At 37.6% G+C, this 1153433-nt stretch overlaps 2 protein-coding genes, 2 long non-coding RNA genes and 2 pseudogenes across 10 annotated transcripts; 2 read left to right on the top strand and 4 right to left on the bottom strand.

The window, feature by feature from the left end:
* Positions 1 to 65483: 65483 nt before the first annotated feature.
* On the top strand, positions 65484 to 114639 carry ZNF800 (zinc finger protein 800). Of its 6 annotated transcripts, none has more exons than XM_045388443.3 (6): positions 65484 to 65613; positions 67185 to 67303; positions 72673 to 72768; positions 81191 to 81334; positions 83456 to 85148; positions 113324 to 114639. In XM_045388443.3, the coding sequence occupies exons 2-6, from the start codon at positions 67243 to 67245 to the stop codon at positions 113508 to 113510; spliced, it is 2181 nt and encodes a 726-aa protein (XP_045244378.1). In that variant the 5' UTR covers positions 65484 to 65613; positions 67185 to 67242; the 3' UTR covers positions 113511 to 114639. The 6 variants fall into 6 exon arrangements, with proteins under 6 accessions (XP_045244378.1, XP_073892038.1, XP_045244377.1 ...); XM_074035937.1 differs by lacking the exon at positions 113324 to 114639 and adding an exon at positions 86688 to 88467; XM_045388442.3 differs by lacking the exon at positions 65484 to 65613 and adding an exon at positions 66089 to 66740.
* An 8491-nt stretch (positions 114640 to 123130) lies between these two features.
* On the bottom strand, positions 123131 to 123301 carry LOC123572714 (U2 spliceosomal RNA; annotated as a pseudogene).
* A 48470-nt stretch (positions 123302 to 171771) lies between these two features.
* Positions 171772 to 172355, bottom strand: LOC102130977 (PRELI domain containing protein 3B pseudogene; annotated as a pseudogene).
* Positions 172356 to 215579: 43224 nt separating this feature from the next.
* GRM8 (glutamate metabotropic receptor 8) lies at positions 215580 to 1030174 on the top strand. Of its 2 annotated transcripts, XM_074036649.1 has the most exons (11): positions 215580 to 216039; positions 225415 to 226235; positions 366110 to 366326; positions 573427 to 573562; positions 573994 to 574148; positions 575304 to 575441; positions 700897 to 701097; positions 855821 to 855957; positions 926340 to 927275; positions 1020781 to 1021027; positions 1027983 to 1030174. In XM_074036649.1, exons 2-11 carry the CDS (start codon positions 225726 to 225728, stop codon positions 1028030 to 1028032), a joined length of 2727 nt encoding a protein of 908 aa, XP_073892750.1. In that variant the 5' UTR covers positions 215580 to 216039; positions 225415 to 225725; the 3' UTR covers positions 1028033 to 1030174. The 2 variants fall into 2 exon arrangements, with proteins under 2 accessions (XP_073892750.1, XP_065398604.1); XM_065542532.2 differs by lacking the exons at positions 215580 to 216039; positions 855821 to 855957; positions 926340 to 927275; positions 1020781 to 1021027; positions 1027983 to 1030174 and adding exons at positions 216460 to 216707; positions 767679 to 769455.
* LOC135969920 (uncharacterized) lies at positions 236935 to 254093 on the bottom strand. The gene is made up of 3 exons (XR_010585278.2): positions 253540 to 254093; positions 249123 to 249364; positions 236935 to 240481 (listed from the first exon to the last, which is right to left on the bottom strand). It is a non-coding gene; the product is annotated as an uncharacterized lncRNA (long non-coding RNA).
* LOC135969919 (uncharacterized) lies at positions 1012060 to 1016435 on the bottom strand. Its single transcript, XR_010585277.1, has 3 exons — positions 1016382 to 1016435; positions 1013498 to 1013717; positions 1012060 to 1012554 (listed from the first exon to the last, which is right to left on the bottom strand). It is a non-coding gene; the product is annotated as an uncharacterized lncRNA (long non-coding RNA).
* Positions 1030175 to 1153433: the final 123259 nt, after the last annotated feature.

The following is a 1153433-nucleotide window of genomic DNA, read 5'->3' as shown; positions in this document are numbered from 1 at the left end:
ATATTTTATGACTTCTTCTGTGGTCTAACATGTGGTCTATCCTTGAGAATGATCTATGTGCTGAGGAGAAGAGTGTATATTCTGCAGCCAGTGAATGAAAAGTTCTGTAAATATATATTAGATCCATATATAGTGCAGATTAAGTCCAGTGTTTGTTGATTTTCTGTCTGGATGATCTGTCTAATGCTGAAAGTGGAGTATTGAAATCTCCAGTTATTATTATATTGGGGTCTTTGTCTTTCTTTAGCTCTGGTAACATTTGCTTTATATATCTGAGTGTTCCAGTGCTGGGTACATATATATTTAAAATTGTTATATCCTCTTGCTCAATTGACACGTTTATCATTATATGATGACCTTCTTTATCTTTTCTTATAGTTTTTGTCTTGAAATATGCTTTGATAAAAGTATGGCTACTCTGTTTTTTTTTTGGTTTCCATTTGCATGGAATGTTTTTCCATCCCTTTATTTTCAGTCAATGTATGTCTTTATAGGTAAAGTGTGTTTTTTTGTGGGAAACAGATCGTTGGGTCCTGTTTTTTTTTGTTTTTGTTTTTGTTTTTTAAACCTATTCAGCCAGTCTTTCTTTTGATTGGAGAGGTAGTCTGTTTACATTCAATGTTATTATTGATAAGTAAGGACTTACTCCTGCCATGTAGTTATTTGTTTTCTGGTTGGGTTGTGGTCTTCTCTTCCTTCTTTCCTTCCTTCTGGTCTTCCTTTCAGTGAAGATGATTTTCTTTGGTAGTATTAATATGGATTGGCTGTATCCCCACCCGAATATCATCTTGAATTGTAGCTCCCATAATTCCCACGTGTAGTGGGAGTGACCTGGTGGGAGATAATTGAATCATGTCAGTGGTTTCCCTCATACTGTTCTTATGGTAGTGAATAAGTCTCATGAGATCTAATGATTTTATAAGGAGTTTCCCCTTTTGTTTGGCTCTCATTCTTTCTTGCCTGCCACCATGTAAAATGTCTTTTGCTCTTTCATCATGACTGTGAGGCCTCCCCAGCCATGTGAAACTGTGAGTCAATTAAACCTTTCCTTTATAAATTACCCAGTCTCGGGTATGTCTTTATTAACAGTGTGAGAACAGACTGATACAAGTATGTTTTAATTTCTTGCCTTTTATTTTGTGTGTGTTTGTCATATGTTTTTTGATTTGAGGTTACCATGAGGCTTGCAAATAATGTCTTAAAATCCATTATTTTAAACTGATGACAACTTAACACTGATTGTATAAATAATCAAAGGGAAAACTAACAAAAACTCTACACTTTAGCTTCATCCCCACTCTTTTTTTGTTGTTTCTATTTATAGATTATTGTACTATTACTTGAAAAGTTGTTGTAGTCATTATTATTATTATTTTGAGACAGGGTTTTGGTCTGTTGCCCAGGCTGGAGTGTAGTGGTGTGATATAGCTCACTGCAGCCTTGACCTAGCAGGCTCGAACAATCTTCCCACCTCAGCCTCCTGAGTAGCTGGGACTACAGGCACTTGCCACTACACCTAGCTAATTAAAAAAAATTTTTTTTTGTTAGGAATAGGGTCTCACTGTATTGCCCTAGCTGGTCTCAAACTTCTGGGTTCAAGGGATCAGCCCGCCTCAGCCTCCCAAAATGCTGGGATTGTAAGAGTGAGCCACCAAGCCTGGCCTGTAGTTATTATTTTTGATAGATTCACCTTTAGTCTTTCTACTCAAGATATGAGTAGTTTACATGCCACAGTTACAGTGTTATAATATACTATGTTTTTCTGTGTATTTATTATTGCCAGTGAGTTTTGTTCCTTTAAATGATTTATTATTGGTTATTAATATCCTTTTCTTTCAGATTGAAGAACTCCCATTAGAATTTTCTTCTTGTAGGACAGGCCTGCTGTTGGTGAAATCTCTCAGCTTTTGTTTGTCTGGGAAATACTTTATTTCTCCTTAATTTTTTTTTTTTTAAATAGAGATGGGATCTCTCTGTGTTGCCCAGGCTGGTCTTGAACTCCTGGGTTCAAGTGATCCACCCACCTCAGCATCCCAAAGTGCTAGGATTACAGGCGTGAGCCACCAGACTTGGCCTCCCCTTCACTTTTAAAGGATATTTTCACTGGATACACTTGTCTAGGAAACCTTCTCTTTAATGCCAGGAACTCTTAGTTTGCCCTTTTGAGTTTATTTTTTAGATTTCCTAGGTATGTTTCATTCTTTTAAATACTTTTTCTTTTGTCTCTTGTGACTGTATATTTTCAAATAACATGTCTTTAAACTTACTAATTCTTCCTTCTTCTTCATCAATTCTGCTTTTAAGAGACTCTGGTGCATTTTTCAGTATGTTAATTGCATTTTCAACTCCAGAATTTCTGCTTGATTCTTTTAAATCATTTCTATCTCTTTGTCAAATTTTTCTGAGAGGATTCTGAATTCCTTCTCCGTGTTATCTTAAATTTCATTGGGTTTCCTAAAAACAGCTACTTTGAATTCTCTGTCTGAAAGATTACATATCTCTGTCTGTCCAGGATTGGTCCCTGGTGCCTTATTGAGTTTGTTTGGTGAGGTTGTATTTCCCTGGATAGTCTTGGTGCTTGTGGATGTTTGTTGGTGTCTGTGCATTGAAGAGTTAGGTATTTATTGTAGTCTTCATAATCTGGGCTTGTTTGTAATCATCCTTCCAGATATTGAAGGGTCTTGGGTATTGTGATATAAATTTTGTCATTGCAACCATATCTGCATTAGGGGGCACCCCAAGTCCAGTAATGCTGTGGTTTGTGCAGACTTGTAGAGGTACCACATTGATGGTATTGGATAAGATCCCAAAGAATTCCCTGGATTACTAGGGGCAGATTCTTGTTTTCATCACTAACTTTCTTCCAAACAAATGTAGTCTCTCTGTGCTCAGCTGCCTGGAACTTGGGGAGGGGGTGACACAAATACCCTGTGGCCACACCACTAGGACTGCACTGGGTCAGACCTGAGACCAGCATAGCAGTTGATATTACATAAGGCCCATGGCTACTGCCTATGTTCCATCAAGGCCCTAGGGCTCTAAAATCAGCAGGTGGTGAAGCCAGTCAGGCTTGTGTTCTTCTTTTCAGCGTAGTGAGTTCTTCCTGGCCCTGGGTGGGTCCAGTGATGCTGTCCAGGAGCCAGAGCCTTGAGTCAGACATCTTAGGAATCTACCTGGTGCTCTATTCTACTGTGGCTGAGCTGGCACCAATGCAACAAGACAAAGTTCTTCCCACTCTTTCCTCCTCTTTCCACATGAAGAGGAGTTTATCCCTGTGGCCGCCACCATCCCAGGCCCATGGCATGTACTGTTTGGCTCCCACTGATGTTCACTCAAGGCCCAAGGGTTCTTCAATCAGCATGTGGTGAATGCTACCAGGCCGGGGACTCTCCTTTCAGGCAGTGGGCTCCTCTGTGGCCCAGTGCAGGTCCAGAAATGTCTTCTAAGGGCCAAGACCTGGAATTGGGGATCCCAAGAGTCTGCTTGGTGCTCTGACCCCACTCCATTAAGCCATTTTTGCATTGCTATAAAGAAATACCTGAGACTGGGTAATTTGTAAAGAAATGAGGTTTACTTAGCCCACAGTTCTGCAGGCTTTACAGGAAGCATGGTACCCATATCTACACAGTTTCTAAGGAGGCCTTAGGAGGTTTCCAATCATGGCAGAAGGCAAAGGGGAAGCAGGCATGTCACATTGCAAAAGCAGGAACAAGCGAGACAGAAAGCGGGGAGGGGGATGCCATACACTTTAAACCATCCAGATCTCGTGTGAACTCAGAGTGAGAACTCATTTACCACCAAGGGGATGGCTGAAGCCATTCATGAAGGATCTACAACCATGATTCAAACACCTCCCACCAGGCCCCACCTCCAGCATTGGGGATTACATTTCAACCTGAGATTTGGGCGGGGACAAATATCCAAACTATATCAACCACTGTGGCTGAGCTGGTACCTAGGCTGCAAGACAAAGTCCTCTTTACTTGTTCCTCTCCTTTTCTCAAGCAGAAGGAGTCTCTCCCTGTAGTGACCACAGCTGGGAAGCCGGTATGTCTCTGAATCTCACCCAAGGCCAACGGTGAGCACTGCTTGGTGCTTATTCATCAGTGCTACCACTGATGATTATTCAGTGCCCAGGATGTCTTTAGTCAGCAGGTGATACATTTTGCCAGGACTAGGTCTTTCCCTTCAAGGGAGTGGGTACCCTTCTGGCCAACAATATGGCTAAAAATTTCATCCAGGCGCAAGGGCCTGGAATGGGGCCTCAAATCTCTGCCTGGTGCCCTATCCTACTGTAACTGAGCTGGTATCTATGTTGCAAGGAAAAGTCCTTTTTACTCTTCCTGCTCTGCCTCTCAAGTAGAAGGAAGGAGTCTCCTGAAGCTGTGAGCTGCACTGCCTGGGGTAGGGAAAGGGGTGGCATATACACTCCCTTGGCTGCCCTGGCTAATGTCTCACTAGGTCACATTCCCCACAAGTCCACTGACTCTGAGCCCAGCACAGCACCAGGCCTTGCCCAGGCATTTCAGTCCTTATGGCGTAGACTGCCTTTCAAGCTTATTTAGAACGACAGAGCATTTTACCTCATGGTGGCAGGACTTGCTGGAATTCAGGTTTTGACTGCTGGGATGGGCTATTACTCTCTGGTTAGGGCTGGTCTAAATCTTCCCTCTGTCAGTGCTGGGTGAATTCTGCTTGATGTTCCTTTCTGCTGTGACGACAGTGTTGCTTGGGCAACACTGAGTTCCAAAGCCCCACAATTACTATGTTCTCCCTCCCCTAAACACCCTGATTCTTTCTCGGTGCCACATGGTTGCAGCTGGGGGTGGAGAAGGGTGGGGCTGACAATTAAAGACCATGTTTCTGAGCCTCTTCAGTGCCTCTTTCAGTGATGTGAAGTAAAAACCAGGCACTGTCACCACTCACCTGATTTTTTTTCTTATGAAGGTGCATTTTTTTTTTTTTTTTTTAGCATGGATAGTTTTTCAGTTTGGTATTCTAGGGTGAACCATTGATAGAGGCTTCTATTGGGCCATTTTACTGCCAGATTTTCAGTTTTCTTCTAGATATTTTATAGTTTTAGCTTGTACATTTAGGTGTATGATCTATTTTGAGTTACTCTTTGTTAAGGGTTGAAGTTCATTTTTTATTTTTATCTTTTTTTTTTTTTAAATTATACTTTAAGTTCTAGGGTACGTGTGCACAACGTGCAGGTTTGTTACATAGGTATACATGTGCTGTGTTGGTTTGCTGCACCCATTAACTCATCATTTATATTAGGTATTTCTCCTAATACTATCCCTCCCCCTGCCCCCCCATCCCATGACAGGCCCCTGTGTGTGATGTTCCCCGCCCTGTGTTCAAGTCATCTCATTGTTCATTTACCACCTATGAGTGAGAACATGTGGTGTTTGGTTTTCTGTCCTTGTGATAGTTTGCTCACAGTGATGGTTTCCAGCTTCATCCATGTCCCTGCAAAGGACATGAACTCATCCTTTTTAATGGCTGCATAGTATTCTATGGTGTATATGTGCCACATTTTCTTAATCCAGTCTGTCACTGATGAACATTTGGGTTGGTTCCAAGTCTTTGCTATTGTGAATAGTGCCACAGTAAACATATGTGTGCATGTATCTTTATAGTAGCATGATTTATAATCCTTTGGGTATATACCCAGTAATGGGATTGCTGGGTCAAATGGTATTTCTAGTTCTAGATCCTTGAGGAATTGCCACACTGTCTTCACAATGATTGAACTAGTTTACACTCCCACCAACAGTGTAAAAGTGTGCCTATTTCTCCACATCCTCTCCAGCATCTGTTGTTTCCTGACTTTTTAATGATTGCCATTCTAACTGGTGTGAGATGGTATCTCATTGTGGTTTTGATTTGCATTTCTCTAATGACCAGTGATGATGAGCATTTTTTCATGTGTCTGTTGCCTGCATGAATGTCTTCTTTTGAGAAGTGTCTGTTCATATCTTTTGCCCACTTTTTGATGCTTTTTTTTTTCTTGTAAATTTGTTTAAGTTCTTTGTAGATTCTGAATATTAGCCCTTTGTCAGATGGATAGATTGCAAAAATTTTCTCCCCTTCTGTACGTTGCCTGTTCACTCTGATGGTAGTTTCTTTTGCCATGCAGAAGCTCTTTTGTTTAATTAGATCCCATTTGTCTATTTTGGCTTTTGTTGCCATTGCTTTTGGTGTTTTAGTCATGAAGTCCTTGCCCATGCCTATTTCCTGAATGGTATTGCCCAGGTTTTCTTCTTGGGGTTTTATGGTCTTAGGCCTAACATTTAAGTCTTTAACCCATCTTGAATTAATTTTTGAATAAGGTGTAAGGAAGGGATCCAGTTTCAGCTTTCTACATATGGCTAGCCAGTTTCCCCAGCACCATTTATTAAATAGAGAATCCCTTCCCCATTTCTTGTTTTTGTCAGGCTTGTCAAAGATCGGATGGTTGTAGATGTGTGGTGTTATTTCTGAGGCCTCTGTTCTGTTCCATTGATCTATATATCTGTTTTGGTCCCAGTACCATGCTGTTTCAGTTACTGTAGCTGTGTAGTATAGTTTAGAGTCAGGTAGTGTGATGCCTCCAGTTTTGTTCTTTTTGCTTAGGATTGTCTTGGCAATGTGAGCTCTTTTTTGGTTCCATATGAACTTTAAAGTAGTTTTTCCCAATTCTGTGAAGAAAGTCATTGGTAGCTTGATGGGGATGGCATTAAATCTATAAATTTCCTTGGGCAGTATGGCCATTTTCACAATATTGATTCTTCCTATCTGTGAGCATGGAACGTTCTTCCATTTGTTTGTGTCCTCTTTTATTTCATTGAGCAGTGGTTTGTGGTTCTCCTTGAAGAGGTCCTTCACATCTCTTGTGAGATGGATTCCTAGGTATTTTATTCTCTTTGTAGCAATTGTGAATGGGAGTTCACTCATGATTTGGCTGTCTCTTTGACTGTTAATGGTGTATAGGAATGCTTGTGATTTTTGCACGTTGATTTTGTATCTTGACATTTTGCTGAAGTTGCTTATCAGCTCAGATTTGAGCTGAGATGATAGGGTTTTCTAAATATACAATCATGTCATCTGCAAACAAGGACAATTTGCCTTCCTCATTTCCTAATTGAATACACTTTATTTCTTTTTCTTGCCTGATTGCTCTGGCCAGAACTTCCAACACCATGTTGAATAGGAGTGGTGAGAGAAGGCATCTCTGTCTTGTGCCAGTTTTCAAAGGGAATGCTTCCAGTTTTTGCCCATTCAGTATGATATTGGCTGTGGGTTTGTCATAAATAGCTCTGATTATTTTGAGATATGTTCCATCAGTACCTAGTTTATTGAGAGTTTTTAGCGTGAAGAGCTGTTGAATTTTGTCAAAGGCCTTTTCTGCATCTATTGAGATAATCATGTAGTTTTTTTCATTGGTTCTGTTTATGTGATGGATTACTTTTATTGATTTGCATATGTTGAACCACACTTGTATCCCAGGGCTGAAGCTGACTTGATTGTGGTAGATCAGCTTTTTGATGTGCTGCTGGATTCAGTTTGCCAGTATTTTATTGAGGATTTTTGCATTGATGTTCATCAGGGATATTGGTCTAAAATTCTTGCCAGGCTTTGGTATCAGGATGATGTTGGCCTCATAAAATAAGTTAGGGAGGATTCCCTCTTTTTCTATTGATTGGAATAGTTTCAGAAGGAATGGTACCAGCTCTTCTTTGTACCTCTGGCAGAATTTGACTGTGAATCCGTCTGGTCCTGGACTTTTTTTGGTTGGTAGACTATTAATTATTGCCCCAATTTCAGAGCCTGTTATTGAATCTCTATTCAGAGATTCAAATTCTTCCTGATTTAGTCTTGGGAGGGTGTATGTGTCGAGGAATTTATCCATTTCTTCTAGATTTTCTAGTTTATTTGCATAGAGGTGTTTATAGTATTCTCTGATGGTAGTTTGTATTTCTGTGGGATTGGTGGTGATATGCTCTTTATCATTTTTTATTGCATCTATTTGATTCTTCTCTCTTTTCTTCTTTATTAGTCTTGCTAACAGTCTATCAATTTTGTTGACCTTTTCAAAAATCCAGCTCCTGGAGTTATTGATTTTTCGAAGGGTTTTTTGTGTCTCTTATCTCCTTCAGTTCTGCTCTGATCTTAGTTGTTTCTTGCCTTCTGTTAGCTTTTGAATTTGTTTGCTCTTGCTTCTCTAATTCTTTTAATTGTGATGTTAGGGTGTCGACTTTAGACCTTTCCTGCTTTCTGTTGTGGGCATTTAGTGCTGTAAATGTCCCTCTACACATGGCTTTAAATGTGTCCCAGAGATTCTGGTACGTTGTGTTTTTGTTCTCATTGGTTTCAAAGAACTTATTTATTTCTGCCTTTATTTTGTTATTTATCCAGCAGTCATTCACGAGTTGTTGTTTCCATCCAGTTGTGCAGTTTTGAGTGAGTTTCTTAATCCTGAGTTCTAATTTGATTGCACTGTGGTCTGAGAGATAGCTTGTTGTGATTTCTGTTCTTTGACATTTGCTGAGGAGTGCTTTACTTCCAATTGTGTGCTCAATTTTAGAATAAGTGTGATGTGGTGCTGAGAAGAATGTATATTCTGTTGATTTGGGGTGGAGAGGTCTGTAGATTTCTATTAGGTCCAATTGGTGCAGAGCTGAGTTCAAGTCCTGGATACCCTTGTTAATCTTCTGTCTCGTTGATCTGTCTAATATTGATAGTGGGGTGTTAAAGTCTCCTATTATTATTGTGTGGGAGTCTAAGTCTGTTTGTAGGTCTTTAAGGACTTGATGAATCTGGGTGCTCCTGTGTTGGGTGCATATATATTTTGGATAGTTAGCTCTTCTTGTTGAACTGATCCCTTTACCATCATGTAACGGCCTTCTTTGTCTCTTTTGGTTTTCTTGGTTTAAAGTCTGCTTTATCAGAGACTAGGATTGCAACGCCTGCTTGTCTTTGCTTTCCATTTGCTTGGTAGATCGTCCTCCATGCCTTTATTTTGAGCCTATGTGCATGTTTGCACGTGAGATGTGTCTCCTGAATACAGCACACTGATGGGCCTTCACTCTTTGCAATTTGCCAGTCTGTATCTTTTAATTGGAGCATTTAGCCCATTTACATTTAAGGTTAATATTGTTGTGTTTGAATTTGATCCTGTCATTATGACGTTAGCTGGTTATTTTGCCCATTAATTGATGCAGTTTCTTCCTAGCATTGATCGTCTTTACAATTTGGCATGTTTTTGCAGTGGCTTGTTCCGATTGTTTCTTTCCATGTTTAGTGCTTCCCTCAGAAACTCTTGTAAGATAGGCCTGGTGGTGACAAAATCTCTCAGCATTTGCCTGTCTGTAAAGGATTTTATTTCTCCTTCACTTATGAAGCTTAATTTGGCTGGATATGAAAATCTGGGTTGAAAATTCTTTTCTTTAAGAATGTTGAATATTGGCCCCCACTCTCTTCTGGCTTATACGGTTTCTGCTGAGAGATATTCTGTTAATCTGATGGGCTTTCCTTTGTGGGCAACCCGACCTTTCTCTCTGGCTGCCCTTAACACTTTTTCCTTCATTTCAATGTTGGTGAATCTGACAATTATGTATTTTGGGGTTGCTCTTCTCGAGGAGTATCTTTGTGGTGTTCTCTGTATTTCTTGCATTTGAATGTTGGCCTGTCTTGCTAGGTTGGGGAAGTTCTCCTGGATAATATCCTGCAGAGTGTTTTCCAACTTGGTTCCATTCTCCCCATCACTTTCAGGTACACCAATCAAACGTAGATTTGGTCTTTTCACGTAGGCTCATATTTCTTGGAGGCTTTGTTCGTTTTTTTCACTCTTTTTTCTCTAACCTCGTCTTCTCACTTTATTTCATTAATTTGATCTTCAATCACTGATACCCTTTTTTCCACTTTGTCAAATCAGCTATTGAAGCTTGTGCATGCGTCACAAAGTTCTCATGCAATGGTTTTCATCTCCATCAGATCATTTAAGGTCTTCTCTACACTATTCTAGTTAGTCATTTGTCTAATCTCTTTTCAAGGTTTTTAGCTTCTTTGTGATGGGTTCAAACATCCTACTTCAGCTCGGAGACATTTGTTATTACTGACCTTCTGAAGTCTACTTCTGTCAACTTGTCAAAGTCATTCTCAGTCCAGCTTTGTTCTATTGCTGGTGAGGAGCTGCAATCCTTTGGAGGAGAAGAGGCGCTCTGGTTTTTAGAATTTTCAGCTTTTCTGCTCTAGTTTCTCCCCATCTTTGTGGTTTTGTCTACCTTTGGTCTTTGATGCTGGTGATCCACAGATGGGGTTTTGGTGTAGATTACCTTTTTGTTGATGTTGATGCTATTCCTTTCTGTTTGTTGGTTTTCCTTGTAATAGTCACGTCCCTCAGCTGCAGGTCTGTTGGAGTTTGCTGGAGGTCCACTCCAGACAGACCTTGTTTGCCTATGTATCACCAGTGGAGGCTGCAGAACAACAAATATTGCAGAACAGCAAATATTGCTGCCTGATCCTTCCTCTAGAAGCTTCGTCCCAGAAGCTGCCTATATGAGCTGTCTGTTGGCCCCTGCTGGGAGGTGTCTCCTAGTTAGGCTACACAGGGGTCAGGGACCCACTTGAGGAGGCAGTCTGTCCATTCTCAGAGCTCAAATGCCATGCTGGGAGAACCACTGCTCTCTTCAGAGCTGTTAGACAGGGACGTTTAAGGACATTTAACTCTGCAGAAGTTGCCTGCTGCCTTTTGTTCAGCTCTGCCCTGCCCACAGAGGCGGTAGGCCTTGTAGAGCTATGGTGGGCTCCGCCCAGTTTGAGCTTCCTGGCTCCTTTGTTTACCTACTCAAGCCTCAGCAATGGCAGACGCCCCTTCCTCAGCCAGGCTGCCACCTCACAGTTCAATCTCAGACTGCTGCGCTAGCAGTGTGCAAGTCTCTGTGGATGTGGGACCCTCCAAGCGAGGCACAGGAGAGAATCTCCTTGTCTCTTTGCTAAGACCTTGGGAAAAGCACAGTATTTTGGTGGGAGTTTCCTGTTTTTCCAGGTAGTCTGTCACGGCTTCCCTTGGCTAGGAAAGGGAAATCACCTGAACACTTGCACTTCCTGGGTGAGGCGACACCTTGTCCTGCTTCAGCTTACCCTCCATGGGCTGCACCCACTGTCCAACCAGTCTCAATGAGATGAACCAGGTACCTCAGTTGGAATTGTAGAAATCACCCATCTTCTGTGTTGATCACACTGGGAGCTGCAGACTGGAGTTGTTCCTATTCAGCCATCTTCTGTACCTCATTTTCTTTATCCAGCCCACCACTGATGGGCACCTAGGTTGATTTCATGTCTTTTATATTGTGACTAATGTTGCGTTTAACATGCAAGTGCATGTATCTTTTTGGTAAAATTATTTATTTTCTTTTTTATGTATAACCAGTAATAAAATCGCTGGGTTGAATGGTAGTTCTGGTTTAAGTTATTTGAGAAATCTCCAAACTGCTTTTCACAGTGGTTGAACTAATTTACACTCCCAGCAACAGTGTATAAGTGTTCTCTTTTCTCTGCAGCCTCACCGACATCTTTTGTTTTTTGACTTTCTAATAGTACCCTTCTGACTGGTGTGAGATAGTATCTCCTTGTGGTTTTGATTTGCATGTCTCTGATGATTAGGGATGTTGAGCATTTTTTTTTCATATTTTTGGTGGCTGCTTATATGTCTTCTTTCAAGAAGTGTCTATTCATATCTCTTGCCCATTTTAAATGGGATTATTTGTATTTTGCTTTTTGAATTGTTTAAGTTCCTTATAGATTCTGGATATTAGACCTTTGTTATATGCATAGTTTATTAACATTTTCTGCAATTTTTTAGGTTGTCTTTTTACTCTGTTCATAGTTTCTTATGTGGAGAAGAATCTCTTTAGTTTAATTAGGTCTCACTTGTGAATTTGTTTTTGTTGTAATTGCTTTTGAGGACTTAGCCATAAATTCTTTCCAAAAACTGATGTCCAGAATGGTGTTTCCTAGGTTTTTTTCTAGGATTCTTATAAGTTGAAGTCTTATATTTAAATCTCTAATTTATCCTGAGGTAATTTTCATGTATGGTGAGAGGTAGGAGTCCAGTTTCATTCTTCTGCATAATGACTAATGAGCTATCCCAGCACCATTTGTTGAACAGGGAGTTGTTCCCCATTGCTTATTTTTGTTGACTTTGTTGAAGATCAGATGACTGTAGGATATGGCTTTATTTCTTTGTTCTCTATTCTATTCCACTGGTTTATGTGCCTGTTTTTGTACCATCCTGTTTTGGTTACTGTAGCCTTATAGTGTAGTTTGAAGATGGGTAATGTGATGCCTCCAGCTTTGTTGTTTTTGCTTAGAATAGCTTTGGCTATTTGAGCTCTTTTTTGGTCTATATGAAGTTTAGAATAGTTTTTTCTAGTTCTTTGAAAAACGACACTGATAGTTTGATAGGAATAGCTGTGACTCTGTAGATTGCTTTGGGAAGTGTGGACATTTTAATGATGTTGATTCTAATCCATGAGCATGGAATGTTTTTCCATTTGTTTGTGTCATCTGTGATTTCTTTCAGCAGTGTGTCGTAGTTCTCCTTTTAGAGATCTTTCATCTCCTTATTTAGATATATTCCTAGGTATTTTATTATTTTGTGGCTATTGTAAATGGGTTTACATTCTTGATTTGGCTCTCAGTTTGAACATTATTGGTTTATAGAAATGCTACTGAGTTTTTACATGAATTTTGTTTCCTGAAACTTTACTGAAGTTGTGTATCAGTTCCAGAAACCTTTTGGTGGAGTGTTTAGGGTTTTCTAAATATAGAATGATATCATCCATGAAAAGAGATAGGTTTACTTCTTCTTTTCCTATCTGGATCACTTTTATTTCTTTCTCTTATCTGATTGCTCTGGCTAGCACTTTCAGTACTATGTTGAATAAGAATGGTGAGAGTGGGTTTTTAAAATTTTGAGGTATGTTCCTTCGATACCTAGTTTGTTGAGGGCTTTTGTCATGAAAGGATATTAGATTTTATTGTAAGCTTTTTCTGCGTCTATTGAGATCACCATATAGCTTTTTTAAAAATTCGGTTCATGTGATGAATCACATTTTTTGATGAGCTTCCATCCCAGGAAAGAAGCCTGCTTGATTGTGGTGAATTAACTTTTTGATGTCCTGTTGGATTTGGTTTGCTAGTATTTTGTGGAGGATTTTTGTATCTATTTTCATCAGGGATATTGGCATGTAGTTTTCTATTTTTATTGTGTCTTTGCCAGGTTTTGGTATCAAGGTGATGTTGGCTTTGTAGAACAAGGTAGGGAGTAGTCCCTCCTCCTCGATTTTTTGGAACAGTTTTGGTAATTGGTATCAGCTCCTCTTTGTATGTCTGGCAGAATTCAGCTGTGAATCCATGTGGTTCAGAGTTTTTTTTGGTTGGTAGGTTTTTTATTACTGATTCAATTATGGAACTCAAATATTTGTCTGTTCAGCATTTCAGTTTCTTCCTGATTCAGTCTTGGGAGATTGTATGTTTTCAGGAATTTAGCCATTTCCCCTGGATTTTCTAGTTTGTGTTCATAGAGGTGTTCATAATAGCCTCTGAGGATCTTTTGTATTTCTATGGGATTGGTTGTAATACCACCTTTGTCATTTCTGATAGTGTTTATTTGGACGTTCACTTTTCTTTGTTAATCTAGTTAGTGATCTATTGATCTTGTTTATCCTTTCACAGAACCAACTTTTGGTTTTGTTGATTTTTTGTATGGATCTTTGGGTCTCAACTTCATTCAGTTCTACTTTGATTTTAGTTATTTCTTTTTTCCTTTTTCTTTCTTTCTTTGTTTCCTTTTTTTTTTTTTTTGAGACAGAATGCTTTGTCGCTCAGGCTGGAATGCAGTGGCACCATCTCGGCTTACTGCAACCTCTGCCTCCTGGGTTCAAATGATTCTTATGCCTCAGCCTCTTGAGTAGCTGTGATTATAGGCACATGCAACCACACCTCACTAATTTTTGTATTTTCAGTAGAGATGGGGTTTTGCCATGTTGGCCAGGCTGATCTCGAACTCCTGACCTCAGGTGATCCATTGGCATCGGCCTCCCAAAGTGCTGGGATTACAGGTGTGAGCCACTGCTCCTAGCCTGATGTTATGATTTCTTCTGCTAGCTTTGGGGTTAGCTTGTTCTTGTTTTTTTCAGTTCCTCTGGGTGTGATGTTAGGTCATTAATTTGAGATCTTTCTAACTTTTCAAGATAAGCTTTTCGCACTATGAACTTTCCTCTTAACACTGGTTTTCTTGCATTCCAGAGTTTTTGGTATGTTGTGTCTGTTTTCATTCATTTCAAAGAAATGAGAGACCTTCTTGGTATTGATATCTATTTTTATTTCACTGTGGTCCAAGAATATGGTGGATGTGAATTTAACTTTTAAAAATGTATTGAGACCTCCTTTATGGCCAAACCTGTGGTTGTTCTTCAAATATGTTCTGTGGGCTGATGAGACAAATGTTTATTCTGTGGTGGATGGGTGGAGTATTCTAAAGATGTCTATTAGACCCAACTGGTGAAGTGCTGAGTTTAAGTCCAGAATTTCTTTGTTAGTTTTCTGCCTCAATGATCTCTCTAATGCTATCTGTGGAGAGTTGAAGTCTCCCAGTACTATTTTGTGGCTGTTTAAATCTTTTTGTAGGCCTAGAAATACTTGTTTTATTAATCTGGGTGCTCCAATGTTGGGTGTATATATATTCAGAGTAATTAAGTTTTCTTGTTGAATTGAACTCTTTACCATTATGTAATGCCCTTTTTTGTCCTTTTTTACTGTTGTTGATTTAAAGTCTATTTCATCTGATATAAGAATAGAGATCTCAGCTCTATTTTGTTTTCCATTTGCATGGTAGATCTTTCTCTAACCCTTTACTTTGAACCTGTAGGTGTTATTACATGAGATGGGTCTGTCAAAGACAGCAGATAGAGGGGTCTTGCTTTTTATAATCCAATTTGCCACTCTGTGCTTTTCAGGTGGGGTGTTTAGACCATTTTACATTCAAGGTTAATATTGATATGTGAGGTTTTGATCCTATCATGAAGTTGTTAGTTGATTTCTTTGTAGTTTCTATTATGTGGTTGGTTTATGGGATCTTTGGGCTATGTACTTCAGTGTGTTTTTATGATAGCAGGTATTCTTTTTTCCCCATGTTTATGACTCCCTTAAGGATCTCTTTTAAGGTTGGTCTACTGGTAACAAATTCCCTTAGCACTTGCTTGTCTGGAAAAGTTTTCCTTTCTGTTTTGCTCATGAAGATTCATTTGGCAGAATATGACATTCTTACTTGGAATTTCTTTTAAGAATGCTGAACATAGTCCTCCTGCCCCCCCATCTCTACTAGCTTGTAAAGTTTCTACTAAGAAGTCCACTATTAGCCTAATGATGTTCCCTTTGTATGTGACCTGACCTTTTTCTGTAGCTGTCTTTAAGACTTTTTTCTTTAGCATTGACCTTGGACAGTCTGATGACTATATGCCTTGTTGATGTTCATTTTGTATGGTATCTTTCACATGTTTTCTGGATTTCTTGTATTTGGATGTCTCTCTTGCAAGATTAGGAAAGTTTTCTTGAATTATTTCCTTAAATATGTTTTCCAGGTTGTTTACTTTTTCTCCTTCTCTCTCAGGAATGCCAATAGTTGATAGGCTTGAGTGCTTTACATAATCCCATATTTCTCAAAGACTTTGTTCATTTTTAAAAATTCTTTTCTATTTTTGTCTGCCTGGGTTCATTCAAAGGACCAGTCTTCAAGCTCTGAAATTTTTTTCCCCTGCTTGGTGCAGTGTAATGATAAAGCTTTCCATTGTATTTTGAAATTCCTTAAGTGTGTATTTCAATTCCAGAAGCTCTGATTGATTTCTTTTTAAGATATTTATCTCTTTCTTTGTTTTTTTGGATTCCTTTAGAAGTTTCTTTGGGTTGATTTTCAACTGTGTCTTGGATCTCACTGAGCTTCCTTGTAATCCGTGCTTTGATTTCTCTGTCATTTCTGAGTTTCCATTTTGATTAAAGACAATTGCTGGAGAGCTAGTGTGACCCTTTGGTGGTGTCACTACATTCAGATTTTTCATGGTGCCAGAATTCTTGTGCTGGTTCCTTCTCATCTGGAGATACTGTCATATCTAATTTTTGTAATTATTTCCATGTGGGTAGGGTTTTTTCTTTTCTTTCTTCCCCTATAATAATAGTATTATTTTTTTCTTTCACTTCCTTTCCCTCCACCCCAGGGGTGTGACTGTAGAGAATGTTGGGTAGGGTCTTTTGGTTTTGCTTCTATAGCCCTATGTGCTTCTTTCAGCAGGTTTTATATTGGGCAGTGCAGTTTGACCTACAGGCCAGTAGATGGCAGTTATAGGTAAGAGCTGCTATGGCTAGTGTGGCTGGGTATACACTTGATCCTTGTTTACCAGCAGAAGCTCTCTGATGCCTGGAATGAGCAGTGGTCTGAGCTACTTGCTCAGCCCTGTAGAGGCAGGGTCCATGAAGGGTGGGGCTGGACTCAGCAGGTCCACCTATAGATCTTCTGATGACAGGCAGAAGCACCAACACCATGGGAGAATCCAGTAGGCAGCCACCAAGCACCTAGAGGTGTGCCTAGGCATGGAGCAGGGAAACCTCTTCAGTCCTAAGTTCTCTGAGTGGGATGGGGGGAGTTTAAATTCCTAATCCGGGAGAGTGGGTGCTCCAGATGCCTGAAGATCTGCCTGGATGTGGAGTAGAGAGGGCCCCCCCTTCACCAAAGTCTGCACAGGAAGGCTGGGGTGACTCAGGCTGCTGAACCAGGCAAGCAGGTGCTCTGAATGCCTGGAGACCTACTGGGGCATGGAGTGGAGAGTCACTCACTCTACCACTATCTATGTCCAGGAAGGGCATGTGTGTGGCTCAGGCTGCTGAACCAGATGAGCAGGTGCTCTGAATGCCTGTAGATCTGCCTTGGCATGAAGCAGAGAAAGTAGAGAGGGCCCCCCTCCAAACTAGGATCTCTGCATAGGAACAGTGGAGCAGGTCAGGCCGCTGATCCAGGTGAGCGGGATCCAAATGCCTAGAGATCTGTCTGGATGTGGAGTGGAGAGAGCTCTGCTGCACCATGATCTATGCCTGAGAAGGGTGAGGCGACTCAGGCTGCTGAACCAGGTGAATGGGTGCTCTGAATGCTAGGAAATCTGCCTTGAGGTGGAGCAGAGAGGGCCCCACTGCACCACAATCTCAGGGGAGCAGTCTAGGGTACCCAGCAATGGCACATGCAGATCGGTTCCAAGTCATCAAGCTAGCCCTGGCTGCAAGACTGGTTGCTGAGGAGAAACTGCAGCTGTAGCTGCTCTCCTCCAGCTCCAGGCTTGTAATAGGGGAGAGCACAATTGTAGCACCTACTGCTGAGGTGGTTTTCACAGTTCTGGCTGTGGAGGCCCCTACCCTTTTCCAGAGCAGGTACTCCAATCTCTGGCTTGAGACTAAAATGCCTGCACAGTCACGCTGCTGGATTGCTTAAGAATGGCTGCCTTTGTATGTGCCTGGATTAAAAATGGCATCCTACTCTTGGTCCCAGGTCTGAGAAAATGTCTGCAGCTTTGCCCACTGTCTTTCCATCACCGAGTCTCCAAGCCTCTCCCTAAGTTAGCTCCCAGGCTTGGGAGAAACAAAGCTTCTCCTCGACTGAGTTGCTTGGATTCCCAGTGGAAAGTTGAGTCACAGAGAGGGACTCTCTGTCTCCTCACATACTGGGGCTTCACTCACTTTTATCAGCCAGAAGCTATTATAGAGGCTGTTCCCACATTCTTCTCCCCAGAATCTAAGGTGTCCTTTATAATTCTGGTGGATTCCCATTTTCCTTCTTAAATTAAAGCTCACAGAGTTGATCTTTATAGACTATCTTGCTATTTCCAAGTAGTGGAGGCACACTATAAGCCTCAAATCCACCATCTTGGAAAAAAAATACTATCTCTTTTAAAACTCAAGGACAGAATGTCTGGATGAGTCTGTCCAAATTTCATATCTGCACATGGTATATTTTCACCAAGTGCTAATGAGCCTCCAGCCATTCTTAATAAGACAGGGTGAGATGTCTTCCCAGAAGTTTATAAGGGCAAGTGTCAACATTTGTACATATATGACTATTGTCCAATCATTAACTCTACAAATATTTCTTAAGGGCATACTAGGTACCAAGTATTGTTCAGATGCTGTGGTTGCTGCTGTTAACAAAGCAGATGACAAAAATTCCAGCCCTAAGAGAGCCCATCTTCTCGCCTTGTGGAGAACTACCACTCTATAGGCTTGATTAAAAGTAGAACCTTAAAAATTATTCTTCTATTTCTGACCTTCTACAATCTCTTCTAAGAATTTAAACAAAGAAAATATCAGAAATTTATTTTAAATGTTCATTGCAGCATTTATGATGGCATTCTCTAGAAAAATTATAAATATTAAATGATAGGGGAATAATTAAATTTGCATCTGATGAAATATTAGGTAATCATTAAAAATTTAAATAAAAAATTGTAACACCATAGCACAGATAATTTAAAATGCCAAATTGTTTTCTAATAAGGTTGAACCAAGTTATATGTCTACCCACGGTGTTTGAGAGTATCCATCTAACCTTAACCTTGTTGCAGTGAGTACTTTTAAAAAACAGAACATGGTATAATCCTATGTATGTGTGATATAATTAAGTAACAAAGCCAGTTTGGATGGCCGAAATGGTATTTCACTTTAATTTATAAATATTTGATTTTTGTCAACTGTTTCATAAGGGAATTTGGATGAAGTTAGAGTTTGATTTATTGAGAGCATACCTGGTTAGTGAGGTTTTGGTATTTTCTTGAGAAGTTTACTTATTGTGCCACAATGTGGTTTACAAAAGATACTATAATTTTTTTTTTTTTTTTGAGACAGAGTTTTACTCTGTCTCCCAGACTGGAGTGCAGTGGTGCAATCTTGGCTCACTTGCTCAAGCAATTCTCTTGCCTCAGCCTCCTGAGTAGCTAGGATTACAAGCACACGCCACCACCCCAGGCTAATTTTTGTATTTTTAGCAGAGATAGGGTTTCACCATGTTGGCCAGGCTGGTCTTGAACTCCTGACCTCATGACCCAACCGCCTCGGCCTCCCAAAGTGTTGGGATTACGGGCGTGAGCCACTGCGCCCAGCCTACTTTAAATTTTTACTTTAAAATTCTTGAAAGTTTTTATGTATTCTTTAGGTTTACTGGGAAAATCACTAACTTACTTTAAATACTTTTAATTTGAGGAAGTTCACATCCAAACTAAGTTGAACAGTAAGTATTCATTATTCTTTACCCATATTTCTTTGTTGTTTAAACGGCCTGTTATTAGGTAAGGCATTGGTTGTTGCATTGTTGATTTTGCTTGTTATTTTAGATAGTTAAAAATACATATTTCTTGCATATTTGAGTACTATATATTTAACTGCTTTATTCTTCCTGTTCTTGGGAGCATCTGCTTCTATAACTTTTGACATTAAAGTTTTGATTGGAGGAATAAAAAATAAAACTGGTAAGCTAGGGCCAAAAGAAAATTGTTAAGTGTATAGCTAAGAAATGGAAAGCATTCACCATCTGTTACTACATTGCTTTTCTAAAATATAATGACAGGATGTAGAAACATACTACATTATTGAGTTTAAGCACTGAGTTTGGGCATAGCTTCTTGATTTCCCAACTCAGTCATTTGCCAGGAGCTTGAGTTGCAACATAATTTGAAAAAGCAGAGGGCGGGGGAAGGGGAATCTGTTTAGAGGGAGAAAAAGTCAGTTAACTCCAGCAAATGCAGAGTTGGGAGTTAGTATAACACATTTGGGAGGCAGGAGAGATGGATACCAGGAAGGGTGTTGGTACTGAAAAAAGTTTGAGGGAAATCTGGGTAGAAATGTGGAACTAGATCACAGGAGCCATAGACCTCATGCTGAAGAGCTTGAAGTTCTTTCTGTAGGTGATTGATAGCAGTAGAAGCATACAAGTTTAGATATAATGGATAAATATATAAATGTTTTATTGGTTCTATTTACAGCTAGACAGTGGAGTGTTCTTCCTTGAATATCTGGGTCACTCCCTTCCTCTCCAGACCACTTAAGTTTTTTCCAGTTAGTCTAAGCAAAGCAAACAGAATGAGTCCAAGCACCACTCACTTAAGCAAAAGAAGATTTGCTTTTTTTTTTCCAAAAAGAATCCTGTTATAACCCCAAAAATTAGAGGGTCAGAGGTCAGCAAAAAGAGTTCTGGTTTGTGGTATCTTTGGTGGATCATCACAGTGATGAAGGCATCAGTGTCTGAGCCTTCATCACACCAGTCTTGTATGATCCTTGATGAACTGGCATCCATCTTCAAGATGAAGATAATTAAAAAATATTGAATTATACACTTTATTTATTTATTTTATTTATTTGTTTTGAGATGGAGTCTCGCCATGGCTCCATAACCTAGGCTGGAGTGCAGTGGTGTGATCTCAGGTCACTGCAACCTCCACCTCCTGGGTTCAAGTGATTCTCCTGCCTCAGCCTCCCGAGTTGCTGGGACTACTGGTGTGCACCACCTCACCCAGCTAATTTTTGCATTTTTAGAGACAGGGTTTCACCATAATGGCCAGGCTGGTCTAGAACTCCCAAGTGATCCATCCACCTTGGCTTCCCAAAGTTTTGGAATTACAGGCATAAGCCTCCATGCTTGGCTGAATTATACACTTTAAATGGCTGAATTGTATCTCAGTAAAGCTGGTGTGTGTGTGTGTGTGTGTGTGTGTGTATTTGTATATTAAATAAGTCCCAGAGGAAAGGAATAAAGAAGGGAAGAAAGAGAAAAGCAAAGAAAATAAAGAAGGGAGGCAAAGAAGGAAAGAGAGAAGGAAAAAAAAAAGAATCCAGTGGGGAGGCCATTACAACGGGAACAAAGAGGAAGCGATGGCAGTGATAAAATATATACAAAGAAACCAGTGGATTCAGTGTCCATTAGTGTTCAATTCTCTGTTTCTAGAATGACGTTGATTGATAGAATTAGGAAAGGTTTGAAAAGAAAGTTTGTTTGAGTAGAAAAGCTAATGGTTTTAATTTTGGATAATAACAAGCAAGGGGAGTCATCCTGTTGGAAGCTGGAAATGTGTGAATAAGCATGGCCATGGAGATAGGGATTTGTGCCTTATTAGCAAGGAGATGCTGGGTTAAATCATTGCAGTCAGATTGGCTGAACAGAGAACACAGAGTACAAAGCTCAAAGGTTAAGGACATGCACCTTGAGGAATAAACACTGTCAGGCAGTGGGAGTAGAAGCCAGTAGAGAAGGAAGGCAGAGAAATAGGTGAAGGCAAAGTGTCAAGAAATCTGAGAGAGAATTTCAAGGAAAGGGATGATTGACTTTATTAAATGCTGCAGAAAATTAGGAAGAAATAATTGAGGAAAGGGCATCACGTTTTGTGAGCAGGAGTCAATTATGATCTTTCAGAATGTGTTTTGTAGAGTGGTAAGGATGCCGACTAATTGTTATCCTTTCCCTATGAGCTGGATCCTTGCCATTAGAATTTAAATACATTCCAGTAGCTTCTGAATTGAAAAGTCACACATTGACTTCATCTCTCCATAGCTACTTCTCTGCCTCTCCCTTATTGCTGTCACTGCCAAACTTTTCTGAATTTACGCTTGTCTCTACCTCTTCACCTAATATTCACTCCCCAGTCAGGTATTCTCTGACTTCTATACTGACACTTCACTGAATCTGCTGGAGCTAGGGTCACCAATTGTCCTGGTCAGTTTGGTCTACTTATAATAAAGATGCCATAGATGGGTGGCTTAATCAACAAACACTTATTTCTCATTGTGCTAGAGACTGGGAGTCCAAGATCAGGGTGCCAGCATAGTTGGGTTCTTGGGGGAGGCCCCTTTCTGGATTTTAGACAGCTACCTTACTGGATCTTCATATGGCAGATAGAGGCGGAGGGAGAGGGAAGGAAAGAGGGAAAGAGGGAGGGAGGGAGGGAGAGGGAAGGAAAGAGGGAAAGAGGGAGGGAGGGAGGGAGGGAGGGAGAGAGAGAATCTCTCACATCTCTTCTTATAAGGACACTAATCTATTTATGAGAGCTCCGTCCTCATGACCTAATTACCTCCCAAAGTCCCACCTCTGAATCATCATTTTGGGGATTAGAGCTTCAACATATGAATTTTGGGGGACACTTTCAGTCTATAGCACCAATGATCATTTTGTTGCTAAATGCAATAAATTGTTGTATTAGTTCATTTTCATGCTGCTGTTAAAGACATACATGAGACTGGGTAATTTATAAAGAAAAAAAGGTTTAATGGACTCACAGTTCCACATGGCTGGGGAGGCCTCACAATCATGGTGGAAGGTGAAAGCCATGTCTTACATGGCAGCCAACAAGAGAGAAGTGAGAATCAAGTGAAAGGGGTTTCCTCTTATAAAACCATCCGATCTCATGAGACTTATTCACCATCATGAGAACAGTATGGGAGAACTGCTCCCATGATTCAATTATCTCCCACCAGATCCCTCCCACAACACATGGGAATTATGGGAGCCACAATTCAAGATGAGATTTGGGTGAGGACCACAAGCCAAAGGGGAACAGCATGGCATGATGTCACCATTGCCATGGGAAGAGAAGAATGGACTGGCAGACTGTGACAAAAGTGGCAGAGATGCCTTCTGCTTCTGTCTGTCAGGGGTGCCTCTGTTTCTCTTTGCAAGTCAATGTTTTTCTTAGTTCTGAACTTGCATCACTTCTATTCTTATTTACAAATATTTCCAAGGTGATCTCAACTAGATCAGTTGCTTCATTGACCACCAATAGGCTGATGACTCCCAAATCTCTATATTCAATCCAGATAGCTCTGTTAAACTACAGATGCTGAAATGTTGATTAAGGGATTATATTGTTGGAAAGGTGCTAGTCAAGGGTCTTGCTGGGATGAAATGTGGTATTTTGGCTAAAATATTTGTCTATTTTAATGTGTGTGTATATTTAAACTGCAGTTATCTAAAATCCATGATAATCATGTGAGACTGTTCTAAAGGCTCTAGGAATTGCTTTAATTTATACCAGTAACACATAAATACATTCTTGCTACAAATCCTCCCCCCTCCAATTCAACGCAGTTTGCCAACAGTAAGCAACATGGGGGAGTTGGACGTGTATCCTTCACAGATTTTTATATTCATGTCCATCTATTCCATATGTACATATTGAATTATATCACTAGGTGAGTCACTAGGACTGGGAGAATATAACCATCAAATTACACAGTAGCCCATAAAGGCAAGTGGTAAGAGATGGGCCAACAACACCATTTAACAATTTTTATAACAACTGTTTTCAGTTCTTACTGTATTTAATCCCATTATTCTTAGCTCTGGGCTAAACATTTTCTCTTTCTTCTTGAAATTAATATCTTTCACATATTTTTGTAACTTTATCTCTTTATTCTGTCATCTCTTGGCAGGTTCTGCATATTTAATTTCTTTTTCTTTTTTTTTTAATGAATGAATCCCTGAAGGCTCCTATTTATATGCTTTGCTAGACCTACTGTTTTCAGGTGTCTTGTGTCCCCAGTTTGAACATGCATAGGACTGGATGGTCTCGGCAGGCAATCTTTTGCCTCTATACCTAGTCCAAATCAGCGCTGACCTGTTTTTCACTTAACGTCGCTGGAAACTGATCTCAAACTTGTTATTCATTATCATCCAAAGATCTTACCCTGTTTCTCCACTGTTTTTCCTCCTTGCCATTTGTTGCTTTCCAGGCTTCTCTATTATTGAATAACTATGCGAAAAGAATTTCCCCAGAGGTATTGGATTACATTTTCTCAAGATTTAAAAAATGTCCATGTTTATTAATGAACAATGTGGGCAGTTTGTGTCTGGGTTGGCCTGTTTTTGTAGCATTCCCTATTGCCTTGCCAGGATACTATTTGAAATATGACTTAATATTCCTTGAACTTCCTTTTGGAAACTGTTAATATATTAAATAATGTCAGGCAGGGCGTGGTGGCTCACACCTGTAATCTCAGCACTCTGGGAGGCCAAGGTGAGCAGATTGCTTGAGTTCAGTTCCTGGGCAACATAGTGAAACCCTGTCTCTACTAAAAATACAAAAAATTAGCCAGGAGTGGTGGCATGCGCCTGTAATCCTAGCTACTTGGGAGGCTGAGGTGGGGCCATCACCTGAGCCCGGGAGGTCAAGGCTGCAGTGAGCTGTGATTGCACCACTGCACTCCAGCCTGGGCAACCAGAGTGAAACCCTCCATGTCTCAAAAATAAATAAATAAATAAATAAAAATAAAAAATAATGTCAGAACCAAAGCAACAATAGCCCATATCACAATTGCCTTAAATGGATAGAATTAAGGCTTTTTATTTTTTCACACGCAATTCTACCCAATGCCTGCATTTTCTTTTCTTATCTTTTCTGATTATAAAAATAGCATATCATAATTAAGGCAAAATTGGAAATTACAGAATTTTTTTCTATAAAAATCAAATTTATTTTTCAGCATGTTTTAAATTTAATTTAATTTTTCTTTTTTTTTTTTTGAGACAGAGTCTTGCTCTGTCACCCAGGCTGGAGTGCAGTGACACTATCCCGGCTCACTGCAGCCTTGAACTCCCTGGCTCAAGCAATCGTCCTGCTTTAGCCTCCCTCCCAAAGTGTTGGGATTATGGGTATAAGCCACTGGGTGCAACCTGTATTTTTGTTTTAATGAAGTCTTTTGTGAAGTATGCACCAATTTGGATATATACATAAAACTGTTCACTCACTTATTCAGCATATTTTCAGTGATTACAATAGTAGTTATTTGCTTTTTACCTTCTATTTTCTTAAATTATACTTCTATATAAATATCACTTATACTTTTAAATTATTTTGAATTGAATATGATTTTTTGTGTTGATCTAATACACTGAAATTAGACTTTTCTGGAAAGTGCAATGTCTCTATAGAATTTACCAAGTTTTCAGAAATTTATAGCAAAATTTCCTTGTAAACTGACGACACTGATTCTCTGTACTTAGTAGAAAAATATAAGCTGTCAACAATATAATTTCATCAAAGTCCTCAGTATAAAAAGGTTTAAGTGGTTGTAGTATGAACTTTTGAAAATGATTTTATTTTTATCATAAGAAGTTTAAATATATGTGTAGAAAAAACTATACCCAATATACCAAAATATTGACAGTAGCTACTTCAGCATAATTATAGGCAATTTCCCTCCTGATTTAAAAAATGTGTTTTTTAAAAGAACCAGGATACAATCAAGTATGGTCATTAGGTTGTTATGTTCCTTTAGTCTCTTTTCATGACACGGACATTTGAAAAGGCCAGTTTTATATAATGCCCTACATTCTGGTGGGTGACTATTTCCTCAAGGTGACATTTACCTTGTTTTTCTGCTACCTGAATTTCCTATCAATGAAGTGAGATAAAAAGACTTGTTTACATTCAGAATAATGTTTTTGGCAAGACCTTTTCATAGATGATGCCTCAAGCAATCCTCCTGCCTTGGCCTCCTAAAGTGTTGGGATTACAGGTGTGAGCCACCACTCCTCCTGACCTATACTTCTTTTTAATTAGTATACTAGAGTTAGCATTTTCTCATACTTGGGAAATACTGACTCATACTGATTTGTAAATTTCTTCTTTAATGCCTGCATATAATTTTCCCATAGTGTTGCACCAAAATTTTCTTTACTGTTCTTTTCTAGTAAATATTTAGAATGTTTTCAGTTGGTCAATGCCACAAATAATGTTCTAGAACATTTTGTGACTGAATCTTTAAGTGTTGAATTACTTCCATAGGATAGAATCTTTCTATTTTCTTAAAATTCCAATTAAGCATGTAACTACATAAAGTACCCTGGTTAGTGACTGGCTCACAGACATATAATAGATTTTAATTAAATGCTAGCTTCTTTTTCTTTATGTCTAATGCCCATCTAGTGCTATAGTTTGCCTCATGCTACCTTATATTTTACTTCACTTTTTAATGTATATGCTCTTTTTTTTTCATCAGCCTTAAAAGCTCTTTGAGGTCAGATGTTGTGTTTTATTTGTGTATCCCTACAGCATTGATATGGTTTGACTCTGTGTCCCCACGCAAATCTTATCTTGAATTGTAATCCCCATAATTCCCGTATGTCATGGAGGAACCTGATGGGAGGTGATTGGATTGTGGAGGTGGTTCTCCTATGCTGTTCTTGTGACAGTGAGTGAGTTCTCATGAGGTCTAATAGTTTTATACGTGTTTGGAAAGTTCCTCCTTCCCTCGTCTCTTTTCTCTCCTGCCACCAGGTGAAGAAGGTCCTTGCTTCCCCTTTGCCTTCTGCCATGATTGTTAGTTTCCTGAGGCCTCCATAGCCATGTGGAACTGTGAGTTAATTAAACTTGTTTTCTTTATTAATTACCCAGTCTTGGATATTTCTTTAGAGAAGTGTGATGGACTAATACAAGCATGTGTTACGTTTTAGTCATCATAGACACTACAGAAATGTTTGTTGATAATAGTGATTTAGTGATATTTAACTTTGTTGTGGCAAATTTAGTAGCTTTAAAGTGAGCTTTAAAGTCATTAGGCCCAGGTGCAGTGTCTCACATCTGTAATCCTAGCACTTTGGGAGGCCAAGACAGGTGGATCGCTTGAGCTCAGGAGTTCAAGACCAGCGTAGGCAACATGGCAAAACCCTGTCTCTATTAAAAAAAAAATTAAAGTGATAAGAACTACCTCTGATTTTGGGGGCTTATGTCTAATGGAAGGCTTGCTTACGTCTATTCCTCCTGTTAAAAGGCTTCATCCTTTTGTATGTATACAGTGGGATTGGGGAGGATGCTACTAATGTGTTTCTTAAATCAGTTCCATGTCATGGATAAGATATTGTTAACTTTGGTGGTCATAATTCTTTTATTTTAACCACAATCTACCATATATTTTGTGGTATGCTGGTGAGAGGCCCTTGGTGTGGACCAATGAGTAAGTAATGTGGCTGGATGTCCCCTCCAGAATGTGGCAGTGTCTTTTCTTGGGAAGATTTCATTGACAGATGAGTCTGCACAAAAGTGGTTAACATGCATATTGGGACAGCGAAATTAGGGGATGTAAAATGTTTATTAATCTAGAACAGTTATTATTTATTTGATATTGATAGACGTTAATGATACCCTAAAACAAATACTTTAAAAACTTTTTGTATGTTTAATTTTTTGTAGAGATGGGATCTCTCTATGTTGCCCAGGCTGGTCTCAAACTCCTGGACTCAAGTGATCCTCCCGCCTCAACCTCCCAAAGTGCTGGGTTACAGGCGTGAGCCACCATGCCCAGCCCCAAACAACTACTTTTTAATGCCTTATTTTTATGAAATGAGGGTGGACCAATGGTAAATCTTTCTCTTTGAAGGTCCTTTGGTATTACTTCAATTGAATTAAAGTTGATATTTAATACAATATTATTACTTATAATCTATTAAGTAATTTTTCTTGGTTATAGTTCACATCTTTTTTTTTTTTTTTAAAGTTTACAGTTTAGTTTTTAAAATGCTTCTTTTAGTTTGAAATATTTTATATTTAGAAATGTTTAGACCAAAAATTACAAATTGTCTTTCAAATTAAAACTGACATTCTTCTCCATGAGGAAACTGTATTTTTGTTGCATAGACCATAGAATAAACTTTGAAATGGATGATTACATTTAATTTTTACAATTATTTTAGAATGGAAGAGAATTTTTAAAAATACACTTAATGTATATGGATAACAGGAATCATATGTTATTAATAAGTAGAACTACAAATAAATAATAAATGTTTCTTGAGTAAATGAATTTTTTCTCTGCTGCTATTGGTAAGGCCTAATGAAAGAATAAGCACACAGTCTATGAATAACATAAAATCTTCTGCAGTCTTTAGAATAGAAGATAATAATACCTCCTTTTAACTTAAAATAAAGAAGCATTTAATTTGCCTTTTGGGCCTACAAGATGAATATTGTCATTTTTCTTTTCAAGATGAGAAACATTCACAAAACTTCCTCTTCTCTGCCCCCATCATGGAAAAACTCGTCAAAGTGAATTAACCTTCAGTATTTTCAATGTTATAAGCATTAGCCCCACTCACCATCATAACATCCTTATAAATTAAGTATTATTTCTTTTTGCACATAGGTAGATAAATTGAGAGACTATGTCTCAATATGAATGCATTGTGTTATTTAGTGTCATAACAGTTTTCTCATTCTTATATTCTTATATTAGGTACACAGAATCCATGCATACTTTTGATGGAATTCTGTTTTCCACTGTTATTAATTGTAGTTAGTACAAACCAATTTCTCATTCTGCAAAAATACCAAAAGACCTTGGAAAGTAAATCAAGTATCTTCCAATGGACAAATGCTTTAATTAACTGGGGGAAATAATACAATGAAATAGAAAGACTAAGCACTAAATTGCATCCCTTCCTGTGTTTGTACTTACCACCAACTACATCAAGTTCATTTCAAACTCCTCCTATATTAGTGGCCTAGGATTATTACTTTTGTTACCATTCTCTCAGACCTCCCCACATACATGTTTCTATTTGATTTGACAAACTCCTAGAAGTTTCTTTGGGACCACATCTCTCACACATTTCATAAAGTTCATTTGTTCCTTACCTTCTAGTACTCCACTTGATCTCCATAAGACTAAGTGACCCTATACACATCTAAATACATACATGCAAAGCCATGCATCAGCTTTTATTCCTGTCTCAAAATCCACATCTATCCCCAACCTGGCTTGAGGAGAGAATGTGGTAGTGATTTCTGGAGGGGAACTAGATCGGTTGGACAGATGGTGGCAGTGTTAGGGTGCATTTAAATTTTGCTTTCTTCTGGGGTTTTTTTTACCGCCAGCACTCAACCTCATCCTAGAAGCTCTTCAGTTTAGAAGATCTTCCCAGGCTTTCTTAAAAACTTCAAGAAAGCCACCTGAAAAAGATCACAAGCTGAAAAAGGATAAGGTATATGTCAAGTAAGTGCAGGGTGGATATGTGGAAATGAAAATGTGTGAATGACAAATTCTAAGCTCTATTCTGAAGGCAGATTTTATTTCCTTTGAATTATACTCTTTCTATTCCCTTTACTTCATGCTACCTGGGGCACTTGAGTCAGGACAGAAAACAATAAAATTAATCACTCTAAAATTTTACACCATTACTAGTATATTATTTGTTTTTATAACCTCTGTGATGTTAATATGACTCCCATTTTACAACTGAGAAAAGTGGGGTTCAAAGAAGTTAAGTGATTCATAGAATCAGTAAGTGGTGGAACTTGGACTTAATCCAGGGCTTTTGACTCTACTTCTGTGCTTTCTTTAGTAAGTCATAATAGGAAGACAATAGCACAGTATTTGGGAATTGCCAAAAATGAACATAAGAAAAAAGACCATATTTGGAATTTGAAAAGTTATTCTAACAACATTACATACAGAATCATTATTTGGGTAGGAAATTGTAGAGAAATAGACTGCCAAACTTTCTTCTAGCTCACTAGATTGTTACAAGGCAACCCTGTAAAAGGCTATGCTTTACTGGTTGCAGAAATGACAACCACAACAATAATAAGAATGGAGACCCATAAAATTCACAGGAAGTACCTAAAAGAAATCTAAATGAAAAACATTTAAAAATGAAAACAATAGATCTATGTAAAAGAAAACATCTTAAAGAATCAAAGTGAGGAAAATAAAAAACTTCAATCTCAGTTGCAGCAATAAAAAGCAAGCAGCTAAAATATGAACTCCCTTTTATTACAGTATAACTGCCAAGCAACCAAAGAGAGAAACAGCCCATGCATGACAAGGGATTATAGGCAGGGACTCTGTGTATTATAGGAAGAATTTCTCTATAGATTCCAAAGCATATTCTTTATTTGGAGTAGGAAATATTTCAATATTTTAACAAATTCAGTTATAATTAAAATAAGTCTATTTGGACTTCTTCTCTAGAATAATTTCTACCTAATTCTCACCTAATATTATCAGCCCATCCGTCACATGTTAGAAGGCAAAAAAAAAAGAAAGGTAATGGAAGATAATGTGTTTGTTCAATTTAGTTTATTAAAAATGCTTTTTATGTCAATTTAAAAAGCCTGGGGTACCTGGCAAGATGGCCAAACAGGAACAGCTCCGGTCTGCATCTCCCAGCGAGATCAATGCAGAAAGTGGGTGATTTTTGCATTTCCAACTGGGGTACCCAGCTCATCTCATTGGGACTGGTTAGACAGTGGGTGCAGCCCACAGAGAGCGAGCAGAAACAGGGTGGGGCGTTTCCTCACCCGGGAAGTCTAAGGGGTCAGGGAACTCCTTTCCCTAGAGAAGGGAAGCTGTGAGGGACCATGCCCTGAGGAACGGTGCATTCTGGCCCAGATACTACGCTTTTCCCACAGTCCTCACAACCCACAGAGGGGAGATTCCGCGGGTGCCTACACCACAAGGGCCCTGGGTTTCAAGCACAAAACTGGGCGGCCGTTTGGGTAGACACCAAACTAGCTGCAGGAGTTTTTGTTTTTTCATATCCCAGTGGTGCTTAGAATGCCAGTGAGACAGAACTGTTCACTCCTCTGGAAAGGGGGTTGAAGCCAGGGAGCCATGTGGTCTAGCTCAGCTGATCCCACCCTCATGGAGCCCAGAAAGCTAAGATCCACTGGCTTGAAATTCTCACTGCCAGCACAGCAGTCTGAAGTCCACTTGGGATGCCCCAGCTTGGTGGGGGGAGGGGCATCCAATATTATGGAGGCTTGAGTAGGCGGTTTTCCCCTCACAGTGTAAACAGAGCCTCCTGGAAGTTCAGACTGGGTGGAGTCCCCCGCAGCACCACAAAGCCGCTGTAACCAGACTACCTCTATTTTTTTTTTTTTTTGAGACAGAGTCTCACTCTGTTGCCCAGGCTGGAGTGCAGTGGCATGAGGCGTGATCTTGGCTCACTATAAGCTCTGCCTCCCGGGTTCATGCCATTCTCCTGCCTCAGCCTCCTGAGTAGCTGGGACTACAGGCGCCCACCACCATGCCTGGCTAAATTTTTTTTTTTTTTTTTAGTAGAGACGGGGGTTTCACCGTGTTGGCCAGGATGGTCTCGATCTCCTGACCTCGTGATCTGCCTGCCTTGGCTTCCCAAAGTGCTGGGATTACAGGAGTGAGCCACAGTGCCACCTAGCCAGACAACCTCTCTAGATTCCTCCTCTCTGGGCAGGGCATCTCTGAAAGAAAGGCAGCAGCCCCAGTCAGGGGCTTACAGATAAAACTCCCGTCTCCCTGAGACAGAGCACCTGGGAGAAGGGGCGGCTGTGGGCACAGCTTCAGCAGACTTAAACGTCCCTGCCCCCTGGCTCTGAAGACAGCAGCAGATTTCCCAGCACAGCACTCAAGCTCTCCTAAGGGACAGACTGCCTCCTCTAGTGGGTCCCTGACCCCTGTGCCTCCTGACTGGGAGATACTTCCCAGCAGGGGTCGACAGACACCTCATGCAGGAGAGCTCTGGCTGGCATCTGGTGGGTAACCCTCTGGGACAATGCTTCCAGAGGAAGGAACAGGCAGCAATCTTTCCTGTTCTGCAGCCTCTGGTGGTGATACCCAAGCAAACAGGGTCTGGAGTGGACCTCCAGCAAACTCCAATAGATCCGAAAAAGAGGGGCCTGACTGTTAGAAGGAAAACAAACAGGAAGGAATAGCATCAACATCAACAAAAAGGGCGTTGACACAAAACCCCATCCGAAGGTCACCAACATCAAAGACCAAAGGTAGATAAACCCATGAGGGTGAGGAAAAACCAGCGCAAAAAGCCTGAAAATTCCAAAAACCATAACGTCTCTTCTCCTCGAAAGGATCACAATTCCTCACCAGCAAGGGAATGGAACTGGACGGAGAATGAGTTTGACGAATTGACAGAAGTAGGCTCCAGAAGGTGGGTAGAACAAACTCCTCCCAGCTAAAGGAGCATGTTCTAACCCAATGCAAGGAAACTAAGAACCTCGAAGAAAGGTTAGAGGAACTGCTAACTAGAATAACCAGTTTAGAGATGAACATAAATGACCTGATAGAGCTGAAAAACACAGCACAAGAACTTCGTGAAGCATGCACAAGTATTACTAGCTGAATTGATCAAGCAGAAGAAAGGATATCAGAGACTGAAGATCAACTTAATGAAATAAAGTGTGAAGACAAGATTAGAAAAGAAATAATGAAAAGGAATGAACAAAGCCTCCAAGAAATATGGGGCTATGTGAAAAGACCAAACCTACGTTTGATTGGTGTACCTTAAAGTTATGGGGAGAATGGAACCAAGTTGGAAAACACAGTTCAGGATATTATCCAGGAGAACGTCCCCAACCTAGTAAGACAGGCCAACATTCAAATTCAGGAAATACAGAGAACACCACAAAGATACTCCTCGAGAAAAGCAACCCCAAGACATATAATCATCAAATTCACCAAGGTTGAAATGAAGGAAAAAATGTTAAGAGCAGCCAGAGAGAAAGGTTGGGTCACCCACAAAGGCAAGCCCATCAGACTAACAGCAGATCTCTCTGAAAAACCCTACAAGCCAGAAGAGAGTGGGGGCCAATATGCAGCATTTTTAAAGAAAAGAATTTTCAACCCAGAATTTCATATCCAGTCAAACTAAGCTTCATAAACAAAGGAGAAATAAAATCCTTTACAGACAAGCAAATGCTAAGAGATTTTGTCACCACAAGGCCTGCCTTACAAGAGCTCCTAAGGGAAGCACTAAACATGGAAAGAAACAATCGGAACAAGCCACTGCAAAAACATGCCAAATTGTAAAGACGATCAATGCTAGGAAGAAACTGCATCAATTAACGGGCGAAATAACCAGCTAACATCATAATGACAGGATCAAATTCACACATAACAATATTAACCTTAAATGTAAAGGGGCTAAACGTCCCAATTAAAAGACACAGACTAGCAAATTGGATGAAGAGTCAAGGCCCAGGCTGGGCTCGGTAGCTCACACCTGTAATCCCAGCACTTTGGAAGGCTGTGGCGGGCAGATCACGAGGTCAGGAGATTGAGACCAGCCTGGCTAACATGGTGAAACGCTGTCTCTACTAAAAATACAAAAAATTAGCCAGGTGTGGTGGCATGCATTTGTAGTCCCACCTACTTGGGAGGCTGAGGCAGGAGAATTGCTTGAACCCGGGAGGCAGAGATTGCAGTGATCCAAGATCACGCCACTGCACTCCAGCCTGGGGGAAAGAGCAAGACTCCGTCTCAAAAAAACCCAAAACCCAAAAACCAAAAACCAAAACAAAAGTCGAGGCCCATCAGTGCGCTGTATTCAGGAGATCCATCTCAAGTGCAAAAGCACACAGGCTTAAAATAAAGGGATGGAGGATCATTTGCCAAGCAAATGGAAAGAAAAAAAAAAGTAGTGCTTTCAATCCTAGTCTCTGATGAAACAGACTTTAAACCAACAAAGATAAAAAAAGACAAAGAAGGGCATTACATAATGGTAAAGGGATCAAAGCAACAAGAAGAGCTAACTGTCCTAAATATATATGCACCAATACAGAAGCACCAAGATTCATAAAGCAAGTTCTTAGAGACCTCAAAAGAGACTTAGACTCCCACATAATAATAGTGGGAGACTTTAACACCCCACTATCAATATTAGACAGATCAATGAGACAGAAAATTAACAAGGATATTGAGAACTTGAACTCAGCTCTGGACAAAGTGGACTTAATACACATCTACAGAACTCTCCACCCCAAATCAACAGGATATACATTCTTCTCAACACCACATTGCAGTTATTCTAAAATTGAGCACATAATTGGAGGTAAAACACTCCTCAGCAAATGCAAAAGAACAGGAATCATAACCAACAGTATCTCAGATCACAGTGCAATCAAATTAGAACTCAGGATTAAAAACTCACTCAAAACTGCACAACTGCATGGAAACTGAACAACTCGTGAATGACTGCTGGGTAAATAACAAAATGAAGGCAGAAATAAATAAGTTCTTTGAAACCAATGAGAACAAAGACACAATATACCAGAATCTCTAGGACACAGCTAAAGGAGTGTTTAAAGGGAAATTTATAGCACTAAATGGCCACAGGAGAAAGTGGGAAGGATCTAAAATCAACACCCTAACATCACAATTAAAAGAACTAGAGAAGCAAGAGCAAACAAATTCAAAAGCTAGCAGAAGACAAGAAATAAATAAGATCAGAGCAGAACTGAAGGAGATAGAGACACAAAAAACCCTTCAAAAAATCAATGAATCCAGGAGCTGGTTTTTTGTAAAGGTTAACGAAATAGATAGACTGCTAGCCACACTAATAAAGAAGAAAAACAGAAGAATCAAATAGACACAATAAAAAATGATAAAGGGGATAGCATCACTGATCCCACAGTAATACAAATTACCATCAGAGAATACTACAAACACCTGTATGCAAATAAACTAGAAAATCTAGAAGAAATGGATAAATTCCTGGACACACAAATCTCCCAACACTAAACCAGGAAGAGGCCAAATCCCTGAATGAACCAATAACAAGTTCTGATATTGAGGCAGTAATTAGTAGCCTACCAACCAAAAAAAGCCCAGGACCAGATGGATTCACAGCCAAATTCTCCCAAATATACAAAGAGGAGCTGGTACCATTCCTTCTGAAATGATTCTAAACAATAGAAAAAGAGGAAATCCTCCCTAACTCATTTTATGAGGCCAGCATCATCCTGATACCAAAACCTGGCAGAGACACAACAAAAAAAAGAAAAATTTTAGGCCATTATTCCTGATGAACATTGATGTGAAAATTCTCAATAAAATACTGGCAAACTGAATACAGCAGCACATCAAAAAGCTTATCCACCACGATCAAGTCAGCTTCATCCCTGGGATGCAAGGCTGGTTCAACATATGCAAATCAATAAATGTAATCCATCACATAAACAGAACAAATTACAAAAACCACATGATTATCTCAATAGATGCAGTAAAAACCTTCAATAACATTCAACACCCCTTCATGCTAAAAACTCTCAATAAATTAAGTATTGATGGAACGTATCTCAAAATAATAAGAGCTGTTTATGACAAACCCACAGCCAATATCATTCTGAATGGGCAAAAACTGGAAGCATTTCCTTTGACAAGACAAGGATGCCCTCTCTTACCACTCATATTCATAGTATTGGAAGTTCTGGCAAGGGCAATCAGGCAAGAGAAAGAAATGAAGCATATTGAAATAGGAAGAGCAGAAGTCAAATTGTCCCTGTTTGCAGATGACATGATTGTATATTTAGAAAACCCCATCGTCTCAGCTCCAAATCTCCTTAAGCTGATAAGCAACTTCAGCAAATTTTCAGGATACAAAATCAATGTGCAAAAATCACAAGCATTCCTATACACCAATAATAGACAAAGAGCCAAATCATGAATGAACTCCCATTCACAATTGCTACAAAGAGAATAAAATACCTAGGAATACAATTTACAAGGGATGTGAAGGACGTCTTCAAGCAGAACTACAAACCACTGCCCAAGGAAATAAGAGAGGACACAAACAAATGGAAGAACATTCCATGCTCATGGATAGGAGGAATCAATTCGTAAAAATGGCCATACTACCCAAAGTAATTTATAGATTCAGTGCTATCTCCATCAAGCTACCAATGACTTTCTTCACAGAGTTAGAAAAAACTACTTTAAATTTCATATGGAACCAAAAAAGAGCCCATATAGCCAAGACAATCCCAAGCAAAAAGAAAAAACCTGGAGGCATCACGCTACCTGACTTCAAACTATACTACAGGGCTGCAGTAACCAAAACAGTATGGTACTGGTACAAAAACAGAGATGTAGAGCAATGGAACAGGACAGAGACCTCAGCCATAATACCACACATCTACAACCATCTGATCTTTGACAAGCCTGACAAAAACAAGAAATGGGGAAAGGATTCCCTATTTAATAAATGGTGCTGGGAAAACTGGCTTAGCCATATGTAGAAAGCTGAAACTGGATCCCTTCCTTACGCCTTATACAAAAATTAACTCAAGATGAATTAAAGACTTAAATGTTAGATCTAAAACCATAGAAACCCAAGAAGAAAATCTAGGCAATACCATTCAGGACATAGGCATGGGCAAGGACTTCATGACTAAAACACCAAAAGGAATGACAACAAAAGCCAAAATTGACAAATGGGACCTAATTAAACTAAAGAGCTTCTGCACGGCAAAAGAAACTGTCGTCAGAATGAACAGGCAACCTACAGAATGGGAGAAAATTTCTGCAATCTATCCATCTGACAAATGGCTAATATCCAGAATCTGCAAGGAACTTAAACAAATTTTCAAGAAAAAACCAAACAGCCCCATCAAGAAGTGGGCAAAGGATATGAACAGACATTTCTCAAAAGAAGACATTTATGCAGCCAACAAGCGTATGAAACAAAGCTCATCATCACTGGTCATTAGAGAAATGCAAATCAAAACCACGATGAGATACCATCTCAGGCCAGTTAGAATGGCAATCATTAAAAAGTTAGGAAACAACAGATGCTGGAGGATGTGGAGAAATAGGAATACTTTTACACAGTTGGTGGGAATATAAATTAGTTTAACCATTGTGGAAGATAGTGTGGCAATTCCTCAAGGATCTAGAACCAGAAATACCATTTGACTCAGCAATCCCATTACTAGGTATATACCAAAAGGATTATAAATCATTCTACTATAAAGACAAATGCACACGTATGTTTATTGCAGCACTATTCACAATAGCAAAGACTTGGAACCAATGTTATCAATGTTAGACTGGATAAAGAAAATGTGTAATGGCCGGGCGCGGTGGCTCAAGCCTGTAATCCCAGCACTTTGGGAGGCCGAGGCGGGCGGATCACAAGGTCAGGAGATCGAGACCACAGTGAAACCCCGTCTCTACTAAAAATACAAAAAATTAGCCGGGCGCGGTGGCGGGCGCCTGTAGTCCCAGCTACTCAGGAGGCTGAGGCAGGAGAATGGCGGGAACCCGGGAGGCGGAGCTTGCAGTGAGCCGAGATCGCGCCACTGCACTCCAGCCTGGGCAACAGCGTGAGACTCCGTCTCAAAAAAAAAAAAAAAAAAAAAAAAAAAAAGAAAATGTGGCACATATACACCATGGAATACTATGTAGCCATAAAAAAGAATGAGTTCATGTCCTTTGCAGGGACATGGATGAAGCTGGAAACCATCATTCTCAGCAAACTAACACAGGAACAGAAAACCAAACACTGCATATTCTCACTCATAAGTGGGAGCTGAACAGTGAGAACGCATGGACACAGGGAGGGGAGCTTCACACACTGGGGCTTGTTGTGGGGTGGGAGGCTCAGGGGGGGATAGCATTAGGAGAAATATGTAATGTAGATGATGGGTTGATGGGTGTAGCAAACTACCATGGCAAGTGTATACCTATGTAACAAACCTGCACGTTCTGCATATGTATTCCAGAACTTAAAATATAAGTTTCTTTAGCTATTTGGGACCTTTTGTGGTTCTATAAATATTTTTGGAGTTTTTTTATTTCTGTGAAAAATGCCATTGGAATTTTGATGGTGATGGAATTAACTCTGTAAATCGCTTTGGGTGGCATGGGCATTTTAATATCAGTTCTTCCAATTCATGAACACGGGATACAATTTTACTTGTGTGTTCTACATTTTCTGTCATTAATGTTTTATAGTTTTCAATGTGGAGATAGTTCATCTCCGTGGTTAAACTTATTTGTAAAAATTTTGTTCTTCATTAAGAAGCAAACAACAGACACTGGGTTCTACTTGAGTGAGCAGGGTGAAAGCAGGGAAAGGAGTAGAAAACATAAAAATTGGGTACTGGGCTTAGTATCTGCATGATGAAATAATATGTTCAACGAAGCCCCAATATACGTGTTTAGCTAATGTAACACACCTTCACATGTACCTTCAAATGTAAAATAAAAGTTAGAAAAAAAACCCCTTTCTCTACTATTAAAAGTGGATCTGGCTATAGCCATTATGAATAATGGCTTTTTATTGAGTTTGATAGACCCTCATATTGCTTATTTAACCTTACCTTAATATTTTTAAGAAAAAATATTTATGTAAAATATTAAGATGAGAATAAAACTCACCCATAATTCCCTTGCTCAGAGATAACCATTGTTAATATCTTGGTGTATTCCTTAGATTTCAGAATACTTAATGGAACAGATAATGTTCCAGAAGGATATTTTTGTAGGAATATCAAAAATTTAAGAAAATTAAGTTCCAATGATTTATAATTACACAATTATTTTTGTGTATTGTTCTCCCGCAATGCTCACAGACTCTTGGTGTTCAAGGGCACCTAAAAGGCCACATACAGGAATCACTTCCAGAGATGGTGTTGCATCTTTGACAGAATATGATTTAACAATTGGTAAGGGTCATTCTGACAACTTTCCCTTTAAAAGCACTTATTAAAGATTTTGGAGTTTGGTATTTCAAGACTTTTAAAAACATTTTAGTACCTACGGAGGAGTGTTTCTAAGACATATATGTGCGTCAGAATCACCTGGAAGGCTTATTAAAGCACAGATTGCAGAGTTTCTCATTCAATACGCCCAGGAGAGGGGCTTGAGCCTTTGTGTTTCTAAATTTTCACCTGAGTGATACTGATGCTGCTGGCCCGGGAACTACACTTTGAAGACTTCTGACACATGAACCCAGTTTAGAGGAGGCAATTTCTCCTGCAAACCTAGTTTCATTTTTCATTTGCGATACTTCACACCACAGTCATAAACTGTAGGTTTTATTTTGGATTTTTAAAATGAAATTTTATAATCCAGCTTTAATGAGAATGTCAAGAACAAGCTTAAATGTAGACTATAGGAGTTCAATTTAAAGTGGAGTTCAACTTAAAGCTCTATAAGCATGACAGAGGAAAAGCAATTCCTTCAAAAGAAACCCTCCTAAATCCCAGAATTTCCTATTTAGGTACCAATTGTATAAAAGCATTTAGGGTATATGTGAACTTATGAATCTGCAGGTATGGCGAAAACTGTTCCTCATCTTCTAAACCCCACTACTTGAATATTACTCTTCAAACCTTAAACCTTGTCAGCATGGCCTCTCCCACTTCTGTTATGTTTGATCAGTGTCCAGACACTCTTACACATGTCCCTAGTCCTTAGAAACTTCACACACTTTCCAACGTACTCATCCTCGATACTCATTGAAATATTTGTAAAGATATTGTAGAGCGTGAGGCATGTCCAGTGGATCTCACAGCTTTACCAGGCAACGTGTTCCAGCCCATTCACTTTATAAAATTTTGTATTTAAAAAAGTCCTTATAGTAATTGAGGCAGGATATGGTTTGGGAGTTAGGAGACCTCCATTCTAGGTCTAGTTCTGCTGTGACTTAGTTGTTAAATTTATGCAAATTGCTTAACTCATTTCTACGTAGTGTTCCAGAGTTCAGGAATTTGGTGTCAAGCAAATCAGTCTGAATCCAAGTTTCTGGTGTTCACTGACTCTGGGAATCTGTAAAAATGGGGATGACAGTAAATACACAGCAGAGTTGATGTAAATATCAGAATATATTATATGTCCCTTACAGTGTCTGTCACACTAAGATGTCAATATTGCTAGTTATTATTATTATACATAAAATGATAGGTTGGACTGAATAATGGATGCTTGGGCATTTTCCAGCTCTACAGCGCCATGATTTTTAAGTGAAAATACGTTGAAAAATAATGATGGCCTGTAGTAGTTTGCTAGGGCTGTTCTGGTGAAGTACCCACAAACTGGGTAGCTTAACAACCAAAATTTATTTTCTCACAGTTATGGAGGCTAGAAGTCTGAAATTAGGATATCAGCAGGATTTGTTTCTCCTGAGGCCCCTTTTCTTGGCTTGTAGATGGCTGTCTTCTTCCTGTGTCTTCACATGGTCTTTTCCCTGTGTGTATCCGTGTCCAAGTTTTCATTTCCTAGAAGGACAGCAGTCTTTTGGGATTAGGGCGCAGCTCAATGACCTCATTTTACCTTAATTACCTTTTTAAAGACTCTATCTCCAAATACAAGCACATTCTTAAGTACTGGGAGCTAAGACTTCAACATATGAATCTGGGAGAACACAGTTCAACCCGTAACAATGGCAAAGCATGCAATTTTGGCCCTTTTCCTCTTACTGGGGTTGATAAAGGATTATGATGAAGTTATCCTTAACTTTTGTTTTTCAGTTTCTGTTTTGGCGAGTCATTTCATGATGAACTTTTCTCTATACAAGAGCAAAAAAACAAACCAAACCAAACCAAAACAAAAAAACAAACCAAAACACCGCCACCACCACCATCAAAACCCACAGGGAAGCATCTGGTTGTGACTTTGCTTTTGATACTAATATATGTCTCAGAACAGATGTCCTTGTTTTCTGCAAATAAATACTGATCATCCACTAATTAAATGCATTAGTGGCAAGAAGCAATGTTCACATCCCACGTTTTCTGCTGTGTGGGCATTCATTAACCAACAAGGTAATGCCCTGATGAGTAGTTCTCTGGCAAAGCTCTGAGATCCACTGGACCACTCGTTCCTGCCTCGTGCTCTTTTTTTTTTTTTTTGAGACGGAGTCTCCCTATGTCGCCCAGGCTGGAGTGCAGTGGCGTTATCTCGGCTCACTGAAAGCTCCGCCTCCCGGGTTTACGCCATTCTCCTGCCTCAGCCTCCCGAGTAGCTGGGACTACAGGCGCCCGCCACCTCGCCCGGCTAATTTTTTTGTATTTTTAGTAGAGACGGGGTTTCATTGTGTTAGCCAGGATGGTCTCGATCTCCTGACCTTGTGATCCGCCCGTCTCGGCCTCCCAAAGTGCTGGGATTACAGGCTTGAGCCACCGCGCCCGGCCGCCTCGTGCTCTTAATTTGAGGCATTAATGATTGCCTGACCAGTAACTGTGCTTGTTAAGACACATTTACACATAGTCCATTGGGAAACCAATTATTTTATCATTAGAATTGGGAAGAATTCATTGGCTTACCTTGGCTTGGAAGCTGTTACAACAAGGAGGTTCTCCTAGGTGTGAAAGAGATCATGTTTAAATGAATGCCAGCCTTAAATTGCTTGAGATATACTTAGTGCTCAGTGAATGTCAACTTATTGAATTTATTATTCATTCTATCAAAAAGTCCCAATTCGTTGTGGGTAGAAACATGAAATGATTTTATTTTTTCAAGTGATGCTCTGTCTTTGGGTAATGGGCTCCTTTGAGGCATAGTAGAGTGCTTCCACAACTTTGAAGACGCACATTTGTGAAGACAGTTTATTAAACATGTTTTAAGATTCAGTGGTATTAGTTTTTAAGTATTAAACTCATGCTAGGCCCAAATCTCTATCCACCCCCTAACATATACCAGTAAGACCTCTGACCCTAGGCTGCTTGGTACTGATAGTGATGGTGGGGACAGTGCTGGTGGTGGTATGGTAGTAGTGGTAGTGATGTGGTGGTGGTGGTGGTGCTGGTAGTAAGGGTGGCAATGGTGTAGTGGTGGTGGTGATAGTAGTGGTGGTAGTGGTGGTGGTTATGGTAGTGATGGTGGCAATGGTGTAGTGGTGGTGGTGGTGATGGTGGTGGTAATAGTGGTGGTGATAATGGTGGTAGTGATGGTACTGATAGTGTCAATAGTGTAGTGATGGTGGTGGTGGTGATGGTAGTGGTAATGGTGGCGGTTGTGGCAGCTGTGGTGGTGGCAGGAGCTGGAGTGGCGATTCGGGCATGGCTGGCAGGAGTGTGGAGAGAGCACACACAGTGGACACTATCTGAGACACCTCTCTTCATCCCTCCTTTCTCACTGCTTCCCCTCTGGTACTCGGGTGGGAAGTGAGTGGGAAAGGTAGAAGCTGAGGTCTCCTTACAGAATGACTTATGGTGAGGCAGTAGTTTCCACTCCGTTGTGACTGAGTTACTGATTCTCTAACACTGACTGGTGCTTAACACATCTGCATATTTGGTAGCAAGCACATATGGATTCTCTGAGGTGCGTTTGTTGGTTCCTGTAAGGGTGCTAATAGAGACCTTGTCTTTGCATAGTCCCTGGCACTGGCAATCTGGCTTGGACTCCACAGCTATCATGTCTGCAGCCCCTGCCCCAGTTGGTTCCTGCCACTTGCCTCTTGCTGTTGGGGTCTCATTGGCTCTTTGGCCATTGTTCAGTGGAGTAGATCGCTGAGGATCAGGCTCCTTTAGCAGTGTCATCTTGGCCCACAGGCATTCAGAAATCCTTGTTGCTGACGATAGTGGAAATGCAGGTTGCCCCTCACAGGCAAACCTCTAAGATCTATCATCAGTCTCTGAAGCAGCATCAGGCCCTTTGCTAATCCAGTTCTTGATCCACTCTTACATAAGATGCTAGCTCTAGTCCCTAGCTTAGTTGAGGTGGGGGGAGTTTGGGAATCCTCAATCTCTCTGATGAACTTTCTTTGGCTTTCCAGAGGTAAAGGAAGAGAATACCCTCATTTCAATAAGTGTAGCCTCCTAAATTGTGACCTCTCCTCTCCCAAATCTTTCCTCCTTAGTTCTTTCAGAATGTTGGAGCCCTGTGGGATGGTATCTTGGCCTTCAGCAGCTGCAGCTGTGACTCAAAATGTAGGGATTTTCTGGATCTTCTTTTTCAGCAGTGGCTCTGAACTGCCAGTTCTGTCACTCAGAAGAAAGCCATGCACTTGCTTTCATTTTGTTACACTAAGCAGAAATAGAAAATGAAAGGGTTGGATCAGATGGTCTTGAATATCTCAACTAACTCTGAGATATGAAAATCACTTGCTAAAAAAAGAGGATGAAACCTCGAGAAATAGTTTTGCTAAAGAAGGTGTAATATTAGATTTTATAGGGCTGGGACTACCAATACATTAAGTAATGCTCCAAATATAATCAGAGTAGGTAGCTACTTGAATAACAGCTTTTCATTTGTTGGGTGCTCTAGGCTAAGATTTATGCAGTCTCTCATCTTTACAACATACTGTAAGGGGGTGCGGTGGGGAGGGCGGTTACTATCAGCTCCATTCATTCCATGGATGGGGAAATTGAGGTTCAGAGAAGTTAAGTGGTCCAAATTATGCAAACTTTTTGACTAACAGCATCAGGAGCGTGAATATTCTCATTCCAACATTTGTATTATGTTGTACAAAATACTTTTCCTAAATGTGTAAGGGTAGTCTAAGTTTATTTGGTAGCAAATAAACTCAAGCACACAAACTCAGCACAATAGAAGTTGATTTCTTTCTCACATGACAGCCCTGAGCAGTTGTTCAGGTCAGTGGGTGGCTCTCCTTGAAGACATCATGCCAGCTCCTTTAATCTTGTGACCCTGCTATCTTCTAGCAGGGCGGTTTTTTTTTTTTTTTAAAGTTACATTTACAAAACCTAGGTATAATTTAGATATATTAAAATTCTCTCTTTTTAGGTGTACAGTTCAATGAATTCTGACAAATGTATACAGTTGTGTAACCGCCATCACATTCAAGATATAGAATATTTCCATTGCTTCAAAAAGTACTCTCGTGTCTCTTTGTAGACAGTTTCCTTCCTTCCTCACCAATTTCTGTACTGATAAGTTTGCCTTTTCCACAGTGTCATTTAGATGGAATCACATAGTAAATAATCTTTTTTTTTCTTTTTCTGCATAGAATTTTTCTCCTTAGTGTAATCCTATCAGGGTTTCTAAACTTTTTGTGTCATGGGCCATGTAAGGAGGTCTGGTCAAGTCTCAAGACTTCCTTCTTAGAATAATGCTTACAAGTGCATAAAATTAAATATTAAGATGACATAATGAAACCTATGTTGAAATAGTTTTAAAATATTAAAAGATCTAATTTGTCATATATAGTATATGTACTTTTTATTCATGCTTAAATAATTAACAGTGGATCTAATTATTACTATAATAGTACAGTAGTGATGAGAATACATTGTATTTTGAGATGTCTGCAGCAACTGTAATAAAATATGACAGCACTGGTGATTTTTATTGGTTAAAGAGTCAGTTACTGGTCATCACACTGTGCTTTGTTGCCTATATTAATAGTGAAAAGAAATGCTACATCCCAAATAGAGGTCAGTGAAATAAAATTTTAAAGGTTTTTCTCATCTAAATCATAGAGTCCATGAATTCTATCTAGAGAATTTCTGGGGTTCCATGTACCCCTAGTTAAGAATTCCTCTTTCTAGGGCCCCGCTATCACCTACAACCAGTCTAAGAAGGGCACAGAGAAGCAGCTGTGGGAGATTTTTCTGGGCCTGGCCTGGAAGTAGCATATGTCATTTCCAGTCACATTCTGTTGGACAGAAGTCAGTCATAGGACTCCACCTATCCGTAAGAAAGTCTGGGAAATCTAGTCTATCCTGTACTCAAAGATGAGATGAATAAATTTCGGTAGCTAGCTCATGTTTTGTGACACTAACCTTATTCAGTTTAGCTGTTAGAGGATACCGCCTAATATGAGACCATCATAAGGTGGAAAAGGCATGGTTTTGTGCAGTTTAATAATAATATCATTTCTTTAATGATAAAGTAAGTCTGAAACTCAGGACACAAATTTGAATCTTCTCACTCCAAATCCTATACTAATTGCAGGATGTTTTGATGTCTCTTATGATGACACATGATTGAAGAAATACCACGAAGGTCTACTTGTATGAAAACATTGTTCCCTTTTCTGTGGAGTCCCTGCACTTGGGGTTTAATGCTCTGTGGCTTCTGTCTTAAAACTTCAATAATTTTATTTTTGATTTTGTGTTTTGTGAGTGAAGTCTGATAGGACAAAGGAGCATTTGCTGGAGACATGGGGCCCAGACTTACACAAAGTGCTGCCTCCCTACCTCTCCTGGACAGGTTCTCTGGCTGCCTGCCCTCTGGCCCCTGGTGCCCTAGGCCTGCCCTGCTATCTCCTGCCCAGTCTCACCTTATGATCAGTGCCACCCTCTGCCTGGGCCAGGAACCAGGTCCTGGGTGCAGGTGCAAGGAGGGCCAGAATCTGGTACATGCCCTATGGTATCTCAGGGCAGGACAAGGTGGCAGCTGTCTCATCACAAGCTTGACACCATTTCACATTGTGAAATGCCACAACCCATTTCATAGGTGACTTCATGGAAGCCTCTTGAACAACACCCGATCCAGGCACTGAGTATATATTGACATGGAAGTGACAGTCCTTTGGGTTTGCCTGTTGCCCCAGGGCTGGGATGCTGACCATGGGGCCCCGCATTTTCATTTTGCACTAGACCTTGCACATTATGTAGCTGACCTTGCCTGAGATTCCCAACTAAAGGCACTATACTGAATTATATAACAGGGTCATCCCCATTGTCTCCAGAAGTTTTTTTTTTTTTTTTTTTTTTTGATACATGGATTTACCTAGAAGGTATGGAAGGATCCTGGGTAACTCCTTTATCTGTCTTCCACTGCCACATTAGTATGGATCAATTCATGAGTTTTGCTAATTGTGATCAAAGAAGGCATGTTAGTCTGATCCTAAAGAAATCCAGGGCTGTCAGATTTCTGCAAGTAAACTCATGATAAGAAATCCTGTAGTAGAGGGAGGCTGGGCCAAATTGCAAGGCTGAGGCAGAATAGCTAGAGGACCTCAGAAGATTCTGGCCGGGAAAGGCAAATGAGACACAGTGAAGTGCCCCAGGCATGCTGTGCAAGGAGAGGAGGTGCAAGAGTGGAGGGAAAGGGGATAGGCGAAAAGGGAATTCTCCTTTGCCTGGCAAATTTTCTTGGGTTGAGCTTTGCTTTGAAGATTCTTAACCTTGAGGAAAATGGCAGCTGGAAGGTGAGGTGTGTATCAGCAGTGTTTATATGCACAAATCTAAAAGAATCTTTGAAGTTTGGCTGGTAATTTTGCATATTCTTCTATGACAAGTAGTTGTAGCTCTGTTGGTATTGTTACCTCTCACACAAAAACAAGCCACTCAGAGTAACTTATAGACATATAATTGTGCCAGACTTCTGGTGTTTTTCTACTTCAGTATCAAGAAGAAAAATAAGCAGGAGGCCTAGAAATTGAAACTAGAAGTTGTGGTTGCTATACCACTATTCAAAACCACTATTTGACTTCCTTTTGTATAGCCATACTTTCTCAGATAAGTCATTACTGTTTTTAACAAAAAGGTGTTTTGGGTTGGACTGTGTTTCCGCCCCCAAGAAATTTGTATGTTGCATTGTGAACCCACAGTATCTGAGAATGTAACATTATCTGGAGATAGGGTCATGGCAGAGTAATTTCTTAAGATGAGGTTATACTGGAGTAGGGTGTATCCCTAATTTAATACTGGTGTCCTTATAAAACTGGAAATTTGGACACAGAGATACATACACACAGGGGATATACCATGGGAATATTGGAGTTCTGCTCCCACAGCAAAGGAACTGCCAGAAGCTAGGAGAGAGGCCTGTAACAGATCCTTCCTTAGTGCCTTCAGAGGGAGTATGGCCATGCTGAGGCCTTGGTTTTGTACTCCTAGTGTCCAAAACTATGAGACAATACATTTCTGTTGTTTAAGCCACTCAATCTGTTTGGCGTGTATTGTAGCCCAAGAAAACGAAAACAGTAGGCAGAAGTATTTCTGAATCTGTAAGATAAGAAGTCGTATTTCATAAAGATTCCCCATTTTATTAGGAAGTGACTGATTCAAACAAGAGAAAAGAAACAGGAACCATGTGTCACTAAGGTATACAGAATAAACCAGCAATTTCAATAATATAATCCACCAGTGGATGACTCAAAGAACCCTAAATCTATTTTAGTTACAGTTCTTAAAGAATCACAGAATCCTCTGTCTGAAAGGGACAAAGAAATCCAGTACTCCTGTCCTCTCTATTTCCAATAGACATAAATATTATTGAATATTTCTCATGAAAAGATTCTATGATCCTTCTCAGAAATTTTTCTTGCCGGTCATTTGGACTTAGTTATTCCATATCTACAGTTTATACCCATTTTCTCCCCAAAATGATTCAAGGCAGTTGATGACCCTATTCCTGTCTAGTCTGGAAAGTTACAGCCATGTTGGTGGCTGGATCAATAATACAGTCTTCATTAAACCATTTACAGGGATCAATGTGACTCTTCTTGCTATAAAACCATGTAATAATTATAGGAGATGTATTGATATTGGATTTAATTCAATTTTATTAAATCATATATTAAAACAAACACAATGGGAGAGAAGGCGAGATGCATAAAGTCTCTGTATTTTCCAGTTCATGCAGCAGCAACTAGACTCCCATTCGAGTCATTCCCTTTATTAGTGAGAAGTGCAGAGCCCCAGACCACAGCTGAGCAACTATGTTACTTGAAGATAAAATCAATATATAAATTTAGGATATAAAGGAGCTAGATTCTTAATATCATTCCTTCACAGCAGCTGGAGATTATCGTTGCTTCCCATCCTGCTTAAAACATTTGTAGCTAGCAATCATTACAATAATACATTTGAATCTGTCCCTTAAATCGTGAGTTTTATTGTCGTCCCTTTCTGAAGCTGAGCCTTGAGACTCACTGCAGTGGGAATGAGAGAATAGTTACTTGACTTCTTTCATCATGAAACTAGGCTTGGGCTAGAGTTGATTATCTAAATTCTTTTAGCATATCAAGTACCAAGCCTACTCACCCGAGATCATTGTGCCTACCATAGTGCAGAGAAAATGTCCTTTTCTTGTGTGACAGCCAGCCCTTGAAGCTTGCAGCCCTGGCTTGGATAAAGATACAATGTAGACCAGTGATTTTTAACGCAGAGTCCCATTTTCATAATTAATGTTTTGTAATACCTCCTTTCTAATTCTGAAATGAAAGTCATAGGTAACAGAAATTATCTCTACATACAATTTCCAAAAATCAATATAATAACCTAAGCCTAATATAAAAGAGACATAGAGAGAAAGCAATTTGTTATAAAATAATAAGTCTTTCAATGTGTAAATACCTGGGCATGTCTAGACTAGAAGATATAATGAAGCAGTTAGATGCTTCTCTCTTGTTATAATGAAAAAGTTTGAATTTAAGAGAAGTAAAAAACTCTTGTGTATAAGAAATACAAGAAAATGAAGAGCAGAAGCACAATGGAAATGAAAATGTAAACTAGAATAATAAAAGATCAGACTTACTTGTATGTGATAAGAGAAAGAGGAGAAATAACCATAATCGAAGTGTGGATAACAGCCGAGACAAATTACAGAGAGTTGAAAAGGAGAAAATGAGGAAGTATGACATTTGTACAAATGAGTTTGGTCTTGTTGGTTAGTATAATGTAAAATGAGTCTCTTTATTATGACATTGGACAGATTGTATCACACACACAGAAAACATATCTCCTGTCTTAAAATCCTACTGCATTCCATTTTTGGTATTTAAAAAGACCTTGGATACTATATCCTTAGATAGGCAAAGAGGATGAAGGCAGACTGAAAAAGAAAATAACATCAGAAGAGGCATCCAAAAAGGTTGCTTGACAGGCTTCTGGGAACAGAGTCAAAGAAAGATTGAAAACCAACAGACCATTAAAATTACTTAATTTTCGTAATTAAGTAACTTTCACAACATAGATAACATTTTATACAACATTAAAATACATAAGTTGGAAATTATATAAAATATTTTTAAACAACTGTTAGCATTCAATTATAGTTCTGGGTTTCTAAGTCTGTTGAAAGGAGTCTCAAATTCCATCTGATACATATTTGCATCTCACAGCAACAAATGCAGACTGATAAAGAAAAGCATGTTGCGCCAGCAATTCAAATACGACGAGGGCACTGCCAGTAGTGATGAGATATTCTGAAATAACGAACAAACCTTACTAAGCTTCCAAATAAAACAAGGTATAATTGGCACACAATTTAGATGGTGGTTGCATTCCTTGAATTCACTGCATATTAAAACCATGCAAAAATACTTCATGATTCCGTGTAAACTGGAGTTAGATTCTAGGCCTAGAAAATAAGCAATGTTTATGAAAGTCCAGTGAGATATTCAAAAGTCAGCCATGATATTTCTTGAGAGAAGGTATACAAATGGCCAATAAACACATGAGAAGGTGCTCAACATAATTAGCCACCAGGGAAATGCAAATCAAATCACAATGAAAAAAAATCACAATGAGGTACCACTTCATACCAAGTAGGTTGGCTATAATAGAAAAGACAGACAACAAGAAGTATTGACAAAGATGTGGAGAAATTGGAACCCTCATATGCTGCTGGCAAGATTGTAAAATGGCACAGCTACTTTGAAAAACAGTCTGGCTTTTCCTTAAAAGGTTAAGCATAGAGTTGCCATATGACCCAGGATTATACACCTAGGAATATACCCAACAAAAGTGAAAACACATGGCCACTCAAACACTTGTACATGAATGTTCATAGCAGCATTGCTCACAATAACCAAAAGTGAAAACAACTCAAATTTACCAATGGATGAACCATAAATAAAATGTGGTATGTCAATACAATGGTATATTATCCAGCCATAAAAATGAATGAAACACAACATGGATGAACCTTGAAAACATGCTAAGTAAAAGAAGTCAGGCATGAAAGGTCGTATATTGTGTGATTCCATTTATATGCAATATACAACATAGGTCATAAAGGTAGAGAGTAGATTTTTGGTTGCCCAGGGATAGAGAGTTCGGGGGAAATAAGGAGTGATTGCTAATAGGTACGGGATTCATTTGGGGGTGACGAATGTTCTATGATTCTGGTGATGGCTGTGTAACTCTATGAATACACTAAAAACCATTGAATAATACTTTAAATAGATGAATTTCCTGGGATGTGAAATGTATCTTGATAAAACTGTTGCTGAAAAAGCATAAGGCACAATGTTGCAAGGGATGGTCCTAAACACTGCGAGACATCTGGTATTCCGGAGTCTGTTCAACTAAGTGCTAGTCACACTTCCCAATCATTGGGCCAACTAATAATACCTCCACAGAGTTCCAAAACATTCCCTAGTGAGAATCATTGAATTGTGTAAGACGTAAAAAAATTCTGCCAATTTTGGTGGACTAGAAAGGAGGAGACAGAAATGAGGGTGGGAAGATTGTTGAACAAATTCTCATCTTTGTTCTGAGGCCTTGAAACTCCAAATGGAGAAGAGACATGCTGGCTTTTTCCTAACCTCACCAATTGTGGAAAAATATATTAGATAAATTGAGGAAAGTATCACAATTGGGTGAATTATCCTTTCACTCACTGTTTGGGATCCCGGGAGGAAACCGTAGTGCAGGACAGCCCTGCACCCACTTGGGGGAGTGCATACCATAGTTAAAAGGGTTATGTGGCGTGTTCAGTAATGGTGTGCTCAGTAAGAGAGAGGTTTAATTTGCATTCCTGATTCTCTCTCAGTTCCTGTGTGGCCTGGATGCTGAGTTTAGAGTTGGCAGGCCTGCTATGTACAGTCTGGGCTGGGAGCTGGATAGAGTATGTGGCAAACACACAGATGCCAGCATGATCCCAGGAGAGGCTGAGCCTGGACCATGGGGCAGTAATAGGCTCTAAGCAGAGTGAAGAACAGGCCAGAAATTCATCTAACATAGATGTTAATAGTGAACACTAGCAAAAGATCCACATGACCCAAAAATTTCACTCCTAGGTATACACCCTAGATAAATTAATATATACATCCACATAAAAACTGATGCACAATGTTCATGTGCATTATTTGTAATAGCCAAAAAGTAGAAACAACCCAAATGTTCATCAATGGATGAAGAGATTAAAAAATATGATATGTTAGTACCATACACTACTATTTGGCATTCAAAAGAAATGAAGTATTGATGCATGCTACAACATGGGTGAACCTTGAAGGCATTAGGCTAAGAAGCCAGACACAAAACGCCACATATTCTATGATTCCATTTATATGAAATGTCCAGAATAGGTGAACTGATAGAGCTAGAAATCAGATTAATGTTTGCTAGAGACTGAAGGAAGAGGGTAATAGAAAGCAACTACTAATGAGTACAGGATTTCCTTCTGGGGTAATTAAAAGGTGCTGAAATTAGATAATTGTGATGGTTGCACAATTCTATAAATGTACTAAACCCCACTGAATTGTTCACTTTGAAAGGGTAACTTTATTATATGTCAATGATATCTCAATCAAAAAGTGCACACATACATAACAACTCCACATTTTGTGTGCATATTTGAGTGTAGTGAGCACATCTATATATTTGCTACATACTCTGATGTTTTTACTTTGCTGTGAAGATAAATGACCCCTGTATATGGCCTATAAGGGTCTTCTTGATCTCATCCTGTACCATGCCCACTGTGCAGCAGCCACACTAGCTCTCATTCTTTCATGAAGACTTTTGTACTTGCCAGACCCTCTGCCTAAAACATTCTTTCCACTACACTTTAATTGGGCAATTTCTTATTTCCTTAAGCAAGGCTTCCCTGACCTCCCTGGCAGGGTCAAATCTCTCTGTTATACCCTCTTCTAGCACCATATTTCTTACCACACCACTGATCGTATTATGCATATTGTATTTGGTGATTTTGGGTTAATATCTCTCTCTTCAATTAGACTGTAAACTCCTTGAGGGCCAGTGTAATCATGTCTGGTTTTGTTTACCCATACATACCCTAGAACAGTATCTGACACACAGTGCCTAATCTATGTGTAGAAATCAGTCAATATTTATTAAATGAGTCAATGAGTGAGTCATTTTTCTCCTTAGTCCCTGTTATGCCATTTCTGAGTTTACTTCCACTTCTGTCCATTTGTGCCTTCACCCAAAAGTGTTCATTGAGGCTGGGCACAGTGGCTCGCACCTGTAATCCCAGCACTTTGGGAGGCCAAGGCGGGAGGACTGCTTGATCAGTCTGGGCAACATAACGAGACCTGTCCCTACAAAAGAAAAAAGAAATTAGTAGGTGTGGTGGTATATCCCTGTAGTCCCAGGTACTCAGGAGGCTGAGGTGGGAGGATCGTTTGAATATAGGAAGTCAAGGCTGCCATGATTGTGCCACTGCACTCCAGCCTCTGGGTGACAGAGCAAGTCTCTGTCTCTAGAATATATATATATATATATATATATATATATATATATATATATATGCCAGAAACTTAAGGCTTCATGGACTATCCCTATGGACTCTTCAATATATTATTTTTGATAATGTTAGTCAACTAAATTATCTAATTTAACCTTGAAAGATTTTTTTCTAGCTCCTAACCTAATCCTACTTCCAGATTTCTTGCTCAACTGCAAATTTAGTTTTGTAGCAAATCAAACTATCAGTATGTGTAAGAACTAGACATAATAACCACAAATGTTTCAAATCCTGACCTAGTTATGTATCACCTATATGAAGACTGCAAAAAGCCAGCTGATTAACTTTCATCAGTGACTTTTGATTATACAAGTAATTGTATTCTCTTAATGAAATCATATTTTAGGCAAATGACGTAGTCTATATAAGTTAGTCATAGCAAAACAGATTTTCACATATTATGCATATTTGTACAAACTTCATTAGTATAAGCAGTAAGGTATTTTCGGTAGAAGTAGAGTTTCTCAAATTATGTAAATTGGACACTTCTGGGTTGACATTCATGAATTTTCTGCTGAGTGTTTAATAGAAGGAAAATGCTTTTTTCTTTTAACAATTATTTTGAAAAACAGATTATTTTTAATCAGAAAGTAAATTAATGAAAACCTATGCTAAAAAAGTAGACTTCATATCACCTGTAGGAGAAAGCAATTATACTAGACTACAAATGCCATGAAGGTGGAGATCACGTTTTTTTGTTGTTGTTGTTCACCGTTATATCCCCCACACTTTAGTACCGTGATTGGCATATAGTAGGTGCTCAATCGTGAATTGTGTGCTTGATATTTATAGAGGATAAACTAACAATGCTTGATCTCGGTGTTGGTGTTAATAGGTCAAGTTGCTGGCTTGTGTCTCAGTGTATGAAAGAACCCACAGTAAAAAGTATATTCTAACTTTGAATTAGGAAGGTCAAAACAGTAAGTCTGACTTCTTATTGCATGGTTCATGTGAGAAAAGTTTATTCAGATTTGTTATATTTCTACATATATGAGTTCAGAGGCATGAAGGTTTGGTTCAATTACTAGTCTTATCCCTTTCATTTTTGCTCACTGTCAGGGTGGGAATTAATTTTAAAACTACCCTTTTTACTCCAAGTTTCCATCAAGTGTTTGAATCCCTTTCACCATACATCTACTAATGTCCTGGCCAAAGTCTGAACATTTCCTAGTGGTGGGAAACTTGACACCTCCTGAGGCAATCCATTCAATTATAGGATAGCTTAGTCAGAAAATTCTTTATTCTGTTGCATTGGAAGTAGCATTCCTGTGCTTCTCACACCCCAGCAAGGATGAGTATATAGAACACATTCCTTTTCCATACAACACTCTCATATAGAGCTGAATACTTTGCTGGCAAGGCAAAATCTCCCCACTTCATGCGAACATTCCATGCAGGACATGGTTTCAATTCTCCCTCTCCAGGTCCTCTCCCAGTGTGAATGTGTATCCATTTGTTTATATCTCTTTTAAAGTTGGTGTTCAGACAGATCTCAGTATTTTAGATGTGGTTTATTTGCAGTAACCATGATCTTGCCAAAATCCTGGGTTTGTAGATAGCCATGTGTCTCAGACATTTTCTTCTGGGTGCATAGTGACAATTTCTATGAATCTGCAACAACCTCCTGTGTAAGTAAAGCTAAAGAAAGATTGGAGAAAGTGATTCTTTCCTAGGTCACATAAAAAACTACTGGAGAGAATATGTAACTCCTTTTATCTCCATGCTTAGGGAACATATGAAGGCTAAAATAAAGCTGGTTAATGCTTTTGCTTTGTTTTGGTTCATATTTCCCTAAGTAAGATAATGGATATAAAGTGTTTAGCCTGGTGTCTCATACAGAATAGTGATTCAACAAATGTTAATTAGCTTTTTCTTTCTCTTAATCTCATATGTCTATATATATGTACACATCATATATGTACATATAGATACACATATATGTACATATCGGTACACATCATATATGCACATACAGGTACGCATATGTTAATATGTAAATATCATATATATGTACATATGTATTTTTTGAGATCCTCAAAAAAAGAGTCTACAGAAGATATTTTATAGTCCACTTGAACACCTGGGCTCAGGTGATTCTCCCACCTCAGCTTTCTAAGTAGCTAGGACTACAGGAAGATGCCAGCATGGCTATCTAATTTTTAAATTTTTTATGTAGAAATGAGGTTTTCCCTATGTTGCCCAGGCTGGTTTCAAACTTCTGGCCTCAAGCGATCCTCCAGCCTTGGCCCCCAAAAGTGTTGGGATTATAGGTGTGAGCCAATACACTCAGCCTGTCTTCATATTTTTTCTTGGAATTTTTCTGTCCCTTTTAAACACAAGGATAATGTAGGGATGAACAAGTGGACTATAAAATATCTTCTGTAGACTCTTTTAATTATTTGAAGACAAGAGTTCTTGGTTTTTTTTAAGTGAAATACTAAGGAACAGTTAAATGAAATACAAGTCTAGATATGTTTCAAACATTTCCAAATAAAATATAGCACTTTCACAATATTTATTTTTATTTGTATAAATTTAAGGGGTACAAGTGTACTTTTGTTATATGGATGTATTGTGTAGTCTTGAAGTCTGGCTTTTAGTGAGTAATTTTTAAGACATTAATTCTACTTACCTAGCTGACTTGAGCGTTATTTTGTATCTTTATTCATCTGGCTGGGTTGTGTGTTTAAAATGAGTTTCTTAAGACTAGAAAGACAAGAGTTTAAAAAAATAAGGGGTTTCAATGATATCTTTTTGCACCTTCTTGAATTATAGTTGTCAGTTTAATAAATGATTAAGAGAACTAACATTGTTGGGGAAATTTTTAAATATCCTATAATAGTTGTTCCTTAAAAAAAAAATCTTCTGAGAACCGTAAAGCTATTTCGTTCCCACAAATGAAACTGCCACTAATGACAGCTAGGGCACATGGTCTCTTCTAGCAATGAGATCATTATAAACACATTGAACTTTGACCCACTTTTTTCCAAAGGCATTTATTTTATAAATGAGAGTGACACTAGATTTAGGTATTCAGCCACAAAGAACCAAGAAAAAAATGTCATTCTATGCCATTGAAAACAGTGCTATTAACTCCAGCATCTAGGTGTTATGGGATAATTTAGTACTGCCTGGCATCACAGGTCTTGCCAAGAATGTGGACACTATGGATTCTGTGGGGCTTTTTCCTAACTAGATAAAAACAAGTCTGCCTGAGTGGAGGGAGTAATTTCTTGTTGTTCTTTTTCAAAATGCTCAGCAATATACCTTTTCTTTACTCTGTATATGAAGATCACAACACTGAAAATTGCTTTCTAGTCTGTTGACTGTCTATAGCTGATGACTTGAAAGTAGAAGTAACACTCACTAAGCCCCCTGACTTTTTGTAAAGTACCTTCGTGTGCTCTGACTCTAGAGATTTCTCAGATTCAAGATATACAACTTTCATCTGAATAGAATATAGAGTTTGAGAAAAATTGTCAGCTGAAAAAGATAAAACAATGATCAGTTTGTAAATCGGGGTACTATTTTAGAAATTACTTAAAATATTAGAGAGAGCATCTATGCAAATACCAGACATCTAACTAACATTTTAAATTTTGTTGTAGGTTATGGTCTGGTACACAGTAGTCTGTGTGTTCAACGAGAATTAAGACTTGAGATATGGGTAGGAATTTTTAACTTTTCACTCAATTCCTATATGCCAAAAGTGAATTTTTTTTCTGACATTTTGTCATTGGAGATGAGACATAATCTCACTTTTCCAGAGAAGATTTCGGATTTGCTGGTTGAGAACAGGATGTGATTGAAGTTAGAGTAGCAGATTCATGCATATAAAAGAGCTAACTTCATTCTATTCCACAGTCTTGAACTGCCGGCTTTTTGTCAGTCTTGCAAGTAAGTCTCCTTGGCCATAAGGAGGAGCAGTTGAGAGAATCAATGAAAAACTCAAAATGCCTTTTGATGATATATCAAATACAAAGCTCTCCAATAATTACCTATTCAAATAGAATCACATATCATTTACATCTTATGATTTAGGATTAATTACCCTGCTTACATGTAACAATAGATAATCTATCAGTAAGGTGTCTTTAAGAAATAAGTCTTGGTAACATGATACTATTTACTTGGAAACAAACCCATACTATTATCATCAATTATTATTATCTCCTCCCTAATTCAAGTGAGTTTACAAGCTGATGCTGCAAACACTCCTTCCTTGTGTCCAAAAGCTGCTGCTGTCTATTTAAGTGCCTTACAAATTCCATGGTTTCGATAATCTCTTGTGCCTGGCTTATGTGATTATCATGAAAAAATACACCCCTTGCATGCCTCCACTGTTAGACTTCAGTAATTAGACTAGAAACCCCAGGAGCATAGGAACTTCCTGTCTTATTTATGGATTTATTCCTAGGACCTAGCACATAGGCACTAAGTAAATTTTTGTTGAATAAAGGGAAAAGACCTTGTCTTACTCATCAGTTTCGAATGATGTTTGGAATATAGCAGATACTCAGAAATATTGTTTGAATCGATACTGATAATTATCACAGGGTAATGGTATGCTTTTTCTAACTTCATCTTACATATAAGTATACCAAAAGGTAGTTTCCAGTTACATAATTGATCATTAGTTTCTAATTATATTACAGATTCAATTCAATTCGGTTTACTCTTTTACTTTTGCTTTGACCCTGATAATTTCTAAAACCTAAGTAAGATTATCAAGATCATTATTTAAAAGGAGTTTCTGTGCTAAAGTCATTGTTTCCTCCTCACAAATTACTTGTTAACAAAAGGAAAAATAGTAACTATGCAGTGGAGACACTAAATAACCCCTTAAGCCAGTGATGAAGATTAATATCAAATAGACATCGCATGCCTCTGGATGTGATACCCTGTGAAAGATACCAATTCTTTTAAATATGCTGTCAATATTTTTTCATTATCCCAATAGAAATGGAAAGTCATTCACTCAGGCCCATGCGGTAACTTTTAATGATTGCCTGTTATGTGCCAGGTACTGTGCAAGGGGAATATGTTTACTGAGGAAATTGAGACTAATGGGAGAGTCAGATATTTAATCAGAATGATGTAGCACACGAGCAGGAGGATGGAGAAATTAGTTATCTGTGGGAGTTAGTTTCACAGGAGTCACATCTGAGGTGGATCTTGAAGGCTGGAATAAGAGTTCTCCAGGTGGAGGGGAAAGAGATCTCCAGGCAGGAGGAGCGGCATGTGTAAAGGAACGAAGCCTTGAAAAATTCAATAATCATGTCTAATTTTATGCCAGATGTAGTTCAGAGGCATTAAAACTGAGTTCAGCCACTTAAAAATACTTTCACTACGAAATATTACACACATAATAAAAGTGCATAAAACAACTATCAGCTTATTGAATTATTATGAAGCAAATATGCACGTAACAATCATTGAGGTCAAAATCTACAAAATGTCTGGAAACCCCCAAATCAGTATCCCTCCATTCAATACCACTTCTCTTCCTCCAAATTATTTTTAATAGTTGCTTTAGAGTTAATAGAAGGTAGACTTTTCATAGTCTACCTTCTAGTGATATACCACTTTGCATGTGGTATAAGACACTATTCTGATTTATCCATGTCTTTACATTTATTTAGTTTGAGATGGAGCTTGCTCTGCCACCCAGTCTGGAGTGCAGTGGTGCAATTTCAGCTCACTGCAACCTCCACCTCCTGGGTTCGAGTCATTCTCCTGCCTCAACCTCTGGAGTAGCTGAGATTACAGGCACCCACCACCATCTCCCTGGCTAATTTTTGTATTTTTAGTAGAGACGGGGTTTCACCATGTTGGCCAGGTTGGTTGCGAACTCCTGAACTCAAGTGATCCACCTGCCTCAGCCTCCCAAAGCGTTGGGATTACAGGTGTGAGCCACCGTGCCCGGCCCAATTCATGTCTTTACTATTGAGAAATGCATTTCTATGCAAATCAAAACCATAATGAGATACCATCTCATGCCATTTAGAATTGTGATCATTAAAAAGTCAGGAAACAACAGATGCTGGAGGATGTAGAGAAATAGGAATGCTTTTACACTGTTGGTGGGAGTGTAAATTAGTACAACCATTGTGGAAGACAGTGTGGTGATTCCTCAAGGATCTAAAACTAGAAATACCATTTGACCCAGCAATCCCATATACCCAAAGGATTATAAATCATTCTACTATAAAGACAAATCCACACCTATGTTTATTGTGGCACTATTCACAATAGCAAAGACTTGGAACCAACCCAAATGCCTATCAGTGTTAGATCAGATAAAGAAAATGTGGCACATATACACCATGGAATACTACGCAGCCATAAAAAGAATGAGTTCATGTCCTTTACAGGGACATGGATGAAGCTGGAAACCATCATTCTCAGCAAACTAACACAGAGACAGAAAACCAAACACTGCATGTTCTTACTCTTAAGTGGGAGTTGAACAATGGGAACCGATGGGCACAGGGAGGTGAACATCACATACTGGGGCCTGTCGGGAGGTGGAGGGCAAGGGGAGGGATAGCATTAGGAGAAATACCCAATGTTGATGATGAGTTGATGAGTGCAGCAAACCACCATGGCACACGTATACCTATATAACAAACCTGCATGTTCTGCACATGTATCCCAGAAGTTAAAGTATAATTTTAAAAAATGCATTTCTAAACACTATTTACTTAAAAATTTTAACAGGTGTAAAATATACAGAGAATTATGCACAATCACATATGACTGCTTAATGATTTACCATAAAAGGAACATAGCACCATCACACAGCTATTGGAGTAGAATATCAACAATTGCCCAGAAGCATTTCTTGTGATCTTTTCCAATCAATTACTGCCACTGTCTTCTTCCTCACAGAAATAAAACCATTCATTAGTTTTGTGGAATCATATAGTCTATGTGTAGAATTATACATTATCTGTATATTTTGTGTTTAACTTTTTTATTCCACATTGTTGTTTTGATTTCATCCATTGTTTTGTGTAGCCATACTCTTGCATTTTCATTGATCATATTCCAGTGTATAAACTTAACGTAATTTATCCATTCAGTTGATGAACGTTTGAATTGCTGCAAAGTTTTTGGATGTCACGAATAAAGCTTCTGTCAAGGTTATTGTACCTGTTTTTTGGTGTTTATGTGCATACATTTCTGGTGTGACATACACCTTAGGAGTAAAATTACTGGGTCAAAAGATAGTGGCATCTTCAAATTTAGTAGATAATGTCAAAACAGTTCTGTACACTCTCATCAGCAATTTATGAGTGTTCCCATTGCTCCACACCCTTTCAATGGGAATTCCAAATCAGCATTTGGAATTGTCTTTACTTTTAGCCATTCTGCTGGGTGTATAGTGGTATCTCATTGTGATTTTAATTTCCATTTTTTTGTTAGTAAGTTTTAACATATTTTCATATTTTTTAACTTACAGAAAATTTTAAACATATGCAAAATAAACAGAATAGTATAATAAATCTTCCTGTACTTATTACACAGCTTCAACTGTTATCAACATTCTGCCATTCATTTTTTTTTTGAGATAGAGTCTCGCTCTGTTGCCCAGGCTGGAGTGCAGTGGCGCCATCTCGGCTCACTGCAAGCTCTGCCTCCCGGGTTCAACGCCATTCTCCTGCCTCAGTCTCCCGGTAGGTGGAACCACAGGCGCCCACCACCACGCCCGGCTAATCTTTTTTTGTTTTTTGTATTTTTAGTAGAGACGGGGTTTCACTGTGTTAGCCAGATGGTCTCGATCTCCTGACCTTGTGATCCTCCCGCCTCGGCTTCCCAAAGTGCTGGGATTACAGGCATGAGCCACCATGCCTGGTCAACATTCTGCCATTCTTGTATCATCTATATAGCCACTCATATCCACTCCCACTCTATTACTTTTTACATTTTTAAAGCTAAATTTGCATACATTGAAAAATGTTAGTGGTCCAATTGTAACAAACGGACACACTTATGTAATCAACAGCTCTATTATCTTCCCCTAAAATTCCCCTGTGTCCCATACTCCCTCCCCACCCAGTTTAATTAATTTTTGCTTTGTTGAATTTCTGCACAGGGTAAGAAATCTAGTGTGTTTGAAACACAAAGTGTGTGAGGTTATGGCAGGACCAGGTATAATAGTATTTTTTTGTGTACTGTATTTTAGGTCCTGCTGAGTGCTTTCTTCATTAACTGATTTCTCAAGAGAGGGTCTCACTAGAGTCATAAAACTTGTGAGTGATGGAGACAGGATGCTCAGATTTTTTCTGACTCCAAAATACAATCTTTGTACTAATGTTTTTTGTTGATTTATTAGTTTATGCAGTTGGCAGTCAAAAGGGATTTTGAAATGCAGAGTAATGTCGGGTTTGTTTGGACTATAATTCTGTTGATAGTGTGCAATATTGGAGTGAGGCTGAGATCAGTGGTAGTAAGAGCACAGAGGTGTTTATGGCAATGGTTCAGAGGTGAGGTTTGGGACTAGAAGACTGATGGTGCATATGAAGAGAGGAAACTGTATTTCTTAAGTCTTTTTGAAGTATAACCAATAGCTTATGGTTCCAGGTTAGGTGTTGGGGATAAGTGAAAAGAGAAACCTTGTAAACAGGTAATTCATTACTTTGCATCTTTCCAGATGCTCCTCTCTATAACTCCAAGGCTTCTACCTTCAGTTCCCAAATTGATAGCAACACTGTTATTAAAATCTGGAAGAGGAAGAACAGGTTTGGTGAGAAGATAAATTCAGTTTTGGTCTGGCTAATTTTGATATGCCTGGGGAAATGTAGATGGTCTGTCTTGCGGGCAGTTACAAATAGAATTGAGAGGCTCTAGAAACAGGTCTGACCTGGAGATAAAACTTTAGGAATCATCAGAATATAGATGTAACTGGAAGCACAGGCCCCGGACTCAGATAGATTTAGGTTTAAAGATCTAGGTCTAGCTCAGACACCCATTGTCTGTTTCCTTATTGGTAAAATGGGATAATATCTAACCCAGGATCTTTGTAAGGATTTGATGGAAAAATAAACAGCACTTAGCATGGTGTCTGAGTTCAGTAAGTGACAAAATTATCATTAGCTATTATTAGATTGCAATACAGCTAATATTTTTATTATTATTGTAATAGCTAACTTACTATAACAAAAACCCTTTTTTCCCCATGGAATTCGCTTAAATGCTACATGAAATGCATTTAAATGAAAGATCTGTAAGGTATGGTTTGATAGCCACAAGGCAGCATGGTACATGCATCATTGTGTCATTTGGTCAGCAAGACCTATGAGTGCCTTTAGCACAGGGAGTGGAAGATATGAAGCCATGTCAGCAGTTCTCCAGTAGGCAGCTTACCTCCAGGGTAGCAACCCAGTTATATCCACTCCCCACCCTCCTTAAAACAAGCATTTTAGGGAAAGGATTATCTTCGTTTTTCATGTTATGTTGTTTGCAGAATACTTAGGTGTTATATTCTACATAATTGATAACAGATCAACAATTTAATATTTGTCCTTCTAAATAAATTTTTCCATGACCTTTCTACAATCTCAGACCCTATCTTGGCTCATAATTTGATTTCTGTATCATTTTGGATTTAGTTATGTGTGGTAAACTGCCACATCATAATCAAAGCTGTCAAAATCAGGACCAGAGTACACAGGTCCTTTAGGAACTATAATTGCTTCTACTTGATGTTAGGTTCTTATGCTGTGTTTTAGTGGGATCTGCTTAGAATAGATGGAAAACTAAGAATGAATCTTAAAACAACATTTGATGAGAAAAACAAGTTCAGCAAGAAAACTTAAGGAATCACCAAAATGTATTTATAGAAGGCCACCAGACTGACTCAGTCAGTTGTAAGAATAAGTCTGACTAGTGTTTCTTTTACTGTTCTTAGAAAAGCATTAAAAAAAATCAGCAGCTTTAATTAGCTAGTATTATTTTCAAAATAATTATATATTGTGAGAGATTAAATGTGAAAATCATCACAATAATTCCTCCTATTCCTGAATGCATATCCTTTTGCAATGTGATTTTGCTGCTTCTCCCAGCAAGAGGCAAGTCTAAGTGTCTACTTCCTGAATTTAGGCTGGCTCTTTGACTTGACTAACAAAATGTAGTGAAAGTGTTGTCATATAAATTCTGAACTGAGGGTCTCAAGAAATCTTGTAATTTCTATTCTCTACTGGCTTGGCATGCTGCCACTGTATGAGGAAACCCAGGCTAGTCTCCTTGAGGTTGAAAGGCTACAAGAAGAGAGGTCCAGCCAACAGCCAACACCAAATACCATGTGACTGTACCTAGTCAAGCTGCTAGATGACTGTAGCATCTGCGTGGGTCACCCTAGACAAGGCTAGCCCAAATTACTAATCTTCAGAATTGAGAGCACATAAAATGACTTTAAGCCACCAATTCTGGGTGGCTATACAGCAATAATATACCGTATATGTGTATGTGTGTATGAGAGAGAGAAAGTGTTCTTTCATCTTGAGGACGAGAGAATTTTAAACTATAAAATGGATTTACGTTAACCATTACAATGTACTTCTAGACTTTTAGGATGAAAAAGTAATGTGTCACCTAGGTTGCTGCAGTGAACAATGAAAGGGAAGGCAGATCATTTTTTTGGGATGGTTTGTGTGCATTGTTTTTAGAGGTAGGGTGATAATTCTAGATGATGTCTAAGGTTCCTTTAAGCTCTAGAGCCCTGTGAAATTTCAATTAAATTCTTGTAATTTAGCAACTCATTTCCACTTCATGAACTTGCACATAGCATTTTAATATGCAATACCTTTCGCAACTGGCAGGATCTACTGGCTTGTCTTTCACATACAATGTGAACCAAAACAGCTATGGCATAGTGAAGGTAGCATAGTATAGATGGTACAGTGTGATGGCTAAGTTCACGAGTTCCAGAGCCAAACTGCTTGCGGTCAAATGATGGCTCAGCTACCTATCAGCTGTAACTTTGGTGTATTAGTCCATTCTCACATTGCTGTAAGGAAACACCTGAGACTGGGTAGTTTATAAAGAAAAGAGGTTTAATTGACTCACAGTTCTGCATGCCTGGGGAGGCCTCACTTACAATCATGGCAGAAAGCACCTCTTCACAGGGCAGCAGGACAGAGAATGAGTGCCAGCAGGGGAAATGCCACATGCTTATAAAACCATCAGATCTCATGAGAACTCACTAGCAGGAGAACAGCATGAGGGAAACCACCTCCATGATTCAGTTACCTCCCACTGAGTCCCTCCCACAACACGTGGGGATTACAGGGACTACAATTCAAGATGAGATTTGGGTGGGAACACAGCCAAATCATACCACTTGTTAAGTCATCTAAACTCTCTTTACCCCAGTTTTCCCACCTGTGGAATGGAAGGATAGCAAAACCTCATTAAATTGTTGATAGGATTAAATGAGCTAATATTGAGTTTAAAACATATTAACTACTCAATACATGTCAAATAGTAGTACTGTTAATTATAGTAGGGAGTAATCTAGGTCCTGACCCCAAGTTCCTACTGACTGGCACATTACTTAATCTCTCTGGGTCTCAATTTTTGATTCTTTCTTTTCTTTCTTTCTTTTTTTTTTGTTTGAGACGGAGTCTCACTCTGTTGCCAGGCTGGAATGCGGTGGCGCGATCTTGGCTCACTGCAACCTCCGCCTCCCGGGTTCACGCGGATTATTTCATTTTTATAGATATGTTTAATATTTGTTTTACCCACACGCACATTTAATCTTGACTCTAATTCTAATCATTCAAAGATTGTCTAAACTTACTCTGTTAGCAAGCAATTTTGAGGACTCTCTAGTACTGACCACTTTGCATTAGAATATAAATAACACTACATTTGCTCACAAAACATACTGTTGTTTTTTAATTTTTTTTCTCACACCTGGTCAGCAAACAACTGATATATCTGAAGCAAAGCTTTTTCAGGGTTAGGGCAATTTAGACTTGCATATTCATTTTTAAGCCTATGATAAATATGTTTATTACATAAAAGTAGGAAAAGATCCTCTGAAAATGCAGAAAATATTTTACCTCACATTTTACCAAAGATCTCCAATATAGATATTTTTATGTTTCTTTCAGTCTTTTTTCACTGCATTTTTTGGAGTGACATTGCGCTTTATTATTGTATATCATTTTTCATATTACAGCCTTCTTATTGCATTTCAAAATCAATTTTTCTGCTTATTAGTTTTATATGCTTAATTTACAAATTTTGCAAAGTATACAGAATAAAGAAAATAAAAATCGTTCATAATTGCACCGTTACAGCCCACTGTTAAAGTATCACACTTCAAAATACTTCCTTTGTTGCTTAAGCATATCCCATACAACTAAATTTTATACAAAATGTGATTTTTATTGGTTGCATAACAAACACTATCTCAGAAGTATCATAACTTATTTTACATTAATTTATAAACTGTGGCATTTCATGTTTTAGTTTCACGTTAAGTGATGCCTCTCGACTCTTGGACCGATATATATGATCATACCGCTTATGGGACTGGTTAGTGTGTGTTTAAGATCATCTTTCTATCCTTTTCTTGTCATCCCCTATAATCAAGCTGCTGCAATCCCCGGAGACCTAATGCAAACGCTTCACCTCCTGGACCCAAGCCATCCACCACCGTCCCCCACCCTCTGCCTCAGCCTCTTATGTAGCTGGGACCACAGGCATGCGCCATCCTGCCCGGCTATTTTTTTTTTTTTTGGTTGAGAGGGGGTTTTGCCATGTTGCCAGGCTAGTCTTTAACTCCTGGGCTTAAGCGATCCTCCCGCTTTGACCTCCCGAAGTGCTGGGATTACAAGCACCAGCCACTGCGCCTGGTTTTTAAAGTAACAAATGTATTAATTTACAAACTTTCCTTTGGATTTTGAAAACTAAACTTTTTCTCTTCTAAACAAAGTCTATCTACTAAACTTCAGTTTTTCCAGGACCCCGCACAATGGCAGCTTAAGTTGGACCAACTGGAAAGGTTTTCAGTGGATCTTGGGGAGGATCGGAGATAAGGCGAATGGGCTTTATTCTCTTAAAATTTCCTGACAGTGGACACATATTTGCTTGATGTCACCAAGAGCAAGAATTACGTTCCAGGAGCTGGGAGGAAAACGACGGGGGCGGTTCCCTCGCCCCCAAGAAGCGGTCCTCGGTTGGCAGAATTTGACAGATGTCTGGGATCTTCGGGGATTTTCCAAGCAGGATGCGGGCGCAGAAGAGGAGGGAAAGGGCGTGAGCTCACGTGACCCAACTCCACTTTCAGGTTTGAGAAGCGGAGCTGCCGGGATAAATACCCATCTGCTACCAATAGATGCTTTCTCTCCCTTGGGCCTGATAAAACAACCCCCAAGTTCCGGGAGGCACGCTTCGAAAATTGTTGGCAAGAAAAAAGTAAGTTCAACTTTTGCCATTTAGCAATGCACTGACAACCTTTTGGGGATCATCACTACTTACGGCTCATACATCTGCTCACCGCTTCCTAAGCCCTCTCCTAACCCTCCCCGAGTTTCAGTTCCACTGTACAGAGAACGCCGAGAGCAACAGTTTGGTGGCGGAGCAACCCGTCTCCGTGGGCGCGCACGCCGCACCGCAGACCTCACACCTCACCCTGGGCTTCGGCTCTCGGTCGGCCCGAAACTCCGGCCGCGGCCCTGGTGTCCCCTGCCCCGGTTCCCTCCCCTTGGACACGGCCCTCGCGCCCGCGGACCCGGTCGCCTCCCCATCCGCCGCAGCGGGTACAGCGCGTCGCCTCCCCAACAAGCGGGGGCGCCGACCGGGCGCATGCGCGCGGCGCTCCCGGGCGTGCCGGCCACACTCCCCCCACCCACTCGGTGAGCTTGTCACTTCCTGCCCTCGCCCCATCTCCGTCCGGGGTCAGTCAGTCGCTCCCTGTCGCTGCCGGAGAGTCTCTGCTTCCCCCTTCCTACGCGCTCCGCGGCGGTAGCTCGGGCTCTCCGGAGGAGGGAACGACAGAGAAAAAGAGAGACTGACTTAATAAAGTTTCCTGAAACAACAACTACCACCGAAAAGGCCCAAGGTGGGGGGAGACCCCCATTCTTCCCCGCCCCTCTCCTAAAGCCTGAGGGACCGTTGCAGGTGGAGCGGCGCTGGAAGGACCCGGGCTGCGGCGGCAGCCGTTGCCCCGGCGAGGGGAGCCTCAGGTCCTACCCGCTCCGGTTCCGGCTCCTTCGGTGGCGGCGGCGGCTGCTGCCGGGCGGTTCCTCCTGTCAACTGCCTCCGCCCGCGCGCCACCCGCCTAGCCACACAGCGCGGAGGACGCCGTAAGCCGCCGCCGCAGTCGCCTCGGCCCGCGGAGGGACGTGGTGAGCTGTGGCGCTTCCGCGTCAGCGCCGGCGGGGACTCTTTGGGAACGCGTCGGGCCCGAGTCCCGGTTCCCTCGCGTGGTCAGCGGAGGCTGCGCCAGGTGGGGCCCGCAGCAGCCTCCCACGCCAGGCTGTCCCCGCGGCTGCCCGGCCTGCCTTCCTTCCTTCCGCCCGCCGGCCCGCCCTAGGAGTTGAGTAAGTTGGGCGCACTTGGTTGTGGGAACGGGGTCTCCGCCAGGGAGACCCCAACGCACGTGCGTAGCGGGAGGGCGCGGCGTGAGCCCGCAGTCGGCGGGAGCGGCACCTCCGTAGTCTCAGAGCCCGGCGGTGCCCGCCGCGCTCCGCGCTCCCTCTCCGCGCGCCCGCCCGGGACGGCGAGGCCGCAGCCGCCCGCGCAGCTGGCCAGGCCTTCGCCCTGCGTTGCGCACCCGAAGCTGCGTTTCCGGGTAGGGCGATGAACCTGTGTGGGGAGTTTGGGCTGCAGGAGGGTTTGTGCGTCTTTCTGTTTTCTTTTCGAGAGGGAGGTGCGGGTCCGTGGAGGGAAAACGGATGGCTGATGATGGGAACGTATCTGGAAAATGCAACCAGTACCCCCCAGGAAGTTCAGGGCGAGTGACGGGTTTGTGCTTCTTTCAACAGCCACGCCGCAATGAAGAGCTTCTTACAGTGAAAGGAAAGTAGGTCGAGTCCACTGAAAATGCCTTTAAGGGACAAATACTGTCAGACTGACCACCATCATCACGGATGCTGTGAACCAGGTAGACCCCTCTTCATCCCCAGTTGCTTTGCCCTCCATCAGAGCCACTCTGCCTTCTCTTTCTTTTTAGTTTTTTTTTCCTCCTGCCCCAGTAGTTATTCTTAAGCAGGCTATAATATTCCCCAGCATAAGCCAGTTATGAAGCTAAAAGCTTGTACAAACAAGAGGTCTCCCCTGCTTGATCCCTTAAAAAAAGTACTGCAAGTGTCACCTTAAATCATTTCCACAAGATCAGTCGCTCAGTCTTTTTTCTTTCTCTTTCAAGGCATCCTGCGGTTAATATACTCCTATGGTCTGTAAGTGTTTAAAACTGAGGAGAAAGGAAAACGTAGAATACTAGATTTGTTGTCCTGAAATTGTTTCACTGAAACTTTAAAAATTAAAAGTTTCTTAGGCATTTTTATCAACAAGTAGTTCTGAAAGTCTAAAAGTGAGTTTAGTTTGGGTTTTAAAAGTTTGTTGAACTCATTGGGAGAATCAGGTTTTGCTAAGTGCAACCTTTAAAAAAATTTCTTGGGCAGAACATATTATATTGCAAAATAAAAGAAAAATCTCTTTATTTAGGTAGAATACATAATTATTTCCAGGGTATTTTATGGAATGAAACTTCCTTTAGTTGAATTTATCATATGAAAAAGTTGTTTTTCGGACTGTCATGAAGAGTAATAGCAAACTTTAATTTGATAAACTTGATATACTGTTGACAGTTTTTTCTACCTAGAACTTTGATATGCTTTATGGCAATCATTAAAAGGTATAACTTAAAAGGGAATCATTGAATGCATACTATCACTAAATCAAATAAAGACTGTGCTATTCTAATTAAAGGCAGATGTTTATCATTATTTTTGACCTAAAAGTTATTAGATTTTTAATGCATTTGCTTGCTTTTTGTTGGAATATTTTAACTGCACTTACGTGCTTGGATTTTTATCACAGTAGAGTTCATTTTAGGTAATTTTCTGATTAATGGAAAAAAATGTCATCAGTAGAAGGGAAGAGCTTCCTTTTAAAGAAAACTTTGCTACAGATGAGGATAAAATTCGTACTACAACCCTATCTCTACTGTACTTTGCTGAGATCAGTAATAACTTACCTCTACTAATAAAACAGGCAATCCTTGGATGGGATCCAGTTTCTATTGAACTGCTTTAACCTGTTTAACTTTCAGGACCCTTTCACATTGCATATTTTGTGTATTTGAACTGCAGATATATCACTTATGTTTTACTGATGTTGAATGGAGTTTGCTAGTTTTGAACTATACAGATGTGAATGCCATTTAAACTCATGTTCCACTGACCTTTTCGTCTAGCTTTTTTTTTCTTTTTTCTGAGAACACTTCTAATCATTGAAATTGAATTAGTTAATGAAACCGTCTTATTTAGGAAGAAATTAATTTGATCATTCATTTCTTTAACAAATTGTTATTGAACACCTATTGAGAGCCAGGCACTGTCGAAGGCAATGGGGATATCAGTGGTGAACCAGACAGATAAGGTCCTTTTTTAATAAAATGTTTGAGTGGGAAGAGATAGACATAAAGAAGTAAACAAAGAAGCTAATTTGTGATTATACCTTTTTTAGTATGTTCTGGTAATGGAAGTTTTCTGAAGACTTTAATGTCTTTTTAAAGATGTTTTCTAGACTTGAACTTTTTAATGTGTATTGAAATGTTTTTGCTTGTTTTTTTTTTTTTTTCTCTCCAACTAGCAGAAACTCGGATAAAATTGTATTAGTTTAAAATTTTCATCATCTTTTACTAGAAACTTTTTCCATGCAGGTTAATTTTCAGACTTATCACGTCAACAGTAGTTACTGTTTCCTTGCCTTCTTAGCTTGAATCAAACTTTCTGAGAATTTTGTTGAATGGAAGGCTAGAAGTTTGTTAACTTATAGGGTAGTTCACTGTCATTATTTTAGGGGAAGGTATATGCTGTGTGGGTAGGATATTTCCAGGACTGAAAGAAATATGTTGTAGTGTGATAGCTTTTAAAAGAGCATGTCCACAGATGGAGGGAAGATGACATAATGTTTAATAAAAATCTGTCCACATTTGGATTATGAATACTGGGTGAGTCTCCAGAGGAGATCGGTATATTCCTGATGAGGCCATTCTGCCTTGAAGAGATAGGTCAATTTATAGTGAAGGGTGGCACTATAATCCTGACGGTGTATGTATTTTCTTAGTTATGTTTTAAGATTTTATTAATAGAAATTTCCAAACCTTCAAAACTAGATGATATGAGGAACTTGATGTAACCATCACACAACTCCATCAGTTGTTGTTACATGGACAATCTCTTTTCTTCGATGTTCTTTCCTCCCCTATTCCCCCAACCACTCTCTCTACCTTCCACCTACTCTCTCTTCCCCTAGTATTTGTAAGCAAGTCCCACACATCGTAAGTAGAAGAATGTTTTAAGGGCCTTGTTTTAAGGGAGGAGAGACTCTTACAAAAGTCAGTGTTATATTCTGGGAAGTGTGTTTTTGGAAGAGTGTAAGGAAAGATGTTCTGAGGATTTGGGATTTTGGTTAGAGAAAGTTTTTTTTGTTAGAGAAAGTTTTTTTTTTTTCCCTAAATGATCATGTAACCTGGGTGGGTCTGATATTGGGAGGATGATAGGATATGTAAGAAGCAATTTTATAAAGTATTAATATAATAAAGTTTTTTAGAGTTGAGAGTATGTTTTCAAGTGAAGGAAGAATTGTTTCTTTAGAGTGGGAGCTACACAGATGTGTATACCAAGTGGTTGTGTCCAGGCACAGCTAAGCTAATCCCGGGCTTATTTTGAATCTTATCTCAGGATGTGTATGTGTTCTGGTGGTAGCAGTGTTCTGAGGGTGATAGGTAAGAATATTTTGCTTTAGCTTTAAAATGAGGTGCTGTCATGTGGAAGTGGAAGTTGGTGTATTTACATAGAAGGTTTTCCGGAACACATTTGTAAATGAAGGAGCTCTAAGGAGAAGAGTCTGTTTTTCCCAGTATCCATCCCTTATTTATTTCGGTTTTTTCATTCTCCAATTCCAGAATTCTTATAACTGATAGAGGGAGACTTTGAAGCATTTAGTTTTTTATAGTTGTGTGGGTTTTCACCCTCTTTTTTGTAGTTATTTCTTTTTTGTAAGTAGTTACCAGTTGCTATAATGTACAAATAGGAGAAATCAATTTATTCAAGTATATGATACTGGTCTGTTTACAAACTTCTGTTTTCCTAAGAGGTTTAATTCTCTTTGATTTTGAAAAAAGATTTTTTAGTTTTTGGTGTCAGGAAAGCAATTGATGGATACATGTTGATGATAGTGATGGTAGAATGTTTATTGAGCACTTACTATGTCCCAGATTCTGTTTTAAGCAGTTGACCTGCATTAGCTTATTTAACCCCTATACAACCCTGTAATTTAAGTACTTCGAAAATCTCTATTTTAGATCTGAGAAAAGAGAAATCAGAGAGTTTAATTTGCCCTAATTGTATCTAGTAAATGGCAGAAAAAGAATTTAAACACAGACAGTCCAGGTCTGGATTCTTATGTTATTAATCACTGCAGTTAGTGCCAATGTCAGACATTCTCAAAATGAGTGTGTGTGTGTGTGTGTGTATGTTCTTAATTAATCTAAAATACACCTAAATTAATTAATTTAGAGGCAATTTTGCTGTGTTGCCCAGGCTGGAGTGCAGTGGCGTGATCACAGCTCACTGCAACCTCTCTGCCTGCCGGACTCAAGTGATCCTCCCAGCTCAGCCTCCCAAGTAACTGGGAGTACAGGCATGAGCCACCATGCCTGGCTAAGTTTTGTATTTTTTGTAGAGATGGGGTCTTGCCATTTTGCCAGACTGGTCTTGAACTGCTGGGCTCAACTAATCCTCCTGCCTCAGCCTCCCAAAGTGCTGGGATTACAGGCCTGAGCCACTGCACCAGGCCAAGTGTCTCTTAAAATTGGGGAAAATTTGCTTGATGAAATGAGTTGGTGCCAAAACATCATTCTTCTTGTTTGTGTACACTGAGCACTAAATTTGAAGCATAAAGGAGAATCTAAGCCTGTATCTATATACATAATACAGTAGGCTAGTTTAGCCCCCTTATCAGAAAGCTAAGTACTGTCCAAGCCTAAACCCTGAAGCAAGAGTAGCACACAATGTTGAAATCACCCTTCATTTCTCCTCACCCTAAGCAGATGGTCCTGCGTTACGATGGTCATAGTTGAGTAGAACATTATAGCATATTTAAAAAAGAGATAATTAAAATGGTCAGTTTTTCTCCATGACAACCATCTCTATTTGATAACTGATGAAGAAACCTAGTTTTCCTTTTCTTTTGCCTTTATTCATATTACTGTAATTTAGTATGTATCTATACTACAAATCTGAGAATCTTGGGAATTAGGGATAATATAAACCTCTTTATGTAAAAATGAAATTTTTAATTTTTAAAATGGAAAGATTAGTTTTACTTACTGTAAAAATGTGTCCTTTCTAAAATGCATACTTCTAAAAACCAGACTCTGAAGCAGCATTGAAGTGTGAGGCAGAAAGCAAACATCATCCCTGAAAATCCACCCTAACAGCATTTGTACATATACAGAAATATATATTAAATTTATAAATTTCTGCATGTACCTATGTATTAATGTAAATAGGATCATATTCTATAACCTGTGTTTGTTGCTTAACAATTATTGCCATGCTTTGTTGTGAATACACATAGAACTAGCTCATCCTTTCTAACAGCCATGAAAAAGTCTGTTCTATGGACATTTCATAGTTTATTTAATCTGGTCACTATTAAGAGACTTTTAAGTTGTTTGAAATTTCTCTCAATTATATACAGTGCTGCAGAGCATTACAGTGAACATTATTCTGCATCCATCATTGTGCACTTGTTCAGTTATTTCTTTAGGCAGTGATTTTTGACATTTTGCTCATAAATATCCAGAGTTATACCAGATTATCCAAAGGATTTTGGAATGGTTTATGAAGTGCGGCTAGGCCACCATTGCCTTAGAATTTTGATTAAATGTAGTGGTTCCTCTTCAAGGGGAATAAAAAGGCAAACATGAAGAATGTGTACTAAATAATACTAAAATAGTAAAGTCTTTGTATTGAAACCTAATATCTAGCTTTAAGTAGCCTTAATTTAGCTTTTAATGGAGAATAGTTTTAGTTTTTTTCTCCATTGTTTCATTTTGCCTTACAAAGATGATGGTTAATTACATGTATATCTACATATTATATATATGTGTGTGTGTGCGGGCACAAGTGTGATTATCCTTAATGTAATTGTAGAAAGCCATTGTTTTACTTTAATAGTAAATGATTTAAATAACCCTTTTTTTGTGGGGATTGGGGTGGGTGTTTGTCTTCCATGTAGTTTATATCCTGGAACCTGGAGATCCTCCTTTGTTACAGCAACCACTACAGACATCCAAATCTGGTATTCAGCAAATAATTGAGTGCTTTCGATCAGGTATGAATGTTTTAGGATGTATTTTTCAATCTTCACATAGTAGTTAAAAACTACCTAGAAGTCCTTAGAAGTAATTTTTAAAAAACATTAAAATGTATATGTTAGCTTTCTTTATAGAATATTTAAAATTTTCATATTTTAAAAAAGTGGATGTATAAATATTGACTTGATCTAGAGATTATTCTTCAGTACTATATATGGTATATTAATTTTAAAATATATTTGTTTAGTATGATTTAAAGAAATATATTATGTGGTGTATTTTCTGGTAAAGCACTTCTTAAAGATCCATTGATATCTTGTGGCATGTTTTGTGTAAACTCTCAAAAGGCAGTAAATTATTCTGGGTGTTCATGAGCTTTGGTACAGTAGATTACTTAGAGTGTCTGAGATGTCACTTGTTCTAAATTAATTACCTTATTTATGTTTATGTGATTCGCCTTCTTCTCCCTAACCCTTGAGTTTGTGGAGTTTTGGTATCTTTAATAGAGCACAAGATAGAAGAAAGACAGTATTCCCGCCCTGATAATCTTCAGATACATTTGCTTAGATTTTATTTTCGTTAGCTGATAATAAGAATTAGCTTTATAATAAATATAATTGTGTAATTGCAATCCAGTGTTTTAAAATAAGTGTTACTTAAAACATGTAAAATGATTGGGAACTGTTAGCACCCCTATGTTATCAGTAAGATGTTAGGTTGCTGTGATTCCTATAATCCACTTGGCCACCCCTTGTATATTTGGCTTCTCTGACATTGCAGACTATTCATTCAAATGTGAACAAGCAAATAAATATGACTGATGAACACTTAGAGGATTAGAATACCTCGTCATTATTTTAAATCTTAACTACCTTAATGAAAAATTTCTCAGGTTCAAAGGAAAAAATGATTCATATGTAACTACTTGTTTTGTATTCATGAGAAATTTTTTGAGATGCTTGTTTCTAAATTGTTATAAAGGGGGAATCATATATTTGCTTTACTTTAGGATTCTAAGAAATAGAATCTAAATTAAAACATTTATTTTTTTCTCTGACTCTCCAAAAGATCCATTTCTTAGACTTTTCATCTGTAGTACTCATGGCATTGCTTTTATCTATATTTAATTTAGGAAGTATTGAGTGTATACCAAGTGCCTATCCTTATATTGGATGGTGGTACAAACTGTTTTAGGGATTTTTTTGTTGTTTGATTTTTACTTTTGATAATTAATTGCACTCGACTAACAGATAATTTATAGGTCAAATTTTGTTGTGATAAGTTCAATTAAAATAGAATTTTACTTATTAGGGACAGTATTTATATTTCTGGCATAACAGAAAAAATAGTATATCTGTTTGTTTTAGCTACTTTTAGAATAGAGTTTTAAAGGGTTTTTTTGGTTCTTTCTCATACCATGGAAATGAGAGCAATAGCTTTTCATATTTAGTAATATTACTTGTTATAGGTTTATTTTTAAAAATTCTTAATTTGGAATTAATGAAGTTATACTGTGTTAGTTTATTATAGTGTTTTTTTATTAAGAAGTTAGAATTAGTTAAGTCATAAGTGCTTTGACTTGTTAAAAAACTGTCTTTTGACAAGAACCTGTACCCAAAATCTGTGGGGGTACAGAATTAAAAAAGATTTTTGGAGTCTTTTTTAGAAGGCAGATATTTAAAAATTAAATTAATTATTTTCTTATTGTGTTGTGATCATATCTGTTCTCTGTTTTTTGTCGTATTTTTACTCTCTTAGCTAAAGAAGTGAGGCAGTGAAACAGGTAATTTGAAATGGTGCAATTCCAAAGCCATTTTATGTTGATGTTTTGAATTGCATTCCTTTTAAAATGATATCAGCAAATTTGCCTTTTGAGTTATATTTTATTCAGGCAAATTCTGAAAATACTATTATTTTAATTTTCTGAGTACACAACAGTTAAAGTTAGAGGTGATTTAGAAATATGCTGAGTGGTACAAAGAAACTAATTTTGGATTAAAAAATTATTTTACTTCATTACTGTATCCTGTAACTAAGTAATTTTAATATCTTCAAGATAGTAATCTGTTGCATTTCTGGTTAATCTAATGTGTACTATGGTAGCCTTTCTGTAGCACTAAGGCATTTAAGTTGACACTAAAACCTTGGGAGAATGGTACGGAAATCTGGACTGTATGACTTGGGGACAAAGATCCCTTCTAGCTCTGAGGCTCTGTTCTTCCTATTCCACTCTACTCCCAAGTACACCCTCAATGACTCATCTATTTCTAGACTCTTTCCATTACAATTAGGTCACATACATTGCATTTAAAGAACTATCCTGGTGGTGCTATATATCTTTGACAGATATTTGAAGATAGAACCCTGAAGTCCATGCTTTTGCTCTTGTTAACCTATAGAGTATAAATCAGTTAAGTCATAACAGGGTATAAATCAGGTTGAACAGTAGTAACATGTTAGGTTATCTACCTTTATCTTCAAGCTCAGATAGTTATCTTCAGCTGCTGTATCATCTGCTTTTATGTCTCACCTTCTGCCTACACTGGGCTGTCTATGACCAGGTATTAATTCCTATGCAAGCTAGAAGTTCATAAAAGGTTCTGTCTTATGAAGGAGTTGACTCATTTTTAATGTCCACCACTCCATGTGTGCTATACTGACTGCTTGACCAGTTTTAACTCATCCTGTTTGCCTGATACTTCAGCTTTTGCTTTGAACTGTTTTCTTGGATTGAAATGACAAATTCTTACGGACTTCTGGTATCCCTTTATTAGTCTGCTTAACTTGCAAATTTAAATTAAATGGGTTTTTCTTTTTATAATAAGTAATACATGTCTGTGATTTTAAATAGTAAAGTACAGAAGGGTATAGAGGAAAAAATAAGTTTCTATACTATTCTGTTCTTCAGTTCCCCTTTGCTCAGGCAACACTGCTACATGGTTTATGTGTCTTCTTCCAGAGACCTTTTGTACGTATACAAACATACATCCCTCATTTTCTTCTTAACACGAATGGTAGCTGACTCTGCATACTCTTGTGTACCTTTGCTTTATTAACTGTAGAGTCAACTATTGTTGGTATCAGTCAATAGATAGATCCCTCATTTTTTAGGAAGCCTGTGTGTTTTGCAGCTGCAGTTTTTCCTCTTGGAAATTCCTGATGATTGGCTGACTTGAGGCCTGCTGTTTGCTCGGAACCACTGGTTTCTTGTACTACCTTGACTGTGCCTTACCCTTGGTGTAGTCTTGCTTTAGCTGTGTTGTCCTGCTAGGATCATGTTTGTAATTTGGTGTCTTCAAATTTCCCTCCTCTCTATAACACTTTCAGTTTATCTTCCTTCCTCTTTGACCTCTCTCCCCAAACCAAAACAAAATTTTAAATAGCAGATAAAAAGTGTACTACCTTTACATGTCTATTAAATGTCTTTTATGTGTTTATTAAATTGGTTTAGTTGAGTTCAGTATTCTTTCAGAATCTCTTAGTTGTCTGCTAGAGGCAAAGGAACTATGGAATGCCCCTATGGTTAGACAGAGAAAAATGAGGGGAAAAGAGAAGGATAATAATTTTGTATGGTGTTCAAGACTGGTCTTTAATATGAAGCTGACATCTTCTTTTTAAATTCTTGAAATATATAATATTGTAAGAAGAGAAATGTATAATTTGTAGAAAAAAGATTCTACATGTAGAATATGTTAGAGCAATACATGCGGGGAACTCTTTTTTTGACTCAGGGAGGAATAAATTGTAGCTTTAATAGTATGGTAATGAAAAATGAGAATTAGCTTCATGTGATGTTTGCTGTCATTGTCTTTCTAAATTTGGGTTTGGTCATTTAACTTAGGCTTTTTTTTTTCCTCCTTAAAACAACTTTAATTGCAATTGGTTTAATCTCTGACTGAATGGTGATGCTTCAGTCCTGATTCTGAAGGCAAAGCGTAGGGTGGACATGATTTTTCTGAGGTACATAGGAGAATGCAATACTTATGATGGCTTTTTCTTTTTTTGTTGTTACATAGCAGTTATAGGAAATTTAAAATGGGACTAGTTTTTTTTTTTTTTTTTAATAAGAAAAAAGTAGATTTGGTTTTCCTTACATTCATATTCAAAGCATGTCATCTGGTGTTACGTTCCCAAGACAACAGCTGTTTATATTGGTCTGTGAGTTTCTCAGCGGGGGTAAGACTGTATCTTTCATATTTCCAGTGAGTAACAGTGAACCTGGTATTTAATATGTGCTCAGTAAGTGTTTGTTAGATTAAACTAAAAGATTCCCAAAGTAGGTGCCGCCATAAGATAATTTTATTCTACTTATAAGTTTATTGTGGTATGTGGCAGTGCTGTGTAATGAACACATATATATATATTTTAACCAACCCTTATAGGTGATAGTTTTAGGACAAAACTTTCAATTTCTTAAGTTTTCTTTGTATCTTTGAATCCTTATGTTAAGGATGATCAATAAGAAATTTCCTTCAGGAGTTGTGATGAGGAACGTACATTTATTTGCTTGTAGTGTTTGGATGATATTGTAATTAAGTGGTCATCCTAAAGAAGATTGAATTTATGTTTGAGCCAATAGTAAGCAAGCAGTATTCCATTTAAGAAACATTCTTGTCATCACTTAAAATGGGCATTGACCAAAATGTCAGTGCATTAAGAAAATGAAACTTTATCTTTGTCTAGCATAGAAGAGTTAGAATTAATATTGTCATATTGTAATGTGACTGCCACCCAACCTAATGTAAAATTGAATACTGATTCCTTTTGAAAACATGTTTTAAACATTTTCATCAGTACATGCAGTGCACTTGCTATTAAAGAATAACACAAGATAAACCCTTGATGAAGTTTAAGTAGTTTTTATTGAGCACCTATTATGTGTGAAAATCTGGAATATATATAGTCATTAATCTTTAGCTATCAAAAGCCTTTCCTTTGGAGGGCTGGATGTTTGAAAGGTACTGATCTATGTAAGCAGTAAATGGTGATTTCTAAGATAATTTAAAACCCTAAGGCAAGAAAGAGAGCAATATAGGAAAAGAAGGAAGTCAGCATGGCTGTCTGTTTCTCAGCATCAAGAGCTGTGGAGGAACTTTATGTTGCTGTCTAGATGACCGTGTCTGTTGTCTCAGGTGACAGGAAGTTTTAGCTATTGACAGAGGCACTTACAGTTGGCTGTGTCCAATTGTAAGTGAGCAGAGCAATCAGAAAATTGTAGCTGACTTTGAATAAAGTCATTCCGTCTCCATGGGAAAAAATAACAAAATCTTAAATGGTGACTGAAGCTAAGGGAAAAACTTTTATTATCTGTTTGTGGACTGAGACATACCTTATTTTTCTCATTTGTTAAATATGTAAGTGGAATTAGAAAAGTTTTAAAGTCTCATTTTTGACTCCTCAGTTAACATAGATTTAAAAAATCTTATTTTTAGAGAAGGTTTTTTTTATACATAGAGCTCTGTAGTATTTCGTTTAGCAAATGTCAGTCATACATTATCCTGAGGGCTGGGGTGATGGTGAGCATCAGAGTTATCTTCTCTGTTCTAATCTTCCAGTTTAATGGGGATATGGAAAAGTAATTAATTACAAAATTGTGGATAAGCTAGTATAGGTGTCTAGTGTGCTATGAGAGTGTAGGTGAAGGATTTTTAACCAACAACAACAACAACAACAACAAAAACAAGAAGTTGATTATTGAAGGCTTCCTGGAGGAAGTGACATCTATACTGGGATCTGAAGGATTATTAGAAGTGAATTAGATCAGGAAAGTGGGAGAACGTTATAGTCAGAGAGGATAAAACATAGGTGAAGGCCTGAAAAGTGAGGGAAAGGGAACATTTGGTGTATCTGTGGACCTGAAAGAAATCTGGACTGCTTGGATCAACAATAACACACTTTGTCTCCCTCTCCCTCTCTCTCTCTCTCTGTGTGTGTGTGTGTGGAGAGGGGGTGGCGGGGGTAAGGGGAAGCATTTGTGATTGATAATTAAGATTGATTAGTTAAGGTTAGAGGCAAACACTTTTTTTTGGATGTTTATTGAGAATAAATATACAATCCCTACTGAATATAACTAACTGTATAATTAGGACTAGCTAAGAAACTGATCGCCTCTTTATTTTTCTGTGATTGAAAACCTGGTAGGCAAAGTGATATGTCTGATTTAGGGATGTAGTCTTATATTTTACACTTGACTATTTTTTATGTATAACCTTATGTTGTTTACAGACTGATTACTTTATGCTTTAAATCTGCAGCCATGTACATGTATCCTATTTAAATCTTAAGTTGAATTCTTAAGTTAAACCTAGTTCACATGTTTTGGCGTTCCTCTTCAATCTTTTTTGACTATCCTTAAAGGCAGAACTGAATCTGTTTTATGGGTCCAGCAGGTTTTGTAGTTTAGAATCAGTGTACAAAAGTTTCCTGTTTTCTTCCCACTGCTACTACACTCACCTACACTTCCTGAGAACTATATATAGGTCAGTTAGAGAGGCTGAGCCAAAGCATTTTCTAAAATCAGTCTACCTCTCATAGTTTGTCACTCACTTATGAAGTTAACTATGAACTAAAGATATTAGCAGTCCGTTGCCAGGATATTTTGTAATGTGAAATGGACTTCAGAAATATATATATGAGAATTTACTTTTATGTAAAGAAAAACACTCAGGCTATTCTCTGAATCTTTTTAAATTTATGTTTTCAGATTTTGTGGTAATAAGGACTAGTGGAGTAAACATAGATTTGGATTTGGGAAATGGTAGAAATTATTTTATTCTATACATTTTTTCCAGTAGAAACTCAAGTATATAATTTCCCTGGGATTTAGGTTCATATTTTCTTTAATAATTCTTCAACTTAGGTTTGGTTAGGTTTGTTCTATTTTACAACATGAGTAAACCAAAGTACAAAGATTATAAAGCTTTTTAAGGTCACAGAAGTAGATAATATCAGATTTGGAATCTCTCAAGACTTAGTAAAGTTGTGATAACCTGGTAACTTTTTTGCAGTAGAATTTTGAATGCTTGGATCAACAATAATTCTCTCCCCCACCCCGTGTGTGTATGTTGGGGTAGGGGAAATGATTTATCATCGTTTTCAAAATGATAAAATACACTTCAAAGATTAAATGTAAACAGATTGCAAAAGATTGAATCTGAGCTATTTAACTTTTATAGACCCTATTATATTAATTATTCTTCTAAGATAGTTGATACTCTTTAGTAGTCCCAGTGCTTATTAAATGGTTAAATGCTTCTTAAATGACACAACACTTTGCACCTCGACAGTCTTAAGGGTATTTTTCAGGGTACTTGGGTCTTTTCCTGTTCAAGTCAATATATTGTCATTTAAAAAAATTTTTAATTTGAGGAAAGTAAAGGTACATTAATTAGTAAAGTACTGCAGATCAGTTTTGCCACCTTACCTGTGGCAAAGAGCTGTAGGAAAATAGTGACTAAGGACCTTTCGTTTGTATTTTATTTCTGATGGATGTTTTTATTTTAAAGATCGGGTGCTTTTTGCCATTTATTTTTTCTCTGCCTAAAGATATTCTTTCATAGTACTTAGATTCCATAGATTAATAGCGTTTCTTCAACAAATAGTTTTTGAGCATGGTAAGAACTGAATATGTTACACTTGTAAATAAGGCTTATTCTTGGCTGCTTTGGAGTGTATAATCTATAGAGAAGATAGGCATTAAACTAGTGATTATGTCAATAATTAATTGTAATTGGGGTGTTTTAAGGGAGAAAGGCTTTGAATGAATTTATGGTGCTGTCAAGAGGCGTAAGCAAAGTTCAAAATTATGTCTCACTATGGACAAAGATTCTCTATTCTGTAGAGAATCATGTTAAATAGCCATAATCCCATGTTGGCCCAGAACCTGAAGTAATTTGAACTGAATTTAAAAAGAAAAGTCACAGGCAATCCTGTCATACAGTTTTGACTTTCTTTAAGGAATCAGGGGAAAATGTATTGAAAAACTCCTTGCTTACTTCCTTATACAGAAAAGAGCTTGAAAGAACCAGCCAAAAAGTTTGCCAGGGAATAATGGGGGAACATTTAATTTTTCTGCCCTACTCCAAATCTATTAAATCAGAACCTCTAGGGGAGGGCTGTGCACATCTTTATTCCCAGCTCATTGTAATGATTAACCTCATGTCGGAACCACTGCCTTGGGATATATCAAGAATTAATTGGCTGCTGAAGTGGGAACGAAGCATCAATTTTAGTTGTCCTGATTTCCAAATGATAGTAGAGTTTTGCTTAGAATTTAGTCTATAACGTAGTTCTAAATATACTGTGGTAGAAATTGGCAATGCCTATATTTTGTTTTCAAAGAGTAACTGCACTTTTGGTCTGTCAACAGTGTAGTCCAGTTTAAAAGTGCATGTTAAAGTTACCTTTTGTGTTAAGTTTTTCTTTTCTTTTTTCTCTCAGGAACTAAACAACTTAAGCATATTTTATTAAAAGATGTGGACACTATTTTTGAATGTAAGTTATGCCGCAGTCTCTTCAGAGGATTACCAAATTTAATTACCCATAAAAAATTCTACTGCCCACCAAGTCTCCAGATGGATGACAGTAAGTTTTTTTCATATATTCAGTTATGCATTTTGCAGCTAAGTATTCTTATACTGCAACTATACATTTGCATTAAAATGGTATCTAGTTACTGATAATTTGATAATGATGTCTAGTTACAGATAATTTTTAGGTGGAGATGGAGAATAAAATTAAATACTTGACTCAATGTTACATTCAGTTTCTTAGGTACTTTCATATCAATACTTTCCACTTGGGTTTTCCTAAAGATGACATTTAAGAGATTAGATTTAAGAGGATATTTATTTGTATTAAAATATTGGATATTGTTTTAGAATGTTTATATGGGCCATAAATAGATATTTCTTTTTACTCCTTTTTTCTTTAACAACTTGCAACCAGATGTGATTGATCACTTATTTAGATTTCCCTTAAGTAAATGAGAAAGTTGGGAATAAAGAACAAAGAATGAGGTAAATTTGTTCATTTCTTGGGAATGGTGGAGAGCATCAAAAAGTCTTTATTAATCTTCCTAGTGTTTTCTAGGTCTTGATTTGAAGATCAGTTTTGTTCTCAGAAAAATTTATATAAGTCATTTTCTCAGAAATTACATTATGTTACAGGCTAACTTGAGATCCAGTATAACTTTATGTGATAAAGGCAGATAGCAGACTAATATAAAGTCTTTCTGGAATAGAATGTTTGTTTTGAATGCAGTATATTGTCTTTGTGTGATTAAGCTGGCAATATGTCTGATGGTATTTTTTTTCTTTAAAGAATTAATGTAAATTAAAATTCAGTATTGGGTTACCTTATTATTTCTTGTTTAGGGATTTAACTCTTTGTTGACTCACAAAATATAGAACTTACTTTGTCAGTCTGATACCATAGATGCATTGTGGATTCTGTGCATTTTTCAACATAACCGTTTTGGGATCGGTATGAAATGCAATCTCCAAATAAGTATGGCTTTAATTGTAATGAAGCTGGCTTAAAGTATATTACAGAGCATTGATTAAATAAAAATTTTATATTTACCTGGAAATTTTTCCTACTACTATTTGATCTTTCTATTCTCTCATTGAGATATAAATTAAAAAGCAGTCTGTAGAGATTCATTCCAAATCTAAACTTTAAATTAAAATACTAGTAGAAAATTAGTTTGTCTTTAGGTAGTTATTTATTTTTTAGTTGTAGAGTTAACTTATAGAGTGAAATGGATAAATGGATTTGCTAGATTATTGTGCACTTGTCTTGGCAATACTCATTCTAGAAATACTTTTGTGAAAGTATTTTTCTTATAGACACGACTTTATTCATCTTAAAAAGCAGATGATAGATTAGAAGAGCTATAATGAATCACTTCCTGATTGGTATAGATACCAGATTTGGTACTAAATTTGTAGCTAGATTTTAGAGTAGTAATACGTGGAACCCTAACCAGTGTTAGACAACTCTGTTACGATAGGATAGTTGATTGCCTATAGAGGGTGTAATTATTGTACAAGGAAATAAAATTACCTACGGTTTTTAAATAAATCTGTATAGTTTTTAATCATTTGTTTTAGTAAAATTGTGTCATGTTAAGAAGACGTGTAATAGGACTGAGTTTAGCAAATACTTCTACACATCATCCCATTTATGTTTATGTATTTTATTACAAATCTTTCATTTTCATAAGATGCTCAAATAGATTAGATTAGACTATTATGGATTAAGCTAATAGGAGTGCTGTTATGTTTTCTAAAAAATACCATTTTTGGTTATGTAGTAACATTTTTATGCTGTTTTATCAATCTTGAGTTATGAGAATTTGAGTTGCCTTTGCTAGTCTAAAACGTTCAGACTAAATATGAAATATCATTATTTAGGACACTTAAGTGCTTATATATTTTATATTAAGTGCATTTGAAGCAAAAGTAGTCCTTCAGATTATATATGTTCCTTAACATTTTTGTGTATCATGATGAGAATTTAAATTAAAGGAAATTTTAGTTTAATACTAGTTTTTGTCTTTGTAGAATATTGAAAAGTAGATAATGCTCTTATAAAAATAAACTGGTAATATAATAGATTCTGAGAGGTTCATATATCTTAAAATATTAGAGGGCTAGAGCAAGCTAATTACTTCAGATTAAAATGTTGTTTTTTCCTTAACAGACCTTCCTGATGTAAATGATAAACAAAGCCAAGCCATAAATGATCTCCTAGAAGCCATATATCCAAGTGTGGACAAACGAGAATATATTATTAAGCTAGAACCCATAGAAACTAATCAAAATGCAGTGTTTCAATATATTTCGAGGACTGATAATCCTATTGAAGTCACAGAGTCAAGCAGTACTCCTGAACAAACCGAAGTTCAAATACAGGAAGCTAGCACTGAACAGTCAAAAACAGTACCGGTTACAGATACAGAGGTGGAAACTGTAGAGCCCCCTCCTGTTGAGATTGTTACAGATGAAGTTGCACCTACATGTGATGAACAACCTCAGGAGTCGCAGGCTGACTTGGAAACTTCTGACAATTCTGATTTTGGTCACCAGTTGATATGTTGTCTTTGTAGAAAAGAATTCAATTCTAGACGAGGTGTTCGCCGTCACATTCGAAAAGTACACAAGAAAAAGATGGAAGAACTAAAAAAGTACATTGAAACACGAAAGAATCCAAACCAGTCCTCTAAAGGACGCAGTAAGAATGTTCTAGTTCCATTAAGTAGGAGTTGTCCAGTATGTTGTAAATCATTTGCTACAAAAGCGAATGTAAGGAGGCATTTTGATGAAGTTCATAGAGGACTAAGGAGGGATTCAATTACTCCTGATATAGCAACAAAGCCTGGGCAACCTTTGTTCCTGGATTCTATTTCTCCTAAAAAATCTTTTAAGACTCGAAAACAAAAGTCGTCTTCAAAGGCTGAATACAATTTAACTGCATGCAAATGCCTCCTTTGCAAGAGGAAATATAGTTCACAAATAATGCTTAAAAGACATATGCAAATTGTCCACAAGATAACTCTTTCTGGAACAAACTCTAAAAGAGAGAAAGGCCCTAATAATACTGCCAACAGTTCAGAAATAAAAGTTAAAGTTGAACCAGCAGATTCTGTAGAATCTTCACCCCCTTCCATTACCCATTCTCCACAGAATGAATTAAAGGGAACAAATCATTCAAATGAAAAAAAGAACACACCGGCAGCACAGAAAAATAAAGTTAAACAAGACTCTGAAAGCCCTAAATCAACTAGTCCGTCGGCTGCAGGTGGCCAGCAAAAAACCAGGAAACCAAAACTTTCAGCTGGCTTTGACTTTAAGCAACTTTACTGTAAACTTTGTAAACGTCAGTTTACTTCCAAACAGAACTTGACTAAACACATCGAGTTGCACACAGATGGAAATAACATTTATGTTAAATTCTACAAGTGTCCTCTTTGCACTTACGAAACTCGTCGGAAGCGCGATGTGATACGACATATAACTGTGGTTCATAAAAAGTCATCTCGTTATCTTGGGAAAATAACAGCCAGCTTAGAGATCAGAGCTATAAAAAAGCCTATTGATTTTGTTCTAAATAAAGTGGCAAAAAGAGGCCCTTCGAGGGACGAAGCAAAACATAGTGATTCAAAACATGATGGCACTTCTAACTCTCCTAGTAAAAAGTATGAAGTAGCTGACGTCGGTATTGAAGTAAAAGTCACAAAAAACTTTTCTCTTCACAGATGCAATAAATGTGGAAAGGCATTTGCCAAAAAGACTTATCTTGAACATCATAAGAAAACTCATAAGGCAAATGCTTCCAATTCACCTGAAGGAAACAAAACCAAAGGCCGAAGTACAAGATCTAAGGCTCTTGTCTGGTGAGGAACAGTTACAGAGTTTTGCTTTTTTCCCCCCATCGAACTAAAAAAAAAAATCATTTGACCATAATTTATAGCTGGTTCCATTTTAACACGTTTGCTTCCATATATCTCATGGCAATGGGAACTGCAAGAGTAATGTGCATATTGCATTTACCTCTTCAGTGACCTTTATTCCAGTGGCTTGGGAACAAAAGTTAACTTCAGAACTTATCTTCCACAGGACAATGCAATTAGTTATAGGTAGATGGCACAGGGTCAGTGCTTTCCTTTTAATGTTGTAAAATATATACATTTATATTGGCTTATGTTTACAATAGAAGTCTTCTGTTTAACTAACTTTGCACAGGTTTAATTTGATTCAGTGACTTAGTCTACTAATTAATGAATTGTAGGAAAGTTAAATATATTAGAATGAACTTGTGAAGGCGATAATTATAGGAAAAAATATTTTGAGGCACTGTAATTATTGTAAAAATTAATCTGTGACGGCTAAATAAAGTGCTGCACTCAGAAAAAAAATCCCCAAATTGAATTAAAAATGATTAGCATTTATCATTTACTTTTAACATAGTGCTTCCAGGCAAAGGGGGAAAGTTGGTAAATAGAAGTTTGGATTTTTTTTCCTTCTCCTTGGGAGTGTGTGTTAGTTACTGTTTTTTAGTTTTGATCTATGGAAACAATGCTTATTTAGGTTTCAGATGCTCTTATTTTTCCCTCTCTTTTTTAATAAACTTTTTGGTGATAATTTTAACATAGTTAATATTGTTAACTAGGGTTTTTTTGTGGTTGTGCATTGTAAGAAAAGTAAAATTAAAATTCATATTTGGAAGAAAGAAAAATACTGCTTTTTTTTTTTTTTTTTTTTTTTTTTTGAGATGGAGTATTCCTCTTGTTGCCCAGGCTGGAGTGCAGTGGTGCGATCTCGGCTCACTGCCTCCTCCGCCTCCTGGGTTCAAGCAATTCTCCTGCCTCAGCCTCCCAAGTAGCTGGGATTACAGGCATGAGCCACCAGGCCTGGCTAATTTTGTATTTTTAGTGGAGATGGGGTTTCATCGTGTTGGTCAGGCTGATCTCAAACTCCTGACCTCAGGTGATCTGCCCACCTCAGCCTCCCAAAGTGCTGGGGTTACAGGCATGAGCCACCCCACCCTGCCAAAAAATACTACTTTAAAGAAGTTTTGGAACAAACGGAGATTTTTTAAAAATGCAATATAAAATGAGTAGACTCGCTATACTTGTTTTCGCAAGTCTATATATATTTTAAAAGTTCACCTTCTGTACCTGTGTCCCTTGTATTAAGGCATTTAATGTATTTAATGAGTATTAAATTAGTTTCAGATTCAGGTTCTAAAGCAAAATACTAGTTTGAGTGCTGTGTAGGTCAAATGTTGTGGTTTGATTATCACACATTTTTTTATCTGTGTGGAAAACTTGAGGTGAAACCATCTTTTAGAAGTAATTTACTGTTGCGTAATTTTAAAAACAAGGTTTTATTAGTAAACTCAAAAGTGTTCATTTATTCCCATTTCTCCTCAGATAACTTCAAGTGATGTACGAAAAGGTTTGGAGTTCATTTTTGTGGAAAGACTTTAAATTGGTGTTAGAACCACTAAACATCTTCAAATGGTACTAAGAGGAAAAAACAGAGAAACATTTTTCTAAATATTCAACTATAACTGCTGTTTTCTGACTAAAATATAACCATCTAACCACTTGTTTCTAAGGCACTGCCTATTCCAGCACTTTCAAGTAGCTGTGACATTACATGTTGTCATCACAGTCCATCAGCTAACCGCCCTTGACCTTGTGCATTTGGTCTACAGTTTCTACAAAAATGTTACAAATTTTGTTCTCTAAACAATTTGTTGATTAAGTGATCAACAACCTGAAGAAAATATCAATTTTTAATTGACAAAGACTTTATATCTTAGTGATTTTAGTTTTATTTCACTTTATTTGGCAACATTTTCATCTGAATTGTATAGATATATGATTTTCTAGTGAGTATATGTTAGGAACAAAAGACAAAATAGTATCAGCACATTATAAATATTTAGCTTACTAAATATTTGTAATTATTTTTACATCCATTTATTTCTAGCTTGTTCTCCAGCACTTAAGTGTTTGAAAGTTTCATCCTAAAATATATACTACAGGAAAGTTCCAGTTCATTTTCATGCATGGATTATTATTACATTTTTCACTTGTAAATGTAGGTTTTTATGAAAATTAAACATTCCCCTATTTTTCTTTAAATTTTATACAAAGCACTTTAATGATAGATGCAACCTTATTTTTCAGTTCCTATTTTTTTAAAGACCACACATTTACTAATGTTAATATAAAGGTAATAAATAGCTTACTGATATTTTATGGATGCAGACAATCCATGCACAACCACTTCTTATGATACTAGTTTATTTCCTTAAATATTGCTACAAAAGGAAGATGCGGGTGTAAGCCCTGATTTTTTTTTCTCCCAAGAAAAATCTTAAAGGACCACTTTAGATAATATTTGATTCCTACTGTAAAATTTAGAAAATGATTAATTCTTGTCCATTTTTGTAATCAAGATTTTAGGAAAAACAGAAATACATCTATCTTTATGAAATTTTGGGCAGGTTTTTGTGTATCAATATTTTGTACTTTTTAGGGAATATTTTATTTTTTAGTTATTTGTGTCAAATTATAATTATAAAAGGTACAGCAGAAAATATACCATGTTTTTATATAGGTTCACACCTGTACTTAGGAGGGACCCTGTCCATCTATATACTTTTTGTATAAAATTTTAAAATGTTAAAGATCCACAAGATCTTAATAAAATGATTCTATAGCTAGAAAAACATTTACCTTCCCAGTGCTTTGCACTAAAATATACTGTGAAAGGAAACTAGAAAGACTGTAACTATTGCTGGAAATGTTCTATATTGAATGTACATGCTCTTGTTGGAAAAATGTACTATATGTGATGGAAATAAACCAGACTCGAAGTTATTTCAGCTAAATGTGCTTCAGCAAAGGTGCATTGGTTGAAACTTAAATGTTTTATTATCAAATTTAAACTTATTCAGTGACTATGAGCAGCTACACTTGAATTATATTCTGATAGTTTTATTTCTAAGAAATAGAGTAATAATTTCTCTTTAATTTAAAAACGGATTTACTTTCCAACATATTGAAAATTTGTACTTATAGATCTAACTTTAATAACTAATAGTATAATATATTTAGGGAACTAAATGTGTAGGTGGGTATTTCATTTATAAGCCATCTTCATTAGTTGCACATTATTAAACCTATATGTTTGACTTTTGCAAGGTGTTATCTTTTATGCATTCCTACACACAAGACATATTCCAAAGATATTTTCCAGATAAATGCGGATAACCCCTGAAAAGATATGAGGATTCCTAAAAAGCTTGGGGTTGCTCTTTGCAGCATCCTCTCATTTGTATGCCAGCCTTTTCCTCTCTGCTTGCTTGTTAAATACTATAGAGAAGAAAGAAAAATTGATGTTGGAGGTGGGGAGCCCATTGCTAGAATTCCCTTACTCTACCCACCTGTTTCTACAGGACCATTCACAGTATGTCGCCTCTGTAGTAATTCTGGGGCCACAGAATAGGAATCTACAGGAGGAAATAAATGAGAGTTCTAGGGCTGTCAAAAGATTTCATCTGGGTCATGTAGGAAAAATAGCACTGTGTCAGTACTTGCCTAAATTAGAGAGATTGGAAACATCATAATAGCTGGATTAATTGATAATGGCATATGTAAGAGAAGCTGAACTAGGACCAGTTTAGAAAGGTAGAACAAACAAGTGGCCAGAAAGTATTGTTCTTTGTATTCCTTTCTGGTCTTCATCCTTCTTGATTTGACTTGAGCTCTGTCGTTTCAGGGGCTCAGGCTTAAGGCTCTTGAGAAGAGGCCTAAGAAGTTTGTGCGGGAAGCTTTTCTGCATGTAGGCTACGTAAACACATATTTAGGTGACTTTTTATTGTTATAGTGAGGATTAAAGCACACAAAGAGCCATCATAAACTGCTTATTTTATATAAGACCTATCTGGCTATAAATTGTATCTACCTTTGCTGCTATTTGATCAGTTAAGAGTTTTCCTATAGAATTCAACTTACCATCCTTCCTAAAGATGCCTTCCATTCCTAAGTGTGGTGGAAGAGGAGAGACAACAGGTGTAGGTTGCACTTCAACTTCATAAGTTTGAATAGTACAAATGAGAGCTGAAGTATAGCTGACATTGGGCAGATGTTCACTAGACATACCTTGAATACACAACAACCATTTTTTTTGTTTGTTTATGTCTCCATTCCCTCCCCCTCCCCTTTACTCTTTAAGAAGAAAATCTTGGAAGAATGTATGCATTACCCATTCTTAGGTTTTAGTTTTTTGCCTAGTTTTGTATATATGAATTAAGTTTTTGGTTGACACAGGTTGCTTTAGTTGTTGAAATGTACCTTCACATTTTTTAGGAACATATTATATTACTTTATGGTCAATAAATAGTCTGTTGTACTTAGTTTGCATTAAAGAGCCTATGGATGCAGTAGTGGGGAGTTAATGATTTTGCTATGGCATGAGGCTGTGGGTATAGAAAGAGGAGTTTCCCTATAGGTGTTATGGCAGATACATGTGGAGATAGGTACAAGTGGCTATCATTTCCTGTTGTGAAGTTGCAAAAGATCTCTTCAAACAGCGTGACTTCTGAAAATGAGATAGAGATGCTTCAAAAATTTTGGAAATTATGTGTCCAGGTTTCCTGCAGTGACCCATTGAAGTATTCTAGATCCCTAGTTTGGAGTTGGAGAAGTTATTTTTCTAATGGAATCCATAGATTATCAGGATTATGATTTAGCCATGGCTTTCAGTTGATCTGAAGCCAAGCTCTAAGATATATGCGGCAGGATATTGGCTGTGCTGTTAGACAAAATCCTTCTGTACTCTGTGCTATCCTTTCGTCTCTTTGACTTTAAGAGCTAAAGGGATCCTTGATAAAATTGAAAAGGAATAAGGATCAGCAATTTCAGGAATAGCTGTTCTGTGGTTTTTTAAGGCGTTAAACACATGGTAGAATGCAGATTAAAAACATGTCTCACTTAAAACCTACAATTATTTTGGCTTTTCTAACTAACTTTCCGGATTCATTTCTCTCCTCCTAATTTGTTTCTATACCCTATTCCTCTGAGCTTCCAGCTCCTACGTTGCCTTTATTTCTTCTAGTTTAGTGGAAATCATTAGTACCAAGATAGCTAAAGTGTCTTTTGGAAGGGTAAGAGCGTGGAAAATGCAGCTCATTTCCTCCTGAATCGTTATTGCTCCATACCAAATTTGGGAGGCTTATTATTTTCAAGCCTCTTCCTCTACATATTTGCACCACTACAACACCACAAACAAAAAGGGACCTAGCATACCATAGGTGCATCTGCTTGAGAAAATGCCCGAAGTTGGAGGTTTTGATGTTTGTGTCCACTCAGCAGAATTAATTTACTTGATTGTCCATTTTTGATGTCAGGGACTGTCTTGATAATTTTGTATGGTACCTAGCACATTTTCATCTATACCAAGACACTTTAAATAAATATTTGATAATGGCATTAAGGCAAGGAAGCCTTTTCCATCCTAAATTTTACTATCATGTATTTTGAGACTTCGAGTCTTAAAATTTTATCATCTCAATATTGATGAATTTCACTTATTTTTAGGAAATTTTACCAGTGTTAAGTGTTTATAAAAAAGAAAGATAATTCTTAGTAATAGCTAATAATAATGAATATTTATGGTGTGCTTGTTATATGCCAAGCACTCTGCTAAATCTACACACGTAATGTCCCTAATCCTACCAACAACTCTATGAAGTAAAACCTATTCTTTCATTATCCCTATTTTATGGAACAGAAAATAGAAACTTAGAATAAGTTCAGTGATTTATTAGGTTCACATAGCTGGTAAGAAACTTACACTAGATCTGACAAAACCTGTGCCCTTAGTCAACCTTACATTTGCACATTTTAGTATTTGCAAAGCACATTTACTACATTATCATTTTGTCAGCTTAATGTAATGATCTGGAATTTTAGTTGGTGAAATTTTTGGATCCATAAATTATTTCCTCTGTGAGACCTTGTGCAAGTTTACTTAAACCTTCCATGCCTTAGTTACCTATAAGGGGGATTATAGTTACCTATAATGGGGCTATTATTTCTTATTTTATAGGTTTTTCTGAGGATAAAATGAAAAATACCTATAATGCACTTAGAATAGTTTCTGGCATATCACAATAAATGTTATATAATATTGCTGTAAGTGACTTGCACAACATATTCAAGTATGGATTTTTTTACCTATTTAATTGTGCATAGAAATTTATGCATTAGATGAGAGAATTTTATTGCTACACATTCAGTTTTATCTGCTGGTTTTGTATTTAATTGGGACAGTGAAGGCAACCAACTATATTATTTGCTGCTAATTCTCTTCTAGTCAGATACTAGTAGTTTATCATTCTCATACATTTTTCATTTACTTTGAAAAAGACATTAGGGAGTTTTAAGCACATTGATTTTAAGTTAGGCTTTGTTTTTATGGTTTCTCCCCAGAATAATACATATGTCTCAACATTTGCATTAGTTATTTGTCTCATCACACAACTGTTTTACTTTTGGTCATGTGTAGGATACTGACATGAAGCAAATATTAATTGGATAACATGCTAAAATATTTTGATGAAACAAAACTTGTAGCAATGTAGTACTGCTTGAAAGGAAGCATTCAATTATGGAAATAAAAGGTTCTTCAGGAGAGCACGATTTGGGCTGAATCAGAAATTTCTTTGGTGAATGTGTCATGAAAAGATAAAAAGAGAATAGCAATTATTAAAAGTCCTGTCGATGGTTGTCATTTGTGGCAGTACTCCACATTTTAGCTAAGGCCCTAGTACTGTTACATTATCTGCTGAGAGAGTTTACTCTCACACCTGACTGTTTTTGATCTGGCTTTTTAAATGATAAGGTGATGATTTTAGAAATGTTAGTGTTCAGGGACTAGTATAATTTGCATCTCCAGAGAACCTTTGAGTCCCTAGATTTGGATGACTCTTCACATCTTGAACTTCAGATCAAATGCTGGTATTCTTATACCTGTGCAGCTTCTTTATGTTTCTGATACTCAAGTGCTTGTGTCAGGTAGCGAGAACATATTCCTGGGATGCAAAACATTGTAATGTTTAAACAGTAGAATGTTGTGATTGAAAAAATAGCCAAAATAAACAAAACAACCTGTCTTTGGATGCTTGAGCATCCTATCTGGCTGTCCTGCTCTGTATAATCTGGCAACATTTTCAGTACAAGAGTATGTAATGATGTTGTGTTCAGATGAAATGAACCTTAGGTGCATTTAGCTTTCATTACAAGTTAGGTTTTGAAAATTGGATTTTAATCCCATCTGTTTGTGGGACTGTCCTGAAAATAAATTAGCTCTGAGAAATAGAACTGTGGCTTTTAGTCAGACTTTCCCAGCTGTGCAAAAGTGTTTTTAAAAACAGTTGAAACTCTTCTTACTTTGGTGTACCTGAACCCTAAAGTACCTGCTAGTTGTGACTAGTAGCTTTTATTTTAGATGGACAGAAAAAGCAAAGAATACTTTTCTTCTAAGAAAAAAAATAGTGAAGCATTAGGAACATAGTGTGCACAAATGATTGAATTACCTGAACCACCCAGGACTTTTAGGGAAATAATTTTTATGTAGTTTCCTTCAGTTTTGACATAGAAGTTGTTAGGGAGGAAGATGTTAGGGTAGTTTTATATAAACTTCTGTAGGAGAGTAGCCATGTTATTTGCATGCCTCTTGCTTATTAGATATATATCAAATTCCTTGTGATGCAGTGCACTGGGCATTTGTAGATGTTTGAGAATTTTTTAACCTCATTCTCCTTTCTTTGTGTAGGTAGGCTTTGAGAGGATGATAGGGTAATGAGGCCCACAGAGATAAACAAGAACACATTTAGTGAAACTTAACAAATAATTTTCCGGACTTAGAAGTTATACTTTCCACAAAACGTCTTCCCAATTTTCCGATTTTTCCTTTCTTTACCTGGCCATCTTGACTAATAAGCTATTGTTTATTGTGATTCTAAGAGAACAACTTCACTTACTTCCCATAAAATTCGGCCACAAACAGATTTACACATACATATGGGCAAGAAATTTTTAAAGGAGTTTTTGGTTTTGTTTTGGTTTTGTTTATTTAACTGCCCTGGATATCTTTTTAATTTCAAAGTGCACAATTGTAATGGTAGGAGGTGTTAATTTTTAAGGTTCAGGATAGAGGCCCTTCTCTCTAGAACAGTTAACTAGGGGTAAGTAACACTGTTCAAACCACAAATGCTGCAAGATGGAAGTCAGACCTACAATACTTGGATTGCCAGCCACCATCCAGCTTGCCATGTCATCTAATTGGAGGTGTGTGAGTGCATATGTACCCATATATACAAATGTTATGTTATGCTCTTTTTTTGAGTTGCAAGCACAGAATTTTACTTGGTAGCTTCTAAGGGGAGTTTTATTAGAAGACTTTATTTGGGATAGTATGGGAGATGTGAGTGACCAGGCCTTATAGGAATCCAAGGGTAATTGTACAACTTGGCTTCACCATTCAGATTTCAACTAGGTAGGTGTTACAGAAATTAGAAAAAAAATCAATGCAACTCTAGTGTCTGGATGTTGCCCTCGAGCAGCAGAAGTATTGCTTCTCTGCTGCTATTAGTCCTTTTCAGACTGCTTTATTATTTTTTTTAAATGAATTACCTCACCCTGTGTCTTCTCGATATGGTCGTAACTGCCTCGTTCTGTCCTCTGCTCTATGTCTTTCAGCTACTTTCCCCTTCTGTACAGCTTGAGTTCAGTCTCCTATAAGAGGAAATCTAATTAGTCCAGTTAGAGACATTGCTTGTTGGGCAAATCTCTCATGTCGGGCCCCTTCATAGGTTGCTGGTCAATCTGTAGATTGGCTGCTCTTGGGACAGTTGCTCTCTCTTGGTCCTGTCACTTGTGATCATGGTGGCAGAGTCAGTGGCATAAAACATGGCCCTGGGCCCCATAGTAGGAATCTTTTGGTGGGAATCTTTTAAAAGACGATAGTCCTAAAATGTGATGAGCTTTCCAGTATACATGTTTTTCTTTCTTTTGAAAGATGACAGAATGAAAGGCAAGTTGTGATCTTGACTGTTATGTCCATGCAATATCAGCAGTCCTTTCCATACTGAGAAAACATCTTTTGATCAGTATCTGCCTTTCCTTTTCTAAACTGCCTGATGATTCTTTCTTTGGCTTTGTAGATTCATAGACAGCCTAAAGTTTTCACTCAGAAAGAGCTATCACATTTTTTGTAGCAGCATATTAGGCCACTGTGTCAGTTACTGCTATTTTCCAGACATCCACAATTATGCTGCACAGTTTGAGTTGGTGATTTAGTGAATCCTCAAAGTATTGTTTCTGCTTTTCTATTTATGCTTGCCACATTTGGGCTTACTGTGCAATGGCTGCTTTATATCCTGTCATTCGTTCCTTCGATGACAGACACTATCCAGCATCCATCATATGCCTAGCATCATTCCATTCTTTTGGGGAAACAATCATACAATGGTTAAAGCACAGATTTTTTAAGAGTCAAGAAGACCTGAGTTCAAGTCCTGGCTTTGCTTACTAGCTCTGTAGTGTGGGCAAGTTACCAAATCTAAGCTTCAATTTTCCTGTCTGTAAAATGATTATATTAGAAACTACCTTATAGGTATGTTTATTGTGGGAGTTTATAAAAGCTTAAATGATGTATATAATGTACTTAGCACAATACCTGGCTCAGGGAAGAGCTCAGTAAATATTGCTGTTGTAGTGATCACTGAACTTGTATCAGTTTCTTTCTGAAATACTTTCTAACACTTAGCTTCTGGTTATCTTGCTTTGCCATTTGATGTTCGTTGCCTTCTTGTTGGCAATAATCCAACCGTTAAATGAAAAGTCAAATGTAACATCTGTGATAAAGCCAAGATACACAGAAGTTTATTAAGTTAGAGCACTTTGTTATTTTATGGGCCTTTATGCTGGAGTTTGATGCCATTTTTGGTGGCACCTTTTGCTAATTATTCAAGAATTTGCTGATCTTTTATGATATTATTTTGCTTCTTCATGATTAATGTCTTATTGAACAATATGTAGTTTTGAATAGCAAACTCAGGACACTTTTTTTTTTTGTAAACATTAGGCTGTGGGTGCAGGAATGTATTTTGAGTTTACAAGCAAGAATTGTCTTCTTTGTATCACCAATGCCTCGTAGTGTACCTAGCACACAACAGTTGCTAAGAGAATGATGGAGGAAGAAAGAAGGAAAGCAGGAACAACACTTCAGTTATCTTCAGGCGTATCATTAGTCAATAGTCTGTCTTGGCTTTTACTTCTTTTCCCATCACATGATCTAATTTGTATAGCTTCTCTACATGTGAGATTCCTCTTCATTTCTGGTTACTTATGGTTTCTGTTGCCTGCCTTCATTGTGTGAACCTTCTAGATTCTGTCATTGCTACTAAGTAATAGTGACAGGTTCAAACTCATGGTATGCTACATGGACTGTATTAGTATTAGCCCATATATAATTGCATGCTATATGGGTGTGCATTTAGTGATTTTTCTTGATAATTCTTAATATTTACTTTTGTTTAATTCATACTTAATCTAATTCCATGAAATGCAGCTCACCTTTCACTTCGTGTTCCACTTCCAGATCCAAACAAAGCATGCCTACAATACTTGATTGATGGTACTTTCTCTCATTTACATAATCTTAAGAAGTGGAGTTGATTGGTTATTTCATTTATCCTTGCCTGTTTCAAACTTTTCACACTGTTCTTAAGCCTTCAGCCCCATCTTTGCTTCCTTTATAAAAGTCAGATCTTGCTTATATCATGACAAAAAGTAGAGGACATTTGTTTCTGCTCTCTTTTCACATCAGGACTATTTTTTATCTGCTGTCCCTTCTTTGGAGGAAGAGCTGTTCTTCTGTTCCAAGTCCAGCACTTCCACCCTTGCCTGTCTGCTTCACTGGACTTTCTTCCAACAACTCCTGCTCTTTACCCCTCCCCAGCTTCTGTCTCCCTGTCCACTAGCTCCTCTTCCTCAACCTACAAACATGTTCAAATTCCTTTCAGTCAAAAAATAAACTTCTGTACTACCTTGAACCTAGTTACTGCCATCTAGTCTGTCAAACTTCCATGTTCTCTCATACTACCCTGTGTTAGTACTGATTCTGTCACACTGTAATTGTTTATTTCCTTCTTTTCCTTCTACATCAGACTGTAAGCTTCTGAGAAATCTGTCTCTTGATCATGGTTGATTCACGAAAGTCCACGCTAGTTCCTAGTGCATCATAGGCATTCAGTAAATATTTTTTTGAATGAATGAATGAAAAGTGCTAGAGCCATGGCTATGCCATTCACTTTGTGAACCGTCTGTAATTTTTTTCTACCCCTATATTTCAGTTGAAAGTTCACTTGAAGGTCACCACATAAATGTGAAATCTAGTGACTTCTCTCTTTACATCATGCTTGACCTCTGCAACCATTAGTGCTTACAAATTTACCTTTTCCACATATTCATGGTCACGTATAACTGGGTCACTTTGGGCCAGTTCCAGTATTGCATTCAAAAGAAGCAGACAAGCCCCAAACCTTTGGAAAGTAATGAACTTCTGTAATATTTTAGTGAAATCTTCTAATGAGATAGAAATACACAATTAAATAAAGCTCAGCAAACTTCAAATAAGTTCTCTTTACCCACCTTTTTTCCCAAATCCTTACACAGCTTGGCACCTTCAATCTCTCTTTTGTAACAGTTCACCCAAAACTTGTACACTTTTGGCCAAAAACCCCTTGTCCCTTGTCCCCTTTTTTCATATTCTATGTTTATTTTCTTCCAAGAACAGATTATTCTTTCCAGTTTAAATCACTTTAGCCTCTTTTGACTCCTTCCAACCAAGTTCTTTCCTAAACCAGTTATCTTACTCAGTATTTTAGAAGTCCAGGAGCATTGTCTTGATTTCATTTGGTTTGCCCTTACCAACTTTCTTTGCATAATTTTATTTAATCTCAATGCCTCACATCAGTGAGTTTTCCCTGACCTCCTGGGTGTCTCCCTTCTGTGTCTCTGTGGTGCCCCATTTACAACTCTCTTGAAATAATCTATTTCTATCTCTTCTCTAAGCTATACATTTCTTAAGGGTAGGGGTCCTGGCTTTTTTTTTTATACCCCTGTGTCTAGCATAGTACCTAGAACATGGTGGGTGTTGATAAATGTTTACTGGACTGATGTTTCTGTGAAATTTAATACTTTCTCTTTTGCCACTAACTTTTGTTTTGTTACTAGGTCTTCAAACATGGATTAAGGTTTCCTTAATGTCTTTTTTTCTTTTTATATACTCTTAGTGATTTCTCTATTCCCAACGTGTCACTTACCACTTCTATAAAGATGACTCCAGGTCTGTTTTCTAGTCTGGCCATTCTCCTTAAGACCATTTTTTTTCAAAGCTGCATATCAGACATCTCCACATGAATGTGTCACCGGTATCTTAAATGCAACAAAAAACTCAGTAATCCAAACTTATCTTCCTTTTAAAATTTGTTCCTCCCTATGTGCTCCTTGTCTCAGTTATTCTAACTCCTACCCTTCCGGTTACCTATGCTAGTTGGAATCCTGGCAAATGCCTTAACTTCTTTCTTTTATACTCTCCCTAATCTGTGATCAATGCCTATCCATCCTGCCTCTGCATGTTTTTCACATTTGCTTCCCCTTCCCATCTGTACTGTTAGTAGTTTTGTTATCACTTACCTTCACTATTGCAGTAGTCTCTTAACTGACCTTCTCTAATCTGTCTTCCATTGTGTTGTTAGAAATATCTTCCTAAAACACAGATCTGTTGTTACTGTGTGTTCATCACTTGACTAATTTACTTATCTTTCAGGTCTCTGCCAAATGTCACTTCTAAATAAAGATAAAGTATGTCTGCCTTCCTTGTTTGTTTCATGTTCCTTTCCTACTGTCATCTAATACCATTTGTAATTATGTTTATATTTGTGCATTGATTTGTTTAATGTCTTTCTTCCCACTGGAGAGATTTATGTAAGGGACTAGGGAGAGTTATGTAGACCCTGAGGCCTAGCACAATGCTTGGGACATAGTAACACTTAAAACATATCTGTTGAATGAGTTAATGGATAATAGCAAAGTACAGGCAGTACAGGCAAACAGATACCAAGAAGCAAAGGCAGGGAAGTTACAGGGTCCTAGACTCTTACTACATTCTCACAGACCTTAATCTGTAGTTTAAAATAGTAGTGGGTTTCTCCCTTTTGCTTTTTGCATTTATTTCCCTAAAGATGAGAGTGAACAACTTAACTACTCCACACTGACACTTTAGTGAGGGCACTGTGGAACCTTTTTAACCAGAAGATGGAACCAGGCTTGATGATGATTCAATCAAAGCAGTTTTAGTGTCACACTTGTCTGATGGAGGCAATTTGTATTTCTGAGGAAATTCCAATCAAATAACAGATTACTAGATTTTTTTCCTGGTCTAAATATTATTTTTGGGCATTTCCACAAAAAGCTTTTTGGGAAAGGTAGTTCTTACACTGGGGCTTGGAATAATTGTATCTCTGTGCTTGGCCTTGGAATAATTCTGTCTCTGTTGGAATTGTGCACACGTTGAGGCCTGAGGCGTCATCTTATATAGGGCCTTCACGGTGTGGCTTTCATCTATTCAGCATCTTAGGAGAGAATCATGTTCAACACAGTTTTGCTTTAAGCTTTTTACTTGGTAACAGCAGTTTTGCCTTAAGTTCTAAAGCTTAATAACGAAACTGTGTTGAATGAGAACCTTTCCAAACGATATACTTTTCGACGTAAGCTGAGTTTGTTCATCCAAAGTCATCAAGAATAGGTTATGTTTAGAACACATGGAATGAATAAATATTAGTGAATTCATGAATATAGTTCATGGGCTAAACTTTATTGGATTTTAAATTTCTTTATATGTAATTCCATTCACCTGTTTATTCAGCCATCTACACTTGAGCAACTACTTTATGCCAAGGACTGTACTAAACATTTAGGATTTGAGGAAAAATACGACTTGATTACTCTCAAGAATTTTATAAATCTAGGCTTTTTTCATGTCTGAGGCCAGAGTGATTTTTCCTTTCCTTTTTTTCACTCAGGATGAAGTACATAGTGGTGTAATCCTAGTTGACTGCAGCCTCCAACTCCTAGGCTCAGGTGATTCTCCTTCCTCAGCTTCCTGAGTAGCTGGAATACAAGCCTGTACCACCACACCTGGCTAATTTTTATTATTTATTTTTCATAGAGATGGGGTCTCTCTGTGTTGCTCAGGCTGGTCTCGAATCCTGGCCTCAAGCAATCCTCCTGACTTGGCCTCACAAAGCGATGGGATTACAGGCACACACCACCACACCTGGCCTTACAGTGATTTTTAAAGTGCAAATTCATGCACTTTTTTCCAAGACCTCAGCTTGGAATGTCCTCTTGTATTACCCACCTCTCTTCTTTCAGGACTCATTTCTTAGGAACCCTCCCTGTCTCTCCAAGGCAGCTGAGTACCCTTCAATATACTCATCCCACCCTCTCCCTCTCCTGTTGTGGCAGTTAGTGCCGTGTTTTGTAACTACCTGTTTATTTGGGTCTCCCCAGCTAGACTGAAAAAGGCCCTTGAAGGCAGGGCTGTGTCTTTGTGTCCTGAGTGCTGAACACAGTACCAAGTACACAGTTTGTGAGCAATAGAATTTGTGGAGGGAATGCATTTTGGATGGAGGCTATTGGTTAAGTGACCTGCAAAACTGCTCCAGTATCATGCCAGGATCAGTCTTCTTTGCTCATTATTGATGAGAAGCAATACTAACTTATGTCTTTATTCCTAACTTAATTATACTCCCAAGTACACATTTGCATGCTTCATTACATACCTGTAGTGATATCAGTGACACTGATAAAGTATTTTTTCATATTTTAGTTCTCATGTTTTTGACTCTTTATTTTAACTTTGTTGTTGATTGAATTGAGTATTTGAGTTGCTGTTAGTATAAATAAAAGTTTCCCTCTTGGATGACTTACCATGTTAAAAAAAAAAATCACAAGTAATATTATGCGCTAGTGATACCTTGTGATTTCAGATTTATTTTGTTCCAGGAAAGAATCAGTTTGGGTCTCTTTGGAGAAGGGCATACATCTGAGTTGACATCAACTTTTCTGTAGGAGAGATTATTGAATCTCCTATAAAGGATTATATGTAAATATATAAATTAACATTTGTCTGTTTTACAAAGTAGAGTGCCTGAAACATGAATATATAAAATGTTATTTTCAGTGTACTAGAGTAAAGGAGTTTGGTATTTAAAGGAGTTCTGTACTTTGGTAAAGCCACAATTCTTTTGATTACACTAGTGGTTGGTTATTTAATCAGGATATGAATTCAAATAGCCGACAAAATTTTGAAAAAATGCAGATGTCTGGCTGACTCCACATCTATCAGATTGCAATTTCTGGTGGTGGTGTCCAAGCTCCTATATATTTTGTACCAACTACACAGGTAATTTGATGGGATAGCCAGAACTACTCAACTATATAAACCAGAGAACCTCGAACCTTAACATATGATCATGTGGGACCTTGTTAAAATGCAGATTCTGAGTCAGGAGCTCTGGGTGTGACCTTTTTTCCAGTTCCAGCGAGCTCCATGTGATGTTCATGCTGATGGTGCATGATCCACACTTTGAACAATAAGGCTATAAATAATAACCATCTACATTTTAAAAGATTTCCTTTTTTTTTCATTTAAGTGTGGTGTATCTGTTCCTACTCTTGCTTCTTCTATAAGACAAGTGTAATGGGCTTTAGATCCAGTCTAAAATAGTTTTGTTTTGGATATTGTCTTCCATTAAAGTTTCAGTATGCAGAGGATGAAACTTTGTCCTTTTTTTCCAATGACCATCAGATAAATGATAAACCTGAATCTAAAAGTAATTTCTCATTTCCTATCCTCCTGTCAGCTATGGTCCTTTGAGGTCAAATAAAAGTAGAAGAAGCAAGTCATCTGTTCAGAGACTCTGTTGCCTCTTAAAAATAAAACTCAACTCTGAAGATTACACGTGCTTAATTTTCGTTATGATATTGTTAGGACTAGGTGTGTTTATCGTTTTTAAGGCATTGACTGACAAGTTTGTTTTTGAATAAGCCCTATTTTAAAAATTAATTTATTTACTTAAAAATATTTTGCTTTCAGGTCCTCTTTGTTAGAATTTTAATTTGGTATGTTCCATACAGAGGTGGAAATAATGTTATAGCTTCTAAATAACTAAATTAACTTTGTTGCTAAGAATTAAAAATAACCCAAACCTTACTGGGTTGATCATAGGAAGCTGAAGGGATACTGGGGCATACGTGACAGATTTACTGATGTGCCTGTAGTTGATTTGGGGGCTGTGGGGTGGTGACAGCTAGATTTGTTTACATGCTACTGATGCGTAGATGGTGTCCTAGATATGCAGGCAAACAGGTATTTGCTAGGTTGAATTAACCCAAATTCCTTTTAGTCTCTTGAGTAATGCAGGCCTTTGTATTACATGTTAATTAAAGAGTTTATTACTTGTAAGACTAGTTGTGTTTGAAATGAGGTATTTGCCTTTTAAAGGTTGAAGATTTCAACTTAGCACGCTTTATTGAGTAGAAGATGAAATAAATTATTTAAAAATATGATGGGGACAGATTAGTAATAATAAGCAAATTAAATTATACAATTTTTTTGGCAGAGCTTGTTCAGTATCAAAAGTTAAAGCATTCCATGAGTATTCTTCAGATTTCACTGTCTTACATTGACTTATTTCATTCAGTCAGTAAACAGATAAGCTCTTGCTTCATGTGAGGCACTGAGTAAGGTACAGAGATAAGCAGTGCAGTTCCTCTTCAAGTATGATGGAGGAGGAATACATTTTAAGGACACAGACGTGGAATATTAAGGCACACTGAAGAGTTAGGAAAGACTTAAAATTCCTAAATTCTTGAGTTTTGAAACAGATAGGCAGAAAAAGTTTCCATGTAGGTACAGAGACATGAAATCACATGTAGATTAAGGGAAGGAGTATGAGACAGGGAAATGGACAAATCAACAAGGCTTTTATGTACCAAGTAAATAGTTTGAACTGTATTTCAAGATTAGGAGTACTGTTGAAAGATTATAAACAGGGACATATAATAGCACCAAGGGAACTGAATTGGAGTGGAGGTGGGGATGTAGGACTGTGTGAGGGAAATCAATTAGGAGACTATTTCAGAAGTCTACGTAAGAGTGATAGGATGTAAATTCAGGTTTTGGCAATGAGACTATAGAAAAGGATACAGGTGAAATAATTATTTCAGAAATGAAATTTTCCAGGCAGTGGAGACGAAGAAAGAATCTAGTATGATTCAGTTTCAGGCATTCTAGTTGAGCAGGTGGGTGGCACCATGCTTCAAGGCACAGAATACAGGAGGAAGAAGAACACTTTTCCAGGGGGAAATGCTGAATTAAATTTTAGATATGTATGTTGAGTTTGAGGTGGTAGTGGGACATCTAATTGGAGATGCTTAATAGAAGTAGGATATACAGGTTAGAGGTCAAGATCGAAATTGCCCAGGGGCTAGAGATTTAGAAGTCATTAGTGTTCATGTAGTTGTTGAAGCCATAGACTTTGAAGGGATTGCCAGGAAGAATAAATAGAATCAACATATTATACTACTACATGGATTCTTTTCATTTATTATGTGATTTATGATAATACCTATCTATTTTAGTTTTTCATTTGGGAGCAGGTATTTGGGTAGCTCTGGTTCACTCTCTCTCTCTCTGTTACCCCCATCCCCATATAAAATATGTAATATAACGTGTATTTAATGTTACTCTGAGAAGTACTGAATAATTAAATTGTAATAGTATTAGGCAATATGAATTAATTTATGTGTTGTATTCAGAGAGGTTTTAAGATAAAATCTGTAAGACCTATTTTAAAAGATTATTTCTTGAAAAAGGAAAAATCTTATTTTAAAAATAAAGCAATTTATTAGTGTTCTTGGACTAAATAAGATTTATTTGTTGAGTCCCATAGCTTTGATCTGTCCAGGAATTTTTATGGTTTACTTCCCTTGCCTCTGATCTAGGCAGGTACTATGTCTGTGTGCCTAATCTAGTCAAGGAAAACTAGGAGAAAGCCATCTGGCTGATCCTGATAGAATTTGACATAATCCATACGAGAAACTTAAGCAATTTAGTATCCATAGCCAGAGTCTAAGGGAATAAAGGTACTATTAAAGGTTGAACAGATGATTTAAATATATTAATTATTCTTTGCAAAGCTGCACTTTTTTGACTGGTGAATATTTAATGAAATGTAGATCCTACATCGTCATCCTGTGGCTCTCACTGGTTTTTCCCGTTTCCATCTCCTTTCTGGAGGAAGAGCATAACAATAAAACTGTTTCTGATCTTGCCATCTAGAAAACACTAGTATTAAAGTGGAAATTTTTGTCTCCTTAAAAGTGAAATGAAGCAGCCTATTTACCACCACGCATCCCCAGGCCAGTGGGTACTTACGAGGATATGCAAGATGACTTTTCAGAAATCAGCCTTGCTTGGGATGAAACCATTGATTTAATAAATAAAGCATAGGTCTGTATACCACTCAAGATGCCATTGGTCTGTATCAAACTTTTTTGGCATTAACTTTTAAAATATGCCTTTAAAGGAAAGAGTTCCCAGGAGACTTTGTCAAGTTTCAATACAGTAAATGTTATGGCTGAGTTATAACTCCTAAAAACTGAAGTTAATAATAGAAATGACAGATCTGAATTAGAAGAGGATAGCTATAATAAAACAATTTTTGTTATTCCCTTATGATCTATAGTAAACACACACACACATATTTTTAAAGTTTTTTGTTTTAATGCTTTGAAAATGATTTCTCTTTCTTGTTATTTATACTTTAATCAATGATGGGTATTAGCATTAAAGCCTAATATCCACATCAAATAATACAAGGCACACTGCTGTAACACACAATTATATTAACCATAAACTTTTACCTGTTTCAAGTCTCTCATTTTAAATAAATTTGTTTAAACATCAGTTTTTTTTTTTCCTGGCAAGGCTCTATATTCTCATTCACACCCCAGTAAATCACTAAGAGATTATTGATGAAGATATGTGTATTTGGGTGTTTGAAGGATTATAACAAAAATAAAAAGTAGAATAGAATTTTAGAATATATGCTTTCTACATTGAGGACTTCATTTGCTTTATAGCCTTCTTTATATTTGTTGATATTCTTTCTTGCCCTATGCCAACATTTTAGAAATACATTTTTAGAAATTTCTTACAATGTTTATCAGTATGCTACCAATAACAACACACACACACTCTCTCTCTTTCTTTCTCTCTCTCTCACACACACACCTTTTTATCCATGTAATAACAAATATCTTGAGTTTATAGTGTGTATTTTGCTAGAAGTTAAGTGGTTATACATCTTTGCTTTAGCTTTACAAAATCACTAGATCACTGACAGATGGTTTTTTTGGTTTATTTTGTTTCGACATTTTTTCATATAGTTAAAACCCACAGCATTCAATTTCATCACCCAGGCCCAATTCACAAGCTTAATCAATGGCAAAGTAAAACTGGCACCTCTTGATTTCCTGGTTTGTGTTTTTTGGGTGGAGTTGATTCCTGAGTATGAAAGTTGTGTTAGGAAATAATATTAGGTAGCTGCAAGAAAATACTGGAAGATGGTTACCAAACATCCTGTATAAGTGTGATTTTCTCATACCTCAGGGCCCTGCTTATTAAAAAGTTGGATCTAGATATGTGTTGATCTTGCCTAGTCAGCCAGTTTTGATATACTACTAGCATGTTACCATTCCTATGTAGTATTCTATAAAGAAAATTTGGCAACCCAACGTTTGAAAAATTTTTTAACATTTTTAGCCAAGTTACTATTTAGAATCAAACTATGTCTAAAAGTAAATTCATCACCCTGTTATCTACGATTACTGCTCCCATCCTACTAGAACTGACTCTCCTTGCTTGACTTCTTCATTTTATCCATGTTGCCACCACCACTTTGCTTATTACGCAGACTTCAAAGTCTTTTTTCGTCTATGAATCTGTTCTTGAGAGTTCCAACTCATGGAGACCTCTTCTGATAAACTCACATTTACCTTACCATTTATTTTTTACTTCTATCCTTTGTGTTATTATTGCATTATTAATTATATTGCCCCCCCCAATTAGACTCTAAGCCCTTTGAGACCCAAGGCTAGCAGTTTTACCCTGCAGCAGGTAGAATTATGAAAGAATGGATCACCAGGCCTGTCCCCATTCTCCCTGTTCTGTAAGGTATCAGTAAGTTTTGATTTCTTTTTTGTAATGTCTTCTTCATGTCCTACTTTTCCTGGTCTAAGCTTTCTATTGCTCTACTCTTGGCCTTCTCTGGTTCTTTTAGTATCTTCTGTTTATAAAGATTATGGGTGATTTTTAGAAGATTCTTGGGATAATTTTTTGGAGATATATGGGTGATTTTCAGCTTTTTCCTATCTCAGGTTCAATTTTGAAACTCTACCACAAAAATTCTACCTCTTTATACTTGCATTTAATATTTATTCAATAATTGAAATGTTTTGAGAGTGTGTATCTCAGAAGCAATAGTTTGGATATGTTAAAAAATGGGTTAACCACACTTTTATTTTCAATACAGAATAAAAAGAAGAGTAAGTCTTTGCAAATTAAGGCTAATAGTTATTTTATTTCACCACCTGATATTTTGTATATACCTTCAATTGAGCCATAATTCTGTTGAGTTGTACATGGAGAATCTAGAGATTTAGTATTTTAAAATGGAGAAAATTGAGGTAAGTGATTGCACAAGGTCAAATGTGTAGCTGATGAAGAAGTCAGGAATAGAAGCCAGCTATCTCTTTAAGATTATTTTAATATATAATAACATGTTTTTTAAAAGTACAAAAAGGAATACTGTGAAAGGTAAGTTTTTTCCCTTCCCCATCTCTCAGTTCCTCCATTACCTTCCCCAGAGGCAAGAAGTTACCAGTTTCTTGGACTTTCAAGAGCTAGTTCATGTATGTAAAATCAAGGAAATGTATACATTGTCCTTCACACAAATGGTAGCATCTTATACATACCTTTCTGCACCTTGCCTTTTTTTACTTAACAATGTCTGAAAATTGTAGAGCCTGGGATTTTTTTGTTCCTTGGTCCATGAACTTTCCATTTTACTGTACCGCTTATTATTATTAAACAACTTTTTTTATTAATATGAATGGACAGAGTTATTAAATTATTATTTACTTCTAGCATATTGAGTACCTCACATGCAACATGATGTAGTATTTCACATTTCTTTCAGGAGGAGAGGGTCACTGATTTATGATACATAATGTTGAAAGTTAAAAAATAATAAGGGAAATTTATAAATAGCTGTTACTGCTGGTTACCAAAAATAGCTAATTGTATATTTACTTTTCCATTTGAGAAAGAATTGGGAGATGAAGTTTTCAGGGAAATCATTTACCTTCAGACTTGTGTAAAAATTTGTACGGTTTGTACAAACAGTTTATCTTAACTGTGAGAAGCAATGATGTTATAAATGTCAAACCACAAATGTTTGTTTCATTTTCTAAATTTTAAAATCTCCAACCTCAAATTTATATCACAGAAATAGTTTTTCATTTGTTTCTCAAAACAGTTTGTAACTATATATTTTTATCTTGATATGATTCATGATCATCTATATAAAAATACACCATTAATTTTGATCATTCTGGGTTTTTTTTTTTTTTGGCCAACTTTATCTATCAGCTCAATTATTGCTTTAATTCTCAGAGAAAAATACAGCCTGTCAGAACTGTCTGATTTTAGATCTTATGGACCAAACTGTATCACAAAAGACAAATCCATTAAAAAATGTGTCCCATGCCAAATGTCCATGATAATATTCATAGAGGTTGAGTACTTATATTTGAACTTCACGTTAGATAATTAGTCAGTAATTCTGCTTTCTTCCTAAAGATGGCAGGCCTTCTCAATGTATTGTATACTTGGTAATTCTGTTTGAAAAAGTATTAGACTCCAACCATTGTTGATTGGAAAAAAAAGTTAATCAGACTAAAAATATATTTTCATAACACCATCATCATAGTTAAAATTCAGTAGTTGAATAAGTAAGATCGTATTCTTGATGTTCATAGCTTTAGTGCAGCTTTTACATGTGTTGTCCTCAACCCTGAACACAGGGTCCTAATGGTTCTTATTGCATTTTGACTTTGGAATTCTTGATGTAAGATAATGAACTAAAAGTCTTGTCAAGAATTGTGATAAGTCATGTTAGGATCCTGCTATATTTATAAGTTTCTCTCCTATAGAGATGATGTCAGGAAACAAAAACTGGTCAACAAAACATCTCAAAAGGAAACAACACCCTTAAGTAATGATGTATTGCATATATTTGTGAACATCTGAAATATTTTTATATTTATTCTTTGGTAAAAATTTATATGTCCAAGTTCTACTTGAACTTTTTCTTTTTGCTTAGGTGACTGATTCTTTTTTTTTTTTTTTCTTGAAATTAACTTTTATTCAATACTTTGGGAATTTTTTTAATCCCTAGAAATTCATCTTTTTTTTTTTTTAAATTTATTTATTATTATTATACTTTAAGTTGTAGGGTACATGTGCATAACGTGCAGGTTTGTTACATATGTATACTTGTGCCATGTTGCTGTGCTGCACCCATCAACTCGTCATTTACATCAGGTATAACTCCCAATGCAATCCCTCCCCCCTCCCCCCTCCCCATGATAGGCCCCGGTGTGTGATGTTCCCCTTCCTGAGTCCAGGTGATCTCATTGTTCAGTTCCCACCTATGAGTGAGAACATGCGGTGTTTGGTTTTCTGTTCTTGTGATAGTTTGCTAAGAATGATGGTTCTTTTAATAAGCAAAATAAGTACTTATCGGTGCCACTGGAAAAAAAAAAAACACTTTGGCCTTATCTGCTGTGAAAACTAAGCTCACAAGGTAGTGCTCTAGAGCATGGATAAACACTATATTTTGTTCCTCCTTTTCCCATCATTTCCGTTTCTAATTAAAATGGTGTGTGTGTGTGTGTGTGTGTGTGTGTTTAATCATGTGGGATTTTGCTGTTCAAAGAAGGCAGACAGCAGGACAGAGGGCAGGCTGGCCTCCCTGCCAGGCCTCACAGGTAACTTTGATGTGGCCACCACTTACTAAGGCTGACCCTGATTATTAGTTCATCCAGAGAGGTAACTAGGTACTAGAAGACTGCACCACTTTAATCAGCTTCATAGATAGTAGTGTATAAATACCACAATTCAGTTCTTTAATTTGTGATGGGAAGTGTCAGGCACAGTGGTTTCTCATGTTTATGGTTCAGTGCATTTTCTCCCAATAGGCAAATCTACATGGAAAAATAAATTATAATCAGAAGGTTGCTTGGTGAGCATTGAATCAGCTCTCAGCAACCAGTGTCAGCAAGCTCTGGTAGTGCAACACACTCATCTTCCCCATAGGAATGCAACTGCCACTCAGACCAGATATTGTTCAATATGCAGAGCATCCTTTCTACTGGTCCAGGCCGCAGATGCATGGCCAGCTTTTGCTTTCTTCATTTCTTTTCCTACAGAGGTATTGTAGACTTTCTCTTTTGATACTTTTTTTCAATTAGAATTTAATACAGTTGAGCTGATTAACGTATGTAAAACACTTAGCCCAATTCCTGGTATACAGTAAGTACGTGATAACTAGTATTATGAATAAGCATAACTGGTTTTGAGTCCAAGTCATCTTGTTACTTGTAATATCAAAGAGTCTTCTGGGCCATTTTTATAGATGAGTGTGATCCATCTTTTGCATTTTGAGTTATTTTCATCCTTTAATTCTTTTCATTTAATTCTTCAATTTTATTTGTCCTTAATGTTGAATCCATGAGCTAATTAGGACAGTGCCTTTGACTGTATGTGATTTTGCTATTGTTTTAACTTTAAGATTTTTATTCTTTTAAATTTCAGTTTCTTGCTCTGAAATACCCCATTCTCCACATTTCCCCCATCTGTAATGTGAATCTGTTGGAAGAGATCACCTTGAAGTTGCTGCTCGGTTCCAGAATACATTTGATTTTATATCTTATTTGAGTATATGATGTCAGTTGTAGCCATGTCCATCTAACTGTGCTTGCCTTCATTTTAAGCTCTGCTTAAATTGTTTCTCATAGAGTGTGAAGTTATTTTGAAAATGGTAGCAGCACTGAATCCTTAGAAGGATGGCCATGACACTGGGAGGTTGTGATTGAAAAATCCATGGGTAAGTGTAGGATTTCAGCAGTCAGCAATGACACTACAGACCTGACAGATATACAACTGACAAATCAAAACATTTTGTGTGAAAATGAGTACAGAAAGGAATGATTCAGATGAGTCAGTTGGTCACCCCAGTAAAAACAATCATTGTCAGTCTTCTCTCCATCCACCTGGGAAGTGAGTTTTTCTTTTAAGAGTCGCAAAGAAGATTCGGGAAAATGGTAGAAATTACCACAGCTCTTTCTGGTGCTTGTAAAAATACATATTATGGTGCATTTTTGAAGGTGGTGGTCTCAGAACCACATTTTGAGAACTGTCAAAGATAGGAACCATTGTCAGAGTTCAGAAGAGAGATAGATCATTTCAGGCTGCAGTAATCATGGAAAGCTTAATGAAAGAGACTGGCTGTGGTCTGGGTTTTGAGAGATGGACAGGATTTGAATAGATGAGAGCAGGGAGAAAACATTTTTCGGTGGGTGAAATGCCAAGAACAAAAGTACAGAGGTGGGAAACAATAGTGTAAGGGGAGTGCAGAATCAAATAGTTTGACTCAAAGGTTCTTAAATGTGGTCCATGAAAGAAAATTGAGGCCCTACTTCTGTCAAATGACATCACTCACTTCAGACTTGGAAGAAATGGGCATCTCTGCGTATTTCTCTTCAGCATGCAACTGGATGAAACTGTTGATGCCTATCAGTGCATCCAGCTTCACATTTTCATGTGCTTGCTGATGTCATCAAAAGAACTCCATTTTAGAACACCTTTTGGAAACTGGAAAGACTGTCAACATCTTCAAAATAATCTTTCTCAATAAATATTCAAATGGAAGAAGAAAAATTGCACTCTGGGGGAAGCTGGTGCACCTGTGATGTCAGGAACACAGCATGGTTTTCCTGCTTGATGAGGAAAGGATTGCCGCACGTCATTGTGTCTCAGTACTTTCCATATCAGCAGCTGTCACCACCTTTCCAAAAGGTGTTGTCAAGAAATAGGAGCAGGTTAAGATGTTTTTCTCTAACCAGACAGAAATCTGTGGACTTTCCAGAAGTCTAATTGAACTTGAAGGCAGAGGAAATAATGTGACTTGAGTCTAACTTGAAAGTCTTGGAGGAATTTGGTGTTACAGTATGCAGGCCATCTTAACCTGGCAAATTCCATTCTATGTGATTCTGCTTTCATTCTATTAAATATGTACCTTTGTGAGTCAAGGATTTCAGCACTTGTTGCCATAGGGAAGAAGTTGTAATGGATTATCAAAGATGAAGTATATGTTGCTATGTCAAAAGCCAAAGCACAATTTCAACTCATTTAAACTAAATCTCGTTGAGATGTACTGCTGAACAGTCAGAATTTTCTAAATTTTTTTTTCCAGCAAACAGTCATTTTTCTTTCAAAAGAGAAAGGAGGCATAACCCTTTATAAATATTGCTTATGTTCAGGAAATCAGCTTCCAGTGCAGTGAAACGAAGTATATGGTGTATGCATTTCTGCGCATGTTTCTGGAGGAGGAAGTCCCTATCTTTAGTTAGAATCTCATACTAGTCATTGACTTTCCTGAATGGCTAATAACTATTGATTTAGCTATTGTGGAGGCAGTGGGTTGCTCTGGATAAATCTGAGCATAGGAATGAGAGAAAATCAGCTCATTTGAAGAATATGGGATGCGAAGCTTTGGCACGACAGTGGCAGGTAATGTAGAGATTCAGGTTATCCCCCGCATCTGAGTAATCTGAAGCTTCTCAAAGGTAGGAACCTTGTGTTATCTTTTTTGTTCATACTGTCTGAGCACAGTGCAGGAGACATAATAGGGACTCCAAAATTGTTGAGTTAAATTGAAATCACTGTATGAATAGTGAAAGCTGGACTGTAGCACCAATAATAAATGCTCTTCTGTCTTACCTGTATTTAACACTGTTTGGTTACATCATCTGGTGAATACTAAGGTTTTTGAGAGAAAGTGTTTTATAAAAAGCTCCTATAACCTTCATTTTATTCAGGAGCAGTTGGTTAACACAAACTTTTGGCCTTAAGAGGATTTGTTCTCTTTGGACATTTTATTTATTTCTGATAATTTTTACCAAAAGTATGCTTCCAGACACAATAATTGTATCCAGTACCTTCAGGGTGCAGGAAACTTACAGGATGGTGTGATTACTTATGTCATCGTTTGTTTAAACAACAAAGCAACATTCCAATAAATAGTATTGGATTTGCTCATCATTAAATAAAATCAGCCTGACAACTCTGAGCTCACTTTAGCTTAAAATATATTGGAAACTTATAATGGATCTTCTATCAATCTAATAACAAAGCCCTGGAACCCCTCTCCTGTGTTATATTATTATAATTTTATTATCACTTTTATGCATGTTCCCGGAACAAGGTTTGGCAAAACAGACTCCCTAGGTATTAACTTAAAATTTTAAATTAATTTATGATTGGGAGACCAGGATGTTAAGCTTAGATTCTAGTTCATTGTCATATTTTAGTTTTGATCCCATTCAATTATTCCAAACTAAAGAGAGATTCATTGAATCTAAAACATTGGTATGATCTAAAATATTTGTCTCACATTTTTCTGTTTTTAGCAAACTTTGTGTTCCCAAGTCTGGAAATTACAAATCAAATTACATTTCTCATTTCTCAAAAGCCCAGAATTTTTTTTCTAAAGTGGAAATTATTACTGGAGTTAAATAAGGTATAACGTCACAGAAGACAGTGGCTTTGATTAACTGCAAAATGTTTAAGCAATAAACTCTTCTGTAATACTGTAATTTATGCAGAACTTTTGAGGAAGATAAACTACTTTTGTGGACTCTCTATTCATTTTTAAAAATCTTTTGATGTCCACCACTTTGCTACACAATAGAAGAGAAAGATTTTCACAAATTTGAATTGAGATAAATATAGAATGGGTACACAAGAATGGAGTAAAATTCCTTGTATTATATTTTTTACTATAAAACATACTTGTATGACATTTGGGAAACATAAGTTAAAAAAGGGTTACCTGCAGCTTTATCACTTGGAGATAACTGCTTAACATTTTGGTGTGTTTCTCTCCATTTTTACATATGTGATGTGTCATGTGTACACACATGTACACATAAGTATACACTCACACATGGTACAAATGGGGATGAAACTGATTTTTTTTCATTGCATATAGTATCAATTCTTTTCCATGTCATTACGTATTATTTCACAGCATTATTTTAATAGCAGTTTAGTATTCGCTGTAAGAAAAAGACTATAACCATTACCTTATTGTTGGGTATAGGGCATTCCCAATTTCTTTTTTTGCCATTTTTTTTTCTGGCATTTTTTTTTCTATTATAGATACTGCACTGAACACCCTGTATGAAAAATTTGTGGTATTCATAATTATTCATTAAGAGAAAATTCTCAAGCTAGACTTTCTGGGTCAAACTATTCAGACATTTAAGGGTTTTGATACATTTTCCTAAATTGCCACTAAGTTGTTGCATGAGACCTCAATTGGATCTGTTTTCCTATGACCAGCGCAGTTTTCTCTCGTGGCACCCTGTTGGGCGAAAGTGGCACCGCACTGCCCGTGGGTCTGCAGCTCTTGCGGGGCTGAGAGGCGTCGGCTCGATTTCCTTGGTGTCTAACCCGCATGTCTTTGTCTTTCCTCCCTGGGGACCGCTGCCACCCGTGCGGGCCGAAGCCTTACGAAGCCGTCGCCCCGCAGCGCTGCCGCCCTGCGCCCGGCCGCCCCCGGGAGCCGCTGCCCGCCCGCGGGCGCCGTCACCACGCGTCAGGCCGCTGCCAGCTGCCGCGCCAAGCTCCGCGGCGGCGCCGCCCGAGAGCGCCAGCACGCGGCCCGGGGCCTGGGGAAGCTCACGGCACCGTGAGCGCCGCCGCCTGGCCGCCGGCGGGACCTCGCCCTCGCTCCGCACCGCGGTACCTCAGGCGCCTCGCCGCGGCGGTCTCCACCGGCGGACCAGTAGTCCGCAGACCCCTGAGTCCTCTGCCTCGCCTCAAACCCCTTTTACTCCTTGCCCTCGTCGGCCCTGGGTCGAGCCAGAACTCTCCCGTGAAGCCCTCTAGAGGACCACGTGCCTTAGGGACAGGCTGGGGGCGGCCTCCGTGCGAGTCGTGGCTGCTCGCAGAGCAGCACGTCCTCTGCCTGCCAAAATCGTGGCTTCTTTGAGAATCTTGTCACTGGACAATACCATCCTTTTCCTTTCAGCCTGTAATTTATAGATTTCCTATTCCTAGTGAGTTTTGTCATAATTACTTATTCAACGACTAGCTTCTACTTGAACCTTCACCTCAGATCCTGGCATCAACAAGCTAGTTTCCCCTGCCCACCTCCCCCGCCCCCCCGCCACAACCCCAAATATTGCCATCTGCCAGAATATTGTTTTAATAACTGTCCAAATCCTCAGTGACTGTGGGGTGCTTGACACAACTTGGAGTTGTGTTATGCACAACTGTGGTTGAACTTGAACTCCAACATCCAGTCCCCTCCTTCCTGTAACTTCATTTCCAGTGATTATTTCTCCCCTTCAGAATCAGTCCTTGCTACCACAGTCCTAGACCGTGTCATTAGAATCCGCATCCTCTCTACAGTCTTGTCTGTGGTGACCATGACCTCTCAGATCTCCTGCTCCAGGGAGCGGAAGTGACTGACAGGACCCCTGCCTTCCCAAGGCATCCACTGCTGGGTTTGCACTTGAGGTCATGCTTCTCCAGCACTATCCCAGTCAGTGAGTGGGCACAGCACGGGGTGTTGGTGGTGGCACGTTCATGGAAGATGTAGGACTCCTCTGATAAGCAAGTTTGGCTTGGGAACACCTGAGCGGCCTGGTTGAAACTTTCTGAGAACTATGCTGCATGCAGCCTGAGGCTCTTGGGCCCAGTTCCCCTCTCCTTTCATAGATGTCATACCTGTATTATGGTATGAAGGATCCCTTCCCCTCTCCTGCTTCCTTCCCTTTATCCTTCACAGGAGTTCCCTCAATAAAACTCTTGCACACTGAACCCTGTCTTGGTGTCTGCTTCTAAGAGGACCTGAACTAGCACATCATCAGACATTCCATGCTCTGATCACCATCTTCCTATCCTAGATTCCTTGCTCACTGACAGCTAATTCGTTTGCTTCATTTTTTCCCACTGTTTGTCAGCCCCTGTCTTGCATTCTCATCCTTGGTTAGTCTAGATTCTGTGATCCATTATCATGATCATTCTCCTTGAAATGCATTGCTTTCAGCACTCTTGAACCGCAATTTCTTCCAATTTACTTTCCTGACAAAATCCCAACTCTGGATAAATCTTACCATCTGCCTTTCATGGGCCTTACTGGGACACTGAACATTTTCTTTGAGAAAAACACACAATTCAGCCAATTCACTTTTACTTCCAATTCGTTAACTCAAACCTCAAGTTGGTGCTGTTGTTCCTACTGTAGTCTCAGTTCTCCACATCTGAGACTACTCTTCATACCTTTTCATCTCCTCAAAATGTTCTGATCTTTTCCTCCCTGTTTACTTCACATTTCCCTGAGAAAACAGAATTTACTACATCCAGACTTCCTCATCTTGTCACCACAAGACCCTCCAACCCAGTTACCTTGGTAACCTTCCTTTTTGTGATAATAGAGGGAGCTTCACAGATCAGCCCCACCTCTCATGCCCCGAATCCCAGCCCCTTTGCCTTTTCAAGGACTTCCTCCTTAGGTTTTCCCCTTTCTCTCTTTTGCTTCATCATCCAGCCTCCTCTCAACGGATTATTCCCCGCACGCATGCTCCAGTGTCTTTCATCTTAACCACACCTTCCCTCGTGCACGTCTTCTCCGTCTGTGAACCATTTCTCAGCTCTCCTTTAGAACCAAACTTTTTAATGGAGTTGTCTATTCTTTCCTATTGGGATATTGTGACACCAGTTCCACCTGGTCTCTCTGCTACCACTCTTAACCACTCCAATACATTTTTGATAGAGTGGTAGCAACAACCTTTCTCACAAATTGAATTAAGCAAATTGTTGCTTTTAGGATAAAATCTAAACCCCTTCACCATGGCTCACATAGCCTTGCACAATCTGACCCTTACCTATCCTTTCTCCCCCATCTATGCTCCTCTCTTTATTGCCCACTCGAATGCAGCCACACTGGTTCTTCCAATGTGCCAAGATATTTTCTGCACCTCAGGGGCCTAGGTAATGCTGTTTTCTCTGTTTAAGCTGCTTTTCACAGCCACTCTCTCTCCCACCACAACCATATCCTTTAGATAACTGATTAAATATAACATCTTGAGAAAGACCTGCACGGAGCACTCTATTGAAGTAGACCCTACCTTTCTGTCCTCCCATTTGCTGTATCAGTCCTTTGTTTCCTTCGTCACTATAATCCTGTATCTCAACTTGTAGTGTTATTTATTTGTTTATTTACCTTTGGGGGGATCTATTTCCCATACTAGAATGTATAAGGGAAGAGACCATGTTTGGATGTCTAGACTCTTCAACGTTGTATTCTCTGCCTGTAGCACAATATTTGACACATATTAGGTGCACAAAAAATATCTGTTGAAGGAATGAATGAACATATTTGATACTTTTTCTGTTGAGGTTTCCACTTTTCGTTGATTTGTAAGAACTTTTTATATATTGAAACCACTAACCATTTGTTTGTTCTGCATGCTGCAGACATTTTGCTCTTTGTCAGATATCTATCAATTTAATCTGTGATGTCTTTGATAAACAGAAATATTGCATTTTTTTATTTAGATAAATCTGTCTTTCATGATTTCTGCTTTTGGTGTTATGTTTAAAAATGTCTTCTCTTTCCCAGTGTTATATAAATATCTGTCTATGTTTTTTATTTTTATTTTTAGATTTGAATTTTTACTCCAAATGGAATTTATTTTTAATATAGGTGTGATTAAAGGTCTAAATATTTATTTAGTTGTTGCATCATTTATTGAAAACTCCCTTTTCTACTGTTTTAAAAATTCCACATTTATCAAATATTAAATTCTTGCACACACTTGGAGTGGTTTCTGAATTTATTGTTTGTTTAATTTTTTTATATCCTCTATTCCTGAACCATGCTGTTTTAATTATTGCCATTTTATCATTTGTTTTACTGTGTGTTTAGTTTCTCAATTAATGGGGTAAATATTACTCTTCTTTTAAAAAATATTTGTGGCTATATTTTTGCGTGTATTCTCGCATATAAGCTTTAGATATGTTTTGGTCATGTTCCAAAAGAAATTCTATTGCCATTTTGTTCGGAATTGCTTTAACAGTACAGACTAATTTGGGGAGAATTACCAACTTTGTAAAATAAATTTCTCATTCAGGAACTTGTCATATGTTAAGGTTACTGAAGACAATCTCCAAATGTTCTTTAGTAATTTTGTATGTCTTGCATATTTTTATTAATTGTATTGTTAGATATTTCATTTCTTTGTTGCATTTGAATGGGATCATTTTTCCATTATTTTTTATTACTGGCTGCTCCTTCTGGGGTCAAGCTATTGATTTTTGTATTTGATAACTTTTGTGAACTCTTTCATTAATACTCCCTAGTTGATTCTCTTCTAAGTAGCCAATCATTTTAAGTATAATTAATGGTGATTTTTCTCTCTTTCTTTATAATATTTATACCTCATGTGTTAAATAAATGACAGTAATAACTTTGCCCTTATTCCTGACTTGTTAGGTATGCCATTAAATTTTACCAGCTTTTAAATGTTAGCTCTTAGACTGAAATTCAGGTCTTTATCAGGTTAAAGATGTGGTTTGATGGTTCAAATATGCTAAGCATTTTATTAGAAGTTGTTCAGTTATATTAAGCATATTCTAGGTAACTAGAAATGATCATGTGGTTTTACTTCTCTGGCCTATTATCACAATAAATTATGTTAATAGTTTCTCAATATTGGATTATTTCTGTATGAGATGTATCCTGTTAAATAATGGTGTTTCCCCCCCTTTTTTTCATATAACAATGTTGAACTCAATTTCTTACATTTTATTTGGATTATTGCATTTATATTTATGAATAAGATTGGGTTGTAGTTTTACATTTTTGAATTCTACCTTTATCAGCTTCAAAATCTAGATTGGTACATAGCATATGAATTGCCTATTCTTTGGGGTCTGGGGAAACTCACCCATAACATTGTTTAGGCCTCAATGTCTTTAAGGAAGGATGAGTAGAAGACAATTCTCTGAAAACTTAAAAAATTTTTCTGTGGTTTTAAGTATCTCTTCTTGAGTATCAATTTTTAAAAAATCATATTTTTAAAGAAAAACATGCATTTTCATAGAATTTTAATATTTGTTGTCTATATATAATTATAATTAAAAATATTTTTCTCTGTATCTGGTTATGGCTTCTTTCTCATTTCTGGTCTTTTTAGTTACTTTTTTCCTTCTTTTATTAGACTTGCCAGTCTTTTTAAGGAACCAACACTTGAGTATTTCATCAGTTCTATTTTTTCTGTTTGATATAATATTAATATAACTTTTCATCTTTAATTCCTTATTTTTTATGTTTATTTTGTTGTTTTATGAATATTTTGACTAATTGATGGCTTAGTTCATTTATTTTCATGTTTTTATTTAATAATAGGACACATAAGACTATAACTTTACCTCTGGGCACAGCTTTGACTGCATCTCAAACATTTTGGTATGTAGTCTCTTAATTGTTGCTATTTAAAAATAATGGATTATAATTGCTGTTTTTATTTTATTTTTGACATATTTTTTAGGATAGTGTTGTGAGGTTTTTGTCATTGTTAATCCTACTTTCTTTTTATTAAAGAATAAATTTATTAATATTTATGTTCCTACTTTAATAAAGAGCTGATTTTGTTTGGAAAAAGTGAAATTATCTGTGAAGTGGTCTCATCTGAAGTTGTATACAAGCACTGTGGAGTTCCTTGTTACAAGAGTCTACCAATAGCACCAGCTAGTGGCAGTTATACTAATTACTGACAGCAGGGACTTGGTGTACCACTAATGCCAGTAATTTACAGGAATTCTGATTTTATAAAGTCCTATTTATCCATATAAAAGTTAAGAAAGAACTTTAAAAATGTTTATTCCACCAGAATTCCTCAAGTATGGTAAAACTTAAAAGGTCATCTGATAACTAGAGTAACTCATCAAAGTTTATGAAATCGAGAAGGATTTGAATATTGTGAAAATGGACTTCGTCTCAAAATTTTGGCATTAGAACAATTTTTCTTTTAGACTTGGCAAAAGTAGTTTGAAAAAGATTCGTTTTTTATAATTACAGATGTAATTTATGAACATAAATAAAATAAAAATACCCTGTAACTTCATTACCCAGGGAAAAGCATGGCTAACATTCTGTTGTATTTCCTACTAAGATTGTTCCTGTAAATCTTTCTCTCTTTCTTTTTGTTGAATTGGGCTCATATTCTTTTTGCTTTTTCTTTTTCACTTATTATTTGTGAGCATCTCCCTGTGATGTTGGAAATGGAGATGATTGGGAACTCATTGATCTCAGTAACTGTAGCTCTAGGGCAGGGCTTTTCTTGCTGTGGTTTTTACTGTCCAAGCTGCTTGCTTTTCAAACTGGAGACTTGAAGGCTCCCTGATACCCTTCCGCTTAATTCCTTTTTTCTTTTAACTGGTTATAAGTAGTTTCTATCCTGTGTACTCAAGAACTCTGATACAGTGATTTTTTTTTATTTGATTGATAGCATTTTCAGAATTCTACTGCCAAGAGATATATTATGCATACATGTGCAGGCATGTGTGCATACATATGCACACACACAGACATACACACATGCATGCACACACGCACACATCATACAAGTCTGGGACATATAACTTAATTTATTTGTCTATTTGGAGATTCACAGGCTACATTCTTATATTAAAGGCTCCCGGACAGGTGCGGTGGCTCACACCTGTAATCTCAGCACTTTGGGAGGCTGAGGCAGGCAGATCACTTAGGTCAGAAGTTTGAGACCAGCCTGGCCAACATGGTGAAACCTCGTCTCTACTAAAAATACAAAAAAAAAAAAAAAAAAAAAAAAAAAAAAGCCAGGCATGGTGGCACACACCTGTAGTCCCAGCTACTTGGGTGGCTGAGGCAGGAGAATCGCTTGAATCTGGGAGATGGAGGTTGAAGTGAGCTGAGATTGTGCCATTGCACTCCACACTCCAGCCTGGGTTACAGAGCAACACGCTGTCAAAAAAAAAAAAAAAAAAAAGGGCTCCTAGAAGTTCTGCATTAAAGAAAAAATGTTTGCTTCAAAATATGTATTTCTTTCAAACATTTTGTTATTGAATACTTTCTCCTAATAAGACCTGTTAATAATTTTTATACAACTTTGGAAACAGTGAGTTTGTTGTTTGTTTATTGGCTTAGCAACATACTCATGGGCCTTTAGCTTTGCTTCCACATATCAGTGTCTATTAAATTAGCATTAATAGTCAACTCTCAATTGATTTATCATATGGAGAAAGTTTACTTTCTTTTTTTTTTGAGATGGAGTTTCACTCTTGTCACACAGGCTGAAGTGCAATGGCGCCATCTCAGCTCACTGCAACCTCTGCCTCTCAGATTCAAATGATTCTACCACTTCAGCCTCCCAAGTAGCTGGGATTACAGTCATGCACCACCTAAATTTTGTATTTTTAGTAGAGACAGAGTTTCACCATGTTGGCCAGGCTGGTATTGAACTCCTGACCTCAGGTGATCCACCCACCTTGGCCTCCCAAATTGCTGGGATTACAGGTGTGAGCCACTGCGCCCGGCCAGAGAAAGTTTACTTTCTGATGCCTCTTGTTGCTTAGTCATTAGTTGGTTCCAACAGAGCTGTAGGATGTGATCTCAGGATTGCAGTCAGACTCAGGCAAGACAGGCCCTGCTTTGGACTCATACTTTACAGGGCTCTGCCCTGGCCCTTCTTTGGGTACTTCTGCTTTGCCACGGTAAAGCATCTGTGCAGCCAAGTGAATATGTCCACCTGGAACCTAAGCCTTCTTCTTTAGGCTACATTCTGGGCTCCTGGGGCCCAGAACTCTCAATCCAAACAGCCCTACCTTCAGGTCCATCCTATTGTGCCACCAGTTGAGTACCCTAGGACCAAAGGGAGGCCAAAGGATGGCCATTTGCAGGGGTGTGGACACAACCTGGTTCTGCAGGCTGAAGAACCACACACAGGCATGTGAGGCCCTTTGGTGAAATGCAGTGGGGGTGTGGGATCAGGACCTATACTTACCAGGCCACCGTATTCTAGCACGGGACTCCAAGGAATCTAAAAATTCTTAATTTGAATGTAGCCTTTTAGGAAATTATGTAGGTATATTTGTCAGCATATAGCAATAGAACACATTTTATTTAACAATTCATTGGCTTGGTTTGCAATTTGGAAAATATTTGGGGCTGGGTGCAGTGGCTCATGCCTGTAGTCCCAGCTACTGAAGTGGCTGAGGCAGGAGGATCTCTTGAACCCAGGAGGTGGAAGCTGCAGTGTGAGCCATGATGGAGACCCTGCCAGAAAGAAAAAGGGAAGGAAGGGAGGGAGGGAGGGAAAGAAAAGAAAAAGAAGAAATATTTGGCCATATGGTATATAAGCTTCCATTTTACTCTGCAAATATTAGGGGTGAGATTGGTGCTTGGAGGCTACAAGCAAAAGTCGCAATCACAACGGCACTGTGAAGTCTTGGGACCTCAAGGAAAAGTGGCTGCAGGGTGCAACTTGAGGGAGAATCCTGGGTGTCAGTCACAACACAGCCTGATGGAGCCCTAAAGCTTGGCATGAAGCATCAGAGTCTTCAGTCTTTGAATAGATCATACACTGAACAATGAGTACTTCAGCAGGGATCTCTGACCACAGTGGACTGAAGACTAGAGACCCTTACCCCAAGTCCTAGGCACTACAGAAGCCTCCAGAATTCTGTGCTCTTGAAGGCCTGCCAAAACATGACTGATTTTGATTTTTTTCTACAATGGCGAGTGAGAAGCTCAGAAATCAGACTGAATTTTATTTAGAAAATTAAAGTAATAGCACATCTGTTAAGCCCAAGTGTAATGGTATGAGAGTCACAGTAGCCAAATTGTAGTAAGTACAGAATAGTACAAAATGAAGCACAGGATGCCTTGGAAGAGTGAAACAGAGGGAACTCTCTTGGTCTGGAAGTTCAGGGAAGGTTCCTAGAAAGGGAGACATTTAGCTAAAAGGTGGAAAATGAGCAGAGTTTTCAGAGACAGTGTTAACAGTAAGAAAAGAAGAAGAGCATAGCAAATAGGAGAGAAGACCATATGGGGAGGTTGGAGGTGGGAGACAGCAGGATGAATTAGAACTGAATAGAGGCCTGCAGGCTTTGAGAGTTGAAAGCGAGACAGAGAGTGGATGGATGAGACGAATAGGAATGATACAATGATGCTCTATCACATCACGGTGCTCTATAAACCGCATCATGAACTTCTCCAGGAAAACAACCAGACCACGATTTTTACCTTCAATGAATGAGTTCATGGTTTAGTGGAGACAAAATTCTAATACGAAAATAATTCAAAGAGGTAAGTGCTGCACTAAAGATCTACTCACTGTTATCTAGGAGCATGGAAAAAGGAGCACTTCAATATTGCTGAGTGAATCAGAGAAGGATTTGCAAGAACTTGAGTGCTTAAGTTGAGCCTGGAAGTTGAGTGGGAGTTTTCCAGGACACAAATGGGTGCTGAAGGAAAGAGAAAGGGAAAGGGAAGAGCAACAGCAAAATCTTAGGGGATAGAAAAATGCAGTATGGATGGAGGCTGAGGTGCATGTCTTACTAAAGAGCTTGGATGTTTTCGTCTGGGTGATGGCAAGTCTTTAAAGACTTTATGAGAAAGATCATTCCTAGAAAAATGCAGAGGATGAGTTTGAGGGATCTGAAACTGGTGCAGGGGGACATGGTAAAAATTGCCATTATATGGGTGAGAGGTGGGGTCCCTGAACGAGAGAACTGGTGTGGGGGTGCCGTTGGGGAGAAGATGGTCTCAAGAGATGTTTCACCAATGGAAGAAACCAACAGGCTTCCCCAGATCTTTGTGCCTCACTCAGCGTGGCTTCCTACAGCCGGTAAGTTATTAATGGGCCAATCTGTAAGAGAGAAATCTGATTATCCCATTCACACTAACCTATCAATGATAACAGCTCAATGTCCTTTCTCAGAGGATGTTGAATTCAAAACAGTATTTCTGGAATGGGCAAAGAGTGTGTTGAATGATGGAATTTCAGATGCTTTGGTGCTTGAAAGGGAGGTAATTACTGGATGTGGGAAGGGCAGGAAGAAGAGACACTGCTTCCCTTAAATCAGTGCTTCTCGACTAGGGGCAGTTTAGTCCCCCAGTGGACATGTGGCAGTCTGGAGGCACTTCAGGCTGCCATAAACTTGGAATGGATGTTCTAGACGTCATTGTCCTTGCAATGCATGGGACAGCTTCCTCACAGCAAAGAATTATCAAGCCCAATATGGCAGTAGTGCTGAGGTTGAGAAACCCTGCCCTAAAGTATACTTTGAGCGGCGTATACATGAAGACTTGCCCTATATCTGAGTAATGTAATTATTAGGTTAAACAATCATAACTTGTGGGACAAAACCAGAAAGTAACTTCTGATAAGAACAGATACTACACTTGATCTTAGCCAAAAGGCGGACAAGTGATCAGAAAGTAGCTTCTAATCTGGTCTTCAGCTGTTCCTTTAAAATGATTCTGTGGGGTTTGTTCTTGACCTGTTATTGGCTGAAAACTTGGACAGGCCTCATGAATTTTCTGGTCACTACTACACAATGAAAAAAAAGCCCTACATTCACTTGAAACCACAGAGTACATTCTCAGTTCAGTAATTACATGTCTAGTCTCTTATAATAATAATAAACTTGATTTAAAGCGGAGCCTTTCCCTTCCCCTGGCATGGGGAAGGCTGCACTGGAGGAAGCGGCAGTGGCAGGCCTTTTCTCCCTTTCTGTGCCCAATGCTCCGACTCCTCCCCAGCTTGCCAAGCCTCTGGGGTTGGAGAATGGGGCAGGAGTGGGGGAAAGGGCACCAGGAAAGTTCTTCATAGACTGATAGTGTAGTGAGTTGGTACGGAACTCTGTGCCTGGCAGGTATTTAAAGCTGATTCCATCCTCTTGGATTTTTTGGGGGAACTTTATTACCTAGAGTTCCCTTTTGTGAATGATACACTCTCTCCTAGCTTGGGGCTTCTTGAAAAAAACCATCTGTGGTAAAGAACCAACGGATTTTATTTTTGTTTTGTTTTAATTTCTATTCTGCCATGGATTGATACTTTTGAAAACACACAGTAAAAATGAATTACTGCGAAGATAAAATGAAAAAAAGTAGCACAAAATAGAAGCCTACATTTTAAATCATCACATTGAATAGACATAAAATTACTGTCAAGCTGCTATAAAATTTTCTAAAAGCTTATTTTCGAGGGCGTGCGCAGTGGCTCATGCCTGTAATTCCAGCACTTTAGGAGGCCGAGGCGGACAGATCACTTGAGCTCAGAAATTTGAGACCAGCCTGGTCAACATAGCAAAACCCCTGTCTTTACTAAAAATACAAAAATTAGCCAGGTGTGGTAGCCTGTGACTGTGGTCCTAGCTACTCAGGAGGCTGAGGCAGGAGGATCACTTGATTCCCGGAGGTGGAGGCTGCAGTGGGCTAAGATCACACCACTGTACTCCAGCCTGGACGACAGAGTGAGACCCTGTCTCAACCATGACAACAAAGCAAAGCTTACTTCCAATTTCTGTACTATTCCCACCATAGAGCAGTAACAGTCGGTGGACCAGCCCTGAGCCTCACGCCCCACATGAAGAGCACTGATCTGACTCATTGCTCCTTCCCTTGTTTCCTAATGCCTGGGAGATGGTGATATTTGGCTTCTCTCCTCTGAAGCTTGTCTGCTCTCACAGTGACTGAATCTCTCTCTCTCTCTCTCTCTCTCTCTCTCTCTCTCTCTCTCTCATTGTCCACTTCTGGTCCATGGAAAACAGTGAGGCATCTTCTGCCCTGATGTGACCTTGGAGCACAGGTTGCCCAATGAGACTTCCTCCCATGGCTCACTGACCAGGTGCTAGCCAGTGGGTGCTCCTCAGGAGTGGTTGGATAGAACAATCGTTCCCTGCAAAGATGTCCATGTCTAGTCCCCAGAACCAATGAACACATGTTGCTTTACATCACAAAAAAGACTCTGTGATAGGGACATGATTAAGGGTCTTAAAACAGGGAGATGATCTCAGATTATCCAGGTGGTCCCAAATGTAATTATAAAGGTTCCTCTAAGTAAAAGAGAGGCCAGGAGAAATCAGAAAAGAAGATGTGGACAACAGAAGCTGAGGCTGGAAGGAGACACCAAGGAATGCCAGCGGCCTCAGAAGCTGGGCAAGGGAAGGGAGGTGATTCTCCTCTAGAGCTCCCAGAAGGAACACAGCCCTGCTGACGCTGTGATCTTATCTACGGATGAATGGAGACTTTTGACCTCCGGAACTGTTTGTTTTGAGACAGAGTCTTGCTCTATCACCCAGGCTGGAGTGCAGTGGCGCGATCTTGGCTCACTGCAACCTCTGCCTCCCAGGTTCAAGCAAGTTTCCTGCCTCAGCCTCCCAAGTAGCTGGGATTATAGGCGTGTGCCACCACACCTGGCTAATTTTTGTATTTTTAGTAGAGACAGAGTTTCATCATGTTGGCCAGGCTGGTGTTAAACTCCTGACCTCAGGTGATCCGCCTGCCTCAGCCTCCCAAAGTGCTTTGACCTCCAGAACTTTAAGGTGACAAAAATGTGACTCCAGCCTGGGAACAGAGCAAGACACGGTCTCAAAAAAATATAGACAATAAACCTACTAAAATTGTGGCAATTTGTTGTAGTAGTAGTGGGAAACTAATCTAAGCAGGACTAAGACCAAAGTTCACTATAGCCTCAAACTTGAAGGAACGCATAATAACTAATCTGAGTGGTCCTTTAAAGTCCCTCTACTTTGACTTGTTGTAAGTCAGATTTCAGTTTCATTTTTAAACTGCATGGTGCTTGGAACCTTGGCATAACTCTCTCTTAAGCAGCTTCATAGCTCTTTGTGGAAAAAGAAATAAAGCCTCAAACTTAACTGCCAGTCCTTAATGAGCAGTTTACCAATGTTGAACTGAATGAAAAAGCTTCCCAAAATTACAAGCCTCACATCTGCAGTTTTACTTCTATGTCTTTTTTTTTTTTTTTTTTTTTACTGATACAGAATATCTGTGCATATTTTGGGGATACATGTGATACTTGCATACATGCATAAAAGTGATGATCAAATCAGGGTAACTGGAATATTGATCACCTCAAGCATTTATCTTTTCTTTTTTGGGGAGCATTTTAATTCTTCTCTTCTAGCTAGTTTGAACTATACAATATGTTATTATTAACTATGGTCACCCTACTGTATTATCAAATGCTAGATGTTACTCCTTCTATCTAATTGTATTTTTGTACCTGTTAACCAACCTCACTTTATTCCCCCACCCCCTATTCCTTCCCTAGCCTCTGGTAACCACCAGTCAACTCTCTCTCTCCATGAGATCTACTTTTGTAGCTCCCATTTATGAGTGAGAACGTGAATATTTGTCTTTCTGTCCCTGGATTATTGCACTTAATATAATGACCTCCAGCTCCATCTATATTGCTGTAAATGACAGCATTTCATTCTTTTTATGGCCAAATAATATTCCATTGTGTGTATATAGCACATTTTCTTTATCCATTCATCTGTTGTTGGACACTTAGGTTGATTCTATATCTTGGCTATTGCGAATAGTGCTGTGATACACATGAGAGTGCAGATATCTCTTCAATATTTTGACTTCCTTTCTTTTGGAGATATACTCAGCAGTGAGATTGCTGGATGATGTGGTGGTTCTATTTTTAGTCTTTTGAGAAACTTCCGTACTCTTTTCTATAGTTGCTGTAGTAATTTACGTTCACACCAACAGTGTGTGAGCCTTCCTCTTTCTCTGCATCTTCACAAGCATCTGTTATTTTTTGTCTTTTTGATAAGCCATTTTAACTTGAGTGAGATGATATTTCATTGTGGTTTTAATTTGTATTTCTCTGGTGATTAGTGGTGTTGAGCACTTTTTCATATATCTGTTGGCTATTTGTATATCTTCTTTTGAGAAATGGTTATTCAGACCTTTTGCACATTTAAATTAAATTAAATTAAATTAATTAGTTAATTTTTTTTGGAGACAGAGGGTCTTGTTCTGTCACCAGGCTGTAGTGCAGTGGCATGATCTTGGCTCACTGCAACCCCCACCTCCCTAGTTCAAGGAATTCTCGTGCCTCAACCTTTTGAGTATCTGGGATTACAGGCATGCACCACCACGCCTGGCTACTTTTTAAATATTTTTAGTAGAGATGGGGTTTTGACATGTTGGCCAGGCTGGTCTGGAACTTCTGCCTTTTGCCCATTTTTAAATCAGATTATTTGTTTTTTAGTGTGTTGTTATTGTTCCTTATATATTCTGGCTATTAGTCTCTTGTCTGATGAAATATTTTCTTTCATTCTGTAGGTCGTGTCTTCATTTTGTTGATTATTTCCTCTGCTGTGTAGAAGTTTCTTAGATTGATACAATCTCATTTGTCTATTTTAGCTTTTGTTGCCTATGCCTTTAAGATCTTATCCAAAAAGTCTTTGCTCTGATCAGTTTCCTGAAACATTTCCCTTATATTACTTTCCAATAGTTTCTTAGTTTCATATTTTAGATTTAAGTCTTTAATCCATTTTTATTTTTATTTTTTTGTACAGTGAGAGATAAGGGTCTAGATTCATTCTTCTGCATATGGTTATTATGTTTTCCCAGCACCATTTATTAAAGAGACTGTCCTTTCTTCAGCATGTGTTCTTGGCACTTTTGTGGAAAATGAGTTGGCTGTTAATGTGTGGATTTATTTTTGGGTTGTCTATTCTGTTCCACTGGTCTATGTGTCTGTTTTTATGCCAGTATCATGCTTTTCTGTTTACTATGGCTTTGTAGTATATTTTGAAGTCAGGTAGTGTGATACCTTCAGCTTTATTCTTGTTGCTCAGGACTGCTTTGGCTATTCAGGGTCTTTTGTGGTTTCAAATGAATTTTAGGACTATTTTTCTCTATTTCTGTAAAGAATGTCATTGGTATTGCATTGAATCTGCAGATCACTTTGGGTAGTATGGATATTTTAACAATGTTAATTCTTCTAATCTAGGAGCATGGATATTCTATGTCATTCTTTAACATCATTGTTTCTAAGTAAAAGGGATATGCAGTTAGTAATCCCACTTCTTTGATGGTTTTAATTATTTTCTCTGACACTTTTAAAATCCAAATATTGTAAAGTGCCTTGTAGAAATTAGATTTCATGCAAATAATGTCATTTATCTGTCTGTAGGTTTTTGTTAGCAGAAATCTGAAAATGATATATGCAAACCCAAGGTTTTTAGGATAAAGCAACACTCAAAGGAAAATACAGTTTGCTATTGTTTTACTCAACTGACTCTCACAACTCCATAATATAGGATGCTTTATCATTGTGCATAATACATCAAATACAATGGCCTAATGCTAATCTCCTGAAAGCACTTCAGCTATTATAATGGAGATTCCACTTCTTTAAAGTCAGTAAAAGTTCTGTATTTAATAAGGGTAGGCTGAGGTTCAGACAGAAAGAACAGTGAGGGCAAGACTTAAAGTTCACAGCTCTCAGAAATGTTCCTATTCATACTTCATAATGTAGCTATTTGCTGACTAGTTAAAATGTAAAATAGCATATTAAATTCAATAGAATGTCAGAAGTTATTTCTCTGGATTAATTGCCGAGGAAATATCTCCACATAATAGAATGATCATCCTCCTCCATATAACCATTTCTAGTAGTTGCCCACATCAGCACCATATCATATACAGAAAATCAAAGGAACCAAATGAGGAACTAGAGATATGTTACTTGAGAAAATCCGTTTTGAAAGGACTGATTTTCTGGCTGAAGCAAATGCTTTATGATAATCACATTTAAAAAATATGTTACGCTTCATTTTTTCGTTTAGACCTCTGCATTCTCATGTAAGTTGAAAAAGATGACAAAGGAACTAAAAAGAGGAGAAATGATATGCTTTTGAGCTGTCATCGTTCTGGAGTCCCCATCCAAAGAACTCAGTTCATTTTGATTGAATGAGTTAATGGAAATGAATACAGAGAACTGAAGTACAAATTGAAAAAGAGTGTGACTTAATAGGATAAGCAGGGCATTGGGACATGGATCTGATATCTAATCGTTTTTGGTCACAGACACTATTCTATCTTTTGATGCTGACTTCTAGGTTTTGAATAAAGTGGAATCCATGGAACTCTTTTAACTCAGTGCTCCTGGAAAACATAAGTGAATAAAACTGAAATGCTCTTAAAACATAATAAGGCATAGAAAGTTCAACTATTTTATGTGTATGGTTAAAGCCTGAAAGAAGGCTTTAGCCTTCACAACTGGGAAAAGTAAAAGGAAACCTTGAATCTACTAGTTAAGGTACTGTTTATACTTTGTTTTCAACACTAATCTTTTTTAAAAAAACTTTTAAGTTCAAGAGTACATGTGCAGGTTTGTTACATAGGTAAACTTGTGTCCTGGGAGTTTATTGTACAGCTTATTTCATCACCCAGGTACTAAGCTTAGTACCCATTAGTTATTTTTCCTCATCCTCTCCTTCTTCCCACCTTCCACCCTCTGATAGGCTCCACTGTGTGTTGTTCCCTTCTATGTGTCTATGTGTTCTCATCATTTAGCTCCCACTTATAAGTGGGAATATGCAGTATTTGGTTTTCTGTTTCTCAGTTAGTTTGCTAAAAATAATGGCCTCGATTTCTATCCATGCCCTTGCAAAGGACATGATCTTGTTCTTTATTAAGGCTGCATGGTATTCCATTGTGTATATATACCACATTTCCTTTATCCAGTCCATTATTGATGGGCATTTATATTGATTCCATGTCTTTGCTGTTGTGAATAGTGCTGCAATGAACATACACATGCATGTGTCTTTATAATAGAACAATTTATATTCCTTTGGTTATATACCCAGTAATTGGATTGCTGGGTCGAATGGTATTTCTGTCTTTAGGTCCTTGAGGAATCGCCACACTGTTTTCCACAATGATTGAACTAATATACACTCCTACCAACAATATGTAATGTTCCTTTTTCTCCACAACCTTGCCAAAATCTGTTATTTTTTGAATTTTTGATAATAGTCATTCTGACTGGTGTGAGATGGTATCTCATTGTGGTCTTGATTTGCATTTCTCTAATGATCAGTGATTTCAACAGTAATTTTTTTACTTGTTTTAGGTAAGGCTTTTTCCCCCTTAATTGCTTGGAAACTTGAAATAATTTATTTTGTATTTAAATGTCTACTTATAGATTTGAGTTTCACACTTTTGTATTGTGGAAATGCAAGTCATCAGTACTTTTCTAGGCTGCCCCTGGAAACCACATTTTACGTAGTCCTTTAAGTTAAAAAAAGTCCTCTTTCTTGTTAGAAGAATAAGCATAACCCTAATTATGGCCCACTGTTATTTCTAGCAATGCACATTGGTATTCATCTTTAAGCTCCACCTATATTAAATGTACTCTCATTTTAGTTGTGTAACAGAAAGAGAAAATGTTAAAGATAATTTTCACTTATGTGTAAAAATGATTCCTGAAATGACAGCTGAATCCTTTCAGAGTACTCAGAGGAGATAAGCGCTGGTATGAATACTTCTGAAATCAGGGCTATGCCTTACCATAGTTTCTCATTTTTAGATGGGTTGTTTTTTATTTTTACATTTAAGATTCCTGACATTGGTGATTCTTTTGTCTCAGTGCTGCTTCAAGAGAGAATCCAGTCTCTAACAAGATACTTAAAGCTTAAAAAGAGGTAGACTGGTCCTAAATTCTGTCTTGTCTGGAATAAAGATCAGGTTGTTCAGAAGGTAGCCAGTTCCTCAGAGTTCAGGTAAAGGCCGAAACTGGCCAATACAATCCCAAATCTCCACGAAAATTTTTTTTGTAAACTCACTGATTGAGAAAAAAGTCTTCAGAAATGATACATTATGGTTCAGCATTGAAAAGTTATTATGTACAAGGAAAGGCACAGAAACAGAGCAATAGGACATACATTTGATACTGGTGAATCAGATATTCATTGTTGGAACAACAACCTCAATTCTGTACTTTATTTCAAAACCAAGTGCTTTAAGGTACTAAGAAAGGAAGTCTCTACAAGCAAAGGAAGGTGTGGTACTTTCCATTCCTGAGATACAGGTAAAAGCGCAGTCTGTTTCAGCTCAACTAAAACCTCTGAAAGCAGAAGAACTTGCCACATCTCTCAGAATAGGTAATAGAACTTTTTAAAGCAAAAAGAGAAGCAGGTGGGATCAATCCATGCCTGGTGTAACTCTATCGTTAAGGCATCAAACATGAATTTATTGCAGACTCTCTGCTTACCTTTGACTAGACACTCCTTAGCATCAAGCGACATGTGATTTCATTGAGGAAGAAAATTAAACTATGAGTTTAGTCAAAGTGGCAGTGCTTGTAAAACCTAGGTGTTTTACAATCTAAGTGGCACCTTAGAGTCCATGGCTTGTTCTGGAATCCTATGTCTAGCACAGCACCATCATCCTGGGGGAGCTCAGTTAGAGGGTATTGACTGGCTGGCAGAATGAATGGCACAGTGCACCCTGGAACTGGGTGCTTTTTACATGGGCACTCAGGAAGTTTGCAAAGAACACCTAGGTTTTATTAGCATTGCCACTTTGACTAAACTCATAGTTTTAATTTTTTTCCCTCAACTCAGGTGGGTTATCTCTGGCTGTATGGATTCCTATTATGCTTGGAGTGTGCTCCCATTATTCCACATGCTAACCAAAGAAGACATGTGTGTCACATTGGAAGATACTTTAGTTATGTAGAAGAAAGGAGAGGCAGTAGCTCTACATGTGAATTCTTCTCTGTCTTAGCACCAGCTTTAGAATGGGGTGTAGTAGACAGACTAAGACCACGGACTTTGGAGGAGTCAGGTAGGGACAGGTGGTACCACTGACTTGACAAGTGGCTTTCATGAAGTTGTTATCTAAGTCTCAGTAGCTTCCTCTGTGAAAGGATAATAATAAAGTAGCTCCCACATAATGGGGGTGTGTGCTTAGCACGGTATCTGGCACGTAAGTGTCCAATGAATGTTGTAATGATTGTTAAAATAAATACAGAAGGAATCAGTTTTCCTTCTCTAAATTATGGGAGACAAAAATAGATGAAAAGTCACATGAATGAATTTTAGCCACTAGACTGGCTAAAATTATAAAAAACTGGCAACACCAAATGTTGGCGAGCATATGGAGCAACTAGACTCTCCTATATTCATTGTTGCTGGGAGTGAAAAGTGGCACAATTACTTTGGAAAAATTTCTGGAAGGTTCTTGTGAAATTAAATATGTGTCTTTCTGATGACTCAGAAATTGTGGCCAGGCTCACACCTGTAATCCCAGCACTTTGGGAGGTCAGGAGTTCAAGACCAGCCTGGCCAACATGGCAAAACCCCGTCTCTACTAAAAATACAAAAATTAGCCACGCATGGTGGTACATGCCTGTAGTCCCAGCTATTTGGGAGGCTGAGGCAGGAGAATTGCTTGAATCCTGGAGGCAGAGGTTGTAGTGAGCCGAGATCGTGCCACTGTACTCCAGCCTGGGCAACAGAGCGAGACTCTGTCAAAAAAAAAAAAAAAAAAAAAAAAAAAAAAGAAAAAAAAAAAAAGAAAAAAGAAAAAAGAAAAAAGAAAAAAACTTGTGTCACTAAGTATTTATCTAAGGGAAATAAATGCATATGCCCCCTCAAAGACTTGTACAAGTATATTCATATCAGCTTTATTTCTAATAGCTGGCTGGATACTGGCAACATCTGAGGTGTTCTTCAAGAGGAGAATAGACCAACTGTGGTGTATCCATACAATGGAATACCACCCAGCAATAAAAAGAATGGACCTCTGGCACCCCAAAAAACATGGATCAATCTCAAAACACCATGCTGAGTAAAGGAAGCTTTACACAAGAAGTATATAATGTGTGATTTTATTTCAATAGTTTTAGAATGGGCAAAATTGATCTATGGTAAAAAAAAAAAAAAAATGAAAGCAGTGGTTATATCTGGTGTGGGAGATAGGGATTGACTGGAGAGGGACCTGAGGGAACTTTCTAGAATTATTATAATGTTCTAAACTTTGATAGAAGCTTGGATTAGATAGGTGAGTGCATTTGTCAAAACATAATGAATGACTTAAAATGTGTGCATTTCACTGTATGTAAATTTAATCTCAAAGAGAGGAAAGAGTTATAGACAAATATTGAACTCTAGCTGGTGATATGCATGCTGATGTGTTCAGGAGTTACAGGTACTAATGTCTGCAACCTACTTTGTGATGCATCAGAAATAAGATGAATGGAAGCATGACTAGATGGATGGTAAATATGTTATAAAGAAATTATAGTAAAGTGTAAGGTGCAAATGTAGTAAAATGTAAAAGATCAAAAAAGATCACTAGAGGGATAGATAGATGGATAAATATATTATAAAGCAAATGTAGTAAAATATTAACTGTCAGATTTAGGTGGGAGAATTCAGGGTGCATAGTACAATTCTTCCTATTTTCCTGTATATTTCAAAACTTCTATAGTAAAAAGATGGGGAAATATGGCATATTTGCACTTGTCTAGTGGTGTATTCCTCTTCCTAAAGTTGAGAGGTCAGGTCATGCAACTCCCAGTTAGGCCTGCTCCTCCTCAGTTTTCCTGCTTCCGACACAGTTCTATTCTATTCCCATTTCTTTGTTTTTGGGGTTTGATATCTAGTTCTTCCTACACATTAGGCAGAACTTGAATGTTCTGTCTTGGCCTCTCTGCTTCTCAGCTGTTATTGATGACAGTTTCTTAGGCCACTCAAATTCCTGTCCTCACCTAATCTCACCTGTGTTTCCTGAAGTCTTCTGAATTCTTCCAGGGATTCGCTGCCTGGGATGGTTCTGCCTCCACAACCCATAGACACCACCTAAGATGGCACATGGAGGGAAGAACGAGGTACTCACCTGGTGGCTTGGTCTATCCAATGCCACTTCTTCATGGATGTATATGTATGTGCTTGATAGTGCTGGGTGCTTTTTTTTTTTTTTTTTTTAAACTCTAGGAATTGGAATATTTATCCCACAAGAGATAAGGGCTGTTATATTAACCTTCTATAGTGTCAAGGACAACTGACTCAGAAGCCAGGAGACCTGTTTTTCTTGCCCTGCTCTTCCACTAACTCTAGTCACACAACCCTGGATGAATCATTTGCACTCTAGGCCTTACCCCCTAAATCCGGCAAATGAGAGATTGGAGTAGAGACTGTGTACTGTTTTAGTCTTAAAAATCTGAAGCCAGGTGTTTAGATCAGTTCTGGGTTCAACACACAACCCTGGATGAATCATTTGCACTCTAGGCCTTACCCCCTAAATCCGGCAAATGAGAGATTGGAGTAGAGACTGTGTACTGTTTTAGTCTTAAAAATCTGAAGCCAGGTGTTTAGATCAGTTCTGGGTTCAAATCTTGCTTTACTGCTTTTTAATTATTGGTCTCAGCAAAGTTATTCATATTTTTTGAAAACCTAGTTTTTATCTGCAAAATGGGAATAATACTAACAATGTAGTATTTGTGTCTTAGGGTTTTCTTATGGAGTATAAGAAACAAAGCATGTAAAAACCTCAGCACAGGCGCTGGCACACAGTGAGTATGCTCCCAATGGTAGCTGCTACCAGTGTTACTAGTATTGCTGCTTCTGCTTCTGCTACGGCTACTCCTACCATGAGAATAAACTGGAAAGGCTATTGTGAATATATTTAGCTGTAGAAGTCCTCCAAGGGCTTCATGTTTCCTTCTCTCTCTTGGAGAGACCTTTATTGTTATTCTTTTTCCATTTAAATAAAGTGAACTTAAGTATTTTCTCTCTGATTTAGAATTGCTTAGATGTATTTTCAGTAACTTTAGAGAGTGTGCTTTTTAAAAAACCATATTGATTTTTCAGGAAGGATTTCATGTTAAAAATAAGGATCCATTTTAATTCCACATTCTTTTCATGATCTTTCATCTTCGAAAGGCAACAATCTTCATATTCTTTGTTCTGCAAATCATAAGGACTAAACTGAAAAATCAATTCTTCCTAAGAAAGGAGAAAAGAACTGTTATTAAGGAGTAAAGAATAGTCTGAGGATGGTGTGAGCAGAAGATCAATGGAACCATCGGAGATGTCGTTAGTTCCTTACTAGAAACTAAACCATCACCTCGGGCTGTTGATGATGAACGTCTAATCCCACTGGAATCAATCCGTGGACATACAGGCAAATACCCATCAGCTTCAGCTCTCAGGATCTCTGCCTTTTTCTTTTCACTCTTAAAAATAAAAACAAAAACAAAAGTCACAACAACTCAGAACATTAATTCCGTTAGATAAATGCAATAATTAAAAAATAATTTTAGCATAAGACACAGGATGCTTTTAGCGATCTAATATCCTCTACTAATTTGAAGCATTTAATTAGAACTTGTAGAAGCCAGAGAGTACAACTTTTAACCCCAAAGTTGAGTTATATTTATAACATAAACAATAACACAGTATTTCAGAATGCTAGGAATCTAGAATCATGATTACACACGAGACAGGAGTATTTGATCAGAAGTCCTGTATGTATATATGTGTATATGTATATATATACATATATATATAAGTAACCTTTGTCTTGAAGCATCTTGCCATCCCTTTGAGGGTCTTGTGGGAAACATGGCGCAGAGGACATAACCTGCAAATGTACACTTGTTAGCACTGTGGCTCCAAATCCTAATGTAAAACCTTAGAGTGGAGAATTCCTTTGCTGCTACAAGAAGCATCTGTGAAGTGTGTACTAAGGCAGGCAGAAAGACCGCTCTTTCTTTTAAGCTCATTTTAAAATCTCAGGTCTCACCACTAATGGCAAGGAAAGGCCAGTTTAAAGCAAGCCAACTCCTGGGCCCCTACCTAGGTCTTCTCAGGCTGGCACAGAAGTTCCTTGGCTGAGAGAGAGTTTGCATTTCAACTTGGGAGATACCCAGACCCTGAGGCTCCCTGGACACAGGAGATCCAGTTGGGTAGAAAGAAAGCATGGGGAGGAGGAGGAGGAGGTGAAGATGGCACCCAAGAACCTAGCAGCTGCATCCAGGCTGCCAAATCCTTAGTTCCATGCTCCAGTGGATAGGGAATGGTTGCAGCATCTTTTCTGAGGAGACTGAACAAGTGTAAGTTATATTCCTCAGCTGCTCCATCTGTACAATGAGAATAATAATGGTAATTGTCGCATAGAGTTGCAAGAATTACATGAGCTAATTTATATAGTTATTTCTATCTCCTGACATAATTATATCTTCAATAAATGTTAGCAATTATTATTATGCACAATTTCACATAGCATGATTCAGTGCTAGATTATATGAAACAATAAAGGTGATATGAAAGGTGCTGAATTGTGTCAAAGCCACTGCTTAGGTAGAATAAGGAGTTAAAGTCATTTTCAGAAAGAATCTAAATTTTGAAGTTGTTAAAATTAAATATAGTTGTTGATATTAAATGTTGCCTGTGAAAGAAAACATTTCATCTTTTATTCCTTAAGTTAAACAGTACACACTATAAACTCCATACTTTATCCAAATCACCATCACCGTTGGAAAAGTACATTCAGTGGAGAAGTTCATCCTAGCACCATTAAGATTTCCAGGGTTTTGAGCTCCAGAATGTTGTGATAAAGATGCCCTCCCATGCATGCCTGACTCTTCCTCACTGCCACATTGGGCATGTGGCTGGGAAAAGATTCTCTCTTGTCCACTTTAGATCAGGAATGTAACGTGATTACTAATCCCTTTTATTCCAATTTCCTAAAGAACCATGCTATTTCCAGAAATTTTTACCACCAGTTACTCTATGAGAATGAACAGGATAAAATAAATGGGAGAAGCCCACAGTTAAAATGCAAATGTCTGAAGTTTTACAAAGGTAAATGTTCCTCTTGGGGCTAACTATGAAATTCGAATTCCGAGCCTGCAGCAGCAGGAGAGGTGAAACGTGAAGAGAAGGAGACACCTGATAAATACAGAATGAGTGTTTTGTTTGTGGCAGGCATGATGTTCACATAGTCACAAAATTCAAGTGGTCAACACAAAATAATTGTCTTTAAAACAAAGTAATTAGAAAAAATATATATTCTTGCCAATTCAAAGTAGTGCAATCACTGTCAAACAGGGTCCTCCTTCCTCCTCTCCTTGCCTGCTCCCTGGCTGTGATCTAAGTCCATGGGAGGTCTTACCCATCACCCGTAGGGACTTAGATCACCGCCAGGGAGCTGGGGAGGAGAAGAGGAAGGAGAACCCTGTTTGACAATGATGGGGTCTTACCCATCACCCCTAGGGACTTAGATCACAGCCACGGAGCAGGGGAGGAGAAGAGGAAGGAGGACTCTGTTTGACAGTGATGGGGTCTTACCCATCAGTCCCAAGGACTTAGATCTCTTAGGTCTGTGCCTAAGAGAACAGATACCACAGGCGAGCAAGACAGCCCAGATTCTCTCCCCAGACACCAGGGCTGTCTTGCTTCCCTGTGGCATCTGTTCTCTTAGGCACAGACCACACATGGCAAGTTTTCCTCAGAAGCTCAGAATTTTCCTCTCCAGATTTGGTCCTAACCATAGCTCTGGTTGGCACTTGCCATTCTGACGGTCAGCAACATCCTCCCAGGCCCTACTGGTCCATCTGCAGCCTCAGCTATCAGTCTGCTCACATGGAACCAGTCACTCCTTAGTAGCTTTGCTGGCTTTCGATCATTGGCTGCCTTCAATGCCTCTCTGGATTTCTTTGAGGCCTCAAGAATTGAGGTGGGAGAGGGATGTTCATCTCTGACCTAGTTCTGCTTACAGGGCCAGCTGCCAGAGTCCATGCTACTGCAGCTGCATGCTGGTGGGGAGTGCACGGAGGCTGCCTCCTTCCTGAGATCTCTGACGGCAAGCAGGGCACAGTTCCCGTCTGCTCTCAAACCCCCAGTCTACCAAAAATTTTCAACTCCTTCCCCTCTACAGTGGAGAGGGAGCAGGCAAAGAACAGTGTGTGCCCCTAAGGCCTTCATGAAATTATTATGCACCGCAGGACAGCTGCACACCTGAGGGAGCCCTACTCACATCATAGACACCATTGATTTGTACATTTATTCTGATGATTTTCTGGAAAATAGAAGTTACATATCTTGAGGAAGGAGTGCCTTTTTTTCCCCCCCTAAGTCACACAAAGATATCACATAGACAAATGGTAGCCCAGGTGTCCTGGCCAGTATGGAAACCCTTCTCCTCCTCTCCAGGCTCCTCTCCCCAGCCCAGAATCTGCTCTTCATGTGTTGGAAACTTGTCACTTACATCAACACACACCATTTCCCACTCTCTAGATTGTTGTTGAAATGCTGTGCTTGTAGTTCTCTTGGCCTAGTTCTTGGTATTCAAGCAAAGATCTGGAAATCCACCCCATCTGACCACTGCCCCTAAGTATTTCCTTTTACAAATACCTGGCTCTTAAAATGAAAAGTCAGAGCTATCAAGGCTCTAATTGGGAACTCAAAGCTGGGAATTTGACTCCATTCATGCTGGGCATGACGTTTCAGCACAGACAAAAGAGATCTTGGTGATGAAAAGATGAGGAACCACCTCATCTTGGCTGATGAGCTCTTGGCTCAGGGGAGATAGATAAAGAAACCAGCATGATTCTCCACACTTGTTGGACGAGCAGAGTAGGGAGAGAGGCACTGAGAGAATCTCCATCTAGGGATAAAGGTCAAGTGCCATTGGCTGGTGGGATGGCAGGAGGGGCGTCCGTTGTGTTAAGTCTCACAAATGTGTTCAGAGTGGACAGATTTGGATCAAGAGTGAAGAACTACCACAATGGTCCTGTCTCAGCTGAAGTTCTGTATAAGCCTATCAAGCCTTGGGACGTGACCATTGGCTTCTGGGAAGCAGCCCTGTAGGAGAAACATGCCGTAGGATGCAGGCTTTTTCTGGGCACAGGTATGAGCTGTGTGAGATTCATGGAGGAACAGCCATCAACAGAGACAGACGGGGCTTGTTACAGCTTCTGAGGCTCACTAAGGGACGCATTAAAAGTGCAACCTTTGATCTCCTTCTTACCTATTAGAAACCACATTGCCAGATGCTTCTTTTTCAAACGGGGCGGGGGGGGGATGCGATATAATCACCTTTCTACAAAACCTCTGCGAAAGCACCCGAGCTCAGCACTTCTCAGCTTGCAGCCTGGGTTTGTGAAAAGCACAGCCCTGCTCTCTTCATATTTGTTTTTTCTGCTTTGTTCATCACCTCCTACCTTACCACCAACTCACACAGCTAAGCTCCCTCCCCTGGCTATGTCAGCTCCACACCAGCCTGGGAGGAAAGTGAAGTTTCGGAGTTTCATTATTACCTATAAGTCAGAGAACTACAAAAGCCCTGCTGTGCTGCTACTAAGGTTTGCTGTATGTACATAACAGTTTCTTAAGAAGATAAAAATTTAAAAACAAGAAAGGAACAGTAGAAAGGCTATACAATTTTAACTATTCTTTCTACAATTTTGATTTCTATTAATCTGTGGAAACACAGCACTAATCATATGACTTTAAAGATATGTTTTTTAAAAGAGTAGCTAGGAGGTCGACATTAACCTTCTCTTCTACTTAAAAAAAAAAGGAATAAGAAATGTAAAATGAATCCTTGCAAGTCCAACTTCCACATATTGCTAACATCTGAGTTGATGTCAATGGAGTCCTTTATGTGAGAGTGAGAGATGCCGTCATTTGGGCTTTATTTTTATTCTGGTGATGTGGCTACTTGCATGGGGGAGAGAGAAGAGAACTGTCATGTGTGCCTAATATGAGTTGAGCTCTGTGCTAGGTGCTCAGTATTTGTCATCTCATTTATTACCCCCAATAGTTTTGTAGAATATGTGTCTGTATCCCCATTTTATAGGTGAGCAGAAGGAGACTCTGAGAAACTATGTAATTGGATTAAGTGAACATAGCTGGTAAGTAGGATCTGAATCAGGACCTTCTAATCTAGGATCTTCTGACTCCAAAGTCCATGATATTTTTATTACATCTATGACCTTGGATGGTCCAAATGGTCTTATCTTGTACTAGATTCCAGTGCATAGAAATATTTTACCATTTCTGCAGAAAAAACTAGTTTCCCCAGTTCTACTTGGTTCACAAAATTCATGCTAGCCCCATTCTATTAAATGCCATTGCCTATCCATCCTCTTAGACCTTCTGACCAACTCCTAATTTTTTAAATGCTAATCTAAGCTTCTGTTTATGGCAAATACAAGTGTTCCCATCAAACAGATTTATGTAATTATCTATAAACATCACCCGAAGAAAGCTATTCACACTTCTTTTTAGGTTTGTTTTTTTCATTGGGTCACTGATGTTTCGATATTAATGGCTAGATTTACTTCAGTAATACTCATTACACAGTAGAGACACATTTAATTTCTTTAGTCCAACATTTATAATGCTTCCCCCACTACTCACTTCCGAATCTTGTCAATTTTTTTCATGAAGAATGGTCAGCTTTGAATCATTACATCATAAAGGGCACCCACAGTTATATTGCTCAAGGGACAAATGCTGCCCAGGTAAATAAACCATGATATCTTGTATCTTAACATGAGTAACGCTGCTTGTAAATGACAGTACCTCCAGAGATCTTTGTTAAAGTGAATGGTAAACTGTCAGCAATTTTGATGCATGATCTGTACATTTCAAGTTAGTTTATTCATTCATTCTTTTATTCATTCATTTGATTTCAAAAGACAATTGTGGTCTGGAATTTTGGGCAGAACTATAGGAGAAACTTCAGTTAAACAAGCAGGCAAAATATCGGGACTTTTCTAATGAAGTGCATTGACTGTTAAATGGCTGCTTCATTGGGTGGAAAGACAATGCTGCCACTAAGCACTCCCTCCCTCTGCATGATTTTTTTTTTTCTTTTTTTTTTTTTTTTTTTTGAGATGGAGTCTTGCTCTGTCGCCCAGGCTGGAGTGCAGTGGCACAATCTCAGCTCACCGCAACCTCCTCCTCCCAGGTTCAAGCGATTCTTCTGCCTCAACCTCCCAAGTAGCTGGGACAACAGGCACGTGCCACCACGCCCAGCTAATTTGTTTTTTTTTTTTAGTAGAGGTGGGGTTTCACCATGTTAGCCACGATGGTCTCCATCTCCTGACCTCGTGATCCTCCCACCTCAGCCTGCCAAAGTGCTGGGATTACAGGCACTCGATCTGCATGATCTTGAAGTGAATGCTTTGGACCAAACTTGAAAAACTCTGTTTTAAGCATTTAGTCTCCAAAGCTGGAGAAGTCCAGAGGCTGGTTTCCCGAGGTCTAGATCCTGCTTCTTCTACTTTCTGTATGACTTTGAGCAAGTTATACAACCAGTCTGTGCTTCAGTTTCCCAAATAAAAAGGAGTTAATCTAATTCATGGAGTGAGAATTAAACGTGTTAATCCATTTAAAGCACTTAAAAGAATGCTTGGCACACAGTTGATGCTCGATAAAAGTTAATTATTGTTAAGAACTGAAAGCAGAATTCATTGAGAATTCTTCAAAACTTCTTTGGACTTCTACTCTGGGACTTATCGGCCTAGAATGAACCCGGGATCAGGCCACATAATGAGGTTCATACCTATTCACAGCTGTGACTCTACTACCATTTGAGTGCTTCTAAAGTTTTGTTTTTCTTTAGTTCAAGTCCATCAGGGAAAGAAGTAAAAAGCGGTGAGGTTACCCTGTGGTGAAATGCTCTTCACTGAGCTGACAGAGACATTTCCCAAATGCATTATTTGGGCAAAGTGAAACATTAAACGAATACGTACAGAACAAGGTACTGCAAAGAGAATCTTGAAACAGAGTGTCAGTTTAACATAATCTGAAGAAGCACATTTTGTCTCTTCACTTTTCAGAGTCTTCTTGTGTTTGTTTTATAAGTCTGGGCATTTCATAGTCCTCATTGGAGAAACGGGGAAAAGTATGTCTACTACATATTCCCAGAAGCAGAAGTCTCCTAGAAACCATCTTTAACACAGAAAAGTATTATATTTAATGCACTGAATGACTACCATATGCTAGGGAGTGAAAAGTACTGTTTTCTGATAAGAAGGCCAATAATCACACAGCTTTTCACAGAGCAGTAAAATATCTATAACAAGGCACTTCATTAAAAAAATGCTAAATACTTACATGGTATGATGGTTAATACTATCAACTTGATTGGATTGAAGGATGCAAAGTATTGATCTTGGGGGTGTCTGTGAGGGTGTTGCCAAAAGAGATTAACGTTTGAGTCGGTGGGCTGGGAAAGGCAGACTCACCCTTCATCTGGGTGGGCACCATCTAGTCAGCTGCCAGCATGCCCAGAATATAAAGCAGGCAGAAAAATATGGAAAGACTAGACTGGCTTAGTCTCCCAACCTACATTTTTTCCCCCATGCTGGGTGCTTCCTGCCCTCAAGCATCAGACTCCAAGTTCTTCAGCTTTGGGACTCGGACTGGTGTCCTTGCTCCTCAGCTTGCAGACAGCCTATTGAGGGACCTTGTGATCGTGTGAGTTAATACCACTTAATAAACTCCCCTTTATATATATATATATATATTTATTTATATATATTTATATATATATCCTATTAGTTCTGTTTCTCTGGATACACATGATCTCTTGCTTTATTTAAGTAATTGACATATAGCTATAGTCCATCTTGAAAACACTGTTGGCATCTACTTTTAACATTATTATTTGTCTTTTTTTCTTGTAACAGGAGGAAAGAGCTTCTGCTGTTCGGTTTCCATAAATGTGAAGCCCTAGAGTAGGGTAAAGTCCCCACTTTGTCTGCATCCTCCCCACTCATACTCCATACTCTGACTCTGTCAGAGAGTACCCTACTCCTACTCTATTAAAGCTCCATCACATGGGGGGTTGCCTCTTTAGCTTCCCCCATAAGAGGAAATGAAAGCTTAAAAAGAATCCATTATTCTTGGTTTTCCTGTCCATCTACATGGCCCTAGAATTATGGAATCAATAGGTCCTGAATTTGCAATGTTCTGGAAAGAAACTTCTCCTTCTGTCCTCCTACTATTCTCTATCTCCTAAAAAAAAAGGTTAGGGGGTATGGTTGAATTTTTCTAAAAGTCTCTCAGAATACAGGATAGAGTTGAGAGCTGGTAAGGAAACTTATTATTTTTTCTAATGTGCTTTTCAAAATTGTGATAAAATATAGAAAACAAAACAAAACATAATATGTATCATCTTAATCATTGGTAAGTATGCAATTCAATGACATGAAATACATTCACAGTGTAGTCATCACCACTTTCCATGCTTGAAACTATCATCATTCTCAAAGAAAATTCAATATCCATTAAACAATAACTCCCCTTTCTCCTCTTCCTCCTCCAGCCTCTGGCAACCACCATTCTACTTTCTGTCTCTGAATTTGCCTATTCTAGGGGCTTCATATAAGTGGAACCACACAATATTTGCTCTTCTGTGTCTGACTCATTTCACAATCTGTAATGTGTTCAAGGTCCATCTTTGTTGTAGCATGTGTCATAATTTTATTTCTTTTTATGTCTGAATAATATAACATCATGTGTATGGACACATTTTGTTTTTCTATGTATCTGTTGATGGACACTTGTGTTGTTTCCACATTTTAGCTCTTGTAAATCATGCTGCTATGAACATTGTGTGCAACTATTTCCTTGAGACTCTGCTTTCAGTTCTTTTGTATATACACCCTGAAGTGGAATTGCTGAATCATATGGCAATTCTGTATTTAACCTTTTGAGAAACTGCCATACTGTTTTCCACAACACTGCCCTATTTTATAGTCTTACCAGCCATGCATAAGCATGAACATTCCAATTTCTATACAATATTGTCAACACTTGTTATTTTCTTTTTATTATTGTTGTAGCCATCCTAGTAGGTATAAGGTGATATCTCATTATTATTTCTGAGTTTTTAATTTATTTTAAAATTTTATTTTAGGTTCAGGGGTACATATGCAAGTTTGTTATATAGAAAACTCGTGGCACAGGGGTTTGTTGTGCAGATTATTTCATCACCCAAGTACTGATCCTAGTACTTATTAGTTATTTTTTCTGATCCTCTCCCTCCTCCCACTCTCAATCCTCAAGTAGGCCCCAGTAACTGTTGTTCCTCTCCTAGTATCCATGTGTTCTCATTGTTTAGCTCCCACTTATAAGTGAGAACTTGAGATATTTGGTTTTCTGTTCCTGTGTTAGTTTGCTAAGGATGATGGCCTGCAGCTCCATTCATGTCCCTGCAAAGGATATGATCTTGTTCTTTTTCATGGCTGCATAGTATTCCATGGTGTATATATGCCACATTTTCTTTATGCTGCCTACCATTGATGGGCATTTAGGTTGATTTCATATCTTTGCTATTGTGAATAGCGCTGCAATGAACATATGTGTGCATGTATCTTTGTGGTAGAATGATTTATATTCCTTTGGGTATATATCCAATAATGAGATTGCTGGGTTGAATGGTAGTTCTGTTTAACTCTTTGAGGAATCGCCAGACTGCTTTCCACAATGAGTGGACTAATTTACACTCCCATCAACAATGTATAAGCATTCCCTTTTCTCCACAACCTCACCAGCATCTATCTTTTGACTTTTTAATAATAGCTATTCTGACTGGTAAAAGATGGTATCTCATTGTGGTTTTGATTTACATTTCTCTAGTGATCAGTATTGTGAGCTTTTATTCATATGCTTTTTGGCCACATGTATGTCTTCTTTAGAAAATTATCTGTTCGTGTACTTTGCCCACTTTTTAATTTTTTTTTCTTTGTAAATTTAAGTTCCTTATAGACTCTGGATATTAGACCTTTGTCAGATGCATAGTTTGCAAACATTTTCTCCCATTCTGTAGGCTGTCTGTTTACTCTGATAGTTTCCTTTGCTGTGCAGAAACTCTTTAGTTTAATTAGATCTCATTTGTCAATTTTTGCTTTTGCTGCAATTGCTTTTAGTGTCTTTGACAAAAAATCTTTGCCAGTTCCTATGTCCAGAATGGTATTACCTAGGTTATCTTCCAGGGTTTTTATAGTTTTGGGTTTTACATGTAAATCTTTAATGCATCTTGAGTTGATTTTTGTATGTGGTATAAGGAAGGGGTCCAGTTTCAATCTACTGCATAAGGCTAGCCAGTTATCCCAGTACCATTTATTGACTAAGGATTCCCTTCCTCATTGCTTGTTTTTGTCAGTTTTGTTGACCGTCATCTGATCATAGGTGTGTGGCCTTATTTCTGGGCTCTGTATTCTTCTGTTCCATTGGTGTATGTATCTGTTTTTGTAGCAGTACCATGCTTTTTTGGTTACTGTAGCCCTATAGTATAATCTGAAGTTTGGTAGTGTGATGTCTCCAGCTTTGTTCTTTTTGCTTAAAATTGCCTTGGCTCTTCAAGGTCTTTTTTTTTTTTTTGGTTCTATATGAATTTTAAAATAGTTTTTTTTTTTTTCTAGCTCTGTGAAGAATGTCATTGGTAGTTTGATAGAAACTGTAAATTGCTTTGAGCAGTATGGCCATTTTAATAATATTGATTCTTCCTCTCCATGAGCATGAAATGTTTTTCTATTTGTTTGTATCATCTTTGATTTCTTTGAGTAGTGTTTTGTAATTCTCATTGCAGAGCTCTTTCTGCTCCCTGGTCGGTTGTCTTTCTAGGCATTTTATTCTTTTTTGTGGTACTTATGAATGGGTCCAAATTCCTGATTTGGCTCTTGGCTTGGCTGTTTTTGGTGGGTGGAGAGGTCTGTAGAGGTCTATCAGATCCACTTGGTTCACTGAGTTCAGGTCCTGGATATCTTCATTAATTTTCTGCCTCAATGATCTAATATGTCAGTGGAGTGTTAAAGTCTCCCATTATTATTGTGTGGGAGAGTATGTCTTTTTGTAGGTCTCCAAGTACTTGCTTTAGGAATCTGGGTGCTCTTGTGTTGGGTGTGTATATATTTAGGATAGTTAGGTCTTCTTTTGGAATTGAAACCTTTACCATTATGTAATGAATGCCCTCCTTTGTCTTTTTTTTATTTTTGTCAGTTGAAAGTCTGTTTTGTCTGAAATTAGGATTGTAACCCTTTCTTTATTCTGATTTCCATTTGCTTGGTAGATTTTCTTCCATCCCTTCATTTTGAACATACGGATGTCACTGCCTGTGAGATGGGTCTTTTGAAAAGTATACCATTGGGTCTTGCTTTTTCATCCAGCTTGCCACTCTGTGCCTTTTAAATGGGGCGTTAGCATGGTTTGGCTGTGTCCCCATCCAAATCTCATCTTGAATTGTAGTTCCTATAATCCCCACATGTCATGGGAGGGACCAGGTGGAGATAATTGAATCTTGGGGGTGGTGTCCTCCATTCTATTCTTGTGATTCTTCCCCCTTCACTAGACACTCATTCTCTCTCCTGCCACCCCGTTAAGAGGTGCCTTCCACTATGATTGTAAGTTTCCTGAGGCCTCCCCAGCCATGCGGGACTGTGAGTAAATTAAACCTCTTTCCTTTATAAATTACTCAGTCTTGGGTTTGTCTTTATTAGCAGCATTAGAATGAACTAATACAGGCATATAGCCTGTTTACATTCAAAGTTAGTATTAATATGTGTGGAGTTGATCCTGTCATTGGGTTGTTAGCTGGTTGTTATAACAATTTGTTTATGTGGTTGCTTTATAGTGTCCTGGTCTGTGTACTTAAGTGTGGTTTTGTATTGGCTGGTAATGGTCTTTCCTTTCCATATTTAGTGCTCCTTTCAAGATTTCTTGCAAGGTGACTCTAGTGGTAACGAACTCCCTCAGCCTTTGTTTGTTTACTTATTTCTCCTTCATAAATGAAGCTTAGTTTGCCTGAATATGAAATTCTTGGTTGAAGATTTTTTTCATTAAGAATGTTAAATATATGCCCCCAATCTTTTCTGGGTTGTAGGGATGGTTTCACTGAGAGGCCCACTATTAGCTCGATGGGGTTCTGTTTGTAGGTGACATGCCCTTTCTCTCTAGCTACCTTGAACATTCTTTCTTTTATTTCAACCTTGGAAAATCTGATGATCATATATCTTGTAGGTGGTTTTATTGTGTACAGTCTTGCAGGGGTTCTCTGCATCTCCTGAATTTGACTCCTGGCCTCTCTAGTGAGGTTGGGAACATTTTAATGGACTATATCCTAAAATATGTTTTCTAAGTTGTTTGCTTTATCCATGTCCCTTTTAGGAATGCCAGTGTTTAATAGATTTGGCCTTTTTACATAATCCTATATTTCTTTGAGGTTTTGTTTGTTCCTTTTCATTTGTTTTCCCTTTATTTTTATCTGACTGTCTTATTTCAGAAAGCCAGTCTTCAAGTTCTTAGATTCTTTCTTCAGCTTGGTCTATTCTGCTGTTAATACTTGTGATTGCATTGTGAAATTCTTGTAGTGTGTTTTTCAGCTTTGTCAGATCAGTTAGGTTCTTTTTCATACTATTTTGTCTCTCAACTCTTGTACTGTTTTATTTTGATTCTTAGTTTCCTTGGATTGGGTTTTACTTTTCTCCTGAACCTTGAGGATTTTCATTCCTATCCTTATTCTCAATTCTATTTCTGTCATTTCAGCCAACTGAAAGCCAGCTGGTTAAGAACCCTTGTTGGAGCGCTAGAGCAGTCATTTGCAGGACGTAAGCCATTCTGGATAGTTGAGTTGCTGGAGTTCTTGCATTGGTTCCTTCTAATCTCTGTATGTGGATGTTCCTTTAACTGCAGTGTAGATTGAGTATAGTCAGTAGACTTCTTTTCTGGATGTTTTCACTGGCCTGAGGCTTTGTGCATGTCTTTATTTGTAGCTGACTTCTTATTTTCCCAGGGGGTATGTTAGCAAGATATTTTTGGTGTTGAAGCTTTGGGCTGTGATCCAGTAGGTGCTGCTTAAATGTAGTAGTCAGTTGGTAGGCTCTTGCTCATTGTGTTGCTCCCCTATATTTCCTCACAGTTGCAGTTGTGCTCCCTTTCAATTCTCTGGAAGTGTGGGCTCTTCTCCCACTTGAGTGCTGGCTGTAGATTGCAGCTTGGCACTCCCAGGCTGCCCACCACAGCTCTGGGGTGATCTTGAGGTTTAAGTTTTCTCCCCACCTTGGAGGTAAGAGAGGAAAGGACCTTTGCAGTGCTTGTGGCTGAGGGTCTTTTACTTGTCTCTTAAGGCTTCACCCCAGAAGATGCAGGTCAGCAATTGCTTAGTACAGTCATCCCAGGATGGGTGTCTGTGCTGTGGGCCCAAGCTGGGGGTTCCTTGCCTGGTGATGAACAAGGAGGGTGGATGGGATTCACAGGAGATGGACTAGGGATCTCCTTTCCTTGGGCTGACTGCTGCTTGTCTTTATTGTCTATTTCTTGGGCTTTGCTTCTTTTCAGATGTGGCTCTCCTTATATCCTTATATATTTCAGTGGAATCTGAAACGTATATATCCTGTTGACATTTCAGGTTAATTTTTTGGAGCACTGATACTGTGCTGGGCTCTGTGTGGAAAGATAAGTGAATCTGTTAAAATACTTTTGCTGAGCACCTGTGATATACCAGGTCCTGTCTTAGGTGTGGGAATCCAGGGGTGAACATAACAGACAGTTCCTTCTCCAAAGAGGCTTAAATTATAATGGGAGAAGGTAAACAATGAACATGTAAATGAGATAACCTCAGTTATTGTACAGTCTGTGGAAGATAAAACTAGATAGTGTGGTAGAGGGTTGGTGGGGTTGGAGTTGGAGAGGCTTCAGCTAGCATGCTGGGGCATGAAATTTGAATGATGACGGGGCTGCAGACTCATGAAGATGTATAAGAGAAGTATTCCAAGCAGAAAAACTGCAGGGGGGAACGTGCTTTGCATGATCAAGGAACAACAAAAGGGGTGGCTGGTCAGGGTGCAATGAACAAGGCAGAGAGTAGTAGGATAAATATGTAAAGGTGATACATCATATAGAACCTGTGTGAAACGCTAAAGAATTTGTTTTGTTTAAGTGTGATGAAAAACACACTTTGGAAATATCATTTACTTTGGCTGCTGCACGAGAGAAAGACTTCAGGAGTCAAAAGCCAAAAGGGAGATTATGGGGATGCATCAGATGAGAGACAATGGCGGCAAATGAACTCAGGCGTAACGATTAAGAAGCTGAGAAGTAGTCAGATAGGAAAATATTTGAATGGAGGAATTGACAGGAATTATTTATGGATTAGATATAGAGTTTAAGGGGAAGAAAGGATGAAACTTAGGTTTCCTCTCTCAAAGAACTAAGGGAGAGGTGATGTGGTTTACTAATATGAGGAAAGATTTGTTGGAGAACTTTTGGTTTAGGTGAGGAAAAGGTAAAATCAATAGTTCTGGCCATGTTAAATTTAAGATTTCTATTAGACATCTACGTGAAACTGGTGAGCAAGAAAATTTTGCTAAACCAGATAGATAGTCCAACTTGGAGAGAGAAATTTGGAAATCATCATCATATTGGGGGTGCTGAAATCATAGAGTGGGTGAAATCATTTAGGAGGAGAGTGCTTAGGGAAGATAATAAAATAGGTCTGTGGAAAAAATTCTGAGTCACTTCATCATTTCATAGTTTTAAGAAAAGGATAAGCCAGCAAGGGAGACTGAGAAAAGCAACCACTGAGGTAGGAAGAAAACCAGGTGAGTGTGGGTCACAGAAGTCTAGAAAAGCAAGATTTTCTAGCATCATGGAGTGATCACTATGTCCAATAATCCCACTGTTTAGATGTCAGTCATTTATGGCCTTGATGAAAATCATTTCAGTGGTTCAGTGAGGACAAAGCTGTATGAAAGTGGGTTGAGTAGAGAACAAGAGGCAGAAATGAAAAACAAAACAAAACAAAACAAAAAACAACAAAACAATGAGTGAAGAACTTGCTCCTGAAGTTTTGCTATGAAGAGGAACCAAGAATCAAGGTGGTAATTGTGGAAATAGTTTTTTTTTAAGATGATTTTTTAAAAAAGCCATTACAGTTTTAAGTCATTTTAAGTTTTGTTTTCCAGTAGTTTTTTAAAAAGTCATACTTATATGGCACTAGAAATCACCCAGGAGAGAGAGAGAGAGAGAAAAAAAAAAAAAAAAAAAAAGAAGACTATGCTGAAGAGAAAGAGAAAAATCTAGAGGGATATTCTGGGGAAGTGCTAAGGAATGAATCCAGGCTATTTTTTCTGCATGTTGGGATTATCTGGCAGAGTTGATGACCCATCTGAGATTTGTGGTCATTTTGGGTATTTTAGAAGTCCAATAACATCCTTCCTTCTCTCCCAAAATTATAGCCAATTGAGAAGAATGCAGATTTATTTTCCTCTGCTATCCTTCTAATCCTTTCAGGAAGATTAAGAAAAATTTTTATTTGTTCAATGTATTTTACAAGTTTCCATCTTTCCTATTGGTGGTCCAGTTCTTTCTGGGTCTTTTTTCCTTTTTCTTTCCATATTCTGTCTGCCAGAGATTCTTAAAAATATGCTCCTTTGTATTTTGCCCTTTAGATTGTCCAATAGTGAGTTCTGAGTTTGTCTAAATTATCTGTTGCTAAAACAAATATTGTCTACCACATTCCTGCATTGGATTATTCCTCTAGGAACAATACTCCCACCATATCATTATCTGGCTTTTATATTTTTGTCTTTCCTAGCTTCACTTTAGTCTATCTCACCTTTGTTGGTACTTTCCTCAGAGTCATAATTTTATAAATTTTTCAAGCATACGTTTTTAGGGCACTGACTACAAAAAAAAAATTTGCCTGGAAATGCACCTAATAATTCTTCAAGATTTTATCTAATCTTCCAGATTATTCCTTTTAAATTTTGTTTAAATATATGCAAGCATTTCTTTGAGAGCTTCTTAGTCCATTTTATGCTGCTATAGCAGAATACCACAGACTAGGTAATTTATAATGAACAGAAATTTATTTGGCTCATGATTCTGGAGGCTGAGAGGTCCAATAGCATGGCACTGGCATCTGGTTAGGGCCTTAGTACCGTATCATCCTATGTAGAAAGTGGAAGGGCAAGAGAGGGGGAGAGTGAGAGAGCATGATGGGACTGAACTCGCTTTTATAACCAACATACTTTCAGGATAACTATCCCACTCCTCTGATAATGACTTTAATTCACTAATGAAGGCAGAGCCCTCGTGACCTAATCACCTTTTATTAAGTCCCACCTCCCAACACTGTTGCATTGGAGACTAACTTCCCAACACATAAACTTTGGGGAACTTGTTCAAACCATAGCAGAAATTTTATATTAAAATGAACAAAAACATTCTGTGGTCTAATCTCATACAAAGTTATTATATTTAAAAAAAGAAATAGAATAATGTTATCACATAAAAGAAAATTTATCTCAGAAAGACATGCTCATTAATGGATTAAAATGCTAAACTACCATTTCAAAACAAGCTAAAAGACATTTTTAAACGATACAAGGTAGAATCGGAAAGACTCAAGCTGACAGATAATTGAATAAAAATATTATAAATTAAAACAGTGATTGTACGAAGAAAAACATCACTAGAAGCATCATAATATGAATAAACATAAAAAATAATGCCAAAAAAGAAAGTGTAAAAGTTTAAACATTTATAAAAATTCATAAAAAAAGATTTAAGAGAAAAATGACAAATAGTGAAGATGAGTCAAGAAGATCCAACATATGGATAATAGAAGTTTTTGAAGAAAAAATTCCAAAGTAGCAAACAGAATAAATACTAGAAATTATTCTTTAAGGAAACGTTCCTAAAACAATTAAAATGGCAAACTGAAAGAACACACTTAAAATTTGTATGCAGAAAGATCAACACCAAGACACATGCTCCTGGAATTTAAACGAAAGGAAGAATCCTTTATGCATGCAAACAAAACCTATCCAATCAACCAACAAAGTCCAAACATATGAACTACAAGAGAAAGAATATTAAACTTTTAACAGCAGAACTTTATGACAGAAGAAAATTGAGCAGTGTATTTAAGCTACTCAAAGAAAGAAAAAGTGGACAAGGAATTTTGTATCCAGAAAAACTGACTTTCAAGTATAAAAGGCTTAGACAAACACAGCAGTATAAAAAAACACAGGAAATATTGAGCATTTCCTACGGAATCTGGTAGACAGCAAGCTTCAGCCAAACAACACGATTAGGGAAACACTGATATAAATACAAGTGGTAGTGATAATTGGTCCTGTTGTTATTCAGAGGACAGTTGTGTTTGTAATATGGACTAAAGTAAATGAGTAGTCATAGGTTATATTAATACTTTTATTTCATGTGTCTGTCCTTGAGAACTAGGAGTCTCAATATGGAAGAAAGAATTTTTAGATGTAACATAGGAGAGGTTAAGTAAAAACCCATAATATTACTTTTGAATTGTGCTTCTTAACATTTCTGTGCCAGGGGTATGATCTTGAAATACCTTTTCCCACTAAAAGACACCAGGAATGATTGAGGAAATAACTGATTCCAGGTCTGGGACAGGAAATGAGTAAGATGAGCCTAGAATATCTTGTTATAACAGGTAGTAAGATGGCTGTCAAACTGGAAGAGGTTCCCATTGGCTAGAGATGGGACAATCTAGCTTTATTAAGGACAGAAAGCTCAATGGATTGAAGCCCATAAAATATGTTTAAATGAATGAGTTCATAATGATATATAATTATTGACAATATTCAGAAGATGACAGGAAACTAATTCATTATCTTGGAACCACCCACCCCATTTTTTAAAAGGAAAGAATAAGCATTTACTATATGAACAATACAAGTGGGTACACTGGGTAACTAAATAGTAGATAAAATAAAACATCTACTTATAAAAAATATTCCAGCTAATAAATAAAGACAAAATGTAGAAATAGAATTTTACTACTCCCAATGAATTCATGGATCTGAATGATGTGCATTAATGGCTGCTGACATCACATGAGAGACACAATAATTGCCTCCAGACTTACCAAAGGGATTTAACCTGAGTCTAATCAAGAGTCTGTTCCCAGCTGCTAATTTGCAGGAAGCACAAGGGACAGAATAATATACTGAACCATGAGTCTGCACCATGAATCTGCAACCAGTGATATCCAGAGTGTGGGAAACCAAGTCAAATGATATATGACATCAAATAGATACAATGTAAGAAAAAGAAAAAGATGGAAGGGAAAATCTGTAGATTAAAAGAGACTTAAAATAGCTAATAAAATATTCAAAATGGGCAAGACTAAACTATTGAGTCCAAAGATACATGCATGCATAGACAATAAAACAAACGAAATAAAAGGCAGCAATTATTATAATATGGAGGTTACCTCTGGAGGGAGGGAGGAAGCTGTGATTGGGATTAGGATATGTGAAGGCTTCTGGAATGGTTGGCAAAGGGCAATTTCTTTTAAAAAATATTTTACTTTTAATTCTTGTGGGTACATAGTAGGTGTATACATTTGTGGAGTACTTGAGATATTTTGATACAGGTATGCAATGTGTAATAATCACATCATGGAAAACGAGGTATCCATTCCTTCTACTATTTATCCTTTGTGTTACAAACCATCCAGTTATACCCTTTTTATTATTTTTAAATGTACACTTTAATTATTATTGACTATAATCCCTCTGTTGTGCTATCAAATACTGGGTCTCTTTCATTCTATGTTTTTTGTTACTCATTAGCCATTCCCACATTTCTACCCCACTCCACTACTACCCTCCTCAGCCTCTGGTAACCATCCTTCTACTCTCTATCTCCATGAGTTCAATTGTTTTGATTTTTAGATCCCACAAATAAGTGAGAACATGCAATGTTTGTCTTTCTGGGGTGGCTTATTTTGGTTACCTTAATGGCCTCCAGCTCCATCCATGTTGTTGCAGATGACAAGATCTCATTTTTTCTTATGGCTGAATGGTACTCCATTGTGTATATGTACCACATTTTCTTTATCCATTCATCTGTTGATGGACACTTAGGTTGCATCCAAATCTTGGCTATTGTGAATAGTGCTGCAACAAACATGGGGGTGCAGATATCCCTTCAATACACTGATTTCCTTTCTTTTGATTATATACCCAGCTATGGGATTGCTGGATCACGTGGTAGCTCTATTTTTAGTTTTTTGAGGAACAAAAAGCCAAAAAAACCCTGTTTTCCAGAGTGGTTATGCTAATTTACATTCCCACCAACAGTGTACGAGGCTTCCCTTTCTCTACATCTTCTCTAGCATTTTTATTGTCTATCTTTTGGATAAAAGCCATTTTAACTGGAGTGAGATGATATGTAGTTTTGATTTGCATTTCTCCGATGGTCAATAATGTTGAGCACCTTTCATATGCCTGTTTGCCATTTGTATGTCTTCTTTTGAGGAATATGTATTTAAATCTTTTGTGTATTTTTAAATTGGATTATTAGACTTTTTTCCCTGCAGAGTTGTTTGAGCTCCTTATATATTCTTGTTATTAATCCCTTGTAAGATGGGTAGTTTGCAAATATTTTCTCCCATTCTGTGGGTTGTCTCTTTACTTTGTTGATTGTTTTCTTTGCTGTGCAGGAGACTTTTAACTTGATGTGATCCCATTTGTCCATTTTTGCTTTGGTTGTCTGTGCTTGTGGGATATTACTCAAGAAATCTTTGCGCATTCCAATGTCCTTGAGAGTTTATCCAATGTTTTATTGTAGTAATTTCATAGGTTGAGGCCTTAGATGTAAGTCTTTAATCCCTTTTGTTTGATTTTTGTATATGGTGAGAGATAGGGGTCTACTTTCATTCTTCTGAATATGGATATCCAGTTTCCCCAGCACCATTTATTGAAGAGATTGTCTTTTCCCCCAGTGTACGTTCTTGGCTCCTTTGTTAAAAATGAGTTCACCATAGATATGTGCATTTGCTTCTGGGTTATCTATTCTATTCCATTGGTCTATGTGTCTGTTTTTATGCCAGCACCATGCTTTGTATATCTCTGTAGTATAATTTGAATCCAATAGTGTAATTCCTCTAGTTTTGTTTTGTTTTGTTTTGTTTTGTTTTGTTTGTTTGTTTGTTTCACTCAGGATGGCTTTGGCTATTCCGGGTCTTTTTGGTTCTGTGTAAATTTTACATTTTTTTTCTATTTCTATGAAGAATGTCATTGGCATTTTAATAGGGATTTTATTGAATCTGTAGATTGCTTTGGGCAATAAGGACATTTTAACAATATTTATTCTTCCAACCTATGAACATGGAATAGCTTTCTTTTTTTGGTGTCCTCTTCAATTTCTTTCATCAGTATTTTATAGTTTTCATTATAGAGATCTTTCACACCTTTGTGTAATGCCTAGGTATTGCATTTTTATTTGTGGCTATTGTTTTTGATTTCTTTTTCATGTTGTTCACTGTTGGCATATAGAAATGCAAATGATTTTTGTATGTTGATTTTGTATCCTGCACCTTTACTGATTTTATTGATCAGTGCTAACCATTTTTTTTTGTTGAGTCTTTAGGTTTTTTCAAATATCAGATCGTATCATCTGCAAACAAGGATAATTTGACTTCTTCCTTTCCAGTTTGGATGCCTGCTATGTCTTTTTCTTGTCTTATTGCTCTAGCTAGGACTTCCAGTACTATGTTGAATAACAGTGGTTACAGTGGGTATCCTTGTTGTGTTCCAGATCTTAGAGGAAAGGCTTTCAGTTTTTCCCCATTCAGTATGATACTAGCTGTGGGTCTGTCATACATGGCTTTTATTATGTTGAGATATGTTCCTTCTATACAGTTTTATTTTTTTGGCAGTTTTCTTTTCTTTAAATCTTAAAGGGATGTTGGATTTTATCAAATGCCTTTTCAGCATCAATTGAAATGATTATGAAGTTGTCATTCTTCATTCTCTTGGTATAATGTACCATATTGATTGGTTTGTATATGTTGAACCATTATTGCATTCCTGGGGAGAAATCCCACTTGGTCGTGATGAAAGCTCTATTTAATGCAATGTTGAATTAAGTTTGCTAGTATTTTGTGGAGGAGTTTTACATCAATATTCATCAGCGATATTGGCCAGTAGTTTTCTTTCTTTGATGTGTCTTTGCCTAGTTTTGGTATAAGGGTAATACTGGCCTCATAGAATGAGTTTGGAAGTATTCCCTCCTCTATTTTTTGAAATAATTTGAGTAGGGTTGATATTAGCTTTTTAAATATTTGGTAGAATTCAGCAGTGAACATTAGGTCCTGGGTTGGGTTGGGTTGGGATGGTTCGGGTTGGTTTGGTTTTTTTTTCTTTTGTTTGTTTGTTTGTTTGTTTTACCGGGAGACTTTTTATTATGGCTTTGATCTCATTACTTGGTTATTGGTCTGTTCAGGTTTTGGATTTCTTCATAGTTCAATCTTGGTAGGTTGTATGTCTCTATGAATTTATCCGTTTCCTCTTGATTTTCCAATTTATTGGCATATAGTTGCTCATAGTAGCCACTAATAATCCTTTGATTTTCTGTGGTACCAATTGTAATTTCTCCTTTTTATAAATCTCTTTTTAAATATTTGCATCTTCTCTATTTTTTTTTTTTTTTTTTTTTTTTTTTGAGACGGATTTTCACCCTGTCACCCAGGCTGGAGTGCAGGGGCACAATCTCCGCCCACTGCAAGCTCCGCCTCCCGGGTTCACGCCATTCTCCCGCCTCGGCCTCCCGAGTAGCTGGAACTACAGGTGCCCGCCACCACGCCCGGCTAATTTTTTGTATTTTTAGTAGAGATGGGTTTTCACCGTGTTAGCCAGTATGGTCTCGATCTCCTGACCTCGTGATCTGCCCGCCTCAGCCTCCCAAGTGCTGGGATTACAGGCTTGAGCCACCGCGCCCAGCCGAGTCTTCTCTATTTTTCTTAGTATGCCTGAAGGTTTGTAAATTTTTTTTTTCAACTTTTCACTGGTTTCAGTCAATATCTTCTTTTTTATATATATATTTCATTTTCATGTATTTCTGCTTTGATCTTTATTATTTCTTTTCTTCTATTAACTGTGGGTTTGATTTGCACGTGCTTTTCTAATTCCTTAAAATGCATCATTAAGTAATTTATTTGAAGTTTTACTTCTTTTTGATGTTGGCACTTATAGATGTAAATTTTTCTCTTAATACTGCTTTTGCTGTATCCCATAGGCTTTGGTATTTTGTGTCTTCCTTGTCATTTGTTTCAAGGAAGTTTTAAATTTTCTTCTTAATTTCTTCATCGACCCACTGTTCATTCAGGAGTATATGTTTAATTTCTGCATGTTTGTATAATTTCCAAAATTCTTCTCGTGTGGCAAGTTCTTGAGCTGTGACATGGTTGGTTGTAAGAGTGTTTGCTTTATAATATTCACTAAGCTATGTATTTGTTGTGTGCTATTTTCTGTGTCTGTTTTATTTTATAATATAATGGTAAAGGAAATTCCATGTGGCTATGCTTTCTAGAGTCTAACCCACCCTATCAAACTTCACCAGGAGCCTCTGATGCAGGACAGGCAAGCCCCAAATTTGAGGCTTATCAAGTGAGGTTTCTTGGCTTTGCCCATGAAAGAATGTGAGGGTTAGCCAGTGGTGGTAAACAGCAACTTTTGGTGAAGTGACAGTGTATAGCAGCAGCAGAAGCGCTGCTCCTTGTGGAGCAGAGCTATCTCATAGGCAGTAGATACCCAGGGTAGCAGCTCAGAGGCAGCTCTGCACTCATATTTATACCCCCTTTTAATTATATGCAAATTAAGGAGCATTTTATGCAATTGCTAGGATGAGGGTGGTAACTTCCAGGTTGCTGGGCCCTTACCATGGAAAGGAGCAGTAACTTCTGGGTGTTGCCATGGCAATGGGAAACTGACATGGCACAGTGACAGGTATATCTTATGGGGAGGTGCTTCCACCCTGGGTCCGTTTTAGTTAATCTTCAACTTGGTCCAGTGTCTGAGCCCCACCTCCAGAGTCTAGTCCTGTCTCTTACCTCACCTTAATCTCAAAGTGTTACTTTTTCCTCAAATGCCATTCTTTATTTGTTTTTCAAGATCTCAGCTCAGGCACAAGCCTAATACATCATGGTTTGCTAGGGGACAAGTCCTAATTTTCCTGGAGTGTTCCCTTTCTTTCTTGAAAGTGTCTCTGTTTGGGCAATGAAGTGTATAGTATAGCCACCCTTCTAATAAATAATGCTATCTCCTGAAACTGGATCCTTTCCTTACTCCTTATACGAAAATTAATTCAAGATGGATTAGAGACTTAAATGTTAGACCTAATACCATAAAAACCCTAGAGGAAAACCTAGGTAGTACCATTCAGGACATAGGCATGGGCAAAGACTTCATGTCTAAAACACCAAAAGCAATGGTAGCAAAAGCCAAAATTGACAAATGGGATCTCATTAAACTAAAGAGCTTCTGCACAGCAAAAGAAACTACCATCAGAGTGAACAGGCAACCTACAGAATGGGAGAAAATTTTTGCAATCTACTCATCTGACAAAGGGCTAATATCCAGAACCTACAAAGAACTCAAACAAATTTACAAGAAAAAAACAAACAACCCCATCAAAAAGTGGGCAAAGCATATGAACAGACATTTCTCAAAAGAAGACATTCATACAGCCAACAGACACATGAAAAAATGCTCATCATCACTGGCCATCAGAGAAATGCAAATCAAAACCACAATGAGATACCATCTCACACCAGTTAGAATGGCGATCATTAAAAAGTCAGGAAAAAACAGGTGCTGGAGAGGATGTGGAGAAATAGGAACACTTTTGCACTGTTGGTGGGACTGTAAACTAGTTCAACCATTATGGAAAACAGTATGGCGATTCCTCAAGGATCTAGAACTAGATGTACCATACGACCCAGCCATCCCATTACTGGGTATATACCCAAATTATAAATCATGCTGATTTATAAATCATGCTGCTATAAAGACACATGCACACGTATGTTTATTGCGGCACTATTCACAATAGCAAAGACTTGGAATCAACTCAAATGTCCATCAGTGACAGACTGGATTAACAAAATGTGGCACATATACACCATGGAATACTATGCAGCCATAAAAAAGGATGAGTTTGTGTCCTTTGTGGGGACATGGATGCAGCTGGAAACCATCATTCTTAGCAAACTATCACAAGAACAGAAAACCAAACACCGCATGATCTCACTCATAGGTGGGAACTGAACAATGAGATCACTTGGACTCGGGAAGGGGAACATCACACACCGGGGCCTATCATGGGGAGGGGGGAGGGGGGAGGGATTGCATTGGGAGTTATACCTGATGTAAATGACGAGTTGATGGGTGCTGACGAGTTGATGGGTGCAGCACAGCAACATGGCACAAGTATACATATGTAACAAACCTGCACGTTATGCACATGTACCCTAGAACTTAAAGTACAATAATAATAATAAAAAAAAATGCTATCTCCTTTCTGTCCAGATTCAGACTTACTGAGATATAGCCCAGAAACCCAACTGATAGAAAGCAAAATTTCAGCTTCATAACTGATACAGCTGGTGGAGAATGAAGCTGTAGGTCTTGTTAACATCTTACCCCCAAATTAGGCAGATGTACCACCTAGACACAAGCAGCACTGAACAGCATACCACCACTGCCCTCCACCCAGTCTGCAGTGGGGCCACCTCATAGAACAGCAGAGGAATGAGTAAGGGAGGGTAGGGGGCAAGAAAGGCCAATAGTGTTACTCTGCAGTGCTTCCCCTGCATGGAAACGTGAATCTGTGGAGAAGAGGTTTCCTCTGCAACTGTCACACATTTAAAATGAGGGCAGTTATGTGTATGGTTTTTCTACAGCTCTGTTCCATGGGTCACTTGGGTGCATTGAGCAAGTGCACAGGTTGGTTTAACTTGGACTGGGATTTTGTTAGGTGACTGCTAAGGACTAATATCAACCAACCATAACCTATAAATTTATTTGTCTCAAACCAATCAACCCTATAAAATATAAACCAAGGCGGGGGGAGGGGGAGGAAGTCAAACATTGGCCTTTTTTCAAAGTGATAGTGATATTGTGGTTATGTTAAAAAGAGATACTATCTTTAGAGATGTATAAGGAAACAGTTACGAATGAAATGGTAGCATGTCTGGGATTGTCTTTGAAATAATCTAGTGGGTGGCCACATGGTGGCTCACGTCTATAATATCAGCACTTTGTGAGGCTGAGGTGGGGGAATCACTTGAACCCAGGAGTTCGAAACCAGCCTCGGCAACATAGTGAGACCCCCATCTCTACAAAAACAAAAATCTAGTGGGAATGGGACTAGGTAAAACAAGATGGTCTACCTGTTAATAATTGTTGACACACCTTTTATATTTTTAAAAGCAGTCATCCATATTGTCACATTGCTGAAGCACAATAAGGATGGTGAAGGCTAAGAAATACCCTTGGACTGAGTTGCTAGGAAGTCACTAGTGACCCTTAAGAGAGAAGTTTTGTAGATTTTTGAAGAGTCAAGAGAATGGAAGTGTAACCTGTATTTCAAGTCTTGAAGGAAGGAGAAATTAGGAAGTCAAAGAGCAAAGGACATAGAACTGCTGGCAATAGAAAAATATAATGTGCACTGTCTTTCTTCTTTATTTCACAAATGTACACAAAACAAATTTAGAATTCTTTTTAATGGTAGGATCAAATTATACATTATTACAGAGGGAAATACACAATTAGTAAAATGAAGAAATATTTAAATACTAAAAGTACTTCGGAGTTTACTAGGGTTTGAACAATCATTGTTCATTTCTTTAACTTTTCACTTAAAAATAATTTCACACTTACAAAAAAGTTGTAAAAACAGTACAAAGGATATCTGCAAGCCCTTTGCCCAGATTCCCAAAAGCTTATACCTTACCCAAGGATAGTAAAATTATCAGAATCAAGAAAGTAGCATTGATACAGTACTATTAATTAGTGCATATCAAACTTCAGCAAACATTCCATGAATTTCCTTTCTGGTACAAGACCTAACCCAGGATTCCATGATGGATTTAGGTATCATGTATCCTTGGGTCTTTTAATCTGTGCTAGTTCCTTGGTCTTTTTTGTTTATGTGTCTTCCATCAACTTTGACACTTTTTGAAGAGCATTGACTGACCAGTTATTTTGAAGAATGTCACTCAGTTTGAATTTTTCTGATGTTTCTTCATGATTCAAATTAGGTTATGCACCCTTTGGCAAGAAGACCATAAAATTGATATTCAATGCATTATATTGAGAAGCACATGATATCAACTTATTCCATTACTGCCCATAACTTTTAATCACTTAAGAGGATTCTACCATGCTTTTCCAACAGTTATTCTTTTTCCATGGTGATTAATATGCATCTTATGGAAAGATACTTTGTGACTCAGTAAACTATTCTGTATCTCATCAAACTTTCACTCAGAAATTTAAGAATTTATCAATTATTCTTGTCTGAAGAAAAATGATTACTGTGATGTTTGCCAAATTGATTTTCCATTTTCATCATTCCTTTGTCTAACATCTATAAGTTGGAAGCCTACTGTGAGAAGATTTTACTTGTTTATTTATACCATTGTGGGCCCTTGGTTTCTTATTTTAGTTTATGGGTTGTAATCCATTACTATAATTTTTTCTTGTTGTTACTTAAATTTTCTCAAATCTGACCATTGAGAACCCCTCTAAGTTGATTGCTGTGTCCTTTTGACATATTTTAAGTTGTTCCCACTGGAAATAAAGACACGCTAAAAATATTGGCTTAGATGCTGAGAAGATAAAATCCAGAGACTTCTGGAGGCTCATCCCTTCCTCTTTTTCACCAGCTTGGAAAGAAGCTGATTCTTCAGAAGAATAGGCTATCCAGAGGCTGACCTCAGGACAGTTCCCCTTTCTAAGAAGGCCATCTCCTTTCCATGAAGTTCCCACTGTTTTACAGGTGTCTAGAGCTTTCCTGGCCCCCTTCTGTGCTTTGTTAACTACGTAAAGTGGCACAGGCGTGGGGTCCTTCCTCCAGTGTGCTTTCCATGGTATGCCTGGGTATCCACGACTCGAGATTGCCTCACTGCAGGATAGCAAGAGGATGGAGCTCATAACCTCTGATGCTTCTTTGACTGCTTTTTCCTAAAAATCTTATTTTATATTTATATCGTGTGGTGTCCATGTCCTGTTTTCACAACAGATCACAGAACGCAACCCTATCATTTAGATTGTACTCATGTAATAATTTTAAAGAATATTATAATTTTCCCCATGATGAAATTAATTATTGTGAGTACCACATAGACTAATACATACACTCACTCTATGTAAGTTTTTACAAAATTATATGTGTCATTTTATACTGATTTACAGTATTTCTATGTTTTAATGGTGTAAAAATGAACTACTACTTAAACACGATGTTATGAATGATTAGAAAATGGATGAAAGTGACAGTAAGTTAACAATTATTCTAAGTATAATGTACAATGAAAAATTAACAAGTCCAAATTAAGTTTTTAGGGTATTTTACATTAGACTACAGTCATGCATTGCTTAATGACAGAGATATCCTCTTCTGAGAAATGCATCATTAGAAGATTTTGTCATAGTGCAAACATCATAGCGTGTACTTACACAAACCTAGGTGGTACAGCCCGCTACACACACAGGCTGCATAGCTTATTGTTCCTAGGCTACAAACCTGTACAGCATATTAGTGTATCGAATACTGTAGGACACTGGAACACAGTGTAAGTATTTATGTCTTCATCCATATCTAAACATAGAAAAGATATAGTAAAAATACAATATAAAAGATAAAGAAATGGTACACCTGCCTCAGGCACTTGCCATGAGAAGAACTTGCGGAACTCAAAGTTACTCTGGGTGTCAGTGAGTGAGTGGTGAGTGAATGTGAAGGCCTAGGACGTTGCTGTACACTACTGTGGACTTTATAAACACTGTATGCTTAGGCTACACTAAATTTATAAAAATTATTTTTCTTTCTTCAATAACAAGTTAACCTTAACTTATTGTAATGTGTTTTACTTCATACATTTAAAATTTTTTCTAACTTTGACTTTTGCAATAACACTTAGGTTAGAACACAAACATATTGTATAGCTGTACAGAAATATTTTCTTTCTTTATAGCCTTCTTCTATAAACTGTTTTCTATTTTTGAAAATTTTAGGGGTCCAGTGTGACAGTTTGCATTGTAATCCCAGTACTTTGGGAGACCAGTGTGGGAGGATTGCTTGAGCCCAGAAGTTTGAGGCTGCAGTGAGAGCTATGCTTGTACCATTGCACTCCAACTTGGACAAAAACATACGGTAGCCTAGGCCTACACAGGATCAGGATCATCAGTATGACTGTCTTCCACCTCCACACCTTGCCCCACTAGAAGATCTTCAGGGGCAATAGTACACATGGAGCTACCATCTCCTATGATAGCAATGCCTTCTTCTGGAATACACCTGAAGGATCTGCCTGAGGCTGTTTTGCAGTCAACTTTTTAAAAAACAAGTAGACATAGTACACTCTAAAATGATGATAAAAAGTATTGTCTAATAAATACATAACCCAGTAGCATAGTCATTTATTATCGTTATTAAGTGTTATATACTATACACAATTGCATGTGCTATGCTGTCATAGACTGGCAGTGTGGCCCATTGCTGACTGAAACATCATCATGTGGTGCACGACTGTAAGTTCAGGTATGGGCTATAAAGAAGCAAATATCAGTACAAATTTACACATTTTTATGACAAAATATTTTGTTCAGTTTAATTGCTTTTAATTTTTTAAGAATTGAGAATGATCATATTTTCTGAGGTCTTCCTTTAATTTTTTGAGTGACTTCTAGACCCTAATGGATATGTTGTGTTACTGCAGGGGTATCCTGTGAGGGTGGAGCTTGAGACTCTTGGCGTTTAAAAGGGGGCAGGGATTTAAGGTGAAAGGAGGCAAAGAGATATGCTAAAAGGGAAAGAAGGAAAAAAGGAAAGACAATTCAAGGAGGAAATTTTAACATCTATTCAGAGTCAAAATCATATTTGGCTCTGATTTGGCAGCTGAAAATAGAGAATCTCAATTTTTGATTAAATTATGTAGTATATGCAGTAGGATGGGCTGGTGGGGTGAAGAGTTGATGCTCTGAAATGAGACCAACCTGGGTTTAGTTCCAGTGCCACCACTTATGAGCTGTGTGACATTAGACAAGTTCCTGAACATTCCTGAGGCTTGTGTAAAATGACAATGTTTGTTGTAAAAAACTTAGCACAGTGAGTAGACCATAATAAACCCTCTGTTAAGTGTGAGCTATCACCATTGTCTGAGATCAAACAATGGGGCCGTCATTTAATTATACACTTAATATCAGTCTGAGACTATTAGGGTGAAAGTGATGCCAATGAAAATGATCAATAATTTTGCGGTTTTACAGAAACATGGAACAGGCTCCATTTATGTACATAAATGAATCTGAGACATTAAAAGCTCCCTGCCTAGGGCATTCTCAAGGATCCTGCCTCTCCTATATCATAATTAAATCCATTGTAACCACTGAGCTGAAGCTGTGGACTCATTAGTTCCTGAAAGTTGACATTTAAAAACTGTGGATGGAGCTAATCTGAGGGTGGAAGAACACTGTATGGAGGTAGTACATGACTATTGAGAAAAAGGTGTTACCTTTTCTCACACAAAGTTTGACCACTTGAAGTTCAAATGAATGTGGGTTGATTGAAAATGCCTGGTGGTGTCATTTAGCTGTTTCTTAAAAAGGGGTTTGAAGACTTTAAGCTGTAACATTTGAGCCTGTGGAGCTAAACAGATGCTTTCAGGGACTTGGTGTGAGTAATGTTCTCCTATTATAGCCTGGGTCATAATTCATCAAATATTGCTGTAGTGGCCTGGAAGAGGCAATGTATCTCTTGAGTGTGCACAGGGGATGTATTCTAATGCTGGAAGATCTGGTTCAGTAACCAAAAACATATTTAGAGCTAAAAATGAAAATTCCAATGGGAAATCCCATGATTTAAATAAACGTTTGGGCTGGGCGCAGCGGCTCATGCCTGTAATCTTAGGCTTAGGGAGGCTGAGGTGAGAGAATTGCTTGAGGCCAGGAGTTCAAGATATGCCTGGGCAGCACAGAAAGACCCTATATCTACAAAAATAAAGAAATTATCTGGGCATGTGGTGCCTGCCTGCAGACCCAGCTACTTGGGAGGCTGAGGCGGGAGGATCACTTGAGCCCAGGAGGTCGAGGCTCCAGTGAGCTATGATTGCACAACTGCGTTCCAGCCTGGGTGACAAAGCAAGACCCTGTCTCTAAAATAAATACACAAACAAATAAATTTCTAGAGGATCTGCTTCAAGTTAGCTAATCATCAGGTCCCAAGATGTTGATGCCATTTGTGCTCAGAACAGAACAAAGCTCTCGTGGGAACAGAATTATTACTAATTTTAGTTTTTCAGTATAACCATTAGCATCTTTGCTCCAGTCGTAGAGCAGCCGAGTCCTGGTGATATGGGTTGTTTTTGTGCTGTTGGAGATGACAATGTCACACTTGTTTTAGTGTATTTTTCACATTTTTCCATGAGTTGCCTGAAGTCATTCATTTAGTGGGTTATTGCCTTGGATTGTGTTTAACTGCTCTCAAGACTTCTGGAAATATTTGAAGCACAGGACAGGTGTGGCCAGCCTAGCCACCTTCTTATTCTTATCTCCACAAATGATCAGACTAGCAGTTCAATTAAGAGAAAATGCTTCCTAGCAAACTACTAGCCTGTTTGCTGAATGAGGTACTGTGGCATGGAAAATGGGGCCAGCCCTTGCAGTATTTTAGTTTAATTCACCTGCCTAATATGAAATAAAATCTCCACTTGTCATCATTGGAAAGTAGAGAGAAGAGGGCAAAAGCAGAAAGAAGATGTCGAAAACACACCAATAAGCAAGCCATATTCTCTAACTTCTGACCCAAGGACCATCACTTTGCTAACAAGAATTTTCAATGAATTGCACCAATTCTTCCTTCTTATTCTATTTTCTTGTTTTTTTCTTTCAACTTTTATTTTAGGTTCAGTAGGTACGTGTGCAGGTTTTTTACAAGGGTAAATTGCATGTTACTGGAGTTTGGTGTACAAATGATACCATCACCCAGGTAGGGAGCATAGTACTGAATAGTTTTTCAACCTTTACTCCCTCTCACCCTCTCATCCTCCCCACTCTAGTAGTCTCAGGTTTCCATTGTTCTCATGTTTATGTCCATGTGTACTCAATATTAGCTCCTACTTATGAGTGAGAACACGTGATATTTAATTTTCTGTTCCTGCCTTAGTTTGCTTATGATAATGGCCTCCAGCTTCATCTATGTTATTGCAAAGGACACAATTTCATTCTTTTTTATGGTTGCATAGTATTCCATAGTGGGTATATACCGTATTTTCTTTATTCAGTCCACCATTGATGAGCATCTAGGTTGATTCTATGTCTTTGCTATTGTGAATAGTGCTGTAATGAAAATTTGTGTGTGTGTGTGTGTGTCTTTTTGGTAGAATGATTTATTTTCCTTTGGCTAAGATTGCAGTGTCAAATGCTAGTTCTGTTTTAAGTTCTTTGAGAAATCTCCAAACTGCTTTCCACAGAGGCTGAACTAATTTACATGACAACCAATAGTGTATAAGTGTTCCCTTTTCTCTGCAACCTTACCAGCACATGTTATTTTTAGACTTTTTATTAATAGCCATTCTAACTGGCATAAGATGGTATTTCATTGTGGTTTTGATTTGCATTTTTCTAATGATTACTGATGTTGAGCTTTTTTCCATGTATTTGTTGGCCACATGAATGTCTTCTTTTGAGAGGTGTCTGTTCATGTCCTTTGCCTATTTTTAAATGAGATCATTTGTTTTTTGATCATTGAATTTTTAAGTTCCTTATAGATTTTGGATATTAGACCTTTGTCAGATGCATAGTTTGTGAATATTTTCTCCCATTCTGTACGTTGTCTGTTTACTCTATTGATAATTTCTTTTGCTGTGCAGAAGCTTTTTAATTTAATTAGTTTCTACTTGTCAGTTTTTGGTTTTGTTGAAAATGCTTTTGTGGACTTAGACATAAATTATTTCCCAAGGTCCATGTCTGGAATGGTATTTTCTAGTTTTTCTACTAGAATTTTAATAGTTTTACATTTTACATTTGAGTGTTTAATCCATCTTGAGTTAATTTTTGTATATGGTGAGAGGTAGGGGTCCAGATTCAATCTTCTGCATATGCCTGCCAAGTTATCCCTGAACAATTTGTTGAATAAATAACAGAAGTCAATTTACCATTGCTTTTTATTGTCAATTTTGTTGAAGATCAGGTGGTTATAGGTGTGGCTTTATATCTGGGTTTTCTATCCTGTTCCATTGGTCTATGTGTCTGTCTTTGTACCAGTACCATGCTGTTTTGGTTACTGTAGCCTTGTAGTATAGTTTGAAATCATGTAGTAAGATGCTGCCAGCGTTGTTCTTTTTGCTTATAATTGCTTTGGCTATTTGGACTCTTTTATGGTTCCATATTAATTTTAGAATCGTTTTTTCTAATTCTGTGAAAAATGACGTTGGTAGATAGGAATAACAATGATTTTGTAAGTTACTTTGGGCTTATGGCCATTTTAACAATATCGATTCCTCTAATCCATGAGCATGTAATGTTTTTTCATTTGTTTGCGTTATGTCTGATTTATTTCAACAGCATTTTGTAATTCTCATTGTAGAGATCTTTCACCTCTTTGGATAGCTGTATTCCTAAGTTGTATTAAAACATTGTTTTTCTGGTTATTATATATGGGATTATGTTCTAGATTTGGCTCTCAGCTTGAATATTATTGGTGTATAGAAATGTTACTGAGTTTTGTACATTGATTTTGTAACCTGAACCTTTAGTGAAGTCATTTATCAGTTCTAGGAGCCTTTTGGCAGATTTCTTGAGGGTTTTCTAGGTATAGTATTGCATTGTCAGCAAAGAGAGATAATTTGATTTCTTCTTTTCCTATCTGGATGCTTTTTATTTCTTTCTTTTGCCCGATTGCTCTGGCTAGAACTTTCAGTACTATCTTGAATAGGAATAGTGAGAATAGGCATCCTTGTCTTGTTCCAGTTCTTAAGGGGAATACTTCCAGTTTTTGCCCATTCAGTATGATGTTGGCTATGGGTTTGTCATAGATGGCTCTTATTATTTTGAAGTATGTTTCTTTGATGCCTAGTTTGTTGAGGGTTTTTAACATGAAGGGGTGTTGAATTTTATTGAAAGTCTTTTCTGCATTTATTGATATGATCATATGATTTTTGTTTTTAATTCTCTTCAAGTGGTGAATCACACTGATCGAGTTGTGTATGTTGATCTAACCTTGCATCCTGGGGATAAAGCGTACTTGATCATGATGAATTAACTTGTTGATATGCTGCTGGATTCAGTTTGCTAGTATTTTGTTGGGCCAGGTTTTAGTATCAGAATGATGCTGGCCTTGTAGAATGAGTTAGGGAGAAGTCCCCCTCTCCCTGATTTCTTGGAATAATTTTAGTAGGATTTGTACTAGCTCTTTGTTGTATGTCTGGTAGAATTCAGCTGTGAATCTGGCCCAGGAATTTTTTAGCTGTTAGGTTTTTTAAATTACTGATTCAATTTTGGAACTTGTTATTGGTCTGTTCAGGGTTTCAGTTTCTTCCTGGTTTATTCTTGGGAGGTTGTGCGTTTCCAGGAATTTGTCCATTTCTTCTAGGTTTTCTAGTTTATGTGCATAGAGGTGTTAGTAATGGTCTCTGAGGACTTTTTGTTTGGTGGGGTCAGTTGTAATGTCATCTTTGTTGTTTCTGATTGTACTTATTTGGATCTTCTCTTGTTCTTTCTTTGTTAACCTAGCTAGTGGTGTATCATTATTATTTATTATTTGAACAAAACAAACTTTTGGTTTCATTGATCTTTTTAATAGATTTTTGAGTCTCAATTTCATTCAGTTCTACTCTGATTTTGGTTATTTCTTTTCTTCTGCTAGCTTTGGGGTTAATTTGCTCTTGTTTTTCTGGTTCCTCTAGATATGATGTTAGGTTGTTAATTTGAGATCTAACTACTTGATGTATGCATTTAGTACTATAAACTTTCCTTTTAACACTGTTTTAATGGTTTTCTAAAGACTTTGGTGTATTGTATCATTGTTTTCATTAGTTTCAAAAAGTTTTTTATTTCTGTCTTAACTTTGTTCGTTACCCAAAAGCTATTCAGGATAAAACTGTTTAATTTCTATATAATTGTATTGTTTTGAGAGATCTTGATATTGATTTCTATTTTTTTTCCACTATCATTTAAGAGGGTGGTTAGTATGATTTCAGTTTTTTAACAATTTATTGAGACTTGCTTTACAGCCGAGCATGTGGTTGATCTTGAGTATGTGCCATATGCAGATAAGAAAAACGTAATTCTGCTGTTGTTTGGTGGAGTATTCGGTAGATGTCTATTAAGTCCAATTAGTCAAGTGTTGAGTTTAAGTCCAGAATATCTTTGTTAGTTTTCTGCCTTGATGATGTGCCTAATGCTGTCAGTGGGGCTGTTGAAGCCTGCCACTATATGTGGCTAAGTTTCTTTTTAAGTCTCTAAGAACTTGTCTTATGAATCTGCGTGCTCCAGTGTTGGGTGCATGTATATTTAGGATAGTTGAGTCTTCCTGTAGGACCATTTATCATTATGTAATGCCTTTCTTTGTCCTTTTTGATCATTTTGGTTTAAGGTCTTTTTGATCTGATATAAGAATAGCAATCCCTGCTCTTTTTTTGTTTTCTATTTGCATGATAGATCTTTCTCCATCCCTTTGCTTTGAGCCTATGGGTGTTATGTGTGAGATGGATCTCTTGAAGACTGCAGACAGTTGGGTCTTTGTTCTTTATCCAACTTGCTACTCTATGTCTTTTTAATGGGGCATTCAGCCTGTTTACATTCAAGGTTAATATTGATAGATGAGGGTTTCATCTTATCATTATGTTGTTGGCTGGTCGTTAGGTAAACTTGATTGTATAGTTGCTTGCTAGTGTCAGTGGGCTATGTAGTTAAGTGTGCTTTTCTTTTTCACTTAAAAGAAAGTTTTTATTAACAAAAGTTTTTCTGAATCTACTTTTCAACTTTAGTATTAAATAGTCCAAATGTTTCATTTATGAACACTTATTCCAGTTTAGTCCTCTTAAATACATTTGCTTGCTGTGTATTTATGTTTAACAGGTAAAAGCTATCAATTACCAGCTATTTCAAAAAAGGTAGCTAACTACACTGGAAAATGAAAATTTATAGAATTGTATCATTAGATCAGAGTTTAAAAAATCAAAGGATAAGGATTTGTTTAAAAATTTCTTATCTTTAGGGCATTACACCTTTTTCAGAACAGGTGTAATTTGCAGAAATTATACAAGGTAGATTTTCACCAAATATCAATTATTTAGTGATTTTTTTTAGCTGAAATGTTATTTCACTTGTAAAAACTGTCTCTGGCTACAAAAAAGAATCAGAAAACTTATTAAATTTAACCTGCTTTTACTAATGTCTTAAGAATTCTTAAGCTAAACAATTTTTAAGTAGAAAAATGATTGTTTAAAATAGTTTGTTATGCTATTGCTGTGGTTTATGTATATATATTAACTGGTTTCTTTGATAGGAAACATGACTAGAAGTTTATCACACATTAAGCACAGTAAAATAAAGGCAAGAGCTAATCACCTTGTAGCTAAAATACTCTCTAGGCAACAATTGCAAATGTCAAAGCTATTATTTAGTGGTTGATAATTGCCTGCTACAAAATATAAAACTAGGTACATTTACTGAATGGTTTTTCAATTTGAAGTTGCCCTCTGACATCCCAAATAAGGAATCCCCATAAGTAAAAGCTGCAGTACAATTCACTTAGTGGTTAGTTTCAGGCCAAGCTTCCGCCCACCATTATCCTTGTTCTTCCCCACCACCCACAAATCCTGCAGTGGCACTGTATTATTAAAAACATTAAGTACCTGGGGTTTATGCTTCAGAGCAAGACATCATTTGAGTAACTTCAAATGATATACAGCTCCTTCATGTAAAAAAGATGTTTTTTGGTCACAATTACTTCAAAAAGTGATTATATTCAAATAATCTGACATATCATACCTTAGCAATTACAAAACCATGATTTTAACACATGAAAATTTTTAAGTTAGGCAAATGTGAAATGCTAAAAGATGTGAACAGCTGTTCTTCTATTTAAGTTAGAGCACTGCAAAACCCAGGTAATGACTTTATTTTTTTTTTTCAGTAAACATAACCAGCCCATGGTACAGCATGCTAAATCACAAAGTACAAATCCAAGGAAGTTAATACCTTTACTAAGATACAAAACTTTGGCAAATCAATAGTGTACTCTGTAATGAAACCATACTTTTGTTGGAGTCTTGTTACTTTAGTGATAATTTTCACTCCAAAAATATTTAAGTACCAAATCAAAACACTGGTTTTGAATGGTGGTTTATAGCACGGCAAGTTATTTTACTCAAAATATATTATAAAACTACACAATTTCTCCTTTTAAGTGAGTTCCCTTGTGCAAGCTGTTGAAGTGTACAGCAGCAGGGCAATGGGCATCTATAGGAGGTAGCTCTGCTCTGTTCTGGGGTTGGTACAAAGTCAGGTGGAGTTCCAATACAGAAAAAGCTTGAAAATTCTACCTTAAGGAGATTCAATATCAATACCAATTTCCAAGGAGTTCTTGTTGAATTTTCACAGAAAGACTGGAACCCTCAAAATCAGATAGTAATTTCAAACAACATTAATTTCAGATGATCCCTTTTATTTAGAGGCCCTGAATCCATTTTGATCAAAAATTACATAGACTTACACCAGCTTATCAAAAAAAAACTACCTAAAATATAGTTGTATTTTTAAAATAACAAATAAATACACAGTCAGCTTGGAGAGACCTGGGCTACCCAATGTTATCTACCAACTGTCATGATCACTTCTCTGCAAATGCTGGTGCTGCCATTGGAGTCCTTATACTTCCTCTTACTGAGGCTGTCAGTTCCTCAATCTCAGCATTTAATTTATATATTGCCCATTCTATTGCTTCTCGACCTTTACTAGCATTTGAGGATATCATACTTGCCATCAGTTCTTCAAAGTAACTGCTGAGGCTAATTCCTTTCATGGTGATTATGGCTTCTTGAGTCAAAATAGTTTTTTCTGGGTCCTGAGGATATAGTTTGTATATAAGTCTCTCATCTACTGAAACCATATTTGTAAATGAAATATTAGTAGATTCAAGTTCCATTGTTTTCTCTACAGGATCAACTACAGAATGTTCTTGCGTGTATGTTTTCATTCTTGTTGCACCAATAAGAGACTTCACAATGGAAGGCAGTCCCCACTCTGTGCTGAGAAGTCTGTGGCTGTGTAACTTTCCAGAGGGATCTATATGTCTGTCCAACACATCAACTCCAACCACAGTTGGTTCATAGGGTTTGGGTATTTCTGCATTGCAGCTGTTGTAACAGTTTCCCACGGGTGGTCAAAGACGTGCTCCAAAGTCCAGATCTTCATGGTGCCGGTGGCCTGAGTGATGTCCGGGTGGTGCCAGGGACAACAGTGCCATATTTAGCACTTCCTTAAGGACCTTATATAAGGCAGGCCTAGTGGTAAAACATTTCCTTATTATTTGCTTGTTTGAAAAGGATTTTATTTCTCCCTTGCTTATGAAGCTTAGTTTGGCTGGATATGAAGTTCTTGGTTGGAAGTTCTTTGCTTTAAGGACACTGAAAATAGGCCCCCAATCTCTTCTAGCTTGTGAGGTTTCTGCTGAAAGGTCCACTGTTAACCTGATGGGGTTTTCTTTTTAAGTGACTGGCCCCTTTTCTCTACCTTTAAGATTTTTTCCTTTCCTATTGGTCTTGGACAATCTGATGACTGTGTCTTGGAAATGGTCATCCTGTATAGTATCTTGCAGGGGTTTTCTGAATTTTTTGAATTTGCATGTCAACCTCTCTAGCATGATTGGGAAAATTTTTGTAAATTATACACTGAAATATGTTTTCCAAGTTGCTAACTTTCTTTTCTTCTCTTTCAGGAATGTCAGTGAGTCATAGGTTTGGTCTCGTTACATAATCCCATATTTCTTAGAGGTTTTGTTCATTTTTAAAAATTCTTTTTTCTATATTTTTGTCTGCTTGCATTGATTTGAAGGAGCAATCTTCAAGCTCTGAGATTTTTTTCCTCAGCTTGGACTATTCTGTTATTAATACTTCCATTGTATTCCAAAATTGCTATAGTGAATTCTTCAATTCTAGAAGTTCAGTTTGAATCTTTCTTAAAATGGTTATATTATCTTTCAATTCACGGATCATTTATGTTGAATATGGTTGATTGACTTCAACTATAAGTTGGTGTTATGGATGTTTTCAGATGGACAAGCCTTAGTATAGCCCTCCTGAGCTGTGTCCTCTAGCCCTAGGTGTCTGGGACCATCCCCACGCCTTTGCCCTCTGGCCCCTCTAGGTTGAGCACTGGCTGTATTGAGGTTGGAGGGTTGAGATGCTCCTAGGTCACTGGCAAAAGTGCTCTGTTGGTGGCTGCTGGCTAAAGTGCTGCATCAGGAATTGCCAGCAAAAGCACTCCAGCAAGACAGCTGGGGGACCATTGGTGAAAGTGCTCTAGTAGAGCAGTGGGGGCCACAAGTGAAAGTGCTATGGTGGGGTGGCAGGGGCCACCAGTAATAGCACAATGGTATTGGTGATTAGCAAAGTGCTCTGGCAGAGCAGGGGAGGCTTTACTGTGTGCCTGATTTCATGGAAGTGGCTAGGCAGGGACCCTGGAAGGGACCAGTAGATGGATGGGTGTGTGTGTAAATCACAGTTACCTTGGTTCCATGGGAAAGACAGCCCTGCTTGCCAGGTCAAGCAGTTAACAAAGGTCAGAGCCACCTAGAGGAGTATGGAGAGCCTTGTGGTATGTCCGTATTCCTTTGCACCTCTTTGTACACCAAATTCCCCAGGTTCCGTGCAGACAGGATCTCTGTCTCTACTGACTCTCCTGGTAGTTTTCCCTGCCAACTTAAATGCTCCTAGGGGCCATGCGATCTCCTGCAGCTAGGATCCCAGCCATCCATGGTAAGAGTTGGCCACTCTGCAGTTCCCTCACTCACCCCTTCCTTGGGAGCTTTCAGGGACAGGAATGAGACCCAGCACTTGGCAACCTTGTGCAGGGTTCCCAGCTTCCTCCCCCTTCAGCCCCAGTATCTGCATCATTGCTCCATCCACTTTCAGTGCATTCTCTCATAAGATCTGTTTGGAATATGCCATGCTACTCTGGCCTCTCTTAGTCGGAGAAGCTCTTCCTGGCTGGATTTAGTCAGCCACCTTGTCCTTCTCCATTTTTATCCCCATAATATCCTATTTTCTATCTCTCTTTCTTCTGAAGTTTTCTGATGACTGTAAAAGGAATAAAAAGAAAAAGATAATTGGATAGAAACTTAATTTTTTCATCCCCTCCAAAAAAGAGAGGGAAATGCTAACTTTGTAACTTACGGTTTTTCCTCCGATCAGGGAGATCAGGGTTATTACCTTAGGGGAGAGACAAGTGAAGAAGACAAATTCTTGACTTTTAATTTCCAATAGTTTAATAGTTTCTTGATGTCTATGGCAGAGTCAGAGACTTAAATTGGATAAGTTCAGGTTTTTGAAAGAGAAAAGGTATTTTGATTTCCCAAAGCTTAAGAGACTGAAGGATTCAGAGCACAATGTTTATACAATAGACATTAGAATGGGAAGACAGTGTGAAGTGACAGCTAATTCTTCCCCTCAACGGGCCTGGAGGTAGATGCTGATATGGATCTGAGGGAAGTGCCCCACCCTCAGCCTCCACCATGGACCAGCAGCAATAATCATATCCAACCCATGTAGTACTTACTATATGCCAACCAGTATTCCAAGTGGACATATTTTTAATCCATGCACTCTTCTCAAAAACCTTATAATGTAGATCCCATTTTGTAGATGAGAAAGCTGAGGCACAAAGGAGTCAAGAGACAGGCCCAAAGTCTCATAGCTAGTAAGTGGCAGAGCCAGTGTTTGCACTCAGGAAGTTTGACTCTAGAGTCCTTGTTTAGCAGTGACCAATCCCTGGGTGAGGTTGAGAGAAGGCTCAGATTGACCTGGAGGGTTCCAAGAGCAGGGGAAGAATTGTGCTTGCTTTATGGGTAAGGCCTGCGGGCGCAGCGAACCTCATGGGCACACTGAAGCAGTAGCAGAGCAGAGAGGACAATGAGGCAAATCTAGGTGAGAAGGGCTCTGGCAATTCTGAGCCTCCTGCAGCTTAGAGAAGAGCCCACAAGAATTTTCAATGTCCCTAGTGGGTTGTGGATGTGGCTGAGAGAGGTTGTGACAAGGGTTTCCAGTCAGGAGCAGCATGGAAAAGCCAGAGGACACGGTGGACCCAAGCACACCGGCAGAGGATGCTATGGAGATAGAGACTATTGACCAAAGACCAGCAGGTGAAAGTGCTGTCATCAGATGCCAGTGGAGAAGCTGCCTCACTTCTCAGCACCATGATGCATGCAGTTCCCACAGAACTGCACTGACATCCCAAAACAATGAAAGGGAAAGCATGAAACCCTGAATTTGTCTAATTTTATCCTTGAAGTGACTGAAGAACCACTAATTTGAATTAATTTAAATTGGGGGTGTTTAACTTTCCTGTTACAGAGAAGACTCAGAGCTTGAGATAGAAGTTAAGCTTGATTACAGAAAAAAGTAAAGGTTCTATTTTTGCACTTCTGGTTATTGGCTTGTGAAAACTGTATTCAGTACATAATTCTACTTAAACCATATAAATTCAGCATGAGAAGCCACCATATGAACTTTCTGTTAAGTTTTCAAATATAAAAGTGCTTGGTAGCTGGCCTGAGGAGATGAGATGGACTCTCAATCCTTTGTTTCATGGTTCTAGTGCAGACACAACTCCTTGAAAAACAATTTCCACTCAATTACATTCACGTTGCCTAGGTTGGAAGCAGTAAAGGGAAATGAAGGACATTTCAGTGCCAATGTTACATTGGTTACTGATACCAAATTATCTCTGGATTAGGAACATCATGGTCCATATTGTGGCAGTAAAAGAACTTCATACCCTAGCTATGGATGAGGCTAATGGGTGGGTTTATAGACCTTGTATTCCCCAGAGTGCCTTATAAATCTGTGAGTTTTTCCCAAGTGCTCCATTTTACATTTGGATCCTTGAAAGAGCTGGAAAATCAGATGAATAAACACGCACACATGCTAAGAGCTACCTGGTTAATTATGCATGGCAGGAACTATACTTGTTCTATTTCTTTTTTCTGTTTATTTCATAAAGTTTTTAAAACATTTTTGTCAGAGAAACACTTTCTGATGCAAAAGGGGCTTCTATTTTTTTGAACAGAGGGGGACAAAAATCCCTCAATAAGAATTTATTGGCCTTGAAAATAAGTTTAAACGGCCAAAGTGGGTTTGCAATCGGCTCCTAAACAAAGAACAAGCAGATTCTTATTGTTGCTGCAATCATTTAATATTTTTTGTGAATCATCAATGCAAAGAGCTCTATTTCAGACTCACCACATAATTATTTCTTAGTTTTGTTGCTAATAGATAAGTATGTTTGAAGTCTTTTCCAACAAAATGTTCTTCACTGAATCCAGGCATGGTGGCTCATGCCTGTATTACCAGCACTTTGGGAGGCTGAGGCAGGAGGATCACTTAAGGCCATGAGTTCAAGACCAGCCTGCCCAACATAGAAAGACCCCAATTCTTTAAAAAAATTTAGTTGGACATGGTGGTGCACACCTGTAGTCTCAGCTACTTGGGAGGCTGAAGTGGGAGGGCAGCTTGAGCCTGGGAGTTTGAGGTTATAATGAATTATGACTACACCACTGCACTCCAGCCTGGCAACAGAGCAAGACCTTGTCTCAAAGAAAAATGATCTGCATTGAATTTACTTGCACACTTCTTTGCTAAATCAGCCTGCTGGCTGGGAGCCAGGGGAGGCTCTAAGTTGTTCTATGACTCTATGCTCCCATTTCTTCTTTATTGCTAAAACGAAGATAATATCTGCCGCAGACATGTATCATAGAGATGTTAGGGTAATTTTGAGTTATTACCTGAAAAGCACTTTAAGTAGCTTAGGAGAAAAGAATCGTAAAGTATAAACCAGCATTACTTTCACATTGCCAAGGACAGTTCTCACCACATAACAGGTTGCCCCAAGAACATCCACTTAGGGCAGAAAGTAGCGGTTCAGAAGTCTCTAAATGCACCTCACATTTTTCAACATCTCCTCATCCCAACACATGGAGCTGCAGGACCCTCAGCCTGTGCAGGCCCTCAGCCTGTGCCACAGTCTCAGCATTTTAGTTCCCTTGTCTATCAACTCTAAAAACGCCATTCACAGGATTGCCTTAGAGAGTAAGTCATCAGAGTAATTAGAAAGTGCTTTACAAATAAAAAGTGCTATATATAATGAAGAATAATACTCAAGCACATGCATTTTGAATACAGAGATATGCGTATTTGTCTGTTCAACTTTTTATTTGCAGGAAATGAGTATGTTGGCTGAACTAAAGCTGTCTACAGCTTTTAAGACGACAGCTGTGAGATACTTAAAAACATATGCTGCTCCACGTTTTGTCTGCTTGACATTGCCAGATTGAAGATTTAAAATGAGTTTCAAAGAATTTCCATCGTATTGCATATTTTGAAAGCTTTTTCATAAAGAACACAATTATTAACTGTCTATTATACTAAGCCATATCTCTGATGGGCCTGCTGTGGTAAATCCCACCAAAAGAATGGTATGTCCAGTGGGTGACCAGAGTTTTCTTGGACATATAAGAACTCTTTCAGTCTACAGCAGGGTTGACTGGAGTCCAAGATTGGCAACAGGCCCTCCCAACAGTAGCACAAATCTGAACATTGTTAGTTTGGTTGACCATGGCTTACTTTCAATCCCTTTATGGTTATAAACACAATAACATTTTCTCCATTATGCTTCTTTTGAATTGGGGGCACACATTGTCTGCATTCTGGATAGCTAGTCAATGCTCGAGCATTATGGTTGCCTGGTAAATCCTGAATAGCAGGCCACCGTTGATGAAGAGCAGACACAAATAAGTATTTTGTCTCTTTCATATTTTCCAAATTCCCCTGAAGTAGAGTTCAATGCCATTATGAAGGTATTTTTGTTCTCCAATTCTGAATTAGGAATATGTATGACACATACTCCTTAGAATTCCAAGAGAGTTTTTTTTTGGGGGGGCGGGGGTTATGTGTTACATGGAGGTTCCCTGACAGCAGATTCTGGGAAGCCAAAGGCCTCCTGGAAGATCCAGGCTATTCCTGCAGATTGCCCTTGTTCGAGAACTGCAGCCCTGAGCCTAGCAGGGTGGTTACTGATTGGTCAGTCATGGAAACATCAAACCAGCAGGGAAGGAAATGGTGAGTGAGGAGGTAGAGGGACAGACAACCCAGGGTGCCAAAGCTAACACCAGGGCATGACCATATGTGAAGATGGGGAGAAGACTCTGGAGAGTGGTGCCATGATTAGGGGGAGGTTTGAGTACAGAATAAGGGTGGTCCAATTAAAGAAAAATATATCAAACACTTGAGAAACGAAGCCAGTTGTGGAAGGGGGAGATGGAAAAGGAATAGGAAGTAGTACAAAATTCAAAAGTAGAATAAAAGAGAGACTTTCCTAGGACCAAGTAAAGCAATGTGCCATGAGTTATGGAAGTCAGTTAGCTCAATCCTCTGCTACTGCTGCTCAGCGAAGAAGGAGGACAAAAACAAAAGCTAGATTCCAGCTCCTGCATCCTTCGTCCATGTAGCAAGGAGGTTCCCCTGAACGGGCTTTAACATTTTGCATTCCCCTGATGTGCATGAGGAAGAGGCAAACCCCCTTGAACTGAGTCTTACATGCCAGTTCTAAGATAAGATGGCTGTGAAATAGTGACTGTCTTTTGTTCCATTAAATATTTTAAACTTGCTGGGTGCAGTAACCCCAGCACTTTGGGATGCTGAGGCGGGAGGACTGCTTGAGGCCAGGAGTTCAAGATCAGCCTGGGCAACATCGAAAGACCTCATCACTACTGAAAATAAAAATAAAAAAGAAATCAGCCAGGCGTGCTGGCACATGCCAGCTACTCGGGAGGCTGAGGCTGGAGGATCACTTGAGCCTGGCAGACTGAGGCTGCAGTGAGCTATGATGGAGCCACTGTACTCCAGCCAGAACCAAATAGACCCAAGTAGGATTGAGACTAAATGACTATTTAGAGTAACTGTTGTATTATTTTTAAGTTTTAGGCAATACCCTTTTTGAAGATGCCTTAGATTTAGGAATAGAAGTGTAAACATTAATTAAAGTAGATAAAACCAGATAGAGCAACTCTGTTAAAAGGATTTCAAATGGCAAATGAAGACCCATTAAATAACACCTTATATTAATATAACTAGTGAGCACAGAAATCATGCTCGTGTTGGAGCAAAAATGTACAATTTTATTCTGCTATTTCATTTGAAGTTCTGAATCCTTTTCCTAATTTTTAGTGTCTCCCAAGATTCTTGGAGGACAATTTTATTCATCCTCTACCTTCTTTTCCTTTGACCTCTTCCTATTATTCTCCCTAGAATGCTTTGGGTCATAGACAGAAGTGAATGGGAGTAGGGGGAATCAGAATAATATAATAACTTTTTTTGGTGTCTAATTTGGCTTTTAAAAGTTCTTTCCATTTCAAACTTTTTTTTTTTAAAAAGAAACAGTGAAATCCAGCCAGGTAGTAAATGGACAATATTATCTTCTCTTATTCATGCGATAGTCTCTTCATTTTTGGGTTTTATTCCATGAAAAGTTGACATTTTAACATAAAGTGATATTTCCTCCCACTCCCTGCCATACAACTGGGAAAAGGCACCCTTTTACAAGTAGTGTGATGTGCAAGATTTTGTGAAAGGAGATTGTATCTAATACAGCCACAAATTTTAGGTATGTATCCATGTCTTTCTAAATCTGTGAGCAGCTAAAAGTAGCAACATTTATGTTTGAAAATCATAAGAAATCAAGATGTAAACATAGAAAGAGTGATTAATAACCATTTCAGTCCTGGGAAGATGGAAATAGTTGCTTCAGCTTGAGAAGACCACCAGAGCAACTCGTTAGGTTCAGTGTAAGCCTGTATCAGTGCTGTCTTTCTTTGGACAAAGATTTAAGGCATGATATGTAGCAAGTTCAGACTACCTGTTACACAGCCCTCTTGGGTGCAAGAGTTGCATAAGATGAGTTAGTTTTTGTGCCTAATTATTACCATCTTTGTCTCACTGACAGGTAGTAAACTTTATCAACTTGTCCCATGTTCGAATTTTTTATAAAGAGTCAAAAACCTAGTTGAACTTTTATATGAGAAGGAGTTCTGTGGAGCCCACAAGTGGTTCTCCATTGGGAGCTGAAGGCTTCCTCCTCCATCTACAGGGGAGCCTTGTGATGTGGGTCAGGACTATCAGACACATGGATGGATTAGTGAAAGGAGTAATGCAGGGAATGTAACCAAGGTGTCCCAGGCCACGTTTGTCATTAGGGAGTAAGCCATGGTAGCATGAGCCCCCACCTGTCTGACTCTGGTGGCCTCTCAGGGTCACTTGCATTATTTCCGGGTGTCGTTTTTCGGGTGCTTTATGCACATCTATGCACCAGGCTGGCAGCAGTGATTAGTGCATCCTCGATTCAGATTCTATTCTAACTCCCATGTGGTAATGTCACTTGGTGATTTCTCATTGCTGCCATGCCCAGCACAAGAATTCCTGCGACAAGTCTGGGCTGATTCCATGTTTCCAATGCTTCCAGAGTTCAGGTGTTCCTGCCTTCTTTAAGGGGCTGGGAGAACGGCCCTGCTGTCCTGCACTTTATTCCCCGAGCCAAGAGGTGGCTCTGCTACTCTGGAGCTACACTAAATCTCTCAAACGCTTCAGTTTCGGAGTGAGAGACAGAGATGGAGTAGTTACCTTTCCCTTTGCCCCTTCCTCTACGTTTGTCTTCTTAATCCTCCTCCCCTTTCATTACACCCACCCTAGTCTCTCCCAGGTAGAAGACTTAATGCTATGCGTATGCCTGTGAGTGTAGAGACACAGGTGCTGGGGTGGGGACACAGCTTGAGAGAAGGGGGAAGGGAGGTTTGGCTGTCTTCAGTATTTGAGGCTCCACTCAGCCAGGTGAAAATATTGTGAAAATTAATTGGCACATAGTTGGATAGCTGAAGAGAATTGCGGGATTCCATCATTCCCCTCTTTCTCTCGCTGCTTCTCTTATTTTGTCCCTAGTGACCTCTGTGCCAAGATGGGCTTGCAAGGTCCCCTTGCATAGGGTTCCTTAAATTTCTGAAGTGGAGGGAAAAGTCTGCCTGGCAGATTGAGTCATCTCCTCACTGAACCTGAGAAAAGAAGGTCTTTATCTCTTCTGCTCAAGCCCAGGCCTTGAGTGAGAGGAAGGTGTCTGAGGCCCTCACACAGTCAAGGGCAGCCCCACAGGCAGCTGCAGGGATTTGGGTTTTTGAGAAAATAGAGTGGACATTTGCCTTGTGGGTCTCAGCAGCACCTTACCCAGAGGCTGGCAGCTGCAAAAGTGCTCGGGGCACCTTGATGAGCACTGGCAGGTATAAATAATATTTCAGAGAGTATGTTGAGACTACTTAAATAAATAAACATCTCCAGCATCCAAGCAATGCTCATTTATAGAAAGTCAATAGGCTAATTATCCTTAGCTATTTATAGAAACAAGTCTCCCAAGGACAGAGAGTGACTTGACAACATTTTGTTGCATTATTACATTTACTTAATAATAAAGAAAACAAAATTTCTTTTAAAAATACCTTAGAACTTTAATTGCCCTTCCCTCAATAGGAGAAAAACTGAATGGCTGGAATTAACAGCTCTATCTTACTTCTGTAGAAATATATGGTTGGCAAAGCACTTTCCAATACACAACCTTGTTTAATCTTTACAACTGTACTGTTTGATGATGAGGAACAGGGCCACTAAGGGCTTTGCCCAGGGTCATACGGCCAGCGGGGAGCAGAGCAGGATCATCAGCTTTCAAATCTTATTTCATGGTTCTTTAGTGCGTCTTAAACTTAGAGTGAACTTGAACAAGGTGAATGCAAAGTCCTTAGCACTTCCAAGGCTATTTCAGCCCCTTCAAAAGTCTTTCCCTTTCTTTGGGAAACCCCTCAACTTTCTTTCTTTCTCTCTCTCTCTCTGTCTCTTTCTTTCTCTCTCTATCTCTCTCCCCTTCTCCCTCTCTCTCTCTCTGTTTTTTTTTCTGTGAAAATGTTTGAGAGATTTTTATGATTTTCCTTTTGAGCTCTTTGGCTATGAATACTCATTTTATTTAAAGGTTGACTGAGATGTCTTTCTTAGCAAGCACAGTGAATACTCAGGAATCCTTGCAAGTGAGAAAAATCTATTCTACAAGTTGTTTTCAGATGTAATAAAGACTTTACATATATTACATTCAATAACTAATAGAACATATATAATGTTATGTATGGTAGACATTTTATTAAGCATTTGTTTTGATTTTACAGCTTGCTTTTCATATCTTTTTAGGGATTACATCTGTTCACAGGTCTTCAAAAAGTACATTTTCAGTTTTCCCATCTATAAACTGGATATAATAATAGCACCTACTTCATAAGGTTGTTATGAAGATTAAATCCCTTTTAGTTAATAAACCTAAAGCTCTCAGAGTAGCAGCTAGCACATGGTACTCAATAATCATTAGCTATTATTATTCCTGTTAGTCAAAAGAGCTTTTATTATGCACCTCACCACAGAACAAATTTGTAGGAAGCCAGCAATTCAACCATTGAATCCCAGTATAATCCATCTATTTATGCTAAATATCAAAATATTTTTGGAATATAGCTCTTAGGAATGATATGGTTTAAGAGAACAGACTATATGGTGTAATTTTAGTCAACTATAGCAAAGACATTAATGAGAATGTTTTAGTGAGAAGCAAAAATCAGTTTTTTCCGGTAGAGTAGAATACAATAGAGTAGAATAAAAGAGTATAAAGTGATTACCAGTTAGAATGGCAATCATTAAAAAGTCAGGAAACAACAGGTGCTGGAGAGGATGTGGAGAAATAGGAACACTTTTACACTGTTGGTGGGATTGTAAACTAGTTCAACCATTATGGAAAACAGTATGGCGATTCCTCAAGGATCTAGATCTAGAAGTACCATATGACCCAGCCATCCCATTACTGGGTATATACCCAAAGGATTATAAATCATGCTGCTATAAAGACACATGCACACGTATGTTTATTGTGGCACTATTCACAATAGCAAAGACTTGGAATCAACCCAAATGTCCATCAGTGACAGACTGGATTAAGAAAATGTGGCACATATACACCATGGAATACTATGCAGCCATAAAAAGGATGAATTTGTGTCCTTTGTAGGGACATGGATCCAGCTGGAAACCATCATTCTCAGCAAACTATCACAAGAACAGAAAACCAAACACCGCATGTTCTCACTCATAGGTGGGAACTGAACAATGAGATCACTTGGACTCGGGAAGGGGAACATCACACACCAGGGCCTATTATGGGTAGGGCGGAGGGGGAAGGGATGGCACTGGGAGTTATACCTGATGTAAACGATGAGTTGATGGGTGCTGACGAGTTGATGGGTGCAGCACACCAACATGGCACAAGTATACATATGTAACAAACCTGCATGTTGTGCACATGTACCTAGAACTTAAAGTATAATAATAAAAAAAGAAAAGAAAAAAAAAAAGAGTATGAAGTGATTGAAAGCATTGATATCCTGGCCGGGTGCGGTGGCTCACGCCTGTAATCCCAGCACTTTGGGAGGCCCTGGCAGGTGGATCACGAGGTCAGGAGATCCAGACCATCCTGGCTAACACTGTGAAACCCTGTCTTTACTGAAAATACAAAAAAAAAAAAAAAAAAAAAAAGAAAGAAAGAAAAGAAAAGAAAAAAAAACAACCGGGTGTGGTGGCAGGTGCCTGTAGTTCCAGCTACTCGGGAGACTGAGGCAGGAGAATGGCGTGAACCCGGGAGGCGGAGCTTGCAGTGAGCCGAGATCGCGCCACTGCACTCCCAGTCTGGGCGACAGAGCGAGACTCCGTCTCAAAAAAAAAAAAAAAAAAAGCACTGATGTTCTGTTTCAAATCTTGACTTTGAGTTTACTGTCTGTGTGATCTTGGTAAGTTACCTGAGCTCTCGAGGCATCTGTTTCTTCATCCATAAAATAGAGGTATTAACAGTGTGTACATGAAGGTCAGAGAAGGATAAAATGAGGTGGTGCTTAGTCCAGTGCCTGGCGCTCACAGTGATGGCCAAAAAATGCTGGCTGTTAGAATCATGATTATGAACTTAGGGCCAGAGTCCAAACAGACTGGTTCTTTCTTTAGTCCAAGCAGTCCTATAGTCACTTACCCTCTTTCTATCTCCCACATACCCATGTTTTGAAACGCTTCAGATTTTTTGCCTATAGTGGAATAAAAAAAATTTGCATCTTTCCCTTTTTTTTTTTTTTTTTTTTTTTTTTTTGAGATTTCAGTACCTCCCCAGATGTAAACCTCCATTTGGGAATCACTATACATTCTGCATATTTCTTCCAGTCAAGAAAATGTTGTCAAGTATTGATTTGCTTTCTGTAGTTTTTATTATGAAAAACACACACACGTACTTCTATTTTTGTATGTATATATAGTTTCTCTATTTGAAAACGTAATATTGAATAAATTTTTCTAAAAAAACTTCTACAGTTACATTTTCTCATTCTTCTGTTCAATTTGTCTGTCTGAACTATAGCGTATTAGTGGTAGAAGACAAAGTTCCAAGGATGCTATTCAGTTCAGTTGACCATAGGTTGCAGAAGAACCCATTTTTCAAGGAAATATACTGTTGTCTGTGCATACACACACACACGCATGCATTTATATTTACATGTATAACTAATATTGTCATGAGTCACTTGTTTGAACTCTTTTATCAAAAGTAATCTGTTTTTCTTTTAAGAGAAATATTGATCATTAATTTCTATTAAGTATTTTTCTTTTTTCCTTGTGTAACAGCTTTTTATTTCAACCCCAGCTTCTTTTATTTAAATGTGAAATTTGTAAGTCAAATATGGCAAATGGTGCACAATGCAAAATTACCTTTAATTCATTACTTTACAGTTTTATTCATTTCCATAATAGGCTTCATAGTGGGAAAGTATTGACTTTTAAGTCAATTAATTTAGAAATGAATCCTATTTCTAAGACACAGCACTGGTCATAACCTATTCTATGGTTCATCACTTTTAGCTATTTGTGAGCCTCAAAGAGATTTTCTAAGAGCTGAAAATTTGAAAATGGGAGTAAAAAGAAGCAAGTAGATATTTGTGTTGGGCATTTGTACATTACCCCTGGGATGTGAGATAAGACAAGTAAAATTAAATGTTCTAGAAAGAAGGAAAGGCAGAAGTCGTGGCTTCATGCAGTTGAGTGGGTAGAAAATAAAGGAATGTTAGCATTAGAGGCCCAGACAGCATAACTAGATATGGATCACAGAGGATGTGAAGATTTTTAACCCATGCGTGTAAGTCATTCCAAAAAACTATTAAAGGATAAAAATGCTTAATTTGTTACCAGAATCCCTCTGTGTTTAAAAATCACATTCACACTAATGTTAAATATAAAAATATCACATATCCTATGTTGATAGGATATGTTCCTGAGCCTTCTCCTCATATATCCCATGCCATAGAAAGGTTATCTGCTCATGAAGTTATCTGTAGATTTTACATTTATTTGCTTTATGTAACACATAGTATTCTAAAAAATGAGTTTATACATATATTTATATATGTATAAATATACATATATTTTAATATATGTATAAATATACATATATTTTAATATGTATATTTATACATATATTTTAATATATGTATAAATATACATATATTTTAATATGTATATTTATACATATATTTTAATATATGTATAAATATACATATATTTTAATATGTATATTTATACATATATTATTATATGTATAAAAATATACGTATATTTTTATATATGTATAAATATATACATATGTATAAATATATACATATATGTATAAATATATACATATGTATAAATATATACATATATGTATAAATATATACAAATATATAAAAAAATATACACACATATATAAAATGTGTGTGTATATATGTATATATTTATATATGTATAAATATACATATTTTTATATATGCATAAATATACATATATTTTTATATATGTATAAATATACATATATTTTTATATATGTATAAATATACATATATTTTTATATATACATATATACACACACACATTTTATATATATATGTGTGTGTGTGTGTGTGTGTGTATATGTTTTTTTTTTTTTGGAAACAGTCTCGCTCTTGTTGCCCAGGCTGGAATATAGTGGCACGATCTCAGCTCACCACAACTTCCGCCTCCCGGGTTCAAGCGAGTCTCCTGCTTCAGTCTCCCAAGCAGCTGGGATTATAGGCATGCACCACCACGCCCGGCTAATTTTTACATTTTTAGTAGAGACGGGGTTTCACCATGTTGGCCAGGCTGGTCTCAAACTCCAGACCTCAAGTGTTCTGCTCACCTTGGCCTCCCAAAGTGCTGGGATTACAGGCGTGAGCCACTGCGCCTGGCCCAAAATAAATTTTTATAAACAAGATGACTTTTAAACATTAGAGGAGCTCTCATTTTATTTTACGTATGTATTTGAAATGGAAACATTTACATATCAGGGATACAGGTGCGTTTTTGTTACATGAATATATTGCGTACAGGTAAAGTCTGGCCTTCTAGTGTACCCCTCATCCAAATAATGAACAGTGTAGTCAATAGGAAAATTTTCAGCCCCCATTGCTCCTATCCTCCCATGTTTCGGAGTCTCCAGTGTCCATTATTTCACCTGTATGTTCATGTGTTATTGTTTAGCTCCCGTTTATAAGAGAGGACATGTGGTGTTTGACTTGAGGCCATTATTCTCAGTGAAATAGCTCTCATTTTAAAGAACTTGAATAATTATCATTTGATTTGATAATTCTCTAAGCTCAATTATATTAGGTGTTCAAAACAGACAAAGTACAAAGCAAAGACAGAAGAGCTCTGGGAAGAAACAGACAACAAAGATTGTTAAAAATAGTTATAAATGGGGAGGGGAGGGCATACTATACATATATATATATGTATGGCTGTAGAGGTATGTCTATATACATACACACATAGTGGTTGACAAAAGGAAGATATCTATGAACACACAAAAAATTCACAACATCAGTTGTATCTAGGAGGAGAACAGGATGAATGAGGGACAGGAATATAGATGACTTTTCACTGTACATTATTTTGTACTACTTGAATTTTGAACCACATGTGTATGTTAACTCTTCTATCCTCTCAAAAGAAAGTGACAAAGACTGTCTTTTGACTTTGTAGCTTTTTGGCTAGATACTGTTTGACTTTGTGAAACACAGATCATTCCTTCATATATCTATAAGTATTTATTGTGTGTCTATCATGTGCCAGCTACTGTTCCAGACCCTTGATTGAGCACAGAAGACCTTTCTGAGGAAGTAACATGTGCACTGGACCAGAGTGTTCTGGGCAGAGGGAACAAACGCAGAACCTTCAGAAAGGAGATGGGTGGAAGGACAAGCCATTTTTGAGTGAATGATCACTGTGTGGGCGGGGGACATGTTTGTGTGTGTGTGTATGGGCCTGTATAGGAAATAAGGCACCACACTCTCTCTTTGGTTCACTTCAGCATGACCTACAATCCCTGGAGGATGGCAGCATCAGCATTTCACCAGAATGCCAGGGAGCGTGAAGCCCTAAAACCATTTCTGGGTTATATTATTCATACTCTTAAGGCTTGCCGCTCTGTAAACACCAATAATGCTGGGAAGGGGCATATTAGATATTCCCTCACAGAGACAAGCTCAAGATATTCTTCTCCAATAATCAATGAGAACATTCGAAAAAGAAGAGAAGAAATGAGAACGAGAATTTGGCCTCGTGTTCAGAGTCACCTGTGTGAATACTATCTTTGCAAGGAGGAGAGCATGGGCCTCATAGCTTTGAGGATTTAGAGAGATTTAATAAGACCAGGTGGTCTATAGCAAAATAATGCTAGAGGCAGGGGCAGTAATTTACATGTCCCCCACCCCACGAGTTTTTTTCTTCAGAGAAGGTCATAAATATTTTTCCATTTATCGATAGCAACTTACCACGTATCAAGTACTGTTTTAAGTGCTTTCGTATATGGATTCATTTTATCCTCTTAACATCCTTGTTGCTATTTCCATTCCACCGATAATGAAATGGAGTTCCAGAGAGGTTAGATAACTTGACCTTATTTACAAAGTTAGTGGGCTCAGGCCTGGGCTTCAAACCTAGGCAGGCTACTTCCGAGGTCCATGCTCTCCTTGACAATATCAGCAAAAGAATACATCTAAACTGCCATATTTTCCATCTCAGAAGATTACCATTCAGTTAGAATATTGATGTAAATGCCCTCACACAAATAATAATTTAACAATACCGAGTGCCAACATTTAGATTATATGACAGTTAGAAGGGAGATAGAGAAGAAAGTTTATTAGCTTGCATGTTCCACCAGAAGATTTGAATTGGCTTAATTCAATTTTCTAGATAAATTTTAAAAAAGGAATTGATATGGGGTAATATTGCACTCCTCTCTTATTAGATAAATATGTTAATAGAGTGTCTTTTGGATATGAAAGTTTAATAGTTAAAGGATCTGTTAAGCTTATCATAGAGGCACCTTGGAACAGCAAACAAAGGGTGGTAAGCTCAAGGTCCCTATTCAATAACCTCACGTTTATCTGTTCCGTGGGACAAATTCTACCTTATTGCACCATTACACTTTATTCAGGCAATATTAGCAAGTACAACGACCTGTAAAGAAAAATTAACTTTCAATAAAGATATCAGGAATGAAGTAAAATATGATAAGTTAATGCCCTTGCTGCTAGAAACCCTAAAATGTACCACAAAGTTCTAGCAGTAAAATTCCTTTGAAATACATGGTGCCTGGTGACAGGGCTTTTGTGGAAAAATACAATGTGAAAGAATACTCTTCTGCCCTTGCTAGCTGTTTCCCAACCAATTGAAGATGATGTGGTTCCTTCTAAATGCCTGCACAAGATCTAACATTGTATCTCATCTCTCATTTAACTATGCAGCATGGAGAAAATGTATAATTTACAAAATCTTTCACTCACATGTCAAGTTGCCCGAGCTGTGTGTATCTAGAGCTGAAGTTTCATTTCTTGCAGAGGCATACTGGCCCATGACTACAGGTCTAGAGATTCTGCTTTTTCTCAGACTCTGCTCCACACCCAGAAACACAGGTTTGCACCTAAAATATCAGAGTGGGATGGGACTTGGCATGAGTCCAGTAGGATGGCAGCAGCATTCAGGCATTAGTTTGGGAGTGTGTGAGTGTGTGCCTGCACATACATGTATGCACCAAGCCCCCCATATATATGTCTGTACACCCTCACCACCACACCCATGCATTCACACACATACACACTTGGACATATTCACAGAAACACACGTGCACACTCCTCTCCAGAGATGTCATAGTTAAAGGTGGTTTTGTGAACATGGAAGAGGCCCTTGGCAAATTTAGTCCTATTAAAGTCCTGTTGTAAAAAGTAATCCCTGTAAACCCGAGCAGAATATTTGAAAAAGGACTAATCTACTAAAAAGTTTTTTGGACTTAAGGTAAGATCCCAGAATGTATAATTGAAGCACATCATCATTAATGATAGGTAGGTAGTCATAATGCTAATGTCACGCCTCTGTTCAAAATCCTGCATTGTGTCCCTAATCCTCCCATTGTTCAAGGGTCAAAACCAAAATTGACCCTTGAACAATGGGAGGATTAGGGGCATGGATGCACCAGGCAGTGAAAAATTCATGTATAACTTTTGACTTCCCCCAAACCTAACTACTAATAGCCTACTGTTGAGTGGAAGCTTCACTGACAGCATAAGCAATTAATGCATATTTTGTATGTGACATGTATTATATACTATATTCCTATAATAAAATAAGCTAGATAAAAGAAAATATTATTAAGAAATCCTAAGGAAGAGAAAATGTATTTACTATTCATTAAGTAGAAGTGAATCATCATAAAGACTTTTATCTTTCTTGTCTTCACATTGAGCAGACTGAGGAGGAGGAGGAGGAAGAAGGGGGTTGGTCTTGCTATCTGAGGGATGGCGGAGGTGGAAGTGGAGGAGGTAGAAGGGGGGCAGCAGAGGCAGGCACAGTTGGTATAACTTTAGGAAAATATGTGGTAATTTATCTGACTTTTTTGCTTTTTCATGTCTCTCAAAATGTTTCTATTTAGTACCAATTCTTCCACCATTTGCTTTAGTTTCAGTGCGCATATACAGAAAGCCCATGTCATAAAAGAAGTCAAAAGCAATCTTGGATAGTCTGAGCCCTTCTCCCAGATTGTCTGATGTCAATTTGTTTTCTGGCACTACTTCTTCCACATCTTCTTCCTCACTGTCTAGCACTGGTTCAGAAGCACTCACCTCCATCAAGTCATCTTCTGTTAATTCCTCTGGCATGGTATCTATTAGCGCTTGAATATTTCCAAGATTCATATCTTGAAACTCTTTACTCCCCAACTTTTTTTTTGCCATATCCACAATCTCTTGAATAATTTCCTCGATTGGCTCTTTTGTAAATTCTGGGAAGTCACGAACAACTTCTGGATACAGTATTCTGTAGCAGGAATTTATTGTTTTAGGCTTGATGGCTTGCATGAGCTTTTCTATGAAAACAGTGGCATCTTCAATGGTGTAATCCTTCCAGACTTTCATGATGTTCTCCCTGGCAGGTTCTCTTCCATAGCACTGACAGTCCTTTCCATAGAGTACCATGTGTAATGAGCCTTAAAGGTCATTATGATCCCTTGATTTAGAAGTTGAATTAGAGACATTGTGTTTGGGGACAAGTAGACCACTTTGACGCTTTTGGCATTGACCTCATGGGGTTCTGGGTGGCCAGGGACATTGTCCAATATCAAAAGAAGCTTCAAAGGCACTTCCTTATTAGTAAGGTACTTCCTGATTTCAGGGACAAAGCATTGATGGAATCAATTCAGAAAAAAGTGTTCTCGCTGTCCAGGCTTATTTGTACAGCCAAAAGACTGGCTGTTGGTGCTTATCTTTTTCCTTCAAGGATCAGGGGCTAACCGCTTTATAGATATGGGCAGTCCTGAGCATAAACCCAAATGCATTTGTATAATACAGTAGAATTAGCCTGTCCCTTTCTGCCTTAAATCCTGGTGCTTACATCTCTTCCTTACTAAGAAATGTCTTTTGTGGCATTTCTCCCCACCAGAACATGGCACGTTCATCTGCATGAAAAACCTGTTCAGGCAGATATCCTTTCTCATCATGATTTTCTTAATGATGTCTGTTACCTCTTGGTTGGCAGAAGCTGCTTCTCCTGTTATCTTGACATTTTTAAAGCCAAAAATCTCTTTCTAAAATTATCAAGTCATCTTTTGCTGGCATTAAATTCTCTAGCTTTGGATTCTTCACTTTCCTTTTGCTTTAAGTTTTCATATAATGACTTTGCTTTTTCTTGAATCACATTGGAGTCTATAGGTATAGCTTTATTACAGAAATCCTGCACCCACATAAAAGCTGCATTTTCTTTTTTTCTTTTTTTTTTTTTTGAGACGGAGTCTCGCTCTGTCGCCCGGGCTGGAGTGCAGTGGCCAGATCTCAGCTCACTACAAGCTCCGCCTCCCGGGTTCCCGCCATTCTCCTGCCTCAGCCTCCCGAGTAGCTGGGACTACAGGCGCCCACCACCTCGCCTGGCTAGCTTTTTGTATTTTTTTAGTAGAGACGGGGTTTCACCGTGTTAGCCAGGATGGTCTCGATCTCCTGACCTCGTGATCCGCCCGTCTCGGCCTCCCAAAGTGCTGGGATTACAGGCTTGAGCCACCGTGCCCGGCCAAAGCTGCATTTTCAATGTGAGATAAAAACGTATTTTGCAAAACGTGCAAAGTTTCCGTGCCTGCTTGCATAGCTGCAGCAATGTGTTCACAGATTTTCTTTCTTTTTTCTTTTTTTACAATGGTACTTATGCTGGATCATTTATCTTGCAATGTTGAGCACCTGCAACTGCAGAACTCAGTGTAGGGTGCATATCAAGCAGATGTAATGGCATGGCTTTTCTCTGCTTCTTGGGAGCACTTCCAGCATCACTAGTGGCACTTTGTATGGGCCTCATGATGTTATTCAAGGTTTATGGTATTGCACTAAACACAATAAAAAATATGCAAGAACTGCATGAGATAACTTTTTACTGAGATATGCAATATTCTAGAGAGATGAACTGCTTACACGGAGATGATTAGTGTCACATTTTAAGCGTAATACTTGAGCTCACCAATAGCAATAGAAGGTGGCTACAAAATTATTACAGTGTATACTACAGTTAATTTCATGCAGTTATGATATAATGCTGCATCTTTATGTTGGTTTACATTGATCTCAACTGTGAATGGTACCACATAGGGTCTTTGTGTTGTGTGCATACATTCAGATAAATTTTAACTTCCTATAATAAGTATGTGTAAATTTTATGATAGTAAATGATAACATAAGCTAGTATCTACATATATTTTACATATTAATGACATACCTAACATTTTGTTAACTTTTTTTTTTGAGAGCATCTCACTCTGTCACCTAAGCTGGAGTGTAGTGGTGTGATCACAGCTCACTGCAGCCTCGACCTCCTGGGCTCAAGTGATCCTCCTGCCTCAGCCTCCCAAGCAGGTGGGACTACAGGGGTGTACCACCACACCTGGCTAATTTTTAATTTTTTTCTAGATACAGGGCCTCACTATATAGTCCAGGCTGATTTTCAATTTTTTGTGCATATTTCTAGGCTGTGTGGTTTGTCTGCAAGTTTTTTCAATTTGTCTCAAATCTCCAAAATTTGTTTCAATGTTTATTGAAAAAATCCCGCATATAATTGGACCTGCAGAGTTCAGACAAATTTTGTTCAAGGGTCAGCTCTACTTCCCATTTCCCCCAGTGTAGAAGCCAAAGTCCTCACAGTGCCTTTCAAGGCTTCCTCCTCCCTCCCTCTTTCTTGAGGCCCTCATTTCAGCTGTTCCCTTGCCTGGAATGCTCGTCCCCTGGCTCATTCTCTCCCCATTCAAGTTAACTACAATCTCACTGTCTCAAAGAAGCCCACTTCGTTCTGCTTTTCCACCCTGCTATCCTGATCTCATTTACCCAGTTCCCCCTTTTCTTCATTGTATTTAACACTTCTAACCTATGGTATAATTTACTTATTGATTTTATTTATTGTTTACCATTTAGCTCCTCTTTCTAAAATTTTAAGCTCCACGGGGGCAGGATCTTTGTTTTGCTCACTGATGGGTCCTAAGGGACCAGAAAAAAGTCCTAAGTGAACAGTGGCATTCAGTAAGTATTTGCTGAATGCACGATTGAATTAATTGAACAATCACATTACAGTTATTATCTTTAATCCTTTTAACAATCCTAATCACTATGATTCCCATTTACTAGGTGAGAAAACTGGAGCTCAGCTAGATTATCTTATCCAAAGCAAAAGGTGTTACCAAGAGCGAATGACAGGATTTATACCCAGGTCTGCCTTTCACCAAAGCCAGTGTGCTTTCTTCAGTGCTGGTCTCACATCTTCTCAAGTAGGATTATCATAGATAAAAACAGATTGAGTTATGTTTTGTCATAACATGACAGAGGAGACCCCATACAAACCAAGGGAAGCCTGTGTTTTTTGTGATTCTGGGCTTGACCATGACCCTTCCTGTAGTTTTGAGGTTTTAGGATAGGGGATTGAGGATCAGAGAGAGTGTGCTATGGTCTGAAGGCTTACGTCTTCCCAAAAATTCATTTGTGGAAATTCTAAGATCCAAAGTATTAAAAGGTGGGGTCTTTGGGAGATGATTAGATCATGGGAGTGGAGCCCTAAGGGATGGGATTGGTGTCCTTCCCTTAAAAGAGACCCATGGAGTGTTCACACCTGCACTCCCAGCACTTTGGGAGGCCAAGGTGGGTGGATCACTTGAGGTCAGGAGTTTAAGACCAGCCTAACTGACATGGTGAAACCTCATCTCTACTAAAAACACAAAAATTAGCCAGGCATGGTGGTGGGTGCCTGTAATCCCAGCTACTCGGGAGGCTGAGGCAGGGGAATTGCTTGAGCCCAGGAGGCAGAAGTTGCAGTGAGCCAAGATTGCACCACTGCACTCCAGCCTGGGCAACAGAGTGAGACTCTACCAAAACAAAACAAAACAAAACAAAAAAACCAAAAAAGAACTTACAGAATTTGTTCACTCTTCCACCACATGAAGACACAGCTAGAAGGAACCATCTATGAACCAGAAAGCCCTCACTGGATACTGTAATGAATCTTCCAGCACCTTGTTCTTGAACTTCCCAGCCTCCAGAACTGTGAGAAATAAATTTCTATTGTTTAGAAGCCACTTGGTTTAGGATAGTTTGTTATAGGAGCCTGAAGGCACTAAGATGAAGCAGATGATTCCAGAAGGCTGAATTACACGTTCTTAAATTTACACGTAAAACATACTAATCTAAAGAAGAAGGGAGAGAGTAGACATGGGTCCAAAAGGATCTGCAGTAAGCAATATCGCATTCTGTTTGGTTTTGATTTTTAGGTCCCTATTCAGTAAACATCTCTTAAGATAGTGTCTCTCAAATTGAAGTGTGTTAGAAATTTCCTGGGCATGGCCAAGTACAATGACTCACCCCTGTAATCTCAGCACATTGGGAGGCCAAGGCGGGTGGATCATTTGAGGTCAGGAGTTCAAGACCAGCCTAGCCAACATAGTGAAACCCTATCTCTACTAAAAACACAACAATTAGTCGGGCATGGTGGCTCGCACCTGTAGTCCCAGCAACTGGGGATGCTGAGGCAGGAGAATTGCTTGAGCCTGGGAGACGGAGGTTGCAGTGAGCCAAGATTGTGCCACTGCACTCCAGACTGGGCAACAGAGCGAGACTCTGTCACAAAAAAAAAAAAAAAAAAAAGAAAAGAAAAGAAATTTCCTGGGCAGGATATTAAAAATACAGATTCCTAGGCTCCACTCCAGAAGTGCTGGTTTAGTACTCCTGTGAAGCAGAAGTCTGCATTCTCAAGAAGCTCTTCAGCAGTTTCAAACCAGTGGACCAGAGATTACACCAGAAATCTGCCCCCAAGATTCGCAAGTGAAAAAAAAAAGTAAATGACTTTAGGGACTTTTCAATTCCTTAAGATGTTCAATATTTCAGTTTTTATCTTTTTCCTTAATAATGGAGGATTGTGTCATATTAAGACATTGAAATTGGCTTAACTGCTCCCTCTAAGGAACCTTTGTCATTTGGCTGGTTAGTGACTGGAACCTACTGACGGGGTGGCCATTGGAATGCACAGTCCCTGCATGCAACATGCTTTATGGAAATATTTGTTGACTTAAAATCCAAGTGCTTTGCAACTTCTCCTGAAGAGCTCAATAAATGGAATACAGCAATTATTCTCATGACTACAGTTAAGTTTAGTTGTTAACATCCTAAGTACTTATGTCCCTAAGCTGTTCTCCCAAGTTCCACAATTTATGAGGTAACTGGAAAAGTGGAAGTATTGAATCAATGCCTTTCATGGTGTAGAAAATTCTTCCTTTTTCTTGACATCTCTTTCTTGTCACCATGTAGTTGGGAGATGTGCCTCCACAAAGACATGATTAAAGGGAAGCCTACACAATGAGTTTGCTAATAGCATTTTCCCTGTTTACAACTAACTTCTGATTAAAGTCCTACACATGTACTCTCATTGGAGGTAAGAGTATAGCTGGCTGCCTCTTTCAAGTAGAAACTTAGTGATTACAGTTTTGGAAAGACATCCATCTCAAGCTGAGAGCCTCATTTTTTTAAAGTCATGAAATTAAATTTGTCACTTCATGAAGTTTAACTTTTCTTAGGGTTAATTAAATCAACACACATTCATAGAATGCTTTCTTAAATAGGAATCCCAGTGTACCCAATTGCAATGGAAGGACCACCTCCCCCAGCTGGTTGGATGAGCAGTCCATTCTTGGATGGTTTGGCAGCTGTTGCTGAGAATGCTGCCTGGGGACCACCAAGTAAAAGTGAGGAAGTACGGTGTTGCTAAAATTATATTTAGTTTAGCCTTATATATTGCTGTGTTAGCTTTCTACAGCTTAGGATATTTTTATCTAAATAAGTTCTTGTTAACTATATTTAGGGTCCTCTCTTCTTTCTTCTGAACTGAAGTTACATGGACAGTCAGGAGCTACCCAACATTTTGGTCAACAATGGACGACATAAGTGGTCCCGTAAGACTGTAATGGAGCTGCAAATTTCCTATTGCTTAGGAATGTTCTATACAGTGAAAGGCTTAGTGCCACTACGGCTCAGTGACATCTTAATGTCATAGTGCAATGTATTACTCACCTGTTTGTGGTGATGCTGGTGTAAACAAGCCTACTCTGTTGACAGTTATATAAAAGTATGGCACATTCAATTATGTATAGTATATAATATTAATACTCACATTATATTTATTATTATAATAATAATAAATGACTGTGTTACTGGTTTATGTATTTACTATATTTTTAAATGTTATCTTATAAGGTACTCCTTTTGCCCATTTTTAAAAAGTTAACTGTAAAGCAGCTTCAGGCAGGTCTTCAGGGGGGATTCCAGAAGGCATTGTTATCCTAGGAGATGGCAGCATCTCCATGGGTGTTATCGCCCCTGAAGACCTTCCGGTGATATTGATGATGCTGACCCTGTGTAGGCTTAGGCTACTGTCTGTGTTTGTGTCTTAGTTTAAAATAAAAAAAGTTTAAAAAGTAAAAAACAATTAAAAATAGAAAAAAACATATATGATCAAGATTAAAGAAAGAAAATTTTTATACAGCTATATGATGTGTTTCAAGAAATGTATTATTACAAAAGAGTAAAAAGATTTTTTTAAAAAAATTAAAAAGTTTATAAAATGAAAATGTTATGGTTGGAGAAAGAAAAAATTTAAAATAAAATTAGCGTAGCCTAAGTGTACAGTATTTATAAAGTCTACAGTGGTGTAATGTCCTAGGCCTTCACGTTTACTCGCCACTAACTCACTGATTCACCCAAAGCAACTTTTCTTGTTGCTCCATTCATGGAACCAGCTCTATCCAAGGTAAGTGACCTAGACAGGTCACTAGACAGTTTTTAATTTTTTATACTGTGTTTTTACTGTACCTTTTCTATGTTTAGATAGATAAATACTTAACGTTATGGTACAATTGCCTACAGTATTCAGCACAGTAACATTCTGTACAGGTTTGTAGCTTAGAAACAATAGGCTATACCATATAGTCTAGGTGCACAGTGGACTATACTCTCTAGGTTTGTGTAAGTACACAGTTTGATGTTAACACAACAATGAAATCATCTAATGACACATTTCTCATAATGTATCCCTATCGTTAGGTGGTATGTGACTGTGTTTACTTTGGTAATCCTGTTGCTTTTGACCCCTTTATCAATTGCCCCAAACTTTTATTATAACATTACTTAAACAACATTTAATAATTCATCTTATTGCTACATTTTATCAAGTTACTTTCCGATTCCTAATTTTATCTTCAAACTGTCTAAATTAAATATAGTAATAATGACAACATGTGCTCCATTAGGGACCTCATCTTGAGGATGATTCTGAGGATCAGAGTGACTTATCTAAGGTCATCTAGCCCACGAGTGGTAAAATCTTGACTAAAAATCCCAGTCCTTTGGCCTTCTAGCTATGGACACGACCTCACATTCCTATGGCTAACAGGAGACATGGGAACTGTTCTCAGCTGTAGAACTGACAACTAACTAGCTAACCCGGGAGGACAATCTATTATCCTGGTCTCTTTAACACAGCATTCTAACCAAGAGAACCAGTCTGTGGGGATTATCCCAGATGATCGTCCCCATTCATCATCATTACTAGAGGGATAATGAAGCAATGCTTCCTTTGTATAGATCTCAATCTAATTACTCCAGCTAGGGAAATTTGTCTATGAATTTCCAAAAGTTTTCATTACCTCTATTTTATTGAAATGTTCAAACATTGGTGATAGGGTTTTGAAATTATTTCCTGTTTTAGAAAAGCATTAGCCCCTCTGAAGCCGTATTTTTACTGTAAGTATGAAATTTCACAGTTTAAGCAAAATAGATATCCTTCTCATTGTTACATGGCACATACTCCAAAACTGACTACACAATCAGGTAAAACAATACTCAGCAAATTCAAAAAACTGAAATCATATCAATCACACTCTTGGACCACAGCACAATAAAAACAGAAATCAATACTAAGAAAATCACTCAAAACCATATAATTACATTGAAATTAAACAACCTGCTCCTGAATGACTTTTGGGTAAACAATGATATTAAGGCAGAAATCAGGAAATTATTTGAAGCTAATGAGAACAAGGATACAACATACCAGAATCTTTGGGATATGGCTAAGACAGTATTAAGAAGGAAGTTTATAGCACTAAAAACCCACACTGAAAAGTTAGAAATATCACAAATTAACAACCTAACACCACAATTAAAAGAACTAGAGAAGCAAGAGCAAAACAATTCCAAAGCTAGCAGAAGACAAGAAATAACCAAAATCAGAGCTGAACTGAAGAAAATTGAGACATGAAAATCCATACAAAAGAACACGAGTCCAGAATTTGGTTCTTTGAAAAAATTAATAAGGTAGACCCCTAGCTAGACTGATAAAGAAGAAAGAGAGAAGATCCAAATACACACAGTTGGAAACGATAAAGGGGATATTTCCACTGATACCACAGAAATTGTTTTAAAAAACAAATTGGAGACTACTATAAATACCTCTATGCACAAAAATTAGAAAATCTAGAAGAAATGAATGAATTTCTGGACACATACAACCTCCCAAAACTGAACCAGGAAGAAACTGAATCATTGAATAGAGCAATAATGAGTTTCAAAATTGAATTAGTAATAAAAAGCATACAAACCCAAGAAGGAAAACAAAGCCTAGGACCAGATGGATTCACAGCCAAATTCTACCAGGATATATAAAGAAGAATTGGTACCATTCCTATTGAAATTATTCCAAAAATTTGAGGAGGAGGGACTCCTTCCTAACTAATTCTATGAGGCTGCATCATCCTAATACCAAAACGTGGCAGAGACACAACTGAAAAATAAAATTTCAGGCCAATATCCTTGATGAACATAGATGCAGGAATCCTCAATAAAATACTAGCAAATTGAGTCCAGCAGCACAGAAAAAAGCTAATTCACCATAATCAAGTAGACTTCATTGCTGGGATGCAAGATTGGTTCAACATAAGCAAATCAATAAATGTAATTCATCACATAAACAGAACTAAAAAAAAACCCACATGATTATTTCAATAGATGCAGAAAAGGCTTTCAATGAAGTTCAACATCACTTCATGTTAAGAAACCCTCAGTAAACTAGATATTGAAGGAATATACCTCAAAATGATAAGAACCATCTATGACAATCCCACAGCCAATATCAGAATCAGTGGATAAAAGCTGGAAGCATTCTCTTTGAAAACCAGCACAAGACAAGGTTGCTGTCTCTCACCTCCTATTCAACATAGCATTAGAAGTTCTGGCCAGAGCAATCAGGCAATGGAAAGAAATAAAAGGCATCCAAATATGAAGAGAGGAAGTCACGCTATCACTGTTTGCAGTTGACATGATTCTATAACTAGAAAACCCCATAGACTTGGCCCAAAATTTCTTCAGCTGATAAACAACTTCAGCAAACTTTTAGAATATAAAATAAACAATAAAAAATCACTAGGATTCTTATACACCAACAACAAAAGGCTGAGAGTTATATCAGGAATGCACTCCCATTCACAATGACAACAAAAAGAGTAAAATACCTAGGAATACAGCTAACTAGGGAGTAAAAGATCTCTACAGCAGGAATTATAAAACACTCCTCAAAGAAATCAGAGATGACGCAAACAGAAAATCATTCCAACTCGTGGATATAAAGAATCAATATTAAAATGGCCATAGTGCCCCAAACAAGTTACAGGTTCAATGCTATTTCTATCAAACTACCAATGGCATTCTTCATAGAAGTAGAAAAAACTATTTTAAATTTCCTATGGAATAGAAAAAAGAGTTTGGATAGCCAAGGCAATCCTAAGCAAAAAGAACAAAGCTGGAGGCACCACATTAGCCAACTTTAAACTATATTAGGGGGTTACCATAACCAAAAAAGTATGGTACTGCCACAAAAACGGAGACATAGACCAATTGGACCTAGTAGAGAGTTCAGAAATAAGGCCACACACCTACAATGATTTGACCTTCAACAAAGCTGACAAAAACAAGCAATAAGGAAAGGGCTCCCTAGTTCCAAGGTAACTGGATAGCCATCTGCAGAAGACTGAAACTGGACTGTTACCTCACACCACATAAAAAAATCTACTCAAGATGGATTAAAGACTTTTAAATGTACAACCAAAATCTGTAAAAACTCTGGAAGATAACCTAAGAAATATCATTCTGGATATAGGACTTGGCCAAGATTTCGGGATGAAGATGCCAAAAGTAACTGCAACAAAAATAAAAATGGACAAATGGGATCTAATTCAACTAAAGAGTTTCTGCCCAGCAAATGAAACTATCAACAGATAGACAACCTACAGAATGGGAGAAAATATTTACAAACTATGCATCTGACCAAGGTCTAGTATCTAAAATCTTTAAGGAACTTAAACAAATTTACAAGCAAACAAATAATCCCTTTAAAAAATGGGCAAAGGACATACACAGACACTTCTCAAAAGAAGACATACATGCATCCAACAAATATGTGAAAAAGTGTTAAACACCACTAATCACTAGAGAAATGCAAATCAAAACCACAATGAAATACCATGTCATACCAGTCAGAATGACTATTATTAAAAGTAAAAAAATAACACATGCTGGTGAGGTTGCAGAGAAAAGAGAATACTTATACATTGCTGGTGGGAGTGTAAATTAGTTCAACCATTGCAGAAAGCAGTGTGGCTATTCCTCAAAGAACTTGAAGTAGAATCCAGCAATCCCGTTTGACCCAGCAATCCCGTTATTAGGTATATACCTGAAGGAATCTAAATCATTCTGCCATAAAGACGCATGCATGTGTATGTTCATTGCAGCACTATTCACAATAGCAAGACATGGAATCTACCTAAATGCCCATTGACAGTAGAATGAACAAAGAAAATGCATCTATATATGTCATGGAATACTTTGTAGCCATAAAAAGAACAAAATCAAATTCTTTGCAGCAAAATGGATAGAATTAGAGGCCATTATCCTAAGCAAACTAACACAGGAACAGAAAACCAAATACCACATGTTCTCACTGATATGTGGGAAGTAAATAGTGAAAACATATGGCTACTAGGAGGGAAACAACAGACACTGGGTCTACTTGAGGGTTAAGAATGGAGGAGGAAGAAGATCAGAAAAAAATACCTGTTTGGTACTACACTTATTACCTGGGTGACGAAATTATCTGTACACCAAATCCCCATGACACACAGTTTACCTATGTAGCAAACACGAATATGCACCCTGTACCTAAAATAAAAGTTAAAAACAAAAGAATAAATAAAAAATTTCAAACTTTAGTTACTTTCAAACAGAAAGAAAATCACTATTCTTTTCATTTGGTGAAACACTGCAATGGCTTTTTATGTCTCTATTTTATCCAAAAGTACATTGAATTTTTCAAAAAGTACATTTTCCCATATTTCCTAGTACAGAAATATGTAATATAGGTACTGAATACATATAGTGAAAAGGATGCACAACTATTTGCTTTGGTCATTAAGATTTTCACAGAGAGAAGCCAAACTGCAAGGGACTAGCCAAATGTCTACATGTGTTTTGGGGTCAGAGAACCAGGTAGAACCACAGTTGAAAGTTCTATTTGCTAAATAACCTAATGTTTCTCTAATGATGTGTTGTGAAGACCCTTGATAAGTTTTGTAAAGAGAAAATCATGACTCTCATGCAAATATAGAATGAACAATTGTCAAAGATTTTATTCAACTCACTAATTAATGAGGAAACTTGAAAGACATTTAAAACTGGTTCCAAGAGCATTTTGAGTTGCTAGGAATTTATAGACAATGCTAAAATAAGATAGAGGGATTAGATACAAAAGTGGTTAATATTCAATAGAACCATAAACCATAACTTCTCTGCTTATCCATTCCAGTAAGCAAAAATCTACAGGTTAACCACTGTCTCTGCAGAATTGTAAAATGGCCTGGGCAATAAAATGCCAACCAAGCTCAGCACTTGACTGAAAAGGTTCCCAGTAGTCCCCTTTTGCCTATTTCCAAGTTTCAGATAATTTTCTGACACCTTGGTGTGATAAAGTTTTCTTATCATCATGAATCTCTTACTTCCAGGTCTACTTCTTGCACTGATCCCTTTCTTCATCCTTTTATTACCCTTTTTCTGTCTTTAATATGTATTTTCCCTTCTAGTTGAAACTACACTTAATTTTTGTCTTGGGTGAAAATGAATTGTGGCATTTAATCTGTGACTTCCCTTTTAGTCAACGAGTACTCTCCTCTTTTGTTTCATCCATCCGTCTGTCCTTCCACCATCCATCCATGCATCCATCTTTCCATCCATTCAATTTTCTATCAATTTTTATTCATTTGTTTTCACATTTATTCAGTAAGTATCTACTGAATCCTGACTACAGGTAAAGCATGTGTTAGGTGGTGTGGAGAATAAATCCTTAACACATAATATTCATACCTTCTCTGAATTCAAGTTTGTAAACTAGTTGGTATGACAAACCATCCATGAAAATTATGAAATTTTTTCACCACTACTAAAATAATAAAATTTATCATTGTCACAGTCCAATAGTTTTTTTGAATACCTACCTGGTCAACCAAGATTGGCCCTCTCCAAAGTGAATTATTATCAATAGAGTTATCCCTCCAGAAGCAGAGTTTGATTGGGAAATTTTTAATTTTGCCCACTGAACCATATGCCAATTCGGCAAAAATTTAGAGTCTGTTGTGCCCTGGGAACTGGATGGGCACTGGGAATACAACCTCATGGAACTTTGCTAAAAGACAAGATCTTCCCTGGGAGATGTTATCTTTCTACACTGCTGGTAGTAACTTAAATATTAATGTAGGAGTTTTCAAGAGTAGATTTTTGTTTGGGATAGAGACTGTGAAGGCATTTGAAACTCAAGGGGTAAGAAGAGGAACCCTCTTGAATGAAGGAATGAAGAAAAAGGATGATGGAGTTTCAGTCATTTTAGGAATATATGAGAGAGTTGAGAGAGTTGTGAAGTTGTTTAGTTTTGTATTTTGTTTGTTTGTTTTGGACAGAAGAGGATTGGTTGGTTATTTGTTTGTTGATTGATTGATTGGTTAAGGAGAGACAGAAAAGAATTGAAGGGAGTAAAGGACATCACAGAAATACCATCTGGGCCCTGATTGGGGGAGTGAGAGTAGAGTAGGTGGAAAAAACACGTTTTAGAAATGCAGAGGGCTTCATCATCTTAGTACGTAAAGGCACTCAACATGCCGCCAAGGTTGCACCGTAAGACACTTAGAAGCCATTCTTGAGAAGCCAAGTAGGTAATCCTAGTTGAATTAAAAATCTAGGCAATCATACATCTTTGTCTGTCTAATTAATATGTATATGGCTGCTTTCAGCATTTAGTTATTTGGTTTCACACAGTTTAGTGAACTGAACAGTCCTCTTTAATATGCAGAAGAAATCGTCTGCGTATGTTAAGCATTAAGAGTTTCCATGATGTCCCTGTGTTAAAATGTTCATAATTTCACTCCTGGGGGACAGGGCATGAGGGATTGGCAAGAGGAAGACTGAGAACTAAGGTCACATTAGCGGAGGAAGAGGAGTTTTAGCAATCTTTGTCAGTTTGTTGGCATTGCCTAGAATTAATCCTGTTCTCAGGGAAGAGTCAAAATTGTTATAGGATCCATCCCTTTTATTCACATGTCTTGAAAATAAGATTGAAATAAAAGCTGTTGCTAGGATAATGCTGTGCTAAAGTGGAGGTAATGTTTAACATGTGCTTTTGGAAAACGTAAATAAATTGCCATATTTGCTTTCTTTATCTGTCTCCTCCATTTGAATGTACTTGTGGTAAAGACTTTTGGTCAGGTGAGTTAAAAAACTCAGTAAACTTTAGAGCATGGTTTAGTAGAAAACATATTATAGCTTCTATTTAAGGTATATATTACACAGAATAATCTACAAATACAAAGAAATGTGTATTACTGTAAACATATATGTATACACACTTAACTGTAGTTAAAATTTACATTATACATATACATATATATATATATTTATTTTTCTGTATATGCATAAGACTCAACCCATTGCCATAACTCCCAGAAAAGAGTCCAACTACAGTCATGGCTAATGCCAAGTCCAATAACCATGGGCTCTTTTAAGAGTCCTTGTGTGTGCGAAGGATGTGTCCAACATCAAAAAGTCAGTCTTCTATTCCCATCTTTTTCTTTAACTCACCAGGGGACTTTGAGCAAATTGCTTCCTTGCTCTGGGCATCATTGGTTTTCTCATCATGACATGAAGGGTTAGGACAGGATCACTCAACAGTTTTTCTAGCTTGTGGACTCTAGATCTGACCAAAATTTAAGTTCGTTAGAAACAATGCTTCTGTTTTCCGGGTGACTTTCATTCTGTTCCTTCATTCCAAAGCAACCTTCTGGCTTCCCTTCCTGCCTTAGCTGCCCATCCTTTCTTCTTCCCTTTCTGTTTGCTTCTCTTTCATCTTCTTTCAAGCCTAGTTGGAAGTTGTAGTCCTCATTGATAGAGGGAAGATTCAAACTTCCTCCCCTCACATTTTTGAACTCTTATAAAAAATAATCTGAGACATTATGTGGTAATTTTAGCTTCACAAATGTATGTGCTTGAATGCGTTTATCTGACAACAATTCTTCTGAGAGAACCATGCTGGCAAAATGGTTGGTCTTGTGAGATGGTTAGATGACAGCCTACGACTCTGCTGGTTGTGCACAGTGCAGTCTCTGAAGACACGATAGTATTGCTCATTTGTTTACTCGGGAGTTTACAAAATCTTCACCTGATTTAGACTTGCACACAGTGTATTATCTAAATGTCTTTATGGTAGGACACTGGGTTTGCCTGAAATATTCACCAATGTGAGGGATGGTTTTGGCCATGTCTGGCAGTGGGGAAGAGTGCAGCCCCGCCTTGTGGTGGCTGGAGCACCATCCAGGGACATGCAAGTGTCTCTGGGAGTTTTTCTAGTCAAGGCACTGCTGTGAACAGTCCTTAAGCTGTGACAGTGACAGGATCACATCTCAGAGGGCAGAAGCTCGAGGCCCTCTGCATGCTGCTAAAACAGTATCAGAATTGAGGTGAAAGGTTTAATTTTAGGCTTTTAAGAGCTAGGCCTTTTTTCTCCACAAAGCCTAAGATCAAATTGTTGCTTATCATCTTCATTTTCCTTGCTGGCAATAAAGTTCTTGACCGTCATTCGTCAAAAATGGATGCAGCAACAGATTTGCAATATAGACTATTTAAACCTGTTTAACTCTGAAAGCCTCTCTTTTTACTGACTTCCTATTGTAAGAAATCTTCAATCCACAGGTCATCTGCAGAGATTTTAAATTTAGTTCAGATTTGACAGTTTACGATTGGAAACCTTGAACTTTTAGTTTTGAAAATATCTCTTTCATCAAGGAAGGATTTGTTAAAAAGGTGCTCTTTTATCCTAATAGCCAAACACATGACACAGACACTCAATCCAACCATTATAGTTTGAGCAGGGATGTGAAAATTCTTTTTCATCGAGGGTCACAGAAGAGAAAAATCTATTGAGGGTCACTCAAATGAAAAATAACTTAATGGAGTTAGAACATAAGGATTTATAACAAATAACCATCTGTCAAGGTTTTAAATTTAGAACAGGGAACAGGAAATTCTATTCTGGAAGTAAAACATATAATAAATATCTTTCTATCCTATAATTAGCTCACTGAAGGAGTGAGGGCTGAAAGACATGGAGAAAGGAAGATGGAATAAAGGAAAATGGAAAGAGAAAGGGTAGAGTTAGGAGATAAGGGGAGAAGAACCTGAAGAAGGAGGTAGAGAGAAGTAAGCAGGCACAGAATACAGAAATGGGGTCTTTCTGTGGGCCAGCCTAAAGACCCCTCCAAATTTTGATCATCCAGTACCATGTCTTTGGGGAAAGATTAGTTTCCAGCTTTCATTCAAGTCTTCATATTTCATAACTCATAATCTGGACCCAAATCTGCCCTCCAGTTGCTGTTCTGGGCACAGTTCCTTTTCCTCCCTTATGGGTCCACTGCCCTGTGATCTCACTGCTCCCCATGCTGTTGGGCAACTTTTCCTGCCTGCAGCCCCTAGCATTCCCACCAGCCTGCACCTACCTCAGCTCTACCACCACTTCCCCACTCCAAAAACTGCACCCAGAACTTGCTCCCGGCAATCCTCCTGGATTCTGCTTTTCTAGCTCAGAGAAGGGAGCTGGAGATTCCTCCCTCACTTCTAATTTAAGGCAACAAAAACACAGATGGCTAGAGTCTTCTCTGTAGCCTTCATTTTCTCTCCTCTTTCTCCGTTCCTTCCTCCTTCTTTGATTCTCTTGCTTCTTCTCTTTCTTTCTCCTCTCAGCTTGAAATGGGTAGAAAATTAACAAGTGCAATAACTCCTCCAAATTTTTCTCTCTTTCACTCTTCTTCCCTTCAATGAAGTCACAGCTAAGTATGAATATGGAAGGAGTGTGAAGGAAAGAGGAAGAGGAGAAGAAAGGTAAAAATAAGACTGATGTCAGGTACTGCAGGAGAAATCCTTTAGAGTGTTTTGTGACCATTCAGAAGTAAAAGAATAAAATTAAAGCTGTTAAAAAGCAGTGGGATCCCTGCCCACTGTTACTTCTTCACCTCACACACTTATTTTTCCCTGTTTGAAAAAATGCAATAACGTATTAACTCTCCATTAACTAGAGTGCTTTATAAATGGTATATGCTGTTCCTTGCTCAAGAGATCTAACCGTAGGTGGGCATGTTAAAAGCTTTACAAGTCTCCTTGTAACAGAGCCTTCCAAGTACCAACTGTAGACCCACCTGTGGTAGGTAGGCTTCTAAGGTGGGGCCCAATAAGCCCTGCTTCCTGGCATTCATGTCCTTGTGTAGTGTAATCGCTTCCTTTCCATTGAGTGTGAGCTGGACGTAGACACTTATTTCTAATGAATAGGATATGGGCAAATATGATGGGAATATGGCAAATCTTCAAGATTAGATTATAAAAGGTGGTGACTTTCATCTTGCTGATATTCTTTTGCTCTCTTTCTCACTTGCTCACTCTAATGAAGGCAGTTACCATGTTATGAGCTGCCTTAGAGAGAGGCCCATGTGGCAAGGAACTAGGATGACCTCCAGCCAACAGCCAGCAAAGAACTAAATCTTGTCAACAACCATTGAGTGAGCTTGGAAGCAGATTCCACCCCAGCCCATTGTCAAGACTCATCTTGAAATGACTGAGGCCTCGGGTAACATCCTGATTGCAGCCTTATGAAAAAACCTGAGCTGAAAACCTAGGTAAGCCATGCCTGGATTCCTGACCAATAGAAACTACAAGATCATAAATATGTACAGCATAAAACTGTTAGTTATGGGTGTACTTTGTTATGTAGCAGTAGATAATTAAGATGTTGCCTTTTAGGTGAACTATTCCTTTAGCAGAATCCTTTTTGGCATCTTAATACCCTTAGGTGGAATTCGTGATTTGCTTACCATAACTCACATTTTGCATCTAGAAGATATTTTAGTAAGATTTTTTTGAACTACCTGGGAAGGGGAAAACTGTTTCTCATAAGCACTGGAACACACTCATTGTTTCTTCTCTACCAATCCTTCCTAGACCAGCTTGATCCTATCTTCTCAAAACTTTCCCATACTCGTAGAGCACCCTGATCTGGCTTATATAATTTAGCTGTTGGTTGTATATTTTCCTATATTTTCCCTTTGTTATTGTACATCTGTCAGGCTAAATTGGACTGTCTTATAATGTAGTGGCTATGACCTAATTTGGGTCCCTGAGCCAAACGGGCGTTCAAGAGTAAAAGAATCAAATAGCTTGGCTGGACTCATTATTGAGTTCATGCTCATTTATTTCCTTTTGTTTGGCTATTACTACCTGGTCAGATGAAAGGCAGTAGCAAAACAAGCCAAAGAATTCTATCACTAGAAGTCTCATGAAATTATTCCTCATTTCTGACATCAAGATAATCACAAGAAGTTTTTGTTATGAACTTAAACTCATATGAAATGTAATATAGATTGTTTTCTGGACAATATCAGCTAGCAGCTAACGTTTATGTTCTATTTGCCAAACATTGTCCTAATTGTTTTGCTTACTCAGGTTTCTGAGATTCTGATTAAAAATCTAATGAAATATAAAATAATGTAAGGTTTAAATAATTTTTAAACCTAAAGAGATGAAATAAATGTATGAATCAAAGTCACATTAAGGATTAAGTGACATCCAGCAATTTTTACCAAGTGATTTTAAAATGTGATGTATAGTAAGCTTTCTTTAGTGACACCTTTTGGCCTCAAAGGGAGCTACGCTGTGTTTGTGAAGGGTGGTAGTGGTGACGGTGGTGGTGATGGTGACAATGGTAGCGACGATGGTGATTGTGGTGGTAGAAGGAATGGTGGTGATGGTGGTTGTGGTCATGGTTGTGGTGATGATGGTGGTAGTGGTGGTGATGGTGGTGGTGGTGATGGTGGTAGTGATGGTGATGATTGTGGTGAAGGTGGTGGTGGTAGTGGTGGTGGTGATGGTGGTGGTGGTAGTGGTGGTGGTGATGATGGTAGTGATAGTAGTGGTTGTGGTGAAGGTGGTTGTGGTGATGGCGGTGGTAATGGTGGTAGTGGTGGTGATGGTTGTGGTAGTGGTAGTGATGGTAGTAGTGATTGTGGTGGTGATGGTGGCAGTGGTGGTGGTGATGGTGGTCCTGGTGGTGGTTGTGATGGTCATGGTGATGGTGGTGATGGTGGTGGTGGTTTTGGTGATTATAGTAGTTGTGATAGTGATGGTGGTTGTATTAGCCCATTCTCAAGCTGCTGTAAGGACATACCTGAGACTGGGTAATTTATAAAGAGGTTTAATTGACTCATAGTTCCTCAAGGCTGGGGAGGCCTCAGGAAGCTTGCAATCATGGTGGACAGGGAAGCAAACATGTCCTTCACATGGTGGAAGGTAGGAGAAGTGCAGAGTGAAATGGGGGAAAATCCCCTTATAAAACCATCGGATCTCATGAGAACTCACTCACTATCACAAGAACAGCATGGAGGTAACTGTCCCCATGATTCAATTATCTCCCACTGGGTCCCTGCCACAACACGTGGGGATTTTGGGAATTAGAATTCAAGATGAGATTTGGGTGGGAACACAGCCAAACCATATCATTGGTGGTGGCGATGGCAGTAGTTGTGGTGACAGCGGTGGTGGTGGGGTGGTTATTTGACTCTTTCCAGGTTAATCATCAGATAACTCATAATTACCTACTATGTGCCCAGGTACCCAAATGAAGTCACAGCCAGTACACCATAAGACAGCCTAGTTCAGCCTGACAGATGTGCAGCAATATAGAGAAATGTAGGAAAATAAACAACCAACAGCTGAACTGTGTGGGTGTGATTAGGATGCTCTAGAAGTTTGGGAAGGTTTCTAAGGAGAACATAGGACTAAACTAGTCTGAGAAGGATGGGTATGGAAGAAAGTAAGTGTGTTTCAGAGCTTGGGGGAAACACAACTTCCTTTTCTCAGGTAGTTCAAAAGAATCTTTTTTTTTTTTTTTTTTTTTTTTTTTTTTTTATACTTGAGGGAGGTGATAAAAGAAGAGATGAAAAGCAGTTCTCTGCCTTGGCCTGAAGATGTCCCTGGTCCCAGTGAATGGCTATTCAGCGAAGAGGCAAACACTACAGTGAGGCAGAGGAGCTGCCTTATCTTAGGCCATGCCAGTTGATAGGGAGGACTAGGCTCAGGAAGGAGACAAATGTGGCCCTGTTCCTCTGAGTCATAAATGTTGCCAAGGAAAGGCACGTGACTATGATCAAAGCTTGACCTCAATTGGTTCTTTGAGAAGCAAGAACTTCTTCCCCCTGTGTTTCCTACGTTAGCAGAGACGGATGTTACCATGTCCACGTTATTAATAAGAATAACAGTAGGTGCTATAACAATTGAATCCCCAAATTTCAATAACTCGACACAGTGAAAGTTTCTCTTTCACCTAAAAATTCAATGTGGATGTTTCTGGTAGGAAGGCAGCATTCCTCAGCTTGGAAATTTGAGGACCCAGGCCCTTGCATCTTGAGCTGCTAATCTCTGTCTCCATTGGCAGAAGGAGAAAGAAAGGGTGAGGTGTCTGCTTTTTGACTTCCTTGGCCCAGAAGGGACATGCATCACTTCTGTTCATACTGTAAGTAAGAAGTAGATATTTGACTCCATCTGGATGCAAGGGAGGGAAAGGATATGTAGTTCCCAAGTGTGTGTGGCAGAAGGGACAGCCTCTTTCCGGCAAAAACTCTACACTATTGAAAGGGGAACATGAACCTTGGCTGGACAGGAATCTTTTTGCCACCTACATGTTATAGATCAGGAATTGCAGTATAGAATTGTGAAAGGGTCAAGATAATATGACTTATTAATGTAAAGTTAGGGATGGAACTCAGCCTCTTTCCCCCCCCCCCAGAAAATACTTGATGGAACCTTCTCAGTGTTAAACTCCATCTAAAGGGAGAGTGGAGTAAAGAGAGAAAAGAGAGCTTCTGTGGCCATGAACAGATATGAGGAGATAGGCAACCCCTCCCTGGGCACCTCATTTCTCAGGTCTGTCTCCTTAGGCATTGCAAGAAATATTCATATATTGAAATGTGCTGCCTGCTGGCTGTCTATGAGGGGAATGATTTCCTGAATGTAGTACATTTTAAATTTTAGTGAACGTCATTTCCTGGAATGTTTGCAAAACGTGCAGCTTCCCAGGTCCCCTCCCAGCAAGTCTGATTCAAACAGCTCTGGGTTAGGGCCCAGAAATCTGTGCTTACAATCAGCACCCCAGTGATTTTTGGGGCAGGTAGTCCTTGCAACACACAGAGAGAGGCATAGACTTGATTAGTATTAAGTTTTATGAGGTTTGCCTAAGCAGGTGTTGCAGAGGTTAACTGTGACCTGCCTTTATTGTCTTGCCCTTGACCCCTGATTACCCATCACCTGCCTACTAACTACCAGCCCCTGCATTTTTTTCCAGAGGTCTTTATATGACCTCTGGAGGCTGCTTTGCCATCCATGTGATAAGCTAGAATTGCCAGAGAATAAACATCATCTGGCAGCAGTTCTTAACTAACACCTTATAAGTGTTGGTGTGTAGATACCCCAGCTCCCTCATCCCTCGGTTGTACCCACTCTCTGCTGTGTGTTTTACACTGACTTCCAGAGTTCCCCACTGGGATCAGGTACCAGGTGCCCACAGTGGTACCTAGCTTGACAATGCACCCTTTATTGGCTCACTTCCCCACCTAACTACCGGGATTCCCTTCACCTCTTAAACTACCTGCTCTTGAATCCTTGTTTCAGGTTGTGCTTCTAGGGGAACCTAAATGAAACCAGTAGAGATGCACATATACCGTATGTCAGAAATTCTTAAAGAATCTTTCCCGTGACTCCTGTATGCAGGTATGAGTTGACTGTGGAAGTGCAAAACACCCTCATTCATGACATTGGTGTTATGAACCTCATTGGCTCTATCTGACTGTCAGTCTAACATGTCTGATTGCTTCTAGCAGCCAGTGTCTAATAAACTGAGCAAAACCCACATGGTACACTCACTGCCATGTGCAGATGGTCTAGCAAGAAAAATATTGTCTTCGTTTCCAAAAGAAACAAATCCCATTCCCACTTTCCCCTGTCAGCTTTGCTCCATGTGGGAGCATCATGCTGTCGATATTTCTCTTGGGTGAGTAGCCTGCAAAGGTTCTCAGCCTTAATGATTACCCCAAAGCAGGAATTGTGGCATAAATCTCCATGTGTGGAATATATATCACAGCTTGAGTTAAATGGACCCCAAACATATGGCATTGTTTTTTGCATTTTCTAACACATGGGCAGTTTCTCACATTTTAAATCAACTGAAAATGAGAAGATTATAGGCAAATCTTCTTGGAGGATTAACTACTAGGAAATATACTTGGTTTGAATAAACATTTGGGGTGGGATGGAGGATGAGGTCAGACACTTTCCAAAGACAGATTGTATATTGCAGAAGGTGGGAGCCCAAGGGGAAGCAAGGTGGATGACTCTAGAATAACCTGCATGTCCGGATGGCCTGGTCTTCAGATACTCTCCCCTGAGTCAGATTGCAGCAATGAGCAAGCAGTGTCATGGTGTTTGGCCCTGACGAATAGAGGTTGTACAACCGATGACTTTTTCCTGTGAACGTTACTGATAGGGACCAGTCCCTCCTGGAGTCAATCTTTCCTCCTGTGTCCCAATGTTGCTATCGGTCTGGGCGAATTATAACCTGTACATGGGCAAATCATAACCTGTACATAAGCCTATGTCACTTGCTCAAGGGCTACTAGATAAAGCCATTGGAAACACTGAAGAATATATAGAAGGGCTCTATTCCTTATTGACCAGATTCCATGTAGGATTTGAGTGACGGTTCTATTTTGAGTATCAAGAGTTAAAGATGATGCAAAACCAAGCATTGGACTTGCACTTTCCTTAGAAGAGATCAAGTCTAGTTTTCTCGCAGAAGGCTGCACCAAAAAGGGCAGCGATGTGCCTGTAAGACATCAGTTCTCTGCAGGTAATGATCAATAGGGAAAGGAGAAAAGCAGCTCATTAGGCATTTCTTCCCCAATTGGCTCACTCAGCCTCCTTAGGCCTTCAAAGCCACAGCCAGCCTTATTGTCCTTATTTTCAAAATGGGCCCGCTAGAGCACCAGGCTGCTACCCTCTTGGCTCATGCCAGGCAATGACCCTACTGGCCCCGCAGCTGGCCTCTTGCCTACCCTGAAGACAATGTTCGGTCAGCAGCAGCAGATGCCCAACATATTTGAGGGCCTCCTCTGCCTTTCCCCTCTGTCATGTTTCTTTCCCCCTCAAATTTATTAATGCACATGTAATAAAGGGTCTAACACGGACTTATTTATACCTCTACATTATACCTATACTGATAGTGTATGTCATACTTAATACTAACATACAGTATATGTGCATCTCTACTGGCTTCATTTGGGTTTCTCTAGAAGCACAACCTGAAACAAGGATTCAAGAGCAGGTAGTTTAAGAGGTGAAGGGAATCCTGGTAGTCAGGTGGGGAAGTGAGCCAATAAAGGGTGCATTATCAAGCTAGGTACCACTGTGGGCACCTGGTACCTAATACCAGTGGGGAACTCTGGAAGTCAGTGTAAAACACACAGCAGTGAGTGGGTCCAACTGAAGGATGAGGGAGCTGGGGTATCTACATACCAACACTTACAAGGTGTTAGTTAAGAACTGCTGCCAGATGATGTTTATTCTCTGGCAATTCTAGCTTATCACATGGATGGCAAAGCAGCCTCCAGAGGTCACGTAAAGACCTCTGGAAAAAAATGCGATAACATTGCTCAGACCGGGATCATGGGTCTGGAATTTGGGGTGGAGTGGGCTTCCTGCTATAGAAATCAGGCCACTGCACTTACTTTACACTTCTGGGGGAGGAGGGATCTCTTCCAGTCCCTAAGAAAAGAAAATCTTTAAAGCTTCTTACACGCAGGCATGAAACCAGGAAGTCCACCCAGTCCCATCTCCGCATAAATTAGGAACTCTTCCCTCTTCCCACCTTCCTTGTCCCGAGTGGCACTGGCCACTGATCACCCTCTTCAGAGCTGCACCAGACATTCACAGGGAATTGAGGTTCCCTATGCAGAAAGGTTTTCAGACAGAGGACCCAACCCATTTTCTGTCTCCAAATCCTCCTCCCTCTCTCTTTTGTGGTTGCTGCTATAAAATAATGATTCAACAATCAAAGCGCCTCTCATGAGGAGATGGGAGAAGGAAGGGAACGAACGGGGAAGAGGTGCCCTGGGCTGAAAACCTGTAGATTTTTTTCTAAGTGACAAAGGGCAAAGGCCCTTTTTTGAAATTAGGAGAGAGACAGCTGTCTCCTCAATGGAAACTTTGCACATTAAAACCAGCCTTGGGAAAAGGCAACCCCACCAAGGAGGAAGTGCTATGGGGTTTTGAAGCCAGACCAGCTGTGATTTCTGGCTCTAATACTTTCCAGCCGTATCTCTAAGCCTCGATTTCTTCTTCCATCTGTAGAGTGGGCTTAATAATTTTGATTATCTCACAGAGTTGATGTGAAAATTAAAATAACTCGAACAGAATAGGCGATATATACAGGAATTAATGCAAGATTCCTGACATGATGCTTAGAAGTTCATGATGCTTAGGAAGATGAAATTCATTATAGAGATGCCGAACGGGGGTCTAGAGCCTGCTTTTTCGGGGTCTCTCCTGTCCTTCTCCATCCTCTTTATCTCCTGAGCTGCCCCCTCTTCCCCCGCGCCCCGCCCTCCCTGGCTCGCCCGGGCCTAGGGCGCCGCCTGCAGTTGCGCAAGGCCGCCTCTAGATGGAACTTTCTCACCAACGCAAGGCCCGGCCGGAGTAGCTACCCCGGCGCTGGGCGGCTAGGGGCTCCTTTCATTCCGGCGGGTTCGGGGTCTGGGGACCTGGGCGGTAACTAGCGGGGAGGAGCGCTGGACTGTGCACGACGAACCCAGCAGGTTTCCACAGGCGGCATGCGAAGGGAATCCCGAGGTTTCCCTGCAGAACCCGAGCACAGCTCTCCCGGAGTTTCCTGCCCCGCGTCTGCGGCTCCTTGAATCATCTCAATACAATGACCGTCCCGGTAGCCACACACGCCCCCTCCTGCGCAGTGCCCTCAGCGGACCGCGCTGTGTGGTACCGCGAGCCCTGGGGACTCCGTAGCATGCGTTCCCGAGACCCTCGGGGGCGGGGAGTGGGGAGACAATTGTCCGAGTCGCGGGGCCGGACAAATGGCGGAACCGCCGCGCAGCGCCAGGCAAACTTTGCAGGGGAACCGTGCCGCTTGCGGGCTCTACTTTAAGCATCCCCGAAAAGAAAGCATGTGGCGGGACACTTGTCATGTACCATGTGTTATTCTCGGTGACGCTTTCTGGAGCTGTGCTCACGGGGGACCCGGGCTCGCGGGTGCTGCCCGTTGTGCTCGGGCGGGCGTCGCGCCTTGCCGCGCCGGTCCCGGGCTCGCCAGGCAGCCGGAGCCGCTGGGCTCCTCCACAGCCATATTCCTCCTTCTGCCGCTCCCGCTTCTTCCCACCCTCCCACTCTGTCGTTGGGTCCTCCCTTTTTTCTTGGGGGCGGGGAAGGTGGGGTGATTTTTAAAAATCAGAACTATTGACATTTCTAGTCTCCTTGTCGCTTCGGGCTGAAGCGCGGAGGGGGATCCGCGGGCCGAGGGTCCCCCTCCCTGCCCTCGCCAGGGCCGCTGGGTGACACCGAAATCCTGAGGCTCCCGCCCCTCGGGGGTTCCTCCTCCTGCTTCCCGAGGTGACTGGTTGGCGCGAAGCGATTGGCGATCCCGGGCGCGATCCCGGCCGCGGCTCCCCGCGCCGCGCGGGGTGAATGGCCGCGGGCGGAGGATCGGGAGGCGCCGGGCGCAGACCAATCGCGGCCGCCGGTGGGAGTATTTGTTATTCACATGGAAGAGACTTGGCGCCGGCTCGGCCAGCTCAGCCCCCTCAGCCCGGAGATCAGCCACAAGTGCGGCCGCTGTGCTCGCCTCACGCGGCGGCGGCGGCGGCGGCGCTGACATGGAGCTGCGGGCCCCCGGCGGGCTTCCTCACCGCGCCCTCTGCGGGGAGCAGGGTAAGACTCGCCGCCCGGCAGCAGAAAGCTGCTCCGAGCAAAGCAAGTGCGGAACCACGGGACAAAAAGCCCCCGGCCCCCAAACTTCCCCGAAATGCCCTGCTTGTTGGAAAAGGAGAATCCCCCCGTTTTATTCCCCTTTCCGTTTTCTTCCCTAAAACCGTTCAGCGGACAGCCAGGTGCACCATTCCTTCCCAGATCACTCTAGTGATTTGCTTTTCCTGAGCACAAGTAGATGGCCCTGCACGCCTGTAGTCTGTGAGAGAACTGGCGGGCGGAGGTGACGGGAATGGGGGGAGAGGGAGAGTGGGCACCAGGGGGCGAGGGGTTGGCCGGGCATTGGAGCTTGATTGGGTGTCTGTTGATTTTACGTTGCAAAGAACAAGGCAGCCACCCCTCTTGTCTACCCGTGATTACATTACAGTAAAGAGGTTCAGAAAAGAGGGAGACTTCACCCGGAACTCCCAAGGCTTGGAGGTGTGATCCCCCAAAAGTTTAGTCGGCGAATGGGAGACTGAAGGGTGACGGGAAAGGGGCAGGCGCGCTCGGCGCTCTGACTGGGCGTGCGGCGGCAGGATTTTAAAGCGCTCTGCCTCGGATCGCCTGCCCCGGGTGACCTCCCAGACCTGCCCTGGTGGAATCCGGACTTGCCCCGCCGATATGACGAGGTACCTTCGTTTCGCGAACCTAACGGGGGGGATTTCCGAAGTTAGCGGCTTCCGGGATGAGTCGGGGTAATACCCCCGCACTCTGAGCGTGGGCTGGATGGATGTCTAACCGGGATCTAGGGAGGATGGGGGTCGCGGGGGAAGCCGGGGGATTCGGGGTCCTCTACATCCGCATCCCCGCACGGCGCACGCTCTGTCTCGAGTTTGCGTTCTCGAGTTAGCACCGCGAGCTTGGGATTTCCGTGCCCCTCTTTTGTGGCTTTCGGGAAACGCCGGAGTTCCGTGTCCTGTTGGGGGTTGGGGGATGGAGAAAAGGTCTCGGGGATCTTGTTTAAAAAGCAAATGCTAACTCGCCCGGATAGCTCCTCTGCAGCTCCCGCGGCCGGCGCGTCCCCAGTTTCGGGTGGCCCCGTGCGGGGCGTGGGCGCTAGGGCGGCCAGGTGCGGCGGGGGCGCAGGCTGCACTCCCAGCGCGCGGGGGCACCCGGGTGGCGCCAGAATGCCCCGGGGCGCGGGAAAGGCGAGAGTAGCCTGGCGCTCCCCCCATGGCCCTAGTCTCTATCCACCCCCGAGCCCGGCTTCAACAGCCCAAGGAACTAAGAAGAAAAAGGAATGTGCGCGGGGGAACAGGGGATCCGGGCGGGCTGAGTGGCCGCTGTTATGGTAGAGATAGAAACAGAGGTAGAGATGGACAGACAGCTCAGCCACGCCAAGCGCGAAGCCCATCCGCCCAGCCAGAAAGCTCGGAGATCCTTTGAGCTTCGTACAGTTGGTGAAAATGTAACAGAATCACCAAAAAAGAAAAAAAAAATTCTTTCGTTTGACACGCGCTCCCTTGGTGCACATGAAATGCGGAGGGACACGCGAGTCACCCAGTTGCACAAAACGGCACCCCCGCGGTTCCCCGGGGAATTACTTCCCCCGTGGCCCAAATTGCGAAGCCTGGGGTCAGAGGGTCTCTGCGCACCCTGGATAGCAGGGGTGAAAACAGATCCCCTCGCCGGTTACAGAAATCCTTAAGTCCCCTACGCAAGTCCCGCCCCCGGGAAGGAATGCCTAATTTGCCATTTGGGGGATCCTTTCCCACAAACCTGAAGGTGCGGGAGTCTCTGGAACACCCAAGAATACACTAGAGTCCAGGCTACTACCGCGATTGAATACAAATCCTGCCAACTGACAGAACTGGAAAACAGGGTTGGTGGTGGAGATACAAGAAAAATCATGAACGGGAGAAATGCATTCCTATGATAGCTTGTATTTTACTTGAAAGAAAAATAGAGAAAAAGAGCCACCAGCAGGTAGATCGTGGATAAACAGCTTATTGCACTTGCCTGTAATTTCCATTTTCCGTTATGAAATTGTTTGTCAATAATTGCAAATGGCTACAGAAACCACTTTAGTTTACCTTGGTCACTTGCTTGTGAATAATACCGTGAAAGATCTCTGTAGGAGGCACAGTCAGCTGTGTGCAATTCATTCTCTGGTTCTTGAAAATGTGTGCCTTGATAATTTTGAAAAGAAAAGCTTTCTCCATCAGGGAAAACGAACCAAGATTTTTTAAAATGCAATTTTCCCATTTTAGAGTCAACTACAGGTTGTACCATGTCTAAGATAGAGAATTCTTGCTTCTGAATAAGGGATATGGGGAGAAATAGATGACGGGAGGCTTTGTAGGAGACAATTGACCCGGAATAAAGAAGAAGATACTGAGAACACAGCTCTCTATACTGTTATTTAGGCTCAATTTGTTCTGTTTGGATTGTGCTAGCTAGTTCTGCCCTATTATGCACCCTTCGAAAGTTATGGCTGCTTGAATAATTCTAAAAACATCTACATCCGAAAGGAATAGAGAAAAGGAGGAGCTGAGCTCCAATGAGTGCAGGGGAAAGTTAGAGGTCTGGAGAGATGTGCTCTTTTCAAAGTTGGCTGAGCAGGTTGAAGCTGCTGCGGGGCTTGTTTAATTGGTATTTATGCAGCAAATAACCCGTCTGACATTCACATTGGCAATTGCGTGCCAATCTTTGTGTATGAATGTTCCATTGTCTTCAGGGAACGATGCACAGCACACTACACACATGTTTTTTTCCTTCCGAGTTTCCTTCCTACCACCTTCCTCAGGTAGTTGGAATGCCCATCATAAAGATGACCTTGCTTTAGTTGGGGGGAGTGGAGTTGCTCTGTCACAGTGTCTTAAAAGAAGAGGCTGCTTGAATTTCTCTCTTCCTGGACCCACAGCCAAGACCTGTCCACATCTGCATGCTTGTCAAGTTGGCTGGCTTGCGGAGGTTCAGGAAACTTGCTGTTTTCTTGATAGACTCTGACTGGGCGTCCCCAGACTCACAAATGTGGTTCATTCAGTAGGGACGGCCACTTCATGTTGTTCGCAGGAGAGGCTATGAGCTGAGAGTTGGCTGGCTTATTGTTTTCGTTTCAAGAGAGGGATCTTGTTTTCTTTCTGCTAGGAATTGGAATTTAGATTTGGGCTTTCTCTCTTTCTTCTTTTTTTCTTTGATTTTCATTTCTACCTGGTACTTTGACAAATTGTGACAAACCCACTCACTGGGAGGGACTCTGAGCATAATATTGCCTCATCCCAGGACACCCTTTCTGAGTGGTGGGCATTGCTGTTGGAGTGATTTGAGAGGTACTATTGAGAGGCTCCTGACTCCTAGCTCCCTGCTCTGGCTTGTTGCATTGCCAGCCTTAACCATTATTAATGGTGATATTTCTTTGGTAAAGAAATTATGGCTCTCCTAGGAATCATTTTGAGAATGCAGATGTTCCATTTGAGGATGACAGTAATGCATCTTCAGGCTTTGATACTTGCTAATGAATCCACTCACTCCCTGGGGAGGGCCAAGGTAATGAAAGAACAAAGACACTGACGGACGGAAGAGACCTAGTTCTGGGGAGGGCAGGGCAGGGCAGGGCAGGGCAGGAGGTGAGCAGAAGTGGGAAAATCTAGGAGAGGCCTCAGAGGAGTATAGATTGTTGGACACATGTGTTGCCAATTTCATACTTTTCCAGGCAGGGTTATGCCTAAAGCTAGAAAGCTGCTGGCTATTTATTGGCTGACTCTTCCAGTGGTCATGACCCAGTGGTAGAAGCATTATATTCTGCCTACAATTTAGGAAGGTTTCCGGTTGTCCTGTTTTCACAACAGGAGATTATCTTGTCACCACTTTCTTCAGAATAGCGATTTACATGCTCAGTGACCATGACCTTTAGTTCTCCAGGTCAGACATGGTACTTCCATTGACTTCTTCTTGCATCCTTTCCAGTTTTCCTTCAAGCTCTGTGCTCTCCATATAGGCTTGTCAGGGTTGACTTTTTTGGACCTGTGACCCTTGTTAAGGTCTGACTAGCCCCAAGTATGATGAGAAAGTGGTTTTCTTAGATCTTCTAAGTACAATACACCAATAACATATTTTAGTTCTAGGACGGATTGTTAAACTAACAGTATCCCTGTGCATTCTTATAGTACTTGGCAGTTTATAAAGTACTTCAACACACATTATATTGTTTGATTTCACAAATTGGGAGATGGGGGAGAATCATTCCCCATTTTAGAAACAAAGAAACTGAGATCTGGTTAAGTGACTTGCTCAGTGCTATACAGTAAGTGCTGGGGGAAGTAAGACTAGAATCAGTGTCTCCTAGGGCTCTAGAACATCCCACACACAGTCCTCATTATCAAATCAGAGTTAGTTTGAGATCCAGCATGGCCTCCTGCCCCCAGGGGGCATGGAGTAAGGGAAGGAACAAAATGGCAGTCCTGCATTTGAATCCTGGCCTGAGACTTTAGACACAGTCATATAATCTTTCTGTTTTCAGGTTCCTTAGATCTTGAATGGCAGCTGTGATACCAACCTCATAGTTGTATTTTAAGAGGGAAATGAAATAATGTGTCTGCAGCTCCAGGTACACTGCAGGCATTCAGTAAGCGTTGATGTCACCCACTTTCTCTCTTCTTATCTGATACATATTATAAAAAGTAGCTTCTCATTACTTTAAATATGGTCTTTTTGTGTAATAGCTGCGTTATTGGAAAAATAAGGGCACAAATTGAATTCTCTTAAATCAGATTGTTTTTTTAAATGCCTGGGATTTAGCTATTTAAAGGAAACCTGTGGTGAATTCTTTTGTAATGCAAATAATTACTTTCTAATTTATCTGTTTAGTAAGTCGAGCTTCTCCTGTATCAGATTTTTTAAAATATGAGGCTGGCTTGTGTAGAAGAGCTTTCACAATCCTCTCACTGATGAAAAAAAGTCACTCAACTTGCAAACAAAATCAGTTATTGTGTTCAGTTGGCAAAGCCTTGCTCTGATGTTTGAGCATAATCTCATATTCCCTTATTATTAAATAATAGAATCTCGGAATAGGAAGCTGGAAGACACCTTAGAGATCATGTGGTCCATCTCACTCATTTCACAGATGAGGAAATGGAAGCACATAGAGGTGAGGGGACATGTCACCTCTGTGTGCTTGGGAGTGTCACCAGCCAGTGACTCTCAGACAAAGATCTGATTCCAGGCCTCTGTTGCCAGGGGAGAGCTCTGTCTGCCCCATCCTCACTCTGCCCCACCAAGAATCCATAGACATGCATACGTATTGCAGCATGGGAGATGATACAGAAATATGATGCATTTTCAAAAACAACCCGAAGAGCTGCAAGTGTAAGCAGTCGTATGAATTGATGAGAATATTCAGCTTAACCTTTTTGTTAAAGAGCTGAATGGAATGCAGCATAGGAATGCTGCTTTGGCCTTTTTATGAGAAAAAAATTACAATTCTTGGATAATGGTATTCCTCAGCGAGGATTTTACCCTATCATATTTTAATTGTACCTGCTAAATGGCCAAGGAAGATGTGATGGCAGACCCAGAGAGGCCCTGCATGCATTGGTGGGTGTGTTCCCATTGACATCATCAACGTGGCCAGGAGACCTCATTTGGAGCAGAAGTGTTTGGACAAACTGCATTGGATCTTCTCAGCCCTTTGAGAGATTCAGAAATCACCTCCCTGGAAATGCCCCCAGATTGTCCCTTCCTAATTAGTACGTTATTGTTCTTCCAGAGCTAAGCGTCAAAGATGTGCACCTTTCTGAAAGACTGCAGTGGAGGGGCAGGGCTGTTCCCTTCTCTCGTGCTGCCACAGCGAGTCCCTGTAGCACTGGGGGCTTTCTCCAATGACAGACCCACCTTTTGGGACAGATGACTTTGGTGGCACTGCTACTCATCAGCTCACCAGCTCAGGGGTTGGGGCCATATTCAATCCCTCGGAACCTTCTTTTCTCATTTATACAAGAGCTAATGCCTGGTGTATGAAAATTTGTGGAGATACTATGTTAGGTACTTGACACTGGTACAGAGAAGGTGTGTAGAAAATAAAGCAGAATTCTGGGCTCTGGCCAGTGAGGAACTGTCCTTCTGGCCTTTTAGGAAACAGAGCACATTTAGGGGGCCACAGGCTTACGGTCCAGCCAGGGTGCCTGCTCCCAGGAGCCTTAGGCCAGACTGCCCATGGAGGGCCCAAGGATGTATGATGTGCCCTGTAAGTAAGGGTGGGCAGGCAGGGGAATGCACAGGAAGGTCTATGAGGGTTCATAGTTAAGCCTCCCCAAAGGGTTGCACGGCCCCTCCCTGTGGGCCCAGACATAGTGCTGAGAGGATTTGTCCCACTCTGAGATTGGTTTCGGGAGTCTAGACCTCACGCCTCCTTGAAACAGTCCAGCACAGGCCAGGCTTCTGCCACATATCAGAGGCAGGTCAGTTTGAGAGAGGAGCTGTTTATACTTTAAATCAAACACAAACCATAAAATAGAGGTATTTGGATCTATAGCTCTGAAAGATTATGGTTTCTTTAAAACTCATAGACTCAAACTAGGATGAGTTTGGACTGAAGCTCACAAGAATGGTACAAGAGCAAGATAAGTAATTTAAGACTGTACAATGAAACCTAACTGATGTAGTTTCTCGCAAACTTTCAAATACATTTTTCCTTAGGTTTCTTAAAAGGGGAAACTAAACCTTTTGGCAGTGGAGTCTGATTTTTATGACAGTGTATCAGATTTTGAAATAACTGCAAGATTTAAATATTTTATAAGTAGCTCTGATTTTATTTTTTAAAGTGACAAACGAAATTCAGTAAAAGCTCACTAACTGGGCAAATACAGAAAGAGGTGCTCTGCTCTAGTAGAAAATGAATTACAGACTAAGTTAGCAACAATAACTCCTGTTTACTGAGCCAGATACTATGCTTTCCATGTGTGCTGTGTGGCAGATTCTATCGCCCCTTTAAAGACAAGAAAAGCAAGCTTCAGAGAGGTTACATGCAATTAATTCTATGACCCAGAGATGGAAACTCCAGCAAAAATTCAAGTGAGCTGTTCAATAAATGAAACTGAAAGGAAACCAAAACTGAACCTCTCGTTTTCCATTTCAGTGCATTCAACCACTAAACAAAACTGATTCCTGCCTCACTGCTATTCATCCCCCAACCTTTTTTTAAAAATTAAAGCTCCAAACAAAGCTATGAGATACCAAAGAGAGTAAACAATATTGCAACCACCAATAATTTTAAAAGCGACTCAATTTTATTACTTTCTGGACCATACAGCAACTGGAACTAGGTTAATGCCACATGGATAGGTAAGGATGCATTGTGATGAACAGATGGGCTGTTTGTATGTTCGTCTATAATTGAAAGCCATTTATTCTCATAAGTGTTTTAAGTACTTGGGGGATGGCTTGGTGTAAAGAGGAAAGGCGGGCCTTTGGAGAAAATCAAGACCCATCCACTCTCCCTAGACATTTCTTCTTCACCTTATTTATTCATTTAGTCTGTACTCTGTCAGAACAAGGGTCAGCCCAGCCACGTGGAATTGGTCTCAAATTCTCAACTAGTGATCGGAGTTAATGAGGTTTTACTATCATGTGACTGGTTTTCTTTGTGAAACTGTAAAACACAATCTTACTTCTCTTAATGGGTGGCCAGTGTAATTTATGGCCTATCACTTAAATGGTTTCATCCTGAAAGTCAGGTTGACTTTCTGAGTGTTTCCTTTTGTGGAATGCCCGAGGTCAGGCTGTTATTGAATCACAGATTTTCTGAGGGAAAAGCAGCTGCTAGGAGAATCGAGTGTGAGGGACTAACAGTTAAGTGGTGAGAAAAATCAGAAAGGACGAAGTATTTTTGGGGGCAGCACGTAGGAAATCTAAGGCTTAATATGTGCCAGGAGGCAGTGAATACTTGTCTTAGGCTGCACAGAACTCTCTCAGCCGAGTGGGCCATTGGCTGGCTAGGCTACCAGGTGTTTGCTCAGAAATATGGGGCAGTGGGCTGCTATGAGCCCTCTTTTCTAATCTGAAAGTGCAAAAATTGCAGCTTTCTTCGAAGACGTTTGGGCATATGTTCACTTATCCCCCAGGGAAGCACCATCTTTCCTTTCGAGACAAGAAGGATAAGAAGAAAATTTTATGAACTGGAACTTGAACAAGTGAATGGAAAATACAAGCAGATGTTGGTTGGCTAGGGTACAGGAGAACTGTCCAAATTTCAGGTTTCAAACCCATACATAAATAGGTTAGAAATGAGCATTAGATTAACCATCCTGCCAAAGTAAATTGGTGCTGTTTATTCTCTTAATTAGCTGTGCATTACAAATCTCAGATTCCCTGTGTTAAGTCAGTTCTCATTTTCAGTCACATCTCTTCGAAAGTCATTTGAAAAAAATCTTATGGAATTAAGAGTGAAGGCCTTAGGAAAAAACTTTGTAGATTTGCCTATAGACACTTTCATTCCAAGTTATTTCTAGTCTCGATGAAATAACTGTTTTCCCCACCGAGTCAGACAGAATTAAGCAGCTCTTCATTTGATCACCAACTCTGATTTGCTCCTAGTGATTCTGGGATCAAGGCATGTTTCCCTCAGAACTGTTAATATACCCATTGCTCCCACCCCAACAAATTAACTGGAAACCCTGACAATGGTAATAGGAATATCTTCACATGTCACCTTCCCTGCGTGTTTGATTTTCAAGTCTTTGTTTTCTTACCAGAGAAGAATAAGACAATTTATACGAAATAGCTGACTTTCTATGTTAATTTTTTTCACAAGCTACAAAACTTACACATTTTTTAGCTCTTTGGGTGGATTTCTTTCTCTCACTTTTTGTAATTGAATAATCACTTTTTCCTACTGGGTAATTTGAGGCACTAAAAATAAAAGTCATTAACAGATGACTGGCTTGTTGAATATATCACAGAAAATAATATTTTATTATGATTTTATTGACAAAATTAGAATGCTAAATTCAGATAGCTGCAAAAAACCAAACAACAACAACAACAAAAAAAAAAACAAAAAAACAAAACAGATTTGAAAATAAATGGTGCCATCAGTTGCAGGATTTTTACCTTCGTGGAAATAAGGTTTATTGAAATAAAATGATAAATAAAAATACTTTCCGGCTTGGGAGAATCAACCTAATTCCTGATACTGTTCTGTTTCCCTTGCTCCAAAAGTGTCATCAATCTCCCTATTTAGATGCAGTGCAGCCAGGTGTTCAGAATCACAGGGGGACAAAAAGAATTAGTTTCTTACTGAATAGGGGATTTTTTTTAAGAGGCTGGCATAAACAGGGCTGCAAAATGTGAAACATGTAGACCCACTGAACTGAACCCCCTTTTTTCCCCTCTTCCCAGGAGTAATTCTGCTACAAGGCTGATTTCAAGGACATGAATTGTTGACCTCATCCCAACATCAGAACCTCAGATGTTCTAATTTTTGCACCATTCCAGGCAAGTTGATCTTATAAGGAAATAAAATTGAACCTTAGGGGTCTGATGGAAACTCACTGTGACATTCAAATCAAGAAAACTTGCTGATGCCCACAGAGCCTTTTTCCCATGGGCCCTGATGGTAGCCTCCAGAAGGTGCAGCCTCAGGTGGTCCCCCTTCTTCTGTGGCAAGAATAAACTTTGGGTCTTGGATTGCAATACCACTTGTGGAGAAAATGGTATGCGAGGGAAAGCGATCAGCCTCTTGCCCTTGTTTCTTCCTCTTGACCGCCAAGTTCTACTGGATCCTCACAATGATGCAAAGAACTCACAGCCAAGAGTATGCCCATTCCATACGGGTGGATGGGGACATTATTTTGGGGGGTCTCTTCCCTGTCCACGCAAAGGGAGAGAGAGGAGTGCCTTGTGGGGAGCTGAAGAAGGAAAAGGGGATTCACAGACTGGAGGCCATGCTTTATGCAATTGACCAGATTAACAAGGACCCTGATCTCCTTTCCAACATCACTCTGGGTGTCCGCATCCTCGACACATGCTCTAGGGACACCTATGCTTTGGAGCAGTCTCTAACGTTCGTGCAGGCATTAATAGAGAAAGATGCTTCGGATGTGAAGTGTGCTAATGGAGATCCACCCATTTTCACCAAGCCTGACAAGATTTCTGGCGTCATAGGTGCTGCAGCAAGCTCCGTGTCCATCATGGTTGCTAACATTTTAAGACTTTTTAAGGTAGGTAAAGGCATTGTCTTTCTGACCATTGTGAAAGGACAATGAAATGCTATGACTCCAACTGCAGGTTTAAGAAGAAATTGAAGATGGTGAAGGTGCTCATAGACCCTTTCCATGTCACCAGGTTCCTCAAATGGGGCATTCTGTATGGGGCATTCTACATGTGTTGGTTTAGTTCCATTATTTACAATTAACTGGATTAATTTTGACTCTGGTTTTTTTTTTTTTTTTTTCCTGAACAAAGAGAAAGGTGAAAAGTTCTGTGAAATATTGGGTCTTTGTCATCTTGGGATAACCTCCTTATTAGGCTCATTTTAAATCAAAGCATTTTTAAAGAGAATAATGAACTCTTAGCACATTTATCATGGAAAACATTTCTATGGTATTTGAGCTATTTAATTTACTGGGTGAAACTTCTTTAAGGTGGGATGCTCTGTTATGACAAAAGTTTGTTCATGAAGAAACAGTATTTATTACTAATGTGTAGATGGGAGTGACACTCTGGGAGATGAGATGGCCATAAAATTGTCAGGCTTATTATAACTGCAATAGAACAGAACCTTATTAATTCAGACTGCTCTGATACAGACTTGGAATAATTATATATAATTCTTATTGCATTAAAAGTTCAAATTTAGCAGGATAAATTAGACTTTTTGATTTAGGTTTGGTGATCTATTACCCATATGTTGCATTTATATATTGAATAAAATTGGAAATATGGAATAATATATGTAAAAATACTTTGAAAAGTATAAAGTGCCGTAAAAATAAAGTTATTGTTAACTCACCATTTTCATTAACTTTCTCATTTTATTTATTAATAACCAATATGTAGTCTTTTGTAATAGACATAATTGTTTAATTGAAAATACTTTCACTCTGGTTTCTTACTCAGTGGGACATGAATTTTTTAACTTAATCTGAGTTAATGAGCCTTTGTTTTATATTGTGAAAAATGGTTCCTGGCTGGGTGCAGTGGCTCATGCCTGTAATCCCAGCACTTTGGGAGGCCGAGGTGGGCGGATCATGAGGTCAGGAGATTGAGACCATCCTGGCTAACACGTCGAAACCCTGTCTCTACTAAAAAAATACAAAAAATTAGCCTGGCATGGTGGCACATGCCTGTAGTCCCAGCTACTTGGGAGGCTGAGGGAGGAGAATCGCTTGAACCTGGGAGGTAGAGGTTGCAGTGACCTGAGATTGTGCCACTCCACTCCAGCCTGGGTGACAGAGCAAGATGCCGTCTCAAAAAAAAAAAAAAAAAAAAAAAAAAAAAAAAAAAAAATTCCTATGCACATTAGATTTAGAAATATTAAAAGAATATGGAGAAATTGGGCAGATGACAGGTATTGTGACAAATGTGAGCAAAGTGATGGGAAATGTCACACAAACGATGAAAGGAATTGAATCAAAGGATTTCTGGCTTGGCAGATATCTTGGAGACACATCTAGTCTGGCCCACTCATGGCACTGGAATCCTCTTTGTAACATCCCCTTGAGTGGCTGTGCAGCCTCTGTATGGATTTCCCTAGTTTAGAAGAGAAAATGCTATGAGGCAACTTAATGGCTATTTTCAGATAGATGAAATTTTCTCAAATAAGGAGGATGCTAAGCAGAAGCTCTCTGTGTCTAAGGAGTACTGAAGAGGCGCAAACAGGCTTCAGGGTGTGCTGGAGACATTTGAGCAGGACATTAAGAAGCACCTCTTGACAGTGAGAAGGACACAATTAAGACATATAGCCAGAGTTGCTTTAGTTCTCCATTTCTGGAAACCTTCAAGGGAAACTAGGCAGTTTTTTTTTACCATTTCTCTTAGAGGGACTCCTTGCTTAGAGGCAAGATGTGGAACCAGAATTCTCCAGGTTTCCTCCCACATCTTGGGATCTAGGATTCCTCCCAGCTACCCCAGTTCTGTGCCATGTGGCATTTTCTGCTCTGGGGTGGTGTCCAGCTCAGACATTTCTGTAACTCTTCTCTCTGATTTGAACTTCCTCCTCACCTGCTCCAAGGCATCTCTTTTCTATTTTTAACTTAGTAGCTGTGGTTCAAAAACGTCACTTCTAGAGGAGAGGAAAAGGTTCCTAAGAATCTACTCCTTTTGATTTCCCTCCCCTTATAAACCAATTCGGGTTCCTGCCAATACCATTGTAATTCCTGTGAATCCTGGCTGTTTCCTGTAGCCTGGTGCCCAGCCAAAAGTGGGCAAGGATTTGAGGAGTGTGGTGGAGGAGACAAAGTGTTCATATGACGTTTTCCAAGTTTGTTTGCATTTTTTTTTTGACATAGAATCAGCTTATCTGCAAAATGGGAATAATAAGATTGTTAGATTGTTGGGTATATTTAATGAGAAAATGCAGGAAGGCTTCCATCAGGACCTGGTCATGTCCTTTGGTGTTTTGGGCTATTGAAGGAAACTCCAGGCCACTTGAAGGCAAGAGGGGGTTTTGTTTTTATGCAGGGGGTATCTGGCTTCTCTCTTCTCTATTCTTCCCTCACGGACTGGTTAGTTCTCTTAATTTCTTGGGTAATCCTGGAGGGACCCCATCTGACTGGGTGAGAAGGTAACTACTGACCCTCTGGACAGAGTCCAATGCCCCAGGCCATCTCTTGAGACACAGACCAACACATGAAAGGGCAGCTCTTGACGCCCTTAACTGAAGTGCAGGGAGTGGGTCACTTATCACCAGGAGGGGGCGCTGTTATGGTAGACGCCATGACTAACATGATCAGTTCACTGGCCCAGAGTGAGCATTTAACCTACAGAAGCAAATCTAGTTATTAACCAAGTTATTGGACTTGAAAATTGTCTGTAATTCAAAAGTCCATCAGTGAGAGGATGTAGGTGCCTAACCCATCTTACAGGTGATTCTGGAACCATAAGAATGTGAATTAGATAATAGCAACTTATGCTACTTTACTTTGATTTTTTATGTGACTTTCAGCTAGCACTCTATTTGTAATATTAATTATAAAACAATTGGCACAGAAAATTGTCCACTCTATGTATGGATGACTTCTGTTTATATATATATGATAGTACAGACATGAAATATTACAGTAGTTATCAGAGGAATGATTAGCAGTTAATGCACTGGAGATTGGCATATAGCTCCTTTTTGAAAAACAATACTTTTCTTAAATACTAATTTTCCAAAGGCTATGACTTGAGTAAAAATAAGTTTTATGACAGTTTTCTCAAGCTTAGGCCCTTTCAGGGTAGCGAAAGACCCACAGAATCTAAAAATATGCCCATAAATAATCTAAAAATTAATGTATTGCTAGTTATTCCCAGATAATGGAGTTGAAGAAGGTAGAGCGTCTCCAATGAAGACATGCAATGAACCTTGATCATAAGGAATACAAATGGGGTCTTAATTCATGAACTTACTGACTGTCCTGCTCAACAATAAACATAAACTGGGGTTTTAAGAATCTGGTTGTGATGTGTTTAAAAATTTTATGGAAAATATTTGGGCCAAATTTGGAAGTGATCCCTAAATGTCTGTTTTCTTTTTTTGGACAACTTTGGGAAGGCCATGTATTTTATTTGCAGCATCTTCCTGTACTAAAATGTGAAGGAGACAATGTCTTCCACGTAGCCCCATTTACGACTTTCTTCAGTCTTGCTCCTCCTGTGTCAACCTTTCCAGTCCTTGTATTCCCAAGTGTTCTCCTAATCCAAACCTGATGCAAGAGATCTATGTGTTGTCAGCTATCTGCATGTTAGTATGTCTATGTTTAAGTCAGAGGAGGATTTTATTTCCTTCAGGATCACTAATTGTGGAATGAAATGGGATTTGTCTTTGTAAAGGAGATGCCGGCATCAGTTGGGGAGGTTCATTTAGCCCCAGCAGAGACTGCACTTAGTGAATAGCCACCTCCTCTGCTGGAATACAGGTGGCTCTGCTTATCTGATCTAGAGTGAAGTGGTGTCATCCTATCTTTGTTTCTCTTCTTATCCAAGCTTAGAAGCAAATGAACAAAATGAGCCTCTTTAACTTCAGAAGAGGGTTGAATAAGGGCTTGGAGCTGGATACAACCTGGGAACAAGATGCCATGTGGCATAGGTCAGTAGGATACTGAATGCTTTACTAGATTAGTGATATTCAACCCCGAGTGTATGGTGGGGTTCATACTGCTGTTGCCTTACCCACAAGGGGTATGGGCTGCATTATTAAAACTACCTGGGAGGCTTTTCGAATGGCAGGATCCAGTGAACGATGTATGCCTCCCAAGCCCCTTTCCGGGAACTATTTTTTATTGAGATGAGTGTCCCATTTCCCTCAGGTGTGTTGGGGGTGGAAACAAATTTGAGAGTTACAGAACAAGAATTTAATGATCTGAACTTTTTAGATGCACTAGTGTACCCTAACACACACACACACATACACACGTGCACACACACATCGTATATCAGCTAACATGAGGCAGAGCAGACCTAGGTGATTGCTTCACTCATATAGCATGTTAATGGCTTTAGATAACAGAAGTATCAATTAGGATAATGTGACATGTAACTGCAGAATAGCAGACCCCGGACAGCTCCATCCTATACAGAGGTCTAAATGACACCTCAGGGGCTTTTGTATTGTAGATAACCCAATGAAAAGAGGGGCCCAGGTCCCCATAAGAGATTGTATAGTTTGGAAAGAATTTAAAAAGGAGAGGGTCTTTGGAAATGTTTGAGAAGCCCATAAATTTGTGTTTTATAAAGAGCTCAATTTTTTTCCCCTTTCTAGAACATTTCCACTCCTCTCCTTTAAATTAAAGCAAATCAATTCCTCCAAACACTAATCATATGTCTTACTTTGAGCAAAGATTGAATATTCTAAGTTAAAAATAGCACATTGATGCTGGAGGTAACTCACATTAATGTCCACAAAGATACATTGGGTCATAAGAGGACACTGTCAAATATAATTCCTCTCTCTTTTGTTTTTCTAGTTAATTTTACCTGGGTTGTTAATTTTCTACCCTTAAAGGATAGGGGTTAGATAGTCTGCAGTGTATCCTTCCCAAAGCAATCAAATGAGACTTTTAAATAGAAATCCATTTGTGGGTGGGCTAGATAATTTCACCCTATGTGGAAGTGTGCCGGTTATAAATGGCGAAAATTGATCTTCATGTGAAGTCAATGAAATACTGAGAAACATCTTGTTTCCCTGGCAGTCTTCGCCTACCCTGCTATGTTTATGAAGATATATTTTCTTCCAAGACACTCTACCAGTTGTAGCAACCACTTCCATAAAGCCAAGCAGTTTTTGAGTTATTTATTGCATACAGTGGGTTTTATTAGCTTCAAAACTTTGAAAAGGTAAATCTGCCATATCCGGGCTCATCTAGAGATGAACTCATAAATGAGTGCAGTCAGTAAACTCAGTAGGAGGTAAATTTCATGTTCAATCTCATTTGATGGCAAATAGATAATGAATATTGGGAGGTGAACTTCTTCAGTCAACTCTTTGGTACTGTAGCAAGGTTTCATTTAACTTTGAAAAGAGCTCACTTTCCTTAGATGAGAGATGACTGGTAAGTAGCACTTACACTCCCAGCTACAGAGATCTTTCAAAACGGAGACTTGTTAATGTCTTTCCCCTTCTTAAAACTCTTTAATGGCTAGGGTTTTCCCCAGGATGAAGGTCCACCTCCACTTTGGGGATCTTTTTCTCACTTTCCTTGACTAGATTGTCTCTTTGTTACAAGTAACAAAGAAGCAGCCTGTGCTTCCTCTCCTTAGTGTCTCTCTCACTGTGTTGTGATTGCTTACCTACTTGTCTGCATTCCCCACTAGACTGTAACTACCATGTGGGCAGGGGCCATGTCTATCTAGTTTGTTGCCATATTCCTAGCGCCTAGCATGGGCCTGTCAGAGAAATAATGAATGAATGAATACATCGAATCTCTCTACTCTCTCCCTCATCCCAATCTCAATGTTAGAAATATGTGTTGAATAGATGGGAAAGAAGTATAATTTTGTTTATTTTTCTTGTATATTCCTTTAGAAAAGAAGGAGGGGGATATGTTCAGGCTTTGTGTCCCCACCCAAATCTCATTTTGAAATGTAATTCATATAATCCCCACATGTCAAAGGAGAGACCAGGTGGAGGTAATTGAATCATGGGGGTGGTTTTCTCCATGCTGTTCTCGTGATAGTGAGTGAGTTCTCATGAGATCTGATGGTTTTATAAGGGGCTCTTCCCACTTGGCACTTCTCCTTCCTGCCACCTTGTGGAGAAGGTGTCTTGCTTCTCCTTTGCCTTCTGCCATAATTATGAGTTTCCTGAGGCCTCCTCAGCCATGCTGAACTGTAAGTCAATTAAACCTCTTTCCTTTATCAATTACCCAGTATCTGGCAGTTCTTTATAGCAGTGTGAAAGCAGACGAATATAGAGGGAGAAGCGGAGAAAGAAGGAAACATGATTATATTATGAGAGTTCCTATTTTCATGTGCTTTCTCTTTTTCCTACAAATTTCTATTTAAATGTATTTTTAACATTAAGAAATTGCATTGTATATTTCAAAATTGTTAAAAGAGTAGATCTTAAATGTTTTCACCATACACCAAAAAAGTGTGAGGGGATGGATTTGTTAATTAGCCAATTTAATCACTCCATATTGTAAACATAAACCATCATATTGTGCCCCATAAATACATATAAATTGTCAATCAAAAATAAAATAAGTAAAATACATGAACACATTCTCATTTTAAAGGTTTAAGCAATAAATAGTATAAAAGGAAAGTCCACTTCCAAATGCATAAATCCGTTAATAACACAGGCACACATGATTTTGTTAATAGATATGTGACTTATGACTTTCTTTTTCACTTAATATATTTGGGAAAAATTTCCATGTTGGTTAATATAGATGTACTGCAGTAATTCTCAACCCCAGCTGCATGTTAGCATTGCCAGCATAGCTTTTAAAAATTTTGGATGCCCAAACCCTAGCCAGGACCAGTTAAATTGGTTGGGGTAGAGCTCTGCATTGGTATGTTTTAAAAGATCACCAGGTGATTCTGATGTTTGGTCAAGAATGAGAACTGCAAGACTTTATTTTTTTAATAGTTGCTTGGTTTTTAATCATATGGATGGACCATACTTTATTTTATAAATCTCTGGTAAACAAGTTACTTCCCTTTGCTCTCCAAATTTGTTATTTGAAAAACAGTTGAAACAATGCTAGAGCCTCATCCAAATACTATTAGCTCTAGAATGAATTTTGGTGGTATAGGGCCCTTTCTTGGACCAACAAAGGGGCCAGATGAGTGAACTGCCAAAAGCATCTTGCTGTAAGACAGGGTCACAGGACACAGACATTCCAAGCCATGTCTCTTCGAAACATGTAGTAACTTAGAATCAGCATCGTGGTCATGTGCTCAGACAGTTCAGGGAGCACCATGACTCTTGGGCGGAGCACTTTTTAAACTTGGTGAATTTAAATTAAATTTCTTTTCTTTCCCCTAGCCTCAAATGGCCTGAAATCCTGCAGTGAATACCAAATACATCTTAAGAGCGTACTTAGTGATAAATGCCTATGTTTGGGGTGTTTTAAGTAATGAGGTTGTTTGAAAAGTAGTGAGAAGTCTTTCCATAAGAACGCTTTGTGACTGGATGTTATATATTTTGGTTTACAAAATTGTCTGAAAACCTTTCTAGAATAAGTCAGGGTCTATGTAAATAAATCTGCATAAGGAAAGTACTGTGCTCTTTCTACCCATTCACCCTAGAGACCACAGGTTTTTTATATTTTATAGACTTCACTTCATAGTGGTTTTAGGTTCACAGCACAATTGAAGATTGCAGTGGTTTTAACACAGGTGTCTTCTTGGGCTCTTCTGATAGCTTTTTGCAACCAAAGGTAATGCCTTCCTAGGAAGACTTAAAATCTGAAGTCTGTCCTGTACCCAGTCCAGTGGTTATCACACTGTAGCATGCAAGAAATCACCCAGAATCCTTGTTGAAACACGCATTCCTGAGCCCACCTGCAGGGTTTCTGATTCAGTGGGTCCGGGGAGGCCCAGGGTGGGGGCTGAGAATTGCCATTGCTAATGGTTCCCAGGTGATGCTGATGCTGCTCTTTTGCACATCACACTTTGAGAAGCACTGCTCCATACAAATTGCTTGCTGGCTGACTTAGCAAGTCAAAGTGTGCAAAACAAAAGTGAGATTTAACAATGTTCTGTCTGACAGCAGCTTTCGACACACACCTGGTTGGATTTCTGTTCCTATTGGTCATAATCACAGCAGGTGTTGTGTGGATTTATCTTTAATTGTGTGCGTGTTTGGAAGTTGTGTTCCTTATTAAGTAATGCATAGCTCATGAATAATGATCAGTGCAATGGTCACTTAAACACTATTTCTTAACGTAGGGTCAGGCAGATTACCATTCTACGCATTTTTACTACTTGAGAGCAGACTGATTTAAGAAACTTAGATTGTAAGATACACATTAATTGGGAATTGAGAACAGTAAAAGATGAAGGAGGCTATGATATGTCTCAGCTACCAGCAATTTGTCTTCAGAAACCATGACAGCTACCTCCTGATTTCCATTATGCAATGCGATTGCAAATAACATTCCACAGCAGTCTTAATCAATAGAGGGTCACAAGAGGCCCTTGTTTCCTCAAAGTGGGAAAAGGGCTTATTTACCCATTTAATTGATATAACACACTTTCTGGCAAAAGACAGAGTCATCTCTTTTAGCTGTAATTGGGGACTTTTTCTATCCCCAAACACTGTCCTCACAACCTGCATCTATACGTCTAATCTTTATGTATCTTGAACACATAAGGAACACCACGCTGGCAAGATGTAGGGGTCTAGGCATAGCATTGTGCACAGCCACTTTTATCTGTTTCTAGAATGAGGCCAGTCTCTGCTGTATTACTTCATTAGGCTCAGCAAGCTAATAAACATGTGTTCTCAATGTTGGCCGTTAGTCTCCCTCTAAGACTCTTCAAGGCTCCCTCTGGGATTAGGGAGGCTGGTTTCCTTGGTGTATAATACAGTCCCAGTTTCAGGGACATCATGGATCTGTCTCTGTATCCCCTGCAGTGCCACTGAGCTCCCTTGGGACATGTGGATGGTGACTTATTCTTGCTCTAGCGTCTTACTCTTGCTTCCTCTCACATGGATTGAGAGTGACCTCTAGCTTCGACTAGTGCTTGTACTATTTCTTCATATGGTGGCAATTCTATTTATTAGTTTTCAGAGTGATTTATCATCTCACCTCAGAGTGTTTGAACTTATATTACTTCTAGAACAAATACCATGCCATATTCATGTAAATTTCTTAGATATTTGTGACTTATAGATATTATGTTTGTTATCAGGAGATGTCTGTTCAAATTATAGATTATTTTAATGTATTTAGTGGTGCTGATGCTCTTGAGTAAAATAGATTAATATGAATTATATGAAATAGGTTGGGCTCTGTAGTCAGACTGCCCAAGTTCAAATTTGGACATAATGCTTGTTAACTGTGTTACCTTAAGCAAGATAGTTAATCTCTCCAAATCTTAAACTTTCTTATCTGTTAAAAAAACAGCAACCCAGGCTGGGAACGATGGCTCACACCTGTAATCCCAGCACTTTGGGAGGCCGAGACGGATGGATCACCAGGTCAGGAGTTCAAGACAAGCCTGACAAACATGGTGAAACCCCATCTCTAATGAAAATACAAAAATTAGCCAGGCGTGGTGGCATGGGCTTGTAATCCCAGCTACTCAGGAGGCTGAGGCAGGAGAATCACTTGAACCCGGGAGACAGGGGTTGCAGTGAGCTGAGATCGCCCCTCTGCACTCCAGCCTGGGTGACAGAGCGAGATTGTCTCAAAAACAAAACAAACAAAAAACCCCAGTTAATAATAGTACCTTTTTCATAAGGTTTTTAATGAAGACAAGTAAGATACATTTCAGAGTCCTAAGCAAAATCCCTGGTCCATAGGAGGCACCACGATGTTTGTTATGATGATGATAATGAGGAGGAAGATATTTATGTCTGCTATTAAGAGGATATTCATTTTGAGTGGTACCTCTCCTACAGTTTCTCAGCCATTTATACTGACTTGCTCTATTTTGTGAACAAAGGCAGATTAGCATTAAAGGTGTAATTGGTCAAGAAACAGAACTGATGGGCCAGGTATGGTTGCACACACTTGTAATCTCAGCACTGTGGGTGGCTGAGGTGGATGGATTACTTGAGCCTAGGAGTTCAAGACCAACTTGGGCATCTGAGACCAGCCTGAGAAACAGGACAAGATCCTGTATCTATAAAAAATACAAAAATTAGCTGGGTGTGGTGGAATTCCCTTGTAGTTCCAGCTACTCTGGAGGCTGAGGTGGGAGAATTACTTGGGCCTGGGTGGTTGAGGCTACAGTGAGCCATGATGATACCACTGCACTCCAGCCTGGGAAACAGAGTGAGACCCTGTCTGACTCACACACACACACACACACACACACACACACACGAAGAAAGAAACAGAACTGGGGCAGGTCTGGATTGGCTCTGGCATAGGGCAAGGCTGTCTAGTTTTCTTGAAGGCTGAACTTGTGACTGGGACTTCATCAGCTTATGTTCCAGCCAGGTGAGCTAAGAAGGTGGTGTACTGCTATCCTTCCAAATCCATGTGTTGGATGGTAAGAGTCCGTTTTATTAAAAAAGTAGAAAACCCAGAGAAACATTGGTTTTCTATTTTTTTAAGTAAAGTTGCACTACATTTTTATGTTTCAGCGCCCAAAGAAAAATACCCTTAGGATTCAATTGTTAAAAAAACAAACAAAAAACCAAAAAAAAAAAAACAAAAAGGAAGAAAAAGAAAAAATCACCAATTCTGACTCACGTAGGCTACGAGTTTGATGATGGAGTTGTGGTTGAGCATGAGCAGCTGAATGACCCCAGGCATGGGTGGCAGCCCTCAATGCTGTCCTTTGGGTTGGAATTCCCTTTCTTTTCCATGTGTGATAAGGACAGAAACACAGGCCTGCTTCGGACGAAGAATGTTAACTTTTGTTGAGGGAAGATTTTTTTTTCTGCCAGAGATGGCTGACATGACACTAATTCCTATCATCTCTGATACAAATGTCAGAAATGAAAGCCCTAAAGGCTTCAGAAGTACTTGTTCTAGAAGTCACATTCATTTTAGGACAATCAGAAAAACAGTGGAACTAAATGTATTGTATTCTGATTCACACTGTGACCTATCTCGTGCCACCTGTTTAAAATGTGACCAATTCAGTCAAACATATCAATTATGCCTTAGTAAATTCTCATTTTAATCAAATATGAATGTAAAAGGACTTCACAGGGAAAGAAATCAATGCAGAGTTAATGTGGTCAAGTCCTATCCTAGCATTGTGAGACGGTGCTGAACAATGCCTGGTACAGCTTCTAAACCCAGTAAGTGCTAAATATTTTTTTTTCCCCCATCAAGAGAAGTAGAATAGTGTAAGAGACGCTAGCATTTAACCCACGTGTTCTCCTTCTGTAACTTAGTAATACAGGTAAGCAGGTAATATTCAATCAACCCACCAACAGGTCTATGCAGCATCCCACAGGTATGTGCAGCGTGTTTGACATTGTAGTGGATAATATGAAAGAAAAGAAGACCCTAAGCCATCAATGTTGCTTATACTCTAGTTGAGGGGAAATGACCAAAATCCTGTAAAATAACCACGAGCAATCTAAGACTGTGTCAAAAGGGCTACAGTGTGGTCCTGGGGTTTAAAGGAGAGGCTGACTTCATCCAAGGAAGCTGCAGTTAGCAGCCAAGGTGTCTTAATCAACTCTGTTATAGGCTGTTGCTACAGAATATCTTAGACTGGGTGGCTTAAACAATAGCCTTGTTTCCCCCCTCACATTTCTGGAAGCTGGAATTGAGATCAGGGTACCGGCTTGGTGGGTTCTTGGTGAAGTCCCTCTCCCTGGTTTACAGATGCTGTCTCCTTGTTGCATCCTCACATGGTGCTGAGAGAGACAAGAGAAGCTCTCTCCTGTCTATTCTTACAAGGGCACTTACAAGGGCTCCACGCTTATGAGTTAATTACCTCTTAAAGATGTCATCTTTAAATACCATCACATTAGGGGTTAGGATTTCATCATGAATTCTGGTGGGGGATATACATTCATTCCATAGCACAAGGCTTCATGCAGTAATGTGGGGTTGGGCTGGGCTTAGAGGAATGGGTAGGAGTATGCAAACTGAGGCCGGGAGAGGAGGAAGAGTCTTCCAAGACTGGGAATCCTGTGAACCTTTTACCTGATGCCAGCTCATGTTCAGCTATGTGGGGGTGGAAGTACGTGGAAACCTCTTCCCCTCTCACAGTCTCTCTGCTATGACAAAACTTCAAATGATTATTTTAGGAGTCTCTAGGAGGTTTAAAAATGAGGAAGGTTGGAGTGCTGTGTTCCCAACTTCCACTGGAGACAAAACTGGGGGTCCCAAACTAGTGAACACAGAACACCCAGAGGGCACAATGCTGTACCCTCTTAATCAGCATTGTAGAACAGCTAAACAGGTAATTGCTGTTGAATTTAAGGAAAGTGTTATCAAACCTAGGAGAATCCCTCCCCTGACCCTTTCCCCATCCTTTGCACTCTGGGAATCCATGTAACTTAAGATAAAACATTTTGCTTTATTTTTCATTTGCCACATGAGTATCTTGACTCTTTACACTGTTATTCAATGTAGAGTCACAATTAATTGCTGAGAGAGAAATTAAATGCATTGCCAATGAATTGATTTTATTTGCTTCATTCTAGTAAGAAAAGCCACCATTCTTGAGGGGCTGATGGTTCTTTTCCGTTTTCCTAACCACAGGGAATAATCATACCTACACTGTCTCTGTTTCAAAAGGTGGTCATAGATCTCAGCAAGGTAAAAATTGGAGATTTGACAATATTCTAACTGTAAAGAGTTTTGATGATTTGGAAATAGGTTTTGTATTGAAAATGGCATAAATGATTATTTTTCTTCTTTATGCTGCAGCACTTTAACTTGTAATTTCTACCCTGGTAACCCCACCTATTTAAACGAGAGCTCAATATGAGATCTTTTGTTGTCTTTGAAACCACTGGTATAAAATTTTAAATTCTTGGATATTTTTCCTCTGCCTGAGAAAGGAAGATACAGGAAATTTCATTTTTTAGTTTGAATAGCTTTATTTCATTTATATTCATGTAGCTCAAGCATCTAGTGAGTTTTGCTGGTATATAAATTAATATTTACAGGTAAAACCTTGCTGAAAATAAAATAGATTAAGTGGAGAATATTTTTCCCACAGCTTTCGTCTCTAACAAAAATGAAAAAACCCAGCACCACTCCTTTACTGAATGCCCCATCTGTTGGCTCCTTGCTGCTCTGAGCCAACATCCTCTTGGGATTGTTTGGGGCCAAGGGTCTGCATGTGAAGCAGGGTAGGTTTAGCACGTGCTGGGAGAATAGGGATTTTGATTAAGACTTATATTTACCCTTAACTATTTCTCTGAATTATGGAGAACTAAAATAAAAAAATGTATTTTTGGATTGAAGTTACAGGAAAATTTCAGCCTCTACTGATCAGTGTTATGCATAGTATGTGATAATTTTTTTCAGATATTAAATCACTGATTGATGAATAAATATTTAACACCTTATTTTTAAAAGATGTTATGATGTTTAATAGCATTAATAATTCATTGCAGTTAAGTGGTACAAGTTTAGATTTTGATGTAAAATATCTGCATAAGAATTCCCCCAAAGAATCTATGCCCATCTAGAAAATGGTTTTATGAAAGAAAAGTAGACAGTTTTGCATTGTACTTTGTCTTAAACAACTTAGAATGAAGTTCAGTAGCAGAGTTCCATGGTTTTCAAAGAAAATGAATAATACCCTATGAGTCATGGATATTTGGACATTTTAAAGATGTTTTAGGAAGCTTGGCACAAAATAGTTTTTTTTTTAAGTGATTATTTTTCCTCATTCTCCAAATGCTTGGAATTATGAAACCTTAGAATTGGAAGAGATGTTTGAGGTTTTCTGTTATGCCTTTCATCCAAACCAAAATCTATTCAAGTAAGACCCTTGATAGGTAGTGGTGATTCAATGCTGTCTTTGTTCTTCGATTTGATTTAAACATCTCTCTGCTCAATTCTCCTGTCTTGTGCATGTCTTTTTCATGAGACAGTCCTTCAGGTGTTTGAAGACCCTGTTCTTCCTGAGCCTTCAGTTCTCCAGGCTAAACATCACCTGCTCCCTATAACAGAAACAGTGCAAGAGGTAATGTTTATTGACAGCTTCCCAAATGCCAGGCACTATGCTAAACACGTAACATGCCTGATCTTATTGGATCCTTACCACAATTCTGTCAGATAGGTATGGTTTTCAGATGAGGAACTGAGGCTTATCTGAGGTTACCTGGAAAGTAAGTGGCCATGTGATATTCAAACCTGTGTGTCTGATGGACTCAAAAGTCCATGCTTTCAACCATTGCTTTTTACTGCCTTTTAGATGGTATGTTTTCAAATTATTTCTGTATGGTTTCCTTTCTCTAAACACAGTCCTGCTGTTAGTTTAACCCCATTCTCAGTTAAAATAATTTTTCCTTGCCATTCTAAAAGACTGCCTTTGAGCAGGAAAATTAAGCCTTTTAATGCAGAGGACTTCAGCTCTGTAAGCCTCATACTCTCAGTATATCGCTGGCTGGAATGGCAGATGGGCTGGCCAGCACATCCATGGTGGGCAGTGGCCTCAGTGCAAGGATGGAGTCTGACTGCCCATGACCCCATGTATCTTCCCTGCTGCCGGAATGATCACATGGCTTCCAGAAACATTGTGTTCCTTTAGCAGCATTGATGGAGCTTCCTATTGTTCCAGATGTTTTCTGAGGAGGATACTGGATAAGAGTTTGTATTATTACAGATGGTCAGAGCAGTTTATGTATCAGGAAGTTTTCCATGGAAGAAAGAATATATTCAAAATTCTATTTTGAAGCTGATGGCAGGATGTGGTGAAATTATTTGGATGTTAGGAAAACACTGTAAATGCCAAAATAAATACTTGTGGTTTGTACTTACTCCTTTCCCAAACTAAAATAGGACCTGTGACAGCATTTCCTGAACACATGGGATCGAACTCTAGATCAAATGATGAGTTGATAAAATGAACATATTCGTATTAAGTTTCTTTCATTTACTTCTCATTTCCATGTCTAGAATCTAGAGTCTAGAATGGTTGGATGGATGTATTAGGACCAGAGTGTGTATGATAATATTAATGTCAGAAAAACAAACTACTCATTTTCACCTCTGTGGGGAGAGACTGGAATTCAAACCATGTCTCCTGTACCTTGGCAGAGTAAGAGTGTTGGGTTCTTTCAGCCACTTTTTGGGGGGTAGACTTGGTCAGCAGCCCGACCCTGTCCCTGTCCCAGCCTCAGAGCCTCCCAGTGAGCTTTCTCTCATCACTACACAGCCCGCCTCCTTCCTCTGTTAACCTGCCTTGAGATTCCTTTCCAAGGCTCCTTTAGCCTAAAGTATAATGTATTTGACTCTACCTTTACTTTGAAAACACTCTTGATGTTTTGTAGAGTTCTTCCAGGTTTTCCTATTAGATAAAAACAGCTTTTTATACCTTTTGTTTCCATGGTAATGAATTCCAGGACTGCTTTAGAAAACCACTAGCTTTGTGTACCAGTGGAAAGTTGCAGCATTATATACTAACACAATAAACATCAGCCCACCTGTAAGAGGCGTGCAAGCCGGTAGAAACACTGTAGCACCACGGTCATGAAATGATGTGAGCATACTATCTTTTACTGCAATAAGCAGGATTTGGAACATGAGCCCTGCATTGCAGACAAATGGCTTGGGAGCTGTAGCATGAATTCTAGTGTTCACTAATCAGCTCAAGGCAGAAAGAGCCAATTAACTTGAGGCATTAATTTTCAAATTTAACATTATATTGAAACTGTGGAACCCCATTTCCAAATTTTTTGCAATCTTCCTGAGTTTTTACAAGTGCCAGTTCTGCTCTTAGGAAGTCCTCGGCGGGAGGAGAGTCTTCCTTGGGCAATTTACTTTCTGGTATAAGGAAGATTGTTTCCAAAAATTCTGGGAAATCTTCATGGTATTGTCTGCAAATATACCTCTTAAGAATCTCAGGTACAGATCAGAACTCAACAGAAAAATCTATTAGAGTTGGCTCAAGACAGGGCAAACATAAAAAGTAGATATCCTGGGAAAAAATAGAACTGTTTTTATAAAAGGCTATAGGTTTCTGAATATGTGGAAGAAGGAATAATTGGAATTTGTTTTTTGTCAACCCTGACTCTGCCCTCTACAGCCTTCTCTTTGTTATATCGTGAGTTTGGGGAGTGAGAAGCAAGGGAAAAGGCAGAAAGAACATGAGAGGTTGGACAGAAAGATTGGAGGTACATGCCAAGTTGATTGTGCTAATTTGAAAAGAGACAATGAATCAAAGCTCCTTTTCCCCTATTGTAGATTTTAATATTTAAAGTTACCAGTGCCATTACTGATTATGTTAAGATGCTTTTATGTTGATCTGATTAAAATTACATGTGAAATAATGAATGACATGTAATGTACAAATACCCTTACATTTGGAATAATGAATGACATGTACAAATACCTTCCCAGAGATATATATATATATATATATATATATATTTAAAGTATAAACATTATAAGCAACTGTAATGGAAAGTTTTTAGAAACATTCTTCTAGGAGATACAAAGTTAAGGGGTCAGAAACACAGAACAGCACACGGTTTACTACAAGACTGTGGGGCTACCTTCTTGCCTGGAAAGATTCAGGACTCCTATCCCTAATAAAATTAAAGGGAGGTTCAGCTACTCTGGAACTTAGTGTCTGTTTATCTTAGTATTTCTAAGTCAGAAAATGCCTATTTTAAAATAGGTCTTTTTGTCTTTTTATCCTTTTACTCTATAGATAGAGTTTCCCAAGGCCGACTGATTTGTACCCAGCTCATTTAAGTGTTTGGGGCACTGCTCCAAATTGTTGCGTTTCTTTCTTCTGCCTGCCCTAGCTGCATCAGATCATTCTCAAAGCCACCTTAGTTCTTTTTTTTTTTTTTTTTTCCCAGCCGATAGGTTGCACACAAAGCATAGCTTTTGGCTTTTTGTAAACAGAATGCAAATGTACCGTTCTCCCCCAGGAGGGAACCTCCGCCATGCTGAAGGTGAGGTGAGACCCTGCGCCTTGATAAGGAGCCCCTTTGGGTGTGCTGGCAGGTCAGCCTGAGGGCTTTGAGAAGAGCCTTCCATGAGCACCAGGGCACACATTCACCAATGCAAGACAAAGCTCTGTGGAAAAGACTGGTGGGTTCATCCCTGTCCCACCCGAGAGGTACCCCCAGAACAGCAGAAATGACTGTGCTCCCCGCCTTGTGAAAAGGGTCTAGTTTTAAAGTGACCCTGGCAGAAGAGGGGCAGATGCCTTCATTCCTCCTCTTCAATTTCTCCTTGGACCTTTTCCTGCTGTTCCGTGGGTTCTTTGAACATTTTATAGAATCCAGTTTTGATTTATCTATATTGCTTTAGAGTATATCTTTTGACATAGCTTTTTAAACATGTAGACATACATGATTTATCGTTGCCTACTATTATTGTCATTTTATTAGATCCAGTGAAGTATAGAAACCTAGACATGGGCCAGGCACAGGGGCTCACACCTGTAATCCCAGCATTTCAGGAGACCAAGGCGGGCAGATTGCTTGAGTTCAGGAGTTCAGACCAGCCTATGCAACATGGCAAGACCTTGTTTCTACAAAAGAAAAAAATTACCTCCCTTTACCCTTACAATTATATGATTGTCTTGAATATTTCTTTTGCATACCTTGAGAACCACATTAGGTAGTGTTATGATTTTATCATCAACTGAATCTAGAAAACTCAAGAGGAGAAGCAAACTCGATTGTATTTATCTATATTTTTGCCATGTTTTTTACTTCCTTCCTAATGTTCCAAGACATTTCTTCTTTTATCTTTTCCTTTTTGTTTAGAGAACTTCCTTTAGTCATTATTTTAGGGCAGGTCTGCTAGTGACAAATCCTCTTCGTTTTACTTCATCTGAGATTGTCATCCCTGAAGAATATTTTCTCTGGATATAGAATTTTGGATTGATAGTTCCTTTGTTTCAGCACTTAAAAAATGTTGCACTGCTTCCTACTGACCTCCTTGGTTTCTTCTGCAAAATCCTCTTTCATTCAAATTGTTCTTCCCCTATGGCTTCATGCATCATTTCTCTCTGGCTACTCTCAAGACTCTTTCCTTTGTCTTTTTATGTGACTGTGATGCATCTTGGTGTGGATTTCTTTGGGTTTATCCTGTTTGGTGCTCAGATTCTTGATTCTGTCTTCTGCCAACTTTGGAAAGTTTTTAGCCATTATTTCTCAAATACTTTTCTAGCCCCACCCTCTTTTTCCTCTCCTTCTGGGAGTCAGATGACCTACCTTTAACATCTTTTTGTAGTTCAACACCTCTCCGAGGCTTAGTTCATTTTTTTCTCCAGTCTAATTTATTTTGATTGTTTATGGGTAACTGTTTTATCTATAAGTTCACAGACTTTTTTGGCCTCTGTTCTCTTTATTCTGCTGTTGAACCCATCCATTGAGTTTTTTTTTTGTTTGTTTGTTTTCTGTTTTTTGTTTTTTTTACATTTCATCTATAATATATTTTAGTTACAGAGTTTCTACTTGGTTCTTCTATCTTCTGTTTCTTTGCTGATACTTCTCATTACTTTGCTAGTTCTTTTTAGTTTTTTGTTTCAAGAACATTTGCAGTTGTTCTTTGAAACCAATATCCATCTGGCTGCCAGGAGGAGGGGTCCTGTTACGGTTCTCCATGTGACCTCCACTCCCACCGTCGAAATGGCTTCATTACTGCTGAGTGGTGGCAGGTAAGACCTGATTCTCTACCAGCCTCTTCTGATACCTTTGCTAGCCAAGTTGCCACCCAACAGAGATGAAAGTCCAGCCTCCACACTCAGCCTCTCAGAAACTATCCTGGTGGGGGTGTTGGGGCTCCTCACTACTGTCTAGGTTCCCCACTAGGTCTTTGCTTGTGTGGGTGGGTCCACAGGTTTTGTGTGTGTGTGTGTGTGTCTGTGTGTGTGTGTGTGTGTGTGTGTGGTGTGTTTGGAGTAGAGTGGTTATTATCTAAAAGTTTCCATTTTTTTCTTCAATCTAAAAGGAGCTAGGCTGCCCCTTTCCTGGTTCTTTGGACAAAGAGAGGAGATTTTTTTGCTTATTTTTTTTTGCTCTGTGTGTATTGGTGTTTCCAGATTGCTGGTTTTTCAAGTATAGATGAGGAAATACATGAGGGAAAAACAAAATTCAGGAACTTGTTGTCTTGTCATTCCCTGGGTCCTGAGGTCCTTAACCCGCTTGGCAGCTCCCCACCTTTCAATGTCTTCTTACTCTTGTTTTAGATCTAATGCTCAGTTTTTAGCTAGACCTATGGGAGAAACAGGGAAGAGAACGTTCACTCTGCCTTCCTGTCAAAGCCCCTCTTGATCCTTACGTTTGTCTATACCAGATGCTGTTCTTCTTGTTCCACTCTCAAGGTCAGAGAACAGGGTGTGCTTTTGAGAACATCTGGTAATTCTTGTACGAAGCTTAACTTGGAACAGGAACTGTTGCAGGGTAGAACCAGTCTCAAGCACTGGAGAACAGGAGGTATAGGCGGTGAAGTAGCCTAGTCACTTGCTTTGTGGGTAGACCGACCTGGGTTCAAATCCTGCTTCTACCATGTATTTGTTACTTAACCTTGATCAAGTTATTTAATTTCTCTGACCAATATTGTCCCCACCTGTTGTGAGGATTAGAAGAGACATATTTCTGGTGCCTGGAATGTATCAGGCACTATGCATAATAGCCATTATTGTTACAAAGCAGGTTATAAGTTCTCCAGATATTTTGTCCACAATCTGATCTCTGCTGTGAAAGAAACCAGTGCAAACTCATTTTCTAGGATGCTGTTTTATGTAAACAAGTCATAGTTAAATAATTCCTCCAGAGTGACAAGCCTTTTTATCCCAAATTTTGTATCCAGATAAGAATATCAGTTAGAACAAGTAGCAAGAACAATGATTCATCTGAGAAAGTAGGGTAGAGTATTTTCAAAAGCAATGGGTGGCTTGTTGGTGATTTGTGTTTTGAGACAGGGTCTTACCCTGTCACCCAGGCTGGAGCACAGTAACGTGATCTCAGCTCACTGCAGTCTCCGCCTCCTGGGTCCAAGGGATTCTCATGGCTTAGCCTCCTGAATAATTGGGACCATAGGTATGTGCCACCATGCCCAGCTACTTTTTGTATATTTTTTGCAAAGATGGGATTTTGCCATGTTGGCCAGGCTGGTCTCAAACTCCTGGCCTCAAGTGATCCACCTGCCTTGGTCTCCCAAAGTGTTGGGATTACAGGCATGAGCCACTGCATGTTGGTGATGTTAATGCTGTAATGAAAACCCTCATTCTCTGCTTAAAAGATTTCACCATGTAAGAAGCAAATTAAGGGACAGTGGGGGGCATTTCTCTGCTTCCTAGGGAGCACCGAAGACTAAATATTTTAGGGAATGCTGCCGATAATGATTCACTGATTTCAGAGTTTCTTTCAGCTCCTAACTACAAGTCAGGTGAGAGTAGAGAGGGCAGGAGGGAGGGACTTGGTGCTTCTCCCAGGAGGAAGAGTGGACTTCTAGGCTGGAAGGGACAAGGGGGGTATTCCTGACCGAGGGACTGGATTGAATGTTGATGGGCTGTGGATAAAGATCGTCATGCAGGCCATTTGAGCACTGTGGGGCCTGGACCAGTATACTTGCTTGGAATGCTCATAGAAAACCTCAATGTCAGGTTACATTCCCTAGAAGCAGAGCTGAACATAGGAGAATCTTAGCAAAATGAGTTATTAACAAACATTCTGAGGAGAAAGGATGCACTTTCAGGTGAGGTCCATCCTGAGCCTGATCCTGTGGATGCTCTGAAGCATCAATCACAGCAGGATGTGTTCTGCCTTGAGGCAAGAAAGTAGGAATTTTGTATCCTTGCATCAACCAGTCTTGAGCTACAGACAACCTGGTCCTAAGTGATAATTCCCAGGCACACTTGGGCAAGGTGGCTCTATCACCCAAGAGTGGTTCTCTGGAGAAGGTTAGAGGTCTGAGGTTAGCGGTGGCACTGGTGACTGGTGGAAAAGGAATCCTGGGCAGGGCTCAACGGGGTCTACAGCCCCAGGCTTCATCAGTGGTACCATGTGAAAACCACTGGCCTGGGTAACAGGAGGGTTGGCTTGTACTCCTTAATTTTCTTTATGACTTTGAGCAAGTCATTCAGCCTTTCTGCCTTACATGTAAATGACAGGATTGGCATAGGTAGACTTTTAAGGCCTGTTTGACTCAGGTGAGTTTATTGAGAACACTTGGTTTCGTAAGACCAGGGCTTCTTGGCCTATGGTTGGACCATAGAAACCTTCAAGAAGAGCAAAGAAGGGAAGTATGAAGTTACTGCCGCATGGCCAGTGGCCCAGGCAGGTGCCTTTGGGGACCTGGAAGTGAAGAGGCTTCCTTACCTTGGGGGCTAGGGACCAGAATTATACCTTCATGGGCAAATGGTGGAAGGGCTGCGTGGCTTGGTGACCAAGGGAACAGTAAGGAAGACCACATGAAGGACTGAACCTAGAAAGTAGATTCTGGGAAGAGCCAAGCTTGCCTAAGTGGTTACAATGTGATTTACTCTGATGAGAAGTTTGGCTAAATTTGTTCAGCGGCTGGGCACAGTGGTTGACAACTGTAATCTCAGCTATTTGGGAGGCCAAGGTACGGGTAGTACTTGAGCCCAGGAGTTTGAGACCAGCCTGGGCAACATATTGAGACATTGTTTCTACAATTTTTTTTTTTTTTAAAGTTAACTGGGCGTGGTGGCATGCACTTATAGTCCCAGCTACTTGGGAGACTGAGATGGGAGGATCATTTGGGCCTGGGAGGTAGAGGCTATAGCGAACCATGATTGCACCACTGCACTCCAGCTTGGGCAACAGAGTGAGAAAAATAAATAAATAAATAAGTAAATAAATAAATAAATAAAACATTAAAAGAATGTGTTCAGTGTCTGAACTTCAGCTTTTTGTATTCTGTCAACATTTTTTCTTGATTTTCATCCCATCCTTCATTAGACGGAAGGCTTATTAAAGATCCTTTTTTTTTGTAATTTGTTAATGTTATTAGTAATATTTTAAGATAATTCCTTGACTTGATAGTTCTTTTACTATTAATGCAGCTTTTGCCTTGGTCAGTGGAGGAGGCATATGTTTTTGTGTTTTCATATATGTCCATGTGCAGGAACTGGACAGCTCTAGGGACTAGTGTGAGAAGGTAAAGTTGGGAAGACCTTGGCAATGTCAGTCCTGGAGCTCTCCGAAGATAGTGCAGCTCCTCCCTCTACTGCAGACAGTTTCCTTCTCTAGGATAGGGTTTCTGATGAGAATATTTCATTGTTCTCTAACACAAGTGGTCAATGTTTTGCTCAGTTTCTCTTGCTGAAATAGTGGTATTGATTCAGTACATTGGGGCAGAGGGAAGGTTCCACTTTGGTGCAGCAAAAGGAAAGTCTTACCAAGGAGTGAGGTGTTTGTTTGCTGGGTCCTGCCAAGTTCAGGTGTTGCTGAGTGGGCGGAGGAGTCTGTTTGCTCCCAGGTCAGCAGATCCATGGTGGTCTGCTCGGGCTTGTGCCCCTCAGATGCCTTGTCTCCCCTGGGTGGAGCTTTTGGGATGGGTATAGTGGTTCATGGCTGCATCGCTGAATTTGCATAAGGCTAGTGTGGCAATGGACTCTCAAAATATCTGTGGTCATAAATAGGGACTTACTTAAAATTTTAGGCCTAGGCAGGAACATCACTTGAGGCCAGGAGTTTGCGAGCAGTCTGGGCAAACTGTGAGACCCCCACCTCTACAAAAAAATAATAAAAAATTAGCTGGGTTTGGTGGTGCATTCCTGTAGTTCAGTTGATCAGGAGGCTGAGGTGGGAGGACCACTGGAACAGGATTTCAAGGCTACAGTGAGCTAGGATCATGCCACTATACTCCAGCCTGGGTGACAGAGCGAGACCCTGTCTCAAAAATAAAAGGATAAAATATGCATGATTCTAAAACTAGTTTTATTTATAATAAAAAATTAATAATTTTAAGTACCTCAGAAGATTTAGTAAAAATAGGACTTATGGAATAATTTCTGTCATGAAAGATAAAAGTTCTTTACTGTATTTTGGTCTTGAGGTAACTATTTCTGTATTTCAGTCTTGAGGTAACAGCTGACATTCTCAGGATGTGGCTTCCTTCCTTGGCTGAGATGTCACCTGGACAGATACAGATATCACCATTTGCTACTAATGATGATTGATGTTAGTAAAAAAAAGTTCTTCTTTGTCAAGAGGGCACTTGGAAAGCAGACCATAAAGAGCAGTTCTCACCATCAGAAAGCATTTGTTATCACTCATGCTTTGATGTGGCAAACACATTGCAGTTCTTGGCATAATGAGAGGCAGGTTTCAGGAGTTACTGCTGCAACCAACTCTTACCTGCCAAACTATAAAGACAAACTATTTTGAGGATTAAAGGATGGGATCCCTCTGTGCTTTGTGGAAGCAGAGCTGAAAGGTTCATAATGACAGACAGAACCATTAGGAGGCATGAAAGAAAAAGAAGCAGCAAGGCTGAAACTGTTCTGTGCTAGAAAGGAGTTGATGCCCTTTGAACATTGAAGTTCAAATAATGTGCCATACTTTATCTCCAAAGACAACACTACTGACCCACTGTCAGTAGACCATGGGCTGTGGGTTGCTTTCCAGCAGAGAGGATGGATTTTCTTCAGTTCCGTCTGCTCATGCTTGGCAGAGATTTCCTTTGGGACCACTACCAGGCCCCAGCTGGCCCAAGCCTGGAGAAAGGGAGGCTGGATCATCATGGCTGATGCTCACTATGCACCAGTTTCCCCTCTCAGCATTTTACTGGAGTCACCTCAGTTGTCCTTCACAACCAAGCACCCTATGAAATAGCAATGCTTATTATCCTCACCTTACATTGAGGAAACTGAGGCTGAAGGAGGCAAAATAACTTGCCCAAGGCCACACAGCTAGTAAATGGTACAGCTGGGATTTGAACTCATCAAGTCCGACGCTAGAGCTGAATGAAGCTCTTAAGCATTGTACCCTGCTGTGGTGTAGTTAGCCGTTGGCTACATGGATGCTGGAGTCCAAAGAACATGGACTCAAATCCTGATTCCTCAGCTGGTTACTATGTGAACCTGGGCAAGTAATTCAACACCGTTGGGGCAAGAAAGGGAGTCAGAAGCCTGGGACAAATCACCACACATAAGAAGCACTCAATGCATGCTGGCCACTGTTAGTGTTTTGGTTATTGTTTTGTTTTTATCCTGGAACAGAGTGAAGCTAAGAGGTAGTGATTCTCTCCTTGAGGGTGAATAAGAAGGAATTAACTGGGCATTACCAATGTTGACAATGTAGATTTCTGGGCCCCATTCATGAGAGATGCTAATTCAGTGGCTTTGGGGGGTTGGATGGTAAGTGGTTGGACCCAGTCACCTGCATTCTAAAGAAGGGCTTTCGGTGATATGGAGCGGTGGACTTCAGACTGGCCAGAGGTGGCATGTGCAAGGCTTTGGACTTTACCAAAATTCAGAGCTTAATTTTACAGTTGATTTGTTTAGCTATAACTGAGTGACAGAGTGGAACACAGATATTCTGTAGACTATCTCTTAATCATTAAAAAACAAAAACCACAAAAGAAATCACTAAAAGGAATCAATACGTTTTACAGTTCCAGTACTGGTCAATTCAGAATGTGTGCTGCAGCAAACACAGGAGTATCTAACAGACCTGCAGAGGCAGAAGGGATTTGAGAGACCCATGAGCCACGTCCTGGTTTTACAGCTGCTGAAGGTGGGGGTCCCCGGCGGTAGAACGACTCTTAGAAAGCATATGATTAGTTGATGGGAAAGTCTGAAACAGGACTTTGATATTTGGCCACCTGGCCATCTCGACAAGGGACCGAAACTGGAACCCTTTGGGAAGTTCTGTATTCCCTGAATTCGGGGTGACAGCATGAAATAAGGAGGACTCTCACACCTGCTTGTTGCTGCGTGTGCTTTTTCTGTCTGGATGCTTTTCTGCACCATGCTTGCCAGTAACTTCCAGCTGTTCTTTAGGGTCTTTGATAAGTTGCCATTTCAGGGACAGTTTCCCTGCCTGTGTCCTACACTTGCTCCCAACAGAGTTCATTATGCCCCCTTTGGTCACTCCTGACCTAATGGCATTTTTTGCACTTAGTTGACATTTTTTGCTACTGTCACCTTTCCTCTGATGCACTTAGGTGGTACAAGTAGAGCCACTCTCCTATTTTGCATGCTTGCAGACATCATTGACCATTTATCCATTTATTTATATTCATCCATATGTATACCACAGAGCACCCACTACATATACCAGGTACATTTAGAGAATATAGAGAAAAGTAAAGAATAAATGAGAAAATATACAAATAACTTGATAATTCAAGATACTGATATGGACGATGAAGAAAATTTAAAAAGGGTGTGATGTGACAGATAAATGATATGGTGGGAGAGATCCTTTTTACGGGGTCTCTAGGGAAGCACCCTCTCAAAATGTGTCTCATTTAAGCTGAGACTCAGACGATGAGATGTGGGACCCATGTAAAGAACTAAGAATATTGTAGGTGGGAGGAGGAATATGTGCAAAAGAGTTCAAGTGAGATTGAACTAGGTACCTTTGAAGAGCAGAAGGAAGCTAGTATGGTTAGAATGGAGTGAACAAGAGGAAGACTAGGAGTTGGGCAGGGCCACATCTAGGAGGATTACAACCTAGGAGTAATGGGAAGCTGTTAGAGGTGCTTCAACAGGGAAATGGCATAGTGTGGTTTGTATTTTAACAGATCACTCACTTTTAATTACTGAGTCTAGACTTGTCCTCAGACTGTTTTTTTTTTTTTTTTTTTTTTTGAGACAGAGTCTTGCTCTGTCGCCCAGGCTGGACTGCAAGGGTGCGATCTTGGTTCACTGCAACCTCTGCTTCCTGGTTCAGGAAATTCTCCTGCCTCAGCCTCCTGAGTAGCTGGGATTACAGGTGCATGCCACCATGCCCAGCTAATTTTTTGTGGTTTTTGTAGAGATGGGGTTTCACCGTGCTGGCCGGAATCATCTCAATCTCCTGACCTCGTGATTCACCCGCCTCGGCCTCCCAAAGTGCTGAGATTACAGGCGTGAGCCACCATGCCCAGCCTCAGATTCTTAATACAATGCTCCAGGCAATCTCTACTTATTGATCAATTTGCACTTAAGGCAAGAAAATTTTTAGGCATCCTAGCTGAACTCTTTGAGGGCCAAGTTCATGTTTTAATCACTTTTGTTTGCCTAGCACTTTGTACCTTGCAAAGAGCAGATTCTTGGTGAATATTTATTGTATGAATGAATGGTTTCTGCATTATTTGATCTTTTGGCATAAAAAAGTGGCAAGGCTCTCTCTGCTGGGTGACTTTTTAGCAAGTCCACTGAATGGTAGGTTGTAGCATATTGTGAAAATTGATTGGTTGACACCTCACCTCACCTCTGCTCACATTAAACATTTGTTTTAGTTCTAGAAAATTCAGTTGTAATTAAGCTGGAAGGTAACAGAGTAGGACCTCTCCAAAGCCCCTGAAATGACTACCTTTTCAGCATCAGGTAGAGAAGGCCTGTTGAACTTTTGCTTCTAGTGTTATGAAGAATGGATATTTGGAGAAACTCGCCCAATTACACACACTGAGAAATGCTGAATGTAATATTAAAAAACCTTTTAAATATGTAGCTAAGCTCATAAAAATTGAATGTAAATCTCTACAGAGGCAAAAATGGAGAGAGAGCTGACACCAGGGTGGTGACTGAGGATCTAAGATATGGGCTGCCTTGGGAGTGTGTGCAGACAACAAACTGAAAGCTTTGGTTTTAATTGCCATACAACAGGGATGAATAGGGGTGCACTGTGGAATGGAAGGTGAGGACTTGGGCACTACAAGGTCAATGGAACTGATTAACTAATTCCTGCAAAAGCCAGGAATCTTGAAGATCTACACCCTCAGTGAAAAGATGGACTAGAGAAATCCATTTGGCAAAGAAAAATTGCTATGAGAAATTGTTCTGGCCTTGGCTGGGGATGGGGAAATGTCTCTCCTGAGAATTCTGAACTCATGAAGGTTTAGGACTTAAACTCACATTATCCACATATGCTGTCCAGGAAAACTGAAGCAAAAGAATTGTTAAGATAATTCCAGTTTGAGAGAGACTCAGGATTCCAGCACAATCGGAAGAGAATCCACTTTGTAGGAATGTTCCCACAGCTGGGGCTACTTAGAATTCTCACAGATTAAAATCAACCACATACGACTTCACAATGAAAAGTTTCCAGTTACACAGAGTAAACAAGCCATCAGTGGAAACAACAAACAGTAGAATTAGACTTCCCAAGAACTTGAATTTAAGAATTATCAGTCAGAATATAAATGAAATGTCCTTAAAATGTTTCTAGAAATAAAAGATGGATTTGAAAACATGAGCAAAAAGCTATTAAAAATGACTAGGCAGAATTTGAAAAGGAAACAAAATGAAATTTTGGAAACAAAATTATGTTCAAAACTGACAACTCAAAAAGGAAAAAAAAAAAAGGTTTTAACATTTGATGTGGTTTGGCTCTGTGTCCCTGCCCAAATCTCATATCCAATTGTAATCCCCCACCTCTCAGGGCAGGGACCTGGTAGGAGGTGATTGGATCATGGGGGCAGATTTTCCCCATGCTGTTCTTGTGATAGTGAGATCTCACAAGATCTGATGTTTAAAAGTGTGGCACTTCCCCCATCACTCTCCTTCTCCTGCTGCCATGTAAGACGTGCCTTGCTTCTCTTTCGTCTTCTGCCATGATTGTAAGTTTCCTCAGGCTTCCCCAGCCACTTGGAACTGTGAGTCTATTAAACCTCTTTTCTCTATAAATTACCCTCCCTCAGGTAGTTCTTTATAGCAGTGTGAAAACAGACTAATACAACATCCAGATATATTTTTCTGAAAACCACTGATAAGAGTTTGAGTTTATTATACTGTTAAATTACATGCACAGTTTAAAAATCATAAGGATATACCATGATAACTTTCCATAAATTAATGTACTGTGTAACCAGCATTCAGATCAAGGAATAGAACATTACCAGTATCTCATAAACCCCCTTTCCATTCCCTTCATGTAATCTTTTACTCCAAGGTCAACCAGTATTACTCCAAGGTCAACCAGTATTACTCCAAGGTCAACCAGTATCCAAAATAGGGGTGTGACTATTATACAAGTATCCTGAATTCTAATACCATTTTAATTTTGCCTGTTAAAAACAAAAACATTTTATTCATGGATTTATATACTATATAATCTTTTGTATATGACCTTTGTCTCTCAACATATGAAAAAGGATAAATGAACATCATATTTTTCCATATAGTTATACTTTTCTTATTTAATTTAGTATTCTATTGTGTGAATATGCCACAATTTATTCCCTTCTACAGCTGTTGGGCATTTGGGTAATTTTCAGTTTTGGGCTATCGTTTATTCCTGTTGGGTTTATTCCTAGGAGTAGAATTGCTGGTGACAGAGTATGCATGTATTCAGCATTAGTAGAAGTTACCTAATGGTTTCCAATATTTTTCTAAACCAGATGAAATCTTGTGTGGAAGTTCAATAAACAAAACCATATTCAAGACATCAAAACAAAGTAAACATAAAACCTAATGGAGTGGATGGATGGATTAACAATTAGACCTAGTGAAGAAAGAATCAGTGATTTGGAAGATAAATATGAGATATTACCCAGAATGCAGCACAGAAAAAACAAAAGGATAGGAAAGGAGATTAAGAGATAAAGGATAAAATTAGAAGACCCAATTTTTGTGTAATTGAAGAAAGCTCAGTAGAATGGAGTCAGGGAAAGAGAACCTAAAATTAGCCAACTCAGTATTATCCAATAATGTGAGCTACACACATAATTTAAAATTTTCCAGTGTATAATATGTTTTATTTAACTTGATATATGCAAAGTATTTCAGCAGGTTGATATAAAATTACGGAGGTATTTACATTTGTCATACTAAGTCTTCAAAATCTAGTAGGTAATTTTGTACTTAGACAGCACATCTCAGTAGTTTAGGCTAGCCACATGTCAAGTGCTCAGTAGCCACGTATGGCTAGTGGCTACCATAATAGTGCACATCTAAGGTGCACATCTAGGGTGTATAAGGGAAGGTAAATTGAGGGAAGGTCCAGGTATTTGGAGAAGAGGGCTGTGTCATGAGGGTAGGAGGAATGTGGATAAGTGTATCACCATAGAGACAGCACTGGGCTTTGAGTTTACATACATTCGTATCCCTCAGTACGATTATTATACCCTTCAACATCCAGTGGGTTGCAGAATTGCAGCTGTTGAGTAGCTCAGAACAATAGCAAACAATAGCTTCATACAAGAAGAGAAATCTATCTGTTGAATTTACAGAGGAGATTCAGGACCTCGGAATTTAATTGTCCTCATGCAAATTTGACCAGAAGCCTAAAGTGAGCATGTGTGACATTCACATCAAAGATCACTGTGTGTATTAATAGAAGCAGGCTGGTTGGGAGTGGTTTTCATTTCTTTGGCTATAATGATATGAAAACTTGACAATGAATACAAGTAGATTGTTACTTTGGTTTTTATGTCTCAGTTAAAAAATAACACTGTATCCTAGTGTGCTCATATAGCACAAAAGCTATATTATCAGGCTGTAGATCAAATACCATAGAAACTTGACCCAAATGACCTCAGACTTCCTGGGAAATTCTATGTTTGGGTTAGATACGTGACTGTAGTCAGTTGATTCATTTTTTTTGACAGCTCAAAAACAGCGAAGCGGGGCACTTGGAATCTGTCTAACCTCAGCTGTTTGAAAAATAGTAATAGAATTGAAAATATATTTCTGTCCTTAAAAACACCTCTAAAGCGCTGTATTTGTTTGTGTAATGATAACACTTTTTATGCTGGCTCTGCCGGTCCAAAAATAGGGGTGTGACTATTATGTAAGGGCGAGCATTATGTAAGGTTGTGACCTTTATAATGAAACAATTCTTATTCCCATACTCTAAGTATGAAACTGACTCAGCCAAATAAATGCTGCCATTATTTTTGATTGTGGAGTAATAGTGAAATTATTAGTTTAATCCAATTATCCTCAATACTGAAATATAGCGTTGTATTAGTCTGTTCCCATTGCTATAACAAAATACCTTAGACCAAGTAATTTGTAAATGATAGAAAATTATTTCTCACCGTTTTTGAGATTGGTAAGTCCAGGATCAAGGTGCCAACAGACTTGGTGTCTGGTAAATACTTGCCCTCTGCTCCACAGATGGTGCCTGGTTGCTGCGTCTTCACAGAGTGGAAGGAGCTGAAGTGGGCTAAACTTGTTCCCTCAACCCATTTAAAAGGGCAATAATCCCAGCCATGAAGGTGGGGCCTCCCAGAGTCCTCACCTCTTAATAACATCACCTGGGGGTTAAGTTCTGTGATGGTTAATGCTGAGTGTCAACTTGATTGAAGGATGCAAAGTACTGTTCCTGGGTGTGTCTTTGAGGGTGTTGCCAAAGGAGATTAACATTTGAGTCAGTGGACTGGGAGAGGCAGACCCACCCTCCATCTGGGTGGGCATAATCTAATCAGCTGCTATCACAGCTAGAATAAAGCAGGCAGAAGAATGTGGAATGACTAGACTGGCTGAGTGTTCCCGCCTTCATCTTTCTCCCATGCTGGATGCTTCCTGCCCTCGAACATCGGACTCCAACTTCTTCAGCTTTTGGACTCACACTAGTGGTTTGCCAGGGGCTCTCAGGCTTTCGACCACATGAAGGCTGCACTGTCAGCTTCCCTACTTTTGAGGTTTTGGGACTCAGACTCACTTCCTTGCTCCTCAGCTTGCAAATGGCTTGTTGTGGGACCTCACCTTGTAGTTGAGTGAGTCAATACTCCTTGATAAACTTCCCTTCATATATACATCTATCCTATTAGCCCTGTCCCTCCAGAGAACCCTAATACAAGTTCCAATATATGCATTCTGGAGGGACATGAAGATTCAGGCCATGACAAGTGTTCTAGAAGGTTCTACCATACTAACTCCAAGATGTTATTTGTATCGGCTTTCAGAAGTTTACAAAACAGTCTCAGTCTAATATACCTATATGGTATTAAATTGATCATCTTATAAAATATGTGAAAGTCTGTCGGTCAGATGTTGAATCTTTTATTTGGGCTCATTTTCTATGAAACCAAAGGGACAGTGCCAGTGTTTCCCTGGTGTCTTGGGGCTGAGCACTGGTGGTGTTGAAGACCATCCAGTGGAAAGAGTAGTAGGCTAGAAGCTTCAGGGGCTGGTTGTGTGACTAGGGAAAGTCACTGGTTACTTTCTGTTAGGGTGCTTTTTCCATAGAAAAAAATTATCGTATATGCTAAGATTGGAAGACATCTTAGAGATTATTTATTCCCATCTGACACCTAAATTATTAGAACTCTTTAAAGCATCTGCAACAAATAATGATCCAGTTTTGGCTTGAATGGGCCATAGGCCTCTCCCTTACAACACCACTGCTCCATTGTTTGGTGTTTCACAGGCGTGGAACATTCTTCTTTGCACTGAGCCAAAACCTTTTTAGCCAATGCCCAGCTCATAAGGGGCTTGGGAAGTAAAACATTATTAAATGTGAATTTAAAAAAAAAAAGTATGCAAATCTATATCACTGTTTACTGGTGTGGTGTGGACCTAATGAATGGATCTAGTCTGAATAGTAATGCCTAAATTCTTTCTTTCAGCAACTTCCTAAACGGAAAAAACCAACATCTTTGTGATGTGGCCTCATAATCCAGGCATTGAGCTACTGTGGGTTTGTCTTGGTAGGAGAGAAAAGAATTCTGCCTCTCTAGGTTAACTAGGAATGCCCACATTTTTTAAAGCTGGTTTTCAGGCTTATCTTTAGAGTTTAACATTCCAACTCTTAACAGGGTTAGGAATTCTCCCACTTCTACTTAACAGCTTGCTCCCCAGGACACGAGAACCTCCTAGATTTCTCTCATATGGGGTAGTAGGTGAATTATATGTTGTGGGGATGCTGCTGGTCCAAGAGCTCTCATTGAGCCATGGGGTCAGGGATTGGTGGGGCGGGGCTAGTCCCTGATTTGTTGCTTGTTTTTATAGGATATTCATTCATTCTTAATTCACTCACTAGTATTTGCTGAGAATTCCTGGTTAGTGTTTAGCACTTTGTCTCAGGAAGCCCTAAATATCCTCTTCAACATGACATGTTATCACCAGAGGAACTTCAGTGAAGATGGAACTATACCAGGCTAGCTGGGGAGGCCCAGAGGACTGGACCTGGATCTCTGGGATTTCCCCTTGCTTGGGTGCATTACAATCCCCAAAGGACCCTGCCCCTTTTCCCCGCCAGCCTTAGTCCCTACATTTGAGGAGGATGCTGGGATCCCCCTGGTTCACTCCACTCCTGCTACCCTGGAAACTCTGATTCTAGCTTTGAAGGTGTGGAATTTAGACTGGAGCAGTGAGGAGAGTGGTAAGTCATGGAGCTGGAGACCAGGCGAGGGCTGCTGGATTCTCAGGGTTTCTGGAATGAATGTCCTTCTGTCACTTTCTTGTTCCTCTTTCACTGAGCAGTCAACCGCTGAGATCTTGGCTGGGTTTCATACTGGACAGTGTATTCTTGACTTTACAAAAGGTGGTGGGGTGTTAACGAGCTTCCTTTCTGATTTAGCACTTGAGTAATTTTTTTTCCGCCGCTGCTATGTATCCCTGCTCCTTATCCAGTACGGTTTCCAGGTGGATTTACTTCCTAGCAATCTCAGAGTGCAAACGAAAGGTGTAGTGTCTTGTTCTAGGTGCTAAATCTTGTTGAGGTAGAGAGAAGGGAGAAACCTGAACTATATTTAAACGAATACAGTAAGTCCCTCGGCTCATGATTGGCTGGCCCTCAGTTCTTGTAGCCGTGCAGCAGCACCAAGCAGAACGTCATTTTACGTATTTATATCCCCGATGTTGAAACAAACACACACTATTAGACATTCCAGAGTAAAGCTCCTGTGGGAAATGGAATTGGGAACTATGTTTCCCCAAGGAAAACTAGACATTCAAGGCAAAAGCTCAACAGGAAAAGAAAGAAATTTGGGCTGCTTATAAACTGGAAAACTCAATGCTGCTCTGTAATGATATGACTGAAAACAAGTGACTGCTATGATTACAGGCAGCGTGAGGTGGAGGAGAGACTGGTAATGCTAGATCACATCAAGTGTACTGAATCAAGTGGTTAGAGGCCTGGAGAAGGCAGCAGATCTGTGAGATCTGAGATGAATGAGCAAGGTGATCATTGTAAATGCTTTCTAAGGACATGTATGGTCTGCCTCCCAAGAGGATCCTGACTTCCTTGAGGGAAGAGGACGGCAGAGACTGGCTCTAGAGTCCCAGGGTTTGGCACAAACTTTGGTTTCAAACTCATTAGCCAAGTTACTCAACATGTTGCTATGTCAGTTTCATCATGGAAAAAAATCACAAAATCTATAAATCTATGAAGGAAACTTTATTTCTTATAAAGGGTTATAGCCTGCAGGCTGGCCGTTTTGCAGGCTGGGAAGTGCAGCCTCTGGCAGAGGCTAATAACAGACACTTTGAGGGAGGAGGGGGTAGAACAGGAATTTGTGCCAAGGTTGGCCAAGTATACATATTCAACAGGTTACAGGAGGAGCTTTGAATATTCATGAAGTGGGAGAGGTACATGTGTGATAAGCAAACACAAATATTACCTGCATCCCATATTCACTTTTGGGTAGAGACTTAACATTTAAGTGTCGTACAATTTGGCCTTATATATCAAAAGGTAAGGCAGAGGACACGAAGGCCCTCAAGTTTACAGCCTCTGTAAACCAGCCAGAATCAGTCCATGGTCCATGGTCTCTTATTAGGAGAAAGTTACTGAACCACAGCTGTCTCTTTTCCAATCAAAGCTGTGGGTATGGCTTGTGGAATGGGCTGGGGGTCAGCATCTGGTGGTGAAAGTGCTACGGTTGTTTCAATAGTGCTTATCTTGAGGCCAGTGCTGGTTTAACTGCTAGAGAAAAAAATCTTGTGGCAGTTGGAACATAATTTATTCTTTAAGTGTAGAGGGTACATGACTTAACCCTTGGCTGGCATGGCCTTAGGTAATCTTTATAATTTGGTATCTTATTGCCACAGAGTCCATTTTGTTAGTCTTAGGATCTCTATGTTAACATTAATGCTGGTCAGTTGTTGTGTCTAAACCACAAAAAGGAGGGGATGTAATGAGACGTATCTGGCTTCCTATCACACCATGGACAGGAACTCAGTTTCTAAGATTTCCCTGGGGTCCCCTTAACCAAGAGGGGGTTTGTTCAGCCAGTTGGGGGCTTAGAATTTTAGTTTTAGTTATCATCTGTGGAATAGTCATTGTAATAACACCTTCCTAGCAGGATTGTGTTGGGGATTGTCAATGGCAGTTGATGTGCTTAGCATGATGGCTGGTATTCCTTAGGTGTTCAGTATCGTTATTATCTATATTTCTCTAGTTCGCGTTGGTACTTAGCTCATTGCCAACATTCAGTAAGTGTTGAATAAGTAAATGAGCATTTATGATTAGTGTTTCGATAAAAATTTCATCTTCACTTCCCTCCCTTGCTGGTTAATATTATTTGATGTATTACTGAGATATATAGAAAACTTGGGAATAAGGGTCCTGAAAATAAGAGTTCTGATGGTTTAAATGTATAGATATTAAATACAAATATTTTCTCTTAACATAATCAGCAATTTAATAAAAATAAAAAAATTCCTCTCCATTTGCTTCATCATTTAGCAAATATAAATTAGTGTGCAGTTAACCATATTTCTCCCCAGGTCTGCTGTTCTTCCTGTGTTTAAAAAAAAGTGGCTGTATCCTCTTAAATATCTAAGCCAGAAATCTGGGGAATCATTGCTGGCTCTTATTTTTCCTTCATTCCTCACACGCATTCATGTTTGTGGTCATACAAGCCATATCCAATTTCACCTTCTGATTAGCCTCTGAACCTGCCTTGTGTGTCTATCTCTGCTATTACTGTCTTAGACCAGCTACTGTCAACTCTTGCCTGCATTAATGACATAGTGCTCTGGCTGATAATTAAGGAAAAGTTTTCTAGGAATGTCCAAGGCAACCAGTGGTTGAATTTCCTGCTGGCAATCTCTTTAGTGTTTTTGCACAGAGGATTTATGAAGGATTTAAGCAGCTTGGATTACTGTGGGTCTGCAGAACACTGGAGGTGCTTGCTTCCTCCCTGGGTGAATTACATATGAGAAGATTGCTGTGGAAGCCTATTGGACGTGCATTTGACATGCACGTGCCTGGGAGTTTTCTGAAATTTTCTGTTATGGAGGCATATTAATTCTGAGGAAATAAAACTTCTCATGAGTACAGGAGATGTAGCTGTGGAAAAGTCCAACATAGAAAGATGAGAAAACCATTTTCATATATATCAGAAAAATGTTACTTATTTTATCAAAGTTTATTTAGCAAAGCCCACAAATATCTTGAGGCTAACCTACTCAGGGCAGTTGATAGCCAGGGAATGTCATACAGGAGTATGGAATCAATCCATCAGAATTCAGAGGCTAAACGTTTCCATATTGATTAGGAAAACCCAGGTTAAATGGATTAGTATACTCAGATCGGCTGTTCTGAGAGAGGTCTTCACCGCATTTGGGCAAGCTTATTGAAAGGCTTACCAGAATGGTTAGGGAATCCAGCCTGGCAAGGAATCACAAAGCACATTGCTGGACTAGTGTGGCTGCACCTCACCTACAAGAGTTGATCATCCTTTCTGTACGTAGAGGCTGAGGAAGAGCCTGGGATGGACTGCATTTGGGTGGAGAAATACATTCGTCAGGAAATAAAACTGAATAGTTCAAAGACTGGTTCTGGTGCCAGTGTCCTTGATGCTGGTAGCTCAGTTCTCCCATCTATACCTGGCAGGGCTTCCTAGCGAAGTGGAAGGTGGATTGTGGCTCTTTGAGCATCAGGTTAGTCATCCCTATGGGGATGTAGTTGCAAGAGATAATGGTCATATACATTTCTGCTTCTGGTGAAAAAAGAGGAACCTATCCTGTGGATAGCTGCTTGGAAGGAGATGAGGGAAAGAGATGAGAATACAAGGGAATACGTGGAGCCTGGGTGGAGAGAGAGGTGAAGGTCAGAAGGGAAAAAGTAGTGTTTGTGAAAGACAATGTGAAAGTTTGGACACAAACAGAACCACAGGGCTCAGATAACCAATTGTAATATTAGCAAGTGGGGGAGCCTCCAGCTTTCTCTCTCTCCTCTGCCATAGACCCCAGGTGTGGTTTCACACCCTGGACCCTCCTGGTGGCCTCCGCAGAGTGGTAGAGAGTGGCAAACAGTGGTGGAGATGCTGACTCTGATGTCAGTGACCTGGTGGTAGCCCTGTAGATGTGGCAGTGTGCCAGGTCTCTACCTGCCCCACAAGGAGACAACTAGCAAGAAGGCCAAAGTGGAGGAAGATGAGTGGTTGGTTTTGTGGACATGACATAGGATGTCTGATAGTACCCTCAAATTGGTTGGGGAAGGCTTTGAAGAAAGCCCGAGTCCTGGTAATTCAGGCATTAATGGAAATGTGACTACATTTGTTTTCATGGGTTGGTGACTCCTCCCATCTCACTGCCTTGAATGAAAGTTCTATGAGGCCAGAGGTTGTTTTGTTCACTGTTATATTCTTGGCACTTAGTCAGGACTCCATTCATGTAGATTGAATGAATGACTCCATTACCGTTACGAGAAAAATGGCACTTAATCGGGACTGCATTCATATAGATTGAATGAATGACTCCATTACTGTTACTAGAAAAAAATAACATACAGGGCCAGCTGTCTCAGTGGCGTGTCTGTTCTCACTGAAAAAGAAACCAAGGCAAAAGCACCCGGTAAAATAGAATGGCAGGATTTTCTTGTCTCATACAGTCAGGATCAGCACAATTTTGTTTTTCAGCAAACCAACAAATGAAAAAGGCGAAGGCTATTAAAACGAGTGGGTACTGCCTGTGTGACAGCTGTCAGCATCATCCTCTAGCTCCTGTAACTGGTTCTTGAGGCCCCCACGGCGAAGGGGAATGGAAATGAAGCCATTTGTACCTAAGCTACGTTTGGTGAAGAGTAACAACTTATTGATTCAGGCTGTCCAGGAAGGCCATGTTTCTTCTCCATGCCTTTTCATTTCTCGTCTGGGTTGCATTGAAAACACAAATTGTACTCAAATGTATTAATAGCTTTCTAATGTGAGCTCTCAGTCACAAAGAAATGAAAAGAATTCTTTGAAGCACTAAAAAAGGCCAGGGTTTCGAGCTGGTTTATTTTACCTGATATGTTATAAAAAGAAAAAAAAGAGCAATCCGACAGTAATGTCAAATCGGAGATGCCTCAGTATGGTTTTCTCAATAGAACTGAATAATATGTTAGTGAGTGCTTCTAACTAGCAAATGGGATCAGGACCATTGTGGAAATATAGACAGAAAAGTGCCTTAACAGCTTTAAAATTCACAGATGGCAAATCAAGTAAAAGATCTGTTTATCAACCTCTGAATACTCTGTAAAATGCACATTGGAGGGCTAGGAAGTTTCTAATGGCAACTGCTGTGCTTTGGGAAACCTCGGTGGAACCCTTGGCTCTCTGACATTTAGCTGCTGCAGAATGGGGAAGCTGCTTTCCTGACCACATTGCTTTGGTACAGTAAAGTTGTGAAGCTGTTGTGCTTTGCTGGGAGTATCCGAAGGCAAAAGTTAGAGAGTTAGATATGTATAATAATGCACTGGAGATTGTTAAGCTGTGTGCTGTGTTTCATAAAGTCTTGCACAAACAGCTTGATAAAGAACATTACAGAATATTAAAAGCTGCTTTCTAGTGTTTGGGCTCTTTGTGTCTACAATTCAGTGAATGTTGTGTACATTAACTGCATGGCTTGAATCCTGCTATTTTTATGCCATGAAAATGTAAATTAATTAATGAACTCCACAGTCAATTAGATTCTGTAATACATTTTGACTACAACTCTTACATTTAGCATATTTCATAAACATCTCAATTTGACCTGTCTTTATTTGCATTACATACGTTTATATAACTTTATGAAAATAACATTTAAGAAGTTCTACAATGCAGACATTTCTTTTCTAGTTATGGAGCTTTTCTTTTTCTTATTCTGCCTCTCCCACTCCCTTCTTCTTCCTTCGGTAAACCAATTCATGCAAAGTTCAACCTTTCGAAACTCCCTGCTACTCCCCTACTCCTCCCCCTTTTTGAGATTTTGACAATTGGTTCTTATTTCTTCAATTTTATTTTATTTTTATTTTGAGACAGAGTCTTGCTCTGTCACCCAGGCTAGAGTGCAGTGGCACGATCTTGGATCGCTGCAACCTCTATCTCTTGGGTTCAAGGGATTCTCCTGGCTTAGCCTCCCAAGTAGCTGGGTTTACAGGCTTGTACCACCACCCCTGACTAATTTTTGTATTTTTAGTAGAAACAGGGTATCACCATGTTGGCCAGGTGAGTCTCAAACTCCTCACCTCAGGTTATCCACCCACCTCAGCCTCCCAAGTTGCTGGGATTACAGGCGTGAGCCACTACACCTGGTCTCAACTTTTAGATTCAGGGTGTATATGTGCAAGTTTGTTACAAGAGTATATTGTGTGATGCTGAAGTTTTGGGTGTGATTGAATCTGTTATCCAGGTAGTGAGCATAGCACCCAATAGGTACTTTTTCAGCCTTATTCCCTCACCCCTTATAGCCCTCAGTGTCTGTTTTCATTTTTACATACATGTGTACCCCATCAAAACCCCAAATTTAATCACCTGGCTTCTTAATGATTTGCTAGCTAATATAAAAATGTAAACATATACTTGATAATATTTACCTATCCATAAATTAAATCATAGTTTCATTTATAACGTGATCTCTGTTAGATATCCAGTATTAATATGGATTCAACCATGTTCTCCTGAAACATAATTCATGGTGAAAACCTGATATGTAGCATATGGCCTTAAAGACAAGACTTAGGTCTGTCTTCCAATTGAATGTGAGGAAATTGTCTACACAGGATAGGCCCCAACACTGGCTTTATCAAGCTAAGAAGACAAATGTATTTGGAAGATGAGGATTCTTGATCCTACTACCTCTGTGAATCACCCTTAGGTCAGAGAGACTTCAAAAGATGTGAATGACTAGTTTTTTAGAGGGTTAGGATGAAACAGGCATATTTGAAGAGGTCCACAATCTTATATAAATGAATAAATGGATATTTTCCTTGTGTGGTGGCAGGCTTTGGAGTTATGTGAACTTGAGTCCAAATTCTGGCTTACCCATCTAGTAGGTTTTGAATGACATTAAGTTTAATGTCATCTTAGTCTCAGAGTCTTTACCAGTAAAATGAGGATCAGTAAAAAGTACCATGTAGGATTATTGTAAGGACTAGTAATATGTACAGTAAGTGCTTAGCTGCCTGACACACAGTAGGTATTCAATAGATGGTAGCTATTAGCAATATTTATTTGTAAATATGTAGAATGCATTAAGAATCTGGAAAGAGTCTGGGTGAGGTGGCTCATGTCTGTAATACCAGCACTTTGGGAGGCTGAGGCAGGCAGATCACTTGAGTCCAGGAGTTCGAGACCACCCTGGCTAATATGGTGAAACCCCGTTTCTACTAAAAATATAGAAATTAGCCATGTGTGGTGGCACACACGGGTAATCCCAGCTACTTGGGAGGTCGAGGCATGATAATTGCTTGAACCTGGGAGGCAGAGGTCATAGTGAGCAGAGATGGCATCACTACACTGCAGCCTGGGTGACAGAGTAAGACTCTGTCAAAAAAAAAAATTCTGAAAAGAAAGTTCTGTTATCGTGGTATATTTATAATATAAGGTGGAACTGATGGTGTTAGGTATAATCACATACACAAGTGTATACATGCACATTCTACATCCAAGTTTGTTTCTGGGGAAGATTCAAGAAGGAATCTTTCAGCAGTGAATTTTGGCTTCTCTGAAGATACAACTCTTTAAAGGCAACATCAGAATAGTTCATTTTCTCCAATAGTTCGTACGTAGGTAGAGTATGCTTAACAAGTATACTCTCCTTGCTGATTTGAAACATTAAAGTGTATTCAAGGCCACATTTGGAACAATGGTTTTTCTCACTTATTCTTTAAGGTTATGATAACTTCTTTTCCTTCTTTCTCATGATTTGGGGCATCCACAGAGTGGTGGAGTCATTTTTTGACTTTACTCTGTTGGTACTCACAGAGAAGAATGAATGAAAGTCCCAGAGGGTGACTCTATTTGAGGTTATTCCAAAAGTGGGTAAATTTTTGACAATTCTTACCACCACAATTCTTCCTCTATTTTCAAAGTTAGGAAAATTTTGCATTTTATTGCAACATGAAGAATAACTACAAAAAGCATAGTCCCCTATATGTGTCATGTTAAGTGGCCTAGATCTCTCTGGTTGATCCTTTAATGAGGTCACTGAGTGTGTCATGACTTTCAACCACCAAACATATTTTAGCAAATTCTAACCCTGAATAAAGTTAAAGACCTGTTAGGAAGAAGGCTTAATTGAGAAGGAAGAATGGAAACACGATGGACTTAGAACACAGGTGCATTTGAGCAGCGGCCCCAGATCTGTCACTTACTAGCTGTGTGTGACCTTGGGTAAGTTATTTAGTGCTATTTTATGCTATACTGTACTTCAGAATTGGAATAATACTACTTATAGTAACCTTGGAGTTTTTAATATAGATCAAATAAGACAACTCATGAAGCACTAGTAACAGTATCTAGCACAGAGTAGTTATTTGATAAAAGGTAAGCTTCCTTCCCTTCTCCCTCATGTTATCTATAAAAAGAGACCAGTCACCCTGCCTACTTGTGTGAGAATGAGTGTTTGTATTTGTGAGTATTGTGCTTGTGAGTATCAAATGAAGCAATATGAAAACACTTTGTAAAAAGCACAATATCAACATAAGCAAGGAAAATGACAGATTTTATGATTTTGGATATAATAAAGCTGTGCATCTGTTGAGAAGTTGGTGAAGATTTTAAATTAATTTGACTCCCTTAGAAATTCCTTGGTAACAGAAAGGTGAGTAGTTTTGCACTCCATATGTACAGGATTAAATAGTGTTCCCCAAAATGTATGTCCACGTAGAGTCTGAGAATGTGACTTTATTTTGAAATAGGGTCTTTACATATTCAATTAGATAAGTTAAGGTGAGATCATACCACATTAAGATGGGCCATAATCCGATGACTTGTGTCCTTATAAGAAGAGAAAACACACAGGGGCGAAAGCCATGTGAAGATGGAGGCAGAGATTGGAGTGATACATCCAGGAGGCAAGGATTGCCAGTGACCACCAGACACTGGAAGAGGCAAGGAAGGGTCCTCTCCAGAGCCTGCAGAGAGCATGGGCCTGCTGACGCCTTGCTTGCAGACTTCCAGCCTCCAGGACTGTGAGAGAACAAATTGCTGTTGCTTTAGGCCACACAAGGTCCTTCATTATGGCAGCCGAAGGAAACAAATACACACCATACTTCCCCTGTTTTTATTGGTTAGAAGTTTGTATAATGTAATGTGATGTAAAGCTGTTGCTTTAACTTAGACAAAAAGTGTATGAGGTCTTATAACTTTACTGAAATCCTGCCACAAGTGGAAATTAATTCCCACATTATCTACATGTAAGAGTTCCCAAAATACTGGTTTTTCTTTGTTCTTTAAAAAAGATCTAAAGAAGCTGGGATGAACTCAGAGTTAGGGGAAAGCTTTAAGAGTCCAATTAGTCAGCCCCATCCCTTTGCTATACAGGTGAACTTACATAGACCAGAAAAGGTGTGTGTGGGGATGAGCCTGAGGAAACTTGGTAGATTTTTATGACGACATTCTCCTTTTTAAAATTAAAATCATGTTGGGTGTCTTGATTATTGCCACATAACTGTCCTGAAAGTTTTGTTTTACCTCCCAATTTTGGGTTAGTTCATACCAAAGCTTTGTTTCTCTTCTCTAAGAAAAAATATATATGATAAATACTTCTACAAGCAACTTAAAACACTGCTGGTTATTTGACATACATCCACAAAAAAGCAAAGCTGAAGAGTATTCTAAAAATCAATAATATAATGAACTGAATAGTATTTTATCTGAAGCCTTTTATGTTTTTCCCTTTAGAGCATCCTTCTGCTTAAAATGGGCATTGCCGTCATCATGTTCCTCTAGCTAACTGAGGTCCTGTATGGTTTTTGGACTGGGGGAAAATGGGAGAATGGTTTGTGCTTTTCTAAAAGGAGGCACAATTTGCATCATTTTAAATAACAGTCAGTGTGGTTTCAGACAAGGCTGCTGAAAGGTGAAATGAAAAGAAATCCTGTCCTCATGTGCCCCTGTTCTCTCATGATATAGCACAAACTATGCAGGGAACTGGGGTGGTTGTAATCCTGAAGGGGCAGTCAGCATCCAAGCCAGTGGAACCTGACTTTTATCACGTGCCATCTCTGCAAAGATTTGAAAAGGCCCTTGCTGCTTTTGTCACACAGATGGGTACATCTGTAAAAGAAGGGACTAACTAGTCACAGTGGCTGAAAGGTACTTTGTCTTTTATTTGCAAACTTGCAATAGGACTAACTCTTCGTCTGTGATGTATGTTCCTATTATTTGAAAGCAAATTTAATTTCTACTTAATAAGCATTCAATTGGTTGTGTATTAGCAATCATCTTTAAACAGAGTTGACAATCCATTATCAGAAAGGTGCAGTAGCCCATGCCTGTGATCTCTGCACTTTGGGAGGCTGAGGCAGGAGGATCACTTGAGGTCACCCTGGGGACAACATAGTGAGACTCCTCTCTCTTAAAAAAAAAAAACAACCGGATGCAGTGTCTCACGCCTGTAGTCCCAGCACTTTGGGAGGCTGAGGCGGATGGATCACCTGAGGTCAGGAGTTCGAGACCAGCCTGACCTACATGGAGAAACCCCATCTCTACTAAAAATACAAAATTAGCTGGGCATGGTGGAGCATGCCTGTAATCCCAGCTACTCAGGAAGGCTGAGGCAGGAGAATTGCTGAATTGCTTGAACTTGGGGGAGGTGGCGGAGGTTGCCGTGAGCCGAGATTGCACCATTGCACTCCAGCCTGGGCAACAAGGGCAAAACTCCATTTCAAAAAAAAAAAAAAAAAAAAGAAAAACTAGCTAGGCATGGTGGTGCTTGCCTGTAGTCTCAGCTACTTAGGAAGCTGCGGCAGGAGGGTCACTGAGCCCTGGAATTTGAGGTTACAGTGAGACAGTGAGCTATGATCCTACCACGGCACTCCAGACTGCCGCCTGGGTGACAGAGCAAAACCCTGTCTCTCATTAAAAATAATAACAATAATAATCCTTTCTAAGAAAAAGAGCACTGGACAATACAAGCCAGAGGTCATATTCTGACTTGGCTAATGGACAAACAAAACAAAAAAACAAAAACCCACCACAAAACACTTCTCAATGAAAGAAACAATAACAATAGTAGCTAGCATTTATTGAGGGCTTACTACGTATAGGGTGCTTTGTAAGAATTAGCTCATTTGGCCTTCCCAGCAGCTGTGTAAGGAGATGCATCACAATTGCTGTCATTTTCATTTCATACGAAACTGTCACTCAGGTGAGTTCAGTAACTTGCCTAAGGCCACAGAGCGGATTTGGGATTAAATTCAGTACGTACCTGTGCTCGTGGTGACATAAAGACTTTTGTCTAGTTTGTGTGCATCATATTGTGATTTGTGCCTAGTATTCAATAGCACAGTAAGGAAATTACAGTTGACAATAATTTGTTGTAATTTAAAAATAGCTAAAAGAGAAAATTTGTAATGTTCCCAACACAGATAAATGAGGTGATGGATATCCCAGTTACCATGATTTGATCATTATATATTGTATACATGTATCAAAATATTACATGTATTCCCTAGATTTGTACAATTATATCAAAAATACAAGAGTATGAATATTGGTTAAACAAATGAACTATTTGATAATCAAGAATAGAAGAAACTTCATTAGGCCTAGATAAACCAAAAAGGTCCTTTTTTTTTTTCCCCCACGTCTAGAAAGCAAAAGACATATAGTATGAACATGATTTGGGGTTTGCATTTCAAATGCGTTTTGCTAAAAAAAAGTGACACTGGGTCTACATGAATTATCAGCCAGAGGAGGTAAGTTTATAGAGTATAAGCGTTTCCTTTAGCCACTTTCTGTGCCCCACATCATTTAGTAGTAGATGCCTCTGAGATAAGAACAATGAAGAATAATGTTCTCCCTTCTAACTTACACCTAATCTATACTTGGTTCTCCCTCAGTGTTTGATATTTTGTTCTCACAAATAAACGGGCAATATCAAAGAAATCCCTGGTTTGTTTACCTTTTTATTGTTCACTCCCTTCTCTGAGGGATGTTTTCCCTTTGCTGTTTTACCCTTTTTTTCTGACAGACATGTTTCCTTTCATTGAAAGAGATGAAAGAAACTAGGATTGTTTAGTCACAACAGAACAAAAAAAAATACACATACAAGTCAATGAATTTTGAGTTGTGAAGCACATTAGGAAAAAGTATTGTTTCTTTGGTCACAACCCTCTCCCTCTTGCTAGGATGTGCATAGAGATAGCTAATTAGCAACTCCTCTGAGATGAAAAGCTTCAAGTATAAACTGAAATGTTGGGCCCTTCCAACTTCTTTGACAATTGTCTATCTGTAGGTTGTCGAGATTTTGTGAAGTATCTTCTTAAAAAGCAATTAACACACATAAAATTAAATAATTTTTACATGTGAGCTTTTAAAAAGTGGATTAGAAGCCCTTTTGGAAATGAGTTAGAAATCTTGAGAATTTGAAACAAAACCAACTATCCAAAAAACCATCCTCAAATCCATATGCTTAAATGTGCTACTGTGGTGCAAATAATATAGAAACAACCTAGACCAATATTAGTGAATTCATAATTACAATAAAATAATTATATAGCTAATAGTTATAGCGTATGTACCATGTATCAAGAACTCTTCGAGATAGCCTCCCTGTAGTCCCAGCTGCATGAGAAGCTGAGGTAGGATGATTGCTTGAGCTCAGAAGTTTGAGACCAAATGGTCTGAGACCAGCCTGGGCAACATAGCGAGACCCAGTCTCAAAACAAAACCACCTCTTATCACTTTAAATGTATTAGCTCATTTAGTCTTCACCAAAACCATATGCTAGCACTCTTATTATCATCTCTGTGTTACAAAATGAGGAAACTGAAGCACAGAGAAGTTAAGTGACTTGTTCAAGATCAAACACCTGCAAAGTGAGAGCGTCCAGATTTAAACTCAAGCAGCCTTGTTCAAGGCTCTGCTTTATTGCCTTCAAATTATGAATAAGTTAACAGGTTGTTTGGCAAGAGTAGACTTAATTATTAAGGAAGTGTAACAATGTGGAAGCATGTGCAGAATAATGTTATCTAAAGGATACTTGGTTGGTATGGGCGTGTTTTTTTTTTTTTTTTTTTGAGATAGTGTCTTGCTCTGTTGCCCAGGCTGGAGTGCAGTGGTTCAATCTTGGCTCAGTGCAACCTCTGCCTCCCGGGTTCATGTGATTCTCCCACCTTAGCCTCCAAGTAGCTGGGACTACAGGCATGCACCACCACACCCAGCTAATTTTTATATTTTGAGAAGAGATGAAGTTTCACTGTGTTGGCCAGGCTGGTCTCGAACTCCTGACCTCAAGTAATCTGCCCTGCCTCAGTCTCCCCAAGTACTGGGATTATAGGCATGAGCCACTGTGCCCAGCTGGGCATGTGTTCTTATTATATAATGACTATGTAGATAGAGATCAAAAACTATTATGTAATAATGGTAGATATGAGGGTGTAGGAATCCCCCCAAACTTGAATGTCACATTATCTCTTCATAAATAAATTAATGAAAGCACATTAAATTAAAGTACTCATTATCTATGTTTTTATTTTGATGTTAATACCTGTATCCTTCCCTAATCAAGAGCTTATAATGTAGAGAGAGACTTAAACTTTTTGTTTGTTTTCCATCCATTCATTTATTTATTTGACATTTATTAAATGTTGGTAGTTTACACCAGGCTGTATTTGGGTCCCGGGGAAGACAAAGATGTATAAGGAAAAACAAATACCTACTTTCAAAGATAAAAACCAGGCATTTTGCGGGAGAGGGGTGGATAGGCAAGTATACAAGTAGCCTCAAAACAATGGCATGAATGCTATGAAGAGAGACGCTCAGAGTTTGGTAGGAGCAGAGGGAAGAGCACCTCACTTTTCTGGATAGACTCATAAAGGAGGCCCAGAGGAGTCACCTGAGTTAAGTCTGGAAGGAAGAGTAGGAAGTGTTCCTGGGAAGATGGTGGGGAAGGCCCTTCTAAGTTGACAGGAGAGGGAGGTGAAAGTACATAGGTCCGGAGGGGATAGAACTGGCCACATTGAGGACTTTAAGTAATTCAACAAGTCTGAAATGTATGATTAGGGTTGCTGAATCTAAAAGGCCTGACTTGACAGGGTAGAATTCTATAAAGTGTGTGGCTTAACTAGTTTTGTTCATTATGAGCTCTAATAATTATTAGCTAATTTTAAACTTAATGATTAGTTAAGGTTTTCCCCTATCCAGGTAGTCATTGATAACAATATCTAGACTCTGGAATTTTTGAAGATGACAAAATTATTTGTTTTGAATGACTGATCCCATGTTCCATAAAGAAAACTATATATAAAACGGTATAAGCATGTGTCGGTATGTTTTTCTCTCTATATCTAAATTAAAATAGTAGTAGAAGATAAACTAATTTAAAGAATAGATAGTATATTTAACATTTTTAGAAATTTATTTTTAATGGACAGAATTTGTACATATGTATCGGGTACAATGAGTGGAGTGAAGGTTGAAGCACCCATGGTGGGAAGGATGGCAAAGAGAAATGGGCAAGGACCAAGCTGCTGTGGGAGTGATCTACAATAAAATCACTATTTGATCCCTATAAATAGCCCGACAAAACTAGAGAAGTCAACGTGAAACTTTATTTTGACATTTTAATATTCTACTTGATATTTCACCTGGAATCTGGGGTGGGGGAAGGAGGATTTAGACACCTGTTTCTAAATCACTATGTGACCTGGAAGTCCCTGAAAAACGTGACTTGACTGGTATTTATTAATCCTTTTGATATAAAGTCTCTTAAAATGATTTTTCTATGTAAGTGTGACTAAGTAATTTATGCTGATTTCCCTGATGTCTTGCCAAAATCGGTCTCATTACTTGGTATTCACATTTTCCATGTCCCATACGATCAGTCCATCAGGAAAGCTAGTTAAATGAGAGTTCAGATGACTTCTTACGGATTAAACATTAAGGGTTTTGTTGGAATGGGGCCATTTTCCAAGTATTATTTATTTTCTTAATTTTAAAAAGTGTTTGGTGCTTGAAGAGATATGCCCCAGGATCCACAAGGTACCTTATCATTTCATTTTTATGCAGAAGGGGCAAATTAATCTTTAGGGTTATTAAAAGTTGAATGGGGGCTTTCTTCAAAATATTCTATTTTATAAGCCTTGGAAGTAGAATGGATATTTAGAAGGTAACCTAATCTGACACTCTGATAATAACAATACTCATAATGATAATAGCTAACGTTTACTCTCACCTGTGTATTAGCTTATTTAATTTACACTGCAGTCCTGCAAGCATTGTTCTTATTTTACAGATAAAGAAACTAAAGAGAGATTGATGAAGTTATCCAGGGTCATACAGCAAGTCAGTGTCAGAGATGTTTAACCTTGGTTTGTTGGACTCCAACTCTAAAGCCGACATTTTTCTATCATCCTCTACTGTTTTGTTATATGCTTGAGGATGCTGAGGCAGAGAAAAGCTAGTTATTGAAAACATAGGACTAGTTTTGAAAGAGTAGGGGGAAGCTACATCTTTGGACTCACTAATTGGAGGAGGTCAGAGCCTGTGGGTCAGCTGGTGGTAAATCAGGGTCTTGCTTCTCTCTGGATACCCTCTATCACCAGTACGGGTGGTTCATCTTTAAGATAGGGCCTCATGTGTCTTGCTCATGCTTCAAGTATAATTCATGTAATGACAGTGATTGAATGCTAGTGCTCTTGGAATCTTATGTTGTATTTTTGTGTTTGTTTTTGTTTTCTCATGCTCGGATCAATGATGAAAATGTTTCCTGAAAATAGATACTGCAGAAAGAGCTCTTTGGATGGGCTGGAATCTAACTTTTAGAGATGCCAAAGCTTATGAAAGCAGGTTCCTAAACTATGAGAGTATTTTTTTTTTCCCATATTTTTCTGCTACTTGCAAGACTCTATAACATTTGAGAAGGTGATTATTAGGATCTGTTCCATAGCCACCGTTCTTGACCCAAAGTATTACCAGTTGCTCAGGAGAAGCTACTACCTCACTCTTTAAGCCTCATGAAGACTCAAAGCCTCTTGAAATGCCATGAGAGTCTTGCTGCAAATTAGAGTTGATATGAGAATTAACCCACCTCACAATCACTTTGAAGTTTTGTCCTGTGGAGTTGACCTACCTGCTCAGGGATTCACTCTAATAAAGAAAAATAGGTTTTGACCTAATTGGGTCATCCAGCAAATAAATGATATGAAAATTTCAAGCTTCACCACAGCCTGAAACATATGCCTGGGTCAGTGGTATAAACTCTGTCTTCCATTGGCCAGCACTTTGATTGGACTTTGATGGGGGTATGCCTTTTACATTCTCATTTATGTTTGAAGGTTGAATGTATGAAGATATTGTATTATCTTGGTGAGAAGAAAAATACTAAAAATACCAACCTGTACTAAAGGCATAAAAACAAATTTGTGTTATGTGTTTACTTTGAGTAAGGCTCAATGTTAGCCACTTAGGAGCATAATTGGACATTCTAATATGGTTTTATCCTTAGAAAATGTGTAATCTATTAGGGAAACAGTGAATACTTATGTAAGTCGTGTGGTAGCTATATGAACAGTAGAGAAAATAAAAGCTATTGTTTCTCTGTGGAGATCACACTGACTTTGGATTTGGAATACTCTGAGAAAGTGGGAAATTGGACCTTAAAAGATGAGTAAAATATAGGCGTGGAGAGGCTTGAACGTGGGAAACATGAGGTGCCCTTAGGGGAAGGGGATAAATAGATCTGGCCAGAGCAGGGTCAGAGTATGCATACAGAAAGTGGGAGTGGGTGAAAGCAGAGGTGTGTTCTGGCTGTGCTCCAGTTTGATACCTCTTCTCCAACAAGGCTTTGGGCAGCTTCAAGCATGATTAGACATTTTGTTTTAATAATGTGAAGAATGCGAGGATGGCAGCCCAGTCCTTGTACTTGTGCAGAACATGACCTTCATGTTCAGTGGTACCAGGGGTTCCTTTGCTGTGTGCAACATAAAGTGCTCCCTGACTTGGAGTCATATATTTTTTACGTGTCTCAGACTTCTTTCCTTTGTAAGCCCTGATGGGCTCCCTGAGACTCGTGATAAAGCACAAACCTATCGGGTGAAAGAAGATATGTCATAAATTAACACACAGGAGCTCAGAGAGCTTTCTTTGGAACAGTCTAGAATCTGAGACCACAAATTGCAGTATCTCCCAGAAACAGACATTAGAGTTCAGCTCACTAGAGAAGTCACTTCCTCCACTCACACCCCTGCCTGAGGAATTTTAAACAACGACAAGCTGCAAATGGACTAAAATGTAAATGAAGCTTTAGTATCTGTAACAAACTTTGGTTAGCTATTCAAAATAATGATGCATAATTTGGTAGCATAAAACATATGTTCTTCTTTTATGCATTTGCTCCATTTACTTCCTCCAAGTTTTTATTTGAAAAAGTATTTCACATATATTCTGTGCCCCAGGTAGAATTCCTTAATCAGAATATTGTGCAGATCTCTTCATGTTGAGTTTACTTATGAGGTGGCAATACATTAATGGGAGTAGCAGTTGTTAAACACCATTTTACAAAAAAAGGGGAGAAACGTGTTTCATTAGTTTGCTACCACAAATTGAAACATACATGCAAAACCATGAGTTTTAATAAATGTGACATAAATTAACAGAGCATGGAAGATAGAATGGAAAATCGTGTCCCTAAATCAATTTAATGCAGTAGCAGCCCCAAATAAACAACAGATTGGGCCTCTTCAGCAAAACACCCTAGAAAAACGAAGCTTGTCAGAAATTCTTCACAGTATATTCTTCATCATATTGCGGCAGAGATTATCTGACAGAATTGAGCAGAAAGTCAGTTATGAGAAATTTGTCCTCTTGGTAGCTAATGTTGAAAATATTATTTATATTAACAGGCAAAATAGGCTGGTGGTACACAAGCAATTATCTAAATTTTATGGATGTGGTTCTGCCCATAAATCTATGTAATGATGGCATATCTCTTATGAGACTACATTACCTTTCAGGTTACCATAATTGCATTGAATGAAGAGAATGTCCACTTGAAGATTAAGGCATTAGAGTGATAGTCACTAGTAGATAGACAGGTAAAAAGGTCCTGGTCTTCAGCAACAAAAGAAACTTTCCAATTAGCTATAAATGAATATAATTTGAACACTGACCCCTTTTATATTCATTATATTCTCTGAAACTATTTCATTGCTAGAAGGTTAAGGGATGTGAAATTAAAACACTCTCCTTTTTTATATGATAAAAACAATGTAGGTAGTTAAACTGTCAAATGCACTGAACCCAGAAATAGAGATTCTGATTTTTGTAGAGATGAAATGTAATTTCATTTCAACATTCTTTCAGTGTGACGCTTCTTCTGATACCGCAGAGTTATTTAGTCTTGGCCTTGATGTAAAGAAGTTGGTATTTCTAAAATATAAAGTTACATAATTGATTCAGATGAGGAATACAAATCTAGGAATCAGAATGTCATACTTTTCATTTTGTCAAACCTGTTAAATGAGTATTAAATTTAAAGTACTGAATAATTTTTTAATCTGTTCATAATCCTTGTTATATCAGATAGGATATTTCAATTATCCTCTCTAAAAATTGGAAAAAAGGAACGTTGTCATAGATTTATATAAACATTCAAAGCTTTTAGTAGCTCATAAAAATGTTTTACCAGACCACTTGTCTAAAGAATACCCATAGAAGAAAGAAATCAATTCATTCACAGCATGATTTTTTTTTTACCTCAAGCTAATATTTAACTAATTATAATGACAATAAGACTGAGTTCAAACAATAATGTCTGAGCTAGATATTTATTAGAAAAAAATAAGCACTGTCTTAGTTTGGTTACTTCAGTATATGTAAATATGCGTGGGTTCCATCTTTGCAATTCATAATACTGTGCTTTTTATTTTTATGTAAATATACTTGGGATAGACTGCATCACTGGCCTTAATTCTCCATCTCTCCCTGTACCACTTCCTTTGCCATTTAACTTTTCCACTGAGGGCAGGACTTTTTTTTTTTTTTTTTTAGACAGAGTCTCTCTCTGTCGCCCAGGCTGGAGTGCAATGGCATGATCCTGGCTCACTGCAACCTCCACCTCCTGGGTTCAAGCAATTCTCCTGCCTCAGCCTCCTGAGTAGCTGGGACTACAGGTGTGTGCTACCACACCTGGCTAATTTTTGTATTTTTAGTAGAGATGGGGTGCCATCTCTACTTGGTCAGGCTGGTCTCGAACTCCAAGGGCAGGACATATTAACAATTCTGTCCCTGGGCTCCGCTGTGTGGCTTGCTTTGGCTACTAGAATCAGGTAGAGATGAGGGTATACCAGCTCCGAGCTTAGACCTCAAGAGCCATTGTGTATTTCTAGTGGCAAGCTTCTCTTCCATTGCCATGACAATATATCTGCATAGCCTGCTGGAAGATGAGAGACATGTGGAATAGGGCAGAGGAATCCCAGTTGCCCCAGCCAAGGCCAGCTGATACCAGCTACCTGCCGGCTGACTGCAGACGTGAACAAGTCTGGCCAAGATTAGCAGAGTCATCTAGCCAGCTGTCAGCTGACCCAGGCATAAACAATACATGCTTATTGCTGAATGCTACTGAGGTTTTTGTGGCTCTTTGTTATGCAGTACTATTATGGAAGTAGATATCTGATACATTACTTTTGCGGCTCTACCATCAGAGGTCAAAATGTTGACTTGTATTTTTCCAGCAGTGGGGATGAGTTGCTGTAAGCTGGTTGCTTTCTTTCAAAAGGTTCTCCTAATAGTATAAATCTGAGGGGGCTGATTGGCTCCAGGGGGTCACAGAATAGTTTTAACACTGGAAGGCCCGATAGTTCATGAACCGGACAGAGATGCAGGCTTTGACCTTGACTTCTTTTCACCCGCAGTTATCAATTTTACCTCCTTTCCTTTGTTTCTATTTTTTTTCTTTTTTTAAATTGTTCAGCAAATATTAACTAAACATTTAATGCCTCCTATGTCAGACAGTCCTTGGACCACATGGACTAGACTGAGGGAGGATTTGCAAAATGTACTTAATTTGAACCAATTAAGAAACAATTTAGGTAAAATATCAATTTGGGGTTATTTGTTGAATATTTAGACATACAGTTCTTCTATCAGGAGAAAGAAAAAGAAACTGGACCTGCTGTTCAGGGCAATGAAACAGAATTCTGCAGATCCTCTATCAAACTGAGTATAATGATGCCCATCCCCCTCTGACCAGTCCTAAATAAAGCCACTTCTCTGCACTGGAGATGACTCATTGCATTCACAATAAGGCACTTGAGAATTACTGTTTACAGAAGGCATCACCAGCAGCAGGGTTTAAGAATACCCCACAATGAAAACACAAATACATTTGTAATGATGAGTGATGGAAAAATAGCTCAAACCTGCTTAGGTCTGCAGGTCTTCCTAGCATAATGTGTATACTTGTGTTAGGTGGTAGGGAGGAAATGCCACACTGGAAAGAGAACACTGAGGGTAGATGTTTGACTACAATCCAGATTTCTATAAAAGATACTTCTGAAGCTTCTAACTTTTATGGCAGTTTTGGATTTACGATACAATAGAAGAAGCTAGGCGATGGAAACCATGAGAAAATAAAAGTTCTTTCACTGCTTTGGAGGCTCAGTGTTTATAAGATCATTTAGTACAAGATAAAAGTCACAGGGATAGGAGTGTGGAGAACTGATTGGAGGAGAATTGTTGTCAACTCAGCCCTGGTGGATTGATGGGGGAGGCTCTGCCAGGTCAAGGTGAGTGAATGTCATCAAACTTGTCTGGAGGGTTTGGATTTGACTCCCTGGATAAAGTGAACTACTTGATTTATTAACAAGCTTTGCTTGCTATTTGATAAGCACTGTGCCAGGCTTGGCTGGAGGTGCTCTTGATAGATGGGTTGGGGAGATTAAGCATGGCATAAGAACAAGTTAAAAAAGTTATGTCAAATGTAGTATATGTACAAAGTAACAATCTCATGTACAAAATAATAAAGCACAGATGGCAGTCTATTCATTGAAGATGGCTTTTTTCAAGGTGAGTGTTGGTCTTTTGCACAGTGCTTGAGATGGAAATGACTTGGCTGAGACTATGTGATGAGTGTTCCAGATGGGGCATGGCATCAGCATGGGGTAGGGGTGGAAAGCTTCTTGGAGCTCAAGTAGCCCTTCATCCTAGAAACTGCAGCAAAGCTAAGATCTTCCTGTTCAGTATTTTATTAATGTCTTTAAGAACTTTTCACTGTAATTATTTAAGAGGCACAGTCATTTAGAACCAATGACACTGGGCTCAGTCACTTACTAGTTATGTGGCTTGGGCCACGTATTGACCTCTGTGTTTCAGTTTTCTCATCTATAAAGTGGAGTTATCAATAATGCTTCTGTCATAAGGTTATTGTGAGGATACAATGAGCCCTCCTGAAATACCCCATGTAGAAGTGCTCAGAAATGATAACTGCTATTGCATGTCAAAGGTAGGAATTTTTTTTAAATTTCTAGAACCTAGCACTGTATTCTTCCACTGTAGGCACTCAGTAAATTTTGTTAGTTGAATGTGTGAAGAGTGGCTGACACCAAGGGGCCAACCACAAAAAAGATTGTTACATGAGATCAAATGAGTTCAGTGGAGGGATAATGAGATCAGAGATAAAAGAGACCTTTGATTTTTTTCAGCCCCATTCTAGTATCGTTTTTACAGATGAGAAAACAGGTCTGAGTACATTCAGTCATTTGAACGTGGTGAACAGGATGATGATATAAAGATATTGTATTGGAGAAAAATTATTCTTGGGTGGAAAGATGAAAGGAGTCAAGGAAGTGAGAACAGGAACCATGGGCTCCAAGGTCTATAATGGTAGACCTGACATAGCAGCAGAGGCTGTGATGGAGGGACATGCCCAAAAATCACGCAGCGAAAGAGCCAGGAGTTAGTGATTGAGAGGAGAGCAGAGAACACCAAATACATATATGTGACAAAGGAGTTAGTGCCAGTTATGGCCTATTAGCTGGTAGCTTTGGAGGTTATCTGGGTGAACTTCTGTTTGCTATTTGTATGAAAAACCCTGAATTTAATGTTCTGACTTCAGGGATTGGAGACTCACTTAAACTATGCAGACAGACATGCAGTTCTTATTTCAATTTAGATGTTAAAAAACCACTCCTGCTTGCTTTGACATGAGAATTCTTTAAAAAAGTAAATCCTCTCTCAAGATAGTTTGGTTTTGGCACTGGAACAAAAAAAATATACATATAACATCTCAAGGTATGTAGTGTTGGGGTTATCATAACCTAGATGTTTAGATATTAAACGATGTTCTTTTAAACAGCTTGTACTTGTCTTTGTCAGGGAATACCACTTGGAAGAAGGCAGTTCTGAGCTCATTAAATAAACACTGTGTTCTTATTGTGTATTCTCAACTAGAGTAGGAGATCTACAGATGTGTATCTTGCTCTCATTGTCTGACTGAGGAGATGGATCCATTGAAGGTAAGAGGGGCCTCACTGAATTGTGCATTTCTTGCTCTCTCTTGGTTGTGCACAACTGTGGAAGCCAACTACAGGTGACTGAGTTCATATAACTCCAACTGCCAGAACTTTAGGGATTCCTTTATTTCTCAGATCCCTCACCTCATGAAACACTTCCCAAAAGGAGTCCCCTTGTCTAAGGTCTTTCAGGCCCACCACAATCCCACAATAATGATGTGCTATGTGTAAAGGGCAAGGAGAACAAAGAAGGCCTAACTAACTTCTGGGGTTCAGAGTAGGCTCCACAGAGCAGGTGCATCCTATTTACACTACTTTTCCCATAAGTAAGAGCTCTTGCATTACAACTGAAAAGCCCTTATCAGGAAATTAATACATTTTATATTCTCTTTGTGTGTACATGTTTTATGCTTTTTTCAGTAAGAATTTAGGCAGGTAACAGATGAAGAGAAATAAACTAAGGAACGGTTTCAAAGATGTGGACAAGGTCAAGAAAAGCTAATGATGGGTGGTGCAAGAGTTGAAGGCAGCTGGGGAGAGGCTATCTACTAGGAACTTGGGGAAGGAACCGAGCCATCATCCACCACAGCACAGAAGGGAGGGAGTTTAGAAGATAAATACTCTTGCTTCACTTTCCTCCTGCCTTCTGCTTTCCTGCCACTTGGCCTTCCTGGGATGCCAGAGTGAAGGGATCTCTTAAGGTAGACCATAAAGGCCAGACTGCTGGGGCAGATTGGACACAAGGTAGAAGGTGTTATCTAAAGAGGCAATGGAGAATATCTAGCACAATACCTGCTACAAGTCTTGGTTTGAATATTCATATGTATCCATGTCTAATCAAAATATAAGGTCATTTTCCCCTCACCACACTAAGATATCAATAGTTAAATATATTTGATTTACAACTGATCTAACTGGTTTTTCTTTCCTAGGTATCTGCCCTAGTTATCTCTTTAGCCATGGTTTATACAATGTCTGTGTCTCTGTTCTTCATATCACCTCCTTCATCTGTCTGTCCTAAAGCTCTTTTTATTTTATACTGTTATTGCATATTTATCATGATTCTGTATTCTCCATAGTACAAATATATACATAAAGAATTTTGTTTAGCTCTTTCCCCTGTTAAGGCTCAAATCAGTGCATAGTATTAAGTCACAAAATACCCTAGTGAAATAGATAGTAATGCATACTTAAAGAGGATGAGAGACAGGCATTTATTCATATGATTAGGTGGGTAAAATTTTTTGTGTCCAAGTAAAAGATTACTCACACCAAATTGTATTAGATTATTGCTGGGATCACCTGTTTCTTTGATACTACATTGACAGGGATCCTGGATCTCTTCCTTCTTAATCTCCCAAATGCAACAAATTCTCTTAAACAATATTGACACCTGAGCTGATGAACTTGGCTGAGCCCAGTGCTTGGGCGGTCATTTGGGTAAGGAATGAACTTTTTCGTAAAATCCAACTTACCAGTTTTTTCTTTCATAGATTATACTTTGGTGTTGTATCTAAAAATTTGTTGTCAAACTCAAGGTCACCTAAATTTTCTCCTATGTTTTCTTCTAGAAATTTTATAATTTTGCATTTTATATTTTAGTTTATGGTCTGTTTTGAGTTAATTTTTGTTAAAGGTATAAGGTCTATGTCTAAGTTATTTTTCTTATTTTTGCATATAAACATCCAAATATTCCCATGGCATTTGTTGAAAAGACTGTCTTTCTCCATTGAATTGCCATTGCTTCTATGTTAAAGAGCAGTTGATTGTATTTGTTTGGGTCTATTTCTGAGCTCAGTATTCTGTTCCATTTATCTAGTAATATATGTCTATTCTTTTGCTAATACCACATTGCCTTGATTACTGTGCCTTTATAGTAAGTTTTGAAATTGCCTATTATGTGTCCTCCAAGCTTACTTTATAGTATTCTGTTGATTATTCTAGCTTTAAAGCTTAAATGGATAAACTTTAGAATCAGGTAATTTATAAAATAGTGTGCTGGGACTTTGGTTTGGATTGCTTTGAATTTATAGACCAAGTTGGGAAGAACTGACATCTTAACAATATTGAGTCTCCCTATCCTTGAACATGGAATATCACTTCATTTATTTAGATTTTGTTTTATTTCTTTATCAGTTTTGTAGTTTTCCTCTTATAGATCTTATACATTATTTTCTGAGATTTTATACCTGAGTATTTCATTTTTGGGGTGCCATTGCAAATGTATTTTTTCTCATTTCAAATACAAACTGGTCATTTTTGGTATATAGAAAAGCAATTGACTTTGGTATATTAACCTTTTATTCTTCTGTAGTGACCTTGCTATCCTCACCAGGAACTTTTTCCCCTATCCTTTGGGATTTTGCAGAGAGAATTGTGAATAAATACAATTTTGTCCTTCCCAATCTGTATACTTTTTATTTCCTTTTCTTGTCTTATTTATTTAATTAGGACTTCCAGTATGATGTTAACTAGGAATGTTGAGAGGGGACGTCTTTGCCTTGTTCATGATCTTAGAGTTACTGGTTTCTCACTATCGAGTCAGGAGGTGTATTGTAGCTGTTCTTTATCAAGTTGAAGAACTTTCCTTGCATTCCTAGTTTGCTGATAATTTTTACTACATACAGATATTGGATTTTGTCAACTGCCTTTTCTGTACCAAGTAATGTAATATTGCTTTTTTTCTTTCTTAACCTGTTGATGTGGTGAATTATATTAATTGGTTTTTAAATATTAAAACAGTCTTGACTAGCTAGAATAAATCTCACTTGGTCATGATGTATAATTATTTTTATATATTGTTGTATTTGATTTGCTAATATGTTGAGGATTTTTACATTTATGTTCATGACAGAGATTGATCTATAGTTTTCCTTTCTTGTAATATTCTTATCTGCTTCTGGTGTTAGGGTAATGCTGGGCTCATAGAATTAGTTAGGAATTGTTTCTATTTTCTGTAAGAGAGAGTGGAAATTGTATCATTTTTTCCTTAAATTTTTGGTAGAATTCACCAGTGAAACCATTTGAGCCTGGTGCTTTTGTTCTGGTGGTTGTTAATTATTGATTCATTGGTAGATACGGTCCTTTTCAGAGTATCTGCTTTTCCTTTTGTGACTTTTGGTAGTTGTGTCTTTGGAGAATTGGTTCATTTTATCTAATTTGTGGGCAGAGAGTTGTTTGTACTATTTCTTTATTATCCTTTTAATGTCCGTGTGATCAGTAGCGATGACCTCACTTTCATTTCTGATATTAGTAATTTGTGTCTTCTATTTTTCTTGGTTAGCCTAACTAGCAGTTTATAAATTTTATTGAGCTTTTCAAAGAGCTGCTTTTGATTTCATTGATTTTTCTCTATTGTTTGCTGTTTAAAATTTTATTGATTTATGTTCTGATTTTTATTATGTTTCTTTTCTTTACTACAGGCTTCCAAATTGTTCTTTTTCTCTAGTTTTTTATGGTGAAAGCTTAGACTATTGATTTTATGGCTTTCTGCTTTTCTAACAGATGCATTTAATGCCATCATTTTCCTTTAGATCTACTTTACTGAATACCACAAATTTTGATGCTATATTTTCATTTTTGTTCAGAATATTTTCAATTTCTCTTGAGACTTCTACTTTGAGCCATGTGTCATTTAGAAGTGTTGTTCTTTAATCTTCATTTTTTTCTATTTTCCAGTTGTCTTTCTGATTTTGATCTATAGTTTACTTCTGCTGTGATCTGAAAACATACTTAGTATGATTTCTATTCTTTTAAATTTGTTAATGTGTTTTTTTGATCCATAATATGTTCTGTCTTGGTTAGCATTCCATGTGAGGTTTAGAAGATGTGCATACATGTTAAGGATTATTATTATTATTATTTGAGACAGAGTCTCGCTGTGTTGCCCAGGCTGGAGTGCAGTGGCACGATCTCTGCTCACTGCAAGCTCCGCCTCCTGGGTTCACGCCATTCTCCTGCCTCAGCCTCCTGAGCAGCTGGGACTACAGGCACCTGCCACCGCGCCTGGCTAATTTTTTGTGTTTTTAGTAGATATGGGGTTTCACAGTGGTCTGGATCTCCTGACCTTGTGATCCGCCCGCCTCGGCCTCCCAAAGTGCTGGGATTACAGGCGTGAGCCACCGCGCCCGGCCTTTGTGGATATTAGGTCTTTGTGGATACTTGTCTACCTTATGTAATGCCTTTATTTATTTTTCCTGAAGTTCAATTTGTCTAAAATTAATATAGCTATTCCAGCTTCCTTTTGGTCAGCATTAGAATGGCATGTGCTCTATCTCTATCCGTTTACTTTTAACATATTTGAACTTTTATTTATTTTTATTTTTCCATAAGTTATAGGAGTACAGGTGGTATTTGGTTACATGAGTAAGTTCTTAAGTGGTGATTTGCGAGATTTTGGTGCATCCATCATCTGAGCAGTATACACTGCACCATATTTGTAGACTTTTATCCCTAGTCCCCCTCCCACTCTTCCCCCCAAGTCCCCAAAGTCCACTGTGTCATTGTTATGCCTTTGTGTCCTCATAGCTTAGCTCCCACGTGTTGGTGAGAACATATGATATTTGGTTTTCCATTCCTGAGTTACCTCATTTAGAATAATAGTCTCCAGTCTCATCCAAGTTACTGCAAGTGCTGTTATTTATCCCTTTTTATGGCTGCATAGTATTCCGTCATCTATCTATCTATCTATCTATCTATCTATCTATCTATCTATCTACACACACACACACACACACACACCACACTTTCTTTATCTACTCGTTGATTTATGGGTATTTGGGTTGGTTCCACAATTTTGCTATTGTGGGTTGTGCCACTGTAAACATGCGTGTGCAAGTATCTTTTTCCAATAATTACTTCCTTTCCTCTGGCTAGATACCCAGTAGTGGGATTGCTGGGTCAAATGGTAGTTCTACTTTAAATTCCTTAAGGAATCTCCACACTGTTTTCCATGGTGGCTATACTAGTTTACATTTCCACCAGCAGTGTAGAAGTGTTCCCTGTTCACTGCATCCATGCCAACATCTACTGGTTTTGAGTTTTTGATTATGGCCATTCTTGCAGAAGTAAGATGATATCACATTGTGGTTTTGGTTTGCGTTTTCCTGATCATTAGTGATGTTGAGCATTTTTAAACGTGTTTGTTGGCCATTGGTATATCTTCTCTTGAGAATTGTCTATTTATGTCCTTAGCCCACTTTTTGATGGGATTGTTTTTTTCTTACTGATTTGTTTGAGTTAGTTGTAGACTTTGGATATTAGTCCTTTGTCAGATGTATAGATTGTGAAGATTTTCTCCCCCTCTGTGGGTTGTCTGTTTACTCTGCTGACAGTTCCTTTTGCCATGCAAAAGCTCTTTACTTTAATTAGGTCCTAGCTATTTATCTTTGTTTTTTATTACATTTGCTTTTGGGTTCTTGGTCATGAAATCCTTGCCTAAGCCAATGTCTAGAAGGGTTTTTCCAATGTTATAATCTAGAATTTTTATAGTTTCAGGTTTTAGGTTTAAGTCCTTAATCCATCTTGAGTTGATTTTTGTATAAGGTGAGAGATGAGGATCCAGTTTCATTCTCCTCCATGTGGCTAGCCAATTATCCAGCATCATTTGTTGAAAAGCGTGTCCTTTCCCACTTGATGTTTTTGTTTGCTTTGTTGAAGATTAGTTGGCTATAAGTATTTGGGTTTCTTTCTGGGTTCTCTATCCTGTTTCACTGGTCTATGTGCCTATTTTTATACCAGTACGATGCTGTTTGGTTGACTATGGCCTTATAGTATAGTTTGAAATTAGGTAGTGTGATGCCTCCAGATTTGCTCTTTTTGCTTAGTCTTGCTTTGGCTATGTGGGCTCTTTTTGGTTCCATATGAATTTTAGAATTGTTTTTCTAATTCTGTAAAGAATGATGGTGGTATTTTGATGGAGATTATGTTGAATGTGTAGCTGGCTTTTGGCAGTATGGTCATTTTCACAATATTGATTCTATCCATCCCATGAGCATGGGATGTGTTTCCATTTGTTTGTGTCATCTATGATTTCTTTCAACAGTGTTTTGTAGTTTTCCTTGTAGAGAGGTCTTTTGATTCCTTGGTTAGGTATATTCCTAAGTATTTTCTTTTTTTGCAGCTATTGTAAAAGGGGTTGAGTTATTTATTTGATAATCTGCTTGGTTGCTGTCGGTGTATAGAAGAGCTACTGATTTTTGTACATTAATCTTGTATGTGGAAACTTTGCTGAATTCTTTGATCAGTTCTAGGAGATTTCTGGAGGAGTTCTTAGGGTTTTCAAGGTAAACGATATCATCAGCAAACAGTGACAGTTTGACTTTCTCTTTACTGATTTGGATGCCATTTATTTATTTTTGTCTGATTGCTCTGACTAGGACTTCCAGTACTATGTTGAGGAGTGGTGGTGAGAGTGGGCATCCTTGTGTTGTTCCAGTTCTTAGAGCGAATGCTTTCAACTTTTCCCCATTCAGTATTATGTTGGCTGTGGGTCTGTCATAGATGGCTTTTATTACATTAAGGTATGTCCCTTGTATGCTGATTTTGCTGAGAGTTTTAATCATAAAGCAATGCTGGATTTTGTCGAATGCTTTTTCTGCATCTATTGAGATGAATGTGTGATTTTTGTTTTTAATTCTGTTTATGTGGTGTATTTATTGACTTGCATATGTTAAACCATCCCTGCATGCCTGGTATGAAACCCACTTGATCATGGTGGGTTATCTTTTTGGTATGTTGTTGGATTCGGTTAGCTAGTATTCTGTTAAGGATTTTAGCATCAATATTCTTCAAGGATATCCGTCTGTAGTTTTCTTTTTTGGTTATGTGCTTTTCTGATTTTGGTATTAGGATGATACTGGCTTCATAAGATGAATTAAGGAGGAGTTCTTCTTTCTCTATCTTGTGTAATTGTGTCAAAAGGATTGGTAACAATTCTTTTTTGGATGCCTGGTAGAATTCTGCTGTGAATCCGTCTGGTCCTGAACTTTTTTTGTTGGTAATTTTTAAATTACCATTTCAATCTCACTGCTTGTTATTGGTCTGTTCAGGGTATCTTATTCTTACTGATTTAAGCTAGAAGGGTTGTATCTTTACAATAATTTGTCCATCTCTTCTAGGTTTTCTAGCTATGTGTGTAAATGTGTCATAGTAGCCTTGAATGATCTTTTGTATTTCAGTGGTGTCAGTTGTAATATCTCCTGTTTTGTTTCTTAGTGAGGTTATTTGGATTTTCTCTCTTCTTTTCTTGGTTGATTTTGCTAATGGTCTATCAATTTTATTTATCTTTTTAAAGAACTAGCTTTTTGTTTCATTTATCATTTTTTTGTTTGTTTGTTTCAATTTCATGTAGTTCTGCTCTGATCTTTCGTGGAAACTTCCTTTCTTCTGCTAGGTTTGAGTTTGGTTTGTTCTTGTTTCTCTAGCTCCTTGAGGTGTGACCTTAGAATGTCAGTTTGTGCTCTTTCAATCTGTTTGATATAGGTGCTTAGCATTATGAACTTTCCTCTTAGCACCGCCTTTGCTTTATCCCAGAGGTTTTGATAGGTTGTGTCATTATTGTCATGCAGTTTGAAGAATTTTTAAATTTCCATCTTGATTTTGTTTTTGACCCAGTGCTCATTCAGGAACAGGTTATTTAATTTCCATGTATTTGCATGGCTCTGAAGGTTCCTTCTGGAGTTGATTTCCAGTTTTATTCTACTGTGTTCTGAGAGAGTGCTTGATATAATTTCAACTTTCTTAAATTTGTTGAGGCTCATTTTATGGCCTGTCATATGGTCTATCTTGGAGAAAGTTCCATGCGCTATTGAGTAGAATATGTATTTTGCAGTTGTTGGATGAAATGTTCTGTATATATCTGTTAGGTCCATTTGTTCCAAGGTATAGTTTAAATCCATTGTTTCTTTGTTGACTTGTCTTGATGACCTGTAGTGCTGTCAGTGGAGTATTGAAGTCTCCACTATTATTGTGTTGCTATCTCATGTCTTAGGTCTATTAGTAATTGTTTTATAAATTTGGGAGCTCCAGTGTCAGGTGCATATGTATTTAGGATTGTGATATTTTCTGTTGGACAAGGCCTTTTACCATTATATAATATCCCTCTTTGTCTCTTCTAGCTGCTGTTGCTGTAAAGTTTGTTTTCTCTGATATAAGAATAGCTACCCTGCTCACTTTTGGTGTCCATTTGCATGAAATGCCTTTTTCTACCCCTATAAGTTTATGTGCGTCTGTATGTGGTAGGTGAGTCTCCTGAAGGCAGTAGATGGTTGGTGAGTTCTTATCCATTCTGTGGTTCTGTATCTTTTAAGTGGAACATTTAGGCCATTTACATTCAATGTAGTATTGAGGTGTGAGGTACCCTTACATTCATCTTGCTCTTTATTGCCTGTATACTTTGATTTTTTTGCTTTTTAACATGTATTTTTGTTTTATAGGTCCTATGTGATTTATGCTTTAAAGAGTTTCTGTTTTGATAGGTTTCCAGGATTTATTTCAAGATTGAGAGTTCCTTTTAGCAGTTCTTGTAGTGATGGCTTGGTAATGGCGAATTCTCTCAGCATTTGTGTGTCTGAAAACAACAGTATCTTTCCTTCATATATGATGCTTAGTTTTGCTGGATACAAAATTCTTGGCTGATAACTGTTTTGTTTGAGGAGGCTGAATCCCTTCTAGCTTGTAGGGTTTCTCCAGAGAAATCTGCTGTTACTCTGATAGGTTTTTCTTTACAGGTTATCTGGTGCTTCTGTCTCACAGCTCTTAAGTTTCTTTTCTTCCTCTTAACTTTGGATAACCTGATGACAATGTGCCTAGGCAAAGATCTTTTTGTGATGAATTTTCCAGGTGTTCTTTGTGCTTCTTGTATTTGGATGTCTAGGTCTCTAGCAAGGCCAAGGAAATTTTCCTCGATTATTCCCCCAAATATGTTTTCCAAGCTTTTAGAATTCTATTCTTCCTCAGGGCCACCAACTATTCTTAAGTTTGGTTGTTTAACATAATCCCAGACTTCTTGGAGGCTTTATTCATATTTTCCTACTCTTTTTCTTTGTCTTTGTTGGATTGCATTAATTTGAAGACCTTGTCTTCAAGCTCTGAATTTCTTTCTTCTACTTGCTCAATTATATTGCTGAGACTTTCTGGAGCATTTCACATTTCTGAAAGTGTGTCTAAAGTTTCCTGAATTTCTGATTGCTTTTTCTTTAAGCTATCTACTTCCTTGAATAATTTTCCCTTCACTTCTTGTGTCATTTTTTGGATTTCCGGGCATTGGGTTTCGCCTTTCTCTGGTCCCTCCCTGATTAGTTTAATAACTAACATCCTGAGTTCTTTTTCAGGTAAATCAGGGATTTATTCTTGGTTTGGATCCATTGCTGGTGAACTAGTGTGATTTTTTGTGGGTGCTGAAGAGCCTTGTTTTGTCGTATTACCAGGGTTGGTTTTCTGGTTCCTTCTCATTTGGGTGGCCTCTGTCAGAGGGAAGATCTAGGGCTGAAGGCTGTTATTCAGATTCTTTTGTCCCACAGGTGTTCCCTTGATGTAGTACCCTCCCCCTTTTCCTATGGTTGTGGCTTCCTGACAGCTGAACTGCAGTGATGTCTCTCTTCTGGGTTTAGATACCCAGTGAGACTCCCCGGCTCTGGACTGGTACTGGAGGTTGTCTGCACAGAGCCCTGTGATGCGAACTATCTATGAGTCTCTCAGTCGTGGATACCAGTGCTTGTTCCAGTGGAGGTGGCAGGGGTGTTCAATGGATTCTGAGGGTTCTTAGCTTTGGTGGTTTAATGCTCTGTTTTTGTGCTGATTGGCCTCTTGCCAAGAGGTGGCACTTTCCAGAAAGCATCAGCTGTAGTAGTATGGAGAGGGGCTGTCAGTGGGCAGCGCCCTAGAACTCCCAAGATTATATGCCGTTTGTCTTCTGCTTCCAGGGTGGATAGGGAAGGACCATCAAGTGCAGGCAGGGCTAGGCATGTCTTGAGCTCAGACTCACCTTGGGCAGGTCTCGCTGCAGCTAATGTGGAGGATGGGGATGAGATTTCCAGGTCACTGGAGTTGTGTACCTAGGAGGATTATGGCTGCCTCTCCTGAGTCATGCAGGTTGTCAGGGAAGTGGGGGAAAGCCAGCAGTCACAGACCTCACCCAGCTCCCACGTAAAATGAAGATCTCACTCCCACCATGCCCCCACCCCCAATAGCCCCAAGTCTGTTTCCTGGTGGAGGGTGTGACAGGCTTGAAAACTTGCCCTGGGCTACCCACCTCCCAGTTGCGAAAGAAAAGGGCTTGGTTCTTCTCCTGCCTGTGGAGTCTGCACACCAGATTTGCGCCCTCCCCTAAGTTCTGGGCAGGAGGCTTCCCACCCTTCAGATTGTTACAAAGTTCAGCTAGAGATTTTCTTCCTCCTGTGGAGTTTTACCCCCTGCTCCTCTGGTCACTCTCCCAGTGGATCCCTGTGGTGCCAGGCAGGAATGGGCTGCTAGGGGACAAAGCAAGCTCTCAGGGCCTTTCTGCTGCTTCCTCTCCCCTGTATTTCACTTGGCTCTCTAAACTGACACAGCTCCAGGTAAAGTTAGAAACTTCTCCCACAACAGAACTTCAGCTTCTCCAGTGAGGGTCTGGACTGGTACTGGGGGTTGTCTGCATAGAGCCCTGTGAGAGGAGAGTCTCCTTTTCCTACTTCTGCAGTTAGGGCACTCACAGTATTTGGGGTGTCTCCCAGGTCCTGCAGGAGCAGTCCACTTCCTTCAGAGGGTCTGTGGGTCCTCTTGGGATTGCTGGTTTGTTCTTGCAGTCGTTCTGGATCTAAAATTCACAGTGTGAGCTTCTGTATGCTGCTCTCTCTGGAGCTGTAATCTAGTCCTGCCTCCCATCTGCCATGATCCCACTTGAGTTTTTAATATTTAGTTTCTTCTAGGCAACATATATTTGGGCCTTGTTTTTTCAATCTACTCTGACAACCTTTTTGTTTACCTTGTGTATTTAAACAATTAAGATTTAAAGTGATTATTGGTATAGTTGTATAAATATCTACCATGTTCATATCTGTTTTATAATTGCACTTGTTTCTTTTTCTTCCAGTATTTTCCTGCCTTCTCTGTTTTTAATTGAGCACTTTATGTGATTTTATTTTATCTCCTTTCCTAGCAATTACATTTCTTAAAATTTTTTTTAATAGTGGTCTGAAGTTTGCAATATAAATTTTTAACTTATCTATATCCAGCTTCTAATAACACTCTACCATTGCATCTTTATATACTTTCTGCGGTACATGTGCAGAATGTGCAGGTTTGTTACATAGGTATACATGTGCCACGGTGGTTTGCTGCACCCGTCAACCCATCATCTGCATTAGGTATTTCTCCTAATGCTATCCCTACCCTAGTCCCCCCATCCCCCAACAGGCCCTGGTGTGTGATGTTCCCCTGCCTGTGTCCATGTGTTCTCATGGTTCAACTCCCACTTATGAGTGAGAACATGCAGTGTTTGGTTTTCTGTTTGCTGAGTTGGTTTAGTTTGCTGAGAATGATGGTTTCCAGCTCCATCCATGTCCTGCAAAGGACATTAACTCATACTTTTTATGGCTCTGTAGTATTCTATGGTGTATATGTGTCACATTTTCTGTATCCAGTCTATCACTGATGGGCATTTGGGTTGGTTCCAAGTCTTTGCTATTGTGAACAGTGCTGCAATAAACATATGTGTGCATGTACATGTGTCTTTATAGTAAAATGATTAATAATCCTTTGGGTATGTACCCAGTAATGGGATTGCTGGGTCAAATGGTATTTCTACTTCTAGATCCTTAAGGAATCACCACACTGACTTCCACAATATTGAACTAATTTACACTCCCACCAACAGCGTAAAAGCATTTGTATTTCTCCACATCCTCTCCAGCATCTGTTGTTTCCTGACTTTTTAGTGATCACTATTCTAACTGGCGTGAGATGGTATCTCATTGTGGTTTTGATTTGCATTTCTGTAATGACCAGTGATGATGAGCTTTTTAAAATATGTTTGTTGGCTGCATAAATGTCTTCTTTTGAGAAGTGTCTGTTCATATCTTTTGCCCACTTTTTGATGGGGTTGTTTTTTTCCTGTAAATTTGTTTAACTTCTTTGTAGATTCTGGATATTAGCTCTTTGTCAGATGGATAGATTGCAAAAATTTTCTGCCATTCTGTAGGTTGCCTGTTCACTCTGCTGTGAAGAAGCTCTTTAGTTTAATTAGATCCCATTTGTCTATTTTGGCTTTTGTTGCCATTGCTTTTGGTGTTTTAGTAATGAAGGCTTTGCCCATGCCTGTGGCCTGAATGGTATTGCCTAGGTTTTCTTCTAGGGTTTTCATGGGTTTAGGTCTTTCATTAAGTTTAGCTTTTGATTTATAGTGAGAGGCTTCCTTTCACTTGAACACTTAGAAGCCATTGTATGGTTACTAATTGGCCTAATTTTAATCTTGTGTCTGAGGGAATAGGAAGGTCTGAGAAGGAGGAGGGAGATGGAGGAATGGCTGATCAGTGGAGCAGTGATGACACACATACAAAACTTATTGATTAAATTTGCCATTTTATATGGGCACAGTTCGTGGTACACCAAAACAATTACAATAATTACATCAAAGCTTACTGATCACAGATCACCATAAAGGATATAATAATAATGAAAAAGTTTGAAGCGTTGCAAGGATGACCAAAATGTGACACAGAGACACAAGTGAGTACGTGCTGCTGGAAAAATGACAGCAATAGACTTGTTTGATGAAAGGTTGCCACAAACCTTAAATTTGTGAAAAATGGAATATCTGTAAAGTGCAATAAAACGTATGCCTGTATAAAAGGATGAGTCGTAAAAATGCTAATTTAAAGTTTGCATATATATTATTAAAACCCAACAGTAACCACAGCAATTGTTAGAACTTATACAACAGTTTTGGTGGGGAAGGAGCAGTATTTTATCACTTAACATTAGTTACAATTGTTGGCATATACATGATAAGAAGCAGACTGGTTTTTGGTCGGTTTCATTATTAAAGCATTATTACTTGTATAAAGTGTGTGTTATATTTGTAAATTCTCTACAGACAGGGTGCCTCCTTTTTGCCTACAGATTGCCCCCACTGTCTACCTTCAGCCACACTGGAAAACCATACTCTAAATCTTCTATGCCCAGACTTTAAAAGGATGTTTTAGAGTTAGTGATTTCCTACTGTTAGTGAAGAAACTTTCAATTTAATTCAACTCATGCTTGCAGATCATAATTCTTAATCCAAACACAAAAGGAGCAAAAAAAGAATCCTTTGATCAGGGTAAAGTATTGTCTGGAAGATTAAAATAAGTTTACACCAGAGGGCACTTGAAGGTGAACCAATACTAGTTTAAACAGGTTATTTAAGAACAAATATTCAGATCCTTTAAAAAAATTTAAACTAGAACAATCCAGGATATTTTCATAAGGGGTCTCCATAAGGATGTGAGAGTGCAAAAAGCTAGCATTTTCGGGTATCTTTTCTTCTCTGTAATATTTTAACTTGTGAGATAAGATTGAGTTTTTGTTATAAGAAAGCAACATTGTCTCTTATATTTGTTCTAATATTTAAAACACTCATCGTTGCACATACTAGAGAGCTTTGTGTTCAGTCCCGTCGCCACCTTTCCTGGCTCCTGGAATGTTTTGTGCATGGGCCAATCTTTGGCTGATGACTCCATCCCAGCACTCATGTGGACCCTGCAACAAGATGAAAACCTGGCAGATTTTGTGTGGCCCTCATTTATCACAACTTCAGAAAGCAGGTTTATTAATCTGAGTTGCTGGGTTCCTGGCTGGCAAAGAAAGGCTCTAAGTGAATTCCTTAATCTTAAGAATTTAATTTATGAGCCTTTTATGTTTTCTAATCTTGAGTGATTTTAGGCCTTGTGCATAAAGAAGAAGGAAAAAAATCACCAGAGAAAAAAAGCAGGAGGTAAAGAGGAATGTTAAGCCCAGATATTTGTTTATATTTATTGCTTCACAGGGGGAAAAGTCCAGGATCTCAGGATTAAAATATCCTGTATTATTTTATATAGCTAGAGCTGAATGTGTGTTTTAAAATCATTCCATTAACCCACTTACAAAGGACTCATTGGTGATGATTTTCATTAGTAGAAATTTTTTCCTTTGGGATAAACCATCATATTTATCTTCCTGATTCTCCTGATACTTTCTAATGTAAATCCTTATTTTATTCTCAGGTTTTGAAATTGTCAGAAACTGATGTCAGAGCTCTTGGATCATGTTGCTTCTACTCTCTCATGCCCAGATTTCTCTGATTACCCCACTCCTACCAGTGTAGCCTCTCCTTTCCCTTCACTCCAAAAACACACCTCCCTGAAGTTAGCAGCTTCTTTTGGGATCTCCTTTCACTTTGGCTATATATGGCAGCAAAGAGAATAAAGAAGAGGGAGTAAAGAAGTGGAATAATTCAGTGACAGTGACTCTGATATAAAAGGAAAACAGCTGAACAGTGGCATGAAACCAGTTTAAAAGTATAAGGCAGGCTATGGGCAGTCTCTTAGGAAACAAAGGTGAAGAAAGTAAAAGGCCACGTTTGTGAAATGGCAGCAAGAGAAGACTCTGTCAATAGTGTGAAGAAGTCGCGATGACAAAGCACTGTGTTTGAAAAATTAGGTCAGTATTAGAAAGACAACACGAGGAAGATAACATTTAAAATGAAAGGAAAATGCAGGTTTGGAATGCATGCTGAAGATTTATGATGTGAACTTATCCACTGATGAGTCTGCCAACCCAGGTTGGGATGCTGGATTATCACAACTACTGAGTTGGAAAATATATCATTCCCAAATATTTGAAAGCTTTTGATATATATTTAAGAGGGTTTTTTTTTAGACAGTAAAATGAGTTTAAAAACTAATTTCAATATGTGCTTTATCATCAAAATGTCACCTTTTTAGAGAGGGCATCCCAGTCCACTTTACCAAAAATCATATTTTCCATCATTTTTACTGTTTTAGTTTCACCATGGCATTTAGCACTAGTTGAAACCTGAATATATATATATATATATCGGTTTACATGTTTATTATCTGCCTCTCCTGCTAGAAAGGAAGCTCCATGAGGGCAGGGGCTTTATGTTTTTCACTGTTACAGCCTCAGGACTTAGAAAAAACCAGATATATAATGGAATATTTGCTGAATAAATGGTAATAATAGTACCTAACATTGATTGAATGCCTAGTATAGCCAATCTCAAACTCATTCAATACTGATATAAATCCTAATAAATAAGTACTGTTATTAATCCCATTTTGCAGATGATAAAACTGAGGTCTGAGAGGTTAAGTAACTTGCCCAAGGTCACCTAGGGATTAGTGGAGCTGAGATAGTAATTTCTAAGAAGAGTTCCTTTTGGGTCAATATGGTTAAGACAGACTTTAAAGGAGAGGTGAAACAAGCTGAGTTTTGAGATGAGTGTTTTGAAGTGGAGAGAGGACCAGGTACTCTATAATAGTGTGAGGACAAGCTGCTTACGATGGCTGTGAAAGAGGTTTTTATAAAGATTCCCAACAAGGTGTGCTGAGAGATAAGATTGGAACTCTCCAAAGTCTGTGTGTGTGAAAGCCAGTCCAAACTGAGTGAATACATTGTTCAATTTTCAAAAGAATTTAAGAAGTAGTTTACAACACAGATCTTTTCTTAGTCAGATTGAATTGTTCTCCTAATTACAGCGAATTATTGAGATTTTACTGTCTAGTCACAGTTCAGAAAGGACCACAAACACGTCATTTGTAGCCTTTACTTTTAGGGCTAGCTCCAGGCAAAATTATAAAGTAGGCCATGGTAATTGTATTAGTCATTCTTGCACTGCTATAAAGAAATACCTGACTCTGGGTAATTTATAAAGAAAAGAGGTTTAATTGGCTCATGGTTCTGCAGGCTGTACAAGAAGCATGATGCTGGCATCTGCTCAGCTTCTAGGGAGGCTTTAGGAAACTTACAATCATGGTGGAAGGCAAAGGGGGAGCAGGCACATCACATGGCCAGAGCAGGAGCAAGAGAATGAGGGGGGAGTTACTACATCCTTTTAAATGATCAGATCTCAAAAGAACTCACTCATTATCCTGAGGACAGTGTCCAGGGGATGGTGCTAAACCATTCATGAGAAATTCATCCCCAGATCTAATCACCTCCTGCCAGGCCTCACTTCCAACATTGGGGATTACAATTCAACATGAGATTTGGGCAGGGACAATTATCCAAACTATATCATTCATCTTGCTGATATTCTCTGCTCATTCCTCCTCTGCTCCTGTGTCAGTCCAGGTCCCTATGGGAAAGAGCATCTCCCAAAGGGGTGCTTAAACATTTTTTTTATCATTAAAAAATTTCTTTATGATGGAAAATTTTAAACATGTGCAAAAGTAGAGAGAAAATTATAAAGACCCTGAACCCTTTTACTTTGACAATTACCAAATCATGATCTCTTAGCTTTGACAATTATCAAATCATGACCAAACACGCTTCATTTAAATGTCACTTTGTCCCTAAATATTTCAGGATGTATCTCTAAAAGGTAAAGCCCACTTGGAAAAATAATCACAGTATCATTGTCACACATGGAGAAATAATGATTCGGAAGAAAGTGGTTATGGAAGGGTTTATTAAGGGAATTCAACATAGTATGGTGAAGCACCCATGCCCTAGTTACAGGGGGAACCCCCTACGACCTAGGATTGAAGAAGCTGCTGAAACCCATGGAGGTTGTATTTGTAGGAGAGTTCTGCCAGACAGGAGCTGTGGCCTTCAGCAGAGAAACAGTCACTGCCAACCCAGCAGGGAAAGAGGGTGTTATACATAACTCAACTTGATTCTCCTCCTACCCTCTCATCCCTGGCAAGTCCTTTGCCTTGATTAAACTCAACAAGAAGCCAGAGAGAAGGGCAGGCTGTTATGGTTCCTGCCTGATAACCTTCCTGAGGTCTCACCAGAAACAGATGCCAGGGCTATGCTCCCTGTACAGCCTGCAGAACTGAGAGCCAATTAAACCTCTTTTCTTTATAAATTACCCAGTCTCAGATATCTCTTTATAGCAATACAAGAACAGCCTACTACAACCCCTATCCCTTTGTTACATGCTTTCTTCTGAAGATGTCTTTTCAGGCTTGCATTTCCCACATTGTACCCAGACCCCGGATCTATTTCTTTGGGCCCCACCCATCATCCACATAATTAAATACAATAATCTACTCTGCAAACAGTGATAAGGAGTAGAGTTAGATATCTTGGTAAAGAAAGCCCCTTCCCTTCCAAAGCCATTCCTATTTTCAGCCAACCTTGATGGTACAAAACAAGAGCTATATTTTAATATGCTAGCCTTAGACATTGATAAATCGTGGCATAGGGAAGCTACTCTGACTGCCTTTCAAACTTGTTTTGCTTTGCTGTGTTCCAATTAGGTTTACAATAATAGATGAGAAAAAGTAGTTCTGGTTCATTTAAGACAAGCTTCCAGTAAAAGGCAGTTTGGAGTTTGCTGTTGGAAGCCAGCAGGGGTTATAAAATCCAGAGCCTAGTTAAATAAGTCCTTTTACTATTAACTCCGTACTCAGACAGTAGGGAGAAACCAGAATGGTTAGTCTAGCAAAAAGAGAGAAGGGGAGATCCTTATAGTTAATACTTGGTTACCCAGGCAACCATTCCCTGACTGCCAGAAAGCCATCCTGAAGTCTTGATTAGATGGAAGAAAAAGGCCTGGGGTCTTCCTTTCTGCTGCTTTCTCTTCTGGCCTGGGAACAGAGGAACCGAGAAATAGGAATAAGTGGGAAAAAGCCCTGAACGGAGGTATTGGTGAGAGAGAGGTGGTGGCTGAGGGAGGAAGGCTGTCCTTTCGCTGGTGCCTTCTTGTTGGAGCTGAGGAGGAGGCTGCCCCAAAGGCTTGGAACCTCTTAGTCTTTCCAAACCACAGAACCCACCTGTAGCTCCTGTTCTTTGTGGACTGGCAGGCCCCAGGGCTACAGAATATCTTAGTTCTGGGAAAAAACCAGAGACCTGGAAGCACAGAATTTTCAGAACATAAGAGGATCTTACAAATGCTATACAGTTCAATATTCTATAACTAGAAGAGTTAAAGGACCCATCAAGGATCACACATCTTGACACGTGTGTGAGCAATGAATAATATTGCATTGTATTTAACATCCCTGTGATCAGAATGTGTCTTGCAGTTGATGTGATAAGGAAGTACTGAGTTATAATTTACTTGATAATTTTTTTCTCTCATAGTGGCAGATAAATTAAGGGTACATTGTATAATCAGTGATCCTTAAATCCACTGAAATAGGGTAAACAGTGACAGAATAGTGCGTCTTTCTGCTGATGCACCTTTTAAATCTTGCTTGTCATGAAAGTTGTCTTTATTCATGTCTTACAGAAATTAGTTATTTAATTTAAATTAATAGGTTTTTTTGGTAGAAAAAGTGCATTCTAGTAAAGAATGGTGTATTTTCTTTCAGATATCATCTGTTCATGTTTGGAGTAAGTCTGTTTTGCTTCAGCAGCTCTACTGTACACATGCATGTGCACACATAAGCACATGCATGGACACACATGCACTAAAGTAATGCAATTCTCACGTCAGCCGCCTGCAATTGCTTCCCTAGCTAGAGCTGACTGAGACTGAGTGTCAGGGTTTGGTGGTGACTGGATGATGGCAGAATCAATTTGCAGGAGTATAGGCTGGAAATGGGAGGGAAAATCTAGTACTGGAAGAAAGATTCCATCTCTCCAGCTGTTCCAGTAGAGCCTGGACCTCCCGGTCTCAGATCAGCTTCCTCCTTTGTGCTTCTCGTTTTTTCTAAATCTTGATGTTTCCCTCCTCTTTTCCTTCTTTGCTCTTCTCCTCTGAAAGATCAAAGGGCCACACAGGTGGGATTTATCTGATGAAGACAGGAACATTATGTGGTGTTTTGTTTTCCTACCCGAGGTTCATGGTTCTTAAAAATTTGTATGGTCGCATTTCTTCTCTCAATTAAAATTCTTCTTGATGTATGTAAAAATGTTAAGTGTATGATAAAGAATATTTAAGCAACTCAGAACAGTACACAGCAGAAAGTAAAAAGAATGACTTTTAATCCCATCATCTGAAATAACCATCGTCCTTGACTGTCTCCCTCCTCTAATCTGAGAACTGCTTGTTTCTACTAAGAAAAGACAACTCAGGCTCTGCTTTTTGTTGTTTGATCCACTTTTCCATTTCCTGGGAATCGGCTGGGAGCCAGAGAGCTCAGTTGAGGTGGGTGCCGGAGTTAATCTGGATTCTCACCTCTGAGAGAGGTAATGCTAAATGTTCTCTCAACGGGGGAGGGAGGGTGACCTCTATCCCAGGAGGCATCCCCACGTGCGTCTGATCCTCCCTCAATTCATCCTGTAGCCTAGAGGCTTCTCTTTTACCAGAAAACTGCTTTTTTTCTGCTTTTTTCTCCCTAGCATCCTCCCCCACAGCTCCCCAGAAAAGGGAAAAAAGGCCCAGCCTACTAAGTTCGCCTCTTTCCAGGTCCATTATTGATGTGAGGGTGCAGGATTTTGCAGTTCTGCTTGTGTAACTTGTGAGGTTGTGAGGGGTGTGTGTGTGTGTGTGTGTGTGTGTGTGTGTGTGTGTGTGTGATGGAACCTCCTTACACTCTTACGCAGGCCACCCTGCTTTGCTCTGGAATCCTCTCTTTTTTTCCTCACCCATTATTTTCTGAGGTAATGGCCTTGGCTTATGGCTTTGTCTTTGCTATTTGTTGGTGAGTTTTTGTTTTAATTTTTATTTGCCAGTTTTTGTTTGTTTTATTAAATTTGGATAGAGGGACATGACATGAGTGAGTTTTTTCTATCCTGCAACCCTGCAAGTCCCATTGGCAGGTTTCCACTCCCAGTTAACGCGAATTTGGTAAGCTCACTAATCAAATACCCTCTTTTTTTGCAAGGAGGGGTTATAAGGACCTGAGAGTGTATATTGGTGGCTAGGGTTTTATCTAAGTAGGTATATATATGCTACCTCTCCTTTTATATGGTATTAGTGTTTTCTTGAAAGAGATGTATGTTAATAGTCTTTAAAATACCATTTTCCAGTTTTCTCATGCTTAGGTAATGCTTTTATAAAACCTCTCTATTAAACGTGTTCTTTTACATTCCATTAGAGTAGTTATTCTTCAGTTTTGCTTTCTACTGTAGAAGTAAAGTCAATTTTCAGAATCGCCTTTTATTTGTGAAAATAAAGTAGGATGCTTCAGTTTTGTGAGCATGTTTTATTGCAATTTATGTCAGTTTTTCAGGGAGGAATTCAACATTTGGATTATTTTGTTTAAATTTTAGAATGCTGTAATTTAATAAAAACCAAGTCTTTGTCTTTGGTTTATTTGCCATTTAAATAACTGTAACTCTTATGAGAAACAGTGTAAAGCTCAGTGGCGCTGTACACATGTACAGCTAGGGAAGAAAAGCCTGTGGCAAAATGACTGTAAATCTGATTTACTAAATGAGGATTATCTTAAGGAGACACACACAATTTAAAAATTACAATTTTTTTTAAAGTTCAATTTTCAGTCCTGTCATTTTTTTTTTTCTCCCAGAAATTTAAATGGCTTTCTATTGCCATGTATTCATTCTGGCATGTTTGACAACTGTGTTGAAATCATGCTGCAAGCTTTTGTAGAGCTGTTTCAGCAGTGCCATACTTTTAAAGTTAGTAGTTGCCTTGTCCAAAAGCTTTGCCAGTGTTTCTTTTCTCCTGACGTTCTATGTAACAATTAATTAGGTCATCTTTAAAAATAGATGCTGGTGGCTAAACTCAACATACGCTCAGTGTTTTCTTTCTATTAATTTTCTGGGCTCACAAGTACTTTACCTTGCATCTTATTATCAAACAGTGACTAAAATGCTTAATTTAGATGAGTAATTTTAGACAAGAAGACCTGTATGTAGATCAGATCTGTTATTATTAGTTCACACACAACAAAAGTGATGTGAAGAATACCCGGGAGAGCTGAAAGCAAAGCCTTCGTTTTCCTTTTCTGTGGCCTGGTCCACTGAGCAGCTGTAAGCTTTTGCACACAGCCTGCTCTTACCAAACCTGAATGCTAGGAGGAATGCATCAGCATAATTTCCATACAGGCTTTCTCCTGGGGAGCGTGCTTCATGGCATGCTGGGGGACCAAGAGGACTTGCTTGGAGAGTTTTGTATGCTGTCACTCCAACTTAAGTTAGGGCCCTCTTAGAGGTGGTGAGGCAGATAGAGACAGAATGAAAACAACTAGTTGCTTATTGCTGCCACCCACAGCTAGGGGGCAGTAAAAAGACCAGGAGAGCATATTCAGCTTTTTTTTTTTTTGGTATAGATAGATGGTGTGATGATCTTGAATGTTTGTGTCCCCCCATGAATTCACATGTTAGAACCTAATACCCGATGTAATAGTATTAAGAGGTGGAGTCTTTGGGACATGATTAAGTCATGAGGGCTCCACTATCATGAATAAGATTAGTGCCCTTATAAAAGAGGCTCCCTTGCCCCTTTTCCACCATGTGGTGACACTTTAGCAAGGTGCCATCTTTGAAGCACAATCAAGCCCTCACCAGACACTGAATGTACTGGTGCCTTGATCTTGGACATCCCTGCCTTTGAAACTGTGAGAAATAAGTTTCTGTTGTTTATAAATTACCCAGACTAAGGTATTTTTATTATAGTGGCAGTAATGATCGAAGACAAATGGGATGTCATGTCTTCACCCAAATGTCTGGACAACCATTGGATTCCTGAGATTTTCTGGCTCCACTGACAAGTGAGTGGACGGTGAGGATGTCCTTTGTCTGAACTGGAAAAGGCAATTTGTGGCTGGTCTTTCAGAGTAGGACAGTTCTGAGAGCTATTCCATGTCCTCTCTAGGCTGACAGGCTTTTATCCCTGACCTGGCCTCAATGGTGTACTCTTTTGAGATGGGGTAAGGACATCTCTGAAAACAGCAATTTTAGGGCTATTAGAGCTGACAAAGTCTGGGTTTACTTGTATAAAATCTTTAGTTGCTATCTTGTAATTTTTTTCTATTTATTCTCTTAAATGCCAATAATGTCTGACTTTCAGCCTCCACCCATCTTTGATGGGGTTGTTTGTTTTAATCAGATCTCAGGTACTGAGAGTTAAGTTAATCATTATCCTTAGTTTAGAGCACATTGCCATCATTGATTGGTGCAAAGCCACCTTCTTGTCTTATTTTCTTTCCCTTTCATCTTCCCTGATCACTGCTCCAATTCCCTTCTCTCTCTTAGCATTCACTCTGGTGTCTTCGATGGATTGTTTTATATGTGTGTGTATTCTTGTTAAGTCTGTGGGTATTGTTTTGCATGTGAATGTGTTTTTAATTTTTATCAGTGGTATTGTACTATAAATCTTGCTTTGTTTTCTACTTTTATCCATGTAGCTATGTTTATCATTAATGCTTGGTTAGGCTGCAGTCACAACCAGCTTAAATTTCTGTGTCAGCAACAATGTATGCTTTTTTCATCCATGATAAAATGGGTTGGCTGTGGCTCTTCAAAATTACAGTATTAGACCATCCACTAAGTCTTGTCGTGTTCTCATTAATAAAGGAGAACACCTATTACTATATCATAAATTTGGTTTTAAAAAAAATTTTGGTAACTATTTTTCAACATAAATGGTTTTATTTATAATCTTATATATTTTGTGTTATGCATTGAATAACAATTTTTAAAATTTTTTCATTTTAGAATGAGTCCATAGAATTCACCAGTTGCCAGAATGATTCATGGCACCAAAACAAGTTAAGAACCTTCAGTATAGACTGTTAGTCCTTGATTATTTTCGATACATTTGGACTCTTTTTTCCCTCACTTCTCTCCTGTCCTCTTTCGTCCTCTTCTCTCCTCTTTTCCCCTCCCCATCCTCTTTCCTTTCTTTTTCTTTCTCCTCTTTCCTTATGTTTTCTCATTTCCTTGTTCTTTCCCCTCCTTCCCTCCCTCTCTCCCTTCCTCTCTTCCTTCTTTTCCTTGTTAGACCTTTAATCTATAGTTTTTCACCTTTCTTTAATTCATAGAAATTTTCAGGAGTTATTTCCTCAACTACTTTCTTCTATTATCCTCTCCTCTAAGACTCTTGTTAAAAAGATGTGGACACTTGTATACTCCACGGATCTTAACTATTACACTTTATATCTTTTTTCTTTCTCAATGCCTTATGAGATAATTTCTGCATCTGCTCTCAGTCATTCTTTAGTTGTATCCATCCTGCTATTTATTCCATCTAGGAAGTTGTTTCAACTTTATATTCTTCATATCTTGTATTTCTTTTCAGATTTTTATAACTTCTTGTTCCAGCTTCATGTTATCAATAATCTCTCTTCCCTCTTTGATGACATTTATTTTGCTTATTTTAACTTCTTAATTTCTCATTTTCATTAGTTCTGATTTATTGGGTGTAAGTTGTTGCGTGTATTGCCGCTCATCATGACTGCTGCCTTGAATCCTATACCACTTTGTCTGCTTCAGGTATCAGTCATGTAGAGGAATAGCCAAAGCCAGACCCTAGTCTTTATCATTCCTGGTGAGTTTAAAAAAAGGAGGGTGATGGAGTGCCCCAGGACACAGAGTTCATATCACCAAGGCCTGTACTTGAGGTTAGCATTTGCTGCCTCTTTATAAGAAACTCTGCTCTTGCATAAAATTGTCTATGCCTCTGCTCTGAGCCTGCTCTCTTTTTACACCTTATTTTGCTACTTGGTTGTCAAGTCCTAAGTTTTGGGCTGTGGAGAGGGACAGTGAGGTGGAGGAACCATATAGAGGTAGGCTAATCTTCTCCCAACACAGCCCAGATTCCAGCTATGCCCCAAATATACCCCATAACTGCTACAAAGGTGGGCTGGTGCTGCTATTCTTCCACCCCAGTGGTAAGAGCGCAAGTGAAGTTGTACAGAGCAAAGAGAACACAACTCATATGAATAGCCCCCGCCTACCCACTCACATACTGCCCTTCTTTCCTCCACACTGGCTGCCACTTTTCTTCCACACTTGCTTATGACCAATCTCTTTCTCCTCAGTTTCTTCATAGTTTTTATCTTAGGTTTCCAGATTTATAACCTTCTCTTTTATTAGTAACCACTGCTAGAATTAGCCACGTCTTACAACAATGGGCTCTGGGGGTTATTAAACATTGAGAATTATCAAGAGGGCCTCAATTCCAGGTTTTCTACCACTCTCTCTCTTGTGCTGAGCCACAAGGTTAGCCTTCTATTGTTTCCCACGTTAAGATGTTCCTTGATTTTCTTCCATGAGCATAGATCCCTATAGACATTAAATCAAAATCAGCATAAGGAGGACAGGACTGATTTCATTATCTTTCTCTACTTCTTAAATAATGCTGACACGTGCTTCCAGCCTGTTTGTGTGCTTATTTTTATAAACATTATGTTTATTGAGTGGAATTTTAAGGTCTTCACATGGAAAAACTTGTGAATAAAACTTTTGTGAACTGAACTTGCCATTTGGTTCCAGATAAGTTCTTTCTGGGCTTTTCTTTTTGTTTCCTGCATGGTTCAATATGGTTCCAATTACCACATATCCACTTCAGTCCACTTGGTAACTCAGCCTTCCCCTTCTCAAGGCTTGATGGTTTAGAAAGACATTCAGCATGTTTAGAAAGACATTCAGATGGGTGGAGTATGCAATATACCCCTTTGACCTCCCTCATGTATTTGTTCAATGAAGTAAATATTTTGGAAGATATTTTATTTTAAAAGATCGATGACAGTTACATTGGATGAATCAAATAACTGCATCCTATTTCAAGAAAATAAATTTCTCCAAACAACAGAGCTATGACTGTAGAGAGTATAAAAGCACCAGAAATGCTGGGCTGAGTTACATCAGACCAACTGGATGTATCTTGCTCAGTGCTCCAGCTATGGTGGCAAAGATACAGGTGGCACTTTGTGAGTAAGTGTGGGGCGGGCATGCCCTGCTGACAAAGTAAATAGCTCTAATTTCCACCCAGTGACATGCTGGAACCATCATCCTAGATTATAGCTAAGTCCTCCTTGGAACGTACTTATACTTTCAAGTCTGTACCACTTCTTAGAATAAAACGTTTCATGTTTGCCACCTGCTGTATAAAGTGGCACTCCCTTTTATTTATTCTACAGCCACCTTCTTCAGGCTTTCAGGGGTGCCTTTAATTATAATATTCGTGAATTTGGAGAACGAACAGTGTTATTTCCATAACCCCTGTGTCTTTTGTTATATTTTATACATCTTTAAATCAGTATGAACCTTCTTGTGTATAAGACAGTTTGAGTTCAAAAACTGATAGAATAAAGAAATCAGTGTTCATTTAAATTATTTCTACTTTTTAGAAATTTTATTCGGACTCCAGTAGTGCATACATCGTATGTGTTCCTGAAATTAGTTAAAAAAAAAGTATAGTCCATGGGTTGGAAAAAGGAAATAATCAAAATGAATTGATATCTAAGAAATGTCGTTTGTCTGCAAGGTAGATGAACAGTAAAACTCAATTCAACAGACATGCATTGAGAATCTACGATGTTCCAGTTGCTTTTCAAGTTGTGGGGAACAAAGGTTAAATGTGGTTTCTTCCATGCCGAAAGCTATGTTCAGGGACACAGTAGGGGTGGGTTCCTTTACTCTGTGAAAGGGGCAGGACAGGCTTTGTAGAAGAAGAGACATCTGAGAAGGAGGAGTGGGAATTTATAATGGATGGAGTTGGGGAGAGAAAGGACTCCAGTGAGACAGAACATCCCTTACAAAGCTTGGGACTTACAACATCACTTGGTGTTTTAAGCCAGGAAGTACTTTGGAGTAGCTGCAGCATAAGGTGCAGGGATGGAAGTAGCAGGAAGCAGCTGGAGGGAACTGCAGGTGGGGAACAGGGACTGGATCCTGAGCAAGAGAGCTAGGCATGATTATTTTTCTGCCTGAGTTCCAAGGAAAAGTGCCTTTTGCAAAGTTGGAAGGCTGGAGTATCAGAATGACAGGTTTCCTTTAAAGCTTTTCCCCAAACTCGAGGCTGACAAGCACAGTTTTCTTACAGAGGCAGTGATATATAGTGCTACACTGATGCTTTTGATCCTGTTTCTAGAACCCTGCTACTCTCAAGGTGGTTTTCAGCAGGGGCGACTTGGCAGCCATCTCATACTCACCACCCCTGCTCCTCACGTCCCCTCACTTGTACCTCTCCTCAACTGGCTTCCCATGTGCCAGTGACCTACCTTGAATGCAAAATCGAGGCCTCTGTTTTTTCTTTATGGATATGCTGGCCTTCACTATCAAATCAATTGTGTTTTGCAAACCTAAAAAAAGGCCAGTATTTATTTACCGCTTACTGTTTATGTTCAGACAATTCAGATATTTGTCATTTCTAATTGAGTCAAGTATGAGCATCTACCTTGTGCCAGGAGCTGTGCTAGGTGCTGGTGACACAAAATGAATTAAAACATTCAGTAGGCCGGGCGCGGTGGCTCAAGCCTGTAATCCCAGCACTTTGGGAGGCCGAGATGGGTGGATCACGAGGTCAGGAGATCGAGACCATCCTGGCTAACATGGTGAAACCCCGTCTCTACTAAGAAATACAAAAAACTAGCCGGACGAGGTGGCGGGCGCCTGTAGTCCCAGCTACTCGGGAGGCTGAGGCCGGAGAATGGCGTGAACCCGGGAGGCGGAGCTTGCAGTGAGCTGAGATCCGGCCACTGCACTCCAGCCTGGGCTACAGAGCAAGACTCCGTCTCAAAAAACAAAAAAAACAAAAAAAACCAAAAAAAAAAACATTCAGTAAAGGATAAATTGACAGATGGATTGAGAGATTTGATGCTTCTCATAGTTCATAGTCACCAACTTCAAATTGCCTAACTATCCTCTATTTCCCAGTGAACTTGCTCTACCATATCCCATAGTGACTCTTTCAAATCACCACTCTCCCTACCTCCCCTTTCTCAAAAAATGACTTTCTACTACTTCTCAGAGGAAGTGGAAGATATCTGACCCATACCATTACAACCAGACCTTTCAGCCTACAGCCTAATTCATCATGTGTCCCTCCTATCAAGGTTTCAGCTGTGGTCTGGATTTGATCTTCTTCCACATTCTCATACTCCTTGCGCTATCAAATTTTTTAAAATTTTTTTCCCCTTCACTACATTTGTGACTGCCAGGAACACTAGGATTGGACTTGCCCTAGCTTGGTATAGCACTTGGATTAGCTGTAACTTCTTGCCTGCAGAAGTGCTTCTGATGGCCGTGAAATATGCCTTTCCCATGGACTATAAATAAAATGATCTTTACACTTCATTAATGAATCCTTCCTCTCAATGTCCCAAGCAGTCCAAATGCTAAAGATACAGTATTTCACAGCAGGTTGTGTGATCATTTGTGTAATATATCCTTTAAGTAATTGGGTTATGATCTTGTGATTAATGTACCCTGATATTCACATTGAGAAAATGGGAAGGGTGTTAAATACCTTAAGAAAATAAAGAGCTGTAAGAATTTTGTGATTCATGCAAATAAGATTGATGAATTTGTTATTCTACAAATGGAATGCCTGTGATATTGACTGACAAGTAGTTCCAAACTATTCAGAACATAAGTAGTATATAACAGTTGAACTGTAGTCCTATTAAACATGTCTGGAAATTATTTTTATTCATGGTTTTACTTTTTGGTAAATTCTTTTGGTATTTTGTTTTCTCCAAGTGTCATCAGATGCATCTCCAATTTAAAGAAATAATCTCTGTATCATAATACCTACACTCTTTTATAAAGAGAGCTCAAAACAAATTGGCAAAGGAAAAGTCACCTAAGGACACTAGGCTGACCTTCCCCTGGGATCAATTATTGATTATGGTGGAGTTTGAATGTGGAGATAAACTGAAATGAAATAAGCTAGTCTGCTAATCCTCATGGAATTTGCAATCCAGGTTGCGTGTCTTTCAAAGCAGAATGAAGTTGTTAATCAGGTTAGTGACATATTTCCTTTGTCAAAGGTACTCTCAATCAAGCTTATATTTGGATTTTAGGGAAAGCCATATCTAGTGTTTCTTTCTAACTTTGCTACCTTCACCTTCTCTGCCCTGTCTTGCCACTTTTGCCTGTTACCACCACCACCATCATCCTGTTTGTCAGTTTGGATTTCTGTATTGTGCCAAGTGCTTTTACCTGCATTGCTGTATACCCTTAGACCAGCTCCTGCAAGGTGGTGATTGCAATGAGGAAAATGAGCTTCAAAGAGGTTAATGAACTTGTTCAACTTTACTCACTAAGTGATAAAACTCACGTGGGAACTGGGACTGACTGACTTAAAACATCTGCTCTGGTCCCTTTCCACTCTGTCTCGCTGTCTCCCCTGTTCCTATAGTTTCTATACTCTTTGTTCACTTTTCCCTAAGGTGACAGGAAGTGAAGGAGAGATAGCAGTTTCCCTATTTCAAGACTAAAAATAAACATGAAAATTCAACAATTGGCAAGTGAGAAATCAGAAGTAACTTTAAAGGGGACTAGGAACACCTAATATTAACTTTTTAAAAAAATCTACAGAATTAAAGGCTTTGGAATGCAAGAGAGAAACCTACAGAACCTCAGAATATAGAATATAATCTACATTCAGTAGTTCCAAGAGAAGAGAAGTATAGCATCTAGCTTTCTAACAAGCTCTCAAGGCACATCATATCTCTTCTCTGGATTTGTATTCTGTAAAGTACATGAATGCAGCTTTTTTTCCCTAGGCCTTGTATCATACTGAAGAGAATTTCCTCTGAGATTCTCTGTAAATACACAGGTTCAGCTTTTGATACATCTCTGTGTATTTCTTAAAATCCCAGCAGAAAGCTATAAACTCAGGGGCTCAAGAACTCCGCGAGGACGACGACGATGATGAAAGGCAGAAGTTGCAGTGTGACTGAATAGCATCCCGATCGCCTCCTATGTGAACTGTTGAAAATGTTGTTGATGATCCCCTGGGTTTGATGTGGCTTTTCACAACCATCCATAATTGGGTTTTGGGGTGTTTTTTCTTTTATGACACAAACAGATCTTTGGAAGAAATAAGAGATCCTTGGATAAGAAATAGTAGAAATCTGAGGAAGATCCATGGAAGAGATAAGTTGCTTTTTGCCAATGGGAGATTTGCTGGAGGTGATCACTCTGTATGGTCAAGAACCACAAGAACCTTAGGTGGTTGAGTTTATTGAAGTGTGTGATATGATTTTCTCTGTGGAGGTCAAGACTGGAGAAGGATCTGGAATAGCATAACCTGTGAGGACTAAAAACATACCCTCTAGGCCAGGCGGAGAGACTTTCAGAGTATAGAGTCTCTAATACTGGCCTAAGGAGGCCTGACTTCCCACAGAGTCCTTGTATACCAAGGAGCCAGGTAGCCACACACTTAGCGATGCCAGTATATGTTGTTCCCCAAGGAAGGAAAAGTGCTTCATTTCTGCTAAAACCCGATGTGTATAGCTAAAACCTGTTGTTCTGCTAAAACCCGATGTGTATAGCTAAAACCTGTTGTTCTGCTAAAACCCGATGTGTATAGCTAAAACCTGTTGTTCTGCTAAAACCCGATGTGTATAGCTAAAACCTGATGTTCTGCTAAAAGCCGACGTATATAGCTAAAACCTGATGTTCTGCTAAAAGCCGATGTATATAGCTAAAACCTGATGTTCTGCTAAAACCTGATAGGTACAAACTGCAAAAAACAAAAAAACAACTACCTTCTTAAGACAGCATTTCATAGACTCGCCATGATGGCAATCTTGTTTTTGAGGCAGGGCTTACCTACTTCAGATATAGCTATGTGCTATGTGCTAACATCTGGAAGGTTTCTTTAATTCTGGGCTTTGTGAAGCCAGCGAAAGGGTCAGCTGAGAATGGTGGGCCCACACTGTGTAACAAGACCCATACAGATTCTACTCTCCTTGACCAGAAGGAGGCAGTGGAGCATAGAGGTTAAGGACAGGCCCCTGGAGTGTGGGATTCATTTTGAATCCCATGCCATCACTTTAAGTGGTCTGTTTGGGATGTGACTTTTACAGTCTTTCTGTTTTTTTTTTTTTCAGTTGTCCCATCTGTAAAATGGGAATAATAATACTTATGGTCTATTATAGTCGTTGTCGATGAGGTAGGTAGAGTGCTTCGTGTAGCACTGGGCACCACCAACGAGTGCAAAAGAGAGCCAGCGGGGCTCTGATTTACATTAGATCTCTAGACTTCTTCATTCTACGTATCTGCTATTTTGTGTCCTCTGATATACATTTCTTCATCCCCCTACGCTGACCCCGTAACCACTGTTTTGTTCTCTATCTCTGATTTTTTTAGATTCCACGTGTAAGTGAGGTCATGAGATTTTTTTTTTTCCTCCTGTGTCTACCTTATGTCACTTAGTCCTCTAGTCTCATCCATGTCGTGGCAAGTAGAATCTTGTTCTTTTTAAGGCTCAACAGTATTCCATTGTATATTTGTGCCATGGTTTCTTAAGCCATTTGTCCATCAGCTGACACTTAGATTGTTTCCTTGTCTTGGCTATTGGGAATAATGCTGCAATAAACATGGGAGTGCAGATGTCTTTACAAAGTGGTGATTTTATTTCCTTTGGGCATATGCTTAGAAGAGGGATCGTTAAGTCATATAGTAGCTCTATTTTTAGTTTCTTTAGAAACCTCAATATTCTTTTCCGTAATGGCTATACCAGTCTGCATTCCCATCAATAGTGTATGAGTTCTCTTTTTCCGCACCTTTGCCAACATTGGTTGTCTTCTGACTTTTTGATAATAACCATTCTAATGAGCGTGAAGTGGTATATCATGGTGGTTTTGATTTTCATTTCTCTGATGACTAATGGTATTAAGTACCTTTTCATCTACCTATTGGCCATTTTTATGTCTTCTTTGGAGAATGTCTATTCAGGTCTTTTTAAAATTGAGTTATTTGTTTTCTACTATTAATATATGAATTCTTTATACATGTTAGATACTAACTCCTTATCAGATATATAGTTTGCAAATATTTTTTCCCAATCTATAGGCTGTCATTTCATTTTGTTGATTGTTTTCTTTGCTATTGCAGAAGCTTTTTAGTTCAATGTAGTCTCATTGATTTATTTTTGTTTTTGTGGCCTGAACTTTCCATGTGATATCCAAAAAGTCATCAAGGCCAATGTCCAGGAGCCGTTCCTCTTTCTCTTCTAGAAGTTTTATAGTTTCTGGTCTTATCTTTAGGCCTTTTATTTATTTTGAGTTGATTTTTGTGTGTGGTATAAGATAAAGGTCTAATTTCATTCTTTTACATGTGGAAATCCAGTTTTCCCTGCACCATTTATTGAAGACTCACCTTTCTCCATTGTTTTCCCTTGGTGCCCTTGACAAAAATTACTATGCTGTGTTTGCATTGTCATTTGTCCTAAGTTATTTTTAAATTTTCCTTTTGCTTTCTTCTTTGACCAGTTGGTTGTTTAGGAGCATGTTGTTTAATTTCCACATATTTGTAAATTTTCCAAGATTCTTCCTGTTACTGATTTCTAGGTTTCATACCATTGTGGCCTGAAACAATATGAGTGAGTATTCTTAAATTTGTTAAGATTGTTTTGTGGCCTAACATATGGTTTATCCTGGAGAATGTTCCATGTGTGTTGGAGAAAAATGTGGATGTATTATGCTGCTGTTGGATAGAAATTTCTGTCTATGTCTCCTAGGCCCATTTGGTCAAAAGTGCTATTCAAGTCCAGTATTTCCTTATTAATTTTTTGCTTGGTTGATCTATCTATTGTTGAAAGCGGGGTGTTGAAGTCCCCTACTATCATTGTATTGCTATCTGTTTCCCCAGGTCCATTATTTGCTTTATGTATTTAGGTGCTCTGGTGTGGGGTGCATATATATTTACAATAGCCATGTCCTCTTGATGAATTGATCCCTTAAACTTATTTAGTGGAAAAGTTGCTTTCTAATTGGTGGATTGGATTGAGTAGAAGTAGAGATACCTGAACTGACTCTGTTGCACCCATTTAAGAGAGATTCTTTGTAGAATATTTCATGCCTAGTATGGGAAAGGTCAAGGCTTCTCAAACTTTATTGTGCCTACAAATCACTGGGGGCATCTTGTTAAAATACAGAATCTGATTCAGTGGGTCTAGGGTGGGGCCTGAGATTGTATCTTCAACAAGTTTCCAGATGATGCTGGTTCATGGGCAAAGGGGTGGGCCACATTAATGTGTTGAAGAGTTGAGTTCCAAGATGGGCAACAGTAGATACATTATCTCTTCAAACAACAAAGCTTACTGTGTTCTTCTATACTAATTTTTATTTAACTCCTTTTAAAGCTACATTTGAGGCACCAATAATTTTACAAAGCTCTAATATTCTTTCTCTGGGTAAACAACAGAAAAATATATGATAAAGTCTTGACATATAAGTGTAAAATGATTCAGGCATTATAGATAAAAGGAGAAAACAGCAAAATTGGGTTGCATTAGTTAATTCTGAAGAGCTTCTAAAAGGAGGTGTTTTGAACCCAGCTTGAAAGATATGGCAAAAGTGGATTAGAGGATATTAGAAATATACTATGTTAGTATACTCATAAAGGGCAGAAGGTGGAATTAATCTTTAGGGACAGTTGAAGCAAGGTAAGTGGGGGGATAGGAGGGAACTTGTCCAAAGCAGAGACCAAGAGAAAACTGCAGCTTAGTAGTAGTTAGCAGAGAAGTAGCCAGCCAAGCTTGCATAGAGCATTACAAAAGGGTTTAACAATATGTATTAAGAAACAAGGTCCTTTAAGGTAAACTTGAGCTTCCCATTCTCTATCAGTGGGGCCTGTTAGAAAACTCTCATTCACAGCTGTAGGAAGGTAGCATTTTTACTTTCTGTACTTTGGCTGGAACATGTTTACTTTCAGCTTTGCTTGGTTTGGTGGTGGGATTCAGACTTCTTGGAAAACATTGATTAGCTCTCTGAGGCTTTCTGTGACTGCCCAACTTTCATTCATTGGACCATTCATTTGTAAATTCAATATTGTTGAATTGAATGCCTCTATGTCTACTGAACCTCATGCTAAAGGTACGATAATTGCATATTTGCAGTTAAATAGCAACAGCAATAATAGCACACACAAAAATACCATCTAACTCAGGGAGAGATGCTTTCCTAATGCCTACCAAAGAGCTTCCTACACTGCGAATAGACAATGGTTTTAGGTGATTAGTTTCTGTTCCCCTTTTATTTCCTTGAGCAAACTCCTTTTTAAGTTGGAGACCCTTTCTTTGAATTGAAGAGCTGGCAGAGGCCATCTTTTAGGTCATGGAAGATCCTCTCAAGAGGTATGAGACTGTAGAGGTGAGGTGGTGTACAGAGTTACTGTAAGATGAATGACTGCCAAGTTTTAACGAGATTTTTGAGTAAGTGGAGGTGAACAGAGGGATGTTTGTGAAGGGGAGAGGATTAGTAGCCTTAGCTGTGTCCTACTAGAACTGATACTTATCTTTGGTGAAATATCTGGATAACTGAACTAAAATATTCAGTTTTGATCTTGCAGGTTAAAACAGGAATTTCAAGAAGACTATATGTCCTGGTTCTCATATTCTTCAGAACTGTCAGTTGGGAAAAAACACTTACATGTGCAAAAGTTGGAATTTGTTGTCCCTGGGTTTCCCTTGTTTCCCTGTTCCTCTGTCTCCTGGAGCTGTGAGACCCCCGCACTGTTTTTTTCTAAGGCTCACTTTTGCTGTGGAGAGCAGTTGTGAGTCTCTTCAAGCCATAGCTCTGGGAACCACAGTTTTCAGGAATTGCCATGCAAGGGACCATGGAATGCCACAAGCATCTCCTACATTCTCTTCAGCAACAGAACGCCCTCCACCCCTAATGTGGGTTGTATTTCCTTAGGGTCTGCATGCCTTTTCTGAATCATTCTGAAGGGGAAAATATAACAGGTTGGCTACTCTATGAGACCTATCTATTACAGTTAAAAAACAATTAAAGCAGAGTAGATTAAATCAATAACTTTTTAAACTTCAAATCTGACTTACAAAATACAGAGTATTTGTCTCCTGGACATACTGTGTCAATATTGGCTGCAGCTCATCTTAGTACCCTCTCAGGGCCCCAGAGAGGCCCAGAGCATCCTCTACCACCAGATTGCTCCCATTTTGCCATAGCCCACTTTGCACCAGAGACCAAAAAAAAAAAATGTTTCTCAAAGTGAAGTTATCTTACAGATACTGCTTTTGTAAAAGTAGGGTTGCCAGATAAAGTGACGCCAATTAAACTTGAATTTCAGATAAACAATGAATAATCTTTTAGTGTAAGTATGTTGCATGCAATATAGAAAACAAAAATACAAACTTATTTATGTTTTTGTTCTGTTTGTTTTGCTGAATCCAGTAATCCTCAGAGCAGGGTTTGTTCTATTTTCTTGATAATTCACTGACTAAATATCCTAGGCATCATTTTCAATACTGTTATGCCACTCTGCTTCAAAGTGTTGAATGGCCCATATTTATTTTCAAAAATAAAGTGAATTATATCTGATTTTGCCTTGAGAAATTAATAATGCTGTTTGACACAATTAGCTACCCCTAGTGTATTACAAAATCAGAGATAGGTATTACAGATGTTCAGTAATATGAAAACTTGATATTATGGAATTGGGTTGCTAAGCTTGACAAAATTGTTAATTTGGATTTAACAGCCAAGCATGAATCTTTAATTGTAGAAGGACTTTAAATACTTTAGTATACTGTGCTTTTTCACAAGACATATATAAGTGCCTTGAAACACTTAATTATTATGCAATTATGCTATCACTTGCATCCTATATAAAGAGAATACGGTTCATAACACTGAGAAACTTGAAAAACTTATTTGTGAATATGACATTATGACTGTGTAAGTGCATAAAAGGGAAATGTTTCTGATTATGATTAGTTTGGGGTTACCATGTTTGCAAGGAGGGATATTTAACTAGAATCAGATTTAACAATTTTCATCAGGCTGTTTACAGTTGAGAAAATTAATTAAAATGTCATCTGTTTAATTACCATTTGTTATCCTTAATTAAAATGTTAATTGAGTACATTTGTGTGTGCAACATACTTAATATGTTGATTTTTTGACAAAAGCCATGACAATGTTTTCTACCTTTTACATTCAAATGTTTAATTGTCAACTTCATGTAAAGATGCATATATTAAAGAAACATAAGAGCATAGTTTGAAAGATCATTTTTTTCTGCTAGAACTGTAGATAACAGATCTATAAGAAATTAGCACTTTAATCAGCAGAAAGGAAATCTACCAGAAGTGTGCATTTTAGTCTTGTATTTGCATATGAAAAAGAGGGACAGAAATTAATCAGCTGTAAAATGTCCATCCAGAATGACATTTCTAAGTAAAGACATTGATTATGGGGAGATGCACTTTAAACATGTTCTTGCCTCACTGACAGTGAGAATAGACTAAATGATAATGAAAACCTTTATATTCTTTTATATTGATGTATACTTGACCTTTTCATTTGAGCAACGTTTGAAATAGTGGTTTAAAACAACATATAGAACTATGCTGAAAAATTGGTTTGGATTTTCTTTTAACAATGGTCATGATTTTTCTTTTCACGCAAACCTGTGGTACTGACCTCTTTTTAGTAAATAAACGTATCCTGATTGTGTTTTGAAAAGCAAAGATATCTCATAGATCAGCATAAAAGCAAAATGGTTCCTTTTCAAATAATTTTTGAAGGGTAGTGCTTTCCCAAAACAGCACTGGTTAGCAATAGCATCCGCTGTGCCCTACCAGCCATGCAAGTCATTGGGGATTGAAAAGACACATGGTGGAATAGACATAGCTCTTTGCTCCTACTGAGCTTTGAGTTTAAAGAACTTACTCTTTTCTTTTTCTTCTTGATAAGCCTTATGACTTTAATGTCTAGTGGAATGAGATGAGCCAGTGCTGCTTAAGAAGTAATAATGAGAATAACAAATATGTAGTTTTATTTAGTGCCTACACTGTTCCAAGTACATGTCTTTTAATCCTCAAAACAATCCTGTATGTGCTATCATTATTCCCATTTTGCAGATGAGGACATGAGGCACAGCCTTCTCAAGGCCACACAGCAAATAAGCAGTGAGGCTGGGAGTTGTACTTGGAACAAGCATGTACTTGGAACAGTGTGGGCACTAAATAAAAGTACGTATTTGTTACTCTCATTATTACTTCTTAAGCAGCACTGACTCATCTCATTCCACTAGACATTAAAGTCATAAAGCTTATCAAGAAGAAAAAGAAAAGAGTAAGTTCTTTAAACTTGAAGCTCAGTAGGGGCAAGTGTGGATATTCCTACTACAGTAGGAAATATACATTACTAGGAAATATCCACCAAGAGCTCGTTCGTTTTGCTGTTTTCCTTCCCTTCCAACAGACTTACCTATTAGAACTGTAGGAAAAAGGCAAAATTAAAGGGGAAGATGCAAAACAGAGCAAAGAGGGCTTGGCTTCAGGAAGCCATGCTTAACCTTAAAGGCCAGCCTGAAAGGGGAGAAGGGGAATGACTTGGACTGTCCCTTTCACTTCACCCCTCTAGGGTTTTCCACTGTGGAAGGATGATTATTGGTTGGTTCTCTCCTCAGAGTGGTGGAAAGATGTATGGGCATCTCCTTACTCTCTCTTTTTTTTTGAGACGGAGTCTCGCTCTGTCTCCCAGGCTGGAGTGCAGTGGCGCGATCTCGGCTCACTGCAAGCTCCGCCTCCCAAGTTCACGCCATTCTCCTGCCTCAGCCTCCTGAATAGCTGGGACTATAGGCGCCCGCCACCGCACCCGGCTAATTTTTTGTGTTTTTGGTAAAGACGGGGTTTCACCGTGGTCTCGATCTCCTGACCTTGTGATCCACCCTCCTCGGCCTCCCAAAGTGCTGGGATTACAGGCGTGAGCCACCACGCCCGGCCTCCTTACTCTCAACAGTGGCTTTCAAACTGTTATCTTTTTTTTTTTAAATCATGACTACACTAATAAATATATTTTACTTTGCTGTCTATTCTACTAAACATAAGTGCAGGAATTTTTATCTGTTGTCACTAATGTATTCAAGTGTCTAGAGAAGTACTTGGCACATGGTAAATGCTCAATAAATAGTTGTTGAATCAATCTATCTGTCCATCCATCCATCCATCCATCTATCCATCCATCCATCCATCCATCTATCCATGCATCTATCAAGTCTATCAATCATCTATCATATATCTATACATTTATCTGGAAAAATATTTCATCAAACATTCTTATACTTACTATTTGCTTACAGTGCATTCTCAAATACTCATAAGAAGAAAAAAATAATTTGAGTACATTTATTGATTGAGAGAACCTTAATAGGTAATTCTTTGCAATACTCAGGGTTATGATCTGCAATTTGAAAAGTACTACTTATCATTGGGAGCAGTTGGCTTTGTGTGTAAATTGGCTTGTGTCATTGGGACTTCTCTTTCTTGCTGTCACAGTGCCTCATTTAGCTTGTGTATTTCCCCAGTCCATGTGCTAGCTTGTGCACTCACATTACCCTAACAAGCTGCATGCCAGTAAAAAAAGTCAGCTAGTATAAGCTGGATATGGTGGCTTATGCTTGTAATCCCAGGACTTTTGGAGGCTGAGGTGAGAGGATCATTTGAAGCCAGGAGTTTGAGACCAGACTGGATGACAAAGTGAGACCCCGTCTCTACAAAATTAAAAAAAAAAAAATTACCTGCGCATGGTGGTACATACCTGTAACTTGGGAGGCTGAGGCAGGAGGATTGCTTGAGCCCAGGATGTCCAGGCTGTAGTGAGGTATGATCACACCACTGTACTCAAGGCTGAGTGATAGACCAAGGCCTGGTCTCTTAAAAAACAAACAAACAAAACCAGACAAGTCAACTAATATTAGGAGTTCTTGGCCAGCTTCTGGGAAGTTCTGAAAGCATTTGCTGCACTCCAGTGGGTCCTATTTTTGTGAAGCCCCAGGCTAATGATTAATTGTTGGATAGTGCCATAGTCTAGTCTTGGTCTGTGCCTGAGCTGGTTTGGATGTAGCTCTCCATAAAGGCAGAGGATTGCAAATAGTAACCTGTTTTAAAGTTCTCTCCACAATGAGCGTACTTTTCCTCCATACAGATCCTGAAATAAAATTATTAATGGATTTTAACACTTTTAAAGTCTTTTCCTTTTTTTTTTTATTTTTGAGGTATCTGTACTTAAATTTTATGCTCACTGTAGCTATGAAGAAGGAAGAAGATGAGGTAGAGAAATTGATGGAATTAAGTGTTTTGATAGGTGTGAGAACTGTGAAAGTCTTTCATTTCCTGAGAAAATATGTGAGAGTAAAAAGGATAATGTATTCAAATGTTACGTTCATTGTGAAGTAGGACTGGGGATACTGTTTCTATTCGTTTTCTAATCTTCACCAATTTTTTGGATTATCTGACTAGAAAAAGCAATATTCTGGCTTAAGTCTTGAGTAAAATTAGGGTAAACTATCTAGAAGAATTAATTGAATATGAATTCTAGCATCTACTCAGGTCTGAGTGCCATAGCTTCGCCAGGGTATCTAGAATGTCATGAGCCAAGATCTGGACCTGGAAACCCCTCAGTTGTGTGGGTGGGATGGGCACTGGGGAGGGCGTAGGTTTACAGAAAGAGATTGGCAGGCTAAGGATGAGAGCCGCAGGGTTGATGAGAAGGCAGCTGGTTGTGGCCTAATATAGCCATTGGCACCATATAGGTGCAGCAAGGTCTAATGAGTAAGGGTTGACAGATTGTGGAAGCTCAGTGATGGTCACCTCCAAAGCAGGTAATATTTGGAATTCCAAGGAGCAGACAAAATAACATTGAGTTAACATTGCTATCAGCATGCGGACAGTCCCAAATTCTGAGTTGGGAGTGGTAAGAATAATTCAGGGTCCTAATCCTAGAGGATCATACATCATGAGACCAATGATGAAAGTGTAGACAAAAAAAAACAAAAACACAACTTACATTATCAACATGGAGTGATAAATGGAGACTTTGTCTCCAGCTCAAGGCACATGCCTGGCTTTCAAAAGTGAGTCACAAGGATGGGTTTAATGACAAACAACAGGAGTAACTTGACACTGACTACCAGAACATGAGGATCATGTTCCTCTTTGCCAAATCAAGATCAGTCCTTGAGAGACAAAATTGGAGGTGACCCTAAAGCTGGGTGGCGTTCAAGGGCTCCAGGTGTTCAGAAAAGGAAATGGAGAGATGGAAATCAGTCAGGGCCCTGGCAGTGGGCCCCTCATACTCCACCCAAGGGCATTTTAAGTGCAGGTAACAGCACCAGAATAAGAAAGGCAGAGCACTTGAAGTTAACACAGAATAAGTCAGAATCACTGAGGCTCATAGTAACCTGGGGTGTGAAATATCTTTTAAATAGTTACATTGTAGTGTAGAAATATTATATTTGCCTTTCAAGACCATTGATAGGGGACAATTGAGAAAATAGAACAGTGTTTCTCAACTGGGAGAGATTTGCTGTTCAGGGCATTTGGCAATGTTTGGAGATATTTTCTGGGTTGTCACAACTGTGGGGTTGGGGACAAGGTTTGCTACTGTCTAATGAATAGAGGCCAGGGATGCCACTAAACCTCTTACAATGCACAGGATGGCCCTTCACATCAAAGAATTAACCAGTCTAAGATGTCAATAGTGCTGAGATTGAGAAAAGCTGAAATAGAGTAAGATTACTGCTGCATAGTCTTGATTGAATATTGAATTTATATGAGCAATGCAATATATTTCTGGGTGTACATAAATTGGTTTTGACTTTGTTGTTGGCAAAACATGACTCGACTAGAGAGTAAATAGCCTAGGCATATGTTGCCCTGGAGATGCAGAGCAACCCAGTCAGCAAGCAGAGTGGAATTGCCCTGGAAAACATTGATCTATGGGCTGTGAGGGAACCTGTGCTTCTAGCATGAGTGGCACATTGTCCCCAGTTGTGACCTGGCTTCCATGGGATTCTGTGTAAGGTTTATTATATTTACTAGGGATCACTTGGCCTTTCTAGCTACTCTGACTTTTTCACTCTATATAACTTCGGATAGAAAGAGCTTAAAGTTAAGGACTCGTGTATTTCTTTTTTTTTCCATGAATTTCTGCGTACTGCCTGGTCTTGGTCTACTCTGACACAGGCTTTCCATGAGCTACAGAGATCTAGTGCAGACAAAAGAAAGCAATCGTAATGATGTCCTTGCAGCGGAAGGTGCTGATGAGAGGTTGATGATTATCTTGAGGAGGTTTGATGACTAAAAAAGCTGTTTCCAAAGTTTCCAAAGCTGAAACTTAAAGTCTTTGCTCTGGGGTAAGTGAATATTGCTTGAAGAATATATGCCAGGATTATTTTTCAAACAATAGGTCTACTTACTTGATTACCAGGCAGTTTGCTCACTGCTCTTTTCTTTCTGAGATTTTTTGCTTTCATGGCTCCATTTTTCAAGATGGTACCACACTAACGTGACTAGTGTGAGTTACTGTGACTGTCATAGTTTGCCTCAAGGTTAGATGTACTCAGGTTACATTTTGTTATCTCTTTTCTGTGGTAGGAAGAACTTGAGGCCCTCAATAGGTGTGTGAGGTATTCCAGATACTGTCAAACTTCATGTACAAATGCAGTGTCCTGGTTCATGGGAGAAGTTTCTGGATAACTTACAATCATGAAACTGTGAGAACACATTGTTCTTTCCACTGTCCACCCTATCTAAGCTGATGGGCTGCAAGTCAGCACGACAAAGTGGTTAGAATTTGTGGCCTCAGAGGTCAGACTTAAGTTGGAGTTCTACCTCTGCCAGTTTTTATTACAGAAGACCTTGATGTGTTGCATATATGTGTCTGCTTACATTTCCTTATCTGTGAAATGAGGAATATTGTTGTGAGGATTAAGTAATATATGTGGCTCATTTGACAGAGTGCCAGTGTTAGTAAGGACAGAATAAATGTTTTCATTATTATCACTGCTGTTGTTAATTGCATTGGACTCTGTTTTCTTTGTTCTGATTTTCTTTTTGTTTAAGATAGAGAGGGTGAGCTGAAAGTTGGGTTTCAGGTAGGTTGCAATTTTGGGCGCTCTTCAGTGCTTTTCCTCACTAAAGAGAGTTGTTTTGTCTCTTTCCTTTGAGTTTTTCCTTTTTCCAAGGTTGCCGCAATATGTGTGTATGTGTGTGTTACAAATACAATTTTTAAAATTTCTAATGACGCAGGTCAAATTTCAAGAGACAAACGCTTTATTAACCCAAATACTACTTATAATGAAATGGAAATGCTGTGATCCCATTAAACTCCAAGTCATTCATATCCTGACCCTGGGATCAGTCAGATGACAGGAACCTCAGCTTGTTTGTGCAAATGAGAAGCCATGAAGAAAATCTGCCTGCCTGGGCTGCATATTCTCCAAGTGAAGGGCTAGAGTGGTATTTCTTGTATGAGGATCATTTGGAGTGCTTGTGAAAATACAGGTTTCTGGACTCTGTGTGGGGAATGGAAAGGTTCTGCAGATTGCTAACTGATTTGATTATCTAAGAGATGATGTGTGTAGGGAATATTCAAGCCTCTGGGTATACAGGCCCAATTATATAAAATTAATAAAAAAATAATATTTCAAAAGAAGAATGCAATGGGTGGGGAGGAGGATTCGATCATATGATTTTCTTGTTTGGAAGAGGTAGATTGAAGACAGGGCTTTGCAGCTGTGCCCTGAACCTTTGAGGACTGTGGAACCTCTCTGGTGCTATGTGTTTTCAACATTCTTTGTGAAGCGAGAATTGGAGGTGCTGCTTGTATACTTTTGATTGGGATTGGAGAACCAGTTTAGAGGAGAGAGAGAGAGAGAGCGAGAAAGTAAATATCTGATTTGTGGCAAACAGGCTGCTGTAATCTTGGCAAGTTGTTAAAAAATTAGGATCTCATTTTTAAAAGGAATGAGCTCAAGCAATTAGTACAAACTCTAAATTGAAACTTTGCTATGGGTTTAGAGTCAGGTAAAAAAAAAAATTAATTTCTTTTTTACAAAGGACTGTAAATGAAGATTGCCTCTAGGCAAAACTCAGTTATTTAACTTTTTACACAGAAATTTTATTGCATTTTGAATCAAAAAAGAAATTCACCTGGTATTCAAGATTCATAGTTCTGTTTTTATTTTTTTTTTATAGCAAAGAAAATTAAATTTTGGAAAGGGACCCAGACAAACTCAAAGATGGTAAAACAATGGAAGAATTTTAAATTTTAACTTTAAGTAGAAAAACAGCATCTCATTGTCACAGCTAAGTAACCTACCTAAGTTTTAAAAAGGAGAAAATTTAATAGGTTAAGAATGAACATTCTTCATTTTATGTTTGATTTACTTGATAAAATCTATTCACATATAGGAAGAGCCAACTGCTATTACCAAATATAAGTAGCAGCTTATTAGTTTCTATTATACGCTATGTGTTGTGTTAGATCTTGGGATTACAGAGTTGGATATGACATAGTTCCTGTCTGTAATGGCCCATAATGTAGTGAGGTGGTGAGAACACGAGCAGATAGTGCCTATGCAACTTAGAGGTATCCACATTACTAGGCATTTATAGCTCCAGTTTGCAAAGTGCCTACTCTGTGGCATTGTGCTAATGACCTGACTATATGGAATGTGTGTGTGTGTGTGTGTGTGTGTGTTTATGCATGTGTATGTGTGTAAACTCCAACTCCTAGAACAGTCCTGCTTTTATCTTCATTTTACAGATGAGATAATCAAGGCTTACATAGATTAAGTCATCCAAGATCACATAGCTAGTTTTTAACGGAATTCAGACTTGAACTTGAAGGTCTGAATGACCTTAAAAACCTATGCTCTTTGCAGGATAGTGTGACTTTTACCGTTTAATCTAATTCTTGCATACATTCTATCAAGCTAATATGCAATTATTCATTTTTTTCAGAAATATATGTAAATATCCTTAGATTGAAAATCTTTTAGAAATTGCCTATATCTGATAGGGAATTTTCTCCGAAGTGGAATATTTAAAAAGAGAGCTTGAGCTCTTAGCAGTCTCGAGCCCTTCTGCTTGGTATACATTCCTCTCGGAAAAAGAAGTGTAAGTGTCCAAAACATCCTCAGATGCTGACACATCCTCCTTGTTAAGTGAACAATAAATTGACTCTTTGTAGAGATGTCTATTGCCTGTGTACATCCATGTTTATAGAAATAGTGAGTTGAGTTTCAAAGTACAGCACAGATGCTGACACGTTTTTCCAGTCTTGGGTAAGTTTGTAGCTGAGTTTCGGTACTAGGATTTGAAAGATCTGAATCAAAAAATATATCCCTTCAGTGGAAAGAGAGAAGTCTCTGATCTGTCACAACCTACTAAATTTATGTTTTAAATATCTTCACATTTTATGTTATAAAAGTTCTGCTGGTTTGTGCTTTATAACACACAGTTGAACGGTACCATTATGGATGCTAGCTTCCTTCTAGGAGGTAGAATGAATACAACATAATCCATTCTGCCATAATATGAGCTATTAGAAGTGATGCTTCTGGCTATTAGGGATAAATCGTATCTGTGGAATGAGTTAAGAGTTAAACTATTTGTAGTGTATTGGATTTGCCTGTTTCATAACTGCATTCATTAAATTCAAATTTGATGAGAGCTATTCATATTAAATTTGATAACCCCAATTCTAGCAAGTTACACATATTATAAAGTTCCTTTGAAAATTCTATGACATTCATGTTATTTTTGTCCTTTAATAACTAAGCCATTTTAAAATTAGGTGCCCATATGTAGCCATGTGTTACTGAAAATACTTCATAATTTATGACTTGCATTCAATTAGTTCAGAATTCATTGCTCTTGTCTGATTTTATCTTAACGCTTTGGTATTGAAGAATCTAAGATTACTGAATAATATTAGTCTTTCAATTGAATTTGATGAACTTTTTTGGTACTCCTACAATACCCAGAGCATTGTGCAAGATGTAGTTGGTTTGAAGAGGAAAAATAATTCTCAGTTTTTAGAAATTACTATCTAATGCAATAATAACAGGTAAGATCTATTTGCCAGAAATCAACCTCCTTGGAGTAAGCCAAATGGAGAAAATGACCTATCTTATATTTAAATTTTTATTAAGAATAAGAATAACAATTGTAGATGAATGTAAATATAATCTCTCTGCCCAATTGCATGTAACAGTTTCATGCCTGGTTTATGAAAAAATTTACTCATTAATTCTTAATCTGTCAACTCTGACTTTCTAACTAACCTCTTCTCACCTATGCCCATCCTGAACTACAAAACAATGTTAAATCTGGAGGGAAGGTGGGGAAAGATCAGTTGGAATTAGTAAAATGTCTTTATTATAAAATTTTAAATTTTAGTTCTATTATTTTCAAATATCTATAATAGCTCAAGCAGTACTTAAAATTTGGAACATTTTTAGATTTCTGTACACTTGCTTTAGTGAACAGTGAAAAAAGAGATTTATAAGTAGTTTTATACAATGCTCAGATTTATTTATATGGAAATGGGCATTCTTAGATTTCACAAAATAGTTTCTTTTGAATGGGTTAAATATTTTTTTTCCTGAAAATGTTTTCATCCTAGGATTTACTGAGTAAACTTCCTTTTTGAATGGATGTTAAAAACATAAACCCTGACTCAACCCAAAACTTCTCTAATTCGAAATTAGTAAAGTCTAAATCATTGATCTAAGAAAAATGACAGGTAGTCATGTTTTTATGATTAGAATTATTTAACACATCATTTTTAGTAATGATGTGTTAAACATAAAAATATTTTTGCCTATATTTTCATCGTGTTAAATTTCTGTTATTCATATGTTTAATACATTTATTAAAATTGTTTATGAAGTTCGCAGAAGTGTTAGCTGTTTTAAACGTCTTTGTGAAAGTTGCAGACTTATATTCAGAGCTCAGGGGGAAGCTAGATGAAATTTTGATAGACTTTTCACTTAGCTAAAATTTTTTTATGTCCAGAAGATGTATGTCTTGCCTACATTTTATGTTAAGACCTTAATTTTGTTTGTATATAAGAACATGCCTATCAGTTAACAGACGAGGAAATATATGGGCACTGCTCTGCTATTTATAATGTTTTAAAATATTATGGTAGCAAGATGAACAATGTTGCATTTTAATTTTAATTTTTTTCTCTTTAAAATTTGTTTTGCCTTTCCTACAATTCAAATTCTATTAATATTTTGGCCACCCACTATTGATATCAAAATGTTTTAGTTCATGCTTGAAATAATCCCATTTGGTTCTCACACTTTCTTCACTGAATCATTACAGAGTTTAAGATAAATCAGGCCCACTGGAATTTATGTAACGGTGATTTAACAAGTTGAGGTGATATTTCATGGAGGTGAGATCTGTAACAAGATGTGACTGTGTTTAAATTGATCTTTGAAGTGTTGAACAACTTTATTGCAGCATAGTAGATATTTTCTCAACTTTTCTTTAGTAATTTTTGCCATTTTTTTCTCAATGAAGGAAACTTTCTGAGCACAAATGTACTTAGCAACAAGTTGTTGATTTGCCTGGAAGTTAAATCTTAATAGAGTGCCTGATAAAGTAGATGATAATAACATGAAATTATAATGATAGCAGCTAATGCCTAGTCAGTACTTTTATGTACTAGGCTCTGTATTAAATGCTTTACATGTATTATTTAGTCTCATAGTTAGGCCTACTTTTTGGAAGAGGAAGCTAAGGGATAAACCTATGAGGATGAATAGAAATAATATCCAACTCACAGAGATAAATAAGGTGGAAGTAGTGTATACACCCAGAATTTGCCTGGATGACAAAGTTCATGTGCTTAATGAGTGCATCTATCTCAATAAAGATACCTTTCTTGGCAGCCCGCCTCCTTTAGTCAGCTAGAACTTTTAGGAAGATAATACTTTTTGACTACTTTGTTATTCAGTAGCATACACATTACAGAGACTTAAGGAAAAAAAAAAAAAAAACCAAGAAGGGTGAAAAAATGCCAGTTTACCTTGTTATTTGGATTTATTAATTTTTTGTTTGTTTTTTTAGAGACAGGGTTTTGTTGTTGTTGTTGTTGTTTGTTTTCTTTTTTTTTTGAGACAGACTGTCACTTTGTTGCCCATGCTGGAGTGCAATGGTGTGACCTCGGCTCACTGCAATTTCCACCTCCCGGGTTCAAGCGATTCTCCTGCCTTAGCCTCCTAAGTAGCTGGGGTTACAGGCACATGTGCCACCATGCCTGGCTCATTTTTGTATTTGTAGTAGAGATGGGGTTTCACCATGTTGGTCAGACTGGTCTCAAACTCCTGACCTCGTGATCCACCCACCTCGGCCTCCCAAAGTGCTGGGATTACAGGCGTGAGCCACTGCACCTGGCCCGAGACAGGGTCTTCTTATGCTGCCCAGGCTGGCCTGCAGTGCCTGTGAACAGGCACAATTATAGTTTGCACTACTGGCTTTGAACTTTTGGGTACAAGCAATCCTCCTGCTTCTTGAGTAGCTGGGACTATTGGCATGTGCCACTGTGCCCAGCTTGTTATTTGCTTTTTAAAATGTTGGTAGAGATTTATGGGACTAATTCAATTCTTGAAACACCCCAGCTATTACTCTACCAAGGGCCTTACTTGGGGAATGTGGGTCTGGGGACTGATCATGCTATATGCCCTGCTTTTGCCAGTGAACATCTAGGACTTCTCTTGTCCATTTATCCACTCCAGCCACAGAAGCATGTCCTAGAGTGCCCAGACCCTTTCATTTCTTGGCATAATCACATCAGCTCTTCCCATGCTTGGAAACCTCTTTCTCAGGTATTTGCAAGGCCAGAAGGCCAGGCTCCCTCCTGTCCTTCAAATCTCAGCTTAAATGCCATGTTCTCAGAAAGTTCCTATCTGACCCTCCAAATAAAGTGAGATTCCTCCTCACTTTCATCTCTCCCACACACTCTTTATTTCCAATGTACTGCTTTCATTAGCTTCTGTCAATTTATTGTCTGTATCACCTACTAGATCCTAAGCTTCTTGAACCATGTCTGTCTTATCATGTCTCTAGCACTGAACAGAATGGCATGTGATAGATACTCAGTAAATATTTGAGAAATGAATGAATAAAAGACTGGATGACTCAGAGAGCTTGGAAAAGGAGAAGAAATAATTAAAAGGAACACAATGCAGTAAAAGTAACTTTCTTGTTATAGCTTAAGCAAAGGAATTGGGATGAGTAGCTGTTATGCCTAGACCCTCTATTCCCCAAAGAAGACCACCAGAGTCCAGAGTCAAAGCCAAGCGGCAAGGATCTTTGTGACAAGTTCAAACTTGGTCCCTCCATTACACAGCATACAAGAGGGCCCCGAACAATGCGAGTGTTTGCTTTTTATAGCCCGAAAGTTACAGGGGAACAAAGGAATTCTTTTGGTTCCCGCGCTTTCAGTAAAACTTTGAACGGCTGCCTCCTTATCGGAGACTTTTCCAGGTGGTGTTTGTACTGGGCTCAGGAAGTTTGAGAGACATATGGCGATATGTGGTGGGATGGGAGGATGGGATGTGTTTGTATTGGGCTTGTTTGTTTTGAGCCCGGGGCTGAGGAATGTGCCCGGCTCCTCTCATTCCCCTCTTCTTTTCAGGTATCTCTAGAGCCAATCTTGGGTCTTACAAGTCTGATTCTGTTTCAGCGTCTACAGGTTGGTATTGGGCTCTGAGGACCATGAGTTGTACAGTGTCAAATCTTTCTCTAACGAACCGCAAAATTCTGTTAACAACACAAGGTCCTACGGTAAGCAGAAATAGAAGACTCAGCAGGGGTCCAAGGAAGGGGGCTAACAGAGAAAACATAGATGAGTTCCACCATTGGTCTGCAGCTGAAGCAAACTGCCATGTTCTTACTTCTGTGCTTAACTTGCGTAACTGTTGGACCCGGTCCTCCACAAGTCCTGATTCATTTATGTAGAAACAACAGTCTTCCTTTAGGAACATACACGTACCCCCTTTTTCAGCAGTGAGTAGGTCTAAGGCCCTCCGGTTCTGCAAGGTTACCTGTGCTAGGGACGTGAGCTGCCGCTGGAGGGAGGCAAGGGACTCAGCTGACTCCTCCATAGCAATGGCAAATTGTTGGTCCAGCTTGTTACTTTCTATGAGGGTGTGACCTAAGGCTCCCCCCGCCAGTCCGGCTGCCATGAAGGATGCGGTGAGGGAGATTCCTGCAATGAGGGGGAGAAATATGGCTCGTGCAGGTCTCGGTCTAGGGACTGGGTGAATAACAGCACTAGTCCAGTTACCGGTATACCCTAGGAACTCTCCGGCAGTAAGTAGAGTCAACCGGGGAACTAATGTGACAGGAAGACACAGTAGGTTGGTAACAGAGGGGCTTGATAGGTTTTTAGATAATGTTCCATTACACCAGAAGAATATGCCTGACGGAGCCCTTAAGGTGATATTAGGGGGCGTTGCAGTGATGCTGCAGAGGCTGGAATTAGTTCCTGAGAAACAGTAGGGAAACTTTTCTTGACTGGGGTTTAGGTATAGTGGCACGTTAGGGATAGGGGCATATGAGAAGTTTCGGTGGTTGTTAGCTTGGGCAGAGGTAGAGGATCCCCACGGCAGGAGGACAGCGGTTAGCGGTGGACGCCCTAGAGTGGCACACAGAAAGCAGCCAGACAGGCTGTAAAGTCCTGTAAGGTTAGCAAGTTCTAATCCTTCTTGCAATAATTTTAACCAGGAAAAAGGATGTAAATCTTGTGTCAGGCGGTTTTCTTGTCGCTGGATATTTCCATGGACCAGGGGCCGTACCTGCACTAGACCCTGCCACAGATAGAGGTGACTGCTAGGCCATGTGGAGGCGGAGGAGTAGTATACAGCCCCGTGTTGAGGCATGGTCCAGCGGGAGTTCCAGGGGTCTCTAACTATCCATGTATATGAAAGGTCTCCATCTCGTCTACGATGGAAGGGCCATCTGGGATCTATCTGTTCTTTTCCACCCCACCATTGGTATTTATGGATGATACAATAGTTATAAGGGCAGCCGGCACTTTGGTGCCACCAATAGTGCTTACAATTGTATTGAGTCTGATCATACTCGAAGCATATCATTGGTGCCACTGGTTTGGCTATTGCGGTAAAATGTAGTAAAATTGGGCTATTGCACCCTGAGGAGGGGCAATCTGCACTGGCCACTAATTTCCCGGGCTTATGAGGTTGCCCAGGGTGGGTTTGGTTTTCATAAAGCCAGAATCTCCAGACAAAGGGATTAGGAGCTGGCTTTATGTTTTCCCCAGCGGCCACTAGGGCGACCAACATTAGAGTCAGACTACCTAACTGCATGTTTGCAGTGAGCTATGCTGTCGGCGCAGGGTGAGTTTTAAGGGGTTGTTCTTAGCTCTGTCCACAGTCCACGTGTCCGGTGCTTCAGCCGCCGCCGTGATTGGTCCCAGGAGGTCGGAGGTTGGGTCCACCGGCTTGACGTGGGTGTAGTGGATCCACGACGCGATGCCTTCTACCTTTAGGGCGGTGGGTGTGGTTAGGAGTACCTGGAGTGGTCCTTTCTACCTGGGTTCTAGGGTCTCTTGTCGGTGTCGCTTGACCAGGACCCAGTCTCCTGGCTGGTACGGATGGGGTGTCGGCGGGGGACCGGTCTCATATAGTTCCTTCAGCTTGGGCCAGATTTCTTGATGAATTTTCTGCAAGGCTTGTAGGGAAAATAAGAGTTCAGAGACATTTTCTGTTTCAGACTTGAGCAGATCATCTTTTAGGCTGGGAACTAGGGGTGGGGGTCTACCATACATGATTTCATAAGGGGTAAGGCCCAGTCTGTAAGGGGTATTACGGGCCCGGAACAGAGCGTAGGGGAGAAGGACTACCCAATTAGCGCCAGTCTCCATAGTCAATTTAGTTAAGGTCTCTTTTAAGGTCCAATTCATCCTTTCTACCTGTCCTGAACTCTGGGGCCTGTAAGCGCAATGGAGTTTCCAATTTGCCCCAAGGATGGAAGCCAAATCCTGACTTACCTTAGCGACGAAAGCGGGCCCATTATCTGACCCTATCTGGACGGGGAAGCCATACCTGGGAAGGATCTCTTCCAGAATTTTCTTTGCTACGACCTGAGCAGTTTCTCTTTTGGTTGGGAATGCTTCAGTCCACCCTGAAAAAGTATCTACAAAGACAAGTAAGTACCGGTACCTGTACTTTCCTGGCTTTATTTCAGTAAAATCTACTTCCCAGTAGATACCGGGCCTGGTTCCCCTGAGCCTTGTTCCTGTTGCAGCTTGAGATTGGGGGTATGCGTTGTTAAGCTGGCAGACTTTGCAACTTGTCACGATACTGCTGGCCGTCTCAGCTATATGTCTGATTTTGAGCTTGGAGCGTCTGATCAGGTCTATCATCCGCCGGGCCCCCAGGTGGGTGGTTCGGTGGATGTGTTCTAACACCTGTTGTCCTAATTTTTCTGGTAGGATGGTTTGGTCATTAGTATCAGTCCACCACCCATTCTGGACTTGTTTCAGGGGAAGTTTGTCAATCCACTGGAGATCTTGTTCTGAATATTCAGGGAAATTTGGCAAGTCCCGGGGGCCCAGGTCAGGAAGCTGGAGTGTAAGGAGTTGGCTGGGAGCCTTTGCTACATTCCTTGCAGTTTGGTCTGCCAGAAAGTTGCCTTGAGCAGTTGGAGTAGTTGGTTTCTGATGCCCTGGGCAATGCACAATGGCTAACTTTTCTGGCCTCCATAGGGCTGTTAGCAGGGCTAGGATCTCTTGCTTGTTTTTTATCTCTTTTCCTTCAGCCGTCAGTAACCCTCGCTCCCTGTAAATGGCCCCATGTATATGCGCCGTTGCAAAAGCATATCGGCTGTCTGTATATACTGTCAGCTTCTTCCCCGCCCCTAAGGTAAGAGCTTGGGTGAGCGCAATCAGTTCGGCCTTCTGGGCCGATGTCCCCGGGGGCAGGGGTTCCGCCCAGATTACCTCAGTCTCTGAAGTCACTGCCGCTCAGCGTACCTCTGGCCTTGATGCATGAAGCTGCTCCCATCAGTGAACCAGACGAGGTCGGTGTCAGGAAGTCGGCAGTCCTGCAGGTCTTCTTGAACTCTGTGCACCTGAGCTAGTATCTCGGTGCAGTCATGGAGTGGGGCGTCCAGGTCCGGGTTGGGCAGCAGCGAGGCAGGGTTTAAGGTCGTTGGGGGCAGGAAAGTTATCCTGAGAGGATTTAGTAGTAGTCCTTGGTAGTGGGTGAGCCGGGCGTTACTCATCCATCGATTAGGTGGCTGTTTGAGTACACCTTCGATGGCATGTGGAGTAACGACCCGCAATTCTTGTCCCATGACAAGTTTATCAGCATCTTGCACCATCAGAGCCGTGGCCGCAATCATTCGGAGACAAGGGGGCCACCCGACAGCCACTGGGTCTAACTTCTTTGACAGGTAGGCAACTGGCCTCCGCCAGGGGCCTAAGTTCTGAGTTATTACCGCCTTGGCGACACCCGTATTCTCGTCCACATATAGGTGGAAGGGCTTGGTAACATCAGGTAGCCCCAGTGCAGGCGCAGAGAGTAAGGCGGTTTTAATCTGTTGGAAAGCCGACTCGGCTTCGTCTGTCCAATTAAATGGCTGCTGCCCCCGGGTTGCCTGATACAAGGGTTTAGCCAGTTCTGCGAACCCAGGTATCCATAGTCTGCAAAATCCCGCCGACCCCAGGAATTCCCTCACTTGTCAGGTGGATTGTGGCCTGGGGATCTGCAGAACAGTTTGTTTCCGGGCGTCTGTTAACCAGCGCTGCCCTTCTTTAAGCAGGTACCCTAGATATGTTACCTCTGGCTTACAGATTTGAGCTTTCTTTGCCGAGGCTCGGTAGCCCAGATTCCCCAGAGCTTGTAAGAGACCCTTGGTCCCTTGGATGCAAGCTTCTTGGGTCTCAGCAGCAATTAGGAGGTCATCAACATACTGTAGTAAAGTTATTTCAGGGTGTTTGCGTCGGTACTCACCCAGGTCTTCATGGAGGGCCTCATCGAACAGGGTAGGAGAGTTTTTAAATCCCTGCGGCAGCCTTGTCCATGTCAATTGGCCACTTATGCCCCTATCAGGGTCATTCCACTCGAAGGCGAAGAGCTTTTGGCTCTGAGGGGCTAAAGGCAAACTGAAGAAAGCATCTTTCAAATCTAAAACAGTGTACCATTGATGTTTAGGGTTTAAGGTACTCAGGAGGGTATACGGGTTAGGCACAGTTGGATGTATGTCCACAACCCTCTTATTGATTTCTCTTAAGTCTTGTACAGGTCTGTATTCTCCACTATTAGGTTTTCGTACCAGCAACAATGGAGTATTGGACCTGGGCGAAGGACACGGGCGAAGGACCCCTTGGTCAAGGAGCCGGTGGATATGCGGGGCAATTCCTTTCTTGGCCTCTAGGGGCATCGGGTATTGGCATACCCGCACGGGGTCTGTCCCAGGCTTAAGTTCAACAAACAAGGCAGGACGGTGTTTTGCTAGTCCTAAGCCCCCCGTTTCCGCCCAAGCTTCTGGATATTGCTGGAGCCAGGTTGCTATGTCCTGGTCAGGGGCCGCTCGCTCCTGGTGGAGCCGGTACTCATCTTCTAGGGTTATAGTCAGGACGGACACGGGCCGATTGTGGGAGTTGGTCACGACCGGCCCTTCAGGGAGGAAATGGATCTGTGCTCCCATTTTAGTTAGCAGGTCTCTCCCTAATAGGGGACAGGGGCTCTCAGGGATGACCAGGAAAGAATGGGTTACATTCTTGGCTCCGAGGTTTACTGTCCTTTGTGTTGTCCATGGGTATTTTTTAACTCCTGTGGCCCCTTGTACCCACGAGGACTTGGAGGACAATTTCCCATTAGTTTTAACTAAGACTGAGTGCTGTGCTCCCGTATCGACCAAGAACTGGACTGGGGACCCCTCCACTTGCAAAGTTACCCTAGGTTCGGGGAGGGGATCCGAACCCCGTCTTCCCTAGTCTTCATCTTGAGTGACTAGTACGGGTGTAGACCTAGGGGGTCCCTGTCCTCGTTGTTTCTTTTTGGGGCAGTCTCTTACCCAGTGGCCAGCCTCCTTGCAGTAGGCACATTGGTCTTTTCTCAGGTTATCATGCCTGGGGGGCCGCCTAGGTTGGGTGTACTCTGGCTGTAGATGCTCTTTCTGTACCACTGCTGCCAGGACCTTGGTCATTTTTTCAGTGGCCTTAAATTGCCTTTCCTCTGGAGTATCTCTGTTATTGTAAACCTGCTGGGCTATCTGAAGGAGGTCTTGAATTCGCTTTCCTTCCAAGTCTTCTAATTTCTGGAGTTTTTTTTTAATATCTGGGGCTGCCTGATTTACGAAAGACATTACAACAGCTGCCTGACTTCCTGGAGCCTCTGGATCTATGGGGGTGTACTGTCTAAAAGCTTCCATTAATCTTTCTAAGTAGGTGGCTGGGCTCTCTCTTTCCCTGCAGAATAGAATATACTTCAGCCAAATTAGTGGGCTTGCGAGCAGCTGCCCGGAGACCTGCCATTAGAGTCTGGCGATAAAGGTGTAGCTGTCCCCTACCTTCTGCCGTGTTGTAGTTCCACGCTGGCCTGGTCAGAGGAAAGGTCGCGTTTATGAGGTCGGGGTTGGCAGTCGGTTGACCGTCGTCCCCCAGGACCAGCTTTCTAGCTTCTACCTGTATTCTCTCTCGCTCTTCCGTGGTAAACAAGATTCGGAGGAGCTGCTGGCAATCATCCCAAGTGGGCTGGTGGGTGAACATGACACTATCCAGTAAAGCCAGTAAATCTTTGGGGTTGTCTGAAAACCAAGCACTCTGAGTCTTCCAGTTATACAGATCACTGGTGGAGAATGGCCAGTACTGGAGCCTGGGGATTCCTGTGTCATCTGGGGGTCCTATTTCCTGAAGGGGTAAAGCCACCGTGGAGTCAGGCGGCTGGGGGGGGCTAGCCCGCGAAGTGCGCCCTCGCGTCCGCCCCACTGGCCCTTCAAAGTTACCTTCCCTGTCAGCGGGCCTGTGTGTGCTGGCCGCCTCCCCTCCGCCTGCTCCCTCCCGTGACTCAGCCCGGGGGGTCGGGGCCTGGGGCCCGGAGGGGTACGGAGGGGGTTCTGTGAACAGTGGGTCCCCGCTATCAGGTAGAACAGGATGGGGGGAGCAGTTGGTTGCTTGGATTTTAGTGGTCGAGCAACCAGTGTCTTACAGGGTTCAGAGGCTAATTGGAAAGGGGACAGCCAAGGAGGCGGGTTCTCAACAAGGTCCTGCCATATGAGGATATATGGGATTTGATCTAAGTGGCCCGCACGCCCAGGTAGGAAAATCTTGGACTTTACCCTAGTGATGACCGCAAGTTGGAAGGTCCCTTCGGGTGGCCACCCTACATCAAAGGCAGGCCATTCGGAGCGACACAGAGTAATTAGCTTTCCTTTCCTGATTTCCATACCAAGATCATGGCCCCTTGCTCTTACTTCTTTGAAATTATTTGTAAAGAGAGATAGAGGAGTGCTCTGGGTATTACCCATCCTGTAATAATTTGTAGTCCCTTCCTGTAAAGGAATGTGGGTTTGAATCCCTGCAAAGGAAATCTGATCTGACTTATTAATGATATTTAGTCGCGATCGTGCTCTGACAGCCCAGATCAGAGACAGTTACTGCCCAAACCGCAGACCGGCGCTCGGGGCAGTTCAGGTCAGAGACAGCTACTGCCCAAACCCCAAACCGGCGCTTGGGGCAGTGCAGATCAGAGACAGCTACTGCCCAAACCCTAAACTGGTGGTCGGGGCAGTTCAGGTCAGAGACAGCTACTGCCCAAACCCCAAACTGGCGGTCGGGGCAGTGCAGATCAGAGACAGTTACTGCCCAAACCGCAAACGCGCTCGGGGCAATTCAGATCAGAAACAGCTACTGCCCAAACCCCAAACTGGCGGTCGGGGCAGTTCAGATCGTAAGCTAGATCAGACGAGCGCCAGGGGACGTCTCCCACCGGTCTCCGCTGGCCGTCCTATAGCGCGTCCGCCAGGACTGTGCCAGCTCCAGTTTCAGACCTCGCGAGTCGCAGATTCAGATTCAGAACAGACACAGACAGACAAACGGAGACGAGCCGGCTCACCTATCAGTAGATCGATCCTAGTAGATCCGTCGACCAGGGGTCTGGTGGGCTTGGGGGAATCCCGGACGAGCCCCCAGATGTTATGCCCAGACCCTCTATTCCCCAAAGAAGACCACCAGAGTCCAGAGTCAAAGCCAAGCGGCAAGGATCTTTATGACAAGTTCAAACTTGGTCCCTCCATTACACAGCATACAAGAGGGCCCCGAACAATGCGAGTGTTTGCTTTTTTATAGCCCGAAAGTTACAGGGGAACAAAGGAATTCTTTTGGTTCCCGCGCTTTCAGTAAAACTTTGAACGGCTGCCTCCTTATCGGAGACTTTTCCAGGTGGTGTTTGTACTGGGCTCAGGAAGTTTGAGAGACATATGGCGATATGTGGTGGGATGGGAGGATGGGATGTGTTTGTACTGGGCTCAGGAAGTTTGAGAGATATATGGCGATATGTGGTGGGATGGGAGGATGGGATGTGTTTGTATTGGGCTTGTTTGTTTTGAGCCCGGGGCTGAGGAATGTGCCCGGCTCCTCTCATAGCAGGAAGCGAGAGGGGAAAGCATTTTCTGTTAGTATGTGAATCTCAGATTTGCCTGACCGCTTTGAAAGTGAACAAGGGTGTCCCAACTTCATCTTCTGAGAAACAGCTGTGTCCCTGGTCACTTTTTTTTCTAACAAAGCAAGACCCTGATTCCAAATCCAGGCCTCAGATTTGCTGTATCCCAGAGAAGGCTGACTGTGGCTTGCATTGATAATGAAGACTGGTCTGTGGTGCATAATGGATTCTAGTTTGTCCCTATTTTTTTTTTTCCTTAAGACTGCCAAATTCAAAATAAATGACATGTTTTAAATGACTACTCTTTATTTTGAAAAATGTTATCATTAGAGTTAAAAATTAAGTTTATGCTGTTCAGATTACTCTTTTGCATTCAAGAGTTCAGAGCTGCATAGGTTTAGTGAGGAAAACATAATTAAGCATAAATAACAGATTCCAGGAAACAAAGGATAAAACGAGGGAATGTTAAATTGTAAGAGTAACATAGCAAGAAATAAGAGACATGCAGCAAGTCTCCCACCACAAAATTATAGTAGATGGGTTCAGTGAATTCTGTCTTTAAAGCCTGGTAGAAAAAAACACAGAAATGAGAATTATGGAAAATTGACCGCCTAAAAATATGAAAGTCATATTATTTTAATAAAATAAGAAAATTAGGAACTTGGAACTGTGAGATACACTAAACCAGTGTCCCCACAGGCAGAGAAGAATTGAGACAGTGATGTAAGGAAGCCCTCATTATCTGACAGTCCCTGACCCTGGAATATGGTACTTGCATGTGATTCTACTTAGAATAGGAATAAACTTTTCCAGATAAATAGTTTAAAAAATTGATTGAGGCCTTATATTAAAAATCAAAACAAAATTATGAAACCACTTTCCTCTGAAAACTTTATGTTGTCTGTCCCTTGGTCTAATCATCCCAAAGGTCATATGTCCATGACTCTGCACATGATTCTGGCAAGTTTTTAATACTGCTTCCAATGACTTTCTATAACCCTGGATCTTTTATAAGATTTCCAATTTCATTTTGCAGTTATTTTGCATTTTACTTTTGGCTATTGTAAGCAATCAACAAGAAGTTGATTAAAAAATTTGAACTGGAACAAAAGTGAAGGTTGGGAGGGAGCCTGTTTCAGAGGTCAATGGCTTAGTGAATATTTTCAGTTATGACAACTTGCGTCTCCATGCAACTCCTGCACTAAGGGTTCTTGGCAAACACATGCTCAGACAATTAAGAGCTCTTGTAATTCTGCTCTCAAACAAAAACCTCTTTGTATTAGTCTGTTATCACTGCTACAAAGTTATTACCTGAGACTGGGTAATCTATAAAGACAGGAGGTTTAATTGACTCACAGTTCTGCATGGCTGGAAAGACCTCAGGAAACTTAGTCATGGCAGAAGGTGAAGGGAAAGCAAGGCATGTCTTACATGGCAGCAGGAGAAAGCCATCAGATCTCATGAGAACTCCCCCACTATCGTAAAAACGGCATGTGGGAAACTGCCATGATCCCATCACCTTCCACTAGGTCCCTCCCTCACTCTTGGGGATTACAATGCCAGATGAAATTTGGGTGGGCACACAGAGCTAAACCATATAATTCCACCCCGGCTCCTCCCAAATCTCATGCCTTTTTTCACATTTCAAAGCCAATAATGCCAGAAATTTCTTCTGCCAGATACACTAAATCATCTTTCTCAAGTTCAAAGTTTCACATATCTGTAGGGCAGGGGAATACTGCCAGTTTCTTTTCAAAAGCATAACATGAGTGACCTGTACTCCAGTTCTCAATAAGTTCCTTATTTCCATCTGAGACCACCTCAGCCTGGACTTCATTGTCCATATCACCATCAGCATTTTGGTCAAAACCATTGAACAAGTCTATAGGAAGTTCTAAACATTTTTCTGTCTCCTGAGCCCTCCAAACTGTTCCAACCTCTGCCTGTTACCCAGATCCAAAGTCACTTCCACATTTTCAGATGATCTTTATAGCAGTGCCCTGCTCCCTGTACCAATTATCTGCATTAGTCTGTTCTCATGATGCTATAAAGATACTACCTGAGACTGGGTAATTTATAAGAAAAAGGTTTAATTGACTCATGGTTCCACATGGCTAGGGAGACCACAGGAAACTTACAATCATGATGCTTCTATGATTGGGAGGGGAAGGAAGGTATGTCATACATGGCAGCAGGAGACAGAGGAGGGGAAACGGTCACTTTTAAACCATTAGATCTCATGAGAACTGTCTATCATGAGAACAGCATGTGAGAAACTGCCCCCATGATTCAATAATCTCCCACCAGGTCTCTCCCTGACACATGGGGATTACAATCCCAGATGAGATTTGGGTGGCGACGTAGAGACAAACCATATCATTCCTCCTGACCTGCCACAAATTCTATTACTGAGAAATGACTCAGAGATTGAATAGCTTCAAAATTATCTTGATTGGCTGCAACAGTGGTCCAAATTCAGAAAATTATGATTTGACCCATGTATTAGTTTTCTAGGAGAAACTGGAAAGAGTAAAGACTCTCTACCATGACTTTGACTTAAGGGAAAATAACTACATTCATGATTGGGCTGCCAAGGGCAGTCTTTTGGATTGATTTTTCTCATTGGTTTAGCTTTCCATGGTCTGGGAATCAAATCCCCTACTGTGTGCAATTTACACTTATTGAGAAGGGTAGTATCATGGCAAGCTGTTCTGTGGCATGTCTAGATGAGGATGAAAAATGAAATTTTTAGCACTTTTGCACAAGTGTTTGGGAATTTGACTTTTGGCTATTTTGAATATTTAACTTACCTAAGTACATGTATATTTTCAGTATATAATAAAGTGATGATTAAAATTATACAAACAAACAAGAAATTTGGTTTTATGCCCAACAGTTTAGTTTCTCAAAGATATTGAGCACTTTGCCTTGATGTGGGGAAAGCAGTTCAAAGGAAATAAATATCTTTTCATAAAGTAAGGCTATTAGCTAATAGCTTCAGCAAGGAATGGTAAATAAAAGTGTTCAGTCTTATTTATACCTTAACTGAAAGGCTAATAATTTTTTGGTTTATACCTTTGATTTTATAGATTTATTAAAAATGTCAGGATATGAAAATGTTGACTTTAGTTGGGTTTCTGCTATGAAATTCATGATGCATGAAATTTTGACATACTTATAGACATTCCTACACATCATTTATTCGTAGGAAGAAATAATTCCAATTTATCATGTTGGATATGGTGAATAAGGAGTCATTCTGAAGTCATATGATTAATATTGATAATGCAGTTGCCATAGGACCTTAATTCATGTGGTTTTATTTTTTGTCCTGTCAGTTTTCTTCCTTGTTATAATCAAATATTAGCTATTGTTCAGTCCTTTGCTGGGCCTTCTGCTGCAGCAGCTGCCATCCAAAAACTGACTGGAGAAGAACAAATTCAGAAGGTAGTTATAAAGGAAGCAGTGCATATGACAGGGAACATTTTTTTCCTGCTTTTTCCTAGGGAAAATATATAGTATCATAGAAAGAATGTGGTCTTTGGAATCTGACGGATTCTGGCATACACCTTACCTCTTATTCATTAGCTGTATGTAAGCAAAGGACACTAACTTTGAAGTCTCAATTTTCTTACCTATAAAGTATAGATAATGATATCTGCTTTATAAGATAGTTGCAAAAGTTATAGTATACATAAAAGGGCTTGGAAAGTTTACAGTAATTAGTATTACGATAACTACTACTAATACTTTGCCACTTTGAAAGGAGCTTTCAGATAAATGCAGATCACTTTGGTAAGAGTGAGTGGTAAACCTGGTACTTGGTGGGCAGGTTTCCTAGTGGCTAACTGCCAGGCTGTATGGAAACAGTGGTATAAATGAAACAACTCAGCTTGATGGTCTTGGCATGAGACTTAACCTTCCAGTAGCTCCACTGACATCAGAGTAGTATGATCCTCAAAACTAGATGATTATCAGGATACTTGGAGAAAGTGCCTGGTGTCATCCTCAAACTGGATTAGAATCTCCATATGAGGTTAATAAATCTGATTTTTAAAAAGCCACCCGGGTAATTCTGATACTCAGCTTTGGAAACCACTTCTTAAGATTCAGACCCAGATTTTTCAAACCAACTTTGAGCATCATTGGGTGAGTAGCTTCACATTATTTTTAAGACCCTTTATCTTTTATATTTTTTGATAACTATTACTGTTTTCCACTGTGAACAAAATTAATATAATTCCTTAATATCATCTAAAACCCAGTCTGTATTCACTTTGTATAAATTACCTCAAAAATGTCTTTTTATAGTTGGTTTGTCTGAATCATTATTTAAAAAAAGTCCACACATCACATTTGGCTGATACATTCCTTAAGTCTTTCTTCTTTTTTTTATATCATTGATTTGTTGGAAACACTGTGTCATTTACACTGTAGAATGTTCCAAATTTTGGATTTGACTGTCTTCTCATGGTGTCATTTAACTTGTAGCTCCATCCTTGTATTTTATATAAATTTACATAATTTGACATTGAGGCTTGATTAGATTCAGGTTCAATTTATTTTGGGATTATAATATTTTTAATGTGTTCCAGTTCATTGCAGTAGTTATTTTTAATGCATATTGTCCCATTTTAGGTCAGTGGGAACTCCTTCATATTGACTGTGGTGTTTTTGACACAACATGGTATCCTTGATAATGTCCTTGCTCTCTGGCACAATAAGCTGTCCCAGGTTCATTTTGCTATGTACCTAGAGGGCTGATTATTAAAAGTACTTTGCTTCATTTCAGTAGGGGAATGGTATTTAGAGACCACAATCTGAGTGCCAGGAGAGCTCCTGGCTACTGCATTGTCCTTGCATTTAGCTTTTTCAGAAGATAGAGCTGGGAAATGCACACTTGAAAATAAAATAAATCATGAGTTTAGACTGACATTTACAACTCAAATTTAAGATTACAGAATTTGTACTGAATTTGCTTGATTTTATACTAGTATCTCTTTAGTCTTATGCTGAAAATGTGAAATCTTTCATCCTAACCTGTACAGTTGTGCTGGCCCTCAGTCTATTTGCTCTTATATCCACTCTTTACCCTGTAATGTAGCGGGGATGACCCCTGAAGTTTTCATTTCTCTGGTTCCCCTGTCAACTGGCTTATAACTGGTCTTTGTCCTAGTAGGAGATTAGCAGATGGGAAGGAGAGATATTTCAAATTATTTCTTCCCTTCCATCTCTGTCTATGAATCATCTCAGGCAGCAGCTGTGTCTCCCCTGAAGTCTCAGCTCCCACTGTAATGGCTTGTGATGCTTTCAACTTTCATCGGGTGACCCTGGCCCCCCTGGCTCTAGTTGTACTACCTTCTCTCTTTCTCTCTGGTTTAGGCATGGTAGTAGCTTCCTTTTGGTACTAATGTCTAGTTTCCTCACTGTCCTTTGATTTTTAGTTCTTTTGCCACCCATGTAACTAATTCTTTACATTATGAGTCTTTCTGTTTTATTATCTTCCAGTGGTTTCTATTACTTGATTAGACTGATGCAGTAGTATTGCTTAGTCATTTCACATTTTATTTTACCAACAGAATGTTGTGAATCTTTAACTGTTTAGAACTTGTAAACTGAATCCTGACAGTCATTATTATCATGTCATTTATCAATCATCAGTCATCACACTGTGATACCATTTCATACATTTATGCTTTTCCTTTTTTAATTTCAGCTGTTAGATTTTGTCTAGTTGTGCTTCCCCTCTGGCTTCTGAATTTGCCATTCCAACTATCACCCCACTTGAGGCCATTATGACAGCCTCCTTAAATATTGTAATAACTTCACAACTCTTTCTCCACCTCTAGTCCCTCTACTCTACAGTCTATTTTAATATTTGCTGTCAGATTTATTTTTATAAAGTACAGATCCGATAATGTTGCACCATTAGTAAGCGAGAAAACCTGTGGCTCTCCACCACCTACCAAATTCAGCACAAAATTTGTTCTGGCCTTCAACATTCTCCACGAAATATCCCCAAACCTACCTCTATGTTATGACTCTCTTCATACATACTTCAGCCTATTTATTGACATGCAAAATCCTTGGAAGTCAGGAAGACATCTCTGACTTTGCCATGGAGGATGTGTTGTTTGAAATGTCTTGTGGAGAGACCCAGTCAAATGAGGCTTAAATATAGTAAGCAAATTTGTTTGTCACCATCAGAGAAATGATTCCCTGTGCATTTATTAAAATTATTTTGATTACCCCAAACTCCTGAAAAGGCATATTAAATATTTGATTTTTTACACGTTTATTATCAGTTTTCAGGGTAATAAATTGGTGCCCAGGCAAATTCCAGTGGTGATCAGTGTGTTTTTATTATTATTATGAATTCGCGAATCTTTGTATATTTTATACATTTGTATTCATTTAAGTTATTCTAGGTGCATGTTGTCCTATCCTAGGTAATGAGTCTGTCTCTTTCAGATTTTAAAACAGAGATTACAGTGAATAAGTCCTTAAAGATAAAATGACATTCATATTTTATAGGCTTGTTTATTCAAGGCTGAGTCCTGGGTCTCTCTGGACTCATTTTAGAAGCAAAATGTTAGTGATTAAAGAAGCTACTTACTCTCAGAGAAGGTCTTTGTTGACTATTTTATTGTCTCTGTGGGCTCACTAGGTTCTTTGTCATAGGCTATATTCATTCATTCATTCATTCATTCATGTTTGTTGAACCTTTTAATGCTAGTTACTCGAAATATGGTAGTAAATAAGATGGACAGGGCCACTGTCTTGCAAAGTTTAAATCCAACAGGAGCTATAGACATTAAACAATAAGTTACAATCCCAATGAAAGCAGATACTGTGAAGGAGAGATTCGGAGTACTATGAAAGCCTGTGTCACAAGGCTTTGACTTGCTGTGGGAGTGGAGCAGGGAAGGCTTTCCTGGGGAAGTGATGTTTAAGAAGAAATCGGAAGGATTAGCAAGAGTTTGGGTGGTGATATATGAGCAGGGAAGATGGCAATTGAGAAGGTCTTAAAGAGAGAAGAAACACAGTCTCTTCAAGGACTGAAAAGCCACTGTGCTGAAGTGTAGAGACCTAGAGGATAACTGAAAGAGATTGGAGAGGCGTGCAGAGGCCGGGCCACATGAGGCTTTCTTTGATCATGGTATGGATTGCACAGTTTTTAGAGGGTTGTCGTAATGAGATCTGCACTTGGCCAAGGGTGGGAAATAGATGAGAAGGACACGAGAGTGCCTGCTGAGATGTCACAAGAGATGTGAGTAAGAGCTAATGGGGCACAGGCCTAAAGGTGCCAGTGGAGATAAGATAAGTCAAGATGCTGAGATGTTTTGAAAGTAAACAGAATACAGTGATTGCATGAACATGAGTATTGAGGGATATGGAAGTAGGAAAAACATGATACCAAGATTTCAGATAACTTAAGGAGGACTTGGTTTTGAAGGGCATGTGCTGGGGTGGAAGGAGAGACCAGGCGTTAATTATTTTAAAAAATCTTTAGTAAAGAATAACTTACATATAATAATATGCACCTATTGTAAATGAATATTTGATGAGTTTTGACAAATATATAAACCTGTATATCACAGTCACAATCAAGATATAGCATTTTTCCATTACCTAAAATGTTTCCTTGTGCCGTTTACAGTCCCCTCACCCTGCTCTGGCCCCAGGAAATCACTGATCTGTTTTCTCACTATAGGTTAAATTTGCCTTTTCTGGAATTTCAATAAATAGAATCACGCTGTATGTAATCTTTTGGGATTGGCTTTTATTGCTCAGTATAAAAGTTTTGAGATTCATTCATATTACTGTGTTCATCAGTAGTTTATTTTTATTGCCAAGTTGTATTTTATTCTATTGCTACATCCACAGTTTGTTTATTCCGTCACCTATTGATGGATATTTAGGTTGTTTTCAATTTTGGTCTACTATGAATAAAATTGCAGTGAACATTTGAGTACAAGTCTTTGTATGAACATATGTTTTTGTATGTCTTGGGTAAGTATACCTAGTAGTAGAATTGCTGGATTATGTGGTAGATGCATATATTTACATTTTATAAGTATACATACATAGGTACATATGTGAGTGTGTGTATACCCCCCACACACATAAGGGATATATATATCTGCCAAATTATTTCAAAAGTGGTTGTAGCAATTTGCCTTCTCAACAGCAACGTAGGAGAGTTTAAATTGCTTCACATCATTGTCCACACTTGGTATTGTCAGTTTCTACCTTTAGGAATTCTAGTAACTATGTAGTTATATCTCATTAATTTTAATTTTAATTTCTCAAAAGATTAATGTGATTTAGCATCTTTTTATTCATCCATTTGTATATCTTCTCTTCTGAATTTCTGTTCAAGTTTTTTACCCATTTTAAAATTTGGACTGTTTGTATTGTTATGAGTTGTCAGAGATCTTTAAAAATTCTAGGTAAAAGTCTTCAATCAGATATATCTCCCAAATATTTTCTCCTCAATCTGTGACTTGACTTATATTTTATTAATAATGATATGTGAAGAGGTTTCTTATTTTGGTGAATTCCAATTTGTTAATTTACTTTATGAACTGTGCCTTTTGTGTCTTAACATCTTTGTTTACCTCAATTTTGTGAAATATTTCACTTAAGTTTTTCTAATAGTTTTATTAGTATTATTTAAATACATTTAAGGAGTACAGCGCAATTTTGTTACATGGACATATTGTATAGTGGTGAAGTCTTGGTTTTTAGTGTATTCATCACCTGAATAATGTTCATTGTACCCATTAAGTAATTTTTCATCACCCATCCCCTGTTTCTCTCCCCAACCCTTCTGAGTGTACTAGACTTACCATTCTATACTCTGTGTGTACACATTATTTAACTAATAAGTGGGAGCATAGCATATTTGACTTTCTGTTTCTGAGTAATTTCATTTAAGACAATGGCCTCCAGCTCCATTCATGTTGCTGCAAAAGACATGCTTCATTATTTTTACAGTTGAATGGTATTCTGTTGTCCATATATACCCCATTTCCTTTATCCAGTCATCCATTGATGGACACTTAGGTTGATTCCATATCTTTAGTAAAGATTGTGTGAATAGTGCTGTGATGAACATATGAGTACAGGTATCTTTTTGATATAGTTATTTCTTTTCCTTTGGGTAGATACCCAGTAGTGGGATTGTTGGATCAAATGATAGTTTTAGTGCTTTGAGAAATCTCTTTACTGTTTTCCATAAAGATTGTAAAAATTTACATTTCTACCAACAGTGTATAAGCATCCCCTTTTCTCTGCATCCTCACCAACATCTGTTTTTTTTTTTTTTCTTTTTTTTTTTCTTTTTACTTTTTAATAGTAGTGGTTCTGACTAGTGTAAGATGATATCTCATTGTGGTTTTAATGTGCATTTCTCTGATGATTAGTGATGTAAAGTATTTTTTCAAATGTCTGTTGGCCATTTGTATATCTTCTTTTGAAAACCATCTTTTGCTCACTTTTTAATAGAGTTGTTTGTGTATTTTTTTTTAGTTGTTTGAGTTCTGTATACATTCTGGATATTGGTCCCTTGATGGATGTATAGTTTTCCAATATTTTCTCTAATTATGCAGGTTATGTATTCACTCTGTTATTTCTTTTGCTGTGTTAAGGTTTTTTAGTTTAATTAAGTACTAATTTATCTAGTTTTGTTTTGGTTTCTTGTGCTGTTGAGGTCTTAGTCGTGAATTCATTGTCCAGAACAGTTTTGTCCTGAAGAGTTTTCCCTAGGTTTTCTTCTAGTATTTTTGTATCCTTGCATGTATTGCTGCATAGTTTTAGTATTTATGTTTGGGTCAGTTGTCCACTTTGACTAATTTTTATGCATGGTGTGAGAATTAAGTATCTTTTTTCTTCATACAGATATTCAGTTCTAGCACTGAATATTTATTGAGAAGTTATCCTTTCCCCTTTGAATTTTCTTGGCACCTTTATAGAAATTCAACCTACCATTTCTAAACTCTTCACTTTATTCCATTAATCTCTATGTCTAGCTGTATACCAATCCTTTGCTTTGTTGATTACTGTAGTTTTATAGTTTGTTTATGAAATATTTAATGAGTTCTTCAGATTTGTTCTTATTCTTCAAAATTATTGTAGATATTGTAAATTCTTTGCATTTCCATACAAATTTTAGAATCAGCTTGCTAATTTTCAGTGAAATGGACAGTCTTGCGTTTTGCAGACTCTTAGGGGAAAAGCATTGAGCCTTTCACCACTAGGTATGATTTTAGATATATTTTTTTCAATAGATATCCATTATCATGTTGAGGATATTTCTGTATAGTCTTAATAATCTGAGACTTTACTTGTTTATTTATTTTGTGAGTGGATTTGAAATTTTTTTCAAATGCTTTTTCTACATCAGTTAAAATGATTATATGGTTTTGTATTTATTCTGTTAATATGGTGAATTTATTGCGTTCCTTGTTTATTATTTTTTATATACTCCTAAGGTTGATTTCCTAATATTTTGTTAAAGGGTAGGAGTTACATCTGGTTCCAGTTATTTCATTTTGGCCAGAAGCACAAGTCTGTTCAATCAGTTTTGATCATGTTGAATTTAAGGTAAATTTAAAATTTCTAAGTGGAGGTTCATTATCCAATTGGTAGTAGGTTTGCATTTTAGAGAAGTCTGAGTTGATTTCTTCAGAGATAAATTTGGGCATTGTAGTTATACTGATAGTGATCAAAGTCATAAACTTGTTGGACGTTGTCATCTTGTGAGAATGAAAGGGTGCAAAAAAATTGGGGCTCAGGTCAGGCCTCAGGGAGCCTCACTTTTAAATTGTAAGCAAATAAAGATGAACTAGAGGAGATGACAAAGAAGGAATATCTAGATGGGTAGGAGAAAACCAAGAGAGCGTGTTGTAGAAGCCAAGGAAAATAGTGTCAAGATTTTAATGCTGCTGATTCAAGTGACATGAGGACAGAAAATTGACCGTGGGATTTTGTGACATGAAAAGTTTTATGATCTTGCTCAGAGAAGTTTGAATACAGCCCTGGGACAGAAGCCAGTCTCAATGCTGAAACTGAGTGGGAGGTAAGACAACGGAGAGGGTATTTAGTTGAATTTTTAAAGTTTGGTTGTAAAAGGTAGACAAATATTAGCATGACAGCTGGAATTGGATGAGGATTTGAGTAATGGTTTCTTTTATTTTCTTTTTAAAAAATGTTTTCTTTTTAAAGTGGAGAGGCTTGAGTATATACAAATGCCAGTAGGAAGGACCCAGTTGAAAGTATGAGGTTAATGACTTGAAAGAGAGAGGCAATAATCTATAGGGTCAAGCTCAAAAAGGCTGCTGCATGTGCAATTCAGAGCAGAGTTGAGGCTTCACCTTAGATAGCAAAGGTGACGTTTCTTCTTGTAACAGAAAGAAGGAAGGAAGGAAGGCAGGAAGGAAGGGAGGGAGAGACAAAGGAACAAAGGGTGCCCAGGAAGCCAGGTTTGTCATTCGATGGTGGGAAATTAAGAGCTATCTTTAACTGATGGCTTCTATTTCTTATGGGGAAGAAAAAGACATTTTACAAAATGAAAAATATTTGACCCATATTGAAACAGATCTGAGGAATTTTTGAAGAAAATTTGGTAATGTTTTATTAGAAACCATGAGCAGAATAATAAAGTTGTCTTAGTTCATTTTGTGTTGCTATAAAGGAATACCTGAGGCTAAGAGTAATTTATGAAGAAAAAAGGTTTATTTGGCTCACAGTTCTGATGGCTGGAAAGTTTAAGATTGGGCATCTGCATCTGATGAGGGCCTGAGGCTGCCTCCACTCATGGCTGAAGGCAGAAAGGGAGCTGGAGTGTGCAGAGGTCACACACAGAGAGGAAATGTGAGACAGAGGGAAGGTTCCAGGCTCTTTTAAACAACTAGCTATTGAGGGAACTAACAGAGTGAGAACTCACTCCCCCAACCTTGGAAGGGCATTAATGTATTCAGGAAGGATTCCTCCCAGGACCCAAACACCTCCCATTATGCCCCACCTGCAACATTGGGGATGAAATTTCAACGTGAGGTTTGCAGGGGACAAACATTCAAACCATAGCAGTTGTATAGGCACAGACATGTTTGATTGCAACATCTGGCTGATTACTGGTTTTGAAGGGACTCAGTAACCCTGGTGACTATTATATGGATGAAATGAGACACCCTAAACCAAGGCTATGCCAGTCCAGAATGATGACTTACAGATGATTAATTCAATGGTAACCACTTAGCAGGGATGGAAGGCTGGAGGGAAAACAGTGACTTCTTTGCTTATTCCATCTCCTGCTACAGGGGATTAAAAGTCTTTCTTTTTCTCTTTCCCATCTTTTTCTCCTGTTCCTGAAGTTCAACGTTGACTCAAGCCACACTGCCTTCTCCACTCATCCTCTTACCCTTAGTCCCTAGTCTTACTTCTCTAATGCTGGTTTCTCAACCAGTATATTTAATCTACCCCCGCCCCCCCTCCACTCTTCTCAGTCCCTCTACTGAAAAGTCTTTTTGTGATGTGTTGAATTTTTTTTAATCTCAGTATTTCCATTTTCTCTTCAGGTGTTTTTCCTCCTGCATTTTTTGAGCTATCTTGAATTCCACTTGTTGTCCTCCTATTTATTTATTTACAAAAGAAAAAGTCTACGTTTGCAGTATTCTCAATCCTAATTTAAGTTAGATTATTTTCTTAAATGCCATCTTAAACTACTTTAAATCTCCTCAATATTTTTCTTAGAATTAAAAATAATTGAAGGGCATCCAAAAAGCAATGTGTGTGTCTCATCAAATTTGAGGTTGAAATGGTATTTTTTTTTAAAGACAGAAGTGCCTAAAAGGTTTTGTGGTTTTTTTTTTATTTTTTTTTTAAATAGAAAGTCTAATGATATTTACATACAGTCTCTGGCAAAGTATTATGGAGACATTTACATATTTAGATTATTTAGAAAATTAGAGAGAATTGGAAAGACAATAAATGTCTTCATATATTTAAGTTATGGTCTATGCAAAAGGATTCAGCTACTCATAAAAAAAGAAAAGTATATTTTCATTTAAGCACCGAAAATGTGGGAAGCTTTTGAGAAGCAGTTTTACTAGGTAGACTGTAGATATTAAAAGTCAGGAATCCTGAGTTGTTATACTGTCACTAGTAGGCAGTTAATCAACAATGTCCATGTGTTACCTGCTATGTACAAAGTGCTTTCCTAGGATCTGCTGAAGAATAGCGGTGTATCCGAGCACCTCAGCTCATAAGCCTATTCTCTAAAGTAGGTGTAGGAAATGAATTTGCTCTTCAAAACTGAAGTGAAAGGAACTTTTTTCTTTGATATCAAATAACTCTGACATTGAGCCACATTCACTAGGGTGTCAAAAATTCAGTCATATTCATAGTTTGGAGACCTAGCCTTCAGTTTCCAAGGCTACTAATATGGTTTGGCTCTGTGTCCTCACCCAAATCCCATGTGGAACTGTAGTCCCCATGTGTTGAAGGTGGGACCTGGTAGGAGGTGAGTGGATCATGGGGGTGGTTTCTAATGGTTTAGGACCATCCCCCTAGTGCTGTCTCCTGATAGAATTCTCACAAGATGTGGTTGTTTAAAAGTGTGTGGCATTTCCTCCTTTGCATGCACTCTCTCTCCCTCACCCCTGCTGTGCTTGCTTCCCCTTTGTCTTCTGCTATGATTGTAAGTTTCCTGAGGCCTCCCAGCCATCCTTCCTGTATAGCCCACAGAACTGTGAATCAGTTAAACCAATTTTTCATAAATTACCCAGTCTTAGGTAGTTCTTTAGAGCAGTGTGAGAGTGGACTAATATGGCTACAGAAGAGTTAACCACAGAGATGCTCACTGTAGCCCCTGTGGGCTATCAAAAGGAGGGGGATTCCATTCCTTCTATGGCAAGCATGGGAAATGAGCTTCTTTGAGGGTTCCTGGGTTCTCAGGTACTACCAGGAAAGAAACTGAAGATCTCCCTCATTCCCAAGTCTCTGTGAAGTACTATTCTCTCCCTCCATTTCCATTTGCAATTCCTCCTCCTCAAACCTTGGGAGATGCCCCTCCTCTAGTAATTAAGCTCTATAACCTCTATAGGCCAAGTCTCCTGAAAATGAGCTAATTCTCCAAGACATGCAGGCTTGATTGCTCATGTGGAGGGCACAAAGGAAAAGAATTCTTTTCATCAGTCTCCTAAAGCAGTAACAATCAGACAGAAATGAATATCTTACTAAATTATCCTGCTGCAAACGAATGCTATGGAAAATGTATTGATGACAAGGTACATTACATCTTTTATTTGGCATTTCATCATGCAAGCTTTGTGAAATTTTTATTTTTCAAAAACTCATCTGTTATTTTCAAATAAGTGAGAAATATATTTTAAAAGCTTTTACTGACTCAACACTTGATATGATATATTCACTGGTCTATAGATTATCATGACACTAAAAATAAACTCCATGCTAACATTTGATGCAAGAACTGAAACATAATACTCTTAAAAATAGAAATTTGGATGCAGAATATTTTTGAAAAGAAATTTCTAATGTTCAGGAGATGTTCACCCTAGGATAAGTGAACATAATGTTCAAGGCATCAACTTCTTCATAAAGTGAATTAGAGGGAGCTTTTATATCTCCTCATGATGACAACATCCAGAGCTACCAAAATAATCTGCAATGAATATGTTTAAATCCCTTTGAGCATGATATGGAAAAATTTCAAAAGGAAACACAGGACTCTTGAGTACACATTCAATGTTTTATACTATATAGCAGAGCTTTTCCAATTTTATTGTGAACACAAATCCCCTGGAGATCTTGCTAAAATTCAAAGTCTCATTCAGTAGGACTGGGGTGGGGCCTGAGATTCTACATTTCTAAGAAGCTCCCAGGTGATGCTGATGCTGTAGATTTGCCGTCAGCACTGAGTAGCCAGATTGTAGAGAAAACTTAGTGCCACAGTTACTGTAGTCAATACTGTTGAATTTATCTTTTACAATGTGAACGTATCTTTTATACCAAAACATATGAGCATATGTTTTCCTCTAGAGGAAATTTGGACCTTAAATTTAATTTTTAGAGAGTCTTCATTTCTGGTGGCCAACTGGCCACTGAGAGGTATAAAAGAGAGAGGGCTAACGAAGGCAGACCAAACACATACATAGATGACAGCTGCATAACTGGAAACTTCATAGTTGGAAAGTATGTGGCACTCACATAATTCTGGAACCCAGCCAATTGGCCAGCTATGACTTGAGGACCCCTGGTGTACCAGATGATCTTCAGTTTATGCTGGGATTGGTGTATGTGACAAGTTTTGGGCAAGTTGTTTTGAGATACCTGTTGAACACTTAAGAGAGAGGTCCAATAAGCAACACATGGTTCTGGAACTCACTGAAGAGATTTAGACTGCATGTATAGGTTTGGAGTGGGTATGAAGTGAAAACAGAAGAGAGTCTAGGCCATATCCTAAATGATACTAACTCATAAAGGATGAAACAGCAGAAGAATAGCCAACAAAGGAGATAGAGATTTAAGAGGAAAATTGGAGAATGAGTGCTCATTTAGGCCAAGTAAGAGAGTGTTGGCATATAGCAAGTGCTAAACAAATTCTTGTTGAAATGAAAAATAAGAACAAGCAAACAGAAAGCAGACTGAACTGGGCTCATGAACACCTTTCACCAAGAATACTGAATTGTTAGCTTTTCCTAAGCTATCTATAGCCTTTCATAGGTTTGTTTCTATCAGATGCTGTCCCCTTTGCCTGGAACACCTTTCAGTCATCTTCCCTCCCATACCCTCACCTCCCCTCCTCTTCCATTCACTCCCCTTCCCTCCCCTTCCCTTCCCTTTTTTGTTGAGACAGGGTCTCGCTCTGTCACCCAGGCTGGAGTGCAATGCCACAATCTTGGCTCACTGCAAACTCTGCCTCCTGGGTTCAAATGATTCTCATACCTCAGCCTCTTAAGTAGCTAGGACTACAGGCACATGCCACCATGCCTGGCTAATTTTTGTATTTTTAGTAGAGCTGGGGTTTCACCATGTTGGCCAGGTTGGTCTTGAACTCCTGACCTCAAGTGATGCACCCACCTCAGCCTCCCAAAGTGCTGGGATTACAGGTGTGAGTCACCACACCTGGCCCCATTTCTTGGTTCTTGCCTCTGCTCCCCATCGCCTGTTGTGTTTAGATGTGCTCTCTTTGGAACTTGGGAACTTGGCTAGTCCTTTTTGCACTTACCTTCCCCTGTTGACCTACGTGATTGCATCCAACCTGCCCCAAACTTGTCTCAGACCATTTTTTTGGTACCCAACTGGGCCAGGAGGCCCCCCTCCCCAGAAGGAACTCTAGCAATTGGGGTTGATGAAAACCAAAGGAGGCAGATAATATTTAGCTGATCATAGATGCTAGTATCTCCTATTCACTGTGATACCATATATGGTGATGGCTGCTGATGTCCAAGCTCCAGCCAAGCCATGACTTATGACTCCAAAGGAGTTGCAGATATGAACAGAAGTGGAAACAGGGAGGAAGCTAAACACCTGTGGGTAAAAAAAGCTACTGAAGAATTAATATCAGATTTAAAAATGGACCCAAAGTAGTGGAGGGCAGAGGTGTTTAAGAAATGAATCCGGGGTCGGACTACCTGGATTTGAATCTTACTCTGTCATTTACAAATTACTTGGTCTTGGGCAAGTTACTTCTCCAGATTATGATTTAGTCATTCATGAAATGAAGCTAGAGCACTAAGCACAGTTCTTGGCCAATATAACATGTTAAATAAATGTTGGCAAAATGAACATGTACATATGTGTATGCACACACACACGCACACATTAGGTGTGCAGATGGACTATGACACATAAAGAGGCTTATAGGGAACAGTAAGCTAGGCTTCTCAAAAATGTTGATAGAATGAAAGGGCTAATCAATTTGTTTAGGGGAAACTTAATGTATTGCCCTTTGGATACTGAGATGATGCCTTCTCAGAGGAACATATCCTTCCATTCTGTAGTATGTAGTGGAATAAAGGACTCTGAGTTGTTCACATCTTTTAATCAACTTTTCCTGTTACCAATGATGGCCATTTATGAAATCAGCTATTTGGTCTTTGGAAATGGAGTGGGTTTTCCCACTGTGTAAATGGAGCTCGAATGAAAACCTTTAACCTCATATGGACCTTCTTCAAACCTACTAAGTTTACTAACTTGGGTAACATAAAATAAATGAGAATTACCAGTGCTATTAGGTGTTCAGAATCAGTAACTGAATGCTAGTTGGGAGATAATGACTTGAAGACCAAGATTTTGTGAATGTGGATAATCACTAAAAATCCATGAAATTGCCAGCCAGGAAACTTACTTGCACAAACAAATGTTCTTATCAATGTTCTTCTTTATTTGCAAGAGTCAAATCATGTATTATTGGGTGGCAGAATGCCAGTCTAAATTGAATATTTGCCAGCTTAAAGTTTATGACTTCAATTTGTTAGTTATAATTACTGACTTTTTATTTTATAATGTTCTAGTGCTGACATGCTTGGGGGGAAAATTGAACCCCAGCAGTGATTGCACAGTAAGGAAATCATCAGAAGAGGAAAATTAAATGCTAGGTGATAGTTTGAAGTCAGCAGTGATGGGAATGAGTGGATGGGAGAGTTATATTTTTAAGTAACTTAGCAAATGATGCTAAGAAAGTACCATGGCATCATTTTGGTTTTTCTATTATAACAAAATGTAATTTATTATTTTTTGGTACTCATGTAAGAAAATCACTTTATAGAAAACTTTCACTGTCCTAAGCAGCTCATTTCAAAACTTCCCCTACTTTTTGTTTTAAAGAATATTCAGTGATTTCACCTTGAAATTCCAAACTGCTTGAAAACTTTACCAAAAAGATATCAAAGAAACTTGCAGAAATAGTGAAATAGAATAGAATGAAATCAGGGAATGCAATTCTCCGTGTCTCCCTGGGATGCTGCCTCACTGAGCAGAGTTTCCAGAGGTGGACAGATCCATGTATTTCTCTTTCCTCCTATTGAGAGGTGCAGAAAATGTATGTTACCTTGTAAAGAAACAAAACAAAGCCAAGCCAAGCTATCTTTTAGGATTAGTTCTAACCTGCTTCTCATATAGCTTGAAGTCCTATCCCAAAACCTTCACTGCCTGAGTACAAAGAAGAGAGTTTCCTCCAACTTTTCAATCACTTATTTTTTACTTTCCTAAGGAAGGAAGTAAATATTAGAGCTTATAAGTAATATAAGTATACGTTTATTTTTTTTCTGGGCTCTTAAAGTTGCTTCTTAATGTCTTCTGTTTTCATTCATCTGTTTACCTTTCATCTATCCGTTCATTTATTTATTCATGCCTTACTCTTACAAGCCTCAGGACTCAGAGATCTGTGAGAATGTAATGCAAGTCCCTGCTGATAAATTATGTAGCATTTTCTTGATAGTCCTGGCATAAGAACCCCAGTTATGCATATAGTATTTGAAAACATTATTTGTAATAAGTATGGGAGATGGTGGTCTATGGTTTAATATTTTTCAGCCTGTGGCAAGTTTCCTAAAATTAAGTACCTGTCAGTAGACTGCCTGTCCTCTTCATTTCTGCAAATTGGGTGGTGTACACATCTGAAGGAGATCTCAAGTGAGAGGCAATCTGTGGCTGGTGTCCAGCGTTCATTCCTTTTTCTTCTTCATTTTTCAATGTGTCAACTTAATGTCACTTCATCAGGGAAGCTTGCCCTGTCCTTTGCTGACCAGGTGAGTGGCCCTGTAACTCTTAGTGGCAGGTACATAGCTTTCACAACAACCATTACAATTGGGGCTAAATGTTTATTTGGTTGATTATTTATTGAATGCTTGCTTTTTCCATTTGACCATATGCTCCATGGGTCTGGGAGGACCATGTGTTGTTTATAGTCCTGTCTCCAGGGCCTGTCACCGTGTCTGGCACATAGTGGGAGCTAATTTGTTGAATGAATTAATAAAAAAGTAACTATTAAAAAACATTTAATTTAACTATTAGGATAAGTGTATGTATTGGTTTAGCCTTTTACATTTCTGTGTAATTTTGCATATGTACTGATTATTATTTTTTAGAATCACAGAGTACTGAAATATATGGAAATTTAAATAAAACTGTTCAATTTTTTAAAAAGGCAAAATTGAAGATAAGGAGATGCTATAAACCAGAGAAACTATAAAATTAGTTGTAATATTAAAGTCCTCTTTTTAATTTTTTAAGTGACAGTGTCTTTCTCTGTCAGCCAGGCTGGAGTACGGTGGTACAATTATAACTCATTGTCACCTTGAATTCTTGGGCTCAAGTGAACTTGCAGCCTCGGCCTGCCAAGTAGCTGGGGCTACAGGTGCACCACCATGCCTGGATAATTTTTTAATGTTTTCTAGAGATGGAGGTCTCACTATGTTGCCCAGGATGGTCTCAAACTCCTGGCCTCAGGGATCCCACAGCCTCAGCCTCCTAAAAGGCTGGGATTACAGATGAAAGTCACTGGACCCAACCTAAAGTCCTTTTCTTTGAAAGTGAAGGTTTGAAATCCAACTTGCGAGTAAAACTTTTAGGGTAGTTAGGCTTAGAAATCCCCACACTACTAGTAACTTGATGGATTAGAACAATCCTTTCCCTAAGGAGCTGTTGTGGCTTTCTCATTGTAAAATGTAATTAGCAGATGTAAAAAAAGTTTATTAATCTTATAGGGTATAATTATGGTTGCTTATATGTGAATTATTTCATATTCATGGATTGCTTCTCTTTCATTTTAAATAAACAGGTTAGGAAGTCCAAATGCTATTACCAGTTTGATTAAAATCATTACATTTCATTCTAAAACATGGTATTAGTTATTTTATTTTCCATAAGAAATCCAAACTTCATTGGTCTAATTTTAGGATTGGGATTTTCAATGCCAAATCAGAATGTCTTAGTGTAGATTTTCTGTCAAAAATATTTGAAAGCATCAAATTATGAAAAAGTAATATAACGTAGAAAACTGAAAATCTGCACAGCTATCCATAAATTTAGTTCACGTGTCCAGTGAGCAATGATTAATGGTGCCTGGGCTAGATAGCTTCTGCTTGGCCTGCCACAACCACTTTCTCTCTTTCGCTGTCTCTTAGCTGCCCTGGAAGGTTTCTTTGTGCAGGCAAAGTCAAGTTCTCTTGCTTTCTGGCTTCCAATAGGTTTGGTCAGAGAGAGACTCAGCGAGTGTGTATGAGGGAAAGGTCAGAATGTAATTTCCTTTTGAGGTTGCCAGGGACTGGCCGTGTCCTTTTAGAGAGGTTACTGCTCCCCTCAAGGTGGCTTCCATTCATAACTCTGTAATTGCTCTCTTTCTTAGAGCTCATGGGTAACAACCGCCATCCTCAACCTCTGACTCCTTCTGGGTTGTGGCTTTCCACTGCCTTCCCTATATGCTGCTCCTGCCTTGAAAATAGTCCCTTTATTTAGTCTCCTTGAGTCATTTGTTTTCTTTGCCTCTATGACTCATACAATACCCTTGAAAAGGCAGTGAGAAAGTGTACCCTTTTACAATTCAATGGTCTATTCAAATGAATTATCTGAAATCAACATATGACTTTATAAGTATAATATTTATTTGTACTTTCAGGCAGATATAGATACAAAACATACTCTTTATGTTTCGAAGAAAGTGTGTCTCTCATGATTTGCTGCTAAAATTTTAGGTTCACCATTAGTAACAAACCATCTTTGAATTATTCATCTGGCAGTGAGAATGGATTGATCTTGTCTCTCTTCTCTCTGGTTGACTTTGTTGGTGTGCTCTGGATTTTTGAAGAGGAAGGTTCTGGTGAGGGGTGTGGTATTTATCCTGGCCCATAATGGAATTCAACTCATGACCTTAAACCTATTGTGTTACACTCAGCCGTGTTAACTAACCACAAGCCCCTTTGGTGCAGGCATGTGTGTAAAGCTTTGCTTGGTCTTAGTGAGCTCACATTGGGGAGACAGATAAAAATATGGTGCAATATAGTGTACTCCTGGCTCTCTCTGACCCCACGATTTCCCATTTCAATAGACTTCCTCTCCTTTGCTTTTGCTAAGCTCCATTGTGCATCAAAAGCCAAAGGCTCACATCCTCCTCTGAATCAACTATGGGAACTCAACTGAGAAAAAAAGGGCAGAGACTGAATTTCCTATTTGACACCAACTTTACAAACAGGAATCTTATTAACTGTCCACTATGTGGACAGAATTATTCTGAGCCAGTCCTGATTTGGGGAAGGAATACTACTACTTCATGTTTTTGGATGCAAACTTGGGGCAATCATCCATGTCCTTTTTTGTTTCACTCTCTGGCTTTGCATTTCCTTTCTTCTTTTCCCTCTCCTTAGCCTGTTTTCATGAAGGTGGGAGGAGCGTGAAAGCTCAGGGCAATGTTGGGAGAGTTGGGCCAGTGCTGGACATTGACTTCTAGCCCTAACTCCTCATTTATATCTAATTTCTGATTATATACTAATGTTTTGCCACAAGCAACTAGTAGTTTTAATACTAAAGAGCAGTCAAGTATAAAAAGACAAAGTTAATGGCTATAATAATTATGCTTTTTCTGACCTGGGTTTTGCAGCAAAAACAAATCTACCCTGAGGCCAGGTGGCAGGAAGCTATCATCCTGATGGCCACTGTTGCTAACCACCATCACTGGAAAAGTGCTCAGGCAAGCACTACCCCCTAAGGGAAGAATGCAGCTTCAAGCTGATCTTTCACTGGAAAAAACCAATGATGTTATTGAGTAGCACAAATAACCCACCCCGCAAACCTTCTCCACCAATTAAGTTCCACGATCAATGGACAAGGTTGTTTGCAGAGAACAAAAACCTTTTCTTGGCAGGGGGGAAAAAAACAGAAAAAAAAAACAACAAAAAAAACCCTTTTTGGTGGTGAAAACGTATGTGATTCAGGTCTTAAATTGTCTTCTGTTTGCAAACCTGTACTCAGATGTGTGCAAGTTTCTTGCAGAAAGATTGAAATTTCCTAGAATCGGGAGGGGCTTCCTCTAAGCTGTTCTTTAGGTGGCTTTTTGCTAGCCTTGTCAGGGATGTCTTGGCTTCCTTGGGATCTTTAGCAAACTAGTAACTGTGGTGAACAGATGCAAAACTTATGGCATTCTGAATAGACAAGCGAAGTTTCAAGCTTATTGCAATATTTTAATGTGCAAGCAGTGGGAAACCTTAAGGCAGCTGAAGTTGTAAATTCCTTGGGCCACAAAAAGAGTATTTCTGGTATCTAAAAGTCTCTGAGCCCCTTGGAGCCTCAGAAATCCTTTATTTCATCAGTCAGTCATGTACAGTAAGGCTCAGTGAAGGCAACGTGGAGAGACACAGTTGGTTTGGGGGAGATGTAAGCACTTTTTTCCCTGTCTAGAATATCCGTCTTACAGATAAAGATAAGCAAGAAGGGGTAAATGATTAAATAATCTATGATGTTGGCCTTTGATTAGAAATGTAATTTTTGTTCTTCTTTAATGACACACTGAAGTCCATGGACTGTCAATGTGTTTGCCAAGATAGTTATGAAGTTTTCATGGCCATTTTTTTGGCATTTTGAAAAGCAAAATGGCAGTTGTACACTTCCCTGTGAGGAGACTGCACAGACTACAACTGAAGCGGCACTTCGGTGATTTGAACTGGAATTCTATCACTTCAGCTTGGAAAAAAAAAAAATGTACCTTGTGCTGATCAGAAGTTTTGCAGCTTAACAGATCTTTGATTTAAAAAGAATATGGGAAATGGGTGGTCTTTTAACTTAAATAGTTTTATAGTAAAATCTTTCAGAGTTAGGATACATGGAAGAAAATAATAAAAGGAGTTCTTGATTAATGGATGGATGGGTTCATTTTGCTTTCAATGAATATTTATTGAACACCTACTGTCTCCTAGGAGCTCATCTTACATCTGTAAACAATGCAGAAAATAACCCTGTGGAGTCTACATGTTAGTAGGGGAAACAGAATACACACATTAATGCAGGTTGTGAAAGAGGAAGGAAATAAGTAGTGTGATGAGATCATAATGGAAGGTAAAGAGACAACGCTACATGAGGTGGTCAGGGAAGGTCTGTTGAGCTGAGGCTGAAAGATGAGAAAGGCCAGGAAGGACTTGCTTGGGAAAATGTATGTGGTGATATGTATGAGTGCTAGAGGTGAAACAAAAAGGAAGCCAGTGTGGTTGGATCAGGTGAGTGAGAGGGATAGGTGGTCAGTTGCTAGTTCAAAGGATCCTGTGACAAGAGGTTTGGGCTGTATTCTAAGGGCAATGGGGAAATGATTGAAGGACCCTAAGCAAGATTTTTCTAAGATCTATTTTTTTTTTTTTTTTTGAGATGGAGTTTCGCTCTTGTTGCCCAGGCTGGATTGCAATGGTGTGATTTCGGCTCACTGCAACCTCTGCCTCCTGGGTTCAAGCGATTCTCCTGTCTCAGCCTCCTGAGTAGCTGGGATTACAGGCACCCACCACTACGCCTGGCTAATTTTTGGTATTTTTAGTAGAGACGGGGTTTCACCATGTCGACCAGGCTGGTCTTGAACTCCTGACCTCAGGTGATCTGCCCACCTCAGCCTCCCAAAGTGCTGGGATTACAGGCATGAGCCACTGCACCCAGCTTCTAAGATCTATTTTTGTAAAATATCAGTTTTCTTGCTGGTGTAGCGTAGATTTGAGACGGGCATGAATGGAAGCAGGAAGAAGAATCAAGTGGCTTTAGGAATCCAGATATCACAGTGGCTTGGACTAGAGTGTGACTTTTTCCTCCACCTTTGCTAGGTCATAGCCCAAGATAACTAATGGAGCTTCATGCATTATGTCCAAAGTCTTGCCAGCAAGAAAGAGGGAGGAGCATGAAAAAGGCATGTCTTTTCCCTTTAAGGATCCTTTTCAGAAGCTTCACTTACCATTGCAAGGAAGGCTAGGAAATGTAGTCATGTTCTGGGTGGCTAGGTAAAAATTGGAGGTTTCATCTAGAAGGACAACAGACACTAGAAGACAATAATCTCTGCTAATTTCTATTAATAATATATGTAAATAAATTTCTTTTGAAATGTAATTTTAATCTCCTTGAGCTCTAAGTCAAATTTTTGGAATTTCTTAGAGTTTGCAAGTCCAATATTCACAGAATAGCTAGTTAAATGAAGATCAAGTAATTAGCTTTATTAACAGCTGGGCAAGACCAAATAACTCCCCAGGCACATGACTCTCTGTTAAGAGCTGCACTGGAGATAATTCAGCTTGAACCTGTGCCTCCTACTCTTGCACCGTATCTCAACCTTGGGACCCACTTCTGCCTGCACAGAAGACTTAAAGTTCACTTGCAATGAGTAGCATGGACTTCAAGTATTTCTCAAATGTCTGGTTGCCAGTGGAATACGGAGAGAAGAGGGTGGGCTTCCTTTCCAAGAATTGAGGCCCTGCATGGTCTCTTGACATTATAGAGAAAAGAAGCCTGAGATGTACATGGACAGGTCAGAGAATAAAAGGAAAGCCTGCTGTCCCCTTTTGCCCAATAAACATAGAATTCTGGCTTCAGTTTCTTTCCCCCCCGTGTTGGGGAAAGTCAGTAAAGGAATGGAGAGTGAGAGACGAAATATTTGTTCTAGAGCTCCCAAAGAGGGTGGGGTTGGGGGGGTAGGAATCTCTTCTTCTGTGGGCCGAAGTGAGAATGTAGTGAGAGAAGAAAAAGGGTTTTTCCTAACCAAAATAATTATTAGAAAAGTGGAATCTAAAACATTTTTTTTTTAAAAAGAGGATGATGAGTGTCCTGAGTTGTATAATTAATTGACTCAAATATGCTTTATTTGAGTAATAGAAATATGGCCTTATTTAAGCACATATGATATTTTTATGAAGCCTCAGCACAAAGAAAATAAGCAATGAAGAAAAGCAAAATGACAGATGTTTTCAAATATGCAATAGGATGCTTTAGGGAAATGAAGGAGAATGCCACCTAAGGACAGTGGTAGAGAAGGCTGGAAGGGCAGGTGACTGGAGAAGGGCTAAGAGGTTAGGGTAGGGCTGAGGTTTGGGAGCCACAGCAGTGTTGTCTTCTACAGAGACTTGTCATAGGGGAGTGTTCCTCAGGCTTCTGGCACACCCAGAGGTAATGGAAGAGCAGTTCACAAAAAGACTATTTTAAGTGTGGGCACAGTTAGAAAAAACAAGGGATGATGAAGTGCTCAGGAGCTAACAACAGTGGGGAGACCCTACAGGAGCAATGGTACAAAGTAGTCACTGGAATCTGGCAAAAGCTTTAGCTGTCGGTGAGGGGTTAGGTGGAGAATCACTGAGTCAGTGGAAGAAGAAGCTGTGGGATAAATACTCTAACTTCTTTCTGTCTCCCCTCACCCTCCCAAGTTCTGCTGGTGCCTCCAGGACAAACTCAACTAGACGCCAGAGGTAAGGAATCCCAGTCAGTATGGTCATAGAGAGCAGCCTCCTAGGGTCTTTGGTGGGATAGCGAAGGATCAGGAAGGTCAAGCGGAGAATAGCCTGCACAATATTTTGGTGGAATGCAAGGGAGGAAGTGTTGGGGAAGAAGCTGTATTAAATTTCCTGCAGCAGTTTAATAAATTAATTGCCCTCAAACATTCATTGAGCAATTGCTCTGCCTGGTGTTGGGGATACCAAATAAACAGAGACCCTGTTTGGTCTTGAGAGGATCATAAGCCAGCAGAGTCGTGATTCTAATGTTAGATGGTGGAGACTTTGGAAGACAGGAATAGCAAAAGACAGCTCTGCCTGATGGAGTCAGTGAAACTGTCCCCAGAAGGAGATGACTTTTGAGCTGGATATTGAGTTTGTATAGAGGATCATTAGGTAGAGGAGAGTATTAAATCTCCCTGGTATGGAGAAGGGTGCAGATGCTGTGAGAATATGGGGAGAAGGTACAGGTCAGGGGAGGAAGATGAGACAGAATCTGATGATCTTTGCGAGCTAGACCGAAGAGTTTGGATTTTATCCTTTACATTGGCAATGGGAGTTAACAGAGGCTTATAAAAGACATTGCTTTTTTTAAAGGATGGGGGAACTGATAATGGGTGCTTTTCCTAGCAACTTCTTTTCTTGGTATGCTTTCCTTCTTTTTCCTCTCATTTTTTTCCTTCACTTCTCTTCACCATTCACCATATTTTTTTCCATTGTTGTGTTTCTGGTAGATGAAACCTCCAAGGTTAAGGGGGTAGTTACAGTGGATTTGATGTAGGGAAAAGAAAAGGAAACATTCCAGGTCTTTAAAAAATTTCTACTTCAGTTGCCAGTAGGGGTTTAATTTGTGGATGGTAGAAATACTGAGGATGCTGGCACAGAAATTAAAATGCTTAATAAACCAATGCTTAGTGGTCTACCACAACAAAATAAAAATGAGATGTGACACATGAAAACTTGAAAACTTGTCTTGAAATACTATTAATATACCCTGATGTGTATTATTGTAGACTGAAAAAATAAAAATACAAGCATATACTCTCACATTACTTTCCCACACATTGATCTGCAAAGATAAAACTCTTCAAGACTTTGGGGAGAAAGTCCATTACTGAATCTAACAACCATCTTCTATCTGCACTTTTATTTTATATACCCTTTACACCTGTTTAATTAATCCTAAACATGAGGCTGACTGCTAATTAAACAGCCTGGAAGTGACTGACTGAAGGTAGTAATTTGAGATAATTAGTTTTGGTTTCAAACACTCAATTTTCACACTTTCTGCTCATTTTTAGAAAGGGTGGCTCATTATTATAGGCAGGGTAGGAGTTGCATAAGTAATTTTACTGCTGGACTCTTAGTAGCTCAGGAAGTGGGAGTATCGGTATCCAAATAGGACAAAGAAATGGTATAGTGCTATAGAATTTGTTATAGAATGCTCCCCTATTCCCTTCCCCCCACACAACCCATACTTGCACATACACAGAATTTATTCTAAAGTGAAAGTCAGATGGCTAACTTACTTTCATTAGAATATAGGAATGCACATGCTTTTGATATTTGGGAAATTTTTACCTAGTAAGACTTAGATCTCACTAAGTTATCTACGGTTTCCTTCCCAGATCCTCTGAAAACAAACAAGAAAAGGTGAAAAAGGGCAAGATTTGGTGTGTGGTTTGAGATTTGGAGGGGTGTCCTTGAGAGTAGTTATGTACTATGGAGGCACAAAATCTAACCAGGAGAGGCTGGGTGCGGTGGCTCATGCCTGTAATCCCAGCACTTTGGGAGGCCGAGGCGGGTGGATCACGAGATCGGAGATCGAGACCATCCTGGCTAACATAGTGAAACTCCGTTTCTACTAAAAATACAAAAAATTAGCTGGGTGTGGTGGCGGGCGCCTGCAGTCCCAGCTACTTGGAAGGCTGAGGCAGGAGAATGGCGTGAACCTGGGAGGCAGAGCTTGCGGTGAGCCGAGATTGCGCCACTGCACTCCAGTCTGGGTGACAGAGCGAGGCTCCTTCTCAAAAAAAAAAAAAAAAAAAAAAAAAAAAAAAAAAAAAATCTCTAACCAGGGGAAAAATTTGTCAAGATCAGGCCAGTATATCTGGCAGAGAAGGCAAAGGGCAGGATGAGATGGGTCAGATGTTTTTCACGGTCCCACAGTGTTAACAAGTAAGTTAACACGGTCCCCACTAGGAGAACAGAACCAGAAAGAATTTGGGGTTAAATGGGCCACGCTATTCTGGGTACTCACTGTTACGGCTAATGTAGGTGGATCCAAGTTACACGGAAGCCGAATGAATATTCAGCACCCTGGACAGCTCCAAGCACATTGCTCTGCTGCTCCTGCTCCTGGGGTGACTTTTATATTTTAGGGACTTCACTGTCATTTCACTGGCCACCAGTATGGAATAGGACTCTCTAGACTTAGGAAGGTTATTTAGATGTTGAGAGCTTTATAAATATATCAAAGGTGGAGTTGAAACGTCTATATAGATTGGGAATCATTTGTCTAGACTGTGGTGGGGACTATTGGATCCCAGAGTGTGCAGCCCTGTGGGGAAAGATGGAACTGCAACCTCTGACATCCTCTGAGCACTGATGTTAGCTGCAGCAAGTGATGTAGCACACTGTTAATTTTTTTATGTACAAGTCAAACCTGCATCTTCAACCAAGCTACCTGAATTAGGGCGTCTTGGAGTCATTTTGACCTCTGAACTTTCACTCATACCACGGCATGGCAGCAGAGGGGTTACTAGACACAACCACATAGCCCACTCTCCTACATTATTGAGAAATGACATAAGATTCCTCGTTTTGAAAAATTTCTGGCAATTCACCCCATTAAAAGAAAATTAGTCTCTTCTTCTAAAGAATGTATGGTCTGGATTCCCTTTTCTGTGATGTTTTGGATGGGGTTAGAAAGATTTTTCTATAAGAGGATATGTGGTTGCTGGCAATTCTCAAATCTTTTTGTGGCACTCTGATTATATCAATAAACAGTCAATAGACTTGTAAAACTATATATTTAAAATAATTTACTAAAAATGTAGTCTTAAGACTGCAATGGCATCAAGAGTAAAAAAATCTCATATTAAATTCCCTGTTAGTTATTGTATAGCATTCATGTCCTATAAAACCAAAGCCAGTTTCAGAGGTGACCTTTTCTGATGCATATACCTTCGTTTTTCTCTTGTTTCTGCACCAGAGCTTATCATGTACAGACTAAAAAAGCAACATCAACAAAAAGCACAAATGTTTTGCTTTGGCTCCAGAAACAATGGAAACTAAAGCAAACTGAAATTCTTTCTCACTGTTTAGAAATATTGTGCATTGAGAGAAAGTAAGCCTATAGATCATTCAAAAATACTTTCTAATTAAATTGGTAGTCATAAAACTGTATTTTGGCTTCAGGCTGATACGTCTAGGTTTCTGGTATAGCCTTGGCTGTTTAGCTCGTATGACAATCCATCATTCTTCAAGATTCTTCTTGGGTTGAAATGACCCATCGTTTGTTTTGCAGATACCTCAAATCAGCTATGCATCCACAGCCCCAGAGCTAAGTGATAACACCAGGTATGACTTTTTCTCTCGAGTGGTCCCGCCTGACTCCTACCAAGCCCAAGCCATGGTGGACATCGTGACAGCACTGGGATGGAATTACGTGTCGACACTGGCTTCTGAGGGGAACTATGGTGAGAGCGGTGTGGAGGCCTTCACTCAGATCTCGAGGGAGATTGGTAAGCATATATTTATCAGATGATTGTATTTGGAGGTAACAGGTTGCTGATGCTTGAGCATCTCCAAGTGCTCTCTTATCTGTAGGGAATAATTAGAACTCCTACAAATGCATGAACTAGGCTGTCCACTCTAGAGGGAAGCTGGGTTTATTATAAATGATTTTGTTTTTCATAGGCCTATCAAGGTGACATTTTGGTGCTAATTTAGGAAGTAGGGCTCCTGACTCAAGTGAACATTTTTTAAAGTTGTCTGTTTTGACAAGGGAGTTTGCTGGCACATTAGAGGCACTGTAAATTTGAATAAATGACATAGTATTTGATTGTTCTAGATGGAAGTTTACATTAGCAAGTCATTAAATTAAAAAAAAAAGTCAGTGGAATTTAACATCCAACACTAGAGGGATTAAGTCTAGTAATCATCTTAAAACAATGCTGAAGTAGCCCCCAAGGCTATACTTAAGCAATATTCTTATTGTCATGTTTGACTTTTTGCATTTTTATTCTTAACGAAAACTCTGAAGCTTAGGGTGTGGTGAAGGGCAAGATGTAAAAACTTGTTTACAACAAGGTACTGCTGACCTCCATCCTGGGCTTTTTTTCAAGGTGCTTATTCAAGTGTCTAGGCATTTCACCATCTTGTATATGTACCAATGAGGTTATAAATCCATTCTACTACTTTAAAAACAGAGCAAAACAGAGGAACAACTTAGAGCACAGATCTTAACTGCTGATTTGTCAACAACGTATCTTTGTGAATGAAATATGTTATTGTTACTTAAGTACTATTATTCTTATTAAGAATGAATGAATTTTTCTATAAGTAATAATATTTTGTGGAAAGATTAAAGTGTCCATTGATTGTTTTTCAGTAATTTTGAGCCTGTAGAAAGACATTATGTTGATAAATTTATTGTTTTTCTTAGAGGCCTCGACTCAGAAAAAGATCATGGGAGTGATTTGGGCTTAACCATAATTACCAAGGACAAAAAGTCTGATGTTATTGAAATAGGATTTTCACTTGAGAGACTTGCAGATGACTGCAAGCTTTTCTGTACATAGTAGGGCATAGAAAATTATAATACACAATATTTAGTATCTTTAACATTTGTTCTACATTTGTGCTATTGCAGAAAATGTATAAAAGGCCTGGTCTTGTTGGACAGATTGGGCTAATTGATTTAATTGGACAACTGTTCACACCTGCTGTAAGTGTGCATGATGCCATAATCTTTGCTCTCTGGGAATTTATATCATTATTGCTATAAAATGGATTCAAAACATTCAATTGATCTTTAAATTATGACAAATTATATTACCTTCTTGGATAAAAATCTAAAGTTCATCTTTAGAGGAAATGCCCACTCAAATGAAAACAATAGCTTCTGGAAATAGCATTAATGTATTATTTAAGCAACTGATGTCAGTTCTTACCAGAGTGATAATTCAACAAGAGAAGGAAACTAATAAAGTATGTATTGAAATAAGTTTTCTGCAGTGATCCTGGACATTCTACAACTTGAGGACACATTTTGTGTGCTTGAGATAGATTACTATAAAAAATTCAAAACAGGACATAATCTTCCAATTGTTGCAGAATCTGACAAAATGCATTGTTCTAAAAGTTAAGTGAAACCACAGTTTTATTCTTTTGACTAAAATAAGAAATACTTAGCTTTTATTTTTTAGGGAGCATTGCTATGCTTTGGTAATACTGTCACATAAAAGGATTTAGATGGTGCCATTCATTATTCCTGTTTCTATCATAGTCATTAGCATGGGAGAAAATAATTTTGGTGCCTTGTATATGCTCTTGATTAGAGCAACACATTCCTTCTGTGTTGATCTTTTCAGTATTCTGTGACTTGATTGGTTGTCCATTCTATTTCAGTTCTTACTTATCTGGGGAATGGAGGAGGGATGGATTGTCAATTAATATGCAGAATACTGAAAAGGCCAAATTAGTACCACACTGGAGTATGCCATGGAATATATTAAATATCAAAATCATCCCTCATTTTAATGACAAAGATTTTTATCTAGAACAAAAATAGCTGAAAATTAAACCTTTTATAAGACAATGATATTAATGGGAATGGCAAATGGTAGCAACTTAACCCATTCTGAAATTATCTGATGTCTCTAATGAAAATTCATTAGTTCTAAAACATTTGCAGCTCTTACTACAACACTGATGACATCTGTCACCATGTTAGTAGTGTGTTTTTAAAAAAAACCTCAGTAGCTTGACTGAAGGAGATGTATACATTAATTTAGTTTGGAGTGTCTGCCCATTAATAAAATTGTATATTTCCCCAAGTCATAATGTTCTCTGTCCTTTGTTCTGAATTTCTCTTTAGCAACATTGATTACTAAGAAATTTCAGTGTAAATTTAGGCTTCCTCTGTCTTACCTCTCATTAACTCAAGCAGATCATAATGGAGTGATGGTGAAATGAAAATTGGTTTAGTGATAAATTGCTTCTAGAATGGTTTTCATTTTAACAAAATCAGACTTGGGGAAATCTCCTTTGTTAATCTGGGAGAATGAAGTTTATGAGTGTATGGTGGTCATGATCAGACCTCAGTGATGGCTCTTCCCTAGTTGAGATCTTTCTGAAGGGGAGAGGGCCAGGAGAAGCTTGATAAAGACAAATATCCCCTTGATATCCCAGCTGTTGTAGTGTCATCCCAAGGCATCTCTTGACTATAGGATTATTGCTGGAGAAGGAAAAAAATATATTTGGTATCAGCAAATAGCACAGTTTTACTGACTGGAGCATAGTTTGTATAGTGAAGTATGGGAGACAAAATTGGAAGGCTTGACATAGACACATGATTATTTCAAATCATAGGTTGTTTATTTTATCCTTAGTTTTCTAGACAATGGAGGTGTGCTAGGCCATTCTGCATTGCTATAAAGAAATCCCTGAAAGTGAGTAATTTATGAGAAAAGAGGTTTAATTGGCTCATGGTTCTGTGGGCTGTACAGGAAGCATAGTGGCATCCACTTCTGGGGAGGCTTCAGGAGGCTTACAATCATGGCAGAAGGTGAAGCAGGAGCAAAGGAAGGAGGTGCAGCACACTTTTAAATGACCAAATTTTGTGAGAACTCACTATCTTGAAGACAGCACCAGGTGACGAGAGATCCTCCCCATGACCCAAACACCTTCCACCAGGCCCTGCCTCCATCACTGGGGATTACATTTCGATGTGAGATTTGGGTGGGGATAAATATCCAAACTATATCATTCCACCTTGGTTCCTCTCAAATCTCATGTCCTTTTCACATTGCAAAATACAATTATGCCTTCCCAATAGTCCCCACAAATGTCAACTCATTGTAGCATTAACTCAAAAGTCCAGGCTGGGTGTGATGGCTCATGCCTGTAATCCCAGCACTTTGGGAGGCTGAGGTGGAGTTTGGGACCAGCCTGGCCAACATGGTGAAACCCAGTCTCTACTAAAAATTAGCCAGGCATGGAGGCATGTACCTGCTGTCCCAGCTACTTGGGAGGTTGAGGCAGGAGAATTGCTTGAACCTGGGAGGTGGAGGTTGCAGTGAGCTGACATTACACCAATGCACTTCAACCTGGGTTACAGACCAAGACTCCATCTCAAAAAAAAAAAAAGATATCCGAGTTCAAAGTCTCATCTGAGACAAAGCAAGTCCTTTCCACCTATGAGCCTGTAAAATAAAAAACAAGTTATTTACTCTTAAGATACAATGTGAGTAGAGGCATTGGATAAACATTCCTATTCCAAAAGGAAGAAATTGCCAAAACAAAGGGGCTGCAGGCTCCATGCAAGTTCAAAACTTCAAAACACAGCAGGGAAGTTATTACATCTTAAAGCTCCAAAATGGTTTCCTTTGACTCCATGTCCCACATCCAGGGCACACTGTTGTGAGGGGTGGGCTCCCAAGGCCTTAGGCAGCTCCACCCCTGTAGCTTTTCAGGGTTCAGCCCTTGTGTCTTCTCTCATAAGGTGTTGAGTACCTGCAGCTATTCCAGGCACCGGGTGCAAACTGCTGGTGGATCTACTATTCTGGAGTCTGGAGGATGGCCTCTTTCTAACAGCTCCATTTGGCAGTGCCCCATTGGGGACTCTGTGTGGGGGCTCCAACTCCACATTTTCCCTTGGCAATGCCCTTGTAGAGGTTTTCTGTGAGGGCTCTGCCCCATCAGCAGGCTTCTGCCTGGGTGCCTAGGCTTTTCCATACATCCTCTGAAATGTAGGCAAAGGGTGCCAAGCCTCATCACTCTTGCATTCTGTGCACTTGCAAGCTTAATGCCACATGGAGGCTGCCAAGGTTTATAGTGGCTCATACTCTCCAGAGCACTGGCATGAGCAATATCTGAGGCCCTTTGAGCCAAGGCTAGAGCTGGAGTGGCTGGGATGTGGGTAACAGTGTCCTGAGGCTGCACAGGGCAATGGGGCCCTGGACCTGGCCCATGAAAGGACTCTTCCCTCCTATGCCTCTAGGCTGTGATAGGAGGGACTGCTATGAAGGTCTCTGAAATGCCATGGAGGCCTTTCCCCCATTGTCTTAGATATTAGGACTTGGCTCCTTTTAGTTATGCAAATATCTCTAGCAAGTGGTTGCTCCACAGCCTGCTTGAATTCCTCTCTTGAAAAAGCTTTTTCTTTCTCTGCCCCATGGCTATGGTATAAATTTTCCAAACTTTTATACCCTGCTTCCCTTTTAAATATAAGTTGCAGCTTTAAGTCATTCCTTTGCTCCCACATCTGAATGTAGGTTATTAAAAGCAGCCAGGCCACATTTTGAATGATTTGCTGCATAGAAATTTCTTCTGCCGTATACCCTAGGTCATTATTTTCAAGTTCAAACTTCCACAGAGCCCTAAGGCATGAAGAGAATGCAGCCAAGCTGTTTGCTAAGGCATAACACAGATAACCTTTGCTCCAGAGTACAGTAAGTCCCGCATTTCCATCTGAGACCTCAGCAGCCAGGATTTCACTGTCCATATCACTATTACCATTTTTGGTGAAAACCATTTAACTGGTCTCTAACAAGGTACAAACTTTCCCTCATCTTCCTATCTTCTCCTGAGCCCTCCAAACTCTTCCAACCTCTGCCTGTTACCCAGTTTCAAAGTCACTTCCACATTTTCAGGTATCTTTATAGCAATGCCCCACCCCTCAGCACCAATCTTCTGTATTAGGCTGTTCTTGCATTTCTCTAAAGAAACACCCAAGACTGGGTAATTTATGACAAAAGGGGTTTAATTGGCTCATGGTTCTGCAGGCTGTACAGGAAGCTTAGTAGCATCTGCTCCTGGGGAGGCCTTTTGAGATTTACAGTCATCATAGAAGGTAAAGCAGGAGCAAGCACACCACATAATGGAAGCAAGAGCAAGAGACAGTTGGGAATGGGGGAGATGCAACACACATTTCAGCCACCAGATCTTGTGGGAACTCACCATCCTGAAGATAGCACCAAGCCATGAGGGCTCTGCCCCCATGTCCCAGCACCTCCCACCAGGCCCCACCTTCAGCATTGGGGATTACAGTTGCACATGAGCTTTGGGCAGGGACAAATATTCAAATTATATTAGGAGAAAACTGCTGAGGAGAGGGGGATCTATCAGAATGTATATTTAAGGTTGTACTATGAGAAGTAAAAGACAAGGAGACCAGTTCAGGGGCCATTCCAATAAAAATCTTGGCCTGATATAGGGCAGTGATAATAGAAATGGAAGAGGAGACAGACTTGGGGGTCATTTGTGAGGTGAAGTCTAGGGAATTTAGTAACTGATTGGACACAGAGCTTGAAGGTATGAAAGAAGTTAAAGTTGAACTTGAAATTGTATACCTGGGCAACTAGGAAAAGGCAGGTACCGTAAACAGAAAAGAGATAGTAAAATGAACACAGTAAACTTTAGGTAATAGCACATAGCTTTGTGGAGAAGAATAGCAAGGAACATTGATCTAGAGCCAAGCAGGAACTGAGATATAGATCAAAGTTCATTCTCATAAAATTGAGGATGGAAAGGTGGTTGCTAAGGTGAGAAGTAAAGGGGAATGAGGATGGACTCATGGCGAGAAGTTTTCATATAAAGGTGTATGATATGGTTTGGCTGTGTCCCCACCCAAATCTCACCTTGAATTATAATAATCCCCATGTGTCAAGGGTGGGGCAAGGTGGAGATCATTGAATCATGGGGGTAGTTTCCCACATACTGTTCTCATGGTAATGAATGAGTCTCATGAGATCTGATGGTTTAATAAATGAGAGTTCCCCTGCACAAGCATTCTTGCATGCCACCATGTAAGACGTGACTTTGTCCCTCATTTGCCTTCCACTATGATTGTGAGGCCACCCCCAGCCATGTGGAACTGTGAGTCAGTTAAACCTCTTTCCTTTATAAATTACTCAGTCTTGGGTATGTATTTATTAGCATTGTGAGAACAGACTTATACAGTGTGGGAATAATGGCCTAGACATTGCAATGGGGAGGTAACAGTATGATGGAGTGTTCTCTTTTCATGGGTTTATGGTCATGGGAGGGCTCTCAGTGTCCTTTAAAGAAGACTTCAATTATTGGAGATGATAAAAGGAGCTCCTCAGAAAAAAAAATTAACAATGTTGAGCAGTGCTTCATAAGAAAACATGAACGTTTGCCAGAATGCATAGCTGAACATGCACAGTAGGGTTGGGGTTAGGGCTAGGGTTCCTACATGAAGTGAGGTCCTTGAAAGGAGGTATTTTATAGTAAAGTATAGTAAACTAGGTGGCTTAAAATAATAGAAATTTATCATCTCACAGTTCTGGACACTAGAAATAAAAAATTAAGGTATCAGCAGGGCCATGCTGCTTCTGAAACTTGTAGGAGAGAATCCCTCCTTGCCTGTGTTAGCTTCTGGTGTTTGCTGACAATCCATGGTATTCCTTGGCTTGTAGATGCATCACTACAGTCTCTGCCTCTACCATCACATGACTATCTTCTTCCATCTCGTGTTTGTCTCTGTGTCTTCTCTTCTTATAACAATGCAGACGTATTGGAATAAAGGCCCACCCTACTCCAGTGTGACCTCATCTTAACTAACTATATTTGCAATGACCCTCTTTCCAAATAAGGTCACATTCTGAGGTACTGGGGTTAGGATTTCAATGTATTTTTCTTGGGAGATAATTCATTTTTTAACAGAGGGTGAAGGAGGGTATACTCAGAAAGTTAGCTTCCAGTGATAGGGATGGGAGGTGGGCCAGGAGGACAACATGTTGGTAATAAGGATGAGAGGGGCTTAAGTAGACAGAATTTAGTTAATGGAGAAGCCTGTAATATAGCGGTTTCACAAGTTCCTTTTGGAATGTTATGGAATTCTACTCTCTCAATACTGACTCTTGGGTAAATGAGGTAACCTAATGGATAATTCAGGGTTCCAGACTGGGGTAAGTGACGGGATCCCAGTGTCTGTCTGGCTTTCCTAGGTAGTTGAGAGCTTCCCAATAGGATCACAATAGACACTGCCAACACAGGTGTGTACCTGCTGTTCACCTGCCCTGCTTTGTGTAATTCCAAGAAACTTCTCTTTGATGACACCTGGAAAATTACATAAATCCAGAGAAGTTTTTTCTGGCCTAATTTATTTTTATTTCCCTCTTTAGTCTTTTGGTTTGAGGGAAGAGAATAGCTTAGTTGCTGCTGGTTAAGACCTACATGTTACACAACCCTTAGCTGTTAGGTCCACAGTCATCTATTTCTGTCTTGTTTAAATTCCTTGATATAATGTTTCACTGATATTATAATAAAGGAGTTGATAATATTCATTCATGCTTTTCCATCATAAGCTCTGGGCCTGGTGGCTCATAACTCAATAAATGACTTCCTTTAGTCTTTTGACAGGTTCCTTCTCTTCTTTGTCTTACATTATTATATTATTTTTAAAAGAAGACAGGATAATAAATGTTAATGCTACTGCTATCATTATAAGGGGCAAGGAAGCTAAAGTTTTATCTCTGAAGATAAAAGGAATATGTGAAAACATATCTTTTCACTGTAGATTTGCACAGTATGGTGGCACAGCTTCTTTAATCAGTCATCATGTTTATGAATGGCTTATTGAAGATGACAGGTCTTCAAGTCGTCATTGCATACATTACAGGGGGCAGAATGGACCTGATTCTGTCAAATATTCTACTATATGTGTCTTTCTCCCCTAAATTTGCAAATGCTGGAAGCTTCTGACTATTGTTTGACATGTTCAGAATATTAACGTCTTAGGAGTTGGAAGAGAACAGAGAGTTGTTGGGACGGAAGATTCTGTTTGAAATGTTAATGTAATGAACCAATTTAATTAGTTCATTTTTTGTGTATATAAAATGACAGTTGCCAAAAAGTTTGATGGAGTTTTTTTTTTTTTTTTTTTTTTTTTTTGGTGAGGGTCAAGCAATAAAGTAAGGAAAATTTCATCCCTAGTGTACAATCGAAACGTGTTCACTGATCATATTTTTAACGTATCTTCATACAGTTTTAAAAGAAAGTATTTTCCCCTCTTGGATTATAAACAAGAAACAAGTTTCTGTTAACTGAAATGGATTCACTTTAAGATTAAAACAAAGTATTTTCAATGACAGAAAGAAAAGAATACATAAAGAGCAGTGTTTCCCCTCAGATGTTCATTGCTTTGGAAAAATGACTTCCAGCAGGCAAAAATCAATTTGACAAAAGTATTAATGTTGTAAAATACTATGAATGAAAGGAAACAATTTAATTCAATTGAAAATTTTACTTTATATTCGTACAGCTGAGTTCCATTGATAACACCACATTTTGAGTTACAAATCACATTTAATTAATATTAACACCAGGTAATTGGCAAGAATAACTTCAAAGGAGGGCTGAGAAAATTGCAAATTGGAACTGCAGGTGCAGTGATACTGTAGAAGCTTTATAGGGATCCAAAGGACATGCATATGATTTTAACAATTATTGCAGAACCTGATCAAATAGAGTGTCATTTCAAAGCTGTTCTTCACCCCAGCCATTCCTAATATTTAGGGCCTAGTAACTGCCAAGTAGCAACAGCTGCTGTTAATATGAAACAGCAAACAGCATTCAAATAAGTGCTTTAAAACCTATGATTCTTATGCTGTAGTTAAGTTGTTAGTAAACAATGGCAGTTTGATGCAGTAGAACCAACCTTGCAGTCAGAAGCACTTCTTTAAATCCCTATTTTTCAATTATGAGATTTTGTTAACAAGCTTCTCTGAGGATTTCCTTGTCTGTAAAATGGAGGCCCTTTCTGCTCAGTAATAATCCAATGATAGAATTCTTGTGAATGTTCTTTATGAACTTGAAAGTGCTACTTAATATCAGGTATTACTAGTGAAAGGAATGGGGATAATACAGATTTTCCCCTCAAAGCCATAACAAAGCTGTATATTATCCTAAAGATGGTAGGTATGTTGCCTGGCGTGTAGGATATTTGAAATAGCAGAGTGTTTTTGCTTGATCTTAGCTATATGTGGCTAAGATTCTACATGAAAGACCAGAGAGGAGGATTTCAAGTGACTCCTGACCATCTCCTCTCTCTTTTCTCTCTTCCAGTTCTCAATGCCATCCACCCACTCCTGGGCTAAGTATTCTACCATCCTATTCTTGTCATCCTTGGTTATTGAATATTATTTACCATGTCGCCTAACAGTTGTTTCTGCTTAAATGTGACCATTCAGTTGCCACTTTAAAAGGGTTGAGATTTGAGGACAAGTTTGGGGTATTTTGCCTCATCCTTAGCAATGTGCTTCCAGAGTCCCTGTGCGTAACTCTGTGGTACCACTTGCCACTCTGATTGCAGTGCCGATTTCTCTGTTAATCTCTTCTATCAGGACATGTTTTATCTTAGTGGAAAGATCCCCATTACCCAGTACAGTACCTGGCATGTAACAGGTGCTTCATGAATTTCTGTTGAATGACCATTGTCACCAGATTCATGGTTGTGTTAGTAATGTGAGTCTGCGGGTAAGGTTTGCTCAGCCTCTGGGAAACAAAGGGCAGGGCTACTTCCAAACATGCTTTATAACCTTCAGGGGTTACTGTAATGTTAAGTCACGTTTTTATTGCTGGCAAATACCAAGCCGATAATCTGTAGGTTCATCCCAACTCTAATCTCTTAGGCAGCACTGGGGAGTGGTTAAGAACTTCTCACTGGCTGGGTTTATGTTCTAGATTTGTCATATTGTAGCAAAGGGATCTGGGTAACTTACTTAATCATGTTGTACCCCAATTTATTCATGTGTAGAATGGGGATAACAATTGTACAAGAATTGAGTGAGATACGTAACAATGTGTGGCTCATGGCTAGTGTTCAATAATGGTCAATTTGTTTTTTTTTTTTTTTTGAGACCCAGTCTCACTCTGTCACTCAGGCTGAAGTGCAGTGGCATGATCTCGGCTCACTGCACCCTCTGCCTTCTGGGTTCAAGCGATTCTCCTGCCTCAGTCTCCCAAGTAGCTGGGATTACAGGTGCATGCCCCCACGTCTGACTGGTTTTTATATTTTTAGGAGAGATAGGGTTTCACCATGTTGGCCAGGCTGGTCTTGAACTCCTGACCTCAAGTGATTCATCTGCCTTGGCCTCCCAAAGTTCTGGCATTACAGGCACGAACCACCACGCCCAGCCTCAATTTGTATCTTGTAAGGAGCCCATCTACACCAGCAGGTAGCCTATGAGTGTTCTTACTGCTCTGAATATATGTCCAATTTGCTCAATGAGCAAAAGGCAGCAGAGAGGCTAAGTGCTCAATTAAATGCAGCCCATTCTTGCCATTCCTGAAACTTGCTCCGTACCTTAGCAGTGATAAATCTTATTGTTTCTTCACATGACTAATGTACTACCTAGCATAGTGCTGGCCATAGTTAAATACATGAATTCATGAAATACCAGTCAGAAATGGCTCACCAAATTTGCTTGCTTCTTTTTTATTTTGAATCTTCTTAAGAATGAATCAATTCAGTGAGCATTTTTAGTGTAAGCTTTGAGGATACAGAAACAAATCATGGTCTTTGCTTTCCAGCAGGTCACTATGTTTCAGAGGAGGTGGAGATGCAAACAATTACAAATTCATGTGATCTTTGCCTTAATGGAGGCATCATTTAGAGGCATTGCCTCCAAAACACTGCCTGAGAGAGAGCATCCTGCAGTTCATATAATGAAAAGACCTGGCATGAGACAGTGGAACAGGACAGCTTATGGACCCCAAGCTTGAAGGAAGTACACAATGGCATATGAGTTAAATTAATTCTGACAACTTGAGTAGAAACACAGTTTCCTAAGAAAAAGAGTGCAAAAAGTTGAATGTAGAATATTATGCCAACTTTGTAATGTAATAAATATATGAGAAATGTTTAACATGTGTAAAATATCTAGTGTTTGTAGATCATCTGTTGGTATGTAGTAATCATCAGATCATCTGTTGGTATGTAGTAATCATCTGTTGGTGATTACTCTCATGTATCCTCTTACATGCAATCAGTGTGTGGCTTTACCTGACAGTGTTAGTCCCTGTTTTCCATGATCACCCCTACCCAGCATCACCCATGCCCTTGCAGCGATTTCAGTTTTGTTCAGTTCCTGAGTCTTAGCAGGGCCAACAGCTTCTGCCCAACATCAACCCACAAGTTGCCAGGGTTTGGAATGGTTTTGTCATGAGGGACCCTGTATTTGACTGTCCTGGAGTGAACCCTGAGCCCCTCTCTGTCACTGCAAACTCACAGTGATGTCCCACCAGACATTTGACTTACAGTTCAGATCCTTGGAGATGGACATGTCCCCAAAATCTGGCCTCCTGGTTTTGGACCATGACACACTACCTATTCCTTGTCAACTTTACCTGACTGGGTTGAAGTGTCTCCTCCTCTGCCTTTATTCTCTCACAGCTGGTAAGGTCTGACTATGCATGAAGTCATCGAGCAGAATCCTGGCTATCGTATGGGGCCCTGACCCCCTCTAGCTTGTTGTCTTTATATTTATCATGTTCTTTTAGTGTCATACAAATGAATAAATGTGAATTCCCAAGTGTAAGAGAATTTAGCCTCAAGTGATAGATTGAACCTCTTTCCCAGAGATTCCTGTGCAAATGCTTCAAAAGGGCCAGGAGCTTCACATGAACTGTGTGGTCCCTGTTTTCGGTTGTTTTCCTGCTACCTTACTCCCATTGCCAACTGTATTAGTTTGCTAGGGCTGCTGTAACGAAGTCCCATAAACTGGGTGGCTTGAGCAACAGAAATTTGGCCTCCACAGTTTGGGGGCCAGAAACTTGAGATCAAGGTGTCAGCAGACTTGGATCTTCCTGAGGCTGTGAGAAGGAATCTCTTCCAGCCTCTGTCCTTGCTTCTTGTGGTTTGCTGGTGATATTTGGCATTCCTTGGCAAGTAGAAGCGTCACTTCAATCTCTGCTTTCCTCTTTACATGGCATCTCCCCAATCATGGCTGCCAGATTGAGCCTGATTAATGAAGTTCTCTCTGACCTAAGCACATATTTGTTCTGGTTCTTTGGGTGAATTTTGGCCCTGGGATTACCCATTTTCTTCTGAGGGATTAGCTTCTGTGATCAGAGCCTTGCCAGCTGGTCTCTGCATGCCTCGCAAGTCATGACAAGAAGTGTGCTTCTCTCCCATGCTTAGCCCCAAAGAAATCACATTCTTTTATTTTCCTTTCCAAAGTCATTTCCTTGTTAAAGCCATTGTGTTTGGAAACTCCAGCACTAGATGAGAGCTTTAAGATGCAATCTGTACTTACTGTGTTGATAGAACGTAATATAAAAACACCCTTCTTCAGAAATGAAGCGACATCAGAATCTATTTATGTCATTTTTTATAGGCCCTAAAAGAGTTGGCCTGGGAATTAGGAGTGTGTTTTCTCAGTTTACTTCATCATGTATCAACTAAGCAACAAATATAGTTTCCTTGAAAATAAATGGCTTCATAATATAATAAAATCAGAAGGCTATCAGATGAATAGTTGATTGAAATAGGTGCCAATTATTTCAGAGGTTACGTCCGTTGATAGAACTTGGCTGCAGTCTCTGTCCTCTAGGATCTGCATGTTTGACAGACTGGGCTGCTTTGCTTTTTTCACTCTTACCTGACCAAAGCCATTTCATGATTCATTGGGGGTCCCACAAGAGGAAGGCAGAGGAATGGAAATAAAGTGAAACTCAAGTCAGCACATTTTGTTTCTTGTTAACAGCTCTGGGAAGAGGTTTGGTTGGGAAAGGAATTTCAAGTAATGATTTAAACATATCTTCTGGCAGTTGTAGCAGTGAGGAAAAAAAATAATGCCTCTTGTACCAGCTCAGATACACATCCAAGGCATTGGTACTTATGGTCATACGACTCTAGAGTTACATTTGCATCGTGAATCATGGCTGACATGTGCATAACGGTCTATTAAGGGAAATAGGGATGTTCAGAGTGCATTGCTAGCCTTGTGTGTTTCATATTGTGGAGGGCAACTACTGTTTTCCCCTTTAAAATGTTGCTTGATGTTAGTGTCAGAGGAAACCCTGTGATAGATGGAATTATTCACTTGAGCTGATATGACATTTTATTTAACAAATATTTGAGCCCCTACTGTGTGTTGGGGCCTTGTTATAGGTGGTAGGGATATGATGCTGAATGAATCAGACCTGCTTCCAGTCCTCATGCAGTTTCCAGCCAAGCTTACTCTCTTTGCATTTTTCATGTCCTTGTAGTCTCAGATCTCTCTAGGCTACAGGAATTTTGCCTAAGCCTACAGAGTGAGATGCCATGAACAGAGAGTCCATGAAAAGGTGGAGATGGCCTACATCTATATGAATAACTACTTGACCCCTTGGGTGTTCTGGAGATGCTGGAGTTCACTTGAGGTGTCCATGGCATGCTGGGGGTAAGGGTCACACATTTGAATGAGAAAGAACATGTGTACATGTGTTTTTGTGGGCACACACAGAGGACTAGACCTGGACCGAGGAAGAAGCTAGGCCAGCTTGCCAGGTGCAGTGTTTGGGAGCATTGCCAGATGCCGGTGGCATGAAGAATTTCATTCAGGCTCACAGAGCACAGATCAGAGATGGTGGTCTTGGTGAGGACCTAAACATACTGCCACATGGCAAAAGAGTCACACATACCACGCTGCAACCTGGAATCCCTGCATGTCCTCCATGTTAGTTTGGTTAACATTTTCTTTTCCTTCTTTTCTTTTTTTCTGAGACAGAATCTCACTCTGTCACCCAGGCTGTAGTGCAGCGGCACAACCTTGGCTCACTGAAACATCCGTTTCCTAGATTCAAGCGATTCTCGCACCTCAGCCTCCCAAGTAACTGAGATTACAGTCTTGCACCACCACGTCCAGCTATCTTTTTGTATTATTATTATTATTTTAGTAGAGACAAGATTTCACCATGTTACCCAGGCTCATCTAAACTCCTAGCCTCAAGGGATCCACCCGCCTCGGCCTCCTAAAGTGCTAGGATCATAGGCGTGGGCCACTGTGTCCAGCTAACGTTTTATTTTCCTTCTGTTCTCAGTTTATTTCCAGGAAGCCTTCTCTAATCTTCATCTCCTCCTCTTCCCACCTAAGTTAGATTTCTCTTCTATGTATTCTGTCAATGAAAACAAATCCAGACTTAGATAAGAAGGGATTTTATTCAGAAGACAGACCATTGCCACAGAGAGAATGCTCCGACCTCAGAAATTGACAAGTGTCACAAAATCAAAAAGAAAGAGGCTTCTCTTATATAGGGTAGGGAGAGATAAGCAGAAGCTTGATTAAAATTATAAAAGGGGAGCAAGCAATGGAAGGATGATCAGTGGGATGGTGGGGGCATGATCAGTGGGGCATGGGGGGATGACCAGTGGGACGGCGGCTGACTGGTGGGATGGTGGTGGTGGTGGGGGGTGATCAGTGGGATGGGGGGATGACCAGTGGGAGGGGGGGATGGTCAGTGGGATGGGAAATGATCAGTGGGATGAGGGGATGACCAGTGGGAGGGGGGATGACCAGTGGGGCAGGGGGGGATGATCAGTGGGATGTTGTGTGGGGGGGTGATCAGTGGGATGGGGGAATGATCAGTGGGATGGTGGAGGGGGGGTCATCAGTGGGACGGGGGAATGATCAGTGAGACAGGATGATGACCAGTGGGATGAGGGGGGGTGATCGATGGGATGAGGAATGATCAGTGGGATGGTGGGGGGGTCATCAGTGGAATGGGGGAATGACCAGTAGGACAGGGGGTGACCAGTGGGATGTTGGGGGGGGTGGGATGATCAGTGAGTCAGTGAGATGGCGGTTGGGGGTTGACCAGTGGGACGAGGGGATGACCAGTGGGATGGGGGGGTGACCAGTGGGACGGTGACATGACCAGTGGTACGGGTACATGACCAGTGGGACAGGGGATGATCAGTGGGATGGTGTGTGGGGGGCTGATCAGTGGGATGGGGGGATGAACAGTGGGGTCTGACAGGAATTGTCCTGCTGTGGCCAGCTGATTCTCAGTGCAAGCTAAAAAGGGGGCCACGTTCCAGTGTTTAGTACTTGCTCAGGCTTGTGGCCAAGTAGAATTCAGGGACCTGTAGGAAGGAGAGAATCCTGACTAAAGTTCTGTCAAGGCAAAGTAAGAGGGTAAGAGGTGAACCACTGTGAACACCTGGTCAGTTTCTGAGGTCCCATGCAGACATCTTACCACTTTTTAAATTACTCCCTTCTCTTTCTTCAGAGGTGGAGAGCATACCACAGTCCTCTTTCATTAGCGCTGTAGCTGTACCGTCTAGAAGATAATCTGAGAGTGCTTGAATGAATGAATAAATGGACATGGCAGGTGAGTGCATGCTGGAGACAGGACATCAGGAAGTAGGTAGCTTGGAGAAAGTCAGATACTGTGGCTAACAGTTCACATAAAAAGTGTTCTGTAGCAGAGGATAGGACCCTGCTCTAGGGTCAGGGCTCAGCATCTCATCCTGTTTAGCAGCAGTTGAGAGATATGGGATCTGGGTTCTCGGGCATGCCTGTGCCTGCAACAGGAGGGCACATGGGAATGAAAGAGAGCCAGGAAACAGAATTAGGGCCAGGTTTCAGTTGTGAAACAGAAGCAGTAGCTTAAGTTGATGATAGGAGGATTGACACCTACGTTGCTAAACTTGAGTCTGAAAACCAGAACCAGATATTAAATCTACCATTCTTAGGTTAAGAACCAGAGATCTGCTAGTCAGACAAATAGAATGGATTCAAAATCAGAAGTAGATAAATCGGATGAATATATTATTCCTCTTTCAATTGGTTTGGAATGTTCCAGGTATGTAACATGAGATGTGAATCATGACTGCAAGATGTCCTAAGGTCTAAAGCTTCTGCTATTGAGTCATGACTCCAGGCCCTGATGAACTTGCTTATTCACCATTCATTCAACATATAATTGGTACCCAAATGAAGTTCCAAGAACTTGTTAGGTGCTGGGAATTTACAGATGTGGTAAAAGCCTTTGAAGGGATTTGGTTTGGAGAGTGGTATGGTATAGTTGAGGCTTTAGGAAGATCATGTGCAGAAACTGGATTGCAGGATCAAGATAGAAGCAGAAGATTTGTTAGAAATTTATTGCATGTCTCCAGGCAAGAGCTGGGATTGTCTTGGACTGGAGTGGGAATGAGGGCAGGAAGCAAGCTGGTATTGGCACAAGTGGTCACAAGGTCCCAGGCATGAAGGACGGAAATGACTTGATGCTGTGGGGATCTATGCCATTGAAACAAAACTAATTTAAGACATCTTGGCCAACCACAGTATGTGTCCTGGAGCCCTTAGATTGGGAGGGGCATGTGCAGAATGACTATGTGGCTCCCCAGAAAGAATCCCGCAGAGAATGATGCAGAGATGGGACATCAGATGAATTATTTCCTGGCAAAATTCCACTCCAGCTGATACTTATGTGAAAAACAGCTGAAAAGAAAAGTGTCCTCCCCTCCCGCCACCCCGCCCCCATGCCCCCGCCAGGTTGTTGTTAAGTTTTTCTTTGACCAAATTCATTTAGAGATTTTATTGCTATTTTTTCCTGCGCACTAGGGGGAACTGAAATTTGGAGTGTTCTTAATAGTTCTAAGTGTTTTCCCCTTAACTCATGTTTCTTGTTGCCTTTTTAACTGTCTTGTGTTTTTATTAATTTATTTTAAGGCTTGTTAATCATCATGTAGTTTTCTGAAAATTTTTGTTCTTTCATCCTACAGCAGTGATTCTGGAAACACTTCGGCGTCCACACAGTCAAGGGTCGTAGGAGTGAGTGATTTGAGATTTTAGTTTCTAAAAATTAAGTTGAGTTCATCTTTCATTTAAAGAATGGAAACTATTATTTGACCAAACTCCTTTTGATTTATAAATTCTAACACAGACCATATTCTGTTCCATGTGGATTATTTGCTTACTAAAGCCTTAATAAAGCTTCAGTGAAGGATGGAGGCTCTCTTGGGTCGTCTTCTTTCTCTGTCCTATTGTCTTCAAATTCAGGATTCTCCTCAGATAATTCACTGAAAGGAGAGGGAACTAATATTGATTAGAACCTACTTGACATGTACCATCTAGTTGAGTTTTTACTATGCTATGATGGTGATATTATCCTTGTTTTATAGATGGGAAAACCAAGGCTCAAAAAAGCATGGAACAGCCCAAGATAACCTAGTCAGTAAGTAGTAGCATGGGCTAAAAACCCAGGGCTTTCTGACTCCAGAGCACATGTCCTTTTTACTACCTCTTGTTATTTCTCTTCTGAGGTTTCAGATTTTGGCTTCTACAATTGTATTTCTCATCCTTGCTTTGTCATTCTGCAGGGAGGACACAGAAACAGTGCTTCTCAAGCATTCTAATTTTGTGCTTTTTCTTCTTCTTCCCCTCACCCACTGTGCTCTTGGGCTGCACCTTATGACCTGAGCGTTTTCTAATGTGCCTGGGCTGACCCTCTTCCATCTGCTGGACATGCTGGATCTGCCTGGAGTAATTTTCATTTAAGACCCAGTATCAATGATACTTCCTTAGTGAAGCCTTCCTCGATTCCCTTAAGTAGTGTTAGATGAGCTCTATTCTGTGATCGCAACATTGTGTGTGTACCTTTAGTAAAGAAAACATTTATTTCACTGTCTCAGACAGGACTCAAATGTACGTAAGCCTATGAGGGAATTTAGAACAGGGAATTCCAGAAACTTAAAACAGTATAGGAGTAAATCGAACTTCTAAGGCAGGGTTAGCTTTACATTTTAAAATGAAGTCTACAGGAATGTATCTTGCTCCAGCTCTGGGCTCTGCTTTCTGGTGTGCTGGCTGTATGCTTGGGTTTTGCCCACATGGTGGGAAGATGGCCACCAGCAGCTGTAGGCTTGCATACTGCCAGCTTAGTAACTGTATTCATTTCCCAGAGCTGCCTTAACAAATCACCACACACTGGGTGGCTCAAAACAACAGAAATTTATTCCCCCACAATTGTGGAGCCAGAAGTCTGAAATCAAGGTGTTGGCAGGGCTGGCTCCTTACAGAGGCTCTGAGGGAGGATCTGCTCCATGCCTCTCTCCTCGCTTTTGGTGGCTGCCAACAATTCTTGGCATTCCTGGCTTGTAGCTGCATAACTCCAGTCTCTGGCTCCGTTGTCACATCACCTTTCTCTCTGTGTATTTGTAGTTTCTCCTTTTCTGTCTCTTATAAGGATACTTGTCATTGGAGTTGGGGCTCACTGTATTCTAGGATGATCTTATCTCAAATTCCCTACTACAAATATGTTTGCAAACACTTTGTTCCAGAAAAGATCACATTCTGAGGCTCCAGGTGGACATATCTTCTGGGGTGATATAATTCAACCCAATACAGCACCTTTAGTGGAAAGGATGTGCTTCACTTCCATTTGTGCCAGCAGAAGTCCAAGGCTTGGCCCCCACTGTACAAGAAGTGACATTTCATCACTCAAGCAATCACTGTGGCCTGGGGAAGGTGCTATTCACTTTGGCCATGCATGGGACATATGCCCATTCCTGGAGCTGGGGAGAGAAAACTGAGGTGAGCTCCACTTGAAATGTATGGTCAAAGCCACAGAGAGGGGTCGTTTCTTAAAGCTAAAGTGCGATGCTCTCCTAGAACAAGAAGAAGAGCTGCCTGGCAGGTGAACCACACAGATGTCCATTGCACATGCTGTATGGTGTCAGTCCATTGACATCTCTGCGTTCTACATAGACTGTAACTTTCTCGGGGGAATTAGCAACCTGGTCTTATTCATCAGTGCCTGGGGCATGAAAGATCTTTATCAACATATGTTTAATTCAGTTACAGTAGCCAAAATTCCCCTGAAAAATAGAATCTAAATGTAACCATGCATCATAATATTTGTCAAAAATAGTTTTGGCCTTCATCTAAATGACAACAAAGCAGTTTCAAGGACGAGAAAAAGCTTCTGTTGGAGCATTCTCCCCAGCTTTGAAAAGACTCTCCATTTTGTGCTGTCTTCACCAGCCCTAGTGTGTTGGCAACCAAAGGAATTAACCCAGGGCCTTCATGGTTATTGAGAGGATCCAAAGAGAGGAAAACAGGACCTGCATGGTTATTGAGAGGAACCACGTCTACCTACACAGTAGTTATCTGTGGCAGAATACAGACTTTACTCACTACCATCACCACCACCAGTTGAGTCCAGTCAGTGAAAATAGCACATATCACATGCCAGCCAAAGAGCTCCCTTAATAGGGCTTCCCAGCAATGGGTCAGTTCTGACCACTAGCTAATTGGATGGAAATCAGAGGAACCCTGGTAAAAAGGAGAGAAATAGACATTTTGTTTTACTGTCATAAACATGGCTGAGTCCTCTATTTTCAAAGAAAATATTTTATTTCTTTTTATGGTTTCTAAATTCCTTTTCATTTCTTCATTAAAAAATGGAATTCCCTGTGTGATAGTCAGGAAGCATGGTAGCCCCCCTTATGTATTCTGTGAATTTGAAGCAGGCAAGGCAGTCTGGGGGAGCCCTATTATTGAGCACTGACTTTTAAAATGTCAGTGTAACTGGCATATGTCACAGGTGAGACTGCATAGTACCACTTCTTTATTTTAAAATTTTAAATTTTCAGATTCTTCTTTTTATTTTATTTATTTCATTTTATTATGGTAAAAAGTCTTAAACATAAGCTCTATTCTCAACAAATTTTTAAGAACATGCTGCATTAGTGTTTACTGTGGGTGCAGTGTTGTACAGTAGATATCTAGAGCTTATTCATCTTGCTTGACTGAAACTTTTTGCCCATTGATTAAATAACTCCCCATTTTTCTCTTTCCATAGTTCCTGGCAACCACCATTCCACATTTTGATTCTATTGACTGTTTCTGATACCTCATTTAAATGGAGTCATGCAGTATTTGTCTTTCTGTAACGGGCTGATTTCACTTAGTGTAATGTCCTCAAGGTTCGACTTTTGTTTTCAGAAACTTCTTCATTTTGCCTCTTCCTACTGATTTTATACCTGTGAAGGTCTGGGATTCTCCCACCCCCATCTGGAAGATATCTGTGGTCTCATACTCTTAGTTCTCTAGTCACTTCTAAATATATGAAAAGTCTCATTTCAGTTATTAAAATGTCCAGTTCTGTGTAATAAGACTGAAATTCAGCCAAACTGAAAGTTCCTCCCCTCCCATAGCTTGGGGTTGCTCTAGGCTGGAGCCCTGCAGTGGAGAAGGGCCCAGGGCTGAGGCTGGCTTCTTCTCTGCTGCCCCTTTCTCTCTTTTTCTCCTGCCCCAGCTGCAGGTCCTGTGTTAATGTCCTGTCACGTTAAGGAAGCACCTAGCAGCAAAGGCATTCCTGGTGTCAGGTGTCATAGTACCTGTCCTTAACTGGAAGTGCTCTCCTTTCCACCCCTATTTATTTTTTCCTTGGAGAAACTTTAGTTTTCTCCCCAACTTTTGGCATCAAGCCCTCCCTGTGGGCCAACATATGCTTCAGGTCTTGATCTCAGCAGCATGAACTTATGAGTTCAGCTTTTCTCTCCCTTGCTGGTAAACAACAAGCTGGAGGTAGGACTTGATTAATGAAGGTGTAACAAGAGCAGAACTCTGGTTGCTTTTATTTATGCTAAAACAGGAGATGTCCCTTGGTCACATTCCATAAGATGCACTGCACCCTGGCTATGGGCATGGCGCTGTGATAGGCACTGGAGAGGACACAACAGTTGCCCTTCAAAGTTTAGAGCCAAGGCGAGAAAATAATTGCTAGGTATACAGACATAAGCTATACAGGTGCAGAGGATCAGGTGACTGGTTACAACCAGGGACATTATGGGAGGGCTTTATGGAGGGGAAGCTTGAGCTAGGTACTGAAGGAAGGGGAGGTGCATGTAGACAGAGACCAGGGAAAGAGAGAAAGGCATTTAAGACAATGTGTGCTTTATTGAGTTAAAGACTTTCATTGATGACTGCTCAAGATTGCTTCAGAATTTGGATACATAGCTTTCTCAATTATTTAAAAAAATACTGGGCCAGGTGTGGTGGCTCACGCCTGTAATCTCAGCACTTTTGGAGGCCGAGGCAGGCGGATCACGAGGTCAGGAGATCTAGACCATCCTGGCTAATATGGTGAAACCTGGCCTCTACTAAAAATACAAAAAATTAGATGGATGTGGTGGTGTGTGACTGTGGTCCCAGCTACTTGGGATGCTGAGGCAGGAGAATCGCTCGAACCCAGAAGGTGGAGGTTGCAGTGAGCCGAGATCGTGCCACTACAGTCCAGCCTGGGTAACAGAGCGAGACTCCGTCTCGAAAAACAAAACAAACAAATGAAACAAACAAAAAACTTTGCTTCCTCTGGCATGAATGCCTTTGTTTTCTCCTCCCTTCGATTTTATGATCCAGAGGGCCCACTCTGTTGACAATATGTATGTTTCCAATATTCTTGGTATGCATTGTTTTATCCCACCATATTTTTTTCCTGTTCATGGTGATAGAGAATGGTCACTCTATTCTCACCCTGAAACATTAAGTAGTCTGAATGCCATTGTCATTAGAACTGTGGTCTTTTCTAAAATCAAGCAATGTGAAAAGGATTCCCTATTTAATAAGTGCTGGGAAAACTGGCTAACCATATGTAGAAAGCTGAAACTGGATTCCTTCCTTACACTCTATACAAAAATTAACTCAAGATAGATTAAAGACTTAAATGTAAGACCTAACACCATAAAAACCCTAGAAGAAAACCTAGGCAATACCATTCAGGACATAGGCATGGGCAAAGACTTCATGACTAAAACACCAAAAGCAATGGCAGCAAAAGCCAAAATAGACAAATGGGATCTAATTAAACTAAAGTGCTGCTGCACGGCAAAATAAACTATCATCAGAATGAACAGCCAACCCACAGAATGGGAGAAAATTTTTGCAATCTACCCATCTGACAAAGGGCTAATATCCAGAATCTACAAAGAACTTAAACAAGTTTGCAAGAAAAAAAAAAAAAAACCATCAAAAAGTGGGTAAAGGATATGAGCTGACACTTCTCAAAAGAACACATTTGTGCAGCCAACAGACACATGAAAAAATGCTCATCATCACTGGTCATCAGAGAAATGCAAATCAAAACCACAATGAGATACCATCTCACACCAGTTAGAATGGCGATTATTAAAAAGTCAGGAAACAACAAATGCTGGAGAGGATGTGGAGAAATAGGAATGCCTTTACACTGTTGGTGGGAGTGTAAATTAGTTCAACCATTGTGGAAGACAGTGTGGGGATTCTTCAAAGATCTAGAACTAGAAATACCATTTGACCTAGCAATTCCATTACTGGGTATACACCCAAAGGATTATAAATCATGCTACTACAAAGACACACGCACACGTATGTTTATTGTGGCACCGTTCACAACAGCAAAGACTTGGAACCAACCCAAATATCCATCAATGGCAGACTGGATTAAGAAAATGTGGCAGGTGTACACCATGGAATACTATGCAGGCATAAAAAAGGATGAGTTCATGTCCTTTGCAGGGATGTGGATAAAGTTGGAAACCATCACTCTAAGCAAACTATCACAAGGACAGAAAACCAAACACTGTATATTCTCACTCATAGGTGGGAGTTGAACAGTGAGAACACTTGGACACAGGGCGGGGAACATCACACACCAGGGTCTGTCAGTAGGTGGGGGGTTGGGGGAGTGATCACATTAGGAGAAATACCTAATGTAAATGAGTGCAGCAAACCAACTGGGCACATGTATACCTATGTAACAAACCTGCATGTTGTGCACATGTACCCTAGAACTTAAAGTATTAAAAATCAAAAACAATAACAACAAAAACTGTGGTCTTTCCTTCCACCAGCCCTCAGTAGCAGTGACTCCTGCACTAACACCACCAGTATGAGTGGGTAAGTTAGTGATGGGACAGAAACACTTCTCAAGATCTTCAGGCTTGGCCAAGGTGAGTGAGGCTTAGAATCACTGTCTCCCTCAGTGATGATCTGCTCTTCCTTGCTGTAGATGTGACATAATTGTGCCATGGCTTAATTTTATTGACTTATAGAATCTAAGGCTTATTACAACCTCATGTCCCTCATGTTATCGATGGTCTTGTGTCCACAGAGAACTGTAGCATTAATCTCCTCTATAATGAAGGTGCTCTGTGGTTTTATGTGTTATTTATCATAACAAACATGGTTTATAGTGTATTAATATCCTAAGGGATGTTATGTCTACTATGTCTACTCCCACATTTCAGGTACTCAAATGCATAGCTGTTGGAGATAGCAAAAGGACTATATTTTTACTTATTTTTAAAAAATATTCCAATTCCTGTTTTGTGTTTTAAAATTCTAGTATTTGCAAATACCTTGAAGGAACAGCCCAGCCTCGCTCTATTTTTAATATTCTACCAATCCTTTCTCCCTTGGCCACCAACTCTCTTTAGAGGTTGAGAAACAGCTTTTTAACTCCTAAAATATCAAAAATATCTTATTAAAACCCTTCCCAAGGAAAAGTAGACCTACTTGCTATTTTTAGGCACCTTCAATGATTTTTAAGCCCCGTATTACATTATGAGATACTAAGTACTTTTTTTTTTCTTTCCCTCACTAAAGGAGCAGAGAAACCACAAATGTATTCTCTAGAAGTTTGTATCTCTGCTAAGGTCTCCAATACATGTATAAAGTACTTGTTCTCATATTTCCAGGTACTATGTGGTCAGGTGTTCAGGTTTCCCATATGAACAGAACATAGCACTGTCTCCCAGGGATTTATAGTCTAGAGGAGGTGTTACTTACAGTGGTTGGTAAATTCTGTATTGAAGCTCTGGGGGGACAAGGATGAAGGTACTTAATTTTGCCCAGAGATATCAGGAAATACTTTCAGATAATAGTGGTGTTTGAGCCGATTTTGGGGGAAAAAGGGAGCAGCATTCTTTTTGAGAAAGAGGTGGGTAGCATTTGCAAAAGTTTAGAACCAAGGAAGGGTTATGGCAATTTCAAGGAAGCAGACTTTGTTGTTGTTGTTGTTAGGTAGGATGCAAGGAGTATGGGGGCTTAGGAAAGGGATGATGGGGGGACCTTTTTTTGTTTTTTAAAACCAAACTGAGGAGATAGGGCCATTGAAAAATTATATAGAGGGCAGCAGCATGACCAGATTTGTGTTTGAGGGAGTTCCTTCTGATGGTAGGCTGAAAGATGGATGGAGAGATTCAGTCCATCTGTAGGCAGCAGGTTGAGTTAGTAGAGTGTTGCAATAGTCCAAGCAATGAATAACAAGGTCCTAAATAAAGCTGTGGTTGCAAGGATGGAGGTGAGGTGACTAGTAGGAGGACCTTAGGAAGTTGAATCAAACAATTGCAAGCAATGGGGTGTACAGAGTGAGGGAGAGGGAAGAGACAGGGATGGTGCTCAAACTTTTGGCTTTGGCACTTAGGTAAATAATTATATTGTCAACTGAAGTGAGGAAAACAAAAAGAAATGCTTTTTGTTAATATTTGAAGAAATATTATTGAGTACTTTGTTAAGTGCACAAGTGTGATGGTTAATTTTATGTGTCAACTTAGCTAGGCCAAGTTGCACAAGATATGTGGACAAATATTATTTTGGATGTTTCTGTGGTTTTCATCCCATCAGCTGAAGGACTGAACAGAACAGCAGTTTGACCTTCCCCGAGCAAGAGGGAATTCCTCTTAGTTGTGTTTCTGTGGAGAACCCTGGCTAAAGCAACAGGTTTTGAGGCCATGCTGCCTGGGTTCCCATCCTACTCTGGCACTTGCCTGGTGACATCACTGTGTGACAATGTTAGACAAATGATTTCTCCAAGCCCCACCTGTCACATCTGTTAACAAGGTTAACAATGTTCTTGATCTCCTATGGTTTTTGTAATGATTAAAAGAGAAAACCCATGTAAAGTTTTAAGCTTAGGATCCAGCATGCAATAAGCTTTTAAGAAATGTTTGCCATTATTATTATAATCGAGGAAACATTTACACAGTAGTGTTAATGACTAATAACAGCTAAGATTGTTACTTTCCCGGGAGAGATTTATGTCATAACAGGGATCAGAGTTTTCCATTAGAAGAATTAGCCTCTTAACTTAGTGCTTTGCACATTGAACTAATAGGTAAATATTCATCAACTGGTCGAATTTTTTCCTGGTATCATTGAATGGGACTGAGAACTAAAGCAGGTTAAGACAGGAGAAACTGAGGCCCAGAGACATGAATAACTTAATAAAGATCAGAGAGCACGTTGCAAGGAAAGACTAGCACCAGGGACTCAGGTTTCCTTGCTCCTGGTCTATTGGAGCAAGGAAGTCCGCTCCTGAATCCATACAACGTAACCAATCTGTCACACCAGCCCTGGCAGAGTGGACTACATTTTATATCCTCTTTGGCAAAATCCCTAAAGAGCTTATTCCTGAACAGACCAAAATATATAAAGGCATTGTATTTTTTAATTAAATAAAAATGTTTTCAGGATTATCAGCCCATATGAATATGGAATGAAAGAAGGCAAAGAGCAGTATAGTTTGTTCTCTTTCTTTTCTGGTGAGCATCTGCAGGACCAGTGTAGGCTCAGTGTGTACCCACAGACTCTGTTCACTCTCCCCTGAATCCCCTGCCACTAGATTTCCTCTCTACTCACTCTGGTGAAATTACTATTACTTTCTTAGAGGTTCTCTCTCAGATGCCAAGTCCAAGGCCTTTTCCTGGCCCCCTTCCTTCTTGACCCCTTTGCATCCTCCAGCAATGTTGATACCTTCAGAAATTATCTCCTTTATCAGCACTCAGAATTCCTTCTTCCATGCTTCCCTCTCTGCCCCTTTACCTCCTCCCACTCCTGATGGCAAACGTTTCTAAAGGAACTGTTCTTGGCAATCTCGCCCAAGCTTTCAGTTTCAATTGTCATATGTATGCTGATGACTCCCCAAATGATATCTTCAGTTCAGATGTCTCATCTGCGTTCCAGACTTACGCTCTCTCATTCATATTCATCTGCTCTCCCTTTTTCCCTCTACCTCCTCCCTCCCCTTCTGGCCCAGTCACAGTCCTAGGTGTGGGGGTTTACCCATGAAGGCCACAATTTCTACCTTCGGGGTCCAGGTTAGTGGGAGAGAGACATGCATTGACTCACCCAATTACAGCACTTCTGACAATTTGAAAAATACAGGGCAAAGATGCACCTAAGGTTCTGTGGGAACACAGGTAAAGTAAGGTTACTAATGTTTCACTCTCTCTGGGTAGGGGTGATGCCAGGTGTGGCTCCATGAAGTTAATATCTGCATTATATTGTGAAGAATGAGAAGGTGTTAGGTAAAAGGGCTCTAGGGACCATCCTGCTCTATTGCACAGGGATGGAGAAAGCAAGCATGTGTTTGCAATGGCAAGCTGTTCAGTGTGACGGGGCACAGGATACATGGAGTTCAGGGTGGAGGCAGGTGGGGGAAATGGAGTATGAGAGAACAGGCTGTTCTGGGCAAAGGCTAGCCCAGAAAGGACCTTTCGTGCTATTCTAGGGATTAACTGTCTGCTAAACATCTCTAATTAGAATCTCATTCCTATATTCTCTGACACTAAAATCTTCTCCCTTAAATATCTCTGTTGACCATATTAAATTTAAGCTAACAAGGGGATACTGAGTGATGAATGTTTTGTTTACAGAATGCATTTATTTTTGGTAAAGGGAAGAAAGGTTGCTTTTGATGGCAAGCAGGAAAGACCCATCCAAAAACTAGCTTAAATAATGAGTGCATTTTTCTTCCTATATAGCAAGAAATCTGGAAGAGTGTTAGCTAGTTACGTCCCTCTGCAAACGAAGGCAGCAAGGATCCAGCTCCTTCCCACTGTTCTCTGCTTCTACCCTTAGCATGTGGCTTTTCTTATCAGTCAGCCCTCATTGTCTCCTGATAGCAGGTCCAGGGATCACAAGTAAATGGTGACATCTATGGAAATACAAAGGGAAGTTTGTCTTAAAATACTGAATCTGTCCATTTTTTTTTTAAAGAGTCAAAAAGCCTCCAGAAACTTCCAGGAGACCCTTCCTTATATCTCCTTGGCCAGACTTCAGTCGCATGCCTACTTTTAAATTAGTACTTGGGAAAGAAATGAGATTACAATGACTGAGTCAAACTATACATTCTCAGTGGTGGCAGAATTGCCACTGTGATGACCAAAATTGGTTCTTGGGGACAGGGGATATACTAGTTTCCTATGCTGCCATTACAGATGACCACAAATCTAGTGGCTTTAAACAAGATAGATTTATTATCTTTCATTTCTGGATGTTAGAAGCCCAGTAATTAAGGGCTGTAATTAAGGTGTGTTAATTATTCAGCAGAGCTGTGCTCCTTTCTTAATCTATTTCCCTGTGTTTTCCAGCTTCTAGAAGCTGCCAGCATTCCTTGGCTATGGTCCCCTTCTATCTTCAAAGCCAACAATGATCGAGTCTTTTTTATGATGACATTTCTCATTTATGACTCCTCTGCCTCCCCCTTCCCCATTTAAGGACCCTTGTGGTTACAATGGGCCCACCAGAATCATCTGGGATCATCTTCTTGTCTCAAATTCAGCTGGATAGCTACCTTAATTCCATTTGCAACCTTAATTTTCCTTTGCAGTGTAACCTACCATATTCACAAGTTCCAGAAGTTAGAATGTGGATGTCTTTGTAGGAATGTTTTTCTACGTACCACAGGGACAAAAATAATCTTAGATATTATAATGGTTTATGTTCCTCCAAAGGACATTGTATCTGTGGAATTAAACTTTTACAGGATGGGGAAGGAGGTTTGAGAATACTTAAGGAAAAAAAGTATCTACAAAGTCTCCATTGGGGGCCTTTTTGTTTGATAAACACTGGGCATAACTAACTAAACTGAGATTCACCAGTTGGGCTCTGGCAGGGCCAATGTACCCCGAGGCATATGGCCACTGCCAACCAGTAGTCCATGAGGAAGGAAAATGGAGAAACAGCTACTGGGTCTACAATAGGTAGGATTTGCTCTAGGGGAGTTGTTTGAAGCTGAGGCAGGGTAGAGAAAGGGTAATTGGCTGGCATGAACTTTGTCAAGGAAGATGTCCTGCAAAATCCAGATGATTTCTGTAGCTGTTAGCTCTTCCTCACTACTGTTTTCTATTTGTTTTAATTTTATCTTTAAATAAAGGAAATGATGAAATATCTATCCTTAGAAGGCATCAAAGTTTGATTGTCATTAACTTTAAAAAATACATGGCTGGGCATGGTGGCCCACACCTGTAATCCCTTCACTTTGGGAGGCCGAGGTGGGTGAATCATCTGGGGTCAGGAGTTGGAGACCATCCTGGCCAACATGGTGAAACCTTATCTCTATTGAAAATACAAAATTAGCCAGGCATGGTGATGGGTACCTGTAATCCTATCTACTCAGGAGGCTGAGGCAGGAGAATAACTTGAACCTGGGAGGCAGAGGTTGCAGTGAGCTGAGATCACACCACTGCACTTCAGTCTGGGAGACAGAGCAAGACTCTGTCTCAGGAAAAAAAAAAAAAGGAAAAAACCCATAAAAAAAGCCCACATGTGTATATAAATAAATGACATTGCCTAATACTTCGGTTATGCGTATATATCATGGTTGGATGGCTTGATGTAACAATATCTGGAAGATGAGATCAAAATAATTGATTAGATGATTGTTAAATTGTTAAATTGAAATTTCCTATTTCTTTCATACATCCTTTTCCTTATAGATGAATGTCAATTTTTCTTTCTCACCAACCAATTGTTTATCCAGAAGTTACTATTTGAAATTCCATTACTTAATGAAGTGCTTACAAAGCTTTGGAAAATTACTGCTAATTCTAAAATAATTATACCACGTATCCTTAGTCAAGAAAAATGGGCATTTATGTGTGCTTTGGCAATATTTAGATAGGCTGTTACATCTCTTCCTTTAAAATAGCCCTGATTGCAATGCAAATTGAAAGCTGTGATGCCATCACTGAATGATGATGGGACCATCTTGTCAGGTTGATATCCTCTGTCGACAATGGTTGTTTCTGAGAGCCATGTTGAGTCATCCTTGGATCTTCACATTAAGTGTGGTCTTTTCAACCAAGGCTGTACCGTGCATCATCATATAGTCATCCCCATGACATTTGTACCTTCTCTAACAAGAGTTATTATTACCCTCAGCTACCAAGATAATCTCCACTCTTCTGCCAGGCTTGATACTAAGATTGGAGGAGCTGCTCTGTGAAGATCCAGTTTCATTCTACAAGCATTATTAAATACCAATTCTATGCCAGGAACTGTGCTAGAGGAGCTAAAAGGGAATGATATATGCTGCTAAGCGGCTATAGTCTAACAAAGTGGATGGATGGTAGGACGGTGGTATGTAAAAAGTGTCGTGAAAGCACAGATGGAGGAGTGGAAAGAGGGACCAGGAAAGGCTGCCAGGGGAGGTGACATTTCATCTGGATCTTGTTAGTGCAACCGAAGTAAGAAAATGCTATTTTAAACTATTGCCACGTTCTAAGGAGGGTAGAAAGAATCTGGATATGCCTAGGACTGTAGTTGGTATTTGAATAGACATGGCTATAGCAAAGTCACTATAGATCAGGGTTTCCCAACCTACAGCCTTTTCAACCCCGTGACATTTGAGGCCAGATAATTTGCTGTTGTAGGAGCTGTCCTGTGCATTGTAGGATGTTTACCAGCATCCCTGGCCTCTACTTACTACATGCCAATTTCCAGCACCTCCTCACTGAAACAACCAAAAATGTCTTGAGATATTGTTAAATGTTCCCCAGTGAACAAAATCCCCTCCAGTTGAGAGTCACTACTTCTAAGTAGTAGAAGAATAAGAATATAGAATCTCAAGTGATATTGAAAGGAGGAGAAAGAGGGAGCATGAGAATGAGAAAGAAGCATAAAAGTAAGTTAAGAAGATGGTAAAACTTGCATTGCCAAAGGGGTTGTTACCTTGCAGAGAGCATAATTAAAAAATGAGCATGTCTACTGGGGCCAGTTGGGTTTGTTTTAATGCAAACTGCCTCTATATCTCATACTCTCATATTCACAGTGGCCCTGTGTGGGTGGTTTTTGTTTTGTTTTGGGTAGGAGTCTTTGTAAGGGGTTTGATTTTCACATATGATATAGGACAGAGAATGTCATCTTCACCCCAGTAGCTAGGCTATAAGTAGAACTTGTGTTATAAAGGAGCTAGAAGCACAAGGCTGGAACCAGCTCTGGAAATCACAGCAATTTGGGGGAAGTCCATGAATGCACATGAAGAACAAATGAAGGTTTAGGCTAATACAGGTTAAATGTCAAGGAGGGAAGAGATTCTGGTTGAGATCTGGGTTATGTGGGAAAGAACATTCCAGTTAGAGGAACATTACTTATGAAAAGTCCTGACATTTGCTTGGCTGAATACCAGAGAGAGGGCTAGAGTGAATACCTGGGCTCTCTGAAGACCTCTTGAAGCTCTTATTCCAGCACAGTTGCCCTGCTCAGCACAGATACAGACACATACTCACACAGACACACATCTGCACACACACTCCATTGAAGACCTGGACTTAGGAAACTAATATGGAAATAGTATGGGACACAGAGTAGTGAAGGCCATAAAGGGAGCACAGCACATACATATGGGGTGCAGGTAGTGGTCGAAAGATTGGACTGGCTCACCCTCCAGCTATTTGCGTGACCCTGGAAGTCATTCCATCTCTCTGGACTTCAGTTTCTTCCTCAATTAATGGTTTTGATTGGCCTAAATTGTCCACTGTTTAACCACAGACAGCTCTAAAATACAGTGAATCTCTGAGAACGATAAGGCATAACTGATGTGACTTCTGTTCTCCACTTGGGCAGGCCTTACTTAGAAGGGCATTTGTTTAAAGAGCTTGAGCCAGACCAGCTCAATGGATGCCAAAGTCAGGTTTGGAATGGACACGATGACCAAGCGCAGAGGAAATGACCCTGTTACAACTTGGGACTCTAGTCAGCCACCAGATCCCTGGAGGGTCCCTACCAGTTCTTGCTCTTCAGGGACCCCTTAAAGGGCATTAAGATCTAGGTGTTGTCATTGGAGGAAACTTAAGGAGTAAAAGAGAAGAATGGAGGAAACTTAAGGAATAAAAGAGAAGAATGGAAACCACTTCCACGTCAGGCACTAATCCTCCTGAGCAGCTTCCTGCCTCATCTCAGGCTTGGGGACTCTCTCTGTTCTTTCTGCTTTCCTGGGCTTAAAGCCTCATTCCTTTTAGTAACTATTCATTGCTGATAATGATGAATGAAAACTAGCCTTCTCCCCCAGATACTCTGAGTGTTTTCTGTGCTCTTGAGATGGATCTGAACATGGAACAGAAATAGAGGGCTTCCATTTAATGCATATTACAGCATTAAAAGTCTATTTGCCTCTTTTTTTTCCTTTTTCCTCAGGTTATCCATCCCTGTTTGGGATTCAGGGCTGCCTTCATGAATTTTTTGCTATACTATGTCAAGTTGTTTACCAATTTCTGCTTCTAATGCAGCTGTCAGATGCTCAAACTGTCTATTAGTCGAAGTGGCTCTCTACTGACCACCTTTCTCAAGATTCTGCTTCTTATATACAATGTTTTTGACAAGACTAAGCATATCAAACCATCTTTTAACAATTGTAAAGCCTAATATTGGCCAGCATACAATTCAATTCATTAAACATTGTAGCACTGTCTCTGTGTCAGGCCTTCTGCTGTGTGCTCTTGGGTGGTATGAAGGTGAATAAGGTAGGGAGTCATTCCCCTAACTAATGCTACCATTGTCAGTGAAACTGGTGGGAGCTTGGGAGGCAGGTATCGGTGAGCAGGCTGTTTTGCCTTCTTTCTTTCAGGATCCCAGTGAACATTAGCCCAACCAGGTGGTCAGTGCTGGCCATTCACATGCCTTCCTCTCCTTCCCCCATTAATGAGGAGAATCCCCTTGGCAAGTGGCTCAAAAACAGGTCTGGACTATGGTCATAAATTAGACTCAACAGCTTCTTGGCAGGCTTCATAGGCCACTACTACTCCCTCCACAGTATCCCACTGAAAACCAAAGAAGGTAGATTTATCTCATGGATAATAAGACAAGTGTCCTTATTTATTCCTGATTTCTCTGTTGTCAGATGTACCTCCCCCCACCTCCTGCCCCACATATACTTTGCCCTGACTAAAAGTTTAAAATTCCAACTAAAACCAATTTATGAATGCATTTATCAAGTAAATATTTTACTATATTTCTATCTAGTTTTTGTAATCACTTCCATTTTACTAAACTATGAATGCAGCCAAATTTTCTGTAGTGGTCCACTAGCTAAGTAATTGTGGGAAATATATAATTATAAAGGACTTAAAGTAATGCTACATTTTGTGGAAAGCACTATTTGTTACCTGTGATTAACTAGGTAACCTATAGATTGAGCTTAAAGCCTCGCCTGGTGAACCTATAAGATCCTGGTTGCCACCATCCCATCTCCCACCTTTACCCCTGAGGTCTTTACGAGGAACTTGACTATGGACAGCATTTTTTAACACAGAAATCTCCGGGAAAATAAAATAAGCCTTTATACAAAATGAGCAGGACTCCTACATAAAATGTGGCTGTCTATAGGAAGGAAACATACCTATAACTCTGAATGAAATTAATTTCAAGAATACACAAAGGATGAGGCCAGTCTTCTGTTGGAATACTCTGCTTGGGAGACTGCTTGTAAATGAGACACTGATGAACACCTGAGGAGTATCTTAATATCCAAAGTTTTCAATCAAGAGATCAGGTTGAGCCCTAGACAGGGTTTGACTGTATCAGTGAATCCAACTGTGGCAGGGTAAAGGCACTAACTTATCCAAGAGGAGAAGGTGCCAGCAAGAGATATTATCAGTCTAGCATTTAAAAGGGGGAGTGGTGAGCATGTAGAAGGCAGTTGATCAATATCCAGCACTGTTAGGAGAGAGGGCCGGGAGACTGGATGAAATATTTTGGTCTTACGGGCAAGGCAACTTGTATAATGGGGAAGGATGCTTTGTGTTATCTTGAGAGGCATGTCTGAAAATCATCTTCTCATTTCAAATGATAGTGTGGGTTATTGTGAGCCAGTTCCAAGGTGTCTAGCAAAATTGAGTTGCTGAATGCACAAAGCTGAGAGTCATCACCTAGAACAGGGCAAGTGGGGACATCTCAGAAGTTCTGTCCCCAGAGAAGAAGCAGCACCCTGCCTCATTCTCTTCCAGTACACACATTGTGACCCTCTGCTGTCCTTGTCCTTTGCCTGTATTGCACAATTTCATGCTCAGATGTGATGTGTGAAAGAAAATTGGAAATGTGAAACATTGAGTATGTGGAATTAAATTTTCATGAATGGCAAAAAGGCTGAGTTTTACATTGAAGTCCCCAGTAGCCACCCCTACCCCAATAATGTTGCCCATATTCTAGATTATAATAAACAGAATACTATTTTATTGCTACCTTCTATTATTTAAAAGTTTAATATTGTTTGGAATATCAGATTAATTCAGGATACTATTGTATTGCCATCTGGGCTTATCAGTAGCAACTACTTCCATTTCCAAGTCTTATTAAACAAAACACATTACAGCAATTTGTATGTGAAACATTCCAGCATTACTAAAACTTCCATAATGCTGAAAACACAAGTTAGATGAAAGCATACTCCTTTGGTTACCTAAGGTTTGATTAATGTTTCAATCTTGTCTGTAGAAGGATTTTCAAGGACAAAAACTCCTTACAAAAACTTCAAACTATTTAAGAGCTAATGACTCATATTCAACAGGACTTTCTGTCTAGTTGGAGGAGCAAAGTCTTATTATATACATAAAAATGTCTGAAGAAAGCTGGTTGCAATCTAGAGGATCCTCTGGGGCTGGGTCTCTCCTCGTGCCCTCCATCTGGTGGCTTGCTCCCACCTCATGATTCGTGAGAACCTGAGTGGCTCATAAAGCTTGAACTCCAAATGACTCATGCTGTTTCTGTTAATTTGATGGGTCAGTTTTAGTTTCACAGACTTTGGGAAAACCAAGCCAATCAGCCTGTGGAATCAGACAAAATAATAATCATTCCCCTGACTAATAAAGGTCCCTACACCATTGGGGAGTAATAAAGGAGTCTTGTGGGTGATGCAGAGAACAGAGCCTATACTTTCATTTTCCTGAAAGAGTAAGTGGAAGCTTCTCAGCTAATAATCCCTGAGCCCCTCTAAAAGTATCTGTCTTCTCAAAGCCTGCACCCATTATAAGCATCCTGAAGGATCATCTTCAGGGTTTCACTGATGGGGCACAGACCATCTGTCTCTGTACTTACTCATCTGCCCACTTTGCAGTCATGGACCATTACTCTGCTCTGATGTTCATGGGTTCAGAGTGACCCAGAGGCACTGGCTTTCCACCCTCCATGCCTTTTGTGTGGCTGATCCTTCCTGGCATTTAAGCAATTTTCTAGGTCCCTCCAGTACTTAGAAGTCTGATCCCTCGCAAAGGTCTGCTCAGTGGGCTGGAATGTGGTGTTTGTTCCTGCCTTCTGGGCAGAGGAAGGCGTTCTTCCTACAGCTGTGGCAGTGATGACTGACTCTCCTTCTCATTTCCCCTTCACTTCTTTCCCCTCCTCTGAGAGTTGTTTCTGTAGAATACTACTCTTTGAAGAAAAAGGGGAAAAGAAAAAGGAAGAGAGGATGGCCTTTTTTGAAGAAAGAAAAAAAAAGGAAGGTGGGCTAGCTTTGCCTCCCCTGGTCCCTTGTCAAAACAAAAAATGTGAACTAGAACAGTGTCTGACCTTATCTTGCCCATCTTCAAGAACTCCCTAAAAATAATGTTTAAGATGTATCATGTGGGTTGGAAAAACACCTACAGCTTTCTCTCCCCAAATTGTATTTTTTACTTGCTTATGAACATCCTTTGTGTTTCTCTGTTTCTAGGTAGCACTGTATTTTCAGTCATTCACTCATTCCATCTTACTGAATTAATATTTTTAAGTGCCCCTGATTTGTGTGTTGTTGAGCCAGATGCTGCAAAAATAAAAGTATTATATGAGGGTTCAGCATTTAGTGCTGGCAGGATGGGCAAGAAACACACATACAATTCTTATGAAACAGTGGAAGAAAGCATATAACCAGTTTGAGAACAAATGATGCAGATACAAATGCTAAAAAGTTTCAGAGAAGATCAATATAATCTGAAGTGGTTGGGGAAAAAAAATCCACAAACATGGTGAGACTTTGGAGAGCCTCAAAGGCCAGGCTAAAGATCATACTTTATTCTACAGATAATGGGAAACTTTTAGGAAGTATGTTAGCAGTCTCAGAGATCCTATTGGAAGAGGGGAGCACATAACTCTTTGTGGGTATGAAAGAACTGGCTCAGTAAAATGTGAATGAAGAGTTTGTGCAGACAGGGAGAGCTTCTGACACCCTGAAATGCAAGTATGAGGAAAACAAAGGAAGGGAGAATGTTTGCTGAGCTGAGACTACAGGGTAGTTGTGAGAAGTGCAGATTGTACAGGGTGATGTTTGGATGAACCAGGTATTGAGCAGGTGTGCACAGGCAAGGAGGCATGATATATTACACAGAATGGTGGAAGCTAGTTGTCTCTGCCTGAAAACAGCTTAAACCTCACCATGTCTCAGTGGGAAGAAGAGCAGCACTGAAGACAGCTTAAGTAAGAACTGAGCAATGAAAGGGAATGGAGAGAAATTGGAGTTCAGGGGGTAATTTCAGTGGTATTAGTGGCATTCCACATAGCAAAGCTGGGCACGTGGGAGTAGAGAGGGAAAATACTGAAAGCAAAGATGCATATTTCTATTTTTACCATACTGAATTTCAGCTGGGGGTCTGATATTCAGTTTGAAAATCTTGAACGGAGAAGAGGCTTTATTTCTGGCAAAAAACCCCCAAAAATATAGAAAAGATCAACCATGAACCTCAACTATGTCACCGTATTTTTAATCTATTAATTTGATTTGCATTCAGAGACTACATTATCTTTTGAGTTGCAATGTTTCCTATTATCTCTGAACTGACCTCTACAAATAACAAGAGAAATAGGGGAAACGTCCAAGTTGTCAGGAAGGGTTATTTCCACCTAGCTTTTGATCCAGTCCAGCTAACTAATGAATTCCCCGTCAGGGGCTAATAAAGGAGGCTTGTTGTGAGTAATGCAGAGAACGTAGCTCTAAATGGTCTTAAATTAATGTCTGTTCACCTTCATGCTTGACTTTGAGTCTAATGACATCCACGCACAAAGAAGGCAGGGTGAGGTGGTCTTAAATCATTATCTGAAAACCAAGTCTGTAGAAAAAGGTCCAGTTTTAAGCTCATTAAGGGATCCTGCTGAATACTCCAGGATATCAAATTAACCATTTGAAAAAACCTTTTAAAGTTGAGTTGAAAAACTAGGACATTTTTTCAAATCTTTTGAGATTCCGTTTTTGAAGTGAATAAAACTCAGAGCTTTTTAGTTTTTTTTTTTTTTTTTTTCCCCCAGCCATGATGAAGAGAACATTAAAGGACATTTGCTTAAACTACTTACGTCAAGTCTAAGAAGTTACTTTGGAGAAATAACTTCTTTGGCAGTGATGTTATTTTCTGTGAAATAGTAAGGATTATCTGGAGCCTGGGACTCAGAAAATGCAGTTTGCAGACCCTGATATTTGGACTAGCTAGACAATTTGGAAGGTAAAACCCAGGTACCTATTGTGGTCCATTATTTAATGCCGTTAGAAACTGAAGATGAAATGAACTGTTTCAGAATTTTTCTTAGGAAGAATTATAATATTTCCAAAAAGAAAAATTACCTTTCTTCTCTTACCCAGTTTAATGACTAGAGAGTATGGGCTTTGAATTCAGAAAGGGACAGGTTCCAGTCTTACCTTTGTTGTCACCAGTTCTAGAACCCTGGGTTATTTTCCAAGTTTCACCATCTTTAACATGGGAATAATCATAGTCCCTTCAGGACAGAATTATTATGAGAGTTAAACCAATTTATTTATACATATGATGTGCTTGCAAGAATATACATGGTGATAGCTCTTAATTTTCACTAGTAATAAAAGTCAAAATTGAGGAAAATAATCCCTGTGCTAGCTCATTGTTTTCAACAAGCTTCTGAGAGTCATCCTGGTTTATAGTGACTTGAGGGATCTTTGCTGGGACAAGGTTTAGGAAGTGTTATTGGCTGTATTGACGTCTATGCATTATTTCAAAAATAACTCACAATTTCTGTCATTTTTATTGTTCAAAGATGGTGGTGAACTTTATGTCATCTTCCATTTGATGCTTGTGTTTGTGATATAAGTAAAAATCAACTTCAGAGGTTTTAAAGTGTAGTATTCACTCTTCCAATTATAAATCATGATTTTACTTAGAAAACAACCAAACACAGTGAGGGGCTCAGAATGAGGCTTGTGTATAATGATCCTTATGTAGAAACAAGCACACTTGTCGACAGATACACACACAAGTGAGTGGATGAATTGGCTGTCCAAGTGCATTTTAGAACATTTCAAGTACAAATATCAGGTTGTCTCTATCAGATATCCACTTATTTTAGTGAATGATATTTTTAAAAGACAGAACTTGAAAGCTAAGGTAAATTTAAAAGAAAATGAACTAAATATATCCATCATACTGTTACTGAGATTGGCAATAAATAGTGATGATGAATAATTTTTCAAATTTGATAGGGACCTATTTGTTTTCAGATAGGATATTGACAGGGAAAAAGGAAGGAAAAGAATTAACATTTGTCGAACACTTACTAATGTTGGGCATGCTGTTCTACATTTGCTATTTTATGACTTCTCACAAAATCCCTGCCAGTTGTGGGTTATAGTACCCGTTTATCAAATGAGGAAAGTTTGTCTCAGAGAGGTTACAAAACTAGGATCATACACTTAACCAGTGGAATAAACAAATGCCCTTAATCATGACACTATATTGCTGCTTCATTTTTAAAGGAATATTTATCTCCTTTAGTAAAATAAATCAGTGTATAGAATATCACTAACTTTTAGTTCTGAGAGAGGAGCCTTCTGGTGGGAAGAGGTGAATGTCAACAGTTCTCTACTTTCCTCTTGGGGTTCTCTCATCTGTTTTGTCCTAAGTGTACAGTCCTCACCCTGACAGCAAGTCATATTCATGAATCCCTGTCTTTACAAAAGAATTTCCTACCCAGAAAGGGGTTATTTCTTTTAAAAAAAAATTAAAATATTTGTTATTGGCCAGGCACAGTGGGGCTCATGCCTGTAACCCCAGCACTTTGGGAGGCCAAGGCAGGTGGATCACTTGAGGCCAGGAGTCAGAGACTAGCCTGGCCAACATGGCAAAACTTCATCTCTACTAAAAATACAAAAAATTAGCTGGACATGGTGGTGCACTCCTGTAATCCCAGCTACTTGGGTAGCTGAGGCACGAGAATTGCTTGAACCCATGGGGTGGAGGTTGTAGTGAGCTGAGAGCATGCCACGGCACTCCTGCCTGGGCAGCAGAGTGAGACTCTGTCTCTAAATAATAAATAAAAAAAAATAAAATATTGGTTATAATGGAGACAACGATGTGTACTGACTGCCTTTGGAAAGAGTGGAGAGAAACTTTGTCTTCCAATGAAAGTGGTTCAATATAACAGAAACCCCAACCTGAGTACCATATATTATGTTTATAATAACATTAAAGACTTTTCATTCACAAAAGCAGGGAAGCCCTATAATTCTGGTGTGATCCTCCTCTCTTTATGTCAGTGTTTTAGTGGGAGCTTTTCTCTGTCCACATACGCTCAAGTATAAAGTGATGCGTCCTGGCATAAATGAAAGCAAGAGATCAGCTGACTGGATCCAGCTAACAGGAGAGCACAAAGAGAAGACAGGCCAGGAAGATAAGGTCTTCCTATCCTCTCAGTAAATATGGGTATTTTATTCCCATATTCCTCCTCATTGTGTGGTGTAACCATCTGTACTCCAAGATTCAGCCTGTCTCCTGCTCTGGGTCCAATCTTGTCTTCAGTAGGGAGTTGGTAAAAAGCTTTTTTTTTTTTTTTTTTGAGACGGAGTCTCGCTCTATCCCCCAGGCTGTAGTGCAGTGGCGGGATCTCAGCTCACTGCAAGCTCCGCCTCCCGGGTTTACGCTGCCTCAGCCTCCGGAGTAGCTGGGACTACAGGGGTCCGCCTAATTTTTTGTATTTTTTTTTTAGTAGAGACGGGGTTTCACCGCATTAGCCAGGATGGTCTCCATCTCCTGACCTTGTGATCCGCCCGTCTCGGCCTCCCAAAGTGCTGGGATTACAGGCTTGAGCCACCGCGCCCGGCCTAAAAAGCTTTAATTGAATACTCCTGTTGCCCTTGCATCAAGGTCTTGAGTCCAGTTCTGACCTTGTGTTCTGGCTCCAGCAAGGCAGCTTTTCTCCTGTTTCTAGGAGGAAATCCTTCTCCATGTGTGCGCCAGTTGTAGTTGAAGGTTTTCCCTCAACCTGACCCTACAGTGACTAACCTGGTTTGTCTAGGACTGTCTTGGGTTTAGCACCAAAAGTCTCATGTCTCAGGATATGTTGCTGTCCCATGCATCCACAGATGGTCAGTTACACTGCAAGCCCCCATTCTGATAATGTGCCTGGAATCCCCTTAGCACTAGGTATGACATTCTTATTGTCTCTTGCTACGTTTGAAACCTTTGAATAAATTGCCAGAATACTCTCTGGCTGTTGATGAGGGAGTTAATAAATTGAATTTGGAATGCTGGCTACAAGTTCCCCTAAATAATGTGATTTTGACAATCAAACCACCCACATCTTTTGAGCACAAATTCTAAATGATTACAATTTTGATTCATAAAAGAGTTTCATTAATACTAGATATTTCAGGAAATTATCCTTGACTAATACAAGGGATGGAAGGAATGGGGGAAAACTCAAAGCTCACCATATCATGGTAAATTGTTTATTTAGTGGGAAAGGATCTGCTCTGTTGTGTGCTTTCACTGGTCTAACGGGATTTGGCACAGTTACCTAAATAGGTGCAATTATAAACCATATCTCCCTTTGCTGTTTTCCCTGAATCACCAGCCACCTTTCCCAGAACTTTGTTTAAATTCAAGTTTTACATGCATGATCCTTGGAGTCCTGTTATTTGTAAGTAAAAAATTTAAATAATAATAATAAGACGAATATGAAGATTATTGTAACAATGATTTATCTAACAAGTAAAGGTGGGACCTGACATACTATTCTAAATTGGATTGAGTTTACTTTTGCTATAAAAGAAATGTCAGTTTTATCTAATGACACTTTTAATTGCTTGCATTGAATGCAGGATAATACCCTTTAAAACAAAGGGGAGACATTTAAGCATAATGAGGAACTCTCAAGAGCAGATTACAGAAATAAAGCATTGCTTTTATCCATCATCTCAGAGAGAGAAATAGACAAACCCAGTAAAGACTGTTTCAGATAGTTTCTGAAATCAAGCTAAATATTGAATGGGCAAAACAAACTTTCACAAAATTAGCTTACAGCAAGGCAAGTCTCCTTTAAGAATTTTAAATAAAGAGTAATTCTTGATTGGGTAGAATTCTGTGTGCTGTTTACATGAACTGTCACATGGCAGGAATCATTTAAAAAAAGAATACGGCAACTGTTACTACCAGATGTGTGGCTTCCTTTGCTACAGGATGATGGGTATATGTTGTAGAAATGCTCATGTGTGATTTGGTTCCTGAGAAACAAGCATTTTTTTTTTTTGCTCTAGAAATGGTAGTTTATGATGCTTCCCTCGAAGGGTCTCATGTGAGAACTCTTGGCCACCAGAGGGAGGTGGTCAACAAAGATGAAGGGCAACAGGGCCCTCACACGGGTAGGCTGTTGGTGCTGTGTGGAATGGACAGAGCCTACTTTAGAAAGCCTGTTGGTATTTGGGCCTTTATCACATCGGAGTGCATACTGGTACAAGAGACAGCACAGACTGTTGGGGGAGAATCTCAGCTCTGCCACTTAATAGCTAGGCAGTTTTAGGCAAACCACTTGGCCTCTCTGAGCCCTGTTGTTCTCACTTATGAAATAATACCTCATTACGTTGAGTGAAATAAGCCAAGAACAAAACGTTAAACGCCACATGTTCTCACTCATGTGTGGAAGCTAAATAGTTAATCTCATTGAAGAAAAAAGTAGAGCAGAGGCTAGCAAAGGCTGAGAAGGGTAGGAGGAAAGGAGACATAGGGAGAGATTTGTTAAAGCTTACAAAATTACAGCTAGCTAGGAGAAAAAGTTCGTGTTCTCTAGCACTGTAGAATGACTACTCTTAGTAATATACAGTTTCAAATAGAAGCAGGATATTGAATGCTTCCAATACAAAGAAATGATAAATATTTGAGTTGATAGATATGCTAAATATTCGAGTTGATAGATATGCTAATTACCCAGATCTCATCACTATACATTCTATGTATCACAACATCACTATATAACTCATAAATATGTACAATTATGTGTCAATTAAAACATTAAAAAAACAGAATAAAAAAGAATACCTTTCTCACAGGTTTGATTTGAGCATCAGATGAGATAAGTTTGAGAAAGTACCTTGTAAATTCTTAAATGCTACACAAAGGTTAACTGTTTTCCCATAATGTGGTTTATAATTGCATGCATTTAGGTATTCCATGAGTCACAATGTTACCTTCAAAACCCAAGGCCTGATATCAGTTATTCTGTGACACAGATATTAGTCCTCTCCCCAGGTATAAGCATTATAAAAGGTTAGCACTATATTAAGTAATAGATCTATTGCTCTACTAAATTATTCATGATTATGTGTTCAGTGAGTGATCGGTTTGATTGAAATAATCATCAGGTGTTCTCAGGGCTCTGGAGAAGAAGCTGATAAATGACAAAAGGTTTCTTCAATGTGATGACTTTGCTACCATTAAACCTTAAGAAAAACCAATTAATTGAATCACTGTGGGAAAAAAAGTCATCAAATTCCAGTCTGGAGTGTTAAAAGAATCTGTTTTTTGAAGTAATTATTCTTTTTAATAAATCAAAGCTTTTCGGCAAAAGTTTCAGAATCGTGAATGATTTAATGATTTTCTGAAGATCAGTTTTTGAGTAAGAAAGAGAAAAATTCATTTCTTTTTTAGAGGGAAAGACATGTTAATTTTTTTAAATGAAAGAATGAATAGGTTTGGTTCATTTTGACCAGGAATTTTAGTAGTTGTTGAAAAGGTTTGTGCTGGGAAATGGGTGCTTCTGCCATCTCTGTCCCAGACTTCTCTAGTGGGCTCTGCAACTGTAGCGGTCACAAAAGAATGAGAATTCCACTTGAGCAGTCTGTTGTGATCTTGACTTGCTCACAACTAAATTAAACCACTTTCCACCTCCACCACCACAGCCCCCTGACATCCTCATTTTTGTCAGTAGCCCAACATTCTTCTTATCTTTCATCCTCAAATTATTCAGAGTTGTGCTTGTCTTTTTTGCTTTCTAGCATTTCTTTTTTAAAAACATTTAATTTATTTTAGGTTTGGGAGTACATGTGAATGTTTGTTACACAGGTAAACATGTGTCATGGGGGTTCATTGTACATACAATTTCATCACCCAGGTATTAAGCCCAGTACCCAGTAGTTATATTTTCTGCACCTGTCCCTCCTCCCACTCTTCCACCTTACGTGGACTCTAGTGTCTGTTGTTCCCTTCTTTGTGTTCATAAATTCTTATCATTTAGCTTCCATTTATAAGTGAAAAGATGTGGTATTTGGTTTTCCATTCTTCCATCAGTTTGCCTAAGGATAATGGCCTCCAGCCATTCCATGTTCCTGCAAAAAACATGATCTAGTTCTTTTTTATGGCTGTGTAGCATTCCATGGTGTATATGTACTACATTTCCTTTATTCAATCTGTCATTGATGGGCATTTAGATTGATTCCATGCCTTTGCTATTGTGAATAGTTCTGCAATGAGCATTTATTATATACAAGTGTCTTTATAGTAGAATGATTTATATTCCTCTGGGTATTGCTGGGATAGAATGGTAGGTCTACTTTTAGCTCTGAGGGGTAAAAGTAATGGGATTGCTGGTTAGAATGGTAGCTCTACTTTTAGCTCTGAGGAATTGCCATACTGCTTTCCACAATGGTTGAACTAATTTGCACTCCCACCAACAGTGTATAAGTGTTCCCTTTCCTCTGCAACCTTGCCAGCCTCTTATTTTTTGACTTTTTAGTAATAGCCATTCTGACTGGTATGAGATGGTGTCTCACTGTGGTTTTGATTAGTAATTCTCTAATGATCAGGGATACTGAGCTTTTTTTTTTCATATCCTTGTTGGCCACATTTATGTCTTCTTTTGAGAATGGTCTGTTCATGTCATTTGCCCACTTTTCAATGGGGTTGTTCTTCCTCTTATAAATCTGTTTAAGTTCCTTATAGATGTGGGATATTGTCAGATACTAACCTTGAATAGCTAAATACCCCACTTAAAAGGCACAGAGTGGCAAGCTGGATAAAAAGCAAGATCCAGTTGTATACTGTCTTCAAGAAACCCATCTCATGTGTAATGACACTCATAGGCTCAAAATAAAGAGATGGAGGAAAATCTACCAAGCAAATAGAAAACAGAAAGAAAGCAGGGGTTGTAATCTGAATTTCAAACAAAACAGATTTCAAACCAACAAAGATTAAAAAAGGCAAAGAAGTACCTTTACAAAATGGTAAAGGGTTCAATTCAACAAAAAGACCTAACCCAAATATATATGCACTCAACACAGGAGCACCCAGATTCATGAAGCAAGTTTTTAGAGACCCACAGAGACATAGACTTCTGTGCAATAATAGTGGAAGACTTCAACATTTTACTGACAGTATTAGAGAGATCACAAAGGCAGAAAATTAATAAAGATATTCAGGACCTAAACTCAACATTGGACCAAATGTATATGATAGACCTTCACAGAACTTTCCAACTAAAACAGTAGAATATACATTCTTTTCATTGCCAAATGGCACATACTCTAAAATCAACCACATAATTGGACATAAAACAATCCTCAACAATGTAAAAGAACTGAAATCATACCAAACTCTCTCAGACCACAGCACAATAAAAATAGAAAGTCAAGACTTTGAAAATCACTCAAAGCCATCCAATTAAATGGAATTAAGCAACACGCTCCTGAATGACTTTTGGGTAAATAATGAAATTAAGGCAGAAATCAGGAAGTGCTTTGAAAATAATGAGAACAAACATAAAACATACTGGAATCTCTGGGGCACAGCTAAGGTAGTTTTAAGAGGGAAATTCATAGCACTAAATGCCCACGTCAAAAAGATCTCAAATTAAAAACTTAATTTCACAACTGTAAGAATTAGAGAAAGAATAAATCAACCCCAAAGCTAGCAGAAGATGAGAAATAACAAAAATCAGAACTGAAGTGAAGAAAATCGAGACATGAGAAACCATGAGTTTATTTATTTTTTCTTTTTGTTTGTTTTCGAGACAGAGTCTCACTCTGTCACCCAGGTTGGAGTGCAGTGGTGCAATCTCTGCTCTCTGCAATCTCCGCCTCCCTGGTTGAAGTGATCCTATTGCCTCAGCCTCCCATGTACCTGGAATTACAGGTGCCTGCCACCACAAGTGGCTAATTTTTGTATCTTTAGTAGAGACAGTGTTTCACCATGTTGGCTGGGCTGCTCTCAAACTCCTTAAGTGATTTACCCACCTTGGCCTCCCTAAGTGCTGGGATTACAGGCATGAGCCACAGCACCTAGCCTGGCCTAGGAGTTGTTTTTTTGTTGTTGTTGTTTGTTTGTTTTTGATGGAGTCTTGCTCTGTTGTCCAGGCTGGAGTGCAGTGGCATGATCTCAGCTCACTGCAAGCTCCGCCTTCTGGGTTCACACCATTCTTCTGCCTCAGCCTCCCCAGTAGCTGGGACTACAGGTGCCAGCCACCATGCCTGGCTAATTTTTTGTATTTTTTGTATTTTTTTTTTTTTGTAGAGACGGGTTTTCACTGTGTTACCCAGGATGGTCTTGATCTCCCGACCTTGTGATCCGTCTGCCTCAGTCTCCCAAAGTGCTGGGATTATAGGCATGAGCCACTGCACCCAGCAAGAGTTGGTTTTGTGAAAAATAAAATAAAATAGGCCACTAGCTAGAGTAATAAAGAAAAAAAAGAAAGAAGATCCAAATAAGCACAATTGGAAATGATGAAGGGAATATTACTACTCACCCCCACAGATATAAAAACAACCATCAGAAACTACTATGAACACCTCTACACACACAAACTACAAAACCTAGAAGAGACGGATAAATTTCTGGACACATACACCATTCCAAGACTGATCTAGGAAGAAAATGATTCCCTGAACAGACCAATAACCAGCTCCAAAATTGAATCAGTAATAAATAGGCTACCAACCAAAAAAAGCCCAGGACCTGATGGATTCACTGCCAAATTCTACCAGATACATAAAGAAAGGTACCACCCATTCCTACAGTATTTCTTATATACAGTGTGTTCACAAGTCCTGACATTTATTTTGCTGAAAATATCTCTGGTTGGACTCTCACACCCCCATGTCCCCTGAGACCAGCTGAACCCCAGCTTTCATGCTTGCAGTGTCATGATGGCTGTGACTCCTGGAATTCCTCCAATTCCTCCTGAATCTTTCTACAGTACTGCTTTTATTACACCCATTCCTTCTTCTATAAATGGCAGTGACTCCCTATCGCATGCTGTGTCAAGCCAGCTCCTTTCTTGGTGTATCCTTTTTAGTCATGTATGTTTCCCCAGATTTCCTGGGATCCTCCTGCGCACCTGGCTTCACCAGCTTGGCTATCTACCTTTTCCCCACATCATCTCTTTGCCTAAATTCTCTGGGATTAACCTTTCTTCTTCTTTTCTTTCTTTCTCTCTCTCGCTCTTGATTTATTTATTTATTTTTTTTTTTGACAGAGTCTCGCTCTGTTGCCCAGCCTGGAGTGCAGTGGTGTGATATCGGCTCACTGCAACCTCTGCCTCCTGGGTTCAAGCGATTTTCCAGCTTCAGCCTCCTGAGTAGCTGGGATTACAGGCGCATGCCACCACGTCTGGCAGCCTTTCATCTGTAGGGAATTTTGGATGGTCCAGCATCAAGGAGGTCAAGAAGCTGCTTTGGAAATTGAGATTCACCAACTTCAATTTAGGATTCTTTAGTTAATCAGTCTGGGGCTCTCCTATAGTGTGAAAAATCAAGAGCATCCAGTATGGAAGTACAGTAGACTATTTCCATTCTGGTGGGAAAAGTATCCTCCCCAACTTTAGCATCTGCTGGCCTGAATCGAGCAGTGACCAAGTAGACACTGAGATGACAGAAATAAAGTCCTGTCATCAGTAACAATAGCAGAGAGATGTCAGTCAACATCCCAGATGGTAGAGGAAGATCTGAAAACACAGTAGAACTTGACCTTCCGCAAGCATCAGCAGGGGGAGGAAGGATGTGGGGGAAAGAAAGATAGACGTGGAGATGAGTATTCTGCTGCAGGAGCCCCAAAGCCAGAAATTATTGATTAAATTGATAGCTTGATCTGTGCCCATTCACCTACTAACCATGGGAAAATAAGTTGTGTTAATTTTAAAATAATAATGCCCAGTTCATAGAGACACTTGAAAATGTTAATGTATTTTTTTGGTTAAAAATGGTGAGCTATCAGATTAATTCAAACAGCTGAATTTTGTAGTTTATATTAGTTAATAATTGTGTTCCTCTTCAAGATCATTAAAAAAGTGACTGAACTAAATGAGATAACCTATGTAAATCACCTAGCACAATTTCTAGTAGCTAGCATAGTCCTTAATAAGCGGGAATACTTTTGCCCCTTCCTTTCTCTGATTTAATTCAATGATTTAAAGAAAATTATTCATGTTTGTAAATAAAATTTAATGTTTCTCTGTGACTATTTTGCTTCAGTTCATGTGAATCTTAAGAGTCCTAAATAAGTAGAAGAAATGATATGGGGACAGAAAGAATAAGTACAGTTGTTTGTTACACCTGTCTCAGGTATACAAGGTAGGTGTGCAACATGGAGGCAGGCAAGTTTCATATGAACATGTTCAGTCCCACTTTCAGGGCCACCCTATCACTATATAACTGGACATATTTGCACAAATGAGTCCCTGTTTGAAAAAGCCAATATGTGGAACCCTGAACTTGCCAAGTAGGCACATTATGGGTGATTATTCTACTACAAAAGATTCTTTGCTCTGAAAGACACAAAATGAGTTGAATTTTTTTTTTTTTTTTTTTTTTTGGCTACATGCATCTGTTGCTTAAACTAAATTCTGTCTAGATGAAAAGTACATTAATATACAGCTGAATAAATCTGCAAAAACTAGGAATTTCTGATGTTGCTATTCTTGTTTATCTTCTGGATTTGGAATTAAAAAAAGACATAGCATACTTACAATTCTTAAAGAAACAAATCTTAAGAAGTTCACTAACTCCATATTCTACCGTTATATCATTGGGTTCCCTTTTCTAGCAGGTATTTTGCCTAAATTTTCTGTATTCCATTTACTAAATATATCACTTATTCAAGCAAATTTCATATTATATCTTGTTTCTTACTATCCTATTCATGATACAGTTTTGTATAAACTATCAGTGAAAAAGAATTGTTATTTGAAAACTTTTCCTCTCTCTAACCAAATTATTACATATTGCATGTCTTTTGGAGTGTAGGTACTAGTACTCTTGTTTGTATCATTTTATAAAATAGATACGTTAATGTATATATATGTATATATATTGTATATGAGTATTTATTTGGCCATACATTAAAGATTCAAAGCCATACATTAAAGATTTTATCAAGTTTAAATAGTTGCTCTCATAACTTCCAAAAGGATATGTGTTTGTCTAGCTTAACAGTGACATTTTAGAAACTTGTTTGAAAACTTGCCTCTCAATATCATGTAGTTCTCAGAAAGATGAAGTCTTTTGGGACTGAAATTCCCTCGAATTTTTATTCTTTTGTCATGTCTAGTTTTTAAACATCTCTTGAGGATTATGGTAGCTGTAGAAAATGTCCAACACTGACTTTCATGTGGGGCTTAATGTCAGAATATATAACCACTTATCATTGGCTAGGCTGAGGTGTTTCTTCAGTGCTTATTTTAAAAGGTGAATCATCAGCAGGGATATTCCTAATCCATCTTTATGTACACACCAGAAGAGAAGTTGCCAAGGTTTCTATGGCTTGTCAGATGCTTTCAAGAAAGTACAAGTGGCTTTGATTTTCAGGTTTTATTTGGTTACAAAGAGAGAAGGAACATATTTGGTCTCATGGATGGAATAATGCTCCTACAAGATAACTCCGCTGCATTGATGTAGCGTAGTCATGAGTTATCTAGAGACTGTTTGTAATTATGATGAAGGATTATGGTAATGTAAGTGTGAGTCAGTACCTCTTAAAAATCATTTATATGGGCCGGGTGTGGTGGCAACCACCTGTCATCCCAGCACTTTGGGAGGCCAAGGCGGGCCCATCACAAGGTCAGGAGTTTGAGACCAGCCTGACCAACATGGTGAAATCCAGTCTCTACTAAAAATACAAAAATTAGGCTGGCGTGGTGGCATGCACCTGTAATCCCAGCTACTCAGGAGGCTGAGGCAGGAGAATCGCTTGAACCCAGGAGGCGGAGGTTGCAGTGAGCTGAGATTGCGCCACTGCACTGCAGCCTGGGTAACAGAGCAAGACTCCATCTCAAAAAAAAAAAAAAAAAAAAAAAAAATCATTTATGTGAACCAATCATTTTGAGAAAACATCTACAAAATGATGGAGTTACTCTAATACTTGGGGGTCTCCCACATATCCAACTTGTCCAATTCTTGCATTTGAATCTGGAATTTTTTTCTCCTCTGCCTATTCATTTTTCAAGATACAAAAATATGTTCTCGCCCCTATAGGATCTTCTTGGCAACCCTAGATTATCCTTTCCTTTTCTGAGTCCTCAGAACACTCTGTCATATCATTAGAGCCCATAGCAGATTGTCTTGAAATCTGTTGCTCACCTGTCTCCCTTATTGCTCTGTGAGCACCTCAAGGTGACACTGTTTCTTCTGTTTCATCTGAGCCCTTGTACCTAGAACAGTGTCTGGCACACAGCAAATGAACTAATGAAAGAGGTCACACACTGACAGTCTGCACAAACCTCCCATTATGTTTAATGAACTGGTAACTACATATTTTTGGAAGAGTTCATAAGTTAATTCAGATAATATTCAGATAAATGTCTCATCCAAATGCCCAGGTTTATCATGGTTGCTAACACGGAGACTCTGCTTGTCACCAAGCCTGTGATGGCAAAAGGCCCTCTCTCACAGCTTTCAACGCCTCCTCCAGCCTTATATAAATGTCTCTAGTCAAAAATTATTGACTGGATCTGCCTCCTATTCTCCATTACTTGCTATTCAGAATGTTATAGAAGAGGTATGTTGTGGTGAAGGAAAACAATTTAAGGAAGGTGGACATTGAGGGCAGGAAATTAGAAACAAAATAACTGAGTTTTTTTTTTTTTTTTCCCACCAGCCTAAATATGATCCTATTTTAGGGCCTGAGAAAAAAAGGAGGAACTAACATTTATAAATGTTTATCTTTAAAATGGGATTCAAGTGTAACTAGTTATGGGACAAAGTGAGTAACAAGCCATGAAATCTATCCCCATGAAAACTATCTCCTCCAACTCTAACCTGTAACTTTCAAATTCTCCTCCTAATTTGAGATCTAGGAAGTTTTAATAGACCAGGAACTGATTTGTCCAGTTGCTGTTCTCTCCTACCGACCAGGAGTGCGTTGACAAGAACAAAGAGAAACTTTAAAGCTCTCTTGCCCTTCCTGGGGCCAGGCTGTGGGGAGTGCTGATGAATTTAATTTGATGATATTATGCCATGACATTGTGTCAATATGCGATGATGTGTTGTGATGGCACAGCGTCATCACGTGGTGACGCAACATCATGACGTAAGACGTCACAACGCCAGTTAAAGACGTGATTCCAGGAGGGTTTTTAAACTGAGCAACAGATCTACAATTATTTAACTAAAAGCTTGAGATTTTAGGCAGCTGAACTATAAATTACAGGTTAGAAAATGTTTCTTTGCATGAATTATGGTTCATTTTAAATTTGTATATGGCTCCTTCTAGAAATTGTAACCTCTGTTCTTGCAAGGTAGCTTTAGAAATCAAAATATAATTTCATTTAATAGACTGTTTCTATCACAAGTTTTCCCTATATTAGGTTTTTTTTGGGGGGATATGAGCTGGTGCTAAATTTAAGCATACTTTCACAATGAGATTTAGAAAATATAATCTTTTAATTTGCGTATTTGTTAAAAATTAGTACCTCATAGAGCTACAGGTAAAATGATTTATAATTGAAATTACATTGTAACTAATATCTTTTATAATAATAATCTTGCACTGAGGTTTTAATAATAGTGATGTGTTAAAAAGGAGAAATGATTTGAAAATACATTTTACTTTGTGTGTGAAATCTTGGGGAAACCTTTATATATTTTGTGCCTCAGTTCTACCATCTTTAAAATGATGAGGATGCTTTTATTTTTCTTGTTTTTATAGGGATATTATATGGACAAACTGTGATGTATGTAAATGTTCTTTGTGTTCTTTGGAACAAATGTTGTTATATAAATCTAGGGTACTATTAAATACCTTCTTCAGAGCTACATAGTCTCTACTCATGAACTTGAAATCCAGTAGGGAAACATTTGTTCAGTTAGAACCAAGATGGGTTTTATGTTCGATTCTTCATCTTAACTTTTCCCTGTGATTGCTTCATTTCTAGATTTACATGTTTAGAAATGAGTTATGCTGAAGTATAGAAGACAGTGGCATAAAAATATTTTTGATATTTAAAGTTTTGGTAATTCTTTCTGTTCTGTAAACGTGGATATAAAGGTGTATGTTTTTCACTGGTGAAAAGAACTTTACAATCCACATTAGGGTGAACATAGTTTGAGCAAAAGTTCAAATTTTTTTTTCACTCATACGTAACTTTGTCAGTTCACAATCCAGAGAAAACTGGAAAAGCCTGAAGTGTCACAAAGCTTCTTTACATTTAATTTTCCGTGGTGAAGTGAGGAGATTGCTTTGTTGTTTTAAAATTCACTTCTGCTTTATCACTCCTTCTGCAACTCCAGTAAAAATGTACCAAAATTTCATGTCTCCTGAAAGTGATACATGACTTCTGGATGGAATTTGAAATGGTGGCTGATTACTTTTGAATACTTAAGCTCCACCAGTTGACAGCTCACATCTGCAGAAAAACAATTAGCAAATTTGTGAATTATCATTGGTTTACACATTAAACAAGCAAAGTAATTCTTTATAACGTTAACCAACAGGCTGTGTCTTGATTACAAGATATTGTTGTTCATTAATAAATTGAGCTATTTTTAGATTTTGCCGGTGTATATACATTTTAGTTGCTTGCCTTTCATATCTCAGTCACCATTATATGCCAGTCTCCGGGACCACCTGCATCATCTGTGGGGGGCCCAGTGTTCAAAAATTATTGACACTTTTAAGATATTGACAGTAGATCATTAGCTAAGTGCACATCCCTTCTAAGTACAGGCCCTGGGCAGCTGCTCAGTTTGTACACCCGTGCAGACCTGCCAGGCATGTCATGCATTTGGCAGCTTTGGATTTAATGTGCTTCTATAGTTTATGGCCGGTTTGTGTGATCTCCTGCTCCTTTAAGGTGAGTTTTGGACTACTTACTTACTTTTATCTCTTTCTACATGATAGTTTACTTATAATGCTTATTTTTATCTCTTTCTAGATAATAATTACTTTTTGTTGGCTGGGAATGATCTATGGCCATTTCTTGCTTATCTGTACTCAAGAATAATGTAGAGCAACATATCATCAAAAATTTCCTGAAATAACGTGAATTAATGAAACCTGATTTAAACTTGGGGAATGCCTAGTTCAAATGAAAGCTGAATTAAACAAAATTTTAATAACTTTATTATTTTCAAGTTTGTACAGTGTTCAGTAAGGACTGCGAGCAAGGACATATAACTGTTCAGTCCTACCTGAGCTGAGTTAAAGAATGGATCATTAAGAAATTGGGAAGATTTATTTGTACAGAAATTGTAAGCTACTTATTTTTAATGGTGTGTTTTTTTGACTTTGGTTGTAAGGTCAATCTTCCTCCCAGAATCTTGTTTACACTAACAATTTACTTCGCAAACATTTTTCCCCCCTTAGAGATAGCAAACCTTGATCCTATTTTCTTCTGAATTATTGCACATTTCAAATGGTAGAATCTGAGCTAATGAGGCTTTGGTGTTTTTTCCACCTTGATAAGAAGCATATGTGTGTTGTGTGAGTGTGTGTGTGTGTATACGTATTTGGGGATGGGTAGCAGATTGTACTTCACACTGTATCTTGCTGAGACTGTTAGTAATGTGAATAGGTCTTTTGCAATCACCTTTCTTTTAAGCAATTTGTAGATTATGGATTTATTTTCTTTCAGGTTTGCAAGAGACCTCAAAATTCATTCAGACAAAGCCCCCACTAGTGACTTAATTCCCTATACAATATTCTACTAATTGGTTGTTCAGCCTTTGTCCCTCTACCCAACATGGGAGAACTCATATTCTGATAACTTCATACCATATATTTCTTTATCGTGCCAAGTCACAGTCTCCTTTATTTGAGCCTGTTAATTCTCATTTGACCTCTTTGGATCCTTCAGAGGAAGACTATTTTCATTCCATAGACTACCTAAAAAATATTTAAAGATAGATGCCATGTCCTTCCTTAGTTTTCTTTTCTGTAGACGAAAGACATCATTTTAAAAAATGTTCTCTTATCTGTCATGGGGAAGTTTCTTCTGGTATAAGAAATTGAATATCCAGTTTATCTATTTCTTTAAGGTTCAACACCAAAATCCATCTGCAGCCTGGAATGAAGTTATCATTGGCAAGGAGAGCAGGCCTATAACCTCACATCTCTGAGAAACTTTTATTTCTATTATTACAGAAATTTCTTGTTTCTATTATTGTACCTAAAGGTGGTATAGCTTATGGGCAGTCATGCCACATTGTTGGTTCATATTGAATTTATTGCCAACCAAAGTTTCTATATTTCTGTCTAGGTAGCTGCCAACTATTATTTTTTTGTTTTAGCATTCTGCACTTAAGAATGATGATTTTTGATCTTACGATTATCTCTGTTAAATTTCGATTTGTTCAACTTGACCCGTATCTATACACTATCATTATCTATTTTGGTTTATACGACCTATTTATTATCTCACTCAATGTTTTGTCTTAACATTTTTAGGACCTTGTTGTCTATCTAAGCCATTGATAATATTTGGGAACAGAAAGAGGTCCAGAACAGAATCCTGTGGCTCAATTCTTTTTCTAGGTTGAGGTTCTTATCTTATTCACTAGCCTTTTGGGTACAAATGTTCAACTAGTTACTCGTTGCCCTAACATCCACTCTACATTTTTCCATCTTTTCTGTTTGGGCATGTTGTTTTCTGTTTTCTGTCAGATGTTTTGCTGTAATGCAATGCATATTATTGACTGCATTTCATAACCAAACAGACTAATAACCCCCTCAAAGAAAGTTATGAGGTTAATGTACATAATATGATATATTAAGCAGTTTAGTGGAGATAAAATAGGTACCACAAATAATTTCCAAAGTCAGTCATTCACAGGTAGTAAAGTCAACTGTATTTATCTAAATAAGAATAAGGTCTGGATGGATCCCACTAAGTAATTCTCATTTTAGGCCCTCATTATTTTAGTTCTGAGTTAGTTTTTTAATCAGCAGCGAGGCATATCATAACAGTGAACAATAGAAAATTTCAGCAGAGTACTAAGGAAGAAATATAAAGCTGTAGTCAATGTCGAATGCCAGTTAGAAGTAATTAGATATACAAGGGTGAAACTCTTAATAAAGCTAATTTACAAAGCATATGTCTATCTTTTGGGTATTAATATTATCACTGAGATGGGCCAAGTCAGTCTTAGAATCCTGACTCGTATTTAGTAGTACTGTAAACCTATACCAGTTAAGAAGTATCTACTTCTCAGAGTTACTGTAAGGATTAAAAGAGAAATTGTCATTTAATGTCCCTAGCATAGTGTATCAAGTAGTATGAACTTAAAATTAATCCTGTTAATTCAGTAAGCATTAACTGTATGCTGTTATGTATCAGATATTGGGAATGTTTTGTATAATAACCAAGATGCAATGTATACTTTTCCTTTTTTTTTTTTTTTTTTTGAGACAGAGTCTCGCTGTCACTCAGGTTAGAGTGCAATGGCGTGGTATCGGCTCATTGCAACCTCTGCCTCCCAGGCTCAAGTGATTCTCCCGCCTTAGCCTCCTGAGTAGCTGGGACTACAGGCACCCACCACCACGCCTGGCTAATTTTTGTATTTTTGGTGGAGACGGGGTTTTTCCATGTTGGTCAGGCTGGTCTTGAACTCCTGACCTTGTGATCCGCCCGCCATGGTCTCCCAATGTGCTGGGATTACAAGCGTGAGCCACTGCATCCAGCCCCTTCTGTTAAATGAAATACACATGCATGCATATAATCAATAGACGTAAGTCTAGACACACACATATACACACTGCATTGAATCTAGCTTGGACCTCATTAATGAGTTTATCATTTCTCAACCAAAAGAGTTCAAAACTTAGACAGACTGGCCACAATGCCAGATCAGTGGATTTATTAGGTCATTCCACAGAACCAAGGGATTTCAAAGATGGGGAGACCTTATAAATAACAAAGTCCATTTTGTCTATATCATAGATTAGGAAACTGAAGCCAAGAGATGTTGAATGATTTCCTAAAACCACTTAGTGCATTTTAGAGCTAAAACCATACATTAAATGTGTTTCCTACCATATCACACTCACCAAGTGCCTAAAAAGGAGCATGGAACCCTCAAGCTTGTGATATTGGTGTCACAAATCACAAGGTAGAAAATGGCATTTTAACTTTGCCTGCTGATTTGAGTGTGCAAATTAGTAAAACTTAAAAAGATAACATGTATTGATGGTGAGTATATTTTTTGTACATTGGAAATATTTTGTAGTAAATAATAAATTAGTCAAAATCAGTCACCCTTTTTAGGCATGGTTCATCAATATTACGATGTTAATGTTGTTGAAATGACTAAGCACATTCAAATACAGAATCTACAAAGTAACCTATTTGGAAAGGGAATTGCCTATGTAAGGCATAACTTGAGGGAAGATCAAAGGAATCAGTTCCTAAAAATGAGAGGCAAAGTTTTCCTTCACTGAAAAAGTCAGCTAGTTAGTTGTACTGAATCATATCTAATGTTAGGCTGAGAGATAAGGAGATAGAGGTGATGCCTAAAGAGTAGGAATAAAGTAGTGAACATTGCTGTAATGTTGATTTGGAATTCTCTTCCACTTAGTGAAATTCATTGCTAAGGGAAAAGATTCTCCTTCAAGGAAAGGTTGCTTGAAAATTCAAGATCATTTTCTAAATCCCACACTGCTTGTCTATGTGCCAAACTTTCCTAGTTTTATTTTTATTCTTTTTGCCTTAAAAGATACCTCCGAATTCAGGTTCTACAATTCCTGCTTTGTGATGTGTTATTAGTCCCCAGCCCATTTGCTGGGGCCATTGTAAACAAGGGGCTATTAGAGTGGACAGCTGGACAGGGAACAACTACTGATAAGGTTGTTGCCTGTGCATAGAGGGGATAAAGAGAAGGGGCTGAAGTTATATCTATTTGAGCACCAAAATATATTGAAGACGGTGCAAGAGGCAGAGAACTTCAGAGGTCACTGAACTCAGCCCCTTCTATTTTGCAAATGGGAAATGAAGGCCTAGAGAGAGAAAGTAATCTGCCCAACACCAAAGAGCTAATACAAAATTGGGCTTACAACTCGGGTAAATTGATAGCAGATTCCAACTGATTTTTTTTTTCTTATCAAAAATTTTCATGAAACATTTTAACTATACAGAAAAATGCATAAAGTAATATAAGAAACTCATGTGTACCTACTCCCTTTCTCCCCAGGTCACATCTTAACCAATTGCTATATTTTCTTTAGATATTTTAAGAAATAAAATGGGTGTGAAGCCCCATGAATACACATCCCTGATTCCCCTTCTTCACCTTTCCTAAGGCATGTGGGCATGCCACAAACAATATTCAGTATTGTTCAGCATGTTATAAATACTATGTAAATATTAGCAAAATGTATGCGTTGTTTTACAACCTGCCTTTTTTTTTTTTTCTCAACGTTATGTTTTTGAGATTTCTCTGTGTTGATACATGGAACTCCAGTTTATTCATTTTAATGGTGAGTAGTATTTCTATGCACAAATATATCACAATTTGTTAATTTGTATTTGGATAATTTTTCGGTGTTGGAAATGGTGTCATAGTGAACAAAAAGAATGTATATATAGTTCTTTTTGCACTGGTGTGAGTTTCTTCAGATCTGAGTTTTTCTGCTGGTGGATCATGAAAAGGTTACAGTGAGCTGCTCAGGCCAACACAAACAGGGCCTGGGGCAAGCCTCTGGCAGCCTTATCCACTTAACATGTGGTATTGTGCAAATGCCATCATTTTCTCTTTTTTTAAAACTTTTATTTCAGGTTCGGGGTACATGTGCAGGTTTTTTGCCACAAAGGGAAAAGGTTGTGAAACACCGTGCTGAAGAAGTGGTTCTCAATCTTAACATGTATCAGAATCAACTGGAGGGCTTATTAAAAAGACTGTTGAGTTTCACTCCCTGAATTTCTGATTCTGTACACCCAGAGTGGGGCCCAAGTGTTTGCATTTTAACAAATCCCAAGTGGGGACCACCTTTGAGAGCCACTAAGGCATCTATCTAGGAGTTGACTTGTGGGTTCCAACTGATTATTCAAATACATTTTCATTATTGCAAATATTGTATTATAATTAGTATATCAAGTAATAAATCAAGAATGTCATTTAAAAATAGAAGTGATAGGATTCAATAATCTACTAGCTTGGAATTTGCAAGCTTTTGTATGAGAGAAAGATGGAGAGCATTTAATTATGTTCAGAAATAACTTCCCTATAATTGTAAATTCTGTGTTCCTTTTTGAGTGTGCAAACCGGGACAAGGACTTTAAAAAGATAATTATATGAGAAAAGCAGTCCTTCATTCTTTCCCCTCTTATCTTTATGGTGTAATCAATAGGTCTACCACCATTCACCAGGGAAGAAGAAGTAAAAAGGGAAATGTTACAATTAGAACGTCGTCGGCTCTCAGCAAAAGTTGCAGAGTTATCAGAATGTGTCTTTGATGCACACCTCTTTTGGGTCAGTGTGTGTCTATTGAAGTTCACTCTCACTGCCGTCCCTCCCATTGCATGCTTCGGCTTCTCTGGACACCTGTGCCTTCAGAACTTTCCTTCCCCTTTCGTCTCCCCTTCTCAAAGGGCATCTGTTTCTCTCTCCTTGAAAATATGATACTCCATTTATACCTTCAGTAAAAAGAGACCAATGAAATAAAATCTTTTGCAACCAACAATTCAGGTTGGTAGGGAGAATTGGTGCTGAAATGGACCTTCACTCCTACCTCCACCTCTAAAACACACTTGAAATGGATTCGGACCTGGTGTGAAGTAGCACCTCCTCCACGGTTCCAGTCTTGTGAATTGTCTTGGTATCCTCCCTGTCAGAAAATGAGGGCTCCTTATCAGCTCCTGCTGTTCACACATCCCCCATGCACAGTCAGTCCCTGTTGACTTGAATCTATTCACCTTCATCCACCCTGTCTCTGCCTCTGTTCAGATCACTGCACTTCTCATCTGGGTGATTGCAATGGCCTTCTAAATGTGCTCCATTCTCGTTCCCTTCCAGTCCATTCTTCACATAGTGGCCAGACTGACCTTTAAAAAATAAGAGCTAACTATGTCATTCCACTGCTAAAAAATCCTCCCTAAGTGGCATCTCATTGCCCTCAAAGTTAAATCCACATCTTTCAGCCCGACCTGACCTGGCCCTTGCCTGTCTCCAGCATCACTTTACATGGCACCCACCTTGTGCTGCTTTCCACCACGCACACCAGACTCCCCTACTTCTTTTTTCCTAAGGTATTGGATTCTCCTCTGTATCAAGCACAAGCCCTTGTCTTTACTTGACAAATTCTTTCCTCCCTCACTGGTTTGCTCTTCTCCTTGCTAACCTATACCCGTCCTTCAAGTGGAGCTTAAGCATCACTTCCATGGGGCTGTCTTCCGGGACCATCGTACCTCTACCATGCTGGCCTGGCTTTGCTCCCATGTTAAGAACAGCTCTACATCTCCCCTCCTTCTCATGGCTCTCCTAATACTTCTAAGTATTTATTATTTGGTTTCCCTACTGGGCTATGAGCTTAATGAGGATGGGAATCCTTGCCCATTTATTCTTAGCACTGAATCCCCAAGACCTAAGATTGTGCCTAGGGGCCACTTGATAATTGCAATAAATATCTGTGGCTGGTTGATATAAATTATTGACTGCATTTTCACATATGGATTGCACACACATATGTATGCGTTTGAATTTGTCAACATCATTTACTTGTAAACCCGTGTCAGTGTGCATGGTTTATAAACTCAACACGAATAAACTGGAGATCAAATTTGTATGACCTACTTTTACGTTGTTTAACATAGAGCCACCCAGTTTGTCACTGAAGAATATACAGAAATATTTCATTAGCAAATCCTTCTATATATATTATTCTTGCCAGTAATGTTGCTACTCTCTCTGTGTGTGTATGTGTATGTTTGATAGAGAGAGAGACAGAGAGAGAAAGAGAGAGATGGTTTTTCTAGACCTACTAAAATTATTACATTTACAGTGTGCAAGATGAGATTTGAACTTGGAATCTATCTGTCGGTCAGCAGGCTTGAAAAAGAAGATTCAACACTCAAGTCATGAAGTGTCTTTTAAAGAATATAATTTGTGACTCTGTGGGAGAATAAGAATATAATGGTGAGCCTCTAGTTTCTAGGGCTAGAGTAAATAAATTCCTAAGTCAATAAGTTTATTTGAAGCAAATCTAATACGTGAAAACTTAGGGGCTTTTTTTCCATGAGCGATTCAAGAACAAAATCCAGGAGTCTGGATCTATAGCGTCCAACTAATTTTTATTTTAAAAGTATGATTTATCTAAAAATTCATAAAATATAAAATATACATGATAAGTCTAAAATCATGAAACTCTTAAAATAATTCTAATATCATACATTAAATAGTTTATTTATGAAGCATTTTCACAAGGTGAAATCCAAACTGGTCTAACTTCAGATACCAACCTTTGACCTTGGATGGACTCTAGGTTTAAAACCAGCTCTGCTTTGTATTTAGTTGTGTGGCTTGGCAAGTTATTTAAACTTTCCTCATCTTAGTTTCCACATCTGGAAGAAGGGCATAGTATGTATCTTATCCAACTGCTGAGAGATTAAATGACATGAATTCTCCCTCAATACTGCCATGGCCTGTTGAATGGCTTTGCAGCTTCTGTAAACTGTCCTCACCACAATAGCCAAAGTAAGCCTTTAAAAATCTGCCAGATCACCTTATTCCTCTGTTTAAAATCTTTCAGTGACTTCTCATTTTTGTCAGAGTAAAGCCCACCAGGGCCTTTGCAATGTGGTCTCTATAACCTCTCTGATCTCACATCCTATTCTCTCTGCTTCATCTGTCTCAGCTACACCAATCTCCCTGCCATTGCCTGGGCACACCAGGAATGCTCCTGCCATGAGCTCAGGGGTTCATGCTTTCACCTCTTTGAAATCTTTGTTTAGATGGCACCGTTGCAAAGAGGCCTGCTGAATATCCTTTACAAAATTGTAATTCCTTCCCCTCCCCCTCCCGCTTACCATTCTCTGTGTGTTCCTTTTTTTGTCACTTACTATTCGCTCTATTTTTATTGTTCATTTCCCTCAATTAGAATGTAAGCTTCCCAAGGGCAGGAATCATTGTTTGTTCACTGTTATATTTCAGACACCTAGAACGGTGCCTTGCAAATAGCATTCAATAGATGTTTGTTGAGCAAATGAATTTTTAAAAAAGTAACTTAGTAAAACACCTAGCTATATATTGGCTATCACTAGATATTGAAAAAATGTTGGATAGTTTTATTGTTTATTTAATCAGAGGAAGGTATTTTGCATTGCTTTTTTATTTTTTGTGACAGGGTCTCACTTTGTCACCCAGGCTATGTGTAGTGGTGTGATCACTGCTCACTATAGCCTTAACCTCAACCTCTGGGGCTCACATGATTCTCCTACCTCAGCTGCTCCAGTAGCTGGAACTATGGGTATGAATCACCATGCCTGGCTAAGTGTTTCTGTGTTTTGTAGAGATGAGATTTCACTACGTTGTTCAGGCTGGTCTCAGACTGCTGGGCTCAATCTGATACTCCTTGGGAGTATAAATTCATTTGCAACTTTTTAAAAATAAAAACATCTGAAGCAAATATGACAGAATGTCATTTTTAAATTTTGGGTGGTAGGTATGTAGGTGTTGCTATATTTTCCTTTGTATTGTTTTGTGTACTAAAGAAAAAGATTGAAGAAAAGAATACACTTAAAGCACTTAGCATGTTGTTGCCTGACCCACTGGAAGTGGTCAGTATGTGTTAGCAGTTGCTGCTATAATTGCTATTATGTCTCTATTTAATTACCTCCCTGTAAAATTGTATCGCCCTCAGCCTGCCTGACACCATCCCTGGCTGGACATTCCCTCTAAATTAGCTCTGCTGTCCTGCTTGACATGGAGGGATTTGAAGTTTCAAGCCAAACTTTCGTACTTAAATTCCTTGGTGATTGTTTGCTTTTTTCTTTAGCTAAACTGTAGTTCAAAAGAGTACCTACTGAGAAACATTGTGTGCACAATTTAGGTAAATTGCTAGTAAAAGATTTATTTTAATTACTTTCAATATCTAAATTGTGCCAGAACTTTTAAATAGACTCAATTTCACGTCCCCTGTGGAAAAGTAGATGCATCTTTCTAATCTTGGTTACTCTAGGGCAAGATGTATTAGCCACCCAGATTGATCTTCCTTCTCTGTAGGCAGGTGGAGTAGGGAGAGTGGGCTGTCCACCTGATGGTGGGGAACAGGAAATCTCCAGCCCTTGAGCTTGGTTCTGCTTCAGAGAGAGGGTGAGTGTGTGTGTATGTGTGCTCATGATTTCTGAAGAGAGTTAATTATTCTGGAAACAGTAACTTCCTCTCAGATGCCCTCCTGGGCAGCTGCTGTTGGCAGTATCTGGTGAGCTCTGAGCTTCCAATCCACAGATGCCCCCGCTTCATTGGAGAGCCAGCTCAGTGCTGCTGACGGGGCCCCTTCCTCTGCTTACCTCTCCCTTCTGAGCAAGGGATTAGGCAAGACTTGAGAAAATTAGGTCCTAAGAAGAGGTTTTAAAAATATGGAACTTGTGTGAAAAGGGTAAAACAAATCAAGTCTGTCTTTGGTATTCTCCAGCTCCCCCTTTAGGACTCCTGTCCCCCTAATCTCTAGAAACTTCTTGGCCACTGTTCTTCCAGAAGTCCATTCCCTTACCATGCCCCTGGCTACCCAAGCATCTCCTGCAGGTGACTCCAGAGCCAACTATCTGCAAAGGGTTTTATCTTTAAAATTCTTTTTCCGTTTCTTGTTAAAACCTTATCACCCATTGCACCTCCCCACTTCATCTTAATCAAAACCATGACCCCTTGGCCCTTGCCATTTCTTTGCTCTTCTGTCTAGATATATAACCCATTTCCTTTCTCTCTGGTGCTCTACTTGGCCCAGTTCAAATGCCAACCTGTTGCAATCCTGTTACTTACCCTGCAGACAGGTATTTTTCCCTGTCTCTGCTCTGCAGGCCCTTTGAACTGTTAAAGTATTCCCTGGCAGACAGAAAATGGAAACTTTGAGGCTAACTGAGGCTCTCAAAGTTAAAACAGAACCAGGTGGTCCTAGCTGGGGGAAGGAACGGTAATTGTGTTCTCAGAAAGATGAGTATCACAGGACTGCTCTTTCTACAATCAAGCTAAACCAGTTCCTGTTGTTAGTGCCAGGATGAACGGTGGCCCAATCCCCCTTCCTCTCACCAGAAAGAAACATCTGCCAAGACTCCTGGTTTTGGGTTTGGAAACCAAACAGAACTCAGTCATAGCTCAACCAGTCAGAGCTCCCTTGACTCGACTGGATGAAACAGGCCTCAGCTGTATTGATCAATCAAAACTCAGCTGCACCAGCCAACCAGATCTAAGCTAGTTTCTATCATTCATTTGCATAAACCAACCTGACTGGAAACCTGGGTAGGAGGTTTTGCTGTGAAACACAACACTCTCTTTGTTCTCCAGAACATAACTTCATTTTACACAGTGGGCTGTATCTCTGATTTCCAAGCTGTTCACTGGAATAAAGTCCCTTTCTTCCATATTCCTCTAGAGAACTTTTGTTCATAGAACATAATCTCTGTCAGCATATCTCATACATTGTATTATAATTGCCTGTTGGTACATTTATCTTCCTCTTAAATGGTAGAGAATACATTTTGTTAATTTGTGTTTCCCCAAATAGCATAGCGTCTGATCATCGGCACTAAGTGAATGAATGAATTAATGAGTGAATGGAAACTTCCATTTTATCAGTACAAGGAAGACACTGATAAATTTTGAGTTGAGGTGATGATGATTTGTGGGAGCCCATATGTCATATATTTCAACCTTTCTCTGCCTAAACGTTACCCTGCACCGGCATTGTACAGGAAGTAAAACGAAGCACCTCAGCCTCCTCTCTTCTACAGATGCAACCCTGCCCTGAAACCTGCTGATCCCAGCCCACTGTCTACGCCCCATTTTGTTCCCCTGCTTTTGGGACTGGTCCTTGATTCAGAGAACTTAAGAAGAGCCTCATTGCAACTTTATGCTCTGGGTAATTTACCCCCTCCTTGCCTGACCACAGACATGTTAATTACTATCATTTAAAGGAACTACTTTCATTTATTGTTAATCACTATAAAACTCGAATTCAATGTGTTTGCCATTATTTATTTCTCATACATGAATTGAATACCTGCTATCAATCACTATGCTGCATATTGGAGATGCAAGGATTGGACTTACCTGTCAGATTAGTTGTATCTTTTTGCTTTAAACTGGGACATTTTTCTATTCATGTACTGTTTGTTTTTCCCATTTTCTTCCTGTGTAGCATGTTAGACAGCTCGTAGCTTTAAGAAAGAGACACTTTGATTCCCCAATCCAAAGGAAAGAAGGTAGGCTTGAAAGGTGAGAAGCAGAATGAGTTTGTGTGGTAACTTGGGACCAAGCTCCCAACACCACTTTTGATCTTCCCATTCTGGGGTTAGAAAACTGGGCCTTGCTTTGGACAATCCTCAGTGGGTTCATCACTGTCTTTATTTACATTATAAATTTGGGTAGCCAGTCTCTCTCTTTTTTTTTTTTTTCCCCACAAGGAATACAGAAGTAACTTGCAGGACAGTTATCTTCTATGTAGCTATAATTCTTCAGTCAGTAGGATTTGGCTACACTAGTTTTACTCTTATAGAGCATGAAATAATTGTGCTTGAGAGAAAATGAGACAATTCTGTAGTTTCACGTTGGTAAGTGAATAGGAAACATAGTCAGTGGAAATTTGGATGGGCATTTGTGGCATCTGAGTGTAAATTCCTTGCTGGGCACTGTCCAGAGTGATGGAGGTCTTCCAGTGCGGTGACCATGAGAATGTGTCTCTCAGATTTCAGAATGTAATAAACGGACAAACCAAACAGCTCTGCTCTGAAATCCATCACCAATGCTGCCCATGAACTCTTCTTGGCAGGTGACTCAGCATGGCAGGGAGACTAAAGCAGCCCATTCGTGGAGATGCAGGATTCCTCTATAGTCTTGCAAAATTTGCCTTAGACCTAGACGAGAGTATCCCTCCTCCCCCACCCATCTCCCCTCCTTCCCTCCTTCCCTCTCCCCCTTCCTCCCCTTTCTCCCCTTCTTCCAGTTCTTCCCTCCCTCCCCAACCTCCCTTCCTCCCTTCCCTCTTTTCCCTCCCTTCCCTCCTTTCCCTCCTTTCCCTGCATTTCCCAGCCTCCACTGACTTTCTCCTCATTTCTTCCCACAGGAGTTTCCCCAAATAAATTAGTCTGCTGGGACTACCACAACAAATACCACAGACTCAGTGGCTTAAGGAACTGAAATTTGTTTGCCCCAAACTCTGGATATTAAAAGCCTGAGATCAAGGTGTTGGCTGGGTTGCTTTTTTCTGAGGCCTCCCTCTTTGGCTTTTAGATAGCTCTTTTCTTCCCGTGTCTTTAGTTAGTCTTCTGTCTGTGTCTGTGTCCTAATTTCCTGTTCTTATAAGAGCACCAGTCCTATTGGACTGGGCCCATCATAATGACTGCATTTTAACTTAGAGGTCCTTTAACCTTTCTAAAGACCTTGTCACTAAATGCAGCCACATTCTGAGCTACTGGAGGTTGGGACTTCAACATACAAATGTTTAGTGCATCCCATAACACCTACTAAACTTCTTTCATGTTTAATCCTGTATTAACCTTTACTTTTTAGAGGAAGTGGGCCAATACACCCAGCCTCCCTTATGGGTCCCTCTGATTTCAGATTGCAGTGCTTTGAGTTTGCTAAGCCTCAGACACAACTGTGGGGTGAGGGCTCTCTTTGATCTCCTATCTGTTTTGAAGGATTCCCAAAGTCTTTAGCTTTAACTTTGTCTTTCATACATTTCACTTTATATGCTATAATAAGTTTTGTTATGGTTACCATGATTAAATGAATTTACTATCCACTGTCATTATTTCTAGTTGTTAGTTGGTCAAATATAGCCATTGTTTTATTAGGTTCACACCAAGAAGATAAAGAAATATTTACCACTCCATTTTAGCAGATTATAATATAAAGTTTTGTGTGTCATCCACTGGTGGCAATTTTCTTTTCCCATTTTTACAATGGATTATGTTTATTATTTAAGTTTTATAGGTAGCTTTCTGGCTTCTGAATTTATTTGCTCTTTCTTTTAACTGACAGTCAAGATAAGAATACATATTCTTGTAGGTAAATAAATTTAAAAAATAGTCTTTTTAAGTTCTTTATATGAGTTCACTCAAAGCTTATGATAATGTAATGAGCACGTTAATATGACATAAAGAGTTCTTTAAGATCTTAAAATATCTTCTGTGTCAGAGAAAACACTTTTTCTGCCTGGACTGGAATGTCCTTTCACCAAATTTATATCCTATATTTTCTTTAAGGCTAAGTTCAAAGCTCACTTTCTTCACGTTGGTTTCTTACTTTGGTCCATCCTCTCCTCTCGTATTTTTCTATAAATCATGTGTACCATAACTTTCTTACGTAATGTCCTATATTTTTCTTCGGTGGCTTCAGGTGTGTGTACAAACTCTGGTCCCCAGAGCTAGACTATCAATTTCCAGGCATATCTTGCTATGTTATTTAGATGCTAAGGGAAAAAATAAAAGGAGTATAAGATATGGTTCCTGTCAATGGCTCCTTTAATGTTGGAAATTGTAAGCAGCAAATTTTGAGGCTCAACTGACAGAAAACAACATTCAGCATGCAAATCAAGTGCAATTTATAATAAAAATTAGTGATAGATATGTATACTGCCATACGAATTATTTTGCATCTGGTAATAGTCAAAAGTGGTACATGTATTTCATATGTAACTGTAATTGGCATTTCTTTTACATCGTCAAACCATGTTTTCAGTTTTTCTTCATTAATTCTGAGGTATATATTAAAAGCATCCGAGTTGGCAGTTTTTTCCTGATGCTATATATAGTGTAACTAAACACACACACACACACACACACACGGATGCGCATGCACGCACATGCACATGTCTGGAATTCAGCATCTGACTAGCTATGACTCCTTGTGATCCTGTGTTCTGCAGGGCTGAGATATCTCCGCTATGGTTTGTGGTTCTGCAGGCTCCTCTTTTCCCCTCTTTGTCCTCTAATTTAAAAGGTCCTCATAGCCCCCACTCCTTGCTCCTTCTATCCTCCTTTGAAATTGCGAGACAGCAAAACTTTGGGGTTTGCAGCCTGGGCTGATGGATGCAGCAGGATGGTAATACTTTGAGAGAAAGGAAGCAGATGAGTGTCCAGAATGCCAGGTAAGTTGTGGCATAAAGTGGGGGCAAGAACAGAGCAAGAGGGACCAGCATGTCACAGTCTTTGGTCAGACAGGAAAGAAGTGAGGTTGGGGGAGGGAGAGGCTCAGACAGGTGAGAGACCTGGGCTCTACCTTGGTGACAGTAGCTTGGAAATTTCCTCCAAGTCTACTGGGCTTGGAGCAAGTCCTGGGAGGCAAATTGAGGATTCCAGAAGCCTTGTGTATTCACCCAAGCAAGGGTTTGTTCTCTGGAATTCATGGACATGGCTTCAGCCTCAGAGATATATGAGTTCCTGGAAGATTTTGGATAGGATTGTATATATTTTTTTCCTAGTGAGAAGATCTATACCCTTAGCAAAGGGATCTATGATTCAAACATTGGTTAAAAAGCATTTCACCATCATGTAAAATAATTTTCTTAAATCAGTTTTTTGAGCTGATTATGTGGGAGGAAGTGTGGGGAAGGCACTGAGAGAAGCTGAGTGGTAAGCAGTATTCTGTCTCTCTGGCTCTTATCCTTCTGTTTGTCTATTTTAAATTAAAAGTGAGGAAAATTAAAAGGAAAGGTAAATGTGAGTCATTAAAGAGAATCAGGAGCAAGATTAAGATGACTATAAAACCTGTTTATTTGCTTAGGGTAGGTCATAAATTTGGCTCTAACCAAAAAGAGAAACCTGGTTAATTTCTCTTGCCATAGGATCCAGAAGAAAAGACAGAACAATTGCTTTGGGAAAAGTCTGTCCTTAGTACCAAAACCAGACAGCGCTCTCCCCCCAGAATCATAATGAAGGGCACTCTGTGCAGTGTAACAAGCAGTGTCCTTACAATCTCCTAGCCCCGGACCCATGGTCAAACCCCACAGACTTGGCTCTATGATTGACCAAACCAAATGGCAACTTTCAAAGTAGCAACTCAATACAAGCAATCCTATTAGGGCCAATACTATGGAGATCCAAGGGTGGGGATCTGCTGCTCTTCCTTGCAGAATGGGTGTTAGAGTTTTGAGTATTTGGGCAATATATATGTGCTCCAGGCAGGCTATCAAATACAAAGGATTCCTTCCACCTAGTTGAGGATACAGATTGGGTAGCCATGAGTTTGCATTAAAATAGGTAGGAATTGAACAATGAGAACACTTCCACACAGGAAGGGGAACATCACACACCGGGGCTTCTTGTGGGGTGGGGGGAGGGGAGAAGGATAGCATTAGGAGATATACCTAATGTAAATGACAAGTTAATGGGTGTGGCACACCAACATGGCACATGTATACATATGTAGAAAACCTGCACGTTGTGCACATGTACCCTAGAACTTAAAGTATGATAATAAAAAAAATTGTGGATTCTGTGTTAATACTCATGTGCCTTAACAATAATGCTGGAGAAAGGGTAGATATCCTTGCAGGAAAACTGAAGAGTTTTTGTTAGGATATGTGCCTGGACAGAAAGATACCCCACTTCCATTAAGAAGGGTACAAGGCAGATTTACTAGTTGTATCATAAGCAGATTCCTTAACTCCTCTATACCTCAGTTTTTTTTTTTTTTAATATGGTAGGTATAAGAATTAGAAATGCACTTATATCAATTGAGTGAAATAAAGTATAGAACACTGGACAACTGATAGTTATGACTTGTTAATCAATTATTCACAAGAAAGCCAACTGGAATTAGCTTAACAAATATACTTGTCCAAATCACAAAGGGCTTCATAATCTTTGATGTGAGTGACATGCAATAATACTGATAAATGTAGAGCAAACCAGTAGTTTGTAATTAAAAGCCCGAATATTGGGGGCAAGTAACAGTGGAAGTCAGAAGAGAGAAATACTTGTCATATTGTCAGGGAACGCTTGGTGGAAGGTGTGACATGTGGAATTAGAAGAGGGAGAGGCTCAAGAGGAGAACAGAGTGAAAAAAGCCGTCTGAGAGGGAAGCAGTATCGGGATGGGAGCCTGTGTGGCTCCTCTATGGGAAGAATTAACTAATGTTTTTAATAGGTCCCTCTAGGCATGATGAAATCTTTGGGGATTAAGAAACATCACAGATTCCCATGATGTCAAAAGGCAGCTTGTAAATTACCACACCATTGACTGATTTCTCACACTATGTAGACTCCGATGCTTATCAATGTGCTGAAGGTGGAAGATGGAGAGGAAGCTGCCCCTGCCTTTTAAGGAGCTCAGTGTTTAGTTAGAGATAAAAGCTGAGAAACAAGTAATAACCCTGGGGAGAGTGGAATTGGGAAGAGAGTACTGTAGCTGGGTGCTCCAAGTGGCCGAAGTGGATGTGGGAGAGCAGTCAGTTGAAGTCCAGCCAAGTGTCCAACCAATCAAACAACCCAGTCAATCACTTGGTTAATTTATGCACACTACACAGACCTGAGTAAATGTTTCAGGAAATTGACTGGCTGTTTGAGTGAATCAACCTAATCAAGTGTTTGCTGGCACTGTATAGACCCAGCCTTAACAATGCAAATATCACTGTAATCTCTTGCCTTTGAAATGATTCTGTGGTGTTTTCCAGGGGATCTGGGCTAGTGATCTTGTCACGTTTTAACATTCTGCCCCATAGTGGGAAAAGAAGTGTTTTTTATGGAGTATCATTTATTGTCTAAAATACAGCTCTGCAAATATTTTCAAATATTTCCAACATTGGCATTATTTCAGTGATACAAAGATGTATTTGAATCTCTTTTTAAAGGCTAAAGTTCTTTTTCTGGCCATTTACTGGCAACCAATCTAAACTGAGCTGCTTTCGTTTATGACCATGCTCACTTTCCTAGTTTTTAAAAATATTTGCTTTTAAAGCTTTACAGATATTTTTTTTTCATGCCCACCCCAACCAATCACTTTTGAAATGGCTTGAGTGAAAGTTCAGAGTTTTATGAGCTTTCCTACAGTAGTGCTATTTTTGGGAAGGAAAGAATGATATTTAGTTCTTTTCTTTCCCAAAAAACCAATTTTGTCTCCATGATCTACTCTGCAGCAATGTTCAGAGTTATTTGAGGGATAAAGTGAGTACAGTTTTGCTTTTATCCCCTGGAGCTTGTACTGGTGAAAACACTGAATTTGTGCAAGGTCAGGGATGTACCTCTGTGACATAGATTGTATAACCAATGTTGTAATCTGACTCTGCAGCCTCTTAGTCTTAACTTTAGTCAACAACAAGCACAAAGATAAACTTTGCCATTTAAGTGTGGGTATGAAGAGGGAAAAGGGAAGGAACAGGGAGAATAAGGTTAGTATAGCAGAGTAGAGCAACTGTGGTTTTTTGTACAGTAGATTAGCTACTTTACCTCTTAAGCTTATTTTGGGCCAGTGTACCTGTAGTACAGATAATGAGGTCTGTAATATGGGCTTTTATCCTACTGTCTATAGTCATTTGATCTGTTCAAGGGTCATAAACTCAAATGCCTATAGTGGTTGGTCCAAGCTACATAAACATATCATAACAGGCCAGCTGTGACACAATAGGGAATAGTATTGCCAATGGCAAACTGGAGACTGTCCATGAATTTGTGTAAGACAATTAAGGCTTTTCTGCACACTGAATTTGGCCACTTAGCATGGTTGGTTTGCAACTCCTAAATTTAAAGTACATAAGAAGAAAATATATTTATACGGAACTGATAGAGATGTGCCAATTAATTATGTAGTGGTATCACTGTGTAGTTTGTCTTGTGTGTCCTTCTCCAATTTGATAAACAGGATAAAGAAACAGTGGATGGGGACATTCCATCTTGGGGGAGATTCAGAATTTTCATTCCTTCAGAAAATTATTCCATTAGAGCATGACAATGAATCTTCCTAGCTTTAACTCTTGTGGTATGTCTTCTGAACAGCATAATTTGTGATGCACAGTTACTGCTTATGGGGAAATAATTGAATAGATTAATAGCGATGTGTTTACACATGTGATTTTTGCTTTCATTATTAATGGAGTCTATTCTTTTTAATGTATGTGTCCAGAATTTATATGAGGGTGATTATTTTCTATACCTCTTAAAACATAGGAGTTGTGATTTAATACTTAGGAAAATCCCTTCTATCTAAAGGTTTGTGGGAGAAGTGTGTATAGTGTTTTGCATAATCAATAGAAAGCCATGATGAGGTACATGAGATTTGGAGACAGAACCCAGCTTCCCAGGTTTGAATTCTGGTTCTAACATACATGATTTCTATAACTTTGAGCAAACTACTTAACCTTATAAATCTTCAGTTTTCTCATCTGTAAAATAAAGTTTTTGTAAGGCTTAAATGAAGTGGTACAGGTAAAATGAACTGATCAATTCATGGTGCATAGGTGCTCAATAAACGTTTAGATATTTCTACTACTTACAATTATAATTAATATTACTACTAGAGATATAGGTGTTCAAATCTGACGTAGGGGCCATGGAGATTATTTAGAGTAAGTCTGAAGAATAATGTAAGGCTTGTAATATACAATGTTAGGAAAAACTTTAAAAAAATTCAAAGTTGAAGATTTTTAGGCTGGAGAAATGAAGCCAAAGAAAGAGAATATTGCTATTCAGTCTGATTAAAGCATATGTTACTTAGGTCTATAGACCAAAAAATTAGAAGTTAACATAGAGGAAGATTTTTATAATTTTTAAGTGGAGAAAACATTGTAAATAAAGTTAAAAAAATAAAGCAACAGACCAGGAGACAAAAATCACATCTGAAAAAATTCTTGTCACTATGCTCAAGAAAATATTATTAAAACAAGAACCATGTTTGAAAAAGAAAAAAAAAAAAAAAAAAGGAAAGCAACGAAAGGCCTCAGGGTAGTTTCTGGAGAGCCACTGATTAAGGATCTATAGAATGGCCTTTGGGAGAAGTTTTAGATAGAAGCTTTTCTCTCTAGATTGTAAGGCAAAAGATGCTTTTCAAGTCAGCATTTAGTAGAAATAACAACAAAAAGCAAAAATAAAATTTAAAAATAGAAAACTTTTATCCTTCTTATCTTATAGAAAAAAACCACAAGCTCTTAGTCATCCCCTCTTGTACCCAAATCTGGAGGAGATCTATACTGGGGAGAGCTGGAGTTCTGCGAAGGGAATGGATGATTTGAGGGCTAAGTGGTCTTTTATATTTTCTTAAATTTCCTATGTTCATGCATAGTTAAAGGTTTGGGCTATTTATCTCTGGTGGGAATTAAGATTGCTATTGATTTTTTAAGTACCCCAAATTGAGGCAGTAAATGAACCTTTACAAAGTACAGGGCTTCAATTTTCTGTAAGGAGCAGAGCATTGCTAGAAAGATGGTTGGAACAGTCTTCTTTGGTGGTAGACTACACAATTTGTGTGTCCCAGGAGTACGGCCTGACGGGGGTGGGGAGGGATGGGCAAAAAGAGCTCACTCCTCTGAAATGCTGCTAGAGGCCAGTCACTCCACCAGTGAAAGAAAGTTGAATGTGACAGTGTTGTGGAACAGGAGTCCTGAGGGAAATAGTGATGCACAATTACAGGAAATGCTAAAGTAAAAAGTGTGAGAGCGATTGGAGCATGTCTGTGAGGATTAAGTTCCTAGGATAAGCACAGTGGTGTCATCGGGGCTCACAAAGAGAACAAACTGTAGCTCTGAAAAGTGCTGAACCATGAAATATATTTTAAATCTACATTTGGAATAAGAGGAATCACAAAAGAATAGGTTCACTGCTTGGACATGATGGTGTAATAGAATAGATATGGAGAAAAGAAAGACCAATTCACATCTTCATTTACTTCTATATTTTGCTTTTTAGAAGAGCTAATAATCTTCAGATTGGGACAGGGGAGGACAAGAAATATGAATATGAACAACGAATTAATTCCTAAGATAGATGAGGAGAAAATAGAAGGTCTAGGCACTGTCACTGCCCCAGGCACAGATGTAGAACTTCTTAGGTATTAAAGGAATGTGAAGATTTGCCCCTGGAAATGGTGGAGTTCTACAGGAACTTAAGTAGCTTAAGAAGAATCTGAAGATGGAGAGATATTGAGATTTTCAACAATGGTACAAAGATTTTTGGAAGTTCAGAACAACAGTATTGATGTTAGGATACTTTGTAGTGCTTTAGCAGATAACTGAATGATTTTTTTATGAAATAAGTGAGCTATATGCATATATGCATACTAACATAAACATACCTTTGAGAATAAGGTGATCTTATTAATTTGTTGATGTACTGTGTTTTTATTTCAACAGAATATTTCTTAAAAGCTTTAGGGTTTATAACGGAGAGAGAGATACAATAAGAATGTGAACTTCATGAGGGCACCATTAGATGGATTTAGGTGGATTTGCAGTGGGAGGAGCAGCCATGCTCAAAAAGGGCCAATCCAGGTGGAGGTCTCTGGAACATTTCAGGGCTCTTCATTGGCTCCATTCTCTTCAGGTCATTGAAAATAAATAGTTTTTAAAAAGTTGTGTAAGTGGAGATATAGAAAAATATGTCAAATTTGCAGATAATGACAAATTAAATATTTCAATATGACATTAACATTTAAAGCCTCTAGATACTGAAACAAGAGGGGAAAAAACAAAAGGAATAAATGTAGTGGAGCTAAGTATAAGATTCAGCATTTATATTTCAAGAAGTGACTTGAACCAATACAGGATGTGGAGGTCTGATCTGACAGTAGTCTACATAAAGAAAACCTGGGGTTTGTGTTGACCACACAGTTGTCTTGATGTGAACCAACTGTGTGGTTCTTCTGCTGAAGAAATTAATCCTATATAATGCAAGTGTAACCTGCATTAACAGAAGAGGATTGTCCATCTCTTAGGAAGTTGTAGTCCACTGCTCTTCACTGGTAGACCACATCTTAAAAGTAATATTAATGCTTCAGAGAGGGTCAGCCAAGACAGTCAGTGGGTCTGGAAACCATGTAACATTAGAAGTCTGGGGAAGAAGAAGAGTCAGGGGCATCCTTTCTATCCAAGAATATTTAAAAGGGATGTCATGCAGGAAAAAAGTAGTTTTCCTATTGTGAAGTTGGCAGATATAGGATAAATAGATGCACATTTTAACTAAATAGACACAAGATTCTTTTTATTTTGAACTACTAGTGCTATTCAGCGTGTTATGGGTTTCATTAGGATGTAGTTAATTCCCTGGTTTAGAAATGTTCCAAATAGAATTCATTTAACCGATCCTTAATGAGTACCTATTATGTGTCAGACACTGTTCTAGGTGCTGAGGGTAGACTGAGATGGTGAAGATTAAGAAAAGAATGAGTTGACATAAACGGAGAGTAAACTGACACATATCAATGGCATTTCCCCCATTAGTCCTAGAACTGGGACTTTGGCACAAAGCTGAGGACCAGAAAATTAAGTGCCCCTTTTTCTAAGTTGAAGGTGCTACTGGCCCCTGGAATAGGGGCCCCTGGAATACTCTCGAAGTACTTATTGAGAGGCACTGGGTAAGAACCAACCTTACCACTAAACCCACCTGCACCAGTCAGTATAAGAAGACTGGGAGGAGTGAACCTTCTGGGGAGTGCTTTTTCAGAGCTGAGCTATCCTCTTTTCTCCCATGAGGGAGAAGACCTCAGGTGTTAGAGCCGCTCCACTTGCAGGCATCTGGGGAGTGGCCAAGGTGCAGGAGCTGTACCAAGGTGTAGGAGCAGGAGTTTGAAATGCTCAACTTGAGGAAAGGCAAAAGTATCATGGCCACCCCCCTGGAAGGGTAGCAGAGAGGGTGCTGCCTTCAGAAAACCCCACTCCTCACCTGGGCAGATTTCCTAGTCAAGACTATACTGACTCAGCATAAAACCTTGAACACTTTTTATTTGCCAGGCACATAAAAAGAATCTCTTGAGTGTTGATAATGGGGAAGGCTGTGTGTATGTTGTATGGTGAGGTTGGGGGGCAGAGGGCATATAAGAACTCTATACTTTTTTCTCAATTGTGCTGTAAAACAAAAACTCTAAAAAAAAAAAGTCTATTAAAAATGGAACTTTATCTAACAAGGAGGCTCCCTATCTCTCAGACTGGCAAACTGGATAAAGAGTCAAGACCTATTGGTGTGCTGTATTCAGGAGACCCATCTCAAATGAAAAGACAAACATAGGCCCAAAATAAAGGGATGGAGGAAGATCTACCAAGCAAATGGAAAGCAAAACAAAAACAAACAAACAAAAAAAACAAAACAACAACAACAACAAAAAACCAGGAGTTGCAATCCTGGTCTCTGATAAAACAGACTTTAAACCAACACAGATCAAAAGAGGCAAAGAAGGGCATTACATAATGGTAAAGTGATCCATTCAACAAGAAGAGCTAACTATCCTAAATATATATGCACCCAATACAGGAGCACCCAGATTCATAAAGCAAGTCCTTAGAGACCAACAAAGAGACTTAGACTTCCACACTATAATAATGGGAAACTTTAACACTCCACTGTCAATATTAGACAGATCAATGAGACAGAAAATCAACAAGGATATCCAGGACTTGAACTCAGCTTCTTAACCAAGCATACCTAATAGACATCTACAGACCTCTCCACCTCAAATCAACAGAATATACATTCTCAGCACCACATCGCACTTATTCTAAAATTGGCCACATAATTGGAAGTAAAGCTCCTCAGTAAATGCAAAAGAAGAGAAATTACAACAAACTGTCTCTCAGACCACAGTGCAATCAAATTAGAACTCAGGATTAAGAAACTCACTCAAAACCACACAGATACATGGAAACTGGACACCTGCTCCAGAATGACTACTGGGTAAATCATGAAATGAAGGCAGAAATAAAGATGTTCTTTGAAACTAATGAGAACAAAGATACAACGTACCCGAATCTCTAGGACATATTTAAAGCAGTGTGTAGAGGGAAATTTATAGCACTAAATGCCCACAAGAGAAAGCAGGAAAGATCTAAAATTGACACTCTAACATCACAGTTAAAAGAACCAGAGAAGCAAGAGCAAACAAATTCAAAAGCTAGCAGAAGACAAGAAATAATTAAGATCAGAGCAGAACTGAAGGAGACAGAGACACAAGAAAATGCTTCAAAAAAATCAATGAATCCAGGAGCTGGTTTTTTGAAAAGATCACAAAATGGATAGACCGCTAGCAAGACTAATAAAGAAGAAAACAGAGAAGAATCAAGTAGATGCAATAAAAAATGATAAAGGGGATATCACCACTGATCCCACAGAAATACAAACTACCATCAGAGAATACTATAAACACCTCTATCCAAATAAACTAGAAAATCTAGAAGAAATGGATAAATTCCTGGACACATACACCCTCCCAAGACTAAACCAGGAAGAAGTTGGGTCTCTGAATAGACCAATAACAAGTTCTGAAATTGAGGCAATAATTAATAGCCTACCAACCGAAAAAAAGTCCAGGACCAGACAGATTCACAGCTGAATTCTACCAGAGGTACAAAGAGGAGCTGGTACCACTCCTTCTGAAACTATTCCAATCAATAGAAAAAGAGGGAATCCTCCCTAACTCATTTTATGAGGCCAGCATCATCCTGATACCAAAACCTGGCAGAGACACAACAAAAAAAGAGAATTTTAGGCTGATATCCCTGATGAACATCGATGCGAAAATCCTTAATAAAATACTGGCATTCACAAATCAATAAATATAGTCTATCACATAAACATAACCAATGACAAAAACCACATGATTATCTCAATAGATGCAGAAAAGGCCTTCGACAAAATTATACAGCCTTTTATGCTAAAAACTCTCAATAAACTAGCTATTGAGGTAACATATCTCAAAATAATAAGAGCTATTTATGACAAACCCACAGCCAATATTGTAGTGAATGGGCAAAAACTGGAAGTATTCCCTTTGAAAACTGGCACAAGACAAGGATGATCTCTCTTACCACTCCTATTCAGCATAGTGTTGGAAGTTTCTGGCCAGAGCAATCAGGCAAAAGAAAGAAATAAAGGGTATTCAATTAGGGAAAGAGGAAGTTAAATTGTCTCTGTAGATTGATTTGTGAATGTTGAACCAGCCTTGCATCCCAGGGATGAAGCCAACTTGATCATGGTGGATAAGCTTTTTGATGTGCTGCTGGATTCAGTTTGCCAGTATTTTATTAAGGATTTTTGCATCAATGTTCATTGGGGATATTGGCCTAAAATTCTCTTTTTTTGTTGTGTCTCTGTTTGTATATTTAGAAAACCCCATCATCTCAGCCCAAAATATCTTTAAGCTGATACACAACTTCAGCAAAATCTCAGGATACAAAATCAATGTGCAAAAATCACAAGCATTCCTATACACCAATAACAGACAGCCAAATCATGAGTGAACTCCCATTCACAATTGCTTCAAAGAGAATAAAATACCTAGGAATCCAGCTTACAAGGAATGTGAAGGGTCTCTTCAACGAGAATTACCACTGCTCAATGAAATAAGAGAGGACACAAACAAATGCAGGAACATTCCATGCTCATAGATAGGCAGAATCAATATTGTGAAAATGACCATACTGCCCAAGGTAATTTATAGATTCAATGATATCCCCATCAAGCTACCACTGACTTTCTTCAGAGAATTGTAAAAAACTACTTTAAATTTCACATGGAACCAAAAAAGAACCTGCATTGCCAAGACAATCCTAAGCAAAAAGAACAAAGCTGGAGGCATCGTGCTACCTGACTTCAAACTATACTACAACGCTACAGTAACCAAAACAGCATGGTACTGGTATCAAAACAGATATATAGACCAATGGAACAGAACAGAGGCCTCAGAAATAACACCACACATCTACAACCATCTGATCTGTGACAAACCTGACAAAAACAAGCAATGGGGAAAGGATTCCCTATTTAATAAATGGTGCTGGGAAAACTAGCTAGCCATATGTAGAAAGCTGAAACTGGATTCCTTCCTTACACCTTATACAAAAATTAACTCAAGATGGATTAAAGTCTTAAATGTAAGACCTAAAAACCATAAAAACCCCATAAGAAAACCTAGACAATACCATTCAGGACATAGGCATGGGCAAAGACTTCTCAAACACCAAAAGCAATGGCAACAAAAGCCAAAATTGACAAATGGTATCTAATTAAACTAAAGAGCTTCTGCACAGCAAAAGAAACTATCATCAGAGTGAACAGGCAACCTACAGAATGGGAGAAAATTTTTTCAATACACCCATCTGACAAAGGGCTAATATCCAGAATCTACAAAGAACTTAAACAAATTTACAAGAAAAACAAAACCCATCAAAAATTGGGCAAAGGATATGAACAGACATTTCTCAAAAGAAGACATTTATGCAGTCAACAGACATATAAAAAAATGCTCATCATCACTGGTCATTAGAGAAAGGCAAATCAAAACCACAATGAGATACCATATCACACCAGTTAGAATGGCAATCATTAAAAAGTCAGGAAACAACAGGTGCTGGAGAGGATGTGGAGAAATAGAAATGCTTTTACACTGTTGGTGGGAGTATAAATTAGTTCAACCATTGTGGAAGAGAGTGTGGCGATTCCTTATGGATCTAGAACTAGAAATACCATTTGACCCAGCAATCCCATTATTGGGTATATACCCAAAGGATTATAAATCATTCTAGTATAAAGACACATGCACATGTATGGTTATTGTGGCACTATTCACAATAGCAAAGACTTGGGACCAACCCAAATGCCCATCAATGATAGACTGGAAAAAGAAAATGTGGCACATATATACCACGGAATACTATGCAGCCATATAAAAGGATGAGTTCATGTCCTTTGCAGGGACGTGGATGGAGCTGGAAACCATGATTCTCAGCAAAATATCACAAGGACAGAAAACCAAACACCACATTTTCTCACTCATAAGTGGGAGTTGAACAATGAGAACACAAGGACACAGGGAGGAGAACATCAGGGAGGAGAACATCACACACCTGGGCCTGTCTGGGGGTAGGGGGTTGGGGGAGGGATAACGTTAGGAGAAATATCTAATATAAATGATGAGTTGATGGGTGCAGCAAACCAACATGGCACATGTATACCTATGTAACAAACCTGCACGTTGTGCACATGTACCCTAGAACTTAAAGTGTGTACATATAAAAAAAAATCACCTAGAAATGATATGATTCTAATTGTTAAAGTAGCTCTAGCTGCTTCTACTGAGAGCAAGCCTAGCTCCTCTATTTTTCAGAATTGCAAAGATTTAACTAATAGAGACAATAGAGCTTGCTTTTGACCAGCTCCCTTGTGGACTGTCTCTGGACAGGATATTGACTACCAGTGAGTTATATACAACTTGAAAAAAATGTAAATATTGAATATACGGGAAACTCCAAGAAATGTTTGTTCCTGCACCTAGCACAGCACCTGGCACACACGAAGCATCCAGGACATGTTTGTTCATATGAATACATGAACAAATGGCCTGTTGGACTAAAAGAGAGGCAGCTCCCAATCTCTAAACTAGCACATAGTGGAGCTAAAACACTGCACTTTGACAAGGAGGAGGATGGGGGACAATATTGTTGTTTCATAACAGTCAAGCAAAATAGAAAATAGAGTCTCTTCCTTCATGCAGCTTTTCTCCTGGGTATGGTGGCTGGTAATGATGGTCCCCAAGGGTCTAGTGTCTGAGGAAAGAAGAGTCAGAAGTTTTAAGGAGATAATGAAGTGTGTAAAAGGAGAGATTTCACTCCACTCTCTGTCGAAAAACCCTGTAGTCTAACTTGTTCTGGGAACAGAAAGAGCCTAGATTTGAATCAATTTTGAGATGGATATTTTAAAATGAATAGGGCCAAGTCTTAAATGTCAAAGTGGGACTGCTCTTAGGCTCAAGTGGCTGAAAAGCTGTAGAATTTGGCCAAGTTTCTACAAAGGAGCTGATTCCTCTCAAGAAGGGGGAGTTGACATGGCACTATTAGGGGAGTGGCTTTATGTTTATGTCTTCGCAAGTGGAGATTTTTCTATAAAATTATTACATAAAACAACAAAAGCATAGGAGGAAGTGAAGGAAATGAAATAGAATTGGTGAGATGGTATGAAGGGGGGGGGGGCAGTGGAGTGGGAGCGATGAGGCTTTTCTAGGTAGGGTGTGGTGGGATTGCCCCGAGGAGGTGGCCTTGGAGCTGATGTCTGCTTGGAAAGAAGGACCCAGCCATGTGAAAACATGAGTGAGCTCTGCAGGCAAAGGCAACAGCAGGTACTAAAACCAGGAACATGAAGTCCAGTGTGACTCGAAGGAGGGAAGACCTGGTATGTGTTGAGGTCAGGGATCAGTTTCTGGGAGGCTTAGTGGGCTACAGGAAAGTTTGGATTTTATTTTATTCTCAGTGTGAAGTCTCTGGAGGGTTTCAGTCAGAAAAGGGATGTCGTTTCTTATGTATGCTTTTGAGTGATGTGTGAAGAATGGAGAGGACAGGAGACCCAGTTCCACTGTAACTAGCTCTATTTTCTGACTATCATATTAACATCTCAATTGTTGTTGTCATCATTAATGATGAATACAGAATAGCCCCAGAAAACAGTAGAAACTCCTGATGGTGAATGCTGGACAAGTCTCTTTCTGTCTCCCTTAGCTTCATAGCAATTGTGAAAAATTGCTATTAAAATATTAACAGCTGTCATGTCCTTAGTGCTCAGTAAGTGCCGTGCCCTGGGCCAGGCATATTAATTAGTCTTACCTTATTTAATCCTAATAAGACTATGCAAGAGCAATGCTGTAGAAGAGGTGGCAGCTGTGAATAGCCAAATACAAGACTTGACAAGCTATCAATTTCGTCAAGCAAATTATTAGCAGTGCAGTGATTTAAAACCGATTCCATATTTGACTAAATTCCATCTTTTAAAAAAAGCAACTTTATTACTTTATTTACAGGCCTAGCCTTGGAGAAAAGACTTTAATATCAAAAGGAACATGTGAAATAGTCCTCCCTACATGCAGAGATATTTTGAAGTTACAGGCAGTGTCAGGAGTACATTTTGTAAAAATTACTGATCATTTTCTAAAATACCCTTCAGATGGTATGGCTTTTAATATTTAGAAATTTTATGTTACATAGAAAAACTACATTGGAACCCACTATTTATGGAGGGCCTCACTTTAATGAGCAAACAAGATTCCATGGAGCTGTGCAAACACTGAATGAAGGATGAGCATGGATTTGAAATTGGAAATTTTTGTCAGCCAAGGAGATTTTTTAGGAGTTTGTCTCCATGAATTCAGTTTTACAGTTTTTACTTGATGAAATGATCAAAGCCTTTTGGTTCTAAGCTAACATCCCCTTGAAATGTAAAATTAATAGTTTAAAACTTAAAGGAGAAATAATCTTAGTTTTAGGTTTTAGAATATGACTAGCTGTTGTGACTATTTGGAGACAAATTTTCTCCTTTAATACCACTGTCCAGGTTTGAAAATTAACCTCTTTTATGTACACTTGGAAAGTATTTTCAGTGTTTGTCCCTTTTGCACACTGTGTGGTTCTATGAATAACATGAGGGTTGTTGGCACTAATTGATAACAAAGACTTAAAAACAGGTTCTGCCATGATAATAAAGTATAAATAATGGATGAATAAAGAACATTTTATAATTGCTTAAATTTTATTCTGAGAGTGGGTGGCATTAATTGATAACAAAGCCTTAAAAATAGGTTTTGCAATAATAATAAACTATAAATAATGGATGAATAAATGACGTTTTATAATTGTTTAAATTTTGTTCTAAATAAAGAAAAAACACCTGTGATAAAAGCAGAGAAAACCTGTTATGAGGAAAACAGTTTGGAAAACCAAAGTACTACTGAAAACATAAAAGTATCGTTTCAGGGTATTAGAGAGATAAAACACCCTGTAAGTGGAAGTGTGCAGTTACTTCACACCCATGCTAGATAGACCACACAAGACTAAGGGGGTCACAGCTGGGTTTCTAGAAAGTCACCTACTCCAAATTATTATGTTGCTACCGTCAATTGAGCATTTTGCTAGGCATTTAGAAACATGTTCTCATAATACAGATCTTACTCTCATTTTATAGATGCAGAAGCTGAAGCTTAGAGAAATTAAGTGGGAGAATTGGGTTTTGAACTGAAGTCACTATGCTACACTGCCTTTTAGTTATTGTAAAAAGCTGTAACATTGAGGCGATTGGTGAAACAAAATGTACAGAAAAGTATGATACTCTTGCAGTACAATTAATGAGATTTGTTTTGATTAGTAAAAAGTATTCTCTTTCTGTCTCTGATGTCTTTCTTTCCTGATTCACATGCTTCTTCCTACAAGTCATGATCTTGGAAACTGTGGACCCAACCTATTCTTATTCACCTTTTGGCCTGAAACGAAATCCCTTATTCTCCCTTTGTTCCCCAGCCCATTCCTCCCCCTACCCGCATGCCTCTCCATCTCTCTTTCCTTGCCAGGGTTGGATACATGAGTGGTCTGTGGTGCTTTGGGTAGGGTAAAGAATTATTATAGTCATTAAATTTAAAAAATAATATTTTTTATTATAAGTTGACATTTGCAATGGAAACTGATTTATATATTTAATTGCATCTCCATTTTTAAATGAATTAAGTTTTGGACAAATCCTTCAAACATCTAGAAGATCCTTATAGACCACATTGGAACTATACTTGAAGAACCACTGCTTCCAAGATTACTTACAGTTCAGACAACTACCACACAGTGACCTGTGTTGCCATAATAAAATTTGTATTGGAAAAAAACATTATCAGTTCAAAGGAAGAAACTAAGTGATGTTATTCTAATAACATCCAAAGGCAGTTTTAACTGTGGCTTACTAGCCTGTTTGGGCTGTGAGCCGGCTAGTTCCTAGCCAGAAAAGTTAGAACTGGTAAGAGCAGTTTTAGTATTGTTGTCAATTATTAATCACCTACAACATAGGACTTAGGTTTGGATGACATTTTGTTTCATCAGCATTCAACTCAATTATAAAACTGAAATGTAAGGACACAAATTGTTTAAAAAAAATCCTTTAAAATCAGAGACCTAAAAATTGCTCATATCTTTTCATTGTATTTTGTAGTATCCTTTCTAATCTGAATCTAATCTTGTATTTACTACCTTAAAAATGGTTGGATTCAGTGTAACAAACTTAAAAACTATTATTAGTTGTATGGCTAAGTTAATCTTTTTTTCTAAAAATGTTTTTATGTCAATAGCTGAGGCCCCTGTTTTAAAAGACCACGGCAAGTAGATTTTTTAGTGACATCACAGATGTATATTGTATTTTTCTGAATAAAGTCTACTAGGGATATTTAACTTAGGTGTAATTTAACAGAGTTAGAAGTCTACCAGTTTGAGTCATTGATTGATTGAACTGTCCAAACAACTGGATTGACTCACCTTTTTATACCACCTACAGCGACATAGCCGTAATGCTTACATTGAAGAGTAATATATAGTTAACTTGCTGGAAGTTAGTATCATCACTTAGTAGCCACTTTTATTGTTAGAAAAATTACCAAGGAGCGAAAACAACAGTTTAGACTTGGGCTTGTTATATTTCTGAGAAGTTGGTTTCTTTAAAAACATTTTCCCTCTGTAGTACCTTTCTGGCTTCAGTTCCTTAAAGGAAGCAGCTGGGGAGGTGTAGGATAGTAGTGAGGGCAGGGTTTCAGCGGAAAACATTCCTGGCCAAATTCCTCTACAGTGTGGAAGCCAAGACGTCAGAGTCTTTGTTTCTTTTGGTCTCTGTCTCTCTTCCTCTCTCTTCTTTAAATAATAATTGCTGTATTTGCAATACTTGTGAATGTAAGTGAGTGTAAGTGGCTTTCTCCTGTAGCAGCCTTTTCAAAAATGTGAAGACGTCATTCCTCGTAAGCATTTAAAACTAAAGCTGAAAGAATAGAAAGTGTTGGCAATTGTACATCACACAATCGCTTATCTCCTCTTCAATAATGTAGTGTTCAGCACAGTATCCATTCCCTTAGCGAAGGGAAGCTCTGTGGAACTGCCCTTTCTCCCACTTAAAAAGAGCTTTAGTTTCCTTCCTCTATCTACTCTGAATAGTAATTGGACATTGACATTCTTGTTTCCTGATTTATGATGATGATTAGGGCAACAGAAGAATAATACAAATTTGGCCACTGTCACATAAAATAAAATGAAACATAGTCTGAATAATTACAAGGCTAGATGATGATGGTTCTTCCACCCACCTTCTTAGGAGGGAACCAGTGAGGCAACATATTTGTATTAAATGAATGGGCATTTTTTAGCTTGGTCAAGATGATGATACCATTCACACCTAGTTCCTGCATGAAAATATGAATTCTAAGTATCCCTAAATGTGGCTACTGTTTTATCACTAGAGTTATAAACATTTTGTTCTTACTGTCCCTTGCTTGCCAGACTGCCCTAAAAGAAGTGAAATAGTCAGAAAGATAACTCATTAGGGAGGTGATGCTTTGTAAGGGGCTTCCGGCTGCTCTCCTAGGGGAGATGTTTGTTTTCTTTATTTCTGTGCTGGTTCAAGGTGTGAGAGAGAGACAGCTGTGAATGTGAGGGGTCACAGGAAGATGAGAGCAGGGTGAATTCATCAGGGAGCATTACCCCATGTACAACCTCTCTCTGCTCAGGACTGTACCCAGGCATATGACCCACACTGTGTTTTTAGGAAAAGAAGAGTGACTGCTGAAAGTTCTTTTCTAGTATAGCTTCGTGATTACATAATACTAACTTATTAGCCTTTTGAAAATGGAAAAAATCCTTAAAATATTCTTTTTATGGTCTGCATGCTATTCTGATAATGGGCACAATTGCCACATTTGGGCTTCTGTGTATTTATAATCTTTGCCTCAGAATTTAAGTAGAAACCCTCTTTTCATGTTACACTTAATTAGGTTGGGATCCGTTCTGTAGGAATGAATTTTACTAGCTTTTACTTCTGTTTCTTTTAATGAAAATTCCTTAAATGCAGTTCAGTGTAGAGAAAGGGCAAAAGAGAAAGGAGATAATGTTTGCAGAGAGCTTGCAGTGGTGTAGATAGGCCTTTGTGCTCATTGTGTTTGTTTATAAAGGATCTCATTTAATATCACAAAATATAGGTATTCAGGAAACCAAAGCTCAGACAGACTGGGTGACTTGCTTTGGGTAACATAATTAGCATTCAATAGAGATAAGATTCAAATCCTAAGGATTTTGGCTTCAAAGCTATATCAGATTAGACACACCTTACAGTGAAATTTTTGTGGCAATGGACAATGTTATAGAGTGTGTCCGTGTAATGATTCTTGGTGTTTATAATACTTGTTCAAGCTGGCCAGAGCTGATTTTTACATATCCTGTAAAATGACAGTGTCATGACAAATCAATGTGTATAATTAGGAAAAGGAAAATGTTAGATATCTATTTATGCTTTAATAATTAAAAAGGCACTGGTCTCCTGCCAAATTGACATACATTTTGGAATCAGACTGTAAGATAATTGTTTCATGTTGCTTATGATAAATAATGCCATTTAAATGTCTAACCATTTGCTGTAGCACCTGGCTGAGCTCTCAGAACAACACTCCCATTACTTCCTCAGATGGTCTTGAGTCATATATGACAATGGAGAAAGTTTGTTTTGAAGGAGAATGTTATGATGTGACAACTGTGTCTTTAAATATACCAGTTTTAAGCTTCTAAAAGATAACGTTTACAATTCCAAAGCATTATCCTAAATAAGGTAACACATTCATTGTGTAGTTTGATTATCCCATGTGTTTGTATAGTAACTGTGTCTATATTGTAAAAAGGGACTTGAAATGGTTTCTATTTTTTGTTTCTGTATATGTCATCCCTACTTTGATCACTTCCTTAACAATAATAACTCCTCCTCCCACCCGTGTCAACTAGGGATTGTATTTGATTTCAAGTAAAAGAAACTGGTCTACATTGGCTTAACCATATAGGAGTCTGCTTTTCTCACATAACAAAGTGTATAGCTAGACAGTCTGGAACTGATGCAGTGGCTCCAGGATGCCCTCAAAGCTCTAGTGTCATCTGCTTTTCCCTTGTGTCTTCCTTAGTATGCGGCTTTCATTCTTATGGTTGCCTCATGTTACAAGATGACTGATCCACTTCCAACCTGTTGTTCAAGGTAAGAAAAAGAAAATCAGGTGTCAAGCAGGAAGGGGCTGTGTTACCACTGGGAAAGCAAAACTTTCTGGTAATCCTTAGCAGCCTCCTGCATATGTCTTATTGGTCCGAATTGTCATAGTCACCCCTAGCTACAAGGCAGGCTGGCAAAATTAGTAATTTATGTAGGCGCATAGCTACCTGAAAACAATGTGGGGTTCTGTTAGTAGGTAGAACTGGTGAATGTGTATTGGGTAACAAGTTAGCAGTGTCCACCCTCACCCAAACCCCATCCCTGAACTGACTGCTTACACTTGGCTTTGGGACTAGGATGGAAAATGCAGGAGGAAATGAAAAAAAAAAAAAAAAAGAGCCCGCTTTAAGATTTTCAGGGGGCTCTTTATTGCTTTCCATTGTGTGTTTTCCTCTTGTCTTTCTTGGTGTTTGCTGTCTCTGCTCCCTCTGACTTTGGCGATCACTTTTCCTTATTATTATTATTTTTTATTACTCACTTGCCGGGTATGTCATTTTCTTAGTGTAACCTTCTCTAACATTCCAGGCAAAGTTAGGCAGCTGCCTTTTATATATGCCCAGCACCTGGACCTTGTTTTTGTGTTTGATTTTTTCTTTTTTGCATATTTATTACAAGTGTACTTATTGGTGTGTGTGTGTGTGCGCGCGTGTGTGTGTATTTGTCCAGTGCTTTGCTCTGTTCTTCACTAGGCTATAAATTCCTTGAGGCCAGAGGCCATATTTACTTTGTGTCTGTATATTCCTCCTCTCCCCAGTGTCTAACGTGGTGCCTAGGATAAAGTGGATTCTCAATAAATATTTGAATAAATTAATAATGAATATATTTTGTTGGCTTTTCTTTCTTGTTTTTGCTTTTTTTAAAAAAATGCATTTCTTTTCATCCTCTTACTCTGTTCTCACTTTAAGCATTATTTAAGTATTTTCATTAATATTAATCCATTCATTTACATTTCTTTTTCTCTGTCCCTGCTTTTCTCTCTCTGGATTAATCTTCCCCTCTCTCAGATGAGTATTATCTTTACATTTCCATCCCAGTTTTCCTACTCAGGTTTCAGTTATCACACATCTGACTGCCTACTGCTCTTTAACTGGAATGCCTCTCCATCACCCCACACTCAACAAGTTCCAAATGACATGCATCAGCTTCCCATCTCAATTTTCTAGCCTCTGAGAAAGATGACACCTTCTTCTTTGAAAATGATGACACCTTCTTCTAGCTACTTAAGCTTGAGAACTTGCTGTCATTTGTGACATCATTTATTGATATCACTAAGGGCTATTTCTGCAGCCAATAGCTAGAGCTATTTGCAAATAGCTCTAGCTATTTTGCATTCTTATTGCCATAACCTAGGAGTACAACGTGTAGGGTTGTAGGTGCTGGTACATGTAGGATGGCAAGATCAAGGGTGACAGGAGTCAGCTGACCAATGTTCCCCATCAAGCACTGGACACAGGCTTTGACAATTCACCACCCCAGTACACTCATTTACATACCGTGTTTTGGTGCTCATGACTCATGGAATAATCAATTTAGATAATTTTGGATTACTTTATAGTAAAATTTAAGAGGACTTAGCTACTTAAAATAGGTAGTGAATTTTATGATGGTAGATATGGACAACTTTTGCAGTATTGATGAAAAGATCAGAAAACAGTATTAAAATCTACAGATTATAGTTGCAGTAATAAAGGGTTTGTAAAGACAGATTACATGTTCCCACTCAATCAATCTTATGCAGAAATTAGTGGAATTTTTTTGAAATTAATAGGTATGAAATTTAGGAAAGTTAGCACAATTGCTTCATAGATGATCTCATTAATCAAGATGTGCACTTTTCTTTTATAGAAAATAGTGAATTATCTGAATATATTGAATGAATAAATGAATAAGGCAGTGTCTCTATGATACTAAGATGATTGTTTGAAAAGTGAAAAATTTTAATAAACTTTCAGTATTTATAGTCAGAACTACCAGTTGTAAAAAAACTATGAGCAAAGCCACATTTAATATGAATCTTCTGAAAGCATCTTGTGAATGTATAACTTTTGCATGCCTTTAGATTCGTGACTTATGTAGTATTTCAGAAATTGAAAGAACATATCATACATTACCCTAGTTGTTTATTATAAAGAATGCAGGTTTCTTTAGGAAGTTTTTTCTGTTTGGATTGAGAAAGAGCAATAGTTTATGATACAGTTCATTTTTTAGTTTGGTGCATTTGTCAAATTGAAATTTATCTCTGTCACCATGTTCTGTGGGAGAGGTTTTTTGGATAGATACATATTTAGATATATAGGGCACAGAGGCAGTAACATGATTACATTGTTCTTAATTTCCCCGATTTTATATCATTTTTCTTGCTTTGTCATTCAAGCATTAATTTGATTATGGGGATTACACACAGGGAAAATTGTTGTTTTTGGAATGCATAAAGACTTTGTTTCCTTTTAAGTTTACTGCACCTAGTTCTGGTCCTTTTAGTGTATCTAGGATTGGAATGTAGGAATTAGGGCCATGCTTAGATTTCTGCTACAGTCTAACTCCCGTGGGAGGAATAGTGCCTCAAAAAGGAGATCAGAGACCACGATTCTATTCTCCTTTATTGGTGGATGTATTTCATTTATTATTTTTAGAGATGCTTCTCCTCTGGACATTTTCATGTGTTTTCCAATAGGATAGAATAAATGTTATTTGGGTTTTCATCTATCATAATAGAAAGCTACTGTCATGAAGATAAACTTGAGGTTTGAGAACTAGGGCAGTGTTAAGTCAAATATGCAAGCTTGTTTGTATGGCAAAAACAGTGAATAAAAGATATTTAAGGAATTTTAAAAAATATGCCCAATCTTTTTCTTTGGACCTCATTTTCTCAAATGTCTTAAAGCAAGAGGTTATAATTTAATGTCAGTTCAACTAAAATCATTCAAATTGATTGTCACTATTCAGCAATAAATTAAGTTTTTCCTCTTTCAGCTGGTTGGGCTTATTTCTTTTTCATACATCAACCTTCTGTGTGTTGATATGTCACTCTAATGAAATAGGAAAATCAGTTCTATCAAAAACATACAGTAACAACCAGTCCTGGAGCTAGTAAAGCTCAGGTATTCTGTATATAAGGAACGTTCTCTTAATCACTTTATGGAGATGGAAAATCCAAGGGTAAGCAGCCAGATTAATGTTTTAGATGTAATAGGGTAGTGGTCAGAATTGCAAACAGTGAAAGTACAAATCATGCCTGTTGTTGAATGGCCTGTACCTTATGGTTTAAGGTCAACAGTTGAATACAGAAAATGGCTTTAAAACTACAGTGGCCATTTGTAGGTTAACAGCCTAGTATCCATCCCCTTACCTTTTTCTCTTCCCACTTGAACCTCTGTTTTCCCAAACAGACATTCCAGCTCCATCCTGTCGGCATATCAGAAATCTCTGGACACAGTGATTTGGCCTATGTAATGTAATAAGAGGACACATATATTGGAAGACTAGAATGACTCTTCCTCTTTATTCTTTGGTTCGTGTTCTCTCTCTCTCTCTCCTTCTCCCTCTCCCTCCCTCCCTCCTTCCCTCTTTCTCCTTCTCTCCTTTGCTCTTCTTTCTCCCCTCCCATGTTGGATGTGCATGAAGTATGAAGCAGTTCTTGCTACTGGTCAACTGACTTTCCTTCACAGGAAGGCCACACTTAAGTTGAAGTTGACACTCTAAGTGGCAGAAAGAAAGCATCCTAGCCAATTTAGAACCATCCCATTTAAAGACATGTGGCAAAACTAATTTAATTGCCTATAATTTATTTACCATTTAAGAATTTTAAGCCAAATTTTGAATATTATACTCTTAAAATCAATACTAATAATATCTATCAGCTATAGAGTTCTTACTATGTGCTAGGCATTGTCCTAGGTAATTTATATTTATGTTTGTTTAATGTGTACAACCGTATTATGAGTTAAATATTACCATCTCCATTTACAGATGAGGAAACTGAGGCACTGAGAATTTAAGTTACACAAGGCACACAGCTAGCAAGTGGCAGAGTCAGAATTCGGTCCCAAAGGCCATGCTGCTAACCTACTAAGCCATAATGAGACACTGAATTTGTGGAAGGCTATTCTGAAGATCATTTAGGTCTTCATCCTGAATATCCTAAAAGCAGTCCCTTGAAGACACTTTCACAGATGGAGCTTTTGAGTCCTAGATAAGTTAAAGTCTTGGTCATGGTTATATAATAAATGGGATGAAGAAGGCAGCCGTGGTGTACTGGAAAATAATTTGGATCGGTGAACACAATTTACTCCACTTCTTTGAGGTCAGCAGCCCCTGTTTGCTTCTCTGTCTTCTCAGTATCCCCAGGCATTCTGCCTTTCCATCTTTGACCTTGTCATTATCAATTACCATGTTCTGGGAATCCAGATGGTGCCTTGTCTGATTAGCCTCACTGCACACCAAGAGGAATGATCCTTTACATTTCTGCTGTGGCCCATAACTCACCAAGAGTCTTCTCATCTACAATCTCATTTGGGCCTTTCAGCCACCTTATGAGATGGGCTGATGCACTTTGTCTTAGGTGCTTATCTGTCATTTTGCTTTATGTTAATTTGCATTTGTAAGTGTCTTACCTTATAAGGAAGTGATTCTTCTGTCTTGCATGTTGCTGAACTTGCAGCTGGACTATAAGCTCCATGAAGAGAGGATTTGATTATAGGTTTTATGCTTGACATTCCTTCAATAGAGTTCCCTCTTAGTTCACAGGATTCTCTCAAAAACAAAAACAGCCCCCGAAAAAGAACTCATTAAATTAATACCTGGCTTTCCAGAGTCAATAGGTAAATGTTCAGGAATATTGTCAGCAGGTTATTAATCTGTTAGCAGTTTGACATCTATGGTAAGGTTACTTATACCACAAAACTTGGGAAAGGCTACACATCAGGGTAACTCTTCATCCCTGCCCACTGCCCCCATCCCCACCAGAGAGCCAGTTAGCCAGGACACTCCTGTTTATAGCATTTCCATAGCAAATGCGGTCCACAGGCACCTGCCTTTCTTTTTCCTTTGTGGATCAGCTAGTGGCCATGGGTCAAGTGTTTACATAGGGGAGAAGGTGGAGGTGAGGTCACTCTGTTGGTCTCCATGCCTCTGTTGTCATGAATCTCTGAGCAAAGGATGACAGTTTATGTTCACTGTAGAAAACCAAACTACAGAAAACAGCACAGAGAAAACTGGATTGGGAAGCCCAGAATGGGCATCACTTGAAATTGGCCGCCTCTCTGCTCCAGCCTGTGAGTCCTTCCACCCATCCTTGATTGAACTAGTTAACTGATCAAGCTGTGTTTATAGGGATATCAGGGTAACTTTGGGTATCAGGTAAAAGCATTCCTGATTAAAAGTGGTTTCAACCACAAGGATCGTTATCATTTACTTAACAGCAAGTCTAGAAATAAAAGGTCCAGAGTTGGTTCACTGCCTTAGCAATGGCCTCGATGGCCCCAAGCTGTTTCTCATCCCCTCTCTGCCACCCTCCATATGTGAATAGTGTTTCCACTTCTGGCTGTAAGAAGGCTGCAGTGGGACTAAGCAATAAGATGCTAACACACCTTCTAAACCCTTGAGAATATTTTGGATTTGTGATAGAAACAACGGAAATTTTCTCTTTTTTCTTTTTCCTGAAGCAATGATATTATTTTCTCCTTAAATAAGGTGTAAAAGGAATAAAAGGGAAGTGACAAATCTTACAGAATATTTAAAATAGCTTCATGGTAAAATAATTTTGAAGTATTTATTTCCAATTAGCAGGAAACTCCAGTGATTCTGTATGATGAGCCATTAAAGAAGCCAGCAACCCAAGACCATCATAGAAGCTGTGATGTGAACTGAAGGAAAAACATTGCAAGAAAAATAAGCAAACAGTTTCATTATGGCATCCAAGGCAGTAAAAATGCTATTTAAGTAGAGCAGAAGGCCCAAATGCCTGCAATTATGGAGTATTTAAATTTTTTTCACATTGCAAAAAATTACAATATTTATACTTTTATGGGAAGGAAAATTAGATAAAGCTGTCACATGAGACAAGATACTGAAATCCTAGGAATTAGTGAGCACCCCTGTTCTGAGAGACTTGCTCTTCTTTGTTTCTTATTGCTAGCACAGTGTTGGGCACACGGGGTATACAGAATGAGAAGAAAAGACAGTAAAGGATGTATATAGTAGAACTATGGTAGTGAGTGAAATCGGTCTTGCCAGAAGGAAACCTAGGCCTGGGTTATTGGAACACAGATGGATTGGCTTCAGGTGGATTTGAGAGGAGTTTCAGGTGTTTGGATCTTTTTTTTTTTCATTTTCTGCAGAGGAAACAGAATTAGCCCAGAATCCAGGTGAGTTGACAGTTAAGCGCAGAGCGCCTCACAGCTAGGATCGCTACACTCACATTTCCTTAGAGCCAGTTTTCTGGTTCAGTCTCTTTGACACCAAGTGTTATTTTTCCTTCAATACTGTTGGTGACAATTAAGTTATGAAATGATTAAGGTCGATTCACAGGTGGCTGATATTAGTATTTGCCAGCTCAAGTAACTCTTCTATAAGCTTTTTGGTATGGAAGGTACAAAGTTAATCCAAATGAGAGGTTGGATTAGTGGGCCGCTGTAGCATTCATGCCCGTTGCATCATCCACTTAAAATGCAGAAGGAAGGCATTCTAGGCTGAGAAGGTAAGAAAGTACTATCTCACAAAGTTTGGGGTATGAAGGAAGTCTTGTAATCTTTCTGTAAGATTTTGATTTTTAAAAATAGTGATATGTGAGTACATATGGTATAAAGCTTTTGTTGGAAATCTGTCTTCAGTAAATCAGAAATGAAAATTTGCTTTAAGTGTTGAACATCACAATCTATTTTCATACTTTAAAAAACTACAACTATTCCTTAGAACACAATAGGTTTTGTCTTTTTCTGTAGAAGTCTTCATTAGGCTTCAGGCACAGAGTAAAGAGGAAGAAGAGAAGGCTATATAAGCAAGTAGTTTAATAAACATTATATATCATGATCACAACTCCACATCCTAAGTGAGATGTATAAATTTAGTAAAAATTGGAAGCACTATATTTGTGAAGGATAACAGCTTAGAACAATTTTAATTTATGTAGTTAAACCTCAAGTTATGCTTTGCATGTGGATTCTCATATTAAATGCATATGTTCAAGTTAGCACAGTGACTTTATTTTACTGAATGTTGACTCCTTTTTCTGGGGCAGCATCTTCCTTTTCACAAAGAATATGTGAAAGGCCAAGGCTGTCCAATTTCATAAGTATTGCTATGAGTTTTAAGGTTGTGCTATTTTGTATTCCATGAATTTGTTATTGAGTTTCATAGAATCTGATGGTCAAAAGAAGTGTCTCCTAAATATTACCACAGACTGAGTAATACATGGATTTTTAAAAAAGAGATAATTTGTGAGAAAATGATATAGTACAGTAAATAAAACTCAAGGACAGTAATACGTAATAATAAACCAGATGGTAATCTTTTTGCGCTCAGCGCCCCTATTTAATAATTACTTTCCTACTCCTTCTCTTCATCCTTGTGCTTCTCTTTCTCTTCCTTTCATCAAATCCTCTACAACAAGTGGCTTTGAATATCATATCTACTCAAAAAACAGCTTTTGAATTAATGAGTGGGTACCTAAATGTTTTTATTCCTCCTCAAATCTGGCTTACTATGTTGGGTATACTGAGTGACTGATAAGCATTTGTTCAATGAAGTTTCTGAATTGCAGAATTTTTTCACTAAAGAGCTGAATTTTACAGTTTTTGAGTTTATATTGTACTGAGTGAGAAACTATCACAATGTTGTTGGATAAAGATTATAATGGTCCCACTTTAATAAATACATCATTTACATGATATTATGCAAATACTGGGAAAAGGATTGAAATTAATTTGTTCAAGTAGATGGTTTTCTCTTTACAGTTTTGTATATAATTTTTTTTTGTTTTGGTTTTATATATAGTTACTTTCTGACATCCAGCCATTTTTACCACTTTCATGATTTTTTGACATACTTGCTTACCACCTGTACAGTTATTTCCCAATATTCTCTTTAAATTGATTCACTTTGCAATCTAAATTCATTTAAGAGAAAACTTATATGAGTACCATGAACAGAAAACCAGTATTCTCTGTTGCAAACAGAAGGCAACTATAAAAATAAATATATTGTGATAAAAATGACATTATTAAATTTTGGCCAGTTCTGTTGCCTTGAGGGAGATTGAGCCTGAGATAAATTTTCTTAAAGAGAGTTTGGCAAATATTAGAGAAGTATTAATATAAAAGACATATAGGCCAGGTGTGGTGACTCATGCCTGTAATCCCAGCACTTTGGGAGGCTGAGGCACTCAGATCATTTCAGGTCAGGAGTTCGAGACCAGCCTGCCCAACATGGTGAAACCTTGTCACTACTAAAAATACAAAAATTAGTTGGGTGTGGTGGTGCATGCCTGTAGTCCCAGCTACTTGGGAGGCTGAGGCAGGGGGATCCCTTGAACCCAGGAGGCAGAGGTTGCAGTGAGCCAAGATCATACCACTGTACTCCACCCTGGGTGGCAGAGTGAGACTCCATGGCAAAAGGAAAAAAAAAAAAAAGACATATAGACACTAAACAAAGCCTTATTTCTGACCATGCTATAAAGGTTGAAAAGAATTTAAAGGAGAATGACTTCTTTCTGTACTGGATCAAATACAAACTTCAACAAAGAAAAAAAAAAAATCTAGATTTTTCACAATTCCAAATCAGTAGGGCTGTAATTTGTGACATTTTAGCACTCTGTAATTTTTGTGATAAAGTAAACATTTTCTGTTCATTTTTACTTTTCTTGAAAACATACTCAAAATTAAGAACATAGGTTAGAGTGAAGCTTCCATTTTCCGGCGGTGCATTTATTTCCTGCTCAGTGGGTTACATGATGTTTAGGTTTTCTATGAGGTACCACTTACTGAGTCAGGTTTATACTTTTTGTATCATTAATGCTTCATAAAGAATGTCATTCTAAGCAGTGCCCACATAGTTACAATACACATGTGAGTAAAGTGTTTCATTAACACTTTAGCGTCTTATAGAACAAACTCAGGAGAGCATAGGTATAAATGATCAAAATTCTAAATTAATATAAACATAGCTAATGAGTTTTTCTGCCATTTTAAAAATACTTTAGCTATTGCTTTGGACTGGTTCTCCCAACGTTGATGAAGATCATTCTAGGTCATAGTTGAAACACAATCTGTTTGACTCTTAGCTGAAAGAATTGATTTCTTAACAAGTAAAGTAATAGTTAATTTAGTCAAGCCCCCGGTGGTGTCACATTGATACAAGTCAAACTGATTTTGTGCAGAGATGGAAAAAAAAAAACAAAACTGGATCATTGGTTTCCCTTGTCACTTGAGGAAAAGTTATGTGACTCAACACAGCCTGGCAAACTAAAAGAAGAAAGAATGCAAATGAAGTGTATGATTTAGAAATGTTAGATAAGGGGGGCGGAGCAAGATGGCCGAATAGGAACAGCTCCAGTCTCCAACTCCCAGCGCGAGCGACACAGAAGACCGGTGATTTCTGCATGTTCAACTGAGGTACTGGGTTCATCTCACTGGGGAGTGCCGGACGATCGGTGCTGGTCAGCTGCTGCAGCCCGACCAGCGAGAGCTGAAGCAGGGCGAGGCATTGCCTCACCTGGGAAGCGCAAGGGGGAAGGGAATCCCTTTTCCTAGCCAGGGGAACTGAGACGCACAACACCTGGAAAATCGGGTAACTCCCACCCCAATACTGCGCTTTAAGCAAACAGGCACACCAGGAGATCATATCCCACACCTGGCCGAGAGGGTCCCACACCCACGGAGCCTCCCTCATTGCTAGCACAGCAGTCTGTGATCTACCAGCAAGGCAGCAGCGAGGCTGGGGGAGGGGCGCCCGCCATTGCTGAGGCTTAAGTAGGTAAACAAAGCTGCTGGGAAGCTCGAACTGGGTGGAGCTCACAGCAGCTCAAGGAAACCTGCCTGTCTCTGTAGACTCCACCTCTGGGGACAGGGCAATAACAAACGCAGCCGAAACCTCTGCAGACGCAAACGACTCTGTCTGACAGCTTTGAAGAGAGCAGTGGATCTCCCAACACGGAGGTTGAGATCTGAGAAGGGACAGACGCCCTGCTCAAGTGGGTCCCTGACCCCTGAGTAGCCTAACTGGGAGACATCCCCCACTAGGGGCAGTCTGACACCCCACACCTCACAGGGTGGAGTACACCCCTGAGAGGAAGCTTCCAAAGCAAGAATCAGACAGGTACACTCGCTGTTCAGAAATATTCTATCTTCTGCAGCCTCTGCTGCTGATACCCAGGCAAACAGGGTCTGGAGTGGACCTCAAGCAATCTCCAACAGACCTACAGCTGAGGGTCCTGACTGTTAGAAGGAAAACTATCAAACAGGAAGGACACCTACACCAAAACCCCATCAGTACATCACCATCATCAAAGACCGGAGGCAGATAAAACCACAAAGATGGGGAAAAAGCAGGGCAGAAAAGCTGGAAATTCAAAAAATAAGAGCTCATCTCCCCCGGCAAAGGAGCGCAGCTCATCGCCAGCAACGGATCAAAGCTGGACGGAGAATGACTTTGACGAGATGAGAGAAGAAGGCTTCAGTCCATCAAATTTCTCAGAGCTAAAGGAGGAATTACGTACCCAGCGCAAAGAAACTAAAAATCTTGAAAAAAAAGTGGAAGAATTGATGGCTAATTAATGCAGAGAAGGTCCTAAACGAAATGAAAGAGATGAAAACCATGACACGAGAAATACGTGACAAATGCACAAGCTTCAGTAACCGACTCGATCAACTGGAAGAAAGAGTATCAGCGATTGAGGATCAAATGAATGAAATGAAGCGAGAAGAGAAACCAAAAGAAAAAAGAAGAAAAAGAAATGAACAAAGCCTGCAAGAAGTATGGGATTATGTAAAAAGACCAAATCTACGTCTGATTGGGGTGCCTGAAAGTGAGGGGGAAAATGGAACCAAGTTGGAAAACACTCTTCAGGATATCATCCAGGAGAACTTCCCCAACCTAGTAGGGCAGGCCAACATTCAAATCCAGGAAATACAGAGAACGCCACAAAGATACTCCTCGAGAAGAGCAACTCTAAGACACATAATTGCCAGATTCACCAAAGTTGAAATGAAGGAAAAAATCTTAAGGGCAGCCAGAGAGAAAGGTCGGGTTACCCACAAAGGGAAGCCCATCAGACTAACAGCAGATCTCTCGGCAGAAACTCTACAAGCCAGAAGAGAGTGGGGGCCAATATTCAACATTCTTAAAGAAAAGAATTTTAAACCCAGAATTTCATATCCAGCCAAACTAAGTTTCATAAGTGAAGGAGAAATAAAATCCTTTACAGATAAGCAAATGCTTAGAGATTTTGTCACCACTAGGCCTGCCTTACAAGAGACCCTGAAGGAAGCACTAAACATGGAAAGGAACAACTGGTAGCAGCCATTGCAAAAACATGCCAAAATGTAAAGACCATCGAGGCTAGGAAGAAACTGCATCAACTAACGAGCAAAATAACCAGTTAATATCATAATGGCAGGATCAAGTTCACACATAACAATCTTAACCTTAAATGTAAATGGACTAAATGCTCCAATTAAAAGACACAGACTGGCAAACTGGATAAAGAGTCAAGACCCATCAGTCTGCTGTATTCAGGAGACCCATCTCACACGCAGAGACATACATAGGCTCAAAATAAAGGGATGGAGGAAGATTTACCAAGCAAATGGAGAACAAAAAAAAGCGGGGGTTGCAATACTAGTCTCTGATAAAACAGACTTTAAACCATCAAAGATCAAAAGAGACAAAGAAGGCCATTACATAATGGTAAAGGGATCAATTCAACAGGAAGAGCTAACTATCCTAAATATATATGCACCCAATACAGGAGCACCCAGATTCATCAAGCAAGTCCTTAGAGACTTACAAAGAGACTTAGACTCCCATACAATAATAATGGGAGACTTCAACACTCCACTGTCAACATTAGACAGATCAACAAAACAGAAAGTTAACAAGGATATCCAGGAATTGAACTCATCTCTGCAGCAAGCAGACCTAATAGACATCTATAGAACTCTCCACCCCAAATCAACAGAATATACATTCTTCTCAGCACCACATCGTACTTACTCCAAAATCGACCACGTAATTGGAAGTAAAGCACTCCTCAGCAAATGTACAAGAACAGAAATTATAACAAACTGTCTCTCAGACCACAGTGCAATCAAACTAGAACTCAGGACTAAGAAACTCAATCAAAACCACTCAACTACATGGAAACTGAACAACCTGCTCCTGAATGACTACTGGGTACATAACGAATGAAGGCAGAAATAAAGATGTTCTTTGAAACCAATGAGAACAAAGATAGAACATACCAGAATCTCTGGGACACATTTAAAGCAGTGTGTAGAGGGAAATTTATAGCACTAAATGCCCACAAGAGAAAGCAGGAAAGATCTAAAATTGACACTCTAACATCGCAATTAAAAGAACTAGAGAAGCAAGAGCAAACACATTCGAAAGCTAGCAGAAGGCTAGAAATAACTAAGATCAGAGCAGAACTGAAGGAGATAGAGACACAAAAAACTCTCCAAAAAATCAATGAATCCAGGAGTTGGTTTTTTGAAAAGATCAACAAAATTGACAGACCACTAGCAAGACTAATAAAGAAGAAAAGAGAGAAGAATCAAATCGACGCAATTAAAAATGATAAAGGGGATATCACCACCGACCCCACAGAAATACAAACTACCATCAGAGAATACTATAAACACCTCTACGCAAATAAACTGGAAAATCTAGAAGAAATGGATAATTTCCTGGACACTTACACTCTTCCAAGACTAAACCAGGAAGAAGTTGAATCCCTGAATAGACCAATAGCAGGCTCTGAAATTGAGGCAATAATTAATAGCCTACCATCCAAAAAAAGTCCAGGACCAGATGGATTCACAGCTGAATTCTACCAGAGGTACAAGGAGGAGTTGGTACCATTCCTTCTGAAACTATTCCAATCAATAGAAAAAGAGGGAATCCTCCCTAACTCATTTTATGAGGCCAACATCATCCTGATACCAAAGCCTGGCAGAGACACAACAAAAAAAGAGAATTTTAGACCAATATCCCTGATGAACATCGATTCAAAAATCCTCAATAAAATACTGGCAAACCGGATTCAGCAACACATCAAAAAGCTTATCCACCATGATCAAGTGGGTTTCATCCCTGGGATGCAAGGCTGGTTCAACATTCGCAAATCAATAAACATAATCCAGCATATAAACAGAACCAAAGACAAGAACCACATGATTATCTCAATAGATGCAGAAAAGGCTTTTGACAAAATTCAACAGCCCTTCATGCTAAAAACGCTCAATAAATTCGGTATTGATGGAACGTACCTCAAAATAATAAGAGCTATTTATGACAAACCCACAGCCAATATCATACTGAATGGGCAAAAACTGGAAAAATTCCCTTTGAAAACTGGCACAAGACAGGGATGCCCTCTCTCACCACTCCTATTCAACATAGTGTTGGAAGTTCTGGCTAGGGCAATCAGGCAAGAGAAAGAAATCAAGGGTATTCAGTTAGGAAAAGAAGAAGTCAAACTGTCCCTGTTTGCAGATGACATGATTGTATATTTAGAAAACCCCATTGTCTCAGCCCAAAATCTCCTTAAGCTGATAAGCAACTTCAGCAAAGTCTCAGGATACAAAATTAATGTGCAAAAATCACAGGCATTCTTATACACCAGTAACAGACAAACAGAGAGCCAAATCAGGAATGAACTTCCATTCACAATTGCTTCAAAGAGAATAAAATACCTAGGAATCCAACTTACAAGAGATGTAAAGGACCTCTTCAAGGAGAACTACAAACCACTGCTCAGTGAAATAAAAGAGGACACAGACAAATGGAAGAACATACCATGCTCATGGATAGGAAGAATCAATATCGTGAAAATGGCCATACTGCCCAAGGTAATTTATAGATTCAATGCCATCCCCATCAAGCTACCAATGAGTTTCTTCACAGAATTGGAAAAAACTGCTTTAAAGTTCATATGGAACGAAAAAAGAGCCCGCATCTCCAAGACAATCCTAAGTCAAAAGAACAAAGCTGGAGGCATCACGCTACCTGACTTCAAACTATACTACAAGGCTACAGTAACCAAAACAGCATGGTACTGGTACCAAAACAGAGATATAGACCAATGGAACAGAACAGAGTCCTCAGAAATAATACCACACATCTACAGCCATTTGATCTTTGACAAACCTGAGAGAAACAAGAAATGGGGAAAGGATTCCCTATTTAATAAATGGTGCTGGGAAAATTGGCTAGCCATAAGTAGAAAGCTGAAACTGGATCCTTTCCTTACTCCTTATACGAAAATTATTTCAAGATGGATTAGAGACTTAAATGTTAGACCTAATACCATAAAAATCCTAGAGGAAAACCTAGGTAGTACCATTCAGGACATAGGCATGGGCAAAGACTTCATGTCTAAAACACCAAAAGCAACGGCAGCAAAAGCCAAAATTGACAAATGGGATCTCATTAAATTAAAGAGCTTCTGCACAGCAAAAGAAACTACCATCAGAGTGAACAGGCAACCTACAGAATGGGAGAAAATTTTGGCAATCTACTCATCTGACAAAGGGCTAATATCCAGAACCTACAAAGAACTCAAACAAATTTACAAGAAAAAAACAAACAACCCCATCAAAAAGTGGGCAAAGGATATGAACAGACATTTCTCAAAAGAAGACATTCATACAGCCAACAGACACGTGAAAAAATGCTCATCATCACTGGCCATCAGAGAAATGCAAATCAAAACCACAATGAGATACCTTCTCACACCAGTTAGAATGGCGATCATTAAAAAGTCAGGAAACAACAGGTGCTGGAGAGGATGTGGAGAAATAGGAACACTTTTACACTGTTGGTGGGATTGTAAACTAGTTCAACCATTATGGAAAACAGTATGGCGATTCCTCAAGGATCTAGAACTAGATGTACCATATGACCCAGCCATCCCATTACTGGGTATATACCCAAAGGAGTATAAATTATGCTGCTATAAAGACACATGCACACGTATGTTTATTGCAGCACTATTCACAATAGCAAAGACTTGGAATCAACCCAAATGTCCATCAGTGACAGATTGGATTAAGAAAATGTGGCACATATACACCATGGAATACTATGCAGCCATCAAAAAGGATGAATTTGTGTCCTTTGTAGGGACATGGATGCAGCTGGAAACCATCATTCTTAGCAAACTATCACAAGAACAGAAAACCAAACACCGCATGTTCTCACTCATAGGTGGGAACTGAACAATGAGATCACTTGGACTCAGGAAGGGGAACATCACACACCGGGGCCTATTATGGGGAGGGGGGAGGGGGGAGGGATTGCATTGGGAGTTATACCTGATGTAAATGACGAGTTGATGGGTGCAGCACACCAACATGGCACAAGTATACATATGTAACAAACCTGCACATTATGCACATGTACCCTACAACTTAAAGTATAATAATAATAAATAAATTAAAAAAAAAAGAAATGTTAGATAAGATGGTGGCATGTGTTATGTAATGCTTCTTAATGATAATTTTATAAATGATTTATTACGCTGATTCAGGTAAAAATATATTTGAAAGCAGAAAAGTCAAAGCAGTTGACATCTTCGATGAGCAACAGGTATTTATTTTTTACTTTCATTATATAGAGAGCAGCCTTCAAATATATGAAATATACTGTCATGACCAATGATTGATGCTTTATAATCCTGGTAACAGAGGCTGCTTTTAAAATGGCTATGGAATTTTTGAATATTGTTTTTGTACTACTAATTGACTTAAAAATAACAGATTTAAATTAAATCAAGCAGAAATGCCATTACAAGACAAAAACAAGGCTTAGGTAAATGTTTTACTTTTAATAGTTTGTCTGAACAAACACTTAGAGATTAAATTTAAACATAAAAACATAAATAGTTAGAAATAATTTAGAGAACAGTACATACTTTTCACAAGTGCATTGCAAACAATTTAGTACGCGGTCCTGAGGCATGAGGGAGAATTTTAATAGTGTGTATTTATAAGCATGAATTTACTTTAAAATATAGATGGTTGAAGTTTGGCCTGTTTTCTTCTTCTTTCATATTCTTATATCCAAATGTTTCTCAGATTTTCTAAAAGGAAGCTCATTATTTGAATCAGTCAGATGCTAAGTGGTGCAACATGAGGGTTATGGTTAAAATTCTACCTATCATGTTAATGTTGAAAAGATTGTGTTCAACCCTGGCTGGATATTTGGGTCTACATGAGAAATTCTAGAAAGAACCCTTTACTCTTTCTATCATATAATCAAATACATCTTTAAAGCCTCTGCCAGAAAGATAAAAATGGAGACAACTGGTAGAGACTGTACCTCTTAGTCTGACTTTCCTCTGCTTGCCTGTCTTTCTTTGTTTCATTGTTTTTACACTTTCATATCAAAGCCAAAGAAACAATTAATCCTGGCAAGTAGTGTGGGTGATTTTCAGGATCTGGGTGCCTTTGATAATTTTAAGAGGATTTTGTAAAGTGACTCTTTTAGGTATAAATACAGCGTTTTATGGCAATATAGAAGCTTGGCAATGCGATGAACATTGTTAAATCTGCAATAGCTGCTGGAAGTTAGCAGCTTTAACAGGAGTTCTGTTACAATGACTTCTAGAATGGGGCATCTTTGACTTCCGAGTCCTATAATTCTGTTGGAGTTCTTAAGCAACAGCTATGTGTATTGGTTTAAGTTAAGGAGATACTTCATAACATATTTTAAGATAGAGTTTCACTTGGCATCTTTATAAAAGCCAGATGTAAAAGCTTTCCCTAACTATGATTATATGAAAAATATCTTGGCCTTGAACTTCCAAATAATGCAAAAAAAGTTATTCTCTTTTATTAAGATGTTAATCCTTACCACATTACCCTATGGTGGTCTGAAACAATCCACTAACGATAAAACATTGCTAGAAGTCAAAAGTTAATAGTAGAAATTAATGAAAGAAGTTATTAATATAAAGTAAAGCAGAGTGATGGTAAGAATCAGGGATTTTTCCCTAAGGGGTAACATGTTTTCTTATGGAAGAATTAAAAATTTTAAAGAAGTATAGCATAAAACAGACTAGAAACCCTTATATTTTTACCCCCCATATTTAGATGAAATCTCTCCTACAGTCATGAGTGATAAATGTGTTCTCTAGTTTTAAATAAGTGAGGGGTAATTCAACAAAAATGGCAACTGATTAACATAAGTGAAAACAAGTACTATATCCACCATGCCAACCAGCAACTTGTATTAATTTTATATATAAATAGTTCTGAGATTATCTGGGAAAAATGGTGGCCCTGAGTGAGAGGGATAAAGAGTTTGCAGCTCTTTGCCTTTGCTAGAGTGAGGAATTGGAATTGTTTCTCTCCAACACAGAATCTTAGGGAAAGATGGGTTCCACCTTCCACCAAGGATCCCAGTGTCTGCTCGACTTCAGTTGACAGACTGAGGCTGGCTACGTAAAATGAAGGAATATTACTAAGAAAGAAGGAAAGGATTGACATTGGTGAGACATCTTCCACACTGAGTTGATTCCAGAGCTCCATAGGAGGCAAAGAGGAAAGGTTATTATATTAGTGAGGGCTCTTCAGGAAAACAGATCAAATAAGGGATGCATATGTGTCATATAATACAATGGAACTTGAGATTATCTGGTGAGAACTAAGTAAAAAGAAGAGAAGATGCTCAAGGACTGAACTCTGGAGAATATTAAGAGGAGGATCCAGCCATGGAAACTGAGGGAAAAAAAAAAACTGTCAGAGAACGAAGAGGAAAACCAGTAAAGCACTCTTCACTGGAAGTCAAGCAAAGCTAGTGTTTGACAACAATGCTATTCTCCATTAAGTTAATACTCTGGAGAGACTGAATAATTGAGACACAAATATGGCAAGATAGAGGTTGTTAATGACCTTGATTTGAACAGTTCCATGGGAGTAGTGGAGACAGACATCTGATTGGAGTAGATTAAAGAAAAAGCAGGTGGAGTAGATACTCTTCGCCAAAGACGAAGCAGAGAAATGGACGGAAGCTGAAGGGGCAAGTAGAATTAAGGAAGTTTGTTTTGTTTGTTTGCTCTTCAAGGTAAACATGCAAATGGAAATGATCCAATTGAGAGAGGAAAACTGAAGAGGAGGCAGCAAAGAAGGGGAAAATTCCAGTTGCAAAGTTCTTAAATGTTGGTGCTGGAATTCAGCACACTGTGAAGAGTTGGTTTAGATGGACCAAAGAGATTTCATCCCTCATATTAGGAGGAAAAATAAAGTGAATGGGTCAGTTACGAGTAAGTTAGAAGATTTGGTGATGGGAAATCAGGAGATTTTCTTCTGATTGCTTTTAGTTTTTCAATTAAACAGAAGTTAAGGTCATCATCTGAGAGTGAAGGACAGTGGAAGGAGGGAGTATTGAGGGAGGGTTTGAGGCCAGAGGAAAATACGTAAAACAAATTTTTGAGAGAGTGGGAAAATGCATTTATTATGGAAACATAGAAAGATGCTGGGTGGTTGGGAGGTCTTTCTAAGATTTGTGGTCATAAATTTAAGAAAATAAAGGCATTTCTTAAAATTCTTTCTTAAAAGTTTACATAAAATCAGTTAATTCAAATGAATGTTTTTCTTTGACTACTTCCAGCTGCTGAGGTCAGGTAGGGAGCAGATAGAAAGTTGGGTTTTAACAGAGTTTGAGTTTGCTAGGTGAACACAGGAGAAAAGGAGGATAAGGAATATTGGAGTTACTAAAGCTAGTGCATGGAGTAGTGGTGGAGAGGTATACAGTGAACTAGTTGCTAAACCTTAAATCAAATGCAAGGGAGTGACTGAGAGAATAGTAGATAACTGAAAAAGACTTATTACAAATAGAATCATGCTTGGCAGAGTCACTCAGATCTACAACTTTGTGGAGAACATGTCTGGTTGAAATAGTTCACAGCCTGGCTTTAGGGGGATTGAAACAACATATCATAACCATCAATTAGCTTAGCATTTTATTTTTCATTTTTCAGTACTTCCACCCTAAAAAGACACATATTTGTCTGGAACAAAGCAAAAGCCCTCTGTGTCTTTAGGGAATTGACATTCTACCAGAGACTTGGTAGAAAAGATACAAGATGTAGAAAAATGATTCACAATTTATTTTTTTGTTTGTTTAAGTGGAAACAACAGGCACATCAAGTTGTTTCTCAGCTCTTGTGGAGCAGAATGTAAATATTTATGGAATATAAACTCCTTTTAATCAGTAGCACAGTTGGGCCTCTACAAATATGGAGTTCTTTTTCAGATACTTCAATTAGAGACAAATACCAGTCAGAAAAAAAAAAGTCCCTGGCAGTAAAATTGTAATATATTAGGCACAAGTAGAAATTCCCAAGACTTCACATATATAATCTGTGATCAGCACAAAATGATGGTTTTTTCCTCTTTATCTTCTTCTTTCTCTTCCTTTTCTTTCTCTTTTGTAATGATTAGGTAACTAGGAAAGTGATAAAATAGTCTCTTCGCAAATCAGTAATAGTTTTCCTTCTTTTCTTCTTCATCCCTTTCTTTCCTTCTTGATTTTTTAAATATTAATGACTGTATTGCTTTTGTAAAAGTAACATATATTCATTATAAATATACAAGCAATAGAGGAAAGTCCAAAGAAACATGTAATAACTCAGATTTCACCTATTAGACATAATCATTATAATTTTGAAGGCTATGATTCTGGAAATCTCTCTGTGTTAAAGGATAGATAGCAAGAACTGATAGCCAAGTTATTTTTCTTCATCATTAAACTTGGGGAAAAACAATGTCACTAAAGCACTTTCTTACAGATGATCATTTATAAATTTTTCCAGGAATTTCACATGTCCTTTCAATATACAGGTTTATTTTTTACCTTAATATCAGTGAGGCTTTGTCGCATCGTGTCTTTTAATACATTTTCTGTCACATTTATTGTGTTACCTATCTTTTCTATTTTCTCTATATATTACTTTTAAATAATTGTTTTAGTTTCTGTGTCTTTTATCTGCATTACTGTGATTTTCTCAAATGTTTCCTCTGGTGAGTAATTCAGTTTTCAACCTTGTCTATTCATTTCTTTGATCTTACTATTTTATTAATGATATTCTTTTGCCACTCACTTTGTTTTATTACTTCTGCAATCTTTCTGATTCATTTTGTTGTTTCATCACCTGGTTCTAGAGCTATAGTAATTGAATTCATATCCATACAACTCATTTTATTAAAATAAAGTATTCATGGTGAATTTTCATAAAAATATTTTTAAAAGCCAAGAGCCACTATTTAAATAAGTGCTCTTATCTGATCATAATTGCAACTATTGATTGGATTCGCCTAGTTTGAGTACTTTTTATTAATAATGTATGTGTTTATAAAGGCCTTAAAAAGATTTACTGAGAATGAAGGGTTCTACTCAGCAAAATGAACTGGTAAAATTGAACTAAACAATTAATTAATGTATACATATACATACATATATATACTTATATACTTATAGGTATACTTATATACTTATATATATATATACTTACATACAGAAAAATTCATAAACAGATTGTATACAGTTATACCTACATGTTGTTTTGGAGATAATTGTCAAGGTGTTGGTAAAACCCTTAACCACAAGATTCTGAGACAGTATCTCTAGCTGGTTGTAGTCGGCTTATCTCTCTGTTATGGTCTTGGTTCCCATTTATTTACTAATCTTCTGTATCCCATGCTGACCCATGTTGGCTCAAGTTGGATTGGTCATTTTCAAAACTAAAAGCAGATATAATTGTAGAAATCAATCAGTCTGTCTACCATTGTTCAAGTTTAGACTTTGACATATTACCTCTTCATTAACTCAATTTCTGTAGTTTAGTATCTGTTCTATTTGACACTACACAGCTACACATAATACGGAGTGCTCCAGAAAGTTGCAGTATTCTTCTAGTGCACAAATTGCAAAAATTTATTGGCACAAAATGTCCTCCCTTTCTTCTTCTGGTGTGGAAGAGGTTTTATAGACTTTCTTCATGTGGGTGAGAAAGGACTAATTCTCCATCTGGATGCCACCTGTAAAAGTTCACACTTTTTCTCAGAATAAATTTAATCTATAGCAGCAAACTATTTCATGTTCTTTTAAGCAGTCCTTGTCACCATTCTCTAGGAGCTAAGTGTGGAGATTCTTTACGGGTTGTTTTCCTAAGATGTTGCTGTTTATAGAATCAATGCCGCTTGTATTTCAAATTCATTTGACAGAAGTAAAGGTCAACTATCAGTTGTAAAATGTTCCATGCAGAAATAATCATGCTATATCTTCATGAGGGACAACCTGTAGAAAGTGCATTATGATACATTTGATTTTGATTATGTTTTTGGTTATTATCTTGCCTGTCAGTCAACTCACTCCCACTTAACTGGAGGACTAAAAAGTTAAGTGTCGCTGGTAGAGCAAAGGAACAGTGAACCCATTAGTGCAGTGTTTCTCAAATTGTTTGAAGGCTGTCTGTGCTAGGATCACCAGAGAGAGGTTAAAATGCAGATCTTAGACCCCCATTCCCCAGACCTCTAGGGATTTGACTTAAGAACATGCAGTGTTTGAGAACCATAGTATTAGGATTAATGTTAGTAGTAGTAATAGTAGTAGTAGTATTAGAAGTTTCCTGTAAGATCACCAGAGACAATGAACTTTATTAAACAACATAGAAAAACTGCACAATAAATTTATATCTGTGCAAAGAAGAATATATACACCATCACTTGGTTATGCTTTCAGTGTTTTAAAATCATTCCTGGCTGAAACCTAGGGTTTCTGAACAAATTCTTAAGGGACTACCTTGGAGGTGGAGGAGTGAGTACTAGTGGACTGTCCTGGTCAAGGAGGCAATGGCAGTAACAAAAATGCACAAAATCTTATTATCACTCCCAGATAAAGTGGTTTACTAATGAATATACTTCTTGAGAGCTAGCCATGACAGAGGTTTCCTCAATTCTGTCTCAAATACCCACTGCCAAGAGCAATTGTCATCTTTTAGGAGGAAGATGCCACATAGTGTTCTCCCACCTCTCAAACTGTTTAATCTGGGATATGTACATTGTAGCAGAAAAGACTGTGTATACTTCCCAGCTGGGTATGAGGAACAGATTTTTTTCTGGTACTGGCAGTTACCTGGTATTCTGCTTATCCTTAAACTTAATTTATACCCACATTCCAGCTTACTTGTGGCTAAGCTTAGCCATATTGCATTGATGATGCATTCTGTCACAGCCTCAGCAAATATATAATATAGAGTCGGTAATGGGTATAGATCCTTATTTCTATTCTTAAAATCTTCTTTACTGAGGCACGATTTACATTTAACAACATGCATCCATTCTAAGTATAGTTTGATGAGTTTTAACAAATGTATACACTTATGTAACCACCACCACCGTAAAGATATAGACCCTTTTTATTATCCAAAAATGTTCCTTCTGCCACTTTGTAGTCACACCTCTCTCCTACCAGCCACAACCCCAGGCAAACAATGATGTGTGCTCTGTCATTACAGATTAGTTTTGCTTATTTTACAGTTTCATATAAATGCAGTGATACAGTGTGCCTATTTTCTTTTGCTCAGAAAAAATGTTTTTGAAATTCATTCATGTAATTGCATGTAATGATAATAACAATACTCTATTCTCTTATCATTGCCTAGTAGTATTCCATTGAATGGATGTATCTCAATTGGGCTATCCATTGACATATTGGTGGATAGTTGGGTTATTTTCCAGTTTTACAGCTACTGTGAATAAATCTGATGTGGTTATTGTTGCAGGGTAGGCATATGATTATTACTCTTGGAATTGTTGGGTCATATGGCAGACATATGTTTAACATTGTAAGAATCTGCTAAACAGATTTACAAAGTAGTGGCAATATTTTACTTTGCAACTAGCATTGTATGAGAATTCCACTCATTCTAGCCTTTTATTTTTAGCCATTCTAATGACTTTGTAATGGTAGCTAAATGTGGTTTAAATTTGCATTTTTTGATGTATTTACTGGCCATTGTATTTTTGGGAAGTGTCTCTTCAAATCTCTTGACAGTTTTTTAAATGAGTTTTTGTCTTCTTGTTGCTAAGATTCAGGTTATTAAGTTATGGACACCTGTATGTCTACACACACACACATATAATTATAGTCTATATTTTTATATTAATGAATTGATATAATTGATCACTTTTGGGTTTTTTTTTGGCAAAGTTTTCTCCTTTTAGGAGATTTTTTTACATTTAGGTCTGTAATTGATAAGTTAATTTTGTATATGATCTGAGGAAAGGTCAGAGTTCATGTATTCATGTGCATATTCTCGATGTTCCATACAATTTGTTGAAAACATTTTTCTTCCTATTAAATTATCTTGGCACTTTGTCAGAAACTAATTGATCATATATGTGTCTATTTCTGCCATTCTGTCATCTATTGATCTATATATCTACCGTTACACCAATACTATGCTGTCTTGATTATTGTAGCGTTTCAATGAGTCTTAAGATCAGATAATGGGAAATCAGCCAACTTAATTCTTTTCAAAATGATTTTGGCTACTGTGGATCCTTTACATTTTAATATGCATTTCACAATCAATTTGTAGATTTCATTTAAAAAAGCCTCCTAGGATTTTGTTTTGTAAATAAGGGTGTTTTATTATAGTAAAAAATATATAATATAAAATTTGCCATTTTAACCATTTTTCAGTATTCAATTCAATGGCATTAATTACATTTGCATTGTCATGTCACCAATATTTCCAGAATTTTCCATCACCCCATATAGAAACTCTGTATAATATTAAGCAATAACTCCTCATTCTCTCCAGCCCCTGGTAATCTATAATCTACTTTATTTCTGTGAATGAGCCTATTCTAGGGAAATTTTCCAATTCTAGGTATTCATGCACGATATAAGTGGAATCATGCAATATTTTCTTTTTGCATCTGGCTTATGTCACTGAGTGTAATAGTTTTTAAAATGTTTTTTATTTTTAATTTTTGTAGGTACATAGTGTATATATTTATGGGGCGCATGAAATCCTTTGATAGCAGCATGCAATATATAATAATCACATCATGGTAAATGGGGATATCCATCCCTTAAGATTTATCCTTTGTGTTAGAAACAATCCAATTATATTCTTTTAGTTATTTAAAAATGTACAATTAAGTTATTGACTATCATCGCCCTTTTATGCTATCAAATACTAGGTCTTATTCATTGTTTCTAATTATTTTTTTCACCCATTAACAATTCCCACTCCCTGCCCCACCACATCCCTGCTACTGTTCCCAGTTTCTGGTAACCATCCTTCTGCTATCTCCATGAGTTCAATTGCTTTAATTTTTAGTTCCTACAAATAAGTGAGAACATTCAAAGTTTATATTTCTGTGCCAGGCTTATTTCACTTAACATAATGACCTCCAGTCTCATCCATGTTGCTGCAAATGACAGGATCTTATTCTTTCTTATGGCTTCAGTACTCCATTGTGTATATGTACATTTTCTTTATCCATTCATCTGTCGATGGACACTTAGATTATTTCCAGATATTGGCTACTGTGAACAGTGCTACAAAAAACATGGGAGTGAAGCTATCCCTTTGATATACTGATTTCTTTTCTTTTGGGTATATACCCAGGGGTGGGATTTCTTGATCGTATAGTAGCTCTATTTTTAGTTTTTGGAGAACTTCCACACTGTTCTCCATAGTGCTTATACTAATTCAGATTCTCACCAACAGTGTACCAGGGCTACATTTTCTCGACATTCTCTCCAGCATTTGTCACTGCTTGTCTTTTGGATATAAGCCATTTTAACTGGGGTGAGATGATATATCATTGCAATTTTGATTTACATTTGTCAGATGATCAGTGACATTGAACACCTTCTCATATGCCTGTCTGCTATTTGTCTTCTTTTGAGAAATGTCTGTTCAGATATTTTGCCCATTTCAAAATCAGATTACTATAGTTTTTCCTATAGAGTTTTTATAGCTACTGCTATATTTTGGTTATTAGTTTCTCATCAGATGGGTAGTTTACAAATATTTTCTCCTATTCTGTGGGTTGTTTTTTCACTTTGTCGATTGTTTCCTTTACTATGCAGAAGCTTTTAAACTGATGTGATCTCATTTGCCCGTTTTTGCTTTGGTTGCCCGTGCTTGTGCAGTATTATTCAAAAAATCTTTGCCTAGTCCAATGTCCTGAATATTTTCCCCAATGTTTTCTTGTAGTAATTTCATGGCTTGAGTTCTTAGATTTAAGTTTTTAATCCATTTTGATTTGATTTTTGCATATGGCAAGAGATAGGGATCTAGCTTCATTCTTATGCATATGGATGTCGTTTTCCTAGCATCATTTATTGAAGAGATGATTTTTCTCCAATGTATGTTCTTGGCAGCTTTGTTGAAAATGAGAATTTGTTTCTGGCTTATCTATTCTGTTCCATTGGTCTAGGTATCTGTTTTTATGCCAGTACCCTGCTGTTTTGTTTGTTATTGCCCTGTAGTATAATTTAAAGTCAGGTAATGTGGTTTCTCCAGTTTGTTTTTTTTTTTGCTCAGGGCATCTTTGGCTAGTTGGGGTCTTTTGTAGTTCTATATAAATTGTAGGATTACTTTTTCTATTTCTGTAAATAATGTCATTGGTATTTTGACAAGGATTACATTGAATCTGTAGATTGCTTTGGGTAATATGGACATTTTAACAATATTGATTCCTTCAATCCTTTAACATGGAATGTCTTTTTTTTTTTTTTGTATCTTCAATGTCTTTCATTAGTGTTTTATAATTTTCATTGTAGAGTTTTTTTCACTTCTTTCATTAAGTTAATTCCTTTGTATTTCATTTTATTTGTAATTATATTAAATGGAATAACTTTTGATTTCTTTTTCAGATTGTTTCGTGTTGGCATACACAAATGCTACTAACTTTTTATATTGATTTTTTTATGCTGTATCTTTACTGAATTTGTTTATCAGTTCTAACAGTTTTATGGTGGAGTGTTTAGGCTTTACCAAATATAATATAATATCATCTGCAAATAAGGATAATTTGATTTTTTCCTTTCCAATTTGGATGCCATGTATTTCTTTCTCTTGTCTGTTTGCTCTAGCTAGGACTTCAGCACTACGTTGAATACCAGTGGTGACATTGGTGTTCTTTGTTGTGTTCTAGAGCTTAGAGGAAAGGCTTTCAGTTTTTCCCCATTCTGTATAACACTTAACTGTGGGTCTGTTATATATGGATTTTATTCTGTTGAGTTATGTTCTTTCTGTATACAGTTCTTGAGGGTTTTTATCATAAGAAAACGTTAAATTTTATCAAAAGGGTTTTCAGTGTCAATTGACATTATCATATAGTTTTTATCCTTCATTCTGTTGATATAATATATCACATTGATTGATTGGGATATGTTGAAACTGGGATAAACCCCACTTGGTCATGATGAATGATCTTTTTAATGCATTGTTGGATTCAGCTTGCCAGTATTTTGTGAGGATTTTTGTGTCAATATTCATCAGGGATATTGGTCTATAGTTTTCTTTTCTGATGTGTCTTTGTCTGGTTTTGGTATCAGGATAATACTGGCTTTATAGAATGAATTTGGAAGTATTTATTACTCCATTTTTGTAATAGTTTGAGTAAGATTGGTACTGGTTCTTTACATGTCTGGTGGAATACAGCACTGAAATCATTGGTTCCCAGGCTTTTCTTTACTGGCAGGCTTTTTATTACAGCTTCGATCTTGTTACTTTGTTATTGATCTGTTCCATTTTTGGGTTTCTTCATGGTTCAATCTGGGTAGGTTGTGTCTAGGAATTTATCCATTTCCTCCACATGTTCCAATTTATTAGCATATAGTCACTCATAGTAGTCACTAATGATCTTCTAAATTTCTGTTGTATCAGTTGTAATGTCTCCTTTTCTCTCTCTGATTTGATTCATTTGGATTGCCTCTTTTTTTTTTCTTAGTCTGGCTAAAGGTTTGCCAATTTTGCTTCTCTTAAAAACAAACTTTTGGTTTTATTTATGTTTTATGTTGTTTTCTTCATATCAATTTCATTTATTTCTGCTTTGGTGTTTATTTTTTTTCTTCTAATAATTTTGGGTTTGGTTTGCTTTAGTTTTTCTAATTTTTTAAGATGAATCGTTAGGCTGTTTATTTTAAGTTTTTCTTTTTTCGATATAGGCACTTAAAACTATATATTTTCCTCTTAGTACTACTGTTGCTATATCTTGTGAGTTGTGGTATGTTGTGTTTCTATTATCATTTATTTCAAGAAATTTTTCAGTTTTCCTTCTTTATTGACCCACTGGTCATTCTGGAATATATGATTCAGTTTTCTTCTGTTTTTTTTTTTTTTTTTTTTTTTTTTGAGACGGAGTCTCACGCTGTTGCCCAGGCTGGAGTGCAGTGGCGCGATCTCGGCTCACTGCAAGCTCCGCCTCCTGGGTTCCCGCCATTCTCCTGCCTCAGCCTGCTGAGTAGCTGGGACTACAGGCGCCCGCCACCGCGCCCGGCTAATTTTTTGTATTTTCAGTAGAGACGGGGTTTCACTGTGGTCTCGATCTCCTGACCTTGTGATCCGCCCGCCTCGGCCTCCCAAAGTGCTGGGATTACAGGCTTGAGCCACCGCGCCCGGCCTCTGTTTTTTTTTAGTGTACAAAATTCCTCTTGTTGCTGAGGGTAGTTTAATTTCATGTGGTCAGAGAAGATGTTTTATATTATTTCAATTTCAATTGTTTTTGAATGTTTTAAGACTTATTTTTTAGCCTGACATATGGTCTTTCTGTGAAAATGATGCTGAGTTGAGTTGAAGAATTTGTATTCTGTAGCCATTGGATGAAATATTCTGTAAATATCTATTAGATGCATTTGTTCTATAGTCCAGATTAAGTCTGATGTTTCTTTGTTGATTTTCTGCCTGGAAAATCTGTCCAATGTTGAAAGTAGGGTGTTGAACTCTCCAGCTACTATTGTACTGAGGTCTGTCTCTCTCCTTAGCTCTAATAATATTTACTTTATATATCTGGGTGTTCAAGTGTTGGGTACATATCTATTTATAATTGTTATATCCTCTTGCTGAATTGACCCATTTGCCATTATATAATACTGTAATTTAATGTCTCTTCTTAGAGTTTTTGTCTTTAAATTTATTTTGTGTGATACAAGTATAGCTACTCCTATTCTTTTTTGGTTTGCATTGACATGAAATATCTTATTCCATTTCTTTATTTTTAGTCTATGTGTATCTTTGTATTGAAGAAACAGATCACTGGGTCTTTTTTTTTTTTCAAATTCATTCAGCCATTCTATGTTTTTGATTACAGAGTTTAGTTCATTTACATTTTATGTTATTATTGACAAGTAAGGACTTACTCCTGCCATTTTATTATTTGTTTTCTGATTGTTGTGTGGTCTTCTTTTTCCTCTTTATCTCCTTTCTGTCTTCCTTGTCAAAGTGATTTTCTCTAGTGTTATTATTTAATTTCTTGCTTTTTACTTTTTGTGCATTTTTTTAATCTGAGGTTACTATGAGGCTTGCAAATACTGTCTTGTAACCCATTATATAAAACTAATGACAACTTAATTCTGATTGCATAAACAAACGTGCAAAAAGAAACATCTAATAAAAATTCTGCACTTTAACTTCGTGATATGGTTTGTCTGTGTCCCCACTCAAATCTCATTTTGAATTGTAATTCCCACAATTCCTATGCGTCATTGGAGGAACTTGGTAGGAAATAATTGAATCATGGGGGTAAGTCTTTCCTGTGCTGTTCTTGTATAGTGAATAGGTCTCATGATATCTGATGGTTTTAAAAGTGGGAGTTTCCCTGCACAAGCTCTCTTCTCTTGTCTGCTGTCATGTGAGACTTGCCTTTCACCTTCCGCCATATTTGTGAGGCCTCCCCAGCCATGTGGAACTGTAAGTCCATTAGACCTCTTTCTTTTGTAAATTGCCCAGCCTCAGGTATGTCTTTATCAGCAGCGTGAAAATGGACTAATACACTTTGACCCTCTGCCTTTTAACTTTCTGTTGTTTTTCTATGTCTTGTTGTACTGTCTGTGTCTTGAAAAGTTGTAGTTATTTTTGATTGATTCATCATTTAGTCTTTTGACTTAAGATAAACGTAGTTTACACACCACGATTACAGTGTTGTAGTATTCTGTGTTTTTCTGTCTGCTTTCTACTATCTGATTTCTTATTGCTTATTGTCCTTCTCTTTCAGATTGAAGAACTCCCATTAGCCTTTCTTTTAGCACAGGTCTGGTACTGATGAAATCCTTCAGCTTTTGTTTGTCTAGGAAAGTCTTTATTTCTCCTTCATGCTTGAAGGATATTTTCACAGAATATACTATTCTAGGGTAAAACGTTTTTATACTTTTGTACTTTAAGTATGTCATGCCACTCTCTTCTGGACAGTAAAGTTTCTACTGAAAAGTCTGCTTACAGATGTATTAAAGTTCTATTGTGTGTTATCATTTTTTTCTCTTGCTGCTTTTAAGATTCTTTATCTTTGAATTTGATTATTAAGTGCCTTTAGGTAGTCTCCTTTGGGTAAAATCTGCTTGGTGTTCTATAACCTTCTTGTACTTGAATATTTATATATTTCTCTAAGTTTGGAAGTTCTTTGATATAATCCCATTGAATAAACTTGCTACCCTCATCTCTTTCTCTACTTCCTCTTAAAGGCCAAGAACTCTTAGATTTGCCCTTTTGAAGCTATTGTCTAGATTCTGTAGGCTTACTTTATTATTTTTTATTCTTTTTTATTTTGTCTCCTCTGACAGTATATTATCAAGTAACCTGTCTTCAAGCTCATTAATTCTTTATTCTTGTTGATCAGTTGTGTTATTAGGAGACTCTAATGCATTCTTCAATACATCCGTTGCATTTTCAACTCTAGCATTTCTGCTTGATTATTTTTAATTATTTCAATTTCTTTGTTACATTTATCTGATAGAATTCTGAATTCTTCTTTGTGTTTTCTTGAATTTCTTTGAGTTTCCTCAAAAGTGCTATTTTGAATTCTCTGCCTGAAAAGCCACATATCTCTGTTTCTCCAGGATTGGTCCCTGGTCCCTTATTTAGTTTGTATGGTGAGGTCATGTTTTCCTAGATGGTCTTGATGCTTCTGGATGTTTGTCTGTATATGGGCATTAAAAAGTTAGGTGTTTATTGTAGTCTTCTCAGTCTGAGCTTGTCTGTGCTCTATGCTCATTCTTCTTGGGAAGGCTTTCTAGATGTTCAAAAGAGACTTGGGTTCCAAGCCCAGTAATACAGATTCATAGAGATACCACCTAAGTGGTCTTAGATAAGGTCTGAAAGAATTCCCTGGATTACAAGAAGAAATTCTCGTTATCTTCTCCTACTTTCTTCTAAACAAATGAAGTCTTTCTTTCTGTGCTGAACCATCTGGAGCTGGGGATGGCATGATGCAAGCACCCCTGTGGCCACCACCACTGGGACTATCCCAGGTCAGACCTGAAGCCAGCACAGTACTGAGTCTCACACAAGATCCTCTATATTTGCTACCTGACTACCACCGATGTTCTCTCAAGGTTCTAGGGATCTGCAGTCAGTAGGTGGGGAAGCCAGCCAGGTTTTATCATTTCCTTCAGGGCAGTAAGTTTCCCCAGAACCCAGGCAGGTCTAGAGATGCTATCTGGGAGCCACGGATTAGAATTAAAAAAATTTAGAAATCTACTTGCTGTTCTGTTGCATGGTGGCTAAGCTGGTACTCAGACCACAAGACAAAGCTCTTTCCATTCTTCTTTCCCCTTTCCACTGGCAGAGGAGCCTTTCCCTGTTTCCACCACCACCACCAGCCCATAGGGAGTTTTTCCAGGCCACCGCTAAGGTTCACTTAAGGCCCAGGGGCTCTTCAGTTAGCTTGTGGTGAATGCTACCAGGGCTGGGGCTCACTCTTCAGGGAAGTGGGCTCCCCTTTGGTCTAGGGCAAGTCTATAAGTGCCATCCAAGAGCCTATTCCTGGATTCAGGGATCCCCAAGAGCCCACTTCGTGCTCTGCTCTACTGGGGCTGAGCTGGTACCTGAAGCCAGCATGTTTCAGAGTAAGGCCCATGGTATACCACCTCGGTATTGCTGTTGGTGATTCAGGGTTTGGGGGCTCTTTAGTCAGAAGGTGATGAATTCTGCCAGTACTGGTTCATTCCCTTCAAGGAAGAAGTTTCCCTTCTGGCCAAGAGTGTGCCTAGAAATGTCATCTGGGAGGTAGGGCCTAGGATGCAGGCCTCACTACTCTGCCCACTGACCTACCCTGTGTTGGTTTAGCTGGCATCCAAGGTGCAAGACAAAGTCTTCTTTGCTCTTCTGTCACCTCTCCTCAAGTAGAAGGAAGGAGTCCATTTATTGCTGCAAGCTTTGCTGCCTGCAGTTGTGGGAGGAGTTGCACAAGCACTCCCCTAGCTGGCCCATCTGGTGTCTTACTAGGTCATGTGCCACCCCAATCCACTGGCTCTAAGTCCAGAAGAGCATCAGGACTTCCCTAAGAATTGCAGTCCTTGTGTCCTAGACTGCCTTTCAAGTTCACCTAGGATCCCAGAGCAGTTTAGCCTGCAGTAGCAAGGCTTGCAGAGAAACTCAGGTTCAGACCATTGAGAAGGGAACTTCTTCTCTGGTTAGGTCTGGTCCAAGTGCTCCCTTCATGTGTGGGCAGTGGCTGAGTTCATCATGCTTTTGCTTTCCACTGTGACAGGGCAGCACTCAGTTCAATGCAAAGTTCCCCAGTCACTGTGCTCTCCCTCCCTTGAGTGTACAGATTCTCTTTCTATGCCGTCTAATCATTTCTGGGGAATGTGAGAGGGGTGCCCTCAGTGATTTAAGCCTATCTTTCCTACCCATTCAGTTCCTCTTTCAGCAATGTAAAGTTAAAACCAGGTACTGTGATTGCTTACCTGGTTTTTGTTTTTTATGAAGGTGCTTTCATTGTGTGCAGTCAGTTGTTAAAATTTGGTGTTCCTTTTAGGTGAGACAATTTGTGGAGACTTCTACTTGGTCATCTTGCTCCACCCTCAGCATAATGTTTTCAAGATTCATCTATGTTGTAGCATATGTCAGAACTCCGTTCCTTTTCATGGCTGAGTAATATTCTATTGTACGTATATACCACATTTTGTTTATCCATTCATCTGTTGATTGACTCTTGGGTTGTTTTTAACTTTTGGCTATTGTGAATTACCCAGCAATGATAGAAATATCTGTATGAGTCCCTGTTTTATATTATATTGTGTATATGCCTACAAGTAGAATTCCTGGGTCATATAGGCCTGGTGGGATTTTATTCCTGATTATACTGAGTTTATAGAAAAATTTGGAGTGAATTGGTATCTTAAATTTTAACCTCAAGTCTTCTGATCCATTAGCACTGTATATCTCTGTCTTAGTCAGCTTGGGATGCCGTAACAAAATATCATAGACTGGGTAGCTCAAATAATAGAAATTTATTTTCTCATAGTTATGGATGTTGGGAAGTCCAAGATAAAGGTGCTGGGAAGGTAAGTTTTGTTTTGAAGTCCCTTCTCTTGGGTTGCAGGTGGCCACCATCTCACTGTGTGTTCACATGACCTCTTCTTTGTGTACACACACACATGAAGAGAGAGAGATGGCATGCTTTCTGGTGTTTCTTTTTATCAGGACACTAATTAAATTATGAGGACCCATCCTCATGGCCTCATGTAAACCCAATTACCTATCAAAGTACCCATTGATAATACTGTCACATTGAGTGTTAGGGCTTCAACATATAAACTAAAGTAGAGAAGGGGACAAAATTCATTCCATAGAAATGTCCTTATTTAATTTTTCTTGGTAATAATTTGTGATTTTTTAATGAGTTGCCTGTGCACACATGTTGTTAGATTTAATCCTTAGTTTTACATTATTTTTGATGCTATTGTGAATATATTTTGTTTTATTTCCAATTGCCTATGAATATATACAAATACAAATGATTGTTGTCTATTGATCTTGTATCCTGCGATCTTGCTCAATTAACTTATTAGATTTAGTGACTTTCTTTTTGTAGATTTTTAAGATTTTTTACATGCACAATACACTCTTTCTGAATAAAGACAGTTTTATTTCTTCCTTTCCTGTCTGGCTTCCTCGTACATCATTTTTTCTTTTTGCTTTATTGAACTGGGACTTGCAGTATAATGTTCAGTAATAGCAATGAGAGTAGACATTCTAGCCTCATCCCCAACCTTATCAGGAGAGTGTAAGAGCTTAGGACATTGTATTTGCATTTTTATATGTGCAACTAAGCAAGGCATTGTGATCAGTTTATTGGCTACAGTTTTTTTTCCTTACTCAGATTCTGTAATCACTGGTTATGGTAGTTTTAGGCACTTTAACTCTGTTTCAATTAGAGAAGTTCTTATTTATCTATAATTTTATATATTCAGCTGCTGTATATTTTTTTTCAGATTCCATAGCTTAAAATCATTTTAAAATTACTGGTATAATGTCATGCTATTGACTTTTATTAAAGTTCAAAGCAGCCACTGAACCTCACTGATGAAAACACTGTGTATTATGGAACTTAATTTTTCTTGGGGAAGGGCCATGAGACATATTCCTACTGAAATTTAGTACAAAGGCCACACTCAGTATCAGCATATAAAAATATAGATCATACATCTTCCTTCTAAAATAATGAGATTTTAAAAATCAAGTGTTTCAGTTCTTGCTTTAGTAGAAGCTCACAGTTAAATGTTTTGCATAATTGTGGCCATGATGATTTTTGTATTTGCCTCCTTTTTTTCCCAGTATTTGCATATGTTTTGATTTATTTTAACAATCTTAATCTATTTATGTCTTTTATTGTAAGTCAACTCAAATCCTTTTTTAAAAAGTTTAGATTAAAAATTATAATCTCTTTGAATTAATAAAAAAGCTATTTCATAAAAGGTCCTACCTTTTAAATAATTAATTGGTATAAATACCTACTTTTAAGAGGCTTAATGGAAAGCTATAAATGGAAAGTCTCTAGGCTTGGGAACACAGTCTTTTACTGGCCTTGTAAGATAAGCTGCTAAAGAGAAACAATTGGAGTGATGATCTTGTTGAAGTGAAGCTAAAATGCTTCTGACTAAAACAAAGCAAAACAACAAACAGAGATCTGCTGTTTCCTTCAACGATTAAAGAGAAATGATTGAATGTCCTGAAAATAACCTAATAAGTGGAACAGTAAAGAGTCACATGTCTCAGGTTTCTGGGTGGTATGGCAACAAGAAGTTGTGAGGTTACTGCCAATCATTTCAGTCTATCTTGTGCTGGAGGAAAGGGCTTATTTTGTATCACAATAATTAGAATAATATAAAAAATTTATATAAACTACATAGCAATTATTAGTTGATACTTGTGCTACCTAATTTAATCACACAAATTTTACACTTACATTACACATCTTAATGCTTATTGTAAATTGTCTTCAGTTAAACTATATATAATGATGATTTTAAAAATAAAGAATTGACTTCTATAACACCCTAAATGTGTAATTTTTATGTGTAATTATTTGGAGAAAAAAGAAGCAACATGTATTTTTAAAACATTTATATTTGTATTTAGTATTAAAGTGTGCCTTTAATGTTTGAGAGAAATACTTTGTGCCAAATTCAATGCCAAGTACTTTAAATGCATTATTTTACATTTTTCACAACAATGCTATTGTAGCAATTTCACTTATGCCCATTTACAGATGAGAAATGGAGGCTTGGAAAAGTTTATTAACTTGCCCAAGGTCACACAGTAAAAGGCAGAACCAGGATTTAAACCATGGCTATCTTAAGGTAGCATCTCCATTGGAAAGCATTTGTCTGTAAGTAACAGTAACTTCAACAATCTTTTATTCCCACATCAAGCTATCTGAAAATAGGGGATTGTTTGCATAGGTTTAGTTGCTTAATAGTCCTATTTAATCCCCTGTCCCACCATTCCCATTGAGTTTGCTTTTCATTTTTATGCATTTTGTTTCATGGTTGCGAAATACATAATGCAAGCCTGGGTATTATATGTTCAGGATACGATGAAGGGAGAAGTAGCAATGCCAGCCATATTTCTCCTTTTTTTTTCATCAAGAAAGCAAAATCTTTTCAAGAAACCCTCTGGTGGGTTTATATCTCATCAGCCAGAACTGTGTCCGGAGCAATGCTTGGCTGCAAAAGAAGCAGGAAAAATCAGCATTTAGTGTACCTAGCCACGGAAGAAGGTGGCTGGGGGCTGGGAATGACTCTGGTTGGCCAAACAACAGTGTCTGAGGCAATGGATATTACATAATGCTGATTCTGTTAGGTTAGCGCTAGTGGAATATATGTGTGAATTTTAAAGGCAGTGACTGAAATAGAGACAGTAAAGGAGAATATTTTACTTCTCTTTAACGTTTTAATCCAATTTTCCACCAGAGGATTTTGGGATGCTTTTCTCTGCCTTCCTATCCCCCAATTTTTTTTTTTTTTTTTTTTTTTTAAGTCAGGGTCTCGCTCTGTCACCACCCAGGCTGGAGTGCAGTGGCTGGATCTCAGCTCACTGCAACCTCTACCTCCTGGGCTCAGGTGATCTTCCCACCTCAACCTCCTGAGTAGCTGGGACCACAGGCACGCACCACCATGCCTGGCTATTAATTTTTAATTATTTTCTGTATATTTTGTAAAGATGGGGTTTTGCCATGTTGCCCAGGCTGTTCTCAAACATCTGGGTTCAAGCAATCTGCCTGCCTTGGCCTCCCAAAGTGCTGGGATCATAGGCATGAGCCACCGTGCCCAGCCCCAATACCCCATTTTTGCAGTACTATATTATCTTTCCTGAACGTGCCCTTGAAGTGGATACAGTGGTGCGTGTCAGGGTGAGAGGACGGCAAGAAAGAGGAACAAGAACCTGACCCCTGCTCTAGCTTAGGATTTATGGAAGACAAGCAAACATGTAGTTGAAAGGGTACAGGACACTGTGATTAGAGGTGCAGATTTCAGCTTATTAACAAAGTTATAAAAACGACATAACCGTGGCTCACGCCTGTAATCCCAGCACTTTGGGAGGCCGAGGCGGGCGGATCACAAGGTCAGGAGATCGAGACCACGGTGAAACCCCGTCTCTACTAAAAATACAAAAAATTAGCCGGGCGCGGTTGTGGGCGCCTGTAGTCCCAGCTACTCGGGAGGCTGAGGCAGGAGAATGGCGTGAACCCGGGAGGCGGAGCTTGCAGTGAGCCGAGATCGCGCCACTGCACTCCAGCCTGGGCGACAGCGCGAGACTCCGTCTCAAAAAAGAAAAAAAAAAAAAACAAAAAAAAAAAACAAAAAAAAAAAAACAAAAACACGACATAACCTTGAATAATCAGGCATTGTTAATAGAATTTAAGCTGGTAAACTTTGAAGCAGTGTTATAATTTATTATCTTGTTAACCTTTAACTTAATAATCAGAGTAATTTAAAAGATAAGAACAAAGTTTAAAAAAACAGATTCAGTGATAAAAGATTAAGATAATTTAGGAAATTTAACTGCAAATAATAGCTGCTGGTAAAGTTATAACTTGTGTTGGTTAATTAATGTAATTAGGTTTGATTTATTGTACCCTAAGAGCCTCTATGAGATCTCTGTACTTAGGAAGGTTAATATTTATAAGGATAATGACCAAATGACCATCTTCATGTCTGGTCCCTCTGGAAATGTTTACAGATGGGATATAGTTTTACATGTTTGAGAGAAGTTTAGTGAGGTCATTCTTTCATTCAAGCAATCATATGTTAATGCATAGTCTGTGCCAGGAAATACATTTAGCCCCAGTACTATAGAAGTCATGGTTCTTATTCTTGGGAACTTGTGATCTAGGAGGGAGTTTGTCTTCCAGTGCCCATTTGACTCTCTCACTTTATGGACCTACTGGTCCTACCTAAGTGCCAAAGCCAACTTGACTATTTGAGTGAATTGACTGGTCAAATTGGACAGAAATGCAAAATGAACAGTTATAAGAATACTCAGGTTGTATGTATATAGTTTGTGTGTTGCTGTCATCCAAAATAAAATGTAGAATTACTTATGTCAACTAAAATTCTGCTCTTCCTTACTGTACATGCAAAGAACTTATTGCATAATGCTGTTGAATTTGACAAAAATCTGGGAATTACTAACTCAAAAAATATGGCTTTGCTGGCAGAAAAATGATTTGTACAAGAACACCCAATAGAGTACTTAGCACATAATAGGCACATAATTAACAATTTGACAAGTGAATGCTGCTGAATGAAAGCAAATGAATCACCATGTCTCTGTAGATTATTTTCCAAGAGTTAGTAGGACTTTTATAACTAAATTCTTCCACTTATGAAAATAGGAGACATTTTAGAAAAGTAGTTCATGTTGGTTACTAACTCAAGTTAGGTTTAAATTATTGTGCCTTAAGAACTTCTGTAGCAATTTTGCTGGAAATATGTAAAGTGGTGCATGAAAGTTTTCTCATGGTATATCTAAATCCTCTGTTTAACTGACAAGTTCTTTTGATATCCTTTGCACAAAATGACGCATGTCATTTCTGATGAAGAGCAATGTGCTAGCTGGCAATTGTTTGCTTTCTGTAGGGTTTTGATGGAAGTGTTTCATGATAGTAGCTTGGTATATATTCCTGACTTTTAGTTTGAAAAGCTCAGTGCATCTGTGTTGCCATTTTTTTAAAATGAAGAGCTTTAGTGTCTTTACTTTTGAAACACCCAGATTTTAAATCTCTGTACCAAGATGGGGAGGACCATTCATTAACATATTTTTCTGCATTGTCATTTTCTTTAAATCACAAGATTATTTCCACACACATGCTAATTTTAAAATTGGAATGAGTACTTACTCCCATAGGTAAAGGGAAGAAATCTATTTATTTTAGGTGTTGTAACTTGATAGGAAGTTAGTTTAACTCTCTGGCTGTTGAGTAATTTTTAATCATGCTTTGTCTGCTCAGGTCCACGTGTTGGAGATAAAACTGTGAACAAGATGGCCAGGTGTGATGGCTCACGCCTGTAATCCCAGCACTTTGGGAGGCCGATTCGGGTGGATCACCAGGTCAGGAGACCAAGACCATCCTGGCTAACATGGTGAAACCCCATCTCTACTAATAAAAAAATACAAAAAAGTAGCCGGGCGTGGTGGCGGGCGCCTGTAGTCCCAGCTACTCCGGAGGCTGAGGCGGGAGAATGGCGTGAACCCGGGAGGCGGAGCTTGCAGTGAGCCGAGATTGCACCACTGCACTCCACCCTGGGTGACAGAGCAAGACTCCGTCTCAAAACAAACAAACAAACAAAAAAACAACTGTGAACAAGATACGCTTCTTGCCTTTAAAGAACGTAACACTTAATATGCAAATATTGTGGTAGGTGTTGCTATAGAAGAAAACATAGAGTTTGGTGGATGCAGAGCAGGAGGGTACATGAGCTAGTGGGATGAGAGTCAAGGAGACGTTGGGTGTTTACATGGGAGCAGCCACATAGTGAAATCACTCTCAGATCTCTACCAGCACGTCTTCTTAGGTGTTTGAGACCTGAAATCACTTTCAGATCTCAAAAAGAAAAGTTTTTTACACGACTAAAAGCTATAACATCTTTATATTAAATTAGATTCCAAATATGGAAATGATTTAGGATATTGAGAGGTAGCCTAATGGGTGCTTAAAAGCTCAGACTTTGGAGCCAGACTCATAGGTTCAAATTCTGACTTTCCATTTATTGATTCTAGGGACTTAGGCAAGATACTTCTTTTACGCTGCAGTTTTCCCATTTGAAAAATAGGGATGATATTACCTAACTCATAAGGTTGTTATGAGGATTAAATGAATTAATATTTATAAAGAAGCTTGAGACATTGCCTGATGTAGCAAGTGCTACATCAGTGTTTGTTAAATAAATATTGTCCTACAAATATAGAAGCACTAAACACAATTAAACATTTGCCTGTTGTCTTTGATATGACTTATGTCTTCTGTACTTTTCTAAGTCATTGGAGGTAATTCTAGTGGCCTGAAGCTCATGTTAAATGGTGTTGGGAAATGGGTTAAACATTGATTCCCTATGATCTAGTCTCCTCTAGTGAGAGGAAATTATTTCTGTATATTAATGTATAAGGATATTTTCTATACATTTATGTATATTAATAACTTTGAACATTTTTCAAGAGGTCTGAGTAACAAATATAAAAGTGGACAGCGGCTGGGCGCAGTGGCTCATGCCTGTAATCCCAGCGCTTTGGGAGGCTGAGGAGGGTGGATCTTGAGGTCAGGAGATCGAGACCATCCTGGCTAACATAGTGAAACCCGACTCTACTAAAAATACTAAAAAGATTAGCTGGACATGGTGGCGGGTGCCTGTAGCCCCAGCTACTCAGGAAGCTGAGGCAGGAGAATGGTGTGAACCCGGGAGGTGGAGCTTGCAGTGAGCCAAGATCGTGCCACTGCACCCCAGCCTGAGCGACTGAGCAAGACTCCGTCTCAAAAAAAAAGAAAAAAAAAAAGTGCATAGCTTCTCAGACACCACTACATTTATGATAACAGAAACAGAGATTATTACAAAGAAAAGAATAGTAAAAATAATTTGGGCTTTAGTAACTTTAAGCATCAGTTAACTTCTTTAACTACAAGAATTAATTCAGCCGTAATAAAATATGACGTAAGGATAAAAAGAATTTTCTTTCTCTCGATTACTAAAGCAGGTTATGATAATAATAAAAGTGACTTGGGATTACAGGTTGTGTGTGGTGACTCAAGCCTGTAATCTCAGCACTTTGGGAGGCAGAGGCAGAGGATCATTTGAGCTTAGAAGTGTGAGACCAGGGTTGAAAGACCCTGTCTCTACAAAAAATGTTTTAACAAACTTAGTCAGGGGTGGTGGCACATGCTTTTAGTCCCAGCTACTCAGGAAGCTGAGGTGGGAGGATTGCTTGAGCCCAGGAGGTGGAGGCTGCAGAGACTGATGAGTGTACCCCTGGATTCCAGCTGGGACAATAGAACAAGACCCTGTCTTAAAAAAAAAATGACTTGAATTTTTGTACATTTAACCCTCATGAAAAAGGAATTATATATTTTTGAAAAGGCGATTAGAACATTTTAACAATCTTTTAGTAGTTCTGCTTCAGTTACTGCTATGATTTAAATGTCCCCTCCAAAATTTATGTTGAAACTTAATCCCCAGTATGGCAGTATTGAGAGGTGGGGTCTTTAAGAGGTGATTGGATAATGAGGAACCTGCCTTTATGAACTGATTAATGTATTCATGGCTTAATAGATAAATGAGTTATCATCAGAAGTGACTGGTGGTTTTATCAGAAGAGGAAGAGAGACCTGAGTGAGCATGCTCAGCTTCCTCCCCATGTGATGCCCTGCCCTGCACTGCCTTGGGACCCCACAGAGAGTCCCGGCCAGCAAGACGACTCTTACCAGATGTGGTCCCTTGACTTTAGAGACTTCTCAGCCTCCATAACTGTAAGAAATAAATTATTTTCCATATAAATTAACCAGTTTCAGGTATTCTGTTATAAGCAACGGAAAGTGGACTCAGATAGTTACTAATAAACTCAAATTGTAATTTTGCTTCTCAGATCTTTAAAATACATAAGAGAAAAGCATTTAGTTTGAGATCATAATAAATTAATGAGTTTTCTTTTTATTTTTTATCATTCTGTCCAGTAGTGAGGTTCTTAATGATAACCAGATTTTTTAGTTTGAGGCTGAGCTGATTTTAGTTTGTGGATGTCAATCCAAAAGTTGCCAACAGAAAGTCATTCTGTGACTAATTCAAGCTGTTGAGCATGGGGCCCTATGCCCTGTGGAAAAAAGACATAATGTGGGCTTCATGCACGTGACAAGAAAACAGGAAATATTAATATATGTAAAGTTGGCCAAAATATGCTAAAATAGTTCGCTTATGCTTTTTAAAACTCTCATTTGTGTCAATAAGCTCAGTAAATGATCTCTGAAAACTTTTCTTCTACTCTGTGTGTGTGTGTGTGTGTGTGTGTGTGTTGTGTGTGTGTGTGGTGGAAGAATTTATTGGAAACTGTGGGAGCATAATTATCAGGAAACTTTTAATTACATAAAATGAGGCATATGCAGGTATATATCACATGAAGCAAAAGGTGCATCAGTCTGAAAAATCTAAAATCATTTCAGAACCAAATAGGTCATAATTCTTACTCCTAAGTAAAATAGTATTTTAATAACAACAGTGTTCAGTTTTAGGGTTATCTTTTCAAGGCAATAACTTCATGAAAAAGAAACTTGATTCCATAGATAATAGGGAGTCATAATGGATTACTGAGTAGGATAATGACAAAATCTATATTAGGCAAGGTTCTCTAGAGTGACAGAACTAATAGGATATATTTATATCTATCTATCTATCTATCTATCTATCTATCTATCTATCTAAAGGGGAGTTTATTAAGTAGTGTTAACTCACATGATCACAAGGGCTCACAACAGGCTGCCTGCAAGCTGAGGATCAAGGAAGCCAGTCTGAGTCCCAAAGCTGAAGAATTTGGAGTACAATGTTCAAGGGCAGGAAGCATCTAGCACTGGAGAAAGATGAAGGCTGGGAGGCTAGGCCAGTCTAGCCTTTTGGCATTTTTTCTGCCCACTTTATATTCTGGCCATGCTGGCAGCTGATTAGGTGGCGTCCCCCTGTTTAAGGGTGGGTCCGCCTTTCCCAGCCCACTGACTCAAATGTTAATCTCCTTTGGCAACACCCTCACAGACATATCCAGGATCAATACTTTGTATCCTTCAATTCAATCAAGTGACACTCAGTATTAACCATCACAAGTCCACCTTGTCAACTTGAACCTCTACACATCTCCTGAGATTATACATAATCTTCAAATAAAGACAATAATAAGGTCATAATTACACCTAACATAATACAACTATCTTTCATACAACTGGAAACGCACCAATCCCCAACCCAAATGCTGTTCCATGGAGTTAACAATACTTGAATACTGATATGGATATGAAGTCAATAAATCTTATGTCACATGATAAAGGAAAAAGGAAATAAAATGAAGATATTTTCTATATACGTGCACAAACATGTTTTTTAACAAAAGGAGGCAGAAATACTTATGACAATTACAGTCCTTGTTTCTGCAACTGGTCACGTGGTCATAGCTGGTATTGATGACTACCTTCTTCTCCTACCCTTTGCCTTTAGCAAGCACCTCAGCAGGCCGTGGTTTTTTCCTGGTGGAGTGACCCAAACCTTTATTCCTGAAGGGTCGGGGCCATTTGTAGTCCTGCCTGGATTAGACTATTATAGTTTCTCCTTAACCTTAATCAGAGGGCATGGTAATACTAAGGGATGCCCTAATGGATCTCCTGTATTCCATGCACACTCTTCTTTACCTCTGTTGTGGAGTAGTAGACTGATTTCATCTTGATAGTCTGGGTCAGTCACCCCAGCCAACATTGTAACTCCCTTCTTAGCATGTTGACTTAAAGGTAGGAGGAACCCCCCAAGTTTCCAGGTGGCAAAAATTTTGCTAGTGGGTCACTAGGGGTGATAATAAGAGGTGCCACTTCCACTTCCACCCCTGATTCCTGGATCCTGCATATCCTGGCTATGGGGGAAACAATACCATATATTGGATGCTGGTTCAGAGTATACATGGCCTTCTGGAGAACTTTGCCCCAGCCCTGCAAAGTATTGTCACCTAGTTGGCGTTTTAATTCTGACTTCTAAAGGCAATTCTACCATTCTTTCAATCCAGCTGCTTCAGGATGGCCTTTTGATGGCACCACTTACCATCACCCCTAGTGACCCACTAGCAAAATTTTGCTTCCTGTTCCCACAATATTATGTTCTGCTGGCCTAGAGGTCTTAGTTCCAGAGGGAGGAACACCAGGAGATGCACCAACCATTCCTTTAAAATGGAAGTTATGATTACCACCTGGACAACAGAGGTAAGGAAGAGTATGCATGGAATATCGGGGCTCCATTAGGATGTCTCTTAGTATTACCATGCCCTCTGATTAAGGTAAATGGGAAACTACAACAGCCCAATCCAGGCAGGACTTCAGATGGCTCAGATCCTTCAGGAATGGATTGGGTCACTCCACCAGGAGAAAAACCATGACCTGCTGAGGTGCTTGCCGAAGGCAAAGGGCATACAGAATGGGTAGGAGAAGAAGGTAGTCATCAATACCAGCTACGACTACGTGACCAGTTGCAGAAATGAAGACTGTAATTGTCATGAGTATTTCTTCCTTCTTTTATTAAAAACATGTTTGTGCATATATACACTTGTACTAAGAAAATATCTTCATTTTATTTCCTTTTTCCTTTATCATGTGACATAAGAGTCATTGACTTTATATCCATATCAGTATTTAAGTATTGTTAACTCTACAGAACAGCATTTGGGTTGGGGATTGGTATATTTCCAGTTGTGTGAAGGATAGTTGTATTATGTTAGGTGTAATTATGACCTTATTATTGTCTTTATTTGAAGATTATGTATGATCTCAGGAGATATGTATAGGTTCAAGTTGTCAAAGGGTGGACTTGTGATGGTTAATACTGAGTGTCAACTTGATTGGATTGAAGGACTCAGAGTATTGATCCTGGATATGTCTGTGAGGGTGTTGCCAAAGGAGATTAACGTTGGAATCAGTGGGCTGGAAAAGGCAGACCCACCTGTAATCTGGATAGGCACAACCTAATCAGCTGCCAGCATGGCCAGAATATAAAGTGGGCAGAAAAACATGAAAAGGTTATACTGGCTTAGCCTCCCAGCCTACATCTTTCTCCCTTACTGGGTGCTTCCTGCCCTTGAACATTGGACTCCAAATTCTCCAGCTTTGGGACTCGGATTGGCTTCCTTGATTCTCAGTTTGCAGACAGCCTATTGTGGGACCTTGTGATCATGTGAGTTAATACCACTTAATAAACTCCCTAGATAGAGAAATAGATAGATATAGATATATTTATCCTATTAGTTTTGTCACTCTAGAGAACCCCGACTAATAAGATGCAATATTTATTTGTCTTCCTTCTGTCAAACCTTGAGTCAACCACTTTTCTCAGATTGCCTGAGAAGGTATAGGGAAAAGAACATACAAAATCGATGAGACATGTAGGAAAGAACTATGAGTGGTGGAGACAGCTTCTTTACATGGTGAAGAGGATGAGAAAAGCCACCCTTGGGCAAAAGAACTCCATGGCCTCTAAGAGGGTGCTATGGTTTAAATATTTTTTCCTTCCAAAGTTGAAACTTAATGCCCAGTGTGTCAGTATTGAGAAGTAGGGACTTTAGGAGGTGATTGGTTCATGAGAGATCTGTCCATATGAATACATTAGTCTATCCATGGATTAATGAGTTAATGGATTAACTGGTGGCATTATAAGAAGAGGAAGAGTGACTTGAGCTAGCACTTTAGGATGCTCAACTTCCTCACTATGTGATACCTTATACTACCTTAGGACTGTAGAGAGTGTCCACCCGCAAAAAGGCTCTCACCAGATATGGACTTTGGACTTCAAGGTCTCCATAACTGTAAGAAATAAATTATTTTAAAAAACCCTTTTTCAGATGTTTTAAGCAGCAAAAAACTGACTTATATATGGAGTGCAAAGCCCCAGAATGGCATAGGAGAAGACTTGTTGCTTCAGACAGGGTTCTTGGCACAATCAATGGTGAGGCTCCTAAACACAGCTGCAATTTTAGCCCCAGAGCCAGCTGTCATGACTTTGGAAGTCCTAGCCCCAGTGAACTTGGCTGCTGTGCCAATGTCCCTTGAAGTGCTGCTGGTTTGGAAGCAATGACCAGGGTTAAGTGAGGTCAAGGGATGTGGGGCTGCCAAACTGCTGAAGCTCTCATCTGTTAGCGTCTCTGTTTATTTGAGAACCACTGCAGAGTGGTGGGATTAGCACCTGACAGGTGCTCTCAAACAGAGAAAGGTGGGAACACACTTGGCACAGATGTACATTTTCGGGGGTGAAAGATTGTGGCAAGGGAGCTTCTCTAGTGCAGAGAAGATTGAGAGAGGCAGTGACTGGCTCTTTTAAAAGTAGTTTTTAAAGTAGTTGAGATTTAGTGTGCATGACCAATTGTAAGGAAACAAAATTGAGACAATAAATCTTTTTGGGAAGTTGTTTTAGAGATTCACGTATGAGAAATGACAGCTTAGTTAGTATGACCCACTGGGAATGAAAGAAAGGTAATAGTTCAAGAGAAATTCTGAAAATCGAATGCCAAGGTTAAAGAGCTAAGGAGGTGGGGTCTTCTAAGGGTGAATGCTTAGTAGTTTGTTGTACTATTTGAAAATATAAATAGTTAAGAGTCACATTTAAAACTGATGATTGAAAAGTTAAAGTCTGGAGAAACTTTCAAGACAGAATCAAGGACAGAGGCAAGAATTAAGCTTTGAGAAAGTTCTGAAGAAACAAAGGTTGAAGAAACTCTAAATTAAGGTAAATATTAAAACCATTAGTGACTACCATCTGAAGAAAATCAAGAGAAAACAGGCCAACTGCTGTGGGGATGGATCCACTTGAAGGAAACCAAAATATCTTGTTGCCATGAAGCTAAAAAAGATATAAACTAATACTGAAATTCATAACTGAAAGAATCATTTCCATTAGGTGTTGACTTGTTTATTGTTAGTTTCTTCCCACCAGAATGTAAGCTCCATGAGAGTAGGGGCTGTGTCTGTTTTACTCATGGTTATATGTTCAGTAGCTAGACAAGGGATTGATAAATATTTGTTGGATGAATAAATGAATAAACCATTGCATACTCTGACCTCAAGTGGGAGATAAAGTCTGCCCAAGTCCAAGAACAATGTTTGCCCAAATTGAGAGCAAAATGGAATCCTAGGGCACACTGTCCAGTAGTGCATGATGAAATGTTCTGTATACTAGCCACATGTGGCTATGGAGCAGTTGAAATGTGGCTTGTACAACTGAGGAACTAATTGCCACGTGCAGCTTGTGGCTACTGTATTGGGCAATGCAGATGTGTAGAATTACTTTACCAGTTAGGAAACCGGCCTCTTCTGGGCAGATGTAACCTGTGCCAGGGCAGTGGCTTTGCCAGGGGCCAGAAGCAGTGTGGGACTTGGGAAGGAAATAAAAGATTTACTGCTGGGGCTGGTTTTATTAATCCTTAGCCCAAGGGACAGGAGCTGTCTGCCAAGCTTATGTGAGATCCAGGTTACTTCACCAGGGAAAGAGACCAGAGGGGTATTTGGGTCCAAAGCCGTAGTTAGCAGTAAAAATGAGTTTACTCTGAAGGTCTTTGTGAAAATACCTGTTAGAGAACTAGAGGCTTTCATAGATGACTAGAAAAACTTCAAGATTTAGGGATTCTGGTCACCTTTCTTTGTACCACATGAATGATAATTGCATTCGATCATTAAAAGATGGACTAGGCTCATATAAATGTTTAACAAACATTCAGACACCCAGGAATTCACGGTTGAGGAAAGCAAGTATAACAGATACTTAAAAATACTTCTATGTATTTAGATGTGTATTGAATTAGATGAACATTTATATTTATCATGTATATCTAATTTTTATTAGATTTTGAAATGTTCTATTGTGGTTTTTGTTTTAGCAGATTTACCTGGTTAGTTATAGCTTGCTTAGGCAAGTATTAGAATTATTCTGATTTCCTTGAGCTCTCTGCAGCTTGGCCGGGAGAGGAGGAGGGAATTGTTCAGGAGTGTGCTAAATTGGCCTTGTATTTAGAATTCACCCAGTGATAATACATATCAATATCATGTATTGAGCTGCATGTAGGAGCAGATGTTTGGCATGTTTCAGGCTACTTCTGGGAATAGTCTGTATTGAAGAAAGGAAAGTATGCTTCAGATCTTTACACATAATTTATGCAAGTGAATAAGGATTTCTCACAAAGGAAGAATGCCGGACAGACTATTATATTAGCACGATAAAGCGTGCTGTGTGCAAATTCCCAAGTCGGCCAGTATAGCAGAAGACAAAGAAATATTAATACATTTCTGTTTTATAGGAGATTAGTTCTCTAACGAGCAAACAAGCAAGAAAATAGGGGAGTCTCTTAGGGTTTCCTGAAGACTGGTTCACTTCCCTTAGGCTAACCATTTGTTTTCATTGTCTTTATGAGCGAAAAAGTCTTTTGTAAGGATTTAATTTGCACCACAGGAAAATGTTTACATATTGGAATCTTGAGTTTTGGAGGGACTTTCACAGATCATCTGATCCTGCCACCTATCTAATGCTTGACTTGGTTTTACAAAAATCTTTCCAAGGATCATCCAATCAGGGTGTCAGCATCTTTAGGAGAGAGAGTGAGTGGTCAGTAGCTCCCAAGCTGAGCCATTCTGTCCTTAGAGGACTTTGACACCAAGGTAGCCTTAGAAAGTCTAATTCCTCTGTCCTCCTTGTAACTGCTGGGGTCAACCACAACATCTCCAATTCTTTTTCCCATTGAAGTTATTAGGATATTTGAGCATGCTGATCAGATCTCCAGGGTAAATATGCTCAAGTGCTTTGAGAAATTCTTGGATATTATTGATTTGATTGTTTGTACATCTCAGGTCACTCTTGAATGTGCTCAGTTTCTCCGTGGTTGTACTGCAGTACTTCCTGGGTTGTCTGGGCTATGTAGAGATAAGTAGGGCTTTTGCTCCCTTTTATACAGATTCTCTCCTCCTTTTCCTCTTTTTCCTCTCCTCTCCTGTCTTTTCCTCCCCTCCAGTCCCGTAGTCTTTTTCTTACTCCTTCCCTCCTCTCCCCTCCTATAATACATTACATTTATTCATTCACTCAACAAATATTCCATTTACTGTTGATTCACATTAACCTTTCTGTAGACTAAAATTTCTAAGCCTCAGTTGCATGTATTGCTACTATGCCACATCTTCTCCATTCTATACAAAACAATTGTCCTTTTGGACTTAATCACATCATTTTAAATTTACTTCTATTTCTTTTCAATTTATTTCTATTATTACTTTTCATTTGTGGATAATTCATTTCTATAAGTACTTTAAAACTTATTTTTATTAATTTCAGACATAGTCCTTGTCTCCAACCTGTCAGCTTCCAACCCCATTCAGTCATCCACATGGCCACTCTCCCTTCTACAAATTTTATGATGTCCACTCTATTTTCTTCCAGGACATTGAGTAACATGGTGAAACAAGTGGAACTGAGAAAAAAATTCTATGATCCTGACATTTAGAACTAGGTTGATGTTCATCCACTAGTTAGCACCATCTGGATATAGCTGTTGAAACTGTTACTGGTCTGCCTCACTGTCTGGGCACTCAGCATCTGTAATCCATTTTATTCACAAGGCTAAGTTAAAAGACCTTCTTCTGTTCTCTTTGGAGGTGATGTGTGCTAAGTTATCTTCAATTTCTATAATCTTAGGAATTGTATCAAAGAAGGAAAGGGTGTTTAATGTTCTTATTTCCTTCTGCAGATGTTGTATTGTCCTCTCTTTAGCATATTTCTTAGACAAGCAGTACCCTTTGATTCTCTAACAGACATGTAGGACTGAGAGGAGGATACTGGAAACAAATTGAATATTCAGGTAATTACTATAAATTGTGATGCATTTTATGGTAGCACAAAACATAATAAGTTGCTTTGCAGTATCAAATGAAATCCATTATTTTCTAATGAGCAGAGAACTTGAAATAATTGATGTTTTTGTTAAAACAAATCAGAACCTCTGAACGATGGCTAATTCTTATTTCTTAAGGTTTTTCTTGTATTTTCAAGGAACTGAAAATATTTAAAATTTTTAGCCACATCAGTGTCATGAAAATTTAGGAGATTTATATACATTTTGGTCAAAATAGAAAAGGCACACAAAGAATCCCCCAGTAAAGATAAAACCCTTGCAGCAAGGTGTATGCTAATGAGTCAGTTGGATACAACAGTGACGGACAGAATTGAAAAATTTCAAATCAGTCTTTATCTTCTTATGTGGAAAATAGGCGTTGCATTCATTATGCAATTAAATCAAGGTAAAATCTGTAATAAATAAACAAATAAATAAAACTCCAAACCCCTGTCATCTCTATAGTAAAACAGGAACTAGCTTCCTGTAAAGACATGTCTGCTTCCTTCTCATTCAAGTCAACAGATATTCTCTATGACCAGTGTGACTGTTTCTAAGTTGTCATTATTCAGGTGACTGAGTTTTATATTAAATTTTAGTCCACATGTGCAGTCATTTAAATTATGTAGACATTTTAATAAAATCAGTGTTATCCTTTTGGAAACATAAGACCATTTTTTATTAAATTTCATGATACTTTGTATTTTCATGGGTTTTTTTTGTTGTTGTTCTTGTTGTTTAGGACAGTTTTACTCTGTTGCCCAGGCTGGAGTGCAGTGGTGCCATCTCAGCTCACTGCAACCTCCGCCTGCTGGGTTCAAGCGATTCTCCTGCCTCAGCCTCCCATGTAGCTGGGACTACAGGCGCCCGCCACCACGCTCAGCTAAGTTTTTGCATTTTTAGTGGAGATGGGGTTTCACCATATTAGCCAGGATGGTCTTAATCTCCTGACCTTGTGATCCGCCCCCCTCGGCCTCCCAAAGTGCTGGGATTATAGGCATGAGCCACCGCGCCCGGCCAATACTTTGTATTTTCCATTCTCCAATTAGAATCATAAAAATTTAAGAATATCATAGTTTTAAAAATAGTATTATGATAAAACTTTAATTTCTGATTTTAGAAAGGAATTCAATATGGACCAGGACCAGAAGAGGTTTCTAAGGTATGAAAATATGTTTTTAGAAGTATAGATTTCATTGATAGTGTGGGTGTATGTTTCCAGTACAGTGAGAAAATGAGGAAGTCATCCATATCCATGTGTTTTTCAACTTCATTGTCACTACAATTTGTCACTATTTGGACCTTGAAGAAATGTCCTTGGCAGTCCCTGATTTAAACATTTCATGTTTGTTTGTCCATCTGAGTTGAGCCCTGGTTAGAAAATTAATAATAATTAAATGAATATTAACATAAGTAATAATAAAGGGGGGACTGGGTGGTCATGAGGTAGGCAGGAGTTAAAATGAAATTTTCTTAGTTGACAGTTTGTAAAAACAGCTATGTATTATTTCAACATTTCATTAGAGATTTACATTGTTAGAATTTTTAGAAGCTGAAATAAGTATTATTTTATTTTCTGGTTATAATTAACTCATGTGTATGGAGACTACCAGAGATAATTACTGAAGTTATTAGAAATTCTGAGCTCCCAAATAAAACTGTCATAAGATCTTGTCCTGTTCTGTGATGGCTTACAGAATTAATGCATTTCCTATGGGCAGGAGTGTTAGCATAAAGTTGAGAGTAGGCCCATGCCTTCTCCACCTTCATCCAAGATTCCCAGAGTGAAGACAAATGGCAGTGGCCATAAACTTGATAGGACAATCAGATTATACAAAATCTACTTTGTTTTGAAATAAATTACAAACTGCAATTTAAAACTCAAGATGGAAAATAAAAGCCTTCTAGGGCCAAGTCCTGGTAACATATGCGACCTTCATCATCTTCCCTTCTCCCTGAAATGTAAATCATCTTTTGTCTCCCTAAATAATCCTCAAATCTCAAGATTGGAATTCATGTTTACAAAGAAAAACCTCTCTTGGTCTAACACCTTGACACCTTCCTGCTAACTGTGCTGTACTCTCCTTTGATCTGACTGACTGATATGTTCTGGTCATGAACGTGACCAGTTCATGTGGGTAACTGCTACTCAGTGGGAGGAGTCTTCTTCTAAGTTTAGAGGGTGAGTGCTCTTACACCAAGAGGAAATATTTTTTGTTTCCTAAACAGTCTATGGAATTAGATGGTTGATTATGATATTGGGTTATATTCTTGTTCTAAGAATGGGGATTCCAACCTTTGAGCTCTCTCAGCTTTGAGGCATCTGAACTTTGAGTCCCACTTGCAGCTGTCACATGGACTGTTAGTGTTGTGTTTGTTTTTTTTGTTTGTTTTTTTTTTTTGAGACAGAGTCTCACTCTATCGCCCAGGCTGGAGTGCAGTGGCGTGATCTCGGCTCACTGCAAGCTCTGCCTGCCGGGTTCACGCCATTCTCCTGCCTCAGCCTCCTGAGCAGCTGGGACTACAGTGCCCACCACCACCCTGGCTAATTTTTTTTTTTTTTGGTGTTTTTAGTAGAGATGGGGTTTCACCGTGTTAGCCAGGATCGTCTTGATCTCCTGACCTTGTGATCCACCTGTCTTGGCCTCCCAAAGTGGTGGGATTAATTACAGGCATGAGCCACCACGGCCAGCCTAGTGGTTTTTAATCAGAATTGCACATCACAATAACCTGGGAAGCAAGCCCAAACATACATGTCCAGCTACCTTATTTCATCAGTTCCAGTATGCACTTTTTTCCCCATATTTTCTCATTTCTGAAATCTGGATGTGCTTTACATTAGTTTAATCAAATGTTTTTAAGATAAATTTTGTTGTGCATATGTGAGGCTTACAACATGATGTTATGGGATACATGTAGACAGTAAGGTATTTACTATAGTGAAGCAAACTAACATATCTATCATCTCATGGAGTTACTTTTGTGGTGACAAAAGCAGGCAACTAAATCTACTTATTTAATGCCAATGCCCAATACAATATAATTTTATTAACTACAGGTTGTGTATCTTTTATCCAAAATACTTGGGGTCAGAAGTGTTTCAGATGTGGGCCTTTTTCTGGATTTTGGAATATTTACACACACATAATGAGATATCTGGGGGATGGGATCCGAGCCTAAACACAAAATTTATGTTTTATTACACCATATACATATAGCCTAAAAGTAATTTTATTCAATATCTTAAATAATTTTGTTCATGAAACAAAGGTTGTATATGTTGAATAATCAGAAGGCAATGTTGCCACTATCTCAGGTACCCGTGTAGCATCATGTCTGTGTTCAGAAAGTTAAAGATTTTGGAGCATTTTAGATTTTAAATCTTTGGATTAGGGATACTCAACCTACATATTCCTCATGTTGTTCATTATATTTCTGGACCTGTGCATCCTAAGTAACTGCTACTCTGTATCCTTTTATTCTCTATCTCTGTATAGTTGACATTTTTATTTAGACTCCACATATAAGAGAGGTTATGCAATATTTTTCTATGTCTCATTTATTTCACTTAGAATAATCATGGTTTAATTTTTGCCTTATCTTTCTTCGTGATACATAAAATAATGGTGCATCTTATGATCAGTGGCATCTTAGAATCAATGAAATATTGATTGCATCAACATCTGTGAGGGGGACGGTGTCTCACTGTGTGAATTTTACAAAAGCTCTACAGTTGAGTCGGATGCACACCATTGATTATAAATACGTTGACCTAGATCTTGGCATATTTTTCAAATTAACCACAATAATAAACTTATCACTGACATTCATTGGTTTCTCTCTTGCCAGGACCTCGGCTAAGCACTTTCCATACTTTTATCTTATTTAATTATCCCAATGAGCTTATTGGATAGGTGTTATTATCCCTACTATATAGATTAAGATACAGGCTTAGAGAGGTGAAGTAACCTGTCCAAAGACATGTACATGTTAGTAGAAGAGCAAGTACATGAGCCCAGGTGAGTTTCACTCCAAAGCTCTAACCACTATGTTATATTGCAAAGCAATGGTTTGTAAAGTGTGGTCTACAGACCAGCAGCATCAGCATCCCCTGGGGGTGTGTTAGAAATGCAATTTTTGGAGCCCCACCGCAGATCTAAGGTATGAGAAACTCTGAGAGTGGGGCCCAGTAATGTGTTTTGACAAGCTTTTCCAGGTGATTCTGGTGCATCCTAAACTATTAGAACTATTAGGACCACTGTTGTATAGCATACAATGCTCCTGCAATACGAATAGAAGTCATAGCTAATAAAGATAGGACCTAATAAAGTTTATTGGATAACTGTCTGGCTTATATTGTAATCTTAAGATAATGCCATATTTGCAAGGTTGACTAAGCTTTTAGTTGCTTAATAACAAATAAAATTGCATTTGCTCAAATGTGCTTTAATTATAGTTCCCAGTAGGCAGAACTATGGTAACATATACTAGGCTCTAATGTTTTTTGCATAATGAGCATAGTCAAAGCATTTAGCACGAATGGATTACCATTCCCCATACTAGATGGGAAATCTTTAGAAGGACCACATGCTTTTCTTTCATTTGACATCCTCTTGTCCTCAATCTTAGTCTAATCCTATTATTTCCTTTCTTTTAAAGTACAAAATACGGCATCTTTGTTCCTAAGAGGAAAGGACGAACTGACAAGATCCTTCCTTGTATTATCCTGGTTTGATAGATTGGTTAAATCTAGCATTTGTAATGCAGATATAAATAAACAGTTTCTGAACAAAAGCTGATTAAAGAATTTAGTTGAAAAATAAAGAACCTGCTTGCTTAGTTAAAAAAAAAAAAAGCAGGTGATTGACATTAAGGAATTAAGCATCCCCAAAGGGTAACTAAATTTGATTCCAAGAAGAGAAAAGGCAGTGTAAAAAATAATACACCAAAGTGACAGTGTAGAGATGCCTGGTGAATATGATTGTGTCTACTCAACACCAGTACAACTATTTGAAAAGCACAACATTCAAATAGTAATTTTTTTGCTCTGCATGATGCAAAATAAGCAATTTGGTTTTTCTTTTTTCACCAAATTGACTGGTTCTTGAATGTGTTATTTGACCCACAGTACCGTATTATCCACAGCATTTCCCAGATGACTGAACTAAGTAGATGTCTTATTGTTGTTTTTTCCTAATAGACATGTATGGGGATGCAGATAGTGATAATTGGAAAAGGGGGAAGCATAGCATTTGGAACTTGGAAGTGGAAGTTTTAGAAGCATGAGCAGTACTCAGCCTAGAGACCTGTTTTTCGGCTGCGGTTACCTGCAGACCCTGTCTCTACCTCCACGGAATTGTGCATACTTATTAATGCAGATTGGTGTCTTATAAACAGGGCAGAGGGGTTGAGGGCCTTGTTGCAGATCTTGAAATGCTTTCTTTGTAATACCTGTTTCTGATGTGTGGCTTGAATTTCAAAATGTTGCCTGATTTATACCCCAAAGCTATTTCCTCCTGGGTCTTTCTGCCTTGAATAAATCTTTGGACTTTTGCCCTATACACCTGGATCTTATTGCTGCCTGTGCTCCTGTTGCTATTTGGTCTCTATACTGGGAGTCCAAACCACCTGTCCAAACCTCAAAACCTGCCGACAACCTCCATTTTAACTAATCTATTGTAAATGGGTAGTAGCTCTCCTCATGGACTCATAGCCCTCCTAGAAGATTCAGCTAAGATCATTGATGAAGGTGGCTACCATTGTAGTGTATAGTTAAGTGCATTCATAAGACTGGCTTTTAATTGAAGCCCCTATCAACAATTCAGTGATTGTGAAATCTGGAGTAACTTTCTGGGCTTCAGTTTCCTTATCTACTTTATGTTCAGTGAGATGTATATGAATATATTTGAATGAGTGAAATGCTGACGAACATAAAATAGGATATGTTTAAGGCAGATAGCAAAGCCTAATGCAAGGATAGAGTTTAACGTGTTTTTACAATTGTTATTATTATTTCCCTCCTATTCTTTGGTTATTTGTTTTTAACATTGTTACCACCCAGTCCCTGTACATATAAACTGGTCATGATCTCTAAAAATTGTATGTTTATGATGTACAACATGATGTTTATATGTACAGGCATACCTCGCTTTATTGTACTTTACAAATACCGTTTCAGTTTTTCACAAATTGAAAGCTTGTGGCAATCCTGCACTGAGCAAGTCTATTGGTGACATTTTTCCAACAGCGTGTGTTCACTTAGTGTTTATGTGTCACATTTTGGTGATTTTCCTGATATTTCAAATTATTTTTACTATTGTTATATCTGTTATGGTGATCTTTCATGTTACTATTGTGATTGTTTAGATAGCAAACTTAATTGAACAATATTACATGTTTTCTTACTACTACACTGACCAGGCATTCCTTTATCTCTGTCCCTCTTTTTGGACCTCCCTATGCCCTGAGACACAACAATATTGGAATTAGGTCAATTAATAACCCTACAATGGTCCCTATGTTATCAAGTAGAAGGAAGATTCATGCCTCTGTCTTTCAATTAAAAGCTAGAAATGATGAAGCTTAGTGAGGAAAGCAAGTCGAAAGCCGAGACAGACTGAAAGCTAAGCCTCTTACGCCAAACAGTTAGCCAAATTGTGAATGCAACTGGAAAGTAATTGAAGGAAATTGAAAATGCTACTCCAGTGAACACATGAATGATAAGAAAGCAAAACAGTCTTACTGCTGATACAAAGTTTTTGTGGTTTGGATAGAAGATCAAACCTGCCACAACATTCCCATAAGCCAAAACCTAATCCAGAGCAAGGCCCTGACTCTCCTCAATTCTATAAAGGCTGAGAGAGGCGAAAACGCTACAGAAAAACAATCTGAGGTTTCGGGAAAGAAGCTGTTTCCATAATAGAAGTGCTGGGTAAAGCAGAAGGTGCTAATGTGGAAGCTGAAGCAACTTACCTAGGAGATTTAGTGAAGAGTGTTGATGAAGGCGGCTACATTAAAGAAGAGATTTTCAGTGTAGCAAAGCGGCCTTCTATTGGAAGAAGATGTTGTCTAGGACTTTGATACATAGGGAGGAGAAGTCAATGCCTGGCTTCATGGGACAGGCTGACTGTCTTGTTAGGTGCTAATGCAGCTGATGACTTCAAGTGGAAACCAATGCTCATTTACCATCTTGAAAACCCTAGGACCCTTAAGAAGTATGTTAAATCTCCTCTGTTTATGCCCTATAATTAGAACAACAAAGCTTGGATTACAGTACATGTCTTTATAGCATGGTTTAATGAATATTTTATGTTCACTCTTGAGACCTACTGCTGAGAAAAAAAAAGGATTCCTTTCAAAATAGTACTGCTCACTGACAACGCACCTAGTCTTCCAAGGGCTCAGATGGACATACACAAGGAAATTAATGTTTTTATGCCAACTAACACAACATCCATTCTGCAACCCATGGATCAAGGAGTAACTTAACCTCTCGAGTCTCATTATTTAGTAAATACATTTTTTTTTTTTAAGGATATAGCTTTCCTAGATAGTGATACCTGTATGTATCTGGGCAAAGTAAATGAAGATTCCTGGAAAAAATTCATCATTCTAAATGCCAGTAAGAACATTTGTGATTCATGAGAGGAGGTAAAAATAGCAACATTAACAGGAAGTTTGGAAGAAGTTGATGCCAACCCTTAGGGATGCTTTGAGGGGTTTAAGACTGTAGTAGAGGAAGTAACTACAGATGTGGTGGAAATAAGAAGAGAACTAGAATTAGAAATGGAATTTGATGATGTGACTGAATTGCTTCAATCTCCTCATAAATCATGAAAGAAAGAAGGGTCATTTCTTATGGATGAGCAAAGAAAATAATTTCTTGAGGTGGAATCTCCTCCTGGTGAAGATGCTGTGAACATTGTTGAAATAACAAAGGATTTAGAATATTACATAAATTTAGTTGATAAAGCAGTGGCAGGGTCTGAAAGGAGTGATTCCAATTTTGAAAGAACTTTTACTGTGGGTAAAATGCTATAACAGCATCGCATGCTACCAAGAAATCTCTTGTGAAAGGAAGAGTCAATCAATGAAGTAAGCTTTATTGTTGTTTTATTTTACAAAATTGCCACAACCACTCCATTTATCAGCAACTACCACCCTGATCAGTCAGCAGCTGTCAACATCGGGGCAAGACCCTCCACCAGCAAAAATATTATGAGTTGCTGAAGGTTCAGATGATCATTTGCATTTTTAGCAATAAAACATTTTAAAATTAATGTATGTACTTTTTTTTTGATACAGTGCTGTTGCATACTCAGTGCTGTTGCACACTCAGTGGACTACAATATAGCCTAAACATGACTTTTATATGCACTAGGAAATAAAAAAGGTCATATGACTCACTTTATTGCAGTATTCACTTAATTGCAGTGGCCTGGAATAGAACCTGTGACATCTCTGAGCTATGCCTCTATACATTGTGGGGTGACTAAATCAAGCTACTTAGCATACACATTCCCTTATACACTTAACAGTTTCCCTGTTGGCTAGTCTCGGCTACTTCCATCCCACAACCATCCATATCCTGCCATTTATAAGACTGATGCAAATTAGTATGAATCAAATAATTTCTTTAGAGAGTTTATTATTATCTGCTAAAGCTTGTCAGCATTGAGCCTTTGAATCAAATGGTTTCCTTAATCTTATGCAATAAGAAAAAACTTTATAGGAGTGTTTCTCCTAAAATTTTGTGATGATTTTTATGGAAGAAACTGTATCAAAATACAAATGTTTAATTCCATGGTCCTGACTTCCTAAATTGAGTAAATAGCCGAACTTAGGAAATACTAAAGCTTAACCATTTAATGCTTAGGATTGCTTCCTTGTTAATTATGGCAACTTTATAAATATAATCATTGGTTTGGCTTCAAAGCTTGACTGTTACTTGGCCTTACAGCAGCAGTCAACTAATCTAAGCAATTTACCATTCTTGTAACAAGGATGCAGAGGAAGAGGTAAAAGTAGTCAAGTGGGGTTTGGAAATCATTGCAGTTAAGCCTTGATGGAGTCAGATAATTAGACAATGACTGGCATAGAAATATTTTATTGACCATGATTTAATAGCTTCACAATTTTCTTTTCATCTTAAGAGCATTTACATACTTCTGAGTTGTTTAATAGATAAATCTTAGACAATGGCATTATAACATGATGGTGATACAATGATAAACTCATATATTACATCTAATGGATATCAAAGTGATAGTTTCTCCAAGACCAACAGATAAGACATTTTCATAAGCTGAAGTCATAAAATGCATTTACACCTACATATGTATCTTGTACATTTATAGGTGCACATTTAACTCTGCATGAATATTTATGTAGTCACACATATGAATTGGGATTTATTATTAGTGCTCAACATGGAATTGTAAAGTCATGGAGGCTTAAGGCAGTTTCCTTAAAACCTACTTTTGCTTCATTATGACTTATTAGTTTAAACTTAACCAGTTGTATATTAATAGTACTGTTCTCTTTGAAGAGAGGACTATTCTTTTCAAAGCTTATTAGGGCTGTATATGAATTTTGGACCTATTTAAGATTTGATGAATTGGATTAAAGAAATAACATATGAAACCTTGTAAGTTTCTAATCATGAAGGCTGCTTTCTGTTTTATGTGATTGAACATTTTAAAGGGTTTTTGAAGAAGCATTTGCATTTGGGGGCAAATAGAAGAGATGATTTCCTAATGAAAGTCAAAAATGAAGAAGCAAGGTCCATGTAATGCATCTGAGAGAGCTGTACTTTTTTTTTCTCAAGGGATGTAGATTTAAGAGGTTTTCACATAATCCAAGCTTGTGAGGCATTTATTCTAGCACATATTACTGTTATCCATTGAACTTTACAGAAATAAAGTGTGGGTTATTTTCCCTTTGAAAAATGTGTGTTAATATGTAGCTTTGATGATGTGAGTCATAGGAGGAAGTCTTAATAATTCAGTGGTATCTCTAAATTGACATGAACAAAGTAAAAAGTAGAAGAATTTCATCTTCCATTGATGCTAAATGAATTTGGAATTTAAGTCAAGTTTATAAGTTTATTCAAATCTTTCCTGGTCAAACCATGTATTTGATCAAATCCAATAATCTTGATATATAATATATAAAGGGAGAAAGGTATACACACACACACACACACACACACACACACACACACAGAGTAAACGAGGCAGTGCCAACAACTACCAGAAACCCATCTGTCTGTCACCCATGATCCCAATACAGGTTATGTTATGGTCTAGGCATTCTATCTCTCAGAATGAATAAATCTAACAATAGATGCAGAGCGAGGGAGCCTCATGGAACAGGACTCCATGTTATAAATCCTTATCTTTTTCTGTCCTGGGGAGATCAGAGGAGGTAGGGTTGGGCCTAAAGGGATCATTAAAATATTATATTACAAAGCTAGCAGCCCCAGTTTGTGAACAATGGGTGCTTCACCTTCCCTCTCTACCGCTGTTCCTGCCCCCTGACTCTGGTCCATCAGACCAGACCAGAATCACAATCCTAATCTATCACTATCCTTTCCAAATACAATTGTGTTTTGCATTGACTTATTTTTTTCCGAAGATCTAGGAGTGAATTGGGTAGGAAATTATTTCTGTTGGCCCAATTGCTTTGTTTCATTGAGAAGATAAGTTTAGTAAATAAAAAGTTTTCTGGCTGGGTCATGCTGACCAGTGTAACAGTATCTTTAACTATTTTGCTATTAGAATAAAACATGTCTACTCCCTAAGTATAGAAATCATTATATATATATCACTATATATATTTTTTCATTATATATCACTATATACATACATGTAACTATATAACTATATGTATATTTCTCTCTTTCTCTCTTTCATGGGAAGGTCATCGTAATATTATTCTGTATGAAAATTTCCAGCATGCAAGCTGATGCCTACTATTGTTTTCCTTTTCTTTTAAGGTGAAATAATTGCAAACAACTTTAGGAAATCTCTGGCCAAGCGCAGTGGCTCATGACTATAATCCCAGCACTTTGGGAGGCCAAGGCAGGCAGATCACTTGAACTCATGAGCTCTAGACCAGCCTGGACAACATAGCGAGGTCCCATCTCTACTAAAAATACAAAAATTAGCTGGGTGTGGTGGTACATGCCTGTAGTCCCAGCTACTTGTCGGGTTGAGGTGGGAGGATGGCTTAAACCCAGGAGGCAGAAGCTGCAGTGAACCAAGATCATGCCACTGCACTCCAGCCTGGGAGATAGAGCCAGACTTTGCCTCAAAACAAAAAACAAAACAAAACAAAACAAAACAAAAGAACAACAACAAAAGAAATCTCTGTACCTCCTCCTATATCCATAAATCCTTTCTTATATTCTTATGGATATATATTTTGGCTCTACTTTGATTTTAGAGAGTGCTATTTCCTCTGTTTTTATGTAAATTGAATGATATTTTTTGAATACTTTCTATGGTCACACATTGTGCTAGGGACTAGAGATGGGAAGATGAAAAGACATGGACTTACCTTCAGGTAGCTCACAGTCTGGCAAGAAAAAAAAAAACCACTCAATTTTCTGCTTATTTATTTATATGCATAAGTGTAATGAGAAACTAATTACACTTATGTGTAATTACTAATGTCCACAGTGTGCCAAGTGACTCAGAGTGTGGGGTCAGTGGGGATGCCAGTTGTCAGGGAAGGCTTCATGGAGGAGGAGTATACTGAACTTTACTGAATTTTTTTGAGAAAATAAGGGAATAAGGATACATTAGAGAAAAAACCCTTATGGTGGAGAGGGTGTGGGAACTCCAGTCAATAATAGTTTCATAATTATTACATATTAAAGTGATATTTCAGGTATCTTGGGCCAAATACAATAACTTTATTAAAATTTTAAATAATAATGAAAACTTTTAACCTTTTTTTAAAAAAATTTTTAAATGTGGCTACTAGGAAATATAAAGTTACATACATGACTTGTATCAGATTGCTATTGAGGAACACTAATCTAGATATATTTTTAATGGAGGGGACAGTGTTTAACAAAATAAATACTTAACAAATACTTTCTGACAAATTAATTGATAGTGTCTATGTTTCATATAATATTTGGTACAAATGTTTCCTCTTTCTTTTTTTAAAATTTAAGGTCTGGGTTCACGTGCAGAATGTGCAGGTTTGTAACATAGGTATACTCGTGTCATGATGGTTTGCTGCACCCATCAACCTGTCATCTAAATTAGGTATTTTTCCTCATGCTATCCCTCCTCTGGCACCCCCACCCCCTGACAGGCTCTGGTGTGTGATGTTCTCCTCCCTGTATCCATGTGTTCTCATTGTTCTACTTCCACTTACGAGTGAGAACTTGTGGTGTTTGGTTTTCTGTTCTTGTGTTAGTTTGCTGAGAATGATGGTTTCCAGCTTTATCCATGTCCCTGCAAAAGACATGGACTCATCCTTTTTTATGGCTGCATAGTATTCCATGGTGTATATGTACCACATTTTCTTAATCCAGTCTGTCATTGATGGGCATTTGGGTTGGTTCCAAGTCTTTGCTATTGGGAATAGTGCTGCAGTAAACACATGTGTGCATGTGTCTTTATAGTAGAATCATTTATAATTGTTTGGGTGTATACCCAGTAATGGGATTGCTGGGTCAAATGATATTTCTGGTTCTAGATCCTCGAGGAATCGCCACACTGTCTTCCACAATGGTTGAATTTACACTCCCACCAACAGTGTAAAAGCATTCCTATTTCTCCACATCCTTTCCAGCATCCATTGTTTCCTGACTTTTTAATGATCGCCATTCTAACTGGCATGAAATGGTATCTCATTGTGGTTTTGATTTACATTTCTCTAATGACCAGTGACAATGAGCTTTTTTTCGTATGTTTGTTCCCTGCATAAATGTCGTCTTTTGAGGATTGTCTGTTCAAATCCTTTGCCCACTTTTTGATGGGGTTGTTTGTTTTTTGTTCCTGTAAATTTGTTAAGTTCTTTGTAGATTCTGGATATTAGCCCTTTGTCAGATGGATAGATTGCAATAATTTTCTCCCATTCTGTAGGTTGCCTGTTCACTTTGGTGATAGTTTCTTTTGCTGTGCAAAAGCTCCTTAGTTTAATTAGATCTCATTTGCATTTGTCAATTTTGACTTTCATTGCCACTGTTTTTGGTATTTTAGTCATGAAGTCTTTGCCCATGCCTATGTCCTGAATGGTATTGCCTAGGTTTTCTTCTAGGGTTTTTATGGTTTTAGGTCTTACATTTAAGTCTTTAATCCATCTTGAGTTAATTTTTGCACAAGGTGTAAGGAAGGAATCCAGTTTCAGTTTTCTGCATACAGCTATCCGGTTTTCCCTACACCATTTATTAAATAGGGAATCCTTTCACTATTGCTTGTTTTTGTCAGGTTTGTCAAAGATCTGATGGTCATATATATGTGGTGTTATTTCTGAGGCCTCTGTTCCATTGGTCTATATATCTGTTTTAGTACTAGTACCATGTTGTTTTGGTTCCTGTATCCTTGTAGTATAGTTTGAAGTCAGGTAGTGTGATGCCTCCAGCTTTGTTCTTTTTGCTTTGGATTGTCTTGGCTATGCAGGCTCTTTTTTGGTTCCATATGAAATTAACAGTAGTTTTTTCCAATTCTGTGAAGAAAGTCAATGATAGCTTAATGGGGATAGCATTGAATCTATAAAGTACTTTGGGCAGTATGCCCAATTCCGTGATACTGATTCTTCCTGTCCATGAGCATGGATTGTCTTTTCATTTGTGTCCTCTCTTATTTCCTTGAGCATTGGTTTTTAGTTCTTGAAGAGGTTCTTCACATCCCTTGTAAGTTGTATTCCTATTTTATTTTCTTTGTAGCAATTGTGAGTGGGAGTTCCCTCATGATTTGGCTCTCTGTTATTGGTGTATAGGAATGCTTGTGATTTTTGCACAATGATTTTGTATCCTGAGACTGCTGAAGTTGCTTATCAACTTTAGGAGATTTTGGGCTGAGACGAAGGAGTTTTCTAAATATACAATCATGTCATCTCTTTCTAGTTATGTATATTTAAAATAATTCAGATTCAATTGATAGTTATTGATTGCATGTATTGGGGAAATTACTGTGCTAAGAAGAGAAATAATGTTCATGTGGGAAACAGAAATTGGTGATTGTATGGTATCAGATATGCAAAAATGAAATAGAAAAAGCGATTGGAAATGAATAGTCACTTGAAACTGGCCAAAATAAAGAGAAATTGATAATATAGAGGGCCTTATTTTTGTCATTACGTGAAGGGGTGGTCTGCCCCTCCACACCTGTGGGCGTTTCTCGTTAGGTGGAACAAGAGACTTGAGAAAAGAAGTGAGACACAGAGGCAAAGTACAGAGAAAGAAAAAGTGGGCCCAGGGAACCCAGAGGACCCGAACCAGTACCGGTCTCTGAGTTCCCTCAGTATTTATTGATTATTATCTTTACCATCTTAGAAAAGGGAAGTGGCAGGATAATAGGATCATAGTAGGGAGAAGGTCAGCAGTAAGACATATGAATAAAGATCTCTGTGACATGAATAAGTTTAAGGAAAAGTACCGTGCCTTGATATGCATATGCAAACATCTCCATAAACCTTTTTAGTGCATAAAGAGCAGCATTGCCGCTGGCATGTCTCACCTTCAGCCCTAAGGCAGTTTTCTCCCATCTCAGTAAATAGGACATACAATCGGGCTTTGCACGGAGAGATTCCATTGCCCAGCAAAGGGCAGGAGACAGATGCCTTTCTCTATCTCAACTGCCAAGAGGCCTTCTTTCCTCTTATATTAATCCTCCTCAGTCACAGACCCTTCATGGGTGTCAGGCTGGAGGATGATCAGGTCTTTCCCTTCCCACGAGGTCACATTTCAGACTATCACATGGGGAGAAACCTTGGACAATACCTAGCTTCCCTAGGCAGAGGTCCCTAAAACCTTCCGCAGTGTCTGTGTCCCTGGGTACTTGAGATTAAGAGAATGGTGATGACTTTTCAGGAGCAAACTGCCTTCAGGCACTTGTTTAACAAAGCACGCCCTGCACAGCCCCAAATCCATTAAACCTTGAGTCACCACAGCTTATGTCTCTTGCAAGGACAGGGTTGGGGGTAGGGTCACAGATTAACAGCATCTCAAATACAGAATAAAATGGAGTCTTTTATGTCTACTTCTTTCTATATAGACACAGTAACAGTCTGATCTCTCTTTTCCCCACAATTATGGTCTCACGATAAGGCAAGTACAAATATTTTTTTCTAAACTAGAGTCTATCTTGTCTTGAAAAACAAACAAAACTCAGTGAGTTATTTGGTTTGCATGCAGAAGAGATGAATAAATTCATTGATTTAAGCATAGGTAATGTATATGTATATTTACAAAGGTTGGACAGAGACATATAGGAAGAGAAGTTAGGGTCAAAGATCTCTAAGTTGTCATTAGTGGAGAGGTGACTACAGAATTGAAGACTTCAGAGAACATAACCATCTTGAGTACTAAGCACAAGACTTAGTTTCTGAGGGTAAGTTCATGAGAACAATGTGACCTATAGGGCGAACCACTGGCCAGAGCAAATATGTGGGTTGTGGTAGTAAAACATTTACTGCGGGCTTAGCTGATCCTGTTATCACGGTGGGCAACATTTGCTCTAGCTGTAGGTATTCAACGAAAACAATGTTAAGTGTTTTGAGCAAGCTCTTATTGAAGAGGATTGGTTAAAATTGGAAATTGCTAACTGAGCTATTAAGAGGCACAGTATCCTTAAATCAATTAAGGTGCATTATATTCTACTCCATTGCCAGTATTCATTTAAACATAAACTTCTCTATGTTCTACTCACAGTAATACAAATCAAATGTTTAGGCTACTTTAACTAATTTTACAGTGTTTTTTGTTGAAATAAAGTGAAATAATTTTCTGATAAGCTTGAAGGGAAACACATTTGTATTCAACAAATTTCTGGTGCTATAATCTTATTTTTGCTTCGCTTTTCACATCTTGACCATATGCAGCAGCATGGGGGCATTGTAAAAAGCTGGGTTTTGGTATTCGGACAGACCTGGTCTGATAGTGTCTCTACTACTGATTGTTTGACTCTGGCCAAGTCACTTAATCTATGCAAGCCTCAATTTGCTTGGCCCTACTACCTACCCTTGCAGGGCTGTTAGGGGAGAAAATATAAATGTATTGCTTAGCACATAATTGTTGTTTTATTATTATTACAACATTGAAATGCATTCTGAGCAGGACAGTTAGTTATATATAATAAAAAATATAATTAAAATGAACATTGTATATATGAACAGTATTATTCTTCTGGTCCCAGGGTTTGGAAGGAGGAGAGAAAGAGGAAAGAGTATAGGGAAGAAGGTTAGGAGAGGGGAGAAGGGAGCCCATGGCAACAGCAAAGAAAGCTGCTTCATTTCTAGTTGGAGCCATTGGATCAAGTCTCCTCTATGTTGAATACAGAGAAATACTTAGAACCAGGATAGATGAGAGAGGAGGAATAGCAGTACTGGGTGATTCTCCTCTGACTGGAGAACAGGCTTCAGCTATGCCTGACTAGCAGATGTCCAAGCCAAAAGGGCGTGAAGAAATAAGCACTTCTCTCTCTCCTCCCACGAGGCTTGTGATGGGGACAAGTGCTTTCCTTCAGACTCCTGGCCTCTACTCATATGCTGCCGGAGAGATAGTATGAAAACAGAACATGTACAAAGCATCCATTCTTGGGATCTGCTGTGTCTGAGAGCACCTGCTCTGTGGTGAGGCAGGAGTAGAGCCAGCAGCAGGCTGCATAAGCAGAGTGTGGCACATAGTAGGATCCCATAGTGTTGACAGGACTAGAATGAATGCACACGTCCCACAGTTTACAGACCCCATGAGTATCTGCAGCATAAACAATTGAAGCTTTGTTCTAGACAAATGAGACTCTTGCTATATTCACTTACACATGGTGATGGTATAAGAGAAAAAAGAGAATGGAAATCAATGGTAAATTAAGCAAAGGGTATTAACTTCCAAAAGACAAGCCCTTTAAATGCCTCTCAAAATTCTGCATTTGCTTGTTTTACAAAACACTTTGATCAATGAAATGCAGTAGGTGAGGAGTTTCACACTTAGCAATTCTTTCTCCAAAGCCTATTTAGGATGAACCAGAAAATCTTCCACTTTTTTTCCTAAGTTTAACCTTTTTACATAGAGAAAGGATTTCTGTTATCTTCATTTAAAGTAAGACTTAGATAACTAAGATCAATTGAATTTTGAGAGCTATACACTTTGTCCTTTAGCTATGATAATATGGTCAGAATTGTCTTTATGAAAATAAGGAAAGAATTGTTTGATGTATGAACATTTTCAAGAGCAGAACTGACTCCAATTCTGGGCATCACATTTGTTTATATGTCAGTCATCCATAATGATGGAGAGGTGCCTCCTGGAGGTGGGAATGTTCTTTGCTGAATTTTAAGTATTGCTAAACCATTTAGCAAGGGGATTTGAGATCCCACTCAATTCATATAGAAAGTGGGGATAACAAGAAAAGAACAAAATTAAATGGCACTGCTTTCAAAACAGGAATAGCCTGGATTTTTAAAAGTTACCTGCTTGAAAATGACATAGTCCAATACCATTTGCATATTTGAATTCAGTTCCTTTTTTTACATGTATCTGGGGAAATAGCATCCAAAAATAGTTTTTCTGGGTCTAGAACAAAGCCAAATCTAGGTATTAGTCTAAGGCTCCAAAATTATTTTCTTATGTCTGCCCAAAATAAAGATGATTGCCTCTCCTTCTCCCCTGATAGGATCTCCTTTGAACATATAGACTTTATACAATAAGTTTTCTTCAATTCTAAACCAACATTCTAAGAATAGTATAGTCTTCAGGCCATAATGTTAGTTTATTTTTGTTTGTTCATTCTTGTTGAAACAAAACACTGTCTACTTTTTGATAATGAAAACGATTTTTCTGTTTTCTGCATGTTTTCAAAACCCGAGTCATCTGATTTTTAGGGGGGGTAATTTTTCCCCTGGATCTTTGAAGAACTTGAATAAAACAGTATTGCATTAGTAAGTTAGTCTTCATTTGTAAAGACTTCTGCTAATTGTGACTTTACCTGAGTCTGTTTTGGTGACAAAGGTGATACATGTTTGCAGGAGATTTCTTTTTTTTCCCTCATCACTAGTTGCCAGAATCTTGTCAGAGTAGAAAAAATTGAAAGGTTGATTGGTGTCCTTTTCTTTTTCATTGATTTACCTGGGTTTCTGGCTGGCTGATGAATGTGTAGCATCAGGTGCTATGGATTATGTGTGTGTGAAGAAAAAATAAAGAGCTCAATAACAAATAATAAATTCTACCCTTTTTTAATGCTTACACTTTGATAGGCATTGTAATAACTACTTCATACACATTATCTCTTTTAATCTTTGCAACAACTGGCTCTCACAGATGAGGAAGCTGAGTTTAGAGAGGATAATTAATTTATTCAGTGCCATGCAGCTAACAAGTGATGAAGCTGATTTTGCCTTAGGTTTATCTGACTTCAGAACCTAGGCCAGATGGCTTCTGATCAAATTATGACTTAGGATCAAATTAAATTCAAGATACCTGAGCCTACTGCTTTACTAGGAATCATGGAGGATGCAAAGACCACAAGGAATTTAAAGTCCTTTAAAGGAAAACATAAATGTGTGCAAATAATTAAGTAATAATTGGTAAGCAAATTTTTACAGGTGAGCTTTAGATTTTTTCCCTTGAAAGTAGGCCTTTTTGCTTGAAATCTCTGCACCTTTCAACCCCAGAAAGTGTACATTTTCCTTACAAAAGCTGAGTCCCGTTTCCGTTGTTCGAGCTGACTACGATGAATATATAAATTTCCATGACTTTCTTCTAATCCCTGTACAATGTTATTATCTCTCAAACAAGAAATCAAAAATAGTCTTTAAATCATCTCCTTTATTCCTCAAGTTCACTGTTGCTAAATTTTGCTTCTAAACACTTCCTCTGTCCCTCTCTTCTAGTTCTCTAATGTGGCTTTAGCTCGGAGACTTTCCATGTCTGGTGTGGTCAATTATAGTTTTCTTTCTGTAGTACTGTAGTATTGGGCACTACTGTCTGTAGACTGTCCTTATTGCCTCTTATTATTGTGGTGGTTTTCTTTCAATTATAGGTCCTACCAAGTCAGTCCTTAAAATTTTTGTGGATTCACAAGACCCTGTGAATTAGAGGTAATAGCCTTCACTCTCTGCTTCAAAGTCTTTTTCCCAGGGTTAGTCTTATAAAGCTCATTGGCCTCATCTCCTTTTATCTTCCAGATTTCTCCTTCTTTCTACCCAGGTTAAATTTTTTTAATGTTTCTGAAGCTTATTAGGGAGTCAACAAAATGAAATTTGGTTTAAATATATCCTCTGTGATGGTTAGTCCCTCACAGTTTTGATAACATTGGGCAGCTTTACTGAAGGTACTTATATATGAAATAAACTGGGTAGAGTGTTGATTATTTGGTATATCTGCGCATGAGGTTGAGAGCAGGGAAGAAGTAGAGAAAACCCTTAATATAATAATAGATCTGGATCTTTTCCATATAGATTATTCTTTAAGGGAATGTCACAGGATCCTGGGGGTGTCACTTTGCCAGCCGGAAGCCTTAGTGGTGGGTGGCGCCTTCTGCCCGAGTATTGCTCGCACCCACAGGGCCTGTTACGCCCACTTGTCCTGACAAGCTGAGCTCGGCCAACTTTACCAGTCCGGATCCCACACCTGCTAAAGGCGGGCCAGGCGAGGAGTGGCAGGGGGTGTGTGAACAAGCGAGCGTTGGGTCCAGCCACTGCACACAGACAGTCGCGCTGGCTGCTGCAGTGGGTCAGGCAGCTCCAGGCGCCAGCTCTGTGCAAGGCTGCGGCTGGACCAGACATACTGCAAGCGGCTTCTTCTGTGGGCACTGGTATTTGGGCAAGTGGAACGTGGTGTAACATGAAAGCTTGGAGACGCTAGGAACTGCAGAGCCCTGAGCCAGGAACTGCAGAGTCCCTGGCTCAGGTAGCCCCTAGGTCTGGGCCTCTTGAAGGGCTGCAGCTCTTCTCACCTTCTCATTGCCTGCAACATGGTGAGTGTGGGGCGTTTTTCAGCCCTGTTTGTGGTACAGCTCTTTCAGTCCCACATCCAGGAAGAATGAGGTATGTAGACTACTGGAGGATGAGCAAGACAGAGAGGAGCTTCATTGAGCAACAAAATAGCTCTCAGAAGGGTAGCTCCTTTCTGCAAGCAGGTCATCCCAACAAGTTGAGGAGACCCCTGAGACCTGAGACACCAAATAGGTGGCTCCTTCCTGCAGTTGGTAATCCCAATTTCTGTCTGAGACTGGCTGAGTCCAGGAGTTTTTATGAGCTCAGAAAGGAGGAAGTGTGTGCTGATTGGTCCATCAGTGGCCATGGGTGGGCCCGGAAAAAGCACGTAAGTTCTCACTTCAGGTTGCGGACTCCACCCAGAATGAGCAGCCCTGCTCCCGGGCTTCAGAACATTCCTGGCTTGTAAGTGGGCGAGGACCCACCCCTTTCTGCTCTCAGCCTGACTGCTTCCTGCCTCTGTTCATGGTGCCCAGGCTATTCATGCCGAGGGGTGCCTGCAGGCCCACACTGAGCCACCCTCATCTCCCAGCCTCCCTTCTATGCTTGTTGGTGCCCAAAGTCCAGAGGGGGCTGAGGCAGCAGGGGCCTGGCATGTCAGTGCTGCTTTGAGTGCGCACATACCCAGCTGAATTGCGACAGTGCCTGGGCTCAGCTGCAACTTTACTCTGCACTGGAATGGGCACCAGGAGCAGAGAGAGGCCAGGGATCAGGAGTAGGCACTTCTGAGCCTGCGGGGGCAGTGGGGGATTCCCACGCCCCTGAGAGAGCAGGGATGCACAGTCTGGAGCTGCAGCTGGGTGACTGCAGCTGCGCCCAGAAGCGTGGCACTCCAACTCGGTAGGGGGTGGGGCTCCCACCTATTCCTGCGGAGCCTTCCCCACTGCAGCTGGTGTCCCTGCCACAGCTGCTCCAGACAGGTTGCTGCTGCCATCTGGAAGAGACCTCATGGTTATCTAATTGTTGGGGGGAAATGGAGGAGACTTTTATATTACAGGTTTTTGACTTTTTTTTTTTTTTCAGTTACCATGCTTTAGTGCTTATTAATTTTTTTTTCAACTCTCTGATTGAGATCTTCCTTACCTTCCAGGCACAAGCTCCCTCTACCTCAATGTAGTAGATATATTGCAGCATCTATGGCTGCACCAATGTAGTAGTCTAACTTTGTTAGGCTCCGGAATCAGCTGTGGAACTTTAAAAAAGTGTTCACACCATGGTCCTGTCCCTGGGCTTCTGATTTGTTATCCAGAGTTGAAAAACCTTCATGTACTCATTATAAAGTCTTTCATTGCATAGATTATTTTTCTTTTTCTAGGTCTGTCTTTATAACTCATTCATGGTAATAGTGGGCTCTGTATTAAGTGAAATACTCCATTATCAGAGAGAAGAAAAGATAAATTTTATAAGTTGAAAGAATAAAGTTTGCTCCTCATGTGTTCTATGGTGAATTCTGACAAGATTCATGTCTTCTCATCACAAGCTATTGATCTCTTCCTATTATGTGCTTATTGTTTTTCCCTGTTCATGTTCCTGTCAGGTTAATAACAAAAGTATTTGAAAGTAATAAAGAAATCAACTTGTGGCCTCTTCAGTTCTCTCTTCATTTTAAAAGGGAATGTTGAAAAAGAGCAAATTGAGACTTAGAATTTATTGAACACCTACTAACTTTCAGACAATATTTTTATGCACAATGCTGTGTGTAATCAAAACCGGTGAAATAGGCTTGGTTATTTGCTTTTTTCCAATGAAACTGAGGCTCAGAGAAATAAAATAATGGTAAGTTATATAGTGGATCCTTCTAATTCCACCATACATGATCTTTTTTTCTCATCATTGCCTCTTCAGACACCTTCAAACATTAAAGGTGGTCATATATGCTTGTTTCTTCTCCTTTTTCTTAAAATTGATAATATCCAAATTTTAGAGTGATAAACGTAGATTAAAATATTTTACATATACATTTTTGTTCCCAAGGCTTTAAAGTGCTGTTTATATTTTAGGTAGTTGATAATATACCAAAATTGGTCCCTCTCTGTTGGACACGTCAAATTGACGCTCTCTGTTGGACACGTCACATATATATGTGCAAAGGGTGCCGTTTAATATACTCGGTCTTGAACTTGACTATCCAAGTTCCTTTTTTTAAAAAAAACGTTTAAAATGGGAATATAATCTCTAGAAAAGAAGTCCTATAATCACTAAGACAATCCCCCATAGCAAACATCAGTGTGTACTCATTAAGTTGACAAAGTTGTCAGGCTGCTCTCTTATTAAGGAAATTAAAAAAAAAAACTTCTATTGAGATCCACATATTCTTTAAACGCTATACAATTAAGCAGCACTGTAATGCAGAAAAAAAAATTATTAAAATGTTAGAATCTGGAGTTTATCTGATTGAGTAGGGGAAAAGACCCATTGGGATTTGTTAACAGGAAGATAGAGTTGAATTGACAGGAATAATTAATCTCTTGAGGTCAGATAAAGAAAAGGAGCCCATTTGAGTCTATGGAACACCCTCAAATACCTATAAGTACTAGTTATAAAGAAAATAAATCATTTATGTTGACCCTTGCTCCTGGGAAAGAGAGAATAGTTTTTGGAAATTGCTGGCATAACTAGTGACTTGGAGTCCCTTTTATCTATTTATTTAACTTCCTAGTCAGCAGAAAGAATGAGTTGATAGTGATTCAAACAATTTTTATTGAGAACTTTTCTGCAGTTCTAGTTTTTGCATCCAGCCAAGAGGAAAATGTTATTTTACAGCCTTTGTGTTGGTGTTGATGGGTTCTTAGCTGACTTCTTGAGGAAAAGAAGGTGGGAGAGGTAGATAGGACACTTCTAAGAGAAGGGCTTAAACATTGGCCGTTATCCAGGCATGGGTAATCTTGCCTCCAGACAGAAATATTTTACTAGAGGTCACTGTCATTCCTTCTTTAAAAAAGGCTAGTAATAAATGTGTTCTTAATTTACATATACACCTTTTCCTCATTTTTGTTCGGGCTTATCTTAGTTGTTTCACTCATTCTTTTGCCTTTTATTCTGAGTTGAAATGAAAAATGTGTAAAACACGCAAGAAAATTCTGTAAGCTCTTCTCATTCGGAAGCCTGACAGTAATTATTATTTGGGGATTACAGGAAAATCTTACAGTGTAATTTAGAGATTCTCAATTTATTCACAGACTCTTCTTCTTTCTCTACCTTGCTTAGCAAAGATACTGTCTTTCTGATAAAATTTAATCTTTCTTTATTAACCTGTTTCCTCTTTCAACAAATATTTTTAATGCAAACAGTAATACTAAAGTAATTACAATAAAAGCAAACATGTATTGAATACATAGTATATTCCAGGTACTGTATAGATTATTTGATTTACTCTTCACAACTACTCTATGAGAAAGTTATTGTTATTATTATCTCAGTTGACAGATGAGGAAATGTACAGTAAGGACATTAAATTGCTTCAGTAGCACAGTTAGAAAGTAATGAATCTATATAAAAGTCCAGGTCTGGAAATTAAATTGTAGCATTACTTATCTGTTTCTCAGAAGGGGGAAGGGAACTACCAATTAAAATACAGGTTAAAGTTGAATTTCAGATAAACAACAAATAATTTGTAGTATAAGTGTGTCCCAAATATTGCCTGGAACATGGACATCCTATATTGCTATTTGCTAGATTTAGCAACCCTAGGAACACATTGGATTATTTGCAGAGTCAGTTTTGAGCCAGTTCTTTCGAGGGCATGTAGCCCTACTGTCTTAGGATCCAGCTGAGGAAAGGCTTAGGGGGCTTCAGATTTTCACGTCCCCATGACTGGAATTAAGGGAGATTTATGACCTTGCCATGCTGCCTTTTTAATTCCTCAGCAGTTTTTCAGTTTGCCTTTGGTGTTCCTAAGGGTGTGTGTGTCTCCTACCTGTTTTCTGAATTGTTATCTGGAAAGTACATCTTAGGAAACAGTTTACCAATAACAACATGAAGAAAAGGTAGAGGCAGGGAAGAAGCAAGCCACAAGGAAAAGTTCCTGGCTGCTCTGTGTGCTAGCAGTGTGCAACATTCTTTCCATATGGCATCTAATCTGGTAGAAACAAGAGGCATGAGTATATAATAGTGTATATTAAAAGTCTTCTAGTCCTAGTCAGGGTTCTCTTAGACCTTGGCCAGGGAGTTCAATTTGAATGACTACTGATGTTATCAGTAAATGAATAAGTAGAAATGCATATTATAAAGTGGTCATCCATTTAGCAGATAGTAAATTAAAATGTTGTATAATCCACTGGAGTTCAATATTGGGTCATTTTCTTCAAAGGAGAGAGAGGTATTAATTAGTTTGTTGCTTGGAGGCTTCATTGTATATGCTCTGTTCCCTTTGCTATTGTAACAAACAGTTCCTGGGCACTCTGGGGCCCTGACTGATTAACTTGCATAGCTTCCTCTTGATAGCTCTCCTTCTGACAGACACAGTTAAATAGGAGAGAATGAGGTGGAGGAGTAGAAAAAGCAAAAGAAAAAAAAAAAAAACATGGCTCTTTTCATGATGAGTGAAAGCAAATAAATGCAACACATCAACAAACAAAAGTGAAATACACTGTCCAAGTTGTCCGTCTTAGCGATAGAGTTCCTTTAAGCCAAAAATCAAATGTCGTGGCGGTGTTTCACTGTTGGAGTTGCAAAAAACTGAGAAATGACAAAAGCTTTTTAAGGCTATGATCTTTGCAAGAGGGAAAGATGTCTTTCTGTCAAAGGCATCTTTGAAAACTTTCTGAAAAGTTAAGATTTCTGAAAAATTAAGATTGCTTATAGCTGAGGAATAAAACCTCAGTGTATTGAATTCAAGGGACAGAATTTATAGATTCTTAAGTCATGATAAGTATCAAAAAGTGGAAACTTAACTAAATGTGGTTTCCCTGGTATGATTTTCACATCAGTGGTTTTTTCTCCCCCCAACCCGGTCTTTCTCTTCAAAGGAGATTTACTTTTCCAAAAACATTTTTAATTCTGTTGAAGTAAAGGCAGTACCTTTTCTTTTAACTTTAAATTTCAAACTACTTTTAAAGAAAAGTTGCAAAAATGGAACAGAGAATTTTTACATATCCCTGCCCTACGTAGCCTCCCTCAATATTAAAATCTTACTTAGCCGGAGTGCAATTATCAGAATCAAGAAATTAACATTGATATAATACCAATAATTAAACAAAAATCTTATACCTATTCTACCCATTTTTTCATCAGTGTTTCGTTGTTATTATTTTCCAGGATTCTGTTCAGGATCCCATGTTGCATTTTGTTATTTCTCCTTAGTCTCCTGAAATCTGTAACAGTTTCTCATCTTTCCTTAACTTTTAAGATCTTGATATTTTTGAAGAGTACAGAATACTTATTTTGCCAAATGTCCCTCAGTTTGGGCTTGTCTTGTGTTTTCTCATGTTTGGTTTGAGGTTATGTGTTTTTGGCAAGAATTCCACAGAAATGATGTGGTCTTCTCAGTGCATCATGTCATGGAATTTGTGATGCCAATATGTTTTATTAGTGGTGGTGTTGACCATGACCACTTGGGTAAGGTGGTTTCTGCTGGGTTCTCCCCTTTACAGTTACTATCTTTTCTCTTATTGTTAAGAAAGATCTTGGCGGACATGCTTTAAGACTGTGCAAATCTTGTTTCTCTTTAGACTGTGAACCAATGATTTCAGCATACATCCGTGGATCTTGGTTCTAGTTACAATTGTTATTATGGTGTTTGCTTACTGGTGATTTTCCACTTCCCTCTTTCTTTCAACAGTTTTTAATTGGAATTCTACAACCAAGGAAGAGCTGTCTTTCCTATTTAGATAATAGATTATTTATATCCATGAGTATGAACTTACAGATATTTACTTGGTTTTATGGGTTGTATTCTAACAGTATCATTATTTAACTTGTTCAATTTGTTCCAGCTTTGGCTGTTAGGAGCTTCTTTTCATTCAGTATTTGTGCTCTCTTGATAAGCCCTTATTTAGTTTTTTGAACACTTTCTTACTTTTTTGCTTCACGCTATATTCTAAGCTTATTTTTTCCTCCTGTTCTAGTTCTGAAATCAATCACTTGTCCAAGTTTCTTCTTTTTCTTTAATCAGAGAATGGTGTTTAGAAACTGAGATCTTCATGCTAGATGTGCTTATTACTACTGGGATGTCATTGCTCTAAGCCCTCTCAGCAGGCAGAGCCAGGAAATATATGCATGTAAATAACTTGCACATATACACACCTCTGTATTTCTATATCTGTCTGTCTATATAGATATTTAAAGCCATTTGTACCATACAATTTATACTAAATACTGTAATGTCAGGGTTCATTTTTAGCTTTTTCCTGTCTTTATTTGTAATTTATTTCTCAAATAGTGAGAAATCTGCTTATTTTCCATGATATGTTTACTTCTTTGTTTGATTCTAGTGAACACACAGTTTCAGAATTGCTATCCCATGCCCCTGTGAGGAACATATTTACTGACTAAATTATATAGTATTTATGCATTTATATTTGTCTTTAGCATCATGGTATCCAGTCAAGATCCTATTTTCTGTAATTATTTAGGTTAGTGTTACTATTCCCCATCCTTTCAGTGTAGTTGTGCAACTCACTTGTAATAGGCTTATTTGTTAATTTTATATTGCATTTTGGATCCTCATCATGGTTAGTTTTAGTTGTTGATTGCTTAGGGGCATGTGAAAAATATGAATCATAACTGTGGTTCTAAGAGCCAGAGCTTTACAAAATGATACACCCTGGGCAGTATCTGTCACTCCATCCTGTCTTGATACACATAACCATTTCCCTCTTCTTTCCAGCTCTTTGACACCTGCCCTCTATAGATAGACAGTTTCCTTAATTTCTGGTGAGTTCCTTCCATGTTTTCTTTGTACAAATGGGCAGTTACACATGTGTTTTCTTATAATCACTTTTCTTATACAAAGAGTAACATAATATAGATACTCTTTTGCACTTAGCTTTTTTGACTTAACAGTACATCCTGGAATTTAGCCTGTATCAATTCAAGGAGATCTTCATTAATCTTTTATACAGCATTATTGTACTCCATTTTGTAGATGTATGACAATATCTTCTTTATGTAACACTTTCCCTTGCAGAAAGGCGTGCCAGTTAACAGACTAAGGAAGTTTAATATTATTATAAAAGAAGCAAGAATAAGACAGTTAAAAAAAAATGTTTGGACAAAGCTGCTACATGTAGCTGCTGCATTTAGGATCAATCCAGGTAGAATAAAATAGAAGTTAATCAGGTGGTCTGGACCACCAAGTTTTTGACTTTTACAACTTATTAGTACTGTGAATTTGGGTAAGTTATTTAACATCCTTATGCCTCAGTTTCTCTAATTTATATAATAGGAATGATAAGAATACCTATCTCATAGGGTTGCAGATAAGCCATGGGAAATGCTTAGCATTGGGTATGGAACATGGAAGCTAAAGCTGGCTATAATCATTATTGTGTTGCTGATTGCTCTTAAATGTACTAATTTTTACTCTAAGCTGAAGTTTTTGGTGGTTTGGTTTATATATACAATTGAAAATACTTGGTATTAATAAATAACTGTCTTTATATCAAAGCAATACTGAAAGAGAGAGAGAGAGGGAGAGAGAGAGAGAGAAATAGATAAAAATAAACGAAAATTATCCCAAATTTTACTAACCAGAGAAAGTTGCTGTTAATATATTAGCATCAATTCTTCCAGATAATTTTCTGTACTTATTTACAAAGTATGTATCTTTTGACAACAGATGTGTAATTTAAACATAATGTTATATTCCACATACCTGAATAATTCATCTCAATTTTTATCGTGAATATTTTTTCTGCAGTATTCTTCTTCTTACCAGAAAGCTCTATCAGATCATTTGGTTATTTCAACCTAAGGTCTGATTAATCAAGTGTGAAGCTAAATTGAATAAGCAGACAGGCAAACTAAGCAGAAATCTCAGTAAATTCTAATGTTTGAATCACCTGGGTCCTCAACCAGCTATTTATTTTGTAAATGCAGTGTTTTCCAAGTACTTACCTAGAAAAGATAGAGTTAAATTCAAGGAATTTATGCTGAAAAGCCTTTGCTTTTCAGGCTTTGTTTGTGATGTTCATTTTAGTGGTACTGCAAAGTGAGGGAATTAACCTCAACTTCAAACCCACGTCTTTGATCTAAAATACTCGACAGAAGCCTACAGGCTTCCTCTAAGGCTGCAATTTTAAAGGAGGCATTTTCATCATGACTATGGTTTTTAGAAATTGTAAGTTTCACAGTTTTGAAGAAGAATTAGTCAGGGAAATTCTCCCAAAGCTCTCCTCTGCTCCTTTCCTCCTCCCCACCCTTCCTTATTCCCCTGGTTCCATTATGCAAGAAGTATTGCTGGTCTCTTAATATTGCCAACATTTTGGATGGTGCTGAGACATATGAAAATTTCCAGTGATGTAAAAGATCTAGATTTATTCTCATTTTTAAACCCATGTGGGCAAGAAATGAGGGGATGAAACTTCAGCAAAGTTTCTATCTACAGGGACATTCTTAACTCCAATTCTTAACTCACAAAACCATGGAGATATTCGAGGATAGAGATAGGCATACTGCTTTTGCCATATGAAAAATAAACCTGTAATACATATTTGGATTCTGGTACTCATTGCACCTTTTAAAAGAGGGTCTTCTTAGAGGTAGAAGGAAGAAAATCACTTTAAAATTTTTTTATTAGCTACTCCAAGGATAGATCTGATATTTTGTTTATCTTAATCTAAATATGCTTCATAAGAATCTAAGAAATGCTGCTGTGGGTCAGGGAAGAGGCCTTTAAATGTAATGTTTTGTCTTCGAGGTCTCTGGAGGGGAAAGAATGGAGTGTGATATTGAGGAGGGTTCTTTTAGGACCATGTCTCAGGTTCCAAGCTTCTCTAGAAATAGACAAGGTGCTTGACTGCATGATGCTAAATATTAATAATTATAGTTAGGAATTACTGAGTATTTGCCATGTTCCAGAAGTGCACAAATGAAACAGAATTAATTGCATAGTTTCTTTGAATAAATCCAGGATACAAGGTAGGTGTTAGTCTCAGAGCATCCCATAAATTCCTGTCAAATCATGTGTGACAAGATTCAATAGTGTTTCTCTTATTTTTCACTTCCACTGGGCTGTGAGCTCCATGAGGCAACCGGTTTGTCTTGGTACTGTGGATCCCTAGTGCCTAGTATAGTGTCTGTAAGTGTTCAATAAATCTTACATGAGTGGATTAGCGGATGCATCTGGAATCACAAAACTTAAAAGTAGAACTTATCCTCCTTGCTAGGATGCTGTCTGACATTTGGCGAATCCCAGGACCTTTCAGGATCTTAGCTTCCTCATCCTCGAGATGAAGATCTTGACCATTTCCTCTAATGGTTCATCCTTAGAGCACCATTAGCCAGTTTAACTATAAGGTATTAAGGAGTCTCTGATGGCAACTACTTTTCAGCTTTCTTTTTGCTAAAATCTTGATTTTAGTCCAAGTTTTTGAAGTGAGTGATTTGGACCGAGAGAAAGGACACTGAAATCTATGGAGACCAAAATGGAATGAACAGGTTGTTTTTATAATAGGAAGGCCTCAGGGCTTGTTTCACTGTCACAGGCTCTTGGAATGTTCATATTGGGAGGAACCTAAGAAATGAGTCCAATAGCCTCTTTATTTCATATATACATATGTATGTGTGTGTGTGTATATAAATATGTGTGTGTGCATATATATATAAATTAAGATAAACAAGTTATACTTAAAATATAAATTAAGTTACTTGCTCAAAATCCCAGCACTGGTCTGAAGCAGAGTGCAGCCTCTGGAGTCTCCAGTTTGTACGCTTCTGCTGCACCAAGCATTTGATCTCTACAACTAAATCAATATGTTGAATAATATTGTCTGGTAATATGTACAAAGGGCAAAGTATTAATGTTATTCTTCAAGCTTCTGTTTCATAGTCGGCTCAGTATGGAGAAGACTTAATGACGTATTAAACACCTTTGATATCTCTTTATGTTCATATTGGCTTGGACTTTCCTGCCAAATGCAGCACAAATTAATGAACAATTTGTTGTTTGTTGTCTTTTTTCCTACATCAATTTGAATAGCATCACAAAGGGTAAATGAAGAGTAAATGAAGCCTCATAAAGGGTACTTGACATGACACATCATGCTAGAAGATATGCTAAAATAACCCACTTAAGCTTCAGTTAGTGGGGCTCCAGCTTCATGAAAGACGAAGTACACATCTTCCAGATAAGAAACTGGACAGTGCGTGGGCAATATAGAGCAAGTTCTGGTGTCAAGCTCTAATGATGACATTAATCATAAAGGCTTGGAATTGTTATATATTGTGTCTAGGTATGAATCAGCAGGTCACCTTTTCTCGAATGGATGGACCTGTTCTCCATTCTTAAAAATTTTACATCTGAGGAATGTTTGTATCAATTAACTATTGAGGCATAACAAAACCATCCCAAAACTTAATGGCTTAACATAATAAGCATTTACTATTGCTCATGAGTTTATAGGTCTGCTGGATATTTCTCTGGTCTCAGCTTGGGTCTGTAGTCACTGTGGGTCAGGTATGCAGATCTGTTGATCATGACTTGGCACTCTTGTATCCACAGGTTGATACAGAATAGCTTTGGCTAGGATAACTAGCCTCTCCTCAACATGGTTTATCACTATCCAGTCGGCAAGTCCTGGTCTTTCTTTCCTTTCTTTTGACTTTTTCTTTCCTTTTTCCCCTCCCTTCCCCTCCCCTCCCCTCCCCTCCCCTCCCCTCCCCTCCCCTCCCATCCCCTCCCCTCCCCTTCCCTCCCTTCCCCTCCCCTCCCTTTCTGAGTTTTCCTCTGTCACCTGGGCTGGAGTACAGTGGCACACAGCTCAGGCTCATCGGAGCCTCAATCTATTAGGCCCAAGCGATCCTCTGATCTCAGTCTCCCAAGTAGCTCCGACCACAGGTGGCACCACACTGGGCTACATTTGTAATATTTTGTAGAGATGGGGGTCTCACTATGCTGCTCAGGCTGGTCTCGAACTCGTGACCTCAAGTGATCCTCCTGCCTTGGCCTCCCAATGTGCTGGGATTACAGGCATAAGCCACTGTGCCTAGCCAATCCAGGCTTTCTCTAAGAGTGTTTAAGTCTAACTGCAAGAGGGAGATCAAGGAGAACCATGACAGTCTCTTGAGACCTAACCTTGTAGTTGGCACATCGTCATTTCATTTGCATTCTATAGGCCAAACCAACTCACAGTGTCAGCCAGAATCAGAAGGAAGAAGGCAAAGTTACAGGGCCAAGAGTGTGGATATAGGAAGGACATTAATTGAGGCTTCATTGCAATCACATTGAACACGTGCATATGTGTTCATAAATATGTGGAAAACACAGAATTAGGCAGAGAAAAGGGAAAATTTCCTCTTTGGTCTTCTACTGTTCTACTTTTTTCCCTAAGTTACACTATTAACAATTCTGTGTATTCTTCCAGGACTTTACATGTGTGTTTCTACATAGGGATGGGGAGATATAACTTCCCTTGACAAAATGTATAGCTCTGGGTAGACTTTATAATATATTTTATTTAAATGTTAATTATAGGTTGTATATCCCTTATCCGAAATGCCTGAGACCAGAAGTGTTTTGGATTTCAATTTCTTTCACATGTTGGAATATTTGCATATACATAATGACATATCTTGGGGATGGGACACAAGTATAAACATGAAATTCATTTGTTTCATGTTTACCTTATATGTATAGACTGAAGGCAATTTTATACAATATGTTTTAACAATTGTGGGCATGAAACAAAGTTTTGACTGTGTTCTGATTGCAACCTGTCACAGTGGAATTTTCTACTTGTGGGTGGAATTTTCTACTTGTGGCACCATGATGGCAATCAAAAAGTTTTGCATTTTGAAGAATTTTGGATTTCAAACTTTCAGATAAGCGATGCTCAACCTGTATAAAATAATGCAGAAAACACAAATAAAAACTTCTATATCCATCACTCTGATTAAGTAATAGAAACATTTGTAACATAGAGATTTTCCTTTTATAAAGAAATAAAATGCTATACATTGGAATATACCACCATGTATTTGTTAATTGCTTATTTGTTGATATTTAGATTTTGTATTTTTTGCCATTGTGAATATTTCTGCAGAGAGCATTCTTGCATGGCTCCCTGTGTACATATGTTAGGGTTTCCCTAGAGTAAACATCAACACATGTAATTTATGGATCTAGGGCCTCTGTAACTTCACCTTTACTAGATATTTTCATTCTTTCCCCCAAAAGGTTGGTACCAACTTCCGCACCCACCAGCAGGATATAAAAGTTTCCCCATATCTTAACTCGCAAGTGGTATTAATATTTCTCAACCTGATGGGTGTGAAATGACATCACATTATTAGTCATTTTACATTTCTATGATTATTTTTGAAGTTGAGCATCTTTTAATATACTTACTAGATTTTGGAATCATTTTGGTAGTGAAGTATTTATATATGTCCTTTGTTCATTTTTATATGGGCTTGTTTGGCTTTCTTTTCCTGACTTTTGTAAGTCCTTTATATATTTTGGAGACTAATTATCTGTGTCTTACGCTTATCCTCTTTCAGTCTGTGATTTGTCTTTTTGCTTAGTTTATGTTATCTTTTGGGTATTGAGGTCATAATAGAAACTTCGGTAATTTGTTTTTCTATTTTCTGGAACAGTTGAAATTTAAGATGGATTCTGGCAAATCTCACTTCTAAATCTCTTTTTGACTACTGTTTAACATCTTTAATAATTTATATATTTACAGTAGAAACTAAGCTTTGCTTCAGCCCCCTGGGCTGCGTTGGGGGTTTTCCAATCCTCTCCTCAAAGCCTGTGCAGCCCTCATGGACCAAGTATCTAGTTTAAGTTCTCTCTTGCGCCATGGTCCAAGGCCAGGACTCCAGGCCCAGCCTCGAAGGCCTGTATTCTTGAAAAATACACCTTTAGGATGTCACATGCAACCCATAGACCTCATATTCCTGACTTTCACTTCTGTATTTATTCATGGCTTCTGAGAACCTCCTATCTTTCTCTTAATTTCAGATCGTATTATAAGATTTATTTTGGATATGTTTGATCCTGTTTTCCAGTGTTGATAGTCAGAGGAATGCCCATGTCAGCTTAGTCTCTCAGGTTGCCAGGAGCTCTCTGGAGAGGCTTAACATCTGATTCTGATGGGTACTATTAGTGTCTCTTGGCTACAGTACTGATCTAAGGACCTCAGCTTTATTTGCTTGTTAAAAGATTTAGCACAAGAAGGAGGTCAGCAGATCTACCTGGAAAGACAGAAAATATTAATACACATTTTCATCTCAGACATTTTATATTTAAACTTTCATCAAGCATGTGGGTGAAACGAGTCCTTTGGAAAGAAAGAAAAATATTAAGGCTATGCCTTCCTTAGACAAGTGAAAAGCTCTTTTAGCAAATATTTGACAAATGTCTAAATCAATCCATATATGAATGTAAATTTGTCTGTTTACTCTCGATTGAGCTCAAGGCTGACTCACACCCATTTGCAGCACTTGTTCTGTGAACATGAAGGACTCTATAGTCCTAATTTCAGCTGCCTCACCACCTTGCACATACACGGCGTCAATGAGAGAGAGGGAAGAAATGGATAAGGTTTCACCTTGAATCACCCCAACAGCTATTCCTTCCTGTTAAAGACAAATGGAGTCTGGGCCAATGATTTCATGGATTTGATATGGAGAAGATGTCCCACAAGGTCCCAAGCATATACCAAGTTTTGTATAAAATGATCTATAAGTTTTGTGCCAGCCTTTGATCTTACCCTTAAGACAGATCTGAGATTGGAGGACCTGGGCTTTCTAGCCTCCTATTGGTACCTACCACACCTGTCTCTTTAGCATCCTCTGCAGCCAGCTACTTTGATCTGCCCATGCCCACAAGACCAGGGCTCTGCCACGTGTCCCACAGTCCCTGACTGCTTGCTCTAGGTAGTGGAGACAGAAACAAGGGACTCAGAAGCCTAGGGCACTGGTTGGGACTGAATTCTGGCATCTTTTGAGTGATTGTGACTGGTCTGATCTCTGGATTCCTGAAAACTTGGTGACTCTGACCATTTAGTAATTTGTCAGTTTCTTCAGATGTTTCTGAACCTCCAGTTTCATGAGGTCCAGGATTCCCATACACAAGCCAATCTGATAAAATCTAGAATCTCGCTTTTCGAAGTGAGAGCTAAAGGCCCGGCAGCTTTGGCATCACTTGGGAGCTTATTATTGAGGTACCACCTGAGACATATGGAACAGAATTTGTATTAATAATAAGATCCCCAAGTGATTCATATGTGCTGCTCTACTTGACTGAATTTCAACTCAGTATTGGGTATCAGTATTAGGATCCTTTTGTCAAAACATGCAGCCCTCACAATAATGGACACATCCCCCTTTACCTGCCCAATGAGAGTACTCTCCTGTTTAATGACCAGTTCTCATGAGTCTGTGCTACTGATGGAAGTATGGCTGTCACTTGGGTGTGTTAGCAAAGGAAACAAAGGTTAGAAACAGTGCGTCTCATCTTCACTCTGCCTGCTTCTGACCTGGACCACACCCTGATTCTTCTGGACTGAGAAATATTTGATTATACTTCTCCAATCCTGGTTGCTCTGGGGACTTGGACTAGGACATTCACATACTCCTCATGCTCTGCAACTCCCTGCTGCATGCCGGGTGAGCAGTAGCACAGACCAAGGTATTTGGCTTATTGTCATGGAGCAGAGCGAACGTCCACATCTACCCATGTCAGGTCTAGGACCTTGGCCTTGTTAACACTGACCTCTAAACTGAGCTTGTTATTGTGACGTTCCTTGTCAGGTAATGAGTGCTTAAGCACCCACTGCTTCCAATTATAATGAATTATTGACAATATGGGCTCAGCCCTCAAGCAACTTTCACAGTCTGAAGTGGGGAAATGATATAAAGAAGAGAGGACAAAAGCCATGCAGAATGGAAGAAAATAATAGCATGTAGGCCTGCCAGGTGGTTATCTTGGACTACATGGTGAGTATTTCATTATCAGGCAGTTGTGACACTTAAAAAATAGACACGTTCTCAGTATAGTAACGACGGCCTTCCATACTATCGCTTGATTATTGGGAGTGTAGATGCTTGGAAATTTGCTGGCTCATGTAATCAAAACATCCAGAAGGTAGTTTTCCTGCCTGATTCTTTTTGAAAGTCTGGAGAAGTCACCTCACCAAATTTACTACCCAGAAAACAATTCATGAGGTTAACAGGCTTTACTAATTCTCTCAAATTTTTACTCCAACTCAAGTGAGGAAAATATTGCAGAAAGATATGCCGAAGTGCATTTTAATTATAAACCGATTTTTGTTGTTTAAAGAAAGAGAAAGGTTTTGGTTATCCTATATGTTTGGAATAAAATATTTATGGCCCACCTGAGGTAAGAGTGGAGGGACTTGCCAGCAGATTTTTTTAAAAGAAATGTTTCTAGGTAGATGTGATTTTTGTTTATAATATTGATTATTTGTAAATCTGTCAGACTTTTGGGTTTATAGATTCTGCAACAATGGTTGCATTTGAGCATTTGAGTATTATCTTGTTTGCTATTTTTCTGGAAGTAAAAATTAACATTTAAGAAAAATGACACGAATTTGTCCTGCTAATGAAACACTTTTTTTTTTTTTTTTTTGAGACAGAGTCTTGCTCTGTCACCCAAGCTGGAGTGCAGTGGCGCGATCTCGGCTCACTCAAGCTCCGCCTCCCGGGTTCACTCCATTCTCCTGCCTCAGCCTCCCAAGTAGCTGGGACTACAGGTTCCCCGCCACCATGCCTGGCTAATTTTTTGTATTTTTTTTAGTAGAGACGGGGTTTCACCGTGTTAGCCAGTATGGTCTCGATCTCCTGACCTCGTGATCCGCCCGCCTTGGCCTCCCAAAGTGCTGGGATTACAGGTGTGAGCCAGTACACCTGGCCTGAAACACTTTCAAATAAATATATTTTATTTATAGGAAGGGATTTAATTTTCTTGCTTTGATTATGGCAAGATTTCATTTCAGGAAGCACAGAATTAGAATTGTTTCTGCTCAGATTGAAGAAGTCCACTGGATAGATGTCCTTTGACCCAGTATTTCCTAAGCACATGGTCCAAACAGTGCAGGGCACTGGTAAGTCCCCATGTCTAATGACAAATGCTCATGACTAATGAGTCAGTGTGGGCAGATTGGTAGAATTTCAACATTGATCACAATCCTATATAAAAACCCGCTGCGGAGATGATTAACTAAAATGTATAAAACTCTGTCCCTCATTATCAGCGCCTTTATATCAAGGTAGATGCAAACAGATAGCTAGAAAGTGGCCAACTAAGCAAACAATGCTCCACAGAGTCCCTTTTTCAGCAATGTCATCTGCATTGCTTACACAGTGGGCACTGGCTCCGGGCTGGGCTCTTAGCCGAGACAATCAGCCAAAGACCAAACAATCCAGCTGGACAAATCCAAAAGCATCCTCAAAGGAAGAGAAGGAACAACAAAAACAACAAATTGACCCAAAATGACAGTCATAGAAGACAGCCAAAACTTTGCAAGGGATATTATAGCATAACCAGGAGTTCTGGAATAAGTCTGTGCCTATGTGAGGTTACCAGTAGAACACTTCAACTGGGAGCTCATCTTTAATTTTGTTTTGAGTGATAGCAGATCAAGGGCCCTTGTCTACATGGTGACAACAAAGTTGATGGATTCTGGTCTTAGCTCTGACACCGCTGAGCAGTGTGACTTGGGCCTACACACTCCTCTGGGGCGTCAGTGAAGAGGGTAGTAATATTAACCATTCCAGTGAGTGCCCACCATATGCAGCCAAGATGGTCTCAGGGACCATGGCTTTAGGGAATGGAAGCAGATGAACTGTGAAGTCACTCAGCAAGAAGCTCCATGGCTGAGAAAAATCAGCTTAGAAAATTGGGTCAGACCTGGGTGGTGACTATATCAGAAACCTGCAAGAGGAAACACTGTAAATGCATTAGCCAGGGCAAAATTGATCATTTAAAAATAAAGATAAAACAATGGATTAAATAAGCCATGCTAAATAGCTTATGCCCTGATAGAAATGGGATAAATAATTGGAATTGCAGGTGAGGGTTAGGGGGAAGGTTCTATTTTAATCCAGAAAAGAAAAGACTCATTTTCCCTTCGGTGTCAAGCATGTGCTTTAGTTTCAGATTCGTCTTCATGTTACAGGTGAAAGACAAAGGCTCCTGGTCCACCCTGGATGTTGGGTAAAATGATTCCACTAATTGTCCCAATCAGCTCCCTGAAGGTTAAGATGGCATTTTCTTTGCAGACACACTTTTAGTTTGTAAAATCATTAAGTTTTGGAGGATACTGGATGACACACATTGCTGCAATTATCCCTTAGCCTGGAGTGGTCAACTTAGTTGAACAGAATGTGACACTAATAAGAAACAATGTTATGGATAAAATCTCATGCAAGCTATTTGACTTCACAGAGTGGAGAAAGTCCATGTTTCATGAATACATCCCATCTCTGGACAACAGGCTTGCAAAAATAATGTTTTGGTATCGATCGAGATGGGAAGTGAGTGAATATGTGTGGTCAGTATGGGCCATCAGTATGATGAGACAGATAGCACAAAGCAGTTACCTTACAACCAGTGGGTCTCAAATACATGCAGGTACACTTTTCTTATGATAGGGTATTTTACTATTTTATGTAACCATAACTATAGCAGTAATAAAGTTTCCACATCCATTATCTGAATGCTTACTCGTTCTAGGCATAGTAGTAACCAGCTGCTTGAATTTTCTCATTTAATACCCATAGCGATCCATGAGGGAGATATTGTTTCTCCATGTTATAGATGAGGAAACCTAGTCTCAAAGATGTGTGGAGACTTGTCCAATATCAGTCAATTAGGGAGTGATAATTCAAAGATTTGGTGTTCTTATTTAGGTGGACTCAGCTAAATAAGGATGACATGGGAATTGGCTTCTCAAACCTAGAAGTATATTTTTATTTTATCACGTTGATTGTGCTTTTCATGCTAAGATATCAACACACGTAGTAAATGAATGAATGCCCTGACTGAATTGGTGTCTTTCCTTAAAACCTAAGGCACTGGGCATTTTGTGGCTTGCCAACCTGAGAAAGAGGTCAGTCTTATAGAACACTGATGGTTAAGATTAAAATTAATTGAAATCATACTATGAACTGGGCATTGCCCCAAGTGCTTTGTACATTATCTCATTTGATCCATAGGAAACTAAAGCACAGACGGCTGAGGCTTAGAGAGTCTAGGTAAGTAGCTGAAGGTCAGGTAGCCCATAATTGGGAGAATTAGGATGTATAAACGATCCATCTATTTTCAGGATCAGAGCACTTAACTGCCTCTATACTATGTGATTTTATTTTCTGATATTTGTTACTAAATATCTGTACATGTAACCATTTATCAGTTTAGATAGCTTTCCTTTATGGGATTCCTTCTTGAGTTGATCAAGTGATATTTTATTATTAGCTTTAAATTATTGAAAAAGAAGAAAATTGCCTTAATTTTACAATTTTTTTAAGGTAAAGCTTTTTCAAATTGAATATGGTTTTACTTATTCAAATGAGTTTTCTTAGCTGTGCTTTAGTGAGGGATGCTGGATTTTAATGCACTTACTACTTTATCTTATAACCACCTCTTTCTAAAGTGACAGTTTCTAGGTCCTCACCTTTAGCTCATGCATATGTATACACAATATATAGACTTTGTACTCAAACCACTTTGCTTTCCAATTTTTCTCCTATATTAATTAGGGTACAGGTTTGGCAGCTGTAAAAATTAGATGTCAAAATGTAATACTTCAAACAACATAGACTTTGTTTAGGAAGGCATTTCAGGGAGAGTAGGCAGCTTGGCTCCATGAAGTCACCCAGACACTCAGGTTCTTTCTGTGTTATTGCTCTGCACCCCTAGGCAACTGTCCCCATCCAGGTGCTCAGTGGTGGCACCCTCCTTCACATCTGCATTCTGGCCCATGGGAAGGGGGAAGGGATAGAGAAAGTTAAGGACAAAAAATTTCCTTTATAAACATGTATGCCATTGGCTAAAATTCATATTTTATTGGCCAAAATCTAGTTATATGGCCGTGTCTAGTTAGCTGCAAGAGGGGGTTGTGAAATGTAGACTCTGGCTGAGCCACCTTTCCAGAAGTTCCTTACCTAAAAGGACAAGAGAAGAATGGACATGGGAAATAAGGAACAGTCTCTGTTCACAGCTTGTCCCTCTAGCATCCAAGTATCCCTTCCTACCCTTCATCCCACACAGAGGACAGGCCCCCTTCTTCCCAAAGAGGCAAACCAAAGTCCATTTATTTACTGCACCAGCTGAGAGTCCAGGCCTCTGGGATACGTCCAGGCCTCACTATCAGGGTAGATGTGCCTCCAGTGACCCTGGCACTAAAGGATGAGTTACCTGCTATGAAATCCCTGTTTGGAAAGGGAAAATAGGAAGCAAACAGCAGAATCTAGTCAGTAGGAGTTAGCACTTTGTTGTTGCCACATTTCTCTGGGCAAGAACTGCTTGGCAGTCTTCATTAGGTCATCTTGGCCACTCCAGACTCACTCTCTGGGTAAAACTCCCTGTCCATTGTCCTGGATGGCCTCTGTCTTTTGTGGCCACATCTGTGGTGGGTGTTGGAGAATATGCCCTCAGTGGTAGCTTCCCCCCCTTGTACAGCTTGCTTTCTACTGGTGCAGGTTTGGGAACCGGAGATTTGGTTTAGTGATTAAACAGTCATAACTCTGTCAGCCAGGTTTTTGTTTTCTTTGGCAATGTAATACCTGCAAAAATTCCAGTCTGTCTGCTTCCAGTTCCACATTGAAGTAGCCTTTGGCTATAGTTTTTAGCTACCTTTTGATTTATTGGCTTTGTAGCTTATTTATTGGCTTGGTAGCCCACTCCTAACTCCCTCAGTTTAAGAGCTTCTTCCTTGAGGTCATCTGAAGCAATAGACTCGAATGGGAAATCCAGGCCTGCCCCACCTGAATGTCTGCAGCTGAACTGGCTCCCATTGTGTGGCCTGGGAGAATATAGGAGGTTCTTGAAGGATGCTCTGAGCAACAGTATTACCTTCTGCCTGGGAAACAGAAAAGGTTGGCTTTTCTAGCAGGAGTCTTCACTTCCCAGCCGTCAATATCTGTATCTCTGTCCTTACAGCATGTGACCTGGTCTCAGATATTCTTGGTTTTGTTATGGCAATATCTGCCTCTAGGTAGCAACTCTATGTTAGAATACATGCTAAACTGCTGTAACAAAGAGGTTTGTGAAAGTAGCTTAAACAAGCTAGAAATTTATTTCTTTTTTACCCAGTAGTCTCAATCAAGGCAGGTAGGCAACCCAGGATGGGTCGGTACTTCCGCTCTGCAACATTGACTAGAGAAAGCCCCGATTCCTTCTGTTTGTTACTCTGCTGAGTCCCCTGGGGTTGCTCTCAGCTGCAGCACTGAAACTGGCTCCCATAATCCTGCTCACATTCCAGTCTGCAGGAAGGGGCAAGTGGGAGAGAAAGTGGAGGGTGAACATTGTCCTTAGGAAACATGAGCTGAAAGGTATGCACATCCTTCCTGGTTATACATTATTGGCCAAAGCTTAGTCCTTTAACCACTCTGAGGTGCAAAGGAGGCTGGTGGAAGTAGGGAGATTTAGTCTCTAGTGGGATAGCCATTTGCCTAAATTAAATTCAGGGAAATCTATAACCAAAAGGAAGAGTGAAGAGTGGATAGTGGGGGGAGTCAGATAGTCTCTAACAAATCCTGCTGACGGATTATAAAATGAGGTTAAAACATGACTGGAGTCGTGGCAGGCCCTTAAATATTTCTCTTTCCTAAGGAGCCTATCCATCATGAAAAGTGATAGGAAAGAAAAATCTCCTCTTGGTCCTGTTACTCAGCTCTCTCCCTGTGTTCTTACAAATACAATGTGAATTGAGTTTTAAGAAAAAATATCACAGGACAAGTGGTCAAATGTTTTAAGTTCAAATATCCATCATTTTCTGAGTTCCTTTCAGCCAACCACATTATAATTTCATCATGAAAATTCTGTGTCTGGAAAGGTACTTATAACTAGTTCCAAACAGCATGATTTAGATGGTTTTTTATCTTTTCTTAATACTGCTATCATTGCCAGCCCAGGTAGAGTAATTCAGACTTGGTAGTGGTAATGTGTGCCTGAGAGCAAGCACACTTATGCTGGTGAATGAAGAAGTAAAAATGATGAGCTGAGCGGCCAGCTTACCTTGTCTGAATCTCTGCTGCCCCTGAAAACACTGAACCTGTAGACGAAACTGCTTTCTGAGTTTATACTGAGGAACAAGGTTTATTTAGGTTAGAGGAGGAGGAAAACACAGAGGAGACATCAAGCCTGGGAAAGTGAGTAGGGTTGGAAAATGTGGTTTGAAAGGTATACATATGTATTGTTTTCTGATGTGCTAAGTTCATCTGGACATCTATAAGCAATTTCCTTGCTATCTCAGTTGAACTGTTATCATCTCTAACACACAATGGTCAAAATTCACTTCTGAACCTTGCGAGTGTGCACACCTGTGCCTTTGCATCCCTCACCATTCGGTGAGTTGACAAGTAACTGCAGTTCTGATGCTCTGGCCTTTGTCTCATTCTGACCTTGAAATTGTTGTGCTCCTCCCCCATGTCCACATAGCATCTCCTCAACTCTGATAACATACTTTTCTAGTGTTTTGTGAGCTTTAGTTGCTGCCATCCTGCGTGGGTGTTGAAGGTTGCCGGTTCTAGTAAGTTTGCGTTTCGCAGTCTCTACCACGGTATCTCTGCCACCTTTGCTGTTAGTAGTTCTGAGGTAAGGAGTTCTGGGTCTCAGCCACAACAGTGAACTGTGTCTTTGTGTCCTTCACTTCCTTTCCCTCTTGTTTTTGCGTCTTTGCCATTGAAGTTTCCCTCCTCAACCCAAAGCCCTAGGTAGCCTAAAGTGATCTACACAAGCATGATGCCTCTCTGTAGTTTCATGCTTTGTTTTTAAAAATGCATGGAAATCTTGCATTCTACAGCACAATTTATTCATTTGTTAAATAAATGAAAGATCTACATTACTACCAGTTAAAACGTTTATCTCCGTATGCTTCCATTACTTAAGAAAAACATGATTTGCAGGAAAATAAGCTATGTTTATCCTGTGGCTTTGCACAATCTTTTGACACATGGCTCCAAACCTCCAAGGAGTCAAAGTATTCCTCTTTGAGAACCATATACTATCTTAGTCAAAGAAATTAAGCTCTAACTGTGAGATATATGCTAAGGAATATTGTTTTCTCTCAGAAAGCTAGAAATCGTATCACAAAAAAGACTACCTCCTTTAGATCCAGTCCTACCAACGAACCATTTTGGTTTCTGCCCATGTCTTGTTTGACCCATGTAAGTGTTTACTGTCTCTCTTTTGACCCTAACCAAAGGCACAAAGTATCTGAGATTTCTGTCTCTGACCCTTAAATGTAACTTCATACTATTTAGTGTTTTTTGACTTCGATATCGCCAGTCATTTGAAGATATATTTTATTCATTTGCCTTTCAATTTTTTTGTATTGCTATTTCTCTCGCTTAGATATTACCAGTATGTTCACTTTTAACTCTGTGGTTTAACGTCCATGTACACCATTATTAAAATCAATTTTAAAAAGTCATAAGCATGCTGTGGAGACCCATCACTGAACATTTTTATGAATGATTTAGAGTGGGGCTAAATAATTACATTTTGTGGCTGAAAGACTCTCAGTTGATAAGTTAGGGGAATAAACCATTTCTTTGCCTTCTCAAATATATGCTAGAACTACATATTTTTATATCCATTTTATAATGTAGAAGCATCTTGATAGCACAGTTGAGAACTCTGGGGGATTTTGCCTCCATCCACATTTCTCTAAATTTGACTCCTTAAGTATTTGGGCAAGTATTTTGTTAAGTTTAAGTATCAACGTCATGAAGAGTTGTATGCGTCATACAAAAGGAATAATGTCTTACCCTTAGCAACTGGGGAATAAGGGGACACAATAAATATGTATCAACAAATATATCAAGGGCTTAATGGGTAGCAAGAATGAAGTGATTAAGTATTCATGCCCTCCACATGTATTCACCAAGCTCTGCTGCTTCCCAAACACTGTGCTAGCCCCAGAGAGGTGATAGAGAATGAAACAGACATGATTCCTGCTCTCATAGGTCCATGGATGTTACCCTATATTTATTGAGCACATATCACATGACAGACATTTTTCTGCATCCTTTACATGTACTGGTTGTTAATCTTTACAATAAGATTATGAGGTATGAAATACATTTATTTACAACTAGGAATTGTTGGAACCAAGATTTGAACCCTAACATTTCTCCCCACAGCACAGAGCCCTTGACTTCCCCACTGTCCTCTTACATAATCAGCTGGTATGTCCAGCGTTATCAACCTGTAAGCTGTGATTAGTGCTAAGAATACCAGGTGCTGTGAGAATTTAATTGGGATTGGTAAACGTGGGTTCAGAGAAGGCCACATAGAGAATAGTTAAAAGTAGCCAGTGAAGTGTGAACGGAACAGAGACTGGACCAAGTCACAGAGCTTGGTGTGTTCAGTTTTTACCTGACTAGAGGAAATTTCCAGATAACATTCATCCAGTCCTTAATCTATGTTCTTAACTCTTTCCAGGATGTACTATTCGCCTGCATTGCTCTTCGCACCTGACTGTACAACCTAAAGGAGCCCTCCCCTTGCTTTTCTGTAGCTTTGAATCCAGTCCCTTTAAAAATATTTTCTGGAGAAGAGGAAGATAAATGTGTTTCTGGCAATTGCATTCTGCTGGAGGCTAAGCCACATTGCAGCTGTGTTTGTGAGGCTGAAGGCGTCATTCTTGTAACTGTGAGGGGATGGGTCTTTCTAGGAGTGAGCACACATAATTCCTTAGAGAAAGAATTTTGGGTTTTCACTATCAGAGTCATCCTCATTCTGGTTTTAGCCTTTCCTGGATAGGAATAGGTTTCAGCCACTAGAACTCTGACAGCTCAGTTAACTTATTACTTCTTGATATTATATAACTCCACAACCTGAGATCTTCTGTACTTCATTTTATAGCCAATGTGGTCTTAATCGGACATTTGAGGGAATCCATCTGTCTCTATTTTTCTTGCCTCCACAATCTGAATCGCACAAATTCATTTCTGACTGTTCTTTTGAATTTTTCTTCTTTATGTGACCTGATAATATTCACTCCTGCCTGGTTGTAAGGGACTATTATTCTTTTTTCACATATCCTAATTTATAAGACCTGTACCTCTCCAAGAAAGTGGAGAGAAGAAAGTGCTTAAGTCATTTCATTAAACTTAATTTGTAGTCTCCAGGCTTATTTGTATATTATTTACCTGCTATCCTTTGAATGCAATAATATGCCTTAATATGTATGTCTGTTTATTTTCTCTAGCAAGATAGTGTACTATTTAAGGGTGAGCACTATGCTTTTATAAAATAATTGTTCACAGAATCCTGTATGTTGATCAACCATGGATACACAAGAACGTGTCTTAAATAACTAACACTGTGGTAATTCTTTATTCAGTTGTCTGTTTTTATTTTTTGTAATGCCAACCTTGAATTTAGTTTGTCAGCTAAAAATACGTCCTTTATTTTATATTAACTAAGGATAAACAAGTTAATCATTGATTGACCTTTCCTAGCTTTCTTACTTTTGGCATTGAAGAGTATTAGCCTTTACATACTTTGGTTTCCACCGCCCTTTAAATAAATGTCCAAATGCCGCAATTAACTTAATAGATTCTTAAGAAAGACTCACAGCAAAGGAAAACTAAACAAAGTAGTCAACCTACCAACCAACATAAAACATATTCTATTCTTGAGGAGAATAGAAAAAATCATTTATGGCCATCTTTTAGAGATGCTAGTGAGACTCCTGCATTGGTAAGGTTGACGCAACATTACCCGTAAGTTTCTTTCTAAGATGCTATTTTAAAATTTCCAGGAGAAATTAAATGAGAAGATTAAAAGGAATGTTAGTTAGCAAAGTAAGTAGAAAAATGAGGGCTTTGGAATTTGTTGTGAGGAGGGCAATAGTTATTTTGAGTTAGATGCTAAGTGCTGTGTGATGCTCTCAAAGCATAAATTATTAAGTATTTGTAATTTATTGTACACATCAGAAAATATATTGCAATGTGAGCTGATGTCACTAAATAGCACTGGCTGAGGCATTTGTCTAGAATGTTGCGTGAGATTGAGGAAGCAGTGGACTCATCAGTAACTCAGATTGTTGCAGGAGACTGTTTTTTTTTTTCCTATGAGGTTTTTGTTTTTTACAACTTCAAACTAGAAAGTGAAGAATTATAAAGACATATTTACATTGTTCACTTGTCTTGGTGAGACTTCTGCCCTCTGAAATTATTGAGATAATACCAGTATTTTCCAAAACATGAAGGACAGAATTTGACATCTATTTGAAGCAATGTTTTATAAATTCTCGATTACTATTTTTGGCTTTTGACTTTTTAGTTATCTATGAATGACATGAAATGCTATTAATCTATTGTTTGTTAACCTAGTTACAAGCTACATGTCCTATTATGCTCAGTGCAATTTTATAAAGAATAATTTATACTAAGCATGCAAAAGCATGCCTTGGGTAAGGATTAATCCATAAGCCCCTAGAGATTACTATTTTTCACAGAATCTTTGCAACCTGAGTGTTTTCATGTACTGATTCAGAGCACATCATTGAATTTGTGTTTGGAAGAGAATAAAATATACTCTTCTATTTTCTTTCTTAGCAATTATAGGAGCTCTTGTCGTATGCTGTGGCTCGTTAGCTCTGGCACACCTTGAAAATCTTTATTTCCCATTACTCCTGATAATTATTTTAAAAATCATCCTCTATTTTAACTAATGCCTTTTTTTCCCTTGGATATTCTAAATTTTACTTCCATTCCAAGGCATTCAGTATCAGCTCTGCTTACAGACAAATTGTTTCATTGCCCTTGAGAGCATTTTCTGGAAACTTCAAAAGTATCCCTTCATCCGTACCAAGCAGTGAGCCTACTGGAGAGAGGTGGAAGGAGAGGTGAGGCGGGTATATGAGTGCCAGATGGATGGGGACAGAGGAGACTTGGAAAAGCAGAGGAAGAGAGAGTTCAGGAACAGGCCAAGGTATAATAAAGAGCAAGGATTATGAATACAAAATACACCTCAGTTGCAAGGTGAAAAGTAGGGGTCTCCAAGAATTCTGACTCTGAATGTCACTCATAATATTTGGCTCACATGAAACATTTAATAATTGATAGGAATTATCAGGCTCATAATCTTAACTATATTTTATAACCCATTAGAAGTTAGAAAGAAAAGTGGCCATGAAAACTAAATAGGATAACAGTTAGGCTGATAGGATGATGGAATTGGATTATCAGAGGAAATGAAACCTTGGTTGAAGACCCATTATTATCATTTGTTTAATATTGTGCTTTCCCTTGTCTAGAACCTTGTCTGAGACCTCATCTGACATTCCTGAGGCAAAAACATATCACAGTCAGAAGGAGGACTGGGCAAGACCAGAGCACTGTGTCCTCCCAAAAGGGGTTTTCTCATGCATTTATAGGACTACCTTTCCCTTAGTTAATTTCTAACCCATACTGAGCAATATATTTTGTATGCCAGCCACTGTTCTCGCTGTTCTGCACGTGCTAGCTCATATAGCTCATATCAACTCTCTGAGGTCGGTACTACTACTATTGCCATTAAAATAAGGAGAAAACAGGCACAGAGAAGTTAAGTAGCTTCAGTAAGATCACACAGCCAGGAAATAGGAACTGGGTTTTGAGCACAGGCAGTCTGGCTCTAGAGTCTTCATTCTTAATGACTGCTGTCTCCTTCCTATCTAATATAGCTCAGTAAGGGCTTTGGTCCATGAGAATCACATTCTAATTGGTGAAGACACGGGGCTATGATTCCTTTCTTATGGCCTCTGTTGATGGAGACTCCACATTCATCTTATCTTCTATATTCTTACTAATTCAATGAAATACATGAAAGTACAGTATAAATTGCAAAAACCAATATAAATATTATTTAATTATCTCCCAAACAGGGGAATTTGTCCCTTAGGTCTTCCTTAAATGTAAGTTTCTTTATATTTTAAATCTTGTGTGAGTACAGAATTCTGCCCTACCAAAAAGGGTAGACACTAACAACATGTGGCTGTTTACATTTAAATTAAAGACTGGACACGGTGGCTCATGCCTGTAATTCCAGCACTTTGGGAGGCTGAGGGGGGTGGATCACCTGAGGTCAGGAGTTCGAGACCAGCCTGACCAATATGGCGAAACCCCGTCTCTACTGATAATATAAAATTATCCGGGCATGGTGGCATGTGCCTGCAGTCCCAGCTATATGGGAGGCTGAGGCAGGAGAATTGCTTGAACCTGGGAGGCAGAGCTTGCAGTGAGCCGAGGTCACGCCACTGCACTCCAGCCTGAGTGACAGAGCGAGACTCCGTCTCAAAAATAAATAAAATAAAATAAAAAATAAAAAAATTAAATTTAGAACTCAGTTTTCTTAGTCACGCTAGCCACATTTCATATGCACAATTGTCCTATGTCGCTAGTGACTGCTGTCTTCAATAGCACAGCTATAGAATGTGCTTGTCACAGTAGTAAGTTCCACTGGCCGGCACTAGACAGATTACAAAAGGCAGTATTTCCTTTGAAATGAGGCAACATAATAATTAAATCACATTGGCATTGGGCTATCTTATTTTTAAGCTTTTTTATGCTTATGGAATTAATATGATATAATGTATCTTCCCCTTGGTCTTCTTGCTTACTTATTAATTCCTTTAAGCAAATTTCTTTGTTCTTGTTCCTTTTGTTTTCCTCCATTTTTCTACTTCAACTCCTTCTTCTATACTGAGTGTGTGTGAAAGCAGCTGCCAGAGCCCATTAAATGCATCAACACCTTTGCCTGTGGGCAGTCTGCTTTCAGCCTTGCTTCCTCAGACAACCTTTTCTGACCTGCAAGAGGATTCTCTCATACAGCCAGATTGGACCTGAGGTTCTGTATCACCCTTAAATATGTATTTTTTTTTCCTTAAAAGTGTTCACACTTTCTTTTAAAAATATTTTTGTAATTCCTCCTATTAAGGGTAGACCTCATATTTAATGTACATGTCAAAGATGTTATCCATATTATATTTAGTAAGTCACACAAGATGAACAATTTTATGTATCTTTTAGGCCAGCAAATGCTTTAACAGTGTCTTGCACTTTTTTTTTTTTTTTTTTTTTTTTTTTGAGGCAGGGTCTAACTGTGTTGTCCATGCTGGAGTACACTGGCATAATCTTGGCTCACTGCAATCTCCGCCTCCTGGGCTCAAGTGATCTTCCCACTTCAGCCCCCCAAGTATCTGGTACTACAGGTGCAAGCCACCATACCCGGCTAATTTTTGTGTTTTTTGTAAAGATGGGGTTTCCTCACGTTGCCCAGGCTGGTCTCGAACCCCTGAGCTAAAGCCTTTCACTCGCCTTGGCCTCCCAAAGTGCTAGGATTACAGGTGTGAGCTACCATGCCTGGCCACCTTGCACATTATTATTATTTTATACTTTAAGTTTGGATACATGTGCAGAATGTGCAGCTTTGTTACATAGGTATACACGTGCCATGGTGGTTTGCTGCACCCATCAAGTCATCATCTACATTAGGTATTTCTCCTAATGCTATCCCTCCCCTAGTCCCCCACCCCCTGACAGGCTCTGGTGTGTGATGTTCCCCTCCCTGTGTCCATGTGTTCTCATTGTTCAACTCCCACTTATGAGTGAGAACATGCAGTGTTTGCTTTTCTGTCCTTGTGTTAGTTTGCTGAGAATGATGGTTTCCAGCATCATCCATGTCCCTGCAAAGGACATGAACTCATCATTTTTTATGGCTGCATAGTATTCCCTGGTGTATATATGCCACATTTTCTTAATACAGTCTATCATTGATGGGCATTTTGGTTGGTTCCAAGTCTTTGCTATTGTGAACAGTGCCACAATAAACATACATGTGCATGTGTCTTTATGGTAAAATGATTTATAATCCTTTGGGAATATACCCAGTAATGGGATTGCTGGGTCAAATGCCATTTCTAGATATAGATCCTTGAGGAATCACCACACTGTCTTCCATAATGGTTGAACTAATTTACACTCCCACAAACAGTGTAAAAGCATTCCTATTTCTCCACATCCTTTTCAGCATCTGTTGTTTCCTGACTTTTTAATGATCACCATTCTAACTGGCGTGAGATGGTACCTCATTGTGGTTTTGATTTGCATTTCTCTAATGACCAGTGATGATGAGCTTTTTTTCATATGCTTGTTGGCTACATAAATGTCTTCTTTTGAGAAGTGTCTGTTCATATCCTTCTCCCACTTTTTGATGGGGTTTTTTTCTTGTAAATTTGTTTAACAGACCATTTGCCCAGTCACAGGTAGCAGAAATTTAAAAGAGGCCCTCTGATTGTTAAAGTCATAATAAACAGGGCTGGGCATGGTGGCTCACACCTATAATCCCACCACTTTGGGAGCCTGACTAGGGAGGATTACTTGAAGCCAGGAGTTCAAAACCAGCCTGGTCAATATAGTGAGACCTTGCCTCTAAGAAAAAACAAACAAACAAACAAACGACAAAAACATACTGCCAAGTGTAATGGCATATGGCTGTAGTCCTAACTACTTGGGAAGCTGATGTGGTAAGATCAGTTAAGCCCAAGAGTTTGAGGTTACAGTGAGCTATGAAAGCACCACTGCATTCCAGCCTGGGTGACAGAGTGAGACCTTGCTTCTAAAAATTTTTGTTTTTAAATATAATAAAAATAAAAAATGGGATGGACTGTTTGATAAGATACTACCACTGGAAGACATTGAACAGAAACTGTAGCATTCATTTATTTATTTGTTAATCCAACAAACATGTATTTACCACTACTAAGGGCTCACACTGTATAGGACACTGAAGATACAGAGTTAAAAGCACGTTTCTCACCTTAAAGAACCAATAGGCTGGTTGGAAAAATGTGGAACTAGACAAACACAGTGCAATGGAATAAATGCTCCAATTAGAGATTTATAATCTGTTTGAATGAGCTTATGAATGTCCAACCAATGCTGGGAAGACAAGAAGTTGGGAAGGTCTCCTGGAGGAGTGGACCCTTGAAATGTATCTTGCAGGACATGTCCAGATGAAGGTTTGTAAGGCCATGAAATTAGTTGGTAGCAGATGGTTGTGGAGTTACTGATGTAAGACTGAAGTCTGAGCTAAATTATGAAGAGCCTTGTGTGCTATGCCATGAAGTTCAGATTTTGTCCTGGAAGAAAATAACATGCTATTGGAGTATTTAAACAGAGAAGTAGCGTTCACCATCAGATTGGAATTTTAGACCACATGCAGAATGCCAGCTATTGAACTGGAGGCAGAAATACCAGCAAAGAGGTTATTATAGTAACCCAGGTGAGAGGTAAGGAGGGCTTGAACTAAGGCCATGGTGGTGACGAGAAAGAAATGATGGCTGGAGTAGATTTGAGAGGGATTTGGGGTTTGAAACAGTAGGACTTAGTGACTCATTGAGTGAGGGAAATTAAGCACAGTGAGGGGTGTAAGATAATTATCAGGTCTCCATCAAAGATATTGCTGTAAAAATTTCTCCATGGGTGAAAGACTAGGTTAAATAATATCTATAGTCTTTTACAGGTCTATAAGCTATAATTTAAAATTTTATTAACTTTCAGAACTCCTGACAGCTTACACTAATAATCATAAAATGTAATAAAGCTAACATTTAAACTTATATAGTATGATGGGATATCATTTTCCATATATTATATTAGGAGAACATTAACCATACAGTATTCAATATTGGCAAGGGTGCTGTATAATCATATATTTCTAATAAAAGTATAAATTGGTATAAATATTTTGGAAAACAATTTGGTACTATGTACCAAAAGCTATAAATACATTCAACCTGCTGTGAATTTATATCAAGGATATAGAAAACAGAATATAAGAAGAAAGCTATATCAGGGAAGTATGTGTTGCAATGACATTTAGACCTGTGAAATATTGGTCATGACCTAAATGTCCAAGAAGAAGGAGAAGAGTAAGTAAAATTGGTTACATCAATTCTGTGGGATATTAGGTAGCTAAGAAAATGATGACTATCAGGACTATACAAGGAATGACTGTGTGCCAAGACTTAAACCACATCTTAGGTTAAAAATCGAATGTTCTTTCTGTTGCTTCTCTTGTGATAGCTTGATAATGCTCAATGGGAAACGAAACACAAAAAGTACATGCATATTCATAATTTATGGATTTGTATGGATAAAGACTGAAACAAATAATAATTTTTAATGCTGGGATGATAGGAATATGGACAATATTTTTTCTTAGAAATTTTTCTTTATGTCTTTGTGCTATGACTCCACAATGGTATTTTAACAATTAAAAAAGCAAAAAATACCGAATCAGTTTTATTTTGGTTTCAGAATTGTATTGTTTAGATCTTCAGCTTTCCCACAGATTGCTTATTATTATCCTTCCCAATTTAGAAGAGTTAGATATTTAATAATAGAACACATGTGCAGCAATTCTAGTACAGCATTTTGCTTTCTAAAAATTCATTCAGCACAAATTTCACAGAAGCCCACCTACACTTTTTTGAGCTATTTAATTTTTCACAGTTTTATGCCCATGTTGTGCTATGGCACCCATGCAAAAATAACTTAAGTGTTAACCATTCTGCAGAAAAATAGAAGAAATCTTTGTGATAGCTCTGAAAATGATGAATCAAGTGCTATTTTGGGGAGTTTTCCATGCTTAATAATAATAAATTGAAAACAAGAAGAAAAAATTCCTGTTTTGAGATCTTGCTCTCTTCTGTCACATTCTACCTGAAGTTATTAACCACCATCTCCCTTCCCTTTATTTCTATATCTTTTCTTCCTCTCTCTCTCTCTCTGTCTCTTCTTTGCCTGTTTTTCTCCTGGTTTCACATAAATTGTGGTCTTGCATGCTGAGTTTCCAGGACATTCACTGGGGACTTGTTTTCCTGGAGTATTGTGAAGCAGCATTTATTTGCCTATGGATTTGGTTCTTATAAGGGTCAGTGACCTCTTTCTCCTTCATTTTCCTCATTCAACTTCTTATATATATTGTAAGCTTGGAGAGGCTCCCAAGTTCATTAATTTCTTTCGCATGATGCTGTGTACAATTAGAGCCAGATAAGAGCCGGATTCTTATTGACATAATCAGCTTCTAAGATTAGTACTTTTTTCTATAAAGAGAGAGAGAGTCAGAAGGAAGGGAGAAAGGAAGGAAGGAAAGAAGGAAGAAAGGATAAAGGAAGGAAAGAAAGGAGGAAGGAAAGAAAGAAAAGCAAAAAGGCAGGCAGTATCACCCACATGAGGACTGTGGATATGAGTTGGTGGAGGGTGAGGAAAACCTGTTACTAGAAGACAATGTGCCAACCTGATATCACATGAGTTACTATATCTGGGACATCCATGAGATCCTGAGGGATTGTGCAGTCTAATCCCCGTTGTGGAATGGCATAATGCAGGAAAATAACATTTTTTTGAGTTACATGATTGTTCCCAAGTTTATGCCCAAGTGATGTTTGAAATCTACAAGATTTAAAATGAATAGTTATTATTTGGTATTAAAATGAAGGAATGCCTTATGAATCCAATACCTTTTATTTCTTTCATCACTTGGATCCCAAATTCTCTGTCAGTTGGGATCCAGTCCCCTTGCCTGGCATGGGCCTCAGCGTGAGACCTTTCTCCCTATTGCGGATGTTTGATTCTCCTTTCTCTTGTGTAAGTGATGAGGAGCAAGGAGTCTCTTCAATCAACAAGGAGTCTAGACGTAGGTGGCTCATTTGCCATTGGAAAAGAAACCATTCCAGATCCTCTCTGGAGAACTGTGAGGTAATTAATTCCAGAGCCTCATACCATATATTAAAAAAATACATGTAGATGTATTTGAATCACAGATTAATGGAATCTGTGATTTATTTCTCAATTAGAATTCATCTAGTTTCAATCTGAATGGGTTAGCTCAGACTTTGCCAAGAAGCTTTCTCAAAACCCTTCTCTTTCTAAAAGCACTCATGCCCGAGTTTCAAGCTCTGTCTGGAGGGGTTGGAAGACAGCCACTGATAGATTTCACACTCCACTCTATTTTCTTATGAAACACTACTGAACACCTACCAAAGTTATAAATTCACATACCTCATAGCTAGGACACTAAACTCTGCCAAGGCACCTGACTGCAAATACCTACCTCTGGGTTCTCATGTGCTTCCCTGTTCTCTGAAGCTGTTTTGCCCACTGAACTTCATTTTCTTGTGGCCCTTGAAGTGCTTAAAAAAGATTACTTGGGTAATAATTATGTCTTTATGTGAGAGGACTCTTATTTTCTTTATGATAGCAACAAACATAATATTATATTGCAAACAACATCCAGAAAAAGTGTCAGTAGTGGTTTTGATTAAATGATAGGTCTTATTTGTTATTAAAACCAATTACTGATATGTCTGAAAAGAACCTTTGACATTTGGATATCAGACCAATTAGGGACAGTTTAGTAGTTTAGTGTTGACTTACATGAAAAGCAGATGCTTTAAACCCAGGCAACACGGATTTTCATGTGGTTCTTATTTTAGTCAATGCATGTTATTTTCTGGATTTTGTTCCTAAAAATATTAAACAAGCACCTGTTATGCCACCAGAACAAACAAACAAATAAACAATCAGTGTAAGATAATACAGGCACAGGCATAAAGGTGCAGAAACGTTTTAAAGAGAAACCTGGTTACAGAAGATGCTTCCCTAACATATAGGACTAAAAGTATCTTGCTGTCTTTAAACTCTTTTTCCTCTGTGTTAGTTTATTCTTGTACTGGTATAAAGAAATACCTAAGAGTGGGTAATTTATAAAGACAAGAGGTTTAATTGACTCGTGATTCTGCAGGCTGAATAGGAAGCATAGTGGCATCTGCTTCTGGGGAGGCCTTGGAGCTTTTACTCATGGTGGAAGGCAAAGTGGGAACAGGTGTCTTACATGGCAGGAGCAGGACCAAGAGAGGGAGGGGGAGGTGTTACACACTTTTAAACAACTAGATCTTGTGAGAGCTCACTTACTGTACAGTAGCAAGAGTGAATGGTGCTAAACCATTCATGAGAACTCTGCCCCCATGATCCAATCACCTCCCACCAGGCCCCACCTCCAGCATTGGGGATTATATTTCAATATGAGATTTGGGTGACGACACATCCAAATCATATCATCCCCACTCCCACTTAATGCCCTTAAAAATCAGGGCCCCAAACGTGTATTTTACCCAAGTGATGTTGTATACAGTGCTACTGGACTTAACAGAAACCCGCTGCCCTCCCCCTACTTTTGAATCTTTATCCCCAAGAACAATTGTTTCCAACCCCTTTAGCTGTTTTTTTGGTTATTTGTCTCCACTTTTCACATAACATTTGTATGTTGCTATTTCTTGATTTTTTTTTAACTTTCATTTTGATTGTCTGTCTACTACGGAAGATGATGACTTAACTCCCCACAATATACACACTGCACATGGATATGTGTATGAACACACATACACTTCCTTTCCTCCAATCTTTCCAGTAGGATTGTGTCATAATTCTGACTTAATTAGTATTCAGTGCTTGTATTATCATGATTCTGCACTTGAAGTTACAGTTAGTCTAGATAGTGTACTAAAATACCATTTCTATTCTTAAACATTTTGTTTTTCCTGAAATTAATCATTTCTTGCTTTGTCATATGCTTAGATTTCTATATAACTTATCAGTTCATCCTCAAACTTTGACAGAACTGTACATATGCTTTCAGTATATCCAAACACCTCAAACAGCTCATCCATTCAGTTTCTTTTCTTCTTGGAGATTCTTCTGGAGACTTCCATTTCCCTCCTCTAATCTGGATGGGATGATCTTTGGACCTTTGATGGCTGTTAACTCTGCTTCTCTTCATCATCACTTTGAGAAATCCCCTTTCTTTCTCCTGTGCTGAATTCCTTGATACTTGGATTCCGGGTCTTGTTCGTTCTTGTTTCCTTCCTTGGTTGGAAAGCTTCCTTCCATCCCTGGGGAGCTTCCTAAAAAAGGTGTGCATGAAGGTAAACGATTTTTTGAGCTTTCTTCATATTTGAAATAGACTTTATTCTACCCACACACTTGATATATAGTTTGGCTTGCTTTCTTTTCATTTCAAATAAAACTCATTTTTTCTTATCATTTTGAAGGTGTTGCCCCATTTTCTTCTGACTTCACATTATTGCTGTGAAAATCCTGAAACCATTGTGAGCCTTAATCCTTTGCTGTAATCTTTTACTCATGAGTGTTTTAAAATTTTGTGTTAATGTTCCTTCATACAGGGTTTTGTTCCCTCCCCTTCCTTCCCTTTTCATTTTGCTGGCATTTTGTAAGTATTTTGAATCCAAAAATTCTTGTCCTTCAGTTCTCAGAAATATTCTTAAATTTTTCTTTGGTAATGGCCTCTCTTTATTTTCTCTTTTGGGGATTTCAAAATTGGAAAGTTAAGCCTCTTGAATGAATTCTCTAATTTTATGATCATTTTCATTTGTTTTACTTTCTGAAATATTTTCTCAACTTGCTCTTATACCTAATCTGTTGAGATATTTCTATCTATCTTTTCCTTTTTCATTTCTAGGAGCTCTTTCTTGCCCTCTGAATGTTTCTACTTTTAGCCTTCTATTCTTGTTGCATGGACACACTTCTTTTCTCTGAGGATATTAATATTCTTGAAGTTATCTATATATGTCTTATTTCTATGTCCTTTGAGTGTATCTCTTCTGTTTGTTTTGGTTTCTGACTTTCACAGTAGAGGCTCCTCTCAAATGTCTGCTGTGAAATTAAGAGTGAGGTTCTGACATGGCGTTTGTGAGCCCTGGAAGCGAGGACAAAGTCATTGGCCAGTGGGCTTTACTTTAGCTTGAGCAGGTAGAACTGGTCATTTAGCTGGGAGACATCCATAGATGAGTATCAGTATGTCATCACCCTTGGGCCAGATTCTCCAGAGAAGACTCTTCCACTTTTCTGTATGGGGTTTAGTGGGGGCAGGGGTTGGTGGGTGGAGGTAAGTTAGGCTACTGCAGTCTGGATGCTAAACAGGGAGAGGGGACAAGGGACTATCTATTCAGTGTGCAGACTTTTGTTCTATAGAAACTCACTATGTCTTTAACTGTGGTTGATGTCCCTGAGTTCATCCTCTATGGAAAATGACTCTCCGATCTTCTGTGCAGAGGGACTAGAGTTGAGGGAAGGGACTTGAGAGATTTTCAACCAAATCCATTTTCAACCCCACCTTCTGGAGTCTCTGGTACCTCCACTCCAGGGCCTTCATCATGTTAAGTGGAACACCAGCTTTGTTTCTGTTGGCCTCTGCCCCAGTCCCACTCCTTGTGGGCTCTCATTGAGCTTTTTCTATTCTGGTAAGTCAATTGCAACTTGGTAATCATCTGCTTTTCAGCTTTCAAAACGTTGATGACATTTCTCTCCTCTTTTCCCCACTTTTTTTATACTAGACAATTTAGTTGGGTATTTGGAGGAATTAGAGTGTCTTAGCTCAGGTTGCTAAATCAAAATACCATAAACTGAGTGGCTTAAACAAGAGACATTTATTCATCACAATTCTGGAGGCTGCAAAGTCTGAGATTAGGATGTTAGCCTGGTTGGGTTCTTGGTGAAGGCTGTCTTCCTAACTTGCAGGCGGTGGCCTTCTCACTGTGTTCTCACATGGTGAATGGAGACAGAGAGAGAGAGAGAGACGGAGAGAGAGAGAGATCGATCAGCCTGATCTTTCCTCTTCTATTAAGGACACTAATCCCATGTGGGAATCTTACTCTCATGACTTCATCTAAACCTCATTATCTCCTATCACATCAGAGGGGTAGGGCTTCAACATGTCAATTTTATGGGTATACAGACATTCAGTTCATAACATGGAGGTAAATGAATGTGTTCTATTTTCCATGCTCAACAAGAGGCCAGGCCATGCAACAGTCTTTTTTTTTTTTTTTCTTTTCTTTTTTGCTGCTGCTATTAGTGAGTCTCAGGGTAACAGGACAGAAGTACTTGAAAGGGTGCTGTATCAGGTGACTCATCTCCATTTTCAGGTTTTTAAAATGGGAAAGACAGAGTAAGAGAAGGAAAAGGAAGGGAGAGAAAGGGAAAGTTGAGCAGGATCAATAAATAGGAGCGAGAAGTGGATGAGGAGAGGAAAAACGAGGCTATTATTGAATAGTAAAATGGAAGCCATTGTTGTCTTCATCTTCAGTCTATCCCCCACACTCCTTCCATGTTTTTTTTTGAACTGACAAGAGAACTATAGTGCTCCAATGAACTGGTCATCAATCCCCTAGCACCTGACCAAGGCTCCAATACTCTTACAAAAAATATAAGTTTGTAAGATCCCCAGTCATGCTTTGACTTGTGAAGTCAGGATTTATAATTTTGAATTGGAAAAGTTTTCTGATGTACCCTCTAGTTCATCTCCTGTAGGCTTTTCAAAAAGCAATTTATTGTATTTTACATGATGTTCTATTCCCATATTAGAACTTACATAATTCACAGTACTCATGGGAGGCAGCTATGTGGTATATTCATAGAAACACAAAATGTTGAAATCCAAAGGCATCTTGAGATCATCCTGTCAAGCACCCTTCTTTTTACAAATGAAGGAACTGATAGCCTCAAAGTTATACATCTTGCCCAGGGTCATGCAGAGGGAACATGGGTATGCTCCACTGCAGGGATGAGAAGAGGATAGCATACCATAAGTGAACTCGAATGAGTGCTTCTGTTACTCTGTTTATATTCCAGGATTTTTTTTTTTTTTAACAAGCTAAGCTTCTTTTCATTTGTAGATATTTACATGTTATATATGGTCAAGCTATAATGCATTTGCAAGGAGAATGAGTTTTGTCTGGAAGTCACTGCATGAATGGAAATTGTAGAAATTATATCACAGAAATTTATGAAGTAACAAATTGTTATCCTTTTGTCATTTGCAGTTCTGATCGGTTTTCATTTTTGCTCTTGGATGATGTTGGGATTGTTGAAAGCTTAATGTTCTTTTCTAAGAACCCCCTTAGATAAACAATACCATTTAATGCAGAATGTTATAAAACACCTGCTCTATTTCCTATAACACTGAGAATGTAGATGTTTTTGGTTTCAGTAAAAGATTGTTTGAAAGTGCATCTTTAAATTATGCAATATTGACCTGGCTTGCACATTTTCAGAATTTCCAATAATAGGAATAAATTTTTAAAAACCTATTCTCACAAGTTCTTATGTGTTTTAACATTAAAATAAAGCCTTGTAGATAGCTGTTTGATTAGTTGTGATTACATTTTACTGAGTCCAGCTGAAATCCTTCATTCTTAGGATTGATGTGTTCTTGTTTCCTCTTCCAGTGGTCATTTTAACGGTTAACTTATTTTTTTTTTCTGTATTCCTTCTACAGTAACATGAGTTGTCTGCTTCTTATTGTGGAAAAGTGAGATTAAATCTTTTTGTACAGAAAACAGAGTGTTTATTACATCATATTTAATGATAACACTGTCAAAGGAAATATGCATCTCTGTGGACTGGTAGTATCCATTAGAAATAGATTTTGCTGCTTTTTGGCTGGCTGAATCAAGCATAATCTCACTTCTGAAATGCTTTCTGACTTGTTGATTCTGATGCGTATCAGTGTATCATACAACTATTCTTTTGCTTTTCTGACTGCGTAATTCCAAGGTCGCTGGCAAGAGCCAGTGAGTCTTACTTACAGTTGCCAAGTTCCATTTTCTTGGTCTTTTGTCTCTAGGCTGCCCTATATTATAGCATTTCTCACATCAAATTGTAATATCTGTTTACATATTGTGTTGTTTACTGTTATCTCCTGAAGATGAGGGACTGTGTTTTCTTATTCATTCATAGAACTCCAGATTCTAACAGAGAGCTCAGCATGTAGCAAGAGCTCAGCTAATGCTCCATGAGGAATGACAGGCAGACCCGGGTTTATGGAGAAAATAGCTTGCAATAGGCTCTTTTGAGAGGATGTCAGTCAATGAAATTTCTGTCTACCTTGAACCAGACCAAAAAACATTTATCTAAACTATGCAGCCTTGACGATGTAAAACTTTGAAGTACACATTTTGAATATACCACCTTACCTGTTGATATTGTATTTAATTATGTACATTGAGGCGACCTAATGACCAAGGAGACAATTATTGAGAGATAACAGCAAAGTGCGGTAATTATTCTCTATTAGGATTAGGTTCACAAGGTTTGCATTTGACTCCTCAATAGCCGTGTGATCTTGGGGACAGTTTTTTCCATGTAAAAAGAAATTTAAAATGTTTACGCTACTAACCTGATAGCATTAGGATATTATGAGGCTGAAATTAGATATTAAAACATTAGTGAAATAGTGTTTTTCTGTTCAAATATATTATTATTTTCTATTTGTTCTAAAAGTAGATCTTTCATTAAGGAAAAGGTAATAGAATTGTGTGTGTGTGTGTGTGTGTGTGTGGTTGGAGGAGGTTCTTGCCTCTCAAGCTACTAATTGTCTTCTATTTTGAATAAAATCTAGTCCAAAATGTATTTTGACAAGAGTTCTTCAAAGAATTATGCTGGGCATAGTGGCTCCTACCTGTAATCCCAGCACTTTGTGAGGCAGAGGCAGTAGTATTGCTTGAGGCCAGGAGTTTGAGACCAGCTGGCCAACATAGCAAGACCCCTATATCCACAAAAAACAAAAACATTAGCCGGGCATGGTGGCACGCACCTGTAGTCCTAGCTACCTGGAAGGCCAGGGTAGGATTGTCCCTGGAGCCCAAGAAAATGTTAGATGGCTTGCTATCTAATACATCTATTCACGATCCTTTCTTTTTAGTAGTATCCAAAAAGTTAAAAACATAACTGCATTTTTAACCTTTTTATGTACTAAGCACATGGATCAAATCCTCCTGTAGGGAACGATCTTGCATTACCTAGGGAAACACTACATGTTACTTGCATTTCCTTGAAAGACTGAGTTTTTAAATGCTTTGGGTGCTGATGTTTGTTCTCTGAAGTTCATTTCATAGTTTGGTTACTGCCATACATTGGTCATTGTACAACCCTTGCTCAGAAGGGTTATTTGGCTAAAATAATAATGACCTTTCTGCTATCAGTTTCTTCTTTCTTAAATTGAGAATCTCAGTCCTTGTATCTGTTGAAAATACTGTTTTGAGCAAAGACCCCTCACTGTTTGAAAGCTAATACATAGCAAAACACAGGTAATGCTGATAAGTAGAATCAGATATTACTTGGTGCTGAGTAGAACAGTGCACATAGATTACAAGCTCTAATAGCTGCTGTTGATGTACTGTTGAGAATGTCCTATCTGCAGAAGGTATTTGGAAATACCTTTATGACTTGGAAATGACTTTATGATATGTACACATATAACACAGATACCAAGATACTTTGCCTTTTTCTGAATGATGGTGGTTTTAAAACATGGATATGCTTATCTATTTATTAGATAATTTCACTATATCAGGAAACAGTGGCTTCTCATTTATTCATGTATTTGTCACACATCCAGTGAGTGTTCACAGATATCAGGCTTCACTAGACTTAGAGATACACTGGGGTGTTTAATTGGTACAATTCTGTAATGAAATTATTAATTCTGTAATGGGCTTAATTCAAAGTCTAATGGTGTTTGTTTTTTTTTTTTTTAAAGTCCAGAACAGGTAAGAAATTTAAACAGTTCTCACTTTGATTTCAATATTGTCTTTGTCAAAATGGTTTTTCCAGGCAATGGGCTGGAAAATATGTCCGAGAGTCTGTTCATATTGGTCATTTGAGCATTTAGAGGGAGTTAGTTTTCTCTTCTGAAATTTTCCTGTCATATTTTTCGCTCCAGAATCTGGGAACCTAATTTGAAATGGCAAAAACAAATAAACAGACAGAACAAAATAAAGATCACAAATCACTCACCAAAAATAATCCAAAAAAATACAAATGCACATAACACATTAATGAAATTCATTTAAACCTAGTCAAGTGCTCCTTCTCCAATTGTTCCTCACCTCGCAATTGCTTTTTTGACCCTACAGAGAATTCCTTTTCTGCCCAGTTCCATAGATACCTCTGGACTGGGTGTTCTCTCTCAGCTCTCCTCTGTCTACTCTTGTTCTCTTTCATTCTCCTCTGACACCATTTCTCTTCTCCCCTTTCCCCTTCCTGGTTCTCTTCTTTTATATTTCTTTCTTTGTTTCTCTGAATCTTTCCAAGTTCCTATACCCATGTCTCCTTAGACATTTCTAATTCAAAGGAAGAGGTAAGAAGAGGCAACATATCAGACATTCCTTTCTATTGTGGTGAGCGTAAGTTTTTCTTCTAACTATGCAGCTTTCTGCAGCTGACTCTATATCCCCCTTGAGGAATCTCTAGTATGAGATGTGATTCTGTGTATACTTGGGGAACAAAATTTGAGGTTTCTAGAAATAATGCAGGTGAATATCACTTGAGAAAGACAGTCACTGTTTCTGTGTGGGGGCTGTTGATTTTGATTTTAAACAATTTACAACTAACAGGTGTTTTCTGAGGAAAACATAATGTGTTGAGTGTCTATTGAGTCTCTTCACAAAGCCCATTTGGGTGGCATCCTCTCAATCCTCAGATGAGGGACAGAGGTACAAAGAAGCCACCTCACTTACCCAGTCTCACATAGCTAAGAAGAGAAGGGTCAGGATTTGGACCTAGGAAGTTTGACCCCAGAGATGAGACTCCTCTGTTCCTCTGAGCAGACCTCCAGATCTGTGGTGAGTTGTGTCTGAGTGAGAACCCAGCGTGAACCTTCCTAGACCCAATCCACCTCCAGATCACAGCATCTCTCTCAGAGTACATCTGCAGACAGCAGGAAAGGGGCTCTCTGTGCCAAGGTCCTTTCTTTACTTTTTAATTATGATTTTATTTTTTTAAAAAGTATCTATTTTTATTGTAGATTTGGGGGGTACATGTGCAGGTTTGTTACAAGAGTATATTGTGTGATGCTGAGGATTGGGTTTCTGTTGATCCTATCACCCAGATGATGAACACAGTACCCAATAGGAAGTTTTCAGCCCTTGCCCCACTCCCTCCATCCTTTTGGAGTTCCCAGTGTCTATTGTTCCCATCTTTATATCTGTGTGTACCAAGATTTAGCTCACACTTACAAGTAAGAACATGAAGTATTTTGTTTTCTGTTTCTGCATTAATTTGCTTAGGATTATGGCCTCTAGCTGCATCCACGTTGCTGCAAAGGACAAGATTCCATTCTTTTTTATGGCTGGATAGCATTACACAGTGTATATCTACCACATTTTCTTTATCCGGTCCACTGCTGATGGGCACCTAGGTTGATTCCACATCTCTGCTACTGTAATAGTGCTATGAGGAATATACAGGTGCATGTGTCTTTTTTGGAGAACAATTTCTTTTCCTTTGGGTAGATACCAAGTCATGGGGTTGCTGGGTTGAATGGTAGTTCTGTTGTTAGTTCTTTGAGAAATCTTCATACTGCTTTCCACAGTGGCTGAACTAATTTACATTCCCACCAACAGTGTGTAAGTGCTCCTTTTTCTCTGTAGCCTCATCAGTATGTTATTTTTTGACTTTTAATAATAGTCATTCTGACTGGTGTAGATGATGTCTCATTGTGGTTTTGACTTGCATTTCTCTGTGACCAGTGATGTTGAGCACTTTTTTTCATGTGTTTGTTAGCCACCCGTATGTCTTCTTTTGCGAAGTGTCTGCTTCTGTTGCAGTCCCATTGCATAGTGAATTGTCTTTATTTCCCCATGCATGGTAGTGCATGCCTCTTCTGTATCATTCCTTCATTGCATTGCTTTTCAGAGTCCCTTTAAGATTCCACGTGGCATTTGATAGAGGAAAAAGTATAAAATGTTTGAAAGTGTGAAAGAGAAAATGAACATAAATATAAGTGCAGTTTTGCTCTTTTAATCCATGTTGTTAGAGATAACACTTTTTCTTTACAGTGATGTGCGAGATAAATCTTCTCTTTTGCAAAGTACACTTTAAGCTGATAAACTTACAGTTTCATGTTGTGCATTTTCCTGCTAAGTCCCAGTTTTGCACCACATGAGGAGGTGAAAATATTGTTACAGGAGGCGTGATTACACTTATTTAAACCATAGAACAAATTTTACTCAACTACCACTAAAGGACCAATTACTTTAGGTCAAATTGTTAGTTTACTTATGTCTTCGGAAAGATGGAAATATAAATGATGCTAAGGATATTTAGGGTAGAGAGCTTATATGTTTCTGTTGCCTTAAAAAAAACACCTGGTTATTTTGTTTTGCTCATTGCTGTTATCTGAAGGCATGTTCATAACAAATAAATAATGGTGGATGGGCTGTATCACATTTTTATTAGATCAAAAAATGTTTAATTCTAGGCAAAATTCTTATGGGCAAACTGTAAGTCTAATCATTTTTAACCAATATTCTAGTCATTCTCTTTAACAATTGATAAAATGGTAATTTTGTTGGCTTATTTGTACTCCAAAACCAAAGTCTGCCATGTGGCTCTAAAAAATTTTATAACCAGAGACTTGAGTTGACTTATATAGAATTTAATTTGATAGAAATTGTGAACCAACTTGAGATACTGATAATACTGTACTCATGTTGTTTTTTTAAAAAGCACACTTAGTATTCTATACACAGCTTTGTAGGTAATTTCATCCCAATAAGTTAATCCTCAATTTCCATCACAGTTGGAACTTGGTGCCGTGATATTGTTTCTTGTTTTATTTTTCTCCTGCTCTATTATTAATAGAGATTTTTGTCTTATAAATGAGCAACAACTAAAAACATAGTTCTTTATCCTTTTAGATTGTTTTAACAAAACTTCTTTATTGAAATACCAGAAAGGTCCTATTTCTCCTATTTGTGCTGGCTACAATTCTAGTTTTCTACCGTTTGTATAGATTGCCTTTCTTTGTGCAACAAGACGTCTCTGAAGGAGTGTTAACATTAAACAATAACATTCTATTAATTACTTGCCTTATAAGGCAAACAATAGTATACTATTGTTTCAGAAAAATGGTATCTTCATTTTTGTATACATTTCAATGATACATTATTAACACTAATGTACATATGGTGAATTGACCTTCAGGATCCCATCAGTGCAGGACCTGTTATTTCTTTCTGGGAGTGCTATAGACAGGCAGCCTTCAGCTCTGAGTGAGGGACTGCCCTGGCTAGAGGCCTTGCCCAAGGTCACCTTCCCCTCTTCCAGAGTGGCCCAGATCTGATGACTCATTGTATTGGTCAGGGTTCTCCAGAGAAGCAGAACCAAAAAGATTTGTTGTCAGATACTGGCTCACACAATTATGGAGCCTGAAAAGTTTCACAATCTGCTGTCTGCAAATTGGAGACCCAAGAAAGCCAGTGGTGTAGTTTGAATGCGGGAGAGCCAGAGGCACTGAGGGCAGGAGAAGATCAATGTCCCAGCTCAGGCAGTCAGGCTGAGTTCATTCAACCTTGGTCTACATTTTTGTTCCATTTAGGCCCTCAATGATCCCAGCCTGCATTGGAGAAGGTAATCTGCTTTATTCAGTCCACTAATTCAAGTGCTAATCTTTTCTCTTTTTTTTTTTTTTTTTGCTTGTTTGTTTTTGAGATGGAGTCTCGCTCAGTTGCCCAGGCTGGAGTGCAGGGGTGTGATCTCAGTTCACTACAAGCTCCGCCTCCCAGGTTCGTCATTCTCCTGCCTCAGTCTCCTGATTAGCTGGGACTACAGGCACCCGCCACCACTCCTGGCTAATTTTTTTTTTGTATTTTTAGTAGAGACAGGGTTTTACCGTGTTAGCCAGGATGGTCTCGACCTCCTGACCTCGTGATCCACCCGCCTCGGCCTCCCAAAGTGCTGGGATTACAGGCATGAGCCGCCACTCCAGCCAATCTTTTCTGAAAGCAACTTCACAGACATACCTAGAAATAATGTTTAACCAGCTATGTGGGCAGCCTGTGGCCCAGTCAAACTGATGCATAAAATGAATGATCACACTGATTGATGTGGAGGTATAATGGCTTGGCCTTTGTGGCCTGTTTTAAAGCAACTCTGAAGGCCATTCTAGCCTCAGAGCTTGTGGTGTCAGCAGCCTGTCACTGGGCCATAGCCAGCCGGATTTCTCTGCCTGGATTTCTCTGCTTCCCTGGAGCCCTCCATCAGGTAGATGCCAAGAGCAAATTTTGTGCATTTCAAACTCCTTCTGAGGTCTACTTCTAGGAGAGTCCAACAGTATTATCTCAACACATTAGATTCCAACCTCTTAAAAAGGTAGCACAAATGTTTGAATGAAACAGAACATGTGCTTGTTTCCATAACAACTTTTGCTTAACCCAATTGGCACCATTAATATTTTAATAGTTTTAACCATTTTATTAAAGAGTAAAATTCTAATTTCAACTCAGGTATTCAAGCCAAATCTTTACTACTTATGGAATCCATTTGAAACGAGAATTAATTCTTGGAGGTAGGAACTGGGGGATGGGCGAAGAATATAAATAACTTTTTCCATTCTCTCACCTTAAAATTGCCCCGATCACATTGTAATCAACAATGAAATCAACAGTGAAACCTAGTCATTTCATCTATTGGCACAGGCAAGTGAGCAAGGATCACTTTTCAGAATTTAGGATATTTGATAATACTACACATAAAATGGTGAAGGGTTCAAAAATATGATCTGTTAAAAAACCCATGTTTTAGGGCTGAATATCAAGTCTCTCTCACTGTTGGTGATGATTCTTGTCTGGTTATGATTATTACTATTATTAACACTGATAATAATGTGCCACATTGGCATAGGAATTTACCCTTTATAAATGAATTCTCACAGTATGCCTGAGAGATGAGATGAGGAAACTGAGAAATGAGAGACTTTCAAGATTACATGGGGCCACCCTCAGGTCTTCTGACAAATCTATTTTCTTTCTCATTCCACCATCTCTCTGCACTAGCAAATCAATACATACAAGCCTTTTATCTCTCATATCTGAGACACCTGACCACTTACCCACAAGTCTCAGCCTTCTACAGAGGTAAAAATTCTGAAATGGCATTGTTTACAAATTTGCCCTTGTATCAATATGAGGAAATTCTAATGCCGCTCTACAGATGAATACACCAAGGCCTAGGTAGTATCTAATTCATGGCACCCTAATAGAAACTATTTTGGGAGGCAGATCCCATTTCAGTGACAACTTCCTCTGAATGGTCATGACCCATATGTATATATTTTTTTACTTCTTTTAATGACATCTACTTTTAAACATATATTTACATATAGCTATTTGTTCCCCTACTTGATGCAGAAGTCTTTGAAAGCAGGACTGTCTCATTTCTATTTCTCTATCCTAGAAATAACTACCACAAGTCTTGCATTTATTCATTCAACAAATATTTGTTGAAGTCTATATACCAAACACAGTGATACGTGTTGGGGTATACTGATAAATTTGAAAGACGAGGTTCAATACTCATAGATTTCTAATTGAAGAAGAAAAGGAAAAAGAAGTAACAAAAAAAAAAGTAAAATTAAAATTATTATGATTGCTGCAGTACAAAAGAAGTGAGAGACAAGAACCTCAGAAAAGTCTTCCTGAGAACACGCATCAACAGAAACAGCTGGGAAGTTTGGAGGTAGACTGGCTATATGCTGGAGAGCTTTAAGTCACTTCTATAATCTGCATGAATTCCAAGTATCTTAATTAAGCTCTTATTACTCCACAGAAGGACTGTATTTATGTAGCTGTCAATTAGATTTACAAGGGACAACTGGCAGGGTTTTAAAAAACAAGTCTTTAAATTTGTTTTATCTTATGCATCAATCATTTGCAGTCACTAAACCATTAAGCCACAGGTATAGTCAATTGTGGATGGGCAAGATGATGGAAGAAATCTAGACGTAGAGGCAGACAAATCTGGTTTTGAACCTGGATTTCAGTATCTTGCAAGCTGTTGGTACCCCTGTTTCTCATTTTCCTTATCAGAAAGATGGTCATGATACAAACCTTCAAGTTCTGCCATTAGGAATAGAGATGGTGTCATTGAGTGAATGAGACTGGAAAGGAGTGATCATGTGTATTGTAAAGTATACATGAAGTGTTAAATTCAATAAATGACCTTTAAATTATTGTTAAGTAACCAGAAGGAAAAAAATACATAGGCTTCAAGGAAACTAGCCAGGAAATTTTAGAAAACAGCCAATTATAAATTCCCTAATATAACATTTTCCCTGTAAGTACTAAGCTTTAAAAATTACAGAACAGGAACACCCCTGCAGAATAGGAAAGTTAATGTCCCTTGAATTGTACACAATTAGTAATCTTTCAGAGTGAGACATGGAAGAGTAGATGTGGTGGATCAATTATTTGATGAAGGGCAACTTCTCTTCCACCCACCCACCCCAGGAATTTAAATCAAGACAGTCTCTTTAAAAAGTCAAGCAATGGATGTGGAGTGTTGTATGGAAAACGTATCTTTGATGAGGTCTGAATCTCTGAATTTCATTGGATTTTTAAAACCAAATTCTAAAGTAGGTAATGACCCCTTCCTCTTATGAAGTCATAGGACTATTTTAGGGGATGACCTATTTGTCATTTATGACTGAACTGTGGTATATCTTATGCTGTTATCTGTGTTACCTAATTTACATCCTTGTCTGACGTTTCTTATGTGTACGTATTGTCATTCAATTATATCATAACTGCTGAGGACTGGCAGTCTTTGTCTGTAACTCCTGAAACATAGTAGACCATGAGTGCTTACGAACAGATTAGCTGTCTGACTTTTTGACTGATATGAAGAAAGAAAGTGTGAATGGGTATCAGGGTTCAGGAAATAATCCCAGTCTTCTAACTATAATCATTTGATAAATAATCAATCTACACTTTAATAAAATATCTACAGGCACCAAACAGCACAATGCCATGTGGAACAGGTTCTCTACAAGCATTTGTTCAGCTTAAATAGATTAATACTCCAGTGCCTCTTTCCAGGAAAATACAAACTGACCAGGTTGAAAGATAGGAGGTGTGGTATGGGAATAGTAAAAAGTGAAATGGATTTAAGCTATGTTAAAATTCAACTCAGCGAACTCAGCTCTTTACAAACAAAAGTGTTTAATAGGTCCATCGTGAATAAATAAATCAATGAATTCAGACTAAACTATGTTTGGATTGCTTGTTTGCTTCTTCTGAAACAGTAATAATAAAAATTTTCAGAACTTAATTTTTTATGGCTACAGAGTCAGTAACAGTCTCAGAATGATACTCAGCATATAACATGCCTTTAATGGGATGCTTAAGTAATCATGGCAACTTAATTAAAAGGGCAGTCATCTTTTGAAACAGATATTGTTCCCTGGAGAGTGTTACTTCGTGTTACATTTGTGCAGTTACCTAATGTTTCCACTCACAGAGGTTTGTTTGTTTGCATTTTAAAGAAATTATACATAGTCTTCAACTTACCTCTAGACTTCATTCCAAAAGTTTTCTCAAAATATGTAATCACTCCTTTCCTCCTTCTCCAAACCTGGTGATTTTTTTCAGAGTTCTATAATTCACCTTTTCTATTGCTGATTTAAATATTCTCTCTCAGTGACCTCTTTGCCCCACAACACTTCAGTTACCTAACCTATCAGCCCCTGACAAAAGTATTACATTTCTCTTCTCTCTCTTTAGCTCCAGATTCACTTTTTCAGTTTGATATTCCATGCATACTTTGAAGACAACCTGCCTCCAATCAAAATCATTACTTTCTCCTCCTTATCCTCCTGGATTTCCCGCTTGTTTAATGATACCGTCACATAACTGGTCACAAAGACCAAATCCTTGGAGTCATACTTCGTGGTTTCCCATTGCTTCGCTACTTACATCAGATCAGTAAAAAGCTCCATTGACTCGAACTCAGAGATTCTGCCTTAGCTCCAGCTGCTCCTCCCCAGCACCAGTAGCACTGGCTCAGTCATCATTTCCCACTGCTTATTCCAATACCCCATGGCTGGGTTCATTGCCTCCTGTTCATCCCACTTCAGGCTGCACTCTGTATCAGCGATCCTCATCTGTTTTTCTTCCATGGAGTGCAATGCTCATACCTGAGACATATTCTTATGGGCCACTCAAAGATCAAAGAAATAGAAACATTTAGTGAGAAAGTTAAGCATTTAATTATTCCTAGTCTTCCACAGGCCCTTGCAATCTGACCCTTATCTCCATCTCATTTTTGTTGCCCACCCCTCTCGCCCTCATTCATTGACTCCATTGGCCCTTTCCTGCCCTTTCCCATGCTCTTATCCTTTTGATCTCGACTATATTATACCACTTTAGGGTGGCTTTCCCTGAGCAGTCCTCAATCTAAATTAAATTCGTTTGCTCTTCCCCACAGGGCTCATTATAATTTATAATTATGTATTATTTCTTCTTCTGCTTCTGCTTCCTCCTTCTTCTCCTCCTCCTCCTTCTCCTTCCTCCTCTTTCTTCTTCCTCTTTCTCCTCCTCCTCCTTTTTTTCTTCCTCTTCCTCCTCCATCTCTTCCTCCTCCTTCCACTTGCTCCTCCTCCTTCCATTTCCTCCTCCTCCACTCCCTCCTCCTCCTCTTTCTCCTCCTCCTCCTTCCTCTTCCTCTTTCTCCTCCTCCTCCTGCTCCTCTTCTTTTTCCTCTCCCTTCTTTTTCTCTTCTTCTTCTTTCTTTTTATTTTGCATTAAGCCTGATTTACCCATAATATTTCTGAATTCTGTGAACTTAGAGAATTTCTTTTATTCACCATTGTGTCCACAGCACCCACACAGTATCTGGCAGATACTGGGCACTCAAGAAATATTTACTGAAGGAATGAATCAATTATCACAACTAGTAGTGGTGTATCAGTAGACTAGCTAACTGCAGGCAGTGACACAGCCCAATCTGTGTATTATGGACAATTCCCACCCCTGGAATATGTATTGTAAGGTTACTAAGAGTCCTGCTATTACAGGCATAATTTTGAATGTTCTCTAACTTATAAGAAAAATAGTTTTATGTGCTAGCACTAGTTAGTCATACATCTGCTGTATGTATTAGGTTTGATCACAGCGCCCTGGAAATCTATCATTTGGCTACCAGACTTTTCTTCTTTGAAAGTCTACCTAAAGCATAAAGCTCAGCACGTACTTCTCCTGCTGATGAACCTAATGGGTTCCCCTTGTTTTCAGAATAAAGTTCAAGTTATTTGATGTCTTAGTCTCTTTGGGCTGCCATAATAAATTATTATAGGAGACTGGTGCGGTTTTGGTGGCATGTGCCTGTAATCCTAGTTACTCTGGAGGATGAGGTGGGCAAATCACTGGAGCCTAGGGCTTTGAGGCTACAGTGAGCTATGATCTGGTCACTGCACTCCAGCCTGGGTGACAGAGTGACACCCCCATATCTAAAAAAATAAAAATAAAAATTATCATATACTGGATGACTTAATCAATAGTAATTTATTTTTATAGTTCTGGAGGCTGAAGGTCTGAGATCAAGGTGCCAGCATGGTCAAGAGCTGATGAGGGCCCTCTTCCTGGTTCAGTGTCTTTTTGCTGTGTCCTCACATGGCAGATGGTGCAAGAAATATCTCTGGAGTCTTTCTTATAAGGACACTAATCTCATTCATAAGGACTCTACTTTCATGACCTAGTCACCTCCCAACAGTCCCATCTCCTAATACTTTCACACTGGGGATTAAGTTTTAACATATTAACATTCAGACTACAGAATTTGACACGTCTAACAAAGCCATTCTCAAGCTGGACCTGGTCATTGTTTCCAACTTCAGACCCAGCCAGTCTCTACTATAGGCCATGATTGTGCTAGGTTTTTACATACTTTGGCCTCCACCAGACATGTTCCACTTTGTCCCCACATGGATGTATATTTTCTCTTTAAAATTCAGCTCTCTCAAGCACTTTAGTTACTCCTTCTTCTGTGTTCTGATTATATTGAATATCCTATGAATTATATACTTTATTATCTATTCCATGGTAACTTATTCAAATGCCTATTTCCCAGACTAGATGGTAACTCCTGGATTAGACTGTGCATTTCCAATGTTGAGCCCAGTGCATAGAGTATAATGGCATCCAATAACAGTTGGATGACTGAGTGCATTGTCAATTGTTTGGAAGTAAAAATGCCTTTGCCTACTGAAGCAATGCTATAAATGGTGATTTAATTCTTAGCTGACTTAAAAAAATACTGTTTATACCATAATACAATTGAAACCTATTGCTAATATTGCTTTCTCATCTAGTTTCAGAATGTTCTCTCTCTGTTTCATTGCAGTTGGGGGAACCTCTTTCTTCTCCTCCTACCCCAGCCCAGAGGCAGAGATCTTTTCTATACTTTTCTCTTTTGTCCCTCATTGCCTAAGAAAGAGAGGCCAAAATAAGGGTTCTTTCTTTTTATTTACAGTGAAAATGAGATGGTATTTCTGCCATTTTCATAGTGGAGATGTATGTCAATCAAGAGTTGGCATCTTTGGGGTTTGCCTGTGTCTTATATAGTCTTGAAGAACACTTGTCTCATAAGACATTGTTACACTGATGCGTGAAGATCTTGCTGCAGTTCTATTAGCTATACAATGAAATTAACTTTAAGAGAAGTCTACTAGTAAATAAAAGTAGCAAAAGGACCTTGCTACTTAATAAGGGTCTCAACTATAAGACATACTCATACTTTTATTAATTCCGTCACTTGTCCTTTGGCTTATGTTGCATAAATCAAAACAGCCCTTCCTCTTTCCACTTTTTGACTCTCATCACACGTCTTATACATCTTGGTTTTCTTAGATATATCTACAAAAATAATGTTTAAATTTTGGGAAAGAAACCCATGTCTGATTAATAATTATTGTCATTTATTTGGTGAATATATTATAATGCAAACAAACACAATTGCTCTTAATAGGTGAGAGTGACACATATTTTGAGAAATAATATTCATACAGAATTATGTGCTTTTATAAAGCAGCTAATTGAGTTTGCTAATTAAATAAATGCTCTTCCTGAATCACCCCCTCCCCCCGCCTTTTTTTTTTTTTTTTAAATAGGTGGTGTTTGCATTGCTCAGTCACAGAAAATCCCACGTGAACCAAGACCTGGAGAATTTGAAAAAATTATCAAACGCCTGCTAGAAACACCTAATGCTCGAGCAGTGATTATGTTTGCCAATGAGGATGACATCAGGTGCTGATTACTTTTCTTCTGTATGTAGGGTCAGATCTGTGTCCCATATCCTCTTTCTAACATATTTCATGTTCAACATAAAAGCTTGTAATTCCCTTCCAATAACAGACTGCCTTCTGCTGCCTCATAGTTTGTAAATCTGAAATACCTACAGAGTAAAACTTGGGGACTGAATGAGATAAGGCAAACAAGGGTGATAGACAGAATGATGTGAATGAGGTTAAGGATAAGGCTAATTAACATGTGTTGGAGTTAGTCTTTGCTATATTGCCTTTAGGAGATGATAAGATGTGGGCAGTTAGAATGATCATGTTAATTGTTAAACAGTGACCTACTGAGTATATACAACTTCCCAAAGCTGTTCTTGTAATATTCATAATTGTGGTATTTTTAATACATGTGGTATGCATTATTTATTTTTATTCCTATAGGAGGATATTGGAAGCAGCAAAAAAACTAAACCAAAGTGGGCATTTTCTCTGGATTGGCTCAGATAGTTGGGGATCCAAAATAGCACCTGTCTATCAGCAAGAGGAGATTGCAGAAGGGGCTGTGACAATTTTGCCCAAACGAGCATCAATTGATGGTAAGAATGTACCATAAAGAATTTGTTTCATTGCAGTTGGATCTAAACTCAAAGGCAAAATTGGAGTATCATAATATGAGGAAATGCACTCATTACTGATGACTTGATATAAATTTTAGCTTCGGTGGCAGAATTGTCAAGACCAGTATTTAAACCAGCATGCACATGCATATATATATACACACACACACACATATGTATTATATATATACACACACATATTTATTATACTTGTATAGTGTGTGTGTGTGTATTTAGGAAAGAGTCCCCATTAGATTTTTTTTTTAAGAAAAAGGCCATAGTCATTTACTTCCATTATGTTAGTAATTGCACTTTGAGTTTGAGTTTGCTTATTTCCATGGGCATTTATGGTAGTCATAGCATTGTTGGAGGGAAGATGCTTGATTTATAGAAAATGAATATATGATGCTGGGCCTATCCTATGGGTAAATAAATGCAACAGGAAAGACTTGGAGCATCCTGAGAGGCAGTCTATCTTCTAAACATATTTTCCAATCAGTTTGACAGTAACTGAAATTCTCACTTTTAACATTATCCTTTGGAGTAAGACATTATTTCCAGGGGGTCTCCCTTCAATAAGTGGTTACCTGAGCAAACTGACACTTGAGTTCTCTTACCCATAACTCCATAAGATGACATTAACATGATTGCTTTATTGAATTAGCTGAAAACAGAACATATAGGAGAGAGAAACTTTGAAGTATGTGGAAACACAGGAAAGTCTGGAACATTGATCCCTGCTAGTAAAGAGGAAAGAATGAGGGAAGTTTAAGTTGGGTTCTGAGTATTCAGGATTCAGCATGAAGTCACTGGTTCCTGCCTCTGGGAGAAGTAGAGTAGGGGAGGGTATAAGAAGGACACTGATACCAGGCTTTCCTGTTGTACCTATTCATAGATCCAGGTGCTTGAGTAGTGGTGATGGTGTGGGGGGATTGTCCATTAACCCTCCTTGGCTTTTGCCATAAGAGAAGCCTTGTTTATGGGCTACTGGCTTTCTCTCGTTTGTTATGTGTGTGTGTGTGTGTGTGTGTGTTTCTTTTCATGCAGTGATCACAATATAATGTCCATTCGAAAGTTCTGACAATATTTAATTTTGAAAGAATATTAAAATCTTACCTTTCTCCTTTGAAATAGGATTTGATCGATACTTTAGAAGCCGAACTCTTGCCAACAATCGAAGAAATGTGTGGTTTGCAGAATTTTGGGAGGAGAATTTTGGCTGCAAGTTAGGATCACATGGGAAAAGGAACAGTCATATAAAGAAATGCACAGGTAACCACTCAAATGTTTTCTGTGGTGCATTTGTTTCAGCATTACCTGATAAATGATGTTTATGGATAACAATGAGTGTATTTTCTATTTTTTTGTGTGTCTTCTTGTTATAGTGTCTCAGCAGGGCTGAGCATACACTGATCATTCAACAAACTTAAATTTATTGGTTCTTTCAATCGATCAGCAAGATTTTATTGAACATATACCATGCATATAGTACTGGGGTATCTGGAAAACATTTATTGTCTACTTTGGAAAATGTACTTTATTAGGTTTGCTGGAATATAGACAAATAAACAAGACATGGTATTGCTCTCCAAGAGTTCAAAATGTAATATGCATCATAATAAGTTGCTATAAGACAGTATTTTTCAACTATTTTAATCTCTGTCCCCTATAATACTATTATTTTCTTAAATCCTGCATAGTAGCTATCCCGAAACATGCATGATTTTTTGATGCCTTACTTTCCATAGCTTGTGCTTAAAAATAATAATGATATTGAATAAGCATTTTTGAACATATGATTAAAACTATATTTTCAGATGATTGTGCACATAAGAAAAACTGCATTTTTTTTTTTTTTTTTTTTTTTTTTTTTTTTTTTTTTTTTTTGAGACGGAGTTTTGCTCTTTCGCCCAGGCTGGAGTGGAGTGCAGTGGCACAGTCTTGGCTCACTGCAACCTTCGCCTTCTGGTTTCAAGCGATTCTCCTGCCTCAGCCTCCTGACTAGCTGGGACTACAGGCGCGTGCCACTATGCTCGGCTAATTTTTGTATTTTTAGTAGAGATGGGGTTTCACCATATTGGCCAGGCTGGTCTCAAACTCCTGACCTTGTGATCCGCCCACCTCGGCCTCCCAAAGTGCTGGGATTACAGGCATGAGCCACTGTGCCTGGCCCAAAACCACATAATTTTAAAAGTTACCTAGAACTGAGTAGTAAATTTAGCAAGGTTACAGCTATGAGGTCAATATAAACATTCATTTTTAATACATATATTAGAAACTAGCACATAGAAAATGAAATTTAAAGAATATTTCTTATAGCAGAATCAAAAGCATGCAACATGCAAGCTCAGGAGTTTGAGACCAGCCTAGGCAACATGGTGAAAACCTGTCTCTACTAAAAATACAAAAAATTAGCCCGGCGTGGTGGCGGGCACCTGTAGTCCCAGCTGCTTGGGAGGCTGAGGCAGGAGAATTGCTTGAACCCGGGAGGTGGAGGTTGCAGTGAGCCGAGATCGCGCCACTGCACTCCAGCCTGGGCGACAAAGTGAGACTGGGTCACGAAGGGCCAATTTTAACACAAGGGCCAATTTTAACAAAAATGCACAAATCCTTTACACTGAAAACTACACAACTTGAATGTGTGTTTCAGAAATGATTCATTCCTTCTTGTACCCCGCCACCCCCAGACTTTGATATGTCCTCCTTTCCCTCCTCTTCACTTTCTTTGGAAATAGCTGTTCAAATAAAAGATGTAATGTGCTAAAAGCTAGCACAGACATATAAACAGAGACAGAATAAGGAGGTGGAAATGGGTGCCACGCCGTGGAGGAATCTGATTTCAGGCTTCCGTGTGCCAGGTACTTTTCCAGGAGCTGGGTTGAGTGAAGAAAAGCAATATTTATGCGCATGGGGCTTACATTTGAGTGTGCGGAGACGGACACTCCATAATAAACATAAATGAACAGATGTGTTCAGATGCTGAGATGTGCTTAGCAGAAATACAACAGATTAACTGTGAAAGACTCACCTGGGTATTAGGAGGAGGAAGGTAATTAGATTGTGTGGTCCGAGTGTGCTTTGCCAGAGGAGGTGACATTTGAGATAAGACCTGAATGACAAGAAGTGGTCAGCTGTGTAAAGATATGACAGGAGTGCATGACAAGCTCTAGCGCCGGAGTAAGGCTCTTTTGTTCAAAGTACAGGAAAAAAAAAAATAGTTCAGGGAGGTTGGAGCCAGAGTGAATATTGTGAGAGGAAGCGTGATGACAGCCGAGGCTATGGTGATAGTCTGCAGCCAGGTCATGCACGGCCTTGAAGTTCTTTCTAGAAGTTCCAGAGTTAAGGAATTTGGGCTTTATTCTACCAGTAGGACACAATGTCTTGAGGCTCTTCATCTAGAGAATTGCTCAGACACTTGGTTCAAGAAGATTTGCCTGGAAGAAGTGTCAGGAGGATTGGGGTTCAGGGGAGAAAATAGGGGCAGGTCAGTGAGGTCTCATCCAGTATGCTGGGGACAGGCAGTCATGGTCTAAGAAGAGCTAACTAGGGGCTGGGCACGGTGGTGCACGCCTGTAATCCCAGCACTTTGGGAGGCCGAGGTGGGCGGATTGCCTGAGCTCAGGAGTTTGAGACCAGCCTAGGCAACATGGTGAAAACCCGTCTCTACTAAAAATACAAAAAATTAGCCCGGCGTGGTGGCGGGCACCTGTAGTCCCAGCTGCTTGGGAGGCTGAGGCAGGAGAATTGCTTGAACCCGGGAGGTGGAGGTTGCAGTGAGCCAAGATCGCGCCACTGCACTCCAGCCTGGGCGACAAAGTGAGACTGGGTCACGAAAAAAAAAAAAAAAAAAGAGCTAGGTAGGGATGTAACACAGAGGACAGACGCTCTGGTAGGTAGCGTTATATTTATAGTACACGCTGAGTGGTTGATGCTGGGGGCGAAGATCGTTAAGTCATGGAGGATGCTGATGTTAAACCTCTATCAGGGAGTTCTAGGAAACTGGTGATGTGATTAGTTAACAGAGGAAAAATAAAGTAAATAGAATGGTTAGGTGTTTGGGAATAAACTTGAATTTTGTTCTGAGATAGCCCCATGGAACTGGCCAGCAGGTGGCAGCATAAGGTCTGGGACCCCACAGAGAGTTCACTAAAATTTGAGATTAGGGAATCTTGGAGATTTCGAAGTTAAAGACAAAAGCAGAGATGCAATTGCCTTGGGAGACTGAGGAAAGATGAGGAGTGATGACTGAGAATTCAAGGGCAGGAACCAGGAAAGAACACAGAGAATGCTGGGCTTGGGGGAAGGAGATGATCCAGGAGTCAAGGTTGTCCCAGTCTCCAGGAGAAAGACGGTGCATGAGGATTCAGTGCTGCAGGGATCTGTGGCTGAGAGAGAAGGGTGTGCCTGGGTAACCAAATTGGAGGGGTTGAGAGAGAACGGAATAGAAGTGGAGGAAGGGATGCTGTTTCAAGAAGTTTTGAGGGAAAGAAAGTAGATATGGTGGGAGAGCTTGAGAATTGAGATTTCTTCAGGATAGGGCACATTTAAGCATGTTTTCAAAAAAAGAAAAGAGAAGGGATAACTAGTGAAAGAGATTAAATGCAGAGTAGGATCTTGATGGAAACTTTAAGGACAGGCATTAAAGACCAGTGTTACCTTTAAATCATGTGATTTGGTTGAGGGAAAAAAAGGTACACACAAACATACATGTAATCAGAGAGGAGAGTTCTATGATGAAATGCTAAATTTGGATATACATAATTAGGGAAGTTCAGAAGATGTGTGTAAGTTAACATTGTAACATCCAAAGCTCTGTGGAGGAGATGAGTGTTTGATAACAAGAAGGATTTGGGAAAGACATCCAAGATGAGAGGAAAGGGGGAGTGAACAGCACAAAGGCATAGAGTAGGGCATGACGTGGAGGTACGTGAACACCAGTAAAGAGGTGCAGCTTCTTGGAGAGGATGATACATGTCAAGGGATAATGGAAAAGACAGAGTTTATAAAAGGGTTTGGAAGGAGAATTTAGACACTTACATGCTTTCCACTGAGATATATTTTACACTATGCTTGACTTTGAGTTCTGAATGTTACTGTTTGATTCTCTATAAATTCATTTCCTGTTATTTAGACTGTATTAGTGAAAATACGCCAGTTAATGAAATGGATGAACTCATACACACACACACACACACACACACACACACACACACACACACACAGTTAACCAGTCACATAACTTTTCAATAGGCTGTTTTCAGAACAACTAGTTTCTCTGAACTCATATTTTCTTTCTTTTTTTTTTTTAAACTTGTAAGTGGGAGTTGAACAATGAGAACATATGGACACAGGGAGGGGAACATCACACACTGGGGCCTGTCAGGTTTGGGGCAAGGGGAGGGAGAGAATTAGGCCAAATACCTAATGCATTGGGGGCTTAAAACCTGGATGACAGGTTGATAGGTGCAGCAAACCACCATGACACATGTATACCTATGTAACAAACCTGCATGTTCTGCACGAGTATCCCAGAGCTTAAAGTACAATTAAAAATGTTTTTTTCTAAGTTCAGTCAAGGTATGTAGCTGTTCCTCTAGCATCTGTAGATGGTATATGACTAGACTTTTATTTCAGGCACAAATACTGAACTGGTTTGTGGTCGAATCCAGATTCTGTGGCATGTCTGCCTCCAATTCCTTTGATTTATTTGGGTGTTGCTAAAATTATAACAATTTGTCCAATTAGAACTATTTCTAGTGCAATGAAAATGGTGTTTACTCCAAGTGCTAGGGCAAATGTACCCCTAGGGAACTGGGTCAATAAACAGATTTTCATGCAAATTCCATTGTGGGTGATACCAAAATAACTTGTCTCTGGGTAGAAAACAAATAACACTAATTTAATTTTTTAAAAAAGCAACATATGACAATTTTCAGATGATGAGAGAAGGTATTTGTCCCCCAAATTGCCATTATGCCCAGTTTTCATCTCTGTTTTAGGGGAGCGGGGAAGATGATCTGGCATGTTAGTGATCAAATGGACTTGAAAAATTTACAGGATGTTCATGAGTAGAGGTGTCCAGCGTTTGCAAAGTGTTTTAAAATGTGGCCTTAAAAAGTTTACATTTTAACTACCTGCAATGAGTCAAAAAGTTAAGGCACTCTCTGAAAGTGAGATATCCATGAGCCCCTTTTTGTGCATTCAGAACATCATTGGTAGGTTACATGTGTTGAGTACAATTTTACATTAGGTGACAGTAATCTGCGAATGTAATTATTTGCTTCCACTGGGGGCAATATTGGCAATGTATTTACATGGATGAGAGAGTGCTTCCCAGCAGGGACGGGCTTCTGTCTTACCAGTTTTCCAGAGACAGAACATCTTCAAGCAGTGAGGAGCATTTCTTCCTGAAATTTACTCAGTAGAAACAGTTTTCTGAGATAATTTTCCCCTCTAGAATCTCAGGAAAGCTTTCAAAAAGATGTGATATTACTGCTAACTTTTGATTTGCTGGCCAAATTCCAAGTGAGGTAATTCCTACCATCCACTTAGCTATTTATGTAGTTATTATTGCTTCTGAGAGCTGCTGAGTTCTGAAAGCTACTACTACTTAATCCTACTTAAAATTCCCTTTGTCTTTCTCGAGAAGAAAAAAGGACTCTTTTATACTTGTTATCAGTGGTGATGGGTGTTATTTTATAGACTTTTATCTGACCTCTCCCTCCCTCTCTTCCTCCCTCATTGTACTCTCAGGCTTAATGTCTTTCCACTCTCCAAAACCCAGACACCCACAGACTCTCTTGAGAATTGCGTCTTCATCCTCTCCCTGTCTTTACACATTTTTCACACACTTATTCCCCACTCAGGGCTCTGCCACAATTCCTCTCCCTTCATCACCTCATTTTTTCTCATTCTTATCTTTTCTCTGATCAGTCCCTTACTTGACCTTGTTTTGTCCAGCAATATTCTCATTGGCAGTAGGGAGTCTTTCTTCAGAGGTTTTGCTTTACTTTTTAGATGACTGTCGTTCTGATTTCTTGTATTATATAGTGAGGACTCGATAGTGAATATTGCAGATACGTGAGTATGTGGGTTAAGCTGCTAAACAATAGCCAGCTCCCTCTGGACTCAGGCCGGGTCTTTTCCTTCCTTTCTCCATCAAGAATTGTAAATAGCTGTGCCCTTATCAAAACAACATCCCTTGACTGACCCAGTAAGTACTTAAAACTTTCCTTTGTTTCATTCATCCATCCATTCATTCATTATTCATTTAGTTGTTTATACATTTCGAAGCCCACCATGTGCCAGGCACTGTGCTTCAGATAGAGAGACAAACGACAGACCTCCCTTGCTCTCAAGGAGCTCCTAAAGACATATACGCTGTCTTGTGGAATTTGAGGTGTTTTCTTTGTTAGGTTTTAATTCTCAGCCAGGAGGCTGGGGCACTGCTGCTTAGCCTGCATACAACTGACATTCAGATACTAAATAGTGGTGAGCATATGCTATGCAAAATGGCCTATTGATTCTTATTTATGATGATAGAAATAGCGGTAATGGAAAAAGCAATGCACAAATATGTTTCTTCCCATAAACAAGCAATCCTGTCAGTGAACCAAATAACAGGCTCAATAATTAGCTCCCTGAAAGACCTGTCAGTTTATTTTCTGGTGCTAGATTAACTAGGTAACTTTTCAGGTATAACTACCTCTCAGCAGTCCTCTGTTTGTTTTGCGAAGTCATGAAAGGTATAAGCTCTCCTGTATTCACTCAGGACTCATAGAGACCATATGAAGGAAGTAGGTAGTCATCAAGGGGGATGAATTTATATAATTTGATTTGGTGATTCAGAGTGAAAGATAACCCAGGTAGGTTCCCCTGAATTAAAATGTGTTCTTCCACCCCCTTTTTCCCCTTGCCTAGAGTAAAACTCTGTCGGGGAGAATGCATTTACATTAGCACGAGGAGGTGGCCATCCATATGCTCTTGTTCTTCGCAAGTAAAATAGCAGAAATCCAAGGATGACTTATTTTTGCTGTTTCTGATATTTCATGTTGAATTTCAATAGATCCATCTGAGATGACAAAACAGGCATTGATTTCAGACATACTAGATTTCAGAATTTAGAGCTGGGATGTAAAATAAGAATCAATCTCTTGTTTTCTAGTGAAGAAACTAGAACCCAGAGAAATAAAGTGAATTATTGACAAATCACAGTGTTAATCTTAGAGCTGCAGCCAGGATCCTGGTTTCTTTTATTTGGATTTGTCCTTGACATTTATATCCTCCATTTATTATTTACTTATATTAGACATTTTACCACATAGTTGAAAAATATCTTTCTGTTTTTGCTCTTTATGATACTTTATGTATGATGCAATACATTTTGGAATTTTAATCACCAACTATAAAGTGAAGCAAAAATAACATATTGGTTATTACCTAATCCTTTATAAAGTAGTAAATTTTTAAATATTCTTCACATTGATTTTCAATGATATATGTAGTCTTTGTAGTGGGTCTTGAACAGCATAAACCTTTACATCCAGTTCCCTGGCCCCTTGCCTTGTATTAGAGTAGACCTATGACTACATTAAGCAAAAAGCAAAATAGGAGAAACTATCAACTAGAAGTTTCTATACCTGTAAGTCCAATGACATTGAATTATAGCAGTTCACGTTGCTAAATTACAGTTAGTTTACTCATTTGTTCATTCTCTTAAAGAAAAAATACACATCGATTTTAAACTATTTTAAAGCAATATGGGAAGTACTATGTCTAACAACATTTCTAGAACATTAGTGTGCACACAAATCACTTGAGCACCTTGTTAACATGCAGATTTTGATTTTGTAGCTCTGGAGGTAGACATTCTGCATTTCTGACCAGTTCCCAGGTGACATGGATCCTGGTGAGCTCTAGGGTATACTTTGAGTAATAGAGAATATTAGAGTTAGTTTATAATGATAACCATAGCACCTGAAGCTAAATTAGCAAAATAAACATTCATCTGTGCTAAAGGTTACTGATAAACTCAAGGTGTCTTACAGAAGGTAGTCTAAATAAGACTTGACCTATACATTGTCAATACAAAAAACATGCAATCAGTAGCCTGCTTTATATACTTACTCTACTGATGTATTCAAATCAGTAAAGTATAATGACGGAGTAATATGTATATGTGTGTGTGCGCGCGTTTTTCTCATTAGTAAATTTGAAAGTGGGACGCTTAATTACTAAATTACTAAATTTAAAGAAATGTACACAGATGCACCTGTATCTTCAAAATCTGCAAAGCAGATTGTAAAGTTTGCTATGCCAGAAACAAAAAATATTCTGAAAACTTAAAACACTGTACTGTCAATCATAAATATACATAGAGTGGAGGAGTTGAAGAGGTCCTTAGAGATTATTTAGCTCAGTTTCCTCACTTTGCAGAAAGGGAAATTGAGGCTCATCTGGTCAAGTTAGTTGTCTAAAGCCCTGTAGCTACCTAACGATGATAGGACTGCAGTCTGATTTGATACTTGCTTCTTTCCTTCATCCTTTCCTGCTCTGACGACCTTTCCCAAAGTGGGGCTGCGTTGCACTGACCCATTCTACTATTTTTCCTGGTATGTGGGCCCGTATGTTTTTTCGATGGCCATCTAAGCTTATGTATTCCCTCTTTGTGAAGCGCCTGACTTCTAGGGGGTCAGATTGATGCATTTGGTCTGAGAAACTAACATTTTTAGAAGTGAAGCAATTCTAGTTAAAATTTCAAGAGTACATAAATGCTCACATTTTTTCAGACAATAATTTAAAACAGAAAAATGCTCATCCTACAGAGAGAAAAAAATGAATTCAGGAGTCTAGGAAATCCTTTCTGCAAAACCCACAACAGAAGCTGGCATTAGCTTGATCGATTGAAAGATGAACGTATCTGAATAAACACAATCTCTGGAATATTACACTGAAGAACGCAGAAATGGAAAAGAGAATATAGGCAAACAGGTGACAGTTCAGCATTTTTGATCGCCAATTATTTGAAAAACTATGGTAAGGCTTGGGCCAGAGAGGATGATAAAGTTTAGAAAAATACAGAAATATTAGGAGAAATTGTCTTCCTTTAAATGGTTATTACACTTCAGTTGAGGGAACCAATTCGTTAAAACCAAACAAAATTTAAAAAAGGAACAATGTATAGATGATTCAATATTAGGAAAACTTGATTTTTCCTCTTTTCCCAAAATGATACAAAGCAGATAAATACAGGAGACTATTTATATTTCAGAAATAATATTTATTCTCTGTTTTATCTTGGGATTCCTCTCAACTCAGGGGATTTGAGAGAGTCTCATAGATACGATTTGTTGAAATACGAGAGAATTACCACAAACTCTTAAGAACATAGCTAAACAAAAGAACTAACTAGCTGAACAAAGGATCGGATACAGTAGGGCAAAGGAGACATAAAGTGTGATTAGAGCTTACTAAGGCTAATTGAGAAAACCTACTGAAGAGTCTTGATTATTTTTTGATTACTTATGACATTTGTTAAACTCTATATTGTGCTAAACATCTGCCCTCAAGGAGCTTATATTTAGTGGGGAAGATAATAATCAGACAATAGTTTGTAAGTTGCTAGTAAGCAGGGTCTGTATCTTCAGGACTTAGCATATGCTTAGCATTATATGTCTGTTAAGTTAATTAATTGGTCTATATCGTATGGCCAAATAGTCCTCCTGTTATTTATTAAAGCGATGTAGATACGATGCATGGTGCCTAGCTTGCATGCATTTGATAAATATTTTAATTGTTGGGATAATATTTTTTAATAAAAGAAAAAGCTCAGCATAGTTATACAAGGGTTTTTATTGTAATTTAAGAAGAAAAAGAACTATTCTGATAGTTTGTCTTTAAATTCCTGACTGCGATGCTAATTTAGATGGGAATATGATTCCAGAAACACATATAGGCCTGTGTCCTATAAAATCAGTCAAATTTTAATTGGAATATGTGTTTACCTGAATAATTGGAGTATTTGGTTACCTGAATATTTAATTGGAATATTTGGTTACCTCATTATAAATGCCATGGCTCCGTAGTGTTTTGTTTTTCTAAAAAAAAATTACATTTTTACTATTTGAGGGGAAAGTACTTTATTTCCATACTACCTCTAATGAGGTAACAGAATAATGAAAAGATAACTTGGAGTACATAATGGAAAATGTCATTTAAAAAGGTTTCATTTATACAATTTTAAAAATGTAGAAAGTTATACGAATGTTAAAACTGTATTTATTTATATAATTCAAGCATTTTCTAAAAAATTATTAGTTTATTGGGGTTTTTTACCCTGCAAGAACATGAGCAAGTGATTTTGTTTCATTCACAGCTGCATCTCGGTGCCTCGGGTGGCATCTGACACAAATAGACTTCCTTAAAATATTTGTGGAATAAATGAAAGAATTAAATTCGGCTTATTTTCTGCTCTTTGTCAAGCACTATCTATTAGATGTCAAGGACATGTTGGTGAGCAAAACGAAAATGGTTCTTGTCCTCATGGGGCTTACAGTCTAATTGGGAAGGTGAATAATTTAGCCCAGTTCCTGCAATGCAATGTGTTATGTTAAGTGAATAGCCTGCATGTAGCAGGGAGAACTGATGTAGCCTAAGGGAGAAGATTGATGTCATTGAAGTTGAGACTAAAATATGAGCAGAATTAAAATAAAATAAAAACAGGTGATCAGTAGTATTATTATTTTAACCAGGGGGAGGCACAAAGATCAGGGGGCAAGAGAAGGGATGGCAGTTGTAGAGACTAGGAGAGGAGGATAGTAAGAGAGTAAGGATAGAAACCCAGGCAAGGGACAGATCATATAAGACTTTATATGCCTCAAGTGGCAGTTGAAAAATGTTTTGAAAGTCAACGAATGGGCACCAGAAGGTTTTGAGCAGAATAATAGAATCACCATCTGAGAAAGATTATTCTGGCTGTAATATGGATAATGTATTGGTGAGGCATAACACTGGAGGAAGGGAGACCCATGAGATATTACAGTAATTCTCCAGAAATGATAGTGGCCTAGCCTATGATGGTTGCACTGTACTAGGAATGGACAGAAGTAGATGGATATATTAATAAAAAGACATTTTAGGGATATATGTAGGGCTTGGCAATTAATTGGATTTTTAAAGAGAGAACAAATCATGGTTGATGCCTTGATTCTTGGAATGGGAAATTTGGTCATTGATTGAAAGAGCATTCCTGATATAATGAATGATTGGGGAAGGGAGGAAGGAGGATGATGAATTTTGTGGGATACACTGAGTTTAAGGAGCCTATGAAATATATAGCTGCAGATGTCTGGGAAGGGGTTAGTTGGTTATGTGAGTCTGAAGCTAAGAATACAAGGTCTTGCTGAGACAGAATTGGGGGCTCACTAGTATGTTAATGGGACTTGGCAAGACAGACCCAGAAGGTATGTGGAGTGGAAACTGCAGAGGGCCTGAGATAGAGCCTTGAGGACTCAGAAATGTGTTGAAGGAGAGGACCCTGGCGTTCCAGTTTCTCTAGAAATTGTTTCCCTGTCCATAAGTGGAGCCCCTCTGGCCATATCTCTCTTCTACAACCCTGATCCTCTCGCCGGGGTCTCTTCAGCCACAACTGATTGATTTAACACTGAGCTCTTCACCAAAGCTAAATTAACAGAGTCCTTCCAGGTAATGTCTAAAATGGGAATGAAAGGAGGAGGATCATTCTCTCTCAGGGGGTGGGTGGCAGTAGTTTGAGGCTGTGAGATATGAGGCTGGAAAGTTTCCACCACAAGGGGGAAGGTGACCTGGAGGAATAATATTGACTTGTGCAACAGAATAAAGGTGACAGATGGAAATAATTCTGATGGTGATGAGGACCTTAACCAGGTTCTTCTTGTAGGTATGTGAGATAGTTCAAGGTTCTCCTAATTATGCTTTCCCATTTTTAGCTAGCAACCTACAGTCCAGACTAATACATTATAACAACACTTGCCGCATAGAGTGGTTGGGATGTTAAAGGAAATAATATGCATAAAGATTATTGCCTGCTACATAGGGAATATAATAGATACTGTTGCTTACTGATTTAACAACTTCCTTTTCTTTGAAGCCAGCACTATCTAATAGAACTTTCTGAGGTGAAGAAGATTTTTCCATATCTGCATTGTTCAATAGAGTAGCCATTAGTGACATGTGGCCATTGGTCACTTGATGGAATACGGCTAGTGCAAACTGAAAAAAATCAAATTTCAAATTGTATTTAACTTTAATTACTTTGCATTTAAATGTAAATGCAACCTTAATTTCTTTACCTTTAAATGTGGCTAATGACTATCATATTGGACAGCAGAAGTCTAGGGTGATAGACCTATAGAACAACAATTTTTAAAGCTATTTTGGATTGGATTGTCTATCATTTTCAACTGCAAGCATCCTAATTAATACAATGTATTATAAATAAATGGAAATTATTTATTTAACATGGCATGAACATCCCTCATTTTAAGATGATATTAAAGAATTAAATTTTTGTTTTTATATAAAAATTCTGAATTAAGTCAAGAGGTGAATATTTGCAATACACACAAATTATTTATATTAAACTAATATATCACAGATTTCCTAAATACTGACTTCCCAGTCAGTGAATATAAAATGTGATTTCATTTATTAAAATTAAAATGATAGACAGCTTTTCAACAATATGTCATTCAGATATATTTCTACGTAAGTTGCAGAATTATAAAACACACATATTAGAGAGTGTCCCTAACTTTATCAAAATAATTCTCCTTTGGGTTCCTTTTACAACATGCCCTCTAGTCTACCAAAATATTATTTTACCGATGGTGGGGTTGTGCTACTTGCCACCTAGATAGACAGTAATAGAGCTAAGCATTTTTCTTTGCAGTAAGTGAAAATCTGTTCAAAGTGCTGGCAGGTTTATCAACTGGACCATAAGACCCAAGAGGAACTAAATGTTTCTGTTATGCTTTCTGTGTCTAATAATTCCCAGCCTTGTTAGTAGACACTCAAACACTGCTCCCTAGCTGTGGAATCTTGGGTAGGTAACTTAATCTCTGAGAAATATTGATAAATGCTAATTTTCCATGTTTTTAGATTTTGGTGGTGAGAGTGGTGGTTGCTACCTTTACGCCTGTCTTTCACAAAGGTCACTCAAATTGCTCTGGTTTCTTTTTTTGTTACCAACGTGCTCTATAGCTAAACTATTGAGCTTAAATGTCAAACTTGCATTATGTTTAGAAATGGGTACTTATCGGTTTATGCACGTTTCCCTTACACCCCAACGGTGGGCTGACGTAGGATGTGGTAGAGGAGTTACTATTCTGACAAGTAGGTGATGTCATTCTACCCATGTATCACTTTCCATTAAATCTCTGACCCATATATAACCTTTAGCTGCAGATTTGTTTGCTTACATCACTGTAATCAAATGGTTAGAATTATAGATTTTCATTTGGGAAAATGATTATTATTTTTCATTAAGGACATTATTGCTGGTTTGAATTATCCTTTTGTTTGTGGTTCAGGAACAACAAAGCTTTCCCTAGCGCTTCTGTGGGAGGTGGAAAGATGCTGTATACCTGCCTCCTACCCAGATCTCTTTCAGAAAGAAAATAGGCAGTGCTACTTAAGCTGTTGGATGGGAGCAATATTCAGTTCTTTGCCAAGAGAGATCCTAGACTTCAGATATGCCAATTCAGCAAACCACAGGGAGATTACCTAAAACTGAAAAAGGGCTCAGGAATCCATCAGAATATGAGATAATTTAAAGAAAATTTAAATCCTGCTGGCCAACAGAGAACCAGAGAACATTAGAGAAGGAAGGAAACTTAGAGGTCATCGTGTCCAATATTTTACCGAGCGTCACCTTTCAGGCTGATGTAAAAGGAGGACAGGGAGTACATAGAAACATTTTGGTTTTTCTGATTCAGTAGTACTCTTAAAGGCCTTTATTGGTGGTGCAAAATGAGGCTTTCTCATTGACTCTAAATAGGCTTATTAGCAGCATGCAGAGGGATTTCCACTGTGATCTTTTCTTTGTCCCTAGTCAGAGTGAAGGCATAGGTCTGAAGCAGGCTGATAGCTTTGGAAGTGAAAAGTACCGGCAGACTGAGGGCACAGAACGGGCTGGCTGCCAGTGTTGGGATCAGCACCCTGAGGAGTGTCATTTGTCAGAGTCACTTTTATGAAACAGAAGCCCTCTTTTGTGTATTTGTACTTGTGAAAGGGAGCAGCAGTGTAGCTGATCCAAAGTAGCAGAAAAACCACATAATTCATATTGACTTAGGATGCTCACCTACCCCCTCTTTTGCAGGAGTGTTAGTTGACATGTCAATACATGGCCAGCTTCCTTGGATTCTGGCATGATGCTTTCCATAGGGATTTCATTAATTGGTGCGAAAGTTTCAGTAAAGTCCAGGGAACTGTTAGCTTTTTGTTCTCTGCCTAATGACAGAAAATGTCCCTGTTACTGATTTCTTTGTGGGACCAGTCTACATCATTCCTAAGACTGACACAAAGCCCCGCTTGCACGTGTGGGATGAACGGCATGACTCACAGGTTCCCCTGGAGGACTGCAGGTTTGATTAAATGTTTAAATGACCTTTAGGACAGATGATTATGAGATGGGCAAACAATTTGTTCTTTCAATTCTTAATAACTTCAGTGTGTATTTGAGGGGGAGGTAGATGTAGACAGAGTTGAGAAGAGTGTGAACAAGAGACTTGGGTAATCACTGGAGATGAGGGTGATGATGATGGTAATTGGATATAAATAAGCAGAGAGTAAGATTTGTCAAAAAGGGGCAAACTCGTCGCCATTATCACCATCTCCCTCCTTTCACTTCAAACACAGACACTCACAGCATGTTCTGTTTCTGGTAACTTCCTAATCACACAGGAGCTCCAAGATTTCTCAAAGACCACAACCCTATGGACAAAAATCTTTTTTCCTTGACTGCCCTCTGGACAGCTCAGTAGTATCTTTAACATGGCAAATATAAAGATAGTAGATTCACTACAAGGACACCTCCAGAAAAATACTGCCTGCATTTGTAAACCATACACAGTATTATTCTTCAATTTGTCTTTATGGAAGCTATCAGTTAGCTACAGGTTTCCCTTCCTATGTCTGATGTACCTATCTCTAGTTGATTCTTTCTCTCTAACTCTAGTTCTTGAAACACTCTCTGCTGGTTTGATTTTCAGGTACATTCATTCTCTTTTCAGATTCCAGAATGAAAACTTCCTTTTTGAGACACCCAGATAGACTACCTCTTCCTTAGTCCACCTGGCCCTTATCCATGTCCCTTGAATGAGTTCTCTTTGTCTGGACACATTTCCGAAGTAATGCTTCTCTGCACTTCCAAATTGCAGCCCTTCCTTCTTTCAGCCTTTTGCTGTGTTCTATTCCATTATTTCATCGCCGCTCAGAATAAGCACTAGATAGACATCTAAGGTTCAACTTTACATTTTTATATATTTTATTAGATCAAAAACTGGTCACATATAAACTATAGTACTTGGGAATTGAGGGTATTACTTTCTTGAGTATTACTCAAGAAAGCATTACTTTCTTGAGAAGATATTACTCAAAATATATATACATTTTGAATAATGAAATTTTGACAGTAAAAGATGAATTAGCAATGATATTTTTCAGAAAACACGTATGCAGTAACTTCATTTATATGACTATGTTATTAATCTGTAGGCATTAATGGATTTATGTAGCCTGTTCAGAAATTAATGAAGCCTGTTTATTCTATGGATTTTCTTATCAGCTCCTTCCCTCTTCTTTTGTCTTCTTGGCATCACTGTTGACATCGCTGATGGGAATCCCACTGCTGCAGCCATGCAAGTGTTTTTGGTGTTTATTATTCACTTAGGCACCTTTGTGCACTGGATCTCTGATCAAATTATTTTGAAATTTTAATATGAAATACATAAGAGAGAAAATTGAAAATGTGTAGAAGCAGGCAAGCTTTCCTTTGTAAAAAGAAAAAAGTGTAATTAAATAGAGTAAGAGGTGTGAAATATGTCAGGAATTTTGCTAACATAAAATTTCATCATTTGTCTAGTTGTGTAGTTAATGGATTCATCTTAAGTATACAGCAATTCCTGGAAATAATGTGGGGAAGCTTAGATTTACTTTTGAGTGCATATTAGTATGTAAAATGACCCCTATCTTCAATATCTCTATGTTGTAACACCTGCTTTGTTTTTACAATAGAGGCCCTCGTTTGGAACAAAGCCACTTAAGTTAAGCTGAACATCATTGTACTTGAACAGTTACCTGGGTTATCTGTGGTTATATAAAATGTGATGAAAATTACACCACCATAATCACCCCAGGCTACTTATAAGGCACCTTCACAGAAATGATACTGTGCCAAGTGCCACAAAGAATATCAGAATGCAGCCCCTTCCTAAGGCGCTTATGTTTGCAAGGGGAAAAAAACTGGCCTTTGGATTCGGATAAGAAACTTTATTGTGATTACAAATTGGATTTCCTGTTTTTATTTCAGGAAAGCTATATTTGAAGGTAGAAGATAGCTAGAATTGCCCAAACTCTCACCCCCTGAGGGTTTGAAGCCATTCTTGAATGAGTAAATGTATTCAAAAATTTAAAATTAAATCAGATTTGTTATATGGAATCATTTAAACCTAATTTCTAAATTAAAGGCATTTTAAGTTCACTTTCTGTTCCTTAGGCATCAACATCTCTTGCTACGAAAAACAAGAATAGATTCCAGTGCTGGAGTGAAGAGCCACGACTTTTCTTCCTGCGCTCTGTTTCCCAGGCCTATCAAAGACATTTAAGTACTGAGTTAGTTTTGGCTAGAGAACTCCTCTGACTACTTTAGGGGCACAGATGATAGGGAAGAAAAGGGTAGACTGTGGGGTTAGTACTGGATTGATTTCTGTACCCCTCTTTGATGTTGATAGCTGCTTCCTGTTAGGAACTTCTGGTTGGAAGCATACTTCTTACCTGAAGAAAGTTGTGGGTTTATACAGTTCTACCTTGGCTTATTTACTAAGGCTCCTAAACCATATAGCACATCACTATGAATACGTTCAGGGTCGGGCAATGGATCCTACCCAGATCCCTGTAAAGCCAGAGTGGTTCTGCAACCATCATTCATGAATAAGGACCAAGACTGAGTTGCTCTGGTTGAAGAAGCTGTTGGATGATATGGGGTTTGTGCCACAGTGTGATGAATTCATTTTCCATGATGTGCTGGGCTCACTCTCAGCAAGCCCAGCTGAAAGCTGAGTCTGCTTTGGATGCAGAGGTATGTAGTCAGTGGCTGTGCACAGGATAGGACAGGACTTTGGGATGTACAGAAGGATATACTATTCTTACAAATACTTCCTTCACCTGTTTGCTGATGAGCAAGACTCCAGGAATAGGATACAAGGCCCCTAACTTGTCTTAACTCTGTGATTAGGTCAGATCTCCCTACTGTATGCCCGTAGTGCACCATGCTCATTTTAGCTTTTATTACAGTTACAGTTGTACATTTATTTGTGAGGTTGTTTGATGGATATTTATCTCTTATTAAATCATAAGCTCCATGAAGATAAGGAGCATAGCTTTTTGCTTACCTTTGTGGCCACTGTACCTGCCACATAGAGGGCACTGGATAATCCTTTGTTAAATGAATAACTAAACCTAAAAATCACTTCAAGGTAGGTGATGCAGTCATTAAGTTCACACTACAGTGAAAGACAGTTCTTTCCAATAGGACATTATATGTTTTTCCTACTATCACTTCTATTTGCTAAATTGACTTTGAGGTTGAGAAATTGGGCTATGACTCAGTATGTGCATAAAATCTTCAATAAATACTGTGTTCCTTTTTTTTTAAAGCAAGGATAAGGATGAAAAAAAAAAGATGAAAGAGTTTATTTAAGCTACGGATATCCAGTTGTTGGTTGAAAAAAATATGTGGCAAAAAATATTTGCATTTTGTTTAGCGATGGAACTCCCATATAAACATTTCTATCTTTGACAAAGGTCTATGCAATTGATCTGCCTGCTCATTCCCCCACCGACTTGATTTCCTTTATTTAATTCACAGGTGAATGACAGTTAGTTCTCGGTTGTAGAAAATGCTCTTATGCCTTCATCTTTTAAGGAAATGTTCCTATAGCTCAGTCACCACTTTGAATATAGTTTTTTGCTTTGTTTTTAACTTATGGCATCAGCAAATGATTTACACCATAGTGTTAAACAGTGCTCATGAGGATGCTGATTTTAGCAGAATCCTGGGGAACTAACAGAAAAAAATCACAGCTAATTTTAGTATTTGTAGGGCCTTATGACAGATATATCTGAATACTATTATTCACCCTTGATAACTTCTTCCTAAATTATCTGTATTGTCTCCTGTCTAATTTTATTTCTTTCATTAAATACACATATTTTATATATTTGATATTTTAGAAAATGTGCTTGAAAAAAATATCTGTCTTCCCATTTCTCCATTGATTACCAATTTATCTAATCTACGTATCTATCATCCATCTCTAAACCTAATTTTTGGATACATATACAACCAATAGATGTGGGACATATCAACAATACAATTGCATGATAGTCTTAGTTAAAAAGCTTAGTCTGTCTCTGTGAATTTGATTCTTCTGCTTTGCATGATTCTGGCGGAGTCCTTTCATCTGGTGCTAGTTTTTGAACACATCTTAGGCTGCTTCCAAACCATCTGAAATGCAGTCTCATGAGAACATAGGTCTACAATCTAAAAAAATATACTTTGATTATTCCTGATACATAAAACAATAGCTATTTTTATAGCATTAGAAGGAATATTAGAGATTATTTATCTTATATCCCATTTTTACAGATTGAAAAGCTGGAATCAATTGGAGTAAGTAACTTACAAAAGGGACAAAGAAAAGAACCAGGATGAGAAATTCCGTATGTCTTCTTATTATGCAATTCAATCCTGTGAATTGTTGATTATTTGCTTTACTACTCTGACTGACTTATGCATGGCGTTTTATTTGTCTTTCTTGCATCAAAATAAAAGAAGGCCTATTTCTTCTTCTTCTACCAGTTGCATAAAGTTAAAACGAGGCTGAACATTCTCTTGTAAATTCAGGGTGTTTACCTAGCCCAGGAAAATCAGGCCTAAGCAGATGAAGGAGACTTGGAATGATTTATCTAAACACCTAAATTAGTTACATCATTATTTATCTGCGAAGCTTCTCGAGTTTTGTTGTCATACTCTGGATGGAGGCCAATCAGAAATGACCCTTAAGTTCTGACTGTCTAGCCAGTCTCCCCTTGATCAAGGAGAACATTCGGGCATGAACTGTAGTTTTCATTGTCCTCTGAGCGACTCATATTAGAAATAGCTACCTGAGGCCAGCCTTTAGTTCTATTTTGATCAAACTGTCTTATAGACACAGCCTTTAGTGTTCTCTGTGACCTTTCAAACTGCCCCAGGGTAAAGGAGAATTACAAATACTATTAAGGTTGATGAGTAATAAACTCAGTAATGAGGATACTATTTCACATTCTTAGGGATAGATGCTTTTTCTCTGTGGGATGCCTGAGTAGGAAATTTTGATGGCTCCAAATGTGGCCACAATAAACATCAGGAGGCTCTCCTATTGTAGAGATTTCCCTGAAATTGAACTCTGGAGGATGAAACATTTGGTGTAGATACTTGACCTTCTAAGAATAAAACTTTATGTATATATGTATTTATTTTTCTAATAGCAGCAATTAGTCTAGAATCTAATGCCTTGTCAGTGAACATAACAATTTTTGTAAATGTTGTCCTCTTAGCTTTTAAGTTTTTGTTTTGTTTTGTTTTGTTTTAGTGATGAGTCAAATTATACTCAGATTTTTATAGGTTATCCCTAGTATTCTTGTTATTGAAGATATTCAAATGTTAATATATTGTAATAAGGAGAAACTCAAAAAGAGAGGAATGATCTCTTCCTTACCCCCTTAGTGATACATATAAATAGAATATTTGTTCATGTTTTATTTTGCCTTTTATTTTTAAATCAAGGAGATTGAATTAGAGACAGGACAAAATAAGCAAAAACCTGAAGCTATAAATTTCTAGGTCAATCCAAACACATAAAGCATTAAAAAATGTCAGATGTGAAGCTAGATGCAAACTGACAGGGGGGAAAAAAAACCTGTTTGTGTACGTAAAGCCCCAAACCAAAAGCAAAATTAAAATTTGTGCTGACCCTTCTCCCTTGGGGCTGCAGATGTCACTGCTGTCCAGGGCACCGTCTGTTACCGAGTGGAAGGAAGAGGAATGGCATCCAAGTCACTAGTGTAAGATAAAATTGTCTGCCTGCCAGGTCCTGAAGATGTCCTGCCATATTTTTTAAGGCCAGGGGATGTAGGGTAGAGGTGAGCAACAAAGGTGACCATTAACACTCATTGATTCTTGTCTTTTATGACTCATTCTTTTATTATTATATGTTTTGTAAGAGGTTTTATATTTATACATATATAATTTTTATTTAATCAGTAACAGCAGTAGTTACAATTTATTTAGCATTTATTGGACAAGATATTTTATGCACATTTTCTCATTCAATGTCCAGGACTATTATTCAAACTGAGTATTATTCTTATATTAAAGATAAGGAAATAACTTCTAACTAAGCAAAGTTGCTCAAAATGACACATAGAGTGAGGTCTGTGGCTGTTCTCTTACTCCAAATGTGGGGTATCTCAGAAATTTCCACCCTCCAGAAGGCTGCAGTGTAGCTCAGACTGTGCAAATTGTTCTTCCATTTGCCATGCACCCATGCACTCAACACTATTCCATGTCTTCCCTGTGCTCTGGGAAGCTGACCCTTGTCACTTTCATGACTGGGACTCTGCTCTCCGTGTTTATCTTGAGTCAGGCCTATGGAAGGCTTTCACAGGATATTGGAGGGCAGGAAGAGAAAGACGTCAGGATATTTCTTCTTCACGTCCTACTTCGGCCCTGTGCGCTGGCAGTGACCATGTCCTTTCAGGATATAATTGCCTTCACCCTGCTCTCCTCTGTACCTCTCCTGATGCAGGGCTCCTAAGGAAACACTGTTCCTTTTCCTTGACTATTTATCCTTAGGGATAGTATTATATTCTCACCTTTGGGTGCCCTGCCATCTTGTTTGCTCCTTAAGTCTGTCTACAATTTATGCAAATAACTCCTTTATTAAAATCTCTTCATTTGAACACTCTGGGATGAATTATGTATTTTTTTCTGGGACCTTGACTAATACAGAGGCTGATACTACACCCATATGAAAATATATCAAAGATAATTTGCAAAGCATGTTTGAAAGCTCTACATTAGGACCACTAGCATGCCAAAAGGCACAGATAAGAAAATACAGGGCATAGCAAAATATTGTTTCTTCCTAGTAGAGAACCTGCCTCAGGGAGAGACTAGGCTGGTGAGAAGGGGGAAAGACTTTAAGCGTCTTATAGACCAGGCACTAGAGAATTGTGATAGGTTTTTGAACCTGTGATAAAAGCTGTGTTTGGGGAAGATTTTTCTAGCAACTATTTGTAGAACAGTGGAATTAGGAAAAAAGGGTGACAGTAAAGAGAACAGTTAAAAGGCTTTTAAAATAAGCCAGTGTAAAGTGGTTGGAGGCAGGTTCACAAAGTGGCAACAAGTATGAAAAATAAGGAGTGAAATAGTGAAAGAAACATTATTACTATTGGAATTTGCATTATTGCCCATGTGATGCATTTGCTTTAAATTGGTGTAAGCTCTTCACATGCAGAGGGCCCATATGCCTTGATGTAACATTAGATTAAGTGGCAGAAGCTAAATTTGGAATTAAGGCAATATTTGGTTGTAGAGAACATCATTCTCGTTTCTAGCTCTTGGACTTTATGTGGAAGCACTTTAAGTCCTAAGAGGCTAATTTTAGTTCAATCTATTTAGTTAACAATATTTTAGATCCTTAATTTTTAGTTTCCAGCTGATCAGACTCCTCAGCTTGAAATCCAAGGGCATTATAGACTTCAAGCAAATTGCATGTGCATTAAGACTATTGAACTTGGGACGAGTAATCCTATAAAAGCGAAATCATTGCTGAAGCATTTTCATAATCACGTATTCCTCCTGCATGTTTATTTGAAAATGTTCTCTTTTGGTGTGGAGGCAAATGAGCTGATGTTTATTGAGCTCCATCCACCAATTTATTTATTCATCTAATAAACATTTTAATGAGTGGGTATGAGGCACGTGTATGTTTTACCCAGGAGACTTATTTAACAGTCATTCAACCATTTGGTCATTAATTGTGAAAAGGTCACAGGCTTTGGCATGAGGCAGGCCTGGGTTTGAAAGAGATCTTCGCCACTTCCTGGAAGGGTTGTCTTAAGGCAAATTATTTTTTAGACACCTTTTCAGTTTTTCTGAAGGAAAACGTGTTTGTAAAGACTGCATTGTGACTGAGAAAGGGCACACAAACTAGATGAGTTTAATCCTCCTATCTCTCACCCGTGACGAACCTTATATGTATACACAAATGCACAATGCTCCAAGTTGGATGTGAAACAAATGGAAGTATAATACTCACCCTTAAATATAATTGCAGATAGCCACAAAATACAAAACCATTTAAGGATGTCAGAAAATTAGTATACTAAATAAGAAAATACAGAATAACTTTTTCTTCTGTTATTTAACTGGTATAAAATTAATTCATTGACTCTCACATTTTGTCAACAAATATGATAATGTATGTGGTGATGTACTGCTTTGCCTTGAGAAGGAAAAAATAATTATAGCCGTAAAATATTTAAGAAAATTCTGGAAATAAGAGTAATAGAATTAATTTTTTCAAACATTTCCCAAATGTGTTTTAAATGGCTTTCCTGAAGGAGAAAGAGAGAGGGAGAGAAAAAAAGAGAACATTTAGATATAATTACAGATAAGACCTATGCATAATATTAGTGGCCTTAAAAATAATCATGCATATTCATAGCTAAATTGCTAATTAACATTCCCAGAATTTTGTTTAATGTAAGCAAGTTATCCTAATAGGGTTAGGGCAAAAACAATATGATAAAGATTGAAATATGTGGCTATTTAAAAGCACTGAAAACTTGACTAAATTGCTTCTCCCCTTCCATTAGACATAAGCAATTAAGCCTCATCATGTTTTTTATTTTTTTTCTTCCGCCCCCCACCCCCTACCCCTACCCCACCCTGAGACAGAGTCTCACTACTCTGTGGCCCAGGCTGGAGTGCAATGGCTCCATCTTGGCTCACTGCAACCTCCGCCTTCTGAGTTCAAGCAATTCTCCTGCCTCAGCCTCCCGAGTAGCTGAGATTACAGGGGCCCGCCACTGCACCCCACTAATTTTTGTATTTTTAGTAGAGACGGAGTTTCACCATGTTGGCCAGGCTGGTCTCGAACTCCTAACCTCAAGTGATCCGCGCAACTCTGCCTCTCAACATGCTGGGATTATAGGCGTGAGACACCGTGCCTGGCCTCATCAAGTTTTTTAAACAATAAAAAGGGCAAGTTTTAGAAAACAGTATCTTAAGGCTGGGTGCGGTGGCTCATGCCTGTAATCTCAGCATGTTGGGAGGCCAAAATGGGTGGATAACTTGAGGTCAGGAGTTCAAAAACAGCCTCACCAACATGGTGAAACCCTATCCCATCGCTGCTAAAAGTACAAATAAATTAGCCAGGCATGATGGCCGGTGCCCGTAATCCCAGCTATTCGGCGGGGCTGAGACGGGAGAATCGCTTGAACCCGGGAAGCGGAGGTTGCAGTGAGCCAAGATGGCGCCATTGCACTCCAGCCTGTGTGACAGAGTAAGACTCTGTCTCAAAAAATAAAAAAAATAAATAAATTAAAAAAAGGAAGACAATACATTAAGATACAACAACACTTTGAGCCTTTGCTGATTGTTGATGAGTTTCAAACTCACAGAGGGTTTCAAAGAAAGGCTGACAGAGCTTGAAGGCAGAGCACACTTCTGAGCTGAAGTCCTGTCTATCTCTATTACTAAATAGCAATGTGAGCCTCCGGAGGACTCTGAACTCTCTCAGCCTCTGTGAAATGGAGGTAACATTTCCTGTGGAGCTGCCTCAGAGATGTTGGGGAAATCATGTGGAAATCAAGTATGGCTGTCAATAAGTTTTATGAATTGTAAATGACCTTAAGTATATAAAGTATTAGTCATCTATTCATTCATTGGTGCCTAGCATTAGGAGGCACATGGTGGGGCCAGGGGTCCGGGGGTCATTAATATGGTGAATGAGATCTGGAGAAGCAGTGTGTTCCCTGGGTAAGGGCATGGGCTTTGGAGTTATTTGTAGTTAGACACACCTAGAGTAAGTCAGGACTCACCACTCTGTGACCTCCTGTCCTGAGACCTTAATTTGTCCAATTGTTTCATCATTGTAAATCCCAGTTTCTTTAACGTGGATATGAAAAAACATCATATATTTCACAGGGGAGTTATGAGGATGTGAGAACTATGATCAAGCACTTAACTTCACATGTTCAAAGTGCTCAATGACAGTTGGCAACTATCAATCAACTCTTCAAACATTGTATCTCTAATCAAGGAAAGCAGGCATTTGCACCAATAATAACAGAACAAAACAACCAAAACAACATGGGGAACAGTAGCATTATAAACAACTTTGAGAGTTCATGGGTAGGCTGCCATACTTTCAGCTAGAGTGATAAGTAAAGATTTTGGAGATGTAAATATTCAGAATAAATCTTAAAGAAAGAGTTATATCTCAATAGGAGGAGATATGGTTGGTGGACAGCATTTCAGGTAGACAGAGAATAGAATGAGCTTAAGTGTAGAGATGGGAAATTTGAGTAATCCCGTTGTCTAGACTAGCACTGTCCAGTAGAACTTTTTCCGTGAAGGCAGTGTTGTATGAACATTCTGTCCAATATGGTAGCCACTAGCCGCATGTGGCTATTGAACATTTGACTGTGGATAGTGTGACTGAGGAATTGAATTTTTCATTTTATTTAATTTTAATTAGTATACATTTTAAAACCACATCTGACAAGTGCTGGCTCAAACCATAGGATACATGGAGAAGAGTTCAGTGTGATAAGATCCAAACAGCTTGGCAAATTTTGAAGAACGTAACTGCTAGGCCAACAAGTTTAGATTCCAAAATAGAACAAACGTATTTAGAAGCAGACAAAACAAAAGAACACGTTTATGAAGGAGACCAAGTAGTTGCAGAGAGAGAGAAATAGGAAAGCCAGGAATTCAACAAGGAATGGGCATTGAAGAAAGGTTTGCCTTGTATTCTTAGTTAGAAGCCAACGGGTATGGGAAAGAAATTTGTTAGATTTGGTAATTCAGAGCTTCTTCGTGACTTTCAGAAAAAGTTTCCCCTGAGTGGTAGAGGTGAAAAGAATATTGCAGGAAATTAGGAGTAAGGTATGCTGAGTGGAGGCAACATGGAACACAGCCTTTTTTTTTTTTTTTTTTGGAAAAAGTTTATATTCCTAGAGTTATAGGATAAAGTGTTACACACTAAGTCTCAGCAAGTACTGTATATTAGCCAAGTAAGTGGAGTTCTTGCAGGCAAACTAGGTAGTTTCAATGCCAGGTGTGAAATTATAGTGGTTTAGATAAAAGTTTGAAGCAATTCTACCAATAAGTACTCTGAGTCATGACATTTTTAGGCCACATTGAAAACACTAGCTGAAAGAATACAAACAATGTTGAAATCATAACTAAGCCCCTTGCTGAGTTTATATTCTGAGCTAAGGATAGATTACCCTCATGCCCTTATTATGATGAAAAACTGTTTTGTTTTTCTTGCACAGCACAGTTAGGTATCAGATGAAGGGGGAGGAGTATCCTCATGGATACCTCAAAGACAAGTAACCCATGGACAGAGGACAGAGAAATTTCATGCAAAGACAGATTTTCCTATCCCTCATGATTAAATTATCTCAGTTTCCTCATTATGAAAATCATTTGGGATACTTGATAAATGTACAAAATCTTCTGCCTCCATTCATACTGGTCAATATGAATCTTAGCTTGGGGATCTGAATTTTTAATTAGCACCTGAGTGATTCTTAATATCAGACAATTTTAGGAAATACTGATTTATTTGTTTATTCATATTTTCAACAAACACCAATGGAGCGTTTTCCATATTGTAGACATTCAGATACTAGGACACAAAGATAATTAAGACATGGTTTCTAGCCGCAAGAAATTGTTCTGGGAGAGGAGGCAGTAAATGCCGTGTAAGAAATGGCTTGGTAGCTGTTGCAAAAGGAGCACAGAGAAGGGCAGCTCAGCATTGAGGAGATCATGGGAAGCTGTGCTTGGGGAAGGTAAAGTTTGAGTAGGATGTTCAAGGATAAGCCAACCAGATGATAAAGGGAGTGAGAGAGAAAAGCACTCTTTTCAGGATAAACATCACATTAAAGGCAAGAAGAGATTGTGTTGGGTCTATGAATACTACTGAATTCAACACAGCTGGAAAACAGGTTTGCCATGAGATAATGGCCTGTATGGCAACAGACAAAGGCATTTTTGTACCGGAGCACAAAATAAGTGCCTAGTTATTTTCAAGGTAATGTGAAATCATTAAAGGGTAATCTAGGGTTGGTGAGATTGGACATAGGGAGACCCATTAAAACTTCATACATTAATTCAGGTGAGAGGTGATGGTGTCTGAGCTGAGACAGTAACCCCAGAGGTAGAATGGAAAGAACATTTTTTGATAAATAGTTGGTGATTTATTATGCGTGACAGAATCAGACAATAGTTCTTTCGATCCTTTTAAGATTGTCTCAATGAAATGAACTGAATTGCTAATAATTGATTTTGTAGATGGCTCACATATGGTTCACATGATACATTTAGCCATGATGGGGAACATGTAATTGTTTGCTATTCATACCTATGGTGGCTTCCTAAATTGGATTGCTGTTGGACAAGATATTCAGTATTTATCCCATTGATTTAAGGAGACACCAATGCAGAGGATGTTCTAAGAGGTTTTTGCAGTCGCTTCTCTGGGTATCTCAAACTCTTTGATATTATATAGGTGAGGAAGTATGTATTGCTTACTACCTATTTAAGTTCTTCCTAGTATTCTGGCCCTTTAACAATTTATTCTGTTTTTTCCCCCTCTTTGATTATTTACAGTCGTAATACTTTTAAAAGACATTTTATATCTCTTCCTTGACTTATTCCAAATTCAAATTAATATATAGAATATGTATATTTACAAAATATGTTTACTAAATGAATTATTTTTGAATTATTTTTATTTTGAATTATTTGTGAGACTTTCTAAAATAGTTTAAAGTGTCTTGAGTTTTCATGAAACTCAGTTTGAAAGGTGCTGATTTATAGTGACAATATTTGTGACCATGCAGGAAAAGAGGCGCTGGACATTTTAATAAGCAGTTTAATAGAATTTAACTATATGACATCCAATTACTGACAGAATACAAAGTATCGTAAAGTAACTTGGCCACCTTATGATTAGTAGACATATTTTATAAGTTGGAACTCCTTAAGGATTCATAGCATTTGTGTAAAATGTATGGTCATTAACACATCTTAATATATTGATTCTATTGTGGAAGGTCTTGTGACATGGAGTGTTAAACAATTAAAATGGTCAAATGTACTTCCATGTTTATGCAATTTGCATTCATAGGAGGAAAATGGGTAATGCAGAAGGAACATTGGCCTAGAGAAGCTTATTGAAGCAAGGGAATTTGGAGTGAGACAGACACGGTTTGGGATTCTGACTCTTCTAGCCTTGTGAACCTGAATGAATGGGTTCACCTCCCATAGCTTCCCTTTCCTCAATTGTGATACGGGAATAAAAATGCTTACTTACAGAGTGGTGTTGAGGATTAAATGAGATAATGAAAGTAAAATGTCAGTATGGCATCTGAGTCATGGTATGCCCAGTGGAAAAATAACAGCAATCATTATTATTATTTAAAAAAATCAGAATTCAAGATTCTAGTTGCATTTCAGTTACAAATTCATGATGATATTGAACAAGTCATAGTTTCTCTCAGGATCTGAGTCTCTTCATTTGTAAAATGAAGCTAGTAGACTGGATGAATTCCATATTTGATGACTGAGGTTAGGATTCAGTGACTTATGAGTCACATCTGAATTTGTGTCAGAAAATTTATTATTTGAAAAGTTTTATTTTACCCCAGTCATGCACCTCCTTTATAATCATTGAGAATGCCTTTAATCCAAAACGATTTAGAGGCTACAATAATGTTGATTCTGAAAGCATGATGGATATCCAGGTGAAGAATTCCATCAGGCAGTTAGAGAAGAAACTCAAGAAAGAGGGCAGAACTAAAAAACATGGGAATTTGACAACACAAATGATGTTTAAAGAATGAAAGTGACTAACACTTCCTCAGAAACAAAAATGTATACAGGCAAATTTTACATTTATATATATTTTTCCTAATATTCATAGCAGGGGTAACTCATTAAGAATAACACTACTTATTAATTCCAAAATGTTTATAAAATATTGACTTAGAATATAAAATTTAATAAACAATTTGAATATCCACATAATTCTGTCATGATAATTAGCAGATTTTTGACGCATTCCGGATAGGTGAGGACAATTACTTTCTGAGATCATGGATGCATTTTCTATGTGCCTCAGCCCAATAGGTTGCCATATTGAGAGCCTGAACGTAGAATATGGCTCAAGACAAAGAAAACTCTAGAAAAGATAAAGCCAGGAACTTAGAGATTCATATTTTTGGCTTATTCACCCTCAGTCACGTCCAGTTGGTTTGAACTAATGATACTTTTCTGCTTATCCGCCTCTACATGTGCTCATTCTCGAGAGATTATGTGGGATAGGGATTGGGCATTTGATTTTGGAACTAGGTTTCCTGGGTTCAGGTAACTTTAGGGAAGTTATTTTACTCTGAATGGTAGGTTCCTCAGGCAGGAATTAGTATTAGTACCTACTATCTAAGGGTTGGTGAGAGTTAAATTACATAATATAGATATGGAACACTTAGACCAAAATCTGATACACAGTTTGTAAGCATCAACCATTTTTTCCCTCAGTTATTAAAATAAGTTTTGCTTCTCTCAAGCCTAAATTTTAAAAAGTTCTTTAGTTTTAAGGGAAACTAATATGCTCAGTGGATTTGCTCATGTTCGGAATATCAAAAAATTGCAATGAATATGGTTGTTTTTGAATTGACCTGTCAATTTCATCAGCAAGCCAAATTGAATGTACTGTGCAGACACAATTTAAGTTGAAAAGTGCTCCCCAGTGAAAGTTATCAAAGGTGAAGCAATAGTAACACATTCCAGAAGAGGAAAAATGCATCTGTAAAACTGTGTGTGTGTGTATGTGTGTGTGGGTGTGTGGTTTTTTTTTTTTTAATTTATTATTATTATACTTTAAGTTGTAGGGTACATGTGCATAACGTGCAGGTTTGTTACATATGTATACTTGTGCCATGTTGCTGTGCTGCACCCATCAACTCGTCATTTACATCAGGTATAACTCCCAATGCAATCCCTCCCCCCTCCCCCCTCCCCATGATAGGCCCCGGTGTGTGATGTTCCCCTTCCTGAGTCCGAATGATCTCATTGTTCAGTTCCCACCTATGAGTGAGAACATGCGGTGTTTGGTTTTCTGTTCTTGTGATAGTTTGCTAAGAATGATGGATTCCAGCTGCATCCAAGTCCCTACAAAGGACTCAAACTCATCCTTTTTTATGGCTGCATAGTATTCCATGGTGTATATGTGCCACATTTTCTTACCTGTAGTAGGGTGTATGAACATCTAGCGTAATACTGGGAATTTGCTAAGTTATTTTTATTAATGTAAAATAAATGTTACTTATAAGTTGAATGCTTTGTAATTGTGTTTATAGAAAAAAAGATATTTCACAAAAGTTATCTTCTTTTTCTTACTCTTAAAACTATGACATATGCCTGATGGATATAGATTTTCATTTTAAAAATTAAAGAGCGGCTCAAATGAGTTTAGTTATTTTCTTCGATGATGAAATGCTCCCCGGAGGTGGACCAAGAGGAGTGATAAATCTTTGATGCACCTGTGTAATATATGCAGTACACTGCTGAGAGTATCTGGTTTTGAGGTTTCAGTGGCAGAACACCAACTGCAGGGAATCTGGATATTCTAGTATAGTTCTGACCTTAAATGGAAAGAATAATGCACAGTTTCAAAAATGTTAACATGGTCTCAAGGTGAGTGTTATTTTCCATACTTTAAAAACACTGTACCAAACAGCTTAAAGTGCTAGTGTCCCTTTAATTTTAAAATAGAGGCTTCATTTATTTAGATGACTGCGTTTTGGGTACCCTAAGCAACACCTTAGCAGCTGAAATAATTAATACTCCTAATATTCATTTTGGTGCTGGGAAATGGCCTCTGGGTAAGACAAAGAGGTCTGGACTGATGACACAATGGAATGTGAATGGCTTTTTCCCTATGGTTCTAAGCATGTGTCCTCCAGCTTCCTAAACTTTCTTAGCACTTCAGAATGAAGAGGAAAACGGGGAAAGGTTAGGAAGGCAGAAAATAAGAGATAGGGCAGAACAGCCCTTTGAAGAGTTTGCTCATCCTCAAAAGTAAAGACATAGAGTTGAAGTTCTCCCAAGAATAGCAGAGTCCCTTCCCTTCCTTCCATCCTATGCACACGCAAAGATCAAGAGCAGAAGTAGCTTTCATGCCAAGATACAAGCCAAACACCTAGGTCACTTATAGACATACACAAGTTTACTCTGTGAGGGTCCTTGGGTGTGGGCTAGCAATATCTGCACATTCTTCATGCAAATGATGAAATATAAAGGACGTTTTGAACCCATAAACATAACACATCTTATGAACCATATGTATTGAAAGTATTTTAGTTTATCATGATCAACCACAAAGTTGTCTCTTTTATTTAACACTTTCCTTTTAATTTGACACTTCTAGTATTTACTGTGTGTACAAGTACAAGCATCTATAATGCTTAGAGATGGATTTAATTTCATGTCCTCAAGTTGTTTTCAGAAGACAGTCTTTACTACATAATGCAAAATGTACAAAATAGTTTACAAACTCTACTTTTGTCATATATTGGCAGGCTCTTTAACAACTAGAAAGACAAGATGTTGTAAAATTGACTCATTTGTTCATTATACATACCACATAGAGAACAAAGTAAAATGCACAGAACATTTAGGATAAGACAGCCCATCTTGGCTTACTGTAAAATGGCTGGTATGGAGCCCTTTCCTCTTCTTTCTTCTGCCTTGTTTCCTGAACCAGTGCACACATACAATGTATACTGCTCAAAAAGGTGATTTGGTTATTTCATTTCCAAAAGACAAATGTCATATGAATTTTATCAAGGATATTTATAAAATATGCTCTTTTATTATCACTACCTTAAACATGTATAAGGCATTCCAGAACATCCATAGAGACTCAATATTTCAAAAAAGTACTTAACATTGTTAACTAGTTGTACACTTATTAGGAATAAAATGCATATACAGAACAATGAGTATAATAAGAAAATATCTTCAAAATGTGACCAGTTTGGCATAGGATTATAGAGAACGATACAATTCATTTTTGTGGACTTCTGCTCCATCTCCTCTAAAACCCCCTGAGTGAACAAGGACTTATATGGCTCTTGGTGTCACTTCTAGAGGTGGTCTCACAATTCCATATCCAAAAGTCGAAAGTCATTTTCAGAAGACATTTCTTTCCTATGATTTCTTCTTTCTTCCTCTTTTTAAATAAGACATTTACAAGATATGGGATTTTCTAGCATATCTTCGAACTTCTTTACAAGGCCAAGACATAGCAAAATAAGTTTTCCTCTCAAAAAATGGGGGGAAACTTGAATGTGGCTCTTGCATATTCTACAGGCATACTTTGATTTATTGTACTTTGCAGTTTATGCATTTTTACAAATTGAGGAGCTGTGGCAACCCTACATCAAGGAAATCTATCAGTGTCAATTTTCCAATGGCATGTGCTCACTCAGTGTTTTGATTTCACATTTTGTTAATTCTCACAATACTTCAAACTTCTTTATTGTAATATCTGGTACAGTGATCTGTTTACAGGAGTCTTTGATGTTACTGTTGTAATTGTTTGAGGGCACTATGAACCCTATCTCTGGTTGAGAAATTTTGTGTGTGTTCTGACTGCTTCAGCAACCTACTGTTCCCCCATTGCTTTCCCTTTTTTCAGGCTTTCATAGTCCCTGAGCCACAATAATATTGTAATTTGGTCAATTAATAACCCTACAATGACCTCTGAATGTTCAAGTGAAAGGAAGAGTCATGTATCTCTCACTTTAAATCAAAAACTAGAAAACCTGATACACAGTTTATAAGTATCAACCATTTTTCCCCTCAGTTATTAAAATAAGTTTTGCTTCTCTCAAGCCTAAATTTTAAAAAGTTCTTTAGTTTTAAGGGAAACTAATATGCTCAGTGGATTTGCTCATGTTCGGAATATAAAAAAATTGCAATGAATATGGTTGTTTTCCTCACCTCAGTGAGGAAGGTACATGGAAATCTGATGTAGGCTGAAAGGTAGGCCTCTTGTGCCAAACAGAGAGCCAAGCCATAGATGCAAAGGGAAAATTATTGAAAATTAAAAGTGCTACTCAAAGGAACAGGCAAATGATAAGCAAGTGAACCATGCTTACCTGCTGATATGGAGAAAGTCTGAGTGGTCTGGATAGAAGATCAAACAAGCCACAACGTTCCCTTAAGGCAAAGCCTAATCAAGAGTAAGACCCTAATTCTCTCCAGATTCTTGAGGGCTGATAGAGGTGAGGAAGCTGCTGAAGACAGTAACTAGTAGAAGTTACTTCATGAAGTTTCAGTAAAGAAGTCATCTACATAATAGAAAGCACAAGGTGAAGCAGTAAGTGCTGATGTACAGACTGCAGCAAGTTATCCAGAAGATCTAGCCAGGAGCATTGATCAAGGTGGATACACTAAAGATTAGATTTTCAATGTAGAAGAAGATGCCATCTAGGACTTTTTTTTTTTTTTTTAATCTATGAGAAAAAGTCAATACCTGGCTTCAGAGCTTCAAAGGACAAGTTGACCTCCTTGTTAGGGGCTAATGCAGCTGGTGACTTTAAGTGAAAGCTATGCTCATTGACCATTCTGAAAATCATAGGGCCCTTAAGAATTATGCTAAATCTCCTCTGCCTGTGCTCTATAAATGGAATAACAAAGCCTGGATGACAGCACATCTGCTTACAGCAATGTTTACTGCATACTTTAAGCCCACTATTGAAACCTACTGCCCAGAAAAAAAGGTTTCTTTCAAAGTTTGACTGCTCTTTGACAATGTACCTGGTCCCTCAAGAGCTCTGATGGAAGTGTACGAAGTGATTAATGCTGTTTTCGTATCTGCTAACACAGCATCCATTCCGCAACCCATGAATCAAGGAGTGATTTTGACTTTCAAACCTGGTTGTTACAAAAGTATATTTCATAAAGCTATAGCTCCCATACATAGTGACTTCTTTGATGGATCTGGGAAAAGTACATTGAAAACATTCTAGAAAAAATTCGTAATTCTAGATGCCATTAAAAACAATCATGATTCATGGAAATAAGTCAATATATCATGGGAGGAGGGCAAAATAGTCTTAGAAGAAATTGATATCATCTCTTATAAATGTCTTTGAGGGATTCAAGATTTCAGGGGAAGAAGTAACTGCAGATGTGGTAGAACTAGCAAGAGAACTAGAATTAGGAGTAGAGTCTGAAGATGTGACTGGATTGCTGCAATATCATTTTCAAGCTTGAAGAGATGAGGAGTTGCTTCTTATGGATGAGCAAAGAAAGTGGTTTCTTGACATGAAATCTATTTCTCATGAAGATGCTGTGAACATTGTTGATGTCAACAAAGATATAATTTCATATAAAGTCAGTTGATAAAGCAGTGCCAAGATTTGAGAGGATTGAACTCCAATTTTGAAAAGTTTTTCTGTAGGTAAAATGCTATCAAACAGCATCACATATTACAGAGAAATCTTCTGTGAAAGGAAGAGTCAATCAATGCAGCAAACTTCATTGTTGTCTTATTTTAATACATTGCCACAGCCACCCCAGCCTTCAGCAACCACCACCCAGATGATTCAGCTTCCATCAGCATGGAGGCAGGAACTTCCCCAGCAGAAAGGTAACTTGCTGAAGCTCATGCTGAAAGCATTTTTAGCAAGAAAGTATTTTTAAATTCAGGTATGTACATTGTTTTTCTGATATAATGCTATCACACACTAATATAGTACAGTGTAAACATAACTGATATGCACACTGGGAAACCAAAAATTTCATGTGTCTCACTTTATTGTGGTAGTCTAGAACAAAACGTGCAATATCTCTGAGGTATTTGTATATAACCTGGTCTTCTATTAATGGCTACTTACTTTTCCCAAAGGATGGCAGACACATCCTGTTGGCCAAATGTGGCAGCACATTGTTCTACCGTTTCTCTCTTCTGACATCAAGGTCTGGTGCTGATTACTCTAACCAGCTTTTCTAGCCTCAGCTCATTTTCCAAGCCCCTTAAGGGACAGTATGGAGTGGCATCTTGTTCACTAGGGACACAGTGATCACCTCAGATCTGGGATCTGCACAGCTCTTTAGCCTGCGGCTGAATAGCTTGAGCTCGAGTCCACACTGGCCCACTCTTTCAACTCCTGATGCCCCTCTTGGGTTGGGGTTGCCGTGTTCCTCCCAGCCTTCCATGCCCTTCACACAGTGGTGGTGTTTACTCTGGGCATGGTGGGGGCTCAGCTGTGACCTGCAGAGCTGGGGCCCAGTGGGTCTGGCTTGGAGAGCTCACAGTCAGGATAGGGATTGCCGCCATCAGGGCCTAAGCCTGGCCCTGTGCCTGACAGTACTCAGCTCACCCACCAGCCTGAGAGCTAGGGGCCCAGAGGGTGCCGGCCAAGCTCTATGTCTTACCATGCTCTCTGCTAGAATTCACACCTTTATTTTCATACTTAATTTTTCCTCTGATTAACATTTTATGATGGAAAGTATCCTTAGGTCCTGATCATATATTTTTTTCTGCTATAAGCTGTTACTAATATTGAGGTACTTTATAAATAATTTTAGATTCATTATTGATTTATTGCTTTGCTTGAATCCCACTTAAGACCTTGGCCCTGGTTCAAACACTGCGCACTTTTTAAAACAGGTAGATGATGACATCTTTTCCTGGGTTTCTTGTCTTCTCTCCTCCTTTCACCTCAGTTTCCACCTCTGTCCTCTCATTTATATTCTTCTCTGGCTTTCCTCTGCTTTTTTCACCCCTCTCATTTCTCTGTTGGCATTATTGTTATTCTTTGTTCCAACTGACCCTTTTGATAAGATTGTTTTCTCTCTTCCTCCTTTTATGTCTCATTTTTTGATATTTCTATATAGAAAGAAATGCAGACAAGAATTACTTACTGGGATTTTTTATAAAGCACCCCTGCTTTTTATTCTTTGCTGGTGATTCATTACTTGAAAATATTGACATCAATTTCCAGAAATTTATAAAAGTCTGTAGTCAATACAACAAATTTCAAATAAACCTACAGTAGTTTGGGGAAGAAAGTACCCAATTTACTACTATTTTTCTTTTCTTGTAAATCACAACAACGAATGTTTGAAACAAGGCTGCATCAGGGCACTGTAAGAAATCAGCCTATGTAAATGAGTTTATTTCCTCAGAGCCCTTCATACTAGTGACTCAGGTTGATGAGAACTCGCTGAACTGTTTAGTTCTTAGTGGGACAGCACTACCTCCTTATATCAAAATTGCCACAATAATGCCTCCTTTTAGTTCTGTTAACCATAGGAAAATACACCTGGGAATATGTAAGAGACCAATGATTTTGAACTAAGATTTTATAATTCCATGCTTTTTAAAGAGATCAAAGTATCAGGAAGGCTGATGTCTCATATCCTCTAATATTGCTGTGATAGCAATTATGCATAGTATGCCCCAAATCATGTAATTTTCTTGTCAGATATTTAATTTAGAGAAGACTGTTACAGGTGGTAACCATTTTAAAAATTATCACTGTGCTCAAACCATATAAAAATTGAGTCAAGGCTGGGCACAGTAGCTCACGCCTGTAATCCCAGCACTTTGGGAGGCCGAGGCGGGTGGATCATGAGGTCAGACCAGCCTGACCAACATGGTGAAACCCCGTCTCTACTCAAAATACAAAAATTAACCAGGCATGGTGGCATGCGCCTGTAATCCCAGCTACTCAGGAGGCTAAAGCAGGAAAATTGCTTCAATTGGGGAGACGGAGGTTGCAGTGAGCCGAGATTGCACCACAGCACTCCAGCCTGGGCGACAGAGCAAGACTGTCTCAAAAAAAAAAAAAAAAAAAAAAGAGTCAAAATATCTTAAAGACTTAAATGTAAGATCTGGAGCCATAAAGCTCTTAGAAAAAAAATGCATAAATTTTTGTGATGTTGGATTAGGCAATGGTTTCTTAGACATGCCACCAAAAAGCATAAGAAATAAAAGGAAAAAATAGATAAATGGGACATTGAAATAAAAAACTTTCATGCTTCAAAGGAAGCCACCAAGAAAGTGAAAGAACAACTCACAGAATAGAAGAAGATATTTGCAAATCACATATCTGATAAGACATTTGTAGCTAAAATATAAAGAACTATTACAACTCAATAAAAGACAACCCAATTAAAAATGGATAAAGGATTTGAACAGACATTTCTCCAAAGAAAAGTATAGAAATGGCCAATGAGAACCTGAAAAGACGCTCGACACCATTAGTCACCAGGGAGCTGAAAATCAAAACCATAATTAGATACCACTTCACACCCACCAGGATGGCTGTTATAAAAAAGATAGATAACGAGTTTTGGCAATGATGTGGAAAATTGGAAATGTCCTAAATTGCTGGCAGGAATGGAAGATGGTATAGCCACTTTGAAAAACAGTCTAGCAATTTCTCAAACAGTTAAGTAAAGTTACCATATATTCCACCAATTCTACTCTTAGCTATGTACCTAAGAGAAATGAAACCACACATACACACAAAAACTTGTATATGAATATTCATGACAGCATCATTTATATTAGCCAAAAAGTGGAAACAAGTCAAATATCCGTCAACTGATGAGCAGGTAAATAAAATGTGGCATACCCATACAATGGAATATTATTTGTCAATAAAAATAAAAAGTACTCATAGATGCTACACCATTGATAACCCTTGAAAGCATGATGCTAAGTGAAAGCAAACAGTCGCAAAGGACCACCTATTATGAGTCCATTTATATGGAATATCCAGAATGGGTGCATCTATAAAGAGAAAAAGTAAATTAGTGATCGCCTGGGGTTGGGTGGTGAAGGAAGGGGAATGGGATAATTAAAGAGTGGTGTGTAGGGAATAGGGCTTCTTTTTAGAGTAATAAAAATGTTCTAAAATTGGTTATGTTGATAGATGAGCTGTGCTATGTATATATTAAAAGCCATTGAATTGTTCATTTTAAATGGGTGAATTGTGTGACATGTGAGGTATATCTCAATAAAGCTGTTACCAAAGTAAAACAAAAGTTCTTTCTTGATTAGAGGAATAAAACCTAAGGAAGATCTTCAGAAACACCAAAAGTGATATGAAGAAATGAGGTGACATCAAAGGTTCTTTGTTCCATGCCAAAATTATATAAACACTGGAAAAAGCATAATTTTAAAAATTCCTATACCAAGAAAGGCTGAAACTAAGAGAAATCACCAAGTTTTATAAACAAAGAAGAAACTCAGTGAAGAGAGCTCAGGAAGTATCAAAACTTGACATGAGAAATCAATACTGGATGCTGAAGCCTGGTTTGGAATTGGAGCCAAGCTCCCTGAACAAATCTCAGAGCTGAGAGTCTGCTTGGCTCACAAACAAAGTACTAAAAACTTTCCACAGCCTTGGGAAGCTGAAAGAAAACTGGTTATTTGTCCAGGGCCGTGGGTTGGCAAAACCGCACCTGGGCCCTGTACCAGAGTAGGCTCTGAATTTACACTATGCTCATAGTAGTGTGCTGGAATCCCAAGCAGAGAAAATAATGCCAAAATTGGCCTATAACCTCTAACGTATATGGGATCCCAGCAGAAGGAACCACTGATTGTACTATAGAAATGGTTTCTTGTAGGAATGGTTTCATGCAAAACAACTGCCAAAACAAAAACACAACAGCTCATAGTAAAAAAATTGCAATATCAGAAAATGAATCAGCCTGAAGTAGAATCAGCAAATAATCAAGTCTAGAAATATAGAATAATCTAGGACATTAAAAACTAAACTTGATATCTTAAAAGGTTTAGACTTAAAGCTCTATAGGCATATAGATATATAGGTATGTATACATAGGTATATATGTATGTAAGTATCGACTTAAAGGTTCATAGGCAGTTATGAAGAACTAAAATGAAATTTCTAGAAATAAAATTATGAATAGATTGGATAAACAATGGACCAGACAGCTAATTAAATAATTAGTGAGTTTGAAGTTAATTATAAAGAAATCACTCATGATGGAATACATAGACATAGAAATGTGGAAACAGAGAAGTCAAGGATAGAATGAAAAAAAATCTAAAGCAGAAATTCCAGATTAAGAGTATGGAAAGAATGAAGGAGAGGCAATAGCCAAGTAGGTAACTGTGTATAGTAGAGAAGTGAATCCCCAGACTGAAGGAACAACTAGGCCCACTTAGAAACATCACAGTGAAACTGTGAAATGGATAGGAATGTAATGGAAAGGAAATCTTTAAAGATACTGATATCCTGGACATAGTGGCTCATACCTGTAATCCCAACACTTTGGGAGGCTGAGGCAGGAGGATTGCTTGAGGCCAGGTATTCAAGAACAGCCTGGAAAACAACAAGTCTTTGTCTCTACAAAAAAAAAAAAAAAAAAAAAACACCACACATGGCAAGAAAAGTAACTTAACCAAGTATATATTTGTATATGTTTATATAATAATTGAAAAATGATATACCAGGTAAATTAGAACAAAAAGAAAAAATGGTGGTATAGTAAATTAACAGATAAAATAGAATTTATAGTTAACCATTGGTAAAGATAAAGAGAAATATTAATAAAGATATTCGTCAAAATATGCATTATGAACCAAAATGAATTTACAAAGCCAAACATTAACAAAATAAGATGAAATGAAATTATCCAAATAGGAGATGTTAACACATCACCTCAGAAATTAGTAAATTAATCAGATGAAAATATTTAGAAAAAATATAGAAGACTTCAGTAACTCACTGAAGCTGATATGACAGATGCATGTATGACTGCATGCTCTGCAAGGCAAATATCTATTTTCTCAAGCACACTAAATTCAGAGGCAGGTTTTTTTGTGGTGGTTAGAAGAGCAGACTATGGGGTTTGACTGAGTTTATCTTAGCACTGCCGCTTACCAGCTGCATTACTTGGTTAAGATACCTTATCTTGCTATGGCTCAGATGCCTCACTCGTAAATTACTGATCACCACAGTACCTTGTGCGTTTGTGAGCTTTAACAAGTTAAAACATTTTAACTGTTTAGAATAGTGCCTAACACATGGTAAATACTTGAAAAATGTGAATTGATATTATTACTCTAGATGACTGCAAAAGAGGAAGCACAAAATTCCGTGAAATAAATTTAATAAAATGTGGCACCAACTATAAAAAGTAGCCCCAACTTCCCCATATAGCTGGAAATTGAAAAATAGACTTCTAAATAATTAATGAGTTAATGAAGAAAGTTAAATAGCTATCGTATAATATTTGTAACTAAATCAGTGAACATAGTATATACAAAAACTTGTGGCATACAGTGATCAATTAAATTGAAGTTTCCAAAAATGAATGTACATATCAGAGAATAAGTCATTTCGAACTAAATGAAAGAAGGTTCAACCCAAGCAGTTAGAGGAGGAAATAGCAGAGAACCTCTGATGAAAGTGGGAAGGGGAACAGCATACAAGAAGAAGCATAAAGTAATAAAATAGCAAACAGAAAGAATGGAGAAATTACTAACAAAATACAAAGGATGGATTTTTGAAAAGGGTGTTAAAATAGACATGCCCATGACAAAATCGATCAATTTAAAAAGCACACATTAACACATACAGGCAATATGAGAAATAAAAAAGGATATAATTTCAGATCTATTGAAGATTTTTAAATTCCGAGAGAAGAATTTGAACGTGTTATGCTAAATAACCTGCAATCTTAGACTAACTGAACAATTTTCTAAACATAAATTTTCAATATCAACTTGGGAAGAGAACATCTAAGTATACTAATATTATAATTTAAAGCATTAAATGAATAGTAAAAATGCTGCTTTCTTCCCCAAGGATGCATGCTGTCAGTTAATATTTATTGTAGCTAGGTCCTAGCCTATGGAATAAAGTAAGAAAAGTATGTAGAGAATGGAAAATAAATAACAAAATGTTTGGTTGCATAAGTATGTACATAGAAAATCTAAGAGCACTTACTGACAGATTTCAGATGTAATAATTTTGTTGTATGTAAGAATCATTTAAGAATATTTTATAATCCAGAAACAAATAAAAATATTACATTTAAAAAATCAAAGTAGCAATAATAGCCATAAAATGCCTATAAGGTAGCTAATTATTATTTTTGTACCTTTATTACAAAACAGAATAGAGATCTCAGAAACTGACCATATAAACCATCAAATTAATAGGATGGCATTAAAAATTAGTGAGGAGAGGATAGATTATTGATGACATTGAAGTAGTAACACAAATACAAAGATAAATCGGGTTTGTAGCTGACAACTAAGCTAAAATGTAGACAAATTTAAACACATAGATATTGAAGCAAAAAAAGCTTAAATTTTGTAGAAAATATAGTGGAATCTATACATATATATTCTGCCTTGGAATAGCAAGTGATTTCTTTAAAAGCATACTAAAAAATATAAATAAACAAAAGGGAGAAGACAAATCAATTTACACCACAACTACTTAAAAGCTATAGTATATCAAAAGGAAAAGCTAAAAGGCCAGTTACAGATCAAAAAATGATAATTGTGTTATATATACTTGAGTCTTTTTATATAACTAAACAAAAAAAGACTAGGTTCCAGGCCTGTAACTCTAACAAATTACGAAGAAATGAAAACCAATTTATTGAGTAGAATAAAAACCCAAGAATGGGAACAAGAAGTTTATAAAAAGGCATAAGAAAATGGCCAATAAATGAGAAAACACTCAACCTCACTGGTAATCAAGATCATACAAGTTTTTTTAAAAATCAAGGATATATAATTTTATGTCTCATCAGGTAAGGAAAAAAAATTGAAAATATCTGCAGGACCAAATATGGGAGGAGTTATAGGGAATTGGAAATTATCAAATACTAGTGGTGGGAGAATAAATTGGTAAAACTACTTTAGAGGGCAATTTAACAATATCAAGTAATGTTGAAAATTTGCATTCTATACTAGTAATAGTAGGGAAATTCTCATGTATGTGCCATGGATGTTAATAGCTGCATTGATTTTAATAGTGAAAAATTGGAAACCATGTAGATTACCATTTATACATGACATATAAGAGTTACAATAAATGAACTATATCTTCGTGTACCAACATTGGCCAAATATTGAGAACATAATGGTGATAGAAACAAAAAAAATCATGGTATAATATACTCTTTATGAATAGATACATATAAGGGAAAATAAAAATATGGATGGGGAAGGATTCACAGCAACTTCAGTATTATAATAATGTCTGGGTAGGAAAATTAATGTTTGGTGCTATGTGATCTAACAGCAGGAGAATAGCTGGCTGGTGTGGAATGGGAAAGGCATGTCTGAGCATGGCTGCAGGCCACAGAGGAAAATTCACCCATGAAAGATTTAGAGTGATTGCGGGAGTCACAAACCATAGAACAATTTTAATATGTTCACCATATCAAATGGAGTCTTCATTATTTATAAGTCTCCTCAGTTATATACTAATATTCACAGGTCAAGAGAGTGATTTTATTTCCAGAAAAACAACAGAATACGAATATATAAAAAGTATATTTAAAAAAGCAAACAGACACGAATATATAAAAAATATGCAGTGTTTTTCCAATATTCCCAATTTAAAATCCATGTTTTGGCCAGTAAATGTGTTATGTAGAGTGTAGTAGAATATTTGAACTCAATTATGCTTGCAGCTTCCATAAATAAATCTGCCTCTGTTTAAAAGAATTGGAGTTAATATCTACAAACTGTGTAAAATATTAGCACATTTTAATGAGATTTTGTTTATGCTTTTGTAAAACTATTTGTTCTGTAACATTTTAATTAGTAATTGTTTCTTTATAATGAATAATATGCTTTAATTTCACAAATATATCTATATTGAAAATATCTTAGCAGAGGCAATCATCTTCTAAATAATTTTTAGCAAACTACATTTCTTAAGAAGGTATGGATTCTTATTCATATAAATAATTATATTTTGCAGACTCACCACCAATAGTCTATTAATACCTTCTATAGCAGACTTTTCCTTAAGGATATTAGATTAAGGAATAGCAAGGAAGTCGATGTGGCTTGGATAAAAGTAGCAAAGGGAAGAGTAACAGAAGATGAAGTCAGAGAATTAAGGAGGGGGCGTCCAGATCATTAAAGGAAAGAATGAATCAGCCACTTTTAAAATATGAATATGTGGTATAAGATTGGGAAAATGAGTTTATAATCTGGATAGGAATCTAGGCTCCATCATAAACTTCTTATTTGGAAGTTATTTGTCCTTTTTTTCCCTCAGTTTTTCAGTCTGCAAAAATGGGAGTCACAGTCTTACTGGACTGTTTTGATAGTTAAATATGATAACGTAATTCTGTAATAAAGGAATATGAGAATTAAATTTGAGAAATAATTCTTCAGAATTTATATTGCAGAATGCCAGATACATATTCGTGTCTAACACATATTAGTATTCCTTCCTTTCAGTCTTCCCAATTAACATATTCTGTTCAAACCATGAGGGCAGTGGAGAAGTTCAAATTGCTTTAGGAAGAGCTATAAACAAAATCAATGACCCAGAATTTACCATGAAAGAAAGTGGAATCTTGTTCACGTAGTAAAATAGAAGGATGATTTGTTTAGGATCTTCAGGATGCATAATGGATAGGCTTCTGGAGGCCCATGCACCACTCAAATTGTATGTAATTATCTTTATGTATATGCATTTCATTTAGATTTCTGTCTAAACTTGCATCAGACTCTCAAAGTACCCATCTCCTCTGAAATATTAACATGCACTGGCTCTTAAACGTGAATGGTACATCCTTTATAAAACAGAATGTTACTGAGGATCATCTAGGCTACTTTTCACACTTGGATAAGTGCATTTGCTTCACTTTCAAAATGTGAATTGCACATACACAAAAAAATTCTTCTTCCTTTCTCCTTCCCTCTCCATTAAATTGCAAATAGCTTGGGGAAAGTGCAACAGATCTGATCTCGGTCCATCATACCTCAAGATGAGTTAATTCCCTGGGAATCTGAGGTGGGGTGATAAAGGACTTCTGACATAGAGTTGGCTTCACTTTGTCAAATTTAGTAGAGGCAAGCCAAGCTTTTATCTATTCACATTTAATGCATTGAAAAACCTACTGTGTACTACAAGCTGTGCCAGGTACTGGAGCTGCCATGGTGAACCAGAGGGGGAGGTAAGCAAACAAACCAGTGAGGAGATTTTAAATTACAGGGGCAGGGGACTGGGGTTGGGGACAGGGGTGTGGGGGTGTGTAGGGAGAGGTGTGTGTGCCCTGATGGAAACCAACCCTGCTGTCTTTCGGGAGGCTGTTTATAATGCAGTGGTCTGGGAAGGCCTCTCTTGAAGGGTGTGTGTGTGGGGTGTGGGGTGTAGGGTGGGGGGACACATTAGACTGGGACTGCCAAAAAAAGAACAAGGAAAACCAATCCAAGGCAGAGACCTCAGGTAAGTGGGAAAAGGTAAGGCCTGTTCAAGGAACAGAAAGGAGTGTCAAAAGACAAAATTACAACAAATTTAAAGACCTCAGTTGGCTCTATTTGCGAATCTAGAATCCATAAAATATAAGTGTTCCAATGAGTTGATCAGAGGGGGTTAGTTTTAACAGAAAGGACTGGAAAAAAGCAGAAACAAGGAACATGAAGTAGAGGGTCATTTAAGCATTACTTTTCTTGTAGGGCGGGAGTAGGGAGACAGAACAGTGGAAACATAACTTAGAGCAGAGGAAACTTCATTATCGTACCAATGGAATATTGAAACTGGCCTGTTTGGGAAATTGGTTGTTTAGTGACAGAACTTTGGTGTGAGTTTTTATCTTTAGTCAGCCTTGTTAGAGCCGAGTGCAGGAGCTTAGTTCATAACAATGACCTTCTATAATTTTTATTTAACAGAAGCCAGTGTGGCTTGAGCATCCTGTGTGAGGGAGACAGTAAGCAGTAAGGTTGGAGGGGCAGGCAGGAGTCCGATCATACCAATGCTTATAGGCCAAGGTTGGGAATTTGGGTTTTTCTGTAAGAGAAATAGGAGTAAACTTAAAAATTCTGAGTAGAGGGAGAGACCTGATTTAAGTATTTAAACTATGACTCCAGTGATCCTTGGAAAGGGACTTTAGGGGGTCAATGTAGATATAGGGAGTCCCCCCAGATCCAAACCACCAAGATATCTTGCAAATTCTATCACTTCCAAATGTATATCTCAGATCTAGCCTCTTTGGCAGTGTAGGGTTGAGGGATGGGGTTAATTACCAAGTTCTTGGCTTGAATAACTGGAAGAATGGGGTTATTATTTTCTTTGATGAGAGAGACTAGGAAGTTTCATATTTTAGTGTGTGGTGAGTGGAAAATTGTGTCTTCTCCTCCCTCCCTCCCTCCCTCTTTTCCTGTCTTCCTTCCTTCCTTCCTTTTTTCCTTACTTCCCCTTCTTTTGACAGGTTCTCACTTTTTGCCTAGGCTGGAGATGTAGTGGCAGGATCAAAGCTCACTGCAACCTTGAACTTCTGGGCTCAAGAGATCCTCCCACCTCAGTCTCCTAAGTGGCTGGGACTACAGGCATCTTCCACCACAGATGTTCTCTATTTTCAATATGTCAAGTTTTAGGTACCTAGTAAACATCCAGTAATATAATAGAATATAGGAGTCTGAAGTACAGAGGAACTGTGCAGCCTTGAGATGAAGATTGAGAATCAACAGTATACAAAGGCTATTTTGACTGCAGGATGAATAAGACAGAGAAGTAAAGAAGACCTGGACAGGCAGTCCGTCTCACCTGACACATATTGCTCCAAGAGAAAGCATAGAAATGATTTTGCAGGTGCAGGTGGGAGTTGAGTCAAGCCTAAGAGGATTTCTTTTCTTTTTTTATTGAGATGAACTTTTTTAGAGCACATTTGCTTATGAATGGAAGTGATCCAGTTTTAGGGAGTAAATGATGATGCCAAGAGAAGATGGCTCACTGCAATTGTGAGCTTTAAGGGCTGAGACATGTCTTCTACACATAGGTCAGATATTCAACTTCCTTTCTTTATCTGGGTAACTCAGTGGAAAATGGTTGCTTATAAATGCAGCTGCCACCCCTGCCTGCAGAATCACAGGCAATAACACCATTTGGTTAAGAGGTTTTATAAAGCTTAGACAGACTCCTCAAGGCATTAATAAAAGCAAAGACACCCTCCTGTGTAGTTGTGGTTGTACACAGAATTTTCACTATTATTTGAATTTCTCCCTTGTCCCTTCTAGAATAAACGTAGTTTCTCTAGTGAGTAATTAGGTCAATTTTTAAGATCCTTTGAGTAAAGATCTTCCTACTCAAGGAAAAGAAAGTTTATTTTGCTTTTGCCACAGAGTAAATGTACCATGCAATTACAAAGAACTTCTTCTTTATCAATAAGACATTTGCATCGAGAATCTAGTCTTAGACAACTTTCTCAAAGGACTGGAAGAAAGGTACACTAATTCCCCAAATGCCACAAAACAAGAGGTAATTGTCCCAGCCAAGAAGTCTGCCACCTACAGGACAGAAGGAAAGAATGCACGAATCTTAGAGTGGATAGTATGTCACTTTGATGGGTATTCCCCAAAACAAGAATTAAACAGCAATGTGTAACTTACTAACTTTTCCCTGACCTAAGGGCTTCAACATTTTATCATTGTTTGGTTTAGGTGATGACTTGGCATTGTTGTATATTTGCTTTCATTTCCAATTCCTTGCATCAAGAAGTATCCCACAAGTGAATCAGCTAAAATATTTCCTGCTTTATCTACATCATGGGACTAGATATTATGAATTTATTCAGTGGTCTGATTGACCTCTAAACTTAGTTATATAAAGGAAGATATCACCATGTAACAGAACCCATCCCCAAGGCTACTCCAGACAAAATTAGGAGAATAACAAATAAATGCAAATGAAAGTCATGTAAAAATAGTACTGTTTCCCCTATAAATTCTAATCACTCAAACTGTGTGTCCATTTTTCAACTGCATCTACTCAGATCCTTCAGAACAGATTGTTGAAAAAATAAATGTGGTGATGTTATTTTTGTTATTTGATTTTTTAATTTACAAGCATTCCCTGCAGATATCACAGTGACAGCAAATTTATAGAGTGCTAATAAAAAGGATGCACTGGATGGAAATATTTTAAGATATGATATTTCTTCAAGTAATTACTCAAACCAGTAAGGTCTGTAGTTGTAACATTTTGCATATAAGCCTGTTCTTTTATTAATTATTTAAATTCAGGAATAAAATAAAGATGTAATTTACTTTTGGAAAAAAATGTAGATTTTTGGCAATATGTGAGAACAAGTACAAAAAGCTGATGAAAGTTCATGCCTCTTAATCATTGAGGCCATTTTTCTCCTTTAAAGAAAGACTCTCCATTCTCAGAATCCAGCATCTGGCACAGAGCTTCACAAGGCAAATGGCATCAGGAAGCCAGGAGTGTTTTCCTGGCAGCTTGGTTGGGTCGCCTTCTCCTGGACACCTGCTGTGTTGCAGGCATTTTATCACCTCTTTAATTGCTGGTGGTTCACTTCATGATCAGTGTTAAGTATTTTCTCCATGGGAAGGAAGTGTGGGATATAAAAAATCATAAGAGGGCTGGGTGTGGTGGCTCACACCTGTAATTCCAGCACTGTGGGAGACCAAGGCAGGTAGATTGCTTCAGGTCAGGAGTTCGAGACCAGCCTTGCCAACATGGTGAAACCCCATCTCTACTAAAAATACAAAAATTAGCCAGGCATGGTGGTACATGCCTGTAATCCCAGCCTCTGAGGGGGCTGAGACAAGCTAATCCCTTGAACCTGAGAGGCAGAGGTTGCAGTGAGCCAAGATCGTGCCATTGCACTCCATCCTGGGGGACAGAGCGAGAGTGTCTCAAATAAATAAATAAATAAATAAATAAATAAATAAATAATATAAATCATAAGGGCTGCCCTTTACAAATTCTGGTTCTGCGACTTCCTTTGGGGAAGGAAGTCAAGTTTCTTAGCTGTTCTGAGACTTAGTTTTATCATCTGTAGAATGAGATTAACAGTATTTATCTTCAGGGTTGCTGACAGAATTTAAAATAAAATATGCAAGTTAGCTAGCACAATGTAGATGATCCAAAAGTGGTAGCCACTCAACTCTTCACAAACGGTAGTTCATGGACCATGTAAGTCAAGAATTAAGGTACAACTATTATGAGTAAGAAAAAAAAAAAGAAACACTCTCCACTTTCTTATGAAAGGATTCATATTTCTTGAGGTTATAGTCTACATCAGTAATTAAAATATATAGAAAATATTCTTATTGTAATAAAAGCCATCTATGACAAACCCACAGCCAACATTATACTGAACAGGGGAAAATTGAAAACATTCCCCCTGAGAATTGGAACAAGACAAGGATGCCCACTTTCACCACTTCTATTCAACATAGTACTGGAAGTGCTAGTCAGAGCAATCAGACAAGAGAAAGAAATAAAGGGCATCCAAATCAGTAAAGAGAAAGTCAGAACTGTTGCTGTTCACTGATGATATACCTAGAAAACATTTTTTGACATGCACTATGCATAATGCAAAAATAGGTAAGTTATTATCATTACCCATAAGGAATATTCACTTACAAATTAATTGTAATGCAAGGTAGGTAATGGTTTAAGAGAATTCCAACTAGCTACAGAAGCACAGTGAAGACAGAAATTACTTTTGGTTTAACAACTAAGGAAGACAAAATAAGACATAACAGCTAAGAATGAAGTAAGCTTAGCATTTACATAAATGTAGATGTGTGGAAGAGCGCTCCTGAGAAATTAAAGATTCTCAAAGCATGATCCCAGCACCAGCTGCTGCTGCATCACCTGGGAATTTGTGAGAAATGTAAGATTTTGCGTTCCACCCAGACCTAGTGAGTCAGAAATTCTGTGGATTCTTCCAATGACGTGTGTTTTAACAAGCCTTCCAGGTGATTCTGATGCATATTAAAATTATATCCACTCGATTAAACCATCCAAGTGAAACCAAGAGCTGGGAAAGATAAAGCCATTTCAGGGGATGGAAGATAGTTCAATTTTTCTGGACTTTATGGTGTAAGAGAGGCAGTGGCAAAAGAAAAAGCTAGGTTGATGTAATCTAAATGAAGGGTTTCCCTGTTACGTTTTATCTAGTTTAACTTTATTCCATTGGTGGAGGGGAACCATGGAAAAGGCTGTTGAGGGAACAGGGACAAAGGCACTGTGAGCGCTTTTAAAACTTGGGAACAACTAATTTTCTGCCCACTAAAAGCTCACTGAACCAGAAGGAATTACAGTAGACACATTAAATGGTTTGCCCAGTTGCCTTTCTGAGAAGCATCCACACTCCACCCCAGTTCTGTCACCCTGATGTTCACGTACCAATCTTTACAGCTGTGAGCCTCCTTCCAGCTATGTTTGCCCAGTTGACCACAACTCCACTGATGGGCAAACATGGGTACCTGACTCAGCCAGAGCCAATAAGGATCCATTCCTTTTTAGTGCATAGTGAAAAGGAGATTTTATAACTGGGAGAAAGCAAAGGAGAGAGGGGAAAGAGGAAAAGCAAATAACGGAGAAGTTGGAGAGCAAGTGAAGAAAGGAGTGGGAGAGAACAGGAGCACAGCTGCAGGCATATGGCCCCTGGGTCCTGCCCATTCCTGAGATCCAAACACCATTCATAGGTGCCTTAGGTTCCAGGTACTGCCACTGCATCCTTACAGTAAAGTCCCTTTTTTGCTTAAGGTACTTGCTGCTCATCAAGGTGCCATGATATCAAATTTAAGTCTATATGTATATGTAATCTTGTGTCAGAGATTACTTACGTAGAATGGGTCATGCATAAAAGGACTTGGTTAACTTGTATGTTTTCCTGGGTCCAGAAGGAGTCCTAACTGCTTCATAGGTCAAGTCAGAAACCAGGCCTCCTGTCTCTAGAAGGTAGCCTTTGCAAGACTCGTCCATCAGAGGCTCACCTATTCTATGACCTGGAGCCTCTTAAAGTAAGTGCAAAATTTAACACAGCGAAGTAAAGAGAACAAAGGCTTAAAAAAAAAAAAAAAAACCTTGCGACCTCCATCATCAATTATTACATGTTACAGATCAAACAAAACACCAGTAACTGGTGTTGCAGAGAAAAGCAGATGCCAAATTCAGCATGCACTGTCTCCAGTGATCTGATTCTTTCATCCTCTAAGGCCAGTCAAGTAACATTGTTGTTAACATAAAACGTCTGAAAGAAACGGAGGAGGCAAGTAGTACTGATATTACTCCATCTGATGCGTCCTTCTTCGAAAACCCTGGACTTGTGGTCTATACGTATGAAACATTCCGTCCATCACAAAATTGTTTTCTCTGAACTTTGAAAATAATGTGGATGCTAGCAAAGTTACTGTTTACTTCTAAACTGCTTGGAGTAACACTAGGTCATTTGAACAAAACGAAATTAAAAATGTTAGTCTATCATGATCAAGGACAACCCAAAACTTTAAAATACTAAAAAAGGTGAAATTTTATTCATTTTTTTATAAATACATATATATAAGTATACAAATATATGAAAAATATACAGAAATAAATATATGTAAAAGTATATAACATACACATATCTTGATCAAAGATTAATTACACAGGCTGGATTATGTGAGGAATAAGTCACACATCACTAGATTTTGCAAATACAACACTTGTAAATTCTCTTAAAGAAAGTACTCTCAATACATTTTAAGATTTCTAAGAAGGTTTATTAAATGTTCCAATTTGGCAAAAAACAATTTCTAATCTTTCTAGTTCAGTTCTATAAACCTATTTACTGTCAGCTTTTTCTTTTCATTTAATCCTTTTTTTAGAACTGGGATAATTTAGGATAAAAGAGAAGGGTAATGATTACTGAATACCATCCTGCTGTTGACAACCTGTGGCCCTTCCAGCTACTAACTGAGGAAATGCTACTGTCTTAGATTTTTTATTTATTTGTTTCTAATGATACATTCCACCAACTCCCTTGCTAAGCTTTTGTCTAATGATATCTGAGAAAGGAAAAAAAAAAAAAAAACATGTCAGGCACTGCTTTCTAGCTCAAGCACAATGTTATGGGTCATGCTGGGCCTGGCTGCCTAGGATCTGGGATACACAGAAACAGGCACACAGAATGGCTGGAGCACGGCACTCTCCAGGCAGGGAGGGATGACTCAGATGGATACAGTGCCAATGGCTTAAGCATATGTAAGAGGTAGACATCTCCATCCACGAAGGAGGTCGAAACCAGAAACAGCATCACACCTATGCATATTTAACACCAACTCCTCCAGTGAGTGGAGATGTGGGCCAGACTGCTCTGCCAGGCAGCCATTCTCCTTGGTCTCCTCGGTTGGTTTCAGTATCTGCTGTCTCTGGCATGGCAATACAGCACTCATGCAACAAATACTTACTGAGGACTCTATACAGCTGTAAAAAAACCCCAAAATCCAGTCCCTATGGAGGTTAGGAGAGAAACAATTAACTAAAATGGTAAATGTATAGTATATTAGCTAGAGAGTAATAAAATAAGTGCTAAGGGGAAAAATAAAGCAGGGAAATGTGAAGGGGAAATGTCAGGTGTGGGAGGTTACCATTTTAGACAGAAAGGCTGGGGAGGAACACCCTGAGATGACATTGGAGTAAAACCCTGGGGGAAGGGAGAAAGGAATACATGGAGATAGCTGGGGAATGAGTTTTCTGGGCAGAGAAGACCATTGCAAAGGCCCTGAACAGTCATCTGGGCAGCGAAGACCATTGCAAACAGGTGATTTTCTATGTGTTCAAAGGACAACAACGAGGCCGGTATAGTTGAACCAGAGTGGATTTGGGTGGGGATACCAGGAGATGAGGTCAGATAGAAGATCCAGACCAAGCACATCATAGAGAGGCTCTTGGCTCTCTTACTTTGAGATGGGAACTTATGCGAGGGTTTTCCACAGATGGGTGGCATGATCTGACTTATTTTCTAACGGGATCATTCTGGCTGCTGAGTTGAGAATCGACTTAAGTGGAGAAAGGGTAGAATCAGAGTGGGGGCAGTTAGGAGTTATTCCAGTAGTCCAGGAGGGGCATGATGGTGATTTGGAACAGAGGGATAGCCTTGGAGAGGTGACAAGTTCTCAAATTCTGGGTACATTTCATAAGTGTAGCCATCAGGATTTGCCAAATATCAGATGTATGATAGAAAGATAAAGTATGTACGAGTCAAGAAAGGTTTGCGGTCTGAATAACTGGAAAGGATGGAGTTGTCTAAACAAAGATGGGGAAATCTACCCCAATAAACAGATTGGGAGGGGACCATCAGGATACTAGATTCAGATGTGTTCAGTATGAAAAGCCTTGTAGGTGAAGACTTTTTGGTTGTCATGGCAATTCATGGCTATAAGAACTAGGGATATACATTATAGTATATTCAGCATATTGATGGAATTTAAAGTCATGGGATTAAATGAGATTAGACAAAAGCAACCACTGACATTCAGGAACCTGTCTTGCACTATCACCTAAGCCCTGGTGTTCCCCTGTTGCCCATAGACAATTGCATTGAACACCGACATTGTGCAAGGCCCCTCTGACCACAATGGATCAAGAAAAAATAGACACAGACAAAACATGAACATTTTTAAAAGAAGATCAACTATCTTCCTATTTCAATTATTGACTATTGCTTCCTTGCTAGTTACAGTTGTAACTTTGCTCTAGTCTTCCTTTCTCTATAGATAAGATTTATTGAGATAATCATGGAAGTTTCTGACAGCACTCAATCCAGAGTGAAACTTCACTTCCTTGGACTCTCTCCAAAATCACCCAACCAAATCCCAAACCTTGTAATAATGATTTCTAACCTCATCTTACTAAAACTGTCATGGTTTGCTATGTATGAGTATGTGTTCTCCCTGTTGTAGTGAGTAATAAACCCAGCTTTCTCGATTACAGGTGTGTTTGGATGAAAGGGATTGACTTAGAAAATACATAAACAATATAAGAGCTCTAAGGACTGAGCCCTGAAGCACTCCAACACATAAAGGACAGGGAGATGGAAAGGGGCCAATCAAGGATACTGAAAAGAACAGCCAGGGGCATAGAAGGTAAACCAGGAATGTATGCTGTTCTGGAAGCCAAGTGGAGATGAAAATGACCAACTGCATCAATTGCTTTAGAGCAGTCAAGTAAGACAAGGACTGAGAGCCGATTTGGCAACTTATTAATGATCTTGACAAGGACAGCTGCATGGTGGAAATTATGATTGATGTAGATTCAGGAGAGAATAAGGAAGAGAAACTGGAGGCAGTGTGCATAGACAACTCTTTCAAAATCTCTTGATGCAAAGGAAAGAAGAGAAAAAACAATAACTGGAGGGTGAAGTGGGATCAAAAGAGGGCTGCATTAAGATGGGAGAAGTAGCACTTTTCTATACTGATTGGACAAACAATCCAGTAGAGAGAGGACATTATGGTGCAGGAGAAAAAGTACTGTTGGAGCCATGTTCTTTTCTGAATGGAGCTGGGACCTATTGTATAAGTGGAAGGGTTGGCTAAGCAGCAGCATGGTAAAGGGAGAAGAGATGGGTATGAAGGTATGCAGACCAGATGAGGTGGGTGGGAGCAAAGCTTAGGGAAGAGGTTCCTTCCCTTGTAATTGCTTCTGGTTCTCAGAGAATGGGGATGCAAGATCATCAGCTGACAGTGAGGACAGGAGAGGAAATACTTGAGGTTCAAGGTTTGAGGAGACAGAAGGAAATAGTTGTTTAGGAGAATGAAAGTAGATGGGGGTTTAGGGAAATAAAGAATGATAGCTGAGCAGCATGAAGAACTCTCTTAAGCATACATTAATTCATTTTCCATGTACTTATTCTTTCATTAAATATTTACATAAACTTAACATATAGTAGGAAATGTAGGAGATGAAGCTATGAACTCCTCTGCTTATTACCTTCTCTCCTCTCTGATTGTGAGAATTCCTAAGGTTATCTTCTCAGTTCCTCTTTTTTCCCTTTTAAAATTCCCTCATTTGAGACATCCTTCAATCCCATGCTTTCAGGTATAGCGTAGAGCTAGCGTAAAGCATTCCCAAATATATGCTTTCTCATCAAAACTATAGACCAACTGTCCAGTAAAATTATAATGGGATAAGTATTTATCATTTTAAATTTTCTTTTCTTTCTGTTTTTTTCTTTAGAGACAGGGTGATATGGTTTGGCTGTGTCCCCACCCAAATCTCATCTTGAATTCCCATGTGTTGTGGGAAGGACCTGATGGGAGGTAACTGAATCATAGGGGCAGGTCATTCCTATGCTGATTCTCATAGTAGTGAAGAAGTCTCATAAGATCTTATGGTTTTATAAGGGGGAGTTTCCCTACACAAGTTCTCTGTGCCTGCTTCCATCCATGTAAGATGTGACTTGCTCCTCCTTGCCTTCCACCATGATTGTGAGGCTTTCCCCAGCCATATGGAACTGTAAGTCCATTAAACCTCTTTCTTTTGTAAATTGCCCATTCTTGGGTATATCTTTATCAGCAGTGTGAAAACAGAGTAATACACAGAGTTTTGTTCTCTTGCCCAGGCTGGAATACAGTGGTGCAATCTTGATTCATGGCAGCCTCGACCTCTTGGGCTCAAGTGATCCTGCTAACTCAGCTTCCCATGTAGCTGGGACTACAGGCATGCACCACCACGCCCAGATAATTTTGTATTTTTTTTGTAGAGATTGAGTTTCGCTATGTTGCCCAGCCTGGTCTTGAATTTCTGGCCGCAAGTGATCTTCCACCTTGGCCTCCCAAAGTACTAGGATTAAGTGTTCAAAATTCAGTGTGTACTTTTTCTTAGAGCACCTCTCAATTCAAACCAGCCACATTTCAATAATACGATAGCCGTATGTGGTCTTAATAACAGTACAGCTCTAGACTCACATTTTCCAATGACTACTGGGCACTTCTGCCTCAATATCCCTGAAAATGTTCTAAGCCAAATTAATGCTATCTGCTCAAATCTGTTCCTCTTTCTGTCTTTTATTAAATTTCTATTTTATTTTCTCCTCTCTCTCATTTTCCATTGAGAAAAGAGTCAGAACAAGTGCTCTGGAAGTCTCCTTTCTGTTCCTATCTTCACGCTAGTTCTCACCATGATAATTTCTACCTTGACAATTGCAATAACCTCCTAACTGGTCTCTCCATTTGTAATCTCCTCTCCATTTTATGCTTTGCTTCAGGAGAAATCCCTCTTGATGTCAGGTTTCATGATGTCACTTTAAGTCTTGCTGGAAGGGCATTGGTGCAGATTGTAGTTTCCAAAGTGGATCCACCAATATATCTATTCCATATTTTCTCTTCGTACAATTGTACAGTTGATACTTGTCTATGTGGAGAAGAAGTCCATATTCTCTCCCCTTGAATCTGGGAAGGCTTGTGATCAAAACAGATGCAATGTTGCATAACTTCTGAGTTAGGTCATAAAAAGCTTTCACGTGATTCTCTCTCTTGGGCTCATGTCTTGGGATCCCTGAGCCAAAATGTAAAAAGCTCAGCACTTCTGAAGCTACCATGTAGGAGAAACCATGTGGAGAGGCCACGTGGAGAGAGAGATGTCTAGGGATCCCCAACTCCAATACTATTTGTTTGGTACTTCAGAGGACACCAGCCCCTATACCTCAAGGGGCATCAGTGGATGCTGAGTGGAACAGGGATGAACTATCTACTCTACATCCTACCCAGATTGTAGGGTCATATGCAAAATAAATTTTGCTGTTGCCCCTTAAGTTTGGGGCATTTTGTTACACAGCATTAGATATCTAGAACACTTGTCACTTCTCACTTTTTTTCTTTGTATATCATCCACCTGCCTAATCCTAGGAGGTTCATTATGTAATTAAGGTGATAAGAATAAGACTTTGGCACACACATACAAAAACTGGAAAAAGCTAGTGTTGTTCTATAAGGACAAATTGATTAGCAGTTGCCTTTCACCTCATTCTAGTCTCTTACTTGTGTTGCATAGAAAATGAGGCTTTGGATATGTTAGACAAAGTAAGGATAGCTTCTGTGAATGTCAACTGAACTGTGAAAGATACTATCAATTTTATATTATTTACTTTAATAAACCACACATCCAAAGTAAACTCATTTTAAAAAATAAAGAATGCTGCAAATTAATTGTGTAGAGATAATTTTAAGAATAGGCATAAGTCATGCCTTTCTTATGATTATATTTAATACATGGAGAATATGGCTTCTTGCATTTTATACTGTGGTGCAATAGGAAAAATACCAGGGTAGGAATTGTGTTTTTGTGTGTGTTCTGGCCCTGGCCCACACTGGGTAACGTGAGAGAGTGAACTCAATAATCGATAAAACTCTCCCTCTCTTTTAGAACTAAACTGTTGTAGTCTTTTTGTTTCCACTCTCTTTTATTTTAACCTTCTTTCTTTTTTCTCTCTTACCTCTTCTTCTTCTTTTTTTTTTTTTTTTTCTCTTTTTGCTTTATAACATATTTGTGGACTTTTATATTTTTTTGTTAATAAATAGTTGGGAAGTCAAATGTCATGGTATTAATGTCCATAAAGCTGAATCTCTTATTCAATTTTTTTAATATCAGCTATGTACAAATGGGACATATTATTCAACTCCAGGGTTACAAACACCTGTGCTTACCAGAAAACTCATTACAGAAAATGTTGTTCTTTTCTTAGAATAACATAGCCCTTTGGGCTATATCTTTCAGTAACCAAAGTTTCCCTCCTATAATGTTGCTTAGACAACTTTCTAAAGATAAAATACCATTACCCTTAAGTTCACACTGTGTGATTATTTTGTGGAGGAAATGATTTTGTCATCCCAAGTAGGAATTTGCAGTGGATGAGAGGGGATCATCTTCTCCTACATTTGGTTTTATGGATAAATGCTTTTGCATCTTATGTAGTTACATTTTTTGAGTGAAAGAGTTTGATTTTTAGTTTGAGTTTTAACTGTAGATTTCCAAAGTTTCCTTGACAAATTCTTAAGTCTAGAATGTCATATTCTACTTCTCCTGAATTTGCTGCATTTCCTGGCTCCACAGTTAGTATCTATATGACTCGTGCAACTGAACTGATCTTACCGAGCCTTAAATATGTGTCCAATACTCAGGATTTTTATGAAAGATATATTTCATACTATTATATATATTTTATATTGCTGGAAATTTAGTAGTAATTATTATTTCCATTTTTTTATGTGAGTAATAGAATCTTCGATGATAATCTACCTCCCAACATCCATCTAGCCCCACTCCCCTGCACAATTTTTTCCTGTCTCCATCTCTACATTACTCTGAGGTACTCACCCTGACCCTCTCTCTCACACATGCCTTCCCTGACATGATACCTGGACTTCAAATCCTAGGACGGGAACTCAGCCTTACTAAAAGATATTAGTTCCTTGTTTTAATGGAATTTCCTTCTCTCCATGATCCTATGTGAATAATATAATTTTTGTATTGTATTTATTTTTGAATATATAAGTTCCCAACAAAGATACAAATATTTATACATTCACAAGAAATGATTCTTTAAATATATGCTTTTTTGACTTGACTTTGCCTGGCTATTGCTATGAGATCGTACAAATGTGTTTTGATATTTTTCTTTAAGCTTTATTTGTTTTCTCATCAGGCTATGGTATGTAAAGGAAGTTTAGTAATGAATGATTCATTTCTGTGCAGATTGTGAGATGGAAAAATGCTGATAAGTATACTTTATTTTTACTCCTTTGGGATAAGAAAAAGGATAAGACTAAGTTGGCCTGGGTCAAGCTAAGGCATCTAGCATTGAAAGGGAAGATGGTAGAGCTGCTCAGAGAAGCAAATATAACCACCTCAGCTTTGTCCAACACCCTCTCTTAAACTGCTGAATATCCTTGTCTGGAAAGGATTTCTTGAACTATTTTTCTCTATGAGCACAAATATGTCACTAGTAATAAAGTTGCAGGAATAAAATAGTCATAGTCACCAGATGTAAGGCAGACTTTAAAGTTTAATGAAGTGATCTGATTACATTAAAGTCAATTCTCAGTTAATGAAAGACTGAATATTCATCTAACCAACCTCCATGCCTCTGTTGCTGAGTGGCCCATCACTAATTCTTGCCAATGGTCCAGAGGGCAAAAGGGGCAAGGTAAGGTAGAGATGGTGTGGGCTTGGAGTCAGGGCAATTAGGGTGCAAACCCTGGATCCCACTTACTAGTTGTGATAGGCAAGTGCTAAGGACTAAATTCCACCCCCTCTCACAAATAAGTTCATATGTTGGATCCCTAACCTCCAATGTGACTATTTTGAGATAGGGCTTTTAGGAGCTTATTATGGTTAAATGACAATATAAGAGTGAAGTGCTAATCCAATGATATTGGTGGCTTTATAAGAAGAAGAGAAAGAGGCCGGGCGCGGTGGCTCAAGCCTGTAATCCCAGCACTTTGGGAGGCCGAGACGGTTGGATCACGAGGTCAGGAGATCGAGACCATCCTGGCTAACACGGTGAAACCCCGTCTCTACTAAAAAATACAAAAAACTAGCCGGGCATGGTGGCAGGCGCCTGTAGTCCCAGCTACACGGGAGGCTGAGGCAAGAGAATGGCATGAACCCGGGAGGCCGAGCTTGCAGTGAGCTGAGATCCGGCCACTGCACTCCAGCCCGGGCGACAGAGACTCCGTCTCAAAAAAAAAAAAAAAAAAATAAATAAATAAATAAATAAATAAATAAAGAAGAAGAGAAAGAGAGATCATTCTCTCTATCTCTCCATGCATGCACAGAGGAAATGCCATGTGAGCATACAGCAAGAAGGCAGTCATTTGCAAACCAGAAAGAGAGCTCTCCCCAGAACCTGACCATGCTGGCATCCTGATGTTGGACTTCCAGCCTCCAAACTGTTAGAGAATACACTGCTGTTCTTAAGCCACTCAATCTATAGTATTTTATTATGGCAGCCTGAGTAAACAAAGACAGCAAGTGACTTAACCCTTTGCCTCTGTTACAATAGAAATAATAATACCTACCTCACAAGATCATTGTGAGGACTAAAAGAGATCATGTACATAAGGAGTTGGACATTTAAAGAAAATAAGAAAAGTTTCAGCAAAAATATTGTCCATATTTATGTATGATTGCAAAACAAGTTTGATTACATACCCCTTGCCCCATGGCTCAGACACTTTCAGAATGCTTGTTAAAAATACAGATTCTTGGACCCACATTAGACCTGAAGAATTAGAATCTCTGTGAAAGGGCTAAATAATTTGGATTTAACAAATTCCAGATGATCTTTTGTACACTAGAATTTAGGGGCACTGCCCCAAAGGAATACTACATTAATCAGTGTCTCAAAATGTTGTTCTATAAATGCTTAATGCCAGGAATTCAGATTAAAGCAATTTATGTCAGTAGATTCCAATTGACAAGGAGAAGATTAACAGAAGTTCTTATCTGAAAGCTACTATCTGAGTCTGCTTGGCTATTGTTAATCAGCGCAAGACTTCTTTAGATGTACTATAAAGGACAGTGGGTGAGTGCTGGTTGTAAAATTAATTAAGATAATGTAATAAGATCCCTGTGCAATTTTATAAATTGCCACCCTATTTAAATATCACTTTCTGATCAATAATATATGAGAACACAGTGTGTTCGGGAAAAAAAAAAGAACTGAAAAAAGTTACTGCTCATAATTCTTTATCTGTGCTGTCTTGAATAAAAAAGTAGCAGGTGAAGTTGTCTTTCTGTAGGCACACGTAACAGCTGAGCAGAAGGAAAACAGCAGCGCTGTTCCTCCCCGGCTCACAGAAATATTGACTCCTTTTTTAGTGATACTAAGTCTCATCTAAATGATTAAATCTTTAAAAAGAATGCCAAATACCCAGCAAATGGTAATTACAATGCCTAATCCACCTCCTCACTTCTTCGTGCAAGACAATATTTACTCTGGGTTATGTGTTTGCCAGAACAATCACAGCCCAGCTTCAGCTGGTGGGTGTTCAGCTGTATCTTTGCCATGCATTTTTGCAGGATGCTGTGAAGACCCAACTGAAACTAAGAAGCTTCGTCAATGGTTAAAAATGTCTCACTAGAAATGTATTTGCATTTCACTTGGATCTCAATTTGATTTCTTTTTTTATTCCAAATAATTTTAGCTCTCTTCTCTCTTCCTTCCTTTGCTATGTGCCTAATCTCACAAGCCATATGTGATAATGAGGTTTTTTTTTTTCTATTTTATAGTCCCCTTTAGTTTATATAATGGATTTAGTCCTTATGAGCTTCTACCATGGACTAGGCACACTGCTAGTTACTGAAGTCCAGATCTGCCAAAACTGACATAAAACAAAACAGGAGGCTGAAAATCCCAACACTTCATGGAGCACATTTGTCATGACCCTCACAGGATTATGTCAATCATTATGTGTTATGGATAGTTACCTTCTTTCAGGAAAGTTATCTTCTTTAATAATACATTTGTAAGTCTCATGATCATTGTTTATCATGTTTGAACAATTGTTTACAAATTAAATGCTTTAATTTTTTTTCCTTCCAATTCTCCTCAAACATTTTTAACAATTGTATTAGTTCCCTATTGCTGCTGTAACAAATTACCACAAATTTAGTGTCTTAAAAGAACACAGGTGTATTGTCTTACAGTTCTGGAGGTTAGATGTTTGAAATAAGTCTCTCTGGACGAAAATCAAGGTGTCAGCAGGACTGCATTCTTTTCTGAAGGTTCTAGGGAGAATCTGTTTTCTTGCACTTTTCAGCTTCTAGAAATTCAGCATTCTAGAAGTTCTCTAGAATGCAAGAATCTGTTTTCTTGCATTCATTGGCTTATGGCCACCTTCTATCTTCAAAGCCAGTGATGACCAATGGGGTCTTTCTGATTATGCCTTCTCTCTGGTCTGGCTCTTCTGCCTCCCTCTTCCTCATTAAAGGAGCTTTGTGATCATATTGAGTCTTCTAAGATAATCCAGGATAATCTTCTTATTTTAAATCCAGCTGATCAGCCATCTTAATTCCATCCCCAACCTTTATTCTCCTATGCAACATAATATATTCACACGTTCAATGGGGAAAGAGATGAACATCTTTGGTGGCAGGCATTAGTCTGCCTATCACAAATATGTAGTGATTCTTTCCTGTTTCAGAAGTTAAACGGTATTTAGTAAGTCTTTTTCTTCTTACTGTGTAGTTTTGGGTGGAGTTCCTCTTCTCTTCAGCAGTTTGTGACTTAGAAATCACTTACTTTCAGGATCAGCTAAACAAACTGTAAAAGACTCATCTGCTTTGCAGTATCCTGTAGCCTCTTAAAACATCCCTTTCTGGTATCCTTCTGCTCAAGGCCATTCTGTTGTTCTCCTGGATCTACAGCTGGTTGTGCCTTTGCATTTTTCCCTTGCTATTTGAACTTTGTTCTCTTTAGTGAGTATTCTCTTCTCTATTCCATTGTATTATAGGCAGATAAACCTATTTAAAATTTTTCTTCAAATTATTGTGTTTTTTCTTTGGCAGAAACGTTAAATGGTTTAACAATTTATTGATCATATCTAACTTTTTCTGCCGATGTAGGTTTGTCAGCTTCTGTTTTATTCCACACTATCATATTTATTCCTCCCAACAACATTTGTTTGAAAATAAAGGCCAGAGCTGGTCATGGTGGCTCACACCTGTAATCCTAGCACTTTAGGAGGCCAAGACGGGGGGATCATGAGGTCAGGAGATCGAGACCATCCTGGCTAACGTGATGAAACCCCGTCTCTACTAAAAATGCAAAAATAAATAAATAAATAAATAAATAAATAAATAAATAAGCCAGGCGTGGTGGCAGGTGCCTATAGTCCTAGCTACTCAGGAGGCTGAGGCAGGAGAATGGGATGAATCCGGGAGGTGGAGCTTTCAGTGAGCCGAGATTGTGCCACTGCACTCCAGTCTGGACGACAGAGCGAGAGTCCATCTCAAAAAATAATAATAATAAATAAATAAATAAATAAAAGCCAGACTTCATTCAGATTTCTTTGATTTTTACCTAATTCATGTTCATTTTCTGTCCTGGGATCTATGTTACATTTAGTCAGTAAATGCAGTGGCAATGACATTCTGGGACTTGTGATGCTAAGTCAGAAGAAGACTTATACCTTCTATCCGAGACTCTTATCAAAAGATACCCCACTCTCTAAGACCACCATATCAGAGGGGCCAACATAGATGCTATGGTCAATTGTCCAGCCGAGCCCATTCTTCTAGCCATTACCGCCAAGACTGTAGAAATATAAGTAAAGCTGACTTGAGCTCTCTGGAGCAGCCCAACCACCAGCTGAGTACCATCAAGTGACTTCTGTCAACGCCATATGGCACAGATAATTTCTCAGGCAGGCCCTTCCTGAATTCTTGAGTCACACATTTATAACAGATGATAAGATGGTTGTCGTTATTATAAGCGACAAAATTTGGGGGTAGTTTGTTATATAGCAAGAGAAGACAAGCATTACTGAATGGCTTTCTGGTCCTGAGAGTGAATCTTGCAGGAGAAGTTAAGGCTCATTTTATGTCGATTTTAAAGCTGGCATAATGCCAATGCATGCATTATTCCAGTACATTAAATAAAGGACTTCACTTTTAGGCTCTGCTAGAGCCTTTAATCTTTATATACATATCTATTTGCACAAAAATGAAATATATCCTGTTTGTTACATTTTCAGATCTTCCTCTGATAGGGGTGAGAGTAATCTAACAAACATTGATTATAAAAACAAGCTCTAACCTCTTTTGTGACATAAAATTGGTATATACTTTCTACCATTAAAATGAAAGTTGGATAGGAAATTATCTTTCTTTCAAAAGTAAGTATTCCCTTTTATTTATATTAGAAATTTATACAAAGTTCATTTTATTTTCTTGGTGTAAATATATTCATTAGCAAGTCATGCTATGGTGTGGAATTTGGGAAAATTTTCACAATAAAAAACACATAGTCAACAATTCATTTTAAAATAAAAAGCCCAAAGACATAAGTATTGATAAAACATGAGTGTCTGAATATCTTCATAAGCCACATAGTTATGATAACACAATATAATGAACAAGAAAAAACTGTGCTTGAAAGTAGCAATAAATTCTTTTCCAATAAAAGATGAAAATACTGTATCATCAAAGTGTTAAAAAATTTTAGAGCAGATACTATGGAAGTCAGTTATGAAATACTGTATTACAAAAGGAAGGAAAAATAGTAGTATCCAGTTAGTTTTTAAATAAAAAGGCAATAGAGCTAAACCTAATTAATTATGATAACTTGATTCATGAATGACCTGCAGTTTACCTTTCTATTATGGGAACAAAAATATTTGCTTGGAAATTTGGATAATTTAAGACTTCAGAGAAATGTTTAACCAATTTAGGTTAAGGAAAACTTTTCAAGATCAGATGCAATTTGCATGGAAATAACATATTTTAATTACTTATCCAGCTTGAATACCATCAAAACTGATCCCAGATGGATACCTGATGGATTAATATAGTTTGATTTATTATGTATGTTGGTGAAAAAACAACTAAAATTGCATTAAAAAATTCATCTATACAGATGTTTTCATTGATCAGACTTAGTGAAGCAGTTAGTATCTCTAGAAAGCTCCATATTGGGCTGATTGATGTAAGAACTTGAAGAATAAGTATGTACATTCAGCAAAGGGATGTCTGGATATGGAGTGGTTGGTTCATGAGAAAGCGATCTTGTGAATAATTCAATTAAGCACTCTTGCGCTCCCCAGTAAGGTTGTCTGATGTCAAGCACCACTTCAGGTGAGCCGAGAGTTTTGAGAACAGAGTCAAAACTCTGTTCAGTTTGGCTAAGAACTCCCTTAACCAAACTGAAGTGGACAAACTGAAAAGGACAAAGTGTGATTTTAGCCCAATTTCTTTTCCCAGTGGTTCTCTTCTACTCCCCCACCAGGTATCTCCTTCCTCTATTATTCCCAGGTCATCGTTTTCTCCTCTCAAGTTTGTAATTCTCAGTATCAGGTTTTGTCAGCTGATGAAAAAGTTGGTCCTAAATGTGAATGTATTCAATGTTTTACATTCTTTAGATGTCTTGCAGCATCAGGCAGAACTGACTATTTTAATATCTGGATCTTTGAGCTATAGACCCCCGAGTTTGAATCTGAGTGATTCCATTTACCTAAAGCAGTGCTTCTCAATATTCATGTGCATATAAATCACTTGGATATCTTATTAAAATCCAGATCCTAATTCATTACATCAGGGACTTGAGCCTGTAATTCTGCATTTCAGACAAGCTCTCAGGTGATGTTGTAGCTGCTACTCCATGGACCATGTTTTGCTTAGCAGAAGTCTAGAACATCTTACCTGCCTCTGTTTTCTATCAACTGAATATAATAATGCCCCTACTTCCTACAGTTGATGCAGGTGTTCCATGTGTGTCTTATGTAAAGCATCTGGTATAGTTCCTAGCCAAGAATCATGCAACGTATGGTGGTAGTGGTGGTAGTAGTAAGTAGTGTGGAAATAATAAGAGTTTTAATAATATATTGGGAAATTTCAGGCTGAAGGCCTTGCAAGTAATTTTTAAGTATAGGAACTTACTCAGATACCAAATGCTGTTCTTCAGAAGCAGCCATTCAGTTACCTGCACCTAGGGCTTTCCCTGATGGGCAAAGCACACACCTGAATAGTTCCTTAGTTGTCCTCCAGCAATTTAAGACTACAGAGGCTTCTGAGAGTCCATGGTGATCTTTTAGGTTTTGTGATCTAGTCGCTTATAGGACATGAGCCATGAGTTAGCATTGTCTTTCACAGCCTGACATAGATGTTTTAAATGGCAAATTCAGGAGGGAACAATATAAGAGTCTTTGTTGCAATTTTTTTGTTAGTAACTACAGATCTGGAAGAATCTTCACTGAGTGTTTCAGAAAGCAGAGAATTCAAAGGCAACATTACAGTGCTTCTCAGCATTAATAAAATAGTATGTGGAATATAGAAGTAAAGCATGATTTTCATCTCACCTTTATCTCTAGGGGTCTTCAAGAACTTGAAGTAAAACAACTTCTCCTTGATAAAGAATAGTAGCTGGGGAAGGTTATAAATCACTTCTTTAATGTCTTTGGTTGCTTACATTACTCTTTAATTCCAGGAAACTCTGCATGTAAGTGCAAAAACCCCGGAGTTTCAGTACCTCATTGCTGAACAAGCACAGCAGAGAAACAAAAGAAGGAAGGTGATATTACCAATACTTGGCTATGTCACTGGAGTCTTACTGCCCATGTTTTATTGGCTGATGTTTCAGGAAAACACTTTTTTTCCTTGGGTCTTTTTTTCTCCCCCCAAGATACTATTTCTAAAAGGTCAGTTATTTGTCATATAACTATTACTGCATATTAAAATGCACAATGCATCAAATTAGAATAAGCTAAAAATACTCTAGCAGTTCATGCAGTACATATTTTAATGATATTATTTTTAAGATTAATGTGTTTAAGGGCACAAGTAGTATTTACAATGGAGTATCTATCAAGATTTTCAGACTTGAGGCAATGGTTATCTTTCATAATCCATTTGAAATAGCCTTCACGGTCTCTTTAACTTTAAGAGGATATGTTTTCCTTCTCAGATTTTTTAAGGGAAGCACTACACGTCTTTGATTTTCCGCAGTACTGCTTGAAAGATGAAGATGTCAAGATGGATGACAGCTAATGAACTGAATGCTCAATAGTTCATCACCTTGGTTTTTCCTGAAACCATTTCTTGTCCTTGCCTGGTAAATTGAAATCACTTGACTTTGTTGCAATACCTGACAGGAGTCAAATCCCTAAAATATCCAGGCAGAAGTAAATTCTTTTAGCATCGCAAATCTTCTGCTGTCTGGGCCTGTTAGGCCAGTGGGTTAAGGTAAAAAAAGATGAGACCACAGTCATGTTCATCTGGCACTTGTTGGCTCCTTTCACCTAGAGAAAAAGTGCTCTAGACATAGATCCTCTCACCTTGTCATTGGGAGAGGGAATGAAGTGAGAATTGTGCATATCAACATGAATGAATTTCCACTCTTGGAAAAATAACCCAGACAGTAAGTCCACTCATGATTGGCCATTTGTATCATCTTGACTTTTAAAGTATATTTACAGTTTTCATGTTTATTCATACAGTTGTCAAGCTATATTTGCATATAAAGTAGCGTGTACCCTACATCTTTTCTAAATTGCTAAAGTAGTCCACATAAATAGAACAACTAAATACTACCAATTGATTTCTTTTTATGTGACACGGTAGCATAAACTGTATTAAAGGAAATAGTCTTAACAAAGATTTTGATATACCTGATATGGCATCAACTTCAGCTGTAAATTATAAGTAATCATTATTCATTGCCTATAATATTCCTTAAACACCAAGCTTTATTAGTACTAAATGTGAGGCCTTTCTGGATATGCCTATGCCGACTAAATGAAGACTATAATGATCAATTTAAAAGTTCTTTGGTTCATAATCTTGATGTAAGAAAGAAAATAATGTCTTAAATCTGAGTGGTGCTTTCCAATTTGCAAAAGTAAATATATTTCCATTATGTTAAAATATATAAAATTATTAGATTAATGCCCATATTTGTAGATAAGGAAATAAAGCTCAGAGAAATTGGATGACTTGCCTAAGATAATATAATTGTCAGAAATGGGATTTCATTAATTTAATATTATTTGTTTAGTTTTTACTACATGCTAGTTACCATGTATAAGACTTCAGAAATCTTATGTTCTAATGAGGGAAAGAGAAATTAGATGAATAATTACACAAACATATAATCATCTATGTTGGCAAATGTTTCAAAGGAAGAATAGAGCATGCTCTGAAAGAAAATAGAGCACCTGATTAAGAATGTGGGGCAGGCAACAACTGAATTTAAGGAGTGACATGCAGTCTGAGACCTGAAAGATGAGCAGGAGACAGCAGGTGAGTACGAGGCAGGAGAGCAGCCAGAGAGTGCTAGATAAGTAGGATGAAGCTTGCTGAACTGGAGAGATTGAAGGGAAGCCAGTGTGATTGAGGAGAAGAGAATAGGTGATGAGACTGAAAAGAGAGGCAGGGGGCAGCTCAGCAGAATATTGTGGGCTATGTTATGGAATTTGAATTTCATGTAAGTGACACAGAAGGTAGGAGAATGGCGTGATCCACCTTGAACCAGGTATTCGGCTGCAAGTTTAGTGGCTATCACATACATCATCATTCTTCTGGTGGTGCTCCCATGAAGTTTTTGTTTTCTTGTCTTTATTTATTAATTGAATGTTTAAATACACCATTTTCTTATATACAGTGAGTATATGAGTGTTTGCTCTGTTGGCTGCCATACTGGTGAGTCTTGCAATTTTTTTTTTTTTAACCTTTAAGAGGACTTAATTTTGGCCAGGGAATTAATATAAAGTTCTAGAAAACAGTATTTCATTCTCTGTGAGCTTCAGTAATGTGGAATTCATCGTATACTTTGAGATAATTTTTTCTTATGTTAAACAAGTGGTTGCATGATGCTTTTGATCAAAATGGAATGAACTGACCAAAGAAGGAATTTTTTAAAAATATAGGATGATGCCCTTGACTGATTGTGAGCTTTTTCTCTTACTTCCATTCTCATTCATCAGCCCTAGCAGCCTATATCTAGATATTGTTCGAACAAGTATTCTGTCCTTGAAGATGGCCTGACCCTTTTAGAGTTTGCGTGTGTATTTTAAAGGAGAGAAATGTACTCACTTTGAAGTTGTTTGCTTCAAAACAACCTACACTTCTGTCCTTTGAATTAATTTTCTAAAGTTTTTGAGAGATAGGACATGGATGGGATTATCCACATAATTTTTGTTTTCCTGAGGGAATCAATTTGTGTGCCAAATGGCATTCTGAGGCTAGTACTTACAAATCACCTGAAAACAAAATCCATAGTAAACCTTAACTTTGAAAAACCTTATGGCTTTAAAGAAACTAAATTGATTTTAAAGACATAAGGATTCAATTTAATTTCAACACTAGTTAATCATTTATCACTACCAGCTTTTTTTGTGCTTATCAAACTGCTCTACAGTGTGCCAGTGATGACCATTTCCTAGGCACTTGGAACTTGGCTGACAGATTTTTATTATATTTCCTGAGTCCCACCTTTACTGAGGCACATTTCACCAGAAACATTGACACAGGCAATTTCAGTTGGTATCAAGAAGGTCCTTATCTTTAAAGAAGAGTGGTTTGTAGGAATGTGTTATTTTCTACTTGCTTATTCTTTTACTAAAACATAGCTTGTATAAATCCAGTATAGAAGTAGCTTAATAATAAACAGTGCTATGAAGACATTCATTTTTATTTCACTTGAAACATCAGTGGATTCATGTATTTGTATTTAAAGGACAATTTGAACTTTTGTAGGGAAATATGCTACATGGTAAAGGTAATTTTAATTCTCAGCATTATAATTCTGTTTCATTTTTCTTTCCTTTTTTTTTTTTTTTTTTTTTTTTTTTTGAGATAGGGTTTTGCTCTGTCGCCCAGACTAGAGTGCAGTGGTGCAATCATGGCTCAATGAAGCTTCAACCTCCTGGGCTCAAGCAATCCTCCCACTTCAGCCTCCCAAGTAGCTGGGACTGCAGGCACACACCACCACACCTGGCTAATTTTTTAGTTATTTTGTAGAGACAGGATCTCAAACTCCTAAGCTGAAGCAATCCTCTCAGCTTGGCATCCCAACGTGCTGGGATTACAGTGTGATCCCCAACCCAGCCCATAATTTTGTTTCTTTTGGTGCTTCCCTTTTAAGCTTATAAACAATAATCATTTTAAAAATTATCATTATATGTGTGTTGCAAAATACTTCGAAGCTGTTGAAGTTTGTGATTTCAGTATTTTAAAAAGTAAGTCCCAGAAGTTAAATCTATTAAAGCCTTGTCCATTCAGGGTTTTTAATCTGACTATGCTGCATTATCTTTAGGGCAACTGAAAAATCAGTCCTCCTTATGACTTTTTTCTGAATGTTATTATTGTTTTGTTAGTTGGAACCATTTACAACCATACATTTTCCTTCATGTTTATCACAGAAGACAAAATGAACTGATAAATTGAAAAATATTACATGGACTTCAATATAATCCTCATAGAGTTGTTATTGTTATTATTACTATTATTATTGTTTATTTCAAGAGACTTTTCTTTGTTATCATATTGTAGGGGAGATGCCCTCTTTCTCAGCGTGAGCTCCTAATGGCCAGAGGGACTCCACTGGGATATGCACAATTAAATTCCCATGTATTGTTCCCCTTAAAATCTATCTTAAAATCTCATTTTTAGATTGGATATGAGGATTCTAGCCAAGTGTCTTCTTTTTGTGTTCTCCTTATCAAAGATAGTTTTCCAAAGGCCATGGCAATGGGGGAGAGGATGGGAATCGGACAGTGAGTACATCTATATTACCTAACACCATTTGGTTGACATTTATGTGGGAGCACCTCTGTTGGTACCTCCTGGTTCTGGCTTTTACCTTCCATAGGACAGTCTGAATATACCTCTCTTAGTCATTGAGGCACAGCACAGGCACTTGCAAGCAATCCCTTCTGCTTGAAGCTAAGCCAGGACAGAATTTCTCACAATGTGACCAGTGGGCCTTTACATCAGAATTTCCTGGACTGCTTTTGAAAGTGTTTTCTGTCTACCTCCCAGATGGAATGAATCAGAATCACAAATGTTGAAGGATTTGTAATCTGCATTTTTCCTAAATCTCCCCAAGTGGTTCTTAGGCACCCTAAAGCTTGATGAACATTGCTATGTACTGAATGTTTATGTCCTCCCTGATCCCAAATTTATATGTTGAAGCCATAATCCTCAATGTGATAGGATTAGGAGAGAGGGTCTTTGGGAGGTTTAGGTTTAGCTGAAGTCGTGAAGGTGGAGCTCCGTGATGGGATTAGTGCGCTTATAAGATGAGAAAGAAACACACGAGCTTCCTGCGAGCTAGAAAGAGCAGGTCAGGTTAGAACCTGACTATACTGGCACCCTGGACTTTCCAAACTCCAGAACTGTAAGAAATATATGTCTGTTATTTAAACCATCTGATCTATGACATTTTGTTACAGCAGACTGAACAAACTAAGATAACTATTATCCTAGGCAAAACTACCTGTATTTGGACATAGCTGGAGTTAACTTTATTCTTGAGGGTGGAAATAAAGACCTGGGGTGCAAAGAATGATTACTCAGATTATAAGTTCTTACAAATAGTTGTCTAAATTTTTCTACTGCTGTGACTGTTGCCTTTTATCAGGTATCTTTGTACCACCTCTTCCTTACCCTTTGAGTATCTCTTTCCACCAGCTGCATTTGGTCCAGAAAAGTTTTCAAAGCACCCTCAGGTGTTGGATTTAAACTTGTAAGTGTCCTCATTCCTAATTTGCCCTTGGCCAGCCAAGAGACTGATTGTGCAAGACTCCTTATGTTTCTGCAGAGTTAACTAAATTTGCTTTACCATTAAATTTGAGAATACCATGTGACCTCCCAGTACACATTAAAATTGACAACATCCCCTTAGTCTTCAACATAAAATCATGTCATTATTTTTGAGATTCTGCAAAATTCATGAACTGTCATTGAATTTTCTGAAATTAAAACAGCATGTTAACAAATGGCAGTAAATGTGATTTACGCTGTAATACAGCTATTCAACATATGCTGTAGCTTTTAATTCTTGGTTATTACTATTAGCCAGGGAATAACTGCAAAATGCTTTAGAAAAACAAACTAATAGAAAATGTTTTATATACAATAAAAGTACCAAAACTGCAGGTTTCTACATTTTGTTGAGAAGGGTAGTCACATGGTTTAGCAAATTGAAAGTCTGCAGCTACTCTCTCATCCCTTTTTGTAACAGTAGTTTTATATTGAATATCTTCTTAGTACTATGACTATGTTTGATGACATAATGTGTAAGTCTAGGTTAAACAATTTTTTAAAAGTAGGCAAACTAATTATAGTATAGAAAAAAGTTGCTATTTTAACTCAACTTTATAGTGTTTTATTATGTATATTGGGGTGTTTTTTTTGCTTTATCTGAAGAGAGAGTGAGTTTAGATACAGAATATATACATAAGTTTAAGTATTGCTTAAAAGAATTCAAAGAAAAGGCATTTACAATGAGTTGCTAAGACGAGTAAGACAATGTTTGAATGTACATTCCTAGCCTTATAAAATTGATATCATAAAACAATCATTGCTTCCAGTGTGTACTGTTGTCATTCTAGATCACAGATCTGAGTAGATAAGGGATCGAGTCCACTATGGTACTTCTTTCTTTCTTTTTCTTTTCTTTTTTCTTTTTTTGGAAGATGGCATTGTGTTGCATACTAACTCTTGGACAATGATCTACATTCTAATCATGATTCTGCTCCCAAGCTTGAGGCTCGTGGAGCTTTTGGCACATAGTAGGTACACAGAAAATGCTTGAAGATGCATTTTTGCACTTATATAAGTCTGCACTTATTTATTGATATGGCTGTCACACTTGAAAATGAAAATAGAGGATATATTCTACCAAACTTTCAGAGATGTAAACTCTTAAAATGAAACAGAAAACAAGTTTAACAGTTTGAATGTGTAACATTCAAGAAATTAATTTACTTATAGACATGTTTTTTGCCTGTAAGAGTTTCACGGTTTCCTTTTTTTAAGCAACGTTTAGGTTTTTCATATTATAAGTTGTCAATTAAAGTTACAACTTTTTTTCTTGATATGCTTATCTTATTTTACCCAGTCCTTTAACAGTATTAAGAACCATCCCCAAAGCATAACCTTTTGCAATATTCTGAGGCTATTCATGGTGGACACTCTGGACTTGAATTAAGAAATCTTGGTAATCTGCCACTTATTAGCTTTTGACCCTGGACAAGTCATTTAATGTCTCTACACCTTAGATTTCCTCATTGTTAGTTAGGTATAACAATAGTAATAAGGAAAATAACACTCATTGAATTTTTATGCATTTTAAAGAAGTACATGTTTGGGGCCAGGTGCAGTGGCTCACGCCTGTAATCCCAGCACTTTGGGAGGCCAAGGCAGGCAGATCACGTCAGGAGATTGAGACCATCCTGGCTAACGCAGTGAAACCCTGTCTCTACTAAAAATACAAAAAATTAGCCAGGCGTGGTGGCCCGCGTCTGTAGTCCCAGCTACTCAGGAGGCTGGGGCAGGAGAATTGTTTGAACCCAGGAGGCGGAGGTTGCAGTGAGCTGAGATCACGCCACTGCACTCCAGCCTGGGTGACAGAGTGAGACTGTGTCTCAAAAAAAAATTAAAAAAAAAAAGTACATGTTTGGATAGTCACTTTGTAAACGCAGATGCAGCGACAGACACCAAAGATTATCTCAAGTAGCCTTCCCAAATTTTCTGTTTTCAAACTACTTTCCTGAGGAAGAGAGGCTCTTTGAGAGAGTTTTGGAATATGGAGGTTTTCATGACTGATGGTCATTCGGCCTCCTTGCTGCCTTCTTTAATTTTATCGCATACGAGTTAGGGAGGAAAGAGCCAATAGAATGCGACTGCTAACAGTTCAGGAAGGCCAAAAGATTCCCAAAAATGTATTAGTCACTAACCAAGAAAGTGAAGAAAAATCTTATATTCTTATTTTTGCTTAAAAAGTACTTCCATTGGTATCTCAAGCTGTATTTCCAGAAGAATCATATGCTTTTAGCATGGGTGCTATTAGTGGTTGTGACTGGGACCTGACAAATAGAAGGAGAAAATGACCCACACCTTGGAGCCTGCCAGGGGCTTAGCCACAGTTGGTGGGACAAGTAAGTATGCCAACACTATGAGCACGATTCTGTAGATGGCATAGCCTCTTCTCCACTCACGAGGCTGTCTTCCCCCAGTCAACAGGAATGGGCAGTGGGGAGAAACCTGCCATTATTAGACAGTAATGACTTCCTGGGAAGTGGATCAACAAACTTTTAAAGCACAGTACATTTTATTTATTGGTTTCTTATTTGCCATTGATTTTGGCTCTTTTTTTCTCATGTGCACTTCAAAACATACATAAAAATATATACTTTTTTGTGACACAGTGCTAAGGTAGTAATTGAAACAAATTTGGCAACACCCCGTTGCTATAAATTCACTCAGTCTGCCTGCCACTGGAGAATATGAAATGACTAATTGAGGGATAAACAATGTGTATCTCAACCTAAGAAATAATAACAATAACAGTGGTGACCATATTTTAATATGAATAACAGTTTCTTCAGTTTTATGTAAAAATGAATAAAATAATTTTTAGATATCCTGTATTTATTGATTGGTAACATGCAATCTAAACAAAAATGTTATTTTTATGCAAATACAGATTTAAGAGAGATTCCCTTCCCTCTCCCCCAACCTCTGTTCTGACATGCATACACACACACAGACAAACACACACACACACACACACACACACTATAATTATCTTATATATAGAAATCCTGGAAATCCACTAGCCATCAAATTTGCAGATAGGAGAGAAGGCAAATTTAGGACCTAGAATGTGGTTGCTTGTTCAACTCTTGTGTACATTGAGTTAAGGTTTAAGCTGCTATACCAGAGAATCCAAAATATAATTAGTTTCTTTTTAAGCAAATCGAGTGTAATGAAGTGTAGGTTGCAAGTGTAACTTATATTCATCTTACATTGGCAAGAACATGGCTGCACCTTGCTGGGAAATGTAGTCCCTCTACCTCTAAACTATCTTTCTACCTCTAAACTATTCAAATGAGACTACTGAGCCCTTGAAATATGGCTGCTGTGGATTAAGATATGTTCTGAGTGTAACATATACATTGATTGCAGAGTGACTTAGAATGAAAAAAAGAATGCATGATATTTTTAACACTGATAACATTTTAATATTGATAGCATTTTTAAATGATAATATTTTGGATGTATTGGCTAAACCAGATATGTAACTGAAGTTAATTTCACCTCTTTTTACTTCATGTGGCAATCATAAATTTTAAAATCACATATGTGGCCCCTATTATATTTCTCTTAGACAGTGTCACATCTAGCTAATTGCCAGGGACCTAGATTAAACTGCAATACTATGGATAAAGAGAAGAATGGATTGAAGGGACAGCTAATACTCTCCCTCACTTCTGTATTTCTAGTAGTGTTTGCTCAGTGTATCTTGATTTAACAGCTAGTTGGATTACTGCATTTGGATCCCAAATTATGTCAGACTGGAGTGAGGACCAAATTAAACAGAGTGACGTAGCGTGTCCTAAATTTTACCCATACAATTACAGGATTGGGAAAACAGATACGGCTATATATTTATTTTAAAAATAGAAGCTTTTCTTTTGTGGTCAGCTTATGTGTCAGTTATATGATGTGACTACCACAAAATCTAATTGCAGGCTTTGACTGCATTAATAAAATCTTATTTCAAAGACCAAATGACATTCTTTACCTACTGCCTACTTTGTTATGTTTATATGTATAGTAGCTTAGTAGGTCTGGTGGCATAAAATCATATTTCAGAAGGCTCAACTTTAGGATCATGGTAGAGTTGATTGGGGGATCTATCCCATTTGTAATTCTTGTAGGATATTCCTTAGAGATGTCTGGAATACAGCTGTGTATATGGGATGAAGACTGGAGAGAGAAATGTGTTGAAGACATTGATGTGGGAATTGTCTGCATCTGGATAGCAAGTAAAACCAGATATGAAGATACATTAATCTAGGAAGAGTGTATAGTCAGAGATAAGCACTCTCAACATTTGGAGGTAGTTTATCATAAAAGAAGACAGGAAAGGGGACTGAGGAAAGCACTAAGAGACAGGAGCCTATAGTTCCAGATACTTTGAGACTGAGGCAGGAGGATCACTTGAGCTGCAGGAGTCTGAGGCTATAGTGTGGTATGATCATGCCTGTGAATAGCCACTGCAGTCTAGCCTGGGCAACATAGTGAGATCCCATCTCTAAAGAAAGTGAGAGAGCGAAGGAGGGAAAGAGAGAGAGAGAAGGAAGAAAGGAAGGAAATAAGGAAGGAAGGAAGGAAAGAAGGAAGGAAGGAAAGAAGGAGACAGAGAGATAGAGAAAAAGAAAGAAAAATAAAAGAGGAAGGAAGGAAAGGAAGGAAGGAAGGGCCTGAGTGCAGGCAAGCACTCAGAAAATAAAAAGTCAGTGGTAAATCATGCAAATGTGTTTTGGCAGCTCAATGCGTGTGTAAAGAAGATAGTCCTCAGCAGAGTCAAAGCTACCATGTGGTCTAGGAGTAAAGGGTTGAGAAGTTTCTTTTAAACAAACTTTAAATAACAAGAGAGTTCTTGTTGTCCTCAACCAGAGCAGTTTCAATGGACTGATGGAGACTGAAGCCAGTGAACAGTAGATTGAGAAGCAAAAGGAAAAGAAATGGAGTCAGTGAGAGGATATAATTCTTACAAAACACTTTCCTCTGACATACTGTATCATGATCTCTTGATATGATGCCTTGAGAAGGACACAGTATCAGCTCTGTGGCATTTTTGCTAAAAAATGTAAGAAGGTTTCAAAATTTAATAATGAATAAATATCAGGCAAACCCCCAATGAAGAGCAATCTACCAAATAACTGATTAGTTCTTTTTAAAGGTGTTGAGATCACGACTGGGAAAGACAAAGGAATTGCTATAGATTATAGCAGACTAAGGAGAAATCACAGTTGCAATGTGGGATTCTGGACTGGATCCTGGAACAGAAAATTACATTATGAAAAAACTGGTCAGATCCGGAAAAGGACTGCAGTTTAATAGTGTTGCACTGATGACAATTTCCTAGTTTTGATAACCGTACCATGGTTATGCAATGTATTAACTTTAGGGGAAGTAGGATAAGGGGAATATGGGAACTCTTTGTAGTACCTGGAAACTTTTCTTTAAATCTAAAATTAGCTAATAAAAAGAATTGCTCTGAAGGGAAGGAGAGGGATGGGGAATGGCTGGAAATAATGTGAAGTTGAGGAGAGCTCAGAATTATCAATAGTAGTGAAAATGATTGCTGATATTTTCCAAGAGGTTATCATATGCCAGGGACCATGCTAAGTGCTTTGTGGACACCTTTTCATTCCCTGTTCATAACTATACCATGGATGGAATGTTGTTGTTATTCCACTTGTGTAGATAGGGAAAGGGAAACATGAAGGGGTCCAAACATGATCACACAGCCGTAAGTGGTAGAGCTCGGATTTTGAGGCCGATTTCCTAAGGCACTGCAGTAAGTGTCTTTTCAAAACAGGAGAGAATTAGGTGTGTTTAAATGCTTGAAGGATGGGCGCATTAGATGAAGAGAAATAGAAAATACAAGGAAAAGAGGAGAGAGGAAAACAAGGGTGAAATCCAGCAAATGACGAAATAAATATTGGCATCGCATGTGTGGTAATAGTTGAGGAAGTTTAAGGGATCAGTAGAAAGGTAATAACTGTGTGTCGTTTGTACTGGTTGGAGATTGATAAAGTTGTTCTTGAATTTTTTTTTTTTCTTTTTTTGAGGCAGAGTCTACTCCATTGTCCAGGCTGAAGTGCAGTGGCACAATCCCAGCTCACTGCAACCTCTGCCTCCCAGGTTCAAGCAGTTCTTGTGCCTCAGCCTCCTGAGGTAGTTGGGACTACAGGTGTGTGCCACCATGTCCGGCTAATTTTTGTAGTTTTTGTAGAGACAGGCTTTCGCCATTTTTCCCAGGCTGGCCTCAAACTCCTGGCCTCAAGCGATCTGCCCATCTTGGCCTCTCAAAGTGCTGTGATTATAGGCATGAGCCACCCTAGGATGGTCTTTAACTTCTTTGTGAAGCAGTAGTGAGGCCTTCAGCTCATAGGAGGAAGATGGCAGGGTTGGAAATTTGAGAGAGCAGAAAGGGTTTAAGCAGCCACTGTGGAGAAACAGAGAGAAAGAGCTGGTAAAGAACATGTATAGGATGGCCAGGCTGCGCTGAGGATGAGGTGGCAAGACCTCATGCGGAAGATGGGAGCAAAAAATTCTGTCTGAATAGAACCATCCGTGGTTTCACTGTCTCATATGGCTTTCTGTTGTGTGATCTCTAGTCCATGACATGGACTGTTGAATTTATCCAAGGTTTGGTTTTTGTCAGGTGGGTGCCAGAAAAATAATTGATTAAGGAAGAGAAAGATGTTGTTAAGAAAATGTAGAATGGATAGACTCAAATCTAACCAATGGAAATGAGGTGAAGCTAGGGTGGTGCTGAAGAAGAGAGAGCAGTCAATATATTGTTTCAATTTGGATTTCTTTGATTAATAGTGAGTGGTGAATGCTTTTCACATATTTATTAGCCATCTATATTTTTCATTTCATTTCATTTGTAACTATTTTTCCAAAAGTTAATTTTTTGAGCAATTTGTAAGAACAGTTTATGTTTTAAGGCTATAATGTATTTATTCAATTGGTGTTTTTCAAATATTTTATTTTCATTTTGGTGGTTTGCATTTTTACTTCCTTTCTAGAAGATTTTATTTAAACCGATAGACCCACACTGTTCAAAAAATAGCCATTAACAAGTGTCTATGAAATTTAAATGTAATTTTAATTGTGTTTAAATGAAATAAAATTCCTAAAATGAAATAAAATTAAAAATTTAATTAGGAAGTCTTACTAGCTAAATTTCAAGCACCCAGTAATTATGTGTGGGTAGAAGCTATTGTATTAGACAGTGTACCTATAACATTTTTCCATCATTGCTGAAGGTTATATTGCTATAACTCTACGATCTAATTTTTTTTAATTGGAAAAGCCGACTTTTTTTATTGATAGTTGCCTTTGGATTCATGCTTAGAAAGGTCTTTTCCATTCCCCAACATGATATAAATGTGACTTTTTATTTCCTACTAGTATTTCTATAGTTTTTTAAAAATATCAATTTACATTGTTAATATTTCTAGAATGTATTTTGTTGTATTGAATGAGCAAAGGTCTGAGTCATATTTGAAAAAATTTTAACATAAATCCCAATAAAATTAAATGAAGTCAAAATGGCATCTTTAACATTTAATGAATACTTAAATATTCATAGTTTATTTATTGAATATCATATTACATTGATTTGTCTGTTAGAATTAGTTTCACTTTGATGAATATTTGCCAAAGAGATTAATATGATGAAGACTAAGACACGATTACTTCCCCCATGAAATTCATAGTTTAGCAGGGAGGCAATAGACACAACAAATATTTATAATGCTATGTGAGTGTATTTGTAGGAATGTGAAAATGAGTCCAATGTGGTTTCAAAGGTTGTTAAAGCGGCTCTATGTCTGGGAAGTTGTGAGATTAGGGTTAATGTGGAGTACGTGTGTGCACGTGTGTGTGTGTGTGTGTCTGTCTGTCTGAATAGAAGGAAGGGAGTGAGAAGGGGGAGAGTGAGGGGACAATAATATGATAAACTACGGTGAAACTAAATTGTGAAATATTTTGTATGTTACTCTCTGACTTGTTAGCCATCCAAAGATTTGTTCTCTGGGAAGACAGATCTCCTGTTCAGTTAAGGATCAATTGCTGGCTGGGTAGACACAGAAACAGGGAGATCCCTCAGATGGCTACCCTAATTGCAGTTCAAGTGAGAGCTGCAGGGGGCCTGCACTGGGGTATTAGCAGTGGGATGGATTAGAGAGACCCACAGAAGGTGGAAGTGACAGGGGTTGGTAATAACTGGATTTGGAAAGAATCTCTAATTGATTGATATTCCAAGGTGTACCTGTAGACTGAAGAATGCCTCTGGTTCTGCCAAGGATGAATCGGTTTGCTGACATGGGACAGCTGAGTATTAGGCAATGAGCCATTCACCTTAGTGCTATCATTTCCTTGTCAAAGTTTTAATAATTAGATGTGATTTCCTTATGTTTGAACATAGCTGGAATTTAGCATGGAAGAGAATTTTAATGCTAGATAAAAATTACTTAGCTTGGTTCATTACAGTGCCAAAATTAATTCTGATAAGAGTGACGTGGTTACAACTTTTAAAATTTTAAATATATGACTCAGAGCATTTTCCCTTTTACAGAACTTATCTGAGGCAGGCCAAATAAACCAGGAAGAATAAAATTATTATAGTTGAAAGATTTGACATTTGATTTTTTTATTGCATTTAGGGTCGAAAACTTAATTTAATGACAGTAAGCAAGAAGAGGTTATCCTTGTCTCCTGCAATTATATCTTCTGGTTTTCCTTCCTGGAAAATATTTAACAGAACAGTTGATTTTATTCACTTAAAGAAGGTAATCAAACCCTTAGCCAAATACCGTAGAAAATTAAATTTAGATTTAACGGGTTTTAGGACATGCTTTTAGTAATGATCTCAAGTTATGTTTCCTAAGATTTATGGAATGAAAATATCTCGTCTAGAAGCCAATTTTATTGTTTGACCAGTACAAATGAGACATTTCTGTTAATATTACATTTGACTAATATATGTTCTATTAAGATGTTAAAAAGTCACTATTTTCTTAGAAGATTCCTCTTCCTTTACCATCTTCCTTTTTATTCAGTTGGAAACAAATCTTTTAATAATTTTTTGTTTAATTTCACTGTTCTTGCTGTTTACCAAAAAGAGCCAAAGAAGTTTAAGACTTATGTGTAATAATTCACTAGTTGAATGTCCTTTGATTCTAAGTGTTGTTTTTTTAATTCCATAAGGTTTGCAAAAATTTTTGTTTGCTGTGGTATTTATTATAGTTTGGGAAAATGAAGTGTGTCCAGAGGAAATTTTTAAAAATAGAAAATCTAATGGTATAACTATATAGAATGAATGTATGATATTTTCTTTTTATCCTTTTAAAAGGACACTTTACTTACCTCAGTAAAATTAATTCTTTTTCATTGAGGTGAGTTATTGACTCATAAAAACAGCAATGCTCAAACGACCTCCCCTTCAACCACTCCCCTCAAATGTCTGCTTCTGAAAATCAATTGCTCAAAACTGATGATAGCAAAAGTGGTCAGGATATGTTTAGAGGATGATGAATGATAGGGAAGGACTTTTCGTAAATATGCAACCTACAGGATACTTTCTAAATGTACTGGTAACTGTACATCGATAATCCTCAGTAAATAAACTGAACCTTACAAATGAATCAGACAAGTAAAAACTTGTCACCCCTCAAGTAAATTATTTCTAAGGGAACTGGTAAATATTTTGAAAATATTTAAATGGATATTTATGACATTGATTAAACGAAGCCCCATGCATATTCTCCATAGTATCATTTTATTGTAATTCCCTTTACTGTTCTAGAAGAAGCTAAATAGTAAATATTACACAGCCTACTCTAGGTTGTTTAGATATTAAAATAGTAAGAAATTATAAGGAATATTCACCAAAGGTAGTGAAGATAGGTATTAATGGAGACAAAATTTAGTTGTATTCCAAATTCTCCCCCTTGTCAAAAATACAGAAGTAATACAATTAGTAACCACACATTTTTACGAACACCATTTTAAAGAAAAATAGAAATGAAAAAAAGGAGCCATGAATGTGTGGAAACAATTGAAGTGTATATAAATCAATGTTGAACTTTTCACCATATTAGATTCATAGTATGAGAAATTGGTATTGGATATTAAGGATTTTTAAAGGAGTATAATAATATTGTGGTTATATTTTATAATGGAGTCTTTATTTCTTAAAGACATATAACAAAATATTACAAATGAAATAATGATGTTTGGGATTTTCTTCAAATAAAATATAATGGAAGAGTGAATAGAAGGACTGTGGATAAAAAAGATTGCCCATGAGTTGATAATTCGTGAAACTGGGTGATGAATACATTGAGATTTGTTATACTATTTGTGTACTCCTGTATATGCTTGAAATTATAAACCTACACACACACACACACACACACACATATGCACAAACACACACGAAATCATACACTATCTCACATTAGGTAGCAAAGAGCAAGACACAGTTACCATCCCATCTGAAGAACGTAGCTTCTACCAGAAACCATCATCATCATCATCATCATCATCATCATCATCATCATCACATTTAATCGTTACACCAAATCCATTTAGGGGATCACATTACTCTTATTTTTCAGAAAAGGAAACTAAGACTTAGAGATATTAACTATATTTTCCAAGGTTAGATAGCTACTGAATATCAGAACTTGTGATTTTAAGGTCTATTTACTTTCCTACATTATCGGTACACTTGCTAGAGTTTAGCATTCTGGGTTGCCTGTGGACATTGTACAAGGATGTGTGAAAATAAACTAAAACCACCTAAATGAGAACACATTATTTATTCAGAGCTTGTTATAGTTCTGGATACCATCACTTGTACTTTTCAGGGATTCAGAGATAGGCAGGAGAGTGGTAAAACTTTATATTGAATAAAAAGCAAAGATACTATAAATGCTCTGATAGGACATTCTTGGCATGGGAGAGCTGGAGGTAAGCTACCTGGAAGTGGGACATCTTATGTGTTTGGTTTGGGATGCATATTTGGGTTTTTTCTTTTCTCCCTGAGTTGGGAATAGGGACAAAATGTAGGGAAGCTGGTTGAAGCTTGTAGACTGTGGTTTGGTTTCCCAGGCTCATTGCTGTGGAGATTGTGCATCAGAGTGCTATTGTCATATATTGTGACACTATATATATATATGTGTGTGTGTGTGTGTGTGTAAGTGTAATGTCTGGCCGTTGTCTATTTGTATGTTTAGTCTCAGTCTCACCTTTGCATCATTCTCATGGAAGGCTTGAGACCATCATCATTTACGGATTGTTCAGTTGTACATATAGTCATCATTTTCCAAGATCTTGACCTTTTTGTTGTGGTATCATCATGGCTATCATCTGATAAGAGAGTGGCTGCACAGAAGTATCTAAGACTCTAGATAGAATGCAACAGATCAGCATCATGAGCACTATGACAAAAAGAAGAATAGTTTATAATCCTTATAAGATGTTTTGGATCCAAGAACCCAAATTGCCCAACTCAGGCTGTGAGAAAAATTTCTTTTTTTTTCTTTCTTTTTTTTTTTTTTTTTTTTTGAGACGGAGTCTCGCTCTGTCGCCCAGGCTGAAGTGCAGTGGCCGGATCTCAGCTCACTGCAAGCTCCGCCTCCCGGCTTCACGCCATTCTCCTGCCTCAGCCTCCCGAGTAGCTGGGACTACAGGCGCCCGCCACCGCGCCCGGCTAGTTTTTTTTTTTTTTTTGTATTTTTAGTAGAGACGGGGTTTCACCGTGTTAGCCAGGATGGTCTCGATCTCCTGACCTCGTGATCCACCCGTCTCGGCCTCCCAAAGTGCTGGGATTACAGGCTTGAGCCACCGCGCCCGGCCTGTGAGAAAAATTTCTACAGGGCATGAGGATCACCTTAGAGATTTAGGTAGCTTTTTCGTAAGGAAGCATATAGCCTGTTCTGCCATGCCTGTTTTATTAATCCATGTGTAGCAAGAAGTATTAGCATTGGCACAGATTCCACCATGGCTAGCCAACAAGAAATCTAGAGTAATGAGATTATGCATTACTACTGCCGATGAATTAAGACGGATGTGTATTACATCTAGGACAGAGTTGATACTGTTAATAACTTTGGTTAGAGTTAATGTTAAATTTCTTAGTCTTTTCTATGTATATGATTTCTGGTGTTGGGAACACGGTTCTGATTATTCATATAAACAATGAGTCAGTAATTCTCCCTGATAGAATGCTTCAAAGGTGGCCTCATTTTGGAACTTGTATCTGAGTCAGAATTTCCAGCCTTGATGATTTATAGAATCAGGGTCTCTGTGTACTGAAAAGACTTGAGGTGTTAGCCTGAGGCAAATGAGACCAGGAATTTTCATCACCAACTGGACAGCCATGGACAAAAAAGAATTATTCATGACATGAGGTTGGAATCAAGGCCCCACATTGGCTGAGTTACATATTTTAATCTCTATTACTCTCTTTCTGGCATCAAGTAATTGGCCCATTGTCCAGTGAAGATTATGGAATTCAAATTTAGAATTATGTAGAGTCTGATAGGCAGTAAGGATTGGTTCTTTTTCTGATATAGGCAGTAAGAATTGGTTCTTTTTCTGATATAGAGAGACAACAGAAAAGTCATAGGTTGATTTGTTTAAAATCATTTGTCCATGTAGGTACAAGTGGACATGTTACTGATTATAATTTGCTGGGGTATCATTTATTGAGACTAGGATTGCTCAGAGGTTTTTTTTTTTTTTTAATCAGGGGTTCCGGTTATGGTTGACCTATACAGCAGTCTGTAATATTGAGGGCAGTGGTTAGTTTTTAGAAAAAATATAAGAATGGCATTAGAATTAGTATGTTCTGACTTAATTATAATAGACATAAAAAAGAGAGAAAGAACCATTATTAGTGGATGACAATCAGGGCTCTATAGAAAATGAGAAGAGTGGTAACAGGTAAGAAGATTATAAAACAAACAAGTATGCAAAAAGCAAACTATCAGAGGTTTTAGATTTGATTTATTGGGTGCAAGCTGTCTACTGTTTGAGATCATCTTTTTCTGGAGGTTTTGGATCAGCCATCTGCTTTGAAGACCAACTATTTCTATAATATCTCTAAGAATTCTGTTTAAGTTTTCCTGTTGCAGTAGTCTTTCAGTTGTATGGAATATTGAATTGCTTTTTAGTTGTTAAACATGAACCCAAGGATTGATCCTCTAATGATGTATTTGTTGTTAAAAGTATCTGATAAGGTCCCTTACAGGGGAGAATCAAGAACAGTTTTTTCTAATGTCTGTTCCAATAATCAGGATCTCCTGTTGAAGATCATAAAGAGGTTGTGTAGGAAAGGGTTGTAAACAAGTTAAGAAGTCAATCTTAACTTATTGGTGATAAGACTGAGTATACTACATGAGTCTCTTGCGATATTTTGTCATATTTTTGTGTAGCAGGGTAGTCTGATACTATAAGTGGTATCCATAAATGAATGGGCCTTCCAGTTACCAGTTTATAGGTAGATAACCAATAATTCTCTGAGCAGGTGGACCATATGGCCATAAGTGCTGGTGGAAATAATTTTGGCCTCCCAAAGGAGGCTCACATTCTTCAGAAAGTTTGCTAATTTTAATGATGCTATTGGTTCTTGCAACTTTTCTAGAAGATTGTGGGTAATAAGAGCCATGTTGTTTTTGAGTAAGGGACAATGCATTACAGATTTCTTTTACAATGGCTCCCATAAAACATGAGCCTTGGTTACTTGTTATAAAAGTTGGTATGCCCCAAATTAGAAATGCATTATCAAGGAGCTTTGTACTGATTGTGAAGACTGCAGCTTTTCAGCAAGGAAATATTTCAACCAATCCTGAAAATAGACATACAAGTTTCATGGGGAATGGAAATTGTACAAAACCTATCTGAAGGTGTTAAGGGTTCTTGAGGTTTCACATCCACTTTTATAGTTTCTCCAAGATTCTTGACAGGTGATACATGATCTGAAAGTAGCCTCATCGGTCCATAAATCTTCCCACCAATGTTGATTTAAGATAGTAACCAATTTGTCTATACCATAATGAGTAGTTTTACAGAGAAATTTTGTTCATCTCCATTGGAAGTTATTCATATCTCCAGTGTCCTCATTTGGGGTTTCCAGAGATGATCTGTGTGAAATGTACAACCAGAGTTTTTCCATTCTTCTTTTTTAGGACTTTTTAGGAACTTAACATTGATATTTCATAATGGTCTTTTTGAATATTTCAAGGGATTTATTCTTTGAGGATTTAATTAGGCTCATAACCTTGGTGAAGCCTGCTTATTGGCAGAATGATCTGCTATAGCATTTTCCCCAAATTTTCATACTATCAGTTTTTGCATGGGCTTCAACCTTTGTAATAGCCACCTCTGTAGGAAGCATCTAAAAGTTTCTTTTTTAAAACTTTTATTTTAAGTTCAGGAGTACATGCGTAGGTTTATTGTGTAGGTAAACCTGGGTCATGGGGTTTGTTGTGCGGATTATTTCATCACCCAGGTATTGAGCTTAGTTCCCTTTAGTTATTTTTATAGATCCTCTCACTCCTCCCACCCTCCGCCCCCTGGTAGGCATGAAGACACATGGAGGTAATGTTCATTGCAGCACTGTTCACAATAGCAAAGCCATGAAATCAACCTAAATGCCCATTGGTGGTAGACTGGATAAAAGTTTCTTGTCTATTTTTGATGGAAGTTCCAGCAGAGATGAGAAACCTCTTTGGTTGCAAAACATTGCAAAGTCATGTACTACTGCAAAAGCATACCTGCTCTATGTATGCATGTTTACTTTCTATGCTTTTGCTAGATGGTAAGCTCTAGTAAGCATAATATGTCCTGCCACCTGAACTGATGGTACCTCAGTTGGAGGAGTATAGAGTGTCCTCCCTCAGTATCTAAAGGGGATTAGTTTCAGGACTCCTCCTATAGGTACCAAAATTCAAATACACTCAAGTTTCCTATATAAAATGTTGTAATATTTGCATATAATCTATACACATCTTCCTGTATGCAGTCATGGGCCACATAACAATGTTTTGGACAATGACAAACCTCATTTGCGGCAGTGATACCCTAAGATTATAATACCATACTTTTACTGTACCTCTCCTATGTACTTACCATGGTGTTACAATTACCTACACTATTCAGTATAGTAACATGTTGTATATCTTTACAGCGTAAGAGCTCTAGGGTATACCATATAGCGTAGGTGTGTAGTAGCCTATACCACCTAGGTTAGTGTAAGTACACTCTGTAATGTTCGCACAATGATAAAAATTGTCTAATGATGCATTTCTCAGAAAGTATCCCCTCTCATTAATTAATGCATGATTATACTTTAAATCATCTCATGATTGCTTAAAATACCTAATATATGTAAATACTATGCAAATGGTTGTTTACTGTATTTTTTATTTGTATTATTTTTTCTAATTTTTTAAAAAAGCTATTTGTATAAATTTATGGGGTATAAGTGTAATTTTGTTACATGGATAGATTGCATAGTGGTGAACCAGGGTTTTTAGTGTATCCTTCACCAGAATAATGCATATTGTACCTATTACGTAATTTTTCATCTTCTGCACCCCTCTCACTCCTCCACCCTCCATAGTCTTCATTGCCTATCACTTCTTCTAAGAACTGGAACAAAACAAATATGCCCACTTTCACCACTCCTATTCAGTATAGTACTGGAAGTCCTAGCCAGAGCAATTAGGCAAGAAGAAAGAAATAAAAGATACCCAAACTAGAAAAAAATGATGTCAAATTATCCCTATTCACTGATGATATAATCTTGTATCTAGAAAACCCTGAAGACTCTAGCAAAAAACTAGATTTGATAAATGAATCCAGTAAAGTTTCAGGGTACAAAATCAACATATAAAAATAAATAAACTTTCTATACACCAATAATCATCTAGCTGATAACCAAATCAAGAAGGTAACTCCATTTATTATAGCCATAGAAAACCCCAAAATACCTAGGAATATATTTAACCAAAGAAGTGAACGATGTCTACAAGGAAAACTACAAAACACTAATGAAATTATAGATGACATTAAAAAATGGAACAACATCCTATTCTCATGATTCAGAAGAATTAATATCATTAAAATGATGATACTGCCCAAAACTATATAAAAATTCAATTCACTTCCTACCAAAATACCAGTGTCTTTTTTCATGAAATTAGAACAAAAAAAATCCTAAAATCTGTATGAAACCAAAAAAAAAAAAAAAAAAAAAGAAAAAGAAAAAAAAAAAAAGAAAGAAAAGAAATCCTGAATACCCAAACAAGCAAAAGGAACAAAGCTGGAGGTATCACATTACCTGAATTCAAATTATACTACAAAGCTATAGTAACCAAAATGGCATGGTACTAGTATAAAAACAGGTATATATATATCAATGAACAGAATAGAGTAGCCAGAAATAAAGCCACATACTTACAGCCAATCAATCTTTGATAAAGTCTACAAGAAGATACATTGGGAGTGGACATGCTTTTCAGTAAATGATGCTGGGAAAATTGGATAGTCATATGCAGAAGAATGAAACTGGGTCCCTGTATCTCACCATATACAAATATCAACTCAAGATGGATTAAAGACTTAAATGTGAGACCTGATAATGTAACAATACTTGAAGAAAACCTAGGGAAAACTCTCCTGAATATTTTCTATCTGTGGTTGGTGGAATTCTTGGTTGAGGAGCCTACAGATGTGGAGGGCCAGGTGTACTCTAAAGTAGAGCTCAAATTAGCAAGGGATAACATATCCTATTTGATAACCTCCAGTTTCTGTTCTGAGGCATCCATCAACAAATAATATTAGGTAAGAATTTCCAATGGGAATCTCTAATAACTTTGAGTGAGGTACATAAAGTTCCTTCACTTAGGTAAGACAATTGTAAAGTTTCCCTTCTTTTTGTAGGAGCAGGAGAGTGGGAGGACTTAGGGTACTGCAGTGGTGAATTTTAGTAATGTGGGAGGGAGAGAGTAACAGAGTCTCATAAGAGGTTAACTAACTGGCTGAAAAGCTTTGTTTGCTCTTAGTCAGTAGTAAAGTCTTTACTGTGTAAGGAACCATGAGGTCAAGTGGGGAGCTAAGAACTAATTCAGCTGAAGCATTGACAATTTTTGCAGCAGTGGCTATTATCTTGAGACAAGGAGGCTAAGTCTGTGCAACCGGGTCATGGGTGCAATTATAGTAAGCAGTGGGTTTCTGATGCTTCTCTTGAAGTTGAGTTTAAACCTCAACCTGTCCAGATCACTCATGCAAAAATAGATAAAAGAGCTTTTTGTAGTTAAGGGTTCTTAGAGAAGGTGAGGCTCTTAAAGAGCCTTCTTTGGATTACAGAACCCCTGTTCATGTTTTTCCTCTCAGAGGAGAGTAACTTTTATTGAAGCCCTAGTCAATTCATAAAGAGATGTTGCAATCCCAGAAAAGTTTGGCACTCATTATCTTGTTATCAATTAAACTTAGAACTTATTTAAGTTGTCATTTATTAGAGGACCAGGACAAGTTGAATTGTCTTTATCATGAGAGTGTATTTTCCCCTTTATATATAGGTCATACCCCAAATAATTGACTCTATTTTGGCATAATTACAATTTATTTTTTGAAATGTTATGTCCTTTTCTGCTAAGACTGAGAGTAAGTGGAATTCCTCTTAAAGGCTCTGTTGTCCTCCGAACAAAGTAAGAGATCATCTACATACTATATCAAAACTGAATCAGAAGGGAAATCTATGTCTTTTAAGTCTTATTTGAGAATCTAGGGAAATAGGAGGGTCTTTAATGAACCCCTAAGGCATGACTGTCTGAGTATATTGTTGCAGTCCCCAGGTGAAGGTATAAAGGCATTGACTTTACTACAGACACTCTGAAAAGGGCAGAGCAGAGATATGTTCCAGTGTAGCAAGTGGCTGGTATTTAGAATTGATGAGAGGATGGTAGTTGGGTTAGGTTCTATGGGGAAATTAAGGATAATAATTTTGTGGATGGCCCTGAGGTCTTGAACAAATCAATATTCTCACTTGTTTTGTTTCTTTACTGGCAGGACGGGAGTGTTACAAAGGCTAGTGTAGAGTATGTGAAGGCCGTTGATATAAGTCTTTTATCTATAGGTTTAAGTCATTCCTTTGCTTTTGGATATTAGGGGAGTTTGGTTAACTGGTGGAATCCGTCTGAAGTTTAATAGATTTCCCTCTAATTATTTTTCCTATAACAGCAGAAATTTTAGCCCATGGAATGTCAGGTAAAATGTTGTGGTAAGCAGAATAGTAGCCCCTCAAAGATATTCACATCCTACTGTCCAGAAACTATGTCATCCTACATGTCAAGGGGGGTTCAGTTTGTAGATGGAATTAAGATTGCTAATTAGTTGACTTTTACATTATCCAGGTGAGCCCAATATAATCCCAGTGGTCCTTATAAGTAGAAGAAGAAGACTGGTGTTAGATTTCAAGATGCCCCACTGCTTCTTTTGAAAGTGGAGGAAAAGGCCATGAGCCATTGAATTTAGGTGGCTTTTAAAAGCTAAAATATGCAAGGCAACAGATTCTCCCTTTGAGACTCTAGGAGTAATGCAACTCTGGTGACCCTTGATTTTAGCCCAGTTAGACCCATTTTGCACTTATGACCTCCAGAACTATAAAATAATAAATGTGTGTTGTTTTAAGCCACTGTGTTTGTGGTAATTTGTTACAGTTTCAATAGGAAACTAATCCATGTATCAAGAGCTTTGTCTGTGGTAGGCATCAAATGTAATGGAGGAGGCAAAGATATACCAGAGCAGACACAATTTGATAATGAATAGAGGAGAACTCTGGAACCTCAAAAAATAGTTCCTCTGGTTTGCATTTCATACTACAGTTTCATTTGCAAAGTAAGTCACTTTCTATTAAAATTTCAGGGATGGTATCACAGAGAAGGAAGGAATGTTTTTTACTCAAGAACCTAAGGATTACAGTTAAAAATTGAGATATAGGAACAATCTGTGCATTATTTGAAAAACCTACCACCTGTGTTGTATGTTTGCTCTAAGGAAGAGGCTGAACAAAGGTGACAGGGTTTAATGAAGAAAGAGTAGCTCTTGTACCTGCCAGCAGGTTGACCATCTATATTACAGTTCATTCATCTTGAGTGTTTACAGTAAGGTAGGATATTGGGTGCTTTTTCTTTCTTCAGATTACCCTCACAGATCTGAATTGAGAGATTTTTCTTTGACTTTGTGTTTATTTTGCATGATGGGACAATCTTTTTTTTTTCCATTGTCTCTTCTGTTTTTAATACTTGCAAGTATCCTTTTTAGTAGGTGATGGGTCAGAAAGTGAGCTACCTAGCTGTTTGATCTGCAGGTCTCTAAGTTTATTTTGGGTCTTCTTTTGTTTGGCTTCTGAAGCCCTTTAAAAATGTTCTGTATGATACTGTAATTCAGGTACAAGGGGCTACTTCTTATGCTAATTTCTGTTTCTAAATTGAGTTTCCAATTTCCTGTGTAATCCATTGACGAATATCCTATAGTGTTATCTTTTCTCTGTTTGCATGATTGAATTATAGCCCAATCTATTTTTACCGTAGATGTTTGAGGACTAGGATTTTTTTTTTTTTTTTTTTTTGAGACGGAGTCTCGGTCTGTCGCCCAGGCTGGAGTGCAGTGGCCGGATCTCAGCTCACTGCAAGCTCCGCCTCCCGGGTTCATGCCATTCTCCTGCCTCAGCCTCCCGAGTAGCTGGGACTACAGGCGCCCGCCGCCTCGCCCGGCTAGTTTTTTGAATTTTTTAGTAGAGACGGGGTTTCACTGGGTTAGCCAGGATGGTCTCGATCTCCTGACCTCGTGATCCGCCGGTCTCGGCCTCCCAAAGTGCTGGGATTACAGGCTTGAGCCACCGCGCCCGGCCGAGGACTAGGATTTTTATCTACCCTGAGGTTAATTGTGGAAAGAGGGATCATCTAGGTCTCTTTTTTGAATCAGTCCAGTCCGTTTTCGCCATTTAGGATTTAGTGTCTGTGGTTCCAACCAACATAGATTTGAGTTGTCATAGGTCAAGTATCTATGGCTGGTATGCACTCGAAATATTCTAAATTATTCCATGAGTACATGGACTTAGGAAAATCCTTAATTATAGCTTTTAGTTCAGCTCAGATCTAAGACCTAAATTCTAGAATTGCCTACATACTTGGGACCACTTGGGACTAGGAAGGATGGGTCTTTAGAGGCAATTGGGATTTTAGGGTTTCAGGAGAATCATTTGGAAAAGGTAGGAAGTCCAGACAAGGAGACGCGAAGGGAGGAGATGATGGAAGAGTGGCAAAAAGACAATAATGCAGGAGGAAGAGGGAAAGGGAAACCTGGATATAAGGAGGCAACTGAAAGACTAGGAAGGGAGGGATTTACTAGGGAAATGCATCGTACTTGATTTTTAAGTTTGTCAAATTGTGGGTTAGACTAGACCAAAGCGTCTTTTAGTGAAGCAAGTTTTTAAATCAGAATTTCATTTGGAGGCCTCTGCACAACAAGAGAAAAACGCTGCTCCTTAGGTCTGCGAAATCTTATTCCTTTTTTTCCTAAGGCACCTCTCAAATGAACGTTTTTTTTTTTCAAGTCAAAGTAGCCTTTGAAGTCTCAATTTTTTTTTTTTTTTTTTGTGAACTCGTGCCATTTAGAGAGCTATGCTCAAGAGTAGGACTACAATGACAGTACATAAAGGAAGCAGAAGTTTTTCTTGGAGGAGAAGACCTAGTGTTGACCTCATGAGGCCTGCCAAAAATTAATTAAAAGTAATGCTTGTGTACTTCATGTCTCAGGTCCTCAACAAGTCAGCTGCCTATAAATGCAGACGTGACAATATGTATCCCCTGGTAGGCTGAACAACACGGACAACACTCTCTCTGGATCAAAGCAAAGCTTCAGGACCCAAAAAGCAAAATAGAATAGAAAAAGACCTCATCCAGTTTTATTGGTGACTCACAGCAAAATTCGTACAAAAGGAAACTGGTCTGGTGAGAACCGAAAGTCTGTGAGAACAGCGCAAACTATAGGCTTATAGGACTCACGCCTGTGCTCTACCCTGGGATTCTCCTTCTAATGCTAAACACTTTGAGACAGTCCAACGCAGAAGAACAAAAGAAAGCAAAGAGGGTGAATAGGAAAGGCCTGCCAAGGCTGTCAAACAAATGGGAGATAATAACAAAACTTGAGTACCAAACAGAATAAACAGCTGAGGGACTCAGTGAAAAGATAGTTGAGTTCAGATCTCATGCTGACCTTTCCACATCTGCATGGATGCAAGCCACAAGCAGCAAGCCATAAGACGTATCCATGGGTACTACACCTGATTGAAACCTAGGGACAGAAACAATGGGCAGTGCAGACCATATCTCAGTGGAACCTCTAGGAATACTGGGGGAATAACAGAGACTACTCAAATGAGAATAAGTGGAGGTGTTCACTCGGAGCTTGCTACAGCAAGGGAATCAGCCACCATCACTTGCCTGCTTCCAAGACAGGCGGGGGCATGGGGAAGCTTTGTTCAACAAAGCTTTGTTCATATTAAATAGTTCCAGGTGTACTCTAATTGGACATTATTGGCACGAGGAAGCTGAAGGTAGGCTAACCAGAAGTGGGGCGTCTTATGTGATGGATTTGGGGGATCATTTTTGGCTTTTTCGGATTGGTCCCAAGTTGAAAGCAGAGTGGGGACAAAAAATAGGGAAACTGACGGTCATTGAGTAGGTCAAGTCCTGACCTTTCTGAGCCAATTTCTTTAGGAGTTATGGTTTGACTTTCTAGGCTTATCATTATAGAGATCATGAAATCAGAGTTCTATTACCATTTATGGGCTGACCATTGGGATTGGTATACTCAGCATCTCAGATGGACGGAAAGTATCAGAATAGGTTCACGGAGAACAGCGAGTGGTAAGAGGACCACGAGCTGGGCAAGAAGTTTCCTTCTGCTGTTGATTTATTTATTTGGAGCGGAGGGTGGAGTGTCTGATAGAATAGCTTCTAGCAGAGCAAGATAGAGTTGGTTAAGATTCTGAAAGTCCTACAAATCATTAACAAGCCTCAGCACACGAAGAGTAAATCATAACAGAAGCTAGACTTAGTGAATTCCATCTCATATCCTTTGTTATAAACATACAGAGGCATGTCAGCTACCACTACCAAGTTGTTGTAATCAGTCCTAAAGAAAGGGGCACTATTTCTAGTTCAGGCTGTAATGTTTTCAGCTTGTAGCACATCCTTAATGAGGATAAAATGCAGGTGTCTTTGTTGAATGGATCTTGAAGTGGAATTATAACTAGGTTTCCTTTAAGCTGCAACTGTTAGATAAAGGTAGAAGCAGGGAGAATGGTGCAGAGAAGAGAGAGGAGGGGAGGGAGCTCTCAAGCGAGGTTTTTTCACACAGAAAGTTCTGAGGTCAATAGGTTAATGGCAAAATGTTTACTTCAACTGGCTGCCTGACCTGGCCAATTATGGCAGGAGAATAAACAAAGGAATGAGACAATGAAGCGGGATAGAGTTGGAGGGGATTTGTAGAAAATAAAATGATTGTGTGCAGTCATTTCAGTATATCTTGGTTATGTTTGGAATATTAGGAAAGATAACGAAAAGAAGTGATCCTGCTAAGTAAGAGATTTCCTTAAAGTAGTAGAGATAGGAGGAAAAAAGCTAAGCTGCCAGACAGCTGCAGGAAAAGCCAAGGGGCTGGTGAATCAGGCCAATAGAATACAACATTGATAAGAGCTGTAATTGCAAAAGTGCAGACTGAGAGGACAGTTAGGAGAGGAGATTGAAATCAGTTTTAGAAGAGAGAGCGCATCCCTTTGATAATTACCCTTCTCCTGCATCTTTTGTGATTAGGGTACAAGCAATGGTAAGTTAACTACTCCATTTTTAAAGTCTGACCGTTAAAACAAAAGAAAAGGTACTCAGTCAGTCAGGGACTTACATTAAGTCATGATAATAGAATTAATGACGATTTACTATGTGCCAGGCTTACTGCCTTAAACTTAGCACTTTAACCACATGATCTCTCATTTAATCCTATGAGGCAGGTGTATCCTTAACACTATGTTATAAATCAAGACAGTTGGGTTTAACGAGAATAAATAATCTGCCCAAGTAAGTGGTGAACAACTTGAATTCATGGCTATTTGATACCAGGGCTGGAGTTCTTGACCATTGTATTCAGCACCCTTGCTTAGAGATAATTAAGGACTTTGTTTACTTGGTTTGTGGGGTCATAGAACAATGCTTAAATCTCACAATAACTAGAATGTGCAGGATTGGAAGAAAGGCAAAGATCATTTCTGAGGATGTGGAAGAATGTAAACTCTGATTATAGAATTTATGAAAACATTGATAATAAGACAGCTAACCATGAGACTCAAACTACCTATAATTTTTTTAACTTTGATTTATATTTGCAAAGAGAACCTTGCTTCTCATTACGTTTCTATATAAGTATATGCGTTTATGATTAGAGTTCCCTCCTCTCCACTAAGTGCTGGAGGCTTTGTAAATAGTTTTGTATTTTGAAAGAATTAAACTAGACATCTCAAAGTATCTATGGAGCTACCCGCAGTCTGCGCCCACATGTACCTGTGATGTTACTCAATAAACCAATATTGCCACCTGCTGGTAGCTTCTCTGAACTTCAGATACAAGGTTCCAAAGTCCTTACTAGTAAAGGATGTGTCTTAAAGGGAAATGAAATCATGACACCCAAAACATTTACAATGAAAAGCCAGAATAATTTGAGGCCTCACAGGCACCAAGAGAATCACTAATTTATTCAAAGACGATTTTCATTTACGAATAGATAATTGAGTGTTCGGAAACTGATCTCTTTGACCTGCCTCTGTTCAATCAGCCTCCATCTCACTTTCAAGGTCAGTAAATCCTGCTAAGAACGACCTGTACATTTATGCCTGTTCACCAGGTTTATGGCCCATAGTCTATTAGCTTATTCATATGATGCTGTAATTATGCGAATGAACACCATTTCCTTGAACCAAGTGGCCACTGTCTCCATGATATTCTCAGTGCATTTCGACCTTGGTGCTTCCAAAGGATGAAGATTTTTCTTTCCTAATTTAAAATTTTAATATTGTGGTTTTATTCCAGTTTGTGACATGGCTTCTAGTGATACTGCCATTTATGCTGCGGCTCTTAAGGAAAATAGGCATAGTTAGGATAATGTGTTCTTACGAAGTATTCTGGAAGGCCAAAGAAGAGGCTGGCCAGAAAAATAACACGTGTGGGGTTCACTCAAAAGTTCTTCTTATTCCACTTATCAAAATGCCCTTCATGCTCAACTATGTTATTTCAAATGACAGGAACTCCTTCTTTTTTTTTAAGGCTGAATATCATTCCCTTGTGTATATATGCCACGTTTTATTTATCCATTCATCCATTGATTAGGTTGGTAAAATAAGCCAGGCACAGAAAGACAAATACTGAATAATCTCACTTTTATGTGGAATCTTCAAAAGTTGAGCTCATAGAAGCAGAAAGTAGAATAAGTGGTTACCAGAGTCTGGGAGAAGGGAGATTGGGAAGATATTGGCCAAAGGATACAAAGTGAGATATGGACAAGTAAGTTCAAGACATCTATGGTACATCACCCTGACTACAGTTAGAAGCAATATACTGTATACTAGAAAATTGCCAAGAGAGTAGAGTATATTTTAAGTGTTCTAACCACAAAAAAGAGATAAATATGTGAGGTAATGCATGTGTGAAATAGCTTAATTTAGCTATTCCACAATGTATAAAATACCAAAACATCATTTCGTACACCATAAATATATACAATTTTTATTTACTAATTTTAATAAGTGCTTCTAACATAACAAGGGAAACGTAGAGCTATCACTCTTCTTCAGAATATTGCATCAGTAATATAGTGACACATTGCTTATGTTAGCTAAATAAACCATTAGGCAACTCACTTGCTGGAAGTCCAGTGTAACCCATGTTGACGTTTAACTGTTTTTATTAATAGTTCCTTGTATAGGTGAGAAAGCATACAAAGCAATAAAATCTGACTCAAAGCGAAAGAGACAAACAACCCACTATGGCCCTCTCTTCTCTCTGTAACTAGTCGCTCTAAAAGGGTGAGCCTTCTCTACTTACCTTCTTACTATGAGAGGGGACCCTTTCTGAATATTTTGTTTGCTGATTCTCTCCCTCTCCCTCCTCCCCTCTGCATTGTAAATATTTACATATTTGTATTTTTAACCAACATGCATTACAATAACTAATACATAAAGAAAAGTATATAATATAGACAAAATATTTAATAAATAACCTATTAGATACCAGCCAGAGAATAATGCTGACTATTTTGGTGCCCTCTGCAAACGTAAGCATAACGTCATTTTCATTTTACCCAAAATAAATTATAAGAAAAATAATATTCATTAAACTGGTTGCTTCTAATATAGCAATATATCATCAACAACCTCGAAGGTAATAATTATAGATCTAGATCATAAATTTTTATGGTCACAAAGCATTCAATTATATACATGTTCATTATTGTTGGTTGCTTTAATAAGCATCAGCTCTACTTCTAATTAAGATATATTTCTACAAGTGGCATTGCTGCATGAAGCATATATACATTTTTAAAGTTTTTTTTAAATGTTGGCAAACGATTATCTAGAGAATGGGAATCAACTTGTACTATCACTAGCAGTATATAGGACATTAGTAGGTGAAAAATAGGTGTTATAGCATGGCTTTGATTTGTATTTGTTTGACACGAGTGAGGTTAACACTTTTCATATGCACATTTGTTGATTGTATGTACTCTTTTTTGAATATCCTATTTATAACCATGGCCATTCAGATTTAAAAAATTTGTTTCAAATATTTCTCATTTTTCTTCTTTATTTTAAGCAGCTTTTTCCATATACAATGTTACATGTTTGTTCACCAGATATTACAAATATTTATTCAAGATATTTATTTGCTTTTTAATATTACTAATAATACATAGCTTTAAAAATATTTTACAAGTTTTATATTTTTATTCAGTTAAACATATTAATCATTCCTTTTAAGGTTTCTGACTAATATTATTCCTTAAAAAGTTCTTTCTCAAGGCAGGGAAATACTAGCGCTCTGTTTTCTTTTTTACACTTTATTTTTAAAATTAAAATAATTAATCTAGAATTTATTTTGGTGTACATTTGAGAAAAGGATTGAACACTTTTTCTCCCCAAATTATTGACTGGGATACCACAAAAAGGATCCTAGAGGGCTGGATATTCTTTGAAACTTCATGCCCTCCAAGTGGCAGAGTTGGGATGATGTGAGCTGCAAGTTCAGAGGCTGGTCAAAGAAACAAATTAGCATGTAGCAAGAGAGACCAAACCTCTAACTCACTAATGTTCCACATTTCTTTGTCATTGAATATGTGAAGAATCACTATTACTGAACTAGGGCATGGCTGCATTACAGTTATAAATATTTAAATGGGAAAAATGGGGGGAAATTCTACTAAAGGCAGCACTTTCATAGCGCAGGAGTGAGAAGGAAGCCTGATGGGTGTGCAGATGAACTTCTAAAGGGAACGTAGACTGCATTAGGAAGGACACTTTGATGAATGATAGAGGCTGGTCTCCTTCCTGGGTCTGCACAAAGCAATGCATTAGGGTATGATGAGATTCGTAGAGCTTATGGTTTTTAAGGAACCACAAAGTAATTTGGCAAGGTAGAATATTTTCAGCAGCATTCGTCATTATTAATATCATTGTCATCCTCTAAAAAAAAATTACAACAACTTAAAAGTTCGAGATTGTCTTGGAGAATAACCATGTCATCATACTTGAAAAAAGAGGATGTATATACTTTCTGATTTTCTAAAGTAAGATGATTATTCCTATTCTAACTGTCTTTTGAAAAGGCATTGGAACTCATCAGCTCCTTTTCCTGGCTTCAGTTTCCTTGGGATGAGAAGGAGGAGATTACTGGATTCTGAAGTTTTGTGCTGATTTGCCTCAAATCCAGGCCTGTCTCATCCAGGTTCTTAAAAGTCTCGATGAGCTAAGTAAACCCAACCTAGAGGGAGCAGGTTGGACAGGTGAGGAGACACAGCAACAGTATTAGTAGTAATTGCTGTTATTATAGCAACAACATGAACTACATTTATAGAATGCCTGCTACACTTCAGCCACTATTTCTTGTACTCTATGAGCAGTACTTTGACTACTAATAGCTGAGTGCCCCAGCTGGGGAATCTGCTTCCTACACTCCAGGTATGGAGGAAGAAGGAATGGAGGTACTATCTTTGGAATGAATTTTCTAAGTACAAGGAGGGATTCTTGATACTTAATCTATCCTGTGTTCCTGTGTGCCAAGCTGAGAATCAGAGAGATTGTTTATAATCGATTGTCTGACCTTACTCATAGATATCCTCATATCTACATTATTGTTACTGTATTTTAACTGATTGCTGCTTGTCTCTTACATCCATCCTACCAATCTTCATCAGACCAACATGCTCCTCACTACTGATTGGTATTTGCCATCTTCTTACTTGTCTCATGTGGCATGTTTGTTGAAAATGGAGATTCCTGAGCTTGCCTTTAGTTTTAGTACCAGGTGTTTCCACTAAATGCTGGAGCAGTACTTCTCCAATTATCAGTGTGTTCAAGAATCCTGTGGGGATCTTGTCAAAATGCAGAATCTGATCCAAGAGGTTGGAGTGGGTCCTGAGAGTCTGCATTTCTATCTGTTCCCAGATGATGTTGATGCTGCTGGTCCATAGATTACACTTTGGGCAGCAAGAGATGAGAGTGTCTACACTAGTTACTATGGCATTTTAGTCCTTCTATATCTTTGGCCCATTTTCAACTCCCCAAACGACTTCTCCAAGCTCCTTATATAATGTCTCTGAGGCAGTCAAACCAGGCTCTGGAGTGTTCTCCAATAGTGCTCCCTAGGCCCTGTCTCAGAACTTTCGCTCCAAGTTGTTATCACTGCTGTTCTTTCTGATCCGCATTCGTCTAACACAGACCCTTCTTGGGAGACTTTCCCAGTCTCATCTGATAGGTAAGGCTTTTTCCAACAGCCCCAGCTGTCTAATGCTTCCTGCTCTCTGACCTCCTGTGCAAATGCCAGTCATCTGTCCTCAGTAATGTGTCAGGAGCAGCAAGTCCCAGAACTTCACTCTTGGACATATGAGAAGTTCAGCTGACTAAAGTGCCTTGTTTAAGAAACTGTTCCATTTTCCCTTTTGATTTTCTACACAGGTCTGCTACTAGGCAGGAGCCAAAGCTGACGTGGAGACAGCTCAGCCCTATTTCAAAAGCTGAAACTCTCTTTGCTATCCCTCTGGATGCACAGGATGCTCTCTCTGGCCCATCCCTGTGGTTATTTCAGATATGTGCTAATGATTCAGAATGATCCTGGGTGTGGCTTGAGGACACATTGAAGCACCCCCATCACTACGAGGTGGCCATGGCCATGTGTTCCTCCCCTTCTCCAAATGTAAAGAAAAATATTCGTATTTTTACCTAGTTTTTCTTTGGCTTAGACTTCTAGACTATTTCATCTGGATCTGTAATTTTTCCCCATCAGGACTCTCCTTGATGTCTTTGTTCTATCTTGGTAAAATGCAAATGTTGAAGCCGTTTTTCTTAATCCTGAGTTATACACTTTGAATCTGCTCGTGGGCATTCTCTTTGCCTCTACGAAGGTAATGCATACTACACAATGGAAAAAAAAATGCTCTGAAGTATTAATCCCAACATAATGGAAGACAAGTTGAAGACAGTGGATTTGGCAATGTGTAAATATGGGAAAGAATTTTGAGACTTTCTTTAGTGCAGAATTTAGAGCATTTTGATGTCATTTGGCCCTTCTCTTAGAGGCGTTCTCTTATTGCAGCTTTCCTGGGGATGTAAACTTATCCCCAAATAAGACAATCTCGAATCAGTTTTCAAATGCTATCAGTGGTTAGATATACTTCTATGCATTAAATAGGCTTGCTCAATATTTGTTGTCTCCTTAATCTTACTTTTACTGGGAACATAAAATGTATCTTTAGGTAGTATTGGGCTCGAGCCTGACAAAAGTTCATGTTGCTATGTAAGGGAGAAGAGAGGGAGCCGTCAATTTTGAGTTCCTTTGTTGTTTTACACAATCTTAGTGCTAGGTACAGATTTTAGGATAATATTTCATGTTCTAAGAGTAGTTTTTATCCAATGATTAGACCTTTAAAATTTTCAACACTCTCCCCCTAAAGTTTTAAGGTCAAAAATCATGAATAAAGCCATGCTTGATAGACTAAAAGGTTTTAGCTTCAGAGAATTGTCAGTAGACTTCAAATTGGAGCAGTCTTTCAGTTCTGTTACTTGTGAGTTATTGATAAATTTGCACACTGCTGGCTGCAGTCCTAATGAATATATTCATGGAGCATGGCTTGGTATTTAGAGAAATCCAAAATATGACTTTTTTAAAAAAACAGAGTTGGAAATGTTATTGCTAATTTAATATTTTTAAAAAATAACTTAAGAATATGTGCTATTTTACTTTTAATTCTAGATTAAATGTTAAAAATGTAAATAATAGATGCTAAACCACAAATGATGTTCTTAGGCCATTCAGCTTAAGCCATCTTTACTAATGCTATTCACAACACAGATGAAGTATTTATAAAAATTAAGAGGTTTAGCGTGGTAACTCTTATTAAATTCTAACCTTTATACTGACAGAAAAGCTAGGAGAATTATAAGCCATGAATATCTCAAGAATTAATGAACTGCAAGTCTGATAATAACTCATAGGGTGGGGATAGGAAGCTTTCACATTTAATGACCATTTCTGTAGTCTAGAGTTCAGTCTGCACTTTTATTTTTATTTTCAGTAACTGGATTATAATTGTAAAATGTCCAATTAGATTCTCCCATTCAAAAGGAGAGAACAGCACACTTCTGATCCGGAAATTGAATTTAACTGGGCATCTTGTATATTTATTTATTAAATCTGGCAACCCACATTTAATCATCCTAAAGAGAGATAAGATGATGAGCTCAGGGTAGGACTGAGTTTTATGATGCCTAGAATTGAGACAAGCCCCAGTGGGTCCTCCAAAATTGTTTCTGGGAATAATGATCTTTATTTGGTAATAATGAATATAATATCCATGAGAGGAGGGTATTGTTTTTGGAGGGTACTTTAACTAAAGGATCTTAGCCAGAGGAGTCTATGCCATGCATTCACAGAGGGCTAGTGTTCTCCTAGACCAAAAAGGGAGGAATGGGCACACTGTGAACCTCAAATGAGGTGGCATCTTGTGCTTAGTTTAATTCAAAGGGATTTAGTGTGTAAACACTAAATCACCAGGTTCCTATGAGCCACTCTACTATCATTATTAGTGAGAAATAATTTACCAGGAGCCATGACAAAGGGTCATTAGGACTGCCATGTTAACTCAGTGAAGGTCATTTAAGTCATCCACTGGCCATTTATATTTCCCTCTTTGGTAAACACCACATTTTAAAGAAGTGGATTAATTATCATCAAAATCTAGAGCTATATGCTAATAGATATCAAGATAATTTTAGAATTCCATTTTTTTTCGGAAGCAAGATGATGGCTAAGTGTTTGATATGATATGATGTGTTGATGTGATACTGGGAATATACCTTTTAAGGAAATTTCAGGAAATCTGATATGTGGACAGAGATAAATTATATAAAGAAGGCTTAAATGGGCATGTACTTTTCTCATATTAATTTGTGTTCTTTCTTCATTTACAAAGGTACGTTACAAAGATATATTCTTGTTAAAATTTATTTAGTAACTCCTGAAATCAGTTATCTGATTAGAATTCAGCTTTGTTTAAATTTCCATCTTTAAAATCTTAACTCATATATATTAAGGAAAATTACAAGCTGAAATTCTTTTTGAGAAAATGTTATTTTAAGGGTCATATATTGATGTTTTATTTTATTATAAATGTTTTTATTTATAGACTATGTTGATGTTTTAAATGTGGGGTGACTGTCATGGGGAAACTCTGCCTTTCCAAAAATTTTGGGCTTTTTTTTCCCAGTCTTATTTTATTCTAACTTTACTGGCTGCAGCAACATACATCCAATAACCTTAATCTTCTCCCTTACCATGTAAAACTGTGGATGATTTTGTGCCTGTATTTATCCACATGGATCTCCATTCATTGGACAATTGGCTAATGTCTAAAGGCTCCTAACTTTTTCCCAAGGAAGAAATACTGTTAATTTTCTGCTGCCAGGTGAATGCTTCAAGGCAGACTGAATGGCATTGAGAGAGGTGGCTGTTATTCATGACTCCTCTCCTAATGGGAATTCTGGTGATCCAAAAAGAGGCATTTGTGACTGTCGAAGCCAATTTACCAATTATAAAATAATTTAGCTGATCATGAACACCAACTTTTTGGAAACCCTCGTTTTATTTAGTATTTTCTAAGTATTTCCTAAAAAGGATATTTTCTTTTAAAAAGATGAGTCTTATGTTGATACTTTTCATTTATTATAAACTTATCTATAAATCAGTCAACACTTGTGAAATTTTGGGGAAAACAAATGAGTATATGAAATAGTGGAGCTGTGATGGGTACTTCACTTTATTTGCTTTTGAGCTAGACTGTTTCAACTCTGCCCCTAATACCTGAGAGTTTCTGTGTAGTCATATCTTTCAATATCTTTAGAGCCTAGGTTTAGTATCAGTTGTTTTCAACCTCAACTGCCCAGTTGACTCAAAAAGGAAAGCTTTTAGAAAATCTTGTGCCTGAGCTTTATAACTGGGGTTGCCAAATGTAATAAATAAGAACATGGGATATTTAGTTAGATTTAAATTTCAGATAAACAACAAATATTTTGTTAGTATAAGCATGTTAAAGAAATACCTTCTGTATTTTATTTGGCAACACTGTCCATGGCCCATAGATTCTGGCTTAATTGCTCTGGGCTGAGGTCTGTGACCATTGGTGTTTTTATAACTTTTCCAGGTGAGTACAATGTATGGCCGACTTGGGAACCACTAGCTAGCTTGGCATTGTTTCACAAACTGTAGTGTGCACAGGAGTCACCAGAAATATTTGTGAAAATGCAATTTCCATATTCCCCTCCAGTTAATTCACTAAGGTGGAGTTACAGAACGTTAACAAGCGTCCTGGTTAATTCTAGTTACAGGTGTGTGAACCACCACACCTTGACAAACACCATTTTAGGGCATATTAACAAGCACTGCTATTTCTTTTATTTTTAAATTAGTGTTATGGTCTTGTTATTTTTTAAAACTCCGAATAATAAAATACCAGGGTACAGCATAATGCACTGGTTAAGATGAGCACTATTTATTTTTATATATTAGAATAAATGATATTGATTAGGAAGATGTTTTTCAGAAGAAAAATCAATATGAATTGTGTCCTGTTGTTTGCTGTCATTTCTGAGGTAGCAAATAAAATACATTTATCTTCTGAATTGGAAAATGGGTCTGTGATGACAGTATGTTAACTTTAAGGACTCCATTTTTCTGAGGACTCTCATCTTTGGTAACTGGAGAAAATGACCTTTGGAGACACTAACCCTGGGAATTGACACTAACAATTTAGGACTGGCTGTAAGCTCCTGCTGAGCAAAATGGCTATGAGAATGCATTCCGCAAGGTTAACAGGCAGATTTTTTTCAGGATTGTATACCAGGATAAATAATGTGGATAATTAACACTGCTAGTGCTAAGGGCTGGTTTTTTTTTCTTTTACTTTTTATGTGGTTTCAGTAATAAAGAGAGCAAAGACATTCTGTCTGATTTTAGCCTCTTTATTTTTGTGATTTCTGAGTTTCAAATCGATATTTTTCCTAAAGAAAACCCAGGCAAGTAAATATTGTGTGTTATTTTCAAGGGCCATTTAAATTGATGGAAATCTCTACTGCTGTTAATGATCCAGAGTAATTCCTTCTGGGTGTGATTATTTCCTATAATCTATTAAGGCATTATTGATTAACCACAAAGCCCATTTTATATTCGTAGACATTTCCATATGCCATCATTGACCTCACATCCCCTTCCATGGTTCTTTTAGGTAGTGTGGTGTTTGGTGTATTTACTCCTTTTGTTCCAATTTCCTTCAAATATGGAAATAACTTACGACATATTTTCTAAGTTTTTCTGTTTTAGCAAGACTGAACAATTACTATTTGCTTGTTGTTACAAACATTTACTAGCTAGTCAATTGGATCAACCTGTCTAAATTCTTTGTGGCATTGTGACTCTAGGTTAAAAGGCTACTATTACTTTAAGGAGACTTGTGATTGCTTTCAAGTCCTAGTTCTGTGTGTGTTGTTAAAATTTGAGTCTAGTAAGTCCTCGCACAGAAACTAGGAAATCAGGTTTATACAACTCTTTACAGTTTTCACAATGATTTCACATGCATTTTTAAAATTTGGTCCTTTCAAGAGTTGTGTGGGGACTGCAGGGCAGGAGTAATTATGAATCCCGTTTTTCAGATCAGGAGACTCCAGCTTAGAATTGTAAGTGGCTTGTGCTGGTAAGTCTGGAAGTGCTGGAATTTTTCCTTAAATGTGGACCTTCTGACTGCAGTGCCCTTTCAACTCTATCCTAACCTTCTCTTATTAGAGCAAACTGAACTAAGCAAAACAATAATAAAGGGCAGTTGGTAGATATTGGTTCACAAGGCAATGATTACTTAAATTTTTAAAGTATTGATCAGAAAGGAGATCGAAAAAGAGGACACTTTACCACAAGTAGAAAAAGAAAGCACATAGTCAAGTAAAGATTTGAAAACAAGCTGATAGGAAAACTCATGAAAAATCTTCACATTGCAGCATGATCATATTCAACACACTCTCCCAACTCTTTTCTGTTCCTGGAAGGGAAAAGAAGGTACAGGGGCTTAGCACGAACATAAAAGAGTGTTTTGCAGTTTTAGTTGTATTGCGAGGAAGAATCTGATGTACAGTCTTTACAGTGGACTTCAGTAGAGAAGGAGAAAATGAAAGAATGATGAAGGAACATGTATCTTTTGTAGCCGAGAGGCGGTGCAGAAGGAGCCAAAGAAAAAAATGGGATCCTGCTGTGGCCAGTCACCATACTGATGGTTGGCAAGTGTTCCAAACTGTTAGAAAGTGCAGCTACTTCTGTTTCCCATAGTCACAGAAACAGGTTTGACAAAGCGAATACACTATTCATGGCTGGGATGGAAAAAAAAGCACCCTGTAACCTACATAGAGGCCTTTTTCTCTTTCATTGGAAAAACAATGGCTTTATTTTCTGGAACTATAGATGTGTTGCAGATTGAAACTGCTTGAATTGTAGGGACTGTGGTAGTGAAGTCAGGGGAGACAACCAAGTTCAGATTAATTCATGATTAAAGCTGAGAGTAATTTAGAGTAACAATACCTAATTGCTTACAGTTTAAGCCAGTGGGCCCTCAAACTTTAGGAGAAATCCGAATCACTTTGTTAAAATACAGATTATTGGGCCGTAGCCAAGAGGTTCTACTTAAGCAGGGCTGGGGAGAGACCGGAGAATTTACTTTTCTAGTAAGTTTCCTGACAAAGTGATGCTGCTGTTGCTAGTACAGAAACCACATATTGCTAACTTTTGGTTTAAATACTGCTTTGATTACTTTAGGTTTCCAGGAGCAATATATATTGGTTAAAAGAGAACACAAGCATTCACCGTGATGTTCTTTTAAATTTTCACTAAGAATACAAAGAGTGACCAGACATGGAGAGGCCACCCAGGACTGGAGCAAGCTCAGATCCTCCTGCTAACCTCTCCTATCCTTTTTTGCTGAGGGGCATCCTGGGACCATGGGCCTTGCTCTGCAGATACTGGGATAACAGCAGCATTTTGCATGTACCACAAGCATTTAAAATCACCACTCTGAAACCATTTCACTTATAATCTATGACCTTCCATTGAAAGGATGTTTCCAAATACCAGGCACTCCTGATTTTGGAAGCAAACTCAGCATCAGTAAGCCCATGTTCTCACTGAAGAACGTAGAGTGCTCAGGTGTGTCTGTTCGGTGTATCTGTCTCCGTCTCTCCATCTTTCTGAGAAACATGTTTCACTGCAATTACATGTCCAGTTTCAGTATAAAGATTAATAGCCTGATTAAAATTGATGTGGATCTGTTTTAGGGTTGCATTTTTAAAAAATGGAATTCAGTTCACCAGCCCTATGGTTCTTTTACCCACAAGCTGTGACCAAGAGCTATTTTTTCACCTGATGGCAACAAAATAATGACTAGGAGCAAAATTACTTTGAAAGATCATTTAAGGCCTATGCTTTTGAACACAGTCCTGTTGCACTTGCACTAGACATTACAAGTCAGTTTCCCCTTCAGACTCCCTAAGCAAGGAGAAGAGAGAATGCCTCCTCCTCGATTCTGTAGTTGAATGTATGCAGAACTCAGAGTGTGAGTCACCACCTCAAGTTGGCAGCCTCCCTGGTTACAGCAGGACTTTACAAAAAAACCCGTCTGGGAAAGCTGCCTCATAGAAGACAATGTAGACAATGCTTTGCATTTAAAATATGAAAATAGTGCAGAAGGTAGAAAGATTATAGTAACTTTAAAAGAAGGTCTGTGTTGTGAAAGCAAGTCACAAAATAAAGGTAGGCAAAGAATGCTAGTAGCAAGAGAACATATTGAATTATCTAAGCATGACATCTCAAATTAAGTCTTTTTTAAAAATGTAGTAATGTGATATTCTTAAGAACTGTGTGCTGTGCCTGAATAGGTCCGTGTCTCTCTCCGTGGTGTAATAACTGCATGTATGAGATGTACAAGTCATTATTGCACATTGTTTGGGTGGGAGTGACAGTCTATTCATAAGCTAGGCACTTTAGGATGTACATTTATTCCAACAGGTGCTTAGACTCCATTTAGAACACTGGCACTGTCATTTATCAAATGGCCCCCTAGTGGCATCAAAGAGTTAATGAGGATCTCAAATTTCCTACCAACTGCCCCACAGGAAAGACATCTGACTCCCATTCTTCAGTCTAGCAGAGCAGTTGGCACCTTCTGACATTCATGCCAAGTCATCCTACCCAGAGCCCCAGATTCTCACTGACCCCGTCACCAGGCATCCCTGTCTTCTTCCACACTTTATGGAGCATCGCTGCTGCCCTTCCTCATTCACCTTCACTTGTTTGGACTCTGGACTGATTTTATCATATGTTCCTGCTATCATAAGCGCAGCCCTGGCTCCAGGGCTGGTCTCTGACTTGGCAAAAACCTCTTCGCCCTCTGACTGCCTTGGCACAACCGTAAGAACACAAAGCGGATTCACCTCTAGGACTTACAGTCATAGTCCTTAATGAAAAAAGTAAACTTTTAAATACAATGCTAATACAATGACTAATGCAATGACATGAATAATTACAAATACAAAACAAAATTCCTGACATTTAATTTAAAATGTTGGTGTGAATGGGTCTATTATATGTTGCATTTTTATGAAGCTACATGAAAGTAAACTTCTTGGGAAGTAGAGTATCTCTATATCAAATGACAGAAAATTTCAATACACACTTATGCTAGTATTATGCATTTTTTAAAAGTAGAATATCTTTAACAATGTCATTAAGAATGTGTTCTTGGCCAGGTGTGGTGGCTCAAGCCTGTAATTCCAGCACTTTGGAAGGCTGAGGTGGGTGGACTACTTGAGCCCAGAAGTTTGAGACCAGCCTTGGCAACATGGTGAAACCCTGTCTACTAAAAATACAAAAATTAGCCAGGCATTGTGTCACACACCTGTAATCCCAGCTACTCAGGAGGCTGAGGCAGGAGAATCATTTGAACCTGGGAGGCAGAGGTTGCAGTGAAACGAGATTGTACCATTGCACTCCAGCCTGGGTGACAAGAGTGAAACTCCATCTCAAAGACAGGCAGAGAGAGAGAGAGAGAGAGAGAGAGAGAGAGAGAATGAGAGAATGTGTTCTCACATAGAGACCAGTTCTGGAATTAAGCAAATAAAACAGTTGGATTTCATTCTCCAAATACCAGTTGGAAAACAGTTTAAGGATTCAACTCTGAAAAAATTGAGAGTCTTTGTCTTTCTCCTTTTCCAGATATATCTATACCTGAGAATATATGACATAACTTATATAGCAAACCTTCTATAGAAAGGGACTTAATAGAAAATGTAAGTGGATGGAGTAGCAAAAAGCAAAGTGCACTTTTTATTTTACTAGAATGAAATAATTTTTACCAAGTCACCGTATCTGATAATATCCATATATTTTTTGAGAGAGCATTTTTCATATTTCTGCAGTCTTGTTATTTGTCACTGACAAATAAGAAACTACTTTCCCCTGTTGCTGAGTTTTAGATGTTTATATTTTAAACCTGTGTTATTTGTCATGCTCTATGGGGTTTTAACACTAAAAAAAGTAAATTAACTTCTGTGGAACATTAACCTGTACCTGTGGATGCTGGTACCGATGAAGGGAACAACCGCCTAAGAATTGCGGAGTCCCTGTCATCTGTCAAGGTAGCGAAGATAAAAAGCTTGAAGATACCATAAATTTATAACATGGAAGCCGACGAGGAGTTCTTACTGTTTCTTTATGTGTTGCCTTGTTTGCCGGGCCATAATTATAAACTGATTACAGCTAGAGGAAAAAAAAAATGCCTTTGTTGTTCTTCCCACAGAATAGTAATTACTCTGTATTGTGCTTCATTGTGTTTTTTTTTGGTTAGTCTTTTGAACATTATTAGTGTGTCTTGGATTTCAGGATGGCTTCTGGCAAGCAGGAAATGCAAAATAAGTGTAATGTACATAAGATGTTTATAGTGATTTTCTTATTGCTTGTTATGTATCATATTGTAGACAAATTAAGACTATGCTAAGAAAAACCGTCTTGCTTTCCTGTCTATAGTCATTTGTAATATGTTTGATGTGGTCTTTGCTGTTTGCTCTATTTCTCCTTTCTCTTCCTTGATAATATATAGGTAGCTCAGAAAAAGTCATATCCAAGTTAGAATGCCATATGTTATAAGGTTTCAAATACACTCTGGGCAATATGAAAACTCTGTTTCTCTGTGAAAATAGCTGATCTTTCATTAAGGCTGAATTTTCATCAGCTGAAAACAGTAGACTTGCTTTTTCTGTCTCTGAGGTTTTTTTTTTTTTTTTTTTTTTTTTTTTTTTTTTTTTTTTTTTACCAAATCTACATCTAATTGCTTTCTCATAGGCACAGTCTGCAAACTCAACTCCTAGAGTCTAGGTCTAATTAAAGGCTGTCATGGTTTGCTACTAATTGTATGTTTAACTATAAAGTTATGATAGAGTCCATTTGTAGGGGAAACGGAATTCATTCTTCATGTCATTTAACACAATTGCGTTTTATTTTATCATTTCAAAACATGGGGGAAGAATCACATTCTAGGGCATAGGAGATATTTGAGTGACTCCGAAAAAAGAAAATATAAAGAAGATGTAGTATAAGTAGGATGGGAGGTGTTAAAAAGCACATACAATTTTGAGTGAACAAGGCATAAATGTTAAAGATATCTGGAAAGGATTATTTATTTATTTATTTATTTATTTATTTATTTATTTTTGAGATGGAGTCTTGCTCTGTTACCCAGGCTAAAGTGCAGTGGTATACTTTCGGCTCACTGTAACTTTCACTTCCCGGGTTCAAGCAATTCTCCTGTCTCAGCCTCTCGAGTAGCTGAGATTCTGAGATTACAGGCGCCCACCATCATGCCCAGCTAATTTTTGTATTTTTATTAGAGACAGTGTTTTGCTATGTTGGCTAGGCTGGTCTCAAACTCCTGACCTCGGGTAATCCTCCCTCCTTGGCCTCCCAAAGTGCTGGGATTACAAGCGTGACCCATCGCACCAGCCAGAATTTTTTAAATGATAGAAATCTACATTTTTCAGGTACTTATCATTTTTGTTGGATTTGATCAAAGATTCACTGAGGAAAATAAAGGAGATGCATTTTCTAATGTGGTACTTTCAAATAGAAATAATTAGATGGAGATTTTCCCCTTTAGCCATTTGTGATATATTTAATTTTTAGGTGATATGTTTTGTCTAAGAGAATGAAACAGATCACAAATGAAAAGCTTTAGGAATTTCTCTGAATATTAGTGAAATTAAAAATTACATTTCAGTAGAATTTACCCTAATGAATTTGCATATTGAGTCATGATGATCTACAAATATGTAAGATGATATTGAATATCCAGAAATAGAATTAAAAGATGAATATCAGATTATTGAAGTATACAATATCAGCCACAGCAAGTCAAGGCAAAAGAAGGTTATGAAGAAGTAAAAAAAGAACAGAAACATAACAGCAAATAAATAAATAAAATGGGATACTATTTGGGAAAGTGATCAAGGAGAATAGAAAATATTTTGTAAATATAATAGGAAAAGAGGAAGTTTGAGAATGTTTTCTCATAGTTAGGTTGAGAAAGAATTGATTTAATAGTACTTTTCACATGTATTTTATAATAGAAGATTTGTACTTTTGAAGAAAGACTTTTCATTAATAGAGTAATACATAGCAAGTTGTTTTAAGGTTAAATGAGTTTTCATATTTAATTTCCAATGACTAGTATCAAAAGGAAACTAGGCCTGTGCTACTTTGATAACAAAAGTAACACTGTAGGATCTAGTTGGAGTTATTATTGCTCCCTCTCCTCTTTTTGTTGACTCCTGGAAATCTGAGAAGGGGATTTTGGGATGGTTGAAATAAATGGCCATCTAAATTTGTTGATTCTTGCCCACATGAAACTTGTTGGTGACATAAATTCCAAAAGTGATAACATGTTGACAAAATGCACTCAGAGTGGTCCTATTGGGCATTATCAGTCATTAATATATCTGTGTGAAGCAGTTTCTTTTCCTGGTATTGGGCACTTGTTGGGCAGAGATGTGGAGAAAGAAGGATGGCTATTTAGATGAGATAATGATCTAGAACTACAAAAGCAAGAGGCACTGGAGACTAATTTAGCCTCCCTCATTACTAGGTTAGATGTGTACAACACATGGGTACAGAAAAGAGCCATCATTGTGACCCAGAAAAACATTTGCTTAATGAAAACAATGTGATGCTGAAAATAACTCCATGAACTTAACTAAGAGTAAAAAATAGTCACACAGTTCAGAAACCCTTTGTCAGATTAATCAGATCTTCTAAATTAGATTGGCACATCCAGCTGCTGGACAAAAAGTTCATACATGGTAACTATAATAACTTTTGAATTTTTCTTATTAATTTATAATATTAATTATTAGAGTATAAGAGTATAGAGTAGAACAACTAGTTCTTATTAAGGAATATGATGGGTTATAGAATTGTACTAAAAATAAAGGACAAGGGGTTGCCGTGAGGTGGGCTGTAAAGGTAGGACATAAATCTACTTATAACTTTTTGTAACATGGCAGTGGAAATGACCCCTCACTGCAGGAATGACTGACATAGAAGATTGGGATAGAAGACACTCACATTTATTGAGATGTTACCATGCGCACTGGAAATAAAATGATAAATGAAAATAAACATGATCCCTGCCCCTGTGAACCATTAATTAAATTGTCTTAAAGTTAGATAGGAAAGAAAGATGAATTTAGAAACAACAAATAACAGAATGTCTTTAAAGGCTTTTATTTTTTCCTTGTTTATTTTGTAAACAGTAATTGATTCACAAAAAAAAAAGTTCATTAATTTGGTGAGTAGGTGAAACTAGAAAAGAGGTACTCAGGTAAAAAGGTATTTTTTTTTTTTTTTTTTGAGACGGAGTCTTGCTCTGTCACCCAGGCTGGAGTGCAGTGGCCGGATCTCAGCTCACTGCAAGCTCCGCCTCCCGGGTTTACGCCATTCTCCTGCCTCAGCCTCCCGAGTAGCTGGGACTACAGGCGCCCGCCACCTCGCCCGGCTATTTTTTTTTTTTGTATTTTTTAGTAGAGACGGGGTTTCACCGTGTTAGCCGGGATCGTCTCTCGATCTCCTGACCTCGTGATCCGCCCGTCTCGGCCTCCCAAAGTGCTGGGATTACAGGCTTGAGCCACCGCGCCCGGCCTAAAAAGGTATTTTAAAGTTAAAAATGTAAAAATTTTGAATCTTAAGTGACTTGTGTCCTGTGAAAAGGGGCACAAGAAAACTGTACAAATTGTAGTTTTTATTTGATTGATTCCTTACAACACTTTGAAGTAGGAGGTCATCATTCTCTCTTTCACCACAGATGGAGACAGTGAAAGCAAAAGAGGTTGTTATTTGCCATAGATAACAGAGTTAGTAAGAGGAGGGATTTCTCTTATAAATTTTATGGTTTTCCTAGTGCTCCAGAAAACCTCAAAAGACTGGTAAAGTTAAAAGTCAAAATGTGGTGGAGTGTGTTTACTGTCCCTGGGTTTAGACACAAAGAGATCATAGTTATGTATCATATAAGATTGTGTCCAGCTAAAAGTAACAGAGAGTGGAAATAACATTTGTTTAAATGAGATAAAACCTCATTTTTGTGTCTGGTAAAATCTAGAGGAGGTGGTGCAGGAAGGGTACAGCGGTGTTGATTTTCCCAGGCTGTAGTGACCTAGGCTCCTTCTAGTTTATTACTCCACCATCTCCACAGTGTGGCTCTAATTCCTCCGGGTTCCAGGTGACAGGTAGAGCTCCAGTGATTGCCTCTGCCATTTAGGTGGCAGGATGGAAAACAGGATGAAAAAGGATAAAGAAGGGAAAGACACGTACCCGGGTCTTTTAAGAAAGGTTCCTAAAAATTACCATGCTGTCCATTTGCCTACATCCTATTGGCGGCAGCTAAATTTGGTTGCAAAGGAGGCTGCAAAATAAAGTCTTTATTTTGTCCAAGTCGTCTCCCTAAAAATCATGGGTTCTAATACCATGTAAGAAGTGGTGAATTGGTATGAGGTACAACTAATGGTCTCTGCCTAGGTAGCCTTGGTGTGTGATTGGGATAGAAGTCAAATTGCAGCAGTCAAGATGTGCATTGCAATGAGGAAATAGAAGCATAAAGGCTCTTCTGAAGAGCTTGACTCTGAAAGAGAGGATGTTTTACCAGATTACTCCAATACCTGAGGCTGTCTTATTCCTAAAAGCATTGGAAGACTATTGGAAAACTCACATATTAAAAAATGACACCTTAAGCCAAGCACAGTGGTATTCACTTGTAGTCTTAGTTACTTGAGAGGCTGAGGCGAGAGGATTGCTTGAGTCCACGGCTGTGGTGTGCTACAATCATGCCTGTGAGTAGCTACTGCACTCCAGCCTGGAAAAGTCACCTCATACAGAAGCTGAACGCAAGCTTGTGATAAGAAGTCAAAGGCCAAATGGTTACTATGTGCTTGCAGTACTAGTGTTAGTTGAGACTGGTCTTTCCTAGGATCTGGTAACAGGTTTATATCTTCATCTAAATTCATTACACTGTATATGGGCATGTTCTTTATTGCTTAGACCTGAGTTGTAATAAAAAGAGTTTGGTCATTTTGAATAGAGAGACACAGTTGGGATTCTTGGCTTTTATTGCTTACTAAATCTACGATAATGGGCAGGTTATTTAACCTGAGCTTCAGTTTTCCTAAAAAACGGTAATAATAATACTTGCCTCATAGAGCGATTACAAGCATTATGTAACAACCTATCCAACTTGTCTAGCATGGTGGTAGGCTCATAATAGATTCCAATAAATGGGTAGGTCTTCCCCTTTCAGCTTCTGTGAAGAAGGCTATTTATGAACCTTTGTACATTTGCACCATTATGTTTAAATGTTCCCCTTATCATACCTGTTTTCTATCCAAGTCCTTGGTGCCAGTAACATAATTTGGGGAGCAAAAATAAATCACTGAGAAAAGCAGATTTGTTAGAAATAAGTTTAAAGTGCATCTCAGGCTATGATTTTCAGATTGGTTCTAAATTTATCAAATTTCTATTTATAATTTTTCTCACAAAATATGTTTTCATATTCAAAGCACGCAATGAAAGTTTAAAGATGAAAATATTTTTAATTCTTTTTTTGCATGTGTATGCATTGAAGTTTAAAGATGAAAATATTTTCAATTTTTTTTTTTTGTATTTGTATGCAAGGGTAATAATGAGAGATTTAATAGGTCATGCATTATCTCTCAAGGTGAAACCAGGGTTTGTTCCTTAGTGATTTAGTTCTTACTGGGCCAAAATTCTACTTTAGTTTTGGAATGTTTTCCAGGTCCTGATGCAGCCCACTAAAGCTCACACAAACCATGCACTATAATTTAGCTTATATGTAATGTTGAAGGACATCCCATTTTATATTAGATTTTTTTTAAAAGAAAAGATGTGTTAAATTCACTCCCTTCTTGTAAGGTAGGTTTGTAGTCAAAAACCACAGTTTTTGATCTGAGGCTGTAGATGAGGTCTGCCTAATGAATACTGATGTTTTACTGATTGTATAGGAAGTGTTGAAATATAGCCACAGGTTCCTGATTTATGAGGGGTTTGAAATGAGCTGTCATGTGAGCACTTACCTCATCTTGGATCTGCTGTTCCAACATTGTCTAATATAGTTAGTCTCAGATGATCTATTTCCTCAATTATGGAAGTTATCCTGCCAGTCCATTTGAAGAGAAACAAAAAGCAAACACCCCCATACCAACTCTACCTTTTATGTATATTTATTTGAACATTTGCAATGTTCAATTTGTTACCATTCGAAATGAGCTTGATTTCTACATGTTTTCTTTATTTTGGAAATATGCTGTTTGTGACCAGTTACATTGATTTTATTATCACTAATAGGCCATGGCCTATATGAAGCTGAGAAAAAAGCAGGTACGACTGGGTGCAGTGGCTCACTAAATATATACCTTCAGAAATAGAAGGCATAGATTTAGTTTGTTTGACACTGTTTTCCTTAATGTACTTTATTGTACCTCATAATAGTTTCCTAGAGTGGCTCTTCATAGAATATTAAAGCAAAAAGATTTATGGAGACCTAATTGGAATTATCTTACTTATACCTCCTTCTTGAGAGAGAAACTCAGGTTAGGTTGGTTTAACAACACTGATATTAATCTAAGATGTATGTGGGTACCAGATTAGCTTGAGCAGGAGCTCAGAGAAGTTAGATCCAGTCCCAGTCTTCCATGGGATTTTAGATCATTGGGGGAGAAAATAATACCTGGAAACAAGCCGTAAATAAAAATGATGACTGAAAGATGAATCCTGCTTATTCATTAAACACAGTCTGCAGCCTCTGTGTTTACTGATTCCTGGTGAGGACTTGGAGCGAGTGTACAGTTTGCATCCTTGAAGATATCTGATAGAAGCAGAGGCTGATTGAATTAATTGGAAGGCAGAAAGAGAGGTCATCTTGTCTGGTCCCTGTCCCTATGAAGAATGGCACAGAAACTCTCCCAGACAGATTGCGACCTGCTTTAATCAGCCACTGGCACTATACCTATGCCTGTGCTGTGACCCCTAAAATTGGGAAGAAAAGTGAAAGACCTAGTCAGTCATCCAGAGGATTGACCTCATTGTACAGAGGCAAGAATTGTTTTCATTTCCCATCTGGGTGGTCCAATACTACACACAGACACCCTAAAATTTTCACTTAAAGGATATGCATCATAAACATCAGGCACTTTGGGCCTTTATATACAAATTTAAGTTTCTGTTATAAAATTGTTTGCATTTAGTTTTTTTCACCATTTCAAAACCAAAAGCCATGGTTCTTTGTTGTTGGTTTTCACTGATACAGTTTCCCTTTGGAGTGAGAGAGAACCTGCCTGTTACTCATATTTTCTTGTTATTCATTTATTTTCATATTTCATTATTCTTTCAATATTTTTAATTCCTCATGGGCAAACTCATTCAGTGATTTCCTTAAGTCTTAGTTATCCTCAATAGAACTTAATTACAATGGGAGAGAAAATGCAGCTGAAAAGAGACATGATATAAAACAAGAGTCATGGAATTAAGTGATTAGGGTTCTATTCCTGGCTCTGCCTCTTCACAGGTTATCAGACCCGGAAAAAAATCACTCAGTCCCTCTGTCTCAGTTTCACCATTTGTGAAGTGAGAGAATTGGACTACGTTAATGAGTTTCAATTTTTTTTTAACTTCACTCTGATTTAATAATATATTGTTTATGGCAACACAGTACACAAACCCACCTCTCAACTGAAATAAAGACTCAAGAAACAATACTTCCTGTCACTGTTTGCAATGAACTTGATTTCTACATGTTTTCTTTATTTTGGAAATATGCCGTATGTGACCAACTACATTGATTTTATTATCACTAATAGGTCATGGCCTGTGTGAAGCTTAGAAAAAAGCAGATAGGGCTGGATGCAGTGGTTCACACCTGTAATCCCAACACTGAGAGGCCAAGATGGGAAGATCGCTTGAGGCCAGGAGTTCAAGACCAGCCTGGGCAACGTGAGGAGATCCCATCTCTACAAAAAAATTTAAAAATTAGCCCGTTGTGGTGGCTCATGCCCATGGTCCAATCTACTGGGGAGGCTGAAATGGGATGATGTCCTGAGCCCAGGAGGTCAAGGCTACAGTGAGCCTTGATCACACCACTGCACTCCAGTCTGGGTGACAGAGTGAAACCCTGTCTCAAAAAAAAAAAAAAAAAAAAAAAAAAAAAAAAAAAAAAAGGATGAGATTATTTTAGCATAGGCATTTCTATTTTATTAATTACAAGTTTAAGGTGTCATGACATGTGTTCCTGTGATAATATTATTACTTCATTGTTGAAAAAAATCTTAAAAAGAGTGGAAAGGGGAAATGTTTTACTTTTCTGTGTTTATATTTAAAGCAGGTCATCACAATGACTACCCAGCTTTTCATTTAAAAGGGAATACCTGAGAGAGTACTATGAGTAACTTGCAAGTAGAATGATTGAAGTCAGTTGTTGAATGATGACACATTCTTGAAAACGATTCTGATGCCATCTCTTTCTGTGTTCCTGGGTTGGGATTTATAACCTAGGCAGATTGTACATAATAAAAATAATGATAAGCCAGTGTTGGAACCTTGAACCTGGACATATTGATGCTACAAATAAGGCAGGTTATATTCTCTTTTTTTTTTTTTTTTTTTTTTTTTGAGACGGAGTCTCGCTCTGCCGCCCAGGCTGGAGTGCAGTGGCCGGATCTCAGCTCACTGCAAGCTCCGCCTCCCGGGTTTACGCCATTCTCCTGCCTCAGCCTCCCTAGTAGCTGGGACTACAGGCGCCCGCCACCGCGCCCGGCTAGTTTTTTGTATTTTTAGTAGAGACGGGGTTTCACCGTGTTATCCAGGATGGTCTCGATCTCCCGACCTCGTGATCCGCCCGTCTCGGCCTCCCAAAGTGCTGGGATTACAGGCTTGAGCCACCGCGCCCGGCCTAAAAACATAATAATCATAAAAATGTAGCATTGGCATATTAAGAGAAAAATGACCTAGAGCAGAAAATCCAGATAGGTGTTCAAGAATATATAAGAATTTGATATGTTAAAAGTAATGTTATATAAATTATTTGGGAAATGAATATACATGTAATAAATAACACTGGGAGAATTGGTTCACAATTTGGAAAATGTAAAGTTAGGATCCTTATCTTAACCCAAATATCACATTGAATATAACAAAAGAATTAATTGCAAAAATATGAATCTATTGAATCATTACAGATTAGACAAGAACCCTAATGAAAGATTAAGGATGAGATTAAAAACCATGCTTTTCTATAATATAGGGGAATTCTCATTATAGTTGAAGTGAATATAGCATATTAAAAAGAGTATATCACTTTAATGTTTAAAAATAAAGAGGCAAAGAGAGAAATGTTGTAAGGCACCACACCAATATACAAATGGTCATTAAGATGGGAGGCTAATAGATTTTTTAAAAAATTTTCTTCTTCCTACACTTTTATTTTCCACATTTCTAATATGAATATGTATTACTTTTGTAATTTAAAAAATAGACTATATTTTTAAAAGGTAAATCCTGAGCCAAGTCATAGGGTCTGAAATGACTGTAACATATTGTGGTGGGGGAGCATTAGAAGTCCTATCTGCTGAAGTGGGAATTTTGATGCCCAAATTGGAATTGTATGGGGATGAGTGTCTTTAATATGCCTTAAAAAGAGAAACATTAACTATGATATATCAAGTTATATACATTATTTTAAATCAAAATTTGTCTCTCATGTGTATGATCTAGTATAATTATGTAGAAAAATGCAAATAATTGAATTTAATCATAGAGGCTTTTCTTTGTTCAGGGACTTACGGATATATCTATGAAATAATTTGCTTTTCTGAAAGTCTTTCTTTTAAATTGGTTGTTTTGCCTGAAGATACACTCTTAATCTTATTTGCCACTTACCTTAGGTTTTTCAGTGTTTTAGAAACCCTGGGGCATTGCATGGAAATTTTTAATACCTGAAGGGGACACCTGGCACCTGCCTGAAGCACTTTCTATTTCCTGCCAGGCACAAAGGAGAGATGTTATTGTAAGCTGATCTAGAGCTCTTCAGTGGTTGATTTACAAGTGTCTCCTCATGTGTCCTCAGGCAGCTAAGAGCCTTCAGTTTTTGCTGCTACATTTAAATTACACAAGAAGACAGAGAGCAGGTGATTCTCAGCAAAGGACCCTTATCTTCTAATTTTCTCTGCCCTTTGTGAATAAATAAGGTAGTGGCTCAAATTAGTTCATTAGTGCAACACATCTGTTTCTACAGGTCCTTGATGGAGCCAGCTGAAGAATCCACAAAGCAGAATCTTGAGTGTGAAACTCTCTTTTGAGCTTGATGTTATATTTTAAGAAAAATCATATAGAGGCATAGACTCAGACACACTGCCTTCCAAGGCTAAAATACTTTAGTCATTTGTATAAATATAAATATATAAGCTTTATTAGCATTGGCCTTTATCACAAATGTCCAGTCCTTTCGCTTGGGAATTTCAGCCATTTTATGCCAATTTTTTCATAAGTGGATGGCTGAAATTCACAAGAAGTTCTTTTTTGTTTAACAGTTCAGAAAAATGCTTAAAATGTTATAGAAAGTTTTTTTCCTTTTTAAATGTATTTCAATATAAGTATTGACATTTTTGTTAGTATTTGTTAATACATATTGTCAGCATTTCTGTAAAAGTTTATATTTTATAATATTTTTTGACTCCTATTTCACTGTTGTCTTTAAAGATTAACACGAGTGCATGAACACATTACACGTGGAGAACCTGCATTTGCAGTTAATTTAAGAGACAAACTAATCATTGGTCTAGTTGATGTAAGTGAAAGGGGTGTTTGGAGAAGTAGAAGATAAACCTGAACTGGAAGAATCAAAGGAAATTTCACAGAGAAGAAGGAATAGTGGTAGTGGCAGAGGTTTTGAGTCATGTAGACCTGATTTTAAATTAGCATTTACTGCCATGACTTTGCAATCTTGGGTAAATTATTTGACTTTTTGAATCTCAGTTCTTCTATTTGTACAAGAGAAGCAGTAATAATTTAGAGGGATACTATTTGTGAAGTGCCCTTACCATTTTAATTATTTGTATCCTCCCTCTTCCGTTTCACTTCTCTGACCTTATTTTTTGTAATTGATTCCTTAAGGCAGTGTATCAGAAAAAGAAGAGACCTAAAAACGTCTCTTTTTTGAGGAACCAGATTTGGTCAATGGCTCTAAATCTAAGAATAATGAAAATGTGGTGATACAGTGAACCAAAACTCTGAATGCAGGGAAAAATTAATCCAGGTTGACATTTGCTATTTTTGTTAGTGTAGAATTTCCCGGTCTCAGCAGTAGCCCAGTTACAGGATACTTGATACTGTTTAGGAGAATTGGGTTTAGTGGTGTTTGTTCAGTCACACTTACTTGAAGATTACTTAAATCATCTTCAAGTGATCTTAGCGAGTATAAGGAGGAGGCAGTTAGAAATAAGAGAACATGCCTTAGAATCCAGAATTTCAGAGCTGGAGGGGCGCTGACAGAGCATCTTGTTCAGTTCTCTAATTTTTACTGAGAAGTAACCAAAAACCAGAGAGATCATGTTTTGTCCAGGGCCACAAAGTTAATTGGTTGTGGTGTTAGAACTGGAATGCAAGTCTGGCTTCTCAGGCCATTGGTTTTACTGCAACACTGCATAAGGTGCACTATTCCAACATAGCTTCTTCAGTTATGCCAGTGTTGCAAATAAATGATCAACCACGTTATTGTTATGTGATTACTTTAAACATTTGGGCCTTTTATTCTTTTAATAATTAAACATCTATATAAAGTCTATACTATATTAGAGGATATAATGAATAGCACCGAACATTAAAAATCAGTCCTTTTAACTGAGGTCTTGATGCTCTTAGGGAGATATAATTAATCAAACCTTCACCTGATTTTTCAAACTGGTCATGGTCCCAATTTTCTACTACCTAGCATCAGAACCCTGAGTTGTTCTTTGCCTCCTGACTTTTGCTGCCATATTTAATCAGATACTTAGATTCTGTCAATTTGGCATCTAAAACATATTTTCTGTCATTCCTTTGTTTTCATTTCCCTGGGTCATCCTGTTTCCACTTTCTGCATAACCTGCCTCACAACTCATCTCTACCTTCAACCTATGCTTGCTTCAATTAATTTTACACATTATTCTCAGCAATAATTTTAAATATTGATCTTAGTTCTCCATTTCAAGTGCACAATATTCAGTATTTAAGCCTAGTATTTAAGATGCTGTATGATCTAATCTAGGTTAAGTTTGGGAAGAAAATCATTAAATATTAACTAATTTGAAGTGACATCTCCCCTGAGGCTTGGAAACATCTAGGGAAGGAACGAAGAGAGTAAACAGCTGAATAAAGGCCTGCATTTGGAGATCTTATGTAATACTCAAGGACCTAGGAGTGGAGCAGATGAAGCTGGAGGGATGAGGGACCCCATTACAGAGGTCCCTAAGAGCAGCAATGCCAGCTGAAGGCCCAGGATTAGTGATGTGGTTCAGGAAGGTGTCCAAGGCCAATCGCCTTCTAAGCTGTCCAACTGGGACCTGGATCCAGGTCTACCTGACTGATCCTCTCTCTGCCCTAGCTAGCTGCTTCTATCAGTCATTTCGCCTGTCTGTCTCATCTCAGGGTACATGTTTTCATCTGTCTTCAGTACGGGAGGTGCATACTTTCATGTGTGGATCCTAGTGCTCTGGAGATAGTCCTGTATAATTGAACATGCTTGTATTTCTACCTTATGTTCCCCCTATTGTATCCTGGAACCCAAATCAGTTTAAATTCAGAAAAAAAAAAAAAAAAAAAAAATCTACTTGTCAGCTTGACAGCAGTTACTCTTTAGTGTGCGATGTGGTTCTTGGCATGGTTTTCATGGATTTAAAAGTCACTGCACTATGCAGTTACAATGTATCTGTGTCACATTGGGAAAAGCACAATGTAAAGTATGACAGTCTTGTTCCTGGTGATCAATAGGCAGAGAAGCTCCTATGAAATTCAGAATGACTTTTAAATCTCGGCCTAGATGCATAAATGTATTTATTCATAGCAGGTTCACAAATTCCCTTCTTTCTCTTTGCTATTCTCTCCGCAGCAACTCCAAGAAACTGACTTAATTATTTAAAATAGTTGCTTCATAATTCAGAAAAATTCAGGGAGAAACTTTAACAAATACTTCTTAATCTACAAATTTAGATTGTTGGATTATTTATACTCCAAGCTGAGATGGTTGTAAGAAAAAGGCAACAAATCAGATGTTTGATTTCTCAGGAATTAAGCAACTGGTATGACTTCCATTTGTTTTTTACTTGGATTGACCAACTGCTTATTGGACTATCATTGCATTGGTGTTAGAAGTTTTATATGCCTAATTTCAGGACAATTAAATTAGCCCTCTGACATTTTAGCTTAGAAAACTGAACTCTATCCTGAGAAATGGGAAATTCTTAGAAAGCAATGCTTTGCAACCACAATGCATCAAAGAGTCTGAAATTTCTCTTAGACTCATCTTAGGAACTTACATTGTAACATATACAATGTTTTGCCAACTTAAGCCAATTTGCCTTTTTTTTTTTACTGAAAAGGAACAAAACCCAAGAATATACACCACAAAGTGTGAAAGACCTTAACTAAAGTACGTGTGCTTATTTCTTAGACGAGTAAAAATTTATTATTTTCTGGGAACCTGAGATCTAATCACAAGATTTAGATTTCATTAATGAAGATGTAAAACAATCTTCCTATAAAATTTAGGAGGCTGAATTCCTGTCTCACCATGCAAACACTTTGCTCTATGCTGTTAATTTTGAGCTATACACTAGAACACATCACAACTCTACAATCGGTGATATTTAAAATGGTTAGCTGACATACAGCCTTTGACAATATTTAGCACTTTATAGCAATACGTTAACACTAACTTTAGAAACTATAGCATAATGAAATTTTACAGCCAATTAGGTTGATGAGTCACTGTCAGCTTCCTAAACTCCCCTTTTAGATGAATGAGAGAATCAAATATAGGAAGTGAGGAGCAAATTCTAGCTGCTGTAAAATCTTAAGTGTCATCATGAGGTTGAAGTGTTAAGGAACAGAAAAATACGTTGTCTAAACAGCCTGAAAAGAAATCAAATGATTCACTTTTAAGTTTAGAAATGGTAATAGTGTTCAGTCTTTCAGTTTGTCACCATATGCTTACATTGATTTATGGGGAGAGTTTTACAGTGTTCATTGATTCACATGTGGTACCAGTTACTAGGCAGACTTCTGAACTCTTACTTTAAAAGAACAAAAATGTACAAAGTTGGAATATATGTAATCAACAGTCAAAATAATTGGAGTTTATAACTAGAAAAAATGATTTGAATCGTGAACATTTAAATATGTTTCTTTAATAAGATTATGTGTATCTGATTATTCATTTAGACCTATTGTATATAAAGTTGAATTTTTAGTTTGATTTTTTGGTAGGGACAGGGTCTCACTATGCTGCCCAGGCTGGTCTTGAACTCCTGACATCAAGCAATCCTCCTACAGCTGTGAGCCACCACACCAGACTGTTAATTCTTTAAGAAATGCTGAGGAAGAGTACATCTATTAAATTGGAGCATGTCAATTACAATTTATCAGGAAATTCTTGAACACTGAGGAGTATCTCTATGGATTGACAGGGAGGTTGCACTGGCATTAAAATACAATGATAATACATTAAATTGATAATATGTAAAACAAAGTAAAATAATATATTGAGGTTACACTGGCACTAAAATAAAATGATAATATATTAAATCAAGAACATTTTAGGATAGATTAAGTTTAAAACTATGAAACTGTCACACATGTCTAGCTGTTACATGAATTTCATAGGTTTTAAAAAATTTCCAAATTCCTTAATGTTCTTGTGGTCATTGCTTCATTTGAAGCCATTTGGCTTAGGCATTTTCTGCCAGTTCTATGCCCACTCTCCACCCTTCACCCTGCAGTAATGGAAATATGGAAATCCTCCCTTTTCTTTAAAGCCCACAAAGTTAAAAAAAAATAGATTAAAAGCCAATAATATTTACAGAAGAGGTGTGTGAGGGGTGTGTGTGTGTGTATGTGTGTGTGTATGTATGTCTGCAGCAGAGGGATTTACAAAGCAGCAATACAAACAACCTGGAATGTTAGATTTCCCTCTGCCATTATTGTACCTTGGGCACAAGCCTTTCTCTGTGTTGCTCCATCCTCCTTTCCCTCCTCTCTGTATCTTTTTCTCCCTACTGCTTTCTATTTTCTGTTTCCACCCTCTCATGAGGAACACATTCAATTCGTTACACTTTCTCATTTACAGATCTTTCGTGTCTTTCTGGCTTCTACCCTTGTCATCAGCTCCAGGCCTCCCTGTGTGTCTAAGGACATGGTGGAAGCTTTGAAATGTATAAATATTGGGAATTGTGTTCTTTGACTCTTCATCTAGTGAGAAAAGGGAAATAATTTGATTAGATTTTCTTTGGGTTGTGCATATCATGAAAGAATTATTATTTTCATACTTCAATACCATAAAATTCTCTAAACAATAGATCTATAGAGGTATTTTTGAAGATTGTTGTATGGAAGAGCAGAAATTTCCTAAAGCTGGCCCACAGACTTAGCTGGTTGCACCAGAATCTCCTGGTGAGTTGTTGACATGACAGATCCTTCATGTCCCAGGTAGGAAGATTCTGACCCAGCAAGTCCGGGGTGGTACTGAGAAATCTGTACTTAAGGAGAGAACCCAGTGTGGAAACAACTGCCCTGAACCCCATTGTCTTCATTTTCTGTTTTCAAGTGCAGTGATGCAAAATAAATGAAACACAGGGATATCCATCCAGACCTAGGGACTGATCCTCAAAGTCGTTATTTAGTCTTCTCTCTGAAATTTCCTCGTCATTTGCCTCTTTTTTCATAAGCAACTATCCTGGTTTTTCCAGGGCTTTTCACATTTTGGTCCTAGGTCCTGACAACCCCCTCAGTCCTGGACTAACAAGAGTGGCTAGTCACCAGACTAGAATCTATAAGGAAATAACAGCATCTATTTGGTTGCTGTAACCATCTTTCAATATTTATTTATGAATGCTCTACTTCGTGGTTAAAGCCATGGGAGAGAAATTTTAGGCAGAAGTGGAAAGGGTTGTTTTCACAGGAAACTTGATGAGAGATTCTGGGAACAAGCAGTGTTGTCCTAAGACTCAGGAGACAAAAGTATAACCTAGAGATATGGAGAGAACATAGTCCCCATGTCTTGTGGATCTTAGCTTAGATCATGCAGCTAAGGTAGGTTGAGGGAGACAATATACCTTTTGAGAAGTAGTCTTCCCTGTCTCTTTGTGCTCGCAAACTTGCAAGATATCAGTAGGATATTTTAGGGAATCCCCTACAGAGATAGCCTCGTTTTACATATATTGTTTGATATGGCAGCAGCAGACTACGTAGAGATATGGTAGGCCATTGGAAATATGGGACTATACACTTAGACAGCAAGAAAGATTTAGAAAGCTAATTTTCCAAAAAGCTAACTTCCAAAATGAATTAAACTAATTATTAAAAATTGATCTAATGTTCTGGACTCTGTAGCCAACATTTTATATTCCCATTTATATTTCTAGACTGTAGAAATTTTAGTAGTTGACAAAATTGACAATGAGCAGATTCTGAGGTTGGGGATGAAGAAACTCAGCCTTGGAGAATGAAAAGTTGAGACATGAGAAAATCAGAAAACCCATGCCAAACAGGGAGGAGCAGAATTCAGCATCATGACAGACCACAGAGACCAGAATACCAACCAAGAGCATCTAAAAGGAACAGTGTCACAAGTAATTAAGGCCAAAGGAAAAACAAAAACAATAATTGGATGAATAAAAATAAACTGACCACTATTTTTGTTTAGGAAAAAAACCACAAGTTTTTCAGAGTGTAAATATCCAAATATAAACCACTTTAATTCAACTCTCTAAATATATAGGTTATATGCATTGGTGTTTAGAAAACAAATACGTGTTGAACATAAGTACTATTTATTCAAGGTTAGTAACATCCATGGAAAGTTTAAAATACTTGCTTTTGTCTAAGTGTTACCAGTTGTGTAAGGGTTGGTGATGGATGTAGAAGTGATAGGAGATCATTTTTTGTTCCCTTAATAAACTCTTGATGTCCCTTTCACAATTTTTTCTTGCATGCCCAGCATTCTTGCCATCTACCAAACTTTTCTGGGGATTGAGAGAATATTGGACTTGCAGTCTGAGACCTACGAATGCGTCCCAAACCTGCCCTATGTACCCCATGTAATTATAACCTCCATGAGTCTCAGTTTCCTCGCTTTCAAAACGATAATGTTGGATCATAGCTGAGCTCTCATTTATATTTCATTTAAAATATATATCTATTCCATATTAAATTATAAACACCAACCTAAAAGTAATCTCCAGTGCCAATTATCAGCCCTAAATATGCCCCAATACAGGTACATTTATTCTGAGTGACATTCATTTTGAGGTGTCTGCATCTTTTTAATAGAAATTCTAAATAGAAAATTGAGTTCAAAGAGAAAACAAATTGAATGATTATTATAAAGATAACTAGGGTCACTTAAGGGAGTATTGTCATATAATAGTTACAAAAAGTCTCGCAAATAGAGCACATTAAAAATTATAACTGATTTGGTGGGTGGTGAAAGACCTTGCTTTGGGCCACTAATTAAATGACACTCCTGGAGCTGAGATAGATGGCAAGAATGGCACACTACACATTTTACATAAAAGATCAAGCCACTACCAAAGCGTTATGTAATTACTAGAATGCACAATATAATAGGACTCAATAAGGTGGAAATAACGATAATGAAACTATACATCTTTTATTTACTTTATATCTTTTTGTTGCTAATGAAATAGTTTTACTCTTTCCAAATAAACTCAATATCCAGTTTAAAAACCTGACTCAGTAAGTATAGAATTAATCAGAAGTGAAATCAAATAGTTGTGTCTCATTAAGTGTCCTCAAATGATGGAAATCTTAGCTCTAATGCCGTCTTTTCTTGGAATCTAACGTCAACTGATGGTTTTTACTTTTTTATTTTGCAGGGCTGGAGCGAATTGCTCGGGATTCGTCTTATGAACAGGAAGGAAAGGTCCAGTTTGTAATTGATGCAGTATATTCCATGGCTTACGCCCTGCATAATATGCACAAAGATCTCTGCCCTGGATACATTGGCCTTTGTCCACGAATGAGTACCATTGATGGGAAAGAGCTACTTGGTTATATTCGGGCTGTAAATTTTAATGGTAAGTTACAACGTGTGTGTGTGTCTAAATACTTTAAAAGCAACAGGGTTTGTTTTTCCTCCTATATATAGAAGATACCCAGGCAGAGTGGAAAACACAGGATTAGAAGCAGTTCTCTTCTTTGATCATAAGTGTGAGTTTTTCCACCTGCTTTTACATCTCAAACATATTTTTATGCTACCATTAATCTATGCGTGAAGGAAGCAAAAGTTTAAAATAAGCCTCTATCAATCAAAATGTTCTAGTTAAATATCACTATTGAAGAGATCACTTAGAAGGCTTGAAAACCATTGGCACTAGATTATATTTCTTTGAAAGTGTTTTGTTCATGCTGTTATTAGAGAAGAGATTGTAGACATTTTGTTTCGAAATGGATTTTAAGCTTTTGAAACAGTAAGCTGACTTGAAGAAAATGGCTGATTTGGGTTGCTATATATTTATACTCAAAGAGGGTTCAGTTTCTGTGTTTTCCATTTCCTTGTATTTTTCTCAATGACTCAGTCATTTGGAAGCTAAGGGATGCACACAATGTAGACAGGATTTTTATACTGTAAAAGCAGAAATGTTGTTTCTGTGATTGCCACAAGAAACTGACACAGAATATACTGGATTCATAGTATTTGATTGAGAATAGCCCAACTGTCTGTCTGAAGTGATGGAATTATTGAATGCTGCCATTCTTTCATGAGAGTTGCAATGGTTATTGCCCACGACTGATCATTATTTTCAAATGAAATGATAGAATGCTCTGAGCTGCCTAATACTTTTGGTTTGGCTTTAATCCATACAATGGACATGCCTTGAGACACACACAGCACTGCACCGTCTATCATAACACACTCCAGTGACCTCAGCTGCCAGCGTTTCTCAGAAAAGCACAAGGTCATCTTCAATTTAGAATTCAAGTGGAAACTTCTTTTTTTCTTTTCTTCTCTTTTTTTTTTTTTTTTTTTTTTGCATTTTTTGCATTTTTCCTTTAAAGGCAACCTAAGACAGAATTTGGTTTAAATTCAACACACATTGTCTGTGGCAGAATATTTGTGAAGCATTACATAACATTAATCCTTTTGTTGGGAATATGAATACTAACGGGAGTTTGAAAATAATTTTTATGCAATTATGAAATTGACCAAAAGAGGAATGTTGCAATACAAGGTTGTTTACGATAACCTGAGGTTGGGGAACTCTTCCTTTATCTAGTATTGCTAGTTAAGAGGTGGGAAGAATAACGCAGATAAGTGAAGTTTCCATAGAACTGAAGCTCACCTCCGAAGACAGGGAAGTCTTTTAAAGAAGCACTAAAGAAAGCATTTTAAAGGCATTTGTCTTTCATCTTAACCATAGATCAAAACCTAACCCTTCCTTGATGACTTCAATTATTATAATTATTATACCATCCTGTAATATAATGATCCTATTAAAGACGGTTAAAGAATATCTTAATGTAATGGCTATTAAGAGGATTTGCCTCTAGACTACAATGAATGGTCTTTGAGCTCTGTCCACTTTTTACAGTGGATTTTTTTTTCTCATTATCAAAGTGTTTCTGATGCTGTTGCTGTGCTTGTTTTTAGGACAGGTGCCGATGATACATTACTGGGGACAATAGACAAAACGTTCATAGCACTTAGAGTTTCCTGGAGAACTTAGGTATTAATCAAATAAGCAAACAAAAATATAATTATGTAATCTGCAATGAGTGCTGAAAAGGGAGATATTCTGGTTTTAGAGTTTATAATAGTGGACATTTCCCTAATATAGAGATTGAGGAGCAGATGAAATCTGAAGGGAGTAGGTGTCTCAGATAAGGGTAGAGCAATAGGCCAGGCCATGTAGACCATGTGAGGTCTTATAGGCCATTATTAAGGTTTATTCTTCATCTTGAAAGCAACAAGAACCTATTGGAGCATAATAGAACTGTGTCTAATACAAGGTTACGTATATCTCAGATGAGGGTTATGGAAAATAAATAAATCTTAGTATATGAACTTAAAAGACAATCTCTTTGAGCTCTTTGGAGATTGATTTTGCTGGGCTTGAGACTTGATTGTGTTCCAGTAGCTGATAATACAGGATAAGAGACCTGAAGATAAGCAAATGATCATAGAATACATAATTCTATTGATTTTCAGTAATTTCCAGGATATTCATCACATTTTAATTTTATTATTGTCTTATCTATTAATGTTCATTCTGTTTATGAGAAAAATGACACACAGAGCTGTTCAAATAGAAGTACACCATCAAAACTACTAAAGGAGGAAGAAACAAATATGGTAAGCAGAATAAAACATGAAATCATTAACTTTGAGCTTCTTAAGCAATCAAAGCATAAAGGGACCGACAATGTGATTTATAATTTTCATTATATGATAGAAGCAAGCCTACCTATTCTTCAAGAGAGAGCAAATTTTCTTGGAAGTTATTTCCAAAAGAAAGGTGTCATATGCTACTTTGACAGCCAAATGAGCAATGTTATTTAACAAAATTTTACAGCAAAAGCAGAAGTCTTCTCTGGCTGTTTTGCATTTGTACCCACAAAGTTAAAAAATGATGTAACTCTCATAACACTGAAAGTATATTTCATTAAGGATGTTTTCAAGGAGGAAGATAATCATCCTTGATTTAGATTTATAACTCTTTTGAGCCCTGATGATATGGGGATGTACCATACTCTGAAGAATAAATGAAGAACATCTCCCTTATACTCTAGTTTTAAGACTCTATCTTCAAAAATATCCTACTCAGAAATCTAACATTTCAATCTGTTAAAAAACAAGAGCTGTTGGCTTGAAGGGATTGGCATAGCTCTGGCCGGTCTACTTCCTTAGTCTTGCTTACTGGTCACGGAAGTACCTTGAAGAGTCCCAGTGGCTCTATGAAGCACACATACAATCTGCAGACTTACATACATATCATTGCTCTTTGCAGGGAATTAATAGCAGGTGGAAGTAGAGTTTTGGAGCTTTTGTTAGCTGTTAGGAGCGTAGAAAACAGCTATGTTATGTTGTTAATTGGAAACCAGATGAGTTGGATATGTTGATGATAGTCAGTGTTCTCACCTGGTGGGACAGCTGTCCCACCTCCCTACCACCAAAAGTGCAAGGAAGACATTGGCCAAAACAAGGTTTGCCTAGGACCAATTTTTAATTTTCTGAAGAACCCAGATGTGCTTGACTAGAACCAGAGCTGCTTATTGTACATAACAAAAAATAGTATATATTAGAAGGTTTTTAGCCTAGCTATTGCCAGTTGTCAAATAATGAGCTTTATAAGACAACTGCCAAGTTTGTACAGTGTGGCCTTCTCGATTGTCTGCCAGGATCAGTGAACTACAAAATGTACTCTCAAGGAATTAAAAAAATTGACCCATTTGATGGAATTACTTAGTAATGCCCATTTAAAATTGAATAGTGGCTATCCCAAAGTATAATTTTTGTATAGATAAAATTGTTGTTAAATTAGTTCTTTTTGACATAATTAGATACCAGGATACATTTCTTTGTATGCTCCTTTTTAGTTTGAGATAGTAAAACCATGTTATCGGTGTGGAGGAAGATTCTGCTTCCAGTTTATAGGAGCAGGAGGTGAAGTAGCCAGGCACTGGAAGCTCATCAGATGATTGGTATAAAATTAAAGAGAACTGTTGGTTTGTTAAAATTTAATCTTGCTCACATTGTAACCAGGTGTGTGGTATGCTTACTTAAGCAATGGTTTAAAGATATTTAAAAGATTGTGCTTCTTCCAGTGTATCATCTAATTGACAAAGCAAAGAATATATTCAAATTTAGAGTGATAAACAACTAGTATTTCAGGCCAAAATTATTTCATAAAAAATAACTAAAGCTGGATTCAGTCAAACTGCTGAACTGTAGAGTACTAATTGGCATCAAAGACATAAGCTACAATGGTGGTTTAATTGAATGCAATCACTGAAACTGATTTTTTTAAGTCACTGAGAAAAGGTACCTGAACCATCTTCTGCATCTGTATTTTAAACACATTCTGAATCACAGTGCATGCAGAATCACTGATGTTTCCCTTGCAGGTTTTCTTAACATCTTCTATCTGCTTGGGAAGCCAGAGGGAAACAGATTTTCTTTTTAGGGTTACTGTTATTGCTGCTATCTGAACAAAAGTTATTTCTATAATTTTTAAACCCTAAGATTTATCCAAAAATAGAGAGAAAAGGAGGTCAGATATTTTAGGAACTTGTCAATTCCTTACTCCAGACTGATCTATAGGCAATACAATATTAATTCTGTACATCTTGTATAGAATCAAAGGTGTTTCTATTACTAAGAGAACCGTATTTATCATAAAGAAAGTGTTGGATAGAATTTCAGAGCTATCTCCCTACTCCCTTGCCCTGCAGTTGAACTCATGTCAGGGCAGGTCAAGCACAGTGGCATGTTAATTGGAATTGTTTGATTGTATATAACCAACCAACTTGAGAAGTCAACTAAAACTTGCTTAATTCAGCTAAAATGAGGAATTTGTGAATGTGCATCAGGAAACCCCATAGCAGAATAGAAACGAGTATAAAGAAAGAACTGGTCCTAAGAAATAAAAACCTATAAGGAAAAAAAAGCAGCTCTGTCTGTCTGTCTGTCTGCTTTATCTGTTTCTCTTTATATTGGTTTTCTCTTCTAGGTTCACAGGGTAGCAGATGGTCTCCATTTCTAGGGTTTAGCTATTCTTTGTTTAAGACACCTGTCAAAACTAACTTTGTTTTAAAAGTCTCAATTTGAACTTCTTGGAAGCTTTAATCTCATTAGCCAAACTTAGGTTGTATGTCAGATCTATTCCAGATTATCGGTACAGGAGGAAGTAGTACAAACTTGGTTGTCATAGACCACTCCCTATAGATAAAGGAGACATTTAGAAAGTTTCTATAAGTGCCTTATGGCAAAAGCTTAAGCAGGGAGGTGGAAACCTGAGAGAGGGGGTGATGCCTAGGTATCTGAATCTCACTGCTTCTTTAGGTGGATGAGTTTGTGTTAGTCTGAGGGAGACAGGAATCAAGCAGAATCTGTGATAATTGGAGAGAAGAGCCAACTTCGGAATTTTGTAATGCAAACCCTTGTATTGGGGTTGAATTATCTGACACCAAGAGGAAGGAAGCAGCTTCCCTAAACTCAGCAGTGAGTTGTGATCTAAATATTTCAGTGCTCAATATTCCAAGGATAATATGGAAATATTTGTTAGATTGTAAAGATCAGTACAGAGATTGAAGTTATCAGTATCTTCTTTCCTTTAGAAAACTTATTGATTTCAAAGAGTTAATGCAAAATATCCAAATATACAATTTTGAGAGTCTCTGAACACTATAGTCTGATTCTGAAGGAAATTTATTAGCATAAAATACCTTTAAGCTATCTGAAAGGAATAATTATAGTTTAACATTAGAAAATATACTATAATCATGCTAATAGGTCAAATAAGACAATAATAAACATTTGATAAGATTGTGTAAAGTCATATGATAAAAATATTAGCCTAATTTATGTTGTAAACACAAAACAAACTAGAAATTGACCAAATATTTAACACATAAAGCACATCTTTCTTAGTCTATAACTCATTATATATTTATAGTTATTCTTATCAAAGAGATGGATTAAACCTATTACCACAATTATTAATATTCTATCAATTTTAACCAATGTGGTAAACATGAAACAAAAATGACAAAGATTATTACTAAAAGGGAAAAATAATTTCATGATAATTTTCAAATTATTTGATCTCAAGACAATACTTATATTAGAAAGATAAAATATAACATTAATATTAGAACATTAAGACTTTTCTACATAGTATTAAGAGGTCATTGATTAAGACATGGGAACTGGAACTCTTGTTTTCTTTTGCAAAAATTACTGAACATATGTTGGAATAAATTGAACCTATTTGAAGACAACTTTACATATTTGAAAAAACGGAGAGACACTTCTTGTTTATGGACAGAAGAGCTAAATATAGGAAAAACATTAATTCTTTCTGAATAAATCTGTATTCATTCATGTTATAATTCCAGTAGAAATATCTAGGCAGTATTTTCTGGAATTTTAATAGTATTTTAAATTTTAATTATGAGAGTAAATGAGCAAAAATAACTAGAGTGATTTAAAGGAAAAATATTCCTACCAAACATTTAACATTTAAGAATAATGTTAAACTACAATAATCAATCCAGTATGAATCTAATACCAGAATAGACATGTGATAAACTACCATAATCAATCCAGTATGAAACTAGCACCAAAACAGACACGTGATAAACCACATAGAAATAGTCAGAAACATATAATGATGATAAATAAGTAGATAAACCTACAATTGTGTGTGTGTGTATATAGATATATATGAATTTATCATATGATAATGGTGGTTTTATAACTCAGTGGGAAATAACATTTTATTGATTAAGAGTTTACAGCAGAGTCAACTGGGATGATTTTTCCACATAAGAAAGTATTATCCACTTGAAATTTATTTTAGAATTATGTTAAAAAGAAGCAAAATAATAAAGAAAAGAAAATGTAGGAGAAGGTTTATTTGATTTGAATGGGAAAGTTTAAAATCAGTAAAAGAAATTATTATAAAAAATGCCTTATTTGATTCTTTAGAAGTATAACACTTGGATATTAAAAATTATGAACATAATTTTAAAACAGAACTTATAAGGATTCATTGAGGTTGTTGTGTCAAAACATCAATATCCTAAATATTAAAAGAGCCACATGAATTGATATAAACTATGCAATCTCTAAGAGATCAATTGACAAAACTTGTAAATGTTACTAAATATTTGAAAAAAATGTTAAGTCTCACTTATAATCAAAGAAAGGCCAATTCATCAATGAGAGACTATTTTCCCCTTATCAAATTTATGAATACTTAAACATTTATAGTTACTAAAATGTATTATATCAATTAGCATCATTTTTTTGGAGATCATTTGCTTGGTATGTATCAAATTCTTATTTTCTTATTTCTAGAAATGTATTCTAAGGAAATTATTAACAATAATTATATTTACAGTAATTCATTCATTTTGTTTTTAACTAAAACCTACCAACAATATATTGTATAGTATAAAATCACTCTAGTTATTTTGCTCATTTACTCTTATAATCAAAATAAAAATAATTATATTTACAGTAATTCATTCACTTTGTTTTTAACTAAAACCTACCAACAATATATTGTACAGTATAAAATCACTTTAGTTATTTTTGTTCATTTACTCTCATAATTAAAATTTAAAATACTATTAAAATTCCAGAAAGTACTGCTTAGTTATTTCTACTAGAATTATAATATGCCTGAATACAGATTTATTCAGAAAGAATTAACGATTTTCCTATACTTAGCTCTTCTGTCCATAAGTAAGAAATGTCTCTCCATTTTTTCAAATATGTTATATGTCTCTCAGTAAAGCTGGCATAACACTATATAATGGTGTAGACTGTGTATTTGAGATCCGAGGTTTTTTCCCCTAGTTTTGCCACTTGTTTGTGTTGTGAACCCACCCAAGCCTCTCAACTTTGTCTTTTAAATGGAAAGATTATACTAAAATGATCTAATATTTGAGGTCTCTTCCAAGTCTGAATTCTCTACGTATTCTTTTAAAGCCAAAGGTGTTCTTTACGAGAAAAAAAAATAGATGCCTATATCAGTGTTCTTATTGTCTTTCTTTAGTTGTTTATATTCATGTTTATCTTTCATAAATCATTTATTTATTTTACATATATTTTATTGATTCTCTTATAAGGTACCTCATTTTTACAAGAGTGCCGTGTCTTTTAAAATCGAGAATGCACAGTTTAATACGATGTGGTCCTGTGAGTTGCCAAATTTCATAGCTTAACAGTGGAGGTACAGAAACCTGTTACTAACAATAATTCAATTTGATAAGTGATATGATAGAGACATGAGCATTTACAAACACAACATAAGGTTGAGATTGAGAAACTACATAAGGGAAGCTTAAAGATTACAACACAGAGAGCAAGTGACATGTAATTTAAGTTACAAATAGAAAGTGACATTTCTTCTGGTGGACAAGATGTGGAAACAGTATTCATGACGGAGAAGGCAGTTTAATAATAGCTTGAAGACAGGGAAGGGCATTCACATTCTAAGAAAGTTGAGCATCCACTATGGAAGAATGTAACACAGTGGTTGTGGGAGCAGTCAGGTGATGAGGCTGAAGATGAGCTTGGGCTTGGTAAGAAACCTCTGCCAAGTTTCGCTTTGGATTTGACACAGCAGGGAAAATGAGTGGGGCTTTTTGAGCAGGACAGTGAAATGCTAGGGTAAGTGTTTTAGAAAAATAACTATGGCAGCGATTTGAAAACTGAAGCAAGTGAGATTAAAGGCAGGGATGGTGTGTTTAAGAGATAGTTCCAGTAGTCACAGTGAGAAAATAGTATCTAAAATAGGAAAGTAAAGGTACGTGTGAAATGGAAAGAAGTCAAAGATAGAGGAAGGAAATACAGAATTATTTGAATGATGACTCTGTTCTAGGTACTGTGCTTTGACTAGAAATCAAAGAAATATCTTAACTCCCCCAACAATCTCTCTTTATAACCGTTTGTGACAAACTTACTACTGGAGATAATTCAGTATTTTAGTATATATATTATTGATGTAATCAACTTGACACTTTCTGTTTCATCACATTTTTAAATTTATTTATTTATTTATTTTTTAAGAGATGGAGTCTCACTCTGTCACCCAGGCTGGAGTGCAGTGGAGAGATCTCAGCTCACTGCAAACTCCGCCTCCTGGGGTTCAAGCAATTCGCCTGCCTCAGCCTCCTGAGTGGCTGGGACTACAGGCGCGCACCGCCAAGCCAGCTAATTTCTTTTGTATTTTAGTAGAGACAGGGTTTCACCATGTTGCCCAGGCTGGTCTCAAACTCCTGAGCTCAGGCAATCCGCCCACCTTGGCCTACCAAAGTGCTAGGATTGCAGGCATGAATCACCGAGCCCGGCCTCATCTAAGTAGAGAATGAGACAGAAATTCATTATATGGAAAAACTGACATAAAACGTCATCTCTTGAAGTTATGGTGCGTTATTTCCTTATGATTAAATTTACTTGTTTATTAAACGAAACAAAGTCAAATATGATTGATTATCTGTTGATCTAAAAATAATATCCTTTTTGATAATTGTCTCATTAGAAATACAATTGAAGAAATTAATAATTTGGAAATATATAATTCTTGAAGTCTCTGCTTATCACTATATAATCAATATTGCTGTATATCCATTCACTTTTCAAAAATTTATAAATATTTTTAGGAATAAATAGGTTGATTCACAATTAAGTAAATTTTTTTTTTTTTCTGATTAAGGAAACATCAAGCTAGCTGTAAATTATTAATCTTACCCATTAAGTCACCATAAAATTTAGCAGTGTAATTCTACTTGCCTCTGTTTTCTAAATGAATGAGGTGTTAAACTGTGAGGTTTTCAAAGTCTGATTTATTTTGTAGTCTTGAAGGACAAGGTTTATTAATCTCTTATTTCTCCCTTAAAATATAAGGACTTACATGTGGGCCAAGACTGAGCCAGCATTGAAGAAAAGCTTGAAGCAAATCAGTGCATTTACTCTAGCTCTTCCTAAAGTCCTACTCAACTTCATCCACTGTGTTGGGCTTCTTTTACTCATTCTTTATTTTTGTAATTCCTGGTCGTCTTCATCACATTTGAAAAAAAGCAGGATGAATGATAACTCCTGGAGAGAGGTGGGGTACCATGGGCTCAATAATTGAGGGCTGACCCTGGGTCTAAACTGGGATGCAGTAGTGAGCCTTGAATGAAGAATGAGGAAACAGATGTAGGAACAGAGAGGATTTGAGGTGGTGGGGAAAGTTTCTGAAGGAGTTTATATCTAATAGTTTGTGTTTTTTCTAGCGATCAGAAACACAAACTTTATACTCCATTTGAATTTAGCTTTACAACATTCAACACCTTGTAATAGTGGCCAAGCAACAAAACCTCTATAAATTTTTGTTTCCTCATTTATAAAAAAAAAAGTTATAAGAATATATATACTATTTTGGTTTCCTATGAAGTTTAAATGTAAGGTGATGATACATAGATAATACTTAAAAAGATATAAACTGTACAATATATGGAGAATATTTTATCAATGGAGATTTAACAGACTGCTTGGGTGACCTTATAAAAATGATGATATGAGTGGGTTGGGACTGAGGACTTGAGAATCTTTAGAAAGATGTAGACTTAGAAAGTACTACATGTAAGGATCAGTTTGGGAGGTGAAAACAAGGCAGGAGTTGGAAAGGATGCTTCCGCCACAGCACCAACCAACAGGGTATTTTCAGCGGTGCCAGGTCCTTGGATATAGGAACAGAAATGTGAATGTTTTTATGATATTCTTAGGCTAAATAGGAAAGTACTTGACTGCTGAGATGGGCATCTAATGAATCTAGAATGGACCAGGTGGGGTTCATTCTCTCATTACTTCTTCTTGTTTCTTCAAAATTATATATTACTTTTTTTTATTGATGGATTGTATTTAATGGAATTGCACCCATGTTATTAGTGGCATTTTGCTTCAGAAAGAATCTACCCAAAAATTATAATGGAGACTTGGTTATTTTTCTCTTCAAAGTTGTTAACTTTTATAATTACATTAAGGTTTCAACACAAAATTAGTTTCAAAATGAGGGATAGGGGCTGGGCGCCGTGGTTACACCTGTAATCAGAACTTTGGGAAGCCAAGGTGGGTGGATCACTTGAAGTCAGGAGTTTGAGACCAGCCTGGCCAATATGGTGAAACCCCATCTCTACTAACAATACAAAAATTAGCCAGGTGTGGTGATGTGCACCTGTAATCCCAGTTGCTAGGGAGGCTGAGGCGGGAGAATTGCTTGAACCTGGGAGGTGGAGGTTGCAGTCAGCCAGGATCCTGCCACTGCACTTCAGCCTGGGTGACAGAGGGAGACTGTCTCAAAAAGAAAAAAAAAAAAAAAAAGAAAGAAAAATGAGGGACATTAATGGGAAAATTCCTTTAAATTCTTGTGCCTAATTACTATGCTTTTGGGATTTTGGTTTTCCCAGTCTTTTGGATGTTTTTAAAAATGATTATAAAATAACTTTCGACTCATATAAACACCTTGTCTGTAGCTAAGCTAAGTGAACAATTACTCAATTTTAATTAAAAAAATCTGTATGTATTTATGGTTTTTATGTGCATATGTCACATTCATTTAACATTTATTAAATGTCTATTATGTGCCTAAACTGTGCCATTTGTATTTTTTCTCCGTTCCATCTCTCATTTCTTTTCTTGACTTCATCTTCCTTTATATCCTAAAATTCTTTTTCTCTCCTCTTGTCCTCTTTGTTCCCAATATTTCTCTGTTTGCCCTTGTGATCATTCAGTAACCAAGAGAGAGTGGCAAGTGACTAGGATCGTGAACTTTTGAGAGACAGACATGAGCTCATATCCTAGCTCTTCCACTAATGTTGTAAGATCTTGGATAAGTTATTTATATTTTATAAGCCTTTATGACCTCATGTTTGGATGGAAAAAATAATAATACCCACCTCATAGCATTATTGTGAGCATTTAATGAGATAATTCATGCTTAAGAGCTTAACATGATGCCTGGCACAGTGTAAATAGGCAATAAATTGTAACTACTATTTTTTTTCTGCTCCTGACAATAAACCGTTAGTATATATTTACTGAATTTCAAACATACACACATAAAAACTCCCCAAATACATGCCCATCCACACAAATTCCTTTACACACCTTAGATTTCAAAGCATCTGATAAATCTCCTGTAATCAGTAATATTGTGCTATCTGAATTTAATTTCTTATTTCTTGAGGTGTTATTCACCTATTCTCAAAGGGGTTAGGCTTTTTAGTTTGCCCTTTCTTTTTTCTCTTGCAGTCACCTCCTGAACCCTTGATTTCTTATTAGAACCTTAGGGTAAGATATGGGAATAAAAGGACCTAAAACCTATGTGAATATATCTGGCCTCAAGTAAAAGGACAGGATAGATAAGAAGGTGGAGGCTGTTGGTTGAAAAGGTCTTCAGGGAATGTCTACTAGAATACAATACACCTCCTAGGTTAAGAGTCTCTTCAGAAACTTAGTCGTTGCCTGTGAAAGAGACCCTCTTTCCTTTGCAGAGTTAAACTGTTGCCCGTTGATCACACCCAACTCAACCAGAGAAAAGTCCTTGTGGCACTGCCCAGCTGACTCAGTTGTCCATGCTCACAGAACAGAGATAAGTGGATTCTGCGTGACAGAATTAGTTAAAAGTTATATGCCCTATTTATTGAAAAAAAGTAATTCAAATAGAAATGAAAATACACATTTTGGCAAGTACAACGTATACTTAATCCTGCTTAAGAAAGCTCTAATTTTCCCCAGATCTTGCTGGGCTTTTTGTTGTTGTTGTTGTTAACTTTAGACAAAGTATAAAATACATACAGAAGAGTACAATAAATCTATAGCTCAGTGAATTTTCATAAACTGAAAGCACCCCACCAGGATCCAGAACACCAAACCAAACCCCAAATCCTCAGCTGGCACCTCAAAATGCTCCTGGGTTCTCTACTCCTCATTACATCCTCACCAGGAAGTTGCTCTCCTAACTTTTGACAGCACAGACTAGGGGTTCCTGCTTTTAAACTTTATATAAATAATATTGTACAATCTGTACTTTTAAACATCTGGCTTCATTTCACAGCAATTTTTAATAAAGATAAAATGTATTTCTACCATTATCTGTCTCTGTGAATGGTAGATTCAATTATTTAAATTTACTTTGTTAGATATTCAATATTTAATTTTTAAAGCCAAAGAAATTATTTTATGAAATAACATTTAATATCTATTAATGAGGTTTAAATTTATAAAGGTTTACATTTTAGTACAATACCCATAATTTCTTTGAAACTGGTAAAGAAAATATTACCTTCATGAACCTTCTCGTCTTGGTTTTGTTATTGTCATTCTTTTAAATAATAAACTTCATTTTTGTAGAGCAGTTTTAATTTCATAGCAGAATTGAGTGGAATGTATAGGAGTATCCATAGTTCTACATTGAGGTTCATTCTCTGACCTAAAGTCCTCTATCCTCCACCTATCTATACTTCCTTCCCACCTCATCTCTGGCAACCACTGATCTTTTAACTATCTCCACAGTTTTGCCTTTTCCAGAATGTCTTATAGTTGGAATTATACAGTACGTAGCTTTTTCAGATTCACCTCTTTCAGTTACTGATATACGTTTGGGCTTCCTCCATGTCTTTTTATGGCCTGGTAGTTCATCTCATCTTACTATTATTGAGTTTTAAGGGCTCTTTGTATATTTTGATATAGATGCCCTTTATCATTTTGTCTTTTGCAAATATTTTCTCCCAGTCTGTGGCTTGTCTTCTCCTTCTCTTGAATGTATCTTTTCCAGGGCAGCAGTTTTTCATTTTAATGAAGCCCAGCTTATCAATTCTTTCTCTTATAAATTGTGCCTTTGGTACTGTAGCTAAGAAGCATCCCCATACCCAGTGTTATTTAGACTTTCTCATATGTTATTATCTTCTAATAGTGTTTATAGTTTTCCCTTTTACATTTAGGTCTATATGATTCATTTTGAGTTTGTTTGTGTAAAGAGAATAAGCTCTGTGCCTAGATTTGTTTATGTTTTTTTGCATGGAGTTGTCAAGTTGTTCCAGCACTATTTGTTGAACCCATCCCTTTCTTTTAGTTAGAGATTTGAAGATGAAACTTTTGCCCATATGCAATTGTTCAAATGTCAATAAAAGTGAAGTAAAGTGTTCTTTGTAGCCAGAATTGTGTGTGTATGTATCATTGTTGTTGTTATTTTTGTGATTGTTGGGACTGAAGGAACATAAATATTGTCTAAACAATGATGAAATAAATAAAAACTAATAAGATTGAATTGAAAAACTACCCAGGGAAAATATTACTGCACAGGATTTATTGGCTGACTGTTGAGCACCTGATTAATCCATATGGATATTAAATGTAATTCCTGAAATATTTCATCTTCCAGGAAACAGCATTCTTACAGCTGTTTCAGTTTCAATTGACAGCATCAGAAAATAATCTAATCCCATCAGTCTCTGTCCTAGGCACTGAAGAGAAGAAAATTATACTCTCCCAGCTAATTCTCTAGGGTATTTCCAAAGTACTAAAACCATCAGTGTAAGGTTAACAACTTTTTCTTTCTCTTAGCATGTAATTGTTTCATTTTACCAGGGAGGAAAACACATTTGCTTTTCTTCACTTAGTTGCTAATGACAGCATGTCAGAGTTGTCACAAATTCTAGAGTGAATAAATTCTAGAGTGCTAAAGAGACATTTGAGAAAACTGCAGTGTTCTTGATTGTACATTGCTCCTTTTTCTAAAAATAAGTGCTTTCTGATTTTTCTATCCTCATATTTATTCTGAAATGACATCAGCCATCTGCAAAAAAGCTTTTGACTGACATATCAGACATTTTTTCCAGGTAGCATTTAAATAAGAATTACTTGGGTATATCTCTCTGATCCTACTAGATAAACTTCAGTCAAAACCATAAAGAGAATTGACACTTCCTATACACAGAAACTATCTTGGGGTGAGGGAGAGGAAAGGCATTTTCACTGTTAAAGATTGCAATTAACTCATAGATTCAAATGAGAAAGTTTTTCATCTTCAACACGGTCTATGTGCATAGGCACAATCTATCAGATATTGTTAAAAAATAATGAGATCTTTATTGCAATGTTTGCATAATACTTTCTTTTTATACCTTTATAGGTTATGTGCTTCATCAGTTTTGCACTATATGAAGCTTTCAAATGGGCTGCAGTAACAAGTTTTAAATGATACTACCTTGCACGTGATATGCTAATATGTGAATAAATAAACACCATTTCATGTTGGATCTTTTCTTTCTTTTTAGCATTATTGAAACCATCTTTTGGCTTTTGAGCATGATGGCAATGTGCTTTACTGGTACTGAAGCAGAAAATAACCAGTCCATAAATTTTCTAGCAGCCTCCAGACACAAAATGTTTATGGAAATAAAATAGTGTATTTTGCAAACTCCGGAATGGTTTCAGCTGAATAGCTTTAAGTCCTACCACAGGTCTAACTAGAAAGTGAATGTATAATAACCAGAGCTTTTAAGTTTACAATGGAGTGTGTGCACATGAACACATAGCTACCTCTCTTTATATAGAAATAGAGGAAATAAATAAAAAGTATAAAATGATATATGTAAAGAAAGGATATGTTTTCTTGCCAATGTCAAGATAAATTTTTCTAACTTCATAGAGATATTGAGTAAAAGTAGTTTTTCAATTGCTTCATATCTTTGAACAGTGACTGGAATAAACCAAATGACATTTGAGCTTGTATTAGCTTTCAGCTGGCATTTACAGAAAATGTTTCCAGAACCAGTTCACTACCTACATTGTTATTATTGTTTTTAATCTTAAGAATTGAACAAGAATCAAACATGCTCAGAGGACTGTGGACAACATCTACCTTCTTTACTACATTTTTAAGAGCATCATAATTTAGGCATGATACTGTTGCAGATTAATGTAATGAGCTATTTTAAAACTTTAGCAATTTGTCACAGGTTTTTAAATACAGCATTCTGAATTGCCCATGGGAAAGGTGTTTAATTGACATATGCAAGTTTAGGTGATTCTATTTGATAATACAAGGGACTATGCTCACAGATTCAATCTAACATAAAAAATTAACCCTGTGCATTTCAAGCGTTCCTTGGAACAATAATACCTGATTAGCCTATCCATTTCTAATATTTGGTTTGAATTAGGAAAAAAAATGTTCAATGCCATATCATTATCCGGCGATAGTTCTCTAAGATTTTAAATATTCCTCTTTGTAGACAAGGGAATATGAGTACTTAATCACTGTGATTGAAAAGTCTTTGCATAGTTCCCTGGCAAAGGCAGTGATATCACAAATACATAAAGATTGATGCATTCCAGTGTGGATTCAGATCACTTAAAATGTAGATTTGGAGGGGTAGAATAAAATAAACCATATGGCATTTAGAAAAATAATAAATTGCTTTAAACTGCCTGCCTATTGTGTATTGTTTTTCCTATCCCATGTTTGAATTATAAACATTCTTTTAGTATTTGAGGTGGAAAATAATCTCATCATTTGGGATTTATATTCAAATGAATGTATGTATATATATAAAGATGATAAGCTCCTAATAAGTACCCCAGGTTTTCTTATTTCAATACTCAGTGGAAAATTTCTTTGATGATAAATTTAAAATTTATCTATATTAAACCATTTTACCTGTTAATCATCTTGAATTTTTCCAAATTACAAAAAAATTTTCAGACATCTTAATGCTTTTAATTTTAATATGTGTGTATGTGTGTGTATATATATTTGTGTGTACATATATGTGTGTATATATGTGTGTATACATGTATATGTGTGTGTGTGTATACACACACACACACACACACACACACACACATATATATATATATGCTGGTGTGTGTGTGTATATACTCTGTCATTAGCCCTAACTGTCCTGTGTAGTAGAGCAACTAGGTGAGTGTTATGCCATTTGACAACATATATATATATATAAAAGTTAAATATAGACTAAGTAATTCTTCAAGGCCTGAAATCCTGGCTCTACCACTTAACTAGGTAGGTGAACTAGATATATGCTTCACTAAATTTAAGACTCACAGATATTCAAGGAATTGAGACTAGATCCAGAATTTTCACTATGTTCAATGCTCCAAGTATCAAAGGAGCTCAAAGAGGACATTGCTCTGAAGATAGCCAATTAAAATTGCTAAATCTGCATTCATTCCTCAAGCTAATCATTCAACAGATTATTAATCTGTGCTTACTATATACTAGGCATTGTTAGGAGCTGAATAAGCAAAACAGAATCCCTGTCCTCAGGAGGATGCAGTTTAGTAACACATGTAGTTAACAAGCAACTACAAAATGTGAAGTATTTCCATGCAGAAACAGGATATTGTCAGAGGAGGAGAGTGGGACTAATTAGATAGGGAAGTCAAGGAAAGATATTTGAACTGAGTCCTTATTTGTGAGACGGATAAGAGCCTAGGAAAAGCTGGTACAAAAGCCTTAAGACAAAAAAGAGATTTGTGTAACCACCATAGTAAATTATCTTCTGTCATGGGAATCAGAGCCCTTTGTGCTAAAAAGTATGTTATTTCCTGAAGTTCTCACAGTATGATTTGCTCTTTAGAGTTAAGGTGACACATCATCTAGTAAACACTTTGTAGAAACCCGTGGAAATCCTTATAGCTATTTTCACAGTGTTTAGGGTTCAGGCATGTCTTCTACATGAGTCTGTAGTACACCCTACTGTAGTTAGGAAGTACTGATTTTTAAAGTGTTTCCTTGAAGTTCACATTGTGAACATGACACTACTGAACACTGAAAATATTTTGTCTTGCAAATACCTCCTAGATTTTAATTGTAGCTTCTGGGAAGTATAGCATACCAAACTACATCAGATAACAACTAGTCAAATGTTAATTAATTTTCACAGTCATTTTTTTTTTAGAGACTTGGTCTTGCTTTATTGTCCAGACTGGAGTGCAGTGGCTTTTCACAGGCATACTGTAGTGCATTACTGCCTTGAACTTAAGACTTCATGTGATTCTCCTGCCTCAGGCTTCTGAGTAACTGGGAATACAGGCATGTACCACTGTGACCGCCAATATAGCCATTTTAATGACTGCTGTAAGCTTCTGTGGAAAGTAAATTCTCTCTATTTGATCTCATCATTGAATTCCTCCCACTCCTGGCAGGGAGGAAGAGGTTGAATTGAATGGGTCAGATTTGAGGTTTAACTCTTTGCTGCTGGGTGGAGTAAAAGCGAGTGAGTGAGGCTCTTGTTGGAGGATTCCCTAAAGGACCAGTGATAATGAGGTGGTGAGATGCTCTCTATGCAGTTCAGGCCTCCTAGCTTTGCCTCTGAGGATGTGCTTTCTCACATACAGTGGCTGACCAAAGATCACTCTCCTGGCCTGAGTAGGCCTGGGGCAGGTTGGTCTAATTCAACTCAAAATTAGGCCCTGCTAGTATAACTGACTCACTTTCCTAACTAAAATAGGGGAAAGGAGCCCTCCTTATTGTCTGTTCTAGTTTGTGAATTTTCACTATGGAGTTTCAGGCCAAAGTCATAGCTACTAACAAAGTACAATGGTGCCTTCCTTTACTTCTTTTGTGTGTACGTTTCCTTGGAGACCTTGGAGGAGAGTGGGACTAATTAGATAGGGAAGTCAAGGAAAGTATCACCAAGATAGAGATATTTGAACTGAGTCCTTCTCTTTGTGAGAAGGATAAGAGCCTAGGAAAAGCTGGTACAAAAGCCTGGAGGAGGATTGGCTAAGCCAAGGAGGGACTTGGGTATTCCTAGTTTTTCTGTCTAAATAATGGAAGTCCTCTAAAGAGCCCCAGATTAACTTTAGGACAAGGTAAATTTAACTACATGTGCATGCATACATGCACAAGGCAAACACACACATGCAACAGAAAAGGTAGTAATAGGTATAAGAAATATCCTTCTAAGAAATAATGTTTAATTTGTCCTCTCCATTGTAATACAGAGCAAAAACTTAATGATACAATTTTTTTTAAAGCCATACAAAAAGAGATGCAGTAAATAACTCTTCTGTTGACTACTGATGTTGAGTATAATTCCTAGATTTAAAATTTCATTTTGTGGCCTTATTTAGTCACGTTGGTTTTCTTCCTTTCTTTCTTTCTGGAATTTCCAATGGAAAATGTGAGACTGATACAAGTACTAACATTTACTGAGTCCTTATGTTGTGTCAGGTGGATTTCTAGGCATTATTTCTATATTATTTAATCCTCAAAATAATACAATAAAGTAGGGATAATTTTTATCCTTATTTCTGCAGATGAGGAAACTGAAGCACACATCTAGTACCCATACAAGTTAAGTGGGAGCCAGGATTTGTGACTTTGAAGAATTACTTCACCCTTAGTTGTAGTCCTAATTACAGGGTAATTAAGGTATACCACCTTTAATGATAACTGCTTTTGTAGAAGCAGGGGAAAACTTATTAGTGAAAAAAAATGTGTCTAAAAGAGAAAGCAAAGAACCTTTATAATTTAGACAGAACACTGGGACTAATAGAGTCAGATTAGCTCTCTGTAAGTATGAGATTATGTGAAGCAAAGTGAAAACAGGAACTGAGGAGCAAAAGTCAAAAAAAGTTGTTTCAAAGAGTTGGAAGACAGTGGCTAAAACAAATATGAAATCAAGGTAAATCCTCTGGAAGTTCATTACAGTCATATTTGAGGCTTGGATATTAACATTCTTGATTTTATTGAGGCTGAGGGGTGGACATTAAGGTTCTTTCCAGCCTAATATTTTTTTCTTCATTGGCTTAATTGAGGTAAAATATAGACATGGTAAAACCCATCAATTTCAAGTGTACAATTTGAGTTTTTTTTTTTTTTTTTTTTTTAACAACTATATGCAGTGGTGTAACTGTTACTGGGGGGGTCCTTGCTCCCAGAGCTCCCAAGATGGTGGTGGGCCGCTTCCAAAATGGTGGCGGGCCACTTCCAAGATGGTGGCAAACCTTGTTTTCTCTGACCTGAGGTTCTTGGCCTCACGGATTCCAAGGAATGGAATCTTGGTCCATGCAGTGAGTGTTATAGCTCTATCAGAAGCTGTGGGTCACAGAAGAGAACCGATCGGGAATGACAATGGGTGCCTCACTGGATCAGGAGCACAGCAGACACCCTGCTGGATCTGGAGGGATGGAGGGATGGAAGTCAGTGGTGAGTCTGCAACAGCAGCAAACAGCAGTGGTGGACAGCAAGTGAAAGCTCAGCTGGAGACGTAACAAACATGGACCAGAAGAGTGCAGTTGCAAGATTTAATAGGGTGAAATAGAGTGAAAACAGAACTCCCATACTAAGGGAGGGAACCCAAAGGGGGTTGCTGTTGCTGGCTCGAATGCCTGGGTTTACTTCCGTATCCTTGTCCCTCCCACTGTGCTCTCAGGCAGTAGATGATTGGCTATTTCTTTACCTCCTGTTTTTGCCTAATTAGCATTTTAGTGTGCTCTCCTTAGTATCTGACTGGTCGGCTGTGAGCTAAGTTTCAAACCCCGTGATTAAAGGTGGAAGCGGTCACCTTCCCAGCTAGGCTTAGGGATTCTTAGCTAGGAAATCCAGCTAGTCCTTAGCTAGGAAATCCAGCTAGTCCTGTCTCTCATAACCACCACTGCAATCATGATTTAGAACATTTTTATCACCCCAAGTGTTCTCTCCTGTCTCTTTGCAGTGTCATGTCCTGAATCCCATTTCTTAGAAATCACTGGTTTGCTTTCTATCAGTAGATATTTTTTAATTTAAAAAAGATAATATGAATGGAGATATACATTTTGCAGATTTTGTATGTTCTTTCTTCCACTTAGAACAAAATTTTTAAAATTTACCTGTGTTATGTCTGTCAGTAGTTCATTCATTGCCCACCTCCCTTTTTGCATGAGTATATCACAATTTGTGTATACATTCATTAGTTGATGGACATTTGGATTGTTTCCAGTTTTCCCCATGAAAAATAAAGCTTTTATGAAAGTTCAAGTACAGCTCTTCGTGAGGATATATGCTTTTGTTTCTCTTGGCTAAATACTTGGGAATAGAAGTTCAAGATTCTATGATAAGAATATGTTTAACTGTACAGGAGACTGACAAACTGTTTTCTAAAGTGATCATACCATTTTGCATCACTAACAGCAATATATGACAGTTTCAGTTGCTGTACTCCTCTCCAACACTTGATATTGTCATATTTTCAGTCATTTTAATTTTAACCATTCTCACGAATGGCCTCGAACTCCTGACCTCAAGTGATCTACCTGTCTCAGCCTCCCAAAGTACTGGGATTACAGGTGTGAGGTACTGAGGTACCTACCTGGTGAAAGGTAATTTTAAAATACGATATGAGGTAAAGCTTGAGGTTTATCTTAAAAATACTGATATTAATTGTTCTACTACCAGTATTTGAAAAGTCTATTTTTGGATTTGCTATCTTGTTCTAAAGGTCTATATGTGTATGCGTATTCTAATACCCCACTGTCTTGATTATTATAGTTTTATATTAGGAATTGAAATCAAATAGTGTAAATTCTCTTTGTTTTTCTTTTTTAAAAATTGGTGTGCTATTCTATGCCTTTTGCATCTATGTATCAATGTTATAATCCATTTGTCAATTTTTACAAAAAAAAAAAAAAAAAAAACACCTGCTCTGATTTTAATTGGTATTGCAATGAATCTATAGATCAGTTTGGAGAGAATTGACATCTTAAGGTCCAGTCTTCCACATCTATGAAAATTATTTTTCCACTATTTAGATGTTTTAAAATTTATCTCCACAATGTTTTAAATTTTCACCATGTAGGTATTCCATATATTTTGTTAAATTTATCTTTATTTCATATTTTTGATGGTCTTGTGAGTGCAATTATTTAAAAAATAACCAATTCTAGTTTGGTAATGGAAAAACTTATTTTTGTGTGTTCACTATGTGTCCAGCAATCTGTATTAACTCATATTTTTTCAGCTGACTTTTGGTAGACTCCTTAGGCCTTTCAACTTAATCATATTATTTACAAATGAAGATAGTTTTATTACTTCCTTTCCAATATGCATGATGTTTAATTCTTCTTCCTACTTTATGCTGCTCGTTAGGTCTTCCAGTACAATGTTGAATTGTACTGGAAAATGATAAACTAAGACATCCTTGTCTTTTTTCCCATCATAGACAGAAATAATTACATTTTTTACCATTAAGTATGATGTACTAATATAGGTAAATCTAGAAAACATGAGTGATATAAGCTAGTTGTAGAATAGTGTGATATGACACAATAAAATAATATAAAATATATGAACATTAATACATACTATATGTTTTTGTAGGTAGAAACATATATGCAATGTGAATAAAAATATACATAGGAATAATAAATACTGAGGTAGTGTTTATCTCTGGAAAGCAAGGAGGAGATGGAGAAGAATGAATTGAAGGAAAATTTATAATTCTTCAGTTGTATTTGTATGGTTTTATTACTCAAAGCAAAACTGAAAGAAAAAGTATCCGTAGTATTAATGAAAGTGGAGAAAATAGGAACCGTATTATTAGCATCCTGAGAAATGTAAGCATAAAGAAACTGCAGTGAATATTGTATATATTTTTGTTAGTTAGTAATGAGAATAAGGTTGGTTAATATGTTAGCATAAGAATATGAATAGTATTAAAACCAAATAGAATAATTTAGATTTGATAGTATAGGCAAAAGGGAGTCATTGTAGTTTCTTGATGTGTTACTATGTTTATATTCTAGTAAGTCACCATCAAATGGATTATTTCGTCTTGATTATAAAATCTTTGTCCAAACCGGGGAATTTGATCTTCTTAGAGGGACTAACCAAACAGGTAACATAAATGTATAAAACTGGCATTCTATTTAGAAATTTAAATTTTAAAAGTTTGAATTTCACTTTTTGTTACTAATTATAAAATTTTTTAACTTTTAGGGTACTGTTATGATGGTGGCCTCAATAAAGCAATAATAATATCTGAATCAGAAAATTTAATTTCTATATATTAGATAACCATGGATGAATTTCCTTGTTATTCATAAATTTATAGTCTTCCACTATTAAAGATTTATAATCTTAGGGAACATACAATGACTCATGTAGTTTATGAATATAATTTCAGTAATATGAGTACTGTGGCATAACATAGAAATATTTCCATTGGTATGACCTTACATTGAAGGTTTATTTGTATAATTTTTGCCTAATTCACAGGAAATGTGATATTTAAATACATATTAATCTTCTAAATTTTTATTTTGATATTTTCCCTGGTGAGTTTAAAAATGAATGTACTTGATTTGTCTTAAATCATCACATTAAAACTCTAGTTGTCATATTTTATAAGGGCCTTTGTGACTTTAATAAGCAGTATTCTCTTAGCTTTCTTTAGGGCAGATAAATATATCCAAATCAAAAAGAACTTTCAGAAGATATAAATTTGTTGTATCTCTATTATATATATAAATTTATTGTATATCTGAGTTGCTTATGAATTATAGAGATGCTATAAATGGAATACAGATACACATAATTCTAAATAGCTTTTTATTGTGAGGGTGATATTTTAATATTTGGAAGGAGAGAAACACAGGATAAGAGGAGTAATCTTGTGAAAATCCAGTGTACAAGAAGAAATTCAATAAGCATGACTTATGGAGAATATGTTTACAAGCAGAGGTTGTACTATGGAATAAAATAAATAAAAATGAAGCTTCACGGCTATGATTTATCATCACACAAAAAAAGACAAACTATTCATATTTTATGCCTAATGTTAATAGTAGAGGGAGAAAACCCAAAAGCAAAGTACAAGGTAATACATTTTCATTAATTGAGCAGGTGTAATTGAATAATTTCAGTTTTGGACCTATGAGGGCTCTCTGTGGAATATTAAAGTGAAGATATTTAGGAGGAGTTGGACATATTCACACAGACGCAGACATACACACACACATCACACACACACACGGAGAAGAGAAACAGGTATAATATATGACTATGTCTTAATGAATAACAATGGAAATTGTAAGTACCCTGACGACAGGAGCCGTGTCCTGGTTTCTTCCACTATATCTGGCATATAGCAAAGACTGAAAAATGTTGAATAAATGACATGAAGATCATTGAATGTATACAGATAAGAATCAAACTCAACAGAATGAAAAATAGCATTGCCAGAGAAATGATCTTTTTTTCTATTAAATTGTAGAGAATCCTAACATGTATATTCTAAATCAGCAGTTCTCAAACATTTTCATCCTAGCAAACCTTTATACTTAAAAATTATTAAGGATTCCAAGAAGTTCTTATGTGCATTGTCATTATTTATGTTAGACATTAAAAGTGAGAAACATTAAAAATGTGTTTAATTCATTTTAAAATAATAAGTTACATTCTAAAAACAACAATAATACATCAATTACATGTTAACAATAAATCATTACATGTTAATAAATAAATTACACACTTTAATGAAAATAGCCATTGCAAAGAATAAAAAATTGTGAGAAGAGTGATATTGCTTGACAATTTTACAAATCCCTTTAATGTCTGGATTACTAGAAGACAGCTTGCATTCTTATATCTTCTACTGAATTCAATCTGTTGCCATGTTAAGTTCTGGGTGAGGAATATAAAGAAATCTGGTCTGACACATATCTAGTTGTAAAATAAGAGTATTTTCATACCATTTTCAGATAATCTTTGGTACTACACCCAAATCTGACAAATACTGTTTGATAAAGATTAATTTCAGTTTTCTGACACTGCTCAATAAATTTAAAGTTCATTGGTCTATGTTGTGCTTTAAATAGATATTTAATCATAGAAGCTTTGAAATGTTTACAAAATATTTGTTCACTGAGTTATATATCTCTTTTAAATGTTGGAACATTTTATTGTATAATAACAAAACATTACGCTAGTTGATATCACCACCAATGTAATCAGAAAAGTCTGATCAGAAAACCTGGACTTGATTTGAGGAGTATGCAAGTTTTCCAAAATATTAACTTTTATGTAAAGGCCCAAATTTTATCATTGGCAAAAAAATTCTGTCAGTTTTTCTTGAGCTAACAGTTTGACTTTATTCATTTTTAAGAATAATCTTTGAAACACCCAAGTCTTAATAACCACGGTTTATATGTCAGTAGTTTTTTCAAGAAAAAACATGCCATTAAAAAGATGGCTAATTCAGATCACAACTCAATCATACAAGTGCTCCCCCGACCCCTGCTGAGTCAACCATCATGCTTTGGTCTGGAACAGAAGTGCTGTAGTTTTACATTTCACTGTATGGTATACTAAGTTTTTTTACTCACACATCAAGGTTTTAATCAATAAATTTTACTTCATCATTTTGGCCATTCTTAAGTGAAACTAGCAATTGTTTTTTCCATTGCAAGTGTTGAGCAGTGAGGAATATAATGACTACTAGTATAGTTCGGCACCACTGTCTGCTCCATTGTAAAATATCAGTGATTTTACCATTGTTGCTTTTTCTTTTTCTTATTTTTTTTTTTTTTTACCATAAGTGCAAATGTCAACATGATGGAAGAAGCAAATACAATTTTAGTATTGCTATGAAAATGTTTTTCACCTGGCAGATAACTGGTCTTGGGGCCCCCCAGGGATCTGTGGACTGCATTGAGAGCCAGTATTCTAAATAATTTCTCTCCATAAGTACTATTGTATGAAGTAAGAAGAAACAGACTATTATAAAAACATGTAGGCAAGGTATACTGTTAAGAGAAGCAACTCAAATATTACTTTGAAAAATTTAATACTTCCACTTGGTGTAATTTTTTACAAGTAATACTAATTTTTTAAAAGTTAACACCAAAATAGAGAAAATGTTATGTTTAGCAATGGCTATGTTTCTGTTCCATTTTTACTCCAGATGCATATTCTTTTTATTCATATTTTATTGCTATAGGATTGTGATTGAAATCTAATTTAGTATAGTTTAAGAAACTTGTCTAAAGGGTCAGCATAGGGTATGATATGAAAAGTTAATCATTTTAATAGCGCATCCACTGAAAATCAATCTGTGTTCCTGAGACATTACCTTATACATGTCTTCAAATATTTAAAAATGAATGGTGGGGATTTCATTGGATCTGCATTATAGCACATTAAACTACACTACCTTTACATGGGAACATGACTTTTTAAACTGCCAATCAGTTGCATCCTTTTACTGAAATCGTACTACATATGTCCTAGGCTCCGTTATGCACTAGTCTACTTTTCAGATATGAAAGGCTTTATGCTTTATTTTTGAAAGCGTACTTTCATTTAGTATATACCATACAATGAGTTAAAGGCATTAGGGGAGGTACCAAGTGGTTGAGGTGAGTTTGGACTCCATTCCTTGTAGTCTCTAGTGCATAAATATGATTTCAACAAATTTGTGTTTAGTACCTACTATATGACAGACAGCGGGTCAGCCTCTGTTTTGGGGGGTGGGGTGGGAATGAAGAGATGTAAGATAGACTGCCTTCCCCCAGAAAGCTTGAAATCTAAAGCTTGAAATCTAAAGGAAATCTAAAGGAAATCTAAAGTCTTGCAAATAGGCAACTATTAAAATATATCAGAATTAACTAGTGACTAGAATTAGTAATTAGTAACTAGAATTAGGTATACACACATGATGGTTTTATGGGAGTCTAGTGGAAGGAATGATGTGTTCTGACTGAGAAACTTAGAGAAAGAGGAAGGAGTATTTTGTCAGGTCTTATGGGAGTAAGTGAGATTTTGCTGCCTGGGGACTTTGTGGGTTATATTCCAGGCAGAAGGCAGGTTAAGAGTCTGGGCACTGAGGGTAAAATATTTGGCATGGTTGATTAATGGTGAGTTGGTCACAATGCACAGTAGGAGAGGTGGCTGTGAGAAGGGGTAAGTGTGGTGGGGTGGGGGCTGTGAGGTTAATCCTTCAAATGCTTACCCAGATGTTTTTTTAAAGTCCAAAATTAAAGGAAATAGGATACTGTTATAGGACTATTTTGCAGTCCTAAAACGTGCCTTCAAGCTGCCTTTTCCCTTGCCTTTTCAGTCTCTGGTGGTATATAGCTTTTTGAGCATAGCTAGTATGGCTTTCTACCTATATAAAGTTAAAAAATGTGAGAATAAGGTTTAAACATTGGCCCAATTTTGTTACAAAATTTTAAGTTAATTACTGTAGCAATCATAATAGTAATACAGCTGGCCCTGGAACAACACAGATTTGAACTGTATGGGTCCACTTACAAATGGATTTTTTTTGTTTATTTTGCCTAAATGCAGATGGAAAATACAGGGTTTGCAGGTATGGAACGCGCCTGTGCTGAAGGCCAGCTTTTCCTGTGGGCGGCTTTGCAGGGCCAAGTGTGGAAGTTTAATATCTCGGATTTTGGTGTGGGGGGGGTGGGTGTCCTGGAACCAATTCCAAGCTTATACAGAGGGATGACTGTAATGGATATGTTGTCTCATTTAATCCTCTTCCTCATCACTCTCTGAAGGTGGCACTCTTGGGATCCCCATTTTACAGATAAGAACGTAGTCTTATCTGTAAAAGCAGGTGACAGCATTGGGATTTGCATCCACTCTTAAACATCATGCTGTACTGCTTCCCACAGTCTTGTGAAAGTGCCTCCTATTATTTCCATTTTACAAAGAAGGAAACGAAGGCTTAGGGAGATTAAAAATAATTTCCCCTTATTATTATACTGTCATAAATAATAAAGCTAGGATTTTAGCCTCTATTCGTGGTGCTCCTCAAAACTTTTTCTTGTCATGGCATCATGCTGTCAGCTCATGTTAGACCAGTCTTCCTGAGGACATTTCAGTTCTTCTCCTACATTCAGGACCAGAGTTGCAAGGGAAAATCCTGGCCTGTTCCCAGAGTAAGCAGAGAGGACAGCAATTGATGCTTACAAAATTCTCTACCCTTGCAGACATATCATGTGCGTCTCTGAATTAAGAAAAGCTATTGTGTGACAGTCCTCCCAATGGAAAACCAAATGCTTGCAGAATGAGATGATTCCTTTCCTCTGTTTGAAAACAGAGTTTTATTTTTGGTGATGGTAGTTTTCTGCAGGTAAGTGAGGTTAGTGATTTCTGTGGATTGGAAACAGCCTCATTAGAATCAACTCAGGAACACTGAACACATGCAGATTTATGGAATTCCAATTCAGTGTATTCCGAGTACTGCCAGTAATCTATTTTCTAAAAGCTTTTTGGTGGAGTCAGACCAGAAGAGTGTCATGTTGAAAGCCTACTCTCTGTAGCCACATCTCACTGGTTTTATTCACAGCCATATAAGCAAGTATTAGTTTTTTACTTATAATCGTTTTCTATAGAGAGGATAGTTAATTGCCCATATTGATTTTATTTATCACTAATTCTTAAGTTCCCCCACTTTCCACTTCCCATTTTCATAGTAATATCCATTTTAGATAGGAAGATGTATTTTGGGTTATTCTGTTATTAACATCTTATGTGGTTTACAGCAGAAAGATGTTTGAGTTTCTCTGTTGGGAAATGTCTATCCTTCAGTATTCTCTTGAAATTCTACATTACCACTTATTATGGTGGGTTGACAAACATACCTGAATAACGTGAAACTTTAAGAGAAGAATCTGCTGCCAAAACCACCTGTGGAAAGAGGAATATTTCAGCACGCTTTCATGGCCTTTCAAATCAAGAATTGCTGAGTTCATGTCAGAAATGATAGAGTTTTCTTTCCAAAGCCGTGAAACTGAGGTCAACAGTATAAATGATTTGTTCAAGGTCAGGGAAGGAGTGCTTACTTGAGTCTCCATCTGTGACTTGGGACCACCTTTTATGTCAGTTATCAGCACGGATTTCCCTGTTTAGCAGAAAAAGCTCAGTGTAAGAAAGATTTTATTTGAATTATGCATAAAGTACCATTTTAGTCAAGACTTTAAAAAATGCCACTGATCCTTTTCATACCCGTCCTGAAAAGGTTCTTATTTTCTGTCTTTGGACTGTTTGTACAAACTAATTCAATTTGGCTTGATATAAGTTGTATCCTAGTGAATAAAAAATTGCCCCATGTTAATCATCAGAGGTGATATTAGCTTGTGGCATATTGTTCAATGGAGTACCTACTGTGATTGATATCAACTTGAGTCTTCAGAAGCATTTTTATTGTTCAAGAGCTAGGTAAGCAGTATGTTAATTGTGTGACTGGTTGCTTTTATCATTCTCAACATTGCCTGGCATTGATTTATGTGAAAAATGTATTGTTTGGAAAGGTCCTTGCGATCTCTCAGGACAATACTATATCAATTATATAGACCATTATAGTTATTGATACAGTCATGTGTCACTGAACATTGGGGGCATGTTCTGAGAAATGTGTTCTTAGGTGATTTCGTCACTGTGCAAACATTATAGAAGTATTTACACAAACCTAGCCAGTATAGCCTGCTACACAGCTAGGCTACATGGTATATATTGCTCCTAGGTTGTAAACCTGTATAGCATGTTACTGTACTGAACACCGTAGGCAATTTTATCACAATGGTATTTGTGTATCCAAGCCTATCTAAACATAGAAAATTACAGTAAAAATTCAGTATTACTATCTAACGTATATGTAGTCTGTCATTGATGGAAATGTGTGTGGTGCATGACTGTAATTTATAGCTGATGTTACATTAGAGTTATAAACAATCATTAGTAATAACTGAAAATAATTATACAAAGGGGTCATGGGAGGATCACCACCAATCTCAAAAAGGAATAATGAGAGAAGATTGCATTAGGACAATTGAGAACAATGATTTAAATTTCCTGGAAATAATTGATCTAAAACACTGCTATTAAATATTAGGTAACTAAACATAACACCATAGTCTTATCGGAGATGTAAGATGCTAAGAAGTGAATATTACATATTTATTTACACTCTACTAATATAAACTATGTTTTGTGTGTGGGGTGTGTGTGTGTGCAAACACAATTTTGAGTAACTTTGGATGGAATCTCAAGGTGATTCACTCTCATTCCTAGTTATTGCTCCTGTTCTTGCTGCTGCTTTATTAGAACTTTTGTCATCAGATTAGAATGGGAAAAGAGAATCTATCTTTTCTTCCATTAGAATTGATTTAAAAAGACCTTATTTCGGCTTGAAAAGGATGTTGCCAAAATATGCCTTGTGAAAGAATTAGATAATAATAATTAGTCCTTTTAAATGTAGTGGTTGATATGAGGATGTCTGCATCATTCTTTCTCTTCTTTAACAAACTATTTGGAAAACTGCCCTATACTACAGCCACACTGCCCATTTCCCTCTTCAGCCTTCTGGGATCTGGTTCCTTCTCCTTTTCTTCCTCCCAGTACCACCGTTTCCTTCAGATCTGATTTGCAGGCTGCTAAAGGCTCTGAACATTTGTGTTACTCATCCTACTTTATCTCGTTGAAGCATCTGAGACACTTTACCTTCTTGGAGTTTTTCATCAACATCTGTGGATCGCTCCCTCTTCTCCTTCCTTCCTCCCCTGCTCTTCTTCCCCTTCTCCTTTTTTTTCCTTCTTTTCCTTCTCCTCATCCAGCAATTAAATATTTATAGTCTATCTACCACTTATGCTCTCCTCAACATAGAGTTTCCCAGGGCTCTATGCTGGTTCCTCTGTTCTTTCTGCATCCCCCAACCACCCACCTCACCCCTCCACTTGTAATCTTGACCACTCCTATGGCTTCAGCCTTCTCTTCTATACGGATGATTCTCATATATCTGGAAAGATTCAGATATCTTTATAGTGAAATATCTGGAAAGATCTACACCTTTCAGTTCTCCAACTGTATCCTTCACTAATCCACTTGGATGTTGAACTCATCAAGTTCAAAATTAGGTGGATCAATTCTCACTTCACACCTGTTTCTCCTCATGAGTTTCTCATCTTAGTGAGTTAAACAGCATCCAACCTGGTCCTCCAAGTCAGCAAACTAGAACCAGTTTAAACTACCAAATTTGTTTTCAGTATTTCACCGATAATGAAATATACTGCAAACCTGTTCTTCCCGACTAGATTGCTGCTGTCTTAATTATTTCAATAACATTTAATTCCCTTCTCTCTAGTGGGCTACGTGCAGCAGCCAGAGGGCTTGTTTTCAAAACACTTCTATCATCATACTTTCCTCTTGCTAAAGGTCATGAAATGGCTCCCTGCAGCTTTCAGCATCCCGCTTCAACTCCTTGGCTTGGCACATCATTCCTGTCCTGGAAAGGTTCTTATTTTCTGTCTTTGTACTGTATGTATCCTTTTCTCTGGCTATGCTGGACTCATGATTCTGGAAATGGGTCATGATCACCTTTGTGATAGCATATATGTTGTTCCTTTTCCTACATAATTCTCTCTTCTGTCTACGACATGTCACTTTTTACTCTTCATCTTTCAAAACTCGGGTCAAAAGTCACCTCTAGAAAGGCTTCTCTGGCTTGAGATCACCCTCATTAGTGTTAGTCTGATTTCCATGCTCCACCTACATGCTCCTTTATCAGTAGGTAGCACTTACCATACTGTAATTGAATTGCAAATTTATTTGTCTGCCTCAACCGTAGACTACAGCTTTTCAAGGGTAGGAGTCATGACTTACTTGACCTTACATTCTCAGGACTTAGTTTAGTGCATAGCTAAGAGGTGTTCAATAGATGTTTGCTGAATGAATGAAAAACTTAATGGGCATTTGAAATGGCTTTTTGTAAGTCTGGACTTTGCTTAGGAAGGGAATGGAAAAATTACATACTAGTGAATTTTCAGTCTAGTATTAAATTTAATACCATGAGAGAGGTTGTAACCACCCAGCAGGTTCACCTTGCCGGCTGCCTAGACAGAGCCAATTTATCAAGACGGGGGAATTACGATAGAGAAAGTGTAATTAAAGAGTAAATTCATGAAGAGCTGGCTGTGCGGGAGACTGGAGTTTTATTACCACCCAAATCAGTCTCTCTGAGCATTCGGGGATCAGAGTTTTTAAGGATAATTTGGTGGGTGGGGGTGCCAGTAAATTGGAAGTGCTGATTGGTCAAGTCAGAGATGAAATCATAGAGAGTTGAAGCTGTCTTCTTGCACTGAGTCAATTCCTTGGTGGAGACCACAAGATCAGATGAACCAGCTTATCCATCTTGGTTGGTGCCAGCTGATCCATGAAGTACAGGGTCTGGAAAATGTCTGCAGCACTGGTCTTAGGCTTTGCAATAGTGATGTTACCCTCAGGAGCAATCTGGGGAGGGTAAGAATCTTGTAGTTTCCAGCTGCATGATTCCTAAACCATAATTTCTATCTTGTGGCTAATTTGTTAGTCCCACAAAGGCAGTCTAGTCCCCAGGCAGGAAGGAGGTTTGTTTTGGGAAAGGGCTATTGTCATCTTTGATTTAAACTATAAACAAAGTTCCTCCCGAAGGAACAGGACCACTTGAAGGTTAGAAGCAAGATGGAGTTGGTTAGGTCAGATCTCTTTCACTGTCTCAGTTATAATTTTGCAATAGTGGTTTTAAGGTTATTATTTGGGGGAGAATGAGAAAGACTATATTTTATTGAAATGGTACCAAGTTGAGAGATGATTTTGAATCTCTAGAAACTCAACAGTATTACTGTGATGCCAACAACATTGACTTAAATATTTTCCAATAAGATGAATCTTTGGATATTTACAAACATAAGCATATTTGGTTTCATATGAAACAGCTATTTACAGTAGTACTGACTGTACTTTTCCATTTCTATTAAGATATCTTGGCATCATGTAGCCTCAGAGGAAATACAGTAGCAAAGGTTAGAAATATTTAAAGCACTTTTTTCCCTAAATGTAAGGAGAGGGACACAAAAACATCCAGTTTGCAGTTATAAACTCATAACATTGACACACATAATTAATGAATAACCTTGTCCAAATTACAGGATGGGCTGAGTATATCAAGCATGACAAATGGAAATGCTTTTGCTTGGTTCAGCAGATTGTGTTTATAAACTCTAGAGCACTTTTGATCCCTCTTTCGGGGGGTTATGTTTGCACATGGCTTAAGAAATTAAAAATAAACCAGAATTTAAATAGGTACGTAGTTGTAAAGGTGTTGCACATTTCCAATTAGTGAGAAGAGACCATACGTGCATATGTGTTAAGTTAGGTTAAGTTTCTGATTTAGCATGGCACATTTTGTCAGAGGATTTCCTGGCCTCTGGTTCTGTAATAGATCACAGATTGCTGTTGGTGTTGCCCATACTAACTAGAATGGTGGTTGATGTAGGAAAATGCCCCATTTGTGCTGAGCCATGAGTCTTTGGTACCCAGAGCTTACATCAGACTTCTGGAAGAATTTGACATTAACAATCTGTGCACTTCTATTTAAGGTATTGTATAAAAATATTGGGCTCTTCTGGTTCTTGAAGTTAGCTTTAGCAAGGATTCATTCTCATCCAGGGAAAGAAAGCTGGGCAGTGCCCAGGTGTCCCTGCTTCCGCTTCCAGCTTTTTACTGTTCAGAGAACCCATTCCCTGCAGGTGCTCAAATGGGACTCACATTGTCTCCATCTGTCTCTTTTATTCTGTGTCTCTCTTTGTTCTTGTGATTAAAGCTTTTGAATTGTGGGTGTCGTCTAAAAAAGAGTCTGTGTGTTTTCTTGATTTTAGTCTACTGTGAGGACATGGTCTTTACAATAGTAAATAGCTTTTCATTCTGAAAAAATAAATTATCTTAATGTCGATAACAACATGGTGTCCTTTGTATATGAAGAAGATGGTAATAATTTACTTGTTCAATTATTTTCGTGGAAACATTCTTAGGCATGTAATCCCTGCCTTTAAGATTCTTGATAGATATTCTCAAATTGCTGTTCATAGTGACATACATAATAGTAACAGATCAATTTACCTATCTTCCCACACAGTCACCAAAACTGGGTATTATTATTTTTCATCTTTATCTACATCAGTGGTGAACTTCATTTTATTATTTAAATTTGCACAGCATTTATTCCTGATGAGATTTAGAGTTTTTGTATACTAATTAACCATTGTATTTATTCTTTTGCAAATTATCTGTTCATTACATTGCCTGTTTTTCTTTTGGAATATTCCTCTGTTTCCTTTTGATTGTCAGAATCTCTTTGAGACTACATACATTAATCTGTTGTCTGACATATATTTTACAATTGTGTTTCTGTAATTCATCTATTCATGTTTGGTGTTACTTGCCCTACAGCGATTTAAACCAATTGTGAGGGCCCATCCATCAAGATTCTCCTCTGCACTTTCTGTCATGTTATGCCTAGAAATGTGTAACAGTCCTATGGAAGATCTCCTGTGAAAGGCCTGGATTGGCCAAAAATATTAACTTTCAAAAAGGTTTCTCTTCTTTTGTACTACCAACTCTCTACTAAATAAGTATAATATAAATAAGCAAACCCTCCCTTGATTACTGACTACCAAATGTCTCTCTTTCTTGGTGCTAAAGACCTTTCTCTTTTCTCACCACTACTTCCAGAGTACAGATGTCAATAAAATATTTTGTTTTACTCTTACCTGATAAGTTCATGTTCACTACTATGTCTTGTTCACAAGTCAATCTCTGAACTGGGAAATTAGTTTTAAACTAAAATAGCTATAGTATGCTTTCAGGACTTTTAAAAATATGTATTTTCTTGTAGCTTTTTAATGATGTCATTTTAATAATAAAACATTGAATTCATCTTCATTTTATATTGTAAGATATGAAAAAGACATCTAAGTTTTTGCATTTTTAATAGTCATCATCCGAAGTTATTTCTCAAAGAACTCATCAAAATTTTTTAGTGATGTGAAAGGCCGCTTTAGTATATTATTAAAATGTAATAATATAAAATATTAATATATTATACTATATTATATTTTCTAGATCAGCTTATGAATTTTCTATTTTATTAGTCTGGCTATCTTTTTTGTGCTAGTATATCACTATTTAAAATATTGCCATGATATATGTTAATATCTAGTAGGGCAAGCCACTGCCATAGAATGAGTTTCAACATTTTATTGACTTTATTTTTGAACGTATAAATACATGTTATAAAATTTATCCCTTGAATATTTTTTAGGAATAGGATAAACTTACAGATCAACTTTGAGAAAATACTATATATGTACAGGGGAGCAATGTGTACATTTTTTATTCAACTCATATTATTTCTCAGTAGTATATTATAATTTTTAATGTAGTTCTGGGAAATTCCCACTAAGTTTATAGAGATTTGATATTTGCTGATGTTATTAATGTGTTATGATTACTAATTTAATTTTTCTCATTATTTCAGGTAATTGTAGGTATATTAAGAAGTTATTGACACACTTAATAATTTTTAAGTAGCACTTTACTAACTGCTTCCAGTGGAATTTCAGATTATCAGTTTTTTATATTCTTATTTCTTTTACTTGTCTAATTGCATTGGTGAGCACATCTGAAATGACATGGAATACTGAGTGTGATGCTGGGCATTCTTGTTTTGACCCTAATCCTCTAATATTGCAATTTTAAAATAATGCTTGCTGATCTCTGATAGTTACTGTTGACCATGCTAAAAATGATTTCTAATTTAAAGTTTTACTAAAAATAGATACACTATAAATTTTGTCAAATGCCTTGTCACCTATCAACATGATATATTTTTGATCTTTATTAATGCATTTATTACTTTTTTCCAAATGTCTAACTATAGTGTTTTTTGTGGAATAAATACTTCTTTGATACAGTATATTGTTTTTTAATATAATGTTAGATTTAATTTTAATATTTAGTATTTTATTAAGAAATTTTTCCATTAGTATTTATAAATGCGACTTAGTTACAGAGCTTTTTTTTTACCTCTTTTTGTCTGAGCAAGTCACTTATTTTTTTTTAATTAGGAAGAAAGAGACACTGTTCATTTCCAAACATATAGCCTGACATAATACATTATTATATTATCAATTTATGTATATTATATAAAATAAACAAATACTTTCACAAAGTAAAAGCAAGAAAAATTTGTGCTTTGCTAATCTTTCTTTTATTGCAACTTCCATTAGGACAAACCAATTAATGTTAAAATATCCTTTAATAGTTTTAACATTTTTTTCACTGTATCAGGAAGGATATTACTAGTTATAGGTGAGTTAGCGAAGAAGGAAAAAAAGCAATCACTAACACAATCGATATCAGGGATGCCCAGTCATTTCGCTTCCCTGGGCCACACTGGAAGAAGAATTGTCATGGGCTACACATAAAACACACTAACACTAATGATAGCTGATGAGCTTAAAAAAAACCCTGCAAACTATTTTCCTAATGTTTTAAGAAAGTTTACAGATTTGTGTTGGGCTGCATTCCAAGCTGTCCTGGGACACATGCATGTAGCCCACAGGCCATGGTTGGGCAACCGTGATCTAAATATAACTGATTTAGCTTGAATATGCCTTTAAACAGGATTTTTGTATTCCTAAACTATTCTTAAGAAAATTAAGATTTTCAATCGCTTGAAATTTTGGTACAGAGGACAGTGATTCAATGGAAAGTATTCTACACTTGAAAAAATTTAACAATGTTAAATGAAGGTATTTTCCATATGTGGGTCCCACTTTCTTCATTTCGCGATATGCTTTAACATAGTTGATCAGACCTTCACCTAAGCAGAAACTACTAACGTGAATGGACTGCACAAATAAGGATGGGTAAATTTTTTTGATCTGTTTTATAATGCTCTCTGTATGCCATATTCACATTTTTAATGAAACAGGAAAAATATGTTTCCTTCTTTCATATGCTAAGTGATTATAGCTAGAGAGGTTGACCTCACTAATATGTCTTCCTCTAATTTAGGGTATGAATAGATTCTACTAATAACTCTAAAGGTAAAATTCACACAAGATGCAAAATTCAAAAGAATAAAAAGAATGTGTTAATTGGGGACTTTGGATTTTTCTTAAATGACTTCGAGATATTTGCTGTTGCTCCGAATGGATATAGAAGACTTAATTACATAATTTCTTAATGGGCCTTTTAACTTTTATAACAGATGTTCTTTCACAACTGGTCTTTCATCATCATTAATAATCTGCCTACAGTTTTTCAGTTGTATAGTATAAATTAGTTTATTGAAATTATATTAAACATTTCATAGGGTGAAAAAATATATGATGATAATATTTGTTCTGGCTGCAAACTAAATTTAATGACTGCATACAAGAAATAACTATTGGCACATTTAATTAATTAGAGTTTTGGTGATACTTGCATGCTGAGGGATTGTCAATATGGTAGCTTCCTAGACATTTTATACCCCGTGGAAATTCTGCCAATATCAAATGATATTATACCCTCAAAATAGGAAATATATATTATCTGTTAGAAGTCTTTACAGTATTGCTCTAAAAACATCTCATTTAAAAGGGGGAAAATACTCTGTTCTTAATAATACAAATAATATACTTAATTGATTACTTAGATTTATTTTCCATTTATGGATATTTATTAGACATCATCAAAAATAAGAAAATAATAAAATGATATATTCTCATTGTCTCTGGAAAAATATTTATGATTACAAATTATATGAATACATATATGTATTGATAATACCATGATCATTGTAATAATTGTGCATGTACTGTAGACATATTCTAATCTAAATATTGACTTATTTCTGGTGGCATTTTGGAATATGGGAATATAAATTGTAGAAGTCAGTAGGAGATTTGGGATGCCTAGAAAGAGTTCATTTTGGCAATAAAATGTCACAGAATGCACAAGATGGTAAATTTCTGGTAGGTACTTTGTTTCTCTTTTCTTTACTACCATTGGGAATATTCAGCCAATATTACTTCAATTTCTCCTTCTAGAAAATGTAGCAATTAAAGATAAATGAAATATAGGAAAGGGAATAGGTGGAAATAGAAATCAGGAAACGCAAAAGGTGATTCCTCAAATTTCTGGCATGATTCAAGTTCCAGGGCAAATATTTAATTCAAAGTTGGGTCTAGAGGTGAGTCAGTTACACAGGAAGTGCTCAGGATATTGAATGGTTCTCTGACGTCCTCCTGAGAGTGGCCAGGGTAGCACAGCGAATAAAATGGCTTCTCTATGAGATCTCTTTCTAATTAATCAATATTACAGCTTTACCACTGGGACACCAAGAAAAGACAAATGATGAAAAAAATCTTTTATACACATTTCTTTCCAATTGACAAATTTGGCTTAAAATGAAAAATTCATCTGAAGTCTTCATTCTTTGAGGTCTCTTTAAGCATATAATTGTATTCCAAATTAATTCTTAAAACATGTATAATTTGTTACAACTTTTAACAAGGTTTGTTAATAAAATGCTGTAGTGTTTACCAAACAATTATATTCGAGAAAAGAGATGTTGTACATACTTATTAAAAAGTGAATTTGATAACTAAATTAAGTAAACGGCAACTATTATCCCTAAATGTAGATAGTAAATAAGTAACATTATTCCTTCTATGCTCTGTATCTAAACTACCTGTTTCCCTAATTTTTAATTTAATTAATGCCTCAACGTTATCTTACTTTTGATACATCAAAGTAGTTACTTTCTCCATATTGAGCCTCATATTTAAGGAGTTACCAACTATTGCTGTTTTGTTTATTGCACTATATCTTTCCCGTTCCCTCTCTCTTTTCAAATGTTTGTGACAGCCTTCTATCCTGCCTCATTCTTCCACAGATACAGGTTGATGCCCCTTAGCTACTTCATTTTTCATGGTCCAAGTTCTCAACAGTTCCACATTGTTTACAAAATAAAATATTTCTTAATTTCCTGGTCTGATATACAGGTACCCCCACAGTCTATCCCAAATTCATTTTTACAAACTTACATTGTGATATCCTACAGTGATTTCTGTATTTCCAGTCCAGTTGGTGTATTTACTGTGGCAAAAATTGACCTTAAACATCTCTAATCTTCGATCTTTGCTCAGACATTTTCCAACTTCAAAAGTGCTCTTATTTTATTTTTGTCTCCATACAAATATACATCATTTCTTTCAAATCTTTGCTCAAGCTTCGTAGCCTTCATTAGGATCCCAAATTATTTCAACTTCTAAATCAGTGTGCATTGCTAGTACTATTTCTTTGACACATTTATGGTTTATATGTGGACCTGTTGCTAATCTTTTCAACTAGTTCCATGAGCCTTATATCATAGTCTGATCTGAATAGAAGACACTCAAACATTACTCTTACCTTACTTCTTTATTCCTAGGTTGTTGCTTTTGATTCCACTCTTATTTGATCTATTTGTTTTTTTTTCCAATTGAACTTTCTCAGTAAAAGATTGTCTTCCTAAACTCTTGCGTATCTGATACTATATTTCTGTTTTCTTAGCTTGGAACACAGACTTTTGCTCCAGAACTCTTTAGATTTTTTACATTGTCATCCAGCAGTTAATGTAGTAGAGATATCTTAGAACAATCTGATGTCCATTCCTCTTTAGTTAAGGTCTTTAGTTTTGCCTCAATGCTTGAGAGACATTTACTTATTCTTATAAATCCAAAAATAATTTTGAGTTGTTAAGGCTTCAGTGGAATTTCAGAGCTCCAGCTCCTCTCTCTGAGATCTTAGATGAGGAAAAAAAAATCACAGGAGATACAAGGTAATCACATACAAAAGTCACTTCATTTAGGGCTAGTCAGTTACCCAGTATCTGCCAAATGTGGAACTTCTAAACTGGAAAACACAATTGATGTTTTGGAACTTCGTGAAGTTACCTGCTTGCTACTTCCCCAGTGCTGGACTGGTAAAAGAGTGAAGAACTAAGACAGGGAGAGAAAGGAGAAGAAATCTATTACATGGCATATAGGATATGGGCAACTGGGTTTTAGTTAGGTTGCAGACTTCTGGAATCCAAGTGGTCTTTATTTTTCCACCCAAGGGGTGAGGAAGCTGGGATAGTTATCTTCCCCCTCACCACAGTGTGAAGGCCATTCCCTGGAGTTTTGACTCCTTGGCTCTTCTGGCCTGCTTAGCACATAGGTTGAACATGCTCCTGGGGCCAGATGACATTTTCTGGCTACAGATGGCAGGTACTAGCAGTGTGAAGCCATCACAGCACTCTGGAATGGTGAGTGAGTAGAGGGTGGGGCAGCAATCATGTCGGCTACAATTGGTGCCACGTGAGAAAATGAAGCAAAGGGAGGGTGAGTAGCTAGCTGAATTTAATACAGGCAGGAGGGGACAGAATCAGGTCTCTAATCACTATGATGGCTTGCCATTGCGCTCAAGGGCTGTGAAGCCTTTATGGCAGGATGAGGAGAAAAAGAGTAAAGGAAGCTGCTACTTAAGTAGCGTGGTCAGAGAAAAAGCCTTTCTGAAGAGGTCCTGCGTGAACAGAAACCTGAAGGAAATGAAGGGGTGAGGCTAGGGATTATCTCAGGAAAGAACTTTCCAGCTAGAAGAGTGTCTGACGTGTTTAAGGTACAGCAGGGAGACCAGGGTGGGCAGAACAGGATGAGCCCAGGGAATAAGGACAGCAGCTGGGGCTACCTCACATAGGGCCCAGAAGCCAGCGGGGAGCCTCATCATGGATGGTGTCCCTCCTTGTCACCTGTTGAGCCGATCAGTTTTCTGAGTTGTTCATCTAGCTCCTGTATTGAAGTGTTTTCAAAGGTCTTCTCTTCCTATGACTTTTCAGAATCAAGTTTTCCTTGTATTCGAGTGTTTTTCAAAGTTACTGTATGTTTTATTCTCTTGTTTGTGCGTTTGTACGGACAGCTCACCTCTCCAGAGCCAGTGTGGGCATGCTGCTTTTCTTAGATTCTTTCTCTAGTCCTTTGTTTGGTCTTCCACAGATTGAGAAGACGACTGGAGCACAAAGCTCCAAGCCCAGTTCCTAGTATCTAGGAGGTTTTCCTTTTCTGCATCATTACTGCTCTGCAATGGGATCTTTTCTTCTACTCCCACTGTGAACCAGCCAGCTGGGGTCCATATTTCTTCAGGAAGCAAGGGAAATTAGTGGTTCTGCACAGACAGCATTCCAAGCAGCGCTGTCGGCAAGGGCACAGACAGGAGGAGCTTTGTGTGGCACAGCACTGTGAGAATGGCCTTAGTTCATGTATTTCTCCCTTCCTTGATTTGCTACCCATGTGCTGCAGTCCCCTACTGGATCTGTGAAGAGAGCACTAATGGCAGTGGGGAGGGCGCGGGGCGGATAGTGGCAGAGATAGATTACTCATGCTGCCTTTGAAAGCAGCGGCTGTGGAGTAGACAAGTTCTCAACAATTTTCTTCCTGGCATTTCTTAAAATGAGGTTCACATGCATGACTCACTTCCCTTTGGGTCTATAGCGCTTAGTAGCTCCGCCCCTTTCTTTCTGAATGTCAATCATATCAGAATGTAAGCACCAATAATGTAGTGGTCTTATATGTAATTATGCTCAAGTGTACATACAATAATACCAGTGAAAAACTATTTGCTACACATATCCCAGCTGGCTGTAATGCCCAGCTACTCAGTTTTCAGGTTGTTAAAATTCTAGTACGTCTTAAAGGTTGTGGGAGATAGATAGTGGGTTTGGAAAGGCAAACAGCAGGGGAGCATCTATAGTTTGTTCTTTTTTTGCGGGGGTGTGTGTGTGTGTGTGTGTGTGCGTGTGTGTGTGTGATTTCAGATAAGCAGGTGTTTTCTTTTCTGGGCAATCCACCAGGTATGCTTTAAAATCTGCTTTTAAGCCATTTTAAAATTATTTCCAGATCCTGGAATTAGGCTTACTGTAAGTACCTGCTTTAAATGAGGTATTTCTTTTTATGTTTTCCTTAGTGTTTATAGTTATTTTAGGGGGAAGTTAGAAAAGTTTGTATCTGAGACATCTACCTATATGGAAACTGATCCCATTGAGTTGTTAAGATCGTCATTGTACCAATTCATTCAGCATAGATTTTTTATTAAATTGCCATGTAGTCATATACTATATTTAAAAATCTTACATTATTCTGAGGCAATTAAACTTGGAATCCAATATTTTTTGTAAATAAATACAGATTTCATATATTAATATATGAATGTCAATGATTAGCATTCATTTAAAAAGTATGTTCTTAATGCACTCATTGCACTCATACCCAACCCACAGAATTATATAGACTATTCTAAATGCAGTCTTGTTGAACCTATATATTGATATATATTAATATTATTACATAAATGTTCTGTATATGTATCATTTAAATACTTAAATATTTGGTTTAAATATATTTAGATAATAGAATTATTTTATTTTTATGATTAAATACATGTAAGTATATATTTATAGAATTTATGAAAAAGTTATGCAGTAATTGGTACATAGCTAATCAAGAACTATGATATACTTTGGGTGAATTTTATTTTATTAAAGAGGAAAATGATATATCGAGAATATGTAAATTTATATTAAGTGCTTAACAATATTTTTATGAATAATAATGCATTACTCATGAAAACCAGAAATGGGTTATTTTCTTGGAGCAAATCTTGGGTGGCCTATCTTGGTTTTGTCAGAATTTTCTTTAGATTGGAAGGTTTGCTGGGCTTACAGTTTCAGATTTTTAAAAAACTTATTTCATCTTTGTATAGCTCTGCAGTAAGATATGCCAATTTTTATAAAAATCAGAAGATTTTTCTGGGAGATAGGGGCAGATACTTCCCAATTCCTCTTTTATTTTCCAAATTATAATGGACTCAGTCTCGTTAGTAGGAAAGGGTTGTCAATTTCTGGAGGATTTTTGGAAAGATAATGGCAACAGGACCAGGGCCCAAGCCCTGTTCTGGGCCAGGATGGGGAGTAAGTGACAGAAATTGTTGACCACTTGGAGGATTGGGACCACATTGCTTGGGAGAAGCTGTATATCCCAAAGCAGTGGCCAAAGCAGGGACCCACTCATCAATCAGCACAGTCACAGAGATGGGACATCCCTTTGGAGCCTGGATCCACACGCATGTGAAGGGTTTGGGTTAGTGTGTCCAAAACTATTGACTCCAAGTCTCCCGGTCCATCTAGCAGGCAAGCCACTGAAGTTGGGGCTTGCCTGCTTTCCAAGAATCATAGAACAAGGGGTCTGTAACTGCCACAAAAACAGGTATTTCCCTATCCTCTACTTTTTTTTTTTAACCTGATCCATGAATGATGATGATGATGATGATAATAGTGGCTGGCATAGAGTTTACTATGCATCAGACACTCTTAAAAGAACTTAACATGTATTAATTGTATTACTTCTCAAAAAATGCTATAAGAAAATATTATTACTTCCATTTAACATTTTCTTCAAAGTGAGACACAGAGAGATACTGATATAGCTTGGATATTTGTCCCCACCCAAATCTCATGTTGAAATGCAAAGTCTAGTGTTAGAGATGGGGCCTGGTGGATGGTGTTTTCATCATGGGGGCAGATCCTTCATGAATGGCTTAGGCCATCCCCTTGATAACACATGAGCTCTCACTCTTGAGTTCACAGGATATCTGGTTCTGTAAAAGTGTGTGGCACCTCCAACCCGACCCCCTTTACTCCTACTCTGGCCATATGACATGCCTGTTCCCGCTTTGCCGTCTGCCATAATTGTAAGCTTCCTGAGGTCTCTCTAGAAGCTGAGCAGATGCTGACGCCATGCTTCTTATACAGCCTGCATAACTGTGAGCCCATTCAACCCCTTTTCTTTATAAATTACCCAATCCCAGATATTTATTTACAGCAGTGCAAGAACAGCCATTATAACACAGGTGCATTTAAATGTCCAACCTGATAATTGGTTAAGTCTGCCTCATAAGCTTATATTCTTAGCTTCTAGGTCATTCATTGTTTCTATTGGAAGCCAGTAGACATTCTGTTTCAGTCAGGGCTTTAGAGTAGGAGTGGATCAGATTGGATTAATCTGTATTCCCTCCACTTTTAGCCTTTTTATTAGTCAACATAGGGATTGTGGACTTTCGGCCTAGGCAATGTAAGTCTTGGAAAGCAAGATAGGGCCTCCTGCTGCTGTTTGTGAGATATTGAGCATCACAATCTGGGGCCTGACAAGGGCATGTTCTTTGCCCAGTTGTAAAGAAAGATGCCCTGGGTTGAAATAAACATGTGCCACATGTATTTATGTACGTGATTATTGACAATCTAAGTTAAAAGTGACACAGAGAGCAGATCACTTTCTTTCATTACCAAGTATAATAAAACTACCCTTAGAGAGGCCATTTTTGTCTGGAAATACAAATCAAAAAGTTGGCCACAATCTACCTGCCTGTTGATAATGTGTAGACTGTGCACTTTGATGCTTTCAGAAACATCTTTAGTCATCTTGAGTAAACATCTGTTCTTGTCATCTCCTTTGCAATTCATTTTCACAGCATGCACCTCATCTGAGAGAACCCACAGACTGTAAAGCCTGACACAAGGTACTATTTGTTTCCAGCTATATATAAGAATGTGCATCCATTCAAGTAACTTTGGATGTCTTGTTCATTTCATTTTCTTCTCTTCCCCAAGTCAATGATTTCTCACTTCTTTTTAAAGTGCTGCTTAAAATAAGTTTTGAAGATAACAGGAGATGTACTAAAGCTGTCAAAACCCTCAAATCTTTTTTTTTTTTTTTTTTTGCAAATAGTTTATTATACATATGTACATGTTTTCAGCTGTCCCTTTTCAGGCACATATTTTAAAATGTGCTTTACATAAAAGTGTCTTTAAGTTATACACTTTCCACAACCATAAAGAAGATAAGTGGATCACTATGAAGCATTCTTGAGATACCCACACATATTTGTCAGGTTAACCAGTTGTAATAAACAATGCCAGACTCTCAGTGGATTGACGTGAAAAAGGCTGATTGCTTTAAAAATGTCACAGTCCAGTGCAGGTGAATGAGGCTGAGAGGGACTGTTGCTCCAGGCAGTCATTCAGGGAACTAAATTTCCTTTCACGCAGTGACTTGGCCATCCTCTAGAGCCTCAACTTTTCCTGCTGGATATTTGCATCGCACTAGTCAATTGAGGGAAGATAATAAGCATGGAGACTCAGCAGGAAGCCTAAGCCTTTCAGAGCCAGATTTGGAATTGTCATGCAACACTTCTTGCATTTTATTGACAGAACTCAGACCTGCGCTTAACTAGAGGGGATGCTGGGAAATACAGCTGCCTGCTCAGGAGGAAAAGAGGTACAGTTTGGTGAACTATTAGCTAGTCTTACATATCTCATTAAGGAGAACTCATAGTAGTAGCTGAGTTGGCTTCCTTCCTCTAAGCCTTGAGAGGAGGACTCAAGTGAATGACGATCTCTCCAAGCAGAGAAAACATAAAAATATATTCACTTAATCACCTCACACAGACACCTGTTTAAAAATGTATGCCCTCTATGTAAATGTTGTTATGTTTTTAATGGAAACTAACAAATGTAAACTCCTGGAGGCCAGGAATGCATCTTATGCATAGGTGCTGCCTTTACTAAAATTAACAATTTCTGATTTATTTCCTTCTTGTTATTTCTGATCACTTGTGTTTTTCACCCTGACCTGAAATTCTTCAACATTCTTACTTTTCACCTACTGCCCAGAGTGGCCGAACTCAAGTAGATGTTAGGAGAAATAGAGTTTGCTTAGATGATTTACACAAAGATGTAGCTAATTGCAAAATTCTCTTGGGGTTCTCAAAGTTCTCTATAGACCATTGTTTTCAGTATAACTACCACACCTATGAGTCCAAAGCTTCCCAAAGTATTGCTGTTAACAAGAACACTGATTCCCTTGATATCTTTGGCAGTGGTTGTCCTCTTGCTTAAAGTGAAACTTTTTTTTGTTTGTTTGCCTCTGAGCATTAATAACTACAAATTCTTGAGCCATTGTTCTCATTCTGTCATGTTCTGAATTCTAGTTTCCATGGGGGTCTTTAATTCTTAGCTTATTCATTCTTTATTCCAGATCAGTTTGCGGGCCGTCTATTTCCTCCACCCGGGCCTGTTCTGTTGGCCCCAGGTCTATATCTGTAGTAACTTTTCAAATGAAACCAATAGCTAACAGCAAAAGGGAATTCTTAATTGACATAATTTCTAAATATAGGTGAAATAAAGAAAGGTAGGAGGTCTCATGAAGGAGGCATAATTGTGAAGAAGATATTTCTCATACCCCTTCACATGATGTTTTTGAATGCCACCAGCAGTTAGATCTGCTTTCATCTAGATGAAGGGGCAGAGAAAGGGGCGTTATTACAGCCCTTCAATTTCTACCTCTTCCTGAGGAAATAAGGTGATCTGTTCCTTCAATAAAGGGAAAAGCACCCTCCAAAGAAAACCTGCAAGATGCACAGCCTTGGCTGATTTGATTTATAAATATATATATATTTTTCACAAGCTCTCGGGATTAGGCATGATTCTGCCTATCACAAGCACTGTGCCAAATATCGGGTGATAGCCCCTGTCCTTAAAGATTCTAAAGTTCATTCAAGAGAACAAGTTATAATGTGACAATGCTGTTATAGAAATGATCCACAATTATTATTGTGATACATAAGAAGACTGCTCGAAACAGACAGAAGATGAGAAAGGAGAACATGTTATTATGGATGCATTCTTGATTGTGCTTGGTTGCTTTAGTGAGAAAAGGGTAGCATTAGCTGCTGAAAATATAAGCAGTAGCAAAGAGTTGGAAAATTATCTTCAAGGCTATAGGAAACAAGAAAGACTTTTTAGGCTACACAGTGACATAAAGAGTTTGTTTTTTAGAAAGATCATCTTCATAGTCCCATGAAGGACGATTGGAGAGAGATGATCCAGAGGTACAAAGATCTAAAACCCTATGACATTCATCTAATGGATCATGATGAGAGCTGTGGTAGTAGATGTAGAACCTGAGGCTGATTCAAAGAGTATGTAGGAGATAGATTCTGTGGCACTTGGTAATACTTGGCTAGATGAAAAGGAAAACAAAATAGAATCTAGGATGACTCACTTTCCTTTAGGTGATGGAAGTGTTGCTAATTAAAAGAAATATAAGAGGAAGGGCACTCTGCAGAGAGAAAATGCATTTAGTTTTAAATATTTTGGGTTAAGTTCCCCATGCAGTGTTATGGAGAGGTCCAGTTGGAAATAAGATGAAAAATTTTTATGATGTTCAGGAGGAAAGTTAAAGAAATAGAGTTTCCATGCAGGTTTGATGGACAGTATCTTCTAATTATTCATGATACCCAGTCATAGTCATAATTTTATTAGATACATGCATATAAATTAGTCACCTCCTGATATCCCTCTCTTTAAGTGTTCATTGGTACAACTTTGCCTTTCAAATCCTGGGATTAGGAGGTCTTGTCCTAGCCTAATCTTCAAAAAAGCAAACAACAAAAAAATCAGAACAGCAAGAAGGTCTACAAAATGAGGTGGGGACTAGGCCTATTAAAAGAAAGAGGCACCATCAGGAGTGTTGTTCCTTGCAGAATTGGAGAATGGGGTAGAGAGAGTTAGAGGAAGTTTTTGACAGTACAGTTTAATACAGGTAGAAGGCAGTCATGTTCACAGACAGAGCTTGACTTTCAATAAATGTTTGTTAAATGAAAGTGAATCAACAATCAGGGGAGCTCAGGAGAGGTCAAGTCTGAGTAGAGGGAGGTAAAGAAAGAATGAGAGGAAGAAAATATCAGGTAAATTGAATGTTCTGTGAAAATAAATTGATCATTTTGATTTTTTGATGAACCTGGGAAAGTATCTTTGAAGTAGATTTCAAAGAAATTTCAGAATAAGTGTTCTGGGCAATGGCAACAACACCAAGAAAGGGTTTAATCTTCTGAAAGGTCATGGAAGCATGCATTTCTTTAGATGCATGCATTATTATAGTACAATTGGTTAAAGAAATGTTTCATTTCTTTATAACCTCATTATGTTCATTCTTTAAAAAGCTCAAAGGAGAAAGCAGTGCTTTAGTGATGGCTGCACTTTAGTATTATAAGACAAAGTACAGGGTTTGGGTCTGAATTGAAAGGATCTTTGATTGTGTAGATTCAGGATTAGACCCAAAATTGTGTGCCTTTGAGTTTGATCACCATTCAAGCCAAGCCCTGAGGCTTTTGACATTGTGAAGAAATAGTGACAGATCAAAGGATAAAAAGAAAAATCACTGCAGATAAAATTCAGTTCACACATTTTAAAGACAGGTATATCCTATATACCATTGGGGTACAGGGTCAAGCTGTTAGTGCTGATGAGATGTCAGCTCAAGAAAGCAGAAAACATTTTATGTTGTGATGACAGTAGAATGACCAACACACTGATCTTTAATCTCTGTGTTTGCTAGAGGGAAAAAGTGAAGGAAGGCAGCAAAATAAACACTCACAAAGCAGTTTCCTCAAAAGCCATCTGAAAGCTCTGAGCCTCCCCATACTCGTCTTAGAGATGCCAATGAAAATTCTACCTCTGTCTAGTGAAAGTTTATTTTTTTTCTCATTTTTCTGTTTTGTAAAAATAAGGCAAAAATTACAAAGAAATACCTTTGGTCGAGGAAGTATTAATATATAAAATTCAGTTGTGTATAAGAGGTCCACGTGTATTTTTGCCTATTTATAAACACTAAAAGTTTTATATTTTATTAGTATATTATTAGAATTATGAATCTTGGACTTGTAAAGACAGTGTGAATTGGGTCTTAGAAATCATTTAGTTATCCTTTCTATGTCATCCTTTTCAAATGAATATACTGCAACATTTTTGGTTAAAAGTTAAATTTTGCTTTCATTGTATTCACATGTAAAACCCTTGTCAGAAAGGTATTCTGTCAGAAGAATGATGACTGCTCTAATAACCACCCATTCATTTAAGAGGCAACTTGTGGTCGGGTGCAGTGGCTAACACCTGTAATCCCAGCTGAGGCGGGAGGATTGCTTGAGCCTGGCACTAGGAGAACAGCCTGGGCCACATAGACCCTGTCTCTACAAAAAAAATTTAAAAAATTATCCTGGTTTGGTGGCACATGCCTGTAGTCCCAGCTACTCAGGAGGCTGAAGAAGGGGGATTAGAGGATTACTTGAGCCCAGGAAATTGAGGCTGCAATGATCATGCCACTCTATTCGAGTCTGGGTGACAGAGAGAGATCCCGTCTCAAAAAAAAAAAAAAAAAAAAAAGTGAAAATAACATGAGTTAAATATATATAATCAAGGAAAAAGAGGAAGAGAGAGACAAGAAGGTAAGAAGCAGAAGAAGAGGAGGGGGTGAGAAGTAAGAAAGGGTGTATTATGATATATTGATATAACAGTTACTCTTACTAGAGACATTATATTTAGAGACACTGACAAAATTTATCACTGTTGCTTTAAAAAATATAACATTGGAATTAGAAGAAGTAAGGGAAAAGAAAAAATATAGAACTTGCTATAGAAATCAGTAAATACCTTTTATTTATTTCTTTTTTTTTTCTTCAAGACTAAAAATTGTCTTGTAACCTACCAGCTGATGCTTTAAAGAAAAAAAAAAAAAAAACTCCACCCACTCTTCAAGTCTCTGTCTATTTGTAATTTCCCAGCTCCCTGGAGGCCTGGTGAATTGTGTGGCATTTTTGCAGAGAAAGATGGCCCTGCTAAAAACTAGTGGATCACAGCCTGGGCAAACTTCAGCTATCACAGGGCTGTCCAATAATACACCTCTATAAGGTGTCGTGGTGGTTCCGAGGCCCTTCATTGTTATTTTTCACACATGTTGACTCTCACAGACTTACAACAGCATATGTTCATGGGAATGGGCTGACACCTTGACAAAATCATATACAACTTACTTTATGACTCATTTTAGTCCGATACCCAAAACACACCTACCCAGTTACTGGAATATGATTACAGCAGAATTCCTATAGGTTTAAAAACATACTGATGAATACTTTGTTGAGTAAACATTCTATTTTGACCACTAATGTAGTTAAAAAGTGAAATCTATGTTTATGTTAATAACAACTACATTCAAAATATTTTATATCACTCAATAAGTTAAAACCAATAACGCATACTGTGATAACTTATTGATTGTGTGCCAAAAATTTTGCAAAATACTTTTATCCCATCAATATTATCTCATTTATTAATTTATATTTTATGGTAACCTTGCAAAGTGTATATTACTATAATACACACTTAGAAAAAAAGATCTGTAGTTCACAGAGGTTTAATAATTTTTCTAAACCCTCCCACCTTTTCAGTAGCAGTAGCTAATCTAAGAATTGCGCTCACATATATTTGACTCCAAAACCCAGGTAATTCCATTGTCTCACAATATACAGTATGGATTATACAGTAAATTATTTCCAAAGTATATAAAAGTAACTATATGAAAGATGATGGTACAGAGCCTAACAGTTTTCCTTAAAGAAGTACATAGTAAGGTTATTTAGTTGGAAAGTATGGCAGATTATGAAAATGATTTGGGGCTACCTTCATGAGAGATGTATTCGGGTATCTCTAAAGAGTTCATGATCATGGTGAGAGCCCAAGTGACAGTGGCTGACACAGACATGTAATAGTGCAGTAACTGGAACTTCATGGCACTCAGGCAGTTCTGGACAGGGAAGAGATAGAAAGCATGAACAATGGAGCTGATCCCTGCAGCGAATAATTCTAGAGGGCTGGAGATGCAAGTCAAATGGAAAGTCTGAAATTCACACGTGGTTACATCTACCTTTGACTCTCAGTTAGCTGTGCCACCCCTGCAAAGTAGCTAGTGGAGACATCATCCTGAAAAGTCCTGGCCTCCACCTCACAGCAGCAAAACAACTCACAAGCACAGGGAGACAAAAGTTCATCACTACAAATCGTTGCAACTGACTCACCCAGGATGTGAAATTTCAGAATCAAAACTCAAAAAAATGTATGAATCAACTATACCCCCATCCTAGAACTTGAGCCTAAAATAGTCGGGTATAAACATTCTTGGTCACCAAAGTATGCATTTTTTTTAACCTCCTAATATGGAACAAACTTAGCCTTCCCTCTGAAAAACTGAGGAAAAAACACTGAAATAATAATAATAATAATTATTATTATTATTTGAGATGGAGTCTCGCTCTGTTGCCCAGGCTGAAGTGCAGTGGCATGATCTTGGCTCACTGCAAGCTCCACCTCCTGGGTTCACGCCATTCTCCTGCCTCAGCCTCCTTAGCAGCTGGGACTGCAGGCGCCCACCACCACGCCCGGATAATTTTTTGTATGTTTTTTAGTAGAAACAGGGTTTCACCGTGTTAGCCAGGGTGGTCTTGATCTCCTGACCTCGTGATCTGCCCGCCTCGGCCTCCCAAAGTGCTGGGATTACAGGCGTGAGCCACCGTGCCTGGCCAACACTAAAGTTATTAAAGCTATTACCATTCAAACTAAGGAACCCATCTAACTATGTACTTATGAAAGAGTTCTAGAAATAAGCAAAGAGTTTAGATGATATTAAATTTATGTTCTTAGCATAGTTTCTAGGTAAATGATTTTTTATCCATAAAATTATTCAGATATTAACCAAAATAATTGGTAATTTAAGCCCTGTTATAATTTTGAGTAAATAAATTATTGCTTCCTAAATTTTTATGTTTTTACAAGTATGTAAATTGGTAATATGTAATATAAAGGGAATGTATTTTAAAGTGTTAGATTCCACAATTATTTGAAATAGAAATGTAGGCTACACTACAGTCTACTTATTTGAAATACTGTGTAGAGAAAGCATGGTTATTGGCCTGTATTACTTTTCCTAGTTGTCTCTTTTGGGGGAAGCTTTGTCCATAGTTGTATGTCCCAAACATGTTTGATCTGCCCTCCTGGTGTGAAGGAGGGTAAAGAATGGCTGTGTCTGGTGAGCCCTCCTACTCCCAGCACTCATGTCCCTGGATGGCTCACATGCATGTTTCATGAAATCTCCACAACTCCTATTTCACCCTCCACCCCACAAGCCTGGACTTCCCTGTCAGTCACACCAATGCTTTCCATCCCCACCCCTCTAGAATTATTTGCCTCAGGGATCAGTTCCATTGTCCATACTTTCTTTCTCTTCCCTATCCAGAGTTACCTGAGGGCCATAGAGTTCAGTGACTATACCATTATACATTTGTGCCAGCCGCTTTCACTCAGGCTCTCACCACAATTATGACCCTCTAATAGATGCCCAAATCTCAGAAAGATGGTCCCAAGTCATTTTCATAATCTGCTGCATCTCTCAGGCAAATGATCTTACTCCCTAATTCTTCAGGGAATAGTTTTAGGCTCTTGACCATCATCTTTCATGTAGTTCCTTTTCTCCACCTCAAAAGATTTTAAGGAACTCTTATCTTTTTTCTGCTCCTCTTGATGTGTTTATTGTCTCTCCCTATTGGTGGAAGAAGAGCATGCTGGCCTCTTAGAGAATAACCCCTCCACTCATGTTCATGATTCTTCCTTTTCTCCCTCATGCGTTCCTCTCAATCACTCCCATTTCTTCAGTTTCTCTCTCCTCACCGATAATTTATCTTCTACCTACAAACATTGTAAAAAATCATACATGAGAGTAGAGAGATCCTTAGAAACATCCTCAGGGAGAATGAAAATTCTTGGCTCTTGAAGTTTCTGGGCACAGGCAAAGATAGAATACGCAACAGAATAGAAGTTTTGGACAAAAGAGAGCATATATCAGGATGGTGGAGGTGAAAACCAACATTTCATAGGGGAATTTAGGAAAGGAATCCTGAATGATGCATCATGAAGTCATACATTCTAGCAGCACCCACCTTCAGCACCGGCACCCAAGGAGAATGACATAGGCAGATGCCACAGGGGAGCAAAGGGTGTTATAGAGAAACAGTAACTATTACAAGCCTAACTGGTCCCTTTCGGAATTTCAGTAAGTTATTTTTTCTCTAGAGAAATAATGTAGCTGTCAAATATACTTCTCTGGCTAACTGCTTCATAACTCCAGATAGTTACAGAAATTGTTGCTGCCAACATGAGTCTTAAATTAGGCCAATTAGACTGCAATTCAGGAGTCTAAGACCCTGAGTATATGTAAGGAAAAAAAAAAAGAAAACTGTTTTGAAAAAGAAGCCAGGCAAGCATTTTTGAGAGAGTAAAAGAAGTGTTTATTCAATGTTTATTCAATTTTCATGCCTAAATTTAAATGCTTCTTAATTCAATTAAATTGTGTCAAATTGAGTATTATTAAGCACTTACTATATGTCTGTCTCTTCTAGAGGATGCAAATGTATTTATGGCTAGGTGATATAAAAATCTGCATTAGGTGAAAGGACTTAGGCATGTGAAAAAAATTAGAGAACAGAGTTCGATTATAAGCAACTGGGAAAATATATGCTCAGTTAATAATCTATAAGAGTGGGCAGAAAAAATAAAATCAGTTTTGGTTAGAATTATCCGTGAAGGAAATGGGAAAGAAAGGCCATTGGCAGTGATAGAAAGGGTATTTGAAAAGAGAGGAGTAAGGTTACCTCAGCCTACAAAAGCAAAATTTTAGCTATAGAAACATGGCCTAGTTATATTTGAATATTATCATTGGGGAGATAGAGATGGATGCAAACAAATACAGTAGACCCTTAAACAACATGGATTTGAACTGCATGGGTCCATTTATCCACAATTTTTTTTTCAACAAATGTATTGGGAGTTTTTTTGGATATTTGTGACAATTTGAGATAACTCACAGATAAATGGTGTAGCTTGGAAGTAGCAAAAGATTAAAAAGGTAGGTATGCTGTAAATGCAAAAAATGTAGATTCTAGCCTATTTTATTATTTACTACCATAAAATATACACAAATCTATTATAAAGTTAAAGTTTATGAAAACTTACACACTTTCAGACCATACATGGCACCATTTGCAGTTAAGAGAAATGTAAACAAACTTAAGGGTGAAGTATTAAATCATAACTGCACGAAATGAACAGTAATACATATGTACTACTGTAATAATTTTGTAACCACCTGCTGCTGCCATTGTGGTGAGCTCAAGTGTTGTGAGTATCTGCTTAAAATGCCTTGTGATGCTAATCATCTCCACACGAGCAATTTCATCTCTCCAGTAAATTGTGTCTAGCAATAAAAAGTGATGTGTCAACGTTCTTGCATTTTTCATTGCGTTTAGTGCAATACCGTAAACCTTGAAAGCACCATGGGACCCATGCACAGTGCCAGTTGTAATGCTTGAAGGGCTCCCAAGAAACAGAGAAAAGTCATGACATTACGGGAAAAAGTTGGCTTGCTTGATATGTACCATAGATTGAGATCTGCAGCCGTGGTTGCCTACCATTTCAGACAGAAGATTCATCTTGACAGCAGATGACAGAAACTTATGATATCGATAAATATTATACAGTTCTATAAATGCATTTTCTCTTCCTTATGATTTTCTTAATACCATTTTTTCTCTAGCTTACTTTATTGTAAGAATAAACTGTGTTTTTATATATATACACACACACATATATGTCATACAAAATATGTGTTAATTGACTGTATATGTTACCAGTAAGGCTTCCGGTCAACAGCAGGCTATGAATAGTTAACGTTTTGGGGAGCCAAAAGTTATATGCAGATTTCTGCATTGTTCAAGTGTCAACTGTATATATGAAAAAGGGGATGATATTTTCTGTGAAGCCACTGCCAATGTTGCATTTCATTTGGGCTCCCATACACTTCTAGGAAACCTTTCTTTGGTAAATTTTACAGTAGAATCTCATCGTTAAAAGCACAGGATTTGAAGCCAGACTGTCTGGTTCAAAGTCTGGTTACACCACTTAGTGAATGACATTAAGCAAATTATTCAGCTTTTCTGTAACTTAGGTTTTTTTCATGTGTAAAATGGAGATAATAAGAGACCTTACTTGATAGGACTATTGTGAAAATTAAATGACTTAAATGTGTAAAATGCCAAACCCAATGTCTGGCACAAGTAAGCACTTTGTAGGTAGATGCTATTATTATTATTATTATTATTATTATTATTATTATTTGAGATGGAGTCTTGCTCTGTCACCCAGACTGGAGTAGAGTGGCACGATCTAGGCTCACCACAACCTCTGCCTCCTAGCTTCAAGCAATCTCCCTGCCTCAGCCTCCTAAGTAGCTGGGGACTACAGGCATGCGTCACCACACCCAGCTAATTTTTGTATTTTTTTTTAGTAAAGATGAGGTTTCACAATGTTGGCCAGGCTGTACTTGGACTCCTTACCTCAAGTGATCCTCCTGCCTCGACCTCCCAAAGTGCTGGGATTACAGGTGTGAGCCACTGTGTTTGGCCAATACTATCATTATTGAATTACCTTCTGCTTGTTTCTGAGCTTCATGTCAGGGGCTGTGCATTTATTTCTTTAATTTAAAAAGAAAGAAATTTTGTTTCTTTCTTTTTTTGTTTAATTAACAAAGATTGAATATATTCAAGGTGTACAATGTGATGATTAGATATACATCTACAGTGTGTAGTGGTTACCACAATTAAACTAACACATCCATCCCCACCCATGCTGTACCCTAGATCATCAAATGTATTCATTATAACTGAAAGTGTATATGCTTTGACTAACACCTAGTCATTTTCCCCACCCAGTAGCCTTTGAAAAATGCCACGCTATTATCTGCTTCTATGAGCTCAGCATTTTTAGGTCTCACCTACCGGCATACCTGTTTTTTTTTTTTTTTTTTTTTTTTACTTTAAGTTCTGGGATACATGTGCAGAATGTACATGTTTGTTACATAAGTATACACATGCCATGGTGGTTTGCTGCACCCATCAACCCATCAGCTAGGTTTTAAACCCCACATGCATTAGGTATTTGTCCTAATGCTGTCCCTCCCCTTGTTCCCTATCTGCCAACAGGCCCAGTGTGTGATGTTCCCCTCCCCGTGTCCATGTGTTCTCATTGTACAACTCCCACCTATGAGTGAGAACATGTGGTGTTTGGTTTTCTGTTCCTGTGTTAGTTTGCTGAGAATGATGGTTCCCAGCTTCATCCATGTCCCTGCAAAGGATATGAACTCATTCTTTTTTATGATTGCATAGTATTCCATGGTGTATATGTGCCACATTTTCTTTATCCAGTCTATCATTGATGGGCATTTGGGTTGGTTCCAAGTCTTTGCTATTGTGAATAGTGCTGTAATAAACATGCATGTGCATGTGTCTTTATAGTAGAATGACTTATAATCCTTTGGGTATATACTCAGTAGTGGGATTACTGGGTCAAATGGTATTTGTGGTTCTAGATCCTTGAGGAACCACCACACTGCCTTCCACAATGGTTGAACTAATTTACACTCCCACCAAAACAGTGGAGAAGCGTTCCTATTTTTCCATATCCTCACCAGTATCTGTTGTTTCCTGACTTTTTAATGATCACTATTCTAACTGGCATGAGATGGTATCTTGTTGTGGTTTTGATTTTCATTTCTCTATCGATCAGTGATGATGAGCTTTTTTTCATGTTTGTTGGCCGCATAAATGTCTTCTTTTGAGAAGTATCTATTCATATCCTTTGCCCACTTTTTGATGGTTTTCTTTTCTTGTAAATTTGTTTAAATTCCTTGTAGATTCTGTATATCAGCCCTTTGTCAGATGGATAGATTGAAAAAATTTTCTGCCATTCTGTAGGTTGCCTGTTCGCTCTGATGATAGTTTCCTTTGCTGAGCAGAAGCTCTTTAGTTTAATTAGATCACATTTGTCAGTTTTGGCTTTTGTTGCCATTACTTTTGGTGTACCATGTTTTATTGTGCCTCACAGCTACTGTGTTTCTTACAAATTGCAGGTTTGTGAGAACTCTGTGTCAAACAAGTCAGTGGGTGCTATTTTTCCAACATCATGTGCTTACTTTGTTTCTCTGTTTCACATTTTGGTAATTCTCACAATATTTCAAAAGTTTTTATTATTACATCTCTTATGGTGACCTGTGATCAGTGATCTTTGACATTATTATTATAATTGTTTTGGAGCATCATAAACCTGATCTATATAAGATGGGAAACTTAATACATGTTGTGTGTGTTCTGACTTCTCCACCAACCTGCTGTTCTCCCATCTCTCTTCCTCTCTTTGGGCCTCCTTATTCCATAAGCCATCACAATATTGAAATAAGGCTAATTAATAACCCTACAATGACCTCTAAGTGTTCAATTGAAAAGAAGAATCACTTTAAGTCAAGAGCTTAGTAAGGAAGCCATGTTGAAAGCTGAGACAGGGCAAAAGCTCAGCCTCTTGTGCCACCTAGCCAACTTGTGAAAGCAAAGGAAAAGTTCTTAAAGGAAATTAAAAGCGCTACTCCAGTGAACACACAAATCATGAGAAAGTGAAACAGTCTTATTGCTTATAAAGTTTTGATTTGTCCATATAGAAGATCAAACCAGTCACAACATTCCTTTACACCAAAGCCTAATCCAGAGCCAAGCCCTACTGTCTTCCATTCTATGAAGGCTGATAGTGGAGAGGAAGCTGCAGAGGTTAGTTCATGAGTTTAAGAAAAAAGGCCATCTCCATAACATAAAAGTGGAAGGTGAGCAGCAAATGCTGATATAGATGCTTCAGCAAGTTATCCCAAAGATCTAAGATCATTGATGAAGGTGGCCATGCTAAATAACAGATTTTCAATGTAGGTTATTCAGCCTTCTATTGGAAGAGGATATCTCTAGAAATTCATAGCCAGAAAGAAGTCAATGTCTGGCTTCAAAGCTTCAAAAGACAGTCTTACTCTCTTATTGGGGGCTAATGCAGCTGGTGACTTTAAATTGAAGCCGATGCTCATCGACTATTCTGAAAAGCCTAGCGCTCTTAAGAATTATGCTAAATCTAGTCTGTCAGTACAAACAATGCCTGGTTGATATCATATTTGTTTATAGCATGGTTTACTGATTATTTTCAGCACAGTGTTGAGACCTACTGCTCAGAAAAGAAGATTGCTTTCAAAACATTAACGGTCATTGAAAAGATAGCTGGTCACACAGAAGATCTGATGAAGATATATAAGGAGTTTAATGTTGTTTTCATGCCTGCTAACATAACATCCGTTCTTCAGCCCATGGATCAAGCAGTATTTTGACTTTCAAGTCTTACTATTTAAGAAATATATTTTATTTTATTTTACTTTATGATTTTGAGACAAGAGTCTCACTGTGATATCCAGGCTGGAGTGCAGTGGCATAACCTGGGCTCACCAAAACCTCTGCCTCCTGGGTTCAAGCGATTCTCATGCCTCAGCCTCCTGAGTAGCTGGGATAACAGGTATGCACCATGATGCCCAGGTAATTTTTTTCTATTTTTAGTAGAGAGACGGTTTCACTGTGTTGGCCAGGCCTGTCTCGAACTTTCTGGCCTCAAGTGATCCACCTGCCTCCGTCTCCCAAAGTGCTGGGATTAGAGGTGTGAGCCATGCACCCAGCCGAGAAATGCATTTTAGAAGGCTATAGCTGCCATAGATTGTAATTCTTCTTATGGATCCAGGTAAAGGAAATTGAAAACTTTCTGAAAAAAATTCACCCTTCTAGATGCCATTAAGAACATTCACAATTAATAGAAGGAGGCCAAAATATAAACATGAACAGCAGAAATTGATTCTAACCCTCATGGATGAATTTAAAGGGTTTGAGACTTCAGCGGAGAAAGTAACTGTAAATGTGGTAAAAATAGCAAGAGATCTAGAATTAGAAAGTAGAGCCTGAGAATGTGACTGAATTGCTGTAATTCATAATCAAATTTTAATGGAAGAAGAGTACCTTCTTATGGATGATCAAAGAAAGTGGTTTCTTGAGATAGAATCTTCTCTTGCTGGAGGTGCTGTGAACATTATTGAAATGACAACAAAGGATCTAGAATATTATATAAACTTAGTTGATAAGGCAGCAGCAGGGCTTGAAAGGAATGACTCCAATTTTGAAAGAAGTTCTACTCTGGGCAAAATGCTATTAAACAGTATAACATGCTACAGAGAAATCTTTCATAAAAGGATATGTCAATCAATGTGGTACTTTATTGTTGTCTTGTTTATGAAATTGCCACAGTAATTCCAACCTTCAGCATCTGCCACTCTGATCAGTCAGCAGCCATCAACACTGAGGCAAGACCCTCCACCAGTCAAAAGATTATGACTTACTGAAGGCTCAGATGATAATTAGCATTTTAAGCAATAAAATATTTTAAAAATAAATTATGTACTTTCTTAGACATAATGCTGCTGTACACTTAGTAGACTATAACAGAGTATAAAACTGACTTTTATGTGGGAAACCAGAATATTTGTGTGACTCACTGTATTGTGATATTCAGTGTATTGTGGTGATTTGGAACTGGACCTGCAATGTTTACAAGGTATGCCTGTATAAGTGAGAACATAATGGTAATTTGTCTTTCTGTGCCTGACTTATTTTACATAGCATAATGTCCTCTGAGTTCATCCACGTTATTGCAAATGACGTTTCCTTTTTTAATGTTTGAATAATATTCCATTGTATATATGTACCTCAATTTCTTTATTCATTCTTCTGTCCATGGACACTTAGGTTGTTTCCATAGCTTCCCTATTGTGAATAATGCTACAATAGAAAAGGAGGAATAGATATCTCTCCAAAACATCGATTTTATATTTTACATATATACCCAAAGTGGGATTGCTGGTTCATATGGTAGCTCTGTTTTTAATGTTTTAAAGGAAACTCTGTACTGTTTTCTGTAATAGCTGTTCCAGTACATTCCCACCAACCGTGTACAAGGGTTCATTTTCTCCACACCCTTTCCAACACTTATCTCTTCTATTATTTCTCCTCCTCCTCTTCTTCTTCTTCCTCTTCCTCTTCTTCCTCCTCTTCCTCCTCCTCCTCCTCTTCCTTTTTCCTTCTTCTTTCTTCTCTCCCTCCTCCTCCTCCTCCTCCTCCTCTTCCTCTTCCTCTTCCTCTTCCTCTTCCTCTTCCTCTTCCTCTTCCTCTTCCTCTTCCTCTTCCTCTTCTTCTTCTTCTTCTTCTTCTTCTTCTTCTTCTTCTTCTTCTTCTTCTTCTCCTTCTTCTTCTTCTCCTCTTCTTCTTTTTTTTAAAACAGAGATGAGGTCTTGCTATATTACCTAGGCTGGTCTCAAACTCCCAGGCTGACACAGTTCTGCCACTTTAGCCTTCTGCATAGCTGGGATTACAGGCATGAGCTACTGCACCCAGCTCCTTGTCTTTTTCATAGCAGCTATCTTAATAGGTGTGAGGTGATATATCATTGCAGTTTTAATTTGCATTTCTCTAATGATTAGTAATGTTGAGCATCTTTTCATGCGCCTGTTAGACATTTGTCTATTTTCTTTGGAAATATGTCTATTCAGATCCTTTCCTTGTTTTTTCAAAACTTTTTGACAAAAATTATATATATTTATTTTGTATAACATATTGTTTGTAATATACATGCATCATAGAATAGTTAAATTGAGCTAATTAACATATGCATTAGTTCACATATTTTGCAGTGAGAACACAAATTCTACTTTTTATAGAGTTTTCAAGGGTACAATACATTGTGTTAACAATATCACCATGTTTTACAATAAACATTGTAAAATTTTTTCTTGCTATCTGAAATTTTGAATCCCTTCACCAACATCTCCCCAACTGCTCCCCACATCCTTCATTTCCCAACTATTCTGGCCCAGGTAACCACCATTGTACTCTCTACGTCCATGAGTTCAACTCTTGTAGATTCCACATACGACTGAGTTTATGAGGTATTTTTTTTTGTGCCTGCCTGCCTTCACTTAATGTCCTCCATGTTCGTCCATGTTATTGCAAATGACAGAATTTCCTTATATTTTAAGTCTGAACAGTATTCTACTGTATATACTATTCAGCCTCCACATAGATATATGGAGCTCTCTCTATATGATATATATATCTATATATAGATATATATGATCTCTATATGATATATATCTATATATGATATATAGATATTATATATATGTAATCTATATATATCACATTTTCTTTATCCATTCATCCATTGACAGACACTTAGGCTGATCCCATATTTTGGCTATTGTGAATAATGCTGCAATGAACATGACAGTGCAGGCATCTATTTAACGTACTGATTTCATTCCTTTGGAAATACACCTAGTAGTGATTTGTTGGATCACATGGTAGTTCTATTTTTAATTTTTTGAGAAACCTCCCTGCTGTTTTCTGTAATGGTTATGCTAATTTACATTCCCACCAACTATGTACAAAAGTTTCCTTTTTCCACGTTTCTGACAGCATTTATCTTTCATTTTTTTTTTTATAATAGCTGTTCTAAAAGGTGTGTAGTGATACCTCATTCTGATTTCAATTTGTGTTTCTCTGAGGATTAATGATGTTGAACGTTTATTTCATATACCTATTGAACATCTGTATATCTTCTTTTGGAAATGCCTAGTCAGGTCTTTTGTCTTTTTTTTTTTTTTTTTTTTGAGACGGAGTCTCGCTCTGTCACCCAGGCTGGGGTGCAGTGGCCGGATCTCGGCTCACTGCAAGCTCCGCCTCCCGGGTTCACGCCATTCTCCTGCCTCAGCCTCCCGAGTAGCTGGGACTACAGGCGCCCGCCGCCTCGCCCGGCTAGTTTTTTTGTATTTTTTAGTAGAGACGGGGTTTCACCGTGTTAGCCAGGATGGTCTCGATCTCCTGACCTCGTGATCCGCCCGTCTCGGCCTCCCAAAGTGCTGGGATTACAGGCGTGAGCCACCGCGCCCGGCGCTTTTGTCCATTTTTTAAATTGGATTCTTTATTTTCTTACTATTTAGTTGTATGAATTTCTCATATAATTTGAATATTAGCCCCTTATCAAATACATGGTTTGCAAATACTTTCTCTCATTACGTGTTGCCTTTTCTTTTTTCTGACTCTTTCCTTTGCTGTGCAGAAGCTTTTTAGTTTGATGTAGTCCCACTTGGCATTGTTTGCTTTTATTGCCTGTGCTTTTGGTGTTCTAGCCAAAAAACTATTGTCAAGACCAGTGTCAACGAGATTTTCTCCATGTTTTTTTCCTAGACTTTTAATGGTTTCAAGTCTTGCATTTAGATCTTTAATCCATTTTGAGTTGATTTTTGTGTATGGTGTAAGATAAAGGGCAAATGTCATTCTTTCTCATGCAGATGCTCAGTTTTTCAAACATAATTTATAAAAGAGACTTTCTTTCCTTATTGTTGAATATCAGTTGACCATATATGCATGGGTTTATTTCTAGATTCTGTATTTAGTTCCATCAGGGTGCTATGCCTTTAATGTGTTGCAACTCTAGAGTCTATCATAGACCTAGAGTATAGGAGAAGTAAACAAATCTTTGATGAAGAAAAGAAAGTCTATTTAAATGAAGCATTGTTTAATGCTATATACCCCTTCCCCACATACATACCTTATGGCAAGATACAATTTGCTTAATGAACACCCTCATGCCATTATAGTAGTTATCTTGTTTCCAGCTGGCTTACAACTTGGACCCCTCTCTGAAATTCTGAAAGTCAGTGTAGAAACTTTAGCCATATTAAAACAACAACAACAACAAGAAAAAAAAAAAAAAACACAAGACATCTACACAATAATAGCTATAACCTTTCTGTAGAGCTGAAAGTTAATCTACCTTTGCTTCTCTGGTGAGCCATGGTAGGTTCCTGAGCAGGGGAGCATTGTAATAATAACAGTGGTTTAGTATTTCTTTTTTCATTAGACATTAAAAAAAAAAGAGAGAGAGATAGGATTTTGCCATTTGCCCAGTCTAGTCTTGAACTCCTGGACTCAAGCAATCTGCCCACCTTTCCATCTCAAATTGCTAGGATTACAGGCATGAGCTGCCATGCCCAGCCAGGAATATTTATGTGGGACATATCTAAAAAGTAGATTGTCTTGAAGAGAGAGCAGCTATAAGGTGGTCAGGTAGGCATGAGGTAAAAAGGACTAGGACCCCAGTGAGCATTTTGTCTACCTTTGCGGTAGACATGGCAGATACCAGATGTATATTAAGAATATTGAATAATGGAGACCATTGGAAATAACACGTGAAGAATACACATAATGCTTTTTAAAACCAAACTTACAGTATCTTATATTATCTGTGGCTGTAACTACTCATGTTCACTTTTTCCTTTAGCGTGAAGTATTAGTAAAGGCAAAACATTCTGCATTCCGACAGTTGACCTACTGTAGTGATCATTTTATGTGCTAACGTGACCAGACCACAAGGTGCCCAGGTTAAACATCATTCTCAGCATTTCTATGAGGGTGTTTTAGGATGAGATTTACCTTTAAATTGGTAGACTGAGTAAGGTAGATTGCTCTTCCTAATGTTATGGGCCTCATTCATGTGGTTGACAGCCTGAATAGGACAAAATGGCTGACCATCTCCAAGGAAAGCTTTCTCCCAACCTTACTGACTTCAAACTGGGACATTAGCTTTTCTCTGCCTTATGATTTGAACTGAAAAATCAGCTCTTCCTGGAACTCAGACTTACTGACCTTTGAACAGGAACTAGACCATTAGCACTCCTGAGTCTCTAGCTGACCAACTCACCTTGTAGACCTTGGGATTTGTCAGTCACTATAATAATGTGAGCCATTCCTTATATCAAAATAAATTTATTATAAGGAATTGGCTTATTGGTTCTGTTTCTCTGGAGACCCCTGATTAAAACACCTATACTATAGATTTTTAAAATCTACTAGGCAATTTCTCTCAGGTTCACATGGATATTGAAACAAAGAGAAAAATTCAGATGTTACTTGCAAGCATAGTCTTCCTATTAAATAAATTTTCCATGACATTAAAATTAATATTAGCCATGGCGATTATGTGTTCTTTCCTCTCTTAAAGTAATGGTACTTTTATCTAAAATTCATTTCATAGTGATATATTCAATGATTACTTGAGTCTTCTTTACTTACATTAATTAGGCTTTAACAAACCAGACAGCCCATAAAATAATAAATAGCTTGAAATTAACATAGTGAAAATTCATTTAAAAATCTCTTGGTTTCTTAATTTACTGCTGCTCCTGAATAAATATGCTCAGATATTTTTATTTTCCTTTAGTGTGAATCATTTCAACTTAAAGATTAGATGTTTAAATATTTGGAGACTCTCCAATGTTTTCCAACAGTGAACAATTTTAAAAGTTTCACATCTCTTAATGACTATGAGTTCAAATAACATATTCATGATAATCTGTTAGTTTAATATACATACATGTTAACATATATATATTGAACTAACATTTTAACTAATTACATATTAGTTTCTCATATATAATATATATATAATATATATATATATTTGTTTAGACCTGTGCACAAATATATGTATGTACACACACACACATACACAGATAGGCTTGTCCACACATAGATCTGTGTATATTCTGTCTGTAATGATTTCAGGTAAACAAATATATTTAAGTGGAGATAAAATGTATGTTTAGTGACTTACATAGCTACTCTTCAATGTATGGCCATCATAAAATCAACCTCAGCCACAGTGGTATTGGTGATTATGATAATAAAACTTACATATGTAATGGGCTTAGCAAGTTTGTGCAGCAAGGAGATTGGCATGGTGGCCCATGGTATCCTGCAATGCTAGGATTGTATTTGTAAGAATAGCAAGTCAGCTGTCCAGATGGTAATTATAGCAAAGTAAGAGCAGACTTCAACACTTAGTCTCAGGGCAACTGATCAGGGTTGCAAGAATATAGGAAACATATAATAAGAGGGTTGTAAACGTCCTGACAGCTTGACTTAGTCATTTTCTGGTAGTATAGGTAGACAGAAGAAGTTCAGTTCTTCCCGGGCCTGAGAAAGTGTTCGTGAATTTGCAGATAAGGACAGGGTCTGTGGTCATATGGTTAATAGAGTGAACTGCTGATAGCCTTTGGTAAAAGCTAACGTAAGAAAGAGGTGCTTTGGTGGCCAGGTGTGGTGGCTCAAGCCTATAATCTCAACACACTGGGGGGTCAAGGCCAGAGGATTGCTTGAGCCCAGCAGTTTGAGACCAGACTGGGCAACATAGCAAGATTGTCTCAACAAAAAAAATTTAAAAAAATAGCCGGGTAAGGCAGAGCACACTTGTAGTCCTAGATACTTGAAAGGTTGAGACAGGAGGGTCACTCAGGCCAGAAGTTTGAGGAGCTGTGATCATACCACTGCACTTCAGCCTGAGTGACAAAAACGAGACCTTGTATAAGAAACGAAAAACGTGGTTGGAGGTACTGTGCTCTGAGGTTTTGTTTCTGACTCATGTGTTAAAATGTCTTGACCTGGGACCTGGTTTAGATGAGGATTTCCATGGAAAACTGACTATTCCTTTGCAGATTCTTATTTATGAAACTCTCCTTGGCAGTCTTTTGTCTGGTTTGCATCTCAACTTTGACTTGTGCAACCCCATACCCAAAAATGAAAACAAGCTCTTGATGCTTCAAACATGTGTTTATTCTATCCTATGTATCTCTGTTTTAGTGAATTACAGCACATCTACCTTCTGATCTGTCTGAAAGCCAAGGATTTAATTCCTCCTTTTCCTCATTCCTGCTAGTACTACTGACATAGTCCTATACTAATCTTCTTGCTTTAATTCCTTTTCTGCAAGGCATCTAGTCTAATATTCTTAAAACTAGATTATGCCTGATTGAAACTCCTCGATGAATTCCCAATATACTAGGAAAAAAAGTCGAACTTGTCTCTTACTGACATTGCCCTGATCAGACTCCCGCAGTGTCTCATTTTCCTCATTCCCACCTCTTCATTCCTCCAGCAACAATAACTTTCTTCTTGTGGCTTGAACATGCCAAGTCTTTTCCCAGCCTCGACCCTGTACGCTTGCTATTTTCTCGGTCTGGAATTCTCTTCCCCTTGTTTGCCACATGACTCCTTTTCATTCTTCAGGTCTTTATCACTCGGCATTCTGTGACAGATAACAGAAACCACTCCACTTTAATCAGAAGGGCACTTAACATGATAAGTCAGTGCTTACCATTTTTTAGAAGGTCTTTGGAATAGCTCCTGATGTAGAGCTATTCCAGACTCCAAGAACACCATCGCAGAACTGGCCCTCTACATCTGCCTCATTGGGAAGCTGGGGAGTTAGGAGGCTCCCGTCCCAACTGCTGGCTTCAGGGTTGTACTACTGTAACCATGAGCAGGGGATCAGGGAGTGGGGTCAGAACTGTTACCTTCAGCAACAGATCTTATGTGCTGTCTGACAATAAGGAGGCTGGACTTCTGTGCCAGTGAAGTAGACACCTTTTCTGCCACTGCGTCGTCCTTCTACAGCTTAGTTCTGAATCAGTGCTACTCATGAGTATATCTGGTTGTCTGTGTCTAAATCCAGATCCCTAGCTGCGGAGGAGGATATGAAACATAGCTTTCAGCTTTCCAGTTTCTGGAGCACAAGAAGGTATGCAAAATGAGGTTGAAACAGATGATGGTCTGCTAGAAGGCCTCGCCTCATTCCACCTGTCCATCCCATGAAATCCTATTATATCATCTTCTTTATTCCCATAAGAGCAGTTGTTATAATCTCTATCCTTTTTAATTTGTTTTTCATTTGTATACTGTCTGAGTCTTCCACTGCTGGACTGTAAGCTCCACAAGGCAGGGGGCTTTCCTAACTTATGCAGGACTTGGCATGTGCAAATGCTAGCACAAATGTGTTGCTGAATTGAGTTGAATAAATGAATAAATAGAGCCTACTTATTATTTCTATATTCACTAAAGGACACTCATTGGTCTCTGACAAGATTCCCTTTTACTTGGGGTGACCCTATAACTTGTTGCTCAAATAGGGACACTTTGGAGAGAGAAATGGGTAGCATGATTAATAATTGTACTAAGACAGAAGGCATGAAATGGGACTGTCTAAAGCAAACCGGGCATACAGTCATCAACTTATTACAATCTCTATTCTCTGACAGACTCATCTTCTTAGGTTGCCTCAGAGGGATCCAGATGTCTCTACCCTGGACAACTCTTTTTACTCCTTCATGTTTTCAGTCGTTGCGTAAGAATTTTAGTTACATGGACTGTGACAACAGTTTCATACTTCTTGTGGGATTTCTAAAACTAAAAAAAGTTCCCACAATATTTTACTATCTAGACTATTTGAACTTGATTCTAGATCTTGTAACAATAAAAATCAAAAGCAGGGTTCTAGTGTATGGTTTTCCAATGTCATTTTAAGTAGGTTACTCAGCAATCACTGGGAGAGTTTACTAGAAACAGATTTTTAAAAACATCTCTGTTGGAGCTACTGATTTCTTTAGGGGAGCTCAAGAATCCATTCCTTATGAAACTACCAGTGAGTATGGTGCATGGTTAGATTTAAGAACCATGAGACAAGCAGCGTCTGAGGCCCCTCCTATATTTGGTACAAGGATTAATAAGTACCTTTAACATATATAATCATTGGCATTAACTATGATAAAAGCTATAAATGATTCAGCAGTGGGAATTGACAGGCTACTGTGCTCTGGTGTGCAGGATGTCTATGTGATGTGATGCATGTGTTTGCAATACAAGGCAGCCCACCCCCAACCTTCCGGGCCTGCAGCTGAGATCAACTGTGACTAACCTGATTCCAAAACTAGCTGACTCATTTCATTGCTTCCTGTTTCTCTTATTATACTTTGAAATGTTTTCAGTGAAGAGACTAGCACTCTGCCCAGTGTACTGTAAGTGCCTGGTAATTATTGGTTATATATATATACATTTATTAAAAGAAGGAAGGAAGAAAAGAAGGAGTGGAAGAGAAGGGGAGAGGGAGGAAAGGAAGGAGGGATCAAGTAATGAGGCAATATGGTAAATATAGTAGAGAAACAAATTTACTGTTCTTTATCAGGATGCAATTTTAGGAATTTAGGATTTAGGAACATAAACACAAAATATATTGGGAACAAGACAAAATTGTGTCCTCTGTTGTTTCAGATGACTTGTTAAAAACTGAAGTTTTATTGCACTGGTTTTTACACATCTGAGTGCTAAGGTAACTGCTTGTTTGACTGAATGTAACTTAAAAATATATGCAATTGACATTGTTTATTTTTGTAAATGATGTAACAGGTTGATGTGAGAATGGGCTTGCTCAGGGTGAACTAATTTGGGACTGGAGTTTGAGAGGGCCTTTTATCACCCTCATCAAATTGTGTAATTTATTTTTTTCAAAATATTAAACTTTAAAATATAGATTATAACATTTATTTTAGGGTTGTGAGAATATGAGAATCAAGGGATCTAATGAATGAGAATCATTGTTTTGAGAATCAATGAGCTAAGGAATGAGAAAGTTCTAGGAAATACTTTAAAATGAGATATTTTAAAGTGAGGTATAAGAAAGATTACTTGCCCTTTTCACTGAAACAGATTTTCTCAAAAATCATGAATAATTAGAATATGGAGGCATGCTGTATTCAAATCTGTTGCAGTCTTCAGCCTTATTTTCATTATATTGAGTTCTTGATTTCTTGATATATTTTAGGTCCAACATGGTTTCTTTCAGATACCAGGATCTGAAAAAGCTTTTTAATGAAATAGATTTTTAATATTCATTCATTGTCTAGATATTGTGAAATTGCTGTTGTTCTATACCAATCTTAGACGTAATACAACCTGCAGTTACTGATGTGAAATTGAATGGAGCAACTTCATTCTGTAAAGTTGAATCAGTGATTAAAATAACCCTATGAACCATCTGAACAGTGTGTGTGTGCGTTGGTTCTGGTTTTCTTCTATCTAATTGTAGTCCCAATATCAGTTAACATCTTCCATCTCTCTGTGCAGTTATGCTTACTTACTCTGAAAAGATGTTATAGTGACTGGAAAAAAAATCAATTTATCCATCAATAGACCTATATCTCATATCTCCTAAAAATGCATTTTCCATCATTCTCTTTTGAGCCAATATTTATTATTGTCCCAAAAAATGTGCATTGCAACTGGAGAGATGCAGCCAGCTTAGGCAAGCATGCCTGTAGTGGGCTTAGGGCATTTCTGAGGCACTCTGTCTCTTTATCTGGAGCCTGGAAATGATTGTTTGACACACACCAAAGGGAGAACTTCATCAGACACTGAAAGTGGTACCTTGGAGTCTGCAAAAATAATTCCCATTGCTCCAGGGTTGGAGAAAAGTAAAGATGCAGAAACATAAAAGTCAAAATCAAAATGTAATAGAAAAATGAAAGAGGAAATAGAAGAGGAAGAAGGTGATAAAAATAAATGTATGAACTGCCTTTTTATTTAGCAGTCTTATCAAAATCACAGGGGATTTTTTTGTCTGTCAGAGTCTCAAATCCTTAGGCATCTCCTGAAATATCATGAATTTTCAATGTGCTTTAAATTTTACATTTTTGAAAGCAAGGGAATTTTCTTACATACCGCATCAGTCCAGCAGATACAAAGTAGCACAACAGAACTCTTATAAGCTTATTTTTATCGAATTCACTTCTTATAAAAGCAGTACAGTTACAATTGAGGGAAATAATGGAAAATGGCTTTGCTGTGAATTTTGATGACTTTGTTGAATCTTTAAATCTAACCTCATTCCGTCTATCATTAGTCTTTTCCTTTCATGCCCTTTGATGGCAATCGTGTTTTGCAGATGAGCCCATTAATTCACTGGGAGGTTAAGTGATTAGCTCTGCCTGGCAGTCAGGTGCAGGGTTAAGATTAGACAAAAGTCCCTCAGGGTCCAGTGATTGCTAAACTTTGAGGACAGTGACCCTCCTTATTATAAAACCAGACATTCAGAAATTATCTAACAGCTTCTTTTATCATATTCCAAAGAAAGTTTATTTACCTTTACAGAGAAAGAGCCTACAATGGTTCTAAAAACCAGGTTGCTAGAAAGACACTTTCTCCTCAGAAGCTAATATAATTTAGAGAGAATTTCTTGAGATAAATATAAATGTATTTCAATTTATGCAATGCCTACATAATTAACAAATAAGTAAGTATTTGTTTGGCTTGTTAATATTCCAGGCACCCCAACAAGCTCTATTGGGGTTACGAAGGTATGCAATTCATAGAAACAGCCCACATTGAGTCATTCATTGTTTCGTTGTTTCATTCATTCATTATGACAGTCAATTCATTTATGACAGTTGTTAAATTAATGAAAAAGTAACTTCATTAGGAAATGTTTCACGGTCTAGATTGTATCATATGGATAAAATATTAACAGACACAGAAGTGTGAGTCCTTCCAGGTATAGGAAATAACACGACAATCTCCCTCCTAAACAAATCTCTGTGGTAGAAAGACATAGTAACATTTATTGAGTAGCATATGCACTGATATGCCTAGAGCATTTTGTAATATGAGTACATGTGGAAAGTAATTTTAATGTAAGTTAAATATTTATAAAATACATATTTAAAAGATAAGCATCATTTTTCTTCAATTTTGTGATTCATCTAGTTTTCTGTAAATGGTAGAAAATAGAACAATTCTATTATATTCCAATCCTTCCTCCACAACCCTCTCAATAAAATTATAACAAAGAGCAAGCCACTACATAATTCCCCTTCCACTTACTATAGAAGAAAATCAACCTTAAGATTAATTGTGAGGGTTTCAGTAGAGTATTGCCTAATTAAAGATGACCAGAGAAGCGGCAGCCTCAGAAACTCCTTTAATTTGACAGCCTCAGTACTTAGCATGTTTAAGAGTAGTTCTCAGGGGTAGTTCCACAATCTATTCCATTTGTATAAACCTTCAGAACTTCACTCAGACAATAGGAGTGTGCAAAGGAATAACTTGTCTTCCATGAACAACAAACATTTACTGCATTTGCTTGCATTGTTTCTCAGCTTTTTAGTAAATATTTTATTTCTGAAATGAAAGAACTGTTTTATGGAAAAATTCCTTCAAGACGCAGATGTCCGTGAAGTTGAGGTTCCAGCCATTGCAGTCTTGAGTATAATTTCCACCTGAAGGTTGGGAAAGAGCATTTTTGAAGAGATGTGAGCAACACTTAAGCACCCCTTCTATATTTTCAGCAAATAGTGTTTTTAAGGCTTCTTTGTTCTTCCCTTGTTAAGTCTTCAGATTAGTAACTGCTGATTAATGCCCCAAAGATAAGGGATTACAGGAAGATGAGTATTGCATACTAATTTCCCTAAATTTGGGGATGGGGAGAAATACAGAAAGATGTGAGTAAATGCTATAAACATTTCAAAAGAAAAAAAAATGACTCACAATGGGGAGATGTGTTAATGTGTTGTTCAGGCAATAAAAGTGCTTTACTTTCCTTCTTTTATAGTGTATATTTAAGGCATACAACATGATACTTTGATGCATGTATATTACATATATATTTAGTGAAATATACTAAGGTCAAGCACATTAACATATCCATCATGTCACATAATTACCTTTTTAACTTTTCTATTTTTTGGTGGTAACAGCATCTAAAATCTGCTGTCTTAGCCAATTTCTAGTATATAATACAAAATTATTAACTGTAGTCCTCGTGCTGTACATTAGCTCTTGAGACTTATTTATTTCAGTTGTTTATATAACTGCAACTTTGTACCCCTTGACATGCATTTCTCCATTCCACACCCCCTCCTTGTCCCTGATAACCACTGTTGTACTATCTTTTTCTATGGGTTTGACTTTTTTTTTAAAAAATTCCACACATAAGTGAAAACATACAGTATTTGTCTTTCTGTGCCTGGCTTATTTCACTTAGCATAATGTCCTCCAGGTTTGTCCATTTTGTCACAAATTGCAGGCTTTTCTTTTTTTTTTTTTAAGACTGAACAATATTCTACTGTGTATATGTTATGCATTTTCTTTATCCATTTATCCCTTGAGGGACACCTAGGTTGCTTTCATATCTTGGCTATTGTGGATAGTGCTGCAACGAGCATCGGCGTGTGGATGTTTCTACAAGGTGCTGATTTCACTTCCTCTTGGGTATATAACCAGAAGAGGGACTGCTGGGTCATACGGTTTCGCTTCCTTGGTGGGAAGCCCCCCATAGTTTTGAAGGCCTGTATTCAGTAAACTGTCTACAACAATCCCATCTGAGCCTCCTTTTCTTCAGCCTCTGTCTCCCTCTGATTTGGCATTTTTCTTCTCTGTCTGCTTCCTTCCCACATCTCTTATCCATTGCCAGTTCCGTTTAGCCTCAGCAAATAAATATGTTCAAGTTTCTTTTCATAAAAGAAAATAAAAATAAATAAATAAAAATATAACCTTTAAACCTTCTACCTCTCTCTCAGTCATAGCTCCCTTAAAGAGAGGAGGCTTCCATGTGTTAACACTGCATCATTATCCTCAGCAAACTAACACAGGAACAGAAAATCAAAGACCGCATGTTCTCACTTGCAAGTGGGAACTATGAGAACAGATGGATACAGGGAGGGGAACAACACACAATGGGGCCTGTCAGGAGTGGGGGGCGGGGGAAGAGAGAGCATCAATATCAATAGTTAATACATGAGGGGCTTAATACCTAGGTGATGGGTTGATAGGTGCAGCAAACCACCATGGCACACATTTACCTGTGTAACAAACCTGCACGTCCTACTTATGTATCCCAGACTTAAAATAAAACACATTTTTTAAAAGAGTTTTTGTTTCTTAAATTTTGTATCCAATTGAGTGCATCACTCACTTCATCCTACTCCTGGCCCTCTGTATCCACTTGTGAATTTCATAGGTAACTCAAGCTATTTGTCTTCTACCTTCAATCAAGTCTTCTTTCACACTGTTACTCCCTGTTTCTGTGAATGTCATCACATTTTACCTGGCTGTAAAAGCCAGAAAGCTGGCTTGCCTTCACCCTTTTCTTTATCCCTGTCTCGCCAACCTTATAATCAATGATCATATATTGCCTCTTATGGCTCTTTAATATCTTTCTTCAGAAACACTGTCTCTACTTAAGACCCTCCTCATTTCTTTCCTGAATTGCCAAGAATTGTCCTGTAACTATTCTTTTGTGCTAATGTGTCCCCCCATCCTTTTGTTATTTACATAATTGTGGCCAGAGAAGTTTTTCTAAAATGCAAATCTGATCATACATCCTTGACTACTTAAAGTCTTTCAATACCTTTTTATGGGCTTCACATAAAATCCAAAATCCTTAGCAAGCCGTATAAAAACCTTAATCATCTGGACCTACTAAGTCCTTCATTTTTATCTCTTGTCACTGACCAATTAAGACCTTTGCTGAAATTACCTTCCTTTGCAGGAAGGTAAATAGGTTATTTCTCACAGCATTGGACCTTCTAATATGCTATTTCTTCTGCCTGAAATTCTCTTCCTTTAAAACTCAATTCATAGGGCACATTATCCAGGAATTCTTCTTGATGTTTACAGTTTCAGCTAGGCATTCATTCCATCTACTTCCTGTCATTTGGTACTTCCATTTCATAGCTGATACTGTTTCCTGGTTAGCCTGGTCTCAATGCTATGAGTTATTTGGGAACAGGGACCATATCTTTTAATCCTGTGTCTCTAGTACATTATATAGTTCTTGGAAGGAAGTAGGTATTTCCAAATGACAGAAGATATCAGTACAGAATATTATTCTTTTCTCATTTTCATAATAATAATGGAATTCCCTTTAAAAATGTTTTAATATATTCCTAATTTAGTATTTTGATGGATCAAGATTTGGCTATCTGCCTAGAAATAGTTTTTCTTGAATATAGTCATCTCAGTCCCTCCCCTCACTATCCCTCCTCTGTTGGAAAAGCCACCCCATCCATGCAATCCTAGTACAAACTGAGATGCTTAAAAATCACAATATTTTATTCAGAGGATATCTATGAAGCAAGATTGGGGATACAGGGAAGGAGTAGTTTAACAACTGACAGGACCACACACATTCTGTTTCTCCATTCTTAAGCTCAAAAACCCAGATACATGTTAGAATCAAGGCACGAGACAATTGTTGTTGGCCACATTAAATGCCTCTGACTGGCCGTGGAGCTGGACAAAAATTGCATGGACATCTAGCCCAGACAAGGAGCCTCAAGAGACAAATATATCTAACTGACCTAGACTAATATAATTTAATAGCAAATGCATGAAAGCATCATTAAATATAACTAGTTTTGCCCAAGTAGAACCCAGAGGAGAAATGTAGATCTAAAATAAGACTTAGTATATTTCAACACTCAAGAGCTTTCTTGATCACTTTAAGGCATGCTAACAATTTTCCATACATATGACAGTTATGAGGCAATTAATGAAATACTTTGCAAATCAATTGCAAAAAAGAGAAGAAAAAAATTGAGTAAGTAACAGCTGAAGTAAAAAATGAAACTGCTATAAATATAGATAATAGCTTCCATTAAAAGTGTCTTCCAACATTGGAAAGTTTAATCACAGTTACACTCAAATCATTGGTTACACTCTATTTCACAGCTATCCAGCTTGGAGAAATCTATGCACTATTAAACATGATAGGTTCAATGTTTTTTATAATATCTGGTCAGCAGTGCAAAATTTTGTTAGCTAATTTCATTAACAAGTCTCAGTTTCATTTAATTCTAACAATAATAATTAAAAAGCAAGTACTATTTTTTAGATGGTGCATGTCTAATCTGTAGAGGGGGAGGAATTTTTCTAAACATAGAGGAATTGAGACAAAATCACATAGGGAAACATAAATAGACCTAAATATTTACATTTAGTTAATAAATATAACTATATATAGTTGGTTTTCTTATAAATAAATAAGAAAAACATAGTTGAGAGAAATATTTGCTTCAAATGTAAGAGGAACATTTAATATATTGACTATTTACAATGGTCATACAAATTTCTAATGACCTATCTTAAAAAATCTTAAAAATAGCAATTTACAAAGGGCATACTCCAACAATTTATGAGAGAAACTACATTTGACTGACTGATACATTTATGAAAATGATTAAGACTTAGATGTAATAAATGAAACATAACGAGACATATTTTTCATCTTTTGAAATAGAAAATACTTTCAGAAGAAATATTTTGGATTGATAAGAAGGCACAGAGATCACACTACTATTTTATATGCCTGGCAAAAGATTAAACAAACTATAAAATAAAGAAAACTGTCTAGAAAATAATTTGGCAAAATATTTTCTTCTTGCTCTTTGGTTCAGAAACACTACTTCCAAGAATTTTACCCTAAGAAGTAATGTAAAATTTTTAGAAAAAGTATTTGTGCCTAGTTTAAAAGCTTTTTATGTTAGAAAACAAAGGATATATAAATGTCAATAGAATGGAATATAATACAGGCATTAATGTTGATGCTTATAATAATTTAACAAAATGAGACCATGCTTATAAACATAAAATGCAAAGCACCTACATGGTGTGATGTATTGTAGTTATACACACCAAAACACTGAAAGAAGAATGCTAATTCATTACAATGATTATCTGTGGTTGCCAATCTTATTGTTAATTATTATTGTTTTCTCGTATTCTTAAAATGTACTTTTGATTTTTCATATGGAGCATTTATTATTTTCATAATCAGAAAAAAGGCATTTCTAATAAAAGAAATTTGGTTGGAAATGAATCACAAAGGAATAATAATGTTACTATAACACTGCCTATTATCCTCTAACCTCAAGTAAATTAGTAGATTCTTTGTATCCATGTTGACAATTTGGTTTCCAGTCTTGCCATTTGTTATTTCAGTGAATGACTGCTGTGGTCTTTAGAGGAGGTGACATATCCAATTAATCTTTGTGAAGTTTCAGGCGATTAGTATGTTATTCACTCTTCCAGCCAACTTTTTCCTATTGAGGGTTTGGAGAGTTAGGTGGGGAGAAGGTAACCCCATTCTTATTGCTAAAATAATTTAATAAGGATAGTTAAATAAACAAAGCATTAGGCTGTGAAGAGAAATTGCCCATAAAGTATAACCTACTAATTTTCTGATCCTCTTTCTGTTTTACAGGATTGATATTTGGAAGGCGATTATTTTATACTTTCAGGATTTGACCTTTGATAGGAATCAACTCCCTAAAGAACAGTTTGGTTAAACTAAACCTTAACTGATTTCAAAGTTAGTAAGGAACTCGTCCTCAACAGGGAAGAGAAAAAATTGCAGGGTTTTATTTTTTTTTCCAATCACAACAGAGTATAACTACATTCTACAGTTAAGAGAAGCAATATTAGATATAGCCTTTGGGATTCTGATATATTCTTAGTTTACTGCTTAGTGCCGTAGTATTTTTCCATTATGTGCTGCTGCGGGAATTCAATCTTCCCAGGATGGCATATTGAATACACCCTCCATGTGGAGAGTAATGCCTTGTCGTGAAGATAGTCCCCTCCATTCTCAACATTTTTAACACACATCACCTAATGTTGACATCAAGGACATGGAGAGGGCCTTAGTCATCACTGTCCTTGGTGGGGGATACTTAGAGGCCTTTGTGACTCAACCTCAGGCATTTCCTCATGGTTCTTTGTCACTCTCATTCTATAGCAAGTCAGCATATCTGCTATTGTTCCAGAGTTTGACCCAATTATAGTAGAACTTCAAAGACTGTGGTGTCAAAATTAAAGTTCTGGTACTCAAGACTGTGTTTATAACTTTAGTGATACACATAGAACTAACTGTTGGATGGAGAAAATTCATTAGCCCACTCACTTCTGTGTCAAGGTCTTTATTATAGGAAAAGCTTGATTCCCATTGTGAATAGGCAACATTGTCTTTTCTATTCCTGGCTTTCCCCTCCGGTTCTCTTTCTTTTCAGCCTGTTTCCCTCTCCTTCGGAATTCCAAAGCTCTGATCTTCCCTCCATCCTACCCTAAACTTGCCATTGAGAAAGAACTCCATACAGTCTTTTGTCATTCTTGGTGTCATTTGCATTTAAAAAGGCCTGAAGATCTAGGTGGTCTACCAGGATTAAATTCTGACTGAGTAGAATTCCTTGAGTTAGCAGATCCGTCACGTGTATTTTAGGGGCTGGTGTCTCTTCTACCCAGCCATCTGTGTTTGTAATTAAAGGCAGTGCTGAAGTTGATCTGCTCCACTCTGCCCTCCTGCTTGCATGCTTACTTTCGTCCTTGTGGGGCCCCAGTCTTATGCCTTCAGGTGGGCCCAAACAGACTCTCACTCCTCCAATATTGTCTTAACTCATCACTAAAGTGTTGGTTCTTCTGGCCAGCTCTAATGATAACAGCAACGGCCTGTCTGGAGAGGTCTTTGCCATGACACTGGCTGCAGTGCGGGAGGTGTGGCCAGGGCTGCGCCCTCTCAGGAACAGATGGAAGCCCTGGCCCCTTCCAAGTTGGAGGGGCAGGAACCTCACTCCCCCAGGCACCACTGCAGCGACCTAGCTGTGGCTGCGGACTGAGGCATCTCTGCAGTCTTGGGGGCCTGGGAAGCCCCTTTGCCCCTGCACACTCAGAAGTGCCTGCTTCCTTTGCCTGGCCTCTCCGCGCTCCCGGTGCCTGCTCTGATTTCAGAGCAAAGTTAACGCGGAGCCCAGGAGCTGTCACAACATGGCCAGGTGCATGCACACTTAGGGCAACACCGACACAGCAGCCCCTTGCTGCCTCAGCCCCCTCTGGACTTTGGGCACTGACGAGCATGAGAGGGAAGCCAAGAGGGGGCTAAGGGTCGCTCAGTGTTGGCTTGCAGGCAGCCCTCGGCATGAATACCCTGGACGCTGTGGACACTGTAAACAGCAGGTTAATGGCAACAGGAGGCAGACAGGCTACTGGGTGGAAAGCGGCAAGTCCCTGGTGAAACCCCACCTTCAGGCCAGTTCTGCAGATAGGAGTGAGAACTTGCCCTGCTTTTTCCAGGCCCACCCATGACTGCCCATGGACCAGTCAGCATTGACTACCTTCCCTCTGAAGCCCATAGAAACCCTGGATTCAAGCCAGACTCAGGCAAATGATGGGCTGACCATCATTTGGCCAGAGAAGAGCTACCCATTATGGGTCTCCTCTTTGCTGAGAGCTGAGCAGATAATGGGATGCCCTGCCTGTGGAGAAAAGCTACCACTGCAGGTCTCCTCTGAGTTGTTCAGTAAAGCACCTCTTTGCCTTGCTCACCCTCCACTTGTCTGTGTACCTCATTCTTCCTGGGTGTGTGACAAGAACTTGGGGCCCACCAAATGGTGGGGCTGAAAGAGCTGTAACACACACACGGCCGAAACACACCCCTTGCTCACCGTGTTGTGGTCTACTAGAAGCAGAGAAGAGCTGCAGCCCTTTGGGTAGCCCAGACCAAGGAACTCCCTGAGCCAAGGCCGAGACATGCTCTTGGGACTCTGCAGTTCCTGTTGTCTTCAGCTTCCGGGCACCACTTCGTTCCCCAGTGCCAGCCGTAGAAGCTGCCTGTGGTATGCCTGGTTCAGCTACAGCCTTGCAGGGAGCTGGCACCCATGCAGGTGCATGGAGCTGCCCACCCCACCACAGCCAGCGTGCCTGGCTGTGCACAGTTGCTGGATCCTACGCTTGCTTGCTCACATACCCCTCGCCTCTGCGGCTGGCTTGCCCTTGGCATGCGTGGGATCCAGGCCAGTGGTGCGAGCTGAGCGCAGCCTGCCAGGTCGAGTGGGCATAATGAACCCAGCGGGCCCGAGCAAAACTCAGGCAAAGGCGCCATCAGCCACAGAGGTTTCCAGCCAGAAAAGCAACACGCCGAGGATCCTGTGACACTAGTAGCAGTAGGAATAAAATCAGAAGCAATTCCCAGCTCCAACACAAGAAGTTTATCCCTAGAAACCTTAGTTTGCTTTGACTACTTTATTTACACACAGTTTATCTTTTATATCTTCCTCTGGCCAAAACTTTCTCATAATCTGCTCTGTAGAAAATCTCCCACTTTATAGCTTAAACACAGGGAAACAGACCCTCCCTGCCAGCATGTATTTATTCAATCCAACTACTGTAATAGAAACATATAGCCTCTCCGAGTCCAGTAGCATAAGAACAATTTTACCCATGATCACGCAGAAGCTTCTGCTTATATATTTGTTATATGCATAAACTGTGTATGTATATACAAACATAATTAAAATAGCTATTGGGTCGTTATTGCAAGTGAAAATGCAATCTACAATTGTTGATGAGATAAACTGACAGAGTGGATCTACTTCTGCCCAGTCCCTCTCGTTCTGCAAATCTCTTTTGGAAAATCCTTTCCAGCCACCCCTTAGATCCCAACCTTCTTACCCTTGACACACATACGCTCTACTGGCGGTCTTCAGTTATCTAGTGAATGATTTGTTTGAGGTCAGCACCATGACATTATCATTCAGTTGAGAAATTGAGGCTACTCAGCTTTCATTATTTTAGCCATAACTGCATTTTCTTCTATTAGCCATGTAAAATAGACCCAGTGCTAAACATTTTATACATATTATCTTGCTCAGCCTTCACAATAACTTATTATCGTTGGCATAATTCCTCTTTTACAGATGAGGATACCAGGCTAAGAATGGCTGTTGCCTGTCCCAAGTTGCCATTGTGCAGCAGGGCTCAAGACGATTTTCACAGAATCATTTGGTTAAGGAACAGGCTTTACTGGGGGAAATTTATAGGCTGGAGTCAGCAAGAGAGGCACACATCCCTGGAGCCTCTTGGCCTCCCACAGAGAGGTAAGCCAGGACCAGTCCCTTGCTGGATACATAGTGGGTTTATATTACATTAAAGCAACTGTGATTGGTCTCTGTTCTTATAGAGTAAGGAGAAGAGACTCTGCAGGCAGGCTATTTGTATAACAGGTATAATTGTCAGCTGTTTTCCAGAGTTTTCTGAGGAAGCCAGCTGCTCAAAACCTGGGAACCTTGGAACCAGGGGAAAGATGCAATTGCTCCTTTGGGGGTGAATAAAGCACTGTAACTCCATCAAAAAACTTATGAGCATTTTTTGTAGGGGAAAACTGAGAGTTCTCATTGTGAGTTATTTTATTGTCCAGGGGACTGAGAGAAAACATTCCCAGCCACTTTTTGAAAAGTCTGCATTACATGCCATAGATACTGTGTGTGTGTGTGTGTGTGTGTGTGTGCGCGCGCGCGCGCGCGTGCACGTGTATCAGAGAAAAAAAGAAAGAGAGAAAATAGAGAAAGGAGGGAAGAATTTAAACCAAGATCTCCATGACTTCAAAGCTGGTATGTTACCTATTTCCTATAATACTTGCCAAACTTCTGGTATTTTTTGCCTTCTATCTGAAACTTCTAAAGTCACTCTCATTGCCGTCTAGCTCAGCTCTACTCCACCCCAAGACAACTATACTTCTGTTCACTCCTTTTATAAACCACTGGGAATATTTATTCTGAGTGAAGCTACGTCTCTAAATCCTGGAGACCTCTTTTACCTTTCCTTAATTATACTTAGGGCTCTATTCATCACTTACCTCCCTTGAAAAATTTCTGTAGTCAAGAGTATTGCTGTCTCACTCAGCTGCATAAATAGAGCTGCAGAGGACTCAGAGTGCTTTTTTGCATAGAGATTCTTGGTCCTTTAATTTCCTGAAAAATATGAATGCATGTTTCCAATATTTACTTTACCCCTCTATGACATTTTTTGAATTCTCATCCCTCTTGCATTTAATTAACAACTCCTTCTCTATGTTTCATAATACCCTGAACATATATATATGAGAGAACTTGGCACAAAGGTTTTATTCACATGTATCTTCTCCTATTGGATATGAGAATTTTAAGGGCATTCAGAGAGTGAAAAACAAAGGCACAGAATGTGACAGGATATTTGCAATACGCATAATGATTGAAATGCTTGTATATAGTCTAGAATGGCTACTTTTTCAAAAAGCCTGCAAAATCAGTGAGTATAAAAAATACAACCCAATAGAAAAAATGAGCATGTGATATGAACATGGACTTACTTCACCAATACAAAGAAGAAAAGTTAAAATGGTCCTAATAATCTAGGAAATGCAAGTTAGGTCCATGAATATGGAAATGCAAATCTAGGCCCATTAATAATCTAGGAAATGCAAGTTAAAGATAAGATAGCAATATCTGTCTATAAGAATGACTAAATTTAAGGGAAACAGAATATCAGGTCTTGGCAAGAGTCTGAAGCTGTAGGATTCTTGCACACTGTTGTGAGGCACGTAGGGTCCTAAAGCACTCTGTAAAACAGATAGGCAGTATCTACTATGTTTGAAGACAGGCATACCAGATGATCTACCAGTTCCATTCTTGGTTACATACTTAATGGAAATACACATCCATTTGCAACAAGGCATAAATAAAAGCATGTTTCCAGCAGTAATGTGCATAATAGCTAAAGCTAGAAATAACCCATATATTCATTAATAGTAGAATAGATACATAAGTTATAGTGTGTCCATGGAATGGAAGACTATTCAGCAATGAAAATAAGTGAATTACAGACAACCAAAACAATGGAGATACTTTCCACAAGCAAACTCAAAAGTAGCCTAGCAGATAAAATTCAAGTGGAGAATTTTATGTAAAGTTAGAAAAATAACAGGCAAAAGCTAAACTAAAAGGTTTAGGAATACACTGTTAGGTGAAAATGATTTTAAAAAATCAGGACAAAGTTTATCTTAAAAGTCAGAGTGGCTATCAAGAGGAGAGATTTGTGGTTAGGAGCTGGTACAGCAGGGCACGTGAGGGCATGTGTGGTGGAGAGTGACCCCTGAACATGCCAGCCGTTTTCTGTCTCCTGACCTGTGTGGTGGGCACACAGGTGCTTGTTTTGTAATAACTCACTGAGACATGTGGTTTGGTTTTATTCCATTTTCTCTGTATGTATTGTATTTTATATTTTTAAAACATTATAGAAAGATAAAAAGTGGTAGACGCAAGCTACTGGAATTGTAGGGTGATAGGCACCCTGAGAGGGACAAGACAGGTCAATAATTCCTGGGCTGGTTTTTCACATATCATTGGGTAGAAGGAAATGGTAATGTTGCAGGATCTGCGGGGTGTCACTTTTCTGGCTGGAAACCTCTGTGGCTGGTGGCACCTTTGCCTGAATTTTCACTGGGCCTGCTGGGCTCATTCTGCCCACTTGATCTGGCAGGGGGCACTTGGCTCACACTACTGGCCTGGATCCTATGCCTCCAAGGGAGACTGTGAGTCAGGCATGGAGTGGTGAGGGAAGTGTGAGCAAGTGTGGGGTCTGGCCAATGTGCGCAGCCAGACACACTGGCTGCTGCTGCGGGGTAGGCAGTTCCAGGTACCAGTATGGGTCCTGGCTCTCTGTGAGGCTACAGCTGGACCAGGAGGACTGCGAACAGCTTCCCCAGCTGGCACTAGGGAATGCAGTGGCTCCTGGAAGCTTGGAGATGCCAGGAACTTCAGGGCCCCAAAGAAGGAGTCACTGCCCTGGCTCAGGGAGCTCCCAGAGCTGGGCTCCCTGAAGGGCCACGGCTCTTCTCTCCTTCTCTTCACCCACAACATGGCAAGCAAGGGGCATGTTTCAGCCCTGTTTGTATTACAGCTCTTTTAGCCTTGCCATTCAGCAGGTACCAAGGTCTTATCCTGAGTCCAGGAAGAATGAGATATGCAGACAAGTGGAGGGTGACCAGGACAAAGAGGAGCTGTATTGAGCAATAGAACAGCTTAGAAGAGACTCTCAGTGGGCAGCTCCTCTCTGTAGCCAGGGTGTCCCAGTGAGTGTTCATCTCTCAGCAGAGAGGATAGCCCCACTCTGCATTTGGTCATCCCATTGTCTCCTCAACTTTCAGCAGAGAGGAGACCCTGGGGTAGGCAGCTCCTCTCTGCAGCTTGTCATCTGGTCATCTCCCCAGCATCTCTCTGTCCTCTGCTTGAGTCTGGATGAGTCTGGGGGTTTTTATGGGCCTCAGAGGGGAGGAAGTGCATGCTGATTGGTCCATGGGTGCCCATGCAGGCCCAGGGAAAAGCATCACAAGTTCACCCTCTGGTATGTGGGAATGGCTCTGAGCCCCCAGGGTTCACTGAGGAGCCTTCTGCCCCCTTCTGCCCAGGAGCCTGTCTGCCTCCTGTCACCATTCATGGCACCCAGGCTGTTGATGCCAAAGGGTGCCTGCAGGCCAGTGCCTGTCTGTCCTCAGCACCCCTTGTGCCCCCCTCCTATGCTTGTCCCCACCCAAATTTTAGAGGGAAGCAAGGCAGCAGGGGGTGGGTGTGTCTCTGCTGCCCTGAGCATGTGCCCCTGGCCAGACTGCAACAGTGCCCAGGCTTGGCCCCAACATTACTCCAAGATCAGAGCATACACTGACAGTGGGGAGAAGCCAGGCAGTGGAAGCAGGCACCTCCGAGCCTGCAGGGTTCAGAGGGGCCTTCCTGGGCCCCCAGGAACAGAGATGCGTGGGTCCAGAGTTGGGGCAGAGCAGCTGCAGCTGCACCCGGGGAGCTCCCACCTGGCTAACTCAGAAGGGGCGGGTCTCCCGCTTGTCCAGGGCTCTTGCAGGCTACCTGGAGCATGGTTCCAGCCCAGGCCCAGCTCTGCCTCAGGTCCCCTCTCTGCTCATCCCTCTGGGCCCAACCACACTGCTCCCCCACCTGCAGGCAACTTGGCCCGGCCCCATCATGGTGGCCCCCAGGGTGGTGGGCTCCATGGGGGCTCCCAGGGGAAGGCTCTGGGGGCTGTCCGCCTCTTCCCCATGACCTCCCCATAGCAGTGGCTGTAAAGAGTGGCAAGTGGGGCCAGGGCCTGAAGTGGGTACTGCCCGACTGCGTGAAGGTGGGGGCAGTGCAGTCAGCTGCCTTGGGGACACGGCACGGTGTCCCATGGCCACTACTGCTGCCCTGCAGCCTCTCCTGCTGCCACCACCTGTGCCTCCTTGCTGCAGCAGGTGTAATGGCAGCAGCCACTCTGCATGGCCCACCGCTGCCATCAGTAACACATTAGGCCAGATGCTAGTGCATTGCTTGCCTCTGAGATCACAGTGTGGAAGATAATGAAGGATGACATGAAAGTCCAGATTTTCAGACTTCAACAACTTATGACTAACAAAATAATACAAACAAAATACACAGATCACAAGATGTGTGGGCTCCCAATTCCTAAACTAGTAGAGAATCTAGGTTTTACCCATGCTTTCCTTACCCAGATAATCCCTAGAATCTGCAGTTTTGGTCGCATTTAATCCTGAGCCTGTCTGTCTTGCTACGCATCTATTACCCTGTGCTGGAGAGATGCAACTCCATTATACTCCTTCAAGTCAGACTTTTCTGAAGGTGGTTAGGCCATTTACTAGCTCCGATGGAGCCCTGGTGCCATTGAAGTCTTACAGGTCTATAGATATGGCAGGTAATCAAGGCCCCTTCTCTTGCTGACCTGCTGCTTTGCTTGAGGACACCTCTGTCCCAAGTGCAGAGCTCTGCCACTCACCCTAAAATTTTGTCCATCAAAGTGTGAAGGAGGATATTCTCTTCCACAGAGTCCTGTTAGAAAGACACAAGTTACAGCAAGAATCACTGGGAGCCGAGTGTGATAATACACAAAGTAGGCCACTTTCCTGAAGCTGAGTCCTTGGACCCAAGAGGATTCTAGCATCAGCCACAGTCTGCTGTGACTACAGTAGCCTTCCTCTTCAACAGACAGATGCTAGCTTCAGAGTATCAGCTTACACCGCCCACTCCATATACAGTGATTGTGCCCTAAGTATGTTTGTTTTTTTCTTTCTTACCATTCTTCCCTCCATTTATTGCCCTATCTTCCATCCTCTCTACTTCTTTCCCTCCTGCTCACCTTCCCTTCATCCACAAATATTTACATGCTAGATACTGTGCTAGGCAATGTAGAATACAGTGGTGAAAAAATCCAACATGATACCTCTTTCATGAAGGTTACAATTGCCTGCCTTTCTGGCCTTATTTGGGGTTATCTAAAAACCTCAGAAATGTTTTAATACTATCTCACACAAAAGGGTGTGCAGTCCAAATTCATTTTCTCCCAGGAGCCTTTTAATCTACTATTAACTCATCACTCATGGATGAAAAGAGCTGTGGGAAGGAAGACTCACACATCAGCCAAAGACCGTAAGTCTTTCCAACAAAAGCAATCAATTTCCAGGCTCCTGTCTGGACAAAATATCTTGTTTATGTAACATATATGTAACATATTTAAACACCTGACTGAGTATTAAGAAAAGAGCATTGAATTTTATTTAATTAATACAATATATACTTGATCTTCAGTAAGGTTTACGTGTGAACAGTTAAGTGGAGACATGGAGGGAGGGGAGAAAGAAACACCTAGGAGAAAAAGAAGGGAAAATTAAGGAAAAAGAGAAAGGCTCACTAGGTCTGAAATACTTTTGCACTTTATGTTGCGAGTTGGAGAATGTGATTACCTTATCTCTGCCCTGTGAAAGGCTAATTAATTGTTTAACAAGAGTTTCAGCTCTTTCGCTTCTCTCAGCTTGAAATATCAGAGGCTTCCTTGGGAATGAGTTAGTCATAGCACCAAACAGAGAAGAAAATGAGCTGAGGCAACAGCACAGACCAGGTTAATGTAAGGCTGGTTAGATTTAAACTAAGGCCTTGCCTGGGTACTTTTTAATCCCACAATAACTCAATTGTGTTAGGGTGGGGAGTAGGAAACAATTGTGGGTTCAGCAAATGTAGAGAACAAGTTTCTTACTTGGGCAGGTTTCCCTGCCTTTCCTTCACCATTTTTCTGACTGCCGTGGTATGCTTCTTCAGTATATTCCTACCACACGGTGACACACTTTTTTTGTTTTGTTTTTTTGAGACGGAGTCTTGCTCTGTCGCCCAAGCTGGAGTGCAGTGGCACAATCTAGGCTCACTGAATTCAACCTCCGCCTCCTGGGTTCAAGCGATTCTCCTGCCTCAGCCTCCAGAGCATCTGGGACTACAGGGGCGTGCCACCATGCCCAGCTAATTTTTGTATTTTTAGTAAAGACAGGGTTTCACCATGTTGGCCAGGCTGGTCTCAAACTCCTCACCTCGTGATCCGCCCGCCTCAACCTCCCAAAGTGTTGGGATTACAGGTGTGAGCCACTGCGCCCAGCCCACACACTTTTTCTGTAAGGAGTCATATAATAAATATGTTAAGCTTTGCGGGCTAGATTATTTCAGTTGCAACTACTAAACTTTTCTGTTGTAGCCTCAAAACAGCCATAGACAATAGGTAAACAAATGAGTGAGGCTGTGTCGCCAGAAAACTGTCTTTGCTAAAACATTGGCAGGCAAAAACAGGGCTGACCATTCTTTGCTGACCTCTGTCTTAGTGAATAAGAGTGTAAACTTTACATAGGAAACGATTGAGTTCCAATTAAAACTATCATCTATAAGATTTGTAACCTTTGCCAAGGAACTTAACCTCTCTAAGCAACTGTTTTCTCGTCTCCAAATTGGGGATAATAAAGCCTCCCTTGTGATATCAGAAGAAATAAATCAGATCGTTCATGAAAATTTCCCAAGACAGTGCCTGAGATGTATTATGTCTTCAATAGAGGACAGCTATCATTATTAGTCTCTCGCTCTCCATTCATGCATTCAGTCATTCAGACATTTAGAGAGCGCCTATTGTGTGTCAGATATTTAGTACAGTAGGAATACAATAATACATAATGTCTATCCCTGATCTAAAGGGACTAAATAGTATAGGAGGGAAAATAAACATGTGTATAAGCATTTATATGGTAAGGAATCAGGGCTAAGAAAGGTACTGTAATTTGGAAATGCTTTGGGAACTACTAAGGGTATATACATTTATCTAGTTTAGTTTTGAAGCTTCCTGGCTTTGAATGAGACTTTTTATATTTAGAGCAGCTGCTAATTTATTTCTATATATTGGGTTGGGGTAGCTCATCAAATTCAAGTAAAACACACTCATAAAGGAGGAGGAATTACCCATGATAATTAACCATAAATAATCAATACAGTAAATAAGTCAAGAAGGAAACAGCCTCCAAAGTTTGAAGAATAGATTTTCTTTTTCTGGAAAACTTGCCTGGATAATCATTGTCAATTAAAAGTATGTGTTTAGAGAAGGTGAGATCATTGAAGCTATTGTGTTCTTGAATTTATCAACTGAAAAGGATCCTTCTTCTGTCTGCCTCTTAAAGCATGTATCTAGCAATTGAAAGTAAATACACCTCAGTGTGATGCCTGGAAGTCTGTGTACTTGGGAATGAGACAAAGTCCCTGCTCTGTCACTGGTGATTGATTCAGTCTGAAGGAAAACCCTTAAATCTCCAAATCATTGAGTTTCAGCCTAGCTTTTCTTTTCTCTCATGAGGAATACCTCAGGGGATAATAATGCATGGATAGTACTTTCTGTCTGGTTTGCAATCTTATGGTAAAATGTCATTGCCAGGAGGTGGCCAGTAGCTTTGGAGTCATGAGGAGAGTATCTTAGGTAGATTTATCTCTCTTGCACACCAACAACAGTGGCAGCTCTCAGGAGATTGTGGAGAGTGGGGGATGGACTACTCTTGGAAGGAAGTCAGAGCTGGTGAAGAAATGCTGCTGCCACAGAGCAGAAGAGAACAACTTTTGCTAAACAATGAGATACCTATTGAGGAATCCTAAAATAATAGGGGGGAGTTCTAGTGGGCTAGCTATTCTGCAGCAGTATATGGGGGCAAGAATGAGAATGCAGAAAGGGCAAGAATGAGTGTGCAGAAAATGGGGTCTAATAAATATAGGAATTAAGGAGTCAGAGACCTGGCTGCCTGACCACTTCTTTTCTCTACCTGCTGACTGTTCTTTCAACTATTTCTAAAGTACTTATAAATATGTTCCTGAATCATTTCTCATTAAACTCTAAAAATACATGTTTTTTGTTTTCCTTATTTAAAGCAATCACGCAATGGAAAGGGGAAAGGTGGTAGTGATACACAGGTGAATACACACGTGCGTGTGTGAACAGAAACTAACAAGGGAAAGTTGATCACATAAAGAGTCACCAAACACACACTTCAGGGGCTTCTGAAAAGCACTGAGGGCTTTGCTTTATTAGCACGAGTGGTATCTGGATACCAATAAAAGTTGGAGAAAACAAATATTTCTGGGAAAACTGCACAAAATTAGTTCTTCTTACATTCTCCTAAGCAAAACATGCTACTAACAATGTTAGTCAGCAGTGCACCAGGGAAAATGGACAATGATAAAATGGGTATATTAGTGACAAATAGGTTACTTACAGGAGTTATTAATCTAAAACTCTCCTTTCTTACTTGGCATTATTAAATGGATTGTCTTGTATGCCACTGAGAGGCAAGACCTAACAATAAGAAATAAATAATTGGAAAAATTCACACATTTGATGTAGAAATATGCTGCATTTCTTCCATTGTAATATATATTGCAAAACAAACTTTACATAATAATAATTTATTTGCTGCATAAAGGGCATTAAAGATATGTAACTAAAAAGCAAGTCCCAATTATTTGGAAACTTGAACATGTGCTAATAATGGCTTCTTGATCAAAGAAATGTGGGTTATATATTTCAACACTCTTATTGAAGGTTGAGCAGGCTGGTCAGGCAGGACTAGAGGTGAGCTTATAGTCCCACCTCTTCTTGACAGTCTTCTGTCAATGAGATCGACAGTTTTCTATTCACAATCTCATAGTTCGTGCACCATAAATAACTATCAATTGGGAGCTTGCTGTAGCAGAGATATGCCACTCATGCTGTAAGGACTTTGACTTCAGTTCCAGTTGTGCATCTCACTCATTGTGCAATCTGGGGTGAGCCTCCCATTTATTAAGTTCCATCTTCATCATTTTTGTTTTTGTTTTTGAGATGGAACCTTGCTCTGTTTCCCAGGCTGGAGCGCACTGGAGCAACTGCAGCTCACTGCAACCTCCACCTCCTGGGTTCAAGCAATTTTCCTGCCTCAGCCTCCTGGGTAGCCAGAATTACAGGTGCCTGTCACCTGGTCCGGCTCATTTTTCTATTTTTTAGTAGAGATGGGGTTTTGCCATGTTGGCCAGGCTGGTCTTGAACTCCTGACCTCAAGTGATCTGCCCATCTCAGCCTTGCACAGTGCTGGGATTACAATCGTGAGCCACCGCACTTGGCCTATTAAGTTCCATCTTTAATGAGACCCTCTGAGAAAAATAGCCCTTGCATCTGCAGATTGGGTTTCATCACCCTATTTTATATTCTTTCAGCCTCTTGTACTTCTCATGTATGGTGATTATTACAATTATGATTTAATTATTTGCTATTTACAGCTGAGTAATATGGGTCCTAATCAACACTATATGTCCAACTTCTACCTTACTATCTGGCATATCGTTGATGCTCCATTTATATTTGTTGAGTAAATAAAGTTGTTTCACTCTCTAGGCATTAGTGTTTCCATCAGTTAGATAAGAACATTATACTGAAAGATCTCTATAGAGTTCTTCCTGCTCTTAAATTCTGTATTAATTTTCTTTTAATGTATCTTCATTTAAAATCTTATATCAGAGGAAATTCTAGCTTTTAATTATGAATTGTTTGTCCATGCAGCCAAAAATAGTTGTAGGTAAAATATCCATGTGGGAAAGATTTCCTGCAGTATGTATATTTAATGCAATAATTTTAGACATTTAAGAATGAACTGCAATAATTTAAAAATGGGCTGGCAGAGCATTCTCCACTGGACCACAAGCTTCTTGAAGGGAGCTACTATGCTTATTCATCTGTTAAACTCTAGTTCTAGCATAGACCCTGGAAGATGGTCCACAGTCTTTACTGAATTAATAAGGGAAGTCAAGTGAAAAAAATGGTGGCAAAATAGAAACAAGCAATGCAATGGAAAGCTTTGTTGGCAGAAGCCTGAGGGGCTTGAAGGAAAAATGGAATTAGATAAAGGTACTCAAGTGGGATGTTTTACTTTCTTATTAATGATTTACAAGGGTTTTAGACAAAGACATTTCTGAACTTAAAAACAATTTCCGAATTACTAGTTACAATAATATTTTTATCATTTAAATTTAAAACAATAGAGAGGACCTAGTGCTTAATTGGAGGCTTCCACTCCTCACTGTTAGTCAATTTTGGAAAATTCCAGCTCTTCCTGAAATTAATATGCTATATGCAACTGTCACTGCAACCTGGATATCTGTCAAACACACTCAAGATGCATAAGGTCCTCCAGGCAGCTGAGTACCACTTAATGGAAAACTGTTTACAAAATAATTTTTTTTTTTTGACGAAGTACTTCTGAGAAGTGCTCTTAGTTTATCAGAAAGAGGAGAGCTGCTGTTTTAAAAGTGCTTTAAGAAGCTTGGATAAAGATATTTCTCTTAAAAAAATTCTGCTTCATTGTCATTTTTCCTCCCCTTGCCCAAAGAATGTTTCAGAATCAACACATTTCTCCTTCCAACTTCACACAAATATAACACTCAGTGGCTTTTTTATGGATGAAAGACTTGAGTTACTCAGCAGTTACAACATGACCAGAGACACTTCAGAATCAGATTACTCCATGGTATTCTTTGATTACTTTCTTTGAATCAAGAACACTAGTCTATATCTACTTACCAACTATGAAACATAAAGCAGGTATGTCCTAAATATAAAACAAACTATAAAGAGTGGAAGTGTCTTTTTTTAGATCTGTGTAAATCCTAACCTTCACAAGTACTTTACAAAGAAAAATGATCGAATTCCAGTGCTAAATATAAAATCTTATTTTTTGAGTTTTAAAAACTTCTATTGTGAAATTTAGCACACACACAGAAAATTGAACAAAATATAGATTTAAAGCTTAACTGATTCTCACTAAGGGAACACCATCATAATTACCATCGGGTTAATAAGTAGAATGTTCCCAGCGCCTGGGATGCCTCTTCCATGCCCCTTGTTATCAATCAGGATTCCATCAGAGGAAACAGTGAGAGCTGCTATAGGAGATGGGATTTGTTCCAGGGATTTGACCTTACACAACTGTGAGAGCTTGACGAACAGTTAGTTTGTTTTGATTTTTTATTTCAATACCTTTAGGAATACAAATGATTTTTGGTTTTATGGATGAACTGTATAGTGGTGAAGTTGGCTTCTAGGATACCTGTCATCCAAATAGTGTATGTTGTACCTAAGAGGTAGTGTTTTATCCCTCATTCTTCTCCTCAAAACTCCTTCTGAGCCTCCAATGTCTATTATACCATTCTGTATGCCTTTGTGCACCCATCACTTAGTTCCTACTTATAAATAAGAACATGTGGTATTTGGCTTTCTGTTTGTGAGTTACTTCACTTAGAATAATGGCCTAGAGTTCCGTCCAAGTTGCTGCAGAAGACATTATTTCATTTTTTTTTTTTTTATGGCTGAGTAGTATTCCATGGTGTATATATATATATATATGACATTTTCTTTATACACTCATTGGTTGATGGGCTGTTAGGCTGAGTACGTATCTTTGTAATTGTGAATTGTACTGTGATAACCGTATGCGTGCATGTATCTTTTTGGTATGGCTTCTTTTCCTTTGGGTAGATGCCCCTAGTAGTGGGATTGCTAGATTGAATGGAAGATCTACTTTTAGTTCTTTGAGAAATTTCCATGCTATTTTCTATAGAGGCCGTACTAGTTTATATTCCAGTCTCCGGTGTGTAAGTGTTCCCTTTCACTACATCTGTGCCAACATCTATTGTTTTTTTGATATTTTTAGTAACGGTCATTCTCAGAGCTTGCAGTTAGCCGACATTGAGCCACTGCACTCCAGCCTGGGCGACAGAGCGAGATTCCGTCTCTAAATAAATAAATAAATAAAGGCCATTCTGACTGAAGTAGGTGGTATCTCATTGTGGTTTTAATTTGCATTTCCCTGATGATTAGTGATGTTGAGGATTTCTTCATATGTTTGGTTGTCATTTGCATATCTTCTTTTGAGAAATGTCTCTTCATGTCCCCCTTTTTAATGGTATCATTTTTTTCTTGCTGATTTGATTTTCTTATAGATTCTGGATATTAGACCTTTGGTCATTGTATAGTTTGCAAATATTTTCTCACATTTTATGGGTTGTATGTTTACTCTGTTGATTATTTATTTTGCTATGCAGAAGCTGTTTAATTAGGCCTCATTTATTTCTTTTTATTGCATTCACTTTGGGGGTCTTAGTCACAAATTCTTCTTTGCTCAGAAGAGATTTTCTTAGGTTTTCTTCTAGAGGTGTTAGATTTAAGTATTTAATCAATCTTACATTAATTTTTATATGTGGTGAGAGATAGAGATCCGGTTTCAATCTTTTATGTGTGGCTTTCCAATTTACCCAGCACCATTTATTGAATAGAGTATCCCTTCCCTAGTGTATGTTTTTGTCTGCTTTGTAGAAGATCAGTTGGTTGTAAGTATTTGGCTTTATTTCTGAGTTCTCTATTCTATTCCATTGGTCTGTGTGTTTACTTTTATACCAGTACCATGCTCTCTTGGTTCCTATAGCCTTGTAGTATAATTTGAAGTCAGGTAATGTGATTCCTCTGGTTTTGTTCTTTTTGCTTGGTATTTCTTTGGCTATTCAGGCTCTTTTTTGGTTCCATATGAATTTTAGGATTTTTTTTTTAGTTCTGGGAAAAATTATGTTGGTATTTTGATAAGAATTGCATTGAATCTGCAGACTGCTTTGGGCAGGATGGCCATCTTCATAATATTAATTCTTCTAGTTCATAAGCATGGGATGTTTTTCCATGTGTTTGTGTCATCTATGATTTATGTCAGCAGCATATGATAGTCTCCTTGTAGAGATCTTTCACCCCTTGGTTAATTATATTCCTAGGTTCATTTGTTGTTTGTAGCTATAGTAAATGGGATTGGGTTCTTGATTTATTTTTGGTTTGGTTGTTATCAGTGTATAGCAGTGCTACTGATTTGTGCACATTGGTTTTATAACCTGAGACTTTAGTGAATTTATCAAATCTGGGAGTCTTTTGGAAGAGTCTTTAGGGTCTTCTAGGTATAAAATTATACCATCAGCAAACAGAAATAGTTTGAGTTCCTCTTTTCCTATTTGGATGACCTTTCGTTCTTTCTTTTGCCTGACTGCTCTGGCTAGGACTTCCCGCACTCTGTTGAATAGAAGTGGTGAAAGTGGGCATCCTGATCTTGTTCCAGTTCTTAGGGGTGATGCTTTCAACTTCTTCCCATTCACTATTATGCTGGCTATGGGTTTGTCATAGATGACTTTTATTACTTTGAACTATGTTACTTCTATTTCTGGTTTGTTGAAGATTTTTACCAAAAAGGGATGCTGGATTTTAGAAAATATTTTTCTGCATCTATTGAGATGATCATATGGTTTTTGTTAGTAATTCTGTGTATGCAGTGAATCACATTTACTGACTTGTGTTTGTTGAACCATCCCTGCATTCTTAGGATGAAACCCACTTGATCATGGTGAATTATTTTTATGATGTGCTGTTGGATATAACTTGCTAGTATTTTGTTGAGGATGTTTGCATCTATGTTCATGAGGGATATTGATCTATAGTTTTCTCTTTTGTTGTTATCTCCTTTCCTGGCTTAGGTATCAGGGTGATACGAGCTTTGTAATGAGATAGGGAGGATTCCCTCCTTCTCAGTCTTTTGAAATAGTTTCAGTAGGATTGGTACCAATTCTTTTTGAATATATGGTAGAAGTTGGTTGTGAATCCATCTGGTCGTGGTTTTTGTTTGTAGGGAGTTTTTTTTTTTAAGTTATTACTGGTTCAATCTCACTGGGTATTATTGGTCTGGTCAGGATTTCTATATCTTCCTGTAAAATCTAAATGTTGTTAATGTTTGGTTTGCATCAATGTTGTTGCTTCAAACCAAAGATAACTACTAGTATCTCGACCTAGGTACTTTGCAAAGGCCCTACCTCCTAATAGCATTACATTTAGAGTTAGAATTTCAACATATGAGTTTTGGGTGGACACGAACATTCGGTTCATAAAAGATTATTTGAGACACAAAGTGACTTGCCTGGAAGTTCCTTTCTTCTCCTCACCCTAGGCCTTGAAGAATGAAGGGATCAATATTTGGCCCATATCCATTCCTACATTTATGGCATGTCTATGTACTTTAGCTCTCTAATGAGAAATGTGACCATAATTCTGATTCTTTTTTTCCCCTATTATTTTTCCTTATCTAGGTTTTGTGCTTAGTATGTACAGATCTGATGGTGATTGCCAGCTAACGTTGATCTATGTAATTTGGCTAAATGGCCAGTAGCCTGCCTTGTTGCCATGGTTGCTTACTCAGATTTTTCTTTTTTTTCTGGGGGCTACATGGTCTTCTTGGGCAGGCCAATAGTAATTTTTTTCATTTATTATACTTATTTCATTAAATTATAGTTATTTTTTATTTTTATATTGTGAGTTCTTGAATGCCAGAACCTACATCTAATTATTTCTCCAGTATATTTCTTATAGTATAATAGTTATCTTAGAAACCTGAGTTTGACCCATTCAGTGGTCTTATTAACATGGTAACTAATGTGAAACCAGCACTATTAAGATGCTTTGAGTATAGATACAAACAGTGAGTGTTTCTGTAGATTCAATTTTGAGGTTGTGAGTACCAACTGAAGGGAAGACAATGTACCCTCTTATTTAGGGGAGAAAGAATCTCAGATAGTTCACAGGAAATGTTTTCACCTTCATTTAAGGATTATGACTCGGGGAAAACACACTGCCTTTTGTATTCCTCAGTTGTTACGACACAGACAGCTATAAATCTACTTAGTTGCTATCTGGGGATTATTAAATCTCTAGTAAGCAGTACAGTAGAGCTAGAGTATGGATTTTATGGAATCAGTGGTGTGAGTAGGGAAAGAAAATAAATGGGAAAAGGCCAGCAGGTTGAGAGATGGAATAAGAATCGGAAGAGATTGAATTGTAATGTTTGAGTTAGGTAGAAATGATATTCAACTAGAGTGCAGTTTATATTGTACTGAATCAGTTAATAGAATTGAGGAAAAGGTCTATATTGATATATTTAAGTTCTCAAGTCAGCGTGCAGTATCAGTGAAGAAGGCTAATAGAACGCCAACTAAGATTAGGGAAAATATTAATAATATGTAATATTTCTACAGACTGTCTCATAAAACCAAAGACTCTGAGTTGGAAAGTATCTTAGAGGACATATAGTCTACCTCTCCCACTATCTCCTTACCTTTTATATTAATATACGCTAATAAATGTTAGAATTTGGAGCAGCACATTAGGAGGGATTAAAACACTCAAAATAACAACTCAAAAGGTATCATTTATTAAAACTCAGCATCTACCATGACGAATTTGACAAGCATGACCTTGCTTTCTAAAAGCAAAAAGCATAGCAAGCTAAGCAGCTCACTCGGCCCCACACATCTCTCTATAAAGACAGTGGGAGGATGGTAGACCATGTAGCCCCCACAAAAAACACATGGATGGGAATCCATGTGTTTTTGGCTTGTTGATCCTGTCTTTGCATGTTTCCCCTTTCTCCAGTAAAGTCTATTTCTAGTGAGGCAACGTAGAATTTGTCTAAAACCATCGTGCATGACATGGCCACCTTAAGTGGATCCACCTTGCAGGACACCTGTGTACATATGCTATAAATCCATTATCTCCCACTTGAGAGCATTTCCCTACACTGCCTAAGTAGCGTTGCAGGACTTTCCCTTAGTTCAACTAAAGACATGGTCCTTGTCTGTCCCACAGCCGTGAAAACGTAGGCTCGCAGATCGTCTGAACAGTGAATAAGCAGGGGTTTTGTTGGGGGAAAAGGAAGAAAAGGGAGAAACAGGGACTCTCACAGGGCCAGAGTCCCTGCTAGAGCGCTTCCTGCCAGGTTTGAATCCCAGGTTCCACATAGGAAGAGCAGGAGCGCAGCTCATCCCTGCTGCAAAGCGTGCCAACTTCCGTGGCTCCACCCCAGCAGGCAGGCCGCTTGGAGTTTCTCCAGGCACCCCCTCCCACCTGGCTGTCTCATACCCCTCTTCTAGAGAAATACATCTAACTGCCATTAGATTAAGGATAGGGACAAATAACTATCTTAACTGCTTCCTCCTGAGAAGGGGGCACTGTTTTGGGGAAACAGCAGGTGGAGCACCCTCAGAGGCCTATCTAAGGGTTCCTAGCAGAAAGGGCCATGTGAGAGACTCCGGTTACAGGAGTGTTTGGAGTTTAATGCTTGAAAGTAAGAACAGACAAACCACGTTATTAGAAAACATGTATCAAAATGAAACAAGGGGAGAGGTAAGGATAGCTAAAAAATCCCAAGGCCTTTTACCAGTTTGCACAGGGAGAGGGAAGCCAAAAGCCCTACTGGCAAATAAACTTTACCCTTTTGCCAGCATGTTGGACTTCTGGGTTCCTTTCCCCTGAGCTCCATCCTAAGCCAAAGAGTTTAAGGTTTGGGAAATTAACTTTTCCCAGTTTGAAGGATTCATTTGAGGGAAGTATCTCATAGTGCAGAGACACGATTACCTATTTGTGAAGAGAGACCAGAGGAAGAGAAAAGAAGAGAAGGTGCCTTTTAAAGGATTCCCAGAGGGTTAGAATGCCTTCTAAAGGGGTATAGAGTGAATACAAATGGCTACCCATCTAGACAAAGGGGAGCAGGCATCCCTGGTTCCTTTCTCTTCCCAGCAGATACCCACAGTGTGTGAGGAAGACAGGGAAGAGCATCCTCTTTTCCTTTTCTGTTCTTGCATCCCCAGGGTCCAACGACCTCAGCAGATGCCACCATGGGTGTCAAAGCAACTTGCACCTATGAAGCAGGGAGGACCTAGAGAACAGGAATTATCCACTCTCACCTGTGCCACTATCCCCACTACTATCAGTAGCCTTGGAGTTCCCAAGACCTCATTTATGCCATGGATATTAACATGGCCTTTATTCATGGAAGTTTGGGGTTGGTTTAATCGGTAGAAATCAGCCATGCTCACATGTGCTATGCCTTTTAACTTCTGTTATTGTCTGCTTCTGGATCCTTCAGATCCAGTTTTCCTTCCTAGGGTTTTTATCTGAAGCTTGGAATTGAGTTTCAGACAAAAATGTGTCTCAGTGGGGGTTGCATGGACTCCTTATCATAAGCCAAATGCTAAGGTCAAACTGGAGCTGAGTCCTCCTCCAAGAAGAGAGAGAAATGGATGTCTTGTGACACACCCAGATAACTGGTAGCCATAGTTATGCTTGCTGGGATTTGGGTGGATGGCGCTTGGCTTTGGTTAGCTACCTTGGTCTTCCTTTTCCAAAACGGAAACCTCTGGGTTATGGGCATCCTATTTATTCCTGCCACCTGGCAGGATTTGTAGGATAACTGTTCAGAACTAGACTATTGATCCAGATTTCTACATTACCCATCCCTCTTGTTCTTTCTGAGCTGCAGCTGGGGATCGGTGGTTGGTTCACAGGAACAATCAGGGTTGATCTAAAATGTAGGTGAAAACTTGAAAATGACTAGTGAGTTTAGAATTTAATGACAAGTATATGATAAGTTTTGAAACATGATTTCTCTCTCGCCAAGTCCTCATTTTTGTTAAAAAAAATATGACTGAATGATTTATAAAATTGACTTTAGTCTTATGCTTGGCCTGGTTATTTGCATAAAGAGCAGCAAGAATAACTATTTCTACATAGGCCTTTTGAATTGGCTTTGATGGAACTCTGTTTCCCAAGGAATCTTAGACAAGATCTTTTAAAGCTAAGCCCAGTCATGGGTTTGTATTGTCAAATACCTGTGAGTTGGGTGATTTTCTCCTCTTAAGGCCCCAAGATAAACTTGGAGCTCCTGGACTTGTTGGAAAGTGACATTCTTTACTGACCACAGGTCAAGAACCCTGTACAGGGACTACATGGACAAGGGTATGAAACCAGTTTCCCACTGGGTTTTTATTGGCTCTGCAAGTCAAGATTGACTCCTTAAAGGGAAGCATACCCTTCCAGTCAAAACCCTGGTAAAATAACAACTTTCTGTAATTGTGGCCTGTTGCAAAAGAAAAATGGATTCTTATTGTACTGATGCAAACAACTATATTGCCATAAGAATACTCACAGATAGTTTCCAAATTCTAGAGGAACCAGGCAGAGAGAAAAAAAACATGCTACAAATTTTGATCACAGGAGTGTATACTTTACTTAATTATTACAGGCTGTAAATAGTTCAAACTAAATTTCCTTGACTAAAAAATCAAAAGCAAGGATCAGCAACATTCCAAGCAAAAGTCAAAAGGATTTGCTTTAGCTTCCTGAGTTCAGTCCATTTACTTAACTCTTATTTTGCTTGACATTCATGAACATGTCGGCTCTTTATGAGTGGTGTACTTTTTCCTTTATTCCAATGTTACAGTCTCTAAAGTTATCAGAAACCTGTATTTGAAAGTAGCTGTTAAAGTTGTGTAGCTTATTATAAACCATCTTTTGAAAGGATTAAAACAAGACAACAATTATCTGTGAATAACAAAATGTCCAAGGTAGTTACAGTTAGAAACACAATTGACAAAGAAGTTTTGTTATCTCTGTGTTTTGCAATAACTTAACATAACCATCATTATGATTTATGGCATATACTTAGACCTCAGAATTTTAGAAATCCCATACAACTTTGGAACATATATTAGTGTTATCCACCAAGATATAACCTAAGGAAGATTGAGCATCATTTTGGCAATCTCATGTACCTAAACATGTAGAATAATCCTTCTTACCTCTCTTTTCTGGACACTTCAGGGGCCCTCTGAAGTATTCAAAAAACCAGTTGCCAGGGAAGACAATTTTGAAACTGAAGTTTGATTTTGGTAAAGCTGTTAAATGTGTTTAAAGCACTTAATATTATGAAATAGAATTCCAGATTGCCAAAAATTATTTATTTTGCCAAAATGATGACTCGGAAATTTTAAAGAAGCAAAAACCTTTTATAACCCTTTTGAATTTTGTTAAGGAGCAGATTAGCATTTTAAGAACACCTTGTTGTTCTTATATTTTAATGCTCAATTTACAGAAAAACTATATAATACCCTTTTTGAATTTAGTCAATATGTTCACCCAGGGAACCTCTTGTGCAAGGTTAATTTCCCCAGTTCTTCTACCACTTGTTTGAACCTTCAGCTTTCTCTTATCTAATTTAAAACAATCCTTCAACCCTAGGCAAAACATTTGTATTTCCATGCCTTCTTATAACATTTTTCAAAGAAAAACCACATTTTACTGTTCTTACACCCCTTGCATGTAAATGTATTTTGAGTAGTCTCAATTACATGTTATAATGGTAACCCCTAGCAATTGTTATCTTTAAGGTGAGACTTGGTAAGTTGCTTTGTTGTGTGCTAAGTGCAGCCAAGGTATGACTCCAGCATAATTAGGGGCGTGGTTAGTTCCATAGTCCCCAGGCCTTACCAGTTGTGAAGCCAACAAGTCAAATGGCTCACGAAACCCAAAAAGCAGTTTGTAACCTCAAAACACTTAAAAACCTTGCATCTGACCTGCATTTTACTAATGGTACTTAGGGGTGTTTTTGTTTCTTAAAGATTAAAGTCGCATGAACTGAAAGGTACCATAGATTTTATCTTCCCTTTAAAAACATCAGATCCAAGCAATTGTCTTTCTTTTAGCCAAATTAATCAGAGCTTTTCTTTTTCCTTGACATTTTCTTTTTCTTTTTTTTTTTTTTTAAACTTTTCATTTTACTTTAAGTTCCAGGATACATGTGCAGACTGTGCAGGTTTATTACATAGATATACATGTACCATTGTGGTTTGCTGCACCTATTAACTCCTTATCTAGGTCTTAAGCCCTTCATTCATTAGGTGTTTGTCCTAATGCTCTCCTTCCTCTTGCCCCCGACTCCGCAACAGGCCCGGGTATGTGATGTTCCCCTCCCTGTGTCCATGTGTTCTCATTCAACATCCACTTATGAGTGAGAACATGCAGTGTTTGGTTTTCTGTTCCTGTGTTAGTTTGCTGAGAATGATGGCTTCCAACTTCATCCATGTCTCTGCAAAGGACATGATCTCATTCTTTTTTATGGCTGCATAGTATTCCATGGTGTATATGTATCACATTTTCTTTATCTTTATTGCAGCAGTATTTACAATAGCAAAGTCTTGGAACCAACCTAAATGCCCATCAATAATAATTAGAGCTCTTTTGACAGACATTACACACAATACACAGACAGGCAGAAGGAAACCCAGTCTCTGGGTAAAGCCTGGCCTAGTAAAACATCTAAGAAAAAAACTTTAAAAGTTAACTGCTAACAGAATGGAGAAGGGGAAAGAAAAAAAGAACAGTTTAAAAATGCCTGGGGAAGAACCTCTTATTCTTAGGTAAGTGGTCCCTCCACCAAGAGAAAAGCTTAATTACCGTCTGATGGAGCTGAACCCCTTGACCAGGGAGGTGGAAGGCTTCGGCAGCATGCCTGGGCTGCGAACCACCCAGTGGCTGTGCAGGACCCTTGGGTCATGCGTCCCAATACCAGCAGGGATGGGGGTGGTGGTGGGGAGCTGCTGCTCACAGGTGGGTCTCGAAAAAGGAAGGAAAAGGCATGAAAAGGCCTGGGAGCCACAGGGGGTTGGGGGCATCGTTCGCCACCCTCAGAAGTCTGGGGATGTAAAGGCTTAGAAGCAACAGTAAGAGTTTGAGTTCTCATTTCACTCACTGCTTCTTGAGCCCCCACGTTGCAGGCCAAAAATGTTCCAGGACTTTTCCTTAGTTCAGCTACCAATGGGGTCCTGGTCCGTCCTACTGCCATGAAAATTTAGGCTCACAAACGGTTTGAATGGTGAGTAAAGTGGGGTTTTATTGGGTGAAAAGGAAGAAAGGGTGTTAACAGGGACTCTCACAAGGCCAGAGTCCCTGCCAGATCACTTCCCGCTGCGTTGCTGGACTCCCAGTTTCCACCCAGGAAGAGGAGGAGCCTGGCTTCTCACAGCTGCAAAGGGCTGGAACTTTTGTGACTCCACCCCAGTGGGCAGGCTGCTTGGAGTTTCTCCAGGGACCCCTTCCACTTGGTTGTCTCAGTAGGTTGGCGGTGTATTCAGTCCACATAGGGTGTGGTTTTTGCTTCCAACAACAGGTAAAGAGCAAAGCAAAAGTATGGCAGTCTACTCTTGCTGCTGCCCATGGCCACATGTTGCTCTTGCAGCCTGTCCTTTGCCATGGTAAGGCCACTGCTGGTCTGGATGCAATGATGACAGCACTGTGGATATTTAGTTCACACAAACATGCTCAGCTGCTGTGCCACAAAGTCTCCCCACAGTGTCTTTCATCCAGAGCAGTTCTTACTGTTAGTCAGAAGCTGTGCCCAACAGCTTTGCCCTTAAATACCTGTCCTGGGTCTTGCTCACCAGCCTAGACCATTCCTTTTCCTTTTCATTAAGGTGAAGTTGTGCTTCCCTTCCACCTTCTCTTCAGCTTGGAATCCTGGAGGACCATTGTCAGGTTCTCATTCTCTTCTCCTTCTGAAGCTTCAACTTTGCATTATAGTGGCTTTAGGAAGTTGTAGTTTGATCAATTACAAAATTATTTTCTGTTTTCCCTGAATAATTGGCACATTTTCCTTCTAACATTACAAAGACTACTCAAGCACAAATGATCTACTTCAAGGTATATTTCTGGAAGCTTCAAAATATTTTAAGAACATTCTACAGTGACACCCCAATTAAGCTTTATGTTTGTAGGCTTCCTGCTACTTCCACGTACAGTCTTTCAACTTGAAGACAACCATCAACTATCATATTAATATATAAATAGCATCTTAGTGTGTGGCTTTGGGCAAATCTTTGTGCTTCAGTTTACTTTATTGTAGGGTGAGGGTAGTAATAATGGTATATACCTCTCTGGTTATTGCAAAAATTGAATGAATTAATATATGCTAAGTTCCTAGTTCAGTGTCTGACATATAATAAGTGCTATTTTTGTGTTACCTGTTATTATTATCATTATTGTTGTTATTATTATTACCATTAGGTCAAAATCCTTTACTCCAAACCTTGAGACCAGCTATATTTTGAAATTCCTATTATTGGGTTTTTGTTAAAGGCAATACAGAGATACACTGATGATATTATATAATATCCCCAGTGAAGCATAAGGCAGAATCCCATAATCAAGTACATTAATATTTATGCAAATATGTACAACAAATTGTATGTACAACAAGTTGAAATAGATAAAGAACATGGATACCTTCTCTATTTCAGGTCAGGATATGGCAAAAATTAAACATATTTTTGGTTTTCAAACATTTTGGATTTTAAAACTGCAGATAAGGGATTGCAAATCTGTGTTGTTACTATTGTTGTTGTTCTTATTTTTTTTTAATCACTGTTAGAATTTACTCTCCTATTATATTTTTGTATGGTTCTCAGTTTACCACTGTCTTTCTTAAGCTGAAGTTCCCAGAGTGGAACATGTTCTTTTGGATGTGACATGCTGGACTCAGTAGGATTGATACATCAGCCTCTTAATGTTGATATTAATGCTTTTGTGACCAGTTCACCAACTATGATTTTTTAGTCAGCAAAAACGTTCTTTCTTTCATCTCATGTTTTCTCTTATTATTTTTGTGCAACTGGTCTTTAGAAAATAAGTTTCTCCCTGTGAAACTGTTTTTCCCCATGAAATTTAATTTTTCAGGCTTGGCACATTTTCCTAGTCTGATGAGATAATTTTGGATCCTGACTCTGTCATCCCAATATCTGCTATTCCCATGCATCAGATGTAACTTTGATCAGCATATCTTAATCCAATTTGGTGATAAAAATATTGAAAAGGACAGTGCCAAGGGCAGAGTTGACATTGCTCATTAGTAAACATTAGTCAACACTATTTGGAATAGCCATTCAACTCATTAAAATACATCAAACTGTATGACGATTCATATTTCCATCCTTGCCTCTATCAAAAAGATCTTTGTCTGAAGTCTTATTAAAATCCACATTTGATCTATCTACAGAAATCCCATGACATGTACTGCAGTAGCCCTAATGAAGGAGGAAATAAGGAGCCTGTCACCTAATTTAGTCTTTATAAACCCGTGTTTCCTCTTCCTGTTTGCTTTCCCTCTTTCAAAGTCATCACAAAAATCTGTTTGATAATCTGTTCCTTAGATTATCAAAAACATTATTGAAAATAAAACATGCAGTACTCTTAGCATGTTGACATACGTTAAAGATGACTACATAATTTTCATTCAAGTAAAAATGGTTTTATTTTATATAATTTAATCTTATATTTTATATAATTTCAACTTTTATTTTTGATTCAGGGAGTACAAGTGCGTGTTTAGGTATATTGCATGATGCTAAGGTTTTGTAGTGTAAATGATCCTATCACTTAGTTAGTGAGTATGGTACCTAATAGATAGATTTTTGCTTCTTCCCCTCTCCTTCTTTCCCTCTTCTAGTAGTCCCCAGTGCCTCTTGTTCTCATCTTAATGTCCATGTGTACCCAATGCTTAGCTCTCACTTATGAGTGAGAACATGCAGTATGTGGTTTTCTGCTCCTGTATTAATTTTCTTAGGATAATGGCCTCTAGCTGCATCCATGGTTCTGCAAAGGACATGATTTCATTCTCTTTTATGGCTGCATAGTATTCTATGATGAATACATATTAGGTTTTCTTTACCCAATCCATTGTTGATAGGCACCCAGGTTGATTCCATGTCTTTGCTATTGCAAATAGTGTTGCAATGCACATACAAGTGCACGTGTCTTTTTGGTAGAATGATTTATATTCCTTTGGTATCTGCCCAGTAATGGGATTTCTGGGTTGAATGGTAGCTATGTTGTAACGTATTTGAGAAATCTCCAGACTGCTTTCCACAGTGACTGAACTAATTTACATTCCCGCCAACAGTGTATTTTCTCCACAGCCTTACCAACATCTGCTATTTTTTGTTTAACTTTTAAATAATAGCCATTCTGACTGGTGTGAGATGGTATCTCATGTGGTTTTGATTTGCATTTGTCTGATGATTAATGATGTTGAGCATTTTTTCCATGTTTTTTGACTGCTTGTATGTTTTCTTTTAAGAAGTGTCTATTTATATCTTTTGCCCACTTTTTAATGGAGTTATTGGTTTTTACAATTGTCTGGCTGAATTGTTTAAGTTCCTTATAGATTCTGGATATTAGAGCTTTGTTGGATGCAGAGTTTGCAAACATTTTCTCCCATTCTGTAGTTTGCAGTTTGATAGTTTCTTTTGCTGTGCAGAGGTTTTTAGTTGAATTAGGTCCTACTTGCTGATTTTTATTTTTATTGGATTGCTTTTGAGGACTGATTTATATTTTTTCCCAAGGCCAATGACCAGAATTGTATTTCCTAAGTTTTCTTCTAGGATTCTTATAGTTTGAGGTCTTACATTTAACTTTTTAATCTATCTTCAATTATTTTTTGTATATAGTGAAAGGTAGGGATCCGGTTTCATTCTTCCGCAGATGGCTAGCCAGTTGTCCCAGGACCATGTATGGAACAGGGAGCCTTTTTTCCATTGCTTATTTTTGTCAACTTTGTTGGAGATCAGATGACTTTATTTCTGGGTTTCCTATTCTGTTACATTAGTGTATGTGTCTGTTTTTATACCAGTACCATGCTGTTTTTGTTTCTTTAGCCTTAAAGTACAGTTTGAAGTTGGATAATGTGATGCCCCTGGCTTTCTTCTTTTTGCTTAGTATTGCTTTGACTATTTTGGCTCTTTTTTGGTTCCATATGAATTTTAGAATGGTTTTTTCAAATTCTATGAAAAATAACATTGGTAATTTGATAGGAATAGCATTGAATCTGCAGATTTCTTTGGGCAGTATGACCATTGTAACAATATTGATTCTTCTAATCCATGAACACGAAATGTTTTTTGTTTCATTTGTGTCATCTCTGATTTCTTTCACCAGTGTCTTATAGTCCCTTTAGAGATCTTTCACCTCCTACGTTAAATACATTCCTAGATATGTGTGTGTGTGTGTGTGTGGCTGTTGTAAATGGGATCATGTTCTTGATTTGGCTGTCAGCTTGAGCATTATTGGTGTATAGAAATGGTAATGATTTCTCTACTTTGATTTTGTATCTGGACACTTTACTAAAGTCATTTATCAGAATAGGAGCCTTTTGGTGGAGTCTGTGAGAGTTTTCTAGGTATAGAATAATATTTTCAGTGAAGAGAGATGATTTGATGATGTATTTTCCTATTTCGATGGCTTTGATTTCTTTTTCTTGCCTGGTTGCTCTGACTAGGACTTCCAGTACTATGTTGAATAGGAGTGGTGAGAGTTGGCATCCTTGTCTTGTTCCTGTTCTAAGTGGGGATGCATCCAGCTTTTGCCTGTTCAGTATGATGTTGGCTGTGAGTTTGTCATAGATAGCTCTTATTATTTTTAGATATGTTCTTTTGATGCCTAGTTTGTTGAAAGTTTTTGTCATGAAGGGTTGTTAGATTTTATCAAAAGCTTTCTCTGCATCTATTTAAATGATCACATGTGGTTTAAAAAGATTCTGTTTCTGTGGTGAATTGCATTTATTAATTTGCATATGTTGAACCAGCCTTGCATCCTGGAAATGAAGCCTACTTAATCATGGTGAATTAACTTTTTGATGTGCTGCTGGATTCAATTTTCTAGCATTTTGTTGAGGGTTTTTGAATCTGTGTTCATCAGGGATATTGGCCTGTAGTTTTCTTTTTTCTTTGTGTCTTTGCCAGCTTTTGGTATCCGGGTTATGCTAGCTTCATAAAATGAGTTAGAGAGGAGTCCCTCCTCCTCCATTTTTTGGAATAGCATCAGTAGGATTGGTACCAGTTCTTCTTTGTCTATCTGGTGGAATTTGGCCGTGAATCCATCTGCCGTGGGGCTTTTGTTTGTTGGTATTACTGATTCAACTTTGGAACTTGATAGTAGTCTGCTCAGTGCTTAAAAATTTTAAAAGGGAAAGGAGGTCTATTAATAGCTATGCCAGAAAGGCAGGCATAAGCTAGGAATATCTCAGACAAATGAGGACATGTGGTCACCCATAAGTGAACATGGCTGAGAGTCTCTAATTCCTTCAGAGTGAGAAAATGCCTTTTACAATATCCCTGTCTGTCCAGCTTCGTGCCTGGCTTCATGCCAGTATTGACACCAGCAATCTTTAATTGACAGTTGTCTTCTATTACAGAAAAGAATGAGAAGTAGAGCAGCACCCCATCCATCAACACTAAACATTTCATAATCCATTTCCTCTGTGATGAACAGAAGCTCCTTGGCTTTACGACTCTTGTTGTACTGGATGGTGCGTTAAAAAGAAAGAAAAATAGAATATTTTTCTTGCTGTCTGTATATTTTCAAGCCTTAGCTTATTATGTTTTTGAGCTTTCCTGACTCTACAGTTTAGGAACATTCTCCTCTGTACTATTTGTCCTTCTATGATTTGCACAAATCCTCATGAAATTTGAGGTCATCAGAGATTCCTGTTGATCTCTTTTGATATGCCTTCCTGCCCTCTCCTTTTTTGTTTTCTGAATTATTTGCGGAAGAAAAATTGAAATTTCTTTCTGAATAGTCTAATAAACCTCTTGAGCCTTCTTCCATTTCAGAGTTTCAGTCATGGTTTCATGTTCCCCTTTATTGGGACTTTTTTTGAAGGCTGCCTTCCTGGCTTCTATTCATCTGATTAAAGTTAATGTTCCTTTCACTAGCTCTCATGAGGCTTAGGATGTCATAGACACTTTTCCTATGGTTTCTTTCATTTTCACACTCCCAATCTACTTGGTGACCAGAATTAATTTGAAATATCGCAGTTTTTCTCATTGCTTATTCTATTATCTTCAGCATAATTTATACATTTCTGTTAAGAGATTCCTTTGCAGTTTTATTTTTCTTTAAGCCTCCCAATCCCTGGAGAAAATAAAAAACAAAACAAAACAAACTTGAAGAACCTGTTACAAAATGTAAATTTAGAGCAATTTGGAAAATCTTAACGTATTTATTGTAAAATTAAAACTGAGCAAAGTAGGAATATAATCATGGTATTTTAACAGTTAATAACAATGCCTTTTTAGTCATGTATCAAATCATATGCTTTGCACACAGAGTTATAGAATCATTAAATATGAGACAAGACAGAAATCAGGCCACTGTGAAGACATGGGAACTTTCTCATTAAAATGGCATATTGATTTGAAACAAGTTGTTAAGGAGCTTTTTTTTTCTTCCGTTTCCATGAGTGGATTTTAAATCTGCTCTCTTGGGAGGAAGAGTATGGCAGTCACACTTCTGTTGCTTGTATATTTCCAATTCCTCTTCTTCCTCCTCAAAGGAGGCATGACTGACCCCCTGAGTGAGGCAGATAAAGGTGCCCCACAGCCCATTTGCGACAGACCAGAGACACTGCAAGAAAGAACTGGCACTTGGGCTTCCATTCTCAGGCTCTTCAGGTGTTTGTTTTCTTGCTCCTTGTGATCACCAATGAAGCAGCCAGCATGAAGCTGGCTGACCCCCATCCTGTAATGAGTGGAGTCCTGAGGGTCCCAGGGCTGGGTTTAGAAAGTGATTTAGAAGGTACAATGTATTCTCCATTTGGCCTTTGAATGTTTTACAAGGGTACACTTAAAAATCTGATTTTTTTTAAACGTATGTTTTATATTAGAAGACATAAAAATTCAAATCCAATAAAGATACCATTTACAAGAAAATAAAGAGTTTTCTTTTTAAGTTTTAATTTGTGTAGGTATATGGTAGGTATAAATACTTATGGGGTACATGAGATGTTTTGATACAGGCATGCAGTGCATAATAATCACATCATGGGAAATGATGTCTCCATCCCTTCCAGTGTTTATGTTTACCCTTTGTGTTACAAACTATTCGATTACACTCTTTTAGTAAAATGTAAATTCAGTCATTATTGACGATAGTCACCCTGTTGTGCTATCAGATACTATGTCTTATTCATTCTTTCTAACTATTTTTTTAACCCATTAACCATCCCCTCTGCACGCCATCTCTCTTACTACCCTTCCCAGTCTCTGGTAACCTTCTATTCTCTATCTCTATGAGTTCAGTTGAAAAACCTGATTTGTTTTGTCAGTTGATGCTGGCCCTTGTACATTTATACTCTACTGCACAGAAACTAAGAAGTGATTAGGGGTGAAATATAATTTGGGCAGAAAAGTTCACCTTGGACTTTCCCAAAAAATATTTAGAGGGAGTGCTCTTTAGAAGAATGACAGTTTCATATTCTTTTGTTAATTCCCTCTCGGAACTTTAACCAGAAGTTTTGGCAGCCTGATTAGTCAGGGGTATTTTCTGAGAAAAGAATAATTAAGGAGGGATAATTGCACTAAAAGTAATTAAAGCATTTTTCAGCCATACTGATTTAATATTGTAGCAGACTTATATTACTGGCCAGGCAAATCAGTGGACTTCAATAAAAAGTGTAGAAATGTATCCAAACACCTGTAATCATTTAGTATATAATAGAAGTAGCATTCAAAATTAGTGGGACACAATATGTTTTATTCAAAATATAGTGTTGGCACAGATTTGGAGAAAATTAAATTTAGATTTATTTTTATCATAGTCTCTAAAATAATGTTCATAGGTATTAGGGAGTTAAATAATCCCTAGGGTTTATTGAGTATTTATTATGTGCCAGATATTATGCCATGCACTTTATATAGATTATCCAATTTATTACTTTTAACTGCTCTGTGAAGCAAATACTAATACTACTTACCAGTTTTATGATGAAGAAATTAAGGCACAGATCAGATTAACCACAGAGCAGTGGAGGCAGAATAAATCGTAAGATTAAGGTCAGTGTTAGGAATGGCTTCCAGTCCTCACGCTTTTAACCAATACTCCTTAAAAGAACTAAATGAAACTACTGCTGAATATGTATATGTAGTTGCAGCACAGAGATCTTTCAAAACTTGTCAGCAAAAACAAAAACCATGAAGGAACAAATTTAGCTACATAAAAACTAAAGGCCTCCCCTCTTGAAGAAAATACCATAAAGGAAATAAGATGAATCAATGATATTTTAAATGTGTATGACAGAGGATGGATTAATATATTTAATATAAAGTACCCCTTTAAAAAACTTAATATTCTAGGAAAAAAATGGACAGTAACATGAAACCAATATATAAAAGAAGTGTAAATGGCCCTAAACATGAAAAATGAGTAATCTTACTAGCACACAAATAAATGCAAACAAAATCAAGTCCTGCTCATTGGTTCCAATCACTAGTTCTGTTCTTTGTAAATCATTTTACTTTCTCCCTCAAGTATAAGGCCGGGCCATTTTCTTTCTCTTCTCTTTGGTCTCTGGAGAAGCATGACTTTATTCTTTTTGGAATAGTAGAAATGCAAAGACCTAAGTTTCTAACTTCAAAGAATCGAGGAAAAGCAGCAGAATTTAATGCAGTCTTCAAAATAATGTCTTAAGAATAAAATGAAATGGCAAAGCAAACAAGTAAACAAGTATTGCCAAGTAAAAAGAAAGGAAAAGGGTCTCACTTTTATTTATAAGTAAGGCACAGATGTGCATATGGATAAATACTAGTATGTAATGCACCAAATTGTTAACAGTAGTCATTTCTAAGTGGAAGGCTTATGGTTGAATATTTCTCTCTCTTTTTAAAAAATCTTTCCCTCTATTTTCCAAATATTCTAAATGGATGTCTCATATTTGTATTTAGGAAAGAAAATATGTATATATAGTGAAGTAAACACTCAAATCTAAAGCCAGTCCAGAGCATCATTTCCCTTTTCTTGTTATTTTTAGTTTACAAAGCTCAATCACATATACATTTTTATTTAAGAGAAACGCTACCACACGTATGTTCCCCCTGACACTTGTAGCAGCTTGATTTTCTATTTCACAGTTTTGAAGATGGTAGGAGATCAGTCAGGGTGGTGGGAAAAATTATACAGAGACACAAACCTTCTTGGAAGGCCGGGAGGTTCTACAAAAGCTTCAGGAAAGAATTTGACTGAAGGCAGCTGAACTCTCAGAGTAGATAACAAGGAAGTGTAAGGGAATTGATATAGGTAAGTTAGTTTACTTAGGCTTTGGAACCTTGGTTGCGGGGGTGCACAACCATATTAATTACCCACAAGTGTGTTGACTTAAGGCCTTTGTCTTTATTGCTGTACTGAATAAATGCCCGCAGCTGCCGCTTGTGGAGACTGTGACTCTTTATGGCATCCTCCTTGATGTCTGTGAGTGGCCTGGTCCCCCAGCCACGTGGCCAGGTGAAAAACCTGTGTCTGTGTAAGTGTTTTCATCCGTCGTTTGGCCAGGGTCTGCTGGTCTGGTCGGGCAGGAGATGAAGATGATTTTTTTTTTCCAATCTATTATTGGGATTTCTAGTCTTCCTTATTTACATAAAGTGTATTCCTCAATTCCAGTTCCTTTGAGCACATCATCCCTGGTTCCCTGGTGTAAAGAATAGAAGTATTTTGCTCCGGTTGATCTAGAATGTGGTCTTCTTATAAACTGTTAATAGATAAACCCAATGCTGCAGGATTCATCTTGGACCATGTTGCAGTATTGAGTGAACTGTGGACCTAGATAACAGGTGATACCCGTTCCTCACATTTATCATCCCCAAACTTCTTGGATTGGATGGTCTCTTAGGCTCCTTCCAAGACTGCCAGTTTTAGATCCTGTTCTCTGCTCATCCAGTCCTGCTCATTGGTTCCAATCACTAGTTCTGTTCTTTGTAAATCATTTTACTTTCTCCCTCAAGTATAAGGCCAGGCCATTTTCTTTCTCTTCTCTTTGGTCTCTGGAGAAGCATGACTTTATTCTTTTTGGAATTTGAGTTCACCAACATTTAGCTTCTGTTCAGAACTGCCTTCCATGACTCTGGGAGCCATAACTCAGCCCGTGGCTCCTGGACTGTTGTTGGAAGTGTGTGGCCTCAGCATATATTATGCCATCAACTCACTCAGCTGAATCTCACCTCTTCTTTCTGCCTACTTCTCTTTATTTATTTTCCCATTTCTCCTTTTGAACTCATATGCCTTTTAAAAGCTCTAGTTGCATTAAATTCTTTCCCAGTGGCTCAGGCCATTCCAGGCAACACATCATCAGCTGCAGGCTGTTGTTTCTTCTTAAAAATTAATATAACCTTTCGCATCTCTTTACTTAATTTTAGTTTCTCGTTTCCTGCTTTAGAGAAGACAAATCTATAATGAGGATTAGGGAGGAGTTTCCCTATGCGTACACAGGCCACAGGCCTTCTTTCCTACAAGCTTTAAATCACTCTGCAGAGGCTCCTTCTCTGGATTTTCCCCACTCACTCCACCCCCACCACAATGGCTTACTAATTAAACGACTGAATTCAAAGGTTCAAGTGCATTCCCAGCATACACACTATGTCATTAGGTTTATGCACACAAAGTAGTTTTACTGAATGTATACTTTTGACCTGTTTAGGCAAACACTTTCTTCCTAAAGCCTGCAGACTCCGGAGTTCAGAAGTTCTGAAATTCACAGAAGCTGAGAGTGATAGAAGCTTGGAACTATTATACATGCCCTCTGATTTCAAAGTTCATGTTCATAAAACATTGATTGCCCTAATAATTCATAAATGTTAGAAATTCATATTTGGTTTACTAATGCAGTGTAGTTGTTCTCTTGTTTGTAAATTGGAATTGTACGTGACGTTTTTTTTTGGGGGGGAGGTGGTGGTTTTTACTGCTAAGAAAATATGTCGGTGTCCACTGCTCTGTTAGGTTGGTACAAGAGTATTTGTGGGTTTCACCACAATTAAAAACCACAATTCCTTTTGCACCAATGTAATATTTAATGTCAGGCAAGCAACTTAAAGCTCACTTTTTCTTTCTAAAAGGTTATTTCTGTGGGTAGGCACAACCTGACTTGATCTCTGTGATTCCATATTAATTTCCGTATGCCTTATTTTCTTCACCTAAAAAAAATGAAGACAATACCTCATGGATTTCTCTTGAAGAATAAATAATAGAAATCATGGTAGCACTCAGTAAATATAAATTGCCGTACGAACATTACTAAATCACAGCCACTGTGCTGTCTACATAAACACTTTTCTTTTGGGTTCCTTGCTAATGCATTAATCTGTTGCCAGAGGTAAGACGCTGCAACTGACCTCAGAAGTGGATGAATTGGTTTCCCTGAATACACATAGCCTTCAAAGGCGATGCTTACTGATGAGAGGCAGAACATTATTATTATTATTATTGACAAACACAGCTACTCTGTGAACACAAGCATCTCCAACATGCAGAAATAACCCCTCTCTGTCCCAGCTGTTAACTCTGATCTCCTTTTAGTGGCTGCGATTCTGTTTGATAGGTTTTTAAAATTTTATTTTATTTTGTTTTGTTTTATTTATTTATTTATGAGACAGAGTCTCACTTTGTCATCCAGGCTAGAGTGCAGTGGCACAATCTCCGCTCACTGTAACCTCCACCTCCCAGGTTCAAGTGATTCTCCTGCCTCAGCCTCCTGAGCAGCTGGGATTACAGGCACGTGCCACCAAACCTGGCTAATTTTTGTATTTTTAGTAGAAACCATGTTGGTCAGGCTGGTCTCGATCTCCTGACCTTATGATCCACCCTCCTTGGCCTCCCAAAGTGCTGGGTTTACAGGAGTGAACCACTGTGCCCAACCAGTTTGGTAGGTCTTACTTCCAAAATAGCATGAGGAGAAGTGGCAACTGTTAGATCTCTCACCAATTCAAATGCCCATAAGATGCCTCAGGCAGTCAAGGCTGGCTTTTGCCTAAGCCCCTCTTTCACATTCCTCACTGTTTTGACTACCAGAAGAAAAGGGTGTGGGGCACAGTCAGCAAGTTACTCTAGTTATCTTACCCCAATCTCCAAATCCCCAGAAGTCTAACATTTAATGGCCCTTGGAATGATTTTATTGTTGTTATTTCTAGTCTATAGTTTGTAACCCCACTCCTCCCCTCCCCCACAAACGGAAAGCCAATACTAAAAGTTCAGTGGGCAGTTCCCTGAATTTGATGATTGGTAGGCAATTTAAGATAAATTTTACTATTTATGTTACATTACCAGCCATGAAGAAAGGGTTGAGTACAATATCTATTTCTCTCAATATGAGAAAGTGCAGAGATTAGCCCATTTTCTGTGTGTTTCTGTAAATATAGTTACCCTGGAATGTGATTTTAATGCTATATTTTCCCTTGTGTCATGCTTTGGAATGTTTCTACCTTGGGAATCAGTTAAATCACCTGTGGATGTTTTAAATAATCCTTGTGATTAAGCAAGTAAAATATCTTCTTTAGATTTGGACCAGCTATTTGGTTTCCGTCATCATTTTGGACATTATTTGATAAGTTAAAACAGTAATACTCATTCAGATGCCTAATACGTTTGTAATGAGATATCCAAGAAAATGTCATCTCATGTGTTTATTTCTAGATAGTATCCATCAGAGATATGCATGGTTTAAGATGAATAACCAGTAGTTGGGACCAAGAAGGATGATGTATTAGTCCGTTTTAACACTGCTATAATGATACTGAAATAGAGAGACACACAGTGAAAGACAGAGACAGAGAGAGAAAGAGAGAGGCCATAATCCAATCACCTCGCACCAGATCTCTCCCTCAACACATGGAGATGATAATTCGAGATGAGATTTAGGTGGGGATACAGAGTCAAATCATATCAGATGAAATGTTTTAAATTTTCCATTATATTTGAAAAGATTATGGGATGCCATTGGGATCTCATAGGATAAGTGGATAGAGAAGATTGTGGTACAGAACTTAACCAGATGGTCTGATAGGGTGAGTTCTGAATATTACATTGAAAACATGAGTGAATGATAGACTGGCAAAGGAATATGAAGAGCTAAGGATATTTTTATTGTCTTTATGACAATATAAAAGTTATGAAAAGCACATTTACGCAGAATCAATCACATTTTCTTTCTGAAAAATAAAACCTATGTTGCACCCTCCATTTTATGTATGTTATTTTTTCACTTTTCTGGCCAAATTTTCTCAGTTCTGTTTCTTTGGGTCACGTCTTGCATTTGCCAGAGACATTTCCTCCAATCAATGATTATTTGCATTCGTTCCCTGTGGCTCTTCCTGAATTTTTTCAATGGCGTAGTAATTTTTTCTTGAACATTTCCTACTGCTTTAATTTTCACTCCTGTTTTAAATTCTTCATTAACTTTAATTAAGCTTTCCCAAGGCTTAAATACCTATAAAACTTTTAAAAACTTAATCATTTGATTTGCCTGCTCAGCTTCCCTAGTCTTACCTGGTTTTAAGACTGTTACACCTAAAATTGTGCCTGGGAGATGGTGTGATCACAGAAGGGAAAAGAAATGATGACATTGTTATTGAAAGTTTAATGATGAGTTTCACTGGAAAAATCTCCAACTTCCGTGTTCTTTGTGTTTCATGCTGATAAGCCGCTAATAATTGTAAATGCCTTCATTTTAGATTTAATTTATTAAAAACACTTACAGTTTTCAAGTCCACATAAATACTGGGTACAATTCATTCGGTCTAGAAGAAAATGAGCCTTACATTGTCCTTTGCAGATTTTGTTGCTTACCTCAGCAAGGCTCTTTGATTTTAATTGTGTAGACCATACACCTGCCATAATTTTTCTGAGTAAGAATTTGGAACTAGAGGTTGACCTTAAGGATAAAGTGTCTCATTTTTCTTCAATGTGAAGATAAAGAAATTAAAGCCCAGAGAGGTTAAGTTTGCAGAGCAGGATACTAGCAGAGCCAGAGCAGAACCCAGGGATTTGAATGCTCTGAGGTCTGTTCACACAACAGTCACTAGGGACTGTCAATATAACCATAAGCTGGAAAGACCGTCAGTTGGTCTGAAAAATCACACTTGTCACCTCACCTAATTCAGGTCCAGATGTAGAAGAATAATAAGAATGTGGCTGAATCTGCTTAGGGGTCTAGTTATTTCTATAAACGGGTATATAGAGAGTTCACTTTAATTCAAATGGATGCCATTTCCTCTTGACTCTATGGAAAGCTGTAACTCTCTTATGATCCCACTATATGGACTCTCGGACTATGCCTTTGTGACCTTCAAATCCAGCAGTTGTTTATAGTTTGTGTTATAAGATGTCCTGCCAGTTATCAAAGGTATCTTTTCTATTATTTGAGATAGCCTTGTGTTCAATTGTTTCCTCTTCTTCCCCACAATGCATATTACCAGGATAGGCTCTGTTACTACTTCTGAGGATGAAAAACAGAAATATAGTTTGCTCTTTGATTAGAAAGGAAACAACACTATTGAACTGAAGTGCATTAAAACAAATACCCAGAGTATTCATGGGTATTCTTGTTCTAGATTAATTGCCCTGGACTATTATTTTTATTTGAGCTTTATGATTTTTGAAGTTTCCATATGTAACATAATCTCTTTTTTATTGTAAGCCATAGAAGCAGCTGAAAACTGAACCAGTTGGATAAAATAAGTATATTTTCTGTAAAGGTTTATGTACTTTCAGAAACTAATTCTTGTCTATATAATCAATATAATTTTCTTCTTATTTCTGTTGTAGTTACCTTATTTAATATAATTTGAGACAAAATTCAGTTATTTTAATGCAAAAAGGCAAGAGTTTTATCTTCTTATTAATGAGGCCACTTATTTGGCCATTTCTGTGAAATAAATGGATTGAATGAATCCCCCTAATTGAATTGCCTGTTTTAGTATGGATCACCCTCTCTTTACCTCCTTTTTTTTTTTTTCCTTTTGAGGCAGGATCTCACTCCGTCACCCAGTTTATTTTGGAGTTTCCAAAATCATGAGTTGGTTCAAATAATTGTAAACAAACAAAAGTAGATATGATTACATTTTAATTAATCAGAACTGAAGCAATTATAATCCTTTATTTAATCCAAAATTATTTAACTTGATTTGCAGTGGCAATCATAGTTCACTGCAGCCTCGAACTCCTGGGCTCAAGTAATCCTCCACCTCAGACTCCCCAGTAGTTGGGACTACAGGTATGTACCAACACAACTTGCTGTTTAAAAAATGTTTTTGTAGAGATGTATTCTCACTATCTTGCCTGGCTGGTTTTGGCCATTTTTGAACTCTTTTGATTCTCACACATTTTATAGAGTTTTGCCTAAAGTACACAGCTCTTTATTCCTTATGGGGATCTTAAAATATGGAGATCCCTATTTTATTGGGATGAGGTCAGTGTTCCTGTGACTAATCACTAACTGAGTTACATATGTCACTGAGGAAAACTGTTCATCTAAGCTACAGAGATTCCTGACATTGGGAAGGAGACACATAGAATTAGCCTTAAGCCTGTTAGAATAAAGAGTGTAAGCCTTCTGTATTAGTCATAGTTCTTTAGAGAGATATAATTAATAGGATATATATACATATATAAAGGGGAGTTTATTAAGGAATTAACACACAATCAAAGGTCCCACAATAGGCGGTCTGCAAGCTGAGAAGCAAGGAAACCAGTCTGAGCCCCAAAGCTGAAGAACTTGGAGTCTGATGTTTGAGGGCAGGAAGCATCCAGCATGGGAGAAAGATGTAGGATTGGAGGCTAAGCCAGTCTAGTATTTTCACATTTTTCTGCCTGCTTTATATTCTGGCCATGCTGGCAGCTGATTAGATGGTGCCCATCAGATGATTTCTTTGTTACCCACTTTGTCACCCAGATGAAGGGTAGGTCTGCTTTTCCCAGCCCACTGACTCAAATGTTAGTGTCCTTTGGCAACACCCTCAGAGACATACCCAGTATCAATACCTTGCATCCTTCAATCCAATTAATTTTTCACTCAGTATTAACCATTGTAAGTCTACCCTTGTCAACTTGAACCCATACACGTCTGAGATCACACATTATCTTCAAATAAAGACAATAATAAGTCATAATTACACCTAACATAATGCAGCTATCTTTCATACAACCAGAAACGCACCAATCCCCAACCCAAATGCTATTACATAAAGCTAACAATACTTAAATGCTATTATGAAGTCAATAAATCTGATGTCACATGATAAAAGAAAAAGGAAATAAAATGAAAATATTTTCTTAGTTCAAGTATATACGTGCACAAACGTGTTTTTAACAAAAGAAGGAGGAAATACCCATGACAATTACAATCGTCGTTTCTGCAGCTAGTCACGTGGTCATAGCTGGTATTGATGACTACCTTCTTCTACTACCCATTCTGTATGCCCTTTGCCTTCAGCAAGCACCTCAGCAGGTCATGGTTTTTTTCTGGTGCAGTGACCCAGACCTTCATTCCTGAGGGGTCTGGGCCATTTGTAGTCCTGCCTGGATCGGGCTGTTGTAGTTTCCCATTTACCTGAATCACAGGGCATGATAATACTGAGAGACACCCTAATTGATCTGTATTCCGTGCATACTCTTCCTTACCTCCGTTGTGGAGTAGTAGACTGATTTCATCTTGATAGTCTGGGTCAATCGCCCCAGTGAAAACTGTTAACTCCCTTCTTAGTCTGTTGACTTAAAGGTAGGAGGAGCCCAAAGTGTCCAGGTGGCAATCTTAACATCCAGTTTAATGGAATTATTGTTGTGTCTCCTGGTGGCAGCATTCCTCCCTCTGGAACTAAGACTTCTAGGTGAGCAGAACATAACGTCACAGTAACAGGAAGCAAAACTTTTGCTAGTGGATCACTAAGGGTGATGGTGAGTGGTGCCATTTCCACTTCTACCCCTTGATTCCTGGACCCATGAATCCTGGCTATGGGAGAAACAGTGCCATATATAGGACGCTGATTCAGAGCATACATAGCCTTCTAGAGGACTTTGCCCCAGCCCTGCAAAGTATTATCACCTAGTTGGCATTTTAATTGTGACTTCAAAAAGCCAGTCTGCCATTCTGTCAATCCTGCTGCTTCAGAATGATGGGGAACATGCTAAGACCAGTGAATTCCATGAGCATGAGCCCACTGCTGCACTTCTTTAGCCTTATAGTGAGTGCCTTGGTCAGAGGCAATGCAGTGTGGGATACCATGACAGTGGATAAGGCATTCTGTGAGTCCATGGATGGTAGTCTTGGCAGAAGCATTGTGTGCAGGACAGGCAAACTCATATCTGGAGTATGTGTCTGTTCTAGTGAGGACAAACCTTTGCCCTTTCTCTGATGGAAGAGGACCAATATAATCAACCTGCCACCAGGTAGATGGCTGATCACCTCAAGGAATGGTGTCATATTGAGGGCTCAGCATTGGTCTTTGCTTCTGGCAAATTGGGCACTCAGGAGTCGCCACAGCTAGGTCAGCCCTGGTGAGTGGAAGTCCATGTTGCTGAGCCCATGTGTAACTTCCATCCCTGCCACAATGGCCACTTTGTTCATGGGTCCATTGGGTGATTACAGAGGTGCTGGGGAAAGAGCCTGAGTGTTGTCCACAGAACGGGTCATCCTCTCCACTTGATTATTAAAATCCTCCTCTGGTGAAGTCACCCATTGTTGAGCACTCACATGGGATACAAATATCTTCATAGTTTTTGACCACTCAGAGAGGTCTGTTCACACACCTCTTCCCCAAATTTCTTTGTTGCCAATTTTCCAATCATACTTCTTCCAAGACCCTGACCATCCAGCCAAACCATTGGCTACAGCCCATGAATCAGTACATAATCACACATCTGGCTATTTCTCCTTCCATGGAAAGTGCACATCCAGATGCAGCTTGAAGTTTTGCCCACTGGGAAGATTTCCCTTTACTGCTGTCCTTCAGGGATATCCTAGAAAGGGGCTGTAATGCTACAGCTGTCCACCTTTGGGTGGTGCCTGCACATTGTGCAGAACTATCTGTGAATCGGGCCCTAGTCTTCTCTTCCTCTGTCAACTGATTATAGGGAACTCCCCGTGAGGCCACTGGTGCAGGCTGGGGGAGAGAAGGCAGGGTGGCAGGACTGGAGACCTTGGACATTTGAGTCACTTCCTCATGTAACTTCAGGACCTGCTGAAGCTGGATCACATATATACCACTTCCATTTGATGATGGAATGCTGTGGCACATGACCCACTTGTTGACTAGATGGGTCAGAAAGCACCCAGTTCACGATAGGCAGTTCAAGTCACATGGTGACTTGATGACCCATAGTCAAATGTTCAGTTTCCACCAAAGCCCAGTAACAGGCCAAGAGTTGTCTCTCAAAAGGTGAGTAATTATCTGCAGAAGATGGCAGAGCCTTGCTCCAAAATCCTAGAGGCCTCTGCTGTGATTCACCTGTGGGGGTCTGCCAAAGGCTCCAAACAGCATCCCCATCTGCCACTGACACCTCAAGCACCATTGGATCTGCTGGGTCATATGACCCAAGTGGCAGGGCAGCTTGCACAGCAGCCTGGACCTGTTGCAGAGCCTTCTCCTTTTCCGCACCCTACTCAAAACTGGCAGCCTTTCGGGTCACTCGATAAATGGGCCAAAGTAACACACCCAACTGAGGAATGTATTGCCTCCAAATCCAAGTAGACCCACTAGGCATTGTGCCTCTTTCTTGGTTGTAGGAGGGGCCAAATGCAGCAACTTATTCTTTACCTTAGAAGGAATATCTCTACTGACTCCACTCCAGGTACCAAAATCTGTATTAGTCAAGCTTCTCAGATGGAGAGAACTAATAGGATAGAATATAAAGGACAGTTTATTAAGGAGTGTTAACTCACATGAGCACAATGTCCCTCAACAGGCTGTCTGGAAACTGAGAAGCAAAGAAGCTAGTCCAAGTCCCAAAGCTGAAGAACTTGGAGTCTGATATTCAAGGGCAGGAAGCATGCAGTACAGGAGAAAGATGTAGGCTGGGAGGCTAAGTCAGTCTAGTCTTTCCACATTTTTCTGTCTGCTTTATATTCTGGCTGTGCTGGCAGCTGATTAGATGGTGGGCACCCATATTAAGGGTGGGTCTGCCTTTCCCAGCCCACTGGCTCAATGTTAATCTCCTTTGTCAATACCCTCACAGACACACACAGGGTCAACCTTGACACAAGGTCATACCTTGCATCCTTCAATCCAACCAAGTTGACGCGCAGTATTAACTATCATACCCTCTAAAGTGGATCTCCCTCCTTTGTCTCTGTTATCACATCTATAATAGATAATTCACATTTGGGATCCACATTTTTTAGACATAGATTAAGGTAGTATGATTTACTTGACTAAGAAATGCACCAAGCTAATATAGCTTTTAAAAAGTGAATCTATCTATGATCATGAGACTGTCTTCCCACAGCCATTTCTTAAATGAATGGCGAATGAAGTCTCCAAATTATATCATCCCTATAGGGATGCCACAGAAGTAAAGATAACTACTTCAATAAATATGGTGGGGATGTGGTGTTTCCCTATATTCTTCATCTAAGAATTATATTGCTCTAATAAGTAGGTCTTAATATGAGTGTCATTGTTCAGCATTTGTTAATTTAAAGGTATCATTTAAATCATAGTAAATTTTTCTGTTTGAGTTTATGTGTATGTTTGAGAATATGGAGTTTTTAAATACCCAACTTGTTGGTATCTACCAGAAAATGTCATGACTGATCCAGAAGCATAAATGCATCCAGTCATCTGAGAAATTAGCCAGATTTGGCTTCTGGTTTTGGATCTTAGCTAATGAATCTGTCCTGTTAGACAGTTATATTATTCTTACCCTTCTCTTTAGAGCCATGACAGACACCACACAAAGGAAACACTACAGACCACAGAGGAATCATGGATATTGTGATTGACAATGATTAATTCAAATATTGGACAGATATTTTTGAACAGCAACTCTGTGTACCTGGCACTACATTAGGCATAAAATATTAGAGATAGATAAAATAGACCAATTGTGATTTTTTTATGAAAATCGGAAGATTTTAATTAAAAACACAGTTTTAATGAAAATCAGATAGGGAGGATAGATAATAAACAATCACATTAAAAATCAGTGATTTCTGGGAACTGTGATATGTATATAGGGGATGGCTTGAGAGTGTAATAAGGACTCTTTGCTGACACTGACAGGATAAAAAAGGTCTCTCTGAAGTTTGGAATGAGGTCACATTAGGTGGGCAGCACCTTCCTGGCAGAGTAAACAGGTTGTGCAAAGGTCCCAAAACAGAAAAGCCTATCTGTTTTAAGGAGGTGAAATGAGGTAAGATCCTGGAGAATTAAATGTGGGGTGGTGCATACGATGCAGCTAAGGAGCTAGCCAGAATCTAAATTGTTCATTGTTTTGGAAGTGATAGTAAGGACTTTGGATTTCTTCCAATGTACAATGGCACACCATTGAAGAATTTTGATTAAGGTAATTACATGATTTTGTTTCTAGAAATTTACTTTGCTATGAAGAAAATGCATTGGAAGAGAACAACATGGGAAAAGGATGAGACATTTTACAAGCAGATGTTTTGGTGCATTTGTGAGATAATGGTGATTCAACTTAGGGTGGTAACAAATGCAGATAGAAATGAATGGACAAATTTGAAGTGTATTTTGAGGCAAAACCGACCACTTGGAAAATGTTTAAAGAGAGAGTTTTCAATGATGGCTCCAGATTCTTCATGTAAGCACCTCTGGATGGTGTTGCCATATGCTAAGACGCAAGTGGTTTGGAATGGAGGAGAGGGAGCTCAATAGTTCATTTCTGCATGTGTTTAATTTGACATGACTATGAAATATCTGAGTTGGACGGTCAGGGGCATAGCTGAATATATGAATCTGAAACTTGAAGAAGGGAATAAGTTGAGTTAGATATTTGACTAGAATTTTTCATTGCAGGTAATAAAAGCCAAATGTGGCAAATTCAACCCATAAGATATATATCTGTAAGTGTATATATATTTATAGGTATATATCTTTCTATATTTATATCTATCTATCTATCTATCTATCTATCTATCTATCTATCTATCTATTTAGAGAGCAAGACCCCCCCTAAAATCCTCACAATAAATGTGCTTATACATTTATTGATTTAGGGGGGTCTTGCTGTGTTGTGTAGGCTGGCCTTAAGCTACTGGGTTCAAGCAATCTTCCCACCTCAGCCTCCTGAGTAGCTGGGACTACAAGCATGCACCACTGTGCTTGGTTCCTAAAAGAAAAAGAGATTTATTAAAAGATACTGTGAAGTTTGCAGACTTTCCATGATGACCCACTGGGAACAAAGCCCTAGAATCACCACCCAAAAATCATCTGAGAAAAACAACATTGCTGCCACCCCTGGGCAAAATCATGATGGCTTGTAGTAAATATAGCACCAGCCCTGGCCATTATATGCAGGAAATGGGACAACCATCTCTCTTCCTCTGGCAAGAGTTGTTTAATGAAATGCAACATGAGAGAACAATTACAGAAGAATGACACCGATAGTATTACCAGCTACAAAAACACAACTATAGAATGTTTACTATGTGCCAAGTACAAGATTAAGCACTTTACATGGATTATATCATTTAATCACTACAAAAAACCAATGGAGGAAAATAATTGCTATCCTCATTTTATAGATGAGGAAGTTTAAAAGTTTATAGATGAATCTAGTATGTGGTGGGCCTTTGATTCAGACTTACTGAAGCCTGCAGAACTCCTCTTAAGCATGTGGGTGGTATTACACAGCTGAGCGGTTATGGCCAGGAAGAATTGATAAGTGTCTCCTGGTTTGGCAACATGGACACAATTTGTAGCCTTTGAAATGGAAGCTTCAATGTTGATAGAGGGAGGAAATTAAAGAGGAATGAAGAGTGAAGGAAGAGGGGTTAATGAGTGGAGATAGCCTTTTAGGTAACTTTTTTGAGACCTTTAGCTGAAAAGAAAAGTAGAAAGATCCAGTGGTAGCTGAAGAAGGATCAGGGTATCAAAGGAACTTCCTTCCTCCCCTCCCTCCCCTCTTCCCTTCCCTTCCCTTCCCTTCCCTTCCCTTCCCTTCCCTTCCCTTCCCTTCCCTTTCCTTCCCTTCCCTTCCCTCCTTCCCTCTTTCCCTCCTTCCCTCCTTTTCTCTTCCCTTTCTTCTTCTCTCTCTTCCACCCTGAAGACACTTCTTCCTTTAATCCTAAAGTAAAGCAATGTGCATTTGAAAGCAGATAGGTTAAGTCTTGGCAGGGAAGAAGAGGTTAAGAAAGCAGTAAGACATAATAACCTGTGAATAGAGGTCCCTGGGCATGTGAAGGGATGATGGCCAGAGTGCAGTGGGATTGACCCTTAATGTAACATTTTATCTCTACTTCAGCTGTAGAGACAGAGAGGGAGGGGGTGAGTAAAAGACCTTGAAAATTCAGTTTTGGAATAAAAGTAGGGGCTATGGTGTATGACTTCTATTTTCCCTGGTAAGATATAGGGTAAGATCATCAGCTGAGGCAACAGGAAAATGGAAACTGAGATTTAGTAGGAGATAGAAGAGGGGCAATATGTGTTGAGCCCAGTGAGAGAGAGCCAGATGGCTAAGAAATCTAGTGAGATTTCCAGGCAGTGAAGTCTTGAATATTAATGATCATGAAGTTGAAGTACTACTTAGTACTAATCAGACAAGCCATTTCTCTTTCCCTCACCAGAAAAACATTTTAAAGTTGTAATGTGGTCACTCAATGAGTTCTTCCTGTTCACTACATAGACAAAATTAATCAATTGATATGGTGCTGTTGCAGTATAGAGTTTAATTGACATGAGTTCAGTCCACGTGGGAGAACTGGAGCTATCACTCAAATCAATCTCCCTAACAGCTTGGAGGCTAGGGTTTTTATGGACAGTTTGGTGGGCAAGGGGTTAGGGAATTGATGCTGTTGATTGGTTGGGAATAAAATCATAGGGGTGTGGAAAACGCTCCGGGTGTGCTGAGTCTTCCTCTTGGTGGGGCCACGGGACCAATTGAGTCATGAGTCACCAGTTTTAGTGGGATTCATCTGAAAAAGTACTCAAAAACCAATCTTAGGTTCTACAGTAATGATGTTATCTATAGGAGCAATTGGAGAAGTCAAAGATCTTGTGACCTCTGGCCACAAGACCCCTGAGCAGTAAGAGATTAGAGAAACTATACCTACATCTCAGCAGAGTTCAGGTTCTGCCCATCATCCTATTCTTGTGGCCTTTTATTAGTCTAACAAAGGTGGTTTTTGGTCTCTGAGCAAGGAAGGTGTTAGTTTTAAGGGGAGACTAATGTCATCCTAGCTTTCAAGTTAAACTATAAACTAAATTCCTTCAAAGTTAGCTTGGCCTATGCCCAGGAATGACCAAGGACAGCTCAGAGGTCAGAAGTAAGGTGGCATCAACCCTGTCAGACTTCTCTTGCTATCATAATTTTGCAAAGGCAGCTTCAATAACACTGGGGAGAATGGAGAATGGACCGTAGACTGAACAGAACTCAGAACAGGGAGACATTAGTATCCTCACAGAGAATAATATTCTTCCTTTTGGGAAAATGATTATCTATTATGACCTTTTCTGAGTGTGGTTCCCTGGACCCTGGTCATGGCTGTCACTGCAGACAACATCCAGTTATTTGTCTTGATAACCAACTATTAAACTAAAATAATTCACTGTGTTGCCAGTTGTTCTTTCCCCACTGTGGGAGTTAGAAAGCATGTTGAAATTGGTTATATCATATAATACTTGCACTGTATATACAGTCTTCCCGAATAGGGAAGATTTAGGCAATAGTCTGGGAAGTGAAGTGCGAGCTAAGCTATACACAGAAAACTAGCCAATGTTTTCATGAGATTTTGATTGAATAGACTAATTTTCAATCGGAGGAAAACCATCCTCTTTTGCAGCATCACTTCTGTCCTTGGGGATGTATCATTTCTGTCCATGGAAAACACTGCCATATGGTCGTAGCATCAGATATATTTAATCCTTGAAAATTAGATCTTAAAGCAGAAAAGCCAAGGGGTGATGTGAGTTCTCACACTTTGTCTACATTCCTTTCAAAAACTCAACCAAATTATAATGAAAGAGGGAATATTTATGAGTAAAGTATGAGGCTGCTGTTGACATGAGGCATTTATGATTCAAACTTTACATTTGCATTTGAAAATACAATATATTTTAATATTAAACTTCATTCCACAAATACAGTTTGGACTGATTCATTCCCAGCACTGAAGGACAAATTCTGGAATTGCAACATTGTTCCAAGATGCCACCTAATGTAAGATTCACCATTGACTTGAGAAGCATATTTCTGCAAAAGATGAAATGCTATATTAAATGTACGTGATTTCCTTTTAACTAAACCCACTTTTTCATATATTTATTCAAATGATTTCATTTCACTAGACTCTTCTGTATCATGATCAAAAAAGTTGAGTCTAAGCCTTCATCATATACATTCTATGCATTATGCATGACCTTTGGTGACCCTGTGTTGAGCGACTTTCCAAAACCTGTGCTTCTGATTTTGACCTCTTCACTTGCCTTAGCTTTGACAGAATAATGTTGAAGCATAGGGAAGAGTACCAGGTTTTGTTGGCATTTCCTATTTTGTTGAATTTCCAGTTTTAAATTTTCCATAATAGAAGTAGATACTCCTGGATATTAAACAGTTTTTCTTGAACATCAGCTGGAAGCTTTTGAAAGTAATTGAGTTTTAGTCTGTAATTAAACACAGTGGATCTCTGGAACTTCTCATAGTTTTTGAAATCTTATGATATTCCAAGATATTTGACAAATTCTATTGCTTTTAATTATCCTTTTGCATGTGTATTAGGTGATTTTTAAATTTAATAACTGTACATATACATGGATATATACACACATATAAATATACACAAGATTTTAATTATATGTGTATACTTTCTTAAAAATTGGAAACCACTTGATGTTGAACTTATAATACACATTTTTTTTTTTACCTACAGTGATTCATTGCTTCAAACTCTATATCTATATATATCGTCTATCTATCTATACATATATATATACACACACGCATATTTAAGACAAGTTCTCACTCTGTCACCCAGGCTGTGGTGCAGTGGCACAATCTCAGCTCACAGAAACTTCTGCCCCACCGGGTTCAAGCGATCTTCCTACCTCAGCCTCCCAAGTAGCTGGGACCACAGGCAGGCACCACCATGCCCGGCTATTTTTTTGTATTTTTAGTAGAGACGGATCTTGCCATGTTGCCCAGGCTGGTCTCAAACTTCTATGCTCAAACAATCTGCCCTCCTCACCCTCCCAACTTGCCGGGATTATAGGCTTGAGCCACTGCGCCTGGCCAGCTTCTAACAATGCGAATAATAATGATAGTTAACATTTATTGAGCACTTCCTATGTGCCAAACACAATTCTTGGCACTCATTAATATTTACTCATGTAATCCTTACACTTACCCTATTGTCACCCCCATTTTACAGATAAGCTACAGGAGAGAAAGTAACTTCCCCAGAGTCACATGGCTCTTGAGTGGTAGAACTAGATCAAAAGTTTTGATTCCAGCAAGTGTGTTTTTGATCACTAGCAACACCGCCTCTTAAAGAAAATGTGCTTTCTTCAAGTTTATCTCTATCAAATTTGGTATAACAATCCTTTGCTTGAATGTTGTATTACAGTATCATCTTTTTTTTTTTTTTTTGAGACAGAGTCTCACTCTGTCGCCCAGGCTAGAGTGCAGTGGTGTGATCTCGTCTCACTGCAAGCTCCACCTCCCGGGTTCACGCCATTCTCCTGCCTCAGCCTCCCGAGTAGCTGGGACCACAGGCGCCCGCCACCATGCCCAGCTAATTTTTTTGTATTTTTAGTAGAGACGGGGTTTCCCCGTGTTAGCCAGGATGGTCTCGATCTCCTGACCTCGTGATCCGCCCGCCTCAGCCTCCCAAAGTGCTGGGATCACAGGCAGGAGCCACTGCGCCTGGCCTACAGCATCATCTTTTTTGATGACATTTTAAATCACAATTAGAAATAAAAATGTAAAGTCCAATCACATGTGGTGCTTCCAGTGAAAGTGACGCAGGGATGAGCATCAGATACCTTCAGCACAAAGCCGAGTTGTGCAACGTGCTCCTCACAACCATTGTAAAATAGATACTCATTAAGAAATTTTTTTTTTTTTTTGTATTTTCGGTAGAGACGGGGTTTCACTGTGTTAGCCGGGATGGTCTCGATCTCCTGTGTAGGAAATGTGTTCTTTAGACTAATGAGATACAGTAACAATAATAAACAGCTACTATTTATTCAGTGCTTCCTATGTGGCTGACCCTTTATGACAGAGGATGCTAGTGCCTACCTAATATCTACTCACTTTGTATGACTGAATGCAATCTAGTTTACTTTGGGAGAGCAATGTGCCCACCCAAGTTCTAGTTAGAGGAGCCCCCATAACAGTCTTGCCAATGAGGTGTAACCAGAAGACAGGAGGTTAAAGCGTGGAGAAGATTTCTTTTTTTCAGATAAAAAAAGAACAATTTTGCCACAAGAGACATGTGCTTTGGATCCTCATACCTTTGTGCCTCAGCTGATGTTGTCTGCTCTGCCATTTTACCTTTCCTGATCCCACCCACCCTCCAGTCTCTGCTGCAAGATCTCATGTAGTGGTGTAGAAAGAGGCCTGTGGATTAGTGGCCATGGGTAATTTTTTTTTACTAAATTAATGAGTCTTTCTAAGCTTCATTTTTCTCATCATAAAATGGTAAAACACCCTACTTGTCAGGGATGTAAGGATTAAATGGAATAATCTAAGAAGGCTTCTTCATATGGTAGCCGGAACAAAACAGTGAATGGTTTCTCAAAGAAGCTTTCTCATGTGCTCAGCAGAAATGATCTTGCTATTTCTCCCCCAAGGGCCACTCTATACCATGCTTACTCCAAGTCACGTGCTATTTTTTTTTCTTTATTTTGATTAATAGTATTTGTGTCTTTCTTACCAAATAAACGAAAGCTTCTTGAAGCCACTAACCCTAGCTCATAGTTTCTTTTTATTGCACTAAAAATATATGTTATTCTAGAGCTTAAGCCAGCTTAAATTTATCTCACAGATTTGCCGACTTTTTCTTTGTTTTGGGTTCAGAACAGTAGATGGTCAGTTTAAAAGGTTTTATTGAATAGTCACAGATCGTTGCACTAGGGACAAAGAGCAAGTAAATAGATATAGACTAGAGAACCTCTTAAAAAGTAAAGTATTCCCATTGCTAAGAGAACACTTGAAGAATATGATTCAAAATGAAATATAAGCTGATGTTAACTATGCAGGCTTTTGTCAGTGTCCAGCGTAGTAGTGTATAAAGCAGGTGATATGACATTTTATGGTGCATTGATACTAATTTTCTTTAAAAAGTGATAGCAATAGTAGAATATGTTGATTCACACTAGATAATTAAACACCCTCTTGGTTAAAGGTAATTCGCTTTTTAATGACTTATTACCGAGCAGTATGTTCTTTCAGTTATTTTGGGTTTCATATGGCAAGAAGGGTAGCAAAATATAATTCAGATGGGACCGCTCTTCTCATGAGCTTTCCCACCTGTATACACCTGAAATAAAGAGTGTGAATTCAGGAGAGGGGGAGAGAGGAGAAAGGAAGAAGGAAGAGTGGGTAGGAGGTATGGTCCAGAACAGCTACTGTAGTTTCAGAAAATGACAGGGATGGCCCCGTCTCTACTAAAAAATACAAAAATCTAGCCGGGCGAGGTGGCGGGCGCCTGTAGTCCCAGCTACTCGGGAGGCTGAGGCAGGAGAATGGCGTGAACCCGGGAGGCGGAGCTTGCAGTGAGCTGAGATCCGGCCACTGCACTCCAGCCTGGGCCACAGAGCGAGACTCCACCTCAAAAAAAAAAAAAAGAAAATGACAGGGATGGAAGGAGGGGAGTAGACATATGTTGTCAAGAAATCCAATCAGACAGCTTTCCTCCTGCTTTCCTCTAGGCTCAAAAACTGCAGAAAATATATGCACACCCACCCTAATATATATTCTTCTTTGTCCATACTGACAAAGAGAGATTGGTAATATAAATGCATACTTTTATATATAAATCAATATGCATCGGTATTAAAGTAGTTGATTTCCTCTCAACCATCAATCTAGCTCATTGATATAATTCTACAAAATATACTAGCTTTGTTTTCTCTCAGTTTGAAATAATATTTTATCCTTAGTTATTCTAGTTTATTCTCATAAAACACTCCACCTCCGTCTCTCCCACACACGGCATATGGTATCCAATGACAATCATAAACATCTTGACCTCTCCTCCTTAACGTCTCATAAACTAGAACTCCAGCCATTAATTGCACTAAAGGCTGTCATAGGCTCTGATTAATTATATTGCTATGTTATAAAATTATTAAAACATTCTCTTTTTTCTTTATGTGTAAAATGTATCCTTTTGATGAGTTAGGCTCTAAGTGAGACTATTGGAAAGATTTTGTATCTCACATTCCTTCAACTACACTATTGTGGTCTGCATGTTTTGGTTATGTGTTAATAGTTTTCTGACATTGGAAATCACAGACCCATTTGAACCGCATGGAGTGCTTTTATTTCAAAGGAATTCAGCCTTAAATACAGATGGGCTTGTCTGCATGGTCCAGATGACATTTTTATAACCTGTAATGTTCTTCAGCAAGATGTGGTTAATGATTCTTCACATCATCCAACTAGAGAGTGCTTAGTTGTCGGTCTCATTCACACCACAGCTTCTGAGTCTGCTGAACACAAAGTTATTACTGCCAGAATTGGCTAATGGAAATCTAGGTATTGCTACATGATTCATTTAATCGTGATCAGTATTAATCCCAATATTGTCCCCTATTTTAACCTTTGTCATGCTACTGTAGTGTAATTTCACTTTTTGCTTTTTGAAACAATACCCTTCCTAGACTTGCAGGGAAGAAATGTCCTAACGTTGCCTCGTCTTGCTTGGCTGTGACTCCAGAATGAGCTAGTCCTACTGGAGACTGGCTGCCAGCAGTGTTGTGACCCCTACTAATGTAATGACACTGAAAATTAAGAAAACTATCATGAAAGGTACAAAGAAGCCGAGAAATAAGCCTATGGAATTGTCTTCATGTCCCTTCTATTTGCCTCTTTGCACTCTCAAATTACTTCCCTTTGGGCCTTTGGATCCCACACTGCTGGAAATAAATTTAATAAACGGTTGTTAAGCATCTGCTTTGGGTAAGGCACTATGCCATGGGATGGGACGATACAGCCTTACCTTTTACAGTTTATGATCTCATATGTACTATGTGGTCAGTAGATGCACTTCCCTGCTAAATAAAATAGATGCCCTAAAGAGAGATGCAAGCAAAGTGTTACAGTTACTTCCGAATGGCAGGAAAAGAGCATGCCAAGGAGGTGGCATCTGGACAAGCACTTGAAAGAAGATTCAGAGTTTCATAGCAGAAGAAAAGACAGATATGCATTTTAAGTTGTTTGAAGTGCTTGAGCGAGAGTGGATGTCCCTGGCAAGCCAGCATGTATCTCGAGTGGACCATGTGACTAGAGTAGATTGTGTGGTGAGATTCAGTGGCACTTGAGGTGGAAAATGCCGTGAGGCCAAAGTAGAGTACACAAGTGGCAGTGGGGATGCCCAGAAGGCCAGTGAAACATGACTGACCTATATTGTATTGATAGCCAGGAAGCCTCAGAGGTTTTTTTTAGTAATATGATTCAACTAATGCCTCAGAGCCATCACTCTGGTTAATGGGGAACCACAGAGACCACAGAAAGCTTGTGTTAGGTAAGTTTACAAGGCCCACAGTCAAAGGAAAGATACATGGGACAACTTACAGAAATTACTTGGTGAAGAACCTGGTATAGTATATTCAGGGAAAGAATGAGTGGCTCCAGGGTGTCTAGACGGGGATGTTTCTGACTTGTTCTGTAGTGCCCCAGCACCTATAAATACACCTAAGAAGCAAGATAGAGTAAGTTACGGAACAGGCAAATGTTATCGTAGGCACATCCTAGTGATTTATGCTTGACAATTGCTTTTTACCCTGCTGGCCCTCTCTCTGGTGCTCCATTCCATTCTCTAGTGACTTCTGGCTGACCTACAATACATGTCCACCCAGCATCCCCTTCCAATACTCTAGGCTGCCTTTCTAAATAAACCTACTTGTCTATATGCCCCACCCCATCAGAATCCTGCACTGAGTTAATTAACAGATAAAGTTGTCTGTGCTAATATATGAACAAATTAGTGGGTTAACTTCCCAGATCATTCTTTTGCATTTTATATATAATCTTCTGTTAATCCAAATAGTTATACTAATAGTAGGAATTTATCTGCCTTGTGTCAGAGCAGTAGGAAGATATCTGGAGGCTTCTATATAATACAAGATGCTTCCTTCTTTTTGTGGGATAGAGCTGGTTCTTTCTAGAAACACAATGAGGGAAAGGAAAAGTGTTATTAAAATTAATCAGTGGTACTTAGGCAACCCAGTTTACAAAACTAAACAAAAAATATATTTTAGCACCTGATAAAAGTTTATTTTAAAAATATAAATGTATCTTATTTAAAAAAATGATATCACACCCATGTTACAGAAAAGTGTGGTATGGTATATTATTTTTATTTTTTTTTCAAAATATACTTTCATCATGAAAAAGTGTCGGTTTAAACAAACTTCAGGAGATAGGAGGAATGGGAGATTAATATTATCACTACTAACAATGGCCTATTTTTTGTGAAGATTTTTCATTTCTTTCACAGGTGATCTCATATGTATTTGTATCATCTACCTTCGGGGAATAATTGTGCATGTTGGGCACTTCTAAAATACAGAAATCATGATCCCTTCTGCTGAAATGCAGCTACCTTAGGGGCAGATGGTCATGATCACTCGAAAGGCCACAGACTGCTGTAAACAGATTAAGCATAGAAGAGATACAGATTATGAGAAACTTCAAGGGACTTCGAGGTAGCGAGAACATAATTACTCAAATTAAATTTGGCCCACACAACAGGCTAATACTTCTTTTCTAGCCACATGTTTCAGGAAGACATTAATGTTCTACACTGTAATATTTTGTGCAAGGAGAAATAAGTATTTTTCAACAGAGCAACAATGTCTAAGCCATTTTTGTATTTGCTTTTGGGTTGTTATCTGGAGATGTCCAGAACCATTACTTGTTTATTTATTCATTTAACTTCTTTATTTTCTAATTACAGTAAAATATACATAACAAATATACCATTTTAATTATTTTTGAGCTTGGTGATGTTAAGTACATTCACATTGTTGAACAACCATCACCACTACTCATCTCCAGAACAAGAGTCCGTATTTTTATTCCATTGTCATTTTTGTTTATATGATTCTGTATACTTAAAGAAATACGGTTTTCTTCTATGTTCCTTTTTTGCCTACAGTATCCTTCCCTTGCACCCAAATTTTATGACTATTTCAAAAATAGATTTTCAATTCAAAGTGTGTTTTTTTTCTCAAGAAGATAAACCATACTCTCCAGCAACTGGGAACTAACATCCCAATGTGAAAAACACAGGAAATGGGAAATGTTCGGCCTCTCCAGGACTGTGTTGCTACTGCTGTAAATATGAGTTCATTATAATTATGGAAAATCCTAGCCGACAGTATCTGAGTTGACATTCTCATGCTTCAGGGTAACTCCACAGAGGCTACTTTAAGAGGACCAATATTCTCTCTCATTTGAGAGGTAGAAGCATGCATGACTTCTATAATTTTAATTCTTCCAAGTGGTTTTAAAATTCACTTATTAAGCCAATACATACCCATCTTTATATTTTCTGTGTTGTACATACATATGCAGTGATAGAGAAAGCTGCATGCCCCACCTACCTGAGCATGGACTAGGTCAGTGAGTAAACTAACATGTTACTCTGGGAAATAATTTTGGAGGGGAGATCTAGTGTGTAGAGAAGATGGAACACAATGTAATCAGTCTTTCTATTCATTCCATAAACCACATTAAATATCACCAGTAAACTTTTTGGTGTCATGACTCCTTCGAGCTTTAAATTAATTATTCTCTCCAGGATAATGCATTTTCACATGCATGCTAGCATTTTTAATTGGATATTGGACCTCAGGTAATAGTTTTCTTTTGTTGATATACAAACAGTGAACTTGATAGTGGGCCAATAAAGTGTTATTTTTTTCCTCCTCTCCAATGAGATAATTTGATCATTTGTTTTTATAAGGTAACATTGCAAATTATCCTTAAATGTGGCATAGCTATTTTAATAACATCATTGCTATTGAGATGATGAAGAACTTTAGAAATTCATGCAACGAAAGTTAAATAAAATGAAAAATGAACCTAAATAAATATAGATAAGTTATGTATTATTGAAAGATAAAATGTCACAAGGCATCCAGTTTACTAAAGGCACTTTCAATTATTGCACTTTTGTTATTTTTTTTTTTTAATTCCCATTTTGTGTTTGAATTTAGTTAGGGTATAAGAACAAATTAATGAGATAACTTACAGACTTAGATGAATTTCTACGAGCTTTCAGTTGACAGAAAAAAAAACTAGAAGTGTGGTCTCTGATTTTGTTTTTCCTTCAGATAAAAGGGGCTTGCAGAATCTTCTTTTGTATCGTTGATCCTCTGTATCCATGGATTCTTCATCTGTAGATTCAAAAAACCATGGATGGAAAATAGTTTTTAAAAATTGCATTTGTATTGAACATGTACAGGCATTTTTATTGTCATTATTCCCTATACAATACAGTGTAACAGCTATTTATATAATATTTACCTTGTATTAGGTAAAGGTAATTTAGAGTTAATTTAAAGTATACAGGAGGATGTACATAGGTTATATGCCGTTTTATATCAGGAACTTGAGTGTCCTTGGATTTTGGTATCCATGGGAGGTCCAGGAACCAAGCCTCTCTGGACCCCAAGGAAAAACTTTACATATTATACACACTATTCTCCTATGCTGTTCTTATAATTTAAAAATATGAAATATATATTTTATATAAGTTTCTGAGAGATTTTTAGTCATAAAGCTAAATGCTTCTATAAACTTCAGAAAGCCCAATTCCAAAAGGCATTTAAATCAGAATGCATAAAGCATTTAGCAATTTCAAAGGAAGAAAAATATAGCTTCATAAAAATTCCAAAGAATATTTTTATTTTCAGACATTTTGGAACGTGTAAAACATTCCCTTATGAATTGAAAAAAATACATATATGTGGAATGCCAGCTCCATTTACCTGTAATATTAACTTTCTAGTAGAAGAATGTTTATGGTTCCAGTAGTAAATTTATGATGTGTAAATGCTTGTGTGTATTTAGGAAATCTAATATTGTTTCAATAAAGTGGTAAATTTATTATCTCATCATAAACTCATGGTTGAGCTGCATCACATTATAGTCCTTTAACAAGCGTGTCTGTGATCTGAGTGGCAGCCAGCACAAAGCAAGGGATCAGGTTTCCTCTCCCAAGTAAGATAAAGAACAGGTGTAACACCTGTGTTATACATTTGGATAGGCAGGCAATTTTGCCTACCCATGCTAATTCCAGTAATGTACCAGAGTTATTAGGGAGAGGTAGTTCAAAAATATGAGACTCATAACAGAAATTAAAAAAAAAAAACTCCTCAGAGTATGTGGTGTAAAAATTATATTTCTGAAAGAATACATTTTGTGATGTACCCAAATTTTAATTTTATTCTCAGGAACAAATAACTGCATTAAAACTCTATAAACTTAGACTTTAACAGAAGGCAGCAATACTCAAAGTATGAGTTTAATGTTCTTAATTAATATATATTTTTAAAGTTAGTTGGATTCAGTTGATCAATTTTTCAATTAGCCAAGTATAGAGGGAAATGCAGAAAGTTGATATTAGTCACCAATATGACTATAAATAGCTATAAGGCATTAACTCTTTTCAAATGGGAATTCATGTTGACAAAAATGAAATGTCAACTTGTTTATTTTTTATATACTCTTGATCAAATCAATGGGCAAGGAAAGATAAAATTAGCTTTTTGAATTAATTAGTTGTTGGCTGAACACAATTTTTGACTTATTCTACTTTCATAGACGTGGCACTGAGGGAGGGAGACTGTAACAATTATTGACAACATAGCACTTTTGAAAATGTTTTATCGTTTAATTCTCTAGCCCAGTCTATGATGTGGGTGACATTCACCCCCATAAGAGGAGGGAACATGCACAGGGATGGTGTCTCAGGATCTCACAGTGATGGCAGGTTTGAGTCTAAAGCCTCTGTTCTTTCTACCGCTAGACCCCTCTCTTTGGATGGTTGTTTAGTCATGACCCTCATGGAGATTATTTAACATTTTATTGTTAAAAATAGACATTAACATCACTGCTTTGGAGATGAAATCACTAAAATCTTAGCTATTGTCTTAAGTAAAGACTAGACTTATATTTCCGTGTACTTATAATGTCTGCAAATAAGGACTCAATAAATATTTGATAATATTAGTAATGATTTCAGTTGAGGTGATGAAAATGTACAGTCCCCCTGAAAGGTAGGGGGAAGAAGGAAGGCAGGAAGGCCAGCGGGAGAAGGCCAGCAGGGGTGTGTTTCTAGGAATGTTAGAGGACTGGGCTATGTTAGAAAGCGCTCTGGTACCCCAATTTTGAGTTTGCAGCCAGTAGCAAATATGAGCAAACCCCAGATACTATAGGGATTTAAGATAACATTGAGGTTGAATAGACTCGAGCTGAGTTTTGCAATGCAAAGGAAACAAGGAAAATGAGAAAGCAAGTTTCCCTTGCCTGTGGGGTCAGGAAACCCATTCAGTTGATGAATGAGAAGGGGAAATATGGCAAAGCCCAGAGACATTCGCAAGGTGGGGTCAGATCTTCCCCATGACTTATTTTATGTGGCACTGCAGGACTTCAATATGGGAATGCTAGGGCCACTTAACAAGACAACTGATGATGGCCTGGGGTAGAACTGACTTTTTATTTTTGCAGATACATCTAAAAGCCACTTTAAAACACTTCTAACCAATCTTAATTCCTTCATTTTTTAAATTCAGTGTGTTTCCATATAAAAGAACTTTAAAACGGCAATAGGATATTTCCTCTAATGATCATGAATAATAACCTCCTTCTCCTTTTAAATGAAGCCGAGAAATTTATTCCTAATTTAAACTAAATTCTATGTAGCCTTCTTCTGTAAACTATAACTAATATACTAATAAAATCTATAAAATTACACTGAAAGCATAGCTGTTTTAAGATAAAATAGGCATTCTTTCATATACTTGTGATATACTAAAAATATGAGAGTGCTCTCTTTTAATTAGCATTAAAACTAAACTGAATTAATTATAAAATAGAGACTTAAATTCTTGATTAATATGAACACTCTATGTACCAAATAGTTATTAAGTGGAAGAGGTTATTTTAGCATGCAAAAGCTGTATTTTTGGATATGGATTTAATTCCTTGTGCTTTTCAAAAAGACAGATATGTTTTTAATTTTTTAAAGGTCTTCAGTATTTAAGATTAAATGATATGAGAATATCAGTGTCATGAAAACTGTTTCAATCATTTGTTTTAGTACAACAATTGTTTTCATTTTAATCAAAAAGATTTTGTTCTCCAAGTGCTCCAAGTGGCTTATATCTATATACACAGACCAAGGGTGAATAATATCAAGATCTTCAGGAGCATTGATGCTAGTGCCCATCAATTGTTGAACACACACATTTCCTTTTTTTTTTTTTTTTTCCTGGTACTAACATCTTTCAGACAAAACTACATGAATATTATTGGGGATCTTCTCAGTTCAAGTCTGGCCAACTTGAACTGGACTCATTGGTGAACTGTAATTTGTTTGTTTGTTTGTTTTTTACAGAACCAGAGTAATGGAACTAGACTCTTCCACGTTTCTTCTCAACTTTATGTGGGAAGACACTGTGGTCAGCAGATTCTGAGAGCTACTTCTATCTGCTAAAATTTGCATATATTAGCCATTGATACGATGTGTATTTTTTACCAAAATATACCTTTTCTTATTCTTTCAGGTCTTCCATCTTTTCAATATTTAAATAAAAGATTTTTAATGTCTTTTTAACAAAAATAAAATTATTATTACAGGAAATAAAATAAGAGAAAAGTTTAGTTCAGTTTACATTTTACTAACAAAAATAATTTAATTTTGGTGCTTAACTTTAAAAAATATGTATCTATATCATACTCTCCCTCCTCCTATCCTCTACCATCTGACAGGCCCCAGTGTGTGTTGTTCCCCCATGTCTCCATAGGTTCCCATCATTCAGCTTCTACCTATAAGTAAGAACATGAAGTATTTGATATTCTGTTCCTGCATTAGTTTGTTGAGGATAATGGCTTCCAGCTCCATCCATATTCCTGCAAAGGACATTATCTTGTTCCTTTTTATGGCTACATAGTATTCCATGGTGTATATGTACCACATTTTCTTTATCCAGCCTATTAGTGATGGGTATTTAGGTTGATTCCATGACTTTGTTATTGTGAATTGTGTTGCAATGAACATATGTACGTATGTATCTTTATAATAGAATGATTTATATTCCTTTGGGTATATACTGATTAATGGGATTGCTGGGTCAAATGGTATTTCTGGTTTTAAACCTTTGAGGAATCACCAAACTGTCTTCCACAGTGGGTGAATTAATTTACATTCCCACCAACAGTGTACAAGTGTTCCTATTCCTCCACAACCTCACAAGCATCTGTTGTTTCTTGACTTTTTAATGATCACCATTCTGACTGGCATGAGGTGGTATCTCCTTGTGGTTTTGATTTGCATTTCTCTAATGATCAGTGATGTTGAGCTTTCTTTCATATGTGTGTTGGCTGCACACATGTCTTTTTTCGAGAAGAGTCTATTTGTATTCTTTGCCCACTTTGTAATGGGCTTATTTGTTTCTTCTTATAAATTTGCTTAAGTTTCTTGTAGATTCTGGCCATCAGACCTTTGTCAGATGGATAGATTGCAAACATTTTCTCCCATTCTGTGGGTTGTCTGCTTGCTCTGATGATAGTTTTGTTTGCTGTGCAGAAGCTTTTTAGTATAATGAGATCCCATTTGTCAATTTTTCCTTTTGATGCAATTGTTTTTGGTGATTTCATCATAAAATCTTTGCCCATGCCTATGTCCTGAATGGTATTGCCTAGATTTTCTTCTAGGGTTTTATAGTTTTGGGTTTTACATATAAGTCTTTAGTCCATCTTGAGTTAATTTTTGTATAAGGTGTAAAAAGGGGATCCAGTTTCAATTTTTTGCATATGGCTAGCCAGTTCTCCCAGCACCATTTATTAAATCAGGAGTCCTTCTGCCATTGCTTGTTTTTGTCAGGTTTGTCAAAGATCAGGTGGTTGTAAATGTGAGGTTTTATTTCTGAGTCTCCATTCTGTTATATTGGTCTATGTACCTATTTTTTGTACCAGTGCCATGCTGTTTTGGCTACTGTAGCCTTGTAGTATAGTTTGAAGTCAGGTAGCATGATGCCTCTAGCTTTGTTCCTTTTTCTTATGATTGTCTTTGCTATGTGAGCTCTTTTTTGTTTTTAATATCAATTTTAAAATAGTTTTTTTTTTTTCTAATTCCGTGAAGAGTATCATTGATAGTTTAATGGGAATAGCATTGAATCTATAAATTGCTTTGGGCAGTATGGCCATTTTTATGATACTGTTTCTTCCTATCCATGAGCATGAAATGAGTTTCCATTTGTTTGTGTCATCTCTGATTTCTTTGGGCAGTGGTTTGTAGTTCTCCTTGAAGAGGTCCTTCACTTCCCTAGTTAGCTATATTCCTAGGTATTTTATTATTTTTATGGCAGTTGTGAGAGGGAGTTCATTCATGATTTGGCTCTTGACTTGCTTGTTGGTGTATAGAAATGCTAGTGATTTTTGCACATCCATTTTGTATCCTGAGACTTTGCAGAAGTGGTTTATCAACATAAGAATCTTTTAGAGATTATGGGGTTTTCTGTACTAGATATAGGATCATGTCATCTGCAAACAAAGATAATTTGACTTAATCTCTTCCTATTTGAATACCCTCTGTTTTTTTTTTCTTTTGCCTGATTGCCCTGGCCAGAACTTCTAATACTGTGTGGAGTAGGAATGGTAAGAGAGGGCATCCTTGTCTTGTGCCAGTATTCAAGGGTAATGCTTTCAGCTTTTGCCTATTCAATATGATATTGACTGTGTGAGTTTGTAGTCTATAGGTCTTATTTTTTTGAGTTATGTTCCTTCAATACCTAGTTTATTGAGAGTTTTTAACATGAAGGATGTTGAATTTTATCGAATGCCTTTTCTGCATCCATTGAGATAATCATATGATTTTTGTCTTTAGTTCTGTGTACATGATGAATCACGTTTGTTGACTTGTATATGTTGAACCAAATTTGCATCTTGGGGATGAAGTATACTTGATCATCCTGGATAAGCTTTTTGGTGTGCTGCTGGATTTGGTTTGCTAGTATTTTGTTGAGTGTTTTTCCATTGATGTTCATCAAGGATATTGGCCTGAAGTTTTTTTTTTTTTTTTTTTTTTTGCTGTTGTATCTCTGCTAGGTTTTGGTATTAGGAAGATGCTGACCTCATTTAATGACTTAGTGAGGAGTCCTTCCTTTTCAATTTTTTGGAATAGTGTCAGAAGGAGTGGTACCAGCTCTTCTTTGTACCTCTGGTAGAATTCAGTTGCTAATCTGTATGGTCCTGGACTTTTTGTGGTTGGTAGGCTATTTATTACTCCCTCAATTTCAGACTTCTTATTGGTCTATTCAGGGATTCAATTTCTTCCTGGTCAATAAAACTTTTAATTCTCTAAATTTTCCTCTGATGACAGCTTTGGTCACATTCTTTAGGTGTTTTAATATATTGTTATCTCTGAAATAGTACTCTATGATTTTAATGTTATTTTTTTCTTTGACTAGTTAAATAAAATAAATGCTTAGTTTCTTGTTCTAAATCTTTGGAGGCTATTGTTTTTTCCCTACTTGGTGTTGTTTTAACTTTTTAATCTTTTAAGACTTTTGTTAAGAATTTTGTGTTTTATCACAATGGTCAGAGAATATGAACTAAGATTTCAAAATCATGATTGTCAGCATTTCATTTTGGCAGAAAATAATCATTTTTGTAAATGTTTTAGATCCATTTGAAAAGAAAATATATTAATTAATAATTATTGTTTTCATCAGTTTGATAGGCAAGCTTCTGAAAGGATTATGCTAAAGTCAGACCATGCTTTGTTTTTTAATTGATGGCAATTTAAAAATATATTTCACTATGTCTTTATTCTCCACATTGTTATGCATGCAGTGTAGAATAGAAACACCTCAAATCACCATAGTAACATAGACAATTCACATTTATCACAGTGGCCTAATATTCATTGGCAGTTCATGTAATTACAGAAAATCAGGTCCATTATAAATAAATTATCTGCTATCTTTTTAAGTTAAATCCATAAATTATTGTCAGAGATGAGTAGATCTCTCCTAGTTTGATATTGTTTTCATTTCTTTAGACACTTTGGCATCTGTTCCTGTAAAGTCCTGTGTAGTTGATTGGCTCACTGTAATTCTGCAAATATTAAGAAAATATTAATTGTAAAATACATGAAAAGACTGTACCTTATTCAAACAATAAATTATTAGTAAGGCATGCATAACCCAAGATAAAAGAACAATTTAAAACTTAGCAAGAAGTGAAATAATGAGTCAACTGGGAAAAGGTGATTTTCAGCCTGATTTTACTCTTTTAAAAGTGTACAAAGTGAAAAAAAAAAAAAGAAATTAAGCTTTTTGGCTTAAAAATGTAATGTGATTCTAATTCCACTCAGTTATAGTTTATAAACTGGAAATAATAGACAGAAGGTTGACTAATATACAATCTAAAAATGTGCAGAAAATCTGCTTTAGAGAATTGGGTAAAGGCAATTCTGTATGTGACCTAGTTTGCCTGGGTTCATTGACCTCCAGGGAGGATTCATATTCCCCATGGGCACAATAGCAAGGCTAAGTAGCATTCAGTTAATTCACAGAGTTACACAAAAGTTAAAGAATTGTTGTTTAGTATACCCTTTCTCTTCCATAGTTTTAATGTGGATTTTCCCCATTTTTTTTAACGTTTATTATTTGATTTATTATTTCTACCTTTCATTTCCCTCCTTCACTCTTTTATTATCCCTTCTTCTCTTTTTTCCTCCACCTCCCTCTTCTGCTTTTTTCCCCTCTATTTATTGGCTGTTTGGCTTATGACACATAGTTATCACTGATCCATGCAAAGTGACTTTCATTTATTTATTTAGTTAGTTATTTAAAAATGTAATATGTACCTATGAAAACACTCTTATGTCTCCAAAAGCTAGTATTTTGATAAAAAGCTGTATTTAAGCATGTATTTAAATCATCAACCCATTCTCATTCCTCCTGAATAACCAACAGCACTGCTTTGCCTTTTAAAATACATTTGTCTTGCATCTGATATATTCTCAAAATGAATGAAAAATTTTTAAATAATTGTTGCACCTTTATAAAATGTATTTTGTATACTTACTTGTTTCATTTAATATATTGCTGAGATTTATCTTTATTTATGGCCATCTCTGTAGTTCATCCATTTTGACTGCAGCATAATATTCCATTGTGTGAATTTACTATACCATGATTGATTTGTTCACTATCCTGTGGGCATTTAGGGCAATTCCAGTTGAGTTATACAAAACTTTCAAGAAAGATATTATTATAAGTTTACTCAAACATTTGCAGGCAATAGGAAAAGTGGGACTAGGCCAGGCACGGTGGCTCACGACTGTAATCTTAGCACTTTGGGAGGCCGAGGTGGGCAGATCACGAGGTCAGGAGATCGAGACCATCCTGGCTAATACGGTGAAATCCCGTCTCTACTAAAAATACAAAAATAAGCCAGGCATGGTGGCACGTGCCTGTAATCCCAGCTACTCAGGAGGCTGAGGCAGGAGAATCACATGAACCCGGGAGGTGGAGGTTGAGTGAGCTGAGACCACGCCACTGCGCTCCAGCCTGGGTGACAGAGCAAGACTCTGTCTTGAAAAAAGAAAAAAAAAAAAGAAAAAGAAAAAGAGGGACTATTTTCCCATTTATTCTTTGAGGTCAATATAACCTGATACCCAAACAAGAAGAACATTATAAGAACAAAAATTACAGATCCTTCTCACTCATAAGTATAATGTAAACATTCTAAAGAAGATATTAGCAGATCAAATCCAATAGTGAATAAAAATACAAATTATTGAAATCTAGTTGTGTTCACTCCATGTTTCCATAATGTAACATTTGGAAATATAGAAATAGAATTCATTATGGTAACAGATTAAAGGAAAAAAGATTGCTAACATTTAAAATATATTCATGATAAAAACATTAGTTCATTTAGAATATGAGGGACTTTCTTTTTTTTTTTTTTTTTGAGACAGAGTCTTGCTCTGTCGCCCAGGCTGGAGTTCAGTGGCCGGATCTCAGCTCACTGTAAGCTCCGCCTCCCAGGTTCACGCCATTCTCCTGCCTCAGCCTCCCGAGTAGCTGGGACTACAGGCACCCGCCACCTCGCCCGGCTAGTTTTTTGTATTTTTTAGTAGAGACGGAGTTTCACCGTGTTAGCCAGGATGGTCTGGATCTCCTGACCTCGTGATCCGCCCGTCTCGGCGTCCCAAAGTGCTGGGATTACAGGCTTGAGCCACCGCGCCCGGCCGTGAGGGACTTTCTTAAACTGATGAGAAGGGCACTTGAAAGGCTTAAATAAATATGATAATAACTGGGGAATATGGGAAGCATTCTTTTAAAGTTAGAAAAAATGTAAGAGTGTTCACTATTGCCACTTCATATTAGCATTGTAGTGAAGGTCCTAGATAGTACAATAAGAAAAGAAGAAAAAAATATTTAGGCTACAAGAATTGTTAAGGGAGAAATAAAAATGTAAGTGCTTGCAGATAAGTTGATGTTTTCCCTAGAAATTAAAAGATCTAGAGATCAATTTTGAGGTATAATAAGAGAATTTGCAGTGGTTTCTCAAACATGAAACTATTGACATTTTGGATAATTTGTTGCTGTAGGGCACTGTCCTGTGCGTTGTGGGATGTTTAGTAGCATATTTGGCCTCTTCCACTAGTTGCCAATAGCATCACCTTCCCAGTTGTGATTATCAAAAATATCTCCAGACATTGTGCCAAATATCCTCTGAGGGACAAAATCACCTCTAGTTAAGAGCCACTGAGCTCGTTATAAGACTGATACAGAAAAAAGTTAGCTGCATTCTGTATAGTAGCAGCAAAGTAATATATAATGTAGTTTAAGAAACATTAACAATAATATCAGATAATATTATCTAGGAATAAATATACAAAAACGGTTGGGTGCTATGGAAAGAAAATTATAAAACCATTTTAAGACTTATAAAAGAAGGTCTAAATAATGGAAGCAAGCAATACACATGGATAGGAAGATAATATAAAGATATTAAATCTTTCCCAATTGATTTACAGATTTTATAAATTCTTCAATGATAATCCATATGGTGCTGTTCATGGAAATTATTAAGACAGTTCTACATTTTAAAAATATTTTAATAGAGACAGGGTCTCGCTTTGTTGCCCGGGCTGGTTTCAAATTCCTGGGGTCAAGCGATCCTCCTGCCTTAGCCTCCCAAAATGCTGGGATTACAGGCGTGAGCCACCATGCCAGCCAGATTGTTCTACATTTTGTATGGAAAAGTGTAAAGCAAAGAAAAGGTAGAACACTTCTAAGCAAGAAAAATGGGGAATTTGTCATACTGCTTTGTCTTATTATAAAACTTTAGTAATTTATATTGACCATTGGTATTGGGTCAAGGATGGACAAATGGGTGAATGCAATAGGATAGGCCAGAACAAGATCCACTTACAGATCTTAGATATAAAACAGAAGCATTGCTCCAGCCAGTAGGAAAGAGGGGATTATTCAACAAAAAGAACTGAAAAAATGGCTATCCATATTAGAAAAATAGTGAAATTGTATTTCTACTTCATATCCCATACCTACTATGGTAGGGATGTCAACTACAGGTATATTAAATGAAAATGTCAACAGCAAAATTTAAAACCTTTTAGTAAAACATGTAAACTAATAACTTTTAGACTTTGGAGTACAAAAAGAGACTCTTATACAAGCCATGAGAGCGTTCACTGATAAATGATAAAGACGGATAAATGTGACTCTTGTAAATCCAGATGGAAAGAGAATCTTTCTTTTTCCACCAACACAGTGGACTAGTTGATGAAAGACCTTTTCCTAGTACAGCAAATTTGAAAAGTTTGGACTGTATGTACACACACATACACACTTCTGTCATATTTGTAATCATCACTATCAGATATACAATAATTAATAAAGCACGGTCATTTTTATAATGGAAGTCATATATACATTTTTATATGTAAAGTATTTAATGTCCCCCAGAAGAAATAATAAAGGGCTTCAAGTACATAAGATCAAGAGAGGATTTCTGTTACAGAATGAAAATATATTAGATTCAGCGTATTGTAACATATTTTGGTTTGCTCTCAGATTCATCTTAAGATATATCACCTAATCTTACCTAATTGTTATATATTCTTTTTTATTTCTTTCCTTTAGCCAAACATTTGATATTTTAATAGTGTCTTTGGTTACTTTTCTTACAAGAGATTTTATTTAAACCTCCCAATTCATCTGCTTCCCTGAGGTGTATATCATGGAATAATGGATCTTTTCCTAGTTTAAAAGTTTAATAAGCTTATTTGAGTACTATAAATGCAATTATAGATTCTATTTCTATTTCTCAAATCGTGCTATTCATTAATGACAATGACACTTTGCAATCTTTTTTTTTTTTTTTTTTTTCTGTGAGACGGAGTCTCGCTCTGTCGCCCAGGCTGGAGTGCAGTGGCCTGATCTCAGCTCACTGCAAGCTCTGCCTCCCGGGTTCACGCCATTCTCCTGCCTCAGCCTCCCGAGTAGCTGGGACTACAGGCGCCCGCCACCTCGCCCGGCTAGTTTTTTGTAGTTTTAGTAGAGACGGGGTTTCACTGTGTTCACCAGGATGGTCTGGATCTCCTGACCTCGTGATCCACCCGTCTCGGCCTCCCAAAGTGCTGGGATTACAGGCTTGAGCCACCGCGCCTGGCCGACACTTTGCAATCTTAAAGCACCTTTAATCCAAGGATCATAAAGACATTTCCACAGGAGAAATTACTATTGTTAGCTCAGTTTTTTGATAGATCAAGAAGAAGAGTTGGTTCAGAGAATTAGAAATGCCATTCAACTACATTTCTTGTCCTGTCTTTTTTTTTTTTCTTTTTTCTTTTTTTTTTTTTTTTTTTTTTACCACTTTCAACCTAAAATTGGGCACACATTTTTAATACCTCTATATTTGGTTTTTATGGAAACCAACTGTGTATTTTAGCCAAGGTAAATAAACATGGATACTTATCCAGTGCAATTCTGAAGAATGATTATACTTTCTCAAGTCCATGTTATATTATATATATCCGCATTGAAGTAATGAGTATTAACTCTTAAGGAGAATCTGAAATAAGTTGTTAATCCGTGCCAGTGTCTGATACTCACTCTACACTATTCTTGAAGCTTTATAATGTGATGTGAAGTGAAACATTTATTTCCAGATTGAATATGATTTAAATTATTCATTTCATAACTATTCATTGAGAACTCACTAGTTACTTGAATGTTATGGGTGTCTGCTGGAAGAAATAGACTGACAACCTGTAATGACTTAAACAGAATAGAATTTTGTTTTATACTCACACAATTATGCTAAAGGGATGGTAGATTAACAGGTTAGTAGCATGGATCTTCATGCACTCACACTGGAATCCAGCCTAATGTAAGTTCTGTCATTTTTAACATGTAGATGCTCAAAGTGTCCAGCATGACATTTTCATTCTAGCCAACCAAGAAGAGAAAAGACCATAGAAGACCACTTACGGGGTTTTAATGCACTTCTAAGTAGTGCATTATCATGTGTGCTCACATTTGATTGTCTGGAACTAATAATTTGGCCATGCCTAAGTGCAAGGAAGACTGGAAAGGGGTAGCCTAGCTATGTGCCCAGGAAAAAGATAATATGTATTTGGATGCTCATCCAATAGTCTGAACTATATATATGGTGGAGAATGTGATAGAAATATTTTCGACAATCACAAGCATATCATCCAATGATTTACATCGATCAGTTAAAGAAACCATACATTTGTAGCTATTTAAAAGTACTATGAAGGCAATAATGTGTGTAATAGTGAATGACAGGGATAGGAATCAGGCTAAGTTAGATATGGTGATCTGGCAAGCCTCTCTTGATATTTGGGGTGGGATATGAGTGATGAAAGAAGCAGTCAGAAGACCAAGTTGGGAAGAACACTGGAAAGAGAAAACAGAAAACAGAAAATCCCTGAGAGAACAACCTTCATGTGCTTGCAAACAGAAAGAAGACCAGGTTGAAGGAGTATAGAAAATGAGCAAGATCAGATAAATAAGAGACTTAAAGGCCATGACAAGCCTTTGTGTTTTATTCTAAGTGAAATGGGAAGCCATTGAAGGATATCAAGAAGAGTGATAGTATTTGATTTGTGTTTCACTGTCATTCTGACTGCAGGGTAGAGAGTGGATTGTTGTTCAGTGTGGATGCAGGATACCTGCTAAGAGTTCAGGGAGAGGTTATAGTAGCAAAGACAAGGTTAATGGAAGAGGGGGTAAAAAGAATGGGCAAATTCTAGAAATGTTCTGAAGATAGAACCTGTCCATGCATTAGATGTAAACTTTTCTGAGCAACGGGTGGGGACAGGTTCTCTCTCTGTCACCCAGGCTGGAGTGCAGTGGTGCTATCACAGCTCACTGCAGCCTCCACTTCCCAAGCTCAAGCCATTCTCCCGACTCAGCCTCTTAAGTAGCTGGGATTACATGTCAGTCTTTGGTTGGTCCACATACATTTAGGAAAGAAATGAGTGAAGGGGGCTCAGTCCAGTTGAAGAGGAGGCCAGATGAGAAAGGCTCAGCAATGGGCCTTCATTCCCAGTGAACGGAGTGTTGGAGCGAGGGAGCAGTGGCTGCTCAAATGATCTGCCTTTTAGAACTGTATTGTTTTAATATAGTCAGCACTAACCATGTGGGTGTTGAGCACTTGAAACAGGGCTAATCTGAATTGTGATAAGCTGTAGTATAAAGTATATGTAAGATTTTGAAGACTTAGGAAAAAAGTGTATAAAGTACCTCAATATTTTTATATTGATTATATTTTGACATATTTTTCATATGCTAGTTTACATAAAGTATATTAAAATTAGCATCACCATTAAAAATTAAGGCTTTTTAAGAAAATAATTTACATTTACAGAAAAACTGAACATAGAGTACAATTTCTATATTACACCCCTCCACACACACAGTTTCCCCAACTGTCAAGATCTTGTATGAATGTGGTACATGTATGAAAACTAATAGATCAACATGATACATCATTATTAACTGAAGTCCTTAGTTTACATTAAGATTTAGTCCTGTGTGTTGCTGTAGATGTGGGTATTAAAGTAGGTTTTGAATTGATTGAATGGATGGACAGTAATCAGCTGCTTACTAAGCGGGGACGACTGTCTGAAGAACATGTTTGTAATATGTAAGAATCAAGCATTGTATCTGAGATAATTATCAAACAATAATATGGAGATACAGATAATTGGAAAAGTCTGCATTCAGGGCTAGACATATAAATTTGAGACTCATCAGTGGAGGAATGAGGTTAAATTTCAACTTAAAATGTGTCAAAGAGTAAAAGAGGAATAAGAAAGTGGAGAGAATGAACACAATTTTACCATGAAGGAGAGTGAAAAATGAGGCAGTAGCTGAATGAGTCTGTGGGGATAGAGTCATGGGTTTTGGTTGCTTTCTTCTTAAGATGAGAGCTATTAGAACTGATTTGTAAATTGATGGGGATGCTTCTGCCTAAAGTCTAAATTTGTGGATGTAAAAGAAAGAAAAGAAAACTGTGAACAGAAAGTGCATGGAAGGTGAGAGTGATGGGACCCCAGCACCAGGGGGGGACGTGCCTTTGATTGGACCTGGGACATGTGTTGCATCAGGAGGGATGGGAGAATATGTGTGTGGATGCAGGTAGGCAGTAGAGTTTGTGGTGGAATGATGAGGACGTTTTTGTATTGCTGTCTTTTGTCAGTGGGAATGTATGAAGCAAGCCAAAGTGATGGGGAAAGGAAGGTGTTGGATACGTGATGGGTGAGAATAAGTCATGAAACAGTCAAATATTACCTAGAAGGGAGGGAGAACTGGACCAAATGGGAAAGTGTGATAGGATTGCAGAGCAATGCTGATTGTCTATGTGAAATCTGAGGGTATGAATTTAAAGTAACACCAGACAGCAGGGACAAGGTAAAGCAAGTGAGGCACCTAGCATGCAAAATTCAGGGAGACAGACTCCCTCTTGGAGTCATGCCCTGGGTATCTCATTTACCTCAGCCTAGTCCTGGTTTTGTCAGACAATAAAATTTTATCATTTTGTCAAACAATGTTCAACTGCTTGGATGCAGGCAAAGAAGATGTACAATTGAATTTAATCATTATTGTGATTTTGATAGAGCGATTCACTGGACAGAGAGAAGCACAAGAGAATAGAGGGTATTCCCTAGGAAGATCATAGAACATGTCTAGGAATAGGAGAGAAGAGTCACTATCATGGGAGCGAAGCACAGTGACAAAACGGGGTGATTAATGAATTGGTAAGTGCAGGAAATCATAGAATTGTTGCAGTGAGGTTGGAAGGTGGTGTCCAAAGAGGAAAATTGTGGAGATGATATAGTTACTAGACAAGTTCCAGAGAGTGACTATGACAGTATGTGTCAAGAGGCATGAATGAATTTTTTTAAAAAAACTGGTAAGTGGGGCCAGCTTGATGTCTCATGCCTGTAATCCCAGCACTTTGGGAGGCCGAGGTGGGTGGATCACCTGAGGTCAGGAGTTCAAGACCAGCCTGGCCGACATGGTGAAACCCTGTCTCTACTAAAACTACAAAAATTGGCCAGGCCTGGTGGCACATGCCTGTAATCCCAGCTACTCAGGAAGCCGAGACAGGAGAATCGCTTGAACCCGGGAGGCGGAGGTTGCAGTGAGCCGAGATGGAGCCACTGCACTCCAGCCTGGAGGACAGAGACAAGACTTCATCTCAAAACAAACAAACAAACACACAAAAAAGGTAATTGGAAATAAGTAAGTCTAACTATGCAGCCATGTTGTTGAGTGATGAGTAAATGATCCTACCACCAAAAAGACAACAGAAACATTGTTGGAAAACAATACAGTAAGTCACATGCTAAAGGCTTCGGAGAATTGGAGTGAGTAATTGATACATATAAGGGTGAGTAATTGATACATATAAGAGTAATCTAATTCCTAAATAATAAAGCTATAATATGATTTTAATTCAAATATGTGAACCCATTTAAGTGTAATAAATACTTAGTAAAGTAAATTGGATAAGGAAAGAGCGTGAATAATTGAGACACTGTTGAAAATTGCTACTTCCTATGGCATTTTGGTCAGTGACAAATCTCACATATTTATTCTTCATTTAAGGGTGCTAAAAATTACTAAATTAACTGATTTCATTTCTAGCTTTCTTATTTTTTTCCTGCTTTTACAATAGTTTAGGCAGTGATGAGCAGGATAATAAAGTTTTGGTAGCAGGAGGGGAGCAGAAAAATAATAAACTTGACAATAAAAGAGCTGAGAGGATTGCACTTATAAAGAGATTTATAATTTTTGCACATAAAGGTGAATGCAGGCCAGGCGTAGTGGCTCACACCTGTAATCCCAGCACTTTGGGAGGCCGAGGTGGGCAGATCACGAGGTCAGGAGATTGAGACCAGCCTTGCTAACATGGTGAAACCCCGTCTCTACTAAAAATACAAGAAATTAGCCAGGCGTGGTGGCGGGCACCTGTAGTCCCAGCTACTCAGGAGGCTGAGGCAGGAGAATGGCATGAACCCGGGAGGTTGAGGTTGCAGTGAGCCGAGTTCGTGCCACTGCACTCCAGCCTGGGCAACAGAGTGAGACTCCGTCTCAAAAAAAAAAAAAAAAAAAAAAAAAAAAGCGGTAATTGCATTATTTTTACATTGTGTTTTGCATGGTGTAAACAAGAAAATGTATACCAAAGGGGTGTAAGTGCAGCCAAAAGAATGGAAGATGATGAGTGTTTGCGTTCATTGCACATCTATTGTATACCAGTCATATACACTGTCATCTCGTGCAATGCTTGTAACAGTTTAGGAAGGTTGGGGTTATTATGCCTGCTTGGCAGATGAGAAAACAGGCTTTTAAGGAGATTAACTTACTCAGATCACACAGGTAATTGGTAGAGTCAGAAAGCAGACTCTAGTCCCTGTATCCCAAGCCCATATTCTTCCCCTGCACAATATTCAAAAGAGCCAACATTTTCAAAAAAAAAAATCTTTGTTGAATGTATTATTTTCCCTCCAAAACCATGTTGGAGTGTTTGAGATGCCTATGAATAAAAATATTTGACACATTTCTTACTGAACAGAAAATATTCAAGGAGATGTATGAGCTCTAAGGGTAGCACCTGATGAGTAGACATTACCTCACAATTCCATGTTGCTTGTTTCCATTTCCTCACTAGCAAATGTGGATGGAAAAGTTTGTTTGAAGACAGCATCTCGCTCTGTCACTTGGAGTTGGAGAGCAGTGGCGCAATTCTAGTTCACTGTAACCTCAAGCTCCTGGTCTCGAGCGATCTTTCCACCCCAGCCTCCTGAGTAATAAGGAGTACAGGCACATGCCACCATGCCTGGCTTATTTCTCTTTTGGTACAGATGGGGGGTCTCACTGTGTCGTCCAGGCTGGTCTTCAGCTCCTGGCCTGAAGAGATCCTCCTACCTCAGCCTCCCAAAGTGCTGGGATTACAAGTATGAGCCACTGCACCCAGCCTGAAAACTATTTTAAAAAATTAATCCACTTTTGGCTGGGCACGTTTATTCATGCCTGTAATCCCAGCATTTTGGAAGGCCAAGGTGGGAGGATTGTTTGACCCCAGGAGTTCGAGACCAGCCTGGGCAGCATGGAAAAACCCTGTGTCTACCAAAAATTACAAAAATTAGCTGGGCACGATGGCACACGCTTGTGGTCCCAGCTACTCAGGAGGCCAAGGTTGGGGAATCCCTTGATCCTAGGAGGTAGATGTTACAGTGAGCCAAGATGACACCACTGCGCTCCAGCCTGAGTGACAGAGGGAGACCCTGTCCTCCACCCTCCTCAAAAACAAAATTAATACACTTCAAAATTTATGAAATACCTAAAGTGTAGGATGGAGAGAAACAAAACAGGAAAATGTGAGTGTAATTTTTCATGTAAAATACGTGTGAATATTGCTTAATCAAATATATTTAAATTTTATTTCTTACCTGTGTTGTGTTGTTATTAAACCTTAATAAATTGATGACTATATTAACAAACATCTGTCATTTGAAATTTTTTTGTGGACAAAAAAATATTTGGCACTTAATTCTGTTTCTCAGAGTGGCCAGTTTCAGTACAAACAATGGTATTTTTAAAAGATGGCAAACTTGTAGGAATTATTAAACAGCTAACGAGTTAGTTCCTTATGGCTACTCAACGATGCTCTTTCTACATCGACCAGAGTTCCATGGCAGTCATTTGAAATGAGTCAATATGTAATGGAATCAATTCTTCCTGAAAGAGGGTTGAAGTAATTCAACTGCAAGCCTAGTTTGAGACTAGAAATCGCTTTAGGAAAACAAGGTGCAAAGGTGATCAGTAATAATAACCACTTCAGCTACCGGTAATTAACGCAGAGCCCATTCAAAGATATGTCAAAGTTTCCCTGTGGTTTCCCTAATGTCACATTAATAGCAAGGTGAGAGGATTTATTTGTTCTCTCCATTTGTGAATACAAAAGATGGGAGGAAATATATATGAAGTTCATAAGGTCACGAAGAGGGAAGCATGGATTTGCTTGGAATCTTTAGTGGATGCCTCTTTCATGCTTTCCTATAATCTATTGATTACTCGCGTGGGACTGAGCACTGTCTTTGCTGCAGTGCTTACAATGATAATAGATACTTTTGCCTTTCCTAAGAAGACCATAGCTTTGTGAGGATTGCAGAGGGTCTACCCAATGTTGAACACATTGGGCTCTAAAAAAGTATCTGTGGAATAAATGTTTGGTCAGGTACAGGATGGATAGTAAAAGTCTGTGGAGTGTTGTGAGGGCTTTGGTATTGCATGTTAGGACATAAAGAGGTGGTTGGGCACCTTCCCCAGGGTTGGAGTAAGATGAAGCTTCTATAAGTGCATGGACCTTGAACCATATCTTGAAGGAATTATATAGAAAGGGGTAAGGAGGAAAGAGAATGGGAAATTAGAGAAAATAGCATGAGCAAAGACAGAATGGTGAGATAGAGCATGATGAATTTAGGGACCTGCATTTTAGGTGTAAGTGGCATTGTGTTGAAAGAGAACAGAGATTAATGAGAGTGACATCATGAAAACTTACGTGCTCACTGAGTTTATATGTTCTCATATAGACAGTGGCTCTCAAACACAACATTTCCATAAAACAACAGAAGAAATTATAGTTAATACATAATATGATGTACTAAATGTTTTATATATGTTGATTCATTTAATCCTTATATATCCCTCTGAGGTGGGAGTTGCCGTTAGCCCGCTGTATAACTGAGAAATGTGAGATATAGGGAAATTAAGAAATGCACTCAAGATACGACGTCAATAAGTGACATAGTGGCGTTTGAACCCAATGATCTGTCTCCAGAACCCACACTCATAACTACTTTAGAATATTGCACCTTAATACACTGTCAGATGTAGTGTAACTTATCTTAATAATGATATTCAAAGTATCTAAGTTACAAATTATTGTATTTTGTGACAATGTAGCTCTCCAATGAGCTCTCTTGAGAGGCTTTCTTGACTTGGATATAGAAACAGCTAGCACATTAGGAATTATGTATAACTCAGGGTATATTCATGGTAGTGTTATACAAGTGACATTATTTCATCTTAGGTACTGTGATTGTAAAAAAGATTGGGAACTGCTGTTGTGGAATATAAGGAGTCCCTCAGTCAAGGAGGTGACAACTTGGGATATTTTAAGTAGAGAGAATTAAGTATCCCTTTATTGAGGAGAGAATATGCAATTCAGATATTTCATAGTGACATATAGATGTCAGGAATTGATCGTGTTAATGTGAAATTCTTAACATATGTGTTTTTCTTGTCAGAAATATCTTCCTCATTTGAATTTCAATAATCTTTTGTCTAGCCATCACTTAGAGAACTTCCAACATCCTTTCTATTACTATGTGTTGGTGTGTACTGAAAATAAATGTGGAGTGAATAATTTAATTATCCACATACACTGTTATAAGCACTTGACAAGTGTTGATTATTTAATTCTCACAACAACTCTTTGAGAAAAGTATCATTATTACTCCCATTTTACAGATGAAGGAACTGAGGATTTAAGAGGTTAACCTGCTCGTGGTCACTAGGAGCTGAGAAAGGCTTTGGTCAGGTTTGGCAAATAGGTTCCACCAGAATATATAACGAGTAGCTAAGATAGCACAGCCTGATTGGAGAGCTCTTATTTTATTCCCTGAGTAATGTACATCTGTTGATTTATATATAAAGTCATTTCCCATGTGAATTAATAATAGTAATAATAATTTACATGTATACAGCTCTTTTAGGACCTCAAAATTTATCCATATTTATTGTTAAGTCCCTGTGGTAAGTGAAGGAAAAGGGACGTACACAAGTTGTGGAAATCAATGGGGAATGGAGTGAGCCTGGACATGGAACTTCCAGTTCTGAGAGCAGTGGTCTTTCTCCCATGCGGTGCCATCTCTTGCAGCCTCAGCAGTTCCTGATGATACCAGATATCTGTAGTCTCATCAGAGAACTCACATCACGATTTTTTAGGAAGAATCAAGAAAACAGAATATTAGACATCTGTCCATTAAATACTGGAAAAGTATTCACATTGTTGCTATGTGACTCTGATTAAATTTATTTACAGCTTATTGTCTTTTTTTGATAAAGTCATCAATTTGTTTGATAAGTTAAATATTTTGGAATTTTGTGATGGCTGGTAATTAGGTAAACAACTCTACAGATAGAATAAGAAACTCATTATAAGATGGAAATATGTACAGTTGACATATATAACTATTAGTAATGTATACTTTTGGAGAATATAGTATGAGACAGAGATAACAAGAAGGGGAAACTCTCTAGCACGTTATAGAAATTAAATCCAATATCCTGTGAGAAGAGAGTCAGAGAAGAGGCCTGCAGAGAGAAGACAGACACCAAGAAAAGGGATTGGTGTTATGTGAATTTTTCAAGATAGGAAAGAATAAAAAAAAAATGTACAGAAGCCTAAAAGCTGTTAGAGAAAAGGCAATTCTATATGGATAGTGAAGCTAGATGGAACAAGAACACATTGGGGTGGTGATCCATTTCTACTCTTCCCCTGTAATTACATAAAAGTTAGTAAGAGGGAAAGTAAAAGTGAGCAGAAATTATTAAGAGGAAAGATGAAAACCTCCGAAAGGAATGGAGTTTAGAAAAGACTACAGTTCTTGCATCCTGCTGCTCTGCCACTCTTAGACCTGTCACTGTGAAGGGGGAGAACATTTATGATCTGAGCAGAGTTGAGACTTCCCATAGATCACTGCCTCACCCATTGAGAGGTTCCCAACAGTAGACCCCATTGATATACTCTGGGGCAGAAGTAGCAGAGGCACAGGAACTGAAAAGGCAACTGCTTTAGAGAGTTTAGGAAAAGCAAAACTCAGGATTCTGGCCAGAACATTCTCCTGCTATAATTTGAATTGCTGTTAGTAGTTCGAATTGTACAATAGCTGTCATGCTTCAAAACATTTACATTTTTCTCTATTAACTATCATACTATGTAGCCAGTATTGAATATTCAGCCTATCAACTTTTATTTATTTAGCTGTTATGTGCATTGCTTAACTTGGATACTCATCATTTACTTTCTAATGTGTACAATAAAGCACATCTTACTCATGTATGTATGTCTAGGCTTCTTTTCATGTAAAAGATATTATGCTATCAAGAATGACCTTGTATGGATTGCAATCTTTGTATCACTTACTGCACACAATATATTTTTATCTACCATTCCTTCTAAAAGAAAAATAAGCCCAGTGGGCTATCTTACTAAAGCTTTATTAACATTGTTTTCTAAATCTTTATAGGCAGTGCTGGCACTCCTGTCACTTTTAATGAAAACGGAGATGCTCCTGGACGTTATGATATCTTCCAGTATCAAATAACCAACAAAAGCACAGAGTACAAAGTCATCGGCCACTGGACCAATCAGCTTCATCTAAAAGCAAGTATCATTATAAACATCTATTAATGTGTATAGCTCTCCAGGAGGGATGCTTTATTTTTAAGTATATAACTTTTGTCAGAATAGATTTTCCCCATAAATAAACTTTTAGAAAAGGTATGACTTGATTCTCATTTCAATTTTGAAATGTTATGGACATTCTTGAGCCTCTTTAGAGAAATCTTCTGATATCTGTAAGAATTTAATGAATGATCTGATTTTTTTTCTGTAATTGACTATACACTTAGAGAAATTTTGCCTTTTTATGAAAGAAATTTGTTGTAATCTTTGTACAATTTTTGTATGTGTGTTGGGGGTGGGGTGGAATTGACTGAATATGTCCTCGTTTATAAATTTGGGCTTAAAAAAAGGGCACATCACCTTTGCCACATCACAAGGTGAGACCTTCTGGCTATATCAGGTTGATGGAAGTGAATCATACTATGCGTTTATATTGCCTCTTTCAGTTGCAACACCAGGGAAGGTTGATGTATCCAAGGCTGATGTTCAGATTATTTAACAGCCTTTAGAGCTACCTGCTGTTTTTGTCTACCTCAGGTACTCTTCAGGTCAAGGTCCGTTAATTGTCAGTTTCCACAAGTGGCCATGTAAGGGCGACTTGAAGAGCCCAGCTGGAAGCAGGTTCCCAAGACCTGGGTTTGGTACCCAAAAGCACCTGGGCATTTGCCTGCAAGGTGCCACACCATCACCCAGGGTTCTGTTTCTTTCGACTGGAATCTGATGGGGACCCAGTGGGGTTAGCACGTGGGGATGGCTGTATGGAGGAGGAACTTCATCAGGTGTCCAAAACTGGTGGGCACTCCCTCAGAGGAGCTCTCTTAGGGCAGAGGTCTTTGGGGGATTTGGGGAGAGCTACTAGGTGCCATCACTCTTCAATCCTAAGGGGCTCTGGAACAGGAAACCAATTCTGAACTTGATGGATAAGGGAGGTCCAGGAAATCAGTGCACAGGGCTGTGGATGCTGGGGTGGGGAGTCCAGGGAGGGTAGCATCTACTTACTGTAAAGAATTATTTCACATTTCAACAGCCCTTTGCCACATATTAGTGCACACTGGCGTTTTTAGGTATAGAGAAGGATGGAGCACGTTCTGTAGTCTCAGCCGAGGTTTGGAGTTCATTCATCCAGCATCTCTTCCACAGAAATGTAGGACTATTCACAGAAATTTGGTGGCCAAGAAATAACTACAAGAACAGTAGACAGTAGAATGTTTTTAAAATGCTTCAAATAAACTAGGAAAATATTCTTCTTCTGTTCTATTTTTTTTGTGTAATTCACTCTTTCCTCTAACAAAAGCATCTCCTCTTCTTGATTCTCAGAGCTACCATAATACTGTGAGAGTGTACACATGCTTTCTCATGTTTGAACCTAATCAGAAGACATCAATTTGATATTTTTAATCAATTTTTTTGTATTTCCAAATATGTCCCCCGAAGTGATATGTCTATGCAGCACCAGTCACCCAAGTTCTCAGAAAAGTAGACGATGAGAAATTACAGAACCAGAGAGATTATGATTTATTTTTCTTCCTGATAATTATTACAGCTATGCATTTAATAATGCACAGACAGCTTATGTTTCTAACTATTGTAGTGATACATAAGGCCACATATCAATACTTTACTACTTGTAGGTGCTTCATGAAATCTTATCCATTGTTCTGCAATCCAAATTGACATTTACTGAAACATAACTTTGATAATGCCACAGGTTATTGATAATCAATAGCTTTTTGACAAAAGCCCTTTTGAAAGAGGACCTATGGGAAATGAAATAAGACAAATTATTTGACAAGGTCTAAGATAGGAAAGCTACTTTTGTCTGACTTTTATTAATGTCAAACTGCCTATCATTAATATATTCTGATGATTGGGATTTACACAGCAAAATCAAATGTTTCAGAAATATATGCACTAACATACAATACCATTACATGACATAATTTTACACACAAGTACACATATATACCTGTCTCACCATATACACATAATGTAGTTATAAAGCTTCCTATTGAATCTCAAGCTGCTCTTTTATGTACATTTAACAGTGCATGAAAGTTTTATGTTTATGACTGTGTTATTGTTCATAAAATGTATCAAAACAATTTGTGAGAATTATTTCTCATGCATGATTATGATCATTTGTAACTAGATAGCATTGCTGGTTTCACTGAAATGGAAAACGCAGCTCTTAGAAGAAAAAAATAATAAATTGGACTGTGGGGAGAGGTTATAAATTAAGAATTAAATTCTGAGGATTATCAGGACAAATCAAATGACTTTTATCCTTAGGAGTTGCGTTAGTCACCTGCTTGAAGGTGGAGTATTAGAGTGCTTGGCAAGCTACTGACTTGTTAATGTTCTGCTTAGATCTGTGGCAAAGTACTAAAAAATTATTTGCCTCAGTTTTATCATGTCTAAAATGAAAACAGTAGCACCCACGTTATATGGTTGTAATGAGCATTAAATGAAGTAATACAATAAATAACTTTGCCCTGTGTTTGGCACATCAGAGGTCTGTAAATGTTGCTTATGATTAGTCCAATATCTCAATATTCCACATGGTCAGTGAGAGACATGATAGATAATGAGTGTACTGGGTAAAGTGAAGGACCCATTAGAAGAGGAACTTGAGTTTGTGTGAGAAAGTTCAGAGACAATCTTTGCATTCAAAATGCTGTTTGTCCCCACAGCCAGTCCTTTCTGCCTGTCTTTGACATTGGCCTTAATACTTGGCAAATCTCTCTGCATTCAAAAAGTAAACTTTATATAAGATGAATTTATTTTCCTGCGGTACCATGTGGGTAGGTATCATCCCCTAGGCAGTTATATTTTGAATGGATTTGGTAAATTCAATCTGTGCTCATACTCTGTTAACAGGTGTTGAGACTAGAGTGAATAGGTGAACCCTGCTCTCGGGGCACTCACGGATTAGAAGGAGAGACAAACAGTCGGACCAACCATTCTAGCGCAATGAAGCAGGTGCACTGATGAAGGTATATATACTGGTTTGCAATGGCAGCCTAGAGAGAGGTTCCTAATCTGGCCCAGCCTCTGGTGGGAATTGTCACTGTGGCCAAAGGAGGATACTGACAGGAGGATTTACTCTTCTCTATATACTCTATCTCTTCTTGTTCTATTAAACCAGATTTATGATAGCTTTCACATTCTCAATGGTAAGCATTTATCAGTCAGTTATTGGATTGAACTCTGCTTGTTTTCAAAGAGCCAGTTTTTCTGGCTGAGTTCAACCATAGTATACATTTGTAGAAAGAGGGTATATGGTTAGGCATATTTGAATGCAATAAATTTGCCTTGAATATCTCTTAGTGGATTGAATGAATTTTTGAAATAAGTAGATTATTCTTTTTCTTTTTCCTAGAAAATACGTTAGGTATTTCATTTCCTCCAAAGCATTGTCTTTATTGTTCCAAACATTACTGTTTCTTTTTTCTTTTTATGAAACTGACATATGTTCTTAATTTAGCAATACAATCAGCATAATTTGTTTAAGTTTTCTACTCAGTAATCTTGGCCCACACATGAGGGGTGTATTGTCTACCTGAGAGTGAATTAGAAAGAACGAGTCTCTCTATTTTGTTAGGCAGAAACTCTCAAGAGGCAGGTGGTCCTTATTAGTGATTACAAAACATACTGTAACCTAGAGGTTCAGAGTAAACAGAAGAGCCTGAATTGTGAAAAGAACAGCCATATGCTGCTCTGTGTCCACAGGGAGAACGTGTCTTGGGGATACCGTATGGGCCAAAAATAACTCAGGGCATTTTTTTTAATGCTTTTTCCAGCCAGAACCACTTTTTCTTGATTACTGTAGGAATGAAACATATGTTTTTATTGGTTTCAACATATTATTCTTTTTATAATCAAGGAAATAAGTTGAATGTAAATGACAAAAACAAAGAATAGTGACTTTACAAGGTGTCCCAATCACAATGATTAGTGGCAGAGTGTAATTTGGAAAGGTGATTTGAAGGAGAACCTGATTTAATAATTTTTAACCTGATTTAATTTTCAGTGGATGACTCCATAGAAGAAAAACTTCGAATAGGGTACTGAGCTTTGAACCTCAGTTTTCTCATCTAAATCGGGTAATAGATACTGTTATGAATAGTAAACACATATGGTGGTCAAGAACAAGATCTCAAAGTCCAAAAGAAGATATTTGAATTCTGACCTTTCATTCATGAGCTGTGTAGCCTTGGGCATGTGACTTAGACTCAGGTTCTTTATCTACCTACTTGATAGAGTTCTTGAGATCATCAAGGAAATAGTATGTACAAAAGTCCTAGAACGTTGACTGGCACATATTAAGTATTGAATGAATATGATAATAATAAATTTTGTTTTGTTTTGCTAGAAAACCAGCCTACCAAAGAGGACCTTTACTGGGTATTTCAGTATGAAATCAAACTGAAGCTGTATTTGCAGTCTTCTTTCTGTCTTTATTCTGATGTTCTGAATAGGGAGTAGCTGTAACGAGAGGTATATGCACCATGATAACTTGGCTGTTTACACAATAAGTCCAAAGTATTTGTTTTGGTATTTTAAAAAGTAGGCTCTATGATTCAAATGCTTTGGAAAAAACTAAAACTTGAGCAAACTTTCTGATGGAATTTTGCTCCACAAAATTAGTCTTTACCACATACCTATAGTATAGTATTTATTTTAATTGAATGTATGTATTTTCTTATAGATGATCAGTTAAATATATATATGCTATATGTATGTATACTGGAGCTTCCTTGGCTTGCTTGGAATAAAAAAAGGGAGAATTCCTGAGTCTCCCCATTTGTCTCAGGGATTTTTTTTTTTATTCTTGATAAACATCAACTGTTTTTTTATATGAATATCATTAATTTCATTAATTTCATAGAGGAACAGCTTTTATATAATGAAAAATATTAAAATGGTTTTGAAGTAACAATGGACTGAATAGAGTTGAAACAGTGTTTGAGAGACGACTTGACCTTTGTTTGCTTTGTTAGGAAACATGCATTTTCTCTTTGCCTCTGTTTCCCTGTTTGCAAAGTTGCTTACATGTGAAAATGTTCTTTCCTATGATTGTCAGTGCACACACATATATACATACACACACACAAACACATACATATATATATAATATATAATATAAAAAAATACATAAATATATATATATTTGTTCACCCTATGAAATAAGTATTATATGAAGCACTCCTTTTCCTACATAACATAAATGTGAGTCAATTTCCTGGGCCCTTTCTCTGTATTCTGTTAGAACTTTAAATGCCACTCTAGTTCTTAACTTTGTACTCGATTATGAAAATACTTTGTTCTGTTTCCTTTCCTTGCAACAAGATGATTTTTAAAGCTGTATATTTGTTTATTAGATGCTAATTTATTCTTTTCAAAAAGTCATTTTGAGGTCATTACTTATATCTCTGTTTATGAGATAACAAGATATAAGGTAATAATATGATTTGGTAAAGTCATATTATTCACAGATTGAGCAAATGTTAAGGTGATTAAATTTGAACTACATTCTTGCCAAGCCCAGAGTAAGTACTCAGTGTGTATTTAATATGTCATGAATAATATGCTGATCTTTTCTACATATTGACTGAACATAGATGGATGATCCAAGATTATCTATTAGGAAGTGCACTCATGCACAGATTATTTATTCAGTGATTGTTCCCTGCCAGGCAGGATGAATATCATGGCAGGGCATCAGTATAAAATATACAGTCATCCCTATGTAGATATGGGGAATTGGTTTCAGGACCACCACATACACCAAAATCTATGCATGACCATTTCCCCCAGTCAGCCTTGCAGAAACCATGCATATGAAAAATCAGGCCTTCTTATATGCAGGTTTCACATCTGCCAATACTATAGTTTCTGTCTGTGTTCGATTGAAAAAAACCAATGTAGAGGTCATACACTCCAAACCCACATTGTCCAAGGGTCAACTATATTTCCAGATATCAACAGATTTCTAATCCATTAAGGGCAACCGTATACTCATAACTACAATAAATGTATAATTATACAGGTACAGATTAAATAATAAGCTATTTGAATTCATTGGTTTGAATGTGAATTCAAGGAATCAATGATCATCTTAAACTAGGGACTTTGGATAGTTTCTTGACGTAGATGAAATTCTTTTAATGGTCAGAAATATTTGGAAGAACATATAGGCCATTAAAAAAGCATCCATTCATCCATCCATGATTCATCCATTCATGTATTCATTTTGTAAAACAGAGCCTCCAGTTTGCCAGTGCTGCAGTGCATGCTGGGATGGTTTAGAAGTGTCTCAGATTCAGTTCATTGTGTCATCCATGAAGTAACAGGACTATGCAGGTTCAACATCCAAGGATATGTCTCTTTCATGAGCCCATACTAATACATCCAGCTGTGTTCCTTTATTCTTTTTCAACTTTAAACACAAATTCATAATTAGCAAAGTATTATCAGCATTCACAAAGAAACATATTCTCTCTTGGTCTAGAGGCTGGGGAACTAGAGAACTGTACTGGTGTATCTGGTTTAAAACATTTCAGTACAAATGAGTCAAGAAGACCCCAGTAGTTAGATGGCCTGACAGGTGCAGCCTGACCCTTCCCTTCCATTCTCAGAGAAGCAAGATAATTGGAGGCAAGGAAACTGTTCTACTTGGCTTTATGTCTTTAATGATTAGTATAATATGGGACTTACTAAATGTTCCCACATGAATAAATTAATAAACCAAAAATGTAAAGCACTGTTATCTTTCTAAGGCCAAAAAGGTGAGCTGACTCTATGATACTGAGATAATGTATAACCAAGGAGCACACTTTAGTAAGGGTAGAGCTAGAAGTCATTGTCAAGGTAATCAAGGACAAACTCCAGAATGGGTAATCATGTTAAAAGATCCTTGCAATCAGACCAGATAGAATCTAAGGGAAAGTCCAAAGTTACAAACAGGAGCAAGAGGAGTGCATGTAAGTGACCCAGATAAAATTCTAAGGGGCACATTGTTACTATTACCAATGGCTTTGGCTTTTATTCTTACCCATGCCATTCGCAGACCTTCAAATCCTGCAGATGGCCTTAGAGTTACTGAGTGACTTCTGATAACTGTCTTTGAGGAACATTTGCCATTGAATGGGCAGATCTATTCTGCTTACACAAGGACTTCATAATGCAAGTTGTTAAGTACAATAATACAGATGAGGACTGTTGTCTAGGTTTTCATAGAGAGCTAGATAAAGGCTCAGTTTCTTTACGGGACTGAGTATGATTCTGAGCTCCCAGAACAGAGGACAATCTGATCAGAGAACATTGTGGGGAATGAAGAGAGATAGCTTGAACTTAAATTCTATAAGACCTCATATACCATGAGAACATTTTAAGATATTTTTGAGCTACAGGGAGTTTTTCAATAGAGAGATGCTCACATTTAAGCTTCAGGAGAATGTCTTTGGCAGCAAAGTGCAGATTGGCTGGAGAAGAGGTAGTTCCATGAGCTAAGTCAAAGACGTAATTAAGAGTTTTTTTTTCTATTTTACTTAATTTTTGGATAGATTTTCCCTCGCCTATTTATCTACTTTGCTCCAGCCTTAATTCATAAAATATTTTGAAAGGCCTTACTAAGATGTATTTATCACAGTAGGACAAATAAATAAGTGAGGACATTAGGAACAAGGGATAAAAAGAGTTCGTGAATTTTAGTTCATACTCAACTTACATTTTCCCAATAACAACAACAAATAGATTCATCTAGGCTATTCAGTAGAGTAGGTGAAATAATCTTGCCACTATTCTAAGAATATACAAAACTATGCCGTACCAAATCTGATTTAATCTGATTAGGACTTGAGAAGCTGAATTCAGTGATCCAGATCCAGTTGGAGGCAGGTTTCTAGGGTGATCTACTGATATTCAGGGTGTCTAGTTGTTTTTCAGGGAGAAATGGGCATTGAAACCCTGTCATTATAAAAAAAAAAACCCAGGAAAAATCCACAAGAGTTTAATTAGTTATTTAAATAATAACTGAAAATAGCAGAAATGGAGAAGAAACAACAAAAAAGGTAGACTTCACATATGACTGAGAACATGTGATATTTGCTAATAGAATGGTGGTTAGCAAAGGCAGGGAAGAGTAGGGGAGGGGAATTAAGAAGGGTGGGTGGGAGTATAAAAAATATAGTCAGATAGAAGGATGGAGTTCTAGTGTTCAATAGCACAATAGGATGATGATAGTTAACAGTACTTTATTGTATATTTCAAAATAGCTGGAAGAGAAGATTCAGAATGTTCCCAACATAAAGAAATGATAAATATTTGAAGGAGATCCTAAATCCCCTGATTTTATCATTACATATTGATGCATGTATCAAAACGTCATATGTACCCAACAGATATGTACAACTATTATGTATCCATAATAATTAAAAATTTCAAAGATAGCAGTTTAATTAGAAAAGGAAAATCAAAGAAAGTGATGCTGCTTAAAGACATAACATAAAATAAGAAATGTGTTTTTATACCAGCACCAAAGATGGATAAAAGAAGCTGGTGACTCTAGACTTTTATGGGGATAATAAAGTAATAAAAATGAAAATAAATGGTATTTTAATCCTTATTTTAACCTTGGGAGGAGTAAAATAAGTACAATTTTAACATAACAAGTAGAATAAGTAAGGTTAAAATAAGGTTATAAACATAAAATGAAGCTCTGGAATAGAGGAATAACTGGTAAAAAGTCATTTTATTATGGTAGTTTTACATGTGAATCCTGTATCCTAGAGAACTTGTAAAAGCTCAGTGGGTTTCATCAGTGTTATGTGAAATCTAAAGTGTACAAGAGCATTACAACTAAGAATTGAAAAGTATTGTATATGAATTAAAATATGTAGCCTCCGATTGTAGATAGGTCAGTGATTTATTAGAGCAAGACAAAAGAATAATTGATGTTTATTGACTGAATCAAAAATTTCTCATGACATCTTTCCTCAAAGCTTCCAATAATTAATTGCGGGAGGAGAGCCAAAAGCTGGGATCCTCCTAAACTCCCCATACTATGTTAATAGGGTTATGGATGCCATATTTTCAACTGAAGTTACAGAAATATGCAACTGTGTATAATCTCCGGGGTTTGAGATGTAAAACAATGTTTTCTCTTTAGATTATTTCTTTTTAGTTGTATATTTAAATGATGAAATACACAACAAGGACATAGAAATGTACTAAATTTTGCTAGTATTTGATTGTTTTCACTTGTCATAAAATCATTTTTATTGACATTATTGTGGGATAATTGCAGATATATTTGCAGGTGTAGGAAATAATTGAGATTCCATGTCCCTTTTACATAGGTTTTTCCAGTGATAACATTTGTAAAATTATTGTACAGTATCACAACTAGGATATTGACATTCATATAATCTACCAATCTTATTCAGATCTCCCTAGTTTTACTTGTATTCCTCTGTGTGTGTGAGTGCATGTGCTTATAGCTCTCTGCTATTTTGTTAACCATTTTTGTCTGTGTATGTGCTACCGCAGTAAACATACAGAACATTTCAGTTACCACAAGGATCCCTTATGTTGTCTTGTCATATCCATATTGTTTTCTCTCCCATATGCCTCTCTCCCCAATGCCTGAAAACCACTAATACGTTCTCTATTTACATAATTTTATCATTTCTAGAGTGTTATACAACCCCATCCATACGTGGGCAAAGGACATGAAAAGGCATTTTTCAAAAGAAGGCATACATGTAGCCAACAAGTATATGAAAAAAATGCTCAACTTTACCAATCATTAGAGAAATGCAAATCAAAACCACAATCAGATGCCATCTCACACCAGTCAGAATGGCTATTATTAAAAAATCAAAAAATGACAGATGCTGAGGAGGTTATGGAGGAAAGGGGAATGTTTATACACTGCTGGTGGGAATGTAAATTAGTTCAGCCATTGTGGAAATCAGTTTGGAGATTTCTCAAAGAACTTAAAACAGGATTAACATTCACCCCAGCAATCCCATTACTGGGGTATACACTCAAAGGAATATAAATAGTTTTGTTTTTTGGGTTTTTTTTTTTTTTTTTTTTTTGAGACAGAGTCTCACTGTTACCCAGTCTGGAGAGCAGTGGCACTATCTCAGCTCACTGCAACCTCTGCCTCCTGGGTTCAAGTGATTCTTGTGACTCAGGACTGTGCCACCACACCCAGCTAATTTTTGTATTTTTAGTAAAGACATGGTTTCACCATATTGTCCAGGCTGGTCTCAAACTCTTGAGCTGAAGTGATCTGGCTGCTTCGGCTGCCCAAATGTTGGGAATACAGGCATGAGCCACTGCGGCCAGCTGAACTATAAATCATTCTATCATAAAGACAAATGGACGTGCATGTTAATTGCGGCACTGTTCACAATAGGAAAGACACGGAATCATCCTAAATGCCCATCAACAGTAGACTGAATAAAGAAAATGTAGTATGTATACATCATGGAATACTACATGACTACATAAAAGGAGATCATGTCCTTTGCAGAAACATGGGTACCCCATTAAGTAGTATGCTTATTACTTTGGTGTCAAAATAATATGTACACTAAACCTCTGTACATACCCTTTACCTATATAACAAACCTGGGCCAGGTGCAGTGGCTCACACCTATAATCCTAGCACTTTGGGAGGCCCAGGCAGGCTGATTGCTTGAGTCCAGGAGTTTGAGACCAGCCTGGGCAACATGACAAAATCCCATCTCTACAATAAATAAATAAATAAATAAATAAATAAATAATAAAATACCAAAATTAGCTGGAGTGGTGGTGTGTGCCTGTAGTCCCAGCTACTGGGGAAGGGGAGGTTGCTGTGAGCCGCAATCATGTCACTGCACTCCAACCTGAGCAACAGAGCGAGACCCTTTCTCAAAAACAAAAAAGAACAAAACCAAAAGAACAAAAATCCACAAACCAAACTTCACGTGTACCCCTGAACCTAAAATAAAAGTAAAAATAAATATAAAATTTTCATCAAAGCTGTGTAAACAGATCACACAGTATGTAAATCTTTGAAGTTAGTTTTTTTTACTGAGCATATTTTTAAAAAATTTCATCCAAGTTGCTGCATTGCTTTTTATTGTTGAGTAGTACTCCAATGATGAATGTACCAAGGTTTGTTTAACCACCCACACTTTAAAGGACACCTGTAAAATAGTTATGGAGAAACCTGCCGTGAGCATTTATTGAATTGTATTTAGAGAACAGCATGGTAGAGTGATGTCTTGTCTCAGAACTGAACTAAGTCATTTCTTAATGGACAGATAAAATTTACATATTTACTATGTACAGCATGATGTTTTGAAGCATATATACCTTTTGGAATGCTTAAATCTAGCTAACATATGCATTACTTCACGTAGTCATGATTTTTGTGATAAGAACACTTTATATCCACTCCTTTAGCATTTTTCATGACTACAATATATTATTATCTATAGTCACCTGCTATACAATAGATCTCTTGAACATATTCCTCCTATCTAACTGAAATTTTGTATCCTATGCCCAATATTTCACAAATTCTGCCATCCTCCAACCACCCAAGCCCTTGTTAACCATCATTCTACTCTCTGCGTCTTTGTGGATTCCATGTATGAGTGAGATAGTATGGTATTTATCTTTCTGTACCTGGCTTATTTTACTCAACATAATGTCCTCTAGCTTCATCCAAGTTTTCACAGATGACAATATTTCATTCTTTTTATGGAGAAACAGTATTCCATTATGTATATACACCACATTTTCCTTATCCATTCATCCACTGATGGACACTTAGGTTGATTCTACATCTTGGCTATCATGAATAATGCTACAATGAACACGATAGTGCAGATATATCTTCAACATACTGATTTCACTTCCCCTGGTTGTATACAGAGTAGGAGATGGCCAGATCATATGATAGTTCTATTTTTAATTTTTTGAGGAATCTTCATATTATTTTCCATAATGGCTGCACTAATTTACATTCCCACCAACAGCTTGCAAAATTCCATTTTCCCCATATCCTCACTAATACTTGTTACCTTTTTGATAATAGGTATTCTATCATGTGTGAAGTGATACCTCATTATGATTTTAATTTGCATTTTCCTAATGATTAGTGATATTGGGCATTTTTTCATATACCTATTAGCTATTTGTATGTCTTCTTTTGAAAAGCGTCTATTTAGGTCCTTTGCCCGATGTTTACCAGGTTGTTTGTTTGTTTGTTTGTTTGCTAATAGGCTGTTTGAGTATCATATATTTTGGATACAACCTTTTGCCAGATGTATAATTTACAAATATTTTCTCCCATTCTGTAGGGTGTCTCTTCACTCTTGTTGATTGTTTCCTTTACTGTGCAGAAGCTTTTTAGTTTTGTATAATCCTGTCATTTATTTTTGCTTTTGTTGTCTGTGCTTTTGGGGTCACATCCAAAAAGTCATTCCTTAGACCTATGTCATGGAGATTTTCTCCTATTTTTTTAATAGCAGTTTCATAGTTTTGGGTCTTATATTTAAGTACTTAATCCATTTTAAGTTAATTTTTATATGATATGAGAAAATTACCTAAATTTATTCTTCTGCACATAGATATCCAGTTTTCCCAACACTAGTTATTGAAAATACTATAATTTCTCCATTGTGTGTTCTTGGTACCTTTGTTGAATCAGTTTGCTGTGAAAGTATGGATTTATTTCAGTGTTCTCTATTCTGTTCCATTGGTACATTTGTTTTCATGCCAGTTCTATGCTGTTATAGTAACTATAGCTTTGTTGTATATTTTAAAGTTAGGTAACATGGTGCAGCTTTGTTCTTTTCACTCCAGATTGTGTTGGCTAGTCAAAGTCTGTTGTAGTTTCATACAAATTTTAAAATTGCTTTTTCTAGTTCTGTGAAAAATGGCACTTGCATTTTGATAGGGATTGCATTGAATCTGTAGATTGCTTGGTATAGTATGGACCTTTTAACAATATCAACTTTTTCAATCTGTGAACATAGGATATCTTTTCATTTATTTCTATCCTCTCAATTTTTTTCATCAGTATTTCATAATTTTCAATGTATAGATCTTCTAGCTCCTTGGTTCAATTTATTCACAAATGTTTCATTTTTTGTAGTTAGGTAAAGGGGATCACTTTCTTGACTTTTTTCAGATTGTTTGCTGATTTTTGTATGTTGAGTTTGTGTAATGTAACATTACTGAATTTGGATATTAGTTCTAATAGTTTTTTAGAGTTTGTTATACATAACAGCATGTCATCTACAAACAAGGACAATTTATCTTCTTCTTTTCTAATTTGGATTCATTGTCTTTCTTTCTCTTGCCTAATTGCTTTGACTAAGACCTCCAGTATATACTGAATAGAAGTGACAAGAGTGGCCACTCTTGTCTTATTCTAGATTTTAGAGAAAAAACTTCCAACTTTTCCCCCAGTGAGTATGATGTTAGCTATGGGTTTGTCATATGTGGCCTTTATTATGTTGATGTACATGCTTTTTATACCTAGTTTGTTGAGAGTTTTTATCATGAATATATGTTGAATGTTGTCAAATATTTTTAAATCTGCATCTATTGAAATGATCATATGTTTTTTGTTCTCCCTTCAGTTAATGTGATGTATCACATTTATTATTTTACATATGTTGAATCATCCTTGTATCCCTAAGATGAATCCCACTTGATCATGGTGAATGATCTTTTTCATTGCCTTTGAATTCTGTTTGCCAATATTTTGTTGAAGATGTTTTACATCAGTGTTCATCAGGGATATTGGCTTGAGGTTTTTTTTTTTTTTTTTTTTTTTTTTTTGTAGTGTTATCTGGCTTTGGTATCAGGGTGATGCTGATCTTGTAAAATGAGTTTGAAAGTATTCCCTCTTCAATTTTTTAAGAGTTTTAAATAGTTAGTATGAGTCATTCTTTAAGTTTTTGATAGAATTCAGCAATGAAGCCATCAGGTTCTGGGCTTTTTTCTTGATGGGAGACTTTTTATTATTGATTCAATCTCCTTACTCATTATTGGTCTGTTTATGTGTTTATTCATTATTGGTCTGCTAAGATTTTCTATTTCTTAATAGTTTAGTCTTGGTAAGTTGTATACGTCAAGGCATTTATCCATTTTTTTTCTGGGTTTTTCTATTTCTTTGCAGGTAATTGTTCATTGTAGCCTCACAATCTTTTGTGTTTCTGATGTATCAGGTGTAATATTTCCTTTTTCATTTATGATTTGATTTATTTGTGTCTCTTTAAGTTTTGTTGAATTTGTTAATCTTTTCCAGAAACCAAATCTTAGTTTTGTTGATCTTTTCTATTGAATTTCTAATATCTATTTTATTCATTTATGTATGATCTTTTTCTTTCCTTCCTTCTACTTTGAGCTTAGTTTGTTCTTGTTTTTCTAGTTCCTTAAGGTACAATGTTAGGTTGTTTACTTGAGACTGTTCTTTTTTGATGCAGGCATTTCTTGCTATGAACTTTCCTCTTGGAACTGTTTCTGTTGTATCCCACAGGTTTGGGTATGTTGTATGTTCATTTTTGTTTGTCTTAAGAAAGTTTTAAATTTATCTTTGAATGTTCTGTAAATATCTGTTAAGTCCATTTGTTCTAGGGTATAGTTTAAATCCATTGTTTCTTTGTTGACTTTCTGTCTTGATGACCTGTCTAATGCTGTCAGTGGAGTATTGAAGTCCCACTATTAATGTGTTGCTGTCCATCTCATTTCTTAGGACTACTAGTAATCATTTTATAAATTTGGAAGCTCCAGTGTTAGGTGCATATATATTTAGGATTGTGATACTCTTGTGTTGAACGAGGCCTCTTATAATTGTATAATGCCCCTCTTTGTCTTTTTTAACTGCTGTTGCTTTAAAGTTTGTTTTGTCTGATATAAGAATAACTATCCTGCTCTCTTTTGATTTCCATTTACATGGAATGTCTTTTTTCACCCCTTTTTCTTAAGCTTATGTGAGTTTGTATGTATTAGGTGAGTCTCTTGAAGGCAGCAGATACTTAGTTGGTGAATTATTATCCATTCTGCCATTCTGTATCTTTTAAGTGGAGCATTTAAGCCGTTTACATTCAATGTTGGTATTGAGATGTGAGGTACTCTTCATTGTGCTATTTGTTGCCTAAATACCATTTTTAAAAAATTTATGGTGGTGTTGTTTTATAGGTCCTGTGATATTTATGCTTTAAGGAGGTTCTGTTTTGATGACTTTCAAGGATTTGTTTCAAGATTTAGAGCTCCTTTTAGTAGTTCTTACAGTGCCGGCTTGGTAGTAGTGTATTCTCTCAGCATTTGTTTGTCTGAAAAATATCATACCTTTCCTTTATTTATTAAGCTTAGTTTCACTGGACACAAAAGAGTATTGGCTAATAATTGTTTTGTTTAGGAGGCTGAAGATAGGGCCCCAATCTCTTCTTGTGTGGAGGGTTTCTGCTGAGAAATCTGCTGTTAATCTGATAGATTTTCCTTTACAGGTTACCTGGGGCTTTTGCCTCACAGCTTTTAAGATTCTTTCCTTCATCTTAACTGTAGACAACCTGATGACAATGTGCATAGGCGATAATCTTTTTGTGATGAATTTCCCAGGTGTTCTTTGAGCTTCTTGTATTTGAATGTCTAGATCTCTAGCAAGACGGGGAAGTTTTCCTCAATTATTCCCCCATATATATTTTCCAAACTTTTAAATTTCCTCTTCAGGAATACCAGTTATTCTTAGGTTTGGTCATTTAACATAATCCCAAATTCTTGGAGACTTTGTTCATTTTTTTAAATTCTTTTTTTCTTTGTCTTTGTTGTACTGGATTATTTCAAAAACCTTGTCTCTGAGCTCTAAAGTTCTTTCTTCTGCTTGTTCAATTCTATTGCTGAGACTTTCAGTGCATTTTGCATTTCTATAAGTTGTGATTTTTTTATTTATGCTATCAATCTCACTGAAGATTTTTCCCTTATATCTACATCATTTTTTTTTTAATTTCATGAAATTGGACTTCACCTTTCTCTGCTGCCTCCTTAATTAGCTTAATAATTGGCCTTCTGAATTCTTTTCCTGGCATGTCAAGACTTTCTTCATGGTTTGGATCCACTACTGGCGAGCTAGTGTGGTATTTTGAGGGTGCTAAACAACCTTGTTTTGTCATTACCAGAAGTGATTTTCTTGTTCCTTTTCATTTGTGTAGGCTATGTCAGAGGGAAGATGTGGGGCTCAAGGGCTGCTGTTCAGATTGTTTTGTCCCATGGGGTGCTCCCTTGATGTAGTACTCTTTCCTTTTTCCTAGGCATGTGGCTTCCTGAGAGCCAAACTATATTGATTATTATTTCTCTTCTGGATTTAGTCACCCAGCGTGGCTACCTGGTTCCGGGCTGCTACTAGGGGGTGTCTGCACACAGTTCTGCCTCTTAGCCATGGATAGAAGCACCTGCTCCAGTGGAGGTGGCAGGGGAGTGAAATGTATTCTGTGAGGATCCGTAGTTGTATTATTGTTGTTTATTGCACCAGTTTTGTGCTGATTTGCCTCCTGCCAGAAGGTGGCATTTTTAAGAGAGCATGAGCTGTGGTAGTATAGGGAAGATCAGGCAGCGGCTGGAGCCCTAGAACTCCCAAGAGAATCTGAGCCTTGTCTTCAGCTACCAGAGTGGGTAGAGAAATACCATCAAGTTGGGGCAGGGTAGACATGTCTGAGCTGATTCTTCTTGGGCAGGGCTTGCTGCAGCTGCTGTGGGGGATGGGATTGTGGTTCCCAGGTCAATGGAGTTATGTTACCAGGAGGATTATGGCTGCCTCTGCTATGTCACGTAGGTTGCCAGGGAAGTGGGGGACAGCTGACAGTTACAGGCCTCACCCAGTTCCCGTGCAACCCAAAAGGCCAGTCTCACTCCCACTGTGCCTCCCCACAACAGCACCAAGTTTGTTTTCAGGCAGTGGGCAAGCAGGGCTAAGAACTTGCCCCAGGCTACCAGCCTCCCAGCTGAGAAAGCAAGCAGGATTTCAGGTTTCACACCTCCTGGCCTACCTGTGTCTGCACTCTGGATTCACTCCCTCCCCCAAGTTCTGTCCAAGAAACTTTGCACGTTTGTTTGGAATTGTTACAAAGTTCAGCTTGAGGTTTCTTTTTTATCTGTGGTCTTTTCCCAGTTCCACTGGCAACCCTCCCCAAGGATCCCTGTGAGACAAAGTCAGAAATGGCTTCCCTGGGGACCGAGAGAGCCCACGGGGCTCTTCCCGCGCTTCCTCTACTCCTGTATTTCACTCGGCTCTTTAAATTATCTCAGTTCTAGGTAGGGTCAAATCCTTCTCCCATAACTTGGACCTTCGAGTTCCCCAGTGAGGGCGTGTGTTCAGGGATGGACAATCGCCCTTTCCCACTTTCAAACTTTGGACAATCATAGTGTTTGGGCTGTCTCCTGGGTCCTGCAGGAGCAATCTGCTTCCTTCAAAGGGTCTGTGGATTCTCTTGGATTTCCTGGTATGTTCCTGCAGTAGTTCTTTCAGCAAAAGCTCACGATGTTCTCCACATGCTGCTCTGCCTGTCTGAGTGGGAGCTGCAATTTAGTCCTGCCTCCCATCTGCCATTTTCCCCCATAAATCCTATGTATCACATTTTCTTTTTTTTTTTTTTTTTTTTTTTTTGAGACGGAGTCTCACTCTGTCACCCAGCCTGGAGTGCAGTGGTGCGATCTCGGCTCACTGCAAGCTCTGCCTCCCGGGTTTACGCCATTCTCCTGCCTCAGCCTCCCAAGTAGCTGGTACTACAGGCACCAGCCACCTCGCCTGGCTAGTTTTTTTGTATTTTTTAGTAGAGACGGGGTTTCACCGTGTTAGCCAGGATGATTTCGATCTCCTGACCTCGTGATCCGCCCATCTCGGCCTCCCAAAGTGCTGGGATTACAGGCTTGAGCCACCGCGCCCGGCCTGTATCACATTTTCTTGATCCAGTTCACCACTGATGGGCATCTAGGTTGATGTCATGCTTTGCTTTAGTGAATAGCTCTGTGATAAGCATATGAGTGTATGTGTCTTTTTGGTAGAATGATTTATTTTCCTTTGGGCATATATCCAGTAATGAGATTGCTGCGTCGAATGGTAGTTCAACTCTTAGTTCTTTGAGGATTCTGCAAACTGCTTTTCACAGTGGTTGAAATAATTTACATCGTCACCAACAGGTAATCATCAGAGAAATGCAAATCAAAATACTTTTCCATCTTTCTATCAATATTACACTGTCTGTGGCACTAGAACCAAACTCTTTTACTGAGTATCCAAGAATTCATTAAAGTTTCCCCTGCTCTTTCTGTTCTAATACTCTTCTAGACTTGCCTGTAACTAGTTTTTATTTGACTGCTTTTCTAGCTGTCAGAGCCATGGGTACATATGTTTTTTTACATTCAGGTCATTTCATTAGATTCAAAAATCAGATATGAGTTCTAGATGAAGCCATTACGTGATCCTTGAAAGTACTGACCTAACATCTTTGAGATTTTTCTGGAGGGAATCAGAGGAGACTGAAGTTGTCATATGCTATATAAATCCTCTACTAAGAACATAGTTTAAACTTAGTGTCTGTGCTTTCAATTTTTTAAACTTAGGCAACTAATTATCCTGTTTCTAATGTTAGTTTATTGAAGAATTGGCTGATTTTTTTTTTTTTTTCTTTTGAACAGAGGCTTGCTGTGTCACCCAGACTGACTGGAGTGCAGTGGCACAATCTCGGCTCACTACAAGCTCCATCTCCCGGGTTCATGCCATTCTCCTGCCTCAGCCTCCCAAGTAGCTGGGACTACAGATGCCTGCCACCACGCCCGGCTAATTTTTTGTATTTTTAGTAGAGACGGGTTTTCACCATATTAGCCAGGATGGTCTCAATCTCCTGACCTTGTGATCCGCCCACCTCAGCCTCCCAAAGTGCTGGGATTACAGGTGTGAGCCACTGTGCCGGGCCAAGAACTGGCTGATTTTTATAAAGAGTATCCATAAAATGTGTAACGGGTGGATTTTATGTTGTTTAAGGCACAAATGAACTTAATGGACAGACCTTATGAAGATTGTGATGATAAGAAAAGCATAATTGGAAATTAGGAGATGTGTTTTTAACTCTCACTAATCCTCAGATGGGTTTATGCTTTATTGCTTAATATGTAGTGCCTCAATTTCCATATTCATAGAATTAGGAATTTACTAGAGTTATTCACCAAAATTTCTTCCTGATATATTCTCTAATTATATATTTCAGATATTGAAAATTAGGTTAGAGTGTATTTTTCTGCTTATCTATTTATTTATTTTTATAGTTAAAAGCTACTCTAATAAGTTTATGGTCTCAATCATTTGTATAAACAGAAGTGAAGCTATACTCACAGTGTTTAAGAATTCAGAGATCTTCCTTATATGATTAATAACACATTTCATTTTCAATTGGGTTATTTATTTTAAAGAAGAATGAATGCTTATAGCTTATGAAAACTAAAACTAACATGAGAGAGTACAGTAACCACTTATTTTGCTTACCATTGTTTTAATAAACATATAAAAATTATTTAAAATGATTAGTTTTTTTTTTTTTTTTTTTGCTCTCACAGCAGCATGTTTTAAAAGATGATTTTAAAAATAGGGCTCTGCTACAGGGAAGCTAAATTTATTCCATTAGGTAGACTAAATTAAAACAGGGCTAAGCGGAAAAGACTAATGTGATTTGGGAAATGCTAATTGTTTGAAAAGCACTTTTTGATGAAGATGAAAGAAGAGTTAAGTTCTATGTTTGCAAAGTTAGAAGTTTTTATGGTCTATAGAAGAGCAGACCACAAATGAGCTGTAAATGTAAGCTACTCTTATTTTGCTTCTCATGAAAAGAAAATTAAATGATTTCGGAATTTCTGCTGTGCCATCTAAAATCTGGTTACATTCAGCTTGTAACATTGAGACAGTTGGTCAACAACCATTTATAGGCATACCTCAGAGATATTACAGGTTAGTGTCAGACTAACCTGCACATTAAGGTGAGTCACAAAATTTTTTCGGTTTCCCAGTGCACATAAAAGTTATCTCGGCCAGGCGCGGTTGTTCATGCCTATAATCCCAGCACTTTGGGAGGTCGAGGTGGGTGGATTACTTGAGGTCAGTAGTTCAAGACTAGCATGGCCAACATGGTGAAACCCTGTCTCCACTAAAAATACCAAAATTAGTTGGGTGTGGTGGCATGTGCCCGTAATTCCAGCTACTTGGGAGGCTGAGGCAGGAGAATGGCTTGAACCCAGGAAGTGGAGGTTGCGATGAGCCCACATTGTACCACTGCACTCCAGCCTGGGTGATGGTGTGAGACTCTGTCTCAAAAAATAAAAATAAAGTTATCTTTACAGTATACTCTAGTCTATTAAGTGTACAATGGCAATCTATCTAAAAAAATACATATCTTAATTTTGAAATAATAATTGTTAAAAGTGCTCATGATCTGAATCTTCACTGAGTCATAATCTTTCTGTTGGTAGAGGGTCTTTCCTCTGTGTTGATGGCTGCTAATAATTAGGGTGGCAGTTGCTGAAGGTTGGGGAGGCTGTGGCAATTTTAAAAAATAAGGCAACATTGAGTTTGCCATGTAAATTGACTCTTTCACGAAAGATTTATCTGCAGCATATGATACTGTTTGGTAACATTTTACCTACTGTAGAACTTAGTTTGAAACTGGAATGAATCTCAAACCATATTGCTGCTTTATCAACTAAGTTTATGTAATATTCTAAATCCTTTGTTGTCGTTTCAACAATGTTCACCAAATCCTCAGCAGGAGTAGATTCTGTCTCAAGAAACCACTTTCTTTGCTCGTTCATAGGAAGCCGTTACTCATCTGTTCAAGTTTTATCATGAGATGGTAGCAATTCAGTCACATCTTCAGGTTCCAATTCTAATCTAGTTCTCTTGGTATTTCTATCACATCTACAGTTACTCCCTCCACTGAAGACTTAAACACCTTAAAGTCATCCATGGGAGTTGGAATCAACTTCTTCCAAACTGTTGCTAATATTTATATTTTGACCTCTTTGCGTGAATCTTGAATGTTCTCAATGGCATCTAGAATGGTGAAGCATTTCCAGGAAATTTTCAATGTACTTTCTCCAGATCTATGAGAGGAATCATTATGGTAGCTACAGCATTAAGAAATGTGTTACTTTTCTTTTCTTTCTAATTTTTTTATTATTATTATTTGTGTGTGTGTGTGTGTGTGTGTGTGTGTGTGTGTGTGTGTGTGTGTGAGACAGAGTTTCACTCCTGTCACCCAGGCTGGGAGTGCAATGGTACAGTCTCGACTTACTGCAACCTCCTTTCCCAGGTTCAAGCAATTCTCCTGCCTCAGCCTTCCAAGTAGCTGGGACTACAGGTGTGCATGACCACACTTGGCTAATTTTTGTATTTTTAGTAGAGATGGGGTTTTGCCACGTTGGCCAGGCTGGTCTCAACCTTCTGACCTCAGGTCATCCACACGCCTTAGCCTCCCAAAGTGCTAGGACTACAGGCATGAGCCACCACGCCTGGCAAGAAGTGTATTTCTTAAGTAATAAGACTTGAAATTCAAAATTACTCCTTGATATTTGGCCTACAGTTTGGATGTTGTATATTCAGGCATGAAAACAACATTGATCTCCTTGTATATCTCCACTAGAGCTTTGGGGTGACTAAGTACCGTGTCAAAGACCAGTAATATTTTAAAGGGAATCTCTTTGTATGAGAAGTGCATCCCAATGGTAGGTTTAATATATTCAGTAATCCAACATTATGTTGTAAACGAACATAAAGGAAACTATAAAGTCTGGGTAACAGCCTGGGTAACAGGCTTTGTACTTCCATTTATAGAATACAGGCAGACTAGATTTAGCATAATTCTTAAGGGCCCTAGGTTTTTCAGAATGTTCAATGAACACTGTATTCAGTTTAAAGTCACCTGCTTCATTAGGCCCTAATAAGAGAATCAGACTCTCCTTTGAAACTTTGAAGCCAGGCATTGATTTCTCTCTAGCAATGGAAGTCTTAGATGGCCCCTTCTTCCAAAAGAAGGCTGTTTCTTCTCCATTTAAAATCTATTCATTATTGTAGCCACCTTCATTCATTATCTTATCTAGATTGCCTGGATAACTTGCTTTAGCTCCCATATCAGGACTTGCTACATCACCCTGCACTTTTATGTTATAGAGGTTGCTTTGTTCCTTAAATCTCGTGAACAAACCTCTGCTATCTTCAAGCTTTTCTTATGCAACTTCCTCACCTCTGCCAACTTTCATAGACTTAAAAGAGTTAGGACCTTGCTTTGGATTAGGCTTTCGTTTAAGGGAATGTTGTGGATGGTTTGATCTTCTACTCAGACCACTAAAACTTTCTCCATATCAGCAGTAAGGCTGTTTTACTTTCTTATTATTGATGTGTTCCCTGGAGTAGAACTTTTTATTTTCTTCAATAACTTTTCCTTTGCATTTACAACTTGGTTAACTATTTGGTGGAAGAGGCCTAATTTTTCATCCGTCTCAGCTTTTGATATACCTTCCTCACTGAACATTATCATTTCTAGCTTCTGATTTAAAGTTAGATATGTAACTATGTCTTTCACTTGAAAAATTAGAGGCCATTGTAGTGTTGGTAGTTGGCCTAATTTCAATGTTATTGTTTCTTAGGGAATATCAAAGCCCAAAGAGAGGTATAGAGATGGTGGAACAGGAGGTTCATTGAGCAGTCAGAACACACAACATTTATCAGTTATCTGTGTTGACTTATATAGGTGTAGTTCTGTTGCACTCCAAAACAATTACAATAGTAACACCACAGATCATGGACCACAGATCACCAAAACAGATATAATAATAATGAAAAAGCTTGAAATATTATAAGAATTACCAAAATGTGACACAGAGACATGAAGTGGGTACATGCTGTTTGAAAAATGGTGCTGAGAGACTTGCTTGGCCTTCAACTTGTAAAAATCATGCTATCAGTGAAGTAAGATAAACAAAATCACAGTAAAGTGAGGTGTACCTGTATTGCCCTTTTATTTATATACAGTAAACAGTTTTATGTTTGAAGGTAGATGTATTAGACCTCAGGTATAGTGATCACGTCTCAGTTCTGTCTTCATCACAGGCATGAGCTGATTCATTTCCTGAGACTCCTGAGAGTTCTTCTCACTCTTTATCAGGTCTTCACAAATTTGTATGTTAAACTTTCCTCCTGAGATGAAGTTTTGCATCTGCTACCAGCTGGATAAGCAATTACTGGGCATTCCATGAAAAATAGAACTTTTTCATATCCTTTAAGAGATTGTTAAGAAGTAATTGGCCTTGGAAAGTTAATACCATTCTGCTACCCTTTTGGGCATATCTTCCCACAGGGCAGAATTTTATTCATTTTCTGAGAATTTGTGATGACTCTGAGCATTAGGAGATGGTCTCTTTCACAATTTTTTTTTTAATTTTTTATTTTTTTCTAAAACTTGAAAACCTAAGGCTGAAATAACTTTCAAGATGATAGCTGTGGTTCTTGTCCAGGTCAGCATTTTCCCAAAGCCTTCTCAGAACACTGGTTCTGCAGACTTTTAAATAGCTACTATATATGCATAAAAAGGCTTCCTGGTCAAATAAATTCAGGGAATGTTAGGATAATTGTTTTCATTTTTTTCCTTTTTTTTTTTTTAAGACCTCTTGGAGACTTTAATATGCTAATATACTTCATGACTGATGGAGAAATAGGTATTAGGTATACTTTTTAATACATTGTTTTAACTACGAATTTCTTTTTATTTGAAGAATATTTATGGAACGAATATTCCTTAAAACTACTTTGAGAATTGTTGGCTTCCGTTGAATTTTCCATCTAAGTTGAATTACATATTTATTAACTCATTTGATCTTTACTATAATTCTGTGAATTAGGTACTCTTAGAATGACCATTTTATAGAAGAGGAAGCTACGATTAACAATAAGTTGCTTATTTAAGTTCATTCAGTTAGTGGAGACATAGCTGAAATTCAGAAGCATATATATCTAATTCTAATGTGCATGTTTTCAGGAATACTGATAAATGGAAATCAGGCAGAAATTGATGACTGATTGGATATGGGAGACCAGGAGAAGGTAGAGCTCATGATGAATCTTAAGTAGATGAGAATGTAGAAGAAAGAGATTTTAGGAAAAAGGAGAAAGCCTGAAGAAGAAGATCACATTTAAGCTAGATGGATCTAGACTGTTATGGACAAGGGACATGAAGATAGGGAATACCAGGGGTAGAGAATGGATTGCACCAAGGCAAAAAGAGGGAGTCTTGGAATTTTCATGAAAAACAGAGGGACTAAGAAGAGAAATCAAAGAAGTCCTATTTAAAAAGAAAATTTTGGAGTTTGGATTTCAACTTGGAACATGGATTTTATCCTATAACTATTATCAGTCACTACTCTAAGGAAATAATCTGATGCCAGCTGGACATTAGGAAGATTAACTGTATCAATGTCTATAAAAAGGTGGCCCTCAGAGAAAATTGTCATTTAACAGTGCTCCTTGACCATTCAAATTATTAGTGAATAGGCATGTATTTGATTTATAACTTACTGAAAAAAAATTAAAAATAATAATTCGTTCTAACCACAACTTTTTTTTCCATATGGGATAAGCAAATTTTCTTTTTATCAAATATCCTAGTTTATTTTGTAGTATTTCCTTTATATTTATCTCATCTCATTTTAAGGAATTTAGGGACCTTTTAAGGGAGATATGTCATTTCAAAATTTACTTAGTAACCTTTTCTATAACATTGATTAACAGAATACTAAATAGATATCTTATTTAAGTTAATAAGTTTTTAATAATTCCTTAAATGCCACAACTTTGCATAAGTGAATGAGTTAGTGGATAAATTCAGAAGGCACTGGGGCCAAGCTTTAGTTCAGTTGATGAATTATGGGTACTCCTGGTGCAATCTAGAAGAAAGGCAAGTAAAAATGTCTTTTCCTAGAATACCAACTACTTTTTCCCTTCTCATAAAAACTTTATAAAACTAGTTGGCCAATGATGACATGTTCTACCTGCATCAGAGCAAAGCCTAGTTGGCAGGTCTGTTGCCTGCCATGGACTTATTAGGATGTCACTATTCCAGTGTTGAGGCTGACTCCAGTCAGCATGTTACTGCACTGAAATCTTTCCTCATATGTGAATTGAAAGTTCCTATTATACAGAGATTCTTAGTTTATAGAACATTTTTAAAGATCGAAAGAATTTTTTATATGAAAATACTTTGACAGCTTCAAAATGCCGTAGAATTGTTGGTTATTATTTATGGGGGCCGTAGTCATTTTGTATAAAGAATACCAGTTACAAAAAGTCACGTGAGAGAAACAAAAAACAAAATTCAACTTTGTCCTTTTTTCCTGTTACAGAATTTTAGACGTGTTTTGAAGTATAAATTTAGTCCTAATTGGATTTGCATACATTTAAACAGAACCAAACTTCTAATATTTTATTTTCTCTAACTTTTGTGTCTGTCTTTCTCTTTTAGTTTGTATTTTTAGTGGGAAGAGTAGAATCCCTTACCTCTATTTAGAAAAATACCATTTCATACCTACTGTACGTAAGATAATGCCTATGAAAAAGTCTGGTACTATTACTGGCACACAGATAGAGTCTCAGTACATGTGGGTTAAATCTGAAAAATTTCCTTGTAGGGTTATGGCAATAAGGTTGTCACCCTCCCTTCAAATGGATAAGGCCAGGATGGGAAGAGAAAAATAGATCTTTTTTAAGTTATCTTTTTTTTCCTCTTTAAGTTTAATAATTGTCTGATAGCTAATATCTAATGTAAAATACTACTAAAATTAGAGAACTGAATTAAAGACCAAATTAAAAATGGTGATTTTTATGAACGTGCCTTTATACAGACTTCAAGTAGACTTTAGTGTGTATCTTTAAAGCACATAAAAGATAGCCGCTTTTTATAACTGGAGCCCCTCATCCTTCTGGAGTACCCCTCTGCAGCATGACAGCCATCTGCTGCTGCTCCCTAGTGGCTGCCCCCAAACTGCCCAGACTCTCTAAATGTTGAGTGGAAGAAGAGAAAGGAACAGCTGTTCTGGAGCTTTGTGGCTACCTCTGCCTTCCTCACCACCTGGCAAATGCACAGCTCAGCTCATGAAGCCAGCAGACACACTAAGTCAAGCTGTATTCCTCCCCACACCACTTGCTCATTCCTCACATAAACTACTAATCTCCTTTCTGCCATCTTTTATCCTTCTCTTTTCTGTTATTTCCATTCGATCTTTAGGATGCTAAGCGGAAATGGGATAGGGAGACTGAACAGCTGTACCCAGAGAGGCCAAATTGTATCCTGTTTTCCATCTTACTATTTTTATTACTTTAACCAAAAATTCTTTAAAAAACCTATATGTCAGAAATATATGTAAATACATCATTTCATAGAGTTTCCAATCAACCCATTATGATGGGTATTGCTTTTTATATGTAACAGGAAAATATGGATATAAGACTATTAAGAGTTTTAGTCTTCTCCTTAAAAAGAAACATCTTTGCTGCCCATAATCAGACTGGTGAATGAGAGAGAGAATCAGGAATCGTTGAAATCAGTTTGATTGATTTACACTGAAAACGTAAGAGAAGGAAATGAATAGATGTAGGAGATGAAAAGGAGGGAATAGAGAAAGGAGCATGGGTTGGGTTTGGTGGGGGATTTTGAGAGTTATGAAAGAAGAAAGAGAGTCTTTGGGGCAGCTGCAAAATGAGGAAGACACATATTAAAAGAGGCGGGGAGAGAGAGTGAAAAAAATGAACGCTTGAGATTGAGAGCCCTTCCATGGAGAAAGCATGCTCAAGAGGGTACAAAAAGGCTTTTAAGAAATTGTACTGGGTTACAGAGAGATTTATCTTTTGGCATTGCTGAGAAATTTCAATGAATATTTAAGTTGCTTTCAAATTAGTTTTTGATGTTTAGACATTATGCTATAGTTCCATGAGGCAGCTGAGTTTTCTGCGGTTATGGTAGCGGAATGTAAAATGTCACATCTACTTTTTTTTTTTTTTTTTGGAGTAAATCATCACCTAGGACATATAGTACAGTAGAACTTCATAGCGTTTTACACTTTGGAAATTTCACAGAAATTTAGCTTTGGTTGTCCTTGGAATATTATGCTAAAGTCAGAGGGAAATTTTGTTACTACTCTGAGATTAAGAGTAGTGCTTTGGGCCGGGCGCGGTGGCTCAAGCCTGTAATCCCAGCACTTTGGGAGGCCGAGGCGGGTGGATCACGAGGTCAGGAGATCGAGACCATCCTGGCTAACATGGTGAAACCCTGTCTCTACTAAAAATACAAAAAACTAGCCGGGCGCGGTGGCGGGCGCCTGTAGTCCCAGCTATTCGGAGGCTGAGGCGGGAGAATGGCGTGAACCCGGGAGGCGGAGCTTGCAGTGAGCCGAGATCGCGCCACTGCACTCCAGCCTGGGTGACAGAGTGAGACTCCGTCTCAAAAAAAAAAAAAAAAAAAAAAAAAAGAGTAGTGCTTTGGGGTGATAATCTGTTTGGTATTGGATTACTAAATGGATTACTTTTTAAAGTTAGTGTTAAATGATTACACTAAATCAAGACTTCCTAAGAAGTTCCTTTAGGTAACTGAAGATTGGAAATTAGCTTTTCAACTTTATCTTCCAAGATGTCAACTATGTTAAGAAACGAGAGACCATTCAGGATGGAGGAAGGAGATGCGGCACCCCTGCCTAGATTGGGTGATAACTTCAATCTCTGCTCTCCTGGCTGAGGTTTTATCCTATGGTTAGACTTAGAAACCACCAGTACTACTAGGAATTTAAGGAATTGATGGCCAAGGTTGGAAAAATAGGACTCTGAGTTATGGATAAAGTTTCCCACTGAAACAGGACAGCTATGAAAAGCTTTGGAGGCCATTGGGTTGGTAGTTAAATGAATGATTGCAGAATTTGGCCTTAGAATGTTTTCCTGGAGTCAAAAGATTGCACAACCTGTGCTTTTGAAGAAAACAAGAAGACTACCTCACTGACCTAGAAACGATACAACAGAGTCAATGGGGGCTGTAAGTGTAAGTCTGGTTTATAATTAGACTTTGATAGTGAAGAGAGGAATATCCACCTTTGCAGTCAGCCTGGAGCTCATTGACATTTTGAGGAATAAAACTCAGGAGCTTAGGACCCTCATTGAGCTCAGGATCCTCGTTGACATTTTGAGGAATAGAAAATGAAAATATCAAAAAGGTGGGAAGAGAGAAAAAGAGATGAGAGTCAGTCAGTCTGGGCTGATAGAGGACTTCTGTAGAGGTTTAAAAGAAGAAAGAGATTTGAGGATAGTTCCAAGTATTAGAGAGATTACAAGTTGGGGGCCGGGTGTGGTGGTTTATGCCTCTAATCCCAGCACTTTGGGAGGTCGAGGTGGGTGAATCGCTTCACCTCAGGAGTTTGAGATCAGACGGAGCAACATGATGAAACCCTGTCTCTACAAAAAATACAAAAATTAGCTGGGCATGGTGGCTTGTGCATGTAGTTCCAGTTACTTGGGGGACCAAGGTGGGAGGATCGCTTGAGGCCAGGAGGTGGAGGGTACAGTGAGTGGAGATCACATTGCTGCACTCCAACCTGGGTGACAGAGTGAGACCTTGTCTCAGAAAATAAAACAAAACAAAAAAACTAAAACAAAACAATATAAAAAGTTGGGGAAAATGACTTTTTGTTTTCTCTGTGCTATGAATTGAGTCTTCTTTTGCCATTTGGGAGTAACATAAAGAAATATTTTAATCACTTCTCAAAATGTTGGTGAGAATTTTTTTTTTAATTTTACATGTGCTGGGCCCAGTCTTCATGGTGCATTGACTTTGCAAATGTTAAATGTATTTACATATGAGGAAACCAAAGCTCAGAGACTCAAAAGGGCTTACTCATGACTCTCCAACTATAGCACTTGACCAATACTCAAGCTGTTTGCATTACACAGTGGTTGCCTCCATCAGCCTCCATCATGTTTCTTGTTAGTAACCATTCTGGGAGAAGAGTGGATGAGAGCTAATAACTGGATGATACGAAAAATACCTTTGGGTTCAAGACCAAAAATTCCACTTGGAAATTAAGTTCACAAAATGAGAAAGACGCAAATATAAGAAAGGAAAGCAAAACTCATTATACTGCCTTAGGAAATATGATTTTTAAAAAGGGGTCGGCACCTCACAAATGCAAGAGTATCACAGGCTTACCACTTAAAAAAATAGTGTGTATGTAAACAAGGATAATGTTTCGAGTTCCACATTGACATCTGATTATTCAGTTATGTTGGTTTGGTTAAATTTTTTTCTTACCTTAAGTTCGAAGATACAACTCATGGGTTAAGTAGCGAATTTTATTTCATTCCCCAGAGCAGCAGTCCCCAACCTTTTTGGCACCAGGAATTGGTTTCATGGAAGACAGGTTTTCCATGGACTGGGAGTGAGGGAGGATGGTTTCGGGATGATTTAAGTGCATTACATTTATTGTGTGCTTTATTTCTATTATTATTATTATACATTGTAATATATAATGAAATAATTACACAACTCACCATAATGTAGAATCAGTGGGAGCCCTGAGCTTATTTTCATGCAACTACAGGGTTTCATCTGGGGGTGATGGGAGACAGTGACATATCATCAGGCATTCGATTCTCATAATGAGTATGCATCCTAGATCCCTCCCATGCTCAGTTCACAATAGGGCTCACACTCCTGTGAAAATCTAATGCCTCTGCTGATCTGTCAGGAGGCAGAACTCCAGCAGTAATGTTTGCACTGCTCACTTCCTGCTATGCAGCCTAGTTCCTAACAGGCCACATACCAGTACCAGTCTATGGCCTGGGGGTTGGGGACCCCTGCCCTAGAGGATCTGTTGTCTACCCTTATGGTTGCTCAAAATTAACTGAGGGAAAAGGAATCACCAGAGAATTCAAGCCAGTTCTGAGACAGAGCTTGGAATTCAATAGGGCTGACAGAAAACTGTGAGTCATGTTATACTATCCTTGCCTAATAGAGTCAGTATTCATCAGGGAACCTCTTCACAGGAAGTGCCGAGTCCACACCTTAACAGCCAGGTCGATCAATGGTATCAGACAATAGATGTAGTCTCGGGGCCAGTCTGCAAAACAGTCTAAAAAAAATTAAAAGGAGCCTGTTCCTAAAAAAATAGTACACTGTACTCTGTGAGTATCTAATTAAAAATAATTAAAAAAAAGAAAATGAAAAAGACGTGGAATGTTAGTTGCCTTGAGGGATTTCAGATCACAAAGCACTCAGAGACTTAACTTTGTAGAAAAAAAGCAAAGTGAAGAGAGAGTTGGAAAACACATCTAAAGATTCAGGTAGTAAGATTTCAAATGTCAGTCCTGAAGATGTAGCTTCATCACTGACCATATAATAGGTGGAAAAATCCCTAACTCCTTAGAGATGACACTTTTACATCCAGCATTGGAATGTGTTATGATGAATACATGGTTTTCCAAATTCATCACATTCTTTTTTAATATCCCTTTAGTCTCTGTTTACAGACTCACTGGACTGCTTGCCAAGCCTGCACTCAGTCATGCTGGAACTCTCTAAAGTTGCCGAAGAGCTGTATTCCATTTCAGCCAAAATCAGTGGAGTTGCTTATGTCCCACATTGATGAGAAGTTTAATGTTCTACCAGTAACTGTAGTAATGGTTTTGAAGTAATGGTTTATTTATTAAACCAATAGCTATGGTTCAGTGTTGGAACACTGAACAAACCTCATTGGCTGAAACCAGAAATGTGCATTTCTTCTCCAGGGTAGGTGGGGATGGTAACAGTGTCATTTAAAAGGGTGTTTTAAGTTTTACTTCTTAATTTCTTTTGAAGTTTTTATTTTAGAAGATTGCTTTAAGTCAAAAGCAAGAATATCTGATTTCACTTCTTCAGACCTTTGGACCTCCTTGGAGAGGCAACCTTTTTGAATTGTTTGTAATATTTTTGTTAATAACTACAAATATTATACCTGAAATTCTTCATCTACTTGGTTATTTACTGAGAATGTGATAAGAAAGGTTGGAATTTGAGGATGGGCATGGTGGCTCACGCCTGTAATCCCCGCACTTTGGGAAACCAAGGTGCATGGATCACCTGACTCTCAGGAGTTTGAGAGACCAGCCTGAGCAACATGGTAAAACCCTGTCTCTACTAAAAATTCAAAACTCAGCCAGGTGTGGTGGCACGCTCGCTGTAGTCCCAGCTACTTGAGAGGCTGAGGAAGGAGAATCACTTGAACCCAGGAGGCAGACGTTGCAATGAGCCAATATAATGCCACTGAATTCTAGCCTGGGTGATAGCATGAGACTCTATCTCAAAAAAATTAATAATAATCAATCAATCAATCAATAAAATGAAATAAAAATAAAGGTAAAATTTTGTTTGCTTTTGCTGTCTTTCATACCCTCTTCCCTCCCCAAAGCTTGCTTTGTACATTTTTGAGATTCTGATTTTTCTTCTAGTAAATTTTGTGGCCCCAGAAAAGTATACTTAATCTTTTATTTTTGGTTACAGCTTTTTGACATATATCTTGACTCCCTGTTTCATTAAAAAATATTAAAATATATATACTTTGCTCTGCTGTTTCTTCTCACATATACAACCTATTTTGTTTGTTTGTTTGTTTTGAGCCACACTTCTACATCATCCCATTGTCAATACTGGCATTCTATCCTGTAAGAATAATAAAATTTTCTTTTTCTTTGTTCCTGGGTTGACTCTAATATGAGAAAAAAACATTTACATTATTAAGACTATGTAAACATTATTTAAGTTCTGGGCTAAGACTCCATTTCCCACTTCAAAATATCTGACACCATAAACCTGCGGCCATTTAAAAGAGGATGCTGCTGGCATCAAGGTCACCTGTATTCTCTTCTCTTATATTCAGTCTGTTCCTTAACGTTCTAATGCGTTTTTACTTGCTTTATATTTAGATTTAAAAAATTTTAATGTTGTTTCCAATCATCATTCTTTTAGTTTTTCTTGCACCATTTGTGGTCATGCATTCTCTCTGTCTTTATCTTTCTCTGTCTTTATTATCTTTATGGGTCTTCTTTCAACCCCCTTAGGGATGTCGCTTCTGTACTTCTGTGTCTCCTTGTTTCCAGCTTTGCTGGTTGCTTTTTAGTTTGCCATGCAATTGCCCTCTTGTGAATTTCTTTCTCTACCATTCTGGGATGGAATATCGTTTCACGGATTCCAAGTTTTCCTCCTTTTTAGTTTACTTCTGCATGCTTGGAGTGCAGCCTAAAAGAAATTCCCAGGATAAGTGCAAGGGAAGTAAACTATCTCAGAAAATGTCTTACAGATAGCTTTATTCTGGCTTACATTTCAATTGATAGTTTTGTTGGATTCAGAAACAATAATAGAAAATTTCCCATCAGAACTTTAAAGGTATTACTTTGTTATTTCTAGTACACAGTATTGTCAATAATAAATCAAATACCTTTGTAAGAAACTAGGGGTGACCTGGCATCCTCCAGCATTGCCCGTGCAGAGCAGCTAGTGGGTGCTGTCATGTGAACATTCATGTCTCTCTATCAGGAACATTTCTTTGTATTATTTTATAGATATTATATCATACAAATCTCTGGTCTTTATTTTTTGGAATTCTATTAACCAAATACACGCTGTGAGATGATCCTTGATCTTGCTAACACTGTCTCTCATATTTATCTTTTTGCTTTATCCAAAAATGTTCTCAATTTTATCCTTTATGTTTGTATGTATGGCTGTATTTTCCTGTTGAATCTCTAAATTACTTATACTTTTTAAAAGTTCCTTTTCCTTCTTTGGAATACTTCAGTTTCTTCCAAGAACAGAGTTTCGTTTTATCTTCTGGCCTCTCCTGCTGTGTGGTGCTACATGGTTTAAGACATTCCTGGGACCGAGCATGGTGGCTCACACATGTAATCCCAGCACTTTGGGAGGTTGAGGCGGGCAGATCACGAGGTCAGGAGTTCGAGACCAGCCTGGCCAACATGATGAAACCCCATCTCTACTAAAGATAGAAAAAATTAACCGGGTGTGGTGGCATGCATCTGTAATCCCAGCTACTCGGGAGGCTGATGCAGGAGAATCACTTGAACCGAGGAGGTGGAGGTTGCAGTGAGCCGAGATTGTGCCATTGCATTCCAGCCTGGGAGACAGGGTGAGACTCCATCTCTAAATAAATAAATAAATAAATAAATAAATAAATAAATAAATAAAATAAATTAAAATTCCTGGATAGTTGGAATTGGTTTCCTCTGCTGCTATGAACAATGATTGACTTGTTTTTGCCCTGGATTTCTGATCTTAAGGGGAAGTCAAGACAGGGACTCAGACTCTATGCAGATCAAAGGAGAGTGGGAAATAACCTGTTGGCAGGCAAAGAGGATATCTGTTCTTATGGGAAGGGCCAGCATGCACACTAGAAATCTTACTATTCCCAGAATTTTTTTCATTTTCTTAAAGAAGAGCCCTCTGGTTTCTTGCCCAGGGATAAATGCCAACTGAGTGGGATGGGTCTCCCATCCTTGTCCTGTATGTAGATCATCAATGGCTCTGTAGTTAGACTCTTTAATTTCAGTACAGTATTTAATCTCATTTAAATCTCATAAAATCTAAATTACTTCCTATCTCTGTGTGCTGTGTCTTCATGGGATTCCCTTTGGGAAAATAGATTGTAATTGAAGCTGTTTTGCAGTATATTTCAGTTTGTGAATTTTCAACTCATTTTTATCTATCAACCTATGGGGCTTCTACTTTATATTTCTGACATTTATTAAAAATTTCTTGTATTAGTAGTGATTTCCTTTACATTTTGTATAATTACATGGTCTCTAATGACTTCATTCTCTCTTGCATACTTAGACTGCAGAAGAGCTCTGGAGTGATGAATGGTAAGTCATGAGCCAGGTCCTAGGCCAGCTGGGTCAGTGTGGTTTGAAAGTAACCTCATGCAATGTTGCCTCATTTGTGAAGGGTGTAGTTGCCTGTTGGTTATGCAGATAATTAGATTTAGAAAAAAAAAGTGACAAACATCACAGAAATGGTATTTGAATATAATCACAACTCACTCTGCTGACATTCTGAATATATGTTCTGAAAAACCAAGGTTTGGTGATCTCAACTTTTTGGGGTATTTATGAGTGAATATGTGAATCAACTAGACACCTATTTTCAGAAAGAGTCTTAGATTGTGTTGTTGCTCTTCCCCATGTCTGGTTTTCCTAAGCTGGAGTAGCCAGGGGAAGTGTCATGATAATTCTTATGGATAGGGGTAGTGGGGGGAATGTCAGAGAACGCTCCTGAAATTTTTAATAGTTTTATAGTTTAGTGTCAGTGGCATACAGGTAAGGGAAGATGTTTTTCAAGAGATCTTCAACCTTCCAACAAATGGGTAATAGGACTAGTGCTAAATTATTCATTGTTAGCATTTATAAAAACTTCTTTAGAGACTTCTAGTCCTTGTCAGTGGGTAGATTGCTGTCTAGGAGTACAGGAATATTTTGAATTTCTAATTTCTGGTTTATTTTATATTCATACAATGAAGTAGGCTATTGCAGCTGGAGTGGCTTAATGCTTTGAGCCCTAAAGTTATAATTTAAGAAGTGTCCTACCTGACAGATGTCTAGGACCCATATCCCACTTCATGCTCACTCAGGCAAGGATTTTTCATCCAACACTATTCTACACTGTCTCCCAGTGGGGAAGTACAGGTGAACTGAAATTACAAATGAAATTACTGAAGGCCAAAAAATATGAATATGTAATATAGAGAGTGGGCATAGGGCAAAGTATTGATTGAAAATAAACAAGATGAGAAGGAAGTAGCTAGGGAAAAGAAAAAGGCAATAGACAACAAAAGAAAATATCAAGTTAGTTTAGGAGTCAAGGAAATTAGAAAACTTGATGTAATCTGGAGCCAGGGAAGGGTTACAGTGAAAATCAGAATATTCTGGTCATGAAATCCACGTGGATAAACAATAGACTCACAATTCAGGTGACAATGGAGAAAGAAAATTATATCTTATGGGGATAAGTTGTTCTTCAAGCCCTCATTGATAACCCCAAGCATTTTTAAGGACTGGAATTTAAAAAGGATGATGTCTAAGAATGATATTGTTTAGATCTGAAAAACTGGCAGACCTAGGATTGACTTGGGTGCCTGTAATTTGCCTTTCTGTATTCAGCTTAGAGTTCTAACACCTTGCGGCAGATAATAGAGTAGATTTTCTTTCTAAATGGATGAGACTGCATTTTCGGATAGTTTATATTGTTGGCAGGATGTGGGAGAAGACACGCTTTACCACACATTACTGAGAGAAACCACTTGGCCCTTTCTATTGTCTCAGCACAACTGATACCCCGTTCCTACAGAAAGCTTCCTCCCTGAGTTCTCTACGTGGTTTCATTCCAATTTTAGTGACTGTGGGCTAACACTGCCTGAGAAATACTGGCGTGTCAGTATTTGACTGGCAGCACTGATGTGGACACGAAGTGTCCTTTTCTTCCTGTAGTAGAATACGATTAAAAATAAAATTCACTTTCAGCATTTTTGTTTCTTTTTGAAGAAGTTCAGTATATTTTGGGGGAACAAAAATGTGGGTACGTGGAGCCTGTCATGGTCATTAAATACCCAGGTTGGAAAGTACCTCTGTGCAAACAATAGTTATGTGGCACTTTTGCCAGCTTCATTTTAAGGAACAAATTAGAGAAACATTGGCTTGTGACTACATTACGTAAAGTACAAAACAAAACTAGAGTAAGAAATTACCCAGTCTTTAGATGGCCCACTGATTTGAGAGAAGAAACAAAATTTTTCTTGTTAGATAGTTGTGGATATTTTGTGTGTTCATTGGAGCAGCTAAACTTTGGGGCATAAATGGAAAGAAAACAATTTGGAGAAGTATAATAGAGTGGAATTTTGAAAAGTCTTCAGAGTATGAGGCTGAATCATTGCTGTTTAGCAGGCAATTGGCAAAAAGCATTGTTCTTCTCTGTTTTATTTATTCAGGATTACATATCCTGATTGTTTTTTCTTCTTGATTTTCCTTGCAATAGTATCAACCTTGATAGTGATTTTACAATTGCTCAGTACGTTTCATCTTGGCTAGATCCCAAATCCCTTTGAAATGATTTCCAACTTATTAAAGAGCTGCAAACAATTGTCACAATGCTGAAGCCACCAAATAGCCTCTAGCAGCATCCTTTGTTTTGATTTAATTTTAAGATTATAAAAATACTATGGAAGAATCATTCCATTTATTTTGTAACTTGATCAATATTTTAAAATTTTAGTGTGGTCATTTATAATGAAAATGAAGGAAAATGTTGTAAGTTTTTGTAATACTTTTCATCAGTTTAATGATCTGCATATAAATTTAGGAATAATCATTTACTTCAAAGTCAGTCATTTAAAAAATCTTCTCAACTCCCAGTTATATGAAATTTAAATAATAGTCTGCAGAGATGAGAGACAGAGAGAGAGAGAGGGAGAAGCTCTGCAGTTTTCTTGGAGAAATGTAAACCAGAAACCCAGATGTTTTGTATGCTAATCAGGTAACCCTAAGTAGCTTAGTTTTAAAGACTTACAGCAGTTCTGAATTATCTGTGTTAATAGAGTTTTAAAACAAAAAAGTATTGGCTTATGTGAAAATATTTTAGTTTTTCACTTTATTTTTCTTTCTGTTAGCATAACCATGGATATGTTTGTTATTTTGAATGTTCACTTTAAACAGAGTAATGAATTCATGTTGGAAAGTTCTAAGTCAAGAGGAGGCACGTACACTCTCTTGAAGCTTCCTTCCTTCTTTGCCTCATTATCTCTGTTCTGTTCTTCATTCCAACTTTGAGACCCTCACTAAAACAAATATAAAACAGTAGCCAAATGTCTTTTCTTTTTATAGTTTTAGCTAGTTTACCAAATAATTTTAATTTGTTGACGATATAAACAAGACATTATTTCTTCTTTTTTGGTCCTGTAGAAGAGTTGAGTACAGATTCCATAGCTTTTTGATAATTTTTGGCTACGAAAATTAATTCACCATCATTTAGGACAGCGATCCTCATATCCTATCTGAAGCTTGCCCCTTACATCCTCCAGTGTAAACTAGGGCTGTTATTTTGTCCAATCAAAGTATGAGTGAAGGCTCATGGGCAAGGATAATGGTGGGTCCAAGGTTGGTATTCTCTTTCTGGATATAACATCTTGTTTTTGTCTCTTTATAGCTGGTTGGGAGAAAGGAGGATTTATATACGAGACCAAGCTCTTCTTACCTAACTGGAGGCTTATCAGTAATGGGGAAATATCTTTTTATTTTATTTTATTTTTTACACCAGAGAGCTAATTTATTTACCACTGAAAGTCTACACAATTAAAAAAAAGTTGTATTACGATTAAAAACACTTAACATGAAATCTACCCCCTTAACAAATTTTTAAGTGCACAATACGATATTGTTGACTATAGCTACGACGTTGTCCAGGAGGTCTCTAGAGCTTATTCATGTTGCTCAACTGAAACTTTAAAATGTTGATGAATAATTTCTCCTTTACTCCTGCCTCCAGTCCCTGGCAACATCCATCCAACTCTCATTCTATGAATTTGATTATTATGTGATTCCACTCATAGAAGTGGTAACCACCATTCTAAACTCTACTTCTATGAGACCAATTTCTTTAGATTCCACATAAGAGTGAGATCATGCAGTATTTGTCTTTCTGTGATTGGCTTATTTCCTTTAGCTAATATCCTTAAGGTTTGTTTATATTGTCACATATTGCAGAATTTCCTTCTTTAAAAAAGATAATATTTCATGATATTCATGCATCTCATTTTCTTTTCCATTCATCTGCCAATAAACATTTGGGTTGTTTCCACATCTTGACTCTTGTGAATAGTACTGCGGTGAAGATAGGGATACTAATATCTCTTTGAGATACTGATTTTAATTCTTTTGGATAAATACTCAGAAGGGAGACCGCTGGGTCATGTGGTAGTTCTATTTTCACTTTTTGAGGAACCTCCATGCTGTATTCCATAGCGACTACACCATCCCTCATTTCCACCAACAGTGTGAAAGGGTTCCAGTTTCTCCACATTCTTGCCAACACTGGTTGTTTTTTTGATAATAGTCATTCTGACAGGTGTGAGGTGATACCTCATTGTGATTTTGATTTGCATTTTCCTGATGATGCAAATCTCAGGAAATTATGTTGAACGTTGGTTCTTACAGCTATTGGCCATTTGTAGGTCTTCTTTTGATAAATGTCTATTGAACCATTCTGCCTATATTTTTAGTTGGGTTAGTTTTTCTGCTATTGAGTTGTATAAGTTTCTTACCAATTTTGAAAACTAACCCATTCTCAGATATATCGCTTGCAAGTATGTTTTCTGATTTCATAGATGGTCATTTTACTGCTTTCTTTGCTCTGCAGAAGCTTTTTAGTTGATTTAGTGCTACTTGTTTATTTTTGTTTTATTTGCCAGTGCTTTGGATGTCAAATTCATCAAATCATTGCCTAGATGAATGTCATGAAGATTTTCTCCTATTTTTTTCTAGCAATATTATAATTCCAGGTCTTACATTTAGTTCTTTAATCCATTTTGACTTGATTTTTGCATATGGCAATAATAAAAGTGCCAGTTTTATTCTTAAGAGCATGTGGATATCTAGTTTTCCCAACACTATTTGCTGAAAAGACTGTCCTTTCCCCATTGTGTATTCTTGGAATCCTCACTGAAGATCAGTTGACCAAACCATTCACAGATTTATTTCTGGGGTCTCTATTCTGTTCTATTGGCTTATATGTCTGTATTTATACCAGTACTTGATCATTTGGATTTTTGTAGCTTTGTAATATATTTTGAAATCAGGAAGGGAGATGCCTTCAGCTATGTTCTTCTTGCTCAAAATTGCTTTGCTATTTGGGTTCTTTTATAGTTTAATATAAATTTTAGGATTTTTTTCTACCTCTATAAAATTTATTTGGGATTTTGATAGGGATTGCATAGAATCTGTTGATCACTTTGAGTAGTCTGGCATTTTCACAATATTAAGCCTTCTAATCCATAAATAAAGGATGTCTTTCCATTTGTTTGTGTCTTGTTTAATTTCTTTCATCAATATTCTTTAATTTTCAGTATATAAGTCTTTCATCTCCTTAGGCTTATTTCTACGTATTTTTATTATTCGTGATACTATTGTAAATGAGATTGTTTTTGCAATTTTTTCAGATAGTTTGTCATTAATATATAGCAATACAATTGATTTTTATGTTGATTTTGTATCATTTAACTCTATTGAATTTGTTTGTTCTAACAGTTTTTTATTTTTTTTATAATTGAGTCTTTAGAGTTTTCTATACATAAGATGATGTCATCTGCAAACAGGGACAATTTTGCTTCTTTCCAATTTGGATACGTTTTACTTTCTGTTCTTGTCTAATTGCTCTGGCTAGGACTTCCATTACTGTGTTGAATAGAAGTGCTAAGAGTAGGCATCCTTGCCTTTGTCCTGATCTCTCAAATTTTCACCACTGAGTATGTTACCTGTAGGCTTTTCATATGTGGTCTTTATTATGTTGAGGTATTTTCCTTTTAGTCCTAATTTGTTGTCAGTTTTTATATGGAAGTGTGGTTGAATTCTGTCAAATGCCTTTTCTGCTTCTATTTGGATGATTATGGAATTTTTATCCTTTATTAATGATTAATTGATTTTCATATGTTGCCATCCTTGCAACCCAGGGATAAATCCCACTTGGCCATGGTGTATGATCCTTTTAATGTGCTATTGGATTTGATTTGCTAGTATTTTGTTAAGAATTTTGCTTCTATATTCATCAGGAATATTGGCTTGTAGCTTTCTTTTCCTTTGTTGTATTTGGCTTTGGTATGAGGGTAATGCTGGCCTCAAAAAAAATTAGTTTGGAAGTGTTCTCTCCTCTTCAGTTTTTTTGGAATAGTTTGAGAAGGGTTGGCATTAAGTCTTTAAATGTTTGGTGTAATTCAGCAGTTAAGCCATCTGGTCCTGCACTTTTCTTTGTAGGGACATTTTTTATTACTAGTTCAATCTCCACACTAATTATAGGTATGTTCGGGCTTCATATTTCTTAATGATTCAGTCTTGGTAAGTTTTTTTCTAGTGATTTTTTTTATTTCTTTTAGATTATCCGGTTTATCTGAGTAGAATTACTTTTAGCAATCTCTTATAATTTATTTTATTTCATTGGCATCAGTTGCAATGGGGAAATATCTTTGACTTTGCTCTGGTTCAGTCTGGTTCCATATACTGGTGACCATGGCTGACAGGTGGTTTCCAAATCAGTAGTGTGCTTTGCTTCCTTGAGTTGAGTTCAGCTTCAACCAGCATCTTCTTTGATGAAGAGCCCTTCAGAAAACAGCAGGCCTATCATCCCTTGGTCCTTGCTATCGATCAAAATCCCTAATTAAAACACTTTCACTAGGAAAGATGTCTCATTGCCCGGTGGCTGCTAGAAAAGACTAGGGCACCTGCCCATCATCTGACTTTCATTTCTTTTTCACATGGAGGTGGGACTACCCAGACTGTTAAATTCTCTTCCTCATCTCCAAAGGGTTCTGGTAGCCATCTACTAGACCTAAATATAACCATAACCATCACCCTAACTTTTTGCCTTGGACCAGATGAAACTCTATTATAATTTTTACGTCAATGGTTCAGACTTCTCCAGAAATTCTCCAGCCTTGAGAAATTTCTAGCAATAAGCACTTTCTCCAATAATGTACACTTTCACACATGTGAGAAATCAATACATTTCATGCATCAAGAAGTTCTAAAAAAAACTGTCTTACCATCCTTCTCTGTAGTGGTAGCCCCAAGTATACCTGTAGGTTTTGTTGCTCAGCAAATATCCACCTAGAATATCTTTTTATGCAGCTACCAGCAGTCTTCACAAGTGGTTCAGTTGGAGAACTGTCCTTCTGAGGGAAGGAGCCAAAGCCACTCCTCTAAACATGGCTCTTTCCCAGAGGCTGACAAGCCACAGCTTGATGCCCTTGAGCCCTTCCCTCTCAGTTTTCTCCCTATATAGATGAGATTTAAGAGGAAGGGTGAATGGGAGCTTGCTCAAGTAGGGCTGCCTCTGGAATGTCTTGGTTGGCCTTCAGGATGGCTCTCTGACTCCTTCTAGAAGGTAAAGTAAAGGTAGTTTTTGGAAGCTCTTCTCAGACCTTTCAGCTTTAGGATTTACCTGGATTTCTAGGTAAAGGAAAAATCCTACTCAAATTTCTGTTACACTACAATTTCTTAGTATTTGCACTTTTGGCATGAGAAATAATGAATATTTTTGGTTAAATATGTTATTAAAAAAAAACTTAACAGGGCAAGTAGAAGTTTTGACATTATAAAAGAGGACTTAAGAAGAATGGTTCAAAATATCAAGAATTTAAAATTACTATTGATGCCATAAATCACTAAGAGGTAGAATGTTATACCTGTGTATTGTACAAGGCCAGATGCCTTACTAAGTGCAATGTAACAAGAGGAAGCACACGTAAGTGCTAAGGGGCATGAGATTACTACATTCATTATAATGGGCTTCTAAGCTTTCAAACATATCCACATATTATACAATGGGCAGTACTGAAACAGCTTAGATACATTTGTTATAATAATTAGTTAACCATATATTTCTTTAGTAAATGTTTGTTTGGGTCATCTTTTTGACATTTAGAGCTTGTTTATTTAAAATCTTTGCTTATTTATTTATTTATTTGAGATGGAGTTTTGCTCTTGTTGCCCAGGCTGGAGTGCAGTGGCGCAATCTCAGCTCGCCACAACATCTGCCTCCTGGGTTCAAGCGATTCTCCTGCCTCAGTCTCCTGAGTAGCTGGGATTACAGGCATATGCCACCACACCCGGCTAATGTTTTTTGTATTTTTTAGTAGCCACAGGGTTTCTCCATGTCGGTCAGGCTGGTCTCGAACTCCCGACCTCAGGTGATCTGCCTGCCTTGGCCTCCCAAAGTGCTGAGATTGAAGGCATGAGCCACCACGCCTGACAACCTTCGCTTATTTTTAAGATAAATTATACCTGAATTTCATGTTTAAATTTAGATTCTTAAATTATATTCCACATTGAATCTTCTTATTTAGTTTACATTAATTGAGAATTTCTTCAACAATAAACAGTGTTGCATTTCTCTGAACCTGCACATAATAGATACTGGGACTCCCTTGTTAATTAAGACTTGAAAACTAACTGGGAAGCCAACCAGCCATTCTGTTACCCATACTAAACAGTTTGGAATAAACTGGGAGTGTGCACATTCCTTTTATCACAGAAAATTACAAGGTTTTGGTGATGCCTTTGATGGAAGTAAATCTTTTGTGATTTATCTTTGTCTAGTGTTTTCCCTAAATACTCCTACATAAAGCTTTGGACAGCAAGACACTTTATCCCTCTCAACTTTAGTTCGCTCTTTTTAATGACCCATCCAGCATGGCAGGTTATGGTGTTATCATGTCTAATTTTTTATATTTACCCTCTGAATTATATTTTCAGCTATCAGGGTATTGGGAAATACCATTTTCTAAGACTGAGTCAATTAGATATTATTTATTAATCTTAAAAGAAAATGCCCTATATTCACATACCCATCTTAAAATGAAAGAAATGAATAAATAAAAATTTTAAATAAATAAAATGAAAGATAATTCAAGTTTAAATGAGGGAGAATCTATAGCTGTTGCTGTTGATCAGACCATTGTGTTATCATTTTGGTAATAATATGGTATAGCATCCTGGATTGGTTTTTATTTTACTACTTTTTTTTTTTTTTGGAAACAGGGTCTCACTCTGTTGCCCAGGCTGGGTGTAGTGGCATGATCTTGACTCACTGCAACCTCTGCCCTGGGCTCAATCAATTCTTCTGCCTCAGACTCCTAAGTAGCTGGGACCACAGGCGCAAGCCACCATGCCCAGCTAATTTTTATATTTTTAGTAGAAATGAGGTTTCACCATATTGGCCAGGCTGTTCTCGAACTCCTGACCTCATGATTTGCCCACCTTGGCCTCCCAAAGTGCTGAGACTACAGGCATGAGCCACTGTGCCAGGCATATTTTACTACTTTTGTAGCTGTTTTTCTAAGAAAGTACAAGACAAAAGGTGCCAATAATGGCAATTATGGTTAACCTGGGTGAAATAAATATTTGAGCAGGAATATATATTTCAATGTGCAGACAGCTGGTAGGATTAGTACATCATGTAGTGTGTCTGTCACAAGGAAGTAAAGTTGACTAATCAAGTCTTATATAAAAGATCTGATTTCTAGTATTGAACTTCAAAGGTTTACATTAAGTTCAAATTAAAGAGAGATTGAAAAAGCTCACGTGATTTCATGGGCTGCTATAATAATGAAATTACTTATAGGATTATCATTTATGTGTATATTTTATTAGCATTCCTATTTAGCCAACTTGATAAATATGCATTTGATTCATTTCTATTGAATACTGCCCTTATCCCATTCCTAAATGTCATCAACTTCGAATTGTTTAATTCTTTCTTGAAATTGGAATGCTAGTACTTCAAAATGGTATATATAGAATTATTGCAGTGCTGCTTTATAGCATTTTGGATCTTCTTGGAGAAACCTGTTATAGAAAATAATGTATTTATTATATAAGGCCTATTTACCATGCTGTGTTCCTATACTAAAACAGTTAATTTTGACCAGTAAATCTTATCTGTGGTGTTAGTTTGCTTTGGTATTTTGCTGGTTTATTTCATCCCTATGCAGAGATTTTTATTTATTCACTCATTTATAGATAACAATAGAAGGCTGACTAAAAGCATTCCCCCCTTGCTGCTTGAAATCTCAAAATATACACAAACATCTTTCTAGGATTTCTGAACCAAGAATACAGTAATTTTTATATAACTTTCTCCATTCTTTTCTGAGTTTCCATTAAATAGATCAATGTTATTCATAGGTTTTATAAACCATATGAAATATTAGCATTGAGTTATAATTAGAAATCTTGCTGTTAACCTGACTTCCAGTTAAGAAATCAGTGACTTATATTATCACTGATATAGACTAAAAATTACATGTATTTGAAAAGATCACTGCCCAACATTTTAATGTTCTGTCATCTGAAATAGAAAATCAGTCATGCCTTTAAAAAATAAAGCAAAGCCTGTGCAGGTTGTAAGTGTTGCTGCTGATCTGTAAGTACAGCTTAGCCTTCTGCTCGGCAATGCAGCTTTCTATCTTTAGGTTAGATTTCAAGTGGCAATGCATTTGTCACGCCAGCTTTCTCAGATCATAAAATGATCATGTCTGTTAACACAATTACTGATGCTGCTATTCAAGACTGGAGAGTGATTGAAGAGAATTTCAAAGAGAAAATATAATATATCAGTTGCAAATGGAGACATGGGTGACTTTCAAAGGCAGTAAACTCACTATTCTTACATGGAGACTACGAGAGAGAAAAAAATAAGATTGAAATTTTCAGTTCCAATTTAAAGTAATAGTTTACATTCATACCAGGTGGATTCCTGGTATGGAATATAAAAGTTCCAGTTTATACTCAGATTTACAGGTGGAAGGGAGTACAGAATCAATTGAGCATTTTTTAGTCCTGATTCTAAACACACTGTCCACCACTTTGTTCCAGTATAAGTTGTTAAGCCACCTCAGAGGTGTTTTAGAAGGAACTGTGGCACAAGACAATGTGATCTATTCAAGAATTATCCAGCACAACAGTAACTGAGATGAAGTTTGAATCTCTTTGTTAAAGTTGAAGAGCACTAACAGCTTACCAACTGGTGTCAAAATTACCAGCAACTGGCTCAGTGTCGTGGCTCAAGCCTGTAATCCCAGGACTTTGAGAGGCCGAGGCGGGTGGATCACTTGAGGTCAGGAGTTTGAGACCAGTCGGGGCAACAGGATGAAACCCTGTCTCTACTAAAAATGAAAAAAATTGGCCTGGTGTGGGGTACATGCCTGTAATTCCAGCTACTAGATTACAGGCTGGGATGAGAATGAGGCTGAGTCATGAGAATCACTTGAACCCGGGAGGCGGAGGTTGCAGTGAGCCAAGATCGCACCACTGCGCTCCAGCCTGGGCGGTAGAGCAAGAGTCTCCCTCAAAAAAATAAAAAAAAATAAAACAACAACAACAACAGCAGCAACAACAAAAAACACATTACCAGTAGCTGACATGTCCTTCAAGATCAATATCAAACTTGCTCTGACTTTCCAGCTATCTGGAGCCCATTTCCTTGTGCACATTACTCACGCCACTTACAAGCCATGATTTGCTCTGGAAAAATGCATGTGAGGGTGCCTTGCATCAGTACCTGTCTCTCTCTTCACTCATTGTAGATAGTATTGCTCCACCTGACTTGATTCTTGAATTTCTGATTCCTAAACTATTCCTGGTCTTTGGTTAGATTCACTACTTTGGTCTTTGCAATGTATCTTTGTTTTCCTGATTGCTTACCACTTTTGATATTGAATGATGACTTATTGCTCTTTGTACAGGCCATTTAGGTACAGTCAGCCCTTGGTATCTGTGGGTTCCACATCTGCGGATTCAATCAACCACAGGTTGAAAATATTCAGAAAAAAAAAAAAAAGGAATGGTGGTGTCTGTGCTAACCATGTAAAGACATTTTTCCTCATCATTATTCCCTAAAAAATGCAGTATAAAAACAGTTTTTACAGAAAACTGTTTTTGCATTGTATGAGGCATTGTAATTAACCTAGAAATGATTTCAAGTATACAGTAGGATGTGTGTAGGTTATAAGCAAATATTTCACCATCTTATATAAAAGATTTCAGAATCCATGGATTTTGGAATCTGGAAGGTCCTGGAAACAGCATACAGAGGCCTACAGAGGTTGAGAGGGTGGCTTTGTGGTTAAGCTACCTTGGCTGAGCACAGCTTTGCCACTTACTCTATGTGTATATATACGCGTATATTATACACATGGTCCTTGGCAAATTAGATTTTCTCACTTTGTGTAATTTTCTTCAATTGTACACTTATGATATCAATAGGGATATTTTAAGATTAATAAGGAAATACATAAAAAGAACTCTGAACTATACTTGCTACACAGTTGTAAGCTATTAGCCATTTTTGCTCTTGACTGTGGTACTTACATGTACTTAACTCTCTGTTAACCTAACACAAATCATAAATGCTACCTAGAATTTTGATCCTATCCTTCCACCCTTTTAACCCTGAGCTTACTCAAGTTGCATTACGACAGTTAATTATAAATTTGTTGAAATGTACCTTATAAATGTGATCTGTGAAAATTCTTCAAATCCAATAACAGATGCCATATGTTAATATGAATTTATGTTTGATTTAATTCAAATTATTCTCTTCTGATTTTTTTGTGAAACCAGAATTCCTTTATAATTTTCAGTTCAAAGCAAACTTAAAGTACATCTTTATATTACTTATTGGTATTCAACATGTGCTTAGCAAGCACATATATATAGTATATATAATATACATACGTATACATATAGTCAATATACACATACATATATACATACCTTGTCATATACATACATGTTGCCATATTTCTACATTTACACTTTGCCCAAATTCTGAGCATGCAAAGATGAGTAAGATATGGCAATGAATGAATAAAAAGATCTTGCTAAGAAAACATTAAAACTTTTTTGGAGCTACTCATTACATTGGTATTAGCTAGAATTTCATATTTTGATTCTTTACTCACAGTGAATTCTGTAATAGGAAAGGTTGTACAGCAACAATGGGGAATTTCCAGAAATGTCTTATGATTGCCACTTGTGGTTGTTTTACTAAAACTGAAAGGAAGATTGTCACAAGAGTGAAGATGGATCCTGGCAAGACGGAAACAGAAGCAGCAACGAAGTGCCCTGTGCTGGTGTGAGAGAAAAATGTACAGAGACAGTAAGGATGGACCAAGAGTGCTTCCAAGCACCTGAGCCCGTCTCTGTCGGATACATGTTACTTTTCTTTGTTATTTGCTCTCCTTGTGGTAATGGATCCAGAGCATTGTCCAGTCTTACCCTAACACAGCTGCCTTTGCTCTCTTTTAAGATTTCAAAGTTTTCTTCTTAAATATACTCTAATGAGGAGAAAATCGCCAGCAAGGCACTGTGAGGTCTTCTGTACTTGCCAGTGTCTATTGGGAGACAGTATTCCAGTGAATATCACAGGAAGATCTCCCTGATCCCTTCTTTAGCGGAGCAGCTTCCCCACAGGCAGCTCATTTTTCAGAGCAAGAACGAGGCTCTATCTTATCTTTTTCTTTGTGTTTCTTCTTTGTGCTGTTCCTTGGCCCTTTACTTGAAAACAGTACTTAATAGTATTTCCATATTTCTTTCAAGTAGTCTTATGAGTTACAAATAAAACTAAAGACACCAAAAGACATCAATGAAGAAGTCTTTCATTTATATCTGATTAGGGAAAGAAACTAAAGACAATGGAATGGAACTGACATTCTCTTTAGAGACAAAATGCATTTTTGGAACAAAAATACATACATTTGGAGTCTTTTGTTTACATCTTTTTAAAATAAATAGTCTGAACCATGACTGACATTTACAAGACTGGAAGTTCTCCCGTGAAAAAGAGGAAAGTTTTCTAATGAAAATTATGGACACTTTTTTTTTTTTTTTTCCCCCCGAGACGGAGCCTTGCTCTGTCACCCAGGCTGAAGTGCAGTGGTGTGATCTCGGCTCACTGCAACCTCCGCCTCCTGCGATCAAGCAAATCTCCTGCCTCAGTCTCCCGCGTAGCTGTGATTACAGGCACCTGCCACCACACCCGGCTAATTTTTGTATCTTTAGTAGAGATTGGTTTTCACCATGTTGGCCAGGCTGGTCTTGAACTCCTGACCTCAGGTGATCCAGCCACCTCTGCCTCCCAAAGTGCTGGGATGGCATGCATGAGTCACTGTGCCTGGCCCACTTTTTTTTTTTTTTTTAAAGAGGAGGACTGCTTCTCCATTGTCACTCTAGTTGTTGTGTCATCCCTGAGCCTTGGTTTGAGGCTTTACAATATTAGGTGCTAATCTGAAAAACACAAAACAATAACTGGTTTTAAAGGCTTGACTAACTTTGAGAACTGAAATTATTCAAACATGCAGCTGCTCTCATGAGTTACTTCATTTCGTGGATACAAAGTATTTTGTCTCTCATTCAAGTATCTTTAAACAAGGGGATAATTCTTCAACTATATGTATCCAACCCCAAGATAATTTATTATTTGGGGAAGTAAGGGTAAGAAAGTGCTTGCTGTTTTTGGTTTTTCAGAGATGGGAATATGTTCGCATTTCAACTGGATGTTTTTGGTGCTTTGTAGACATAGTCATTGTACTTCATTTTAGTATTCTGAGATATGAGTTTTCCTTGATATGTCCTTTCACAGTCAATCAAATTGCTTTGCATGGGCATTAGCAAATATTAAGCAGAGAGTATTCAAATGTATGGTTCAAAGAGGAATTCAATCTGAGAGCATTTGTATTCCACACTTATTTTAGGAAGAATAAAGTGAGCATTTGCATCTGTACAAGTAAACAAACACTGAATAGAAAACTGAGCTAAACAGAGCTATAAAGATTGAACAACAGTAACAAACTGCTAGTAGGTGCTTCACGTAGTGATCTAAAGTGTCAAATAGCAGAAATCCTCATAATAAATTATTTTACTGTAAAATTAATTTGATATAGGAACAATTATAATTGTAATATTTACAAAAACAATTATAAATATAAACAATAACTGGACAAATTAATACGAATATGAAATATAGCAAGTATAGTAAATGCAGGTATTTGTGGTAATTGTTCATTTTATAATAATGGATAATTAATGGATTGGATTTATGTTTAGATCACATTTATGTGTGACAAGACAGGGATTCTAGTTTATAGCTGTTCTCAGCATTGTCTGGTAGTGATACAAGATAAATTTAACCATACACTGTTGAGTATTCTGCCTACCTCTTAGCCCAGGCCATGAAGACAGTCTCTTGGCCTGAGCAATTAATCTGAAGCTCCTTTCATCATGTGCCTACTTTTCTTCTTCACGTCCAGCTATGGGCACTCGGTTTGCAACCTAACTTGGCACCGTGTAATGGGATCGACTATAAATTGTACCTTACTCTCCCCTGTTCACACGGACCAGATTAAGCTTTCTATGAATCTATCAAAAAGATAAATTGCATCTGTTTTGTTCTATTTGTGTTTCTGTTCTAAATAATTTTATCTATGTTCTTTGTTTTGTTTTTAAGTGTTTCTTTGAGTTTTAACATCATAATTTATTCTTACTGCTCTCACATTTTCATTTTGAGTTACAGACAACACATCCATCATTTCCATTCTAAAAATAAGAGGAATCTCTGTGCCACAAATTGGAATCTCAAATTCCAACTTACTCTTTTCTTCTTGCATTTATTTGCCAAACAAAACAGAAAGTTCTTTAAGAATGATAAATATTAACCTTGTGATGTTCGTAATATATTAGAAAGAAAGTTATATAATTTAATGCCCTAAAAATCAGCCTATATAACAATAAAAAGGAAGACTGAAAACAAAAACAGAAAATTGAAGAAAAACTATTTCTGAAAACTTTTATAAAAATAATTTTGGTTAACTATACTTTCTATCTCATTTCTTCCTCTAAGCAGGAGACTATTTCTAGGTTTTGTTATATACCATGTGCTTTGCCTTTTGTTCTTTTCTTCCTTGTGACTCTTTTTAATTTTTGTTTATTTGAAATAGGGTTTCATTCTGTCACCCAGGCTGGAGTGCAGTGGCACAATCGTAACTCACTGCAACCTCGATCTTCTGGGCTCAAGCAGTCCTTCCACCTCAGCTTCCTGAGTAGCTGGAACTACAGGCATGTGCCACCACATCAGGCTAATTATTATTATTATGATTTTTTTTTTTTTTTTTTTGTAGAAATTGGGTCTTACTATGTTACCTAGGCTGGTCTCAAACTTCTTAGCCCAAGCTGTCTGCCCATCTCAGCCTCCCAAAGTGCTGGGATTATGCTGGGAATACAGGCAAGAGCCACCACACCTGGCCTCCCTTGTTACTCTTTTGCTTGATTTATTATTGAGCTGTTTCCTCTAAAACTTATCTTTATGTTTTGATTTTTATCTGCAATTTTTAAAAAATCTTATGTCTATATTTACATGTTTAGTAATTAAAGATGTGCTATTTTCTGTTCCTTTACACTGAAACTAATAGCTTAAACAATTTTAGGAAGCACTTAATTCATTTTAAATTTCATTTATTTGAGGAAAGATTGGAATATATTTTTCCAAATATGAAACAATGATACATTACTATATATGTACTTGCAGAAGGTAGGCATTGACAATGAAAAACAAAGTACATAAGAGTACCATGAACATTGGGAGTAAATCCCATTTTGTATCTTTTGCAAGTTGGTGAGTAAGGAAACTAACTGCCCTGCCACTGGCAATCCAAAATGCATTCAGCTTTCCTCTTGTGTTTATGTGTACTCTTAATATTTTGATTGCTAAGCTATCATTGATTTGCTTTCCAGCTATATCCATAGTAATGTGTACAATTTTTACAAACATCATCACCTAGCAAATCTCTTGAGATGAGTGCAATGAAACCATATTTTGTATTGTAATCAATACAATTGAGTATTAGGTTAGCCTCTAAGAGTTCAATATCTGAGTCTGAGTTTAGATTACTCCCATGTGATGTTCTTAATATATTCAAAACTAGATGTATTAGATGTGTTAGAGGGTTCATGTTATGCATTGGGGGATGGAGACAGGTTATAATCCATGCCAAGCAGAGTATTACATTGAGTTTTATTCATTTATGTGATGAATTCACCTTTCAGAACTACTTTTGGTCAAACAAAATATTGTTTTGGAGAAGTCAAGGTCACAAAGCTGGCATTTTAATATTTCATTCCATTTTAAAAATGAAAAAAAATTAGAGCTGCAACATTGTGCTTATTTAATTAAAATAACCCAGCAGAATATGTCACATACAATGTATCAGTTACATAGTAATGAAATGATAGCAATGGTACACCAGAGCTGTACATTGTCTGGAATAAATTTTATGCAAAGAAGAGAACATTTGGGATTTTTTAAAAATGATTTATCTGTTGTTTATTATAGTGTTGTTAAAATGGGAAATGGAAAATAGAATCTCTATCCAATTTAAGCAGGAAGTAGGGGATGCATCACATTTATTTTAGGAAGAAGAATAGCAGCAGTTACGGTGTTGGGCGGAATAAGTAGGTGAGTGAACAGGAGGAGGGATTGGTGGTGGTTGTTGATGATGATATTAGCTATTGCTAACTATGACTATTACGTCTCCTTGTTCTAGGTTATTTATATGGATTCATCCATTCAATACTAAAAAATCATTTGAAGTAAGGTTTTACTGATTTATTTTCTCAGATGGGGAAATTGAGGCTCGGGGAAATATGTTTAGCAAGTTATAAATAAGAGACTTAAATCTTGATCTTATTCCAAAGCCTAATGTTTATTTAAAGATGAAAATTTTCAAAATGAATCGTCAATATGGCTTTCAAGTTATGAAGAATGATTTTATTATTGGAAACTGGAAACTTATAATGACAAAAGATAGATTTTCCTATTTAAAGATAAACCAGGCCGATAACATGTATAACCATTTTAAATAAATGTAATTAGCTAAAATGCTTTGGCCAACAAATAACACATAGTAAGTGCTTAGGAATTTTGCCATTATACATTCTGTTTTATATTTCAGAGTGAGGTTAACTGGATATTCAATCCTGGAAAGTTTGTATAATGAAGAGAAAGTATATAGAAATGGATTTTGGAGTATTAGCTTGTATTGTATAATTTTCAAAAGTGCCCAAAGAATGATAGCACATACTTGCTTTATTACATTTATGCTATTTCCTAATACTTACAAAAATAGAAAGTTGGATTGTATTATCTCAAGATTGTACATTAAAATATCATTAGCACCTTTTTTATGCAATGCTAACTTAAGTAAAATAATATGGAGCCAAAGTATAAGACATATTTAAGGGACATATTAGGCACTCTCCGTGACTTAAAGGAGGTTTAAAACTAATAGAAGAGTTCATTATAATATAGGAGCATAATGAAATTATCATACAAATGATATCAACAAAATTGCATGATGTGAGAGGAGGGATGGGCCACTTATGATTCGAGTGATCAGGTACAAATTAATGGAAGAGGCATTTGAATAATTATTGAAGAATAGTAGTGTTTTGAGAGCTAGGAATGGAAGAATGGTCTTCAAAGCAGGGGCAAAACAAGAGTCAATAGAGACATACATAAGAGAAGATGAATACAAAAATTGAGTGAAGCATATAATTTTCGTATGGGCATTTTGTGTGATGCTCAAAAGGTAGATTGGGAAAGAGTGAGGGCATAAAGTCAGACTACTAATGTTTATTTTGCTTTGTAAACTGTGAGAAGTTGTAAATTTTCATTAGAGAAGTAAACAAGCAAACAAAGGGAATGTTAAGAGTATTTTATCTGGCCCTGATTTCTATGTGCAAGATGGATTAGAAGAGAAAGAAAGCCTAGTTAAGTTTCCTTTGTGGTAGTCAAGGAATGGCATTATGATGAATGGTTCCAGCAGGGCCAGAAAAAAACATGGATGGATTAAAAAAAATTACATATGGTTGCAAATATAGGGCATAAAACTGAGTTGAAAAAAATTAGAGAAATCAAGAAGAAAATGTTTCGGCCAAATGGTGAATCCGTTTGTAGACATGATGAGCTTTATGTCTCATCCTTTAGTTCTATCTCACAGAGCTTGGTCTGCAGGCCATTGGAAATGTTCTAGTTCATAAGTAACAAGATCAGGATTGAAGTACAGCAATGATGCTTAAGGCCAGGGAATAGTTGGGACCTCTGACAAAGACAAGTCAAAAAATATTAAGGATAAAACCATGGGCAGTCATAGGGGAACTATCAACAAGAAGAGTGAACCAGCATTCATGACAAGGAGAAATAATAGTGATAGTGTTCAGATCTCAAGTATGGAGGGCTTCAAAAAAGAGGTAGATAGAAAAGAGGCCATTAGATTTGAATGCAGATACCTTTCTCATGAGCATTTAAAATGAATAGATGGTAAAAGCTATTTTGCATGGGGAAGATGGTACAGGAGACATAAAACATTGCTTCTAAAGGTATGGTCAAGAAAGAATAAGAACGCAGGAGTTAAAGAATACAACTATGTCACAGATGGTACTTTCAAGACGTGGGAGACCAGGGATGTTTAAAAAGCAATACAGCAATATTATATTATGTTATATTATTATTTAATTTCATAGATATGGTATTTTCTTATTATTTTCCTTTTTTGTGTTCATCGTTACATCTGTGTCTCAGAGTCAAGGCTGCGTATTTAAGTTTTTTCCTCTCTTTTTTTTCTCCCTCAATTAGACTTGCCAGCTATCTGTAATTTTAACTGGCTATTCCATAGAAACTGTTCTTAGATTTTGTTTTTAATTAATTCACCATTATTCTGTTTCTAAGTCTTTTTTTAAATTAATTCTTCCCTCTACTTCTTATAGTTTTATGTATTATCTGTGCCTTTCCTCTATAATTAATACTAAGTTCGTTTATTTTTATTATTTCCTGTTTTAAAATAAAACATTGAATGATACAAATTTTTGTTATAAGTACAGATTTGTGTGTAAACTTAAGTTTTGATGCAGCTTTCTCATTATCTTTATTTCTAAATGGTCCTAATTGCACTTTTCACCTGACTTATTGGGAAGAATTATTGTTTAATTTCGAAGTGGTTGCATTTTATGCTTATAATCTCATTTATTTCTAGTTTTACTACAAAGTTATCAGAAAATGTGGCCTAAACAAAGTTTTTTGTTTAGAAAAGTTTAATCTATTAAGAATTTCTTTATGATTCATTTTAAAAAATACATTTTTGGCCAGGTGCAGTGGCTCATGCCTGTAATCCCAGCACTTTGGGAGGTCAAGGCGGGCGGATCATGAGGGCAAGAGATGGAGACCATCTTTGCCAACATGGTGAAACCTCATCTCTATTAAAAATGCAAAAATTAGCCGGGGGTGGTGGCTGGCGCCTGTAGTCCCAGCTGCTTGGGGGGCTGAAGCAGGAGAATTGCTTGAACCCGGGAGGCAGAGGTTGCAGTGAACCGAGATCACTCCACTGCATTCTAGCCTGGGGACAGAGGGAGACTGTGTCTTTGAAACAAAACAAAACAAAGCAAAAAAAAAAAAAAAAAAAAAAAAAAAAAAACCAAAAGAACGAAAACAAAAACATTATCACTGAACTCTGAAACTTTTCAATTTGTCATTTTTCTAACAGTTTTTTTTCTTGCTGTTTTCTTTGTTGCCCATAAAACAACATGCAAGTTATATTTTCACCGAGACCTGGGCATTAGGATCTAGATTACTGTTATTATATTCTTACATGTACATTGTATATTCTTCATAACTATTTTTGATAATAGAATCCTGTTTTATAACTAACTTTACTCATATTTTTGTAGGTTTCTCACATGTTTCAGCAATCACAGTCATTTATTTTACATTATGGCTCCTTTATTGGACTTCTCAAGTTTGCTTGAATTTTTAGTAGATTGCATTACATATTCAGGTAATTTTTCTCAATAAAGTGTCCTTAAATGTTATATTTTCTGAATGATTGTATATCTGACAATTTCCTTCTAGTCCTCAAACATAAAATAAACCTTGTCAGATTATTAATTATGTGATCATAAGAGTTTCTCCTAAAAAGTATTATGCTTCTTTTTATTCTGCATTTGTATTGTGGCAGAATAACTATAAATAAATAGAAGTATAAATGTAAAATACAACCACTTAGAAATTAAATAATAACTTTTCAGTAAGTCAGGTCAAAAGTGCAATCAGGATCATTCAGAAATAAAAGATAATGAGAAGGCTGCATCAAAACTTGAGACTATCTTTTTAAAAGATTTTTACTAGATGATTTTATTAGGGGCGGGGGATCCTTGCTTGAATTTTGTTGGGCTTTTCTTTAACTTGTAATTCCCTGCCAAAATAATCTTATATTTTGTCAGTTCCTTCCATTGATTTTGACTTTCAATCTATTTGCATAGATGTTTCTTCAGAAAAAAAAAAATCTTTCCATATAACTTTGATTTTATTTTTCTATAACAGCTGTTTGGATCTATAATTCTCTGAATAGCCTCTGTCTTCTCTTTTCTTCCATATTTTCTATTGTATGTTCCATGTTTGTATTTTTTTCTTCAGTGGTTTGTAGAAGAAGCTTTATGTGGTTTCTACATTAATAATTTGACTTTATGCAAACTCTACCTCTACCCTGCACTTCAATGTTTTCTATGTGGATTTAAATTTGCAATTTCATTTTTAGCTCTCTGTACTTTGTCTCTTATCTGTCTTCCTTTTCAATTAGGTTTCTTAACTTTTCATTTCAACTTGCTCTTCTTTAAAATGCTTATTAAATTTATTTATACTTATGATTTAAAATGGTCATTGGTCCCACCAAGCTCATTTGGAAGATGGCAGCCTCCAGTACTTCTGCCCTTAGTTTCAGATGCCCAAAGTCAACTACAGTCAACGTTTTAAATTAATGGGTCCTTGATGTGTTTTACTCTTCTCTCCTGAATTAACTTGCTCACACTTACTTCTTACTTCTTACTTTTCTGCTATGTTTATTTATATTGATTTCTCACCATGGGAAATGAGGAATTATCTCCTTTATACCTGTTTTACCCCTGTTATTTATACTTCCTGTCCTACCATCTTCCCATTGTAGCTACACCATACCTTACATTATCATGGTTGTATAGATGCTGCTCATAACTGTGTCACCTGTTATGCTTTGATTACTTTTATTTTCTTGGAAATATTTTTGTTGTCCTTATAGCTAGTAACCATAATTTTTAAAGTTATCTGTTTAAATACGTAGTGTTTCTGTTTCGGTTTTTATGTAATTAAGATTCGTTTTTTACATACTTAAGGACGATTTATTCCCAAACTTTCTACCAGAGGACGTTTGGATAGTTAACAAGTTTATGTTCTTTTCTTTTCCTTTTTTTTTTTTTTTTTTAAATTATACTTTAAGTTCTAGGGTACGTGTGCACAACGTGCAGATTTGTTACATATGTATACATGTGCCATGTTGGTTTGCTGCACCCATCAACTCGCCATCTACATTAGGCATTTCTCCTAATGTTATCCCTCCCCCACCCCCCGACCCACGACAGGCCCCGGTGTGTGATGTTAAAGTTTATGTTCTTAGAGAGTCTCTCCAGCTTCTCCAATTTAGACTGGTACCTGTCTAGTGAACAGCACAGCTTGCATCCTAGGGTCTCCCTTGACTGTCATTCTGAGGACGTTCTTCGCTTCCTTTTTATGGTGGATTCACATCTTTTTTGTGGTGTGTCTCCTATTTCCTGTAGATAACTCGCCCTCTTCCTTCACTTATTTTCTTATTTAGGTTCAGCACATCAACTAGTGGTTTTTTAAATTTTGTTTTTTTGCTCTCCAGAATCTTTTATGATCTATTTGTTCTCGGGTTTCTGATATCTCTGCAAGATATAAACTAATTTTATAAGATATAAACATATGTTTGTATGTTGCAGTAGAATCTCAGTAGAACCTTTTAATCTAGAATTTCATATACTTTCATTCTGGAAAAATTTTGATATTTTTATTTAATAATTCCAACTCCCTATTTGCTTTTCCACGAATTCTTCTTATAAATATTGAGCATGCTGAAATTATCTTTAATTAACTTTTTTTGCGTAATTTTTTTCTCTATGTCTTTTTGCTTAAATTTCTGGGAGGTTATCTCAACTTTACCTTCAAATTATTCTACTGAGTCTTCGTTTCTGAGATTTCAATCAGAATTATAGTTATTATCCAGAATTATAATTTATTATGAATAATAATGAATGGTAATATATCATAGATATATTATTAAACATAATAATTATAGTTAATTTATTCTCTCATGCTTTCTGAATTTTTTTATAGAAACTTCCTATTTTAATGCATCTATTTTTTAACAATCTCTGAAGTTATAGATAACTTTAGATACCTCCCTCTCCATGCATTGGGGAAAAAGACTCGATTTTCCCCAAATTACTTTTCTCTCTATTTGTTTAATGTTGATTTTGCATGGCAGAATATTTCTTCAAACGCCCAGTGATCTTTGGACTTCCATTTATATGTAAGGTGCACTAAAACGCTGATTTAAAACTCTTTGCACTTGGATGTTGACAGCGAGCTTCATTGAAAAATCACCTAATATTACAACATTTTGATCTTTTATGTTGCTAAATCTAAAATTTCCCAAAGGCGAATCTTCAAATCCCTTGTTAATTGTATAAGACTGGTTAATAGTATTCTGTGACCCAGGTAGGAAAACAGAACTGGAAGACTCAAAACTCAGGATTCAGATTTTTACTTGGTACAACTAATTTCACGATGGTATCCCAATACCAACTGTGCCAGGTGTCTTGCGTCCAAGAGACCCCTTGATTTACTTTGTAGGAAGAGTTCCATTTAGGGTTACTTTGAATAAAATATGCTAAATTCATATAAAAATGATTGTGATATCTCACATAGAATGAAATGACTAGAATAATCCTAGCTGGAGTGTGTGTCTTACTGTAATGATTATGAGGGAAAAGGAATCACTAAGATGTAGCATTCTCACACCATGAAACAAACATTTACCTTATTCTAAGTTGTCCTGTGAGAATAAATCCTTTAAACAAATTACTACCAAATTATTTTGCTTCTTCTTTCTAAATCTGTTTTAAACTCTTTCTTTTCTATTCTCAGTGAACTGATCCCCTGGCCTGACTCATTCATTCCCTGCTCCTGTCTAAGGCCTCTCCTGTGTAGGGCCATATTCCCTTCACTTGGACTATTATTTTAAATGCCTTATGTTGACTTCGCTGTCTCCTATCTCCTCTGCTCCCTTTTCTGGCTGGGATGTTCCTGATAGAGTTGGTTTTCAAAACATTTTGGCTATCTATTATGGGTCATGCACTGCCCTGGGAGCATTGAGGAGAGGCAGTAAAATGTGATTCAGTCACCCTGGACTCGAATCTATTAGACATCATTTACTAGCTGTATGATGTGATGCATATCAACCACTGTTCTATATTTCTTTAAACAAAATAGGAGAAAAATACTTAACTCATGGGGTTACTGTAAGCATTAAATGTTAAGTGATTAGAACAATCTGACACATAGTATGTCCTCAGTAAATATTATTACTATTATTATCATCTTTATGTTTTGTTTGTTTACTAATATAATATAACTTGCCACTGAAAATATTCATTCCAAAACTCTTCGTCTATCTTTAACATTCTGAAGACACGTGTTCCTGTAACCTTCTATAGATTGCATTAAATACACGTTGAGTCATATGGGCTAACACTGAAATGGAAAAGTGTTTTGCACTGAACAGAACATCTCCTATATTGTTCAAAATATCACAGAATAATTTACAATGAATTATCTTAGTTTCTGCATGCACGAATCAAATGAGTACATGGAAAAAAGAAATTTACATAATTAAATGAAATATTCTCAAAATTCGCAGCATAGACATTAGAGAGTACTAGTTCTGAGCTGATTTTAGTATTATTAACTTCTACTTATTAGCAATGAAGGATCAATTTAATTAGATTTAGTTATCATGAAGTACTGACCATATAGATTCAATGTAATTATTTATGTATAACGTTTAAGTCATATTTTAAAATTTAGCTGACTTTTAAGTTCAAAAACATGAATACTATAATACTTTTAAATACTAGTCACAAAAATATAACATTAAAATAGTTAAAATAGTAGTTTTTATGGTAAACATTCAGATGAAGTAATCCTACGTGAAAATATTTTATTGAAGGAAATTATTTGAAACTCTAAATTTGGCCATCTATAATCTTATCATGAACATAGTAACAAAAATATAACTCAGTGGCTTCTAATTAAAAATGGTCACTCTGTGATATCCAAATTATAATTATGAGTTAAGATTTAAGGGAAAAGATTATTCTACTTCAATACTCTTGCAAAAATACCATATGTGCCCTGCATATTTGCATATGCACTGTGTTGAGGTGAAGCCTTATAATAAAGTTACTACATCCCATTTACCCAAAATATTACAAGTCTGACTTCCTGCACCCTTCCCTCAAACCACCTCATCCACAATACATATGCCAACATGCACACTCAAGGTGCCACCATCCGTGGACTTGGACTTAAGGGGAGAAGGCACTCTTTTACATGGCTTTTTCTGCATAGAACTGGAGTGAAAGATGGGGCACTTCATGTAACAATTACCAGAAACTACCATTAACAGCTGAGATTGTTGGAAGATAAAAGCAAGGAATAGCAGGTCTGGATGAAATCCAGAGAGGGTGACTTTTGACTTTTTGCTCATGATATAATTTTTGGACAGACCAACTATATTTAATGATGGGTAGAGAGTGGATATCTTTTCTCCAGTGCTCCTCTCAGTCCTAATAAAGGAACCTGCAGTTTCTATCTTTTACATCATCTGTTCATAAAATACTTTGAAGGCCAGGCACGTTGGCTCACGCTTGTAATCCCAGCACTTTGGGAGGCCAAGGCAGGTGGATCACAAGGTCAGGAGTTCAAGACCAGCCTGACCAATATAGTGAAACCCCGTCTCTACTAAAAATACAAAAATTAGCTGGGCATGGTGGCATGCACCTGTAGTCCCAGCTACTCGGGAGGCTGAGGCAGAAGAATCATTTGAACCCAGGAGGCGGAGGTTGCAGTGAGCTGAGATCATGCCACCCAGCCTGGGCGACAGAGTGAGACTCCGTCTCAAAAACAAAACAAAACAAAAAACAATACTTTCAAAATATTAATTTGTTAGGTCTTCCAAACATCCTTGTGAGGTATGCATCAGGGTACTTAGTCTCCTCAAAATTAGCTTCTCTGAAGTTATGGATGACATAATCTAGAGACCATACAGATTTAGGAAATGATAAGTTTAGTACTCCCATCTGCCTACTGCCTAAAGCCAGGCCTACTCAAACACTAAATAGAGAGAAGTTATAAATTTCTAGTCATAGACAAGTTTATCACATGTTCTGTTTATTAATCAAGTTATATATTTATCAAACATGGAACTCCTAGTAAGTCCTAGGTCTTAATATAGGGGTTGGGTATAAAAATATTTGGTCCTTGAGATTAATGTGCTGTCATTCTGGTGGGGAAATAAACACATCAACAGATAATCACCATATAATGCCAAAATGTTGCAATGAAAGTATGTCTTGGAGGAGGTTCAAACACAGAGAAGGAACATATCCACCTGTCTGGGGCAAAGTCGATAACAGAAGACTTCACAGAAGTTATCTCATGAAGGTAAACAGGGTCCCTAAATTTTCAAATCCTATGGTTATGAAATTTGACTGTCTTCATACATTACTAAGTACTTCATCATTCCTGAAATTAACTATTTGTTTGACCTCTTGGACTGTGGACTAAACTCTTCCCTAGTTACCATTTGATCATGTTTTTACATCATTTTCCGCTGGTCTTCCTGAGTGTGCTTCTTAAATTGACTGTTTCTAGTGCTCCATTTGTGCCATCTTCTTTTTGTACTTCATGTCTGTGGGAGAGAGCTCTCTTATAAATATTCATGACCTCAATTGCCTTGCATATAACTGTGCCTTTGAAATCTTTACCTCTAGGCAAACTTGACTCAGAAGCCCATGAACTAAGTCATGATCAGCCTTTCAAAACCAATCATTCCCTTGTACGCCCCTTTTCAGTGAAGGGTACCATACCTATTCACATGGCATTTTAGTCTTTCTTCATTCATTCAGAAATATTTATTGATGCCTATTAGGTCTAGTCATGATGTTAGGATCTGGAACACAGTGGAGGAAAATCAGACCTGATGTCTACTTTCCTGAGGAAAATAAACTTTTAATTAGTGGCTTAGCAAAGCACAGTTCATTACTTGCATGTGTCAGAATCACTAGAGGAAGGAGGGATTCTTTGAAACATGCCAACATAGGGTTCTTTCTCAGACCTATTGAGTTGTAATCTCTAAGAATGAGAAATATGCATTTTAAGTAAACCCTTAAGTGATTCTTAGGAATATAACCTAAAATTTAAAACCCACTTTTTATTTTATATATATATTTTTAATTAAAAAGTAAACTTTAATGTCGAAAATGCAAACTTGGGGAAGACAGAAAAGATCACACGCAAGGCTGTCACTTCACACTTGGAAGGTGGCACAGCAGCCGGGCAGAGGCGCTCCTCACTTCCCAGATTGGGTGGCCGGAAAGAGGAAAACCCACTGTTGAAAATAAAAATAAAATCAAACAAATACATAATCATGTACTGTAAAAGTCCATGGAAGAACACTAAAAGAACTAAGGAGGATTGCTAAATGATGGTTGCGCACTGCCTGGGAGTTAGACAGGGACAAGATCATGCATGGATGTCCATGTAGGCTGCTTTATTGGATTTATGCATGCAGTAAAAGGAAGTGAAACGCTAAAGATGAATGTCAAATCGGAAAACTGGATCCCATCTTTTCATGCATCTTTTGCCCTTACTCTACCATGATCTCTGTTGTCTTTACTGTATCTCAAATCTATCCTATCTTCTTCATCACCACCGCTTAGACACAGTCTGCAAGGTCTTGTTTTGCCTGACATTATGGCAGTATTTCTCTGATCCGTATTCTTGCTTCTCTGCCATCCTCCCTCTGATCTGTCACCACAGTGAACTCTCAAAAATTAAAAAAATAATACTATCATGTCATATATTTGCCCAAAAGTCCTTTAATCACTCACCACAGCTTTAAAGAATAAAGTCTGCAAACTTGGTGCTCCTTACAAAGCCTCATTATATGGCCACTGGCTGTCTCGTAGTCATACACACCGTGTTCTAATCATGCTGTATTGCTTACAGTGATTACAATGTGTGTTTGCTTATAGGATTCATCCAACTGAAATGCCTTTCTTTGTCTTCTCCAGTTCCATTTTATCTTTCAAGGCAGTCTTACCTTCCCTGAGAAACTTTTTACCCTGTGCTGATGCTGAAGTGCCCCAGCTCTATGTTCTCCTGGTATCCTTTGCATGACTTTTTAACATCACTTGTAATTTTTGTGATCATTACTGATCAATTGACTTTCTGTCCCATGGACTGTGACTCTATGAAAGAAGAAACTATTCCTTTCTGTATGTACAGCCCCTAGTACAAACCCACGTTTATTAGCTGACAAATGAGGCATTTTTGGACTATACTTTATTAATACGAATGCTGACCCTTTAGAGCCTATATTAGTTTTCTAGGGTTGCCACAACAAAGTACCACAGACTGGGTGGCTTAAATAACAGAAATTTATTTTCTCATAGTTCTGGAGGCCAGAAGTCCAAGATGTTGGCATAGTTGTTTTTCTCTGAGGCCTCACTCCTTGACGTATAGATGGTTTTCTCCTTGTGCCATTACGTGGCCTTCTCTCTATTCATGCCTGTGTCCTAGTTCTGTCTTCTTGTAAAAACATCAGTTATATTGGATAATGACCTACCCTAGTAATCTTATTTTACTTTAATTACCTCTTTAAAGATTCTGTCTCCAAATACAGTCACATTCTGAGATATTGAGGGCTAAGATTTCAACATATGAATTTTGGGAGGTACACAATTCAGCCCATGACAGAATTCCTTAGCACTAGCAAAGTATTTAGTGATTAGAATGCTATGACCTCAAGTAGCTCTTAGCTCCAGGAATCTTTCTTGTATGTACCCTTGTACCTGATAATCTGTATCTAACAAATTTAGATGGTCCTTGAAGAAGCAGCTGACAGAATCCTTACATTTTTCCATGGCCACTGCCATTCCTCAGATTCCTGTCGTCATCTTTCGTCTGGAATTCTGCAACAGCCTCAGCGTGACTGACTTCTCTCTAGTCTTGGACTCCTCCAGTCTTCTTTCTACCCTATAGTCCAGAGATTCTAAAACATGTCTCATCATCTTTGTCCTGGCTATATCCCTATGGAAGATCCCCACTACCTTCAGGATGGCATCCAAACTCCTCTCAATGGCTCACAAGGCCCTTCATGATCTCACATGTACCCTCTTTCCTGGCCTGTTTCTTGCTTCTCCATCCATTGCTTTTATCTACCTTCCTGCTATTCTTAATACTTTTAGTTCCTCCAGTTTGTCAAGGCTTCTTGAGACTGTATGTTAGTAATTTTGTTTTTTGCCTGATGTGCTGTTGAGCTCCTCTTCTGTGCCTTGTCTCCTGCACAACCTCCAGACTGCTGTCTGCACTTCCATGAACCTCGTCATCGTGGTTCTGTTGTGTGCTCTTCTAGCAGTTCCATTTCTTCATCCTTCTCTAAGGGAGCCTCGATTGGCCTTTGTTTTTCTCTCTCCTCATCTACATTGTGTCTGGAGGGCAAGAGCCATGTCTTAGTCTTGTTAAATTCTCACACTGAACTTTGTGCCTTGAACAAAATGGGCATGCAGTATGTTTTTGTACAGTAATAGAGGACCGAGTCTTAAAACCAGTTGAAAATATCAACTTAAATAGTCTCCACATTTTTAAAATAACAGCTTTATAGAGATAACTTACATGCCAAAAATGATCTCTTTCAAAGTATGCAATTCAGTGGTTCTTTGTATATTCACAGTGTTGTACATCCATCACCAATATCTAATTTTATATCATTTTCATCATCATCCAAGAAATCCCATACCCTTTAGTGGACATTCTCTATTTCCTTCCTCCCTAGTTCCTGGAATTCAATGGATTTGCCTATTCTGGATATTATATATAAAATAAAAACATGCAATATGTAGTATTTTGTGATTAGCTTCATTCATTTCTTAGTGTAATGTTTTCAAGGTCCATCAATTTTGTAGTAGGTGTCAATACACTATTACTTTTTATTGCTAAGTAATATAGATATACCACATTTGTTTATCCTTTCATCAGTTAATGGACATTTGTGTTGTTTCTGGTTTTCAGGGGTATTATTAATAATGCTGCTACGAACATTTATACACAAATTTTTTTGGGAACATATGTGTTTAACGATCTTTGATATATACCTAGAAGTGGAATTGCTAGCTCATATCGAAACCCTGTGTTTAGCTTTCTAAGGAATTGTCAAATTTTCCAAAGCTACGGTACCATTTTACATTGCCACATCAATGCAAATAATTCCTTCATCAATACTTGCTATTGTCTTTATTTTTTATTATAATAGTCCTGGTTGGTGCTCTGGTTTTGATTTAGATTTCCCCGATAGCTAATAATGTTAGGTATATTTTCATGCACTATTGACCATTTGTATATTTTCTTTGGGAAATGTGTATTCAATTTATTAGCTCATTTGTAATGGAATTATTTGTAATTGAATTATTGGTCTTTTAACTGTTGAATTTTAACAGTTTTTGAAAAATATATTCTGGACACAAGTTCCTTAATAGAGATAATAATGACTTAAAAATATTTTTGCCTGTCCTGTGGGTTGTCTTTTAACAGTCTTGGTGGTGTGTCTTGAACCACAAAATTATTTCATATTGATGAAGTGCAATTTATTTTTTTGTTGTTGTTGCTTCTGCTTCTGGTGTCATATCTAAAAAACACTGCCTGACACAAGGTCATAAACATTTACTCCTGTTTTCTTCTAAGAGTTTTTAAGTTTTAGTTGTTGCATTGTGTCTTGGATACTTTTTGAGTTAAGTTTTGTATACAGTATGAGGTAGGTGTCTAACTTCATTATTTTGCATATGGGTAGGTGTTTATTTCTGGACTCTCTAGTCTACGCCACTAATTTGTTTATTATTATGCCTGTACTATGTTGTCTTGATTATTACATCCTTTGTAGTAAGTTTTAAAATCAGGAAATGTGAATACTCCGTCTTTGTTCTTTGCTTTCAAAATGTTGGCTATTCTGGGGTCCTTATATTTCCATATAAATTTTAGGATCAGATTATGAATTTCAGTGAAGGAGCCAGCTGAGATTTTGACTGGGATTGTGTTGAATATGTATGCAGATCAACGTGGGAAGTATCGCTATCTTAGCAGTAGTAAATCATCTGATTCATAAACATAGGATTTTTTTTCACCTATTTATACTTTTTTTTTTCACTTTTTTCAATGATGTTTTGTAGTTTTTCCTGGGTAAGTCTTGTGCTTCTTTTACTAAGTTTATCCCTAGGTATTTTTATTTTCAATGTTAATGTAAATGACTTTTTTTTCTTAATTTTATTTTAAATTGTCTTTAAAATAGGAGAAGTCTTTGCACTTTTAAAGGTTATGTAGATCTGGAACATCACAGAAAAACAGAATTTCAGCCTGGGGATCATCTCAAGCATATTAAATTTTTGAAAGGACATGGGCCACTTTGAAGAAGAGAAAAATATTGTTTTCTTTGTGGTCACTTAAAGCTGTACATGACTAAGGAAATGCAGAATATTAAGGAATATATATATACACACACACACAAACACATATATATATAATACATATAATTATATAATTTTATATTCTGTTATCAAATTAACTGTGCCACATGTACTCATTCATGTGTGAATCATGTGATATGCAAAATACAATATTAAATTTTGAAATTTTAAGTACACATGCAGATTGTATGCATTGATAAAGCCTATTGATTACAAGAAATTTAATGAGTAATGGTTTAAAGATAATCATTAGTGTCTCTGGAAGTATTTGCACATGCAGTCTTCCATTACATAAGTCAGATATGTTGAGTTTCGAGTATCAGGGTGTCAAACTAGTCAACAAAATAATTATTAACACTATGCTTACATATATAGAGCAAGAGGAAACGTGTTAAGAATGGTATGACTAAGTATCAGTTATCTGTAAACATTGTATTTAAAATATTCCCACATCCTGCATATGGTAAGCACATTAACAAAGATACCACTTGATATTTCAGAAAAACATTGTATTAGAGATATTAGATTCAGAGTTCTGTAATGAATACTGAAAATTATTAATTGTAATGGAGCTTTTAATTGTTCAACATTCTTGTAATCCTTTCTTCAGGAGTCATTAAAACTATACAGAAGAAAATTATTCCATAAAAATTATATTCTTTTTAAAGAGTTTATAAAACAGTACTCTTAACTGACTTTTCTGAAAAGATGGAAAATTTAAAAATGCAAGCACACTTACCTGGAAACTTTGGTTTCATGATTGTTTGTGTACTTGTCTGCAGTAATAACAGGATTTGACAGCAGAAACCAGCTGATGACTTACATTTTCTGAAATGCACTGGATTGAAACCTATTGAATGAATCACTATTGGTAAACATTGTCAAGATAAGAATAGGCCATTGTTTTGTCCCTGGAAGATCTATCTATATAACTATCCCCCATTTGTTATACCATGTATTTTAGACTGAAAACATCTTAATAACAGAGTAATACCAAAGGTGAAGAAGGTAAATTTTAAAAATCTATAGATAAGGCATCTCTTTATACTTATAATGAAAGATGGTATAATTTGTTAATATAGCAATAAACAAAGGTTGAATAATCTTTGTTTATGCTTTGTAACAGTTGTGGAAATTAGGCAGTTTTCATTTACTTTCAAATAGTGTTGGCTTTAATTATTATTTAGCAACTATGTAAAATAAGTTGTTAGTGTCAAATATTACTGTATTTATAAGATCCTTGTTCAAGCATTTGTTATTTGTCCTTTCTCGAAGTGGATACTAGTTGGTTTGCAGACGTTAGCTATGAAATCAATTTACAGTATAGTTTAGCATAAATAGATTCCTTGATGAAAATGAAGTCATGTATATTTAGCATGTATATTTAACATATTTATTAAAACATAAACTGTAAACTATAACATTATAATCTCCTTTATAATGAAAATATCACACATATTGCTTAATTTTTTTTTTACTTAAAATTCATAGCTGTTAAAAATTGTGGTATTTTTCATAGTCTTATAACTTTATTTTTCATTTATGAAAAACATTTTTTCATTGGTATGAAACATTAAAAATTTATCAAGGAAAATTTCACATTTAGCTTATAATGATAAATACTTATCCTATGTGATGAGACTTATCTGATATAGGTATATTTCTTTTTTAACACGTCTTATGTTCTTCTGAGAAATAATACATATTGAGAATTAAAGCTTCCGACACGTGATTAGAGACACTGACCTTTAAGGTTTCTTGAAGTTTAATGTTTCCAACATATTTTTCTGTTTTTTTTTTTTTGTTGTTGTTGTTTTGTTTGTTTTTTTTTGAGCAGGAACATTGTAAATCTATGGAGGTTCCCAACAAAATGCAGTTTTGTTTCTACAGTAATTAGCTTTTACATATAACCTTAAAAAACATATTTTCTTATCTTGTAAGAGTCCATTAGGGTATAAAGTTAATTACTGAAGCACCCAGTGGAGCATTTCATTTTTTTCTCAGTGTTTTTTGAAAGAAATCACTGTGTGCTTCCATTTACCTTTCTTTCTTCCTGCAATCTTATAAGTAAATAAAATATAATATTTTTAAGTCATTAAAACTGAATAAGAAACTAGAGGGTTATAGTAGATTACATTTCTTTTGTGGTAAGCTGACAGGATAGATCTAATAGTCTCAAATGCCCTCATGAAGAAGCATCTACTTTCTCAAGGGCGGATGTCTGAAATTAAAGACACAAAGTCTCTACTCTACCTTGAAGAGATTCGACAGCCCTTTAAAAGTATTGAGCTTGAAGACTACGGTTCTCTGGCCTCAACGATTCACCCCAGATTCAAGAAAGGAAAACATTCTTAAGTAATCATTCATGAGAACAATTTCAGTCACCTGATTGTCAAAGAGTAAGCCACCATAAGAATGAGGAAGGAATATTGCTAAAGCTACATACTTGGGGCTGTTTTGGAAGTATACAGTAGCTGTCCCTGGGTGTGCCTGCTGGACAGATAACTACACTGATATTAAAATGAAAGTGGCCACCAAGTAGCTGAGTTTAATTTGAGCTGCATTCATTTTCTATTGTTGCAGAACAAGTAACTCCAAAATGTAGCAGTTTAAAACAATAAACCTCATCTCACAATATTCTGTAGATCAGAAATTCAGGAACAGCTTAGCTGGGTTTTCCTGGTTCAGGGTCTCTCATGAGGTTGTATTCAAGGTATCATTCATTCAGATGTCACCTGAAGGCTTGACTGGAGCCAGACGATGACTTTCTGGGCATCTCCTTCACACGCATGGGAAGTTGGTGCTTGCTGTGGGCAGGAGGCCTCCATTCTTTCCACAGGGCTGCTAAGAGTATTGATGATGAGTATTGGAGGGAGTTGGCTCTGGAGGTGGAACTTGGACACCAGACCAATCTGAGGGCTGGTTAAAACAGGGACAGGACAGAAGCAGCTTCCCATAAGACATGTCCACCATTGCCATGGCAGTTACAGCCTCTTTCTATGGCAATGACCTGCAACCCAGTAGTTATTACCCTTTTCCTAGAACTTTCTGCATAATCCCCAGAACTGCATAATCTGCAGAACTGCCCTGAGCTGTTGCTCTCTGCTTGTAGGGTAACTCTGCAGGAACAGTCGTGGAGCTCTAACACTGTCTAGAACTGGAACACTGCTGCTTCAGTAAAGCTGTTTTCTTCCAACCGCCAGCAGCTTGCCCTTGAATTCTTTCCTGGGTGAAGCCAAGAATTCTGGCAGGCTTGGTCCCACTTGGGGCTCGTCTGTCCTGCATCAGTGACACTGGAGTGCTTCCGCTCAAGTGAATTATCCAGCAGAGGCAAGGCTAAAACCAAAATGCCTTTTATGACCTGGCCTCAGAAGAGACATACCATCATTTCTGGAATATACTATTGTTTACACAGACTAGCCCTATTCAAAGTGGGACGGGGCCACAGGAGCACATGAATTTTCAGAGGTGAGCTTAGTGGGGGCCATGGTGGAGTAGACTGCCACAGAGTATAGTAATTATTTTGGATTATCAGTAAAGGTGAACTTATGAAAAGAAGTTGTTCTTTTTTTCTGAAACATTCCTTCATCTCCCTTTTCTGTGCCTCTTCAGCACCCTCTGTTTCCAAATCCCAGTACTTCTAAGCCGTATCCTTATTCCTCAGGGCTCTGCTGTGGTGCCTTTCCTATCCTTTCTCCCTCACGAATTCAACAAATACGTATTGAGGGCAAATTGTATGCCAGTCACTGTTTGTTCACACCAGTGAAAAAATTACTCATTTCATAGAGCTTACCTTTTATAGTAGCTGCTTTTCATAGTAAGTGGTCTCCTGTCATCCATAATTTTCAGTTTTGTCCTATTAGCATTCTGCTAAAATTACTGTATGTCTAGTAAGAAAACCAAATTCAAGGTAAGAGATCAATGATTGGCACTATCTCTTTCATGAACTGCTTGTATTTCAATAGAGTTATTCTATGATTTAACCTGAAAGCATAAGGTTGGATTTTAAGGCCCTGAGGCAGATACTGAGCAAAGTAAGGAAAATCTCATTTGTACTAATTTCCCTGCTTTAAATCACCATAGGGCCACTTTTGTTCAGTAAAAAAACATTGCCATCAACTTATCTCATTCAGCATGGTGTTTTGCACAACATGAAAATGGAAGACTAAGAAAAAAAGGATATTTCAAGCCTAAACAGGGGCACAACACATTAATATAGTTATCTGCATGAACACATGAGGAAAGTCAGAGATTAAAGTAACTCATTTTGCCATTTCCTTTCAAAATTGATGCAGTGCGATTTGAATTTCTCTAAGTATGGTAGAAAGACATGGATCATCTTTTATATATGTTTATATCCTAACCCAGTGTTTCAGGGATTCTGCCATTTATATTTGTGATTAACTCTAAAGCATCTTTCTACGGGGCTTATTTATTTTTGTATTTTTTTTTTTAGTGTTAAAACTGTTTCGACCAATACATCTTTCTCCAGATGTCACATTGGTCAGCATTGAGGGGGTAAATGGAAACTAATGACGCTCATCAAGTTGATGAGGTGAATGATATGTTGGATCCAGTCACTTAACACTTTCATAAAGTCAGTATCAGGGGTAAAACCTAGGCTCTTATCATGGTAAACTGTATTTGTACTGTCAGCATTCTGTGATTTATTACAAACCCGTGGCTAGGATTAGGATATTATAAATGGGGGAAAAATGGAAGGCTCATTAATTTTTTATACCCACAGGTGGAACACATGCAGTGGGCTCATAGAGAACATACTCACCCAGCGTCGGTCTGCAGCCTGCCGTGTAAGCCGGGGGAGAGGAAGAAAACGGTGAAAGGGGTCCCTTGCTGCTGGCACTGTGAACGCTGTGAAGGTTACAACTACCAGGTGGATGAGCTGTCCTGTGAACTTTGCCCTCTGGATCAGAGACCCAACATCAACCGCACAGGCTGCCAGCTTATCCCCATCATCAAATTGGAGTGGCATTCTCCCTGGGCTGTGGTGCCTGTGTTTGTTGCAATATTGGGAATCATCGCCACCACCTTTGTGATCGTGACCTTTGTCCGCTATAATGACACACCTATCGTGAGGGCTTCAGGACGCGAACTTAGTTACGTGCTCCTAACAGGGATTTTTCTCTGTTATTCAATCACCTTTTTAATGATTGCAGCACCAGATACAATCATATGCTCCTTCCGACGAATCTTCCTAGGACTTGGCATGTGTTTCAGCTATGCAGCCCTTCTGACCAAAACAAACCGTATTCATCGAATATTTGAGCAGGGGAAGAAATCTGTCACAGCGCCCAAGTTTATTAGTCCAGCATCTCAGCTGGTGATCACCTTCAGCCTCATCTCTGTCCAGCTCCTTGGAGTGTTTGTCTGGTTTGTTGTGGATCCCCCCCACATCATCATTGACTATGGAGAGCAGCGGACACTAGATCCAGAGAAGGCCAGGGGAGTGCTCAAGTGTGACATTTCTGATCTCTCACTCATTTGTTCACTTGGATACAGTATCCTCTTGATGGTCACTTGTACTGTTTATGCCATTAAAACGAGAGGTGTCCCAGAGACTTTCAACGAAGCCAAACCTATTGGATTTACCATGTATACCACCTGTATCATTTGGTTAGCTTTCATCCCCATCTTTTTTGGTACAGCCCAGTCAGCAGAAAAGGTAAGTGGCAGAAAATGCACTTGACAACTTTTTCCTGGATTGAACATCTTCTTTTAGGATGCTTTTCCTCCTTTTATTTGGTTCACTTATATTCTCTCAAGATGCTTCAGTCTGTGCTATTCTTAGTGTGTGTGTGTGTGTATATATATCCATCCATCAAGGTCACATTGCTTTGAATTTGTGTTGACAAAGCCTGATTTTCCATGAAAAACACTTTAATGTGTCCTCCTTGGCAAGGTTGAAGATTGACAGGGCTCACATCACTTTCTGAGTCTCCCTTCCCAGCTCTGCTATCTGCTAACATCACTGTTCTTTTCCAAATGTTAATTAAAAGAGGGAGGAAGAAAGGGCAGACATGGTTCACAGGGGTGAGCTGTCCCTGAGATATGCCACTGCATGACAAATGCCTTCTTTTCTGTTCTAATGTAACTCTGGGATAAAGCCATTGCTTGGTAATTATGATGATTTTAGCCATGGAAGCAGAGTTTATAGTGAAATAATCGCACACACATGCAAAGACTGAATGGCTTTGTTCAGTCTGAACCATCTTACTATTTCTTCTCAGTCCCCATTCTTGTTGCTTTTTCATATGTGGAAGTTGATGATGAGGGTAAAAAAAGCAACCATGGACAATTATATAAAGCAGCTTATACATTTTAGAAGGCGAAGATCAATGGACTCCCCCAATGTAATTTCTTTTGTCACTAATCTCTTGTTAATGCTTTCCACATAAAATACTGCTGGTAAAGAATATCTGTATAGGAAGGGAGTGTTTGCTGAGTTGGATGTTGTAGTTCTATGTACAGAAAAGCAGAGAACTCAGGTGAACTCTGAATTCCACGGTTTCGGTAGTGGGATGGAGGTAAACCAGCTTGAAACACAGGAGAATGCTGTCTTTCTGTAATGACAGCCCTTCTGCCCTGACGGGCATGTGAGAGAGTTCTTTCAGAGTGAGGACTTGATTGTTCCATCCTGTGCCACCAGAGATTGTGAGAAAAATGAAACATCCTGGGGTAATTACATTCCCCAGGCTATAGCATTCCAAGGAGGTTCTGCATGACCCAGCAGAAAATCCCAGCAAATTCACAGAAAATTTCCACAACAAGGGGACAGAAAGCTCATTAGTATGAGTATTCATCCCTCCCTCAATCAATGTGGCCTTCAACTATTTTTGGACAAATAATGTACTTCAGCAAACTTGCTGCTGAAGAGAATAAACTTCTGATTCTATTAAATATGTTTTTTGAAGGAAAAATATAAAAAATAACCATTTTCTCTCAGAACAGTAACACTGCAGAGTTGTAGATGCCCCCTGAGGAGCAGTGATGAAGATGATAAGAAATTCACAGTGAAATGAACACATGAATATGCCAGAGGGTGGAGGTTGCTCTGTGTTGCTGAGACTGTGGGAGTTGTTCATTCACTTGAAAACCTGGGGGTTATGTGTAATTTTATGGCTATCTATATAGCTATGCCTATGCCAACATGATTGAGTGTGGCTAGCAAAATTCCTTTTTCTTTCTTAGCTTTCTTAAATCAAACTAAATCTAAGAAGCACTCGGAAAGACACATTATAAAATATGTTAATGGATTCATTTTGTATGTATAATATAGTTGAATGTAAAAAAGACTAAAGAAATCAATTAAGAAATGCTAACTCTAGGAATTTTGAGAATATTTTAGAGTCCACAAATTATTTAGTCATGGAAATGTCGAATTCAGATTAGCTCTACATCAACGGCTATCACGTTATAAATAACTAAGATTTTGGTACTGAAGTACTTCATAAAATTATGTGTTACCCTAAATCTACATCTGAAAATTTGCTACCTGCTACTCTCTGTCCAAGTTTCTTTTATTATTCAAGACAATACATAAAATTATTGACAAGTCTAGACAACATAGCAAGACCCTATCTCTACAATAATAAAAATAAAAAATTAGCCAGGTATGGTGTCGTGCACCTGCAGTCCTAGCTATTCAGGAGGCTGAGGCAGCAGGGATGGCTTGAGCCCAGGAGTTCAAAGCTATAGTGAGCTAGGATCATGCCACTGCACTACAGGCTGGGCAGCAGAGTGAGACCTGGTCTCTACCAAAAAACAAAAAAATGCTCTAGAATGTTTACGTTTTCACATTGAGTAAATTATTGACATGAATATTAAAAATGAACAAAACTTGTATGTCTCTACAAGAAGGCTTTAAATATGTTGTATTGACCTTGGAGGGCCAAAGAGCTGGTCAGTCCTCCATTTTCATTTGTATTGTTCAGACAGTCAGCCCCATGTTGTCAGCTTGAAGTGTTTACTACAGCTAGCCAGCGCACACATCCATTAACCCAGCAGCTCCTTATTGAGCATTGTGTCCGTCATTGAGCTAATTATTGAGCCCATGTCAGTCGGCTTCTCTGAGCCTCCTTTGCAAGGCTCAGTCTGGCTCCTAGCTCCTGATGCCTGCCAGCACCAGCAAGGTGCCAGGCTCAAAGTCAGAAAAGGATCAGGCTCAAGGGCAGGAGAAGATGGTGAGGGGTCAGATCTGTGATGAGAAAGCAAACAATAGAACTGTGCATTCTGTGACTGTGCATTGGTGACACCGAATTTACAACTTATGGAAGAGCAAAATGTCTTCCAGTATGCATTTAATTGTTTCTTCTCAGAATAACGTCAGAGAATGCATCGAACCATACTGGTCTCTCTGAAATTACAAGAAGCAGGAATAACAACTTAGTTGAAAAGTTTAGACAGATGTTTTGGGAAACGTTTGGGTAAAATCAAGTTATAAAGGGACACTTGTAGCAATTATGAAAACAGACAGCTTTCTGAAGTATCTTTATTCAATGATATATCATTTAACTTCCCCACATTCCTTTGTCCTCTGTTTTTGAAATCAAGATGAATCATTCTTCCCAATAGATTTTAATAACATCATTTGTAAGTACTGCTGAATTCAACTAAATTATGGTATAAAGGCACCTTTTGTTTCCCTATAGAAAAGTGGTGTGAAGGAAGGGTAGACCACTGAGGCATAGCCATACAATAACACAAACTCATATAATTGTACTGAAAAGAGAAAAAAATTAAAATGTAATTGACTTAACAGTCAGGAGAAGTATCCTTAGGGATGGTAAGGGGCTGTAAGGATGGCAGAAATCTCTAAAACACATATTTTATCATCCTTAATTGGGCTCATAAAATCGAGATAATCAGACAAGGGTTACGACACTGTCAACCTCCAGTGAGCACTGTGCGTCATCTAGGGCATTCGATGGAAACAAAACAAAACACCCTCGAAGTGGAACAGAAAATAAAACTGAAAAAGGCAAGAAAAGAAAAGAAAAGAAAAAACCTCCAATAATCTCAAACCAGCTTTGCTTGCAGTGACCTCAGGATGCATAGCAGCTTAAGTCAGAAACCTGGGTGTCACCTTAGACTCCACCCTCTACTCACTCCTGCGCCTTTATTTCCTCTTCTCACTTTTAAAAGTCATCGTTCTCAATCTGTGGCCAATAAGCAATGTCTGAATGAGTATGTCTCTTAACATACAGCTCTTCTTATAGTCCATTCTCAATAAATGCCTATTCAATGAGTTAATATTAATGATATAATAATATAAAGGCATATTTGTGATTTAAGTTAGACTACAGCACAATGGGAATCTTCTGTATGCATCTTATTGTAATCTCCATTATAACAATTTTTTTTTCCTGAAAAAAATGATTTCCCATTTAATGATGGGTCATGTATATTTTTTCCTAAAAATTTGTCATTGTCACTTAATTTCACATAGGGCTACTACATGTTTAAAGAGAAGAACAAGAAAGAATTATTGTAGTTGTCCTTTGTTTCATCCATAATTCACAAAGCAAAGGAGAACTGATGCAACTATTGAGATACTTTTGCCATATCACCCCTCTTGTTCTTTTTCTGTATTTATCTACTTTAGGGGCAGAAGAATGTAGGGCTACACAGGTGGGCCAGTGGAGTAGGAAAGAGCATAAGCTCCTGAACATGAAATCTTGGGTTCAAATCCTGTGTCTGCTAAATCGCTGAGAACACATGGGCAAGTGCCTATGTATCTATAGGTGGTAATGAGTTCCCCCCGGACAATACAAATTCCAATACAAAGCAATGTAAAGCAACCCCCTGCCATCGCACCCAGCCCTGTTCTCGAGCTAGAGAAAACTTGAGTTCATATATTCTGGGGAAAAGCAGGAAGAGGGTCGATTATTTAAAAGAAACACACATACACACACACACAACTTCTTTTGTCTCTGTATGGTGTGTTTTTTGTACTAATAGATACCTCATATTTGTTTTGCTGAAAGTTACATGACAGGAGTCATGAAAAGTGTTTCATGCACATAATAGGCAGTGAATAAATGTTGGCTATCATTATCATTTGGCTGTTACCCATGCACTCAGCATAATATTGAGTCTGTAATAGGGACTTTAAAAACTATTTGTTTAATAACTGAATATATTCAAATGAATAGAGTAGGAGGATGTGATTTGATTTATCCAAGTAATTGTCTCAATTTCTTCTGCCAGGTAGATCATAGCTTAGCAGACTCCCAGCTGAACTGAAAGTGTTTTCTTACTTCTTTTTTTTTTTTTTGAGATGGAGTCTTGCTCTGTCGCCAGGCTGGAGTATAGTGGCACTATCTTGGCTCACTGCAACCTCTGCCTCCCAGGTTCAAGTGATTCTCCTGCCTCAGCCTCCCAAGTAACTGGGACTATAGGCACACGCCGCTACTCCCAGCTAATGTTTGTATTTTTAGTAGAGATGGAGTTTCACCATATTGGCCAGGATGATCTCGATCTCTTGACCTCATGATCCACCCATCTCAGCCTCCCAAAATGCTAGGATTACACGCATGAGCCAGTGCACCCAGCCTGAAAGTGTTTTCTTAAACATAGAGCCTTGCCCGAAGAGTAGATCTTACAGATTACAGCAGTTAAAGAGGGCTGTGAGGGAGAGAAGAATCTGGAGCATTTGGAGACAGGACAGAGTTGTTCCTGAGGCATTGTGTACCTGCCTTCAAATATTTAGCAGACGATACTGGAAGAAAAAATAAATATCATCAGAAAGCAGTTGCTGAAATCTTTGTATTATAATTTGAAATGTGAATAACTCTAATAAAAGTTTTGAGAGGTAGTTTGGAGATCAGTAATAAAATTCCTGCTCTAAGGAATAGTCCAGATGAGAAAAGAACAGCCTGAAAATCCTGCGGAAAGAGTGTCAATAACCTGGACAACAATGGAAGAGATTTGCAGAATAGATCAAACCAGAGGAAAATTTTCAGCCGTACCTTGTCTCCTGACATTTCTCCATTTCCTTAAAGGAGGGCAGTAGAAATGATTATCAGTATCCACATTGCATGTTTGTAATAATTAAATATTGCATATAACTATCTAGGCTACCTGTTGGTAAACTATATACCATTTTCTTTCCCCCCCGCCTTTTTTTTTTGAGATGAAGTCTCGCTCTGTTGCCCAGGCTGGAGTACAGTGGCGCCATCTTGGCTCACTGCAAACTCTGCCTCCTAGGTTCAAGCGATTCTCTTGCCTCAGCCTCTCAAGTAGCTAGGATTACAAGTATGCACCACCACACCCAGCTAATTTTGTATTTTTAGTAGAGATGGGGTTTCACCATGTTGGCCAGGCTGGTCTCGAACTCCTGACCTTAAGTGATCCACCCGCCTTGGCCTCCCAAAGTGCTGGGATTACAAGCATGAGCCACTGCACCCAGCCAACTATATACCATTTTATTTCCTTGTCAGTTCACAGTCATTTGAAGCAGATCCTTTTGAGCTGTGCCACATTACGGAACTATTTAATGTATTGTGGTCAATTTTTTTGATTATATGAGATTATATGAGATTATATGAGATCGATTATATGAGACTGTTGCAATCTGCTCTGGAAGGGGGAAGTAAATTTTCAAAAAATTGGAAAAGAAAGCGTGTATGTGGCCTCATTTATGCTCTTAGTTTAAATGATATGCTTGTGAAGATTCAGAGGAAACATGGAATTCTCATGTAGAGCACATGCAGGCAGGACTGCCGAGTAGCTCTCCTAGGGAATGCTGCCTTATATAAGTTTTTGTTTTCATTTTTTTTTCTGATTGTGTTACATATTATTCCTGCAGAAAATTACCAACTTTAACATTTAGAGGAATTCTTTTGAGGGAAGCCATCTTACTTCATAGCACAAAGAAATATTTGCTCAATGAATCTTTTTAGATTACACCTCCTACTTTTGGGGGTTCTGAGGAAGCTGTGGGGCCGAAGATTACTTAATTTAAGTGCTTATTATTAGTGGCATTGTGGTATTTTTACACTCAGTTTTCAATTGAAATTGAGTTCACAAAGAGTTTGAATTCTCCGCCCAGTAACAACAATTTATGCAACTAGACCATTAGATACACAGCCTGGGAACTTACAGCTAGAGCTAACACATCGAAATGGTTCAACTTTCTGAATATGATGGAAAAATCCTGAGGTACTAGATTTGATTAAGACTGAAATGTAAATATTTTCAGAGTCATAGTGACCATGACTTTATGTTAAAATGCTTTAGGAGAATATCATATACACCTAATCTTTTAATACATAAACCTAATCTTTTCTATACAGACAGAATCTTAATGACACCCAGGACTGTTGATAATGCAGAATGTAGTGACTGATTTACTTATTATGATTTTGTAGGACATTTTTTATGCTTCAGTAGATGCTTGTATCTCATGGAACATACAGGGTGCCAGGAAGAACAGATTGCAAGCAAACAGTTCCTTTTGGCTGTAACCACATATATATATATATATATATATATGTATTTTTATGTTGGGAAATGTAAAAGAAAAATCTAAATGTGGTATCATATGGGTTAGTACCACCTACCTTAAAGTGTAGAAAAAATATTTAACCAAATATTAATATATATTCCGGACTATCTAAAATAAATTCGAAACAGATTTATTTGAATAATTAAAAGAATATATAAAAAGAAATTTAATCTGGTTTCTGGTTCAAGATAATGGCTGGCACAAAGATACTTGTATGTCCTCCATCTAAGGTAACAAATGACAAAAATAATGAGATTTAAAAAAAGAAAGAAGACTAAGAGGAAGGGAGAAAGAGAAGGAGAGAGAATGAGAGGAAGCCATTATATTGTTAGAACCAACATTTGGTAAAACTGAGAAAGTCTTGAAAAATAAAAGCCAGTTGGGTCTGATTTATGGAGAAATTCAAAGAAGGGAAGCACAACCCAAGATGCATAAGTGGTTCTTACTATAAAAGTCCCAAATAATTTCCAAACCTAAAGTCAACATAAAGGCCTGCACCAGACATCAGAGTGACCATCAGGGAAATATTTAAAGAACTGCATTTCAGGAGATCTGGACCAGTTGGGCTCCTCCTTACTTCCCCTTTCTGTTCCAACCTTAATGTAGAAAGAGTGCAAGTTAAAGAACTCTAAAGAATGGGAATTATCAGATGAGTAGATTGCAAAAATTTTTTCCCATTCTGTAGGTTGCCTGTTCACTCTGATGGTAGTTTCTTTTGCTGTGCAGAAGCTCTTTAGTTTAATTAGATCCCATTTGTCAATTTTGGCTTTTGCTGCTGTTGCTTTTGGTGTTTTAGACATGAAGTCTTTGCCCATGCCTATGTCCTGAATGGTACTACCTAGGTTTTCCTCTAGGATTTTTATGGTATTAGGTCTAACATTTAAGTCTCTAATCCATCTTGAATTAATTTTCGTATAAGGAGTAAGGAAAGGATCCAGTTTCAGCTTTCTACTTACGGCTAGCCAATTTTCCCAGCACCATTTATTAAATAGGGAATCCTTTCCCCATTTCTTGTTTCTCTCAGGTTTGTCAAAGATCAGATGGCTGTAGATGTGTGGTATTATTTCTGAGGACTCTGTTCTGTTCCATTGGTCTATATCTCTGTTTTGGTACCAGTACCATGCTGTTTTGGTTACTGTAGCCTTGTAGTATAGTTTGAAGTCAGGTAGCGTGATGCCTCCAGCTTTGTTCTTTTGACTTAGGATTGTCTTGGAGATGCGGGCTCTTTTTTGGTTCCATATGAACTTTAAAGCAGTTTTTTCCAATTCTGTGAAGAAACTCGTTGGTAGCTTGATGGGGATGGCATTGAATCTATAAATTAGCTTGGGCAGTATGGCCATTTTCACGATATTGATTCTTCCTATCCATGAGCATGGTATGTTCTTCCATTTGTTTGTGTCCTCTTTGATTTCACTGAGCAGTGGTTTGTAGTTCTCCTTGAAGAGGTCCTTTACATCCCTTGTAAGTTGGATTCCTAGGTATTTTATTCTCTTTGAAGCAATTGTGAATGGAAGTTCATTCCTGATTTGGCTCTCTGTTTGTCTGTTACTGGTGTATAAGAATGCTTGTGATTTTTGCACATTAATTTTGTATCCTGAGACTATGCTGAAGTTGCTTATCAGCTTAAGGAGATTTTGGGCTGAGAAAATGGGGTTTTCTAAATATACAATCATGTCATCTGCAAAGAGGGACAATTTGACTTCTTCTTTTCCTAACTGAATACCCTTGATTTCTTTCTCTTGCCTAATTGCCCTAGCCAGAACTTCCAACACTATGTTGAATAGGAGTGGTGAGAGAGGGCATCCCTGTCTTGTGCCAGTTTTCAAAGGGAATTTTTCCAGTTTTTGCCCATTCAGTATGATATTGGCTGTGGGTTTGTCATAGATAGGGCTAATATCCAGAACCTACAAAGAACTCAAACAAATTTACAAGAAAAAAACAAACAACCCCATCAAAAAGTGGGCAAAGGATATGAAGAGACATTTCTCAAAAGAAGACATTCATACAGCCAACAGACACATGAAAAAATGCTCATCATCACTGGCCATCAGAGAAATGCAAATCAAAACCACAATGAGATACCATCTCACACCAGTTAGCATGGCAATCATTAAAAAGTCAGGAAACAACAGGTGCTGGAGAGGATGTGGAGAAATAGGAACACTTTTACACTGTTGGTGGGATTGTAAACTAGTTCAACCATTACGGAAAACAGTATGGCGATTCCTCAAGGATCTAGAACTAGATGTACCATATGACCCAGCCATCCCATTACTGGGTATATACCCAAAGGATTATAAATTATGCTGCTATAAAGACACATGCACACGTATGTTTATTGCGGCACTATTCACAATAGCAAAGACTTGGAATCAACCCAAATGTCCATCAGTGACAGATTGGATTAAGAAAATGTGGCACATATACACCATGGAATACTATGCAGCCATCAAAAAGGATGAGTTTGTGTCCTTTGTAGGGACATGGATGCAGCTGGAAACCATCATTCTTAGCAAACTATCACAAGAACAGAAAACCAAACACCGCATGTTCTCACTCATAGGTGGGAACTGAACAATGAGATCACTTGGACTCCGGAAGGGGAACATCACACACCGGGGCCTATCATTGGGAGGGAGGAGGGGGAGGGGGGAGGGGGGAGGGATTGCATTGGGAGTTATACCTGATGTAAATGACGAGTTGATGGGTGCAGCACACCAACAAGGCACAAGTATACATATGTAACAAACCTGCACGTTATGCACATGTACCCTACAACTTAAAGTATAATAATACTAAATAAATTAAAAAAAAAAAAAAGAATGGGAATTATGTGAGGACAGAGGACTTCTGTATATATAAGGCGCTGAAAGAGAAAGGGCAGAATTGGAAGTGATTTTGTTTCAGATATGACCAGGGGGAACAGGAAATACAGTCCTACCTAGGATAAGAATATAAGTTTCTCAATTCTTAGAACAGGTTTCTCCTGCAGTAAGTTCCAGGCTGCTCGCTTGCCAATATCCATGCATCTTTAAGAGGAGTGAGCCAGGTTAAACAATCACTAAACTCACAAGTTGATAGTCAGCCCTCTCAAACAAAGAAAACAGGCCCCACCAGTAATCTTTGTCATGCAGCCTGGTCCTCCTATTATAATTCTACATCAACAGCTAAGGATGGCAGGATAACTGCAGAAAACCCAGAGCAGAATTTTAAAAGACTAAAAAAGAAACAAATAAAACAACATTAACTGACTGAAAAAAAAATCCCACAGGTAATTCAGGAAATATAAGAAAATGTTTTTTAAAAAACACAGTTTTAACTAGCATTTTAAGAGTGAATCAAGAAAATATGGAACACATACCCATACACACACATGCAAGTGGCTATGGAAAGTATCAGTCAGGGAATAAGAATATTATCCTGGAAATTAAAATTATGAACGTGAAAATAAAGAGCTGAACAGATGTGCTGAAACATAGAACCAGAGCAGAGATCTAGAGGGCAAAACAAAAGTCAGAACCAGAAAGAAAAGTGAAAAAAAAGGAAAATATGAGGAAAAGTGAAGACATGTTGAGCATAAATGCAAGATCCCAATATATATCTAATAGAAGTCCTAGAAGAGGAAGCAGAGACAAAGAATGGACGTAATCTAAATACAAAAACAAGACAGAAGGAAGGTTTCACAACCGAAGAAAGAAAATTCTTAAAATTGAAAAAATGGAAAGGGTCAAGCATCATAGTAAATTTTCACTAATTGACAGAAAATTCCAGGAACTTTTAGAAGGGAAGAAAAGAGACCTACAAAGAATGAACATCATATCTCATGTGCCTCCTTGAAGTCTAGACAGAATTGAGCAAAGTCTTTCTTGTTTTAAGCTTAAAATTGTATAGCTAACCAAACTGTCAATCAGTGTTAGGCTAAAAATGTAAATGGCCCAGAAAATCTGGTGCCTACATATCTACCTATGAATTATCCTAGGTTTAACACAACAAAACAAAAAAGGGCATGTCAGATATGAGACGGTAAGGCAGTGGCAATCACATATGATTTAGAAGGATTTTTTTTTTAACTTGAGAAAGGATAAGACCCTGGTGGTGAATATATCCTCTATATATTCATATATATCCATAATCCTTTAAAAGCCAGAATTTTAATAATTATGCTTACTCCTTTTCTGAAAGTCCAGTTATGCTACTTAAATGAATCTGAACGGAATAATATTTAGTATCCATAATATAGTAATTGCTTTTTGAATTGGTATTGTATTGTTAGAAGGAATCTAGAAACAAAATAAAGAAGTATTAATTTATCTACTAATGTGAGTAACGTAAATATTATACAAAGTAATGTAAATATACAAACAAATATACAAACAAATATTATCTAATGTGAGTATTGTAAATATTATACAAACTCTGTAAATTAAAAATGGTAATATAACTTTAAAAAATTGAGGGGTCTGGCCAGGCATGGTGGCTCATGCCTGTAATCCCAGCACTTTGGGAGGCTGAGGCAGGCAGATCGCTGAGGCCAGGAGTTCTAGACCAGCCTGGCCAACCTGGCGAAACCCTATCTCTACTAAAAATACAAAAATTAGCCAGGCATGGTGGCAGGTGCCTGTAATCGCACCTACTCTAAAGCCTGAGGCAGGAGAATCACTTGAACCCGGGAGACGGAGGCTGCAGTGAACTGAGATTGTGCCCACTGCACTCCAGCCTGGGTGATAGAGTGAGACTCTGTTTAAAAAAAAAAAAAATTGAGAGGTCTGTGAAACGCGACAATAGAGAGGGGACTTGTGCAAACACTAAATCACTTGTCTTTTTCTGTGAGTAGCCAATAGATACAATCTAAAATTGGTAACTCAAGAGATATGAGTGCATTCTTTACACAACAGGAAAAACAAAACAAAACAAAAAACATTCAAACTCATTAATTCTATAGAATGGGATCAGGAGATGGAAGATTATTCAAGTATAAATCATTGCATACAGAATAATTTAAGTGAAAGTCTGAAGAAAAACTTTTCCAAGGCAACATAAAGGTATGTTTTTATATTAGGGGCTTTTGATATATAATAAATTTTTAAAGAAAAATCTTTTAGATGCAGAAATGGATGAATGATTTTGAATTTGCAAAATGACTCAAAATCTTTGGTTGACACAAATCATTTTTGAATGTCCTCTTCTTTAGGTTTAATATAATTGCTAAATAAATACTTTTCAATGGCCAAAATTTAAGTGTTAGCTTACAGCTGGTGATAACATTTCATCAAAAATATTTATTAAATGTTTGCTTTATGCAAAAACCTTTGTGTGGTATTCAGAAAAATGCAAAAATGAGTAAGAAGTCATCAGATTTTTAAGGGTCAAGTCAGGGGGATAATACTAAGCGCAGAGGTGACTGGTCAAGGCAGAGTAAGATAATGGAGGTGAAGTTCACAGTATGAGGTCTTGGGACCAGGGATGGTAAACAGACGAAGAAAGTCTCCATGAAGGAAGTCGGAATTTAAAAAGGCCTGAAAGAGGGAAAGAAACAGATGCAAACAGCCTTCTAAACAATAGGAACAGTGGGTTTACACTTTCAGAAAAGGGAAAGTCGGGTATTGTTTGTAAAACCTGTGACCAAAAACTTGTTTTAAATTTAGGATAGCCACAAGGAGAACTGGGAGGCTGCGTATTCATTTTTTCCTTGTTAATAGCACACCTTTTCCACCGAAAAAGTATTTTCCAGTGTGGGTGAAAAATTATGTGATTACTATAAAATAAGGATAGTCAGATAATTGGGAGTCATTTTATGTAGGGATTTAAGCCAAGTTGATACTTCATTTGCTAGGGATTTGAGTATATTTAATCTTTTTGAGCATGAATTTGTTCTCGGTACCATTATATTTTGTGAAATTTCTCTGCCAGTGGAAAGTCTGAAGAATTGCAGGGGATATGGATAAGAAAAAATAAAACAACAAGTCTGTTGAGGAAATCCAGGCAAGAAATATTGGTGGCTTGACATGTGGCGGTGGAAGTGGAAAGAAGAGGACTCATTACAAGTTGAATTAGGAACAGAAGACAATGGAAAATGAGATGTTTGCAGTTTATGGCATGTAATTGTGCTTGTAATGTGCAACCTCCTTTGGGACTGCTACAAAGGTTCTACCCAATTGGACTTGAAGGAAGAGCCATAGCTTTCCCTCTAGTCTGGACTAAAAGAGCAAACCATTTTTTAAGTGGCTAATGACTGCATCTAGACAAGTATGGAGAAGAATATTTGGGCTCAAAATAGTGAAAATTGGATAAAAATCAATTTGTGTGTATAAAAGCAAAAGTAAAGATACACAGCATGAATATCTGGTAGATTATGATTTTGAGTAAACAAATCTGCTAAATAATGTGGAAACAAATTTTGATAGTTGAAATAAAAGGCACACTCTTTAGAAATAAAAGCCAATTTACTTTTAAATTGATGCATCAAATTTAAATATATAATCACCAGTTTATTATATAAATTTGAAAGTTAAGTGGATTTTATATTCCAATGTGCTTGGGCAAATTTTAGAGTAATCTTTATTTTTGCTACTTGTCATGGTCATGACCAAATTCACTAAATATTTTTTTCTTTACCACAACTCAGTTTTGTGTAATTTTGAGTGCCTTGCATATAAAATCAGAATTAGTATTTTCAATTATTCTGTTGTTTTTCTTTAAAATCATTTTTAAAAGTAATATATTGAGTCCATAAGGTAATCCGCAGGGTTCTGTATTTTGGCAGTGTTTTGAATCCTGTTAACAGGGACTAGTTTTAAACCAATCAAATAGCATCCACACTAATTGTAGGTTTTTGTGGAATTTTAAAAAAGGAATTAAGGTTACCATTTTGAAAATAAAATTAGTTCAAAATTTACAATCAGTTGAATGTTTTCACCTTGGAATTTTAGACTCTCTATGTTATTTGTTAAGTCAAGTGTATCTTGGGAAAAATACCAAGAAATATATTTTCCTTTGTCTGTTGGCTTAAATCCTATAGAATACAGCTTCCTCTATAACCATTTTGAATATATACTAAGACTCAAATTGCACACGCATATGTACTTATAGCTTCTGTAGAAGATTTCATGTTCTCAGATAAGATTAAATGTCATATGTTTCTCCTGGCAACTGTTTTCTCCAAAATCCTCATCTACTCAAATTGAATTGAATTGAAAATAGTATTGGTAGATTGTGAGCCTGTCATAAACCCTTAAAGTGTTTACATCAGCAGGCAGCTTATCACTGCAGTGCTGTCCTTTCTTCAACAAAACATTTTCCCCATGCTAAAATGTCCAATCAAATAGCAATTTATCAAACACTTGGTTACACTGCCTATTTATTAAAAACCAACAATAACAAGCACAAAATAATTACATTCGAAATGCAAAAGAAGAATATGTGTAGAAGATGGCAAGAAGACTGACAATGAGTAGAGGCAGTCCCTACCATAGGATTATAATGTACATGTCTCCAAAGAAGGCCCTCAAATTACTTATTTCCACCGCTCTTATTATTTTATATAGTTTGTATGTATAGCGCAGGCATAGATTGGTGATTGCTAATGATATGTCCTCATTTTGTATCTTCCCCTCCCCTGCACTCTGGGAAACCACATTGCTTTGAATCTTTTTGTTTCTTTGTCTTCTTTATCTCATCTTCCTTCTGTTCAAGTTGCCCCTGATTTTGGCCTTTCTCCCAGACACTATTCCCTTGATGTTCTCATCATTCACATATCTCCTGCTAGAAAAGCTGCATTCATGCTTTCCTCACTGCTTTCTTAATCTCTGCCCTTTTACATGTTCAAAAATGTGAACTAAAACAATCCAAAACTGGGATCGGAAAGCAATCCAAAACCCAAGTTGTGAAATTAAACTATGTAAAACCCCAAATGTGTCATATTTAAAATGGTCACTATTCATTGAATATCTCCCATCATGCCAAAAACCAGGTAATATTATTTATATTTAAACCATTTTCTTTTCTCTAAACTTCTTTTTAGGATAATAAAAACTTCTTTTTAGAAGTTTAGAGAAAAGAAGTTAAACTTCTTTTTAGACTTCTCTTCTTTTTTCCCCTGTTTAGACTCTGTCAACAAATTACAGTGTTTGTTTGAAATTTCTCCTAGACCTATGTTTTTCTTTCTCATTTCCAAGGTCAAATCTCCCTTTGTCCATAGGCCTCAGGCTTAAAACCTACTGTATGTTTTTCTGTTATGCTCAGTGTCTATTTTATTTCCTCCTTTCCATATCAACATTATCTCTGTCTTTCAGAGATCCAGACTTGGAAGTTGACACCGACTTCTCTTCTTTTTACCCTGTTTAGACTCTGTCAACAAATATATAGTGTTTGTTTGAAATTTCTCCTAGATCTATTTTTTTTCCTTCTCACTTCCAAGGTCAAATCTCTAGTTCACAGGGTGAACTCTGTTGAATTGTAAGATGATCTTATTTCAGAAAAATAATTGCCAGCTGCATAAACACTGATCACTGTAATCGAAAGTGACTTCCAGATTTTTGCCATAAAGTTACCACACAATACTTCTTGTTTGCCACTTCTTTTAGATGAGATCAGGCACGTTCAGGGTGATATGGCCATATACTGCCACTTCTTTTGTAGTTACTCAATCAGTCCATTATTGTTTTAACACCATCACTCTGCTGAATACTAACAGCACTGTTTGAGGCAGAAGTGGCCTGCCATCATGGAGCTTGAATTCTGTAGAAAAGACTTTTTTAAAGGGATAATTATAAAATTAGTTACTCAGTAAAAATTGCTATGTGTGCTCTCAATGGTGCTATTAATGGTTCTTAAAGTAAAATTAATTCCTATTGATCATTAGCTCAAATATAAACTTTCCAAACTTTGTCTTTGTGAATACCACTTTCATTTTGTTATACCACTCTTCATTTCAGTGAAACCAATTTTCTCATGAAATCAACTAATCCATGAAATCTTCCCTAACTATTAATACAAGTTCTGACCACATATGTGCTCTATCTGGATGTCTATTGTTTTACATTTCCAGATTTGTGTTCTGTGTTGTTCTTCAGTTATTTATGTAACTATAGTTGTATTTCCATTCAGTGATTCCTCAGGAACAGATCATTATAATTCTTGTGCATTCTTCCCAACTCTCACTTCTTGCCAGCCCTGCAATCAAAGTGCCTTGCAACTAGTTTTCAAGTACAAGGTTTTTGTTGAAATTGATAAAAAGCAAAGAAAAAAGGACAAACATTTTAAGCCAATTCTGAGTTAATGTGTTCCAAAAAGTGAGTTAAAGTTAAAAGTAAAGGAAATGATTGGCCTGACAGACAAGAAATTGAGATTCTTGTCTCATTAACATCTCTGTGGCCCTGATTAAGGAAGTTATCTTCTCTGAATCTTTGTCCTCTTACCTCAAGTAAGATGAGAGCTTGACTAGGTAGTCTCTAAGGGTCTGTTTAATTCTAAGATGCTCTTATTTTAGAAAAAAAATACCAGCTCCATAAGAAATGGTCAACTACTCAGAGGCATGACCTAATTTTTAAGCAAATCCACATGAAGATTATTATGCATATTCAGTGAGGGATGCAAATGAATGCAGGAAGCATTTTAGAAGATAAATGTACTCAAGGTGGATTATTGGTCTCATAAACCTTAATCAAGTGCATTCACATCAACATCGCATGATTCAAATGTGTGATCCAGAATCTGAATTACTTTTCCAAAGAGCTCTATGGGATATCTATTGATACCATATGTTTAAGTTTTATGAGCTATCTTAGGCAGAAAGGGAAAAAAGACACTCAGTACTTAGTACTTTACATTAATTTATAAATTTCTTGCTCTCTGTTTGCAAAAATAAAAGTATAGCTCACAGTACACACCTCTCAGTATATCAGATTTTGCTAGTTGAACATTACCTAACTTTTCTGTAGCACATTCTACTCATTATTACTTCTTGTTTGTCATTCAAAATGTTTTCCCTCTTATGGAAATACATAAGCCACAAGCTGGAAGACTGGTGTGACCCCAGAAAAGTTAGTGTGTAAAGTCATCTCTTATGAGAAACTGATTTTTTATTTCATTTCACATTAGTGAGTTCCTTATCCTCTTCTACCACATTTTCCTTATACTGCCAGTTAATGTAGTATCATAAATTGCTCTGCCTCAATGGCTAAAAAAGAGGGAAGGACATTGTGTCTACTAAGCAGTGCTGTCATGACAAGTTGTAAAGTGATGGTGACAAGAGCCAGTTAAGTTCCCTTGTATGTCTTTTTCTCTTGACTCTTCCTATGGAACCTAAGAAAAAGCCAATGCTTTAAAGTACTTTTGTAATTGGCGGGGGGGAAAAAAAACCTGTAATTTTCTTAAAAGTAAATTCATGATAGTTTAAGACTTAATTCAAATATGGAAACCATATAGGTGACGAGTTCTCTTCCGTTCGTTTAAAATCCTATAGGGCAAGCTATCTAAAATAATTATTTGCCTTAAACTTGAAACCTTCAAAATCAGTTGCTTTTCTCCAGAATCTTAACTCCCCAAAAACTTAGGGCATTATCCAGGGGCTCTCTGAAGATATTAGTGCAAGTTGAAATAAGTTTTCATTGTTTTGAAAAATAAAGGCCATATTCACAACACACATAATATTTTATATGATCAGTTCTAACTGATCACAATGTGTGATAGTTATAAACTTTACACTATTTAACATAACAACTTGAGCAATTAAATCACATTCAGTTTAATTGCATGGAGGCAGCATGGTATAGTATTTACAGGCATGCATATAGAGACTGGATGCTTAACACAAATTGTGGTTTGGGCATGTATTAAGTGATGTGCCATATATTCCCACTCTAAGCCTCAGCTTGTATCTGTGAAATGGGGATAAAAATAATGTTTAACACACAGAATTGGTTTGAGTGTTGAATAAGACTCCTGCTTCTTTTTATTCGTCTGTTGGGAATGGTGATGAACGTGAGATGGCCGTTCTTCATTTGCCAAGCTGACCAACCTAAATCCCTTTGGCATTCTCTAAACTCTGCTTTTCCCACTTTTGTGCTGATGCATTTGGTCACTTGGGAAATGTTGAGTTTATATTCTTGTTATGTAAACCTGCACTAACTATAGTACCTATAGCACTGTATTCTTTTGGTGTAAAACTGGCTCTAAACAGACACAAAATGGTTCATATTTTCATGTGATTTAATAGAATTGAGCCCAATTATTTAATATCAATTACCAAATTGTTTTGTATTTAAAGTAAAATTATTTTTATGACCATAATATGACTTTAAGTAGAAAGAGACATGTTATAGCATGATTTGTTTATAAGACGTTTTTTTCTATTCTCCACACTCAAATAACATAGTCTGTCAAGAAATCTTTAAATGTGTGTGTTTTTTAAAAGAATTCATATATTTGCAATATTTGATTAAAAAGCATAAACAATTTATTTTCTGGAGGAAAATAACCATAGTTGTTTGATGTCAGTCAATCAAAAATATGTTTTTGCATTGTGAAATTCACTTTGAGATAATTTTGGAACATATCTTAGATAAAGTAAGATATATACAAGTCACAGTATTTTGCAATTTGATCCACTCATACTATGAATTCCTAAATCATGGCTTATTTCTCAAATTGCCTACCATGCTCTCTTTCTTAGAATATTACACTAATTTAAACCTGTGCCATGTAATCAGGTATTATACCAAAGGGGTGTCTTTCTTGCTGCTATTCTACCGGAAGCATCCTTTCTGTCAGGAAAACATAGATGCTTGCTTGGCTTCATTTCCTGCAATAGCAGCATGCTTCTTTCTGATTTCTGTTAGCCAAATATTTATTTTGAATCATTTAAAATTCTGAAAGAAAACCCTTCTGCTTCTATTTGAAACCCTTCCAACCAAATCAACCACATTTGTATTTGGGTCTCAGTTCTCCATAAGAGGTCTCACCAGATGATCCCACAAATTCTTTTTCAGTTCTCCAGAAGAACAATGTTCAGAGTTTCCTAGGTTAGGGTTGCTAGACTTATTAAATAGAAATGCAGATGTTACGTTAAATTTTAATTTCAGATAAACAATGGATCATTATTTTGTGTAAATACGTCCTACAAAATATTTGTGACATCCTAAAATATAATTATCTGAAATTAAAATGTAATTGGATGTCCTGTATTTTATCCAGCAACTCTATTCTAGGTTGATGAGAGTAGATTGATAAGATGAATCAAAAACAACAAACAAAAAGTGGGAATACTGAAATCCTTGCTATAAGAATTTAACAAAATTCTACAAATATATTTAAGGCACAAAAACATTAATTAATTATGCAAATATTGTTTAAATTACAAGAAAAATATATAAAGTAGACTAGTTTTCCTTGAATAGATGGCATAAAATTCAACAGTTAGTAGTTGTGGTAAGCAGAATAAGGGCTTCCCAAAGATGTGAACGTTCTAATCACAGAGCCTGTGAATATAATATATTAAATGTCAAAAAGGAATTAAAATAATAGATGGAATCAAGGCTGCTAATCAACTGACCTTAAAGTAAGGAGGCTATCCTAGATTATCTGGTTGTGTCTCAAATATGGAAGAGGGAGGCAGAAGAGTCAGTAGTGCGACCTGAGAAAGACTCAACTTGCTGTTGCTGGCTTTGAAGATGGAAGGGGCCATGAGAAATGTAGAAATGTAGAAAGCAGCCTCTGAAAGTTGAAAAAGGTAAGAACACAGATTTCCCCCTAAGGCCTCCAAAAGCAATTCAATCTTGCTGCTAATTTGATTTTAGCCAAGTGAGAGCCATTTCCAGCTTTTGACTCCAAAACTGCAGGGCAATAACTTTGTGTTGTTTTAGGCTGCTGAGTCTCTGGTAATTTTGTTACAATAGCAATAGGAAACTTATACAGTAAGTAAGTACTGCATACATTATTGATGTAGATGACTTTATGTGTACATTATTGATGTAGATGACTTTCTGTATAATTTTCTACTGTTTTTAGACATGACATATAATTCCTTAAGATTATCTTATAGTAATAATGATGATGATTTTAAAAATGTGTTCAATCTTAAACATTTTTCAAAGGATATGAATGTACAATTTGAAACATGGTATATGAAACTGATATACTATACATTAAGCATCCTAATTCACATTTGATCACATGCAAAGTAAACGAAGATATATAACTTTGAAGAAAATTTTCAAGCCAATTTCAATTATGATATATAGTGAGATTAAGATAGTCATTGCAAAAACAAAAGAACAAAATCCAAAATATAAGTCAAATAAAAGTTGTATATTTTACATACCCCCCAACACACACATTTATATCAGACACTCATATGATACATATGGGAGACTTTTGTATCATAATTTTAAAGAAACAAATAGATTATAAGGATTGCAGTATGTAATTATAATAATTTAATACGTGTACTATTGCTAGTACAATACAAATTGAGTTTGCTAGCTCATTTTTAAACTCTAGAAGGAAATTCATATCAAACATTCAACGTAATACTGAAAATATTTAGAATCTGGTTGATACAGAAATATTAACCCTTCCAGATAATATTTAGAATTTTAATTAATACAATGAGAATGGCAATGAACAATGCCTAGAGATATACATTTTTCTCTAAAATGTATTATCTAAATATATATTCTTATTCATCTCTATATACGCTTTTTATTTAATTTTATAAGAATTGATCTTTTCTTGGGTATAAAATATTTTAAAGTGATATTCAAAGTTCCTCTTGCCATGTGTTACCTTCCTGTATTCCTGGTCTTAGATAATTTTGCATTCTCTGTCCTCAAGGTGTTGATTAAAAGCTCAGAGAAGGAGAAGAATACACATACTAATACATACTTTGACCACAGTTATACAAAAATCATTTCATAAATATTAACCCATTTTTCTGATAGGAAAACTTAGTTTCATGGAATTTGTGAGTTGTAAAACTGGGATTAAAACTCAAGTTTGGTTTTGAAGCCTAATGTCTCCAAAGTCCAAATTGTTTAAGCCATACACACTGCTTCATTTTAAGCATTCACTACAGCTTTATTGAACTAGGCTCCTATAAAACCATACAGAAATTGGATGCATCCTCCTTCATATGGAGTAATATCAGATTTCTTGTTGGTATCCCAATTGCAAGTCAATGGGAGAAACAAAAACAGATGGACCACAACTCCAGCATCTGCTGACTTGCTGGGGCTATTTAAGTCACTACATGCTCATCTCCATAGGCAGTGGGGTACTTATTTTCCTCATCTCTGTGTTTCCTGTACCCAGCACTGTGCTTGACAATATAATAGGTAAGCAGGACATTTTATTGGAAGAAATGAACAAATGCATGATTGCACAAATGAGACTGACTGTTCTTTCTACTTTGTTTCTTTTTAGAATCTGATGATTAAAATTTTGTTCTTGAAACACCTAAAAAGAACTCTGATAAAAAGCTACATGTAGGCAGTTTTCACTGATGAAGAGAGAGTAATTCAGTATTTGGTAGTACACACCTCTGATTATAATCAATTTGGAACAGTATTTAATCTACTTAGACTGATGGAGAATTAATATAGACGAACAGGTCTCTAAGTCCTCCTTCTCTCACTACCCATGTTCTCAGTATTTCTACTCTTTCTTTATTTCATAACCTAAAAAACAGGTTTCACCTGAGTTCAGTCCTACTTACCTAAGGATAAAAGTAAGGAGAAAGGAGAGAGGTGATAATGAAGGGAAATATACACTGTGTCAACATGATGATAACAGACAGTAGAGTAACCGGAAGTGGGGAATAAGCTGACATTGTGCTGATAGTGTTAGCAAAGACTGGAAAGTGGCTATGTGGACAAGTTTCTTCCAGCTGCATGGTGCAGATTTGCTAGTGCTCCACTGAACTTCCTAAGAAGTGCTGGTTTAAGAAATACTAACATTAAGTAGAGCCAGTGATGGAAATGAAAGCTATCCAGTGATGGAAATGAAAGTTTAACTATCCTGAGTTTCACCAACCTTTGGTGAAATATCCATGTAGTGTTTGCTGTTTTTATCACTACACATGCTTGTCCTGGGATTCTTAAAATTAAAAAAAAAATACCCAAAGGGTCAGGTAAGAGGACCACACACATTCATTCTAAACAATATGATCTTATGGCAGGTTTTAAAGCATATGGATTCTAGAAATTGTTTCCATGACTCTTTTTTGTTTTTAAAACAAGAGGTTATTTCTTAATTGACAGACTTTGGTACAACATATTAGACCAATTTTTAAATATTTATTTTTAAAAGCCTACAAAGAAAATAATTCCATTGTGTGAAACATACAAGAATCCAGAAAATTGGTAATGATAGGAAAACTCTAGGCTTTTTATAATTGACATTTTGAAACAAAAGGATATACTGGCTCTGCCATTTGTAGCTTTTGGTGTTATGGTCTATGAAAATAATGGTCTGTCTTCAATCTATCAAGTCACAGAAAATGAGCTATAATCTGGCTTTTGTTGGTGTCTGATTGTTTTCCTGCCTAAGAGATGGCCCCAGCAATAGCACCTATTTCCAGGGCAGTTCCCTTCCTGATGGAATAAAGACATTTTGGAGTGGAATAAACTCCAGCAGGTGTGGCAATTCCAAGTCATTCATCTCAGTGCTATTCCCAAATCTTTCCAGTCAACCTCATATGCACGGTTTGGATGGTCAGGATAAACATTTTCTTATTTGATTTTGCTTTTGAAGGAGTGCTGAGGCAGTCTGGAAATGTCGGAAGCCTCTTATACCTGTGTTTTAGCTGTAGATTATGATGTCTGTGGAGTTTGTGTCGTAAGCCGTGGGTATCAGGCAGAGCCACAGCCTAGGAGCTGGAGCAGATACTGGATGGTTCAGTTTTATGCCATAGAAGGATTGATGGTATGAGCAATAACGAGGAGGCCACAAGAGGCTGCAGCACCATTTGTTGAGAGGCCAGGTGTTGAGAGTGTGGCTTAGATTGGCATCCGGCACCTTGTTAACCACATTTTCCTACCAGGAAATATGGATCTCATTTGAATCAACCTGTCAGGGAATAATATGGAGGTCTGTACTGAGCCTGTAGGGTATCTGCACAAAGTAGCCACCAGCACAGTTAATAATGGGATTGCCTGGGAACTATCTCTTTCCAGCTATAGCTGAATAGACCAGTTGATCAGGTCAATCTTATTCTCTAACTTCCTCTGGGGAGGTATACAGTGAGTTGAAGACAAAAATGGCCCATTTTCATCCTCTCTGCTGGAGGAGAAGGGACACAGATCTGAATCGTTATATTTCTCATCCTCCAATACTGGTTATTAATCTATATGCAGAAAATGCCTTTCTTAACTTTTCATTTCTGTAGTTATCAAGATCCTTAATTTTGAGACTCAGCTTCTTATACCAGCTAATTCTCTGCCTTTTCAGGACTTAAAAGTTTGTTTTAACTCAGTCTTCTATGTGTTCAACTTTCCTTTAGATCCAACCCCACATATGATTTTGCCACTCATTTATTTTACTTTTATTTTTTCTTTGGCCTTTTTGGCACTCTTACGGACTTTATAACTCACAACCAAACCCTAGAGATTTCCTATTGGATCTCTCATCACTTTAACACTTAGAGTTTTACCAAGTTGGCTGAAGAATTATTTCCAGAAGTAATCATACATATTTTCCCAACAGTTTTCTAAATTCACATTGGTGCATTCCTTGGCCTTTGTGCCACATTTAAATTCCCACTTTTCCTAGAACTTGATCTGACTAACACACTGTTAACACAGTCATTCATTGAAGCACATGCTCTTCATCTTCTTGATGGTAACTTTCCTGTGGTAACTAGCCTTATGATAACTTGTCTCCAGTGAGATAAAATACATAAACCATAGAGTCACCTTAATCACAATTAACCTCGGAGGGAAGAATGATTTGAAAACCACAAGAGGTATATAAAATTGCCATGTTGTCTATAGATTTGTTGAGGATGTTTTTACTCTAAAATTCTCAAGGAGATGTATTGCTGAGATGATATAATTCAAATTAACTTTCCCTCAGTCAAGTCGAAGTTCATTATATGCATCACTCACTCAGCCTCAGCAACTGTTGGAAACTGACATAGGTATAAACCAGAAGTGGTGGGTGATCATACCATAGCTGACCATAATAGACAGCACAGCCCTGAAATTTTCACTGAGCTTCCTCTTAGTGAGTCTCTCAATTACGTGAAGACCGTGGGATAGCTGCTACTGGCAGTACTGATCTCCCTACAACCCACTACCTGCTTATAGATATCTCCATAGAGAAAATAAAAAGGCAGACTTCTCAATATATAGATGAGTATGAATTGTAAGAATATCTTCAGATGGTTTCTTACCTGTCTGCTTTACCAACACACTTTGACCGTGGCTATGTAAGAGCCAGGTTTGGAGGATATGGTGCTAATGAGTCCACGGCCACTGGTTAAATCTCCATGTAGCTCTATTGCAAGCCCTCAAGCTAGTTATCTCTAAAGACTGACTTCTAATTTTGGTCAAAATATTTCACAAATGTGTGCCGATGTCACATGGAGGGCAGTGAAGGAATATGTGCAGAGTACAGTGTCAGCACTGAGAGAGCTCTTAAAAGACACTGCATCCAGTTACTCAGTGAGAAATGATGCTAACCAATGCATCAGTTCAGATGATGCCTGAACACCCCTGGTAACTAGAAGCTCTTTATATTCCAAGCTAATGTATAACATAGTTGGCAGCAATGACTCTAAGTTGCTCCTTAAGTTAAAATATATCTCTTTTTAAATATACCAAATGGAGCCATAAAAACAATCTAACCCTCTTCCACATGGCAATCAATCAATTCTTTACATATTTGAGGGTAGCAACCATGGTTGTTTGAAATTTATTTTCACTTTAGACATGCTTATTTTCTTCAAAACTCCTTCAAATATTCTGTTTTTTTCCATTTTAAATGTTCAATAAATCCCTCTTGAAATATTTGACAAGAGTGAAGCAGAGTGTGCCAAGAGATATGGGAATAGCACAGGTCAGTTCTCTCAGGGAACTAGATTAGGTAGATCTTTTAATGAATACTACGATCACATCATCTTTTATTTGGAAGCCATATCAACTCTTAAATCGTATTAGCTCGTTTTTTTTGTTTGTTTGTTTGTTGTTTTTTGCTAAAACCTATGTGTCTTTAAAGTGTACTTCTGCTGAGCCATGGATAGTGTCCAATGTCATTTGTATGCTTTTTTAAAGCTTATAAAATATTGCTGTATGTTTTAGGGAAGAACTTAGAAAAGTCTGCTTTCTGCCAAAAGAAATGTGCAGCTATACATAAAAAGCATGCTGCAACTTTGTGATCGTGTTAGGAATACCTCATTCATATCCTTCTTCCCAGAGGGGACTCAGTATTGCTACAGGTGCATGTCATCTGGACTTGCAGACAATTTTACCTTTCTTTCTAACAGACATCATGTGTGCATGTGTGTGTATGTGCTTAAAGCTTCCTCTCCTGGTATTGCCAGAGTGACAACCATGGGAATAATTGTCCTATTTTTTCAAAGTCTTATTGGCATCTATGAAATTCCACTTCTCACCTGTTATCACAATTTTATTTTATTTTTTACCTATGTCCTATGTGTAGAGGTGTCTGAGGTGATTTAGGACTTTTCCTGCCCTTTTCTCCGATGTTTTCTCCTAAATGTCTAGGTACCATGATGAACTGTGCAATTAGATGGTCCTGATTTCAAATTTTATCTCTACCATTTGCTAGCTCTGAGAATTTTAGCAAGATTTAAATCAATTAAGCCTCATTTAAAAAAATCTGTGTATTGGGGGCAATAATTACCTACCTCAAAGGGATACTGGGGCATTGAATCAGATATCCTTCAAGTGCCTGGGATATAGCAAGCATTCACTGATTTGTAATAATACTTTTATTATTAGTTTGTTATAATGTGCTTTCTATACTGTATTTGTCTTCATAATGTGCTCAATTTGTAATTTATTTCACAACTTACTGTGGGCTTTTGTTCTCCATGTTCAATTTAAGTTATTTATGTGCATATCAGCCATTACCTGGACAAATATATACTTTCTGAATCTCAAAAATAATGACCTTTATCGCCTCAAGTGTCTTTCTGGTGTCCTAAGCCACATCCCAGAAATCAAAATTTCACTGTGTGACATTAGCTATGCAGCCAACCATTCTCCTGCAATAATAACCTATCTATTTCAATATTTTAACCATATTGAAAATTTAACACTTTAGAAGAAACAGTTGTTAAAAATGTTTATCCTAAAATATTCACTTCTCTGCCCTTGTCTTCAGAGTTCCAATATGCTTTTCAAATTTATTCTGGGCATCATTTGTCCCTCTTGCTCCCAAGAATAATTAGGAAACAGTAGCAATTAGCAAATTTAAGTTACTGCATCCAAGTATATGTTATGGAGAGACAACCTTTATGTAAATCACCTGGGTCAGATCTATGCAGAACCACTCCTAGTGATGCCTTCCATTATAATTACGTTGGTACTTGCAAACAAAGTTGCCGTCTGATGTGGATCTACTAACAGTACCATTCTAGGATTGAAAAGTTCCTTTAAACTTTTCTTTATAAATGTCATTCATTCTTCAAAACACCTGCTAGATTATTTATTTGAGAGGCAATCCAGTTTTCCTTATTTACTTTTCAGTTCTTACTTGATGGCTGTACTTTACAATTATAAGGATAAATGTTTGGAAGGATCATTTATAACACACTTATTGCTTCTGCTGAAATAAGCTTTCCCCTAAATGTTACTGAAAAATACAACAAATTAATTTAATTGTGATAAAACAAATCTCATTCATTTATCATTGTCATGGTTGGAATGTTTGTCACCTCCAAAACTCATGTTGAGATTTAATCGCCAATGTAACAGTTTTGGGATGTGGGGCCCCATGGGAGGTGTTTAGGTCATGATGCTCCATCCTCATGAAAGGAGGACTACAATTTTTAAACGGGCTTTTAGGAAAGGGATCTCTCTTTAGTCAGTCTACCTTCTACCATGTGATGACACAGCAAGAGGGCCTTTACTAGATAACAGCACCTTGATCTTGGATTTTTCAGCCCCCAGAACTGTGATAAATAAATGTGTGTGTACATGGGTGTATGTGTCAGTGTGTGTGTGTTTTGATACATTACCCAGTCTCTGGTATTCTATTATACCAACACAAAACAAACTGAGATAATAATATACAAAGGTATGAAAATGTAATTGAGGCCAGAAGCTGAAGTTGGAGGTGTAGATTACGTCTTCAATCATAATTAATGAATACTCTATGATGAGGGTTTACTGAACATGTTCACTTGTTGACATCGTATACTTGTCCTGCCAGTACATGTGCTTATTCATTACTATGAACAAAACAGTGGAAACATAGAAGGTTTTGAAATGAACAGAGGGGATGGGAAGAGAGAGAACCCAGACCCCAGAGATGATTGGACTGATAGAAATGGAGTCATTGTTGAACAGACTGAAGTCATGGAAAACTTGGGGGAGGGTCATACAGGGAATTAGAGCTGAAGATGAGCAGGGTTAGGGGGAATTTAGGGCCAAGTTGCTTGAAAGGAATAGACAAGCTCGAAAAAGAAGGAATTGTTAATAAGAGGAGATGTTCCATTCAAGCCCCGGGGTTGCGGACCTTCATCAAAGGGAAGTTGATACTTTAATGTTACCAATAGTGAAGGGCAAATACAAATTAGATTAGAGAAAGAGAAGACTTCAGGAGTTTAGACAGAAAAAAGTACCAGTAAAGAATCAATTATTAAAGCGCTACTATTTGCAATTTGGCAATATGGGTAAATTTACCCAAAGAAATTATGATTTATTATAGGTCATAGTTATACTAATAACAAACTCTAATTTATTTTAGAAGGGAAAAACAATATATTTGTAGCCAATATTTGTTGAGTAACTACTAAGTGCCAGACACTGCTGTAACAGTGTTTTAAATGTATTGAACAAGTTCATCCTCACACTGACACCATAGATGTGCTCTTTTTATTCAATTTTATAAATGAGATAGATGAAGAAATTGACATCTACAGAAACAAGGTGATTTGCCTGAGGTCACAAAGATAGGTGAGTGACAGAGCTGGGATTTGAAGACATGCTGTCTGACTTCTGAAATCATTTCTTAATCAGAAAGCATTGCCACATTCTTGTGGCAATTTACTTGGGGAAAGTAAAAGTAGGAGGACCACTTATTTGACTGTAGGTGATTTGGAAGGCTTCATTGAGAGCCTCTTTAGATTGAATTAGCTGCCTCTTCTTGCATGTCTGTGATATATTTTGTATACTGTGCCTGTGTAATTTACTGCACTTTGTTTTGCATCTGTGTCTTCACCCCTAGGTTATTTCCTTGAAGGGAAGAGTTGCCTTTCAGTTCTGTACATATCCTGTTGCCTAGCAGAGGCAACACAGAGAGATGTTGAAGAAATGTTTTTTCTTTTCTTTTCTTTTTTTTTTTTTTTTTTTTTTTGAGACAGAGTCTCACTCTGTTGTCCAGGCTGAAGTACACTGGCATGATCTCTGCTCATGGCAACCTTTGTTTCCTGGGTTCAAGTGATTCTCATGCTTCAGTCTCCCAAGTAGCTGGGGTTACAGGTGTGCACCACCATGCCTGGCTAATTATTGTATTTTTAGTAGAGAAGGGGTTTCACCATGTTGGCCAGGCTGGTCACGAACTCCTGACCTCAAGTGATCTGCCCACCTGGGCCTCCCAAAGTGCTGGGAAGGAAATGTTTATTAAATAAATTATTGAGGCTTAAATGATGAGTATAATTGTCAGAGGTGGGAAGGGGTTTTCTGGGAAAGAATAGTCCCTTCTGGAAGTCTGCAGTCAGAATAGGCCGTAGTGGGAGTACATTTGAAAGAAGCATCATAAAGTCATGTAGGGAAAACTTAAATGCTCACTGATGGATGAGTGGATAAACAAAATGTGATTGTGTGTGTGTGCATATATATATACACACACACATATATATAAATATATATGAACATATATATATATGCACACACACACACACAACCATACCTGTGTGTATACACATATACACAGTGGAATATTATCCAGCCATAGAAAAGAAGAAAAGCCTGCCATTTGCAACAACATGGATGAACCTAGAGGATACTATGCTAAGTGAAATAAGTCAGACACAGAAAGACAAATACTGTATGATCTCATTTATATGTAGAATAGATAATAGTCAAATTCAAAGAAGCAGAGAGTAGAATGGTGGTTGACAGGAGTTAGGGGGAGGAGAGGAATGGGGAGTCAGGGCAAAATGTGCAAACTTTCAGCTATGCAAGATAAGTTCCGGAGGCCTAATACACAGCATGGTGACTATAGTTAGCAATATCTATTATATACTTGAAATTTTCCAAGAGCATAGATCTTAAGGGTTCTCACCACAGAAATAAAAAGAGAAAATATTAAATATGTTAGGTAATAGCTATGTTAATTAGCTAAATTGTGGTGATAATTTCATAACTTATATGTATGTCAAGATGTAAAGTTTTACGCCTTAAGTATTTACAGTTTTTATTTGACAATTATGCTTCGATAAGCTGTTTTGAAAAAGCAGATTAAAACTTTTAAAATTTATATAAAGTGGCGCAGGGGACATTGAGAAAGGGCAGACTGGATCTAAGTTCGTTTACCTAAATTTGCCTTGTTAGAACTTTATTTATCTTCAACTGTGTGCAGATAAAAGTAGTTTGCAGAGCAGTTACTCCTCTCTTGCTCCATTTAGTTTGGGGAACACCGGTTCTTGTCCTAGATTCTGAGGAGTTCTCTGGCCACCACTGGTCTAAATTGGCCTTCATTAAATAAGGACCATTTTTTAGATTGGGGGTGTGTAACTGGGGGCGGGGGGAAATACCTATCAATCTATGCATTCTGTAAGAAATCCATGGAAAGAGCTGAAGTCTGTCAATTCAAGAAGATACTTAAGGTACTTGGGGCCACTGTAGTTAGTGTTCATGTTAATTAGTGATTAAATGTATTATAAGCCTGCACAATTAAGACTCTAAAGTAAATTTGGGTGTTGCAAGAAGGAACATAGAACTGTTGTGGTTTTTATATGTCTATAAATCTGCTTATACAACAAATCCATTTTAGTCCTAGTAAAGGTTTGCTTGCATCTATCAATCTGTAGCCTAATCGGTGACAAGAATTGCTTCTTCTGTTCACTATTCCACTTTGAGCATTTTAAACTGAAGAATGACTCCAACTGCACAATTGAAGCCCTCCATTTTTCCTTCTTGGAATGAAAAACCTCTGTAACCTGGCTCTGCTACCAGTTAGCCACACTTGTTAACTTGTGATTTTGATATTTTGTATTATAGTTAGTAATAAAAATTTAGTTATTTGGAAATTAGTGGGCAAGAAGCTCTGTTCCAGAGCACTGTTGTAAAATTTTGGGCACTCAATCATTTCTCTTGTGTAAACCCTGGTAAATATGTTACTGGAAAAAATAAAATCAGGGACAATCAATTAATGTCATACGTTAGTTTATTTTTATCACCAACATATGTGATTTTAGCAGAAAAATTTTAAAATAACTGGTGAATTGATTGATTAAAGATGTAATTTTAAAAAATGTTTATTTTGAGTTCAGGGCATATGTGCGGGTTTGTTACATAGGTAAATTGCATGTCATGGGGGTTTGGTAGACAGATTATGTCACCACCCAGGTAATAGGCGTAGTACCCAGTAGATAGGTTTTCAACTCTCATTTTTTATGTCTATTGATAGATAAAAAATTAAAAGTCATCAGCAAAGTCATCAGTATACTGACACCATACATGCACATTATCACCGTAAATGTAGAAAATAGGAAATAAATAAATCAGTAGAAAAAGCCCGTGTTTCCAAGGAGGGACATTTTGACGTATAATAACAAATGAAACACTGAATTAATATGAGAATAGGAAACTAATAGTGAATTTTAAAATGTTTTCTTTTACATTTAATAAGGGCTGTATCTTGTTAAAATGTAATATGCACATCTTGACTAGTCACTTATTATAAAACATTTGATAATTATAAAGATATATGATTCTGTGAAGATAGAGTGTCTGTAAATCACGTGTACATTTCCAAAATGGCTTTTGAAAGTGTCTCACCCAGATATTATCAAACTAAACTCCATGAGAAAAATGAGATGGGCAATAAAAAGGAAAATATTAGTGAAGATAGACTGTTATGCGGTGGTGACAGAACAACCCCTAATTCTCAGTGGCTCGTAAGAACAGAAGTTATTTTTGTTTTGTTTTAATTCATGCGAAGCTTGCAGTGAATTAGGAGACCTTCCGGAGCCACATCCTTCATGTGATCATTGGGCAATGAGAAATGCTTCCATTTGGAAGATGAAAGCAGAGAGCTAGAGAATCAAACAGTGGCTCTTGAATGCCTCAGCCCAGAAGTGATAGATGCCACTTTTGCCCAGATGTCACTGATGTGACCTAGCTACACAACTCCCCTGTCTACATGAGACTTGGGGAAGGAGGCCCTAACACACACTGCTATTTGGTGAGTGGCAACTATCTCTGTCATGGATATTAACTTTACAAGAATTTCTTAATGTACAGACTATTTTAAATTTTTACTATATAATGCATATTTCTGAAGTACATATTAAGCTAAAAGATTTTAAACCCTTTTTTGTAAATATGCCAGATTTATTAATAAAGTACCACAATATCTGCTAACAACAGATTTGCTAACAACAAATTGCTAACAACAATGAAACAATTGCTAACAGCAATGAAGAAAAGTCTTGCCAGATTTTCCTAGCTTTCTAGTCCTGTGCTCATGTCAACATTTGATAATCCCAAACTAATCCTCATAAAATATAAGTAATTTGGATCTTCTGCTTTCAAAACTTTGGTTTATGAAAGAAATACTAGTCTAATTAGTTACAGAAACAGTCTCATGTCTGATCAGGCTCTTCCAGAGATACAACTCATATTCATCTTATATTTGTGTACTCTAGCATGACCTCCTTCTCCATCTTGTTCCTCTTTTTGCTGTATTTTTGTTTTTTATTTTATTTATTTATTTTTATCACGTGAGCCTCATCCCCCCAGATCCAGATATGCTACTGCTTGATGACAGGAGAAGATGAAGGCTAACAATCCCAGATCATTTCCTCCTGTTTCAGTGACTCCAGTAGGAAGATAAATACTGTCTCCATTCCTGGAAATCACTTTGATTGATCTTGTTTCAGTCTCATTCCCTAACAGTGAACCAATCCCACTTGCCATAGGAATGAGGTCCTGATGAAAGGCTTGAGACTCACAATCATTCCTGTGCTGACATCCAGGAAAAGTCTTTGCTTAACAGCACCACTGGAACCAGCAGGAATATGGAGCAAAGGACTGTTCCCATAGAAACAGAAAGGTCACTTCAATCTATGTCTGTGGATCATGTTTAATAATTATGTCTACTCTTTTAACTCTGAGTCCGTATTGGATACCCCAAATTATATATTATAAAGTATACATCCAGTCAGCAGCATTTTTATGCCTCTAGTTTTTAAAATGCTTTAAATAACCATTAAGCTGGAATGAAAAGCATTCTCAAGTCATTTACCAAGAATAAATCATAAGGTATAAGAACCGGAAGCTCTAGTTTGGACTACATAATCATTTTAAAACACCAGGTATCTGCAGAGTTTTACTGAAACAGTCTCAGTACGTAAACCAATGTTTTCCTGTTCTGCAAATACTCTAGCAAACTTTTTTTTCAAGTCAAACACAAATATTCGTATTTTTCTCTAAAATTGGTATATTTTTGTATATAGCAGACACTTTTGTGTATTGGAAGGAGAACTAAGCAATCGGATCTATCTGTAACAGTTTAGGCAGATAGATTTCGAAACTTCTTTCTCCCCCCTCCTATAAACAGATCTTAGAGGGAGGCTCCAGAACTACATTTGTTTTAATTGTGCTGCACTTGCATACCTCTCAAACATGCCACCATATATGTGGGTACTTAGCTTGTCACTGTGGAGATGCTATAGCATTAAAGGACAGGTGACTGTTGCCATTCTCTTCCATTCTCAAGTGATCACTAAATTATAAATCTTTTTTATGTTTTGTTCTTAGAATGAACATTTCTGGCCTTTGTATCCCAAACATAGAAAGACAACCTCACTTAGTCTTATAACGACAAGTTCTTCTCCATTAAGACCAAGAGTTTATATCTAATCCCAACAGGTCGTATGGTAACTGTAATCAATCCAACCTTGCTGCTGCTTTTTGCTCTTAAAAAGTAAATCATACCAAGTTATCAAGCCCTGCAAACATTCTACGAGCACCTGTATCTACCAGGCATTGATCATTTCTGTAATAGGCACCCTGCCACTACACCCAGGTCCTTCTGGCTGATTAAAATCTATACTGCTGACAGTTGGCCTGCCCAGACCTGCCCCGACTCTTCCTGGACCCCACCGACGCTCATTCTCCCTTCTTGTAGCAGCCTTCATTGATAGTTATACTGTCAGACACCAACTGCCAGCCTGCCTGAACCTGCTCTCTGACTTGAGATTTGGATCTCTTGAAGAGTTAGCTAAGTCTCTAGAACTTGTCCAACCTGATTCAAAGTTATCCCAAATCCCCGATGACAAGTATTTGCTCTTATTTAATGTTGTTTACTCACCGTTGTTTCTAAGAAATATTATCTCTGCCACTGCTGCTGACCTGTCAGCCTTCTCCCTTTTCTTCTGTTTTCTTTTCCTCTTTCTTCTTCACTGACTGTCACTTTGCTAGTGCTTCTTAGGCTTCACATGGTTAACCAGTCTCAGTGCAGGTATCTTTTGGAGTCTTAGTTCTTCTCAGCTGGGATCATATGAGTAGTCTGATATGTGATGAACACATTTGTTTCCCCTTCCAACTATTTTTTGTTTGAAAATTCAGAAAATTTTGATCAGACTTTTCCAGAGATACAACTAGAAAAGCCTGATCAACTGGTGGTTCTGGTGGTGGTTCCGAAAAGTTGATTTCTGCATAACCAATGTTTCAATGTGTCTCCTTAATGAAGCCCTGCTCCTTCGACTATTCTTGCCTTTTAAAAAATAATTTTCCACTTCTGTACTCAATTTTAAAAAATCTGTAGAATGGAAGTATTAGCATTTACTTTTGTAACTAGTTCTGCTGTAAAAGGTAAGAATTCATGTGGAACTTTCGGAAATACACTCATAAAATACATGATATGAGTACAAAGTCTTACCATCATTCAAATAAGTACATTATTATTGGATGCAAGCAGCATAGAAAGCATTCAAAAAAATTGTAAGAATAAAGGACTGTCCTAAAATAGTTAATTTTTAAAGGGTCAGAAAAAGAAAACATGTTATTTGATAAACAAAGGCTAAGGGAGAGCATAACAAACAGCAAATAGCTTAATGGTCTACAAAATATGCAAATATTCATACTATGTTAATTTGACATTTTGCAATTAAAACTAAGTCAAATCCCCTTTTGGTTGATATATTACCTCCTAATTTATATAATAATGCATTAAAAGCGATGTAAGGAAAACCTCCATAGATGACTAACAGAAGCTGAGCCTCTGCTGTATAATAATTAGTCACACTTATTCACATTTATTACTACATGCCAAACATTAGCTGAGTGTTTTTTATGCATTAAACTTACTGAATATTTTAACTGAATATTTTTCATGCATTATGTTTCTTCCTACTGTTCTATTCCAAACATATTGTTCTGATCTCTGATCTTCCCTGTAAGTACCAGATGAAGAGCTTAGTTCTCTGAGGAAGAACACTGCCAACTGTGCCAGTTCTTATGGGGAGGTACATGAGACCCTTTAGAAGGATGATAGGAATTGAAGACCAGAACCAAAAGTTGCTGTTGGGTTAAGGGTCATTGCTGGGAGAGTCTGGAAGGGAAAAATCCCTTCTCTCCTCCTGTCTTCCATCTACGTCTAGCACCTTCTATTCAAAGAACAAAGCAGAAATCCAACTAACAAGAAGAAACCTGCAGATGGAACCTACAAAAGTGGAATTTATATAGAGAGTAGAATGGTGGTTACCAGAGGTTGAGGGGACAGGGAAGAGAAGACCAGAAAAGGGGAAATGTTGATGAAAGGGCACAAATTTCAGTAAGACAGGAGAACTAGGTTCTGGTGTTCTATTGTACAGCAAGGTGACTATAGTTAATAAGAATGGATTGTACATTTCAAAATGGCTGAAAGAGTGGACTTTAAATGCCCTCATCACAAAGAAATCATAAGTACTTGAAGTGACAGATATGTTAATTAGCCTGATTTGATCATTCTAGATACATACATATATATATACACACACACACACATATCAAAACATCACACCCCATAAATATATACAATTGTTATTTTTAGTTTTATTTTTAATTGACACATAGTAATTGTATACAGATAATACAGTGTTATTAAATATAATCACCTTGCTGTGCAATAGATCACTAGAACTTATGTCTCCAATCTGATTGACCAACATTTCCTTTTTTCCCATCCACCTACCTCCCCCCAGGCTCTGGTAACCACCATTCTACTCTCTACTTCTATGAGTTCTTTAGATTGTCTTCTATGACGTTTTTAAATTCCATGCATAAGTGAGATCAGATGGCATTTTTCTCTCCGTGCCTGGCTTATTTCACTTAACATATCTCACAGGCTCATTCATGTTGTCACAAATAACAGAAATTCCCTTTTTTTAAAGGCTGAATGGTATTTCATTGTATAGAGATACTCAAATGGAAACAACACTTAGGTTGACTATTGTGAGTAATGCTTTAATGAACATGGGAGTGCAGACATCCCTTCATCATACTGATTTCATTTCCTTTGGGTCTATCTATACCAAGTAGTAAGATTGTTGGATCATATGATAATTCTACTTTTTTTTTTTTTTTTTTTTTGAGGAATCTCTACACTATTTTCCAAAATGGTTTTACTAATTTACAATATCACCAACAGTGAGTGTAGAAGGGTTTCCTTTTCTATACGTCGTTGCCAAATTTTAAGCTCTTTCATCTTTTGATAATAGCTCATCTAACAGGTATAAGGTGACATCTCATTGTGGTTTGTTAATTAAAAATACAATAGAACCTTAAGAAAAGAAAAAAAAATGTAGTTTGCAGACACTCTTCCCCCAGCATCACAAACAGAGTATATAGAAGAGTGAATTTGGAGAGATTCAAATTTGGAGAGGTTTGTTGAGAAACAACAACTTCATAAATGGAGAATATAATAAATATGAATTCTGAGTAAATCTCTCACAGATTCTCCCAAATTTCACATCTGTTCTCCCAGGAATTTTAAAAAATGTTACATATCTAGTAACAAAATAAATATGCATTTGTATTCTTCTCATGATATTTTATGTTATGCCAACAGTAAATGTAGAAGAGATTCACTATAGGTCAATAACTTTGATTTCATCTAATTAACAAGTTACTTTCATCAGTTAATGCAAGATAAATACATAATTTATGACCCATAATCAAATTTCACATAATGAAAGTCCTAATTTGACACATTAGCTACATTATGTCCATTAGAGCTTGTCTTTTACAGGTACTGCCAGTGAAGCTGGTATATATTGGTATAGCACAGGGCAGAAGTAAGGTGGAAAAAGTGAAGAATAAATTATGCTATAAAATATTTACCATCAATTGCCAGCTCATTAATCAGACAAAAACAATAGAGACAGCCAACCATGCATTTCCCCCCACTTTTCTGGAGATTTACCGCCTCCTGTGTGAGTGAGTATTTTCTGCAGAGCCGTTTTCAATTGTCTATGATGGTATGCCAGCAAGGGGCTTCCCATGCCATGGTCTGTTAAAATGCTACCCTGGAAAACAGGTACTCTTACAGGAAACAGAATCCCCTGAGGCCCTCACTAATGGTCAGGGGTCAAAAGGCTAATACCCTTGCTTTTATGGTCCTGACAAAGAGATTATGCCTCTCTTTGGCCCTTAATACCATCTTCCTTTACTTGATCCCACACATGATGTTTATCATGCATGAGCAGTCAAGATGTTTCTTTTTTCCTTTCTTTATAAGAAACAATTTTCTAGGTACAAATATATGTCAGAACCATTGAGTTTCTTAAAGTACCTGCAGCTTCAATACGCAAAGCTGTCCCTCTGTATACACAGCTCTCCCATGTCCTTTGGTAAATTCCAAGGACTTTTATGGCCTCAGAGCCCACCTCTCATCATGAAATTCTCTAACCCTTGGAGACTTGTGTCTGACTTCCTGAAGTTTCCAGAATCCATCTCTTGTCTTCTCTAGGGGATATTTCAGGGTCAAGGGATTTCTTTGTCTTAGGCTTGATTTTCTAGCCCTCATCTAAAAATGTATTTCTGTTGCACTCCAATTATTCCCTTGAACTTTGTGTTCCATTCAGGAAGCAAGAGGTCCCCACCTACACTGTACTGACAAATGCCCTTTAATGCTTGTCTTTCATGGCTGATGTACTGATGCCCATTTCTCCCTCCCTTTTATAATAGGGCACTGTCAGCATCATAGGTTACTACTGCCTGTCATTTAAGACTCACATTTATACATCAGTTCATACAGGTTTCACCTAACATTGCAATGTAGCCCTTAAGTTTTACATTTACCATTTACAGAAAGATTGTAATCTATTCACAGGGGATAAAAATCATTCCATATAGGATAATTTTAAGAGGTTAAACCAATTATTGGGTTGTTACAATGACAGAAATGGGGCAAGGACATCAACAGACCAAGGATAATGTCCAGGAAGGGCAGTTTCAACTGGGACTGTCTAATATTATTTCTAATATATCTACATATACAGCCAGTCATTTGACAAGAATAGCCAGTGAATCCGTCTTTAGAAATTAGTAACTCCAGGCAGATGCAGCTGAAAATGCCAAGTTAGATGTCAGAGTGCTAATGAAAAGAGCCTGAATTTTGGAGGCAGACATACCCAGGTTTGAGGGATGGCCCTCCATCAGTTTTCACTGCCAAGCTTCCTCATATTTAAATAGTTTTTTAGGACTTTTAAGAAAATGAATGAATTGGCAAATATAAAGTTGAAAGCATAGTATAGTACACATTACTGTAATAATTAGTAGTATTTCTCATGTGTGCCCCTATCATCTTTCTATAATTTGCTACATCTTTTATTTTGGAGGGGATATTGGCTCTATGCTACTCTGCATTCTATCCATATGCTGAAATTGGCTCATAATCACTATGCCCAACCCTTGCTATTTGTGTATGGTATTACATATTAGCCTATTTCACACCTTCTCAGTGAAAACATTATTGCCCCCAAAGGGATTAAAATTGGTTATTTGCACAGCAGCAGCAGCAAAAAAAAAAAAAAAAAAAAAAAAAAAAAAAAAAAAAAAAATCCAAAACTCATTCTCTTTTCATGAATAAAGCACAGATATGTATTTAGTACATAAAGAGGTAAACAGTGCATGTATGCTGTTTAAATTTCACTTGTGGAAGGGGAGATTAGGAAATAATGTCTAAAAAGGCTTTTTGTGTGTGTGTGTGAGGAACAATATGAGAAATCAATTGAGAAACACTCAATTGATTTAACTACATTACCCCAATTTCTCCTACAGCCATCCTACCAGTTCTGCAACTGATTAGACAGGGAAGAACTTGTCCAAAGCCACCTAGTTATTGAGTGATAATCATATAGTTTAAGTGCAACTGAGCTCTGGATGATTTTACCTTCAGAGGGAGAGGCTGACAAATTAGATATTACAGTAAAAAACATGGTTCCAGTGAACATTTCCTCATTCAGAAAAGTCTGTTAGCATCTAAGTGGAAGTGACAGATGTGTCTTGGTTTCACAGCAGTGGAACTATTGAAACCTTTGGCTCAAAAAATCTGAGAACTTCTCTTCTAAAAGCACAAATGAGCCATCAATACTTCTTGTCATAGAAGAATCGGGAAGACTGAGTTTTAGTTCTACCTGTGTCAGGAATGTGTGAAATGTCACTTAATGTTTGTAGACCTCATTTCTCTAATCTATAAAATCTAGAGATTCTCTTTCATTTCTTCCTTTCCTTCTTCCCTTCCCTCTTACCTTCCTTCCATATGTCCATCCTTCCTTCCACCCTCTCTCCCTTTCTTCCTTCCTTCTTCCCTCTCTCTCTCTCCTTTCCTTTCTGCATTCCTTTTGTTTTTAGTAGCAAAATTTATTTCCAAAATGAAATATCTCTGAGACTCTAAGTGTAAAATAGAAGAAACAGAGCTCAGAAGGTCAGAGTCCTATTTACTACCCCCACCCTGACATTCCTCAAGTAGCTCAGGACTCTGGAGCCCTGTGGAATACAGTCAGAAGACCACTGAAGTCAGTCTCTTCAGTTTTAAAGTCTTTGGCTTTGAGCTTCTACTCTGAAGTAGTTGTTTGTATCTGCCAACAGTTATTGTGCAAACAATTTTATCAGCATGCACCTATGCCTAGTGAGATTCGATATTTTCATCAGCCACCTTGCCAATGAGTTTTTATCGTTACCCGAACACACAGATATTTATGCATATTTAAATATGTGCTTAAGAAGTAGGAAGATATGAGTTAATGGATTCATTAATAACAATTGCCACATGAGTAGGCTGAGCTGATCTTTACACTCTAGTTCTCAGTATAAGAATTTAACCAGATCGTTGCTGTCTTTACAAACAAAACTTTTGATATTTTAAGAACCCTAATGATGAAGACTGGATGAAAAAATAATAATTTAAAACTTGTTACTCAGCAGGCACAGTGTATTAAAATACTCCCTTACTCAAACTGGAAATCCCAATTAGAATTCTACATTTAAGTTCCGGGGTAGTTGGTTTCTACTCCAAGTTCAGTGCAATATCAAACTTAGAATAAAAATGATCAAGGCCTTGAGATCCTTATGGATGTGTCACGTCTTTTCTGATTGCTATACTGTCATCATGGCAGCCTTCTCAGTAGCCTCCCCCAATTAATGGATTTTAGTGTACTTACCTCATTTAGTTCTAAAATATTTGTGTCTTTCTCATTCTTGCTTGTATTTGTGGTCTCTGACTTTGCCAGTTAGGTAAGAGCAGATTTCAACTTGCTGTGCTGGCTCTAACCCAACTTTCTCTTCTAAAATTTTCCATTAACTGACCGCTGTTTTGGAGCACACATGTTTTCAGATGCCTAACTTAATGCCATGGGACTGTCATATTCTTACTTTTTTCCTGACCTCTTAGCCTTGGACCCATCTCTACCAGCAGAGGAGGGAGGCCTGCATACTTTTGCACAGTTTGCAAATGCTTATATTATTAATAGGTCATTTCTACTTGAAAGATTAAACAGTTATTTAATATGTAAGGGTTGTGTTTTCTTTGTTTAATTGATTTTTAATTTAATGTGTTTGGTATTATAAAGTCAATAAGTGATCATAGGAAATTATTTTGCTGTGAACTTAATTGAACATATTCATGAGCAGTCATCTATTTTAACCAAGTATATAGTATTTTCCAGTGTTCAGTTTTCTTCAAAGGGAATGTGTTTTGTACACTCTTAAACGTTGTATTTTGTGATTTAGTAAACTAAGCCAGCAGAGTATCAATGTATTTTCATGAAAAGTGTGATTTGAAATTCTGCATTTTTCATCAGTGGCAGTGGCTGTGGCATTTAAATGTACAATTCTATTTTTGAGGACTTGAAGTATTTTGTTGCTTTCTGTATTTGTGTGTGTGTGTGATGTATGCAGAAATGCACTAGAGCTCTTTGAAATAAAGAGAAAATAAGTAGAGTATCAAAGATTTACCTGTCTTCCTCAAGCATTTTCTAAGTGCTTGCAATCAATTACTATGCTTCTTCCCTGGGCTTATATTTTACCGTTTTTGTTTATTTAGAGATATAAAAATGTAAATTATTAACACCAAAACGTGAATTTTTGGATGTCTTTGTCATGTGATGGATGACAGGGCTACTAAAGCTACCTGAAAATCGTTAGAATTAAGTGTATGACTGACAATTTGTGTGTGGTTTGCAGACATCCTCTAAGTTTGTTTGAAATGATGTTTAGTTTACATAATAGTAAGTAGTGTGTCCATCTATTTGAGCTAATGGCGATACTGCAACTTTAAAAAATGGAGACGACTTATACTACTTCCATCAGAAGGCTTGTTAGTGTGTGAGAATTACAATCATGCTGCTGTCTCCCTACAGACTCTAAACCAATTACACCTTTAATATGGAGGTATAAATGAATGAGAAAATGGTCATCTTCATTACTGGTAAATATGTAATGGAAAGTAGAGCTTGGATTAGAGAGCTGAACTCTGGCTTCCTAATACCCCATGCTTCCCCAGTGGCCATGAGTGTGATTCTTGAGACTCATTATCAGAGAGAGGAAGCAGCTCCGCAGAGCTGTGGCTTCCCCTGCCAGTCATGCTAGGGAAGCTGCTGCTTGTGACAGCAGTAGCAGAAGGCAGAATGTGCCTTCTACAGCCAGCTGATCCCCAAAACAGAAGCCTGGAAGGGCTGAGTTATGCATTCCTAGTGCCTTTGCCTAATCTTACTGATCAGTTAAATGACTTCCCCTTCCAGAGGGAACCATATAGATGTCTGGGTAAAAGACAGATTAGGGAGGCCTGCATATAGAGTTGGTAGTTGAAAACTCTAGGGTAGCCATTATTATTCGAACTTAGAAAATGAGAAAGCACCCTGATAGAGGTCAGGGACTCCATCAAGGTCACAGAGCTAGTCACTGATGGAGCGAAGCTTCAGATATTCTACTCGGGGAGGCTTCCTCAGTCAAAGGTACCATGGCTATAGACCTGTGCTATTGCATACAGCTACTCATTTTCTTCTCACATAGTAGTTGTCATAGAATAGTCAGTCCTATCTTGTGCTAAAATCTGTTCTTCAGGGAAAGATGATTATTGCTCCATTAGCACATCCCTATTAATCTTTTGGTACATGCTACTCTCTTCTCTGTCTGAGAGAAACTTCACTCAATTTCTTTGAGCCAGAATCTCCTAATCATGGTCACTGTCCTCTGCTCTGCTTCCTTCCTCTAACTCTGCCCTCTCTCACCACATGTGAGATACTCTGTGCTCTGTATCTGGACAGCACCCCCAGTCTCTCCTGCTGTTAGTTCTGCTGTTGCATTTTGTAACATAGCCCTGCTTTCTTAAAGCTGGATGCTTTCTACTCTCTATTTTCCACCTTGAATAGGTTAAGATCAATTAAGATGATTAACCAAAAAATGAGAAAGGATATTTATAGTGGAGCAATTTTACTAGATGAAAATGTTTTATACACTCTGCTCTCTAATCAAAAGAAGCAAACAAAGCTCAGCAAACAAACAAAAATTCTCAACAACTTTATCCAACAAAATCGATGCATAAACCAAACTTTCCAATGCTTTCTCCCCTCCCCACATGTGCTGGTGCCCATAATGATATGTTTTACATTCACCCTAGGAAAAATAATTTAATGGACTTGGAGAGACTTTCCAGGCAATATTCAAATGAGTGTTTCATGTGTCCACTTGTGATTTCTGCTTATGTTACCATTTTGATTGTATATCAGCTCTGCCAAGGAAAAGAGGCCCACCTGACAGAATTACTTAATTTTGAAATCTATGTATAAGGAACACTTATCTATAAAGCTATTTACATCTTTATTAACTCAGTGATTCCAATATAATAAAAAATTCAAAATATGGGTTGAATCTTAATTTCAAATGTAAGTTCAAAATATGGGTTGAATCTTAATTTTTATGAAAACAATTCTATTTAGTTAAATGTTACCAGATAGTTACTGTGACCCAACTATATTAATAAAGAACTGGCTTGAGGTGAATTAGTGGGAACAAAGCTTCGGGGACAGAAAACCTGGGATGGAGGCCAGCTTTAACAATCACCCTGTGACCACGCCCTTGTGCAAGTCAGTAATTTCCTTTCTATCTTAAAGTTCTTCATGTATACAGTGTGAATAATAACACTGTACTCATTGATTGTGTTGGGATTAAATTAAGAGAATGTAAAGTTCTTAGTACAATTCCTAGCACATAAAAAGTTCCTTATGGGCCAGGTGCAGTGGCTCACACCTGTAATCCCAGCAATTTGCGAGGCCAAGGCAGGTGAATCACTTAAGTCCAGGAGTTTGAGACCAGCCTGGGCAACGTGGTGAAACCCTGTCTTTTAAAAAGATACAAAAATTAGCCAGGTGTGATGGTGCATGCCTATAGTCCCAGCAGTCCCAGCTACTTGGGAGGCTAAGGCAGGAGGATCATTTGGGCACAGGATGCGGAGGTTGCAGTGAGCTGAGATCGCACCACTGTACTCCAGCCTAAGTGACAGACTGAGACCCGGTCTCAAAGAAAAGTTATTCAGAAATGTTAATTATGTGATTATTGAATTTTTAAGGCTTGTGGAAATTGAGCATAATTGACACTATGCAATGAAAGAAGGGATGGCTTTTTTGTTATTCTCTGAAGTCAACTTCCCTATTTAGATACTGATTCAAACAAATAAATGAGGAAACAGGTCTTGTGAAAATATATACAATCTGTATGAATAATTAAAATTTTCTGAAATGTATTGAAGGCTGGACAGGAAACAGTGAGATCCTTTCCACACCCACAGATATACTATTTTCTTATATTGCTAAAGTTATTTCCAACTATTATCTCATTTGTTCTTTTAACAGCCCTTCCTATTGTTAACGTGATTTTACAAATATGACACCTGTGGCTAAGAAAGATAAAATAAATTGGCTAAAGGTTCACAGAAGCTGTAAGAAAAGACTCAGGAGAATTCACATGGTCTTGTTTCCTGTTCATTGTTGTTTATATGAGTCCCCATTACTTCTAACGGTATGAAAATGTGTAAAAGTTGTTAAGTTCTGTACATTTTCATTTGCATACTTATAAAATGCAAGCACTGTAAATTTGTGAATAATCTTTTTCTTAAACTGAAGTTCTCTGGAAAAAGCACATAAAGTTTTTATGAAAATGTAAATGACAAAAACAATATCCATTTCATTGTAGTTCCCTGTAAAATGAAGATAATAGACACACTATTTTAAAGTGTTTTTGTTTTTGAACATTTGTAATGGTCCTGGATTAAGTTGCATTAAAATAAAAGAATATGGGCTACATTGAGAAAATTGTCTAGGGACTATGGAGAGGAAAATCATGTTTCTGTGAAATAGTATATAACTTCATGAAACCAATAAGATGCTAGTAATGCTTGTAGAACAGTGCTTATTTTTGAAATTTCAAAATAAGCCAGCTTGGTTGGAAACTTTCAACCTCAGACATCATGGTGGATAGGGTAATTATAGATTCAACAAACTTCACTAATCACTTGAAACTTTTTTTCCAATGGTACAGCATATAGAAGGTTTTCAATTCATGTTGGCAATTATTGACAAAATTACCGTAGAAGAAGAAAGAGTATAACTTTGGAGTTGAATGGTTCGAAAATATACTCACATTCAGGATTCTGTAATGAATTTACTATGCCTTGGACATATTACTTAACCTCTTTAAATTACCTTTTCTAATTTTTGAAATGGGAGGCTACTGGGATTATTCCAGAATTAGAGATCACCTATATGAAAAATCTACAGTGTAGTGTAAGCTACATAAAAGACGGTGATTGTCTGAGTTCTCTTGAAAGCAGAAATCTGAGACACAGACATGAATGCCGCAGTTTATTTGGGTGGAAGACTCTGTGAGGAAACATTGTGACTGAAACAGGGGAGGCAGCAGAGGTGTGTAAGGGTGCGTCTAGAGTCCATGGGGCCTCCACTCTCCTAAGACCTTGAAACGTGGAGACCACCTCCTCTGTGTATCCATCAGAATAATAGGCTAGAGCGTTTGTCCATTGTCATAGTTCTTGTTCTCTAAGGATCTATTTCTTCTAACGTCATTTTAAAATAAATGGCACAGGCTTATGAATACCCTTTTTTGGTCAAAATGCTGTGATTATTGATTGCCAAAGCTAAGGCTGGTCTTTCCACTGTTAAGGCTTCACGATTTTCTAAACAAGATGGAAGACTTTATTCAACAGAATATGCTACCATTTTTAAGAGAACAGCAGTTGTCAGCATGCAGGGAAAGTGCTCTTACCAAGGGCTTGGCTGAAATGAAGAGGTGGTCATATTAGGGAACTTGGATCAGAGGAGAAAGATGAAATAAACAGGACACAACGTGTTGGTAAGGGTAATGTATTAGCCAGAATTCTCCACAGGAACAGAACCAGTAGGCCACAGATATAGATATGTAAGAGGAGATTTAGTGTGGGAATTGACTCATGAAGTTATGGAATCTGAGAAGTCCCACCATCTGCTCTCTGCAAGCTTGAGAACCAGGAAAGCCAGTGGGCTATGGTGTCACTCCCAGTTTGAGGCTGAAGGCCTGAAAACTACAGGGGGTTTGGGAGTAACTGGTCTCAAAGTTCAAAGGCCCAAGAACCAGGAATTCTGATGTGCAAGGGCAGAAGAAAATAGATGTCCTGGCTCTGGCTGAAGGAAGGAGGGAGGAGGGAGGGAGGGAGGGAGGCGGGGAGAGAGAGAAAGACAGAAGAAGAAGAAAAAGGAAGAAGAAGAAGAAGGAGGAGGAGGAGGAGGAGGAGAAGAAAAAGAAGAGAAAGAAGGAGAAATAAGAGAGAGAAAGAAAGAAAGGTAAAGAAAGAGAGGGAGGGAGGGAGGGGAAAGGAAAGGAAAGGAAGGAAGGAAAAGAAAAAGAAGGAAAGAGAAGAAAAAAAAAGGAAGGAAGTTAAAAAGGAAAAACAAAGAAAAAAGCAAGAAAAGAATTTGTTCTTCCTTTGCCTCTTGGTTCTATCTGGGCCCTCACTGGATTGGATGCTGCCCACCCATGTTGGTGAAGACAGATCTTCTTTATTCTGTCTACTGCTTTGCATACTAATGTCTTCAGGAAACACATTCACTCGCACACCAAGAAATAATGTTTTACCAGCTATCCGGGCATCCCTTAAGTCCATTTAAATTGACACATAAAAGTAATTATGACACATAACTTTCAGAGAAATGAAGGTTGCTGTGGATGAGGGTAAAACCTTAAAGGGAAAAAGAAAATTCTAAAGATTTTTTACAAGATCTTTCTTTGTGGTATCCTGCATAAATCTATAATACATCTTCAAAGTCTTGTTTTTCTTTACAGATTTCAGTTAGACTACTGATACCGGGTAATAAGGCCTCTTTACTTTATGGGGATTATATATGAAATGTGTGCACACATAGTACTTTGCCAGTATTCAAATCATCCTCTATGACAAGTGCTGCATACCTCAAGTTATTTGGATTTAATTCTCAACGATGTCTCCATTGTGTGTCTTTAGTTCTTCTAATTGTCATGCTGTGCATCTACTTATGTTATAGCTGATATTGATTTGCAATTAATGAGTAGGACTTAGGGTAATAGCTATGCCAAAAGATTGCATTTGATTACTACATTGGTTTTTTTTTTTTTTTTTAAACTTTCTCATAAAATGCTTCATTTAAATATCAGAAGGGGGGTAAGCATTTCACTGTTATAGACACTGGGACTCAAATATGTTTTGTGGCTTTTCTAAATCCATATGGTTCTTTAAGTCCATACTGTGTGGACAGTTAAATTTAGATCTTCTATGTCCTAGCCTAGTTTTTTTTCCCACTGTATATGGCTGCATTGTCATAATATTTGTATGCTTGAAATTGTACACTGCTTTATGAATTGATATTCTATAATATGGTAAGCATATATCTGATATATATTAGTTACCCAAAGTAGAAGACATTATAAAATAATTTATAATATTAAATGTTTTCCCTACAAATACAATAGGGACACGTATGTATTTGTGACCTACATTAAATTATTAAGATTTATAAAATTCAAGATATTATCATTATCATATGCATAACTCTGTGCAGAATACTATAGAAAAGTCAGAAGAACTAAAAATCTTCACCTTTGGAAGTATGACAATCTAGTTTGGAAGATAATTCTAATTCCCAAAGAAAAATCATAAATAGCACATAAGTGAGCACATACCCAATAATATAGGAAATAGTTCAGAGATCTGGAATGGAGATGAATTGGACTGGCTCCAACTGGAGTGAATGATATATATATTGCAAATATTGGGAAGAATATGAAATTAGAAGATGAGGTGAGAAAAAGGTGTGTTTTACAAAAGTGAGAAAATCTGTTTTATTCAAGGTTATCAATAGAGTGGAACGAGATTATGGATGGATGTTAGGCATAAGAATTTAGACTTGAGGCTTTTAGCATAACATTTTCCTGAGTGTTGCCTGAAAGCATCCAGGATACCCAAAGACATTTTAAGGGACTGTGAAGTATACAGTGAGCCCTATTTTCATAATACTACTAAAGCATCATTTGTCTTTTTCACTGAGTTGACATCTACACTGCTGGTACGAAAGTACTGGTGGGCAAAATTGCTAGTGTGTTAACATGAATCTTGGCACAGCCACCAAAATAGTTATTAGTCATTCTGTTCTTCACTACCATGAACTTACTATTTTTTTTTCTGTCCAGTTACAGTTGAATGCTATTGCTAAAGCAAGGAAAATTAAGTTTATTAAATCTCAGTTTACCAGGTTCCTACATGATGAGAAAGAAGAACTTCTAATCCTTAAAGTATGATGGTTGCTTCAAGGAAAAGCTCTTATGAAGTTGGGTTGCAAGCTGATCTAGTTGCTTTTTTCATGGAATGCCATTTTTAGTTGAAGGAATGACCGACAGATAATTATGTTTATTCAAACTTGGATATATGGTAGATATTTCCTTGAAAATGAATGGAGTAAGCTTGTCACTTCAAAGAAACAAACTGACAGTATTTGTTGCCAATGATAAAATCTGAGCTTTCAGGCAAAAAGTAGAACTTTGGAAAATGTATTCCATCACCATGAGTTTGATAGCATTTCCATTCTTAAATACTTTTTTGATGAGATTGGTGATGATATTAACAAGTGTATTTTTTATAATCTATAGTAAAATCTGTCAGCTCAGTGCACCAATGTTTACCAGATGAGACATGTATGATATTAGGAAATCATCATGAAAAAAGTAGATGCATAAATGAAAGATCCATTTAAAGTGCAAAATTGACCAATGGATTTTAATGTAATAGTATATGGAAAGTTTGTTGATATTGTTTTGGCTCCTACACTGCCATTAACCTTCAAGAAACTACCCCAGTCAAGTAATAGAGTAGTATCAAAATAAATAAATCTATATTATCAGAAAAAGTTATTAAAATACTACTTCAATCTCTTGTGGCAGCACATGCCTGTAGTCCCTGCTACTTGGGAGGTTGAGAAGGGGGACCAGTAGTTTGAATCTATCCTAGGCAACATTGCAGACCCCATCTCTTAGAAAAATTAAAATACGTCTCAATTTTTCAACCATATTGCCTGTCTGCAGCTGGGTTTTCATTATATACCTTTACCAAAACAAGTTATAGATTGAATCTAGAAGAAAATATAAGAATCTAGTTGTCTTCCATTAAGCCAGTAATTACAGATATCTGCAAAAATCTAAAAAAAAGAAGCCACTCCTCAATAACACTTTGCTTTGAAAAGAGCACTAAGTATGCACTAAGTAACTTAAATGCTTTATAATTTGAGGTTGATCAATTGATATGGTAATTACTATTGAAACAGAGCACTACTCTATAGTACCTGTGATAAAAATTGTGGTGGCTGATGCTCAAGTCTGGTTATAAGTGTTTTGGAAGTATGAACATTTGATTAACAGCTAACACATTGTAGTTATCTGTACTCTGGACTAGTCATATTTTGTTTTTCAAATTTTGCATATGGACACATTAGTAATTTTTGTAAGCCCTTCAGTAAATCATAAGATCTCTTTATTAGGTCATGACCAGCATTGCGTTTTAATTTTCATAAAATGTATTCCTTGTTAAACATATAATAGGCTTACCTTTATTATTATAAATAAATACATAAATTTTTAAATATTTGTCAGTTTTAATTCCAAATATGGCAAATATCAACAGACATAATCCACAAAAACAAAGGACTGAGATATCCTCAATATTTTATAAGATTTTAAAGGGGTCATGAACCCTACCAAGATTTTTAAAAATCATGAGATCTATATATTTAGCTTACAAATGGTTACAGCCTTCATGATGGCGATTCTGACAGGCTGGGAAGTGTAACCTTCAGGCGAAACCAGCAGGCATTTTGAGGGATGGGAGAGTGGAACAGGGATATATGCTGACAAGGTTGGCCAAGTAAACATATTCAACAGGTTGAGGGAGGTCTTATGGATATTCACAAAGGGGGTCCTGACACATGTATACTGAACAAACATGTATGTTACATGTGTCCCATGTTCATTTTAGAGTGGAGATAACATTTAAATGCATTACAGTTAGGTCCTATATGTCAAAAGGTGAGGCAGGAACATGAAGGTATTCAAATGTGTAGCCTCTGTGAACAGGCCAGACTGAGCCCAATGGTCGGTGGTCTCTTACCAGGAGAAAGTTACTGAAATTAGTCTCTTAGTCAATCAGAGCTATGTAGTTATGGTTTGTTGGACAGGGAGTTCAATTGGTCAGTGTCTGATGGATGAACTGCAATTATATTGCTTATCTACAGGCCAGGGCTTATTTACCTACTAGAAAAAGAAAAACCTTGTGGGAGTTATAACAGAGTTTATTCTTCAAGTGTAGAGGTACGTGACTTAATGCATGCCTGGCATGGCCTTAGGTCATGTTTATAATTTGGTATCTTATTGCCATGAAAAGTTTTGCTCTGTTGGTTATCATCTCTAGTTATCATTAATGCTGGTCAATTGTGTTAAATCTGCAAAAAGGAGGGAGTATAATGAGGCATGTCCTCATTCTGTCTTGGCCAGATACTCAGATTTTTAAGGTCTCTCTGGGGTCCCTTTGGCCAAGAGAGGGTTCATTCAATCATGTGAGGAGCGCAGGATTGTAGTTTTAGTTCTCGGGCCAAAAAGATTAACAACTGCTAATTTGGCAGAAGGGCAACCACTGAAGATTTTTGAGTCTTCAATTTTGTATCCCTTCTACCCAGTGTCTATACTATAATAAAGAGGTCTGGTTTTAATCCCTCTTTAAATCCCTTCAAAGGCCAAGGTCTTTAGCATTCCTTAACACTTCAATAAAGGCCCCTATGAAGATCTTCTAGCTTTCATCCCCAGACACCACTCATCATTTCACATACTGCAATTACTTACGGGGATCGAGGACACATCCCACTGTGCTATGCGGTGCCCTCATGCCTTAGCTGGTGCTATTTCCCTCTCCTGGAAAGCCTTTCATGCCTTTTTTTTTTCTTTTTCCTTTTTTTTTTTTCTGCCTATGTGTTACTTGTCTATTAAGACCTTGATTGTGTTCATTTTCCTTGGGAAACTGTAGCTGAACTCCGAATCTGGGTAATGTGTTACCCCATATTATTGTGACATTTCTTGATTCTGTGTCCATTTTCTCTAGTGGTTAGCAAGCTTCTTCAGGACAGAGACCTTGTGCCTAACCCATAGTTAATGCTTAAAAATGCTTATTGCATTTGCATTTGCTTGCTCAATAATGCTTGCATAATCAATGATAATACATGCTTGCTTAAAAATAATTAATACAAGTACTAGTTAGGAGAGTTAGTCCGATAATTACCTCGAAAATGATTTCAAGTCAGAAAGGTCTGTAGTATGACTTAAGCAAAATTGTGGTAAACAAACAAAACAAGTACGTAAGTCAGACTCACTTTTTCCTCCTTGTTTGCATGCAGATCGAGTGACAATAACAAGTTCTGAAAAAAAACATTTAAGAGTAGATCCATGCTAGCATACCCTTACCCAGCTTTCCAAAAATGGGGTCAGTTATTTAATATTTTAAATAGCACATTTGTTTTATGAAGGCCAGCTCTCACATTTTAAGGTCACTGTTACAAATTTGATTTCCGTGCAAGAGGTTTTAAACAAAAACTACATTGTTTCAGAATAAAGATTTAGCATAACATAAAAAAAAAATCACTGTACTAATGTTGAAATATGAATAAATTGAATTTAATTTCTTGCTTGGAGTAATTAAACCAGTAATAAGTAAAAGTAGCGGTAAGTAAAGTAATTTAAGTAGTAGTTACATTTAAAAATGAGGGTATTTTCTTACAAATATGCTCATTGCCCCGCAATGACTCACTTTAAATTCGTCTAGATGTGAGAAACACGTTTGACTACAGAAATGATAGATGAGCACTTCTTATTAATATTTCTACATCTTAATGCTATTCAAATGCATGCTAAGGGATCCTAGTCTTATTTGTTTTTTTGCTTTTCTAGATGTCATTCCATTTCAGCTATTTCCTTAGTCATAATGTAAGTCTATTAGCATACCACGTGGGCTGAGCTTGCACAGCTGTCCTTGCCAACGGCTGCCCTGCAGTTGCTCCATCATTGGGGTAACCAGCTGTTACTTATTTAAAGCCTCCGTCATTTTGTATGACAGAGTAACTTAATTATTCCCTGCTTTGGAGATGTTAAATGAAATTATCTTCAAAACAAGTGCACTTCATTTAATATTTTTCTCCATCAAGTACTTGAACTGTGACATTTACGTCATAAGCACTAAGTAACTAAATGCTTTATAAATTGAGGCCTTTTGATAGGGTAATTATTATTGAAGCAAAACACTTTTCCAAAAGTACCTGTGATAAACATTGTAGTGACTGATGCTCAAGTCTGGTTATAAGGGTTTTGGAAATACAAAAATTTGATTAACAGATAACATGTTTATTTACACTCTAGACCAGATAAATTTTGTTTTTCAAATTTTTGATAGGGATACATTAGTGGATTTTTACAGCCCTTCAGTAGATCATAAAATCTCTTTAAAGTGTCATGACCAGTGAAGGAAGGAAGGAAGGAAGGGAGGGAGGGAGGGAGGGAGGGAGGGAGGGAGGCAGGGAATAGTAAGAGTAAGTTTTATGAAATTTTATTTTAGTTATATATAAAGTACCTGTGATAAACATTGTAGTGACTGATGCTCAAGCCTAGTTATAAGTGTTTTGGAAATATGAAAATTTGATTAGCAGATATCATATTTATATATACTCTAGACCAGATAAATGTTGTTTTTCAAATTTTGGTTAGGGACACATTAGTGGTTTTTGTTAGCCCTTCAATAGATCATAAAATCTCTTTAATGAATCATGACAAAAGAAGGAAGGAAGGAAGGAAGGAAGAGGGTGAGGGAGGGAGGGAGGGAGGAAGGAGTAGTGACTACTAAGGGTACGTTTTATGAAATTTTATTTTAGTTATATATAAAGTACCTGTGATAAACATTGTAGTGACTGATGCTCAAGTCCAGTTATAAGTGTTTAGGAAATGTGAAAATTTTATTAACAGGTAACGTGTTTATATATACTCTAGACGAGATAAATGTTGTTTTTCAAATTTTGGTTAGGGACACATAAGTGGTTTTTGTCAGCCCTTCAATAGATCATAAAATCTCTTTAATGCATCATGATGAAGGAAGGAGGGAAGGAAGGGGAAGGAACGGAAGGAAGGATTTTATTTTATAATTAGTTATATATATTATATATATATTTAGTTACATAATAATTATGTAACTAAAATAGTTATACATAACTAAAATAAATTATACATATACATATATATATAACTAAAATAAGTATACACATAAACATCTTGGATAAGATACAAATGTTTTTCTAAGTGTGGTTACCCTGTCAAAAAAGTTTAAAAACCAAAATCATGAGAGTGTCACATAAACCTTTATAGCATTTACCTGATTAAACTCCTGAACACACTTGTAATCTCACAAATATTTTGCCCATCGTCATGTTTTTCCCCTTTAACTTTTTTTTTCTATTTTTTAAACTGTAGTAGAAGTACACAGAAGGTAAAATTTACTCTCAACCATTTTTAAGTATACAGTGCAATGATGCTAAGTATATTCATATTGTTGTGCAATCAGCACCACCATTTGTCTCTATAACTCTTTGCATCTTACAAAACTGAAATTCTTTACCCATTAAACAATATCTTCTCAATTCCTCTTCCCCCAGACCCTGGATCTGCTTTGTCTCTGTGATTTTGAGTACTCTAGGTACATGATTGTCTGTTTTGTGACTTGCTTGTTTCACTTAGCATAATGTCTTCCAGATTCATTCACGTTGAAGCATATGTCAGAATTTCCTTTCTTTTGAGGCTGAACAATATTCTGTAGTATGTTTAAACCACATTTTGTTTTTCCATTCATCTGTTAATGGATACTTAAGTTGTTCCAGGTTTTAGCTCTTATGAATAATGCTACTGTGAACATGGGCATACAAATATCTCCTCAAGACCCTGCTTTCAATACTTTGTGTCATATATCTAGAAATGAAATTGCTGGGTTATATAGTAATTATATTTTTAATTTTATGATAAACTGCCATATTGTTTTCCAAAGCAACGTTACCATTTTACATTACTGCGAACAGGGCACAGGGATTCCAGTATCTCCATATTCTCGCCAACATGTGTTTTCCGTTGTTATAGTAGTAGCTATCCTAACGGGTATCAGGTGGTGTCTCATGATTTGCATTTTCCTATTTATCAGTAATGCTGTGCATTATTTTATGTGCTTATTAGCCATTTATAATCTTCTTTGAAGAATTGTATATTCAAGTCCTTCACCCATTTCTTAATATAGTTGTTTATTTGTTTTTCCCCTAGTTTTTAAATTTGAGATAATTTTAGACTTACAAAAGCATCATAAAAATGTCACAGAAAACTCCCCCTTGCCTTTTTCCAGCTTTCCCTAATATGAACATTGCATATAACCATTGTAAGTAAAATGATCAAAACTAATAAACTAACATATTAAGAAAACTACCAGCTTTATTCGGATTTCAACAATTTTTCCATTAATATCCTCTTTGAGTCGTGGTATCTAACCCTGGATCCCACGTCATCTTAAGTTGTCATGCTTACTTAGTTTTTTTCAGTCTGTGACAGTTCCTTAGGCTTTCTTCAAATTTAATGAGCTTGAGAATTTGAATAGTACTGGTCAGTTAACTTTGTAAAGTACCCCTCAATTTTCTCTTGATTAGATTGAATGTATATATTGTTGGGAAGATTGTCACACAAATAATACACTCTTATCATTGTGTCATATCAAGGATATGATGACTTATATGTACTAATATGCAGTAATATGTTTTATTACTTGTGAATGAACCTTGCTTATTTGCTTAAGGTAGCTTTTTCCAGATTTCTCCGTTATGAAGTTATGATTTTTTCATTGGTAATTGATAAATATTTATTTGGAGGAGATATTTTGTAATGGTATAAATAAGTGTTTCTTCTTAAAACATATCCACTAAGTCTGTCATCTGTAACTGGATCTTGTCTGTAGCAATTATTACTGTGATGTTCTAGTGATGATTTTCTACTTCCCTTATTCCTTTTTTGTTCACTAATTGGAATTATCCTTTAAGGAAAAGCTTTTCTTTCTCTTCAATTTATTTATTCAGATATTTATATCAGTTTGGACACATAAATATTTATTTTATTTATTGGTTTGTAATCCAATCTAATCATATATTTTGCCACTCAAATTTTTTTAGCTTTGACCTTTGAGAGCTCTTTGAGATGGCTCATGCTTACTTTTGGTATGCCCCATCATTTTTGTAAAAATCACTTCCTTAAATTTTGTACATCAAGATGTTCCAGGTTCATCTTAAATTTTCCCTGCTACAACCCTGGGATCAATGTCTTCTACAAGGATGCTGAAGAATGGTATGTAGAAATCAAGATCTGGATGCAAGGTGTGCCCATTACTACTGGGATGTCACTGTCTCTAGGCTCTCTCAAAGCTCAAAAACATGTATATGCACTAAACCATGGGCACTGGCACATATTTATTTATTTTTGCATCTGTTTATGTATATATACATGTACACATAAATATATATCGAAAGCCCTTGCATTTTACTTGATACCTTTGACTTTGAACCAACATTACAAGGGTCATTCTAAATTTTCCTGTTTTCTGGATTGTATCTTCTTTCTCAGATAGTGAGAAATTTGGCTCCCTTTATATACAATATGTATCTTTATTTGTTAAGCCCTGGTACACGTGTTACAGTAGCTTATAAATCTAACCCATAGCTCTGTGAGAAAAAAATTACCAATTATAGTTTTTGCGTGCAACTGATTTTGTCTTTAACCTTACAGTAACTAGTCAAAATGCCATTTTTAAAATTTATTTATTTATTTATTTATTTATTTATTTATTTATTTATTGAGACAGAGTCTCGCTCTGTCAACCAGACTGGAGTGTAGTGGCACAATCTCAGCTAACCTCGACTTCTGCCTCTCAGGTTAGCACAGTTCTTGTGCTTCACCTCTCAAGTAGCTGGGACTATAGGCATGCACCACCACACCCAGCTAATTTTTGTATTTTTAGCAGAGATAGAGTTTCACCGTGTTGACCAGGTGGGTCTCAAACTCATGGCCTCATGTGATCTGTCTGCCTCTGCTTCCCAAAGTGCTGCGATTACAGGCGTGCACCACTGAGCCTGGCTCAAAACACCATTTTTCAGTTACTCAGGTCATTTCCTTTCTTCTTCACCCACTTCAGTCTCATTATATAATTTATTTGTAATATGGTTAGACTGATTTGTCACAGTCTGCATTCCACCTTGGGTTGCCATCACATTCTGGTTGATTTTTTTCCCTCTTGGTCATGTCATAAATAAAAATAGATAGACAACAAGTGTTTAAAAGTGTGGAGAAATTGGAATCTTGTATATTGCTGAGGAAATTATAATATGATAGAGCTACTTTGGAAGACAATTTGGCAGTTCCTCAAAATGTTAAATATAGTTTCTATATAACCCAGTGGTTCTATCTATCTATCTATCTATCTATCTATCTATCTATCTATCTATCATCTCCATGATAAAGTTTTACAGTTCACATAAAAGTCTGTACATAAATGTTCATAGTACCATTATTTAAAATAGTCAAAAACTGGAAACAACCCAAATAAACATCAGCTGATTAATGGATAAACACAAGGTGGTTTACCTATATGATGAAATATTATTTGGGAACCAAAATAAATTAAGTACTGATACATGCTATGAAATGGATAAACCTTGAAAACATTATGCTACATGAAAGAAGGAAATCACAAAAGATTGCATATAGTATGAGTCTGTTTTTATAAAATGTCCAGATTTAGGCAGATACACAGAGACATATAGTAGGTTAGTGATTACCTAGAGCTAGGGGAAGGGGTAATGGAGAGTATTGCTAATGGGTACAGGGAGAATAAAATATTCTAAAATTAGATTACATTTATGGTTGCAAAACTCTGAATATACTAAAAACTTCTGAATTGTGTACTTTAAGTGGATATATGAATTCTGTATCAATAACTTTATTTTAAAAAGTCTTAATGCACAACTCTCTTCCATTACATTAAAAGTAATTCAGTTTACCAACACAAGATTAGGATCATTTCATTTTCTTGTGAAGAACAGAATATTATCATATATTTACTAGTGTAGATTTTTAGCATAAAAGGCTAAGGTAGTTGAGGTTTGTCAAAATTTCAAGCAAAAGAAAATTAATATCATGATTGATGTAGAGACTAAAGATCATCTTCTGAGAAATAAGTGAAAATATCTAGCCCATTACCAGCTACCCCTCTTTTGAAAACAGATGTACTCATATTTAATTATAAAAATCACTATTTCTGCTTTGATCTAGGACAGTATTGATTCTTCATATTCTTTTTTTTTTTTTTTTTTTTTTTTTTTTTTTTTTTTTTTGAGACGGAGTCTTGCTCTGTCGCCTAGGCTGGAGTGCAGTGGTGCCATCTCCACTCACTGCAAGCTCCACCCTTCCAGGTTCACACCTTTCTCCGGCCTTAGCCTCCCAATTCTTCATATTCTTTATCATAAATATATTGTGGTGTTAGTTCATGAGGTAAAAACTAGGAGCCCCAATAGTAGAGTGGGCAAGAAGCTTACTAAAAATTAGCACAGCCATTTAGTGTTCGACCTAGTTTTCAAATCTAGGTCTAACTCATCCCAAAGCCCTAATACTTTCTAGTGATTACCAGCATGAATTTTGAGAGTAATTAGATTTCTCAGTTATCATGCTTATATCATTTGGCTACTTTGAAGACAATTTTATAGCTTCTAAGACAAACAATTTTTTAATGTAATAAACAGTGTGCAAAAATATTGCTTTTATTCTGAATTTTGTCTAAATAATATACAAAAACATGAAAATTAAATAAATTATTTACTCAGATATTAATTATTCTAACTATGAGAAAAATAATCATAGGTAAACAGGAAAAATTTGAAACTGACCAGAGACGTGATCCTTGATTTCCTTATCTCATGCCAGTAATGTCTCTGATCCAGCTTATTATATTTAAAGAATAATCTCATATTTATGTTTTACCTTGCTCAAGATGGATTTAAGACAATATACATAAATCCTTAAAATCAGAATATTAAAGTATAAAGTAAACGTGGCATTCAGAAGAAAGAAAAGAAAATTAATTTAGGCAAGAAAGGGTAAAGCAAGGGACAAGATTAATAATTGTTGTTTGTTAAATAGTGTCTCCCAGAAAGATAGGCCTACTTCCTAACCTCTGGAACCTGTAAATGTGATCTTATATGGCAAAGGGGCCTTAGCAGATCTAAAGTTTATGATTTTTCTCTGTAATCATCCTGAGTTAGCCAAATGGGACCTGAATCCAATGAAAGTGTCCTTAGAGTAGAGGAGAAGGCCATGTGGACATGGAAGCAGAGATTGAAGTTATGCAGCCACCAACCAAGGAATGCTTGGAGCCATCAGAAGCTAGAAGAGGGAACGACAGAACAGCATGGCCAGCACCTTGATTTTGAAGTTTTGGTCTCCAGACTTGAAAACAAACAAAAGAAACTTCTGTTGTTTCTTCTATCCACCCAGTTTGTGTGAATTTGTTAGAACAGCCACAGGAAAGTAACATAATACTCTAAATAAATTGTCTTGGTAGAAAAGTTTTTAAAATTTCTTTCCTATTTTCCCTCCCTCCCTTCTTTCCTTCCTTTCTCCCTCCCTTCGTCACTCCTTCCCTTCCTCCCTTCCTCCCTTCTTTCCTTCCTCTTTTCTTTCTTTCCTTTCTTTCTCTCTTTCTCTCTTTCTTTCTCTCTCTCTTTTTCTCTTTCCTCCTTTTCTCGCTCTCTTTATTAAAACATAATTGGCAAATAAAAAGTATATATATTTAAGATATCTGAGATGATTTCATACATGTATACATTGTGGAAATAATTACCAAAATAAAGTTAATTAACTTATTACTCACCTCACATAATTATCTTTGTGTCTATGTGTCAGGTGAGAACACTTAAGATCTACTCTCTTAACAAATTTTTAGTATACAATACAGTCACCATGCTGCCACATTAAATCTCCAGAACTTATTTGTTGTGTAACTGAAACTTTGTACTATTTGACCAACATTACCCCGTTTTCCCCACCCGCCAACTCCTGGCAAGCAAGATTCCAGTCTCTGCTTCTATAAGTTCAACTTTTTTAGGTTCCACATATAAGTGGGATACGCAGTATTTGTTTTTCTATGTCTGCCTTACTTCACTTAGCATAATGTTCTCCAAGTTCATCCATGTTGTACCATATGTTATAATTTCTTTTCTTTTTAAGGCTGAATAATATTCTATTAAAGAATTGAATATATCCCACTTTTAAAATTCATTTCCTGCTGACAGATACTTAGGTTATTTCCATATCTCTGCTATTGTGAATAATGCTGCAATGAATATGGAAGTGCAGATATCTCCTTGAGATACTGATTTCATTCATTTTAGATAGATACCCAAAGTGCTAGATTGTATGGCAGGACTTTTTTTTTTTTTTTTGAGGAATCTTCATATTGTTTTTCATAATGGCTATGACAATTTACATCCCTATAAACAGTGTGCAATGTTTTCCTTTTCTCCACTTCCTTGTTAACATTTGTTAATTTTTTCTTTTGGGTAATAGCCAATCTAACAAGTGTGAGGTAATGTGTCATTGTTGTTTTGATTTGCATTTCCTTGATGATTATTATTGTTGAGTGTCTTTTCATATACCTGTTGGCCGTTTGTATATCCTCTTTGAAAAAATGTCTATTCAGGTCGTTTGCCCATTTTAAAATCAAGGGTTTCTTTTGCTATTGAGTTGTATGACTTTATTATATATTTTGGACATAACCCATTGTTAGGTGTATGGTTTGCAAATACTTTCTCTATTTCACAACTTGTATTTTTATTTGCTGTTTCCTTTCCTGAACAGAAGCTGTTTTTTTTTTTTTTTTTTTTTTTTTTTTTTTTTTTTTTTTTTTAGAAATGGCTCTGTCTGTTACCCAGGCTAGAGTGCAGTGGCACAGTCATAGCTCACTGCAGCCTGGAACTCCTAGGCTCAAGTAACCCGCCTACCTCAGCCTCCTAGCTGGAACTACAGGCATATGCCACTATGCCTAGCTAATCGTTTTGTTTTCATATTTTTGGAGATGAGTATTGCTATGTTGCCCAGTCTCTAAACAACATAACTTGGTTTGTCTCAAACTCCTGGCCTTAAGCTGTCCTCCAACCTCAGCCTCATGAGTTGCTGGAATTACAGGCTGCAGAAGCTTTTTAATTTGATGTAATCCCACTTGTTTATTTTTACTTTTGTTGCCGGTGTTTTTGGTGTTGTATTAAAAAACCTTGCCAAGACCAACATAAAGGAGCTTTTCCCTGTGTTTTATCCAAAGAGTTTTAGGGTTTCAGGTCATACATGTTCAAAATGCAATCATTTTGAGTTATTTTTTATGTATGATATAAGATAAAACTTCAATTTCATTATTTTTCATGTGAATATCCAGTTTTACCACCACCATTTGTTGGATGATGCTTTTCCCATTGCATATTTTTAGAACCCCTGTCAAAAATTAGGTGACTGCATATGTGTAGCTTTATTTCTGAGCTGTTTATTGTGTTCCATTGGTCTATAAGTCTGTTTTCATGCTGTTTTGATTACTATAGCTTTGTAATATAGTTTCTAATCAGGCAGTCTGATGTCTTCAACTTTATTCTTCTTTCTCAAGATTACTTTGGCTATTTGGGGTTATCTGTGGTTCTATACAATTTTAGGATTATTTTTCCTATTTCTGTTTTTAAAAAGTCATTTTAATTTTGATAGGCATTACCTTGAATTTGTAGATCATGTTGGGTAGTATGAGAATTTTAACAATATTAATTATTCCAATTCATGAACATGGAATATCTTTCCACTTATTTGTGTCTTTCTTTAATTTTTTTTCGTCAATGTCTTATGGTTGTCAGTACAAAGATCTTCCATATTGCGGGATCTGGCCAGCAGCCCACAATGCAACGGGGCTCTCTCTTTGTTCCCAGGTGGATCAGCAGGTCGACAAATAATAGACACACACAAGATAGTGAAAGTTGGGTCCAGGGGGGTCACTGCCTTCTAGTCTCGTGGTGCCAACAATACACTGGATATGCCATCATTTATTATTAAGTTTAGTGAGGGCGTGGGTAGGTTATTGAGGGATTTAGGGTCATTTGATTATGAGGTGAGATGGTCACATGGGGATGAAGTAATTCCTTAACATAACATCTGTATACCCAAGTACAGTATACAGAGATAAGAATTTACAATATAGTGTGTACATCAGTAATTTCTAACAGAGCCTTAAAACAGGAACACAGTCTTTCCATAACCTATGATTAGCAAGATATTAGTCAGCAGTAACAGTTGCAGCAAAAGCTGGTTACAAACAATTCATAGAAACAGGATGGGAAGTTAGACAACCGGTTAGACTAGAATTTCTCAGAAGGGAGTATACCTTAACCCTAAAGAGGCCTAGAAGAGCCGCAGCAAGATGAGGGCGTTTATAGCCCTATCTTATCCATATGGACAGGCGCCCCACATGCATCCATTTATAGGCTTTCCATGAGGGTCACATTCCATTCCCAGAGCTTTGAATATCTGCTTTTCCAGGATAGGAATCTTGGTGATGTGAAACCTCCCTGACTGCATGTCCATTCATAGGATCTCTGCAGGGGGAAGCACATCACGCGCTGTTGGCTCATTCTGGCAGTCCAGCCTGGCATTGTCTTTACACAATCCTGCATGCAATTTTGTATTTACAATAATCAGGAGCATTTCATCTTTTATTCCATAGCAATAGTTTCAGGGGGTCTCCCTATACTTCCACCTCCTTAAACTTTTGTCTATGTATTTTATTCTTTTTGATGTGATGGCACATAGAATTTTTTTCTTAATTGGATAGTTTGTTATTTAGTGTATAGAAATTCAACTGATTTTTATATATTGATTTTGTATCCTGCAACTATACTGAATTTGTTTATGCTAACAGTTTGTTTTCATTTTTAGGTTTTCCTGTATGTAAAATCATGTCATTTGTAAACATTAATCATTTCACTTCTTTCATTCTGATTAGGATGACATTTATCTTTTTATTTTTGCATAATTGCTTTGGCTACAACTCCCAGTACTGTGTTGAATAGAAATGGCAAAAGTAGGCACCCTTGTCTTGTTCCTCATCTTAGAGGAAAATCTATCAGCTTTTCACCACTGAGTATGATGTTAACTGTGATTTTGTTATATATGGCATTTGTTTTGTTGAGGATCTTTCTGCCTAATTTATTGAGAATTATTTTTATCGTGAAAGGATGTTGAATTTTGTCAAATGTCTTTTCTGCATCTATTGAGATGATCATATAATTTTTATCCTTTGTTCTATAAGTGTGGTGTATCACATCAATTGATATGTGTACATGAAACCATCTTTACATCCCAGGGATAAAACCCACTTGATTTTGCTAAATGAATAATGCTTTCCATGTGCTGTTTTTTCTTACATACCAGTCTTATGTGAGGCAGGGAAACCCTCCTCTGCAAGCTTAGGAAGAAAAAAGCTATAAGCAGTCCAGTAGCTTCCTTCAAGAAAATTTGCTATTCAACTCATGGCCTATCTCTAGGACTCTTTAAGTCTTTTGTGGATTAACATAGGTGTTAAAGATTAAAAATACATATAGGTTGGGCATGGTTGCTCATGCCCGTAATCCCAGCTCTTTGAGATCCCAGGCAGATTACTTGAGCCCAGGATTTCAAGACTAGCCTGGGCAATGTGGTGAAACCTCATCTCTACAAAAAGTTAAAAAATTAGGCAAGCATGGTGGCCTATGCTTGTAGTCCCAGCTATTCAGTAGACTGAGGTGGGAGGATCGCTTAAGCCTGGGAGGTAGGCGTTGCAGTGAGCCAAGATCTTGCTACTGCACTCTAACCTGGGTGACATAGTGAGACCCTGTCTCCAGAATATATATATATGTGTGTGTGTGTGTGTGCGTGTGTGTGTATTTTGAACACCTCCTTTGCAAATACTCTTTAGCTGGAAGTCTAGCACTTCATTTTGGAATATAGAAAATAAAATATTCCAAATTGTTTTAGGCCATCAACTGAAACTAATTGAGATAATTAAATGTGTGAGATATTGCTGAGAGATCAATGAATATAAAAATGATACATTAGTCCATTTTCATACTGCTATGAAGAAATACCTGAGACTGGGTAATTTATAAAGAAAAAAGGTTTAATTGATTCATAGTTCCACATGGCTCAGGAGGCATCACAATCATGATGGAAGGTGAAGGAGGAGCAAAGGCACATCTTACATTTTGACAGGCAAGAGATCGTGTGCAGGGTAACTGCCCTTTATAAAACCATCAGATCTCATGAGACATATTCACTACCCTGAGAACAGATGGGAAAAAACCTGACCCCATGATTAAATTACCTCCAAACAGGTCCCTCCCAAGAGACATGGGGATTATGGGAGCTATAATTCAAGATAAGATTTGGGTGGGGACACAAAGCCTAAGCATATTATTCCAAGCTGGTCCCTCACAAATCTCATATCCTCACGTTTCAAAACCAACTATGCCTTCCCAGCAGTCCCCTAAAGTCTTAACTAATTTCAGCATTAACTCAAAAGTCCACAGTCCAAAATTTCATGTGAGACAAGGCAAATCCCTTCCACCTATGAGCTTACAAAATCAAAAACAAGTTAGTTACTTCCTAGATACATTGGGGGTACAGACATTGGGTAAATACACCTGTTCTCAATGGGAGAAATTCACCAAAATGAAGGGGCTAGAGACCTCATGCAAGTTTGAAATCTAGCAGGACCATCAAATCTTAAAGCTCCAAAATGATCTCCTTTGACTACATGTTTCACATCCAGGTCATGCCAGTGCAAGAGGTGGGTTCCCATGGTCTTGTGTAGCTCTGTCCCTGTGGCTTTGCAGAATACCACCCCAGTTCCAGCTGCTTTCATGGGCTGGCATTGAATGTCTGCAGCTTTTCCAAATGCAAGGTGCAAGCACTAGGTGGATCTACCATTCTGGGGTCTGGAGGGCAGTGATGCTCTTCTCACAACTCCACTAGGCAGTGCCCAAGTGGGGACTCTGTGTGGAGGCTCTCATCCCACATTTTCCTTCTATACTGCCCTACCACATGTTCTCCAGGTTGCCTCTGCAGCACACCTCTGCCTGAACATCCAGACATTTCCATACATCCTCTGAATTCTAGGCAGAGGTTACCAAATCTCAATTCTTGACTTTTGTGGACCCACAGGCTGAACACCATGTATAAACTGCCAAAGGTTGTGGCTTGTACCCTCTGAATCAATAGCCTGAGCTGTACATTGGCCCTTTTAGTCATGGCTGGGACTCAGGGCACCAAGCCCTGAGACTGTATGCAGTAGGGCCCTGGACTCTGCCCAGGAAACCATTTTTCCCCCCAGGCCTCCAGGCCTGTGATAGAAGGAGCTGCCGTGAAGACCTATGACATATTCTGGAGACATTTTCCCCATTGTCTTGACAATGAACATTTGGCTGCTCATTACTTGTGCAAATTTCTGCAGCTGGCTTGAATTTCGCCTCAGAAAATGGGTTTTTGTTTTTTGTTGCATTGTCAGCTGCAGATGTTTCAAACTTTTATGTTCTGCTTCCATTTAAACATAAGTTTCAATTCCAACCCATATCTTTGTGAATGAATAAAACTGAATGCTTTTTAGGGCACCCAAGTCACGTCTTGAATGCTTTGCTGCTTAGAAATTTCTTCTGCCAGATACCCTAAATCATCTCTCTCACGGTCAAAGTTCCACAGATCTCCAAGGCAGGGACAAAATGCCACCAGTCTATTTGCTAAAGCATGACAAGAATTACCTTTCCTCCAGTTCCCAATATGTTTCTTATTTCCATCTGAGACCACCTCAGCCTGGATTCATTGTTGATATTACTATCAGCATTTGGGTCAAAACCATTCAAAAAGTCTCTAGGAAGCTCCAAAGTTTCCCATATCATCCTATCTTCTTCTGAGACTTCCAAACTCTTCCAACCTCTGCCTGTTACCTACCCAGTTCCAAAATTGTTTCCACATTTTCATGTATCTTACTAGCAGTACCCCACTCTACCAGTACCAATTTAATGTATTAGTCCTTTCTCACACTGCTAATAAAGACATACTCAAGACTGGGTAATTTATAAAGGAAAGAAGTTTAATTGACACAGTTCAGAATGGCTGGGAGGGCCTCAGGCAACTTAGAATCATGGCAGAAGGAGAAATAAACACATCCTTCTTCACATGGCAGCAGGAAGGAGAAGGGCAGAGCAAAGGAGTGAGGGGAAGCCCCTTACTAAACCATCAGATCTCATGAGAACTCACTCACTATCACACAAATAGCATGGAGGTAACCACCCTCATGATTCAGTTCCCTCCCACTGAGTCCCTCTCATGACATGTGGGGATTGTGGGGGCTACAGTTCAAAATGATATTTGGGTGGGGACATAGCCAAACCATATCAGATGGAGAAATGATTTGACAACATGGAGGTTAACTTGACAAAAGCAGTTTTCATAAAGGAGTGAAGGGAAAGCCTAATTGGAGTAGTTTCAGAAAAGAATAAAAGGAAGGTGAGTGGATTCAGCAAATATAGATTACAGTTTCACTGAATTTTACTGTAGAATGGTGAAAATTGGTTTTTAAAAATATTTGTGAGTTAGAGAATCTCAGAAGACTTTTTGTAAGATAGAATGTGATAGCCTCTTTCTAGTATGACAATAATAATTCAGTAGATAGATTATTCTCTGGTAAAATTGAAAATGTAGGTATGTGAGGAAAACAAGTTCCAAGTGTGTCCTTTGTTAAGTGAAGGAGATGGGATCTTATGCACAAGTGGGTGTTGGTCTTATATACTAACAACAAGAAATGCTGAAACAAAGATTAAAGGAGCCAGTAGATTGTTGAAAGTTGTATAGAAGTTTGTGGAAGTTCTCCAGTTGTCCTTTCTATTTTCTTTGTGAGATAAGAACTATTTTATCAAATAAAGGTTAAGAGAAGAGGAGGGTATTGCAGTTTTTAGGAAAGATACATGAATTGGTCATGTTCTTAAAGGGTAAGATTGAAGAGGACTATCTAATAGTATAGTGTGCTGCCTGAGATTCACTTGAGGCTTATCCTTAACCGTTTAAAATGAGTCTAATCTACAACAAACTAACTTTCAGCGTTCTGGTAGCTTTTAGCACTTTTGCAATAGAAGCAACAGAGAGTTAGATTTTAGCGGGTTGGAACTTTCTTTTCTGGACACAGGCAATGGCAGGAGAAAGGAACAAAGAAGTGAAGGATTTTGCAAAGCAATGTTTTAATATCAGTGAAATCCAAGACAGATCATGAAGGAATGGATGAAGATGAGAGGGTGTACATCCTAGAATATTGCAGGAAATTGTAGGATTGAAGAATTGTTGATGTTGGTAAGAGAAGAAATAGGCTTGAAAAAGTAGAGTAGTGGTCAGAGCTCAGGATGCTTGCAGTTAAGACATTGGCAAGTGTGCAATTATTATTAAGACAAATGAGAGAAAATGATTATTGCAAGTGAGAAATGAAAAGGATTGAAAGGCCAAGGAATTGGGTGGACCATCAATGTATATGTTAATATCAAAAAGAACAGTAGAGGAGAGAGAGATTTAGCTGGATACAAAAACTTGCGATATAATATCAATGGTACACTGTCTTTTTTCTTGTTATTCAGCATTTCAATTATTTTTGCACCAGTTGTCTCTCTGGGATTGTAGGCAAGTGACAAGGACAGACATTGAAATTTTATGGGCCGGGCGCGGTGGCTCAAGCCTGTAATCCCAGCACTTTGGGAGGCCGAGGCGGGTGGATCACGAGGTCAGGAGATCGAGACTATCCTGGCTAACACGGTGAAACCCCGTCTCTACTAAAAATACAAAAAAATTAGCCGGGCGTGGTAGCGGGCGCCTGTAGTCCCAGCTACTTGGGAGGCTGAGTCGGGAGAATGGCGTGAACCCAGGGGGCGGAGCTTGCAGTGAGCCAAGATCGCGCCACTGCACTCCAGCCTGGGAGGCACAGCGAGACTCCATCTCAAAAAAAAAAAAAAAAAAAAAAAAAAAAAGAAATTTTATGGTCAACACCAGATATTCAAAATGTCCTACACTGCTTTATGGTCTTCATGGTTTATGAGGCAATTTCATATGCATTATCTTATTTATTTTTATAGTTATCTAGTGAGACAATTAGAGATGATATTGTTATAAAAGCTTTATAGATGAGGAAATTGAAGTTTGATTATATTAAATCATTTGCTACTATATCTATGGCTGGAAAATGATTAAAAAAAAGTTTCTATGAGACCAAATTCCACATGGATATGTTCTGAGAATGGTAGATAGAAGTTTATTAAGTATCACACCAAATACATTGACCTCATTCTTTGATATGTTTATGAAGCCCCAGCATTTACATGAACATTTATATGCAATGGAATTGAAAAAAAAATTCTTAAACATATTTGATTTTGTTTTCAAAATATAGTTTAATTTTTTCTGCCCTTCCCTGAGATAAACAATAAGTATTTTGTGTTAAGCACACATAGTAATTCATAACGTGTTAGTTATTGTAAGGTAATACATTATTAAGTGCATACACTTTTTTTTAAAAGGAACTAGATTAACTATACTTATAAATATAGATGTAAAAGAGTAAATAAAATAGTGGAAGCAACAATTCAATAGAATTAAAATACTGTCACAATGAGAATATATTAAATATACAAGGAAATCTAATTATTTTGTCTATTCATAAAAGCCTTAAGATACTATAAATGGAAAATGAAAAAAGCTTGAAGTCGTCTATATCTGCTCTTTTTTAAAAGAAAAGAAATCAGTGTGAAAACTAGTAATAGAAAAATGCTCTCATTTGCTAATGAAGAAAATGTATCTTAAACAAAGAATTAAAGCTATTCATAATGATAAGATAATAGACGCATTCTTGAAAACTCACCAACAAAATAAACTAACACAAGAACAGAAAACCAAACACTGCATGTTCTCACTCATAAGTGGGAGTTGAACAATGAGAACACATCGGCACAGGGAGGCAAATATCACACACTGAAGCATGTTGGGGGCTGGGGGGCAAGGGGAGGGATAGCATTAGGAGAAATACGTAATGTAGATGATGGGTTGATGGGTGCAGCAAACCACCATGGCATGTGTATACCTATGTAACAAACCTGCATATTCTGCACATGTATCCCCAAACTTAAAGTATAATAATAATAATAAAAGAAAGTTTATTCCTTAATTTTATTTAGAATTTACCCACAAATTCAAGGCCAATGCAGTATGTCCTAAGGATTAATTTTTTGTGTCAACTTGACTGGGCAAAGGGATGCCATATAGCCAATAAAGCATTCTTTCTGGGTATCTTTATGAGTTTGTTTCCAGAAGAGATTAGCATTTGAACAGGTAGACTGAGTAAAGAAGACCACCCCTCCACCAGTGTGGGTGGGCATCTTCCAATCCATTGATGGCCTGAATAGAACAAAAAGATATAGGAAGGGAAAATTCAGTCTCTCTTCTTGAGCTGGGGTGTCTGCTTTTTTCTGCTCTGAGGTATCAGGCCTTTGGAATCGGACCAGAACCTCCATCATTGGTTCCCCTGGTTCTCAGGTCTTTGGACTTTGAATTATGCCACTAGCTTTTCTGATTCCCCAGCCTGCAGATGGCAGATCATGGACATGCTCAGCCTCTATCATTGTGTGAGCCAATTTCCATAATATATACATATATCAATAGGAAAGTAGTAATTGGAGAACTCTGACTAATAAGGACATTATACAGAATCAAGAATTCTACTTCTTCAAAAGAAAGGGGAAAAATAATCTTTATTTTTTCAACTATCATATTCCTAGAATATCAACAGACATCAAGTAAATGCTTCTTACATTAATAAGGGATACAATGACCAGATGCATTTTAAATTGAAAAAAATCAACATCTCTCTTACAGCCTATCAATAACCTGTTAGAAAATGTGATGGATTAAAAAATACCCTCTTTATAATGGAACCATTACATTCTTCAGAACAATTCTACCTAAAAGAATAGTACCTGTTTTAAGAAAATTACAGGATTCCCCTGAAAGACTGAAAACAAGATTTGAATGAAAGATACACCGTTGTTGACAGGCAGACTGAAAAAGTATAAAAAGGCAAATTTTTAAAAATTAACTAAACTTCATTTAAATGAATATCTATTTATAACTTAAAATGCATTATTAGCAAACTAAGCATATAAGAGAATTTACCTAATCTGATAATAAGTACCTTATAAAATGCAGCAGATATCATACTTAACAGTGAATTGCTAAAAGCTTTCTTCCTGGATTTGGGAAAAAAGCAAGGATGCCTACTTGTTTTTAATACTGAAAATAATCTCTGTTATGCAATATTGTACTGGTGTTCCTATCTACTGCAAGACAACAAAAAGAAGACATAAAGTTTAGAAAGAAAAGGTAAGATTCAATATTTGCAGATGACATAAATTCTGTGTAAAGATATTCCAGAAGAAATTACAGATAAACTGTTAGAATCAATAAGTAAGTTTAACAAGTTTACTGAATATAAGATAAATATACAAAATTACATTTCTATATAGAAGCAATGAATACATAAAAATAAAATATAAAATTTACAACAGCATAAATATCAAATAACTAAAAATATATCTAACAAAATAAATGACCTCTACATCAAAAACTGCAAAACAGTAGAGAAACAAATTAAAGAGGACTTGAGTAAATGGAAGTATATAAAAATTCATGGACCAGAAGATTCAATTTTATAAAGATATCAAATACCAGATTGAACTATATATTAATGCAATCCTAATCAAAATCCCAGTAGGGGCGTGTGTGTGTGTGTGTGTGTGTGTGTGTGTGTTTATAGCGAAAATTGGCAAGCTGACTCTAAAATTTTTATGGAATTATACAAGACCAAGAAGAGCCAAGACAGTTTGGAGAAAAAAAAAATAAGTTGGAAGACATATACTACCAAGTATTGAAGTTTGCTATCAAATCATGCAGTAACAAAGCAGCAGGTATTGATACAAGGATGGAAAAATAGCCCAATGGAATGAAATAGAGTTGAGATACAGACCCAGTCATATATGTTCACCTGATTCATGATAATGGTCACAATAGAGGGTTGTGGAAATTCTTTTTCAACATATGTAGCTGAGAGAATTTGATATCAAAAAAATATGCTAGGGAAGCAAGGAAGAAATAATATGAAAGTACAAAACTTACCAGTAATATTAAGGACACAGAAAAACACAGACTATTATAATACTGTAATTGTCGTGTGTAAACTACCCATCTTGAGTAAAAAGACTAAGAAAGGAACCGATCAAAAATAATAACTACAACAACTTTTCAAGACATAGACAATACACTAAGATATACATGGAAACAACAAAAAGCTCAAAAGTGGGGGGATGAAGTTAAAACTTTAGAGTTTTTAATAGTTTTATCTTTGCTTATTTCTTTGTTTATATAATAAGTGTTACATTGTCATGAGTTTAAAATAATAGTTGTCATCAGTCTAAAAAAATAAGATGATATTTGCAAGCCTCATGGCAACCTCAAATCAAAAAGCATACAACAGATACATAACGAAAAATTAGCAAAAAGTTAAAACATACCAACAGAGAAAGATCACCTCCACTGAAAGGAAGTCAGGAAGGAAGAGGAGGCCACAAAACAATCAGGGAACAAATTAAAAAATGGCAAGAGTAAGTCCTTACTTATCAATAATACCATTGAATGTAAATGGGCTAAACTCTTCAATCAAAAGACAGAATGACAGAATGGATTTAAAAAATCATAATATAGATTGATGGTTTCCAGCTGCATCCATGTCCCTACAAAGACATGAACTCATCCTTTTTTATGGCTGCATAGTATTCTATGGTGTATATGTGCCACATTTTCTTAATCCAGTCTGTCATAGATGGACATTTGGTTTGGTTCCAAGTCTTTGCTGTTGTGAATAATGCCGCAGTAAACATATGTGTGCATGTGACTTTATAGCAGCACGATTTATAATCCTTTGGGTATATACCCAGTAATGGGATGGCTGGGTCAAATGGTATTTCTAGTTCTAGATCCTTGAGGAACTGCCACACTGTTCCACAATGGTTGAACTAGTTTATGGTCCCACCAACAGTGTAAAAGTGTTCCTATTTCTCCACATCCTCTCCAGCACCTGTTGTTTCCTGACTTTTTAATGATCGCCTTTCTAACTGGTGTGAGATGGTTTCTCATTGTGGTTTTGATTTGCATTTCTCTGATGGTGAGTGATGATGAGCATTTTTTCATGTGTCTGTTGGCTGCATAAATGTCTTCTTTTGAGAAGTGTCTGTTCATATCCTTCATCCACTTTTTGATGGGGCTGTTTGTTTTTTTCCTGTAAATTTGTTTGAGTTTTTTTATAGGTTCTGGATATTAGCCTTTTGTCAGATGAGTAGCTTGCAAAAATTTTCTCCCATTCTGTAGGTTGCCTGTTCACTCTGAAGATAGTGTCTTTTGCTGTGCAGATGCTCTTTAGTTTAATTAGATCCCATTTGTCAATTTTGGCTTTTGTTGCCATTGCTTTTGGTGTTTTAGACATGAAGCCCTTGCATATGCCTATGTCCTGAATGGTATTGCCTAGGTTTTCTTCTAGGGTTTTTATGGTTTTAGGTCTAACATTTAAGTCTCGAATCCATCTTGAATTAATTTTTGTATAAGGTGTAAGGAAGGGATCCAGTTTCAGCTTTCTACATATGGCTAGCCAGTTTTCCCAGCACCATTTATTAAATAGAGAATCCTTTTCCCATTTCTTGGTTTTGTCAAGTTTGTCAAAGATCAGATGGTTGTAGATGTGTGGTATTATTTCTGAGGGCTCTGTTCTGTTCCATTGGTCTATATCTCTGTTTTGGTACCAGTACCATGCTGTTTTGGTTACTGTAGCCTTGTAATATAGTGTTCTCACTCCTAGGTGGGAATTGAACAATGAGAACACTTGGACACAGGAAGAGGAACATCACACACCGGGGCCTGTCATGGGGTGGAGGAGCGGGGAGGGATAGTATTAGGAGATATACCTAATGTAAATGACGAGTTAATGGGTACAGCACACCAACATGGCAAATGTATACATATGTAACAAACCTGCACGTTGTGCACATGTACTGTAGAACTTAAAGTATAATAAAAAATAAATTAATTAAAAAAAGAAAATATTCAAGAGGGACATAACTCAGTAAAAATGTATTTCCTGTCTTAAAAATAAATAAAATAAAAATCATAGTATAAAAAAGAACAAAACTGCAAGACCCAATGATCTGTTGCCTACAAGAAACACATTTCACCATAAAGATGTATAGACTGAAAATAAGGGAATGGAAAAACATATTCCATGCAAATTGGAACCAAAAAGGAACAGGAGTAGCTATACATTTATCAGACAAAATAGATGTCAAGACAAAAACTATAAAAAGGTGGCAAGCCACCCAGTAAAAGAAGTAGAAGATATTTGCATTATACATACAAGAAACTGTATCCAGAATATGTAATGGAGGAGTTAAAGTTGATAAGAAAAAAGATAAATGACTCAATAGAAAATGGGCAAAAAATTTGGTCGCTTTCAGAAGGAGATACTCAAATACTCAATAATTATAGGAAAAGCAATTCAACTTCTTTAATCATAGAAAACTGCAAATCAAAACTATAACTACATTTTACATAGTATAAACACATCATAATGGCAAAAATAAAAAAGGCAATCTGAAATGCTGGTAAGGATGTAGAGTATTCAAAATTATCTTCATCTACTACAGTGTTAGTAAGTTCAACTACTTTGGAAAACTCTTTGGCAATACCTACCTAATAACCAAAAAGAATTATTGAATATATTGTTATAGGCACTGGACATACAGCAATGAGAAAAGCAGAAAATACAATACTTGGCTTTATAGGTTTCACAATAAACAAATAAGCACATATAATTTTAAAAATATGATGGTTATAAATGATAGGGAGAAAAATAAATCAAAAAAGGAGGATAAGGAGTAATGAAGGGTGTAATTTTAGACAATATGTTCCCAAACTAGAAACAAAATCTAAATATATAATATCAGTATAATATTTTTATTTATACATAATAATTATACATATTTTGGGGTATATGTGGTATTATGACATATGCATACAAGTGTAAGGATCAAATCAGGGTATTTAGGATATCCATAGTATAAAACATTGTTTCTTTGTGTTGGGATCATTTCAAATCTTTTCTTCTAGCTGTTTTGAAATATATAACAAATTCTCGTTAACTATAGTCACTCTACTGTATTATTGAACACTAGAACTTATCCCTTTCATGTAACTCTATGTTTGTACCCACTATTTTAATATATGTTATCAACAGTATAAAAATTATGCAGCTATTAAAAGTAGATTAATAAACTTGAAAAAATCTAAGAAGTACTTTTAAATGTCTATGGCCAAAGTATTAATATTCACACTATTCTAACTATGCAAGATTTGTCTTCATTTAAATATAGTGTAAAATATGTATATATAAAATATACTATGTAAAAAGTAACAACTGGAACTTTTTGCAAAAAAAAAATTAGTCAGTGTTACAAAATGGAAATTTACATCATGAAAAGATCATAATTTGTTAAAATTAAAGTAAAATATTTGGCAATAAATTGTATATATTTTGACACACTGCAATTCATCAAAGAGTAAGCATTGTAGAACTCTGAGTTCATGTTGTCTAATCTTGCAATAAATATAAATAAACATATAAATAGATCACATACATATTAATGGAATGAATCATATAATGTGTATTTCTTTTGAAGTAAAATACATTTACAAATAATTTTTATTGACTTTTGGATACAATATATTAATAAATGTGAACTGGCATTCAAAATGATTGCAAAATTAACAGTAAATAAATATTTGTCTATAAATATATACTTGCAAAAAGTTATTCAATTATTACATCCCTAAATAAAACTCTATGGGTTTTAAAAATTTGTTTTGTAAGTTAATAAGATCATTCCTATATCAACGACAGAAGTAATTTTCTACAAATGCAATTGGCTTTAGGCTTTGCCATATTCAAAGAGTCATTCTAACCTTCATACAATCATATTTTTGTAAGTTTGTCTGGTTGATAAGAGATATTGTAAATATGATTTGCGTAGTTTATTTCATTGGTGTGAGAGGGAGCTATTCAAATGTAATTTCACTTCTATTCTTTTGTTAGTTGTTTCAATAACACACACACACACATGCACTTGTAAAACAATGATTATATCTTTTTGTTTAGGTTCTACTATTTTTTATTTTATAAAAATAATTTATATTCATTGTTGAAAATTTGAAAAATTTGAACCAAAATACCAGAAGGAAGTAAACATCATTCATGGTTCTAATGTATATAAACAGCCAGAGTTAATGTTTTGGTTTGTTTCCTTCTAACTGGTCTTAGAGAGAAATGTTTGTCTTGAGATCACAGTATAGAAATGGTTCTGGCCTCAATATGTATTATTCTTAAAATTATATTGTTTCCCATGTTATTAATATTACTTCATAATGCCAATAATGGCTGTGCCATTATTTATATACTCAATTGTATTTTTGTTTATTGGGTTGTGCCAACTTTTTACTTTTCATAAATAATTCCTAATGAACATTTTTTCAAATAATTTTTTCATATATGTGATTTTTATATATTTTAAAAAGGACAGAATCCAAGTGGGAAATTACTGGCTTAAATAGCACTAATCAAATATTGTCCACCACCCTTCATATTTCAAGCATTGTTGCAACACTTTTTTACATCAAAGCATAGATAGGTTTACCTTAGTTTATCATCAATTGTCTTTTATATTCTTATCTCATTGAGTCACATGTTTTCTCAAAATCTGTGGAACTCAGCTGTCTTTCCTTTGTAGAGCCGTGGAATCATGGATTCAGAAAAAGGGAAGTACTGAGTACACAGACTTTAGAGCCAGACAACCTGGCTCTGCACTTACTAGCACTATGACCTTAGGCAAGTGGCCTTACATTGCTGTGCCTCAGTTTCTTCATCTGCAATGTGGGAATAAACACAGCACCTCCCTCAAAGAGTTGTGTGAATTCATATAAAGTAAGAATGCATGTAAAGTGCTTACAAAGAGCTCAGTACATAATCAACTATTACAAATGCAGTTTATTATTATCTTAAGTTTCTAGGAGCTCTCCTCCTGATATTTTGTCTCTTTGGTTTTACTCTGGTCTGTAAGGCAGAAAAGTCTCATTTTTCCCACGCTGACTTGGGTTTTCTAAGTTTCTTACTGTACTATAGTCTTGGCCAGATGATTTGATCTTTATATCTAGTTCTGTCTTTGGCTTGGATCTGTTGTTTCAGCCTTCTTGCCCCCTGATCAACATTTAGTGAAAGCAAGAAGTTCCTAAATTTCTTATTTGAAAGAAAAATGGAGGTAGAAATACTTGAGGTAAAATATCAATACTGAAAAATATTAACACCCAACAGTTGTGTTATTTCAGTACTTTCCAAGCACTTTTTTTATACATTATTCACAACCAACCCTCTGAGTTTACCAGGTCAGGAAACTTTTTTCTGTTTTACACATGAAAAACAAGACTCATAAAAGTTAATTATTGGCCTGGAGTTACCATATTCAAGGGTGTCAAAGTTAAGCATTTAATTTTGTGGCTTTCTGACTCTCTCAGTAGAATGCCCTTCCAACTACACTAAAGAGCTTCCAGAATATATTAGTCAAACTTAACTTGTGTGTGCTGCTATAATAAGCAACCCAAAAATCAGTGGCTTGCAAAAACAATAATGCTTTATTTCTGACCTGCATTTCATACTAAGGAGTTTAGTTCCATTGCTGAAGGACAGCCCTCATCTGGAATGTACCTTCCCTTGACAGATGTAAGCAACAAGGATCAACCAATCAGTGATGCTTAAAGCTTCTGTTCATGCATGGTCTGTACTGTATCTGCTCATGACTCATTGTCTAAAACATATCACATAATGAACCCAGACATGGATGGGATGGAGAAGAATGCTCTTCCCCAAGACATGGTTCTGAAAACCATATGACAATGGACAAAGATGTCCAATCATAAGGAAGCGGGGACAATAATATGATATACAATAGAAATTCATGACATATAAAGACATGGATGAAGAAGTCTTTACAGTATAAATAGGAAGTATCAACATTCAAAGAAAAGAAATAAGAACCTATAGAACTTGGCAAAAGTTTACTGTGTCAGAAGAGTTATCAAGGATAATTTTGTAGCTTTATTTTTTTTTCTTGGATATTCAGAGATTGGCAATAGTTGTTTCCAGAGACAAAGAAGTTGGTTAGAGGCAGTGGCAGATTGAACTAGCTGAGGGAAAGAGATCAAAAGAGAAAGCTGTACATGAGGCACAAGTGCAAAGCTGCTGACATAGGAATTTTAGGCTATTAACTTGACAGCCCAGCTTCCTTTTGGAAATGCTGTTATATAGACTTCCTTTCCTATAAACTCCCTCAGGTACTGAAGGCTATATAAAATGCCTGAAATGATTCTTCCTTGAAAATTTAATAAAAAGCCTAGCTTGGTACTTTCTTTCCCTAACCAAAGACCAAGGTCACTGAACCTAGGAATAAATTTAATGGCTTGGGATTATATTTGATAGACTAGACACTTTGTTAGAACATCGTATTAATGTGCACAAGGTCAATCACTACAATCCATCTGAGGATACTGTAACTTCATTTTTCTGCCATAGCCATGGAAATTATCTGTCATCCTGTTCAGTTTTCACTTATTACTTAGTCAGGGGGGCCGACTAACCAGTTATACGATACGTATCCACCACTTGCAGGAAAATAATTGAAAGTATTTGCACTGAGTATACAATTTTATTTCCCACTCACATAATAGTCTGAGGCAGTTCCTGGTTGAATGGCAATTCTCTTCCATGGAGTGATTCAGGAACCCCTACTTCTTCCATCCTATAGCTTTGCGTCCCCTGATGTCTCCTCATCATAAATAATAGAATCAGCAACCAGAGGTAAGAGTTTCTAGGGAAAAGTGCACACACATTAATTCTGTAAAACACTTTTATGACATTTATCATCTTGTTCTCATTATATAGGTTGAAAACTAGTCAAATAACCACACTACATGTAGTCAGAACAGTCGATGACTGGTCAGGCACTCCCCAGAAACAATCCAATACAATGGAAGGAGGAGCACACATTCTGGTGTAGTGTTAGCTACCTATGCCACAGTCCTTTTCCCTATTACAAATATCTGTCTTTTTCTCCTGAGTGTCCTCTTGGTAAAATGCTACGTTTATAAAGTTGCTTGGTAAAAATAATAAAAGGAAAAAAAGTATAGGACCATTTTTTCTATCACATCAAAAGAAAGAATACTCAATATTTCCTCCATGACAATCAAAGTTTTCACTTGAGTGCAATTATTCTGAAAACTGAAGCATCAGTAGTTTGGACATATTTGGAACTCAGCCTATCAGATTTACCAATGGAATAATTTATCCACATAATTCTTTACTCCTACTCTTAGGAACATGGTTTTAATAATAGCATCCAGATGGCTTTCCAACTTAAAAATGGTTTATGTTCCAAAATTATGCTGGTAAATTGATTTGTGGCATTTGAGATATAATTTTATACATATAATATTACATGTGATAATTGTCTTTATGCCATCCATAAAAGTCTATCTAACTAATTGTCTAACTGAAATACAGGACCTTTGCAATGAAAACTGTAGTAAATATTGTTATTGTGATGTGGGTAATTACCATAAAAATCCTAGAAATAAAGATTCATTTTGAATATAAAATATTTAATTAAAATTTTGACACCATAATATACAAAACAGCTAATATAACTGCACATCCTTTATCTGATAATAGCTAGATATACTTTTTTATTACTGAGGAAAATACAAGTTACCCTATTTAATACTTATATTTTCACACTTGGAAAAGTTCACATTCTATCACGGTGAAGTGTGATAAAACTTAACAGCCTCAATTTTAAAATATACTTGGAGCAGGTCATAACTAGTTTTATTGCAAAAGATTCCTGTACACATTTATATTAATTTTGGTACCTTGAAAGGCTGCCTGGCAAGCTACTTCCATAAGGAAACATGCATTATGAGAAGTGAGAAATATCCATCCCTTCTACATATTTTTAGCTACCTGTCACTCCTTGACAACAATGCTCACATCACTGAAGCATGTGACATAACTCTTTTTTCTAAGTGAAAAATGAAATAACATAAAGGAAAATGACATAATGTAAACAATCTCTTACTAAAAACAATACATTAAGCCAAAAGTATTTTACAGAATTTATTACAAGAACCTAAACACAGTCTTGAAGATTCTAGCTGTGATCATGAGAATGAGATGTAGAAGTCATCCGAAATAACTGCATCATTTGGGATTGAGAGCAAGCCTAGGTACCAGAGCCAGAACCTCCAATGAACGAAGGCAACTGATGGCAGATACGGGAACAAGGATGAAAGAGGATGAAGAGTTGAATGTTAAGACAGTTTCAAAGGCAGGATATGGGATATGGGGGAAAAAGACAAGTCGGTAATGACCTGGAAGCAGCAAAGGGGAATAAAGGATGGTCCAACCTTATCGTCTTACCTGAGGAATATGAATTGAAGAAATAAAGACAACCATGACTTGAAAGTCTGGGGTGGAAATAACTCTCTTGGAAAGAGCAATTTCAGTTAAGACCACAAGGGCAGAGGCAGGGAGGAGAGGCTGGGGATGTAGAGGAGCTGTGGTTGTGGGTTAGGAGTTACAAAGCACACTAAAGTAGATTTACAGGTGAGAGATGTGTGAAGAATTGAGTGATTTTCAGTAAAGTTCAGAGTATTCTAGTTGGTTCAGTGGAATATTGTGTCTGAACTGCATCACTTTGGGAGCTGACTGGTGATTAGAGGAGTAATCTGCTATCCTGATTCTTAACAGAACACAGGGCTTCACTAAGAGAAGACTCAGTCAGACTGCTAATGACCTAAGGACTATTCAGGACCTAAGAAGGTTGTCCAGTTGATCTGGGTGGGAGTAAAATAGATCATCTGAACCCAGGACATCAATAAAATTAATGAAACTAGTAGCATAAGGCACTATGCTCATTGAAAAGAGGGATATTTGAGATGATGTCTGAGTTCACTTTCCTACGAGATTTAGATGCCCAGGGCTTCTGATTGACTAATGGTTCTAAAATATACTTACAAGTTTCTTGGTTCCAGCTCACACTTCACAACTCTCTTGTTCTGAGAACTCATGTCAGTTGTGGGGCTACTAGCAAGGTAATGACTGTCATGAAATGGTCCTAGAAGCTGTCTCAAACTGTTGTGGGAGGTACTTTGGGCTAGTTTCTCACTGAAAATTGCACATAAGGCTTTTCTCCTTCCCTCTCTTGTATTTAGCTCTTTCAGGTACCTGGTAACGGTAATAACCTTAAAGCCCTGTAGGTGCTTTATTCAGAGTAATGCCTCTGCCAAAGCTGGTGAGGATTTTCAGCCATAGATAAGATTGTGCAACAACCAAGCTCTCTTTTTCATCACAGAGCTTATGGAATCATGTGCAAGAAGAGGACTTTTTGTCTGTGATCTGGAGTTATGAGTACTGGTCAAAGCATTCTCTGCCTTTCACTGGTTGTTATTTGAGACCTACAGTTTCTTAGGTTGTGATTACTGGTTGTTTCAAGGTTTTGGCCTATTTGAAACGATTTTGTCTTTTCCTGAAAGCTGTCTTTACCACAAACAATTGAATCTTCAACATGGGGTTCTTAGTGCCAATTTGTGCGATCAGTACACACTGTAGCAGACCACTGGTCTCATATTAGCAGCATACTTCATCTTGCTAAGGTATAGTGACTTGGAGAGGTCACCATATGTGTGGATAAAGTTTTAATTTTCTGGAGTGCTTCAGCCATACCTAGTATCCAAGCAGACCTATATGTCTATATCAGACATAATAGTGACCAGTTATACAAAATTCTAAATGTCAGGTCTGATAATTTTCCTCTCTTGAAACCTGGTTGCTTTGACCTTCATGAGAATCTTATGGAGGCACCAGTCCTAGCAGTAAGATTTTCTTATACCCAGGAACATCCCCCTATAGATTGTCTCAGAGATGTAGCAAGTCTAGGGCTGTCAGGATCTAGGCAGACATGACAAGAGCAGGTAAAAAAATATTGCTGAATCATGGTGGGTCATTATCCTTGAGTTGTGAAAGATACCGTTTATGAAGGTCTGGAACACAGAAAGGGTTCTGAGTCTTTGAGGCTGAGTTGCAAGTGGTTAGTTGTCTTATGCTTGCCACCCTTTCACGTAGAGTTCCCTTTAAATCTTCCTCAACTCACCTTATCATAAGGCTGTCCTTAGTAAAGGGGCTAATCTTAGTAAACATCCAGGCTCCCCAGAGATAGCCCATGGATAAGGGGTGAGTGGAGCCTCTGCATTGCCACCGTAATTAGTTTTTTCAGCACTTTGGGAGAAGATACTCACCATTATTTTCTTCCTTTCAAACAACAGCAAGACACTATAAAATATTAGAAGAGGAGATTGAACATCAGAAAAAATTGTTTCTGCCAGTATATTTGCTATGCACTTGCATCTCTAATTCTGAAAAGGACTGTACCCTACCTAATACACGATGAAAAGCCAAATAAAAATGCTGATGTAAATGTCAGAGGATGAGAGGTAGGAGAACAGCACAGGAGCTGGGGGTAAATACATTTCTTGTTTTCCTTGTTCTCACTCCAAGGTTTAGTAAAAAGAACCCTGGCTCTCTCTTGGACAGGGTCATCATCATTCTGTCAGTCGTGTACCACCTTTCTGATTTACCCACCATAGTTTTAGTTCTACATAGTTTTGTTTTGTTTTCTCACTTCTAGTATCTATTTCCTGGGCAATATTGCATTTTTTCTAGATACATATATTTCGTGGTATAAAGTTATGCAAAATTTGCTTTTATAATTTTAAAAATCTAATTTGTACCTGTACTTGTATCTTATTTTTCATTTCTATGTGGGCTTATCATATTACCAAATATGATATAGTTTATGACTATTACAGTTTTCTGTCTTATCGCTTTCTTCTTTTATATCAAATACTTTCTTCTTTCTTTATTGAGTTTACTTTTTGTTCTGTTAAACTTTACGTAGTTTCATGATTAATTTTTGAGATTTCCTGCACCCTAAGATTGCCATTTTAGACTTGAAATTTTCCTTCAAGCACCACTTAGGTTGTATCCACAAATTTTCATACATACTGTTTCCATGATTATTCAATTTCTAAATAGTTTATACTTTCCTTTTTATATGAGTGACTTACAGGGAAGATATTTAGTTTCCAAATAAATACTCATATTTATTTATAAATTATAATTTTAATTTGATTGCCTTTTTAGGTGAAAGGATATAGTCTCATGTTTCCTGTTATGAAAATTTGATTTTTGTTGCTGGATAACCTAATTCATAATTGATCTCTGTGAAGCTCATTTATATTTTAAAATAATGCAATGAAAATGATAATTTTATTACTGAGTCATTCAAACTATTCTTAATTATATGTTGTATAATCAAATTTATATCTTTGAAAAGATGAATTAAAATCTCTCATGATGTTTATGGATTTGTCTATCCTTGCATTTCTATGATGTGTTGCTTACATACATCGTGATAATGCGTTGTTAAGTGTGTGTATATATATTCTTTGCATAATTTAATGATTCTATCTTGCATTCTATTTTGTTCTATATTAATATTACTTTCCAGATTTCATTGTCTACATTTTTCTGGCATAGAAAATGTATTTTTCACTTGGCTTATTATAATCTTTACATATACTTTTCTTTTTGAGAATACAACTTAAAATCAAAGCTGATAATATCTATTTTTAAATGGGGAATTTAGTCTTTATTATGAAAATCACCGATTTATGTTTGCTAATGTTTTCTGTTTTCTTTTTACTATGTTCTCATGTTTCTTTTTTTGTCTTCTCTGAAATTATTTTAACTGATCAAGTTTTCTCTTTTTTTTTTCATTTGATAGTTCAGGAGTTTTAGATCCTATTTTCATTTTTTTCTAAGTTGCCTTTAAACCTTAAATATACACTTTAACTATTTTTTTCTTTTTGGCTAACAACATTTAGAACTAATTTGCTGGCATATTTTTAAAATCTTATATCACATCTTCTTCCCTTTTTTAGGAATAATTACCAAATTATTGGCAATTTATGTCTTGTTTCTTGTTTTGTTGATCAACCTTGTGAGTTGTTTAATTTTATAGTCTTTCCAAAGATTTTTTTTTAGCTTTGCTGATTTTCTTTATGTTACATTTGTATTCTGTTTTATTGATTTTTATCTTTATTATTTCCTTCCTTCTATATTGATTGGATTTAATTTTCTCTCCCTTTAGTTTTTTAAGATGAATAATCATATCAAGATTTCTTCTGTCGTGTCTGCTTTAGCTATATCCCATGACTTTTGATATGTTGTATCTTGATTATTATTCAGTTCAAAATATTTGCTAATTTCCATTGTTTTTCTTTTGACTTATGAGTGATTTAGAAATGTATTGTTTAATTTTCAAACAGCTGACAATTTTCTTATCTTTTGTTATTTATTTCCAACCTAGTTCTATTTTCTAATCTGATTTCACATTAGTCAAATAGCATACCCTGTATTTAAATTCTTGAAAATTTGTAGGATTTCCCAGAATGTGGCCATCTGATAATATTTTTTCTGTACAATTTAATAGATTATTTTTCATAAGTTTTGAAAAATTATTGTCCAGTGTCTCTTTTAAGTGTTCCTTTTTACCTGTTATATCTCTCCTTTCTAGGACTTCAGATTCATATTTATTCAAATTTGTATCATGTTTTATATATCTCCAATAATTTCTTTCTGGATTTTAAAAATATTTATAGTCTCCATCCTTCACTGTGGATATTTTTTTTTACTGATTTTTTATTGATTTTCTTTCAGGTCATCGGTCATTTCCTTCCCTATAGCTAATTTGTTATTAAACTCATCTATTCAATTCAATTATTATATTTTTCACTCCTATAATTTTTGACTTGAGTACACACACACACACACACACACACAAATACACACACACACTCCAGTCCTCTGGCGAAAATATCTTATTATGTATTTTCTCCAATACATTAATGTTAAAGTTTTGTCTGAGAAGCCTGGTGTCTGATCATCTGTGCCACCATTTCTATCACCTGTTTAATTTTTGTTGTTGTTTGCCATTGGTTTTTGGTCATTTGTTTTTGTGTCCTAGCATGCCTGGCTGGTAATCTTTTATTGAATATCTGACATTGTACGTTTTTTAAAAATGTAGATGTTATGTATATTGTTATTTCCCTCTAGGGAGCCTTCAATTTTCTACTAGTCAGCAATTGAAATATATATACCAAGGCATTTCACCTTGATATAATCTGGGATTGGGATAATTTGAGGATAAGTTTCAGGTTTTTATGGATTTGTCTATTTCTGATTTACCTTTACTCCTCGGCAATATCCCTTTAGATATATTAGCTAAATGTCTGATATGTTTATGAGTAATTGTTCTCCTCCGTGGACCTGAATTCTAACTGAATTCTCTCTGAATCTAAATTATGTTTGATTTTTTTTTTCTTTTTACCTTGCTGCTTTCTTACACTTAGGATTCAGCAAAGTTTCAAGGAAAAAAATGGTGTAAAATACCAGGTTTACTTCTCTGTAGTACCCTAGAATTGTGGGTCCTTAAGTCTTGACTGCAATGATAACCCCAAATTCCAGATTTTATCTCTCTTGTCCATGAGGCTGCTGACATGTCTATCTAAAGATTTCTGTCTTTCCTATGTAGAATCAGTATGTTACCTGGGAATAAGAAGCAGTGGAGAGTGCTGTACATATGTCAATGTGCTTTCTTTTTCCTTCCTAAGATCTTGGCCCCCTGAGTCCTGGCTACCTTGGTTCTCCTCTGATGCTTCCAAATAGTCTTATTTTTTCTTAACTTTATGATTGTTTTATAGTTATTATCAGAAGTTGGTTTGGTTTGATTATAGCTACTCCTCCATAGCCAGAATCAGAAGTCCTTCATCTATTGAGATTTTATTTTATTTTATTTTTTGATTATACTTTAAGTTCTAGGGTACACGAGCACAACATGCAGGTTTGTTACATATGTATACATGTGCCATGTTGGTGTGCTGCACCCATTAATTCGTCATTTACATTAGGTATATCTCCTAATGCTATTTTAATGATTAAAATGCTAGCTTCTATGAATTTATTTGACATTTTTAAGGATTTGTTATTTTTTCAAAACTTCTCTAAGATAGCAATAGTGTTATTTCAACTGTCTTCCTTCTTTAGCTCTATTGGATCTATTTTTGTATGTTTATACTATTCTCTTTGTAAGGTGTCTTGGTTCTCCTCATGTATTTGCTAATTCTTGGTTGTCAGTTCATCTATATTTGAATCCAACTTGGCCTGCCTGCTGTATTATCAATAGCCTGTCTCTGGTGCTATAGAGGTGGAATGGTGCCTATGCAGCAACGCTGTGCTGGCAATTTGTCTTCTGAATATAGAGAATCCCTGTTCCTTCTGGTTGTCAGTGGTTCATCAGACACTTTTCTGCTCCAGCCCAGTGCAAACTCAATGCTAAACATCATTTAAAAGAGTAACTTATCCAGCTCTTCGGGCCCATATTCTCAGATAGATTATTTTGTTAAGCTTAACAAGATATAGTTCTAAGAAAGCCAGAGCTGCTCTAGGATCCACATGAAGTTTTTATTTATGAAGAAAGTAGCTGATTAATAACAGCAGAAACCCTCTAAATGCACAACTAAATATTAATTGAAGTGCTTTAACTGTGCCTCTATCATTTTGAAGAAATTTGGCCCAAATCTATTAGCAAAAGGATGCTTTTCTGATTTGGAGAGGACTCAAGTCATATTAATCCTGCTCTTTCACTTCTCGATGTATTTATGGGGGCCAGATGGTGTGTGGTAAGGATATGGGCTTTCAAATTAGAGAAACCTCAGTTTGAAGCTACACTTTATTTTCATGTATTGTATGACTTTTCAAAAATGACTGTGTCTCAAAAATGACTTCTTCGTGACTGTGTAATTCTCAAAAATAGACTTATTCATTCCTACCTTACAGGATTAGTGTGAGGGGTTAAATAAGTGCATAAAAGTTTTGGCATAATGCTGTACCTGATCCTCAATAATTGATAGATGTTGTGGTTGTAGTTCTTGTACAGTATCTAAACTCATAGTTTTATTCAATACCAGACATCTTTGAGATTCTATTGGTGTATTTAACCACAACCAACTACTATCACAGAACTTTCAGAACTTTTTCAGTGATATTAACTCCCCATTCCTATTAGTTTTCCCGGACTGGCATAACTAAGTATCATACACAGCGTGGCTTAAACAACAGAAATTAATTTTCTCATAGTGCTGGATACTAGAAGTCTGAGATCCAAGTGTCAACAAGCTTGGTTTCTTCCGAGGCCTCTCTCCATGGCTTGTAGATGGCTATCTTTTGCCCTGTATTATCATGTGATCTTCCTTCTGTGTGGCTTATGTCCCAGTTTCTTCTTCTTATAAGCACATCAGTCATATGGTATTAGGGACCACCAAAATGACCTGACTGTAGCTTAATTACCTCTTTAAAGACCCCATCTTCAAATGCAGTCACATTCTGAGGTACTGGGGGTTAGGCCTTCAAGATACAAATTTTGGAGGAGACACGATTCAGCCCATAACACCATTCTTCTCGATTCCTCCTATATTAAGGGATATCACCAGAAAAAAAAAATAGCACTTTTAAAACATCATGTTCATCCACAAAAGCACCTGCACTGAGTTACTGAATCAATTATTTTGTCTTTAAAAAGGGTTACAGAGAAAATATCTACTTGATCAAGATTTAGTGCCTTTCGCAAAACTACAGTTGAAACCATTTTCATAATTTTACCAGCTTTCCTTAGATGACACAACCTGAATTTATTATTGAGCCTAAAATTTAAATTCTAGCAAAGCTTTCATCTCTAGGCAGTGATAAATATAGGATTCAACATATTTTCTTTTTTTCCTGGCTTCTAGAACTATAGACAGATAGATAGAGATAGACATACTTTAAAATATAGTTCAGAGATAAGTTTTGTTCCTGAAACAATTGTTTCCTCTTCTTTGCTTCTTTCTAAACTAATTTATACTTTTATTTATTTGTTCTGCACCTGAAAATATTGTTTGTTATATTTTGATATCCGTTCAAATGATAATAATTAAAGACATCCCCATTACTCTTATTCCCAATTCTGACCATGCTGCTGCGGTGATACAGGGCCAAAAGGTACCATGAAAGCAGAAATGCACGAAGGAAACATGAGCAAAAATACCTGTAAAGGAGGAATTAATAAGCACTGAGAGAGTAGACACCTTGTATTAATTTTCATATACATATCCCAGTAGAAAATGCAACATCGCTGATTATTTACTATATTTCTGTAAATAATTCTCATATATAATAATTGAAAATCAAAGACCACATTTTATTTAATAATGCCATACTTTTAAAAATTTACTCTGTTTTCACATTTTCCATCAGGCTTTAATAAAAACAAATTATTTACTAATCCAAATATTAAAGATCACTTATGTTTAATTATAGTCATTATAAATCAGATAGATGTTTTTCCTTCTTTAACAGATCTTGAGCTTACTTACATGGTTCTTTCCTATCATTAGCGAAGCTGATATTCTGCTTGTTGGTTGATACTGCATCATTCTCTTCAGCTGGTTTCCACCTCTCCCAATCATTCCAAGGTGAAGGGTTCAGAAAGACCTCACAGGAGGGAGAAGAAGCCCTGCTCTGCATCTGTAGTCTTCCTTCACAGTTCTTCATTCAGAGCTTTTGATTTGACTTTTCATGTTGCAAGTATGTGTCCTGAGCCAAAAGGGGATGTGATAAGTGACTGCAAATGGATTACAGACAACTGGTCTCCACTTCTACTAATGAAAACACAGTGCAGTGTATCTGACCTGCTGCTGGGTCCGCAGCACTGTGATTTCTACCTGACAGGAGAAACACAACGCTCAGGACGGTGATTTTTCCCAGAGTTAAATTGGACTATAATTCTTTGCTATGGTGACTCTAAAGTTTCCCACAACCATATATTTCCTTATGAATAAACCTTTTTGCTTGTGTGTGTGTGTGTGTGTGTGTGTTTCTGTTATAAAGGCTAAAAGTCTTGAAGCTGATTTTGAGAGAGAAGTAGCGTTAAGTGTTTCTGGTGTGGAGAATAAAGGAAGATGAATAGAGAACAGGTTGTCAAGGTTAAATAATGACAATAAGAGCTATCTGTTATTAATTAATATATCCCAGGCTCTGTGCTAGTGTTTGTATACGTTGTCTCATTAAATCCTTTGATTTAAGTCTTTGAAAGCTTAGAAGTAATGTGAATGCCTGACCCTCAGTTATACAGTTAACTTGGGAAGGTATTGAGGGCAGAGTTCAGAGCTCTCCTATTCCCAAAGTGAAAACCACTGACTTTGAATTATGCTGTTCATTGCTCATCAAGAGCAAAATGGCCCATTATTACCAAGTTGACTGTTTAAAAGGGCATTATGTTTATCTGGCCAAGATTACATTTCTCTCCCAGCCTAGAGGTCGCTATGAAAATGAATGGAGTCTTCCAGTCCTCCAGTTTTCTGATGTTTTCTAGTTTTAGTATCTGTTGTTTTTTCCCTTCTTGGAAATACATGAGTTATGTTCCTTAGAACCCAAATTTGGGAGTATGAACCCACACCAACTCAAAAGATTATAGAGAATGTCTGTTATCCAGACAGTTTTCTAAGTGCTGAGTTTACAGCCATGAACAACACAAGTAAAATTCCCAATATTCATGGAATCTTTATTCTAGCTAGAGGAAACAGATACCACATATGTTAAAGTAAAGTATATAGACTTTTAGGATATAATGTGTTAGATACTAAGGAGTGTGATAAAGCTAGGAATACTGGTAGAAGGTTGGGGGTTACAATTTTCAGAGGTGTGTTCAGGAAATGTCTCACTGAGCTGGAGCATTTCAGTAAAGACCTGAAGGCAGTGAAGAGGCAAGCCACCAGATATAAAAGTCTGAAAGTAGAAGCATGCCTGGTATGTTCCAAGATCAGCCAGGGAGCCAGTATGGGTGGAAGAGAATGAGTTTTAAAAAAAGAGTAAACCAGAGGAGTTCTCAGAGGATCTTGTGGAGCATTGTAAAGATATCATCAATGGGATGTCATTGGAGAGTAGGCTTTGGAGAGTAGGAGTGACCTAATTTGGTTTATGGATAATGGGATTATTCTAGCTTCTGTGTTAGGATCAATCAATGCTCACACAGAAGAGAGCAAGGGCAGCAGGAAAGAGAACACTAGGACAGTTGTGGTACTGATCCAAATGAGAGATGATGATAGTTCTGAGCAATGTAACACTAGTGGAGACATGCTGAACGTTCTGAGCAAATTTTGAAGGTAGAATCAATAGGATTTGGCCATAGATCGGGTGGAAGTATAAAAAAGAAGTAAAAGACAATTTCAAGTTCCCTGTCCGCCCCCTCCCCAAGAACTAGAAGCATGGAATTAATGAGGTAAGGTAGACCACTGGGAGATCAAGCTTAGGGATGAAGATTGGGAATCAGAGGCTTGTTACGTTGCAGATGCTGTCAGACACCGAAGAGAGTGACCCAAAAGGCAAATGCCCTTCCTAAGAAAAGCCTGGAATTTGTCAGTGTATAAGTGATTTTTAAAAGAGGACTAGCTATATAATTTGTGGAGTCCAGTAAGAAATGAAAATGCAGGAGTCTAACAATTATTACAGACTTCAAAACATTCACAGCAGAGCATTAAACCAAGCATGGGGTCCTCCTAGTACAGGGTCTAGTGTACAAGTGCACACCCATGAAGCCTGTCTTGGTTTAAGTGTATAATTCTAAATATGATCAGCAAGTGAGCAAGAGATATAGAGAAAAGGACTAAGTAGTAAAACTAGGAAGATATTTAATGTAAACAAGACAGGAACAAAATAAAAACGTTTGATATGAGCTTGGTCGTGGTTCCAGGCTCATCCAGCAAAGCTGAATGGTTGCCTCTGGTTTTTGCAATTTTCAATTGCTAGGGGAATTTTATGAGTTTGGACTTTTGCATGACAGATTGATTTGGGGTGTTACCACCCACAGGGCAACTCCAGTTTCTCTATAAACTTCTTCATCTTAAAAAAAAAAATCACTTCTAGTAGTAAATGGTATTTTGAAGTCCATTGTCTGCTAAAAAGCAAAAGAAAACCCATTTTTTGATGCAAGTTTCACTTTGGCAGACATACAGATGAGGAAGTAGAAACAGAAGCAGAGAAATACAGGCTGTCAGTGTGAGTGTAGCTTTCTAACTGGTCAAGTGATATGCAAAGCAGCCAGACAGAACCTGGTGACTAAAACAAAGTGGGAAGATTAAACCATCGCAGAAATATTCAGGAATAAATACTGAATCTGTTTCTTATCACGTGACATAAGGTTGCTTTGAGTGTTAGATTTCATAATAGTTTACCTTAGTTGCTAAGGGGTTGCAAACATACCGGGTTGGATGTCAGAGTCTGTGGCGGTCTGTGCACTGGTAGCTGGTTGAAAGCAAAAGACTGACCTTTATCCTGGAAAAATATGCTCTTCTCCCTCCTCACTCTTCCCGGAGTCTAAATGATTCCACGTCATGACCTACATTGAGTAGACCTTGATATGTACAAATGGCCTATTCAGAGTTTGAAGAGGTAACTGTAATAGGTCCCAGAAAAAAATTCGTATTAGTATGCTCCATTGCCACAGCTAACCCCTGGCTTATCTAGAGATTGCTTACATCTGCTTCAGTGCATCTGACTGCTTCAGGTTCAAAATATCCATGGGGCGTGGAGGCAGAGTAACAAGCCATCAGTGCGTGTGATAAAAAAGATAGTCCCCATCCTCTGCGTGTTAGTATTTTGGAGTGACAGGGCCAGGAGGGAGCACATAAGAGCAGGCTGGGAAAGAGAAGATTATTATTAACATATCCAGTATCATTGCTAGCATCTCTTGAATTTTTGTGGGCTAGTGGGAGTTAATACAGTCCCCTTCTGCATTCTGATGAGCTGTAACTTTGAGATAAAGAGCTGTTATATTATTCTAAGAATGTGGCCCAGGCAATAAATATGGTCTTGAGTTCACATTTGGACAAAATTTTATTCTGTCTACATTGAAGTGAGATTACAAAGGCCTTTTCCTCGACATCATGTAGTCAGAGCCTGGCTATCAGCTCTTCTCTAAACAAAACTGTCTGGTTTGAATAAGTGTCTAATTGGTCCCTCCTTTGCCCTATACACCTGGAAGGATACTTTGTTAGTGTCTATTTAGATGCAAAGTTGTAGGGTAAAGAATGTTTCTTGAGCTATCTTGTATCTATAAGAGATTTTATATCATTCTCTTGTAACCCTGTAACTCCTCTATGAGAAAAGTATTACTGCCAAACCCACCCCGTGACATAGATAAGAACTTACTGTTCAGAGAAGAAAATAAGATAACGTATTTGTCCAATAACCAGGGAAGATTCATTAGTTTGGATTGTAGTCTGGTGGGTTGGTTTGGGGCTTTTATCACCCAGAAAGTAACTCTAGAGTTTAGCTGTAAACTTTATCTTTTAAAAAAATGTATATAAGTAGTGGTTCTAGAGTTCATACCCAGTCTACTGGAACATATTCCTTCCACAGCCCTCTACGAAAGCTAGGCCACTGTGAGGTTGCGGACTTTAGGGTATGATTTGTGTGTGTGTGTTTTAACTTTTATTTTAAGTTCAGGGATACAAGTACAGGTTTGTTATACAGGTAAACTTGTGTCATGGGGGTTTGTTGTACAGATTATTTTATCACACAATATGATTTTGTGGATTTTTTTTTAACTTTTATGTTCCTGTATGGCTCAAGCAATTAGAATTTTCTATAGGTATACAAAAATCCATGCATTTTAAAAAATCAAGAGCTCATTTTCCAATGTTAAACGTAGTCTCTTAACTTCTTATTAAATATGGGAGATATTCAGAATTCTATAATCCATGCTATTAAGGATTGAGTTTCTCTAGAATGACAGTAGGTGGCATTTATATTTCTTTGCTTGTTTTGCTGTTACTGCTTTCATTGAGGTTATGACATGTATGACTTTTTCAAAGATGAATTTCAAAAACTCAGTGTAATCATACATAGTCCATGGTCCTGTAACAAATGCTAGACCACTGTAAGGTTGTGGACTTTAGGGTATGATTTTGTGGATTTTTTAACTTGTATTTTAAGTTCAGGGATACAAGTGCAGGTTTGTTATATAGGTAAACTTGTGTCATAGGGGTTTGTCGTACAGATTACTTTTATCACCCATGTATTAAGCCTAGTACCCGTTATGATTTTTCCTGATCCTCTCCCTCCTCACACCCTCCACCCTCCAAAAGGCCCCAGTGTGTGTTGTTCCCCTCTATGTCTCCATGTGTTTTCATCATTTAGTTCCCACTTATAAGTGAGAACGAGCGGTATTTGGTTTTCTATTCTTGTGTTAGTTTGCTAAGGATTTTGTTAGATGCCTTTCCTGTATTAAACTCACATTAAAAATTTTCAGAGGCTGTTTTAAGAAAGTACATAATCAAGATCAGCATTTTGGTATAATTTGAAAGTATAGCATCTAATGAAGAGCTTGCTACACTAACCATGGTACTATTTGATTCTAATGTCTGTGTTTATTACATCTTTCATTGAGTTGGCTTGCCAAAAGGATAGATTGCGGTAATTTATTTAACGAGGAAGCTAGCATTCCAGAGTCCTCTTCATGTCTAATATCTAGCAGGATTAAATTTACTATATATCGCAGAAGTTATTCCAAATAAGAGAAGACTATTATCATTTATATTTTTGGTAGCAGAGAAAACTTACAGGATGTTTATTACAAAAATATTTTTATACTATTTGGACTAGTACTATACATGTTAGCAAGACTAACAGATTAAGGCACATTTAAAAAATCCAACTAGTCAGTATAGGTGTTCCCATCATTTTATGGCTGTTTCAACGCTGGATTTGTTTGTCTATTTTTAGGCTAAATTGATGTGAAAGAGTCTGACTGGAACAAAACTGATGGTTTTCTTTGAATGGCGTTGGAACATGTATGGGTGTGGTTTGTACTTTGCCACATTCTTTTCTTACCTTTATGTCCTCTCTCTGCAGTGCATTTTCTATGTAGATTGTTGCAGCAATACTAGCCTGAAAATAAGCAGGAATTCAAAAAAGATTAACCAACACTAGAGAAGCTTAGGAATGTTTACAATAACAGGTTGCTTAAAAGTAGATGGCAAAGCTTAGGGAGATTTATGAGCTGTAAAGATACATATTCCTGTTTCATTGGGATGATCTTAATTGTAGTAAATCATGTAAACTTTGTAGTAAATCTTGTTAAAGGGTTTTCCAGGCTTACAATGGTCTCTTATGCAAGGACAGCCTTAGTGGTAGATGAATTGGACAGTAAATTCAGCAATGTGCATGATATGATTTTATATCCAAAGACAGTCTCTTAACTTGTGCCTCACATCCTGCTCATGGTTTGGACAGTTCTTTACCTCAAGGTTTTGCCATCTGTTAAGGGAAACCTTCTGCTCTAGGAAAAGGCAACACTAATGCTGATTCAGTTATTTACCCTTGAGGGTGAATTTTTTTTTTGTTTTTTGTTTTTTGCTGTTGTTCCTTCATTAAAAAGGACACAATTAGTTTGATCTTGAGGACTGCCAGATGAAATCTAACTAGTATGATACATTTTAGCAAGAATAACAGATTAAAACATATTTTAAAAATCCAACTAATCAGGATTAGAATATTCAGCGATGTAAATAGAGTGAACAGATCTATTAACGAGGGTTGTCGATATGACAAAGGGAGAATCTGTTTACAGTCTTAAGATGTGGTTTCTCCGTGGCCTCAGTATCCCAAGTTATTTGGGGAAAATTCTATTTTGAGCTCAGGACATGAAAAACGGAACCAGATCAAAGGTTTTTGTTTCTGTTTGTAAAGAAGGAGATACTGCTGTTTCTGCTTCCATACCATAATCAAAAAGAAAAAGCCAAAGCAGTGATGTTAGCTTTGGTTTTTTCAGAATCTTAACCTCTAGGTTGTAGAAAGCAAAGCCTTCCAGAAAGATCCCTCTGTCCGTAAGTATCAGAGCAGTCAATTTCAGTGGGATAAGGGCAAGCAATGAGCACCAGGGGAGAATTTCAGAATGCAGTGTCCAGGACCATATCCCCAGTGCATATATCTTGGAGTGAGGAGATCTTACATATTTCTTAAAAGCAATTGACTTATTTTGATATGATGCTATCATTGAGAACCTTCTGGAAGTGTTCTTTCGAGGGATTGTTAAAAAAAAATCCAGCCCTTATGACATGCTTGTGATTTATTATATTTGGTAGTTGGAATTATGTAAGGATGTGAAGATGCAACCACTAGCATTATTCAAGCACTGGTGTGTAGTAGTGATGTTCTGGAATGTTGCATTCCCACTCTATTTCACTATATATACTTACCTTCTGGGTTAAACTTATTGCTAAAATAACACTTGGCCCACTAGTACCTTCTAAAGAAGGTCTGCGTGGCATTAAGTGTTAGTGTTTTGCCAGACTGGTTTGGTCGCCTTCCTTACGTATATTTATTTATAATCTAAAAAGGAAAATAAGCTCCACCAGCTTGGTTGTTTGTATTTTTATTTTAAGAAATTGGGTTCGGTTTAAAAAATAACCTTACTCATTTACATTTGCAGGTTAGGATAACAGGAATCGTTGACTGTAATTAAGGACAATTTCAATAAATGCCTTTTAATGTGCCTTTAGCAGAGAAGCTGAAACAATTTTAGAAAATGGTATGTTATTTGCTTTATCTCCTACTGTTAGGCTTACCAATAGTTATTCTTTTTTTTTTCTCCCCTCAGATGTACATCCAGACAACAACACTTACTGTCTCCATGAGTTTAAGTGCTTCAGTGTCTCTGGGCATGCTCTATATGCCCAAGGTTTATATTATAATTTTTCATCCAGAACAGAATGTTCAAAAACGCAAAAGGAGCTTCAAGGCTGTGGTGACAGCTGCCACCATGCAAAGCAAACTGATCCAAAAAGGAAATGACAGACCAAATGGCGAGGTGAAAAGTGAACTCTGTGAGAGTCTTGAAACCAACAGTAAGTCATCTGTAGACTTTCCGATGGTCAAGAGCGGGAGCACTTCCTAATAGATGTACGTTGAACATTCTTCTCCTAGTCTTGGGGATTGTGCTACATGTTTCCAGGGGCATGGTGGTACCCACATACCGTTACACCATCACATTTAGAACCATTTGGTGAAAAGCAAATGGTCTCAAGATGAGAGGCTGTTCTACAGAGTACAAACTTGCTCACAAAATCTCTTTTACAAAGCATGACATTTCATATCTTTCTTTTGAAGCATTATGAAACTTGATATTTGAAAGCATCATCTTTTTATAAAAGTTGTATTTTAGTACTTAGAAACAATTCCACAATTTTTCTTGTTCAATATTGGGTGCTTTTTATAGTATCAATAGTTTACTGATATTTATGGAATATGCTACTACAGATCTTACACAAATAAATGATGTTATTTGTGCCTTTAGGGAAATGAGAACTCTAGTTAGCCAATACATGTAGTTAAGTCACAGTCAATACTTGTTTGTCCCACGTGGTCCCCTTTCCTTGGGCTTCCTGAGGGCTTCCCTTGACTTCACTTCTTGGATTTATTAAGATAATTAAAGTTCTTCTTAAAAGGCTCATGATCCTGGAAATAGAATATTTTCTACAGCCACCTTTCCATTTTTTTATTTTCTTTACCTATTTTCTTCTCTACAGTCCACCCAGGAAGGAGCACATGATAACAATACACAGAAATCTGTGCTCAACCAGTAGAATTTAACTGATCTATTGAAGCCCATTTTGGTATCTATGAAAGAGTGGCAAATATAGATTGAAGATTTGTATGGTAAAATACCAGAAAGCTGAATATGGTAAACATTACAACTTTACCTTACTGGGTTCTACAGATGAATCAAAAAAGAAAGAAAAGCAAAGGTACTTGTGTTAGAGTGGCTTCCAGTCTTTTGGAATATAGCATAGGTATTCAATATTTGTTTTTTCTGTTTGAAACAGGAGCTTGCTCTGTTGCCCAGGCTGGAGTGCAGTGGTATGATCTAGGCTAACTGCAGCCTCTACCTCCTGGGCTCAAGTGATCCTCCCACCTCAGCCTTCCAAATAGGTAGGACTGCAGTCATGTGCCGCCATGCCCAGCTAATTTTGTTTGTTTGTTTGTTTGTTTGTTTTGTAGAGGCAGGGTCTCACTATGTTGCCTAGGCTGGTCTCTAACTCCTAGGCTCAAGTGATCCTCCCACCTAAGTCTCCAAAAGTGCTAGGATTACAGGTGTGAGTTACCACACCTGCCCAGGCATTCAGTAATTAAGGACAAAATCCTATGCAAAAATATTCTCTTCCTCTCATATTCATCCAGCAGTCTGTATCCCCTATTCTCTATACTTTTGACACTAAATACAAGAAAAAACTAAAAAATAATTTTATTTGGTTTAATTATTGTAGCAACTTACGGTCTACATTCCATCTACAAACCTTCTTTTCCATCAAGATTTCTGGATGAACATTGTCTACTCTAATTTACCATACACAGAACTATCCCGTGATAGTTAATTAGCATTGCTTAATTAGACATATTGGTTTCAGTTACTGTCAGCTTACCTGGAATCATTAGCCAGATTGGTTCTAAAAAGATTACCTTCAGGTCACCAATACCAAATTTAGTCACATGTAGAGAAATGAACTTTACAAGAATTTCACAAACGCCCCCCACATATTCACCTTTCTGCAAACATGAAACCTTGTGAAGTAAGAAATATGAGAAGCAAGGTAAGGATGGGCTTTAGTAACAAATCATTACAATCATCTCTGAGTATAGGTAAGCAGTTTACTAATGATAAACCTATTTCATAATTGCCATTAAAGGCATCAAAGTACAATGCTTGCGATTTGAGGACAGAATTTTATCTTTATTCCTACCTTGAGAACATCAGTGTAGGAAGTTGAAACCTATTATAGGATGCCAATAAACTGCTGTTGGCCAGTGATATAATTTGAACACTGGCATGTCTCAGTATGACTCACCAGAGTCTATTGTTATACCTGTTTTTCTCGATCTCTGTTTTTTTTTTGTTTTGTTTTGTTTTTTTTTTTGTTTGTTTGTTTGTTTTTTTTTTTAGCAACAATCCAGAAAACTTTATAAAATATGGTTGCCAAATAAAAGAACCAAACTTAGAGTAATATAAATATCAGTCATCCAGACTCACCTTTGGAAAGTGGTGGAGAAAAAATTTAATAAACTTTTTCAACACTTTAAAGAATAAATAGATGCCCTGAAAAACAAAATTCTCAGTATTGATAGGAACTAATCTCATATTGTTGAAGTAAATCTCATACATACACTGTTTTCCTTTGGTTATTTCCTGTTAATGTTGAGTTGAAATGGAAATTATATAGCATGCATGTATTTCTCTATTTTCTCTAAAATAAGAATGAAAGACTGCAAAAACAAGGCCTATTTGGTGGGTAAGCCTATAATATTCTGGAGGAGTCAGATGCTCACTTTTAGAAGGTCAGGTAAAGTCAAAAAGTGAATCAAGATAATATCAATTACTGCCTAAAAAAAAAGGTTTAATTGTACTTTGGAGATTTTAGTGCATTGATCTTTTACAGGAGTATAATTTGGTTTGAATAAGTTGGGCCCAAGTAAAGTGATTATGGTGTACTCATACAGGAGAGAAAGATGTATGACATCTTTACACATCCTTCCACAATCCTACTCCAGGTCACCATTTTTAACCTTTGTTCACTTACATGGCCATTCTACAATGAAAGGGTAAATTTGTGTCCAAGATTTTAAAGTTCCTAAAGTTACACAGAATAAATGTAAGTAATATGAAGCTGGATGGGAAACCAATGAATGCCGTGTTAGTTGCTGAATTTGCAGACTATAGTTTACATTTTTAAAAAAGGTCAAGTGTTATTTCACAACAGAGTGTGATGGGAGTTAGAAACAAAGTTGATATATATGAATTTTGCCAACTGTACCCAATTAACAAATGCTGTACGTAGTATTCTTTAAGCTATGTTCATGAATAATTCATGAAAACAGCTGCTGCTGGAGGTAGATTTGTTTTCTCTAGCTTATGAACACAGTGTGGTGCACACAAGGAAATTAATTTACTGTTGCTGTGCTCAAAAACTGATTTTCATATGAGCATATTCATCACCACTGTGAAAAAAATCTCCCTATGAACTCATCTGTACATCTCTGATTCATTTTGCTCTATAGTACTTCTGGGATAAAGATTCTTGCGAGATATCTGCCACCCACAAAGTTTGTCCCTTATCATTGCTTTCATGTTGACTAAATCATCTGTTTCCAGAGCCTTACACTTCCTTTTCTAACCAGTAGAAAAATTAGCATTACTCTCCTTTTGTGAATTCTATTCTCAATTCTCAATAGAATCCTACCACTTTCTTTCTAGAAACAATGTTTAAGAGTTCAAAAAATAATATATAAATTTTTAATTAGCTACAGATCCCCAAAGTTGGAAAGATCCTTAAAACTGGTCTGATCCAAACTGCCATCTGTCGAATGGACATCTTCTGAAAACTATATTGTTCAATATCTATCAGCTCTTGTTACTCTATTTCAACCATAATTCTTTTTCTAGCTATATACAAATTTTATAACCATTTCCTACATTTTAGTTATTGTTGAAAATATTGAACAGTGCAGGAAGTTGGATGACCCTTTTAACAGTCATTTTTATCACTCTTATGACAATTTTTCTCCACCTTGTCTGTGAAGACTAAAGTCCTTCAAAAACAGAACCAAAGAACAGATTTTATTTTCTTAGAGGAAATTTAGAGGCATATGAGAGCATTATATAAATTAAAAATGAAAAGTAAAAGTGAGTGATCATAGAAAATCATTGTGTTTCACTTCACACCAAACCAAATGTAACAAATGTTTTACCTTTGGAAAGGTTAAGTAGAAAGTACAACTCCATTAGGTCTCATGTATGGTTCATGGAAAGAAAAGGAAGGAAGGAAGGAAGGAAGGAAGGAAGGAAGGAAGGAAGGAAGGAAGGAAGGAAGGAAGGAAGGAAGGAAGGAAGGAAGGAAAGAAAGAAGGGAGGGAGGGAGGGAGGGCGGGAGGGAGGCTGGCTCTGTATTGATTCTTCCAGATTACAGCTGTTCCATCCCAGTCTATTCTGCTTTCATCCTTACAGGAACTCAGTATTGTAGGTTTTGAACCAGTGATAAAACTGAGGCCCGGTAACCTGGCCCAATGACTTTTTTTCCACTCATTTTGCAGGGACTAGAATGTAGTTCAAAACCAGGTCTAAAGTCTACTTCCTTTGCACTGTGCCACAGTAATAACTTAGAAGGGTAAGCAATGTGGATAAGATAAGCAAATATGTCAACTATTTTTAGCCTGAAGCTCATAATATTCAATGAAATAAAAAATAACAGAACACATCTGTAGTAGCACTTCTTAGGGCTATCTGAGTTAATTTTAGTGGTTGTGAATTTTGTATGAACTTGGTCTCTGGTAAGAACTTGTCTAGTCCATCAATAGTGTCACTACAATGGAATGAGTCTGATTGTCAGTTATTTCAGAGGAGGAACTTTACAATTTCTAGTCTTATTCGATGTTCAATAAATACATTATTTTCTAAAAATCTGTTTCATCCTGAATTGGATTCATGTATTGAAACACATACATTCTTTGCTTTTTAAAATATCTTTTATCTTACCGTTATTCATTCCAGAATTACACAAAAAAATAGGACATCACATTTGAATTTTAGGACAGAGATTCATTGCATCACATCTTTCAAAAATACAAAGGAATTATTTGAATTTAGATTTATATTCTCCAGAATCTTAGGCATGAGTATATTTTGGCAAAATATCTCTGTAATGGTCTTACAATAATGAGTTTTACTTTATAGTATGTTGGTAACAGAACGATTAAACATTTCTTTTCAGAGTCTTTATTTTCTTAAATATCTTCATTTGTCTCCATTTGATGAAACCAAAAGAAACCATAAATATGCAATGGCAATTCACATATTTACCATTCTATATATTTGATATTTTAGCATGTTTACCTCTAGAGTCTAAGATTATTGTGTATTTTTAAGTGGAAGATGTATTCATTCTCATAGGACAGCTAATTATAATTACTTAACTTTTTTGGTCATTACATCAGCCTCTAAGAATTGAGGTCTTTGACATAGGTAGTAAAAAATATTTTTTGTATTTTGTAGGACAGATAATTGGTCTGTTCTTTCATTTTACATATACGCAAATGCAAAATTTTACCAAAACATTAAAGATTAGCACTTTTATATTTTTAGTTTTCTAGTAAATATCTATATACTATAAATGAGGCTACTGACTTTGACATATTAAAATTGCTGCAGCATTTTTATTTCTGCTGTTATTTAGTTTTTACTACAGTCACGCATTGCTTAATGACATGTTCTAGGAAATGTGTTGTTACGCAGTTTTGTCTTTGTGCAAACATCATTCAGTGTACTTACACAAACCAAATGGTATAGCCTACGACATACCCAGGTGATATGGTATAGCCTAGTCTACCTAGGCTACAAACCTGTACAGCATGTTACTGTCCTGAATTGTGTACACAATTGTAATGCAATGGATATTTGTATATCTAAACGTATCTAAACATAGTAAAGACACAGTAAAAATAGAGTATACAAGATAAAAATGGTATACGTGTAAATAGGGCACTCACTATGAATGGAACTTGTAGGACTGGAAGTTGCCCTGGGTCATTAAGTGAATGAGGGGTGATTGAATGTGAAGGCCTAGGACATGGCAGTACTGTAAATTGCAACCTTTGCCTCTCGGTTCAAGCAATTCTCCTGCCTCAGCCTCCTGAGTAGCTGGGATTCAGGCATGTGCCACCACACCCGGCTAATTTTTGTATTTTTAGTAGAGACGGGATTTCACCATGCTGGTCAAGCTTGTCTCGAACTCCTGACCTCATGATCCACCCGCCTAGGCCTCCCAAAGTGCTGGGATTACAGGCGTGAGCCTCCGCACCCGGCCACTGTAGATATTATAAAAACTCTATACTTAGACTACACTAAATTTATTTTAAACATTTCCTTTTTCAATAATATACTATTTTAGCCTTCTATAACTTTTTAGTTTATAAACTTTTTATTCTTTTTACATTTTGACTTGTTTGTTATAAAAACTTAAAACACAAACACATTGTCCAGCTATAAAAAATATTTTCTTTATACCCTTACTCAAGGATAAAATTTTTTCTATTTTTACGTATTCATTTTACTTTTTAAACGTTTTGTGTTAAAAATTAAGACACACACACACACACACACGCTAGCCTAGGCCTCCACAGTGTCAGGATTATCGATATCACTTCCACCTCCACATCTGATTCCACTGGAAGGGCTTCAGGGGCAATAACAAGCATTGAGCTGTCATCTCTTGGAATAGCAATGCCTTATTCGAGAATACCCCTGAAGGACCTGCCTAAGGCTGTTTTACAGTTATCTTTTTAATGTATAAGTAGAAGAAGTGCACTTTAAAATAATGATAAAAAGTATAGTGTAGTAAATACTTCAACCAGTAACATAGTCTTTCGTTATCATTATCAAGTATTATGTACTGTATATAATTGTATGTGCCATGCTTTTTCATGACTGGCAGGATAGGAAATTTGTTTACACAACAAACCACAAACATGTGAATTATGCGTTGTGCTAAGTGTTGTGTTATGTGTTCACTGGGTGATAGGAATTTTTCAGCTCCGTTATAATCTTATGGGACCACCTTTATATAATGTGGTCTGCTGTCGAGCTGAAACGTCGCCACGCTGTGCATGACTGAGAATGTTTAAAAATAATGAATAACATGCTGTAAAAGCTGGGTATTGTAAAAAAGTCATTACAGGACTTGAATTTTAAAATCATATTAACAAAATGATGTATTATTATATACTATTTTAAGTTGTCCTCATTTATCTTAACAGCTTCCTCTACCAAGACAACATATATCAGCTACAGCAATCATTCAATCTGAAACAGGGAAATGACACAATCTGAAGAGATGTGGTATATGATCTTAAACAATGAACATGAGACTGCAAAAATTCACTCCTGGAGATCTCCATAGACTACAATCAATCAAATCAATAGTCTTGTAAGGAACAAAAATTAGCCATGAGCCAAAAGTATCAATAAACGGGGAGTGAAGAAACCCGTTTAATACAATAAAACCAATGAGTGTCAAGCTAAAGTATTGCTTACTCATGAGCAGTTAAAAAACAAAATCACAAAAGGAAAACTAATGTTAGCTTGTGAAAAAAAAATGCTGTTGAAATAAATCATGTCTGATGTTATTCTTGTAAGTATTTTTCTGTGATTGTGAGAACTCCCGTTCCTGTCCCACGTTGTTCAACTTGTATAAGACAATGAGTCTCTTTCTTGTAATGGCTGACCGGATTGAAGCCCTGGGTTGTGCTAAAAATAAATGCAATGATTGATGCATGCAATTTTTTATACAAATAATTTATTTCTAATAATAAAGGAATGTTTTGCAAATGTTGAGAGTTGTTTCGTTCCAGTTTTAAAGCTAGGGAAAACTCTTCTTTCTAGTTGGCACTTCCGCTGTTTTTTAGCTCCTTCTATGAAAGTGCTGATGTTCTGAGGAAATATTTCTTTGAGGAATGTGTATTTGTACATTTGTGTGCATATGAGGAAGATTGTCTTTTATTCCTATATTAAAAGCATTATTTGTGTAAGACTTTGTGAATATTTCAAGATTTCTGTGGTAGCTTTTCATAGTAACTGCTTCTTTTATGAAGAATCAAGCAATAGTTTGAGGTAAATTGCTTTGAGTTAATTAACAAATGATGAATTAAACTTTGGAGAATGGAATATGAAAATTACCATTTGAAAGTACATCAAAACATGTCACTGAAATTCCCTATTACATTCCTAAATCAAAACTTTTGCATAATGAAATATCCTGTGGTATGTAGTATTAACCTTTTCTCACCTGGGTATAGAAATCACTGAAATCAGTGAAGTAATGGGCCTTACCTAGTACATTCTTCAAAGCAGAGAATTAGCATATTTATTCCCTTGGCACCACTAAAGAAGCCACAGTTCAGATAACATGTCAATGCTTTCTTATTTTCCAAATGAAAACATTCATTGGTTCATAGAACAGTATCATTAAAGAGAGAGGAAATAGGGAGCCTGTCTCATGCTAATAAACCATGCCAGAGTGGATAAAGGGAGGCTGATAATGGCTTTCGAATCTGTTACCATTTTTGTCATGGGCTCCTCTATGCCATACAATCCCAGACATCCATCAAGTCAATGGGTCTCCACAATCATTTTGTTAGTGAATGTTCTCTCTGCTGAGTTAGCTTGGATGGCTCATTGCACTCCTTATAGATATAAAGAGCTGTCTGTGCTCCGTAGCTTCAACCCAGTTACTGACAGTTACTTTATTTAACAGAGAAGTTTGAAGTAGTATAGTGCAAGTTCCTTCAACATACAGTGACATTTCCTAGATAGCTACAAAGATATATTGCTGCATATAGAAGCAAATGTGTATCTTTTCGCTTTTTGTTGAGTTTCTCCTAATAATAATGGTTGTTGTAGATAATATTTAAATCAAGGAGTAAGGGCATTATTTTCAAGTTTTCAGATCATCTGAATTACTGATAATGCAATCCTGTAATCAGGATCCTAAACCCACCTCTAGGTGTGCCTTTCTAGATAAGACTTAGACTAAGCAAATAAACCCATTACTGCATATTAAGTATGTTGTGTCATGTCGCTCAGTACCAATAGCCATACAAGAAGTAATTATAATTGTATTTTAATTTTTAAGTTGATAGGTTTTTTTTTTTCATTTTGGAGATGGTTTGTAGTTTATAAGATGTTTTTTACTTCATTTTAACTAAGTGTCTATATTTTTGGTTGAGAAAATTGCTTGAATTATATAAGCCTTGCATTTCGTTCAGAGAGCAAAACTCAAGTATATTTTTATTTACTAATTTCATTTACTAATTGACTCTAATCAGGTTCGGTGGATGTGACAGGGTGATTATGAGAGCTAAGCTGGCTCTCAGACCAAATGTGGGTTTTCACTATTATTGTTACTTAAAAAAATGTTAAAGTTCTAGGAAGAAAAATAAAATACCAAGCATAATTCATGACATTTCAAAATTCTTCTTCCTACTACCAACCTACCAACAGGTTGTTTTCCCTAAGTACTTTAACAAATAATTGACACTTGTTTGGGGTTATACAAAATCTTATTTAATTCACAATAAAGTTCAATAATAGCTCTTGTGGATTTACATATACCAGTCATCGCTTGTAACATTATCTCAGTGAGAAACATTCTGCTGATGAAACTACCACATTTTACAAACCTGCACGTTATGCACATGTACCCTAGAACTTAAAGTATAATAATAATAAATAAATTTAAAAAAAAAAAAAAGAAAAAAAAGAAACTACCACATTTTTCACGCAGTGGAAGGATAAACTCCCTCAGCCTCTTACAGTAGGAGCTGGGGAATTCTTCCTTCCACTGTGTTTATTTTCTCAGGGATTTTGCTGAGGGCTTGAGAGGTAGTCATGTAGGTGTAGGACAATGGCGGCGAGGTATCCTGCAGGAGGGATTTAGTATGTGCCAGTAGTGGATCATAAGTCCCATGCTTTAAAATGAACTGTCTGTGTACTATAGATAAGCAAATGCAAAGTTGCATGGAAAAAATGCACTATTATATTCTTTAGAATTGACCTTGTGTTTTATTCTGGCCAAGAAATGTCACATCTAATCTCAACATGCCAGAGGGAATGCTAAAAATGTAGCCTGAGGTAATATTCAGCAAATGTCACTAGTAGACAATGAGAGATATATTAGTGTGACCTTGGACCAAATCTGACCTCAGTTTTTAAAATATTTCTAGCTTATAATAGTTAATATTTAAAAATGTCTAAATCAATGATAGTTGATATGCCACAAACTAATCTTATTTTTAAACAAAACTACTCATAAATTTAAACATGAAGGATGACTCTTTGAACATGAACAGGAACCTAGTAACTCGATTTCTAGTGTTTATCATAAATTTTTACAGAAAATGTGGCATGTCAGATGAACAAGATTTTACTTTCTTAGAAAATTAAATACCATATTACATGAAATCTCACTAGGAACAGGAGTTTTTGTCATTTATGTTTTCTTCCTCTTTTAACACAATATATTATTTAACAATATTTCTTGAAAGTGTAGAAAGAATATTAACAATTTTCTAAACTATATTAGTCAATACTGATGTTTTATTCAGTCAGCAATTGGAAGAAATCACATTCTTAAATCCTATTATACAACCTTACCAGTTTTTCTCATTTCATTTTTGAGTTTCTGCTAATAAATTCCTTAAAAAATTGGTTGTCTTATTTTCATCCACTTTCTAGAATGAAATGGCCAGAAGTAACAATGAGACTGCATGCAAGAATGAGTGAGAATACTGAATTATAGAATACTCTTATTGTATACGATGATCTTTAGAAATGTTTCTTTTTGATTTTTTTATTATTCTCCTTTAATGAAGATGAAAATAGTGTAGAAAAATTTGACCACAGCTAGAAAAATAAAACATTTCCTTAAGAAGAAATTATTGTCTATGAATACTCAGAAAGTTGCAGACTGCCACTTGACAAGTGTCATATTACAGGGACAGTGGGAGAAAATAGCACATAATTTTATTTTTTTAAAAATCAATTTTCTATGACTATTCTATTACAGTTTTCTCTTTCAAAATTTTTTTGCATTATAATCTTTAGTGGTGGTGTTACTTTTGGGCATTTTTTTAAATTTAACCCTCCATAGGACATTCAGAATATTTTTGTTTGTTGAACTCAGTCTCTCATCACTGTGAAGTCTAATATTTTATTTTGATTTATCTATGTGTTTTAAGAGTGATAAGGATGGACATAAACAAATTTGACCTATGAAGTGTTTTTTCTAGTTGCCTACTGCTTAGGTGGTTATGGTAAATTAATTTTTACAAATAACTTGCTACAAAGTCATAAGGTAACAAGCATGGATCAAGGCCTATGAAAATCCAAGAATTAACCATGTAATAACTTGGATGGGAAGAAAGGGTGATGCGTTTATAGAAAACAGGAAAGACAAATGATAAATGTAATGTTTCAGGTTGTAAAGTAAGCATTATCAGGTTACTTGGCAATCAACTATGTCCCATTAGGTAAAATCAATAGAACATAGGTTAATTTTGAGATCTAATAAAAATATTAGTGTTAAAGCATAATTTTGTAGAAGTTAAAAGCAACTCTTATAACAAAAGTGAAATGAACAAGTCAAGGATTTTATTCAACTCATTACCTAATAAGGGAACAAATAAGATCTTGAAACTAGTCCAAAGAGTATTTTAGAAGCTAGTTTATACACACACACACACACACACACACACACACACAGAGAGAGATATATATGTATATATAAAATAAATCAGAGGATTAGATACAAAACTGGTTTAGTATCCTACAGTATAATAATAAACCATAACATTTCAGGTTGTATGTTCCATTGGACAGACATTATTTGCATTTCTACTAGAAAAAAACCATACTTATTAACCCCTATGCCTAAAGCAGTAAAGTAACTTTGTTGATAGACTCAAATGAAGCCCTCTACAGAAAGAACAACCATTCATATCTTTTGCCTATTGCTAAATTTTGGATAATTTCCGTGATGAGTGATAATTTATTGCTCTACTTTCCCTAACTGTAAACATTACATTGGCAACAAATGAATAATAAAGATCACAAACACACCAAAAATTACATGAAGGTAAAGCAGTAATGGAGAAGCTCTGGTATGGGGCTGTTGGAATTATTCTTTCCTATCTCAAATCTTAAGTGTATCTCCAATTCAGAACTGAATTGTATAAAATGATAAGGTGAATAACTGTGAATAAAAATGTACTTGCCTTCAGGTAACATCACTAACAATTCTACAAGTAATTTGTGAAAGTGTGACTTATTCCTTTTGTCCCCATCTGCCATCTTTAGTGAATACTTTCTCTCCTCTTTTGTAGTATATTACCCTAAAATGGGAAATCAGCTTTTCAAGAGTGTCCCTGAAGATGACAAACTATGGATAGTTTACTTATTTCCATGAGTGCCTTCTACTTGTCATTGGCTAACAACCCTGGCCCTTCCTAACAAAGCCTTCTTCAAATCCTGACCCCTGACAACTTCTAGGAAGGTGAAGCAAGAATGAAAGAAGCCATCTTAATCAAAGATGGGGAGAGGAAACAGGTATGATTAGTAGGGCTCTGCTTTTCTATAAACATCCTAGAATTTAATAACCTCTGTCTATCCCTTACTTCTGTCTGGCATCCTGAGCTCTGCAGAGCAGGGTAATGGTGAGTTTGGGACCATGGGACTCTCTATCCGTAGGGAGCCCATTTTCTGAGTAGAGTCTTAGCAGCGCTGGAGCTCAATGTTCCCTTTGAAGATCTTTACTAAACTCCTGGAAGAAGAAATGAGGCAGCACAAGGCAAAATTATAAAGTAGATGAAATGTGGCTTATTGACTTTTCTGTTTTTTGGATTTTTTTCCCTCATGATGTTCTCCAATTTCTTTTTACCTCTTTCCAATCTCACCCAGGTGACCAATATCCTCAGAGTACATTCTAGGTACTCAGTGATCCCTTTCCCACTTTCCGTCTTCTGACTCACTATTACTTTCCTCTGTTCCAATAATTCAACCTCAATTACCTTTCTATGTCAAACTTCCCTACATTCCCAACACACACAGATATCATAGAGGCATATCAAAGGCCCCAGGGGAAGCTATCACAGCTGGCTTTTAAGTAATAAACAATATAATTAAAATGGTTTAATCATTTATTTTGTTCAGAAAGTACCAGGTACCTTCTATGTAGCAGACATCGTGTAGGTGCTGGGAACATAACAGTAGAAAAAAATATTGGCGACCATCATGGCATTTATATTTCTGTAGAAGAGATGAATAGTAAACAAGATAAATACACAAATGTAGGGTATGTTAGCAAGTGATAAATGCTGAGAAGAAAAATAAATCAGGGAAAATGATGGATAGGAAAATAGTTTAAGAAGTAAAACTGTGAAGTGGAGGGCAGGGTTGGAATGTTAGGTAGGATGGCTAAGAAAGATGACATTTGAGTACAGGTCTAAAAAGATGAGGAATTAATCTAGGCAGTGTCTTGGGAAAGAGAATTTCAAGCTAAGAGCATCAAGGAGACAGGCCCTGAAGCAGCAGCTTGTCTAGACAAAGCAAAGGTGAAGGAAGTTAGGGTTGGAGTATAAGATCTTGTAGAGGCCTGGTAAGCCACTGAAAGACCTTCACATTTCACCCTTAGTGATAGGAAATCATTACAGGATTTTGAGCAGAGAAGTAACATGATAAGTATTAATTTTAATTGAGTCTTATCTGAGGTGAGATTAGCCTTAAAGAAGCCAATATCAGGAACACAGTCTTCCATTAGAATATTTTTGGATAATATAGGTTAGAAATGATCATGACTAGGACTGAGCAAAGCAGTGGAGGTGATGAGAAGTGGTCAGACTGGAAATTTTGAACAAAGGTCTGCCATCAGGATCTGCTTTAGTTATTATGTTGTCTTCTGGTATATAAGCTCCCTGTCTTTCAAGTGCTTGCCTTTTTTTTTTTCCATTCATTATTTCATCCATTCAATCATTCACTTTTTCATTCTTACAATAAAAGCAATGTGAAAAATCATATATTGATCATTATGTGGGGGTACAAGGAGCTCACTAACTGGGAGTGATGATAATATCTAATAATAACAATTATAATAAGAAGAATAATAATTATAATAGTTAAGATTATCATATACTTATATATCAGACACCTTGCTAAGCGCTATGGAGTAGGTCTGGCATTCACCTTATGGGCTAGGTGCTATTATTACTCCTATTTATAGATGATGAACTGGAAGCAAAAATTGATTAGCTAACTTGCTGTAGGTCATAGCATACATAGGTGCACAGCTGGGACTGAGCTGCAGTTTCAGACAAAATGTGCCAAATGAGAGTCAGAACAAAATGCTATGGGAGCCAGAATAGAGATACTCCCATTCAACTGGGAAAATTAGGTACAACCCTGTGAAAGAAGTTCCTGGAATTCTTTGATATGGTTGTTGATATCAGGTTTCATGAATTACAACCTGTTTCTAGGACAGTTATCAAATCTTCTTGGCTTTGGGAAATAGATTTAGGTTGGGGAATATTGTTTGGGTAAATCCAAGTTAGTGTCAACTTTTTATTTGACAGTTTTCATTTTTATTGATTTGTCCATAATGTGAAGTTTTTAGTTACCCGTGCACATCACAAGACCAGATATAGAATGTAGGCCTTTTTCTTTTCATAGCTCATGATTTGTTATATTATATTGAAAATTTTTCAAGTAATATGAAAAAAATGAGAAAAAATGATACTACTACTTGAGGGACTTATTTACAACTTAGGTTCACAAAAGTTAACCTAGTTATATAACTTGCCTTATTTAACTTTATTCAGAAATGTATCCAAATTGTAAGTGTGCTCTTGTTATACCCCTAGGATGGCAAGCTGTGATTGTTTTTTCATGCACAAGTAGTTTCTTGGGTAACTAGTGCATCAACTACTTCATAATACATAGCACATTATTATTATAATGTCTTCCAAACAGAAAAATCAGGGCCAAATATTATTAAAGCTCAATGTCAAATCCTTTCCCAGTAATTGAGCCAAGAATAGGACCTAACAATCCACAATACTGGGCTAACACCTCCTCTCCTGGACAACATGACCCCACCATCACCACTGCGTCTTGAACACTGTTATTACCTAATATTTACTCGACCCACAACCTTTGTATTGGTGTTAACAGAAACCATCTACATTACCAAAGTCTTTTGCAATGGAAACTCTTGGCAGAGCAAAAAAGGCAGACTTGGCAGTAATCTTGCTAAATTTTTCTGGCAGGTCTAAACCTTCTAGGTCACAGGGGAGAGGTAAAGTGTTTGGATACTTAGCTGACACTCACCTTTACTGGATACATCAACCAACTTAGCCAAAGAGGTTTCCTAGATGTTTTAAAGTTTTAACAATCTAGGTCCTATCCAGTTATCTTCACTCCCCAGCACGTATGCATGTGCACACACACACACATACACGCACATACTAACATGGGTAATGATTTTTAAGAAGCAAAAGCTAGGCCCCGTTTGAGTCACATGAAAGAAAAATTTCAAATGTGAACATTGTTAGACTCATCTTATTTTATAGCCAAGATTTCAGATCATGCATCTCTTATCAGGAAGGATCTGAGATGTGAAATAGATGTTTAATGGGGCTCTGAGGATGTTGGACAAGGACAACAGTCCACAGTGACTTTATGGAGTGGGTCACTGAAACAGAACACAGAAGGGTTTCAGTGTTAGGCCTTAACTATTATGAAGAAGTTGTAATAGCCTATTGTAGCAGAAACCTCTTATCAGCAAGTACCTAAATGCCAATTTACACAGTAGGGATTTTTAATTAACAGTGACAACTGTCTCTCATTGATGAGATTATTTTTTACTAGTGACGAATAAGAGAAGAATTCAGCTGATTCAACAGACTTAATTTTGAAATATATTGACTATATAATATTCAAATACAACTGCCATATCTGTGGGTCTCATTCTGCCTATAGAATAAAAAAGTGATATATTTCATCTGAAAAATAAAAGGATAATGTCTTCTTAATACATTCCTTATTGCTGTCAGCTTTAGAAATTCACAAGTGTGTTAAAATACATTTTAACTTAATTTTCACCATTAATACATAATAATTATTCCTTCTTTCAATCAGTATATGTTCTGAGGTCAGTATTAAAATCCAGGATGAAATGGCTTATGCTGAATTAAGCTAAATAAATATTTACAATTGCTTTAAACATGTGGTAATGACAAAGTTCAACTATACTATGGAATTGAAATCTTTAATGGACATATTTTGTTTAAAGGTTGTGTACAGGTCATTTGCATACCCACATGCTAAAATTTTTCTTTTTAACTTTTCATAGCTGGATAAAATCAATTTATGATTGCATAGAGCACAGATACTTCTTTTCAATGGAAAATAGCAGCAAATATTTAAGGTATGTTCTAAAATTGTATAATTTTAAAGGCTTACTATAATATAAATGCTGTAAGTATGATATGGCTGGTCCACCTACTAAGTTGACTGGCATTATATTTTGAAGCATAAAATACAAAAAGAAGCGTGTATATCATATATCAATAGATGGGGCTAATTAAACTAAAATATTAGAGGCCTATATAAATATATTTGGGCAAGTCATTTTACAAGCTAGGTAATGAGCAAACAGGGAGCCCAATTCTCATGTTTCTGCTACACACATATATTATCATTTCATCATGCTCGATATCATAGAACGACCTAAAGCTAGTCCTTTTAAGATAGTGCATCAATCTATAAGCCTAAAATTAGTTCAAAATAACAAGTTTTAAAAGACAATCCATAAATATGCCTTTCTTCTCTTTTCTGATTAGTAACCACTGGCCCCAGCAGTTCACTTTGAGGGTACATAGGACACAAATGTTTCAAAAAACGTATAAAATGAAAATTCTTTAAATACTCTTTTAATCCAGTACTTCTCCAAGAGTTGTATGAAAACCACTTGCATCAGGATTAAGAGGAGTGCGGTTTGTAAGGTAGATTCTGAAGACCTGCTGAATTCTACTGAATTAGAATTTCAGAGTATAGGACTCTAGATTTTAAATTCGTACCTGTGAGAGTCCAGTACTCAATATATTTGAGAACCATTCGATTGGAGGAATAAGTTGAAAGAACTCTGTTATATACACAGTTCAGCCTAAGTATAGTTTTTTTTCTGTTAAACTTTATTATTTTTAGCCTAAATTTGATCAGTTCTTTGCACTGAATTTTGATTATGTATAAGTATATGAAGATTTTAACAGAATATGAAATTACAGTAGTGTGTAAATGACCAAGACCATTTGTAGCTCCTATATGGTATGAAGACTTTATCTCAGCGTTCTTCTTAATCTCAATGAAAAATCTTTTCCATACAATAGTGATTTATCATTCTCTATTTAATAAAGCCTAGAGCCAATACATTTACTGTTCAGTCTGGTAAACTTGAAAAGACTTTCCTATGATCTCACTGTCCCTATTCCAGCACCACACCCTAATGGGTAGAATTGCATTTAAACATGCATATGAATAATAGGGATCATCTTCCCACCAATATTTTGCTCTTATATCTCAAACAAAGACATAGTTTGTCATGTCGTCGGTCACTAGGGAGTAAATATGGCATGCAGAATCGATGAGATTCTAACTATTAGCAATATAGTAATATATAATGAGTCTTCTTTATGGATATTACAAATTATTCTTTAAGAATCCTTAAAATGTTGACCTGCGTGCATATCTAAGTTTAATGTCATCTATCTTCTTGGTCCATATTCCTCCTCATGTTACCAAACTTTTTTTTCTCTTTCTCTCTTTTTAAAAAATGATGGAATGCATTTTTGCATAAATAAAAAATGCTTAAGTACTCATGATGTGTTTTTCTCAGCACTTTGCATCTCTGTGACATGGAGTAAAGCCTATTAAGACAACAGAAGCTCTCTCTATTGAAAAGTCAGAACCTAATAAACCCTCTCTGAGAAGGACCTCTTCCCTAATTGAATAGTTGGATAATGGTGTGTGGTTTGTCATACCACTGTCTTTGTTTTCTATAAATGCTAACAATTGTCTTTGCATTTAGGTCAGTATGATGTAATACTCTTTAAAGGCAATGGAACTCATTCAGTGTTAAAATAAGGATAGTGATCAGACATAGAAATAGTTTGTCACATCCTCTTTTTAAGTTAGATTATGAAAACCTGATGAGTTAGACCTACTGAATTAGAACTTCAGGGTATAGGGCTCTAGATTTTAAACTAGTACCCGTGAGAGTCCAGTACTCAATAAAATTTGAGAACTATTAGGTTAGATGGATGAATTGAAGGAACTCTCTTAAATTACTGGAGTGTTACTGCAATAATTCGATCAAATCTGAGGGCAGTCATAGTTGAACAGAGATAGTAACAAACAAGAATAATCAGATGAACATGAACTGAAATCATTATACTATAGTAAGTTTTGAAGGAAAAATAGAAAGAACTAAGCATGTTAAGTTAGAAGACAAGACTTAATTCAAGAGCACTAATACCAGTTACTTGGGCTTGCTTAGAAGTGGGATGGAAATTTGGTTAAGTTATAAGGTATATTTAAACAATGTTACAAAGTTTCAGACAGAAGCTATGTGACTGTCTCTTAGAAATGTGCAGAAATTTCTTGTTTTAAGCCATCAGGTGTGACTAGATGACCCCTCAGTTTATTCCAGCATTCATGGGCTGCTTACTTACAATGCGCCAATCACCCTGCTAGGGGCTGCAAGGAACACAAAGGAGAAAAGACACCATCTGTTTTCTCAGCTGTGATAGATGTTAGAAGAAAAGCAAAAAATCCTATGGGGTTTCACCATAGGGATATGTTTAATTGTTAAGATTCTCGGATTTGTGAGTCCCTTTTGAGATTCATCATGCAGTTATTAGAGTGATATTGAATAGTATTCAAAATCTATCAAGTATAATTAACCTGGAAAAGAAAAATTATCTTTGATAGTAGAGGACTTAAGTCAAATCCTCTAACAAGTATACCATGAGCAGAGACTGCCATGAGTAAATGTGAGAGATTGTAGGATGTTACTAGAAAACGATTTTTTAAGCATCTGCTCAGGATGACTAATATGCCAGCGTGATGCAGGTCTTTCAGGTACACATGTATAAAATCTATATTCACTGACAAAAGCAAACATCAAAATGCAAATACGAGGACATTAAAATTTATTTTAAAATTCAATCTCATTGATCTGTACTTTAACAGCAAACCACATAGATCACATTAAATAGTTTTCTGACTTTCAGCCTAATATAAATTTCAGGTTTCTGGAAATGACATGATCTATTTTTGTTTCTTTTTGTACAGTTTTCTTTTCTTTTAGTTTTTTAAGCTCATGACTGTCATTTCTGAACAAAGCTTCATGAAATGTTTTTGAACATTGTTGTGGCTTTTACTAAATGGATAGTGCTAACCCATAGTAACCTGACAAGGAGAAAGTTAGAGGAACCTACCTCAACCTCACTCTTCTTCTGACCTCAAATCTCCTATTGACGCCTTCTATTGGTGGAACTCAAGAGAGCTTTTCAGTGGCTTCTATGTGTGTCAGTCTACAAGGCACACAATAGAGTGTATGAAGCTAAAGGCAGCTCTAGAGAGTTCAATAAAGTAGATCATTGATTATTGTTTGCAAGCCTCCTTTCTATGTTTTTTGGGGATACAATGATACAGTGAATAGTTTCTGCCCTTCAGGAACTCAGATGAGTAAATAGGGAAATCCCTAGTGGTTTTGTGAGCATTTTGCTAGAAATAGGCATGGGAGACTCAGAACAAATAGAAAGGACTTAACCTATAGTAGCTTCCTTCTCCTATGCACCATCAGTATTTGCATAAAACCACAATTGCCACAAAAATAAAACAGAATAAAGATGAAATTAATGGAGTAGTGTGGTTTCCAAGTTCCATTTTGCCATCACAAAGCTCCAAATCCAGAGATATTTTTCTGAATCCAGCTGATTATTTATTTATGCAGCCTGCATACCTCATTCTATTGCACTTCACAGATATTTTGCTTTATACAAACTGAAGGCTTGTGGCAACCCTGCCTCAAGCAAGTCTAGCAGCATGATTTTTCCAACAGCATGTGCTCACTTCATGTCTCTGTGTCACATTTTAGTAATTTTCAAAACACTTTAAGCTTTAATATTATTACTGTAATTACATCTGTTATGGTGATCTGTGATCAATGATCTTTGATGTTACTATTGTAATTGTTCTGGGGAGCCACGAAACCATCCCCATAGGATGACCGACTTAACTGATAAATGTGTGTTCCAACTGCTCCATCAACCTCCGGTTCCCCCATTTCTCTCCCTTTCCTCAGGCCTCCCTATTCCCTGAGGCACAACAATAGTGAAATTAGGCCAATTAATAACCCTACAATTACCTCTCTGTTCAAGTGAAAGGAAGAGTTGCATGTCTCACACTTTAAATCAAAAACTAAAAATAATTAAACTTAGTGAGGAAGGCATGTTCAAAGCTGAGACAGGCTGAAAACTAGACCTCTTACACCCAACAACTAGCCAAGTTGTGAATGCAAAGGGTAAGTTCTTGAAGGAAATTAAAAGTGCTACTTCAGTGAACTCATTAATGGTAAGAAAACACAGCGTTATTGCTAATATGGGCAAAGTTTTAGTGGTCCAGATAGAAGATCAAACCAGCCACAACATTTCCTTAAGCTGAAACCTGATCCAGAACAAGGCTGTGACCCTTTTCAATTCTAGGAAGGCTAAGAGAGCCGAGGAAACTGCAAAAGCAAAGTGTGAGGCTAACAGAGGTTGGTTCGTGAGATTTAAGGTAAAAACAACCTGTGTAACATAAAAATGTAAGGTGATGCAGTAACTACTGATGTGGAAGTTACAGCAAGCTATCCAGGCAACCTGACTAAGGCAATGAATGGAGGTGGCTGTACTAAACAAAAGATTTTCAGTGTAGATGAAACAGCACTCTATTAGAAGAGGATGCCATCTAGAACTTTCATAGCCAGAAAAAAACCAACGTCTGGCTTCAAAATTTCAAAGGACAGCCTGGCTCTCTTATTTGGAGCTAATGAAGCTGGTGACTTTAAATTGAAGCCAATTTAAAGCCACTGGCCATTCTGAAAATCCTAGGGCCATTAAGAAGTATGCTAAATCTTCTCAGCCTGTGCTCTATACGTGGAACAACAAAGCCTGAATGACAGCACATCTGTTTACAACATGGTTTACTGAATATTTTAAGCCCACTGTTGAGATGTGCTTCTTAGGGAAAAACATCCCTTTCCAAATGTGGCTGCTCATTGACAATGCACCTGGTCACCCAGCAGCTCTGACGGAGATATACCAGAAGACTTGTTTTCATGCCTGCTAACACAACATCCTTTCTGTACTCCATGGATCAAGGAGTAATTTTGATTTTCAAGTCTTATTATTTAAGAAACACATTTTTGTAAGGCTATAGCTGCTATAGATAGTGATTATTCTCAAGGATCTAGGCAAAGTAAATTGAAAACCCTCTGGAAAGTATTCATCATTTTAGATGGCACTAAGAACATTCATGATTCATGGGAAGAGCTCAAAATATCGACATTAACAGGTGTTTGGAAGAAGTTTATTTCAACTGTCATGAAAGACTTTGAAGATTCAACACTTCACTGGAGAAAGTAACTGCAGATGTGGCAGAAATAGCAAGAGAACTGGAATTGGAATCAAAGCCTGAAGATGTGAGTGAATTGCTGCAATGTCATTTTAAACTTTAATGAAAAAGGAGTTGTTTCCTGGGATGAGCAAAAAAAAAAAAAAAAAGATTTCTTGAAATGGGATCTACTCCTTGTGAAGATGTTGTGAACGCTGCTGAAATGATAACAAAGAATTTAGAATATTGAATGAACTTAATTGATAAAGCGGCAGGGGGGTTTGAGAGTATTGACTCTAATTTTGAAATAAGTTCTGCTGTGGGTCAAATGCTATTAAACAGCGTCACATTTTACAGAGACATCTTTGACGAAAGGAAGAGTCAATCAATGCAGCAAACTTCATTGCTGTCTTATTTTTGGAAATTGCCACAGCCACCCCAACCTTCAGCAACCACTACCCTGACTAGTCAGCAGTCATCAACATTAAAGGAAAAACCTTCACCAGCAAAAAGGTGACTTGCTGAGAGCTCAGATGATTGTTATTATTATTAAATAATAAAGACTTTTTAAAATTAAGTGACGTATGTTGTTTTTAGACATAATACTATTGCACACAATATACTACAAAATAGTATAAACATAACTTTTATATGTACTGGGAAACCAAAAAACCTGTGTGAATTGATTTATTGTGATATTTGCTTTATTGTAATGGTCTGGAACAGAACCTGGAATATCTCCAACCTATACCTGTAGAAAAGAAAAATATTGGTTAAACTTCTTAAAATTTAATATTTAACATTCTCATGAGTAAACCCACTTAAAACAACCCCAATAACAAAAAATGAGAGGAGAAAGAAATATGTTTTGTTGCTCCATGAATCAAGTATAAGTTATGATTTATTTGCCAGAAAGAAAAGTCCACTCCCTTTTACGTTAGGAGATGACAAGATAGATAACTTATATGGCAGGGTTTTGTTCTAGTTTTTATTTCTAGATCTCAGACCCCTGACCCCAGAAACACAAGGGCTTTGATTTTGTGAGGATACAAAACAATCATTTAGCCTTTGGGCCTTGACTATTTTATCTGTAAAATGGAAGTAATAGACTTTCTATTTCCTTCAGAAGACCTCAATTTTGATAACTAATATGAACCTCATAAAAAGTGTTTTGAGCTCCCTGGAGGTCAGCTACTAGCTGGGATAAAGTGGATTATTATAACAGTCCTTCTTGAGCTATTGGTACTTACAGCAAACAAAAACAAAATATATCATATCCTGTTGAAACTGCCCTTGGATAGAAAGAGTGCAATTACCCAAGGTTGAAATTGATTGCAGAGTGTCTGTGAACATCTGGACTTTTATAAAGTGTGTCTTTGGAGCCCTAAGATCTGTGGGCTATTTGCAGAAGTGGACTGCTCTTATAGAAGAGGTGAGAATAATACACTCTTCCTGTTTTTGAACATTTTAGTATCTTGATAGGGTCAGAAAAACGATAAAATTCCTTTTCCCCTGCAGTCTCAGCCATAGCAATGCTACCATTTTTAAGGGAGGGGATGAAGGTAGATTTTTCTCTCTTTTGGAAGAATCATTAGTCTAACCTTTAAAGAGAGGCAGCAGATGTGGAAACAGCACAGGTTGTTTCAGGCAACTGAATTTCAAATCTGACTTTGACAGTATGAGTGGTATTAAATCAATCTTCTCAGGTCGTTCGTTTATGAAACCAGACCCATTGCACCAGACCCTCTAGAGATGACTTTCAGGCTCATGCCTTTGGAGAAAGTTTCACAGGGGACTCTGATGAGCAGCCCATTCACTGGAGTAGGTGAAGTTCCTACCATAAATTTCTGTTTAAGAAATGGTATTGGGCCGGGCGCGGTGGCTCAAGCCTGTAATCCCAGCACTTTGGGAGGCCGAGACGGGCGGATCACGAGGTCAGGAGATCGTGACCATCCTGGCTAACACAGTGAAACCCCGTCTCTACTAAAAAATACAAAAAAACTAGCCGGGCGAGGTGGCGGGCGCCTGTAGTCCCAGCTACTCAGGAGGCTGAGGCAGGAGAATGGCGTAAATCCGGGAGGCGGAGCTTGCAGTGAGCCGAGATCCGGCCACAGCACTCCAGCCTGGGCGACAGAGCGAGACTCAACCTCAAAAAAAAAAAAAAAAAAAGAAATGGTATTTTGCAGCCTCATACCCTTCCTCCACAACTCTTCAGATCTCCAGTTCAACCCTTACTTTTCCATGGAAAAAAAAAAAAAAAAAACGGACACATTTGACTGTATAGACCTATCATGGGCATAACAACCACAGTCTCAGTCAGGCTCTGCCTCTCCCATGGGCACGGAGAAAATGGTGATGGCATGAGAGATAGTTCTGTTTTCTTATCCTGTATAGGTAAGATAAAACGGAAACCGTTAGTTAGCTAGCTTCTATTTCAGCCAATATTCCTAACCTTGAAATATAACTCAAAAAATGAAAAGTCATTCGATCACCAAGAGAGTAGGGTTAATAAAAAATAGCAACTTAAAAATAGGGAGAAGAGAAAGTAGAAGTCATGTTTGGGACTTGTTTTGGGATACCTTGAAAAGATTATTTTAAAGGTGGCATTTGTTCAAGGGATGCAAAGATGCAGAATCTTGCCCTCAGGCACAACTGCTCCTCTAAGAGTCCCCTGGGAATACACACATGTGTGCGCACACACATACACGCACTCAGACACAACTGAGGCAAGGAAACTAAATAACTAACCATTACCCTTACTGGCTGGAGTTGAAACCTAAATTCCAAAGCAAGACCTAAAGTATTTGTTCTCAAAGTGTGGTTCCCAGATCAGCATCTAAGTATTACCTGAAAACTTATTAGAAGTGCAAATTCTCAGGCCGTATCTCAGAACTACTCAGTCGACTACCATTCTGAAATGGGGCTTAGCACTCTATATTTTTTAAGGAGCTCTGCTGGTGATTTGGATGCATTACTCTTATTCAAGAACCAATGACTTAAAAGAACAACATAAACTATGGTCACGAGGTCTTCCCACTTTCTCCGAAGTCTATCCCAGGTCTTTGGTTTTAAATTTAAAACTGTGCACCGGGCGCGGTGGCTCATGCCTGTAATCCCAGCACTTTGGGAAGCCGAGGCGGGTGGATCACGAGGTCAGGAGATCGAGACCATCCTGGCCAACATGGTGAAACCCCGTCTCTATTTAAAATACAAAAATTAACTGGGTGTGGTGGCAGGCGCCTGTAGTTCCAGCTACTCAGGAGGCTGAGACAGGAAAATCACTTGCGCCCAGGAGGCAGAGCTTGCAGTGAGTGGAGATCACGCCACTGCACTCCAACCTGGGGTGACAGAGCGAGACTCCATCTCAAAAAAAAAAAAAAAAAAAAAAAGGAAAGAAAGAAAAAATTTCAGAACTGAGGAAGGCAGATGTAAAGTTAGAGGAAAAGGAGTGAGAGGTAGAATAAAAGAAACCATTTAGTTCAATGCTCCGAGGGAGTTGCTGGTTTGGGATGCCTGCTCTTGATCTCTTTAAACCAGGGTAATAGCTGTTGGACTGACCAAAAAAAAAAAAAAAAAAAAAAGCACTGGGAATGGAGGAGGGAAAGTCACTGACTACCCACAACACAGACTCACCATTCTGCTTAAGGCAATAGTATTTTTGGACAAACTTTGCTGAACATCTTTACATTTATTTTACTCTCTAATGATGTTTTAATTAAGAATAACATGTGAATGAAGCACCATAGTCCTTGAGTGTGTAGGGCTTCTAAATATCTGAATCTTGTCCTAGAATGGAGGTGAGAGGAAATAAAAGAGAGTATGCACAGAAGAGTGTTAGAGAGCTAGCTCGCAAGCCTTCTTATTTGCAGTTATCAGGCATTGATCGACTGTCCCCTTACCATTCAGGTTCTGCAGACATTAATGAAGATATTAACTGCAACCATTATCTTTTTGCTCCACATTTCCTGGTTGCTGCTTTGAGTCAGTATTCTCAACCTGATGTAACAACTGATCTCATTGGGTAGAGAGGGGCTTACCCTTGGGGAGTAGTGAGGGCTACGAAGTAAGTTCACAGTCTTCCCCTAGATGTTGACAGCTCTTATGTACTCAGGATGTCAATTTTCACAGTTCACACCTCTTATTGTCACTCTTGCACAAGAGAGAAAGAAAATAAGGTCAACCTTAACTCTACTAAACTGTTTGAAGTCACATAGCCTGTGACACTGGCCAAACCAATGCTACTTCTAAGGCAAAGCCATAGGGGACTACTCAATTTTAAGATATTAAAATTAAATAAGATTTAAAATTCAGTTCCTCAGTTGTACTAGCCACATTTAAAGTGCTCAGTAGCCACATGTGGCTGGTGACTGCCATACTGGACAATGCAGACACAACATTACACAGCTGGAGGTGTGAGAGGGAGTTAAAGGTGAGGGTGTGGTGATCATTTAATATTAGAAGTCACATATCACAGAAGTGACAATGTGATGTCTAGATTCCACTTAGCATCTCTGAACACAGGACACATACTTGTGTGTTGAAGGCCAATCAGAAGGAGACTATCCTGCACCCTAGGCCATTAGGAGTTTCAGGAACACAGGTTTATAATCAGAGAATATCTCTGTGAACAGAGTTCTGTCCTATCATCACCAAAGAGAGCCACTGACTCTGTTTCCCCACCAACCTTACTCCCTATGCCACTCTCTGCATCCTTCCTTTATTTTACAGTCCAGACCCTTATCATAGGCAAAGTCAAGTAAGCAAGCATAACTGCCTGAAATTCCTATTTACCATAGTTTTATTGTACTTACAGTACTTTTTGTTTTCTCAGTGATTGCACCAGGAGCCATTCACCTGATAGGCATGGAAGGTCAGCATGTCTTTCAAGTTTTTCTAAACCCTCTTCTCAGATTTCCTTTGGGTCAGAGTAATTAGAACATAGTGAACAATGAAGACTGAGGTGCTAGCAGTCCCTTTCCTCTGTACCCTATGTTTACATGATAAATATGTATCATGTAAAACAATTGCATTTTTCAGTAACCTTCTTTTTGCCTCATATTGCAAGATAATTGTGAAAAGAGGGTGAATAAAAAGAGGGAAACTTCTAGATTCCCATTAGCCGTTCAATGGTTGTTTTCTCCAGCTGACTGATGAGCATGGGAAAAGGAGAGTTAATTGAGTAATGGAGCTAATTGCATATGTAGAATAATAGAGCTGAGCTCTACCAGTCCGGTCCAATTTATGTGATTGTCACCTGGAATAGAATGATTGTAAAGCATTATGCAGCACCATATTTCTGCATTTACTTATCAGCAACTCTGTTTCAGAAAAGATTGAAAGGAAGTTTTCCCTGTAAAGATTAACACTTTTGAGAAAAATGAAATCTATAATCATATAAAGGGTGGCTATAAAATTATAAAACTGAATTCTCAAGTCACACACCCAGTCATTCTCATTAACTTATATCTTGTAAATAGATAAGTGTTTTCCACATCAGATTTATGTTACTTGTCATTTATATAGAATACAATATAATTTAACAGCATGCTTCAGGAATATATGGGATAAAAAGTAAAATGCCTTGATCATTTATAAAACAAAAATTGACTACAGTTTATAAATGTAATGGACATAATACAGCAATGACACAAGTTAGAGTCAAATTCTGTACATAAAAATTGACTACAAGCAGGCACATGCATAGTAAGACTCCTCCAAATTACACTAATTGGGAGACAGGATCATCAAATCTGGGAGAAAATCCAAAATTACAGAATATGTTCGATTAAGAATATAGTCTTGCTATAGTCAGAGAAATGACGACAACAATAAAAGCAATTGCTGACAAGATATTTCCAGGTACGGGCTGACTTCTTTTAATCAGCATATTTTACTGCAAAATGAGTAGAAGAATGTTTCATTGGTTAGGAGGCAGATGGCGAAACCAGATGAACTTTCAGGATCTTTCCAGACCATGACCCATGATTCCATGATCTTTAAGTAACAACACCTAGTTACGTAAAACGAATTAATGTGATAAAGCAGTTAAACACACTTCTTTCAAATAGAATAAACATATTTTCTATAATAGTCTTTATGCTTTGCTTTTCAAGAGATAGCATAAAGCCAAACTACATAGAAGGCAGGTCAAATTATATTTCAGATTAATGGACATTGAATAAAATTGTTATCTGATAAACATCTTCAGTATGCATACTTGAGAGCAATAATGTGGGTGAGTCCCGGTTCTGTCTCAAGTGATTGTTTTACAATCTCTTTAACTTCTAGCAGGGAGTTTCAAACCCGTCATCTCTGAGGGTTCCTTGTCGTCTAATTCGGCTGTTGTATATACAGTTTTAATTCCCTTGCAATCTACACACAACACGTGACATGAATCCAAAGGAATTTAGGGGTTACAGTTCATTTCTTTTTAAATTGACTTGTTATTTCTTTAAACCCAAAAGGGAGCAAATTCATCTGAAAAATGATTGTGTTTTGCTTTCTATTATTGGTGAAAATTTTTCTGATAATAATTACTTTTATATCTAATCTGAAAAGTGCTTTCATAATGGTCTTTTAATTTTATACCTTAAGAAAATAGCACGCAAAGAGATTCTATGATACTCTCAATTCCAATTGTCCCGCCGATGGCCTAGAAATACTCTGTGGCAAGAACAAGACAAGAAGCCAACGACTTTTTAGCAGGCTTGTTGGTGAGGTGGAATGCCCATAAACATGAATACCCTGGGAAAACCTTAGTGACAGGTGATACGGCGGAACTTGTCCTACCTGTCCTAATGTTGTGTTTCTTCAACATTAGTGGTAGGTTGTCTTCGTCTGCTCTGGCTGCTATAACAACAACAGAAAAATCTCATGACGTGGGGGCTAAAACAACAGACATTTATTTCTCACAGATCTTGAGGCTACAAAGTCTATTTATATGCTGTCTGATTTGGTTTCTAGTGAGAGCTTTCTACCTGGCTTGCAATTGGCTGTCTTCTCTTCGTGTCCTCACAGAGTTAGGGGACAGAGGAAAAGCTCTCTGGTTTCTTTTTATAAGGGAACTAATCCCAACATGAGGTCCCAGCTCTCATGACCACATGAAAACCTAATTACCTCCCACAGGTCACATCTTCAATAACATCACATAGGATATTGAAAGTATAATGAAGATATAGTATAAAAGTGTAATAATGATTATACTTTCAATATCTTATATGATGGTATTGAAGATGAAATCTTTGGGAGGTATAGGGGTTTAAGGCTTCAACATATAAGTTTTGGGGGAACACAACTTACTTCAAAGCAGAGTAGAATTCCTGGGGAGCCCAATAGCATGGAGTATTCACAAACAGAGGCAAGAGAGCAGAAAAGCGGCATCTTGGTTAATTACTCGATTCAGCTGACTTCTCCAGAGCTTATACACCTTAAGATTGTTTTAAATTTTACTCCATGTTATAAAGCCAGCAAGAATTAGAAAGAAATCCTGAGAATGATACTCTACCAATAATAAATGAATTAAGATTGGAAAAGTTATATATTCAATGTATTTCCTGAAAGTTGTGTAAGTGTTTTCATTTTGAGGAAAATGAAACACTAAGTAGAGAAAATATTTTTATTTTAGGTACAAAATGAAAATATAACCTCACATTGAAGAAAGGCCTTATTAAAAACAAGGAAAAAAAAAAGGATAGCCTCTGCCTATAAGTATTCTGCATTCATGTGTCACCCAAATGCCCGATTTGCGAGAAGACTGGGTTGAGTTCATAAAGGCTGACTTCCCCATTTTTGATTGTTGATCTAACTACCAACTGGTCAGTCTAGTAACATCAGTCAAAAGATCCATTAAATTTATATATTTACATCCAGAGTACAATCCTCAAAATGCAAAACAGTATTTTCAGTGATTTAATGATCTTTTATCTGACATTCATCATTCCAAAACACTTCAGCGCATCTTGTTACCATGATTGCAAAAACACGGGGGATCTTGGTTTGATAACAGTATCAACTGACCAATAGTACAACTTGTTTTATTTGGAAGTTTGAAAATGGTTTGACCACAATATGAGTGATTCTCCCCATGATAGATAGTTTGTTTCACTAATATCTCTCTTCTTCAATATGCTTGTCAATTTTATAGTAACTGTGACCTGCGACCTTGCCAAGGTTTATGTTTACTGGATCAGTAAAAGAAGTATGCCATACTGAAACACAGAGAAGAAAAAAATAACAACAATATGACTTTGGAGATGAAAAAATACTATATTGATATTCAGCTACAGCTTCTAAAAATGCTCACAGGATGTTTGGGAATTGCATTTCTAGATGTTATGGGCTTTGGGTCTTTCAACCATGTAATGAATATATTTTTTTCCTCCATTTATTTATTATTGGTAGAAATTGAGTGATGGACTTTTCCACGGATGCCCCTGTCCATGTTTATTTTCTCATTACTCCAGTCAGCATTGTTATCTGACAACACAAAACAAGTTACTTTTGGGTTGATATACAGAAGCAATCCTTCTTTCAAAGAATTTTCATCTGTCACCATCATCTCTACTAAGATGCAGAACAGAGAATGACAGAATGATTGGTTTTATCTATATTTTTGGTTTATTTTTCTTTGAATGGCAGTCCCAGAGAGCACAATTTTCAAGTTAAAATAATAAAACTATGATTATTTCAAATGGCAGGGTCTGATGGAGGATTATAAATTCTTGGCGAAAAGTGCCAAATACTTTAGACCAGTAGCTGGAAATTGTATTCTGGAGATTGCTTCGAATCGGAATCTCTGCATCTCAGAATCTCTTCATTTAAGAAAATGAACTGTTTCTTAAAAATGTCAGAAGGCCAAAAAAAAAAAAAAAAAAGGAAAAAAGAAAAAAGAAAAAAACATAGCACCAAATAACAAGGTAAAAGCAAATTCAAGTAAAATTGACTGTATATTTTTCTTCACATTGGTTGCACTTGCCAATAGTACTTTTCAAAGGTATTCTTTGTTGTTTTCTAAAAGGAAAAAGGTTTTTTAAAGCCCATTTTAACTTCAGTTTTTCAAATGATACAAATTCAAACACAATTACATAAATCTAATAAGCTTAAAATAGATTTATTTTCAACCCCTACCTGCAGGCTCATTGCAAATTAAATACTTGATATTTACAAAGAAGAGCTATATGGTAGATGCAAACAAAGTTGAGGTTCACCTGCTTAAATATGATAAACTCACCAATCAAAATACAAGTTTCTCAGGCTTGGGGGTTGAACTGAGCAGTGACAATAGGGGAATATTTAGGAAAAGATGGAAACGATGTCTCAAATACTTTGATCACCATTCTTCTTTGGCTGTCATTTATAGCAGAATAGTAAACAATATTTTCTTGTCTTTTTTTTTGTTTATTGAGATGGAGTCTCTCTCTGTCACCCAGGCTGGAGTGCAGTGGTGCGGTCTCGGATCACTGCAGGCTCCGCCTCCCGGGTTCACGCCATTCTCCCTCTTCAGCCTCCCGAGTAACTGGGACTACAGGTGCCCGCCACCATGCCTGGCTAATTTTTTGTATTTTCAGTAGAGATGGGGTTTCACCGTGTTAACCACGATGGTCTCGATCTCCTGACCTCGTGATCTGCCCACCTCGGCCTCCCAAAGTGCTGGGATTACAGGCGTGAGCCACCGCGCCCAGTCATAAACAATGTTTTCAAACCTAAATGAGAATATTGCTGTGCTGAACCATTTCATGTTAAAATGTAACAGTGGGTTATCTGACCATTTGCCTTCTAAATGGGTTTTTAGACTAAGAAAAACCTAGAATGCTGAGGGCATTTAGTTAAAAATAACAATTCTTAATTACGAATTGCTTAGTTTCCATAATCCACAAAATCTGTTTCCATAACCCCAAAATCTGACTTAAGGAAGTCAACCACATGTGTCACCTCATTCCTTGTCGGTCTATTATAGCAGAAAATACCCAGGGAGATTGGTGTGGCTGAGTTAATACTAAATTATCTGATTTCAGTGAAATTATTCTGGCAATCTTAATGAGCATCAAATTGGAGACTCTACTGATCCCCCATCCTTTATGCTTAATGCCAAAACGAAACATCTTAGAAATACAAGCAATGTTAATACTTACCAATATTTACTCTTAAAATGAAGGGTTTCCCAGTTTCCTAATCACCTCTGAGCTGTGGATACAGCCAATCCAGGTTAAAACAAGTCTTGGATCAAGAATATCTGAATTAATGAATTGCATTATTGTGATTTCAATAGATTCCGCTTTGCTTTGCTAGTAAAAGGCAAAACCTTATATTTCTTTTGGGAACAGTAGTATGATTCATCAAGCCATCAGTGGAGAGATGGATGTTCAAATTAATTATGAATGAATGATGTTTAGTAGGTGGTCTTTAACATATCACTAAGATAGAAAAAAGCATTTTGAGCATTTTACAAAGCAATTTACAAAAGCAATTCTAAATTTGATTAGCGTCATAAATATGTCTCCTTTTTGGGGTCTGAGATAAGAGGACCAAGAAACTTTTCCCATGAATTGCTATTTTTAACTAAGCATGCTTGATTGCTTATTTCATATTATATTTGGAGGGTAAGCAATAGAGAGGCAAGGAAAGAATAAAATCCGTGAGTAAAATAGATATAGCAAGAGAATAAACCAAAGCGAGGAGCATCTTTGAGTGATTTTATTCTACCTGAAGAAATTGAAACATTATGGAAAGATCTTCTCTATATTTTTTATCCTATCTCAAAATATGTGTGCAGCTCAAAAACAATGATAGAAGGGTCTCCTGGCAATCGTTTTGATCACTTCAATGGGTCACTGAAACTTTTCAGAAAAAGTAACAATTTTTAAAGTTGTTCTGAATGTTATATTAACATATTAAAGCAATAGTAATTTAAATTAAATAATTAAAAACTTGATATTTCTATTATTTATATATGTTAAAAGAAAACCAAGATGACAGAAATCAAAATCACATAGCTGCCAAATTTTGCCAGTACAATTAAGCAGCTCTAGAAACAACTCGCTTCTATCAACAATAAAACAATAGGTAGTTTTCTCTAAAAATAGGCCACCTGAACAGTTATATGTAGCTAACATTGCACATTGAGGGCTTTTAAAGTTAATTTCATTTTTTTTAGTTTTTAATTTTTGTGGGTACATAGTAGGTGTATATATTTATAGGGTACAGGAGACACTTTGATACAGGCATGCAATGTATAATAATCACATCATGGTAAATGGGCTAAAGCATTTATCCTTTGTCTTAAAAACAATCCGGTCAAACTCTTTTAGTTATTTTAAAATGTATCAAAATAATTCTTCTGTAAATGACATTTATCCTTAAATTCTTTAAGAAAAGCTGTAAGTTTATCTATCATCCAGCATAAGATAAATGACAACATGGAATGTGGCTTGTGACATATTGTCCTAATGTCCTTAAAAACATGTTAAAAGAAGAAACAAGTTACTGAAGAGCCAAGGGCTAAGGAATAAAATTTGGTGTTACTATCTGTATCTGTTAAAATCTGCAGAGACAACCACCCTTCTAAAGGCCTTCTTTCTAAAAACAATATATTATTTCAGTTATTTGTTTATTTTTCATTGACAAAAATTGCACATATTTATGGTGTAAAACGTGCTGTTTTGATATATGTAAACATTGTGGAATGGTTAAATCAAGCTATTCAAAATATGCATTACCTCATGTACTTTTTTGTGGTTAGAGCATTTAAAACTTGTTCTTTTAGCAATTTTCAAGTATACAATATATAAAAGCTTTCTTTTGTTAAGAGGTGTGTTTTCCTACTAAATCAAGTCAGTAATGGAATTGAGACTAACTTCTCTGAGCCATCTCTGAAAAGACAAAATTGTGATTATAATTAATTATAGTATGTGAGTTGACGTTTAAATGTTTCAGCTGCAATAAAACATGAGTTATTTTAACATAAATCAGTCAAGCAAAAATTTTGGATATAAAGCTTACCTCCAAACGTTAGAAAAAAAGCTTCCCAACGGCAAAGATTTTCTTCTGTTTTATTTACTAATGAATTCTAAGCTACTAGAACCATAAGTATATGGTAGGCGCTTTAGCACTTAAATATTTGTTGAATGAGGAAATGAATGAATAAGTAACAAGCAATATTTGAGCATGTGATATGAATAAAATATTCAACAATTCTTCAAACAATTTATATGAATTATCTTCTTTGCTGTACTACTGTATATGGGATTTATAATATTATCCTCATTTACATGTGAGTAAACTGAGGCACAGAACGATTAAGTAATTCACCTGAGGTCATTATCTTTTAAATAGTGTTGCCAAGTACTCAGCTGCCCGACTTCAAAATCCACTCTCTTAACCACTTCCCATTCCACGAATGCAAGGCTTATGCTGTTTCCCTGTACCTAACACTTAGCTTTTTAGTATAGCGAAATGTAAGTCAAAGTTAACCGTTAAACATACTCTCTAGATATATGTCAAAGTTCAATGATAAATGTGTTTAAATGCATCTGCCATTAATGATATGATTTTTTTTTTTGCATACATCTGTAGCAATCAGAATTGATAAGATCTAATATTCAATGCTGGCAGGCATGTGAATTTTTTGACATATTTTTACAAACCAGCATTGAAGCTTATATAATTATTATTGGTTGATCTAGTTTTCCAGTTTTCTATAATGTAAAAAGAATTTGGGACCTAAAACATTCATATTTGCAGTACTATAAAAAGAGCTACAATCATCATTCCGGAAAACCCTTGAAAATTCTAAGTATCGATTTAGCTTTTTATTTGTCACTTCTGTAAAAGTCTAGGTTACATTAAAAAATTTAAGTTTTAGAAGGAGAAAACATAATAAAGTAACAGGAATGCCAGTATTTCACAGTGGGTCTCAGGAAACCTGATTCATGTTTTGACAACATTCATTCGCTGTTCTAGCCAAGCTCCCATTCCAGCTGCACCTTGATGCCGAGTCAACTGGATGCCGACCAGCCTAATCCTCCTCTTGAACTAGAAAGGGTTGAGCATATGATTAAACAGGGCAAATTTTCTAATAATGTTTAGCTGTTTCTCATCTGAGTTAAAAATGTCAAAGATGCCTTGGGCACCATTTAAACATTAAGCCATACACAGCCACTACCAATACAGATGAGACAGGGTGAGTTTCTATTCTCTCAACTGCCCTAATAGCTTTGGTTTGCAGTGTCGTGGTGTGAATGTGTACTTGGTTGAGATTCACTCCAGCCTTACTTTTCATTTCCATCACTCGCTTCTCCCTCATAACTTTCAATGTGCAGGGAAAGGGATTGTGCTCTTCCATTTCAGTAGTTTTATTATGTTTTACTAATTTTCAAGTTCCAAAAATATTCAGATTAGGGTAGAGTTGTTAGTTTAGAAGAAATCACCTGAAATTAACCAGAGTTATCAATTTCGAGAAATAAGTCGTGAACCATGAATGAAGCGGAAGGACCCGAAAGAAATCAAGGGTGGTTTACCAGTCCAAGTTTAGAATACTACGGTCACCGTTTAAGAAGGAAGGAAGAGAAAGGTTTGGAATTACATATTAAAGTTTGCATAATGAGGCAGGCAGAAAGGACTTGGGGACCTTGAGCACCCAGAGAAGTTGACCATTTCACTTCTCTGCCAGAACTTGATGAGAAGGACAATCTGCCACACTGCTGAATCATGCTTTCATTTTCATTTTTTGCTTTTGTGTTTTTGTTGTTTTTTGAAATGATAGCTGCTCTGGTAAAGGCTTCTAATTGTTGCTGAATATTCATTATCCTCCCCTTATATAGTAACAGACACTTCATTTTTTAGCTGGATATGTTCCTACGTGTAATAAAGACCCTATTTCATTTTTCCCATGCAAATGGCTTGACCATGAACATTCTCTTCTCTCTTTTACCTTCCTGCTGTTTAGAACACAGATGTGCACAAACACCCAGCTGATTGCTGGTAAATAAGCAAAACCAGTTCAATGGAAGAAAGAGATCATTTTTAACAAATAGTGCTGAAACAATTGTCATCGACTTCCAAAAAAAGTGAACCTTGACCTAAAGCCCATGCTTTACACAAAAATTAACTCAAAATAGATATAAAAGGTAAAACTATAAAGCTTTTTGAACAACATAGAGGAGTAAATCTTCATGACCTAGGGTTAGCAAAAAATTCTTAGACATCACATCAAGTCATGACCCACAAGAGAAAAAAAATATTAAACTTCATCAAAATTAAATACTTTTGCTCTGGGAGAGACTATGCTAAAAAATGTAGAGACAAGCCACTGATTTAGAGAGAACATTCGCAAATCACATATCAGGCATAACACTCATATCCAGAATATTTAAAGAACTCTCTACACCCAACAGCAAGAAAACAAGTAATACAATTAAAAAATGAGCAAAGTGTTTCACAGATGTATTATCAAAGACAGTATTCCAGGGACAAGTAAACATAGTAAAAGATGTTCAATGACATTAGCCCTTAAGAAATGCAAATTAAAGCCACTTTAAGACACCATACATATCTATTAATATGGTTAAAATATTTTAAATATATGTCAAATGCTGATGAGGTTGTGAAGAAACTGGATCTCTCTTACAGAAAATAATGTATAAACCTTAATTTGGGAGTCTGATATTGTTTGGCTGTGTCCCCATCCAAATCTTATATTGAAGCTCCCATAATTCCCACATGATGTGGGAGGGACCTGGTGGGAGGTGACTGAATCATGGGGGCAGGTCTTTCCCTTGCTGTTCTCATGATAGTGGCTAGGTCTCACGAGATCTGATACAGCCAATCAATAAATTAGTCATTGCGAAATTAAACATATACTTATGATATGACCCAGCACTTGTACTTTTGGTTATCCTAGAGAAATGAAACGTGTGTGTGTGTGTGTGTGTGTGTGTGTATGTACATGAATATTCATATAAGTTTAATTTACAATAGCCAATAACCGGAAATTATCCAAATACCTTGTAAGATGGTTAAACAAACTGTAGTACATCTAGACAATGGAATACAATTCAGCAATAGAAAGGAATGAACTATTGATACATGCAGTGATTTCATTCAATCTTAAGGACATTATGCTTAGGGGAAAAAAAAACCCAGTCTCAAAAGATTACATACCATATGGTTTCATTAATAGAACATTCTTGAAATAGCAAAATTATAGAGATGGTGAACATCTTAGTGGTTGCCAGGGGTTAGAAAAGAGAACGTAGGGTGACTATACAGGGTTAGCCTGAGGTAAGCATTTTGTAGTAATGGAACAATTCTGTATTTTCATTATAATGATAGTTATGCATACAAATCTATTTACATAATAATTATTATATAATTATTTACAAAACCATACAAAAGTAAATGCATGCAAAAAATAAATAAACCAGAATACTGTTTGTAGTCTGCATAATTGTACTGTTCTAATTAATTTCCTGGATTTCATAGTGCTTTTTATTTCAATAAGATGTCACTGTTGAGTGGAGTTGGATGATAGGTATATAAGATCTGTCTATACTATTTTTGCAACTTTTTGTGAGTCTGAGTCTACAATTATTTCAAAATAAAAAAGTTTAAATGAAACGTTGTTGGTTATGAAGTTATGAAAAGGAGCTAGAAAGAGTTAAATGAACAATTAAATACATTTCATGAGTAAACAAATATTTAGAATATTATGTATTCAATTGTATGCAGGAAATATTGTCAACAAAATAAGAAATTTATTTCAAAGGCAATACAAAAACAAAGATAAAAATAAACAAAAAAGCAAAATCCAGATATCATGGTTAGAGCTGCTTGCCTGAACTAGAAGGTGAAAGCTGTCTTTAAATAATAGCAGATTGACAAGAGAGAAATCATTGTGCGGCTACCCTACGAGCTCTGGAGGGCTTATGTTTACAAATGGTTTTATTTATAGACATCTTATTTATGCCATTTTATTTTATATTTTTATATCTCACAAACAAACCTAATATATTTACTCATATTATAACAAGTATATAACTATATTTGTTGATATATAAGAACAAAATAAATATAATTGTATTTGATATAATAGTATATAAATATGTATATATAATATAATATTAACACATAATCAAATATAATTAGCATTTATTGTCCAGGCTACATTGACTCAAATAACCAAAAGTAGAATCCAAATTTACCGCTTTGCTTATTTGTTTACTGGGATTCCACCTGATGTGCTTTGCATCTACTCATGATGTCAGCAGCCTTTATCTCATCTGAACATGTGAAAATAACACTGTTGAAACTTTTATGGCATTGAAAACCATACTGAATGTAATCACTATGTTTTCTTCCCACTTTCTTTAACATGAGAGTGCAATATGAGATGACACTATCTAATTTCAAGAGCTCATGAATTCTAACCCATACTATGAAAACCCAATTCCTCTTGAGGCTGAGTAACTATCTGGCTCTAGACTAAGACAATGTTTTTGATAGCTAAGTGACTTATATTTGATATTGTACCCAGATCCCAGGGCATCATCTTCCATATATTTAAGGTTACATATTTAATATTTTATAACTTGACAATTGGCACCCTACTTTTATTTTATTGGAGTATAATTTAGACAACTGATGTCATTCAAAAGAATATAATAACAATAGGATGTGATATCGGATGAATTTCTTGGTGCCCACTTTTTGGTACAAACTGTCTGACCTCACTGGGTTCTGCTGGTCCCTGGAAAGCTGCCCAGTAGCAGCCTCCCTCTTTGGTATTCTCAGGATTGTCTTCATTCATGGTCAATGTCCCTGTTCTTCTGTTCTGATCATTTTACACTGAGTATCCTTCAAATTAGAATTAGATATGACCCTGTATTAGTCCATTTTCATGCTGCCAATAAAGACATACCTGAGACTGAGCAATTTACAAAAGAAAGAGGTTGACTTGGACTTACAGTTCCATGTTGCTGGAGAGGCCTCACAATAATGATGGAAGGCAAAGAGGAGCAAGTCACATCTTACATGGATGACGGCAGGCAAAAAGAGAGAGCTTGTGCAGAGAAACTCCTGTTTTTAATACCCTGAGCTCTCATGAGACCTAGCCACTATCAGGAGAATAGCATGGGAAAGACCTGCCCCCATGATTCAGTCATCTCCCACCGGGTCCCTCCCACAACATGTGGGAATTATGGGAGCTTCAAGATGAGATTTGGGTGGGGACACAGAGCCAAACAATATCAGACTCCCAAATTAAGGTTTATACATTATTTTCCTAAATAACTTTTAAGTGTATGTCACATAGTTCAGAGTACAGGACATTATACTTCACTCCTATTTTTAGTTTAATTCTCAATGTATTTTTTGACCTAATAGAGAATTTTCACTGGAAAGCCTAAAAATCACAGAAGATGTAAGCCATTCCAATTCATGGATTAAGTTGATATCTTCACAGATATCAGTGATAATCTGACAGGACAGTTTGATCATCTCAATTAAATATTGGTTTCTTTATCTGCCATAACAGAATATAGCTTCCTTGCAGTCATCTTTCTCTATTTTGACCTATTTTATTTATGACCAAATAGCAGAAGGTCATAGAAATTTCTAGAAAGATCAAAGAGAAATAATTTAATTTGTTCCATTTACTAGTTAGCACCTTTAATGATACCGTGTCAGTATTCTTTAATTAATGCATAAAAATTTTAATACTTAGGCCAGTAAGTATTAAGTATTACAACTAACCAGTAAGAATTACTTGGGAAATTATGACCCCCATCCAGCAGATATGTTCTTGTTCTTTTCATGTTTATTTTCTGAGTACAGAAAATAAGTCCAACAGTGCCATCACTCACACTCATTGAACTTTTTCCGAGTGAATAAATAAATGTGTGCATGAAGAAAACGAATGGTGGAGGCTGACGGTTGCTCTCTGTCACCAAACTAGCTATAATCCCAGCATGTATTGTTCAAAATAGTAAACTATTATTGTGGCACTGGGTTTGGCCAGGATTGGATAAATATTTGCAAGAGAAAATTGGGTTTCAGGAGATGAAAAGACTAGCCATAGAGAGAAAAATTATAAATCTACAGATTGCTAGAAGAGAAAAGCTTGAGTTGGGCTGTATTTAAACATAAAGGAGAGAATCAAAACAAATATATGGATATTTGGAAAGTATATATTTGTATTGAGTAAATAATTAAACATAGAAAACTCTTCAGTGTGAAAATAAATTGTTCTTTGTACCACTTTCTTGTTGTTGTTAATATCTTTGTCTCTCCATTTTCCCAGTCTGATTCGTATGAAATTTCTAATCATCATGATACGGAAAGCAAGTGCTCTATACATACTGTCCCGTGATCTTTGCCCCTGACCTGTTCAGGGCTCTCACAATTCATGAATGTTTTATTCAGGAGTATTGAGAGCTTGGCCATCATACTCTCTGCTAATTGTAAAAAGAACTTCCAACCAAACATTATTTTCAAATTTAAGATTAGGACCCAATTAAATCCTGCCTTTTGCCACTGAATAATCCATACTTCATTTTCATGTAGATGGCAAACTTTAATGTTGTGTGATATGATGCTACTTCTAGCAATAAAACAACATATTTGGCTCTTTTCCAAAAGTATCTAAGGTTTTACAAGAATTGCATTTGCCTGTCTTATATAAAAAGTTGTGGATGATTTTTCTTTTTGAGGGGAAAGAAGATTAAATACATAATTCAATGTCTTGTGTATATAGAGCTTTTTTTTGATTCTTTCTTAAAAATAATTAAAGTGTTTAGCACAATTCCTATATGGTGCTTTAAAGGTGAGAGTCAGTTAGATAGTCGATGATCTGACTAATCCCTCCATATATTCCAGCAATATTCAACTAAAGCCAATTTATCCTGTGTTTTCCAAGTTTCAGACACATAAGTCTAAGAAAGAACACTATCAAAACACCCATAAACTCAGACATAGTAATAAACTTCATGTGCCAATTGGTTTAGAAATTCTCTGCTGATTTTATTCACACAACTATTAATTTTAGGAATAACTCAATGGTAACCAGCTAGTAAATCATACCAACGTGTTAAGAGTACTTTAGCTGGGAGAGGATTCAAGTAGTTTTTTTGCTGTAGAGGAAAAATAGCAGCTTTAGAGTTGCCAATTGTTGTTTCATATTCTCCAGAATACAACATTTTTAGCTGAATTTTGAGAGGAAGTTGCACCTTATCTTTGAGGAAGAGGGGAATGGCATTCATAGATTTTTAAAAATTTTTCTAATGCAAAGGCCAATATCCCCAGTCTGAAAGGGAATAATTAGAGGCAATGAGAAGAAAAATATTGGTGAATAATAATGAAAAGTTTATCTTCTTTCAGATGAATTTGAATTTTGAGATGGTTTACTTTTAGAGAAATAAAGACAACAAAGTTGCATAAAGCAACAGAAGAAAGCTTTTGTTTCTTGCCCAGGAACCTCATAAAGGGGAGGGTCTCAACTTCTGTCAGGCGAGTCTGAGGCGGTCGGTCACCCCTATGTGGTGGGTGAACTGGCCTCTTGAAATGACAGTAGCCTGGGGGTTGGGAGCACCTCCATTCAGCAGAAGAATCTGGAGGTATGACTGGGAGTACACACTTTTTTTCTCAGTTTAATTAACTTCGTTTTTAACCTTTCTATTGTCCCCAAGATTTTGATGAGTTTTTGTTAAAATTGATAGCCAGGTCTGAGAATTTCTTTGAGAGAAATTCTACTCTATTTTCTACTGAGAGAAAAGTTTATGTTCTCCTTTAGGATGAAATAGTGTAGGAGACCGGGGGAGTATTTAAACTAACTTGACAGTAGAATAGAGGACAATCAGAGAAGAAGGAAGAAGGGACTAAGTGACCATTAGGCTGCATAAAACACAAATGCATTTGCTGGAGTTTTTCTAAAATCGGAATTGGCAAAGACTTGGCTTCCTCTGACCAAACATGCTAGGCAATTTAGGGATTATAAGAATAATCCTTTAAGCCTGGAGAAGTTGCAGATGAGTTATAGAGAAATATCTGGTTAAACAGACAAATAAAAAATTGAGCTGAACAGTTTCTGGTAAAGGCCATTAAATAAGGAAAGAGTGAGCGTATAGTTAGTTGGAGCTTAAAAAAATCACTATTTATTCAGCTACATTTTTTGAAAAATAATCATGTTGAGTTTTGGTATACTGATTTATGTAAAAAATACATTTAATCGCAAATGTTATTATTTTTGAGACACAGGTACATGGAGCACAATCAGTATGCATTCTAAGATTAATTGATTCAAAGATTCAGTTTGAAGATGATGAGACTAAAGAATACCCCACAGGGCTTAAGGTTTTAAGACACTAAGCCTGTGCTGATAAAAACAAAGCTAAGTGATTAATCAATCTAATAAATTGGATTAATGCAGCCAGTCAACCTGGATAACATGAGGGAAATATTCTTGTTTTCTTCAACAGCAAGTATTTTTGCCTGTAATTGTTCTTAATCATTCGAACAATTGAATTAGCTTTTTTACTCTGCTTGCATGAGTGACTTTTCTTGACTTATTTAGTTTGCTTTCTGTGAGTTAAGTATTTCATTTCTGAAGGTTTTCTATCGTATGCCCTGCCTTTGATGGTGATCATCCAAAAGTTGTCCTTGTGATGTGATTTTTCCCCATAAAATATGTATCATTTCACTTATCTGATATTTCCCTTTCTTCATTTTATTAGTATAAGTTCAGTGATAGCCACCCATATTGTGACCTTGATTTCCCTGTTTAAATCTTACTTTATCTCCTCCATAAAATTTTCATTTACTTTGTCTGTACATTTATCTTAATTAGCCTTTAGTTCTTTCAATTAAGTATATTTCTATCAATGTTTGCTATGACCAGGACAAGTGGTGGATAACAGTGCTATTTTAAGTAAGTATGAGTCAGATAACAGCAGCCCCAGGGAAGCTATGTCTTTTTCTCCTCCTTGAAAGCCCAAGGACCAAGAGAAGGACAAGTGAGGTTATTAGAATGACAATTATACCTTTGTATTAGAGACAGAGTTTACAATTGTCCTGTGAGTTCACTTGAGTAGCCCTCAAGGAAGTCATTTCTTGCTGTGATGATGATGTCAAGCACTTATAGATCATTAAATGCAAATCAGATATTTACAGAAAAAATCTCTTTGAATTTTGGTGAAATATATCATTTATTTTGAGGAGATTAGAAGGTAGACATGACAATTCAGTCATGTGGGAATTTAAGAAACAAAAAAACTGCTGCTCTATTTGAGACAATGTATTAGACTGGGGAAAAATAACCCAACGTCTAGGAGTATTTGATTTTCTTATTTCTCTTCTTTTCCATGGGAATGGAAAGTAATATTAAGAAAATGTAGAAATCCAATATGCATTTTTTGTTTTTGTATTTTTTAATATGGTCAAAAAGCTCATGTGAGATATTTCCCCCAAAATGGAAAGAGTATGTAATTTATAGAGGAAAAACCATTTCTGATGGTAAGGCATAAATATGTTCAGACATCAACATTTGTAACATTTCTCTTAATCTATATAATTTTTCTGAGATCCTATTTTATTTTTCTCTGCAACCTATATGATTTGTTGACCCATCACTACTTTATAAGATCCTTGAAGAAACATTGTTTACTTTATTACTATAAATCATGATTCTATTACTTTATAAATCTTTTCTTTCGGACAAAATGAAACTATAGTTCAATATATCCAGCTAACTCCTATTGTTTGTTAACAGGTAAGTACAAATAATAGAAGAAAACAAAAGAAAATTAATATATAGGTTTAGCAGAAACAATTTGTTTTGAATGACAAACTAAGGCTACAGAATTTTTTTAAGTAAACTCATCATCAGAGTTTAAAGTTGCAGGACATATTAAAAAGGATATTGCCCAATCTCTTTATTTTGCCAGTCTAGAAATTGATGCTCAGAGATCTTAAAAATACTTGCCTTAAGCTGTGAGATAAGAGTATTATCAGCTGCAGGGTCTTTCCCTGACCTGAGGCTAAGCTGGAGAAGGATGAAGAAGACGGAGATAGAATTTATTGTATCTTAAACCTACACCTAAACCTCCGGTGCTAGGTTGAGGGAGATGGCATCATCTCCAGGTTCTACATGGAGAGTAGAATCAAGGGTCTTCCTTTTCCCTCAGTTACTTAATTGTTACATCTCTGTGTCTAAGCCAAAGCCAAGTGTGTGTGATAAGTAAACCTAAACTCTCATATCTGACTTTTAATCACTGTGTACTCTGCTTGAGGGCTAGGAAAATGGTAGGCTGTTTTATCATTTTTCCCCTGCCTTTCACATACACCTTAGCTTCCTCTTCTCTTTGATCAACAGGCCTTGTGACTTTTGGTCCCAGCCAACAATTTCATTACTGGAAAACTGTGTGTTAATACAATAAAAGGGATAGGAAGAAAACAAGGCCATTGAGAAAAAGAGGGCCATTGTCTCACACTGCAAAATCCTATTTTGAATGCCCACAGCAAAATACTACTTTACTTCTAACCCTAAATATTCTTGGGGAAACCTAATGAAGCCCCAGAAAGATGGATGCCTTAGGTGAAGGTCAAAGAAAAATGTGGTAAAGAAGCGTATTAATAATTTTCAAAATAGAATTATGATCACATTTATTTTCTACAAAAACAAATAACCCAGAAAGAAATCACTAGGGAGATGTCTAGATCGAATGCAAAATGTCCTGTAGTTCCTAAATTGCGACGATAATCCTGTAGAATCTCTAAATACCATCTATCAGAAGTTACAGTATCCCCACTGAGGATACATTTGAACACAAATTATATTGCAAGTGGAACTATGCCTATCAGACATCAGAAAAAAAAGATATTCAAATAGAATTGAAACAGAGGTTAGGTATCTGGGGAGTTTGAGGGGCGACTTTCTACCTGGTAAGTTGCATACCCTTGTGCAGACGGCTGAAACTTACTAAATGAATCAGTCACCCAGCGGGGACTTGAATGATTGTTCCCAGTTCTGTCATTCCGTGATCCTAGCCTTTTTTAGGACACTTATGGTGGAGATCAATTGCAAGGGAAAGTTCACTTAAAAAAAAAAACATTCAAAGGCTAGCAACAACTCAAACAGGTCAAAGTCTTATATTTAGCCCTTCTTTGCCTTTTAGTACCTGTAAATCATTAAAGCCATTTTAAGGCTTTTTAGGTATCCTTTAATTATTTTCTTATGCTGTGTACTTTTCACTGTAGAGAGCAAAATTTATTTACCTGATCTGTGGACTGACACAATCCAAATGAACTTTTTGAAGAATAAGGAAAAGCTTGATACGTGAGGATGGCTCAACCTGTAGGGGTTTATCCTCTGTTAGTGTTTAGATCTCCTTATCCCCTCAGGATGCCATCTCCTATAATTGTTTTTCGAATAGCTCTAGTGATTTTAACAACCTGGCCTGTTAGTTTTGTTTTCCTTGTTATTTTTAAATACTTCTAATCTTTCATGAAGAGATGCTTTCTGACATTTGCTTTGATTTTTTTTTTCATTTAATTTTCATTTATGCCCTTGTTCCATTATTTCTAGGAGGTGGGAAATGGAAACTTTGGATATAATCAAGGCTATGAAAGAGTGTATGCACTTCAGTTGAAACCTCTTACCATTTTTTCCTGTGTCTAGTTTTTAGTGTGAGAATATAAAGGAAAGTTAATGTTTAATCAGGGTTTTAATTTTTGCTGCTTTAAAATTAACTTTTAATAGCCTAGAAATAGTGGCTATAATTCTAATGCCACCTGGGTAAGAAAACTCATATCCATGTATAAGTTTTCAATATGAAGTGATATTGGAAACTCATAACAAAAATATTGCTTTGACTCTGAATCTTCCCATGATAAAAATTAAAATAAATTAGACATTTTCACTTTTTAAAATTAGGTAATTATATAACATTGATCATTGGTTTAATGATGTTTAGTGACCTCATGATGTGTCTATTCACCAGGATTTCAGCTGTAATTTAGTTAGCTTTGAATCAGGAACATTTTGTGCTATAATTCCTTTTATGTACCTAAATTTAACAACGGCAATGATTTAGTCATTTTAACCTATATAAATAAAAGATAATATAACACAGATGATCTGGAAACCTCAGAGAAATAGAACTACACATTCATGAAAGCATCTTAATGTGTATTTTTTGAAGACTTAAAAGTATAAGACCAGCTCTTCTTAAATCTTGCTAATAAGTTTTTCCTCAACTGGTATTAAAAGAGCATGCCTTTATAGATTTAAAAATCTAAGAGGTATAAAAACTTTGAACCAGGATTTTTAAAATTAATTCAACAAATATTTATTGAGTACCTACTATAGGCTAGTTTCTGCTTTGGTCATTAGAGATATAGCAAGAAAACAAAAGCAGGAATCCATCTGGAAATGAGAGCTCAGTTCTAGATTCCCACATGAAGACCATGCCATGTCCCCAGGACAGAAAGGTCAAGGAAACAAAAGAGGAAGTTCCCTTTATTTCTAGATCTGTTCATAGAGTAACTTTTTCTAATCTACTGGGTTTCTTTTTTAAGATTTTTTAAAAATGTAAATGAATAGAGATACAGAAAAATATACAAAACAAACATGCAACTTAATGAATTCTCATTATACCATTTGTGTAAAGAAATAGATTTATGCCCAGAAACCTCAAAGGCTCTCTATGTGCTTCATACCATCAGAGTAACATCGCTCACCACAAAAGTAACCACTTTCTTTCCTTGTATAGTAGTCACTTTTTTTTTGCATTTCCTTAGAGTTTTATTATCTAACTGTTCTAGTCACTAGAACAGAGCCCTGCAAATAGCACACATTTACTATGTTTGTTAACAAATTAAGTCATTGATGTTGCATTCTCAAGTGTGCATTGTTAGACACTATGTTTAGTCTTGCTCCTGTCTCGTTTTATAATTGTTTTATGTTTTGATGAATTTGGGGTGTGTCTCTTAAGTCACTATTACTCTGTAGTTTCTCCCTCCATCCTTTACTTTTCATTGCAATTTATTCATTGAAAAACTATGTCCATTTAGCCTGTATTTTAATATTCTTCTATCCTCTGTATTTCCCACAATTTGGCAGCTGGAGCAGAGGTTTGATTAGACTCAGGCTTCATCCCCCTGGCAACAGTACAAGTTGTGTCGTGTTCTTTTATTAGAAGGTACATGCTGTTTGGTTGTCTTTTGTGTGATATAAGCAGCTGTGGATGCTTTGACTGAATCCATTAATTTGATAGGAGTTGTAAAATGGTGATATTCTGTTGTCACTTATTTTTCATTTACTTGCCGAAATAAATCTATAAATAGAGGCCCTTCCCCAACTATTATTTGGTACTCAATAATATTGGTAAGGGAGGATAAATGTTTTATGATTTCCTTATATTTCCTGCTTCTTACAATAGTAAATTTGTCACCCATCACCTTCTGAAAGTAGCTAATAGGTTCTTTTTTCTTTCTTGTAACATTATGAACTCATAGATTTAAACATGTTTGATGAGTTCCAATCCATTGTTATTAGTATCCTTATTGGAATTAAAACTGTCCCATATTTGGCCAGTGGAAGACTCACTCCTGTGTCTAGATGTTGGTGCTAGCTGGCAGCTGGGGTGATAAGAGTGACTGAGTCATGTGTCTTTCATCATCCATTGTGTTAATCCAGACTTCATCACAGTGGTTGCAGGTTTCCAAAAAGCAGTAAGCGATGGCAAACCTCATTGTGCAGGTATTTATTAAGTTTCTGCCTGAATCACATTTGCTTATATCAATGTTAGCCAAAGCAAGTTGCATAGCGAAGCACATGCTCAGTGTGGGAGAAAAATACTTCACAGTAGGATATGGAGACATGACTTATTGGGCCAGTTTTGCAATCTACCATATGATCTAATTTTCTATCACTAATATCTTACTCTTTTTGCCTAGACTCCTAAAGCATTTTTTAAAAATTTCAGCTTTTATTTTAGATACAGGGGGTACATATGTAGGATTGTTTCAGAAGTATATTGAACCCGGGTAGTAAGCATAGTACCCAACAGATACTTTTTCAACTCACAACCTCCTTCTTTACTCCCCAGTCTAATAGTCCACAGTATCTATTATTCCCATGTCTAAAGCATTTTTTGTCTTTTCTGTAAAATCTAGTCATTTTACTAGATTATGTGTCTGGGCCAATATTTCTGGTATGTACAGAATATGTATTTTGAAATCTTCCTTTAATCTTTTTTTAAATTTCTTGAAAGTTTTCTTGAATTATAATTTTTAGTATTTTCTTCTCTTGTTTTGATATTTCTTCTGGTACTCGTATTATCCATAGGTTAAATCTTTTTTTAAGTCTACCTTCAGTACATGTTGCTTTTCCTTGAATCATTTTAATCATTTTATTTCATTATAATGTTTAAGATTTTGTTGCTTTTCAGTTTTCTCTGGAGTGATCTGTTGAGTTCATTTGCTCTTACATTCTTTGTAATTTCTTCTTAATTTCTGTATTTTTTCTTTATTTGTAATTCTTTGAATTTCTGTTACTTTACTTTGGAGTTTTCTAATTTTGATTTATATTGCTTTTATATTTGTATCTTTTTAATGTCTTTTAGCTCATTTTCGAAATTAGATTATTTTTCACATTTGTATTTCATGTTCCTTATTTTCTTTGTTCTTATAACATTGCATAAATTTGACTTTAAATTGCTCATTTTTGTTGCTCATTTGTTTTGTGAAAAAGTAGTTTTCCTGAGCTTTTACAGAAAGATGTCATTCAGAATAACATTCTAAGATTTCCTGCCTCTCAGATTTTTCTCTTCTCTATTTTTATCTGAACCTTCTCTTCCTTCATCTCTATTATCCCTACTTTGCTTCATTTTAACAGTATTTTCAGAGGCCTACTCCAGTGTGCAGGCCTGAGTAGAAAGGGAGCCCAGGCTGGTCAGTTTTGAGAATTCACAGGATCTGGATTGTTTCAGGTTTCATCTTCTATAGGGAGCCCTTTGCATATCAGCTATTAGGCTTGTCTAAACCCCTCCTAGTTCAATCTGCTGTTCTTTTCAGACTGGTGTGCTTTCCAATGCAGGTTGTTGGCTGTTAGAAGATAACTCAGTTCTTAGATACTTCACACACTTTTGCTTTCTTCTGCTCTGTCCCACACAGGTGCTAACACAATGCACATGTGGTTGTTGGTGCTTTTTTTTTCCCCTTTCCCACTTGTACTTTGGAGTTCATGGAGTATATCTTGTCATTTAGTTAATTGTAAATTTTGTACATTGGTTTTTGGGTTTTGCTATGTGATTACTTGACTGTTTTACAAAGGGTTTTGGGGAGATTCATAAACTATGCAGCACGACTGCCGTGCTCTCCAGATACCCTTACATCCCTAATCTTTTGATTTTCCCAACTTCTTCATTCCCTCCCCTATCCTAAGCTCAAAGTAATCTACAGCTGATATTTTCCTTCTCGAAGTTAATTCTTCAGCCCAGCATCACCAACTGTCCTTTTGAGGTCACATTCTACTGTCTAAGATACTTTTTAAAATAACGATGAGTATATTGCTTATGGGTGAATTAATTACAGATTATTTCCTCCCACTAGCCGAAAACATTAAATACTAAATGTCCAATAAGAGTTACTTTTGATGATTATTGTGGCTGTACATGTCCTTCTGGCAACCTTGCATGTGTGTTACAAAAGGAGATAAAACTTGGTCTGGATAGAAGCATCTCAGGAAATTGTTGACACTATATTTACCAGATGGAGAAAATAGAAAGTAAGGCATTGACTTCTCTAACCTAATTCTAAAGTATGCATTATGATTAAAGAACATATAAGGAAGAAAAAAAAATCCTCTCCCAGTGAAATATTTCACAATGTTGTCTTAAAGTCTCATTCTAATAAAACAGGAAAACCAATGTGTAAAACATGATAAGGAAATAGAATAACTTTATCAGGTTTAGGGACACAGATTGGTTTTTTGTAGTGAACTTTGCTCTTTTTCCCTTCATAGTGGTGAGTTTGCAACTTTACAAAAGGGATGTAAAGTTTTTGTCTTATCCTTCTTGGGATCAGTGGTAATTATGTATAATAAGAAGCCAGGATTAGGCACATTGTCTGTAACAATAAAGGAAAGAGAAGTGAATTCATACTAGGTGCCTGACTCTCATGATTGCCATGAACTTACCAACTGAACTTACTGAAATATAAGCAATTTCTGAGAGAATAATCAGCATGTTTTCTTTAATGCAAGAACTAAGTTACCAAAGTCATGTTTATTCATTTACAAGTAAGTGACACATTTCTATACTCACCAGGAGAAAGTGGTCCATGCTGAATTCAAATTAAGAATTGCACACCTCATGTTTATAGATATTTTCTAATTACAAAAATTGCTGGGAACCAGTCTTTGATCTAAAACCTGTCAGGCTGCATTGAATTGCAATATTATTTGCCTCCCTTATTCCAAAATGACAAGTTTTTATACTCTTTATAATGTCATCTGAAGTACCTGATCAAACAAAATATTACTTGACCAGCAGATACAAAAATAGTGCAGCAATACTCTAGTCTTGTACTGAAAATAATCTTAAAATGCCTTTCATCTGACCAAGTTGCTTTAGATATACCTCCATTTCGAATGATTGTTCTTGCTAACATTAGTTTTGTGTGTGTGTGTGTGTGTGTGTGTGTGTAATAATATATTGGTGAGATAGACGAGAAGTCACAGTGTTGTAACAAATAACTATCCCTTTTCCTCATACTCTTTCCCTCATACTGTTGGTTTTGCCAGATACATGCATACATATATACACACACACACACACACTCACATACACACACACACATACACACACACACACACATATATATACATATATATATATATATATATATTTTTTTTTTTTGAGACAGTCTCACTCTGTTACCCAGGCTGGATTTCAGTGGCATGATCTCAGTTCACTGCAACCTCCACTTCCCAGGTTCAAGTGATTCTCCTGCCTCAGCCTCCCAGATAGCTGGGATTACAGGTGTGTGCCACCATGCCCTACTCATTTTTATATTTTTAGTAGAGATGGGGTTTCAACATGTTGGCCTGGCTGGTCTTGAAATCCTGACCTCAAGTGATCTGCCCACCTTAGCCTCCCAAAATGCTGGGAATACAGATGTGAGCCACCACATTCCCAGATAGGTATTTATGAACACAATTACCACTCCCTGTAGTGGCAACAAGGGCCTGGGATTTATTCACAGTGGACGGAACTGCAGATTATAGAAAAACTTCATTTTGCATGATAGAAAGAAAGGTTCATGACTCATTGTAATCTCAAAATGCACTGGCCAGAAAACAATGCAAAAAGCCTTCAGTGTAAGTCAGAATACACTTATTTATCCACATGAGTACAGTTTATGTGTTCCTACTAATTTGTACCCTTCTTATGTATACTTAACTTCCTGTGCAACTAATTTACTAATTTCTACTGTTGGCTCTGCTCTTCTGAGGTGGTAGATATTTTCATAGAGCCACTCAATTCTCACTGGTGACTACTCTCTAACTTTCATTAAAGAAAAATAGTAGGTTAAATATCTGTATAGTATCTAAGGACAAGGATGCCTATGTAAGATGTTGCTAAGGACTTAACATTTTTAGCTTTCTATCTTGGATTAGTGTCCAAAGTTACACTGAAGAGAGGCTTGTAGTGATTTGAAAAATGGATTTCCTAGCATGTGAAATCCTCAAGATAAAGTTTATCTCGAGTTTTGATGTGTTGTTGTTACCGATGTAATATTCTATCATGACAATAAACATACTAATCATAAATGTAAATAAACTAATCACTGAATTCATTTTTCTCAAATTATATTTTATCTTACCTAAAATAGCCTAGTTAGCATGTTCAAAATTATAAACTCCTCTTCCAAGTACTCTGGGAACATGTTCACAAGAATACCTTCAAACTTTCTTAATTTCTTCCTCTATTTCACCACTGCCCTCTCTGAAGTCATCCAAGGCCTCTTGTCAATCAAATGGAGTGCCCTCATTTCATCTTTTCAAAAATTAGTTCACACTATTGATAATTCCCCTCTTTTCATGCTTTTTTTTTTTTTTTTTTTTCCCAAAAAGTACTTGAGTGTCCTTTCTGTGGTAGACATGATTTTAGGTATTAGTGATATAGTGTTAGCCAAAACAAAGAATTCTCTGCCCTCATGATGCTAAAAGTTTTAAAGACAAAAAAAAGAATTTTTAATAAAATGTCAGGTATTGATAAATATTCTGGAGAAAAATAAAACTGAGCAAGGCGAGAGGATAAAGACTGTATTCTTGTAGAGCTTTTTTCTGGTACCATGTTTTGATTTGGGACCTGAATTAAGTGAGAGAGTGACTAGCATAAATATCTGGGGGAAGATATTTTTAGGCAATAGGACAAACAAAGACTTAAAATATGAATGTATATCACATTTTTGGGAAGCTAGTTAGATAGTGGTTGAAAATTAGACTTGGATTATACATGGCCTGAGGCCATAGTAAGATTTTTTTTTTTTCTTTTATGCTAAATTCCATGGGAGGATGTTTTGCAGGGAGCGGTATGGTCATCAGGAGGAAAATTCTAGAAGGGCCTTTTCGCACATTGTGTATAGAGTCAACTCTTGAGAGAGAAGATGGGAGAGAAGGAGAGATAGACACACACAGAGAGAGAAGTATAGTGAATGTGGCAAGAATACAAGCTGGGAGACAAGGTGGAATATGATACCCAAGTTATCCAAGTTTGTTATAATGATTACCTAGGTTAGGATAGAAGCAACAAATTGGTACGAAGATCAAATCAGGGAATATAATTTTGAGTATACAGCTAAAAACCTTTAATGAGGCAGATGGTGAATGTAATAAAAGAGGCAAGAGTGATGATTCCAAAGTTTTTGGCCTGAGAAAATGGGTAAATGTTGATTATATCTGTTCACATAGAGATGGTGAGTCAAAAACAGTATAACATATATTTGTATAGTAAGGAAGAACAAGCAGTTTGGTTTCAAATATATTTGAGTTTATTATACAGACAAGTGAAAATATTAAATAGGATATTAGATAAAAGTCTTGGCCAGGCATGGTGGCTCATGCCTGTAATTCCAGCACTTTGGGAGTCCAAGGTGGGTGGATCACCTGAGGTCAGGAGTTCAAGACCAACCTAGCCAACATGGTGAAACCCTGTCTCTACTAAAAATATTTTAAAAAGGTAGCTGGGCATGGTGTCAGGCACCTATAATCCCAGCTATTTGGAAGGCTGAGACAGGAGAATTGCTTGAACCCAGGAGGCAGAGGTTGCAGTGAGCCAAAATTGCACCATTGCACTCCAGCCTGGGTGACAAGAGCAAAACTCCTTATCAAAATAAATAACTAAATAAATAATAAAAGTTTTGAGCTATGGAGGAATTTAGGTTTGTAATTATAAAAATGGCAGTTATCAGTTTACAAATAGTATTTAAAGTTATAGGTCTGAAGGGAATAAGCAGAGATTGAATGTAGATAAAGAAGTGAAGAGGTGACAAGAGGTCTCAAATCTGAATATTGGTTGGAAAGAGATGGAAAATCCAGTGAAGGCTACAGAAAAAGGGAGGTCAGTGAGTTAGAAAGAAAACATCAAACTGTTCCTCCTAGAGACCAAGCAAAGAAAGTTTGCAAGAGGGAATCATGTCCAGTGCTTCAAGAAGGTCAAGAAACACGAACATTTAGAATTTACCTTTGGATTTGGCAATGTGCTGTTCATGACATTGACAACAATAGTTTTGGTTAGTTGTTAGAAACAGAAGCCTGCTTGGTGTGGGTTAAGAGAGAATGATCAGCAATATAAAATGAATGACATTTTAAATGATTTTTTTTCAAAGAGCGAGGGAGAGAGAGAGAGAGATGTGGTAGTAAATATTACATTGAAGAAGGAACAGTAAAATTTTTGAAGAAAATCAGAGAGGCATTCTATGTCATATCTTTCATCTGGCAAATGTAGAAAAGCAAGCGTGCACTACAACTTTGCAAATGACATGTGGATCTACTAGCTTGGATCCATGAGAAAACAGAATGGGAATGAAAGTAAGAAGGATCAGTTAGAATAGTGTTCAGGATTTTTGCTTGGAATAATTTCAGCAGTTCTAGGACTCGATGTTATTGTTTAAGAAGTTTATGATACATACATATATAAAGGTGGTTTAAAATAATCAGTAAGGACATTGTTTTTACTGAATTCTTTCCCTAAAATTCCTACAATTCCACTATCATAGACTGAAATGTTGCTGTGTGCTAATGTGTCTCAAATTTAAAACAATACTTCAAATTCATTTCCTGAACAACAGACCTCAGTTAATAACTGCTTGCTGCATATCCATAAATGGGTTTTCCATTGATACTTCAAATTGAGCATGTTTAGAATCAAAATTGTCTTCCTGAAATCTGCTTTGCTCCTGTAATCTTCTTTCATATAACAGTTTTACCATTTTCCCAGCACACTGGTTTGTAAACTTGACTGCATTGTCTTTGCTGTTCCCACATCCATCATTTACTAAATTACCTGTGTGGCATCTCCTACTTTCACTTTCTCATTTCCATGTATACTGCCAGTGCCTTAACTCATCGCCTCCATTTATTGTCAGTGCTCAAACTGACCATGCCATGGATTTCTGTGTCCTGTATTGTCTTATAATTTAGCATTTCACATTGTTAAGTTATTCTTATCATCTACATGTAGCATCATCTCATTTTTAACTTTCTTCAGTCTTCTCGAATATCATTATGTAAGGAAACTAACTCCTTAGGGTAACTTTCAAGGTGTTTAAGCATTTGGTTTCCTTCTGATTTTGAAGGTAAGTTATTTTCTGAAAGGTTGGACAGCTGGGGAGTGGAGAAAGGAAACAAATGATACTAGGCACGGAATTTGTTTTTTTCCCTAGATTATAATATGGTCTTGTCAATATTGAGTTGAGTATGAGGTAAGAAAGCCCAGCTGCTTGTAATTTTTTCTATTGAAAGTATAATTGAATGCATTTCTCCTGAAAACTGATGAGAATCCTAATTATCAAAGTACTTGAATACAGCATAAAAGTAAGCTTCTTTCATCTAAAAAAGAAATCCTAGTTTTCTTCAACAGTCCCTAGAAGCTGAATGTCATTCCCCACCAGGCCCCAGAGATAAGACTGATGTTATAAAAGAGAAATAGAACTATTGTTAAGGTATTCTGTATTCTTTAACTAAGGTGATGAGAGTTATAATAATAATAAACTTAATCTAAATTAATTGTTTGGCTCATTCTTGTCCCATTAATCCATAGTCCATTCTGAGAGGTTGCACCTGTGCTGCATCATCTCAGTATCTATTCTCTGTACGCTACCCATCAGTCTGTGTCATTTGCCCATGTTTGTTTATGTTGTTGCCTCCACATTCAATGTCCTTCTCTCCTTATTTCACTCAAATCTCAAGGTCCTTTAAAATCCTTCTATTATAGAGGCTGCTTTCTGCAGCACTTTGATTTTGTCTTAATTCCTGCACTTATTTTAGGTTTTCCTTGTGTAGAAGTTAACTGATTATGTGTCTGGGGCTAACCACATCTTCATTTCTCTATCCTCACAGCAGCTGTCATAGGGTTGTCTTACTCCAGGCAGTTGATTATGTTTGCAATAATGGGACTTAATGGACCAGCATACACAGGAGCATCTTTCATTGTAACAGTGTACTTCTAGAGAGGTATATCTTCCAAAGAGACTGTGAATATTTCATTTCAGGGGATTTGTGATTTTAATAGGGGAAACAGGACTTTTTAAACACAATTTGAAAGTGCAAAAGTCTGTGGATTTTAGTATATTTACAATTTTGTCCAACCATCACCACTAATTCCAGAACCTTTTCAACATTTGCTCAAAGAAAATCCTAAATCTCCAAATCAATCCCTCACCCTATTTCTTGGTAATGATTAATTTACTTTCTGTGTCCATGGATATGTCTATTCTGGATATTTTACACAAATGGAATCATATAATTTGTGGTCTTTTGTGTCTGGTTTGTTTATTCACATAATCTTTTCAAAGTTTATCCATATAATAGCACATATCAGTACTTCCTTTATTTCTTTTTATTGATGAAAAATATCCAGCTGTACATATTGCCCAATAGTGTTAATCCATTTAACAACATTCTGGTGCCATATTTTAAAAAATGATTGCCTAATCTAAATTCATGAAGATCTACATTATGCTTATTTCTAAGTGTTTTATAGATTTAATGCTTATGTTTCAGTCTTTAATTCACTGTGAATTGTTTTTTATGTATGGTGTGAGATAGGGATCCATATTCATTATTCTACATGTGGATATCCAATTTTCTCAGTACTACTTGTTGTAGAAATTATTCTTTCCCCATTGAATAGGTATGTTCCTTTGTCTAAATCAACTGAACATAGATATATGGGTTTATTTTTGATATCTCAATTTAATTGCATTGATCTATACATGTGTGCTTATGTCAGTATTTCAATTTATGACTACTGTGGCCTTATATTAATTTTGAAATCATGAAATGTGAGTCCCTCAATTTTGCTCTAGTATTTCAAGATCATTTAACTAATTTGGATCCTTTGTATTTCTGTATGAATTTTAGAGGTTTGTCCTTTTTCCCTTTCTTCCAAAAAAAAAAAAATGATATTTTGATAGGAATTGTATTAAATCTGTAGATCAATCTGTCACCTTACTAATATTAAGCTTTCTAATCCATGAACATGGAATATCTTTCCATTTATTTAGGTTTCTCGCTACTTTCCAAAAATGTTATATAGTTTTCAGTCTATAAGTCTTGCACTTCTTTGACTAAATTACTCCTAAATATTTTATTATTTGTTATTTTATTATGAAAATAACTTTCTTAATTTTGCTTTTGGGTTGTTCATTCCTTGTATATGAAAATACAACTGATTTTGTATATTGATCTTGTATTCTGCATTTTGATAATTTGTTCGTTTACTATAAATTTATTTTTGTGAATTTTTAGGATTTTTTTTTCCTGTAAGGTTATGTAATCTATCAATTTTCAGTCTGGATACCTTTATTTATTTTTTATCTAATTATCCTGGCTAGAATTCCAGTACAATGTTGAATAGAAGTGTTGATCCTGGACATTATCGCTTTCTCATCTCAGGGGAAACACATAGTGTTTCACCATTAAGCTTGATGTTAGCTGTGGAATTTTCACATATGCCCCCATCACTTTGAGAGAGTTCCTTTGTATTCCCAGCTTGTTTAGTATTTTTATCATTTTGTTAATTTTTTTTTCTGAGTCCATTGAGATGATTGTGTGTGTTTTTTTCCTTTAAATCATTAATAAAGTTTATTATATCGGTTGATTTTTGTATGTTGAGCCAGTGTCGCATTCCTGGGATAAATCCTGATTGATCAGTGTGCATAAGGCTTTTAATATTCTGCTGAATTCAGTTTGTCGGCATTTTCTTAGAAGTGTTGCTCACCCTTCTATTTTTGGAAGAGTTTGAGAAAAATGGGTGTTAATTCATCTTTAAATGTTTGATAAACTATTCAACAAAGCCATCCAGACCTATATGGTTCTTTCTGGAAAGCTTTTTGATCACAAAATCTATGACTATTTGTTATAGGTCTTTTCAGGTTTTCTACTTCCGTTTGAGTCAATGTCAGTAGTCTGTGTGTTTCAGATATTCATCTATTTTATCTAAGTTATCAAATTTGTCAGCATTTAATTTTTATAGTATTCTTTAACTATCCTTTAATTTCATTATAGTTGATGGTGATGTCTCCACTTTCATTCCCGACTAGTAATTTTAGTCATTTCTTTCCTCTTGAGAGGTTTAGCTAAAGGATTGCCTTTAAAAAATCTTTTCAAAGATCAACTTTTGGTACTGTTTATTTTCTCTGTTATTTTTCTATTCTTCATCCTATTTGTCTCTACTGTAGTCTTTATTATTTTCATCTTTCTCTTGCTATACCTGCCCTTCTTTGCTTTGTTTCTAAAGGTGGAAAGGTAAGTATTAATTTGAGATACCATTTTTAATACAGTTGATTATTCAGAATTTCTTTCTGGGAACTGCTTTTGCTGCACCTCTTAAGTTTTGTTATGTTCTATCTTTATTTTTATTCATCTAAAAGTATGTTTTAATTTCTGTTGTGATGTTTTCTTTAACTCATTGGTTTAGGAGTGTGTTGTTAATTAGCACATAGTTGTAAATTTTCCTAATGTCCTTCGGATTGTGTATTGGCATCTAATTTTATTTCATAGCTGTCAGACAAATAAATAATAAATAAAATAAAATATATAAGAAATAAATAAAGAATCTTTTCTACTTTATCGAAATATGTGGCCTAATATATGAACTGTTTTGGGCAAGATTTTGTGTACACTTGAGAAGATTGTGGATTCTGCTGCTATCATGGAAACTGTTTTATAAATGTTTGTTAGGTTTAGTTCCTTTATAGTGTTGTTTGAATCATCTATTTCTTTTCTGATATTCTGTCTAGTTGTTCTATCTATTATTGAAAGTTGAGTATTGAAGTCCCCAAGTATTTTTGTTGACTACATATTTCTCCCTTCAACTCTGTCTTTTGTCTTTGTGTGCTTCATATATTTTGAGACTGTGCTTTCTGGCAAATGTATATTTATACTTGTATATTCTTGATAAATTGACCCTTTTTTCATTATATAATGTCCTTTGTTTCTAGTAACATTTTATGTTCTATTAATAAAGTCTATATTGTCTCATATCAGTATACAAACTCTATCCCTATTTTAGTTACTGTTTACACAAAATATATTTTTCTATCCTTTGATTTTTTAAATTAAATTTTAAATTACATCTTTCTGGAAAAGTCTTGGAACATTACTTTGAATTAGGCCACATTTGTTTTTGACACATTCTTAACTTTTATTTGGGATATGATATTGAAATATTTCTTTTATCCCTTCAAATTTGTCCACTGTTCTGGTCCAATTTTTCCCATTTTAAATTGTGCAAAGTTTGTCCTTCTGAAAATGGTGTTGGGTTTCAAACTATGCTGGAAATAGAGGTATGAAAGTCTAGAATGAATTGCTCATATATGTGATAGGGACTTTTATGTCTTTTATGTCCACAGTCAAAGAGACAAGGCTGAGACATATTTTTTCTTTGCTAGAGTAATTGAGTTCGAATAATAATTTCAGTTCAAAATGTAATTTTATTTGAATTTTAAAAATTAATGGCAAATTAATGCATAAATACAAATTGGTGTCAGTGAAGATGTCAGTAAGCATATGCATCAACTTCAACAAAGACTGCTGTGAACATTTCCCAATTCTATGTTAAGATAATGATCATGGTGGTAGTAGTAACAGTAGTTGCAGTAGTAATAGAAGTAACATTAGCAGGAGCAGTAGTGTCAGCGATGATGGTTATAATAAATAATAATAGTAGCTATTTAGCACAGTTCTAAACACCTCATATATAATCACTCATTTAATCCTCACAACAGCCCTATGAAGTTGGTACTATACTTACTCTCATTATATTGATGAGAAAACCAAAGCTCAGAAATTTAAACAATTAGCCACTATACTCACATCTAATAAGTGGAATAGTATAGATTTAAAACAAGAAATTCAGTAGTTCAGGAGGGAAAGAGCATGTATGACTCAGGATCGGATAAATATGAAGACTCATGAGATTCTATAGGGCGACTACACGCAAGACTTTAGTAAAACTGAAGGATAGGAAAGCAAAGTATTTTCCACAAAAAGTGATGTAACAACTGGTTGATCACATGGGAAAAAATATAACTGGTTACCATTTCCTACCACCCAATAAAGCACAACAGGGGAAAGCACAGACAAGCATAGACCTGAAAATTTACAGCTGTAGTCCCCCAGGTTCTTTTCTTCTTTGGATTTTGAACTACCAAGATATGCATGAGATAGCTCAGCTTCATGAGAGGCAAAACATAATTGCTGCAGAGTCTTTTATACTCCACTTGCCAAGTAGCTAAAGCCAGGTGATGTAACTAATAAAACCAAGACAACACCCGCAGTGTATACATTTATAAACTACACAGACAAGCTAGTAGTAGTTGTCTCCAGATCTGCTTCAAACTTGGAATAACATATCATAATTCATTTGCTAGTATATCTCATCCTTATAGTGACCAAAAGTCAGTACCAGACTTTTAGGCAACCGATATGTAAGCGTAGAGCTGCCCAGTTCAGCAATAAAACAATACCATCCTTACAAAGGCAGGATAACCAGTTTGCCTTTTGATGATCAAGTATTTTAAATTTTAAAAGTTAAATGTTTTAATTTTTTCTTTTTATTGTTAGAGCTTTTTTTACTTTCTAAGAAAACTAGTGCTACTCCAATGTTGTGAAAACATTCTCTGATATTTTCTTTAAATTATTCTAGAGACTTATATCATTCATGATTAAATCTATCTATATAGAATTTAAATTTGGGGACAGTATGAAATAGAGGCCAATGGCCACTTTTTAAATATGGTTAATCTGTTATGGCACCATTTACTTTTCCATATAATTAACTGTGCTTCTTTGATGAAAATCAGTTGATAGTGGAAGTGTGGGTCTGTTTCTGAACTTTCTAACTCATTTTTTATTTTTATTGACACCAGTACCACACTATCTTGGCCCAATAGAGTAGGTTCTGAAATGGGCTGGTACAAGTTCTTAAACTTCAATTTTTTTTTTTTTTTCTATTCTAGGCCCTTTGAATTTCCATAAAACTTTTAGAGTCAAGTTTTCAATTGTACCCTGCCAAAAATGGGCTGCTGTGATTGCAACAAAAAATCATTTTAGAAGAATGAACATCTTAACACTATCGAGTCTACACATTTATGAACCAGTTGGTTTTACCATTTATGTAGATTTTTGCTTTTGTTTTTAGCATTTCTTTCACCAATATTTTGTGATTTTCAGGGTAGATATTTTGTATATGTGTCTTTAAGTTTCTTCATAGGGTAGAGACTTTGCATATCTGTCATTAGGTTTTTTCATAATAGTTTTGTTTTTTGATGGTATTACAAATGGCATATATATATACTTTCATTCTCCAATTATTTATAGCTAGTTTATAAAGAAACAATTGCTCATAAAAGCAGAGAATAGAATGGTTGGGTGGTTAACAAAGGCTGGAGGAAGAGGGACGTGGGAATATTGTGCAATTAGTATAAAGTTTCACTTATACAAGATGAACTAGTCTGAGATATGATATACAGCACAGTGCTTATTGTGCACTTAAAATTTTTTAAGGGAGTAGATCTTATGTTAAGTATTCTTACCACAAAATAAAACACAACAAAACCTAATGGATACAAGAAAACTTCTGGATGTAATTGTTATGTCTTCCACCTTGATTGTGGTGATGGTTTCATGGGTATATCATAGGTCAAAACTCATCCAATTGTATGCATTAAATATGTGGAGGACATTTACCCCAATAAAGTTGTTTAGAAATACACAATTGACATTTGCATATTGGTTTTATGTTCTGAAAACTTGGTAAATCACTTACAATTTATAGTAGTTTATTAGTAGAATCATTAGGATTTTTTATCATGTTATATTATTGCCTGTGAACAAAGACATTTTATTTCTTTCATTTCCATCTGTATGAGATGGAAAAGTTTGGTTAAATAAAGATATATATGTATATCTCATACAGATGGAAAAATATATAAAGTGTATATAAAATGGGTATTGATTTGACATTTTCTTCTCTTTTGAAATGCAAATATTGTGGCGGGAATAAGATCCTAAAAAGTTGAAAGGCATTTGCTTTTCCTAAACATTATGGGTGTATAGAATGTTCATTGCACAAGGGTCCTGGAAGAGGGCTCGGTGGAGCTGAAATGTGGCACATGGTTACTGGGTTATGCATGCCAGAAGGTGTTTAGAGTGGGCCTGGATTACCCTGGTTAAAATGGGAATGTTTTGCATTCATTGGATTTATTTTATAAGCAGTTACCTTCTACCGGAAGAAAGAGTTAATGGGAAAAGGGAACCTGTGAAGAAAGCGCTAGACAAGAGAATGGGGAAAAGGTGCATTCAGATACAGAGAAAAGTATGATGGAAAATAAAATTTTGGTTTTGTTTATAATCTCAGTGTTATGAATTTTATCCATTTTTCTTTATTTGCAAAACGTCAACCTATTAGTACAGTATAAAAGGTAATTTTTACTGTACTATTAGTACAGTATAAAAGTTCTTTCACCCTTCAAATCTTTGTTGAACATCTATATATACTAGATAATGAGGCACAAAATGATAATACGCAGTTTCTGTAATTTTATCACTTTGGGTGAAACTCCCGTCCTCATGATCAGCCATGACATTAGGGTGGGGACCGGACTTTGACTACAGCCATTTTCTGTTCCTGACAGTGAATTTACTTGAATAGACTCAAAATCCACATCCAACACAGCAAATGGTTCAGATATAAGCACGTGGTTCAGTTTGGGTAAATAAACTTAAGATATTTCCCAGATATTGGTTTACATAAACTTTATTGTTCTGTAGATGCTATTGGAGATATTATTCTTGTGGATCGTAGGTTACAGTGCTAATAAGAGTAGCTATAGCTTGATTTGAATACCCTAGAGGAAGGTAAAAAAAAGATAAAGAAACAGAACTGAAGCCCTAAGAATATTCTGAAAGTATTTATTTACATTTAGTATAGTTAAAATTAAGAGGTGTTGTATGTGGGTATGTGTCTGTATATGTGGTGGTATGGTAGGAAATAGGGCTGGGGGCTAGGAAGTAATATTTGAGCTAAAAAATGAAATAGTTTTGAATTTACTCAAAGTTTCCATCTTTATTCTTTAAGCATGTGGAGCCATCTATGATTTTTATAGGAGGAACAAATATTTTTTATGACAAATGTCAAATTATACACCTCTGCAGTTGGAGATAAAGGAGACCTAAATTTTGAATTGCTAACGTCCTGAAAATTTTAATATGCAATATCGTCTCTGCATAATCACAACGAAAGGTGTAATTAATTGAACATTGTCAAAGTTAATTGCAATCTGAATGGTGCAGGATGCCATACTTCCTGTCAAACTTAATTTAAATCTTTTTAAAAGGTAAGTCACTTTTTAATTGGTTTGAAGTCTTCCCCAAAGCATGCCTTTCCATCTGAAATCATTTTATTGGGAACTGAAATAAAGTGATGTGCTTGACACAGCTAAATGAAGCACATCACCATTGTGCCTGACAGTTAGGAAGTTTAAACTGACAAGAGCATTGGGAAAGAATCATTGAAAAAGTGGACTTTGAAGTAAGGGTATAACCAACAGACACCGGTTTGGCCTTGGCAAAATAGGGGGAGTTTTCCTTTTCTATACATCTTTTTTCTCGTGTGTCTACTTAAGGAACTAGAGTTTTCTCTGTTATTTGTAGTTCATACGAGAGCTTTGGGTATCTAAACTACTAAAAGCAGATGCAGTGAACTGAAAACATATATAGAACTATATAAGCCATTATTTCAGCTTTACTCTCTGTAATTTTGATGAATCTGATTCCCTCTTTGCCTCAATGCAAATAAAGAATTAAAAAATAGATATAAGGTTATATACTACATTAACTCTCTTTTCTGTATTTACAGATTCTTCCCACCTCGATAAAAATAAAACCTGTTTTTTCCCACTCATCCACATAACTGTAATTGACTGTATCACCTACCGGTCATGTTGGAAGAGTCACATAATTCATTCTCTAATCACTTGGCAGATTGTTGCTTGTATTTGCAAATAAAATTCATTATATCCATCACTTCCACATTGTCAGTCCATATAATCACTATTTCTTAATAAATACTTGAATCGGTATTTTTGTTCACTGAATATTTTGACCTAGCTGCTTCCTGGGTCATGGCGAAATTGTATTTTCTTACCCTATCTGAAGTTAGACATGGTTCTGTGTGACTTCCTTTGGTCAATAAAATGTGAGTGGATATGATGTATGTTATTTTCAGGTGAACGCTTTATTTTAGGAAGAAAAAAAAATTCCTTAATGTGTTAAATTATTTACTAATATTCCCCAGCAAAAAAACTGTTCATTATTGAAATCTTTCTCATTCAGTCAGGGACAATCAAAGATACCCACCGTCACCACATCTACTTCATATTTTACTGGAGGTGTCAGCAAACAATAGTAACATAAGTTAAACAAAGAAAAAAGATGTTATGATTAGTCAAGGAAATCACAAGGCTGTCAAAACTGTTATCACATGTGATTAAATTATTTTTATAGAAGACAAAATATCAGATATAGAACATTATTATAATGAACATGCTTGACAAGGTGGTTGGATATAAGATCAACATACAAAATAAATTATATTTATACCTATTAGTAACAGTGACCATCCTTGCACTCTCAAACGAATCTTGGACTGGCTACCCATTATCTGTTGACAAAAACTGACCTATCTTGCTATTCTATGCTAGGCTAGCCATTGTTTTCTGACTTGCACATCATGACATATATAGAAAAACAATTATATTTGTTTAGCAACCAAAAGGCTGCTTTTGGCCAGAGGGAAGCACCCCAGAATCATTTGTGGCATATGCTCTTTCATATTGATAAACCACCTTGAAACTTACAAAGTGCTTTCATAGACAGTTTGTAGATGTTTATCCTAGCAAATAGAAATGTGCAATCATCCACAAAGAATCTATTTTTAAATAGACCTGATTCAAATAGTGATTCTGCATATGTATAACCATCATTTGATATACTCTCCTGGCAACATAACCTACTTAGAACTGATGTAAAATCTTATAGTTTATTCCTATTGTAATACTGGTGAAAAAGCTTATAGCTTGTTCCTATTGTAATACTGACTTGGCTCATAAAACCATTCATACCCATGCCCAACTGCCCCAAATATCTTTCTTTTTGCCATATATATGAGAAACAATGTTGAGACCAGGTGGTTCAATATGAATCAGACTTGAAATAGTCTTTTAATGTTAAGACCTATAAGATGAACTATCTACAGTTTTTGGTCAACAATAAGCATTTTCAGGGAAGAGTGAGAAACAACATCAACAATTGCTGATTATTTCAAAAGCTTTGTTATAGTACTTGTTTTTAAAAATGTGGCTGAATAATTTCTCTTTCAGACTTGTTTTTTTCCTACAAGTTTATAAATCCAAACATCTTCATCTAAAAATGTATATGATTTGTATTTTAATTTCATTTTAGCCACAATTTTGGGCAGAAATAGGGAGATAGAATATTAATGTGAAAACAATATTTACATTCAGGATTCAAACTCACAAGATTTGTAAATTCACTTCCTGCATTTCCCTCTTCCCCGCCCCATTTCTTACCAGTCAAAGGATTTTAACCCATGTCAGAGCTTTTTGTCATCTATTAGGAACTCAGTGACTCTGGTTTGCTTGCTTCATTTACCTGCTTATTTTGGTCTCCATTTATCATTATTTTTAACAGTTGTCAGCATTAAATGTAATTTGCTACATCAGCCAACTCACACGGCAAATGCAAATCCTTTTGAATTTCATTTGCAATTTCTGGACTTCCCCAGTCCTTTCAGTTTTGCTTTTTCAGCACTACTTGATTTTTTTGCCATTAGGGACAGCGATTTTTATTGTTTTAAAGGCAACAGAGACTAAAACAGGCATGTTCAATTAGACATTGTTCTTCAGAGATAAACAAACTAGAGCACTTATAGTTCAACAACTACAGTCTAGATAACTAATAGGACTTTTCTGTCCTGTGACAGATAATATACAATAATTGAAACTTTTGATCCTATTTGGGGAGGATAACAGCAGAAGACAGTTAAGTTTGCATACCCTTTACGTTTCTTCAATGCTGCTCCATTATAGCATTTAATTTTGATTTAAGCTTTTAGTTTACTATTGTTTGCTTTTATTTCTGAAAATGACAATTAAGACCACATTTCTTTGAATATTCAAGCATATTAATTAGAAACTCAGCTTTCTGTTTGCACAGTATTCAACTTTAGCACCATTTTTCAGATTTTTCATGAGATTTACAAGAGCTAACATTTAAAAAACCCTTTGGGCACAAAATGCAAATTGTTTTATCTTTTTTATGATAGATCATAAGTATATGTGTTCATATAGGCATATTTCCAAAGCTTGGTGAGATACAAAGCCACACAGATACATATGTTTTTGCTTGTTTGTTTTGTTTTGTTTTTTGCCCTCAGTATAAAGAATAGCAGACACATTTATTTAAAGTCAAAGCAGGATATCATGGCTAAATGCAGACGTGTTAAGCTAAGATTATAGTCTCTTAATTGAAACACCTAATAAAACTAATACCAATTAGAAAAAGAAGCAAAATAAATTCATTGCTAGTAACATGATCATATGCCCTTAAGCCATAAACTCCAAAAGTGTTAATCAGTGAAAAGCAGCAAATCGAGTGAAAATGATTCAACGTCAGGCCCTTTCTTCTTTGCCTACCTCTTTTGTCCCCTTCCTGCACATGCACATTCAGAGCCTGACGTTGTCACTAGGAAAGCACAATCCTTTTCCGGAGGTACCATCACAGGCTTGCTCATGTCGCTGGTCAAATGTGGCTGCATGAAATCTGGGAAAGGGGGAAAAGAGCAGCACTGTGGTTGACTCACACCAATCATGGTTCAATGTCTGGGCCCAGGTGCATGAGCTCCAGAACCAAACTGGGATTCTTTCAGCAAAGAATGGGGGCAGCTGTATAACAGGGATGTGACTCTATGTCTACCACATTTATTTTCTCCCAATGAGAAAGAAAAGACTGAGATAGGACCTTTTTCTCTTCCCTCTTTATACTAGGGGAAATGGGAATGGCTTCTGAGGAGAGATGGGTAAAATGGGAGAAATCAACAACTAAGATTCTATTACAGAAACCTAGGATTTATGATTCCTTGTGGAATTGGAATAATCTGAATATGTATCTCTGTGGTGAGCTGAAAAATGTACCCTCTACCCCGAAAAAGACAAAAAAATTCACATCGTAATCCCTGAAACTTTATCTGTCAAAAAAGAATCTTCACACACATGATGAAGAATTTTGAGATGGGGACATTATTCTGTTTTATGCAGATCAGGCCCAAATACAACCATCTGTAACCTTGTAAAAGGCAGAGGAAGATTACACACACACACACACACACACACACACACACACACGAGACAGATCGAGAGAGAGAGAAACAGTGTATCTGGGCAGAATGTGAATACTCAGACCACAAGCCAATGAATACCTGAAGCCACTGGAAGTTAGAAGTGGTAAGAAATGAAATCTCCCGTAGGACCTCCAAAAGAAATTCAGGCCTGTTGATACCTGGATATCAGCGCAGTAATACTCATTTCAGACTTCTGCCCTTCAGAACTATGTGAGTGTAAATTTCTGTTGTGTTATGCCACTAGGTTTGTGATAATTTGTTATAGCAGTCACAGGAAGCCAATGCAATCCCTTCTGGGAATACGGCATAATCCTCATTTCACAACTCCTCCCTGCCTTTGGCTAGGATAGAAAAGTTTCTTCTTCAACTGAAAAATCTTCTTTCCATCTTATTTCATTTTAAAAGTAGGAAAAAGTAGATAGTTTGTGAAGTCATTTCCTCAAAGCCCAATCATTCTGCAACCATGTTTTCCATCTGTCCATTGAAATTATCTTTAACAAACAAGCTAGAGATTACCTAATAATAAATCTTAAAGAGTATTTGATTTTTAAGTGTTTACCTTGACTTTGCTGAATTTGACAAGATTTATCCTTTCTTCCATCTTAAAACTCTGTCCTTACACAGACAACGCTTTCAAATTTTTCTGTCTCTAGCAAATTTATTTTTCAGGAATGTTTCCTCCAACACTAATCTGTAATGTTATTTATTCTAAATTTTCATACTTGGTCCTCTTCAGTTACTCTAGAGTTCATCTGGACTTTTTCCTCCACACTCTCATGAACGCAATGTGAAATGAGTTAGCACAAACACATGTAAAACAAATGATGTATTGTATCATTAAAGAATTATAAAGTAATTATCTTTTATTCCATTATTTCCCATTTTTCATTATAAGAATTTTGGTTTCATGTTACTGAGAACAGGCTGCTAGTTTATGAGATCATGTTTATAGTAAGAAAAAGGAAGAAAACTTCTAAAAACACAAATACTTTCTTAATTAAGCAAATGCACACTAGGTTAATAAGATGCTCAATTCATGTGAATAAAGCTTTGTTAACATTTACGTAACATGGCACTTTAGAGTCATTAATGAAATGTTCATAATACCAGAATGTATACTCTATGCCTGTATATTTACCCTCATTTCACAAAAGAAAACATTGATATTAGGTGAAATTGAGAAGTTTAAAATTCATGACATGATTTAGTGATCTGTATCTTTCCATGACATATGAAAGATGTACTTAGAGTGAAATAGTTTTGTATTTGTCCATTCTCAAGCTGCTATGAAGAAATTCCTGAGACTGGGTAATTTATAAAGGAAAGAGGTTTAATTGATTCACAGTTCTGCATGACTGGGAAACTTACAATCATAGTGGAAAGAGAAGCCAACATGTCCTTCTTCACATGCAGGCAGCCAAGAGAAGTGCTGAGCAAAGTGGGAAAAGTCCCCTATAAAACCATCAGAACTCGTGAGAACTCACTATCATGACAACAGCATGAGAGTAACCTCCCCCATGATTCAATTATCTCTCACCGGGTCCCACCCACAACACATGGGGATTACAGGAACTACAACTGAAGATGAGATTTTGGTGGGAACACAGCCAAATCATATCAACTGTGCCTCAGGTATTATTATAAAGAAGTCTTTATGTTCAAGGTTATTGTATTGAGATTGGCTTTAGGCACAAATGTAGTGGAGTTTCTTATCCAAGTGGAGTTTCAAGAATGTATGGAAATGCCTTTATTTCCTACCCTAGCCCCAGATCCCTTTACTAAACCTAAGACTTCTCTTGTAGAGCTTCCTTGTTCTACCTAAAGTCTTTAGTCATTTGCTAAATTCCATAACTATTTTATAAAGTAATATGTTGGCTGTTATCAGTATATTGAAGAGCATTTAAACTTTCCAAAATACTGTTTCTGAATGTAAAAATGTATAAATTCATAGGTTTTAAATGCATTGAAACCATTTGTGGAAGGACAGAGTAAGGGAGGAAATGTGCAGATAATGGTTGGTTGGAATCTTCAACTCTTCTAAAATTTTATCTAGGGGATGAATTATAACTATGGACAATCCTGTCCTGAGCCAATAAACATCTTTAAGTAGCATATCGGCTATAACTTAATTTCATTCAGTAGACAAACTACGTAACACGAATCTTGAACTATGTACCAAACAAAACAAAAAGTTAGCTTTATATTGTGAAAGTTATCAGCATCAAGATGGAGTTACTTGTGTTACAAACCCTGACAGAGCTAGGGAAGGCCATGAAGAGAGGGTTCTCATGCACAAATGCCTGAAAACCAAAATGTCACAGAACACTCTGCAAAAATCATAATCTTGTATGAAGGTCGTCACAAACTTACATAAAAAGTACTCGTGTGTAAGCACATCTGCCCAGAACTCCCTGCGCAGCCTCAAACTGGCACCACCCTTGTTATTGATCCTTGTAGCCAACGATAATTATCTCAAAACAATTATGTAATCCTAATTCTTCCTTTAAATCTTTGTCTTCCTTTACTTCCCTGAATAGACACATAATTTATTATGGCACATGTATTCCCATTGCAATGCCTATTCTTGAATAAGTATTTTCTCTTAGAGAGTCTGCTCCCTGTTATTGAAGTTGACAATAATTTCTATTCTTTTTTTTTTTTTTTTCTCAGTTGCCTTCAGCTCAAACTATTCTTTTTTGTAAGAAAGAAATAGGTATTTTAGAGACCTGCCCTGCTTCTTTAACACATATTCTTGCAGCATTCATATCTGTAGGAAGTTTAGGCTTTTAATAAATTCTGTTTACTTAGAAATTATGAAATGGGTGAGATTTCTAGAGAAATGCTTGAGAAAGTGGTTTTAATATATAGTTAGATATTCAAAAAGATGTCTGAATAACCAATCGTATTTATTCAAGTATATGTAGGTACTGTATGTAATTTTTGCGGGGGAGGGGTGCGGGAGGGGAGTACAGAGTTTCACTCTTATTGCCCAGACTGGAGTGCAAGGGCATGATCTCAGCTCACCGCAACCTCCTCCTCCCAGGTTCAAGTGATTCTCCTCCCTCAGCCTCCCAAGTAGCCAGGAATACAGGTATATGCCACCCTGCCCGGCTGATTTTGTATTTTTAGTAAAGATGGGGTTTCTCCACATTGGTCAGGCTGGTCTCAAGCTCCCGACCGCAGGTGATCCACCCGCCTGGACCTCCCAAAGTGCTGGGATTACAGGCATGAACCACGGCGCCCTACCCCGTATGTAGTTCTTAATAAAACAAACATACTGTCTGCCTTAAAAGAAATGTTGTTGGTTTAGTGGACTACTTGCTTTTAAATATATTTGATGTTTTTAGTCGTACTCCCAGTATATGTCAAAGAATACATAGATATGAAAGGAATTTTATACTTATGTATAAATTTATAGAATAATATTTAGACATAAAGATAGAAGAAAGTATTTGGAAGTTGATATTTCAAAATTAACATGGAGTTTCCCTTAAATTTGGAGGATAGATTAAGCTGTCAATTACCTGTAGATTAGTGAAACAGTTTGGATCGTTTATATTACTATTCCTTGAAAATAAGTTCCTAAAACTCTGTTCAGAAAAACTATTACCTGACTGAAAGTCAGAAGACATCAAACATCAAACTGCTAAAAAGACTAGGAAAATATTAGAAATTTAAATGGGTTTATTTGCTGGTCCAATGCCACAATCGAACTGCAGAGGACACAAATCAGCTTTCAAGGAGGGTGTAAGCAGATGTTGAGTAATTGAACAATACAATCATTAGTGGCTACTAAATATAGGAAAAAAATTATGCTCAGAATTAAAACTTTTGTGCAGTAAATGGGGAAACATTACTAAATCTAGTGAAAGGGGAATCTACTGTGGGAGTGTTAGACATTAAAAATTAGTTTAAGGGGATTTGAGGACTGCGGTCATCTTAAAGCAATTGACTTGGAAGAATAAACACAGAAGAGACAGAAGAGTGAGTCTTATTTAAGAGGCACAGTCCTGGTAGGATAATTTATTTTCTTCTGGGTATATAGCCAGTAGTGATATTGCTGGGTCTAATGGTAGTTCTGTTTTAAACTATTTGAGAAATCTTCAGACTGCTTTCCACAGTGGCTGTGCTAATTTACATTTCCGCCAATAGTGTATAAGGGTTCTCCTTTCTCTGTAGTCTCACCAGCATCTGTTGTTTTTTGACTTTTTAATAATAGCTATCCTGACTGGTGTGAGGAGGGTATCATCTTATTGTGGTTTTGATTTTATGTTTCTCTAATGATCAGTGATGGTCAGCGTTTTTCATGTGTTTGTTGGCTACTCGCATGTATTCTTTCGAGAAGTGTCTGTTAATGTCCTTCACCCATTTTCAATGGGACTTTTGGAGTTGTTTTGCTTGTGATTTGCTTGTTGAGTCCTTTATTGATTCTGGACATTAGACCTTTGTCAGATGTATAGTTTGTTAATATTTTCTCCCGTACTGTAGCTTATCTGCTCTACTGATATTTTTTTTTTGTTCTGCAGAAGCTCTTCAGTCTCATTAGGTTCCACTTGTCAATCTTTGTTTTTATTGCAATTACTTTTGAGACTTAGCCAAAAATTATTTTCCAAGGCCAAGATTGAGAAGTTATCGGCCTTGAGGGTTTTTGCATCTGTGTTCATCACAGATATTAGTCTGAAGTTTTCTTTTTTTATTGTGTCTCTGCCAGATTTTGGTATCAGGTTGATGCCAGCTTCATAGAATGAATTAGGAAGAAGCTTCTCCTCCTCGATTTTGTAGAATAGTTTCAGTGGGATTAGTATCATTTCTTCTTTGTACATCTGGTAGAATTCAGCTGTGAATCCATCTGGTCTAGGACATTTTTGGTTGGTAGGTTCTTTGTTACTGATTAAATTTCAAAAGCTGATACTGGTCTATTCAGGGTTTCAATCTCTTCTTGATTAAATCTTCAGAGATTGTGTGCTTCCAGGAACTTATTCAGTTCCTCTAGGCTGTCTTCCAGGATTTAATAGTTTGAAGTCTTGCATTTAAATCTATTTTAGTTAATTTTTGTATATGATGAAAGGTAGCAATCCACCTTCAACCTTCTTCATTATCCCAGCATTATTTATTGAATAGGTACGCATTTCCCCATTGCTTGTTTTTGTTGACCTTTTTGAGTATCAGATGGTTGTAGGTGTGCAGTTTTAATTATGAGCCCTTCCTTCTCTTCTCTTTTCTTTTCCTTCCTTCCTTCCTTCCTTCCTTCCTTCCTTCCTTCCTTCCTTCCTTCCTTCCTTCCTTCCTTCCTTCCTTCCTTCCTCTCTCCCTTCCTTCCTCTCTCTCCCTTCCTTTCTCTTCTCTCTCTCTTTCTTTCTTTCTTTCTTTCTTTCTTTCTTTCTTTCTTTCTTTCTTTCTTTCTTTCTTTCTTTCTTTCTTTCTCTCTCTTCTTTCCTCTTTCTCTTTTCTTTTCTTTTCTTTTCTTTTCTTTTCTTTTCTTTTCTTTCTTCTTTCTTTTCTTCTAACTCTGTTGCCCAGGTTGGAGTCCAGTGCCTCGGCTTACTGCAACCTCCACCTCCTGGGTTCAAGCGATTCTCTTGTTCCTCAGGCTCCCAACTAACTGGGACTACAGGCAGTGCCTGGCTAATTTTGTGTTTTTCATAGAGATGTGGTTTCACCATGTTGACCAGGCTGATCTCGAACTCCTGGCCTTAAGTGATCTACCCGCCTTGGCCTCCCAAAGTGGTGAGATTATAGGCGTGAGCCACTGCACCTGGCCTATTTATGAGTTTTCTATTCTATTCCATTGGCTTGTGTGTCTGTGTTTCAATATCAAGCTGTTTTGGTTACTGTGGCTTCATAGGATAGTTTGAAGTCAAGTACCGTGATGCCTCTGGCTTTGTTCTTTTTACTTAGGATTGCTATGACTATTTTGCTCTTTTTTGGTTCTATATGAATTTTCTGATAGTTCTTCAAATTCTGTGAAAAATGACATTGGTAGTTTGGTAAAAATAGCATTGAATCTGTACATTGCTTTGGGCAGTATGGCCGTTTTTATGTTATTGATTCTTCTAATCCATGAGCATGAAATGTTTTTCTATTTATTTGTGTGACCTCTGATTTCTTTCAGCAGTGTTTTGTAGTTCTTCTTGTAAAGATCTTTCACTTTGGTTAGCTATATTCCTAGGTATTTCATTTTCTTTGTGGCTATTTTAAGTAAGATTGTATTTTTGGTCTCACTTTCAGCCTGGACTTTGGTGGTGTATAGACATGCTACTGATTTTTGTACATTGATTTTGTATCCTGAAACTTTACTAAAGTTGTTTAACAATTCTAGGAGCCTTTGGCAGAGTCTTTGGGATTTTCTAGATATAGAATCATATTGTTAGCAGAGATAGTTTGACTTTTCTTTTCCTATTTAAATACCTTTTATTTATTCTGATTACCCTGACTAGGACTTCCAGTACTATGCCAAACAGGCATGGTATCAGTGGGCAAGTTGTCTTGTTCCGTTTTTTAAGGGGAATCGTTTGAGCTCATTCAGTAAAGTGTTGGCTGTGGGTTTATCATATGGCTTTTATTATTTTTGGTTATGATCTTGTGATGCCTACTCTGTTGAGGGTTTTTTTTTAATCATGAAGGGATGTTAAATTTTATTGAATGTTTTCCTAAATCTATTGAGATGATCGAATGGTTTTTGTTTCTAATTCTGTTTATGTGGTGAATCACATTTATTGATTTGTGTATGTTGAACCAGCATTGCATTCTAGAAATAAAGCTACTTAATTGTGATGCATTAAGTTTTGATGTACTGTTATATTCGATTTGCTGGTATTTTGTTGAGGGTCTTGCATCTATATTCATTAGAGATATCAATCTGAAGTTTTCTTTTTTTGTTGTGTCTCTGTCAGATTTTGGTATGGGGCTGATACTGGCTTCATAGGATGAGTTCAGAAGGAGCCTCTCCTCGATTTTTTGGAGTAGTTTCAGCAGGACTGGTACCACTTCTTCTTTGTACATCTGGAGAATTCAACTGTGAATCCATCTGGTCCAGGACTTTTTTTGGTTGGTAGGTTACTCATTACTGATTCAATTTCAGAAGCGAATATTGGTCTTTTCAGGGTTTCAATCTCTTCTTGATTCAATCCAGGGGTATTGTGTCCTTTCAGGAATTTATTCAGTTCCTCTAGATTTTCTCATTTGTGTGCATAGAGTTGTTCATAGTAGTCTCTGAGGATCTTTTACATTTTTGTGGCATCAGTTGTAATATTACCTTTGTCATTTCTGAGTGTGCTTATTTTAATCTTCTCTTTTTCTTTGTTGAGACATATGCACTCATATATTTATCACTGTACTATTCACAAAAGCAAAGACATGGAATAAATCCAAGTGCCCATCAATAGTAGATTGGGTTTAAAAATGTGATACCTGTACCATCATGAAATACTACACAGCCATAACAAAGAATGAAGTCATGTCCTCTGCAGCAACATGGATGGAGCTAGAGGCCTTCATCCTAAGCAAATTAACATAAGAACAGAAAACCAAATACCACATGTCCTCACTTGTAAGTGGGAGCTAAACAGTGAGCACACATGGACATAAATGTGGGAACAATAGACACTTGGACTGCTGGGGGAGGAGGTGGTAAAAAACTACCTATTTTGTACTGTGCTTACTAACTGGATGATGGGATCTGTACTCTAAAACTCAGCATCATGCAATTTTCCCATATAACAAATCTGCACGTGTACTCCCTGTATCTAAAATAAAAGTTGAAATTAAAAAAGAGGCAGTCAGGTGCAGAGGCTCACGCCTGTAATTCCAGCACTTTGGAAGGCTGAGGAAAGTGGATCACTTGAGGTCAGGAGTTCGAGACCAGCCTGGGCAACATGGTGAAACCCCATCTCCACTAAAAATACAAAAATTACCTGGGCATGGTGGTGCACGCCTGTAATCCCAGCTACTTGGGAGACTGAGGCAGAAGAATTGCTTCAGCCCAAGAGGCAGTGGCTGCAGTGAGCCAGACTGAATCATTGCATTCCAGGCTGGGCAACAGTATGAGACTCAGTCTCAAAAAAAAAAAAAAAAAAAAAAAAAGGAAACAGCTCTCTAATAGACTATTTCAGAAATTCTTGGAAGGGGAGGTTGAAAAATAAAATAATCTACATGAATTAATAATATTTAATAAAATGTAATGTGAGGAAAAGTTGAGCAAATTTGAGACTGAGAATATATTTACCAAGCTTGAAATTAAGGCACTAAATGAGATGGGTAAGATAGAGAGGGTGTATATATAAAATAAATACATTGAGCAATGCAATGTTGATGATATGGCTTTTTGGCTACCTCTGAACAAATCTTTTGCTGATATGTTTTTCACCAAAAGTGAAATGCTTCGCCACTAAAAGAATCTATATCAAGTTGCTGATATTGCAGTAGATTTATTGTTATTAATGATCTGAACAGGAATAGAGTTCATTTGAACTCCCATTTGCTCCTGAGACAGACAATCTATTTAAAACAATATTATGATTGAGTGGACATAGTTGAGAGGACTGATGAGGAACTACTTCAACCTGGAAAATGAAGAATTCATTAGCCTAATTTTCTGGTAACAGGTCTTTTGAGCCCTTGTAACCAGCACTAAGTTGTCATGGTGAGGGTGAAAGTTAATAGTGGAATGGGTGAGGATTCTGACCTGACTCTCTCAAGCAGTTAACAAGGTTATTCTGCAGTAGAATTGAATTCACAGCTTTTTAGAGCTTGCAAGGACAGGGATAATTTTTAATATCAGAAACTTAAAACGGAAGCATCTCTTTAGGCTTTCCGAAAATTCTGACTTGTCTTGCAGTGGTCTTTGTTTTTTTTTTGTTTTTTTTTTTCGTGTGTGTGTGTGTGTGTGAAGATTATCCCGTGGCTCATTCAGTATCATATCATAACAAAAACAGTAGCAAGTATTTCCTTTACATTTAAACCCCAAGTTTATTTTGCAGATTACATACTAATGATACACATATTCAAGATTGAGGGTTTTTTTTTCTTTCTTTCTTCTGTCTCCCTTCTCTTCTTCCTATAAAAATATAAAAGGCCAGGTGCAGTGGCTCACACCTGTAATCCCAGCACTTTGGGAGCCGAGGCAGGCAGATCATGAGGTCAGGAGTTCGAGACCAGCCTGGCCAACGTGGTGAAACCCCGTCTCTACTAAAAATACAGAAATTAGCTGGGCATGGTGGCGGGTGCCTGTAATCCCAGCTACTCGGGAGGCTGAGGCAGGAGAATTGCTCAAACCCAGGAGATGGAGGTTGTAGTGAGCCAAGATCACACCACTGCATTCTAGCCTGGGTGACAGATCAAGGCTCCATCTCAAAAATAAATAAATAAATAAATAAATAAATAAATAAATAAATAAAAAATATATATAATGAGACAAGACCAGCAGTTGAACTATGTGCTCTTTTAGATTAAATTTTCTTTCTTGTTTGATTGAAACCTATGCTATCACATTTATTTATCTTAAAAAATAATTTAATAATGTGATAGGTTAAGATGTGTCTTTAGTGTGAGTGGCATATTCTGTATATGGTCCTACACTGTAAATGTGGTTTGTATAACTCACTGGAAATGTTTCAAAGGGAGTGATTTTTCTTACAAGATCTCTAAAGTAAAGGAGATCAAAGGATTTTCCCTAGAAGATGCACATTAGAGTTTACCTAAGGAAAAGAAAAAGATATGTTCCAATATAAACATTCTCACTGTCCCATTATTTGGGTTAAGCTGTAGGTCACTGCATAAGCTTTGTGTATATAAAACATGTATTTCTTTTTCTTTCTTTCTTTTTTTTTTGAAGAGAACTTATTTTATTCAAGCACTGAGAATCTTCACCCTGAGAGAAACCTCTTTCTGTGAAAATAAATAAATTAATATATGCCTGCATGAGAAAGATTTCTCTGGCAGTTTTTAAATCTGAGAATCTTGCAGCTAAGAAGTCCAACTGCTTCATTTTTAAAGTACATAAAACATGTATTTCTTTTGTGGGTAGCCTATCATTGCATTTATGATCCTTGACCTATATCACCGCACAATAGAAGAGCTTCATTGCAAATAAAAAATAGCATTTTGTATTGTAAAATCGTTGAGATTTTTAAGTTGGATAGAGGATGAGCATGTGCACATGAGTTGATACATAAAGAAGTGTAGACTCCTAGGTCTAAAAGAGATCTTTAGACTTTATTAATTTCAATGACTTTAGTAGTGGTCACTTCAAGCTCCAAAAAACTATCAACGATACTCTCAATACCCTTCCCTGACCTGGTGCCTTTGCAGGTTTTTATAACGGTTTTAACAACTTTATCACATTCAAATTCCTTCGTGAATCTCCATCAGCTGTTTCTATTTTACCTGCACACACTTTGCCTCTCAATCTAAATTGTTGGGCAGGGCTCATTAATGTCTTTTTCCAGCTCTCTCTCCGCTCATTTCTGCCACTTATCTTCAATAAAACCCTCCAGATCTTGAATGACTTTTTCCCTTTTATTTTTCACTAAGCAAGTCATAATGATATTTTACGCATCTTAAAATTTGAGACAGCAGGACCAGCAATAGCTAACAAAATGGGCTATAAATAAAATGGAATCTATTCAAGCCTAGGAGACCTTTCACTCACTTAAAGTCGAACTCACAACACCATGGAATTCTCCTGAACCAAAACCCGTGAGTTTTTTCTGTAATATGTTGATTTTTAAAATGTAACTCGTATTACATTATTACATAATTGCTTGTGTATTATTATTTTAGAAGTGTTTCCTTGGTACTTCATTGACATAGATCCAAAAGTTATTTAATAAAATGTGTTTTAAAACTGATTCGACTATAAAAAATTAGATCATTACCAGTGACGGAAATTATTAACATTTAATCTCCAAGACTAAAAGGAGGCAATTAAACTTCACTTATGATCTGTGATGTCGAAACATCTATATATATTTTTCAAATTCTACTCAAATTCACTCTGCAAGAACAATAATAAAATAATAAAACAGTTTTTTGCATTACTGATTGTTATTGTGGTCCTAAAATTCTTATATTGCAAAAATTTACATAACTTTAGAGTATAAGGAAATGTAGAAAATAAAAATTACCTGTTTGATTACAATCCAAAAGGAAATATTGTTAAAATTTTAGTCTATGCCTCGCTTCAGAAAGATAAATTATCCCAGGAAACTGTTTCTATGAAATTATTTAAACATACACTACTTATATTTTATAAAATTTTTAATAATATGATGGTACAGGTATATACCATCTGATTATCAACTTCTCTAACTTAAAATTCATGACTAACCTCACATATTAACACACATACATTTGTAATTTTAATGACTTCCTACCATTTCATTGTATGATTATACTATGATTAATATCTCTTCTATTTGGAGATATTTAGTTTGATGCTATTTTTAATAAATTATAATAAACATATTCTTTTTGTGATATGTATATCTCTATAATATAAAGCTACATGCAAAATTGCTTGATAAATAAGTAAACTCATGTTTTAGATTTTTGCTATGCATTCCCAAAAATACCTTCCAGAAAATCTTCTAATGTACATTCTCAATAGATAAGTATCAGTATTCATTTCTCACACATTTAATAGTACTTCTTTCCCTATTAGGATGGCTTAACACCAAAATACATATATTGTCATTTTAACAAGTAATCTATATAAAAATTGATATATGTAACTCTCTTTTATACTAAGTCTTTGATATGTTTGTATTTTATATTTCCCCATCTCCATTTAGACACTGAATTTTAATTGAAAACCCTTAGTTCATGTTCAGATTTTATTAAATTTACAACAGAAAAATGTATCATATACCTAAGTTGTTTAAAACATACCTAAGAGTTTGCCAATAACTGAATCAAGTGTCAATTTTTAAATTAAAATTGAGATTATTTCAAATACAATTAACATTTCAATCACACTAGCCACATTTGAAGCTCTATCTGGCCAAGGGCCACAGTAGTGTACAGCAGAGATCTGAAGTCCTTAGTAGAATGATCAACAAGAACCTGTATCATCTGGCCTCCCATAAACTGTGACCTCATTTTTTTCCATTCTCCTGATCATTTGCTGAACTCCAGAACTCTAGATTTCCTACCGTTTCCTGCACATTATGCACATGTACCCTAGAACTTAAAGTATAATAATAACAATAAATTTAAAAAAAAAAGAAAAGAAAAGAAAGGATGTTTGTATTAGCTATTTTGTATGTTTCTATTAGCTATTTTTTTTTGCCTACTATGCCCTTTCCTCAAATATCCTCATGGGTTGCTATTACAACTTCCTGTCTTTGCTTATATGCCCCTTTATCAGAGACAGCTTCCACCTCTATGACCCTTAGCCAACTTTATTTTTCTCATAATACTAATTTCCTCTTTGTATTAGTCAGGGTTCTCTTAGAGGGACAGAACTAATAGGATATACATGTATATATATCCTATTAACTTACATGATCACAAGGTCCCACAATAGGCTATCTGCAAGCTGAGGAGCCAGGAGTGCCAGTTCGAGTTCCAAATCTGATGAACTTGAAGTCCGATGTTTGAGGGCAGGAAGCATCCAGCACGGGAGAAAGATGTTGCCTTGGAGGCTAGGCCTCTCTCCTTTTCATGTTTTTCTGCCTGCTTTATGTTCGCTGGAAGCTGATTAGATTGTGCCCACCAGATTGAGGGTGGATCTGCCTTCCCCAGCCCACAGACTCAAATGTTAATTTCTTTTGGCAACACCCACACAGACACACCCAGAATTAATACTCTGTAACCCTCAGTCCAATCAAGTTGACACTCCGTATTAACCATCACTCTCCTTTTATCATCTGTCTCCCTTCTCTAGAATATAAGCACTATGAAGACAGGGACATATGCTTACTGTAGTATATTTAGTGCCTGGCAAAGAGCAGATGCTCTAGTATTTACTTAATAAGAAATGCCATTTGTAGCTTCTAATTATTAGTGGGTTCCATATGTGTGTGATGTGCGTGTATGTGTGTGTGTGTGTGCACATTACTGCTCCCCCTTCTCCTCTTTCTTCTTCATCTTTACTTTTCAGTATGATCGTGCATCTTAAGGACCACTTCCCCTTATCCTAATTCTTATCATGTATTCTATTGCTTTCCTTCCAAATTCAAACTTTTACTGATAGATCAGTGGGTAAGAAACACTTTCACTTCAAACATGGGCTATGTCAATCCTAGGCATTCACATAAATATACTTAGGAATTAAAAACTCTTGACAAGAAGTACTTAGGACTAGGATTGAACAACAGTATAGCCCACACATAAGTTTCACCATATATATAAAATGATAAGTGATGTAGACAATGAATTATCTCCCACTTCCTCTGTTAGCCAAAAATCAGTTACTCCCAAAATAAACTTTATCTATGATTCTGTAATAGATAGTTATTACAACCTCTTGCATATATGTATCTTAGAATTGCTGACATAATGAATATTTGGCTCAGAAGACATCATATAATCTTAGAAAATTATATCAACAGTATTAAAATAGGAATTAAATCATCAATAGCTATATCAGTCATTTATCAATCACATTTATAAATATTCAATCACATTTAGAAATATTTACCATAAACACTGGTGATTTATATAATGCAAATTTTTAATTATAACAAAGTACCCATAATTATGGAAAAAGTAATCATTTTCAGAGAGCTCTCTTCTGTTTTTACTATATCTTCTGCAATCTTCTTTCTGATGCATTTCCATTGATAGTATAAAAACTAATAAAAACTGTTTTAATAAAACTAATCATAAAAATATTTATCATCCTAAGGTAAGTTTACATATACCGATACCTCTTGTCATATTGCAAGATTATTGCCCTTGGAGATAAATTTCTCATTTGTCCATTTATTTAATAGTACCTGCAGTTCATCTTCCAAGTTCTCAACGGGATAATGCCTTCCTATGGCTAACATTGCCTTTGTTATTTCAGGATGGGTTTCTCTAATGCTTTCTAATTAAATCTCTATTTGAAGACTCTCAAGGGAGTCAGGTCATAAAGCTGCTCATTTGTAGTGAAATTGAGCATATGGAATGTGTAATGTTGGTCTCATGGTTCCTGGAATATCTCACTATTTGCTTCGGGTTTGAATTCAGGATCCAGCTAAACCCCATTTTAACACAGCTCACACACAGCCAGATTAAATGGAAAATTAGAATTATACAGGGAATTGAAACTTTGGGTTATATTTCTTATCACTACCCATGTGGTTTCTAATGTACCTTCCCCCACATCTTTGTCTGGTAAACTTCTAATGACCCTACAAGACCAAGAGATATTTCTATTTTTCCTTTAAAAACTTTTGCAAGTTTCACAGGCAGTTAGTGGTGTCTTACTCTGACATACCACAGGCTTTCCTTCATGGCTTTATGTGTAGCAACCTAGACACTTGTAATAGCCCTCTTAACTATTTCTACCAGCTACAAGTCTGGGATTCATTCTTGAGTCCTTGTTCTCCCTTCCTTCTCCCCTAATCAGTCACCAACTACTTTGCATTTTATCTTCAGTAAATGTGGTAGAGAGAATAATGGCTATCTACAGATACCCACATTCTAATCTTTACTATTTAATCTTGGACAAACTCTATAACCCTTGTGCTTTAAGTTTGTCAGGTGTAAACTGAAGATTATGAAAGTACACTACTACCTGCTGAAAAGGGTTGTGGGGATTCAATGAATATATACACTTAGAAGAGTGCCTGGCAGGAACTAAGCACTCAACAATATAATTACTCTAAGTTATAGTTTACCTACATTTTCTCATTTGAGCCTTACAAAACACTTATAAAGTGAATATTAACAGTATTTCCAATTACACGTGAGGAAATTGAGGTTTAGAGAAGATGAATAACTGTGGGGGTCAGTTGGAGGAGGGTCAGAAGTTGGGAACCCAGCAACTGGGTTCTAAGACATATTGATTTACAATATTTATTTGGATGATAAGATATTTATTTGGATGATAAGATAATTTTTATTTAATCAATTTAGAAAAGATTTTTGTTAAAAGATTTTTGTTAAAATTTGAGATAAATTTGTTAAAATTTGAGATAAATTTTTCATACCAAACTGCTAAACCCTTATATATATAACAAACCAATATCTCTTAAAGAACTGGAGATTTGGAGACAGGGCAAATCTCCAGTTCTTTTATTATGTAAATTTACAATTGTAAATTCTCTACCATAATAATGACACTAAGCTATTTACATTTAAGGAGAATTGGACTCAGATAAAAAACATACTCTATGGGCTCAAAGTGAAATGTGTAAGTCTGGTATTCAAATTCAATCCTTTATTAGATCTATAGCATAACAGAATTATACACATTAAGAAATTAGTAGCCTAGATATGTTACATAAATTTTGCAAGAACCAGTGAAACATGTTTCTTTTAAGTAAAAAGTAGCCAAGTACTTTTAGGTAAGAAACTGATATAGAAGTAAAATTATTCCAAGAAAAAAAAAAGTTGGCCTAAGTACTGTAAATCAAAAATAAAATTCTAAGCCCCCCAACCAACTGAATAGATCCCCTGTTGGCCAAGCAGATCCCCTCAAAACCTGAAAAACTAGTTCAGGCATGGTGGGAAGGGAAGGACTTGGACATATCTAATTACACCCTCCTCCCTTTGGAGTTTAGACACAACTGGTCAGCATTAACATTAAAACAGATCTGAAGACTGAGAAACGGACTCTTTGTAGCAATAAGATGATAAATTTCAATCTCTCTCTGGTATAACATCACATGACAGATAACAGACCCTGAAGGAAGTCAATGTATTTTACCCCAAATTATATGTCTTTGACATATTTTGAAACAGCCCCTGCAAAGCTGTCTTTTGTGATGGAAATTTACATTCTGTAGAGAATCTTCTTACCTTACGAGGTCTTTTGGGGAGAGTTTGACACCTTTTAAGGTCCAATAAGAGACATTCATATCTATTCTCTCTGAAGCCTGCTACCTGGTGACTTCATCTATATGACAAGATCTTTGGTTTCCACAATCCCCTCCACCTTATCTTAACTCAAGCTGGCTTCAGCTCTTCAGGAAGAGCATAACTCTTTCAACCAGTTGCCAGTCAGGAAATCTTTGAATCAACCTATCACCTGGAAGCCCTGTGCATGCCCCACCCACTTCCAGATGTCCTGCCTTTCCAGGTTGAACCAATGTATACCTTACATGTATTGATTTATGTCTTTGTCTGTAACTTATGTGTCCCTAACATGTATAAAATCAAGCTGAAACCCAATCGACTTGGGCACATATTCTCAGTACCTCCTGAGGCTGCATCCCAGGCCATGGTCCTTAAATTTGACAAAATGAATCTCTAAATTAATTAAGATCTCTCTCAGATACTTTTTGGTTTACAGTACCTTGGACCTATTATTTCTCAAAATTTGAGTTCATTCTTAACTAGCATATTTTACTCTATCTTTATGAACTTTCACTTGAACACATGCACACAAAGTGTTCTAAACTTCAAATTAATGAGTTAAGGCTAATGTGAAACCCAGCAGGTCAAGGACTATAAACTATGTTTATATTTCCAGCACCCTGCTGGCTTATTTATTTATTCATTCAACAAATACTCAGCTCATTATGGGCTGAGAACTGTCCTTAGGTCTTGGGACATGAAAAAGACCAAGACAGTGAAAGAGTTTAGGTTCCAGTCAGGAAAGATAAGCATTAAACAAATAAATAAGAAATTGATACATAATATCACTGAAAAAAATCTCAAATAAATGATTGTTAGGTCAATACTTCAAGTTTACAGTTGTTAATCTCTTTTTTATTTCTCTATATTTTATGTGATTAAGAGTTTGGAAAATAATTTTGAAAGTATTTTTATTTTTCAGATAGGGAACTGAGAAATCTACGGATTAAACTATCCAGTTTACTCTTCTAGTTACTAAGATAAAAAAGAAAATGTGTCTTTAGATTATTCAATATAAATCTCATGCAATTTTTATAATAATTGTTAAAATTATCTTTACATATAAGACATGTATATATACACATTCAGACATATACATTATAGATATAAGACATACACATAGCAATAATTTTAGTGGGCTATATCTATACCTACACTGTGGCACTTTAAAAAACAATACATGATACCATGCCCTAGGCCATATTCAAAGTCTATTCTTCTAGAATTACAATTTTAGAAGCAAAATATAACTTAAATAAAAGTGGTTGGTAGCGAGGAGAAATAATTATAGATTATGTTTGTTTTTTCCTTGCTTGTCCAACACTGTTTTTAATTTAAGATTTTTAGTTCAATTCCTGTTCAAATGGTATGTAATTAACAGATCTCGATCTTTGTTTGAAAACCCTCAATTTTTTGTTTGAAATTCGAAGATGAAGAAAACAAAAATCAAATATTAACTAACTCTGGAAACCAACCAAATGCCTACAGTTTCAGAGGAATGTACTAACTACAGGTGATAAAAAGTCTTTGAAGAAAAAACAATTTGTGGACTGCCTATTCTCCATCCATCAACAAGTAATATAGAAAAAACAATTTCGTCTGCTCGTACTTTCTGCCCAGTAATTCAGAGAAACATATTAATACCAATGAGAAAGCTGAGTAGTCATCCTTCTGTCCTGGAGGGAATTGTTCCATGTCACCCTTCTTTCCCCTCCCTCACAACACTCTGACGCCCAAGATTGCCAAACTGATTTCTCCAGTTGCTGCCTCATTGTGGAAATTGAAACTCCCAAAAAGTCTCCATTAAGGTCCAGTAGATCTGTGGAAGATGAAGCTGGCTAATACTAGAACTTGCCAAGCCAGTGAGAATAATACTTCTGCTCTAGCTGTAAATCTAAGAACACGATTTTATCAGGTTCCAAGTGGACAAGGAGTGGGGGCCACATGCAAACCGTATTTCCTCTCAGCTGGCAAATTCTGAGGTTAGATCACTTATCTTTGAAGAAAAGTAAACAAGAAACAACAACAAAAAGTGTGAAATTTTGGAATTACACAGTAAACGGGAACAATAATTCTAAAAGTTATTAGGAAATAATTAGAATAAACTTCAAAAGCTGGACCTGTAAGTTAATGAAGATGAGGCACCCATGAAACTGGAGCAGAAAGTCATAGAAGAAGAATTACTGAGATAAAATACAAGAGGAGGATCTTTTAAAAAATCAACTAAATGATATCTCATTGTAGTTTTGATTTACATTTCTCTGTTGATTAATGGTATAAAAAAGTAGAAAGAATGAATAAGACCAAGTATTTGATAGCATAACAGAGTGACTATTGTCAATAATAACTTAATTGTACATTTAAAAATAACTTCAAGAGTGTAATTGGGAGGCTGAGGCAGGAGAATTGCTTGAACCTGGGAGGCAGAGGTTGCAGTGAGCCGAGATTGCACCATTGCACTCCAGCCTGGGCAACAGGGCGAGACTCTGTCTCAAAAAAAAAGGAACTGAATTCAAAAAATAAATGCTTGAGGGGATGGATACCCCATTCTCCATGATATGCTTATTACACATTGCATGCTATATCAAAATACTTCATGCACTCCATAAATATATATACCTATACACCTACTGTGTATATATTTACCATATATTGTATTTTGTGCACCCACAAAAATCCAAACTAAAAAAAAAAATTAAAAATCAACAAAATAAGATGCAAAGGTGACATAAATGAGATAAAAAAGGGAATGATGAGAAAAAAGTGAAAAAGATCTAAAAAAACATGATGAAAAAATTGAAATCCTCATTGGCATGTATAAGCAACAGAGTTGATGTTATACAGAAATCAAAAATAGAACAAAGAAAATAATGAGGACAAGTTTTGTTTTGGAGGAAGGAGAATAGGAACCCAACTAAAAACAATACATTTTCTTGAGGAAGAGAACCAAAGGTTCAGAATGAAAACAATGAAGTTATAATTAGAAAAAGCCTAATGTAAATCACAAAAAGAAAAATGGAGGCAGAAAGCCTGGGAAATAAACTGTAGTCATTTTTCTTCTGCTCTCCTGTCTCCTACTGGTGCCTCCCTTAGGTCGAATCCAGCTTGAAACCAGAGGACAAGAAAGCCATTTATGGTTCATATAAGCCGGGTCAGTTTACCAGGACCCAGGGCACTAGGAAAACAAAAACAAAAACAAAAACAAAAAAATCAAAAGGTAACTTCAGAAGCAAGGAAAAAAAAATCTGAATTATTGTAATGAAGAGAAAATCTTGCAAATAACATATTTAGGTAAATAAAATATTTAACCATAAGGATTGGAATATTGGTTTCATATGTACCTTAGAACTGCCTTTTTAAGAAGTTCTTTACTTGAAGATTAATGCGTGAGCTTCAGGCAATTCTTGAATTATAAAAGCCCATGTAAAATATTGTTACTATTTTGAATAGAATACTTGTTTTCTATGTAAAGGCCCTTTTACTGAATTCTTAAAGATGTTTAAAACCAAAAAAGTTCAGAAAGAGAGATCAGTCTAAATTTGTGATGAAAAGATTATGAGCAAAGAATTATATATTCTTTTCAGTTGCTTTTATGTAAGATAGAAATAGAGGACAATCCTGGCCATAAAGTATTTTAGAAATATATGGCTTCAGTGACCTTGGAAAAACTCACTTCAGCCAACAAAACAAAACCAAGATTAAAAGCACAAGCATAAGAATACCGTGAGATAGAAAGCAGGTAGAGAATATTGAAACTGATTAAACGTAAGGTTAAAATAATTGGTCTAATTATGGTTATAAAAATGGGACCATTAAAAATAAGTGTAAAATATGATGTAATTTAATAGCAATTATTTGTGTGCAAGTGACCAGTCTACTGTAAGAACACTACATTTGTGTTGGCAGAGGGAGAAAAATGGGGTGGTAGAAAGTAGGGGATAAAAATAAAGGGTTCTAATTTTATAGTCTTATGTAGAGAATAAGCAAAAGATGACTTATTATTGATTAACTTGAGAAGTATATAACGAATCATATTTTTGAGAAACTTAAAGGAAATCATTTGAATATTTCAGGTGCATGAATTACAAATCACTGTAGAATCGAAACATAGTTCATATAGTGAAAGAGAAAAAAATAGGTGAGAGAAATATAACCAACCACATAAGTTATGGAAACATCTGCATTAAAGTAACATGTCCCAAATTTTAAAAAATTCAACTATAGGCTGCTCTTAAGAAACACAATCTAGGCAATTAGAGGTTGGAAATTAAAGAATACACAAAAATTAATTAGGAACCTACAAATCAAATGCATAGGCAATGACCTAATTTATGAAAAAATAGAATTCAAGGGAAAATGCATTTAAAAAAAAAACAAAGAGTTTTATTTTACATTGAAAAGAGAAATAATTCATTTAATGAATTTCTGTGTGCTAAAAATCAAATTGTATAGCTCAAATATGAATACAGAAAATTTACAAAACAGAATTGTGGAAGAGAATAATTACTATGTTCTTAGCCTTTGAGAGATGTTAAATAAAAAAAGGATATAGAAATTGTAATGCTTTCCTAAAATTGAAAAAGAGATATCAAGCATTTTCATAAAAATATAAAATTTTGCTGAATTATATTTATAGTAATAGGGACAGAGCTGTATCATCTAAAACATAAGATGGAAAAACTGAATTTAAAGATATCATACGTGAATTTTCAAATTATATAGGGATCGGTGGACGGGAGGTGTAGGGAGGAAGGACTTGTAATTTGATTGTAAATTTTATCTGGAAGAATAATAAATATTGGATGTAAAAATAGAAATGTGTTATATATTATGTATTTCAAGTGTATTAACATTGGCATCATATTGAAGTGTTATAATCTTAAAAATTATATGGTTCTGGTGTTATAATCAGTAAAGAGATCAGCACTAACCCCGATATTTTTTTTGTAATAATAATTATTTTATATATTTTTATTTTTGCAATAATAACTTTTTAAAATTATAAAATTAATGTCAACAACAGTAGTCAAATATCTGAAAAAATATGCATGTCGCTACCTTGAATAGAAATTTGCCTCATTTTCTATTCAATAATTTGTCATTTTTCTTAATGACTAAACGACTTCCCAATCTCCCTTGCAATTCGGCATCACAACGTGACGGTTGTGGCCAGTGGCATACAAGCTGAAATAATATGCTCAAATTTATTTTGAGTGTATATAAAGGGAACCGGCATGCCGTTCTCCTATTTTCCTCTTAATAACTGGCTGAAAAATAGATGTAATGACTGGAGCTGAATCTGCCAACTCTGGTCAAGAAGTGAAAGGGGATGGCAGAGAAAAAAAAGAAACAAACGGAAGAAACTTGGCATTGTAATGATTATGAACTCACCATCTTTCCTGTGTTTATCTCTCTAGTAACACATAAGAGACATAAACTGCTATCTTGGTCTTTGTTAAGTCACCATTTGTAGATTTTCTCTCACTGAAAGATACAGATACAGATACAGCTGTATTTGTTTACATAGATTTTTACTGTAATCAGAATGTGAGCCGAAGTTTTACACGATAATAGAAGGCATTGAAGTTTTAATACATTTTAAAATATTTTAGATATTTTTAATAATATAACAAATACTCAAGACCACCAGACTTTGAGAATAAAATATTTTAAATATTTTTGAATTTCTCGATACACTCCTTGCTGATGATCTCCTTTTCCTCTTCCGTCTGATATAACCACAGTCTCCAAGGGAAATAACTATTCTACATTTGGTGTTCACCATTCCCGTATTCATCTTTCACTACAAAGGTTGACATATGTTATTTTACATTTTTAAAATGTCATATATAAGGTATCATGTTATAGGTATTTTTCTGCAGGTTGCTTTCTCTCTAATTACCATTATTTGTGAGATTAATTCATGATGATACATTTTCAGTGTGATACCGTACTCTATTAGAGACAGTATTGTAATTCATGTATCTATTTTCTCTTTGATGGTCATTTGAGTTTTTCCTCTTATTTTCCTATTAAAAATCAATGCTGCTAGAGCAATCTTATATGTCTTTTTGTGGACAGGTGACAGTTTCATTAGTATATATCTGGTGGTAGAATTTCCGTGTCATGGTGCATGTTCACATTTGCTAGTTTTTGCCAAATTGCATTGCAAAGTTAAAGATTCTACAAATGTGTATCAATACTGTGCATTGTTAAATTTTAAAACATGCTGATCTATTAAGTATAAAATGATATTTCTTTTTGCTTTGATTCGTGTTTAATTTTTAGTACAAGTATGGCTACGTGTTTTATGTGTTTTTAAGCTATTTAGGTGTTCACATCTGTGAGTTTCCTGTTGGCAACTTTGCTCAATTGTCTATTCAATTATTCATCATTTTCTTAATGAATTTTTGGATAGGAACGCAGTCTTTAAAAATATCTTTAGTTAATTTTAACTAACTGAATCTCCATAAGAAAAACTTTTACTTCTATATCAGTTATATTTATTGTTATATATATATATATATATATCTGTGTCCCCAAGTCGTAGTTTCAAGTATAAAACCTTGAGAAAGCGATGGACTTTTCTTATTTTGCCTCCGTATTCTGTCTTTCATAATTGGAACATCCACCAGCTGACAATCTGAAGGGGATAGTATTAATACAACAAGCAGAACTTTTTGCACTCCTTTTTATTTTTCTCTTGTGGCTGGTTGTAATGCAAGATTCACTACAGGCTCTTGTGGGATTGCTAACATAAAAATACAGGGAGATCTTAGCAGCAAGAACAGATCAATGAGGCATCCGCTGCTATTCCTGCCCTGTATTGGTGACCACATTCTAGCACTCTGCCTTAGCTCACTCCCCACTGGGTGCTCCTCTACAGGCCCCTGGGGTGTTCCTAGGCCACATGTATTATTCAGCAAATATTAGGGTTCACAGTCTCTGACTGTAAAAAAAAAAAAAAAAATCAATCTACACCGATCTTCATTTTATATTCTGTAAAGAGACTTGGTTGTATCCTTTAAACATGTAGGTTTTGTATGATAATATTTAAATGATTCAAAATTCAAAAGGTGGCCGGGCGCGGTGGCTCAAGCCTGTAATCCCAGCACTTTGGGAGGCCGAGTCGGGCGGATCACAAGGTCAGGAGATCGAGACCATCATGGCTAACACGGCGAAACCCCGTCTCTACTAAAAACACAAAAAATTAGCCGGGCGAGGTGGCGGCGCCTGTGGTCCCAGCTACTCGGGAGGCTGAGGCAGGAGAATGGCGGGAACCCGGGAGGCGGAGCTTGCAGTGAGCTGAGATCTGGCCACTGCACTCCAGCCTGGGCGACAGAGCAAGACTCCGTCTCAAAAAAAAAAAAAAAAAAAAAAAAAAAAATTCAAAAGGTACACAAAATGAAAAGGAAAAAAAGCAAGAAAAAGTCTCTCTTTCACTTCTAGGTCATCCCTCTTTCACTCGGACAGCCAACATTAACAATACCACATGTAAGTATATCTTTTATAGATGTATATGTATATAATATCATTTTAAAAGCATCATTACCATCCTTTTCACATAGTTCTGTATTGTGGTAGACAGAATAATGGCCCCTGAAAACATCCATGCCCTGATGTCTAAAACCTGTGAATATGTCAATCTACATGGAAAGAGGGACTTCACAGATGTGAATAAAGTTCTTTACATACTTAAAGGCAGAGAACACAGTGGTGATTAGAGAAAGGAGTGACTGAAGAAGGATAAGAGACTGGTGTGATGTCACTGGCTTTGAAGATGAAGAAAATGAGCCATGAGCCGAAGAATGCGGGTGTCCTCTAGAAGCTGGAAAAGGCAAGGAAGCAGATTCTCTCCTAGGTCTCCAGAAATAAATGCAACCCTGAAAACACTTGGAGTTACCCCGATGGGACATGTCTCAAACATCTGACTTACAGAACTGTAAGATAATCAATTTGTGTTATTTTTAAGCCTGTAAGTTTGTGTTCATTTGTTAGAGCAGGAACACTAGAAAACTGACTAATACATGCACCTTGCTGTCTTTAATTTTTTAAAAATAAAGTCATTCCATATCAGTATATAAGGGGCTTATTCAGGCTTTTAATTTTTTTTAATTTTTGCATCTGTATAGTAATTAATTATATCTGTAGTAAATATACACATACACCTGTGTAGTAAAATTGATACACATCTGTACAGTAAAATTTCATTTTATTATTAAACCATGGTCACATTTGCTATGGTCTGAATGTCTGCTGCCCCGGCCCACCCCTGGCAAATTACTGTGATGAAACTTAATCCCCAATGTGATGGTAATTTGGAGGCAGGGCCTTTGGGAAGTGATTTATGAATGGGATTAGTGTCCTACCAAAGATTCTAGAGAGATCCTTGTGTTTTTGTTTTTGTTTTCTTGGAGGAAAAAGAGTGTATTTTCTTGCCACATCTAGAACAGCTCAATACTCTTCTAATTCATCTCCTTCCATTTATTTGTCTTTTCAAATCTTCTGGACTAATATTTAAATCAAAGGAGAATCCTTGATTCTGGAGAGGTCTTTTGTTGCAACCTCTTCCATTGGGTGAGGTTGCAGCAAAAAGACAACCGTCTATGAACCAAGAAGCAGGACCTCACCAGGTATTGAATCTTCCAGGGTTTTAATTCTGGACTTCCTAGCCTCCAGAATAGTACAAATATAAATGCCTGTTGTTGATAAGTTTATGGTATTCTCTTATAGAAGCCTGAATGGACTAAGGCACCACTTATCGAAGACTAGTGAAGTCTTTTCTCCTGCTATTTTAAATAGGAGTACAATGAATAGCCTTGCACAAGTAACAGTTTTAAAGCATATAATATTAAACATAGGTGAAATCTCAGAAATGGAACTAAGCATTCAATGGGAATGTGCACTTTGCATTTAAATTGATATTTTGAATAAAATGATAATTTTCAAATTAGACTTCATAGAGGTTGTTTCAATTTATATTCTGTGTCTGAAAGTGCTGTTTCTTCATGCCTTGGATTATGAAGTATTATATTGCATATTATCTTTGTGTACTTGATGGCAAATGAAAGGAATTCTACTTTGAATATATCTCTATTTACATGTTTTAAAAATTATTTGTGGCCAGGCGCGGTGGTTCACACCTGTAAACCCAGCACTTTGGGAGGCTGAGGATGGCAGATCATGAAGTCAGGAGATGGAGACCATCCTGGCTAACATGGTGAAATCCCGCCTCTACTAAAAATACAAAAATAAGCTGGGCGTGGTAGTCCCAGCTGCTCGGGAGGCTGAAGCAGGAAAATCACATGAACCAGGGAGATGGAGGTGGCAGTGAGCAGAGATCCTGCCACTGCATTCCAGCCTGGTGACAGAACAAGTCTCCGTCAAAAACAAAAAAAAAGTTATTTGTATTTCTTATTCTATGAATTTTCCTCCTTTTTTCTTCCTTTCTTTCTTCCAATGAGTTGTCCAAGTTTGTTTCTACTGGGTTGACAGACATTTCTCTTATTGATATATCAATGCTTTGTATCTCCTGGAGAAATAAAGTCCTTTCCTTTGGCTTTGCTTTTTGGAAGCTGTGTGTGTGTGTGTGTATGTATGTATATATGTATATGTGTATATATATATCTGCATCAAATATATATATTCAAATATTTTTTCTCGACTTGAGAATTTTATTTCATTTTTAAAAAATCTTTCCCAATATAATGTTTTATACCACTATAGGTTATTTAGTATTTTTATGGTTTCAACATTTACATCTTTATCCCATTTTCTTCTGCTAAAGTGATGAAAAAACTTTACCTTTACTTTTTCCCAGAAGCCCACCTAGTTGTTCTAACATCACTTATTGACTCTCCATCTACTTAATAAGTTCATTTAAAATAATTTCCTTTAAAACCAAAGTTTTCTAATTGTTTAACAATGAACATATTGCATCTATCTAAACTATTTTAGCTTCAGTTTACATTAATTATATTAATATTTATTAAGCTCTTATAAAAGATAAAATATTTTCTGTATTTTACGAAATGATTGATAATCTAGTTTAATATAATTCAGTGGAAGATTCAGCAGACCCCAGCTGGACTGACTGTCCAGTATGCTGCCTTTTTGCCAGTGCCCACACCTGTCCTAACAAGCTTTTCTTTTGGGAAATCATTTGTCTTCCCCCAGTTCTAGTCATGGTCTGATTGTACTGATAATCATGGTATCTTCTCACCCCAGACACTGAGCTTAAAATATGATTTACCTAGGTCTTGTCTTGGAGAATAATTCATCCTCCTGGCAAGCCATATGTAAGTTTGTTACTGTTTGTGTGTGTGTTTATTTATTTAAGCTTTGCTAGAGGAAAAGAACTTTTTCCCACACTGGTCAAGATACAGAGAAAATGTGATAGTGGAAGCTGCCAGAGAGCCTTGTTTTTAGTTGGCTGAAAAATGTAGTCTGAGGGAAGAAAGTTGACTGATAGACAAAAAATGAGGCAAGTAAATGTCCTGGATAATTTTGAATCTGTAGTTTAAATAACTATGGTCCAGATTCTTGTTCTACCCAAACATTTTTTTTTTTTTGTGATCGACATTAGTATCTTTCCAGATCTGAGTACACAGCTACCTTTTTATTGACTTAATTTTAATTAACTTGAATGATTAACATGTATAATTATGACTAAAGCAAGAACACTGTTTTGAATAGCACATTTTCTCCTAGAAATTGTATTTAAATATTAATAGTTTTATTATTAATAATAATGTACCTAGTCCATGTTCAGTGCTTTAATTTTAATATATCATGCATAATAACTATGTATATTTTGCTAGGTCCCTAGTGTGAGGGATCTGGTTCCATTTTGAAGGTATATATTCTTTAGACTTTAGATTAGATAGAAATCTGGGAAAATCATGATCTAGTAAATAAAACAGTAAACTGACACCAAGTTACTTTCGAAATCCCAATATTTAACATTCAACTGCCAGGTGATTATGAGTATTTTATAAATTAAATAGAATAACACGTGAAGCACACAGTGCTTTTCTTGGTATGTGACAGGACATCAAAAATAATAATTATTTTACATCTTAAATGATAACAGTAGGCTTATTATCTTGATCTCAAAAAGTCCCAGTCATAGCCTACCATCTTTCAATGTCTCATCAAGTCTAAGTATTGTTTGCTTGGAATGGAACTGGGCAATAATGGGGAAATAAAACATTTTGTTGGATTTTTAATCAGTATCTCCCAGATGTTCAACTAGGATACTACCGCCTGATACTACTAACACATGATACATCCCTGATATTACAGCCCTGGCTCAAGCTCTTGCCACATCTAGAACAGTACAGCTCAATACTCCTCTAATTCATCTCCTTGCATATATTTGTCTTTTCAAATCTTCTAGGTTAATATTTAAAACAAAACTATAAACAATTTACTACTTTTTGATGATTTTGAAATTCTAATAGTAAAAAGTACAATCTATTTAGAATAGTGTCAATGAAATGAAAAATCTCAAAATATTTTCTGTTATATTATATGCCTTACTTTGCCTATTACTTGTATCTTCAACTGGTGCCTGCTATAAATTGTATAGTGTTGTCAGGCATTAAGAACCTTTTAATGAATTATTAGGTCTTGGAATGTTCTCTATTATATTTTTTTAAAGTTACTATAATAAACAGACATGATGAGAATTAAGAGTTCCTATTTCAGGTAAATTGAATACAATGGGAGTTGTCAGAAAAACATGAAGAATAATTGAGTTATTATAAAACCAAAGAGTTAGAAGATTTATAAATTAAACTCTCTGAAGCAGCTCTCCGACTGAACAGCTGATTTTTCTAAACTGTGAACTCCAAGGGTTAAACATTATGAGCATAAAGTAATCACAAGAATGTCTCACAAACAGGCTTAAGGCTAACAGCATCTTTAGTAAATATGCTGTTTTCAACTTCAGTAGCAAGTTGATACTCAAGTTGATACCCGATTCTTGCAATAGAAAACAGAAAACATTACCATGAACTCATAAAACACGTGAACTACTAGCATGAGTCTTATATTTAGGAATCACTTATTTATGAAATTAAACATTTCTATCCTTGGACATGTATTTAATTGTAAATTATAACTCTGAAGCAGTTTTGTCTCTATAAATTGTATTTGTTTTAGCTAACCAAAGAATTAAAATCGGAAAAACCCCCAAACAGTTGTAAACCTAGATCCCAGAAATTTGAGGCTCTATTAATACCTTAAATTAAATGTCCATAGACTCACTGTTATGGACTGAAATGTGGTCCATAACAAACTCATATGTTAAAGCCCTAACCTCTAATGTGACTCTATTTGGAGACAGGGCCTGTGAGGAGCTGATAAAAGTTAAATGAAGTCATAAGAATGGGGCCCTGATTTGATAGTAGCAGTTCCCTTCCAAGAAAATATACCAAAACACTTGTTCTCCCTATCATGTGAGGACACAGTGAGAAGGTGATGTTTACAAGCCAAGAAAATCCTTGCCAGAAACCAAATTGGCTAGCACCTTGATTTAGCCTCTAGAACTGTGAGAAAATAAATTTCCATTGTTTAAATCACCTATTCTTGAACTCTGTAGTAGAGGGAAGCGATCTTAAAGAAAATGCTGATATTGGAGTTATATATATAATAATATATCCCAGAGGTGTCCACTCCTTTATGTCCCTTCATTGGTTCTTTTACTACCTAATTTAGCCCTATTAAAGTATAGGTTCAAAAACTCCAAGCTGTTCTCTAGGTCTTATGAGTCTTCTTGCCCAGAACTGCTTTGACTAGGTGTTCAGAGACTGAGCTGTGGTCAGGAAATTATGTTGGCTCTTGTGATTGAATGACCTGGGAGTGAGGCTGATGTTACTCAGTGACCCATCCCCAGTCCATCTTCTAGCTCCTGGGCATTCACTCACATAGGACCCTAATAGTGCCCCCCATCCCACTCCACTGAATTCAGTTCTTCCTGGGGCTCCTGCCAGACTCTGAGCTTTCACAGGTACTGAACTCAAACATGAAACTCTGGGACCTAGTATCTTTCTTCTACATTTTGATTTTTTTCCCTCACTTAATTGGGGTTGATCATTCATCCACAAAACCTTGATCAATTATCATAAAGAGGCCTTAGCTCTTAGAACACAAACACAGAATCGTCCAGTTTTGAGGAGAAAGATTTGCCTTCCATCCTGGATGGCAGTGAGCACTATTTTGTTACTTCCTAATACATTTCTCACTTCCAGAAATGGACAGAAAAGTTTCTCTCTAAGTCACAAAAAAACAAAATGCAAGATGAATCATCAGCAATGCAAAAGATGGCTACACTTACTTGTTTGAAGGCCTTTTTCACTCACTAGAGTACCCCTCCCTAAAAACGAGGCTGATTAGTTAACTTTGCATTATAGGACCTAGTAGAAGTACAGAGAAAAGACTCTGTAAATGTTTGTTTAATGAATGAATAAACACATAAACAGCCCCTGGCTGGAATTGTTTTCTCCAGGAAAAACTACTAGAGACTACCCAGTCCCTTTTGCTTATCCTATTTTTTAATACCATTTCTTCATTATCAGCAGTCCAGTCCAAGAGATTTCCATTCCATGGATTTCCCTGTGAAGATTCAAGACCTTCTTCTGGCTAGTCCCTTCTCCATGGCTCAGGCATTGGCAGCTATCCAGGACCACGTTATTCAAGCCATCCAGGGCCACTTTAATTAACAGCCATGGTTTCAGGAAGGAAGTAGCAGACCAGTCAAGGTTAGCAGAATATGCCACCCCCAAATATGTCACTTTCCATACAGATTATTTTGAGCTAAAAGCACTAGAAAAACAGCAGATGTAAGGAAAACATTCTGACCTTTTTTTTTTTTTTTTTTCTTAAAAGCAGGAAATGAAATTCTCGTGTGAAAGATGTCCTTTCTATACCAAAGGAAAGTAACATTTTTATCGTCAAGGACAAGAAGTTGAGACTGAGGGAATTCTTTACAAACAGACCCTGTTAAAAGAATTCTCATCTTTCTTTATCCTTTTCACATAGCCTACTTTCCCACAATTGCCTCTACCTTCTATGTAAACATTTAGGTTTTGCCACATCTTTGGGTCTTCATTTTCTTTCAAGGGCTCCCACGTCACATAAAAGTTGTATAAATTTGTATGGTGTTTTCCCGTTAATCTATGTTATATAAATTTAATTCTCAGGCCCAGAAAACTACCGGAAGGTAACGGACATACAGTTTTGCCTGCCCCATACTAACATTTCCTGATCTCCCAGGACTTTATCCAAGAAAAAAACCTAATATCTTTTTTTTTTTTTTTTTTGAAGAAAACATGAGTTTTCTAAATTATTTTGTGTGTTTTCTTTTGCTCTGCTCTGTTTATTCCCTTCCTGGATAGAGTAAATAAAACTTTGCCCCAACCCTTTGGTCCTGCCCACTCCTCAGTGGGAAGGGAAATGCGTTTCTTAATTAACACTCATTAGGCACTGAATAATGATAATACAAGTAGAACCCTAACCAAAGGTCCCACATGTATCCTATGTAAATATGCATGGCCTGGAGTGCTGCCTTCATCATCATTTGTGAATGGCAGCATTGGAGAGATGAAACTTGGATCCCTCCCTTAGACCTGAGGATTGTAGCCGCACAGGCAGCTCTATAAAGTGCAACTGTTCTGGTCCTAAATATATCTGTGGTGTTGCCTGGGCTGTGTGTTTTGGAAAAATTCTCATGTGATTCTGATGTACATGCCTGGTTGTCTTACTCCTAAGTACTAATCATTCCCAATCAAACAGTCCTGACTTCAAGCAATAGCTTTGTCACCTCCAAGTTTTCTATCCACAAGAAAGTCCTATAACCTTTATGACCTCATTAATAAAGTATAGAAAACATTGCCTCTTTCTCAAAATGTTTGTGAATATCAAATGATATAATGTATCTACAGTGCATAGAACATGAGCATGCAATAAATGAAATTATTATTATAAAACTGAGCAGTGTGATCCTGTTCCCACTAAGTAGATGAAAATGTATCTATTCATTATGGTAGTAAACAGCAGTAGATATCTTTTAGAGAAAGGTAGAGCTGATGTTACTTTGAAATATTTTATTCTGGAAAAGCTCATTTGGTCAAAAGACAGTCTTAGAACAAAATACAATAAAATATAGGCTAAGTCCATGGAAAGAGCTATCACAGGACCCAATGAAATTCAATTTAATTCCTTACCTAAGTTTATAAATAAGTGCTGTAGTTGCTTTTCTCCATTTAAAGTGCTTTCAGCCAAGACAAACAACTCAAATCCTTTTATTTTCCCTTAGTCACCCTTAAATGAACACCTTAGTTATTTCTGACATCTCTAATCCAACTTGGAGTCTTCCATACTTTCTATAGCTGCTATTTATTTTCTCCAGAGTCTAATAGTTCCTGTTCTTCTAAAAGATAAATTCAGAAGCCTCTTGCAGATTTCACGCTTGTGGTAGCTTCAGGTCAGGGAATTTACCTCAAAACCCATCATACACATTACCAAGCAGTAGACTTGAGTTCCTTCATTCATGAAAAGGATATGAAGCTGGAAAGAAAACTTGCCTCACTCTTTTCCAACTAAGAGATGAAGCAACAATTGTGGAATCCATACCTGGTGATTAATTGCAAATTTTTGAACTACAACAACAGAGGGCTACATTTCACAGTATGACATAGGAAACACTATAGAGGCAATAACTTTAGAGGATTTCAGACTAACAAATCACTTAATGTCACAAGCCAGGAAAGCCTATATTCCCATCCCTTTGTTGCAGCTCACGGTAGAAGCAAGTTGTCCAAAGACGGCATTCACTGATGAGAACTGTAGCCTACAAAGAGATTCTTCTCCTAACAGGTAGCTGTACTAAATATTCTCTTTCTTTTTGAAGAGTCATGATTGTTTTTTAGTATAATATATCATCAGTTAATTGGTAATATGTTTAAAACAGAGATAGAGTGACAAATCTACAACTGATAAAGTTTATAATTTAGATATGCTTTTCACACAATGGTAGGTAGAAATTGATACTTGTGTGAATTTTGGAAAGTTTTGGAAAGATACTTGTGTGAATTTTGGAAAGATAACTTATCGGAGCTATCTTACTGTAGATTAAATATTATATGAACACTATGGAGCATGCCTCAATGAGAAGAAAATGAAAACATAGTCCTTTAGTCATTTTGGTTTCAGATTTTAATAATTCTCAATGAATGAGAAATTCAACAGATGCACTATAACAAGATGTGCTAGTTTCTAGAAATGAGCTGCATTAGTTTTATTATGTGCACGTGTGTAGGTGGCACATATACATTCATGCATAATTCTTTATCACATTTCATAGTGTGAGTTCAGATATTCCCAATTAAATGTTGCTACTTTAAAATGTCCCCCTGTTCCACCAATAATTTCCTGAAGTATTGGTTGTATTCTAAAAATGGAAAGAATTTATATTTCAATTTTTAAATAACTCAAATGCCTACCTTGAACACCCAAATTATATGTTGTCTATGGCAACATCGTTTTTAACCATTTAATATTTCTGCTTTTTAAAAAATTATTATTAAAATCAAAGTAATGCATCTCATGAACACTAATTAAAGTTTTAAATTTATTTAATTTTTAAAATAATGCTTGAGTTCCTACTATAAGTCAGGCATTTTTCCAGATACTGGGAAATTAAATGATAAACAAACAAAAACATGAAATATCATATTCTGATTGAGCTTATATTGTAGTTGGGGCTCAGATACTCAGGTTATCAGATCTTAAAAGAAAAGCAAAATGAAGAAAGAAGGACTTTAGGGGATGGGAACAGGGGATGATAGTTGCAATTTTAAATAGTATGGTCAAGGAAGACTGAGAAATGTGACATTTCAACAAATATATGAAGGAGGTAAGAGATGAGCTAGGAGAGTATCTAGAGTGAGCATTCTTGGAGGTGCTGAGAAAATGTAATAAAAGGGCGCTCAGGAAGGAGTGCTTCTGGCATGTTTTAAAAATGGGAAGTAGGGCAGTAGGTTGGAGTTAAGGGGAAATAGGAGAGTTGGGGAGAATGTAGGACACAAGCCCAGAAGAGGGAGTGCTGTGGGAGGGAGGAGGGGCAATCCTGCATAGCCTCCTCAGGACTTGTCAGGACATCAGCTGTTACTGTGAGTGAGCTGGGGAATCAATGGAGGAACTGAGGGCTACAACTTATGTTTTAAATGGGCTCTGGTTTCTTCAGTTCACTTCTTCACAGGGTGAGCAGTGAAGAGGAGAGGCTAGTTAGGAAGCTATTGTAATAATTTGGATGACAGTGTCCTCCCATGACATGACCCATAGTACTAAAAAACCCAAATATTTCCTTTCTCATTCCCTAATTCTTCTTCCCTGAAAGGACTTACCTCTACACTTCTGGTGCCTTCTTCTAGAGAGTCTCAATGATACTTCATTTCTTAATTTATAACGGTTAGACATTATCCAGTCACTTCCTGTCTTGGGAGAGGAAGATTCAGATCTCTCACACCACAACTTTTTATGCAGGGATTCTCAAATATTCATGATCAGAGACCTTTTCTCTGAAATAATTTTTTATTTTCCTCAGTAAAGATTTCTTCAATATTCTACATGCAGAGCCTGTTTCTGGCTTTCAATGTTGTGGGAGCAGGTGTGATAAAGGAGGAAAAGCTCCCACAATTCAGCATGCAATCCCAAATTTGAACATCCCTATTTTATCCCTGAGCTGTACCCTGTGAGCCTGACATCCCTGACTATGGAGTGCTCCCGTTTAATTACTCTAGAAAATAAACCATACACCTGTGATCATGTTGTTTGTCTGGAGAGCGAATGCAGGGAGTCAGCTCCCTCATGTATAGCATTAGTGTGGGTCAATTTTCTTGGGGCTCTGAAGGGCAAACTGGCTCACTTCTTGTCAATATCACTGCAGGGATTTTTAAATGCTAACTTTCTTCACTTTGTTGAGTCCATCAGTACCCTTATAACCATTTATGTCTTCCTAATTTCATATCCTTCCCTTCTCATTCTCCTTTTACATGTAAACATTGCTGCCATTTAAATGGAGTTCTGAAAAAAAAGGAGATAAAGTGGTATAGAAAATTGTGATGCTGAAGTTTAGTAACAATTTGGTTGGGCTGTGATGCTGAGGGATTCGTTCACACATTATTCTGGATGTTTCTGTGAAGGTGTTTGTTGGATGAGATTAACATTTACATCAGTGGACTTGAGTAAAGCAGATCACTCTATAATGTGATGGGTCTTATCCAATCAGTTAAAATCCTTAACAGAACACAGACCACCTCCCATGAGCAAGATGGAATTCTGCCAGCACATTGCCTTCAAAGTCACTCTCAACTTTTCCCTGGGACTCCAGCCTGCTGGCCTACCCTGCAAATGTTGGATTTACCAAGCCCCACAGTGATGTCAGTCAATTGCTTAAACTCTCCCTCTGTGTTTCTCCCTCTCTGTACTACCTTGCCCCCCACACATACACATATACAAACTTCCTGATGGTCTGATTTCTCTGTAAAACTCTGACTAATACATCAATCCACCATTTAAAAATATATGTCAGGGAGTATCTTTTTTCCCCACTCATTCACTTCCTTTACAGATGTTTCTGTACTTCTTTCTTATAAAGACCAGCTTCAGCTACTTTTAATGATATATATCTGAACAAAGGTAAACCCTAAATGATCATTTAAGTAGATGTTTTAATACTTGGAATTGGGCAGTTAGAGAAGCAATTTCTCATCCTAGGTGTCCTGAATAAGGCTTATTTCTGCTTATTTTACCATACATGACAACTACATTTCACATTCCAGGCCAATGGGCACTTGAAAGCCAATGCTTTATAATTCTCTTCCTATTGGAAATGTAGAAACAGTACTAGGCAGTAATTGAATTAATTATATTTTTATTTAAAAGACCAAACCCACAAGTACATTTGGTCTGGAACTTAATTTGCTTGCAGATTTTTCTCTCAAAAAACCAATTCTCTCTCTATTTCTATAATTTGATTTCTTTCAAAAATGGCCATAATATATGATGATGAATTAGTAAATGACTTCTAACAAAATTAACTTTTGCTTGCTTGTGGATCAGACCTGCTTTGTCATCTTCTCATTAAGATACTTAAACCGGTGGAGAAAAGTTACACTTCTTAAGGTTAAAGGATGTATTTATTTCACAATATAACTGTTCAGTATTTAGGCTAAGCTACAATGAGTAAGGCCATGAAAAACCTACTGGCATAACTGGGAAGACACACTTGGTTACAATACAATATGATATGAAATATAAGAGGGATAAGCATAACAGTCTATGAAAGTAAAAAGATGAGAGCAACTTATTAACAGAGAACCTGGGAAACAGATAATGTTTTAGAGAAGAGGGAAAATCTAAACTCCTCTGAATGATGAATGGCTTCCTAGGCTGAGAACCAGAGGAGGACATTCTGGTGCATGCCATGTATAAAGGTATGGAGCAATTCATTTCATGGAGGGATCAAAAAAATGCTAAGAATCATTTTGGAATTTAAAACAGAGTTAATGAAAGTCAAGATTTTGTTGGGAGGGAAGCTGACAAAGAATATCTTGAAAACTTCAACATTCCCATGTTTGACCCTAGTAGTGGATGCTGTTGTTGCCCTGCCCATATAGCCTGCGCTATTCACTGAAAAGTGGCCAGTTACCAGCACCTGCATTCTTTGTTGGAGAGCCTTCTTTGAATTCTGAAGTCCATTTTGCTATGAATACATCAATCTAAAAAGGGGAATTATTGCTCCCTGTGAGCATCCCTTAACCATTGCTCTCAGGAGCTGGTATTTACATACTCCAGCTTCCTTGCTTATTTAGTGGGACAACAGTGAATATATTCTAAACTTGTTCCTATACCCGTGTAGCTAGTTTAAGCTCCAATTTCCCTTAGTCAGATCATCAAGATGAGATGCCAGCACTGTTGATGGCAAGTAGGTATGCTGTAGTATCACAATTATTAAGAGGTTCACTCATGCCTCTTTTATATATATTTGCATTGAGATAGATATGGAAGATAAAGGTAGAAGGAAATACATTGCTTATATAATACCTCTAGTATTTGAGACATCAATGATAATGGTAAGGTTTGTGTAGGCAGTTGGTTGTTGTTAAGTGTCATTGAAACATGGAAAGAAAAATAAGTGAGAGACTCAGGTCAGTCAACTACTAATTCAAGGAACAGTACAAACACCAGAAGTTCCTTGGGTAGCATTTACCATGATCTTTATCTTTTTAATCGTAGGACAGAATGCATTGAAATCTAGGTTTCAGGTAGCATTTTGAAATTAGTGGATTTGCAAAGTCCTTGTTAGTCTTCTTTGCTAAATTCAGGGCCTTAAGACCTGGGATGGGGACCTTAGATAGATGTGATTCAGAACAGGCTGTAGTCTTAAGTTTAGTTGAGAAGATCCTTTACTATGTTCCCTGGTAGAAGCATATCCGTCTCTGAATCTCTAAGCTGGTAAAAACAAAAGTTGTGAGAAAGGAAATCACAAATGTCCTAAGAGAATCACAAGGAATAATAATGAGAAGATTTCCTCTTACTTCCACGCTTTGGTTCCAGACCTATGTCTTCTACTTATCAGGGACACAACACCTCTTAATCACCATAGTTCTTGACTGATTGCATGCAATCCCCAAGCTAGTACTTCAACAGTGCCTTTAAGGAGACATTCCAATGTTCTACTAGGCTGGAAGCTTCTGGAAGTTGGGAAATATGGTCGAACCAGTGGATTATCTGATCATGTGATCATTGTTACATCTAACTTCCCAGCAATAAAGTAGGTACCTTGGTCCAAGGGAACAATTATGTAAGGTCAGATATAATTGAGATAGTCATGAATCAGACAGTCTGTGAGTCATTCGATAGTAATGATGACTGAGGCCCTAAATGTAGAGGAGGTAAATGCCTTGCATCACTCAGATCCACTTTTGATCCATGTTACATTTAATCTAGCCTGTCAGTGGTTCTTTAAGTTGGTAGTCACTCAAGGAAAAGAAAGAGAAAGAAAGAAACAAAGAAACAAAGAACCTAACTTACAAAAAGAACTTTAGTAGGGTAAGATATTATACCTTCAGCTTATATGATTATTTGATTATACCAAAAACAGTTCCTCAGGAAAAATATGTTTATCATCTTCCTTCTCTATCAATCATTGTTAAGGTTCACTAGTTCTCCACTACTCCTCAGGTCTCTATTCTTGAGAAATCAGAGCTCTTGGTGAGCTGTTGCTACAATTGGCCATTTATGTTTACCACTAGATATGATGGCACCAAGGGGCTCCACAGTGGATCAATCCCTGACTTCTCTAATCCATATGACCTTTTTTATGTAGCAGCAAGTCTATCACCTGATGAGAATCAGTCAGTTACCACTGCCAATAATTATTTGCTGCTTCTGCTGGTCTGTAAGCATGGTGGGCCCACATGTTAGGAATGATTGCTGTCTCTTTAAGATGAATTGGCATATTACTGCACTTTTCCATTGTGGTATAATTTTATAGTTTAAGAGATTTTATTTATTTTCAACTATTTAATAAGTGCCCCGCTGTCACCCGTATGTGCAAACTACAATTCAGTGTCACTGAAGATTAAGATACACCAGAAAAAAGCTGGCAGGAGATAATTCTGGCAATATAATTAGAGACCAATTTGTGAAGAAGTTTAAAGTTCATACAGTAGACAATGGGATGCTATTAAAGGATGTTTAAGCAACGAAGAGTTAGTCCAGGTGTATGATTTTGAAAACTAATTAAAATGGCTTGGAGGGTTGAGGTTGAAGGAAGACAAAATGGTCAGTAGGATCTCAGTGATCCAGCTGAAGACCTGAAGAAAGGCAATATCAACTAGAAAGAGTGTGTTGAAACAGATTGGAGGAATATGTTCCAGAAACAGATGTTCAACTTTGCTAACTAATCAGGTGTGGGGGCTGAGAAAGGAGGGAGTCTCCTAATTGAGTTGAGTTTGCTCTGATCTCTCAGCTTTTTCTCATTTCTTAGTTTCTGTTGCCTGTCACTAAAGACTCAGAGGAGGCCCAGGACTCCAAAGGAATGGGGGAAAAAAAAAAGAAAGCCAAAATGCCAAAACCCATCACCTCAAACTGGATACATTTAGCACTTTGATTGTAGGGATTATGCCACAAGTGTGTGTGTATCTATCTATCTATCGATCGATCGATCTATCTATCTATCTATCTATCTATCTATCTATCTATCTATCCAAACTCATCATATATATACACGTGTTCAAAGTGTATGCATATGTTCAAACTCATCAAGCTTGCACATACATTAAAAATGTGCAAGGTTTTGTTTGTCAATTATACCTCAATAAAATTTGTTTTTAAGTGCCAAACTCACACATTTTCTAAGGCTTTAGCTAAAAATGGTATCTTGGCTTTTCAGCACCTTCCCCACATCTCAGGTACTCGGGTATACAAGCTTCAGAGATTGTTGGGAGGGAGGATTTTTGAGGATAACTTGTGAAATGTTTTATAAATCTCTTCTCATATGACTACAAAGAAGAAAGATGTGTTGTGGATGGAGGAAACTAGCTCCTCACTTTATGTCTGCTGAGGGATGCTTCATAGGGACCACTCGTGCAGCTTAATAGGTATCTCTTGAAGATGGTTGACTCGATGAACTTTAAGTCTTAGTCCTATTTTATATATATTAATCCTATATATCAACATGTACATACAAACATATATATGTATGTGTTTATGTTTTATATATAATAGCTTATATATTATATAGCTTATATATTCATATTTACATTTAGTTTATAAATTTTGTTTATATTATAAAATATTATAAAATATGTATAACATTTATATACAGGCAACTTTCATATATATGTATATATATGCCAAGATATATTTCTATATATGAAAGCGGAGAGATAAACTACGACCAACATGATAAAGGAAAACTTGTTGAATTGGGAAGGAGTCCTCTCATTCCACCCCCTGGATTTGTCAGCACAAAGGATTTGAGTGTTTTCTGTGGGCCAGAGAAGGACCACACAAAAGAGAGAGCCAGTGTGAGCCTGGCTTGAGACAGTTGTTATATGTGAGGGGCTTATAAGACTTTTATGCTCAGAAGAAAGGAGGCAGCTGGAGTTAAGTATATGAATTAAGTGTGTGAATTCATCAAAGGAATCAAAATGATTGAAATCAGTCATGAAGAGTCTGCACATAAAATACTTGAGAGCACCAACAATGAAGTGATAATAAAAGAAGGCTTAGGTAGCATTAGAACAACAAAGATCTAACTCTAAGAGTATGTTAACAATGACTCAGCTCCCTCTGGTTTCTGCTCTGTCTTATTTTCTCTTTTAAGGAAGCACAGTTTGAAAGAGTTGCCTGTAGTTGCCACCCTTACTTACTCAACTATTAATCTTTCTCCACCCACTCGGATCAGACTTTCTTTGCACCACTCCACTGAGAGTGCACTAATGAAGACCACTAATGTATGTACTAAAGAAAGCTACCAATAACCTGGGTGGTGCCAAATACAATAGTTACTTTTCTGTTCTCTCTTATTTGAATTTTCATTGGCCTTTGGCACAGGTGTCTACTTCTTTCTTCTCGACTTCAGTGATCCTACAGTCTTATTTCTCCTACCTCACTGGTTGCCCTTCCTCAGACTTCTTTATGGGATCTACTTCCTCAACCGGAAGCATAAATAAGAATTTACCCAGAATCCGCTCTTGTCTCCTTTTCTCCTATCTACTCTTTAACCCTAGGTAATATAGTCTAGTTCCTTGGGTTTAAGTGTCTGTAACATGCTGTAACGCAAATTGCTTCTCTGTTCTGCCCCCCACCACCCATTCCTTCTTTCATTTCTTTATTCCTTTCATTCTTTTTTCTACAATTACTGTTTTAGTGCTTATATAGCATCAGGTGCTGAGACATAGACACAAGAGATTTAATTTGAAAAAAAAAAGAGAGATTTGTCAAGAGACAAGAGGAAAGAGAAATTGCCTTTGTGCTAAGTAAATCAGCAGCTGCATCCCTAATGGGTTTCTATAGCTACTCTGTTAGTCAAAAATAACAACAACAACAAAAAAGACCCTGATTGACTTAAACAGAAAAAAAGTTGGTTGGAAGTGTGGAGGATACCTTACAGAACCTACAGGGAGGCCACAGGCTATGATGAGAGCCAAGCGAGGCAGAGCTGTGATTACCCAGACATCAATGATGGCTGGCCGTCACTTCTACAACTGGCATCGTCCCTAGGTAACATCTTATTGCTGAGCTCCGGCCTCTACCACCACAAGCTGGACTATCCACACCACTGCAGGGATCATAACAAAATTCTTTACTAACCCTTTCCTTTGCCTCACTCTCTCAAGAATCAGACAGGGCTTTCCTAGTGGCCATGCTCAGATCACACTGCAGGTAGGGAAAGATATTTCTAACATCTTTTCAGGTTCTGTCTAGGGCAGTCAGGTTGCCTCTTGTCTTGTCTTCCCACAGACATGAGTATGAATGTTCATCATCTTAAACATCAAATAATGAATAGACACAGTTCCAGAGAAGGCAGGCTGTATGGAAAAGGTGGAAGTGACTCTGACTCCTTGGGCTTTCATTCATACCTCTGCCTTCAATCAGCATGTGAGTTATATAAATCATTCATCCTCCCCAGGCCATTCATTGTTGACTTCGCTACAAAATGAAGCTGTTGCCTCCACATATTTTCTAGCCCTTTCCAGTGCTAAGATTCTCTAGGCAGCATCATATAGCCAAGAAATTATATCAGTAAACCAAATCATGCCAAAGTTTGTGACATTTTATCACTTATGACTCTTCTTGGAAAGCTCTTAGAGCATAACGTAGATCAGAATATCTTCACTAGGTGTTATAAAGGTAGAAGAATACAAATGAGAAGTAGTAAAGGTGAGACATATATACACTGGCCAGATGAACTGAAGTGAGACTCAGAGACAATACGCCAACACTGTGGTTATGTTTATGCTCCTGAAAAAAAAAGGAAAAAAAAATGGCAGGGGAGCCAAGTTTCCCTTTTAAACAGTTCAACAGAAATACAAAAAATATCACAGTAAAAAAGCGGGTTATGTCAACACATACATCAGCTAGAGGTAACAGGCTAAATACAACCAGGTTTCTGTTCCACAGAGATGTCTCCAGAGCTAGAAAGTTCTGTAAAGATGAGCAGAAACTGTAACTGATGCCAGACCTATCTTCTGTGACATTATCTTAGAAGGCCATAGAGCAAAGCATCAGTAACTCTGAAAGTTGAAATACTCTGTAGGTTTTTTGAATAATAAGTGTTAGGAAACTAGAAGAAGACAGCAAAATAGGATTATTCTTAGGTTTTTTATGGTCTAATAAATACACTAGAGAGGAAAATTAAGTTAAACCTGAAAAGTAGAAGAAGATAATTTAAATTTGTATTTGTTCTTGGTACCTGAAAATGTAATCAATCATTTTGGCCAATAGACAAGTAAATTCAAATTGCAAACTTGGATTTATTTGAGATCTTACTGATATTTTCCAAGGTAACAAATACTGCTATCCAGGGGAGCATCTTTTTCTCATGACACCAATTATTTAGGGTAGAGTACTCAGTTTAGGAATCGATAAATAGTAGGAGAGAAAACTGGTTAATGATGTACCAGGAGATAATCTTTTAGAGAAGCACCTACAACCTCAGTTTTCTTACAAATATTTATTTGCATTATAAATTGACAAGACTGCTTTATTTTTATATATAAAAAGTAAAACGTAAAGTTTTCTTCAATTCATAGAGACAGTTATTTCAGGCAGTACATACTTGTGTGGCTTATATTTATCTTTACTCTTTATTTTTTCATGGCTGGGAAATAGCTAATGCATTCCATGCTTTTACTCATTAATGATATTCCATTCCAGTATCAAGAAAGAAAGATACTTTTTGATAAAACAATGTTTGATGATTGGACCAAGGCAATTGAGACCTGGGGAAATACCCTGTTATTCAAGAGGCTTGGGAGGGTAAAAATGAAGAACTCCGTGCTTGCATGGCACTTTGGCCTTTCTGCTGGTGAACCAAAGACAAACACGATCATATGTGTCCTTCAATCATGAAAGTCTCATAGAAAAGAGCAATGTGTGTCCCCAAACCATGAGAAGTACTATGAAGGGGATTTCCCAAAGGGAAGATGCCTTGAGACTGACACGGGTGAGGGACCTATCACAGAGGAAATAGTCAACATGGTTTTTCTAGAGGGGTTACTCCTCCAGGATCATTGGAATTTAATATAGCAATGCCAAGAGAGGGCAATGCTTACCATTTCATAGTTTGTATTGAATGGCTAGTTTCAGGAATCAGCAACTCTTACGATCATATATCTTTCCCACTTCTCTCATACTCTAAGCTCCAATTATGTACAACCACTGACATATCTCCTAACACACCATACACTCTCCCAGCTCTCTATGTGTGCATAGGCCAGTGTTTTACTCTTGAATACCTTCAACTAGTATGTGTTGACCCCTATTGACCTTATGCGATGAGTTTCTCCAGGACCAGGATTAGGTATATCAATAAGACACACTATAGTATCATATGCACTGTAAGTTTTTGGTATTTGTGAAATGAATAAGAAGACAAAAAAGGAAGTGTGGAGCAGGGAGTAAAATCAGGTGCTCTGGAGGCATGCTGCAGAATTTGTATTCCGCTACCTTCCATTCATCGTCTGAACAATACTGAGCAAGTTGTATAACCTTCCAGTGATTCTACTTCCAAGTGTATGATAGGACTTTGGTGAGGATTAAATGTGATAATGCATGAAAGTCTCCTAGAATGGTATCTGACACATACTAACCATAACTATTAGGTGTGCATCACTTAAAAAACTGTTAGATAGATGTTTGTAGCAGAGGCAATAATTATTCTCAAATATTACATTTGCTTACCTGAATTGCCTAGTACAGTTAGGCAGGGGTATATGATACATTCTAACCATCAGGCTATAAGTAATGAGCCACGAGCTGAAGTTTGAGTCTCTATTCTTTATGTTGCCCTGCCACAGAAATGGTACAGGAATATATCGAGACGGAAAAGCCATGAAACGCAGGCAGTCTGGATAAACTTAGTTTTTTCTAACAATTGAGATTTGGGAATTTATTGTTACATCAGCATTACATTATCCTGTTACATTTTCCTGACCAATTCAGAATTACGCTAGAGTTTTAACTGTCCACTTTATATATTTATCTTACCTTTGATGAAAACAAGCAACTAGTGGAGACAGCAAGAGTGGCATTGCTTGCAATGCCTTGAGGAGTAAAATGGGTGTAAAGACAGACTGTGGTGGGAATAGAAGAGGGGAGGTAAGAGAAGGAACAACGTGGTCATGCCATCTTGAGTCAGGTATTGTTGTAATCAGTAAAACATTGTCTAAGCTTTTAAAAAGCCTTATATAATGATCAAAGTGATGATGTCATGCTCTCTTATCTTCGTTGTGCTTTATTTTCCCCTATGAGTAAAATTAAAAACTCAAGAATTTAGAAAAAATAAGAATTATTTACTGTTTTTATAAGGTTATATTAGTAAACACAAACAAATAATTACATTTTATAACTTTCTCTAGAAATAGAGCATTGTGGTCGTAGGTAGGTGTGGATCAATGGTTTCTTTGAAAATCTGATAAAAAATACGAACTTTTTCCTTAGGGAAAAGTGAAGATGCCCACATAAATACAGTTTCAAAGCATCCTGGACCCAGAATTACAAATCTTGGGTTGTTAGTTTCTATATCAAATCCTGATTTGAAACTCAGAAATCCCTTGAAAGAAATTCCCTAATAATCTTCATTTATCAGTTTGGCAACAGTTAGTAACAGTATAAGCACTGTGGGAATATAGGTATGCCATGAACACTTAAGTTAGTGTAAACTGCTTTGGAGTGCAAGTAGTCAATATTCATCAAACTGAAAAATGGCCACACTCTCTGAGCTATCAATTCTATGAATAAGAACTATCCCTATAGATCCACTTGCAAATTTATGTCTCATATATATATTTAAGGATCTTTATTGTAGCCTTGTTGGCAATAGCAAAAATACATGAAAATAATGACCACTGACAAGGCACTGGTAAAAAATTATTTTAGTACATGTACATACAATATTATACTCTTTGACTAGTAAAAAGAATGAAGTTGATGCATATGAACTAACCTGGGAATATAACCTGTTTCTTTAAATCAAGAAACAACTTTGCATATCAAATGGTTAGATAATATTTACTAAGTGGTGTATGTGTCTATACTGTACAGAAAAGAAAACGTGAGCATTATACAATTCATATAGGAAAACCTTAAGAAAGCAAAACTTTAATTTCAAAAACTTAGGTATCTTTAAAATGTTATATATATAATTTCATATATGTATATATGATTTCATATACATATATACACACACACAGATACACACACATTCCTTACAGAGATATCACAAACTTCTTTCTCACAATTTTGGTTCATTGAGGGTAGAACAAGCTCTGAAAATACAACTTATTTATCAAGACCCAGATGATAAAACATCAAATTTAATTAACGTACCATGTGGTATTCCACTAATTGTTTCTACTTGTGTAACATAAATACTTACACGACTTTAACCTTTCAAACACCAACAGACTATATTTGGCAATGTTGGCAGCTTTATTAAGAGAGCTGTTAGTGATGCTAAGAAAGTATGCTCACTTTCAGCTGAGCCTGACAACATTTGATACATAGGCCATGTTGACAGTTGTACCAGCTGGATCATTTTTGGATCCTTACAGTAGACAAATCCATCAAAAAAGTGAACTAGTCAGTGTGTATATCTACATAGTCACAAGCGTGACTGACATTTTTTTCAGTGATGCTAGGATCATGTCTCTCTGGGGGAAAATACTGATATTTATAGCAGACTTATAAAGAATTGCTGGTCAAAATATCCTAAAACCCATACATATAATTATAGGAAAATCTACAGGAATTTTCTATTTTTACTAAGATAAATTTTTCTCAAAATGCACTTTATTTTATATGTTGATTTCCAATCGTGATTGTGGTGGTACTGATCATTGTATTTTGTTCTGAAATAATTCTAAATTTTTTTAGTGCATAAAATGTTTAGTGCATAAAAAGTGGCATGAGGTTAGTTGGACGGATTTGAGGCACACAGAATTGAACCTCTCAGCATTAACCTCCAGTCTTCCCAGAAGCGCAGTCATTGACACAAGATGGGATGCTGGACTCCTAGTGAGATCCACACACAAGGTTCATATTTACATATTAAGAGTAGGCAAGGCCTCCTCTCTTGGCTCTCACACCACAGTCCCACTTCTGTAAAAATTCTTTACATGGGTTTATTTGCTGGACTGACCTGAGTATAAATCTGACTGGGAAGGGAGGGAAAAACAAACAAAAACAAAACAAAACAAAACTCACTTTATCGTACATGTGAGTGATTTGTTGGACTGCTTACCCGCAATTGAGTTGACAGTTTTCTGTATTTTATCAGTGGCCCAAAAACTCTGAGAGAGAACTTGTCATAGTTAAGTCATTTGTTCTAGGGTTGCCTTAATTAATTCATGAATTAAGCCAATCTTTTCTCTCTCAGTCTATGTTCTAAAGTCTCTTATTTAATAGTATTCATTTCTACCATTTGTTTTAGAATGTAAGGAATTGTGATATAGGTTATTAATTTAGATGAGAAATATCTCAGAGTTTCTGATAATGTAATGCTTATTTAGAAAAATGTTGTGCATCTCTGTGCTATTTCTCTCCTAGGATAAAGTGGAGCTTCTCAAGAAGTACACAGATAAACAAACCTGTGAACTTCAGACTACCTGTGGTGAGAGCAAAATATGCATTGTGGCTAAATGAAAAGATAACTCTTTGTTTCTGCACCTGGAGTTGTCTATCAATAGGAGTCACCTAGTTGTTGCTAATACATAATTTTAAAATAGGAATACAAATTACTGGGTTAAGTAGGCCTCCTGCAGAAATCAGCAAGTGATACAAGAGAAAAGACTTTTATTAAACAGAAATTTTTAATGCCTATCTAGTGGAGGATAAAATTGACATGACTCAATAATTAAGCCATTTCTGAAGTTCTCTTTCAGTTTCTAAATACAGGGAAAAAAGTCAACTTAATCACAGGCAAATACTCTAAGAAACAGAATTACTTCATGCTAATTCACCTCTCTCACTTAACATCCAGCTACCACCCAGCAGCTGTCAAACATGTAGTTTGAATGATGGGATCTGCTCTAAGCAAAGAATTTGATTATTCCTAAGTCACTCAAAATATATTCATTATACCTGGAAAAAATATGGAATTTTTCAAATTTAAGCTGTATGGATACTCTAAGCTTTTGAATTGGACAAGAAAGTCTACTATGATGATTTTGGAGCTGAAGTATTTTTGAGGTCTGAGTTCAGATATCACTAAGAGGTAATGACAGATATTATAGTATAAGCCTTTTGCTTAGCCTCTGTATTAGTCTGTTTTCACACTGCTATAAAGATACTACCTGAGACTGGGTAATTTATGAACAAAAGAGGTTTAATTAACTCACAGTTCTGCATGGGTGAGGAGGCCTCAGGAAATTTGCAGTCACGGCAGAAGGGAAACGGGAGGCAAGGCACATATTAACATGGCAACAGGAGAGAAAGAGAGAGTGCAGGAGAAACTGCCATTTTTAAATCATCAGCTCTCAGGAGAACTCCTTCACTATCAACAAAACAGCATGGGGGAAACAATCCCTTGATCCAATCACATCCCACAGGATCCCTCCCTAAATATGTGGAGATTACAACTTGAGATGAGATTTGAGTAGGAACACAGAGTAAAACTATATCATTCTGCGTTTGGTCCCTCCCAAATCTCATGTCCTTTTCACATTTCAAAACCAATAATGCATATCCAACAGTCCTCCAAAATCTTTTTTTTTTTTTTTTTTTTTTTTTTCCTGAGACAAGGTCTCCTTCTGTCACCCTGGCTGGAATGCAGTGGAATAATCTCAGCTCACTGCACCTTCTGTGTATTAGTTCATTTTCACCTTGCTTATAAAGACATACCCGAGACTGGGTAATTTACACAGAAAAAGGGTTTAATGGACTTACAGTTCCCACACAATCATGGGGAAAGCCAAGGAGGAGCAAGTCACGTCTTAAAAGGATGGCAGCAGGCAAAAAGAGAGAACTTGTGCAGGAAAACTCCATCAGCTCTTGTGAGAACCATCAGCTCTTGTGAGACTTATTCACTATCATGAGAACAGCATGGGAAAGACCTGTCCCCGTGATTCAATTCCCTCCCACTGGGTCCCTCCCACAACAAGTGTAAATTCAAGATGAGACTTGGGTGGGACAGAATCAAATCATATTCCACCCTCCTCAGCCCCAAATCGCATGTCCTCACATTTCAAAACCAATCATGCCTTCCCATCAGTCCCCCAAAGTACTAACTCATTTCAGCATGAACTCAAAAGTCCATAGTCCAGAGCGTCATCCAAGACAAGGCAAGTACCTTCTGCCTATGAGCCTGTAAAATCAAGTTAGTTACTCCCTAGATACAATGGAAGTATAGGCATTGGGTAAATGCAGGCATTCCAAATGGGAGAAATTGACCAAAACAAAAGGGCTACAGGTCCCATGCAAGTCCAATATCCAGAGGGGCAATCAAATCTTAAACGTCCAAAATGATCTCTTTTGACTGCCTGTCTTACATTAAGGTCATGCTGATGCAAGAGGTGGGCTCCCACAGCCTGGGCAGCTCCACCTCTGTGGCTTTGCAGGATATAGCTCCTCTGTTCACTGCTTCCACAGGCTAACGAGTGTCTGTGGCTTTTTCAAGCACACGGTGTAAGCTATCAGTGGATCTACCATTTTGGGGTCTGGAAGACGGAGGCCCTCTTCTCAGAGCTCTACTAGGCAGTGACCCAGTATGGACACCGTGTGGGGGCTCTGACCCCACATTTCTCTTCCGCATTGTCCTAGCAGAATTTCTCCATGAGAGCTTCACCCCTGCAGCAAACTCCTGCCTAGGCATCCAGGCATTTCCATACATCCTCTGAAATCCAGACGGAGGTTCCCAAATCCCTATTCTTGACTTCTTGCACTGGCAGGCTCAAAACCATGTAGAAGCTGCCAAGGCTTGAGGCTTGCACCCTCTGAAGGCACAGCTCTATGTTGGCCCCTTTCAGCCATGGCTGGAGCATCTGGGATGCAAGGCACCAAGTCCTCATCTCATGTGTGTCTGTGTTAAGAGAGTCCAACAAACAGGCTTTGTGTGAGAAACGAGGCTATTTCACCTGGGTGCAGGTGGGCGGAGTCCGAAAAGGGAGTCAGCAAAGAGTGATGGATTATCATTAGTTCTTATAGGTTTTGGGATAGGCGGTGGAGTTAGGAGTAATGTTTTGTGGGGAGGAGGTGGATCTCACAAAGTACATTCTCAAGGGTGGGGAGAATTACAAAGAACCTTCTTAAGGGTGGGGGAGATTACAAAGTACATTGATCAGTTAGGGTGGGGCGGAAACAAATTACAAGGGTGGAATGTCATCAGTTAAGGCTATTTTCACTTCTTTTGTGGATCTTCAGTTGCTTTAGGTGATCTGGATGTATACATGCAGGTCACAGGGGATATGATGGCTTAGCTTGGGCTCAGAGGCCTGACATTCCTGTCTTCTTATATTAATAAGAAAAGCAAAACAAAATAGTGAAGGGTTGGAGCGGCGATACATTTTGGGGGTGGTATGGAGAGATAATGGGCAATGTTGCTCAGGGCTTCTTCGAGCAGGATTAGGGGCGGTGTGGGAACCTACAGTGGGAGGGATTCAACTGAAGAAAGATTTTGTGGTAAGGGGTAATATTGTGGGTTTGTTAGAAGAAACATTGGTCATATAGAATGATTGCTGATGACCTGGATATGACTTTGTATGAATTGAGAAACTAAATGGAAGGCACAGGTCTGAGTAAGAGAAGGAGGAAAACAGGTATTAAAGGATTAAGAATTGGGAGGACCCAGGACATCCAATTAGAGAGTGCCCAAGGGGGTTCAGCATAATTACTTGCTTAGTTGGTGAGTTTTTGGGCTCTATCCTTGACAGAGTCCTCCTTTTAAGTTGGAGGCTGAGCTTGGTGAGGTGTGTTTTTAAAAGACCATTAGTCCGTTCTACCTTTCCTGAAGATTGAGGATGGTAAGGGGTATGAAGGTTTCACTGAATACCAAGAGCCTGAGAAACTGCTTGGGTGATTTGACTAGTAAAGCTCGATCTGTTGTTGGACTGTATAGAGGTAGGAAGGCCAAACCCAGGAATTATGTCTGAGAGAAGGGAAGAAATGATGGTGGTGGTTTTTTCAGACCCTGTGGGAAAGGCCTCTACTTATCCAGTGAAAGTATCTACCCAGACCAAGAGGTATTTTAGTTTCCTGACTTGAGGCATGTGAATAAAGTCAATTCACCCGTCCTGGGTGGGGGCAAATCCCCGAGCTTGATGTGTAGGGAAGGGAGGGGGCCTGAATAATCCCTGAGGAGTAGTTGAATAGCAGATGGAACACTGAGAAGTGATTTCCTTAAGGATAGATTTCCATGATGGAAAGGAAATGAGAGGTTCTAAGAGGCAGGCTAGTGACTTGTAACCTACATGGAAGAGGTTATGAAAAGACGACAGAATAGAATGGGCCCGTGGGGCTGGATGGAGATATTTGCCTTGGTCCAAGAACCGTTTGCCTTGTGTGGGAAGAGATTGATAGGTGGAAGTTTCAGTGGGGGAGTAGGTGGGAGTGACCAGATGAGAAGGAGAAAAACTGCTGTAAGGGATAGAAGTTGGAACCCTAGCTCCTTTCTTAGCTACCTTATCAGCATAAGCATTACCTTGAGCCATGGGATCTAATGCTTTTTGATGGCCCTCGCAGTGAATGACTCCAGCTTCCTTTGGAAGTAAAGTGGCCTTGGGGAGAGTTTTTATTAAAGAGGTATTAATGATGGAGGACCCTTGCAAAGTGAGGAAACCTCTTTCAGCCCATATAACAGCATGGTGGTGAAGGATTTGGAAGGCATATTTAGAGTCAGTATAAATATTGATGCGATCTTCCTTTGCAAGAGTGAGGGCTTGAGGAAAGGCAATGAGTTCATCTGGCTGAGAGGGAGTGGAGGGGGGCAGAGTGGTAGCCTCAATGATAGATGTGGAAGATACATAGCCTGCCTTTTTTGGTGAGTGGCAATTAGCCTTGGTGGAACTTCCATCGATAAACCAAGTGTGATCAGGGTGAGGAACAGGAAAGAAGGATATATGGAGAAATGGTGTGAATGTCAGGTGAATCCAAGAGATATATTCATGGGGGTCAGGTGTGGTATCAGGAATAATGTGGGAGGCCGGATTGAAGTCTGGGCCAGGAACAATAGTAACTGTGGGAGACTCAACAAAGAGTGAGTATAGCTGAAGGAGCCAGAGGGCAGAAAACATATGTATTAGGTGTGAGGAAGAAAATAGATTTTGAAACTTAAGGGAAATGTAGAGGGTGAGTTGAGCATAGTTTGTGATTTTGAGGGCCTCTAAAAGTATTAGGGTGGTGGTGGCCATCTCACGGAGACATGATGGCAGCCTAAAACAGTAAGGTCAAGTTGTTTGGACAAAAAAGCTACAGGGCACAGTCTGGGTCCTTGTGTAAGAATTCCGACCACACAGCCCTGCACTTTGGCTGTGTGTAATGAAAAAGGGTTGGGATGAGTGAGGGAAAGCTAGTGTGGGGGCAGCTTCTAGGGCTGTTTTTAAGGAATGTAAAGGAGTGGCAAAAGGATTTAGCATCTATGGGGTCAACTAGGTTTGCTTTTGTGAGTTTATATAATGGTTTAGTCAGTATAGTAAAACTAGGTGTCCAAAGGCTGAAGTACCTAACCATGCCTAGGAAGGAAAGGAGTTGTTTTGTAGAGGGGTTTGGGGTTTGGGAGATTAGCCAGACACAATCAGCAGGGAGAGCACGTGTGTTTTCATGAAGAATTATGCCAAGATAGGTAACAGATGAGGAAGAAATTTGCACTTGACTGAAGTAATGGGGGTTGTCTGTGAAGCCTTGCGGCAGTACGGCCCAGGTAATTTGCTGAACCTGATGGGTGTCAGGGTCAGTCCAAGTGAAAGTGAAGAGACGCTGGGATGAAGGGTGCAAAGGAATAGTAAAGAAAGCATGTTTGAAATCCAGAACAGAATAATGGGTTATGGAGGGGTAGTAGAGGGAGGTATTGAGGTTAGGAGAGTATATGGGTTTGGCACCATGGGATGGATAGGCAAGACAATTTGGTTGATAAGGTGCAGATTCTGAACTAACTTGTAAGGCTTGTCCAGTTTTTGGATGGGTAAAATGGGGGAATTGTAAGGAGAGTTTATAGGCTTTAAAAGGCCATGCTGTAATAGGTGAGTGATAACAGGCTTTAATCCTTTTAAAGTGTGCTGTGGGATGGGATATTGGTGTTGACTGGGGTAAGGGTGATTAGGTTTTAATGGGATGGTAAGGGGTGCATGATCAGTCACCAAGGAGGGAGTAGAGGTTTCATATACTTGTGGTTTAAGGTGGGGAGATACAAGGAGAGGATGTGAAGGAGGCTTTGAACTGGGACAAAAGTTGCAATGCGGTGCGGCTGTAGCCCAGGAATAGTCAGGGAAGCAGATAATTTAGTTAAAATGTCTCAACCTAATAAGGGAGCTGGGCAGGTGGGGATAACTAAAAAGGAGTTCATTAAAGAGTGTTGGCTAAGTTGGCACCAGAGTTGGGGAGTTTTAAAAAGTTTTGAAGCTTGGCCGTCAATACCCACAGCAGTTATGGGGCAAGGGAAACAGGCCCTTGAAAAGAAGATAATGTAGAGTTGGTAGCCTCCATATTGATTAAGAAGGAGATGGACTTACCCTCCACTGTAAGAGTTACCCAAAGCATCTGTGATGGTTCTGATGGCTTCCAAGGCAATTGGGCAGTGCCAGTTTTCAGCTACTAAGCTGAGAAGATCTGGGAAGGAGTCAGTCAGAGAGCCTTGGGCCAGAGTTCCAGGGACTCTGGGAGTGGCTGCCAGGTGTGTTGAACAGTCCGATTTTCAGTGGGGTGCTGCACAGATGGGACATGGCTTAGGAGGAATCCTGGGCTGTGGGCACTCCTTGGCCCAGTGGCCAGATTTCTGGCACTTGTAACAAGCTCCTGAAGGAGGAGGTTCTGGAGGAAACTCTGGCAGATGCGGTTCAGGTGTTTGGAGTTCTTGTGTGCTGGAGATGTGGCTGGGGTTTCTCTCAGAGTGGAGGCAAGGAATTGCAACTTAGAAATACATTGCTACTTGGCTGCCTCTACTCTATTATTGTACACCTTGAAGGTGAGGTTAATTAAGTCCTGTTGTGGGGTTTGAGGGCCAGAGTTTAATTTTTGGAGTTTTATTTAATGTTGGGAGCAGATGGGGTAATAAAAAGCATATTAAGAATAAGGCAGCCTACTGGCCCCTCTGGGTCTAGGGCGCTAAAGCATCTAAGGTTGCTGCTAAGCTGGCCATGAACTGGGCTGGGTTTTTGTCTTTACCTTGGGTAGTTTCTTTAAGTTTGTCATAATTAACAGCTTTGTAAGCTGCTTTTTTAGGCCCTTCAACTAGGCAGGAAACCATGTAATCTCACCTAGCTATACCTGGGGAATCTGCCTGATAGTTCCACTGGGGATCTTCTTGGGGAACTGCTCTAATGCCTTCCTGGAGGTCTGGCTCATGAAGCCAGTGGTTACCAGCATGAGACTGGGCTAGAGAAAAAACTCTTTCCCATTCATCTGGGAAGAGGGAAGAAGTTAGGATGGCATCTAAGTCACTCCAGGTTAAATTGTAGGACAGAGTTAGATTTTGGAATTGTTGTGTATATTTAGTGGGATCTGATGAGAAAGAGCCTAAATACTGGCCGATTTGGGAAAGGTCTGATAGAGAAAAAGGCACATGTACCCTGACTATGCCTTCAGCTCCAGCCACGTCTCTAAGAGGAAATTGTTGAGTAGTGGGGGAGAGCTAGTTGCTGAACAAAACTGTAAACCAGACTGAGTAGGGGGAGGGGAGGTAATAGAAGGGTTATAGGGTGGGGGAGCAGAGGCTGAAGAGAGTTGGAGCCTGATTCAGCATGGTGGGGAGCGACCTGAGGGGGAGCAGTCTGGGGAGGAGGTGAGAGATCAGATGAGTCCGTAGAAAAGAAGGATTCAAAGGACTCAGAACTTGGGGTGGAGACTGAAAGAACAAACAGGAGAGTAAGAAGAAAGATTTGGGATGAGTCTCATTGGGAGCAGAGACTAGGGAGGGACCAATGTGTAAAAGAATGCCTGGACGTCAGGCACCTCAGACCATTTGCCCATTTTTTTGACAAAAATTATCTATATCTTGTAGGATAGACAAATTAAAAGTGCCATTCTCTGGCCACTTGGAATTACTGTTGAGTTTGTACTGGGGCCAAGAGGTATTGCAGAAGAAAATAAGATGCTTAGATTTTAGGTCAGGTGAGAGTTGAGGAGGTTTTAAGTTCTTGAGAACACAGGCTAAGGGAGAAGAAGGAGGAGTGGAGGGTGGAAGGTTGCCCTTAGTGAAGGAGGCAAGTTTAAAGAGAAGGGTAGAGACACACGGAGAGGAGTGGGTAGAGACACGGAAAGAAGGGGGTGGGGGTTGCTTGCCCCCTGGGAAAGTGGAGAAGGGGTGGGTAGAGACATGGCGAGAAGGGGTGGGGGGTGCTTGTCCCCCTGGAAAGTGGAAAAGGGATACAGACATGGAGAGAAGGGGTGGGGTGAGCAGCCAAAGCAGGCATCCCCACAATTGACTTACCACCAAGGGAATGTAGGTGAATGACCAAGGCAGGCATCCCCACAGAGATCAGACAACAGTGGAATGTGGGTGAATAATCAGGCAGGTGTCCCCGCAATGATTAAACACCAAGGGAAGGCTGCCTTCCTGACTCTGTGACTGGCGCTGGAGGTTTGGGTCCACAGATAAAATGTGTCTCTTTGTCTCTACCAGAAAATGAAAGGAATTGAAATTAAGAGAAGGGAGAGACTGAAGGGTGGTGCCAAGATTGAAAGGAGAAAGAGGTTGAGGGATAGTGAGAGAGGTTGGAGAAGAGAGCAAAAAGAGGCTGCTTGCCCAATTTAAAATAGGTGAGATGTTCATTGGGCTGGTTGATCTGAGGACCCAAGGTAGTAGGTGGATCTCTTCACGGAGTGAGGGTGAGGACAGAGGACTAGTCTCCCAAAGAGAGATGGACCTCGGTCTTCAGCACCAAATGTCTCACGTGTGTCCATGTGAAGACAGTCCACCAAACAGGCTTTGTGTGAGCAACAAGGCTGTTTATTTCACCTGGGTGCAGGTGGGTTGAGTCCAAAAGCAGAGTCAGCAAAGTGTGGTGGATTATCACTAGTTCTTATAGGTTTTGGGATAGGTGGTGGAGTTAGGAGCAATATTTGCGGGCAGGGGGTGGATCTCAAAGTACATTCTCAAGGGTAGGGAGAATTACAAAGAACCTTCTTAAGGGTGGGGGAGATTACAAAGTACATCGATCAGTTAGGGTGGGGCAGAAACAAATCACAAGGGTGGCATATCATTAGTTAAGGCTATTTTCACTTCTTTTGCAGATCTTCGGTTGCTTCAGGTAATCTGGATGTATACATGCAGGTCACAGGGGATATGATGGCTTAGCTTGGACTCAGAGGCCTGACAGTCCTTAGGCTGTGCATTGCACAGGGACCTTGGGCCCAGCCCATGAAACCACTTTTTCCTTCTAGGCCTCCAGGCCTTTGATCCAAGGGGTTGCCATGAAGACCTCTGACTTGCCCTGGGAGACATTTTCCCTGTTGTGTTGGGGATTAACATTCAGCTACTCATTACTTATGCAAATTTCTGTATAAGTGATTTGAATTTCTCCTCAGAAATTGAAATTTTGTTTTCTATCACATTGTCAAGCTGCAAATTTTCCAACCATTTATGCCATGTTTCCTTTTTAAAACTGAATGCCTTTAACAGCACCCAAGTCACCTCTTAAATGTTTGGCTGCTTAGAAATTCCTTCTGCCAGATATCCTAAATAATCTCTCTCATGATCAAAGCTCCACAAATCTCTAGGGCAGGCACAAAATGCTGCCAGTATCTTTGCTACAATATAACAAGAGTCACCTTTTCTCCAGGTCCCAACAAGATCCTTATCTCCATCTCAGACCACCTACCCTGGATTTTATTGACCATATTATTATCAACATTTTGGTCAAAGCCATTCAACAAGTCTCTAGGGAGTTCCAAACCTCCCACATTTTTCTTTCTTTGACAAATCCCTACAAACTGTTCCAACCTCTGCCTGTTATCCAGTTCCAAAGTTACTTCCATATATTCAGGTTTTTTTTTTTTTTTTTTCAGCAGCACCCCACTCTAGTGGTACCAACTTACTGCATTAGTCTGTTTTCATGCTGCTGATAAGGACATACTCAAGACTGGGTAATTTATGCAGCAAAAAGGTTTTAATGGACTTGCAGTTCCATGTGGCTAGGAAGCCTCCCAATCATGGCAGAAGGCAAGGAGGAGTTAGTAACATCTTACACGGATGGCAGCAGGCAAAAAGAGAGAGCTTGTACAGGGAAACTCTCCCTTATAGAACCATTAGCTCTTGTGAGATTTATTCACAATCATGACAACAGCACAGGAAAGACCTGCCCCCATGATTCAATTACCTCCCACCAGGTGTCTCTCACATCATGTGAGAATTCAAGATGAGATGTGGGTGGAGACATAGCCAAATCATATCACTTCACCTCCTAGGTTAAAGTGATTCTCATGCCTCAGCCAACTGAATAGCTGGGACTATAGGCATGTGCTGCCATGCTTAGCTAATTTTTGTAATTTTAGTAGAGATGGGGTTTTGCCATATTGGCCAGTGTGGTCTCAAACTCCTGGCCTCATGTGATCAGCAGCCCTCGGCTTCCCTATGTGCTGGATTTACAGGCATGAGTCACCACACCCAGTCTCCCAAAGTCTTTACTCATTCTAGAATTAACCCAAAAGCCCAAGCCCAAAGTCTCATCTGAGACAAGGCAAGTCCCTTTCACCTACGAGCCTGTAAAATAAAAAACAAGTTAGTTATTTCCAAGATATAATGGGGGTACAGGCATTGGGTTAATGTTTCTATTCTGAATGGGAGAATTTGGCCAAAATAAATTGGCCACAGGCCCCATGCAAGTCTGAAACCTAGTTGGGCAGTCGTTTAATCTTAAAACTCCAAAATCTTCTTTGACTCCATGTCTCACATCCAGGGCATGCTACTGCAAGGGATGGGCTCCCATGACCTTCGGCAGCTTTGTCCATGTGGCTCTGCAAGGTACAGCCCTTGTGGCTGTTTTCTTGGGCTAGTATTGAATGCCTGCAACATTTCCAAGCACACGATGCAAGCTGGCAGTGGATCTACCATTCTGGGGTCTGTAGGAAGGTGGCCCTATTCTCACAGTTTCACTAGGCAGTGTCCCAGTGGGAATTCTGTGTGGGGGCTCCAACCCTACACTTCCCCTCTGAATTGCCCTAATAGAGGTTCTTCATGAGGGTTCTGCCCCTGCAGCAGACTTCTGTCGGGATATCCAGGCATTTCCATACATCCTCTGAAATTTAGGCAGAGGTTCCCAAACCATAACTCTTTTCTTCTGCACACTGAAGGCCTGACATCATGTAGAAACTGCCAAGGCTTGGGGCTTACACCATCTGAAGTAACAGCCTGAGCTGTACCTTGGCCCCTTTTAGCCACAGCTATAGCTGGAGCTGCTGGGACACAGGGCACCAAGTCCTGAGGCTGCACAGAGCAGAAGGCCCTGGGCCCAGCACATAAAACAATTTTCCGTCCTAGATCTCTGGGGTTGTGATGGGAGGGCTGCTGCAAAGATCTCTGACGTGCCCTGGAGACATTTTCCCCATTGTCTTAGCTATTAACATTTGAGTCCTCTTGCAAATATCTGAAACCAGCTTGAATTCCAATTATTTCCCACAAAATGGGTTTTTCTTTTTTATGAAATGTTCAGGCTGCAGATTTTCCAAATTTTTATGCTCTTCTTCCCTTTTAAACTTAAGTTCCCATTTCAAACAATCTTTTTATGAACATATGTGAATGAATGCTTTCAGAATCAGCCAAGTCACCTCTTGAATGCTTTGCTCTTTAGGATTTTTTTCTGCTAGGTATCATAAGTCATCTCTCTCAAGTTCAGAGTTCCACAGATCTTTAGGCCAGGGGCAAAATACTGCCACTATGTTTGCTAAATCTTAGCATGAGTGACATTTACTCCATTTCCCAAGAAGTATCTCATCTCCATCTGAGACCACTTCAGCCTGGACTTCATTGTCCATATCAGTATCAGTATTTTGGTCAAAACCATTCAAAAAGTCTCTAAGAAGTTCCAGACTTTCCCACATGTTCCTTTCTTCTTCTGAACTCTCCAAACTGTTACAGCGTCTGCCCCTTACCCAGTTCCAAAGTCGCTTCCAATTTTCAGGTTATGTTTATGGGAGTATCTCACTTTGCCAGTACCAATTTTCTGTATTAGTCCATGCTCACACTGCTATAAGGATACTACATGAGATTAGGTAATTTATAAAGAAAAGAAGTTTAATTGACTTGCAGTAATTGACTCACAGGTCTGCATGTCTAGGGAGTCCTCAGGAAACTTACAATCATGACTGAGGTGAAAGGGGAAGCAAGGCACCTCTTATACTGCAGCATGGTAGAGATTTAGAGAGAGAGAGAGAGAGAGAGAGAGAGAGAGAGAGGGAGGGAGAGAGAGGTAGGGAGAGAATGCAGGGAAAACTGCCACTTTTAAACCATCAGCTCTCATGGGAACTCCCTCATTATCATGAGAACAACATGGGGGAAAACCATCCCCATGATCCAATCACCTCCTGCCAGGCCTCTCCCTTGATATGTAGGGATTAAAATTCAAGATGAGATTTGGGTGAGGACACAAAGCCAAACCATAAAAGCCTCATTAGGGAAGGAAACCTGACCATAAGCTAAGTTTGGTGAGATGTCCCAGAATTCAGAAAAGCAGCAAGGAGTTGATATGATATTGATTCCATGATGTAATACAAAGTGAAAGAAGAATAATACCAATAATAATATCAACAAGGATATAATTTTATTCATAAGTGCTACATATTTGGAATTCATTTGTATTATCACATTAATTATGATAACACTCTTAGGAGTCGGATGATATTATTCTTTGTACTATTATTATTTCATCTACTTTATAATTGAGGAAACTGAGGTTTTACACACATTAAGAGAATGGCCTAATATCACTTTGCATTTAAATGGCAGTGACCAGCTTCTTAACCCTGACTACATTTCCCCAAGCTGTCCACCTGCAGAAAGAAATTTTTCAGAGGCAAGAAATTTGATGAACCTGACTGAAAAAATGTGTAATGGGATTGACTACAGAGAGACTAAGCTGTTGAGAACTGTCAGTACTAGAAGTTCTCACTAGAGTGACAAGTTCTCTCTAGTACTAGAGGTTCTCTAATGAGAGCCATTGTTAATAGAAAACCTTCGAAAAGCCTTACTAGAAGATGATGTTAGTTACGAAGCTCCTAAACACTTGCAACTCAAAATATGGTTTCCAGACTAGTTAATCATGTTTGTTATAAATTCAGAATCTCACAGCCCACCCTAGTCCCACTGAAACTGTATTATACCAGATTTCATTAATTTGCATAAAATAACTAGATGATCCACATAGAAAATAAAGTTTGAGAAGCCTGCCAAACATATCACCCATTGAATGTCATCTGAGATGGAAAATTACAGCTTTGTTTTCAATTTAACAAGATGATGTGGGGTGGGAATTGTTTAGATGAAAGTTTAACCTTTATAGAAATGTAATTACATTGGTATTAAGAAAGGACACTCGAATTTGGCACAAGAAAGTCAGTGCCACTGTCTTTGACAGAAATTTCTAATACTGAACATATACTACATGTGTGGAGTTAGTTAACAATCCATGAGGTTCTATCCTGTCTATGAAGAAGCTTCTCAAAGGCACATGATACCACTGTGCCTTTTTAAGACAACTCAGATTCATCTTTAAGCAGTCAACCTAAAGTGTAATCAATGAAAAATGTTGTCATGAAGCAGCCAACATAAAATGTAATCGATGAAATATAATCTGTTCACTTGGGAATTGCAGGTTGAAATGTGGAAAGGATGGTGCCATAATAACAAATGTAAACTGAAAGTTGATGGTCTCAATAGAGTCTTGAAAAATGAAAGTTAGAAAGTAAGAATTTGTCATTGTCTTTTTAGCACCATTCAGAGGAGAAAGTGTCTTCACCAGTCACCAAAAATATTCCTCCACTGGACAGCTACATCTATTTACAACAGACAGTGTCTCACCAACGCTCCACTGCTTGATGAATGACTGCTTAAGGCCATTCAACTATTTCTGTTCTAATCCCAAATTCATCAAGCAAACTTTTCTGCTTTTAATTCCCCTCCTTGGGTCAGTTTCCCAACTGGTAAGAAGATGCATTTACCAGATGGTGTATAAATCCAATCCTGGTTATAAATTATTTAAATGGCTTTCTTTTACAAATCTCTTTGGGCAAATTTGGGTGGTGTTAACCCTATCAAGCTGATCTAAAGATTCAAAAATTGCTAAAATGAGACATTAAACCTTAGATGAAGAGTAGCTGTGATTGTGTTCAAAATTCTAAAAGAGTTGGTCTAAAATAATTGATCAACATTAATCATTTAATCTATTCAACTATTTTTTAGTCAGTAATAGTATAGAACTTTGTACTGCTAACAACCATACTAGATCTGTGCAGTCTAAAATAGAGAAAATGTGGTATGAATACTCCAGATAAAACTGTGCCTCCACAACTTTCACCCTGTTCTTAGTAACACTGAGGCAGGAGCTGAGTGCTCCGGGTGTTGTGGAGAAAGCCATTACTCTATTTTTTCTATGCCACAGTAAATAAATTATTTTGCTCTGGGATTAAACAGGGAGTTAAAGAGTTCCTGATTCTCCAAATGGGACAGCCTCAACACTGACCTTTATAACATCATTAGAAGATTGAAAGGGGTGTGGCTGTGCATTTTCTCTCATCGCTAGTATTTCTGGGCCTGAAGTGGGATGTTGATATCTTCTTTGCTGTCATCCTGGCTTGTCTGGGACCTAAGGATTTCCTGGGACCTGGGATTTTCCATGCTAAAATCGAGAAAGTCTGAGGCAAACGAGAATGAGTTGATTATCCTACTTCACTGCCACTTTTGAATCATTCTCTTTTCTTTCTTCATATAATCCCCTAGCTTTCTCATCTCATCTTACACTGCCCATAACTCCTTCTTACTGCAGTCAACTGCAGCAGTGCTTTTCAAACTATCTGTGAAGGACCAATCTCCAGCCTCTAATTTGCTTTGAATAAATATACACAAGAAAACATAGATTACAATGAATAGAATGGGTATAAAATGTAAGTAGAATTTTCTATTATTGCATTACATTGACATAAAAATGGTAAAATTGCTATAAAGTGTGTAAATGGCTACTCTCAATTTCTATACTTATCTTACTATGGGTGAGTAAACACTGAGGATCACGTTTTGAGGAACACTTTTATACATAACCTTGGATTGTTCTCCCTCATCTTTTAAAGATTTTACTTCCTGATTCTCATTATTTTCTCCAAAATTGCCCTTGTTATGATTCTTTGTGATTTCAGTATGTGTGTAAGTGATTCTCTCAACAACCTAGCCTCTCAGGTATCTTACCTATAATAATCTTGTTATTCACTCTTCCTGAGACTCCCAAGTCTGTGGACAGATTCTAAAACTTGTCATTACCGATATCAATAATTACTTTCTTCTCTGATTACCATATCCTTCTTTTTCAGGTTACTCTCTTTACTACCTTAGTTGAAACACACACACACACACACACACCATATAAATGACCAGGTCAAATTGGACATTAAAAAAACAATAGCTTTTCTATGCAGTAAAGATGCCTTTTTAAACAATAACAGGCCGGGCGCGGTGGCTCAAGCCTGTAATCCCAGCACTTTGGGAGGCCGAGACGGGCGGATCACGAGGTCAGGAGATTGAGACCATCCTGGCTAACACAGTGAAACCCCGTCTCTACTAAAAATACAAGAAAATTAGTCGGGCGAGGTGGCGGCGCCTGTAGTCCCAGCTACTCGGGAGGCTGAGGCAGGAGAATGGCGTGAACCCGTGGGGGCGGAGCTTGCAGTGAGCCGAGATCGTGCCACTGCACTCCAGCCTGGGGCACAGAGCAAGACTCCGTCTCAAAAAAAAAAAAGAAAAAAAAAGAAAAAAAAAAAAAACAATAACAAAACACAAAACACCTAGAAATAAACCTAACAAGACATTTTCAGGATATGTGTAAACATAATCTAGGATTGTATTGAGACGTAAAAGAAAACTTAAACTAGAATGATATCTTGTTCTTATGTAGAAAAAGCCATATCATTTCATTGAAAATTCAAATGGAAATCACATGTTTAAATCAAAATACCACAGTTTTCCATCCTCCTACCTCTCCTCCTCCATCTTCTACTTCTTTATTTAGATCTTAATAAAGATTTATGTGTATAAATAATGCATAAAAATAAATGAAAAAATAAATAAGATTTTTTTAGTGGTAGAGAATTACTCCCAAGTAATACTCAGCTGTACTAATGAAAATCATGTGATAATGTATAGAGATTGACAAATCAGTGGAAGAGAAAAGAATACAAAAATAGAGTCATTTATATGAGTTATGTAGTACATGATAAGTATAGGTTTTCAAAAATCCATGATGGGAAAATAGATTACTCAATAAATTGGATTTAGATAACCAGCCATGTTTTGAGGGAAAGAAACAGTGGACTCATGTTTATTAACAAAATAAATGCTAAATAGTACAACTATTCTAAATAATTCACTGTCACCAAAAATTTTTAAAACATTAGACTTCAAATTATGTTTGTAATACATATGGCAAATATATAATTTTCTTATGTTTGAATAAATATTAATAATTTATTAACAAAACAATAATTGTATTAAATGGGCAAATAATCTAGAAAGCCAGTTTGCTCTCTGTTACGCACATAAAACATATAAATGACTAACATGTATAAAGGCTTAACTCACTAATTAAAATATGCCAATTAAACAAAATTTAGCTGCTTTTTTTTAACCCACTACACTTGTAAATATTGAAAAGATTTATAACGTCCTGTATTATTTAAAATTTGGGAAAAATCTGTACTGTCATCTCCCTTTGCGGGAAGCATACACGTGTTTCATGTCAATGTTTGTAGAGAAAGTTTGTAAAATTTCAAAAAAAAATATTCATTTGAATTTAGTGTACAATATGATTTACCCAACATGTACTCATTAAATGTACAAGGAATTTTATTGTAATACAAAGGATATTGCACCAGATGCATAAATTAAAGTAATATATTAAAATTAATATAATTAATTAAATTAAACTAATTTATGCATATGGTGCAATATCATGGAGCTATTAATAAAGAGAAAGTTATAACTGCAAGGTTTGTCATAGTATATATGCATAATTATATTTTTAAGCAAAAGCAGCAAGTTGGAGATTATTATATATAGTTTGATTACATTAAAAATAGCATATGCACATGTTTTTATATTTGCATATGCATGCAAAGGAGGGCTGGAAAAATACATCACAGACTGCAAACAATAACCTCAGCTGAGATGAGGAATTAAAACCATAGTGGGTAGAGAAAGGAGATTTTCATTACTTTATTTTGAACACTTAAATATTTTCCTGAAATTTTTATTATGGCCATATATTACTTTTTAATAAAAGCTACTTAAAATATAGCAGTGAATTAAATGCTGTAATGACCTTTAGTCCTAATTGGATTCCTTAGCAATATAAAATTTGGAATAAATTAGATACATTTTCTCTCCAATAAAGTATGGATTTCAGTAGTCAGTTTAGCAAACTTGTTGTGGAGGCATAAACAGTACGAGTAAGACAAATGTTAATATAACACATCTCTATCACTGCACAAGGAGCCCCTCCATATTATTGGCCTACAAACTCAATGACTCAGTTAACTTTGTCAGGAATTTATTTATTCTAGAGATAGTGGTAAGTGATTAACATAACTCTATATCAAATATTTAACAAAATAGGTTAAACAAAATCCTCTGATATTCTGGCTCTGGTTTCCTGCTGCTCACCAAGCAAACTTCTTAAGTTGGCTTGTCAAGAACTTCTACTTGTGTTATAGATTAATAAATTGATATTCTCATTTATAGTTCAGGTTTTGCAAACTTGATTACTGTGAGTCTCATCTTCAGCAATTGACTCACTCTGGGAATGTTGACAAAATCAAATTTCTGAGCATATGAAACTAACCCTATACCTTAGACTCAGGTGTCATCTCTAAGGTTCATGTTACTTTTAGAAGAAGCCATTCATTCAAATTAAACAGACTTTTGCTGAACACAAAATCTCTAACTGAAATGCCTCATTTCTATTAAATTACAAGCATTATTCAAAGCTTGATCCAAACCTTACCTCTTACATTAAAACTTCCATCATCATAACTGACCTGCCTCTTTTTAATATTTGTGAAATGATTTTCCTTATACTCTTTGGGCATTTATTTCACATTGATTGTATTTTTTCCATTACATGGTTTATATCTGGTACAAAATTAAGCTTGCTAATATCTTTTTCTACAACCGATGTTACCGTCATCATTCTCATCATTCTTTATACTCACTGTGGTTAGAATTTAGTGTATTTTTGTTGATTTAAACCTTCTTGGTTTCCCTCTCCTGCTGTAATCACTCCACTGAACTTATTTTATATAACATATTCCTTATTTAAACATATTCGTTATTTAATGTCTAATTTTTATTTTATATAGTTAACTTTCTTTTTTGCTTTTCCTTTTTTTTTTTTTTTTTTTGTAAGACGAAGTCTCGCTCTGTCGCCCAGGCTGGAGTGCAATGGCGCGATTTCCGCTCACTGCAAGCTCCACCGCCTCCCGGGTTCACGCCATTCTCCTGCCTCAGCCTCCCGAGAAGCTGGGACTACAGGTGCCCGCCACCACGCCTGGCTAATTTTTTTGTATTTTTGGTAGAGACTAGGTTTCACCATGTTTGCCAGGATGGTCTCTATCTCCTGACCTCGTGATCCGCCGGCCTCAGCCTCCCAAAGTGTTGGGATTACAGGCGCAAGCCACCATGTCTGGCCTATAGTTAACTTTCATAAGTTTTTATTTTTCTTTTTGTTTATATACTCTTTGATTCTGGAAACATTTAATAGTCCATGTAAAATAAATGCTTACTGAGTAATTCAAATGAATTATATACCTTTACATAACTATAAGGATTAGTACCATGCTTTTAATAAAGGAGACCCCCTCTATGAGTGTTAAATGAACAGATGTCCATATTAACTTATAGGAGTTCCTCATATAAATTATTTGAATTAAAGTGATCCAGGAATCTTTTAAGATAAGAATTACTATATTTGCTTTAAAGAGAAACAAACAAACAAAAAATCCAAGCCTGATTTGGAGATCAGGTTCACACTAAAGAGTGGTACTAAGCAGATGATAATCAAGGAGGCATTTACCTATCAGCAGTGCAATAATTGTTTTATTTATCTGCTGCCTATCTACTTCCGGGGTTAGGGAAACTGTTTTGTGAATTGATGTATTCTTTTTACGTATTTGAAAAGCTACACTAACTTTTGTTAATTATCTTCCTTACTGTGACTCAGAAAAAAACAATCTTACCTGAAATGATGGTCAGGACTGGAATAGAGTAAGGAATACCCTATAGAAATAGTACTTCCTATAGACTCTGTCTAGTGTTCTGACTTTATTGGTATTTGGGTCACCTTGCTTTATGGAATTTGATTATCTATGGCCACATATTAATCAGGTTATAAAAGTATAAATGTGATACACTGAACCTGCATAAAGAAAAAAGTCAAAAACAATAGATGCTGGTGAGGCTGCCAAGAAACAGGAATGCTTATACAATGTTGGTGGGAATGTAAATTAGTCCAGTCATTGCGGAAAGCAACCTGGCAATTTCTCAAAGAACAGAAAATAGAGCTACCATTTGACACTGCAATCAAAATACTTAGAACATACCCTCCCAAAAAGGAATCATTCTACCAAAAAGACACATACACTCATATGTTAATCTCTATGCTATTTATAGTAGCAAAGACATGGAATCAACCCAGGTGCCTGTCAATGGTAGATTGGATAAATAAAATGGGGTACATATACATACATATACACAATGGAATACCATGCAGCCATAAAAAAGAATGAAATCAGATGCAACATCAGTGGAACCGGTGGTCACAATCCTAAGCAAATTAATGGAGGAACAGAAAACAAAATATCACATGTTATTACTTATAAGTGGGAGTTAAACATAGTGGACCTGGATATAAATACAGGAAAAATAGATACTGTGGACTACTAGAAAGTAGAGGTGGTAGCTGCATTTAAAAATTACCTATCAGGTACTGTGCTTACTAACTAGGTGGTGGTATCTGTACGCCAAACCTCAGCATCATGCAATATTCCCATGTAACAAATCTGCACATGTACTTTCTGTATCTAAAATCAAAGTTGAAATTTTTTAAAAAAGAGAACATTTCTGTAGAAAGCATAAATTAATTACTTCTAAAATTCTATTTAGGCAATTAGTTC

This window comes from Macaca fascicularis, chromosome 3, assembly GCF_037993035.2.
Source record: "Macaca fascicularis isolate 582-1 chromosome 3, T2T-MFA8v1.1".
Classification (NCBI taxonomy): domain Eukaryota; kingdom Metazoa; phylum Chordata; class Mammalia; order Primates; family Cercopithecidae; genus Macaca; species Macaca fascicularis.
Note: the sequence above shows the minus strand (reverse complement) of the source record. Positions and strands in the feature narration are given on the sequence as shown.

Excerpts from the sequence above, each read along its gene's own strand:
- GRM8 (XM_074036649.1), top strand. The coding sequence starts at position 225,726 with ATGGTATGCGAGGGAAAGCGATCAGCCTCTTGCCCTTGTTTCTTCCTC. Across the intron at positions 226,236-366,109 it reads ACATTTTAAGACTTTTTAAG|ATACCTCAAATCAGCTATGC; the intron begins GTAGGTAAAGGC and ends TTTGTTTTGCAG. Across the intron at positions 574,149-575,303 it reads CAAACGAGCATCAATTGATG|GATTTGATCGATACTTTAGA; the intron begins GTAAGAATGTAC and ends CCTTTGAAATAG.
- ZNF800 (XM_045388443.3), top strand. The coding sequence starts at position 67,243 with ATGCCTTTAAGGGACAAATACTGTCAGACTGACCACCATCATCACGGA. Across the intron at positions 72,769-81,190 it reads AATTGAGTGCTTTCGATCAG|GAACTAAACAACTTAAGCAT; the intron begins GTATGAATGTTT and ends TTTTTCTCTCAG. Across the intron at positions 81,335-83,455 it reads AAGTCTCCAGATGGATGACA|ACCTTCCTGATGTAAATGAT; the intron begins GTAAGTTTTTTT and ends TTTCCTTAACAG.